We start from the raw sequence: 1,153,433 nt of genomic DNA, 5'->3' as shown, positions 1-1,153,433 counted from the left end.
TATTCAAACGCAATAAACACGAGTGAGTTTTTATGTCGATATGTGACAATGGATGAACTGACTCCATCATTTCACTTCGAAATTCAATCGACAGTCATTCGAATGGACTACACACGATAAACCCGTCACAAAGAGTGGAAAAACTCAACGATCGGCTGGAACGGTTACGGCATCTGTATTTTGGGATACGCACAAAAAAATTGGTATTGACTACCTTAATGCAGAAAATACCATCAACAGCGGCTATTATATAGTATTATTGGATAGCTTGATGGAAGATATGGACGAAAAACGGCGGCATTTGAAGAAAAAGCAACAGATGTTTCATGAAGACATTGTGATGTGTCACAAGTCAGCGAAAACCATGACAAAAATGGGCTGGGCTTGGGCTTCGAATTGCTTCTACATCCACCTTGTTCTTCAGATCTGGCTCCCAGTGACTATTTCCTGTCCTGAGCAATAAAAATAATGCTAGCTGGGAAGAATTTTTGTCACATAAGGAGGTCTATTTTAAAGGAAAGGTTACATTGTACCGGTTGTTCAATAAATTTTGTCCAATTTTTGTTTTTGGATTGTTGGTACACTCTTCGTAGGAACGTATATGACGTTTCATTTCAATCTGTCAATTCATTCTATGTTTACAAGCCATATAGTGAACGCCATGTCACAGTATTTTTTTACAATGGAATAAATTGAATACAGTGCAGTGATAAAATTCTTATTTTTGGAAGGTATAGCAACAAAAGAAATTCACGAAAGAATGTTAAAAGTGTATAATGATTGTTTACTTCCAATTAGAACAGTAGAAAGATGAGTTGCTGAATTTAAACGTGGTCGTACAAGACTTGAAGACGGTCCACGTGACGGACGTCCAAAAAACGCATCAACACTAAATATCATGGCCAAAATACAGGATATGGTTTTGGAAGATCGTCGATTGACTGAGATAGATTTAGTAGAAGCTCTATACATCTCATTAAGCAGTGCGAGCCATATTATAATTGAAATTTTGGGTTTTAGAAAGCTGTGTGCACAATGGGTGCCGCTAATAATGGAACAAAAACACATTCGAATGCGACTTTCTCAGCAACATTTGGAGCATTTTAAAAAGGATAAAGTAGATTTTGTGTGTCGATTCATCACTATGGATGAGACTTGGGTCTATCACCATGATTCTGAATCAAAACAAGAGGCTAAAGAGTGGTGTGAACCTGGTTGTGCGGCTTCGAAACGAGTTCGAGTCCGGAAATCGGATATGAAGGTTATGATAACAGTTTTTTTTGGATTGAGAGAGTTATTTTGTTTGTGTATTACTTGCAAACTGCTAAAACAATTAATTCTGAATATTATTGCAACCTTTTGGACTAGTTGAAGAACAAAAATTCGTGAAAAAGAACCGGTTTGCAGAAGAAAGAAAATCATTTCTCATCAGGACAGTGTCACAAGAGCATTTTGAATCCATGAATTAAAGTTGAAATTGTTGAAGCATCCTTCTGGGACAAGCTTAATATACCCTGTTCAGGGTATACAAATGGTGCCAAAAAGTTGCAAGATCGCTATAGCCAGTATATTATCCTTGAAAGGAACTATGCTGAATAAAATATCTCAAACAAACATGACTATAAATCGGCTTTTAATTGATTGGTTATAGCTGGGTGGCAACTACCTGAAATAACATTTTTGGAATTTCGAGAAATATTCTATGAAAATTATACAAGAAAACCCTGGAAATACCACTTTTGAAAAATTTCCGACAAAATTTGGTAATAAAATCCACTTATACATATTTATGTATGTATATGTAAGTACATATGTACATATACTTGTACACATATATTCTGGTATATTTATAAGTAGCTTGTACATACATATGTATGCATTTACTTAATTCAGTTTAACGGCACTTCTGCATTCTTTCTTTCACACTTCATGCTCGAATGGCTTTAAACAGTGACACTTTATTATTTCACTACTGCCATCACAGCGGCACCTTTACACACTAACACACATTTATGCGCTGCGTACTTTATATAAACTTGGAAGCTGCGCTAGAAATGTAATAGAATTGCAAGAAATGTACTGCAACTTCAACGTGATGCTCTTAGCGTCCGTTTTTTTGATTTTCTTTTTCTGTCTCTTCGTCGTGTGCAATTCTCGCCTGCTGTCGCAAACTGACGTTTCGGCCGCTGATGGTCACACTTGGCACACTGCATGCTGCATGCCACTTGTCACCACTAACCGTTCTGATTTTCCCACTCAAATATGTATGAGTGCGCACTGACACAGGTTGCGCACATTTTCAATTACATGGTTATGCAAATGACTGGAGCTTAGCTGTAATTTGAAGAGATATTCCGCAGCATGTGATAGTTGAGTTGAGATTTCAACTCTCTCGTTTAGCAGCTTAGCGTGAATGCTGGAAAATTAAAGAAATCGAGTTAAGCTGAAACCATTTCGTTAATTCCTTAAAGTGTTCGCTGAAATGTCATCATAAAAATTATTGTTGGAAAATTTATAACAAACGACAAGTATTATAAGAAATTTAAAAAATATATATGTACTTTAAAATAGGGTTGCCACCAAACGAGAAAATCAATATATTATGTTTAAAAAAAATTAAATAATTAATAAAAACTTTTGAAAGCATTCTGTAAATTTATATTTACAGATGTTATATTATTGGAAATAGAGTTGCCACCAAATGAGAAAATCAAGATATTATGATTTAAAAAAATTAATGGTTAAAAAAACTTCCGAAAGCATTCAGTAAATTTATAACTAAAAATGTTATATTTGGAAATAGAGTTGCCACCTGTCGAAAAAAATATTAAAAATATAAAAATGTGGCATACAAAATGGAAAGGTCTGCAATAAAAAGTTGCAAATTCTATTTTTAAAATATTTTGGAATAGAGATGCCACCTATTAAGGAAAATAAAAGTGAAATAATAACAGTGTAACAATATACAAAACTTAATGCTGCAAATTTTAGAACAATTTAATTATTTAAATATTTAAAATTATTTAATATAGATACATAGATATATTTTAAAATAGGGTTGCCACCAAACGAGAAAATCAAGATATTACGATTTAAAAAAAAAAATTATAGTTAATGAAAACTTTAAAACTTTAAATTTATTTATAATTAAATATATACTATTTGGAAATAGAGTTGCCACCTGTCGAAAAATATGAAAAATATAAAAATGTGGCAAGCGTAACAGAAAGGTATGTATAGTAAAGTGCTGGAAATTACAATTTTAAAACATTTTAGAGTAGAGTTGCCACCTATTAAAGAAAGTAAAACAGAATGTGTTATAATAAAACTGAAAGTGATATCAGATATGTACGGAAAAAGTAACAAGGTATTCGCCCAATCTTAAATTTCATACAAATTTAGAATTATATCGTCCACCTACCTATAAATTCAAAACTTTCAAAATTATAAAAAAATCACCTTAAACACCTCAGAGTGCCCTCCGTATATGTATGTTACGAATAGTCTTAATAAACTTCTTTAAAAATAAAATTTAGAAATATATTGCCAATAAACAACTTTTAGAAAAAAAATGCAAGATAATTCATCTAAAATCCATAATCACATTCAGGAAAACCCGTTGCTATTTTTGAGGTTAATTTTATGAAAATCAACTTTTACCTGCAAATGCTCAATAGTGCATCATAAACTCCTTATTCGACCGAAAAATTCATATTGCCTGCCTAGTTGCAAACCAATTGCTAATCAAACTTTTCATTTCCGCATAAATGTTTGTGTGTGTGTGCCAAAAGCATGTGTAGAGCAGATGCAAAAATTCATATGTTACTCATACGCCGTGTGCTCTTCTGTATGCATTCATGCAGCTCCAAGTGCTTGTAATTGGAAATTCAATTTTAAATCCTTGATTTGTTCGAACATATGTGTTTTTAGTGGCGCTACAGTGTGATGATTGGGTTGATTTGCTGATTTATGAGTAATATTGCGTGCTAGAATACCAAATGATGCATACCTTGGAGCCAGTATATTAAGTGTGATACGAAATTTGCAACAGTTTTTGAGATAACGAGCGGAATTTTTGAACATCTTCTTTTCTTCGTAGAAAGGTGCTTTTTTGTCGAAATCACTAATATCGGGCCACTATAGCATATAGCTGTCATACAAATTGATTGATCAAAATCCATTTCTTATATGAAATTTTTTTTCATTTATAGAGATATAATGACGAAATTCGACGCGTATTGTTGTTCGAAGCAGCTCTACATTCTCCGAAGAAATTCTACAAATCGGATCACTAGAACATATAGCTGCCATACAAATTGATTGATCAAAATCGAGTCGTTGTATGGACAACTTTTTCATTTGACAAGCTATCATCTCAAATTTTGGCTTGAGTTACTTTCTCAGACATCTGTATAATCTCCAAATAAATTGTTCAGATCGGACCACTATAGCATATAGCTGTCATAGAAACTGATCGAACAAAATCAAGTTCTTCTATAGAAAACTTTTTTATATGGCAAGGTATCGTCACGAAATTTGGTATAAAGTAATGTCCACGAAAACTGTACAACCTCCGAACAACTTTCCGAAACTCTCACTCTCTCTTATTTAGTAAAATGCATGCCAAAGAGCATATCACCAATAATAAATATCTCCCACGCACCTTTAGTACCGTCTGTAGCGTATTTTCAAAAATTTTTAAATATCCAAAACATCCATTTCGTACTCGAAGTCAAGCATACTCTCAAACAAAAAAAAAAAACGGCAAACGAATTCACACAATTCACGAAGTACAAGCACATACTAACACACATGCATTGTTGGCTTGCAGCTTGAAGTACCTTTGCTGTGATTGAGCACTTGCAGGTGAATGAAGTGGATGACATTAAAGTGAGCAAAACGAATGACAAGCATAAAATAACTGTGATGTGATGATGTCGAAATCATAGAGGCACGGAAGAAGTGTGCAAATTTATTGTTGCAGCAATTTAAGGACAAATGCATATTTGGGTCAACATATGGTGAAAAACTAACTTATTGTACTTGTTATGCAATCGCATATTTGATTTTACGATTGAGTGCATTGATTGAGTTTAACAGTAAAATAACAATGTGATTTTTGAAGTTATTGCATGAGGTTTTTTTTAATTTTTTTATGGCACTTCTTTAGTTTTGAGTGAGTTATGCTTATGTGAAATATTCGTAATAAAAGTTGTAATAATGACGTCCAAAAAGGTTGTTACCGACGAAAAAATCAAAAAAGTCTACAAAATAATATTAGATGACCATAAAGTGATGTGAAGTTTTTCGAGATAGCAGACAATCTGAAGATGTCAACTGAATGTGTACATACATCATATTATACACGAATATTTCGGTATGAGAGGGCTTCGTGTAAAGTGGGTGTCGCTCACTTTTGACAAAAAGCAACGACGAGTTGATGATTGGAAATGGTTTTTAGAGGTGTTCGAGCGTTATAAATCAGAGTTTTGCATATGCGACAATGGATGAAACATGACTCCATCATTTCATTCCAAAGTCCAGTCGAGTGGACTGCACATGATGAACCCAGTCCAAAGCCTAGAAAAGTTCAAAGCCCTAGACTAGCAAGCTGGCTGGATTTTGGGAAGAGCATGGAATAATATTTATTACCTACCGAAACATGACCGCATTTGCTGTTCTGCCAATGACAATGCACCGTGTCACATTTCAGTAAAACGATGGCTGAAATTGGGCTTCGAGTTGTTTCGCATCCACCTTTTCTCTAGATCTGGCTTTCAGCGACTATTTTCTGTCTGAGATCTCAGAAGCATACGCGCTGACCGCCGGTCAAAGGACAAATTGCACTTCAAAAGTGATATCAAAATGTTGGAGGGTCGCAATAATCAGTGCCCCCATGGAGGCTTGGAGGAATATCAACCCTATTCTTTTACAATCAAGGTCAAGAATATACAGTTATTGGAGAAACACTCTATTGATTTTAATTGGATAACTCACATATTGATCGATATAATCGGTAAAGCCAAACAGAAGTTCAAAGATCTTTATTTAGGTAAAATGAAGGCTAAGAGATATATTGACACAGAGACTTATTAGAAATACTTAAACCGATATTTAAATAGTTTTTTAGTTCAAAGACCGTACGATGGCCAAACCTGTCATCTCCAAATCCAGACTATTACAAACCAATTGGACTGATTTGCATCCATGAGGTAAACCCGGCTGTATTTGAACTGCGTCTTCTCAATACCGGGTAATTTTGGGAAGAAACATAAGGAAAGCTAACTTTCGTGAAATGGGATAGAAAAGAAGTACTCGATATCACTTCAGCCACACCTAGCGAATGGACTGGTGTCCCAGAGGATGGTTTCCTTAGAATCATCACCTTATGGTTGGAGAAGATATCGAGACTTGGTGAGTGGGATGCATATAGAGCCAACCTTAACACATACAGTAAGGAAATAAGGAGTACTAAAAAATTAGATTTAATAAGTTTTTCGAATATGTCTCCACAACCACAGTGGCTTCAAGGCTATACAATGGTCTCGTCAAAGGAGCTGTAAAAACAAAGCCGTCTATTAGGCAGCCAAATGGTACATACACAGCCAGCATGGAATACAGGACAAGAGCTCAGTTAAAAGTGCACTTCCCTGGAGTAGAATCAGGTAACCCAATAACTGATTATAGACTAGACCTGGAAAGTAGCTAGGGATATCTTCAGCAACAACTCTGTAAGATGGGCTATCAGCATAAAGCTTTTTGCTGTCATCTCCACAACGAGCAGAGTAAGTTCAAGAATCACCTCAAGCATAATGGAATCTACGTGCTTTTCTACCTGAGTTTTGAATCTAGTATCAGGCCTAAATAATTAATTTAATCAACCCTAGTTACTTCCACCCCATCGAGCGCGAAGGAAGGGATGCAAGAAATTTGATGACCGATTTTGATGAGTTCATATTGAGCCCAACACTTACCCATTATCTTTTTGTTAGGGCGAGTCCGCTTTACATAATGTCGCTTGTCCGACTTTCTCGAACTTTCCTCTAACTATAAATTGCTGAAGCGTTTCTTGTTCTGAGAATGATGGGTGGATTTATTTGTTCACTTTCCAGCACTCGGGTAAGAAAGGCGCATAGTACTTTCCTGTTTGTAAAAGCATCGCCTATGTCAGTAACCAGATTGTACAGAACAGTCTCCTTGGAGCTATCAGCTCTCTATGCGGTCCTGTATGCTGGTTTTGATGCAGCGGATTTCGTTTCAGAGCTGTTGTCCTGCTGTGGTGATTCACTAGTTTCTCCCTTCTCTTTAGTATGTAGGAAGGAAGTAAGATTAATCGGGCTGCATTATTTGACCAGAGAGAAGTTCCTCCTTCCCACTTTTGGTATGAAGATAACTAGTTCATTTATCCACTTTCTTAGGATATAATTCAGCGGGCAAGGCAAGAACAGGGTAATTAGCACTCAGAAACGGGCGCCATTGGTGAGAATCTACCGTTGGCACTACTTTCCTAGAGACAACATTGTCAAGTATATTTACTTTGAAAAATAATTCAAATGCCTTGATCACACGTAACGAGTAGAGCGGCGAGACAGTGACTCGGCCGAGTGCTCGTTTCGTTTAAACAGTAAGGCGAGTAATGAACCGAGTCAGTGGGCGAGTATAGTGGCGAGAGAGTCACTAGAATCACATTTTGTTTACTAGGCCGAGTGCTTCTTTTTCTTCACTCTTTTGCCCCTTCTGAGCTAATCACTGACTCGCTCGTTGCATGTGAACACGCGTTCGGTCTTCACTCGCCACGCGGTCGATTTTTATGTTGTTTACTTAGTTTCAATTGCACTTTGAAAAACTTCACTGTCTAACTAGATGAACAAAATACGTGTAAACCTCTACTCGCCAACGCAACTTTCTCGACCGAGTATCATACTCGGCCAGAATACTGTCTCGCCACTGTACTCGTTACGTGTAACAAGGCCTTAAGTCTCACTGGGCAGGTGAAGTAATTGGGAGGATCAATTCTGGAGGAACATCTTCTCAGTAACACAATGCAATAGTATAAAGATTACTCGAAAAGGATAGAAAGAAATGTAGATCGTGTATGGTAGTGGGACCACGTATCAAACTGTCTTTGCCCAAGGACAGGTTTTCAAGCATGGCTGAGCTCTACGCCATTAGCAGATCCGCTTAGATAATCCTAAAAAAGAACTATCATAAGGAACTAATAGTCATTCTCAGAGATAGTTAACTTCAGGCAATCTCGTCCATTGAAATCAAATCAAAAATCATATAGGAGTTTATGAAGGTGCTCAACAGGGTTGCCACTGTAAAAAATATTCAAGCATAGGCTGCGACAGGCAAGGATGGGTTTGAGAGAGTATAATACAAAACGGATCACGAAACTAATCGCACACAGCAAGTTCTGTATGTACTTTTGCAGTACATGACCTACTAGTTTTGTGAACTGATCTTTTGGATAAAAAGGAGAAAATTTTGGAAAATATATGCCGCCTTTTCTCAATATTAGACTTCTTTTTCGAATGCTGGTCATTACATCGTCTAGTCGATGATTTTTTTTATGATTTAACTACGAAAAAGGCCGTAATCACTACAGCAGCGGAAGACCTTTCAAATTATAAAACAGCCTTTAAAGCTGTATAATAAAGTAAAGAGGTTTTCAGGTGTTTACGAGTACACTTAGTTAGGCGTTGAAAACTAAAATTTATATACTTTTCATATTTCAAAGTGAGTACGTAATAGTTACATTTAGCTTGAAATATTTATATTTTGAAAAATAACTGGATGTTTGAGATAATTAAAATTAATTCAATACTCCAAATCAGAAATGACGAAAAATGAAATTTCATTTACCATATATAACATTTCCATAGGTAATAAATATTATTTGTCATACATATTTATTTTTCAATTGCAATTTTTCAGCAAATAAAAATAAGAATTCTATAGAAACATGTGTTGACCCACATTTCAACGCGCGTACAAACGCAGAAATAGCCAATTGTAGGCGCTTTTCAATTGAATATTAATTTTTGATGAGCACACCAACACAACTGCAAGCATATTTGCATGCATGTGCCCGACAAAAGAAACTACAAATGCATGCATGTATGTATTAATTGTAGTGTATAAATGTATGTATGTATGTATGTGAATATGTGCGCATTTTGCGCAAATATTTTTTCAGCACTTTAGCGGCTTTTAAAATTGTTGTTTTCAATTAAATAACATGCAATGCAATTTTCAACTTACTCCGCACTCGCACTTTATAGCCAAACAGTTTATTTTCGTGGCATTTTATTTGCGAAAACACATATACAGACATACCTGTGTCAATATATATATGTATATATACATATGTACATACATCCAAATAAGTGAGCAGCATTTTTTCACTTTTCGCGCGCACATTATTAAATTTGGATCGGTATGTACATGTGTGCATAGTAGGGTGAGCCAAAGATCTAACCTTACGAGCTTAAGGGTCGGAAAGAACTTATGTAGAACGGCACTGTGCAATCCTGCAAGTTTCCGGAACCGGCTCACATCATACCAACGAAGCTGCAGCAGGCTGATAAGGTGTCTATGTGAACTGCACATGACTGGGTTACATCTCGGTGGCCTGGTGACGAGTAATCATCCCGGAGGCTGGTAGGGGCCCTCATGTTACGGCCTCATTCTTACTAAAAACTCTGGAGAGACTGATGGACTGGTAGATAAAGAGGCGCATACCGAGGAACCATTTATCAGGAGCGCAACATACTTATTGTAAAGGCAAGCCAGTAGGTACTGCCCTGCATACTATTGTGTCATGGCATTAGAAAGCCAATAGCGTTATGGAATTCGCTGTAGGAACTTTCCTTGATATTGATGGAGCTTTCAAGAACGTACTGTCTTATAGTCCTATAGATGAGCCATTAGAAAAAGGTAAGGTCCATCACCAAAAGTGGTCCTCCGGCTCTACAACACCATAGTCAAGCCCTTTATGTTCTATGGAGTCTTTATGAGGTGAACACTTGCAAGAAACTCGAGATCGTTGAACGAGCGGTGCCCATCAGCATTTGTTGGCTTCTTCTCTGACCATAGAAGCCTTTAGGGGAGAGAGGCAGTGAGCTTCTGTACGGAGGGTGTACTCTGCCTAATGCACAAACCTTGGGATAAGGCTCCTCAAAATCGAATACAAGGTTCTTTCGAGCGTATTGTGTGAAAGAAACTGGCGGCTCCTTTTGATTGGACCTTATCAGTGTGGCTTTAGACCTGGCAAATCAACAACTGACCAGATATTGACTATGCGCCAAATCTTGGAAAAGACCGGTGAAAAGAAAATCGACGCGCACCACCTTTTCGTCGATTTCAAAGCTGCTTTTGACAGCACGAAAAGGAGCTGAGTTTATGCCGCGATGTCTGAATTTGGTATTCCCGCAAAACTAATAAGGCTATGTACGTCGGCATTGAGCAATATCAAAAGCTCCATCAGGATCGAGAAAGACCTCTCCGAGCCATTGCATATCAAACGAAGTTTCAGACAAGGCTCTGGTAGTGAACGAGGGCAAAACGAAATATCGACTGTCGTCAAAAAAACAGTCGTTGAACTCCTGGCTAGACTTCCACGTCACTGTTGACAGTTATCACTTCGAAATCCTCTATCTTGGAACCATTATTAACAGCAACAACAATGTCAGCCTGGAAATCCAACGCAGAATAACTCTTGTCAACAGGTACTACTTTGGACTGAGCAGACAATTAAGAAGTAAGTTAAGGCCTCGCTCGACGAACGAAGACCATATTCTACAAGTCACTCATCAGCCCCGTCCTGCAACGTGGTGCAAAGGCATGGACGATGGTTTTCTGCGCATTGGCAATGACGAATATTCCAGTCGATGAAACGATAAGCTGTATAAGATATACGACGTCATTGGCCCAGTTTAGCGAATTAAGAGACAGCGGCTACGCTAGCTAAGTCATCTTGTCAGAATGGATGAAACCACTCCAGTTCTGAGAGTGTTCGACATAGTAGCCGCCGGTGAAAGCAGAGGAAGAGGAAGAGGAAGACTTCCACTCCGTTGGAAAGACCAGGTGGACAAGGACCTGGCTACACTTGGATTCACCAATTAACCGCGTAAGCGTTGCCTACGCTGTATGATTTTTATCTTAATTTTTTTCACTTTTCAAAGCTTTTTGGCTCACCCTAATACACACATACATATGTATATTTGCTGTTATTTTCACCAGTCCGCCCTGCTGACATGTTATTATGGTGGTTTTTCTCAAATATTTACATATTCTTATTTTATATACCGCATCTGTGTAGTACACTCTATAAATGCGGCCATTTTATGCGCTTTTATTGCTTAATTTTTTTTAATATTTTTTTATTCTTATTTCCACTTCTCATGCATGCTATCATGTCGGTTGCTCTTTTCATGTATTTGTTGTTGGTTTGTTGCTTTCATGTTTGCCATTGGTTGTTGCTGCAATTGCGGTTGTCGCTCGCACTTCCGTTTTGTAGTGTTCGCAGGCAGCAGCCGCAATAACACTCATACGACCTGTTGTACAGCCGACGAGTGCTGGTCACTGGTCGAGTGTATATGAAAACAGCAAAAAATAATAAATAAAAGAAATAAAAACAAAAAGAAAAAGCGTGAGTAGTTGTGAGAATTGGCACACATTCGGCCATAAATATTTATGTGTGTGTTTGCTCAGTATATATATGAAGGTGCATTTGTAGGTGGATTTTGAAGCCAGCTCTACCTGACTTAATGCACCCGAATGTGAACCTGTTTATTCATGCAAAATCGGATTAACAAATGATCAAAAAAGATTTCATGGAAAAATATATAAATACAGCGACGTCACATGATGGTGCAGCAAGTTGACAAACAGACATATGTTAACACAAGGCCAAAGTGATTCTGAGACCAGAGTTGTGCTGTCCACCTACTCTCAAATTTAATAAGCCACTTCAATGTTTGATTTTATTTCTATGTACTATAAGAGTGGGATGCTTGTATATACATACATACCGTTAAATGGAACCTCTAACTATTCTCTAGAAATCAATTACGGTATATACGAAAGATGGAGACATGTGTAGAAGTTCACGCAAGTGAGGAAAGTTCTCGGATTGCCATTCACTAGGGAGTGGCCAGAAACGATTCATTAACATATGGCTCAAGCAACTTACGACTTCCGGTCTTTGACCAAGTGTCCTCTGGGTGGCCTAAGAACATCCGTTTGATGGCGAGAGAGGAAGTGAGAAGGCGAAACATCCCTTCCCAGGGTTGTGATGTTGGGTTTAGGACTCGCCACTTAAGAAAACAGTCGTAATAAGGACTATGTTTTAAGGGAATGCACCTCGAATGTCCGCTCCCTAAATTGGGAAGGTACCCATGCCCAGCTGGATAATATCCTCGTAAAAGTAAAGTCTGACATCACCACCGTCCAAGAGATCCTATGCACGGGACAAGGACGAATACGAATAAGCCCTTATGACTACAGCGGCCATATAAAGGAGCGTTAATGATTCGTGGAGGGACAAAGACTCAGTCCTCAAATTCTGGCATTCACTCCGGTGGATGAGCGCCTGGCCACAATCCACAACAGAGCAACATTTTTCTACATAATACTGATTTGCGTCCACGATCCGACGGAAGGATAATATGATCAAGAATGCCTTTTATGCCGGGTTGGGCAAGGAGTGCATCTTTGGTACAACAGTCGGATAATTCAGCCTCAATGGCGAAAAATTTCTAAATGGGTGAGGCTGATCGACTTTGTCTGTAGTACAAGATTCTAGCACAATAGAATTCATCAAGCAACTTGGCTGTCTCCGGATCGAAAAGTTTGTAACCAGATCGATCATATTGTTGGACGACATGTCTCCAGTGTTCTTGATGTGCCTACGCTCCGAGGACCAAACATCAATTCTTCTTGTAGCGAAAATACGCACCCGCCTCTTTACAGCAAAGCGCGCCCGTCAACAATAACAGGGAGGATAAGACGTCGAGAAGCTACTAACGCAGCCGACAGCGAAACGGTTTTCTACTCGACTTGCACTCCTGCACTCTGAGAGCACTCGTCAGCAACTCGGTATATGGGAACTGTGGGATGGCATTTCAAGCTCTATACGTCCAGCTCCAAGCGAAACCATTGGTTTTCCAAAAGGTTGAACAACTGGGACGATGAGGACTGCCGTGAAAAAAAGCACACACGAGCGAGGTGGGATAGAGAACGAGGGTTGACTAGAGAAGCGAGAAGCACATGTACACAAAAAAGAAGAAAGAGGCCATAATGCAAAATGTATGAAGAACTTGAGAAGCTGGCCGACAGGTGTAAGGCTCAAAGATTGTACAGCACGATGTGGCGACTAACAGAAGGTTTCAAGACCGCAGCATACTCTTGCAGAACCCCCAGAAGTGATCTAGAGACTGATGGCCAGAACATACTAAAATTATGGAGGGAAAACTTTTCCAACCCGCTTGAAGCAAAACGCCGCTGAAGGCGAACTCGTTTCCCTAATCAAAGACGATGAAGCAGACGTTCCATTGCCCAACTATGACGAGGTTGAATGAATAGCAACTTGAAGAACAACAAAGTGGCAGGGGCCGATTGATTACCGACCGAGCTATTCAAACACGGCGGCGAAGAATTGACAAGGTGTATGCATCAGCTTCTTTGCAAGATATAGTCGGACGAAGGCATGCCCGACGATTGAAATTTAAGTGTGCTCCCCCAATGCACAAAAACTCCGTTGGATATGCCTCCGATTCTATAGCAAGCACAGAAAACACTGAAGCTATCGGCAACAAATTGATTGCACCTTAGACCTGGAAAATCTACTATCGACCAAATCTCGAGAAATACCCATGAAAGGAAGATCGACACTCCCCCTCTTCGTCGATTTCAAAGCCGACTTCGACAGCACGAAAAGGGACTGCCCTCTATACCGCTATGTCTGAACTTGGTATCCCCGCAAAGCTAATACTGCTGTGTAAGCTGTCGTTAAGCAACACCAAAAGCTCGGTTTAGGATCAGGAAGGCTGTTTTTTTTTTGATTATCGAGGTGTGGTTCACTCCGAATTCCTTCCAAACGGTCAAACTGTCAGCAAAGAATATTACGTGAGTATTACGCGTCATTTGGGGGAACTATTCGTAAAAAGAGGTCAGAATTATTGGGCCGACAACTCTTTGCTTTTGCACTATAATAATTCAACGTCACATACTGCATTGGTTCTTCGTGAGTTTTTCGGCAAACTTTCAACCAATATCATACCGCAACCACCGTATTCGACTGATTTAGCTCCGTGTCACTTCTGACTATTCAGCAAACCGTTATGAATCAATTGAAGACATTAAACGTGGAAAACTATGCGCATTGAAGACTATTCCGGAAGTTGACTCCAACAGTTACGTTGGGGCCAAGGGGGTTACTTTGAGGGGGGTGGCATAGATTTTAAAGAATAAATTAAGAATTTTAAAATTATGAACAAAGTCCAAATATTTTTTTGCTCACAGAGTAATAATAAAAATTTTTGGTTTCGGATTTGAAATAATTTTAAGCAGAATAATTTTCCTCGACGCCAAACAGCCTTTATCGGAGATCCTACTGGAGATCTACGGTAATAAGGAATCCAAAATATATCAAAATTAATCGCCGATTATTAACAAAAACCTTAAAAGTTAGTGAAAATGCGTTTTATTTTGATTTCTATGCAGTCTACCTTTATTATTATACTGATATCAGCCAAGTAAATCCATCCTTAGCGCGATGTAATGTATAATATACATATAAACATATTTTCACATTTCTATACGAATTATATCTATTTATACAAACTTATATTTGCTTATACCATATTATTGCACTTTTCACTCTTTGTCTAAGTTTACGAAGGAAACTCTTAAAAGAAACCGCTTTAAATCGATGATCTTAACACTTGTGTTTAAACTTTGTGGCAAACTTTTTAAGTAGAAATCTTCCAATGCCAACTAAGCAATAAAATAAATAAAACACTGATAATGTTAGCACTTGATGTGTCAAATATTTTTTATGGTTTTAGGGTAAACTTTTCTTCAACACACAGCAGCATGAACACACACACACACACACTATACATTGCTGAACCTCTACTTTAAGTTTGTTTGTCGGTTAAGTGGTTTTTTTGTTTTATAACGAAACGAAATGTTCTGAACTACAAATAGACATAGCCAATAATAGTGGCACAGAGGAAAGTTAAAATGCGGTATATGAAATAAAGAGAATAGCTAAACTTAGCCAAACACAATTCTAATTTTTTTATTAGATGAAGAAAATTGGTTTTTAGATAAAGCCAATTATGTGGTATGAAATATTATAAATAAACTTTCTACTTCTCGTAGATGAATTGTGTGAAGGTCAGGGCTTTTGATTAAAAATAAAATTTTATATTACTAATACTCAGAATTAACAGGATTTTCTTGACCCAAGGTGCAGTAAATATTTCAAAATTTGTAAAAAGCATAAGACGTTTAACAAAACCACCCAGAAAGTACAAGAAAGCCTTACATTGCGAGTTATTTGGAATATAGAGTTCCCAACTGTAAGAAAAATAAAATTCAAAAAATGTTATGAAAAGTATATGCCAAACAAAAAAGTGTAAGAAAACATATTCAACAAATCAAAAAATTTAGTTTGAACAGAGTTGCCAATTAATGAAAAAAGTTGAAAATAGAAAATATCACAGTATATTTAAGAAACGAATAAATTAATTGAACGGTTTAAAAAGTATTAGGGAGTCTGCTATTTAAATATATTTTGAATATAGAGTTGCCAACTAAAATTAAAAATGATAAGACAAGAAAAAATTTTGCAAAAATTATACGGACAGAAAGGCAGAAAAAAAATATTCTAGGAATCTTAAATAAAATAAAATTTTATTTTCGTGTAGAGTTGCCATTTGTTGCAAAAAGGAAAACAGAAAATGTTGCCAAATATGTATAAAACAAAAAAGTTTAATAAAACGCTACAGAAACTATTTGAAATATTTTATTTAGATGTATTTTTATTATAGAGTTGCCAACTATGGAAAAATTATGAATGATAACATAAGATATTGCGCAAAACTAAGCGAAACGAAGCCATTTTGGAAAGCTAGTGAAGAAAAAAAATTTTATAGGCATCCATTTTTTGGTCGGCAAAATTTCTTTTTGCTATATCATCCGCGCGGGTGTCGACTGAGCAATGGATGCCGCTGCTTACAATGTCATGATTTGAAGCTGGCTCTGATCTAGCAGGGTCATTAAATTGCAGTCAGGTGGCACGGAGCGAAGGCTGATGATGGACTGCTCTATATACATCCTCAGAAGTAAGTGAATGGGTAACTCAACGGTCATTGCTAATTACATAGATACCAGGCGCCAAGTAGTGGAAACTCCTGAATCACAAAACTAATACAATACAAATATCAGTTCAAATGTCGGTGGAAGACGAGATTGCTACCACCGACTGACACAGCGATATTTTAAACTGTGTCACCAGCGGCCACACCTCCACTGCAACGGGAGCAGGTTGCGATGGTTGAAGTATTACTGCGAAACCAGCTTTACAGCGCACGGCTGCCACAGTCCATGAAGACTTGGATCAAGAAGACGTTGTAAACGCGGAAAAATAAGAAGAACTTCTTCGGACTCCTAAACAAGTGGCCGAGGGTTCCAACTCTGGCAACAAGAAACGGCCACGGAAGAAGCCAAGCAAGTAGGCAAAAGGAAGACAAAAACGAGGAACTAGGCAGCGGTTGGAATACACAACCGACTCGGCAAGTCCTGCTTGAAAAAAGGAGTTGAAACGGTTGTCTTGGGCCAGAGAGGAGGTGAAAAACGGCCGGGCACACTTTAATGCTCGCAACTGGTGCAATGCCTCGGATCCATTGTATGCTAATCACATTGAGGACCATATCGCTGGAAAGAGGAAGGGTGTTACGGAGTTAACCGAAGGCGGCTTTGAAAAACAAGAAATGCAGAGATGCAGCCAAAAAGCTAGACATCAAGCATGCAGACGACAATTCGACAACGTCCAAGGAAGCGGCGGCAGGCAATGGGATTGCAAAGTGACATTTGAACGTCGTTATAGATTGCAGTAACCCGCTGGGGCAGTTGTCACCGTAGCGGTGGATAATGATGGAAATGAAGCTATTGGAAGCCCTCTTCTCCAGGATAGACGTCGAACGTAGCGCACCCATGATGTCATTTGATGGAGCAAGATGGCTTAGCGGAGTCAGAATCCTGATCCGATGCTAACATGGGTAAGGGTAACGATCATAATCGCTGCCAAATCTGTGGAAAGATGCAAAACTAGAGATGGTGGACCGCAGCAATATTCAGTAGGTGCCCAAAGCGAAGGTAATCATACCTCGCGTGGTGGACTCGGAACATATTCAGTCCACAAAGATGGAGACCAAAGCTACACCCTCCAAATAAATGCGGCGCTAAAGGATATTCTATACGCGAGGTTCGGGAAGATAGCATGAGGTATTGGAAGTGTGCCACAAGAAGCGACACCCCGCCGATGAAAACAACACTTTGGAGAAAAGTGAATTGGAAAAGGATTAAAGGGCTTAGAAGAGATCATGGCAACTTTACTTGTCCTAAAAAAGTCGACGAAAGAACCCATTCAGACAGAAGAGTACGTTCGAAGCAAACCTCCACAAAAGTAAGCTTGCCTGTGCCGACTTTCTTCTCAACTTAGAGAAGGGTTGCTACGACGTGGCTTCGTTCCAATGTCACTGGAGTATAAATAACAAGAGAGTTTTTGAATATGAAGAATACCCTCTTGGAACATTTCTGGACATCTCTGGAGCATTTAACAACGTTTCTATGAAATCTATTCTGAATAGTGTTCAGTCTATAGGTGTTGATCCTGTTGGTCAACACGCCAAGCGAAAATGGTCGTGGTAGAATCACGATGAGATGGGGCAAATGGTGGGCAAGCCAGAATTGATGGTCCTGGATGAAGGCTTTGCTTTGTGATTCATACAGTTAACAGAGAATAATATACATTGACCACTCTCTTACCGCCAAACTCTTAATTTCAACATGCACTGTCAATAATTGAACCGTCTGAAGGAAGTAATGATTCAGAAGTGACCAGCTTTGGTCGATAAGACTTGACATTTTGTGCCTTCAGGCCACACAGAGCGATAGCAACTCGCTAGCAGCGCCGGGAGCTTGGATGGATCGTTCATATGCATCCACCTTATAGTAGGGATTTGGCTCCAAGTGACTACTTACTTTTTTTGTCTATGGCGAGTGACAATTGTGGATGAAAAATTCGCTTAAAGAAAAGCTTCTGTAAATCGACTGTATGAACTGAATGGAATCGTTCTAACTAAGCTAAATACAACCTTCAATTTGGTGCGAAAGGCCTTTCTTTTCTTTTTTTTCTCTTCACTGGACATTCTACCTACCTAACCCAATCTATTACAATTTTACCATTGCTCCACTTAAGTTAATCTTCTTCACAAATAAAAAGAATATTTTCTTCTGCTTTCTGATGTATTAAAAATATGGAACACTTTGTGGTGAAACCAACTTTACAATTCCAGAATGTGTGTCTCATGATGCCATGCAACAATTTGCTGCAATTTCTTTGAAAAGAGATAAATTTTATTTCATTACAAAAAAATATATCGAAAACGAGAGAAATCATCAAAGACACACATTGTACAATAGTCAGTCAAATACTTGGACCAAAGCAACCAAACAATTTTATTGCTACCGCACATTTCTAAGGAGAGCTTTAACAAAAAGTAAAAATTCTATAAATAAAAATGGCAAAATTCCTTAGATTTACAACATTTTATTCATTTCCGTTTGTCAGTTTGTCAATGGCCTGTTGCTGCTGCCAGCGTCACAGCGTCAGTGCTCGATTTCCCATTTGAAATATATTTTTGATTTTCACTGCAAATATTTCGTTTGTCGAAAAATGCTTTTTGGGAGTTGAATAAATGCAAAAGGCAAGAGAATGTTTGCAAAAAAAAGTCAAAATTTCTTGTGGTTTAGAAATTCAAAAATGAAAAATACATATGCACGCACACTTATGTATGTATATGTGCATAATTCCACATGTTGTCCGACAAATGCAACTAAATTGCTACACACAGATACATTTGTACACATAACCGCACTGTATGCATTGCTCCATCACTTATGCTCTGAATACATACATACACACAATCTATATACTTACGTATATGCGCTTATGTGGTTGGCATTACTTCACAAAATTCATCGAAAATATTCGAAAAACTGCAAATATAATCAAAAGCATTGGCATTATAAAAGGGAGATGTTAAATTGGTTAAAGTGGTTGTTAAGAATTGGCAAAAAGTGGCTCTGAAATTGGCTATTCGAGTGACGATAAAACTACAAGCTCTGCAATTTCAGCTCAGGAGGCTTGTAATTTTTGCTTTTCGGAAAATTTTCAGCAATTAAAATATCACTTTGATCTTATTTGTGGTTTATGCACACATACCTGTATAATAAAGGGTGATATATTTCGACATACCCTACTTTTCTAAAGACAGAACACAGGAACTCCAAATGTAATTGGGAGTGTTTATTATAAACCGAAAGAACATTCTTTAGCATTTATTTTTTGAAGATTATCTCTTTGAAATGTTGCCGCGGCTACGTCTCAGATGGTCCACCCTTTGAGTTCAATTTCAGAAGACTCCTACGTGCATTTTGACTGGTAACTGGCGAACGACACGCGTGATGTTTTGCTTCAAAGCTTGAATCGAACTAGGATTGTCCGCCTAGACTTTAGTCTTTACATATCCCCACAGTGAAAAGTCTAACGGAGTGATATCCCACAATCTTGGTGATCAATCAACCGACCCGAAACGTGAAATTATCTGCTCATCGAAGCGTTCTCCCAATATATCCGATGATTGATGCGATGTGTGGGTAGTGGCACCATCTTGTTGAAACACAATGCCGCCGAGATCACGAATTTCAATTTCAGGCATCAAATAGTTGGTTATCACCAACCATATAACCAGCATCATTTTTGAAGAAATATGGACTAATAATTCCACCGGCCAACAATACCAACCCGTTGTTTTTTGGATGAAATTGCAGCTCTTGAATCTCTTCAGGTTGCTTTTGGTTCCAAATGCGGCCATTTCACTAGTTTGTATACCCATTGAGTCAGAAATGGGCCTCATCGATGAACAAAATTTGATTCAAAAACGTGGGATCTTTTCAAAAGCCCTTAGAGCGAAGCGATGCCGCTTTGGAAGGTCGAACGATTTCAGTTCTAGTACGAGCTGTATTTGTACGCTTTCAATTTGTAATATCTCTCGACGTGAAATACGCCAAGTCGTTCCAAACGTCAGTCCAAGTTGCTGCGAACGGCGCCGAATCAGCTCTCCAAGGTCTTCGTGTACACTCTCGGCCACGGCTGCAATATTTTCTTCACTGAGTGCTGGGCGTGGTCTATTCGGTCGAATACTACCCAAGATATTGACCATAAGTTAAACGAAGCGCGCGACACACGTTCTTTTCAGAACGTAAATTTTCGTAGTAAAGGTTTAACGATTTGTAAACGTTGTTCAGTGTAAGTCTTTCCATGATGAAATGCCAAATAATACTGAACAAAAATAACATGAGAGCTTGATACGATCCACGCGTGATCTGGTTGAACGCTATGCACAAAAACAGGTAATAATCACATGGTGCCAGGCCTAGACTACAGGGTGAACTTTTTAGATCCTCTCAACCAATTTTCCGGCCCTTCTAGCGATTCACTATCGATGTGAGTGGCCTGTCGGTGCTCTGGTGGTACACAATTCCTCTTCTACTGATCATAGCTGGCAGACTCTGGTAAATTTTTTCCTTCAGGCGTTCCAAATGTTGACAGCACAGGTCTAAAATAATAGTTTAATCGTAGGGAAGGAGCTTATAGTATTTGATATCCTGCCAAACCCACCAAACGTGTAACAAAACTTTCCATCAAATCTGGCTTGGTCACCGTTTGCATCGGCTTGACCACGAATAATTTTTGCATTACTTTTGGATAAAGTTAAATTAAAGTTAGGTATATGAGATGTCCCTCTTACGAAGTTTTTCTTTTTGACTTTTAAATGAAAATTCATATCTCAGCAACTACTCGACACATTTCAAAAAGACGGGGCGGAAAGTAAGATATGTATTGTATGAAGGTTAAGTTAGATCCTAAGGTTGATCCGCGCACCAAAGGTGGCGTAAAATTACACCGCTGGTCTTTGTGTTACCCAAAACTGCTTAATATAGAAGCTGATATTCTCTTTTTAAGGAAGTTAACATCAATTCCACAGCACTTCTCTGGGTTGTTGACCAGTGCTTGCCGAGCACACGGTAAGGAAACTTCTTCTCCAACAATCTTATCCATTTTGCAGTTTCCTGCAATCCCGTTGTTACCAGGCATCCAAACAAGTATCCGCGTAACCTAATATATATAATAAAGAAGTCAGATACTTTTGGATACTCCTCGATAATTCTTAACACAGTTTCACCGATCTCGAGATCTGTCTTGCCACCTTGATATTGAAGTGAATGCACAGCTCACTGAAGGAAACTGCCTACGGAGCAGTACATCTACTGCTACCTTGATGGCAGCCAACTCGGTGTGAAAGAAACCGCTGGAATTTGGGAGCTCTTCAAGCTCAGCTTAATTAGAAATAAACTTCACTGCACCTCTTTGCCGGCGGTTTCATACCGTCCACATTTCCCCCACAGGTATGTGAGCAGAAAAGAACTTCCAAGAGAAGCTTTCACGATACTTGCTATGATACCATATTACCTGCTATGCAAAGGAACGCAAAATTCCATGCTATAAAAGAAATCGCAGGGTCCATAAGCTGCCCACACCGTCAGTGGACGTTAGAGTAACATTCCGATTTTCGAACATCAGTAATTAGTTTGGTGTTACATGGTAGACTGGGTGCTTACATTTGAGGTCTCACGTAGAAAAACTTAGTCAAGAGAAATCGGCGGAATTCAAAGCATGCACGAAGAATAATTAAACGTTAGAGCCCTTACGAATGCCCATCCTCTGAAATAAGTTACATTATACGGGTCACAAGATTTCCATCCAAAAACAATTCCAACTAAGGAGGATGGGATTCAACGAGTTATTAGATTGGGTTGAATGTGGACTCATTTAAGATCACGTTGATATCGCGAGAGAAGAAAGACTTCCTACTTTAAATTTCGCTACCAACATCAACCGATGATGAACACGTCCATAAAATAAAGGAATTGGTGCTCGAAAATAGACGATTAACAGGCAGAGATCTGACTGGCAACCTTGGAACATTGAAAGGGTTAATAAAACCATTTTGAAAGATCATTTGGGTCTAAGAAAAATGAAAGAACGATTGGTTCTAAAATCACTCAATGTTTTCGAAAACAACGTCGTGTTATCGTCTGTGAAACAATGCTTTTATTTATTACTGGCAACGAGTCAAGGATCTATGCTTACGACTCGGAAACATACGATCAATCGGCCGAATATCGTGGCAAAAGGTAAGACGAAGCCGAAAAAAACACTTCAAAACTAGTAAAAAATCAAGGTTTTCTTCGATTCTCGGGGTGTGGTGTACTTCGAATTCCATAAGGCCGGCCAAACTGTAAAAAGAAATACTATTTGAGTCTTATGCATCGTTTTCGCGAAACCATTCGTAAAAGAGGTCGGTATTATGAGCCGACAACTCTCGGTTTTTGCATCACGATAATGCACCTTGAGTTTTTCGCCAAATTTTCAACCAATATCGTGCCGGAACTATCGTATTCTCCTGATTTAGCTCCGTGTGACCTCTGGCTATTCTATTCAAACTCAAACGACCGTTTCAGGGAAATCATTTCAAGTCAATTGAAGACTTTGAACGAGAAGGCGATTCTGAAAATTGGCTTTAACAACTGTTTCGAGGATTCGAAAAACGTTGACACAAGTGTATTGGGGCTAAGCAAGATTACTTTGAGGAGGGCGACATAATTTTTTAAGAATAAATTAAGAATTTTAAAATAATAAAAAAAGTCTTACTATTTGTTGCTCAAAGTACTACTTCGGGTTTGCGTTTTTTCAACTTCTTCCTTCAACCAACCCAGACGGTATGACTTCTCCACCTTTTGAGAAAAATTAGAATTATTAAGTGAATCAAAATGTATATTTCAGTCATGATATCTTAAAGGGTAAAAATAATATAAAAGCTTAGGTTGGAGTTAATGAAAACACCACAATAAAAACCCACTTTTTTAGAACACCTGTTAACGATTTCATTACTCATCAGACTACAATTAAGTATATTGTTAAGGCACTGCGCTTTAAATAAAAGTAAGCCAAAATAAAGAAACAAAACGTATGACAGTTACGAGCCTACAATAAACGAGCCTCGAACATACACATACTGTATACATTCTGTGGGCCACAAACCGCGCGGCCGCAACAACCACAAAACATATCTACTTTTTTAAGTGAGAAATTGTCAATCGACGAAACGGCAGTAAATGGCTGAAGAGAAAGATAAATAAACAAACAAGCAAATAAAATAAATAGCACAGTACCGAACTGAGAATTGGAAGCCATAGGGCCGGCAATAAGAGCACTGCGCACAAATTGGAAATATGTCTACACATACAAATGCATACATTCATACATACTTCTATGTCTATGTGTGTAAATGTCTGTGCATTGCCAATCATTTTGTGGAACGCCTAAAACAATAAACAACAACCGGCTGGGTCATGTCAAATATTGAATCTTGCACACCTTACACAACACACACATACACACACATATGCATTTTCCATTTTCATTTCACTTTCACTTTCGCTTTCACCATTTCCATTTCCATTGCGAGACTCGTGTGCAGCTCGTCTAAATAAAAAGCCCGGATTTCAATGCACTGAATAGAGTCCTCTCAATAGCATTGAGTTTGGAGTTGCATAAATTCTATGAACGATATTTTTTCAAAAGTATGTCAATATTGTTTTGAACCACGCATTTTTTAACTTCTAAAAAAATATACTTATTTATTTTACACATATTTTTAGCGAACAAAAATGTTGAATTTAGTTTTAGTTGCATTCAACACCTATTCAGTGAGCGTTGAGAGGTCAGTTGTTGAAACTTGTGGAAATACCTAATTTATATACCACATATGAATATGTATATATGTATATATGTACATAACATACATACATATAAATGTGCATAAAAATAGTAATAGCAATAAAGCAACTCTGAACTATTTTAGAACATGCAACATGCATGAAAATACAAATATTGCTCATATCGCTTAAAAACTCTATCAAACACTATAAATATGAAAAATTATAAATGCATTCAAAAGGGTATTAAATTTACTTTCGAAACCAATAACTCAATTTAAAACTTAAACTTAATTTATTAAAAATCCTCTTCGTTATTGGCATAGACACCGCTCACGCGGTTATAGCCGAGTTTACCACAGCGCGAAAGTCGTTCTTCCTCTTCGCTGTTTGACGCCAATTGCAGATTCCAACTGTAGCCAGGTGTTCCTATTCTTCTTATAGCGGGTACTACGTGGCGTCGTATATCTCGTACAGCTCATCGTTCCATTGACTGCAATATACGCCATAAATCTTCTGCAGAACCTTTCTCTCGAAAACTCGTAAGGTTGACTAAACAGATGTTGCCATGGTCCATGAATTTATAAAGTTTGGTCTTTGTTCGTCGAGAGAGGACTTTATTTCTCATTTGCCTACTCAGACCGAAGTAGCATCTGTTGGCAAGACTGATTCTTCGTAAAATTTCGAGGCTAAAATTATTGTTGCAGTTAAGACTGATTCCAAGATAGACGAAATTATCTACGACTTCGAAGTTCTGACTGTCAACAGTGACGTAGGAACCAAGTCGCGAGTGCGACGACTGTTTGTTTGATGACAGGATATACTCGTATATCGTTTTACTTTTGTTCACTACCAGACCCATTTGCTTCTCTTCTTTGCCCAAACTGGTGACAGCAGAAATAACGGCAGAAACAATCTGGTGTACGCCAGCAGTTGTCCACTATTGTGGAAAATTGTACCTTCTGTATTTAGATCTGCTGTTTAAATTATTTTTTCAGGAGTATATTGGATAAGTCGCACGATAGGGAGCATTGTCTGAAACCTCGTTTGGTATCGAACGGCTCGGAAAGGTCCTTCCCGACCCTGACTGAGCTTTTGGTATTGTATGAATACTATTCTTGGACCTAGCAACTGAACTCCATCGCAAAGAACCAAAACTGGTCTATGCGTGGCTTATTGGCATACCAAATTAACCTAACCTGTATGCGATGTTTAGGTAGTATGCGTAGTTGGCGCAGATTGGGGGTCTCCCTTTTTGTGGTTTGGGCAGAACACACTTAAAATCCAATCGTCGCACATGCTTTCATCAAACCATATTCTACAAAGAAACTGATGCATGCTCCTTATCAGTTCATCTCTGCCGTGTTTGAATAGCTCGGCCGGCAATCCATCGGTCACGCCGCTTTGTTGTTATTCAAACGGGTAATTGCTATTCGAACTTCTTCATGGTCAGGCAATGAAACTTCCGCTTCCTCGTCAACGATTGGAGAATTGGGTTCTCCTGGTTTTATGCTTTTACAGCCATTCAGTACGCTAGAAAGCTACTGCCTCTATAATTATAAACCATCGATCCGCCGAAGTACAACCAGCAAATTTCCGTGAAAACGTTCAGTGATTCACCTGCAAAATTCATTGTTTGTCATATATGGTGATTCTATATACTAACATGTTTGTCAGCTCATGCATATGCGTGCCAATGTGATCCTGTTCGATTAATTTTTTATTTATCGGATCAAGTTACTTTGCTCCAATCATTGATGGTGATGTGTTCTTATTTTTTTGCGAACTATAATCAAACCATACGGAGCTCTTCACTTAGTAACGGTTTTTTACCATCGCTCTAGTCTTGAGCTCGTAATTATGGAGGCATTTTCGTACTGTCTTAATGACAACCTTAACTCCATGGAGCTCTTTAATGACTTTATTAGTTTCCACAGCGGTATTTGTTGGTCTTACAACAATTAAGCGCTTGGGAATTCGTGCAACAGCTGGAGAGAACTTGCAGATGGCCTCCACTTTTTTGCGGCACTGCTAACTTTTTTTGGTTCATCTTCGATTTCTGCTTATTCCAAAATATAGATGCAAGAATCTATATAAAATTTTGTGTGATTAAAATTTAAAGCGCTGACGCATCACGAATTATGACTGTGAGATATGATTACGCTATCTTGGACAAAAGCAACTTTTATCGGTGATGCAAAATGTTCCGAGAGGTAGGAGAAGACATTAATGAAGTGAGGAAAAAAGTAGTGGTCAATCGTCGAATCACCATTATAAAAATTGCAGTTCCTCAGCAAGCCATATCGGCATGCTCGTGCCATTCAATTTTTAATTTGGGTAGGAGTCGGGTCCCAGCGAAGTTTGTACCAAAATTGCTCACTTTCGATTAAAAACAGCGTCGCGATGACATCGCTCAGGAGTTGTTGGACTCAGTCTGCGACGACTCAGACCTGCTCCAGTGCGTCATAACTGGTGCGACTTATGGATTTATGACTATGACGTGGAACCCAAAGCTCAAACATCCCAATGGAAGCTTCCACATGAGCCAAAAAACCGCTCAAAGTTAGATCGAATTTGAAAGTTTAGCAAACAGTTTGCTTCGCTTTCAGCGGCGATGTGTATTATAAGTTCTTGCCACAGGGTCGTTGCCCCAAAATAATACATTAATGGTGACGCAGACATCGTATTCCCCAGACACGGTCCATGACTTTCTTTGTTCGCAAAACTAAAGAACCCAATGAAATGACTCTAAGCTACGATTGAGGGGATAAAAAAAACCCATATAATGAGAAGGAAATAAAGAATTAAAATTATGAACAAAGTCTTATATTATATATATATACTAAATATTTCATTATGTTAAGTAATCTTCTGTATTCCATTATAAATCATTTTTGAATTACATATGTTATCTTTGTAGCAGTACAATTGATGCAGACTGCGTAATTTTGGCAAGGTCATTACGACAACGGTGAATCAGACTGCGCTTGGTGACTCAGTCTTTAGAATTCCGAACCGAGTGAATAAGTCATATCAAGTTTTCGACATGGCGACCTGTAAAACCAATTTAAAGCAGTTTGAAGTGACAAACCACAAATTGAATTTGTTTTGTGATGTTTTTTCACAGGAACATGAATCAAAAGTTGTAATGAGTGTTTTAAATAAGCGAGGCGTATTTCGGTGTACGTAGAATTTAATTAGTAAAGAAAACTGGAGATAGGATGTAATTTTAGCTGTTGGAAGAATTTATTAAAAAAATATAATAAAATATAGAAGCGGTTATTAATAAAGATCATCGCAATAAGTATAATTAAGTCGACTTACCTAAGCATATTCTGCATTAGAAGTGTTTTAAGAGCTTAAGCTTATCTCAAATTCAAAATCCAAAAACTTTTATTATTACCAGAAATGAATGCAGATAATGATCAAAGGACTAGTCCATATTTTGATTTTTGACTAAATGGCAACATTCCAAAAAAAAAACGTTATTTTTAAAGAGATTTTATTTAAAATCGAAACAATTATCAGAAACCTTAATCCTTCGATCATCACCTGACAAATATTCTAAGAAATTAAAATTAAAAAGTCTTACTATTTTTTGCCCACATTAGTACACATTCAATACATATGAAAAATAATAAGCAATGTATTGAAATTCAAAAATGGATATAATCCCTTAATGATTATAAAATTCAAAGATGCTAAAAACGTTAAAAGAAACACCTGGAAATGAAACACTATTTACATACATACAGTTTCTTTATAAACTGCTGTGCATTAAAAGCTTAAAAGTGAAACCCGCCTCATTCATTCAATTCAATTAATTAAATTAAAACGCTTGCGGTTGCTCAGCAGACTAAATCAAAGTAAATGCAATAAAATTAATATAAATATTGTATGTAAATCAGAACTCAAACAACGGGTTCTGAATGAATGAGTATATTGGCCCGAAGCACGTGTGTTTCACACATCCCACTCGTCGGTAAGCGACAGCTTTGTGGGAGACAAAACAGAAATGCAATAACTTGAAACTGCTAATTTAAAAACCGGTTTAAATGATTGTCAAAACAAATGTATATAATCGCAGTATGTTTATACTACAGTAGTGGCCGCAACTAAGTAACTGATATATATTTATACTCATTAATACTCAAAGTAAAATGAATGAGTTATGATGCGGATCTTCTTAGACAAAACGGTTACTGGAAAACCACAAATTTTATTAAACTGACTATAAACTTAATAAAAGACCTCAAACCCTTATAAAGAACTCAACTTTGAAAGCCTCTTGTATAAACTCTAACGACGGTTGAAACGGACAGGTATTCCGCCAATCCCAATGCTACCACAAGTGGTCTAAGGTCTAAAGCTGAAATTTATGATAGAAGTTTAGGTGTATTTGATTCATTTTAGTCGAGTAGAAGATTCAAATCCGAGGAAACATTAGAAAATCCCTTCATTGACATCGATTTTACTTCGGAAAGTATGAAGCATATACTATTTTCAACCTTAAAGTAAGTCACGTCAGATAAAACGCACTTTTATCAACGTTTCTTCTAAACCTTGAAATATTAGAATCCGTTTTTTTTCGATTCAGCTTTCAAAATTTTCTTGGTTTCGGTTTTTATCTCCTCAATGGTGTAAGAATGATGTCGCCTTTTGAATTTGGCTATTCAGCAATGCACGAAACCAAATCAGGATAATACGGCACGGTAACAGTCGATTTTTGGCAAAAGAAAGTCACAAAAATCCGATGATCGGTTTAGACGAATGGCTTGACGCAAGCAACGCATAACGCTCAAAAAATTATTTGTTGACAGTTTCATCCGGCAGAAAGAATTTATAATCCACGACAACGGGCTAATCCCCGGACCTTTTCGGTCCTTTATTTGATATACAAGCATTTCGACACCTATGATACACAATAAATGTTAGCGAGTGTTCGTTCGGCGCATTTAATTGTGATCGGTTGACTGCCAGTTTAGTCCATGGCGAAGGCTATAAAAGAATTATAAATTAGTTTTTGTAGTGAAAATATTGACTTAGACTACTAAGGTTTCGAAATTTTAGCGTAGTCATGTTGGCGGACGCCGCTGGCTTCTTTATACGAGTTGTCATGAGGAACTAGTTCTGACCTTTAAAAAGAATATCAAGTAGTGGATTTGTGAAATAGGGTAATAACTATTTATAGGAATACATTATGTTTGGCACGAATTCTGGAAGACTCAGAAAGAACGTCTACTATTATGAATGACGTGATTCTGACAACTTGTGGCAGCCAGGTGTGCTTACGGATTTGTGTCGAATTGTAACAGTGTTTTCAGTAAGGTTTGCAATTTTATCATATCATGTTTCGTTTTAGTACAACACTTGAAAATTATCCAAGATGAATCTTCTAGCAATATGTGGTCGAAATACGACTTCTAAGCGCTCAATTCAATGCATAAAATTCGGAAATGGTTATAACCTCCAGAATAGTGTGCCAGCTTTCCGTCAGTGAAAAGCCCGTAATAAAAGAAATACCATTCAGGCCAGTGTTCAGACCAATCCGAATCAGTCGATTCAGTCGATCAGTATAGTTGGTTCTCGCCCCGATGACAATATGAGGAATTTTTTGGTTGGATTTGGTTCTGCATTCGTATAAGTTTGTGTTGACACAAGAACTGAAGCCGAATCGAATCGAAGCGTCATATTTCCACCAATGAAATGGAAATGATGGAAGTCAACGACGATCTTCATCGAAAAATCAGCTTCTCAGATGTGGATCACTTCTGGCTTAATTGTTTCGCCAAAAAACAAAATTTGTCGCTGCTGAGGTGAGCCGAATTCTGGGTCAAATTTGACAGACATTTTGTTCAAATCATTATTGGTATGAAATTATTTGCAGAACAAAAAAAAACCTAACTCATTTTGACCAAACTTGAGTGTTTGATTTCATTTTATTATAACATCTCATCATTGGTGTTGGTAGACCCCGTGTAAATGATTAGCATGACGGGTTGAGACGATTTAGTCATGCCCGTGTATAGGTGTGTAGAAACCAGATCTAGTCACTAAATTTCTGAGTTATCGATCTGAAATTTTGCGGAAAGAATTTGCTAATTTAGCGGTATCAGTGATATCGAATCACTACAGCATATAGCTACCATACAAACTGAATGATTGTAATCGAATGCTTATATGGGAAACTTTTCAGTTTGATGAGATATCTTCAAGAAATATGGCATGGATTATTGCAAAAGGTAGTGGTGCAAGCTCCGAAGAAATCGTTCAGATCGGATCACGATAGCATATAGTTGTCATACAAACTGAACGATCGGTATCAAGTGCTTATATGGACAACTTTTTTATTTGACAAGATATCTTCACGAAATTTGACAAACATTATTTCCCAAGACAAGGGTCAAATCTCCCAGAAAATGTTTCAAAACGGATCACTACAGCATATAGCTACCATACAAACTGAACAATCGAAATCAAGTGCTTATATAGAAAACTTTTTTGTTTGAAGAAGTATCTTAACAAAACTTGGCAAAGTTCATTACCTAATGCAATGCTTTAATACCCGAGTTGTGATACAAATTTAGCGATCAAAAGCAATATGAAGAGCAGCTTACACTTTTTGTGCTATAAAAATGCATAAATGAAGGATATTATCGCTTTAGTGCAGCCGATATTAACATTTATCCTTTTTTAACAATCTTTAAGCTAAAAAATAAATATATCAATCACCCTGTATATTTTCTACAACACCGGTCGTAGGTAGCAACCGGTAACACAATACTTAAATGCGACGCTAATCAATGCGCTGTGGTCATCAGATGGAATGCGTAGAAGGCAAAACAAATAAAATACAAATAATAATTAGCGGAAAATCAAGAAATATTCTTTTACGTTTCAACTTTTATTTAAAGACGTAATTTACAAAATAAAAATAAAATTGTGACTGCAAAGTGCACCGTAAATACTTTTTACGAAGCTTAAATCAAGCATTCGACATAGTTATATAAAGATATCACATATAATTAGATATTTTTAATTGCTTTAAGCATATTTCAACAAAAATGCGAGCGGCAACAGAGCCAACAGCCATTGGAGCTGTGCGAATCCAGCCGAACTGTTCATATGATTTTGGTGGCCATAATAGCCGTCAGCCGGTGCACCAGGCGCGCCGGGTGCGCCATCGTAACCGCCACTACTGCCGCCGGGTGCGCCAGGAGCACCGGGTGCGCCGCCACCATTGCCACCGCCGGGAGCACCAGGTGCACCCGAGCTGCCACCCCAACCGCCGTTGCCTTGAGCTGCAAAAATAAAGTTGAATTTTAATTCGCCGTTATAATTCTGGGCACATATTAACACAAAGCAAAATAAAGCATCCAGCGCCCATGCGCATTTATTTAAGCACTTGACGAGTGGCTGTGTTTATTTACCTGCGCAAAATAGAACGCAATTCAGTGCGAGCAGCAGCGCGACTGCATATCGGAGCTTCAAGATTGACTGCATCTTTACACGAACGTTGACGAAAGTAAACTGAGCAAAGTGGTCTTGCAGTGAGCAGCTTTTAGCTGAGATCTTGCACACATTCGCTGTGTGTGTATGAGTCATTTATTTGAGTTGCAAGCGAAGCGGTGAGTCGCTTCCTGACGTATTCTGCTTTGTTGTGGCATTTCGCAAAGTTCATTGCGACCATATTTAATCGTAATTAAATGTTGAAATTGTGTTTGAATGGGGGTGGTTTAATAAGTCTGACTTCTTTCGTGTTGTTTTTGAAAGTCAAACGTACAGAAGAACCGTCAGTCTTTGGAAATCTTTATGAGCATAACTTTTTCATTTTCAAACTTTCAGGGTCTGATAGTAATACACTGTACCCCACTGTGCTACGAATTCTGTTGGCGTTCGGATATGAGGCGATTTTTTTTCTGAGACGTAATTGGAGTGGAAAGCAGGAAACCACATATCAAGCACTAAAAATGACGGCGCAGAGCCTCAGCAGAATTTTCAAGGCTTCCATCTCACCCTTAAGCTCCATCGGTTCCCTTTCCGATTCTTTTCTGCCTCACAGCCTCAGCAAAATTTTCAAAGCGTTAAAAGCTTTCACCTCAAACTTAAGATTTTATGTCACTCAGTGGACTGCACCGATTTCCTTCCGAATACTTTTCTGCCCGGTATATGGGTAACACATATCTCATCATTATTTTTCTCAAAACTTAGCAGCGTTGCCTAACTAGACTGTTTTCAATAGAAATATATATATAACCAAGTAAGGAAGGGCTAAGTTCGGGTGTCACCGAACATTTTATACTCTCGCATGATAAGGTGATAATCAAGATTTCATTATCCGTCATTTACATATATTTTTTTTTATTTTGGTTCCTAATGTATATACCGAATTTCATTGAAATCGGTCGAGTAGTTCCTAAGATATGGTTTTTGGTCCATAAGTGGGCGACACCACGCCCATTTTCAATTTTTAAAAAAAGCCTGGGTGCAGCTTTCTATCATTTCTTCCGTAAAATTTAGTGTTTCTGACGATTTTTGTTAGTCGGTTAACGCACTTTTAGTGATTTTCAACATAACCTTTGTATGGGAGGTGGGCGTGGTTATTATCCGATTTCTTCCATTTTTGAACTGCATATGGAAATGCCAGAAGAAAACGACTCTATAGAGTTTGGTTGACATAGCTGTAGTAGTTTCCGAGATATGTACAAAAAACTTAGTAGAGGGCGGGACCACGCCCACTTTTCCAAAAAAATTACGTCCAAATATGCCCCTACCTAATGCGATTCTTTGTGCCAAATTTCACTTTAATATCTTTATTTAAGGCTTAGTTATGACGCTTTATAGGTTTTCGGTTTTCGCCATTTTGTGGGCGTGGCAGTGGGCCGATTTTGCCCATCTTCGAACTTAACCTTCTTATGGAGCCAAGAAATACGTGTACCAAGTTTCATCATGATATCTCAATTTTTACTCAAGTTACAGCTTGCACGGACGGACAGACGGACGGACGGACAGACAGACATCCGGATTTCAACTCTACTCGTCACCCTGATCACTTTGGTATATATAACCCTATATCTGACTTTTTTTAGTTTTAGGACTTACAAACAACTGTTATGTGAACAAAACTATAATACTCTCTTTAGCAACTTTGTTGCGAGAGTATAAAAATATACATCTATATAAAGAGCTTTCAAAATATTCCTGACTTAAGCAACATCCCTCGTATATACTTATTTTGTATTAAATACCTCGAATAACATTTTAATTTACACAATTCGCGCTTGAGTTTAGGCTTTAATTAGCATACAGACAGCAATTAGATACATACATACATTGCACCTTTTCTTAATGCTTTGCACTTTTTAATCCCACTCTTCCTTCTCTCTTTAAGCTTCTGGGATTTTTGTAACCTTCAAAGTTTACTAATCCCGTTTAATTATTACATACAAATATCATTTGAAGCTTCTTTATCTCATATTTATAATATAAATATATACGTAATGAAAGCGATACCTGGAATTAAAGTAGAAAAGGCGAGTAGTATAGATATAGAAATCGATTCTTGGAATAAAAGTAGAGAAGGCGAGAAATATAGAGAAATTAAAATGAAAGAAAATGAAACTGTAGATGTCGTCAACCGCACGCATGAATCATTAGAAGGTGATACAATTGGGAAGACACTCCTCACATTCTGTCACTCAATGTATTTAATTTACTGATAAGATGCCCCCCTAAGGCTAGTTACATAGTGAAGTCAAACGCAAAGTGGACTGATGGAGGTAAGTTTACAGACTCTAAATGTAATGTATTTTAAAGTAGGAAATCTAAATACCATTAAGGCTCTATGTAAGACTCTGTTTGAGTCTGGTTGAAATTGCAAGCCAACAATAACCTAAAAGTACCGTTCGGGATAGGAATATCGCAAATTATTTGAAATCAATTAAAAACTCGGTATAAAAAAATAAGATCATCATTTCTTTATGCTCTTCCTCATCATACACCAAACATATTTGAAAACTTCGAGCAGCCTGGCCAGTCATACATATTCAACACAAAAGGAAATTATATTATTACTAGAGAACCCGCCCAAGTTTTACTGTGGCTGTTACACAGGTAGTACTACTAATACCATCTATATGATTTCTATTAGTTAGATTATAAATATTATTTAAGGAATAATCGCATTTTTGGTGAAGCAACTTGTGTTAGTTTACAAAAAAATAAATCATAAAGAATTTCGTGCGTTAAGAAAGAATTGGTTTTTGGGGTAAAAATACTATTGAATTTGGGCTGTGCATCAGTGAAATCAATCGAGTCCAATCGATTGTCAGCCTGGTGGACTGCATATTAAGAAACGGTTCTCAAGCGTGCAAAGACAAAAAAATCGGCTGGCAAGGTTATGGTATTAGTCTTTTGGGATGCCCATTCATCGAATGATAAATGAGCCAGTTTTAAGTTATTGCATTGTGTGTTTGATTGCAGTTCTATTCTACCATTCCTAATATTTAGCAATTTTAATATTTTTCAGGAAGGATCATTATTCATTCTTCTGTGCAATGCTTCGAAAAGATTTCTGTATATCTCAATTTTAATAGACCTTTTTATTAACACTTCAGTACCCATAGATGTATTGAATGACCCAATTTATTACTTAAGAACGAACAACTCTGTCCACAATATGGAAACTTGATCTACAGATGTCGCCTTTCACTTTGGCATCGTTTTGTTTAATGCACGTTTACTCCAATTTAAGGTTTGAATATTGGATACTGCGATGGTAGCGCCATCCACCGGTCAAACATTTAAAATTAGCAATTAATTATAAATGAAAAATTAATTTAAGAAAACATTTTCCAGTGGACCAAATTGTAAATCTAAACCATTCTCGAATCTCCTTGAACATTCACACAAAATTTCATCAAAATCGGTCCATATATATTGAATGACCCAATTTATTACTTAAGAACGAACAACTCTGTCCACAATATGGAAACTTGATCTACAGATGTCGCCTTTCACTTTGGCATCGTTTTGTTTAATGCACGTTTACTCCAATTTAAGGTTTGAATATTGGATACTGCGATGGTAGCGCCATCCACCGGTCAAACATTTAAAATTAGCAATTAATTATAAATGAAAAATTAATTTAAGAAAACATTTTCCAGTGGACCAAATTGTAAATCTAAACCATTCTCGAATCTCCTTGAACATACACACAAAATTTCATCAAAATCGGTCCATCCTTTTAGGAGCAGTTCAAATGCAAACACACGGTCAGAAGATTTATATATATAAAGATAACTTCATTATAATTTATACTATATCTCTGAAGAATCGTACATGAATCATACTCCCACACACAATATAATGCGTAACAAGTGCCTCCCACACCGTTAAACATTCGAATTTAACTTCCATTTCCGAAAACCACAAGTAACATTATTGTTCTTCGTGATTCAACATTTCTCATTTTCTTCCAATCACATTTTGTCATACTGCACTTAGTAATTCTTATGAGGCTTCATTATCAGCTTTTTTTGGTAGCTCCCTTTTTCTGAATTAGGCCTAACGTTTGGCTCTGCTTATTGCCGTCAATATTGACTATGACTAGTTTAAATATCCCTATAACCATAACCATGCCTAGCCTATACTCGATTTCTATAATTTTTGTTCCACAGATAATCTACTATGAATATCATCTGGAATTTAGTGTTATCACCTAGTATACACTTTAAAACTTTATTTGAGATTCAAAAGCCCCTTGTTATGAAGATAACTTGAGTCTTATTATAACTCTTTCAGATTTAAAGACTGTCTAGACTACACGAATTATATGTAGCTACCCATCTTTCTGGCAAGTCTATAGTTCATCATTCTCTCGATATTCTGTAAGAATTTCCAGAATTATTTTCCTTACTTCATTGTGAACCGAGATAAAAATTTTCTTGCTTCGTAGAAATTCATTGTTTCTTCCGGTTACAAATACGATATATTAGATAATCCAAGTGATTTTAAGGGTCAGAATTCCTTAAAGTTTAACCCTTGTAGATTATTGACAAATTCATTCCAGTTTTTAATGTCAATTATAAATACAGTTGATTCTCTTATAAGACGGGTTTTCTTACACGGTATTTTTGGCATTCCACGGTTTTACCTTTTTTACGGCACAGATCGTTGAGTTCAAATGGTGAATGACACGACTGATATTGTGTTCTAAGTCCTGAATCGAAGCGGTATTGTCTGCATAGATTTTAGTCTTCACATATTCCCACAGGAAAAAGTCTTACGGTGTTATATCACACGGTCTTGGTGACCAATCGACCGACCCATAACGTGAAATTATCTGCTCACGGATCCATTGACTAATGCGATGTGCGGGATGTTCGACTAATTCCATCAGATATTCAGGATATTCTCACATTAAGCTAACCTTACTAATTTAAGTTCCTACTTCTAAAGACAATATTATTTCAAAAGAAAAAATGCGGGGATCCGTTGAATTTTGAGGATGCGGAGAATATATAAGATAGCTTTAGCCAAATGCCATAGTTTTCATGATTTATAATTTAAAACGATACGAATATTCAAATGATAGTTCCTGTTATAGAGACCTTAGTCTTTCAGAGATTCCAAAAATAATCGCAGATAACTGAAAACTTTAAAGGATAGATTGGAATGGAAAATAGAGGGAAAGGAAATAGACTGCTTTCTGGATTAGAGTGGCCACAGCTGGTCGCTTTTTTGCGATTTATTTATTCACACGGTCCAATTGTCGACAATACACTTATGTATGTATTCAAAGTTTGGACATGTGATAGCACTACACGTTACCAGACTATCTTTGACGAGTACTAGACTATCTTTGACGAGTGCTCAAACAAACTTTTGACCAAAATCATCGAGTAGTTGATGATCTGGTGCAATTTTTGGAGACATTCAAGCGTACAAACTGGAGTTTTTGGGTCGACGTGCGAAAATGGATGAAACATGGCTCATCATTTCACACCGTAGTACAATCGATATTCATATGAGTGAACTACACTTGATCAACCCACTATAAAGCAAGGAAAACGCGACAGCCGACTGGTAAGGTTTTTTTTTTTATTTTTGAAAAAGGGAGGACCATCAACAGTAACAATTACATAGCATTTGAAGGATGAAATCGCCGAAAATGGCCGTACTTGAAGAAAAAGCAAGAGATGTTTCACGAAGACATCGTGTTACAAGTCAATGAAGACAATGGCAAAAATCAAAAATTGAGTTGATATGTGCTCAAAAGTAAGCGGCTAGCTCTCCAACCTTTCTCGCTTCCTCGCTGCAAAGAGACTAACACTCCCCCACTAAATTCACAGCGACCATATTCGCAAGCTAGACGAAGAAGTACAGATTCGACCTGTATATTGCAGTCTATGGCGTTAAAAACCATAAAATCTTAGGTGTGACACTAGACAGTCTGTGTTCCTTCACTCATCATTCACAATGAACTCATCTCCAAGCGTTAAAGCGAAACTGCCTCTTAGAGACATTAACAGGTCTTTCCTTTACTACGTCAATGGTATAAGACAATAAGCCGAACAGACTTCGGACGCAACTAACTTCAGACATGCCCTGACCGCCATTCACAGTAGAGCCATAAACACCTTCACCGACTCCCTCTCAGAATATGAGGTACTTGGGGTCAAACCACCATCCATTGCAGACGACGAACTCGAGTTACCACGAGAATCGAGATGACCCTTGCACAGCTTCGATCTGGATATTGTAGCAGGTTAAACTCCTACTTATTCAGAATCTACACCGACATACCAAATATATATTCAGCATGCAACCAAACCCCGCATGACTTTACCAGCTAAAACTACTCATTTGACACCCCTCTTTCTATAATCCGATCCCGCCGAAACAGCACGTTTCCTGGGCCTGCCGTTGGATGATCTCGTTGACAACTTATCTCAACCTTACCACCCTAACGGGAACTAGACGACCGTTACAACCACATGGCAAAAATCCATGAATTGGGCTTGGAATTGCTTCCCCATCCACCGCATTCTCTAGATTTGATCCTCAGCGACTATTTCTTGTTCTAAGATCTCAAAAGAATCCTCGCTGGGAAGAAATTTTCGTCGAACGAAGAGTTGATCGCTGAAATGGAGATCGATTTTGTAGTAAAGCACAAATTGTACTACAAAAAAGGTATTGAAAACTTGGAGGGTCGCTATAATCAGTGTATCAAGGGAACTTTATTCTTTAAAGGCCTAGACACCGGTTATAGCCGCATGAAGGAGATTGTGTTGATTAAAAAAATAGAATTTTCCCAGACAAAATGTGTTTCACAGTGGTAACCGGTAAGTTTTTAATTCAACCTGTTATGTATCTAAAATTTTTAAAGCCTCAAAGACCACATTAAGTTTTGACTGACATTATCTTAAAGCACGTAAGGAACTATTCGCTTCCACCACACTTCCTCGCTTGCAACCACCAACTGCTGAGCGCAATCATATTTGCCTACTTTTGCCGCAATCATTGCCACACTCGACGCTTTTGTGTTGACCCTTTAAAATGCTTGGTTAAATAGTAATAGTTGACCAGTAAGCGGAGCAGCAGCGGTAACGGAAGAAATGTAGAATGCCAACAGCAAGTCAAAGTGTGTCAAAGAAGAATAGAAAATTGCATGCTATCTGTCTATCTTTCTGTCATTTTCCACTTAATATTTTTGTGCATTCGCTTTACTTTACTTTTTCTACTTATTTTTCTTGCTATTTTGCATGGTATGTGGCAATGCAGTTGAGGTTGCGCCACACAAAACGAGTGAAAATTGCACAAATTGCTATGTACGCCGACGAAAACTTACTTTCGCACAACGAGACGCTGGGCACACGCAAATGTCCTGTGGCCATTTAGTTTTCTTTTCGGCTATGGATGGCTTCTTACTCTGTTTTCGTGCAACTGTTTTGTGCTGGCCGAAGTGGCTGGTGGTGATGGCGCTAAGGTATGCTGTGCTACCTGCTATGCAGATGTCTTACGGTTGGAAGAACTCGAATAAGAAGTATTGCAGTGCCGGAGTTGGCATTGCAACAAAATCAGAAAATAAGAAGTGTGTATAACGGTTTATATATAGTCTACTCTATACTTATATGTACTTTGGCAAGTGCCCGCTCCATCCTTACTCATACTTAGCGACCACAAATCAGTTCTGTGATTTATATGGCGGCATATTTTTCCAACTTCCTTTGGCGTTGTGAAAAATGATCCCGTATGCGGCGCAGCAACTATTGCTATAATGTCCTTTGCCCGTTGTCCTTTGCTGCACCCGCTAACTTTTCGCACAGTTTGTTATTGTGACAACCTTGGGCACTTTTACTGCAATTTTTTTCCCCTGCCCATCTCCGGCTCATTTCCTTATATTTCCAGCGACGCGAAAATTTTCTATTTTCTCCACAAAATACCGTGGCAAACACGTAGTTAGTCTAGTTAGGCCTATATACATATATACATATGTACATATAAACTGTTGGTATAGATATCCTGCTAGTTGGCCAACTTATCTTAACGACAATCCTGCTGTTGGACGCGCGCCACCAAGCGGCCACATCGAAGATACACCGCCGCACCACACTTTGCTGCCATTTCGCTATTTATTTCCCACTTTGGTGGCATTTCCATTTGCTGCTACCTGCTGCCGCTGCTGCTGCTAGTCTTGTTATCAGTGACCGACACTCGATTACATTTTCCGTGGCACTTGTCACTTGCGGCAGCTTTCAATGGCAGCAAACTCGAATGCACAGGAAGTAACTAACTAGTATCTCGAACTATCCATTATATGCATACCTTTTTAACTTACTTACAAACATACATACATACCTACTTATATAGATATAATGCTATTACAAGCGACTTAGTGAAAGACAGCGCGTCGATTCTTGCGGCGTTATACTGTAACTTTAGCTTGTGCATTCAGTGACTAACAATCAGTGTCTCGCTCTTTCGCTCTCTATCTCTTATTCTTTCTTTCTTTCTTTCTTGTACACTTTTCTTCCGTAGCAGCTGTAGGTTTTGCGTGTCGTTGGAGTAACTTGAGCTTCTCCAATTATTCTATCATTGTAATGGTGTGTGTCAACACCAACAACAATCAGCGCTAGAAGCATCAATATAGCTGTCACTCACGTTCACAATTCGAATGTCAAACGGGAGTAAATGGAATATTGGTTTGACATAACAGTATGTTAGTTTAATAGGGAGAGAAAGAGAGCGAGAGATGTTGTTGTTGTCGTGCGTATTTAATAAAAGTAATAAAAAATGTGATCCTTCTCAACAATGGTACATGAAAACTACAGACTTTATTGGTGACTAGGCTTTAGCCATAATCTGTTAGCCAAAATATCATAGAAATCAAAGTTGTTAAGAGCTTATTTGGGGACTGCATTTTCTTAAAGTATAATACCACAGAAATATCCTCAGAAAATTTGAATTTACTCCGTTAAATACTTAATGTAACGGCTAACTAGTCCCAGGTGGCAAGGTTCAGATAAGCTGTCATCGAGGTAATCCAACGGTAGGCTCAAAAAATGTGATGTTTAGACGGGAACGTACCGGAACGGCGCCTGCGCTAAAAGTCTCCATTAAGACGTTAATAAACCACAAGTTACATGGCTCCATGCTGCTAACGCACTACTGCGACCTTAGCATCTACGACTGTGCAAACTGCACCTAATTCGCACACTGCGCCGCAACTCCACCTCCGAGTCGCAAAGGAAGAACCGCTACAGTCCATAGGTGCTTAAAGAGGCAGCATGACTTCCATTCTGATCAGTCTCCTCTCACAACATTCATCACGCTCCAATCCTTGTGCGAGAATCACTCAGCAACTCTTGGTTCCTCTCACAGTCTGTTTCATGTGTCAGACCCTCATATGCCGGAACGTTACATCAGCTGAATGCAATTCTTGCACGACTTCGCTAAATTAAGGTTAAATCGTCTTGTTAGACATATCTTCTACGAACCAGTTGAATTTATGGCAGGCTCAAGCTTCTTTGTCGACATGTTTTTCTGATCCATATTTAGGAGTTTTGGACATTACAACGGATCATCGTTTCCAGCTGCCTAAGTAGAATCAAATGAGCCCTCCAAGAATTACAACCGTGTTTCCCAAACTAAGGATAGGTTGCACTCGAATCTCCGTGAGAGCTTCTGTACACTAAGGCTTCTCATATTGTCCATTAGTTATACAACTTCGAGAGTATTGAGATCGTCATAGATATGACGTTTTTAGTACAGAGAGAATCATTCTTTAGAAATTCTTAGCCGATCGACGATTAACGTTCAGAGACCTGAAGTACCAAAAAAAATGAATCGATTAGCAGTTTTTATGGACCTTATGAGCGAGTAAACTAAAAATGTATCCTGTATGTATAATTGAATTTTTTAGTTCTAGAACTATTAATTTCGAACTTCATTCCCACTTATTCACGATTGACATACCTACAGTTATATATGGTATTTAGATATTAAACGTGAAGTACCAAAAAAATGAATCGATTAGCAGTTTTTATGGACCTTATGAGCGAGTAAACTAAAAATGTATCCTGAATGTATAATTGAATTTTTTAGTTCTAGAACTATTAATTTCAAACTTCATTCCCACTTATTCACGTTTGACATACCTACAGTTACATATGATATTTCCACTTTGCACTTTTCATTAACTCACGAACCACTGAGTGAGGTACTTTACTTTTGCTTTCAATCTTCATTATCGCTTCGCCATTAAATCAATTTGATTTTTTTTACTACCTTTCACTTTATATTCGCGTTGAGTACATTTATGTATATATTTGTAACAATTTTTTTCCATTTCTACATTTACACTTTCATTATATCGCGTTCGTTTTTTTATGCAGCGCCGAAAAGAACACACCTTACCCTACCCACTAGCCATTTCAATTCGTTCCACAACAATTGTGCTGCATTCTTCGTTTATGCAAATTAAGTTTAACACCTCATACAACAATTCGCTATGCTCGGCCCCCTATACAGTGTTCGTAAATATGCATAATTGGAGTTGTAGACGATTACTTTCTTTTTTTTCTTCACTTTATTGGCACATTCATATTTTTACACCCTTAACAGGGTCACAAATTTAAGTTTGTCATGAAGTTTACAATTTTTAGAAAGAAATATAAGACACCCCATAAAGTGTAAACAAAAATAATCAGCGTGACGAGCTGAGTCAATTTAGCCATGCCCGTCTTTCTGACAATATAGGAGTATATGTGAACTAATGGACCAGTTTTTGAGATACCGCTCTGAAATTTTGCATCCCAACTTGTCCTACCAAGAAGCTGCTCATTCGTCGGAACCGCCAATATAGGATCACTAAAGCATATAGCTTTCACACGAACTGAGGGATGAAATACTTGCGAACGATTATTGTCTAAGGCAATTATGCGGTCTCCGAAGAATTAGTTAAGATCGGACCACTATAACATATAGTTGTCATACAAACTTACCTAACATAATCAATTTAAAGGTATAAATAGATAATTTTATACTATAAGAAATGCTGCTGTGAAGGGTATTATAAATAGGTGCAGTCGAAGATAAAGTTTTTTTCTAATAACGGGTGATCCAATAAACTTTCTTCAATAGCCTTTTTTTGACAGATCGGTATGAGTCGTGTCAACCTATCATGTTATTTTTGTATTGTTTGACATTTCCTCATGGAAAGACTTACGCCTACTGAGCATACTATTCGCAACACCAACAGCCATCTTGAAACCCAGCATTCATTATTGGATAATATTCGACCAAATGACCACATCTAGCACCCAACGAAACAAAATATAGCAGCCGTAGAGACCGTGGGGAGGCGCCGTTAGCAGAAACTCGGACTGAGGAAAGAACGACTAGGTGCATTTTACGTCGAGATCTTAAACTGAAAGCGTATAAAAAATACAGTTTGTGCAAGAACTGAAGCCCCTAAACCTTCCCAAGCGGCATAGCTTCGCTCTGTGCGTACTTGAAAAGTTCCAGGAAGATCCGACGTTGTCGAAACAAATTTTGTTCAGAGACGATGCCTATTTCCGGCACAAAGGGTATGTGAAGAAGCAAAATTGCCGCCTTTGGAACGAAGATCACCCTTAAAATATTCAAAAGCTGCAATTTCAGCCAGCAAAAACAACGGTTTGGTGTGGTTCGTGAGCCGGTGGAATCAACGGTCCATATTTCTTCAAAAATGATGCCGTTGAGAACATAACCACTTTTTGATGGCTGAAATTGACGTTGATTTAGTTTCAACTAGTCGTCGCCACTTTATTGAGAGAAAACTTTGGAATTCATCATTTGATATCTTCGACTTTTTCTTCTGGGGATATGTAAAGTCTAAAGTTTATAAGGATAATCTCGCTTCGATTCAGGATTTGGAGCAAAACATCACACGTGTCATTGCCCAGTTACCAGTCGAAACCTCGAACAATTCATCGAGAATTGGACTCAACGGATGGACCATCTGAGACGTAGCCGCGGCCAACATTTGAAAGAGATAATCTTCAAAAATAAATATCCAAGAATGTTCTTTCGAATGATAATAAACATTGCCCATTTAATTCAAGGTTTCTGTGCGTTCCTTTAAAAATAGTAAAAAGCAGAAATGAATCACCCTTTAATATTATGCATTTATTTTTTTTCCAAGTTTTTTTTTATTCTATTTATATGATTCTTTTTTTTTTGTGATTTTCAGTGTTACTTTTTCACTTCACTCCAACGTATCACTCGTCCTCTTTAACAAAAAAAAATAAAACAAAAAACTCGTTTTAATTGTGGCGCGTTGGCAACCCTACTGCGCTTGACCTCATCGGTTCGACATTTTAACGGGCATTGCGCGCTTCCACTTCGTTATTGTTCTGATTATTATTATTGTTATGTGTAAAAGTTATTATTGCTGTTGTATTTTTGTGTGAGCGTGTAATTAGTAAAAAAAATTTTAACTACACTTTGTAACGGTATCTTGCAATTGCTCGTTTTTTTCGTTTTGCACTATTTCTTTATTATTGCTTCGTTTGTTAACATGTTGCCGCGATTTGTTTTCATTTATCGCTCTTTGGCATTTCGTTCCATTTTGTTTCCGCTTTACACTTGTTTCTCTTTACAGTTATGCACTAACTTAATTTGGTAAATTGTTTTTCTTCGTGGCATAGTGTAGCGCTTTATATTTATTGCTGTAAAAAATCTAGTAGAAATTGGCATGCAAATTAGATTGGCGAGAGAGGGGAGAGTGCTGTAACTTCCACGTGTTTGTTGGTGGTGTGTCGCTCCGCAGTAGGGTGCAATATTTAATATTACAACGCTTCAAAGCCGGAAAAATAAATATTAATACTTGTCCAGCGGAGAATTATGAGTTCTCCCGTCACGCTTTTCAAAATAATTTTTCGTAGTTTTAATTGGATAATATAATTGGTTTCGTTAATTGAGTTAGGTAACTGTAAGGCGCAAAAAAGTTATATGTAATAGTGAAAACAAGTTTTTGAAAAAAGTTAGTATTGCCCTTAGCTTGTTAATATTTCAAGAACCATAAATCCTTTTTGTGAAACTCAACGTGCTTTCGGCGGGGAAACTTTAGAACTATATGTATGTATATCGAATGCCATGTTAAAAATTTGACGATAGGTGTGGCACTGCCCACTTTTAGGTGAAATCTCGGCACCAGACCCACCGATTTCGACTAAACTTAGTTCTATAATACAATATATATATTTTATTAGCTTAAGAGTATTCCATCTTATTATTGAAAATTATCAAGATTCAGCCAAAACTGTTCAAGCTCTTAGGTATCGAATAAGTGGACCCAAGTATCAATATTTGACTTTTGATCGAAGATATCGGTCAGTTTATGGGATATACTACTGAAATTCAGACAGAATACTTTCCTGATAATAGTATATATGTACGTGTATCAAAAATGCGTTGAATTAGGTCGACAACTTCCTGAGCTCCCACATACCTATAAATTTTTTTATTTATGCTTAATGCATAAAAATGCCCTTTCATAAAAAATTCACGTAATTCAGAGTTAACTACTTAAATTAAAACATTTTCAAAAGGCTATGAGAAGTACTATATCAACTATGTAGTTCTATGACTTTGTCTCCTCTACAACTGTCCTTTTCAGCTGTCGAAAGGTATAAATAGGCCTTTCTGTGCATGAATCTCGTCAAGATCGCCAGAGATCAACTATCTTTGAAAGAATTAGGTCGAAGTTTCCTTATAAATATATTATCGAATATAGTCTAAAAAAGCTTCGAAAAGTTGACCAACTTTAGACTTTTTACTATTTCATTAAGCTATTTCTATCGATACGATGGGCGCGCTGTTGTGAACTGGGCTATATCGCAACTCAGATGAACAAACTTTTCCTCTTATCAACTGGGAAGAGACGAAACTGACGTTGTCGTAATCGTAGAGCCGTGGGTGAACAGTAGCGGTTCCTCTGGACAAATGGCGAGAAACCACAGGCTGCTAATGGCCAACAGTTCAGGTAGAATTAGAACTTTTTTGTGGTCCCAAATTAAGTAAATGTTTTTCTCTTACCTAATTTCAGTAACGAACACCGTCTACTATACTGAAAGGCGACGACGGGAAACTTTAACAGGCCATGGCCTGTATGTCCCACCATGACGAGGTGGACTTACATCCAACGCTGCTAAATAAAACTCTAGCGAAAGGATGCTGCGTTACTTCTGGTGACAGAATTAGTCTTTTGACCTTACCTAATTTGTATGCAGCAAATGTTAAGAAGATCGCTATTGCCTTGTTAGCACAATAACTAATAGGTCTCACAGTTCCAGTGTCCCACTTTTCATCAAAACCTCAGAAATGGTTTGAAATGGTCCTAATGCAGCAGCGAGCTGAAAATGGAAAGTCGGTCTATGAGGTCTTTTGAGTGAGCCCGTATCTACACTATTTTTCCTTACGCCATCGTAATTGTACAACATGAGTTACAGATTACTAAAGACATCTATTGACTGATAATGAATTGGGTTTTACCAGACCTTATATTTGCTAAATAGACCTATTCAATGAAGTACCGTTCATCAAAGCAAAACGTTCTTGATTTTAAAAATTGGAACTATGATATGAAGAACATCTACTCTCTACATCCTGAAATATTTTTGTGAGCAAGATAAATGTAGGTAAATTAATGGATGTACATGGTGATCCACTTCGAACACAGAAACTTCTAATATAATGGGGAATGTTTATTATAATTCGAAAGAACATTCTTTGGCATTTATTTTTTTGAAGATTATCTCTTTTACGTGTTGACCGTGGCTATGTCTCGAGTGGTCCATCCGTTGAGTCTAAGCTTCGATAACTCGTTCGAGCATTTCGACTGGTAACTGGAGAGTGACCCAAACAAAAAAAAGGTCTCTTTGAGAGTTATGGCACCGAAACTCTAGCTAGTAAGAGTATTTCAGGAGATAGATAATGTTATAATTAATTTTTTCTCTATGTCATCATACAATCATTCAACGATTTTAAAAGTAACCGATAATTTATGAACACAAGTAAAAAGTAAAATTAGCAGAAATATGGATACATCGACTCTCAGGAGCAAATGTTATATCTATGAAGAAAGACATGCTTACACACACTACTGTAACAAAAGTCAGACAAACAAACAAATCCTTATACATAAATATATGGCAAAGTAAACATGACCTATCCACAGGATGAGTGGTTAAAAGCAAAGCGCAGTGGCAATGCTAAGAGCCACAACCGGATGAAAGATGTCGAGGAGCAAGCATCAACAGAGAACAGAGCAAAAGCAAAGTAAACAAAAAAAGTGTGTTAGGGAAATATGCAGCAGTAAAGAAGAAGAAAGGCAAAAGCTATATGCGGCGGAAGATAAAAAACAACTTTGGCACATCAATCAGCGAAAAGCCAGCGATGCTGCGAAGGCGACAGCATCAGTTGCAGGAAAATGACAACTCCTGTAATAATGATGATGTTGGCTGAAGTTGAAAAGAATGAAAGCGAAAACAAAAATAAAAAGTTGGTAAACAAAAACAGGATGCGGAAGGCAGAGATAAAAAGTAGCATTGCAAAAACAAAAGCAAACGCATAAATTCGCAAACATAAAACAAAAGCTGAAAAAGTATTTATTTATAAATGTAAAACACTTGCGAAATGTGAGATAAATTAAAGTACTAGAAAAACTGACAGAATGATCACCTGTTTGTATATGAAACACTTGAAGACGCGAAAAAATAGGAAGAAAATTATAAACAGTAGAAAGCAAAATATTTACTTTTGTTGCAAAAGTATAAGTAGAATAGTAATTTATAGACGCAAAACACACCAACAGACCCAATACTAAACACATGCTTAACCCACATTACGGTAAATATTCGCGCATACTAACAACAACCCTAGGAAGTAAAATAATAGCAAAAACAAACACACACCTACAGCACAATCAAACACAAAATGCTTTCGTTTTCCAAAACACAATCTCATTTTAAAAGATAACTACTCGCAAATACCATTTACCAACTACTCTGAGTGCGCATAAAAATTTCCCTCTTGTAGGGAAATTTCTCAGTGTGCGGTATTTTGCATGCTAGTGAGCGCAAACGCAAGCTTGCGCTCTTGCAACATGTTTTGTGAAACCAAATACTAAATTTCCCATATATAACTGTCTGCAAAAGCAATGCAAAGTAAAATGTCCCTATATTTGCCAGCGCTTTGCATGTACGTTATACTGCACTCGCGCAAATTGTTATGAAATTCAGTGTAGCTTTGGAAACTACTTATCTGCCGGTGTCTAATGGGAAGCTACAATTAAATAACGTATTTCTAATGTCACGCAGGATTTGGCAAAACATAAAAAATAGAATTAAACAAAGTAGAACAGCAAATAAAAATTTTACCACAATTTCCATCTTTACTCATTTCAAATAAATTTAAAGATTTGCTTTCTTACTTGAATTTGAAACTAAGAAACAAATGCAGAAAATCAATAAGGCTATATTTGGCGTCAGGTGTCTTTATGTTTTTTGGCAACAAGTAGACTATTGAGATTTGTTGCTCATTTTACCCTGCATTCAAACAAGCATACGTTAGTTGAATAGGGGAAATGTTGTAGAAAGAAAATTTTGATAAAATGGCATACAATTAAAAAAAAAAGTAATCATTTAAATAAAAATTGGACTGCTCAAAATAAAGAATGTGTTATGCCAAATATATTCGGATAGACTCGGAGTGATATTAAGTATATTTAAAGGCTTGAAGTGAGGATTGAAGAAAGTATCTACAGATAATTCTCACGAGTAGTTTTCTTCTTTATCGGAGTAGACACCGCTTATACGGTTATAGTCGAAAAGGACATAACAACACGAGTAGGAGTAGAAAAATAGACTTTACTCCCTTTTTAAAGTAAAACTCAAAATGTAGGTAGGTATCTTTAAAAGAACCATCGTTAAACCAACGATACTAAAATCCCCTCACTGCATTATATATACTTTGAATTACCCTGTAAGAATGCTCTCCTTAATTGGCCTGAAGTGGTCTTCAAGTCGGAAGGCGATTGTGGTATCCAATTTTTCTGAAAAGACACAACCTCTCACTCGATTCAGTTTGGACCGTCCGTATGGATACTTATCTCTGTGTCTTTATCCATGTCACTCTCCTCTGGAAGGGAAGGTAATATTAAGGACAGCTGAAGTTCAGTTCAAAAGGATAACGAAAATCCATCTCAAAATGTAAATTTGGAAAATACTCCGTCACATAGGCGTGTCCACACCATCGAACCTCAAAAAATAACTAAATTTACTGACCTTGATCTTTCGAAAGGCGGAGTATGGGAGAAGTTGAGATCAATCTGTCTCATAGTCATCCAATCAGGTTTTGCAACTAGCTTACGATAAATTTTTTTAAATTTTCCCGCTGAAACCCAATTATATAGTTAGAACTCCTATAACTGTGGAAAGGTAAACATTGCTGAAGGCGAGGAGCTCAATAGACCTCTTAGGATTTACCCTGGAGCAAGAGGATCTTACAGTCACACCATTAATATCTAATCAGCGCTTGCCGGGCTCGCCTGAGACCCAAACATCCAACAGCAAACCGCCTGTGAAGCTTCTACACGTTGCCATCCCCTCTTCAACTAATGAGACAAAAGTACCTGACCTAGCAATCTCATTAGCTTTTGTATTTTACTGCAATTTCGCTATGATTAGGCTTCCAGACCTGTCTTATCATGAAGTAAATCAGTCAGAGAGTCGAGATACCACCTCATGGTCTCAACGTGATCAAGGCTAGTATCGCCATCCTACTATCGGAATGGATGGTTATCAGATCGTGCGCTCCAGAGAAGTAAGACTTGGTAAATATAAGGAGGCCTGAACCTGGCGTTGATAGATAGTTTCTAACGATGTACTTCTCCATCAACCCTACCCGTAAGCTTTGATCCATCCGTAAAAAACTAGCGTCCTTCTCATCCAACAACTCCACCGCTCCCATACTTCATACGAAGGTATGAATGCAGAGAAAACACTGTCAGGGCTAAGTTCCGCATCATGGTTATCTAAGTATATCTTACATCTATGTATGTACCTAGCTTCTCTGGGTTTAAGAGCAACTTTCGGAGACTTACAGCTTCTGGTAATAACTATGGGTGCTAGGTGTAGTAAGACATTGAGCGTCATAGTAGTGTGGTTTGTGGGCACCATACATCTGACAAGTTCTGTTTGCTGAATGGATTGCAGAACAAGTGGCCCTTGGATGATAGTATTGTACGGAGTTACGCCAATCTCGGCAGTTCCCATCATCTTTCAGATAGCTTTCGATCACCTCTTACGGTAGTCAGTTTATTCGACGTGTTAGAAGAATTTACATATCATCCAAGATTCATTCATTCTGTGGCACTTCAGAATTCTATTAGAACTAAGCTCTCAAAATTATTTTCTGTAATCGAAAGCCAATAATCTGCTGCAGACAACTTTTGCAAATGGAAAACGGTTACACAAACTGTTTTGTTAACTCAATTAACAAATGCCAGTTAAGTGTTAAACCATCACTCTTAACTTCAAAAATATATAAATTTATATTTATAAGCTTTTGTAAGCTTTCATAGTTTCATACTTTAAGAAGTTAAATCACTTGTGAGTTACGCCGTTATATAAGCATAAAAGTTAAATCCGTAAAATATTCAATAAAACACTGCTAGCCAGCCTTTGTCACTGCTTCGTTTACGGTACTTGCGACCAAGTTTGCTATTTGTCTAGGCTGCATTGGAAAATTAAATTCATTTCACTTTCACAAAGTACCAATTTAGTGAAACTTTCGTACTTTCTATGGAACTTAAACATGTGAAATTAAAATAGTTCAGCCACATTGTAAACATTGCAGAATGCATTGAAAGGTAAACTAAAAATACAGGGTGAGATATAAATGTAAAGTGACAAGTTGAAGCTTTTACTGACTCCGAAATTTTTATTACTTAAAGCATGAAAACTTGGAGCTTCGTTTTTAGTAACTAAAATTTGAATGCTTTGAGCTTTTTTTTTAATAAAAAGTGAAAGCTTTAAGCTTTTTTAATAATTGAAACATTGAAAGTTGTTTAATAATTAAAAAGTAAAAGCTTTTGAGCTTTTAAAAGTGAAAGCTTTTGAGCTTTTTTTTAATAATTTAAATGTGAAAGCTTTTTTTAGCAACTCAAGCATGCAAAATAACAAAAGCTTTCATGTAAGTTTACAAAATATGAAAGCTTTGATCTTTTCTTTTATATTTAAAATATGAAAGATTTGAGCATTTCTTAATTATCAAAATATTACAACTTGGAGCTTTTTTAATTACTCAAATATATAAAAGTACAAAAGCTTTCATATAAGTTTACAAATTTTTGAATAAATTTGATAATTAAAAAGAGAAAGCTTTGAACTTTAATTTAATAATTAAAATATGAAAGCTTTGAGCTTTTTTTTAACAACTTAAACATGTAAAAGTACAAAAGCTTCCATATAAGTTTACAAAATGTGAAAGCTTTGAGCTTTTTTTAATAATTACGACTTTGGCTTTTTTCAATAATTAAAATATGAAACCTTTGAGCTTTTTCTCCATTAGTAAAATAAAAAAAAAACTATGAGCTTTTTTAATACCTCAAACATCCATAAAGCAAAAAACCATTCACATAAATTTACCACGAATCTTTTGTAGTGATTTATAGACCACTTATTTATGTGAGCCTATAATCTCATGAGGTCTCCAGAAATTTTAATACTTAACTTTCCGAGTCAAGGTATGTAATCAATTGTTTGTTCCTGCATCTAAGAGCTTTCTAAGCTAAATTTTTAAGCAAAAAATTAATTTTTTCATAGATAATTTCTTTAACTGAACACCCTTTATTATTTACATATAAATATTTGTAGGCTAGATGCTACAAATTCATTGTTATATTGCTGCAGTATTGTAAATAAGAGCAGAAGTTTAAAACAGCACAAAGTTTTGTAAATCTCCAGCGCAATGAGACAGTGACAATATTGCATTAAAGAAAACAAAGGCACTCTTGATGGAAACATAAGTATTTATAAGGAAAGCGAGAAGTTTGTTACAAAATGTACTTAAACGGCGAAACATAAAAAATAAGGAGAGAGAGAGAAAAAAGAAAGAGAGCACTGAACTTCAAATACAAAATATGTAAGATTCGGCTTATTCTGCTTTCTTTAGGACAACAAGGTTAAAATTTGTGTTGAAATGAATTTCTAAAGTGGGCATTTCTTAATATTTTAAAGTGGAATCTCAAAGAATACTTGTAAAGGGTGATTTTTTAAGAGCTTGATAACTTTTTTTTAAAAAAAAACGCATAAAATTTGCAAAATCTCATCGGTTCTTTATTTGAAACGTTAGATTGGTTCATGACATTTACTTTTTGAAGATAATTTCATTTAAATGTTGACCGCGGCTGCGTCTTAGGTGGTCCATTCGGAAAGTCCAATTTTGGGCAACTTTTTCGAGCATTTCGGCCGGAATAGCCCGAATTTCTTCGGAAATGTTGTCTTCCAAAGCTGGAATAGTTGCTGGCTTATTTCTGTAGACTTTAGACTTGACGTAGCCCCACAAAAAATAGTCTAAAGGCGTTAAATCGCATGATCTTGGTGGCCAACTTACGGGTCCATTTCTTGAGATGAATTGTTGTCCGAAGTTTTCCCTCAAAATGGCCATAGAATCGCGAGCTGTGTGGCATGTAGCGCCATCTTGTTGAAACCACATGTCAACCAAGTTCAGTTCTTCCATTTTTGGCAACAAAAAGTTTGTTAGCATCGAACGATAGCGATCGCCATTCACCGTAACGTTGCGTCCAACAGCATCTTTGAAAAAATACGGTCCAATGATTCCACCAGCGTACAAACCACACCAAACAGTGCATTTTTCGGGATGCATGGGCAGTTCTTGAACGGCTTCTGGTTGCTCTTCACCCCAAATGCGGCAATTTTGCTTATTTACGTAGCCATTCAACCAGAAATGAGCCTCATCGCTGAACAAAATTTGTCGATAAAAAAGCGCGAAACACATTTCGAACCGAACACTGATTTTGGTAATAAAATTCAATGATTTGCAAGCGTTGCTCGTTAGTAAGTCTATTCATGATGAAATGTCAAAGCATACTGAGCATCTTTCTCTTTGACACCATGTCTGAAATCCCACGTGATCTGTCAAATACTAATGCATGAAAATCCTAACCTCAAAAAAATCACCCGTTAGTATAAATAGGAATAGATATAAGAAACTAAACACCGACGAAGAACCAATAACTATTATTTTGTAACAGGTGGCAACTCTACGCACATATACCCCTTAAATCAGATTACTACTGCTTTCCAGCACTACATTTATTTTTATAAAATTAACTGAATATAAAAATTTTAACAGCTGGCAACCCTACGCAAATATAATTTTCATAATTTCAGTGATTAAATTTCATTGTAATAATTAGCATATAATAATAATTCGTTATGCAATATAATTTAAAGAATTAGAAATTCAAAAGTTGGCAACTCTTCGAAAAAGGGTATATAGATTTACTCAAGCTTCATCACTTTTATGATGATGCTGTGTTTGCGTTTTGCAGTTTTTTGTAATTTTTTTTTGGTTTTCAATTAAGAAATAGATGGCAATCTTCTTACTTTCTTTTAATAATCAAATTTTACATTGTTCACAAACATATGGCAACGCTCCTAAATAATAGATTTTCTCACACTTTATCTGTTGGTTGCCTACATTGTGTTTTGAGTCTTGGTTTTAATTTTTTTTTAATGAAAATTAACAAATAGGTGGCATCCTTCTAACTTTATCCTTGAGTAATATTACAATTTTACTCGAAACAGTAAAAAATCTACGTTAACTCTATTCACTAAAGTCGTCGTTTAAAATTTAACTTGTTCACATGTGTACATATGGCAATACCATAAAAAATTATATACATGTATTTTCTAACGCTTCCCCAGTTTAATGCTAATATTGTGTCTCTTTATTTTGTTTTTTTTTTGCATTTTTTTAAATTTAAAATTATCAAATAAGTAGCAACTTTAATTTTTTTTTTCAAAATGATTGAAATTATAAAAATTTAATAAATCGCAAACTACATTCACTAATGTCGGCTTTTAAATATTTAATGTATTTACATTCATACGGCAACTCTCCTAAAAAAACTATATATGCATATTTTCTCAAGCTTCCTGAGTGTAATGTTTTTATTGTTTTTGATATTGCCTTTTTCGTGAAATATTTTTTTTAATTTAATATTAACAAATAGGTGGCAACCTAGAAACTTTTCTCCAAAAAAAATTGTACACGGAGCACGAAAAACCATATGCAAACCGCATTCACTAAAGTCGTCTGTTTAAAATTTAATTTGTTCACATCCATATGGCAACTCTCTTTAAAAAATTATTTATATTTTCTCACGCTTTCTCAGTTCTATGCTTATGTCATTTGTTTCTTTTTTGCAATTTTTTTATTTAACATTAAGAAATAAGTGGAGAGGCTATAACAGCTAGCTATTCTATCCCTATTGCTTTATGCCAGTCTCTTACATTTATGCCAGTTGTTTCTTCGATTCGACACTCTCTATGAAAGTGATGACAGCTTATACTTTTCTAGAGAAACAAGTTCATTTATTAAAATCAGCCGTTAAGACTAAAATATCAATCTGCATCACGACATAAGAGACAAGAAGCATAAGAAAAAGGCTTATCTTCAAGCTCTTCTTATTTATTTTTTGTTAATCGTTAGAAAGCGTTTTATAGGAAAATAATCGTCACTATCGGTCGGGGATTTCCTTACTATGTCTCGGAAGTTGCATATTAACATTTTGCAAAATCACAGGACGGTAATGAGTGGACATAATAGTGAGAAGGAATTTTAGTCCCGGTAGTTACACAAAAAGTCTCCTAAAGGCATAGGTGCGTTGCCAAATATCCCTAACTACCTTGAGGCACTTTGAGAAATTTTGTGTATGGGAATCAGCGAAATGTATACGAGTATAATGCGCGGAGTTTGATGATATTTTAGGAGATAGAAGATTTTTTTTTTTTTGAATTCGTGGTCTTCAGGTTCAGACAAGATATCTTCCACCATTTCCAATTCAACACAGCAAAATTAAAAAAAAAATACATCGAAACTTTATCCAACGAGTTATTCAAATGGTCTGGAAGGCAAAATGCGATTGTGGTATCTAATTTCTCTAAAAAGACTTCAAATTCTAAAGGATTAAGGAAATCCGTCTTAAAATGTAAATTTGGAAAATACTTCGTCGAATGGGCGTGTCCACATGATCCAACCGCAAGATAATATATAACTAAATGTAATGGTCTTGATCTTTCGAAAGGCGGGCTATTAGAGAAGAAAACATTGAGACAATTCTATCTCATAGTCTTCCAATCAGATTTTGTAACTCTCATACCATAAAATTTCCAAACATACACCGACTGAAACCCGATTGAGCAGTTAAAACTACTATAACTGTTGACAGATAAACATTGCTGAAGGCGAGGAGCTCACTAGGCCTCTTAGGATTTACCCTGGACCAAGAGGATTTTACGATAACGCCATTAGTATCTAAACAGCGCTTGCCGAGCTCCTCTGAGACCCAATCATCCAATAACGAACCACAAAAAGCCAGTGGAGCTCCGACACGTTTTCATTCTGCAACAAATGAGACGAAAGTACCTAACCTCAAGCTTATTAGCTTTGGTGTTTAGTGTAATTTTGCTATGATTAAGTTCCCAAGTCTGTCTAATCAAGAAGTAAATCGATGTTAGAGGGTGGAGATACCATCTCAATAATCTCGAGTGTACAGTCAGCGAGATCAAGGCTAGTATCGCCATCCTACTAACGCTCTGGATGATCATCATGGCTGCGCTACGGAGAAATAAGACGTTGTAATTATAAAGAAGCTCAAACCTAGAGTTGATATATAATTTCTGACGGTATATTTCTCCATCAACCCTATCCGCAAGCTTTGATCCAATCGTAAAAAACTAGCGTCTCCCTTCTCCAATGACTTGGACCCCTCAAATATCGCCTAGAAAGGTATGTAAGCAGAGAAAACACTGTCAGAACTAAGTCTATCTAAGTTATCTAAGCCTCTTTGGAATGTAATCAAAGCCTACGAGGATTCCATAGACCTCAGCCTCACTCGCATCTAGGTACCCAGCTTCGCAGTCAAAAGTAAAAAAGAGAATTTCGAAACTTTATCCAATGAGTTATTCCTTGGTTGAGACTCACTTGGAAGCACGAGTCTAATGATGGCTTGAACACTACCACTTGCTACCGTTATTTCCCCATTAACTTAGCGACAACCATTAATCTCACTTTAAAGGCAATAAAGCTACCGAAATAGGCTTAGGTATGCACAAAAGATATCGTAACCCTTATCAAACGCACTGCATGTCAATTTAACTGTCAAAATGTTTAAATTTCGGCAATAAAATCAATTTCAGAAACAAATCTGAAAAAGAATTAGAAAATGAAGAGAAGCTAGAATTTATGGTCAGTGGCGGCCAACTCGACCAGCAGTTCGCAAGCGCCAACTAAGCTCATTGAAGAGTTTCAAATGCTCTCCCGTGACAGTTTTCCTTTCATTTGATTCATCTGATTTTTCGTTGTCATTTTTTCGCAAAAAGTTTTTTGTTGTTTTTTGTCTTGTATGTGTGTATGTACGGTTACGTACGGTGTCCGTTGTGATGTTGGCCATTTGTTTTAACTGAAATTAATCGTGCGCCGCAGTCTCCGTTGACACTGCGGGCAGTGCATTTGCTGGTGTAGTCGGTGGTGAAATGCAAAAACAAGAGCAAAAACAAGTGCAAAAACATGTGTATGCCTTTGAGAAGAAAAAAATCACAAAGTATTGAAATCCAATTGGGTTTTATTTCACTCAAACGACGACGATAACTTTATCTACGCGAAAAATCCACCAGCAAAGGATCAACAACTGGCCAACGCGGCGCTGTTGCCCACTCGAGTCTGTCTCGGGTTGCCAGTTATCTGGCGCTAACGCTGCGGCAGGGAGCTTTGCGGTACACCGTCATTAGTAGTCCCATGTGCCACTTCAATGGCTTGCCACGCCGTTTTTTATTTCCCCCCATTTTATTTTTGCGTGTTTTTTTTTGCGCGAATCAAAGTGTTGTTGGTAGTTTGCTACCGCACGTCGAGCTTTTAGTTGAAATTTAAGGCGTTGAGCGAAATAATCGAGTTCGTAAATTTTAATCATGCGTTATTTTGATACACGATGTGGATAAATCGTAATTTCTTTTTTTGGTTTCATAAGTGGGGGTAGACTTTTGTGATTAAATGAAATTTCGAAAGAGCATTCTTTGGGATTTATTTCTTGAAGAATGTCTCTTTCAAATATTTGCCGTGGGTAGAGCTCAGATGGTTCAACAGTTGAGAATTTTGATCGGTAACTCGCGAATGACACGCGTAATGTTTTGCTCCAAGGCTTAAAGCGAAATTGTCCGCATAGACTTTAGACTTTACATATCTCCACAGGAAAAAGTCTAAGTTACACGGTCTTGGTGGCCAATTGACCGTCCCAAAACGTGAAATTATCTGCTCACTGAAGTGTTCGTTCAATAAACCCATTGATTGATTCGATGTGTGGGAAGTGGCGCCGTCTTATTGAAACCGAGATCACGAGCTTCAAGTTCAGGTAGCGGTCGCCATTGACGATTACGTTCTCACCGGGCCCAAACCATTTTTTTTCTGGCTTAAATGGCAGCTCTTAAATCTCTTCATGTTGCTCTTCGTCCCAAATCCGGCAATGTCGCTTGTTCACATACCCAGTGAACCAGAAGAGGGGCCTCACGTCGAGCTGAACCACAATTATCTCAAAAACGGCGGTTCTTGGAACTTTTCAAGAGCCCATATCGCGAAAGCGATGTCACTTGGGAAGGTCGAGCGGATTCAATTCTTGCACAAGCTGTATTATTACGCTTTCAATTTAAGATCTCGACGTAAAATGTGCCAGAACTCTGCCGCTACAACAACAACAACATTATCAGCTTCATTTCGAAAGAAGTGCAGACCGATGATTCCACCAGGCCAGAAATCACAACAAACTGTCAATTTAGGTGAATCTAACGGTTTTTAAGATTTTCTGCGCACAAAAATTATTGTACTCCCCTTTCTACCATAACGAATCCCAGTTGGGTGCTACTAATGCGATGTGATCCCTTGCCCAAGAGCCTATATCCATCTTAAACAGCTGCTTTGTGAACCTACAGTGTCCAGGGTAATATGCGTCAAGTAGTCGGAATTTGTCTCTCGGGATGTTGATTATGCTTTTAAGCCCATAGCAACTTTATCGGAGACATATCTGTAAGCTGTTGCCAATACTTTTCCCTGTCCACTACCCTGTCTACTCCTAACAGTAGGTTAAACATGGAGTTACTGCATTCAGTCTTATTGCCGGGGTTAACTTTAAACTTCTTTGTGAAGCTTACTCTTTCGGTGATGCTTTCCCTCGGAAAAAGAGCCAGCGGTGTTTCTTAACTTAAGGCATTTGTTGCGACGAGATTACCTTCCCTTTGTCATACTTTTCTGTCATTTGCAGTAATGTATGTTTGGATAGTAAAAATCCTACCGAAATCAGCGATGCTTTTGATACCCTAGCCATCGCTTCATATGTAGCAATCGACTACGGACGGGATCATGGTGTATATCCACCTGATAACCCTTGGTATGCAGCCACAGGATTTACCGGACAGACGATTGCACACACTATGAGTGGTTTTGTGGCTGTAACCATGGTTAGCACAACAAGCTTACAGCGAAAGAGCATAGTGAACCCATATTAGACATCTCTAACTATCTGCATCTCTAACTATCTGCTGCCAAGGATTACAGTCCTTAAGCCCGACAGCGGCTTTCTCTTGGTAAACGAGTAGAGTGTTACTTTGGACTTAAGAACTGCTTAGAAAGTAAGGTCATACTCTCTACTAAAAAAAATCGTCTCTCGTCAAGTAAAAATAAAAGTGTTAAGCTTGTCTGAATCTTTTCTTTTCGGTTTGACGTTGAAAATTGTTTAAAAACTTTAGGACGTATCTTCTGTAGTGAAAGTATTCAGTGTCATCCCTGCTGGTGGTATCCGTATTTTGTGAAAGAAAGAAAATTAAATGATTATGCGAAGGACGTGCGTATCGTCCAAATCTTGCCATCTTGCGTAGAAAAATACTAGTTCTATTATAAGAACACTAACATTGGCGATCAAGATCCGAGTATGTTAAATATTTAAAGGATCCTTTAAGAGTTCGCTTAACTAATAATTTTAGAGAAAGAATCTTCTTGTGTCTAAGCTAGGAATACTCTATTTCGAAATGAATGATTTTTTGACACCGCAGCAGTCTCTAAAGAAGCCCTCAATTTTTTATATTAACTTCGAAATTATTGCTCTACATATTCGAGAAACTTTCGCCACCAGCAGCCACAGTTAAACCATCTATAGGGTGATTTTTTTGAGGTTAGGATTTTCATGCATTAGTATTTGACAGATCACGTGGGATTTCAGACATGGTGTCAAAGAGAAAGATGCTCAGTATGCTTTGACATTTCATCATGAATAGACTTACTAACGAGCAACGCTTGCAAATCATTGAATTTTATTACCAAAATCAGTGTTCGGTTCGAAATGTGAAAATCCGCTTTTTTATCGACAAATTTTGTTCAGCGATGAGGCTCATTTCTGGTTGAATGGCTACGTAAATAAGCAAAATTGCCGCATTTGGGGTGAAGAGCAACCAGAAGCCGTTCAAGAACTGCCCATGCATCCCGAAAAATGCACTGTTTGGTGTGGTTTGTACGCTGGTGGAATCATTGGACCGTATTTTTTCAAAGATGCTGTTGGACGCAACGTTACGGTGAATGGCGATCGCTATCGTTCGATGCTAACAAACTTTTTGTTGCCAAAAATGGAAGAACTGAACTTGGTTGACATGTGGTTTCAACAAGATGGCGCTACATGCCACACAGCTCGCGATTCTATGGCCATTTTGAGGGAAAACTTCGGACAACAATTCATCTCAAGAAATGGACCCGTAAGTTGGCCACCAAGATCATGCGATTTAACGCCTTTAGACTATTTTTTGTGGGGCTACGTCAAGTCTAAAGTCTACAGAAATAAGCCAGCAACTATTCCAGCTTTGGAAGACAACATTTCCGAAGAAATTCGGGCTATTCCGGCCGAAATGCTCGAAAAAGTTGCCCAAAATTGGACTTTCCGAATGGACCACCTAAGACGCAGCCGCGGTCAACATTTAAATGAAATTATCTTCAAAAAGTAAATGTCATGAACCAATCTAACGTTTCAAATAAAGAACCGATGAGATTTTGCAAATTTTATGCGTTTTTTTTTAAAAAAAAGTTATCAAGCTCTTAAAAAATCACCCTTTATATATGTATGCTGTCAAGCTGCTCACTTTATCATGGCAGGATTATGCATATTTAATTAGCCACCCAAAAGACACAGAAATGTGAGCAGATTTTTATATTTCGTTTTTTTTTTTTTGGTTTGCTGCGCTTCATGCTTAGCGTTGTGGCAGTTTGGCTCTCAATTTCATTGGAATTAAAAGAAAAAAATTGGAAAATTCTCACCATGTCCTTGTCAGCATAATTTCACTTACACACCTCACATAGAAATTTATACTCATACGAAATAGAAGTGACATGAAATACCTTTGCTAGTTGAAGGACAAGGCAAGCAAAACGCAAAATTTTAGAATTCAACGCAAATTATGTGCAAGCAGTATTTTTAGTCACTTAAAGCTAAAATATTTACTTTTTAATGAAAGAAAACACGAACAAATTTAGTGAAAGAGAATTTTATAAGTGGCTTTTTAATATTTTTTACTTTGATCTGGTTTTGTTTGTAGAAATCCATTTATGGAGTTTCAAGAATATTCTTCTTCTTTACTGGCGTAGACACCACTACGTGGTGCTTTCAGTTTGACAATTCTTGGCCGGATAAACATTCGGGTCCGTTCCGGTTACACGTCTGTATTGGGAACGGTCGACGAAAGCTTCCTCACCGTTTGCTTTACTTTATGTAAGCAAGTTTTTTCGAGTATAGAATATCTATTTCGAAATAACAAAATTAAACACTAATTTCGGCTATAATACCCTTCACAGCTGCATAAAAGGGTATACAAAATCTTGTAGCTTGATCGATCAGTTTTAATAAAAGTGTGGGTCTTCCAAGCGAGCCAAATCCAACGAAAGTTGTTCGTGGAAGAAGCACTTCGAAGCAAATGGTCGCCTGTTTCTTCGCAAAACTGGTCATGTAGTGATTGTTCCGCTTGAGCAACGTAGGACGGTCAATTCTGAGTGGTACACCACCATTTGTTTGCCTGAAGTCTCCGGAGAAATTCGAAAAACGAACAAGAGAAGACGAATCATTGTACACCATGACAATGCGAGCTCAAACCAGCGCCTTTTTGACCGGTCAAAACGTCGAATTGATGGGTCATCCGCCGTATAGCCCTGACTTGACACCCAATGACTTCTTTTTATTCCCACACATCAAGAAAATAATGCGTGGTCAACGATTTTCGTCGCCAGAAGATGCTGTTGAAGCATTCAAAAACCATGTTTTGGAGGTGTCTCAATCGGAGTGGAAAAAGTGTTTCGAAAATTGGATTGAGCGCATGCAAAAGTGTATAGATCTTGATGTAGAATATTTTGAAAAACAATAAAACCATTTTCGTTGATAAATATTCCTGTTTTCATTATTAGGCCAGAAATATATATAGCAGCCCTCGTATGCTATTGTGCTCCGATCCAAACGGTTTGAAAACTGTTCATTTATGTATATACTACAAAGATACATAAGTATATGTGTATCCCAATAATAAAAACAAATAACATTATTGAAATATCCAAAAAATATCTTAAAGGATCTAAAATAAAAACCGAAATACCCTTTAATAAAAAAAAACTAAAACTTCGAAAATGAAATATTTATCCAACCAGACAATTCACCAATTAGATATCATTTGCAAGCCAGTGTAAAATCCCAGAAGTTTCAGAGCCAATGTATACTTCATACCAACTGCGCATAATCACTAGTGTTCTCTTTCCCACAACCATATTCAGCAATGTGCGCCCGTTCACCGTCTGAGTATATACTTTGACATATGTAGCTGCAGTCAAAGAATTTCGTGCTGCTGTCAGATTTTCCAATTGACAAGTGCGGTGCCAATTTCTGTCCAAGTTTTTGTGTATTCTCTCTCTGTTATAAAATTGTGTTTTTCTATAAAATTTTCTTAAACGAAAACGCGATAAAACAATTACAAATATTGCCATAACTTGCGTGTAAAAATGTAAGGAAACTTTAAAATGTACCACTAAATATTTGGCTAATATAAACGGGCGAAAAAAAGTTACTACAGCAAGCGGTAGACAGGCAATCAACCAACCGTCTTTGGTGACAGATCGAAAATCGATTTTTTCATGCCAGATTCATAAGAGATTTTCGCTGCTCATCTGTACGACGTCGCTAAAAGTGGTTGGTAGCAAATTGTTGTAGATTTTTATATGCAATTTTATGGAATATTAATATACTTGCATTTTAAATTGCATTTAAAACTACATAGTTTACATATATTCGTTGTTAACGCCCTTACCTTTGCAGCGCCCAGCAAAAATAAAAACACTTCTCGGCACCCGGCTTATAATGGAAAAGTAGCATTAAGTTAAAAAGTTCACAAAAAAACTGCAACCAAATAAAATAAGTTTAGTGAAATAGGACCAACAACTCGAAAAGCATCAAAATTTTGGCTAAAATCACAATAGCACATACAATTACTTGGCGTTTGCAGTATTTGCGGCTAAATCAATAATCCATCATTTCAACACCCGAGCCACGCATAACAACAAAATCGAAACAGACAGTCGGTCGTTGCATTTGCAATTTTTTCGGCGTTACAACAAATTCGTATAACAAAGGTAAGAAATGTTACAACAAAAAAAATAAACAAAATTAATAATAAGGTCAAATAAGGACTATGCAGTAAAAGGATATGCCGCATTGCCCTCAAAAGAACAAAAACTCTATACAATTAATTTGTCAGTTTGTGCGCATGATATACATATAGAAAGTATTGTATGTACATAGGGCGGCCGGCACGACAGTAAAATAGTCGTGCAGTCGCACGAAGAAACGGCGCCGACCCAAGAATGTTATGGATACTGGCTAATCTTAAATTTCTGGGAATTGAAAATAAAGTAATAATGGTTTGAAGCCTTTTTGGTAGACGGCGAAGAGCCAAACTTCGATCGAATACTTGACAGCGTTAATATATGCATAATTGTTTGATAAGCAGATAAGATTTTTGATAAAGTGTAATATTGATTTCTTATGCGCATCGATAGCGCACAATGCACCAGAGTGCTTTGTGGGTGTTTTATAACGTTATTTACTGTTCGCTGTATTTAAAATGATAAATATGTATATTTTAAATACAAAATTTAATTAACTTGGAAAAAATTAGACTGGCTTTTAAGTAAATCAAATATCACGCCTTTGTTTTTAATGAAAATACTAAATAATAACAGTGTGCCCCGCTCAAAAATTTTTGAAAACTTTAACATATTAATAAAAGACAAGAAAAAAAGTTAAATAGTGTTAAATAAATAAGTTTCCATAAAATAACTTGATTTTAAGCGGTCGGTCTATATGGCAGCTATATGCTATGGTGCTCCGATCGTTCCGATCAGAAATTTGCGGAGTTGACAGTCTTTGGCCGGATAAATAATACGGGTCCGTTTCGGTTACGTAGACCCGACTGACGCAGAAACGGATTACGGATTGGTCATTTTATATGATAGCTATATATAATAGGGGTCCGATCTGAATATTTCTTCTTAGATCATACCGTTGCCTTTAACAATAATCCGTGTCAAATTTCGTGAAGATATTTCGTCAAATTGAAATGTTTTCGCACCAGGTTAGTTTGTATTGCATCTTACGTTAGGCGAGACCGATCTAAACAATTTCTTTAAAAATTTAGTGAAAATATCTTGTCAAATGAAAATTGGCTGTACATGAACTTGATTTTGATATTGTCAGTTCTGACAATTGACTAGCTTCTTGGGGCGAAAAGGAGGTGTGTAAGATTTCAGATTAATGTCTCAAACACGGATGTACGAGTACAGACGAGCGGATAGACTGCTATTGCTAAATCGACTCAGCTCGGGGCTAAAGTCTATTATCTGTGATGCTATAGCTAGATATATTTTTAGCGCTAAAAGTTAAACAAACTATTGTATATCAATACTTATTTAAATTTTTTTTTTTTTTTTTTTTTGTTTAATGTTTTTTATTTTATTTTATTTTTTAAATGTATTTTTTTTTTTTATTTAATGTTTTCTAGTATTATTAAAATTTATAATATTTGTTTTTTAGTTAATTTTATTTGTTTTTTTTTTCTTTGAGTAGCGCAATATTAGTTTTGAAACAATAAAAATTAAATTAATTTTGCCAACTATCAAATTGAGTCTTCGAAAAGTTGTTGCAAAAATTATACGATATTAATTTAAAAATATAATTTAATTAAAAATTTCTGATTGAAAATTTACTAATTTTTTACTTTATCCTCAACAGCATCATATCCCAATCAAATTGAGACACATCATCATCGCAAGTCAAGTCGTCGTCAACCCATATTTATTTGCAACGAAAAATGAACGTGTGAATTGAAAACAGCAACTTTATAACACCAAAAACTTTATAACCGAAGAGTAATAATACAAAAAAAAAAACATAAACCAAAAGCAATGAGTTCCCGACATTACACCATCGAAGTGGGGGACACGAATTTCACAATTCTTAATCGGTACACAAATTTGAAACCGATCGGTTCCGGCGCTCAAGGCATTGTATGTGCCGCCTACGATACGGTGACCGAGCAAAATGTTGCCATTAAAAAATTATCACGACCATTCCAAAATGTAACACATGCCAAGCGGGCTTATAGAGAGTTTAAGTTAATGAAGCTGGTAAACCATAAGAATATTATTGGTTTACTTAATGCATTTACACCACAACGTAGCTTGGAAGAATTTCAAGATGTTTACCTTGTTATGGAGCTCATGGATGCAAATCTATGTCAAGTCATACAAATGGATTTGGATCATGATCGTATGTCGTATTTATTATATCAAATGTTATGCGGTATAAAGCATTTACACCTAGCCGGCATAATACATAGAGACTTGAAGCCATCAAATATTGTAGTTAAAGCCGATTGCACATTAAAAATTTTAGATTTCGGTTTGGCACGTACAGCCGGTACGACATTCATGATGACACCATATGTTGTTACACGTTATTATCGTGCACCCGAAGTTATTTTGGGTATGGGCTATACCGAAAATGTGGATATTTGGTCTGTGGGCTGTATTATGGGTGAAATGATAAGGGGTGGTGTTCTATTCCCCGGCACTGATCATATTGATCAATGGAATAAAATTATTGAACAATTGGGTACTCCGTCTACATCATTTATGCAGCGTTTGCAGCCAACTGTCCGTAATTATGTTGAAAATCGACCACGTTATTCGGGTTATTCATTCGATCGTCTATTCCCCGATGTACTCTTTCCAAATGATAATAATGAACAAAGTCGACGAAAGGCATCGGAAGCACGTGATTTACTTAGTCGTATGCTAGTGATTGATCCCGAACAACGTATTTCGGTTGAGCAAGCACTATTACATAGTTATATAAATGTTTGGTATGATGCTGAAGAGGTTAATGCACCAGCACCCGAACCATATGATCATAGCGTTGATGAACGGGAACATACCGTCGAACAATGGAAGCGACTCATCTATGAAGAAGTTATGGATTATGAGGCTCACAATACTAATGCGCCCGTAAATACTACACGGTAGACCCTGAATTAATTTAGGCATGGCATACTAATGCTTCTGAGCAACTCTTAATGTATATAAAATATAAGAACAATAAAAGCATTAATACTTTCAAAATAATAAAGTAAAACAAAAAAATATAAAAAATAAAGTAAATAAACATAAAATATTAGAGATCAGCTTGTTTCGCCTCTCAAAAACAAAAGGGTTCAAAAAATATGTTCTTATTTGCAAAAGTGCATAACAAAAGCGGAAAGTGATTTTTTTCTAGTAAAGATATGATATTAAATTTGAAATGGCGAATGTAATGAAAAGAGTACAATACATACATAAATACATATTTCTAACAAGTGTTTGCTACATAAAAAAATATAATTACGAGAACCACAAAAAACCAAAAAAAGAACGTAGTAAGTGTAATACTTTATTGAAGAATAAATAAATATCCCCGATAACTTAAACTTACAAGCGCAGCATAAGCTATTTATTTGGCACATGGCATAGGAAGTGACAGACAGACGGACTCAGCTCGTGACGCTGATAATTTTTGTACACTATTTATAGGGTCGCAAACGTTTTCTTCTGGGTACAATTTCGAGGCAGACTTATATACCCGGTTTAGGGTATAATTCGAAAATAATAAAATAAACAAAATTCCAACCCACAACATTGTTGAGTATCTCGACAAAAATTTAAATTTTAGGTATGGAAAATTTACGAGTACAACTATGAAAACAATGGTACACATCATTAACAACAGCGAACCAGTCTATCAATAAGCATATCAATATATTCTTTTACTAATTGAATAGCTATATTTATATTTAGTATGCTTAAACTATTATGTTTATTAAATTAGGTCGTAGAACCGTAATATACTTTACATATCATAAATATGTTTGCATGCACGTATACCCCTTTCTAACTAACTTGTTTATGCGGCTATTTTTAGAACAAGCGTAGACATCGTAGAGATTTTTAAATTATACAGTAGAAAAATTTTAGCAGCAATCGTAGTCTGACTATTATACGTAAATATATTCGTAAGATGCATTGAAGTGGAAGCGAAATTATACACGGGAATATTGGAGGGTGAATTGGGTAATAAACACACTGTTGCAAATATACATACATATGCACATTTGTATAAAGTAGCACTAAATTGCCTGTGTTCATGTGGTGGAGTGTCCTGTGTTTGTATTTTGAGCACAATCAGTGAATATTAGCGATGATAAACCAATTTAGATTTACTACACGTTTGAATTTTGTTAAGTTCAGTGGGTTATGGCTCCAATTTAAGGGTGATTGAGTATAGTAAGAGATTCATATTTGTTGAAACATGAGTAAAATAAAAATCAGTTATTAAGAGTAGCGATGAATACCAACGCCGACGTAAAATATAATTTTTGAGTTTGCTATCAAGGAAAACTATAAACGTTGAAGTAATATTCTGTTCTAAGATTACGTAACCGTATTAAACTACCTGCAACTTTCAGTAATGCAACCGATATGTAGTCCACACGTAATATAATATGCATATAGATCCAATTATAAACAAAAGAGAACACCAACTAATTTTTTCCATAACCATAAAACTGCATTTAACATTAAGATTTGGTATCTTATAGTTTTCGAACGAAATTACGAGGGTAGATGGATGTTTATTATAATATATTTTTAACTGAAAAATATGTTTCGAGTCATTGCCATACTTTAAAATAATATTTATAAATTTAGTGGTACGTTACCCTAAATGTCTTCAGTAATTTGAATGATTCTTTCGTTTTAAGGGTCCCATGTTTGATAAATACTTATTGATAAATTGGCTCACACCTTCGTAGGAACAGTGTTCTGACTTCAACAAACATATGTACATATGTAGGTTGTATGTGTAGATAAGTACACCCGCTCTTACTTAATTAGAAGATTCAAAATTGCTTAGAAACTAGTCGGTGTCGCTCAAAAAACATTCAGAGGAATCATATTTTGACTTAATTGACTGGCTATTATTCACATGTTATAGGAGTATAAGATAATTTGTATATCACTTCTAATTATATACTCTGAATAGTATAATAAATATTTATCTTACAGCAACAATACAAAAATAGGTACAAAGGGCAATACTCAGGCAATAATACTTACTTAAATTATGCAATTGTATGTTTCAAAAACGATTCTTTTGTTTTGCTATTCAAAAAAATCACTAAAAACACCACTAAGCTTCATTTAAAAGCTTTATTAGCTAAAAAATATTTCATCACAACCACTTTTGGAAGACTTTTTACTGCATATTGCATTTGCACATAACACACACAACCACTTCGACACTTTTATTACATTTTCACCACTAGAATTGCACATTTTGCGAAAAAAACACTACAACACAATCTTTTTTAGACGATTTTGCGAATAAAACACTATAGTACAATTTATTTGACTATCTTAGAAAATTTTCACTTATAGAAAAAATAGCGGGTAACTGTTTCTCTTGTAGCGGAAGATGCAACTGATCATTTCTTAGAGTTGCCAATGAATCTTTATGCAATTGCATAATTTTTAATTAGCAGGAACCGGAACACATATTTTGGTTCCTATTGTATTGTTTTGAAGTGATTTGATTAAAATTTTCAATTTAATTATATGAGAGAAAGTAAGGAATTTAAAATTAAAATTTTGAATTTCCATGACGGAATTTACAGTACGGAATTTATAAAAACATGAAAAAACTGGAAATCAAATTTTGAATTAGTATTTAAGTGATTGTATTTGAATAAATTCTTACGTTAATTGAATTATTTAGCGGATACGCAATTTCTTTGTTGATAAAAAGTCAAAAAATTTAAATCCAAGTTTTGGCAAATATTTAATTGTGTATGAAATTGAACAATATATTTGTTTAGATACTTTCATATAACAATATTTATATATGCACTTAGTTATTAAATAATCGTCTACATATTTTGCCTCAATATTATATAACTTACATTTATCCTAAATTAAATTCGTAAACGAACTATTGCCTGCTATTTTATAAGTTTAGCAGCCACTACCACATTGGCTTTCAAACCCTGTACTGGTTGTAAACACTGCTAGGTGATTTCTGCATTGCTAAGCAAACATTTTAATTTGTACATTGTTATTGTAATATAATGTAAACTGAGCCTTGCCTTTCCTCTCTTTGATTCCGTGCTCTATAGTATACGCATACAATATTTCGAAAATTGTTTAGAAATGAAAATTCCCTTTGAAGCTCTTATATAAAAGCTACCAAAGGATAAGTGAAAATAGTGCCGCACCTCTCAAACTTTTTAGTCATTCCATGTCAGCTGTTCGTGGAAGGAAAACGCAAAATTAATTCTAAAGCAGTGGTCGGCATTTCATAGCAAAATTTTGCAAACTAACTTCACACGTACGCTTACGCTCTATCGTTCAGTCGTTGTCGAGCCATCAACGAATTAACATCACGCAAGATCATAGCGCAAAACGAAATATGCCCTGCGAGAAATATTTTATGATTCTAAATGCCTTTGATACCATGCAATGCCTTTTATGTTCCAAGTCTTTTAAAGATAATAGGGAATATATCCTCAAAAGACAATTTGTTAATTTTGATTATACTATTAATTAATAATAAAAATTGCTTAATTTTAATTCCAATTTCTCACTGGGCTACTTTATTTTCGTGCTCACCAACACAGTGACAGATCCTCTCATGCCGACCACTGTTCTAAAGCAGTGGTCGGCATGAGAGGATCTGTCACTGTGTTGGTGAGCACGAAAATAAAGTAGCCCAGTGAGAAATTGGAATTAAAATTAAGCAATTTTTATTATTAATTAATAGTATAATCAAAATTAACAAATTGTCTTTTGAGGATATATTCCCTATTATCTTTAAAAGACTTGGAACATAAAAGGCATTGCATGGTATCAAAGGCATTTAGAATCATAAAATATTTCTCGCAGGGCATATTTCGTTTTGCGCTATGATCTTGCGTGATGTTAATTCGTTGATGGCTCGACAACGACTGAACGATAGAGCGTAAGCGTACGTGTGAAGTTAGTTTGCAAAATTTTGCTATGAAATGCCGACCACTGTTCTAAAGCAGTGGTCGGCATGAGAGGATCTGTCACTGTGTTGGTGAGCACGAAAAAATAGTAGCCCAGTGAGAAATTGGAATTAAAGTTAAGCAATTTTTATTATTAATTAATAGTATAATGAAAATTAACAAATTGTCTTTTGAGGATATATTCCCTATTATCTTTAAAAGACTTGGAACATAAAGGCATTGCATGGCATCAAAGGCATTTAGAATCATAAAATATTTCTCGCAGGGCATATTTCGTTTTGCGCTATGGTCTTGCGTGATGTTAATTCGTTGATGGCTCGACAACGACTGAACGATAGAGCGTAAGCGTACGTGTGAAGTTAGTTTGCAAAATTTTGCTATGAAATGCCGACCACTGTTCTAAAGTCACATCCGTGTCGTATTTAAAATGTTTTAAAATTTAAATATGGTAGTAAGTGGTGAAAAGTGGTATAATTATGTATACGTTGGCTTAACCGATATATGACAGCATAATTTTTTCAAGTGCAAGCTTAAGTGGTGAAAAGAGAAGTTGCGAAGTGTCTCACATCTCACATTTACATACGTTTGGTTTTTAGTTATACAATCTAGTATCTTCTAAAATATGCAAGAAATCTTGTAAAAAAAATTGTGTATTAATACATAGAAGGTTATTTGACAGAAATCCAACAGAGTGCCTTCAGATTGTGTCTGGTTGTTGCTAATATTTAATGTCATGATCACGAAGCTGCCAACAAATCAAGAACTTTCTACAGGTTACTTAGTTGCCTTTTATTTCGATGTATTGTTATTATAAATAATTGTTAACTCTTTGTAGTCGTTCTTTTGATATTTTCTTGCCTGCAAGGAGAACATTTTTAACATAGACTTTCGGAAAATGTTTGTTAAAAACAGGCAATTGGCTAGATGATTGATACCAACGAACTTTTGTTGCCAATGCAGCCCGTAGATTTGCTTAATTATTTAAACTGCTGGCTCCAGCGCTTTTAATTTCAATACTAGTATTTATACAGCTGTTGGAACAGCAGACTCACGATAAACGTTTTTGTTGAAAATACAAGAAAACACTTATATATAGTAATGGAGATAGCTTGGTATAAATCAGTGAAAAATGTGCTTTAATTCAGATATATTTTAAAACAATTATGTATGTACAAGCGAAAGCTCTGAGTGCAATATTTAATTTACATTTTCCTTTTGTGATTTTACATAAATCAAAAAGGTCTTAAAGTACTTAATGTCCTTACAAAAAAATCTGCTTAAAAGCATTTGGTGATATCGAATATGAAAATACGTAAAACAGTTGCTCGAAAATTTTTTATGCAATTTCCATTCAATATTTTTCGTTATTGAAGAAACAAAAGCACAAATAAATAATACCATTTAAACAAAATGAAAAAGCAATTCAGTCAAGTTTTAATAATATTTCAATTGTTCGGCATAAAATCGCACGTTTACTTTATTGCATCAACAGTCGCCGGGTAAAAAGTGAGGCCTCAGTATCAACGCACTAAAAATGAATTTCTTAATATTTACAATATTTTTAATTGTATACAGCTACAATGCTGGAGCACAGCGTTGTATACCGCTAGGTGAGTGTAAAATTATAGAAAAAAAAAGAAAAAGTACTAATTTTTTTTTTAAGTTTTGAAATTATAATAATTTTTTTTTTGATATTTCTAAATTATTTTTATAATATTTAATTTTTTTTAATATTTCAAAATTTTTTAACATTCTAAATTCTCTCTACATAAACAATATAACTTTAAAATATTTTTGAAATTATAATAATTTTTTTTTGATATTTTTAAATCTATTTTTTAATATTTCTAAATTCTTTTTATAATATTTAATTTTTTTTTTTTACTTTTAAATCTTTAATAAAATTGTAAATAATTTTTTAATATTTAAATTAATTTTAATTTTTTTTTTACTACTTCTAAATCTTTTTTTTATATTATATTAAGTCTTTTTTTATATTATATTAAGCTTTTTGCAAACAGTTCTCAAATTTCAACACATTTCTTGTAGCCAATTCCACTTGCACCGGAGCAGCTAACTCAGGCTCAACTGGGCCCGGTTGTTTAGCAGGCACTAGATGGGCGTACGATCCAACCAACAGGGTATGTACCGCCTTTACGTATCATGGCTGCGGTGGAAATACCAATCGTTATTGTTCGCGTGTGGTGTGTGAACGCAGATGTATTCCTACTGCCAGTCCGGGGGTTGTGGTTGGTTGAATAAATAAATAAAAAAATTATTATAATACTAATATTCTAGTTAAAAATGCTACTTTTTAAGATATGACTGAAGGATATGAAAGTAAAAAGAGGGTTAAATATTATAGTGAGTTAAAAATAGTTACCTGTTTTTGCTGTAACCGCTGAAAATATTCCCAAAATATTGTAATTTTGCCTAAAGAACTCGGCACCTCATATAAGGACTGTATAAAAAAATAATTTTTTTAGTGTTGCAATCTGAAACAGTCGCAAAACCGGCCGTCTGCACAAGAGACTATGCCCATGTTGGACAAGTGTTTCTTGAGCCTGCAATGCCTAGAATAGACCGCGACAAGGAGACGGAATTGGCTTCTGGGAACGTAGATAATATCTCTAAACCTTGCTAGATTGTAACCTTCCAATAGTAACTTGGCTTGGCACATGCCGTTCTCTCTCCACTCTCTCCTTCGTGCGGGGCAACTCCTTTATGTTTGGGACCCCACCGCAATGCTTGGTTCTGGCGTAATGCGATAAATCGATCGATGTTTTGGAGATGTTCACTTCCATTTCCATAAATTTCAAAGATGATTTCGGCTAATTTTTGGTGCATTCACGCACAGTTTCGATGGGATTTCCGGTGATCACAGATTTTGATTGGCCCACATGTTAATCGTCATTTATGTCCTCACGACCACTTTGAAAACGTTGAAACCACTCATGTACTCTGCCATGAGATAGGTATTCATCGCCATAAACTTGGTTCATCAATTGAAAAGTTTCGGTAAAAGTTTTACTAATTTTAAAACAAAATTTAATGTTGGCTCTTTGTTCGAAGCTCATTTTCGCACCGATAACAGAAACATACTGACACTTAAAACGCCTCCAATCGATGAAATGTCAAGAAATTCTCACTGGACAATCAATTAAGATAGCAGATTCTAACGCACCAGTCGACATATAGATGGCACTATCAAGGGGCGCTAGATTCAAAAAGTTTACTTGGAACGTAAATGTAAATAGTTTGTAGTTTAGCCGTTCCCTCGATATTCGGTTCAAAGTAACTCGGATTTCTATTCGGTTAAGGATTATAAACTCGCCGAAATTTTCAAAATTATTTGGGGAAATGTTTTCTGCCACTATAACAACAGTAATTTATAATTTATCTTAATTAACTCACTTTCCGGGAAGTCTAAACAGAACTTATTGCGGACACAGTGCTGGGTATGCCCTTTGAAATTCGAGTACTTGAAAGTTTTCTTATTACCAGGTCTACAAAATTATTTGTTTACCTCACTCATAAGCTTAGTGAGCCTAAAATTTCGTATTCTGTTATAACGCGTGATCCAAGTAGATATACTTTTTTCAATATCCTTTATTTTGACAGATCACGCGTGAGTCGTGTAAGCTGTCCGTGTTATTTTTGTTCAGTATTGTTGGCATTTCATCATGGAAAGACTTACGACTGAACAACGTTAAGAAATCTTCAACTTTATTGCGAAAATTCCGCTTTGTAAAGAATGTGTTTCGCGCGCTTCGCTCAACTTATTCATATTTGGTTTCAACAAGGCGACGCCACTTCCCACACATCACATCAATCAATGGTTTAATTGAGAGAACGCTTCAGTGAGCAGATAATTCACGTTTTGGGCCGATCGATTGGCCACCGAGATCGTGTGATATCACACCATTAGACTTTTCCCTGTGGGGATGTAAAATCTAAAGTCTAAAGCGGACAATCCCACTCCTATTGAAGCCTTGAAGCAAAACATCACGTGTGTCATTCGCCAGTTCCCGTTCGAAATACTCGAATGAGTCATCGAAAATTGAACTCAACGGATAAACTGTCTGATTGATCTGATTATCAACATTTGAAACAAATAATTTTCAAAAAATAAATGCCATAGAAAGTTATTCCGAATAACAATCAACATTTCCCGTTAGATTTGAAGTTTCTGTGTTTTTTCTTTAAAAAAAAAATTAGGGAACCTCGAAAGGGATCACCATTTATAATACACTATCGATGATATCTGATGATGATGATTCTGACTATCGAAGAAGGTTCTTATTTGTCGTAATCGTCGATATCAGGCTGCTGTACACTACATATAGCTGCCTTACAGATTGATCAATCAATATACTGTTTTGTATGGGAAACGCGATATAATCACGAAATTTGGCACAGATTATTCTCCAACGAACGGTACAATCTCCGAAAACTTTTTTTCAGATCGGACCTCTGTAGCATATTGCTGCCATGCAAACCTGCCGATCAAAATCAAGATAAAGATTTTGTATACCTCTTTCTCGTATATTCCTGCAATAAGAAATTATACTATGCGGGATATTATGGTTTCGGTGCGATTTTGCTTTTTTTAAGTATGAAACTGGGACCGATAAATTACCTACGATAACGGCGATTTTAAGGGATCGTTTAAAGCGTCGGTAGGCTTAACCTACGTCGATATCTCGAACTTAACGGGATAAGAATCCTGCATTAAAGCTTTTATCATAATTACGTCCATTTTTTGCTCATCTTCTTCTCTTATGATTTATACTTCTCGGTTTCGTATGAGACACAAACACCTAACCTAACCTAATTCCGAAATAACTCGTAGTTATGGTAGTGAAAGTGTTCTTCTACATAAGAGGGAAATGTATAAGAAGTGGTTCTTAGGTATCCCTATACTAATTATATCTGCTTATATGCTCCATTAAAGATCAAAGAAAATAACCCATAGTGGTCTGGTCTTGTTTTATGTATCATGAATGAAGTAACAGTTTTTTTATATTAATTTTGTCGCATGGCATGACACATTTTATGTACTGAATGGCCGACAGCGCTGCAAACATGCAAATTCTGTACAATAACGATTCGAATTACCGCCACAGCCCCAATAGAAGAAGGATATACAGCGGCGTTCTCCTGCATTGTAATACCACCGGACGCCGCCATTGCAGCGACTGCCATTCCAGCCCGGATTAACTGACTCGCTGCATGTCGGGAAATCTAGTATATGTATAAGAAGGAAATTAGATTTTCAAATATTTTTCAACTTATATATTATACTTACTAAGTGGCCCACATTGCTGAGCATGCGCGTTAAAGTTATTTAGAATTAAGCAGAAAATGCAGCAGATAAATATTAAGAATTTATTTACGGCGAACATAGCGGAACTTTTCAAGAAATATAAATAACTGTCTTCTGACAAAAGGCAGCAGAAGGCTTTTATAGAATTGAGGTTGATTTGTTTTTAATTTACTTAAATATATTACATAAAAATAATAACAACAATACGTAATAATAATGAAGGTATTGAAAGGCGTAAATGTAAGCTTCGTATTGAATTCATATAAATATTTGAATAATTTTTAGGCAACACGTGTGTACTGTTTTTCGAAAATCCATGTCAGTTTCAATTATTTCAGCTTTAGTGGAGCATCAACTTTTTGTTTAAAGTGTTTTTAACCACATGATACCTGGGTTCACTTTTGTATTCGAAATTAGAGGACACAAGCAAATTTAAATCCATGAAAATCGCTTAATTATTTTTCAAAATATTCTCCATTTATGTAAATCTAAAGGGGTGATCCATTTCGAGGCTCCCTACTTTTTTTAAAGAAAAAACTCAGAAACTCAAAATTTAATGGGAAATGTTTATTATCATTCGAAAGAACAGTATTTGGCATTTATTTTTTTGCAGATTATCTCGTTCAAAGGTTGCCGCGGCTACGTCTCAGATGACCCATCCGTTGAGTCCAATTGTCAATGATTCGTTCGAATATTTCGACTAGTGACTATCGTGATGTTTTGATTCAAGGTCTAAATCGGACCGAGATTTTTCGCATTGACTTTAGAGTTTACATATTCCCACAAGAAAAAGCCTAACGGTGTGATATTACACGATCTTGGTGGCCAATCGACTGGCCCAAAACGTGAGACAATGTGCTCACCAAAGTGTTCTCTCAATAAATCCATTGATTGATGCGGTGTGTAGCAAGTGGCGCCGTTTTGTTGAAACCAAATGACGCCGAGCTCACGACTTCAGTTTTATGTTCTCACCGACATAATTTTTGAAGAAATTTGGACGGATGATTCAATCGGCCCATAAACCACACCAAACCGTTTCTTTCTGTATGAAATGGCAGCTCTTGATTCTGTTGAGGTTGCTTTTCCTCCCACAGATGCCAAGTTTGCTTGTTTACATACTTATTGAGACAGAAATGAGCCTCATCGCTGAACAACATTTGGTTCGAAAACGTCGGATTTTCTTGGTCTTTTCAAGAGCCCATAGAGCAAAGCGATGTCGCTTGGAAAGATCGAGCGACTTCAGTTCTCACTGGCTGTATTTCGTACGCTTTCAATTTAAGATATCGACGTAAAAGACGCCAAGTCATTCTTTACAAAACGTTAATTTTCATGATAAAGTTGAACGATTTGTAAACGTTGTTCAGGCGTAAGTCTTTCCTTGATGAAATTTCAAAAAATGCTGAACAAAAATACCATGGCAGCTTGACACGAGTCGCGCGTGATCTGGCAAAAAAAGACTATGTATAGGAAAAAAGTACCTCTACTTGGGTCGATGTTTTGAGTTCCAGTCGATGTGTGAGAGTTAGCATTGTCGTGCTGAGGACTGTTCGACCGTTGGTTTTCCTGATTTCTTGAAATGAACCGTGTAGATACCATTTAAGCGGTTATAGCCGCCCTTGAATGTATGCTAGCCCCACTAATACCCATGGTTGTCTCAATCCGAAGATAGGTCACATGACAATCTTGCAATATTAGTTTGCGTACATCTTCAATCATCTCAATATCGTATTACGTCAGAGAATGTTCTTAGTAGTAGGGAGCCAGTAGATGTGGTAGCTGTCGAAAAGCGGGTGCATACATATGTATGTACTATGTTCCAGGCCTCAAAGCGACTTTCGGAAAACGAAATAGCTGAGATTGAGTGTAAAACGGAATGTCTTAAAGAAATGCTGGATCGCCAAGATAATGTGTAAGAGACCCGAAGAATAACACGCAAACAGTTAACTCATACGGACTTCAAAAGATTAAAGGACGGTTTTGGACCTTATTATAGGTCACAAATTACTGGCAACACATGCGAGTCCGAGAGGCTTTAGTAGGCATGAGAGAGACGCTGAACATTCTCTATTAGGCCTAGATTTAGAACTTGCATTCGAAATCTAGGCGATTTGCAGTTAAGGGGTTATTATTAGGTAAATAAATTTTCCATATACTTTTTATAAGCCTCGGCTAGCATGGTCTTTAGTGCCGAAGCGGATTTTCCAGTTCTGAAACCAGAAAAAGGTACACAAAGCCCAATTGGTCGTTTACGACGAACTGTTTTACGTAGTCGCCTATAAAAGGTATAGGCGAGTAAAGTATAGGTAAGGGTAAAGTATGTCTTATTGACCGCTAAACCATGTGGAATGAACTCATATAGAAACAAACCACATTTATCAAAGAAAATTATCTGCAACACCTTGATTTTTGACCGACTTCGGCGTGTTGTTTTCGGTTTCAGCACATTTTTGGAGCGTCCATCGCTAGATTGTTGGACAGCTTCGTAGTTATATTCATAAACTCGCGGCTTGTTACCAGTAATGAATGTAGGATCCTCAGATACTTCAAGCATTGTTGTCGACCTCTACTAGATGTAATTTTCAGATTTATGTTATACCTTTGGTACGAGTCTAGCTTTAACACTCTGCATACACAAAATATTAACCAAAATATGTTGATTCCATCCATAAGAAATATTGAAATCCTCTGCTACTATCATTATGATGACAATACGATGATATTCCAGCAATGTTTCGTTAACTGTTTCATTGTTAACGTCATTAAGAGAGGTGGACTTTCGAATCATATGAGGCACTGGTGTTTGTGATAAAGTAGACTTCCCAAAAAACTTCGAAAACATTTTTAACGATAACAAAAAAAATAATAGTTTCGGTTCATGGACCAGTCCGAGTAATATATGATCAGATGGCATCTGGTGTATCATATCAAAAACCTGTTGAATCCGAAGTTTTTTCAGAAATCCGAAATTTTTTTCAGAAATAAACGCTAACAATGGTTTGAACCTCATGAAAAGTAGCAAGTTGGTTAGTTTTTTAGTCGAACATGAACTGGAAGTTATGATTTAATTAATATCCTAAGTTCTTATGATAGCTTCTGAGCAAATTTTTATGGAGTGCTTTACAATCCTCAAAGTATTTGTACTGTTTTAGCATACACTAGGGACTCAGGAAGCCCAACTAAATTCCCAACATTCTTAATATTTTTTGATATTTTAACTAAAAAATAAAGAACACTCGTTTTGTATGTGTCATGCTATTATTTTATTGCTCAAAAACCGGTCCATTGCATTTGATTACACTTGACTATTATTCACAGTTATTTTGACAGGCTGCTAGCGAACAATAACGGTTCGAGTTACCGCCACAGCCGTTATAGTAGAAACTGTAGCACGCATCAGCTCCATAATTGTAATACCATCTGGTGCCACCGTAGCAACCGGATCCACCATGACCGCTATGATAACCACCCGAGCAGCCGTAGTATCCTGTGGACGACAGTAGTCAAAATAATATATTTTCTGTAGCAAAAAAATATATTTTTTGTTTACTTACTTGGCGCATTCGGGCATTGTGCCTGAGTTTGTCCAAGGAAGAGGAAGATCGACAGCACTAAAAAGCAAGCGAGGAACTTCATGTTGATTTAGTAAGTGAGTTGAAGTAGTTAGTTTCAGAAACTGATAATTTTTCCAACCCCAGAAGTTGCTTTTATACCGAAAGTTACAATATCGAAAATTATATTTTAAAATTTCACTGTTTTCACCTGTAGAATTAATTCATATTTATATTATAATATTTCTATTGTTTTTTTATAAATAGCTGAACATCTGTTTTATTAAAAGAGTGTATTTTTAAATTACATAAAAAAGTGTGTTGCTTTAGAAAACAAGTGAACTAATTTTTCTGCTTATTATAGATTATTCTAAAATGCTCTTCTCCACTTGAACTTTCCAACGGAGAGGAGGTATTCCACTTCCCTTGCTTCCCCCGGCAGGTACTGCTTCGAATACTCTCAGAGCTGGGATGTTTTCATCCATTATGACAACATGATCTTAGCCAGCGTAGCCCCTGCCTCTGAACTATCTCAGTATCTTCGAATATCTCGTTCCATAGAATACGGCATTCGCTGTTGCCAATGCAAAAAGGACCATAAATCTTTCGCAGAACTTTTCTCTCAAAACTCGTAACGCCGATACATTAGATGTTGCCATCCTAAGTACATGATTCTGCATCATATAGCAGGATAAATGACTTATAGAATTTGGTCTGTGTTCGTCGAGAGAGGACTTTACTTCTCAATTGCCTGCTCAGTCCGAAGTAGCACCTATTGGAAAAAGTTGTTATGCGTTAGATTTCGAGGTTGACATTGTTGTTGGTGTTAATATTGGTACCAAGATAGAAGAATTTATCTACGACTTCGAAGTTTTGACTGCCAACAGTGACGTGGAAGCCAAGTCGCGAATGCGATGACTATTCGTTTGATGGCAAGAGGTATTTCGTCTTGTCCTCGTTCATTCCCAGAACCATTTGCTTCGCTTCATTGCCCAACCTGGAGAAAACCAAACTAACGGGCCGATTACCATGGCCAATGATACCGATGTCATCGGCGTAAGCTAGCAATTGTACACTCTTGTGGAAACTTGTACCTTCTTTATTCAGCTCTGCGGTGGTGTGTATCGATCCTCTTTTCACGGGTATTTTCCAAGACGTGGCGCATTGTAAATATCTGGTCAGTTGTAGATTTTCCAGGCTTAAAGCCACACTGATAGGATTCAATCAGTCAATGTTGACCGTGGGCTTTAGTCTTTCACACAGTACGCTCGATAGAACCTTATATGCGATGTTGAGGAGACTTATCCCAGGGTAATTGGCGCAGATTGTAGGTTCACCCTTTTTGTGGATTGGGCAGAGCAATTTCCAATCCTCGGACAAGCTGATCAGCTCCTTATCAGTTCTTCGCCGCCGTGTTTGAATTGCTCGGCCGTTAATCCTTCGGCCCCTGTTGTTTTGTTGTCCTTATGGGGGTAATTGCTATTCGAGCCTGATCACAGTTGGGCAATGAAACATCTATTCCATCGTTATCGATTGGAGAATCGGGTTCGCCTCTTCGGGTGATGAGTGCTCACAGATAGCAGAAGTGCAAGTCATGTAGAATATAGTACTATAGTCAATCATATTTTGGGCCGCTGTGAAATCGATTAGTCTCAACCCATTTGGAGAGGTTTCGCTATGTTGACTGAATTTTCCGACTGTTGAACCAAATATGTCTTCTCTGCCTACCCTGGCGTTAAAATCGCCAAGCACATTTACAATTACAAGTACATCGTGCGGGAGGCAGTTGTCATAAGCGCGCTCCAGCTTCTCATCAGCGCAAAACTTCGCTAGGTTAGTAGTATAAAGCTTTGTATATATTTATATAGCGAGCCCTTTGTCTCAACAAGGCTCCTCATGGGTTGGCTATCGCGTCTTACGCAGGGCTACTCACGTTTCCAGGGAGCGCGGCGAGGTCAAAAGAGTAAGAATTTGGTGTAGTTCTTCAACTGTAACTGCTTACCCGGAAGCAAAACTATACCCCATTACACATTGCCTTTGCCGACCACAAAGTGACCATACTTGCCCCTTTCTCAAAGTAATCTGGTACAAAAAATGGCGCATAAATTCTTCCTTAAAGAGTAAAGATTATCCGGGCTATATAGATATTTTATTATATGGGATCCTTCCGAATTTAGACCCCGAGATATTATTGTGTATTATTTTTACCCAGGGCTTTAAATCAAGTATTGTGAGGGTAAGAGCGCAGCCTCTTCGGGCCAATTAGCGCTAAGTGCGGTATTTTGATAAGTTTATGAAATGTTATAGAATTTGTATCGCATATCTTTTTTTTGGGTATGGACTACTTTGTAACGTACTTAGTAGTGTCCGACTGATACTAAATCAAAAGAGCGATGCCATTTAATAGGTCGGACTCTACTATGAAGTTCTGAGTATCGATTGGCACTGATCAGACACTATAAAGAAGTCTAAGCACTCCAATTATCAGTAAAAATGTATACTTAAAAAACAACAATCAAATTTTTTTAGAGTTGCAAAATGTCAAGATATTTATTTCATATTGATATATCGACTTTTGGTTATACATACATACATATATGTATTCCAATTAGATATCGAACTTATTAATCTAAGTTCTTAACCACGTGAATAACACCGCTGTTGACAGGCGCTGTATGAGCAATAACGATTCGAATTACCGCCGCAGCCATTGTAATAGAAGCTGCCACAACTTCTAGTGTTCGGATTGTAATACCATCTGGTGCCACCATAGCAACCGCCGCCACTTCTACCGCTGTGATAGCCACCCGAGCAGCTGTAGTATTCTGCAGGGATGAAACAGTTATTTTTTTAAGTATGAATATGGATGTAATACAATTATATTCTTTCTTCACTTACGTGGCGCATTCGGACATTGCGCTTGAGTTTGTCCCAGGAAAAGGAAGACAGCCAAAACTAAGCAGCAAGCAAGGAACTTCATATTGGTAGCTTGTTATTGAGTTGTTGTGATTTCAGTAACTGATAATTTTTGCAGGGTCACAAGCAGCTTTTATAAGCAAAAAATGGCTGCGAGAAATAATCGATTAAAAAAGGATTGGTACGAATTCCAGTTGTTCATTATTATGTCATGTGTCTACACTTGTTTTTGACTCAATATATGTCTGTATGTTAATGAAACAGGTGTTTCACTTACAACCAGCTGTATTATTTCAATGAAACCGATTTTTTTAAGTTTAAAAGAATTTTGTTCTGAACATATTCTTTGTATTGCAGATTGCAGTTGAAATGGGTTTTATAAACGAAAAATTTGTGGATTGTGCAATTTCGCTTTACTCGTTATTTTTAGAATCTTTCGTTTTCTTATCTTATTTGTTCTTCTTTTAAAATATATATATAGGAAATTTTTTATTTTAAGAATAAAAAATTGGGCTTAAGCTTGTTACCATGAAGGTCCTATTAACTTTAATCCATGTTTTCCGCTTAATATTCAAAGTTAGGTTGGTTGATTATGTTTCAGCGTTTCATCAACCTCTGCGCAAATCAGCCGAAACTACTTTTAAAATTATCTGAAGGATGTTAAGGGTAAGAGCCCAGTGATGCCCCCTACAATATTACTAAGCTTCCTTTTGTCCTACGAGTAAGAGCATTTTGATCTGTCCAACATCTACAGAACGCCAAAGTTACTCTGTGTGGTATGCTGAGATGCCAGTGTTCCGATACCTAAGGTGTTCCTCTAAGGTTTAAAGCATCAAACGACACTTAAAGGAGCGGAAAAACAGGGAATCAAATATCCCTAAGCTACCCCGAGTGCCCAACTCACTTACCTTTTAGTTTCTTCCTATTCCTATATGACTGGGTACCTATATGATATTAACCTACTTACCTATGGAGAATGCCTGCTTACAAAACCTAATGCAGTGAGCTTTAGTATTGGCTGTAGACTAGCTTGGTCCATTCTTCTCAACTGTGGAATGAAAATATTGTGTTTAATTCCCCATGCATCTCATTTTCACTATCGCATTGTCCATTAACCAGGTTCGCAGTGATACGACGTCTGGCTTCAATGGCCTACCTCATACCTCAATAAAATATGCATTGGTCGGATATTGAATATAACCCTCAGAGTCTTTGCGTCCGTAATCCCCAGTAATTAGGCCCGTAGCTATTTTAATGTGACCCTTTTTTATAATGCTATTCACTCACTATCGCTCCATATGTCGGTTGATACTTGTCGCAAACCTCACTTTGGGACAATTGCTTTTCGAGTCGTTCGATACAAAACGAGATTTCAGAAAAGGCGACTGACTCTCTATCGTACAACTTCTACAATCTACTTCTGGAGAAAATATTTCAAGTTGCAGAGCTGAATAGAGAATATGCAATCCTCTATAAGAGTGTACAGCTGCTGGCGTACAACAACCGCGCCGTTAGTTCTGCTTTCTCTAGCCTCACTCATTATTCCCGTCCTTTTGGTGCAGAGGCATGGACGATGACAACATCTGCTGAGTCGAGTTTTCGAGAGAAAAGATCTGCACAAGATTTATGGTCCTTTGCGGACAGGCAATGGCGAATACTGCAGTCGATGGAACCATGAGCTGATATATGACGTTATTGACATAGTTCAATGAAAGACCAAGTGAAGAAGGACCGATCAAAAAAAAAAAGAAACAATTCAGTAACAAGGCGTCCGTTTTCTATACGCAACTAAAACTTGTTTGAGGTCTTAAGTTTTAAAACTCCAAAAAAAGTTTTAGTTTTAATTTTAGAGATAATGAGATATTGGAAGAGAGTGGTTTGTGTCACATCACGTTGTAGTCTTAGAAAGTTACTGCCAAGATAATAACCGGAATGTTGGAAAAGGCTTACGGTGATTCAGCTTTATCAAAAACGCAAGCCTACGAGTGGCACAAAGCTTTCAAAAATGGTCGGGAGATCGTTGAAGATATGCCGCGTTCTGGACGACCTTCAGCATCTTCAACTGATGAAAATATTATAGAGTGCAAGGGCTTGAAAATCGTCAGGCAAGTGTTGCGAGGTATGACAATTAAGTAATGAGACTGATTCCATAAAAACCATATATTTTAAAATTATTCTACAATTCTGCCATCCCCTTCAAAGTAGTCCCCTTGGGCAGCTATACAGCGATTCCAGCGCGTTTTCCATGCTTCGTAACATTTCTGGAACACTTCGACTGGGATCTTCGCGAGTACCCTCGTCACGGCCGCCTGGATGTCCGTAATCGACTCAAAATGGGTTCCTTTGACCACCGATTTTGTTTTAGGAAACAAAAAAGTCACAGGGTGACATGTCGGGCGAATAAGGCGGCTGTTGCAACACGGCGATCCCTTTAGAGGCCAAATACTGGGACACGCTGAGGGCGGTGTGGCACGGCGCGTTGTCGTGATGAAGGTACCAGTTACGAGCGATGTCTTTGTGGACGATTCCATGGCTATCAAAAAAGGCAATAAGGCCTCGACTCGTCTCCCACTCCGCGCCTCGTCTTCCACGCTTTCTCGCCCCTTCTTAAACTCATTGTGCCATCGAAACACATGGGCCCGACTAAGAGCACTATCTCCATACACTCTTACAATTTTAGCGTACGTTTCCGAAGCTGTTTCGCCCAATCTAGCGCAAAATTTTATCGCGACGCGTTGCTCTTGATTTCGTTTTTCCATTTTCGTGACGAGCACTACAAACACACGTCTACTCAACTTGACGCAGCAGGCGAAGTAAATAAGCTAGAGCGATGGTACATATAACAATGGAGAGGGAAGGGATGCCGAAAAAAGACAAAGGGAATTTCAAGGTCACAGGTTTACCGCAAGCGCGGTGATAAAATCAGTCTCATTACTTAATTGTCAAAGCTCGTAGAATCCGTTCGAATGATTTTGGTAGATATTTCGCTTACTTCTTTGACTCGTCCCAATAAAGCCGAATTTTCTTCAAAAATAATACCGTATAACAGGTCCTTATGGATGGGCTTGATCGTGGGAATTCCGATTCCCCACATTCATGAAGAGTATTACAAATGCCGGTGAGACATGGGTTTATGAGTTTGACATGCAAACAAGCCAACAAACTTCAGATTGGGCGAAAGGCGGGCCGTTAACAAAAATAAAAAAAATTGCCAAGGCCGTCCAAAAATCTAGGTGATGCTCATTGTTGATTTCGATATTCGTGGTTTGGTGGATCATTAATTTGTACCGGAGGGACAGACGGTCAATAAGGAGTCCTATGTGGCCGTAGTGAGGCGTTTGCGTGAGAACATTCGTGGAAAACGACCGGAAGTTGCAGCGATCGATCGATTAAACAAAATTTGCTGAAGGAGCTGAAGACCATGCCAAAATTTGCTTATAAAAAGTGTTTCGAGGACTGAGAAAAATCGATGGCGGAAGGTATTTCATGTGGTGGAGTCTACGTTTGTCACAATGTGTATTTTTCATTGAATAATTTCTACTCTCATAAATAAATAATTATTCAAATACATTTGAGTAAATATTTATGTATCAACAATCAAAGATGCGAGAAATCACATTTTTAGCTACATATTTATATAAGTACATACAAGTATTTATGTTTACTTAAGCGCATGTGTGTCTTCAACAAATTAATGTTGACAAAATGCCACCGAAAGTAACAGACTTCTGCTATTGCGGTGCTCCATCATCTGCGAGCGAGTGACATAGTGGAGAAGCCTACCTTTTGTGGAAAACTTGCTAATAAGTTGACAAAAGAAATGTGGGTTATGCCGCCAAATTACTTTTATTCGAGCAGCCATCGTTTTAATGTGCCTTCGAAATGGTGTGAACGGAATACTAAAACACACATTAAAAATATTCAATATTTAAACAGCTGCCTTGCTGCCTATCTTAAAAAGTTTCAACGTTAAGTATTTGACTGCCAAAATGTACTACCTTCAACGCGCGCTCATTTATAACTCAACGAAATATTTATACATACATATATGCATGCATATGCTGACATTAATATGACAGGTATGACGTTGTTTGCTTGTCATTTCATTTTCAACTCACCGCCGCACCGCAGTTTATGGCGCTGCCACACATATCACGGTGTATATGAAAAGGAAGCCGTGTGTGTGTGTGGCAGGTGTTGAAAATTTGATTGAGCCTTGCTGCATGGCACAGCGCAAAAATGCCGCATCATATCACTTTTCCATTGCCTCAGCATAAACCATCAACATCAACGCTTATGGAACGCTTATGACAGTTTCAATGTAGCACTTGTGCGCTGTTGTTGGCTTCAGCAACCATATCAGCGCACAGACATACACACATGTTTGTGTGTTTCTACTTCGATTTGTGTTTCGACCTTATGCGCCCCGCCACGATTCCCTCCTCCTCGCTTTGACACATAAAGTGCATTTTCACATCACTGCCTCTCCCGAAAATCCGCCTTGCCATGCTTTGCCTTGGCTGAAGCTTGGGTAACTCTGTTTTTAAAGTGCGTTGTCAAATTCCATGTCTCTTCCCATATCCATATTTGTACATATGTATTCTTTTCTGACACACATACATAGATGTTTCCATTTGATAGATGAATGGCATGCTAAATATTCGCAGTGCATCTATTCTGAGGTTCATGTGTGTGCTGAGCAAAGTTGATGTGACAGTTTGCATGTGTGCACACACAATTGACAGGCCTTTTAAGTTTGATAAATCACTTAACGATTTTGCATTGATAGGCGGTGAGGCTCAGGCAGTCAACGGGAGGGTATCATGATTAAAACACATAAAAATACAGTTATTATTGGTCTAACACCTTTGGTACACATTCGAGGTTTTACTTATAGACATTTCTCATAGGTCTTATACGACACAAAAATAACCTGCTGTTGTTGTAGCGGCAGAATTCTTTTAAGTTGACAGTCTTTGGCCGGATAAAGAAACCGTATCCGTTCCTATTACGTAGATCCCACTATCGTGGGAACAGAATCACCTCTGAGCGAATGTTGGATTTCAGAGTTGCCTTTTCACATTAGAAATTTCTTTGGCAGTTTTGAAATTGCCTGCCGAGAACGTTTGCTACGAGTATTAGAAGAATAAAGATTTTCAATAACTTAGACTTTACCTTTGGACCATTATACTTACGGCCTGATAAGTAACGACGGCCTACTAAGTAAGTTAAAAGGTCCGTAAAGGTAAAGGTAAGATCTATGAAACTTCTCGGAAAGTTTATGTACACTTCGTACACTCTGTGCGTGAGTAGCTCCTTTTTGAGATTGCGAGCTAACTAACTCGATTGAAAAGTTCGTCCGCTAAATTAGGTTCTGTAAAGCTAGTTGGCTGGCACACCATACATAACATATGTAGGACTATAATTTCTTTATAATGTCAGATGAAGATTCATATTAATACGTCGTTTTACGTCGGTCGGGACATCAACGCTTTTTGCGAATTCTAAGCTAAGTTCTAGATAAGGCCCGAAACAAGCAGACGATATGTTCCCGCGTATCTTTCATGTCAACTTCCCTTCACTTTCTACCCGCTTCATCGTTAAGATGAATTTCGTTCGTTTCGTTTCGTATGTGATGCCAATATGTTGTGACCAGTGACCTGGACAACAACCATCCTGAAGTCTTTCGAGATCGTGTGAGTAGAAAGCATGCGCCCTATCGCACCTGAATCCAGGCCTGAAGCCACCCTGAGAAGGTCCAATCAGTTTGTTGACGGTGGACTTTAATCTTTCACACAGTGTGCACTGTAGAATTTACTATATACATAGTTGGGTCATTTTGTCGATTGGGTAGAGCCCACTTAAATTCCAATCGTCAGGCATGCAGTTCTTCGCCGCCGTATTTCAGTACTACAGCCCGCAATCCATCGGCCTTCGTCGGTTTGTTGTTCCTCAGATGGGTGATTATATTCGAAATTCAATGGAACGCCTGCTCCATCGTCATTGATTGGGGAATCGGGTTAGCCATGTTCTGGTTGGGGAAGTGATCCCTCCATAATTTCAGTATACTCTGAGCATCAGTCACTAGATCAACTCTGGAAGTACAAGAGTAAGCTCCGGTCTTGAAACCTTCTGTAAGCCGCCGCATTTTTTCGTAGAATTTTCAAGCATTACCCCTGTCAGCCAGACTGTCAAGATATTCGTACTGACGCATTTCGGCCTCTCTCTTTTTTTGCCTGCAATGTCCCCGCATGTATTGTGGTCGATTGTATCGTTGCGAGGTAAGCAGTCTGATTTCTCTCCCCTGCGACACTGCAATCCTTATCGTACCAGCTGTTCTTTTGCCTTTTCCGAAAACCAATGGTTTCGTTTGCAGCTGTACGTAAGGAGCTTAAAATGTTGACTGCGACAAGAAGTGGTATGACTCACGCACTGGAGCGTGTCTTCCTTCTATTACAACATGATCGATCTGTTTGGTAGCTTTTCGATCCGGAGACGGCCAGGTATATTGATGGACCATTGGAGTAAAGGTAAGAAAAAAAAAGATATTCTTTGCCCACTCTGCCGTTGAAGTCGCCAAGCATGATTTTGACATCGTTTTGGGGCAAGTCTCATAAACCCGTTTTGAAGTAGAACTTCGCGTTGATGCGGATTGTGACTAGACGTTCAACCACCGTGGTGAATGCCACCCTTCGGCGACGGAGTCTCTCCCGCCATGAGTCCCGCACCGAATTTTCGCTCTTTTATATGGACACTGGAGTAAATTCCACAAGGACTTCTTGGACGGCGGTGATATCAGTCTTTATTCTAATGAGGACATCAACCAGCTGGGCAGCGAAATTGTTTTCATTAATGGACCGGACATTCAAGGTCTCTTATCCGAGGTTGTTGTGCCCTTTTCTTTTTTTTAAATGGCGGTTTCCAAACCCAGCGCCCAACCCTAAGGGAGGGTCTCATTTTAGCTTGCCTTCAAACGGAAGTTTTTTGGTTACCCTGAGAATACTTGTTCTAAGACCGGAAGTAGTGAGCTGCTTCAGGGAACTTTCCTCACTTGCGTGAATCTCTGCACATGGCTCCTTTCCACAGATTATAGAAATTCCTGAATTAGTTTATGTCTGAAAGTTGATTTTACCACATACCACTTCAAATACTATCAACAGTTATACCGAAAGATATCTTTATTTTATGTAAATGAAAAGCAAGAATTCTTTGTTCGTTTGTGAAGCTGAGCATATCGGTGAAAATGAAGTGGAAATTCTGCAAACTCACATACAATCACACATTTCAGCGGTAACTCTCGACGAATACGACCTTTGGGGCATTTGAACAGCAGCTTTGGCCTGGCGCTATGTAGTATTGTGGTGCAGTTAAGAAATTCCCATTCGTTCTGTGGTTGCACCACTCGAACTGCTATTCAAAAAAGTGAAAATGCGAAAAGTGAAAAATTCAACAAGCAGTGGTCAGAGAAGAATGAGAATAGAAGTATGTAGCAGAGATATTTAACAATGCAATTTTCTATTCAATTTTATTTCATTCTCTTTTTTTCTACTTTTTGTACAATGCAACTAGGTACATTCCATTTTCTTCTAGTTATCTGACTTCTGACTGCTAAGTAAATGCATTGCGAGTCAATGAAAAAACGACTGACCGACTAACAATGGCAGAGGAAATAATTTGGTAACTTTACAGTTAATAGGAGGTAGGTTCAAGGAAGTCAAGAAGAATACTCAAATGTCGGAGGGTGGATTAATATGATTGCCAACGGCAGTGACACAAGTATTTGAATGGTTGGAGGATAATGTGGCGTATATTCAATCAATTAAAGGGCTATAAATGTGTCTACTTGAGATTTTGGAAGAGCTATAGAATTTTAACTGAATCTAGTCTTTATAATTGAAGTAGACCTTTTCAGAAGCCATACTAACACTACAAATTTAGCGATCCTAGTAGGAAATAATAGCCCTTGTCCGGTTAAGGTAAGGTTAAGCTATACTAGTCCTTTGTAATGACAGACGGAAGTTCAGTTTATCTGCAGTTGAACTATTCGTCATACAGGACATCAGCGCTCTTTGTAAACTTTAGGAAAGGCTTGAAGCCTAATTTTGGTACTTCATTTATTCTCTTTAAGTGCGAAGTTCCTATCCAAGCCCATATTAACTTTGGCGATCCTACATATTCTAAAGATATTCCTATCTTACCACGATCCATTTGCCTGTCTTTCCGGCGCCCACTCTATCATCAATTTTTGATCCGTCCGCGTAGATAATGCAAGATTAACCTGTGGGTCACATGTTTCTACGCTATCCATCCTCATTTAATGTGACTTGAAACTTTCTTTTTCAGATTTTATCCTAAGACAGAAGATTTTTGTGGAAAATTCACCTGACGTCGCCAAACTTGCAGCTGCTTTCGATACAGAGCTTTCCACTGCCATATCGATTAGTGGTAGGTTGAGTAACATTTCTTGTGCAGAGTGCAGTGAGCTGCTGTATTCACTTCAATTTCAATTCATTTCGTTCTTCTGACTGAGATTTTGCTGACAGTGCTCTACTACATCAAATCTCAAGATTGACTTGACCACCGCTGTATAACACCAATGCATAAGGACAGGTGATAGGCTGAAAGATGATCCTTAGTAGTTAACTCTACCCCTTTGGGCCTCGAGGGTTTCCCTCTCGGTAAGTTGGATCAAAGGATTGATTGAAATCTACAGCATAACATTACATTATACAATTTTGAAGCTGTTATCTTTTTGATTCTCTCTTCCATTTTTAATTTCTAAATCAGTTTGCCGTCCAAATTTTTCACAGCTGCTTGGTATGTTCCTTAATTGTGAAATCAACCCGGTTGAGACTTGGCTGTTTCCACTGCGGGATCTTGTACCTCTTTGTGAGTTACACAATGTCCATCCTCGGTGTTCACCTCTAGCTCAGCGTCATCGCCCATTGCTGTATGACACATACTAGAGCCTGGTTCATCATTTTACTAATTCAGTCTAGGACGAGGCTAGGCTATCAGCTTAGGTGCTCTCCAATATTTAGCGTTAGTGGGGGAAGTGCAGTTTAGGGTCTGGGTTAATTCTGGTACCGTAGAACCGGCAGTTGTGTGAGTTGTTTTATAAGCCTAAAAGCCTTCGATCGGTAGTAATACAAAGAAACTTACTCCAGGAAGATGAAAATAGCATAAATATTAGATATCTTTTCTAATCTAAGATGATTTAGTCTTATTTTAAATCTACACACCAAAATGGAAGATCAAATAATGTAAGAATAACAGTTTCGAGATTTTGAGTTTATTTCAGTCCATAACTGGAAGGTTCTATACTGTCGATTTGTACCCCTAGTACTTGTATCACTTTAAGTGAAGCCTTTGGGAACTCAAAGCATTGTTCCCTTTCAATGTCGTTACTATTTAAGATCACTGATGTGATTTGGTAGACGTCATTTATGGTTTTTATTTAGAGAAATATGATTTATGATTCATTACTTCTGATTTATGATTTAGGATTAATGATTTGTAATGTATGCTCAGCCTAGATCGATAAATGATTTTTTGTTTCTGGTTTATGACTTAAGACTTAAGATTTAAGATTAAGGATTTAAGTTTTAAGATTTCAAATTTAAGATTTAAGATTTAAGATTTAAGATTTAATATTTAAGATTTAAGATTTAAGATTTAAGATTTAAGATTTAAGATTTAAGATTTAAGATTTAAGATTTAAGATTTAAGATTTAAGATTAAAGATTAAATATTAAAGATTTCAGGTTTAAGACTTAAGATTTAAGATTAAGGATTTAAGTTTTAAGATTTCAAATTTAAGATTTAAGATTCAGGTTCATCCAGAATATCATTAAAATTATAAATTATTTGATGATAATTATTTGAAATATTTTTTAAATAAAATTGTTTTTCTCACACCTTTTCTCCTCAGTCATTTCCAACGTTCGCCCACAATTTTAGGTTTTATTGAAAAGGCAAATCGGCATTGCTGCGTAAGCCTATCTTTTTCGTTTCCAATTCGTTCTTTGTTTTGTTCATATACCTTTTTTTCAATTTGTTGTATGCCAATCGCCACTACATACATATTTCCACAATTTTTTTTCGCTAATTGCCCACCAGTTGGCAATTTTTCCCCTCAATTACCTTTGGTCCTATTGCAAAAATCACCAAATCCTTTGTTGCTTTGTTATAAGCCAATATTGTTGTTGTTTTTGGCAAAACTTTTTTCATGTATTTGTATTTGTGTTTTATTTTGTTGTTGTTATTATTGGTTTTTCGACATTCAAATATTCAAACAAAATTGTAAGCCAAGCAAATAGCTGCTGGCTGCAACGGAAGCGGAAAAAATTAAACATTTAAATGTTGAGATTTTAAAAAAGAAAAACAAAAATCGCTCCTGGATTGCCTCGAATGGCGTGCCGCACTTTATTCGTTGTGCGTTGATTTGAAACGATTTTTCTGGTTACGCATTTTGATTACAAATCGACGCGGGCAGTTGGCTTTATGGTAATTGGCCGCCGTCGGCCTCGGCTAACAATTTCCCAATGTGCCCTGCAAGTGGATTAATAAAGTCGCGAATTTTGCATTTATTGCTTTTTTGTTTTGTTTTCATGCTTTTGTTTTGTTTTTATGTTTTAACTTGTTTATTGCGCGTAAATCGGTTAATATTTGCAAAACAATTAGAACAACGGCAATTGGAAACCATTTGGATATTAAATTTACTAGCTGCAGGCACCTCTATTGTGGAATAATACTAGAAAGAAAAGTGTGTTAATTGATTTGGGAAATATTGTACAATTTTAATGTTTTGTTTTTAAGGTAAGTTGAGGCAATTACATGATAAATGTTGCTTTTAAGTTTTTGTTTTTCAAATAAATCAAATTTGTTTTTCATAAAAAGACCGATGATTTTTTAAATGTGTGGTTTTCAATGAGGCAAAACTTTTTTCGTAATTGGTCTTTTCGACAAAAGTTACTTCAATCATATCCAGTTTGGTTTACCATTACATAACACTCTCTGACACAACGTTTTTTATTAGAATACCGATACCGTTTCATACCGTTGAACTATTTTTTGTGATTCATATGAAAGAAAGACAAAGAAAGTCCAAAAAATTATGTGCGTTGAGAAAAATTTTTGTTGTCGGAACGTTCAGAATCTTGGAGAAGACCTTCGGATGATAATTGTTTCTCGCAAGCAAGTGTTTTTGATTGGTAGAAATTATTCAAAGAGGGTCGACAATGGGTTGACGGCGAACCACTTTCAGAACGACCATCACCTTCAACTGGTGATCAACATCTCAATAAAATAAAAGAATTGATGTTTGAGAATCGGAGATTAAGAGACGGAGATCTTGCTGGCATCGTTCGATTATCGGAAGGATCAATAAAAACCATTCTGAAAGATCTTAATAAAAATCACTCAACTTTTTCGAAAACAGCGTCGCGTTAACGACTGTAAAACAATGCTTTCGACTACTAGGATGCCATGAAAAGTATTATTACTGGCGATGGTTATTGGATCTATGTTTACGACCAGGAAACAGACGCTCAATTGGCCGAATATCATGGCAAGGGTGAGCCAAAGTCGAAAAATTGAAGGGAATTGACTTTAACAACTGTTTTGAGGATCGGAAAGAACAATTTCTAACGAAATTAGCCCCGTAGGTTCAAGGCCATAAAAAGTCTTTGGATGTTATTAGACAATTTTACAAAAAAATAAATAATTTTCTAAATTATTGACAACGATTGTTGAGTTGACAAGCTAACCCTCCCACAGGATATTGACAATATGTCAAGAGAAAATTAAAATAATTCTTATACTTCCATGACGAATGTAAACATTTGTTTAAAGGGTTCCAACGTGATCGTAAATAGTTTTGATGAGTCACACCCACGTTTCCTGAAAACGGTTACAATGGAGAATAACGTGACAGAAGTGTACAATCTCTTATTGACAGATCGCCAATTAAACCTGCGACAGATAGCTGAGACAGTAGACATCTCAAAATACAGCGTGGATCATATCTTGCATTAAAAATGTGGGCGTGGAAGAGTTGTCGCCAGGATCCCGCGTTAGCTCACTCTGGAAAAGAAGTTTAACAATTAGATCATTCTTTTGTAGTACGAGTTTATTAAGCTGTGTAACCGCAATTCAAAGGATTGGGTCAATTCGTAACTCTCGAGGATAGATGTCGATGATGCATTGGAAAACACCAGACGCCAAGGAGAAGTAAGTAAATATAATGGCAAATATGTTCAGAAAAAACGAAGAATAACTTATCCACTGGAATATGGTTGGCCACAGCCTTCTGCAATTCATAAGATGTGATCTACATTGATCACATGAAGAACCAAGAAATCGATCATAATACTTTGGAAGGTTCAATTATTTGACCAATTTGACGAATAAGAAAGTATTATTTCACTGTAACAATAAAGTGGCTCACTTCTTCATCTTCGATACTGAATTGGTCCAAATATTTTTCGAAATGCTGCCCCATCCACCAAATGCTTCAGATTTGGCTCTACATGACTTATTTTTGCTTCCAAACTTGATAAAGTTATTAGTGGGAAAAAATATGAGTCCAATGAAGATGCCACCACGAAGTAATTTAATTTTAGAGATCTCCAACAATATGTATCATCATTTTTCTAAAATTTTCGATATTTTTTCTCATATTTTTATTACTTTCTGAAAAAAAACAATCCTATAAGTTATAGTAAAAACAAAATCATTACTTGTTAGATTGATGGCTTTGGCAATCTGTATCTCGGGTTGTGTAAACGCGACGACCGATGTATGGGTATCACGCTAGTTAACGCAAAAAATAGTTACTGGAGATCGAAAGAGGGTCACTTTCGACAATGTCAAGCGCAAACGGTCGTGGTCGAAACGCGGCGAGCCCGCTCAAACGGTGATCGAGCCAGAATTGTTAGTCAGAAAGGTTTTTTTAAGTGTTAGATGTGATTTTCTGATTATCACCCATTCTGTGCGGCCAAATCAACAGTTCAAACCTATACTGTCAATAATTGGATATTTTGAAGGAAGCAGAGGAAGATCAAGACTTCCAGTCCGTTGGAAAGATCAGGTGGAGAAGGATCTGACTGCACTTGGTATCTCGAATTGGCGCCACATATCGAGAAGAAGAAGTGGCTGCTGTTAACTCGCCTGTAACCGCGTCTAGGTCAGCAAGGAAGAAGAAGAAGAGGAACAATCGCCCAGAAGAGGCTAATTGGAGAGAAGTTCTGTTCCATTCAGACAATGGATCTTTTACGTAAATATATATTTAATATAATCAATTATGTGCCATAATTAAAAATACTTATATTTCACGTTTTCATTTCCTGCTTGGGAGGGTGGGGTCATATGTAGAAGTTCACGCAAGTGAGGAAAGTTCTCTGATCGCCATTCACTTGGGAGTGGCCAGAAACGATTCTTTTACATATGGCTCAAGCAGCTCACGACTTCCGGTCTTTGGCCAAGTATCCTCTGGGTAGCCTAAGAACATCCGTTTTAAGGCGAGCTAAAGTGAGAAGGCGAAACATTCCCTACATAGGGTTGTGCGCTAGGTTTGGGACCCGCCACGTAAAAAAGAACACCCAACTACGCCACTTAAGAAGAAGATTTCCTGCTTGATTTATGTCTATTTGTGTGCACATCGTCATAATTGATCACCTGTTCGCGCCAAGAAAATCAATCTAAAAACGTACGCAATAAAAATTCTGCAGCAATAAAAGAGTAAAAGTAGATAATTGTTAAAACGCTTTCGCATTATCGCCGTGTGCACAGATTATTTTCATTATTCCTTCTTCACACACATGCGACTAACTTTTTTACGAGATCACGTTTTGCAACATTGACAGCATTTTCAGCAGAAAAAAAGTTTTATTTTTGTTTATGTGAACACAAACACACACAAATAAACAAAAATATATAAGTGGGAGTAAGGCACAGCAGTTCCTCTAGCAAAGCTTTTACAAAGTATAACACACAAATGCTTAACCCACATTACAGCTTTGCCCAAAAGCAGCCTTCTTGAGCGAGCAGTTGTTGGTCTGCAGAGAAAAAATGTGTTTTGTAGCAAAAGCAGCGCGTGTTTTTGTAAAAAAAAAGATTGTTTTTTATCAATTCTCTCACTTTGCAGCGTTGTGCTCTCTATATGGTATTGTGGTGTCAACACTTATACTCACTTTTTGTTTCTTTATCGCTCTCTCGCGCTCTCTCTCAACATATTTACCTTTGCTTGACTGCAAAAGCACGCAAACACAATTTTGTTTTGCTTTTATGCGAATTTCCCATTATTTTGCGCCTGAAAGCAGACCAGAATACTTCTATAGTATAATGCGTGTTTTAGTTTACAAAAGGGTGCCCACCCACTCGTTACATTAACGGCGTGAGGAAACTGTATTTTTAATAAAAAGCAGAAGACAATTTTACGTAAAAATTAATGGTTGAAAAAAAATTTGTGGACTTAAAAGAAAAATTAAAAAAAAAAAAATATTTTAAACAATTAATATAATAATTAAAAAGAACATTTAAATGAAAAATATTTATAAAAACATACATATGAGAAATCACAAAAAAATTATTTAATATTTTAAAAGTATTACAAAAATATGCAAAAATAAAAAAATAAAAAAAAAAAATTAAAAATTAAAAAAAAATAAGAAATTGAGAAAGGGATTTGTGGACTTAAATAAAAAATTAAAAAAAAAACCTTTATAATAAAATTTTAAAACAATAAAATATATAAAAAAAATAAAAATTAAAAAAATTTCACCTGCCACAATTTATAAAAAATTTAAAAACACAAAAAATGAATAAAAAAAAAATAAAAATTAAAAAATAAATAAAAAATAAAAAAAAAAAATTGGGAAAAAGATTTGTGAACTTAAGTGAAAATTAAAAACAAAAAAAAAACATTTATAAAAAATTTAGAAACATTAAAAAGTATACAAAAAATAATAAAAAAAATTAATTAACTTTAACTTTTTTTTAATATTTACAATTTTTTTTTTCAATTTCACCAGCTACAATTTTCAAAAAATTTTAAAATATTAAAAAATACACAAAAAATATATACGAACGGATTTGTGAACTTAAATGAAAATTTAAGAAAAAAATTAATTAATAAAAAATTTAAAATGTTAAAAAATAAATTAAAAAATATAAAAAAGGATTTGTGGACTTAAAAAAACTAAAAAAAGTAAAAAAAATTAAAAAAAAAATATAAAAAAAAATAAATAAAAAGTTTAAAAAATATAAAGAAAATAAATAAAAAATATTAAAAAAGTTACAAAAAAAATAAAAAACTTACAAAAAATAGAGAAATGGATTTGTGAACTTAAACGAAAAATGAAAAAAAACTAATTTACATATATAAAATTTAAAAATTATGAAAAACTATACAAAAAAAATAAAATAAATAAAAAATTAAAAATTAAAAAAAAAAAAAATTAAATAAAATAATGAACAAAAAAAGTTTATAAAAATTTAAAAATACTAAAAAATTAAAAATTATAAAAAACTATACAAAAAAACTAAAAATAAAATAAAATATAAAAAAAATAAAAATATTTAAAAATTTTCTCCAGGCATATCACATCAACAATTTATGCCTTTTAGAGCCTTTTTGTTAGTTTCTGCTGCATTTTGTTGCATATAGGACGCGTACCACATATTAATTGAATTAACTTTGTGGTCAACAGCTAAGTGCTGCTGGTGGATGTCAGTGAACTGCGACGAGCAACAGAAATGGCAGACAAACAAAGTTAAAAGCAAACCAGAAAAAATGCATACCATGCACATGTACATTTGTATGTATGTTTATATGTTATGTGTCTAATCGCATTAAAGGTTATTCATATCAGCCGTCTTGCAGCGAAGTAGCTGAGTAAGGCGTCTGCCGGCAGTAAATTACCGATATCGATTATTGTGGGCTGGTAAGTAACTAGCGGAACTGTAATAGTAATATGTGTATTAGGGTGTCCGTTATTTACCAAATTGATTATTTTTGACGAGACGCCCCCTAAACTTTTAGTTTTCCATCTAAAAAAAAAATATCATACCATAAAAAGCCCTTAATTTTCATAATAAACCTTGCCCCAAACACGATACATTTCCCATGGAAATTACATGGGATTTTGCCACTTTTTACAATTTTTTTTTTCTCTGGAACTTTCTTGTTTGTAGGAATAAAAAAGTCATATTCTTATACAGAATTGCTTTTTAGAGATTGATTAGTATTAATATTTTTATATATAATTAGCCGCAATTTCACCGTCATTTACATAAGAAGCGTCCTTCCAAAATTGCTTCCGAGCTAAATTTTCAAGAGTCATTTACAATCCTCAAAGTATTTGTACTGTCCTGGCCTACACTAGCGACCCTGAAAGCCCAACTAAATTCCAACATCCCTGATAGTTTTCTGAAATTTTAACTAAAAAATAAAAAAACACTCATTTTATATGTGTTCATTCTATTATTTATTGTTCAAGAACCGGTCCATTGCATGTGATTACACTTTACTATTATTCGCAGTTATTTTGACAGGCTGCTAGCGAACAATAACGGTTCGAGTTACCGCCACAGCCATTATAGTAGAAACTGTAGCACGCATCAGCTCCATAATTGTAATACCATCTGGTGCCACCGTAGCAACCGGATCCACCGTGACCGCTATGATAACCACCCGAGCAGCCGTAGTATCCTGTAGACGAAAGTAGTCAAAATATTATATTTTCTGTAGCAAAAATATATATTTCTTGTTTACTTACTTGGCGCATTCGGGCATTGAGCCTGAGTTTGACCAAGGAAGAGGAAGATCGACAGCACTAAAAAGCAAGCGAGGAACTTCATGTTGATTTAGTAAGTGAGTTGAAGTAGTTTTAGAAACTGATAATTTTTCCAATCCAAGAAGTTGCTTTTATACCGAAAGTTACAATATCGAAAATTAAATATTAAAATTTCACTGTTTTCACGTGTAGAATTAATTCATATTTATATTATAATATTTCTATTGTTTCTACATAAATAGCTGAACATCTGTTTTATTAAAAGAATGTATTTTTAATTACATTTACATGAAAAAGTGTGTTGTATCAGCAAGCAAGTGAACAGATTTTTGTGCTTATTATAGATTAATGTAAAAGATTCTTCTCCACCTGGTCTTTCCAACGAAGTGAAGGTCTTCCTCTTCCTCTGCTTCCCCCGGAGGGTACTGCTTCGATTAGTCTAAGAGCTAAAATGTTTTCATCCATTAGAACCACATGACCCAGCCAGGGTAGCAGCTTCTTACGAGTAATTCGCTAAAATGTGTAAATGTCGTCGTATATCTCGTTCCATCGACCACGGTTCTCGCTGTTGCCAATGCACAAAGGACAATAAATCTTTCGTAGAACCCTTCTCACGAAAATTCGTAACGTCAACTCATCAGATGTTTTCATCGTCCATGCCTCTGCATCATATAGCAGGACGGGGATAATAAGTGACTCTTAGAGTTTGGTCTTTGTTCGTTGCGAGAGGACTTTGGTTTTCAATTGGCTACTCAGTCCAAATAGGACCTGTTGGCAACAGTAATTCTGCGTTAGAATTTAAGGCTGTTATTTTTGTCGGTGTTGTTTGCAAGATAGACGAAATTGTCTACGACTTCGAAGTTATTACTATCAACAGTGACGTAGGAGCCAAGTCGAGAGTGCGTCGAATTTTTGCTGACAGGAAAGATTTCGTCTTGCCGTCGTTTACTATCAGACTCATTTGCTTCGATCTCTTATCCAGTCTGAATAAAGCTTGAATAAGCCCATGATATCAATATTATCGGTGTACGTCAGCAGCTGTACAGTCTTATATGGGTAGAAGGGATCATTGGTTTCTTTGGTATCGGACGGCTTGGAGAGGTCCTTCCCCATCCTGACAGAGCTTTTGATGTTGCCCCATGTCAGTTCACACAGTCACATTAGCTTTACGGGGATACCAAATTCAGACATAGTGGCATAAAAGCAGTTCCTTCTCGTGCTGCCAAAGGCGGCTTTGTAATCGACGAAGAGGTAGTGTGTGTCGATCTTACTTTACCGGATCTATTTCAAGATTTGGCGCGCGGTGAAAATCTAGTCGATTGGAGATTTCTCAGATCTACGGCTACACTGATCCTCGGACATGCCTTCATCCGACCATAACTTGCAAAGAAGCTGGCATCCTGGCACCTTGTCAGTTCTTTGCCGCCGTTTTTGGATAGCCCGGCCGGTAATCGGCCCTTGCCGCTTTGTTGTTCTTCGGACTTCTACATGGTCGGGCAATTGAACGTCTACTCAATCGTCATCGATTGGGGAATCGGCTTCACCATGTCCTGATGTTATGCCTTCACTGTCATTCGCTAGAGAGGTGTCACTAGATCACCACTTTAGTTCCTCCACGAGTATGCTTTAGTCGTGAAACCTTCCGTTAGTCGCCGTATCTATTCGTGCTCGTGATCTTCATACTCGCGCATTTCGGCCTCTTTTTTGTTTCAACTCTCGGCATTTATTCCACCCCGCTTGTGTTGTTGCAGCATTGCGGTGAAGACTGCTTGCTTGCTTTCTCTTCACTGCGACACGACAGTTCTCATCGTACCAGCTGTTGATCTATTTTTGTTTGATCTTTGTCGATCTTAACTACGTTTGGGAATTCAGTGTCCGTGCTTACGTTGTATGAACATCGCAATGGTTCGTATTTTTATCTTTGTTATTAGGGTTTTATGTGTTTACATGAAAATCGGTCTGATTGCTTAACCTAACCTATAAAAAGGGGCTTTTTCATAGGGACGCTAAAAAGTAGATCGATAGGTACAAACGAAGCCAAATTCTTTTCACGCGCTTTTGACATTTCTTTTTAGTGAAGTTTGCCATTTCATCATGGAAAAATATACTATCCAACAACGAGTCGAAATGATTAGAATTTACCGGAGTCAGTGGCCTCAACTTTAAGAGCGCTACGTCCAATTTATGATCGTCATAATCGTCCTGTCAGATCAACAATTGTGTATCTTGCGCTAAATGGACTGGTGTTCTTATTGGGGCGTATTTCTTCCGTTATGATCAAGACCGGCACATTACTGTGAGTGGGAATCGATACCGTTCAATGATCGAACCCGAATATTTTTGACTCGAATTGGATGATATGGACTTGGAAAATATGTGGTTTCAACAGGACGGGTCCACACAGCGAATGCCACTATCGATTTTTTGAAAAGCAAGTTTGATCTCAGAAATGACCCAGTCAATTGACCACATTGCTTGTTTGATATTTCCGCCGCTAGAATATTTCCTGTGAGGCTACGTCAAGCTAGCGACGATTGATGAATTTCGTACGAATATCGAACGTGAAATTGCAGGACTATAAGCCGATTTATGCTTGAAAGTTGGGTTCAGCATCTGGACTTCTGCAAGCATGACTGTGGTGGCCATGGAAAAGAAATCGAGTTCCATGCATAATGGCATCGAACGCACTTTGACAGGAATAAAAAGGTTTATTGGTATCCCAAGCCGCTTTTGTTTTATTTAAACTTAACTTTTGTAGCTCTCTTCTTGAAAACCCCGTTATATGGTATAAGTATAGATTTTGGGTGTATTCTAAACCGGCCGGCTAATGGAGGATTTTGACTACCTTAAACCATTTTTAATCGGCAAAGAACGATTATTATGTTTTATAAGTAGTTTGACTGTTATGGATTTAGCGAATACTTTTTCGCATTTTCAGAATGAAAAAAAAAATCAAATTATGTTTTTAACGGTTAAAAATACTATACCAAGACTAGGCCTATTCGCCAACGGGTGTTTTTTTAAATCTATCGTTTTGAATGAGGTAATACTCTTTTCGGATTTGGTTTTTTAAATCCTCAAAATGTCGCTATTTGATGTGATCTACGGGTAGAAGGAGGTAGAAGGTATTTATTCAAAAGTGAAGCGGGCCATAATTGTGCAGTCTATGAGGAACGCTATGGAGACGGAATATTGTTGGGGGTATGCTTTTTTCAACAAGACGACGCTACTTGCCATACAGTCAACAAACAATAAATTTAATGAATTTATTCGAGACAGCTGCGGCGGCCAATTCTTCGAAATAATTTTTAAAGCATATTGGCGAACTCGTGTCTTTATAATAAAGCAAATTTTTAGCTCTAACAATAGATTGTGTGCACTTTCGAACTTCTTGAAAACCACAAGTCTCAATAAACACCCTTTACAATGTATACAAAAATCACAAGTTTTAAAAAACACCCTTTATTATAGACGAATACAAAAATAATGGAAATTTTATGAGATCAGTCTACCGAATCGCATTAAAAAAAAAAAATCAAAAATCATATGCACAAGCACACACATTTACTGCTCCGAATTCATGTGCTCGTGTGGAAAATTTGAAAATTTCCTTACGTGACTGTGACTACCTGGCTGACTGGCTGACTGGCTGCCTACGCTTGCACAACTCATTAGAAGTCTGTGTGCAGTAATGCATTATGACTTGAATGACTTTTGATAATGCTTAAGATGGCTTGCCATAAGGGCACACAAGCGCACATTTCAACTCATATGTGTGTATGTTTGCATATGCAAAAATCTATGCACATAAATCGGGTATATATGTACATATGTGCTTACATATAACCCGTGAATATTTGACAATCAGTGTTGAAGAATTCGCCGAGGCAAAAGTCAAAATCTCGAGAAACTTTGCAACGCGTGAAATTTACGCTGCCATGACTCCGTGCAACTTCTTGGCGACTGCACTTGACTTACTGCGGCGCTGGCTTGTGCCATTTTTATGAAATGCCTATTTTATGTTTTGTTTTTATTTTTTCACATGAATATAGCGATATTTTTTCTGTTTTCGCTTGACTTTCTTACCATGCATTGTTTCTAGTTGGCTGCGCTCGCTTTCTCATCCTTCCCAAAGCGTTGCAGTTGATCCATTGTCTGTCGTTGATTTGCTCGCAATCACTTTTCATAACACTAAATTTGCTCACTTTCAAGTCGGCTCTTTTGTGTTAATAAATAATTAATTAGTCTATGAAATTCAACTATTTACTAAATGCACTCTGGCTAATATGAAGACATTTGGCATTCATTAGTATTCTGTGTGCGTATTGTTTGTAAAAATCAACGACAAAGTTTTTGATGCACAAAATTAGTATTAAATGCACTTCATGAATACAAATGCACACGCAGACGTGTGTATGTGTGTGAATATTTTAGCAGTCGAAATGAGTGAAGCATTGTTACAAATCACGAATGTACGTGTTGCTCATACGCACTGGCAGACGGCGGTGGTGTATGAAGACTGCATAAATTGAAATTAAATTAGATAAAATGAATCAATGCAGAGAAAAGTATATTAATGCTGAAAATACAACAATACAATTTAATTCCACAAATAAAGGTGAACTGATTGAAGTGAAAATTAAATTATTTTAAATTAAGGTAAATTATGTGAAAGCAGCAGGAGAACTGAATAGTAAATATATATAATTACTCAAAGAAATTGTAGTAAGTGAAAATTCATTAGAATTAACTAAATAAATTAACACAAATAAATATAAATTAAATAATCTAAAAAAGTAATATAAATTAAATTAGTTTGAAAAGTTCAATAACTTATCAATATATGTGTTAAAGGAAAATTAAAATAACTATATAAATAATAATATATTTCTTCACAAAAAATCCTTGAAAGCTTCTTTTCACCAGACCTTTTGTATTACTGAATGTAAAGTGACCACTAGATTTCTTTCGAACGAACTTGGGCCAAAAGGCCTTTGCGACAACGCATATACCGTTGGTTGCCCAGCGCTAGCCAAGCTTCCGCGAAACCCAGCTATCTAGTAGTAGAACACAAGAGGATAAGGGAGCACTGATCCGCTCCCATTCTACCGATTCTTGCTAGCTCATGGTTTTAGCTTTAAAATTTTCTGCGATTCCGCAGTGACCTGGCATCCGTACCGGTCTTATCAGAAAGACACTCGATGCTAGTGATAGCGAGGTTAGGTACTTCTTGATCAATCCTGAACGCACTGATAAAGAGTATAAGGCTAGTGTCGTCGCTCTGCTGTCTGAGTGAATGGTTACTTCTCTGAAGGAAACTGCACTCCGGAGCAGTAAAATTTCTGCTATCTTAATGGCTGCAACCTCGGCCTGTAGGATACTGCAATAGCCAGGAAGTCTGAAGCTGGAATTGATAGAGAGCTCCTAACACCAACCTTCCTCCAAGCTTTGAACCATCCGTAAAGCAGCTTACTTTCTTTCTTTTTCAACGGCTTCATCCCAGCCACAACTCTCTCGCCGGTGTACTATATGGGCAGAGAAGGGCCGCCAGAGTTCGGTTTGGCGACTCCATGATCCAAGTGATCCGGTATGAAGTCAAAGTGTGTGAAGATTTCCGAGTGTTCAGACACATATTCTTTTAGGAACCCAGATTCTCTGAGTCTGATAGCAGCTATCGCATGTTCTTCAGAGCAACACGTATACTGCTTAATGGTAATCACTTCTGTTTGAAAAATATTAAAGTGATCCAATAGCTTAAATTCAATTTTGATGGAGAGCTCTTTGCAGCAAACTCTTTCTCTAATCTTCTCTGCGAGCATCGACCCATCCGTGAAATAGATCACTTCGCCGCTTTTCCAGAAATATTTAAAGAAAAAAACCTCAGATATAGGCTCTGCGAAGCAATGATCCCAGTTTTCAAGAACGCAGTTGAAGAAGGAAAGAATTTCAGAATAATTCTGTTTCGTAGCAGAGATCCCACGTTATATTTCAAGTTTGACACAATAAGAAAGTCTATTCTAAAGCTAAAAAAAATCATTGAACACAAACACTAGTTCTCGTCTCCATACTCTATGGAATTTCGTCTGGGCTAAAAATATTTCTAAATGTCTTCCTCCGGTCTGTTCCACTCTGTGGGGGATTTCTTTGAAACATTGTTATTTTTTTAAATGCCCTTATATTAATATCTCCCTTCCGCCTTTTTCCTCTTTATTTAATGCTTTATAAAAAGTGTTACAGTGATCGGATTTAGTTCAAATATACGCTGCTTTGTTCGTTAATATGTTTCCAGCTACACGTCAACTTTATAATACCCTCCTCGTAGAAGCCCCCCTCCTTATTTGCGAAGGACTCGGACAGCCTCTTTTGAGTTCAACTTTACACCAACAAGTGCGTTCGCCATGGACAGGAACAAGTGGTAATCACTTGGCGCTATATCCAAGCTATATGGTGGATGAGATAAAACCTCCCATCCGAGCTCCTGTAGCTTCTGACGAGTCATCAGCGAAGTGTGTGGTCTGGCGTTGTCCTGGTGGAACACCACAGCCTTCATGTTGGCCAGTTCTGGAAGCTTCTGGTCGATCGCCTGCTTCAAGAGGTTTAGTTGTTTGTAGTAGATGATAGAATGAAGGGTCTGGCCATATGGGAACAGCTCATAGTGGATGATTCCCTTCAAATCCCACCAAACACACAGCGAAACCTTCCTGGTCGTCAATCCTGGCTTGACCACTGTTTGGGACGATTCACTGGCCTTCGGTCCAGAAGGTTTTTTTTGCGTCAAATCATGCGGCACCCAAACATCAAGCTTGTTTGTGTATTGAGCCTTCTGAAGAGGGTTTGGTGACTAACTCCCGTCTTCCGGGCGATGTTACGAGATACCACATGTCGGTCTAACTCGATATTTTCCACGATTTGATCGGTATTCGTCGTCACAGGTTTTCCGCCGGCTGGCTAATCCCTGGTGCCGTTTTCACTCGCTCTGAATCGGTTGATTAATTTCAAGTCCTTGTATGGGATGCTTTTTAATTTAAGAATATATTTTTACAAAATTTGTCATGGATTGTTGACCAAAGTAGCGCTAGAATCTCTGAGCATATAGCCGCCATATAAACTGATCGATCAAAACCTTCTATAGTATAAGGAATGTAACTGTGAAGGCGACTATAGCTTGGTCGAAGTTAATATGTTTTTCTTGGTTTTTGTTTTTGCTTTTTTTTTTATTTTTGTTTTTTTCAAAACCGAAAAGCGATACGATTGCAATCTCACCAAATACACGAAGATATGTAAGCATTTTTCCACTTCAACTGACCCACAGAAAAAATCTGTCGCAGATCAATTTTCACCGCACATTATTTAACTCTTCGGTGACCAAAATATCAAGAAAAAGCTGCAAAGGGTTTGGATTATACGCTGGCGTTAGTTATGTAAGCCCACAATCGACAACACCATGGAGGAGCAGCTAACATACAAATACAACAACTATACAGACTTGGATGTATGTGTGTATTTCCACACAAAGATACAGACGCACATATGTCAAAATATAGTCAATATATATACACAAACAGCTAAGAATGCTCGATGTTGCTGCCGCTTGAAGCTATTTGAGACGTGCTCATGCCACTTTGCCGCTCGGTAGGTCCTCAAGTTCACACTCAGCACACCGTTCGAGATGATAAGGATTAGAGAATTGGAAGCAAAATGCCGACATTGAAAGACACAAAATGAAGGGAAATGAATAGCACTGTGGCACAGTGGGGGAGGAGCGCTGCGAGGTTTTCAAAGCTGAAATCTGTGAAATTGTGTTGGCAGTGGAGCTGATAGAAGAGTGCGAACGTGTTAAGGTGAAATGGGTGGAACCAAATAGCAAAAAAAAAACCGAAAAGATGAAACTGTAAAGCAAATGGCGAAGCCAATATGGTTGCGCAGATAGATGAGTGATGATGAAAAACGAGCAGCTGAACGGCAAATACGCTTGTTGGCAATCCTTTTTGCACTGCAAGGCAACACTGTGCAAACAAGCGTAATTTCAGTTTGTCATTTTCAACGAAAAGCCAAAGCCAAAGCAGCAGCAGCATGCAAGTTGGGCGAGTAAACTAGTATTTAGGGTTTATTTCGTTTTTCTTTGCCCCTTTTCTGCAGCTACTTACATGTGTCACGTGCTGGGGACAAACATCACGTGTCACACTTATAAAGTATGTGTTCGAGAGTAACAAAAATAAGAGAGTTTAAAGTTAAAAAACTTACAAACTCAAGTTAAAAATATCAACTATCTTCCTGCATGTTGGCCGCCCACACTAACACATAGGCGAGTATGTGCACTTTGCATTAAATGCCTATATTTTCCACAAAAATCTTGCGAAAGCGCAAACTTTATGCGTCATGTTGTGCGACATGCTGCCGGGGCGTGTAAACAGCCGTTTGTACTTGAAAAACTCAACAATTTTGTTGACATTTTGCGAAATGCAGTTTATCTTTTGACGGTCTTTAAAGCAATATTAAACACTTTTGTATGAAAAACTAAAATTTTTTAAGTGACAATTCGTAAATATTTTTATTTATTTATTTTTTTTATTGAAATGATGGACCTGAACTACATTCTATGATATAAAAAAAGTTTTTAAAACGGTGGCAACACTGCCCAAAAATAATTTTGAAGAAAACCATTCTTAAACCTCTCTATCATGCAGTCATCATTAAAATATTTTGTAAATATAATTTAACAAAAAATAGATGGCAACTCTGCCCAAAAATATAAATGATTTTTTGTGATAATTGAAGTGATGAACCTATACTAATTTGTATAATACAAATCATGCAATACAAATAAAGTTGTTAAAAAGGTGGCAACACTGCTCAAAAATATGTTTACGAAAATCATTATTAAACTTCTCTATTATTATGCACTTAACATTAAAATATTTTATAAATATTATTGAACTAAAAAAAGGTGGTAACTCTGTCAAAAAAATATATTATTTCTTTGTGATAATTGAAGTGATAAACCTATACTAATTTGTATAATACAATTCATGCAATACAAATAAAGTGTTTGAAAAGGGTGGCAACACTTTTCAAAATTAATTTTGACGAAAACCAGTCTTAAAGCTCTCTATTATGATGCACTCATCATTAAAATATTTTATGCATTTTATAAATTTAATAGAATAAAAAATAGATGGCAACTCTGCTCCAAAATATATAATATTTCTTTGTAATAATTGAAGTGATAAACTTTAATTACTTTCTCTAATACAAAACATGCAATAAACTTTTTAATAAGGTGGCAAAACTTTTCAAAATTTTTTTTTTGACGGAAATCATTCTTAAACTTCATTTTTATGATGTACTCATCATTGAAATATTTTTTAAATTTAATGGTATAAAAATTAGGTGGCAAAGCTGCCCAAAAATATATTCAACACTAAGCTTTATTAAAGTTAGTTACCTATGTTGTAATAATACAATTCTATTTTAATTGTGTTTACACACAATTTTTAAACAGGTGGCAACCATGCTTAAAAATATCATACCCTGGGGATGCCAGATGCTTACAGCGCAGTCTTGCCAATGCGAGACAAGTACTCAAGAGATGCTCCATTGTTCCCTGGTGACTTACTCTACATACATATTTCCTGCAGTGTTTCCGATCGGTCAGCTCCATTCCGCAGGCGTGTGTCGCCAGCAGACAGTGACCAGTTAGTATTCCGATACTATTCCTACAGTCTCTTTCATCGAGTCCCAATATGGAATTTTGTGTACTTCCGATCTACCGTTTTACACATGACTTTTGCAGTTTTGCACCCAGGTAGCTCGATCCATTGGGTTTTGATTTTCTTTACCATGCTTTTGTCGAGGTCGTTGTGTACATTGTACAATGGATGGGTTTCTTAGTGTTTCACGTTTTTGTCAACTATTTCATTACCCTCGATGCCAAGCTTATAAAGCATTGCTAGCCTTTCTCACTCTTTCTTTCACATTGTCCTTCCACAGCAGTTTGCTGTCCAAGACTACCCCCAAGCTATACTTGATGTGGTCCTTAAGGGAGAGTTGTGTCCCATTTATCAAAGGAAACCTCCATAGAGGAATTCTACGCTTTCTTGTTATCACAAGGTTTAGGATATGTTATGGCCTAAATTAAATATAAAACTCGGACGACTACTTTATGATTGACTCCTGGCCTCTCTCAAATATTGCTCTGCTCTCTGGTCTGGATCTTAGAACAGCAAAATCGATCTCACACCTATTTTCTATTGTTTATACATATTTATCCAAAGAAATTCATTCATTTAGAAACCGAAGTAAGTAACTCGTTGGCCACTCACAAATGTTACCAACGTGCACAACATAATTCGACACAATTCTTACCGAATGCAATAATTAAATTGACCAATCAATCAAAAGGCAATAACAAGTTATCACTTGACAAAAATATTTGCCTGCACATAGAATATTGAAATGGAAAATGCATCTTGTTTACAGGAGTGCACAACAAAATTTGTGTGTCCTTAGGTAATAGTTGCATTTCACAACTGTAAATTGCATTTTCGAAAATTTGAAAATAGCAATCATTTATGGTTATTTATTGTCTGCAATGTTTATTGCTCTTGACAAAGTTCAGCTTGAATGTGGTGCGAACAAATATTTGTGACAAAAAGCTAGAGATATTACTGTACACATTACAATAATTGATTGTGGGTGAAAAATTGAATATTGAGGGCATTTAAGAAGAATGTGTTGGAGATTAGGAATTTTTTTACTGTGCGGAAGACTATTTTGATAAATGAAAGAAATTTGGAAGTATTAAAATATATTAAAGAGGAACTAAGGGGAATAGGAAGTAATTTTTAAATGATTTGAGAAGAGACGAACGTAGCTTCGCAAAGAAAATGAACCTTGTTGAAAGACTGTTTTTAGGGGGTTACTTGGAAATTTCCGCAAATCGTTTTTTTATACTATGATATGTCTTGCTGCCATTTTGTGGGCAAGAGAGACATTATTCTCCCAAAGAAATCTTCGTGAAACAATTCTCTTTCATAAACCTCTTTTGAGGTGAATTTTTCACCGGCATTTGACAAGAACAGGTAGTAATCCCTTAGTAACAGATCCGAACTGTAAGAAAGAGGCATAAGAACCTCTCTAGAAAACTTCTGGAGCTTCTGGGGGCAACCTAACGTGTGGGCTCTGGCACTTTTGGGCGATTGTTTCCTTTAAATGTACCAATTTTTGACATTTGGGGTCCGAATTAAGAGTTTTTTGTTTTAAAATTTTGTTTTTAAAATAAAATTTATATGGCAGCTCCGTAAAATAATTTGTTTGTATGAAATATATGTACAAGTATGTATATTTGAAATTTTTTTTAAGGTTGCAGCCCTGTTCTTAATATTACGTAGAGTCATACATTGAAAAAGCATTACAGCTTTATGAACACAATGGTGGCAACCCTTCATTTTTTTTTAAAAGCCTGATAAATATAGTTTTATTATTTTAATGTCCATTTTCATTCCTTCATTTATAATTTTCAATATATGTTTTCATAAGGTGGCAATCCCGTTTCTAATTTTACTTAGTCGAAATTAATAAAATTTAATGCTGCTATAAGTTTGAATTTGCAACCAATGTTTAATTTTCGAATACGAAAAAATTAAGAATGATTTTCTTAAAAAAATGTTCAAAAACATGGCAACTCTCTTCCTATAATAATTATATTTACAATCAAATTTCCTAAAAAATAAAGTTTTGTACATGTACTTTTGTCACTTTCGATTAATATTTCATTTTTTAAAACAATAAATTTGAAGCTAGGTGGCAACACTGAATTTTTCTTTTTAAGTCTTTTTTATATATTTTTCTATTCTTATGTTGGTCTTTACTCAACTATTCATTATTTTTTTTATTACCTATTTTTGGAGTTGCCACTTGTTTCTGATTTTCTTAATTACAAATTTTAAAGAGTAGAGCTTTGAAGATACACCATGTTTAAATTTTCGACCATTATTAAATAATTATTAAAAAAAACTTAGGTGGCAACCCTGTATTTTTCTTAAAGAACCTTTATATACAGTTTTACATTATAATGTCGGTGTTAATTCAAGAATTCATTATTAACTATTTATTACGTATTTTGTGGGGTTGCCACCTGTTTATAAATAATTTTTTTAAATCAAATTTAAAAAATTAGAGCTCTACAGATATACTAGACGAGTATTTTATTATTTTAGAAAAAAAACAAGTTAGTTGGTAACCCTGCATTTTTCTTATAAAGCTTGATTACGTTCTTACATAAAATCTCAACTACATATGTACATACATACATATGTATGTAGTATATAGCCTTTTATTGTAATGTTGGCGTGGAAACCTTCTTCTTGAAATACAAATATGTGGCAAGCCTTCTTCTGATCATTTGATTGGTGATTTTTATGTGTTCCGTTTTAATTGAAATGCTAAAGACATATTTATATTGAATTTTTATATCTTCCTAAATATATTTTTGATAAGGTGGCAACTCTGTTTCCATTTTTACTCAACAAATATTTGAGACAAATTTTTACGCTTTGTAAATTACATAGTTTGCTGTTTCCGAATACAATTTTATTTAAAAACTAAAAAAAATTAGGTGGCAACTCTGTGTTAGCTTTTTTATGTGCAAATTTTTATATTCTAGCTGAAAAGCTAAAGATGTATTAACATTAAATTTCTTTATCTTCTTAAAAATATTTTCGATAAGGTGGCAACTCTGTTTTCAATTTTATTCAATAAAATTTTGAAAAAAAATTTTACGCTTTGATTTTCCGACTAAAATTTTATTTAAAAAATAAAAAAAAATAAGTGGCAACTCTGTATTTTCGCTTATATTTACATATTCTATACAATTTTAATAATATAGTTTTATCTTGTGGAGACAGTGTTCATGAATAGTTTCAAAAAATAAAATAAAACTATAAGGTGACAACCCTGTATCTAATTTTACCTATTCAGACATAAAGAATTAAAGATAATATTTAATTTTTTAATTTAAAAAAATTCTATAAGGTGGCAACTCTGCATTTTTCTAAAAGCTTAATGTTGCTTATATTCTACAAAATCTTAATTATAGAGTTCTCCATTGCAATGTTGATGTTATCTTAACAACTTAATGAAATGCAAACATGTGGCAACCTTTTATCCTTTATTGATTTTTTCCAGCTAACTATTTAAAAACTACACTTTCTGTTAATTTAAAAGAATTTTCTACTATTGTATTAAATGCATATCGTCCTATTATCATTTACTATACTAAACAATGCCTTCAGCTTGTCTCTCCTCTTCGTCAAGAAAAAACAACAAAAACAAAAAAATTCGCACCACCACATTATGCACCCTCTTAAACTTATCGCACTAATTTAACAAAAGCATATTTGCTTCCCAGCTGCGCTGCTTGCCGTACACTACAGCAGTGTTGCACGCCTAAAAGTAGGCTATTGAAATTGTTGCGCTTGCTAATCACGCTCTAACAATAAATAAAATGGAATATTTTTCACTCCAGCAGCGAAAGCATATTGCTGTTAGCGACGTGGCAAACTCCTGCTGTTGCCTTTAGACACCATTGTTGTAGTTGTTGCCGCTATATTCCACGCAAATATTGTTGGTTGATGTTGTTTTTGTTGCTGGCATTAATGTTAATGCTTTTGGTCGTTGGCTTCGTCTAATGCTATAAATTCTAAGCCAAATGTTTGCATTTTCTTATGGTTTTGCTCCACGCTGCTCCGCAACGCTATGCGCTAGACTTGTGTACATTGTTCGCTTTATTTTTTCGTGCTTTCTCTTGCTAAATGTCACATTGAATGAAGAGACTGCATTGCTGGTGACAGGCCGAAATGCAAGATGTTGCATCACACAGAATGCCACAGAATGAGAAACGTAGAAATTTAGAAAGAAATTACGCGGCTAATGTGACAGTGTTAAGGCATAAACGGGATTAAAGCGTTCGGCATCAGCTGCGACACAAATTGCTGCGGTGTGGAGGTCGCTTGGCAACAGGCTCTTGCATTATGCAGCTGTATATATTATACCGTATGCATATGTATACTCAAGACTGCATTAAAGTGCATCTGGCGACAGGATTATGCACCACAAACGGTATATTGAAAGTGAAATGGACATGTGGAGAGTTTTATGGTTTAGCTTCTGGTGCATTAAGTGCATTAAAAGCCAAGTAATTTAATCAAATGTGAAGTTTAATGCTATATCTTCACATATATATATATATATACATATACATATATTTATATTATATACATAAGTTTATCCTAAAGTTAAAGCTTCGGTCGAAGTACATATACGAGGGCTGCTATATATATTTCTGGCCTAATAATGAAAATAGGCATATTTATCAACGAAAATGGTTTTTTTTTCGTTGGATTTGGCTCGTCTTGGAAGACCCACACGGTCGATTGCTGTTTTGTTTCGGGCTCATACGCATAGATCCATGATTCGTCGCCTGGGACGATCTTATAGACGTCTTTTGAAGCACCGCGATCGTATTTTTTCAGCATTTCTTTACACCAATTCACACGAGGCTTTTTTTGAGCGATTGTCAAATTGTGCGGGATCCAACGAGAACAAACCTTTTTTACGGGCAGGTGTTCATGCAATATCGAATGTATGCTGGTGGGAGAAATGCATAGGCATGCCTCTATCTGAAGGTATGTTACATGACGGTCTTGCATTATCAGTTCACGTACGGCATCGATGTTTTCTGACACAACGGCTGTTTTTGGACGAGCTTCACGGAATTCGTCTTTAAGCGAGCGTCGGCCACGATTGAATTCGTTGTACCAGTTTTTCACAGTGCTATAGGATGGTGCTTCGTAGCCATACAAAGATTTTAGTTCATCGATGCACTCTTGTCGTGATAATCCACGTCGAAAGTTGTGAAAAATGATCGCACGAAAATGTTCACGAGTTAATTCCATTTTTTGGCCGAGATGAATTTTTTAATTCCCTGTAACTATTTCACACAGTACGCTCGATAGAACTTTGTGTGCGACGTTGAGGAGGATTATCCTACGGTAGTTGGATTTTGTGGATTTGTTAAAGCACACTTAAATTCCAATCGTCGGGCAAGTTTTCGTTAGACCATATCCTACTAAGAAGCAGATGCATGCTCCTTACCAATTCTTCGCCGCCGTATTTGAATAGCTCGGCCGATAATCCATTGCTATTTGAGGAGAATGGAGTCATGTGCAGAAATTCACGCAAGTGAGGAAAGCCTTCTGATCGCCATTCACTTGGAAGTGGATGGAAACGATTCTTTTACATATGCCTCAAGCAACTTACGACTGCTGGTCTTTGACCAAGTGTCGTCTGGATAGTCTAAGAACATCCTTTTGAAGGCGACCTAGAGTAAGAAAGCGAACCATCCCTCCACAGGGTTGTGCGCTGGGTTTGGAATAACGCTCTCAATGAAACGGATCAGGATATGTACTTCACATCACTGACGTAAATTTGGATATGAGAAAGCTTTGTATCGCGCGACCTCACTTCTGATCAAAAACAACTATGAGTTGATGATTCGGAACAGAGTTTGGAGATTCTAGATCCAATAAACCACAGATAGGTGACAATGCATGAAATATGGCTCCATCATTTCACTCCAAAGTCCAGTCGTCAGTCAAAGGACAGCACTAGATGGACTCCCAAAGAGTGGAATAACGCAACAGACGGCTGGCAAGGTAATGGTGTCTGTATTTTTAATGATTTTGATTGATTACTACTACATTTCAAGTGTCAGTGAAAACGATGGAATAAATCCATGAATTGGCTTTCGCAGCGAATATTTCCTGATCTAAGATCTCAGAAGAATACTTGCTGGGAATAAATTTCCGTCCGTTTCGTTCCGCCCAATTTGTAGCAAATTACACCCTTTTCAGCCTTAAAGGGAACTTTATTAAATAAAAAAAAGGACGAATTTAATCAAAAAAATTTATTTTACTATGGTACACCGGGGACTTTGTTGACTCAATTGACTAAAAAGATAGAGGAGGAGCAAAGTAGCGTGTTTCGCGGATGAATATAAGTTCATAGCGAAGGTTAGTGGTGAAATTTGTTATTAGGGACTCTCTTTATGAATCAGACTTCTAGAGACCATTCCAGCGTTTTTAAAGCAGATTAGATTTTCATAATGGTAATACTGCCTCTGCTTCCAGCGATGACCAACACTGTAGGCTCGAGACTGGTGAGCTCCTCGGTCAGGTTTAGTATTTCTCTTGATTAATGGAACTTGTTGGCAGCTTTCCATGAATTCAGTAAGAAGAGGTTGTCCTAAAGTTAACTAGAGTAATACAGCAGCTACATTCAGAGAGGTGAGCATTTATAACCACAGCACACCAGAAGTATTGACAGCCTGTGATCTCTAGACTGGTCAAAGAGTTTGTGCTGCTTAATACTAGACTCCTGGATCACTTATGATCAACCATCAGTCGATACTTAATATAAATTGTTTCCAGCACCTGAAGGAATTTTCCGGTATTTGATCGCTGCAAGTTACAACGGTATAAATACACACGAACTTAGTCCCTACTTACTTGTTATGGTATGAAAATGTACATGTGAAGGGTTTCATAGCTTCGTTGCAGCCGAAGTTAAGGTGTGTGCTTGTTTTTCCTTCAAAATTTCGCTATACTCGTTTTCCAAAGATAAACAAACTATTTATACCGATAGCGTGCGGTTGATTTTCAAAGTTGACAATGATTCCGCCAGAAAATTTCTAGCGTCCGATGAGGCAAGCAATGGTTGCAACATTTAATTGCGGCAAACAAACTGAAATGAGGCAAAAGAAACAATTGAACAACTGTCAAATTTTCCCTAAACAAATATTACCCTTTTCGTAGTGGTACAAAAAATTACAACAATAAATTCAACTATATTATGATATGTCAGTTTCGAACTTAACATAACCACCCCACCGAAACAGTAACCAACAGCTGACCGCCGAGCGGGCATAACAACGCGCTTCAAGGCGCCGCTACGCGCTGTGGAAGCGTTGAGCGAAAATTCGGCTCCATTAAATTCTGCTTACGCAGTTAGTTGGTTTTTCGCATCTTCTTTTCACTTGTATACACCGTTAAGTTCAATACGATTGGGCGCTTCGAGGCGAAATATTATATTAAAATAATTGCTTAGGACAGCTAATGCGATTGTCACAATGAAATGGCACATGTAAATTGATTATTTCACTGTTGCAGTTGGTGGATGTGAGCTAGTAGTCTACTCGTTTCTATATTTCCAGACAGATATAGATGGCACTAATGGGTATAACTCGAAAATTACCCACCCTATATTAACCAATGTTAGTATAAACAGTTCTTACGAGCTTTTCAAGATAGAATAAGGAAATCCACATACAAATGTTATGTTCAAAGTTACCAAAATGCTTTCCAATTCCCGGCGGGTATTTTGTCGAATTCTTTCACAACCAACGTAGTCGCTGTCTAGTAATTCGACGGATATCTCGTACAGCCATCGCACATGCGCTGTGGTATTCGCCGTTGCAAATTCGCAAAGGAACCTTTTTCTCGAAAACTCGTACACTGAGTACAAGTGGATCCATTACGACAACCCTAAAGGCAAAAAAATCATATTTGAAATTTGGAAAATCTGTCAAAACAACGGCCGAATTACCATAACGCCAAGGTAACGTTTGTTATTTCGTGAGATCAGTAGGGCTTGCTGTTTTTAAGCTTTAAGCTTCTTAAAACCATATTAAACTATTAACGGAGACTCTTACCGACAACAACTTACCAAATTAAGACCCGAAACTTGCCACTTCATGGCAACGCTACGCGTTACAAGACCGATTAAGAACTATTTAAAAACAGAGGCTGAGAAGTTTTACCTCATCCGTCCTATTGAACAGACCTTGCCCCTGAAATACGGTACAGATCAAATTCTCTTGATTCGTACTTGGCCGCCAATCCGGTGCAGTTCTTTTGGGATGGAATAGACAAATTACCAAAAAGATGGAAAATATTATAGGTGTTAGCGTGAAATACTTTGAATCCTGTCGTACAAGCTTTTCTTAAATAAACTTTAAAACTTTGGAGAAAAAGCCGCATGAATATAGTTATAGTCTTAACACAATACGAGGTTTGACAATTAAGTAATGAGACTGATTTTATTGCCAAGTTTGTGGCCAAACTGTGACCTTGAAATTCCCTTTCTCTTTTTTCGGCATCCCTCCTCTCTCCATTGATATATGTATCATCGCTCTAGCTTATTTAGTTCGCCTGCTGCGTCAAGTTGAGTAGACGTGTGTTTGTAGTGCTCGTCACGAATATAGAAAAACGAAATCAAGAGCAACGCGTCGCGATAAAATTTTGTGCCAGATTGGGCGAAACAGCTTCGGAAACGCACGCTAAAATTGTAAGAGTGTATGGTGATAGTACTCTTAGTGCCGGAAACCAAACGCCAAAGCTCACAATGGTTGCCAGCCCGAAAAAAGCTCGCATGAGCAAGTCGAAGGCGAAAACGATGATTATTGCCTTTTTTGATAGCCGTAGAATCGTCCACAAAGAATTCGTTCCATCGGGGAAAATTGTGAATCAAGTCTACTATTGCCAAGTACTCGAAAGATTGCGAAAACGCGTTGGAATCGCTGTATAGTTGCCTAAGGGGACTACTTTGAAGGGTTGAAGGCAGAGTTGTAGAATAATTTTCAAATATACTCTCATTACTTAATTGTCATACCTCGTATGTTTCCTCAACCACCATACATTCAATATAACGACCTCCTCCTTTTACTTGATTTCCGTCATTTTAGACTCCATTTTGTTAGCGATTACCATTAATAACACTTTTCATGCCATTTATTTAATTCGACTTAATTTTTATGTAATTCTTAATTTCGCGCCATTAATATTATTTAATTCTTCTTATTCCTCTGACTTAAAAACATTATAATATTAATCGCTTAAAAAGAAAAAAGCGACATCCTCTCATATACTCACACTTATAAATACATGAATTCACACTGCGAAAGCGCCAACGAGAGCCGTAAGCTCTTGTTAGCAAATCATAACGCGAAAAAGCGCAAATTGTGCGGATTTAGTTTGTATGAAAGGCGAAAAGGAATAGTTACAAAAACATAAAGAACTAAAAAAAAACAGAAAAAATAATAATTTTCTTCTATATTATTTTTTTCATGCGAACGCTAAAAGTGCTGTATATGCTAAAAAACTTTACCATAAAGCGATAATAACAAAAGAAAGTAAGAGACAAGCGTTCAGCCAGTCACATTCATACTATTATGCACTATTATGCGCTAACTAACCTAACCAAAAGGATAAATGGTTCAGCGGGCTTGGCTGTTGCCTTTTGTTTTCACAGTTGACATGCCACACTTTAACGCCCGCGTGAGTATGGTGAAAATGGCAGTTGCCATAAATTAGACAAAAAGTTATGTGACAAATATTTTTACAAAGCTGCCAGCTTTCTTCATAAAATACTGTATGTATGCGCATAAGGGAGTTATTTACGCAGACTTTGTGCGGTGAATGCTTTATTTTCTTTAGTTTTTTTTTTTAATTTTTGCATTTTCAGTTTTCAGGTATTTTTACTATATATAATATACAAACTTTTCGAGAATCGGTAATGTTACGAATCCGATATCGATCTTACCTTAGAGACGAGAGATTAACTACAATGCCCTGTTCACATTAAGTCTTTTTCTTACTCTCAAAGCTGGAAAATTCTCGACGAAACGATGATTAACCAAGCTGAAAGGCATAAAGAATGAACTCCAGGTCAAATCATACTACATAAAAACTTTTCGAGAATCAGCAATACATATGACGAGTCTGCTATCGATCTTTCTTTAGAGACGAGAGAGTAAGTTCATTGTTCTAGCCACACTAACTCTGATTCTTACTCTCAAAGCTGAAAAACTCTCCGCCAAACGATGACTAACCAAGCTCAAAGATATAAAGAATGAACTCATACAAACTCTTCGAGAATCGGCAATATTACGAGTCTTATCGATCGATAAAAATTATTTATAGGTTGATATAAATTTTTTTATGTTCGTGTAAAGTTCGATCTTCATATGTCAATTGGTGTGCGTTTGAAAGCCGTGTGTTGTGTAAGGCGAAAGTTTGTCTGGCGATTTTTCTATGAAACAAATTGAACAAGGAATTTTCTTAAAATTTTATGTTTCTGGTGGAATCTCGGCTACAGAATGGTTGAAAATATTGATGAATTGTTTTTGGGTGTCTATTTTATCCAGAACACAAGTATTTGAATGGCACAGCACTTTCAATGACGGTCATAAATTCGTCGAAAACTTGCTTGAAAATCGTCGAGCTGGAATGATGCGTGACGAATAACATTAACGCTCCTTAATGTTTTTTCGGTTATGTTGGATACCTTTAAATTTATGAGAACACAGGTAGATAGGTAAGAGTGTCGCCCCTACGAGCTCAATTAGCGCAGAACTGCACCATTTCGATGCAGTTTTCGTAAGACTTATTGCTATCTCGTTTCATTGTTGTTCTCAAACCCATTACGGGCAAAATGGTTACAAGTCCCTCTTTTTGCTAATAATGGATGTCAAATCTCATAAAACTCAGACATTCTTTTAGAATTAAAACCAGCAGCTACATTACTCTTCAAAAACACAAAAGATCCCTTATAAGAACAGTCAGGTCGTATGAAAAATATATCCCATCCAAACAATTTTTTAAAGAATATATCGTTGCCTAGGACAATAATCCGTACCAAATTTCGTGTAGACGTATTATCAAATAAAAAACTTTTCTATATATGGACTTAACCCCGATATTTCTGCTTTGATAGCTATTGTTCCTATATCAGCGGTTCCGACGTAGCTTCTTGGGGAAGAAAAAGACGTGTGTAAAACTTCAGATCGATATCTTACAAACTGAGGGATTCTTTTAGTTTATGTAGATTAGTAAATTCTTTATTAAAATAAAAGGATGGTAATGAATGAGAGGTCAGTGTTTAATCCGTAGAGGCGTAACAACCAAACAAACTACCTGTAAAAAAAATGTAAAATAACCCACAATAAAGGTACAAAAGTAAATCCCTAAACTTTAACAAATAAAGGGCAGGTCTCTATGCGTACATACATATACACTTTATATTAATAGACCCACGGACAGGAACCAAAAAAAAAAAAATAAAAAGTTTATAAAGGTTCGATAATAATCTACCTGCTCGACTCACGTGTTCGGCCTAACGCTGGCTAGTATAAATATGACCATGTTTTCCTTTCATCTTCATAACATTATCAGTTCTCGACTTTGAAACATCGACGCTCTAAACACCTTACGATTATGGATTTATTCGCGACCAAAAATATACATTTAGGAAACGTGAACGATAGTACAGAAAGAATTGGTCTAAAACGCCGACGAGAATTTGAAATAGAATTCAACGGAGAATTAAAAAAACTAAAACGCGATGAAACCATAATACCAGTGCGCACAATACCAGTGCAAGAAGAGAGGTTAAGAGATAAAGTAGAAATACCAAAGGCACAGACAACACACAACGTTAACGCGTTTGATATACTTGTAAATCTTCTACGTATGGAAAAAGATGAGATCCCTAATGGTTTGAGATCTGTGTTACCCTATCCAATGAGTATGGTGTTACCTATCCAAAGTATATCACCCATCAAAGAGGAGGCATCTATTAAGAAGTATCTAGACTCACTGAATGAGGGAACGGACATCGACAGAAGTGTTAAAAGAAAGAGCTTAACCAAAGCTAATTTAAATAAATTAATTTAATATCTTCAATAGTATAGTATATGTTATGATACTATATGTATGTAAGTGTACTTAGTTTCTTAGTTTAGTGATTAATAAAATATTAAAATCTCAAAAAGGTTAAGTGATTGTATTGTTTGGTAGTAGGGATGTTTTACAAGTATTATTGGGGTATGGTCAAAAGTAAAAATATTAATTTAATTGATATAGACAAAGGAAACCGAAAAGATTTTGGCCGACTTTGATGTGGTCTCTTTCGTTTCGTCTTATTTAGCTTAGCACCATTCGCTGGGTTGTTTGCCATTCTCATGACCAGTAATGATTCGTTCGTTAAAAATGGGGTTCTCAGCTTAGTTGTCAAGTATCTCTTTTAAGTAAGCGTTTTCCCAAAACGTTCATTCTGCCACGAGGTACATAGATAGCCTTTTATATTACGAGATTATGAAACATTTCTAACTTTCATACCTGGATAGTTATGGCTTAGCAACCTTCGCTGGGTTTAGTGGCTCCCGATTTCATAAAAAATAGGTATAACTATTTAGAATGTTTTCGACTGTTGTTTTTTGTAGCTCTTCCGATTCCATTTTTCATGTTGAGATTCTAAAAAGACTGGTTACTTTGACATAGAACCACCACATACACTCTCTTGGAATATATCGCTCAAAGTTGTATCTCTCATTTTTCTTTAACTATTTTTATTCCATTTCCAACATTGAAATTTATGTTTCAAAAGCTTGTGAATTTAAATTTGCTGCAAAGTAAAGCATTTCGTGACCTTATCTATTCATTCTAACACATCCCCTCCAATCCACCATAATTTACGCTGCTATTCCCTGCCAGTTCTTCAACTAAATACAATCAAGTTGGCAGATAGCTAAGCTCCCTCTACATTAAACAACAATAAACGCAATTTCCGTGTCACTGATTGCTTCAGCAATTATTCTGGAATTTAACCTTAACCCGCGGGCGAGAAACAGCTGATAACTTACAGTACGCGCGTTCCTTTGCATTTAACGTTGGCATCTCAGGTCACACAATGCAAATGCCGTTTAATATTTGTGTGGGCTGAAGAAATGCTGGGCATTTCAATGCTGTACCCTCCACAATATTAGAATACCTGCAGGCGGAGTTCAATTTATCGCCTACTGATACTTAGCGCTGTTGGTAGTTGAAGCTAAGGAAAGGAATAAATTTATAGTTGAAGTAATTAGTGGGTTAAAGAACAGCATTTTTTGCAAGGTCTCCAAACGAGCTTTAGAAATATATACATTTTTTTTTCAAATGGGGTTAACGTTATGATCTTAAGCATTACTATATTTGAAGTCCTTGGCCCTAATTTGTATTGTAAGTAGTCCTTTTCCGAAATTTTACTAAGAATTCGTACCTTCAACGTCACTAATGCTCCTAATTGCTAATCCACGGAGTGGCAATTTCAGTTTGGGGAACAAGAAAAAATCATATGGAGCCAAAACTGGTGAATACGGTTGTTGATCGATGATGTTCATTGCGTTTTTGGCTTTAAATTCGATCACAATCGTGGTTCAATGCGATGGTGCATTATCATCCTGTAAAATTCATAAACTGTTCTTCCACAAATCCGGCCGTATTCGACGGATGTTCTCAAGAAAACGACTCAATATGGACAAATAGAGCTCCTTACTGACCGTCTGACCCTCCGAAACAAACTCATGATGCACCAAACGACGAATATCAAAAAAATCGGCAGTTATAATGCTCTCTATGAATAGGAAAACGGAATTCGCAAGATCAAGTAAATCTAAAGAGATCTGTTTACGGTACTCTTTTTGAAAAAAATTAGCTTTACGGGACGAGTCGAGCAAGAACGCGTTTCATACCCAAAATACTCACCAAAATCATTCTAATGGACTCAGGAGAGATGTCGAACTCTTTTGTCAACTCTCTTACACTCACCTGACGATTTTCAAGCACCATATCCTTCACTTTTTTTTACTATTTGCATCAGTTAAAGAGGTCAAATGTCATCTAGAACGAGGCATGTTTTTTCGACCGTCTTCCAAGGCTTTGCTCCACTCATAGGTTTGTGTTTTTGATAAAACTGATTCATCGTAAGACTTTTCCAACATTCGCAACGTTTTCGATCATGAAATTTGTTAAGAAATACAAAATTTGAGATAAATTATTTTTTCGATATTTTTATGCATTGTAAAAATCGCAAAGCCCAACTGAAATGTACCGACTTAAACCGCTGATGCAAATAAACTGGTTAACAGTTCGCGCTCATACTTGGCTTAGTAACAAACGGCAGTCCTACCAACTTAGCGTAATACATTTTTTTGAAATGTCTCATTTACCTGGAAATTTTAGTTACAATTTCCGGCTGCTTTTTTTCACATATTCAGCTGTTAAGATTATCTAAACGACTTGGGGTTTGGTAGAGAAAACGGGTTGGACGGCAAAGATATCGATTTTTTGAATAAATACAATTAAATATCAAAGCTTTAGATCTTTAGCTGAGCTTCACTTGTTTTATCGCGCAGCTGTTGGAGTACCTTCACAGTCCCCCCTCATGGAGTACCCTCATAGTCTTCCTTCCAGTAAACGGGCGCTTGTAGTTCTTTTAAGTATAGTACAGTTGAAAGTGGAGACAAAGAATCGAAGTGAATTTGTTACTTTATGTGATTTTATTATCCCTTAACGTAACAAACCATAGCGTCTCATCGTTAGGTGTCTCCAGATACCTTCGTTCTTTTATTTTATGTTATTATGATATTAAAGTTTCCGGGTTTTAAGTCTGCAACTTTATAATAATGGTTACTGGTACAAACAAGGCAAATTTTACTCGTAACTTGCTAAACCTCTTTGGCCACTCGTCAACCACATATGTACAATCACAGCTTTACAAATTAGTAGAAATTATTGCAAATAACTACTCTACTCTATATACGAAGAACAAATATGATCCAGACAGACCCATGTAACTTAATGTAATTGTAACTATGTACAAAAATAGTCCTATCTTCCTTTGGAGTTCTATTGAAGAACGACGGGAGGATACAGAAAGCGATCATTTACACTAACTACTTACGGCTTTGTCATCGCAAAAAGCTCAATTTCTGCGTGGTAAAAAAAATGTACTACTGTCACTAGCAGGTTGGGTCCACTTGTCTATAATTTGAATATCCGGTCACAGAAACATTTCGTCAAAGGGACTTAGTCAGGAGCCCTTCTAGGTAAATCCGAGGCAGAAACAATATCTTCTAGTGTATTTAAATGACGGATCTAGCTCTAATTGAGCCCGAAGGTGCTGCACTCTTACCTACATACAGTCTGTCAAGTAAGAGCGTGGTCGATTTTACCGACAGTTAGTGGAAGATTTCGCTCTAATTCCTTCGCGAGCCTATAGAGGGAAGCTTTGTCCTTGATGCATTGTCAACAAAGGTTCAGTTGTCGTTGATCTTTTGAAAGAGAATCACGTTAAACATCATGAGTGCTAAGTACGCGTCGCGCTATGAAGCTGTGTTCCTTTGCATCCACCCGAAAGGTTCCAAAATGTCGCAATCAGCGGCTGCTAAATCTATGAGAAAGTCAAAGGCATTTGTACAGAAGTGGATACAGCGATATTTAGTGGTTAAAAATGTCGATGATTTACCAGAACGTGATTCGATAGGAAAAGTGAAACAAAAAGATGAAAAAAGAATAGTGAATCTGGTTTCGCGGAATCCTGCTTTAACACTGCGGCAAGGACAACTAAAATTAATGGCAAAAGGTTTAGATATATCCTACGAAACTATCCGAGCCCTTCTTCATACATATTAAGGACCTGAAATGGCGCAACACAATGAAGAAGCCTCTGTTGACTGAAAAACTTGTTTCAAAGCGACTTGCTCGGGCGCATGAGAATATTGATAGAGATTTTGAAAATGTCATTTTTACTGATGAATGTTCTATATGGGCACGTTCTTTGCTCACGCGAGCCTGGTCAACTTCCACCAATAGGCTTGTTCAGCGGACCGTAAAACATGGAATAAAGGTGCACTGTAGGGACTCGGCAATGTGTACCTATTTACTGACAACCTAAATGCCGAGAAAATTATAAAAATCTATTACAATCATGCAAGAGCGTGACGACACATTCAACTTCGTAAAACCTTTCCAGGCTGAATCTATTATGGAAAATTAATGGAAATAAGGAACAAAAGGGTGCTTTTGTGACTTACTATTGCAGACTATTTTATGTGAATAAAATGAAATGAAACATTTATTACTTGAGTCCAATTAAATAGATTGGCTTAGTTCGAACTCTCAGCACTCGAAGTTGACTTGTATTTTCTTTAGTTAAAAAAAAAATATTAAAAGAAAATTATTAATATAACGGGTGATTTTTTTGAGGTTAGGATTTTCATGCATTAGTATTTGACAGATCACGTGGGATTTCAGACATGGTGTCAAAGAGAAAGATGCTCAGTTGACATTTCATCATGAATAGACTTACTAACGAGCAACGCTTGCAAATCATTGAATTTTATTACCAAAATCAGTGTTCGGTTCGAAATGTGTTTATCGACAAATTTTGTTCAGCGATGAGGCTCATTTCTGGTTGAATGGCTACGTAAATAAGCAAAATTGCCGCATTTGGGGTGAAGAGCAACCAGAAGCCGTTCAAGAACTGCCCATGCATCCCGAAAAATGCACTGTTTGGTGTGGTTTGTACGCTGGTGGAATCATTGGACCGTATTTTTTCAAAGATGCTGTTGGACGCAACGTTACGGTGAATGGCGATCGCTATCGTTCGATGCTAACAAACTTTTTGTTGCCAAAAATGGAAGAACTGAACTTGGTTGACATGTGGTTTCAACAAGATGGCGCTACATGCCACACAGCTCGCGATTCTATGGCCATTTTGAGGGAAAACTTCGGACAACAATTCATCTCAAGAAATGGACCCGTAAGTTGGCCACCAAGATCATGCGATTTAACGCCTTTAGACTATTTTTTGTGGGGCTACGTCAAGTCTAAAGTCTACAGAAATAAGCCAGCAACTATTCCAGCTTTGGAAGACAACATTTCCGAAGAAATTCGGGCTATTCCGGCCGAAATGCTCGAAAAAGTTGCCCAAAATTGGACTTTCCGAATGGACCACCTAAGACGCAGCGGTCAACATTTAAATGAAATTATCTTCAAAAAGTAAATGTCATGAACCAATCTAACGTTTCAAATAAAGAACCGATGAGATTTTGCAAATTTTATGCGTTTTTTTTTTTAAAAAAGTTATCAAGCTCTTAAAAAATCACCCTTTATTAATTTTTTTCTTTTTCAGGTATTCTACCGAAAAAGTCTCAATCAGTTTAATTCGGTAAGTACACCAGTTTGTCTAAACTGAAAATAATATTTCTCTCTTTATAACCTTTTCGATTATTTCGTTATAAGTATTCCTACTACTTTTATAAACCATTTTCTTATCCCGGGTTCTGTACAACCTGTGACAATCTAAAGCCGTTGTGTATTTGAGAAAAAGAGTAGAAATGAAATTTTTAACTCATATTTACTGCAATACCACAATTACACAATTCACATAACGCATAACATGGCTTTCACTGGCTTTTTGATAGCCTTTCGCGGGCATTTATTCGCTGCCAGAAGTCCAAAGGCAATCAAAAAACAATGTATGTAGGAACATTTGTACACCACGTGGCTGCTTTTAAACCAAATTGATTTCAATTCAATTCAATTGTAAAGCAAACATGTGCACACATTAAGGTGGCACGTTTGGTGGGAAAACGCTATTTCTTTAAGTAGAAAATAATTACAAATTTTGGTTGAATTTTTTTATAAAAAAATAAATTGGGGGTTATTAATAAGCTTATTACACATATTAGGGTGAGGAATTTAGCAAAAAATCTCTTTTGGCTTCTTTGGAAACTATGGACTTAAGACTGAGAGTATCTCTAACGAAAAATTTGTTACTTAGGTTAGGTGGCGGAGGATTACACTTACAGTCCCTTGTGATGCCAGACGAAAAACTCCTTTAGTTGGATATCAGCTTCGGCAGAACTCTCTGAAGCTATCATAAATCTGCTTAGTAGTTTACGCTGGACTTCTAAAAGTATGAGATCATAGGTGTTTTTGTCTTGATCTTACATAAGCGGCACATTCGAAGAGGAAGTATTAAGATGATTATAACTAATTAATCTACTTCCAAACAGCTGATGAAGCTGCCAATCGGTAAGATGTTCAATCTGTCTGCATGACTTTCGATCGGTTAAAACTGCAACACTAGAACTCTCGCGATTAACTCTGGGCCAGAATAATCTTGCCATTGCACAGCTGTTGGTCTTGCTGGTCTGCTCTGGAGCTGATCTCATGCCCAACAGTCTAGTAGTGAACTAGAAGCATCTAATGGAGGTCGCACAGCTGTGACTAGGCACCCAAACCCGTCTAATTATATAATAACTCAATGCTAGAGATAAGGAGTCCTAGACATCCCTTTTTTAATAGATCTACTGATATCTTTATGGAAGTCCCCTCTGCTTGGATGACGCTGCAGTAGTTAGGAAGCTTAAAACAAGCACTGATGGAAAGTTCTTGATAGTGTATTCCATCAGCACTCCTCGCAAGCTTTGTGATCCATTCGTAAGAGTTCTTTCTTCTCATGTTTCCTTAGAAGGTATGTGAAGAAGTTCTGCGACTTCCAAGTTTTTTCGAATGAAGTCAAATTGTGCGACGATTCCAGATTTCCCGGGTACACAAACATTTCAGTACCCAGATCTTCTGAACCTGAGGGCAGCTGTCACGGTTATAAACTTTCTAAGTCCGTGGCTCTGGTTCCTTGGCGCTTACAGTCGAATCAAAAACCCGAGCAGTTCGAAATTTTTCATTTAATTTTGCTTGCCTTTCGTATAATCTAATCCACCCTAATCCATTTAAACATAAATGCATTTGCCAATATATATATATGATACATATATATTTTTCCGTATGCTTGTGTCACTAGGTACGCGATCTGAAACCACTAAATTGTGCAATGTAAACTTCCGTTTCCGCTACACCACAAGCGTATATGTAACACATAATTTCACCACCACCAAATGCAGCCATACTTGTTCCTGTTTTAATATTGCAATTTTACGACAAACAAAACCAGCCACATAACAAATCCACACACCGTCAAATAAATGTGTATATATATGTACTTGTATGTATGTATGTGCCTATGAGTGCCTGCATGTTGCTTGCCTTTACAGGTGCGTCACGCTGCAACAAATAAATTTACACAAGCACATACTTACATACATACATATTAGTTGCACTCTTATGGTAGCTATTGGCGCGAACATACTGGAAAGCAGATATATATAGATTTGTTGAAATGTAGAAACACTTTGTGTGGTAAAGCAGCGCCTGTATTAGGATTGTCCTTAAGGTTAGGTTAGGTTAGCAGCTTGAAGTAAATTCCAGTGACGGCAAACACTTCTTGACTAAGTTTGAGCGCACAGTTTGCGAAGTATAGCCTTCTTCCTAAAGAACACTACAGTAGTCTCGTAGCTTAAAGGAGCCCTACAGCAACTCCTTTTAGAAAACTTCCCCTCCAAACTTCGATTCATTCATGATAAAGCTCACTGCCTCTCTTCTCCAGCGGCTGTTCACCGTTCAAATATCCCTCTTCGGTATGTAAGTAGAGATAAGGCCTCCACGTGTAGCCTGTGCGTTGAAATGGTTCAAGTTTTCAGGGATCCTATTAAATGAGAATATATTTTCAACATGTCTCTGTTTGATCATCTTCGTATACCCAGCTTCCTTGAGCTTTAGAGCATCCTTCGGAACAATACACCATCCAGTAATATCCACGGTTGCTATTTTTAAAATGGCATTCATTGATATTTTTTGTGCAGTTTGTCGGAGTGTCCTAACTTCACACTAAATCTTACGGATTGAAGGTTTCCAACTCAAAATTTATCATATTTGAACTGTTAGAATCTAATGCTTCAGCGTAGATGGCATAAATACGAAATAATAGTGTTGCTGGGGGGAGATCTTAAAACCGCCATCAATAGCATTGTATGGGTGGATATGATCAATGCTCTTGACAGAAGCTTTACAATCTCCGACTACCTCAGAGCTGTGGTACGCAGTTACCTTGGTAACAGAAAACTGCTGTACCAAACTAAAGAGGGATTACGACATATAGCGATCACGTCAGGAACAGCACCAAGAACCACTTTACGCCCAGACTTGTGAAAGATCAGCTACAAAGCTGTACTAAAACCCGAAATTCCAGACGAATTGTACTTCATTGGCTACGCGGACGACATTGAAGGCCCCAGCCAAGGAAAGAGATTGCCAGAAAAGAGGCAGATGTGCTTAAAAAGAAAAAAAAACGGCGTAAGATAGTGGTCAGAGTGCACCGCATCCCAGCAACAGTCTTCTGGCATGCGAAAGGAAAATGCTCTGGGAGCTAAAGAAAACATCCGAAAATATAAATAAATAAAGAAAAATACAATAAAAAATATGGCAACGAAGATGAGAGAATGAGAGTCGCGGCAGATGGACGGCCAGACTATTAAAAGACCTAAACTTATGGACAAACACAGCTCAACTGTTAACCGGTCATGGATACTTCAAAAAATACCTCCAGAGAATGGGAAAAGTCGAAGAGCCGTTATGTCTTTACAACGACGCGTGAGAAGACGACGCTGAACACACATTTTTTGAATGCATGCGATGGCAAAGAGACCGCACCGCCGTAGAAGACCTGGTTGACCGTTATCACGACAGTCGGGTCTACGTAACCGGAACCAACCCAGATTTTTTATCCGGCCAATGACAAGAAATCTCTCAATGAGAAAAATAGAACGCCACCCTGAAGTAATTCAAAAGGGGTTCCAGGTTGAACGACTGCTTCTTAGAGGTAGTAATTTTACTAATCTGCAAGTGGCACATACCATTTTCAAGTAATTTTCTACTCCCTCATCCGCTAAAAAATATACTCAAGAGATTAGAATGATGCCCATATTGTACTACATATCAACGAATCCGGATAATGCGGATATTCGATTACTATTGATTATATATCAAGTATTTTTACGGAGAACAATATATTATATTGAGATAATCGAGTATCCATCCGGATAAATAAGTTTATAACCGTAGACATATCCGGATAACCAAATGTTATAACCGGATAATCGGGATTTATACCAAGAACAATATACTATATATCTGGATAATAAAATATTATAATCAGGTATTTTTACGGAGAACAATATATTATATTCAGATAATCAAGTAGACATCCAGATAACCAAATATTACAAACGGATAACAATCGAATATACATCTGGATAATCAAATTTAATTTTCGGATAAACAAGTATATGAATTTTTGGTTTACGTCAAAAGATTTTAGAATATTCTGTTTATCCCGATGGTTGAAAAGTGCAAATAAATTCTCAATTTTACCTACTAGCATAATGGTATTAACATAGGGTTTAATTAAAAAAAAACATGGTTTAAAAGTTTTCTGTTCTATACTTAAGTACCACCCTAGTGTTCATACATATATTAATATTCTTTAATGAAACACAATCTTCAGTGTCACATTCAGAACTAATTTTCTTTATTTTCTTATATTATCACTAAGCATAAATAACATAGAGCTTATTCTAATTTCTCTTATTACTCAATATTATGCTGTTACGATAAGTTCTCTTAATACTCTTATATTTAATGTTGTTGTAGCATCATACATAATTTGTATGTATGTATGTAAGTATGTATGTAAGTATGTATGTATGTATGTATGTATGTATGTATGTATGTGTGTATGTATGTATGTATGTATGTATACATTACTCCTCCACCACTAGAATTAACAGTACCTGGTAATTCAAAATGTAAATAAAATTTTATGTTAACAATTATTCTTTCTTTTAACTTGAGTTTTATATATTTTTTTAAATTTATTATCCTTAGACAGTAAATAGTTTCCCTGCTGCGTATAATTTGTAATTTTTTTATACTTAGGCATTGATTTACTTACTCTATTATTTTTTACAACGTCGTTGGCAAAACCTTCCGTTGCAACTCTATTGGTTTTCTGATTTAACATACGTATTCTTTCAGATTTTCTTGTGTGTATTATTTGGGAAAGTTTAGCTAATTCTTCGTGTGAAACTAAGTTATTTATAAGATCGATCGGTCGTGTTTTAGTAGTAGAATGAATAGTATTATTGTATGATATTATAGCTTTATAAACCTTTTCGGAAATATCGTCTTTATTATCTGGATCAGCATTAAAGAGTCTAATATGCTCATTGAGAGTACCATGCAGCCTTTCCACATCTGCATTTCCTGTTTTTAAATAAGCTGTTGTTGTGTGAAATTGTATGTCTTGATTCTTTAAAAATTCTCTAATTGTAGCAGTGTCAATTTCGTTATCAAATATAAGCAGATTTGGTTTTCCTAAATATTGAATCCTTTGCTTAAGAGCTTTGAGTATTGATACCCACGTCCTATCTTCTAGATAGTGGGCAGTTGCATATTTCGTTAGTTTGTCTATGCTTGTCAGATACATCATGCCACGCTGTGGAAACCATATATCTACATGAACGATTTCATTGTGTTTATTTGGGGTAGGTGTTATTGATATATTGTGTTTTATTGGATTTCTATCAAATTTTGCAAGTTTGCAAATATTGCAATTGTTAATGTAATTTTGTATCTCCTTTTGTAATTTTGGGTAAAAATAATCATTTTTTAACTCCTCAAAAACCTCATTTATCCCTCTGTGATTATTTTTATAATGAATTTTCTCTATTAATTGCAAAAGCTGTTCTCTGTCGGTTATATCCTGTATAAGCATGTTTGATTTTAATATTTTAAGATTTTTATTTTTCACAAAATATTTAATGAAGTTAGATTGAAACTCGAGGTATAACTCAATATTTGGACAAAAAACTACTGCAAGTCCTTTTACAGGTAGTTTCTCTCTCATGAAATTTAAAATACTATTTTTATCTGCTACCTTTACGTTATAACGAACTTTGTTTTTGAATAATATTTGAGTTTTTACAGAATCGACATTGGACTTTTGGATGACTATTTGAATTTTAAACATATTAATTGGTTTTTCAGTTATTTTAATGTAATCAGTATCATCGCTTTCTGCGCTATGTACTGTATTGGCATCTTCCTCAAAAATTTCATTTAGGTTCAGCTCTATTTCACTATCAGCTGGCTCATAACTTAATCTACTAAGTCCATCAGCTACTACGTTTTCTTTTCCTTTTATATAGTTAACTTCAAAATCGAACTCGTTTAGCTTAATTTTCCATCTTTGGATTTTCGCATTCGGTTCTTTTATACTGTTGAGCCAAACAAGGGGACGATGATCTGTCTTAATAATAAATCTACGGCCAAAAATGTATGGTCGGAAATATTTCGTGGCCCACACGATGGCCAGCAACTCCTTTTCTATTGTGCTGTAGTTTTTTTCGTGTTCATTTAGAGTTCGACTGGCAAAAGAAATAACTTTATTTCCTTGCGTCAGTACTGCTCCTAATGCAAAATTGCTTGCATCGGTAACAAGCGTAAACGTTTTATTAAAATCTGGATGCACCAGTATAGGGTCATTTTGTATCAGTACCTTTAATTTTTCAAATGCCGCTTTATAGTCTTTATCATGTATGTTAATTTTTGCGCCTTTTTTCAGATATTTAATCAAATGGTGCGCTATTCTAGAATAATCATTAATAAAGCGCCTATAGTAGCCTGTTATGCCCAAAAATGATTTAATTTCTTTTTGAGTTTTAGGTAATAAAATCTTTTGAATAGCCTTTATCTTTTCCGGATTGGGTTTGATGCCATTGGGAGTGATAACGTGACCTAAAAACTCAGTTTCTTTTACAAGGAATGTGCATTTATCAACTTGAAGTTTTAGATTGGCTTCACTCAAACGCTTTAATACTTTATTAATCGCTTCTAAATGCTCTTCAATACTTGTCGAAAAAATTAGAATGTCGTCTAAGTACACTAAACAGATTGAACCAATGTATTCTTTCAATACATTGTTAATCAGTCGTTGAAACGTAGCTGGTGCATTACGAAGCCCAAACGGCATACGTAAAAATTCGTAATGCCCAGTAGTTGTTGAAAATGCAGTCTTTGGAATGTCATCTGGATGCAATTCTATTTGGTGAAAACCCTTGGCCAAGTCCAGAGTCGTGAAATATTGGCATCTACCTAGCTTATCGAATATATCGTCAATATTTGGTATAGGGAATCTATCTTCGACAGTGACGTCATTTAACTTCCTATAATCAATTACAATGCGCCATTTTTGTTTATTCGACGAGTCTAATTTTTTTGGTACGATCCATATAGGACTATTATATGGACTATGAGAATGTCTAATAATATTTTGCTCTAACATGTTTTCAATTTGATTATTTATCTCTTCCTTATGTATCTCAGGGTATCTATACAATTTCGAATATATTGGCATATCATGTTTTGTTATAATTCTATGCTTTATTTCATTTGTAAATGTTAATTTAGTATTTTTGTCATAAAAAACATGTTTATATTTTCTTAATATTTTCACTAACTTCTCTTTTTCATAATCTGCCAGATGGTTTAATTTAATAACTTTTGTAATATTATAATTTTCGATTTCGGAATTAAAGAATTCAAAGTAGTTTTCCTTATAAGACATTTCGTTATAAGATTCTTCTTCTTCAGATAAATATAAAGTCATAACAGCATTTTTTGTTATTAGTTGTCTGTTATTCAAATCAATGACGCAATTTAAGTCTTTCAAAATATTATTTCCTATTAATCCATCGAAATTTTTGTTAAAAGCATATTCTAAAAACTCACAGAAATAATTGTTGAAATTGAATTCTTTAAATATCGGAAATGAACAAAGTTTTGTTATCAATATTTTTGTACCTAAAGCTTTTGCTATTACATTTACATTTCGCTTCAATCTTGGATGGCAAATATCAGGGTTAATTATACTGAACTCTGCGCCAGTATCGATTATGAATTTTAGTTTTTTTATGGGGTTATTAATTATTATGTAAGGAAGGTTTCCTCGCCCACGATAGGAAAATTTACATTGGAATTTCCAATTTCCATTGGTACCACTTGTTGATTAGAACTGTTCAAACTTTTATTATGATTTATTAAATTAGACTGTCTAGTTTGATACAGATTATTGTTTGGAGTATATTTTGGTATGTTTGTATTTGGGGCTTGTGAATAATTTGATCGCCTTGTTTGTCCTGTAAATCTTGAGCTACCAGGGTTATTATCATAATACTGATCCAAATTATCAGTGGGAAATCGTTGGTTTTGGCGTAAAGGTGTATAATTGTTCACAAAGTTGTGATTATTGTAATTGTTGTCATTATCTGTATTATGGCTTTCATCATATTTATTATCGTACTGTCTGTTATAGCTTGGAGCTAATATTTTTATAGGTTTATTAGGATTTCTATAGTTATTACTAAAGTCAGTTCTTGTAGTATTTGTACTCAAATAGCCTTGTTTTGCTGGTCCAAATTGAGTGTAACTTTGGTGTCTAGCATCTAATATTATTTGAAATGCATCTTCTAGGGTCGTAGGGTTTCTAGCGAATATCATCGTGCGAGTGGGTTCCGGTAAATGGTCCCTAAATGTTTTAAGTGAAATTCGGTTTATCTCACTTGTTGTGTAAGTGTTATCGCCATGAGTCAAATTTCTGTTGTGGATTCTATTTGCAAGTTTGTTAATTTGAAAATAATAATTTTCTATAGTTCCTTGTAGTCTACAGGTTTTAAGATTGTCCATTAAATCATTACTACTAAGTTTTTCACCGAAGTTCTTTGTAAGTATGTCTTTTAAAATGTCCCAAGTTGTTACGTTAGTGTATCTATGAATTGCTTCTCTGGTTTTGCCAACGCATTTGTTTTTAACATATCCAAAAAGTATACATCGGTTAGTATTGTCAAATTCCAAAATTGATGGTATGATGTTTTCAACTTGACTTATAAAATCTGGCAGTTGATTCTGATCATTGCCATCAAAGCTTTCAATATTTTTAATACAACTTAAAATAAGGTTAAATTTGCTCACTTCTAAGGCGTCCATTATTAAAAGTGTATTTGTTTTAAAATAATAACGTAAAGAAAAGGTTATGTACTAATATTAAAAGTAAATGTAAGAATAAGCAATAAATATATATAAGTATGTAGATAAATGGCTAGTCAAACAATATATAATAGCGCAGTGATAACATACATATGTACTCAGTAGGTTAGCACAAAACGTTCATATGTAATTTTTGGCGTACAATTACCTATGTACGTTTCTTCTTGTTGTTTTGTGTTGTAACTGCTAAGCTTGTTGCTCCCGTTGCAATTTGATTGTCGACTCTACTATTTGTGCCGGTGTACTTATTGTTATTATTGAAATTGTTGTTTCTTCTAATGTTCTTTGAATTTACTTCTCGCTCTCGTTCGTTGCGTTGTTACAAGTGCTGTGTTGTTGAATTCGATGTCCTTTGTGGAGGTCACAATTGAATTTTTATTTGAGAGAATCCGTAATTTGTTGTTGGTATTATTTAATTGTTTGTGTATTTATGTATTCCAAATACATGTAAGTAGTTTTTGTTTTATAAATCGGTATGCTTTAACTTTCGAAGAGTTCCCGATTGTTTTTGCACTTCAGAGTAATCACTGAATTTTTGTTTTTGCAAGAAGTTTTTCTCTAACCTTCGTAGAGGTCGCAATTGTTATTGTATTTCAGAGGAATCACTGAATTTTTTTGTTTTTATATTAAACTAGTCTCTAACCTTCGTAGAGGTCGAAATCGTTTTTGCACTTCTGAGTTTTTGTTTTTGTAAGAACTAAGTCTCTAACCTTCGTAGAGGTCACAATTGAATTTGCACTAAGAAAAATCACTAATATGTTGCTTTTTTAAGCAGACAGTATTTAACCTTCATAGAGGTCATGTTCAAACTCAGTTATTTTTAACTGATTTGTTATACAGTTTTAAACACCTTATTCAAGTTCATTGACCTGATTAAAGGCCGTTATTACAAACGCACTTTTCACAAATTTCACCAAATTTATAATTTGATGCTGCTACTTATTATATTTAACTTGACGTTTTTCACATTTATTGTTCCGTATTTCCTAATAACTTTTAAGCCTTTGAAGTTAGTATAATTCACCAATTTTTCAATTTTTAGGTGCACAGAGTGAACAATATTTAAATCTTCTTAAATTTTGTTTAAGTTTTAATCCTCGTCGCCATTAATATTCTTTAATGAAACACAATCTTCAGTGTCACATTCAGAACTAATTTTCTTTATTTTCTTATATTATCACTAAGCATAAATAACATAGAGCTTATTCTAATTTCTCTTATTACTCAATATTATGCTGTTACGATAAGTTCTCTTAATACTCTTATATTTAATGTTGTTGTAGCATCATACATAATTTGTATGTATGTATGTAAGTATGTATGTAAGTATGTATGTATGTATGTATGTATGTATGTATGTATGTGTGTATGTATGTATGTATGTATGTATACATTACTATATGCATGCTGCCACTAAACTTCCATCGCTTCTATTGTTAGATATTATGCCGCGCAAATATTACGAAATTCCCAATGGAGTGAAATGTGTTTCAATGCATTCCGAAGGATAGCGATAAAGCAATAGGGAATGAAAAATATATGTATACTTATATAACGGTAGCAAGTGCTGAACAATAAGCATCAGAATGCAATTGAATTGCATTTGGTTTATTGCCATTCACTTGTAGCGAAATTACACAAACACACATTAATATGCACTTAAGTTTGTATGTGTGTATGTGTGTAACTCGCACATTGACAGTAAAATACAGACACAATCAAATAAATTCGCTGCACTTGAATTAATGTTTCGTAAAGTAGAAAAACATGAGAAATGCCATTGTGGGCAACTTTGAAGCACCAAAAATAAGCAGAAATTTAGATTCTTTGTATGTTTTCTTACCTCTTCGTTTTAATTTGATCGCTTGCAAGTTTGCAAAGTTTTTCAGACGCGCACCTTTACCTCTTGTGGCTGAGAATACAATGTTTGTAAGTGAAAATAAATTGTGTCAGTTAATTAAGAAATAGCTTAGAATGAGATAATTAATTAGCAAAAATTAGTAAACATTTTCACAAGATTCTTTTTTAGCTGTTTTTTACTTGCGAAATTGTTCGCCATAGACAGAAACAAGTACTTGTTATCATTTAGTGCCACGTCCGGACTTTGAGTTAGGTGCTTGAGAACGTCCTAGTCAAACTTCCGGAGCTTCTGATGAGTCACTAACGATGAGTGTGGCCTGACGTTGTCCTCTTGGAACATAATTCCTCTCCTGTTGGAAACAGCTGCCTGCTTTTGAGTGATTGCTTCCTTCAGACGGTTAACAGTACAGATTCGAATGAAGACTTTGAAAGTATGAGAACATCTAAAATAGGTTATTGTCTGGCCATTCCACCAAACACGCAAAGAGACAAATCTTTCGGGTTGTTAATCCTAGCTTAGCCACAATTTGCGCCGGCTCCGATACGTAATCTATGAGGAGTAGTCTAGTATTTTAGGACACCAGCGCATGAAACGAACTTCTAAGGGTTCTGCTCCTTTTCCTTTCTCCTGTATCGTGGCAATGGATCAAGTGCACAAATGGTGCTCTATTATAATAACGGGTGATTTTTTTGAGGTTAGGATTTTCATGCATTAGTATTTGACAGATCACGTGGGATTTCAGACATGGTGTCAAAGAGAAAGATGCTCAGTATGCTTTGACATTTCATCATGAATAGACTTACTAACGAGCAACGCTTGCAAATCATTGAATTTTATTACCAAAATCAGTGTTCGGTTTTTTTTTTTTTTTCGGACAAATTTTGTTCAGCGATGAGGCTCATTTCTGGTTGAATGGCTACGTAAATAAGCAAAATTGCCGCATTTGGGGTGAAGAGCAACCAGAAGCCGTTCAAGAACTGCCCATGCATCCCGAAAAATGCACTGTTTGGTGTGGTTTGTACGCTGGTGGAATCATTGGACCGTATTTTTTCAAAGATGCTGTTGGACGCAACGTTACGGTGAATGGCGATCGCTATCGTTCGATGCTAACAAACTTTTTGTTGCCAAAAATGGAAGAACTGAACTTGGTTGACATGTGGTTTCATCAAGATGGCGCTACATGCCACACAGCTCGCGATTCTATGGCCATTTTGAGGGAAAACTTCGGACAACAATTCATCTCAAGAAATGGACCCGTAAGTTGGCCACCAAGATCATGCGATTTAACGCCTTTAGACTATTTTTTGTGGGGCTACGTCAAGTCTAAAGTCTACAGAAATAAGCCAGCAACTATTCCAGCTTTGGAAGACAACATTTCCGAAGAAATTCGGGCTATTCCGGCCGAAATGCTCGAAAAAGTTGCCCAAAATTGGACTTTCCGAATGGACCACCTAAGACGCAGCCGCGGTCAACATTTAAATGAAATTATCTTCAAAAAGTAAATGTCATGAACCAATCTAACGTTTCAAATAAAGAACCGATGAGATTTTGCAAATTTTATGCGTTTTTTTTTTTTAAAAAGTTATCAAGCTCTTAAAAAATCACCCTTTATAACTTTTGTAGGTTGGCACCACGATAATGCTTCCATCACATTTTGATGCTTCCTTGCTTTGGTCTTGTTCAGATCGTCATTGGTTTATCATTGTCGGGTTGGCATCCCTACATTACTGTTGACAATCTTGGCGACCACTCCGTTACCCTGGCATACGGGATTAGTGAAACCGCTTGCTTTTGGCAAGACCCTCTACTGACCTCCTGCAATCCAAGACATTTTTTTACGCGATACGAACGGAGGTTATCGCCTTGAATGTTTATTCCTGCCTGCTGATGCCATGCTCCTATCCAGATCGTCGCATAAACAATGCATACATAAGTTGACTATTGTCGGGTTCTCATCCCTACTTTACTGTTGGCAATCTCGGTCACTATCCCGTTTCCCTTTCTCTTTATGACCTGGCATCCACCAAGATTAGTGAAGCCGCTTATTCCTAACGACACTTTCCCCTGCGCCCTGCAACCCAAGACACATTTTTACGCTATGCGAAACGAGTTTATCGTCTTGAACGTATCTTGGCTGTTCACGAATAAGTTAAATCTGGAGTTGACCGTACATTAGAGGCTAATTCGTTTCCCAATAACCATTCCTTTACTTGAAATATGATATACATCAGTGGTCCGGCAGTTTAAAAGGCTGTCTTACGTTTAACTCAGTACAGAATATAGTTTATCTTCGCACCAACTCTGTACTCCATTTTCGAGCCGTGGAAAGGGGTTCGATACACACCACGCACGAAAAGGAGCTGCCTTTTTCCCGCTATGTCGGATCCCGAAATGAATCATCCTTTATTTGTAAATTCTCCTGTGGTCGCCTCGCCGATTTTGCCACGTAGTTTATTAAAATTTCAATGAAATTGTGCCCACGTTCTGTGTATAAAAAGGTTTTTTTTTGACAAGTGATCTACACGAAATTTGGCACGGATTGTTCATGATAGGAGTACAATCTCCGAAAAATGTGTTCTGATCGCTGCCATGTAAAGTGAATGATCAAATCAGAGACATCTACAGGAAATTTTGCATGGATTATTGTTTGATGCAGTGGACCACTATATCATATGGCTGCCATAGAAAACAGATCAAAATCGAATCTTTTGCTGAAAGCTTTAGTTATTATGTCAGCATCAACATGAATCATCCGATCCAACTTAGCAAAGTCTCAAACGTGGGCTTGTGCATAACAAATAAAAGCAGATCTTTGCAACACGCTCATATTTATATATAGAAACATACATACATATATACAAATGAATGTCTATTTCCTATTTTCGTATGCCCAATTGCACCCAACATGTCTACAAGCCGACGGATGCACATATGGGTGTAATCGTGCATGTATTTGTTTGCCAGAATGGTTATGTGTACAGCGAATTTGCGGTTTCCTTGGCATAGTCAATTGGTTCGTTACTTGGTCGGCTGAACAGTTAGTTTGGTGCACATAACTACACACTAGTGTATATAAATAGCTAATAGCTATAGAATCATATGGCTGTGTATATCATTTATTCGAGCGGTTGATCGTTTGGTCATTTGGTCAGTCGGTTTGGTAATGCCGTTAGTTGATTCACTGGTTGGTTAGTCGATTGGTTAACCATTGTGTGTTGAATTGAATAAATATTTGTAAAGCTACATGTACATACCTTATATATAACTACTTAGATATGTGCTGTAAATGTCTGCATTATTTAGACGGCATGCTTACATACGGCTTAGGGGAAAAATTTAGTTCGAGCTCATCTATATTTGATGTTGTTGTATTGGCATTGAAAGTCATACGTGAAAAAATTAACTCATACAAATGTTTCAAAAATCATTCCGGTCAATAGACCGCCGCTGCTGGATCGTGTATATTAAGGGCAAAAGGACCAATTTTGAAGCAATATTCGCAGCAATAGTTCAGCAATAAGCATCCAAATATTATCTTCCCAGGCGTCAATCTGCCCGAGACTGTCTGTGCAGCCATGCGATCTCACATAACCCAACAAAAAGTTTTTCAGCGTTGTTAAATCGTTCGATCTTAGAAAACGCGCCACAGGCCCACGACGCGAGATAATGCGCTCATAAAAAAGTTTCTTCAAAAAATTTATTGTTTTGTTGATTATGTGGCATTTAGCCTTTTGCTGGAACCATAGGTTGTCTCCATCAACATCCTATAATTCTTTCTTTCAAAAAGTCATTCATCATGGTTCTATATACCTCTGCTCCACAGCAGTAGTAGCATATTCGGCGGCCACTGCACGACATGCATTATCCACTAGTATGAACTTGTGTGAAATCTAGGCATGGCTCCTCGAATTACCGACGCTGCTGGGCGATTATGTCCATCGAGAGTAGAAACTCGATAATCGAAGAAAACTTTCAATACCCGTATAACCTTGATTTTTGACCTGTTGGTAGTCGGAAAGCATTGTTTCATAGATGTTAACGTGGCAGTTTCTTCGAAAAAAATTAGTGAATTTGAAATAATTGATCTTTTCCATATTCCAACGATGAGTTGTTGTTGATGGCGGTCCTGGACGTGATTCTTCGGCATTTCTATGCACTGTACAATTTAAATAAATTTTCTTAATGCTATAAGTTCCAAGTCAAATGGTTACAGAGGAATTTAAGTCTAGTTATATCTGAACCGTGACAATTTTTGGTTACTTGAAGTCGATTTTCGTGAACGAATACTTCTTTAGGGAGAATACTAGATTCTGGCCGAACAGTTTACAAAGAATATCATCTCATCGACAATTTTTCCCAGATTTTAAAAATAACGAAGAAATGTATATAAATCTTTGTGGAACCGTGAATGATATCAACAGCCAATAAGTCAGATCTTGAATTAATCGAAATAGACTGAAACGGCCACTTCCGGGTAGTAGAGATGTCTACCCTTGTGAACTTTGCAAAAATAAAGTAATGAGAGAGTCTTGATTTCGTAAGTTGTCATTGTTCTATGAAACAGGTTAGGTTATTTAGGTCGTAGGATTGATCTTCGCCCCATAGTCTGCGCAGGATTTCATATGAACAATTGTCAACACTGTTCCTTTGTAATACAAAAAAAGGTGCGTGGAGTCCCTACGCGCGGAAGAAGTTATACTTCTTAGCGGTGTTCAGAAATGCATAACATTTTCTATGAAAGAAAACTTAAATTCACATTTTATAATTTTATTATGCACATTTTATAAAGCAAAGTCTAAATGAAGGAATTTTAATTCGGAAAGAAGTTCTGTCTCTTCGTTGCGGAAGGGAATATGCAGCGTAACCATATATCTTTTGTAATCCATCAACGCGCGTTGAAAGCCCAGCAGTTATCGGTGAATTGACGATCGTTGATTCATCAGTAGTTATAGATGCTCCCGCAGAGATTGATTAAATCTTTTTACGCGCTCTCTGATATTCCTCAGCTGTTTTCCTCTTCCTCGGTTGGCTATCATTTCCAATTTCTCCTTTTCCCGCTCTGATTTCTTTCGTACTCGGTATTCACGATAATATTGTACTGTTTTCCCTCCTTTTAAAACACGGGCTACAATCTCAACAGAATTTATTTTTAATTTTTTGCTTACTAATAGAAATTAAATTTATCACAGCAATATTATGTATATGTATATACATATTATGTATATGTATATTGCTGTGATAAATTTATTTTCTATTAATAAGAAAAAAAATATTTATTAGTATAGTATACGATGTTAAAAAGCAAAAATTTAAAAATAAATTCTGTTGAGATTCGAACCAGTGTTCACGTCGTGTCAGTCTAGGCGCTTACCACCTACACCACCATTGACCTTTAGGTTGCGTTGACTTAAGTATGATTTGGTTATGCAGACAAGGTTGCGTTACATTCATATGGATGGAGCAAGGTTGCGCAATCAGAATCTATCGCAACCTTTTCCGGCGTCGTATAAGAAGTATAACTTCAAAAAGGAATGTTCAGGTGAAATGGATCCTAAGATCTTTGATAATATTACTGACACCAGAGCGACCTTTTCTCACAATTGAAAAAATTGAATCTAATCTTGGATACATGGAAGTATGGATCGAATGCGTCCACCTCGCAGAAAAATACGACTCTATAGCAGATATAATAAACATAGGGGAAATATTAGGTATAATAGAACGTGGTGGCCTACGGAAAAAATCACAAATTTTGGAAATGCAAGTTAACAATATAAAAAGTAAAGCTTTAGCTTTAGTACTACATCGACAGCGAAGAGGCCTAATTAATATTTTTGGAACAGCTCAAAAATGAATACGAATAACCATAATGCAATTAAAAATCTAAATAGTCAAATAGGCATTAATGCGTTTTTTAATAAAACATTCTCTAAACTCAAGTCTATCTTAGAGAGCGACCGTAATTTAATAAATTCGAAATTACGAGTACATAGTATAAATAACGTTAACAACGAAACACAGGACATATTCTATATACTGACTTCACACTAAAACTCAAAATTATACAAGACAATATCGAATACATTCAAGAAAACATAGCTGTAAATGAAAATTAGAAACTAATTCTTGAAGACATTGCATTAAATAACTTAAAAAATACGGCATTAATAGATGAAATAAGCTATGTATGTAAGAAAAAACGCATTATAACGGGTGATTTTTTTGAGGTTAGGATTTTCATGCATTAGTATTTTACAGATCACGTGGGATTTCAGACATGGTGTCAAAGAGAAAGATGCTCAGTATGCTTTGACATTTCATCATGAATAGACTTACTAACGAGCAACGCTTGCAAATCATTGAATTTTATTACCAAAATCAGTGTTCGGTTCGAAATGTGTTTCGCGCGCGTGTTTTGTTCAGCGATGAGGCTCATTTCTGGTTGAATGGCTACGTAAATAAGCAAAATTGCCGCATTTGGGGTGAAGAGCAACCAGAAGCCGTTCAAGAACTGCCCATGCATCCCGAAAAATGCACTGTTTGGTGTGGTTTGTACGCTGGTGGAATCATTGGACCGTATTTTTCAAAGATGCTGTTGGACGCAACGTTACGGTGAATGGCGATCGCTATCGTTCGATGCTACCAAACTTTTTGTTGCCAAAAATGGAAGAACTGAACTTGGTTGACATGTGGTTTCAACAAGATGGCGCTACATGCCACACAGCTCGCGATTCTATGGCCATTTTGAGGGAAAACTTCGGACAACAATTCATCTCAAGAAATGGACCCGTAAGTTGGCCACCAAGATCATGCGATTTAACGCCTTTAGACTATTTTTTGTGGGGCTACGTCAAGTCTAAAGTCTACAGAAATAAGCCAGCAACTATTCCAGCTTTGGAAGACAACATTTCCGAAGAAATTCGGGCTATTCCGGCCGAAATGCTCGAAAAAGTTGCCCAAAATTGGACTTTCCGAATGGACCACCTAAGACGCAGCCGCGGTCAACATTTAAATGAAATTATCTTCAAAAAGTAAATGTCATGAACCAATCTAACGTTTCAAATAAAGAACCGATGAGATTTTGCAAATTTTATGCGTTTTTTTTTAAAAAAAGTTATCAAGCTCTTAAAAAATCACCCTATATATACGGCTGTACATTACTTTAATTTCATCGCTATTGTATTAATAACTGTATTAAAAAAAAAGAGTAAAATAACAGTGTCAAAATAATCAACATTATAACTCGGGAGAGTGCCTAATCAAAGGGAGGAGGACTTATGTATGTTGCCGTCGTTGCATACCAAATCGTTGCCGACGTCGACCAACAAACCCCAATTTACACATTGACTGGTCTACATATATTTAACCAAAGCATGTTTAAACTCATGCCAAGTAACTTCAAATACGGTGTTCATGTTACAAAAATTGCGACAATTCTCTAGATTATTATTTTTATTCATATGCGAATTTTTGAATTTTAATAAATTAATATGCCAAAAGAACAAAATTTGTTAAAGAATACTTAGTCCAAAAAGTTTCATTTTTAATAAATAAAATTCCGAATATATTTTGACACTAAAGACAAGTTGTTTTTCAATACCATATCTCGCCAGCGACGAAATTTGAGTAGGGGTACCGCCCAGGTATGAGATCTCTGCCCTCTTCTATGGATCCTGATCATTAACGATCTGCTTAAAAAACTCGAGGATCGTCGCTGGCGTGTCATTGCCTATGCAGACTATGTAGCATTTGTGGTAAGGAGAGTTCCTTAGTACATACAGTGTACTAAAATCATTCGAATTAAAATTTTATCTTAATATTTTAGCAATTTAACTGGTGGTTAATGTAGCTTTAATACTGTCGCGGTAACTTTCTAAAAAGTTTTTAACCACAAATATTCAAATTTATCGTGATATACTACGTCGGTATGACCTCGCTTACGCCTTTCATTGGCGCTGCTATAGATTTAGTCATCTTACGAAAGAGTAAATTCTTTTGAAACTAAAACTGAAAAAAGTTTGTTTTTCTTATATTACTAGAGCAACAAATAAATTATCGCACAAGAGCGAGTGCTTAGAGAGTTTGCGGTTTTCACAAATACTATGTTGCTTGATAAGGAATTAAAACACAATTTAAGTTTCCTAAAGCGTATCAATTCGTTTAGTTTAATTTAGTATTTCAGTAAGTATAAGTGATTTGGTCTGCAAACCCGATTTATTGTGGAGGAAATATAAAAGCAATAACACCAATTTAGTAAAAATGAGCAAACTAAAAGTACGCAATTTGTGTGTAATACTCGCCTATATACTAAGTCAACAGTTAATCAAAACTACTGTTGAACCAGCCTTCACTTTGGCCCCCGATTGCGATAACGATGAGGAGACTACTTGTAAGTGCTATGATGGTTTTGGTTTTGTTTGTACAATTTTAGACGGACTTGATTTTATTAACATCGGTTTTAATTCAAACTTACGGAGACTGTTTGTATTGTGCTCCATATACACTGAAAGTAATATCAATTTTCTACTTCAGCACAAATTTCAGTCAATTTTACTTAAAACCCGTTCTTTCGAAGTGAAAGATTGCAAGAATTTTAAACATGAAATCTATATGAATGACGAAGTGCGGGCAATTCTAATAAGAATGCGTGAGCTGAATAAAGTAATACTAGTCTATAACACTGACCTCGCTGCAGAACCAACGGCATATATTCCTCAAACCAAGAATGTTCTTCATCTTCAATTGATTATTAAATCCGATCGTAATGAAATCCAGGAAGCAGATATTATAAGCATACCAACTGACATACTTTATGAGCAGAATCTACTGGAGTCACTTACACTTAGCGTACAAGGTCTACGAAATCAGTACTTATCGCTGCAAAACTTGACGCAAACATTCTTTAAAAACTTCACTGCGCTTAGACAGCTTGACTTAGCCGGAAATAATATGAGAATGTTGGACGCCAACATCTTTGCAGCGCTAACAAAATTGAATTGTCTGAATTTGAGCAGTAATGACATCCGGGAATTGTCCGAAAATTTGTTTGCATATCAACCTCAACTTCTCATACTGGATCTGAGTCACAATTCATTGACATATTTAACGGCACACCTTTTTGATCACACTCCTTGGCTATGGCAGTTGAAACTTGGTGGCAATCAACTATACGACACCACAAATCTTATTGAAAATCTGAGACCGTTGCATTATTTACATAGGCTAGACGTAAGCCAAAACCAACTGCAAACTATTTGGAGCACCAATACTTCCGTCAATAGAACGCCAAGTTTCCTAACAAATTTTCGATACAGTCACAAGCGCATGAGTTTGGTTTTAGCCAACGGTCTTAATTATATTACCAAGTTGCAACCAGAAATTTATAATGGTAGCGAGATTAATTCAACAATAATCAATTTAAGTGGCAATCGTCTGCGCGAATTCACTTTGGATTGGCTTGTAGCAGCGAGCATTTCATGCCCTTTTGAAATAAACCTAGAGCACAATCTGATTGAAAACATTTTTGCTTTACAAAATTCGACTGTCGATTGTGCTCCCCAAATTAAAATGACTGGTAATCCGATCGTGTGCGATTGTAAATTTGCTTGGATTTACAGTGAAAACTATCGTTCGCTGTTCAATGGTTTGCAGTGCGTTCAGACGTCAACCAAACCATTAAAAGATCTCGCGCAGTTGGAACGTAAAGAACTGTGTGCTTGGGAACCAGTAATGTGCCCCAGCGAATGCAATTGTTACACACAATTTGAATTTCTGCACATCAATTGCAAGGGTGCGCAACACATCGAACAGCTCCCTCGCCCCGAGCAAGTTGGGCTCAAGAGTTCGGTACTCGATATTAGCAATAACAATTTCATTGTATTGCCGTTAAACACCACCTTCGGCTATGGTAACGTTTCACAACTCAACGCGTCGTACAATAAAATCACGAGCATAAATATCAGTCAACTGCCAACCAATTTGACGGTTTTGGATCTACGAAATAATCGCTTAAATTCCTTAAATGATGAATTTTTGCGGACATACCTCAATGAGAGCACAAAACTACAATTTCTCTATCTAAATGAAAATCCTTGGTTTTGCAACTGTTCCACGCTGCAACTGCTGTACACCATACGAACACATCGGACACGCATACCCGATGCCGAACAGTTACTCTGTGTTAATAAGCCGAACGATACACTCCTAATGGCAAATGTGAGAGAATTGTGTCCAACTCCTGTTAATGTTGAATATTATCAAAATATCAATGCAACAGTGATTAGTGTAGGGTTAACCATTATTGTTTTACTTTGCATTATCGCACTCTTTTATAAATATAAATTAGAAGTGGAAGTCTGGTTATATAGTCACAACATATTGAGATTTTGCATTAGTGAATGTGAGTTGGATAAGTATAAAACATTCGATGCGTTTATTTCATATGCACACCAGGATGCAGACTTCGTCAACCATACATTGCTGCCGCAACTCGAACAGTGCGAACCACCATTTCGTGTATGCACGCACGAACGCAATTGGCTGGCTGGCGCTTATATACCCGAACAAATCATCGAATCGGTGGAACAGTCGCGTCGGACGATCATTGTGCTCTCGCAGCACTTCATCGAGTCGGATTGGGCGCGCATGGAGTTTCGCACAGCGCATCAGTGCTCGTTGAACGAGGGTCGTGCGCGCATAATAATTATTAAATATGGAGAAATCTCAAAAAGTGAGTTATTGGACAGAGAGCTAAAGGCATATTTGGATATGAATACATATCTGGATTGGCAAGACGTCCGATTTTGGGACAAATTACGCTACGCCATGCCACATAAAGTGGGTGTAGAGAGGAATACCGATATGCTAAAGATTAACGGCAGAATGTATGTTATGGGACAAGTTGAGATGAATCGTTTGGGTGACGACATTGTTTAAATTTGTCACAGTTGGTTTGTGGTAAACCAATTGGTTGCAGAATGGTAAGAGTCTTCACAAGTACATATACATATATTTATGAAAATACAAATATATTACATTTAATTGCAGTTACTACGTGAAATTTCGATTCTACTGTGACACAAAGAGTTATTCAAAATGTTGCTACTAAGAGAAAGATGGAGATAATCTTGGCCAACCCGCTTACCAAGCAGTGTTGATCGCACAAACTCTTCAATTCCATTTTATTATATTTCAAGTAACTATTTAATCAATTTTCCTGTAAAATTAATTAAAAATTACACAATGATATCTGTTTATATATACAAAAATAATTTACTTATGTAAATACTTAAACAAGAAAGAAAGCGTAAGTTCTCGAAAGGTGCAATGCTTTAATGCACTGAGGAATGCTACTGTCAGGTGCTGAAAAAATTTTACACTGTCGGTAAGGATTCTTGGGGTATTTGCGTTCAGGATATGTTTATTGATATGTATATTACAATTATTAAAGGGCGTGGCCAAGCCCATTTTTTTAATTTTTTGCTTGCAGATGTCTATTGCTACTGCGATACCCTTTACTAGACTATAGTTTTATATCTTAATTTAGTGCATGTTTATGGCAGTCTATAGTATTTCGGTTAATGGCGATTTGTGGACGTGGCAGTGGTCTAGTTACCCTTATCTTCGAACTCGTGATTGTTTTGCCACATAAAAAAAAATAGTTTTGCAAAATTGTTGATTATTGGAATACAAAAAAGTTAAAACAATTATTAAATTCATTGTAAGTCCATATTTGGTTTTAGAGTTGCCACCTTAAAGAATAAAATCTTGTATAAATATTAAATAATTGAGAAAAGTAAAACATTTGATTAAAATAATCACTATATATACATATTTGATCGTAGAGTTGACACCTACAAAAAATTATCACTGAATTATTATTATGTAATTGAAAACATAAAATAAAAACTTTATTATAATTAACATATACTCAAATTTAGGTGCAGGGTTGCCACCTACAATAAAGTTAATATTAGATATAATATAGAACTGTTGAATAATTGGGAAAAATATATATATTGTTGACATGGTCATTATGTGCTCATATTTGGATGCAGAGTTGCCACCTGAAAATACTTCAGTATTAAAATAGTAATGAGTTCTTGGAAAAAATAAAACTTATTAGGGGTATTCTCTTGCTCTTGCAAGATTGCAGATTGAAAAAATACTACACCGAAATATACAAGGGCACGAGAGCACCCATTGCAGAATCTAATGATATATGAGCGACTGATTCAGTCAATTTATTGTAAATGACTATTGTGCATGGCTATTGTGAATTGACGCACCTTCTGCATTCATTTTTAACAAAAAAAAACTGTAACAAAACTTTATAATTTATATAGAAATTATAAAATATAATTAAAATTTACCTTTCTCAGCAATTTAACGACGTAATATGTCTTTATGTAAAATGGCAACTACAACAGGGTTGCAATTTTATTTTTGCGTGACATTGCACGCTAATATACATGGGTTTTGGTCTGACATATTTCACAGCCCTTGCAAATATTTTTCTGCGTGTGTTTGTTGTTGTGCCGTTGTAAATCTGCAATGCTTGCACCGTGCACCGGGTTTTGCAAGAGCAAGAGAATACCCCTATTATTATTGAAATTAAATTATCTTAATATAATAATATTGCTGTGATCCCTTAAAGGCTAGCCAGTGAAAAACACTACTCCCTTCCTTCCTTTTCCTTCCTTATCGGCAAAATGTGCGCACAGTCAAAAACGTGGTAAAAACACAGAAATCAGCCATCTTTGCTTTGTTTTCATTTGAACAATGTTGCCATTGCCCAATACGCATATATAGTTTTGAGCACATCTTTGTTATCAATTACAGTTTTTTACAATATAAAATATCAAAACTGAAAACAAACTATTAAAAATAGTTTATATATTTATAAATAATAGCATTCGACTCTGATTTTGAGTTATTTTAAGAAAATTTCAAACATATTGAACAAATTGAATTATAAAAGTTGATAATTACTGCAGTATATCGATATTGGCAACCCTGCGTTGTGAGAGAGCAATCAGCTGAGACGTTTGCGACGGCAAAAATCCAAATGTCGCAGATTCTCACGTCATCGTCACGTCAGAGAGAAGGGAGTAGCGTTTTTCACTGTTCACTTACATTGCGCGCCCATAAGATAGGTCGTGCCAGCTGACACGACCCACGATTCGGCGTTATTCACTAACTAGCCTATTAGAAGTATACTCTTAACTTCTTAACGGCCAACGCAGAGTATTTTCAACCAAAAGAAATTTATTCATTAAAATCACCACTCAGAAGTCGTTTTATCCCTTGTAAGCGAGCGATTTTCGAAGAAACATTTCTAATATGCCAAAAGACAAAATTAGAAATGAATTTCTTAAATCTCACGCTCCCAGATAAAACGATATACCTCGTCCTCGTGGGTCGATTTCAAAAACCACAGAAATGATTCTGTGTGATTCTGAAAGGCCAACGCAGAGTATTTCAATTAAAAGTCACACAAAATAGTTGAGAATTCGCAGAACAAACGAAAAGAAAAAGAAGTATAACTTCAATAATGCACAAGCATACAAACATATTTATGCGCACACATGTGAATATGTCACCAACCAAAAATTGAAACATTGTTCTACGAAAACAAAAACAACAACAGCATAAGCATGGCAACGTTGTGTTGTTGGTAGAAAAGCCGAGCTGTGCCGAAAGAAACGAACAAACGATCGCCGATTGTCACCGCTTCGCTTGCTGCTCGCACATCTTCGCAGACAAGGTTGCGTTACATTCATATGGATGAAGCGAGGTTGCGCAACCTTGCGTTACTTTTATATGGAAGGTTGCGCAACCAGAATCTAACGCAACCTTTTCCGGCGTTGTATAAGAAGTATAACTTCAAAAAACTCCTAAAAATGGATTACAAGATCCTCATAGATCGGCAAAGTGATCTTGATAAGAGCAAGAAGTTCAGAGAACCACTTAAAGCTAGACGGATCGAGCCGAACTCATCTGAGGTCCCTATATCGAACGATAGTACGCAGAAGGACTCAATTCCAGGACTAAATTCAATCAAATCGGACTATGGGTACCGTTCTTAGCAGGCCCATTGGCTTGACAGTTTCTGGCGATTCCGCTGTGCCCAGGCAGCTATACAGGACTAATATAGAAAAGCTTCATGCTATTCTAATGAGCTTTTGCAATCCTTGTTTAGTTTTGAGCGCACAGGCAGCGAGCTCAAAGCTAGTATAATCGCTTCGCTATCGGAGTGAGTGTACATCTCTCTGTAGGAAACTGCATTTCGGGCCAGTACATACTACATACTACTACTTTAATGAGTAGCACCTCCGTTTGAAAGACGCTTCTGTGGTCTGGTAACTTGAAGCTGGAGTCTCCCGTCGAATGAATCGTAGGGCTTGAGCTTGAGCTTGAAATTCAAGCTCGAGATCTCGGCGACATTTGGTTTCAACATGACGGCGTCACTTCCTACACATCGCAACAATCAATGGATTTATTGAGAAAACACTTCGGTGAGCAGATGATTTCACGTTTTGAGTCGGTCGATTGGCCACCAAGATCGTGTGATATCACACCGTTAGACTTTTCCCTGTGGGAATATGTAAAGTCTAAAATCTATGCAGACAATCCGGCTTCGAGTCAGGCCTTGGAGCAAAACATCACGCATGTCATTCGCCAAATACCAGTCGAAATGATCGGACGAGTCATCGAAAGTTGGGCTCAACGGATGGACTATCTGAGACGTAGCCGCGGCTAACATTTGAAAGAGATAATCTTCAAAAAGTAAATGCTAAAAAATGTTTTTTCTAATGATAATAAACATTCGCCATTAAATTTGAAGTTTCTGTTTCTGTTTTTCTTTAAAATAGTAGGGAATTTCGAAAAGTATTACCTTTTAAAAGCTAGAATAACTTCTACTTGCACTGCTTCCGTAGAAAAAATTCCAACTTCTTTTTCCAATTTCCGTTCAAGGAAAGTAATACAGAAAACTTATATGTATTCCTTAAAAATTATTCAAGCCAAACAAAAATATTCATTCAGTAAACAAACGAAAAATTATTTCCGTAATGACATCACTTGAAAAATAAAAAATAAACAAGAAGAAGAAGAGTAGAAGAAATAAAGCTTTTAGCGGTCGTGTAACATTTATCAGAATAATTAATGCATTTCTTCCTGGTTCGAAGTTTATTTTCGTTGATTTACGCCCACAGCTACAGAAATTCGCTCAAATTGGTGTATGCAGTCTTATAAAATGTATATTATATTATATAATAGAGGCAAATGTTTTCGAGTCACGTAGCGTTGTTTACCCTAAACGAAGAATGAATGAATTGCATTGCATTACTAATTTTTTACTTTCACTCTTTCAACGCTCTCATTTCACTTTTACAGTACACTCGGTGTTTGTTCGTTTTTTGCTCTCTACTACCTTATTAGTGTTAGGTTTAGAAACTTTTAGAGGCGGTGAAAAATGTTCGTCGATAAAATCGTTTGGCATGCGACCAAAAAATACTAAAGAGAACAACATGAAACCGAAATTGGGCAGTTAATTTAATTGAAATGGGATGCAATTTGTTATGCCCAACTATTAACTTAACGAAGGGGCAACTACTAAAATCATCATTTGTGTTTGTATTTTGGGCAATTGTAGAGTTAATAAAAAATAAACGTACTGCGGAATGATATAAAGGATTATGAAATAAATCGAAGCTGGTTATTGAAATTATAGTATATGGGAAATGAACTATACTTATATGTAATTCAAGTAAAATAAAAGCAAATCCAATATTTTCGAGTGTGGAATATTTATTTTCCGTATTCCTTTTAAAGTCTCGTAATATTTGTGCTGACCCGCCACCAGCGGAAAGGAATTTGGAGCGGAGCGTTGTTCTTCGACCGCTTGCGGCTGGTTCCCTTTTAGTCTCTTAGAACTCGAAGGTTCTTGAGCGTTATCTGCCCCCTCTTCCGCTTTGCGGTGGTGTCTGGTTGCATTTGGAGGTGCAGCCGTTTCGCAAGCCCTTTTCGCGTCTAGCAACGGACACGTACTTAGCTCCTGCGCGTCCCGAAGAAAGGTTGCTGCCCCTACTCCTGCTTAGAGAGAGCTTCTCTGCTGCCACTCCGTCCCAAAGGTGTCTCAGGTACCACTTAAGAGTGGCACCCCTCATGTCTGCTCTACGAGGGTCATCGGCACATTCAGCTTCTCGTATAGAGGGCATTTGCCCTCCCCGATCGACTTTCTTGGAGTCCCCCGCCTCCGTGCAGTTGATCCTGCTTCAAATCATCATCGTTTCGTCCGTGCTCTTCAAAGAATGCACGTTCATCCAATGAAATAGCTGAACTTACGCCTTGCACATGAACCGCTCTTACCTGCAATCGGCATGTTGTAGTGAGATTCGATAAAGGCAACCGCTACTTTCCAAAGCGTCCGGCTCCATCAAGAATACAGCCCAATTTACCTCCTGGCTGCAATTCATCCAGTGGGCATGGGAGTCGCCTAACTGCCTGGATTAGGAGATGTTACCGTATGGACACCAAATTTGATAATGTCCGTTTATGTCCACTACGGCCCAAAGCGAACTGTAAGAGATCCTATGAACTACTTATGCCTAGCAAAGTCAATATCGCCGCTATTGTAAGTGTTCTGACTATCCAATAGGAACACGCGTGTATAACTATTTTGTCGAACACTGAAGATGTTTGGAGGAAGGGGAGGTGGAATTATCTCGTCACGACCTCCTCTATTGTACTGATTTTGGTAGACTGAGATTGAAATATCTCCGCAGACACAGCTTTGGAGAACCTAGCCAAGTGCTTGGGACTAATTAGTATTAACCGTCTTAATAAACCAAAAGCTCAAAACGCTTCGTCGATTTATGAGATGACCCATTTTACGATTATTGTCAACCTAACCTTTCTGGAACTCGGCTGTAACCGCGTAAGCGATGTCTATGCCAATAAAGATGAAGAAAAAGAGGTGAGGATGAAAAGCTCGCTGATACTTTTTTAATTTATTTTAGACAAGTGGGTCCCTAAAGCCATACAGGTACCGATAATTGTCCATTGCTCCCTTCTTTGTCAACTCATCAATTTTGCATTTCCACTATGACGTGGTATCCAAATTAGTCCTATCCAGAAGTAAACCGAAGTCGATGATGTGGAGGTTAGCTATTCCTTAAACAACTCAAGCGCACGGTCACTGAATTCAACGCTATAATCTTCACTTTATCAGCGATGTAGATGCTTACTTCCTTGATTGCACTCCTACTGTTCTGGACCGGAACTGTTACTTTTAAGGCAGAAGTCCTTGGCTTAAAAAGCGATACGCTACGAGCACGCCGGAATCGTGAAAACGATTTTGACAGTTAGTTGGCGACGGTAGACACCTCTAGCATCATTCAACTGATCCGTTTAGAATAATATGACCGCTCTTCTTCATCCGTTTCATCCTAACACCGCAGACAAGTTGGAAAGAAAAGAACTGCCAGAGCTTGGTTCGGCAACTCTATGATCCAAATGAATATGCAATTTTGGCGGAAATCGACTATGATGGATACTATAAGTAAAATAATATTAGTTATGTTCTTTACACACATGTGATGAGAGCGGCAAGTAGGACCTCTCCCCAGTTTCTTAACTAGTGCAGACTATCTAAGATGAAACCTGAATACTTTGCCCTGCCTACATTCTGAAGCAATATGCCGATCAAATCATGTGTGTAACTCTCACTCAGACTTCCAAGCCGGCTATGGCTCTTTGTTGGCCTGTCAAAATGTCAAGTCACCACGGAAGAAAGCTGACCGAACACATAGCAGTTGCATCGCCAACCTATCAGCATAACATTGTCTCAAAATGCAGCCAAACTGTTGCGCAACTGCAGTCTTTCAAGTATCACATATGTAAATAGTTCAAATGCTGATTCTCGTAAGTATATATATGTGAATTATAGATATGTATATACTTATATATAGTGGTAGAAGGCAGTCACCGCTTGTGACTTGGCCAAAACGCTTCCTTCATGCAATAAATCCTTTTCAATTAACTTTGCATTTGATTTTAATTGCTTCCACCACACACATACAATCTGATACATTCACGCACACATATTCGAGTTATGTGATTATGTATGTTAAGGTGTGCAAAGTTTTCCAAGTTGATTTTTTTCTTACTGACGCAAATACACAAAAACTAGCCCGTATTCGCAGTTAAACGTATTCGCCGCCACGCGCATACGACCCTAACAGTTCGGTACTCCGACTAGTGGAGTTCACACCACTAACATCTAACATTTGTCGGTCAGTCCAGCGAATACCCATACCATCCAAATCCCTAATGTCCGAGTACTTCGGGAATTCTGCAATTACATGTACCCAGTCTTCAGACCGTACCCCACACAAACTACCTGAGCTAACAGGTAGGTGCCTCTGTTGCAAAAATGCAATCAGTGGCTGATGCTCCATAAGCAAAAACTCCAGACTCAGACAGAATACGAAGTCTAGGTTGCTGTCAACAAACCAAACGTCCGAAAAGCACCCATTAGTCACTCGACTAGGACGCTGTATTAAAAGGAGGACTGTCATAGCTGTTTTCCACTATGCAGGGGCTCCATAAGTGACACAGGCCACAAACAAATCACGGTATATGGTGCGAACAGCAAGACTTCCGAAACCCCAATCACTCCGCAAATGCGTCGTACTTTGCATAGGATTGCCTGCAGTCGTTCCTTCACATTCGCCAAGTGTGGAGTCAAACACATTCTTTTGCTCATGGTCAGCCCCACGTATTTGACTTGTTTCAAATATATGGACCACAGATGGAACCATGCGGGCAGTCAGGAACTACTCCAATATCCACAAATCCATTCATGCTGATTAGAGAGGCTTTTCTGTCCGAAAAATAACTCCGCCAAAGAGTAATTTCCGGACAGCCAAGCTCATCCATGCGTTGCACTACTATATCCCAGCTTCGTTAGTCAAACGCCCCATGAAGTCAACAAATATGCCAGCGACAAATATTTCTACATTCTCCCTAACGACATACTGGACATCAAACCAAGCATCTTCTATACTGCGTCCTTTCTGAAGCCATTTTACCTATCCGACTACATATCGCGTGCTAACAACTGAAGCCGTTCCACTATAACTCTCTCCAGCAGTTTTTCAAGTACTGGAATGAAACGGTTGCGCCGATATTAACGATGATCACTCCTGACCTTATCAAGGGGACTTCAGGAGAGGAACAATCCAAGCACTTTTCTACTCGGGTGCATGACTAACTCGACTCAGCTCGACATACTGATGAATTATATACATATGTTACGAGTATAGGGTTCTCGACGGTTCTTATTATACCCTGTTCAGGATATAAAATTCAACTTGTGAAATAATGGACACCCTTAACATATGTGTGAGTATTTAGAAGAGAGTTCGTAACAACAGTAAATAGAAATATGTTAAGTTTTTTTGCAAAACTGCTTTGTGTATATGTATGTGCCAGTGATATTGATATACATATAACGGGTGATTTTTTTGAGGTTAGGATTTTCATGCATTAGTATTTGACAGATCACGTGGGATTTCGGACATGGTGTCAAAGAGAAAGATGCTCAGTATGCTTTGACATTTCATCATGAATAGACTTACTAACGAGCAACGCTTGCAAATCATTGAATTTTATTACCAAAATCAGTGTTCGGTTCGAAATGTGTTTCGTTTCGTTTTTATCGACAAATTTTGTTCAGCGATGAGGCTCATTTCTGGTTGAATGGCTACGTAAATAAGCAAAATTGCCGCATTTGGGGTGAAGAGCAACCAGAAGCCGTTCAAGAACTGCCCATGCATCCCGAAAAATGCACTGTTTGGTGTGGTTTGTACGCTGGTGGAATCATTGGACCGTATTTTTTCAAAGATGCTGTTGGACGCAACGTTACGGTGAATGGCGATCGCTATCGTTTGATGCTAACAAACTTTTTGTTGCCAAAAATGGAAGAACTGAACTTGGTTGACATGTGGTTTCAACAAGATGGCGCTACATGCCACACAGCTCGCGATTCTATGGCCATTTTGAGGGAAAACTTCGGACAACAATTCATCTCAAGAAATGGACCCGTAAGTTGGCCACCAAGATCATGCGATTTAACGCCTTTAGACTATTTTTTGTGGGGCTACGTCAAGTCTAAAGTCTACAGAAATAAGCCAGCAACTATTCCAGCTTTGGAAGACAACATTTCCGAAGAAATTCGGGCTATTCCGGCCGAAATGCTCGAAAAAGTTGCCCAAAATTGGACTTTCCGAATGGACCACCTAAGACGCAGCCGCGGTCAACATTTAAATGAAATTATCTTCAAAAAGTAAATGTCATGAACCAATCTAACGTTTCAAATAAAGAACCGATGAGATTTTGCAAATTTTATGCGTTTTTTTTTTTAAAAAAGTTATCAAGCTCTTAAAAAATCACCCTATATATGTACATACTATACATCTATATATACGCGACCAAAAGTTGCAAGCATTCAGAATTATCCCTTTACGGTGCTGATATCCTTTGGCTGTGTCTTTTATGCTTTACGGTCATAGTGCAACTAATAATAATATGCGCACACAGCACACATATGCAGATGGATCACACAACTGCTTATGTACATATACTATACAAACATATATGTATACGTATGTGTGGAGCCTTTGTACACTGGCGCCTCTCGCTGTGAGTTATCATCTCATTTCTGCTTGGCTTAGCTGTCGCCATTTTGAGGTATTAAAATTATTACTCACACATACATACACACACAACATCAACACCAATACAAACATTAACTCCGTCGCACAGTTTTGGTCTCAACACACACATACAACTAAAGTGTTGTTAGAAAATTCAGTTTGCAAAGAGATTAGAGATGAGCGTGACAAAGGAAGCTTATAAGGACTCGTAAAATAACTTGTGTGAAACTTTAGTTTGGAGCAAAATATTTGGTTGCGAAATTTCCGGAACTGTGCAGTTTAGTAGTATAATTGTTGGCGTGCATTTCGTTGCATTCTGACAAGCATACTTTGGGGCTGAAATGCCAGCCGTCAAACTTTTGTGTGTCGAAGTTGATGCCAAAATTTTCGGTAATACTACCGAAATTATTGAGGATATTCAAGTGGCATTGGTTGAGGTTAAAGTTTGGCTTAAATTAATAGAGTTTGTGGTGGACTGCTCGAATGAAATATAATATATTATTTTTTGTAAGATGCTTGATTAAAACTATATTTAACAAGTAAGGAAGCGCTAAGTTCGAATATAATCGAACAGTTCATACTCTCACAAATTGTAAAGTTTAAAGCCAGTTAAATAAGTTTGTTGGTTATATGTGGTGTCGGACGAATTTTCAACCGATTTTATTCATTCCAAACACGAAGATGCACTGTTATAAGAAAAACACGCTCTCTCAATTTTATTAAGGTAACTGACATATTGACTGACGTTTGCGGTATAAAGTCACCCGGAATCAGGAAATTATTCTCTCAGGATTTCAATTATATACATAGGCTGCTATAAATATTTCTGGACTAGGCTGCACAAAGTGTTGCCAGGTGCAATCTGACATTTCCATTGGAAAGTTTGACATTTTTTAGCATAACATCACTCAGAACGTTTTGTCGTTTTGTCGTTTTGTCGTTTAATCGTGAATTGTTTTATTTACAGGGAATTAAAAAATTCATCTCGGTCAAAAAATGGAATTAACTCGTGAACATTTTCGTGCCATCATTTTTCACAACTTTCGACGTGGATTATCACGACAAGAGTGCATCGATGAATTAAAATCTTTGTATGACTAGAAAGCACCATCCTATAGCACTGTGAAAAACTGGTACAACGAATTCAATCGTGGCCGACGCTCGCTCAAAGACAAATTCCGTGAAGATCGTCCAAAAACAGCCGTTGTACCAGAAAACATCGATGCCGTACGTGAACTGATAATGCAAGACCGTCGTGTAACATACCTTCAGATGGAGGCATACCTATGCATTTCTCCCACCAGCATACATTCGATATTGCATGAACACCTGGCCGTAAAAAAGGTTTGTTCTCGTTAGATCCCACAGAATTTGACAATCGCTCAAAAAAAGGCTCGTGTGGATTGGTGTAAAGAAATGCTGAAAAAATACGATCGCGGTGCTTCAAAAGACGTTCATAAGATCGTCACAGGTGACGAATCATGGATCTATGCGTATGAGTCCGAAACAAAACAGCAATCGACCGTGTAGGTCTTCCAAGACGAGCCAAATCCAACGGAAAAAAAAAATTTTCGTTGATAAATATGCCTATTTTCATTATTAGGCCAGAAATATATATAGCAGCCCTCGTATCTCACACATTGAAACACTGGTACTGAATATACCAAGGGGCTTGAACAGTGGAGAATTTTTGTATTCATAAGGTGGCTCACCTCAAAGGCACTATTCGTGCAAAGTTTTATCTGTATATAATAATTAATTCTTGATTTGTATACTGGAAAATGAAAATTTCAAAAAAAATTTAAAATTTTGTTATATAAGAAATAGCCGTGACTGTAGTCCGATTTCACTCATTTTTGTACTGTAACAAAGTTAAGGAATGTTATGTACCGAATTTGGTTCAAATCGGTCGAGCAGGTCCTGAGCTAGGTGATTTCATCTAAAAGAGGGTGCTATCATGTCCACTGTCCGATTTTGACAACGGCTCGTATAGAGTTTTCTCATACCATCTCGGTGGCAAAATTTAATGTCTCTAGTGTATTTAGTAAAGAATTTATCATTATATGGGGCATCATTTTATCATTCGATTTTTGAGTTAGTATAACATCTACGTGAGATAAATTTGATTGTGATAGCTTTAGTGGTTTAGGAGACAGGTTAAACTTATTACAGGTGTGGTCACGCCCAGCTTTTCGAAATTTTTCCACTATTTTGTCTTTCTACTACGATCTTGGCACAGGGGAGTTTTATATTTTAATTTAGTGCTAGGTTATGGCACTTTATAGGTTTTCGGTTAATGGCGATTTGCGGGCGTGGCAGTGATCCGATTACGTTCATCACTAATACCGACCGTGTTACGATGCCGAGAAACATGTAGACCTTCACTCGGATTGCAACTCATCTCACAAAACTCTTAAGCTTTTTCTTCTTTATTGGCATAGACAACGCTTACGCGGTTTTAGCCCAATACTCTCAAATCCGAAGTGTTTTCATACATTTGGACGACATGATCTAACCAGCGTAGCCGCTGTCTCTTAATTCGCTGAACTATGTCAATGTCGTCATTTATCTCGTCCAAATCAACGTTTCATCGAATGCGATATTCGCCGTGGCCAATGCGCAAAGGACCTTAGATTTTCAGCAGAACATTTCTCTAGAAAACTCTTAACGTCGATTCATCAGTTGTTGTCATCATCCATGCTTCTGCACCATATAGTAGGAGTGTCATGTAGAATTTGGTCTAAGTTCGTCGAGAGAGGACTTTGTTTCTCAATTGTTTACACAGAACGAAGTAGCACCTTTTGGCAAGAGTTATTCTGCGTTGGATTTTGAGGTTTGTTAGCTGTTAACAGTGCCATGGAAGCCAAGTCGCGAATGTGACGACTATTTGTTTGATGATAGGAGGTATTTGGTTTTACCCTCGTTCCAGACTAGACACATTTGCGCTGTTTGCGCTTCAACGTGGAGAAAACAGATCAATGATATCGATGTCGTCGGCATACGCCAGCAGTTGTACACTCTTGTAGAAGATTGTACCTTCTTTAGTCAGATCTGGAGCTCAAGTATATTGAAGAAGTCACACGATAGGGAGTCGCCTTATCTGAAACCAGTCAGTGATCACTCTCCAGAGTTGTGCGCTATGTTCGGGACCCGTCATGTGAAAAATCATCCACAATAAAAAGGGTAAAATCTAAATCAACTAATACACCATATCAAGAAAGTATCGGGAATTCTTCATTTTTCCCTTTCATATCCCGCTTATATACAAGACAGGTAAATTTTTTTTCTAGGTTGGTACAACTGTCCTTAATTATGATGCCAAAAGCTAGCACGATCTGTCAACAAGTGTATTTACAGCAATTGTTTATGTCAGTCGACCTCAGTAGTGTTTGTCGAAATTTACAATGACCGGAAATATTGATCAACGTATTTGTGTTAAATTTTGGCCAAACACTCACCAAATATCATTGAGCAAGAACAGTATTGTATGTGTCCGTATGTGTCCCCCTGTGACTTTTTCACCACAATGAAATATCCACTTCGGGGAACACGCTTCGACTCAATTGAAGACATCAAAACAATTTAGACGCGAGAGCTAAAGTCCATCCCGGAAAGTGCCTAGAAAAAATGTTTTGACAATTGGAAGAAGCGTTGGTTCATGTGGATCGCTTCAAAAATTTCGTTTTATTTACAAATTCCCGATACTTGCTTGACAGAATGTATGACAACCGTTAAATGTCGCGCAAATATCGTATCGTAAATACGGCAGAAGCATAACAGTCCACAATGGATTCATACCTATAGCAGGTCACACTCATAGACATAAGAAAGACACTTAGAGAACGTGTTTGCCTAGTAATAGCCTGTCTAAGTGCTAAAAATTTTTAAAATCAGTTTATAACTTTCCATAGCTCGCATATATCCAATATATGAATATTTTCGAACTCCCGGTTGATTTAAAACATGAAGCAATGAAACATAGTGACGTCTGTGATCCATTAAAAAAGTTAATAAGGTATCAAGCTGAAGGTGTCAATGACCTATTAAAAAAATATTATAAGTTACCAATCATGATAGTGCTCCACGCAGTTTTGTCGCATAATGAATGGTTTTTAATATACAGGTTACCAACCCCTTCTAGTATTTTCCGGCTCCTTTGAAGAATATAAAATATTCGGTTATAGCAGATGGTAGGCCTTCGTTACTTTATTATTTTTTTCTAACCTTAATAGACTGCTAAATACAAATATTTCTTTCATAAAAATGATATATCAATAATAAACCAAAATATTATTGCGATACATAAGTTCACGCATTATCTTTCTTTAAAAGTTTTCATCTAACTCTTCTCAGCTGCATTCCATACACTCAAATTCAATATAGAATTAAAGTACTTGTAATCTTCTGATGTTTGAAGGCAAATATTTCAAAAACAACCCCTATATACCCGGCATACAACACATGTGCACTAACTGTCTTGGCCTTCCACCGCTCTGCTCTTGATCACATCCCTCACAGTACATATCCTTTTTGGTTTAACATCAAATGCGCTCGCATCTTCTACAATTCTCATACACTTTATGTAACACATTGCTTAAGTACTTTAGTTCGGTGGGCAGAAAGCATACTTACCTGGCGTAGAGGTAAACCGTGATCATGAAGGCGGTTCCTCCGGAGCGAGACCTGGTCATTGCACTTTCGATTGGGTTGACCTCTGCGATTATTCCTAATGTGAATAACTCGTGCGTGTAATTTTTGATAGCCGGGAATGGCGTGCGCGCCGTCCCGACATTTGTGAATACATTTACATGGAATATGTTAGAGGTTAGCAGTTTGCTTCTGGTTTTATGACTGAGATCTTGGAACTTAAAGTACATATGTTAGTATGTAGTAGTATAAGTTCATAGAGCAACCTATTGTGCCCAAAATAACGGGTGATTTTTTTGAGGTTAGGATTTTCATGCATTAGTATTTGACAGATCACGTGGGATTTCAGACATGGTGTCAAAGAGAAAGATGCTCAGTATGCTTTGACATTTCATCATGAATAGACTTACTAACGAGCAACGCTTGCAAATCATTGAATTTTATTACCAAAATCAGTGTTCGGTTCGAAATGTGTTTATCGACAAATTTTGTTCAGCGATGAGGCTCATTTCTGGTTGAATGGCTACGTAAATAAGCAAAATTGCCGCATTTGGGGTGAAGAGCAACCAGAAGCCGTTCAAGAACTGCCCATGCATCCCGAGAAATGCACTGTTTGGTGTGGTTTGTACGCTGGTGGAATCATTGGACCGTATTTTTTCAAAGATGCTGTTGGACGCAACGTTACGGTGAATGGCGATCGCTATCGTTCGATGCTAACAAACTTTTTGTTGCCAAAAATGGAAGAACTGAACTTGGTTGACATGTGGTTTCAACAAGATGGCGCTACATGCCACACAGCTCGCGATTCTATGGCCATTTTGAGGGAAAACTTCGGACAACAATTCATCTCAAGAAATGGACCCGTAAGTTGGCCACCAAGATCATGCGATTTAACGCCTTTAGACTATTTTTTGTGGGGCTACGTCAAGTCTAAAGTCTACAGAAATAAGCCAGCAACTATTCCAGCTTTGGAAGACAACATTTCCGAAGAAATTCGGGCTATTCCGGCCGAAATGCTCGAAAAAGTTGCCCAAAATTGGACTTTCCGAATGGACCACCTAAGACGCAGCCGCGGTCAACATTTAAATGAAATTATCTTCAAAAAGTAAATGTCATGAACCAATCTAACGTTTCAAATAAAGAACCGATGAGATTTTGCAAATTTTATGCGTTTTTTTTTTTTAAAAAGTTATCAAGCTCTTAAAAAATCACCCTTTATAAGGAGACATTTGAATTTAAACTGCGCGCGTCGAAGGATTTGGAGAATTATTTTTTTTTTTTTAGGTTGGTAGTACTGTCAGTCACATTTCTGTCAAATTTCATGTCAAAATATTCATTAGTGTTTGAGATAAATACGTGTCGTTTTGTGAGCTGCTAAAAGTGAGTTTTTCGTTTTTTGCGATGTCGAAATTTGTTGAGCAAAGAATTTGCATTAAATTTTGTTTGCGGAATCAATTTTCTGCTGCGGATACGTTGAGGATGGTGCAGAAAGCCTTTGGTGATGAGGCTGTGTCTAAAAAAAATGTTTACAAGTGGTATAGTGAGTTCTAAGCCGGCCGTGAACGTGTCGAAGAGCGTCCAGGGCGACCATCAACCTCAACCGACGAAGCTCACGTTCAACAAAGCCAATGCCATTTTGAAGGATGTTTTGGGCCTCAAGCGCGTCAAATCTCGACTGGTACCGAAAACATTGATTTTTTTGGAAAAAAGGCGTGGAGTTGAAGTGTGTGAAACGATGCTTTTCGACTACCAGGGTGTCATGAAATGCATTATACCTGGCGATGAGATTTGGATTTACGCTTACGACCCCGAAACAATCGATCAATCGAGCGAATATCGTGCCAAAATTGAGCCGATACCAAAAAAATCGCGCCTAAGTCGCTCAAAAATCAAGGTCATGTTGACTGTTTTCTTCGATTATCGTGGGGTTGTGCATTATGAATTCCTTCCAACTGGTCAAACAGTCAACAAGGAATATTATTTGAACGTTATGCGTCGTTTGCGCAACGCTATCCGCCTAAAAAGACCCGAATTGTGGAAAGACAATTCTTGGTTTTTACACCACGATAATGCACCATCCCATACTGCCCTCGTAATTCGTGATCATTTCGCCAAAAACTCAACCCATATCGTTTCGCAATCACCGTATTCACCTGATCTGGCGTCGTGCCACTTCTGGCTGTTCACCAAGCCCAAAAGACCGCTCCGGAGACACCGTTTTTATACGATAGAGGAGATTCAAGCCGCAGCGAAGACGGAACTGAAGCCATCCCGGAAAGTGACTACAACCAGTGTTTCGAAGATTAGAAAATCCGTTGGGATAAGTGCATTGCATCGGGAGGGGATTACTTTGAAGGGGATGAAATTGATTTGGAAGAATAAATGAAGAATTTTCAAAATAAATACAATGTCACCTTATTTTTTGGGCACACTTTCACTTAATTGAGTAGATTTTAATATAAATGTCAGGACATGGAGCAAAATAACTTAGTGGCGTCTATGACCCATTTAAATGGATAATAAGATACAACTCGTGAAAGTATTTTCCCGTCCTTGGTCCTTGAGAGAATGTAAAATGTTCGGTTGTACCTGAACATAGCCCTTCTTTATTTGTTTATTTTTTCTAACCTTAATAGACTGCTATTTCCGAAAATATTATTCATAAAAATCGAGGTTTTGGGTTTTATGAACCACGCTAGTATCCACAATATCAATACGATATTTAAATTCCCGTATTAGCTTTCCTTAATTTTTTTCATTTAAAAGTCCTCTATCTCTACTCATCTGCATATCATACACTAAAATTCAATATAGAATTAAAGTACATGAAATTTTCCCATGTTTAAAGGCATATATTGCAAAAACAGCCCTTATATACCATACACATATATGTGAATTTTATTTTATGCGGGTAGGCACTATACTTCTTGCCTTTCCAACGCTCTGCTTCTGATCACATCCCTCAAAGTGAATATTCTTTTTCATTTAATATCAAATGCGCGCATATCCTTGCTGCTGGAATTCTTAACCATTTTTTGCATCACTCAGCTTAAGTACTTTAGTTCGGCGTGAAGAAAGCATACTTACCTGGCGTAGAGGTAAACCGTGATCATGAAGGCGGTTCCTCCGGAGCGAGACCTGGTCATTGCACTTTCGATTGGGTTGACCTCTGCGATTATTCCTAATGTGAATAACTCGTGCGTGTAATTTTTGATAGCCGGGAATGGCGTGCGCGCCGTCCCGACATTTGTGAATACATTTACATGGAATATGTTAGAGGTTAGCAGTTTGTTTCTGAATTTAGAGCTTAAAGTATATTTAAGTAGTAGTTTACGTAGGTAGAGTAACCATTATTGCGTTGCCGGCTGTTCTCCAGCAAATACCAAAAAAACCTATTTCCCATATTTCTGTCAAATCACCAAATTTTGGCTAGAAATAGACTGGCAAATTATTTTGGTGCAAAAAAGTCACATTTATTACTTAAATTTAACTTTCAAAAACCAAATCTACAGAAATGACTTGACTGTACTTCCCAGAATATACCGCAATTTCCTTAATTGTCCTTCACTAGTATTTTTGTTCTTTCAAATTATTATTATACGAGTATACAGGAGGGTTCCAAAGTAAACAGAAGAAATGGTTTTTTCGGCAAAATCAATTTACTTTATTCAAAATAGTCTTCTTCTGCTTCAATACAGCTTTTTTCAAAAACATGCCGAACGAATGTTTTAGCTCGTTGGATGGTATTCCCGCCAGTATGCCGGTGCAAGCAGTTTGAATGGCCTCTGCGTCTGGATAACGCTTTCCTCTCATGGAGAAATGCATTTTTCGAAAAGGAAGAAGTCGCACGGAGCCATAAATACGGGGAGTAACCACTCCTGGTTGGTATGGTTAAAATGTGATTTTTGGTCAAAAAACGGTCACAAGCGTCGATCGATGCAACAAACGCCAACTTTCATCTTCGCGATATATGGGCCGAACATGTCGAATACGGCGTACCAAACGCTTCAAAATATAGAATATCGTAGAATGTTGAATACCGCATTAACGTTTCGATAAACTTCAATGATGATTTCGGCTGAGTTTTGATGGATTCACGCACAGTTTCGATGGAATTTCCGGTGATCACGGATTTTGTTTGGCCTACATGTTGATCGTCATTTATGTCCTCACGACAACTTTGAAAACGTTGAAACCACTCGTGTACTCTGCTACGGGATCGGCAATCATTGCTATAAACTTGTTTCATCAATTGAAACGTTTCGGTAAAAGTTTTACCAATTTTAAAACAAAACCTAATGTTGGCTCTTTGTTCGTAGCTCATTTTCTAACGCCCCAGTCGACATATAGATGGCGTCACCATATTCAAAAAACCCTGTTAACTTTGGAACGCACCTTGTATTTCTTCCGTCATCAAATTGATTGGACCTTACCATTGAGGCTTTACACCTGGAAAATCTACTATCAACCAGGTTTTTACCATGAGCTTGGTTTCATCAGGATCGGGAAGAACCTCTCCGAAGGGTTCGATACCAAAAGAGGTGTTGAACAAGCGTCAAAAACCGCGTCGGATGGAAGAGAACACTCCAGCTCTGAAAGTTTTCGCTTCAGTACTTGCTTGTGAAAGCAGAGGAACGGGAAGACCTCCACTCCGAATTGGCGCCAATTAGGGAAAAGAAAAAACGATTGGCAGGCTGTTTTGAGCTGGGCTATAACCCGATAAGCGGGGTTTGCGCCAGTAGAAGAATTTTTTTCTCTATACTTCGCATACAGAAGTTTTCGGCTATTTTCGGTCCATTATACTATGTTCGGACCGACATTGAAAACATTTTGAAAACACATTTGTATGTTGTGGAATCTAAGTCGTTCGGACCGACATTGTGTGTTTTCGATGAGTTTTCACTGACAACTATTAAACGAAAAGTATTATTCCTTTCAAAGCATAAAAAAATGAAAAGTCTGGAGCAGGTGGTACAAATTTCGAGAAAAATCAACTAGTAGTTACCAGTTCTTTCTGAGTAGCTTACTGGCTTTTCTTGGCACGGAAGGCCTTGATTATTTTATAACTCCTTTGAGAATTCCACTTTCAATCTTCACCGATGAATGAAATAGTAAGTTTGCGACTGAAATAATGTAAGTAAGTCTGCTGAAAACAAAATTCATATATTAGTAGAACATTGCGAACTATTGAAATGATTTGCTACTTGTTTTAAGGATTTATACTTGCATCCATATAAAATTGTTCTCACTCAAGAACTGAAGCCATTGGACTACCGCAAACGTCGTGAGTTTCCTGATTTCGTCTTGGAAAAACTTGAAAACGATAACGATCTTTTTAAGAAAGCCATCTTCTCCGATAATGCTCAATTATAATGTGAAGAAAATTGACAAATTATTCATGAAAAACCATTATATTCACCTAAATTCATAATTTGGTGTGATTTTTGGGCTGGAGGAATCAACGGTCCGTTCTTTCGAAATGAATCTGGTGACACCGTTACTGTCAATGAAGAGCGATGTCGATGATAACCAAGTTTTTATGTCCACAATTGGAAGAAGTTGATCTTGACAACACCTGGTTCCAACAAGAGCCCCCTTGAGCATAGAAATTTGAAACGTGGTCGTGGTCCCGCCCTCTAATAAGTTTAAGGCTCATATTTCCTAAGCCGCTGCAGGTGCAACAACCAATATATTATAAGAACTCATACCGACTATAATGGATGAACTCGGATGAAAACCCCGTCCACTCTCTATATAACGGTAAAGTTAAAACTATTAACGCGCGATAAATCAATAACTAAATACGCCAGAGACATTAAATGTTATTCCCGAGATGGTATGAAAGAGCGTTAAAGGAGCTTTTACACCAATCACCAGCCAATGCAAAAATGTGTTCCTCTTGTACATAGTATTCAAGCGCACTTCTGACATAGAAAATTATCTTTCGTCAAACCTTAGTTTCAATGTATTAGCTTTAGAGTGTATCCCACTGCTTTTAAACGTCTTGAAATGGTTACTTGGGTGGCTTAATCTTTTTGCGAGCTCTTCTTGTGTTTGGCACTTCTTTATTAATTATTAAAAATCATCGAGTATTGCTGCTAGTTCCTCATCCTCAAACTCTTCCTTTTGGCTACCCAGGACGTTCTTTGTCTTCCAAGCCAAGATTACTTTTAAATCATGCGTACAAATTACTTTTGGCACATTCGCTTAGCCAGAGTATGTTTCCCATAAATTTCCACCAAAATACAATGACTTTCGTCTACTTCGGTTTTCTTCATACTAAAATAATTCAACAAAACTCCCTCCAAAATTTTTTTTACATAAAGTGCGGCATATTTGATGATATTGTTCCTAACATTTTTTGGCATTTTTTTTTTTTTGCAAATTATCTCTTTCAAAAGTTGGCTGCGGCTTCGTCTCAGATTTTCCATACGTTGAGTCCAATTTTCGATGACTCATTCGAGCATTTCGACTGGTAACTGGCAAATGAGACGTATGATTTTTTGCACCAAGGTTTGAATCGAATCGGGATTGTCCGCATAGAATTTACACTTTAAACATCCCCAGAGGACCGTCCCAAAATGTGAAATTAGCTGCTCACTGAAGTGTTCTCTCAATATATCCATTGATTGATGTGATGTGTGGGAAGAGGCGCCGTCTTGTTGAAACCAAATGATTTAATGATTTAGCTAAAAAATTAAAAAAAAAATATTTTCTACTCATGGATGATAAAAGCAGTTGTAGGTGATCTCTAAGACCTTGTGCACTGGGCTCAATGCCAAATAATCCTCTTTCACTTTCACATATGCAAAAATGCTTTTATTTTGCTACAATACAATGAAGTTCCTACCTCTTCCACCACCACATAACTTTAAATACAATAGGAGAAAAGGATTTCAATTAGAAATGAACTTAATGAAGCCATAACAAGTTAAAACTCCGCTCCACACTTAATTAAGTCCACATTTGTATCGCATGCCAATCGGTTTGCAAAAGTATTCATTTACATGTAAGCCGCTTAAAGTGACTTTGGCATTGAAATGTTGGCATGCGGCTGGGTAATTGAAATCTAGTAAGCAAAAAAGGAGAATGCAAACTTTACAAATTGCATACATACCTGTGTCTACTTGTCAACACCGACGATTAGTTGGTTAGGAAATTAGTAGCAACTAATTACTACTTTTTCAAAGACACCCACCCAGCTTGTATGCGGCCCGACATGCAAACAGCAATTGATAGAATTAAGATTGTTAAATAAGTTGCTAATTGGCTGTAAAGTTTCACTTTAATTCCTAAATAAAGAGAAGTATGGGTGTATTCAGATAGATATGTATATGGTACTTTTATTTTTCATGTCTGATAGCTAACGATTGGGAACGTGATTGAGCAATGGTGTGTCCTTATTGAGTAGGTGCTGATGAGGTTGTTTATACAAAAAATTATCTAAGGTATTTTTAAAGAAAAAGAATTTCCTACAAGAAGAGCAAAATTAGCTGCCAAAGTACCGATAAGCGTTTGACTTTTATATGGCTTATTGCCATCCAAAGAATTACGATAATTATGGGATGGTATTAGGAGGTCCGCTCACATTGAGCTTAAGTCATATATATCGGAACCTACTCCACTAATTTCACCCTAATTTGGTACATAATATTATTATTATTACATTAATTAGGAAAAATATACAGGCTATTAAACCTAATGATAAGGAGGAGTGCGGGCAGCTTTGGCCATCGACTCCGATATTATAACAAATCTATATTATATCATATTATGTATGTTACATTCCACTAGAAAATTATAAATACATGTAATATTTTCAAAAGATGGTGTTTTTAACAGTGTTTGATATTGAGCAGAAATAAAGTGTTTATGCCTAATACTCTCTAAAGCTGGACAGGTGCGTAAGATGTGATCCACGGATAGTGTGTTGGAGCAGAAGGGGCAAGATGACTTAGGATTTCCGGTGAGTAGGTGCTGATGTGTGATTTGTGTATGACCGATTCTTAAACGTGTAAATACGGTTGCTTTCAGTCGAGATATATTGCTAGGGTAGTAAATTTTATTTCGAAGTGGGTTGAAGTTTTTATACGGGTGTTCGAAATTTCTCCAGTCCGCGCGTCTTCTTTCCTGTACATGCTTTTGTAACCGTTTTCTAAGGTCATTTTCGTCATGTAACTCATGGAGAAGAGTCGGTGCTGACTCGAAGTACTTAGCGGCATTGTCTGCATGCTCGTTCCCAGCAATTCCGACGTGGCCTGGTACCCAGAGCAAAGCTATTTTTCGTTTGTTTTTGATGCATGTGTCTCGATGGTACATAATAACATCCTGATTGCCTTATATTTTAGCGTGAAAATGGGTGAAATCAAACCACAACTTCGCCTGCCTCCCATATAGCACGATTTTAAATTTCATATATTTCCTTCACTTTCCAGTACTCAAATCAAGCATCAATGATTATATTCGGACAAACCTTTGCAAATAGAGTGCCTTACAGGTATGCATTTCTCGAGTCTTAACATAGTCAAAAATGCACGTACCGAATATGCAGACTCCAGTGCACATAAGACTGAGTTCTTGCCGAAAATATTGGTCCATCTGTGAGATATGTAATTGAATGCGGGGAAAATGTTTCTTTGAAAATATGATACTCCTTTGTCAAAACTGAATTGAAACGGATCAATCCATACTTCCCCTAATCCTAATATGAAGATTTTTGAACATTAAGTTGACTTAATGTCCACATATGGTATTTCGGCCAAAGTGCTAGTTATTAATGCTATATAATATATCCTATGTAGTGATTTACGATTTCCGCCTGACTTTAAACCATTTAGGTTGGTCTAAAAGCGTGATGCATAAAAAAAATAAATTAATTAAATCAATATGGCTTAAAATCTATAGAAATTACATTGTTCTTGGTCTAAACCTCATATTCCTACCATAATGAACTCAATATACTCGTATTATATTTAGCGTCTTCGGTTGAGTTTATATCACATATATGACCTTCAAAATAAGTAAATATGACAACAAATTAGATACAATCCTTTCACTATTTTCACGATGAATGAAGTTGAAACTTTTCGACAACCCGGACATAGCTTTTAACTACTCAAAATAAATATTTTTGATCAAATCAAAACAAGTTATGAGCCGGTCAACTTACTATCTCCATAGTTAAGATGATTTGGCTCTTTTAGATAAATTTGTATTTAGTACGTCAAAAGCGATGAAAATTTTTAACAACAATAGTATGTAAATTTTATAAAACACGACCTGAGGGGGCTATTTGATGAAATTCTTTTCATATACCTCTTGCCACGCAATTTTCGGGCCAATAAAGCTAAATATAATATATAATAAAGAGAAAATACGGCATATTTTACAGTACTACTACGATAAAGGCAAAAATGCATCTCAAGCCACCAATAAAATTTGTGCAGTTTATGGACCCGATACAGTTTTCATTTCCACCGCACAACGATGGTTTCAACGTTTTCGTTCTGGTGTAGAGGTGGTCGAAGATGCGCCACGCTCCGGAAGGCCTGTCGACGAAAATTGCGATAAAATCGCTGAATTTGCCGACCACTGCTCTAGAATATTGAAGAAAATTGCTTTGTAGGAGTTCTACATAGTTTAAAATGGTAGAGCCAGCATGCGCGAAAAAATTAAAGTTTAAAAATAATATTTTTTCAACATTACTTCTTAACTTGGCGTTAACTTTTCCGCCATTTGGAAGTGCAATTTGAAAATGAGTTTTAATTAAGACTTTCGGGTATATAAAAAAAATTAATGTAAATGTTACTTAAATTTTGGACATCAAGCAACTTAATTCACTTTTTATAAATTATGATGCACAAATATATATTTAATGCTGATAAGTATACAACAGAACTAAAATTCGAAATTGATTCCTTAGATTTATTGAAACACGAGTTTATACATTTTTTTTTCCATATTTTTTCTTTTGACAATTTTGTGTGTTTTGCTATTGCTTTTATTTTGTTGATTAATTTCATATCAGATATCTATACTCATCAGTATGTAATTATGTTAAATATTGAGATAATCTGTTTTTCGTACTATTAAATAATATACTTTACAATAAATAAACAAATATACATCTCTCTTTCTCTCTTTCAGTTCCTACTTTTGCTGAGCACTTTGAATGAAGAAAGAAACCGACAACTGCTGTCGCTTTGAACGTACATCAATTTATGTTTTAACTAGCTTATAATAGAATATAATTTATACAATAAGAGTTGCTTCAAAATAATTTTAATATACAAAAACCTATTATTAAGTCAGTAGCATAAGCTTAACGAGAATATCCCTTTTAGTTAACCCTGGAATACTATATTTAAAAGTGGTGTTCTATTTGCCTTATTTTCCATATCCTTTTCTATAAAATCAAACTTTCTGTTGAAAAAATATTAAGAAGGATATAGAATATAAAATCCTTATTCACTTCTACTCTAAATACATACATAAGTGTCTTAAGACATAAATGATGTCTTTATACTATAATAAGATATACCTACAAATAAGGCCAACTCCTAAAAAAGAAATTTTCTAACTGATAGCCTTAAAAAGATTTCTAAGATATTTACAATATTTTAAAAATTAAAATAATATGAAAACACAAAATATTATAAAGTTTTTCATAAAAATGATATTATGACAAATATTGTGAAATCTTTGAGAAGCATCTTCATATATGAAAGTAAGAACTTTTATAAAATATTATGAATAAGTTTATGTAGAATTTTAAAGTTTTTATTATAAATATGTAAAATACATATGTTATAAATTTTAAAATAAAATTAATGAATTTTCAAAAGCTTCAAATAAAGCAATTTGTTTTTTCGATATATAGTTTAGGAATACTCCTAGCAAATCAAAATACTAAGCGTAAATGGTGGTACAAAGAAAATATTATTTTATTTTCCAACGCAGATCGAAAAGAATAGTTTGGTTAGTTAAAAAGGAAGGCGCTGAGTTAACAGATGCCAGTTCATAGACGGCAGCCATCATTAGACCTATCGTGATTCCAAGTGGTAACCCGTTAAGCCTTATCCAGCAATTTAGTGGATTTGTTACCTGATTCTTTTTCATCCCAACAGCCTAATATCTTTTATGTTGGAACCTTGGACGCCATAAAAGATATCGTCTCATCATCCCCCTAGAATTCACTGCATTCTGTCGATTCCACTTTACCAACATTCTGAGATTTTAGAATGCTACTAGGCTTAAAATAGAGGGCTATCCACTATCAACACGATCAGTCAGTACATTTATGGTACGTCCTACGTTGCTAGTAACCTAAAACCTGTATCTATCAGATTGTAACCAAGTGCACCTTATCTGGGTGCCCGATCTCAAAGGTATAGTCGGGAATAACACAGAAAACTTCTATACTGGCCATTAAAAGCTTAAGAAGCATTTATATATCACGGGCTTAGCTTCTTGTGCGAAATGCCGGTTCTGCGACATGGAGCCTGAGACTCCAGAACATCTGGTTATTGACTGCAGCGCTGTATGTAGGAGCAGGATAAAGGTCCTTGGATTCATGTTTCCAAATAGGAATCACATCACCTCAATAGCACCTAGCAGTAATTGGAGTCGTTGTGACTGAGGAGAGGGCATGATAGATCTTAGGTCGCGGTTTTAACTAATCTAATTTAATCTAAGACTTGAGGACTTCCCCCCGTGATAATTGCTTCAAACCATATTTTAAGGATTTAAATATTCTGGGGAATCTTAAGCGTCTTTCATTCCAGGCTGCATCCGAGCTAACCAACTCACCTGCCCCTTCGTTTCCTTCTATTCATATATATCTAGATCAATGTCAATGTAGATCACAGCTTTTGAATCCCAGAAAACAGCGGTCATCATCTTTTAGGCTGATAGGACAGTCTTCCGATAGCACAGTCTTTGTCTTTTACGACATGTTTCTTTGACCCACACAAACGACGCAAAAACTCTTAAGGCATTGCAGGACCAGAGTCTCCATGTACGGCATCCTATTCTCATTGATTTTATGAGCGATTTCTTTCAAAATACAAAAATCCAATCAGCGACTTAAGTCCACGGTCACAACCGCTCTCAGCCCAGCCCAAAACAAACTCCCGAATTAAATCATAGACGAGTTTAGTCTATAGCTGAAAATTTCTAGATCTCCATATTTAACAAATTTCTATTTTCAACTCAATTCTTATGGAATCCATCGACTGCAGACTTCATCTTTAAGAAGATAACTCGTTTATGATTTGCCAATATACAATCCTCACTCCTATGATTCATTTCAACAATACTTTAATGTCCGCTTCGAACTCGCACCAACCAATCTACCAACATGACAGCGCGAATAATCACTGTCTGCATTACCTACTTTACAGCCAAGCAGCCTGTTGCTTCATTGCCATTTGCGGGCGCTTTCATTAACTCAACTTGAGGCATTGCCCGCCACCTCACACCAAACTGAAACAGCTGAACTGAAATACAATTTGGTATATTTTCATCAGTCAGTACAGCTCCTACAGCCAGTCGGTTGTCAGTCAGTCAGCCAGCTATACAGTTAGGTGTCACATTGACACACATACAGCCCTCGAACCGACCACCGCCACAAGCGGGGTACCAAGTGTCAAACTAATAAAGTGTGCGCCCTCGTTGGCATACTTTGGGGCGACCACTGCGGCAATTGGGTAAAATATCCACTCGCCGAGCACATCCCATTCATACTATCTGCAAGGCAACACTTCAACTCCAGCAAAGTGTTAGACATTTTTGTGTGTTTATTTGGGAGGCAACGGTATGCGGTGAGGTGGCGACGGGGTAATGTGCCTAGTATGTAAAGTTGATAAGCGACGCTCAGCTTGGAGGAATGTGCTATTGATGAGGCTTTAAAAACATACATACATACAAGTATTCAAGAGTCTATAAGGTATCGATTGAAGTATCTGGGTCCCATGTGACATGCGAGCAAAAGAAGACAAAATCTCACAAAGCAAACAGCTGAGGCAGGAAAAATGAGGGAAATGCTGCAAATGAGTTGAGAGGACAATGTACTTGAGGTTAGTGCAATACGTCAGCTACAGGAAATAAGGAATTTAAAGCATATGAATTTGTGTTTCAATAGCCCTAATAGCTATGTTTTGGTTAACATGAAACTAGCATAGTTTTGTGGTGTAAAATGAATCAGAGAATTTCTGAAACACCCGAAAGGAAAGAAAAATATTGTTAAAGGGAACCAAGCAGATGCGTCGTTAATAATTATAATGTCAACTATATACTAGAATAGTCTTTGAATATTTCAAAAACTTGACCTAGAAATATAAACTTGGCTCATCTTTTTAAAACACAAAATTCTGTTAGAAAGAGAAAATATATGCGTAGATCTAGAACATACAATCGGAACCTTCTAAAATACTACCTATTATCTGCTCCTCTGGCGGGTAAATTAACAGGTCAATTGAAAATTTTCGGCCTCTCATAGGAAAACACATTATATTTTTCCAAAATTATTATTTTTTTGTTGCGTTCAACATAGCGCCCTTCAAGGGTGACGCTTAGTGACGCTTAAACTGTTCGATAAATTTTTTGTAGTACAGTGTAGTGTAGTGTGTAGGATAAATTCCTTTGCTTCAAAATAAGCCTCCGCTTCGGCGATTCCCTTTTTCAATCGACGAAAATTTTTCCCCAGTGTGCATTCTTTTAAGATCTAAAAACAGGAAATAATCGCTGGAAGCCAGATCTGGAGAATACGATGGATACGGACGCAATCGAAATCCAAAATTCGTGGGTTTTTGACATCGTTTTCATTGACTTTTGACGCGGTGGAATGTATTGCTGGAACAACACTATCTTTTCCTTAAAATGCAGCTGATTTTTGGCGATTTCGTACTTCAAAAGGTCCAATACCGCTATAGAATAGTTTCTGTTAATGATTCTTCTTTCTTCGTTGTAGTCAACCAAAATTATTTATGCGCATCCAAAAATATAGACGTCAGAACCTTGCCAGCCGACTGTTGCCGTTTTCCACGCTTTTGAGAGGGTTCACCGTGAGCAGTTCATTTGAATGAAAGCGTGGAACCGTGTTTCATCCATTGTCAGATATCGACGGCAAAAATCGGGTTTATTATACTTGAACATTTCCAAACCTTGCTCCGAGTCATCAATTCATTGTTTTTTGGTCAAAAGTGAGCAAAGTGCGAAATCCACTTTAGATGAATGGCAGTACGCCAGTAGAAGGCGAACCCGATTCCCCAATCGATGAAGTTCTCGAGCCGTTCGATACGAAACCAGGTTATAGACAAGGTGACTCCTTTTCGTTTCCCCTTGGAGAAAATAATTCAAGCTGCAGCACTAAACAGAGAAGGTACAATATTCTATAAGAATGGACAGCTGCCGTACGCCGATGATATTGAGATCATTGGCTTCAACAACCGCGCTGTTAGTTCTGCTTTCTCCAGAATGGATAAGGAAGCAAAGCAAAGAGTCTGGTAGTGAACAAGGGTCAGACGAAATATATCCTGTCATCAAAAAAATAGTCGTCGCACTCGCGACTTGGCTCCCACGTCACTGTTGACAGAAATAACATAGAAATCGTACATAATTTCGTCTACCTTGGAACCAGTAGTAACACCACCAACAATGTCAGCTTCGAAATCCAACGCAGAATAAGTCTACAGGAACTACTTTGAGCTGAGTAGGCAACTGAGAAGTAAAGTCCTCTCTCGAGTATCAAAACCAAGCTCTATAAATCACTCATTATGCCCGTCCTGCTATATGATTCAGAGGCATGGACGATGACAACATCTGATGAGTCCACGTTACGAGTTTTCGGGATAAAGATTCTGCGGAAGATTTATAGTTCCATGCAAACTTGCGCAAGATGCAAGTAGTAGTCGATGGAACAATGAGCTGTACGAGATTTACGTCGACAGTGGCATAGTTCAGCGAATTAAAAGACATGGCTACGCTGCCTAAGTCATGTCATCCGAATGAACGAAAACATTCCAGCTCTGAAGGTATTGGACGCAGTACCTGCCGGGAGAAGGAGAAGACCTCCACTCTGTTAGAAAGACCAGGTGGAGAAGGATATGGCTACTATTAGAATCTTCAATTGGCGTCAAACAGCGAAAAAGAAGAACGACTAGCGACGTCATTTGTAAATGTTGTTCAAACGAATGTCTTTCCATGATGAAATGCTATATAATAATGAACAAAAAGAACATGTCAGCTTGACACGACTCATGCGTGATCTGTCAAAAAAAGGCTACTGAAAAAGTACCTGCGCTTGGATCACCTGTTATTTGGAAGGTGATTTCATAATGTGACTAACATTGAAACCATCATTCCTATTGAATAACAGTTGGGGCAGCCGATTTTCAATTTTTTTTAACATATTCGAGCTAGACAGGAACAAAAGAGCCTCTCAACCAAGCTTCCGTAGCTTGTGGCAAGTTTTGCTTCTTTGCTTCTTTCAGAATATTCAACTGTAGACAGTATAGATCCGGATTAAGAGTTTTGTAACTCATAATGGATGACTGGTTCTCTGCCAATCTGTTCAAGCCGACTCACCGCATATCGACCACGGATATTTCCACTTGACGTTGTCGAAAGTGAACTACTTTTGCATAACTAACAAGGTTTTTGAATATGTTTGACAGATGTCATGCCAATCAAACCGAAAAAATTTAAGCTCGTTCGCTACCAACTAATCACATCTTAACGCTCACTTCATTCCGGTACATCGGTAGCTGAAATGTTGGAATAAAGTCATTGTATGGGACATTTTCTATATTTAGCAAGATATTTTCAAGAATAGAATGTAGAAATCCTAAGGCAATTGTACAAACTCCGAAGAAATTGTTTACATCGGTTCACTATAGATTATAACTGTGACATAAAATTAACGATCATGTTGCATATGTGAAGTGCCTTATAGCTTCGGCGCAACCGAAGTTAACGTTTTCTTTTGTTAGTATGAAAATTACTGAATGAAGGCATTGTTGTTTAAAGATTTTTGTCTTTTTTTGTGTAAATGTCAATATGTTAGAATCTCTTTAAATATAAAAAACACATAATTTCTTGAAAACAGAGTGAGGATGAATTATGGTAGTATGACATTACATAAAACCAAAAATTAAACATTAATTAAATCGAAAGGGGAGTGGTATCTTTTGAATCTTCTACGTTGTAAACTATTGACCAGCAGTTGAATGGAAAATATATTTTCATGATGCTCCAAACTGGAGAATTACTATAAACTTGAATTCGCTACACTGTCCCAGATTTGAATGACATACGCCCAGATCGGCTTAAGTGCCTTATAAATTAGCATCTTATTCTTCAGACTTCGCGTGTGTTTGTTGGTAACAAATGACCATATAAAACCACTTGAGATTATATACCACTTGTATGGATTTTGCATTATTGATACCAATTTTCCATTTGGTTTGCCACGGTTCTAGAATATTTAGTTGCATCTGCAGTATTCTGGAAGCAGTACAAGGGTTCCCACTTGGTGATAGCAGTGCAGTATCATCAGCCTTGGTTGCCTTCATTGTGGAGTCAGAGTTGATAACTGGTAGGTCTTTTGTATAAAAAATGTAGAGCACAGGGTTGAGTACACTGCCTTGGGACACGTTAGCACGAACAGATCTCAAATCCGACCCAGCATCACGGCATCTAACGTAGAACGTCCGATTGTGAAGGTAAGACTTCAGCAGCATATAATAAGGCATTGGTAGTTTTACCTTTGGTTTGAATAATAGGCCTGGATGCCAGACTTTGTCACAGCAGAGTAGTATTTATTATTTTCAATAGGACCAGTTATAAAGCTATTACATAGTTTAATTAAACCATGAAGTTTTCTAAAGGCAAACTGACGATTCGGAATAAGCTGTTTGTCTTCTAAGACCGACAAAAGTGTACGTAAAAATATTATTTCGAATACTTTCGAGATAATTACCAGTAGACTAATTTGTCGATTACGAGTAGAATAAACAAGATGTTCAGATTTTCCAGGTTAAAGAATTAAACCACGCCTTCTGGCGTATTTATATGGGCAGCATTGTGTCTGATCAAGAATTCCGCTGCATAATCGATATATGCCTCAGAGGAAATAGCGATGAAGGTCCACATGCTCTGCTAGTCATTTGCGATAAATTAAAATTTTTTCCAATTTGCCAAGTCCTCTGGTGAGTTTATTCATTGCAAAAACAAAATATCCTCCAAATTTTTAATAATTAAAAATACATATATATTTTTTTTTAATTTTAGTTAACCTTAAGCCTTGTTAGATTTGAGTGAAAAAGCAAAGGTCGACTATAATAATAATTTACACAAAAAAAATCAAAGAAATGTGTATTTATTTGGAATTTATGCAAAAAAGAGAAAAAGCACTTCAAAGAACATCATTTCATACATCAATTTGACAAGAAGAGCAGAAATACTCGGAACATGACCCAGTTCTCCAGCAGCAGTCAATGAACGTTTGAGTTGTTGCCAAGCACAACAACAATAACAGCAACAATGCCAAATGGTGTTGAAAATGTCATACTGATTTTCAATAAATTGAGACATTGCGTGAAAATATTTATTTCCGTCAGTACATATGTTTAAACATAACGGTAGGTATATATTGCTGAAAGCACATTTATAACCCCTTGAATTACGACAACACAAACACATGCACTCTCGTACATATGTATGTAACGAGAGCAGTAAAGTTGTAACAACCGCATCTGCATGAAATTACGAGCTTTTTATTCATGCAAACTAATGCTTGGGCGCCTTTATCTATGCAACGCGCCACAGCAGCGTGTTTATGTAGTAGTGTTGGTGCGCAGAAAATAAAAAAAAATGCAAAAACAAAAACGAAAAAATGTGCCCCAACTGTTTAGCATGTGTGAATAAGTAAGAGCGATGAATAAGCACAAAGGCTCCCGTGAGCATGAGCATTAGTGTGTGTGTTTGTGCGTGCGCTTCTGCGTGAAAGGGGATAAATATTGATAGGATATCAAGTGGCTTTAGCTGCTGCCAAGCAGCTTGTAACGAGCACGACACGTCTGCTAGCTATCCGCATGCTCAAGCAGGCCACACACACACACACACTCACACCTACTTGTGACAGCCATTAGAAATGCGTGTATCTGTGTGTGTGTGCGTGTTCTAGGAAATTGGTTGTATTGTGTCAGTAATAAATATATTTATATGTGCATGTGTGCGTTTGCTGGCGTGCCAGCTCACTTACACAATATGTTTGTTTTATAAATTTATATTGCAAACATGCTTTTGTTTTTTCATTATATTCGCAAACTTTGGGATCACTGAAGGTAATAACGTGATGAGCATGGCAAGTGATTTATGGAGTTGTGTTAGGATATATTTTTCAGGTGTGCTACAAGTACACTCAGGCATGTGTGGCGGTATGTTTGCAGCTGTAGCAATAAAAAGGTGTTTGAATGTAAATTGAAAAATTAGTTCGAAAGTGAAGGTGTGATAGTGAGTGTGCTGGAAAACCCGCCAAGGGCCACAAAATAATAATATAATGAATTAAAGAAACAATACAAAAAGAATAAAAAAACAAGAAAAAACGTTAACATCGGCTGCACCGAAGCTTATATACCCTTCATAGGTGCATTTCTTTTAGTAACTATATGTCCAGTTTGTATGGAAGCTATATGCTAAAGTAAGCCGATCTGAACAATTTCTTCGGAGATTACATTGTTGCCTTAGAATATAATCTATGTCAAATTTCGTGGAGATACCACGTCAAATGCAAAAGTTTTCCATACAAGCCCTTGAATCCTATCGTTCGCTTTGTATGGCAGCTATATGTAATAGTGGTCCGATATCGGCAGTTCCGACAAATGAGCAGCTTCTTGAAGAGAAAATGATGTTTGCAAAATTTCATATCGATATCGACGAAAGTTGTTTCTTTTTTGGTGTTACAAACTTAATATATCCTGTTCAGGGTCTCGTTTTATTATAATTTTTTCATTCAGCGTTAATGAAGGTTATAAAATATTCTATCTAATAATCTATAATTATTTATATTTATATTTTGTTCTGCTGACTTCAGTTAGAGCAAACTTTCGAGAACCCTACTTTCTCGTTCTGTTTTCAAATTGCTCAACAAGTTAACTTCACAATAGCTTTGCTGTATTTAGTGTCTTGTTTGCAAAAATGTTTTGAAAATTTTTGTCTTTCTACTCCGAGAATGTTGCTTAAAAAACTCCCATCGTAGGAAGCTACAGCAAGCAGTAAATCAAGACCAAGTGCTACCAAAACTAGTCTACTTAAGTTAACGAGGAAACTATTACCAAAAGTTCAAAGAAATGGTAAGCTGAGGGAGTTCTTTAGCATAATCTTATTTTTTTAAACCATGTTGGATCACGATGTCATTAAATCACTGATATTACTGAAATTATACAACAGATAGAAAAATCGACAGTGAGAACTTCCTAAAACATTTTTACTTTTCAGAAAATACAGGAATTACAACTGTTCCTATTAGTGAAATTTTAGAAACCTCACAGTTCATCTCGATTAGGTGTCTGCGTCTGTAAAATATAGAAAATCAGGAAATTAGAAGATTACATTTTGAAAAATTTTAGTTTCCTTATTCTCTTCTTCGATTATTATCTAGTACGTATATCTTTCAAAGTCATGGGAAAATTTCAAGTCGATCGTTTCAGCAGTTTTGAAGAAACACTTAGCGGATCAAACTGAAATTGTTCAGATAATTTTCTCAGATTTACATGAGATATAGACGAGTATATGCAATACAAAAAATATATTTTTTTTTAATTTCTTTTGCCGAGTCAACAACAGCGCGCCAGTCGTTTCTTCTCTTCGCTACGTGGCGCCAATTGGATATTCCAAGCGAGGCCAGGTCCTTCTCCACTTGGTCCTTCCACCGGAGTGGAGGTCTTCCTCTTCCTCTGCTTCCCGCGGTGGGTACTGCGTCAAATACTTTCAGAGCTGGAGTGTTTTCGTCCATTCGGACAACATGACCTAGCCAGCGTAGCCGCTGTCTTTTAATTCGCTGAACTATGTCAATGTCGTCGTATATCTCGTACAGCTCATCGTTCCATCGAATGCGGTATTCGCCGTGGCCAACGCGCAAAGGACCATAAATCTTTCGCAGAACTTTTCTCTCGAAAACTCGCAACGTCGACTCATCGGTTGTTGTCATCGTCCAAGCCTCTGCCTCATATGTCAATTATGAGCGACTTATAGAGTTTGGTTTATGTTCATCGAGTGAGGACTTTACTTTTCAATTGCCTACTCAGTCCGAAGTAGCACCTGTTGGCAAGAGTAATCCTGCGTTGGATTTCCAGGCTGACATTGTTGGTGGTGTTAACGCTGGTTCCAAGATAGACGAAATTATCTACAACTTCGAAGTTATGACTGTCAACAGTGACGTGAGAGCCAAGTCGCGAGTGCGACGACTGTTTGTTTGATGACAGGAGATATTTCGTCTTGCCCTCGTTCACTGCCAGACCCATTCGTTTTGCTTCCTTGTCCAGCCTGGAGAAAGCAGAACTAACGGCGCGGGTGTTGAGGCCGATGATATCAATATCATCGGCATACGCCAGCAGCTGTACACTCTTATAGAAGATTGTACCTGCTCGATTAAGTTCTGCAGCTCGAACTATTTTCTCCAGCAGTAGATTGAAAAAGTCGCACGATAGGGAGTCGCCTTGTCTGAAACCTCGTTTGGTATCGAACGGCTCGGCGAGGTCCTTCCCGATCCTGACGGAGCTTTTCGTCTTGCTCAACGTCAGTTTACACAGCCGTATTAGTTTTGCGGGGATACCAAATTCAAACATCGCGGCATAAAGGCAGCTCCTTTTCGTGCTGTCGAAAGCAGCTTTGAAATCGACGAATAGGTGGTGCGTGTCGATTCTCCTTTCACGGGTCTTTTCCAAGATTTGGCGCATGGTGAATATCTGGTCGGTTGTTGATTTACCAGGTCTGAAGCCACACTGATAAGGTCCAATCAGTTTGTTGATGTCTTTTTTTAATTAGGGGTTTCAAATAGCCTCATAAGGTAGTAAGTAATATCGAATCGATAATTATTGGTGATCCAAGTAGATGTACTCTTTTCAATAACCTTGTTTTTGTAGGTCAGGCGTGAGCTCTGTCAAGCTGTCCTGTTAGTTTTTTCACGTTCTGAAAAGTATTAGTTTCGCGCGCTTCCCTCAACTTATGATCAACAAAAGCGGCATACTGAGTATCCTATTCGCAACACAATCACCCATCTGGAGACCCAATTAATTACTGAGTAATATTCGACCGCATCGACAATGTCCAGTACGCAGTGAAGAAAATGTAGGAGCCATAGCTGAGAGTGTACACGCAACCCGTGGAGAGTCGATTCGGCGGCGTTCACAGCAAATCGCCCTGACGGATGAAATCATTTTACATAGAAATCTTAAACTGAAAGGCTACAAAACACAGTCTGTGCAAGAACTGAAGCTGGTCACCCTTCCCAAGCGACATCGCTTCGCTCTATGAGCCCTTGAAAAGTTCCAAGAAGGTCCAACATTTTCGAGCCAAATTTTGTTCAGCGATAAGTCCCACTTCTGGCTCAGTGGGTATGTAAATAAGCTAAATTGCATTTGGGGCGAAGAAAACACTAAAAAGATTCAAAACAGTAATTTCATCCAGAAAATATATCGGTTTGGTGTGGTTTGTGAGACGGTGGAATCATCGGTCCATATTTCTTCAAAAATTATGCCATTGAAAACCGGTAACCGTCAATGGAGCCCGTTATAGCGCCATGCTAATCGACTATTTGGTGGCTGAAATCGAAACTCGTGATCTCGGCGACGTTTTGTTTTAACAAGACGGCGTCACTTCCTACACATCGCATCAAACAATGGATTTATTGAGAGAACACTTCGTTGAGCAGATAATTTCACATTTTGGGCCGATTGACCACCAAGATCGTGCGATATCACACCTTTAGACTTTTTCCTGGGAGAAATGTAAAGTTTGAAATCTATGTGGGCAATCCTGCTTCGATTAAGGCCTTGGAGCAAAACGTCACGCGTGTCATTTGCGAGTTGCGAGTCGAAACGAAACGAAAATTATGGAAAATTGGACTCAATGGATGGTCATTGGAGACGTAGCCGCGGCCAACATTTGAAAGGAATAATTTTGAAAAAATAAATGCCAAAGAATATACTTTCCAAAGATAATAAACATTCCTGAATAAATTTGAAGTTTCTATGTTTTTTTAAGTAGGTAACCTGGAAATGGAGCACGCTTAATAGCGTTGAGAGTTCAATTGCATAAGCTCATTTTTGTATTTTTTTTTAACAAGCTTAAAAATTTGATTAAAATATGAATTTACGATGCATTATGACTCGTTGTGAGTCCCCCATATAATTTTCTAAATTACAACTTTATTCCTGTATTCTATTCAAACTGAATATTCAAATTGTAGATTTACTTTTATAAGAGAAAATTCGCAGTGTGTCTAACTAATCAAATTCAACTTCTCAAATAGTTAACAGTTTATGAAGACCACTAGCAAGAGCTGATTGAAATTGGCACGAACATTTCTATTGCAAAACGGTTGAAACAACATAACGGTGCATAGGAAAATCATAAAATTTTATTATACATAGAGCTCTTTATTAAATATTTTCAAACAAATACGGATTTAGTGTGTGTAAATATGTATAATAGATTTTTATAAATCTATATATGTGTATATATATATTAGGGTGTTTTTTTTTAACTATTAATTTTTTCAGTCCTGTCATGAAATTTTCTTGAAAATACCCTAACAAAATTCCCTGAAGATTTTAGCCCTTAATATTAACATTAAGAACTGGACCAAGGCATGTAAAAATTTTCCTTTGAAAATACACTACAATCGTGATTTTTTATTTTTAAATTCCTACAGATCAGAGGCATTTTATGGCATCGCTTTGATTTTAGACACGTATTTCTCAGAATTGTGCACTCTACAAAAGTGCACAGTGCAACAAAGTCGTAACTCCCACCGGCGAGGTAGTACGGGGCTCTAAACCTGATTTTTCCATGAAATTCGCTTTTTTTTTGTGTATATCTCGTAAAAGACAGGAGCTATAGAAAAAATGTTCATGACAAACTTGTAGGAAATTTTATTTGCTATAAAAAAGACCCGAGGTCAAAATTGTTATCATTAATACTTCTCGAGATATTCGGCTTTTTAAGTAAGGCTTTATGGAATTTTCGTATATTTTTTAGCTAACACACAACGTGTACAGCCTTACTTAAATTTATTAATGCCATGATATTCGGAGAAAAAGTACTTTTTTCATTGCAGCTTAAAAATATACCGCAATGTTGGCATTTCAAATACTGTTTGGACTGAATTTTTTTTTATCTTCCTCGGCTTTCAATAAAAATAGGCTAATGTACTCCCATGTTACCATATCGATAAGCAGTTGCAACCGACGCACCCTTACCACGACGTTTTGTGCCTGACAGTGTTGGCGTCTGACTCAAGCTTCGTTAATTGGCACCAATATGCTTTCGCCTCATTAGGCCTTGAAACAACGGACTATATTTTTTCATGTGTTTGACAGTATACGCCATAAGAATTAACGAAAGTTATTTCCAAAAGCCCCCAAAACAAGCCACCATTTTTTAGATCGCCTGCCTATATCGTAGTTACTTCACCGTTTATCTGCATGATTAACTACACCCATGATTGAGTTGTAATCTCTAAGGGCAGTTGGGCCTTAAACATGTACTTCGTGCCCTTTTTGTCCTTCTCTTGACTGTAGTTTGCTCAGTCCAATGAAAATTAGACGCCAATAATATTGGTTTATTATCTATCTATTTGTAAACAATTACTCCTTTCGTTGTTGATCGTGAATCAAACTCGCCTTTTTCAATCGCTTGTCTGGCTTCATGTTGGAAGGAAGTCATTTTCGATTGCCTCTAACTGTTTCACATGCAAACACTTTCTGAGTTTGGAGGAACTCTAAGCGTCTATTAGAGGCAAAATAATTATCAAAGTTGTGAAAAAGTCAGAAGATGCTATAAACTTTGCAATTGACCTCTAATGTCAGTTCTGTTTTGACTGCGTGCCACAACCGATATGCTGAAGGATGCATTTCCCGGGCGCCTAATCTCACGTTTTGGCGATTTACACTCGCCAGCAAGATTGTCTGATTTGACCGCTCCAGACTTCTTTTTGTGGGGCTTTTTGAAGTCGCGTCAATAAGCATCAGATTCTTGCTGCTCTTAAAGACAATATCCGTCAACTATGTGAGGACCTATCGCCGGAAGTTCTGGCCAAAGTGATGGAAAATGCCATAAAAAGGGCTCAAATGATAAACAACTGTGGCGGCGGCCATTTACGCCACCTGTTACTAATTCTTGTCCCACTCATCTTCTGTGTGGGACAAAACCACTCTATTTCCGAGACCAAATCCTGCGTACTTTGCTTCCACAGTTTAAGTTTTTCCTTGATATATTGGGAACTTTTAATTAGAGCTATATTGGTTTGATTTGATGATGAGTTTTTTTATTCAATGAGCTACAAAATAAATAAGAGAGACAAGTTTTCCTCAAGACACTCAAATTTCAAGCGTTAGCATCATTTAAACGGTTAGGTGTACTAAAAAATATTAAGTGACCATTTTGTAGAGTATTTCCTATAAATTTTATGAAAGCAGATATTTTTTCAAGGAGTTGGAAACTGTAAGCCAAAGAACCTTCTCGTTATAATTAAGAGCTCATATTTGGAGAGATTTTCGTTGAGGTGTCTCAGACGCGAAGAAAAATAATGTGGTTTTTGAAGCACCCTTATGTTTATATACATATGTATATTTGTGAATATGTGTGTGTATGTGTCTATAAATAGGTATGTTTGGTATGTAAATTTGTTGCATGCCGCCAGCCGACTAACGTTGCTCGTAAAAATGCATTGATGGTTGACATAAAATAAAATGGAATTTATAGGTTATGCGCATAAAAATATATAAGTGGGCATATCTGTAAGTACGTGTGTATGTTTATGTGTATATGAAGCTATGGTAAATGCAAATGAATGTTTATGCGCGTGTTTGTGTGCCAATTTCTGTGCATAACTCAAAACGTGTAGAGTCGATGCGAAAATATGGCTTCATGAGGAGTGAAATATATATAAAAATGTATATATGTGTGTGTATATGTATATGTATATGTTTGTATGTGTATATATTATATCTGTGTATATATACATACATACATATATGTAGGCATGTAAATAAATATTGATTCACATATGTTCTAGTGTTGAGCGTATTTTCAAGTCGGTGTGGGTGAGTTTGACTAAATAATATTCATATAAATATATATAAAAGTGAGTGTGTATGTATGTGTGATTATTTGCAAAATACGTTGATATTTTTACGCCCACACATATTTAGACATACACACATATGCATATTAAAAAGACATACAAACATTCATACACATGTATGTATATAAATGTGCTATTAAATAGCGAAAAAATCTCGATGCGTCGAAGGCAAATAATTTTATCAAAGTAACCTAGTTTTTCTAGCAACCAGAAAAGTGTCTGAAAAAAATGCATACACACAAACATTTGATTATCGTAGAGCACAGTAGTAGCTTCAGGCCAGCTGGGCAAATAGCCATGAAACTGCCAGCAAGCAGACACACACACACATATGCTTAGGTGACCGTATAAATATTTATTTCTATAAACATAAATATCAAATATGCATATATATATATATATATATATATCTACATATACATATATATGTGTTCGCACACAAATTGTGCACTAAAAGCAGCCATGTATGGATTTTGTGGACGTCCACACATCCTTAGGCATCCAATTATTTTGAATTCGGCTACTTTTCTTACTTTCAGTGCCTTTTAGCCAATGTGAAAAGCATAAAATTGGTTTTTAGTTGCAGCAAAAAAGCTGCAGAAAAACAACAACAAAAAATTTGTGTGGCTTTGCCTTGAAACTGCCAGTTTTTCGTATTTTCTGTTATTTGAGCGACGATTTTCTGAAATTGCCAATAATTTATATGTTTATCTGGCACTTGACTGTGAGGAATTAGACAGATTTTGTGTGAGTTTGCAAACTAAATGCATTTTTATTGGATTTCATTGCAGTGATTATATCAACATTTTAATTGAAAATTCTTAAATAATATTTTTAATTGATGAAAATTGAATATTTGAAAATTTCTTGTTGATTTATCATTTATACCGCATGAGAGTGACAAGCCAAGCATAATATGTGATCTCCATTGCGATTTGATTTGTGAAGATTGCTAATTCTTTGCCACTTTTAGGAAGGTATATAATTTGTATACCATGAACAAGGTAATTTATACCCTGTAGGCGCTGCCCAGTGAAGGAAAATTTGGAAACTCAATAAAGTGTATGAATAACAATCAACATGACAAACTGAGTCGATATGGCCATATCTGCCGGTCTGTCTACATATTATATATATTTGCCAATTATTCCTTTTGGTTTTGAGATATCGATCTCAAATTTTATACATGTCCTTTCTCCAAAAGAAGCTGCTCATTTAACGGATCACTTTAGCATATACAACCTGACCTGACTTTGGATGACACCATGGTCAGAAGTTCACGAAAGTGAAGAAAGTTTTCTTAATGTCATGCATTGGAATTGGTCAGAAACGATTCCTTTACATATGGCTCAAGCAGCTCATGACTTCTGGCCTTATAAGGAGTATCCTCCTGTTAGCCAAAAAATATCAGTTAGGAGGCGAGCTAAAGTGAGACCTCTCGCCAGGGTCGGATAAGAGACCACCCTTTTGATGACAACCACTGCAAACGTATTAAAAGCTACGATTTAAGGGCATGGACCTGGTTTATCTGGTCCCTTAATTGGGAAGGTGCCCCTGCCCAGCTGGTTGATATTCCTATAAGAGTAAATATTGAGATCCCCGCCACTCAATACATGTGATGAACGGGACGAGGACTGAGGACGAGTAGGTCCTTCTGGTATTTACTACAGTGGTCATATGTATAAAAGAACGCAAATGCGGTGTTGTATTCGTGGTGGGAGAAAGACTTCGTCGACAAGTCCTGGCTTTTACAAAGGTGAATTAACGTCTAGCCACAATCCGCATCAGAGCAAATACGAAGTAGCGGCGACTAACAGGCGGTTTCTAGATCGAAGCATACTCTTGTAGAACCCACAAAGGTGATCTTGTGACTGATGCCCAGAGTATACTAAAACTATGGGAGGAACACTTATCCAGCCTGCTGCAGAACACCAGGAGATGGTGAACACGGTTTCCCAGCCGATGACGATGGAATACACGTTCCATTGCCCGACCATCAAAAAGTTTGAATAGCAATTCAAGAAAAACTAAGGGCGGGGGTCGTTAGATTGCTGGCAGAGCTATTCAAATACGGCGGCGAAAAACAGATAAGGAGTAGGAGAAGCTGATTCATTATTTGTAGAATATGGACGGCATTCGGCATGCCCGACGATTTGACTTTAAGTGAGCGCTGCCCAATCCACAAAAAAGGGAGACCTCAAAATATGCGCCAATTACCGTGGTATAAGCTTATCTTATACCGTGAATACTGTGTGAATATTAAAACTTATCAGTGTGACTTTAGACCTGGAAAATCTACAGTTGAGCAGATTTTCACTACCTGAAAATATTTTCGATGCTTGCGAGAGCATAAAATGGTTGGTTGCATCCGCACTTATTCCAGCCTTCCTTGTATTTATTTACACACGTGTGTAATTTTGTATTTATTGTTGCTTGGCAATGTGTACACTTTGGATTAGCACATAATAATAAAGACGTTGACACCTAATGCAATAAAAATGTAGTCAACTAAGTCAGGCTTTCCTGCGAACAAAGTATTTTATTTGCACAATCACTCACATAACAATAAAATATGCGAGTGTGTATGTATGTATGTAAATGCAAATATAAGGCACGCGATACATATGAACGCATAAAATCAATTTGATATGTATTCTTAGCGCCTCGAAACTATATACACACACACTCATGAACTACCATAGAGATGTATTGTTTACAAATATACATATTTATTTTTATATACACCCGGTCACATGTAAATTTGTATATATACACATATGCAAGCTTGCAGACTAGTTCACGTCTTCGCACTTCCTTATCTCGTAGCAATAAAAATCTGTCATAAAATCATGTGAACCGAAAACACTTGGCAGCTCGTATCTCTAAATAAATGTAATAAAACGCCCATAAGTAGGCAATAAATTTTATTATTTTAGGACAATCTTACAAGAAATGGCGGCGGGTCAACACACTTGGCTCAGCGCTAATATAGTGTGTATATACATGCTTATATATATATATATATATAGCTTGTTTAGTTAGATACACATGTGTAAGTATGTGTAGCATGTGTTTGTATGTACATATATGGCGAGCCAAAAGTGCACAACCCAGTTGAAGTGTGCGAATAAAGCGGGGTAAAGAATAATTGTTGCACTAAAAATGTCAGTGGGGTTAATATTTATGGTATTATCAGGGTTAATAGTTATGTTTGGCCCATTGACACCAAAGCAAATCGTATGGATCAGCAATGATGTGATAGAAGTGTTGAAGTGTGTTTGGTAAAATGTATATTGAAAAATTAAATTATGTTATTTAAGAAGTAAGAATTATTGAAATTTCTGAATAAACTGCGATAGAAATGAAAACCTAGGTTACTGTAGTTTCCAATGCTAATAACTAACACTTCGGCCTACAAACGATTTTATAGTTTTAAAATCTCTTATTAACTTTAGTTTTATGTTTTTAAAGCTAAATACCCTTCACAGGTGCATTTCTGTTAGTAACTATGTGTTCAGCTTGTATTGCAGCTATATGGTATAGTAATCGGATCTGAACAATTTCTTCGGAGATTACATAGTTGCCTTAGAAAAAAATCTATACCAAATTTCGTGAATATATCTTGTCAAATGTGAAAGTTTTCCATACAAGAACTTGATTCCGATCGTTCAGTTTATATGGCAGCTATATGTTATAGTGGTCCGATATCGGCCGTTCCGACAAATGAGCAGCTTCTTGAAGAGAAAATGACGTTTGCAAAATTTCAAAATATCTTAAAAACTGAGGGACTAGTTCGTATATACATATACAGACGGACGGACAGACAGACGGACATTGCTAAATCGACTCAGCTCAACATACTGATCATTTATATATATACTTTATAGGGTCTCCGACGCTTCCTTCTGGGTGTTACAAACATCGTGACAAAGTTAATATACCCTGTTCAGGGTATAAAAATATTAACATTTTTCCAGTTACATGCGTTCTCCGACGACTCTAAAAAGGTCTTGCTGTGGTGATACCGAGCTTCTCCCTAAATAAAATTATTACTGAGAGATATTAGTCATACGGTCGAAAAAAATCAAAAATTGTCAATTGTGATCGCTATTGGCTATCCTATCCATAATGACATCCGTCAATAGTAAGTCCAAGGAGCATTTCGCAAGATTCAAATATACACTTTTCTTCTCAACAAATTTAAAAAAACGGCAAGGTCATTAGTATAGTAAGGTGTTCATATCAACTGTCTAAGGTTCTAAGTTTTTGAATACGGTACTTTGCCTGACATGCTTAGCGGCTGATCAACAATAACCCAAACTGACAAAAAGCCACATTTTCTTTTACAATATTTTAATCCAAATCTTCATTATCGTTTTCAAAATAAGCTACTTTTAAGCTAATACAAGTATACTAACGCTTAATCCAAATTAAATACTTTTCAAGACTTCATACCTAAAAAACACAGAAATTTCAAATATAATGGGGATTGCCTATTATAATTCAGAAGAACATTCATTCGTATCTATCTATATTTTTAAAGATTATCTCTTTTAAATATTGGCCGCGGTTACTATTCATTTCGTTCTATCACATGCGTGATGTTTTGCTCCAAGGCATCGAATATTATCCGCATTGATTTAAGTTTTTACATATATCCACAGGAAAACGTCTAATGATGTGTTTTCACAAGATCTTGTTGGCCAATCGACCGCTCCAAAACGTGATATTATCAATAAATCCATTAACTGATGCGATAAGTTGGAAGTGCCGCCGTCTTGTTGAAACCAAATGTCGCCGAGATCACGAGCTTCAATTTCAGACTTTAAGTAGTCGGTTATCTGCATAAAATGGCACTTATTGAAACTTTTCGGGTATCTTTTCGTCTCAAATGCGAAAATTTTGCTTGTTTATATATCCATTTAAATAGAAATGGGTTTCATCGTTGAACAAAATTTGGCTCGAGAACGACGGATCTTCCTTTAACTTTTCCAGAAACCATAGATCTCTACAAAGAATGCGAAAAGTCATTCCATATGTCAGTCCGAGTTGTAGCAAACGACGCCGAATCGACTTTTCACAGTCTTCGCGTGCACTCTCAGCTACGGCAGCTATAGTTTCTTTGCTGTGTGTTGAACGTGGTTTTCCAATAACGAAAACTGGATCTCAATATGACTGATGGAGTGGAGATGGTGAATATGGCGCTCAGTAGGCTGATTTTGTTGACCATAAGATGAGCGAAACAAAACACTTTTTTTACAAAACTTTGTTCATCTTTCTATGATAAAATGCCAAACATTATTGAACTAAAACGCGTGATCTTTCAAAAAAGGTCAATTGATCACCCAAAACTATGTTAAAAATTGACATTTTCCAAACAATTTTGATTTAAAACTCATTGCTTTAGAGGTCTTTTTACAACTGGTTATTGCTTTTTAATTAACTAACTCAATGCAATTTGAGCATCTCGTTTGTAATGGCAACTACTACTTTAACTTAGAACACATCACGTGAATCATATGGCTCTAATCACTGTTGAAGAAATAACCTTTTGATAAAATTCGAAATCCTTCCACTAACGATATGGTATGAGAAACTGAATTTCTAAGTATTTGAAACCATTATGGAAACTCACTCTGACAAAAAAGTACACGGAAATTGAAATTTAAATTTCTTTGCGAATGTTGGAAAAAGGCTTACAGTGATTCGGTTTGATCAAAAACTCAAACTTATGAGTGGTACAAAGCCATCAAAGACGCTCGACAGATCGCTGAGACATGTCTCATTCGGGATGACCTTCGACCTCTTCAACTGATGAAAATATTAAAAATGTGAGAGATTCCAAAAACGAGTGAGTCCGCTCGAATGAAATGGTTTTGGGGGTATTCTAGCCTGAATTTTTTCAAAAAAAATGGTATCTTTGGAGACTCCTGATCGTGCTAATTCCGATCTCACATTCATGGATACCATTACCACTGCTGATGAGATATAGGTTTAAGAGTTCGATATGCAAACAAGTCGACAATGATCAGAATTGAGGAAAATAAACGAGCCGAAACCAAAAAGACCACGCCAAAGCCGCTCCAAAATCAAGTTTTTTTTTGATATTTGTGGTTTGGCACATCAAGAGTTTGTTCCAAAAGAACAGCCGGTCAATAAGAAGTTCTATTTGTCTGTATTTATACATAACGGCAGGAATTGTGGAAGAACAATTCATGGATTTTACACGATGATATTACACCATCGCATCGAGCCACGATTGTAACCGAATTTAAAGCGAAAAACCACCGTTTTCACCAGATATGGTTCCGTGTGATTTTTTCTTGTTTCCCAAATTGAAACTGCCGGTCCGTGGAACCCATTTTCAGTCGATCCAAGAGATAAAACAAAATTTTCTGAAGGAGCTGAGCATCATAAAAAAGGCCATCACAAAAAGTTCTTATGAAAAATGTTTCGGGGACTGGAAAATTCGTGTGTTACAACTGGTGGGGATTACTTTGAAGACGATAAAATAAATATTGATGAATGATTAAATATTTTGTTTTTGTTTTTTTTTTTTTTATTTTATTTAGAGTTCCCCGGTACCTTTTTGTCACGATGTATATTTGTTATTCCATACACTGATTACGGCTCGTAATGCCATATTTTGATTAATTTGTTTTACTAATACAACATCTTTCCTCCGCAGTCTTAGTCAATATGGAGCTCTATGTTCCCCCTACTATTCTTTTTGCAATTTAGCGAATGGCACTGATTCAATTGCAAGCCTGCATAAGATCTGAAAATCATAAAACAATTATATAATTTCGACATTTGATATTTATTTAAGCTCAGTAATTTAATTTTCAGTTCTGGATAGCCTTGAATAACGATAGCTCTGGAATTCACCACAGTTTGGCAATCATTTTGGAGAAATACGAAACATGCAGTTTTGAGAAAGACGGATTTAAGGGGGTATTCTAGTCTAGAGGTTCGAATTTCGAGCTTTTTTCAACAATTAATTAAAAAGAAGCACTAGACATTTTTACTATCCGTTTTTTTATAATTTGTTTATAAAACTTAGAAGAGTACACAAAATAAATTTCAAAAAAAAAAAATTTTTCATCGAGTTATGCGTCCTTGGCCGTGTCCTCATCGCCATGATTTCTACCCTTGTCGTCATCTGAAAAATAAAACAGTGACAGATTCTTAATGAGTACGAATGTTGCTATGTTATGAAGCAGCAAAACTAAAAAAAAAATTTCTTAAAATGGCGGCTACTCAAAAAAAGGTCGATTTTTCACTAATTTTTCAATTTTATCGAATTTTAAAAAAAAAATTTAAATTTCAAATTTTTATTTTTTCTTGCTTCTAGTGATAGAGATATATTTAAAGAATATTCATGCAAAATTTCAAATAAATCTACTGTTTAGAACTTGAGATATTGTGGCTACTGCATCAAAACAAGAGTTTTGAGAAAAACGCGTTTAAAGTTTTACGTTGCCGGTCTAGTTGTCACGTCACTAAAATGGCTATAACTTTGAAAATAATTTGAGTTTTGAAAAATCCTTTTAGGGAGATATTTTTGAATATCAAAACTATGGAATTATGAAAAAAAATTTAATTTCTAGACTAGAATACCCCCTTAAAGACTAATCCGTCAGGCAAATTGAACTAACCGGCTTCTAATAAGCAATTCAAAATAGCAAAGTGTAGCTCAAAAAGTGTTTGAGATATCGACACAAAATTCAAGTGGGTTATTTTCAAAGTCATAAGCTTTCGGAATGTGAAAAAAGAGTTATAAAAAGTTTGTTAAAACTGTTTTTCGATCGAGTATAAAATTTATGAAATTTTCACCTTTTTTTCCTCAAACACATTTACACAATTTTTTTTAGACAGAATACGATATTTTTGAAGTTTTTGTAATGCTCAGCGTTTTTATAAAAATAAAGATGACATTGTGATGGCGATTCTTGAACAGAAAAATATGTGAAGTATATACTTTCCTGTTTCAGAATCGTTTTCTCAGTGTTACTTATTTATTTGGGCATTTTGTTTTTAGCTCTCAACAAACCTAACAAAAAAATTTAAACCATGCATGTGAGGTTTAAATTTTTTTCGCATAAACTCTTATGCGCTTTAAATTTTAACCTCAACCCGTGATATGTCACAATGTCACCTTAATTCTTAACTCTCTTATATTCCTGTTGTTGTTGTCTGCAAACAAAACCTAAACTTTTTAATTAATCATACGCCTGCTTGACCTCAACATCAAAACATGCAACTAAAATTTAGTAGTTCATTACTAACTTTTCACATTTTTATACTTTCCTCTTCCTAAACAGTTTTCAAACATTTTTCGCTTTGTTCTCTAACTGAATCCACTATTGTGCTTTACTTGTACCAGTTTCCATTTCCACTGCCATTTGTACCTATTTATGTATACCGTTGCAGAGGTATGCAATACTTTTGTTCTACTTTCAACGTCTATCAGCTTTCGATGACCCTTTAAATGCATTTGCTAAATGCTCTCTTGGCCTACTAAAGACGGCTAAAGGAAAATGAGTTGATAAAATGAAAATGAATTTAGCGCAAAGAAAACAAAAAGAAATCCCATATTATCTGTCTTAACTTTGGTCATTTATTTCTCCTTTAATTTCAGACATTTTTTGCGTTGCTTCAACTCGTATTTTAGTGGTGGTAAGTGGTATTATTCTTAGATCACACAATAAATGGGGAATGACATTAGCGGATTTAGTTATTTATTTTTAAAGTTTGGTATTCTGTTGTGCTTTTCCTGTTTTGTCTTTCTTTAAGGAAGTTTAATTGGATAGTTTTATCAGAACTACTAAGAGTCATATGTTATTTCTAAGAAACCACTTTTGAGACAGTAGTACACAGTAAGTTTACTCTAACATAATTGTAATTGCTGGAGTAGTCCGAAGAGTAGTCCAAACTATTGGGACTGATGTCGACAATCGTTCCTGGAAATATGTTGATAAGGGAATCCCTTTATTATCTCATTCTCTTCAGTTCAGTGTAAGATTTGCGCCGCTGCACTGGCTCTCAATAGAAAGATCGGATTCAGTCTAAAAACAAGCTGCTCGTACATAAGATATACTGATCAGATTGAAGAGTTTTCAAATCTGAGGAACCCTTTTTCTTGCCGCAGATGAGTCGTCCATCCACAAACTTCAATGGCAATAAACGCTGCTAACACAACGATTTTCAAGAGAGATATCAGCGGATATCAACATCTCTTATGGAACGACATAATACATTTTGGTCAATGTTTTGGGTACGAAGTGGGTTAATGGTAGATTTGAAACCAAAAAATCTGAATATTTTGAAGAAACGACGTCGAGTAAATGTCGCAACAGAGATGGTTGTCTACGTAGCTGAAAAATTTAGCGCATGACGCTCTAAAAATTAACCGAAACTGGAAAATCTAAAATTGGCTGAAAGCACTGAAGACCATTACAGTCGACGCTTATAACAACCGTACGGGGAAATTGGATTAATCGAATGGTTTTAGTAATAGAAATGGTTTTATTGGTTCAAAAAAGAAGCCTCTTATAGACACTACTCACAAAGGACAAAACCACACTGCAAATCTCCGTGAGATCGATCCTATGAAAAATCTTTGATGCAGTAAAAGAGCGAGCAGCATATAAGGTGGAACAATGATCTACACCAATTTATTAAAGGTGAAAATGTTATACGTTTTATTAAAACTAGAATAAACAACAAGGGAGCGCAAAAAAGGCCACATCATTCACTACTAATGCAAGGGGAAGGCCGTCTTTATCCCTTAATGTTTCCTTTTTCACGATATACCAGCAAAGGATTCCAGGAAATTGCAGAGGAACTGGCCCTATACTGCAATCAGACCTCGGAAAAGACGATATTTCAGAATTCCATGAATTTGTTCCGACTGGACAAACCGTCAACACCAAGTTTTACGTGGAAGTCCTCAAGAGACTCAAGCGAAGGGTCAATCGGGCCCGAAAAGACATCGCAGCGGATTGGAAGTTGCACCACGACAACGCCCCGACTCACACCGCCTTTCTTGTGAACAGCTACCTAACCAGGGCCGGCATTCCAACGTTTCTGCAGCCGCCCTACAGCCTAGACGTGGCTTCCCTAGACTTTTTTTGTTACCTTTCCTGAAAAGTCCGATATAAGGCAAGCATTTTGAGGCGACAGAGGGGATCCAAGCAGCATGCACATCGGTTCTGAAGGCTATTTCGGAGAATGCCTCTCCTTCAATGCTTGGAAATTGCGCTGGCAGCGCTTAATCGACGCAAAAGGAGCCTATTTTGAAAATTTTTTTAAGAATTGTAACGATTGGTTCAATAAACTTTTTTAAATCGACTCAGTCCTATTACTTTCCGGGCAAACCTTTTAGTCAGCAGTATGAAGAAAAGATTCTGCTTCAGAAAAGAAAAAACATTGTGATCTTCAAGTTATCGAATCTATTGTATTATAGCTATGTAATATTGAATATCCAATTCTAACCTTCAAAGCGTAACTTATGGTCAATTAAGTAGAGAACGTAGTTGATTATGCTCCTAAAGCAGTCTTAAAAAACAATGTCAGTACTGTGAATATGATCTAGAGGGAGTAGATTATAATCCCACTCAACCAGTCTTGAAAAGCAAGGTCAGTGCTGTGAGTATGATCCACTTATCGCTACAACGATCTTTGGGAGTCTCTCTCCATATTAATATTAAGTCTAAAAATAAGTATTCGATGTTTTTTATGAAAAAATAAAATAATTCCGTAAATCGCTTGCTCCTTGGTATCGTGGAGACAAGTGGATTTGCATGCAAATTGCTGCACTTATTGCTGCATCTTAAGGCATAAAGAAGCACTAATAAAGCAATTATAAATGCTTTTGGTAAAATAAAAGTGAAGCGAAAGCGAATAACAGCAATTTCTGCAAGGCAAAGAGCGGCAAACGTAAGTAAGCAAAAAAGTGTGAAGCGAAGCACAGACCAAAAAGAAATTATAACTGCCCCTTAAGTGTGAGTGTGAAAATGTGGCAACGTGAAAAAAAAGAATGCAAGATTATAAACGGATATTGCATTGTGAAAGTGCTATTTAAAAGTGAAGTGGAATTCTTACAAATTATCACTGCGTGTACTATCGTTAAAATGGAATAAAAGCCACGTATGAATAAAGCGAAAGGCGAACAAAGAGGAATTTCCTTACCAACAAGAAGTGGTTAAGGCGAATGTAATTTTAAATACTTGACGGAAAATACCGAAAATAAAAGCAACCAAGTAAACAAAAAATGTCCAAAAAAGAGAAAACAAAAGGTTCGAATATACGAAAAGGGACTAAAAAGAGACAAAAAGAGAGAATGCTGAACTTAATTTGCATAAAGGAAAAACGAAAAACAATTGCTGTGGAGAAAGCTTTCACAAAAACGAACGAAAATATGAGCAACAACTGTCCAAGGATGATGTTGCGTTGTGGATGAAAGGAAAAAGTGAGTTGCGGAAGATGCAAAATAAATTAAATACAATGAAAAAATAAAGGCAGATAAAATGAAATAAGCAAAAATGTTAACTTCGGCTGCACCGAATCTATAATACCCTTCACAGGTTTAAGTTTTCTTAGAAGAACTTGATTTTGATCGGTCAGTTTGTATGGCAGCTATGCTATAATCGTCTGATCTGAAAAATTTGTTCAGGGATTGTACCGTTGCTTTAGATAATAGTTTATGCCGAATTTGGTGCAGATATCTTGTGAAATAAAAAAGTTTTCCATACAAGGACATGATTTTGACCGATCAGTTTGTAAGGCAGCTATATGCTATAGTTATCCGATCTGAATTATTTGTTCGGAAACCGTTGTTTTAGGTAATGATCCATGTAAAATTTCGTGAAGATATCTTGTCAAATAAAAAAGTTTTCCATACAAGGACATGATTTTGACCGATCAGTTTGTATGGCAGCTATATGCTATAGTAATCCGATCTGCATAATTTCTTTAGAGATTGTACAATGGCTTCAGATAATAGTTCATGCCGAATTTGGTGTAGATATCTTCTCAAATAAAAAAGTTTTTCATACAAAGACATGATTTTGATCGATCAGTTTGTATGACAGCTATATGCTATAGTAATCCGATCTGAATAGTTTGCTTAGAGATTATACGGTTGCTTCAGGTAATAGTTCATGCCGAATTTGGTGCAGATATCTTCTCAAATAAAAAAGTTTTCCATACAGAGACATGATTTTGATCGATCAGTTTGTATGGCAGCTATATGCTATAGTGGGACGACAAGAACGATTGCGACAAATGAACAGCTTCATGGGGAGAAAAGGATGGGTGCAAAATTGCAGATCGATACTTCAAAATTTGAGGCAGTAATTCGTCTATACACCAACAGCCGAACATGGCTAAATCGAGACAGCTAGTCACGCCGATCATTTATACCTTATAAGGTCTCCAAAAGGTCTTCTTTTAGATGCTTCAAAAGGGAAAATTTATTTTAGAACAACCTTCACGGTATAATGAAGGCCGATAAGATTAAAAAAGCCTCTTTACGCAGTTATACTTATGTATGTACATATATATTCGTAAGATATAGCAAATGAAGATGTAAAGCGGATAAAAATAATCCACATGATGGCCGGATAAGCGCCAATGCTGCAACAAGTCAGGCAGAGTGGAGAATTGGCGGCGGCAGCAGAAAAGGATACGTCAAAGTTTATTTCAACAAGCAAATGCAATGAAATGCTTGGTAAGGTAAATGAAAAAAATTCTGAGAAATCAAGAGCGAAAGTAGCGGCTTTTCTCTTTTGTAGTTTGTAAAAGAAGTCGAAACCACTTAAAGACTATTTCGCGATTATGGTCTTAAATGAAATGAGTAAAACAATTAAAAGATAATAAATGAAAATTGTAGAAGCTTTATAACATATTTTTTATGACATTTTTACAGCACTGCTTTATCCTTTCGTTTTGGTAGTTGAGTGAATTCCCATTATTAGCTTATACTTATGTATATATGTAATTGGCGGCTATAGCTCAGTTAGATGCTTGGCGGAACTTCCATTTTCCTTTTTTGAGAGAGATAAGCACGTTTTTTTAGCTGTCTCCGAACAGCTTAGAGCTTTTGTATGGAAAACTAAGCTCGGTTGCTTTACGAAAGCTTGTCGACATCATCACTAAACAAAGCTTAGAGTTCGGGATCAACTCTTGAAAACAGAAGGAGCTATATTTTGTCGCCAGTACAAACCACTACCAAGCTCTTTCGCGATCTTTACTCGAAATGCTTTCGCGACAAATTCAAGAATTTTGATACACAAAACATTAACCAAAATATGTTGAAACGATCGATTAAAGATCATGAGATCCTCTGCTATTTCTCTGATGTCAACAAGTAGATTTTCAAGCACTTGACGAAGGAAGGAGATTAACATTAACATTAACATTAACATTAACATTAACATTAACATTAACATTAACATTAACATTAACATTAACATTAACATTAACATTAACATTAACATTAACATTAACATTAACATTAACATTAACATTAACATTAACATTAACATTAACATTAACATTAACATTAACATTAACATTAACATTAACATTAACATTAACATTAACATTAACATTAACATTAACATTAACATTAACATTAACATTAACATTAACATTAACATTAATATTGAACAAAATTACTTTACTTTTTCACTTTAATATTTTTTTTAACAACAGCTTCTTGTATTTTCACGAATAATGGCCCACATATCTGTCTATCTTACTTTTAGAGAACATTTTTCACTACGACCAGGCTATCCGTAGTTGTTAGATACGATCAAGACACAACTCAAATATAGCTGGTGAAGTCTGAAGTATGTGAAACTTTTTGTCCTGTTTGATATGAAATATCTGGTGAAGACTAAATTTAAAAGCCATCCCGAAAATTTTTATGTATCAAAATAGACCAATCGTCAGAGTGTCATGCTTGACCCTTCGCTGCTTCTACTTAACTTCAAAGCTCTTTATTTGTAAAAAATTTGATGACCACAAACATTCCCAATCCTTTTGGCTTACAAGCCTATACACATTATCATTATAAATAACACTAAATCATACAAGTGTATACAAACGCCATTACTATTCGCCTGACTTTCCACCATTTGTCACGCTTCTAATGCCAAAGCAATAATGCGTGCACCCATTACTGCAGCCGAAAAATAAGCGAGTCAAAGAGACAAAAAAAATGTCTATCGATTAACTTAATCCACTTAAATGCCGAAATGCGTGGTCTAGTCACCTAGTCACTAGTCAAAAGCTACGCATAAGTTAAGCCCAAAGCTAATCGGCAATCAACAAACGTCAAATGCAAAGCAAAAACAAACAACGCAATGGCAATGTCTCTGTGTTTGGGTGTGTGTGTATTGGCACTTCGGCCGGTGAAAATCCAATCAAAGCGTACGTTTAATGTGCACGGAAATTCGCTGTCAATGATTCTGCGTAACAAATCCCAACATTTAAATAACAGCCGTTTTTCTATTGTCCTGTTCATTGTTTTTACATTTGCCAGTGAATATTTGAATACTGCCAAAAACACACAGCGTGCAAAAAAAGTCTATAAAAAGTCAGTGACAACAACGAGCAGACATCAAAAGCTCAACTAGAACACATTTAACTATGCTGAAAACCCCAATGGATTTGAAAATGTCGGCAATTGACCAAAATATGCACTGAAAAAGAGCAACGATTGACGGAAAAATTGCCAATTGAGTGACAGTTAACAAAGATAGACAAACGGTAAAACAACAGCGTGTAAGCCAAAATGCAGTGCAATTTGTAAATACGTGGGTGGTTTAATGGGTTTCAGATTTCGGGGTCTCATCACCATTCTGCTCTCATATTTTCTTTATCAATTGCCAGCGGAACCGTTACCGAAGGAACTTTTTTTATATTAAGCATATAATACATTGAAAGCTGTCTACCTTTATTCCGGAGACCATTTTAAAGCCAAATAATCAAACTATATTTTACATATGGCTCAGGCAGCTTATGATTTCCGATCTTAGACCAAGTATTCTCTGGGTAGCCAAAAGTCATCCGCTTGAAGGCGAACTAAAGTGAAGCGAAATATTTTTCTCCATGGTTTCTACAAGTCACTCATCATCCCTATTCTGCTATGTGGTGCAGAGGCATGACAACATCTGATGAGTCGGCGATTTACGGTTTCTAACCTCTTGGAACATCCTACGTAACCATATTTTCAGGGAAACCTGTTAATATATCTGGCTACCCAGTCATGCAGCAGTATAAGAAAACGAAAAACCGGACATATTTGGCCGATTGAGGCTTGAGTTCAAAAAACCTAATTTTTTTGCTTGGCTGAATTTGGCAGTACAATGTCTTGAGAGTATACTGTGAAAATTTCAGATAGAAATTCGAAATATTTTGGGAGTTATAATGAGTTTCCTAGAGCGCTTCGGAGTCCTCTCTCTCGGAGTTGTTGAACTTTAAACGCGTTTTTCTCAAAACATTGTTTTTCTGGTCGGCCCGGGTCCTAACTTTTTCTACTCAACCGATTGCTTTCAAATTTTAACAGGCTTTTCTACACAGTTATAGTTCTCGTCGGAACTAACGAGAATTTTCCTTTGTTTGTAAAATAAAACGACTTTTTTTTCAAAGTCCGCCATTTTGTTATTTACCCTTGAAAATTAACTTCAGTAGTTCCGACCAGAACGAAATGTCTATAGATTAAGAATAAACAAGAATATTTGATTTCAGAAAACCTCAAGAGCCAAAATCACCCGGGCCACCCACTTGCCTTTTTTTGAGGTTCCAACTGCGAGTGACAATAATAATAGTAATAAAGTGTTAATTTTTTTCAAATTCCATTTTTTTATATTTTCAATATGTAAATAAAAACACTCTAGATGTTCAAGATAATTCATTTTTAGTTTCCTATAAAAAACCAACCTCCTAAAAAGTCATGAAAATAGGCCTAAGTTACCAGACTACTACCTTAATGAAATGCACTCTACTGGTCGTGCTACAAAATCACTTCGGATAGTTTCAATGGGAGATAAGCCAAAAATCTTATGGTTTAGGAAAAAGGAAAGTTTGTGAACAGTAGGCGTCATCACAAGGCACTTACACATTTAAGAGACTACCCTCAGGAACTTAGCGGATTGCAGAGCACGTGTGGATATGATGAGATGCTAGAAAATTACCTTTGCGAAACCTCAACCTTCATCCGGTTGAGACGGGATACCTCCCCCACTCTCAATGCATCAAATTAAAACACCTTGGACAGCTACGGTGAAGAAATCAGGTGTTTGATCAAATCCGCTTTAATTAAAATTTTAAATTTTTTTAGAGCGTGAAAATGCTTAGCGGCATCGTTGCGTCAAGATTGATTGAAGAAATTATCTTGAACAGCTGTGTAAACATTATGTTTAAAGAGTTCTCTCGCAACGTGTAGCATTTTATTCTAACTAATTTGTTTGTACTTTTAGGTTCGTATCTCCAGTTTCTCGTCCTATGTGAAATAAGATTTCTACTTTCTGATTCTATGCTTGATATTTCTAGTGAGAACCTCCATTATCGTGGGTTAAGTTTGGCTAGGCTAAAGCTAACGTGGGGTCCCACAAAAACAGCTGTGAACTTTGAGATTCTCAAAACTTCCAGATATTCATCACCAAACCCTTTTAAATGGACGAAGCGCTTGGAGCCAACCATTTGTTCAGTCGGCTTATATTAATTTTAGGCAGAGAAGTTCGTCGAAAGTGTGAACCTCATTGGATGTGAGCCACCTGGCAAGTGTCCATTCAGAACACCTAATCTGGTGACGAGATGAACCTTGTACCACTTAAGACAAAAGGATCCCGCATCTTATTTTAAGAAAAATTTGAACGGTTAGCGGAAATTATTTTCGAAATCAACAGACTAAAATAGAAAAATTTCGTTTATTTTACACTTTCCGGGACTTAATATGCAATAAGGTCAAGTTTAATTTGTATCACTAAAGAAAAGCATGACTTCATTCCCAGTTGAGCTACATGCTAACCAACCCTCGTACATATCTGCAATATGAGTGTAAGTGCACGCCAACCCACAGCAACATGCTATTGAAGTCCTTCAATGCGGCCAATTTGCATTTTCAATTAAGTTGAAAGCAAAAACGTAAAAGCGTAGCAGAAAAGAAAAAGTGAGCAGTGAAAATGTGATAGTCGCCTGGTTCGTGAAGCGGAAGTGCTCGTGCGTTAAAGTGAATTTAGCATAACTTTTTTTCAACTCTCTCTTTTCAACTTTTGCTTTGCATTGAGAAGGGTATAATTGAGGTCATTTCATACAAAAATGCTAATTTATTGTATTTATTTATTGACATTTTTGGTTCAACTCTTTATTTTATTGAGCTTTTAGTGACATATGTACAGCTGTGCACGCCAATATCCTGTCGGTATTGATTAAGCGTCGACGGATAACATTATTCATGTCGCAATTCTAATGTTTCCGCTTCAATGAATAAGGCAATAGAAGAAGTCATTCATTTTAAATTCTATTTGAAGCAATAAAATACAAAATATGGCAATATGGGTATGTGTGGATTTTGAATTGAGAATTGTTATTTCGTATTTCTGCCTCAATATTTTTTCAGTATAAATAATTCCTAACGGCTTCTCTCTTTGCCTTTGAAAAATGATCCGTTAAGTCACCTTCAAATCTTACCATTTTAAATTTTTTTATTATAAGTGCCAAGATTTTAGTGGCTTTTAAAAGGGATACTACTTTGCGAATGAATTTTCTTAGAAATTCCTTGCTTCGAATTAGAATCTGAGGATCAATTTTGTAACTCATTGTAATAACTTCTTATGGATATTCCTTTCTTCTTTATTGGCGTAGACACCACAGATCAGATTTTCACAATATATAAAATCCTGAAGAATACTCTTGACGAACGGATCGACACCCATCACTTTTTTGTCGGCTTGAAATCCTCCTTCGACAGCACCGAGTGAAGCTACATATTCGTTTAAATTTGTTATTTCTGTGAAATTCATGCTTTGCTGAATGACGTTGAGCCAACCATCAGCTCTACCAAAATTGTAAAGGATCTCCTCGATCCGATCCGTTCGATATCAGACTAGGTTTCGGATAAGGTGATTCCCTCTCGTGCGTCTTCTTTAATATTGTATAAAGCTGGAACGCGCCGCTAATCTAAACAGCTGTGTACAATGCTACCGATCATATAGACATAGTACACCTAAACTACAAAGCCGTCAACAAAGCCTTTTCCGCAACCAAGCTAAAAAAGCGAAAGAGTTTTGTCATAATGAACGAGGGCAAGACAAAGTACTTGGAGGCCACACATAAAGATTCCTTTAGTCTTAGGAGCTACGTCCTTGTTGCCAGTTAGAATCTTGAAAAAGTGAAAAAGCGAGTGATCTCGAAAGCAGCCAAAAAATCCAACTACAATCTAAGCTAAGAGATCAAATTCAGAATGACTCTTACCAACAGGTGTTACTTTGACATAAGTAGGCAGTTGAGTAGCAGATCTCTCGCTGTCGATGTAAAATAGTTACGCTCTATAAGTGTTTCTTCATTCCTGCTTTTTTATGCGGCACAGAAATATGGACAATGGCGCGCCGAAATGAAAAAACATATAGGGTATTCGAAAAAATTGATCTCCGTAAAATTCGAAACCTTGTGACAACGGCAAGTCCACCTACGCATCCAATGGAAGGACCAATTGAATAGCGACTAGTCTGCAGATAGAGAAAGAAGGAGACAACTGGCGAAGTTTTTGGTTCACGGCCAAGATTCTGGGAAACTATAAAAGATAATAGAAATCTGTTAGTTGTTCTGAAACACAAAACATCACACTATATTAAAATTAAGTACAAATTTGCTTCAAGGTTCTGGTGACAGACTGACGCTATGTGTGAAACATACATAACAGAGACCTGAATACCGTTAAAATTGGTGTATTCTGAATTTTCGTTTTTGTTTTATTTTTCTGATATCTTCTTTTATCGACGCTAACTTATAAAATTACGAACCTTTATGACTATCCAACGAGAAACAAGAGCTAAGAGTTTCAAGCGCTGTGAAAAGTGTGGTTTTTAAGAAGGAATAGAACACATATAATTTAATGTAATCGCCAAGATTTTAGCTAATTATAAAGATAATGGCTTAGCATTATGTATTAAAAATGATTTCGGGGAAGGAGCCGGGTAGGCAAGCGTCTTCATATAACAACACAAGAAATAGTCCAGCGGTGGTAAGCACACGATCTTGGAGGCCACGGCATAGACGCACGACGCCAGATATACCGCTCGCCAAAAGTTGTTTCAATAAATTGATTATTTCATTGGCTATATGCCAAGTGACTCCATTCTGTTCGAACCTAAGGTTGTTCACATCGTCATCCTCTCATTTAAGCAAGCGATAGTGATTATTATTGACGTTATAGTGTTCCCTATTTACTGTAACATTATGCCTGGTCTCATTTTTGATGAAATATGAACCAATGATTACCTCTGTCTATTGAGTATACCAAACTTTTAGAGAATATAACAGAGTGCGAACAACCAAAGGTGCGGTTCATCGCTGAACAAAATTTTCATGTGAAACAAGTCTCGCTTAATGGTCGTCTTACGCAAGCCAAAATCCTTCCGCAAAATCTTCCATTTTCCACGAAAGTAAACGTGGTGCGAAACTGATTCATGATTGTTCTAATTACCGACTCTGCTGGGCGATTATGCCGACCGAATATTAGACGCAGCACGCGAACAGAACCATTGTTTTGTATTTTTATTATGAAATGGTGAAAAAAACTGAGCCTAATATCGGTATTCTGCGTGAGACGATTGTCTCATGTCTCTAATAGTGACTATAGTAATTTAGTGATTCTGTTAGTCAGGAGTCTCATTTTGGTATTCTGGCAAATAGAGTATACTACTTTACCGTATACTACTATACTGTAACTGCCAGAATACCAAAATGAGACTCCTGACTAACAGAATCACTAAATTACTATAGTCACTATTAGAGACATGAGACAATCGTCTCACGCAGAATACCGACATAAATCTAGTCCCAGCTGTTAAGCAGGCCAAGTCTGAAACTACTTTTTTATTGACAATCACACGTCTAAAAAAAACACCCGTTAGATATATCGGTCCTCATTTTGAGGTTTCTATTAAGGATCCTTCGGTATAGTATTTTTGCAATTTTTCGATTTTTTTAGTGAAAAAGTTCTGTAGACTGCAGAGTATTTGAAATCTTTTCTGAAAGCACACCGTACAATATATTGCGGATTTGTTTTTACAAGAGATTTTAGAATCTGCATGTGTCCTTTCGAAAGATTTTAGTTCTAACTTGGAGGAACTCAGCTTAAGTATACATAATTGCAAATTAAGCTTTCACATTCCTAGGGCTGTAAAAATTTTCATTATAAGGCTTTAGATTGTACATAGTTGGACCTGCTTGAAATACAAAAAGTATCGAGGAAGTAGTTTAATAGTTTTAGAATAGTTCTATTCTTCAAAGAATAAAAGTCTTTAGACCCTTAGTTCTTAAGTTTTTGTACATTTCTTTACATAACAAAAATGTATGAACAAATTCTCGAACAATTTATTGAAAACAAAACACGATAATGAAGTGAAAAACTCTCAACTGTATGGAAAGCCCTTACGGGGTTAAACACCTGTTTTTAACTTGGCTTAAAGCAACTTTAACAACAAGAAAGAATTACTGTAACCCATTTAGAGAGCACAAAGTGACAAAGTATGAATGGGATAAGTATGTACTAACATGACAGCGCCGGCATATTAGAAATGAGGGGACACTACGAAATCTACAAGGGGACATTTTCATATACACACTTACAGCAGCTAAACACACACATATACAGACCTAATACTATAATGTAGAAATGCGTGAGTATATACATATGTATGCAAGTGTAACACTTGCGAATGAGGGAGGATTATATGAACATACAAAAAGAAGCGGCAACATTGTTGACAAACAAAACACATGCGTTCATACATATATGTGCTTTATATGTGACACATATACATACATATACTAATATATATGTATGTTTGTCACACCAACACACTCGCACAGAAATCTATATTTACGCAAACACACGTAAACATACGCTTACAAACAGAATCAAATCAACGCTGCACAAATAAAACAGCTGTGTCAGCGGCGGCGGTGTCGCAGCTAATAAACACATGCTTAACCCACATTACGAGGGGTGCAAGCACAAAAAAAAAGCAGATAATAGTTACAAAGTAACAGCAAAAGCACGTTTGGCTAACTGCAAAGCGAATGTGCAGCTTGCAGCCACAAAGTGTTGAACAGATTTGCTGTGTCTTAAACGTTGCTTTGCAAATTTCCCTTGTGTTGGGAATTTTTCAAAAGCACGTTATTTGTTGCAGTAATTTGTAGCATGAAGATTTTTGCAGTACTTAACAGATTTTCTGCTGCTTTGTAAATTTCCCTTGTGTTGGGAAATTTTTAAATGCACATTATTTGTTGTAGTAATATGTAGCATGAAGATTTTTGCAGTACTTAACAGATTTTCTGCTGCTTTATAAATTTACCTTGTGTTGGGAAATTTTTAAATGCACGTTATTTGTTGCAGTAACATATAGCATGATGACTTGTGCATTTTTTATGTGCCTTAGAACGAAAATTTTAAATATCCCAGCGCGGAAACTTTTTGTACTGTTTCAATGTATTTTATCGTTTACGTAGACTAACTTACTAGCACTGTACGTGTATTTACATCTATAAAACAAAAATTTCCTTGCAGAGTTTGTGTTGGGAAATTTTCAAACGCACGTTGTTTGTTGCAGTTATGTACATATATAAAGCGTGTTGATTTCTGCATTACACATGCATTTTGCAAAAAACATTTTAAATTTCCCAGCGCGGAATTTTTTTCCTGTTTCAATGCATTTTATTTTTTACGTAGACCAACTTACTAGTACTTCGCGTGTATTTACATGTATAAAACAAAAATTTCCCTGCAGGGAAATTTTCTCATTTCAACTTGCAACATGAAATTTTGAGCGCACAACCAAAAACGTGCACGCTGTAGTTATGTTGTGCGCACGCAATGCTGAAATTTCCCACTATTGCGCGCCTAAAAGCAGATTGTTAACTGGCATTGCTTACGTTAGGCATGCAACACACAATTCAGTTCATCGTTGGGTACCTGCTCTCTCGTGCCGTTGCTGATTGAATAAAAGCGCTAAAGCGAAAAGCACGTTGAATTTGTGCGTATAAGTAAAGTTAAACAAATATAAATATATAACAAGCAAAAAGCGGAAACGCGCGTACAAAAAATATCAAAATTCAGTGTTTTACCACAAATGCGTATAGCGGTACAAAGTTAAACATATTACTTTGTTTTGTGAAAGTAAGAGAAATTTGCGCGTAAAAAATCGATTCCAACGGCATTGAAAAGCATTTTGTGCGTGGCAGTAATTCTTACTTTTAAAGCGGCAATTACACAGCATTGGCACGCGCGCGTGTGTTTGTGTTTGCCCGCTTGCGTGCGCGTGTTGCCACAGCAATTTAAATTTAACAGCGTGCGTTGCAGTAAAAATTTTGTTTGTGTACGCCAGCATAAGACTGCCAGCCAGCTAATGGCTTTTGGAAATACTCGTACGCGCCGAAGTTATTAAAAGTGAAGTTTCGCGTTCAAAGCCCAAACGTAAAAACAGTGAAATTCGCCGTCTGAAATCAATTGTCATAAAAGAGCAATAATAAATATTTTATATGCAAAATTGCGCCGTTAAAAATATTAAGTCATTAAAATTCGCGCTCAACACTTAGCGGTAAGAGAAATTTAATTTCTAAAACAACAACAAAAGCAATTCAAGTAAATTATTTAATTTTCCTGCTGGAATTTCATAAATCAAGTTGTGGCATTTTACTAGCGCGCACACACACACATACAACGCCAGCTACACGCTCCAGCAAAGCGCTTAGCGTGGCACACACTTGGGTCAACAAACCCCCGTGGCAATATCCGTAGCGCACAGCGGGGGTGCAGCGAGCGCGCCGCACAAAAAAAACAAAAACGAAAAAAGTGCTAAAGCTTTTGCCGCAACTAATCGCACCCGACGCCGTGGTGTGACGCGCCGCTTCAAATTGTGTTACGCATACCACCCGTTGTACCCGCAAACGAGCGCGCGGCGCGTATGTGTGTGTATTGTATTCGTCTGCCGGCGACGTAATCTGACAACGCGCTGTGCTAGTGATTGTGGCGCGTAATTTGTGGTCTTCAAGCTGTCTATACAACACATACAACCATATATGTATATATGTATATGTGTATACCAGCAACGACATACAGCAGCGCATTTGTGTGTGTGTTTGTGTTAGCCCAGGCGGGTTAATGTGAATTTGTGTTTTGTTGCAGCGCGTGAAAATTTGCAAATAGTTTGGTGTGTTAATTGGCGCTCCAACCAAAAATTTTGCTGCTGTAAATTTGCAATTTTTGCGTGTTAATTTTCGCGTTGAAAATTATTGAAATTTAGAAAGTTTGAAAATATACAGAAGTTTGGAAAAATTAATTAAAATTGCAGCGTATGCAGTTATAGCTGAAGTGTGTGAGTATTAAAGTTGTTTTAAAAATAAAAAGCTGTGTTTGAAAAGCAAATAAATTTGAGCGATTTTCATAGAAAAAAGTGAAAAAAGGGCGCTTTAGTTCCCTCAGTGGTTCGCTGTGCAGCAATAAGTGGTAAATTTGAAAAAAATTATTACAAAATTCGAATTTGAGTGAATTTCACATTTTACGTGTTTAAAATATAAAAATAAAAAATACGTTTTTGATGTTGAAATGAAGTAAAATTTAAAAATATTCAAAACAAATAAATAAAAAATTGAAAATGGATTATTAGCGTGAAAAATTACGTGAAAAATAGTTCGGATATGAGAAAAATAAATTAAAATATTTTCAAAATATATTACAAAATTATTTTGAAGTGAAAACAATTTGGAATTATTTGAAAATAATTAAAAATATATTACAAAATAACATATTACAGAAATATTTCCAATTGAAAAATGCAGAAAAAATTTAATATTATTAAAAAATAATTAAAAATATATTACAGAATTCTTTGAGTGAAAAGACAAACAAATTATTATGAAGTATTTCAAAAATATTTAAAAAGATATATGTATGTTATTACAAAGCTATTTTCAAGTGAAAAAAACGTCAAAAAAAGAAAATATTTGTAAAATAATTAAAGATGTATAACAAAACCAAATTATTTCAGATTTATTTACAAGTGGAAAGACAAAAATAATTATTTGTAAATAATTGAAAATATAAAAAAAAATATATTACAGATAAAGATAACTTTGGAATAATTGAAAATAATTAAAAGTATTTTAAATACATATTTCAGAACTAATTGCAAGTTTAATCACAAGTCAAATCACAAAAAAACTAAAAAATATGTGGAGATACTTGAAAAATAATTAATATATAACTGAAAAATTTTCACAGAGTAAATAAACAGTGAAAAAGAAAAAGGATTTACAAAAGTAATAATAACTGTAAGTGAAATGAAAAATCAGAAATTAAAATAAAAAAAAAAAAAACATTTGCAAAAAAATTTCGAAAATTTCCTTAAAAAGTTCAAAGTGGCAGGAAACAAATAAAATCAAAGAATTGTTGGAATTATAAAAAAAAAATATTAACAATTATTAATGCTGGAGAGAATTTTAAATTCTAAAATTAAAATTGAATTCTTTTCCAAAATCAAAATTTTAAAAACCAAATTATCAAAAAACTCTTTCGCTCAGAGGTATTTAAATTTATGTAAAGGCAGCTTGGAAGTTGTTCAATAAATTATAAAACAAAAGTGCGAAAAATAAAGTATTAATCTTCAAAAAGTAAAGAAAAAAATCCGAAAATTATTGGAAAATATTTCCAAGTCAATGTAAATAGCTGCACAGCGCGCTAAGCAACAAATGCATGCTGACAAAGGAAAAGCAATTTGAAATAAAAATTTCGCACGAATATTCATACTGCAGAAATTAACAAAATTAAGGTAAATTAGTTATGAAAATTGTGTTTTAAAAATCTACAAAGAAACTCAAAAAATAAAAATTGAAACAACAAAATAAAAACCATAATTCACAATTGCAAAAAAAAATCAAAAGGAAATTGACACATAAATTTCAAAAATAATAAATCACAATAAGGAAAATAAAAAAAAAATATTTCAAAATCCACAAATAACCAGGTTATGTGAAATCTAAAACAAATTTCAAAAAAAAAGTGTTCTTTACACAAAAATTACAATAAATTATAATAAAAAAAGTTTAAACATTTTAGTGAAAATTTTAAAATTTCAAAATCAAGCTCTGTGAAAAGCGCAAATTTTAATAACAAAAAACGTTAAAATAATTTACAGAGAGTTTAAAAATTTTTAAGAAATTCCAAAATCATATACTATACTTTGAAAAGCTGAAATATTTTGCTGAAAATTTAAATTTAAAATTTTCAAAATCCTGTTCTGTAAAAACCGAAAGTGTTACTATCAAAAAAGTATTAGCATTTTACTGAAAGGTTAAAAATTTTAAAGAAAATTGAAAATTCCAAAATCATATACTACACAAATTAAGCAGTATTTATTTCAAATAAAGAAAAACAACAAATTAAGAACAAGTCAAAATAAAAAACAGGTAAATTTGAGCAATTCAAACAAAAACAAACGCGCTTACAACAAAAAAATAAAAATTTATAATAATATGAAAATTCTTTAACCATAAAAAAAAAATCCAAATTTTCCAAACATAAAAAAACCAAAATATATGGAAAAATTTTAATTGAAAATTTATATTCCAGATTCTCAAAATATAAATACAAAATTTATTCAAAAATCAGCTAGAATCAAAATGAATGCAAAACTTCAAATATTACAAAGAAAATAAACCTAAAAATATAAATAAAATTAAAACTTGTGCAAAATATCAAACAATTTCAAATCAACATCGTTGCCATTTAACGAAATAACACAAAAAAGTTGAGTGAAAATTTCTTAAAATCAAATAAAGAGAAACTGAAAAACGATTAGCCGAATAACAACAAAGCGAGGAAGAGCGAAAATTAAAGAAATACTTTCAAAACAAAAATTAATGAAAGAAGAGATTTAATGATAAGGAGCTCTCAAAACAAAATATAAATACAAAGAGATGTAATGATCAAGTGATTTCAAAGTTAAATAAAAAATATATAATGAAGAGATTTATGGTTATAAAGAAATTTTCAACACAAAAAATATAATAAAATTAGTTTGAAAAATTTAAAAAAATAAAAAAAAATTATCTTGAAAAAAAAAATCAAAATTTCAAACTGAATGAAGCTAGCTAACTTCAAAGCAAAAATAATAACAACACAGCATACTTGAAAGTCATTATTTTTCAATACGCAAGTTTTGCTTCAATAGCAGTCCATACGAATTGGCAGAAAATCAAAAAGTACTTGGTATTTTTGAAGCGCCATACTAAAAACTGCAACAGTAAATCAAAAACGAAAATCAAATACAACAACAAAATACAACAATATATGCATGAGCAAAATACAATATGTTCAAAATATACTCCACAACAGGCAAAGAAACAAACCTAAAAATTAAACAAAAATAAATTGCAAATTGGTTTTACGAGTAAAATAACTTTAGAGAATAGGCCAAAAATTCCAAGAAGAATAACAATAATAACAACTGTTATAACTAAACCCGAAGTGGTGAAGGAAAACAATAACAACTGTTAAAATTAAAACCGTACAGGTGAGGGTTCAGCGCAACTATTAGCCAACAAAACGGTAAAACAACCGAGGCAAAATATTTATATTAGAGGCAAAAATATGCAATAGTTTGCCCACTCCACAAACTATAGCCACGCGAGCCAGTTTTATCAACAAAATAGTAGCAACAAAATTCACTACCGAAAAGTCTTCGAAACATTTGGAAAATATTTACAAAAATAAAAATAAATCGAAAAAGTAGAAGCAAACAACCAAAAAAGTTGTTTACCGACAACCACAAAAAATTATATATCAACAAACACAAGCAATTATATAGCAACAAATCAAAGGAAAGGTACTAAAAGTATTAAAAAATCAAAATTCTATTAAATAATAACAAAAAAATAACACAAAATTGTGCTAAGGTGAAACACAGTGGCATAGATATATGTAAATATATATAAAACAAAATCAAAAAATATCCTTGGTGCAAGTGAATATTTCTTTAAGTCTATTTATGAAGTTATATAAGTGCATGATTTTCCAAGGCTGATCATTCAGCATATCACTAGAGTGATTTTAAGAAACAAAAAAAAAATATATATATAAATAGAAATATGTGTGCTGAGCATATTTAGAGAAAATTATCTATAAATATTTAGTAAAATATTTATTGCATAAAATTACCCAACGCATGAATTGAATATAAAGAGAGAGAGAGAGAAGGCGCAAGCTGTATTGGATTAACTAAAATCCACAACTGGTAAGTGAATAGATTAAGTTTGAGATAACTCATCAACTTCTTTTATTACATACCATCTATGAAAATTCTATAAGGCCTTACTTAAAAAGCTGAATTTCTCGAGAAGTATTAATGACAGCGATTTTGACCTCAGACCGTTTTTGTAGCATATAAAATTTCCTACAAGCTTGTGCTGAACATTTTGTCTATAGCTCTTGTCATTTACAAGATATACATATATAAAAAAAATGCGAATTTCAGAATTTCATGGAAAAATCAGGTTTAGAGCCCCGTATTACCTCGTCGGTGTGAGTTACGACTTTGCTGCACTGGGCACTTTTGTAGAGTGAACAATTTTGAAAAATATGCGTCTAAAGTCAAAGCGATGCCATAAAATAGCTCTGATTTGTAGGAATTTAAAGATAAAAAATCATGATTGTAGTGTATTTTCCATGGACAATTTTTCCATGCCTTGGTACAGTTCTTAATGTTAATATTAAGAACTAAAATTTTCAGGGATTTTTTTAGGGTATTTTCAAGGAAATTTCGTGACGGGACCGAAAAAAATTAATAGTTAAAAAAACCCTAGTATAATTATATATGTATACTTAGTATATACATATAGAGTTAGACCAATAGCTTTTTCAATGTCTCCGTTAAATTTTTCATCTCAGTGGGTATGTTGTCTATCGGGCTCAATTAGCACTTGATGTGCCTTTTTGATGCACTATTCATAGAACCTTCTGTATCTGCTACGAGTATCACGTTTCACCTTCTCTCACAAAACATTTTGAGATTTCGGTGAAATTGCTTATGTCTGTAATGCTTTTAGTAACGGGTGATTTTTTTGAGGTTAGGATTTTCATGCATTAGTATTTGACAGATCACGTGGGATTTCAGACATGGTGTCAAAGAGAAAGATGCTCAGTATGCTTTGACATTTCATCATGAATAGACTTACTAACGAGCAACGCTTGCAAATCATTGAATTTTATTACCAAAATCAGTGTTCGGTTCGAAATGTGTTTATCGACAAATTTTGTTCAGCGATGAGGCTCATTTCTGGTTGAATGGCTACGTAAATAAGCAAAATTGCCGCATTTGGGGTGAAGAGCAACCAGAAGCCGTTCAAGAACTGCCCATGCATCCCGAAAAATGCACTGTTTGGTGTGGTTTGTACGCTGGTGGAATCATTGGACCGTATTTTTTCAAAGATGCTGTTGGACGCAACGTTACGGTGAATGGCGATCGCTATCGTTCGATGCTAACAAACTTTTTGTTGCCAAAAATGGAAGAACTGAACTTGGTTGACATGTGGTTTCAACAAGATGGCGCTACATGCCACACAGCTCGCGATTCTATGGCCATTTTGAGGGAAAACTTCGGACAACAATTCATCTCAAGAAATGGACCCGTAAGTTGGCCACCAAGATCATGCGATTTAACGCCTTTAGACTATTTTTTGTGGGGCTACGTCAAGTCTAAAGTCTACAGAAATAAGCCAGCAACTATTCCAGCTTTGGAAGACAACATTTCCGAAGAAATTCGGGCTATTCCGGCCGAAATGCTCGAAAAAGTTGCCCAAAATTGGACTTTCCGAATGGACCACCTAAGACGCAGCCGCGGTCAACATTTAAATGAAATTATCTTCAAAAAGTAAATGTCATGAACCAATCTAACGTTTCAAATAAAGAACCGATGAGATTTTGCAAATTTTATGCGTTTTTTTTAAAAAAAAAGTTATCAAGCTCTTAAAAAATCACCCTTTAGAAGTCCATTCAAGGTTTGGTGTTTGATGGATTCCAAGTGTTTTGTGTCGGATCTGTGCTAGGGCTGGGCATTCAGAGAAAGTGGAAAATTGTTTTCTTGTTCTCTGCTATTCCGCAGCCTCTGCAGATGTTGTTGTTGGGCATACCCATGTTGGCCAATGCCCTGTTGTGGTAGCTGTTATACTGTTACTTTTTCTTGACCTATTTAATAAGTCGTTGGTTCTTTTCCTGTCATATGTTGGCCATAATTGTTTTGTTATGATGCATTTTGTAATGTTTTTCCATCTGTTATTTGCAAGTTTTCGAAATTGTCCATCGATCTCCCTTCTGATCGATCCTAGCGGGCTTAGTATTGGCTCCGGCTCAGATTCGTTAAGGAAAGCTTCTGCTTTTGCCAACTCGTCTGATTTTTCGTTACCGAGAATGTTCCCAGATCAAGTCTAGTTGGAGCTTGTCTTTTATTGAGCTTAGTGCTTTCTTGCAGTTGTGGACTATACTGGAATTTGTCATGGACAAAGACAAAGCCAGGAGCTCCGTAAATATAGTTGCTTTATGTATGTTCTCGTGGTATTCCAAAAAAAATTTCGCAAGCGTTTTCTATGCCCAGTACTTCCGCTTGGAAGATGCTAGTCGAGTTCGGTAGACGTGTAGAGATAGAAATGCCTAGATCAGCGGAGATTACCGTGCTTACTCCGCAGTCCATTTTGGACCCAGGTCAGAAATCAAGGTTATGTTGACTGTTTTCATCGATTATCGCGGTGTGGTGCACGCCAAATTCCTTCCGACTGACCAAAATATCAACAAGGAATAATGTTTGAGACGTTTACGCGAAGCTATTCATAAAAAAGTCCGGAATTATGGGCCGACAACTCTTGGTTATTGCACCATGCTATTGCATCGTAGTATGTTCCATTGATTCTTTGTGAGTTTTCGGCAAATTTTCAACCAATATCGTACTGCAACCACCGTATTTGCCTGATTTAGCTTCGTGTTACTTCTGGCTACTCAGAAAACTCAAATGAATGGCCTTGACTGAAGACATTAAACGAGAATCACTATACGCATTGAAGGCTATTCCGGAAATTTACCTTATCAACTGTTTCGGGGATTGAAAAAATCGTTGGCTAAAGTGTATTGGAGCAAAGGGAGAATATCTTGAAGGACACGACATAGATTTTGAAGAATAAATTAAGAATTTAAAATTGTGAAGAAAGTTTTACTATTTTTATTGGTAAATTCAATTACAATATATTGCTCTCAGTATGAGGTGAGGTGCTTCCATATAATAATGACAATCAATGCCCGAAAAATGTGTTAGCCTTATTGCATTTAAGAGCGTCTCTCAGACAATGTCCAGAACTTTCCTTCAGCCCCGTCGGTACTTGCCCAGAGAGAAGAGAGAGAGGTCCACCAGTCATTTTTCCACGCAGCGGACTAAGTTTTCAAAGTTTTCAGGAAAACATTGAAAGAATTAGAGAACTCCGAAGTTTCTCTGTTTGGACTCTTCCATATACCCGGCTTTGCTTCACAGTAGTACACCTGCCGGCAATTTCCTGGCATTTTGTGAATTTTACAAAATAACTCCACTTCTAGGCCAAAAATGTCGCATTCTGATACCCTTTTCTGTAGTGAACCGAATTCCAGAAGGGGAATTCTTTATCAATCGAAACAAACGGTAGTCAGAAGGAGTGGAGTCTAGGGTCTAATGCGGGTGAGGAAAAACTTTCCAACCGCTGTTTTCAAAACAGCTTTCAATCGGTCTCGCAACAAGAAGCCGAGCGTTGTCATGATGGAGAATGTTTGTCAGCACGTTCATCTGATCCATGAAAGTTTGCCGTTGCCTATTTAAGTAATACAGATACAGTGGGAGAGTGGACAGTAGCACCAAAACAGGTTTAATTAACTAATACAAATTGGAAGAAAAATTATTTTATTTTGCCTCAGGCATCATAATATATACTTAAAGCGCCTGCAGTCGCAACTGCTGATGCAAAGGCACTATTACAAGCATCCATGTTACATAGATTCGCATATACTCTACCAAGAATATATTACACAACCCAAACTGCTATGCAGAACCACATTCCCTTTATGTGGATACATTTGTAAGTATTTGTAACCGTAACTGCAGAGTGTGTCTAAATTTGTAATGTCTGCACTCTAACTTGGCTAATGTCATCCGGCACGACGAAACCAGTGTTGCTAAACGACAAAACGCAATGCATCACAACATGACATAGCAACACCGCCAACTAGCAAACAACTATGAACCGACTACAACCAACTACAAGCGGCAATTCCTTTACAACTAAACCATTTTAATGGTGTAAATTAAATTTCAAAAGTTATAACGAACGCGTTAGTAGTGTTTTAAGGACATTTAGAAATGCGTAATTTGTTTTTGCGAAAATCTTACAAAGTGGGTTTGGCAGCAGCGTGTAAGTGAGAGATGTGGCACAAACTTAAGTTTGTTAGCTGAGATGAGATGAAAAGATGGCGCGAAGAGTGAGAAATATGTAACGACCGTTCCGTACAGTTAATCAACTTTTGTGCTACGCCAGACATATCTACAACTAGAACTAAAGTTAGTGTAAGTTTTTACTGCGCGGTGGTTGAACTCAGGAGATATTGGAAGGGGAGTCGGGACTGGAAGAGACTTTTGTTGAAGGTTCAGCTGATGGTTTTTAGGACAAATGAGTGTTGATATAGGTTATACAATATAAAAAGTGTTCTCTCAAAAAATCCATTGATAGGTGTGATGTATGGGAAGTAGCGCCGTCTTGTTGAGATTACATACTTAAATTTCAGGTATCAAATGGTCGCCATTGACGGTTACGTTCTCACCGGCCTCATTTTTGTGGAAATATGCACCAATCATTTCACCGTCCCACAAACCACAAAAAAGTCGTTGTTTTTTCTGGATGAAATGGCAGCTCTTGAATCTCTTCAGGTTCGTTGTCCTAATTGCGGTAATCTTGTTTACATACCCATTGAACCAGGTATGGACCTCATCGCTGAGCAAAATTCCGTTCGAAAACGTTAAATCTTCCTTTAACTTTCCAAGAGCCATAGAGCGAAGCGATATCGCAAAGGTCGAGCGGCTTCACTTCTTGCTTAAGCTATACCGTTTAAATTTTCCATTTAGAAGATGAAAAAAAATTAAAAAACAAGAAAAAACGTTAACTTCGGCTGCACCGAAGCTAATATACACTTTACAGGTGCATTTCTTTTAGTAACTATGTGTTCAGTTTATATGGAATATGCTGTAGTAATCCGATCTGAACAATTTCTTCGGAGATTACATTTTTGTCATAGAAAATAATCTGTGCCAACTTTTGTGAAGATACATGATCAAATGTGAAAGTTATCTATACAAAAACTTGATTCCGATCGTTCACTTTGTATGGCGGCTATATGTTACAGTGGTCCGATATCGGCAGTTCCGACAAATGGGCAGCTTCTTGAAGAGAAAATGACGTATGCAAAATTTCAAAACGATATATTAAAAACTGAGGGACTAGTTCGTATATATACAGATAGACGGACACACGGACAGACAGACGGACATGGCTAAATCGACTCAACTCAACATACTGATCATATATACATATATATACTTTATAGGGTCTCCGACGCTTCCTTCTGGGTGATACAAACTTCGTGACAAACTTAATATACCCTGTTCAGGGTATAAAAAAGTACCTCTGTTGGATCACTGGTAATCCACAGTTTAGATTCAGCCCTTATTAACGAGTTCAAGATACCTCTCTTCTTTCCAATACACGCGTTATAAGCATCTGCTGGGAAGGCCTATAGTGACTTCAGCGAGTTACTTTTAGTTGCTTCAATGAAATCATGGGACATTCAGAAAACAGCAAAAAGTCACAGAGCCACATCTGGCGAATGGACCGTCATTCATTGGATTGTTGTATATTTTCGACGTCACATTCTTACATTCATAAACCAACGTAATTAGATATCTGATGAATGTAAAATCTTGAGCTAGGTTGTACAGATTGTTTTATACGACCCCTGCTCAACGTCATTTCTGCAAACACTTCAGGTATTTTGAAACGACGTTTGCATTGACACACTTCAAAACTTTAACCAAAATGGCTGGAGTCGATTCATAAAAGATGTGAGATATCCTTCTGATGGTAACGCGACTATTTTTCAGCTCTGTTTCTGACTTTTTTGATGACATCGTAATTAACAGAGGTGGATTTGCATGAGGCAAGATTTCGCGAACTTTACGACCTTCACTAAATCGAATCGTGATTGGATTTCCACAAAATTTCAAGCAAACTGAATTTGGTTTTATAGTAAAAACTACCAGACAAACCTTTCACGTCGTACGAAAGCAGCTGCCAAATACACACTAGTTTACATATGAAGATAAAACTTCACTTGAACATAAAAAAGTCTGCACGAATATGGGAATTTTTAAGCTTTGGGTTAGCATGCGCAGTTTAAATCGACTAGCTCGAGTGAATTTTGCTAAATTTTCAATTAAATTATGAAGCTCTTGAGTTGCTCAAATTGAAACAGTGCATCTGATTGATCGCTTCGATAACGAGATCTCCATCAGCGGCCACATGAAGCCTATGCTTAGTAAAAATAAGTACGTTATTTCTGCATGAAACTGAAGCTTTCATTAAGTAGGTAGAATTAAACGAGTTAAGCAAAATATGAAAACATCTCCATCAAGGTTGTGAAGCTTCCGATGAGTCATTAACCGTGAGTGTGGCTTGACGATGTTCTGATGGTAGCCAATTCCGCCTCTATTGGCTGAAGATGGCCACTGCTGAGCAATTACTTCCTTCAGAAGATCCAATTCTTGACAGTACAGGCCTTGGTTAAAATATATAAAAGGTTTGGCTGTAGTAAGGAAGCTTAAAGTAGAGGACTCCTGGAAAATTCTACCAAGCACTTTGCAAAACCTTCCTGGCCTACAATCAATGAGTTTTGTGCTACCTATCCGCGATTTCAGTAGCCACCGTTTTTTGTTTGAGGTTTTCGTAAGTGATAATTTTTTTAATTTACATATTTTCTTAAAAAAATCATCTGGCAGCATTAACATTAAACTATTTTTCTTTTCAAGTTTTTATAAGTTTTTTATTTATAAAGCATTTAGTTTATTGCACGCGTATTTTTCATAACTTATATAAATTTTCTTAAAATAAACGATCTGGAAACTCTGTGATTCGGAAATAAATACTTTTGTGATAAAATTATTTTAAATATATTGTGAACTAAACATACATTCAATCAATTCAATTTTAAATTTTCATAACATAGATACCATACATTTGTACATCCATACATACATATGTATGTATGTCTGCCCATACCTATTTCTTAAAAAAATCATGTGGCAGCTCTAACACTAAGCAATTTTTTTTAATTATATACGTTTTTTTATTTTCAAAGCATTTAGTTTGAGGTTTGTATAATTTTCATAATATGCATTTTCTTAAAAAAAATAATATGGCAACTTTATAATTCGGAAATAAATATTTATCCGATCAAACAATTTTAAATGTATTGTGAACTAAATATATTTCTTAGATAAAGTATTTTCAATTTTCTTAATATATTTTTTCATAAAAAAAATTATATGGCAACACAGCCACTAAACTATTTTAAAATATTTTCTGGAGTTTTTCTTTGAATTTTCGAAATATTTAGTTTATTATAGCTCGTATATTTTTCATAACATATTTTTAATGGAAAAACAAAATATGGTAGCACTGCTTTACTCCCAAATATTTTTATAAATTTGTTACGGATAGTTTATTATCAATATTTGAAGCATTTTATATACGAATTATGCATTTTATTACGAATGCATTTCATAATAATTATATTTTCTTCGACATAAAAATCTGGCAACCTTATTTAATTTTTAATTGAAAAATAAACTATTTTTGAGTTTTTGAAGCATTTTATATACGAAATTAAATATGCATTTCAAATTAATCATATTTTCTTCGAAAAAGAATCTGGCAACCCTATTTAAAATTAACTTTTTTTGAATTTTTGAAACATTTTATATACGAAATTTAGTATGCATTTCATGTTAATTATACCTTCTTCGTATAAACAATCTGGCAACCCTATTTAATTTTGATTTAAAAATTTACCATTTTTTGAATATTTTCAGCATTTATCTTAAAATTTTTCGAATATTAGGTAGTTAATTACAACTCTTAAAAATAAATGATGGTAACCAAATAGTAGATTAGTAAAATTTAAAAAGGCCTAGGTTACCATCTGCCTCCTTCGTTAAACGAAATTCCTTTGTTTTATTTGCTATTGATCCTATGCCTTTGTGCATATGTACTCGTACATATGTTTAAACATAACTTGACACCACTAATTGAAAATTAAATTAACACCGCATTAATCAATCAAAGCGTTACAAAAGGCATGAAAACTATCAAAATAATTAACGTCACCGCATTAATAATAATAATATATGTAAGCGCATATGAAACACTGATTGACACAATGCCAGCACAAGCTATTAACATCAACACTCTTTGACACCTGTCATTTGCCACAAAATTTGCCCCAAGCGTCACAGAACGCTACGCCATTTTTGACAGTTTCCGCTTCGCATTCATGTTTTTAGGTTGTCATAGACGACATTGTCGTCAATGCAGTCAACAATGCATTCTTTCTGCCTCATCTTCTTCGAATTTGGCGTCCACTGCTTGCTCACATCACCTCATCGTCATCATCATCGAAGTAGTGCGGCTGTGGTCGTGACTTCATTGTCAATTCTTCCGACAAACAGGCGACTTTTCAACACTACTACTATCACTCTCGCAGTCTCATACGACATTCTTGCATGCGTTCATTTGTTAAATATGCCATTGTCCTTTGCTGTTTCCAAATTTTTCTCTTGCACACTCTTCGTGAACTCAACCTCACAACTGTTGACCGATAATTTCACAGACACTGCAACGTCATGGTTAGTCTTGTCTTTATTACTTTCCTTTACGTCTACATTGTTATTGCTGTACGCTTTTGTTGTAATGTCTTTCTTTTTTGTAAAGTCTTGTTGATGTTTTTTTATTTTTGTTGTAATTTCGTTTTTGTTTTTTATTTTTATTCTTGTTGTAATTACCAAAGTCATTACATTGTGTCTGCACGGGGTTTTAGTAGCACCATCAGGTCGTCCCTATTGTTCCACTCTAGTTGGCAGGAGCGCGCATTCAACGGGTAGCTTCATGTCAAGTAATGAATATAAAACTCAATTACATCTGGCGTAGGTCATTATGAAGTATGTAGGGCATACAGCAAGGCAGTGATGACCAAGAAAGTTAAAGCAAAAACAAAAATCTTTCTAAATGAATGCGTAAATAATAATAAAATATTTAAGGCGCAATTCCCCGTGCGGGTGTTAATTAGTGTATGACATTTTAGCTTGACAGCGATGAGTTTTCCAATAAAATCAGGGTTGATTAGACGAGGAAGTTTTTAAGGCGGTGGGGTAGCTGTTGAAATGATTAGTTTGCAATGAAATTTAAATTCTGTCTAGTGTTTTCTGAGCATAGTCACTTTTAGGTGATTTTTTGTCCTTTCGTAACAAACGAGTAATACGACGATGTGGGGGGACATAAGTTTCCTCGGGAAAAAAACTGCAACTTTTCAACAATTTTTTTCTCATATAAAAAATTAAATCTATATATCGTCACCTGAAATGCAAATTAACGTAACAACATTTTCAGAAATTTACAGTGGCATGAATGAAACACGGAATAAAATGGAACATGTGTGAAACAAAATATTAATATTGGTTAAAACTGGTTTATATATGACCGCAGAACCAGAAAATGTTGAACATATTTAATATTATGTATATAATTTGAAGTAGTGAAGCGTAATAAATAAGACACTCAATTTCGAATTTTTTGATGATACGTTATTTTGTATTTCAGGTGACGATATATAAAAATCAATGCCACTTTCTTTGTAAGGTCATCACTCATAAACGGCTGAACCGATTTGGCTGATTTTTTTTTTGTTGTATTTGTTATTATAAGGAGAAGGTTCTTATGTAAGAAAAAATTACGAAAGTTGCCGGAAAGCCCCTAAAAACAGCCCTTTTCTTTTTCCCATACAAACGTTTTATTTTGTATATACATACATACATACATATGTACATATGTAAGTAAAAATGATTGTTCGTTTGTTAGTAACGCTAACGCTCGAGAACGGCGGAACCAATCTTCATGAAATCAGAAGTTGTTCGCTGTGGATCTGGAAAGGGTTAGATATAAAAAAAATCATTTACTTTTCATAAGGAAACGTCGAAAAATTGGAAATTTCCAAAAAGTAACTTTTCATACAGTTCTTTTTTGTTTTGTTTTTCAATATTTTGATTTGTAAATTATTTGAATCGTTCAATTTCGGTCGCTTACTTTTTTATTCCGGAAAAATTATTGAAAATTATTCAGTGAAAACTTTATGTGTGTTTCAAACGAAGTGAACAATTACAGATTGAAAGTTGTTACGAAGCAACGAAGACATCGCGCTAATATCGGTCGGCGCTCTTTTTGCCATCAACGTATGGCAGCCCAAGACAAACGAACTACATGAGACTCCCAGGATGCGATGACATATGTGTTGAATTATGGATCGCTGTCAATCAGCAAGCGATCATCACGATAATATACTGTATATACAAGTATGGTGCAGTCAGATGCTGGATGTACTCTGTTGAGTTGCAAAAAAGAGGTTTGCCCCACGCACACATTTTTCTTTGAATGGTGGATGGTAGTTACACCAGATCAAATTGATGAAATCATTTCTGCGGAAATTCCTCATGCAGAGAAAGATCCATTATTCTACGAAGCGATGAAAACCAATATGGTGCATGGACCTTGCGGGCACCACAATCCCACTTGCAATAAATGCACGAAACACTATCCACGTGCTTTTCTTTCGGAAACGCAAACTGGAAATGATGGAGATCCACTCTATCGTCGTAGCTCATCAGACGGCAATGGCAGGACATTTACCATTCAACTTAAAGTAGTGAATATCGAAGTCGACAACATATGGATCGTACCATATTCGCCACTATTGTCTAATTCATATTCAAAACCCATGCCAATGATGGATATTGTAGTTTGGTGAAATCGACTTTTCCGACTGTTGTGCATTTCGCAGTTCATTTGGAGAATGGCTAAAGAGTGTTTTTCAACCCAGAGAATACAGTACAGCCAGCGGAAACACTTCCAACAACATTAACATTGACATTGACGAGTTTTTTCTCAAATTGCGTCAGTGATTCGTTTGTGAGAACATTGCTCAATTTGTCAATGCCTTGATATTATGCATGAAATGCATCGCCAAAGAAATAGCTACGCAGAAAGCAAGGCCAACCAATAGATTGTCATCCAGGTGTGTTCTCAACTAATTCCTTAGGACGAATTTACATAATCCACCCGAAAAACGACGATTGCTAATACCTTCGGTTGCTATTGATAAATGTACGTGGTTCAATTTCATTTGAGTCAATGCGCACTGTGAATGGTAGAGTGTGTGTAACATTTTGAGAAGCATGCAAGCAATTACAATTGCTGGAACATGATAATAAATGTAATCAAACGATGGACGATTCGATAGCTACTTCGCAAGCTACTGAAGTTCGCACACTTTTCGCGATGGTCATTTCGACATATCAGCCTTCAAATTCGCGTCACTTACGGGATACGAAAAAAATTACATTGCCGATGAGATTTTACATCGTATTCGCTACGGATTGGAAATGGGTAAATTCCGATCGTCTTGACAATGACACGAAGTCGTGAATTATCCAGTGGAATTTCTAAATTCTTTGGAGAGGCTTGGTATGCCGCAGCATCATTTGCGTCTCAAAGTTGAACCTGTCATTATTATGTTTCGCAATCTTCATGCGCCGAAACTGTGCAATGGAACCCGACTGATTGTGACGCAGCTATCGACTACAGGGGGGCAGAATGCTTGATTCTACGAATTCTTTTGAGTTCCAACGATTTGCCATTTCAGTTCAAACCTATTCAGTTTCCAGGTAAATTGCATTTGAAATGACAATCAACAGGACAGAAGGATAGTAGCTAGAAGAGCGTGGGATAAATCTGGAAATGCGTTTTTCACACGGCCAGATATGTATGCGTGGCGTGTTCACGATTTCGAAACCCATCTTCTCTGAACATTTACGCACCAGAAAAGAAACCAAAAAAATTTTGTTCATCAAGCTGCGCTACGTTAAAAAAAAAAATAGAAAAATCGCAAATAAATGATTTTCAACACAATATAAATTCAACTTTCTTTTCATTTCAAAACATATAATTTCACGCAGGAAAACGGCTGCGGGGTCAGCTAGTCTATATATATAAAAATCAATGCCACTTTCTTTGTAATTTCATCACTCATAAACGGCTGAACCGATTTGGCTGATTTTTTTTTTGTTGTATTTGTTATTATTAGGAGAAGGTTCTTATGTAAGAAAAAATTACGCAAGTTGCCGGAAACCCCTAAAAACAGCCCTTTCCTTTTTCCCATACAAACGTTTTATTTTGTATATACATACATACATACATATGTACATATGTAAGTAAAAATGATTGTTCGTTTGTTAGTAACGCTAACGCTCGAGAACGGCGGAACCAATCTTCATGAAATCAGAAGTTGTTCGCTGTGGATCTGGAAAGGGTTAGATATAAAAAAACCATATACTTTTCATAAGGAAAAGTCGAAAAATTGGAAATTTCCAAAAAGTGACTTTTCATACACTTCTTTTTTGTTTTGTTTTTCAATATTTTGATTTGTAAATTATTTGAATCGTTCAATTTCGGTCGCTTACATTTTTATTCCGGAAAAATTATTGAAAATTATTCAGTGAAAACTTTATGTGTGTTTCAAACGAAGTGATCAATTACAGATTGAAATTTGTTACGAAGCAACGAAGACATCGCGCTAATATCGGTCGGCACTCTTTTTGCCATCAACGTATGGCAGCTCAAGACACAAGAACTTCATGAGACTCCCATGATGCGATGACATATGTGTGGAATTATGGATCGCTGTCAATCAGCAAGCGATCATTACGATAATACAGCAAGACTTTTCAAACAACAGCTACGGTGTTTGATGAACTTTATCTTGAAGCAACGTATGTATATACAATTATGGTGCAATCATATGCTGGATGTACTCCGTTGAGTTGCAAAAAAGAGGTTTGCCCCAGGCACACATTTTTCTTTGAATGGTGGATGGTGGTTACACCAGATTAAATTGATGAAATCATTTCTGCCGAAATTCCTCATGCAGAGAAAGATCCATTATTCTACGAAGCGATGAAAACCAATATGGTGCATGAACCTTGCAGACACCACAATTCCACTTGCAATAAATGCACGAAACACTATCCACGTGCTTTTCTTTCGGAAACGCAAACTGGAAATGATGGATATCCACTCTATCGTCGTAGCTCATCAGACGACAATGGCAGGACATTTACCATTCAACTTAGAGTAGTGAATATCGAAGTTGAGAACATATTGATCGTACTATATTCTCCACTGTTGTGTAATTCACATTCAAAACTCATATCAATGTTTAGTAATGCAGTTTGGTGTAATCTATAAAATACGTTTGTAAGTACGTCATCAAAGGAACCAATATGGCGGATATTGATCTTGAACGTTACGGTCGATACGTGAACTGCAATAAAGCGCTTTGTAGGGTATTTACTTCTGCAATTCATGAACGTTTTTTGACTGTTGTGCGTCTCGCAGCTTATTTGAAGAATGGCTAAAGAGTGTTTTTCAACCCAGAGAATACAGTACAGCCAGCGGAAACACGTCCAATAACATTGACATTTTCCATAATACTATTGCTAAGTATTTGGAACAGAAGAAAAGAACTGCAACCAAATACGCCGTGAAATAGATTATAAATGGTTCAGTAATCAGTCGTTGAGTATGTATTATACCACGTGCATCCCTAAAGACTGATGTCACAACCTTTCCAGCCGCCTTTTTCGTTTTTCCACGCCTGAAAACCATCACCACCAACTTCATCATGTGCAGTCCACTAGAATGACTGTCGATTGGACTCCAGCGGGAAATGATGGAGCTATATTTCTTTATTTATTGCGATTAGAGAGTACACTTCTCAGAATTAGTTGTTTTTGTTGGATTATGAACTTGCGAGCACCTACTTTGCAACTCAACGGTGGATTTCCCTGAGCCCAAATTCAACAGTATTTTTCACAAAAAAACAATGCTTTATTGACACATGAAATGCTTTATGATCGATTTTTTTAAACTAACACAAGTTGCTTCAGAAGATTGCTATATCTCATTAACTAATAGTTATAATCCAACTAATAGAAATCATATAGATGGTAGTAGTAGTATTATCTATGTATCAAGCGCAGTGAAGCGTGGACGGGTCCTCTAGTATTTTATTAAAAGTTTTTATTTTCTCAAATATACACTCTTAACAAAAAAAAGTCTGAAATGAATTTTAACTCGGCCATCGCGACGCCATTTCCAATGACCCCTCAGAAAAAAAGATGCGCCCGCGTTGGCAAGCTTACAGCATCATCTAAAGTGAAAAATATGTGCTTTAGTTAAAACCTTAACTTAGAACTTACTTAGAAGGATGGAAAAACTGAAAATTGGATTTTAGGCTGACATTTCTACAAAAAAATGAAAGGTTCGGTACATTTTGTCTTTCTTAGAACCGTACCAGGATTTTTTATTCGAAAAAGTCATCTATTCATCTCTTTTAAAGTCATCTAGAATATTACCATAGAGGTAAGTTGATTTGTTCATCGGAAGTGTATTTTTCTCTAACTCAAAAGTCATAACTATCAATAAGGTCCTTGAAGCCAAAGCGAACTCTAATATAAAAATGTGAACCCGGTTTTACTTAAAACTGCGCTGACGTAACATACGTTGACTCCATGTAACGTACTTCGGCACCATTTCATGCATCTCACGGACTGTGGATGGTAATCTCTATCATTTCTCGTTATTGAAATTTTTTCTGTTCAAATTGAATTTCAGACCATAAAAGCGTTCCATATTCCATATTCCCTTTACCTTATTTCTATCGAAAATATCTTATATTAGGTATTGTACCGAAGAGTATTCAGATAATATCAACTACATATAAGTAAGTGCTATTCCAGTTTTCGTTCAAAACAGTCCAGACGTCTTATAATCTATTTACTGAAATATTTCTCTTTTATCTTTCAAACTCTCTGACAATATTTTTGTTTTTAACATTTTTAACATCTTTTATATCCGATTACCACGATCCGAAGAGATATGAGACACAAAAATCCTTTCCTTGTCATTGTTTGTGCAATAGACTCATATAATTGTCTTCCAATTCTTTGCTCTCTTGTAAAAAATTTACATATGAAAGGAACAATGAACTGTACACTTAAAGAGAGAGAAAGGCCGAGTATAACTAATACGTATAGATTCTGTACTATAGATCCTCATTGGATGATATTACAGCTTGCTCTCAATTTGCGTATGTAAATTTATTATGTTTACATTAGTTGATTGTTTAGGTTAAGCTAGTTGGCTGATGAAAGATCGCACGTGGACTGGTATATATGTACGTATAGTATGTAGTTCTGTAAAGCAATAGATAAGTAGAAGTGCTGCATCGAATTTATAGATCAGCAAAACTTTCAGTGGTCAAGACAAGTATGCATAGGCGTTTAATTTCAACTCCCACTAGTTCGGTAGGATGTCCGAAATTATGCGCTTCCAAGTATTTAAGTCTTGACATCCCAAACGCCGGACAGTCAAGAAAGTAGTGTTGAGTTGTTTCCACCTCATCTTCTTCCATAAAGCTACTACAAATGGCTTCTCGTAAGACTTCTAACCTTACAGCATGGACACCAATATGGCAATGGTCTGTTACAAGTCCCACAACTCGGACGAGGCTAGCATTACTGAGTGCAAAGAGAGCACTGGATCCCCTGCTACCAATCTTGGCCAAAAGGCTTTTGCGACAGCAGCGTAAATATGTTCAAGACTAGTATCGCCGCTCTGCTATCTACATAAGTGAATGTTCACTTCTCTGAAGGAGGCTGCACTCCAGAGCAGCAGATTTACTGCTACCTTAATGGCTGCAACCTCGGCTTGGAAGAGACTGCAATAGTCAGGAAGTGTGAACTGGAGTTATAGAAGGCTCCTGACAGTAAACTCCGCCACCAACTTTCCTCTGAAGTTTTTGCCGATCAGAGATGGATGAAGAACTCGCATGAGACAAGTTTTCGTTGACTTCCCGACCGGCACTAACTGCTTTGAGTCACTCAAACGCTTGTGTTCATTATAAAATAGACTCCCGAAAGCACTTCTGTAACACTTTTCAACAGTTCCGTAGTCGTGATTCCATAAAATTCCACAAATTTTTACATGTTAAAAGCTTTGTCGTAAACATATAGCATAAATCAAAGACGAACTTAGAATGAGAGATTCAATTTGAAATTATATTATACTTAGATTAAGAAAATAAAATACAATTTTTGAAAATTCTAACTGTATATAACCCCTTGATAGACCCCTTAGCTATTTAGTTGAACGCTTTGCTCAATTAGTACAGCTTAGAACACGTACTTTGACTTCGAACTAATAATCAACAGTCCATTTAAGCTGCGCCCTACTGTAACATCTTGACTATATGCCATGTAATGACAAGCTTACCACGATTGTTGCTTGTGTAATCTTAAATGAGAAAGTCAAACAATTATGCTCACCCACAACAGTCTTGATGCTTCTTTGTTAACCTCTCTGCTCTTATTACACTTGCACACACACACAAACGTAGTTACATGTGCATGTTGGTGTATGCCTATATATGTATGTACATCCTCCATTGTCTCTTCAATATGTATTCTGTTAATGCTACGCCATTGCTAATTCTGTCCGTGATTTGTCGTCTCTTGTTTCGCCAGCGTCTGCTAGACATTTAGAAATACATGTACATATATACATACTATGTATGTACATAGTAACATTTCTTCTGTCGTCGTCTGTGTTCTGCTTTTTTGTTGCTGTTGAAGTGTCAAATAATATTACTTATCAACACGCTGTACCATATGCATATATATACATACATACATATAGCATATACATATTGTTAAGCATGGCACGAGTGCTTCTCTGTACGACAATGTATATATATAGATTTGTCTATGCATATATGTGTGTAAGGATATTTTATCGTACTTTTGTCGCATATCTGTTTTTCTGTGTCTTTATTTCGTTCTTGATGTGAAGCCTATTGTTTTAATGGCAATTTTGATATGAATAAGACGTACGTATATACTCGTATGTTCGTTCGTATGTATGTAGGTAATATAGTAAGCGACCTTTTGGAGTATCTTATGAGGAAAAAACTTTAAATACTACATATGGATATATACGAATGTACTCGTATGTATCAGTTTGTATGAAAATATATTAAAATATTTTTTTCATATTTTTCCTTTTTACAGCATTTAATCTCAAAGAAACTACATTAGAGAATTAACTCTCGCTATAGTCAAGAGCATTGCCTTCTCGAGCAAACTTTACAGTAGATCACGGCCTTAATCAATTTCGAAAAACTTGAAATTTCTTCTATTTCACCTTTGTTCTGTACTTTTTTTTAGTATTCATATTGCGTTTTTAATATCTTTTGTATTTTTCCCACTCACGTCCGACTGGCTGTCACTGTCACTACTGTTTTCAATGTTGAAATATTCACATTAAAAAGTCACAAAATGTCACTGACATCAACTGAAATATGCTTAATGAAGCTGGAAGTTTAATGGAAAGTTACAGTGAATGAAATAAATATATTTGAATTTTGAATTTGGTGGTAATAAACTAAAAAAAATTTTATAGATATCATAATTTTCCTAAAACCAAACATACTGCTTACTTATGGATGCTTTCCGATGGATTTATGAGCCATGCGATAAGGTCCCAGCAAGCCACGGCTAACAAAAATCCAATATATTAAAAGAATTTGCGCGGAAACTAGCACATACACAACAAGGTCTTTGCATTGGAAATGGATGAACGATCACACGTATACAAGAGTTTTGGTTAACAGTGACGACTGACCCTTAAGAAAATCTAAGAAATTTTAATAGAAATCTTTGACATCGTTATTGGGTAAATAGCCGGTTTCTTAACCGATAAGTGTCAATAGACACATAATAAGTCTTAAGGGCTTACATGGGTTTCCTCGAGTAGAAAACAACCTTTTTTCAACAATTTAAGAAAGAAATCCTGAAATTTTTGGAAAAAAAATATTTTAAACTCGGCCATTACTAAGCCATTTCCGTTGACCCTTCGGAAAAAAGATGCGCCCCCGTTGGTAGGATAACTCCTTACAGGATCATTTAATGTGAAAAAATACCTGTTGTAGTTAAAACCTTAACTTAAAAATTGGTTTTTACAAAAAAATTAAAATTTTAGGGAACATTTCGCGACATTTGTTTTTGCAAATAGTTGTGATCGAAAAAAATCCTTCGTTCCAGTCTTGTATCTCAAAGACTTGTGGAAAATTTCATGAGGTTCGGTTGAGTACTTCTCGAGAAATCTTGCCAACCGACTTTAACAAGACAGCCTTAGCCTACCTAGCCTCGAGCGCACAACTTCTCAAGGCCGTATCTCCGAAACTATTACTTGGATCAACTTGAAATTTTAGGACTATATTAAAAAAATTATAAAGGTGTTGTAGAATTTAATAAGACAATAAAAAATCAATTTTTTGGTTACGAATTTTAAAAAAGATACGCATGTAATGATAAAGAAATTTCAAAAATATGCATTGAATACATCTTTGGGTGCATCACTTTTGGAGCGACGTAGTCCTTGGTAATAAATTGCAGCATCATATTCCTGAAACCAAAATAGTTTTTTTTTTAATATTTGAAGATCCGGCAAAACGGCAGCGATTTAAAAAAGTCAAAGTATGCGTCGATAATAAAGTCACAAAACTTATTGAAATTCCCATCAATCACCATCATCCTGAATGATGACTACTTCTTACGAACAATGTAATGCCACATTGCTAAAAACCAAAACTGGTCAATTCATGACTCACTTAGACTTACCAGACTAACATAACCTAACCTAAAATCAGTACATTTTTTACCATGTTATTTTATAGTTATAGTTCTTTTGTAGTTTTGTCAGGATCACACCGAAATTTTGAACAACTCTACCTTTGAGCAAACGCGATTAAAATAGGTTGAGCGACATGTATAATCAGCACTGGGCAGAGTTTGATGCTTAATATTTCTTGTTATCTAAGAAAACCAGAATACAAATTTATTTTTTTTTAACCGCGAAGATAGACAACGCCTTTAATAATTTTAATGAAATTATAACGAATATTTTTACTGCTCTTCAAATTTAGCTTGGAAGACGGCTTTTCTTAGCTTTCAAGAACTCATTACGAATAATAATTGTCTACGATATGTTGGCGAAAGTTTTATTTGTCTAAACCTGCCTAAAAACTGCATTATGCGGTTTTCTAAGGGATATGTCTCTTCGGCTGGTTCAATTCAGTAATTTTTAGCAACTTTTAAAAGTGGTTTAACTAATAAATATCCATCTTGCTTTTCCAAAAGTGTTTAAAAGCCATTCTACTAACAATTTTGGGGATCGTTATTTAAAAAACTTTGATAATATTTTCAAAGCGAGAATAAAATGTTGAGTTACACGCGAACTTAAGCCTTCATTACTTTTTATAAATATCTGGTTGTTTGTAGGAATCGCCAAGCATTGTGATATACTGTATAGAACTTACACTATATAACCCATCCTTCAGGTACAAAATAATTCTTCGAACACCTGGAATTAAATTCGCAAAAAGACAATGCACTTTTAGTGGCAGGCAACAAAGCAAATATTCAGTTCAATCAACTTCAAAAACCAAGAACACATTTTTGAGCTTTCACCTTGACCCAACAATGATTTAAGGTGAAAACATACAAAAGTGTATTCGAACGCTAGGTAAGAGTAAAAATAGATAATCTGAAATCAAAACCAAAAACTTTGAAGGATTTTCTGCGGACGAAAGTAAATGTTTCTACCAATAATTAAACTAAATTTTATAAGCGACTCAACAATTATGCCAATACAAATTACAAAAGCTTTGTCTTCGGATAACAAAATATATATTAATCCAAAAAATGAGGATTTAAAACTCAAAATCCAGTACAAGTCAACAAAACCCAGTGGTTACGCTGAAGCTTTGAGCGAATTAGTACTCACACTCAATGATTGACGATTAAATGCTTACCGTTTGTTTCCACGAAGACAATGCGAGTCAGTCCACGAAACTGGGGTGCTTACTGTGATCAATTCAGATGTTGCACTTACCTAAAATATTTTGCGAGTTAAAAACGGTCTCCGACGGCACTAAAAAAGTTTGTCCACCACTGTCGTGATTCCGGTCTTCTCCGTATATGAAATCTATCAGAAGATATTGTGCGTCCAATGAACTACCATAGAAAAGAGAAAAAAATGTAAAATGGCGGGATTTAAAAAAGTTGAGCTTTATCCGTATGTTGGTCGTTTTCGGCCTGCCAAAATGCAATTTTTGTTCAAATGAAAAAACTGGGTTGGGAATCTAAATAGCCACTCTTGGAGCAATCCTGGTATACTATGTTACATAAAAATGGTTATTAGATATTTAAACCTTTGGACCTTGAATTCAACCTGTGTTTTGAGTACTTTAACTTTTTTTTATGAGAAATGAACTTGACTTAGACCGCTTTAGAATGGCTGACGAATTCTATAAGATGATATTTAAAGTCACAAACTCACTCAATATTTTGATATTGCTGTCAGAGTTCGACTGCTGTTATAATATAAACACAGCTAAGCTCAAGCTCGCCTCCGAAGCTACTAAAAGACTATGTTGAGTACTAAAATGTTTTCTTAGCAATATGTCGTATTTGAAAAGTTATGGATTTGGCAAACAGCTCTCGGCTAACTATATGTATATGTATGCTTATTACCATGACAAATCTCAAACGACGCGAGGCAAACGTAAACACAAATACAAGAGAGAGCAAGCAGCAGTTCACCATTGTTTAAAGTAAATATATATATTTATATATAACCATTGTGCTTCGAACCATGGTTGCTATTTTTAGTGATCCTTATTTTTGTTGTAATTGTACTTGCGTTGTAACTACTGCTTGCTTACTTGCTTCCACACACACATTGGTTTTTATTGTTATTCTTGAATTGGCTAACTTCCTTAGCTCGCTTTGTTTCTATGCCCGACACAAATATGTTGCTCCCTCCGCTGTTGCTGTGTTGCTGTGCCGTTTGCGCCGCAGTTGAGTTGTCGAAATCTTGTTAAACTTTTTGACGCTTCGAGATTTTCGCTACCATGACTTCCAGGACTTTCAGTCCGCTAGCTGGTTGACTTGACTTGACTCAACTTGACTTGACTTGCTTTCATCACGTTTTTCGCCAGCCATACATACGTCTATTCTGATTGTTTGACTTGCTGCGACAAAGCGCACATACACACACACGCATGTGCATGTTGTAACGGTACAACACATTCATATGTATGGATTGTGTTTTTGAGTTTCGTATTTGGAAATGCATATGCTCGAGTGCGGAAGCCGGTGACTCGCTGTGACTCCCACTTGTTTGCCTGAGTTCAATAATTTTCATTGTTTACTGCCGCTGCTGCTGCAGCTACTGGCTTTTGCTGTCGTTTGCTGCTTGCTACTCGGCAGCTTCTTTTGTGCTTTGTTTGCTAAGCGCTGCAAAGAGTGATGGGCATAATAACAACAAATACGCGCGCTGGTAGAACAACAAGAACGCACAATAGCGTTTGCTTTGCAAAGAAGATGTACAAATACATACTTGTACAAAAACACATATATACGATTTTATACACATACACACACACACACATACACATATAAACGTTTCAAACATTTGCCAAGTCGATTGTGTAAAGCCAACGCTTTCTGTGCACTTCCTGTTGAACTTTCGAGTTCTCGCCTACACTTAGGCGCCCACCCACACACATACACTCAAATAGAAAACCACATATAATAAGATTTGAAAAGTTTGTTAAAGCACCGTTTTGTGTTAAAATTAAAGCCGAAATTTTGCTTCAACTTTGTTCTGAGAGCCTGTGGTTTGTGCTTGTCAGTAAATATAAGGAGCCCTCAAATAGAGGATGATCCATTTCGAGGTTCACAACTTTTTTAAAGAAAACACACAGAAGTATTTTATTTATTTATTATCGTTCGAAAGTACATTCTTTGGCACTTATTTTTGGAAGATTATTCGTTGGCAGCGGCTATGTATCAGATGGTGCATCCGTTGTGTCCAATTTGCGTTGACTCGTTCGAACTCTTCATCTGTGTTATGGTGATGTTTTTCTCCAAGGCCTGAATGGAAGCGATATTGTCCGAATAGACTTTAGCCTTTACATATCCTCACTGAAAACACTCTAACGGTGTGATATCACACGATCTCGATGGCCAGTCGAATATCCAAAACATAAAATTATCTGCTCACCGAAGTGTTTTCTCAACAATTCCATTGACTGATGCGATGTGTGGGAAGTGGCTCCGTCTTTCTGAAACCAAATGTCGCTAAGATTACGAACTCCAATTTCAGGCATCAAATAATCTGGTATCATGACGCGATAACGGTCTCCAACGATTGTCTTACTTTTTCTAGAGAAAAATAACGGTTATTGAATCTCTTCAGGTAGCTCTTTGTCTCAAATGTGGCAATTTTGCTTCTTCAAATATCCATTGAACTAGAAATGGGCCTTATCACTGAACGAAATTTGGGTCGAAAACGTCGGATCTTGCTGGAACTTTCAAGAGCCTATAAAGCAAACAATGTCACTTAGGAAGGTCGAGCGGCTTCAGTTCTTGCATAAACTGTATTTTGTATGCTTTTTATTTATTTTTATTTTCGACGCATTTAAGATCTCCACGGCTGCTCCACGGTCTTCGTGTACACTCTTAGCTATGACTGCTGTATTTTCTTCTCATAACTCATGCATGATCTGTCAAAAAAGGCTATTGAAAAAAGTTTCTCTACTTAGATCACATGCCTTATATGAGTGCGATTGGACAGTTCTCTCATAGTTTTGTGGTTGCTTGACTCAGTATAGCTTTAACAATCATCAAAGTCGGACCCCAAAAAAAAAGAAAGTTGTCCATTCTTTACTTCGTTAAAAAAAATCGCAAGACAGGTGGTTGAATATATGAATAGAGGTTAAGGTACTGATACTGTTATAGCTAATCATACGCGGGTTTGTCTTCGTGGGTTAGTTGGCGTTGAACTATTGAGTTGAAGTGATCGAAACCCATGTCGTCGTCTTTATCCAACTCCGACTCTTCCTTTTGGCTTATTCCTTGTTTTCGGCAATAGCGCCAGAACCAGCAGTTGGGGCAGAGGTAGCAGCAGGTACAACAAACTTGCTGAGGTCCTGATGTACTCCTTGATAGTATCAACTTCCTTGAACGCCACTTCGGCAGCAGCAGTTATTGCTAATCGAATCTTGAGACCATTGTGTGGAGTCGAGGAAATAGTTGGGTAACCAATCTGCAACGATACATCTTCCCAATTGACAACATAAGCTTAGATAGATCACAGGTGAGGAAGCGGAATCAGAATCGCATACTTGAGTTCAAGCCAAGCCACATGAGTAACCACTATTCCAATCCTCCTGTGAAAAAAAAAATTGGGAATACTATCTATGAAATAGTCCAATGTGGCTTACGTCTAGCTAAGAGATGGTGCAATATGGTAAAGTTAAATATCAAACTGTCAAAAACAACCGTCATTTCTTTCATAAAACGAAGATCTCTTTCGGGATTGAAACTCCTAAGACTTGGTGGCAGGGAGTTGGAGATGTCTAAAAAGGTCAAATTCTTAGGCTCAAAATATACTCAACTTTAAGCTGGAATAGATATGTGGAATTAACACAGTCCAGTGTTGCCACCAAAGCACTTATGATATGCAGACGCCTAGTCGATAGATCTTGGGGCTGCAAGCCAGTTATCATCAGGTAGCTATATATTATGATCATATGGTCTATTGTCACTTATATAGCGATTGCTTAGGTATTAAAGACAGCATAATCTTCGGTATGTCATCAACTATGGAAGCTGCAAAGACTCGCCTGCGTGTGCGCTTCAGGGCAATGCGCACTTGCCCAACCGCAGCATTTGAAGTCATGCTGGAACTCACACCGTTCCATCTAGGGATCAAACAGACAGCGAAGCATAACATGCTGTCATGACAACAAAGGAGGATGGCAAAGGGAGGATAATTTCATGTCAACAAAGGGAAAACACATCACTGGCCTTTCTTCCAAGAAGTGTTACGAAGATGGTAAGCTTCACAAATAAGTTTAAAGTTACCCTCAGCTGTAAAGTGGGGTGAAGTGATTCCACACTCGACCTACTACTAAAAGGCAGCACTATCCAGTGGTATACTGACGGCTCGAAAGCACCGGAAGGCATTGTCAGACATATATAAAGGATTTTACAATGTAGTGATAATTAAATGCTTTTACAATGTAGTGATCCTTACTCGTTGACGGGTTTTTCCAGAAGAAAGCATAAACTCTAAATTGTAGTGTTTGATGCCTTGCCTTTTCAAACGAATGTAAGTGTAAAGCGACGATACGATTAAAGGCAACATCAGGATAGCATACGGTTGCATTTTAAAAGTAATAGATCATGGTGTTGCCACATATACTATTTTCCGATCCGAAGCGATCTCAGCTTATGAAGTCAAATCGCTGTTAGTGGAGGAATGTATAAGAAGGCTGAACCGCCTATCAGTTTGTGACAGTATACACTTGATCCGTGTGACGGGACATAAATTAGTAGCCGGAAATGGGTTGACCTACATACTAGGCTGCTCTCCGACGGCTTCCAGAATGATGAACCATGCATTGCGCTGGAGTTCCACACCATATAGGAATTGCTTCACATGAAAAAGAGAGTGAAAAGAGAACGTCACTGGTAGCAGACAACAGGAATGCGTTGCATCAAGGTGCTGTTGGAAGATTACAATCTAGCGCAATTTACAGATATGGTCAACATACCCAGAGATAAATTTCGTCTCCTTTTCGCGCTCTAGACTGGACACAGCAGGCTCAATAAACACTTGTCGAACATGGCCTCTTGAGCAAACTGCTGGTTTTGTGACACGGAACCGGAATCTTAAAACACCTCATTCTATATTGTCCAGCAATTTGTAGAAGGAGGCTCAAAGCCCTTAGATTCAGATTTAGTTCAAATTTGCGCCGTTTCGTTCGTTAATCAGCTTCCACCTAGAGAGCAACTTCAGAATACCCCCTCATAGAAGCCCCCCTCCTTATTTGCGAAGAACTGGGAGAGCCACTTTTCACAAACCTCTTTTGAGTTCAACTTTACACCAACAAGGGCGTTCGCCATGGACAGAAACAAGTAGGTAATCACTTGGCGCTATATCCGGGCTATATATGCGACAAAACCTCCCATTAGAGCTCCCGTAGCTTCTGATGAGTCATCAACGAGTGTGTGGTCTAGCGTGGTCCTGGTGGAACACTACTTCCTTCCCGTTGGCTGATTCTGGACGCTTCTGGTCGGTCACCTGCTTCAAGCGGTCCAGTTGTTCGCAGTAGATGATAGAATTAAGCGTCTGGCCATATGGGAGCAGCTCATAGTGCATTAATCCCACCAAACACACAGCAAAACCTTCCTGGCTGTCAATCCCGGCTTGGCCACTGTTTGGAACGATTCGCCGGCCCTCGACCACGACCGTTTTCGCTTGATATTGTCGTATGTGATCCTTTTTTCGTCGCCAGTCACCATTCGCTTCAAAAATGGGTCGAGTTCGTTCCGTTTCAGCAGCATATCGCAGGTGTTGATTTGGTCCAGAAGTTTTTTTTGCGTCAAATCATGCGACACCCAACATCAAGCTTTTTTTGTGTATCCAGCCTTTTGCAGATAGTTTAAAATAGTTTGGTGACTAACTTCCATCTTCTGGGCGATGTCATGAGATGCCATATGCCGGTCTAACTCGATGTTTTCCATGATTTGAACGGTATTCGTCGTCACAGGTCTTCCTTCCTTATATACGTATCAATATTTTATACAGCATATTATTGAAGCAAATTTAGTATTATATTTTATAGTAAATACATGCAAAAATATGTTTATTTCGTAAGTAAGTGCTACTTACTTACATCCCTGCTGAATTTTACAGAATCTCAAACCAAATATCAAGCTTCCCGGCTTCTTGGCTGAAAAGTGGAAAAAGAGAGCGAGCACATACCCTGTCTTAAGTACATATTTCCCAACCAAATATTTGCAACGAGATTGATGCCTCAACTACTACATACACACATAGTTCACATAGTTTGTATGTTTATGTGTATATGTGTATATGTTCGTGCTGCAGCAATTTGTTGTTTGTAAAGCTGAGGGGTTGGGTCATGTTGCTAAGCATTTGGGGCTAAGACAACTTAATGAGTGGTAATTAGTGTTGAAACGATTAACGGCTGCACAACAATAACAACAACTTAACTGGCTGATGTAACTGCTTGCAATGTACACTTAAGCTGTAAAGCAGACAAACTGTACACAACAACAACAAGAAACAATAGTGCTATTTTCTGTTTTTTTTTCCACGCTGATTTTTTTTTTGTCCTTATTGCCAACTAAATTGTGCCCCATTAATGTAAACTTTTCACACTTTCCGTGCGAGCGCTGACGAATGCACATACACACACACACTCCTATGTGCAATGCGCCTCTTTGTATGCTTGTAGATATGTGTTGATGACGATGAATGATGGTCTAAGCTACAGTTCATGTTCTTTGGCAAAGCTTTTTATTCGCTTTGCTGGTCTTTGTTGCTTTTGTGCGTGTGAAATAGCGGGGAATGCCAGTTGAAATTGTTTCCTCACCAAGTCTAGTGTTTTGTGCAAACCAAGCGGTGACCAAGGGGTGACCAACAGCAACTATCATGAATGATTGTAGCGAGTAAGCTGTAAGCGGTGCGAATGCCTCGGTTGTGATTGATGCAAGTCATCTCATCAACTTTCATGGCAGAAACAGTTCTATTTTGAATGTCGGGAAGTTTTAGTTTATTTGAAATAGAATGGAAATTATTGACGAATAATTGAGCGAGTGTTGAATCGAATTTCGTGAATGTTTAAGACTTTCAACTTTTGGAGGTTTGATATTGAAATTTTGAAGGCTCATAGATTTGTATGGTTAAGAATGTTTAAGCCTCCGAACCGTAGTGGCTGAGCTACGATCTGAGAATCCTTTCCGTATTGCAGCAAAATCGATCCGCTTCTGAAGCAGATGGTTACGGGTGATGAAAAATGGTTTGCTTACGACAACGTCAAGCTAAAGTGGAAATGCTGGAAATGCGATGAGCCGACAAAAGTGATGGTGCACAGAACCACCATAGCACTTAGCATTATAAACGCCCAGACAGCTCGTGGGCTTAACCAGAAACCGCGTTTTGAGAGGACTGTCCTTGCTTGGACCTATCGAAAGCTTTTGACACAGTTATCAACGCAGCTCGAGGACATCAAACTAGGGAACTCTAGGGTTAAAGAAGTGAACCATGAATTATTTGAGCGGTCTACAAACATGGGCATTATTTCGAAGTGAACAATCTAAACTAAGAAGAATTAAACGGCGGTTCCACAGGAAGCCTAAAACATACTCCTACCAAATCCACGACTACCCTTAACAGACTAGGTTTCTATCGATGATATCAAAATTCCTACGGTAAAGAACCCTGAAATTTTAGGATTTAAGACAGAGTTACAATAAGATCCTCAATGTACTGGCCTGTAACACTTGGGTCAAAGACTAGGAGGAGTTCGGCCGGCCGATTACCAACTACACTGCCCCAATATTTCTCCAACACGACGCATAGACGAGCCTGAACAATATACTAACCACATTTCGAACACGATCAATTTCGGACAGGCACTAAACTCTTTTGACAGTGGAGCTATTAACGCTATCAGGTTTATCGTAAAGTAGGACGATAGGTCCAGGCATTCTTTAACTAACTTAGACGAAATCTAAGAACTTTTAGTGATCTCAAAGCCGCCGAGCTATCTATATATACATATACATAAATATATATCTTCTTCTAGTCACACTCCTAGTCAGAAAAAAAGCGCTTAATAGCTGTGATCTCCGGGTGATTTTGGTGTCTAATTTTGCTGAGAAGACATCACACCCCACGCGGTTATTTAGTTCGGAACCATGCGTACAGACGCTTATCCCTGAGTCCTTGTTCACCTCGCCCATTCCCACTCTTCTTTGGAAGGGAAGGAAGGAAATATTGTGGACCGAATTTAGATTCAACTCTGTGAGATTGTGATAATCCCAGCTAGAGATTCGAAGTGTAGCCAGGTCTTTCTCCACCTGGTCTTTCGAACGGAGTGGAGGTCTTCCTCTTACTCTGCTTCCCCGGCTGGTACTGCGTTGAATACTCTCAGAGCTGAATTGTTTTTATCCACATCGGACAACAAGATCTAGCCAGGGTAGCCGCTGTCTCTTAATTCGAAGGACTATGTCAATGTCGTCGTATACCTCGTACAAATTAGCGTTCCTTCGACTGTGGCATTCGCCGTTGCCAACGCACAAAGGACCATTAGTCTTCAGCAAATCCTTTCTCTCGAAAAATCGTTGGCTCATCAGATGTTGTCATCGTCCATGCCTCTGCACCAAATAGCAGGACGGAAATAATGAATGGCTGGAATTCTTTTGGCAGGAATTATTCTGCGTTGGACTTCGAGGCTGACGTTGTTGCTGGTGTTGATGCTGGTTCCAAGATAGACAAAGTTATCTACGACTTTGAATTTATGACTGTCAATAGTGACATGGGTGCCTAGTCGCGAGTGCGACGACTGTTTGTTTGATAGCAGAGATATTTCGTTTTGCCCTCGTTCACCACCAAACCCATTTGCTTCGCTTGCTTATCCATTCTGGATAAAACAGAACTAACGATGCGGTTGTTAAGACCAATGATATCTCCAGGACTAGATTGAAGAAGTTGCACTATGAAGAGTCGCCTTGTCTGAGACCTCGCGTGGTATCGAACGGCTTGGAGAGGTTCTTCCCGATTCTGACAGAGCTTTTGGTATCGCTCAACGTCAGTTTACATAACCCCATTAAGACATAGCGGCATTAAAGCAACTCCTTTTAGTGCTTTCAAAAGCAGTTTTGAAGTCGGCGAAGAGGTGGTTTGTGTCAATCCTTGTTTCGGAGATAATGTATGGAATCATGTGTAGAAGTTCGCGCAAGTGAGGAAAGTTCTCTGAGCACCATTCACTTGGGAGCGGCCAGAAACGATTCTTTTACATATGGTTCAAAGAGCTTAGGGCTTCCGGTCAAACGTCCGTTGGAAGGAAAGCTAAAGTGAGAAGGCGAAATATCTCTCTATAGGGTTCTGTGCAGGGTTTGGGACCCGCCACGTGAAAAACACCCCCAATGAAAGGAAGTCTTTAAATACCATCAAGTAATTTAAAAGCTCTCTTATTTATAACTCCTATATTATACAAAGCTTGAAGTTTCTTACGATAAAACTAGTGACTCCTAATGCAAATAAAACTCAAACTACAAGGTCTCTGTTAGCTCCACCTGATAGCATAACCTCAGCTAAACCGCGCAATATATTCAAAAACATATTATTCAAATTGTTGCTTAAATCCAATTTCTCAACAAGCTTTTTTCACTTTTTTATTTATATTTTGTATTTTATGTTGTTGCGCTCTCTACAACCTCTCTGCTGCTGGCAATCTTTCCGCCATCAAGGCAATTTTCTGCCTCAGCTCAGCGCAATGCTTGAGCCATTGTTTGCCTGCTTTGTAATTTACTCATCTCACATTTACCCCTGTTTCTAGATGCGCGCGTGTGGGTTTGTGTGTGTGTGTGTTGGATGGTTTGGTCTGACATTCACGTCCTAAACTACGTCGTTGAACTTTTAACCGGATAAATCTAGGCATCAGGTAATTTATCTTTGTTGCTGAAAATTCTTATGCTGTCAGGTCACGGCAGGCATTTCTCTCGTCGTACTCTGGTTTCATATGCTTTCACTGCAAAACACCGCGTAGCCTTTGTTGTTGCTATGTGTTTTGGTTTCATGTATATATATTTTTTGTTTTTGTTTTTCACATTTTCGACTGACTCCCCATCCAATTAGACTTATCTCATTTCACCCTGTGTGTGGCAAGTTGCGCAGGTGTGTTGTGCTGCAGACAATCCAGCATTTTTGGAAGTTGTGTTTGTGTGTGGGTCTTTAACGCACACAAGCTTATAATTATATACATATACGTAAAGGATAATTCTATATTTAAGCATAGCGAAATATAAACTCTTAGACTGTTGTTGTTGTTTTTTATATTTTATTTTCATTTTTTTTCTGTGTGTGGTTTAAGGCGTGATTTTTGGGTTTTCACCTGATCCTCTGTCCTTTGTTGTGCTTCCACAGATACACATGTTTCTAATAGGCGTTTGTGTGTGTGCTCTAAAATTTATGGTTCTTCATGTATCTATTTTTGTTTTTGTTGCGTGCTCTCGCATGTGTGTCGCTTTACGCCTGTCCCGGCTTACATAAGTGTGGGCTTAGATTGAAATATATTATGACTAATTTTGCATATAGTTCCTGCCAGCTAAGCCTAAGCACTGTATTTATTTTAATTTAATTCACACACTTTATTTTCAATTTCCTGCATTCTATTGTAGATTTTAATCCCCTTGAGTACCTTTTGATTCCACAGCTCAGCTATTATGGTTCGCTTGTCAAACCCGTTTATCCCTAATTTTATTGATTCAAAGGATTATTTAGTTAAGTATTGAAGGGCTTGCTAGGTATGTATAAGTAGAGATTTTTTTAGTTGGAGAAGTGTCACATAAGGCATGTGAAACTTATAGAATTAGTTAGTAAAGAATAAAAACTGGTGTTTACAGTGATAAATTTGAAGTCGTAGCTAATTTCGTCAATTTTAGAGCCAGTATTAACACCAACAACAATATCAGCCTTGAAATCCAACAATGAATCACTCTTGCCAACAGCTGCTACCTTGGACTGAGTAGGCAATTGAAAATTAAAGTCCCCTCTCTACGAATAAAGACCAAATTCTACAAGTTCCTCATTATTCCCGTCCTGCTATATAGTAATAATGACATCATCTGATGAACCGGCCTCAGGAGTGTTCGAGATAAAGCTTTTGTGGACGATTTATAATCCTTTACGCATAGGAAACGGCTAGCCCCGCAGTCGAGGGAACGATGACTGTGAGCTGTACGATATATACGATGACATTCTAATAGTTCAACGAATCAAGAGACAGTGCCTGAACTGACTAGCTCACGTTGTCCGATTGGATGAGAACACTCCAGCTTTGAAGGTATTCGATTCAGTACCCGCTGGTGGAAGCAGAGGAAGAGGAAGATCTGGCGGTGGAGGAGGACCAGGCATAACAGACAAAGGAATCGTGAAGCCCAGTTCAATATGCTTCTAACTTGGCGCTGTCCTGATGGAACTCACTTCCTCTCCTATTGCACTGCACTGGCCGCTGTTAGGTGATGGTTCCCTTCAGATGGTTCAATTGTTGACAATACAGATATAAATGTTAAGTCGTTAGAAAGGAGCTCATAGTAGAAGATTTCTTGTAATCTCACCAAACACATGGCAAAACTTTTCTGACTGTCAGTCCTGCCCTGGTCAACGTTTTCGCCGGCTCATCGCGGATCAACCACGAACGTTTTCGCTTGGCATTGAACATTCGCTTCGAAAATGTATCCAAATTGTTTTAAAACACCAGCGATTCGCAGATAAAAGTCGATCCATGTGGATGTATATATCGAGTATTTACGTGATTCTATCCGTGCCGTGGCTAAGGCCGGTTCCGCAAGGTGGAGTGCTATCTCCGCTTCTATAGACATAAGTGGTTAATAATTCTGCCACCGTCAAGAAATAAGCATTGCAAGAGGGTCTGGTGTTGAATCCGGAGAAAACAGATTTGCTTGAGATCACAAGAAAGCAAAAAAATCCTCTTTGGAGGTTTCTACCAAGTACATTGGGTTAGTCTTGGACAGCAAATTGCTGTGGAAGCACAACGTCGAAGAAAGAGCGAGAAAAGCTAGCAAGGCCTTATATGCGTGTAGACAGATGCTCGGCATAATATGGGGCTCTCTCCCTCTCTCACTCATTGCGGCTACACAGCTATTGTAATAACGATTTCGCTCTTCAGTGCAGAAGCATGGTGGACAGACGCATGGAAATCCACCTAACGGAAGGTAAGGATTCAGAGGTTCGACGGGGACTTTAAGGACTCCAACGGTGACTCTTGAACTAAACCTGCCACATATACATCTCTTCGCAACACTATAAACATTTGTATGGATGGCTCGAAAATTGACGATGAAGTTGGTGCGGGGATATACTGTCTAGAGTTATGGAAAAGGCAGTCTTTTAAGTTGCCGGACCACCGCAGCATATTTCAAGCTGAGTTCTATGCTATTGCGAAAAATACGGAGCTTGCCTCTAATACATGTGCAGGCAATTTCCGAGTTCAGAAAGTGTTGCCAGAAGCAAGCAACTTCACTTCAACTGGATGCCAGTCCATGGAAGCTCGATGCAATGAAATAGTGGACGGGATTGCCAAGAATGATGTACGACTAACACCTGAAAACGTGATCAACATTGGGAAATCCATGCATTGTTTATACGGCGATCTGGACAGAAGCAGGGTAAAGAAAATCAGAACCCGATGGAACGAGCTACCGGGGCTACTGGGTGCAAAACTGCAAAAGTCTGGTGCTAAATGGTAGATCGGATGTACAAAAAATTCCAGATAGAAGCGACTGTAAGAACATGAACCGATTACTAACTGGTCACTGTCTGGTGGCGACATATGGCCGTAGAATTAGGCTGAAGGATAGAGAAGGCTGCAAGAAATGCCTGAAGTAAGACATCAGGGAAACAAGGGAGCATCTCTTGTGCACTTGTACCACATTGGCAAGACTATGCTGTGTCTGTAAGCATCTGGGGTCTCCAAGGTATGATACACTGGAGGAGGATGTATCGATGTTGAAGCCACAGAGTTAAAATTCCCGTTGAGCGCAGGCATCCTAAGGGATGAGTCCTCATGGACCGAGTAGCTGAAATCGAGCTGGTATCGCAAAGGAACCAGCTAACCTACTTTCATTCATTTCAAAAGAAATTTTGTAAAAAATTGTGTAATAATCATTTATGTCATAACATATATTATGCATTTTAAATCATTATGTCTGACTGGACATTTTTACAACGGTCCTCGCTCATAATGGCGGTCATATAATAATTTTTACTCACCATTACCGGTACCTTATTAATAATGACAGCGACAAAAATACAAGCATATGAAATTTCAAATATGAAATCAGGCATGAAAAAGTAACAAAACAAACTTTACACATAAGCCTTGTCAGCCAAGCAACGCTGCCTCGATTTAGACTGAATTCGAGGGAACACTTCAGGCAACGTGGCGGATGCACGTAAATTAATAATGAGCACATGTATGTATTTACATACACATACATATATATGGAAATTTTGTGACATGTGGGTTCGGCTTGTCGGTGACCTAATACACACACACACATTTATAAATACACAGAGAGGAGTCAAAAGCCGTCACTGCTTTCTGTGTTTCAACTCATTTGTGCAAAAATTTTGTCAACTTTCAAAGCGTAAACAACAAATCACACTAATAACCAAAGCATATTTTCAGGCGTCCAACAAACAATGGTCGAGTTTCAGCTTTGTGCTGCCTTATTGTTGAGTTTTGTGGCGAATATGCCCAATGGACATAAATAAAATCAACATAAATCCTGCTCAAATGCAGCAAATGAAAGTCAAAAACACACACACACACATACACATAAATATCTACATTCGCACACAAATACAAACACATAGTAAACACTTTTTTGAACCTACACACACATATATATACTTATATGTATGCCTGTTCGAAACGGATTTTGTCGCGTTTGAGCGCCTAAAATCATGCAAGTCAACCACATTTTTGATATTTTTCACTCGCCAGCTTTTTGTTGTTGTTGTTTGTTACACTATTGTTTGCACGCTTTTGTTCGCGCACATAGTGAGGAAAATTGAAAATTTTGCGCCTCGTTACGCAGCCGTACAATGCGTGCGTTGAGTTACAAAAATAAAAACCAAAAAAATCGTATTTTTATATAACCAATTTTAGGCGCTCTTATGTAACTGTTTGGCGTACACGAATTTTAGAGGAAGCCAGCAGCCTCAAATTGTTGCTATTACGATATTTGTTTGTTGTTGTTGTTATTGACACTTTCGTTGTTGGTTTTGTTAGAATTTTTTTGTTGTTTTTGTTGTAATTACCACTTTTGTTGTTGTTGTTATTACCGCTTTTGCTGTTGTTGTCGTAGTTGTTTTTAACAGTTTTGTTTGCTGTTTTTATAAACACTTTTGTTTTTGTTGTTATTAACATTTTCGTTGTTGTTGTTATTAACAGTATTGTTTTTGTTGTTATTTAGTCTTTTGTTGTTGTTGTTATTAACACTTTTGTTCTTGTTTTTGTTGTGCCATTAATCATGTTTTGTCAATGCGTTGATTACAAATTTTGGTCCAACCAAACTGTTGCATACTTTTGAGCGCAAATTACTACTACATGCCAATAATAACGTGCGCCAAAGCCGAACGGACAATGGTAGCTGGCTAATAACGCGTATGCAAATATTAAGCTGAATTGTCAAAATGTAGCAACAACAACAAAAACAAAAATAATGTTAGCTACGGCTGCACGAAAGCTATAATACCCCACACAAACAAATTTCCATACAAAAATCTGATTGCTTATGTATGGCAGCTATAAGCTACAGTGGTCTGATCCGAAAAAAAATTTTTATGAGATTATAGCGCTGCCTTAGGTAATAATAAGTGTCAAATTTTGCGCAAATACATTGAGAAATAAAAAGGTTTTCCATATAAGTAATTGATTTTTATAGATCAGTTTGTATGAGAGCTATATGATATAATTGTCCGATCTGAACAATTTCTTGCGAAACTATAGCGTTAATTTAGAAAATGATTTGTGCAAAATTTCAGCGAGAAATTTTATTAAATAAAAAAGTTTTCCTTATAATAACTAGATTTTTATTGATCACCTTGTATGACAGCTATATGCTATAGTGATCCGATCTCAAAAATATTTTTGGAGATTATAACATTGCTTTGGTTAATAAGCCATACAAAATTTCTTGAAGATTGGTTGACAAATAAACAAGTTTTCCATACAAGAACTTGTTTTGGATCAGTAAGTTTGTATGACAGCTATATGTTATAGTAGTCCGATCTAAAAAATTTCTTCACAGATTGCACCATTGCTTTAAAAAATAATTCAAGCCAAATTTGGTTAAAATATCTTTTCGAATAAAAAAGTTTTCCATACAAAAACTTGATTTTGGTAGGTCAGTTTGTATGACAGCTGTATGCTATTGTGGTTCGATTTGATCAATTTCTGCAAAAACTTTAACGTTGTGCTAGGCAATAATATTCGCCAAATTTCATGAAAATATCTTGTCAATTAAAAAAGTTTTCCTTACAACGAATAGATTTTCATCAACCCGTTTTATAGGGTCTCCGACGCTTCCTTGTGTGTGTTACAAACCACATGGCAAACTTAATTTATTTTGTTCAGGGTATAAATATAGCAAAATCATAATAAGTGTCAGCTAAGCGCTACTAACGTCACTATAGAATATTTTGTGTTTGCATATGGCTTCTGCATACACACAGAGTCCGCATATTAATACAGATATACGTATATATCTACATATCGTCACCTAAAATGCAAAATAACGTAACATCACTTTTCATAAGTTTATAAGGAAAGGAAAGACAATATAATAGAAACCACTCATATTAAAACAAAAGTTGAGTTTTGGTTATAAAATGGTTATATACTAGTTATAAAATGGTTATATATTGGTTATAAAATGGTTATATATTGGTTATAAAATGGTTACATACTGGTTATAAAATGGTTAAATATTGGTTTTATATTGGTTATAAAATGGTTATATATTGATTATAAAATGGTTATATATCGGTTATAAAATGGTTATATATTGGTTATAAAATGGATATATGTACATTGGTTACAAAATGCTTAAATATTGGTTATATATTGGTTATATCTGACAGCGGAAGCTGAAAACATGATGTAGTGAATAGGAAGCAATAAAAAACTCAATTTCGATTTTTTTGATAATACATACATACGTTGTTTTACATTTTTGGATATTAGTTCACGATATATACATATGTACATATACATACATACTTGTATATAAACATATATATGTTATATGAAATGCGATTTTAATGATACCCGTCAACGCATTAAAATTGATGAGCGCTCTCTTTGCTTGCCTCGCAGTGTTTTCAGCAAAATATTTAGCGTATTTGCCTTTGTTGTTGTATTCGTTGTTTTTTCTGTTAATTTTTGGCACCACACGCCGCACTCGACACTCAGCATTGCGTTCTCCGCCCATTTGCAGGCCATTAATAGCAGCAGCTAATAGCCGCTACTCAGCTACTGTCTGCTGTTTACTAGCACTCCTGTAGCCGTAGTTGTTGTTGTGCGCACATAAAATTTATGTAAAACTTTGCGCTTCCGGCTATGTGCCGCTATGCATATTAGACGCATTTACAATATTTTAATGTAATTTGACGCTATTTTAATTTTGCATTTTATGTGCGCAAATAAGCGTGTCGAAAATTTGCATAATCAGTAAATTATCATTGGCGTTTGGATTACATTACTCATTTGCATTTGTTAACTTTTGAAATGTTCAAATTAGATTTATGAACAAATTGAACTCTATGCGAATGTTGTTGCTATGTAAATAGGATTGTTAAATATTGTAAATTGATTTAAATGTCGAAATTACCAATATTTTAGTAATTAGCAGTGTTGATGTTGTAAAAACATGGGTTGCCTTAAAACATAACCTTAATGTTGAAAACATTTTAGTAATTTGCGATATTGATGGAAGAATGTATGTATGTAATTTAGAATAGTGTGTGAATGCTACATGTAACCCTTACTCATGAGCAACATTTTGGATGAAGTAAGGTAGCGGTGTCTACGCTAATAAAGAAGAAGAAGATTATGAAAAAGAAGGTCAGCTGAAAGCGCTTGATGGAAGGAGTTTAAAGTTCTAGAAGACATCCAAAGGCATACATAGTAGATAAAATGAACACGGTTATTGTCCGTTCAAATTAATTTAACTCTAACTACCTCATTTCATACTATTTTTTTAGCTCTATTGAACTCAAACTACCGTATATCAAGCTTTCTTGTCCACCATATTGAATGGCTAGGCTAGTTTAAAGCACCTAAAAAAAAATTAAATGAAAACTTAAATTCTTCTTGCTGAATTCTGCTGAGACTTCTTAATTGAAATGAGTTATGTGGGATAAACAAAAAAATTTCCAAATTAGGATGATAAAAATTGAAAAAAATGCTTACAACGTATCCAACGGCATAGAGACGGCCGCAAAGCTTTGGTTTGCACTCGACCTACGAAATAATTAGAAAATGACTATCATGGGCAGATTTTTTGCCGAATATTCTCATTCAAGCCGTCAATCGTCTAGGGCTTGTTTGCGTAGACAAGCAACTTCACATAACCCCACTAAAAATTCTCCAGCGGTGTTAAATTGTACAATCTTGGAGACCACGTCACTGGCGTATTGATTGTTTCGTTTGTTATAAGGCATCTTGTGAAGTATTGTTGGAGCCAAAGGTCATCCACATCAATATCCTTCAATTCACTCACGAAAAAGTCATTAATATTGCCTCTTTAGCATTCTCCATTGACTTTAACATTATAGCAGGCTTCATTTGTGAAGGAATAAGGACCATTCCTCTGGCCTTAAAGAACACCAAACAGTGACTTTTTGAAGATGCAATGATATTAACGCTGATGATATTGATATCATTGATCTCTATAACCGCGCCGTTAGTTCTGCTTCTTGCAGACTGTATAAGGAACCGAAGCGTATGGGTGTTGTTGTGAACGAGGAAAAGATGAAATGTCTTCTGTCATCAAACATACAGTCACTGTTGAGAGTTATAACAAGGCGTAGATAATTTCGTCTATCTTAGAACTACAATAATATCAGCCTTAAAAAAAATTGATAATAGATGCTACTTCGGATTAGTAGACAATTAAGAAGTAAAGACGATCATAGACCAAAATCTATAAGTGATTCATTATTCCCGTCCAGCTATATGATGCAGAGGCATGGGGGATGACATGATGAGTCGACGCCACGAGTTTTCGCAAGAAAGGTTCTGCGAGAGATTTATGGTTCTTTACAACGGCGTATACCGCACTCAGTGAAACGATGAGCTGTGTCTGGCGTCATTGACAAAGTGCCGTCCATATGCATGAAAACACTCTTGCTCTAAAATTAAGAGGAAGACCTCCACTACATTGGAGAGATACATTGGAGAAGGCCTGATTGAACTTGTTATCTCGATTATAACGAAGAGAAGAAACGGTTGGCGCGTTTTTGTTAACTCGACTATAACCGCGTAAGCTCTTACTAGAACAGTAAAGAAAAAGAAGAACGATGTCTCAACCATGGCTTGTGGATTATCAACTTTTTATATATGAAAGTTTGCTTCATTGCCGAACAATATTTTCTTGTCAAAAACGTAATCGTTGGCCATGGTACTCCGCTTCATGGCAGTAATAACGTCACAATACGGAATCTCTGGCATTGCGCATTATCCAATAGATCAACTATAACAAGTAACAGCTATCGAAAAGACTAACTAGGAAAAGAGTATTAACCCACTGTAAACTACAAGTATAAAAAAGCCCGTATGTAATATATTTTCTATTAAAAATTATTATACTTTAAAATCCTTCAAATTTCGCACGGAATTTAACAAAAAAATACACACTCTGGAATACTCTATATATCTATATATGTCTTCCTCTGTCGCGTAACAAAATTATTCATTAACCGAAGGGCAGTAATACTCGTATAAGAGCCATAATAAAGCTTCTCTTATAATTATTGATCAACAAAAGAAACTTCAAACAATAACTTAATAGACAATATTATACCCTATTATAAAAATATCTGATTTCATCGTTAATATAATTCATGTAACCCAAAATGTTATCCAAAAAATGTCCCCAAAAATTTCCTAAAAAATTTCCCAAAAAAAATCCCCAAAAATTTCCCCAAAAAGTTTTCCCAAAAATTTCCTAAAAAACATCCCCAAAAAAATTCCAAAAAAATTTCCCTAAAAATTTCCTAAAAAACTTCCCCAAAACTTTATCTATATGAGATGTTCAGATCCTCTGCTATCTGCCATGAAGCAAATTTACTCTGTCTTTTCGACCTTCACAGAGTGCTTTATGGCACTCAAGTACTTCTGTTCATGATAAAGTAAGCTTCCCAAAACACTTCTGCAACATTTTCAACCATTCCGTAGCCATGATTCCATTGCATTTTAATCATACTCATTCTTAATTTTTTTCATGGTAAAAATTGCTTGACAAGCTGTTAACAGCGTAAACAAATAGCTGCCAAACACTCGCTAGTTGACATAGGGATATCAAACTCACCAACATTAAAAAGGGTTGTATCAACCTCGGAAAAAGTTTTATCGATGCGGTAAACGCACGTGGTTAAAGTGGACCTTTCCGAGCAAAATTTGAACAGAAGGTACTCGTATATATAACTAAAATATTTCTTTAGTATTATTTCCTTTAATTAGAACATTTTTCTATAAAAAAAATCTACAACCCCTGAAACTTAACTATCAAAAACAAGATAAAGTTCCTTAATACTATTTAAAGTGCGTTTGTGAGGGGTATTTAAATTTCGATACAACCGCAGTTAACGATTTGTTTTAGTTTTAGTTTTGTGTTCTCAATGTTGAAGTTGTCATTGTTTGCTCCTGTTCTGATTTAAGGCGTGGTGTCATGTCACGTGTTGGGTTTCGTTGATATTTTTCCTTCTCCTTTGTGTTTGTTTTGGCTTCCGACGCGCACTTTTAGCTTTGCTTCTAACTCTCTTTGTTATTATTACTACTATGGATTTTCAATATTTTTTTTCTGTGGGTGTGTCGCTGTCCATAGGAATTTATTGATGGCTTCATTTCAAATGCGTTGATTTTCCGCAGTCTGCATAAATATTTATTTTGTTTTCTACAAGTATATACTTATCTATATTCAGCTACCTACAAATGCTCATTATCGCATATTATATATATATTATCGAATGTTTACGTCGATAACGATTATTTTAGTAAATCACATAAAAGAAATATTACTTACACACCTTGGCGTATACGCAACCTTTGTAGTGTAGTGCAAAAATAAATTTCTGGTTACGCATACGCACCGTTGTATCACGCTTTCGTCAATCGACGCTTCCTCCACTGCATGGTTGTTTGCGTTGACACACTTCAATCAACAAAGCAAACGTTAAGTTTCAGTGTAGAAAAATATACAAAAATGTAGCGAAGCTGCCTGCTGTCAAATAAATATTGAGGGTATTCAGCGGAAAATCGTTTCAGAAACTTAAAGAATATAATATCTGTAGTTTACATAACACCATATAAATCTAAGTTTTTTTGTTGTTGCTTATACGCATTGAAACGGTGGAGTTATGCTTTCATCCTAATGATTAATTGATGATATCCGGCGAAAAAGTATATTTTGATTTAATGCTGAAATTTGGCGTAACCTTTCGTACAATTCCGTCATCCTGATCATTTATAACTGTATAACCCTATATCTATGTATCTCAACTTTGGCCACCGAAATTGTACCAGAATAATATCAGCCTCACTATTTAATATTTCACCAATTATTGATCGCATTGAACTAAAAAAGTTGACAAGTGGCAACTCTGTTTAAAATAATTTTTAATTTCAATTCACCTTGATAATTTTGAATATGATGACAATATTGTTAGAATTTAATTATCTTATTAAATTAAATTTTTAGAAAGGTGGCAACTCTGTCAAAAATTTTCCAACACTTTTTTGAAAAATTATTTAATTGAATTGGAGATTTTTCACCTTTTTAATAATTTTATATTCAATATATACATTTCCGTACTGGTGGCAACCTTTTACATTTGGTGTTTTGAAGCACCCGAGTATTTTCTCACACATTACAAAAAATACTTAAATTCATGTTAAGTGCTATTTTTGAGCAATTAATTAAAAATTCAAAAAAAGTGGCAACGATCTGCATTTATTACATGGAGTCACTAGAGCATTTATTCGAACATTAAAAAAATAAAAAAAAAATTAAATCGATGCAGTCTTATTTTTGGAGTCATTCTTAACACTAGAAGTGTGATGCAATTTCGTTACGTAACACATTTTCGTTGCATCTGACAAACTGTTAAGAAGAGACGTTCTCTGAATCTCAGTAAGATAATTGACATATCGACCAATATATGTGGCACAAAAGCAAAAAATTTAAGTTCGAAAATTTTTATTTTGGGTAAGTGGTCCGGATTTTACCCATTTTTGACAAAAGAGCTCAATATTATGGTGAAAAGAAGTTATAAAACTTACAATCTCGCAGATTAATCTAGTTCTGAAAAAAAAAAAAATCAGACATAGGATCTGATTACCATATATTCGATACACTGTAGCAATATATTACGTTAGTCTAGGTTAAATGGTCGATCATAGCAAGGACCTCATTTGGACAGCTTATAACGCCGATCCCCTGTTATATCTAGAACTCCAGCTAATGTAAGCTTCTGCTATGTTTCCAGGTTCGCCGAAAGTATGACTGCAACTGCAGTTTTACAAAAGCTGAGCAATGGAGGATAGAGTGCCTGGATGTTTCCACCTTATCCTCCTCCATAAAAATTTGGAGATTTGGACCTGAATGACTACTGGACAGTGTATAGAAAGAAGAACTGCCAACTACCATCTTGAAATTTGATAAGCTTAAGTACTTCAGTACTTCTAAAATCTGCTCTATGTAAAGAGAAGCTCGTAGTCGTTGACCAACACCTGCCAAGCATACATGAGATCTATAGAATTAGTTTTAGAACGCAAATGGATAACGGAATCCAACTAATTCCCGTATCAAAATGACCGGGGTAAAGGTGGCCTTTCTTGCTAGCTCATCGGCTATTATTGATGCTATTACTAGTGCGGATAGACGTGGTATTGCCACTTTGCTGTCAGAGTGAATGCTTACCTCCCTGAAAGGAGCTGGCTCCCGATGCAATATATCTGGTGCTACCAGCCAAGACTGCCTGCAAAAGACTACAATAGGCCGGTAGTCTAAAATTTAGTTTTACGAAGTGTGGCTTACCGAAGAATCAACCCCTCTAACCTTTCGTAATAGCATCAAATTTTTTTCATGAAAAAGCTTACTGTGTCTCTTTTACAGCAACTGCTTCCCATCTAAATATCCCTCGTCGGTAAGTGAGGAAAGAAACGACCACCAGGGGATACCTCTGCGACGCAGTGATTCAAGCTTTCAGAGATGCAAATAAAGGCGGAGCGAATTTCAGCTGTTTGTACGAAAAGTGAGCACTCAGCAGTAGCTTCACCGACTCCTCGCTGTTCACGGTCCAAACACCATCAGCATTTTGAGATGGATAAGGAATTTTTCGCTAGAATGTGCGTAAAATGTGGGGACTTCTGACAGTCCTACACTTATGGAGAGGGTTCTCGACGAGCCTTTATTTAACTCTACCATTAGTCAATCGTCGATATAACCACTTTTACCGCCTTGTTGATATGTTTAATGCTCGAAAATCTGCCCTCCGTTAGCTTCGATGACAATCGAAAAGGTTTCGCCATTTACACTTCTGAGTTATCAGTCGACAGTAGCTTCTAATAGTAGTTTTACACAAAGCGCAGTGGAGTTCAACGAACTCATCAATCCTAACCACGGATACACCTGAACAACGCTTACAAATCGGTTCATTTTATCGCGAAAATTCATGTTCTGTAAAGAATGTTTTTCGCGCGCTTTACTGAACTTAGAGCTTACTATTGCCTATTGAGTTTACTGTTTGCGACACCATCATCCATCTTGACACCCAGCTTTCATTATTAGATAATATTCGACCGCATGAACTACCAGCCATAGCTGACAGTGCACACGAAGACCGTGGATAGTCGACTCGGTGCCGTTTGCAGCAACTCGGGCTGACGTATGGAACGACTTGGGGTACTTAACGTCGATATCTTAAATTCCTAGCGTACAAATTATAGCTTGTGCAAAAACTGATGTCGCTCGACCTTACCAAGCAACATCGCTTCGGTTTAATGGTTGTTGAAAAGTTCCAAGAAGATCCGACATTTTCGAGCTAAATTTTGTTCAGCGATGAGGTCCATTTCTGGCGCAATGGGTATGTAAACAAGTAAAATTGCCTCATTTCGAATGAAGAGCAACCTGAAGAGATTTAAGAACTGTCATTTATTCAGAAAAAAACGGTTTAGTGTGGTTTGTGGGCCGGAGGAATCATCGATCCATGTCTCTTCAAAAGTGATACCGGTGCGAACGCGATCGTCATCGCGCTAACCGACTAATTAATACCTGAAATAGCAGCTCGCGATCTCGATGACATTTGGTTTCAAGAAGAAGGCGCCACTTCCCTCACATCGTATCAATCGATGGAGTTATTGAAAGAACACTTCGGAGAGCAACTAATTTCACATTTTGGGTCGGTCGATTGGCCACCAAGATCGTGTGATCTCACTTCGAACAGGCTTTGGAACAAAACATCAAGTGTGTCATTCGCCAGTTACCAGTCGTAATGCTGAAATGAGTCATCGTAAATTGATCTCAATGGATGAACCATCTGAAACGTTCATTTGAAAGAGATAATCCTTAAAAAAAATAAATTCCAAAGAATGTTCTTTCAATTGAAAATAAACATTTCCCATTAAATGTGAAGTTTCTTTTCTTTTTCTTTTAAAAAAATAGGGAACCTCGAAATGGATCACCTTTTAAAATCCTGTTTCATAATAAAACTAACTCTTAAATCCGTATTTTTAGGCAACATCTCCATATTCTCTCCTAACGGCTTAGAAATTAATCACAAATGTGTCAGTGTTGGCGTAATTATAATCTGCTGTTGTCATTTAGAATGCATATTTTACATATAAAAGAAACTTCAAGCCACTGTTATAAGGTGCTTACTCTCAACGCCTGCAAATATGCAAAGGTTTTTCACTTAATACATACATAAGCATATTGACCACCTGCATATATGTATGTACATACGAGCATTTGGTATGGCCACTGCGCCCATTAAGTTCGCTCAACCGCAATATACTGGCAGCATGCCACTCGTATGTTGCTGCAACTTGCATGTGTGCTGACACACACCCGAACTTATGTGTACAACGCACAGAATGCAATTATTAGTGAGCCTGCAATGGCGCTGATGGAAAAGATGAAAATCCGCACAAGTGAACACATTTGCCCCAAAAGCCAAATGCAGCACACACACCAGCTTTTATATGTGTTTATTTATATGCATATGTGTGTGCGTGTGTTTGTGCAGGTATGCGTGTGCAGTTGGCAAGTGAATTAAGTGCCTGTTGATTGTATTGGACTGAAAGGCAAGCGCTCCACACACATACATACAGTCACGCCGATTGCCATTGAAGCCAATGATGACATGAGCCGAACGAATGACTCCCCAGGCGCACACACACACAAGCATGCATATATTTATTAACCACATAACCGCATGTAGGGACACATATATACATATGTGTATTTGTATTTGTATTTATTTCGTTGGCTGCACTCATTTTCGTGTGTTTACTTATATTTGCATTTATTTATGTATTTGTGTTTGTATTTGTTTTTACATTAGCGCCACATTTAGTGCACTAATTAATACTTTGTGCGCCCGTAACGTGGCACTGGCACTCGCAGTCGAAATTCGTGGTGCTCAATCAAATAAATGTTTATATGAAATGTTTTTTTTCATTCGCTTTTTCATATTTTATGAATAGTTGCTTGTATTAGTGCGTGTAATGCGTGTGCGCCCCTTTTTGCATGCATTAAGGCGCGCATGTGATATTTCCACCTGGCCTATTAGCATGTTTATGGCTGTCATAAATACTTATGCGTATGTTTCCATGTACCATATATATAAGTATGTATACTTATATGGCTATGTGTGTTGTTATTAGGCGCGCACACAGCAACTGGCAATCCATTGATTTGCTTCGATACCTCAGTTATGACTATGGTGATATGAGTTTATGGCAGGTAATTAAATGAAATGAAGTGGGGACATGGCAAATTTTGGTGGCTTACAGACATACATTCATTCATACATACATACATACATCCATAAGTCATTCACACATACAAACATATATATGCCCATAGAAAATGTCCAGCTATAATTTTCAATAGCAATAAATGCATTAATTATTGCATTTGGAAATTCGGTTATTCGATTTGTATGAAAGCGGTAGGATGTATATATATATATATAATTGTGGTAATAGCTTGTGAGTATTTGTATACCTTGAATAGGTTACATTATGTTTGCCAAGCAACTTATGACACCCAGAAGTCAATAGCAGCAACCATATAATATACACTGTGCTCAAACGTTAGGTTAGGTTAGGAAAATCTGGTAAATCGTAGCCAATGAGCCACGCATAGACCAGTTTTGGTCCTTTGTGACACCAGATGGAGTTTTAGTGTCCATTAAGTGCAGTCTTCCAGGATGCATTGACGTAAATTTTAATAGACTCTGTGGCCTTATTATCCGTTGGTGGGACTGTGGGCCAAAAACAGTAAGACTTTTTAATTTAAATATCCCGCGAATACATGAACCCCACATTTTACATTTTTGATTGCTAGTTTCGAAATTTACTAGTTATTATACTGTTGCTAGTAGTCGTGACTTCGTTCTCTTGCCAATGAATAGCAAAAGAACACAGGCCAAGATAAGTTATTAAAAAATTAAATAATTTTTGCTAAATAACAATAAAATCTCTAATTCTTATTCCGGTTTTACTACTGTGGGTAAAAATATAGTATCACTTTATAAATTAAATTTCGTGCCAAAACCCATTCGCTGATATATTTTTTATTGAAATTATTTTTCCCGGTTGGTATGACTGTCAGTGTCATCTGTGGCAAATGTCATACCAAAATAATCGTGTTTAGTATACGCTTGTCTCACTGAAGTACATGAAGTGCATTTGCCGATTAATACGTTGAGTGAAATTATTCCACAAAAAAGAAGTTCCATTAAATTTCAAGTGCGGACTCAAATTTTCGATGCCGAAACGTTCAGAGTGTTGGAAAAGACATTCGGTGATAATTGTTTGTCGCGAGCAAAATTTTTTGATTGGTGCAAATTATTCAAATAGGGTTGAGAAAGCGTCGACGGCGAACCACGTCCAGGACGGCCATCAACATTAACTGACGATAAACACGTCAATAAAATAAAGAATTGGTGCTTCAGAATCGACAATTAAAAGTCAGAGCTCTTACTGATATCGTTGGAATACCGAGAGGATCAGTGAAAACCATTTTGAAAAATCGATTTAGGCCAAAGAAAAATGAAAGCACAATTGGTTCCAAAATCATACAATTTTTTTTCCAAAAAGAGTGCCGCGTTAACATCTGCGAAACTATGCTTTCCGACTACCAGGATATCATGAAACGTGTTATTACTGGCGACGAGTCTTGGATCTATGCTTATGACCCGGGAACAGACGATCAATTGCATCGAATATCGTAGCAAAGGTGAGCCGGAAGCCAAAAAAAAAACCTGCAAAACAAGTCAAAAATCAAGGTTTTCTTCGGTTATCGAGGTGTGGTGCACTCCGAATTCCTGCTAACCGGCCGCACTGTCCACAGGGAATACTATTTGACTGTTATACGTCGTTTGCGCGAAGCTTTTCGCAAAAAGTGTACGGAATTAATAGATGAAAAATCTTGGTTTTTACACCACGGTAATACACCATCGCATACTTCATTGATTCTTTGAGAGGTTTTTGCCAAATTTTCAACCAATATCGAACCATAACCACCGTATTCGCCTGATTTAGCTGCGTGTTGCTGGTTATTCAGCAAATTTAAACGAACACTTCAAGGAAACCGTTTTGAGTCAATTGAAGATACAATATTAAAAGTGGATTACTAAGTGCATTGAAGACTATTCCGAAAATTGAGTTTAAAAACTGTTTAAAAAATTGGAAAATACGTTAGCAGAAGTGTATTGGAGCCAAGAGGGATAACTTTGACGGGGACGACATATAGAATATTTTGAAGAATAAGTTAACAATTTTAAAATTATAAACAAAATCTTAATATTTTTGTCTCATTGTTTATTAACCCTCCATTACTAACCTTAGGGTCGAATCGACCCAGACACGCAAACTTTTTAAATTAACAAAAAATAAAGAATATTTTTTAACGCAAGATATATATGTAATCTAAATTTGTACATATTTAAACGTTTATAAACAATAAGAATAAGAAACATGTAAAATATTATGCATAAAAAGTTGTTTTAAAAAATAGCCTGGGCCGATAAGATTACATAATTGAAAAATTTTTGCATTAGTCATTCCAATTTTTCTTTTTAACATTTTACTTTTATATTTCAGGTTTCAAATGCACTTTATTTGAAGTCAATATCTTTAAAACTTATCATTTTATGCGGAATCTGGCTGGATAACTTTTTTTTCACTTTATTAGCTATGCTGTAATGAATACAAACTTAATTTCAATTTAAGTATATAAACTAATTTTTTAACACATCATTTTATAAATTTAATAATAAAATACTACAATATACTAAAATACGTATAAGTTTTAGCGATTTGTAAGTTTAAACGATTTTAATAGATAATCGATTTAATCGATAAGACCCATGGTTAGTAACCATGCGACATGATTTGAAGTTAGTAATGCAGGGTTAAATATTATATATAAATGATCAGCGTGACGAGCTATGTCGATTTAGCTACACCTTTCTGTTCTAGTCACTCAGTTTTTGAGTTGGTGATCTGAATTTTTTCACATGTTCTTCCCTTCTCCAGACGCTGCTGATTTATCAGAATCACCTATATTGGACCACTTCAGGATATATTTCCCATACGAATTAAACGCGTAAACTCAAGTGCTAGCAAGAAAAAAATTTTATTTGACAAAATACCATCAAGAAATCTTGCAAGAATTATTGCTCATAGCAAGGTAAAGATTTTATATGAAAAAAATATTTCTGTGTTAAGATATCTTCAAAAAATTTTGCACCGATTATTATGCAAAACATAGCTACAACCTCTAACCTCCTTGTTCAGATCGAGCTACTAAAGCATATAGCTGCCGCACAAACTAACCGATCACTATCAAGATAAAATAATAATAAAGATCTCTTTATACCATTTTATGCTATAAGTACATAATGTAGCTGTGAAGGGTATCATAGGCTCAGTGCAACCAAAGTTAACATTTCTTCATATGATTCCTGTTTTTCCCTCATCATAGATAATCTGTTTAAGCACCACGTGCGGCACATAACTGCTACCTCAAACCTGCTTGTGACACAATTTATATGTTTAAATATAGTTTAAGCCATCGATACGGTGAATATATAATACAAAATTATATAACTCAAAAAGGAATTGTAGAAAACTATATATTTCATCTGCCTTGCCTTGTAATTTTCTTTACCGATAAATAACTAAGACGAAACCCCGCCCCATTTATAAGTATAACGTACATGTCCTACAAACTACCAAAGCGCTATCAAGCAAATTGCCGCAAAGAAATCATGTTAGCTTCTCTTTTAGCTTTCACAGCCAAAATGGTGTTTGAGGGATTCATAGGAATCAGTGTAAATATTGAACTATGGGCTTAAGAGCGCCCACCTTGTGATGAAATTCTATATCACAGAAACCACTCAACTTATATAACTCTGAAAATGGATGAAATGATACTAATATCCACTCCACACAAATCACAATAATAATTACATATAAATCACTTTAGTACTTAATATGTAAATCAAGCACCACTAAAGTTATTAATAAAACTCACCACAAATGGTGTCTAAAAGTAAACCCTCTTACGTCTAAAAATAACCAAAATCGATCACAAGATTTTCAGACACCAAACTCCCGAGTATGAGACCTATAGTGCTTATGGTTGACTTCGAGCCGAAGTTTCATCTGTAAAGTCTCTTAATGAACAACACTTTCTCAAGCCCCTGTATCAAATATTTTTCTTCTTTATTGGCATAGAGACCGCTTACGCGGTTATAGCCGAGTATACAACAGCGCGCCAGTCGTTCTTTCTTTTCACTGTTTGGCGTAAATTGGAGATTCCAAGTGTAGCCAGGTCCTTCTCCAACTGGTCTTTCCAACAGAGTGGAGATCTTATTCTTCCTCTTCTCCCTCGGTGGGTACTGCGTCGAATTCTCTAAGAGCTGGAGTGTTTTCATCCATTCGGACGGCATGACTTAGCAGTTTCAATGCGCAAAGGACCATAAATCTTCTGCAGAACCTTTCTCTCGAAAACTCGTAACGTCGACTCATCAGATTTTGTCATCGTCCATGCCTCGGCAGGACGCGAATGATGAGTGACTTGTTGAATTTGGTCTGTGTTCGTCGAAAGAGACAATATAGACAATTCAACTCAGTCCGAAGTAACTGGTCAAGCTCTTTTTCCTTTATACCGAGTTACTGATGAGTGCTCTAAGAGAGCAGGAGTGCAAGTCGAGTAGAAAGTCTTTCGGCTGTCTATTGTTATTGCACCTTCTCGACGTCGAACCTTCCTTGTGTTTGTTGACTTGCGTTTTTTGTGGTACATAGACGGGTGCGCATCTTCGCTGCAACAAGATAGAGGTCCGAGTCAATGCTTGAATCTCGGAGCGTACGCATGTCTAGAGCAGTGAAAACGTGTTTTCCGTCTATCACAACACGATTGATCTGGTTCACGGCTTTTCGATCTGGAGACAGCCAGCTAGCAAGATGAATTTTCTCATACTAAATCTAGTACTAAAAATAATCATATTTCGGGCTCCGGCAAAACGTCGGACATCCTTAACCGATGTACTGTTGTTTCATTCTGTAGGCTGAATTTATCGACCGCTCTGCTAAGGATACTTTCTTTGCCCACCCTGGCGTTAAAGTCCCCAAGCACGATATTGACATTGTGGCGGGAACAGCTCTAATAGATGCGCTCTAAGCGCTCACAGAAGACATCTTTGGTCAAGTCGTCTTCTGTTCCGTCGGGGTCTGGGCTCAAATCAGCGAAAAGTTGAAGAACTTCGCTTTCATACGGATTGTGGGTAAACATTCATACACTGGGGTGAATTTCAGGACTCGGCGGCGGAGCCTCTCTCCCACCACGAATCCCACACCAAACTTGCGCTCCTTTATATGGCCACTGTATTAAATGTCACAACAACCTACTCGCGTTAGTCCTTGTCTCGTCTATCGCACTTCTTGGACGGCGGTGATTCAGCCTTTACTCTTACAAGGACATCAACCAGCTGGGCAGCGGTCCTTCGCAACTAAATCATAATCCTTAATAAGATTTCTGTGGTCGCCATCAAACGCGTGGTCTCATTCGAGGCTGTTTTCTTCTTTTCATAGGGGGTGTTTTTTACGTGGCGGATCCCAAACCCAGCGCATAAGCCTTGGGAGAAATGTCTCACTTTAGCTCGCCTTCAAACGGATATTTTTTGACTACCCAGAGGATACTTGGTCTAAGGCCGGAAGTCGTGAGCTGCTTGAGCCATATTTAAAAGAATCGTTTCTGGACACTCCTAAGTGAAAGGCGCTTAGCGAATTGTTCTCACTTGAGTGAACTTCTTCACACGGCTCCGTCCTCCAAATTAGGTGTGCCTTTAAAAAATCATTGGCTTCGCCTCTGTTGTACTGCCTAGTGCTTTGCTTTCATTAATATTAAATGGCGCCTGCCTCTGCAATGTGTGCCTAACCTGAAAATCACTTAATAAAATGTGCTCAAAAGTTCTTAAAAGTACTTTGCTGCATTTTTATATTAACTGACAAATAGTAGATTTCCAAAGTTTTCCGTATTATCCAATTTGATTTCATTTTCTTTACCGCACGTCTTCATTAGTTTTGGTGTTTTTTATGCTCAATATGCAAACAATAAGCTACGTGTCTGCAAAAAGCGTCCTTACAAAAGCTGTCACTATCATTTCGGAGCTGTTGCTTTGCTAAATCAAGGCGATATGCTAAAACACACAAACACACACACTCAGACATACATGCAAAGCGTGCGAGGTGGCTTACTGGCTTATATTGTTATGTGGCAAATTTGGTTGCAATTTCACATTGCGTTTCAGTTGTTGTTCTTGCTTGCTTCTTACCATTATTTGTTGCCTTTAGCTGTGACTTCATTTTCTGCAGTCTTTCTGCTTTTTTCACTCCATTTTACTATGCTTCTCACACACACGCACACACTTAGTGCCACATGGCATTGCACAAATCTACATTTTGGCCTGCAACATCTGGTGGCAGTTGCAAGATGTTGCACTGCAAAGATCTATGCACCGATGCATGTAATGGTATATGTTTATGTATGAACGTGTCTAAAATAAAAATAGCTGCACTATCAAGAAATGTGACAGCAATGAGTAATAAGGCACACCACAGCTGTGACACAAATAACAAACGTGCAAATGTGCTGCTGTCCGATTTTTTCCCCTCTATTGCTCGTTTTGCTCGCTTTCTTCTCGGTTCGGCGTTGACACAGTTTTTGGGAAAATACAAGGACGACCAAAAATCTAGGAGTAGAACAAGAGTTCTATGAAATAAAATGTTCTCAAATTAGTAGCTTAATATTAAGGAACTTAATTGAAAAATTTTCAAAATTGTTCGAAAATTAGAAAGACTTGGATAGTTCCCTTCAAGGTTGATTCACTGATTATAGCGACACCGCAATTTTTCGACACTTTTTTGTAATAGGATTTGGCCTCTGCTTCAAAATAGGACTCAGTGTCGGTGATCACCTCTTCATTCGGCAAAAATTTCTCACCAGCGAGCATTCGTTTAAGAACTGAGAACAGAAACTGATCGCTTGGGTTGAGATCTAGAGAATTCGGTGGATGCAGAGTTCCCTTCAAGGGTGATACATTAATTATAACGACTAATTCTATTCTCCAATTTTTTGATAACAGTTTTGCAGTACGATTTGTTCTTTGATTCAAAATATTACTCAGTTTCGCCGACCATCTCGTCATTCGACGAGCATTCGTTTGAGATCTGAGGACAGAAAATAGTCGGCTAGGGGCCAGAACTGGAGAATACGGTGGATGCGGAAGCGCTTCGAAGGCTTTGATATGTTGTTGCTGTAATGGTTATCTAGTTCTCATTAGGATAGTAAGGTGCAGATAAGTTGTCACCGAGGTCATCCAACGGTAGGCCCAGAAAAGGTGTTGTTGCGACGGTGTCAAGCCACAGGGTGAGGGGTGTATGCAGGGATAGCTGAGCATGCAAAGAGGTGGTTAGAGTGATGCGGGGCGTTGCATGCTGAATATATATTTGGTATATCGGGATCTATTCTGGATAAATAGGAGTTTAACCCGCTACAATATCCAGAGCGAAGCTGCGCAAGGGTAACTCTCGATTTTCGCGGCAACTCGAGCTGGAAGTCTGTAATGGGTGGAAATTTGACTCTAAGTACGCCATACTCTTAGAGGGAGGCGGTGAAGGTGTTCAGTGGTGGTCAGTGTATGTCTGAAGTTAGTTACCTCCGAAGTCTGGTCGGCGTACTGTCTTAAGTCGTCGATGTAGTTAAGAAAAAACTTGTTCATACTCCTAAGAGATGATTTCTCTTCGAGTAGGCGACTGCAGGGATGGTTTCTACAAAAACACTATATGGAGAGGAATTCACTGTGCTCTCCGATCGGAGATATCAAGACGCATTTCATTAAAGGCCGGAATGCAGTGTTCTGGTATGTCTGAAACTTCCTCGTCTGCGTTTCACTGTTAAGGACCGGTCGGGTGATTGTCGTTTATGTCGCCAAGAACATTTCTTTGTCTTTTCCCGTGTGCTGCCGGCTAGCAACTTGAGGATTTTGTTGCGACTCTGTACTTTGGAAATAATTGAAATCGAATGAGGAGTGAAAGAGCATAGGCTGTCTAGTGTTACGCCTAAGGCCGTAGGGTTATTGATAGTTGGAATTTTAAACCCATCGACTGCAATATTAAGGTCGAGTCTTTAATCCGTTCGAATATGGTCGCTGTGGATTTAGTAGGAGAAAGATCCGATCGATAGTCGTTTGCTTTTGAGCACATGCCATTGATTCCTTTTTTGATTTTTTCCATCACTTTCGTTGACTTGTAATACGATGCATTGTCTTTATGAAATACCCCTTTCTTTTTCTTCAAGTGCGGCGATTTGGTCATAATTGTCTTTTCTTTTTCAGGGCAGTCAAAATAATAGATGAGTGAGTTGAGGTTGTCATTAAACAGAGGATATATATGCACTTCACACCCTCGTTAGATCAAAATACAGCTGGTTTTTCGTGTGCAGTTCACTCGGCTGACTGTCGATTGTCCCTTGGGGTAAAATGATGGAACCATGTTTTATCCATGGTCACATATCTATGCAAATATTCGGAGTTTTTACGTTATAACATCTACAAATACGTCGTTATTTTTGGTCAACTGTGAGCTCGCCGGAATCAGTGCCGCATTGGAAGACTTTTTGTTTAGCGCCGTCGTAAATCGAGTGTAACTCAGAAAATACGTATTTAATATTATTTTCCAAAAAGAGTATGTCTTTGGTATATTCCGTATCCTGATTTGAATTTCATGAGAATGTTTTTGGTTAGGTTAGATGCCTGATCAGATATCACGGTTGGACTACTTTATGGAGTCCTTTGTGCATCCGATGATGTTTCGAACTCACCTCTTACCATTCAGCTTCTGCGTAAGTATGGACGCCGATAGGCCAGGGGCCTATTAGAAACCTCACAACTAGGGAGAGGCTAGCCTTACTGAGGGAAAAGAGCTCACTACTTCTTTTACGACCGATTTTGGACCAGCAGGCTCTTGTGACAGCGCATGAACTCATGGTAACCCCGCGCAAGCCAAACTCCTGTGAAGCCCAGCTATCCAATAGAAGAACACACGAGATGGCGGAACCCATGGAACCGTTCCCATTCTACTGATAGCAAGGCTAGGGTGTGTTTCCTTGCCATGTTTCTTTGCCTTTACAGTTACCTGAGATTTGGCCGTGGTCTGGCGCCCATACTAGCGTTATGACTGATTCACATAATTACCATTACCACTAATTCTTCCAGTCTTGGCGTTAATATTTACACAGTCATGGTCATGTAGTCGAATATACTTGTAGATGACTGATTGGGCTATCACAACCGATTCTGGTGCTGGCGCTACCAGCTGGCTTCTAGATCAGAATTTCGTCTATGCGGATAGAAGGATATACCGCTATGTACTCGGACGATATAATCTCCTTAACCATAACAGGCATCACCGAGCCTTTGCTGAGTGAGTTGAGGTTGTCTTTAAACAAAGGATATATATGTACTTCACACCCTTGCAGGAGTAACAGGAACGAATAGATGGTTCTTTTAGCAGTTCCGAACAAAATTGTAACTTCTTGTACAAATTTCAAACAGAATTAAAGAAAATATTATTCGAATTATGTCCTTTATGGAGTTAATAGCAATCTGCAGTTCCAAACTCTCTTAAGTTCCAAAGCATATAAGTTTAGTCCAGCTATTCCAATTCTTACTCAGGCTATGGTTCACTCGGAAAGATGCATGAAAATACAGAAAAACATTCGGGAAGCCATTCTTCTCGCTAAATTGGTCATTTTGTTATATGTATAGTAAGCCTAGCAATGGGCTAGCGATTAGTTGTAGGCATTATTAAACCCCTTTCACCAAAGGGTTTTGCACCCTTTTCAAAGTATTTCCAAGTTATAAATACACCTTATTATTATATAATAGACTTTATTTAAAGAAACATTCCTTTTGTGTGTCTTTAGGCACTCTTCACATTAAGTTCATTCATCATTACTGATGCATTCATGTAAAAAAGCAATTGACATTCATTTATATTGATTTAAATAATCATTAAATGTATGTCAGCTCAGATAAGCGAATATTCGAGTGTGTGTTATACCTACACATAAATAAGTACTTACATTGATAATAATACTTATTTGCTATTATTACTGTATGAATACTCTACACTCGTCTTTTTCGAAACCACTAAACTTTTCAACTCGCTGTACTAGTTTATTTACAACTAGTCACTTTTCTGCTCTATGAAATACGAGGTATGACAATTAAGTAATGAGACTGATTCCATAAAAACCGTATATTTGAAAATTATTCTACAGCTCTGCCATCCCCTTCAAAGTAGTTCCCTTGGGCAGCTATACAGCGATTCCAGCGCGTTTTCCATGCTTCGTAACATATCTGGAACGCTTCGACTGGGATGTCCGCGAGTACCCTCGTCACGGCCGCCTGAATGTCCGTAATCGACTCAAAATGAGTTCCTTTGACCACCGATTTTGTTTTAGGAAACAAAAAGAAATTACAGTGTGACATGTTGGGCGAATAAGGCGGCTGTTGCAACACGGCGATCCCTTTAGAGGCCAAATACTGAGACACGCTGAGGACGGTGTGGCCGCGTTGTCGTGATGAAGGATCCAGTTACGAGCGATGTCTGGGCGCACCCTGTTGACTCGTTTTCGCAATCTTTCGAGTACTTGGCAATAATAGACTTGATGCACAGTTTTCCCCAGCGTGGACGATTCCACGGCTATCAAATCGATTTTGTTTCATTTTGTTTTTTGTTTCATTAATTGTCACATGACGATTTCATGATGAGAAAAAATCAGGTTTCTTACGCTAAAACATCTTCAAACACTACTCCGAAACATCAACTCCTCATTGGTTTCCGGTCAAAAGTGAGCTTTGCACAGAGCTTTCTCATACCCAAATATTGTTTTGTGGTCTCTTTTGAAGTTTTCATCGTTAACAATCTCTTCTTGTCATCCACTGCGTTCACAGTCTTTGGTACTCTTTTCACCACGTCTAAACTTAGGATACTACATATCCAATAAAGAACTACTTATGTATCGAATTGACAGCATTCTCCAAAACTACGTATTAAGTACTGCATACCATTCCAACAAAAAAACTGATGAATATGATGGTCTCGTGAATATATGTAGCTGGCATACTCAATGGATACACCGAGGATTTTTTTAAGGTTAAGCTACGTTTATTCGATAGAATGGTCCATTGAACTATGATTACAACGGGATTTGTGACAAAATTGACTTGGAACGTCGCTCTTCCATTCGTAAAAACGATAAAGAAATGATAAAATGGATTTCACATGAGAGAAGCGGTAATGAAATTAATTTTGAGTCTTAAAGAAAGAAAGAAAAAGCCTTTAAATTTAATGTTGTCTCTTGTTTTTACCGACCTAAAACTAAAGGGTGATTTTTTAAGAGCTTGATAACTTTTTTTAAAAAAAAACGCATAAAATTTGCAAAATCTCATCGGTTCTTTATTTGAAACGTTAGATTGGTTCATGACATTTACTTTTTGAAGATAATTTCATTTAAATGTTGACCGCGGCTGCGTCTTAGGTGGTCCATTCGGAAAGTCCAATTTTGGGCAACTTTTTCGAGCATTTCGGCCGGAATAGCCCGAATTTCTTCGGAAATGTTGTCTTCCAAAGCTGGAATAGTTGCTGGCTTATTTCTGTAGACTTTAGACTTGACGTAGCCCCACAAAAAATAGTCTAAAGGCGTTAAATCGCATGATCTTGGTGGCCAACTTACGGGTCCATTTCTTGAGATGAATTGTTGTCCGAAGTTTTCCCTCAAAATGGCCATAGAATCGCGAGCTGTGTGGCATGTAGCGCCATCTTGTTGAAACCACATGTCAACCAAGTTCAGTTCTTCCATTTTTGGCAACAAAAAGTTTGTTAGCATCGAACGATAGCGATCGCCATTCACCGTAACGTTGCGTCCAACAGCATCTTTGAAAAAATACGGTCCAATGATTCCACCAGCGTACAAACCACACCAAACAGTGCATTTTTCGGGATGCATGGGCAGTTCTTGAACGGCTTCTGGTTGCTCTTCACCCCAAATGCGGCAATTTTGCTTATTTACGTAGCCATTCAACCAGAAATGAGCCTCATCGCTGAACAAAATTTAAAAAGCGTAAAGCGCGAAACACATTTCGAACCGAACACTGATTTTGGTAATAAAATTCAATGATTTGCAAGCGTTGCTCGTTAGTAAGTCTATTCATGATGAAATGTCAAAGCATACTGAGCATCTTTCTCTTTGACACCATGTCTGAAATCCCACGTGATCTGTCAAATACTAATGCATGAAAATCCTAACCTCAAAAAAATCACCCGTTATGAGCTTTCGTGTACGAGTCACTTATGTATATTTTAAGATTTCTAGCAAAACTAAGGAGTATTTTTTGAGATCTTTGGGAATGAAAAATTTTTTACATGAATTTCCTTTACCTTCGGAGCTTTTGATAAGTTCATATTTAAAGTTGTCTAGCATTAACGAAGGAGTATTTTTGGGGATCTTTGAGAGTTGAAAATCTTTTACTTGTGTTTCCTCAACAGATATACGGATTCCTATAAAGTTTGGACGGTAGTTTCTAGAAGTATCGTTTTCTTTACCTTCGGACCTTCTGAATGCATCTGTTTTAAAGTTTTCTGCGAAAACGAAGGAGTATTTTTTGGGGTTTTTGAGAATGGAAAATCGTTTACTCGTGTTTCCTGAACAAAAATACGAATTGCTGTGACGGTTGTTTCAAAAATACTCGTTTTCTTCACCTTCGGACTTTCTAATGACTTCTCTGGCTCTCTTGAGGAGTGAAGAGAGGCATCTCTCAACCTGATTCGAAGGTCTGAGACTAAACAATGTTCCAACGGTTACTAAAACTTCAAAGTGATTCCATCCAAATCAGTCAGAACTATGAAGCCCTTTCATAAAATCATCTTCCATGCTCTGAAATATTTTATACCTCTTTTGAAGAAGTCATTACGTTGCAACTATGTTTCTATATTCCCTGCTATTTCTCTTTTTCGGCCTACATGGTTTTCGGTACACTGAAATATTACACAAGTAAATTTGTTTGCGGTTCACTGGTTTTTGTCAATATGTCTTTGTTTGTGTCAACAGATTTATGCGCTACACGCAATGGAAAAGAACAGCTACCAACTGGCAGCAGTAAAAGGATATTTTCATGGCGTAAATATGTATGAGCTCTGTACACATACACACACAAAATTGTTCATGCCAACATACATATATAAATGTATATACATATTTACGCATTTTTATACACGTGTATCCGAAATGCTTGTCTGCTACCTTGACAGTCCCTAGCACGCATGGGCGCAACCTTGAGAACTGAGACAAGTGTTTAATTTTCGTTAGTTGCTTTGGGAATGGGTGTAATCAATGCATAATGGCAGACGAAACAAAATAAATGACAGACAAATGTCACAAGAGACACAAAAAGTTGCCTCGGATAACATTGTATATAATTAAATAAAAACATACACAATATAAGTATCAATAAGTTGATACTTACGGCGGTCTAACTCTTTCTACTGCCTGTAAGTATATTTAAGATGATGTCCTTAAGGACATCTGCGTGCCTTTCACATTGTTTTGTGTTGTCAGCTTACATTTTAGGTAGCGCGGTACGGCTGATGAAGCAGACTTATTATATGGAATTCGATACTTGCGTTGAAATCTATTTTTGACTTCTATTTGATGGAAGACGGTATAAGCAATGATAGCAATGTGGATAGTTAGATGAGTGTTGTGGTATACAAATTCTATAAATATTATAGGACCGCATTCGGTATATTTAAGTATATTATCTTATTCTTTATTGGCATAGACACTGCTTACGCGCTTATAGTCGTGTTTACAATGGCGCGCCAGTGGTTCTTTCTTTTCGCTGCTTGGCACTGATTGGAGATTCCAACGATAGCCAGATCCTTTTCCACTCCCAACGGAGTGGAGGTCTTACTTTTCATCTGCTTTCCCCGGCGGGCACTGCGTCGAATACTGTCAGAGCTGGAATATTTTCAACCAGCGTACCCGCTGCCTTTTAATCCGCTGAACTATGTCAATGTCGTCGTAAATCTCGTACAGCTCATCGTTCTATCGACTGCAGATTTCCCTCTCGCCAGTTCGCAAAAGAGCATAAATACTCCGCAAAACTTTTCTTTCGAAAACTCGTAACGCCGACTCATTAAATTTGTCATCTTCCATGTCATCATGCCTCTGCACCATATAGCAGAAAGGGAATATTTAGTGACTTGTAGAGTTTAGTTTTTGTTCGTCGAGAGAGGACTTTAGCTCTCAATTGCCTACTCAGTCCGAAGTAGCCAATGCTCGGAGAGGTCTTTCCCGGTCCTGACGAACATTATAAATAGTTGATAATGAAAATATGTTCTAAAATTTCGGAAGGTGTTTTCGCTGGACTTGTAGACCTCCAGTGAGCTCTCCGGTTTTAATCACTGAAGAAGTGCGGCCCAATGACGCCCCGTCAGTCCATAAACCGCACCATAGCGTATTTTTTTAGGGATGCAATGGTGACTCATGGAGTACGTGTGGATTGTTGCCTGATCAACAACGAATATTTCACTTCTTCACGAAGCCATTCAGCCAGAAATGAGTCTCATCGATGAAGATAATTTTTCGATGAAAATCTGGATCATTTTCAAGTTGTTTCTCAGGACAATTGACGATTATCAGACGATTCTGGTGGTCAAGCGGCTTCAGTTCATGCGTCTATTTTATCTTTTGACGGATTGGGCAGAGGGCACTTATACCCTAATTTTCAGGTATGCTTTTATCCAACCATACCCTGCAAAGGAATTGATACACGCACCTTGTCAGTTTTTCACCGCCGTATTTGAATAGTTCGACCGCCAATCTTCTTTACAGTTGGACAATGAATCGGTAATGCATGCAACTTGCCAGTTCTTTATTATTTGAATAGGTCCGCCGACAATCTACTAACCTTCTTTGAACTTCTTCACAGTTGGGTAATGAATCGGTGATCGGGTTGGCCAACTCTTGGTGTTAGATTTTCACTACGGCTCAACAGGCCAGCGAAGTGTTCTCTGCATAAATATTGGGCATCGGACGATAGAACACCTCATTGGGTTTTCCAAGAGAATTCTGCGGTTTTGAGAGCCTCTGTTAGTCATCGCATTATCGAGTAATCTTCTCTCTTCATACTCAAGCATTTTGGCTGCTATCTGAGTGTTGAATTATTGAGCAATAATAAGAAAAAAGATAGAAAAGCCTTTAAAATCAATTATAATTTCTGATTTTCACATTATAAGGTTTGCGTCTTTGATAAAAGCTATAAATATGCGCCTACATGTAGGCGACAATTTACCTGAAATATTTTTATAGCTTTTATAACTCAAACATTATTTAACAAGCAATTTGTGCAATTACGATTTCAATTCTCAAAGCATCTTTATATACATATTTCTTGCACTTCACGTGTTCAAATTTAAGTTTAATCATTAATCACTCTTCTTTACACATACATACATAGCCATTCTTACAACCGATTTCCACAACAATTGCCACAGAAAAATGTCTTCAATTTATTTCAAGCACATGCAAGTCATTTTAAAAATTGCGTACATTACTTTTTTTCATTTACGTAACGGAAAGTAGCAAGCAACAAATTAAAAAGCGAAGAAAAAAAGCAAATAAATGTTTGCACGAGCTGCAATTATTTTAATTAGTACTAATGATGGACTGCAATGCCGATAGTCTCGCAGGTGTTAATTTGGTCTCAAGTGCAACGAAGCACGAACCGAGTTAATCAAATAGCGAATGGAGGCGTATATAGAATATAAAGCAAATAAATACAGAAGGAAAGTAAGGAAATCAAGAGAAGTTCATTAAATCATTGTGACGTATGGCTGTAGTAGTGGAAACGGAACGAAAAGGAAGTAATGATCAAGGATAAAGTAAATAACGGTAATTTTCTTTACCTGTAAGGAGAAAAGGAATGAGATACAGAAAATTAAATGATTGTTTGGACATTGAAAAATAAAAATGGCAATGAAGGTGCTTGAGTTGTGTGCTTTATTTATGTAAGTATATTTATAAATTTTGTTGAGGGATCCTTGAATTTGATTAGAAAGTAATTAAAAGTAATCACACTTGATGGTGAAATCATTTTCGTTTGATTGATCCTTGAAAAATGTAGCATTGTTGAGTCCATCAATGACTTTGCACACTCAATATGATTTGTTCCACTCGTTAAATATCTAGCGTGTCACGATTCATGGGTGAGGAACTTTTGAAACCTCAGCATATAAGTCTTCCCTCTGAAGTGCTTTCGAGTCCCAACTTTCCGGTCCTCTGATGTAGAAACAGCAATCCTACCAACTGTACTTCAACTACACTGGACTATTCATCCTCCATTTCTACCGAATATCTTAGATCTCCGCTAAATTCTGAATCCCTAAAACAGTCAATAACTCTATAACACGACGACTGGGTATGAGAGTGAAAGTGTGATTTTTCAACAGAACCTCTGTAAGATATCTCCTGCTACTTTTTAGAATAAACCCAATTCTTTTTGTATATTTTCTGACCTTTCATTTTTTTCCATTCTCTCCTTTGCATTAACTGATTATAGGAAATGTATTCTGTTTGGAGCTCTCCCTCAATCTTAGCTTTACGCTATCGGATATCTGTAGGGGTTTTCAGGCAGAAGCGGCTGCTATTAAGGTAGCTATAGATAGACTCTTTGATTCGGAGTGAGCATAGGTGAGCATTCATTACGACAGCAGAGCGGCTCTCGCAAAATGGGTGCTCGAAGTTAGTGAAAGAGTAACTCTCTTCACTAGAAACAGCATCAAAGTACTTAAATCTAGGCCTACAAGTTAGTGAAGGAGAGCCTGTCACTAAAAATAGCATCAAGTTACTTCCTTGTATTTCTTCCGAGTAGTAATATAAGAAAGTACCTTAATACTACTTCTAGCCATTTTATTTGGGTGCCTGATCATGGAGGAATCACCGGAAACTCCAAAGCCGTTGAACTAGAGGGAGCACCCGTATCACACTTACATCGCAGTCGCAACGGGTCGGATCTCTAGCATTTGACTTATGAACATCGCATGCATTTAGCAGGCGTTGGTCGACCACCAGCTTCTTTTTGTCTGCGAAATCCCTCTGGCCAAGAGTAGAATGTAGGGAGTAAACTAAACGGATTGATCTAACAAAGTAGTCGAGAGTTATGCGATTAAATTCTGTGCGAAACTCGGTAAATCTGCGGCAGAGTCATTTTATATGATCAAGCAGCCTAACCCAATTGTTGCAATAGCAAGAAGTGATGTGCTTCGGTGGCATGAAGCCTTTTTGGAGGGCCGGGAAAAGGTCGCTGATGCAGACCGTGCTGGGAAACCTGCGGCTTCGACAAACACCGGCAATTTGACTCGTATGCGCAAAGGTTTGAACTCAGACCGTCGACTAAGCATTCGTTTAATTGTTCAGATGTTAAATTTACGTGGAAGTCGAAGAGGCAATCGGGTTCGACAAGACAACGAAGCCAATTGGTAGTTGCACCACGACATAGCCCCAGCTCATATTGACTTTCTTGTGAACAGCTTCCTAACGAAGGCCGGCATCCCAACGCTTCCGCAGCCGCCCTACAGCATAAATGTGGTCTGCTTGACTTTTTTTTTATTCTCTTGTCTGAAAAGGCCGAAACGACAGAGGGGATCCAAGCAGCATGCACCCCGGCTCTCAAGGCTAGTCCGAAGAATGCCTGACAGTGCCTACTTTGAAAGATTTTAAAGAATTGTAACGATTGGTTCAATTCAGAAATTGTTTTAAATCGACTCAGCCCTATTACTTTCCGAACAAACCATGGAGTATATGATGAACCTCACGTTTAAAAAATGGGTCATGTTGACTTCAATCTGTGTCTAAAAAAATTTGTGAAATTTATCATCTTTATAATGAATATAATACTTGAACAATTTACAGACAAATTCCTCTTAGCTATTATTAATAAATTTAAATGCAACAACAAAAGTCATAATTTGAATGGTTTTAAATTCATTATTGCGTAATAATTAATCCTCAATTTCTTCGTAATTACTTCTACGCCAACTGTGATAATTCTTTTTACCCACAGCTTGTAGCTTGCTTTCATTTTCTTCATTTCCATTAGTCATTTTCCACTTTCATTTATGAGCACAGTTTTTCTCTTCCTCTTGTTTTTTGTTTCTGCTTTAAAAAATACCCTGCAGGGAAGTCCATCAACGCGAGTTCGCAATTTTCTAGGTTATTTACGCAGGACTTAGGACTAAAACGAGAGAATGTTGCTGTGGGAAAATTGTCTATATTAGGTTATGCCGTGTAAATTCCAATACAACATTCGCTTAAGGTAAATGTACCTGAAGGTACTGAAGACATTGGAGGTACTAAAGTCATTGAAGGTACAGTAGGTAATGAACGTACTGAAGTCACTGAAGGTACTGAAGACGCTGAAAGTAATTAACGCACTGAAGGAACTGAAGCTACTGAAGGCACTAAAGGTATAGAAATCACTGAAGGTATTGAAGGTAAGTAATTAAGTCACTGAAGGTACTAAAGCCGCTGACGGTACTGAAGGCACTGGAGGTATTGAAGGAACTGGAGGTACTGAAAGCACTGAAGGAACTGAAGCTACTGAATACACTGAAAGTACTGAAGTCATCGAATGTACTCAAGGCACTAAAGGTACAGAAATCACTGAAGGTATTGAAGGGTACAGAAGGCACTAAAAATACAGAAGGAACTGAAAGCGCAAAAGGTACTAAAGGCAATGAAGGCACTGAAGTTACTAAAGGCGCTGGAGGTACTCTACACAATGAAGATACCGAAGATACTGAAAGCCATTCCAGATATTAATAAAGATTTTTTTTCTTAAAATTCCTGAAAATATAGTTTTTGTCGGTCTGGTTCAATTCTGATTTATACCTATCCTTTGTTCGATTCACAACTCTCCAAAGTTTGAGGAATCAAGTACAGCAAAATATTTATTTTATAAAATTTGTGTGTTTGCATCCATTTTACAAAACTTGTACTCCTCCACTTCACAACTCCCTGCGATAACTGTTATCTCCTTCTTCTCCGAGTTCTCTTTCCATAATTTTTCTTCCTCCTTTATAAACATATAGTTACATTTTGTTCGAGGAAGTAAGCAACGCTACGATATTGAATTGTTTAATTTGTTTGGCAGTTCTTGTTGTTGCTTTGTTTTTCTTGTAGCGGTCGAGACCACTTATGCCAAGGAGCAAGTTGAATGGCTACGAACATTCCATTGCCTCATTCGCACTGTCTCATAACCGCTACTCGCAATCGTGCTCTTCTGTATATTTTCTGTTGCTAAGTATTTAATTTGCCGTTTTGTTTGCTCTTCGCTTTTGAATGTTTTCGGAAATATTTGCGCAGCGATTAAATTGTGGCGATTTTCAAGTGGTGCCAATATTCAAGCTGCTTGATTATTTCGAACAATATTTACTTGTTTGCTCAGCTCACAAAAACTAATACTCTTTCCGAGAGCGCTTGTTTGGACTGAGCAATAATTTATGATTGCGGTCGAGAGTTTGAGTGGGGTGTTCAGTTTGCATGGAGTCGGTTGTTTTAAATAAACAAGAAATTTGATGGAAAATTAATAAATATAAATGTGGCATGCAGTAAAGTTAGTATTTTCTACTCTATACTAGAATTATTTCTTTTAAGAAAGTAAATTATAATCGATATGACGAAAAGTAAGACTCGAAAATGAAAATGTCGATATCCTTTCAAGGAGGTTTCGAGTTACTCAACTGAACATCAGCGACCAAATCATAGGAACAGTAGGACAAATTCAAAATTAGTTTTCGTCTGCTTGAGTCTTGAAGAGCAGAACAACTCTATATTACTATATTACAAGACTTCGATAACAAACTGTTAGTCTAAGCTGAAGCCCTCAACCAACCTGATTGTTTATCGTCGAATTTTTCCACTCATCAAGTTCTCAGTCTCAGTAGTCAAATAGATTTCTCCGACAGCAGAGTGGCAATACTAGCGCTGAGTTAGTCATGACGTGTCTAATCTCACTAGATATGGCATAAAGCTAATTTATTATTAGACTCGCTTAGATGACTGGTTATAAAGGAATCGTTGGAAATAACACAGTCAATGAGCCATTGTTCACGTTTTGTAAGACTGAGGTTGTAACAACTCGAGAGTCACAGCTTCGGTAAAACAGGAGACATGTCTGAATTTGCCATTAGCCGTGTTAACAAATTTGTGAAACTGAGGTACAAACATCTCTTCAGATATATGTACCTTCGACAAACCAGGAGCTTAGTCGAATTATGAGGGTTTTTAGTAAACATTTTATAAGAGTTCTTGCTACCAATACGAACCGGCTATAAGCTGTCCAAATGAGTTTCCTGTTAGGATCAACTTTTTACCTAGCCTTACTTAACCTAAAAATCTTCACCAACTTAGTCATTTATTTATGAAATTGCTATACTTCCTTCGAAAGAAGCAATAAGAGATATTAATGAATAACTTGATAACAACGTTCACTTTTAGGGACTAAACCAAAGTACCAGATTCCATGTATGTTCTTTTGGTCAAAGTTTGAATCAATCATCCTAGTAGTCAGTTCTTGATCGTTGAACGCTGAAGTCAAATGAACGCCTGGTCACAAGCACTTACACGAAATCCATCATTGGCTCATGTGCTCAAAAGTGAGTCCACACCGAGCAATTTGGATTTCTGTTTCCCTTTCTTCTAATTGCTAAATTGGTAGATCTCACGTCTCAATAGACATCACAGTAGTGAACAACGCCTTCAGCAAACCAAGAGCAAATACATATGTTGTTCTACAAAGCAATATATGATACGTAAGGAAGACATTAGTACAAAACAGGGTTGTGTTTCCGGTATTTAAGGCGAACTAAGCTATTTTTTGCATTGCAAACTTTAGTTCTTAACATGAAGTTTCACGTTCGAAGCATTTTTGTAGTCTTTCAGTAGAGTTCTTTTGCTTTTAGGAGCTCAGTACACAGTTGCTCGTAGTATCCATGATTTTGTAGGGATATTGTTCAGCGAATAAACATTTAGGTTAATGACGTTCCCACTGCAGTTCATATAAATATGCCAAAACTCTTAAGTCGGTCGTTTGGAGATGGCAGTAAATCAACAATATCGGTTGGTAGGTTTCCAGCCGAGGTGCCTAACTTTCGACCACCTTTTGCAGTAATTGGCATCGCTTGACAGCAATAACGTGCCAAATATGCTCTTCCAAGGCTTCAATCGTCTCGGACTTAACTGCGTACACAATTCAACCAAAAATGAGCTTCATCGCGGTTGGTCATTCGCCTTCAATTATTGTACGAGTAGGATTTTTTAAGCCCGAAAACCAAGATCCTTCCGAAAGATCTTCCATAAAGGGGACAGAAACAGATGGACGCACTTGCGGAAAGCACACCGCTGGCCCTCCTTCCAAGAGACAGCACAACGAAGAAAATAAACTTCAAGAAGAACTTCAAAGTAACCTTAAGCAGCAAGACGGAGTGGAATGATTCCACTCTGGAAAAACTGCTGGAAGACAGTACCATTCAGTGGTACAGTGATGGCTCAAAAACACCGGAAGGAATTGGGGCAGGTATTGCGGGTCCGCATACTAAGCTATCCATACCTATGGGATGCTTCCCAAGCATCTTCCAGGCTGAAGTTTTTGCTATCAGTCAGTGCGCCGAAGTCAACCTCAGCCGCAACTATCGCAACCAGCGCATAGCTATCCTCAGCGATAGTCAGGCGGCACTAAAGGCGATCTCATCATTCGAGACCAAATCGCTTTTAGTTGAGGAATGCACAGAAAGGCTAAACCGCCTGTCCTTGTGCAACCGGGTGCACCTAATTTGGGTACCAGGGCACAAGGGAGTAGAAGGAAATGAGAAGGCCGACGAGTTGGCACGCAAGGCGGCAGCGTCTAAGATGTTGGGACCAGAGCCGCATATAGCGGTAGGACCCCACACTCTTAAGGAGCTGCTTCGCACGGAGGAGAGAGAGGTGAGGGAGCAACACTGGCGACAGGCAGCAAGTATGCGTCACGCCAAGCTGCTACTAGGTGGATACAGCCTCTCCAGGTTCAAAGAGCTAATGAACCTCCCCCGTGAGAAATTCCGCCTCCTCGTCGCAGTCTACACGGAACACTGTAAGCTCAGGAAGCACCTGTCCAACATGGGCATCATTCATTCATTCAACTTCAATTGTTGCGCGGATGGCAGATGGACTCATTCGGGTCTTTTTTGAAGAGTAGTTGCTGACTGACTCTGCTGGGCTATTTCGCCGATCAAATATTAGAAGCAGTGCTCAAAGCCTTAATTTTGTAATAAATTTTCACGATTTACACACGTTGTTCCTGAGTTAGTCTGAACATCATCAATGGCTAACCAGACTCAGTACGTATATCAAGTAACAGCTGTCAAAGGGACTAACTCCGAAAAGAAATATTGCCACATTAAAAATCACATGTCTCAAAAAATTAATGATCAGCGTGACGAACTGAGGCGATTTGGCCATATCCGTCTCTCTGTCTGTAGAGGTATACGCGACTAGGTGAGGGACTAAATTTTTGAGATATCTCACTGAAAATTTTCGCACATACTTTTTTCTTCAGGAAGCTACTTCATTTGCGGAAGCACCAATATTAGACCACTACAACCATACTTTGATACAAACGTATTGATCCAAATCAAGACACTGATTTTTTATTTCCATTCATGTGAAATGCAGCTGTGATGGATATTATTGTTTCGATGCAACAGAAGCTAATTTTTTCTTCTCCATAAATTTCAAAGCCTTTGCAGCGCTCCACCTACCACCTACCATTAGCAGCCTGCTCGCATTTGTTTTACCAAACACTTTTTCTACATCACGCCTACACAAGCAACTAAAAATCCCCCCCGAAAAAAAACACAACAACAACAGATATATTATATAATTTTTCCGGAAATGTTTGTTTGTGAAAATTTTCCGCAGTGACCGCATGGTCGGTTGAACAATCAGCCGGTCGAGCAGGCTCAGCCGCGACACGGCTAACAGCAGGAAGGTGAAATAAAATGATTTATTATGTCCTCGCATCCTGCCTGCCATTTTACTTTTTCATTACCTTGCGTTTGTCGTGTTTTTTGTTGCTGTTGTTTCAAGGTTTTCCTTTGCAACTTCGAATTTCAGTTGGGTGACAGCTGCAATTGCCGCTTAGCGCAAATGAAAATACAATTTTTGCGACAATCAAATGCTTACCACAACAATAAGAACTATACAAGCATAACAACCTACATAATACATATAGACATAACGGCAGTTGTAGTGGTTGTAAAATATATTACAGTAATACGTGTAATAAGTGTTGGCCATATTTGTAATAAAACCATTATGTGTGTAGTGGCGCTCAGACCTAGTGCACACTGTCGTTAGATAAATTGCGTGTGTAATAGAAAAGGGTTGTTTGCAGTCATTATAGAAATAACCACATAACAACGGCGCAGGTTTATTGCCGATTTGTTTGTGTGTATATCTTTAACAACCTTTATGGCAGCAATGAGAATGGCAAAACTTGAAGGCAGTAAAATATCTTTTAGTTGGAGGCCATAAGCTCGCTGAATCTATTTTCGTTTACGACACTGAGAGGAGAGAGGAAAGAGGCGAGAGAGAAAAGGGGGAAGAGAGTGAGAACGCGAATGAAGAATGCTCCATCTTATGGATATGGTTGTCAAATATAGGGGTACTTCGAATTATTTTTAGCATAGATTTGATTAAATGCTTTTGTCTATAAATTTTCATCAAAGAGACTACAAACTACCTCCAAACGTCACCTTCTTATTTAATGGTGTAGACACAGTTACACGGTTATAGCCAAGATTACAAAAGTGCGCCAATAGTTCTTTCTTTTCGCTGTTTGGTGCCATTAGAAGATTCCTAATGTAGCCAGATCCTTTTCGACATAGTCTTCCAACGCGTCGACTGCGTCGAATACTCTCAGAGCTAGCGTGTTTTCATTCATTCGGACGAGATGACTTAGCCAACTTATCTGCTGTCTCTTAATTCGCTGAGCTATGTCAATGTCGTCATATATCTCGTACAGCTCATCGTTCCATCGATTGAGGTATTAACCGTTACCAATGCGCAAAAAACCCTAAATCTTCTACAGAACCTTTCCCACGAAAACTCGTAACGCCGACTCATCAGTTGTTGTCAGCGTCCATGCCTCTGCACCATATAGCAGGGGATGATGAGTGACATATAGAGTTTGGTCTTCGTTCGTCAAGAGAGGACTTTACTTCTCAATTGCCTATTTAGTCCGAAGTAGCATCCGTTGGCAAGAGTTATCCTGCGTTAGATTTCAAGGTGGACGTTGTTGTTTGTATTAATACTCGTTCCGAGGTGAACCTAATTATCTACAACTTCAAAGTTCTGTCTGTCAATAGTGATGCGGGAGTCATTTTTGATGACAGGAGATATCGTGTTTCCCTCGTTCACTACCATACCCATTTGCTTTGCTTCTTTGTCCAGTCTGTCGGCGCGGTTGTTATGACCAAGGACCATCTACTCCTTGCAGTGATTCGTCATCGTGCATGCCTCTTCGCCGCATAATAGGACGGAAATGATAACGTCTGGGGTGGCCCTTTGATAGAAATACATCCCACACTAAGTGGGACAACCTCATTGAGGAGATAATTTCATTGAGCAGATTTGTATAACAAGCCGCTTATCCCTCTTTCTTAGCCATAACCATGAGTCCCACACAGGTTAATTACTGCATCTCACTCAAAGTTGATCACATTTCCCGGGGAGCTCGAAGCGGACGCCGGAGTACAGATTGAATATGGTAGCTCAAATATAGCTGAATACCCGAATAAATGCCACACGTCTTTTACATTCCGAATCGCTTAAGTTTAGTGTGAACATTACAGTTACTTCAGTCCAGAAGAACAAGTCGGACTACCGACTTGTTCCCAAGTTGATGAGAATAGGGTAAGAATGCATTTTCTGGCAAGTTCATTGGCTTTGCAGTTTCCGCCGATTCCGCTGTGATCAGGTATCCAAAAAAGGCGGATAAGAAAGCAATTTACCGTAAATCTCTTCAAGGTAGCAACTATGGGCTCAAAGTATTATATAGATATGTTATTAGGTGGAGAATTTTCGAACACTTATGTATGTATGTACGTATGTATACCATATTAGAATCTTGTATAAACCCTCTAGTATATTTTTCATTTAAAAATATTTACACTAACAACCATTCAACCAACAATCGAGTTACATAATTGAAGGTACACTTACAATTACATACATACCAATAAATACCTTTTTCGATTCTAAACAAAAACAATGTCAAGCGAGCAACGGCAATTAAGCGTCCCGAGCACGTTTTATAGCCATTGCCATGTTGGTTTGGGCGCAAATGGAGTATGTTTACGGTTTTGTCATTTGGCAACACTCTGGACAGCTACACAAAGAAATATCAGTATATATGTGGATTACATACTTATGCACATATGAACGAACGTTGTGGGAAGTCTGCGTTAAACGAAATGCCTTTCATGTTTTCGTAGTTTTTGGTAACAACTTTGCGATATTACAAAGGTAGATTTGATGTGGTTTCTTTGGATAACTCTTAATATGACCTTTTGAGAATTTGTCTTAGACCTTTATATATATTTACAGTATAAATATACTATAGACCAATTGGTCAATACCAATACAATGATGCTGGGTTGACAGTCCGACAAGTCAAGTACAAACGGAAAGTGGTTAGTGTCACTTAATAGGATTATCAGCTAAACCTTTTTTTGAACCCTTTTAATATTACAAGCTACAAGATACATTAATCGTTAGTCCTTTAAATCTTTGCTGCTTGTAGACAAATATTCAAGGTTTGGTACTTTACAGATCCCCAAACTTCTATGTCGAGTTTTTGATTAAACTAAAAAAAAGGTTAGGTTAATCTGCTGGACTATTGAGCAGCACATAAGCCAGTTTTGGTTTCTTTGCGATACCAGATGCAGTTCCGTTACGAAACCATAAGGAGTAGTCATGCTTTAGATTACCTGCCCTTTTTACGAACCAAAAGACTCAGTTGGCTCACCTCTTCCAGTGTCTCATACCGTGGACCACCAAATGCTTAAAGCATGCATATCAATGCACCACAAAATCACAATGGACGATCCACTATTTAACTGGTTCCTTGGTCAGTTGGTTGGTAAGTTGGTTGAAAAGGGAGGCGCGTGAACGTCTAGCTCATGACTATTGAAACCAAAATCCTAAGTCTTATAGAACACTAATTTTTTCTCATACTACGGGTCAAATTTATGTGTCAACCCGTGAGTATTTGAACTTTTGATTTTAAAAGGTGCCGATATCTTATTTTGTCACCCTCAATGTCTGTCGATTTATCGTTAGAATTTATTTGAAGCTAAGCCCTTCGATCGATCTAAATGCTTTCCAGATGCCCCCAATCCCATAGTAATTATATAGCCTTTAGCTCTTTCAGAATGCAGCTTTAGGAAGCTAAGATCCTTCATGGGATTTTTCGTTCTGAGAAGAGAATAAAGCCATAAGGAGCTAAGTCCATTTAACTCCCTAAGGATAAACTCAGACTACTGGTTGCATTTTACACTGGCCACTGCAAGCTGAAAAAGTATTTGCACCACATAGGTCCAGCTTCTTGCGCAAATTGAGGTTCTGCGACCGGGAGCCTGAAACACCAGTCTGCAGATGCACGTTTAAGGCCCTTGGATACATGTTTTCAAATAGAGATCACATCGTTTCGCTGGCATTCAGTAGAATATTGGACTTAATCGATATGCTGCGGCTAGGTAAGCCTTTGTGATTTAGGAGAGGGCACAATAGACCTAAGCTCGCGGTGCATTCCTCGTTATTAATCATTCAAGTCCAATGAATACGATGGCTAAATCCATAGTCTAAGGCCAAAAAACACGCAGTGACAGGAATCTGAGTTATACATATGTATATAATGCATACTATCAGGTTAGGTTAACTTAGGTTATGTCTGGTAGGCCAATGTACCACATATAGACCAGTTTTGGTCCTTTTCAATACCAGATGGTTTTCAGTTACTAGGTTCTTGAGAACTCTTTTACAATGACTCCACTGGGTGCAACTTTCAACAGACTCTCTGGGCTCTCTATCGATACCTCTCCCAGTGTATCATACCATGGGGACTGCAGATGCTTACAGCGTAGTCTTGCCAATGCGGGACAAGTGCACAAGATATGATCCATTTTTTCTCTGGTGCCTTGCTCTAGACGTTTCCTGCAGTCTTCTCGATCTATCAGATCCATTCTGCGGGCGTGTGCCGCTACCAGACAGTGACCAGTTAGTAGTCTGATCATGTTCCTACAGTCTCTTTTGTCGAGTACCAATAGGAATTTTGTGTACTTCCTATCTACCGTTTTGCACATGACTTTTGCAGTTTTGTATCCATGTAGCTCGTTCCATCGGATTTTGTTTTCCTTTACAAGCCTTCTGTCCAGATGGTCGTATAGGCAATGCATGGGTTTCCCAATGATGATCACATTTGTGGGTATTAGCACTGCACCATTGTTGGCAGTCCTGTCCACTCTTTCAATGCCCCGATGCTTTTTGGCGTTTTGGCCAGTAGAAGTGAAGTTGTTTACTTCTGTCAACACTTTCCACAGCTACCCTGCTTCCTACTACACTTCTGGCCGATATGAGATACGAGGTTACTGCCTTGGTTTGCTTGGCTGTCCACGTATATGTTGACTCTAAAATTGCCTACAGGTGCATTAAAAGCCAGCTCTGCGGCTTTCGCAATAGCAAAGACCTCACTATTGCAGTTTGATCTGCACGTTAAAAGGCTGTCTTATGCCTAACTCTGGAGAGTATATCCCCGCACAAACTCCATCATCTTAAATCATAGCAAGCGATTCCCAAAAAGCACCCAAAATAAAACTACTGATAATTATGGAATTTCTATTAAGCTCTCAAGCAGCTTCCATTCACTGATCACGCAATACATAGAAAATAACCTTAAAATCGTCGCCTCAAAAACATCTGCTTCTCTGAAAAATCTTTCCAAATTTACTCATTTCTAACAGTCAAAAACTATACCACCTAAACCTTTTGAAAACCACCAGTAACGGCTATGTCAATATACTTCTGTATTACTACAAATTCATGCTCTAGTAATTACTCTCTCTTTCTCTTTCTACTCTATTTGTCTTTGTCCTTGTTGTTCCACACAACCCATAACTGTTCAAACAGTATATATGTACTTATAATTTGTAGCTGCCACGAGGTTTTAAAGTTGAAACTGTATTTGAGTATTCGCTCATATTAAATTGGCGTTGACATGTCAGCTGACAAATGACTGACAGTTTGGAGGAGTGATTAATGAATTGCAAACAAATAACAATGATTTATGGCTTTAGCTTATTCAATAACTAACTAAACATAAAAAACGTGTTAGTGGCGACAAGTTTTCAAGTAAAAAGTTATGCTTTTCACACTGTCGTCTTAATGGAAATAAACCGGAAATTAAAGAAGTGTGGTTAGGACGCACGTGTGTGTATAATAAAAGTGTTGGCGTGTGAGTTGATGTAGTTAAATCTTGAAGTGGATTTTAAAATTACTTGTGAGGAAGACGTTAAAGCTAATGACTCAATAAAATCAAATATTATACGCAAAGTCTTGAGAAAATGGCTTAATAGGTTAAAGAATTGCTCAGTGATTTTCATTTACTTATGTTCTATTTACTCAAAATATGAGATGATATCAGTTTCCTTATGAATTATCATAAGAAGACGCCGACGGATCAGAAGAGCTCTAAGTCGATATATCAACTCAACTCGGGTACGAATTGAGACAAATTAAGGATAGTGAACTTTCCATCGGGGCATGGAGCCTCACCCAGCCATAGCAACTAACTCGGAAACTCAAAAACACAGATCTCACTGGAGTATGTTCAGTTACAAACTAAATTATGGTATAAGATAACTAACCAGAGGTTCTTGCTTGCTGTGCAAAGTAAAGGACTTCTGACCTCACTATTGATAGCATCACGTCACTTTATGATCAGACTCATTTGGGTGGTTGGCCACAGCGGATTCGCTGCAAAACCGATGAACCAACAAAAGAGAGCAATCTTGTCTCGTTTATACTGGATTGGGAACGAGTTGGGTCTTCGTTATTCGCTTACTCCTTAGGACATACCAGAAATCAGACCATCAAATATCAGCTGAAGAAACTGGTTAGAGTTGACGTAGAAAATTTACAAATTTCACCTTTTTCGAGCGGCACCTGTTTGCTAAACCAAGAAAGTGCGAAGATAGGGCCAAGTGAACTCGAATATTTCAAAAATTTTAAAAGACTCCATCACACAAAACTAAAATGAGAAATTAAAAATTTGTACGTCGATAAAGACATTTTATATTTTATGTGATTATAAGTAGGTTCAATTGGTCAAATCGGACTTTAAGATATGGGAAAAAGACATTAAAATATTCCCGTAAAATCTATTACGCTGTGGCAAATTTACTAACAAAACTTCCAAAAAAAAATTAGATGGAATCTGAAGTTTGGTAATAAATCTCGACAAAGCGCATTGAACCTAGCATAATTCCCTTGCAAAGTGTGACAAGTAGTCGGAGTTTACCCCTTGGGTGATTGATTACATATTCAAACCTACTAAGGTTGTAACTACCCAATAGCAACTTGGCCTATCGCATACCTTGTGTTTGCTGCCAATACCTCTCCCTGCCCATTCCTTCATCCGTGCGGAGCAGCTCCTTTATGGTATCGGAGCCAACCGTAATAAAGGATTCAGGTCTTACCATACCAGCTAAACCTTTGTGACCGGGCACCCAGATAAGGTGCACCTGGTTACCATCTGATAGACTGCACCAGAGCGATCCTGAACCAGTACGTGATCTGAGTATGTTCGTTGCGATAGTTGCGTTGGAGGTTTATTTCTACGCACTGACTTATAGCAAAGACCTCTGCTTGAAATATGCTCGGAGAACTTCTTAAATACTATATATAGAGATTTTCATGTGTGATCCTGCGACTCCTGCACCATTTCCTCCGAAAGTAGTTCGAGAGCGGAATAATTCCATTCAGCCTTGCTGCTTAGAGTAACCTTGAACTTCTTAATGAAGTTTACTCTTTTGGTATTGCTGACCTTTGCTAAAAGAGCCAATAGTATTTCACCACTTAAGTCTTTCATACCCTGTGATGAGATTACATTACCTTCTGCTTAGTCACCAGGAAGTCTGAAAGTATGAGCTTCAGGCTATTTCCATCTTGATCTGGCAATGGGGGGACATTCATGAAATAAGGATCGAGATGATTCTATATCGTCTTCTTCCAAGCAACTTATACAACTCGTTCCTACATTTTTGAATCTTACCGATTGAATTTAAATTGAACAGAGACCGGTTAGAACTCCTACAGCTATACGTAGTGAACGGAAAACTTCGCCGACTCCGAAGAGTGTGGTGAACATCTTACGATTCAGCTTGGACTGAAAAAATCTTGGGACTGCACAAGGGCTAGTAGCTGATAAGCGCTTAGAGAATTCCCTTCATGAAGTTTGTAGCAGAAAGAAGGAACGGAAACGCTATAAAGTATTTACCGTATATAAATCATGGTGTAGTGAGCTGAGTCGACTTAGCCATGTCCGTCTGTAAGTCAGTTCATCTGTCAATCTTTCTGTGTGTATGCGAACTAGTGTCTTTTCTTTCAGAGAAGATACTCGTTTGTCAAAACCGCCGATTTCGGACCACTATAACTGTTATAAAAACTGATCGATCAAAATCAAGATTAAGATATTTTTATATCCATATATGTTATAAGAAATTCACCTGTGTGTGGTGTTATAGCTTCGCAGCATCCGAAGTTAACGTTTTTCCTTATTTTCAAACTTAAAATTGGTGGCAACCCTAGAGTAAGTTGGCAACCCTTGTCACCTATTTATACAAAATATGAAGCTTTATTATATAGGACACTTTTTTATATCGTACATCTATCCTTATAGTCGTTGTATAAAAATTTCCCCATAACGGTAAAATGCCTTACCGTTTTATGTGCATTTTATACGTGGTTGCCACCTTAACTGCTCCCTACATTTGTATGTATGCTTAATGCCATAACGACAATAACCAAAACCGCATTTACGCATTAAAACGCACTTCAAGTTAAGCCAGAAAACGTTGTAAAGATTTCATAACAACAAAATCAGCAAAGAAGAGCATTGGTTGCATGGCATGTTGGAAATACAACTTATGACTTTTTTAAATTTAGTTTTGCTGTTGGTAGGTGCGTGTTGGGACTGTAGTTGTTGGGTTTGATGACATTTTGTTATTTTTGTTGTTGTTATCGCACCATTTTTTGTTGCAGTTACTATAACTTGCTCTTGTTGCTGTTAATTTTGGTGTTTGTTGTTGTTGTTGTTGATTTTTTTGTTTTTGTTGTTGTTGTTGTTGTTGTTATCTTAACTGCTTTTTGTTGCAATTGCTGTATCTTGCTCTTGTTCTTGGTGTTGTTGCATATTTGTTGTTGTTGATGATGTTTCCATTATTTTTTTCTTTTCGTTGTAACTCGCTCTTATAGCTAAAGTTTTTGGGTTTTTGTTGCTGTTGCAACTTTTTCGTTTTTCTATTTGTTGTTGTTGTCGTTTTTGTTTTTGGTACTACTTTTTGTTGCTGTCGAATAAACTCGCTCATATTGCCGAAATGTTTGGCTTTTGTTGTTGTTGTTGTTGCATATTTCTTTTGTTGTTGTTATATTTTTGTTGTTGTTGTTTTCATTATTTTTTCTATGCTTTTATTGTTACTACAATATGTTTTTGTTGTTTTTATGTTCTTGTTGTTGCTATTTTTCTTCTTGTTGTTGCTATTTTTGTATGGCTATTGCTTCTCATTTAATGTTGTTGCTGTTGTTGCAGTTGATTTTTTGCTGCTGTTGCACTTACTTTATGTTATTACACAGCTTACCGCATTATAAATTTTTCAAAGCGTATTTTCTCAAATCTTATTGCCAAAGCCATTGGCGAAAGTATCAAAGCGGCAATGATGAAGGTGTTGTCGCCACCGCCTCGCTTCGAGGAACAGTCAAAGTGTCACCGCATGCATATACTACTTATGTTATGCTATACAACTACGGTGTAGTTGTTGCTGTGGATTTTATGCAGCTTTTTCTAAGCACACCAACTACAACTACACCACACGCTTATTGCTAAGTTATGCTTGCAGCAGCAAGCAATGTTGCCGAGCGCTACGTGAGTAACTATGACCATATCAACTTTGCACATAAAATATTTAAAATTATTTTTTTTTTGAAAATTTTATACTACCACTTCTTCAGTGCATACAAGTCATGGTTTTGCGCAGCAAATCACTGGGGAGTTATGAGCTTGAAGCGCCCACACACACAAACACATCTATAAATATACTATGTGTGTGACCTTTCCCCTTCTTTGTGTGCAGTTGTGTGGAAAATCTTGCTGCAGTCTTCTTGTGTGCAATAACAGCAACAGCAACAACACCAAGAAACCACATAAAAGCCAAAAACAACAACAACATAAAAAACACCAACAACATCAACATCAACACATGCTACTTGCTTTCTTTTGCGGTTTTTAGTGTTTTTGTAATGGCTTGTTTGTTGTTGTGGCATATTTGCATCTGTGCGCTATTAAAATATGCACTTGACGCACATTTGTTGCACATACTTAGCCACAACTAAACATTTGCTTGTAAGCGGTTGCCTATGTGTTCTGCAACACACTCACGCACACACATGCATGCTCAGTTGCTAACAACCTTAATAATACGCATATGTGATTTTGCACTATAAGCCCACAAGTACCTTAGAAGCTAAGCTCATGCTCAACAACAATAACAACAGCAACAGCAACAATTGCAGCAGCTCAGAGCAATCGTTGCATCATTAAGTCACATTCATTCGCCGGCTTAACCTCTTGGCATAGAGCGGATGTGCATACACATACATATGTACGTACTTGTATGTATATGTAGAAGTATTGTGTTTCTTTTTACGCATAGACAGGCAGTTGGCGAGTAATTGGAAGCACTGCCTGTTGTTGTTATAGCGATAGAAAACATTCTTGATGTAATTTCGAGGAATGGTGCCGAGTTGACAGTCCTTGGCTGGATAAAAATCCAGGTCCGCGCAGTGCTTTGTGAAGCCAGCTGAAAATTCCTGTAATTAGATATCAGCCATCGTTGTAGCACCCTGAACCTATCAAAAATCTGCCAAATTTCTATTGCCGCTATATCACCTAGAAGTCTAAAAGTATGATGAGAGATGTTTTGTCTTGATCTGACAAAGTTAGGACATTCTAGAAGCAAGTGTTGAGATGATTCTTCCTCCAAAAAGCTGTTGGAACTGCATGTTCAATATTACCGCGTGAATCCCGATCGAGAAGTACCCACTTAGGGTTCTTATAACCAGTTAGGCTCGGCGACCTCATAATCTAAGTATTTTGGAATTGAAATCAAAATGTGTGAGATTTCTATAATGCTCAGGCTCATAGTCGTCTAAGTAGCTTTCGCAGCCATACACCCTCCGGCTATATTCATCGGTGCTATATCCAGCAAGACATTGAACGCCATAGTTGGTTCTCTTCGTAGGGCACCACTCAAACTGATGTGAGCCGCATGTTGACGATTTGTAAATTTTTTCGTGAATGTGGTCGTCCACCTTAAAAATATATTTCGTAAAAACATTATAAGGTTGACTATAGTTTCATGGAGCCAAAGAAATACCTTTGGTGAGAGTCCCCCATCTTTTACCAACGGCAGCTCTGCAGTAGTTCAAGGCAAAGGATGCATTCCTCTTTCTTTGATGTGGGGTTTCAAAGGGAGCTTCCATTCTGTGATGAACCCTACTTATATAACCTTGTCAGCATGCTGGCGACACGTACCTTCTATTGATGTCAGTTGCGTCTCCATAATTTTGTACTAATGAATAAATTCATAAAGAGACCATTTTCAGAAGCTCAGTAGTTTACCATGCTAAGATACCTTAGTTAGCTCATACAGGGTATTCATAAACTTTCGCTTAACCATTAGAGGTACGTCGTCGGCGTAAACAATCATCCGGCAGCCGACTTCATCAAGCTTTGCCCATTGACAACTATGTTCCAGGCTGTTCAGGCGAGAAAACTCCTCAATGTGCTGTGCTCCTACTCACTTTCCGTTGTGCCCATGTATTCGTCATTCCATCATGATCGTTCTGTCGCAGAGATGTTTGAAAATGAAGTGCTTAAGGTTCGTTTCAATCCCAAACCTATTCAAAACTCCAATCATCACTTCTATCAATATATTGCTGAATGCACCCTCGATATCGAGAAATATCCCTATCGCAAAATTCTTGTTCTTTATGTTCGTTTCCTTATGTCCTACCTTTGCAATATTCATCATGTGTCCCTGAAAGTAAATTATTTGGATTACTCCATATATAGTAAGAACATGATTTTCTTTGATCAGTTTCCCACCAATGAGCAGTGATATCTTTCAAGCGGAGGGGTTAGAATACGCATATACAGATACATAGACAGACTTGACTAAATCGACTCCGCTCGTCACTCTGAACGTCTCCAACGTTTCCTTCTGTCTGACCGACAGGAGTAAAGTCACAATATTCTACGAAAATATGCGTCGATTAACAGAAGGTTTCAATACCGGATCAGATTCCCTGAAGTGATCTAGTGACTGATGCACAGAGATGGTGAACTCGATTCCCCAATCAATACAGCAGACTTTCTATTGCCCGATCATGAAGTTTGAATAGTAATTCCCGAGCAATTCAAATACGGCGGCGAAGAACAGATAAGGAGCATGCATCAGCTTCTTTAAAACATGGTTGGAATTTGAATTTAGTTTTGCTCTGCCCAATCCTCAAAAATGTGAACCACACAATTTACTACCATGGGATAAGCTTCGCCAGCATCATCACCTTAATTTGGCAAGATATCTTCATGAAATTTGGCATGACTTATTATCCAAGCCAAAGGTATAAACCAAGGAGAACCAATAAAATGATTATTAAAATAAAATTCTCCGCAATTTGATAGCAATGTTCCTCATTTTTTTGTCCACATGCTGTATAGACTCATATTCATAGATATTTTTACGTGTAATTGTGTGCATATATTTGTTTTAAAAGAAAGATTAAATAGTGCGGTTACCTTGAATGCAACATCGGTGGCAAGACCCAGTTGCAACAGCAACCAACAGAGGCACAGCAGCAGCAATGGCACAAAGCACTTTAACATCTTCATTCAGTAGCTGCATTCAAGCGTAGTCAATGCCATTCAGTTGCTTGAACGAAACTATTTAGACCTACCCCGGCATATGCATACAGCCACATGCACAGAAACACATATACGCACATTTTTAGTAAAAATTATTAGTGTATATGTATGTGTGTGTGTGCGTGTATGGCAGCAGCAATGTTTTTGCGCAATTAAACCATTTTATGGTAACTCAATGCATTTTAGTGCTTAAAAGTATTAGAATATATGACATTAGCATAGTTGAAAGCTAGAAACATAAATGCCATTGGAGACTAGGTTAGTGGAAGAGTTCATGAGCTGGAAAGTAGTACGCACACAAAACACAATATTGAGCAAGCAATTGCGAATATTAACAAGTTGAGAGAGCAATATTTTTACTAACACATACAAATATGTGTTTACTAAATGCTGCTTAGGCTCTGGCGCCTTAGCATAGGCTACGCAAATCTACGACTTTCTATGTCCACAGCTTATTTTGCCAATTTCCTTCTGCCTCCCAGCTAAATAACTCAATTTTATGGCTTGCAACCCATTTCAAATTTTTAATTAACTTTCCAAAGCATTTACATTTTTTTTTATATTTTGTTGTTTTTATTTTTTATTGGCTTGAAACCAATTTACTTTTCTTTATTAAGAATTTGTCACTTCTCATAAAAACATCAACGTTAAAGTAAACAAATTTTAGATAAGCATTGCAATTAAAAGACAAAGTTGAAACTCCTACAGTGAATGCCCATACAAAGTTTTAAATCAGATAAAAATGCTATCGTAGTTACTTGTGAGGTAAGCATGTGCACACCCAGTAGGAAATCGAAGGGATGAGTGTATGTGAAAAGGTGAAAATCTGCGCTGAGTGATTCCAATCATTCAGTTTGAGGAAGTAGTTCTCGTACATACAGATGGGATTGGCTAAATCGACTCAGCTTGTCATGTAGATCATTAATAAATGGTGATCCATTTCGAGGTTCTCTACATTTTTAAAGATAAAACACTGAAACTTCAAATTTAATGTTGGATGCTTATTATAATTCGAAAGAACATTCTTTGGCATTTATTTTTTTAAGATTAAAGATTTTTTTCTAATGTTGGCCGCGGCTAAGCCTCACGTTGTTGATCCGTTGAGTCCACTTTTCTATAACTCGTTCGAGCCTTTCTACTGGTAACTGGCGAACGACACGTGTGATGCTTTCCTCCAAGGCCTGAATCGAAGCGGATTCTCCACATATACTTTAAACTTAACATGTCCTCACAGGAAAAAGTTTAACGGTGTGATATCACACGATTTAGGTGACCAATCGACTGGACCGAAACGTGAAACTATCTTCCCACCGAAGTATTATCTCAATAAATCCGTTAATTGATGCGATATGTGAGAAGTGGTACCGTCTCGTCAAAACCAAATGTCACCGAAATCACAAGCCTCAATTTAAGGCATCAATTAGTCGGTTATCTTGGCGCGATAACGTTCGCCATTGACGGTTATGTTATCGGTATCATTTTTGAAGAAATATGAACGATGACTGATCACTAGCCTACAAACTACATTAAATTTTGTAAGTTTTCAATTTAAGATCTCGACGTAAAATGTCCCAAGTCGGTCCATACGTCAGTCTGAATTAGTGCGAACGCCGCCGAATCCACTATACACGGTCTTCGTGCACACTCTCATCTACGGTTGCTATATTTTCTTAACTGCGCGCTGGTTGCGTTCGATTCGGTAGAATATTATCCAATAATGAATGCTGGGTTTCAAGATGGGTGATTGTGTTGCGAATAGTACGCTTAGTCGGCCGATTATGTTAAGCATAAGTTGAGCGAAGCGCGCGAAACATATTCCTTACTTCCTTTTTCCTTTCATTACTTAGATTCGATTGGGGAACCAACACACTCTCTGTTCAACAGACGAAATAATTACTCATTTTAAAAACGTTACGTAAGCAAGTGTAGACTTAAGAGAAATATTTGTAATGGACTCAATTATAAAAGGAGAGGAAAAGACAAATTTATTAATTTAGTCAATTAAGTGGGAGTGCCAGAAATGTTAGTTATATGCGATTGAGGTGTACCCGACATTATCTGTCTAGCAAATGAAATTTTTGCGCTCTTAAATAACCAGTAGGTCTACATATAGTGTGACTGAGGGCCAGTAAAACCTAACACAAATAACCTTGCCGTAAAAAGTACCAAATATCCTACTTGGATGAATATTGTATATCCTTTCCCTTTCTCAATTACCTTTCTACGAAACGTTACTGTGATCCTTGATTATGAGAATTCCTTACTTCTTATGCAAATACTTTCTCATCTTGTAATTTATTGATTCGCTAAACCGTGAGAGTATAAATAGAACAAACACTGACATTAATTAGTAGAGTTATTATAACTGTGTGCAATTCATTTATACTCGGAGTGTGGCGAATCGAACAAACGACTGGTATAAATTGGCATAATGAAAAAGAAAGTAGAATAGCAATAACTGCTTCCACTACAATGAGATATTTATACAACATCTTATCGTATCTACTTAAAAGTGAGAAAACACGCGTTTGGTGTGAATTCTTTTGTGGATCCTCTTTATTTAAATAGTTGATAAAAAAATTTTAAACATTTTCAAATTTAATATGCTTTAATAATTGAATACCTTGAGCCCGTTTCTAGAAGAGGACCTCCGTAAAGGTGTCTGGCGGTAAGGAAAGTTTTATTTTTCTATTATTATAGTCAAGAATTTGATTTTGTTAAAACTTTCGTTGTTCACAAAAAGTGGTTTGGTCAAAAGTCGTCCTGGGAATAATTGGAGGACAAGTCAAAAAATTTTTTTTTTGATTTTTCTCAAACAAGAATTTTTTTTTTAAATATGTTTTGGTAAAAAAAATCACACCTCAGAGAAATATAAAAATCAAAACTATTATCAAAAGTCTTCTTTTTCGATCCGAAATATCAGTTACGTATACTTAAAAAGGTGGTGTGAGAGTTTCAAGTCGATAGGTCTAAGTGTCAAAATAGGAAAAAGTTTCCTTACCGACTCTGAAAATAGTTTTTCAAGAAAAACGCCTTGCAAGTTTTAGCAATTGATGATATACTACTGTGTCCAAAAAATAAGGTGACATTTGAATTTAAACTGCGCGCGTCGAAGGGTTTGGAGAAGGATTAGTAGATCAAAGAACTTGTCTTTAAGTTTGTATTTCCAATTCTATCGTTGGGAATGTGATTCAGTTTTATCAAAAACACAAGCCAGAGAGATACAAAGCCTTTAAAGACGATCGAGCGATCGTAGAAGACAAGAATATATATATATTATTATAAAAGTGAAGGATATGGTGCTTAAAAATCATCAGGAAAGTGTTAGAAGGGTGGCAACTCGACTCGACTCGTCCTGATAAAGGTGAATTTTTTTTTTTCAAAAGGAGTACCGTGAATAGGTCTCTTTTGGTATGCTTGATTCTGCGAATTCCGAATTCCAAATTCATGCAGAGCATTATAACTGCCGATGAAACATGGGTTCATGAGTTTGGCATGTAAACAAGTCAACAATAAGCGGAATGGAGTGAAAAAAACGAGCCGAAACCAAAAAAACCTCATCAAAGCCGCTCAAAACTCAGTGTGATGCTCATTTTTTCTTGTTTTTTCCAAATATTCGTGGTTTGGTGCTTCATGAATTTTTTCCGAAGGGACAGATGTTTAATAAAGAGTTATATTTGCACATATTGAGCTGTTTGCGTGAGAACATTCGTCGAAAACTGCCGGAACTGTGGAAGAATAATTCATGGATTTTACACTATGACCACAGTGGCCACGATTGTGGTCGAATTTGAAGCCAAACACACAATGAATACCATCGATCAAACATCGTATACGTGTGACTTTTTCTTGTCCCCAAACCGAAATTGCTGCTCCGTGGAACCCGTTTTCAGTCAGACTATCCCAAAAAGTGTCGTGAAGAGATCACACTTAGCGAGCAAAGCAGGGTGCTGAATTAAAGATGCTTGTAATGACCAAATAAAACTTGAGTATGTGGAGTCCTGGGTTTTTAAAAACATTTTTCCTACTAGTCCAGTGCTTTAGTACACATTGATTAAATGGCTACACAGCCATTCACACCTTTACGCTTATGTTATATACTTGTATAACTCGTATAAAGTAAATTCGCAAAATAAATGCAAAGATGTACAGCCATATTTATGTGTGCATACATACTATATGTATATATGTAAATATTTATGCCAGTATGTAAATGTATTTGTTGTTCCTTTCCCATATTCTCATAGCATGCCATGCAGCTGTTTGTCACTCAGGCGCAACACCCTCGACATGTTTTTAATTCATTTACTATGCACATATTAAAATGTCGCTGTACACAAAATTTCACCAACACTAAGTAGTCGTTAACTGAAATATTTGCAAATTTTTACCTTTTTAACGTAAAATATTTGCAGCAACTGCCTGCTTGCCTGACAACACCTTGCCGCGCGTCAGCAAAAGCATAATAATCGGCAAGTTGATAAATATGCTCATAAGGAGTTGGTGGTAAAATATGTGCCCATTATTTAGAGTAGGACGCTTACTTCAGCACATACATATATACAAATTTATGTCTTTGTATTTGTTCACCTGCATGCGAATATACTATGAGATGCCTTCAGCAACTGCCGTAGCTCGCTTGCCGTTAAGCATTGAAATTTGGAAGAATGTGCAACATTCCTTCATACTTGAGTATGTATGTACTTATATGTATGTGTGCGTTTAACTTTCATTTATGCAAAATGCATGCAGGTATCGGTGTTATGGATATTAGTGGAACATGTAAGGCCGCGTATTTGGCGTGAGCTCACAAAAGTTGCACTTAACATACGAATAGAGTCAAATATGTGTTTGCGTTGCCAGCTTCATAGCAGAGAAAAGGGTAATATAACATATAGCTTATTTATAGAAAATTTAAATGTTTATACTGTGTAAATTCTTCTTCTTCTTTGTTTGTTCTCTCGAAAACTCGTAGCGCCGACTCGTCAGATATTGTTATCGTCCATATCTCTATTTGTTCGATAACAGGAGGTATTTCGTCTTGTCTTCGTTCAGTACTTGACCCATTTGCTCCTTTCTTTGTTCAACGTGGGGAAAGCAGAACTAACGGCGCGATTGTTATAGCCAATGATATCAATTTCATCGGCGAACGCCAACAACTGTACACTCTTATAGAAGATTGTACCTTCTGAATTTAGATCTCCAGCTCAAATTCCTCGTATATACTCCAGCAATAGATTGAAAAGTCATATGATAGGGAATCGCCTTGTCTGAAACCTCGGCTGGGAGAGGTCCTTCCGGATTCTGTCGGATCTTTTGGTATTGTTCAACGTCAGTACGGCTATATAAATATTAGTTTTGCTAAGATACCAAATGCAAGAGCATTCCAAGCAAGATTCAGGAGCTTACGACGAGTTACTATTGATGTGTATGGCCTGTCGTTTTCCTGATGAAACACAATTCTACTCTCCAATTCTCCAAATCTAGCTGCTTCTGGTTGATTGCTTAGAGGGGCTGAATCTAGTTATTGATAGTACAGGTCTGAATTAAGAATTTGACTGTAGGAGAGCAATAATATTAGTAGATGACTGATTGCCGGACAACGTCCGATGTGTTTTACGTGGGTACCTGCTGACGACAGCTTTACTCCACGGCGCTCAAAAGCACAGCGGATCAAATCAATGCGTTGATCAGCGCCCTGAGATTGCTACACTAACCACCTTGGTCGGGCTCGATACCCATCTAAAACCTCTGCCGTGCTTTGGGTCCGGCACCCGGTTGCAATGCAACTCCACATTCAACTGATAAAGTCAGTTCTTCTTATTACCAGACAATCAGATGATCATTAATTTTTGGCCGCAAAGACACTCGATATCTTGCTGTTCTTGTGCGCGTTCCGGCTGCGTATACAGACTGCCTGTCTCAGACCCGAAACGGAATATATTCTAGAACTGAACATAAAACCATAAGGCTTTAATAAAAGGTAATTCGAGTAGAGGTTTGAAAACTTCTATTCAGTCTTTTGAACGATTTATGAATACCGCATATGGACATTTGGAAGCTTATAAGCCAACATACTCTCTAAGGTTTGATATTGTCTTCCAATGGTATAGGAGGTTTCGGATCTCTTGAGTATATTACAATGAAACCGTTTAAAAATACGACTAAAAAGTATGCAAATTAGAGCAATGTTCTCATGTAGTTATGCTAGTTTCTCTGATAACTTCAGACTTCATCGTCGATTTTTTGTCTGAAATTTTGACGGAAACATGCCAAATTTGCATGAACTTAAAAAAACGTACATTAATTGATTCATGAAACGATTTTTTCATTCAATTATCTCTCAACCATTACAGTGATTGTCGACTTTCTAACGAGCTTCGGATCAACTTATTGTTCAAGAACTCTGGACAACTTTTTTTTACAAAAGGAACTTATTATTATTAATTCAATCCACACAGGATGAAGAAGATCTTATTCAAAATTATAATTTTACTCGCAAGCACCGGAAAGACAATGCTTGTTAGACCGTTGAAGTACTGTCAATATCACAGTCTAAGCCCAGAGACAGTTGTTGCACTTTTTTACCACTTCTCCGTCAATTAAATCACCTGACTTTAAAATTTCAATTTGTTAAAGTGTTCAATTAAATCATAAATTATTATTAAACCGAAAATTTCCATAAAACAAAATTAATCAACCTGCATACGTAAATAAATATCCATGAGAGCTAAGCACTCTGAAACAACTTGAAAACCGCAATGAGCGGATTATATACTTATTTATTTATATTGCTATTTGTTTATTTATGTACATACATACATATGTACATATGAACAGATGTAGTGATATTGCAACAAGCCGCTCGAACTTTATGTAGTAAATATTTGCACGAAAAGTTTAATACTCAAAATTTACAATCAGCTTATGCCGAAAACAAAAACACAAATATTTGCTTAACTGATTCAAATTATATGTCAACAAAATGGCAGACAATGTGACAAACACATTGGAATGTAGAATGTACAGTTAGGAGATACAGTTAAGGTGGTGTAAGAAGGGATAATATATGTATGTATGTACATATGTATATACATTGAAATTATTATCAATTTGTGTCCTTCAATTCTTCTTCTTCTTCTTTATTGATGTCTCATCCGCGCCTGTTGTGTCCTTTTTCAGAGATTAGTGGACTTAAGTTACAAGTAACTCAGCATCCTTAACCCCCGGCGTCTAAGGTGGAGTTTAGCCTATCCTAGTTTAATAGTTGGCTGAAAATATTTGTCATAATTTTTAAATAATACTTACAAAATAAAATAATTTCACAGCTCCTAAAATTGACATCAAACAAACAGACGTCGCACTCTCGACTTGGCTCTCGCGTCACTGTTGACAGTCATAACTTTGAAGTTGTAGATAGTTTCGTATACTTGGAAACCAGGCTAAGCACCACCAACAATGTCAGCCTGGAAGTCAAACGCAGGATAACTCTTGCCAACATGTGCTAGTTCGGACTGAGTAGGCAATTGAAAAGTAAAGTTCTCCCTCGACGAACAAAAACCAAACTCTGTATGTTACTCATAATTCCCGTCCTGCTATATGGTGCATAGGCTTGGACGATGACAACAACTGATGAGTCGACGTTGCGAGTTTTCGAGAGAAAGGTTCTACGAAAGTATTATGGTTTTTTGCGCATTGGAAGCAGAGGAAGAGGAAGACTTCCACTCCGTTGGAAGCACCAAGTGGAGTAGGACCTGGCTTCGCTTCGAATTTCCAATTGGCGCCACATAGCCAAAAGAAGAAACGACAGGCCCGCTGTTGTTAACTCGGCTATATTCGCGGAAGCGGTATCTACACCCGTAAAGAAGAAGAGATTGAGATGGAGATTCCGAAAGGAATTAAGATTGAGTTTTCTGCGATTGATACAGAAATTGAGAGATATTAACATTGAAGTGAGAATAGATATTTGAATGGGGATTGCCGAAGATATTGAAATTGCGAATAAAATTTAGAGATAAAGATTAAGATTAAAAATGAAATAGAGATTGCCATTCAAATTGATATAGCGATTGAGATTGATATTGCTAATGAAATTAAGTTTGAGATATTGATTTGATCGAAAATGGATTTTAAATTGGGATTTAGATTGCCATTGAAATTGATATAGCGATTGATAAAGAAATTCAGATTGAGAGTGAGATTAAAATATACCAAAGTTTGAGATTGAGATTAAGAATGAATATGAGATTCAGATTGAGATTGCGAATGAATTCACCATACTATTGATAAACACTGGTCCATTTTTTGGCCAAGATGAATATTTTAAATTACTGAGTATATATATCAAATTGGGATTGAGATTAAGAATGAATAGGAGATTGAAATCGATATTAAAATGTAGGCTGAGATTGAAATTGAAATTCAGATTGACAGTGAGATTGAGATTGTGATTTACATAGTTTGGGCAAGAATACGAAATAACAATTGAGATTGAGATTCCGATTAATATTAAGAATGCAAATGAAATTGCATTAGAGATTGAAATTGAGAAAGATATTCAGATCGACCAAATTTATATGCAGTAATTGCGATTAAGATTGAGATCGGGATTGATATTGATATTGAAATTCAGATAGAGATTGAGATTGCTTATGAAATTTAGATTGAAATTGAGATTGAAACATAAATAGACATTAATTTTGAGAAAGACATTCAAAACGACTAGATTTTGAAACAGATATAAATGGAGATTGAGGTGGAAATAGAGATTGATATTGAAATTGGGTTTGATAAATAAATTAAGATGCATCAAATATTTGAATTGAAGAAAGAACTCATTTTATATTTGAAAATAAAGCCCATAATGGCCCTATTGCTGATAGGTATACATTGTGACAAAAATAACTCATGAAAATATTAAAAAATTGAAGGGTAAGGTGCTTGAAAATCATCAGACAAGCGTTAGAGAGATGGCAAGAGAGCTCGACATCTCTCGCGAGTCCGTTCGATTGGTTTTGGTGGATATTTTGGATGTGAAACTCGTTCTTGCTCGACTCGTCCGAAAAAAGCTGAATTCCTTTCAAAAAGAGTACCGTAAACAGGCATCTTTGGACATGCGTGATCCCATATCAATTGAGAGCATTATAACTGGCGATGAGATATGGGATTAAGAGTTTGACATATAAATAAGTTACCAATCGTCGACGCGAAACCAAAAGAACCTCGCCAAAGCCGTTCAAAAATCAAGGTGATACTCGTTGTTTTTTTTCGATATTCGTGGTTTGGTGTATTATGAATTTATTCCGGAAGGACATATACTTTTACAAGATGATAATGCACCAACGCATTGAGCCACGATTGTGACCGAATTTAAAGGCAAAAAAGCAATGAATACCATCGATCAACTACCGTATTCACCAGATAAGGCTCCGTGTGATTTTTTCTTATTCCTCAAACTGAAATTGCCGCTCCATGGAATCTGTTTTCAGTCGATCGAAGAAAAAAACAAAAACCGAGAAGCTGAAGACCATTCCAAAAAGTGCTTACGAAAAGTGTTTCGAGGACTGGAAAATCCTTGACAAAAGTGTCTTGAAGACAAGGGAGATTACTTTGAAGGAAACGACAGAGACTTTGAGGAATAAACTAAGAATTAAAAAATTATCAAAGTCTTACTATTTTTTGCCTATGGTTTACCTGGCAATGCAATAATTCCTAGTGTGGCGCATTTCCTACTGGGTGTCTGCTTGTTATCATACAAATCAGTGAAAATTTATTTATGCACATTGCATTTATCATATTCACAAATAAATTAACAACAATTACATAAAATAACCAAAAGCAAGCGTTTGCACAACACATACACACACAAGCTGACAGAAACAATTAAAAGCAATTTGTCAGCGTTAAAAAATATATTTTCATACATACATATATGGTATATATTTATTTATATATGTGTGTGTATGCATTGCATATGCATTCATAGGTTTGTATATTCGTATGTGATATTAACTTGCTCTACCACTTGAAATTTATTAACAACAAATAAGTACTTATCTGATGAGTGGTTGCACGGTATATACCACGTATAGGCAGGACATTCAATACATATGTATGTATGTATGTGCATATTTGGATACAAATTTCTTTTGCACTAACAAACACAATTGTCACAAAAACGCCGCAAATTTATTTTTAATTGTTTAATGGATAATCTGATAAAAATCTGGCGGTTTATATACTTTTTCTCTTTTATGAAAGTATAGGGTGTTTTTTTGAGGGGTGTTTTCAAAAACAATTTTTATTGTTTAATGCTTAAACTGATAAAAATCTAGCAATTTATATTTGTTTTCATTTTTGTAAGTATAGGGTTCTTTTTGAGAGGAATAGGAGTTTTTTTCATAATTAGTTTTGCATTTTTTAAGGGATAATCTGTTAAAAATCTGGCAGTTTGGTGTATTTTTATTCTTTTTTATGCAAGTATAGGGTGTTTTTGAAGCGTACAAAATTTATTTTTTCAAAATTAATTTTAATTGTTCAATGGAAAATCGGATACAAATTTGGCGGTTTGCATAACTTTTTTTTTTAATAATACAGGGTGCTTTTTAAGAAGTAAAGAACATTTCTTTTCAAAATTCATTTCTAGTTGTTTAATGAATCTATATATATAAAAGAAAGTCGTGTTAGTTACATCACTTATAACTCAAGAACGGCAGAACAGATTTGGCTGAAAATTGGTAGGGAGGTAGCTTAGAGCCAGGAGACGGACATAGGATACTTTTTATCTCTTTATGTCAAAATTTAATACAACTCATAAATACAAAAATTATATTTCAAATCATAAGCATTTGTTCAAAATTCATGTTTGTAGGAATCATTTCAATATTTTATTTCTTCAAAAAAAAAAAAAACAATAAAAACAACCTTACATCTTCGTCTATATAAATATGTATGTATGTAAAAATGAATCGCCAAAATGTATGTACGCTCATAACTTTAATACGACTGAACGAAATTTGATAATTCTTTTTTTAAAATATTCGTTTAGGTTCAGGGATTATTCGAATAATTGCCGGAAAACCCCTAAAAACAGTCCTTTTCTTTTTCTCATACAAACGAATGAATGTTTGTTCGTTAGTAACGCTAAGAGAACGGCTGAACCAATATTGATGAAATTTTAAGAGGTTGTTCGTTGTGGATTAAGGAAGGTTTAGAAATAAAAACATCTTATACTTTTCATGAAAAGTCGGCAAATTGGATAATTCCAAAAAGTAACTTTTTTCCAAAAACATTTTTTTTCAATTTCTGTTTTGTTTTTCAATATTTTGATTTGGAAATTATTTGAATAGTTCAGTCTCGATCGCTTTCTTTTTTATTCCGGCTATTCAAGAGAAAAATTATTACTATTACGATTTACGATGCTTTACGACAGGTTGTGAATTGAACAATTGAAAATTATTCAGTGAAAACTTTACGTGTGAAAGATCCAGTATTATATGAAGTGGTGGAAACCAATATGGTTCATGGACCTTGCGGACACTACAATCCCTTTTCGGTTTATATGTCTAACAAAAAATGCACGAAATACTATCCGCTTGCTTTTCTTTCGGAATCGCAAACTGGAAATGATGGATATCCACTCTATCGGCGTCGCTTACCAGATAACAGAACATTCAGCGTTTAACTTAGAAGAGTGAATATCGAAGTTGACAACACATGGATCGTACTATATTCACTACTATTGTCTAATTCATATTCAAAACTCATATCAATTTTTAGTATTGCAGTTTGGTGAAATCGATAAAATACGTTTGTAAGTACGTCACCAAGGGAAGCAACATGGCGCTTAATGGTCTTAAACGATACGGTCCATACGTGAACTGCAATAAAGCGCTTTGTAGGATATTTACTTTTGCAATTCATGAACGGTTTCCGATTGTTGTGTGTCTCGCAGTTAAAATGGAGATTGGCCAAAGAGTTTATTTCAGCCCAGAGAATACATTACAGCCGGTGGTAACACCGCCAACAACAAAACTAACATTGACGAGTTTTTTTCTCAACTTTCGTCAGTGATCCGCTTACGAGAACATTGCTCTATTTGAAAATACCTTGCATTCATGGAATGCATCGTCGAAGAAATAGTTACGCTGAAAGCAAGACCGAACAGTAGATGGACATTCAGGTGTGTTCTCAACTAATGCATTAGGATGAATTTACACAACCCACCCAAAAAACGATGATTGCTTCTACCTTCGGTTGCTACTGATTAATGTACGCGGCGTATTGCGTACTGTGAATGGTATGGTGTGTGCAATTACAATTGCTGGAACACGATAATCAGTGGAAACAAATGTTGGACGATGCGATAGCTACTTCGAATGCCACTGAAGTTCCCACACTTTTCGCGATAATCATTTCACCATATCAGCCTTTAAATCCGCGTCAATTATGAGATACGAACAAAAATGACATTGTCGAAGACATTTTACATCGTATTCGCTAAAAATTGGAAATGGGTCAATTCCGGTTGATGCTTCCGGTGGTTTGATATCAATTCCATCTGCGGTTTATCAATTCACGAAAGATGAACTCATCACCAATCTTCGGACATTGGCCAAATTATCTTAACTATGATTCCTTAAATGCACGCGCAATATTAACTGCCAAAAAATACAGATGTTCTTGACTTAAACTGGAAGATTCAAAGTCAAATTCCGGAAAACTTGCGCTCATACAAATCGACCGATCGTCTTTCCATTGAAGACGTCGCTGTGAATTATCCAGTGGAGTTTCTAAATTCTTTGGAGAGGCTTGGTATGCCACCGCATCATTTGCGTCTCAAAGTTTGATCTGTCGTTATTATGTTTTGCAATCTGCAAGCGCCGAAACTATGTAATGGAACCCGACTGATTGTGACGCAGCTATCGAATACAAAGGGCTGAATGCTTGATTCGACGAATTTCTTTGAGTTCCAACGATTTGCCATTTCAGTTTCCAGCGAAAATTGCATTTGAGATGACACTCAACAGGACATAAGGATAGTCGCATAGTGTGTGCAATAAGTTTGGAAATGGCGTGCACACGAGTTGGAAAGCCATCTTTTCTGTACACCGGAACAGAAACCAAAGAATTTTGTTTATCAAGCTGCGTTACATTGAAAAAAAAAATGAAATGATAAATTCAACTTTCTTTTCATTTCAAAACACATAATTTCACGCAGGACAATGGCTGCGGGGCCAGCTAGTAATCTGATAAAAATCTGCCGGTTTAGTATAGTTTTTTTTTTGTGAAAGTATAGGGTGTTTTTTTGAAGCGTATAGAATTTTTGGTTTAAAAATTAATTTTATTTGTTTAATGGATAATTCGATAGAAATCCGGCGGGTTTGCATTTTTTCTTCTTTGGAAGTATAGGGTTCTTTTTGAGGGGTAAAGAAATTTTATTATAAATTGTTTAATGGATAATCTGACTCAAATGTGGAGGTTTGGTATATTTTTTGTTTTTTTTTTGAAAAGTATAGGGTATATTTTGCGAGGTATAGGATTATTTTTTCAATTTGTTTTGAATTGCTTAATGCATACGTATATGATAAGAAAATGACGATGTGCACATTTTTTCCTTGGTTGCAAAGTATAGGGTATTTTTCGAGTGGTTAAGATATAAGATTTTTTTTTCAAAATTTTCTTTGAACAATTTAATGGAAAATCTGTTAAAAATTTAGCAGTTCGGTATTATTTTTTCCATTTTTATGAAAGTATAGGGTGCGCGATAATTTTTTATATTTTCTAAAAATTCACCCTTTATAAACTCATAATCCTTTTTTATAATTACAATTTCAAATTACAAGCCGGATTTAATCACCGAAAAGGTATGTCATTTAGACGTAATTGTTTTGCGGTTGAATGCTGTCAATTGGCGCGACATTTTACAGTCAAATGTAAAATAAAACAGTTTTCACATGTCAACTGCTGAGAAAAAATGTTGAAACACGAATATTTAGGTCTACTTATGGCCACAATTGTGGGCAGCAAGCAATTACGATTAAGCGATAAGTTAACAAAGGATGATACTATATGCTCAGTTGACGGGTGGTGTTTGCATGTATGGCCTTTGATATACATAAGTATATGGAAGTGCATATGAAATATTTGCAGAATTAAATATAATATTTGAAAAACACCAATTAATCAAAAAGTATCTATTTTTTCTTGATTTTCGATTAAATTCAATTAATTTTAATTAAATTAAATTAAAATTTTTTTATTAGAAAAAATTGGAGTAATTTAATTGAATAATTGAACACTCCGTTTGATCGAGAAACTAGCTACGAAAGTGAAAGCAAAATAAATTGGAAGGTATATACTTACATATGTATGTATGTATAAAGTATAACAGTATAAGTATATATGTACATATATACATATATATTACAATATGAGTATGTGTACCGCTTACCGGCAATTAATAACGATACACAAATAAGGTACATGTTTAATTCATAATTTTCCATCACTGTTAAGCCTAATGTACAAAAACATTTATGTTTGTAAGTATGTAGGTACTGCACGCCACTATGAAACCTGTTTTTAACCCTTAAATGCGCACTGTTATAAATACGAGTATGTATCGTGACTGCTTTGTGTCTTTTCATTTGCTTTGCAACAAACCCTGAATTTGATAATGCAAGTACACAAACTATATTTCTGTGGTTTTTTTCTCAATATGATATTTTTTTAAGAAAAAACGTACAGAGTAGTATTATGCAAAGTACTGTCCATCTGTAGCTACATAGTATAACATTTTTTCTTCTTTCTGACAATTCGTGGATTCTTTCCCAAAAGATCATATGGTAGTCAAAAGAGGAAAGGTCGGGGCTATAAGGTATATGAACTAAAAAGCGTTGTCATGATGGAAAATTATGCCTTAATGCCTTAGTTCCTCATCAATAAACTTCTTTCGTCGGCCAGGATGAAAAAAAAATATATTGTCACGGATTTCTCGATAAATCGTTTACCTTGTAACTCACCTTTGAAGTCGAACACTAGTTTCATAAATAAAAGTCCAAATTTTAAGCCTCTACACTTCCTTTTAATTATAATTGAAACAGTTTAATTTTTATTACTCGTTATTCGAGTTCACAGTTCGTACCTCCTCATACTTGGGCAACGAAACATCTATTCCATTGTCATCGATTGGGGAAACAGGTTCGCCATATTACACTTCCAATGCCGTTCAGCAGGCTGGATAAGTGCTTCCTCCATAACTCTAGTATGCTCCGAGCATAAACCATTAGATCACCACTTTGGGTTTTACAAGAGTATGCTCCGGCCTTAAAACCTTCCTTTAGTGGCCGCATCTTTTCGTAGAAGTTTCGAGCATTACATCTGTCGACCGGATACTCAAGCTGATCAAACTCACGCATTTCGACCTTTTTCTTCTCTTGTCTGCATATGCGTTTCCCTCTTCCACTCTCGGTATCTATCCCACCCTCCACGTGTTGTGTTCGACCGCAGCATTTCGAAGTGGGCTCTCTACTTTCTTACCACTACGACACGACAGTCCATAACGTACCAGCTGTTCTTTCGCCCTTTACGAAAACCAATGGTTTTGCAGTTATACGTAAGGTACTTGAAAGGCCGTCGCACAGTTCCCTTATGCCGAGTAGCTGATGAATTCTATCAAAGAACCGGAGTGCAAGTCGAGTATAAAGCCGTTTCGCTGTCGATTGTGATAGTAGCTTCTCGACGTCGTACCCTTCTTGTGTTTGTTCTTGGGTAGCTGTGATGTCAGCCTTTATCTTTAATTGGATATCAACCAGCTGAGCATGAACATCTTCACAATTTAGGGAGCGGACATTCTAGATGCAAGCATAGTCCTTATTACATTTGCAGTGGTGGTCTTTCAGCCGAGGCTGTTGGTTCTTTAATATTGGGTTTGGTTTCTACGTGGCGAATCCCAAGCCCAGCGAACAACCTCGCTAGGCGAGTAGTACAGAGTTTTATAAACATGTATGTATGTATGTATATAGCGAGCCGGTTGTTTTAAAATCGACACACGTTCGCAGTGGGAGATCTTTAATCTCAGGTAAAGTAAAAAATAATGCATCCTTTAAAACAGTAGAAATTCTCGACGAAAATTTTATTTTCCTTTACTTACTTTCATAATTAATTTCTTAAAAAATATCATTTTCCATTATATTTCATTTCGTTTTTCTGATATTACCACCATATTCTTAGATATATTTGTCATGTAATAAACAATTACATAAGTACCATAGTCAATTTATTAACCCTGCATTACTAACCTCAAATCATGTCGCATGGTTACTAACCATGGGTCTTATCGACCCTCATTTGTATTATCTTTTAAAATCGTTTAAACTTATAAATTGCTAAAACGTATACGTCTTTTAGTATATTGTAGTATTTTATTGTTAAATTTATAAAATGATGTGTTAAAAAATTAGTTTATATACTTAAATTGAAATTAAGTTTGTATTCATTGCAACATAGCTAAAAAAGTGAAAAAAAGTTATCCAGCTAGATTCCGCATAAAATGATAAGTTTTAAAGATATTGACTTCAAATAAAGTGCAATTGAAACCTGAAATATGAAAGTAAAATGCTAAAAAGAAAAATTGGAATGACTAATGTAAAAATTTTTCAATTATGTAATCTAATCGACCCAGGGTATTTTTTAAAACAATTTTTTATGCATAATATTTTACATGATTCTTATTCTTATTGTTTATAAACGTTTAAATATGTAGAAATTTAGATTACACATATATCTTGCGTTAAAAAATATTCTTTATTTTTTGTTAATTTAAAAAGTTTGCGTGTCTGGGTCGATTCGACCCTAAGGTTAGTAATGGAGGGTTAAGTACCGTCAACGTGGTCACTGTAGCCACCGAGGGGTTAAACTTCAACACTACAACCAAACATACCCTCCATTCAAAGTTGATTATGTGAGCACGTGAAAACAAAGCGCTTATGTTGAGAATAATTCCCAAATGCAACATTCTTTGCGTTTCGTTAGCATTTTGTTTGCTTATGCCTACCGCGTCACTGATTGCCTTTGAGCGTAGAAGGCCAAAGGTATAGGTACAGCGGAATTGAAATATATTTAGGTAGCCAGGTACATATATGTACATATACTTATGTGCAGCCAAATGCTGAGCATGCGCAAGCTGCGTTATTTGCCTTCTTTACCTCCCATATCTTTTTTCTGTTTTTTTTTTTTACATGAGGTTTCTGCTCTCCGCAGTTATGAGTTTATACTCGTACTTACATATGGAATTTCTCAACATTTCACTTACCTTGCCGACTGCTTTAATTTGACTCTCAGCTGTCTGCCGCTAGGCAATATTAAATGAATTACGGCATATTTACATACATTTGTATATATGTACATACATATGTTTGCATATATTTATGTTTTTACTTTCAGTCACGCTTGTGGTATTTACTTGTGTTATGTCAAGACAGTAATGACAGATTATTTTTAATAAGAGTTGTCAATTTGTGTTGGCATTACAACTGATATTTTTAATTAATTTGTACACTGGCCTCACTGGCAGACTTGGATATGCATACTTATGTATACCATATACATATGTATGTATGTACATTGCAAAATTTAATAAATTTACTTAAAATTCTGTGGATATATTTCCATGTATTAAATATAAGTGCTTCTACATACTTACATATGTATATCCACTGATACATATGAATATTCTTATAAATACAAATATATTAGGGCGAGCAAAAAATGTAAGCATAAATGAAATTTTCAAAAAATTTAAATATAAGAATGCACACCTAGTGATAAATTAAAATAAATATACATATATATTATATAAAGTTTGGGGCCAATTCAAGATTTCAAGTGTAGCTAGGTCCTTTTCACCTGGTCTTTCCAACAGAGTGGAGGTCTTCCTCTTCATCTGTTTCCCCCATTGGAGTGTTTTCATCCATTCGGACGACATGACCTAGCCAGCATAGCCGTACAGCTCATCGTTCCATCGACTGCGGTTTTCGCCGTTGCCAAAGCGCAAAGGACCATAAATCTTCTGTAGAACCTTTTTCTCGAGAACTCGTAACGCGGACTGAACAGATGTTGTCATCGTCCATGCCTCTGCACCATATGGCAGAACGGGGTGATCAGTGACTTGTAGAATTTGGTCTTTCTTTGTCGAGAGAAGACTTTACTTCTCAATTGCTTCTCACTTCAAGGTATCCATGGAAAGAGTTATTCTATTACTTACATCTCGAATTATCTTCAGGAGTAGATTGAAGAAGTCGCACGATAGCGTGTTGCCTTGTCTGAAACCTCGTTTTGTATCGAACAACTCGGAGAGGTCCCTCTCATACTTATGTTTACTGCTAACCTCCATTTACGCAGTGATTTGTAGTAATTTCGCTACTAATGTTTGAGAGCAATGAAAAGGCATAGCCATGAGGTAATATGCAACACCGATAGACGTTTTGGAAAGACTTTCACACTATTTGTGAATTGATGATGCTTCTACAATAAAAAAGTAAGGAAGGGCTAAGTTCGGGTGTCACCGAACATTTTATACTCTCGCATGATAAAGTGATAATCGAGATTTCATTATCCGTCATTTACCTATCATCATTTGTTCCTAATGTATATATTATACAGAGAAGGCATCAGATGGAATTCAAAATAGCGTTATATTGGAAGAAGGCGTGGTTGTGAACCGATTTCGCCCATATTTCGTACATATCATCAGGGTGTTAAGAAAATATTATATACCAAATTTCATTGAAATCGGTCGAGTAGTTCCTGAGATATGGTTTTTGGTCCATAAGTGGGCGACGATTTCTTCCATTTTTGAACTGTATATGGAAATGCCTGAAGGAAACGACTCTTTAGAGTTTGGTTGACATAGCTATAGTAGTTTCCGAGATATGTACAAAAAACTTATTAGGGGGCGGGGCCACGCCCACTTTTCCAAAAAAATTTCGTCCAAATATGCCCCTTCCTAATTCGATCCTTTGTGCCAAATTTCACTTTAATATCTTTATTTATGGCTTAGTTATGACACTTTATAGGTTTTCGGTTTCCGCCATTTTGTGGGCGTGGCAGTGGGCCGATTTTGCCCATCTTCGAACTTAACCTTCTTATGGAGCCAAGAAATACGTGTACCAAGTTTCATCACGATATCTCAATTTTTACTCAAGTTACAGCTTGCAGGGACGGACAGACAGACATCCGGATTTCAACTCTACTCGTCACCCTGATCACTATGGTATATATAACCCTATATCTGACTCTTTTAGTTTTAGGACTTACAAACAACCGTTTGTGAACAAAACTATAACACTCTCCTTAGCAACTTTGTTGCGAGAGTATACAAATATATTCAGAGTTTTGACATTGTTCGTTCAACGGAGCTGTATCTTTATTTTCACGTACAGAATTTTCCTCTGACAGTATTTTCCAACCAAGTCCCGTCTACAATCACAATGACGCATTAAAAAACTTAGTTCATGACAGGAATGATAGAGACTATGCCTATATTTTTGCCATTTCTTTTTCGGCTTAAGCTGTACCCTTTTCTACGTTGCCTCTTTTCATCATATAGCCTAAGTACTTGTGTGTTGCAATCTTGTTTTCTATCATTCTTTTGACGACATAACCTTTCAAAGCGTAGAGTTCCTAATTTAATGTTAAATACAGTCGTTGAAATTGTTCACTCATACGATATATTGAATAATAAGAAGTACAGTACAGGAAGAAACAAAGCTAAGTAATTAACATAATTTCCCTGCAATTTTATTCGCTTTATGAACAGATAATTCAGTGATCTACTTCTTTTCCACATAGTTTTCACAATTTCTCCAGTAAGTGTTGTCAGTACGGGTTTTGGTGACCGGATTGCCTTCATGGGTTCTTCAACGCTTACTACATTTTCCTCTCCGGCGATCCGAGAATCAGTATTCTGTTCATTAGACAAAAGTAAAGTTCTTAGACAGGGCATTACCACAATTGAGGTTCCATAACCTCAAGTATTTATTTCTCCTCTTGCTGGCGATGTGTCGAAGGCAAAAAGATGTATTCAGAGAAGGTACGGAAAGTGGTGTTTGTATAAATTGTCCATGAAATATCACTAGTGTAGTATAGGGCAATTAATGATTTTCAATGTGTCAAATAGAGCTCTTATCATTACCGAAGAACTATGGACTACCAGGTTATTTTAGCAAAAGTCTACTCTGCGTACCCTGTACGCTCAAAATTACTCAAGGAAAGTATGATCGCCATAAAAATAGCATCAATCTTTTTCCATATTATGTTTGTATGGGAGCCCGTTCACAGCTGAATCGGCGGACGCTGTGAAGCCGTTGAGCTTAACGTTTCCCAGTTTCCCCAATTTCATCTGATTGGAAGCGAATGATTTTCCTATGTCATCTTGTTTTTTTGGCGTTCAAAATTTGCACTTTCAGTGACCTTAGCAAGTGCTGGTCATCAACCAGCGACACCGAGATTCTTATGACCCGGAATAAACAGCAAGAGATCCTTTGAGGTACTGGTGTCTGACTAGACACTGCCCAAAAAGTTTAAAAGCGGTGCGGCTGTCACCACTTCCTTCTCTACCGCCCGTTTTTTGCCAATCAGATACTAAAATATTTCGGTAGACACACGTTTGATGAACCTAGCAAAGTAGCTAGGATTGACATTAATCGTCTTAATAATTTTGTGGTGAGCTTAAAAGGCATCGTATATTTATGAGGATCTGGTGATCCACTTTTTGGGAGTTTATGCGTAACTCAAAGGAAAAATATATGTCGAAGTTCTATCGGTTGCGGTCCAACTCTACGTAGGAGTGAAAAAGTTACCTCCAAAGCGGAATTTTTAACCGAATGGACAACTAACATACAATTTGTCTCGCTTTGCTCGAAACGACGAAAGCAGGGGGTATGTCAGAATGGACGCCTTGCTTTCTCCGCCGTGCTTCTCTCCTATGTATGTATTCTCTCCATATGTATGAGAGTTGCTCAACGTTTTGCTTCGCTTTGCTTCGCTTTGCTTGGCATCGATGTGAACGACATCATACAGAAGCATACATTGAACTTATCTGTCCAAACAAACCCCTGAAGTAAAGCAAAGCAAAACTTGTGTATGAAGCCTTAAGAGCTAGTTTATGACAAATCTGACACTAACTTTATCTATAACTTTAACTTTAACCTTATTATAATCTTCGTCTTCATCATCAGCGTACCAAGGACAGCTTGATAATTTTCTCAGCTCTTCACTTCTTGAATCCTCTGGTTGTTTCAGTATCTCTTTCAAATTTTGTCGAATTGGCCTTTGAAGGATTTTCATTCTTAAAATGTCGCTAATTTAAGTTCGGTGTTATAACTGTATATGTATTCAGATAAGATTTAAGAGAACTTCTCCGGATTCTAACGAAACTTAAGTCATTATTCACGTCCATTACCTTCGTTCGAGTTCTTATTTGAAACAAAAGATAGTAAAAGAAAGCTGAAGATATACTTTAGTCGATTTTTCAGCTTTTTAACAAAATTTTATTTAGTCAACTAATAAAAGATCATTAAAATTAATAGTTTTTTTTTTAATTTCAGAATTGTCGCAGTTCTTGTGGTGGATTCGCATAAAGGTAAATTTTACTTAATCAACTTTGATCTATCATAAATTTTGATAGACCCAGACAGATTTTAATTATTTCCTTGTAACGTGTTTCCCTTGAAATATTTTGGTAATTGCAATAACCCGATTCAGATTACTTTATTTCTGACTTGACTTTTATGGTACGCAAGCTTAAAAATAACAATTATCTGGCAGCATATCGCTGGTAACAATCAGCTGTTACTAATGTAAACAAACTTGGAAACACTTCATACAACATTTTATATGTATATTTTAAATTAAACTAAAATTTTTTTAATAGATTTTTAATTTTAAGGAAAACAATCCGACAAATTTTTTATTAATATCTCAGTGAACTATACAAAGCGAGCGCTAATTCTGCACTTAACTTTAAGAAGTTAAATAATTCGAACTTATTATCAGTCATGTGGCAACGCTATCAAACGGTTAAGAAATGTTTTCATTGATAGCGAGAATTTACCAACAACACGAAATTTACTTGAACAGAACACTTTACACTGAACACTGTATAATTTTCTTTACAATAATCAACATAACAACCGCAGAACAAAAATTTCTCATTTCCAATAGCAAAATGTTTTCGAATGTTTTATATGTCAAACATTTATTTACGCACAGCTGGTTAAACCAATCGTATGCAACAGTTTGAGAGCTAAGGCAGACTTCTAACAAGCGCTGTATAAACAATACGCAACATGTATTCATCTCACTCGCGCACACGTTTGCCTGCTTTGAAAAGAACCACCACTAAATGTCACAGCAAACAGATAAGGGCAAAGAATTCCCAACTACTGTCTGTTTTTTCAGTTGACAAGCGCGTTGTGAATTTTTGTGTAGTTTTCGTTTATCCTCCGTTAAAATTTCGCGTTTTCAATCAAATAACGCCATTAAAATTGCGTAAAATTAGTGCAAGTGCGAATTCGATGTGAAATATAAGCGTTAACGTAAGAAAATCGTGAAAAACAACGCACGTGGGCGTTAAAAACAAGAAAATCCAGTGTGGCTGATTGGAGTGAGGCGGCTTTTCCAATTGGTAACGTCCCCACTGGCGGTGCGTGTTGTGCATGTGTGTGCAGGCGAGCGCCTGTTTTTGACAGCTAACAAAAATCGATTTGTTTACATGTGAAATATAAAGAATTTGTAGCATTTTAATTGCAGCAAAAGCGATTTGAAGAAAGTTTGCAGTTTTGCAAATGTACAAAAGTGCATAGAAGTGTAGCGTTCATGAAAATTTCGGTAAATAACGGCGTTTAACCGGCGTGTTGTGTTGTTTTTGTATAGTGGCTGCTGACCCCAGCCGGCACAGCGGAGCCACTTGCGACGCTGACTGTGACTGCGCCGTCGACGTCCGTGTTTGTTTGTGTAAATAGCTCGCGTTTGGCCAAAATTGCAGTTATATGCAGTGAATGCAGTTAAAATCTGCCATTGCAGCGTATTTTGCAAGAAATCCGCTAAATTTTAGTGCAATACATAATATAGTGTAAAAAAAAAGGATTTCAACTCGCAATTTGTTGCGTTGACGCCTTTGGCCAGCAACAAAACAAGATTTACCTGGTGTGTGGCAGTAAAGTGTGGTGCGAGTAGTGCGTGGGTGGGTGTATGGTCGCCACCAAGCAGCAAACCTCGTTGTACAGATGTATATAGTGTTGTGCAAGTTAAAATGCTGAAAATAGTATCGAATAGGCAATTTAATAAAACCAGTTTGATAAAGTATCGCTCCGCAGCGAATTTTGTGTTCTCAGATTGTGCCACTGCGCCCCGTTTAGTGTGTTAAATACATTAAATCTGTGGTTTATCAAAAAAGAAAAAAAAAAAGGGTCGGCTTTAGTATACGATCCCACGATTTCAGGGTTAAAAGTGGTATGGTTGGATAGAGCTGATGCTCCAGATTAAGAAAATATATAATTGTTGCCGCCGCAAACTTATAGTTTTCGAGATATTTGCATTTAAAGTTGAAATTTTTGCAAATTTTATCTTGCAATTTCTCGATTGCTAGTAATTATTTAATTCATATTATGCACTTTTTATGCACTTATACTTCATTACATTGTTTCTACATATTTTTTTTCCAGTAATTATTTAGTTATTTGCTTAAAATAAGCATTTTATATTTTACACAATTTTCATTTCATGCACAATAACAAAAGTATTCCGTGTTGACAGATAATAAGTGTTGCCATAATTACACATTTATCAAACGAATAAAAATGAATAAAAAATAGGACTATACCCCAAATACATAAATCATTGCCCTTTTTCTTGATATATCAAGATTTTTGATACACCCCGGTGTTGGATCGGCCAGGGTTATTTTTTTGAAGCGCGGCCGAAGGCCGCCAACGCGCAAAGGAGTTTTACTTAAAAACAACCTGATACACCCCGGTGTTGGATCGGCCAGGGTTATTTTTTTGAAGCGCGGCCGAAGGCCGCCAACGCGAAAAGGAGTTTTAATTAAAAAAAACTTGATACACCCCGGTGTTGGATCGGCCAGGGTTATTTTTTTGAAGCGCGGCCGAAGGCCGCCAACGCGAAAAGGAGTTTTACTTAAAAAAAAATTTGATACACCCCGGTGTTGGATCGGCCAGGGTTATTTTTTTGAAGCGCGGCCGAAGGCCGCCAACGCGAAAAGGAGTTTTACTTAAAAACAACCTGATACACCCCGGTGTTGGATCGGCCAGGGTTATTTTTTTGAAGCGCGGCCGAAGGCCGCCAACGCGAAAAGGAGTTTTACTTAAAAAAAAACTTGATACACCCCGGTGTTGGATCGGCCAGGGTTATTTTTTTGAAGCGCGGCCGAAGGCCGCCAACGCGAAAAGGAGTTTTACTTAAAAAAAAAACTTGATACACCCCGGTGTTGGATCGGCCAGGGTTATTTTTTTGAAGCGCGGCCGAAGGCCGCCAACGCGAAAAGGAGTTTTACTTAAAAAAAACTTGATACACCCCGGTGTTGGATCGGCCAGGGTTATTTTTTTGAAGCGCGGCCGAAGGCCGCCAACGCGAAAAGGAGTTTTACTTAAAAAAAAAACTTGATACACCCCGGTGTTGGATCGGCCAGGGTTATTTTTTTGAAGCGCGGCCGAAGGCCGCCAATGCAGAAAGAAGTGGGACGCGAATGGACTAATGTTTACCCTGTTTTACCTTTGTTGAATTGCAAATAATCATTATGATCCTTTTATTAAATTATTAGATTAAACATACTTATAAGCCCTAAAACTTTTTTTATTACAATGGAAAATTTATTTCAGATGGTATTTGTTTTCTGCGTTTGAGTTTTTATGTCCATTCTTATTCATTTGATAAATGTGTAATTATGGCAACACTTAATATCTGTAAACACGGAATACTTTTGTTATTGTGCATGAAATGAAAATTGTGTAAAATATAAAATGCTTATTTTAAGCAAATAACTAAATAATTACAGGAAAAAAATATGTAGAAACAATGTAATGAAGTATAAGTGCATAAAAAGTGCATAATATGAATTAAATAATTACTAGCAATCGAGAAATTGCAAGATAAAATTTGCAAAATTTTCAACTTTAAATGCAAATATCTCGAAAGCTATAAGTTTGCGGCGGCAACAATTATATATTTTCTTAATCTGGAGCATCAGCTCTATCCAACCATACCACTTTTAACCCTGAAATCGTGGGATCGTATACTAAAGTTTCCCCAAAAAAAACACCACCGTAAGTGTAGCGCGCGTTTTGTGTAAAATTGTTTCATTTGAATCGCAGCCCACACGTTACATACTTAAGCGTGTATGTATGTACATATGACGGGCACAAAGCCTCAGTGTTAACATTTTTCGTGGATTATGCTTTGTGTTGTTTCAACGCCGGCTGTGTTCTACGTGTGTTGCAGCAATATATTTTGATTATTAAAAAGGTATGTACTTACGCAGATGTGTGTAATCCTACTTTGGTGCCATAAATCTGTTTCCACATAACAAAATAATAGTTTTTGTCTAATCCCTTGTGATCTACCTATCTCTGTAAAATTGGAACAGCTATGTCTAGTGCCATTAAAAGCAAACATCCTTTTAATTGATGGCATACACCCGTTTTCCAAGCGAACTATGTCGTTATCTTATCAGTTTAAATAATTCAACTGCTTGGAAAAGTGTGTGCCACTAAGAATAACAACATAAACTAACACATAAATGTGTGTGTTTACGCGATAAAAAATATTGAATTATGTTATCATAACTAAATCAACATTTTATTATATTGGGTTGTCAAAAAAGTCTTGCGGTATTTTTATTGAATTTTATTTATTTTAATTTTATTTTTTTATTTCTTTTATTATTTTTTTTTTATTTTTTCTTATTTTTTTTATTATTTTTTTTTATTTTTTTTTATTATTTTTTTTTATATTTTTTTTTATATTTTTTTATATATTTTTTTTTTATTTTTTTATATATTTTTTTTATTTTTTTATATATTTTTTTTTATTTTTTTATATATTTTTTTTTTATTTTTTTCTACTATGCCGGTCTCTTTCGACCAATTCAGCGATTTTATCGCAATTTTCGAAGACAGGCCTTCCGGAGCGTGCGCATCTTCGACCACCTCTACACCAGAATGAAAACGTTGAAACCATCGTTGTGCGGTGGAAATGAAAACTGTATCGGGCCCATAAACTGCACAAATTTTTTTGGCGGCTTGAGATGCATTTTTGCCTTTATCGTAGTAGTACTGTAAAATATGCCGTATTTTCTCTTTATTTTGCTCCATGTTTGCGACGCTATAACTCACGAACGACATAAAAGAAACGACAATCAATCAAACACGTGTTAGCGCGTGAAATGAGCTTTCCAAAAAGGTATAGCATGACTATAACTAGCGAAAATACCGCAAGACGTTTTTGACAACCTAATATTATAAGGTTGTCAAATGTCTCCCTTCCGCTTTTTTGCTCTTTATTCAATGTTTTATAAAAAGTTCTACAGTGATCAGATTTAGTTCAAATATACGCCGTTTCGGTTGATAATCTGTTTTCATCTAGACGGCAATTTCATAATACCCCCCCTCGTAGAAGCCCCTCTCCTTATTTGCGAAGAACTCGGACAGTCACGTTTCACAAGGCTCTTTTGAGTTCAACTTTACCCCAACATGCGATGGATGCGATAAAACCTCCCATACGAGCTCCCGTAGCTTCTGACGAGTCAATAACGAGTGTGTGGTCTGGCGTGATCCTGGTGGAACACTACACCCTTCTTGTTGGCAAATTATGGACGCTTCTGGTCGATCGCCTGCTTTCAGCGGTCCGGTTGTTTGCAGTAGACGGTAGAATTAAGCGTCTGGCCATATGGGAGCAGCTCATAGTGGATATTTCCCTTCCAATCCCACCAAACACACAGCAAAACCTTTCTGGCCGTCAATCCCGGCTTGGCCACTGTTTGGGACGATTCACCGGCCTTCGACCATGACCGTTTTCGCTTGATATTGTCGTATGTGATCTATTTTTCGTCGCCCAGCACCATCCGCTTCAAAAATGGTTCGAGTTCGTTCCGTTTCAGCAGCGTATCGCAGGCGTTGATTCGGTCCAAAAGGTTTTTTGCGTCAAATCATGCGGCACCCAAGCATCAAGCTTTTTTGTGTATCCAGCCTTCTGCATATGGTTTAAAATGGTTTGGCTACTAACTCCCATCCTGTGGGCGATGCCACGAGATGCTACATGCCGGTCTAACTCGATGTTTTCCATGATTTGATCGATATTCGTCGTCACAGGTCTTCCGCCGGCTGGCTTAACAATGGTGTCGTTTTCACCCGCTCTGAATCGTCGAAACCATTCCTCCGCAGTTCGAAGTGATAGAGTACCATCTCCCAAAATACCATTAATCTCACGGAACGTTTCTCTAGCGGATTTGCCTTTAACGAAGGAAAACTTTAAAATAGCGCGAATTTTGGCGTTACATGTTACACGTCTATGACTGTTGAACGCAATATCCAAACCAATCATGCATAGCGTCGTTTTGTAGGTTATGTCAAGGACTTTCAAAGATGTATAGTATTGCCAGATACGAGCTCTGTATCGCTTTATACATAGTCGCGAAATTCAAAAGACAAAAAGGCGGAAGGAAGATATTTGACAACCGAATACTAAAATCTAACGAGCGGAACATAACCTAGAAATTAAAATATATATTTTTTTTGAATTTTCATTATTAAAAAATGTAAAAAATATATTTATCTCATGATAACATCAAATTTCTGCTTATATTATATATGTTTTAAAAATTATAATTATATAAACCACAGATAAAAATATGTCAGTAAGAAATAATAATCTGTCATTAGACTGCGTTTTATTAATAATTTTTGCAATTTATGCAAATGGTATGTGATACAGTCCTAATTGACATGTTGCCCTTGCAAATTATGTACGTGCTTAAATATACATACATACATATGTAGTTTTGTGCTATGAAATATTATCTAAATTTAAATCAAACATGATATTCATAACTAACCGCATTGGTTAGATTTAAATTATAAAATCGACCACTCAATTAAAATCAATTTCATTCACTGCCGCAAAAAAGCACTTGCATTAAATACAATTTCCATTTTTACTGCACTTCAATTACATATTCGTGGTTAGATTTCGGTGCACCGTCAAAATATAAAAAATTTACAGCTATTGAAAAATGATGAAAACTATTAAATTACCTTAGATATAAATTGGTTGGAAATATGAAATTTGCATACAAATGTGTCAAACATTTTTTTTCGCATAATTCTTGTTGCTCAATTTATGTTTCTATTTAATTTTGAAAAAAAAAATATTGCTGCTAATTATGCAAACAGATAATACTACTTAGAGAAATGTAAAAATGTGGATTTTGTTAGTGATAATAAATGCCAGTATAGTAGTCAAGTTTGATGGAATTAATTTATTTTTTATTTCTTAAATATTAAAAATTGGTTGCCACATTATCTGAGTGAAAAGTGCCTTAAAGTCTAAAATATTAATTCGAACAAAAAACCATAATTTTTTGTCATTATTTCAACGTTTCAGTGAAGAGAATTGTGTCTAGTAGACTAGCTCATTAGTAGTTGAGTTAAGTCCTTAATGAAAAAGTGTAGACAGTCCACCAAAGCACTTAATAAGTTTAGTAGTTTTTGAAACGCATTCCGATATTCTCATAGCGGGTTTGAAAATATTTTCATATTGATATTTCCCGTGTCTAAAATTGTAAATAGTATATTGTTTTGTTATTCGGATTGAGTTTCGGATTGGTTCTATCAGAAGCACTTTTCTCTTAATAAAATTTTGCCTGCAGAGAACTGTAAAATTTTACATTTGTCATTTTCATCAGGTTGTTTTCGGCGCTTCAAAATAAATAATCCAAACAAACCTAATCTTAAATTCCAGAGTTTTTTGCAATTGATGGATTCATACACTGAACAAGAAATGTTAAATTTATAACACCTTGAAGGAAACGTCGGAGACCCCATAAAGTATATCCCCATATAAATGATCAACTGATCAAGCTAAGTAGATTTAGTTGTTGGAGCGGCAGAATTTTGCCGAATTTACTCTTCTTAGCCTGATAAAAAATCCGAATTCGTCTCGGTCACGTAAACTCGACTTGTGTAGGTTGGATTTAGTCAAGACCGCCTGTCCGTCCGTTCGTCTGTATGTACACAAGCTAGCTGTTGTAGCGAGTACCTAAGGCATGTTTAAGAGAAAGTGTAGAAATCAACTGTCTTCTATAACACTTAGCGGTAGGATTAGAAAAAGAACTGTTTCGACGGACCAAACGGAGAGAGGTGTTAAGTGAGTGGGCTTAGCGGAGAACTCCTTGTTCGCAGGATATATTTTGTATGTTGGCGACTATTCTGGATAGGCAGGAGTTTAATGTGCTATAGAAAGAAGTTGTGCTTTATTCTTTCTTATTTCATACAACAACCCGAGCTCACGCTCTGCGAAGGGTGGTACTTCGACTCCAAGGACGAATCTGAAAAAAATTCCCAACAGAAATTGCTTGGAGTGGAGTGAATTATGTTGCTCAACCGGCAGCAAGCGGGATGTATTCGTTCGACGACGGATATCAAGAGACATCCTGTGATATTCCGCTATGTGGTGTTCTGAGTTATCTGTATCGTCTTCAGCAACGCAGTTCTGCATTCGATTGATTGCTTTCTAAGTGGCCAGAAACATTTCTTTGTACTTCCGCCAAGAGCTGCCGCGAAGAAGTACAGTCTTTCAAATGTAATATCCCAAATTTTTGAGTTGTTCACTGTCGGGGTTTTAACGCCATCTACAAAAAAGTTGGAAGTCAAGCCTATATTCCTTGAAACTCCGTTTTTTCTTTTCAACTTAAACTTTTTTGGCCTAGAAATAGTATTAAATTCTTTTATGGAAAGCGTTTATATATTATAGCTTGAAATGGGTTACCTCCAAATTAGTTTTATTACTTACCGCTTTAAACAGGGTTAGATCGTATAACTCTTTCCGGGTAACTGCATGGATCTTCAGTCCGGTCTGTTGAAATCGAGTCAATTTATGAAAAAAAAATGGCGTAAGCTACTTTGGTCTAATGAATTTAAGATAAATATGACAGGTAGCGATGGAAAAGTTTAGGCTCACTGTCCGAAGAATGCTGAAATGAATCCCCGTTATGCGACAAAAAATTTAAAAAACGGGGGTGGTAATATTTTGATTTGGGAATGTTTTGGGTAGTACGAACTTAGAGCGCTCTTTTAGATTCGGGAAATCATGGACCGTTATCACTACCTTGGACATTTAGAAGATGTACTGCCTCCTTAAGCCGAATGAAACTTGCCTTTAATTGGGCAGTTACGGGATGACTTGACTGCAAATTCTATAAAAAAAAACGAAGATTGTAAAGAAAAAATTGATACCCATTAAATCACGAAACTTCAATCATATTATTTATAACTAAGTTATGAATAATGTATGTTTCATCCACTCTTTATACTGGTATCCTCCAAATCATCTTTTACTCACATCAAAAATAAATCTCCCTTTGGCAAAGTAAATACAAATCCCAAAAATAAAACATCTACTAATGAGCCCTTGTCTGCTATCAGTGATATTTGCATAAATTACAGTTATCCCTTGTAAGTTGGCAAATAAAAACTGATTGCACATAATAAACTAATGAACCACCAATCTTTATTATTTTTCCAAATAAACCCTTTTCGTGGAAGACAAGCATAAACGATAAGAATTTGCCACAACAATTAGTTGCACAAATCAATTGAGCGCAAAATCGAAATGCGATGAAAATGTAAACATCATTAAGCACACACACACACATACACAGTTACGTACAAGTGTACCATAAACGTAAGAATTTAATTTGTGAAAAGGATATCAAGTAACGAAAAGCAGCAACATAATAAATATGTGAGAGTGGCTAAAGACAAATAACAATACCCATAACAAATACTTGCATGCATACATATATGTATGTTTGTGTGTGTGTACAACAATACAATGAACTGGAAAATAAGAAAGAGTACACGCACAACAAACCAGTGTCCGAAGACGAGGCGACTGAATTAAAATGCGGCAACTCATCGTACAACTGTGCACTTTTCCCCAGCAAATTGGGCCCAATTGTTGTTATTGTTTTTTTGTTGCACTGACTGGCTACTCCTTTACTTGGAATGCTTTGTTTTCTTTTTACTTTTCCTTCTGACCATTGACGAAGTTCCGTTCTGGTAATTGCAAGCAAGTGAGGAAAGTAAATATGAGACGTTGCAGACAGGAGATCCTTAAAATATTTTTCACCACTTTCATACATATACATACATATATAACGTTTTTTGTTTACTGTAAGGTAGCGAGTGAGGTGTTTAAAGCTTTAATTTTTTTTCTTGCTTGTATCGGAGGGGTTATTTTTGTTGGAGTTTAAATGACCGAGGTAACTTAGCATGCAATTCTGATTCAATCTTTCACAAGAATCCTGTAAATTTCGATGAATTTGTTATATCTCATGGCTTGAGGGATACAAAGCTGAGACCCATTGTTCTCAAATTGCAAAATCTTGCCATCAGCAAAAAATTATACTCAGATTTGATATTTTTGGTCATAATCATGAAGATCACATAAAGGACTGCTGTCCAAATGAGTGATAAGTCGACCTTATAGGGCATTTGCAGAGGTTATAAGTGGGCATATTCATTGTAGTTGCTCTTGTTGTTTTACAAAGTTATTTTATTATTATATGTAGAGAAGTGGAAAATCCATTCAACAAGTGTCCAGTGTCGAATTTTTAACTAGTTTATATACTTAAGTCTATACTATCATATAATATGATCTATGCATAATGCCCTAATGACTAAAATTATAAGATCAGGTCGCCGATTGCTTTAGAAACTGACAACTGCTTGCAGAGTTCAGAGCTGAATCCCTACAGTTCTACAAATAGAACTCTGTAGGTACTCTATCGTTATCTTTTACCGTCTTTACTTGCCTACTTATTGTCCTTGTTCTAGCCTTACCTAAGATCCTACACTGTGTAAAGAGCTCTTACCATGCGTCGATCGTTAGACGGCTTAAGTATAGCACAATTAGCGTACCTTTTCTACAAACAAAGTTTTCGTTAACCGATATCATAACAACTCTATTAAAGAGCCTTACACTCTAGCCGTAATAAAAATGTCATTACTTTAGGATCTCTAAGATGAATGGCGCATTTGGAATGAAGTTGTGGGATAAGTTCTTGACCGGACATATGATACATATATCCGGCTTAATTTTGTCTCCGTTAACTCAACTAAATTCGTTTCTACGTCAGCTGGTCTGCTCAACCCGAATGGATCCGGATGTTTAGCCGGCGGAGGGCTGTCAACTCGCCAGTATTCATCTTAGTTCTTCTTTATAGGCGTAGACAACGCTTACGCGAATAGAGCCGAGTTTATTAAGTTCATCTAAGTTGCTTTTGGAATTTCTGTCGCTAACCAAAAATAAAACAACTCAACTATTGGGAGCATTCCCTAGATTTTCAGTTGAGAAGATAACATAGCACCTTGTAATCACTTGAGATCCTCTATTAGTGGTTAACGTACTCATTATGAATTTGAGAAGAAAAAAATCGACGAAATTAATGTCCTTAAATCTAGTTACCAGACTAAATATTTCGTAGGAAATATGTGGAAAAGAAATGCTCTCCACCGAAAAAAAAATTCTTTAACTCTAGAAATGAAATTTCTTATCTCTACCGAAGGACTTCTACTGAAATAGGTTGTGAACTCGAAGAATTTGTTTCTTTCCAGAGGGAAGGATCTTTTCTACTGAATTAAATTGTGGACTCAAGAAATTTGTTTCCTTTGAACAGTGGAGCTTGGTCGCAGAAAGAAAAGGATCTCTTGGGCGTGATGGCATCATGTAGACCTTGTATAGTTGATCCTCATAAAAAAGCTTTGAATTTTTGGAGATAATAAATTCCTACTTTTACTCGGACGAGTGTTCAAAGCATATGGATAAAGCTCATAATCGATCCTATTGACAAAAATATTGGCACAGTCGACATTCACACACTACTCTTGAAGTGAATTTCTCAACACAATTCGCCATAAGCAATATGAACAGGTAGACATCACCTCGCGCCAGGTCTGGACTGTGGTATAAGGTGGATGCATAAGAGCCTCCCAATCGAGCTCCCGAAACTCCAGGTACTATCGATTTCGGCAGTCAGTCATTGTCCTTATAACACTGGTACTTTTTCAAACAGTCCAATCGCTGATATTTTTCACGTCCGAATTTAGATTTTGGTCCTGCCAATACCACCAAACACATAGCAAAATGCTTCGTACCGTCATCCTGGCTTGGCCACCGTTTGCTCTGGCAGACCAATTTTTTTTGATGTTGACGTAAGGGACCCACCCTTCATCCACTTCAGGAATGGCTCGATTTTGTTGCGATTCAGCAGGATTCACAAAGGGTGATCCATTGCCTGTTTTTTTTTTAATAAAAAACACAAAAACTTCAAATTTAATGTTTATTATCCTTTGAAAGTATATTTTTTGGCATTTATTTTTTTAAGATTACCTCTTTGAAATGTTGGCCTCGGCTACGTCTTACATGGTTCATCCGTTAAGTCCAACTTTCGACAACTCGTTCGTGCACTTTGACTGGTAACCTGCGAATGACACGCGTGAAGTTTTGCTCCAAGGCCTGAATAGAAGCTGGATTGTCCATATAGACTTTAGATTTTACATACACCCACAGGAAAAAAGTCTAGCCGTGTGATATCACACGATCTTAGTGACCAATCGAACAGCTCAAAACGTGAAATCATCTGCTCACCGAAGCGTTCTCTCAATAAATCTATTGATTGATGCGATATGTGGGAATTTGGAGCCGTCTTGTTGAAACCAAATGTCGCCGAGATCACAAGCTTCAATTTCAGTCATCAAAAAGTCAGTTATCATGGCGCGGTAATGATCTCCATTGACTGTTACATTCTCACGGCCATCATTTTTGAAGAATTATGTACCGATGATTCCACCGGCCCATAAATCACACCAAACCTTTTTTTTCTGGTTGAAATTGCAGCTCTTGAATTTCTTTTCGTCTTGGAACTTTTCAAGACCCCATATCGCGAAGCGATGTCGCTTGGGAAGGTCGAGCAGCTTCAGTTCTTGCACAAGCTGTATTTTATACGTTTTCAATTTAAGATCTCGACGTTAGATGCGCTAGGTCCTTCCTTACGTGAGTCCTAGTTACTGCGAATGGCGTCGAATCCATGGTCTTCGTGTACACTCTCAGCTACGGCTGCTTATTCTCTTGATCTCTACCTCTACTTGGATCACTCGTTAGAATAAAATATCTCGAAGCTTTGTCGTTTACTTTTGAGGTTAAACTTTTCATTCATCCCAGTAATGTTGCCAGCCGAAATATGAGTGTATCCGGAGTGCGTGATGCTATCCATTATACCACACCACTGTAGAGTTGAAATTTACTTTTATTAGATTTTTTTTTTCAAATATACGTACAGCAAGGGTTAAACAACTACGCTCCACTGAGACATTGTAGCGCATATTGCAACATTGTAGTTTCAACTTTTTAGTAATGTCATGCTAATTTCCATATCCCGTACAGAAATCAACTCAATTAGTTCATAGTCGTTTTTCCTCAGCTAATTTAGGACATTTCTTTAAAGTACACTAATTCATTTAAATTGCCAGCAAATTAGTCAAATGGCTGCATTGGCGCACTAGATTCCCTAAAGGTGGCTACAAATGTACAGACATATACAAATGTATGCATCAAAAGATAATAGAAATGTGCTTTCTTTTTTGTTTAGCCATTTTTTACTCCATTAGAATAGTTACATACCCCACCCGCTACTTCCAGCGCCCGCCGTCCTAAAGCTGCTTGCGCACTTTGACAGTCTAATCGAATGTGGGGCAAAACATTGTTTGTGGTCAGTTGTGTCTGCTGACTGACTTGTACCATATGCGCATATGCCAGCTACAATGTATTGCAGTTGTTATTGTTGTTGCTTTACAGTAGCAACATGCAAATTAATTGCTAACGCGCTTAGTGCCGTCAACGACCACAAACCAATCCACAACTACCCCGGCGAGGGAATGACAAGAGTAGCGTAAAGAAAAAAGCTACATAAAAACAACAACAAACACTACTGGTTGTGGGTGTTGTTATTGTGTTTGTTGTTGTTGCAATGTCATATAGTTGTCCAGCTGCGCTTGCGAACTGGCACGCATGTCGCTAATTTCTATTACTTAAGTCTCAACCGTGGAGAGAGTCCAATACACTTTGTAGCAATTTATAAAAAAATAAGATAGAAAAGAAGAACCGTTAACTTTGGTTGCACCGAAGCTATAATATGCCTCACATGTGCTATAATCTGTGACATATTTTAGGAAGATATCTTGTGAAAAAAAAAGTTTTCCGAACAAAGACTCATCGGTTAGTGCGTATGACAGCTATATGCTATAGTCGTTTGATCTGAACAACTTTTTTCGGATATTGTAGCGATGCTTTAGATAATAATTTATGCCAAATTTTGTGACGTTGCCTTATCAAATAAAGAACTTTTCCATAAAAGGACTTAAGTTTGATCATTCGGTTTATATGGCAGCTATATGCTATAGTGGTCCGATCTGAACAATTTTTTGGGCTATTGTACAGTTGTCTTCAAAAATAATCTTTACCGAATTTCGTGTAGATATCTTGTCGAATAAAAAAGTTTCTCCTACAAAGACTTGAGTATGAACGGTCAGTTTATATGGCAGCTATATCCTGAAATGATCCGATACCAGCGAATTCCGACAAATGAGCAGCTTCTTGGGCAGCAAATAACGTCTGCAAATTTTCAGAAAAATATCTCAAGAACTGTGCGACTAACTCGCGTCTTTTAAGACATACCAGCGTAACTTTGTCAGGCTCGTCCTTTATATGTTTGTACATATAATTAATAGGGTCTCCGCCGATTGTTACAAACTTCGTGGCAAACTTAAAGCACTCTGTTCAGGGTATAAAAAAAAAGATTACAACGCTTACAACACCAACAACCATTACGACTATTGTAAAGTACATGTAGACATGCCGAGTTAGCAACAGTTGCCAATTGATGGTGGCTTGTGGTGTAGCAGTGCGAGGTCTGTGCATAATGAAGCGCTCTGCTGTTGACAGCTCGATTAAGTGCTAGCAATTATACAGTTGTAACTTTAAATTTGTTAATTTTTTATTTTCTAAAATTCCGCTTTCCACACTTTGCTATGCTGTGTGTTGGAAAAAATGTTGTAAATATTTCTACAAATTGTTTACGCTCGTTAATTGTTGAGCGCTGAGCGTGCTGTACTGCTTTTGATGGATTGGTATATACATATGTACCTAAAGCGTTATTTAAGTGCTGTATTTGTAGGCAATACAATATTATAGTTGAGAATTGTAAAAATATTAATTTCTAATGGAAAAAATCCCCCTGAAGTAGTTTTTGTTAAGGAAATTTTATGTTCTACAAGAATCTGCATTTTTTTTAATTTTATCCCAAACGATTCAAAAGTTATGGAATTTTTAATGAAAACATAATTTTGTATGCTTTATTTGACAACTTTGCATGCTCTCAATGTTTTTATCTATATTTGTATAGGTTCATCATAACCCTTAAATTCTGTATTAGGTTTTTTGGCTCACTATATCCTTGCATGCAATGTAGCTGTATAGTATCTAACTCTCTGCTCTCTTTTGGATCACTTTTTCGTCGTTATAAGATAAGCTGGCCTTTTTCTTCTCATCTACTTTACATCGATAATGATTTCGTCATATCTGTGTCCACAATTTTCGAACACTTGCTCAAACGCAGTCATGCTGCAGCTCACACTGCTCCGTATAGTAAACAATCGGATGTCTTCGAAATATGTAATTTTGAGATAAATTAGTATGTAAATTTGAAAACACTCTCGGCGACATCGCCCAAAGGGGTTAAGTCTAGCAAAGGGGTAAGGATTAAATATCAATTCGCCAAAAACAACCGTCGTCCCTTATACAAAGCGAATATCTTTATAGATCCTAGGGCCGCAGGCCAAGTATCATCAGGTGACTGTATACAATCATCAGTCAGTTCTATTGTTATTTATGGAGCAGTTGCTTGAGCGTCTAAAGCTACGCAGTGTTCGGTAGGATTTTAACTATCGGAGCTGCGTTTGCGCTTCAGGGGTAACGGGCAGTTGCTCAATCGCATCACTTAAAGTCATGCTGAAGCTCACACCACTGCACCTAGTGATCAAAAAGGCAGGAAACATACCATACTTCTTATGGCAACGGAAGGGTATGATAAATGGAAAATAATGCCGTTCCAAGAAATGAAGGCGTTAGGCGAAGAAACACTACTGGCCTTCCTTTCAATAGACGGTGTTACGAAAACTGTAAACTTCTTAAGGAAGTTTAATCTAGTCTTGGCACTAAGTTTGACTGGAGTGATTCCATACTTGACCTACTACTGAGACGCAGCATTAGTACACTGATGGCTCGCAGACATCGGAAGATATTGGTGCAGGTATTGTGAGACCGCATTCCAAGCTTTCCATACTCGGGATATTTTCCAATCAATCGTAATTAGCATATCGCCGTGCTCAGCGATAGACAAGAAGCCCTAAAATCGATCTCAGCCTATATCGCTATTAATTCAAGAGTTCGTAGGAAGGCTGAACGGTCTATCTGTAGAGGGGTAGCCAGCAACAAACTGGCTGATGAGCTAGCTCGCTCTGCGGTAGTTTCTGAGATGATGACACCAGGACCCTGCCATGCGGTGGGGTCGCAAACCATAAAGTAACTCCTTCGCACAGAGGAGAGAGTGAGTTCATGCTCCCCAGAAACAAACCTACTAGTCGCACTCCATATAAGACACAGGCAGGCTCAAGAAACACTTGTCCAACAGGGGAATGGGTTGTTCGATTTTGCTTCCATCGACCGGAAACTCCCGAGCGTCTTGCGTTCTGGCAATGGACCAATGAACTTCGCGTGTGTTTAGCAGCATTTGCCACAGTTGTAGCGGTTATTACTATTTTGTGATAGGCTCAAAGCGTTTTGTCGATTTGTAAGGGTCTTATGATCTATTATACCAGCTTTCTGGGCTGTCCAAGTGAGATCCCTGTTAGGACGATCGTTTTCTACCGCTATGATGACATCTTGGTGTTGGAAGACTTGATGTGTCAGATACACTAAAATCAGAATCGGGTATCGCTATGGATTATCCTCAATTTACTTTATACTATTATGGGTACCAAAGTGTATGTCTCTTACTGACTGAGATGATGCCTATAAAGTCGTATGATCAAGAGTCATCCATCAATATATACCTTGGGAAATTGATAGACCATTGCCATTATTTTATATACCCAGAATAGGTTATATTAATTTTCCAAGGCTGTTTGTGACACCCACAAGGAAACCTCGGAGATCCTGTCTGTAGAGTATACGGGAACTGGTCCGTCATTTTGTAAGATATCGATTTGAAATATTGTACACGTTCTTTTTTCTCAACGAAGCTCATTTTTTGGAACCACCGATATCGCCGGACCACTATAGCATATAGCTGGCATACAAACTGAACGATCGGATTCAAGTGTTTGCATGAAAAACTCTTTGATTTGACGAAATTTGGCAAGGATTATTGCCTAAGGCAATCATATAATTTTTGAAGAAATTGCTCAGATCGGTTGATTAAGGCACATACAGTGGCGGACAAAAGTCTACATACACCCCCTGTTTTCTTCGATGTGAGAGTACAAAAACTTTTTAGAAAAATGTGTTGATACAGTTTTATTCTAATATCTATTATAATAACAATTAACTAAAAAAAATCATTATTTAACATAAAACAACAAATTTATGGAAGAAAAACTCAAAAATTGCTTTGACAAAAGTCTACATACAGTTCTAATCTCCTACTTTGTACATTGCAATATTAACAGTAAGTTAACGTTAGCCTTTTTCTTTTATTTCAATATGTTTATTGTTTGATATTTATTGAATTTAGTTGTGGTTTAAACATTTCAATAGCTATAATGGCTCCGCGAAATGAAATATCAATTGATGTAAGAAATTTGGTGATAAAAGAAAGAAAAGAAAAAAAATCATATGGTGAAATTTCTAAAATTTTTAACTTGAGTCGAGCAACAGTACAGACAATTCTAAAACACTTTAAAAATAATGGTTCCAACGAAAATAAACCGCGCAGTGGACGCCCAAAAAAACAATCTCGTAGAGACGTCAGCCTGATTCCCACCGAAGTAGACCAAAATCCAAAAGTAAATGCTCCAAATATAGCCGAACGCGTAGTAAGTACATCACAAATGAGTATCCAACCAAAAACAATAAAAAAAAAACTCTAAACGATAACGGATTCCACAGTAGAACACCACGGAAGAAACCTTTTATTTCTGAAAAAACCGGAAACTTCGTTTAAAGTTCGCAAAAAAACACAAAGAAAAGGAAATGGATTTTTGGAAAAAAGTTTCATTTACAGATGATTCTAAATTCACCCTTTTTGGTAGTGATGAAAGGGCTAAAATTTGAAGGAAAACTAACGCCACGCTTGAACCGAAGAACGTAGTATAAATTGTGAAGCTCGGTGGCGGCAGCGTAATGGTTTGGGGAGCTGTTGCGGCCTCTGGAGTTAGAAAGTTGGACTTTATTGAAGATGAAATGGACGGTACTTATACTTAGTCTCTGTTGGAACATAATTTGAGGCCTTTGGTGGATAATTTAGGGCTCGGTTCCGGTTGGATATTTCAACAAGATAACGATCCGATGCATGCGGCGCAAATTGTCAAGGATTGGTTGCATTATTATACTCCAAGTGAATTAAATACACCACCTCAAAGTCCAAATATGAATATTATTGAACATGTATGGGAGATTTTGGAGCGTAGAATTAGAAAGAACCAAATTTCTAGCTCTGCTCTACTCTAAGAGCGCATATTGGGACCTTGGAACAGCATTACATTTGCAGCGTTGACAAATTTAGCAGAATCAATGCCACGGCGTCTTCAAGCAGTTATAGATACCAATGGGGACCCAACTAAATACTAAAACGTCTTAATAACTAGCATTTTTTACAGTTTTTCGCACTGAACTAAGATATTTTTGTACTGTATGTAGACTTTTGTCAACACAATATTTGAGTTTTTATTCTATAAATTTGTAGTTTTATATTAATTAATGGATTTTTTAAGTTTGTTGTTATTAGAAAGAAGATTAGAATAAAACTGTATCAACACATTTTTCTAAAAAGTTTTTGTACTCTCACATCGAAGAAAACAGGGGGTGTATGTAGACTTTTGTCCGCCACTGTATGTAGCTGTCATACAAATTTAAAATTAATTGGGATTAAGCAAATATATAAATTTTACAAAATTCTCTATAGATTTCTTTATTGTCTCACCGCAACTCTCCTTCACTCGAACTGACGAGCCAAGAAGTAATAAAAATTTCTAAGGGCATACCAATGCGCTCAACCTTTTTGACAGCTGTCAACGATGCACCCGAAAAATAGACTTAAAAGCCAAGAAGGTATTTCTTTCGAAATTCATTTGCTTTGATACCATTTAAACAAAAACAAAACACACAAACGGGTAGAAAATAAATTTTATCAGCACATTTCGTGGCACGCACATTTATTTCCAATTCAATAATTACACGATTTGGCGACAAATGCACACGCAGTCATTTTTGCGCAAATGAAAATTGCAAATAAAATTCGTGCAAAAAGTCACCGACAAAATTGTCAATGATAAATACCCACAAAAATACCTACGAGCAATCGGCAAGGAAGGGTAGTGGGGTCGGGGGTAATAAATGTCATGGCGCAAGGCGGAATCGTACGCAGGAATTACTTTATCTATGACATTGAACGACTCACTGCCGTGAATATTTGAAATTTAAAAGGCAATCAGAAATTGCCTCGACCTAGACTACCAGTGAAAGCGAAGCGCCACATACATACATACATGCATACAATTGTATATTACCCTCTAGCTGCATGCAGACAATAACGCTGCGCCGTTACTTTGAGTTCGATATCAGTGCCACAATTATTTTGGCATCACCCCCAACCTTGACGCATGCAGCTGGCACACACTCACACACAAACATACACTGACACACGCACACACTGACATGCACGTAGCGGCAGGCTTGTCAATAGATAGCGTAGTTAGGGTCATGCTGGCAGCTAGTCAAATGGCAATTTTTCGCATAGCCTTGTTGGTTAGCAGCTGTTAACTGCCGGCAAGGGAAATTGAATAAAAGAGGAAGAGCGCAAGATGATTACTAGCGGCATTAGAATTTGTGCCTTTTCGCTGATAGTGAAATTTAAAGTGGAGAATTTGAGAATTTTATCGAAATATTGGACAAAAATTAGAAATAAATAATTCTTAAAAAATTAGATAAAAAATATAATATTCTATAGAAAAAGCGTCTATGCTCATGTTAAACAAGTGCTTCCTGAGCCTGTAGTGCCCTGTAAAGAGCTTGACAAGGAGGCGGAATTTGTCTCGGGGGGAGGTTGATCATTTCCGTAAACCTTGCGAGGTTGTATCCTCCCAGAAGCAGCTTGGCATGGCGCATTCCTGCTGCTAATGCTGTTCTCTTCCTACTCTGACCCCACTGCAATACATGGTTCTGGTCCCATCATCCTGGACGCTGATGTAGAGCGGGCTAGTTCGTGGGCCAGCTCATAGCCGTCAGTGTACCACTGGATAGCGCTTCCCCTTAGCAGTATGTCAGAGAAAAACTTTAAAATTCTTTGTAAAGTTAATCCTTTTTGTACCCCGTTTATTGGAAGAATTACCATTGGTGTGTCTTCCCCTAGGTCCTTCACATGTCGAGACGAAATTATCTTCCCTTTGCTGAAATCCTCTACTGCCATTAGCCGCATGATGTTTGGCTACCTGTTTGATCACTGGATGCAGCGGTGTGAGCTCTATCATGACAGGCGAGCCTTTGCAGCTTCGATAGTTGAAGGCCTACCGAAGACTGCATTAGTAGCTCTCAATGTAGTAGACATGTAAGGAGTGGATATGGTTATCATCTGATTTCACACATTTTCAGCGTCTGCGGAGGCCTTGAAAAATTTTGATGTACCACGTTTCATCAAGTTATCTTTGGATTGTTTCAAAACTTGCTAGGCACTATTTTTTATATTCTAATACTAAATCTGAAGACGCTTAAGTTTATATCGCCTTTCTGTCTTCTGTTGAAATAGGAATGCGTGTGTTTGAAACACATTTTGTTACTTAGGTGAGTTTTCTTTTGCCATAAAGAGCTTTTTCAATAGAAAAAATTAAAAATATATTATGTTTTCCAATCTCTTCATTATTATATAATATTGTAACATAATATATATATCTCACGTCATCAGTGAACTGGAGTTAAAATATGACAATAAGGCATGCGCTGAGGGCTTCACAGTCCAATTTTACCCCGCTCTACCTCTAGTCCGTTGTTCAAACACTTAGTATTTTTCAATTTGGCTCTACGTTTCTCTGCGAAAAAGGCAAAAAAGCTGGCAGCTAATTTAAAATTTTAATCAAAAGAAAGTTACCCTCTTCAATATAATTCCATTCTTTTTATTTTTAACACGGACAAAATACAACATCCTTACAAAAGATGCAGCTTTTCTAATTTCCTGCATAGAACACTTAAAGCAACTTCCTTCATTTAACTTATTTCACATTTCTTATGAGTCAATGAAGAGTGTAGCGGAAATAAACGCATATACTAGAATCACTGCACGTACGGAATTATGATAGAGCTCATATAATAGGTGCTTCAGACATGCGTTGATTTAGTGTATAAAGCTTGAGGGGCTAAAGTTGCTTTCAGAGTTAGAAAGCGATTTAGAGAGTTCCTTTTAAGAGTCTTGAGTTCGATTCTACAATATTTAGTAGCTGAATCCAAAAAGTTATACGTCAGCTATCAGCACTACCCTTAAAGATTTGCTAGAAATCCAAAAAACATAACCTCTGCCGGAAGGGCTCGCCTCTGCTTGAAAGTCTCGTAGTGCGCGAACACTTGATTTCACAGAGCTCAACTTGCCACTTTTCGAAGATGAGTTCAGTATCGTTACACGTTATGTTACGTTAGGGAACAATTTTGTTAACCGATTTCAAGCACCGATTTCTTTTATATTGAAAATATAGTAAGTAAGACCTCTGAGTCTCTCTGTGAATATCACAGAATATTGAGGTTAGCAATGCATTTATCGTTGGAATCATTAAGCTTCTCAGTTAGTACCTTCGAAACAATATTTGATTTCCCACTAAGTGGTCCACAAACACTCAAACCTCATATACCACAAACCAAAATCGGCCTGTCCTCATCATAACACCCTTTTTTTGTTCATTCAAACGTACACTTACACATGTCCATCCAAATGAACGAGAACCCAACACAAAAGGAGACATACCAACTCATTTGTAAAGACTAACTGATAAAGAACGAAAGTTTGAAGAGTGAGAACGTAAAAAAGTCGAGAAATAAATGGAAAACAACCAACGGCACATTAGGTTCTACATGTGTGCACATTCTAAAAGTAGCTTTTTGTATGTGTCTCTGAGCTATAATGTCTGCGTAGGTTCATGGAGACACAAAATAAAGTCACTTCGCTATGCGTATGTGTTGGTGAAATGACTCGGCTACTTGAAATGCCAATAAATATTCCGAAAAAATTCACTTGCGGCTGAGTGGCAGAGCTTCGGTGGAGCGTCGCCTTATCATTTTCGCGTTTGAAAATTTTTCTGTGTATTTTAGCTGCGCCTAAGGGTATGCTTGCTTTAATAAACCAAATTTGCATATGAAATACGATGAAGAATTCTTTCTATCTTTTATGTAGGCAGTTGTAATTTTTTATCACGGCGATGAGCATATTTATTAGACTTAGATGGACACATTTTGTGGGTATACACATTATTTTTGTTGTTACTATACTCCAAGTAGTCGTTCAGTTTTTGAGTTATCGATCTCAAATTTTGCAAACCTCGTTTTCTCCACAAGTAGCTGCTTATTAGAGGGAATCGTTGATATCGCATAACTATAACTTCACCAAATTCGGCATGTGTCAGTGTTCAAGGCAATGTAGCAATCTCCGAAAAAATTTTTCAGATCGAGCCACTATAGCCTATAGCTGCCATACAAACTGACCTATCAAAATCAAGTACTTCTATTGCAAAATTTTTTATTTAACAAGGTATAGTCACGAAATTTGGCACAGATTATTATCTCAGGCATCGCTATAATCTCCGAACATATTATTCAGATCGGTTCACTATAACATATAGTTGTCAACATTTTTTCTTATTACGCAAATATTTCTTTTTGCTTGGCTCATGAAATAACTTGTAAATTGCCTTTCGGCCCTCAAAACCCACGTAACCCCTTAAATGACTTGCTCTTGTGCAGTTAGCTTATCTTCGAACACCGTTGAGTGGTTAAAAAAAAAAAAAATTAACCTGCTTTTCTTTCTCTAATAAAATTATCTGCTATCCGCATTATTATTGTTTTCATTATGACCTTTATGCGCACTTTAATCACTCAAACCTTGCGGTCGACTTTGTTAATTAGCAGATGGTAAAAGTAATAATTCAAATGACTTCTTATTACGCCACTTTTCGCTTTATGCCAAACCCTTATCAGCTGCAAAGACCACAACCGCCGCGCCACTACTTCAGATGCGCCCAAAATGCACTTCTCCATTTCTAACTCTCTCCATTGTCTACTTCACCTTCAACACAAGTAATAAAAGTGTAGGGGTATTCTCTCCACCCAACCTCCAACTAAACTGTAATTTTTAATTCTTAACTATTTGCTCACGAAAGCCGTCATTTCTTCTTCGTTTTCTATTTTGACTTCAGTCTCCTTGCCTTTTGTGCCACCTGTCTGCCGGCGTGCGCCTTTAACTATGCTTTTACGTTGCCGCTCGCCTAGCCGGCGTCTATTTTCGTTAGCTCGCGATTGGTGTATTTCCTTTTCTTTTGCTGTTGCTCTACACTTTTGAAACTAGCAAAATCAGCGCAAAATGTCTGCAAATTTGAGCGGCCATAAATCACTGCCACCGCACTTACCTTGTAATCACCTTTGCCTCTGTACATACTCCATTTCGCGTTGGTTTTTGTGTGCAGAATAAAACCACCAGTTCGTCTTTCGGTTCGTTGTAGTCGCTGGCTATGTGTAGGCATTTCCGTTATTTTTTCGTAGCAGTGCAACAACGCGGTTTTAGTATGAAAAATGAGACAAATGTCACGGGTTTCAGGAGCGGTTAGGCGAAAGAAATCGCAGGTTTGTGGACACTTAAAAGTAACTAGTTTCAAATCGGCTTTTTGAATTATCAGCAAATTTCTTTTCCCTTATTCTCCTATGCATGGATGCATAGAGCGGTGCGAATTCTCATAGGGTATGTAGGAATTATGCAAGCTCATCGTTGTTTGTCCTACAGCGAAAAACTCACGCCTCGTTGACAAAGGCTCTAAGGAATACGTGCCGAAAAATATAGATATATCTAGAATCACTAGAGTTTTTTAAACAGGTCCATACATTATTGAAAGTGAAGGTAGGATGGAGCCGAGCTAGGGAAGTAGAGCTGAACACTAAGACGCACATATCCACCGTGTCAGGAAAGAGCAAGGAATTTCGTTCCAGTCCAGTGCAGTTGGGTCTTCGTAACCAGTGCAGTTGGGTCTTCGTAAACGGACCTTATTTTTAACCGGCCAAAGACTGTCAACTCGGCATAATTCTGCCGCTACAACAACAACATCATCAACAACAACTGCAACATATCAGGGATTACCATCTGACGCGTCTTGAAGTGCAGGTCGAAGTTTCCTGCAATATAGGACCCAGTTTGTTTTTCGGAAATTTTTGTAATTTTTTCTAGACAGACGCGCTGCTTCCTTACTGAATGCGATGCTCCTGTGGTCAGAGAATGCTTGCACCTCTAGAACTCTCCAATTTGAGATCAGAAATGCTATCGCATTTGAAGCTAGAACGAAGGTCGAAGACCTCCTACCTAACGGTCGTGACAAAAGTGGGTTAATTAGTCTTGTTGCATATAAAGAGATCTTCATCTGTAATAAATTCGAAAAGTTACTCACTCCTCTGGTTTTATATCGGAAGTTCCCCACATTATTTCTCCAGTTTGCGCCGGAACCAATGATAAAACTGGATCCTCTTTGTCGTGCTTCCTTTAGAGCCTCTCTCGTCGGCATTAGAGGTGTTTCCACCTCATCCTCGTGCGGCAAATAAACCGAGATCAGTCAGAAACCTCCTTCTTCGCCCTCTACTTTGGTGAAATAGCAAGAAAGCAAGAAAGCAAGCTTATGGCTTTTTGTCCTCAATCCAGAAATTCCACAACTGCTCAGCCGTACCTCTTGGATCAAAACGACAACGGTTCTGATTCGTTACCGACGGAGCAGTAGCTTTTCGGATGCCGCCTTTAAAGGTTCGCAATTAACCTAAAGAAATTTCTCCAACAGCGCCAGTTTTGCGCCCTAGTTCTAAGCGTCCCGCTTCTCCTCGAAAATCCATTCTAAACTGAAAACGGATTCGCCAATTGACGATCCACATTCATTGATGGCTATGCCCGATAGAACCGGGTCTACCTCCAAGGCCCTTAGAGCGTCTCCGCCCTTCTCTTTTACTATAACAAGGAGTTGAGGGCCATTCGTATTGGCATCCCCAAGCTATAACTCATGTTCCCGACAATTTTAGTGGCCAAGAGAGAGGCGAATCTTTGGAGCTTATTGAAACAAAGTTGGTTTACCACGGTAACTGGCATTTCGCTATTAATTTCCATATTTTCTGACCTCTTTGCTTAAATTGCGTAAATTGGGGTTTCGCTTAGAATCACTCCTTGTTTACTAGGCCAACTTGTTCACTTTTTTGTTGCCGAAAATGTTCCTGAGGGAGGGAACCTAATTGGGAGAGCCAGTGAACTTGAAGCCTTCCTGCAATTGTTAATTAGGATGGAATTTATCTTGGTGTCGACAAGGTCAACAATGCCGTCTGGCTATCGGTGTATATAGTTGCTTTCTGTATCCTCTCGTAGATATTCAATAGAACTCCGCCGGCTTTCTCTAGCACATCCGCTGAACGATTTTGGCTAAGTTTGGCAGACGGATATAGAGGGAGATATCACGAATCTCGGACTATACCCACGCTCTTATTCCGCAGTCCGGTTTGGATCCATCGGTATACATACGATATACAGGGCTCGCCCGAAAGAGACTATCGAAATCTAGCCGTGGGCGGATATAGTCTGATTAATCTAAATGAAGCTGGTATAGAATATCGTCCGTATATATATGTCCATAACCCTTCCGATTCCAACCACCTAACTTAAAGCAGAATAATCTTCTTACGTTCGGTTTTACTAGAGTTAACACTTAGTCGGTCGTTCGCGGCCAAAGCCCAAAGCTGTGATCTTCTCTTTCCATAATCTCCCAAATTGTAGAACTAAACATTCCTGATACCATCAACACTATATCGCCTACATGTCTTACTGCTTTCAGTCTTCCACCATCCTCCTCCATTCATCTCCAATCATAATCCGAAACATATGGCTTTAAATTATTGCGTACTTTGTTTTATTAAATCATCTTATTTTTGTTTCTAACTTGATCCCAAAAAAAAAAAAAATCCAAGCCGCTGCTAGCGGAAGTATGTCTCGCCGTCAAAGTCGCCTCAAGTACTAGCTGACTAGTCTTCGTCTAACAAAGCCTTTTCAAAGTACGTCTTGACGCAGAGAATAAAAGAAATAAGAAAAACATCTTAAAACAACAACAAAGCCGCTCTTCTCATGCAAACACCAAGAATAGGCAAGGCACAGCAAGCAAAGAATAAGACATGTCAAAAGGTGAAAGGTACGAAATGTCAGCAAACAACAGACTACCCCACACCAAAATCTTGCGCTTACATTTCTTATTGTAATTTTTTTCACAGTTAGTCCTTGAGAGTATGCCTCAGTAACCATTGTTTGCCGCAGAAGCATTGTGCAAGCAAGAAAAAACCCGTTGCCTTGCAGTAAGTGAACTTGAGCGCGGACATTGCACTTTGCACTTACGAAAATAAAAATATGTGAAGAAATGCAACGAAAAGCGATTTGCTTACCAACATTTTCTTTTGCCAGCTAACTTCTCAAAGTATTATGATGGTAGCGAGTAGAAGATTTTCTAAATAGAAAAAGGAAAATATTTTAGTTATAAAAACCATTTTATTATCTTAAATGCGCGTTCTACTTTGCCTAAAGTTCATGGCTTTACTATGCTAAGTTTAGAAGTCTTTTTTGGGCGCTTTTTATTTTGAATCTGACTCGCCTGCTTTTATGATAGCATTTCTCGTCTACTAATGCTTTTTGGCAAAGCACAGCTCACATGTCCTTTAACCGAAAACAAAGCGCTGTTTGTGCAACTTTTGCCATATGCAGTGATATGCGGTTTTTATACCCCGAACAGGGATAATAAGCTTGCCACGAATTTTGTAACACCCAGAAGGAAACGGCGATGACGCTATAAAATAAATCTCCTTCCTTAGACACAATTTAAGCTGCGTCGAATACTGTCGAAGCTGGAATGTTTTCATCTATTCGGACGACATGACCTAGCCAGCGTAGCCGATGTCTCTTTTTTTGCTGAACCATGTCAATATCGTCGTTCTGTCGACTGCGGTATTCGCTTTTGCCAATGCGTAAGAGACCCATAATTCTTCCGCATTACTCTTATTTCTAAAACTCGTAACGCCGTCTCATTAGCTGTTGTCATTGTCTATGCCACTGCACATTATACCAGAATGGGGATGATCAGTGACTTGGAAAGGTTAATAATACCGGTTCCAATATAGTCAAAATTATCTACGGATGTCAACAGTGACGTGGAAGCCAAGTCGCGAGTGAGACGACTGTTTGTTTGGTGACATGAGATATTTCGTCTTGCTCTCGTTCACTACCAGACCCGTTTGCTTTGCTTCCTTATCCAGTCTGGATAAAGTCGAACTAATGGCGCGGTTGTTGAGGTCAATGGTATCAATATCATCGGCGTACGTCAGCAGCTGTACACTCTTATAAAAGATTATACCTTCTCTATTTAGCTTGGTAGCTCGTATTATTTTCTCCAGCAGTAGATTGAAGAAGTCCCACGATAGGAAATCGTCTTGTCTGAAACCTCGTTTTTTATCGATCGGCTCGGACAGTTCTTTCCCGATCCTGACAGAGCTTTTGATTTTGCTCAACGTCAGTTAACACAGCCGTATTAGTTTTGCGGGTTCCACGGGTTTTTTCTACGAATTGGCGCATCGTGAATATCTGGTCAGTTCTTGATTTGCTAGGTCTAAAGCCACACAGACAAGGCCAATTTGTTGACGGTGGGCTTTAGTCTTTCACATAATATGGTCGATAGAACCAGAGCAGATTGTAAGGTCTTCCTGCTTGCGAATAACTTAAGTCCCTATCGTCGTTTATGCTTTCGTCCGACGATATTCTACAAAGAAGAAGGTGCCTGCTCCTTATTAGTTCGGCGCTTTGTTGTTCTTGCGACGGGTAATTGCTGTACGAACTTCTTCATGGTCGGGCAATGGTACGTCTGATCCATCGTCATAGATTGGGGAATCGGGTTCCTCATCTCTTGGTGTTTTGCTTTTACTGTCATTCAACGGGCTGGATAAGGGTTCCCACCATAATTTCAGCAAGCTCTGGGCATAAGCGACAATATCATCTACGGAGGTTATGCGCCATGTGCCTATCTCCTCCTGAATATAAGCGATATAGTCCTTTGTTTTTAAGATATGGACCTGAAAACACTATACCGGACACCGCTATATTATCCGAAAATATTGTTCTACCATTGTAATAGCTGCCATATAAACTAACTGATTAAAATCAAGATAAAGATTTTTTATAATAAAGTAACCCTTAATCCTGTTAAGGGTATTCTAGCTTCGGTGCAGCTGAAGTTAACGGCTTTTCTGGTTTTCGTTTATTTTTTCCACAGATTCGCGTCCTTATGAAAATGAGTTCATATTCCTTTATGGTCTATGCGCCGCGCTTCCTTCCTGTTTTTCTCTCTTATCGCTGTGTTTGCCGCTGTGATGTGTGAAAATTATGACGGGGCCAGGTCATGTGTTTATTATTTGGGTATTTCTTTTTTACGTGCGCAAAAGCGTAGACAGCTAAATAAATAGCACGCTTCGGTTGCAGCGTATGTGCCGTTTTTTTTTTAATTTTTTCCATTTAGTAATTTGAGACTCCTGTGTGTGTAAGGATCTGTTTTCATGGCGCACTATCACTGCTTTACTCAGCGACGGCAGTCTGTGGAAATCAAAATGCAGGCACGTCTGAGTTTTCAATTTGAAATGAACACCAACGAATATGTTTTTTTGCTTTTGTTTGTATGTAGGCTACATTTTAATTACAAAAGTCATGGCTAGAGTTCGTAATGACTGCTGGCAGTCTCTTAATCGTTTAGATTAGTTCACGGCTTAAAGTGTTTTCGGTGGTTAGATTTAATTCAGTTGAGATTTAAATGACTTTGATGGCTTGTTCAAGTAGTAATAGTTTTTTAGGTTTTAATTTTTATATTTATAACTAATTATAGATGAAAGACGAGTTGGTCCGAAGCTGTCCTAGACTAGTCAGCTCTTTCACGGTTGCTTGAAGCAAGGGACCCAAGAAAAACACTTCAGATCTTGAAACATTATTGAATACCACAAAAGTATTCTGAGGTTGGCATAATGGCAGACCAACAAAAACGCTTATACTTTGAGGCGAGAAGGAACGAAGTTCACAATCTTACTAATGGGAATAGCACAGTGCAAACTCACCTTCAAAACTTCATAAAGTGGAATTTGGCAGAATGCAGGACATGCACTGATGAGGATGAGATAGTAGAATATAAGTTTTCAGTCAATTAAGACGGCATATCTTCCATGCTTTCCAGGGTTCCAACGTAAAAGATATTAGTCCGTTTGGGTGGCGAAAAATCAGACATTTTATCAAATCCACTGGGTTGCTTACCAGGTCTTAATTGGTTACCATTGCGAATCGCAATGAGCCTAATGTTTTAAGTTGGGCCATCAACGATCCTGTGATTTCCTATTCAACCAGCGAACCCCATTATAATTATAGCTACTTCATTTTAGTATTCAGAGAATTTAGTTTTTAGTATATTTTTCGTAGACTTCGTCGTTCATATCTTTACGTAGACTGCCTTTTCTATTTCGGGATTTGCCAACCTTACTGTTGTAATCCTGAGACTCACATTTTTATAGAAAAGTTAGAAATTGTTGATGGTATCCATAGTCAGAACGTTTTGACATTCGAGCGCTATTTGTGTTGCTTACAGTCACTTAAAATATTCTTTGGCAGCGTTGGCATGTCGCTAGAAAACAAAATGTATAAGAGTGGTCCCAGGACACTTCCTTGGGGTACACCTGTAACGTAGCATATGATTGTCCCTGCTTGATTCCGAAGTTAGCGGTTGCTCAGGTAAGAGTCAACTAGATCGTTTAGATACTGTGGGTAGTGAAGTCTTAATTCATGAAGTAAGCAGTGTTGCCATACACTATCGAACGCCTGGAATACGCCAAGAAAAACAGTTGGCAATTGTGCTGTTTTTCCATCGCATCATAGATTATGCTCGTTATTCGATGAACTTGATCGATTGTGGAATGTTGAGATCTAAATCCAAATTGATGAACTCGTATAAGTCCTTTTTCTTCAATTATGTACTGAAGTCTTCTTATAATTACAGCTTCAAGTAGTTTGGACAAAAAAAGCAACAATGAGATTGGACGATATGACGAGGCTCCATGTGCGCTTTTGCCAGGTTTTTGTACCATAATGATTTCAGATTTCATGACAGTGGGACGTATCAGAGATTAAAGCAAGCGTTTATTATCGTCGTAAGCTTTGCTATTGCTTTTCGCGTTAGATTTTTTAGTACATTAGCAGTCACCAAGTCGAAGCCGGGAGCTTTTTTTTTGCATTAAATCTACTTTTAATAATATTTTCTACTTCTTTATTTGTTGCTGGTTGGATTTCAACCGCTGGAACAACATACAGGGTAGGCCATTTAAAGTTGACCCATTTGTTTCTAAAAAAAAAGAACAAAAGAAAACAATGTTTTTTGTTCATTTCAAAAATAATTTATTTTGGTCCAAGGGGATTTGTTTCAGCTAATATTTAAAAATTAGATCGCGTAAATGGGCACCTTTAGCTTTGACAGCTAAATGCACTCTTTTTTCGACATTTTCCATGACTTTGGCCAATGTTTCGGATGATATGGCGGCTGTTTCACGTCGAATGTTGGCTTTCAGTTGAGCTAAGGTCTTTGGCTTATTAGCGTATACCTTGGATTTCAAATAACCCCACAAATAAAAGTCTGGTGGCGTCAAATCTGGTGATCTCGGTGGCCAGTCAACATCACCATTTTTCGATATCAATCGCCCAATCGCCCATTTGCCAAAATTAAGGCGTCGCGGATAATCAGCTGGGTTTAGTTTTTGTGCCATTTGAATTTTATATGGAAACATCTTCAAATCTTTATGAATTATGCGTCGGAGAGTGGTGCGAGAGATGTCTAATTCCTGAGAGCGGCGATAACTCGATGTCGATGGAGTCTCCTCAATACTGGCTCGTACAGCTTCGATATTTTCATCAGAACGTCTTGTGCGTTGTCTGGATGCATGACTGGCATTACTGAGATTACCGGTGTTCACAAATTTTGCGTATAAAGACTTAATTGTGTTCTTAACTGGAGCACTTTTCACTTTATTTTTTTTGCGAAACGCACGTTGAGTTAACACAATTGAAAAGTTATTTTGAATATAAAGCTGAACAATTTCAGCGCGTTCTTTTGGAGTGTACTGTTCCATGGTATAAATTGTCTTCGAATGACGCTTCTAACGCGGTATGACATTACCCGATTTGTCAGCGCTGTTAAAAGTTACAGCGTTGCCAGATGGGTCAACTTTAAATGGCCCACCCTGTATAACAGTAAATTCTGAGTGGTTTGCAATTTCGTTTGTTTGAAAGTTGTCTTTCGAGAAATCAGGAAAACCAACCACCGAAGATGGATCACTCTTCACCACAATAAGGCTAGCTCTCACACATCGACTGAAACAACTGCATTTTTGAGACTCAAAGCATCAATTTGATGAGTCATCCACCGACTTTGGACCGAATGACTTCTTTTTATTCTTGTACTTAAAAGATAAATTAATACCTCAGCGTTTTTCGACACCTGAAGGGGCGGTTGCTGCGTTCAGAATGCATGTTTTGGAGATAACTCTATAACAGCCTCAAAAGTGCTTCGAAACTTGTTTCAAACGCATGCAAAAGTGTATTGATCTTGACACTTTAGCCGATTGGTAGGAATTCGGAGTGCACCACACTTCGATAATCAAAGAAAACTGTCAACATAAGCTTGATTTCTGACTGCTTTTATGTGTTTTTTCGGCTTCGGCTCACCTTTGCCATGATATCCGGCCGACTGATAATTTTTTCCCGGATCATAAGCATAGATCTAAGACTCAATGGTAGTAGTTATAGTTTTCATTTCCTGGTGGTCGGAAGGCATTGTTTCACAGACTTTAACGCGACGCTGTTTTCGAAAAAATTCAATGATTTTGGAACCAATCGCGCTTTCCTTTGCCTTAGGCCCAAGTGAACTCTCGAAATGGTTTTCAGTGATCTTTCCGATATCCAAAGTAGATTTTCTAGTCTTCTAGTTCATCGTCCATTCGCAAGCACCAATTTCTTTATCTTTATTGACGTCTTGATCATCAGTTAATGTTAATGACCGTCCTGGATGGTTATTTCTTTCGTTATTTTATGAAAAGTAACTGAAGCCTATAAGGAGATTAGTTTTCTGTCATTTGCAAACATTTTCTTCTCGAGAACTGACAGGTCCATATGCTAAGCCAACTTAATTTCTAGAAAAAATCTTAACCGAAACTATTTCTTTTAATAAGTTTCCTTAAGATGAACGAATAGTGTCGTCTCCTGAGAAAGACAATATTACTTTAGCCCCAGCATCCTGCAGGGTATAGCCATTTTATCTGCCAGTAATATTCGCCTCAGCTTAAAATCTTTCAACGAAATGATGACAATGAAATTTTCAATTTACACGCCTAATTTCATGTTGAACCATCACCAACTGCACACCAGCAATTACACCGACAGCGGCTAATAGAATTTGTAATCTTTAACAGCGAAGACATCTCGCTCCTCCGTCGGCGAATTGCATGCAAACTGTCAGCTAGCGCAGCCACAGTGTTGAATATTTAACCGAAAGGCGCAAAGGACAGCGCGTGTAAGCAAGCCTGGTAATGGAAGAAAGCATAGAATGCGCGTAAAAGAAATTGCCACGGCTTAAATGATTTCGCCATTGCCGAACAATTTCAAGCATCATTGTCTCCAGTTAGAGCTCTAGCCCCTTTTGTGCCAACGTCAGTGACAGCTGTAAAAATTTGCGGCTCCGCTGTTTTACATTGCTGCGCGTTTATTGTCAAAACAATGCGTATGCCGTTAGCTGCTGCATTCATTTGTTTGCTAAAATCCACTTTGTGAATTCGTTTAGCTTTCATGTGCTTTTACTTTCTATGCTTCGTGTATACTCATTTAACAATTGAAGGCTTCTCGTGCCTTCTTGCTGTCGTGTCTTCCTTATATTGAGCCGCCTGGCATGTCTACAGCACATTCGGCTTTATTACTTTGCTGCAACTCACTTTACAGCGCACTGGACGTAAAGCCACAGCTACAGCCGTAGCCGCAGCCGCAACCACACAACCGCATCTGTAGACTAATCCACAGTTTCAGGCTTATCATTCGCCTCTACGGTTCGTTGAGTTGACATTTTGTTGGTCGTGGTCGCTCTGTTCATTGCTGCACTACCGCCTTCAGTTCTTACACAAACACCGAAGCATATACACTCATACACACACACATACATACATTTGAAGTATATCCACTACTTGTGCCACCACTAGCTGGCTTTGGTGGCGTTATCTCAATTCATTTATCTCAATTTCAGACGCGTGTTGCGGTTCCACACAGTTGTACATAGTTGTCGGCATATTTTCCTGCAAACACACAAAGCTAATACAAACATACCGACATATTTATAGTACATACAGACGTCTTTTAGCCATTGCTTTGCTTCCGTTTGCCATATATTTAGACAGCGGCCTTACCCACTGTCAAATGTAGTATTCATTAAAGCATGTAGTGTCGTTAAGCGTGACCCCGAAAAATTTCGGGACTAGAATTTCGGGATCCCGAATGTGCAAAATTATATTTTCGACAGTAAGGATAAAAAAATTAGAAGAGTTAAGAAATGAAGCAACTCAAGGACAATGAAAATTTTCGGGACTACAATTTCGGGATCCCAAATTTGCGAAATTATATTTTCGATAGTAAAGATAAGAAACTGAGCAGAGTTAAGAAATGAGGTAACTTAGAGATATTTCTATACAAAAAATTTTCGGGACTAAATTTTTTTGGTATACAAACTGCGGGTTCCCGAATTTTTAGCATTTTATTATTGACAGTAATAGTGAAAAACTAAAAACTGACGGTTAAAAAATGAGGTAACTAAGGAATATTTTAATATAACAACTTTCGGGATAAGCACTTTCCGGGACACAAATTTCGAGATCCCGAACTTTCGAAGTTTTATTTTTGAAAGTAGGAGTGAAAAAAAAAGATTATTATACACAACCTTTCGGAACTAAAATTTTCCGCGACGCAAATTTCGGGATTCCGAACTTTCGAAATTTATTTTTTACGACAAAAATGAAAAGAGTTAAGAAATGAAGCAACTTACATATATTTTTATACATATAAACGTTAGTTAACCTATGTACATACAATATGCAAGGTGTCTCTTCAAAAAGGACAAAATTGGTCCGAAATCACATTCACCTAAAAAGGAACCGCCCGTTTTAACTAATAATCATATACACATTGCATGTAGAATTGTTAAAATTTCTTAAAAAATTCAATAATTTTTTCGGGATTATGCTTTTCAGTTTTCGGGATCCCGAAAAATCAAAATTTTCTTAGTGGCAAAAAGAAGAATTCAAGGAAACAAGATTACTTAAAAACATTTTTGTGTAAAAAATTGGTACTTGTCTTGAAAATAGGCGAAAGTGGTCCAAAATCTCATTCAACTACAAAATAACGGCATATTTTAAAAATAAAAATGCGAAAAATACTATTATTTTTTAAAACTTTATTGTCTAAAATTGCTCAAAGCCCTTAAATTTGTTAAATTATGACACAGAGATTTCTTACGGCAGAAAGTTTCTCAATTTTGTAACCCCAAATTAGAAACTCCCCGATTAGTCTCGTATATAGTAACGCTTCCCAAATTTTGATAAATTTTTTGTATTTATTTTTCATGATTTACATATGTTGTTTATATTATCCATTATTATTACATAAATAAGAAACACACACAATCCCGAAATTTTTCGGGATCCCGAAATAATATTGATTATCGTAAATTCAGTACAGAAAGCTTAAATGTCCACCACACCGTAAATTTAATATGTTTTCGTTGCATTCCAAAAAATTTCGGGATCCCGAAACAGTATTTTTCTTCATGCCATTTCCGGGATTTGCAGCTTAAATGCCTTCGTGACTATAAATCCACAATTATGTCTCGGTGTATGTGCCTGTGTAAATGCGCCGGCTTTCGCTAGCACATTTCAGTGCGTGTGTTTGCTTAATAAGGCGGAACGACATGATAGCACAGTTTTAGGCGCGCAACAATGTCTACTTGCCGCCAAGCAGTTAGCTAGCTTTCAAATTAAGGCGGCGTTGCATGCTTATTGCACTAGGACAGCGGCCACAATACCGCTATTTCCCGCTTACTATCTCCTTTGTTGCCCTTAAACAACTTCCCAACACACACATTCATACATCCATACATATTTATAAGTATACATGCATATGTACATGTATTTTCATTCTTCTTGCACAGCATTACTTTGCTGTGCGCGCTTGCTTTATTGCTGCTGCACAATTTACGCGCTTTGTTCGCCGCTCACTTCCTGGTTCCATTTGCTCCGTCAGCGCCACTCGCGTACTGCTTTGGCTTGCTTATTTCGTTCGTATTTCCATATTAGAGGTTTTGTATATTTTCTGTATGCTTATTGCTTGCTTTCTTTGCAGTCACGCGCTGCTATTTGCTTTTGAGTTTTTATTATTCTTCTTTTCTATAAAATTTTTGTTTGCGTATTTTTTCTTCGTATTCATCTTGCTGCCGTTATTTCCTTGCATGTTTTTTTCTGTTGTTGTATTTGTGTTGTTTTTTTTCTACACTTCTATCTATTTGTTTTCATCCGTTTATGTTGACTTGCCTTGCCTCCTTGCAACGGTTGTTTCATGCGCAAAATGTGTTAGTAATTGCAATTTTCTCATTTTCCAAGCATGACTTGGCAGCTTGACTCGCTGTCGTCTTTTTAATTAAAAATTTTCTAAATGTTGAAATTACACTTTAATTTGCTGGCTTTGTTGCAATTGAAAGCAACAGTATTTGCGTTGTTGTTTTCTCTCTATATATATATTATACATTGTGTGGCAGAAAAATGGAAAAAAGATGAGAAAATAATCCTAGAAATCTGGGTATAATTATTGAAGTGATGTAGGAGGGATATGCTTATTTCTAAAAGAAGATGAGAAGACTATGACAGAGTTTAAAATAATAGCCATCAACCGACCGCACTCAACTGTGTAACTATTGATGTGATGTGGTTGGTGTTCGCTGGTTTCAATGCAAGTTTAATAGGCTAAGATGGTCCTTTGGACTTCAAGTAATCTTTCATCACTATCAACAATCCTCAACTGAGTAATTTTACTTACATTTGAGAAGACCTTCAGTGAAATTAAAAATAACATAGGTGACCTTAAATCAGTGGCTGCTACCCTCCAATCGCACCGATCATAGAATAATATTATAGATCACACATTTCACAATTGAATGTCCCTGCAAGAAAACAAGTTCTATCTCAAATAATAGTATTTGGTAGTGCTACAGGGATTTCTATGCAATGATGATATACATTCTGTCAAATAAGAATGGAAATTTGAAATAAAACACAAACAACTTACCAATCATCTAAATTTATTATATACCCTTCAAAATAGCCCCTTCTGAGGCAATACACTTCTTCCAACGAACAATCCAATCATCGAAACACTATAAAGCTGTATTCCGGGATTGCCTTCAGTTCTCGTTGCGAATTAGTTTTGATGTCTTCAGTGCTCTCAAAACAGGTTCCACGAAGCGGTAATTTGAGTTTTGGAAACAGGGAAAAGTCACACGAGGCCATATCTGGAGAGTACTGTGATTGTTCGATGATATTTGTTGAATTTTTGTTCAAAAACTCGTTCACAATGATCGCTTTATGCGTTGGTGCATTATCGTGGTGCAAAATCCAACTGTTGTTCCGCCACAAATCTGGTCTTTGGTCCCAAAACATCAACCAGAATGTGACGAGCGGTCTCATGAAACATGTCCATTATTTGGGCTATCTCTCGCAAACTATAATGACGATTTTCGAACACCATTTCCTTTATTTTGGCGATGTTTTCTTCAGTTGAAGAGGTCGAAAGCCGTCCTGAACGTGGCAAATCGTTCACTTCTTCTCGCCCCTCTTTGAACGATTTATACCAATCGTAAACTTGAGTTTTCGACAGGGTTGAATCACGAAATGTTTTTTTCAATATTTCCAATGTTTGGAATATACAAGTATAACTCTTGAAATCTTTGTTCAATATTTTTATGTATGTGCACATCATCAGTCTCTCTATTGTTTTCAAAAGGAATAAGAAGATATTGATTTGCTTGAAATTCTTGGGTGCGACATGCGTGTTTTCGCCGATTTTAAGACTGACCTACCTCCAAGCCCCAGTAATACGATCTAAACGGACGCAATGTCATAGCTGGATACCAGTCATTTGTACCAAAGTTAGACAACCCGCTGCAGTTGAATATATAAAGCCTTCCGGCCCAGGTTACTTGAAAGGTTTAAAATAATTGATCTCTCATGTCTGGTGATGTTCATACACAAGTCTCAAAAAGGTTTCGGAATTTGTGCGAAGTGTTCGGGACGTTAATCAGTCTCTTTATAGTTTGTAAAAGGAAAAAGATACTGATGTGTTTGGAATGCTTGTCAGGGACATTCCAGTTTTGTCGACCTTAAGACTGACCTGCCCGCAAGCCCCAGTAATACGATTCAAGCGAATGCAGTTCGCATGGATGTATACCAATTAATTGCATCAAAGTTAGAAAATTTGCTGCAGTTGCGTTGATGTTATGTCTTCCGGTCCAGTTTATTTGAAATGTTCAAAAGAATTGATATCTCATGCCTTGTGATGCTCAAAACTGATCGATCGAACTCAAGTAATTGTATGGAAAAGTTTTTTATTTGACGAGGTATCCTCACGAAATGTGGCGTAGACTATTTTTTAAGGCAACGCTATAAGTTTCTAAGAAATTGCTAAAATCGGACTACTATAGTATATAGCTGCCATACAAACTGAACTATCTAACTCAAGTAATTGTATGGAAAAGTTTTTTATTTGACAAGATATCGTCACGAAATTCGGCGTAGACTATGTTTTAAGGCAACGCTATAAGTTTCTAAGAAATTGCTAAGATCGGACTACTATAACATATAGCTGCCATACAAACTGAACGATCGAACTCAAGTAATTGTATGGAAATTTTTTTTATTTGAAAAGGTATCCTCACCAAATTTGGCGCAGACTATTTTTTAAGGCATCACTATAAGTTTCTAAAAAATTGCTAAAATCGGACTACTATAGCATATAGCTGCCATACAAACTGAACGATCGAACTCAAGTAATTGTATAGAAAATCTATTAATTTGACAAGATATCGTCACGAAATTTGGCTTAGAGTATTTTCTAAGGCAACATTATAAGTTTCTAAAAAATTGCTAAGATCGGACTATTATAGCATATAGGTGCCATACAAACTGACTGATCGAACTCAAGTAATTGTAAGGAAAAGTGGTTCATTTGACAAGATATCTTCACGAAATTTGGCATAGATTATTTTCTAAGGCAACGCTATATGTGTTTAAGAAATTGTTAGGATCGGACTACTATAGCATATAGCTGCCATACAAACTGAACGATCGAAGTCAAGTAATTGTATGGACAAGTTTTTTATTTGACAAGATATCGTCACGAAATTTGGCGCAGATTATTATCCACGGCAAAGCTACAATCTACGAACATTTTGTTCAGATTGGACCACCCTAGCATATAGCTGCCCTACAAATTGGTCGATCGAAATCGAGAAAAAGATCTTTTGTACCCTTTTAGTCCATAATATGGTGCAGCCATAGTTAACGTTTTTCTTGTTTTTATTATTATTAATATTTTTAATTTCTGGATTTTAAATTGCATTCTCTCTTGCCACGCTTAATTACATTCATTATTTTGATGGTTACTCTCATTTTTTCATCATATCACTGAAATTACTTAACGCGGTTTACTATGCCTTGCCTTCACTGCCTGCCAGTTCAATCCTCGCTACGATATGTGCCCAGATTTAGTTGGCTTAAGAGCACCGCACTTTCTAGCGATTAATTTTAGCCGCCGCTCCTCCTCTCTCTTCTATCAGTTTTAGTGAAGTGCGTTGTTTGCAGCAGCGAATCGAGGCTCTTCACCAAAAACTGCTGAAAGCTGAAAATGTGTTTAATAAAACTTCACTTTATTTCCTCGTAAAGCAAATAAACCAGCCACCCTAAAAATATACGGAAGTGCACAAAATATTAGGGCTTAAAAATGGCAGTTGGGAAAGAGAGCACAATACTAAACAAGCACTTAAGCACTTAAGTGCGCTTAGCAAATGACCAGAATATCACAAAAACAAAACCAAAAAACAAAAAAAAAATCAAAAACGAAACTGAAAAAGCGAAGTTTTGAAGAGAAATGCTAGATTTGGCAACATCGATAAAATATCCAGTTAAATCGCCTTTTAAGAGCTTATTTCGCTCATTTACTATGACTTATTTCCTCTACTCCTCCACCTACGCACACACACACACACACACACACTTTCACATTCACTAGCTTTATTGTATTAAACATTGCTGGCTTCTATACACATTCAGAGATTTTTCTTGTGTGGCTTAAGGCCGTCAGTGAGTTTTTACAGTACCGTTATTCCACATGACGAACAGCGTTTAAGCACACTTTAATGTGAAACAATTCCGAAATCGTAATCGAACATAATCTCAGGCATTTGTACACTTGAGAAAGAGTGAGCGGCTTCTGTTATCTAGCGATTTTGAAGGCAGTGGAAATTTAGACAAATATATATACATTTTTTTTTATTCACATGCGGCTTTCGCATCCCTTTTATAGCAGCCCTTTTGCAACACTCAATAAAATATTGGTTTTCCACTTTTGTCGCTGTGCAATAAATACCAAAAATCTTCTTTGTTTCTCGCTTTCAATTGCCAATCAACTTTACTTACTGTCGCCTGCCTTTACTTCTTATTAAAGCGGTCTCATATGTTGCCTGTTTATTCGTATCCTTTTCCTGGTATTTCCTTCACTGTATTTTGCATACTGTAAGCCTTTGGGTCTCACCACTTTTTGTACTTTCAATATAAAATAAAAAAGAGGAATTTCTACAGTGATAAGAATCTTTTGGCATGCGCCCAAAATGGGGTGTTCCACACAATAGAATTGCCCAGTTAATGTAATTGAAATAGCAGTAATTTGTTTTGTTGTTTATTTGCATGCGAAATAATGGTGAATAAATTTGATTTTTATAAATAAAATTACATATACTTTTAGCTATGTGCATACAGTTGATTTTGAGCTTTTTAGTATTTCTCCTGAGAAATAGTTTTACAAGTACTACTGTTTAGTATTTTCGGTACAATGTTTTGTTTGTTCTCTAACTTTAAGTGGCTTAGAGAGAATAAATATGACCTAGTGACTGATGTTCAGAGCATACTGAAATTATGGAAGGAAGTCTACTCCAGTCTGCTGAACGGCAGTGAGAGTATAACACCAGTAGACGGTGAACGAGATTCCGCAACCGATGATGCTAGAGTGGACGTTCCATTGCCCCACCAAGAAGAAATTCGAAGAGCAGTTACACGTCTCAAGAACAACAAACCGGGGGCCGATGGATTGCCGGCCGGGCTATTCAAACACGGCGCCGAAGGACTTTTACGGAGCATACATCAGCTTCTTTATAGAATAAGGTCCGGAAGAAAGCATGTCCGACGTTTGAAATTTAAGTGTGCTCTGCCCAATCCACAAAAAGGGAGACCTCACAATCTGCGCCAACTACCGTGGGATATGTTTCCTAAACATCGCATATAAAGTTCTATCTAGCGTATTTTGTGAAATATTAAAGCCCACTGTCAACCAACTAATTGGACCTTATCAGTGTCGCTTTAGACCTTGTAAATCAACAACCGACTAGATATTCACCTTGCGTCCAATCTTGGAAAATACCTTTGAAAGGAAGATCGACACACACCACCTCTAAGCTAGTACAGTTGTATAAGCTGACGTTGAGCAGCACCAAAAGCTCCGTCAGTATCAGGAAGCGATCGGGAAGGACCTCACCGAACCGATGCGGTTTCAGACCACGGCACTCATTACTTGTGACTTATTCAATCTATTGCAACGAATTAAGAGACAGCGGATACGCTGTCTAGGTCATGTCATCCGAATGGATGAACACACTCTTAACATATTTTCTTCTTTCTCTAAGTCACAGTTTTATATTTGGTCCCCTTTCCTGCTGATATTTCTTTTTAATTATTTATTAAGACTTAGGAATCTTCCGAAACATTTTTGTAGTGACATTGTGAAGATAAACTGGTTAGTACCATATGGGAGTTTTCAATAAAGTGTCTTCAGGCAAGTTTTATTCCATCGCATCTCTTTATCACAGTATGGTAGAGAAGTCTTAGATGTAATTTCCTTGTAGCTTTCTTTTTTGTCACTAGTTGCTCAGTTTTTTAAACTCTGCCTAATTTTGTTTAGGTTATGTTAGTCTGGTAGGCCAATAAGCCTCGATACAAGATGGAGTGCCGTAACGCAGGCCATGAGCTGTAATCATATTTTAGGATGCCGAATTTTAACGTGATCTGTGGCCTCACAGCCGTGAGATCCTCAGATATAAGTGTGTCCATTGTTTCTTTGACACTTTACTCTTGACATATCCTGTATTCTTCTCATTCCGAAGGCGCGTGCCGGAAAGAGACTGTGATTAGTGAGCATTCCAACTCTGTTCTTTTGTATCGAGAGCCAGTAGGAACTTTATGTATTTCTGATCTACCTGTGTGTAAAATGTACCTCGGTAGTTCATTCCGTCGCGATAGTTCATTCCATCTTCCTTCCCATGCTCCTGTCCAGATATTTGTATATATATGTATGAGTTTACCAATGTTAATTACATCTTTGGACCGACAGCCGTACATCGCTCTTGGCAATCCCGTTGCCCTCGCCTTTGTGACCTGGCACTGAGTAGAAGTGAAGTCGTACTCTCCGTTGGTGCCTGGCTTTCGAATTCTGGCGAAATGCAAAACTAGCTTGTAGTCTTAATTGCTGCTTGTGTTTCCAATTCTAAATATTTCAATAACAAATTAATTGAGTTAGTGAATGCTTTTCAAAGAACTCGGACAAGGAATAACAGTATGACGTAAAAGATGGTGCCCAAAAACTGGGCTCGATCTCAGTTTTGTGCAAAATCACTCTTGAAGCGGATGGTTTACCTGTGATGAAGAGTGGGTCACTTACCACAATGCCTTGTGAAAACAGTCCTAGTCGAATCGCGGTGAGCCGGTGCAAACGGCGGTAATGGTTTGATGTTAAGAGAGGGTTTTTGTGTGTTTGATAAGATCGTCAGGGAGTCATCTACTAACAGCTTCTTTCCCACAACAGAAGTCTTAATTCGGATCTGTACGGTCAACCAGTAGTAGGAAATCGACCAGCAGTGGCCTGCTTTGGTCAATAGGAGAGTAATTTTGTTGTATTACGAGTAGAACACCGAACATCCATATACATTGCCACGAAATTTGTAACACTCAGTGTGCTTCGTGGACTTCTATTGATATATACGCGATTTAGGCCCTCAGTTTTTGAGATATTGATCTGAAATTTTGCATACGTTCTTCTCTCTCCAAGAAGCGGTTCATCTGTTACAATCGCTGATATCGGACTACTATAACATATAGCTGCCATACAAACTGATTGTTCACAATCTAGTCTTTGTATGGAAAACTTTTTTGTTTGACAAGATATCTTCATGGAATTCGGCATTAATTATTATCCAAGGCAACTGTACAATCTCAAAAGAAATAGTTCATATCGGACTACTGTAGCATATAGCTGCCATACAAACTGACCGATCAAAATCAAGTGCTTGTAAGGAAAAGTTGAACGTGTGAAGGGTATTATATGTCCGGTGCAGCCGAAGTTAACTTTTATGCTTGTTTCTTTAACAAATTTGATTCCTCTTCAGCAGGCATTCCTCCAATATATTGTATTTACATATGTATATGTATTGACTCCTCACTCACTGTCCATTTAATGCCGTAGCAATTTCCAATTCGTCCTCTACGTTGATATGTATGTAGATATGTATGTAGATATGTATGTATGTAGATATGCAAATATATGCATTTACTTTATTCATTTTCTTTACTCACTTCATTTCACTTAATTTCCTCCATTCGTTTCCTTTTAATTTTGCATATCATTCGCATGGCCCATTATACTACACTGTATATATGTATGTGTGTATGCCATTGTATTTGTACATTGTCCTCATTTTCTGTCATTGTTAATGCACGCTTATTGTTGTTGCTACTTACTGCTTTTTGTAAGCGCTATTCTCTCGCTTCACCATTACTTTACGATTGACTATCTGTCTGTCCGTTAGTGCAGTTGTCTGTCGCCTGTCATTTGTTTGTCCGCCATTTGATGTGCCCATTTATGTTATGTATGTACTAAAACGCCATCATTTTATGCACATTGCTCTACCCCTATCGCCCCCTCAATTTACATACAGCTGTATGTATGTATCTACTTATGACGGTACGTCCATCATATGTTTCGTATCTGAAGTTGATTTACATATTACTTGGTTGCCAGTCCATTTTGGTTTCCTTCACAAATCAAAGCGACTGGCAGCGTTAATGGCTATGCAAAATGTGTTTGCACAGGTAAGCTTTAATGGCTATTATATACCCGTATGTATAGTATATATTTATATGTATACAATGTATGTAGTTGCCTAAGAACAATGTCCGCATTGTTTGTGTAAGCGGGTGCAAAACTGTTGGTTGTGGCGTTTAGTAGGCGTCAACATATACTTTTATTGTGCCATTTATACACCTTTTATGCTATGGAACAGTGCCTCATTTTTCCTCTTTTTCTTTAGTCGTAAATTCGAGAATCCATTAGCGTGCTATTAAAATTATAATAACGTATAGATTCGCTCGTCTAAATATGCTTCATTTCAACCAAATATTTTCCATTTCAATATTTTGTGGCTTCGAAAATTCCATGACGACATTCCGTTGGAATTTCCCTTGGAGACGTTATTTTGGAGACATTTCAGTGAGGTGTCCCACTGACCCACGTTATAAGTCATTTATATATAGAAAGTGTACTTTTAAGACATATGCTATTCAAGAAGACATAAAGTTCTTGTAATTGAATGTTATGGACAACAATATATCTTTGTTTCAAATACAAGTGTTCGCTATTATTTTTTAAAAATTATTTCGGACCGCGGGCGACTCGAAAAAATGCCATTTTTCGAGCCTTTTTATAGCGATTGTGGGCGTATATTATTATTAACGCGCCAAATATTAATTTCCAAGGCGTCAGTCGTGTCGAGTTCTCCTGCGTAGACAAGCTCCGTTATATAACAACATAAAAAGTAGTCCACTGATGTTAAAAAGCACGATCTTTAAGGAACCGTTACGAGCCCAGGATGTGATCAACGCGAGATAGTGCGCTCACTAAAAGTTGCCTTCATTAAATTGAGTAATTCGTTGGCTGTATCGCATGTAGCGCCGTCTTGTTGGAACCAAAGTTTATCCACATCAACATCTTTCAACTCAGGCACGAGAAAGTCATTCAAAATGACTCCGTAGCGTTCTCCAATGACTGTAACCCTATGGTTTAGTATTTCAAGAAATATGTACTAATGATTCACTCTGCTCATAGAGCACACTAAACAGTGACTTCTTGAAGATGTAACGGGGTCTCAACAGTAGCTTGTGATTCACAAATGCGGCAATTTGGTTTTTCAACGCACATATTCAACCAAAAGTGGGCTTCATCGCTGAACAAAATTATTCTTTTGTAATCGGGTTCAATGCCCATCTCGTTTTGTGCCCATTTTCGAGCGGACGGACGTATTCGGGTGTTCTTCGATATTCTGCACCACATCACAGGCCTTACCACAACTGAGGCTATATACATACATATTATCTACTAGAGTAAACGTGGTGCGAAACCAATCCATGGTTTGGTAAACCAAACAGAGTACAAATCCAGTAGTAGCCCTCAAAAACACATGCAGACTCCAAATACTTCTAAAATTTTAGTTATAAATTCTCTGAAATAATTCTGAAAGGATCTGAACTTATTTTTTGATATGATAAAACGTCTAAGTCCTCTTGATAGTATTCTGGCAATAGTAGTTTACATCAAAATCTTTATTCTGCCACAAAAAGTAACTTGCCCATCTGTTTTTCTCTTTCCGCGCTCTAATATTAAAAAGCAGCAAATCGCACGACCGAGGCGACCAATTGCCTGGGCCATTTCGTGAGATAACACGGCCACCAAACTTGGTTTTCAATAAACCGATTGTGACAATCGCTGTGTGGCTTATGGGACCGTCCTGTTGGAACCACATCATCCAATTCGGGCCAAATACAATATATTCGGATATCATTGAGTGGTAGCGATTCCCATTCACAGTAAGTTGCCGGTCTTCATCATCACGGTAGTAGTACGGCTCAATAACGCCGCTGGCCCATAAACCACACCAAACCGTAAGATTTGCGGGATGAAATGGTGACTCATGGATAGGGTTACCATATTGGGCTCAGTCAAAATCAGTCCCGTTGCATATGTATCTCGAACATATAATATTGATAAAAATATAACTGAATGTGCCGTTATTATAACCGGGAATATGAAGTGTGGGGACTTGGTGTAGTCAAAGCCTAAATTTATCAGTAACATCAAATATCTAGCAGTTCAAAGGAACCAAAAAATGGTACATGCACCATAAATAATAGGTGAATAAGGTCGGGTCATGATGAGTCAATTAAAAAATCTTATTGCGTCTATAACTACATTTCTTGGTAAACGCGTGCTTCAATTTCATGCTTTGTTGGCGGAAGCGTTCCGTCTTCAAGGTTTCTCTCGGTTTATTTACAACGAAGCATGCTCTTTTGTTCCTTCCAAATACAGAGCATTACCTTGATATTGATATTCCGCTTTGCCATTGATTGGTTGAGTGGCCAGGTTTCGCAAATGATTTTTTGCGTTGATGTAATGGTTCCGTTTTTTATCACAAGTGATGATCCGATGCTAAAGCGACTACTTTTTGTACGGTTGGAGCTCCCTCTCTTGGTGTGAGGCTCTGGTGAGGCTGAGTATCTTTTTGCCACTTTTTCCTGCTATCCTAACAAAGTAGTATCAATATATTTAGATATTTATATTTTGAACAAAGCGGTTTTCTTCTTATGCAACGGCTTCCTTCGCATTAGTTTTCATTTCATGCTGCCTTCAATATAAATACCTATTTGCATTTCCAAATATCCCATTAATATCTACAACTAAAACTTGAATATTTGAAGTATTTCATTTCATCAGCAAATCCCATACTCCCATCGGTCCATCAAAGCACATTAACAGTCTTGTCAAGATACTTGAGCCAAATACCAATCTAACTGCATTATTTGCTCGTCGATGCCAATTGAAGAGAGCTTATATACTCAAGTATGCTTACAGGTGTAATATAGATTTCAAATGTGAATGATTAACATATCTAAAGGGTGATTTTTTAAGAGCTTGATAACTTTTTTAAAAAAAAAAAACGCATAAAATTTGCAAAATCTCATCGGTTCTTTATTTGAAACGTTAGATTGGTTCATGACATTTACTTTTTGAAGATAATTTCATTTAAATGTTGACCGCGGCTGCGTCTTAGGTGGTCCATTCGGAAAGTCCAATTTTGGGCAACTTTTTCGAGCATTTCGGCCGGAATAGCCCGAATTTCTTCGGAAATGTTGTCTTCCAAAGCTGGAATAGTTGCTGGCTTATTTCTGTAGACTTTAGACTTGACGTAGCCCCACAAAAAATAGTCTAAAGGCGTTAAATCGCATGATCTTGGTGGCCAACTTACGGGTCCATTTCTTGAGATGAATTGTTGTCCGAAGTTTTCCCTCAAAATGGCCATAGAATCGCGAGCTGTGTGGCATGTAGCGCCATCTTGTTGAAACCACATGTCAACCAAGTTCAGTTCTTCCATTTTTGGCAACAAAAAGTTTGTTAGCATCGAACGATAGCGATCGCCATTCACCGTAACGTTGCGTCCAACAGCATCTTTGAAAAAATACGGTCCAATGATTCCACCAGCGTACAAACCACACCAAACAGTGCATTTTTCGGGATGCATGGGCAGTTCTTGAACGGCTTCTGGTTGCTCTTCACCCCAAATGCGGCAATTTTGCTTATTTACGTAGCCATTCAACCAGAAATGAGCCTCATCGCTGAACAAAATTTGTCGATAAAAAAGCGGATTTTCTGCCAACTTTTCTAGGGCCCATTCACTGAAAATTCGACGTTGTGGCAGATCGTTCGGCTTCAGTTCTTGCACGAGCTGTATTTTATACGGTTTTACACCAAGATCTTTGCGTAAAATCTTCCATGTGGTCGAATAACACAAACCCAATTGCTGCGAACGGCGACGAATCGACATTTCACGGTCTTCAGCCACACTCTCAGAAACAGACGCAATATTCTCTTCTGTACGCACTGTACGCATTCGTGTGGTTGGTTTAATGTCCAATAAAGTAAACTGAGTGCGAAACTTGGTCACAATCGCATTAATTGTTTGCTCACTTGGTCGATTATGTAGACCATAAATCGGACGTAAAGCGCGAAACACATTTCGAACCGAACACTGATTTTGGTAATAAAATTCAATGATTTGCAAGCGTTGCTCGTTAGTAAGTCTATTCATGATGAAATGTCAAAGCATACTGAGCATCTTTCTCTTTGACACCATGTCTGAAATCCCACGTGATCTGTCAAATACTAATGCATGAAAATCCTAACCTCAAAAAAATCACCCGTTATATAAGTATGTATATCTAATTTTACATACATACATATATGTGAGACTATATTTTTGCACTAATACCACTAAAAAACATGGTAAGTTATTGTGGTGAAAATTGTTAGTAAATTAGTGGATTTGTGTCCTTCAATATGGTTCTTATTGAATTGATATTACACTTTTCTAAGCAAAAGAGACTGAATAGTAGTTTGACTAGGCTATTTTGCCTCTCATCTCTAACACATTTTTTTCTCGTTTTTTGTTCGTGTAGTGTATGCGTTTAGAATTCTCAACAGCTTTATGAAATAAATTTAAAGTATATAATTTCCTGATTTGCTGTTGATTGTGCTTTACTGTTTTGAACTTGAACAAAACTATTGAACAAAGAATTTGTATCAAATTTTGTATTTCTCACCAAATTTCGTGGGCGGAATCGTTACGAATGTTGGAGAAGGCGTACGGTGATTCAGTATTGTCAAAAACATAAGTCTACGAGTGGTACAAAGCCTTAAACCATGGTCGAGAGATAGTTGAATAAATGCCTCGTACTGGACGACCTTCGACCTCTTTAACTGATGAAAATATAAAAAAAGTGAAGGATATTAGGCTTGAAAATCGTCAGGCAAGTCTTAGAGAGATGGCTAGAGAGCTCGACAACTCTCGCCAGTCCGTTGATGATTTTGATGGATATTTTGGAATGAAACGTGTTCTTGCTCGACTCATCCCGATTAAGCTGAGTTTTTTTTTTCAAAAAATGAACTGTTAACAGGTCTCTCTGAACATCCTTGATCGTGCAAATTACAATCCAACATCATAACTGCCGATGAGGCATGGGTTTATGAGTTTGACATGTAAATAAGTCAACATTCTACGGAATGGGAGAGAAAAAAATGAGCCGAAACCAAAAAAACACGCCAAATCTACTCAAAAATCAAGGTGATGCTGTTAGTTTTTTTCCATATTCGTCATTTGGTGCATCATGAATTTGTTCCGGAGGGACAGACGGTCAATAAGGAGTTCTATATTATGGAAGAACAATACTTGGATTTTACAGGATGATAACGCACCATCGCATCGAGCCACGATTACGACCGTATTTTAAGCCAAAAACGCTTATGATATGAAATATGCCAAAATTTGTGGACAACATATGAACTCTTTTTTCGCCGTTTTTTGTTCATAATGTGAATTTGTTTTTATAATTCTCAACCGGTTTAAAAAATATGTAATCATTATATAATTTGTGGTATTTTATGCTGCATCAGAACTGCCCTAAACTTGGAAAGCTTTATGCTTCAGCTCTTAACTAATATAGAGTTGCCACTTTTTGTATATTAAATGAGGATTAATGAGTTATTTAAATCAACTCGACATCATCAGATCAGCAAATAGTGAAGACTGAGTATAATAGTCTAATTATTCAAGTGTCGATGAGTTTCCAATACCAATAATAGTTTACACACACATTTATATACAAAGTCTTAGGTATATGAGTATCATGCATTTCAACAGCCGACCAATTCTACACCTTCGTACAGTCATCTTGTCACAATTATTGATAATTGTTACCCCAACTTTCGAGTACTGCTACATATCGGCAACAACAACTACTGCAACTATGCTTTGTCTAATTTATTACTAATTGTAACTAACTGTCGCAGAAGCTTGAGTCCAGTCACTTCTGGCAGCATACTCAAATATACCTCACATATGTGACTAATAAAAGTACTTGCAGTTTACAAGTATGCGCTATTGTGTGCTCCTATTTGTTGACAACATGCACGCACTTAATATGTATTAAATTGTTAATATCTACTAACTAATAGATAAGCGTAATACGAACTATACGCTTGAAGTGTCATCAGACTTGCCTTTCAATGGAAATTTGCTGTGTATTGTTTCTCTATATACATAAATCTCTCTCTATATACATAAATATATATGTTTATGCATATATAAATATCCTTGTATGTGCACATATACTAGTAAGTCCTTAAGAGCGTATGCTTTCACGCTTGTGTGGCTCCTGTCTACGTTGCGCTCTTAAGTAGGATTGTTACACTTCAAAATTTATACACAATACTCCAATCCTTTGATTATATTTGTATACTTTTGCATACATACATATGTATTTTCTTGCTGCTCACAATAGGCATTGATAAGCAAGAGTATTTAGACATACGGCTTAGCATTGTCTGGAAATATGATATCAATTCAATTTGTTGTGCCAAAAGCACGTGTGGACTGCTTATTGCTTTGCTTTGTTCTAATTTTTAAAAATACCTTATTCAGTAAATACTTAAAACCTACTGTGATGCTATGTGTGAATTTCAGGCAAAATAACGCACATATTTTTATTGCAAATTTTACTTATGTTCTGTGGTAATCGCTACTTTAAGATATAAAGTTTTCGGAAACATATATGGAACTGTAGTTTAGAAAATTTCTATAAAAACCCAATGTTAATCGAAGTGCAACACTTTTTTATTGGGCTAGATTGTTGAGAAGATATTTTCAACCATACATATATGTCAAATTCTTTCATGAAATATATATATTTTCCCGAAAGTAGTCTGTCACACTCATCTCTAAAAATATTTTCTTGACATTGGCTATTTTTTGCTGTACCATCAATATCTATAAGTTGTTTTCTTAGCCTTGTTTAGAGCGACAAGTCCTTTATTAAATGGGGTTTCCCCTTCTTTCAAGACATTCAGGTATCTGAAACTATGACAACTATACCAAAATGTGGATAAAGAATATTTTTTGCGCTTGGTGCCTTAAAATATAGGTTTTGAGACACCTCTACGAAAATGTCTCCAAGTATGAGTTCTTAAATGTAACGGAAAAGTCCTCCGTCCCACAGTTTTATTGCCTTGTCTTATTATCAGCTAGAAAAGTTCATACCTCTTCTCCAACTATTTGAAAAAATATCTTGTTTCATAGATTTTGTACGAAATTGATTGCTCTACATAATAAGCTCTTATAATTTTATGATTTAGTTAAGCCGTTACGAGACATTCAATGTAAAAATCAACGAAAGAAGTATGAGAGTTGTAGCATTAGACAATTTCAGAGCAATATCTCGCATTCGGACAAACCCACGTCGATAAGTCGACTCAGCTCGTCCCGCTGATCATTTACATATACTTTATAGGGTCCCTAACGTTTCTTTATGGATCTTTCGTGGCTTCTTAATAAACTCTGTTCAAGGTATACAAGTTTTAAGACCTTTTGAGACGACTCAGTTCGCCCGTTGATGATTTACATCTATTTTACAGGGTCTCCGACGTTTTCTTATGTAACTTTCGTGACTTCTTAATATACTCGATTTAGGATATGAAAATTTTTCATTTTTCGTGTATAAAATAAACTTCAGGCTGATATTGTAAACAAATTCATTACACATAAAAATTTGATGCCATTGGTGGATCAAATGCAACTACCTCGAAATCTAAATGATATTCTGGAAACGCATAGGACTCCATCGGTTGTTAGAGCTATAGTGAGAGTCCCTATGACTTCACAAATATTCAAAATTTTTATTTAGAAAAATGTATTTATTTGAAAACTATATAATGAAGCCTAACTTCTTAAAAATAAATTAAAAAATATCTAGCGTTTTGAATAAATATATATATCAAGCCGCCAATAACAATAAGTCGTAGTACTGATTCAAAGGAATGTTGTCCGTGTTATACCTTTAAGTTAATCTTTCGTAGTTTAAAAAAAAAAACATTTGGGTTTTACCCGGTATGATTTTCAGTATTTTATATTTGTATTTTTGTAATCACAGCCTTGCGAATGAAGGAAATAACCAAAAAACATTGCCTACATTAGGGCGTTTTTCTTAGCGAAGTCAAGCTCCTATATCCTATGCATCAAAAATGTTGCCTACAGTAAGGCGTATTTCATCGAAGTCACGCACCATCTTTGAATTGATAAATCTAGCTTAAATATTTGTATACTTTCATACTTTTTAAAGCCACATTGATTAATAAAACATTATTTTCTTTTCCATTTTCAGGTAAATACAATGTCAGCTCTATATACTACTTCCTAGCAACTTTCCAACAACAAATATAAAGTACTTCGACGCTTTCAATCTTACTTAGTTGCCTGTAAGTATCCATACTGCAAACTAATGTCTTGCTAACTGCTGGCCATTGCCTGCTTTTATTATTAGAAAAACGAAGAAATGCGCCATTTAAGCGGTTTACGCTCACTTTCATATATTTTTTATGGTCGTATAAGCCCTCAGGTGTGTGCTTTGTGTTTATGTTATATGCTGTTGTTGTATGCGTGTGTGTATGCAGGTGTCTACCCTCTGTCCACTTGTGTTTGTGCTATCAACTGCGCTTTCAACTTTAACAATTTGTTTATGGCAAATTATAGCCACGAGCTTACAAATGTCCTGTTCTACTTTGTCTGAACTTGAGGCCATTGTAACTTTCTTGCTCTCCCATCTTTGTTTATTGTGTTTTTGTTTCTGTGCCTTGCACTTGTCTCCCAACTGGCTACGCATCCTTTCGCAATACTTTACGGTTGACGTTTTATCTTTTCTAACAATTACCGCCCGCAGCTAGAGATTCTTCTGCATTCATTTCGCTTTTATTGCTTTCTTTAAGGTTTTATGCTCTTGCTGCTTGCGCTTTCATTTGCATGTGCTCTTTGTTTTGCTCCTTTATCTTCATTGCCATTTCTAACTACCCGCTCACTATGCTTTCAATTTCAATGCAAATTCTATTTTAATTTTCAAATTAAATACTTTCAAATTGCATAGCAGACGTGCAAAAAAAAAAGCAAATTTGCTTGCCACAATTCGTCACTCATTCGCCATTTACTTGCTTGTACGCCTTACTCTATGCTACAGAATATTTTTACGCACTTAAATGTTTCATCCCTTTTGGCCTTTGGTAGCACGTTTCTGTGTCCTGCGGCATTTCTGCTGCATTTCCTAAATAAATATTAGGCAATTTTCTTATATAAACCTCTTCTCAAAACTCTTTTGATTTGGGTTAAATGAGGACACGTTTGAAAAGTTGCTATATTTGCCGCCTTTTAGGCGAAATGAAAGCTGCAAGGAAGTAAAACTTTGAAAAGCGCAAGCCAAACTTGTCCTGCAAAAGTTCTCTGTTGGGTCAGTGGAAATTTGTTAAGGCGTAGGTTCGGTTTAAGTGGCGTCGAAGTTTTGCAGTTTATTAAAAAATTATACATGACAACTACAGCTAGGATTGCTTTGCTTATTTACCGAAGTTTCGTGGTGCATATTCTATTTAGATTTTCTTAAAATTTTTAAATAAATATTTAGATAGAAAGAAAGACATTATGTGGAAACATATCAATGCTCTGCAAGCATATATATTTTTAACCACTCCTGAAGGTATACTAAGTTTTCTTTGACCACGCCTTAATATTTACTGATTATTTGCCTGTTAAGTTTTTTTAATAAACCATATTTACAATAAAAAATGTATCCCTTCTGGAAAGTCCTTTTGATATAAAATAACTCATAATTATTGTAAAAAAAAAAAATATTTAGATTTTTGAAACTTTCATCTTGGTTGGGAAACAGGATAGATTTCAAGTGTAACTAGGTCCTTCTTCACCTTGTTTTTCGAACGGAGTGGAGGTCTTCCTCTACCTTTGCTTCCCTTGGCGGCTAGTGTATCGAATACTCTCAGAGCTGGAGTATTTTCGTCCATTCCGACGACATGACCTAGCCAGTGCAGCTGCTGTCTCTTAATTCGCTCGTCGTATATCTCATACAGTTCTTCGTTCCATCGAATGCGGTATTTGAAGGACCATAAATCTTCCATAGAACCTTTCTTTTGAAAATTCGTATCGCCGACTCATCAGATGTTGCCATCGTTCAGGGCTCTGCACCCTATAGCAGTACCGAGATAATGAGTGACTTTTAGAATTTGGTCTTTGTTCGCCGATAGAGAACTTTACTTCTCAATTGCCTACTCAGTCCGAAGTAGCACTTATTTCGATGATGACGTTGTGGTTGATGTAATGATGGTTCTAGGGTAAACGAGTTCGAAGTTATGAGTATCAATAGGGATGCAGGAGCCATGTCGCGAATGCGATGCCTGTTTTTTTTAATCACAGAAGATATTTCGTCTCGGTCTCACGACCAGAACCATTTGCTTCGCTTCCTTATCCAGTCTGGAAAAAGCAGAACTATCGGCGCGGTAGTTATGGCCAATAATATGGATGTCATCGTTCTGCAGATCGAATTATTTTCTTCAGTAGCAGATTGGAGAACTCGCACGATGGGGAGTCGCCTTGTCTGAAACCTCGTTTGGTATCGAACGCCTCAGAGAGGTCCTTCGTGCTGTTAAAAGTAGCTTGGTAAAATAAATCGATGAAGAAGCGGCGTGTGTAAAACCTTTTTTCATTCTTCCTTTCCAAGATTTGGCGCATGGTGAATATCTGGTTAGTTGTTGATTTTGCAGGCTTGAAACCACACTGATAAGTTCCTCATTTTATTGATGGTGGGCTTGAATTTTTCATACAATACGCTCGCTAAGGTTCTACCTTATGCGATATTGACGCTTATTCCACGGTAGTTGGCGCAGATTATGAGGTCTCTCGTCTGGTGAATTGGACAGAACACACTTAAGTTCCAATCGTCGGGCATGCTGTCGTTCGACCATATTCTACAAAGAAGCTAATGCATGCTACTTATCAGTTCTTCACCACCATATTTCAATAGCCCGTCCGGCAATACATCAGAACCCACCGCTTTGTTGTTCTTCAGACGGGTAATTGCTATTCGAACTTTCTCATGGTCGGGCCATGGAACATCTGCCTCATCGTCATTGATTTGGGAATCGGTTTCACCTTCTTCTGGTGTTGTGTTTTCATAGCCATTCAGTTGGTTGGAGAAGTATTCCTCCATAATTTCAGTATGCTCTGTGCATTAGTGCAAAACATAAGTTTATAAAAATATAGCATACATTCACGATGAACGTATTTAACGGAATAATATTGGTATTACAAAGTATTTGACGTACGTTCCGAATTCTGGGCCAAGAATAAAGCAAAGCAACTTATGATACCTTGCTTTGACGTGAACTGTATTCCAGTGAGGGCATTCTGTATAGACCGAAATAGAAAGTAATCAGAAGAGGCAAAGTGTGTACTGATAGCGAGTAAGGCTATTCCCAGCCGCTCTTCTATAAATAATTTGTGACTTGTCTTGCAACATGTGGCCTAGCTTTGTAATGATGGAAAATTATTGCCTAGTTTCTAGTCGCAAATGCCTGCGTTCTGGCAACATTTCTTTCAACGTCTATTGACTTGTATTTATATGGTATCCTGTTTCCTTCCTTTGAAATGTATCTGCTGTTCTTAAACGTTTTGAAATGGCTATTAGTCTAACACCCAAAAACACTGTAAGTTATTCTTTTGTTTGACAACAATCTTCATCGAGTAATACTTTCAACACGAGCAAACATTTTCCGAGATAATTTCACGAAATTATGAAATATATCATTCTTTTTTGAAATTATTATTGAACGTAAATATAGCATACCTTTGGGAGCGCCTCGTATGCATAATTCATTGCATACTTTTGGACGTATGCTTCAATAACTTCGCCTACATAACGGGTGATTTTTTTGAGGTTAGGATTTTCATGCATTAGTATTTGACAGATCACGTGGGATTTCAGACATGGTGTCAAAGAGAAAGATGCTCAGTATGCTTTCATCATGAATAGACTTACTAACGAGCAACGCTTGCAAATCATTGAATTTTATTACCAAAATCAGTGTTCGGTTCGAAATGTGTTTCGCGACAAATTTTGTTCAGCGATGAGGCTCATTTCTGGTTGAATGGCTACGTAAATAAGCAAAATTGCCGCATTTGGGGTGAAGAGCAACCAGAAGCCGTTCAAGAACTGCCCATGCATCCCGAAAAATGCACTGTTTGGTGTGGTTTGTACGCTGGTGGAATCATTGGACCGTATTTTTTCAAAGATGCTGTTGGACGCAACGTTACGGTGAATGGCGATCGCTATCGTTCGATGCTAACAAACTTTTTGTTGCCAAAAATGGAAGAACTGAACTTGGTTGACATGTGGTTTCAACAAGATGGCGCTACATGCCACACAGCTCGCGATTCTATGGCCATTTTGAGGGAAAACTTCGGACAACAATTCATCTCAAGAAATGGACCCGTAAGTTGGCCACCAAGATCATGCGATTTAACGCCTTTAGACTATTTTTTGTGGGGCTACGTCAAGTCTAAAGTCTACAGAAATAAGCCAGCAATTATTCCAGCTTTGGAAGACAACATTTCCGAAGAAATTCGGGCTATTCCGGCCGAAATGCTCGAAAAAGTTGCCCAAAATTGGACTTTCCGAATGGACCACCTAAGACGCAGCCGCGGTCAACATTTAAATGAAATTATCTTCAAAAAGTAAATGTCATGAACCAATCTAACGTTTCAAATAAAGAACCGATGAGATTTTGCAAATTTTATGCGTTTTTTTTTAAAAAAAAGTTATCAAGCTCTTAAAAAATCACCCTTTATTTGCGGTTATAGTAATTCCATTGAAAATATGTTTTAAAGTGCGCTATAGCGTAGTTTTCGGAGTGACCAAAAGAATGTAGAAATTTTCTAATAATCTAGTGGTCCTAACCGCAAGTAATCGTAAGAAAAAAATTCACTTTGAAGCGCTCGCCAATAATGTATGCTCACACACGCGGCCGCTTGACAGCAATCAATGCAATAAAACTAATTTACATTTTAATTAAATACTACTTAGCGCAATTAAAACACTTAATTACAAATATTAACATGCAAATAAAATCGAATGGCATATAACGCCCACAGCGAAATGCGAGCCGCCGACACGTCCACCCACACACCGCCCGCATGCATGCCTAACGAACTAACTAACTAATGCTTGTAATGAACACCCTTAAACACAACTACACACAAACCACAAGTGTAACAGTAGCTATGCAACAACAGCCTATATAATAATACTTACAATACAATACTTCATTAAACGTATCCATGTAAATTAAACTGTGCGCAAATAGCGCTTGTACGTCCGCCTAAATGTATACAATGGATATTGACAAGCGCCCACCTACATGTTCTTCCCACATGTTGTTATAGATATACACCCATGCACACATATATTTGCATATGTACTTGCTTACCACGCGAAACTGTGTCAACGTTCGCCCACAGCGCGTTCAGGTGCTTTAATGCGCCTAAAAGTGGACAACTTAATGCGCATTTCTCAGCCAACGTTAATTGCTTATGCTCACTTTGTATTATTATTATTATTCGTTGTTTTTTTCGCGTTTGTGATGACCACAGAATATTTGTTTTATTTACTCGGCATATATGTATATATACATATATTTATATATATATGTACAAGTATACCGGGTTTTCCAATAAGGAAAATATGATTTCTAAGTGTCGTTCCGGCCATTTTTAATATGTCACGATCGTAATAATCGTCCAACTGTGCTCGCTATTCTTCGAATTGTTGAAAATTTCGAGCATACATTTCTTTACATAATGTTCAAGTACCAATAAGACAAAGAACATATTGCTGTCCTTCAGGCAAATATTGCTGAAATCTGTAATTTCTCTATTCTAAGACTCAAGTATTGGGACTATCTCAAACCAATAACTGGCGGATTTTGAATAAGGATTTGGGCTTGTATCTATATAAAATTGTTCTCACTCAAAAACTGAAGCCATGAGACCACCATAAACGTCGTGAGTGTGTGTATTTTGCCTTGGAACAGCCTAAAACGTTAAAATTGTCTGAGAAACTCATCTTCTCCGCTGAGCCTTAATTTCGTCTTAGTGGTGAGCGGTAAATAAACCAAACTGCCGATTCTGGTACGAAGAAAATGCACAAATTATTCATGAACAACCATTACATTCACTTAAATTGACAGTGTGTAGTGGCTTTGGGTCTGGTGGAATCACTCAACCGTACTTCTTTCAAAATGAAGCTGGCGATACCCTTAACGTCAATGGAGAACGGTATATAGATCGATTGTAATCAACTTTTTATGGCCGCAGTTGGAAGAAGTTGAACTTGAGAACATCTTGTTCCAACAACACGGAGCTCCATGCAACTTAGCATGTGCAACAACCGCATTATTGCGAAAAAGGTTTCGAGCTTCAATTATTTCGAGAAATTGTGACTTTTAGTGGGCTGGAAGAAGTTGTGCTTCAACATAATTCGACGACTTCTTGTGGGGTTTGACTTCAATCATTTGTATTTAGCAATAAACCAGACACCCTTCAAGCTTTAAAAGTCAATATTGAACGTGCTATCATGATATACGACTGGATTTACTGAAAAAAGTTCTCGAAAAAAGTACGCGTTTCTACAAAAGACTTCGTGGAGGCCATTTGAATGAAGTTATATTCGGAACTTATTTGTATCGATTGTACTTGACATTAAATAGGAAACATATGAATTTCCTTAACAATTTTGATTTCTTAAAAAAACCCAAACTTATTGGCAAACCCTGTATATGAATATCCATAATTATGTATTCATATCATATAGTTGTAGATATATTTTTCCAATACACTGATTTACTCTTTTGACACACCTCTCAATTAGTGTTCACACAATATGTTGTTGCTGTCATTTGTCCAAAAGAATTTTCATATAGTTATAAGCGTGCAGGGTCCGCCAAACGTTTTTGTCGATAGAAAAAATATAAAAGCTTTGAAAATATTATTTTTTTTTTTTTAATTTTTAGTAGGCGATTTATTACTATTTATGAAAATATTTAAATATTTTACTATTTATTAAATATTAAACAATGAAATCGGTGTCGTAATTGGTCACGACTAACAGCTTTCGGTTTTATTGCAGCATTTGCCGTTACTTCTCGTTTTCCCCAGGCGCTTGGATGGTACAAAAAGTTGCCTTAATCTCGTCTACAGACCAAGAGTTTTAGCGTTGCACAAAACGAAGTCAAGGGCGATATTTGCAGATCAGAGTGACGAGTGAAAGTCAACTCTTTTTGACATTAAACATCATTAAACTCTTTGAGCTTATCTCAAAGAGCATGAACGATTAACCGCCAAATTTTTTGCCAAATTTTTTAGTCTGTAGAGAAATAAGTTCAAATCAGTCTTTAAAAAGTATTAAAAAATGCTTTTAGTGAGACGAAAATGTAGATCGTTCTTGTCTGCCCCTCTTTATTTCTCCGTTGCTCTCTATTTTTTTATGTTCTTCTCTCTACTTATTTTACTCTCTTTTGGTTTTTCATAGTTTTTTTTCTATATTTCTTTATTATTTTTCTCCTTCTCTCTGTTTTTCTTTTTTCCTCTTTTCCTTAATTTTTCTTTCTTACATCTCTCATACTCTCTTCTGCTCAGCTTTTCACTTTTTCACCATCTATTTCTCCCTTTTATATATCTCTTTCTCAATATTTCTGTTTTTCTATTTTTATCCCTCTACCCTATCTGTTTCTACTCTCCTCTCTCTATGTTTCTCTCTATAGTTTCCTTCTGTTCTCTCCATTCTCTCTTTCTCTACTCTTTCTCTCCCTCCCTCTCTCGTTCTCCCTTTCTCGCTATTTTCCTTCATATTACCTTCTTACGTCTTTCGTACTCTAATATGCTCTTCACCTTTTCACCATCTTTTTCTTCCTCTTATATTTCTCTATCTATGTATATATTTCTGTTTTCCTATTTTTAACTCTACTCACTGTGTTTCTTTCTCTACTCTCTCTCTCTCTCTTTTTCTCTACTTTCTCTATCCCTCTTTTTCTCTACTCTCTATCTCTCTCTATTTCTACTCTCTTTACTCTTTCTCTCCCTGTCTACTGTCACTCTCTCTTCCTCTCTGATTTTTTCTAATGTTTTTTCTTACTCTCTTTTCTAACTATTTCTCTATTTTACGCTCTCTCCCTTTATTCTCTTTTATTTTCTCCTTGGCAACCTTGATCTTTGAAACTTCATGCAATGACAATATTTCACCCACTCTCTCGTGTTTCCTTCAATATTTACATACCGTGATCAAAGTTGTCGCACCCTGTACATACCTAAATATGTATGTGTGATGTACTCGCTTGTAAGTAGTCACTTTCATTTCATTTCATTTCATTGACACAAATTAAAATAAAGCTGTGGTTTTTCACTAGCCTATAATTCACTGTGACCAATTAAGCAGACAGTCGTACTTATTGAGCTGCCGATATTTATACTATGTTTAAAATGTCATTCGGTTTTCTCTCATTTGTTTTGCTATAAGTTTTGTGGTTACGGGAATTATGCTATTTTTGTAGTGACATTTTTTTCGCCTTTAAAACATTAAATCATCGTTTGTTGCGGTTAAATTCATTGCATGATTTGGTTTAATTGATTGTGTGAATTATGGCAAGTAAATGCGTTTAATTTCCTCTTTAACAAATTGCTGGCGATTTAAATGTCAAATGGTGTGAAGCTATCAGGAATTATAGGCATTTCTTTTTGATTCATGTGTATAGTAACGTTGCTGTGAAGCAGCAGCATATGGATCATAGTTCCAAAAGCCTAGAAAAAAAAATATTTTTGTTACTTTTTATTCATCAGAACAGCTTAAATCTTTGTTTAATAAAAGAACCGATAACATGCTGATATATTTAGTCTCATTTCTTGCTTCATGTATCTTAATCATAGTACAATATTAGTGGTGGGTCCAGCAGACTCAATTCTCGACATCTTGCTATTGAGCTGGGTACTATTCCATAAGGATGAGTCCCAGAACAATTTTCTTTTTCATTTTGCTCTGCATAATTTCTGCCTTTGGCTTAGTTGGGGATCTATCGTAATATGACCTCATCTCCGACACAAGGGCATATCACATTCCTTTCTCTTAATCCAGAGTACAGTATTCCAAAAGGTCGAATAGTTCACGAGATTAGTTTATTGTATTTAGAAGACTATCTTTATTCAGTGAATCTTGAGATTCGCCGAAAGATTAAAATTACTGACAAAGGCAGTCCTCGACCGTTGGAAACCAAAGCCAGTGACATTTCATCAATAAATAGTTATCGTAACTATTCTACAATGTGTCGTAGATCTGTGCGGATCTGTTAATTATTAGTCTATTACCGGCACATAACCCGTATAAGATCTATTTATTGCCGACAGGTGGATTGCTGCGAAGGTAGCTTCAAAGCTTAGGGATGCTGGGAATATATAATAGTATAGATATGAAGGTGTCCAAACTGGAACTCGTTGAAACTCTCTCCTTCAAATGTATCCCTAAAAACTTGGACCATTGCCTCCCAAAGGCTACTCTTGCAGAATTTTTCTGCTCATCTACGTACGAAGGCTATGTGGTCGAGGAGATTCCAATGAAGTAAAGGCGTATAGACTTTTTTTTTTTGATGGTTCGAAGTTGGGAGGGAAAGTCGGAAGAAATGTTTTCTCCAATGGGCTCCCCGTAAAGCTTAACTTCATGCTATCGGACCACTGTAGTGCTTTTTCAGGCGGAAGTGACTGGCGTTATAGTAGTACTAGGCATACTGCTTCGAAGTGTAGCTTCTTTCAGTGAGGTGCTCACCACTTCCATTTCATTTTTATAGCAGGGCGGCGCTATTGGCCATGAGCTCACTAACCGTGCGTCCACGGTTGGTTAAGGAATGCTGAACCTCGTTATCAATAGTATTAAGTCACTTAGTATTACGATTTATATAGGTGCCAGGCCACTGCTGAATCGCAGCCTACTGTAATTCCCCTGAGTTGGCACTAAATGGTACCCTAACTCTGCTGTAGTGGAATGGAAACGGGTCGGTGCTTCCTTCTCCTCATGTATTTTATTACTGGATAGCTGGGTTCGAAGAAACTTGACCAGCGCTGGGCTACAATTGGCTTATGCGCTGTCGCAAGGTCCTTTTGGCCAAGATTGATCGCGAGAGTTCAAGTGATCTCTTTTCCCTCAGTAAGGCTAGCCTCTCCCTAGTTCAAGGGATACTAACAGGCCATTACCCTATCGGCGTCCATGTTGTAAGGTAAAAAGTTTTATCGGACATCATCTGCAAAACCTGTATGGAAGAAGTCGAAGAGGAAACCTCTCATAACTTTCTTCTTGCTTGTCCAGAGTTTGCGAGATTAAAAGTCAAACACTTGGGAGACCACACTTTCAGATATACGACCGAGCTGTTGGAAATTGAACGCTTGAGCATAACGACCATAAGGTGTTTTGTTGACTTATACGCTCGAATGCAGAATTTATATTTTTATGGCTTCAGTTAGTAGTGATCTCTGGTTTAAATCTAACCTAATGTATCGAAGAAAGTGAGATGGAGACTTTCAGGTACTTAATCCTCCATTGTTCAGTTTTGCAAACCGCGGTTGAATGATCTCTGCAATCATACCTTCTGCGAACCAGGAGACATAGCCGAAACTGATATTAGCCGTCTCTACATTGTTGTCGTCTGCTCCATCGCTTTGTCGATTTATGAGGACGATTATGATCAATTCCATTGGAGTTCTAGCTGCCATTCTGGAGGTGTGTTCTAAGCAGTTGGTGATCTGTGGTGACCTCTCGTATAATAATTTAATCTTTTCAATGCAATTTTATTTTAATTTCCCACTGAATAAAGTGAGGTTGCACATCTGTGGTAGCCCAAACACAAATAGTTTGCAAGCACATGAAATTATGAGAGTTACTTTTACAATGATGTATAGTTTTAGGCGCATAGTTGGGAACATATTAGTTAAACTAACTCAACCAACAAAATTTCGCTGCAGTTATGCTTCGCCGCAATACTTTCGCAACATAAACAAAAAGCAAATCAACAAACGTTAAGTAAAAATATTTTCATAGCATACTTTTAGGCGCAGATAATGCATTCGTTGATTTAATGTAATTTTTTTGCAAAATCAATGAATGTTTTTATTTGCGTACGTTACTTTTGTGTATGGATTGCTTATTTGTGGCGAGCTTAACAAGCTCTTTTTGATTTTGATGCTAGCTTTTCCGTATTGGCATGCTTTTGGGCGCTACATAATACAGCAGCACAAAGCTGAAACGTACGCTGGAATTTTTCTTTTGTGGATTGCTTTAAAAGTGTTAAGTGTTAGCTGCAAAAAATTGTGTGAATATAAGTTGTGAAAAAAGTTAATCAAAAAATGTGAGCTTTCTTTCTTTATGCGAGATGAACTCTTTTTCTCGCAAAAAAAAACAAAACAAATCAAACACTGACTAAAATAAGAAAGAATGTTAAATTCGGTTGGGACTAAGCTGAAATACCCTACACAAATCTTGAAGTTTCCAAACAAGTGCTTGATTCTGATGATTAGTTTGTACGGTAGCTATATGGTACAGTGATGCGATCTGAAATATTTCTTCAGATATTGTAGCGCTGTCTTAGAAAGTAACGTAAGTCGAATTTCGTGAAGATATATTTTCAAATAAAATTTTTTTCCTTACAAGAACTTGGTTTTGACCGTTTAGTTTGTATGGAAGCTATATGTTATAGTGATTCGATCTGGAAAATTTCTTCAGATATTATAGTGCTCTCTTAAAAAATACTCTGTGTCGAATTTCGTGAAGATATCTTCTCAAATAGAAAAGTTTTCCTTACAAGCTCTAGATTCCGATTGTTCAGTTTGTATGACAGCTATATGTTATAGTGGTCTGATATCGGGGTTTTCGGCACAGCAGCAAATTCTTTAGGAGAGAAGAACAAGTGCAAAATTTCAGATCGATATCTCAAAAAATGAGTGACTAGTGTGTCTATACTCTGTTCTGGGTATAAAAAAGGACACACCAACCCGAAAGTAATATCGTGAAAGTCTGTTTAATAACAGGCAGTGTGTGCGCTGGCGTTTTGTTTCTGACAAACTAACTTTTTAAATTGTTTGCAACGTAAAATTTTTTGTCGGCAGCGAAAATGTGTGCCTGTGCGCATCATGCCCATACGCATACACGACACCAACGCCTTTGCATATGCTACGCAATAATGTTGTGTGCCTTTTATTTACTCCATGCTCAAACTGCTGGCAGCTGCATACATATTAAACACACTCAAACTCAAGCACACATACGTGAACTCACACACACACTCAAACAGACGAACATACTTTTCTCACTTTTCAGCTTTTTTTTTAATTTTTATCTGCCTGTGAGCCTTTATGAAATGAAGTTGTTGAAACTTTGTCTTTTGTAGGCGCGCGATGCTGCAGGCTTTTTGTTTTTTTCATTGTATTACAACATGCTTGTTGTAGTTGTGTTGGCGCGCCACGGCAAAACGCCTAAAAACAAGCATTTCCTTTTGGCAGGATGTGTACAAGCCGACATATATAATTTATTTGTGTTGTGTGTGTATGTGTGCGCCAGTAATGATAAATTAGTACGTGTGAGGTGTTTATAAGTGACTGTTGTGCGCCTATAAGTAGGCAGCAAATATATATGCAACGCATATGCAGTGGTTTGTGCACGTATGTGACTTCGTAAAAGTTTAATATGACAAAGTGTAGCCGTAGCTGACTGACAGTCGCTTTTAAATATGCATTTATAATTTCAGACGAGCTGTCCCTGATTGTTTCGCACAAAAAATGTAACACTCTTATAAAAAATTAAGCAGTTGGCGCCCAAATGTATGCTTGTATGCACAGCGTATACGCGCCCGTATCTCATGCGTTGAGTAATAATTTAATGGCTCTGAATTGTGACTGACGGCATTTAAGCATTTAAGACGCTCGCTTGCTGGCTCACATTGTCTGATTGCAGAGCGAGACGTGTTGAGAATGTGAAATATTGTTCTCTGGAAAAAAAAATCAGAGATTTTCATGCTGCAGACAGTTGTTGTTGAGTAATTTCTTTCAGTGGAGACCTGTAAGAGTAATAAAAATTAATTTTATCTATACTTTGCATCCCAAATTTACCTTTTTCTGAGCTTCTAAGACAACTTTGCTACTTTTTTTAGAATATTTGGTAGTATTTAACTAAGAAGCTTGGACTTGTTGGAAATTTTCCTCTTTCTATTTATCTCACATATGAATCTAAATACATGCCATCTGATGAAATTTGACCCGGACTGATTGAAAAATTGGGTAGTTTAAAAATATTCTTTGTTGTCGTCTTCAAAATATGTTAGGCCCCTGAGTCAATACAACGCCAACGCTCAATAAAATTTCTTATACATTTATTATATATAAGCCTCGGCTAGAATGGTCTTCAATGTCTTCAGTGGATTTTGCTGTTTTTGGTTTCGACCCATTTTTCCGTCATTCGCTAGCTTGTTTAGTTAACAGTGCTGAGTAGTTTAGTCGAAGATACCGAAACCTATATAGTCGTCTTCATCGAACTACGACTCCACCTGTTTGGCTTTTCGACAGCAGCGCCACCACCAGCAGCTGAAGCAGAGGCAGTAGCAGAAGCAATAAACTTGCTGAAGTCCTTGATGAACTCCTTGACGTTAGCTTCCTTGAAGTCCACATATTTATAAACCCACGTTTCGTCACCAGTAGCTATGCATTTGGTGCATGTCAGGCAATCCACTACGTCGTCAAGCTATCTCTTTTGCGATCTTCATTCGACATATGTAGTTCTTGCAAAAGATTCAGGTCCTTTGTTACGAATCTAGAATTTACAAGCTTTACAATCAAAACATTAATCGAAATGTGTTGAGTCCATCCATAAGAGTTGTAAAAATAACATATTGTACTTTGCTAGCTCTCTAATATCGACGAGAACGAGTCGCTCTTGATAGGGCTTCTCTCTAATCCGTTGTATGTTGCGGTTGTTTATCAACTTCTTTTGAGCAGCGCTGTCACTAGTTTTTCAATTGTTGCAAAAAATATAGCATAATCATTTTATTTCTCTCAATATAAGCAGTCTTTTGCAATTCTCAACGGGCTTATGAAATAATTTATTATTATTGCTGACAGCTAGCTAGGTACTTCCTTCCTCCCTGTTTTGCTAACAAGTAAAAGATGGAGAAACAAAAGCGCTTTTAAATGGATTTCTTCGAAAAAAACACAAATAGATTTTTTTTATATTTTTAATTGCTAGTTCAGGCATATAGTTTATTGTCTAAGGCCCTCAAAGAACACCAGACTTTTAAAATATATTTTGAGAGTATAGCAAGAAAAATCGAATTCTTCTCTTTAATACCTTTTTAAACCTTGAACAGTGTGCATTAAGATTACTATGAAGTTTGTATTACTGAATCCGATACGCAAAACGGAATATTTGTACATATATATGTATATATATACTCTTGTTTAACGTGTTGAGCTGAGTAGATTTAATCATACTGGTCTGTTGGTATATACGCGACCTAGTGCCTCAGTTTTCAAGATATCGTTATGAAATTTTGAGCACATGCTTTTTTCACCAACAACATGCTCATTTGACTGAATTGCTGCGATTGGACAACTTTAGCATATCACTGCCATACAAACTGACCGATCAAACTCAAGTCCTTGTATGAAAAACTTTTTTATTTAACGAGGTATCTTCTTCAAATTTGGTACGTACTAGTTTTTAAGGCAACCCTTAATATCTGAAGAAAATTTTCCAGATCGAAGCATTATAGCATATGGCTGCCATACAAACTGACCGATTACACTGAAGTCCTGGTATGAAAAACTTTTTTATTTGACAAGATATCTTCTTCAAATTTGGTACAGATTTTTATACAAGGCTTTACTACAATTTCTGACACATTTGTTTAAATCGGATCACTATAGCATATAGGTGTCATACAAGCCATCCTATTGAACTGAAGTTTTTGATGTAAAACCTTTGTATTTGAGAAGTTATCTTCACGAAATTTGACTTAGGTTATTGTCTAAGGCGATCTATGAGAAAATTGTTCTGATCCGTGTACTATAGCATATAGTTGTCATACAAAGTGACCCATGAAATTGCAGTTTTTGATTATGAAACTTTTTTATTTGATAAAATATCTCGACGAATTATCTTATGATGATTATTTTCCAACTTATCGCTTGTTCAGATCAGATCGCTTTACCCTATAGCTGTCATACAAATTGACCTATCAAAACTATCAAATATGGAAAACCTTTTTATTTGACAAGATATATTGTTCAGAAAAGTTTTTATATTTTATTGAAAAAATTAATAGAAAATTGTTATTGTAAATGAATATGAATACAATTTAAATTTTCATTGCAAGCTGTCTTGGTGGTCGTTTTATGTCAATTTTCGTATTATGTTTTCTTGTTGTTGCTTTTATTATTTTCTTATTGTTGGTTTTGCTATTTTCTTGTTGTTTTTATTATTTGTTGGTGTTGTTTTTGTTAATTTGTTGTTGGTTTTGTCATTTTATTTTGATTGTTTTTCTTAGTTTTTTTTTGTTGTTTTTGTTATTTCCCTCTTGTTTTATTTTTGTTATTTTCTTGTTTTTATTTGTCAAGGTTGACTAGTTTATTATTATTTTTGTTTGTTAATTTGTTGTTGGTTTTGCCATTTTCTTTTTATTGTATTTGTTGTTGTTTTTTCTTATTTTCTTACTGTTGATTTTGTCATTTTATTTTTGTTGTTTTTGTTATTTTCCTCTTAATTTATTTTTGTTATTTTCGTCTTGTTTTATTTTTGTTAATTTCTTGTTAGTTTTGTTGTTTTTATTTCTCAATATTTCCTAGTTTGTTGTTGTTTTTGTATTGTCGTTATTTTCCTGCTTTTGTTTTTATTATTTTCTTGTTGTTGGTTTTGTTGTTTTTATTTGTCAATATTTCTTATTTTGTTATTATATTTTTTGTTATTATATTTTTTGTTTTTGTGTTTTTTACCGCTAAAACTTTCGTTGTTCTAAGTGTCTCGTGTTTCTTGTTTCTATTTGAGTTTTTGTTGTTACTTTATTGTTGTTGTAGTATCCGTGATTGTGGTTATTGTGTTTTTTTCGAATTTTTTTTGAAAAATTTCTAGTTTATTCATAGCTTTTGCTATAGTTTTTTAGTTTTTTAGTGTTTGTTGTTTTTGTTTATTGTTGTTGTAATTTTTTTCTTACTTCCAGTCAGAAAATCAATTAATTTCATATATGTATTTTTGGTTGTGAAATATCTTGAAAAACTCTCAATTATATTGCAAAGTGCTTCAAGGTGGCAACTCTCTGATATGTTGTTGTTTTTTAGTAGATTAAAAAAGTTTCTCCCGTATCTACATATATATACTTATGCACCCATAAATTACAAATTCTACAAGAAAACCAAACACATATTTAAAAACATTTTCACTGTAGCCTACCTGTAGGCGACAAGCGTTGACAGTTCAGTTAAATGTTTTCTTTTACATATCTCCCATCATTTCCTTTACCATATTTATGATATTTTTTAAAGCTTCGGTCTTAAATGCTCCCCACCCGTCGCTGCATACATCCACCGCTTGCCTGGCATACGAAAAAGACAAGTGTTGAAAATTTGTTTATAGTATAAACCGTTACAGACACCGGCGAGCAGTTGTAAAAATAAACAAACAAAGCAGTAGCCTCACTTCCGCTCCCACATTCCCACACACACACTCATGCTCTGCATGCCTTTGCGTTTATTTATGGCCTGCTTCTGTTGGGGTTTTGCACCCACCTCCGTTATGGCATGCCACCTGCACCGTGATCATCATCATCACCATCATCAACATCGTCATCATTTTAATCGCGTGTGACGTTTACAACGCGCCACTTTACTCAACTGTCACACTCAACTTCACCTCGTACACTGCCGGTCTCTGCTGTGCGCTCGCATATGTAATTTTCCTATGCCTCGTCACATGAAGTGCATTTTCACATTTGCCAACAACAACAGCCACGCTCATTCACATGTTATAAAAATATCACACACACATACACGTACACACTCAAACTCATCTGCATATGTGTTAAAATATATTTTAATATGTTGCAGCGCTTTGAAGCACGCTGTCAAACTTCATGCATTCCTGCCGCTCGCGCACTCCCTCCCTCTCTCACTCTGTGTGCCCTTTTACAGCAGCGCTCCTTATCTTACCCCGCCGTTGTTTCGGCTTTCTAGTGTTGTACGTTTATTTGACACATTGTTGGCAGCCGCGTTGCCGGTGTGTGTGTGTGTGTGCGCGTGTGCTCCACTCTCATGAAGTGGCAGGTTGCATGCGGCACGACACCGAAGTGTGTTCACCATGTTATGGGTTCAATAATAAAAAACATGATGTACAATACTCGTAAAAGGCGAAAAACCAACAAAAAAGCGAGGAAAATGTTAATTGGCTCTAACAAGTCTAACCCACAAAATTATGGTGTGTTGAGTATGCTCTGAAATTTGTGCGCATTGAACGGAATTTTTATTGCACGCGGCAAGCAGTGTATACTAACTCAACGATATTTTAAAGACAACTTGCAATTTTCGTATTAAATCCTGTGCTTTGGCGCGGATTTTAATAGTTAGAGAGGTGTAGAATTTTCCCAGATATCTACATGTTTCGCTTTGTAGGCAATAATCTCACAATTGACACTCTCTAAGCGGATATCTCTCAAATAATAAACTAGTGATCCTAGATTCTCATTCAATGATTCTCATTCAATGTTGAAGGTTTTATTCAGGATATTTAGAATGGGATAAATATATCGTACACAGTTTTGTTAGATAACTTGTTCCCATTTTGAAGGTAATTTCATAACGGTACTTGCATAAAGATCCTCCTTTTTGCTACCACAAACAAGAACAATCTATTTCCCAAGCTTTGTGGCGAATTTTTCACCAGAAAAATCATAGACAAACAAAGTAAGGATTTCTCAATAGGAACACTACAAAAGTAGACCGATAGGGACAGGAAACGACGCCACACTTTTTCCCGCTCTTTTGACGTTTCTCTTCAATAAGTTTTGCCATTTCATCGTGGAAAGATATATGATCCAACAACGAGTCAAAATTAATAAAATTCACTACCGAAATTCGGAGTCAGTGGCCTCAACTTTAAAAATGCTAAGTCCAATTTATGGTCATCACAATCGTCCTACCAGATCAACAATTGAGCATATATTGGAAAAATTTGTATCCACGGGCACAGCACAAAATGTTCCCGAGCCAGTGAGACAAAGAAATGCTCGTAATATCGAGTATCTTGCTACCGCTAGCGCATCAATTGATGAAGACCCGAATAAGTCTCTCACACATCGTTCCCAAGCGTTGGGCATATCTGTGACGCTGTGAACTTTGTGAAAAGATCTTTCTTTACCAGATCCAAATTGGCGCAAGAACTGAAGCCAGCGTCATTGGGCCGTACTTTTTCAGGGATGATCAAGTCCCGCACCTTACTGTGAATGGGAATTGCTACAGCTCAATGATAACCGAATATTTTTGGGCCGAATTGAACAATATGTAGTTCCAACAGGACGGCGCCACAAGCTACACAGCCAATATAACAATCGATTTATTGAAAACCAAGTTTGGTGAACGTATTACGAAATGGCCCCGTCAATTGGCGGCATTGGTCGTGCGGATCAAGTCTATGGTCTATGCCGACAAGACAGCAACGATTGATGAACATCGTACGAATTCGAACGTGAAATTGCTGCAGTGTCTGCCGATTTATGAAAACAGTCGAAAATTGGGTCCACGGTCTGGACTTTTGCATGCGCGACCGTGGTGGCAACAAGAGGGAGCCCCGGAAGTAGCCAAGCGAGGAGGAGTTTTTATGAAACCGACTCGAAGGCAAGTCCAACGTAAACCGAGAGGTTTTTTTTAACGGGTTGGTCTCAATGTCAGCACGAGTCAGGAGGATACGGGGCAAGGCGTTGCTCCAATGACGACAAACACAAATTAGTACTCACCGATCCAAACGGGGTTAGATCGCCGAAAAAGCAGCCCTTGGTCGGACGAAATCCGAGTCAATTTCGGTGCGTAGAACCGGCTGTCGTGGGAATTGACAAGAATCCAAGAGGAGTTGACACGGCTGGCTTGGGCTAGAGAGTAGGAGAAGAACGGCCGAGCACACTTCGCTACTCATGATTGGTACAGTGCCTCGGATTTATCGTATGCTAATTGCATTAAGAAACATATCGCTGGAAAGAGACAGTGTTCGACGAGGAGCGAACCGAAGGCGCCCTTGAAAAAGAAGAAGAGCCAAGAAGCTAGATGTCAAGTACGCGAACGACAAACCGACAACGTCCAAGGCAGCTGCAGTAGCCAATGAGCCTGAGAAACGGCATTTGACTGTCGCGCTCATAGACCGCAATAACTCGCCAGTACAAAATTCACAGGAGCGGTGGAAAATAGTGGAAATGAAGTCATTGGAATCCCTCTTCTCGAAAATGGGTGCCGATGCTAACATGAGAAAGGAAAGCGATCAGAAAGCTTCCAAACGGAAAGAAGCGAGACCGGAAGACCGCAGCAATATTCCATCGGTGCCTCAAGTGGTGGACACGACTAGTGTTAATTGGCGAAATTGGTCAAGGTAAATGTAGACCAAAGCTATATTCTCCTGATCAATAAGGCACCAGTGAAACGATAGAACAACTCTTGTGTATTTGTCCCGCACTGGTTTAACATTTAACGTTTTTGAAGTTTTACGCTCAATTTATGTACTTTGGAATGTCCTTTGCTAATTATCGAATAACTCGGAAAGCATTTGTCGGACTTACTTCAAATGTTTGATTATTCCTGGACTTTTCTGGAGCATTCAGCAACATCTTTACGGAATCTATTCTGATTGGTATCCAGTCAATAGGTGTTTATCCTGCTATATAATGTTGGATCAGAAGCCTCTTGACCTCAAGAAGGATAAGAACAGAATGGAACGACGCTAGAATGACCAAGGATGTCTGTAGAGGTACTCCGCAAGCTGGAGTCTTATCTCTGCTTCTATGGACATTAGTTAGGAACTTTGTCGGCAAAGCCTTTAAGATAGTGGCATATGCGGACAACATTGTCATCTTAATAACGGGTAGGTGTCTACAGACTATTAGCCATGTTATGACCACCACTCTCAATACAGTCCAGGATTGGGGTTCGCAAGCGGGTATGAGGTTGAACTTGGAGAAAACCGAACTGCTTGTGTTCACAAGAAAGCATAAAATATAAACGCATAACTCTTTCAAGGACTGGACCAAGTCTCGCAGATGCTGGGGTTCTCTCATGTAAAGCTATTGTAAGACCAATTTTGCTGTACGGTGCAGCAGTATGGTGGACAGGCGTACGAAAACCCGCCTACCGGAAGCCAATTCAGAGGCACGGTGCGCTGTGTATAACGGGGACTTAAGACCAACTCCCAAGAGCTGCTCTTGAACTTGTACTAAACCAAGACCTCTGGACCTCGGGACGACTACTGTGTGCAGGAGAATTTAAATTTAGAATTGTACATGATCGGAATAATAACTGGTCACTTTCTGATGGCGACACATGCGCGCGGAATAGGGCTAACAGATCGAAAAGACTGCAGGAAATGTCTAGAGTAAGGCATCAGAGAAACAATGGTACATCTCTTGTGCACTTGTCACGCAAGATTGGCAGATGAACCTAACCTAACCCAACCTACTTCAAACGTTAGTTCTAAGAAACAAAAATCGGTTTTTTTTTTTATTTTGACTACCCCTCACCCCTTAAAAAATGCTATAATTCCGTTCAGTTTTCGGCTTAATATCGAAATATTAGCGATTTCAATATTCTTTATGCTCAATTTTCAAGTATTTACTTCCACTTTCTTGCATTGACATGTGGGTGGTATATGTATGTCTGTTTGTATGTATGCATGTCATGTAACAGCACTTGACTTAATTCACTGCAACTTAAATGCTTTCAACACAAATTACTCTTAACCACCTCAGCGCACATTCATAATCAAATAAACGGAAATAAATCATAATAAAGAAAGCATACACCTTGTATGTGTACACTTTCGACACTCGGCCTTTCGACACACACCTGCCAAAACACAAACATACACACATACAGTTATGCATTTGTTACTTATGTATGTATGGTATGTATGCTCGTACACAAGCTTCACTTTGTGCATCCATACAATTCAACCTTTTCAATTAAGTTTACATTTGACTTTAATTGCTTCCTTTCGCCCCATACAAGCGCATGCACACATATACAAATATAGCTGTGTCCGCCAGTGGATGTGTGGAGATTAGCGCATACAGTTGCAATATCCTGTCGCTGCTGTATAGAGTGGTTTATGAAGTCCCTTTCGCTTAGAAATTTCACACTTTACAAACTGACACACACATGCTTTCACACACATACATGTATATGTATTTATATGCAACACTGTATGCACAGTAGTTGAACTTATAAACTCTGCAACTCTGTAACTATCCATAAATAAATGTGTGTTTATGTATGTGTGTGTGTGTTAGTGAGTCGTTTCAGCGAGTTTATTGTATTGGTGTAAGTTTATTTCCACTCATAAGCGAGTTATCTCTTCTGTATGCTTGGCTTAACTTGCGTCCATTGCATTCATGGTGTCAACGCAGTTTGCTCGAGAAATGAAACTATTACATCGTCCTGGTAATATTTTCTTTCAGTTTTGTTTTTTCCTTTATTTTTTTTTATTCATTTGGTGTAATAACTCGTTGGTACCTTCACGTTACTACAGTTTTCTAAAATGTTACAAGTGCCACAAGAAAATATTGCTTGAATGTAATAACAGTTGTAAGTGCAAGTTTAAGCGTAGTCTTACATAGCAGTTAAGGAAACAAAAATTTCATATAAAAAGTGTAATATGTGGATTAGTTATTATTGTACGGTTGAAAAGTTTATGGTTTTAGGAGTTATGGATTTAAAGTATTCTTATTTAATTGGCCGCAGAATTTCACAAGAAATTTTTAATTCTTCCTCAAACCTAAAAATTTTAAGAGTATATACCGGGTGGTGTGGTTCACTAAGGTCCACTCCAACCATCGTACTTGCCGCCATCTTGTATATAGTGCCCGTAGTTATCGTCGGAAGGTGTATGGTTGCGAAAGTTGCTATCAGATTCAGAGGATCTAGGTTCCTAATAGAACACGTGTCTGAACACTCGAAAATACACACTCACTTTGACTTCATACCAGACCACTTGGATCATGAAGTCGCCAAACCGAGTTCTGGCGGCTTTTTCTCTGCCAATACACCGACCAGGGAGTTGAGGGTAGGAAGTTGACGGATGGGTCAAAGCTGGGTTCGAATGTTAGAGAAGCGGTTTACTGTCAGGAGCTCTCTATCAATTGCAGCTTCAGATCTCCTGACTGTTGCACCGTTTTTCAAGCCGTGGTTGCAGCCATTAATGAGCAGCAGATCTACAGTTCCGGAGTGCAGCCTCCTTCAGAGAAGTAACCATTCATTCGGATAGCAGAGCGGTGATACTAGCCTTGAACTCATTAACAGTGTGTTCAGGGTTGGTCGGGGAGTGCCTAATCTCGCTATCAATAGCAGCCAGTGTCTTTGTGAAAAGACTGGTAAGGGTGCCGGGCCATAGCGGAATCGCTTCGCGGAAACTTGGCCAGCGTGGACCCACCATCGGTACACGGGATGTCGCAAAAGCCTTTTGTCCCAAGATCGATCGCAAGAGATCTAGTGATATTTTTGCCCACAGTAAGACTAGCCTTTACCTATTTGTGGAGTTTTTAAAAGGCATTGCCCTTTTGGCGTTCCTTCTGTAAAGTTTGGAACCTTATCAGACACCATCTGCAGAAACTGTATGGAAGATGATGAGGTGTAAACAACTCAATACTTCCTTCTTGACTGTTCCGCGTTTGGGAGGTCAAGACTAGACACTTGACACATTCCACCGGCTTTTGTCATTTTCTGGTGGTAATAATCGTCTACCTGCGTTCGCTATTCGTTGACTTGTTGAATTGATTATTTCGATCCCACATTTTCTCTACAAAGAACCGCTCAAAGTAATAAAAAGGTAAGTGTTGCTGAAGACCGCAATTTGCAGATTCCAAGGCGTTCTCAAGTATTGGGGCTGTCTCAAACCACAAACTGGCCGATTTTGAGTAAGAATATGGGCTTGCATTCTTCACGCTCAAGAACTGAGGCTTTTGGACCACAGTAAAAGTCATGAGCTTGCTGATTTCGGCGATGTGTCTGACTTTCAGCCGAGTGGTCCGGTAAAAAAAACTGTCGATTCTGGTTCAAAGAGAATCCACATATTATTCATGAACAACCGTTACAGTCACCTAAATTGAAAGTTTGACATGGGTTTTGGTACAGTGGAATCATCCATCCGTACTTTCGAAATGAAGCTAAGGATACCGAAACAATCGGTATAGATGGATGATCATAACAACTTTTTTGGCCGCTTTGGAAAACTCTGTACCTTGTTACTATTGTTTATGGTTTATGTTTCCAACTTTCCATTATTGGCGAGTTTTATCATGCTACCACAGCTCTACATAAATCTGTCGATGAGTTTACTCCTGCTTGATTTACTCGTTAAAAACAGACTTAAAAACACCTGACCTTGTGATCTATTAAGCCTTATTCAGCACCTCGGTGAATTTGATGAGATATCGCAGATTCATCATCTCCAGCTTCCCAATGTCTTTTAAGTTTCCAGCTGTGAAAGACATGCCGTCCCAACCCACTGAAGGCTGGACATACAGAGGACCTTTATCTGACCGATCATCCTCCACGCATTCTGCCAGCTGCATTTTGCCAGACTTCTGAAAGTGGGATCTGATGACCCTTATAATGTAACTTAGTTCACTAATTAACTGAAGGTAGAATATTTTAGTATGCCCTGCTAGTTTTCCAAAACCGAGAGGTATTTCTCTAAAGACAATTGCTTTAATTAACACTTGAAGGAACTGAATGGTATAGAACATTTTGGAACAATTAAATTTTTCAGCTGCCCTCCAGCTGGCCAACTTCTCTGCATTTTCATTTCCTCCTTTCTATGTATGACAATGTACCCAGATGATTTTTTACCGAGCTTTTCACGGAATGTCTAGCGCAGGAGCCGCGGTTTGTCTCAACTGCAACTTGATTATCCATTAGAAGGTTGTAAAACTTGCTGGTTAGAGCAGAAGGCCACGTCTTAGCATCTTCTGAACTGTTGATCACATAACCATTGGTCCATTATTCTCTATTTAGTAAGAAAAACGTCGTGATTAACTCCTCACGTATACTTTCAAATGGCACGAGTTCAGTAATAATATCGAATATAATACACTTCACCGGATATGGAGGCATACTTCCAGAGCCTTTGTTGGGGTACTTTTCATAGCGCCTGTAATCAAGCAGGTTCGCTTCATCCTAAAAATATTGTATAAGTCATCGTTCATTGTATCCTGCACTGTGACTGTGTGAAAATTTACAAGGTTAAACCCTTTATTATGTTATTCCTATTTGATTGCTAATGCTTTTCGATTCGCCTTTCTCCAAGTTATGGTCGAAGAGGATTTTCTTCGTTTATTTGGGAGTACTGCGATTGTTACCTGAGTATATTGCAAAAGTCTACACTTCCGCTGAAACAAATGAGAGATTTAAGCTCTAGAGGAAACCCCTTTCTGAAATATACTTTCTTGCTTAAAGCTTATTAATGCTGCATGGATGCCACTCCATGAGGATTTTACCGAAACATAAGCATATATACTTACAATTGACCTATGTATGTTAAATACATGTACTCCGCAATTTGCTCGCTTTCAACAATTATACAATCACTTCCGTTTCAATGCATTTTTAATTAAATTCAATTTGCCAAAGACAAATTCGACAATAATCCGCCACCATACTGCATTACAAATGCAAGAGTTAATGCAGTTAAAGCAACATAAGTGACACAAGGACAAGAGAATTGATGATGCTGTTGTTTTTGTTGTTGTTTTTGCTGCTGATGTTAATGAAGGCTTATTCCCATATCCGTGAATAAGGATGCGGAAACGGAAGAGCGCAGCGTTGAACGACAATCTTTGTGTTGCATACAAAAGGCTAATCAAAAGTGCAGACCATTTGGGTATAAGCGAAGCCGAGCACTAACTGTACAACTACAAAAAGTACGAGGGCGCGTGGTACGGGCATGCGCCTTTAGGTATGCAAGGCATTTTGGGCAACTACCTCAGCGCATACTTATAAGTGATATATAGATTATGCATACGAGCGTTAGTTAAAGTGGGCACTTTAGACAAGCTTGCAGATTTATCCACTTAGTAGCTGAATGTGAATGTAAATATATACATACATATGTACGATACGTGGCGCTGTCTATGTGGCAACAACATAGTGAGCATTAACACGTGCAAGATAATACTGCTGACAGCGAGTGCAAAAAACAAACGAGCGGACATGCAGATTAGCGGAAATAGTGAAGAGTTAAGTACGGTGGACTGTCCGTGGGTGGGTTCCTTGTGTAACAAATTTCACGCTTTAGCATTTCGCTGCTTTTCGAGAGCCACACATGCTTGCTGTCAGCTCTAAAATGCAGATAAGGCAAATACTGTAAAGAAAATTAGCTAAAACATGTAATTTTATTTATACAAATAGGCAGCGTATGTATGGAATACAATGTTGCATAACTATTAAATTTTCGGGATTTCGGGATTTTAAGTAGAACATTTCGGGATTTTTTAAAATTCAGATAAATACTGCAATGAATTCATATGTGTATTATATTAGGTTATTAGAGTGAATTGTCTATGATAAGCATGAAAAAACTTGTGGAGATCCCGGAAATCACGTTTGTGGCATGCTTCATACCATCACTTGTACTGGTTGCATACGTTTCTTCTCAGAAAAATTTAATTTTTTTTCCGCCCAAAAACTGCAAAACTGAAGTTGCAACATTTTATTTGTGTTTTTCAACTTTCGGGATTTAAAAAATTGTAGCGCGGAATCCCGAAAATATATATTGTCAGAAAATTTTTTTGGGGATTCTCCTTCTTCAAGCGAATACTCTTTCATATGTTTAAAAATTTTCGAGTTTTAAAAAATTGAAGCACGGGATCCCGAAAATATATTTTCTCAGAATTTTTTTTTTTTACAAATTAACCTTAAATATATATTAATATTATATTGCTGAAGCGATTAATGTTTTCGGGATTAAAAAATTCGAAATACGGGATCCCGAAAATATATATTCTCAGACGATTTTCTTGTGTAGATTCACCCAGAAACTGCATTAATTTGTGTTTCTTAAACAATTTTTATGTGTTAGAATTTTCGAGTTTTGAAATTTTGAAGTTCGGGGTCTCGAAAATATGTACATACATACATACATGTCGGTATATTCTCATAAAACGTATTTTTTCGCCCATAAACGGCATTATTATTGTTGAGTTTGCTTTTTTATATGTCGTGTGATTTTCGGGATTTAAAATTTCTAAAAAATTTTTAAGAAGCCCGATAATTTTTAATAATTCCGTATTTATTCCGAAAAAAAAATCATTTTTAGTATCTAGGTTACAATTTAATACTTCGGGATTTGAACATGACATTTCGGGATCCCGAAATCCTTCGGCAAAATATTATTACAAAAGCTTATTAATAGGATTCAGCCACCTAGAAATATTGGTCTCTAGTCGCCGGTCTTACACTTTTCAGCATTTAAAAATTTGAATTTTGGGATCCCGAAAAAGTGTTACTAATACCGCATTAAAACTAAATTAAGGATTTGAAAACGACATTTCAGGAACCCGAAAATATTCGGGATAATCCAAACAAAATTTAATAATTATTAGTATTTAATAAAAGAACTCTCTCAGTTACCAAGAAAAGTATTCGTTACTCAATTATGGACTATATACCATCATGCACCAAATCCTAAAAAAACCATTTCCTGCCCACTTCCAACTCAAAAACTCAGCCATATCCTGTGTTCATTTCAACAAGCAATCTTACTATTTTATCTCCCCTGCTGTCCCACTCGTTATGCCTTTTGTAGATTAGCAGAAGCATTTTAATTTTGGTTGTTTGCACAAAATTATTAGAGTGCAGCTGCTTCCACATGCCTTAGTAGCTCAAACACACACAGAATATCGCCCGATGATTTGAAAATTAAATATTTTTGGCAATCACACTTAAGCAATTATGAATGCAAACACATGTAGTGTCAGCATACTTTGTATTACACAAGTAAGTGCAGGGATTACACAAACGATTTCCTTCATGCCGACATCATATGCTTTCAGTTGAGGATTTGGCTTAGATAAATACAAAGTAAGCGATATGTAAACTAGCAAATTTTGGTAATTAGAAGGGAAGCGATAAGATAAGTGTATTATTAATGAGGGTGCAGTGAAAATATGATTGCATTGAGTACAACAAAGTTAACAGTTGTAATAAAGCCGAGATTGTAGAAATATAGTAGTTAGTTAAAGGAGGCGATGAATAAAAGAAATGTCGAAATGAGGGCTCAAGCGAACTCTTCTTGTTCCACATATAAGCGTGGCTTTGCAATATGTTTATTAGTTATCAAATCAGATGTTTCGGAGCTAGTCGATTTACGGGGTATATATCTCGAACTAAATATTAAGTATTAGGGTCCATCACAACCTCCTATACAATCACAAGAGATCACAAGACCCTCACAAATAGACAACGAGCTTTGAACTGATCACAAATTTGTGGAGACGGCTAACGTCAGTTTCCTTAGACTTACCTATACTTCTCTACCACATCCGCGTCTGGTAAAATATTTACAAAATATATATGTACGTAACTATCGTTATAGAAACTCATCGCCTGTAATTTTCCATAAAAACAACGAGCTTTTAAAGAACATAGGTTTTATGGCATTGCAATCATTCTAACCTCTTCCCATCCCTTTACATATCCGTTGACGAGCCGATGGTATCATTTTACAGAACGCAACCCCACCATTAGGTAAACAACATATCATGCTCTGTATAGCATATAATGACTCTTGTTTGGTTGCTTTTTTCTCATAATTTAGGTTTTTCTCCATTTTTTCTTCGACCTTCCAGTTTTATTATTTTTTTTAATTATGTCATTAGTAGTTTTAATTCTATTTTTTCACATACTTTTTTGCTTCATTTCCTTTTTAATGTTATTTTTGCAAAACATTTTTTTTCCTTATTTTCATAATAACTATAGCACTCTCAATTAGCCACCTTCCTTACCTCATAGCATTATCAATTCTGCACTCTCTCCTCTTCTACCTTATAGTACTTACATCCTTTCTTTTCTCTCATCATTAGTGCGCACTCAATCACTCTAACTCCGACATACACGCATTCATACAAACACGCGTCTCATTTTATCATTGTTCATTCATTAAATGCGTAATTGTTCGATACAAACTTTTTTAATAACCTTAATTTCTTTTCCACAAATATACGCGTACGTCGGACGATATCGTTGGAATATTATCTGCGCCATTTATTTACACATTCGCAATGTCCTTGTACATCATTAAAGCAGCAATTATTCAACGCAAATAAAGTTTTATTTAAAATACCAACGAAATGATTGCCTTAATTGAGTTACAGATAGAGCGAAAAGCATTCGTTTACGGTAATGAGGATACATATATTTTCGAATTTTAATTAAGTAAATTTATTTTAAATGTATAAAGTACAAATGTAATCTTCGAAGAGCGTGAAATTTTCGCGAAATATTAGGGAAGTAAAAAGTGTTTCAACAACCGAGGTGCGTTTTCTATAAGAAAGATAATTTTTGAATGAAAACTACCTTAAATAATGGAAATATATCAATGTTACGCAAAAATACACGTAGGACCCGGAAGAGAAACTTCTTGGCTTTCGTTTAGGTTTCCAGTAGCTGAATGCAGGTACGGAAAATATTAGAAAAATATCAAAGATTTCCGCTTTCAGCGTTGTTTCTTTTTTTTTTTATTAATTATATATGATTTCTGTAACAATATTACCCTCAATGTAGGCAATCCATTTTCTTACGTGTAATAAGTTCTGTATGAGGAACTTGTGGGATTACTTTTAGGTTTCCAATTACGAAATGAAAGCTGGAAATGGTCGAAGTTCTTTTGAAATCCTAAAGGTAGGCAACGTTTTTCTGATTACCGAAAATAAGTTACAATGGAGAAAGTTATTAGCTTGCTTTTAGAATTCCAGCAACTATAGAATGGGTTTCAAAAAGATCAGAAAAATAGGAAAGGTTTTCCTCTCTCGGAGTAGATATATGATTTGAGTAATAATTTTACCCTAAATGTAGGCATTGATTTTTCTTGGTATAATAACTTTACTTTTAGGTTTCCAATTACGAAATGAAAGCTGGAAATGTTCACATTTTTCGTGAGATCGTAAGCGTATAGTATGCAACGTTTCCTTTATTACCGACAATGAATTCAGGGAGGAAACTTAATAGCTTACGTTTACGATTCTACTTACTTAAAGTAGGGGATGCTTATTTTATTTTTGAAATTTTATTTGAAAAATGGAGAAGCTATATTATACTATACTATACTAACATCACACGTGATGAGTTTGGATGCTGACATATAAGTAAAAGATTGTGATAACCTTACGCCTAGTACAAAGTGGTTTCGAAAACAAGAACTGTATGCACTTTAGCAAGCACTATTTTTACAAATACTCATAGACAAGTAAAGTTAAATAAACCTAGTGATCTATAATAAATCCAGAAAGCTGAAGCTCTCGATGAAGAAATGTACGGGAATGAATGATTTGTATTAAATATTTTTCCAATCATTGTCGTATGGTCTTTTTGGCACAGCTTAAAAGTTGGTGACATCGCGCTACAATCATGCCCATTTTCAATATATCCATAACTCAAACATTTTGATACTCTTCTGAATAATTTATTTACGTGTAAATACAAGTGTATATGTTAAGCATATCTTTATAAATTTTGCTAGCACTCCGTTCTTCTCATCTCGATTATTCAGCATCAGCCTAAATGTAGGCAACGACTTTGTATGAGATAGCAATACATTTTTCACTTCCTCATTTGACAAAAATTCCTGTACTTGGATAAAAAACATATTGCTTATTATAAACTTGAACCAAGCCCAAAAAAGTTAAAACGTTAAAATGTCTTAAAAAAAATGGAGGAATTGACTGGAAAACTTTTTACACCATCGACAGGTTATATTAAGTTTTTCATGAAGTTTGTAATACCTAGAAGGGAATGTCGGAGACCGTATAAAATATACACATTTATATATAAATGATCAGTATGATGAGCTAAGTCAATTTAAAAATGTACTGCTTCTTAATGAAAAAATAATTTATGAGGAGCTAGTCTCTCCGTTTTTGAGCTATTGATCCGAAATTTTGCACACATAATTTTTTGCCAAAGAAGCTGCTCATTTGTCGGAATGGCCGATAATAGACCACTATAGCATATAGCTGTCATACAAACTGAACGATTGGCATCAAATACTTGTATAGAAAACTTTTTCATTTGATGAGATATCTTCAAGAAATTTGGCCTAAATGTTTCTTTAAATAAATGGTGCAATCTTCCGAGAAATTGTTTAGATAGGATCACTATAGCATATAGCTGTCATATAAACTGAATGATCAAAATAAAGTTTTATATGGAAAACTTTTTAATTTAGCAAAATATCATCACGAAATTTGGTTATAAATATTTTTTAAGTCAACAATACGAATTCAGAAGAAATCATTCAGATCGTAACAGTATAGTATATAGCTGTCATACAAACCGACTGTTCAAAATCAAGTTCTTGTATAGAAAACTGTTTAATGTGATGAGATATTTGCACGAGATTTGGCTGGAACTATTGTCTAAGGCAATGCTACAATATCTAAAAATATTGTTCAGATCGGACCGCTATAACATATAGCTGTCATACAAACTGACCGCACAAAATTAAGTTCTAGTTTGGAAAAATTTTGTATTTGATACATTTTCTTTATAATATTTTGAATATATTATTGTTCATGGTAACCCTACAATCTCCCAGAAATTTGTTCAACTCAGACGTTTACAACTAATAGCTACCATACGAACTGACTGATCAAAAACATGATAGAGATCTTTTTTTATCCTCTCATGCTATAAAAATGGTGCTGTGCAGTGTACTTACGCTTCGGCGCAGCTGAAGTGAATATTTTTTTTGCTTTTGTTATCTCCTGCTTTTATTTTATTTTTTTAAGAAAGGTATTGGAGTTGGTCACTACATTTTACATATACTCGTGGCCACGCAAACCTTACCACTATAAAATAAGGTTTGCGTGACCACGAGTGTATCTTCCTCAAACAACTGAACCACTTGAACTCCTCTTTAAGTTCCACTAATAAATTATTTTTTAATGAAACGCTTAACGCACTTAAAATTTTTCTTATTTAAAAAAATCTCCTTGCTGTCCTTGGCATCACTGTTTTCGTTACCCTGATTTATATTCACATGAACAACCACTATCATTACTCTACATACACAAGCATATTTAATATACAAATATACCCACATAAATGCTTACCATATACGCCAATTTTTAACAGATAATGCAAATATAATTTTCTCGTGTTAATTTTCACGAGAAATGTAAAGAAAATTTACACACTTTGCACAATAGCCTACTTAACAGACATATTTTATCCATACGCCTGTGCATATGCTTCATTTGTTCGCTTGTAACTCGCTTGGTACTTGGGCCACTCGCAATTTCTTTTGTGGCCATTGAATTATCCTTGACATAAGCTTTATGTTTTCTCATGCAATTTTATTTTTCACAATTTACAAACCAATTTGCACCGAGCAATTCCATTCTATTTTTACTTGTATTACTTGCTGTTGTTGTGCCCTTCGTATTGTTTATTGTCTTTGTCTTAATTTCCATATATAGTATTTGCATTTTCACTTCAATGACCAACTGATTGCTTGACTATATATCCACTGTGCCAGCTATTTTCCATTTTGTGGTTTTAAACTTAATTGTTGGCTGTAAATGTTAACATTCTGCATACATATGTAGGTACGTGTGTTTGTACATATGTGCCATGGCGCCTTTGTTTTCTGACTTATTTGCCTGATAAACTTGTTACTGCCCGCTGGTCAGTTGTGCGCCATGCTTTTACACGTAACAGCTTATTTATATTTTATTTATTTATTTGTTGAAAATAAAGACCTCTTTGCAATTACTTTTGCTTAACCAGCTTCAAAATGGTGAGCAAAGAACTGAAGAGACTAAAAAATTCAGTAAAAATAGTGTGGTTAAAGTAGTGTGGAAAATAATTAAAATAAAAATTGTTTATAGAGCTTTTAGTATAAGACAAACGTAGTCATTATGACGAGGTTCTTGAAGGCAATCAGAAAAATTTTTCGGGGATTATTTCGGTTTCAAAATATGCTGTATACCTATTTCCCTCAAAATAAACTCCATACTACTCCTCCTTCTTACTAAAATCTCTGGAGAGACTGATGACTATCGTGTCATGGCTTGAGGTAGCCATTAGAGTAAATTAATTCGCTGTTGAGACCTTCCTTGATGTAGAGGGATCTTTCAACAACGTCCTGCCGGAAGCAGTCTTAACTGTTCTGGACGGTCTTGGGGTTGAATCAAACCTCAAACACCGAATTTTTAGTCTTCTGTGCGACAGAGTGATTGAAACAGAATGGTGAAACGCACGTGCTAGACGAAATGACAGTAGGGGAACCCCATAAGGTGGTGTTCTCTCTCCTCTTCTACGGATCTTCCATCTTGCCCAGCGTTGGACCACCATTGCTACATGCGCTGTCTCAAACGCCTTTTTGGCCCAAGATCGATCGCAAGAGAGCTAGTGATCTCTTTGCCCTAGGTAAGGTAAGCCTTTCCCTAGTTATATGTTTACGCATCAAGGCTGGGAATCCCAACATCTGCCATCTGCCGAAGCTGTATGAAAGAAGATGGGTGAAAACAACTCAACACTTCTTCCTGACTTGTTTGAGAAGTCAAGACGTAAACACTTGAGCGCGTATACCTTCAGACATCCCATCGAGCTGGCGGGAATGGAAAGTTAACGTCTGTTCAAATTTGTATTGGCTACTAAACGTTTTGTTAATTTATAAGTTCGATTCAAGCCCGATCTTTGATCAACTATCTAAGCTTGCGTAACCTCTTATGCATATCTCTGAATAAGAAATGCGAACGACATGGCCTAACCAGCGCGTTTACTTAACCATATCCATGCCGCCGTAGATCTCATATAGTTTCTGGTTCGTCGATATTCGTGGCCCACGTGGACAGCTCCACAGATTTTGCCGAGGACAATTCTCCCGCTCCAAGTGCTTTCTCATCTCAGTTCGTCCGCGTCCATGTTTCTACGCCGTATGATAGAATGGGAAGAATTAGACTCGATATTCGTCGAGATCGGGTCCTGCTTTTCAGTTGCCTACCAATTTCAAAGTAGCACCTGTTGGATAAAGGTATAGTACTCTTCGCTCGACCGCCAGACTGAGCTTATTGGTGGAATTCTGCTGGTCCCGAAATGTAAAAAGTCCTTAATTTTTTCAAAGGTGTAGTGACGCATATTGCCCGAGAAGCGGGGAATCATTGTGTGTGGTCTCCACGTACTTTATCTTGTTCTCGTTGATCACAAGACCAACCTCTTTCGTTTTTATTTGTATGGTGTAAAAGTCTGTACTAAAGGGTCTGTTGTTAAGGCCTGTGATGTCAATATTATCTGCGTACCCCAGTGACATTGTACTTTGAGTGTAGGCAGTGTCACTGCGGTTCAGATTAGCGGCACGTGTCACTTTTCTAGCATTATATTGTAGAAGGCTCCCTGCCTAAAGCTTCGTCAGCTATTGAACAGCTCGAAGAAGTTCTTCCCGATTTCGATGGAGCTGTAGGTTATGCTCAACGTCATTCTGCATAACCGAGAAGTGTTGTTACTTAACTTCAAAATACGACTGAAAATCGGTACTAAGTTCTGTAAGAGCATAACGGAAATATGGAATTTGCTATCCAAATATTAGTTAACTCAATAGAGGAAAGATTTATCAATCCACAAAAAGGAGATCACAATAAAAAGTGAGCGATATTGATCATTCACAAAAGAGATCAAATTGATTTTCCGCTATGTAGCAAGACGTTTGGCCATGCAAATTGCTTGGAGCTAAGGAATTACTTACTAAACATAGAGGCAGGTGTCGATGCGCATCGGTTTTGTTGGCGAACTCGTCAGTACCAACTGCCAAATGATAGAACTGTCTGGCTTTATAACAGAATCACTTTTATTCACACCTAATGAGGCCTGGTGATTAGGTCTTGTTTTAAACAATGACATAATGACAAACCTTATGTGTCTTAGCTCTCATACAATATATCTGTCGAAAAATTCGAAGATTCCTAACCTTCTAGATAGGCACCAATAGTAATACCAGTCACCAAGTAGGATCTAGTAGAACTAATCCTAAAATCTAAATTTACTTTGTATTTAGTAGGTTATAAGGAAATTCCACAAACACCACACAAACAAAAAATTCTCGTAACAAGATTTCGTACGTTCGAGATTTCTGTTTTTTGTCCTCTTCTTATCTTGCAATGGTTTGATTTCTTCGCTTGTTAATCTTATTTGTAAATTATTCTCAAGAAATTTGTAGTTAAATAATACAAGTAAACAAAACCGTTGTTTAAAGTTTCGATAAACACGCTTGCGGTGAAAACAAATAAAAACACAATGAAAATACCAAATAAGAAACCTATTTACAAATGCAAATTTTTCTCTTAGGCTTTGAAATTTCTTTATCCTTTAACACAGGTCAAACATGCTGCACATAAGTTTACAGCAATATGTGTGGAAAATAGATAAGAAAACGTGCAATAACCCAGTAGAAAGTAGTGAGGGATTTACTATTCGAACCTCATCATAATCAGGCAATGGAACATCTAGTCCATCGTCATCGATTGGGGAATCGGGTTTGCCATCTCCAGATCTTACACTTTCATTACAGTTCAGCAGTCTAGAGAAGTGTTCCCTTCATAACTTCAGAGTGCTCGGAACATCTGCCAGTAAAACATCACTTTGGGTACTTCCGTTAGTCGCCGCATCTTTTAATTTCTTAGTCTTTTGTCAGCTGATATTATACCACTTAAAATTGAACTAGTTACTAACTAGTTGCTTGATGTTAATGTTTTTTTTTAACATTTTGGAGAAATTTTTAAATCTACATATATATATTATTGTTAAAATTTTTACCAGATCTTATAGACATAGTACTCTTTTTCGCATATTTTAGCTACTTATTGTATTTTTGGCTTTTTATCAAGTGGACGCTATAAAAACCCATATTGAACTAGTTTGAAACTAGTCACTTAATAAACTTTTTTATATTTGATTTATTTTCATTGTAATTTACGCAATTAATTGACTCGCCGCAAACCAATTCAAATTGAACTAGTTTGTAACTAGTCAGTGAAAATGTATTTTCTGCATGCTAGAAGCTATTTTCATTATAATTTTCCTAGTTTATCAACTGGTCGCAATGTACTTCAGATTGAACTAGTTTGTAACTAGTCACTCAATATGTATTATCTGCATTCTTGAGCTTGTTTCATTATATTTTTCCTAGTTTATCAACTGGTCGCAATGTACTTCAGATTGAACTCGTTTGTAACTAGTCCCTAAATACTACTTTCAGCAGTTTACAAATATTTTCATTCAAATTGTTAAAAAAATTTTAATTGGTCTCCTTTCACTTCAGATAGAACTAGTTTGCAACTAGTTACTAAATACTCGTGGTACTGCTTTATGTATATATTTATATACTTTTCTTAAATTGTGTTTAAAATAAAATAAGGCTGTTACTACAAATTGTATGCAAATAAATAAAACAAAATCAAATTAAAGCGATAAAAGATAAGCTCAAGGATCGAGCAAAATATATTTGAACATTTCTACATATACAGATACATATATACAACTGTCTATATATTGTATTTGTACGCTGTCCAGCGATACGCAAACGAAAAAGCTGTGCTAGCGTTTTAAAATTTGCTGCCAGCTTGCATAAATTTTGCTTTATCATTAAATCCTTTTATGCTGTGGGTATTTGCTGCTAAGCCGTGGCGCCTAAAAACGTGCTTTCATTTTCGTCGCACTCTACAGGCGCACAAACACACTTGAACATATACATATATTTACATTTGTTGTTTATTTTGATTTGGTTTATCTTTTATTTTTATTTATTTTGTATTTTATTATGCGTATTTCGTTTTTCGGCGCTTTGAGGCGTGCTTTGTGGTTATGTATACCAGAAAAAATATATATAAAATATTCTGTCGCTGTGTGTTTACAAAACGCTCGCTCACTCACGTTTCTTTCAGTCAATCAAATTGACCCGGAAAATATCACATTTTAGGTGTGTGCTATGTTTGTTTGTACTGCTGGATATCTTTAGGAACATAACACGGCTGAAATTCTATGCGAACCTGTGTATTCCTTTTATTTTATCCTGTTAGAGTGGATTGCACAAACCTTTTATGTGGTGGCGTTTGGTTCACTTTGCGGTAAGCTTTGAAAAAGAATAAAAATAAAAATAAAATAAAATTACAGTTAACAAGCTTGTAGATTTATGTAAAGAAACAGGAGATTTTAAAATTTTTAAAATTTTCATGTCATGTTAGTAAACTGAACCAGTGTGTATAACTTGAACAGAAAATGTGCCATAAAGTTTGTCACGAAGTTTGTAATACTCAGAATGAAATGTCGTAGAATCGACAGCGCGTCTTGCAGTTTCGATTCAGCCATGACTGTCTGTAGATATGCGTACTAGTCCCTCAGTTTTCGAAATATCGATCTGAAATTTTGCACAAGTCCGTTTCTTTCCAACACGCTGCTCAGTTCTAGGAACCGGCGATATAAGTTATATGCACCAGAGTCTTTTTTAGCCAAAGTGCATACAGCTTAGTCATTTATTTATCTTACCAAATCCCTCAGTTCCCGGCTATGGCAACTTTCTGCAGGCCACATCACACATTATTTGGGTTTTTTGACAGATTTCCCATTGTTTCATTTTGTGAGTAATTCTTTCTCTGGGAACCGCTCTACCTGTTGGTTTCAACGGAAGGTTCTGCTTGTTTCCTTTTGACGAAACTTTCTTACTCCACAATTTGCGTTGGCGCTTTATTTCGTCTTCGTAAACTGAGTTGCCGGTAGTTACGTTCCGTGATCTCTGGCAAGCTTGCCTTGTATAAAGACTGCCTTCTAGTAAAGACTTTCATCTATGTGCTTAAGAGGTTTCTCTTGATTTGTGGTAGACTTATCTAGTATAAAGGCTGCCCTCTGGTAATGAATTTTTCTCACCTGAGTAGGGGGTTTCTCCTGTGTAGATTCTTCCCTTTAGCAGCCAGTGTACTACAGTTGGTACTCATAACTGCTTGTAGGTGGAAGGTTCTGTATATACGCTTTGTTAGTATCCATGGTATTCTTTGCTGTTTTTTTCGACGACATAGTATGATACACCTAAAAGCATTCCTTATCGTCTCTTGACTGGAGGAGCGGGGTACCTTCGCCGGACTTCGTCAGTGGTCCTGGTTTCCAATATACCGCTGTGAAACTGTTGTCCCCCTCAAAGCGTTGGTCGTTAATGTATTAGTAGTTGTTGTTTATGTTCGTTTGTTGTGTCCATTTCTAGTCCCCAAAGTAAGTGGTTACTCGTCCGCAGTCCCGGTCTGCGTAGAGATGGCGTTTAATACCTTCAACCTCGGCTGGGTATGGGTGGCGACCGTTCGGGTTCGGTTATTCTGTTCCGTTCACTGACCATTCAGCCATAAGCACAAGCACCTCGGATGTCCTCACACCTTCACAATAAGAAATGGACGTAAAACTGAACTCCATTCTCCTTAATTCGTAAAAGCAATCTTCGTGAAAGAAAAAATAACAAAAAACACGAAAAGATAATACCGGAAATAAAATAATAGAGACAAATAAAGAAATAACGAAGGGATTGATTGAAGACATCAAGACGACTGAAATCTACGGAATTAGTTCTAAAATTGTTGGAATATGTGGCTCACCTTTGAATATCCAGATAAGAGGCTCGTTGTCCAAATACTATTACTTAACCACAATGGAAGCTTTGCCAAATTTAGTCCCTATAACTAGATAGACTCGACGTTAGCTTCTTTATTTATATTTTACAGACCATACGTATATAACATTAATCTATCTTACAATAATTACATACTAAAATTATTTTCTTTTACTTTCAGGTAAATCAATTTTACTTGATGGACTATATAAGGTAATATATTCTAGTCTTTTCTAAAAATGATAAATTAGGGGGTGATCCATTTCAAGATACATTACTTTTTAAAGAAGAGCACTTCAAAATTCATAGATAATGTTTATTATCATTCAAAAGAACATTATTTGGCATTTATTTTTTGAAAATTGTACCTTCCAAACGGCTACGTCTCAAATGATTCGTCCGTTGAGTCCAATCTTCGATGACTTGTTTAAACATTTCGACTGGTAACTGGCGAATGGCACGCGTGATGTTTTGCTCCAAGCCCTGAATCGAAGCGCAATTGTCCGTATAGACTTTAGACTTTACAGAAAAAAGTCTAACGCTGTGATATCACATGATCTTGGTGGGCAGTCGACCTGCCTGAAACGTGAAATTATCTGCTCATCGGAGTGTTCTCTCAATAAATCCATTGATTGAACTGACGTGTGGGAGGTGGCATCAGGCATCAAAAAGTCAGTTGTCATGACGCGATAATGCTCGCCATTGACGGTTACGCTCTCACCGGCACGCTTTAGAAGAAATACGGACCGAAGATTCCACCGTACAAACCATACCAAATCCTTGTTTTACCGGACGAAATGGGATCCACTGAATCTTTTCAGGTTGCTCTGCGTCCCAAAAGCGACAATTTTGCTTGTTTACATCCCCATTGTGTCAGAACTGGGCCTCATCCCTAAACAAAATTTGGCCCGAAAACGTCGGATCTTCTTTGAACTTTTCAAGAGCCCATAGAGCGAAGCAATGGCGCTTGGGAAGGTCGTGTATCAGCTGTATTTTGTACACTTTTACTTTAAGATCTCGACGAAAAATGCGCTAAGGCGTTCCACACGTCAGTCCGAGTTGTTGCGAACGGCGCCGAATCGACTCTTCACGGTCTTAGTGCACACTCGCAGCTATGGTTGCTATATTTTCTTCACTGCGTGCTGGACGTAGTCTATTCGGTGGAATATTATCCAATAATGAATACTGGGTCTCAAGATGTCTGTCATTAGTGAAGAGAACTGAAATCAAAGTCTGAAGATTTGTGTAAAGGGAGCTCCATAAAAGCGACATTTGCTTAAAAAATCATATTATTTTAATTTTTATATCACCCTCAGCTTAAAATACTTAATAAGTACTTTATACTTGTCGTAAAGTATAATTAGTTATTGTATAAAAAAATTAAAAAAATTTAAAAGAGGGCTCTAGTTTTTTTTTACATCTCTGCTTTCTGTCAAACAACTAATTAATTCCTTGTAATACTTTGAAATATTCAGGCCAGTATATACCAAAGTTATTTTCGTCCTGCAGTATACATACATACGACCCTTTACAATGTGGTCGCAGCACCAAACTCGCAATATTATCCTTGAATTTTGTAATACAACACGAAACCTTACACTTTTTATAAAAAAAAAGACGCCAAATTACTTCCACACAAAAAAGGCGAATAATAATCAAAATATGCCGAAAATTACTGTGAAGCGCTCTTCATATTTCAGTTTAGCGTGTAATATGACAAAAAAGTCTCGTTAGAGTAGCCTTGTAGTGCGTTAACTACAACAACAGTGGTCGTTGTGAAATACAACAAAAACCAACGCCAGCAGCAAGGGCAGCAGCGAAGCGGTACGGATCTCGAGTATGCTAAAATAATTTGCATTTTTTTTAGCTGCATTCTGGTAATTTTTTCGCGAGTAGCGAAAGTGTGTCGGTCTGTTTTTATTTTTATTTTGTTTTTTAATATACTCATGCTGGTACATAGTATGAAGTTTTACGTACTGCTTTTTCTCGATAATATTGTCCGGTTGAGTTACCATGTTGCCTGAAATATATAGTAAATGCCATAACATCATGAATAACATAAATTATTTTTTGGCTTAAAAATAAATAATTATTAATTGAAAAGGGAAATTATATGAAATACACACAGAGAGCGCCATATTTCATCGTAGGACACTGGTAACATTTTTTCAGTTTTCTTACATTCAAATACAAAAAGTTCCTTCATGAATAAGAGTAAGCTTGTAAGTAGTATTTATAATTCATATGCAAATTGATAGAGTATATGTATTTCGAAATACAAATGAGATATTAAAGCAAGTAAGGAAGAGCTAAGTTCAGGTATAACCGATAATTCCATTCGCTTGCTATCCGCAAGGATTAAGAAAGAGATATCTTCAGCTACTTAAGTCTTGTTAGTTATATGGGCTCTAGGGCGAGTTTTCGCACGATTTTTTTTCATTATAAGCAGAAAAATGCATAGTTCTTACAAACATGATCTCTGAATTTTATTAAGATAACTCACTATTGGCTGATGTATGCAGTATAGTCACCCGGAAGTTCGAAAATCTTTAAGTTATCGCTACCTATGGGCTTGAAAATCATTGGATTTGGAAAATTTCTAGTCATAATTTGGCAAATTCACTACTACTATGAGCAAAAAGCAGTACGACTTTGCTCATAATTTTTAAACTCTTTATCTTCACAATCTACAAGTATGTTGGCCCTCTCAAAGTAATCCCCCTTGACCCCAATATACTTGTGCCAACGTTTTTTCCCATTCTACAAAAAGCCAATTTCCAGAATAGCCTTCAATGCGCGTGATAATTCACGTTTAATATCTTCAACAACTCAACACGGTTTCCGCGGAGTGGTCGTATGAGTTTGCTGAATAGCCAGAAGTGATTTGATGTGACGTTTTTGGTTTCGGCTCACCTTCGCCACGTTATTCGGCCGATTGATCGTCAGTTTCTGGATCGTTAGCATAGTTCTAAGACTCATCGTCAGTAAAAATATCTAAGATAACTAAAATACTATTTGGCGATATGTGCGGTATAAAGTCAGCCGTAGGTTCGAAAATCTTTTTATTACAATAGGTACTTACATACAGTGTTGGAAAAAAAATAATAGAAACGTACAGTTTTCAATATATTTTTATTGTTTGTAGAACTCTTCAATTTAAATACATTACGATTTAATATATTTGTTTAAAGTTAATCAAAATCTAGATTTATCTAGCAGTGCTATAGACACAAATAAATTGTGGTCCATTTTCTAATTTTGGCCTGGAAAAAAAAAAAATAGAAACATAATATAATTTCTCATAAATTAAAAGTTTGACCCAAACTTCTTACAAAAAATATTATTATTTCAATATCTTGTTGAACCGCCGCCTTGCCTAAGTACCTCTTCGCATCTTCGGTGCATCGAATGAACCAAATTTGAGCAAACGCTTTTGGAATTGAATTCCACGATTTTTGAATCTGGGGCCCACAATTCGTCCTTATTGCTGGCTTTAAAAGGTTTTTTTTTTTTTCCCCGATTCTCTTCTTTAGGTCTGCCCAAAGGTGTTCAATGGGGTTTAGGTCTGGCGATTGCGACGGCCACTCCATAACTTGCACCCTTTCTTTCTTAAACCACTGCTTTACCAGTTTCGACGCATGTTTAGGATCATTATCCTGCAAAACTCCCACCTTATTGGCATTTCCCTCTTTAGCATAGGGAAGCATTTATTGTCTGCAATATGTTAACATAGTCAACTGCGCACATTTGTTCTTTTATCCAAAATATTGGACCAAACGCCTTCCTCTGAGAAGCAACCCCAACCATAATGGAAACCCCCGCTGTGCTTAACCGTCTTTCTAGTGTATTTTGGATCAAATGCTGTGTTTGAGGACGTCTACATATTGTTTATCATCTGATCCAAAAACATATTAATTTTGTCTCATCAGACCACAACACATTTTTCCAATTTTGACGGGAAAAAGATGTTTTCTGGCAAAAGCAAGCCTGTTGTTTTTGTTTTTAAGGCTCAGCAAGGGGTACTTTTCTAGGTGTTCTGGCAGGAAGTTTGGCATCTGCCAACCTGTCCCTAATGGTTCGGGTTGATACATTTAAATTTAATTCCAACCTGCAGTTATCTAGAGGACAGAAAAGGGTTAGCTTTGCAATGGCGAATTAAACGCCTGTCATCGCCAGCAGTAATTTTCGTTTTCTACCTCGTGTTTCAGACTTTTTTTACACTATGAAGGGCAGTGAATACCTTCTTCTTGGGAGATTTAACCATATCTGCTATTTTACTCATTGAGTTTCCTTTTTTTCTCAAGTTAATTATTACATTTCTTCTCCTCTTCCGTGCAGTGTTTGGCTCGGCCCATTTTATTAGTTTTTATGGCAAAATAACCTATAGTATAAATTTAATTCATTTTTTTTTTTGTACATTATTTTAAACACAATTAGAAGCATCAAAAACAAATTTTTTACCTTTTAAAAAAGCAAAAATATTAACAAACACGTTTGTTTTCTATTATTTTTTCGCAAGCGCTACTATTCACTTTTTCACTCTCTCGCATATAAAGCCAAACTAAGACAAACTAGCGGAATAAAACGGGTTTGCAAAACAGTAAACTCTTTAACAGCTATTTGTGCAGGGTGGACCATTTCAAGAAATATTTTTTAACAATTATTGATATAATTGATTTATTATATGTAAACAACCCGTTTCTATTATTATTTTTCCAACACTGTATATGGCAACTGAAGAAATTATTGATCAAGCCCAATATTATTAGAAAAGGGTTCTCTCCGTTTTTGTATAATACAACAAGTCATTTGAGAAATTCCCGGCGCTACTAGAATTAAATCCAAATGGTTTTTATTTAGCACTAAACTACAAAGGCGACTGTTTTAATTTTACTGCTGTCAGATCATTAGTTTGGGAAACATATCATTTTGAGTGAAGCAGTTTTTGTTATTTGGAAAAAAAAATTTCACGTGTTGATAAAGTGCTGATTTTTGAAAGAAGGCAACTTATACAGTTGAAACAAAAATTTGGCTTGATAATGATTTTCCGAACACTGCCCTAGAAAAATAAATCATCCAGAATTCATATGCCTAGTTTAGACAGGGTGAAATGAGCACTGAAGACGGCGAATGCAGTAAGACGTCCAAAAGGGGTTGTTACAGACCCAAACATCAACAATGTCCACAAAATAATAGATGATGATAAAGTGGAATTGTTTCGCCTGTATTTTGGGAGGCGAAAGGAATAGGAAAGAAAAGGAAATAGTAGGAAAGGGAAGGGCCATCAATTTTTGCCAAATCTGGCAAATGTGTTTTACTACTGCAGGTAGGGTGTAGGACTTAACGCAAGAGAGAAAAGTTCTCTGAGCGCCATTCACTTGGTAGTGGCCATGAAACGATTCTCTTACAAACGGCTCAAGCAGCCCTCGACTTTCGGTCTTAGACCAAGTATCCTCTGGCTAGCCCAAAAACATTCGTTTTTTTTTTTTTTTTGTTATAGTAGGAGGAAGCATCGAAAGCCAGAGTGCGGGACTTTAATCCGCTAAACCGAACCTACTCCCAACTCAAGACTCTCGGAACCACTAGACAAGGTATTACTTCATGGGTGTGACAAGACATTTTACGTCTCCTCTATAGCATGGTCGGACTGATGCTTATTCTGCTGTAGACCATTTATGCAGTCATTAGATGTCGTAGATCAGCATTCTATTTTCAAAATAACTCATAACGATATTTATGAGGTACTGAGGGGCGCGTATTTCACATAAGGCTTCGAATATGTTCGTCCATTTAGCACATTTGAACTATGTATTGGCTACAAAGCGTTTCGCCAATCTGTAAGTCCGAACATGGGAGTTTCTTTTCAATGGCATCACAAAGGACTAATTGTTAGTCTACGTGGGATCTTTGATCAGCCATCTTACCTAACCTAACCTAACCCAGCAGAGTTGAATGCATTATTCACATCTAGGTTGATCAGCGCCCAATATTTTTTTGTCCCACCCTTCCATATTTTGCCACTTACTGCACTTTTCGCAGTGTCGATATCTTCTTTTAGTGCATCGGTAAATCTTTTTCGTGCTATTATTCATTATTGTATGGTTGGTTTGGCTCAGGAATTCTGGAACTAGGCGCCCACGTTGGGTTACTACTTCTTCCTGAGGCAGTAGACCATGCGTTTAAAGAGCCTGCCATTATTATCGGTGATTTACCTCTGCTTTCTAAGGATAATTCTTGGAGGAAGTCTTCAAATTCTTTAGCGGACGCGTTGGGACCGTTTAAGGGTGGGCTAAAGAGAGAAGGCGAAACATCCCTCCCACGGGTGAGGTGCCAATCTAGCATAAAAAACACCACCAATTTAAAGAAGAAAACATTCACGTATGAGAGACCCCTTTCTTCGGCTATAACCGAGTATTGTCAATGCCAATAAAGAAGAAGAAGGTAGGGAAAATTTCAATTGATCTGTGTGGACTATAATAAGCTAACAAATACGTTGTAAAACCAATCCAATGCTAAGTTTACTAAGTAGCTGCACACATAGCCACATCCTTACGTGGCGCCTGGCGTGTGTGTGCTAGCCCACCAAAAACCGTGTCTTACATAAGTGTTGCGCTTTCCGGCGCATACACGGTTGCTGGTATTGTTGTTGTTGCAATTGCAACTGCCAAAAACCACAAATGCAATCGTGTTGCGTCGCGTATAAACTGTTGCAATTGCGCTTATGTAAACGGCGCGTTGCTTATAAGCTTGCATGCATGCATTTATGGGGCCGTTACATGCATATGTATGTATGTATATGTGTCGATAGGTGGTGTCGAGGGGCTTGCGTAACTGCAACACGCAGTGAAAGCTGAATTGAGCATTCATAAAGACACATATACACAGGCAATGCCAAGCAAATGTGTAACATGAGATTGCAAAATTTTAGTTGCCCCACGGAGGGTTGCAACAACAAGCGAACAAAAGAGTTGCAGTGGCAATGCGTCACATGCAAGCCAGCTCAAGGACCCTCAACGAACGGCACATGCATATGTATGTGTTATATGCGCTTGTGTGTGTGTGTGGGTGTTAGTAAGCGCGCTTACGCAGTGTTGCACTTGTAATCCGTCGCCTGAATTGCGTGCGTGTGGTTTGCAATCGCTTTCGTACACATACCAGTGTGTGTGTGTGTGCATGTGTGTGGTTATCGTGTTTGTGTCTTTTCGCGTAATTTTTACATAATTTTTTCCTCCCTCATTGTGCATGCCAGTTTTATGCTTAAATGCCTGATGACCAGCGCCGGGTTGCACTAGCTTTGTGGTCGCAACGGTGCCTAGCATTTGCAGTTAACCGCCATTACCGCCTCATAAATCGCATTGCAAATTGAAATTTCAAAAATGGAAATGAAGTGAAATGTTGCAAAAATTGTTTACTTGCCACTCGCAAAGCCACTTGCCACAATCCATTTGGCATGGCATTGCTGTTTGCAGTTGTTGTGCTGATAGTTGGCGACAGTTCAGTTGGTATTTGCAATTTGTTGTTGTTGTTGTTGTTGCTAGTGATGTTGTTGTAATTTCTGTTATTGTTGTTGATGCAGGTTTCCACTGTTATGGTTGTAGTTGCTGCAACAATTGTTGTTGTTGCTGTACTTGTTATTGTTGTTGTTACTGCTACTGTTGTTGTTGTGGTTACTATTGTTGTTGTTATTGCTATTTTTGTTGCTTTCGTTGTTGTTGTTGTTTTTGTTTCTTTGTTGTTGCTACTGCCGTCCACTTGCTATTGCCGCTGCAGAAATGCTAATGAATTTACTTCGTGTTTGCCCCACAAAAATTAATGAATTACAGCAACATGCGACATGCAACATGCTACATCAGCCATACCTACTACTGCAGCCTTGTTGTGGCGATGCAACAGATGGCGCTGTCGCTGTCGTATCGTTGACCCACAAGTTGCACATGCAACAACTGTAAAGTCAACTGTTACAATAGCAATAACAACAACAACGCTTCCTGGCTCGCTCGCTTTCACAATTACCCTTCCATCAGTTGTGGCGTTGATTGAATTAGCGGATATGGTCACATGGGTCGCGCGGCAGTTGGTCCATCGCTCGCTTGACCGGTCGGCTGTTGCATTGTAACTACTATACATTTTTCAATTTTAACTGCAATTTAATAGCCCATCGCCATATTTACTTACCGACTTACTCGCTGAGTGATGAATGCGGCTTTTAAGCGTTCGAGCGTGTTGTTTCGTCGCTTTCGCTGTTGTTGTTGGTTGGGGATCAAAGTTGGCTAGCTCGAAAATTGAGTTGTTTCATAAGCCGTCTCCAGACCTGGCTTAAATTCTGAGTTTTGACCCGCTTATGAAGTTACAGTTACATGGCGTTGCTCAATTTGTACTCCACCGTCGGCTCGGAGGTCTGTGTCTGGGCTAAATTAGTAAGTGAGTAGCTGTCAGTGCGATAATTTGCCGTAGTCAGCTTGTTGTTCGTCTTAAAATCTTCAGTTAATGACTGTCCAGCGAAACAGTTTCGCCGTAAGCTGAAAGCATTGTAGAGAAAGAAGATCGCTATATTCTTTCGTTGAGCCTAGTGTGATCCTGTCAATCAATGATTGAATTTTAGAGAAGATCAATATGTAAAAGCGCTTTCGTGACAGGTAGACCTCGTGGAACCAGGCTAGTTTGTTCCCGCCACCATTATTCTTTGAAACTTAGCTTAGTCTCCAAGTTTTGCCCGACGGCGTAAGACTGATATATGATGACTTAAGGAACTCAAAATATACCAATTTGTAGCAAATACAATGTTGTCCAGCTGAATTTCTTAACTGAAGGAAGGAATGAACCCAAGAGATTGCTATACAGTAGAGGCCCGCTAATCCGGATCAATTAAAACCGACCCCTATCCGGAATATAAGGGAATCCGGATTACCAAAGACATATCAGAACTATGTATTAAGAAAAAAATATTTATAAATTTCTGTTTGTTTATTATAACAAATAATACATATGTTCCAAAAAAACATAAAACAATCCACTGAAAATAAACGTTAGAAATTTGTATTTATTAAGCGGTGTAATATAAATTCTAAATTTAATTGAAAAAATCGGTTAATTTTGTTTGTCGAACGCTTTTTTGTTTAGCCTCCATTGCTATTGATTCAACGTTATTTTCCTCTGACCATTGCATACCGGTGCTGAAGCTTTCAATAGCGTCTTCATGTTTAGCTTTTGGTTCATTGTTTTCGACTTCTTCAATGGTCTCCAATAAGCCATTCACTAATTTCAGATTGTGGCAGTTGATGATTGTTAGTATCCATTCTCTGCAACAAAGGTACGATTTCTGTTAGCTCTTGCGCATCTTCACGCTGTGACGTCTTTTCTTTGAGAACAGACAGAAAAACGCTATCATCTGGATCCTCGTCAGCATCGGAATTGTTTTCGGTATTAACTATATCGTTATTCTCTGAACAGGGAAGAATTTTTTGCCAACATTTTGCTACTGTATCAGACGACAGCTTGTCCCAAGAATTCGCAAGCAAAAAAACAGCATCCTTTATTGTGAGATTTTTAATGACTTTGGAAGCATCATTTTCTTCCAAAGACAGGATATGCACCAAGAGGCTTTTAAGATAATACAATTTGGTTAAACGTATTACGTTTTGGTCCATTGGTTGGATAAGAGCTGTGCAGTTAGATAGAAGAAATACGGTTATAATTTTACCATCATCGCTCGTAAGCTGCGCAACCGATGCGTGACAAGGTTGTTTTCCGCTTGAAAATCCTTTACTTGTTTGATAAACGACAAGTGAAGCCATTTTACGAAAATAGTTGAAGTCATCCAGGCATTTTTTGTCGAGTAATATTCAACTGGAAGATCGCTACAGTTTTTAAAAGCTCTGGGATTTTCCGCTTTTCCAATGACCACCATTCTAAGTTTATGTGTGCCATCACCGTTTGCACAAGCAAGAAATGTCTCTTTACGGGGTTTTATCCCGGGGGCACTTCTTTCTACAGCAGACACCCATGTTTGATCAAGTGGCGAAATAAAGTGTGTGAGCGAATGTCAAACAAAGCATAAAAGCGAATGTAGTGAATAATAAACATGTGATCCGGATTAGAGAATACAGATAGAGAATGTCGGTCCATTACAAGGGACATAATAGAAATTTTAAATTTTTTAACCCTGTCCGGATTATAGTGGAATCCGGATTAGGCCGTGTCCGGATTAGCGGGCCTCTACTGTATCTACTATAGCGGAGATAGTTAGTGAGATATACTCCGTCGCAATTCTTCATAGTTTATTTCTACCAGGACGGAACAAAGAATTGTAGAACACAAATTGATGAAACAGCTCTGCAAAGCATATCTCAGTTTCGATTAGATCTACGTGGAGAAGAGGAGGTTCCTATGACGTCTTTTCGGTTGTATTTGTAATTTTTTCAGAATTTCAAATGCGCTTTCTTAACAACTTGAAGAAATAAGGGAGATTGGACTATTCAAAAGTCTAAAGTTCATTGAGAAAACTCTGACATGTTAGAGGAGTAAAAAAATACCAAGAATTTGAGTTCATCTTCCATCTAGCATCTCTAGATATAGCTGTCAGTTGCATTTCGGCAAATACTAATATTAGTCTCAGGGAAGCTATGTACATGAGGGGTTCCTAGAAGGAACGTTTCGAAATTCTCTGTTAGTTTGATTACACTACTGATAATGTACCGCTGCATCCATTTCAAAACAGTTCCTTCGCTCCACACATACTTGGAAGGTGGACTTAGCTGTTATTTTTCACCGGTGGATCAACGCTGAGGAGAAAGAAAGTATGTGGTGTCCTCTGTCTCGAGCCTTCTAGTCAGAGTACCACGGCGAAATTACTGAAAATCGCAAAGCCGATGAGCTTGAGCTTGCAAGAGAAGGAACTCTGATCCTAAGTAATTTCATCAGATGGGTAACGGATCGGTACTTCGCAATCTCCTTGCGTTCTAGCTTTAGATCGATGTACTTCTATTGAGCTTGAAAGGCGTTGGTTAAAAATTAGCGGCGAGATGCTTTTGGCTCAGTAGAACGCAAGAGGTTCTAAATTACTTGCTCTTAGCGCTACTGGGATCAATTTTTAATATATTTGGGATTCACAGTTTTATCATTGGAGTCCTGCCTTACCATTGGTACGGGAATCAATATTTTTTGTTTTACTTTTCTCACAAGTTAGACGCTTAAATGTTCTCATTGCTCATCTCTTCCTAGGCTTGTATAGGAAGCAAGTAGGAATTACAATTAGCTAATTGTCTCATTATAATTACGGATTGAAATAATTTCTTATTTGATTTCAATTGAGTATTAATTGGACAATTTGCTAATTTTATGGCAATTTAATACTAACTGAACAATTAGTTAATTGCCTCATTATATAGTAAATATAAAGTAATCACGGTTTGAAATAATTACTTCTAATATGATGTCAATTAAGTACTATTTGAACAATTGGCTAATGTGATCTCAATTAAATTATAATTGAACAATTAGCTAATTGTTTCATTATATAGAAAATAGAGAGTAATTAATTTAATGCCAACTAAATACTAATTCAACAATTGGCTAATTGTCTCAGTCTATAGTAAATAGACAGTAATCACGGGTTGATATAATTTCTTCTAATTTGTTAATTAAATACTAATTGAACATTGATTGTTGTATTATATAGCAAATAGAACACAGTTAATTTTTTTAAATTTATTTCTTTACATTGCCCAATTAAGCATGTGTAAAAAAATTATGATTCAGTTCATCCACTAATTGCCACATTTGTAAACTCCCGAAAAACGTTGAAAAAATTTCTATTATGTTTTAGTGCAATATTAACTTTAAATTAAACTTTATAACCCAATAAAAATGTGCATTATCACTGGTTCCACATTCCGCGTATTCAGCTAAAAAATGTTAAACTTTCCACTTAATTTTAATATTGGAATTTTCTACAATTATAATTTTTTACGTTAAAAAGGAAGTTAGGAAAAAAACACAGCTGAACTCCGAAAGTTTTTATTATTTGACCTAATTAACACACGACATAATTGCACTACACTTTAAAGCGCTGCTGTTGGCGGCACCGACTATTGCCCTGCTGCAGTTAGGACCGTTGGCGACAACACCTTGCGGAACGCGCTCTCCTGGCGGTTCGCTGCTCACTGCTCAACGCTCACTAGTGACCGCTTGGCTAGTCAAATTGAGCGCATAATATACGACCATTTTAATACAAATTACCTGCACTTAATTACAATTAATATTTTATGCATGGACACGTGCGCCTGGCCATTGCATGTAAAACTCCTGCTTCGGTGGTGCGAATGTGGCTCTTTGGCTTGGAAGTTACACCCATTATGATGTGGCATTGGTGTGACTGAGATTGTGCGAATGACTTTGCGAACACTAATTTTTATTTTGTGCCAAACTAATTTCTTTTATGGCATTTTAATTTTTTATGGACCAATAAATGAAGTACTTTGAACGCTATTTTTTAAATTGGATTCCTCAATAAAGTTTAGAGGGAAATCTAAGTTGGCGTGCATTTAAAAATTGATGGGTTTTTTAACTAATAACCTTTGTCACCTAACCTTATTTTTGAAAAATTTGCGGTTGGTTATTACGGTACTAAGTGGACATTATATTCCAATATTATCCAAATTATAAGTAATTAGAGGATGCTAGATCTCTGCCATCTCCCTTAATGCTTCGTATCTCTCTCAATGCTTGATATCTCTCTCAGTGTATCTCTCTCCATGCTTAGCCTATTTCTCAGTGCGTAGTATCTCTTTCCACTCCACTCACAGGTCTCTCAGGATATTGTACGCATGCTAACCAAAATACTGTGTTTATCCTGTCGCCTGAGCCACCAATATGCTCATTGCTCCAAGAGCCTTTGGTAGTGCCATTTAGTTCGTGTTATCATATCCTAGAAACGTTGTTTAGGCACTGTATTGTCTCTTGTTGGTAAGGTTACTCCTGCTCCTTGCGAACAATTAATAGAGATTACGGAACTCCTATAGCTGGAAAAAAACAGAGCATCCGATATCAAAGAGGGATAACTATGCCTTGAGTTCGATTCCAGTTTTCGACCCCATATAACTTGTTTCGTAAGCTCTTCGTTTTCTCCCTAAACAGCTGCTCATTTGTCAGAACCGTCGATATTGAACCACTAAAGAATATACTCAGATCTCATACAAACTATGCCGACGCCTAGCCGGTAGATCCTCAGGCAGCAAGTCAGGTATATGAATATCGCTATATACCATGATCGTAAGACCTATTGTCACATATTTAGCGGTGTCTTGGGCATCTAGGGCAACACAGTCGTCGGTAGACCTTCAACTGTCGAAGCTTCAGGGGCAATGCTTACTTGCCTCACTGCAGCACTTGAAAAATATTGGATCTCACACCGCTGCATCTAGTGATCAAACAGGTAGTGGAACATACCATGCTGCTAACGACAGGAGAGGGTCTCATCAAAAGGAAAATAACACACCACTGACCCTTCTTTCAAGGGACGGCGTTACACAGAGTATTAACTTTACAAAGAAACGACTTTACGTTCGACATACTACTGAGGGGCAGCACTATCTAGTGGTACCCTGACGACGACTCGACGCAACCAGCGAAGTGGCACTAAAGGTGATTTCAGCGTATGAGGCTAAATCGCTTTTAGAGGAGGAGTGTATATGATGGGCCCATAACCATGCAATGCAGTGGAGTCCCACACTTTTAAGGAGCTTCTCCGCACGTAGGATGAGTGGGGCGAGAACAGCATTGGCAGTAGGAATGATATGATACTTCTGGGAGGGTACAATCTTGCAAGATTTAAGGAAATTGTCTACCTCCCCCGAGACAGATTCCACCTCCTTGGCACTGCAGGCTCAGGAAGCAGTTTTCTGACATAGGCATAGTCTCTTGGCGTTCTGTGACATGGCACAGAGAACCCCAAGACACCTGATTCTGGAAAACCAGCAATTTGCAAAAGCAAGCTCAAGGCCCTAGGTTCCATCTACGTGGTCAAGAATCACATCACCTCAGTCGCGCCTAGCAGGCTCCTGGAATTGTTCAGAATGGTGGACCTTGGTGACCATATGTGATATAGGGGAGAGCATAATTCGACGGTACAATCATCGAAGAAATTGTTCACATCAGACAACAATAGCATATAGTTGCCATACAAATTAACCATAAAGTTATCGAATGGACACTTTCTGCTTCAGTGCACTCGAAATTAATGACTGTTAATTTAACCTAATTATACCATGCTTTAATTTCTATCAATACAAAATATAATTAAAGTCTTGAACCATAATTTTTCATAAAAACCTTATAAATATCTCGTATAACACAAAAGAGTGAAAAAGGAAACTATAAACAGCACTTAATCTCCATCGTACCACAACCATTATTCGCTTCAACCATCATCCTTATTTGCTATCGCACAACTCTTTTCGACTACTTTAATGCTTCGCAAACTTTTCAAGTACTCAAAAGTTTGCTTTTTTTTCTCCCGAACGAGTTTGAAGGCTTTCATATTTCATCGATTTTCTCTTCGCTTTACTTAACTCTGTACTCTGTTCGTTTGCTTGCACGCCGTTTAAGCACAACTCTGGTCAACCATATTCGTTCACTAAGGAAGCGTTACATAAGAAAAAAGCGTACAGCATAAGAAGAAGAAGTTGCTAGGGATAATTGCATTATATGTGTCACTGCAGCCAACTGTCACCCGAGAGCATGGCTCTAACGCACCAGCAGGAACTGAACTGTATTGTGTATGTGTGTCGAGTGATGAAGAAAAATGCGAGAGAAATGATGCAGAAGCAAAGTGAGTAACCGAGTAGAGGCGACAGAAGTAGTGAAAATTAGTGGAAAGTGCAGTTGACGCAAAGTTGCGGTTGAGCAACTGCTATAACAGTTAATGTGCATGTGTGTGTGGGTGTGTGCACTTTCAACAAAGTTTAGATTTGAGTTCTTCAAAATTTTCAATATACCTTCTTGATTCTTGTCGTAAGCGTGGTATTGCTGTGGCAACACTAGCTGAAAGTGATTAGTTAGCAAATGTGGGTTCTGGTTTCTCGGTTTTCAGTGGTGCGGAAAGTGGGTATTGAGTGCAGTTTTGTTTAATTTCCAGTGTTGATTTCCAGCTCTTACCTTCGAGATTTTATTTACTTAAAACTTTTCCCGATGTTTAGACTCTAGATTTAGTACTTGGTTTTAATGTTGGGGCTCGCTCAGAAAAGAAGAAATAGAGCTTGCTGTTGGTTAACAAAGATTGTGATTCTGAGCTATGTATGTTCTGTTTTGTGGCTATTTGTCAGACTTTCTGTTCTCAACCCAAGAATATCTTCATGATCCCAACGGAAGCAGTTTAATCATAACTTGCTGCTCCTAGGTTGTAGCTCTGCTCTTATATACAATATTATCTTATCGGAATATTTTGCCGGATCTTCTGTTCTCTGTCCAAGAATATCTTGACAATCACAATAGAAAAAGGACAGTCGAAACTTACCGGTGAGTAACCAAGATCATGGTTCTGCGCCTATGCACGGTATGATCTTTTCTGAACCTATTTGCCGGACTTTCGTTTCGCTACCCATTTGGTTATCACAATAGAAAAACGATAACCGAAACTTGCCGCTGGTCAACCGAGATTTGGGATCTATGCTGTATTAAGTTCTAGTCCTATTATTTTACCGAACTTCCAAATTTCGGGTGAGATTTAGTTCTAAGTGTCTTTCTTTAAGTTGTGACCATATGCCAGAGCTTTACTGACGTCCTAAAGAGCTCAAAAAGTTCGGGTAGTTCTTTTAGTAATTTTCGCTCAGACATGCGGCTATTGCACCGTTTTTGACCGGATAATATTCTGTTACGTTAAGAGCATTGTCGAAAGAGAGCAGAAAATTAGTTTCTTCCATCGAACTATCTTAAGTTTGTATTTCCATTATAATATAATTAGATAAGGCTTCTTCAATTCGAGAGATAAGTAGGATAACATCTTATATAAAATTGGACGGCTCGTTTTATTGCATGTATCGTTGAAACCACGGTTATCACGGAATCATGAAGTCATCGAAAACCTGTCTCATTTGAGTCCATACATCTCTGTTAACGAAGACAACTTTAAAGAATCAGTGCATGCAAGTATCCGGATTGGTATCAGAGAGGATCTAGTTCTTTAGGCCGGTCAAATTTGATCATATGGTATAATATTAACATAAAAGGAATGATTTGTCTATTTGAGTAGGTTTTTCTTCTGGGATACTCTGCCGGTACTGGAAGTTTTTGTTTTTAAATTAGTCCGGGTCAAATTTGATCATATGATATAATATTAGCACGAATGTAAATATTAGTCTATTCGAGTCGGTTTTCTACTGGGAGACTCTGCAGGTACTGTGAGTTTTTCTTGGGTCAGTCCGGGTCAAATTTGATCATATCATATAATATTAACAAAAAAAAGGTATTAGTCTATTAGAGACGTTTTTTCTTCTGAACACACCTACAGCGTCTGTAGGTAATAGGCTGGGGCTTACATGCTAAAATTCGCTCTGAGAGTATGCTCGAAATCTCTAACATGATTCGCTCTTTTCAAAAGTAAAGTAAAAGTAAAAAGAGTGTTAATGTTTAACTCATACTTTTTTTATTCTTTTGGGTCACAAAGACCTCAGCTAATATTCGCGTAGTTCCACTTTTAAATTTAAAAATTCCTAGCTTACATATCTACAGTATTTCTTATTCGAAGTTATTTACTTATTTCCGTCAATTGTCCATATTCAAAGTAGTTTACTACGAATATTTTGCGCCTGCCGTTCGTGGCGCGCAACTAACGCTTCCTGCATCCGCTTTGGAAAATAGTAAATACACTTTTCATAAACTATGGCATTCATATGTCCTTGTCAAACTTTTCACGAAATGGCATCAACTCAATTAGTTTCACTAAAACAACAAAAACAGCAGCAACAATTGAAGCAAAAGCGCTTTTTTCGCTTTGTAGCTGCCACTGGCTGGAGATGAGTGGCGGACCTAGAGATACTTACATACCTTATACATATATGTATGTATTTGTATATATCTACATATCTATGTATATGAGTCTTCAACAAGTACATAGTGGTGTGGCAGTTGCATATCTAAAAACTTTGTCTATATTTCCTTCATTCATTCATATTCATGCACTTCAACTATGCCGCCAACCATTGATGGTGTACGGTAGTATTTGTTGCATTTGTTCGAGCGAAATTCGTCTTCCTGACTTGCCGTGCTCGCTTAATAGGTGGCGCTTGGTTCTTCTCACTTTTCGTTCCATTATTTTGTTCTTTTTTTTTGTCGCTACTTCCATATTCTTTTGTAGCGTTTGTTATGTTTTGTTTTTTGGTTTTTTGACTGCTGCTTCCTAGTTTTCTGGGTCACGCAATAATCGAAAAAGTACACACTGCAAGCTTTGCCATTGACAGATAACTTTTCTAGACGACACTGTGTGTGTGTGTTAGCGCGGGTGCACGCCGTTATTTGTATTGTATTCTGTAGTCTTACTTTGTTTCGCGAATTTTTGATTTTCCCATGATATTCACATCCGGCTGCGAGTTTTTCCCAACATTGCTGTTGCTTTGTTGTGTCTTCACGTGTTTACTTTGTTAGTGAACTTAAAAATTTGCTATTCCTTTGTTGTATATTATTTTGTATCAAAAATATGCTTTCAAAGTCCCGTTAGTGAATTAGTTTTCGGCAGATTGCTATAGCAAGCTCTGACACGGTGGTATACGGGGGTCAGTTTGTACGTTCTTTGATCAAAAAAGGAAGAAAAAAATGCGACGAGTTCTAAGGATACAGAGTGCATAAGAAAGTTCTTTGTACTCAGATAAGATTTCAAACTAAAAAGTTCGCGTCCACTTAGAGAAAGTCTAACTTATTAATTTCAGAAAAATCACCGCACATTTAATTAGAAAAAGATTTTCAACACAAGCACCTAATTCTAAACTACACAGTAGCTGGCATTCACTGTAACGAGGTCATTGGATCTTCATATATGTATATTCGAACAGGAACTATGAAACCTACATAGCGCCCAGCAGAATACTAGAATTTATCAGTGTGCTGGACCTATGTGAGTCAGCGAGACACAGGAGAGGGTAGAATAGAGTTTAGGTCTTAGAGCAAGGCCCAATTTATTTCTATCTATCTATCTGATACAAGTTGCTGTTTTTTCAAAGAAACCATCTTAAGAGTTTCACATACATTAGATTAGTTTGGTACTTATGTCTGAGTTACGAGCGGAGCCGCCATGTGTCGACGAAATTTTTTAACTCGTATCACGTTTAGGTTCTCTATCCTACTGATCTAGAGCATAGGAGTGAGAGAGAGTGATCTATAGCATCGTTATAAAAGAAGCGTCTAAATAACATTGCATCTAACTATATCAATCTAAAGTTCGACCTCAGAAAAATATGGGCGGTGTAGGGTATCTAAGGGGCAGTGGTCACAAACATGCCCTCCTAGTGGATATATGCATCTCTTGTTGAGCAGTATTCAAAGATCACCCTTTGAATATTTCGAGATCCCCTACTTTTTAAAGAAAAAACACAGAAACCTTAAATTTAATATGAAGTGTTTATTATCATTCGAAAGAATATTCCTTGGCATGTATTGCTTGAAGATTATCTCTTTCAAATGTTCAAATGTTTCACTTCAGATTGCTATTCGTCTCAAATGCGGCAATTTGCCTTGTATACATATCCATTGAGCCAGAAATCGGTCGCATCGCTGAATAAAATCTGGCTCGAAAACGTTGGATCTTCTCAGAACTTTTCAAGAGCTTATAGAGCGAAGCGATGTCGCTTGGAAGGTCGAGCGGCGATATCGTATTTCTAGACATTTGACCGTATAAAGAAATAAAAGTCGTTTCCAGACATGTGTTCCCAGATATTTTTTTATAGTAATGAAATGTTATAGCTCTTTATATATATAAACGAATTTCTAACCAAGCCTGTTTATTATTGTACGTACGACATTGTATAACAGAATCAAAAACTTTGAAAGCTTTTACGTGAAAATTTGTTGTCTTTGGAACTTTTGACAAAAGAATAGTTAATATTTTATTGCCTTCAAAAGCTGCAAATACTTAAGCTCGCAAGCTTATATGGTTAATATTTCAAATCCTTTAAAAGCTTCAAGCAAGCTCGCAAGCTTAATTCATGGAAAAAGTTAAAGCTTTTTGCCAAAGCTTTTCAAATTTACCATAATTTGTGTTTCATCTAACTCTTATATAACTGAATCATATCAATATCTACTACTTATCTATAAAAACGAATGGTTTTGTTGCTTTCGTTCGATTATATTCGTTAACTTTTCTCGAGTGGTTCGTGTCTTGGTTGTGCACTTGCATCTAATGCTATAAAATGTTGCTATAAAATATAAACGGCGTGTTTCAATATTGTGTTCGGTTAAGGTTGTTGACTGTGATATTTAGTCATTAATATTTTCGATTAGGTTCTAAAATCTGTAAGCTGTTACAATATAACACTTATTTTATGCCAGTTTTTGGAGAGTATTCATGTGATTATTATTATTAATATCTACGAAATCGCAACATGACCAAACCAGTGTAGCCACTGGATGTTCATCCGCTGGACTATGTCATACTACAGCTCAAACAGCCTTTTGCTTATACGGGTACGGTAGTCGTCGCTAAGACCTTAAAGACCGAAAATTTAATCAGCTTATTACATTTTGAGCGACGTTTAATGTTATATTGTTTTTTATAGAGAGAGGATTTAACCTCCTAATTGCATAATGCGTCCGTAGAAACAACGTATCTCAATTGTTGCCCTTTACTGGATATCCAGACTGTAATGATTATTGTTGTCGATGGTGGCTATTGCAATGTAAACCTACCGATAAGTCCTTTACTGCTTCTAAAATAGAATTCCTAGCTACTAGCTCACTTTTCTACACATTCCTATTGATAGCCAGTCTAATTTTTTCTTTTCCTCATTAACCAATAGCCGTATTTTGGTAAATTCCTTTTCTGTAGCCAAAAAAATCTTCGGAAACATCCTGCTTGCAACGACTAGTTATGTCCACGTCATTAGTATTGTCGAGTATCTAACACGATGGTAATCTAAATGACAAAGTTGAAATCACATGATAAGGGATCGCTTTTTTTGAGGCCTTGCTTGACATCAAACGGTTCGAAAAGATCCTTACACCGTGATGGCGCTGCAGCTATTGCCCAACGTCGCACTATAGCCGAAATTGCGATTTTAGCGGCAAAAAGTCAAATTTTCAAATTTAAATTTTTGCAATTATTTTGATGGTGTTCAATACCCAACATATTGATAAGAAAAAATTAAAAAAAAAAATTACTGTTGGCAACCCTGTTTATGTACAATCAGCTGGTAATGTTTACAAATTTTTTAGTACGTGTTAATACAAGTGAAGCAGCAAAATTTTTATAAAATTAAAAACTGTTTTTTAATAATATATTCGTGTAAAAAAACTTTGTAAATATGAGTTCTATTACTCGAGGTGAGTAATTTTACTATATACAAATATAGTTTGCTAAATGTTTTTATTTCGTACTTATTTTGGTGGTTTTTTGTATGTATTTTTTTGTGAAATTGTGAAGAGTTTTATCGTTTTTCGTGGAGTTAAACTAAAAATGTTTTGAAGTGTCATTGGAACTATTTACATGTGATTGTTTGTAGAAAACTCAAGTTTTATGTCATGGTAAAAGTGTATGCATTTGACTGCTAATGAACGAATTTTTAATACTTTTGTAGAAACACTCAGATTCAAAAATTCTGAACTATTTGAGTTTTGGTTGAGAAACAACAGGAATGTTTCGAATTACATAAAAGGAAAGATTTCATACGAAATTGACAGTGAATTAAGTAAATTGATATGTACTAAAGCTCGGAACTTATCTAATTTTATTAAACTTAAATGGAATAAACAATCCAGAAATGAGAATGCATTTAGAAAATATAATAAGAAATGGTTGAGTGGAGAAACAATTTTTGTAATACCGAAAAAGATTAATACTATTGGGCGACCAAAACAGACGTATGATGATAGCTGCGAAAGAAATAAAAGGAGATTAGCTTCCGAATTAGCTTCCCAGCAAGGAGACAATGCGCAATTATTAGTTCATGCTGCCTCTATATCTGCCAAAAAATCCCACGCAACGGATTTGAAATTTGTCCTACAGCAAGTTGCTACATCTCCAAATCGCCCTTCCAAAATTCGAGAAGTTCTTAATACTAGCCATAGAGAAGTTACGCCAGTATCACCTGATGAAGCTCTAATGTTTGTGTTAGAAAACGGATTAACTAAAAAGGTGTACTCAAATATGCGGCAATTAAACATAAAACACAATTGTAGTATTTATCCGACTTATGATAAAGTTTATGAAAGCAAATTGAAATGTAGACCGGATGAAATCAAAGCGAATGAAAGCTCTGTCGAAGTGTCGTTGCAAAATTTGTTAGACCACACAGCTAAAAGAATTCTTGAATATCAAGATGAAGTATTGTGTACAATGAATGTTGAAGAATCGATCCTAATTTCGAGCTACGGGTTTGATGGTTCTACCGGTCACAGCTTGTTTAAACAAAAATTCGTGGAAAATACTTCGGAAAGTTTCGATCATTCCCTTTTTGTGACATCAGTCATTCCAATAAAAATAATTTCATCAGCAGGGTATAATATTTGGGTAAACCGTACACCTCAGTCAGTACGCTTTTGTAGACCTTTAAAAGTGGAGTTTGTTAAAGAAACAAAAGAGCACATTTTAACTGAAAACCACAACATAAAGAAACAGATTGAGGAGTTGAAACCACTACAATACACACTAAGTAATGGGAAAAAAATTAAAGTAAAATATAATTTATATATGACATTAATAGATGGGAAAGTCTAAAATGTGTTGACAGAAACTAAAAGTGCACAGCAATGTCCCATCTGTCATGCCGGTCCAAATTCAAAAAGAGTTTTTACTTCAAATGGGGCTTCATGTCGATAAGCCGAAAGCAAATGGCAGCGGCAACACCAACGATGGCAACACAGCTAGAAGAGCATTTTCTCGCACGGACCTTTTAGCATCTATTACTGGTATAAATATTGATTTTTTGAAACATTTACACATAATCTTAATTGCTCTCTCCTCTGAATTTGAAATTGATGCTCAAAGGTTTCGTGATTATTGCATTAAAACCAGTGAAATATTTTTCCAAAACTACGAATGGTACTCTATGTCTGCCACAATACACAAAATATTAGTACATTCGTCACAAATAATTGAGGCTTCAGTAGTACCCGTAGGTGTCCTGGCAGAAAATGCATCTGAGGCGCGAAACAAATTTTATAAAAAAGATCGGACTGGTCACGCTCGAAAGGATTCAAGAGTGCACAACATACTTGACATGTATCATAGAGCTATGGATAGCTCTGACCCATATATTTCAAGTTTATGTTTGCAAGAACGTACAAATAGTTCAAAAAAACTTCCTTTTCCTCGAGAAGTCATTGATCTTTTTAAAATGCCTGAATTGCCACCAGAATTGTTATTACCTTCAACATCTCACGAAGCCTCCAGCTGCAATTATAGTTATGATTCCGATGTAAGCTTAGAGTCGATAAATAATTATTCATTAGAATTAGAAGCGGCTGAAAACGAAGATTAAGATTAATCCATAAGCATTTACAACTTCTTTAAAGTTATAAATTTATGAATTACAAAATAAATTAATTTCTTGGTAGCATTCAATATTTTTTTAATAGTGGGCGCGGGCCGCCCATTTTTTCTAAAGCTTTTTTTGTCAGAAGAAGTCCGTTTTCAAAATTTGATGAAGCCAGCGTTTTGGTAAGTGTTTTTGGCGACAATTTGGGTTTTGGATATAGGAAAAAGAGGGCGTGGACCGTTCAATTTTTTCTCAAGCTGCTTTTTTGTACCAGGAAGTACGTTTTGCCACTACTTTGAAAAAAGGGGGCGTGGCCCGCCCATTTTTTTCTCAAATCGATTTTTTTATCATTAGAAGTCTACACACCAAATTTGGTGAAGCTAGCTTGCCAGGAAGTATTTTTTGCCGCTAAAATCCCAATTTCGGCCATAGTGCGTCGTAATGCAAAGCCGCATTAATTTTGCGCGTTAAGCCAAGATCAGACCATGTGACATACACGTGATCCATTTCATATTCTTATATCCCAGGGTTTCACACCATTTGCTTGAAAAACCCGTGTACGCGATGGGCACCCAACTGATTTCTCGATAGTTGCCGCAGATCGTAAGTAATAGCCTTTCTTTAAGACAGGACACAGTACACTGAGCTTCCAATCATTGGATATGCTTTGTATAGACATATTTAACAGATGAGCATGGATGCTACTTATCAAAAGGTTGTGTCGAACAACTCCATCTCTACCTATCGACACAACACCGGCAAATAAATAGTTTGCTTTAGTTCAGCGTTGTCCATGGCCTATGCGCACAATAGCGCACGGACAGTGCCAGACACCTCACACCAACATGTCGCGACAAGTGTCTGTGAAAGCACGATTGTGCTACTGTATTCAACTTCGTAGGCAAGCAAAGAAGAATTTTGCGATCAGTTGACGTTAGAATAACCAACACAAGCATAACGTGCACACAGTCACGTTGGACAACACTGCTTTAGTTGCTTGGTTGTTCTTACTGTGAGTTGGTTTGTCAATACCATCGTTTTCGATCTTTTATTTTCAGTAGACTCTGTGCATCTGTCGTGTTCATCTCTATGGGGTGGTGCTGCGGGTTTAAGGGTTATATAGGTTTCCTCGGGTAAAAAACAACATATATCAAAATATTTTTTTTTCTCATATAAAAAATGAACTATTTTTTTTAGAATTTTTTATTGTTACAAACATACTGTTATTAGCGTATGAAATTCTTAAATCTGTGAAAAAAATATTTTAAACTCGGCCATTGCGACGCCATTTCCAGGACCATTTGTAAAACAGATGGGTCCGCGTTGACAGGATAACTTCTTACAGGATCATCTGAAGTGAAAAATACGCATTTTAGTAAAAAACTGAGAAATGGATTTTTGACAGACATTTTTACAAAAAAATTAAAACTTCAGTGAAAATTTCGCGAAATTGTTTTTTTTTTGAACAGTTGTTACCACGAAAAATTCTTCATCCCAGTCTTTAAGAACTGTATCTTAAAGACCTGTATAAAATTTCATGAAGATCGGCTGAGTAGTTCTCGAGAAATCTTGCCAACTGACTTAGAAAAGACGGCGCACATAGCTTAGCTAGCCTCAAGCGCACAAGTTCTCAAGGTTGTATCTTCGGAACTATTACTCGGATCAACTTGAAGATTTGGAACAATCTTCTAGTGGTGTTGTCGAATTTAATAAGGCAATGAAAAATCGATTTTTTGAAACCCGTTAACCCATGTAACCCCTTAAAACCTAAGTCAGACTCGTGACATTCTGACCTCTCGCTCAAGCTTTTCTCCTTACTAAGTCCTTTAAATCTTTATTTTCTACTTGATATTCCTTAACTTATAAGTAAAAAAGTCCTCTTTATAAATAACATTTTAATCATAATTTCTCCGCCTTCTTTTCATACTCCCTATAAAAATCCATTGTCTTTTTATCTCCTCTCCACGTTAAATTTTTTCTATCAAACTCCATTTCCTTGTACTCGAAAAGGAAAAAAAATCCCGAAACAAATTATGTTTCGCCCTAAGGGCCATCGTTTGTCACCGTGATAAACATTAGCCTTTTTCCCTAAATACGCAAAAATGCATACCTGCAAGTTAACTGCCGCATAAACTGCGGCAAATAACTACGAAAAAGTTGCAATATTTTGTTGCAGTCCGTGATTTTTACATCATTCGTTCGTTTGTTGTGCTCAGGGAGTTATAACATATGTACATAAGTATATACTCACGTACCTTTATACGCTTCCTGCATGTCGGTCTTTTATCATAGGTATATTAAATAGCACAGCAACCCCGTTTCTGCACCGGCTTAGCTTCACAAGCGCGTATCTAACAGCGGTACTCTGCTTGTGCTTCTGCTACGGCCTCTCATGGGACCAACAGCTCTGTTGCGTTGTGCTGCTCTTTCTAACATCCTCACATGTGTCTGTGGTATCCATGTATATTCGGTTCGCGGCTTTTGCTCGTGCTTTTTGAGGCGGAAACAGCAAAAAAAAGCACAAAACTGTCGCTGGCTGAGAAAAGAGTAACTGCCGGTTGTGCGAATTCAGCTTAGAGGATGCGCTTTTGCTGTGGCATCTGCCGCAGGTATGTGTTTATAAATTAGTGTTGCCGATTCCCTTGACTGCTACATTTTGTTTTTCGCACCGCACAAAAGTGTCTTTTGTGTATGGAGCAAGTCAAGCTCGCGTTTGATCAGGTGTACCACCCGGCTATACGCTGCTGACATTTGACAGCAATGCTAGCCATTTAGCGCGTCACCCCTCCTTGTCCATATGTGCAATGTATTTATATATACAAATATGGCTTTTATGCTAATTAAGTAACGGTACGAGTGGATATATCTAACTGCCGCTTGACTTAACGTCAGTGTGGCGACTTTTCGGGGTTTACAAGCAACATGCTGATTGCAATGAGCTACACTCTTGAGAGTCATCAATGTGATGGCAAAAGCTTAGGTTGATGTTGAGTATTTTTAACTTGTAAATTCAGGTCTAAAACTTACCTGCCGAAATTATAATTATGCGCTTTCAAGCCTACAGTGATTCGTGGCAAGATTCTTGTTTTATTAGACATTGATTTATTCACTGTGAACGAAAGAACGCTTCAGCGATCTTCAGCTTATAAATAACTCAAGCTGTGTGCCAGAAAAAAGCCTGAAAAAAGCTTAAAAATTCTCGGCATTTAGACGACTGAATGGGCCTCATCACTGAACCAAATTTTGCTTGCAAAAGTCGGATCTTCGGGGAACTTTTCAGAAGCCCATAGAAAGAAGCGGTGTCGCATGGAAAAATCAAGCAGCTTCAGTTCTTTCACAAGCTGTGTCTTGTACGCTTTCAATTTAAGATCTCGACGTAAAATGCGCCAAGTCTTTCCATACGTCATTCCGAGTTGCTGCGAACGGCACAGAATAGACTCTCCACGGTCTTCGTGTACACTCTCAGCTACAGCTGCTATATTTTCTTCACCGCGTGGTGGTCTTGTCGGTCGAATATTTCGACCTTTTTTTCATTTAAAATTGTCGGCGAAACTTGGAAACGCAATGTGAAGTCTTAGTTGGATTATGTTTTCTTATACGATGTTCTTGCTGCTTCAATCTAATTCTACAATAGAAGCAAAGAAAATCTACGGAATTTCACTCGCCAACTCTAAGAGCCGCAAATATGATGTTATATTGTTCCTTGTGCTTCAATTTCATCATCTCTAGGTGTTTCCAATGTTTCTTTGCTGTCGTCATGCTGCAGGGTTGATAATTATTCCCTTTACAATTTAATCTTAATATGAAAGATATTTATCATTTCTTCTTTTTGTTTTAGAACAATGTCTTATAGTCTGAAACATTCGGTTTGTATAATTTTTGATCGCTTTTATTACTCGGTTTTTGTCCCCTGTCATAGGATGCTATGAATGACCTCCTCATTATTTTTGAAGTTTTGTTATAATATCCGAGAATACTACGATAATTATAATTCTTCGGTTTAGATTTAACTCCAGGCTCATCGACCTCTATATATACAATTTTGGCGTTGTTACTATAGCATACCAGATTTTTGCAAGGGTTCTTAGGATCCCACAGAAGTTATAGTACTTGATCGACTGCACATTAATGTGGTCCTGTTCTGTTCCAGTTAAATAGTTTCGAGTTAATTTATTCATGGAGTACACAAATAAAATTGGTTTCTAATCGATCTATCTACCTCTTAACCGATCTGAAGCGGACTTGAGATGCTTTTTTCCTTTGAACTTACCTACTTTATTACCACTCGCTCACAATCCGTTAAATTGGTTCTAAATATTCCCTAATAGCTACTATTGTACCTTGAACAGTATATATTATGTTTGTCATGAAGTATTTAAAACCCAGAATGAAACGTCGGAGATAATTTGAATGATTAAAGTGCCGAGCTGAGTCGATTTAGCCATGTGCGTCTCTCTGTCTATAAATATGCGAACTAGACACTCAGTTTTTAATACAATCGACTTGAAATTTTGCACACCCTCTTTTCTCTTCAAAGAGTTGCTCATTAGTCGGAACGGTTAATATCGGACTACTTTGGGATACAGTTGCCATACAAACTGTTCGATCAAAACCAGGTCCTTCTATGGAAAACTTCTTTATTTGACAAGATATCTTCATGAAATTTCGTACAGACTCTTTTCCCAGACAACGCTTTAATCTCAGAAGTAATTGTTCAGATTGGACCACTATAGCTTATAGCTGTCATGTAAACTGTTCGATCATAATCAAGTTCTTAGGCGAAAAACTTTTTTATTCGACAAAATATTTTTATGAAATTTCGTACAGACTGTTTTCCCAGATAACGCAATAATCTCCAAAGAAATTGTTCAGATCGGACTACTTTGGGATATAGCTGCCATACTAACTGTTCGGTCAAAACCAGGTCCTTCTATGGAAAATTTCTTTATTTGAAAAGACATCTTCATGAAATTTCGTACAGACTGTTTTCCAAGGCAACGCTATAATCGGCGAAGAAATTGTTCCGATTGGACCACTATAGCATATAGCTGCCATATAAACTGACCGATCAAAATCAAGTTCTTTCGTCGAAAACTTTTTTATTTGACAAGAGCACCTTTTGTTTGTACATAGAATTAGATTTCCCGTTAGGTTTAATGTTAGCATGAGCGCATCCATATGCTGCCGTTTCTATGTCTTGTCAATTCACATTCAAATACCTGCCCAAAGAACTAGCGAAAATACGCTTTGTTTAGTTGCTTTTTACCATACCGCCTAAAGTTATGCTATCATATGGAAAACCCGTAATTTTTTTACGATTTCTTTTTTGCTCTCCTACGTTTCACCCGTTTTAACTTTGTATGCGCATTTAACGGTACGCTGCTTGCCAACTTGAAACAATGACAATGAGCTGCTTAGCGAATTTCCATTTCAAGTTACCTTTAGTTGTTGCTTTTGCTGTTGTTGTTGGCGGCTAAAGGCAGCCTGGTTGCTGTTGGTTTGATAAGCGTTGAATTGCACAGTTGCGGCTTCATTTTGTTTGTTGCCTTACATTACCACTGGCGGCGGATAGCGACTTTTGTGCTCAGCGCAGCTTGCAATTCGTCGCTGTAAGCTAAGCACATGAGCAGCCATAGTCTGAAGAACAGCGGTCGCCGTAGTTACGGTACATATGGTATACGTATGTATGTGCAGTTAGTTGAATGTCCACTTTGCGGCTCTACGTGCAACATACATGCACTGCCACTGGGCAACAGTGAGATTTTCCACTGAAACAACAACAACAAACCAAGCAACAGCAAAAGGTATTGTCGTAGCTCGGCGCTTTGTTGTACAGCGTTTTTTGCATGCGCGTCCCTGGAGCGTTTTAACTGTTCCAACTGCTGCGTTCAGGCATTTGTATTGTTGCTGTCACAGTTGCCGCTTTGGCTGCCTCTCCTTGGTTGCAAGCACATTTAAGCATATTTAATACTTTTTTATTGTCATTTTCTTTAACTGTTTTCTATTTTTGGCAATTTTGTTTTATTTCTTCCATTTTTAGTTTTCTTTCGCAAATCGTTTCCACATTACTTCGTTCGTTGCTTATGTGTTTATTTTGCTTTCTAAACGTTTTCCCTTAACAGCTACATGAGAGCGTCCAACAATGCGTCCATTCGAGTTTACGAGTGCACTTCGTCCTTTTACTCACTTACTTAGCGCCATAAGTGGGTGTTACCGAACTGGCAACGATATAATAATACTCAAATGTTGCTGTGTGATGTTAAGTAATAGGTGTATATGAAGAAAGTAGAAATAGAGTTTAGACTTTGAATTGTTTTTCCTAGTTTCTTTGTTGAGTTTTTTCTATAATTAGTTCTCAATGAGCTTTTTGTCACGAAACTTGTGTGTTGCCTCTGATTTTCGCCAAAAAAATATCGGCAGAGCTCACTTCGATGCTCAAAAGTGCTTGACCAGGCTGAAGATCGTACCATTTCAGTCTATCATTGAATAATGTGATCCTTCTTTCAACCCCTTCTGCTGTCATGAGTAACCGCTTGATTTATCACTATCATTATCGATCTTTGAAGTCCAAACAAAGTCTACGATGCTTTTGGTGGCAATTCACCCACTTGTAACGATCGGTCGCAAGATCAGATTATATAAGTACTTGAAAATGCTTGGCTGGCCTTGGATTACAGACCCAAAATGTACCAGCCAGGCTTTCGTACTTTTATGGCTTTAATCGGTGTTAGTTCCACATGTCTACTCCATAAAAAGGCAAGAGGTCTACGACGCGATAAGACTACCAAGACGTCTCGGTGTTGGGAAGGCTCCGTATGCATACAGTCGAATTTAACTTCTGGCTGCAAATCATCCAATTGGCACGGTAGTTGCATACCCTAGGATTGGATTAAGACAGGATAGCTCTTGGTCATCAATTGCGAACTCTGGCAATCCATCTGAGAAGTGATGTACTGGATCACTCATATCAGTTGGGAGATACCGTTGTTGCGAATAAGCTTCCGCACCACGTCCAGTTGCCTGCCATTCACAGTACGATGTCGTAGTCCTATTGTAAAATATGATTCCGAAGTTGAACCTAGTATTCGCCATATTATAACAAACTGGTTATATACAATATCCTTATATCCTTAATAAAGCGTCAAGGAGAGAAATTCTGTTCCTTGATCTTCAGTCCCTGAAAAACTTGTCAAAGATATACTTTTCTGATGGCCTTAGACTGGCGTAACCCTTTAAATTTACGTTCTTACCTCAAAGCCTTTTTTGTGCTCAGTATTTTGGTTATTTTTTAGGACTTTCTACCTGATCGATATCAGTTTTGTAAAGCGATTTCTTACAAAGATCACATCATATTTCTGACTACAAGACAAAATTTCATTATAAATTTAATTTTCTTGAAAAGCTCCACCTTTAGAACATAGTCAGAGTTTAGATTTTAGTCTCCCGGACTGACCTGAATGGTTATCTACTGGGTTTGGGATCCCACACGTAAAAAAATACCCCCCAAGGAAATGGAAAAAGCAATCTCTGCGCTGTTGTAAGCTCGGCTATAACCACGAAAGCGGTGTCAACGCCAATAAGGAAGAACAAGAACTGGGCTGAAGCCTCTAGTTTATGTTATGTGTTTTCAAATATTTTGCTCACGGTGTTTGCTAACAAAGTTTCATATAAACCAGAATAGTTTCTGTAACTCGAATTCTATACTCCATTCTCCTACCTCACTTGTAACTAGTTAAGCCTGTAAGGCTGAATTTGACCAATCGACCTTCCATAATGAATAAAGTAATATTGGTCATTTTGATTGTAACGACACACGAAACATACAGTTTTTAGTCGAATTAAGACACAGGTCCTTCCAGTTACATGCACCTCACATTTTACGCTTTCAGCTACTATTTTCGCAATTTACCAGAAGTTGTTATACTACTAGTAGTAGTAACTTAGTTTTCCTGTCAATGAATAGCAAACGAACACACGTCAAGATAGCGAAATTTAACAATTAAAAATCTTAGGGTCACCGTAAATACACCAGAAATTAGTTGTGATATCTACATACCGGAGCTCCAGATTACGTTATTTCCTCGCTTTTGGATTGTCTTCTGATGCCAGACCCAAAAGCTACTGCAGCTACATTAATAGACTTTCAACTGCATGCTTACCCATAAACCAAGCACTAAGCCAGCCAACGGTAAATTAGCTATTTAAACAAGCGACATACAATACAAACATAGTTATGAAGAATATCAATGCGTTCTTACCATAGTAGACACCCTGTGTGGCGTATGCACTTAGAGCGCATATTATTCATTGTGAAATCATTTTTCGCAAGTCCGCGAGACGGCTCCCAAACACTAATGCAAAACTGAGCAAACACACACATGTATATATATGTGCTATACCACACACTCATGCGCGTCGAATGAGTCGATTAGTTCATGCTCGTTGATTCCATTATGGACAGACATGTGCGAGTGTATTTGTATTTCTGTGTCTGTGTGTAATTGTACTTTCGGGCGTGCATAATGGCTTAATTACTTGTGAATATAAACGTTTCAAATATTTGCTATGGACTGTCAGTTGACTGGGCGAATAGTAGTATATTGTTCCACTATATAACCGTTAACCCGTTTAACTGTCTGTCACTGTGTTATTTGTCATGAGTAAATGAAGACACGAATGCGGTCTACATTTGAGAATATATTTGCGCAGTTTACAGAACTGGGAGAGGAGGAGAAGATATAATTAGGGAGGACTAAAGCAGCGAGTTCGACAAGGTTGCCGACAGTCGTAATGCTCGAAAATTTTATGGAAAAATGCGGCGACTAATAGAAGGTTTCAAGACCGGAGCATACTCTTGCAGATCCCCCATAGGAGATCTAGTGAGTGATGCCCAAAATATACTGAAATTATGGAGGAAACACTACTCCAGCTTGCTGAATGACAGTGCAAGCACAACACAAGAATACGGCGAACCCGATTTCCCAATCAATGACGATGGAGCGGACGCTCCATTGTCCGACTATGAAGAAGTTCGAATAGCAATTACTCGTCAGAAGAAAAACTAATCAGATTAGCTTTAAGTCTGGAAAAATCACAACTGACCAGATATTCACCAAATCTTGGCGCAATTCTTTAGACTGGATAAAGAAAAAAAGCAAATGGGTCTGGTAGTGAACGAGAGTAAGACGAAATATCTGCTTCCATCAAATAAACAGTCGTCGTACTCGCGACTTGGCTCCGACGTCACTGTTGACAACGTACGGTGCGTTTAACGTGGGTACCTGCTGACGACAGCCTTACCACACGGCCCTCAAAAGCACAGCCTATTGAATTAATGCGTTGATCAGTGCCCTGAGAATGCTAGGCATTTTCAGTACCAATTGGCAGTGTGGAATGGACACACTAACCACCTTGGTCGGTTTCGAGGCCCATCTAAAACCTCTGCCGTGCTTTGGATTCGGCAACTGACAAATTCTGTTCTACCTGCATTTGGGTTTTATCCACAACCACCACGATACTCCCCGAGGGGCCAGTCGGCATGAGCAGGTTGGAGTAAACTCCAAGGGCCTCTGCTCCCCGTGGTACCAGAATTAAGTCTCCGCTCAGACTTCGTACCCGAAGCTGCTACCAGCTAAGCTTCCATACGACTCTCGACTGGTGGCCAGGGTTTGGACCTCATGGACACATCACATACACACACCACTCATACAAAATCTAACCCTAATTCCCAGCTAACCGCCTTCGCTGGTTAAGCAACTCACGCGCAAATGACCATAATTGTTCGGTATTCCGATTAGTAGGGATCAATCCATTAACATGTAATCGTCCATAGGTCCAGCTAATCCCCATACCACCCAGATCCCTAATGTCCAAGTACATCGGGCATTCTGCTATTAAATGCGCCCAATCTTCTACTCCCGCCCCACAAAAACAACCCGACCTATCAGATAGGTACTTACTTCTGATCTAGCTTTGAAGGTTTTCGATTCAGTATCCACCGGTGGAAGAGAGGAAGAGACCTTTACTCTACTGAAGACTTAACAACAGCGCGCCAGTCGTTTCTTCTTTTCGCAATTTGGCGCCAATTTGAGATATCACGTGTTACTGGGTCCTTCTCCACCTGATCTCTCCAATGGATTGGAAATCTTCCGCTTTCCAGCGTGTACTACGATAGACTTCACTGCTGAAATGTTTTCAGCCATATGGACGACATTCAAAAACTCGTAACGTCAACTCCTTAGATATTGTCATCGTCCGTGCCTCTTCACCATATAACAGGACGATGATTATGACTGTTGCAGGGTTTGGTTCTTGTTCTCCGAGAGAGGACTTTACTTCTCAATTGCCTACTCAGTCGGAATTAGCACCTGTTGCAAGAACTAGGCCGCGACATCTTCCAATTAAGCAACCGGACATTTCAGGTGCATGCCGTTAAATCGTAATACCTAACAAGTTTTTAGGGCACGTCATCAAAAGGGGGTCTCTTATCCGAGGGCGTTTTCTTCTTTTCATTGGTAGTGTTTTTGATTTGGCTCATTCGTTTTTTCACTTTATCTCGCCTTCAAACTGCTGTTGTTGGACATTGCGTTTACCGATTGCATTCTCAGCTGTTCTGTTGACCGGTTGTCAGGCGTTGTTCAGGAAGCCTTTACAAGGAAGAACTATTAGGTAGAATAGAGAAAACTTGGCTGTCCCGCTAACCACAAAACCAAAGCGGTCGCTTTGCTTGATAAGAGTGACCAAGATAAGGCTTCACAATGTTACAATACACTGTTTTGTTGTAGGTTAGACTGCTCTCAACACTTTATTAACCGTAACCATTATCAGAAATTGTATTCTATCTTGTGCGATTGCGCAAGCTTTCTGGCCTAGAGTGGAACGTCAAACCTCCGTTGAGCTATGTAAGTACTATTACTTGGTAAGTTTCCAATGATGGGTGTCTTTACTGCCTAATGTCCTATTGGCATTCTGGCTGTGAGGTTAACGATGTTGGAGGATGGTCTTGTCAAAGTTGTCAAGAGGAAGATGACTTTTAAACATCTAGAAACTTTTAGCTTCCCTTTCCAGATTTCGCCAGGCTGAAGTAGAAGCATCACGGTTGCCAAACTTTCTACGTACCCGTGGAATTGTCTGGAATTGATATTGTCCGCCTCAATGAACTTTTAGTAGGCTGTAGGCGCTTTAATGAGAAGCGTGTAGGACAATGGCAGATGAATGTTATGAAATGTTCTAACCGAAAAAAAATATGATTCCCATGTACTGAAATAGCAACTATTAAACGAAGCATTGTTTCCTTTTGAATTTAGCATTACAATCGGTAATTGGTACTATCTTCGCTATATGCCTATAGTATGGTTATTTGCCATCTAAGTGCCACTTTCAAGTGAAAATAAAAGAGAATAGTGAAAGATGCACTGAAAAAATCAAAGTTTTCTTAGCCTACAATATTCTATGCGCTGCCGCCTACTAAGTATCCTTCAAGGTATGTTAGTGTATCGAAAAAATTTGCATACACTCAACTTTTTGTCGAAATTTCGACGCGCTTTCTATTCGTATTACCTTTGTGCCTATGAAAACAATAGCTTTTGTAGCGTCATTCTATTTTACCGTAAATTTTTTTTGTACTCACTTTTCCGCTTTTAAAACACTTTTACCGTTGACAAATTGTCCTTCTCTCTTTCTTGTACGTTTCTCTTTTTTGTTGTTGTTTTTGCTTTGGGTTTTCACAATTCGCAAGCACGTTACGGAAGCGGCAAATTCAATTAAAATTCCATACGATCAGATAGCAGTCACTAACGCGCCACGCCATACTCGTATAGCGCTACAACAAAGTGTGGCGCCGAAAAAAGTTTGGACGCTTTCGATGCATACATATGTGACACTTTGTCTCTGACTGTCACTTGAGTGAGCCGCATCGTGACAGCTGAGCTGATGGCACACCATCTGTTTTTTCCTTCTTAATTTCTATGCAAAATTGCTCGTTTTTTGTTTTTGCTGTTCACCATAGCCCGTCCTCTCAATTCATTTCCGTTTCCGAAATGGTCAATACATCGCATGGCTACGCGGCAGGCCTGCCAGACTTTTCGTTGTTTTCGTTTTATTTTTTTTATTTTTTCGGTTTTATTTCACACCTTCCGCTTACCGCGTCTACAGCGTTGCTTTTTTTGTTTGCTCTTCCGAGTATAACGTATTCTCGACATTCATTTGTCTTATGTGGCAGTCACTGTTTTTGGACGTCACTCCACATTTTGTTCTTGCTTTACTAGTTAGCGCACTAGACCCTGCTGGCCTGCCTTGTTGGCGCGCTGTTTGACTCTTAGCGCCTCACTTGATGCCCACTTTTGGCCATTTACCGCGTCTGAGTGCATCACTGGTATACTCTCCATTTTTTCTTTACTCCTTCCGCGTTGTTTTTCTTAGTTAGACACTCGATTACTTCCTTCGTCCTGAAATCTGTCCGGCACTCTGCTTTTAGGTTCAGTATGTACATTCTTCTACGGCGGAGTTGGTTCGTTGTTTTAACACAGACGCTTTGTCTTGCGGCTCTCATCCCAGCCGCACTGTCATTTCGATTTTGATGACTCCGACTGGCTGTGGTGGCATACGTTGTACGATATGAAGCGTAGAAAAAGTGTTTTTGGTACGACCTTTTCGTTGTTGACTTTTCGTTTGATTTGATAGCAATGGCATACAGATTGGTCTCAGTTTTGAATATAAATGAAGTTGAGCAGATTTCTTGGAAGAGGTGTTGGCTACCACGGGCAGCCAGGCGTAGTTTTGATTATAATTTCTTTTTTACTTTTTACATATTTCTTTAGTTATTATTTACTATTATTAGATCTTGAAGACTGCAGTTTCACTAATTTAATTTCTTTTTATTTATTTCAGGTAAGCTTCTAACTTTTAACGCGGGAGCAAGCTCCAATGTCATAACGGATAGTAAAGAAAAACAAAGAAACTTTACAACTGTGAAGTGTTCAGGTTCATACTTATAAGATCTAGAACCTTGTGACAAAGCGTGCTTTTTGGAACTATGACTGCTGACGGTAAACAATGTCTATAATGGGTCTGAAATTAAATTTGGTTTTCTCGTTGAAAAAGCCACTATCTACCGTTACATATGTATGGACTTCTTTTGCCTTGTGAGATTAAATACCTTTGGCTTTCTCACCAAGTTCGAGCACTTTAGACCATATTTTGAAGAACCGCAGTTCTTAAGACCACACTCTGAACAATACCGACTAAAAATTCGACAAAGAAAATATGTGAGAGCATTCTTATTTTGAATTCCTCTTTGGCCTTATGTTTCGACCTCTTCTCGACAGAGCTGACCTTCAGAAGCCATCACATAACTACTACATTGGTTCGGGTTCTGTAGAGGGAAGCTCAGCTCTGTTGAGAGGGCGACTAGGCACAAGGCCACAACCCATATATTTTAGCTGTTTCGGAAACTATTTGCCTAACCGACAGAAAAAATAAGATAATTTTGAAATATAGGACTGATTTTCTTACGCCGCGACTGTACTTCGGAGGGAGCGCGCACCGACTGGATTCTGTATATTGCGTTCCTAGCTAACGAACGAATGGCTGGTCAGTTGTCGAGCGATGTAGGCTTATAAGTGGTTCAAGTAGATCAGAGGTACGCAATTAAATTCTGTGCCAAAATCGGTAAATCTGCGACTGAGACGTTTGATATGATCAAGCAGATTTGCCCAGATGTTGCTTTAGCCAGAAGTGGTGCGTTTCGCTGCCACCAGGCCTTTTTGGAGAGCCGGGAAGAGGTCGCTGATGAATGAGCAAATCCAAAGTGAAAACGATGCTCATTGTCCTTTTTGATATCAAAGGCATCGTCCACCATGAATTTGTTCCTCCTGAACAAACCGTCAAATCCAAGTTTTATGTGGAAGTCCTCAAGAGACTCGAAACGAAGGGTCAATCGGGTTCGACAAGACATGGCAGCCGATTGGAAGTTGCACCACGGCAACGCCCCGGCTTACACCGCCTTTCTTGTGAACAGCTAACTAACCAAGGCCGGCATTCCAATGCTTCCGCAGCCTTCGGACTTTTTTGTTTCCTTGCCTGAAAAGGTCGATGAAAGGCAAACATTTTGAGACGACAGAACGACTTTACGAGTTGAGTGTGGGCAGATGTCTGTTTATAGAACTGTTTTTTTCCAGAGGGGATACTAATTGAATCAGGTGTTTGCAGGGGGCTCATGGTATCATATATGGTCCGAAAATTTATCTAATCGATATAAGAGCCATTCGAAACAATATTGCCTCCGCACAATTGGTCAAAAGAGATGAAGATGGCGGCTACATGTATTTATATGGTAAGAAATTTTAGAACCAAAGTCGATGGGCTCTTTTGTATTCATTATATTTCGCTGGTGTATGGACATTAGAACCAGATTACGTCGGTGTATTATATAAAATTTCACAAGTACATATTACGAAGATTTTTTCAAGATTTCAAAATATCCCATCAACTACAAATAATCATAAAAATCAGGCCGGCGAAATACTTTGAAGTACTTTGACATAAACATTTAAATAAACCCTCGGTATGACCCATATATTTCCAAAAAGAACCATTGACATAAAACGCACTGTATCGAAAATCAAGTACATACCTCGTAAGGCAACAAAACCCCACAATTGTCAACAAGGGATGGAGTGATAAAGCAACGCATAAAATGCAAAAAGGTTTAAATATCTGGTAAAAAACATAAATATATACTTATGTAAATATAAAAAATGCCAAAAACATAATAAAATTCAAGAACAAAGGAGCGCACAACAACTGCCGCCATTTAGGTAAGCTCTTGTAAAGAATGTGCGTAATTTGTTGCATACGCCCAGGCGCACACACCAACTCTGGAGTAAGTTGATGTGGTTATTGAGAAATTGACATTGCAGCTAAGAAGTAATAAAAGGCATATTAAGAGCAGTCCATAGTACACACACACATACAAACGTTAGCTCAGCAAATTACAGTCTAATCTGACAACAATTTAATGCGCTTGTGCGCCTATAAATATGCAAGCAACTCCGTCTATGCGCTAATATATGACCACTCGCATATGTTGATGAGCTTGCTCAATTGCTATGCATTTTTCTTCAACAACTCCTTACGATTTATTCATTTTATATTATAAATATGTCTTGCTAAATCCTTTCGCTAAGGCTCTTTTATAGAGTCATAATTTATGTGTGTTCGTTTAAGTATGAATATAAGCATATGCTGCTTGATATTTGAAGGCTTGTGCTGTCATATTTTATGAGTCGTAATCCGCCAGTTTGTTGCTTGTAATACACTTATTAGGAGGAATGTAAATATTTTGTGCTTTATATCTATTTTTTTTTCATGCGAGTTTGGTTACACTGTGCAACAATATGTAGATTTTAATATAAAAAAAAAAAACTAGGAAAAATCTTATCTTTGGTTGCACCCAATGTGAAAATACAAAAAATATTTAGAAGGACTGGAGGAAGGTTAGTTCAGTTTGTATGGCAGTTATATGCTATAAAGATCTGCTCTGAACAATTTCTTCGGAAAGATGCATTATTGTCTTAGACGATAAACCAAGGCAAATTTCGTGAAGCTATCTCGGCAAATGGAAAAGTTTTCCATACAAGCATCTGTTTCCGATTATTCGGTTTGTATAGAGGCTATTTGCTTTTTTTCCAATATCGGTCGTTCCAACATATGAGTAATTTTTGTGGCTTGTTTATGTAGTCTTCAATTATTGAAGGTTTTCTCGAAATATTTTTTGTTTGAACTAAACTAAACTTTAATCTTATAAATATTTGAAAAGCAAATCATAGATCTCTACTGTATTTTTCAGTGAATTTTTCGGAATTCTCTATTCAGATTGTCTGCCCGAAACGCCTTTAAAAATGGTAAAAGTGAAAATGAGCTTTATTTCAGCCGAGTTTACAAGAACGCGCCAAACGTTCTTCTTTTTCGATATATGCGTCAATTGAAGATTCCAAGTGAGCCTTCTCCAACTGGTTTTTCCAACGGGTTGGAGGTCTTCCTTTTCCTCTGCTTCGCCGGGCACTGCGTCGAATACATTCAGAGCTATAGTATTTTTGTCCTTTCGGATGAGCTGTCTCTTAATTCTCTGATCTATGTCAATTTAATTGTATATCTTGTACAATTCATCGTTCCATCGACTGCTGGATTCGCTGTTGCCAATGCGAAAAAAACCATAAATCTTCCGCAGAACCTTTCTATCTAAAACTTGAAACAGCCTGAACCTGCTTTTTCCCCTTAACCTCCAAACTTTTGAAAATCACAAACTTTTGTGCAGTGTATCAGTTAAGCACTCTAAAAAGCCACAAGTCTTCAAAACCAATCAACCAACTCATATTGGTTGACAAATTTAATATCCTGTTATCACTTTCATATATTTAGATTTTACATTTGTGTTAAGTATATTTTGTTTGCCTATCATTATGGTCATAAATGTCCTTACCAGATAATTTTCCATTCATTCAATAATATTTATGCGATTTATTGAGGTAAGGAGTTATTGGAAGTATGCTCATATATAAAAATAAGGAAGCAATTCACTTCATTAGAATATGTAAATTTTGGCTATTAGCATACCCGAATGGCAATGTAGAACAAATATGTACAGGGTATCTCGATTTTGTTTTTGGAACAAATATTAGTGTATAAAATCGAGGAGTGTACGTACATGTTCTTAAAGCTTAGGAAGGTCGAGCCAGTTCATCCACAAGCAGCCGTTGATCCTTCCTTGATAAAATACTGAACAATACTGAATAAAAATCACATGACAGCTTGACACGACTCACGCGTGATCAGACGAAAAAGGTACCCCTACGTGAATCACCCTTTACAATATTTACCCATTTTAAATGTTGTTCCGACATTAGTATTTTCGTCGTAATTTGTCAAAAAAATTTAAATGTAAATATCAAGGAATTATGACCAAAAAACCTATCCTCTAACCTCAGAAAGACAATAGAGAGATTTGCTAAGAAACGATGGACCTGATCTTTTGGAACTAATCAACAACATTGTCTTTTTTCAACAGACCCCACAGTCGTATTCAATTACTCTTGTATTTTAGATTATATTTTTGAGGAGTCATGATAGCAAATCAAGTATCTCCTTTGAAATAAATTTTGTACAAATTACGAAAAACGGTATGTAAGCTATGTGAACCGTATTCCAGTGAGGGAGTTCGTCATCGACCGGCAGAAATGGTAGTCGGAAGGAACAAGGTCTGGGTTATAGGAAAGGTTTAACAAACTCTTCCAACAGGTCTTCCAACGTAAGGCCGGGCATTGTCATGATGGAAAATTATTGCCTGGTGTGTAGTCGGAATTTCCAATTGCTTTTCGGCAGTCGTTTGTTTAAGATTAATGAGTTGTTGTCGGTAGCCTCTCCTATTAATGGTTACACCTGGTTTTAGAAGTACATAATACAGCGGGCACTTTAGATCTCACCAAATACAGAGCATTTACCTTAGTGCTATGGTTATTCTCTCCCTGATTTGGCTGGTTTTATTAGTTTTATACATGATTTTTTTGCGTTTAATATCGTCGTAATAAATCCATCACAAGCCAACGAGCATTATCTTAGACCATTATCCGATCGTTGATTTGGCTGGCTTACTAAGTTTCCTATAAGATATTTTACGTTTAGGATCGTTCTAATGACTTCATCACCAATCAAAATGAGACGCAAATGGACTTATTCTTGTGAACTTCAAACACCATTTATGAAATGCAAAATAGTATTTCATCGCATCCTGGCTTCAATTCACATGTTATCCAGTTTCTTTGGCTTTGAATGCATTCGAATGCTGTTAAACTTTTCGAAATGACTGCTTGAGTGATCCCCAAAGAGTTTGCGTGCTCCTCTGTTTGTTGGCTACAATTTTCATGGAGTAATGCTTTCAGTTCCTCATCTTCAAATGAGGACATAAGCATACAGAAAAAGCCGTGCAAAGACAGAAGCTTTCCAAGATATGTTCATTTTCACAAATCTTGTAAGATTGTTTGAAATTTCTACTTCATCATACTAACATAACTGCTTTTCCATGAACCTGATGAGAATTATACGCCCAGCACTCTCCTCTAACGAAATAATAACTACACAGCATATTTATTAATCCCAACTTCAATTTGAGTACGCTAAAAATTCCGTTACTCAAATATTACTACAACATTTATCAATGTGACTAGCTAATACCAAGTAAATCCCCGTGGCTGGTGTAAAAAAATATTGAATAAACCAAAATAAGGCACGGTAAGCCCACAGCAATCTGTCAATAACTGTAACGTTACCACGATGAGATTATCAGCAACATTAACTCAGTTGTTTGCTTGCTTACCTCCAATCACACCAACACACGCGCGCAGCAACCAACGACGCACTCAAGCCGCACGTAGACTAAACTGTCAGCAAATGTCCGCAATGCCGGTAGAATGCCAACAGAAGAAGTGCTTGAATGGAACGCCTTTACAATGCATGTTTATGTATATATGTATATGTATATTAGGGTGTCCGTTAATCCCCCAAGTTAATTTTTGTATCCTTAATAACTTGGCACGATGTTTGTAATACGCAGAAGGAAAGATGAGCGTGATGAGCTGAGTCCATTTTAGACAAGTCCGTCTGTCTGTCATACATTTGTATGTATATATGTGAACAAGTTCCTCAGTTTTAGAAATATCAAACTGAAATTTTGCGCACGCCTTTTTCTCCCAGGGAGCTGCTCATTTATGTGAACCACCTCTATTGGACTACTATAGCATATCAAGTCCTTATATGAGATACTTTTAAATTTGAAGCCATAACTTCACGAAATTTGACACGAGTTATTGATCCAATCAACAGTACAACCTCCGAAGAAATTGTTCAGATCGGACCCCTATATCATATAGCTGTCATACAAACTGACCCATCAAAATCAAGTTCTCAGGTGAAAAACTTCTTTCTTTGACAAGATATTTTCAAGAAATTTCGTACAGACTCTTTTCCAAGGCAATGTTATAAGCTCCAAGAAAATTGTTCAGATCCGACTTCTATAGCATATAGATGCCATACAAACTAAACTATCGGAATCAAGCCTTTGTATGGGAAACTTTTTTGTTTGAAGAGATATCTTAACGAAATTTACCACAAATTATTACTCAAAGCAACGGTACAATCTCCGAAGAAATGGTTCAGATCGGACCACTATAGCATATATTTAACTGTCATATAAACTGAACGGTCAAAAGCCAGTCTTTGTATGCAAAACTTTTTTATTTTAACAGAAATATGGTTTATGCATAATAATTTGTAAGAACTTATGAACTTGTGAAACAAGAAACACCCTAATGTACATGAATACATATAAACCTGCAGTGACTTGGCATTCAGCACGCCAGTCGGTGAATGAATTGCCAAAGTGCATAAGGAGTAGGGCGAAGAGAATGAAGCAACAGCGCGGGCAGGAAGTGCGCCAAGCAGTGATAGCAATAAAAGTGAAAAGTAATAACAACAACAACAATAGCAAGCAATATGGCAACACATCTCAGCAACAATGTGACAACAGAATCAGGCCAGGCACCGCTACTCGCTTGCTGCAGGCACAAGACACACGCGGAGCAGTTGCCGAGTAGCTAGAGCAACAGCAACAGCAAAGGATTATGCCTAGCTGTGGGATTAATAAAAGGATTGCGTTGTGGAAAATGCCAGCTGTGGCTAGCACATACACAAACAGCCAAGTAAATATTGTATATGCATTTATTTGTTGGCCGTTGGCGGAGCAGCACTGCAGCAGTGAGGAGGTGAGCTGAACGCTCCAGCATGCTTCGAGCTGGCTGGTCGAAGCGGCAGGCAGGCAAGCAGACAGGCAGCCTGCCAGCCAGCTATTGGCGTTGTTGCCACACAATAGCAACGACAGCGCCGACAAGTTCGCCTGTTGGCAATGCAATTGCTTGCAGCCTGCGGCGTGGCGGTGACGGCAAGCTTATGCCTCACAGCTTTAGCAGCAGCCAACAAGAAGCATATATACACTCAAGTACATAGTACATCCGTATAGCTGTCGGCGAGTGAGTGTGAAATGTGGTTTAGCTTAAACGACAAATAAATCATGAATTTCCTCACGCTGCCGCCACTCAAGGCTCTGTTGATGCGCAAGCAACTTGTACGAGCGGGCGTGTGGCCACACTACGCACCGTGCACCGTGGAGGCTATTGCATGAGTGATGATGAAAAAGTATGCAGATTTGCATCTTCATTTCTTAATGGCTGTCGCCGTCCGCAGCTGCCGTCGCACAGATAAACCACCGTCAACCTTGGTCATGTTGGGTGGCTCACTTCCGATCTGTATAATGCCAATACAAATCTATGTCGAGATTAAAATATCGTCATTAAAAGCGCACTGCTCTAACGGTATTGCTTGTATATTTAATGCCATTTGGCGCTTGGCGGATTTCGCGAATGAACTCCGCGCTTCAATAATGTTTATGAGTTATGTTTATTATTTGCTAAGGTATTTTGTAGCTTCTACAGGTATTACAAGAAAAAGAAATATCTCGATTTTGTGGCATTCGGATTATAATCTATGACAGATTTCGTGATGATACCTTGGGAAACAAAAAAACTGTCGATAGCGTTAAGATTCTGACTGTCAATAACCCTGAGATTTTAGGTGTGACTTTCGACAGCCTGTGCTCCTTCACTCCTTACACGACCGCAATTAATGCTAAACTACAGATCCGCAAAAAAAAAAATCCGTCAAGTCGATAGCCGGCAGTATATGGGTATACATACATATATGCAATGAAGCTGCAAACATGTCAGATTACTGCACTCTAGACTACGTCAGGATGCCTCTTGATGTCTCCCATCGAACACCTGCATAGTGAGGCCCGTAAACTCCCAGTTAAGAAGCATAATGAACTCCTCTCCAAGCAGCTTCTGCTGAGGTGCTTTAACAGAAATCATTCCTGCAGTCATCTGGTTGGAGCCGAACCGCCTGCCTCAACTACGTCGACGACATAAAACAATACGCCGATCAGACGTTGGACGCAACTAACTTCAGACATGCACTGACCGTCATTTACAATGGATCCATTAACGTCTTCACCAACTCCCTCTCAGTAAATGGCGCACTTGAAGTCAAACCACTACCCATTACAGACTTTACGCAGCTTCGTTCTGGATATTGTAACAGGTTAAACTCATATTTATCCTGAATAGACCCTGACATATCAAACATATGTTTAGCGCGCAATGAGTACTCGCACACTAAAACCTCTTTGTATGCTCTGCTAACCTTACACCTGACACCCTTCTTCGTTTGGTCTGACCCCGTCGAAGAGGAACGGTGCTTAAGCCTACCGTTGGATGACGTCGATGGGAACTTATCTAATCCTTACTATCCTAACGGGGATTAGGTCATTCGGCAAACATTTGCTTGGAAGTGCCACGCTAGTACGTGTTTTGTTAGATTTTAAAATACCCATACATTCGACTGCTGTTTGCTTTCAGACTCATACGTATAAATCCATGATTCATCATCTATCACCGTTTTCATAGACATGTTTCGAAGCACCGTTATCGGATCGTATATTTTAAAATTTTTTCTCTACCAATCGGCACTAGCTTTTTGGAGCGATCGACAAATTGTGTGAGATCCCACGGGAAAAAAATGTCTAACAAAAAATTTTCTTGCAATATTGAATGTATGGTGGTCCAACAAATGCCTATTGTTGTCACATGACGGTCTTGCAATATCACATCATTAAAAGTTTACGGAACAAGAACAGGTTTTGGATGACCTTCACGAAATTCGTCATGGGGTGAAAAACTTAGATCAATATCTCAAAAACTGGGGGACTAGATAAATAGATGAGGATTGCACCGCGACCTTAGGTCTAGTGTGTCCTCAGAACTGGAGAGCTAGTTCACGTATATACACCAAACGGTTAGACAGACATGACTGCATCGACTCTAGATGCTGGTGGTTGGGTTATAATTTGTAGCCGATTTTTGACTTTTCCACCTGTGGACATTTAAAGAACTATTTTTAGGTCTAGAATTCATATGTTGAAGAACGTATCATATGTGCGAACAATCAAGAAACCTTTAATGTTTTCAGAAGCTCATAAGCCTTTTAAAAATTACATAAATAACCTTTATTACCTCATACCAAATTTTATTGGTTTCGAAACCTTTGTGGAATTAGCTTGTCCTTTTCTCGACGTGATCCGTTGAGGAGAGTGGACCCTGCATAGTGGTACAATGTTTAAAACAAGCTAGACGACTTGTGGACAGTCCTTTGTGATATTCAAAACTCCTAAACTAAAGTTATGTAGCAATAACAGGAACCTTCCCTATAAAAAGGTGAGAAAAGAGGTTAATTTTTAAAAAGTGATGGACTCTTTATACAGTTACCTGCTTGTTATGGGAACACTTTTGGTTTACTTTTAAACAAACTTTTAGACAAGGGTACCATTTTCTTATTTAGCTCTAATTTATTGACCTATCATCATGCAAGACCTTCTTCCTGACTGTCGTAGACACTGCTTACTACGAATTGCTTCACTTAGAACTCGAATCGGTCAAGTAGATTACAATAGAATTGACGCTGTGGAACGAACTCATGATGACCCACACCAGAAGGATATTGATGAGTATCAACTTGATTTTTGACCTATTTTGACGCGGGGAGCACAATTCGCTAGATTGTTGGACAGTTTCAACGTCATATTCATAAACCAACGTATCGTAATGTAATGAGGCGTTCGCTGAATGTATGATGCTCAGTTACCCACAAATGTATATATATTTTAATGTATAAAACATTAACCAAAAACATACTTATGTATTTCCATACCCAAAACATTAACCAAAATGTATTGAGTCGGCCTACACGAGATGTTGAGATCCTCTGTTATCTATTTGATGCCAACATGGTGATTTTAAATTTATTGTTAATGATTCCATCTGTACTTTAAATGTACCAGTCCGAGTCATCAGCAAGTTCAAGGTTATCTTAACTTTAACTTACTTTAACTGATTTTGAAAAATTGCCTGACAAACTCTGACCTGCACAAACCTCAGAGTAATAGTACTTATAAATATTAATTTTCAGTTTACGTGAAAACCACCATTACTTTCCATCACATAATCATTCTTTGTCACAAAGTTTACTCAAATTATTTTTAGTTGACCTCGCCCTTACTTGCTTTAACGTTTGCTTTCATGTTATTGATTGTCACACTTTCACTGTTACCGACTTTCCCTGACACAAACATAATTTTACCATATTTTTCAAACCGTTATAAATACGTGCTATTTTAATCTGCATAAGCATTTCCTGCCAATGCGATTTTGAATTATTAACTAGCCACTTAACGGTGCACTTTCTGCGATTTTAATGGATACAGTTAACTAAACCAGTCAGATTGAAAGCTTTTAACTCTTCTGCATAGATATTTTATGTGTCTCATAGAAGAGAATACTAAATGCACGAGGGTAGTTTGGAAAGTATTGATTTTTTTAAGTTATTTTTTCAGTTTTTGAAGCTTCTAAATATGCAACTTTTTGATTTAAAAAATATCTTCTGAAGTAGTTTTTTGTAAGGAAATTTTATGTTGTATCCGTCATAAAACAATTTTATTCTAAACGGTTCACAGGTTATCTTAAGTTTGATGAATGAAGACATGGAAAACTTTTTATACTTGTTTTCAAATTAAACTAAAAATCTCGCTTTATAGGAACGGTTCTTCCTTTCCATATAATTTCATTCGATATTAGATTCCTTGGCTCTCGATAACATATCGCTGCCTGAAGTGTTATTATTCAATTGGTTGTTCCGAAAGTATCTGTAATCTACTTGGTCTCGTTGAAGAAGGTATCCATCAATTCTGTAAATATCATCAAATATATCTCGTTTTTTAGTGCTAAGTTCCTTACTTCGTCTAAGCACCGTTCAGAATATGGTAAATATGCTTGGTTATTTCTGTTGGGTGGTGTATTGAATGCAGTCAGTTCTCTTTTCGTTTTATTTTTTTGTGGTCAGTCATATATATATATATACCTTAGGTTCTAGATCGTGGTATACTTCCTGACAACTTAAGTAACTACTAGACCAGACCAGATGGTTTCCGTCTCTATGTTCCCAGCCTATGACTGGCAGCTGTTATCCTTTTGATTAAAATTACTGAACGGAAAGATTCAGGTATTGATTTCCTCTATTTTCACTCATTCGAGTGTCCAATCTTAAGAAATTCACGGAAGCTATACTCTAGTGTCGCCTGACGGTAGACGGTAGGTAAAGATCTTGGTGTCCATGATTTTATACCCTGAACAAGTTATATTAAGTTTGATACAAAGTTTAAAATAAATTCCTACCACTGACAACCCAATACATAATCTATTTCCCAATAAAATCTGCGACCATCTTGGAAAGTAATATGTTAAGAAGGAAAATTATAACTAATCTAATATAACCCTCGTCTAAAAATTTCTTAGAAAATAAACCAGCGATGTTTCTATATAGAAATACAAACTGAGCGATCAAACTCTTGTTCTTGTTTAGTTCACTAGCTCTCTTCACGACCTTTGGCTCGAATTATTGGCAACGTTACAATTGCCGAAAAAATTTAGCAGATCGTACTGCTATAGCATGTAACTGTCAATGCAGTCTCAAGTTCTTGTACCGGTAATTGAAAAGGAAAATAGTTATCCATCAAACCTCGTAACTTGCTATGGGTTAATCGCAAAAGAAAAAATGTCAGAGTACTTATTAAAACTGTAGGTGGTTAAGAGAAATATTAAGAGACGACTATTAAGACTCTTAAATAATTTGACTTTTTTAATTCAGTAAAAGTTTCCTTTCTGTAAAAAGTTTCCTTCTTTTCTTTAAAAAGTTTTTGGCTTATTTTAGTTCATTGGAATATAATATTTGTTTAGAGTCACATTACCCTTGAAAAGTCTTATTTGCTTTGCTACTTTGGCAAGCTCCTTTTCATACATGACATACATACATATATACCCATTAATTTCGGGCTATTCGCCAGCAAAACCAAAGAGATATGCGCAGGATTGCCATCTTTAGCAAATATAAAAACTCGTTTTGAAATATCAAAACATTTAAAGGAGTTGCTGCCAAATATTGCAGTCATGTGACAATGTCGACTGTGTGTATTAAGATCGTTTGGTTGAAGTGGGAGTTGCCATATTTTAGCAACAGCTGCAACAAAGTGTCGACAGTCAAGGAAAATATGTCATAAAAAGAGGGAAATCTCAACGTACTGAGCTCGCTATGCCAAGCGTGTGACTGCCAAAGTCTAGTGGGTATCCACCCACAGTCTACTTGGTTGGTCTCACAGTCTACATCCAAAAATAGCAACCAAATTCTATAACATCCAAAAACCAATGTCACAAATATTTTGTACTCTACGCAACTAATTTATGCATCCATACAAACTTAACGATATTTTTGAGAGTATAAGTATATGCGTGTTCTATTCTCCCATCTAAAGTGCAAAGCTTCGCCATTATGAAGTGACAAACCTTGACTTCATTTTTCTTTGACAAGCAAATGAATAAGAATCCTTAGCATTCGCACATTGCGCTGAAAGAATACGGAGGTGGGGCGGTAGTTGACAACACCTTGGCAGCGATTTTTCAACAGCGTAGGTAATAAGCGACCAAAGGATGCCACTAATAGCTGCGACGGCTGGTGCATCCATATACGACGTAGGTTATGCTTGAAAAGAATGATAAAAGCGGGGAAAAGGAAGCCATTTTGACTATTGAAAAATGATTTTAAACGTTGACTCTTAGTGCAATGTGTGATTCAACTTCAACTGTAAGCAATCACAATGCTAAATTAGGGGAGTTGTGAGCGCAAGTGGAAGAGAGGACACGTGTTAGGAAGCAATATGTTGCAAATAGCTTTTGAATTGGTATTACAAATGAGCACAATTCAAAACTGTTTGCTGGAATTGATAAGTCATCTGAAAACTAAGTATGATAGAGAAACAGCTGCGAAGAGGAACATCTTTACTTAAAATATTGGCACAAATGTGCGGAATTAATGTGTTCGCATTAGTCGGTCTTCCTTTCTCAATTGAGTAATATTCATATGTTCATATTTCATATGAAAATGATATTACATTTTATGTACAGCGTGAAAAAACTTAATATAAATACTTCTAATGTACCATATTATAATTAGGCTCTCAAAACTCAAGTTGGATCTTTCACTCTTTTCATATGGCTTTCGTCAGGACTTTTTTATAATAAATTTTAAAGTATGTAATGTATTAACTACTAGTATGTTTGTAAACTGGTCAAAAAGTATTAGAAAAACGTCCACACTTTTTACAAAGCTTTCTTTAGAGCTTTCACTTTTTAAACATAAATAAAATTTTTTTATGTTTATGTGTTTTATAGACCAAAAGGTTCAAAGCCATTGCAAAGTGGTCGTAAAATGTGAGCAAGAGCTTTCACCTTACTTAAAAAGCTTTTGTCAGAGCTTTCACTGTTTCAGCGTAAAGCATTTTTTTATATTTTTTTTTTTTTGTGTGTTTGTAGATTAAATGATTCAATACCGTTGTAAACTACCCATAAAATATAAACGAGAGCTTTCATCCATTTCACAAAGATATCTTCAGAGCTTTCACTTTTTCATCGTAAAATAATTTTTTTTTTACAATGGTTAAATGGTTGTGATGTGAACTGGTCATAAAATATGATCGAGAGCTTTCACCCCTTACATAAAGCTTTCATCGTAAAACTCAAAAAATTAAAAAATCGAGAGTTTTTACTATTTTTATAAAGGTTTCGTCAGAACTTTTAACTTTTCATCATAAAACAAATGTTTAAATGTTTACCACAATATGTAAAGCTATAAAATTATAGATCGGTAGTCCAATTCCTTTGTAAACTGATTATAAAACATTAGTCAGAGCTTTCACCTTTTGATCATAAAACAAATTTTGATATGTTTAGCAAAATACGTAAAGTTAAAAAACTATAAATCAGTAGTCCAATTCCTTTGTAAACTGATTTTAAAACACTAGCTGGAGCTTTCACTCTTTCACAAAGCTTTATTTACAGTTTTATAAAAACATCATTAATATAATTTCTATTTATTTAGCAATACTTCTAACGTATTATATTATAGACTACTGACTCAATACTTTTGTAATCTAGTTAAACATTAGCGGCTGCTTTTCAGCTTTCGTGAGAGCTTTAATTTTGTAACAATAAATCAATGAAGAAATGGTTCCCATATTTATTAAATGACTAAAATCTTACTACATTGTGCTATTGCCGCCAAAACTCCACTGCTAATTACGTTTTAATCTAATGGGAAGAATTAAATACACATTTTTATTTTACAGGTTTATATCCTTTCAAAGTTACCGAAAATGCATGCCGTCTTTTGAATGTCCTTATACAATCGAACCCCACGCTTTCAAATATGAGTTCTTGTCCAGAATATTATATTTACAAATTTCATAATGATTTGCATTCTATTTAAATTATTATTGAAAATTAATTTAAGACGAAACCTCTGGCTACACTTACACTAAAGTGCGGCTACTAAAATGTCAACATCCTATCTCCTTTCGAACACAAATTATGTCACTTGTATCGTATTTAAGTAGGTATGAATATATTTCATCAACATGTACATTAGCCCAATTATTACAACCAAGTTATGAGTTGTTGTAAAATTAACAATATTTCCATTGTAAAACAACATTACAATAAACACAAGTCGGTACAACCGAAGGGCTGAGTACTTGCAGTTCATTGAAGAAAGTAAAGTAAGGAGCGTGTGGATTCGGGCTGAAATTAAAAGCATTTTGAATATGCAGCGTGGCATTGTTGGATTACCTGTTGTGTCACTTTGGTTAAATAACATGAAAGAAATTACATAGCTTCCAATGTCCATGTGTGTGGAGTGTATTCTATTTTGAGTAAATTTCGTTAGGTATGCTCCCGAAGTATGAGTTTTTTCTGTAATCATTTGAGTATAAACCAGAACCATCTTTTTTTCTGCTCCATGGAATGAACTGTTTGTTTCGCCGTATCCTTAAAAATAATCTAGCATTGGAAGAAAAGAGCAAAAGGAGAAATGAGCTAACACTCTCTATGTATTCCTCGACGCTTCTAAAACTTCTTGTAAGTTCCTAAACTTCTGGAAGAGCTATTAATCTTACCCATGTTTGGCGTACCAGATATCAGAAATTTTATGCTATTTGCATATAATATTGAGGTTTGGGTTTTTGTTGAGTTAAGTAGTTCGAACGAACTCGAAAACGAATTCTACCTAGGTGACCTGTCTTTGCGGTTTTGTTCTTAACAGTATTCCTCATACAACCTGGGGAGGGATTGTCTCATTAATATGTAGAATCAATACTAGAAAGTTTCTGCTTTTTTCTTATGATGTAAAGTGATCCAATTTGTTCTTATTATTCCGGGTTAATCTTCATTAAACTAACTGCTATATCTTGTAAGATTCTACTTAGTCTTGCCATAAATTCTGTTACAAAATTTAAACGAGCCCAAGTGAAATGAGCTAGAGACTCGAGACTGTTTGTTTACAACACTACTGATGATTTTTCTCGGAAGTATACAAGTCCCCGAAGAAAACAAAAAGTTCTGTGAAGGAAGGTTAATATATCAACCAGGTCAATGTCAAGACTTATATGAGATGATCTCCACATAAAATCGGTCAACTGGTCATATGCTGACAACCCGCTTGAAAAAATTAGGTTCAACAGACGCAAGTGGCTTCTTATTGGCACGCGGTCAACAATTATAAAAGTATAATTTTCTTATAAACAAAACGTCAAAACCTAAGCAAAAATCAAACCAAAATGTTATTCCAAGAGTTCAAAGGGGTCCCCATCCAGCTGGAGTAATGTTTTAGTGGATCTCCTGTAGAGGCGTTACGCCTCTTCACCTCTGCGAATAAAGGTTAAAACCTGGGCAAAAGTATTCCAGCAAGATGTTTTAAAAGACATGTTAGCTAGCAGTGCAGCAAAACTATCTTCGATGGAGAGCATTGAATCTTCCTGCAAGATGCTGCTTCAGCGCCCAGGCCAAAACCCTCCACAGAGGCTTAAAAGCAATCTAGCTGGTTTTTTTAGCTTCAGATGATTGGTCGTGTGGAAGCTTCGTTAATAACAATAGAGTGATAGCTAGTGATAGATAGCTATTGATGACGGGACTATTCGTTTTAGAGCTGTGAAAGCCAAAGTAACCATTTCAAACAAAAATGTGTACATCGTTCATTATGAAGTCAGACCTGAGTTCAACACCTCTTTGACGGGAATTTACATAGAGTTTGGATAAAGATGATTTCTAAGGGTTCTCACTGTCAGTTTCCCTTTTTTATATATTCATCCTTTCTCAGCTCAAGAATGGTATGACATGAGATCTTAGTTTCTGGAGACCCCCAAACATTGTTCTTTATTTTAAAAAGTATGTAATAAAGTCATAATATCCTCTCCACAAGTATTGCGCCCGTGGTATAAAACCAAAAGTAACGATGAATCTCAGCATCTGAGTCTGAATATGTACACCTACAACAGAGTAAACAATTACATAGTAGTTGTAACGTTGACTCTGCTTTATGCTTCAGAGAGCAAAACACACACACTTTCGACGAAAACAAGATCAACTGAACAAGTTATGGGGAAGACAAAGCATAAGCAACAATAACAACAACAACACAATAAAACAGAAGAGCTCCAATGTGAACCTCATAGCATTTCTCCTATGGAATTTATAGTGATGAACAGAGCAGGTTTGTATTGGAAATCGACTAGCAAGCAAGCTGAGCGTAGATAAACCACACACCCACAGCCATTCAGATAGATTGTCATACTCACCAACACACATTTGGCTGCTATTCAACATATTGTCAAAGTACGAAGGAAATTTGAGTGACCGAACTGGTGACTGGTGACTGGTGCATGCCACTGCATTTGTATTGTATGAGTGCATGAGTGATTGCGCAATTTATATAGACGTGACACGACAAGGAACACAAGCAAAAGCGATTGTGTGCGATTGTGATGAGGGCAAGAGCAACAGTATCGGTTGGCTAGGTTGCTATGCAAAAGTTAACTGGCGCTCTTTAGCCTTTGTATGTAAACGGAAGGATGCGTGCGTTCGATTAGCAGTAGACAATCGAGGGAAAGGGAAATTGGCGCAAAATGAATGTGAAGAGATAGTTGCTTTGTGAAAAATTATCGAGAGTTGTCGTTACAAAATGCAAAGAGAGGCAAACAATATGCCAAATTATTGTTGGTACAAGGTTGGTAGAATAAATTTGAACTCAAACTAATTTGTTTCTTTTCACGGGTATGAAAAGTGAAGATCATCTTTGGTTTTATGTGAGGTACCGCCAGAACAAAAGTATCTGACTTTGTTTAGAGTATCAGATAAGGTTAAGTTAGGTTAAAAAATCGATTCAAAATCGGATCACACTTGGACAATTTTAACGTCCGTCCATTGTGGTACCTAATTACTTCGAAATATTGACTGAAAATACACTCAAGAAACGACCAAGCACTGTGAGCTTGCCCTTACCGATAAATTGGAATCCGAATTTCATCCCGTCTCCGACCAGGTATTCACATTTAACGTGAGTGTCGCACAGGAGGTTCATTTGGTATTAACCTCAGCACCCGTGGAAGCATAACCCATGAATGATATCTTAATTTGCGGTTGGAAGAATACCAAATCGCTAATTTTCAATTCTGATTTACTTATAACCAAATTTTCCAAAGAAGTGACTGCCGATTTGCTTTAATCTCAGTCCTTCAAAAGCTGAACAATGGAGGAGTAAAGACTGGACGTGTCCACCTCAACTTTCTCTATAAAACTTTGACAGTAAGCATACGACAAGATACAGAGTCCTTAGTGAACTATATTTCACTTTAAGCAGACAAGTTTTTGGACTGACAAAAAGCCTATCCAAATACAAAATATCCAATCGTTAGTACGCAATATAGTTCGTCTAAAATTTTTCTAAGCGCCTGAGAGACAACAGTCAGCCTGGAAGTATTTGGCGGTTATTTTTAGTATTTACTTTTAATTATTTCTCTTCGACTACCTCGAATTGGTAAAACAAACAATATTACAGTGTAATTTTGGATCGAAACGTGTAGATCAAAGACTTTTCAAGCCCACTTTGTATAAGAAGGCGGCTTTGATCTTGACAAATATCCACCCTTGATTGCTTGGACGATTCAATATCATACTCCCACGTTGTCCAGGATCTCTTGTACGAACTCTACTCGATGTCGATACCCAAAACATTACCTAAAATGTACTCAGTCAATTCATAAGAGACGTTGAGAACCTCTACTAACGCTCTGATCTCAACACGTTGATTTACAAGCACTCTTCTTTAATCTTTTCGATCGTCATTAACAGAATTGGATGGACGACTCGCATGTGGCAAGTTTTCGCAGACTTCACGACCTTCACTGCATGCCTTGTGCCACTCCAATACTAGTGTTTCTGATAAAGTGGACTACCCAAAATACTTTAGAAACATATTCAATGATTTCGTAGAAGTCATTGCGTTGGAAAAATTAAAATTTCAAGGAAAATCGGATAATTTTTTTTTTTTTTGGAAGATAAAAATCTGTGAAACACACATTAACTGATGGAGTTTGTAGCAATCTAAGTCAAGTTTTTTGTCGTTACAGTTCGCGCACCCAGATTAAATGGGTCAGTCCGGTTCAAATTTGATCATATGGTAGAGGAGTTGTGGATTCATATAATTTCGGGTTTCAGTTAATTTAATCATATAGTAGAGGAGTTGTGGATTCAGACAACTCCTCGACAATATGATCAAATTTGACCCGGACAGTCCCATTTAATCCAGTGCGCGCCAGTTTAAATGGACCAGTCCGGTTCAAATTTGATCATGTGGTAGAGGAGTTGTAGTATGTGCGTTTCTTCTTTAGCAAATCGCTTTCACATGCCGTACGCTTCTCTTCCAATCAAAGGGTCAAACCCTACCCACTTTCAGCTTGCACCCAAAACGTTACAAATTGTTACAACAAACTGCTTTCGGGTTTAACAATAACCATTACAAAAGAGTTACCCTCGATTTGTGATTTTAATTTTTAAGCAATTTGAAACACATTGCGACTTCCTTTTCTTTTCAAGGTAAAAACCTAATAGGGTATAAAAACAACACTACGCGCTCAAGCTCAGCAGAAGCCATTAAAAGAAAGCAAATAATAACTAATGTAACAGAGAAAAAGCAGCAAAAACTGGCGGATACTTAACTGCTTATTATTAAAAGCTTAAGTACGGAATCAAGTTAATTGAATTTATTTTTGCACTCCTCTTCCTGTGGCAAGGATACAAAATAAATAACTTAATAATGACGTAAAAATTGCGCGTCCAACAGTTCTTGCTTACGTTTTTTCTACTTTCTTGTAATTTTTTTTCTTATTTTTTGTTATTTTTTCTTTGTTTTTGTAATTGTTTTTTCTTTTTTTGAGTTAGCTTAGCAAATGACTTACTCATTTAACCCCTCTGCTGCGTTGAAGTGCGTTGTTTTGCTCTTGTAGCCGATGTTTAACGCTTGCGGTGCAAGACGGCATACGCTGAGTATAGTGAGAGAGGCAAACTCAAAGTGATTAAATATCCTTCGAGGTTATTTATTTATGTACTTCGAGTACACGTTGCGATTTATTTTCCATTTTTGTTTATTTCCATGTTTGAAGCATCGTTAAGCGCCATTTTAAATGCCATTTAGGAGTTGAGTGCTTGGCTGAGAGTGGAGTTGGTCGTATAACTAATGAAGTTACACGTGCTCTACTCGAGATGTAGAGAGAGTGAAAGGATGTGCTTGGTGCTTCGAACGAAAGTCATTTGAGTTGGAATTAAAAGATGCGTAAACCAATATTTTTAATGCAGACCTTAGACGAATCTAGAATAAAATGAATAAAAAACGTAATTATGTAATCATAACTCTAAAGAAATACATTATGATTATACTAAATTTAAGGTTTCTTAAAAAAATTTTCGATTTAGGTCAAGTATACACCTTTTCTTTCAATAACTTTTGCTATTTTGTTGTTAAGTTCATAATGTCACTCTCGTCTCTGTTGTCAAAAAACCTGGACGATCAATTTCCAGCAGCTTTTCCTGAGCGAAATTTTCACTAGCAAAGTCATTTGTCATGGACAGGAACTGTTCGTAATCACTTGGTGCCACCTTCGGACTATAAGGTGGGCACACACGAGCCTCCCAACTATGCTGCTATAGTTTCTGGCCAGTCACTATCGAAGTAAGTGATCTGAGACTATCTTGATGGAATACCAGAAAAAAGAAAAATGAATGTCTCTTCAACAATATGTGTTCCAAAGTAAATAGGGCATTTTGAATCTATCGTATTTTGACCGAACATTTGGGCTTACGAAAAGTGTGTGCACGGTTTCTTTAGCACAAATTGACTGAGGGCCAAGAATTGCTCAGAATCCAACATTCCAAGTACGATTATCTGACCAAAAATCACATTTTAACCATTAACTATTCCCCGTATTCACCTGATATGGCACCGAGCGACTTCTTCCTTTCTTCCTTCTTTCGGAAAAATGCATTTGCCGATGAAAGGAAAGCGTTATGCAGACGTAGAGGCCATTCAAACGGCTTGCACCGGCATACTTGCGGCCATACCGGCCAACGAGCTAAAACACTCGTTCGACATGCTTTTGGATCGTGCAAAAAGCTGTATTGAAATAGAAGGAAACTATTTTGAATAAAATAAATTAATTTTGCCCAAAAACCATTTGTTCTGTTTTTTCTGTTTTTTTTTAAGTCCTGCTTACTTTGGAACCCACCTTGTATAAGACAAAGCCGACCCATTCTGTGCTTCTTTCAAATTGTTGATGTGTCAAGTCCACATAATACGTCTGGCTATTAGAGAGCACCTTACAGCAGTTGATTCTTTGTCGATCTCAGCAAACGCTTGACGATGTCGCAGCAAAACTTTCCTCCCAATCAATCTAGGGTTGGCTACCATTTGGGACGGTTCACTGCGATTCGATCATAACCATTTCCGCTTGACGTTTTCCTAAATGACCAACTTTTAATCAACAGTGGCCAGCCACTTCAGAATCTAATCGATTTCATTACAATTCAGCAGCGAAAGGCAGGGGGAAATTCGTTCCTTGTTGTTTTTTGTTTTGTGATAGCTATTGCGGCTTCCATACATCGAGCTTATCTTTGTGCTAAACTTTATTTAAAGGGTTTCAAAAAGTTTGTTCTGCAATTTTTAGCTTCTGGGCAAGGGAAACACTACTTACTTGACTGTCAAGCACAATTATTTCCAATACTTTGTCGCTATTGCCCTTCCAGACTGTGGTCCATCTTTGGTATCGAAATTATCGGGCCGGAATCGACGAAAGCAAAAATGATGTCTGAGAAATTGGTACGACATCTTATTCTTCTAACGCCATATAGCGTCGCCGATCACATTTATATAACGCGAGATATATATTACAGAAGATATTGGCATAATAATTTTCCTTAGGACTTAAATTTATTCCTATTTACATTTTTTCAATGTTAGTTCAGATATAATAATATTGATTATGAAAAATACCAAGAAATATAGAAATCCAAAACCGCGTATCATCATATATTTTGGCATCAAAACTTTGTCGTTTTTGCTAAAAAAAAACTAAAAACTTACCGATCTAAACGGGTTTAGATCTCCTTTTCGTTTTTGCTCGATTATTAACTTCATAGGTTTCAAGGTTGATGACTTGGATAAACAATGAAGTATTACACTGTGTACTATATACTTCGTTCTTTAACTTTAAATGGTCGGAATTTCAATATATAATACCTTTCTAATATTCAATAGTAATAATAATAATAAACATAAATCAAAAGTCCGTTTTCTTTGTAGGTATGGAAAATTAAAAGTTTCATGGGGTGTGTGTCTTTGCTAAAATACGCCAAATAGTAGGCAACACTTTAATAAAGTTGATTAAACACAAAGCAAAAAAAAAATTATATATAGAAATATACTAAATGATATCGAATATTTAGAAGCTACTTTTTGGCAAATAAATTTAAAAAAATATATATTTATTTTAAAATTAATCGAGTATCTTTGTGTAGGTAAGAGGTGAGGCCCTGTTTTGCGCTCAAAAGATATAGAATCTGTTATATTAGCTTCTTGAAGTGAAAACGGATACCATATTTGTTTCCCTAAATGTCAGAACTCATTTATTTTAACATATCTCCACATAACAATTTAAACATATTTTCAATTAAGCACCGTTACAAACGCTAATCACCATCCTCTTAAGCACTTTCACTGGCAATCAAATCAATCGCTTCATTATATTCTTGTGTCCATACAATCAAAGCCATTATCCTGTAATAGGTAATTTGAAGCGCCGTCGATGCTAACCAGTGTCTATTAATTAATTAATTCATTATGCTGCAATTAAATGCAAGACAAACGACCACTTCCTGACACACAAACGCTGCGCATCCCACACTCCCCCACTACACTTCAACAAACCGGCACCAGCGCAACAACGCGTCACGTGTGACATACAATACTTGCCGCCTAGCTGCACTTTCCGCTCCTCTCTTGCAGCCAGTTAAATAACTTTTCGATTGTTGATCAATATTATTATCCGTTCTAAGCCATATTTAAAGCAGATTTTGTTGTTGGCTTGCTGCTGCACAAGCGACAATTGCTTGTTGTTGCTGCCACGCGTTTGCGGTCAAGCCACGCACACACATTTATCAACTCAGCGTTTAAACGTCATTAAGTGTTGGTTGACGTTATTGCTGTTGTTGTTGTTGTTGGCTCTGCTTTTTTCGCTGATGCCGTTGACCACAGTAATTGAATGCTTCGTCTGTGCGTCTGTCTGTCGGTCTGTCTGTCTGCATGCGTTGATTATAATCCTTTAAATGAGACAATAAATTATCGAAGCCGGACAATTTTCAATAAGCATAATTAACTTTAAAGATCGCACAAATTATTTCAAGAGCCAGAATGTACTACAAGTATATGTATATGACGTACACGCATATAGGGCTTGTTGCATCTGGCACAGAGCCACCATCTGTCAACTGAAATCAAAAATGTTATTCACAAGGAGCGTTCCTACTCTGGACAGGACAATATAAAAATGTAGAACAAATGGTTTTTTCGGCAAAATCAATTAGTTTTATTTAAAATAGTCTCCTTCTGCTTCAATGCAGCTTTTTGCGCGGTCCAAAAGCATGTCGAACGAGTGTTTAGCTCGTTGGCCGGTATGGCCGCCAGTATGCCGGTGCAAGCCTTTTGAATGGCCTCTACGTCTGCATAACGCTTTCCTTTCATGGGCAAATGCATTTTTCCGAAAAGAAAGAAGTCGCACGGTGCCATATCAGGTGAATACGAGAGTAGTTAATTGGTAAAATGTGATTTTTGACCTCTTTAATGATGTCCTTCGAATGTTGGATTCTGAGCAATTTTTGGCCCTCAGTCCATTTGTGCGGAACAAACCGTGCACACACCTTTCGTAAGCCCAAATGTTCGGTCAAAATGCGATAAATCGATATTTTGGAGATGTTCAATTCCATTTCCATGAATTTCAATGATGATTTCGGCTGATTTTTGATGAATTCACGCACAACATCGATGGAATTTCCGGTGCTCACGGATTTTGATTGGCCCACACGTTGATTGTCATTTATGTCTTGACGGCCACTTTGAAAACGTTGAAACCACTCGTGCACTCTGCTACGGGATAGACAATCGTTGCCATAAACTGGTTTCATCAATTGAAACGTTTCGGTAGAAGTTGTACCAATTTTAAAACAAAATTTAATGTTGGCTCTTTGTTCGAAGCTCATTTTCGCACCGTAACATAAACATACTGACACTTAAAACGCAATACCTTCACTTCCAATCAATGAAATGTCATGGAGTTCTTACTGGACTATCGATAAATTCAAAAATTCCTGTTTACTATGGAATGCACTTTGTATTCGCCGTTGCCAATGCGCAGAAGACCATAAAGCTTCTTCAGAACCTTTATCTCGAAACTCGTAGCGCCGACTCTTAAGATGTTATTATCGTCCACGCCTCTGTACCAAATGTACATAGGACGGGAATGACAAAGAACTTGTAGAGTTTAGACTTTCTTGATCGAGAAAGGACTTTACTTTTCAATTGGCCACTCAATCCGAAGTATAATCTTTTGGCAAGAGTTGTTGTGTGTTTGTAAATGCTGGTTCCAAGATAGACGATGTTATCTACGACTTCGAAGTTCTGTTTGTTTGATGACGAGATATTTTATCTTGTTCTCGTGCACACCAGACCCAAGTGCTCCGCTTGAGGCAATGATATCAGTATGATCGTTACACGCCAGCAGTTGAAGTTCTTATCGAAGATTGTACCTTCTCTATTCAGATCTGCACCTCGAATTATTTTCTCTAGGATTACATTGAAGAAGTCGCACGATAGGCAGTCGCTATATCTGAAGCCTCGTTTGATATCGAACGACTCAGACTCCTTGGTTATTGAAACAAATTTTCAAATTTTTCGTATGAGTAAATTCTCTTGTATTTGAAATAATGTTTAGGAAACATCGACCTGTGAAAGGGCCAAAAAGTTATTTGCCAAAAATACGCTCAAAATTTGGGTCTCTGGAGTAAATATTACATATGTAAATATTATTTCTGTTTTCAAACCAAGCTAATATCTACGAAAGCAAAACAGTCCATACTTCATACCATAACTAACATAACCCGATAAAGTTGTACGCAGAAATCCGTAAACAGGTCCTATGGAGGTGTTTCAAAAGCGCTCACTTTATATTCAACCAGGAGATCTTTGATTCTTTGTTCAAAATAATTAGATTTTCTTCTTTCTCTTCGTTTTTCAAGCGCTATCAAAGCTTGTACTGTACATATTCGATAAACTATTTTAAAGTAATTGCTTTATATAGCATAGGTAAAACAAAAAAGGTGGTAAAATCTTAAAAATTAATTGAACAGCCGAAACGATACAAATCTTTCCTAGATTTGAATAACTTTTATGTTCTTGTGAACTTCGATCTCCATATGTCAATTGGTGCCTTTAGCAGCTTTTTGTTTGGACGAAAAAAGTTTGTTTGGTGATTTTTACCATGAAAAAATATAACAACTGGGTTAACTAGAAGTTTTATGTTTCCAATGGAATTAGGACTACTAAATTGTTGAAAATGTTGCAAAAGTGTTTTGAGGAGTTTGCTTTATCACAAACAGAAGTACTTTAGTGACACAAAGCATTCAGTGAAGATCGCTAAGCAATCCAAAACTTGTCTCATGTGAGTGTCCATTCACCTCTGATGATAACATCATAACAAACTGTATTTGAAAATCGTCGTGTTAGCATCAGTGGGGTAGCAGAGGGTCCCAACACATTTTGGTTAATGTTTTGGATGGAGCGTGTCTACGCTAGATTCTTACCAAGAGGTCTGAATCTTTGCTAAAACGACATCGAGCCAGAAAAAGAGGTGCTTGACAACTGAGAACGCTACATTCATCTAACACATTATTACTGGTGGCAAGGTCTAGGTTTAAGCGGTTCTACGCCAATAAAGAAGTTGAAGGCCTAGGTTTATGAATATGTTGCCGAAACTATCAAACAATCTAGCGAATGACCTTTACAAAGTCAAAAGCAAAAAAGACAAAACTGGCTGAAAGCAATGAAGATCACACCAGCCGAGATCTATAACAAGTGTATGTGAAATTTCACTAAGCGTTGCGATCCAGGTCAAATTTTATGATAATTTTTAGTTATAGAATAAAAACCCTATCTCAACGGACAGTTACTGTTACTACATGTCCTTTTGAACTCCTGCGTTAACTTTAAAGATATGGTTACCAACCGGTTATATACTCACATTTGCGGGTTCCCATCATTATACTGTCTCAAATGAATACATATAATTATTATTTATTTTACTTACTTGAACCCAAAACAACCTTACGGCTACTAAACTATGTACCCATGAAACGGTTTGTTCCTTTCACTTAAGTATGATTAATTTTCAACGCCCACATGTCTACGGCTAAATAATGTGGGTGATTAAGTAATCTGTGCAGGAAAATCTTAATTTTTATGTCTGTCTAGATTTTATTATAGCCCACATAATATGTCGAAGAGCAGTCGACAGGCTCGTGTCATACACTTATTACAGTTACTGTAATTAGGTTACTAACTGATGATTTGGTAATTTGGAGGGCAGGTGACTTCTGTAATATTATTAATTATTTATAAGGATGGTCAAACGTAGGTGTTCTCGCGACACAAAATATGATAAAAGTGGGCAGTACTGAAACTTATTTCTAATATCTGTTAGCCCACAAATTACTATGTCAGCCTTATAAAGTACACAAGTTCGTAATATTTTCATCATTATTTTGGTTAGTATTTTTCCTATCATTATAATTATTATTTATATGTTTTGTGAAAGGATATGTAAATAAATCGCGGGGTCTAAGTAAATTGATGAGGAATTATAGCTCACTTTCTATTATTACTATTCTATTGTCGGTATGACAGGCTACTTAAAAATACATTAGACTTTCGTAAATCCCTAAAGTGGGTAATACTTACGTTAATAATCAGTTTTATCTATTGCAATGAAAATTTATTTAAGCAGTGCGTGTATGTAAGACAAATCCCTGAAGGTTAAATGTTATGTAATATTGATTCATTTGTTGGCTTCTGTTGGAAAAATTTTGATAGTTTGTTTGCCTAACTCTCTGCAGCTGCTTTTTGTTCTTGTAAACAATTTCTCAAGTCGTTATTGTGAATTAGTAGTTAATTTTGTATTACAGTTGTAGAAACTGACCTATTTACTTTTTATAGTATTATGAGGAACAGCTTATAAATATCTTAATTGTAGTAGCACGCCTTCACCTTCATACTTATTCAAAAAATAAAAACCAAAACGAGTTTATATGTACAGATTTAAAAAAGCAGAGTTTTACAATTTTGTAAACGAGGTAGATATTCCAGTCCCTCGGAACGTGATATGATCGCAAAAACGTCTGACCAATCGCTGTTGTTATTGAATGTATGAGAAATCCACCATCTGTCCGTTTATTCCATTTTGCGTGAGGAATCAAGTGGTGTGATTATGGTTGGTGTACTTTTTGATGAGTCCTACTCCAGTGAGTAGTGTATACTGAGCATTGTAAGTGGTATATGACCATATGAGCGTGGTAAAAGTTGCGTATCAGTGTTGTGAGTCTGAGTCCGATGTTATGTGCTAGTGTGGTGTTAATTTTCACATCGCTGTTAAGAATGTGCCATTTATGGTATTTCTCAAAATACTATTGAACATCTTATATTTACTTTCTAGTATTGTCGAGAATCTCTTAATTAATTTTCTATTATAAATTCTCTATATAATTGAATACTGATTTTAATTATTTGTTTTTCTGTTTCAGTGAACTGATTTAATACCGTAAGAACTCGTCATCTAAATTTTCAATCATCGAATTAACAGCAAGTGTGGCTAAACGCTCGATCAACGGGCTTCAAGGTGAGACTAAAGAAATATGTTAAGTCCAATAAAAAGAAATTCATTATTTTGTAATAAAAGGTGATCCATTTGGAGGTTCAATACTTTTTGAAAGAAAATACTTCAAAATTTTAAATTTAATGGGAAATATTTATTATCGCTCGAAAGAAAATTCTTCAGCATTTATTTTTTGAAAATCATCTCTTTCAAATGTTGGCCGCGACGTCTCAGATGATTCATCCGTTGAATCCAATTTTCGAAGAATCGTTTGAACATTTCGACTGGTAACTGGCGAATGACACACGTGATGTTTTGCTCAAAGGCCTGAATCGCAGCGGGATTGTCCGCATAGATTTTAGATTTTACATATCCCCACAGCGAAAAGTCCAACTGTGCAATGTCACACGATCTTGGTGGCCAATCGACCGCCCCAAAAGGTGAAATTATCAGCTTTCATGGCGCGATAACGGTCGCTATTGCGGTTACGTTCTTACCGGCATCAATTTTAAATAGAGAGCGAAAGGTTGCGACACACATTCTCTACATAACTTGAATTTTCACACGTGATGTGTTAGAAAAAGGCTGTTGAAAAAAGTACTTCCATTTGGAGCACCCGTCTTTAGTAATCCGTATCTCGCGTTCTCTCGAAAACTCCTAACGCAGACTTATCAGAAGTTGTCATCGTCCATTCCATGCACCATATAGCAGGACGAGGATGATGAATAACTTGTCGCATTTAGTCTTTGTTCGTCGAGAGAATCATTAGACTACATCTTGATATATCTGAGGACCAACTGTCCGGTATACATATGCGCGAACTGGTTTTTCAGTTCTTGAGATATCCATCTGAAATTTTACACGCGTCCTTTTCTCGCCATGAAGCGGGTGACTTGTCGGAACTGCCGATATCGGATCACAATAAGATATCTTCCCGAAATTTGGCTTAATGTATTGTCAAGTGCACAATCTCCGTTAATATTGTTAGGGATGGACTATTTTAGCATATTTAGCATATAGTTGCAATATAATTTAACCGATCAGAATCAAATTAAAAAACTTTCGATACCCCTTTGAGCTTAGAAAATACATCTATAAATTGTATTATGTCTTCGGTGCCGCCGAAATTAACTTTTTTCTTAAAGTAAATTAGGCTTAATGAAGTATAAATTTATAATTTCCATTTAATTTGAATTTATTAATGAATTGCTTTCATCATTTGCGAGAGAATTTTGCAATACCCGAAGTATTTTGTTGTTCTTATGCGAATATTTCCACATCTTTAGATCTCTTTACTAAATAAATATTTAAAGAGCAGCAGTTTTTTGCGCATGATTTGAAGCCTGCTGGTGCTAATATCACTCCTTTATTGTACATATATTCCACTCTAACCTCCAAAAGCGCTATTCAAATCTCGCACATTTCAACTTCTCCGCGCCAAAACTTTACTCATTATGTGCGAAGAAGATCAAATAAGAAGTGCGAGCCAGAGTTGAAAGAGCAATTGACTTCAACTAACACTCTTTATTGACATTCGAGTGATTTTCATAGCGATTTTGTGTCGGTCAAAGTTGACTCAAGCGCTCGTACGACAGCTCCGTAAGTGTGCTTCGTGCGGAAGACTCCACTAATATCACATTTCAACAGCGTTGACTACGTTGCTGATAAATTCTCATATACGATTTTTAGTATATTTAAAGTATATACATATGTGTGTATGTATGTGTGCATACACCTTGCCACAGTGTTGATTTTAATTACACCGCAAATTGCGCACCTTTATCGTTGGTTGCTCTTCGGTTTTTCTGGTTTTTGCAAAAAAAACCAGCGACTGCTTCAGGGCTTGCAACGAAAAGGTGGCAAGCGCGGGTTGGTTGATGGCAAAAGTTTGACTGGTCATGTGTCAGTCAACAAACATTTCAAGTGATTATATGAATGAGAAGCAAATGAAGGAATAAATGATGACTTTTATAAGCTTTTGTATGTATGTGTGTGGTGCCTTGGGTGTAGTTATTGTTTCCAGCTACAAGTGTGCTGTATAATCAGCGATAGTTTGGCAACGCTGTGTGCCCGCATAAAAGTTAATAAATTGAAAAAACAATTCAGATAAAAAGTTTTGCCTTTAAAAGTCGGTAATTGCGCGAGAACAAATGAATTTTATGCACGCACAGCGTTATATACATACATATATACATATTCATTTGCCTCCACTATTTTTTAATTCAGTTCGTTCGTTTATTCACTCCAGACTTTGTTAGTCTTCTGTTCGTGGAGTTGAGTTTTGGTTGCATGTTTTTGAGGTTTCTGTTTTAATTAGACGCTTATTATTTCTGCAAACATTACCTGGTGGATTTCTATTTCTATTATGCGCGAGCTGTTGGAGGTGAACCAAAATGAAATTTATTAATTTATGTTTCCATGTTTTGTATAATGATTAAATAATAAAAAGTTAAAAATGCATGTAAACAGATTTATAAAACAAGACTGTTTTTTAGCTAATGCCATAGAAGGTAGGTAAGATTGCTGCCCCTTCAGACCCGATTATAGCTAGAAGCGCCGTTTAAAACACTGTCGTTGGATTTAACTATTGATATCACATTCCATTGTTGTGTTCAAATCATTTGGCTCCCTCAATGAAACTACATATCTCCGTTATGCTTTTTGAAGATGGACGTTCAAAATTTGGAAACTGGTGGTTTCCAAAAGTTCGATGTCTGAACTGTGATAGAGCTGGGCACTCACAGACAAGTGTATAATCGTTTCCCTACTCTCCTTCGAATTTGCAGCAAGTGCTGTTATAGGGCTTACCCCAACACGTGCTATCCAAATGTTTAATGCTCCTTTGTGATATATAGATTTTTCCTAGACCCATGTAATAAATCCGTAGTTTGGTCTTAACTGTTCCGCCATCAATTGGTTATAGATTTCCGTGCATTTTCGGATATTTGTTCGAATTGCGTATTGAGCTCTTTCTTAATATTTCCTAGTGAACGCTGTATTGTCTACGCCTTGGATTCGTCTAGAGAGGCTCCTGACTTAGCCAATTCCTCTGCTCTTTCGTTGCCGAAAATGTTCCTGAGAACCCAAAAAATGAACATGTAGAAATGACCTGCTAGTGAACTCAAAGCCTTTCTCGCTTTGTTTACTAAGCTAGAGTTGATCTTTAGAGACAACAAGGTTATCAGTACTGCTCAGCTATCTGTGTAGACAACCACTTTTTGTATCCTCCGGTAGTTGTTCAGTCGGACTTCACAGGCCTTCTCCAGCATCTCCTTGAAAGATGCTAGCTGAGTTTGGTTTCCTCAATCTTCACCGTTTGCCGGTGTGATCTCCTTTTGATAATTCGTTTCAGAAACTGATCGAATTTTATCCGATTTGCGATTTTTTTTGTGAAGCTCAAAATCGAATCATATTAAATATAAATATTTTGTCAAGTTGGTTGAAAAGGGAAGCCCTGATCGCCAACAACTTCTTTCTCTTACTGGATACCCCAAATATCCGTATACGTTTGCTGAAGAATTTCTGATCATATCCGTGAAAATTTTTTAGAATGGTATTAGCTTAATTTTGTATCCGATTTTAATCTCACGGTGTAGTTCAAAAGGCACCTAGCACTTAAAACGACTCCTTCTGATAATCCACTAAACGAAGAAGCCTCAAAGATGGTGATATTGTTCATTCTTTCAGGTGATCCTCCCTCTAAAAAATTATGATTTGTCAAGGTTCCGACTTTTTCCAGGTGCAGTTTGTCGAACTTTTTGAAATTTAAGGTGCTTAAGCTTAAGCTAGATTCATTCCATTATTTGTATGCGTTTGTTAGTTTACTCCGTTATGCCGAGACGGACTCTTATCTACTGTTCGGAGCTAGGCATGCATTTTGATTCGTAGATGCCATTCAGAAGGAATGATGAAACAAGTTCAGTTAGTTAATTTAAGATTAAAGTCGAGTTTCAAATCGCTTGTGTGTCGTGAAAATTTTTCGAAGTAGGAAACATAAACTTCCGAAGTTCAAATTTAGGCTTTTTAAAATATTAGCTTTCGAAGATAGGATTTAGGCTTATTAAAACATTTAATTTTTAGGTTCGAATTTAGGCTTCTTGAAATAGTTACTTTCGAAGTTCGAATTCAGGGTTTTTGAAATATTTACTTTCGAAGCTCGAAATTAGGATTTTTGAAATATTAATTTTTGAAGTTCGAATTTTTTCGAAGTCAGAAATATTAACTTTCAAAGTTCGACTTTTAGTTTTTTGATATATTTATTTTCGAGTTTTAGCTTTTTGAAATATTTACATTCTAAGTTCGAATTTAGGCTTTCTAAAATTTGTATTTTCCAAGTTTGAATTTTTCCGAAGTTAGAAAGTACATTTGCTATACATATGTTTTTTTCAAGATTTGTGTTTTTGAACTTGTTTGTTCTTGTTTTCCGTATGGGAATGCGTATATTTATATGTATATATGTTTTTTTTTTTAATAATGAAGAATAAAATTTACAAAATTTTCGGTATATTTAAAAAAAAAAGTTGCAAAAAAAACTAAATTCTAACAAACCAATTCAAATAATTACTTAACGCAAAAATATATTTTTCTACACCCACAGTTAAATGCACACACATACTCGTATATATTCATAATCGCGTCTCCCTATCAATTTAAATTCTCATAAAATATGCAAAACCGCCATTTTGCCAAGCACCTTCGTAAATGGGCTTTCAACCACACCCACACTCACAACATTTATGAAAGCATATTACTCCCATATAGTATCAATAACAATAAAAACAACGAGACCCTATGACTCAGCACCGAGTGCAACCGCAACCATCAGTCATCGCCAATGACATACGGTAACAAGTCGAGTCAATATAGCAAGGGAAAAAGAAAACACAAATTTTGCAAACAATGACAAATACACATGCAATCAACAGTTAATATTCCAGAAAGAGAGCGAACAGTAGTAGAAAGAGGGTTGTAATGGCATACCAGTGTGAGGCTTTAAATTTCTTTTTGACTTGATAGGCAGCAAACTAGTGATTTCCTTGACAATGCGCTGGCTTTAGAGTCGACAACGGATAATAATCTTGTACAATATAATAATAATATAGATGACGTGTGTGACTGGTGAAGATGGATTGCAACGCGGTTAGTGGGTGGTTGAAAAATTCCTTAGAGAAGTCGGTGGGCAATTAAGGAGTGAGTGTTATTAGCGGGTTATGCGCCTGAAAGTATACAAAATTAAAAATTAAATTTTAATAACCAGTTTAAGTAAAATATTTACAATTTATAGCTCTCACTTCTAATAATAAAGGGTGCTCCATTTCGATGTTCCCTACCTTTTTAGACAAAAAGCACAGAAATGTCAAAATTGATGGAGAGTGTTTATTATCACTCGAAGGAACATTATTTGGCATCTATTTTTTGAAGACTATCTCTTTCAAATGTTGGCCGTAGCTACGTCTCCAATGGTCTATCCGCTGAGTCCGATTTTCGATGACTAGTTCGACCGTTTCGACTGGTAACTTGCGAATGATAGCGTGATGTCTTGCTTCAAGGCCTGAATAGTCAATTCATTGATCCAATGTGTGGGAAGTTGCGCCGTCTTATTGAAACCAATTGTCGCTGAGATCACGAGCTTCAACTTCAGGCATCTAATCGTCGGATATCATGGCGCGATAGCTGTCGCCATTGACGGTTACGTTTTTACTGGCGTGATGGATATGGACTGATGATTCCACCGGTTTTTTTTTTGGATGAAATGGCAGCTCTAGACCCCCTTCAGGTTGGTCTTCGACTCAAATGCGGCAAATTTGTTTGTTTGCATATTCATTGAGCCAAAAGTGGTCCTCATCGCTGAACAGAATTTGACTCGAAAACGGTCTTCTTAGGACTTTTCCAAATCTGTCAAAAATTGAAAAAAGTATTCGATATTGCCTAATTAGTTTAAAGTTAAGTACATAAAGATCAGGTTCATATCATTTTCGTTTTAAACGCCAAAATAATGTGTTTAGTATACTGGTTTGAACTCATTATATAATAACCTATGTATACAAGTAGCCTAAGTTGGTGACTGCTAATTGTCCGCCGTGCATTCCGCTAGCGCTCTATTACAAGTTGACTTTGACATTAGACGACAATTAGCGCACTGTTTGCTTTGGTCGTTTCGTGTTAATGAGCTACCTTTGTAGACATAATTCATATGCCATAACTCTTCAGAATTTCATATGAAACAAAGCGCTCTCTTGGTGTCCTTTGAAATAAATATGCATATATGTATATGTATGTGCTTGTATTTATTTATATAATATATATTTTCAGTTAAAGTGATATTCAGAAAGATTTTTTTTAAGTTTTTATAGTACCAGGAGGAGAAAGCATTAAAAGCCGGAGTGCGGAACTTAAATCCCCAAACCGAACCTTCTCCCATCTCATTTCTCACCCACGCTGGTCTGCGTATTACTTTATGGGAGAGTTTTTGTCTTAAAACTAAAACAAAAAAAAACTCAAATTAAGTTATTTTAGAATCCACTTGACCAAAGTACGCCCATCGAGAAACCAATAATCGTCAATTCGAAATAAAGTTATTTCAATTTCACTCACCAGCACACCAGCACTTAATAACGCACTAAAGGTGAGGGGTGGCATATTAAGCGCTGAACTTGATGATGGGTTATATTACGCAAAGAAAGCAAAACAAACCCGTAAAAAAAGAAGGAAATTCGCAATAACAAGATCTCATTGACAATACAAAATTAAATTTCATATAGCTTTTATGAATGTAAACAGATTAAATCGAAAGCACAAAAGCAATCATCGGAAAGAAATAACCGAAAGTAAAAAAAGTATGAACCGAACGTTAGGGTGCGAGCAATGAAATGAAGAAATGGAGGCAATGAGCTAGGTATGAGGGCAGACACAGAATCCTGTATGGGTTTGTGTGTGTGTAGATGGAGGTATGTGTGTTGATACAGGTATGTGTGTTTGTGTGTAGAAGCAGGTGGGCGCGTGTGAAAAGCTGACACTAAATTTATGTTTTCCTTGGCCAATGCCCAGAAGGCAAACATATAACGAAGTTATGACTATATGCGCGTATCATATGATTCAACTGGAGCTAAACGAGAGCGAATGACTTTTTAAATCAGTCATAAAAAAATATATATGTGTGTGTGAAGTAGGCAGTATAACGGAAAGGCACAAAGGAATTGCCTGGGCATGACAGTAATGTATATGTGGAGGATATATGATTATATATACTTATGTGTGCCTGGCTGTTGCTGCCTTCTTTAAAGCGGATATAAAAATAATAATGACCACATGGGTAATTCCTCAAGCAGCAGCAGCGCGCTAGAAACAAAGCAAGGTAACGGCAATGTGCAATGAAATCCGTTAGCAATGTGGCGTGTATGGCGCGCTGCAAATTATACGAGTTATTGAATGAATGAAAATATAAAACATTTTTAGTAAAGCAAAATCAATTTATGTTGGCAGAGAGGCATATAAAAAGTAATAATCATAATGACATTTAAGTGTGACCCAGAGCACGCGTATGTGTATATATTTGTAGTATCAGGTAGGCGGACCATATTCAAGGATATTCAAGGAAACATAACACATGTATGTATATGTATCAGTATGTGTTGTAGCAAGCATTGTAGTCGCTCTTTTGTACCTTAGACGCATTCGTTAAAGTATTACGAGCGTTTAAGGAACTCATAAGCGCACATAAATTGCGCTAAGCGGCTATAGCTGCAGCGGCTTGTTGAGTTAATGATGTGATTTACAAAAAAAAAGTTATCAAAATGCTTAAGAATATTAAAAAGTAAGCCGAATATGTTTATGAAAAGCAACAGAAAGCTTAATGAAACTGACGACGATAAAAAATAAAAAGTCTGCTTTTGAAAGAAAAAGCTATATTTTATAGACATACATATACCATGTTACACATACAAGTTACCCACACACAACATATTACAAATGCACACACATATCATATTACAAATATAATACATATACAAATGCATGCCACATCTGCATTTACCTATATGTCATCAACTCAATCATGATGCCATCCATTAATTTAAAATAATGACATGTTGGCGGCACACCACCACCGCTTAGCAGTCAAGGCAATATAAAGAAAAACAGTAAAAAATTTAAAAAACAGAAAAGGAAAACAAAACAAAAAATAAGAAAAACCGTTAAACGGCTGCCGAAGCTATAATACCCTTCACTGGTTAAAGTTTTCTTACAGAAACTTGATTTCGATTGTTCAGTTTGTATGGCAGCTATATGTTATAGTGTTCCGATCTTAAGGATTTTTTTATATGTTGTAGCGTTGCCTTAGAAAATAGTATGTGCCGAATTTCGTGAGGATACCTTGTCCAATAAAAAAGTTTTTCATACAAGCATTTGATTTTGATAAATCAATTTATATGGCAGCTGTATGTTATAGTGGTTCGATTTGGAAATTTTCTTCAGATGTTATAGCGTTGACTTTGAAAATAGTATTTGCCGAATTTCGTAAAGATAACTTGTCAAATAAAAAAGTTTTCCATACAAGGACTTCATTTTGGTCGTTCGGTTTGTATGACAGCTATAAGCTATAGTGGTCCGATCTTATGGATTTTTTTAGATGCTATAGCGTTGTCTTAGTATGTGCCGAATTTCGTAAAGATAACTTATCAAATAAAAAAGTTTTCCTAACAAGAACTTAATTTTGGTCGTTCAGTTTGTATGGCAGCTATATGTTACAACGATCCGATCTGCAAATTTTCTTCAGAAATTGTAGCGTTGCCTTCGAAAATACTATGTGCCTAATTTCGTGAAGATATCTTATCAAACAAAAAAATTTTCCATACAAGGACTTAATTTTGGTCATTCGGTTTGTACGACAGCTATATGTTATAATGATCCGATCTAGAAATTTTCTTCAGAAATTATAGCGTTGCCTTCGAAAATAGTATGTGCCGAATTTCATGAAGATAACTTGTCAAATAAAAAAAAATTGTAAGCGTTGGATTATTTGCCTAAACATACCCTGTATAGGATATAAAAAAATAAGCAAATTCATTGCTGTGGCACCGCGCCCAGCGCTCAACCCTCAAAAAACGTTGGCGTTGCTTTCCCGCTGCCAAATCGTAATAACTTTATGTTAACATAAAAATTAATGAAATATATAATTTTTATTTACCACAAGCGCCGCTTGAATTTACGCAGTGCGTAGGGTTTTAAGTGCATACTTCTAGGCGCATAAACGCCATGAAGAGTACTTAAATGAACTTATGTGTTTTGATTAATTCGTTAGGAGAGCACACGAGCTAAAGCAAGCGAAATATGGATAGCTAATATTTCATGAGTGTACACTTGAAGTTGGTTGCAGTTGCCAACAAGTTACTTTCCTTGCATTTAGGCACTTTGATATGAAGGCATTTTCAATATTAGCTAATTTCTTGCAATTTATTTTAGATTATGTTATATAAGAGCAACGTATGGCTAGCGAAAATTGTTTGATGATACTTTTAAAAAGAACTCTTATAATTCCGAGGAAAATTTTCTTTTTAAATTTGTATTTTCTTTTTCATTTTTAATACTAATAATAATAATATGATTAAAAAAATTGTGAAAAAAGGCAAGACAAAAGTGATTAAATTCCCAGGGTAAATGTGTTTTGCTAATTAGGTAGGACTGTCCTTAAATACTATCCCAAATATGTGTGCGACTTGTTGACCACTTTGTATCAACTTTTGTATTTATAACCAAATTTCAGGTCTGGAATCGTTGCGAATTTTGAAAAGGACTTAAGGTGATTCAGTTTTATCAAAACCACAAGCCTACGAGTGGTACAAAGTCTTTAAAGACGGTCGAGAGATCGTTGAAGACGTGCCTCGTTCCGGACGAACTTCTAACTTTTCAACTGATGAAAATCATAAAAAGTGAAGAATATGGTGCTTGAAAATTGTCAGGCAAGTGTTAGAAAGATGACATCTCCCTCGAGTCTATCAAATCATAACAATATTAGCTATTTAACAAAAGCTCTCCAATTTCGTCTGGTTTCTTGATAAAGTCCACACTTTGATCTCTACTAAAAAAGCTTTGTAATTTAAGCTACATTATGGCTTGTCTTTAGAGTGTTTTTTGAGCATTTTTTTCTATGAATACAAATATTAATGATATTTACTGATTTATAATAAAACTAATATCTCTTTAAAGTATGCTTTTCCTTCTTCAATGAAATGAACAGAAATAATTACAAAGTGAACACCACTTAACTACCTTCATTATTTTAGAAATATTTGCAAGCATACAAAGAGTCCAACTTGCACACATATATATTTTATGAACATTTGTCCACGCCTAAAAGTATGCTTGATTTTGTTATCACAAGTGCGCTTGCCGCTACGCTTGAGCTGTTGCATCTGTTTCATGCGAAATAAATAAAAGCACATGCGTTTGTGAGTGCCAAGTTTAACACATATGTAAGTCTATATATATATATATATATATATATATATACATATATATCTTTCATATATATTTATGTATGTAGGTACTATGTACCTATACATTTCGTTTTTGTTTTTACTTTGGCTTTCATGTAATTTGCTCACACCAGCTGTGAGCTATGCGCTTCAGTGCTTAACCAGCTACCTTATGAGCATTTAGTGTATGAGTCTACATGTTTGTAGGTGTACATGTGTGTACTTGCATAAAATGCTCTGTAAATTGTGCAAAAACCAGCAGACAAGTGCACAGACACATACATATAATATATACAAGTAAGTCGTGTGCTATAAATAGCACCTGTGTGTGAAACGCACCCACACCTGCTGCCTGTAAAGATTGTTTCTTTATACCCTCAACAGGGTAGAATAAGTTGTAACACCAGTAGAAAAATGTCGGAGACCCTATAAAATAGAGGTACATATATATATACAAATATGAATTGTTAGCGTGAGGAATTGAGTCGGTTTTGCCGTAACCGTCTGCCTATCTTACAAACTGAACGATGAAAATCAAGTTTTTGTATGAAAAACTTTTTTATTTGACAAAATTTCTTCACGAGTCTTCGCAAAGATCATTATTCGAAGCAACGCTGTACACTCTGTAAAAATTTTAGGATCCGTTTACTGTAGCATATAGCTGCCGTACAAACTGAACGCTCGATATCAAGTTTTTGTATGGAAAACTTTTTTATTTGACGAGGTAACTTCGCGGAATTTGCCACAGATCATTCCCCGAAGAAATGCTATAATCTCTGAAAAAATGCTTAAGATCGGATGACTATAGCATATAGCTGCCATACAAACTGTACGCTCGAAATGAAGTTCTTGTATGGACAACTTTTTTATTTGACGAGGTAACTTCACGAAATTTGCCACAGATCATTCTCCGAAGCAATGCTATAATCTCTAAGAATAATTTTAGGATCCGTTTACTATAGCATATAGCTGCCGTACAAACTGAACGCTCGAAATCAAGTTTTTGTATGAAAAACTTTTTTGTTTGAGAAGATATCTTCACTTAAATTGGCACATACTAATTTCTAAGGCAACGCTATAACATCTGAAGAAATTTTCAAAATCGGATCACTGTAGCGTATAGCTGCCATACAAACTGAATGATGAAAATCAAGTTCTCGTATAGAAAACTTTTTCATTTAACGGGATAGCTTCACGAAATTTACTACAAATCATTCTTCAATCCAACACTACAATCGCTCATAATTTTTTTTAAGAACCGTTTACTATATCATATAGCTGTCATATAAACTGAACGATGAAAGTCAAGTTTTTGTCTGCAAACATTTTTGTATGTGTAGGGTATACTATATATATTACAACCGAAGTTAACCTTTTTTCTTTCTTCTTGTTGTGTTTTACATTTAGTGCTTTGTCCATTTACACAAATTAACACACATACATGCAAACATACATGCCACATACAATGGAAAAAACACATCTGCTTTGTCTTCGCCTTTGTCTGCATGATTTGATTATCTTTTATCTAAAATAAGAGCGAACAATTATCCTAATACTGCCTGGAAATTACAACGGCACATGTGAGCATGTGTCTGTGTGCAATAAATATGTATGTATGCGTGTGTGTGTGTGTGTGGCATGTAAGTGAGCTGGTACATTTTATTGCAAGCTTTGTAAAGACACCCCGCAGCATAGTGCGAGTAATAATAGCACTCTACAAGTTTAAGTGAGAGTGGGTGGCGTATAAGCACTCCATGCGACATTTTCACACCGTTTTCTACCCACTCAACTAAAAATACATTTTGTGTGTTGATAAAGCAGAAATAAAGTAACAAGGAAATGTCAGCGTAGTGAGTTAGTATTTTATATGTAAGCACATGTGTCTACGTATGTGTAGCGTGCAACATTCAGCCACATATGGGTTAAAAAGTCAATGCAGTCTCTACAGCAAATTGCAATAAAAGCGACATTTAAGTAGTTTATCCCGCTGCCATGCGTTTGTAATGTGTGTGCCTGCGTATTGCATTTGTATGTGTGTGTGCGCGCAACAGTAGTCTTTTGCCTCACTTACACCTGCACTCACTTAAAGGTATTATTTTATATACTCTATACTTATGCCATACACATTTGTCTATGCTATTGTCCTTTTGTTGGCAAACCTGCTATTTTTCGCTCAATCCAATTGCTATTATCGCCATGCACACATTCGCTTTGTCGCGCCCACCCTTCGTCAAATGGGAAATGTTGAAGACAGTTGGTTGTTTTATATTATTTTTCTCCTGTATATCTGTTTCGTGCCATGTGTGCCTACATTTATTGGATTTTTACTCATCTTTTCTAAACTATATTTCAACAACTTAAAAGATATTATTCTATAAAGCTAAACTAATGTCCTACTATGAACAAAAAATATTAAAACTTTGTTTATAATTTACAGTTCTTAATTTAGTCTTCAAAATCTATGTCGTCCCCCTAAAAGTAATCTCACTTGGCCCTAATACACTTGCGCCAAAGCGAAACTGTGTTTCTGCAGTCGGCTGCCAAGATTTCTCGAGAACTACTCAACCGATAACTCCTCCAGTGTATCATATGTGGGGACCCAAGAAGCTTACAACATAGTCTTGCCAATGCGGGAAATGTGTTCAAGAGATGCTCTATTGTTTCCCTGGTGCCTGGATCTAGACATTACCTGCAGTCTTCTCGACCTGTCAGCCACACTTTGCGGGCGTGTTTCGATACCAGACAAAGACCAGTTAGTATTCCGATCACGTTCCTACAGTCTCTTCTTTGGAGTGCCAATAAGAATTCTGCGTACTTCGGATCTACCGTATTGCATAGGTCTTTTGTAATTTTGGACCCAGGTAGCTCCATCGGGCTTTGATTTTCTTTATCAGACTCCAGATCGTCGTATAGACAATATATGGGTTTCCCAATGTTGTTCACGGAGATAAATCAGACGAATCCAGTGTTTGCGACACGAGATTGCTTGAAAATTTGGCGAAAAACTCATGAAGAATCAACGTAATATGCAACGGTGCATTATCGTGGTGCCAAAACCAAGAGTTGTCGGCCCATAATTCCGGCCCCTTTTCATGAATAGCTTCGCGCAAACGACGCATAACATTCGGAGTGCTCCACACCTCGATAATCGAAGAAAACTGTCAACATACATAGCCTTGAATTTTTGACCTGCTTTGACATGGTTTGTCGGCTTCGGCTCACCTTTGCCACGATATTCGGACGATTGATCTTCTGTTTCCGGGTCGTTAGCATAAATCCAAGACTTGCAGCCAGTAATAATACTTCTCATAACATCTTTGTAGTCGGAAAGTAATGTTTTAGAGAAGTTTATGCAAAAATAAAAAATGGTTCATTTTTGAGATCCATCGAAGGACCATTGTTTTCGTGTTTTCGGGTTCAGAAAGGTTGAGGGTTTCTAATAGATCATCCTGTGGAAGTTCTTTCAGAATGTGTGGGTGATTTTCTTGCTGCGGGGTCTATTTTCGCAGAGCGGATCTCGGGGGTTTCAGAGCAGAAATCAGTTAATCGCGTGCCAAATTTTCAGTGGTTAGGTCATGTGTTCCAGCTAAGACATCGTCTACATATGTATGTACATTTCCCGGCGAAGAATTTTGGCTGCCAATGGGTGAGTTTCTTCTACATCAAACATCGAGTTAGACCGGCATATGGCATCTCGTGACATCGCCCAGAAGATGGGATTTAGTCATAAAATCATTTTAAACCATCTGCAGAAGGCTGGATACACAAAAAAGATTGATGTTTGGGTGCCGTATGATTTGACGCAAAAAAAAACCTTCTGGACTGAATCAACGCCTGCGATATGCTGCTGAAATGGAACTAACTCGACCCATTTTTGAAGCGGATGGTGACTAACGACGAAAAATGGATCACATAGGACGATATCAAGCAAAAACGGTCGTGGTCGAAGACCGGTGCATCGTCAAAAACAGTGGCCAAGCCGAGATTGACGGCTAGGAAGGTTTTGCTGTGTGTTTGGTGGGATTGGAAGGGAATCATCTAATATGAGCTGCTCCCATGTGATCAGACGCTTAATTCCACCATCTACTGCGAACCACTGGACCGCTTGAAGCAAGCAATCGACTAGAAGCGTCCAGAATTGGCCAACAGGTAGGGTATAGAGTTCCACCAGGACAACGGCAGACCATACAGTTCGTTGAGGACTCGTCAGAAGCTTCAGGGGCTCGGCTGGGAGGTTTTATCGCATCCACTATATAGGGCGGACATAGCGCCAAGTAATTACCACCTGTTTCTGTCCATGGCGAAAGCTCTTAATGGTTCAAAGTTGAACTCAAACGAGGCTTGTGAAAAGTGGCTGTCCCAGTTCTTCGCTAAAAAGGAGGGGGGCTTCTACGATGGGGGTATTATGAAGTAGCCGTCTAGATGGAAACATATTATCGAACGAAACGGCGCATATCTGAACTAGATCCGATCACTGTAACACTTTTTATAAAATATTGAATAAAAAGCAAAAAGGCGGAAGGGAGATATTTGGCAAACTAATAGTTTTCACTGAACCTTCCGATATTCCAATCATGCGAGTCAGATTTTTGACTGTTAGTCGTCACTTCTCAAGCACCAAATTCTTTATTTTATTGATATGTTGATCTTCAGTTGATCTTCATGTCCTGGCTGCACTTGGTATATTGAAATGACGCCAAATAGCGAAAATAAGACACGATTGGCACGCTGTTGTTAGCTCGGAAGAAGAAGAGGAGCTAAACTAAAAATAGCCAAAACAATTTTTTTTGGCATTTTATTCTTTTTTATATTTAAATTACCATCCGCTTTAACCACACAACACTTCAACTAACACCTTTTCTTAACACCCACTTACTTTGTTGTAACGAAAGAATGCGTTACGCACGTCGCGAGTTTTGACACACACTAATCCTGCGCACTAATATCGAAACACAATTCCTCTAGAAACACGTCTATGCACACAGCCACATACGCGTACCGCGCCAATAGACGTGGGTTATGCAATTTGTGGGGTGTTTACTACGCTCCCTTCCGCACACGCACACACAGTCGCGTCCAAGCACACTCACAAAAGCGAACAAAGTGAGTGCAAGCGCCCGCGGTTATTTGTTGGCGCACCTGTTCAGCATTTGCAAGTAGTATTCTATTATAGTTGCGGTGTAAAAATGCCACTAGCGATAGCGTCAAAAATAACAAACTAACTATTTGCGCGCCTAAAAGGCGGCAAAGTAAAAGCCAAAAAACGACATACAGTTGCTCAGGCATAAACCAATTTACCGTTACGCCGTTTTAGGAAAAAGGTGAGCCATTTAACGCGCGGCAAATATTGTTTCTATAGTCACAAAGGTAGACGCACACACACACACCTACAAACATGTGTGCCGTGAAAAATGCTAATGCAGTTCGGTAAACAGCCTAAAACGCGGTTGCGGGCGGCGAAAGTGTGCAAAATATGCTATTTTCAAGCGTTTGCCGCGCAAATGTAATAATTTGTATGCGAATACATACGCACAGCTGTACATATATAGATATATGTGCATATATAGAGTTGTTGTTGTAAGCTTATGTGTACGAAAAAAATTGTTTTGCGTTACGTTTATGGCTTTAGGCGCTCGGCAGTTGTGTTTTTTTGCAAATCTTTTTGCTGCGTGTCAAAAATCTCAACCACTCTTCAAGATAAACACTCGAATATTTATTTTCGCTTACAAGCTGCGCTGAAATGTTTTTCTTTTGTGTGTGTGTATGTGCGTTGTTACAAGATGTGTGTCAAAATCGTTGCATATGCTTAGGGGTAATTGGTTTGATTTGAGTTTTTTCTTTGTTACTTATGAAACTTCTTTGTTACTATATGAAAAAGGTGAGTTGCAATGTTCGTTCCACATTGGAGGGAGTGTAATTGCACCATTGCCACGCCCATAGAAACGAATTGTGGGAAAGTAAATGAAATCTCACATATCGGTAAGCAATTAAGGTAGGGTACTGGGGTTGTACATCGATAAGGAATAGGCTTTACATTTTGAAAGCTCTTCGCACACCAATAGTGGGAAATATCAGTTAAAATCCACCCTCAGTTCTTATATAAAACATGGTGAGCTGCCTAGTGGCAGTTTTTGCTAAAGATTGTGTTCTATCTAACCTTTGAAGAATAAATTATAGTGACAAAGAATCTAAGATTAACTATTGTAGTAAATAAAAGTACATATTCTTTTGCTCATGTTTTCTAAAGACGCGAAAAGGCCATTATCCACTGTGTATCCTTCGATACTAAAACTCCTTCACTTTATTACTTCCTCTGAAACAGCATCAATAAACCCACCACCGATTGCTGCCATTCTTTTCCTGAGAAAAACTTTGCAAGCTTATAGAAGATCATACAGCATCTCCTGTAAGACAATTATAAATCATCTCCTCTTCTTCTTCTATGCTACTTTCTGATAGCTTGTTTAGTAGTCTTTGTATGGTGTTCCCAGCCCGTTAGCATGTGTACAATTGGACAGTGTCTTCTTAGCACTTTTACTAGAGTTCTTATGCCCTTTCTTTTGAATTTTAATAGTGACATGTGCGGCCCATATTATATTCAAAACATGTTTGACTGCTTGACTCCGAGACCGAGATTCAGCTGTACCATAACATGTTTGTCGATCAAATGTCTACAATCAGGCAAAGGCATATAAATTTCATTTGTCCGAGTCTAATTGTTGGGTGGTGCCTGCCCTGATTAGTTCATCTGCTCCACATTTTCAGCAATATAACAATGTTTTTTATACCCCTTCCAGATTTATCGCGAAAAAAAAATGTTAAATTCACTAAAAGATCCGGGCGTTCACTATGTTTCAGCTCAAAATAAGAAACCATCTCGTTTATTCGTGTTCAAGAAGCTTTTGTGGTCTTTTGTTAAAGAATATCCTCTGGCGGTTCGATTCAATTTTCCTTGGAGACTGCTAAAGATCGTATTATCAATATAATCCCAATATTACATATGCATATTTGAACCGGACTTTTTTTACGTAATTCTATACAAATATTTGTTAGCGCCTTCAAAATAGTCTCACCATGAACATCTCAACTATTATTATAATATTATACAACCGAAACACCTAAAATTCACTGAATGCGCTGAAGGCCATCCCAAATGCATAGAAACTTATTTTAAGCCTCGGCTGAATGGCCCTCAATGCCCTCAACGTCCTCAGTGAATTTTATTTTTCTTCTGTTTCGGCTCATTTTTGGATATCCATTCGCTAAATTCATGATTAGTTTCGCCGTCGTATCGATAAACGCACGTCCCGTCATCAATAATTTTATGAAATTAGCGCCCCCATCTATGTTTTCAACCATCTCTTTGGCGACCTCTACTCAAAGTCGGTTTTGCAAAAGATTCAGGTCTTTTAGTATGAGTCTAGCATCATACCCAAAACATTAACCAAAATGTGTCGGGTTGATCCATAAGGGCTGTTGAGATCATCTGTTATTCCTCTGTTCCCAACACGATGATTTTTTGTGACTGTTTTTTTTTTTTTATCTGTTTCGATGCTATGGTCATTAACAGAAGTAGATGAACAAACTCGTAAGTGTCAAGTTTTGTATGAATTCGCAACTTCCACTGAATGCTTTGTGCCACTCAAAAGCTTGTGTTCGTGATAAAACAAATTCGCTAAAACTTTTTTGAAACATTTTACGTTTCGTTTCGGAAATTTTGTTATTAAGCGCGAATAGTTAAAATGAATCAGTCCGAGTCAAATTTGATCAGATGATATGTCTTATTCATAATTGCTAGACTTAACATTTACAATTGATAAGAGCGGCACTTGAGGAGATCACCTAAAAATGAAAAGAACTCGGCTAAGATGACAGTTGGTGCAGATATGCTGGCTCCTTATTCCAAGATCTCGCCTCAGTCTGATGAATAAGTTGCTAATGTAAAAGGTAAAATAAGACTGATCTGTACTATGGCATGCAATTCTGCGGCAGTGCAGCGAATTAAAATTTAAAAGTAATTCAAGCTTTTCAAAATGAAGTTCTGCGCATCATTGTGAGAGCTCCTTTCTATGTGAGAAACCTTAAGTTGTTCACTGTAAAGCAAACAATAGAAGAATTCAGCAGACGAATTAATTTTATTTATATTTTGTATTAATTTTTTTCCATTGAATTTATTTAGAAAACATTCCAAATTATTTAGACATGCTTGCATAAAATTCCATTAAAAAAACTCTTCTTTGTTGCCATCTTACATTTCATTCAATTAAATAAATATTCCCACACGTCTTCAAAAATATAAATATTTAAATGCATTTTCGTCTCTCTTTCATATTCCACACCTTCCGGCCATAACAACGACACGTGTCGCCCCCACCCCTAACAACTAAAATACACAGTACTTCAAATGATATACATCAATAATTCAATATTTATTTGCACTTCCTCGGCACAACAAAAAAGAAGAAACGAATTGTAGCAAACTGCCGAAAATGCTGCAGCAATTTGATATCTGCTTACGTTTTGACACGTCCTTAAAGACACTCACTTCACTCTCCATGTCTTTTCTGCAGATAATCAAGTGAAGTTCGCTGTAATAACGAGCACATTGAAATTTAATATTTTATTATATTTGCTATGCAAACATACAAATATACTATCTCGATGTTTAGTATATATTTAAAGACCTTGATGTCTAAGTATGTCAGTTTTATTTACTTTACTTATATTTGCGATTTCAAGCGATAAGGAGGAAACGTTAAAACCGAAAGTTGATGCGCATTCCAGTGGTAGGAGGTGCTCAAGAGACACTCTCATTCTACAGCTAAAAGGTTTTCAAGTTAAGAAAAGCAATCCCAAAGTGTGTCTTAACTGTGATACAAATTTCTCCAGACCAAGGTATCAAATTCGTAGCACGTTAAGATCAATAAATCTTCTCTACTGGTCTAGACACTGTTTACCTAGTTATAGCCGAGTTTACAAGGATCAACAGTTACTCCTTTTTAAAATCTAAAAGCTGCTCAATGGACCTATTTTACGAGTATATTTCATAAATTAAATTTTATTCCATGTTGTCTTTCTCGACTGTGAACATCTGCCTGCCTGCCTTTCTTCTTAATTAAATGCCGAAACCTTGGTCGCTTGTCTAATAGGACAAGTAAATAATATTTCATTGGCGAAATATAAAAGCTCCTCATTTCAATTCTTCAAAAAATTCGTCTTTATTTTCATTAGTTTGTTCGAATCTGCTTGAAAGTAGCTTCTTCTTTCTACAAAATGTTAAATATCGATTTCTGTATATAAATTCGTGGAGAAGGATCACCATCTTTAGACCCTATTATCTGTAATTGCACAGGAAAAAATGCTCTCTTTCCAAACTGTTCTCTCGAAATGATTTTGTACAGTTTGCTCTGGTGTTTATTAATAATCGTTGTTAGAATTTTAATTAATTATTTTAACTTCCAAATATCGTTCTTCTGTTCTCTATTTCTCTGAACACGTTCATATGCTTTTTTTACAAATGTTAGCTTATCTTGAAGCTTCGGAAGCACATCTGGTGCGTCATAGTGTAGTCAATGAATTTTTTGTAGTAGTGTATTATCTATAATCTTAGCTTACTCAAACATTCTTCAGTAACTACAAATCAATTTTCAAAAATTGAATGCAATTAAAAAGGAGAAGTCTAGAGCTCTGTTCAATTTGTTTCATTATCTGAGAACGATTTCTTCTGCTAATTGGTTACCCCATTTCTAACCCTGATCCCTATACCAAATAACTAGCGATGCCAACAGTACCCCATAAACTCGCCCAAATGACCACATATTGTCCAGTAGAGGTGAAGATATTAGTCAGAATTTTGGTCTGTAATGTATTTAAGCTCAACCCAACTGTTATTAGTGTCTCAGTGTGGCCTTCTCTGGCTTATATTCTTTATAATTTTAAATCCACGAACAATGTAATTTTTTTATTGAATATTTTAAGAGGAGTTTCCAACACCAAATTTCTACCAAGCGCGTTTATAATATCAAGTCTAGCTATTATAAACATATTTAAGTTCGTGTCAGAATTGATATTCAAAATACCTCAGCAAAAATAAAAATACAAGATAATCCTATGGTAATGGGGTTTTCAATAGAGTCGCTAGCAAAATAGACCATAAGAACGTCAAACGATGCCATATTTTTCAGCTCTTTTGACATTTCTCTTCAGTGAGGATTGCCATTTCATCATGGAAAGATATACGATCCAACAGTAGAAATTATTAAAATTAACTACCGAAATTCGGAGTCAGTTGACTCAACTTTAAGAGCGCTACGTTCACGTTATGGACGTCATAATCGTCCTGTCTGATCAACAATTGAGCGTCTAGTGGAAAAATTTGAATCCCCAGGCACAGTACAAGATGTTTCCGTGCCAGTGAGGCAAAGAAGTGCCCGTATTGACGAGAATCAGTGTCTCTCATGTCATTCTCAAGCGTTGGGCATCTCTGTGACGTCGTTGTGGCGAATTTTGCGAAAAAATCTTGGCCTACATCCTTTCAAGATTAAATTGACGCAAGAACTGAAGCTGCTTGAGCACCAGAATTGTCGTATGTTCGTGAATTAGGTTAAGCAACAACTTGAAAATGATTCGAATGTTAACCGAAAACTCTTCTTCAGCGATGAGGCTCATTTCTGGCTGAATGGCTCGTCAATAAGCTAAAAAAGCGAAAAAATTACGGTTTGGTGCGATTTATAGGCCGGCGTCGTCATTGGGCCGTACTTCTTCCGTGATGATCAAGACCGGCTGTTTACTGAGAATGGGAATAGCTACCGTTCAATGGATAATATGAACTTGGTTCCAAAAGGCCACAAGCCACAGCGAATGCCGCAATCGGTTTATTGAAAACCAAGTTTGGTGAACGTGTTGTCTCGCGAAATGGCCCAGTCAATTGGTCGCCTCGGCCATGAGATTTGACGCCGTTAGACTATTTCCTGTGGGGCTACGTAAAGTCTATGGTCTATGCCAATAAGCCAACGACGATTGATGAACTTCGTACGTATATCAAACTCGAAATTGTAGAAGTATCTGCCGACATATGCCTGAAAACCGTCGGAAATTGTGTTCACCGTCTGGACTTCTGCAAGCGTGTCTGCGGTGGCCATGCAAATTAAATCGAGCTCCATACATAATGGCGTCGAATTTACTTTCACAGGAATAAATAATTTCATTGTTTTATTCAAAAACGTTTGTGGCGCTCTTCTTGATTCTTAATTCCGGTTTTTAAGGTATTCTGAAGTATAAATTTAAAAAACAATATAACTTTCACGTTTGGGCCGTTTCTTCTAAAATCAAAATGCAGCAAAGTGTCTCCTTATCATCCAGTAAAACAACAGCAAAACATATTTTTGTTTTCTTTCTCATATTCTAATAAGGCTTTAATGAGGATCTAAAGAGTTTCAGTAATCATCGACTATAACAGAGCAAGAGTATCGACTAGTTGAAGTTGAAATGACATTAAAGCGCAATCAAATGCCCTTAGAAAACCGGAATACCAATCATTTTAAGTTACCAAATAGAAGATAGGATGCCTACAATTATCCCCTCTACCAAAACAAGCATCAAAGGCAAAATAGTTTTATAAATACTTTGTGTATGTGTGACCTAATACACCACATACATATATGTATGTTAGATGTACAAATGTATATTCAGAACATCGTCGCTCATGTAATCATTCCGATACGCATGAATATTGTGGCTAATTTTGTGACAGCATTTTATTTGTCCTCTGCATGTACGAGTATAAATAAATGATTGTCTACGAGCCTTGTCTGCTTGCCATTCCCTCGCTGCCGCTCACTCCCGCTTGGCCCTGGAGGAAAACTCACAAAATAGCAGCAATGTTTAACGCATGCAACAAGCAAACAACATTGTGAACAGTACACGACCAACAACAAAAATAACAACACAAATAATTATAACAATGGAACGCGCCTAAAAGCATGCTTACAATATTTTGACAGCAGCAACAATGCCAACAACACGAATAAACAAGAAACCATGCAGCACAACATGTGTCCAGAGAACATGCGCAACAATGAACAAATTATTGTATTACTTTTAGCGCGCGACACATGCAAAAAGGCGTGAGCCCGAAAGGGAGTGAAATTAGTTCGTACGCATGCTGCACACAGAATTTTGTTTTGGTGTGCATTTAGGCGCAAAAATGCGAAAAATTTGGCAAATGCTGAATGCGTGCGTGCGTACAAGTGCGTACTGTTGCGCTGCATACTTCCAGCTAATAGCCAGCCAACCACCGACTCTACCCATCACCCGCTACATCATTTTCATTGAACCCACACTCCATATCCCCTCACACACACACACACAAAGCGATCGCCACACACGCCCATTGCCAGAAAAGTTTTACTTCATTTCTGCCGTTGAACATAATTAAGTTTGACTAATTTACGTAAATTGCAGCATAGTTTTGGGCGGTTAAAATAGCAAGTGCTGGGGAAAAATGCTCAAATTCACAATTATCCCGTAGAGTGTGCTCGTGTGTGTGTGTGACATTCTGAATTAGCCGTTGTCAATTGCTGCTTGGCTAACAGGCAGCGCTGTGATGGTGGTGGACACTTTCGTGGGTGGGCGATCAGCGCGTACGGATATGGGCAAGTTTACTGGTAAGGGTGTGGTCAAGCGCAAAACTTTTCAATTGCTAACTTGTACATACTCGTATTTGTTCGGCAACTATTTGAATTATTGCAATTCCGTTGTTTTTTCATGCAGTTATTTAAATGAAAATTAGTGCAGAAGTGCCTGAAAGTATGCCGTATAATTTTTGGTGCTCAGAATTTGGTTTTGTAAGCATATGATTGCAATAATATGGTTTATTTGGAATTTAATTACTCTTATGTTAGTAAATTAAAGAATATTTAAGGAGAAAATTGGCCCTGAAAAGATAAAAATTGTTTGTAGACATGGTAGGAAGAGTTTATTTGAAAAGAGGAGTGAAAATATATTAGTTTTAAAAATCGCATCTAGTTTGACGATTTTTTTTATTTTTATTCAATTAGAAGATAATTATGATCTGTGCTGACTGACTGAATTGCTTTGAATGATAGTGTTAAAACCCAAATATTCCACAAAACCAAAAACCAAATCGTTGCCTACATTTAGGATTTTTTTAGCGAAGACGCACACCTAAAATCAGGTTGTTGATGTTATTTCAGATTTCTAGTTATAAAATTGGGTTATACTGGTGTCAATATATGGCTATTTATTTATATAACTACTGCTAAGTAAAAATGATTAATATTTCGAAAGTCTGAATGCGTCTGTTAGAAATTTTTGGGGATATTTAGCAAAGGCGCACTCCTAAAATTACAATGTTGTTATTATTTAGGACTTTCAGTTACATAATTAGTTTAAACTGGTGTGGTGTTAATATATAATTGTTTATGTATATACAAATCTAAAAAATATCCCAGTAAAAAATAAATTGTTTTTGATAAGGCCCCCAATGGAATAAAAAGAGCAGCTTCTGCTTGTTAGATGGATGATGTACTATCCTTTGAGAAGTCAGACGAAGGTAAATTCTTGCTGTCGAATATTAACAATCAATAGAACGCCTAGAATCTATCACCAATATGTTTAGGTATTTCATTTCTTCTTCGGTTAATTCAGGTGTATGTCTAAAAGTATGATGCCCGGGGTATTTTGCCTGACAAAAGCGGGACATTCGAGGTGGAAGTGTTGAGATGAGTTGTTGGTAATTGACCAACGCTTGCTGAGCTACGCTGAAGAGTCCAGTACTGAGTCACACCAAGCAAACCAAACTCTTACCTGTTCCCGTTCCGCAGTTATTGATAATGAAGTATCTGTCCTTGCAAGCTCTTACACTTTTGGGGAAATTGGACTGTGATTAGGGACTCAAACCAGTCAAATCATATATTTAGTCACTAGTTTTAAACAGACAGGCTGTGAACTCACAGCATACATATATGGCTACTATCTTAGTGGATAGTAATTATTCTGAAAAAGCTTATAGAAAGTTCTTTGATGCATTTGTAAAAATGCTCACCGCTTTTCACCATACAAAAATTCCGTTGAACATTATAAGCTTAACTAAGGTTTCATAGAGCCAAAGAACTACCTTTGGTAAGAGCCCACCTTTGACCAATGACTCATCTGCAGCAATACAGTGCAACCGAAGCCTTCCTTAATCTTACGTCGATTTTGAGTTTCCAGAAGAGTTTTCTGTTTAGGTAAAGCCTTTGGATTTAACTCTGTTAGCAGACTGATAACGTGCTGCTCCCATTGATGTTATATGCGCCTTCACGCCGCCGACATTCTCAAGCTTTTCTGATAGATCATTGTCAATCATAATGAAGAGAAGTGCGAGAGAACTCTCTCTCTTTTGGGTGCACCTACTTACATTCGGTTGTGGCCGCGCACTACCCCAATCCGCCACCCGCTGCCACCATCGTTTTATCGCAGTGAAGTTTTCAGTTGAGATTAAGGTGCAAGTCAACAGAAAACCTATGCAAATCTCTAATGACCACTTCTGGCTAAACGTTGTTGAACGAGTTAGGTACCTACTTCGAACTCCTTGTTCCTTATAGTCCTCCCGAGCCACGAGACTAATTCTTGGAATACTATTCCAGAGGTGCAAATCAATCAGACCTTCCAAAATTTTGATGAGTCTTAAATCCTTGGCCGACACCAACGATCTCTTACGTTCCCACCACAGCTCGATCTATGCCACTGTCCAAGGACTGTCTACTTGGCAGAATTCTGCCGCTACAACAACATTATATCTTACCGGCCTTCGGGATAAACGCAACCTTAAACTGCCTCTAATCTCCATGAATATATCTCAATCTAATGCAGTTGGCATAGATGGGCACAAGTTAATTACACGAAAGCGTAACAGTTCGCTGCAGTTATGCTGATAATTATATAATGCCATTCGATACAAGGAATTGAATAGTTGGAAAGAGTTGGTCGCCAATGTTAGATTACGTACATTTAAAAGGCTCGAAAAAGATGCACTAAGGTTCTCCAAGAGGTATTATCTAATGGCAGGATTGTGAAGAGGGTGAGCTTCCAAGAGCAGCTTAAGGGTATCTTAACTGTTCAGACAGACCAGCAGCCATTCGGATTCTTAAGGAATGGGTATGTGCGACGATGCGCCTAAACCTTGAATATTCAGCCTTCCACCTTTTCCAAAAAGGCTATCAATGAAGATCTCTTCGAATTCCTTATATACGGACTTCTAGAATGCGATATACGGCTACTTTATTGCACTACTGCAGGTCTTGTTTAGGAATAAAATTATTACATAAATTGGAAAATTATTGCCTACCTTCAGGCGTTTTTAGCAAAGTCTCACACCCAATATGAAAATACAATATTTAAACAGCTTTTCATTCCCTTGAATCGCACGAAAACTTTATAAATTGCAGTTGTATGATTAGTTAACTAGTTTTAGGTAATATTTCTTAATATAAAATATAATCGAACATAATTTCAGTAAATTTGAAGGAAAAAAAGCGAAATACAAAGTTGAGCCGCGCAATCATAAATTTCGATGAGGTAAAAGTGCTGCGAATCAAAACTGCAAACGGATGCGGAAACGCCGCAGCAATAGCAGTGAATCAAATACCGTTATATGTATGTAGCGCTAAGAGCGTTTCAAGGGAACGTAAACCCAATCAAGAGAAATGAAGAAAAAATTCAAAGAATGCATTACACTGTACTACACTATTAGCTCCCGTTATGTAGCTATGTATGCGTAAATACATTTCCCGCTGTTTCCTCATTTCATATCCTTAATGCCAACACAGAAGACGTAAATATGTGTCTGTGTAGTTGCGCCTCTCCACAGCATTATAGCGTAGTCGCTTTTGAACACCAGTCAGCTTGTAGCTGCAACACTGCTGGTCGTTTCGCTGTTACGCCGCCGGGATATAGCAATTGGATTAAACTGCATTGCAAGGAAGGAAAACGAGCAGCGGAGAATGTGGAAAAGGCAAGCAAACAAAAAGGTGCATGAAATTTTTGCTGAATAGTTGAAGTTCTACAAATAACTGAGAGTAAATGCACATAATTGCCATGAAATGAAATAACTGAATTGCAGTGGCAAAGGTAAAAATGGCTGTAGTTAGTATTACAACCGATACAAAAGAGCTGTTAACACAACACACACGTACTCACACATATGTATATTTATGGTAGAGTGTTAGTGGGTAATGGTCTGTAATGCTTAGGTGGTGATTTCTACACTTTACAAATTTCTACGCCAATTGCCAGTTTTTATGAGTTTTCAATACTAAACATGTTCAATATTTTATGAAAGCACTTTTCTCTAATTGGCTGCTATTATATATTTGAGAATGTAGACTAAAGATCGACAATATAGGTGAAACAGAAGTGTTTTGTTTGCGTAATGAGTGAAAATGTTTGTAGAGAGATAGTTGGATATGTGGAAGCAATGAACAAAGAATAATATACGAAAAAAGTACAAAGTATGTTGTATTATATACCAAGAACAGAGCATGTAAGAAACATGGTGAGTGCACAGTCAAACATTTTTTGAAACTATAAAAATATTGAATTAAGAAAACTCATGCTCAAATCAAATTCATGTGACAAAAGTGTAGAAAAGGTTCTCTTTAATTTTCTTTAAACAAAAATTTCATAAAATCAACATTATTTGTTGCCTACACTCAGGCGTATTTAGCAAAGTTTCAAACCTAATATGAAAATAATGAATTTAAGTAAAGAGGAATGCCACGAAAACCTTATAAATTACAAGTGAACGGATTATTTAAATAATTTAAAATAATTTTTAGATGAAATATAATCGATCATAATTTCAGTGAATTTTACGAAACAAGCGTGCCTTTTCCGATTACATTCCTGAATTCAGCTTACGACCGCGAGTAAACAAAAACCAAAAATCCGCTATCCGGACGCCGTAAATTATAAACAGAAGGGCTGTGCCGCACCAATGCTGAGAAAGTCACTATGAAACACATTCATTCCTAACGAGTTTAATGACAGTTAGAGAGGCCGGTATATGATCTTAAGACTAATACTTTAACCTTTCCCATTGTAGTCTAATGCCATCGAACTTATTTCATTAGTCCTTCATTTCCTGACCTAGATTGATAGATAAATTGACACAATAAATGAGGTGGAAGTACCCTGAATTTGCTCCTCGAGGGAGGGATTAGAGTTTTAAACCTTCTGAAGTTGTAACCACACATTAGCAACATGGCTTGGCGCATATCTTGTTTATGGTATGAAGACCAATCGCCATACGAGGCCCTGGTCCCACAATTCTAAGATGAGCTATAGAACGGACAAGATCGTCAGCAAGTTCATTCCCAGCTATATCCCTGTGACCGGGCAGCCAGTTAAGGTGCACTCAGTTACGATCTAATAGGTTTTCAGCTGTTCTATGCTCCGCTGAACCCGTAGCGATTTAATCTCACGTGTAGACATCGCTTTAAGTGCTGTTTGGCTATCGCTGAGTATGGCGGTTCTTTTTCAGCGATAGTTGCATAGGAGATTTATCTTTACATACCGACTTATAGCCTAGACTTCTGCTTGGAAGTTACTTGGAAATCTTATAATAGGTATACTTGTACAGAGTATGGTACGTGGTCCTCCGACTCTTGCTCCAATACCCTCAGAAGGTTTGGTGCCGTCGGTGTACTACCTGTTTGTGCTATCCCTTAACAATGGTCGAGCGTGGAACCACTTCATTCAGTCTTGCATAGACTTTTTTCTAACTTCTTCTGTGAAGTTTACCGTTTTGGTAATGCTGTCCCTTGGAAGAAGAACTAGTGGTATTTCATCGCTTATGGCCTTCATATGTTTGGAGGAGACTACCTTTCTTCTGTCAAACCTTTCTGCTGTCATTTAAAGCATTGTGTGTTTGGCTCCCTGATTGCCTACGAGATAGCGCTGTGTGAGTTTCAGCATGATCTCCAGTGCTGCCGTCGGGTACCTACGTTTTACACTCGATGCGTAGATGTAAGCAAGTCGCTGCAGCTTCGATAGTTGAAGTCCTACCCAAAGGTGCACATGCTTTTGAAGCCCCTTTCATAATAATCGGTCTCACGATCATGATGTACATCTACTCGTACCTGATAATGCTTGCTTTGCAGAAGCTCGATTTCTAGGCAAGTCGATTGCACACCACGCGTGCTTTTGATACCTTGTCTATGTCAGGTGCACTTGCTCTCTGTTGACCTTGCTACCATTGAAAATATATCTGAAGTAGCCGATATCTCCGTAGAAATATATATTTTGGACAAATTTTTCTTCTAAAGCCGAAAATAACCAAATATATTTTTTTAGTTCTTTAAAATGACTGGCCCCATGCATATACCTAACTGGTAGTTATCTATCATCATCAATATCATTTCCAATTCCCACCAGTGCTCACTGTGTCGTCATTCACTGATTTAATTAGAATCTGTGCCGCCTATGAGCTATCATTGACAAGTCGGGTTTGTTACTTAGCTAAATGTGCCTAGATGTAGGCAACACTTTATAAAAATGTTGCTTTGAATGGTAGGTTACTTGGATAAATGTGCCAAGATGTAGGTAACTCTTTGTTAGAATGTAGCTTTAAAGATTTATATTCATTTACAAGTAAAAAAAAATGGTTCTCGGTGAATTTTTTGAAAAACTATTTAACTTAATACAATATACTTAAATAATCGGTACTTAATTTTGATAAAGTAAGGGTTCGCTTGATCACAAAGCCGATCTTCAGATAGGACTGCCATAATGTATATATTAAGAAAACTCTTCTTAATCCATAATGTATACATTAAGAAAACTCTTCTTGAAGCTCACAACCGAAATGTGTTCTATGAGTAACAATCACATCTGACCAAGAAGACCTTACATTGTGTAAAGCCCTCGAAGTTGGTGGACTATACTTTGAATATGTTTTAAATTTTCATCGAGTATGTGTATGACAGGAGACTACAAATGCCAAGGCTAACATGCTTAACTGTCTTCTAAACTAACTCAGTTTCTTTTCAACATCAGTTAAGCAATTTAAGCATCGTACTTGCCACTTTCCCACAAAAAGCCGCCGCTTAAAGCTTCTTTTAACATATTTTCCATTAATGCTCCCCAGGGATGATTTTCGTATGTTTCGTTTGCCCTACACAAACATTCAAACAATCGCATTTTAGCTGCCAAACCTTAAATATTTTTTAGAACTCAAAATAAAACGAAGAAAAACTAACAAAAATCACCACGATTCCCCTCACTCTCTTGCATATAGATAAATTGCCACTTTTTGCGACTTAATTGTAGGCCATTTTACTTTTTGGGTTGGAAAAGTGCGCATAGCTTGATTAAATTAAATTAATTATGCGCTGATTAAATTTTCGAGTGGCGCGTTTCTGCTGCGGCTGGCTGTGGCCGGCACAAAATGCTCTAATTGAAAGTAAAATTTCGCCGTTCATTGCATTCTTTTGCCCTGCATTGGCATATGGTGGCGGGAAAAGTGGACGAAAATTGGTAAAATGGCACAGATTTCGGCGCTATTTAATTCTGGCATGTGTCAAATGTTTCCAAAATCACTTTCTCTCACTTACGTGCTTATGGGTTGGAAAAATTAATCAGCCGCCTTGATGAACCTTTCAGTTTAATTTTTTTTGGTTTGAAGGTCGAAGGGTAGAAGTTATTTTTTTTTCAAGACTAAAATCACATTGAAAATATTTGATATGAAATCAAGAGTTATCGAACGTACAGTTCTTTCGGGTAAGATTGAAGGTTTTTTTTTTTGATTATTCGTCGAATCAAAACTTGGCACTGGTTTGGTCTTTGCTTTGGAGTTCTGCAACGTGCATTTTAGGCCGTTTAAGTCATAATTGTATTATCTGTCTTTGACAAGTACTTTTAAATTGAAAACTTCTACATATTCTCTCTTTCTGCTTCGTGTCTTAACTAACCGTTTATACCCAATATTACTACCAACTTCCCATATGTTAAGCTCATTAATTTAAAGTTTTTTAGACTAAATGCTAAAGGCCAAATCTTATTTTGTTCAAGTCTACAATTGCATTGAAAATTTGTGATATGAAATCAAAAGTTATCGATCGTACATTTCAAGTTCGTCGACTTTATTTTATATATGTTTTTTGGCATTGACATTACTTAAGCCTTGCCGAATGTGGCGTTGGTTTTAAGTCGAAATTATGGGTTCTACATTCAGGTCGTTGTCATCATGGTCTCTTAAATCCTCGGCAAGCGTTATTAAGTTTAAAAATTCTATTTCTCTTTTTGGTGTGAGTCTTCACTAACCGTTTATGTTTTCTTCAAGGACTTAGATATGTAATTTTTGAGTCGAATTTATGGATCTTACATTCAGTTCATTATGATAATGGTCTTTTTGATCCTCAGTAGCGTTATTATGGTTCAAAACTAAATTTTTCTTTTTGGTGTGAGTCTTCATTAACCTTTTATATCCAATATGGTTCAAAACTTAATTTTTCCTTTAGGTGTGAGTCTTCACTAACCGTTGATATCCAATTTTACTACCAACTTCCTAATTGAGAAGTTCATGTACTTTTCTAAGACTTCATTATTGTTATTTGTATCGCATCTTCATTTGGGTACTGATTAGAGACATGCAACTCAACGAGGGTTTTCTGGTGCAATCATACACATTTTTTCGTGGTTTAGTATTCCAGATTCTGCCCCTAAATCTTAAATTGTATATATTCTCCATAAATTATGTTTTGCCTTCATCAGAAATTATCTTAAAAAATTGTTGTAGTAAAGCTGTCTATCAATTGAAATTCCTTTCGAAATTTATGAGTGTCCATCCCACACGGATTAAAAAAAAGTGCGCGCCTAAAAGCATGCCATCGTTTCGTATTACCCTCAATAAATTAGCCTTTTAATTGAGCTTAAAATATTTTTGCGGCGCTTTCTACGGTTTTCTACTTTTCTTTTTTTGCTTAACCTTCATATTTGTACTCTTAAGCTAATCAATACAGCATTAGCTGAGTGTAAAAAATGTGGTCACCATTAAGCAGTGATTTTCGGCGTCACTGAGAGTGCTGAGCGTAGTGAATTCTTGGCATAAAAAGCAGCTAAGCTGATTTGTGTTAATTTGTTGACTGGCAAACGGCGGATTCCTCAAAAGATTTCAAGTTATAAAGTAGATTACTTAAGGACGGAAAATCACTGTTCTACAAAAAAGGATATTAGCATACTTTTAGGCGATTTTTCTTATGTTGATGCGCAATCCGCTGGGAATTCGTTTTGCTTGGACAAAATTTTCGGCTGTCAAAATTTTCTTATCATCTCTGCGCAATCGTGGAAATGCAAGCAGGCATGTCTTGCTTATGAATTCATAATGAGATTAGGCGAAGAGTTCGAATGGCGGCCTTAGTACTTTGAAAGGGTAGCTAAATATTTAATGCAACCCTGTGCTGTTTAAAATTTTACGCGCACAATTAACACTTCACAGCAGTATTTTTTTTTTTTTTTTGTTTTTGGCTTTTTTTTTTATTTGATAATACTATTCTCCATTTTGTTGGTCGAAATTTTCAATTTCTGCATTACAATTTCATACTCCCTGCGCAAAAGCGCATTAAAATTTCAAATGCTATTGAGGAAAGGATCAAAACAAACGCAATAGCGTCATGAATAAAGCGCAGCAACACTAAGTACTGCAAAAACCCAACAACACCAACCCGCTGCTTCATTATAGTCTACATTTGCGCGCCACCACCACTCCAAACAACAGCCGTCAAATTTCGCAAGCTGCAACGCAAAGTGTAGCACACTTTCACGTGTTCAAATAAATAAAGTTGAAATGTACTTAAATGGTTGCACCCTTTCAGCCATAGCGGTCGTCTTGGTGGAATTGGTGGCATTAAAACTGAAACTGCCTGTCGAGCTGCTCACATTTAGCGAAGTTTTTGGCTGTTCATTGCTTTTGTTTATAATTATTTTTCCTTTCTGCATTACAATAACGGTATGTACGCATTGTTGCACATCTTTCTGCAACTTGTTGTCTGCCGACTGCAACATTGCCAACATTTCGCTGATTGTTCATTTGACAGTTGTTCGCGTTCTTAAGTTATCTCCTTGTAATTATTCTGTATTCACGTATTTTATGCACTTTTCTTATGTACTGACTTGCTTTCCGTTTTTTGTTTTCAGCTGTGAATAGCATTGTGGCGCCACGTACTTAGAAACTATGTTTTTCCAAAACCATTGGTATACTTTTAGGCGCTCGTTCGTAAGGCGCTTTTCTGTACAGTACTTTTCTAGTTGCCTAGTTCGCTTGAAGTGCGTAACTCAACTTTGTTTTGTGGGAATTTGTGGTACGTTTGTGATTTGTGGCAAGTTTGGTGCCCAAAAATATGCTACCTATTTCTGGGGTATAGAGATTTTAAGGGAAAGCGGTTACCTTGGTTGCAACAAGAGTTGTGAAATGCTTTCTTATGAAATAAAATAGTATTTTTTTGTTATGTTGTATTTTTTTACTCCTAAAACTATGCTACATCGTATATATATCGCCATCTTTACACATGCTTTTATTGCTCAATTTTAGAGATATTGATCCGAAATTTTGCACACATGCTTATCTCCTCAAGAAGCTGTTTAATTGTAGCAACTATTGCTATTGGACCACTATAGCATATAGCTGCGCTACAACTTGTCCGAAAAACATCGAGCCCTTGTATGAGAAACTTTCTTATCTGACAAGATATCTTCACGAAATTTGCCACAGATTATTGTACATGGTGGAGCTACAACCTACCCACATATTGTTCAGATCGGACCACTATAGCGTATAGCTGCCATACAAACAGATCAATAAAAATTAAAATAAATATTTTTTATATGCCTTTTCTCTATAAGGGCAGTTTTCTGTATGGTATTATAGCTGCGGTGCAACCGAAGTAAGCGATATGTCGTCCTGGTTTTATTATTTTAGAGAAATAAATTGTTTGCTCCTGAAAGTATGTTAGAATATAATAAAATAAAATCTTAATTTTTTTGTTTTTTTCTTTGGTATTTACTGATAATTAAGTTTTTTTAGCATTATTCACTATTTTCAGGTTTTTTTGGCGTTTTTGTTTGCATTTGAGCTAAAAAAAATATATACTCCTAAAAGTATGTTGTAAGAAAATAAAGGCCTTGCCTTTTTATAAACGTTTTATCTCTTTAGATAATTAACTAAATTTGTGTTGTTATATAGTTTATTATCGGTATTTTAGCAGTTGATTTTTTTTTATTAAAAAGAAAACCAAACGCCTAAAGGTATGTTATGATAAAATAATAAGAAAAACAAACGCCTAAAAGTAGGTTATGATAAAATAAAGTTCGTTTTTTCGCTCTTTCCATTATACTTCTGTAACTAAAATCGGAAATGTTGTCATTTGTAATTTTTTTGTTATAAAAAACATTTACTCCTGAAAGTATGCTAAAGTAAATGCTTTATTTTTTATATGCAAAATTATAATTTTTTTACTTAATGTTTTATTATATCTACTGATTTTACCTTATTATTTCCTTTCTTTAAATTTTTATTTAAAAGGAATAAAAAAAAACAAAGAACGCCTAAAAGTATGTTATAATAAAAAAGGTCGCTTTTTGACACTCCTCGATATACTTCTTTAGCTAAAAATTAGCAATGGCGTTTGTGTTGTTTGTTTGTTTATGTTCAGAAATATTTACTCCTAGAAGTATGTTATAGTTAAATAAATGCTTTCTGTTTTCATATTCAAAATTAAAAACAAAAATTATTTAACTTAATTAATTACTATGTCTATTACAATAATTTTATCGATTTTTTCCTTCTTTAAATTTTCACTTAGAAAAAATAAATAAAAACAAACAAATTACTCCTAAAAGTATGTTATAATAAAATAAGGTTCGCTTTTTCACACTCTTCGATTTACTTTTTTAACTAAAATTGGCAATATTGTCATTTGCGTTTCTTTTTCTATGAAAAAAATATTTAATCCTGAAAGTATGCTACAGTTAAATAAATTCTTTATTTTTTCATATTCAAAATTATTATATTTTTTAACTTAATTTTTTATTACAACCTTATAGTATACACTCTTTTAGCTCATTTTTTCTTTGCTTGAAATTTTTACTTAAAAAAAAGGTGACAAATTAAATTAATTGATATTCCTGAGCACAGCTTGTGATCCATCTTGTCAGCGCCCTCCTACTAAACAAGCTAAACGCCTGTGACCAACAAACCTGGCTGGTCAGGCGATTAATCTGTCAACGCTCGCTCAGACCAGCGCTGCCAAACAACCAAATAAATGAGCCACTGACGGACTCCAAGCTCATCAACGGCGTTCACACCAACTTTCCCAGCACAAGCATGAAATTGTGGCTGGCAGGCTACTAATTATGCTTAGTAGTTCCCACGGCGATATGTGCATATGTATTCGTGCATATATAATCATTACAAATGTATTAGCATATATACTTTCATGTGCTTTTATACTGCGCTTAAATGCGCCTCATAAAAACTAGTGTGAAAAAATGCTGCGTCATTTACTTTCTAAAAACTATTAATTATATTCAAACCCGAGGCGGCCGCTAATTTGTGGCGCAAATTAAGTAGTTGGCCGGCATGTTGACGCTGTCAAAACGTAGCGCTGCCAGAGGTGAAAAATAAAAGCTAAAAATACTCACACATGCATATACATTATATGTATATATCGCATAAGCAATTAGGACAAGATATGAGTATGTGAGGCTGGGTGTGTGATTTGTAGGTTATTTTTTTCAGTGCTCTAACGACACGTAAGTCGCTTAAATGTGGTAAGCAAATGGTGATATATTTGTGTGGCATTGACTTATGATTTGGAGGTGAGACTGACATACATATGAATGTGGTAGAAGGAGGCATGAATTGATTATTAATTTTTTGTATTTGTACTTGGTTTTAGCTTAGGCGATTATGTCCACTTAGAAATTAAAAAAAAAACGTGTTTTTGTTGAACATTTTCTATTCCAAATAACTAAAGCAGTCAAATTCTTCGCTGAGTGAAATATATTGTATTTTTTTCCATAAAATGTTTTCAAAAATTTGACAATAATATATAAAATTCAAACACCAACTCTCAGCAGCAGACGCTCCCATGGAACCTCCTCATTAAGTATTACTTCGTGGGAGTGATAAGCCATTTAATTCTCCTCTTTCGCACTGACTGACGGACTCCTACTGTGTTCCATATGTCTCAGTTTTGTCATGCGCCTTCGCTGACAGTTTTCTAGTTCTCAGTGGATTGGCACATGAGTGTCGTCAAATTTTCCATCGTAAAACTAGCACCGAGTGTTGTTTTAAGTTTTTCCCTTCTACTTAAAAAGTAAGGGCAATGAAAGAATATATGCTCAGAGTCTTCAAAGAACTATAAACACGTCTGATAGTTCGGATTAATGTCGTGCTGGACTCTGTAAAGCTATCTTCTAAAGCACCCATGTCCACTTAGTATTTGCGTTAGGTGGAAATCCAGGTTCCTATGTCGTCTGTCGATCCACAAATGGATGTCTACTATCTGTCTGTAGGTCCACCATCATTTTAGTGAGGTTCGCCACCGCTGCTGCCATATTGTTAAGCTTTTGATTCTCTCCTCTCTTTTGGCTCTTATAGACGACTTCTTTACTCGCTCGTATTCGTCACCCTGGAGGGTCAATGGGCATCTTACTGCTTATTACATCAGCAACATCACTTGATGTTGTTCGGAAAGCTCTGATAACACTTAGTGCCGACAGCCTGCGCACTGTGCATTTTTATCTGGCACATGCTTTAATGCCTAGTCCCTGGATCCATATTGGAGCCGCATATAACGCAACCGATCTCAATACCGGTGCGAGTAATGAGAGCGACAGCGCCAGCATAAACGCACAGTCTTTATGCTTGATAATGCATTCAGGATCTTATTCGCTTTACCTGCAGTGTTACTTAAATTAGAGCCTTCAGCCTAATATTACTCCCAGATATTTGATTTGTGGCTGTGAATGAATCCCCCTATGGTGGGAGATATAGCTTCCTCCACTTTTCTAGTACTTATGAGGAAGATTTCTGTATTTTGCTCAGCCAGTTCTAAACTCACTACGGAGAGCTGTCAATTCGCTATCATTATCATGGCGGCTATGTGACTTGGCTAAGAATGCCTAAATGTAGGCAACACTTTATAAAAAAATTGTTTTCTAGAGTTACATATATGAATTTGTAAGATAGAAAAAAAACAGTTTTTCTTTTTTTTTTTCACGATGAAATGCCAAACAATATTGAACAGAAATAACATGACAGCTCGTCACGATTCACGCGTCTTCTGTCAAAAAAAAGTCTATTGAAAAAAGTACCTCTACTTGTATCACCAGTTATCTAATGTGGTCGTTAGAAACTGGCAAGTCGAAGGTCCAGCTGTTTCCGACAAATCGCTCATTTGCTGCAAGACCGGCATAAGTCAAAAAAATCGATTCGCCAGAAAACGCGTTTAAAGTTTTCAACTTACTACAACCTTACACGGTGACTCCGACCATACACCTCTTCTCAAGCGGAGCATATAAGAGGTATTCATATGAATTTTTCACTCAACATGAAGTATGATATAACGAACAATTCTGCAGCATTAACTCCAAAATCACGTTTTTTGAATTATGCCGGTCTTGCAGCAAATGAGCGAAATTTTCTTCATCGGCTGTGAAAATAGAGTTTCGAGAAAAGCGGGTTTAAAGCTTTGGACCCGATTGTACAAAGTTAAAATCTTCTACCAATACGCACATATTTCCAGTATCAACTTCAAATTTTTTGAAACGATATATATGTATACAAAAATATCGATTTTTTTGAAATTCCTAAAAAAAAATTACTAAAAAGCAAACAACTTACTATATATTTTCTAATCATTTTTTGCCAAAATTTTATTTTAAAAAATTTCGTAACAAGTTGAAGTTTTCAAAAAAGCAATATTTTTAAAATATTATGTAAGCTTTCTACTTTAAAAATCCGCCATTCTTGTGCGTCTCATACTCTTCATATTGCAACCAGGAAAATTACAATTTTAATATAATTATACTCAGTCTAGTCGATCAGCACACAACTTCGCTGTTGCAATTGTCTGCCAAAATGCCAGTTAGGAGCCAATTAAAATTCCAGTTTATTATTGCTGAATGCATGTCTCTTGAACGGTCTACTTGCGGGACTAGCACGTCTGCCTTTAGGCGCTTTGAAGTGATTGAAGGCAGTTACAGTTGTGGAGCAAATAAATGTAGAGTTTGAAGGTACTTTGAAACGCTGTTGCAATAAGCGAGGTAACAGACTTGAATTAATGCTTTTTAGTCATGTTAAAATCATATCGAAACCTTTGAAAAATTGAAAATGTTTTGTTTTGGTTTTAATTTTAAATTTTTTCCACGTCTAAAGTTTTTTCCGCAACTGTATCATTTAATTGTATATATTTTTATATATTGTGTATACAAATATGCTATTAGTAAAGATGCTTTCCAAATTTCATTGCATGCATTGCGGCGCTTTGACCCTTACCATTACATTTTGCCGCTTCTCACTTCCATCGCTTACTAAAACAACAACTATATGCAATTCCTACTCTCAAAATAAACCAATATGTATTCATATGTATAGATTTTTAGTAGTCTGATTGCCACTGTTATACAAAGAAACACTAGTATAATAGCATTGAGCATGGCTACTAATTGTAGCTTTGTGTTCAAAACAAAAACCAACTTTAAAACATACACAGACAAATTGCATGTCTGACTGCAAGAAAAATAATATAACGACCGCCTAAACACAATTAAGTGTCATCCAAGTTCGAGTACAGACTATAGACGTTGGTACGAAATGTCGAAAGTGTAAAAACAACAAGGAAATTGTAGACTAGTCGGGCTAAGGGGTGAATAACAGGAATAGATGAGAGCATTTAATTGTCGAATTGGCATACAAAGTGGCAACCATTCATGTTGGCTATTAGAAATTTTTGAAAACGAAAGGCAAACAATTTGTGTGTAGCATTAGGGTGGCTTTAAAAATTGTAGTTTAAGAATTTTGACATACACATTTTTTTGCAAATCTTGAAGTGCGATGCAATAAAAAAAAATAAAATTTAATTTTGACAGTTGAAAACAATATGTATGTGCATTAGGGTGGTATGTAAAAAATCTAATCAAAAAGATTTGTCTTAAAGTTTGTTGAAACACAAAATTTAACTCCATTTGTTGAACAATACGTGTAAATTAAGGTGCTTCGAACAAAACTGGCATTTTCATTAGGGTCCTATGTAAACATAAAAACATGAAATTTTACAACATTTCCTAATCAATTGTGTACGGGTATTAGGGTGGTTCGAAAAAATATCTGACATGCGCATTGTGATCGTACGCAAAAAGTCTGATCTAAAATTATTGTCGTCAAATTTTGTTGAAACACGAAATTGAACTCCATTTGTTGAACAATTGTGTATGTATATTAGGATGGTTCCTAAAACATCCGACAAGCAATTTTTTATATTTAAAATTTGGTGAATTTTTTAAATTCGAAAATCTAAAACTAACATTAAACATAAAATTTCGAACTGATTTTTCTGCATTAGGGTGGTTTATAAAAAATCTGTAAACAATATTTATCTAGAATCTTGGTTTATCTTAAAAATCAGAAAATCTAAAACTTTGGTGAAGCATACAATGAAAATATGATTGTTTAACAATTCAGTGTGTGCATGTATATTAGGGTGGTTCGCAAGATATCTATCAAATAATTTTTTATATTAAAATTTTGATGCAATTTTGAAATCTGAAAATCTACATATATTCATCATGGAACATAAAATATAAATCTTCTTGTACATTAGGGTGATTTGTAAAAAATTTGTACACAATTTTTATCCTAAAATCATGATGGTTCTTAAAAAACGGAATATTTAAAATTTTCGTGAAACGTAGGTTCAAAATTTGATTGTTTAACAATTTAATGTATGCATTAGGGTGGTTCGTACAAAGGCTGAAAATCATGAAATCTTGCTTGATCTTAAAAATCAGAAATTTTGGCGAGACATAAAATGGTAAATCTAATTACTGAACAATTTAGTGCATTAGGGTGGTTTGTAAAAACTCTGAAACTCATAAAATCTTAGTGAAATCAGAAAATTTAAAATTTTAGTGAAATATAATCATAAAATGAAAGTCTGATTTCTGAACAATTTTGATTGTGTGCATTAAGGTGGTATATAAAAAGGGTGGTTCATAAAAAATCTGATAAATTAGTTTTACCCCAAAATATTTGCTGAAACTTGAAATGCGGTGATTTCAGTCTATTACAGTAAATTTTAGTTCCGATTACTCAACAACTTTTTGTGCGCATTAGGGTGACTGTATGACGTAGACTGCTTTTATCCGAAAATCTTAGTAGGTCTATCCTAAAATGTTGGTAGATTTTCAAAAGCTGATGAATTAAATTTAATACAGTAAATTTTTGTTGGGATTGAAATAAGATTATTTAAATTGTAATTAAGTTACTGGCCATAGAGAATCTCGGCCCTAATCAGGATGACAGTTTATATGCGATGTCATTGACTTAAGGTTGATTCCTTACAGAAAAATAATCAAAAATTACAATTTTGTGTTTGGAATTTTTAGGCGCCACCCTAACGTGCATATATTAATATGTTAGATATCAGTATTTGTTTTATAGTAACATGAAATATTGGTTGTGTTTTCCAGAATTTTGTAAATATATTCTTGTAATATTTAAGTGCTACCCTTAAGCTCGGATTTGTATAAATATGTGAGAAATTATTTTATTTTTAGTGGTTTATTTGCCTATAGCTGTATTGACGCCAGGTAAAATTTCCGAAAATTAAAAGTAAATTAATCGAAATATTTAAGTGCCACCCTAGCATGCACATAAATAAACCGGTTGAATATATAAATAATTTCCAAATTTATTTATGGTGCTACGTAAAGTTTTCAAAAGTATTAAAAATATTACTTCTAACACTTAAGAGTCACCCTAACAAAATTGCTCGAGATATTTAAATACTACTCTAAAGCTCATGTATATGTATACGCGTTGCTTAGATAAATAAGTTGCAAATTTATTTTTAGCGCCAACTCTAACTTTACAAAAATTGTAAAAATATTTCTTCTAAGACTTAAGTGTCACCCTAAAGGGAATATAAATAAGTTCAAAATTTATTTTTCGTTTTTATTATGTGCTTTATTTGGCTATATATTTGTGGGCACTAAGAAAATATTTCGCAAATAGTAAAAATATTATTTTGGTGTACATAAGAACCACCCTAGGGCACATATTAAAATATGTATGCTTATTAATAAGTTCGAATTTTATTTGAGTTTTTATCCTGTGATGTATTCGGGTATAGATGTCTAAGCGCTAGGCGCAGTGTTCCAAAAAGTACCACCCTAATGAGCATAAAAATGCATAAAATCTTTATTTATTTATTTTTTTTTTTCAATAACATTTTACTTCATAAAATTTGAATACCTAAGCGCTAGGTAAAATATTCGAAAAAGTACCACCCTAATGTGCATACATATATAAATTTATAATTTTTTATTATTTTTCATTTAATTTTTTTAAAATAACAATTAATTCATAAAATTTGAATATCTCTCTAAGATTTCCATGCTTCGTATTACCCCCTACCTCCTACCCAAAAATTAACTCGCTTATATATCACCAATTTAATCACATTAACTGTGCGTCTTCTTTAATTAAGCTGAAGTGTTTCATATTTCTCGTTTCACTTTTATTTGTACACCAAAGACTATAAATGGCACACCGAAAGCCCACAGCGCCGCTTGTATGCATAGTTGTATGTATGTATGTATATTTATGCCACATCGATCAATATTGACTTATGCATTTTCATTTTTAATTTTTTCAACTTTTACCTGCACATGTGTACTATTTCTGTACGGATTTTATATGCTGAGCCACAGGAAGCTATCAGCCACCAAACACATTTCTGCCATTCACATTTCGCTCGTTTTCGCACTTCTCCCCTCTCTCTCTGGCTTCCTCTGTCACGCTCTATCATAGCTGACAAAACTCGCGTCGTTGCAGCGAGGTGTGAAACAAGTCAGAAAGTGTCGCGCCAAGTCAACCAGATGGTGCCACTTGATTAACTTTGATTTATTTTTGCCACACACACACACACACATCCGCACGCATAAATATATTTATAAATATGCTCGCGGTAACTTTTTAATGCTGCTATTGGCTGTATGTCTGCTGCTGGCGGCGTAGGTGCGTCCATATATGTATATTTGAGCAGGCATGGTAGTATTGCTGTTAAATTGATATTATTTATAAAATTTTTCTTTACATTAATTGACTATGCTTTTATGTTTTTGCTTGCCACGTGACTTCCTATATTCCTTTACTTCCATTTCCACGCAAAGATTTTGCAAAATTCTTAACATATATTGAGGCACGCCGCATGTTTTGCCACAACTCAATATATAAGTATATCAACACATATATAATTGCATATACTTATGTATATATATTTATATATGTATATATTATATATATTCTATACTTATATATTATATATATATCATAAATATTTTTTTTACTCCTATTAACAATTCAGCTACTTTTGCTGTCTGCCGTCAAGTATTCTTCTTAGTGATTGATGCTGATTGAGTACAGGTGCTATGCAGAATTGAAAGCGTAAAATTATAAAAACTGCAACAACAATAATGCAGTTGAAAGTAGAAAGTGAAAAATATGAGTGATTACAGTTACTTTCATCAAATATGCTCAGAATTTTCGACAGCTTTGACGAGTCATTTGTTCAAAACAAAGAATTTAAGAGGCACACTCAATATGACAACACAAAAAATGCGATTTTTGGGAATTAATAAAAAAATTGTGATATCAATTGTTTTAAAAGTATATATTTATACATAATATTACGATCGGAAGATAAGGTGAGGTGATTATCGTGATATAGTTAGTTCACAATAAGTTCCTTTCGTCGCGGAAAACTGTCCACAAAGAATATTATTGGACGATTATGACTCTTTTGCGTTAAGCTACTCGTATTAATCTGAAATGGTGTGAATTGTTCGCGAACAACTCTTGGTTTCTTCATCACGATAATGTATCCTTGCTTTCTCACAACTTTCTTGCCAAAAACTCGACTAATATTGCTCCTAAACAAGCGTATTCGCCTGACTAGAGTCTGTGCAACTTTTGTCTACTTACACGTAGACACACTTTTTGAAACGATTGAGAAGTTAAAAGCCGAATATAACATGATCATGAATACTATACCAGAAAAATACTACTAATAAGTAACAAAATTGTCGCGTATTTCTGCATAATCCCTCAGTTTTTTCGTTCTCCAGCATGACATCAATCAAATCCACATTTAAATAATATGTGTTCTGCGTCTTTTTATAGGTATGTCGCGTATTTCTTTTGCCGCGTTATTGTATGGGTATGACGGCTCTTCAACTTTTCTTATTCTATAAAGGGACTTTCTGGATTATCCGCGCCCGGATAACAGACGTGTTGTGTAGAAGTCAACTTCTCCAAATTTACGACTTGTCCACAAGTTTAAATATCTTCTAAGTCTGGCCGTCCATCTATCGTGACTCTCATATTCACCATCTCCGATTACGTTGCCAAGCGAGTATCGTGTTTTTCTTTATTCGGTCAATTGCATTCTTGTAAATCTCTGCTCCGTATAGTAAGATACTGATGTTTGTTATTAAGAATTTTCTCTCTTCTTGTGCTTTCGGTTCTATGTTGGCCATTAGTCTGCTATGATAGGAGGTGATTTTCACCATCTACTTTTCCATCCTCTGTGTCCCGACTTGTGATTGCTGCTGTTATGTCGTTCGCGTAGCCGTTTAACCAAAATTCTTCTGGAATTTCAAGTTTTAGTAATTCGTCATAACTTATGTTACACGGGCCTGTTTATAAAATGAACCCTTGTGCTGCTCTCGACCTAACTTCTATTTGTTGTGATCCCTTTCTAGACTGGTCAGCAGTTTTCTGTTACTAAGACAGTAACGCAGCACAGTTGTCCGTCCATCTCGCGCTGTTTTCCAACCTCTAAAGAACTATTCACTTGCATTTGGGATACGACTTCTACACTTTCATTGACACTTCGGATGGCACCTAGAATTTATCTTCCGGGTCTTAAATCGTGCTGTCTGGGAGAGTCTTATATAGCGCACCTACTATTAAAGGACTTGTGTGATAAGCGTTTCAGAAAGCTTCATTTAGACCATTAACAAATTGCCTAAAAAATAATAATAAAAATGCTAAATGAAATTGGCATTGACTAAGGGACGGCTATAAGTCGTATGAGCCATCCAAACGAAGACTCAAAGTTGACAAGAATCCATCGATATGTTTCTATAGAAACTCTAATTCTGACTTTAGTCAATCGACATGAAGGCTTTGAGTATTTCTGGACTATGCAAGCCGACTTCAGCAGCTCTAGACTGCCAGATTTACATCAATGACAGCTTCTGCGACGTTTGTGTTGCGATAATTTGAATTTAGACGTTTGAGACGGTAGTTTACTTTTTTCTTCATATGTAGTGTATGATATCGGAGTAGTGTTGCCCTTATTTTATTTAAATAGTTTTTATAGCCTGAACAGTGTTCACTGAGTTTGCCACCAATTTTGCATCACCATGACGAGCTGAGTCGATTTAGCCATGTCTATCTGTACGTTCGGCCGTCTGTCGAGAACTAGTCCATCAGTTTTTAAGGTATACGAGTATATTTATATGAAGGTTGCTATAGCTTCAGTGCAGCTGAGGTAAACGTTCCTTCTCTTTTTATATTGACAACCCTGATAAAAAAAGCTTGCCTTCGTTATCGTTTTTAATATAAGTTATGGAGTTCTGAGTTATGCTGTCATTATTTTAACTTAAATATTTCTATATTGTTTTTTTTTTTTAATATATACTTACATATGTACATATGTATATATTTTTTAATTTAGTTTGTGGTGCTCCTCCACTCATTTCGTACTGCGTACTTACACCTATTCACCACACCTGAAGCTGAACATATGGGGGAAATTTAAACCAGATTTTTATTATAGGCGCTTATTAAGCATAAAAATATACAAAATTTTCGGAGAAAAAAGTGTAGAAGAAATAAATAACCAAAGTACGTGCAGCAATGAAGCCGACACGTGACAAAATATGCTAACAATGCCAAGGCAAAGGAAGCATAATAAACAAACCTAAGTCCACATATCATGTGTACAAGCATATGTTTGTATGTACTTAGTGTGAGACAAGCTGGAGAAACCCACAGCTCGACGCTGAAGAGACGTCAAACAACCAAAAACTACAAAACGAGCATTTTGCTTAGACAAAAAGTATGCGAAACCTGCTCGCGGTGCTACACGTGAGGCGGATTATGTGTGTGAGGTAGAAGGCGTAAAACCACCGGAAGTCAAATACAACAGAACGCAAATTGCCTGCCAAGTAGCTAACAAAACGAAGTAAGCAACTGTAACGGCGGCGGCTAAGTAAGCGAGTAAGAAAATATGCGAAATAAAGCGATGCTGAGGCTTACAACAACGCTTGTATATATGTATGTATGTATATACATGTGTAGTATGTGTAGCAAAAAAGCGGCAATATGATTTGCGGTGTACAAAGCTGTCACATTTTGTGTGTAATTTTTGACGAAACATAAACGAAAAATAATATGCGTCAAATGGCAGTATGTGTATGAGTCTGCGTGTGGAGTACATGGCAAGCGTGCGGAAGTCAGCTTGGAGGGGCAGCAATCAGCAAGCAAAGCATTGTTACAGCGGAAGAGCACGGCGGCTATATTGTTGTGAGGGCACAGCGTAATTTACAGGCGTATGCGTGACAGATTAGATTATGCTAACATAAACACAGGCGCTTAAGCAAACTTGAGGCATATACACGCGCAACTAACATTTAAAATATGTCACCACGTGTGTTAGCATATGCGAGATATTGCGATATGTGGCGGCATACACACATGCATGCAAACATACACAGATACATGCAAATAGACATACATACACATACAAATGGACACACATACAAACAGATATACTCACATATATATGTCTTTGTGTAATAAAATAAATAAAGCCTATCTTCCGGCGTCGTCGTAACTTGGCGCGTAGGGATGGCGATCAAGCCTACATATAGGCGCGTACGCCTTTCTTCAGCTTTTATAATGTTAGTATGTGTGTATTTCGTTGCTTTTCATTATACATGCGCGCTCCTACATATACATATGTATATAATTGTATCTTATATTTGAATTTTGTCTGTTTACCTCGCTGATAATCGCAATAATAATAATTTCCATGTTTGGCTGCTACTTCAAAATTGTCTTTTTGCGCACAAACAGCCTTTGTGTAGCTACAAGAAATTGGTATATACATATATTAGTGGTAATCGTACCTTCATATGCGCAGGGCTTATTTAATTTTCGTAGAAAATTTCCAAAGAACAAGAAAAGACGTTAGCTTCTCAGGTTCAATCTATTGATAGTATAAATGGCTAAAGAGAAACGGTAGCAGCTTATATGGTAGCTATATACTATGTATAGTAGCCCGATCTCAACCACATGTTCGGCGATTGAAGCGCTGCCTTGGATAATAATCTATGCCATCAGTTTCGTCCAGATATCTCGTCAAATAAAAAAGTTTTCCACGTAAGAACTTGATGTCTATCGTTCACTTTGTATGACAACTATTTATTCGAAAATACTACCATTGCTTTTGACAATAATCCATGGCCTTTTAAATAAAACGTCATATGCAATATTCCAGGCCGATATCTCAATAACTGATGGACTAGTTCGAGCATACACAGGTAGACGGGCCCACATGCCTACGTCGACTAGGTACGTGACGCTGATCATTTAGATATAATAGGTGAATTGAAAATCCCCGACCTGACACGTGGGTGGCGCTACTAGAATTAGCACTCCACTACGTAAAGACTTTATAAAACATAATGGGCTGGAATATGGTGTCGTAGAGCCAGAAGATCACTTTCGGTGAGAGAACCCGCCGTTGCCTTTTTTGCTTTCTCGTCGATATTCGGCGTCCATGTAAGCTTCCTATCCAGCATGAGACCTAGATATCTTACTGTATCCGACGGTTGCAGGCGGATGATTCCAATTTGCGGCAGCGGTGTCGCCGTGATCTTGTATCTTCTAGTAAAAAAAACCGAGTTGGGTTGACGGTGATAGGTAATACCGGCAGTCACGATCACCGAGTTTTTTAAGCCGGTTATTAATGACCAGGTTCTTTAGAAGAGGAGAAAGAACTCCGTCGAGATGGCCTATTCCGTTTCTATCACTCTGTCGCACAGAAGAGTGAAAATGAAATGTTTGAGGTTTGATTCTATCCCAAGACCGACCAGAGCTGTTACGACTGTTTCCGGTAGCATGTTTTTAAGAGTTCCCTCTATATCAATAAGGTTTCAACAGTGAATTCACTGATCTACCTTTACAATGAGCATGTTGCGCTCCTGATAAATCGTCCTCTGTAATGCGCCTCCTTATGTACCAGTCCATCAGTCTCTCCAGCGGTTTTAATAAGAAGGAGGCTGATGGGTCTGAAATCCTTGGCCGTAACATGGGAGTCCCTACTAGCCTTCAGGATGAACGTAATTCTGACTCGTTTTTAGGTCCCAGGGTTGTAACTCAGTCTTATGCAGCTCGTATAGATACCAACCAGTTGCAAGACACTTGAACAGTCTGCTACAACTGTACTGGTATGATACCGTCCGGGAATGGGGACTTGAAAGGTTTGTGCAAATTGATCTTAGAAGCTAAGTGCTGTTCATCCAGAAGGTAGACAAAGGCTGCGCAATCCCCCTAGAGGACGTATTGCTCGGGTAGTGAGCATCAGAGAGCATCCAAAGTGTATCGTCACTACTTAGGACTGACGCACTTGCGTCCTCAGTCAACCCACCAGAACGAGCTTCTTTGCGCGGATACGCCTTTAACTAGAGGACTCATAACAGCCCTCCACTTTTTCGCCGAAGCTTTTCCATGAAGTCCTCTTTGCCTTTCATATCTCGGACTTGTTTGCGTATTCCCGTTTCACACAGTTCATCCACTCAGACGGGCCTTATTAAATAAACGTCTGCAAGACGCCATGGATTCCGAGAGTTCTATAGTCTAGCAGAGAAAATTCTCTCTGCTTTTTCGTGTTTTCACCAGCCAGTGGACAGGAGCTCTCCAAAACAGTTTTACCCGCTGAGCTGAAGGCTTCGACACACTCGTCCACCGTGTTGTTGATATGATGAGTCCACCCCTGCACGCGTGGGGACATTTTTATATAAATATTTTTTTTTTTATTTTTTTGTACCAAAATTGTCAGTGTAAAGATCATCCATTCTAAAGGCGCTAACCGCTATATTATTTGATCTAGATAAATATAAAGCAAATGTCTCATCTAAAATATATTTTTCTTGCCTTTTAGACAACACATGCATCTACTGAATTTCCGAACCATGGCTTGAAGATATACAATATATAATTTTTATTAAATTTTCCAGGATCACAACTTTGCGCGCAAAATTTAAACTCATAAAAAAGTTTGCCCCAATATACCCACAATCCTCCACAGTTGTGCCATTTAACCCTTTTGTCATGCTGCTTATTAAATGCAATATATTTGATGTGGCTGCTGTGCCACACTCTTATATAACAATGCCAAGTGTGCGAACACATGCAAATCTACACTCTCGTGCGTATTTGTCTACCACGATAATATTGTTTTAATTTACTGCGTTGTGGCACAAATGTTCATAATTATGTCATAACCATTGAAGAGTTAGCCAATAACGAACACAGTCAAAGCAAACAAAACGCAAGCTGACAAACTTTTTGGATTCCATTGATTTTTCTCGGGTCTGCTGTGACCGAGCATATTTAAATTTTGTTTTATAGACTTATTTGACTATGTCTGCTGGGTGTCTTATGGAGGTGGTGAATACTTTATAGACATATGATTTTAATATATGTATATATATTTTTTGTAAGGATTGCTATAAGCAGCGTGCACGTTATTGCCTTTAATAATTCAGTCGCTAAACGGGAAGGAAGCGGATTACTTACTTATAGCCTGCATTAGTATCATTAGGTTCCTCAAAGTGCTGTTAAACAGTCTCCAAAATATTTGAAGAAATCAGTACAATCAAAAAAAAAAAAAAATCTTAGGAAATTTTTGCCATCATTTGCGGTTATAGCAATCCAAAAGTAGCAGGAAACAGCCTCTAACATCACTGTCGTAAAATGAGTGCAAACTAGTGTAATTAGCCGACAAATAAACAACAATTTCTTCTGAGAAAACACAGTCTAACTAACAAAAAAATATGTCTAAAACAGCAAAATCTCTTCAGAGATTCTTATCTTAAAATTAGTTAATATATTTTTACAATAAAAAATGACTTAATATTTTTTTTTAAATTTGTTGATTTATTTTTCTAAGAATTTTTACAATTTCACAACCACTTTGAGCCACTTGGAAATGTATTTACTTTGATGGCAATAAAATTAACATATTTTTTAGCCTGACGCTATTTATATTTACATTCACACATCTGTATTTAAGAAATATAAAAAATACTTAAACTAAAAAAAATTATTTAATATATACGTATTTCTGTTAAATATTTTTATTGTCCATTGTGTGATACTTATGTTTACATTTAACTATATTTTAAATCACTAATATTATTTTATATAATTCAGTTTATCTCTTCATATGTTATTTGTATAGGTTTTATATCTAAAGAGGGCCCTAAAATTAACGCTCGATTAAAATTTACCGACATTTCTGTAGTGGTGTGTCGACAACCTTACAGGAAAAAACAGATCGATAGCTGACAGTTTAGGCTTAGTAAAAATGGAGATTTACACGATAGAACAACGTGGGTTTCTGAGAAACCACATGTGATTGTTGACAAACAAATGCATCCATAATGCGTCACCTATTGGTGTAGATTTTGGGCTGGAGGCACAATTGGACCATACTTTTATGAAAATGAGGCTGGTCAATCGATATCGCTACATGATGATTCAGCGCTTTGGCCTATATGATATGGAGTTTCAACGAGACGGTGTAACATGTCATTATGCCGGTGAAACACTTCAAATACTGCTTAATACAAGTACATTTCCAGGTCGTGTACTCTCTCGTTTTAGGGAAAAAAAATTGGCCCCTCAGATCAATCGTGCGATTTAACATCATTAGATCTCATTTTATAGGATTATTTAAAATCATTGGCCTATTGCAACAAGCCCTCAACCACTTACTATATGTTGTAAACAAGAGATTCGGCATTGCATCAATGAAACACCGATGCACCGATGAACACAGATACATTTAGGCAGAATTATCTAGAAAATTTTCAACAATGGAAAGTCGTGAAGGCTCCGTATGTTATTCTATATATAATTCTATTCTATGTACTTATGATTTAAGGAGGGAGCCTGCTTTGGAGGCTTCAAAAAATCGATTTTTTTAAGGATTTTTTTGGGAGGGAAAGAAATAAGTGATTAAAGCGATATTTTTAGCGTTTACAGTTATGTATTTAAACAGCATTCATAAATTGTTTGGATACGAAATCTTTGATATTCTGCCTTTGAGAAGCAATTGGCCGATGCATCTCGTATGTGCATTTGTCGGACGGCGGGCAGGATTCAGGTCGTTATTTCTATCGAAAACAAAAAATTCAAAGAGATTCATATTAATAATGTATCTTCTAGTTAAACTAAGAAAATTCCAAAAAAAAATTTGTTAAAATTTACTAACTTTTTAGAAATTGAAAAAAAGTAGTTTTTGACCAAAAAGTTTTAGTTTATGTTGTTTAAAAATAATTAGCTACATTTTTTTATTTTGTTTTATTTTAATTTTTTTTTAAGTTTATATATATATTTTTTTTAAGTTTTTCTTATTTTTTTAATATTTTTATTTTTTTTTTTTAATTTTTTTTTAATTTTTTTTAAATTTTTTATTTTTATTTTTTTTTAATTTATTCTAGTTTAAATAGAAGGTAATTTAATGCTAAAGATAATAAACTTTGCCCCAATTCCATACGACGTTCAGCTTTTTCTCTATGCTGCCCTCTAATTAAGAAAGATCGTAAAAATGAAAAACCGAGAAATGGCGGGACAAGTTTACGCTTTCTGCCCAATCACTAATATATCTGCCAGACGCTCGATCACTATTTTCCTTCTAGCTTTGAAGATATTTCGAATTCCCATCTATAACTTTGAGGACATATTCTTAAATTATTTTTAAAGAGGTTTAAGCAAAAAAAAAATCGATTTTTGAAGCTTTTAAAGCAGGCTCACCTTAATAAAAAGCTAAAATCGAAAAGTTAAAGGTTGTGTTTTCTATTTAATTCTAATCCTGCGTTAATTTAAGGACACCCTTTATTTGCGTAGATACATATACATATGTTTATTGTTTCCTATGACTCTCAGAGAAATAAAAGTCTACCATTCATTTGGACTTTGTGTTAGCCTCTTGATTTTACTCTTAATTACTGCTTAAATATTTCGATATACAAATTTTTCAACGGGCTAGATAATATCATAAGAATACTTATAAAATATTTTTATGGTGACTGAATTTTCTTAAAACAAACTTTTATTAATTTTTTTTTCAGTTTTTCATTAATTTTGAATTTTTCTCAATTATTATGATATATAAAGGGTGATTTTTTAAGAGCTTGATAACTTTTTTTTAAAAAAAAACGCATAAAATTTGCAAAATCTCATCGGTTCTTTATTTGAAACGTTAGATTGGTTCATGACATTTACTTTTTGAAGATAATTTCATTTAAATGTTGACCGCGGCTGCGTCTTAGGTGGTCCATTCGGAAAGTCCAATTTTGGGCAACTTTTTCGAGCATTTCGGCCGGAATAGCCCGAATTTCTTCGGAAATGTTGTCTTCCAAAGCTGGAATAGTTGCTGGCTTATTTCTGTAGACTTTAGACTTGACGTAGCCCCACAAAAAATAGTCTAAAGGCGTTAAATCGCATGATCTTGGTGGCCAACTTACGGGTCCATTTCTTGAGATGAATTGTTGTCCGAAGTTTTCCCTCAAAATGGCCATAGAATCGCGAGCTGTGTGGCATGTAGCGCCATCTTGTTGAAACCACATGTCAACCAAGTTCAGTTCTTCCATTTTTGGCAACAAAAAGTTTGTTAGCATCGAACGATAGCGATCGCCATTCACCGTAACGTTGCGTCCAACAGCATCTTTGAAAAAATACGGTCCAATGATTCCACCAGCGTACAAACCACACCAAACAGTGCATTTTTCGGGATGCATGGGCAGTTCTTGAACGGCTTCTGGTTGCTCTTCACCCCAAATGCGGCAATTTTGCTTATTTACGTAGCCATTCAACCAGAAATGAGCCTCATCGCTGAACAAAATTTGTCGAACAAACACATTTCGAACCGAACACTGATTTTGGTAATAAAATTCAATGATTTGCAAGCGTTGCTCGTTAGTAAGTCTATTCATGATGAAATGTCAAAGCATACTGAGCATCTTTCTCTTTGACACCATGTCTGAAATCCCACGTGATCTGTCAAATACTAATGCATGAAAATCCTAACCTCAAAAAAATCACCCTTTAGTACATTTTTCTTGTTTGTATGTTATTTACTTCAATTTATGTCTCTAGGTTTTTTAAATAACTATCTATTCTATAATGATGCTACCATACAATCACTTATTCGAAAGCTTAGAAGCTGCCTTTAATATATGTAATTCAGCTCTGAAAGTTTCCCTAAAATTTTTTCTCCATTGTTGTTCAAAGCTGAATTTTCAAAACATATTAATGTCCAACAATAACTGCGGGAAATATTATATGCTTACTTTCATTTTTTAATTGTTTGGATCGGCATATAGTTTTTGGTAAAGATTTGGTTAGAAATCCGTGCCGACTTTGGATATAGTGAAATCCGTTTGGTCAGTAGTTTGAAGGAATGCCTGAAAATATGCAAAAAAGAGAACAAAACACATTAAAAAATAGATGGAAGTAAATTGTATGATTGGATATATAAGGAACCATTTAGTTAGTTTTAAATAATTTTTTTCACCAAAAAAATTGATATTGATACATATATTTTATAATTTTTAATTTATTACTTGTATTATGTACAGAGCCGCTGAGTTTAAGGGGTTAGGGGCAGTCATAATTTTTACAAAATTTATTTTTTTTTTTTGCATTTTCGTTAAGTCTTAAATATCTTAAAAATATTCTCTGAAAATTTTACATTGATCCGATAATTAGTTTTTGAGTTATTCGACAAATAACAAATAGAGCTCGGGCACTTCAAATCCCTGGTGTGAAACTTTAAACGCGTTTTTCTTAAAACTATATTTTTTGAACTGGTGGCAACTGTAACTCGAACCCCGCTCAGGAGATTTTAATGAAATTTATACGGCTTTTAGAATACATAATTAACTCGGGCTTGATTGAAGGATTTTTATATTTTCAAAAATTTCGAGTTTTTAAGACCAATTAACTGTTGATTTTTTCCTAAAAATTAAAAAAAAAATTCATGAGGCCGCCATTTTGTTAATTTTTGAAAAAAAAAAAAATCTTTTGATCAGCCCCAGGATTATCTATTTATAAAACTAATTTTTTTTGCCCGATTGATTCTGACCTTTGTTTGGAACTAGGTCAATACAAACAACTATAACTTTGAAAAATAATTTTTTTTTTTTGAAATTTTCGTGACTTCAAGTCAACACATTCGATAATAATGCCATATTACTACTTTTGTAAAATAACACGATTTAATAACAAAAAAAAAACACTGAAAATTCTCATTTTTTCGTGCCCTGACTACCCTTAATGTCCTGAACAGAATTAAAATCTGAGTGAGATGAAAAAAAATACCAAAATGATTAAAAATATTGTAAAAAAATTTAAATAAAAAAAAATGTAAAGATATTAAAAATCATAAATATAATCGACATTGTATCGCCTCAAAAAATTAATCATTTAATTTCTTCCTTCTAATTTATTTGCAGAGTGACTGTACGAATGTTTCGCTGAAGTTATTAACAGTGGCGGCTCACTAGCAGGTTTTTCATCTCAGCTAAATGTGAGTATTTGTCCAGTTTATTTAGAAAATTACAAGCGATACTATCTTCCACAACAGCAATTATTATAAATTTAGACTACTTTTTGAGATGCTCACATTTAACCAAATTGGCGGAAAGTTTAGTTTATACAATTTCGCCAAAATGTAGGCAACGGTTCTTAAGAAGAGAACTAGAATTTCATTTAATTAAAAAATAAGAATTATTTCGACTGAAGCTTACATATGTGTCTTTTTTTATTTCGACACAGTGATACAAATGAATGAAGTACTCTTTTATTACGAACTAGCAAACATGAAAATTTCTGATGAGTTCAACATAGAATATTTTATAATATTTCAACAGTTAAAATGTCTTAAATTCAACAACAAATTACAAAGAAATAATTTTTCAAAACTTCTTAACCTATGTTAATACAAGTATGTTATAGTTTTCCCTTTTTTAAAACAAATCATTAATTTTATATCGCTACGCCTACATGTAGGCAACAAAGTTTTTTTTAATGCTTATTTCTTTGTATATTAATATCTTGTACAGAAAATGTTCATGTCCACAGTGTTCAAAATAGTAAAATTTGACCCAGAGACATTTAAAAATATTATTTTTCGCTTGGAAAAATATATCTACCGAAATATGTGGAAAAGTTTCAAAAATTATTATATAATAATTGTGCCTAAATGTAGACAACGTCTTCTCTTTTTTTTTAATTTTCAATATTTTTTGTAGTAAGAAAAGGCAATTGTATGAGATCAGGATTTGGAAATAAGTTTCATTTGTGCCGAATGCTTTAAATTCCAACTCAATAATAGCTAACGAAATATGTATAAAAGTTTCAAAAGTTATTATATAATAATTGTGCCTAAATGTATGCAACGTCTTATGTTTTTTTTGTTTTAATTTTAAATTTTTTTTTTAGTAAGAAAAGGGAAATTGGGCATAATAGCTCCGTAATTTAAATATTTTTGACAATAAGTATATTTAGAGTAGTAGATAGATAAAAACAGTTACAAAATAATAATTGCGCCTAGATGTAGGCAACGTGTTCTTATATTTTATGAAAATTTACTAACCAGTTTTATATATAAGAAAAGGAAATCTTATCACCTCAAGATGATATAGCTACTTTCCATAATTTTGCTAAGTTGGCCTTATTAATTTATCGACAATCCAACTAGTTTCTGATGAAAGGTTTTGGTATTGTTTGAATCTAACAAAAGTAAGTTTTGGGTTCAAGCAAACGTGCTGGATTGAGCCAGACAGTTTTAATGATATTTTTTATAATATTATGTATAATTTTTATATTGCATCTATTTATTACATATCTTCACCCAACGTATTATAACTATAGAAACTCATTTACATTTTATTACTCGTCTCACACTTTCTCAAAAACTACTATTCACTCATTTTACCAAACTAATTTCAAATAGCAAAGCATGCATCAAACAACAATTTTGCATAGAGTGCCATAGAAAGACAATGAAACAGTTAAGAGACTGCAGAGAAAGGCATAAACAAATCCCAGTTAACATGTTACCATTTTTATTGTTGCGCGCTTTAAGGCGCACAGCCAGCGGTAGTAGCAGCTGCAAAAGCCAAACAAACAGACTGACACACACTTACTGTGTTGACACAAAGATACACACACCAAGCTATTATTTAACTGGGGAATTGTGCGAAGTAATGCAAAGGAAACTAAGAAAAAAGTTGTTAAATAAAAATGAAAATAAAATCATAAAATTGCGAACAAAACCGTGTAGTAAAATAATAAAATGTCTATAAATGTATGCATGCATGTATGTATCTGTGGAAAAGTTGTTTGTTGTACGATTGAATTGCAGTAGAATAAAGTAGTTGTGGTGCCACACACACACATATAAGCAACAACCGTAAACTTCCCGCTTCTAACATGCATATTAATAAACGCTTGTTGCTATTGCAAGCATATGCGTGTATGTATGTATTTCTGCAGTTGCATATGTAATTTTGTAATTGCTTGTACGTGTGTTTGCCGCTTGCAACTTTCGTTCGCTTTTTTATGATTTCCTTAAACATTTTTATTGCTTAACAACCGGCGCATACGGTGTGATAAAGACAATGCAATGTGTGATTATACACATACGCACTTCGTGCACACTTAGACTTACATATGTACATATGTATGTGAATGTGTTGAAGTGTGTAGAAATGTTTAGTTAGCTGGCGAAACTATTAACTCACAATCAACACTGGCAAAGCAGACAATCAAATGTGGTGAAGTTAGCCAGCGCTGCTTTCGTGCTTTGTTTTTGTTTAGAGTTACCAGTTAACAGAAATAAGAAAAAATGAAATAGAAATAATAATTTTTATGGCTGCTGTGGAATTGCGTTGCTCTGCAGCATATTTTTTATGAATTTGGAAATTTCATTTTGTATGAAAATTATTACCAGAGTGACCTTAGGATGAGCACATAGTGAAGCATAAATTCGTTAGACAATATTCTTTTAATTTAATTTAAATAGTAAAAAAGTGCATTGTTTGAAGAAAGTAAATATTTTCTAATTAAAAAATAATAATTTTTAAATTAATTAATTTTTAATTATTTTATTCATTTTAATTAATCGTTTAATTTTTTTTAATAAAAAAAAATATTTTTTTTATATATTTATATAAATTTTTTTAATTTTAATTAATTTAAAAAATTTTAATAAATTTAATTTTAAGATTTTTTTTTTTAATTTCAAATAACTATTTAAAATTTTGTATTTTTTTCTATATATTTATTTAAAATTTTTTAATTTTAATTAATTAAAAAAAATTTAATTAATTTAATTTTTGGATTTTTTTAAATTTTTTTTTATCTTAAATAATTATTTAAAATTTTTTATTAAACAAAAAACATTTGTTTAAATTTAATTTAATTTTTTTAAATTTTATAAATTTTTTTCCCAACATTTAATTGAAGTATTTATTCAAAAAAACGGATTAAATTCTAAACTTTCTTCCACAAAGCATAGCGAAAAGCTTTTTAAACCTAAGAACGGCTCTAGATAGGAATATGTACAAAGTCATTCGAAATTATTCCGTACCTAGTCTTTCTTTATAGATTAAATCTTTTTATATTAAATTGACACGAAATGAAAAAACGAAAAACAATTCCACGTATGTATTTCATTACAAATCTTTATTACCGCCTTTAAAATATGCTCCCATTGAGCCAATGCATGTAAACGCTAAGCCAAATTTTCCATGCACTTATTCCAAGCCTCGGCTAAAACCAATTTTCCCTACACTTGTTACTAGTTTTGGCTGAAATGACCTTCCGTGCCTTCATCATAGCTCTTAGTGCCCTCAGTGGGCTCCCGAGTTTTTCAGTTTCGAAAACAGAAAAGATCACAGAAAGCTAAATATTGTCAACACAGTGGCAGAGCGATGGCTCTCGTTTCGACTTTGGCCAAAAATTCAGACAAAATAATGATAAAAAGTGAAATCGTGTTGTCGTATGAAAAAATTCAAATTTTTTCCCAACAAATCCGGCCATTTACGCCGAATTTCTTCACGAAGACGCTTCATAGCGACGAAGTAGTATGCCTTATTGACCGTTTGACCCTGTGGCACCAATTCATGGGCTACCACACCACGGTAATTAATTGAAACGTTGAGCATCCTCTTTAATTTCTGATCAGCTTTGACGTGGTTTTGTCTAATTTTTGAAGCGCATTCTCTAGATTGTTGGATAGTTTCGACGTCATATTAAATACTTAATAAACCTACTTCTCACCACCAGTAATAATGTGCTTGACGAATCTACAGGCCACAGCTAAGTTATCAATCTTTTGCGACTTCTACTCAGCATCATTTTTGAAAAAAACATTCAGGTATTTTTTTACAAGTCTTGCGTGGACACACTGCATAACCAAAATGTGCTCTGTCAGACCATTAAAGACCTTCGGATCCCCTGCTATCTACCTGATGCCAACGCGACGATTTACAAGCACTGTTTCCTTAACTCTTTCGTTGTGAGCCTAATTAACAGAGATGGAAGGCAGACTCGCATAAGACACGTCTTTTAATTATAATAAGATATAGTGAAGTCAGAACTCAACTCTATAACTAAGTTCTTCATATTGAATTCTAAGACTCTTAGAACTCAAAATATTCTAAAGAAACGCGAGAATATTTTTCCAATCTAATTCTTATGAAATCTGAATAATTTCTTAATTAAACTTTTGATTTTCTCAAACAAGATATATAACCTTTTTCGTAAGTCCTTGAGAACATATTTATATAGCAAACAATTTCAAACAAAGTTGCCGAAAATAACGTTAAAAATGAGAGATCATAGAAGGTATTTTCATATGTGAAGATATCCTTGAAGCGATTATTGTTGTCGGGAGCCTTAAAAAATACGGCAGATCGGACCACTGTAGCATACAATTAACTGTATTTGTGGGTATTATAGTTTTGGTGCAACCGATGTTAACGGTATTTGTCTTTCATTTATTAAAGTATTAAGAGTTTCGAAAAAAAAAAATCATAGAAATTAGATAAGTTAAAAAGAATCGAGATTTAAAGTGCTTATTACTGAACTAATCCTATTTTTTTTATTTTCTTTCAAGTTTAAAAGAGTGCATAGCGTGTTTTATTAGTAAAGCTGACATAGTGAAAATAAGAAATGTTACTACTCCCAAACTAGTTACTTTTAAACTAGTGCAAACTGTTTCCTCAAAGAAGTTAATGATTCTTTCGTTCTTTTTTTCAAAGTTGCCATTAAAATATAATAGAAAAAATTAGATAAATAAACAAAATGCTTATAACTGAACTGATCCTATTTATTTTTTTAGTTTTCTTTCAAGTTGAAAAGAGTGCTTAGCATATATTAGCAATAAAGTTGAGAAAATAAATAGAAAAAAACGTGACCAGCCTCAAACTAGTTACTTTTAAATTAGTCCGAATTGTTTCTAAAGTAGTTAATATAGCTTAAGGGCAACCCAAGTTAACGATTTTTCCGCTTACTTTTATTAAAATTGGCCATAAAATAAAATCATAGAAATTAGATAAGTTAAAAAAATATTAGTTTCGTAGTGATTATTACTGAACTCATCATATTTATATTATTTTAATATCTTTCAAGTTGAAAAGATTTATTTGCATACATTAATAGTAAAATAACTAAATATGAAAAAAACGTAACTATTCCCGCACTAGTTACTTTTAAACTAGACCAAATTGTTTCCAAAAACGACTAGTTGAGACTACCTTGTATAAAATTAAAAAATAAATATAAAAACGTAACTACCCCCAAACCAGTTACTTTTAAACTAGTACAAATTGTTGCCTAAACCGACTAGTTGAGAATATCCTCTTTAAAAAGTCAATAATTTTTGCTCTGGTCACCTAGTCATGATTAATAAACAAAACGTTACCACCATTACACTCACAAATGAAGCAAACGTAATGTAGTAGTATACAAAAAACAAAAAAAAAACCAACAAAAGTGCTAGAAAAAATTGTTCGCTATCTGCACCTTTTGCAAATTCTTGCACCAACACCAACGTTCAGCACTTGTAAGAGTTAATGCGCTGTTTTATTTTCGAGCCAGAAGCCATGCACACTCATTCATATACATATATATGTATATGTATATATATATTAATGTATGTTTGTATTTATTTTTATATCTCTGCACATTAAATGTATTACAGCTGTATTTGTTGAGTGGGTGAAAGTTGTTGCAGCTGAAACTTTTTTAATTAAGCATCCAAAGCGCTAAAATTTCATAAGGTTGCAATGTGTTTTTGCCGCAGAATTTCTGTTGGCGTATGCGTGGCATGCGCGCCAAGGCAGGAGATAAAGCAAACGCACACGCAAGGCAAGAAGCTAGTGTTTAGGTGCAAAAGCTATTGCCACAGACACACATACACTGCTATATACACACACATACACTGCGATATACAGACACAGTTACACTTGCTTAAGCGTATATGCGCCGCCTACACATGTTTTTCCGCAATTTTATAGCTGCCACATGGCTGTAAAGTAACTACACACACCCACAACTAAAAGTCTCGAAGTCGCGCTAATGTGTGTGTGTATTTGTTTATATGAATGCGTGTGCATATCGGTTTCTTTGTAGTAAATAACATGTGTTTTAGGCGTCACTCGCAATCTAATGCACAACATGCAACACAAAAAAGCGCTGTGCCGTGCAATGTGGCAGCAATAAGCTTGCAACTTTTTAACCACATCGCCCTGGCAACTTTCAACTTCATGAGATGCATGTGTGCATACTTTAAGGCGTTACGCCCACATTCATCTTGTTTTGCACTTCTCCGTTTCGTTATAAGCTGTTTGCCGCTTGCCGCTAATGAAAATATTAATTTCTGCATTTATTGCATATTCATATTTGTATGACACTGCCGTTGGCGTACACGCATACCTGCATAAATATTGCCCTGTCTTGCGCGTGGCAGCTTTTTTGGCGTTTTCACTCTGTGTGTTGTTGTTTTTTAGTGTCTCTGCAGGCACAAAATTATATCAATGTTTATTTGCAGGCAATATGTTTTGCGTTTTCTATGGTTTTGTCTTAATTACATTTCTTGTTGCCTGCTTTTGGGCGCTCGCATTTTATTATTGCTTCTGTTGCGTTTGTTAAACGTGAGTTGCGGTTTTTAGTATTGCCTACTTTTTATTGTTGTTAATTTTAGTTGAAAGTACTGATGATTTTTATAGCTGAAACTTCCGAGAACTTACGCAACGTTGGTGCTCTTAACTGTATGCTTCTCGTATTCTATATGTTCATAAGTGGGGCTGTAGTAGGCAGTTTTTTTGCACTTTTGCTAAGTGATTCTATCAATATGTGGTATATACATTATAAAATACACGATTTTCCAATAAGAGTGATATGATTTCTTTAAAAGAAATACCCTAATTGCGATCGAAATTAAAATGTTTTTCATTTAATGTGAAGTACAAATACAAATACAAATCAATGCTGCACTTAACATCATTCGAATGACCTCCACGACTTCTTTTGCAAGAGCAAGTTCGTTAAACGCAATTTTCGAGTACCTTTTCGAATAAATCAATTCGTATGTCGTGAATGGCACGTTCAGTAGTGACTTCTAAAGCTTTAAGAGAGTCTAGTTTTTGCTAAAAGGCAACAACTTCAAATCACCCCACAAGAAGTAGTCTAGTGGTGCTAGATCACAAGATCTTAAAAGCCATTCCATGTCACAATTTCCTGAAATAATCGAGACTCCAAATTTTTCTCGCAATAATTCAGTTGTTGCACATGCTGTGTGAAGCTGAGTCACGTCTTGTTGAAACCAGATGCAGTCAAGATCAACTTCTTCCAATAATAAAAAGTTGATAACCAACAATCGATCTATACAGCTCTCCATTTACAGTAGCGGTGTCACCAGCTTCATTCCGAAAGAAGTACGGACAGATGCTTCTGACAAACCAGAAACCACACCAAACTATCGACGGAGAATGAATTGGTTGTTCATGTATAATTTTTGTACTTTCTTCGAATCACTGAGATTATCAAAGAAGATGATTTGCTTCAAAAAACCCTTATCCCTTATCGTCTTCAAGTTGTTCCAAGACAAACTCAGCTACGTTGTTCGGTGATCCAGTGGCATCGGTTCTTGCGTGAGAAAAATTTTATATGGAAACAAGCCCAAAACCTTTCCCAAAATCCGCCAAGTTGTGGTTTGAGACAGTGACAAGTCTTGAAACGTCTTCTTATCTATAAATTGCGGTCTTCAGCAGCACTTGTCTGAACTGCAGAGATATTTTCATTACTTTGCGCGGTCGTTTGCCTTATTGGCAAAGGAAGATTATGTAAATAAAATGTAGGCTCGGCGTGGAAAATTATTACCTATTTTGCTTTAAATGCCCAAATATATTTACGTGCTGTTTCAAAGAGGCCTATATTGATTTCATTTTTCTTCTTAATATTTCTATAGTTTTAACGTTTCCTCTTGTTTCCATTTTGGTGTGTCAATAATTATATTTCTGTGGTTTGCCGGAATTTGATTTTCTTTAAGATTTTCTAAATTTCTTTTATTATTTCTTGAAAACGATTTTTATTTTCAGTTAATAATTATATTCATTTAATTTGCCAAGAAATGACGTGACTTGATTATCATTCCATAAGGGCACAATAGACCAAAGATCGCGGTGGATTCCTCAACTTTCAATCAATCATTCCATTGTTCAAATATGTCGAACATGCGGTGAAAACTACTGTCTTTGTATGAGTTTTTCAGTATATGTTTTTGATTTGAAGATTAAACAAAAATAATTTTTATAACTCACATACGAGGGCTGTCCGATAAATAACCGACCTAACCATCATGCACGCGACTTTTTCAAATTTTTTTTTTTTATTTTTCTACATAGTCTCCTTGTAACTCCACACACTTCTCCCAGCGATGCTCCCATCTCTGCAACCCTTCCAAATAGTACTTGGCGTCTTTGTCTGCAAAATACGAGTTCACGAAAGAGATTGCTTCCTCATTTGACGAAAATCTCTGGCCGCCGAGCGCAGTTTTAAGTTGAGGAAACAAAAAAAAGTCGCTTGGTGCTAGATCCGGTGAATAAGGTGGATGGTCAAGCAGTTCGAACCGCAATTCGTTGATTTTCGCCATGGCGACTGTTGAGGTGTGAGATGGTGCGTTGTCTTGATGGAACAAGACTTTCTTTTTTTGCAAATGTGGCCGATTTTTCGAAATTTCTTCCTTTAGCTTGTCCAATAATGATGCGTAGTAAGCTCCTGTTATAATTTTTCCTTTTTCAAGATAGTCGATAAAAATAATTCCATGGCTCTCCCAAAAAACACTCGCCATCACTTTCCCAGCCGAATACACAGCTTTAGGTTTTTTTGGGGCTGGTTCCCCCTTTTCAGTCCAATGTGGATTTGGATTTTTGTTTCGGGCGTATAATGATGAATCCAAGTTTCGTCTACAGTTATCAATCGGCGCCAAAACTCGGTCTTATTGCCTCTAAACTGAGCCAACAGAGCGCTGGAAATGTTCATGCGCGCACGTTTGTGGTCTAGCGTAAGCAAACGCGGCACCCAACGCGCGGACAGCTTTCTCATGCCCAAATCTTGGTTTAATATGTGATAAACAGTTTCTTTCGACATCTTCATAATCTCAGCTATTTCCCTAACTTTAATCCGGCGGTCGTCTAGTACCAATTGATGAACTTTAGCGATGTTATCGTTAGTGGTTACAGTTTTTGGACGCCCAGGACGTTCATCATTTTCCAAGCTCCTGCGACCACGTTTAAATTCAGCTGCCCAAAATTTTACGGTGGTAAACGATGGTGCAGAGTCACCATACACAGAGTCCAACTCATCTTTGATTTGTGAAGGCGTATTGCCTTTCAAAAATAAAAATTTAATTACAGCTCGATATTCAATTTTTTCCATTTTGGGGAAATCACCGAAATAGACTCACAAAAACGACTGTCAACAGATAATTGCGCAAGATAAATTTCTGAAATTTTGGCGAGTAGCTATTATAATATGCACAATTTGAAGTAGAAACTTTTTTTTCAGATGTGCCGCTAGCTTCACGTTGAGGTCGGTTATTTATCGGACAGCCCTCGTATGTCCTGAAGAAGTGTTTTTGCCGGGAGTTCTTATACATTTCTTTAGTATGAAGAAATGCTTAGCAGAAAGTCATGGTATTTTGGTGAATTTCCTTCAATTGAGTGAACGAGTCAAAAGTGGTTTGCACGATTTAAAATTATTGAATTTGACTTTGAAGACAAAAAACGGCCTGGAAACCTAAATAGTGTTAAGATAAGTAACTGGAAGTATTACTTGTTGAAGATTGTTGCCGAACATATTTGGAATAGCTCGCAAAATCTGTAGAAGAAACTCAACAGCTTTAATAGCATGAATAGAATTAGTTGTCTTATGAATTGAAGTCAAGACACGTTGAAAGACGATTTTGTGTTTCAAAAAAGCGATTTGAACGCTACAAAAGGAAGTCGGTTTTGCATCGGATTGAGGCGCAAAATTTACGACTACGCAAAAGACAAGAATTTTTTATCTTGAAAAGGCTGTGCCTCATGTTACAAGGCCGTCTAAAAATATTTTGGAAACAGTGGTTGGGAAATTTTGCCTCACTAGTATTATAGGCCAGACCTGACTAACACTTGTTCGGTTATGCAGAACGCATTAAATGGAATTAAAAACTGGCTTAAGTCATTTTTGGGAGCCAAGCTGGTGCAGTTTTGTTTGGAAATAATTCACAAACTGTCAGAGAGTTGCGAAAATGTCATAGTTGTGTATTAGCAATGCTTTGAATAATATTCTTGTAAATTTTTTTTTTTTAAATAAACCTTAAAATTAGGAAAAAAAATCCCGCGAATATAGTTACAGACCCAACACTTTAATTTTATGCTTGCTCTATTTTCCTTTCACTGGCAGAGGTTATGGTTATCCAAATAACCATGATAGTGTTGCCAGGTTTTTCTCAGTAGATCTTTTTTAATTATTTATAATCAGATTGTCTTCATCAAAATAGTTCTTCTACAGATACACTTAAATAAAAGGCGTCGAATTTTTAGCGAGCCCGCAGGATATGCGTTAGAATTTTCCTTCTTTTATATTTCTGATTCTAAGCTTTTTCCAAAGTGTGCTTTCTTACTTTCTTTATATATTAGTCATAGTGAAGTTCAAACAACGTAAGTAAATATTTAAAAGTAAAAATATAAGACCAAGTCATCTTTCATCTTATTCATATTTAAACTGTTGATCCGTTAATGTTTTCTTCTAAATATAATTTATTAAGTGTGTTACCTAACTTTAGCTCGCTTCTAACAGCTTCCTTACGAGGAAATTATGAGAATGTGCATACTAGGTAGAACTATAAGTAAGGGTTAACGTGGTCTTCAATGACAAATGCTCTTTTTTAAAGTCAGAATTGTATATAGCCAAGAATTACTTGAACCAGTTAAGTTACGAATGAAAAATAAAAATGTTAAAATCAGATTTCATGAGCATAGAACGATGCTAGTCGTTTCTATATATCCAGCTAGAGATATGTCGACTCCTTTTACGGAAAACGTACCGCTTAAAACAAGCACTCCTTGCTAGCTTCTTTTAGGCAATCAACTTACTACCTCCAAAGAATATCGACTCATAAAATACTGCTTGAAACTGCAAATCTAAGCACCTATATTTCGCTTAAATCTGCTTATGTTTAGACTATGACTAGTCTGTTGGACTTAAACTAAAGAAGTTGTAGAGATGTAGACTAGACATGCAGCTCCAGGCTGGAAATGCTTTTACAGCAGCGTATTGCTTTATCAAAAATTTGTTTTAAGTAAAATATTTAAATTACCGATATACTCTCAAAGGTAGTCAAAGATGTAAATAGATCTTCCAAATATTAAGATGCTCTTATGCAGCACATCAATTTCCAAAAACCAAAAAAAGTATTATTTACTAATTTTGGTCAAAACTTAAACGCTTTTTCTGTCGTGAAGGAGTTGCACTTGGCGTTATCTTTCTGCTTGTAAGTGTCTCAAATCATATATCTCTTGATGTAAGTATCTCAAACCAGCAAAATTTTTGCTTCAACGTAATTATGTAACCCTCTTATCTAGTTTCATTGCAAAAATATATAAATTTCCAGTTACCTTTTACATAACAGCCTCCACACAATCGACCCTTCAATTGCTGATATGTTATGCGTGTGCATGGTACATAGCATTACCCTCACGTGTGTGCGCCATTTAGTACCGCGCATTTCATAACAGCATTGCAACTCTTCAACCTGTAAGTACACAAATAAAAAAAAAAAAATATTTTCCTTAATATCAATTAAAGCAATAATTTTACTTTTTAATTTAACTATAAATATTCAAGGCTTTTGTAAAGAGCTACCAGCATATTACGTATTTACACCGCATAAATGAAGCATACATACAGGCGCATTTAAAATTTCAAACGTACAGCGCTACAAAGAAGCTTGCAATAGTAAGCAAACTGCTTTTAACATTTCAATATTTATAAAAAATTTATGAACGCTTAAGCAACCAAAACACAAAAAAAAAAACAAAAAAAATAAATGAAATAAAGCAAAAATATTTATGCCACATTTGGCTTGCCTGACAGCACTTAATCCTTCAATGGAAATTGCGCACATTTCGTAAAATTAAAAAAGACAGTTATGCACTTGTAAAGCTGAGATGTGATGTGTCGAGAGCGCGCATATGTAGTTGTGTATGTGCGCTTCTCTGTGTGTTTATATATATGCATACCTGTGTGTTTGTGTGTGTGCGTGTTGAGTAAGAAAGACAGGCCGTCTAAATGTAGGTCGCGCATTTATTTATGCAATTGCACTCAAAATGTTGACATTACGGCAAAGATGACTGCCGCTCAGCTAGCGCACGCCTTGCTCCTCTACTTACCTCTCAGCTTTATACACCGAGAACCTTCAATAGCAATCTCTGACTGACTGTATTGCCATTTTATGCATTTTTGCATTTCACATTTTTGCATTTCACACAAAGCTGTAAACAAAATTTGACATTTGCCGCGCTCAAAACTGCCGTTATGCATGTATATATAATTTTATGGAGGAAAATTGAAATTTTGCATTGCCTACAAGTAGGCCTCATAGCAGTCATATCAAGTATTTGCAATGGTTATTGTAAAGCGCAGAAAGCCAGTGAGTACTTCAGCAGATATCAAAAAAATATATGTATATACAAATATATACCTCTAGGGATATCAAATGACTATATAAAGAAATGTGTACTTCTACAAAAATCGTATAAATATATAAATAAATTTTTACAAAAACAAAATTCAGCGCAATTTGCAGGTAACTCGCAAAACTACCGCGCCTGTTGTGCGCCTAAAATGCCTCAACATAAGCAAGCAGTAAGCAGTGCGCGCCCGCTCAGGTACTCAGCTATGTATATAGCGCTGTGTGCACAAAGTTGAGTACCAAACTCATAACTGTATTTGCCTGTATGCCGTTGTAAGCGAATTAACAAACAAAATTTTCAATTTAAAATGGATTTGTGCGAGTAGTTGAAAGGAGACAAGATGAGATAAATATATACATAAACCAAATATATATAGTACATACTATAAGCAAGTATATTTTGTTGACTTGTAAGCAAGAAAAGTATATGCGTTTATATTTGGACTGAGGATTTCAGTAAGATAAGCTTTGTCGGCAGCGTATAGTTTGAGTTGAAGTTATCGTGAGCAATATTTCAATATTTGAGGCTTACGGGATTATATGAAATTTTGCAAGTTTTACTGTCACAGTGTTGATAAAGGAAGTTATGGTGAAGAAATATAGTTATTAGACTTCAAAAGTAGAGTTAAAAAACAATACGAGCGAAGATATCCGCAAGAACAGCACTTTAAAAGGCTTAAAATGCATGTAAGGATGTAAGGTGTGAAAGCAAATAGGATATCCTTTCTTTCACAAAATTAAATTCTTCTACTCTACGTATTGGAAAAAACTGCTTATTAGATTAGATAAATCTGGTAGGCCCAATAAACCAAGCATGTATCAATTTTGGATGCTTGCCAACAGCGTCTGTGGCCTCACTTTCGACACCTCCTCCAATGTATCATGCCGTGGGGACTCCATACTGCACAAGAGATGCTCCATTGCTTCCCTGTGTCTTGCTCTAGAAATTTCCTGCAGTTTTGTCGATCTGTCAAGCCCATTCTGCGGGCGTGTGTGTCGCCACTCACAGTGACCAGTAGTATTCCCATCACGTTCCTACAGTCTCTTCTATCGACTGCCAATAGGAATTTTTTGTACTTCCGATATACTGGTTTTACACATGACTTTTGCAGTTTTGCAACCAGGTAGCTTACATCATCGGGTTTTGACTTTCTTTACCATGCTTCCGTCCAGATCGTCGTATAGGCAATGCATGGGTTTCCCAATGTTGATCACTATTTCATTGCTCTCGACGCCTTTGTGGCCTGGCACGCTGTAAAAGTCAAGTTTCTTGCTTCTGACAACACTTTCCACTGCTGCCCTGCTTCCCAAGACACTTCTGACCGATATGGGATACGAGATTACTGCCTTGACTACTTGTTCAGTAATTGGCTGCAGGTGCATTAGAGGCCGGCTCCACGGCTTTCGCAACAGCAAAGACCTCAGCTTGAAATATTCAACGTATAGATGCTTGCCTGTTTTAAAATTTAACCTCCTCTAATTACACGTTTCTTTGTGCCTTCTGTCAATTTTCTAATTAAATGATGCTGGGGCATCTGAAGGTGTTCCTTCAAATATTTCACATTCATCCCATTATATTCTTCTTTTTTCTTTGCAGGTATCGTTTTTATATTTCTTTAATAAATCTTATTATATTAAATAAAAATCATTACTTGAAAAAAAGTATATCCCATAGAGTCTTATGAAAATTTCAAGAACATTTCATTCATTTCTGAGAACATTTTTAAAGGTTTAGAAGGAGATTACACTAACTTGAAAAGTCTTACAAATACGCGCATGGCTTAGAAATCATTTGTGGGATCAACTTCAGATTTGTGGAGAAGGCGGGCCTCTTATATATCGTGATTTCTAAAGTTGCAATCTGGCACAATTTTTAAAAAGCACATTTTACTAGAAGACAGCTTATAAATCGTATATTTACACATTAGAGCCCGCAAGTAAACATCAGTCGACTATGTAGCTTCATCAAGGACCAGTGTTTATCGATGGTGTGACGAATTCAATCGAGGTTGTATATTATTCCAAGACGGATTTCATGAAGGTCGTCCCAATTCGGTTGTTCTGCAAACTATTGATGGAAAGCTGCACATGTCGCAACCATACCACTGGAACAACGCAGAACAAGAAATTTTGTCTAGTGTACATCCAATTGCTTGTCAGTTGTCTTTCAAGTAATCAGGAAAGCCAACCGCCGAAGACGTACTACTCTTCTCGAATATAATGCGTAACACAACGACTGAAACAACTGCATTCTGGACACTCAAAACATCGCTACAGTATGTCATCCACCGTATAGTGCTGACGTGGAAAAGAATGTCTTCTTTTTATTCCAATAGTAAAAAAAAACTAAAACTTCAACGTTTTTGACATTTGGAGCGGCGGTTGATATGTTCAGAACACATAATTTGGAGGACCCATAGTCAAAGTGGCAAAAATGCCTCGAAAATTGGTTCAAACGGATGCGAAAATGTACACATCTTTATGGAGAATATTTTGAAAATCAGAAATATTAATTAAAATTTGATTTTGTTCCCTAACCAAGAAATATAAAAGGCAACACATACATTCGTTACACGTTATTTTTGTGAGATTTCTAAATGGTTATAGCCACTTAAAAAAGCTCGTTCTCTTGTCTGTTCTTAGTAGCAATCCCTTTAATATTCTTCTGATAGTGAAAATTAGTTGAAAATGGAGGAGAATAACTTGTTGCCTACATTCAGGCGTCTTTAGCAAAGTCACAAACCTAATATAAATGTAGCGATATTAGGCAGTATTTTTATTCCAAATATTTATAAATTACTAAGATTAAGTTAAGTAATTTGGCCAAGAAAATGTAAATTGTTCAGCATTGTGATTAAATTATAAAATTAATGAAGGAATCGAACCATGTTCGAAGGTGAAAACAGAAGTGAGGCTATACTTTATATGTCAGTACAAAATTATCTCAAAAGTAAGTCCCTACTAAATTGTCTAATTCATTTTAAGATATAATTGAATAACTTATTCTGAAAAGGTGGTAACCCTTCTTAAACTTTTTTTTAATGTAAGCCTTTTATTTATTTTGTTACTTAACCACAATATTTCGTTTATTTTATTAACGAATTAATTTAAAATTGCAAACAAGTGGCAACGGTTTTCAAGAAACTTATATGTTTTTTCAACGTATTTCAGCAATTTTTTGAACAATTTTTTAAGAATCTGGCAACTCTACCTAAAATTGTTTCAGCTGTATGGAACAGGTGGCAACACCTTTCAACAAAAAAAAACATTTATTGAAAGTTTCCGAAACTCTTCAGTATCTACGGTTTCTTAACTTATATTTTTTCCTTTGATTAATAATTTTTCAACGGGTGGCAACTCTGATCAAAAAAAAGTTTACTCATAGTTATCGAAACTAATCTTATTCCTTAATTTATTATGTTTGTAAGATTTCTGAATTTATATACTTTCTTCTAATTAATAATTTTTTCAAAGGGTGGCAAATTTTATCAAAAATAGTCGGTTGCTATCGATTGCAAATTTTTTAGACTACCATATAGTTTGTGGTGGCAGGCACTGCCAACAGCACCACATTTCACTTAACTTTATGGTTGCCACATAATTGACATTTAAGACAAGAAATCCTTTCATAAGCAGCCACTAACAGAGTAGTTTAATTAATTCACTCACATGAGTTTGAGCCATAAATAATTTTGGCGAAAGAGTTCTCAACTTTCCTCCTGTACACATTGCCTTCGCTTACAAAGTGTTTGTGTGAGTGTTTGTGTAGCAGTGTCACTTGCATCGAATTTTGCATATGTTGCATGCTACCGACTAACATCAAAGTAATTTCCGCAACAATTTAATCAACACTTGAGCGTTGACTGGTTGGGGACGCCTACTTCTACACTTGATCCCAGAAGAACAAAGAGCCGACGCGGCAACCTCTTCTGCTCAACGGCTGCTTTTAAGCGTCTTTTTTGTTTTTCTTTATTTTTCGGTGCCATTTTCATTTTACGCCGCCGCGAAAACCGCGTAAATTAATAAAATTCATAAGCGCCGCAATGTATGCAACGCGCGCGCCACTTCACTGCTTCAAGTCTTATTATACCGTGAACAGTTTTTATGATATCGATCTGAAATTTTTCACAAGTCTCTTTCTCTTCAAGCAGTTTCTCATTTCGAGGAATCGTCGATATCGGACCACTATAGCATATAGCTGTCATACAAACTGAACGATTAAAATCAAGTTCTTGTAAGAGAAACTTTTTTATCTGTTGAGATATCGTCACGTAATTTGGCATGAGTTATTGTCTTCGGTTCTGAGATAATCTCCGAATAAATTGTTCATATCGGATGACTGAAGCATATAGCTGTCATACAAACTGAACGATTAAAAGCAAGTTTTTGTATGGAAAAGTATTTTCTTTGACAAGATATCATCACAAAATTTGGCATGAATTATTTTCGAAGATAATTGCATAATCTCTGCAGAAATTGTTCAGATCGGACCACTATAGCACATAGCTGTCATACAAACTAACCAGTCAAACTCAAGGCCTTGTATGAAAAACTTTTTTATTTGTCAGGATACCGTAACGAAATTTGACGTGAATTATTGTGCAAGGTAACTGTTCAATTTCTGCAGAAATTGCTCAAATCGGACCACTATAGCATATAGCTGCCATACAAACTGACCGATCAAAAGCAAGTTTTTGTATGGAAAACTTTTTTATTTGTCAGGATACCGTCACAAAATTTAGCATGAGTTATTGTCCAAAGTAACTGTACAATCTGCAAACGTCTTGTTCAGATCAGACCACTATAGCCCTTAGCTGTCATATAAACTGACTGTTCTTGTATGGAAACTTTTTCTTTTGTGTGCGGTATTATAGGTTTTTCTTATTTTAGTTGTAGTTTTTGTAATTTTTTTGTATTTCATGTTGTTGCTTTTATTATATGCTTGCATCGTTTGTGTTATTATTCGTTTTTTTTTTTCTTTTTTTGCTGGCTTATTAAAACGCCCGTCAACGCCACTAAATGAAATTAATAGATTTCCATGTTAACAAGCAGTTGCCTTCTACTTTACTTTACTTAGCACTTGAGCTCAATTTTGTTGTAATTTTATACACTTTTCTTTTGTTGTTGTAAGCGATACTGCGGTGACGACGGTTTGCACGATTTTCCACCAAAGTGAGCACAGCAATAGGCAACAGCGCGTGGCTGCGTGAAGCCCAAATTCGCTAGACAACAACAATGTTGCAGCTGGCAACAACATATTACTTTTATTTGATTGAGTACGCCAGCGCAATCGTTTGTTAATAACAACAATATGTTGAAATCGTGCCATCTTCACTTTGCCTGCTTTCTGGCGCAGCAATTTCGGCGCAAACTGTTAGGCTACGCTGCGGCAATTGTTGCCAAGTGCCGGCAACACATTTTGGCCTTTCACTCAGCTCATTTGCTTTTGCGCCGCCGACATTTTCATGACGTTCATAATTATTAGTGGCACGTTCAGGCTTACAATTAACAAAAATTTGTTAGTTGCCTGGCAGTGTTGGTGTTTGTGTTGTGTGAATATAATGTTGCTTGTTGTTTGTGTTGTTGTGGTGCGAAATTTTATGTAATTTTCAACAACTCAGCAGCAGTGCTGGCACACAAAAATATTCATGCTCTGCTTTGTATATTTGTGTGTGTGAATGTATGCGCACTTATGTGCACTCATTATCCCATGGCAACCTGTTTTTGTTATAGTTGTTGTTGTTGTTTTTATATTTTGTAACAGTTTTGCGGCTATTTATGGCGTTGCATGCCTCATTATTTTTTGGCAAGCAGTGAAGTTGTCTTGCTGCTGTCCTCTGCAGCTACTTCTCTCTGCCTCTCCAACTCTCTCTGCAGCTCACTTGGTACCACCACATAATGCTTTTAATGCATAATTGCAGTTTTATGCTCATTTGTAAGTTGTTGAGCATATTTTAGGAGCACAGTTATGTTTTTAGTTTGCATTTTTATTTTTGTTTTTCGTTTTTTATTTTTCACTTGTCTACCTTTTTTATTTTTCATTTCGTTATCATCTTTATTCATATTTATTTCATTCTCATTTTAATAGTAGTTTTGTAACTACAGTGCTCTGGCAACACTGCCAAACTGTGTTGCCAAAATTTTTATTCTTAATGTGTCATAGTGTAAGCTTCGAGCGTGTTGCTCGTTGTAATTGCGGTAATTTACAGGAACAGAGGAACATAGTTCGGGAAGCATTCGGGGTAAATGTGAAAACTGAAGCGGCATGTTATTTAAATTAAGATTGGAGGGTAGAAATTAAGGCACTAATGTCTCATTTTTCGCATCATATATTTGAAAGTTTTCAGGAATACCAAAATTTTTTGTTAAAATTGCAGAAATTTTCACAAATTTGGCGAAAAAATTATTTGAAATATTCATTAAAATTTTACCATTTATTCTTTTAAGGTATGTATATATACATTATCAAAATAAGCTAAAAAGAAATAAAAAACGACCTCATTCTAGAAAGACTTCTCAGACAGTTTTGTGTTTGTTGTACTTTAATATTCAAAAGGGTGATACATTTCAAGGTTCCCTTTCGAAATAACATTATTTGGCATTTATTTTTTGAAGATTATCTCTTTCAAATGTTGGCGCGTCACAGATTGTCCATCCGTTGAGTCCAATTTTCGATGACTCATTCGAGCATTTCGACTGGTAACTCTCGTATGACACTCGTGATGTTTTGCTGAAAGTTTTGAATCGAAGCGAGATTGTTCCCACACAAAAAAGTCAAACGGTGTGATATCACACGATCTTGGTGGCCAATCGACCAGCCCAAAACATGAAATTATCTGCTCACCGAATGGACACCAACAAAACACAAATTCGCCTTATTTCACAGTTTTCTTTCCTTCAACGTCGAAAGCCGCAACTGAATAGTGTTTGATACGGTAACAGTCAGGTTAGATTGGGTTATGTCTTAGGGTGGACTCAAAAAAAGAAACAAAAAACTGGTTGAACTCACTTGGACGGATAATATTCACCCTGTGTTTCCCATAAAGTCTTAGTACCTTACCACATCTTGGAGGAAGCATTTTGATCTTATCACAAATTTATTAACACGCTTGAGATCAGTCCAGCAATTTCACTGGGTTCGCCGAAGGTGTGTTTACCAAGATATTTCAATCGCAGTCTGACGACAGCTCGGGCAGAAGAAGAAGTAGCAAAATGAGTACCAAATGCAAAGGCATGGCTGTCGACACAATCTTGCAATCGACAGTGTCAAGACTAGATGGAGCCCTTGTGCACAAAGACTATGTCTTTCTTGATATGGAAGAATGCTTTCAACAACGTATAGCCGGATAGGAATCTTACAGCTAATAAGTTTCATCTATAGTCTCCTATGTTACAAAAAGTTTGAAGAATACACGGTAATTTCGGAAAGTAAATACCACCCACAAGATAAGTGGTGAAGAAACTTGAGGAACGAAGGTGACCATATGGCTCTTTCGGTAAAAGAAAAATTCTTTAATTACCAGAACCAAAGATGCAAAAACCTTGATGTTACTTTGCCCTCGTTAGAAGGCTCTATTCATTAACCAGTGGACAGGATGAAGTACGTATACCCCATGTATTTGATAAAAAAATGAAAGCCAAATATAGAGAGGTGAAAAGTGAGGAAGGCATCGGTCGTTTTACACTATATATGAAAGACAACGGGCAGATACACACTGATTTTCGCTAATTCTTCGATTGTATTCCTTAAAATTCAGATCACTGCGTCGACAGTTTATCTGGCGGTTCCTTCTCAGCTTACGCAAGTGTGAGATATTTTTGTGCAGGGCGGAGCCGTTGGAAAAGGTATGCAGTGAGCTTTTTCACAGATCGAACGAAGTTAAGAGGGAGAGTAGAGTTTAGAATCTTCTGCCAGGACCTCTCCATCAGTTCTAGTTTCAGACTACCAGACCACAGTAGCGTCTTTCAAGTGAAAGTGGCTGCCATCAAGGTGTCAGTAGATGTACTGCTTTGGTGGGCAGCTCCCTTCAGATATGTGTTAATTTACTACGTTAGCTGAGCGGCTATATTTGCTGTAGGCTCGCAGACTATGTGCTCAAACCTAGTCAAGGAGTGCGTAATCTCACTATGAATAGTTTCAAGCTTCTTCCATATTAGATTTGTAATTTCCGGTCACAGCGGAATCGATAGAAGGAGTGCGTAATCTCAATATGAATAGTTTCAAGCTTCTTCCATATTAGATTTGTAATTTCCGGTCACAGCGGAATCGATAGAAGCTGTAATAACGATGACCTTGGTAGGGAGGTCATATTTTCCTTAATTTCGTAAGATCGGACTCAAATCGGTTCTCAGATATCTCCTTGCGTTTTGGCGTTGAACCTTTGGACCTTCAGTGAGCTCAGCAAGCACCGGTCAACAACCAGTACTTATGTGGCCGGGAAATATTTCTGGCCCAGAGCAAACCGTCAACGGTCTTCCGAACTACTAGCTCTTAGAAAAATCAATATCGCCGTAATTGTAAAAATTCTGACTGGACACTGTCCAATAGGAACTTAATAGTCGATCACTCCTAATTTTGTTTCATCAATTCCTTCTAATTTTGTTTCATCGATTCCAGTAATTTTGAAGTCAAAGATGTGATGCGAAATTAGCGTTAAAATTAATATAAATTATCAAGACCGACCGCCAGTGGGCCCTTTTTCGATTTCCAAGCGGAAAATATTGCACAAAAAATAGAACTAGATAAATAAGACTGTGTACAAAAAAAAAAATCCATGCATGAGTGCTACACAAATTCACTCAAAAAACCCCACGTAATGAATTGCCAGACAGTGCTAGTCAGAGGTCAAGATCGCTCTGAAGCAGGCGGCTTTAAACAATGGTAGATGAATTGTGTTCGAATTGGACAATGCCATGCCACCGTTACGTAAACATTTTTGGTGCAAAAACACCTTCTCCCGCTTTTCGCTTAGAATACTTTTGCGATATAAATAAATTAGTCCTTAATTTTTACATTTTAGTTATCTTATGGGGTAATTTTACTTACCCCTAATCATCAAATGTGAAGCGTTTGAACCTTCCAGTAGACATACTCGTACTTATGGAAACTCATCTGATATTTATAAAATTAGTGGTGATAACACCCTAACTCATGCCCCTATTTTGCCAGCTATCCCTCCAGAAAATTCTAACTGTTTTGCATCTGTCAGAATCTGATTTAACAGGTAAAGCGGAGCTCTTTTCTGATACTAATTTTAGACTGGTGTGGGCTAAGTACGGTACCTTCTTTAGCTGTCAGTCCACATCGTCTTTTTACCGAATCAGAGTATGTCAGACACCCTTCCCTTTCCTAATTTTGGATTTACCATTTATTGACATATATATTTTTTATATAATCTAAGAATTACATTTCTTTAAATTTTTTCTTTAGCTCTCTTCATCTTCTTTTCGCCTACGTTATCTCCTAACTTTTGTGGCAATCGGCATGCCATTTACTAACTCCATTGCTTGGTTTAACTTTAGCGCGTAGCTCATTATGTATGCATCTGCGCACGTATCCTTTTTCGTCCCATACCCACACCCACACAGAGACACATTTACCGGCGTTCGTCGCACGCTGTTCGGTTTCATTTCTTTTCACACAACTTTTGACCAATTTCATTCAATTGCCATTCGACCACAGCACGCACACACACATAACCGAGCACCAAGAAAACCATAACCAAGTTGAAGCCATGGCGTACAACAACAAAAATAACAAACGCATGCAGGAACTAATTCAAATGAAACTGTGCGGCAGCTGGTAAGCGCTGAGTGTAGGAGCAGCAGCAGCATTAGCAAATAGTGCAATCGTCAATTCCAAGTCAAGTAAACGACACGGCATTAGGTACGGGTGGGCGGCTGCTGCCCTGTTAGCTGGCCACAAGCAGACGCGCACGTCAAACCACGACACACTGTGAAATATCAAAAGAAAATTCATTGAGCGGAATTCCAAAAGAGCTCGATGCCATTCAAGTAGTTAGGTTAGTCGTTGTGCGATGCTAACGGTGCGGGCGGTACTTCGCACCGGCTACAGAGGTGCTGTGACTATGTGTGTAGTGGTTTGGTAGGGAGTGGCTGCGTGTGTGTGTTGTATATGTGTGCGTATGTTAAGTGTCAATATATGTAATAAGCACACAAATACTACAAAGGTGTGGGTGTGGCGTGTTGCAATAACGGATTTGCTATTTACTTGCGTCTGAGGTAATGTGAAATGTGAAGACACTCGTCATATAGTCATAGCAAGTGAATTGCTGGGGTACTTCTTCATACCTAAATAGACACTCCAGTCCTACCAGTTCACTTATCACTAGCAAATTAGATGGTGTTGGTGAAAAAGTGTTCGGTACCCTTGTATTGAACTTGCGCTTAACAGTAACTAGTTTACAGGGTGTTTGTTGCAAGGTTTTGGAAAATAAATTCGATATTGCGCAATGCGGGTACTGAGTTCATGTGCCCGCTTTCTGCATATAGAACTATTATGTATTAGATATGATTATTATCTTTAGAGTTTCCTCTGAATCCTATTCCCTTTTAAACAGTCAATTTTCCCAAGCTTCTCTTCAGGTTAATTTTTCACCAGCAAAGTCCTTCACTATAGACAAAAACAGGTCGTAATCACTTAGTGTTCAGTCTGGACTATAAGGACATACCAACTTTCCAACCAAGCCTTGGAGCTTCTGGCGGGTCACTGCTGATGTGTGTTACATGATCTTATATAATTCGAACAGAATTCCTCAACCACTATTCAAAGCTAGCCGTTTCTCAGTGAACTGGATCGATATATAAGGTTGTAATATCTCCCTTCCGCTTTTTTGCTCTTTATTCAAGGCTTCCTAAAAAGTGTTCGGATTTAGTTCTAATATGCGCCGTTACGTTCGCTAGTCTGTTTCCATCTAGACGGCAACTTCATAATACCCCCCTCGTGGAAGCCCCTCTCCTTATTTGCGAAGAGCTCGGACAACCACTCTTTACAAGCCTCTTTTGAGTTCAACTTAACAACAACAAGGGCGTTCGTCATGGACAGGAACAGGTGGTAATCACTTGGCGCTTTGTCCGGGCTATATGGTGGATGCGATGGAACCTCCTATCCGATCTCCCGTTCCTTCTGACGAGTCATCAACGAAGTGTGTGGTCGGGTGTTGTCCTGGTTTTACACTACACCCTTCCTGTTGGCCAATTCTGGACGCTTCTGGTCGATCGACTGCTTCAAGCGGTCCAGTTGTTCGCAGTAGATGGTAGAATTAAGCGCCTGGCCATTTGGGAGCAGCTCATAGTGGTTGATTTCCTTCCAATCCCACCAAACACACAGCAAAACCTTCCTGGCCGTCAATCCCGGCTTGGCCACTGTTTGGGACCATTCACCGGCCTTCCACCACGACCGTTTTCACTTGATATTGTCGTATGTGATCAATTTTTCGTCGCCAGTCACCATCCGCTTCAAAAATGGGTCGAGTTCGTTCCGCTTCAGCAGCATATCGCAGGCGTTGATGCGTTGAGATGTATAGTATTGCCAAATACGAACTCCGTAGCGCTTAATACATAGCCGCGAAGTTCAAACTCGTCAAAGATGAAATAAAGTGCCTTAAAATCTTTCATTATATCTTAACTCTGGGAGTTTGTTCCAGAAAAATTACGTTGCTTCAAAGGTACTTACAATATTCCACAATAAACTGCGTATTTAACCAAGTAAATCATTTTTGTTTCTGTTTACATTAGTAATGTTAGAGGTTTAACCCACAACTAGACACCTTAGACTGGAAGTCTTGTTATTTTTTGAAGCATCTGTCTATCCTTGTGGGGTAGTTGTTTCGTCATTACAACTTTTCTCTATATCGCACCCTTTATATTATTGTTTTAAAAAACACCTCCTTTGTGTCGCCGTCTGTCCCCTCTTTACCATCACTCAATAAAATGCAAGCCAATTGAACACTGTGGCAATTTAATTTGTTGGTTTTCCTTTCAAAACGTTAGTAAAAAACTCACACACACGTAGAAAGAAAAGGAAATTTTACAGAACTTCATGTCTGCCAGGAAGATTGTGGCAGGAAATGATATGACTGATGTACTGCAACCACAAACTCACAGTCAAACGCACACATACAGATCTCAAATCGACGAATAGTGAGGGTAGAGAAATTGAAATTTGTGCATAGAAAAGGGTCAACCGAATACATAGATTTGAAAGCGCTGAGCAGCGACACTTGGTGACAGCTAAAATTAAGTACTAAGCAGCATGTAAAACGTTTGACGGGAAGTTCACGCATAAGTATGTATGTATGTACGCATATGTATGTAACCCGTAAGAATCATGACAGGGGAAATGTATGATTAGTTGACGCTATCATTACTTTATGTGCTCTACGTCAAGTGAAAAAATAAGAAGTTACTATTGTTTTTTTTAAGAAACTAAAAATTGCTATTTCTTGTCAGGTTATTTAAGATTTTATAGTTAATAATTAAGTTACGAAAAAAGGTGGAACACTAAATTGCGTAAAATAATTGTTTCGTATCACAACTTTAAAGCACTTTTGCCTTATGATGGCCTACTTGTTTGAATTTTCTATATCCGCTAATCCATTATTGCTTTTAAATAGTTCGACACATCTAAAATCTCCTTTCATTTTTATACTGGCCGCCTATCACGCCATATATAGACCTACTGGTCCTTAGTAATGCCAGTTGGAAGTTCAGTTTTATTTGAGTTCGTCACCCAGTACGTCAACGTTTTTTGAAAACTTTAAGAGTGAAATGATGTCTACGTTGGATACTTCGTCCAGGTCCTTTGAACTCCGAAGCTCCTAGATACTTAAGTCGACTTCTAGATAGTGCTGGACAAAGGCATAGCCCAACGTCTCTTTTATTTTATCTTCTCTACACTTTCTGCAGGTATCGTTATCACTTATGCCAGTAGGTAGTGACCTGCGCAGAGGCCAACAGCTGTCCGGCAGTCATTTCGAGACCGTGTGCGTAAGAAGCAAGCGGGTTTTCCTAAGAAAACTTGCGCATGATCTTGGCGATCCTGCATGTACTCAAGGCGTTCCACCTGATCCGGCTGTCAGCCCATTCGTAAATTTCATTGTTTATACACAGTTCTTAGTGACTTATGTATTTCCTGTACTTGTTCGGTAGCCAGACGGAACTTCTTTGTGCTCTGGAAGCCAGTGTATTTGCAGTCGCCTTAAGGTAGCCGTTACATCAACTGCCTCTAAGGACGTTATTTGACAAAATGCGCTGTGAGAATATTAACTTAATTACTGCCTGGCTTTCGGACTTTTTATGTTATTTCCAGCGTAACACTGTAGTAGCTTGAAAGGTCGCCTGAGATCCAGCTCCGAGCAATATATTCCGGCTCTCACTTCATAGGTCATTTTGGATCCATCTTTGTAGATGTTGTAAGTTGTGTGGCTGGCTTCTGCGCCATCCATCTTCCTTTAGTTTGACTTGGAACCTTCTCCCAAATAAAACGTACGGTATGTGGTTTAATTTGCCCACCAGCTGCCCGCCTATTGAGCTATGCATGAGGACTCTTGTAGAGAACGCACTTAATGCCTCCAATCTTGCTGCTGATTTTGCCGCAGAGCTTTTTACTGCAATGTCGATTGAGGTAGGTTGAGTAACCTTTCTATTCTAGAATAGTTTTAATAGCCTTTTTATTTTCCTTCGGTAAGGAGAGGTTCCCGCAGCTCTTCTTAGATTAGATGGCTGATCCCTTAACATGGCGTGAAATCACACTTAGATTGTTATGTACTTTATGAATACAGACGAAAAACTTCCGTTGCTAGATATCAGCTATTGGTAAAAACGGCCGGAATCTATCTCATATCTGTTTAGGCCTTTTATATATATTTCCGTTATTTCACCTGGATGTCTAGAACTATTAAATCCAAGAAGTTTTGCCTTGAGCTGGCTAAAGCTGGACACTCAAGGAGGAAGCGTTGAGTCTATCCCATCTTCTTCTAGAGAGCTGATGTAGCTGGCATTAGGTAAGATGTTCAATCCTAGCCCATCAGACAATGCCAGTTTTCAAATCCTACTCCATGGATGGAGTGGGACCTTGCTGAGAGCGAAGAGTTTCCTAAACTTCTTGCGATTAACCCTGGGTAAGGAGTAACTAGCGACAGCACAGTTTTTACCCAACGCTTGCTGAGAGGTCTGAGATCCGAGAGTTCAGTAGTAAATCACAAGAGCTAACGCAGCTTCTACCCGTTCCCATTCCGCAGTTATTGAGACTTAACGAGCTGTGCTAGCAGCAAAACGTTTAGCGTCATTTTTGGCTTGGAGTCACTTTACTGCTTCATTTTCTTCAACCTTTATCAGCTGTCTTCAATTCGTCAAGCGTTAAAGAGTAGCGAATCGAATACATTATACCAACTATGAAACAGACTGACAGACTATAAATGTGAATCTTTCTTTCAAGCTCTGTCTCATATACTTATCTACGGAGCATCGAACACTAGTGACTATATGAAGTTGTTTTATCCAGATAGATTTATACTGTGTCCATTGATGTACAATTTACTTAAACATTCATTCCGCCAGTGTTTTTCGCAGTTGACTGTTAGCTCCCCCTCAAGTTAATGTCATACCGCGTTAGAAGCGTCATTCGAAGACAATTTATACCATGGAACAGTACACTCCAAAAGAACGCGCTGAAATTGTTCAGCTTTATATTCAAAATAACTTTTCAATTGTGTTAACTCAACGTGCGTTTCGCAAAAAAAATAAAGTGAAAAGTGCTCCAGTTAAGAACACAATTAAGTCTTTATACGCAAAATTTGTGAACACCGGTAATCTCAGTAATGCCAGTCATGCATCCAGACAACGCACAAGACGTTCTGATGAAAATATCGAAGCTGTACGAGCCAGTATTGAGGAGACTCCATCGACATCGAGTTATCGCCGCTCTCAGGAATTAGACATCTCTCGCACCACTCTCCGACGCATAATTCATAAAGATTTGAAGATGTTCCCATATAAAATTCAAATGGCACAAAAACTAAACCCAGCTGATTATCCGCGACGCCTTAATTTTGGCAAATGGGCCATCGAAATGGCTGAAAACGAAAAATGGTGATGTTGACTGGCCACCGAGATCACCAGATTTGACGCCACCAGACTTTTATTTGTGGGGTTATTTGAAATCCAAGGTATACGCTAATAAGCCAAAGACCTTAGCTCAACTGAAAGCCAACATTCGACGTGAAACAGCCGCCATATCATCCGAAACATTGGCCAAAGTCATGGAAAATGTCGAAAAAAGAGTGCATTTAGCTGTCAAAGCTAAAGGTGCCCATTTACGCGATCTAATTTTTAAATATTAGCTGAAACAAATCCCCTTGGACCAAAATAAATTATTTTTGAAATGAACAAAAAACATTGTTTTCTTTTGTTCTTTTTTTTTAGAAACAAATGGGTCAACTTTAAATGGCCTACCCTGTAGCTAGCTTTTATGAACAAAACTAACTCCTCCTAAACATATGCTTCAAAAGCAAAATCCTCCTAAAGGTATGCTACATTCCAAAAGTTTGAAGACACATGCATATGCAATACAATCTATCAACTTCTGAAAATGTATTGCAACAAATAAAATAGTCATCTTTTAAAATAATTAATGTGAAGAATGTATTTGCAACAAATTTAAAAAAAAAAATTTATCTCAATTGTTCAAAAAATGCAGTCAGTTAAGTTACAAATTTGCTCATATGACATTCCCCACAGTACTTTGCGGTCTACCTGAAGCCTGCTGTGATTACTGGCAAGCGTCCAGCAAATTTGTGCAGTGCACATTGGCCTCTTGAGTTGTGAAATATTTGGTATGGAGGTTAAAGTAATTAGAAATACTTTGTTATTGGCACTCAAGTGAAAAAATTTCTTGGCAGGCAATTTATGTAATATGTTTTTCTATGCCATTTTATTATGTGTATGTGTGTAAGCATAATGTAGATGTGTTAGCTAGCTGGTTTCTGGTGAAAGAATGTTAAGCTTTCCAAAATGCATATAAGCGAATTTTTGTCTACATTTTGCATAGTTGAAGGCGTATATTTGGAAATGTGTGGATAGTTGTGTGTTTACAGGTGCACTTGTGTTTAATTAGTTGGATGAGAGAACATGCTTGTATATTAGTAGGGATGTAGAAAACTGTGTATGCTGCGTGTGTATTTTATTTTATTTTTATATTTTTTTTATTGAAGGATATCAAATACTAATATAAAATGTATTCAGTTAAGAGAGAACAGCAACCAATTGGGAGTCAAACTTAATGAGGTCCTGAAGAATTTGTGCGCTTTTTCTGTTCGTTTTTTCATACAAACCCGTTGCTAAGTTCTAAATGAACCTTGCTTAGCAAATTTACTTAAATAGTCAGGCAGGTCTAAAACCTAACACTTCAAAAGCATTATTTAATAATTTATTTTGGTGGTAAGGAAAAAAGAATCGAATTACTTTCTTTCAAGCCTTACTAAATATATATTTGAGTTGTTATGGTACAAAATGACGATCATCGGAAAAACCTGTTTTGAGAGGCGCATCGTAAGGTGTGGGAAACGTTTTCTCAGGAACAAAGTAACGAACGCGATCATATTCTCTTTAAAACTTGCTAGTAAAATACCTATGTTTTCATTTCAAATAAGGTCTCGGAAACTAGTGAACTTATGTGAAAAAATATTAAACTTCTTTACCAAAAAAAGTTGCAGCAATTGTTAAAAATAAAAAAACAACAAATCTTATTACTGCTAAAGTCGCATATTAGCGATATCATCCGAGTAATTGTTGCCCGATTTGGAAAATTCAGTTACGAGAAAAAAATTTTGAGGTCCTGAAGTTGAGGGCAATATATTCCTGCTTTTTTGATAGCATTTTAAAGCGTTAATATATGGTAGTCGAAAAAGTATTTTTGTATTTCTAATCAAATTTTAACTTTTTCGTCTACTCAAAGTTTATACACGCATTACTGTAAGCAAAAAATAGTAAGACTTTCTGAAGTACGTTAAGTATATTCGGCGATTTTTACGATAAGTGAAATTATTCAAGAAAGAAGTTCCATTAAATTTTTTGTGCAGAACCAAATTCCTTGTGAAATATCAATTGATGATCAACACGTCAATGAAATAAAGGAATTGGTGCTTGAGAATCGATGATTAATAGTCAAAGGTTCTATTGACATCGTTAGAATATCGGAAGGGTCAGTGAAACCAATTTTGAAAAATCATTTGGTCCTAAGATAAGTGAAAGCAGCATTCTCCAAATCATTCATTCTTTGAAATAAAAAAAAACGCGTAGCGTTAACGTCTGTGAAACAATCATTAAACGTATTATTACTGGCGATGAGTCCTGGATCTATGATTACGAATCAGAATCAGATGATCAATCGGCCGAATATCGGAAAAGTGAGCTGAAGCCGAAAAATCACGTTACAGTAGGTTAAAAATCTATATTATGTTGGCAGTTTTCTTTGATTATCGAGATGTGGTACACTCCGAAATCCTTCCGGCTGGCCAACTGTCAAGACTACGGATTGAGTACTCTGCGTCGTTTGCGCGAAGCTACTCGTAAAAAGAGGTCAGAATTGTTGTCCGAAAGCTCTTGGTTTATGCACCGTGTTAATATATTGATTCTTCGCGGGTTTTTTTTTTTTGCAAATTTTCGATCAATATTTTGACGTAAGCACCGCATTTGCCTAATTTAGCTTCTTCTGTTCAGCAAACCCAAACGAACGCTCCGGGGAAACCGACACTAAAAGTGAATCGCTACGCTCATTGAAGGCTATTCCAGAAATTGATTTTAACAACTGTTTCAAGGATTGGAAAAGACGTTGGCACAAGTATACTAGTGCCAATGGGATTACTTTGAGGTGGACGATACAGATTTTGAAGAATAAGTTAAGAATTTTAAAATTTTGAACAAAGTCTTATTATTTTCTCATCCTAGTATTATTAGATTTATTTAAGACAGCTTGGCATGATATAACATAACTAGGCACAACATAACATAACCTAACATAACATATCGTAACGGAAAAAACACATATACCATAAAACAACTTAACATAACATTGCCTAATATAATAAATACTTAACGTAAAACTTGTTAGCAAAATATAACATAACTAAGCACACCACAAAATATCAGAATTGCCATAAAACGGTGCAAAAGCTATACTGTACTATATTTAATGCGTTTTCTAGTGTTCTACTGTCCAAAGTTCGCGGCATAAAGTTTGAAGTTCTTTTTATTATTTTCTTGCATTTCTTTATTTGATTTTCATTTCATATTTTCGGTTAACTGTCAGTCTTTTTCCACTGCTCTCTGTATTAGCCTATACTAGTTGTTTGCTACATTTATTTTTATTTGCTGCTTTATCCGAGTTACTTTCTCTTTCATTGCTCTGTTCTCTCCATTTGCGAGTTTGATGTTTATCACCGGCTTTTTTTTAGTAATCTCTCATTGGTAACTTGTAATTAAAATTTTGTGTTGTGCAACTACGTAGATGTACGAGTATATGTAAAATTGTGTGCATTAGGGTGCTCGTTATTTTCATTCAACATACTGCATGAATAGAGTACACCATGTCGTATGAGCAACACAAAATGCTTAAGTCATTTGTATGAATGCTCAGTAGATGTCGTGGTATAACTTTAACTGCGAATAAATTTGTAAAATGTCTTGGTGAAAAAACTCATTATGAGTTTTTTGTAGAGCGAAAAATTATGAATTAGCATATTACTTTTCAAAAATTTAGGTCTATATGTTTTTTAGAAAAATAGTTTATTGCAATAGATCACGTAATCCCATGTTAAATACATGGGAGAAGTAAAATTATAAAAAAGACGGTTTAAAGTGGAAGCTTAGTAGTTTAAAACTAAAACTTCAGGAGGCGTTTGCAAAAGAACTTGGGAAATTACAGACATCCTGGTATATACATAATTTGTATTAGGGTGGGTAAAAATAATTTTTTTTTCTTTTGCTTGCCATTCTGAAAATTTAGTTGAAAAATTTGTATCTCGCTTTCAAGTGCTTAAGAAAACTAAATGCTCTTCAAGAAAAATTTTAAGAAATTTTTTCGTAAACGTAATCGTACGACTATCTATTAGCGTGGCTCAAAAAATTATTAATTTTTTGTTTCCTTCCTACTCTGGAAAATTATTTCATAGACACTTCTAAGAAAGGCACTCCAAGACTGAGCTCTTATTTATTGCGAAAATCTTGGTTTTTGATCATTTTAAAGAAAATATTTTTTTAGAAATTTTATAACTCAAAAAAAAAAAAAAAAAAAAAAAGTTATAAATCGGGAAACTCCTAGTCACTTTTTTAAATTTTGTTTTTTTTTTTGTTTATTTATTTATTTTTTTGACGATGGACTAAAATGCTTAACTTAATCGAAATATTATTACAATTAGATTATTTTTGTAGAGCAGTTAATGTCTTATAAAACCATGTTTGCTATTAAAAATTATTTTTTATTTCATTTGTTTATGAAATACTTAAGAGAAAATTAGTTTTCTTGAAAATAATCTAAATCAAACCAGAGGACCTTCCCCCCTGGTTTCAGAGTACTTTACCAAATGAAAAAAAAAAAAAAAAATCTGACCCACCCTAATTTGTTTAAATGTAGTTATTTCTATAAAGTTATTTCCTCAGAAGTGTCTATCAAATAATTTTTCAGAGTACCAAATGAAAAAAAAAACTTTTTTTTGACCCATCCTAATGTGTGTAAATGTAGTAATTTCTATAAAGTTATTGTCTTAGAATTGGTTATCAAACATTTTTACATAGTACAGAGCAAAAAATCATTTTTATTTTTTTGGCCCACCCTAATACATATGTATAAATTTTGTCATATCTATAAATTTTTTTTCTTAGAAGTGTCTATCATATAATTTTTCAGAGTACCAAGCCCAAAACATTCTTTTTTTGAGCCACCCTAATATGTGTGTAAATGTAGTTATTTCTATAAATTTGCTCCGGCTAACTTTTTTACATGCTACAACAAAAGCAATCTGCACAACTATGTCAGCTGCGTGTAATCGCAGTTTTCCTGTTACGAAATTTGTTTGAATTTCTGGATTTCGTTTTTTGCTTTCTTTTTATTTTTTTTATATTTCTTATTTTTTATTATTTTTTCTTTTATTTTTAAATTTTTTTTATTTTTTTTCTTTTATTTTATTTCAATAGTTTTTTATCTTCATTGCTTTTTGATACAATGTCAAAAGTTTTGCATCATGTCCAACATTACACTCAGACCATGCATTCATCTCCTGCCACCACACAGATCACAACGTTTTATGCCGCCAGCGGCCATGCAGTCAGTAGTTCCGGAATATGTATATATGGATGCACGGATATACATATAAACAAACAAACAGACAAATATGCATATTTATATACATACATATGTATATACATATGTATGTATGCGTATATATGTATATCCAGCCATACATTCAGTCTGCATTGACGGATGCAAGCACTGACATAGAAAAGGCCATACACACATCTCTGCATGTACATAAATATTTGATTCGTTGTTGTAACACAAACTTATTTTTATCACGTGGTTGTTGCTTTTGTTTTATGCTAGCGCACAAATCAAGCTGTAGATCCAACACACATAAATGTAAACGGGAAAATGTCACATGGTGGAGTAGCAGTAAAATGGCACATTAAAAAATTGCCACTTTTTCGCACACACACTCAAACCGACAGGAAGCTGCGTGTGTTGGTGGCGGCGGCGCTGCAGTGACAAAAACTCCAGCACTTTTAAATGTATACATAAATTTTGTGGAAAAACTTGGCAGCTACTGATTGCCGAAAATTGGTGGAATTAAATCTGTAGTCCTTTACTTTGTTGCACAGTGTAAATATAAATAAATAAAAATTGTTTTATGGGCGCTTTGTTTTTGCGCAGTTCCTCAATTGCGTTAAAAGTTATTGTTCTTTAAACCGCAATTTTGCCAATTTTGTGTGGCTTTGCTGTGGAATTATGGCTGTTTTCTTTAATTCGCAACATAAATTTTAACCAATCTGACGGATTGTAGGTTTGTAAAAGGTGTGCGACTACTTTTTATATAGTCATACTTAATTTAGCTCTTTCCAATTCATTTGCAGTGTTATGCGTATATAAGGTCTATCAAGTGACGAACGTGGAATGAACATTCTTTTGGTGTCACTTCCCTCACATCGCTTCAATCAATGGATTTATTGACAGGACATTTCAGTGAACAGATAATTGCACGTTTTGAGCCGTTCGTTTGACCACCAATATCGTTTGATATCGCATCGATAGACGTTTTTCCGCGGCGATATGTAAAGTCTAAAGTCTATGCGGACAATTTCGCATCAATTCAGTGCTTAGAGCAGAACATACCGCATGTTACCAGTCGAAATACTCAAAGTAAATTGGACTCAACGGATGGACCAGCTGAGACATAGTCGCGACCAAAATTTGATAGAGATAATATGCAAAAAATGAAATGAAAAGGTAGGGAACCTCGAAATGAATCACTCTGTAAAAACTGTAGAAATATTATTCCAATATTGCTTCAAAATACAGTTCTAATGATTTTTCTTGAAATATGGTTATCAGAGCGCAATCAACCCGCGCTGGATATTCTCTTCAAAGGCACATAAACCGTCAGACCTTTTAATTCAATCAAAGTTCCATTTTTCGTCTTAGAACAGTTACAAAGTCCGAATAGTATTCTCGAAGCCTTAAAGGTAATTTTTGAAATCCTTTGCTAAGCTAAAATCACATTGCTTAGTTATTTATCACTAATGAAATCAAATGAGTGTATAAAATAGTTTAAATTCTCAAAAGATAAACGTCGAGCAGGTTGTACAGGCACTTAGAGTGAACAATGAAGCAATACCAGGTGATGGTAAAAAAATAAATAAATAAAAAAAAGATACGAGATGTCAAGGATCACAATCTGATACTTTATTACGAAATGGCGACTAAAAGTTTGGCACCTCCAATACAGAGGTTAAATAAGCTTAAATGTGGTTGTCTCGATTGGTATAATTTGTGAACTGTGAACTGAGATTTGTGAATTTTGTCGTTCGAACATTTTATTATTTATGATATTAATTTTGTATTGATAAAATAAACGCTACTGGTTACTCAGATTATCGCACATTTCCATAGAGTATCGGCTGTTAACCTGCTTGAAGACTCGAAAGACGCTTTCCAATTAACTGATTTTTTTCAAGTACTAGTTTGTTGAAGCTTGATATATTTGTAAGACAGCATAGAACTGGTCAATCACTTATTTATTTAACACTTTTGTCGCGACCGATGTTTTAGTGACGGCGAATGTGTGAAGACTAATGACCTTGTGAATGAGCTGTTTGTTTAATAACTAAGCAACATATTGGTTAATTTATAATACTTGCTATTAGAGGTACTCAAAAACGAAATATCGTAATTACTATTTAACTGTTGGCTTCCAGTGCCAACTCTCTAATAATGAATTTTTCAATTCCGTACCCGACTTTAAGCCTGTCTGCTAAATAGTCAGTGAGACAAATTGTGCCGATGAAAACTGTCATGTTTCGCCTTTGTATTTTTTTCACATTAATAATAAAAAATCCAAACAAAGTCAATTGGAGAACCAAGTCGCATAGCTTGAATCCATTAGATAACTTGCTGTGTTTATAGATCTAGTAAATGATATTTGGTTGTAAACCAGCTGCAACTGACGCGTTTCGAAATCAATATTTTATGTGTTTCTGGTGATAAATATATTATACGAGCTGAATAATCCATATACTTTTCTACATTAAAGATATTGTTTACCATAAGAAACCACCCAATTTAAGCTAAATAAGCACTGTTTTGTTGCCATTTGCACAGTAATTTCCTAATGTCACAGAAAACGCGTCAAAATCATTGGCCATAGACCGTCACAGGTAACTACTACCGTTCAAGTCTGTACTATGAACAGCGTCTGGCGGGTGTCTATCGTTGTGTGTGGCCTGGCGTTGGAACACAAGTCTTGTCTCTTTGGCTGTCTATTTTCCGCTAATCCCTAAAATATTTCTAGCAAAATCTTACTGAGCCTTAAGTCATTACTTGATCATCATTTGCGCGATTCGACCATAATAAATTTCGTTTGATGTTGTCGAAACTGATCCGCCTCTTATCTCCAGTAACTACTCGCTTCAGAATTCAATCGATTTTGTTACGATTCACAGATGAAAATTCGCTTCATCGTGCGTTTGTTTTTTGCTTTAACTTTTGCGGCGTCAAAACATCGAGCGTCTTTTTGTACCAAACTTTTTTTACGATTTTGATTCCAAATGATTATTGTACAATGTTTAGCTCTATGGCAATTGAAACAGAGTTCAGAGTTCGGTTGGACTCTACGATTTCCATTATTTTATCGATATTGAGGATGATTGGCCTTTCAGAACGTGGTGGTTTTTTGCAGCACAACTAACAGAACATAATCAAAAAAAGCAAACCCGAGCGTGACTGACGGTTACAATATTAGGTGCATTAACACTATGCACATTTTCAACCTAACTTGCATTGGCATCTTCTATGTTCAAACAATATTGAGTCAAGCAATCACAAAACTATCTACGAAGTTGCTTTAGTACGAAATCTTTTCTTTCTAACACGTCATAGTGTAATCCGATCAGACTTATTGAACGTGAGATACAAATTATTGCAATTGTTACAATTGGCTGAAAAAATAATGAATTTCTTCTTACTTGCTAATGAATCTCCCTTAAGCAAATCGGTTGATCATGTCCGCCTGTTCAAAAAGGTGTGTGTTTGAGAAAAACGCGTTTAAAGTTTGAGATGCGCACTCCGAACGCCGAGCGGTATTATTATTTTTGAGCCTTTTTCGAAAACTTCCAATGGTAAAGTGGGTTTCTATATTAATTCTAAGGGTATAAGGGAACAGAAAAAGCAAAAAAAAAAAAAAAACATTTTGAAAAAAGATTACCCTACTGACCCTTTAATAATTGCCTGAAAGTCCATTATTTTTTAATTTAGTTAATTCATCAGGCATTTCGTTGATTTAATTCCTCCTTAATTGCACATATATTTACCACCGTGTATCTTAAAACCTCACTGTACTCTTAACAAGTCATAAACAAGTCAAACACTTTGCACACATCAAACGAAATTTCCAACCAATAAAGAAAAATTAGAAAGCACGCTATGGGGACCACAACAAATAGCAGCCGGTTTGTTAATTTGTCTGCAATTCCAACAACAACTGCCTACCACCTCGATGACTAATACTAAAAAGATTATAATAAATACGTCTAAATACTGTGTTGCCACTTACCTGCTGCAGCTGTAACACATGGCAAGGGTACTTTGTGCCAAACGCCTAAAATTATGTTATGACAACACAATAAAGGTGAAGCCCAACGCGTTGAACGCATTTAAAACGACACTTCCACGTATGCATGTAGTGTTGCTGGGCCAACAAATAGCTGACACCGCTGCGGCCTACGTCAATTGCCTCTGGACAACACACTTGAAAATGTCAGTCCGTACGCATTGTCTTTTTGTATTTGTTTTTATAATTATTTTGTGCTTTTGTGCCAACCGCACAAACACATACGTATTTGCACACGTACACACTTGTGCTGAGTCAGCTTGTGTGGGCAAGCAGTAGACTGGTGCTAACACGTTCGCATTATGTTAAACGTCTCACGGGGCTATGCGCCTAAACATATGCAATAACAATTTACACATGCGTTTGCTCACTTCACTGTCGGACGCACACACACACACAAACACAGGCAGCGCGCAATTGTTTTAATGCCTCGAGGCGTTGTGTGTGCGTGTGCGCGTTGTTGTTTCTTTTTGTTTTTGCTGTTGCTGTTGCCACATTTGTTTCAAGTGCTTTTGTATTGTCACTTTTTGTTGTTTGTTTCTTTCCGTTTTGCTGCCTTTTCAAACAAATGTTAACTGTCACTGCATGTCAGTGTCAACAAGCGGCCACACGCGCATTTTCGCTGTCGGCGGCGACCGTGGTGACGACCAATGACGGCGAAAAGGTCCAACTCATCATGCCGTGGCAGAAGGAAAAAAAATACCCTTAACACATATGTATACACACACACATACACAAACTTGTCATTTGAGACTAAGTATATTTCTGTCTAGCGCCTCAAAGTATATTTCGTGCTTTTGCTTGTTTATTCTACAAAATATATATTGGCGCCTTTACGTATGTCGCGCGCCAAAATTTATATTATGCGTCTTCTCTTCGTAGTCGCACAAACGAAGCGGAGCACACTCGTCGCACACACACAAATCGTCACCACCGAGTACTTTGCACTCGGCTAGAGGCACACACTCGTCGCCTCGGCCACTTCGTTCCGCACTCGTTGCTGTACGAGCTGAAACTGAATTTGAATTTGTTGGCGGCGACACACCGAACACGGTCAAAGTCAATGCTACTTGGCATCGTTGAAGCGTTCATTAGTGGCTGCCGTGTTTCGTAGCCGAAGTTCTCTAGTGCACATACGGTGGTGAATTTGGTGCTGAGAGTTAAATTGTTATGCTGAGAGAGAATTTGTGACGCTGAGTATCTTAAGTTGAAGAATACTAAAAATATATTGAGCGCTCTGTAGGTGTGGTGGATTTTTTCTGCAAGGCTTATAAATTTCACCACAGTTGTGAGATTTAAGCATCCTTACCATGAATTAAGTCATATACAAATTTTGATAAGGTTTTTGTTGCGGTAAATTATTTTCATATGTGGTGTTTTGCGTCAACTGTGGTGAATTTTTACTTAAGTTGAATTCAATACAAAACAACATTTGTTTGCATTCATTCTATAGCTACCATATGCTTTTTGAATTTTTCAGTGCTATTTCAATTTTACCACGGTGTGGTGAAAATGTTATTTCACTGTAAAATTAACTGTTAACTGAACACGTTTGCAATATTTGCTTGAAAAATTACAATAATAAAGACATATCAAAATTCCTGTGAGGTGAATAATTTTCATATGTGGTGTTTCGTATCACCTGTGGTGAATTTTTACTTGAGTTGAATTCAATACATAACATAATTTCTTTGCAGTGATTCTATACGTACTACATGTTTTTTTTTTTAATTTTTCAGTGCTATTTCAATTTTACCACGGTAGTGGTGAAAATGTTAACTCTCTGTAAAATTGGCTGTTAACATTTTTATAATAGTTGCTGTAGTACGATATTTACGATTATTCACTAATAATTATTAATTACAGAATTTTAAATTCACCACGGTTAAGGTGAGAAGGTTTGTTTTAAATGATATCTACACTATGTATTCTTGGTAATATTCCCTCATTAAGAAACAGACTGTCGCTGTGATATTCATTACATGGCAATTTAATTTCGTTAATAAGTGTGGTGAATAAATCAAACCATTTAAAATTGTATATTTGTTGTAACCTAATAGTAAATTTAATTTGATTGTTGGTTATTGCAACCAGAGCTACTTCGAATCGTACCTGAGCTATTCAACATTCGCTTTAATATTTATACCGTGTTGAGTTCCGAAATTCACCTTGTCTTAACTTTGGTAAAACAACTCTTTCGAACTCTTACTTACCGTTGAAAATTCACAAATTTCTTCTCTGTTGAATATATTTCATACTTTGTCTCTCTCTCTCTCTCTCTCTCACACTCTCTCTCTCTTTTCCTGATTCCGCCGAAAAATTCACCTGTTGTCGTTTTGTTTTTGTTGTTCATTCGCTAACTAACCATTATGATGAACTTCCTCGAAATTCCATTAGTCGTCAGTCACTTCGTTGATAATCATTCAAATGCCTCTCGGCCGCAAACGGAAATAACTGTAATCGTACTCTGTGGTGAATTTTGAGCGGCTTTAAATAAAGCGTATAATATCTTTGGAGCACTCTCAAATGTCGAGTGTGCCACGGCTTACTAGAACCACTTGTATATGTGGGTGTATGCATACATTTTCTTCTTTGTTTGTATGTGTGTGCGTACATATTATGCCTTATGTTGAGCGTCGGCGGTCGGTTGAGGGTTATAAATGCGGTTTTAATTGCACTTTGGTTAAAGCATTTACAGCGGCTTAAAATGAAAATTCGATTTCCAATGTACAATGTGGCAATAAAATGAGACATCTGCGTACGCAGCAAGCAAGCACTTTTTAATGTCAAAAATATAGTCATTAACACATGATTAAATTGCCTGCAGAGTATATGAAATTCTCAGTGGGTTAATGAGTTTTTTTATTTCGTTTTAATTTGCTGACGAGGGAAAGTGGTTTTTAGACGAATGCTTGTGAGGGAAAAGGGATAATGGGAGTCGCTTAATATTCATGAAATTAATTATATTTAATTAGGTTAAGTAGAGATTCTCGAAGTGCGTTAAGTTTGCTCGCTAATTGAAGAACGGTCGTGAAACGAGTTTGAATAGGCAGTCGAAGCTTTAAACAGAAATCTTAACCTAGGCCAGATTAGTAGTCTGTGTCCAGTGAATTTAGTAAATGACTCTTAGTACCTTCAATGTACTTAAGACGAGTCTACTATTGACCCGCTACGTACTCAAAACATTAACCGAAATGTATTGCGTCATTCCATTAGAGATCTTGAGATCCGTTCCAATCTCACTTATGCCAAGCTTTCGATTTTCAGGCTTTATTTTCTTCTTACTTTTTTGTGTTATGATGACTAGCAGAGCTATATGTACGCCTCACATGAGGCCAGTTTTCGATGACTACACGACCTTAACTGAATGCTTGCTATGTTTTCTTTCTTATAATACTTTTTTCTCAAATATATATGTAAAAGGGATACCCGAGTTCGGGTGCAATCGATATCCAGGGATATGCCTTAAAGTGCAAAACGCCAACCACAGGATCAGAATTTAAGTGGGCCACATAAAATTTTAAATTTCGAAGATAGGGCGTAAAAGATTGAGTGTAGCGTTTGCTGTATGGTACGTAGCGCCGTCCGGCTGGAATCAAATGTTATCCAAGTCTTCCTTCTCAATTTGCTTGAAGAAAAATTCGGTTAACATTGCGCGATATCGCTCACCATTGATGGTCACGGCGGTTTCTTCTTCATTTTCGAAGAAAAATGAACCGATGATTCCACCAGACCAAAATCCGCACCATACAGTGATTCGTGCTGGGTGCATTGGCTTTTCGCCGATTACTTGTGGGTTTTCTGTGCCCCAAATGCGACAATTCTTCTTGTTAACGTAACCATCGAGGTGGAAATGAGCCTCGTCCGAAAAGATGATTTTTCGGTAAAATTAACCAACCTCGGTCAAACGATCTTATGCTCAATCTTCGAACTGTAGAATAGTGAATAGCGACCCATTTCGTAAATTTTGGACTTTTTACTGAATATCTGTCACTTTCCGAATGGTATTTGACGTTTCTAATGTAGAAATATAGATAATTCAAATTTAAAACGTTAGATGGCCCATCCGTTAATTATTAGCTAATGGTGATATGGAAAAGACAACTCATTTTTGACACACATATCAGCATACATTAATAAATGAGGACTATATCGCGACCTAAGGTCTATTGTACCCTCTCTTAAGACACAATGACTCACCTAGCCCCAGCATATTGATACATTTTTGGTGCTTTCGAGGCGAGGTAATCCATATTTAGAAACATGGATCCAAGCGCCTTTATCCTGTGCCTACAGACTGCAGTTAATTAGCAGGTATTCCGAAGTTTCAGGCTCCAGTTTGTGAAGTTGTTTCATATTTAAACCTTCTAAAGTTGTAACCACCCATTAGCAACTTGGCATGGCGCATACCTACGAATTGTTTCCAAGCAACTCCTTACTCACTGCTTCATCCTTCTGGACCCTATGGTGGATGCTGCGGAGCGGGTATGTTCAACAGCCAGTTCATTCCTCGCTATACCTTCAGACTGACGGGCATACCATTGCCAGGAAAAAATTATTCCTGAATTTCTATTATATATCTCCTACATTTACCTGTATTTGTGGTAAAATGTCAGCTATAAGTACTGGGGTCTAAATATTTGGTAACTAGGGGCTTGAATAGTTTTTGTTTGATTTGGTCAATTTATGGTCATAAGATTGCATACGCTAAATGCATTATTCCTCTTTTTATGTACACTGGAAAGAAAAGAGTCAGATGGAATTTGAAATAGTGTTATATGGGAAGTGGATGTGTTTAACGTCCTATTTCGCCTATTTCGCCCATTTTCACATTGTAATATAAGAATGTTGGGGAAATATTATGTACCGAATTTGGTTAAAATCCGTTGGGCAGGTCCTGAGACATGTGGTGTGGGTGGTGTCACGCCCATTGTCCAATTTTTACAATTTTTTTTTATTGAGAAATGCGCTCACCAAGTTTCAGCAAGATGTCTTACTAAAACTTTACTGAAAACTTTTATGAAAATAATGCATTTGTTTCGTTATCTCGTTTCAGATTGACTTTGTGAATTATTGGTTCCAAACATATTGCGAGCAGCACCAGAGTTCGATATTTCGTCCAAATAGTTCGCGTGAGTATTCTTTCTGAAATTTTTCAAGGAATATATTGTGAATGTAATGCACTTCTTTAAGTTATTGTTATCGAATATTATATAAACAAAGGTTGCTCAGTCAGCGAAATATTATTGAATATATAGAATGAATGAATAGAACATATTATAGTAAAACCAAGTGATTGCTTAAACGACTTAATAAAAGGAAAGAAACATAAAATCTCCGAAAATTTTTAATATTTAATATTTTTTATTTAAAAAAAAATCGGGTAAAGCGATAACTCGAAATATATATGTATATACTTTTTTTCAACCAAACAAATTGAAAAACATAATCCTACCCCAACAGATATGGTATGTGATTGGTATGAAATTGGATCGGGCTTGACTTACTTACTCAAAAATTAATTATTAACTTATGACTATAGATCTTTCAATAGATTGACTTAAGGATCTACAACAACAGTTGTATTTTTACGTGAGTAATTGCCGACGACGACCTTACCCCGCGGTGCTTAAAAGCACATAGATTGCGTTGATCAGGGTCCCAATTAATACAAGTTTTTTACAAGTATTCTTTAGTTCCAATTGACCAGGTGGAAGTGACACCTTTTCCATCCTGTTCGGGTTCGATGCCGACCTGAAACCCCCGCGGTGCTGTGGGTCCGGCACCCGGCCGCAATGTGTCGCTGCACCGAACTGAATTTTCAATTTTACCAGCCTTTTGGTTTAAACTTCAGCCCCAACGAATCTCTTCAAAGGATCAAATCCAATGATCAGATTAGAGCGAACTCCAAGGAGTAACTGCTCTCCGTGGTACCATATTTATGTCTCCGGTCAGGCCTTGTAGCTTTCCCTACTAGCGGTGGAGCCCCGATCAAACTCAATGAGTAGTAAAATTTGTTGCTTGAACTTCAAAGACTTTTTCATAAGGAGGAATCTAATTCAAAGTCTATAATATCAGTTCAAGCTGAGTATTATAGCACTACTTCTGACAAGACTAAGCTGTTATTTCCAGGCAAGCCAAATAGTGGACATAGATCATTATGGATTTTAATAGTCTCTTTTGACTGACATACCTTACGAGGTCAAATTCTATCCCCTGCCCGCTGGGGAAACTAAAGGATCGAGTGCGATTTGTAGTTTAATGACCGAAACTACGACTTTAGTTAGTAAAACTTGTAAAATTTTGGTTTTTGAAATGGTTAATGAACGCTGTGGAGTAATTTTTTTACGAGCCTTTATCACATTCCTTAACCTATTCTTCATTAAAATTAATAAAAAAAAGAACAATATTTTCTTCGAGAAACTCAAAAATTGTATATCGTATTGTTAGACTTGCCATCAATCGCACAATTAGATACCATACCAACGGTTTTGCATTTTCAAATCAAAAATAATCCACCACATTTCACCACAAATACAGAATATCCCCACAAATACATAATTTCACCACAAAAGCTTTCACAATACACTACGCTCTTAAGCACTTCTCTTAGTTAAAACTACAACATCCTTATGACTACTCATTCTCACGCTGAATTGCAAAATTCAACATATATGCTTCCACCACAACTTGTACTCACCAGCTCTCACCTAGGCACGCTCAGCATAAGCATAAACTCTCTGGCATTCCCTTACAATCATAATTTTCACCACTTCACTCTGCTCGTGAGTATATTGTGCTCGCCTTTCAATTAACGACGTTGCTCTTCGTGTTGAGTAACGAATGCACGAAGCATGCTCGTCCACCCGTACCTTGTCAAGCAGTGCCGTTAGCCGCCGTTAGGCATCGTGTTGGTTTTTTGGGACACGTTTAGTAGCATTTCGGGTTTGGCCAGGATGTAAAGGATAATAACGCGAGTTAACGATACGCGCACGTCGTACGCTTCTTTTTTTGTGTGCCAGTGAAAAAATCAAGCGCATATCAAAGAAAAAAAATACATACCAACGTAAGAAATTTCGGTAACGAAATTGTGTTAAAATTCAAAAAGAAAAAATTTCAAAAGTGCTTTTGTGTTCCATTTAATGAAATGCAAGTGTAGTTGGCTATTGTGGAAATTATTCAAAAATATATATTATTACACGAATAAAATTTGCCACTTCGTGCACTCGCACGAAATTCTTCCTGACCTACACCATACATGTAGTTGCCCCTGGGTCCCCCGTGCCCTTAAAGCGCTTTACAAGCAGCAAACGGTGCTGCTACAATCGCGTGTGTTGTTGTAATTGTTTTATTTTTGTTTCGATAATTTTAGTTTTAGCAAAATTTTAGTGAAATTTATGCGTTTAACCTCATACTCGTATAACGTGCAAGGCCGTCGAAATTCCTGGCTCATTCTAAGCCGCGGTTTTTGTTTTCAGTATTTTCGTCGCGCTGCTGGTCCTCTTTGTACTTGTTCAAGTTTAAAGTTATTCTATATATTTATGCAATTCAGATTCCGTATTACCGCGCAAAAGTTAAATCTTTACCTTAAAAATAACAACAATAATAAAGCATAAAAAAGTGATTTTACAAAATATAATCTCTCGAAAGTAGAAAATTGTTATTAAGCGCAAAAAATTCTTTCGATTCAATCGAGAAAGTGATATTTATCCTTCATAATAAAAGTGATCTTCATAATAAAAAAGAAATACTAAATAAATAAATCGCACAAAAATTGCAAACCTACAATCGCCTGCATTTATTTACTCGAATCAAGTTTTTAGATGAGTACCGTCACAGCAACTTCTAAAGCATTAAAACAACAAATTAATTTAACGGTAAATTCAAATTTCTACTTTGACAATTTTGACAACAAAGCCTCGTATGGATGTATGTATTTTAGTTGCTTTGGTTGACTGGTTGACTTACAATTTTTGTTCGGAATAATTCTTTTTTACTAAATTTTAAAAATATTTTTGAAACTCTATTTTCGTCTCTACTTTCGATGAAAATTTAATGGTTCAATTAACACTAAATAGAATGGAATATTGTTCGGAATACTTATTTTTTATTCGACCTTAAAAAATATATCTGAAAGTGGATTTCAGCACATGCTTATTTGAAGAAGTCTGTGCTCTACTGTTGACTCTACTTTCGTTGAATATAAAATTTATGAAATAAAGTGAAACAAAATTTACTGCTTCGATAAACACCAAATAGCATGGACTTAAATGATTAATTAATTGATTACTAATAGCTTACTGAAAGTGAATCAAATTATGAAAGCTCTCAGGCTTACTGAAATTCAATATTTAAATTAGCTTTGAAATTAAGTTCCATTAAAGTTGATTTAAATATAAATATATCAATAATTGAACCAAAAAGGTTTGTCTGACAAATTTAGAATACTTTTAAATTTTAATTTAAAATGACTTAATTGAATAAAAATTTAGCCTCCATTCGTTTCATACAGGCTCTTAAATGAGTCAATAAACATTTTTCCTTGAACGTTTTGGAGGTTTATTTGCTAATTGACTACATTAGGCCACTGTGTGATCCTCAGGAATAAGAAAACCTCACTAATTAACTTTCTTCAATATGCCATGTGTTGTGTTAATTGACTAAATTTAGCTTGTGTTCCTGATGACAATTAAACAGGCATAAATTGGGATAAGACTAATAATAATTATAATAGCTTTTAAATAAATTGTTAATTGAGTGAAAATTTACCATATAAGCGTTTTAGACAGTTTCTTAAATGAGTCCATTAACGTTTTCCTGAACCTTTAATACGTTCATTTGCTAAGTAACTTAATTATGCCGCTGTGTGAGACGATAATTGAGCTAAATTAATTTAATTGAGTATCTAAATAAAAGTGTGTAATGACAGATAAAGAGTCAAGATATATAAATTTAGCTAAGCAGTAGCAATTCAATTTACTTAAAATAAGATTTGAAATTGTTTTATTATTGAGAAAGTAAACAAAATTTAAGCCAGCAATGTTGGATCAATTTATTTAATACTTATCAAGTATTAGAAAATCTCACTATCAACTTACTTCAATGTGCCATATCATGTGTAATTGACTAAATTAAGCTTGGGCTCACGACATTTTTAAGCTTATGTTCATGTGATAATAGACTAAATTAAGCTTATTTCTGTGATGACAACTAAACAAATATAAATTGAGCTAAGTTGAGTTGTAATTGAAAGAGAGTTTGAGTAAATTGAATGGAGTTTAATTCGAGTCTGACATTCGTTTTCAATTTAATGAAGTAATTGAACTTAATAAACCCAAATTAATGTGAGTAATGACAATTCAATTTAGCCAATTCTGAATCCATCTTTATCTGAATTGTGCGGTAATAAACAGAACGGTGGCCTTTGATGTGAAGAAAATCCACACATTATTCATGACAGACTATTGCTTTCACCTAAATTGACAGTTTGGTGTGGTTTTTGGTCTGGTTTAGTTAAGGGTTCGTGCTTCTTTCGCTCTGAAGCTGGTGACACCTGTAATGACAATGGAGAGTGTATAGATTGATAATAACCAACTTTTTATGGTCGCAATTGGAAGAAGTTGATCTTGACAACTTCTGGTTCCAACAAGACGTGACTAAGTGTCACACAGCATGTGCATTAAGTGAAGTATTTTTAAGGAAAATCTTGGGATTCGATTATTTCAAAAAATTATGACATTGAATGGTCTCCAAAATCTTCCAATCTAAAGCATTAGACTGCTTCTTATGAGGTTATTTGAAGTCATTGGTCTTTAGTAATAAACCTGACTCTCTTCATGCCTTAGAAGTCAATATTAATGTACTATACATGACTTACTACGACTTACAATTTAGTGGACAACATAGAACATACTTTCTGGTTGAGTTGTCATACAAAGTTGTTTTCAAAGTATCAACTAGAATTTGGAAGTTGATTCAATGAGTTGTAAAAATTGTTATCCGCCTGTTTTCAATTTTTGTTCATCATGCCATTCTTAAGTTATATTTGGAATAAAAAGCCCTGCTTTTAAACCAAAATTTCTGAAAAATCAATAATGTGATTGCAATTTTATTTTTATAAAATTTTTTACCACGAATTTTGTGCTAATATCACTTATATAATAAGTACATTGTTTCGATATAATGTTCTTGTTCTTCTTCATTGCCAACATATATACAGTAGGTATACATTTCTTCAAATACCATTACTTTTTGAAGCCTTAGATGGATTTTTATGCTAACAAAATATATGAATTCGCTATACATCTTCACTAGTAATCACAGAAGCTTAGTAAGATGGCGAATTTATTTCCTATAGATTGTGTATTAAACCACAAAGTTTCTAACAAGTAGAAAGAAATGCCCATGGCTTTGTATAGACGCTTACTAGTTGCTCAGTTTTCAGGATATAGATGTGAAATCTTGCACTTGTACTTTTCTCCCCAAAATGCCAATCATTTCTTGAAACCGCCTATATGGGACTACCATAGCGTATAGCTGCCATACTACAAACTAGTCGATCAAAATCTAAACCTTGTATAGAGAACTTTGTTTTTGATAATATATCCTCAAGAAATTGTACATAGATTTCAATTTTCGAAAATTTGCTTCAGATCGACGCATTGTGGCATTTGAATTTGAAGTATACCTTTAGGCGCTCGCATACAACAAGTATATGTGGTTTAAAGTTAAGCGATTTTAAGTACTTAAAAATGTAGTTGCTTTAGCGTGGCTATTAATTAAAATTTTTTAGGGTTGTTATTAAGGCAAGAGACCCAATAAAATGTATGTACATATGAAGGGTCAGCCAGACAAGCTGAGTCAACTCACCTGTGTCCCACTGTCTTTTCAACAGTATATACACGAAGTTTTTGAGCTAGCTTCACGAAATTCGCTATGGATTATTGCTCAAGACAGTACTACAATCTCCAAATTAATTTCTCAGAGCATAACTTATAGACCTGACATACAAATTGACCGATAAAAATCAGGTTTCTATATGGAAAACTTTTTTATTTGACGAGATAACTTCATGGAATTCGGTATGGATCATTGTTCAAGGCAATGTTGTATTTTCCAAAGAAATTGTTCAGGTCGGATCACTATAGCATATAGCTGCCATACAAACTGGTCGATCAAAATGTAGTCTTTGTCTAGAAAACTTTTTTAGTTTACAAGATATCTTCACGAAATTTGGCATGGATTGTTGTCTAAAAAAATACTACCATCTCCGAGTAAATTATGTAGATCGGATTACTATAGCATATAGCTGCCATACAAACCGACCAACAAAAATTAAGTTATTGTATGAATAATTATTTATTTCTGAATTGTATTATTGCTTTGATGACCGAAGTTAAATTTTTGTTTCGTTTTATTATCAAACAATGTACCAACAATACAACTCAGCCTGTCGTACTAGTTATGTATGTATTATACCAGTACATTCGCTTGTATGTCACTTATAATTTTACCGGCATTGCTATGCCACTTAAGCGCATCAACCTTTTTAATGCTGTGACCTGCATAAATAAATAATTCAATCACCTGCTGTCAGTTATAAATCTACAGATATACAGCGCTTACAAATATACATAGATACATACAGCTAGGAAAGAGAAATAAACTTATTACGATTGCAAGCCAGAGCGACGAACGCCTGCTACAAATGTGTTATGTGTATGTGTGTAGGTATGAGTGTATATTTGTGTCTCCATCTGTCTGTATGCCTAACTTAACACACATTTCACCTGTCGGCTGCCACCAGCTACTGAATGGCCAAAAGCCCACAGAAACCTCCAAGCCACAAAAACGAAAATCTGCAATCCAAAAATACAGCAACTCGATTGCTGGCAGCTATGAGCGCCGGCCTTTGCAGGAACGTACCTTACATAGCTGGCGGCATGCGCGCCACTTGCTTTGCGGCCAAAAAATGTACACATTGAAGACGGTTAGCCAGCCAGCTGATGGCTGTTGGCTCTTGGTTGTCGACTGTCGGTCAGGTTGTCTATTTATAAGTTTTAGTTGATGCGGTACAAAATAGACACTACCGGTTATCCGGTAGACTCAACTGATTCTACTTCCGGCTCACTCTACTTCTGCTTGCTAGCTACCTGCTCTTAGCTGAGCGCACAGCCAGAGTTGTGGGTATAATCAAAATATTTCCGCATTCCGGTAAACCTTTTCACACTTTTGCCGCTGGTAAGCTCGGCATATTGCTGCCAAACCGCCATGAATGGTTGGTGGGTTTATACTATATAAGTATAAATATATATATATATGCATTATGCCCAGAAGGTAGCACTAAAATATTACCAGAAAATTTTAAATTGAAAACAGCATAGCTTGCTTATGACTATCTACACAATTGTGTACTCGTACATATGCATGTATGTACATATCATCACTTAAACTCTAAAATAACGTAATTTCACTTTTCATGAGTTTACGAAGGAGAAACGATATAATAGCAACTAATCATCTCTAAACAAAATTTGAGTTTTGGTTATAAAATGGTTATATATTCGTTATATATTGGGTATAAATTGGTTATCGTCACCTAAACTGCAAAATAACATAACATCACTTTTTATAAGTTTACAGTCGAAAGAAAAACGCTATAATAACATTGAAACAAAACTTCTGTTTTGGTTATGAAGTGGTTATATATTACTTACACATTGGGTATTTATTGGTTATATATTGGTTACATATTGGTTATATCTGACAGCAGAAGCTGTAATATGGTGTAGTGAATCATGAGCGATAAAAAACTTAATTTCAAGTTATTTGATTATATGTTGTTTTGCATTTCATGTGGCTATATACCTAAATATATTTACACATGTACATATGTATGTATGTATAAAAATTTTCATAAATTTAAAGCTTAGTAACTGGTATTTTGTATGCTTTCTTTTCGTACTTAAGTACCCATATCAGCTTCACACCTAACCACACCCACACAAATATATATGCCCATATACATATACCTTTCGTAGCACACATTAGGTTTTTATTCATTAAATATTTAGTGTTCATAGCTAGCTCAGTTGGCTAAGCCGACATGGGGAATTAACTAAGTTAATAGCTAATGGCGTATATATTTAGGTAATATAGTTCATTTACTTAGCTGCCAAGCGAAAAAGGTGCATACAATTTTCTAATAAATGTTAACATTTAGTGTTGGTTTGTGCTCACATTGTAACCTCGACAGTGTTTTGGGTAGGTAAGAAGATAGGATATGGGACAAGACCAATTTGGTGTATGGGTGGCTAATGAAAATGATTAAGGCAAGTTTTCAAGGCTTTATTCCCAGAACTATTATTTGAGTTTTGATAATTTAGGGCAATATTCTACAGATGTTGTAGAATTTCGGTTCTAACTTCATTCGATGATATCGTCATTAACATTGGTAGATGGACGACTCACATAAGGCAAGTTTCGGATGACTTCACCACATTTACTGAATGCTTTCTGCTACTATAATACTAGTGTTCGTTATTAAGTATATTTCCATTTATATACTAAATTGATATATTGAACTGATATTCCTTAAAATTTTTAGTTTCGCACTTGAAGTTATTTTTATATTTCAATATTTTTCTTCGACGCTTATTTCACTGACGCTATCTCACCATACTGCACATTTAATGCTATTTTTCTTCAAAATATTCCTTACACTTTGCTTTGCCTTCAGACTCAACGCATACAAAGCGTTGCGCCTTAAAGCATGCTATGTTGCAGCATTCAAGCATTTTTGCTGCCAAGGCGCACGTATATATAATACTTCTTTATAACGCAGCTAAAGTCTGTTATTATTTCGCTTTGACTTTGATGCTATTTTTATATCTACTTGTATGTGGTATTGACCATTGGCGTTTGCGTTGCTGCTTTTATAGATACAGCAGCGAAACTTTGATCATATTTTCGTTATACACATGAGTACACACTTTATTGATGCTGCTGGTTCGAAATTTCATCAATTTATTATTTATTTATTTATGTAGAAAGTGTAGAGAAAAAAACTAAAAAAAAATTATAGAAGTTGCGCTTCGATACAACATCGTTAGCGGCGCTTTAAGACGAGTGAAGGCAGCTGTTATACTGCAGTCCCTCATACTCCTTGCTTTACTCGCATAAACATTTCCAAGTAAATAAATAATAAAAAATGTATGAAATATTTATTAAAAGCATACATAGCAGTTCAAACGCCAGCAGTTCAAAACTGCCTTTAACCGCCAGCAAGCAATGAAACTCGCTGCTAAAACAAATAAAGGAAAAGCTTTGCGATGCAGCAACATAACCATCGTTGTAAATAAATATAACGGGTGATTTTTTTGAGGTTAGGATTTTCATGCATTAGTATTTGACAGATCACGTGGGATTTCAGACATGGTGTCAAAGAGAAAGATGCTCAGTATGCTTTGACATTTCATCATGAATAGACTTACTAACGAGCAACGCTTGCAAATCATTGAATTTTATTACCAAAATCAGTGTTCGGTTCGAAATGTTTTTATCGACAAATTTTGTTCAGCGATGAGGCTCATTTCTGGTTGAATGGCTACGTAAATAAGCAAAATTGCCGCATTTGGGGTGAAGAGCAACCAGAAGCCGTTCAAGAACTGCCCATGCATCCCGAAAAATGCACTGTTTGGTGTGGTTTGTACGCTGGTGGAATCATTGGACCGTACTTTTTCAAAGATGCTGTTGGACGCAACGTTGCGGTGAATGGCGATCGCTATCGTTCGATGCTAACAAACATTTTGTTGCCAAAAATGGAAGAACTGAACTTGGTTGACATGTGGTTTCAACAAGATGGCGCTACATGCCACACAGCTCGCGATTCTATGGCCATTTTGAGGGAAAACTTCGGACAACAATTCATCTCAAGAAATGGACCCGTAAGTTGGCCACCAAGATCATGCGATTTAACGCCTTTAGACTATTTTTTGTGGGGCTACGTCAAGTCTAAAGTCTACAGAAATAAGCCAGCAACTATTCCAGCTTTGGAAGACAACATTTCCGAAGAAATTCGGGCTATTCCGGCCGAAATGCTCGAAAAAGTTGCCCAAAATTGGACTTTCCGAATGGACCACCTAAGACGCAGCCGCGGTCAACATTTAAATGAAATTATCTTCAAAAAGTAAATGTCATGAACCAATCTAACGTTTCAAATAAAGAACCGATGAGATTTTGCAAATTTTATGGGTTTTTTTTTTAAAAAAAGTTATCAAGCTCTTAAAAAATCACCCTTTATAAACCATATACCGTTATCAAATTAAATTATTTGCTGAAAGCTTGCCGGTGACTGCTTCCAAACTGGCTGACTTCTGAATGACTAGCCGGCAGACATTTCTAAATATATAGTATTTGTGAAGAATGTACTCGTACATGAACATCAGTGTGAGTGAAGTGTGCCAATTGGCGTGAGAAAGTTGTCATGTTTGTGGTTTGTCTTTGGCTTACACGCAGCTTCAAAATAAGCGCAAGCAAACACAACGATTTAAAGTCCTTTTAGATGCTTACGCACTGTTTCATACACAAATACATTCATACAAAGTTAGATATGTGAATATTTCTGTATTTCTACACACATTTGTTGAAGTGGCAACGCTGTACCATTATATTGCTTGCTTTAAAGTATTAACAAGTTTTCATCTCTCTCTGCATAATTTCATATAGCCTTGTGCGAGAACATAATTTTTAATCGCCTAAAAGCATGCTATGGAATTCGCATTGCTCTCATATGCGCACACATTTGTGGCGCTCTTCGCAAAATTTTTTGTGTGTGCTATATATAATTTCGTTTCAGTTAAGTTAATCTTAAAAAGCAGGTGCGTATGTATTTCTTTACACAAATTTCTACTTTTTCTCTCCTAAAAGTATGCTTTGAAACAAAATTTAAGTAATTTTAAACACCTTTTTTTATTACATGATTATGCAGGCAAGCAAGGCATTAACTAAAAATTAAGTTAAGATTTCTGGAAATTATTTCAAAATGTGTTTCCTCCAAACATAGGCATAAACCTTTCCATACAAAAGTTTGATTTTTTCGATCAGTTTGTTTGGCAACTATATGTTATGTAGCATAGGTCTTAACAATATGACGATTCAGAGATCGTGGTATTGCCTTGGGCAAAGAGCTGCGACAAATTTTGAACAGATACCTCGCCAGAGTCAAAATTTTCCATACGAGTACTTAATTTGTATCAAACAGTTTGTATAGCAACTGTCATATATGCCATATTGGACGCTTCTGAACAATATCAATGAAGATTGTATTTAGGATTACTTCTAGCAATTAGCCATGCCAAACTTGTTTAATATAACTGTCTAAATAAAATTTTTTTCAGATAAGGACTTAATTTTGGTTGTTCACTTTGTATGGCAGCTATATGCTATAGTGATCCGATCCGAGCACTTTCTTCGGAGAATGCGCCGTTAAGTGAAGCAATAACTCATGCCAAATTTTGTTAAGATATCTTGCCAAATAAAAAAGTTGTCCATACAATCACTTGGATTTGATCGATCAGTTTATATGACAGCTATATGCTGCAGATGTCCAATCTGCACCATTTTTGCGAGTATTATTAAGTTGCCTTCGAAAAAAATCTGTGCCAAATTTTATAAATATATATTTTCAAATAAAAAAGTTTTTCATACAAGAACTTGATTTTGATGGGTCACATTGTATGTCAGGTCTATAACTTATGCTCTGAGCAATTCATTTAGAGATTGTAGTACTGTCTTGAGCAATAATCCATAGCAAATTTCGTGAAGCTAGCTCAAAAACTTCGTGTATATACTGTTGAAAAGAGAGTGGAATACGGCTGAGTCGACTCAGTTCGCCTGACTGACCCTTCATATATACATTTTATTGGGTCTCTGGCCTTAATAACAAACTTAAAAAAATTTGCTTACTAGCCACGCAACGCCTTCAACATTTGGAAGTACTTAATATCAGCTAACTTTAAAGTACATACACTTGTTGTATGCTAGCACCTAAAGGTATGCTTCAAATACACTTCTTGTGAGCTAGCGCCTAAAGACATGCTTCAAATGCAATTAAAACTACATTTCAAGCGCACGTCATTCGTAAAGATAGAAAGCGTCAGTAGTAGTAGTAAAGTACATACTTTCCTGCATTTTCATAAAATTTACTCATCTATGTAGTCCAGTTGAATTTCTGAACATTTCGCTTTTCCCAAAAACTTTTCGTTGTACATAAGGTTATACTACCAGAAATGAAAGCAGCAGCCAGTGCATTAAAAGTTACTGCATACTGAAATACTGAAAATATAATGAACTTTTACGCAAATTTCTGCTCATAATATTAATGCAGCGCTGGCCGATGAACTTTTGTGTATAGGCATACTTTTAGGCGCATTAAACATAATTTATTTACATTGTGCTGCCTGATAGGCTGCCAGTAAGAGCAACACCAAATTCACAGGCACCCCCTCAGCCCTGCAAATGTAAACTTGGCGAGCGGAGAGCGCGTCATTCGAGTCTCCGGTACAAGAGAGGCGCATATACAGCACATGAAAATGCGAATAAGCTCATAAAAACTAAAGTTTAGTTTGTCGTTCATGGCCTTTCGTACTTCGACGGGCTGCGCCTCTTTTTATGCCTTACCTTCTTGTTTACATTTCTAATTTCCAAACACCTTTTAAGCATTAACAAAAGCGCAAACAAACAAACAAAAACAAAATCAAAAGCAGTCGTAAAGGACATGAGCGTAACGGACCTACCCGAACTGCTGGCAGTGCATGCATACACGTTACAGCAACAAAAATTAAAGAGAAAAAGACTGCAACGGCCTTGCCATAAACTAAGTCGTTTAACGGTGTCGTTTCAATGTTTGTATATTGAAGTATATTTTCGAACGCTGCAAGCAAATGTGTGCAGTTTTAGGCGCGAGCGCTAGTGGCGCATGCTTTTATTGCGCTTTTTTATTTGTTTTTATTTACTCAACAAAATAAAATAACTGCCTGTGACTTGTCTCGTTCGTGAGGGTCGCACTGCTGCACACTTTCGCGTCACTTGTTTTATTTTCTTTTGGTTGCTCTTATTCTGTTGCATATTTATGAAATATTTTTCCGAGCCTACTTTAGTGCGCGCTTTTATATACTACTTTGCGTAAATTACTCTGGTCGAGCCTCCGTTTGTAAATTAGCCTGCTTTTAGGCGCAGTATAGACACATTTTATGCCCGTAGATAACAGAATTGCTAATTAGAACGGTAAATTGTCGCAAGAGCATTGGTAATCTCTTAATAAACGCTGTATTATTGCAGCTTACAAATAGTTGAAACTGGTTTAAGGTATGGAGAGCAAAGCAAGGGAATGTTTTGGAAGTTTTTGCTTTGCTCGTTGTAGTAAAAATAATGTGGGAAACTAAACTGTATGTCTAAAATGTTGTTTGTAATTTTGCCATCTCTGCAAAGAATTCATTTATTCTTAAATCGCTTAGTTGTAGGCCAAAATTTTTGATTTTGGAATACATAGCGCCTAAAAGCAGTTCTTGGTTTCTTTATTTTCTTTAATAAAGGTTAATTTCAGTGGATTTATGAGTTGCTACTTTTTGTGTACATCGGTCGAAAGCGCTATTTTGTAATGTCATGAAGCTCTATAAATATACCCTAGTTTCCAAATTTTAGGTACTGCTATCTGAGCTCTTTCTCTACTCCCTTGGTGTGTAATCGGAAGTTAATCTTTGCCAATTGCTCTCAGCTGGCCTTAGTTTTTTTCTTCTCAATTTTCATCTCCTTAATTTCAATTAATAAACTCACAACTTAATTGATGTAAAAGTTTTATTTCTGTATATTATATTCAGTTCGAATGCATCCAAATATGGAACACCTTGAAATAAATTTGTCCACTTTTAAGCTTCACGTAATGCCTTTTTGTGCCATATCCACGCCTTCACATCAGATTTTCTATCCGAACTAATTTTTTTCTGATTTTCGTTTTGAAACTTTGATTCTTTTTTCTGTAATTCTTTATGAGCTGACATCAACATTTTCCCATCCATATCCAAGTACTTTCCTCTTTTGTTACTTCTAGTGGATACTGGAATCAGTTGTACCTTATCGTAGTGAGTAATTACCCAAAACAAATTGTATCGACATTAGGGCTAGTACTTCTGTGTTTCATACGTTCCGAAGCTATCGAACTTACTTCCTTATCCTAAAATGTCCTAATATTTCTATTAGTAGACAGAGGTTGATTAGTTATATGGCAGAATCTCGTTCGCCAGATCCTCTTCAGGGATAACAGCAGTTAAGGCGGGAAGGTAGAAATTGACATATTTTCAAATAAGCTTTTAAATGTACTTAATGAACCTAGGACCCCAAAAAGGTATGCGCCCCAAAGAAGGTCGGGAGTAAAGCCTAAATAAATCAGAATAAAATATATATTTATTAAATGTAAAGAAGTTAGAAAATGCTAAGCTACCAGGTACGCAGATTTATTTTACATACATGTCTTATAGCAAAAATTTGGTTTTGGTCTTGGCTAAGCAAAGACATGCTCCACAAACTTATTAAACCTGGACCGCCAAAGTGGTATGCGGCGCAAACAAGCTTAAGGCTAAAGCCTAAATAAAAGAGGGCAAAATATTTAGCTAAATGTAAGGAGGCTAGAAAATGCTACGCTACCTGCCACGCAGATTTTTTTCACATAAAAGGTCTCATGGAAGAAAGTAGGTTTTAGTCTCGGCTAAGCAAAAACATGCTTCCTAAACCAGTGTGGCAAAAATATCCCAGTAATGATACTCGATGAAATGCCACAATATTTTATATATATCGCTCATTTGCTACAAGACCGGCCTAATTCAAAAAACGTGATTTTGGAGTTAATGCTGCAGAATTGTTCGTTATATCATACTTCATGTTGAGTGAAAAATTCATATGAATACCTCTTATATGCTCCGCTTGAGAAGAGGTGTAAGGTTGGAGTCACCGTGTAAGGTTGTAGTAAGTTGAAAACTTTAAACGCGTTTTCTGGCGAATCGATTTTTTTGACTTATGCCGGTCTTGCAGCAAATGAGCGATATATATTATTACGGCATTTTGAAGCGAAACGTTGAAGTCAAGTCTGACAACTGCTGCCTGAACAAAATAATCTGAATTATCCTTAAAGGTTTAGCTTAATATATAGTGAAGCAAAGAAAAAATAAATTTTAAAGCTAACACAATTTGATAAATTTTGATGTATTCAATCAAAAGACAAAAATAAAGTCACTTAATGCTAAGAAAAAAGAAATGACGTTTATGCTTTTTGTAATGTCAGTTTTGTCTGTAAACTAAATTATCTTCCAAATTTAAAGTACTAAATAGATGGAATATATTATAGAAGAGTTTTCACTGACAAAATTCGTTAATCATGGTTAATGTCATAGGTAGATATCATTTTACAGCTCAAATATACGTATAATCCGACTTCTTAAACGCTGTTTAACAAAACTGGCAAGTAAAATATTATTTTAGGTTTGTTATCTAGTTTTCACATTGATTGTAACATTTTCCGAGCCTATTTACAATTACTACAATTTCCTTGAAGAAAAAATATTGCATTATAATCACATTGATGCCTACTTTTTGGCGCTCAACCTTTTGTATGCTTAAAAATAAGCCAATAACTACCGAAAAATTTGCAAAAATAAATTCCATTTCACCGTTTCTTCCACTGCAAATCTGAATATTCACATTTTGTTTGTACTATTTGTCCACGCAAAACCACTTACTTAAAAGTGGTGTCATTTTCAACACGATAAAATTTTAATATAACATCAAGTGGCTGCTATTAACATTTATAAGCTGCTGAGTACCAGCATAAGTGCAATTTAATATCACACTTGATGTTTAGTAATAACACAAAAATATTTCAAATGTTAACAAATGCCAACAATTATAGTAAAACAAACAAATTTGTCGCAGTTACGAACACAAACGGTTTATGACATTTTCAAGTGCACTTCAAGCGTGTCGACAAGTTCAGTTTACATAATTTCAAATAAATATTGAAGTTAGAGTATATATTACTTTTAATGGGTTGTGTATTTGTTAGAAGAGGTTTATTGACTCTCAGTGGGGACCAAAGTAAAGTAAGAGAGAGTCGATTATTCACACTCGACTCTAGTGTGTTCTTAAGAAAAATTAAAAAATAAATTAATAATAAATAAATAAAATAAAAGATAAAAAAGCGATGCCAATGAACACAAGAAATTCTCATTTATATAATAGTGATAAAATATGTAGTAAAGATAAGATAAAAATCATGGAAATTGTTCCCAAGAAAACATTTTTTTATATCGCTATACACAATTTTCCATTTCGAAAAGTAAGTGATCTCCACGCTTTCAGCATATAACAAAATACGAGAAATAGAAACTATTTTAACAGTTTTGTGTATGTGCAATTACAAAAATTAGTATACCTTTAGGCTCACGAATGCGAATGTGCTTCTTTATATGTACAAATATCTAAAATTGAGAGCAAATTAAAACAGATATCCATCAATGAAAGCATTTGTTCAGGAAAATTACAATTGAAGCAATAATGAAAACCAGGCTGCAATTATGTACGACATTCAGATGTTTCTGGGATGTCCTTATGAACCACCACCAACACAAACTTACTTTACCTTTTTTCAATATCTATTTGTGAAGAACCAGCATATAATAAAATATAAATACTAAAAGAAAATTCTCGGAATTTTACCATTTCAAATTAAAATGAAAAAATATAGTATACCCTTAGGCGCACATTTGGAAATATGTTTCTTATTATGTACAAAATCACACAATAAAGAGTAGATTGTAACCAGATAACAATAAATGTACCAATAGATCAACGAAAACAATAATTGTAGCAATAATAAAGCAGGCAACAATAATTTTCCACATTCAGATATTGGAAGTAACTTAGCGAAAATTCCTTATGAACCAACATTTTTTTTAAGTTATTTCGCCATTGACAATTTATTTACCTACATTAAACATATTATAAAAAATAAAAGCAAACTGTAAAAAATTCAAAATTTTACTAGTTGTATAGTATACCTTTAGGGGCACAGATGCGTATACCCATAATCTTATAAACAAAGTCACACAATTAATAGCAAATTATAGCCAGTTAACAATAAACATAACAACATATCAATAAAGTTGTAGCTATGACAAAAATCAAGCAACAATTATGTGCGACATTGAGATGTTTCCGGTTACTAAGTAAAAAGTTCTTACGAACCACAACTTAGATAGATTTGCGCAAAAAAACAGTCAAAAAGGTAGTGCTAAGGCGCATTACTTTGACATAGACCCTTGACGATAGCTGACAAAAGAAAATGTAAGCTACTTTTAGGCGCACACACGCGCAGTTGCTGAAAGAGTTGTAAAGCCGTGTAGAATTTGATGTTTTGATGCTTACACCGCAGCGCTATAAATGTTCGTAGTTCATTTTACACGCGCCCACGTCAGATATTCCGCATTTCCGCCTAAAAGCATATGTTGACATTTGTAAAAAATTCAACAAAAATGTCGTAGCAATGCGCAATGAAATCAAAATTCGGTGGAGGCTTGCAAAAATTTGCCTCCAAGGTAAACTAACATTTTATTTTCCAAGTATTTGCTGAATATACATTTACATACTTATATATGTAGGTATACTTATAGGCGCATTTCTTTGCTTTTAGCAATTCCGCGAAATTAATGTGAAGCACATTAGAAACTTTATCGATTCGAAGAATGAAGCCAACTTGTTTTGAATATATTCATGAACATTTTGGAATACTTTAAATGAAATTTCTGGAACTACACTTTTATCTTGTAATGCTTAATCGAGCTCTAAGCAGCATGATAACAAGTTTACATATCTATGCGACTATTGAGAGATATAAATGTATATATCTGTGTGTATATATGTGGAAAGTTATTCAATAGAAAATTATTTAGTTATCGTAGAATTTTTGAAATTTTCTAGTAATCCGTAATATACACAAGGTTATGAAATCTTTCAAATTCATATCATAGCGACGGGCTGTCTATTCTGTCCTATTTTAAAATGTTTGCCAACATTTTATTTTGTTACACTCATAAATTTGAAAAAAGATTTTTCCAATTAAGAGACTGTAAATATATGAAAATTTCGTCTCTTAGCTCAATAACCCTAAATTTTTGGATATAAACAACTTTTGAAAACCATCGAACTAAATGGCTGTCAGACGCTACATAAATGGTTTTTCATTAAAAGTAATAAAAACGTTTCTTATTCATTTCAGCGGTCAATTTTAAGCCAATTATTCAAAAAGATCATTTAATACTTCTCCAATGAATTTTGCAAGTTTTTATTTTATTTTTAGAACTCTTAAATTCTCAGAGGAATAATGCTCTTCTCACATACTGGCTTACTCTAGATAACTGATCTCAATTACTCAAAGATCATTCTATGCTTTAGCATTTTTACGATGTTTGTAGACTGAGTCTAGAAACAACGTGCTCTCTCCGGTTCTCTCTGGCTCTCTTGGCTTGCTGATTACTTCTCTCAAATACTGCAAGATCATTGACATGTTATTTAACCAACTTAGTGGTGGCAATGTAGCAACGTCGCTTGGCTTCAGATCAGCCTCAACCTTCCATTAAATTTACTTTTATTTTTGTTTCTACCCCTTTCTTTATTTACTTTTGAAATCCCTATGATTCTGCCAGGTTTGCGTGATCCGTAAACTTTTTACTCTTTCCTACTTCTTGAGCTTATTTAGGTATAACTTATATTTAAGCCTACCCTAACCTCAGGCAGTTAATGAACTGATATTAGCCATATTTATTTGTCTAACATAATATATATGTTTCAGATATCCAACATTGTGGTGCTTCGTAGCTTAAAACTTTCTTTCACCTGCAATTCTCAACCGGTTTATAAAATTCTTAAAACAAATGTATACTACCTTTTGAAAACCACTTAGCAGTATCAAAACTTCTTTGCGCCTACTACCACTTGTTTTCGTCCCCATAAAGTTGATCAGTTGTCGAAACGGTGTCCGGAAATTGTAAACGAAACGCAAAATATTTAATTATCCATCAATATTTATTTTGGCGTTTCAAAGTAATCCTCATCAGTCGCATGATCAAGAAGATCCAGACCTGTTTACGGTACTCTTTTTGAAAATAGTTCGGCTTTATCGGGACGAGTTAAGAAAGAACACGTTTCATACCCAAAATATCCGCCAAATTTGTCTACCATTTGCCTGACGATTTTCCAACACTATGTCGTTCAGAATAAGGCATGTCTTTAACGATCTCTTGACCATGTTTGAAGGCTTTGTACTTTTTAGTTTGACGATGAAAACTTTTCAAAATTGCGGGTATAAACTTTGAATATATTCCAGAATCCCTATTTTGCAGCACCAAACTTTAAATCTCAAACTTTGAGGTATGCTTTTTCACTCATCAATCAAGCGTTTAACTGAAAAGAAAGTCTATAGTGCTGTATTTCGTTCCATATATTCTTTCTCACCATAAATTCTCAACCAGTTTATAAAACTTATAAAAGTGTTAGTTTCTATCAAAAATACAAACGAAATGCTCACAATTCCTCAAAAATCTGACAGAAAATATAATAATTATCAATTGGCTAGTATTTTAATCACTTTACATAAATTTTATCGGTATAAATGTATTTGATCTTAAATTCAGTCAAATACATGATATATATTCATGACAGATAGAAGACGTCTTGTTTTTTGCATTTTGCTGTGCACTTTACTTTGCTGTCTATCATTCCTTTCAAACAAATTCCCACCAACTGTTCTCTAATTCAGCTAGTTTCCTCTTTCCGTACCGAGCGCACAAATTGCTCTAGCAAATAGAGAAACTCAAAATGAAAGCAGCAAAGAATCAACCGCAAATTTGTGCTTTACACCAGCCAACAACAATGCTAATACCACTACAATGGCAATATAATACATATACCATATATACCGCAAGAGTGTACATATATTTATGTATATATATGCATATAAATAGCTGTTGTATCGTGTGTCAGTTGATGGTTTACGTGTAATATTGCCTGCGGTGCGCCTGAAAGTATGCAAATAGCAGCCAAATCAGTGCGGCGAGCACATGAAGATACACACAGACATATACACACCTCAGCCATTGTCGATTGCAAGCAAGACATATGAACTACTGCAACAACAACTACAACATAAGATGACAACAAATCAGTGTAATATGGAAAAAATAGTAATGCAAACGGAAGGCAAACGAGCAGCCAGCGCACAGTACAAAGCGGAAGTGGTATAGGTGAGTCTCGGCATCGGAGTTGACTACAAAATCACATACGCACAATCAGCTGGCACATAAGCAATGTTTTGTGTGCGTGTATTAGTGCATGCTGTGCTGTGGCACTGTGTGTGTATGAGTGGCATTACAATCATTTGAACCGCATACAGCCTGTAAGTATGCAATGATTTTCCTATATGTCTCTACTGCTTCCTTCGTATGGCTGGCGGTGCCTAGCAGCGTGCAAAGTCGATTGCGGTAAAGGTAAATTTCGCATTGTGAAACCCCAAAAGTGAAATTGCTGGAAAGTGCAATTTTTTGCACTCGTTGCCAGACTTTTTTTCACTCCAATTTTTTTTTTTTTTTCGTTTTCGTTTTTGTTCTGCTTTGGTGTGTCTCTAAAAGGCTGTGGGTGGCGGCTGCATACTAAATGCACCTGTAAAAGAAATAAAAAGCGCCGCATGTGACAAAAATAGCGCAAGACAAATGCCAGCAAGTTGTATGTGGTGGCGCTGCAGTAAACTTAGAGTTATGGCACGAAAGATGTTAGTCCGTATATATGCGCCTGTGAGGCATTTCTCTGTAGCTACTGCTTTAGTGTAGACACTCCCAGCGCGCTGCTGAAGCTGTGCCTTGTGTGCTATGTTGCAAGCTAGTACACTTGCGCGCCAGGAAGTTGCATTAAAGCAGCTTCATTGCAACTGACTGATTTCCTTTCTAAATCCTTTTTCTTGCAAACATTATTGCTATGTTTTTCTTGCGCTTCTTTCACTCTTATTTTCTTGTTTTTTATTGCATTTTTCTTTGCTTTTATTTTCATATATAATTTTATTTTTCCATTTCACTCGAACTTTTGTCGAATAAGTCTCTCGAAATTGTGGTTTGTAGCATTGTTCATGCATTTCAGTCGCCGCAACGACGTCTTTCGCAATTTCCAATGCATTACTACTACAAGCTGAGGTAGTTTCTTTATTGTTTTTGCTCTTTCACTTTGTCCTCAACCAGCACTGACAGTCTGTGAGTCGCTTTCTTTTGCGACTTAGTTCCTGGATATTTGTCAATCAATCGCATTTTCAATTGCAACAGCTGACAAAATCGTGTGAGTTGTTCAGGTTATATATATGCACACATCTATGGTATGTGACCATAAGACTTCCACATAACTTCTCCCCAAATAGCAACTACAATTCGAAGTCTTAACAAGCTGATGTGTCTACGTTGGTTTGAAAATACCCAGGCGCTCGTAAAGTTCTAACGTTGCTGTCGTTTCAAATGCCGAAATGAGGTAAAAATTTCGCAGTTGTTGCTTATGTGGGTAAGTGGAGCTGCTGAGTGAGTTCCATGTACGCCACCAACAACTTTAAATATTTGAAAGTGTGTTTAGAACGAGTTATAGAAAGATCGTTTCGGAAACCATAAAATATGCAATACAGATTCCTGGATTTAATAGATTGTGGTTAAGTTATATTAGTTTTCGAAAGCGCTTCTGGTTGTTCATCCTTATAAAATAGTAGCTAAAGAGTCCACAATCGGTTTGAGAATTGAAATTGATTGAAGACCCTCATCGAGCTTTCTAAAATCCTTAAACTTCTCCTTTTTCTTCTTCTTGGTATTAATGCTGGTTCCAAGATAGAAGGAAATTATAAACGAATTCGAAATTATGACTATCAACAGGGAGCCAGGTCTTTCTCATTCACTACCAGACCCAATTGCTTCGCTTCCTTATCCAGTCTGGACAAAGCAGAGGCTGTTTTTACGTTTTGGTATCTCATGCTCATCTTTTACGCCAGCAGTTGTAAATCTTTGTTATTGCCTCTGTTGGTTGGGTTCATTGAAAAGGGAGGCGACGACACTTAGGCCATCATTAGGCCCATTTTGCTCCCAGGTGGTAACCAAATTACTATACAGTAACTCAGTGGATTTGGCTGTGCACTAGCATAGATAATGTTCCAGCATCTCAAAATCCTCCGCGAATGCTAGCCATCTAAGAGGTTTTCCTCTGCCGTCCATTGCTTCAAACAAGTTTCTTCAAGAGCTGAATGGTCTGAGGCAGTTTATGGAAGTTCTGTTTTCAGATGACGGAGATTCAAATAACCCTTGAAGGAACTGAGTGATCTGGGGTATCTTAAGAGAATTAATTGTGTTTTCAGATGGCCTGTCTTGTGTGTAGCTCACAATTTTTGACGCAGCCATATGATGTGGACCATTTATACCTACCTGACATGATGATATGAACTGAGTTATCTACTGAGAGTATAGTCATTGTATGCTTAATTAACCTAATGCCATAAATCTAAGTGTTGGCGCTACGTATAGCCTTAGTTACAGCTTGACGGTCGACTAGAAAGTTTATGGGCTTGCAGGGTAGATGATGGAATTGTTGAACTTTTAGTCTTTTTTTTGTGCACATGATAATTAATTTTGATTTAATTTTTGCCTGTTTTGAGTATACATATACTATATATCGTAACAGTCACCCTGCAAGGAAATTATTACTATTTTCTATGGTGGTGGCTGTGCGAACCTTAGGAGCTTCTAAATGCTCTCCCAACGAACTTCAACAGCCTCATTTTTATTCTAAAACATCCGTGCATACTTTATTGGCCTTGAATACGGAGGGACCGATCTTATCCTTCAGCCACGACAAGAACAGTTGCCTCGAACCAGCGAATACTGTGACACATTATATTCTATCGTCTTTAGCCATATCGTTGTGAGTTTAGAAACATTTGATATCATAAGAATATTGTGTGTTATTATACATTAGATCATAAATACAGCTGGTAATATCTAACAGGTTAATTGAAAAATCTCCGGCCTACCATAATAAAACACATTTTTTTTTTGTGAAAATTTTTTTTTTTTTATTAAATATAGTTCTCTTCTAGGGATTATAGCGACCCTCCAACTTTTCGATACCATTTTTGTAGTACGATTTGTACTTTGCTTCAACATAGGCGATCACCTCGTCTTTAGGCGATACTTTCCACACACAGCGAGCGTTCTTTTGAAGTCTGATAACTGAAAATAATCGCTGGGGACCAGACCTGGAAATACCGGTATATGCTGAAGCAACGCGGAGCCAAATTAATGGATTTTTGCCTTCGTTTTCACTGACTAAAGACACTGTGCATTGGCTTAGTGAAACAGTACTTTTCTTTTCTTAAAATTTTGGTGTTTTACGGCGACTTTTTCCTTCAAATGGTCCAATAACGCTATGCAATGTTGCTGACGGTCTTTCATCTTTCAAAGTAGTCAATAAAAATTATACCATGCACACCCCAAAACATAGACGTCATAACCTTGCTAGACTGTTGCGTTTTTCCTGCTTTGGAGTCCACTCAGATTACTGTTGATTGGACTTCGGAATGTAATGATGGAGCTATGTTTCAACCACTATCATATATCGACGCAAAAATTCAGGTTTCTTGCGCCTGAACATCTTCAAAAACTGCTCTGAATCCGTTCCCACGAAAGTCGGGTTTACATAATCGAAACGAACCCAGATTATTTATCCGGCACTGTCAATTTGGTACAATTCTGCCACAACAGCTCCCAATCGTCATCTCGTAGTGTTTGTTCAAAAGTGAGCCCTCACAACACCCACTTTACACAGAGCTTTTTCATACCCAAATTTTAATTAAACCTTAACTTAGTTCCCAAAATCGAAATTAGAAAAGCCAAAATCTGCCAAAAGCCTCGCACTTGGGACTAAAATACCAAAGTAGCAAACTATTATTGAAAATACCAAAGCGGACTTTGTCAGCGAACTTAAGTAAAGACTTTCTTTACACGAAATGAAGTTGTGCAAATAGTTTCGCTTTACTTTGTTGCGCTTTGTAAGTTGCACGCAATTTTTCGAAGCTGCAACAAATCAGAACGATTTTTGTGCAGAAACAGAAGCCAAAATAGCGCTTACAAAGCCGACCAACCACCAACGCAGAAGAACAACTTTAAGCTAGCGCAGCAACTTTATGCTTAAGTAAAAAAATGTGCAAACGAACAGTGGAACAAAATTTATATTCTGCTAAATAAAAATAATAAATTAAATTGAATATAATGCATACAAAACAACCTGCAACAGTGGGTAACAAATAAAAGTAACTAGGAGCACTATTGGGTGGAGTTAAAGGACAGCAGGCAAGCCAACATATTATGAGATTTTCTCGGCAAGCGGCGCGCGCAAGGCAGTCAGCTTGCACTGCAACTAAAATAAACACAATTTCGTATACAACAACACACACATACGCACACAGTTGCATACAACGCTGTATGCCCATACCTTGCATGTGTAGCATACTTTTGGGAGCACAAGCACAAACAAGCGCGCAGTTTTTAAATCAGCACACCAACGCAGACCGAAAAACACACAAAAGCAAAAACAAATAAACAAACAGCGCGCACACAGCAGCAGCGCAGCAGTGGGAGGCTGAGGCTGGTTGAAAACGAGTTTACCAAAAATTTTAGCAGATTTTTTGAAGCACTGCATTGAGCTGCTTTAGGCCATCCGCAGCACTGGTGCAGCAAATGCCAGGTAGACGAATAAACATACCTGTATATATGTATGTATAGTGATGTATGTGTGTGTGCTTGCTGCACAATGTTTTGCGCAAATAATTTTAAATGATGCACAGGCCTTTCCTGTTGTGGTTGCAGCTGCTGTTGCCATTAGAAATAGCTGCTAGGAAGCTTCTAGGTCGTTGCTATTATGTACTTATACACCCTTGCTAAGGCCAGCTATGCTGCAGTCTATTCTTTTGCAAAATGTTTGCCTGACTTATTTGGCTGCTGTCAGGACAGTGTATTTGCGTGACAGTTTTGAGCGCGCTGCAGTGGAGGAGTACAAAAGGGACAGGCTTAAAATGTATGTCTAAATGTGTAGGTGGGTATACTGTTATTAGCAAGAAATAGTAAGACTTTGTTCAGAAATTTAAAACTCTTACTTTATTCTTCAAAATCTATGCTGTATAAGTCAAAGTACCGCTTACTGATTGACGCTTAAAGTCTTCAATTGACTCCAAACTATGCCCTGGAGCGGTAGTTTGAGTTTGCTGGATAGCGAGAAGTCACACGGAGCTATATCAGGCAAATACAGTGGTGGTGGCACGATATTGGTTAAAAATTTGGCGAAAAGTTCATGAAGAATCAATGCACTATACGACGCTGCATTATCATGGTACGAAAACCAAATCTTCCCGACCCAATTTTCCGATCTCTTTTATGAACAGAGTCGCGGAAAGAACGCAGAACACTCAAATAGTATCCCTTCTTGACAGTTTGGCCGGTCGAAAGGAATTCGGAATGCATCACATCCTTTTAATCGAAAAAAATTGTCAACACAACCTTCATTTTTAACCTGCTTTGACGTGGTTTTTTTGGCATCGGCTCACCTTTGCACCGATATCCGGCCACCTGATCGTCTGTTTTCAGGTCGTAAGAATAAATCGATGAGTCTTAGATACTTAGTCTTAGTAATAATACGTTTCATGACATACTGGTAGTTGGAAAGCATAGTTTCACTAACGTTAGCGCGACGATGTTTTTCGAAAAATTTACTGATTTTGGCACCAATCGTTCTTTAACTTTGCTTAGGCCCAAATGATATTTTCAAATAGATTTCTCTTATCCTTCCGATATTCCAACGATGCAGATAAGATCTCCGGCTTAGACTCAAATCTCAGGCTGTTAATCTTCGTTTTTCAAGCAGCAATTCCTTTCAATTTAAGATATCGATGTAGAATGCGCCCAGTCAATCTATACGTCAGTCCGAGCTGCTGCAAACGGCGCCGCATCGACACTTCACGGTCTTCATGTACGGCTCCTATATTTTCGTCACTGCGTGCTGGACGTCATCTATTCAGTCGAATATGTATCAATAGTGAATACAGCTTGACACAGCCCCCCTTTAATTCAACTAAATGGTTCTTTTCATACCAATTTCATTCATCCTAATAAAAAAAATTGTAATTCTCTACCAATTTGTAAAAATATGTTTAGAAAAATATGAATATCAAAATGATATCTGATGGCAGATATGCCCACATACCACCTCTTGATACCAAAGAACTTCTGATTTCCTTAAAAGGAAGGCTTAAATTGATGATATTCAAAATCAAGTATGTCAATATCATTACTTGATCAAGAACTTCTGATTTCCTTAAAAGGAAGGCTTAAATTGTAGAAAACATGTGAGGTTCCTCATCCTTCGGTACGTAAGGACTTCGAAAAAAGTACTTTAAATAAAATTCTTCGCATAAAATATGCCATATGTACAAAAAATATTTATTTCCATGAAATCTCCATATAAGTAGACACGGATAAACCAGCCTTTCTGTCCGATTAACAGGGTTGTCCGCTTACCCTTAATAAGCATCAAGAAATTTAGTGCGCACGGTACGCTTCATAGAACGCCCATTTAATTCAGATTTGACTGTGGATGCGGATGTAAATTTATTTTTTCATAATCTTCTTGAACGATTGGTCCACCGGACATTGGTCTTTCGGTATTTAATTATACATATCATTCCGCATGTTCATAATTTATATGTCGTTCGATAAATTATGAACATGTGGAACACCTCTTGTAGCCATGAGTTAAGTATATTTAGATGCCGAAAGACCAATGTCCGATGGAGCTGTCAAAATACTTCTAAATAACAATGAAATAAGAAATCCTATCTCTTCTGGTTATCATAATTCGAAGTGATACCAGCTTCAACATAGAAGCTACAGACTCTTCGATGTTTAAGCAGCCCTTCCAGTCTTTTAGCAGCCCTTGTTTAAATGCAGTCGTTCCAAGCAGCTTTTAGTGGTCTATTTCTATAAATTTGTAAGTTTTAGCTTGCTGTAGTCCCATACCACAGCCCAAAAGTAAATATTGGTGAACAACAGATGGCGCTGTTTGCAACACAGTTTCAATTTTCCGTCATAATTGCTGGCAAAATACAAAAGTCTGAGCACTACCATGACAAAATGCGATTTCAATGCGCTTAAATATGCGAAAAGTTACAACTTTTTCCAATGCCGTGATCGCAAATACAAATTACCAACTGTTAATTAATTCCAAAATTAACTTCTGACCGAAAAGCTGTTGGCAATTAATACGAAATTCAAACTACAAAATCGAAGCAATCAAATGTGAAGTGGCAATTTTCAGCATACTTTTTACTCACTTCTCTGTTTTAACAACGTATTCTTTCTCATTCATGCGCTATTTCTCATTTCCCAAAAATACACATTGGCGCCAAATCGCTTTGCAATAAGCGAAACTGTAAGCAAGAAACCGGCGACCAAGGCGCAAAACAATGTGGCGAAAAAGTTCTGCGAAACAAGCGAAACCAAGAAAAAAGCAAAAGCAAGCGCATAATTAAAAACGAAGTCAAATTGTGAAAAGTGTCGCTGCAATAACCGAAACAAAAGCACGAAGAAAAAGAAATGACGTAGAAAATAGCGCCCACAAAATTAGGGGCGATTGGAACAAAAGCACGCCAGTCAGCTAGTCAACTGGTCTCCGCTTGCCGCCTTCGCGGCAACAAACTTTCAATTCAAGACGCATTTGTCGTATGACCATTGAAGTAATTACCGAACTTGGCTTAAGTGCTCGCAAGCTTGCGTTGCTTGCCACTACTACTACTGCTGCTATAAAAGTCTGAGTCATAAAATTGGTTTCACTCGAAGTTTGCAGCAAGCTGCACAACGTCTGTGAGTTTGCTGGTTTGCTGTTGTTGGTGGCGAGCAATTTTTAATGTCAAATGCAGTTGAAATTTACGCCAACGAGAAACCGGAAACGGTGCGGTGGTGAGGAATGAGTGAGGGAGATGGTTAGCGTTGCAAAATATCTGCTGAGCGTCAAGGCGTTCTTGACTTGTTATACCCTAAACAGGATATTAGGTTTGTGACGAAATTTTTAACACGCAGAGCAAAGCGTCGAAGATTTCATGTGATAAATACGAGTAGATAAATGATCTGCCTGACAAGCTGGGTCGATTTGACCTTGGACGTCTTTCTGTTCCTTGCTCCACGCGTCTGTCTGTATAAACGCATACTAGTCACTTAGATTGTGAAATTTCAATTTGAAATTTTGCACAGATCCTTTTCTTCTCAAGAAACATCTCACTTGTCGGAACTGAAGATATCGGACCACTCTAGCATATAGCTGTCATACAAACTGAACGATCGAAATTATGACCTTGTATGGAAAACTTTTTTATTTACCGAGATATCTTCACCAAATTTAGCATGGATTATTTTCCAAGGCAACGATATAATCTTCGAAGAAATTGTTCAGATCAGACCACTATATCATATAGCTGTCATACAAACTGAACGATCGAAATTTTGCCCCTGTATGGAAAACTTTTTTATTTACCGAGATACCTTCACCAAATTTAGCATGGATTATTTTCCAAAGCAGCGGTATAATCTCCGAAGAAATGGTTCACATCGGACTACTATAGCATATAGCTGCCATACGAATTGAACGATCGAAATCATGTCCTTACATGGAAAGCTTCTTTATTTGACGAGATATCACCACGAAATTCACCATGGATTATTGCCGAAGCCAATATTATAATTTCCGAAGAAATTGTTCAGATTGGACCACTATAGCATATAGCTGCCATACAAACTGACCTACCAAAATCAAGTTGTCGTACGGAATCTTTAGTAAATGTGAAGGTTATTCAGCGCAACCGAAGTTAACTTTTTCCCTCATTTTAACTACCGGTTATGTACCAGCAACACTGTTGGCTGTCGCTCCATCCGCCTGCCTGTTCGCCTAATGTAAATATTTATTAAAAAGTAATAAAGTTTGCCATGCGGTGCCAAGAATTAACTATGTTTGCTTTCCCGTTGCTTTTAATTCAAAAACTTTACGATTTTCTTGCTGCAAGAGAGCGCTCAAATGCCGCTAAGAATCTTGGTTAGAGTAAAAGGCAGACTACGCGCCTAGTTGTATGCAAGTGTTATTGTACTTTGTGTGTTGCTCATTTTGTGCTACATTTGTATGTAGACTTGTGCTTACACATGTTTATGCGCAAACACATAATCAAATAAAAGCGAGCGTAAGTAAATAATTTTCTACTTAAAATGTTTGCTCTTATAGCCATCAAATCTACATGTGTGTGTACACATGTACATGCGTAAGTATGCCGTACTTTCTGCACTTGTTGCCTTAAGTTTTTTCTGTCTTTCTCTCTTTAAGTGCAAGTGTGTAGTTAGCATATTTGAGTGTGTTGCGAAACAAGTCTCACTTGACTTTGAAAGCTTTTAACTTAAGTATTTTCAATTTAGATTTTCTAGCACTTACTATTTCTACTGCCGTCAAGTAGTTGTAGCTCTCATTAACAAACTTGTGCGGCAGTTTTTAAGGCAGTGCGTTGATACTCTTATAAAGTGTTGAGATAGGGTACTTGAGTGTGGAGTTATGCAAGTTACTATAGTCTTGTTAGAATATTAATATGGCATTGAGTTGACCGAAAAAATCGGCAAAAAATTTAAATGAATATAAATAATATTTTGAATAGTCTGCCTTGTAAAAACATCCTTTTGCTTAAAAAAATCTGATTTGACTAACAAAAAAAAATGTTTCTCCCGAATCACACTTCACAACGAAATATATTTTTTCGCGATTAGTCCGATTTTCTTCCAGAGATTGATTCATTCAAAATAAAAGGTGTCCCTTTCTGTAGGTATACTATAAAAGTTCCTAAAATATTAAAAGCTTGGACACTAACTACGTTTTTCTCTCGTTTCAATGGTAGATAACATGTTTCCTTCAAGCTTATATGAGAGGTGCTTTTACAGCTCAAGTTAGAAGATAAATATTTTGTTCCTGAAGGCTTCATTTCGAAAAACTTAAAATAATTTTATATTTTTTTCAAGAAAAAAAAAATGGTGTTTGTCCAATATCAGCCGAGAGTTGTATAGTATTTTATTACAACATTTGCTCATCGTTTTTACTTTGGCGTAGATTAATTAATTATTAACATCCTTACTGCTTTCTGTGATCTTCTGACTCTCCTCTCTTTAACTTATTCGCTCATCTGTCTCCTAAGAGGAACCACGTATGCTCAAAAAATCTTTCTCGATTGGAAAATACTTCTATATTATATATGCAAAGCTATCGCCAAATCTACTATTTTCGAAATACTAGCATATCGGTCTCATTAGAGCATATCGGTCTCCTTAATTCACCCTTACTTTTGTAAAAATGTGTGATAGTGCTTGGAGGGTGTCCATCTTTATTTGTACTGAAAACATTTGCTTAATTTTGTACTAGCCTGTGGCGATTTCTTGCTCTATTTTCTTCGCAAAAATAAATATTCCAGAGAGCGTTAAACATTTTTTTACTGCTTTTGGCGTTACGTTGTTTTGGACGGTCGAAAAAATGCCTACTGTCAGCATATATATTTTTTTCATATGATAAATAAATTAATTTATTAAAACTTCGCTCATATCAAAGAGAAGCTTATGTATAATATTTTGTAAATTTTCATTAAAAATGTTTTGGAAATTCAGCCATTGGCAGCTGGTTTCCGGAGGCACCGCAGAAAAGGGTCTCTTCGCGGTGGTGCATAGCACACAAAGACTCGTCTGAAATCAAAAACTTAATTTCATTGTTTAGTAGATGCGTATAAGAAGTGATTAACTTAAGACTTTGGAAAAAAGTTATAATTTTTGGCAAAGTTGTAAACAAAACAGCCTTTGCCTTGAAAAGATTTCTTGTAATCGAATAAAAAATCCCTCTATCAATCACGAGGTCATTCTAGTTGGAATATCTTTGAAAATTTTCAATAAAGAAATCGTTTCCACCAACTTTGAAAAAGATGTCTCGAATAAAACACGTTCAAATATTGATGTAGCCGAATGGTCTAGGCTGACGGACCGCTCTGCGAATTTTTCTATTTCCTACACTTCTATTGTGATTGCCTTGAAACTTTAGAAGAATATTTGAGACATATAGTACTTAAAGAATAAAAGAAAAACTTTTTTTATATTCCAAAACCCACGTAACCCTTAACGCACGTGCAGTAGGCAGCCTTGGACAGGCTGCTGATCTAAATTGACCATAGTATGTGTCCTTGCCTATTGTTGCTTCTAACATCGAAAAGTCGAAAACATCAAAAAGTACAACCGATATTTACAAGTTTGTAAATTCAAAATTATATTATTTCTTTCATATTTATTAAAAAGATGTAGGATCGAGAAAAAATATTATTAAATATATCCTCACACAGCTATGTACAACAAAATTCGAAGTAAAATAAAAAACAGTTTGAAATTAGCCCTAAATCGGCGAACAAAAAGGGTATGTGTCATGGCTTATCAAAGTTTCAAACCCTCAATTTCTGAATGTAAATGTAGAATGGCCTTCTTTCCACATTTGTTTAGATATCTGCCTGAAATTTAGCACACGCCTTTTTCTACCCAAGATGTTGCTCATTTATTGGCTTCCATCCAAACCAATCGATCGAAATTAAGTTCTTGTATGGAAACCTTTTTTATTTAACAAGATATCGTCTTGAAATTCTGCACGGATTATTGTCCGAGCCAACGATATATGCTCCTAAGAAATTGTTCAGATCGGACCACTATAGCATATAGCTGCTATAGAAATTGGCCGACCGAAAGTAAGTTCTTGTATGGAAAGCTTATTTAATTGACAAGATACGTTTTGAAAAGCATGGAGTATTTTCCTACTATAGCGTATAGCTGCCATACCAATCGATCGAAATCAAGTTTTTGTATGAAAAAGTTTTTTTTTAGGACAACATACGCTTTTAAAACTTGGTTTACTTGGATTATTCTTAAGTCAAATTGTTCAGAAATGACCACTATATCATTTATATATGATAGCTGCCATACAAACTGATCATTCAAAATCAATATAAGTATCGTTTAACACCCTTTTGCACCATAAGGAATATTATATGAAATTGGTCTTTCAATTTTGCTAGTAATGGAACAAGAAACTTGTTAAAGAGATCTAGCTTGCACTGGAATCAACGATTACGACATATTCAACCCATATTCTTCATAAATTGCATTTTCTGAAACCGTAAATTGTCATTCTTGTTGTTGTTCTTGCTAAAATATTTAATTTTAGAAATAATGCTTGTAAAAGTAAGCATTCTTCATGTTTTTTAGAAGCAAAACACTTGAAATTTAACTTCAAAAACTTCGCAACTTTTGCAAAAGTCATCGATTTTCTTTTTTATCGATTTTTGTTATCGAAACTAATTCCACAGCTCAAATAAGTAACGCCTGCTGCCACGGTGATTTAGTATGGCGTTATTTGCTTTTTCTGTTTTAATTATTTACTTGTTAGTTTCGAACTTTATTTATACTGGGCGGTGTTGCTGTTGTTGTTGCTGTAGACCAAAATGATATTAAAATTGTTTCTGGCATTCGAAGCAGAAAGTTTACGTTGTCGCGGTGACCACAGTCGAAGCTTAACGCGCACATTGTACGCAGCAACAAGAACAACAACAACGGCTACGATACCAACACCATGACCGCTATGAAGAGTCAGCGTCACTTGAAATAAATTGCCAACAAACCGCCTGCGTTGTGGCGGCAATTGTTGTTGGTTATTGTTGTTGTTGTTATGGTTCGAATTCGCTGTTGTTGGTTAGTGTTGTTGTTGTTATGGTTAAATTTTGCTGCTGTTTGTTAGTGTTGTTGTTGTTTTTCACTGTTGTTGTTGTTTATTGCTGTTGTTGTTGTTGTTGTTTTTTTGGTGTCTCGCTCTAACCTCAGCACAAGCAAACTTGCGTTTAGCCACGACCAGCGTAAGTTTGCTGTTGCTGCCGCTGCTGCTTCTTCCTCTACGTCTCCTACATCTTATGCTGCTTCTTCTTCTTCATCAGCCATTTGATATTGCTTGCTGCGAAAATTGCAATTTTATAATTATTTATTTTCGCATTTGAGTTGCGGCACATTTTGACCCACACTACCACGCGCTTTAATATACAAACACACCTACACACGCACAGTGTGGCAATCAAGGCAGCGCTTTATTTTCAGCAAAGCAGATTTCGCCATAAAAAAGTTGATTTCACTTCTAGTTTGGAAACCCCCAGTACTCCGCATTTTATATTTTTGTTATTTTATTGCAAAATTCGGCTAGTATTGTTGCTGTTGCAAGAATGAAGTTGCGCCACGCAAACTCGAATTTCCGAAAATTTCACTTCCGCCAAAAATTTCATTAACGGCGATGACGCGAATGCAACAGCATAGCATATACACTTCCGCTGCTCATAAGCTAACTGTACCGCTGTCGCTGTGGCGTATATATATAGGCGCTGGCGTTGCCACACGTTTCGAGAATGACTCTGTGGTCGTTTCGCGCGTGCGATGTCATCGCGGAAAAACTGCAACAACTCAATATGTATGCGTTTTTGTTGTTGCCTTTTCAGTTTGTTTTTATTGTTGTTGTTTTCTGTGTTATATTTTGCTAGTATTTTCTGTGCGCTGCTGCGCGCTTTTGTTGTGCCCGCAACTTTTCGCCGAAAGAAAAGCGCAATTTTATGTGCTGCGAAAAGTTTGTTGTTTGTTGGTGTTGTTGTTTGTTCTTTTTTTGTTGTATTTTTGTTTTTTGTTGTTGTTTTTTTTTTGTTTGTAGCTACTTTTGTTGGCTACTGCCGAATTGTTGCAACTGGCTGCAGTTTTAAAACATATTGCGTTGTGGCCGTGCTGTTGTTGTTGCATTTGGTGTTGTTATGCTTTAGTATGCCATTAAATTTAAGGTTTCTTTATAGCCAATAAATTTTTTTGTTAATTAAAAATTACTTGCAGCAGCTTGGAACTTAGCTGAGCTACTCATTGAGAAAGATTTGCGGTGTGTCTACTCCTTGGCTCAGCATTTCTGTAAGAAGGTGCCTATTTTGTGTATAAATCGGTTCTCAGTGTCGATTTACATCAAAATAAAAGATTAACTTGGATCGTTTAATTATGAACTCTCTCTTTGGTTCGGATAGTTTAGTCATTATCCACCTCTTTCTCTTTATTTTCCTTCTATCTCTTTCAAGCTCTCTTTGCATTATTTCCCCTATATCTTTCTCATATTTTTTCTTTCAATTTGCCAATTGACTGGGCCATTTCGTGCGATAACACGTTCACTAAACTTGCTTTTCAATAAAACTATAGTGACATTCGCTATGTGGCTTGTGGCACCGTACTGTTGGAACTCCATATTTTCCAAGTCCATATCATCCAATTCGGGCCAAAAATATTCGGTTATAATTGAGCGGTAGCGATTACCATTCACAATAACGTGTCGGTCTTGATCAGAAACATAAGAAGTACGGCCCAATGGTGACCGCACCAAACCGTAATCTCTTCGAGATGCAATGGTGACGTGTGGATTGCTGTCTGACCAATAAGGCATATTTTGTTTATTGACAAAGCCATTCAGTCATAAATGAGCCCCGTCGCTGAAGATGATTTTTCGATGAAATTCCTAACTTTTTTCAAGTTGTTGCACAGTCCATTACAAGAACATACGACGATTCTAGTGGTTAAGCTGCTTCAGTTCCTGCGTCAATTCGATCTTATAAGGATGTAGGCCAAAATTTTTTTGCAAAAATCGCCACGACGACGTCACAGAGAGGCTCAACGCTTGAAATCGACGGATGAGAGACTGATTTGGGTCTTCCTCAATTTATGCGCTAGCGGCAGCAATACTCTTTACACTACGGGCACTTCTTTGTCTCACTGGCACGGGAATATTTTGTACTTTTTTGCCTGTGGATTCAAACCTTTCCACCTAAGTGTCTGGTGCTGATTGCTGATTTCTCAGGTCGATTATGAGGACCATAAATTGAACGTAGCGCTCTTTTAGTTGACGGCACTGACTGCAAATTTCGTTGGTAAATTTTAATAATTTCGACTCGTTGTTGGAACGTATATCTTTCCATGATGAAATGGCAAACTTTACTGAGGAGAAATGTCGAAAGAGCGGGAAAAAATTTGCCGTCGTTTGCTGTCCCTTTCGGTCTACTTTTTTAGCGTCCCTATTGAAAAAACCCGTTATCATCTTTTGCTGATGTCTCCCTTGACAACCAAAAAACCGTTTTTTGGAATCTTCATTTGAATAGTGTTTTGTCTGAATTTCTTCCAATCTTCTTCTTCATCTGAATAGTATTTTATCTCTCCCTCTGCTACTTTTATCTTTCAGGTTTGCTAAATGATTTTATTTCTTCTTTCTTAACCTCTTTAAACTCCTCTAACACCCAAGCATCATTATTTCCCCCTTAATATCTTTATAGAAGCAGTGTTCTTCTCTTCTCTCACTTGCTCTGTCGAGGATCTAAGCGTTTTACTTATGCACTATTATTTATCTCTCTCGCTCTAACTCTTTAATACGGTGTTTTGTTGTATTTTTGTCTTTTTGTCCTTTTTATGTTCTTCTCTATTCCCGCAAGTTTTTCTTCTGCAAAGGATTGTTATACTTATATCTCTTTCTTACTATCTGAGTAGAGCCTCTTTGCCTTTCTTTCACCCATCTCACATGCCTTCTGTGTAAGAACTAGCGCTTTCAAGTATTTCTAATATTCCAAACACTTTTCTTGTCAGAGTGTTATCTCTTTTCAACTCCATACACTCAGTATACTAATGCTTAATTTTTTGCAATGAGGTTTGGTTCTATTTTAGTTCAGCTTCAGTTTTATTTATTCAGCTAAAATTTGAATATTATATATTTTAAAGAAAATTAGTGTCAAAATGTCTAATCTTGTTGCCTCAGCGCCATTATTTCTCTCTCTCGCTCTTATAGTCCTATATTGATATTCTCTGCATACCTGTTTCTTCATCACTTTCCTCTTCTCTTCTATTCCTTCTATATTTTCATCTGCGTAGGAGAGTTATCCTTCTAACTCTTCCTTGAACTCTTATATGAACTGTTCCTATTCCTCTCTTTCTCTTGATTTTGTTTACACAATGCCTGTATGTCATTATCACTTATGCTCTTTTCTTAGAAAGAGCTGTCTAGCTGTCTTTCTCTTTCAGGCTTAAATTGTAGCTACAATCATTTCTAGTATTCTACGGGACTTTCTAGTCAAAGATCTTTCATATTTTTTGCCCCTACTTAGTTTAAGGGTAAGGCTAAGTTATTAATATTCCGGTATCTATGGTATCTATGGTAAAAGTTAGTAAATTTTTTCTCTAGGCATTAGATCTAACACGGTATCTATCATGTTGATACGAGAGTATTTATTTCTAGGCATTAGATCTTACAATAATTTAGTAAAAATTCTAAGTCAAATATATTTCTATTTTTTCTATGTCTCACGTTTCATTTTTCAATATTGCATTCCTCTAAAGGAGGGGTTCATATATGAATTCTAACGGCTCCACGAAAAACTCGTATCGCTCAATAAATCATTTGAAGAATTTTATTCCAAACCGCGAAGCCAATTCCACTTTGGTTATATCTGATAACCTATTTCTTGACCTCACTTATCCCCTATATTTTGCCTTATCATACCAAATTGAAGCAGCTGAACTGCTCCTTATCTCCTTAGATCTTTCGCATATTTATTTTAAATTCCAAAAGAAACAACACTTTGAGCCCGTCTTTTGTTGCAGCTGATTGCGAAAACTTCAAAGAAGTCTTGCCCTTATTACAGCGAGTATAACTACATGCGTACACACAGAAAACGCCTGCGCATATGCTTCAACTACAGCATAACATAATTGTGCAAGCGACCCGAACGAACACAGGCATGTGTGTCTTACCCAGCCACCAACACTACAGTTTTAACTCTTTGCAGGCTGTCTTTTCTTTTATGTGTTCTTTTTTTTTTGAGTTCGCCAACAAAAGAAATACCAAAGAAAAACACGGAGACGCACAAAGGCACGCACACACGTGCCACTGAAGCATAAAAGCGCCCAGAAACACACACACAGACATAGACATACTTAAGCTGCCAGCCGAAGAAAACTACAAATATGCAAGCTGAGGAAGGAGGGCTGGGAAAAGTACAGTTGTAAGGCTCTATGTGTATGTGGAGCACAAAGCAAATAAGTGAAAAATAAGAAGAAGTTAAAGTTGCGGGCGCACCAAAAAAAGCATGGGAAAAGCATGACGGTATTTTACAGGCGGCAGCTAAGGCAATACTAAATGGCTGAGGGAAAAGTTTTTATGCCAGCACAAACTTACATACACACACACGCGCGTATACTGCTACTGGCACAAACTGCAAAGGCGCGTGGCATTTATATAATGTCACATTTCATTGCATATGTGCAGGCGCTCCGGCTCTACCACATATAAAGTTTCATAATCACAGTCAAAGAGCAAAACAATGAGCACAATAAAAATCGCATGCCATAGAATTCTACATATAAACACACACACACGTGCATATCGCACGCATTCCATAACATCTTACGAGAACGGCACAATCACAGCCTGGCGACTCGTTTACAATGTCAATGGGCATTGTTGGCTTTGTTGTTGGCAGCTACGCAGTCATTACGCTGCACGTACTCAAACTTACGTGCGTTTGTGTGTGTGTGTGCATGTATTTATGTAAGTGTATGTGCAATTCTTTACTTTGTGAAATATGCCAGCATAAAAGCGCACAATGCCAGGCGATTTGCCAGTGCGACTTCTGTGTATATGAACTCTTGTATAAGTGAGTGCATGCGGAGGTAAATGGCATTGCATTGACTTATTGTGCTAAATCCAAATTGGAAGAAAAAATTATTTTCTTATTATGCAATTTACAAATTCACAGCACTTTGCATTAGACTTGCCATATGCTCTTATTTTTAAATAATTTAATTTATTTAATTTCAAACCACATTCATTTCATAATTTGTGATTAGCTGCTCACGCTTAAAAATTGTAAGTCAATTACTTAGTAAGCCTTAAAAAGGGGCAAATGTGCAAAATATTTTAATTTTGTTAGATTATTTGGAGACAACTTTTTTAGATATAGCTGCCTTTTAGTCGCTTATGAATTTCAGCCCTCGAAACACTTTTCTTAAGCAATTTTTTCTTCGATTGACTGAAAACGGGTTCCATTGCGACGATCAATCTCATCAACCCTTGTCTCATCGGCAGTTATAATGCTCTTCATGAATGTTGGAACGGTAGTCGCACGATCAAGCATGTGAAAAGAGATTTGTTTACAGCACTCTTTTTGAAATAAATTCAGCTTTATCGGGACGAATCGACCAACAACGCAATTCTTACGCAAAATATTCTCCAAATTCATCCGTATGGACTCGCGAGAGCTTTCTTGCCATCACTCTAACACTTTTCCGACGATTTTCAAGCACCATATTCTTCACTTTTTTATTTGGCCTAATAATTAAGGACAGTCCTGCCAACTTAGGCGAATACATGTTTTTTGAAATTTCAAACTTAACTAACTTAATTACAATTTCCGGCTGCTTTTTTGTCACAATGTTTATAATATGCGAAGGATTAGTGTCTGTGTATTGGTATCAGATCTAATTTGCCACCTATGATTTTTTGTTTAATGCAGTTTTCGTCAAAAATTATACTGCTCACCAAATCTGAAAGAAACCCTTGTCATTGATGAGCTAATGGGTATGTGGGCTACTTGAGGTACCCCGATTACGAACTCGAGTTCAAAAATATGGCCATCACATACAGCTATTTTTTTCACTTTAGTAAATAGTGGTAGTTTGACAACCCAATATTAGCAAGCATTTTGCGAAATATTTTTCTACTCAAGTACTAGTGCCCTAGTAATTTCGGTCAAATGGGCTTTGCGCTCTTCGATTGTGTTAAACTATGGCTATTTCTTAAAATCCATGCGATTGAAATAATTTGGTTAAAGAGGTTTTTTGCTTCTTAGTAAGTTAACAATGAGTGTCCAGTATCGTACTTTTTACCACTGTCATGTTAACATTTATTCCTTTTTACATGATATTAGTTGTTATTACGTTGCCAACTGCATTTGAAAGCTATATGGCCACATTTTTGATATTTTTATGAGTACTTATCATCAAATTAAGTTTAACCCCTTCTCCATATGGGCCCTTTTTCGAAGATTCATAGCCGACTTTTTGTGCCAAAATTGCAATAGAAACTCAAAGACATGTTTTATAAAACCTGAAAGAAAAACTTCTATTATTTTTTCTTAGCCTCGAAATAAATTGTAAAAGTTAGATCTCTCACTCTTTGAAATGTTGATCTTATTTCGCAATCGTTCTTTCCTCGCTAAGATGATATTCTTTTGTTGGAGCCGCCGATATGAGACTCTTATAAATATAGTTGTGACAGATCATAAGCTCGAGTTACCGCGAGAATCGAGGGTGACTTTTGCGCAGCTTCGTTCTGGATACTGTAGCAGGTTAAAGACCTACTCATCCAGAATATACCCTGACATATCAAACATAAGTACTATATTTTGATCATGTAACGAGTGCCGGCAAGACAATAACCACGTCTTTACATGCCAAACTAACCTCATGGTCCGACCCCATCGAAACGACACGTTTCCTGGGCCTACGGCATATCTGAACCTTACCACCCTAACGAGGACTAGATAGTCGCTACAACAACAACAACATAACTGTCATAGAAACTGATCAGATTTAAGCTCTTTTATGGAAAACTTTTCTGTTTTTTTGCCGGAATATATTCACGAGATTTAGCATAGTTACTATCCGAGGTATTTAGTTTTGCAATTCCGAAACAAATCGAGACGGCACAGTCCACTATAACATACACTTGTCATTCTGTGTCTTCATGAAGTTCGGCATAGATTATTGGTCAACAGTGCAATCTCAGTTCGAAATGTTCAGTTCAGCATATCATAGCATATAGCTGACCAATCAAAATCAATATAACAATTTTTTATGTATACCCTTTTATGCTATGTATATGTAATAAGTGCAACTCTGAAATGGGGTATCGTAGCTTCGGTGTTATTTCTAAATATTTCTATTTTTCTGCCTCTTTCGTCTGACGCATTCAATCACCTTACGTAACACATTCCCAAAACAACTACACAATGGTCACAGTTTCGCTTTGGAGTCGAAAATAAAATCTCTATGACCTTTCGCGCTAGCACAACAAAGCAAATTTCCGCACAACCCAAACTAGTTTGCGTTAAATTAATACAAAATTGTTGATTTCAACCATTTCACGAATTTCTCATTAAATTGAAGCACTCTGTTGCAAATGGATACCATTCGAAGCCGAAAAGTACAGCATCAAAAGTCAGTTGAAAATACAACGCAATCCAAAGCGGACACAATGGAAAGGTCAAATAAAATGTGAATAAAGAATAGAAAAGTGCTAACCCGAAAAACTACAATACAAAAGTACAATAAGCAAACTACAACGGCCACAAAGGCGGCGGCGGCGCACAAAGCCTAAAAGCGGAAGCGAATAAGTTGTGAGCAACGCAATCAAAAGCACAACAATTTGTGAACAAAGCACAAGTAGTACGCTTTTATTATTTTGCCTTTTATATACATATAGTTATAGACGTAGAATTGTATATACTTTCATATATATTTGCTAGCTGACAATGAATACTTGTGTTGCGCAAAGAAAGTGGCGGAAATGAAAGTGACGCGCACACAAATAAATAAAACTATACACGAATATATGCACACATAGTTAACTGTAGCATACTTGAAGGCGTGCTAGAGCATACATATACCATATAAAATTTTAACTAACCAAACGGAAATGTACAAGTTTCTTTTGCAGTAATATATATACATGTAAACTATTACATTCATTTACACATACACACACCCAAACTATATATGCAACAAAGTAATAACGCAAAGTTCTTTATATTCAATTTCCATGCCTTTTCTTATGTGTTGTGTACCGCTATGCCTCCTGTGCGCCTTCATGCTTTAATTTGGTCGCGGTTTACTCCAAAAAGCTTAGTTAGCAACTGAGCTTGGTGCGGCTTTATTAGTTTTTTCTGCACTTAAAGTCCATTAGGACCCGGAGAATTTAGCAATTTTATTGCTTTTGCATACAATCACAACGCTCGTTTGTTGTTTGTTGTTTGCTGGTGTTAGTGTGTTTATACACATGTCTAAATACATTTCTCCACACCGACCTGCCACATTTGGTTTTATTGTGTGAAAGTGATTTAGGTAAAACCAGTTGAGTGAAATTGATTGTGCTAACGAGGAAGGAGCTTATAAGCGCAAAAATATATTCAATTTATATGTGTTTGTGTTGACTTGAGATATACTTACTTGCTGCCATTAGATTTCAAAATAATTAAACCCAAGATTGGTCAAACCTAAAATCACTATCTGTGAATCCCACTAGTTTTTAGTATACCAAAATTTTATATCTCCGAAAAGCTTCAGTCAAAGCACAGTGCAAAAAATATGTCATTTCAAATACGATTCGAGTATTCTCTGTAAAAATTGTTGAGACTGGTCTTAACCGGTAACCGGACAGGATGAAGTACAAAAACCTTAGTTGATGGCCCTTGATGAGAGTCTACAATTAACAAATTACTAGTTCGAAACTCGCTTAACAGAAATTTATAAGTTCTATGACAGAAAAAAACTTTTAAAGCTGTTAAATTTGAGCTTTGACGTGGCAACTTACTGATGGTTGAGATACATTTTTACTGAAATAGCCGTTGTGTTACGAAAAATCAATAGTTACATCTGCTAAGGATTGTGAGATGACGATTCTTTTGGGAATTACAGACCACTCTAAGATTACAGATAGACTTTTCGCAGTGGCTTTAAGAACATTATTTACGTGGAGTAAGGTTCATATTCTCACCATTTTTTTATCAGCAATCACTTTTCTTTTTACTGAGATTAAGAAAGGTTAAATTAAAATTAAGTTTCTTGAAATGGCTTTAAGAACAACGTTTCGCTATAATAAGGTTCGTAGTTTTCATCACTTCTAAATTAGTACTAAAGTTTCCCTTTTTGGAAATTAGTATTGGTTTTTCAGGTCCTCAATATCGCTTTTCTCGTTCCATGATACTCCAGTTTCATCAATATTTATTTTGTCGCCTTCAAAGTAATCCCCACTAAATGTAACACACCTATATCAACAATTTTTCTAGTTCTACAAACACTCCTTCCACGATATGAATCTCAATTTTCTTTGATTCGAAAAGCACAGTCAACATTATCAATTGTGTATTTTATGCATAGAGATATAAATAGTATCCTAAATTCCAGTTTTCATTCGTGAACGAAAAACGTTACCAATTCTCAACCAATTTAAAATAATTTTTAAATATGTATTCTAATTTCGATTAAACATTTTTTGGTATATTGGACAATTGGCTAATGGTTTTCAACTTCTACTAAATATATGTATATATAATTGTATATATATTATATTCCATATAAAATAAAACTGGACCGATTATAGTAACTTTCACAATTATATCGAAGGGTATTGGGCAAAGGCATTTTGATATTACTTTAATTTTAAAAAAGTTTTGTATAAATGTATATTTTAAAATATTCATCCTTTGAACAAGTTTTATATCATGATAGCTGATACTGGAGGCATTTATAGCGAAAACTCTTAAACTAAACTGAGATATGCCATCTTCTAAACACAAAACATACTTTTATCGCCTTCTTTCAAGCATACATATCCATCACTTATTCCTAATTTTAGACTTAAAGTGGATTAATGCGCTTAAGTAATTCTTATTAAGTAGAAAATCAAAAGATATTCCTCAAAAAACTATGAAACCACCAAATTAATAAATAGCTATACATATTTTTCGAATTTCCATTAAATACATAAATGTTGCATGCTTTTAGGCGTGCATATATATAAACATATTTCCACATAGACGCAATTCTATAAATATATTTTTGTATTACAGTTATACAAATATGAATATATAACATATGTTAAACTTAACAACAGCTGTATATAAAAATAAATCGGCAAAATTGCGATAACACTCAGCACGTCAAGCAAGAAATGTAAGAGTTAGCTGCCAACAAGGCTATCGTGACATGCAAGGCGGGTAAAAATATGTGAAACTTCACTCCGAGCCTAAGGCAGCTTATATTTCGTGCACATATGAGCGACTAACGGTTAATGTGCGCGTCAAACATTAACTTAATGATTGGGCCATACGTTGTTGCGGCACATCAGCGGTATATTATATAAATACTTATAAGTAAATGTATAAATATTAGTTGCCATGTGATGTTTACACGCATTTATTAAGCCTAATGCGTTGTAATCGCCGTACAGCGGCGACGACGCAGCACAGATTTAGGCTCTTGGCAGCAGCAACGAGTTTATGCTTTGTTTTTGTGTATGTGACAGCTTTGGTAAGCTTGCGTAAGCGATTAGCGGCATGAAATTTTGTATTTATATATATGTAAACAGAGTACTATATGCACAAAAATCAAATGTCACTTGAACGAGCGTGTGAAGTTCCTAAATGTATGCTACATTTGCAAATACATATAATTTCAAGTATATTCTTGTCTTATCTGATATATTTATGCGTATATACACGCATTACTACATTTTCAGGCATAATTTATTTGCTGTCTGCACGTTGTGAAAGGCTTTGTGTAATTGTGTAGCATGCTTAAAGGCGTCACGCCTGCTAAATGTGCGTTTCGCGCAGCCTTGTAGTCTTACATTGTCTTTTGCCAGTCTGTACGCATATAAACGTAAATTTAAATATATTTGTGCGCTATATTGGCTGCCTTAAACCAATACATTAATAATTTGTTGCATATGTTAGGGCGCATATTGTGCACATTTTGATTGAATCAAAAGCGGTAGGCAATGCCGACGGAAAAGGCGAAGGTTAAGACACAATCGTTGTATTGTTACGCCCATCGGCGCATGCAAAGTGTGTAATTTAAAGCGCACAACGGCAAATTCACCGAGCAATTTGTATGCCTTGGGCTTTTATCGATAATATCGAATATGTAGAGTTGTTGTTGTTGCAATTCTTACTGCTTTCAAAGTTGTAGTTGTTGTTGTTGACGCCCTCACGGCTGCTTCTGCTGCCTGCCATTTTGATAGATTGTAGATTGTATTGTTGTTATTCTTTATGTTGTTGTATCTTGCCTTGTCAATGGCAAATGCTTAGCTTAAAGCTTGCCCTGCGTTAAGTCACTAAATAGATAAGCATTTCAACACTTACAATCAATTGGTATGCGCGTTGCTTAAGTCATTTATTGATACGCAGCAAGAGCACACATACATACATACTTATATGTGTTTGGGTTTATTTATGTAGGTACGATTTTGGCACGCGTGTAAGTCTCTTCATTCTTTAATTATATTATTCGTCCATAAATTTTGTGGTGTATCAGTCAAGGTGCTTGGTATGGTTTTGTTGTTTTTTTTTGTTGTTGTTTCGAAGGGTGAATTTTTTACATGCACGACAGTACACCTACGTACTAAACCTTTAACTCCAACTGCAGTATGCGTTACGTGGACCGACGTTAGGCATTTCTTCGCAGAACCAAGCTCAGCCGAGACTGCCACTTCATGGGTACTTTTCTGGACCATTCTTCCCTAATTCTTCTATTTTCGCTATTGCGTTGTCTTTCGTTTTTTTCACAATTCCTGCAGAGCAGTTGCTGACTATATTTTCACTTTATCCTACACGAGTTACATCATGTGGTGCACAAAATTTTTTGGAATTACCCGTTCTTCTATATAAGTCTCTATTTCTGTTCTCTCTACCTCGTATTTCGCCCAGGAATGGAAAATATCCTGTGCGTCACGGTCATTACCGCAGAATGTACATTCTGTTTCATCATTGTCACCGTATTTATTAAGATATTGTCGGAAGCATCCATGTCCGATCACGAATTGCGTCAAGTAGTAATCAGCTCGCCGTGAATTCTCCTCAGATTTGCTTGTTTATTTCAGATTAGTTTGTGGATCCACCTTCGTCTTTTTGCCTTGTCTCAGCGCCTCTGCCACACAGATATACTTTTCTTCGTTTCGCGTTACTTTCGTAAGACGTCTTTTAATGCCTCTGTATTTTTTCGTTTACGCATTTGAATTCTAATGCCATTATGTCCGACGGCATGCTACCCGTCGATATTGTTCCTTCGATAGCTTTGCTTGCGGCATTGGTCTTTCTGATCGCATCGATGATTGACCTTTGCTGACGAAATCTATATTGAGTACATATTTATATTATTCGTTCCAGAACTTTGGCAAGCGTATTCGGTATGCTTGTTCTCCAACAATCCGGTTTGTTTGGTTTCTTCAAATGAACCAATCGCTGTTTCTTCCATATTTCGGAAATGGAACTCGTTTTGTGTGTTAGCAATTCTAAGACATTGTTCGGGATTCCATTTAGACCCGGTGTTTTGATATTTTCAAACCTTTTCGCTGCTTCTATCACTACCTCGTCGGTGACTAATAGTGCATCTATTACTGTAAACGTATTCGATTGTAAGGGAGGTTCCTTCGTCTGCGTAAGGAAAAGAGTTTCCACCACGCTTTTCAAAAGTAGAAGACATGTTGCTGCTTATCACCTTTGAGTTTTGCCATAACTACTTTCTATGCATCGCCCCACGGATTGTACTCGGCGTTTTCGCAGAACTTTTTGAAACCGCAGAGTTTAGTTCTTTTTATAGCTTTCTTATCATCACGACGATTCCTTTCAGAACCTTCATGGTTGGCGTATTCTGGAATACATTCGTCTTCTCTGGCAGAATTGTCCGCCTTCGTTGCAATCATTTCTAAATCTGTCGATTTCAGTATTCCACCAGTATGAAGGTTTTGTGTAAACGTTAGCGCTTTATTTTTTTCTGCACGTGGCGGCATCATGCTTTGCTGATATGTGTTACGAATCCGCCTGTCTTTCCGCATCTTCTACATTTGCCAAATTGTCATCCAGCATGAGTCGGAAAAGATCTTCCTCAAGAGTTTCGGCTTTCCATCCTCTAGTCTGTACCTTACTGACGTGTCTGTTTCTCACACTCCTGGATTTTCCGATCTCCATTATAATTGCAAGGTAGTCACTATGGCTCACACACTTCCCAACTGACTGGGTGCTAACAAACGTGATGACGATCGGGGAGTTACAACCATTTTTTTGAAAAGTGTTTCAATTCCAGTGTTTAATAACACCACTTTTTGTTTAGAACGGAGAGATAACTGCCATACAAAACATTTTCACAAAATTATTCATAGATTATTGTTCAAGGCAGATAACATTAAAATTTTTTAACAAGTTGTTCAGATCGGACCAGGATAGCATATGCTTCAGATTGATTGATCACAATCAGGAGAAAGATTTACCTAAGATATTTCCTCTCCGTATTATAAATTGACATTCGACTCGAGCATGTTTTCTAACCAACAATGTGGGTAGAACGAATTAGCGAAAGGTTTTCCATTGGATAAAACCGTTGATCGGCTACATTTTTGGATGTAGTTATACATAAAGTTGTTTTAAGAAAAGTACCTGTGAAGGATATTATAGCTTTGGAGCAACCTAAGTTAAGATATTTTCTTATTTCGTTTATGAAATCGTAGCGCATTGAAGTTTGAGGGTCTATCATATTAGAAAAGAACATGTTTATATTTCTTTTCGGTTCTTGGGGTTCGTTATTTTGGTTTTGCATTACACCTAGCTCTGCCAGGTCTTAATTGTCTACCATTTATCCTATGTGACACCATCGAAAGCTGCCAAAATATCTTTCCACTCATGTCTTTCAAAGCTCTAATTGTTTTCGATTGCAACTTTATGAACTGTTATTTAATTTTTATTTGTCATATGTCGTCTATGCAATCCGTTCTCTGTTATATAAGTTTAACTAGTTTGCCATTGAATTGCGGGCGGACATTTCAACGCTTTCCGCAATCTTTATTTACCTACCACAACTGTTTACTCGAAAGTTGCTAGCCTACATGCTATGTCTACCGCCTCCACAGGCTGAGGGTTCATACTCTCTATGCCCTCACCAACACCACCACTTCACAATCAAGCTGAATCTCACATTTTTCATTTCCAAACAAATTGCAAAAGTTTTAAAATAATTGAAAATTTTATTGTACTATCTACCTACCCTCACCTTTCTACCCACCAACGCTACTCCGCTGGCAACGCACAAAGGTTTGAGTGTTGTATCAAACGCTTTTGCGCTCACATATTCATGCATGTTTTCTACGACTGCCAATCTCTTTATTTGCCACACTTCAGTGAAGACTTTTTCAATTCATTTTCACTATTGTTTACTTTTGTTTAACACTTGCATGTTCCTTTTCAACCCACACACATACAATTGCTTGAGTTTGAGTTGTTCACGTTCCACGTGTGTCGTACATTGTGCGCTTATTCAATGCAACTCTGCTTTTCCACTACTTCTCATTTTTTTGGGTTGCTCTGACAGAAAGCGCCTGCCAACCGCATTTCCAACACCATTTTAAACCTGCAATATCCTTTCGTCTTGCTTTGTTGCCGTTAAGTTACGTGGCTGTTGAATGAGCTGCTCCTTGTAGCCCTTCTACTTACCCAAACTGCGATCCATCTGTATTTCACACTTTTAATTTTCGCCTTTAAAACTATATTTGTTTGTTGCTTGAGTATGTATGGGTGTGTATGTGCCTGTGTGTGGTGGCAACCCTTCGAGTACACTTCATTTCAATTGAGTTGAGTAAAGTTGAGCTGCCACAAAGTTCAACAGTTCACTGACGTTTTGGATTGGCAAATCTTTTTGGGTTATCAACACCAATTGTAAACGTCAACAACACATAACAACTGCGTTTGGGTGTATGTGTGTTCATGTGTGGCATCAATGCTATTGTACAAATAGTCAAGCAGCAAGCGGCAACCGGTACCGCATCGATGACAACATCAACAATAGCAACATAGTAATATACTAGTGGCGAAGTTCCCAGTCGGAAATTAACTGCGGAAAAATCCAGCATTTAACAACAATACAGGTTTCCCAGCGTCTAGATGGTGTTAACTCATCGTCTCACAAAGCCGTATGTTTACTCTGTTAGATAGTATATGGTTTCGCAGTTCTAAAATGTATTTCTTTGAATAATGTTCATGGGCCAATAAGACAAAGTGTTGCTGAAGACTGCAATTTGTCCATTCCAAGATGCTCTCAAGAATTGGAACTATCTCAATCGCAATCTGACGGATTTTGAGAAAGGATTTGTGCTTGCTGCCGTATAAAACTATCGATGCTGTGCCAAGAAAATCCACAAATTATTGATGAATCACCATTAACCTAAATTGACAGTTTGGCGTGGCTTTTAGTCTGTTGGAATCATCGGTTCGCATTTCTTTCGAAATGAAGCGAGGTCCCACAGTTCCCTTATATGTTCCCAAGGAGTGCTCTCAGAGAGCAGGAGTGCAAAGAGTGCAAGTCGAGTGGAAGCTCGTCCGGCTGTCTGTTGTGATTGTAACTTTTCGACGTCGAACCTTCCTTGTGTTTGTTGACGTGCGTTTTTTGCTCCACAGAGGTGGGTGCGAATTTTGGCTGCACTGCCTGGTGTTTAAGTCGCCAAGCACGATCTTGACATCGTAGCGAGGGCAGCTCTCATAGGTGTGCTCCAAGCGCTCATAGAAGGTATCTTTGATCACATCGTCCTTATTTTACGTCAAAGCGAGGGCGCGAATCAGCGATATGTTGAAGAACTTCGCTTTGATGCAGATGGTGGCTAGACGTTCATCCACCGGGGTGAATGTCAGTACTCGGTGACGGAGTCTCTCTCTCACCACAAGTCCCACACCGATTTTGCGCTCCTTAATACTGTAGTAAATGCCACAAGGACTTACTCGTCACAGTACTTGTATCGTCCATCACATTTCTTGGACGGATCACCGCTTATCTGATTTTCCAGTGAATAGGAAAATCTTTTATAACTCAGTTTGACCAGATAATGCAAACATTTGGTCTCCATCCCAAAACAGAGTCAATTTCTTTGAGATTTTTGGTACTGTAACCATTTTTAAAACAACCTTAAGTAAACTCTTGACAGTTCTATTATGAAACTGCCGTCTCTCGGACCACTATTTGGAAATATGAAACTCTTAACTTTCAGGTTTTATTATGGTTAGGATTACATTATCTCATAACAGCTTCATAAGTTTGATATCTGAACTTATACCTCAAAGGTGGTTACCTTACCGTTCCTGACTAGTTTCTTATTATTTAACCTTTCGAAATGAACTTCGAAGCTTTAGAAGCTTTTCTGGTATTAGTAACATTACATTACTGTGGGAGAGCTGCACATCAGGTGGTTACTTCTGGACTACTTCGAAACTAGTTACATAAAATTTTTCGAAGTTCACTTCGATCTTGGAAACGTTGTCTGCAGTAGTAACATTGTCTTTCTGTGTGAGAGCTATACATCAAGTGGTTATTTTTGGGCTACTTCGTAACTAGTTACATCAAAATTTTATAATAATTTTTATACATCCAAAACTTTCTTTCCTGTGGTTTGATTAATCTTTCACGAATCTTTTGTTACTAGCTTTATCTAAAAAAAATTAAAAGTTCATGAATTCATCAACGATTTAAAATTTTAAGATTTTTTAAGATTCTTTTTTTATATTTTTTTAATATTTTTTTATTAAACAATTTTTTCTTATTTTGCAATTTTCTTTTTTACTTTTTACTTACAATTTATTTTAGTGTCTTTAGTTTCATTTCCCAACGGGTAAAAATTCATAGTTACTTAAAAATAATAATAATAAACACTTCGGTGCACACACACCGCCACTCTTACACACACACCCATACATTCGCATGAAGAAACGTGAAAAGAAGTATAAAGTGCTGCACATTTTCTGACAGTTCCAAGTTGCACAAGTTATATACTGCCTTGCTGGCAAGCACTTACTTTTCTGTTATATTTTTCTGCTGCCACTGCAGCTGTTGTTGATGATTGGCTGACAGCTCGCTCACTCACTTGGCCACCGTTTCACTTACAAATGCAGTCAACGACTCACTTGCCCAACCATTCACGCACACACACATGCACACACTCGCCGAACCACATACGCACATTTGTTTAAATATTCATTCATCAGTTGGCAGTCGTTGTTGTTGGTCTTTGTATGGATAATGCTGTTATTGTTGTTGTGCATGTTGATTTTTGTGTGAAAGTTCAAGCGAAGTGTAAATTACTATGAAATGTTTTATTTTTCGAACACAAATTCGTACTTAACTCGCTCGCTCGCTCAGTGATAGTTAGGGTTAAGGGTGTAATGGTAGCAGCTAACCTAAAAACCGGTTAGGATAATTTAAATTATGAGTTAAATCCGGTTATTGAGAACATATTTTGTAAAAGCTGTTGTTTTGGAATACTATTTTCGAATTATAGGTTTCGATGTAAAAGATTTGAACTTCAGAATTAGGTTTTTGATTTATTTCTTTAAGGTTTTTTTTCGGACCTAACTGGGTACTGCGTCGAATAATTCCAGAGCTGGATCATTTTCATCTATTCAAACGACTTGTCCTATCCAGCAGAGCTGCAGTGTCTTAACGCGGTGAATTTTGTCAATGTTGTCGTATATCTCGTACAGCTCATCGTTTCATCGAATGCGATATTTGCCATTGCCAATGCGCAAAGGACCTGAAGACTTTCGCAGAACATTTTCTGGATATCTTAGGAACTCGTAACGCCGACTCATCAGATGCTGTCATAGTTCATGCCTCTGCACCTTATAACAGGACGGGAATAGTGGGGGATTTCCAGTCTGGAGAAAGCAGAACTTACGACCGTTGAGGCCAATGATATCAATATCATCGGTGTACACCAGCACTCTTATAGAAGACTGTAGCTTCGCGATTCAGCTCTGCAGGTGGAATTATTTTCTTCGGCAATAGATTGAAGAGGTCGCACGTTCGGGAATTGTTGTTGCTATTGTCGTATCGGCAGTATTCTGCCAAGTTGATAGTCCTTGGCCGGATAAAAATCCGACTCTCTTCCGGTTACGTAGACCCGACTGTCATGGGAATAGTTAGGTAGTTGTCTTGTCTGCAGCCTTGAACGACTCGGAGAGGTCCTTGCCGATCTTGACGGAGCTTTTAGTGTTATCCAAAGCCAACTTATACAGCTTTATTAGCTTTGCGGTGATACAAAATCCTGACATAGCGGCATAAAGACGTTTCATACTTTCAAAAGGAGCTTTGAAATCGAAGAAGAGGTGATGTGTGTCGATCCACTTTTCACGGATCTTTTCAAAGATTTATCGCAGGGTGAATATCTGGTGTCCTAAAATCACATTAACAAGGTCTAACCAGTTTGTTGTCGGTGGGCTTTAATCTCGCACACAGCACGGTCGACAGAACCTCATATGCGATGTTGAGGAGACCTATTCCACGGTAGTTTCGCGAATTGTGGGGTGTCTATTTTTTAGATTGAACAGAGCACACTTAAATTCCAATCGTTGGGCATACTTTCGTCCGACCATATCCTAAAAAGGAGCTGATGCATGCTACTTATCAGTTCTTCGCCACCGTATTTGAATAGCTCGGCTGATAATCCGTCGGCCCTCGCTGCTTTGTTGTTCATCAGACGGGTAATTACTATTCGAACTTCTTCATGGTCGGGCATTGGAACGTCTGCTTCATCGTCATCGATTGGAGAATCGGGTTCACCATCTCCTGCTGTTGTGCTTTTACTGCCATTCCGCAGCCTGAATTAATCCCTTCATAATTTTAGTATGCTTTGGGCATCAGTCACTAGATCACCTCTGGTGGTTCTACAAGAGTATGCTCTGGTCTTTTAACCTTCTATTAGTCGTCACATATTTTCGTGGAATTTTCGAGCATTATCCCTGTCGGTCATGTCCTCAGGCTCTTTGTACTTAGGCTTGGTGCAGTTTCGCTATTTTTAAAAGTGTAATGTTGAAGGTCTAAACTTCAAAAATATCTGAATATCTTAGGAGCACGGCTACTTGAAACATATATCATTTGATTTGAGCCCGTTGAAAGGTTAATTCTTTTTACGCCTGTCCAAATTAGCAGTAATTATTATTTTCCATTAGGTACGGCTTGCTATATGTGCCACCGCAGACACATAGTCTGCCTTTTTTCTTTTCCAGCACGTTAACTGGTGCACAAGACAGACAGCAATCAACTTTAGCTTTCTTAACTACTTTTCTACAACACATACATACATACACACATGCATATATAAGTACATATAGAGTCTTGCGAAGACCGCACCACCTACTCAATTAATATTGTTTCTATTTTACTTACGATGTGTGTTCTATTCACTGATTTCGTTTCCACTTATTTGACGCCTTAACCATACACTCCAATAAAGAAGAAGGACCATACACTCGCATTCAATGTGCTGCATGTGTGTGTGCGTATGTGTTCAATGTCCGTCATTCATTCATTGCTGCGCTTATTTGCTTCGTTTGTTATTGCTAATTGTTGTTGTAGTTTTGTTGTTAACGGTTAGATTGCATAATGCACACACACACTCTGTAAATTACGCACACATACATCAATGCAAATAGAAAAAGTAATAGGTTGAAAGTATAGATGTTGTTGTTTTTGTTGTTGCCTACAACTGATTGCCTGGTTAACTTGTTTATTTGTTGCTTTGACGATTGCCGTCAACGTACGCCGTCAATTCAAGCGAAATGGAGTTTTGTTGAGTGCTTTTCTTAGCCGCAAAACGAAAATGTAAACACATATCGTGTATGTGCATATGTATGTGTGTGTGTGTTTAGTTTGCCATACAGTTTGACAGTTGCGCTTAAGTGAGTTTTTGACATTGGTTATTGTTTTCACAACACTTCAGCAACAACAAAAATAGTAAAAGTAGCAACAACAACAACAAAAATTAAAGTTGCAACAATAAAAATTGTAACAACAACACCAATAATAAAAGTAGCAGCGTAAACAGTATAAAATAACCGTCTGTCTAAGGAAGGAACTCGGCTGTGGTTGAAAGACACTATATGTATCTGTGTACGATTTTGAGTATACTAACATCTAATGAGTTTAGCTTACACTTCCTTCGTCTAGTGACAAAAGAGTTGTTTGACTTTTAACCCCAACAACTGCGGTTTTTGTATAAACGGCATATTTATTAGTATGATTTTCTGCGATGGATATAGAAATCAAAGAGGTAGCATCTAGGTGGATGTATAAGATTCATTAGGGAACTTCTTTCACAAAGTTCTTAAGATGATTAAAAGCTTGGTCGAGATTTTTAACGTGATCGCGATTGGGAGAGCCAATAATAATCAAGATATGCTGCCTAGCTAAGAGGACTTGGCCCGTTACAACTTAGCAACCTTTTACGGCTGTGTAAATTGACGTTGAGCAACACAAAAAGTTCGTCAGGATCGAGAAGCACCTCTTTGTACAGTTCGATGCCAAACGAGGTTTCAGACAAGGTTACCCCTATGTTTCGAGCTACAGAGCTGAAACGAGAAGATACCATTTTAAAAAGATATCATTCGACTCAATATTCGCGTGGTTAGTTATGCCTTCTCCAGACTGGATAGGCGAATCAAATGGTATATGTTACCTGATGATACCTCTTCAGGAAGCATGTTTCTATAATCGCTGTAACGATTTTTCACAACATTACCTAACGAGGTTTAGATATTCTTCAAATTTTTCTTGATGCATTCGCTTGGTTCAGCAGTGAATGATCTTCTCTCATATACGAATGTTAAAAACTTGGTATTTGGGTGTTAATAAATCACTGATCAACTGAGCTAATTTGATGCGGTCTTACAAAAATCCGACCAATGCTTTCACGTATTTTAACACAAACCGTTTGTATCGTTTTCAAAATATGCTCCTGGGCCACTGCAAATATGTCGAATCCAATTTTCCATAGACCTGTTATAAGCCTCGGCTGGGATGGATTTCAGTGTCTTTAGCGCAAGACTTTTAAAGGCTTGATGCCCGTTGCCGAAGCTGAATGTTCCATCTCGAAGACAGAAAAAGACGGCGGATAACATTTGGCGAGATCGGTGGCGGACCGATAGCTCGCGGTTCGCATTTGGTCAAAAAAGGTGAAAAATCTGCATTTTGCTTCATGTAGACTCTTCAAAACCACCAAAAAATATTCCTTACTAACTATTTAACCTTGTAGAACGAAGTCATGGTGAATCACAGCTCGGTATTCAGAGAAAATGACGAGCAACACCTTGATTGTGAACGACTTTAACGTGGTTTATTTCTTTTCCGGTTACATTTTGGAGCGCTAGATGGTTGCACAATTGCGCCGCCATATTCCAAAACCCACATCTCGTCATGAATAACGATGCCATTGATGAATGTAGGGTGCTCAGCTACGTTGTCAAACATCTTTTTTACTACCTCTACTCGTCGACGTTTTTGCTCTTTTGATACGGGTATACAGGCTTCATTCCCAAAATGAGTTAAGTTGTTCTATATGAGACCCTCTGCTATTTCTCTGATGCCAACACGACGATTATCAAGCACTGCTCCATTAACTTTTTTGATACGATTTCAGCATTAACAGAGGAAGATTTCGTCATTAACAAAAGTGTGTGAACAACTCGCATTAGGCAAGTTTTCCATGACCTCAAGACCTTTGCTGATTGCCTTATAACACTCCAGCATTTGTGATCGTGATAAAGTAGACTCCCCAAAGCACCACAGTAAACATCCAACTAACAAAGAAGCACCTCAATTCACTTATGGAGATTGAAGGTGGAAGACTTATTTACCTACCTTGATTCGGCGAGCGGGAGCAATTTACAAATATATTGTCGAACTTGATCAGATTGTAGATATGAAAATTAATACGCCAATACGCAACTTCCTCTCTTCAGCCTCAAACCACATGTTATGTTCCATGAAAGAATCATAAACTACAGGTTTTGAGACTTCTATGTGTAGCTTCACAGTGATAAGTATAGTGACATAGATGAAGTTTCTAAACCTTTCTGAAACATCGTGGAATAAAGTGATCCCAACCTCTGCTGTTCTTGCTCCAAATAAATACAAGGAAGGATTAGTGAAAAGACATCATAAATTTAAAGTAGATTTTCACACTAGTTTTAGTGGACATAACTGTTTCTTTTATTACCTATAGTACCCTATATTTCTCTCTGATAGTAGAAATCGCAGCTTGAGATCCATTTGATGATTTCGGTGATGCTACAAAACTCCTAGCAGCATATCATTCGAAAATATTAACAGTTTATATCCTCAAATTACATATATACTTATTCGTAGAAGTAGATGTACATTCCTTTTATTTTTCTAAAGTGTTTCTTTGAAAAAAAAAATTAAATGATTCCAAGAAATCTCCAGAGCACACTCGATTTAACGCTCAACTAACCAAATGAGCTGCGCAAAGCTCATTACAACGCTGCTGCTTGTCGACAAATAAGTAAATGACACGATGAAACTGCAAATTTGTTTTGGCAGCGCGAACATGTGGTGAAGGTGGCAACAAAGAAAATAAAAGAAAAAACCAAGAAAAGCGAAAAAATAAGACGCTAAGGCAGTAGGAAAACAAGAGCTGGCATGCGCGATGTCTCAAATATCAATTGCAATTAAATTGATTGCAAGTAACAGTGACATTGTTGAGACGCGCAAATACGAGTACAACAACAAACCTAACAGCGAGATATGCAACTAACTAACTTGTGTATATATGAACCTGAGTATGTCTGAAATATATATAATGGCAATTTGCCAACAAATGAAATGGCGCAAATGAGTAAATAAGGGAAGGAGAGAATGAAGTGAAAAAATATATAAAGAGTCAACCGCAGTTAGGAAAAGTTTGCGCGAAAGAAATGATAATAGAAAAGCTTTAGCAGAGCAAGTTTAAGTTCGCTGCTATAAATGTGTTTTTACTATATATACTATACAATAAATGTGTATTTGTATGTATGTACATGTGTATGTATGTGCATATATTTTTATGCCAAAACTTTTGCAATGACATTTGAGGCAAGTAGGAAGCGAAATACAGCCGCCAGTTAATAGAAAATTGGTAAAAACTGGCGATATGCTGCCAGAACGTAGCATACCAACCGGCGCATGGAACACTGAAGAGTTAACTACACACATATAGACATATATGCTTACAGATGGGCGTGTGTGCATTTTTAAGGTTCAATTTGTAATTTACTATGGCGTAAATTCCATTTCGTTAATCGAATCGATACTATCGTCAAACACGCCAGAGCGACAGCGACTGCTTGCACTCAACTATCAGCAGCTAGCGCAGCCTTGCTCCTACGCGCCAATGCATTTTTATACCCTAAACAGGATATTATAAGTGTGATTCGAGGTTTGTTTACTGAGGGAGACGTCGGAGACCCGGTAAAATTTTTATATATACTATATATAATGACGAGTGTGACGAGCTGACCTCTGTCTGTTTGTCCGTATCTATATATGCGAACTTGTGCCTTTGTTTTAAAGATATGGATCTGATATTTTGCACACGTTCTTTTCTCACCAAGAGGTTGCACGCTTGTTGGAATCGCCGTTATCAGGCCACTATAGCATATAGCTGTCGTACAAACTGAACGATCGAAATCATGTCCTTGTATGAAAAACTTTTTTGTTTGACTAGTTAACTTCACGAAATTTGGACTAGGATATTATTTAAATAAATATTGTAATATTCAAAGAAATTGTTCCGATTCGACCTGTTTAGCATATAGCTGCCATACAAACTGATCGATCGAAATCATGTTCTTGTATGGAAAACTTTTTCTTTTAACAAAATATCACGAAATTTGGCATGAATTATTTTCCAAGGCCACGTTATAATCTCCGAACAAATTATTCAAATCGGATTAGTATAGCATATAGCTGTCATACAAACTGCACGATCGAAATTAAGTGCTTATATGAAAAATGTTTTTATTTGCTAAGATATATTCAAGAAATTTGGCACATATTATTTCCTAAGGCAGCACTACAATCTCCGAACATATTGTTAAGATCGAACAACTATAGCATATAGCTGTCATACAAACTGGTCAGTCAAAATAAAGCTCTTGTATAGTAAACTCTTTTATTTGACAATATACCTTTATGAAATTTGGCATATATTATTATCCAAGTCCGCGCTACAAACTCCGATTATAAAAAATGCAACTGTGCAGGGTATTATTGCTTCGCTGCAGCTGAACTTAACAGTTTTTCTTGTTTAGTTTTCGTGTGGCAACAAATGAGTTGACAATGCGGATGGCTGCTTCCTTCATACTCTGCAAAAAAAAAACAAGAAATATAATAGAAATCAGTCACCCAACCCAACAGTGAAGCAGCCTGGCTGCCAGTTGTTGGCACATCCTTTGGATCGTTGCCGTCTATGCCGCTTAGGTGTTTGTGGAAATAGCCAGCCAACACGTTATACGTTACAGGTTGCTTTAACCACGCTGCTGTTGTTGTTTTTGCTTATATAAAAATATACACATGTCTACTAATGCGCCCTTCGATATAATATATATCTCCACATATTGAAAATCTTTTGGCAGCGCTTATCGCCAGCTTGGCATTAGCGGTACTTGTTTTGTCACGCTTGACTTTTGACCGAAACGATTTTGCTTGTCCTTTGGCCTTCAGCTTGTGCCAAAAGCGATTTGCTGCCATGCTCAATATTCTCCTTTCACTAATTTTCTCAACTTTTGTTTTTATTTTTTATTTGCGGCGCTTCGTCTGCGTCTCAATCTATTTTTTACACCAATCACTTTTGGTACTTCATTTTCCTTTTTTTGAATTCTATTTTATTTTTCGATTTTTTTTTTTTACATTTGGCATTTGCCCATTTAATTGCTGCTTGTTGAGTTTATTTGTTGCTTGACTGCCTGTGCTTGGCGCTAAGTGGGTGGAAGGCTGCTTCACAAATAGTCTTCTGTTCAGTTAAAGCAAAGAAAACGAAACATATTTTGCCTCCCACTACTCTGGCAACACCTTTACGGCACGAAAACTTTGCCTTCAACCAATTTTGTTGCTCTGCGTTTTTTTGTTTTTTTACTTTTATTTACACTTTGCCAATTTCCTTCTGCCCGGCCTCTTTACCCCTGTCTATTTATTGCCGGCAACATTTCCGGTTTATCTGCAATTTCGGCAATTTGTTCGAATCTTCTTTTTATTTGTTTTTTTGTCTTTTTTTTTGAACTTTTTTTCATGTACATACTGCAATCTCTTTGCGCTCATTCAACTTTGATAATTTTCGGCGCTTTGCTTTGCTGTTTATTCTAGGAGATAAATTTTCCCCGAATTGTAGTGTAATTGCAACCTTAAAATAACTGTTTATAAAATGAGAAGAAACTAAAATAAATTAAAAATAAACTGAACCGAAATAAGAAGAAAATATTAAGCAAGTACTATAACTAATTAACTATGAATGAGAAACAAAACTTCTGCACAACCCATATGCAAATCACGCACATACACTTAAGATCAAATTTGATCCGGACTGGCCAACTGTTCACCTCGTAAGCAAACAGGTGCCAAACACACGCTTATTTCTTATGGAAATCAAGCTTCATACGAACGTAAAGAAAAGGCTTTGTTATTATCATTCGAGAGCACATTCTTCTGCATTTATGGATCGAAGACTATCCCTTTCAGCTACGTCTCAGATAATCCATCCGTTCAATTTCGATCATTTCGACTGGTAACTGGCGAATGACATGCGTGATGTTTTGCATAGACTTTAGACTTTACATAACCCCTCAGGAAAAAGTCTAATAGTGTGATATTATACGATCGACCGGCCAAAAATCTGAAATGGCTTCGCTCGCAGAAGTGTTCTCTCAATAAATCCATTGATTGATGCGATGAGTGTGTAAAAGGTCCCATCTTATTGAAACCAAATGTCGCCGAGATCACGAGCTTTAATTTTAGGCATTAGAGAATCGGTTATCATGGCGCGATGGAGCGAATGGTGTCGGTTACGTTCTCACCAGCATCATTTTTGAAGAAATGTGGACCAATGATTCTACCGGCTCACAAACCACACCAAACCGTGGTTTTTTGCAGATGAAATGACAACTCTTGAAACTCTTCAGGTTACTCTTCGTCCTAAATGCGGCAATCTTGCTTGTTTACTTTTCCATTAAGTCAGAAATAGACCTCATCGCTGAACAAAATTTAGCTCGAAAACTCTGGATCTTCTGGGAACTTTTCAAGAGCCCATAAAGCGAAGGTCGCTTGGGAAAGTCGACCGACTTCAGTTCTTGCAAAAGCTGTATTTTGTAGGCTTTCAATTTAAGATATCGACATAAAATGCGTCGTATATGTCAATAATTAGTTCAAACTAAACTTCCTTTCGAAGAATAAATTTTTATTTACAAGTTTTGGAGTTACGGCTAGTCTTTTAAGTAAATGAAATATCGAATATCTTCCACTAAAAGATCAAACTGAATTGTTAACTTAATGAAGTGTTTTAGAAAGTGCCTTAATGTTTTCAATAAGCGAATATTGTGAATGAAAAAAGATCAAGATAATTATTTGGCTAATAAAGTCTTTCACACAGCCTCCCAATATAGTAAGTTATCGAATTCCTTACATCTTTCAAACAGTCCAAAAACAACAATATAATTTATTGACATCATTAAGGGTTACAGACGGTGTCTTCGTTTATTCAGTTAGCGAATTTCTTAGGCCTAGAAAACCAACAAAATATTGTTGACTTAAGTAAGTGTTTCCGAGAGTCTCTTAATTTAGTCAATTAGCGACTTTCTTAGACTAAAAAACGAAAAAAATGTTGTTGATTTAATAAAATGTTTCTGACAGTCTTTTAATTTAATCAATTAGCGATTTTCTTAGACTAAACACAAACCAACAAAATGTTGTTGACTTAATTGAGTGTTAAGTGACGATCTCCTAACTTAGTCAATGAGCGAATGTTTTAAACTAAAATAGACCAAATAATTTTCTGACTTAACTAAGCTTTTCAGACAATGACTTAATTTAATCAATTAGTGAACATCTTACATTAAAAGCTTTAAAATAAATAATAGACTTCATTAAAAGCGAGTTAAGTACTTATGACATAAGCTTAATTTGATTTAAATATACTCAATTTAGTTTTCTTTAAGTTAATTTTCATTCAATTAAGTGGTTTTAGTTGAGCTTAATTTATTTAGAATAAAATTTAATGATTTTCTAACTCCAGTGCAATTATTATTTCATTCAAATATAATGTAATAATTTATTCATTCAAAAACTATATTAAATAATAAATAAACGTATATTTCGTAACGATTGCAAGGCCCCGCCTAAATTTTGCTTTAGGCCATTACCTCGAGCTACCTTCCGCTGTAGTTCATTTCCCATATTTCCGTTTCTGTTATTTTGCTTACACTGTTTAATACTCGCCGCTTCCTCTGCAAGTAATGAGTCGATATAATGTTTGCGATAAACTTTAATTGACATTTTCTTACTGCGTTCAATGGCTTCTAGACTATGACATTTAGCACTGCAGTCAATGCACCTAAAACTACTTTTACACATTTAATGTTGGCAGTTTTACGTTGCAAGTTTTTTTTCGAACACCATTTCATTACCTTTTTTCATTTTTGTCGTTCGCTGTTAGGCAAGCGTGTCGTAATTATATGAACTTAATTGATTTCTGATCTAATCGATAATGTTGTTAGCGTTTAATGAGCGATACGGGCATGAAGTGCGAAGTGTTCGTCGTGTTTTGAGCGTTGCTTTTGAGTTTTGCGGAATATTGCAGTTGGCAAAAATGTCGTGCAGAAGGTTTATGTAAATGATTGTAGAGTAAGAACTATTAAGCACGAAAAACTAATATCGAAAGACCTATGAATGCTTAACGTTGCTCTTTTCGATTGTTAAATGTTGGTAGTATGAGAGATACTAGAAAATATGAAATTAGCTATGGAAAAGGAATTTAGCATAACTACTACAGTGAGCAAAAAATAGTAAGATATGATATAACTGCCAGTAACATCTGCGGCAAATGTCAAAATAATCAGTAGTGTTTAGTATACGCTTGAATTTAGTAGTACTAAGAAAAGTTTTTGTGTTTTTGGTACTAAAAATGCATTGAGCAGTAAATTATTACTATACCTTGATTTGAATAGTCTCCGGTACACTATAGAATAATTTTGGATCTAAATCCTTTAGTACAACGACGTGAACGGTATTGAGTTTTGTGATACAAATTTTGCTGGAAAAATACAGATATGACTGTTAGTACAAAAAATATTTACTAAAAAATTATAAGTTTAGTACAAAAAAGAGTTACTAAAAAAACTATGTTTTTAGTACACAAAATTTTTACCACAAAAATTATGATTTTAGTACAAAAAATATTAACTAACAAAATTATGATTTTAGTACAAAAAAAATTTACTAAAAAGTTATGGCTTTACTACAAAAAATATTTACTACAGAAATGATGATTTTGGTACAAAAAAAATTACTAAAAAAATTATGATTTTAGTACAAAAAATATTTACTAAAAAAATTATGATTTTAGTACTAAATTTTTTTGATACTTTTTTAATAGTGAATTTTTTCTCCATAAAAAGTCCTTGATTCAAATTGCCTTTGGTATATGGAGCTTAGATCGAAATATTTTAGTATTTTAGTACATAGTGCTTGGGTTATAAAAAATATTTACAAAAAAAATGAATTTAGAACTAAAGTTTTGGTACTAAAATTTACTAAATATAGTTAAATTTAGTACAAAAATTTTAGTTCTAAAATATATCTTTGCATTAAAATTATTTAATTTCTTTGAATTGTTTAGTACATATTGGTAAAATTCTTTAGACTTCGTGATATGAGTTGTAGTACAAAACATTGTAAAAAAATAGTACTAAAATATTAGCTATAAATTTTTAGTACTACAATTGAGTAAAGAGTGGCATTTTGGTACTAAAATTTAGTAAAAATTAACATTTTAGTACTACAATTTTAGTTCTAAATTTTTTAGTACAAATCAGTGAAATGCGTTAGACTTCGTGATATAAATTTACATACATATACACAGATATGACTTTTAATACAACAAATATTTAAAAAAATAGCACTAAAATTTGAGTTACATATATTTTTTTAGTACTAAAATTTAATTAGAAGGGACATTTTGGTACTAAAATTTAGTAAAAATTGACATTTTGGTACTAAAATTTATTACAAAAATTTAGTAAAAATTAACATTTTAGTACTAAAATTTTATTTCTGAAATTTTTAGTACAAGTTGGTAAAATGCGTTAAACTTAGTGATATAAATTTACAGATATACAGATATGAGTTGTAGTACAAAAAATATTTCCAAAATTAGTACTAAAATTTTAGTTGTACATTTTTAATTAATTTAATTATTTAATTTGAATTTAGTAAAAATTAACATTTTAGTATTGAAATTTTCGTTCTGAATTTTTTAGTACAAATTGGCAAAATGCGTTAAACTTAGTGATATATGTAAATTTACAGATAAGAGTTATAGTACAAAAAATATTAAAAAAATTAGTACTAAAATTTTAGTTATAGATTTTTTGTACTAAAATTTAGTAAAAAGTAACATTTTATTTAATATATTAGTTCTAAAATTTAGTACTACAATTTTTTGTTCTAAATTTTTTGATACAAATTGGTAAACTATGTTAGATTTCGTGATATAAACTTTGCCTAGATGAATCACCCACCATCCACCTCATGGCTTTCTCTTAGGTTTTTCCGAAATATTTTCCATACGAGGCTAAGTATCGCTGTTATACGAGAGATCTTAAAACTAACATAAACTACTTTCTTTCTCCTTTCAGCAATTTTAATAATAATTTTAAATAAAATAAAAAAATATTTATAAAAGAATAAATAATAATTTTAAAATAACAACAAAATAATATAAAATGAGTCAACAAAAAGCAATCACTTGGTTAAACTACAACTTCCACGTGCAAACGTTAGGGAAACACTGAGCAACCCTTAGAGATTTTTTTTTCAAAGAATAATAATAATAATTTAGAGAAAGAAAAGCATTACAATCACAAAACAAAGTATTCCAAACAGGTAAAAGTATCTTTAGCTAACAACAAATTTCCCTCCAATTTTTTTTCGTCCACACAAACAACCACGGCGTTGACAACAACTACAACGGCGTACAATTTTAAAACTGTGTGTATGTGTGTGTGTCGATGCAACGAAATGGCGTAAACTGCAACAACAATACAAATTTTAACACGAAAATGCAACAACAACAAATTGATGTCATGAAAATGCAACAACAACAACAACCGTGCGATATGTCATGAAACTGCGTCTCTGAATTTGTTTGTGGCCACTAATTAAAATGTCAAATTGCACAATGCGCTTCCGCTGCTCTTGGACGCGACACCATAAAAACCTCGCCACGCGGCAAATGTCCATTATGATTGTTGTCATTGTTGTTGCTAATGCATGTGCGTTGCTATGCGCGTGACCGCATCAAAATACCATTGCCGCATGAAATTGACAACCACCAACAACAACAACACATTTGCATCCGCCATCGCCACCACGACCAAAACTACCGTTATTTCTCGAAACAATTTTGACATATCATTCAATGCACTGCATGCCAATAATGATGATGATGACATCGCATCTACTGACACATCTCGTTATCTCCGATGATTTTCGGCTCACGCGGCATGTCATGCCATCCACGAATGACTGAAATGGTATACCAAAAACAAAAAATGTTAATGAAAAAAAAATAATGCTAATTAATGAAAATTTATATTAAAATGAATACAACTAATTGTCCTGGTACAAAATGCATTTAAAAATTTTTAACTAAAAAAATTAAATCACAAAAATACGCAACGAATTGAACTGTCAAATAAACGCACGAAAAAAAAAACATAAAAAAAATATATTGAAAAAAATATTCGTACCAACGGCAAACGTCACAAACACAAATTGAAAAAAAAAAATTATAACAAAAATAAAACAACAACAAAAAACAACACGTCTGCTGCGCTTACGACCACATTTTTTCTTTTGTACTGTCACTCTTTGCCGGAAAATGTCATTGCACTTGTCTGTCTGCACTTTAACTCTCATTTATTATTTTCGTATTTTGCCCCTGCGCTGACTTGCACTCTGTGACGCCGTTGTCACAAAACAACAATGGCGCTCGTTAACTGTATATTTGATAACTTTTATATTTGCAACACAAACGCGTTGCTGTAAACGTTCGAAAACGTTGTAACCGTAAATACAACTGTCAAACGCTGGCAAATGTCAACTGTCAAATTATTGATGTGTCATTGTAGTCCGCATGCCAGCTATACAGCTTGACAAGTGAAACGAGCGCAAAGCACTACCGAACGCGCGCAAACGAGACAGAGCAAACGCGACAGCAAGCGTGAGCGAGAGAGAGCAAAATAAGCAATTGACAGGCAGAAAGAAGATAGCTGGAAAGCAAAATAGTGGAGAAGAGTTGAAATTTTGCTAAATTAAAGAGACAGGCGAAATTGGCAAGTGCTGCTACGTTTAAGTACAGCGGTGACACGAGCTGAACAGTAGATGATAAAAGATAAGATATAAGCTAAGAAAAAAGCTTCGTAGAAAGCTACGTAGAAAGCATGAAACGTATGAATAAGAGTACTGTGGTGCTAAATATGAGCAAACAGCAGAAAGAAAGCTGAGAAAATTTGTAAAATTAAATTAAATGAAAGCTTGAGATTACAAGAAAAAGCTCACAAGCAAAGCTCAAGTTGAGAGCAGGCAATAAAACTGTAAAATATAACGCAATAAGAAAAAAGTTATGACAAGATAGGCGTTAAGAAACGCATTTAAAGATATAAAGCGAAAATAAAACGAAGATAGCAAGAAAATAATCTTCAGCAGCATTCAAAAAGCGCCTAAAAAGCTTGACAACGTAAAGCTCATATAAAGCATATACAAGCTTTAAGAACAGCTGTTTTGAAAAAACTCTTAAAAAGCTTGAAAATAAAAAAGCTCTTATAAAGCACAAAAAAGCTTTAAGCGCAGTTCAGCTAGAAAAGAGAATTGAGTTTCGAAAAAGCAAATGAAGAGTGATTGATCTTGAGTTAGTGCAATATCAGCGAGAAATGTGAAAAAGCACGAAAGCTCCTAAGTATTGCAAAAACGCATTGAAAACTAAAAAAGAAGCTTTCAGCATAATTTGAATGAACAGAAAGTATAAGAATATAAAAATATTAAAAAAAAATAACAACAACAACACTTTTAAAATATATATACATAATATAAAACAAAAACAATTAAATGCCGCCTGCTGATCAACTAGCCAGCGAGTAAGTCTAGTTGCAGCGGTTACGACGAAAGCTTTAAAGAAAATTGCAACGTAAGCAAATTCATTTCGACAAAAAAAAACAAGAAACAAAAAGAAAATCACAAGTAAAGCAATCACTTGCCACGCAAAACTTCCACACCTTTATTGTTGTTGTTGTTGCTGCTGCTGCTGCTATCGCTTCAGAACACAGCTCAACTTAAAAACCAATAATATGGGGCTGCAAATGGCAGCACTGCCAGCAGCCAACAATGATGTTGCAGTCACACAAACACCAACAACAAACACACCCAACAATAAGCCACCCACACACACAGTCATAGCCGCCATAGCGTGCACTGTGCGCAAGCTTAACAGCGCGATTTCAGCCACGTCCAGCATAGCCACACTATTGCTGTTGGTATTGTTAACCTGGAATCCAACAACAACAATTGGCGTTGATGCAGTCCGTGAGTACAAACAACTTTCAATATTTCACAAATTAATTTTATATGCGATAGGTATATGCACGTAAGCGACATACATCCATACTGACATACTATATTTGTATGTATGTGTGTGTGTGCCGTTTTTGCAATTTCTTTACGCAGTAATTGCATTATTATTTGCATGAACAAGTGATTTTAATTGAATTTCACTGAGGCATTGTAAGGTAGTAATGTAAGTTAAGACTGAATAACTATTATAAATATTCTTATGTGTTTATATGGCGTTATTTAAGTGATATAGCGGATATATGCGTGTATTATTTACATACAATTGCGAGGTGTGCTGTTTAAATTACAAATTATGAAGCTGAAAGATGTATTTATACAGTAAATTATACTTTTTTCATACCTATATATTTAAGAATTGTCAAGTGCTAAATCTTGATAAAAATATTAGTAAAGACATGTGTGTGGCCTAAAGGAAGCGTAGCTTAAGTCAAGCTTGGTGTGATATTTTTTATTATATATGTATGTAGAGGAGCTCGAGTGTACCATCTGAACAAATTGACTCTGACTTCTTCCTTATTGCCATAGGAACTGCTTACGTGGTTGTATCCGAGCTTACAACAGCGCTCCAGCTATTCCTTCTTTCCTTTATTTGACGCCAATTCGAGATACCAGTTGCAACCTTGTCCTTCTCCAACTGATATTTCCAACGGAGAGGAGGTCTTCCTTTTACTTTGCCTCCACCGGCGGATGCAGCGTAAAAACCTTCAAAGCTGGCGTGTTCTTTTCCATCCTGACAACATGAACACGTAACATCGACTCATCAGCAGATGTTGTCATCGCCCATGCCTCTGCACCATATACTCGTAACAGAACGGGAATAATGAGTCACTTATGTACAACTTGTCAACAGTGACGTGGGAGCCAAGTCGGGAATGCAAAGTCTGTTTCTTTGATTACAGGAGGTATTTTGTATTATCCTCCTTTGCAACCCGACCCATACGCTTCGCTTCCTTATTTAGTTTGGAGAAACCAGACAGCGAATCATATCAATATCATTAGCGTAAGCCAACAGCTGTACATTTTTATAGAATATTCTGCCTTCTCTATTTTCTCAAGCAATATATTGCAGAAGTCAGGAATATCCTTGTCTGATACCTCACTTGGTATCGAACGTCTCTGAGAGGTCCTTTCCGATCCTTTTGATGATGTTCAACGTCAGCTTACACAGCCGTACTAGCTTTGCAGTAATACAAAATTCAAGCATAGCAACATAGAGGCATCTGCTTTTCGTGGTGTCACAGGTGGCTTTAAAATCTTAAAACCTTTCACCGGTCTTTTCCAAGATTTTGCGCATGGTGAAAATGTGGTCGTTTGTAGATTTTCCAGGCCTAAATAAATAAAATGGGTTCAATCAGTTTGCTGACGGTGGGCTTCAGTCTTTTACACAATATGTTCGATAGGAATTATTGTGGCCATGTTGAGGAGGCTTATCCACGGGTAGTTGACCCAGACTACCAAATTAAATCAAAAAAAGAAAATAATGACATTTCTATCCAAATCTTTACTACCAACTTCAAAACAGGCTCCAATTGAACCAATAAAAGCTTACCAACTCATAATCGCAACTACGGCTGCGAAGAAGGCGCCTTCAGTGAATTTTTGGAGCGCCAATAGCTAGCTTGTTGGATAGTCTCCACATCCTACTCTTTGGCAAAAAGTACGCGAAAATTTTAAATAAAACGCAAACTGTTTAATTATTCACCAGAATTCAATTTTCGCCTTCAAAGTAATCGCCACCAGCTGTTAAACGCTTATACCAACGATTTTTCCAGTCCTCGAAACACTTTTCATAAACACTTTTTGGAATGGCCTGGGATGTGGGATGTTTCTTTCAGTGAATTTTTTCTCTTTGATCGACTGAATATGAGTTCCGCGGAGCGACAGTTTCAGTTTGGGGTAGAAGAAAAAATCACACGGGGCTAAATCTGATGAATCCGGTGGTTGACCGGTGGTATTCATTGCGTTTTAGGCTTTAAATTCGGTCACAATTGTGGCTTAATGCGTTTGTGCATTATCATCTTGTAATGGATGGATGTATGGATGTTCTCAGACAAACGCTTCAATTAGAACTCCTTATTAATCGTCTGTCAATATGAGCATCACCTTGATTTCGGCTCGTTTTTCCCTTGATTTTGATGTTTTTTGACACGTTTGCATGTCAAACTCATAAACCCATGTTTCATCGGCGGTTATAATGCTGTCCATGAATGTGGTATCGGAATTTGCACGAAGCATGTGCAATAAGACCTGTTTACGGTAGTCTCTTTGAATAAAAATTCCGTTTTATCGGGACGAGACGAGCAAGAACGCTTGTCATACCCAAAATATCCACCATAATCATTCGAACGGACACGCGAAAGATGACAAGCTTTCCTGTCACCTCTCTAAGGCTTGCCTCTCGATTTTCAAATCCTTCACTTTTTTATATTTTCACCAGTTGAAGAGGTTGAAGGTCGTCCAAAACGAAGCATATCTTCAACGATCTTTCGACCGTATTTGTTGGACTTGTACCACTCCTAAATTTAGGTTTTTGATAGAAGCTATAAGTCTTTTCTAACATTCGCAACGATTCAGCTCTCCAAATTTGGTTAGGAACTCAAAATTTGAGACAAACACTCCATGAGTTCATGTTCATAAATAATTCGGCATTTATAAGCTACTTGTTAAGCGGAACTATTTAGCTGACGTATAAGATATGTTAAGTATATTTTTTGGTCTCTAAAGCTAACTCATCGATTTTTGGGCACAACTTAGTCCCATTTTGTGCTAAATAGAGCTCAAGCAAGGCTGATTTGAAAATTAGATCTCTAGCGAAAGTTTTGTAAAATTTTCTGTAATTTTTTGTTGTTAGTTCCTGGCGAGACTAAAAACTTTGCCCAGAATATGACTTTCATTTCTAATCCTTGTTATTAATTTAGCTATTCTAACAAAGCCCACCACTAAAGCCCCTTTAATTAAAGCCCAACATTATGCCACATATAAAAGTACATAATAAACAAAATTCGGCAAAGAAAATTATGCGTGGAATTAAGGTTACAAAAATAAACCTTTATCCTTTGCACTACTTTCGTACTGGCCACACTACCACAAAAAATATATATGTGTGTACCATACATATAAAAACGCGCAACTGAAAAATCAGCAGAATAATGTGTAAACGCAGCGCTCCAAAAACGAAAAATACTAGACAGAAACATATTTTGCCGAGCAAAAGTTCAACTAGAGCAACAACGCGAAAGTAGAGTGAAACAAGGAAACAAAAAGCGAGCAAACTAGCAAGCCAAGCCAACACAACAAGTTGCGCAGTTATTTCGCAGTTTCACAGCTATTTAGCATACTTTTGGGCGCATTTGTTTCTCGTTGCGCGCCTCTGCGCCTAGTTTTGCGTGGGTTCACCACCACATATATGTATATGCATATATGTTCGCCACTTTTTGCACTTCATATTTTTCGACTTTTATTAAGCGGAAAACAAGAGCGCGTAACCGCAACAAAAACAACAACAATAATAGTAAGAGGACAAAGTAACTGCTGTCTGTAGTAAATGGCAAGCTTTTGCTGTAAATATTTTTATATGTATGAGTGTGTGCTTGGAAAGTAGCTTGTGCGCGCGGTTTAGCCTAAAGTTATGCTACATTTTTTGGTATACGCAAATTTATAAGCGTGCGCCTATATTTTCCTAGCATTTCGCTAGTAAAATAAAGTCACTACTTACACAACTTTTCTGTTGAGTAAGCGCTTTATAAATTTTTTCTCGCCTTTGTTTTGCGGTTCAACCTGCCTGCCTGCAAGTATGTAAAGGCGCAGGAATTTCAGCACTTTATATTATGATGTGCCCCCGAGGCTTACTCAAAACAGCTGCTGTGGGCTAAGACAACAGGCGCGCCAGCGGAAAGTAGCGCATAAAGCCCGGAATGCTTGATGAAGTGAGACATTGTAAAAAGACGCACATACACACACACACACACATATACATTCGCTCTCTCTTAAGGGCAACAAAAACTAGCTATAACAATTATGTGGGTGTATAAAATCCCGACAAAATCGTTTCTTTGTTGTGCTGGGATCTTGCAGTTTTCTACGCTGCCGCCGTTGTCTGCTTGCCGACTTCGCACTTAAGCCGTTTGGGATATGGTGTTTTGTTGTTGTTTCATTGTTGCTGAAAAATGAAATTTAATGGAAAATCTCGTAAAGTGTAAAACAAGCTGTGAAGGCAGCTTTTATATGCATACTTTTGGGGGTAGACGAAGATGAAAGTCTGTTTGCCACGAATTCCCGTGATAATTGTTCACATATATTCAACGCACTAGGCAAATAAAAAGCTAAGCACCGAAATGTATGCAATATATTGTATGTACGTGTGAGACTCACATGCGCCAATGCTTATGCTACGCTATCTATACATACATATTTGTGTATTTACAGTAGTAAAACGTCTGCTTAGCCCAGCTTAGTTAACTTGAAAACATGAGTATTTCAGTACAGACGCAAACAGCTTTTCTTCATTTTATTTTATTTCTAAAACTGTACAACTGCTTTTGTTATTGCAATCTGTGCCTTCTCACGTTGTTTTGTTGCTTCAAAATAAATTGAAAGTAAGCAGCCTTCAGGTATGTGTCGCTTAGTTATCCACTGACTGCTTGGTTTTCTCAACTGTCGCTATTTATTTGCGAGCTTTGGTATTTATAAGCTTGTTGAAAGTTGTTGCTTAAACTGTCAGCAGACATGTCAAATCACTCTGTGATTTACGGCGAGATTTTCTTTAATTGTTATGAAAATGCCACGAATTTAAGTAAAGTAAATGAGGTTTTGCATTAAACTAACCTATTCTTATATTTAAAAGTAACTCAAGCGTTATTGTGTTTCAATTTTGGAACATATGTATTAGTTGCGTTCAAAATACTTTTGTCTTTGTGGATTGTAATATTTCGACAGTTAGCATGCAGAATATTTAATGTTTCAAAAATTCCAAGTCGTTCCAAATCCGAAGCCAAAGGTTGTTAGTGGTCTTATTTGTTTTTATATCACCTTCTTGCTATTTTTATATACAATCTAAAGTGTTTCGAAAATTCCATTTTGTTCTAAAATAAAGATTTTGTAGATTTCTTAATGTTGTTGACGGCTTTATTTAGTTTTATATCCCTTGTTTTCTATTTCTGTGTACAATCGGAAGTGTTTCAAAAATTCCATTTTGTTCCAAAAGATTGGGTTTGCAGATATTTTAATGTTCAGAGTTATGTGCTGCGATTATTTTTTTTATTTACTTTCCAGAAGTTTCAGGCAAATTTCTATCTAGTTCTACGAATACGAGTATAAATTACATACTATACTATTCACGTTTTAGCATAAGACGTATTTTTAAATTTAAATGTGAAGCATTATAGTAGCATGTAAAGGCTAAGTGGCGTCTCTTAGGTTTTCTGCTTTGCCTGCAGGGAAACTCGCCATTTTTTATAATTTATTCCAATAACAAACGAGAAAAAACTTAAAAACTTCCTCATTTCTAACAGTTTCTGGCTTACTATGCGTATTAAAAGGTAAAAAATTATATGTTTCATAATTTCCAAGTTGTTCCTCGACTACAATTGCCGCAATTTGTAGATACAAAGTTGCTACAAGTGAGAAAAAAGTAGCAAAGTATATGTTTCACAAATTCCAAATTGTTCCTCTACTTAATTTCTCACATTTGGTAGATAAAATGTTGCTAAAAGTCAGTAATAAGTAGCAAAGCATATGTTTCGCAAATTCCAAAATGTTCCACGACTTCAATTATCGCATTTAGTAGGTAAAAAATTAATACTAGGCAGTAATTTAGTTTGAAAGCAAGATTAGTAGCATGTTTCGAATATTCCATTTTGTTGCTTTTGCAACCAATCCTTAAAAATAATGATTTTAGCTTAATGTATAGTTTTTAATGCGATTTCGACTATTATTTAGTTTCAGACAGCATTTCACTTACTTAAATTAGCTAACTTTCAAATTGCAGCACATTTTACATGATTGCTACAGCTAACTCATAGTAAACTAATTTTATACGCCATTGCCAACAGCATTTACATAGAATTAACCGAGACGAAGTTTCCTCACAAATTTAAACCTTTACACAGAACTCCATATCCACTCCACTTATCTCTGGCAAATTTGACAAGAATCTTCTAATTAATTACTATCTACCAACTTTAATGCCTACCAAGCATATAACATGTAGTAATATTGCCTCCAGTTGCTACGTTAATTGCGCAAATTTAATTGCCAGTAAACTTCTACCAGACGATTAATAATAGCGTGTGCTAAAACTATACATTGCCTACAACAAGGCGCATATCGCCGCATAAGATCAGCTCATCACCCACCGTTTGAGGATTATTAACGAAAGAACTTACGAAAATTCTAATTTCGTGCGGAAACTTTTCTTGCGCCCAAAAACATGTGTAGTTAGCGATGTGTTACACACATGCGCTTGAGTGCAACCGCTGGCATACACTGAGCTGAATTTATGCGCAAAAAAAGTAAATTTTCCAAAGCCATAATTAACATATAGGAAAAGTTTTATTTAAGCCTTTGGCACCACCAATACCATCTTACCAGCCAACAACAACAACAACCACAGCAGCAGCGCAGTCAATGGCCTAGTTAGCGCATGCGAGATGACGGCACACGTTGCTACTTAACTACTTTTAGCGCTTATGACAGCTGCAGCTGGAGTAGGGCTACACACATGCACACACGCCCTACTCCAGCTGCGTGTAGGTGAATGCGGCTCGGCAACAAAATTTACAATTAAAGTAGTAGCGAAGTTTGCAGTTTATTCCTAACTTCCCCTCCCTTGTACATGTGTGTGTGTGTATATGTTTAGTGCCATTTTTATCTAACTGCAATATTGCGAGTTCAAGCGGAACGGCAGCTTAAATGAGCTTATGCAAACAAAAGTTAGTTCGCTGAATGAGCTTTGTGCACCTGATGGCGGGCAATGATTTTAAATTGAATTTACCGTTAAGTAAACGTAAGCTTTTTTAAGCACAATATTGCCGGGACTCGAAATAAAATTTGCGAAATGCGGTTTTTAATTGCCAGCGGCAAACTGGTTGGGCTTGAATATACAGGAGTACAGGAGAAAAATATTTCAAATATGTGTTAAACTGTAAATATAAATCTTGATATTGTTTTAAAAAAAAGCAATTTTTAAAATACGCTGTTTTTGCATAGAATGTATGCATAGAAACGATTTGGAATATTCGAAACGCATGATCATTTGCTAGATATGAAATTATCGGCACAGAAATATTTGAAACACTTGATTATTTGCTAGACATAAAATATTTGCTTAGATTGTCGGCACAGAAACGATTTGGAATATTCAAAACGCGTTGTTATACACTGGTGATAAGCTTAAATTAATGCTTCTTCACTTAGCGTTAAAGAAAGAGACATAGAAACGAAATGGAATATTCGAAACACTGTAAGCTGTTGCTGGTTTTATAAAATTTATACGTATACTTGGCCAAAAAATAAAGTTTAGTACAAAAATTGCAACAAAACCAGGATCCAGAGTAGATGAAATGGCTGCTTTGCGTTAATATTTATTAAGAAGGCTCCTACAAATGATAAGTTAAAATTTATGTAGAATTAAAGTCCTAGAGCACGTAAAAAAATTTAATATATTATGTATAAACATCGTAGTACGGCTATAACCGCGTGAGAAGATAAATAGCAGTAGCAATAGCAATAAACCAGAAATGATGAAATCAAATGAATTTGTGCTATGATTGGCTACTACGAAAGCAGAAATTAATGTATTTCTTGCAATGTTTTCCTTTACAACTTGATTACTTATTTCTAAAATGTCTAATTAAGTACGAGGACCGATGTGGAATTTTTGAAGCAAAAAATATTTAAGGCATGGAAATTCTTTAAAAATTAATAAAAAGTGCAATTACCAGAATGGATATTTCCTAAAAACTTGATTGCTAGTGCCCAAGAAGTCTAATTATTTGCTTGGAATGATGTGTTTCGAAACAAAAATTTTATTGCTGCTCAAAATAGACATTTATATTTTCAAATTTTTAATTTAAATTTGATTCCTGCTTCGTAGTAGCTGAAATCAGTACAAGGAACGATTTGGAATTTTCGAAACAACTATTTTCATTGCTTCACATAGCTTTTGTAAGTTGATAAAACAAAGTTAGTAAGACACTTAGTGAAATACTATGTTTAGGGAATACTAAAAATTCAAATAACGCACTTTTTAGCCCAAAATTTAATTCGTGTGCTTTTATTACCACATTTCTCATCGTCAAAAAATATATTCTTATACCACAGTTGACATAATAAATACTTATTACACAATTTCTCATACTATTCTGTTAATTTCCTTTTCCATTTCGTTTCCGCCAGCTGATTTCCCTTAACCTAACTCACAAGACATTACGGAAAGCCATTTGTAATGGATCTAGCAACTACGCCCGGCATCTTGATGCCACAAACTTTATTGCCATCACACACTTCTTAGCCTATACTTAGGCATGTAAGCTTCCTCTGCTTGATAGTCATAAAAAATAGTAATCTTTACTTGTTACTATTACTCGGCCTGTAAATATGTTAGACAGTACGAAATGAAATATGCTGATTTATTTTCAAGCATATTTCTTCAGCGTAAACATTTGTTAATATTGTAGTTGTTGTAAATGTAATAGTTGCCACTATAATAGGACTCATACAACTAAGCTATGTATAGGCTTGAGAAAAACCAGAAAAAACACGCCACTGAATGTCAAGAAGTCAAATGGCAAGAGAAACTGCTGGCAAGCGAAAGACAGGGTGAGGTAATTGGAGTGCATATGTGGGTATGGGCATAATGAAGGATAGCTTTTCCTTTTTCCCTTTACTCATCCTGTGCGCCTTTGATCTTCCACTTTCTTTCCGCTATGCGAAATTTGTTGCTACTTTTCGCTTGCTTTTTTCTATGCTTTCCTAGATTTAGTACACTTGAGCCGTCTCATAATGAAATGTAATAAAATAAAATTAACACAAAATTGCTAACAGACAACGCTGGCTGTGAGTCGCTCTAACAACAGTTATTTTTCTTTCAAAATATTGTTGTAAAAAGTATACAGTTGTGGGGGAAACGTGGCAGAAACAACAGCAAACACACTAGCCTTGCACTAATTTATGGTTATTTTAGTAGCTGTGTAGTGTTTGTTATTTAAATTTATTGAGGCTACCACTCTGACCTGCATTCGCTCGAGCGTATTCGGCTCGGCAGTGCTGCTCTCACTTACATCGACTTACAAATATATATATATTTGTATATGTATGTGTATGGTATATTTTATTATGTCTAATGCCGCAAAATAGGCCAGGCAGTTGCAAGTCTATGCTACAGCCACTTCCCTTGGCAGGCACACTGCTCCGCCGAGAGACAAAGTGTGATAAATTATGCTAAATTTATATGAGCACCGCTCGGATGAGCTTGTGCCAGAATTTTGTGTTACAAATTTGATGACAATCAAATAATGCTGCTGTTGATTATTATGCGTTGTTTATGTTAACTAACCATTATTTTGGTCAGTGATGAAAATTTGTTATTTTTCAAAGCATTAGCTGACTTAATGTGAAAGGTTCAGGCTAAAAAATGGCTTTAGATTTGTCAAAAAAATAGCTGTACATGCCCATCTGGGTCACTCAAGTTCTTGATGCAATTATTTGTGCACTCAAGAAAGAAAAACAAAAAATAATAGCATACATTTAGGCACTCAGCGCTATTTATTATCAGAAACATGTTCGTAGTCCTCCAAATTGCTGTGATTATACTCAGATAATCATATTTCGTTTGATTAAAAAATTATTATACATTTTTAGGCGCTTTGAGCTAATTTTTACAAATAAAAAATATCGTAAATTAACTAAATTAGTATAATTATGGCATTCAGTGAGATGTTTTCCTAAAAACTGTTAAAGTATTTTTCCTAAATTTTGTAATTTTTTTATGGAAGTTATACCTTTAGGCGCATTTTTTTAAATTTTTTATGTGCAAGGCATACTTTTAGGTGCCAAATTTTATTTTCAATAAATTTTGTTGGATTTCGGTGGTTATTGATTTGTATAAGCCAATCTCTTATATTGGTTCTCCGAATATATACAAAACCGGTTTTGTGTAACTTCAACTGATTTTGTGGCCTATCTTCGGGCAGGGCCATAAAATGATTTGCCCTCTACAGATGCATTATGTCATTCAATGAGATGCTGTCCTAAAAAATAGAAAAATGTTAAACTGATATTTTCTTATTTTAAAATATTTGTCGTGAAAGGCATACCTTTAGGCGCATTTTTAATTTCTTATGTGCAAAGAAAACATAGCTTTAGGCGCAAATTTTTACTTACTACCAATTTATTTCAACTTCGGTAGTTTCGAAGTCTGTACGGTTAGTAATTTGCTCTTTTATTGATTTTACGAATACGTTTAATTAATTTTGTGTAAGTTTAACAAGTTTGAGGCCTACCTTCGGGCAGCTATTAAAAGATCCGCCCTGTACCGAATAATTGTACCATTCAATGAGATGCTGGCCTAAAAAATATCTGAAAATGTCTGCCTTAAAAAAGCATTAAAATATTATTCTATAACTTTGTAATTATTCTTGTGCAAAGCATAGTTTTAGGCGCATTTTTTAATTTTTTATATGCAAAGCATACCTTTAGGCGAAAATGTTTATTTACGATGAATGTCGCTTGTATCCGGTTGTTTCGAAGACTGTCTGGTTATTTATATGTATAAGTCAACCTCTCTTATTGGTTCACCGATTGAATTTAACTGATTTTGTGGCCTATCTTCAGGCAGCCATAAAATGACTTGCACTCTACAGAATGTTATCCTACTAATATTGCTTAGTATGCCTACATACTTACTTAAGGCGCTTCTGTTATTATAACTTATCTGCTTAATTTACTTTAAAGCTTACATCCTTGCCTATTTCAAAGCGCCCATTTAAAGACATATTATCACCATGGTCCTTTATTGCTGAAATGTTCATATATACATATATATTTATAAATTATGTGCTAATGTCCTTATAATGAGTCCTGTGATGCCAATTTTGAAAGCTGCTTTGGAAAGCTAATATTATATATAATATTATGAAGTGTCAAATAAACTTTATATCCCAAAGAGGCTATTACTGCGGCAATGCTAGGAGACTTTATGATGATACTTGTTGAAAATATGAACTAATTAAATATTATTGCATACTTTTACGCAAAAGTGGTAGACACTTACATTTTGATTTGAAAAATACGAGTCATAAACTGCTACTAGAAGTTTTTGTTGAAATAAAATCATGGAAAATATGTTTAAATTCATTAGGGAGTAATAAGAGATTGGAATATACTCGAAGCTAGGTGAATTTAGCGAAAGAACTGCTTAAGTTTTCAACGCTTGTAATAGCACAAAATGTCTACCTCCAAATAATTTAAATAATTATCTTAATAGACGAAATAAAAAACAAAAATAACTTCACTATTTTCGAGTTTACTTTTAATACCTTAAATCTGCATTGCCTACACTCAGGCGTGACCCTTTAACTTTCGCTACATATCAATTTAAATACACACACATATTAAGTTTTCCACTCGAAAATAGTAACAATTGCGTGTCACACGCTTTTTCTTGAGCACGGTAAAATAAGAAGCGGCAAAGAAGTAAAAGTAGAGAAAGCGATGAAGGCGAGGAAAAGCAGGTCACACGGCAGCCGAGGTGGCAAACTTTAAACTTTACATATGCAAAATGCAAACAAGGCTGGTATATAAGAGAAATTTTTAGGTCCATACATAGTATATAAAAATATGTATGTATGTCTGAATAGCAAGCAACACGAAATGAATGCAAAGTTCGAGCCAAACAGTGAAAAGTGCGAGTAAAGCATACTTACGAAAAAAGCTACAGAATACAGAACAGAAGAAAAAACTCCGAAAATACGTAAATCACTAGAGAAGTGAAATAAGTTTTGCATGCGATGCGGTATTTTGTTGTTATACTACTTTCATTAATAGTTAGTTGCTTGCAATTTTATTTTTATTGAAATTGCACAGAAATTACGAAAAAATGTATATTCGTTAGCGCTGAAAAGTAGGCAAGCAAAATTACCAAAGTATGCAGCAAAATAAACAACTAGAGGCAACGGAAAACAAAACTGCATGTGCTTAATTGAAAGTTTTACTTTAAATAGCGGTTTCAGTGTAATCGCGAATGGATGGATTAAAAGAGAATTGGCGATAAGATTCGTGCTTAATTTTATATGCAAATGTGGGGTACTAGTGGTGAATGCAAGAATTTAAGTTTTTTGCATTAATTAGCGCGAACGCAAGATTGGGGACGAAGTGGAATTTTCGAAACACGTGTGCGCAAATAATAATTTATTTTGCTTTAGTTAAATTGTTAAATAACGCTTAGGTATGCTATGGAACGAAGTGGAATTTTCGAAACACTTGCAAACATGTATTAGGGGGTAGTTTTGATTTTAACTTGCTTTAGGCGTATTTATTTTAATGTATTAGTTCATAACTCAACGGATATTAGTTTATTTGGCCATAAAAGCTGCTAGAAATTTTGTCTAATTGTTTGAAAATTGAAGTCACGCGTTATTAAATGTTTGCTGAGGAACGAAATGGAATTTTTGAAACATTTGTCAGCAAACATGTATTAAGAAGTAGTTTTATTCTTAACATGCATTAATTATATTTAATTTAATATACAAGTTCATAATTCAACAGAAATGAGTTTTTGAGGCCATAAAAGCGGTTGAAAATTTTGCTTAATTGATAACGGTATGGGATAAACAATTCTGTGTTCCGCTTTTTATTCTTTAACTTTTCTTTCTTTCACTCATTGTCCTACACCTAGTTTCTCTGCAACTCAGGTGATTTCCGGTTCTTTCGCTTAAAAGTTGCCTACTTTTAGGGTTACTAAATATTTCAGCTGTACCCGTTTTAATAAAAATCACAATGCATTTTTGGTATTTCATTTGCAACTGTTGCAATGCATGGTACGCAATCATGTGGTAACCGGCAAGCATTTTCTTGGTTCTATTTGCGTATGTGCGCCTAAAAATATGTTGACAATGCTTTTGTGGCATTTTGGTATGCCTCGGAAGAGTTCACAGAACAATGTCACGGATTTGTTTAACATTATTTGCAGCGCTTGTGCTAAACACTGTAATAAAGGCAAATAAAATAGCCACAAATGGTGGTATTTATTTTGCATACATTTGGGCGCAACACAAAAATTCGCACAAATGTTGGTTAAATGTGTCGCGCTTGTGCAAAAAATAAATCACACTTATTTGTTTGTGCATTTCGGTTGCACGCAAAATGTTGTTTGCACTAATTGGATTTATGTATGAATCGCTGTTGAAACAAATATTAGCGCCTATTTGTATGCTACTCGTTAGCATACACGTGTAATACATATTTTCATTGGTATTTAAGTGTACATGTGTTTGGTTGCAGCTATTATGTTTAAATTGTCGTTTCAGTTTTAGGTTAATGATGCAATTGCATTTGTTAGCATATTTTATTTTCTTTTGAAGCGTTACGTACAAACATTGTAAGTACAATATTTTTACTTTAGTCAAAATGGTGTTGCGCTTAACGTATAAGGAAAGAATAAATAATATGTGACTGCGTAATCTATAAAATTATTGTTGAGTTAATTATACATATTTAGTGCGGCTACTGTAATTTACCAGCTCCTCAAGCCAATATTTTATTTATGCAAAGATTTTGCATTTCCAGTTAATGTTTTTCAGTGTTTTGCTAACAATGTGCAAAAATCACAAAATCCATTTAGGGGAACGAAATGGAATTTTCGAAACGGTATAGTGTACTAGCTTTTGCTTAAATCTTTACGTCAGTACAATGTTTAATTTGTTTAAAGTGATAAGAAACGAAATGGAATTTTCGAAACAATATGGCTTTTTTTATTTCCAGTTAATTTGTTCAGAAATTTGCTAGCAATGTGCAAAAGTCACAAAAAATATTTAGTGGGACGTAATAGAATTTTCGAAACAGTACAGTGTGCTAACCTCTGTTTAAAACTTTATGTATACATTTACATATATATACGTACACACACTGCTTTGTTTATTAAACCTTGCTTACAACATATAGGCCAAAGGGTTAGCACAAATATTTGTTTGACTTTACAATAGCCTTCGGCTTATATTGAGTTTAGCCATGCTTACTATCTATATGTGTATGTGTAGGTTAACTAGTTAACTTAAAACTTTTGGCACATTTTCCTCACACATTGCTAAAGGTAGCGCTGCCATCGAGGCATGTGCCGCCGCAGCGGTAGCAAAACATCAGCCAAACAATAAAATCCCTTTGGCTCTAACTTATTTATACGCTTACAAAGCCAGACACATACATATGTATACACACATATGGAACTCAAATAAAGCTCTAAAAACAATAATTTACTTCGAAATTCTAACGAACCGCAAAGTTTACTTCTCAACTACAAAGCCATGCTTTGTTGCGTTGCGGTCTCATGCGCTTTAGCAACTTCACAACTCATTCGACGAAAGCTGCTATATTGTTTGATGTTTTTTGGTGTTGTTTTTGTTAGTTTTGTTGTTATTGCCGCAGACGTACAATACACTTTTTCCATTTTGTGTGATTTTCCTTGTGAAAAAATTTATACTCAACCAATGTTGCGTGTAAAATGGCACAGCGCTGAGGAAACCTTTACTCTTACCTTTCAATTCCTGTGCCAGACAAGTCACACGTTGTTGCTACGGCTCAGTTGGAAATAATCAATCAAATTGTGCACAAACAAAGCTTTTTGGAATGCGCTTTCAGTAACAGCATTGTATTCCCAGGTTACTCACTCATACACTCGCTCACTCAACCTACTCAGAGTGACTCATACACTCACTCGCTGCCTTAGTTTGGTTGACGTGCTTTCTAAGCTGCTTGAGTTATGCGGTGGGTGCGGATATATCTAATATTTATATGCCATATTATTTGTTGTTAATAATTGTTGTTGTTTTCGTTTTTTTGTTGACGAAAAAATAAACTATGAAGTTCGCATAAAAAGTGAATTGAATTTGCGGTTAGAAAACCAAAAAAAAAAAAAATATCTAAAAAATGTATGAGAAATTGTTCCTGCGCATTTTAAATGGCAACCCTGTGGGGAAAAGTGCAACGCTAGAGGCTGTAGTTATAACTAAAAACCATACTGCATTTCCTAGAAAAGTTTTGAAGCATAAAAATACAGCACCAAAAACACACAAAAACAAAACAAAAAAATGTATAAAAAAATCATCATAAAATAAAATATTGAAAAATGGCAATATCAAAAACTCTCTACCCATTCGATCAGCTATTTTCTACTCGGCTAAATTGCTTTGCTCTGAAAAATTGTAGCCCATTTAAAACTGTTGCTTGTAGTTTCGTTTCGTCTGTTATTTCGTTTTTGTTTCCTTTCATTCACCGCAAATGATTGGTTGAATCGATACATTTTGATGGCTGTACGTCTGTAGTTATGCGCTCACAAAAGTATGCCGCATGCCATGAAACATGCACTTCAACTAAATTTAAATTGCGACTCATGCCATTTGTTGTTTATAAAACTAGGTACATACAAAGGTAGGCATAAAAAAATATAGCATGAAATTCAAGTGGCGCTTGCGGCATTGCGGCTTTACTAGTTGGCGTACTACAAGTGCTGATAAATGGTTTTCCATTAACGTTCTGTTATTGTGTGCAGTATTTTTTCTATTTTTCTGTGTTGTTTACAAAGTTGGAGTTTGATTTAAACGTCAAATTATTGCAGTTGAAAACTGTAGTATGTATTCTTTGTATTTTTTTTAAATTTCGTACTTACTTTTGCGCACATTTCTGAACTATGTTTCGAAAATTCCATACCGTTTCAAGTAAAAATTTTGTTATATTTAATAACAGTGTTTCTTATTTTTCAGAGGAAATAATGTTTCGAAAATTCCATATCGTTTCAACTAAATTTTTTTGTTATATTTATTAAGAGTGCTTTTATTTCGTTAAGGGTGAAATATATTAAATCTTTTCTGTATAAAATTAAACGTTTCGGAAATTAAAATTTCTTTTTAAAACCGAGCAGCTAGCGGAAAAGCATTTTTTGGTCAAAATTCGACAATACACTTATTTTCCTACAACCGAATAGTAAATTTGTAAGCATATTAATTTTCTGATAATCAAAACTAAATGGAAAATAAAGGCAAATCTGTATGGATGCTGAATTTTTGACACCATATTTGGAACAGGTTTTGGAACAGTTAATACGATAGCAAATTTTCAAATTTTAATATATTATTGTAAAGAAAGCATAATTCCAAAACGTTCCACACTCGAAATTTTTCAAAACTAACATAAAATCTGTTAATACGAGACTTTGAAACCAATTTGATAATTCAAAAAGTTATTTCTTAAGTCAACTTATTAATTTTAGTTTATAATAATAAGGTATCTACTAACTAAATTCACTGAAAAAGCACTAAAACAAACTATGCTATCAGAAAATGCACTAGAAATCATTAAGACAATATGTTTCGAAAATTCCAAATTGTCCCTAACATCAATTTTTTTTAAAATGACACAAAATCTAGTGTTACGAAACTAGGAAACTGTTATAATAGTTTTAAGATTTATTTTTTTAACCAACTAACGACTTTAAGTTAATAATAATTAGGTTTCAAAATCCTGCGTCGCCTGAAAAATGTTTTAAGCAGTCTGCGTTATCGAACAAACCAAAAAAAAACCATTAAGGCAATGTGTTTCGAAAATTCCAAAACGTTCCTATTTGTAAATATTTCAAAACTGGCGCAAAATTTAATATTTCGAAATTTCTAACCCTATTTAATAATACAAAATGTTATTTTTTAGTTAAAGCGCGACTTTTAGTTCACAATTAGGTTCTATAATCCCAACCCACCGAAAAATGCCTTAAAGAGATTGCGTTATCAGAAAAACCAAGAAAAATAAGAAAATGCAATATGTTTCGAAAATTCCAAAACGTTCCTGCCTTAAAATTATGTTTCTGATTGTGTTATCATAAAAAGCAATACAAATAAAAAAAACTAATATGTTTCGAAAATTCCAAATGTTTCTGTTTTTAAAATTTTGGCAAAAAATTTAGGGAACCTAAATTTCTAATTTTATTAGATGTAAGATTTTTGTTAATATGCAAATTTTAGTTAAATAACTTGTAAGCCGTCTAAAAATACCTTAAAACTGTCTATATTATGAGAAATCCAATGCAATGCATAAAGCAACCTTTTTTCGTAAATTCTTTCCTTTAAACTAAAAACAAAAATCTAATGAAACTCACAAACACCTGTTTCGAAAATTCCAAAACATTCCTTCCATAAAATTCCAACACAGCATTTAACTTTAAATATATTAAAGTACTTATGCAGCTGCTGTGGCCATCTTCGCCAGCTACACACTTATTTCTACATAACTCTAACTAATTGACCCTACCTTGCCACTTATCATAACTTCCAATACCCAACAGTGCAGCTTATGTTGGCTTAACGCAATCTAATAGCCATGGCCACAATTTTACAAGTCATTGGGCTGATTAGCAGCCACAAATTCCGCCTGCCTGCGTACATACTTACACAACAGCCCACTCATTTTGCCGCCATAAGTTCTCTTTAAGTCCCCTTGAGTCTTCTTTATGCACGCCACATTATTGCTGGTTAAATGAGGAATTATTACTAGCTAACGATGCGATGGAAAAAGTGATAGCACATCACTGTGTTGTCCTCTCTAGTGCTTGTGGCTAGGAACGCCTCACAAGATGCTTACGGCTAGTGGGCAATAAAATTGATACGCACATATACAGGAGCATAAATGAAATTCTCGGTGGTCACATTTAAATAATGACACAACAGAGCGCCACTTGGTGGCGCCATTTTCCAAACCCATTGTCTTTGCGCAGCGTGTTGAGTACTTGCTTCCTCTACTGTCTCCACGCATTCGCCACTTGACATATTGCTATGACCACAGACACAGCAGCGTACTGCGTAAAAGCATAATTACAGGCGCACAGCGCGGTGTTCTGCGGATGACAAAGCTGTTGGACTGGTGTTCTTTTCATTTTAGTGTTGTTGTATACATTTTATTGTTGTTGTTGTACACATAACTGCATTTTTTTTTTTTGCTTGCTGGTATGTGAGCATCGCAATAGAAATCTACCTTGATAAATAAATATTTTTTTTGTTCACTTCCCGCTCCAATTTAACAAGCAGCCAACATCTGTGTAGCATACTTTCAGGCGCACTCTCTTATTCATATCTTAAAGTATGCCTCGGCGGTGTTTTTAAAATAAAATTACGCGCTGAAAGATGACACCGTGGATAGCGCAACACATGCTCGGTGTGTAAGGTTACCTCTCATCTCTCCCCTCCCGCCATTATGAGTGGAGAGTGGAGTGGAGTAGCACGATGTTATCAAAGTAATTGCCTTCAACGCAAACTATTAAGATATTTGTGCGATATGCCAGGAAAAGTAGGCTGTGTGGTATATTTGTTGTTGCATTTTTTATATATTGTTGTTGTTGTATTTGCAATTTTCCTTATTCTACTGCCCCAACTACCTTACTTCATTTTTCCATTCTTTCCACCACCATAAAGTGACTGCGTAACACACACACTGCATATTGTTTTTGTCAGTTGCCTTATGTAGGCAGTTGTGCTTGTATTGGTGACATTTGTTATCCTCCACAGTCATTATATCTTAACTTCCATGCCGCCGCTTTTGTGGTCAAAGGCAGTTATCATGCCAATGCTGCGCTTTTCGCTAGCTACACTTGATTTTTATGTGCCGCAACGCCCCTGCCATTCAGTGTGTATGCGCCTGTAAATATGTGTTTGTATGTGCGCGTATGAGCAAGCGCCATCAGAATCATGGTTATGGTTATAAAAATAAAGCGTTATTATTATTTTATGTGTAGGTAGTCGGAGTTTTGTCCATTGCGGTTGGTGCACAAAAGTGCACACATACACACACTCACATACAGTACATACATATATTCAACTACTGCATTTAGTATGAGCGCACAAGTAAACAAGTGTATCCGTCACCGTTGTGTCACTTGAAATGACAGCTGATGCTGCCGTTGCGCACAACTGACCGTCTGGTCCACTTTCGCTGCTCGGCTGCTGGGAATGGCCAAGTTGAAATCACATTGGTGCTTTACGATAAGCGCACAAACAAAAATGTATGCATAATATATAATGTATGCATGTATGTGTATAGGTATAATACAAAAAGCATATGAATTGTATGCCGCTTCGTTTTATATTTTATGTTGCCATTGTTTGTGCTAAAATTTATCAACGTCAAGCATGATGAAGTAGTAGATAAGCGTTGCAATGGACAGCAGTGGCATGTACCGATGATACATATAGATCGTGTGTATTCAAGTAAACATATGCTAGCAAGTGGTGGCATGCTCTCATTACACCTGCACTTGCCGGTGACTTTTCATTGCGAAATGTAATTAAATGGCAAGGTTTTGTGGTGTGAGATACACATGAAAGCACGTAATTGCAGGTGCGCTGATGAAGCATTAAAAAGGAAGGGAACTGCTTGAGGTAGTGCACTAATATTTATTTATAAATCATATTTTATGTCACAAAAAGCAATGGTAATAAAGTAATAAAACAATCATAAAAAAAATCATTTTATCTATATTGTTTCAAAACATTTGTGAATAAAAGTGTTTCGAAAATTCCATTTCGTTCCACTTTATTTTCTAACTAAAAATTTACATTAGCAATCTTGTTTTAACACTAACGCAAACATATAAAATATGTTTCGAAAATTCCATTCAATCCGCTGCATTTTTACATAACAATTGCTTGTAGTAAACTTGTTTTTAAGACTAAAGACAACCGAGTATTAGAATATAAATTTTGTTTCGCAAATTCCACATCGTTCCACATTTGTTTTTTATGCAATTATTATATATCGTTGTTTTCGGTATAAAATAAAAGAGTTTTGCAGTTACGCAAGTAGTTTCGAAAATTCCATTTCGTTCCGCGTTATTTACTAACTAAAATTTTGTGTTAGCAATGTTCTTTTGTCACTAATGTAAACCTCTTTGTGAGCTATATTATTTGTTTCGACAGTTCCACTCATTTCGCTGCATAAAACTAATTTAATACTAAAGTGTTTCGCAAATTCCACATCGTTCCACTCTTATTTTTAACTTGTTTTTAACACTAAAACGAACCAATAATTAATATCTCAAGCTGTTTCGTAAAATCCACATCGTTCCACTAATATTTTTTTATGCAATTAATATACATACAAACATCTGTACTGTGTTTTCTATATCAAATAACAGAATGTTCCAGTTACGCAAGTAGTTTCGAAAATTCCATTTCGTTCCGGAGTTGTTTTTTACGTGATTATTGTATGTACATATATTTATTTTATATCTTAACAGATATTTTAAGCTATACAAATAATTTCTAAAATTCCGTTTCGTTTCACTGTTCAAGCACTCGATATCTTTTGCATGGCGACCACGGTCACGCTTGCAGAAGTCCAGGCCCTGCTTCATCGCTGAAGATGATTTTCGATAAACGCTCAATTGTTGATCTGATAGGGTGATTATGACGACCAGATATTAGACGTAGCGTTCTTAAAGTTGAGGCCACTGACTTCGCATTTTGGTACCAAAGTTTAATAATTTCGACTCTTTGTTGGATGGTATATCTTTCCACAATAAAATGGCAAACATTTCTGAAGAGAAATGTCTAAAGGGAGGGGAAAATATGGCGTCGTTTGCTGTCCCTACCAATCTACTTTTGTAGCTTTCTTATTGAAAATCCCATTATTTCTTAAAACTTATGCACTACGAAAGACATTCGAAAAGTAATACAAAACTTAGTTTTTGTAAGATAGAAACTTTGAAATAGTAAAAACGCTTTCCAAAATTTACGTACCGTTTCTTTAAGTTTCTTTAGTTTAATGCTTAAATTGTCGCAAGTTGAAATACCATCAATTTAATAAAAATTACACTTTTCTTAGTTTTTTTGCATTAACTTTTACGATTTATTTCTCGCTCTGCGCTCACGACAATTCTTCCACATTTATCATCACAGTTATGATTTATTGCTTCCGCACTTTTTCTATTCAATTTCACAATTTAATCGGATAAGTGCGCGCTAGTAATGACTTCCGCAAAAGAAAGGACACATTTCTAAACTTTTTTCTGCATAACGAAGGAAGCTTTTGTGGAATTCAGTGCGTTTTCCAAAAACTTGCTATTATAGAACTTAATAAAGAGATGAATATGTAATTTTTTACGTAAATTTAATTTTAATATTTTTTGAGGGAATATATTACCTCATATTGTAGCATTAATGGGTCTACTTATAATAAATAGTTTTCTTTGGACTTATTCATACTCGTATGGCAATTACGTGCGTAAGTTCCAAAAGATTAGTTTTCTGATTGCTTACATGCATATTCACTAGTAAATTCCACTGCAATTCAATTCCCATTAGAACTTTGCACTTAAACTGTGCAAGTCAATTGTTTATTCTTATGTTCTCAACAGTATTTTTAACTGTTTAATGCCAATTGCGACTCTCTTGCTCTAGTTTTATTGAGCTATTACAGCTTCGCGTGCCAACTTTTATTATTTCAATACCACTTACACTGTTTTTCATTACTTAGCTGTGATTTCAATTCGTACTACTGAACAAGTGAAACGCCAATTGTATTGCGCTACCAAAATTAGTACATATGAACAAGTGGAACATAAAGCGAAATGTTTGCTTTTATATTCGTACATGTGAACATGTGAAACAGTAAAGCACAATATTCCCGTTAACATACGTACATATGAACATGTCAAACGCTATAACATAACATAATATGCTCTTTTATGTACATACGTACTCATGAACATGTGAAACGGCTAGCATACTGACTCTAAGCAGCGACCAAATATTTTAATGCTGCTGCTCAATGAAACGTTGGATGCATGCGATCATCTTGACATGCAATTAAGTTGGTTGTGAGTGTAAGTTTGTAAAATGTCTTGGCAATAAATTTGTACTATATGCACCCGCAAGTGTTAGAGCTTGGAAGCTACTATGCTACGCTAAGTGTTGTACTTTATTATGTTGATACAGTTTTAAGTGCGTTTACCACTTAGTGCCTGAGCGGTACACTTATAGCTGCTTACTTTAGTGCGCTACTTCTAAGAAATCCGCACACGCACACACGCGAAGACATATTTCGCCCATATATTTTGCTCGCACACAGCTTCTTTAATAAGGCTGCAGTACGCTCTCTGCGCTTCTCGCAAAAAATGCATTGAATTTGCGTTCTTCGACGCTAGCTGCTTAGCTTAAGCGTAAGATGTACATTTTTTTTCAAGTCACAGCAATAGCTGACGCCTGTGTAGCACAGCCGACTACAAAGCAGTTAATGCATATGTAGCAGAAGAGAAGAAGGGAGAGGCAATAGCGTAGAAAAGAGTCACTCGGAAGGCGTGTGGAAGCAGGATATCACGAATACTTAGACATGCTCAAGTGGATTTTTAAGTGGTGTTATGTGATTTATTTTAAGTGAATTTGTGCTTTTTCGCCAACATCAAGCTGCTGAGTAGAAAAAATGTACTAAATAGAGCGAGCACAAGACAAAAAATAAAACAGCTGAGCACGAAACAAAGTGCGGAATGCTTAGCTGAGCTTTCAAAAAAGAGACACATTTTGCTAGAAAGTAAAGTAACACGAGCAGCATGCTTAAGAACGGACGACAGCGCCAAACCCGAATTTTCGGGATTGAAGGATATCAATAATCCCGAAATCCCGAAAATTGGTGTGCCGTTTGAATTTTATTGATCTAACAGCGAACTACTTGTACATTGAAAATACCGCATTTTCAGGTTTTTGATTTAATCCCGAAATCCCGAAATTTTTTGTAGATTCGATTTTTATTAATTTAATACCGAATAATGTTAATGTAACAGTTTCTGGATTTAAAAAATTCTGATCCCGAAATCCAGAAATTTTTTTGACCGTTTGTATTTTATTGATTTATTAGCGAACTAGGTTAAAAACAACACATTTTCGGGTTTTACGAAATTGAGTCCCGAAATCCCGAAGTTTTTTGTAGGGTTCGATTTTTATTAATTTAATAACAGAATAATGTTAAGGCAGCATTTCCGATATTTAAAAAATTCTAATCCCGAAATCCCGAAATTTTTGAATTTTTATTTTATCAGTCTAATATTTAAAAAGAAGTACTTAATATACATAAATGCATATTTTAGTGTTTTGCTTAATAGCCAAAAATCAACATTTTGATGCTAATTTAGCTCCATAGCCTAAAAGTATGCTACTCCTTTCAAAGAGTTTCAATTTAAGCAAACTAAACCGGATTTTGCTATGTCTCAAGCACTCGAAAAAGTATTACAAATATTAATTGCGCAATCCCGCAGGTTCGAACCGAGTTTTCGGGATCCCGAATTTCCACTAAGCAATTCCGTAATTTTTCTTCAATGGTTTCAACTTACTGAAATGCCAAAGAAATGTAGCCATTCCGTTCTCACAGCCAGTAATGTTTGTTAACTGCAAGCGGAAGAAATTCTCAAGTGCTCTAGTACAGCCACTCTGATAGCACTCAACAGCGTGTTGCACAGAGTAGTGCTTGTTTCATAATTAAAAACTTTTTCAAGCATGTAATGAGAGTAAAGCGCTCAGCACCCTTTCTCTCTTACCCTTACACTTGCCAGCGAAAGCTAAAAGGACTAGGGGGTAGGTTAAAAGCATGCAGCAAGCATTCGCCGCATTTAAGGAAGGGTTGTTGTATGTGATACAATGGCTGTGGACATCTGTGTCGTTCTCCACTTGACGCGTTGTCCACTTGTGCGCAACTAAAGTGTAATGAAGAGATATATATTTATGTAAGGAATTTTCTCTTAGTTGATAAACACCTACCATACCTTTTAGTAATGAGTGTGTTTGTATGTCTGGAGGTACTTGCGTTTAGCACAACATTTTTGTCGCTGCTCAAAAGTATGCAACACAAGTATTTCGTGTACATTATACTATGTATAAGTGTGTGTATTGGTGCGGGTGGACACTTTTTAGGACGAAGCGCAGCGAATTGAAGGTATGCGTGCAAATACTTAACATTTTTTATTGTACTTCGAAGCTGATAGAGGAGCCAAAGTTTGTCAGATATTTGTTAGTTGACTGAAATTTAAGCGCGTTGTAATGGAAAACGCATTGAAGGGCCTAAATTTGTGGAGCTGACTTGAAGCGAATTTTGAAGTAGACACCTAACACCTTTGTAGGAGTTTGATTTATTGTGAATTTGCTTGGCGTATTTTAAAAATATCTTAAATTCCTTCTAAGAAGTTTGTTTAAAAGTTTATTTATGAAATATGAGGTCTCTGCTGAAACTGTGATAATTTGAGTTTTAATAAAAAACATGTCAATAAAAATAAATGAGTCTGAAGAGCTCCTTGAAAGCAAAACAGTTTCTAATTATATTTTATTGATTCAATTTTTTTACACCTCCTTATTGTCTGCTCTGGATTTTCAGACAGGCGTTTCCATTTCTAAAAATGTATTTAATTTTCTATAGTAATCCTCCCTACAGTTGAGTTCAAATGTTTAATTTTCTATAGTAATCCTCCCTTCGGTTGAGTTGAAATATTTCAACTAAGTGATCATATGACGAAAGGAACATTTTTATTTCATTTTCTATAGTAATCGTTCGTTTAGTTGAGTTGAAATATTTCAACTAAGCGATCACATGCAGAAAGACGCTTTTTATTAAATTTTGTATAGTTATCCTCCCTTCAGTTGGGTTGAAATATTTCAACCAATTGGTCATCCTTCCATCAGTTGAGTTGAAATATTTCAACTAAGCGATCATATGCCGGAAGGACTCTTTTTATTTATTTTTCTATAGTGATCTTTCCTTCAGTTAAGTTGAAATATTTCAACCAAACGGTCTTCGGCGGGAGTTACCTTATTTTAAAGACTATGCTCTCACTAAAAGATCTAACTGGGAGTAATCGCACCACAGTGGACCCGTTGAAAAGTCTTTAGTAAGAAGGTTTATTCATTTCCTTCTTTTTCAAAGCCTAAATATATATTTCATCTAAAAAGAGTTAAACCTTTCAAATGTCCAAATATTTGGAGGCAGAGCTTTCCAGTATTTCAAAGTTATGACTTCAAACGTTTTATACCCAAATTCTTCTTTAATATAGAATATTTTTCCAATAAACTTTTCTATTCCGAAATATAAAAAGGGCTCTTTATTTGAACACTCCATATTCCCGATTCTACTATTATTTGGAAGAAGGACTTTCCTGTAACATTCTTCACGTTTTGAGAGAAGCAAATTTCAAAGATTTTCAGTGAATATTCTCACCATACCGTAATTAGTTTTTAATTGAAAAAATTGTCTGTAAAATGTTTCCATTCCAAAATCAATAAATAGTGTCACTTTCGTGAACCCTTTTCCTGTCGCTTTCAATATGTTTTCAGCGAAGAATTTAAAGATTTTCTGAGAATATTCCCAGCAATGGCTTTACACATTTCATAAATATTTATGTTTTGAAGTTCGAAATGTGTCAGTAACGTAAATCCTACACATATGTATAAGGCTGAATCAATCGGGATGAGAACCATTCTGTAGCTGCCAGTATGTTTTTATAGAGAGGAATTGTTATACTTTTCAGAGTATATTCGAAACACTACAGTTATGACAAAAACATAAATGGAACTCCACACAACACTTTAGAGAAAAATCCTTTCAGAACTCTAGATTGACCTTAGCTAAAGACAAGATCTAGGACTTGTGTTGATTGACCGATGATGATAAAGTAAGATGGATTTTAGATACAATATCATCTCAAAACTTTAGATTTTTTCTCTAATGTGTGGTGTGGAATTCTATCTTCCGTTTTCGTCATAAGTCAATTACCTCGAAACTCTAGATTTTGTCTCTAGCTAAAGTAATGCGAATAAGCCTATTTTAGGCAATTGTTCGCTTCAAAAGGGTTTCATCCATTAATAGGCAAAATACAGTGTCAAAAAGTCGCTTTTCACACGTGACTCCATGTCTGCCACCTCAATTACAAATATACTTTTGTATCTTTATATAGAAAAGGTCAGTTTGGGTTGCTTAATAGGGTAGCTATGTATATATATTTTTTCGATTTTTCTTCGGTTCTGTAGGTTTTTGGGCTGATAGTTATCCAATTAGCATGTATTTCGGAACATTATCAATTAACCCGGAACCTGTATTGTCACAAAATGTACCATTTTGTATATTACCTTCTAAAGGTATGCTACTATTTTACACTAAAGGTATACTTCAACTTAAACTGTATTTTAGTATTTCAAATATATATTTTTGAATAACCAATGACATCTTCCTTCAGATTGAGAGTAAAGAGATCGGTAAGAAAACTAATGCAATAATAATTCTGCATATGCACACCATACAAATTTCGATATCGATTTCCGAACATGCATTTCCAAAATATGCCAAATAATGCTATATGTAAGTGCAGAACGCATTACCAGCTGCTATAAGTGATTCTAGTATAACAGTGTAATGCTTTCTATTATGTGGTTCCTGTAGTAAAGCAAGCCATATACTTATATCATAGCTCCCGCGTAGCTAGGTCATGAGACGCAGATAATCGAAAGGAATACGAACCACACGACAACCGAGCGTATACCGTCTGCGGCAGCAACATGTGCTGCTCATAAACATTAATTAAAATTTCTGTACGCCCTGCCACGCCCACATACATGTACGTCTTTTTGCATGCTGGTAGTGACATACGCCTGCAAGTATGCAACACATGGAAATAAGCGCATTTTCCTATAATGCACGTGTGTGTGTGTGCCTGCGTCCATGAATATGTGATGATTACTTGGCTAACATGTTGCAGCAACGTTGAATAGCGGTAAAGTGCTGTCGGACGAAAAGTGTAGTCGGAAATTTTGTTAAATGAAAAACGAAAATTGTTTTCCCGCTTTTTCGTCTATTTGACGGGCAGCATTTTTGGGGTTGCAAAGCACAAGCGGCTGCTGTGAGCGCAGATAAGCGGCAGCTAGAAGACCGATATGCGTTCACAGTCATGTTGGCGCATAAAAAAGTGGTTAGTAAACCGGCTCAAAGTGTCTGTTGCGCGTCAAGCTTACAAAAGCTGCAAAAAAATATAGATGCAGCCGAAAATTATGCAACACATGCGACTTTGCATCTAGCAACATGTAGAATGTTTGCGAAGTTTTTTGTTGTAAAATGTTGTTACTTGTAACAGCAAGATTTCTTTATACTCTTTTTCTTTGTCGTTTTGTAGCGCGTTTGGTATTACTGAGATGACTTTTAAAATAGTTGTATTGCATACTTGCAGGCGCATGTAGGTTTTTCTTGTTTATTTATTTATTTTTTGTGGGGAAATTTGTTCAGTTTGCGTAACTGCATGCGCTGGCTACATTTTGACCTCATTATCTTGTATGGATCTTCTGGTTAATGCCACGTAGCAGCACTTGATGTGTGAATAAGCCTTGTTGAAAATAAGATAAAATTATGAATGAAATGGTAAATATTACAAATGGAAGAGTGAGCCTCTTTATGTGGTTTGAAAATGTGTGTCAAACTTTAAGGTAGAAAAAAAATCACTCTAACTCGCTTTTCAAAGCTATATTAGGTTAGGTTAAACTGCTAGGCATAACACACGGATAAACTAGTTTTGGTCTTTTGCGATACTAGTTGGAGTTCGGTTCCTAGGTCCATGAGTAGTAGCCATCGTTTGGGATTACCTTGATTGCTGTTTGGCTGTTTATGCTGATATTGACGCTGAAATTGCCTGCGGCTGCCTTAGTGGCCAGCTCCGCGGCTTTTGAAATTAAGTCCTTGCAAGGAAAATTTTTTTATTTGACGAGATTTTTTCACGAAATTTAGCACAAATTATTTCTAAAGGCAAAGCTACAATCTCCAAATTTTTTTTTTCAGATCGGACAACTATATCATATGGCTGCCATACAAACTGGCCAAACTAACTCACATTCTTGTATGGAAAAGTCTTTTATTTACCAAGTTTTTTTCCTAAAATATGGCACAGATTATTATCCAAAGTAAAGCTAGATTTTCCGAAAATATTGTTCAGATCTGACTACTATAGCATATAGCTGCCGTCCAACTTGACTGATAAGAACCAAATCTTTGTGAGGAAAACTTTTTGCTTGACAAGATATCTTCTCGAAATTAGGCACAGATTTTTGTAGAAAATAAAGCTACAATCTCTAGAAAATATTGTTCAGATCGGTCCACTGTAGTATATAGCTGCCGTAAAAACTGCCTGTTAAAATTCAAGGTTCTTTATAAGTTAAAAAATTGTACTACAGTTTTATTATTGATGTTTACATTTAGGCTCTACTGACTAAAAGTTAAGCTACAATCCCCTCATGTCGGGAATCAAGAAAGCCATAGCTTACAGTCATATAAACTGGGCATAGGTCCTTTCATATCCTTTATGATAGATATTTCTTCTATTAATATTCGATAGCACATCTGCAATGAAAAATTTACAAGTTGTAAGGGCTTAGCTTCTTGTAAAAACTATACAACTTAGCATTGATCTGCATTCCTTCAATTCAAAATTAAATTACATTACACATTCATTGCACCCACTAAAGCCAGTTAAATATTATTACTACATAGCTCAAAATGTCTTTTCCTCTATGCGCTGATAAAATCTTATTTGAAAGCTGCCACTTTTATTTCAATAATTATTGGCTGTATCCTCCCACAATAAGCACGCAACTCCCCTTAACACAGTTTTTTGTTCTCACCCTCAACAGCCAACTATCGAAGACACCATATGCTCCGCCTTTTGTCTATAGATACTTAACTGCCATATCCAACAAATATTTCTAGAACGCATATTGTCAGTCATAAATCATCAATTAATAGCTGTCTTCGCTTGCATGACTTGTCCTTTGCTTCTTCGGCAAGTCCCATTTAAGCTGCTTAAATAGCAAAACCAGTAAAAGGAAAAATTTGTTGCGCTTACCACTAAACTACGCCCATAAGTATGCATTGTCTCACGCAACCACTCGACGGTCGTGTGTAAAATGTCATTTGTCATGTTTTGCCTTGAGCGAAACTTGTGACTTTCGCTTATTAGCGTGTAACGTAACAATTAAAATACGACAAAGTCGAGAAGTGACAGTGCGCACAGTGTGAGTATGAACGCCGTTAAGTAGGCAATACAACGGATATGTCTCGTACAACAAGTTGACCACAAGACGTAAACATGAAACCACGTCGCCAACAGTTTTGTGGTTTCGAAAACGAAATGTTTAGCTGTTGCTTACACACATATTTATTTTGCTGTGTATTGTTTGTACAATTGTAACATACTTTTAGGTGCGCAACCAGTGTGTTGTTGTGTGGCTTCGTTCAAAAAAGGGAGTGTTAGGACGATGACTAAACAAATATTTGTGGCTTTTACAAATTTTATAGAGATTTGTTGTTATTAGGTTTTGTAGCATACTTTTTTGCGCCACAAATATTGAGGGTTTAGTTCTCTGCTGGTTGCTTTTCCCACCTGAATGATAGATGTGCGATTTTTTGTATGTTTATAATATATAACAAGCCACAATATTAATTAGCCCATTAAAATATTATTGTGTTTCTTGACAGCTTTTAATAATATTGAAAAATGTCATAGAATTTATAGGCGCGGTTGACTAAATGTTATATTTATTCGGCTGTTTTTGTCGCGACCACTGCGGTGATATGCTTTTGCTGAAGATATTATTAAATCAGGTGTTTATCAAAACACCCTGTCTCGTTTTTTTAGGCATTCTCCATTGAAGCGTTGGAACTATGACTGGAGGCAGCGGGTAATTAATTTTAATAGGTAGTTAAATTTCAATTTATATTTGACAAAGATATTTTAATTATCACTGGACATTAATTTAACGCCTTTTTAATTCAAGTTCACCGAACGTCGAGCTGGACTAAATGTTTTGGGAATAATTAAAGGAAATGCTTGTGGATTAAAAAATTCGTTAACGAAACGGGTTATTTTATGAAAAGAAAAGGTGTTAGAAAAGCCGTTAGATTTTGTTAAACTTTTTCAAATTCATATCTCTTCAACATTTTCGTAAGAACCACAACTTGAATTCAGTCTTCAAAAAATATCTAATTTCATCCAAAATCGCACTTTTTTCTTGATTTTCATAGCTTGTTTACAAGACCAAAAGCTCCCTCTGCTTTATAAAATTTTTATCATGCTATTATTTAGCCAGCTTTCTGTCACTCCTCGAAAAAAAAGCTTCGAAGCAAACATGGCAGTGAAAAAGCTTCGAAACAATATACTTTTTATGTCAGCTAAAGGTTGAAGTTTGAATAAAACTCGTTCAATTTAAGTGTCAAAATATTAAGAGAGACTCTTCTCTTCCATATTTGAGTTACTTTCTACCAATTCTAAATATATTACTGTATTTCAATGCAGTTGCTGAGCTAACCGTAGCTTTCATAAAAAAGCTCTTAAGCTTTCATGTTCAAAACGTTCTTTCGCTTGAAAAGTTTCCACAAGCAAACTTTATAAATAACATTGCTTTAAAAATTCGAAATGCTGAGCTTTCACTTATAAAGTTTCGATATGTAAACTTGTAGTTTATAAGCTAACTAAAATGTTTAAGAAGCTTTCATTTTAAAACTTTTAAAATTTCACCTTGAAAACGTAAAGCTTTCGCTTGAAAAGCTTTCACACGCAAACTTTTTAACGAATTTCGCATTAAAGTTTTTGAATTTCCATTTCGGAAATGCAGAACTTTCACTAGAAAAACTTCCACACGCAAACTTCTTAAAGGATTTCGTATAAAAGCTTCTGAGCTTTTTTTTATTACTGAAAATGCAGAGCTTCCAATTGAAAATTTTTCTCAACAAACTTTTTAAAAATCTTTCGTAATAAAGCTAAAAACCCTAAATTTCGAAAATGCAGATCTTTCGCTAGAAAAGCTTTCGCAACAAATTTCTAAAAACTTCTGTATTAAAGAAACTACGTGTCATATTGAAAATGCAAAAATCTCACTTGAAAAGTTTCCTCAAGTAAACTTCTATAATGATTTCGTATTAAATCTTCTAAGCTTTTGTATTGCAAAGTCAAAGCTTTCATTTGAAAAGCTTTCGCACTAAACTTCTAAAAATCTTTCGTATTCAATTTGAAAGTTTAAATATTGAAAATAAAGAGATTTCATCTGAAAAGCTTTCGCAGCAAACTTCTAAAAAGCTTTTGTATTAATATTTCAATGTTTTGGAAATGCAGAGCTTTCACTTGAAAAGATTTCGCACCAAAAAAGCTGACATATGAAAAATGTAGAGCTTTCACTAGGATAGATTTTACATGTAAACTTCTAAACGGATTTCGTATCAAAGCTTCTAGGCTTTCATATTGAAAATTTGAGCTTTCACTTGAAAATTTTTCACACCAAATTTCTAAAAATCATTCGTATTGAAACCGAGAAGCTTACATTTCGAAGCTTTGTAGAGCTTTCACTTGAAAAGCGTTCGCAGCAAGCTTCTATAAAGCTTTCGTATTAAAATGTTTGTATATTCTTCCATATTGAGAATGTAAATATTTCACTTGAAAAGCTTTCACTAGCGACTCTGCATTCATATATGTATATGTTTGTTTATCCGGGATAGCACTGTTATTCTTAACATATACAATACAATCTGTTTACTATAGTGCCACTCCCTTTACCTCCTACAGAAGTGAAGGTTAATTGCTTTAACTACATATCAGTCAGTTTTACTTCAGTAAATTTCCAAAATTTTAAGTGCCTTTAATTGTCTTTGAAAAAAGAAAGCACAACGCAGCTGTCGCTCAAGTAACTAAATCAAAAAGTTGTGAAGTTTCTTTAGAACCTCCCAACCTGAAACTACAATACTAACCCTTCCACACCTACAGTATACAACCGCACACACATACACTTAATAAACAAACGCAGCTGTTGCTACATTATAATTTCCATTTCCATTACCATTTCCCAACTGACCCACATTTCTCAATTAACCCTTCAAATGCTGTACGCCATTAAAAGTGTAAGTTTATTACAACAGAAGTTGAAAATTTATTATTTCACCATTTAATGTGGCATAATTCGAGGAGCCACACAGCAGTGGCAGTAGTGGCAGCAGGTTATCACAGTGAGCGCTGCGTTTAACTGCCGTTAACATTAATAGTGGTATTTGCTTGCGAAATGCTCACAATAAATCACTAATTTTTATTGTTTAATACGCGGCGGCAGTTTTGGTGGGGTATACGCTTAATGCACAGAAGTTTAATAGGAAGTTATAAAGCTCCAATGTACAGCCACATTGTATTAAAGTGCTATTAGTGAAGCATACATTTAGGCTACATTAAGTTTTTTGCATACATTTAGGCTACTGTGACTAAATGTTGTGCATGTGGCGTATTAAGACATTAAAAGTCATTAATTTACATTTATGTTGCATACTTTAAGGAGTTTTGGTCATATTGTATGTTGCTACTGAGCTAACTTAAGATATTTATTTTCTCTCAAGGACTTAAACCCCGCGGTGCGGTAATTAGTGTCCTTAGTGTCCTGCTGAGAAGCCTTTTGGAGTATTTCCTTTTCATTTTCCATAGCGCTTCTGCTTGAAGAAAATGTTTCGACGGATATAAGTACGTTTTTTTTCTTATTAAGTCTATTCCATGTTAAAAGATTATATAATCGTAAGCCAAGAGATATTCAAATATGTCTGAAATTCAGTCTTGAAATTTTCGTACTTTTTTCCTACCGCAAATCGAACTCACAAGTTTATGTTTCAAGCTCTAAAGAGAGTCCAAAAGTAACTTATCGAATTCAAAAATTCGTGAATATCATCTTACTTACAATATTAGTGGTCCTTTAAGAGTGCGCAAGTAAATCTACAGTAACATTTTTAATTACGCCTAAAAGCGACACAAAGTAGTAACTCCACACTTCAGTGACCCACACTACTAACTCGCAAGTTTTTATTACTCACTTTACTGCTCCCACCATTTTTGCCTGCTATGCGCATACAGGAAATATAATAGGTAAAGAAATTGCGCATAGAAGTAAAACGTATTATAATTTTTAGTAGCGCACTTTTAGGCGCAGCTGCTGATTTATAAGCTTGTAATGAAATAATGACGGAAAAACGACGACAACAAGCACAATTCTTTTAGCTGGAAATTAAAAGGAGGTTAGCAAAAAGCGAAAATATGTACATAGCTAAGCCTAAAACGCAAAGCGGCCCACAGGTAGGCTACGATTTCTGGTAACGCTGAATGCCAAACAACAAAAACAAGCCTATATTTTTGTTTCTCACAAAAAAGCAAGAGTTAGTATTTCTTTTGCCAGCAGCAACAACAAATGGCTTGTGGACGTACATCATGTGACTATACCACCGCTTATGTACACGTGCGCCGCTAAAAGTATGCAATGAAATTTTAATGTTGACTTTTTTAGGCTGTATTGATTAAATTCTTGCTCGTGCAGCCGACTGCGTTAACTTTTTATGTAACTTTGTGCACATTTTCTTGTATTTATTAATGCCTTTTATGAAAAATTTCCACATTTCACATTTCCAGGGTTTCATGCGCAGACATTAAACGCTGTTACTTGCTTTTATTGGCTTGGCGGCAAGTCGAGTCGTGCAGAAAGCTTGATATCGTCAAACCCTTTATGAAGATTTTTGCTTTTCTTTTTTTACGCCGGTAATTATTTTGTATTGACATACTGGTATTAGGAGTATAATTTCCATTTCCTTTCGCATTTTTATTGTTAGCTCAGCTGCATACGCCGGTAATGGCTGGGTAATTAAAAGCGGCTTAATTTCTGTTTGATGTTGCTTGCTTGCTTCTAAAAACTGTTTCTTATGTATGTATGTGTGCGGAATACTCTTGAGACTTGTGCAGAAGTCGCAAAGCAGTCTTTGTCGACGGTAATTAGAGTCTTCAGGGTGATTCGATTTTCTTTTCGTCTGGAAAGTAGCATATAGAGTTTACGTGTTCGATTTTTTGTACGTCTGTAGTAGAATATTGAATTTTCGTATTTACAAAAGCTGTCGGCCAGAGCTAAATCAATTTGGTTTTAAAAACTAAGTGTTCTTTTAGGCGGTTCGTAGTTGTAAAAGCAAAAAGTGGGTTAATATAATTCGAGAACTAGAATCGCAAATTTTTTTTTCGAAAATATTTTCATTAATTATTTTTTTTATAAAAATATATCAATATATAAATAAAAGTTAAATAAAAAAATTTTTACAAAATATTTTTTTTTTTTTTATAAAAATACTGGAACTAATTTTTTTAATATTTTTATTTCGAAAACAACGTATATTTATATAAGCATTCCTAATTTAGCAAACCATATAAAAATATTTCAATTTAAATATCCGTAAACATCCATAGGAATAATAATGTTGCCTACTTTTTGGCGCTTTATATAATTTTAAATAATATTTTCTTTAAGCTTTTACTTTATATTATAATACTTTAGTTATAAAAGTAAAAAGCAGTTTCATATAATTTGAGAATTTGAATTACCAAATTTTTTTTTTCGAAAAAATTTTTCAAAATATTTTTTTTTATATTTCCAAAATAATTTTTAATTTTTTTTTGTGAAAATTACTTACATTTATAAAAGAACTCATAATTTACCAAGCAATAATGAAATATTTCAATCCCAGTATCCGCAAATATGCGCTTAAAAATAATATTGCCTACTTTTTGGCGCTTTTTGTAACTTTAGTTAATACTTGCCTTATGGCTGCTTTTAGTTCTGAAACAACATAGTAGCTTAATCTACTTTGAGAGTTTTTTTTTGTGAAAGAAAAATAATTTTTTTTTCAAAAAAATTTTTCATAATTATAAAATTTCCAAAATAATTTTTTGAAATATTTTGTTTTGAAATTTACTTACATTTATGTAAGGACTCATAATTTTACAAACCATATAGAAATATTTCCATTTCAGTATCCTTAAACATTCATAAAAATAATAATGTTGCCTACATTTTGGCGCTTTTTATAGTTTCAATCAATGCCTTCATGTAGGTAAAATCTCATTTGACGCCACAAAATTTCATTTTTACATATGCACACCTTCCCTCTCATCTTTCTCTTTCATCAATTTGTAAAATTATTGCATACTTTCAGGAAAATGAGCGGCATTTCAAAAAAATAGGTTTAATTGATCATTGTCAAACAAAAATCATAAGCTTGCGATAGCTTAATTAGCATTTTTTTCACGTAATTAATCCAAAAGCTGTTAAATATTATATATACATATGTACATATACATATACTATTATTTAAATGTAAGCATACTTTTAGGGATTAAAAATTATTCTAAAAAAAACAAACATATAACACTCTAGCCAACAAATCTTTAGCCAAATTTGTTTTTTTTGTGGTTTTCAGCTGTATAACAGAAATTTTCAAAGAAATTGCATACTTTTAGGCGCCAATTGCAGTTGCAACTAAATTTCTATTTATGCTTTCCATCTTTGAGCCACAATTTTTGAAAAATCTCTTAACTACTTTGCAATTCTAGCACAACTTATTTCACTTAGCCTAAAAGTATGCTACACCGACATGCCAAAGTGTCAAAAGAGCGCACTACCGAGCATTAAAAGAGCTAAAATCATAGCTCAAATGCATTTTAGCAGCTCAAATGTGCAATTTGAATGCAACTAGAGACACTACATGCTGCATTTGTATGCAAAAGTCCGTTTGAAGTCAACACGGTGACTGACACAGAGTTCAAAGTTGAAATGAATTTTGGCAAACTTAAAGCACAATTTGTATTGGTTTTAGTGATGTTGATGCAAAAGTCAAGAAGCAGGTCAGACGGCGTCACAAACCAACTACAACGACTTAAAGTCAGAATTTGGAAAGCAAACACACACAAGCACGCAAGCAAAAAATAATAACAATAATTCCGAGAGAAAACATGCATAAGATGAAACAAGCAGCAGAGACAAAAAGAAACCAAAAGCAACTAACAAACCATAAAAGAAGTTTGCTGTGCACATTTATTTTAGATGCAGCCAAGTATGAGTGCATAACTGTACGTATATGCGTGTGTGTGTGCGTGGCTCGGTTTGACTTGAGTGCACATACAGAACATTGAAGTTTACTTTACTATGCTGTTGCATACTTTATGGCGTGCATGACAAGACAGACAGTGAGGCTAACTGCTAAGCGGGCAGCGGGTGTTGAGCAGACCGCTGTAGTGCTCTTTGTTGTTATTTTTATTTAATTTTTTGTATTTTTTTTATATTTTTTTTTAATTTTTTTTTTTGTTTTTATTTTATTTTTTTTTTGAAAGCGGACTCACGGCGAAGTGTGCGCTGTAAAGTCGTATGCGCTTCTGCATTTCGTAGACGCACACTCACACACGTACACGTAAATATTTTTCGTTTTTTTTTTCGCTCAAAGAAAGTCTAAAGATTTCTGCAAGAAGTTTAGCAGCAAAAGTCCTGAGCGCAACGCCACCAGTCGCCAGCAGAGCAGCAAAAATATAAGGCAAAGATAGAAACTTTATCCTCAATACGCTTGTCACAAACAGGCCAGCCAACACAACCACATGTGCATGCACGCCAACACACACATGAAGCTATATATACTATATGTATGTATATGTGTTTGTTTGCATGTGTTTGGTGATCATAAATTTATGTCTGCCAGCGTCGATAGCATCGGAAGTGGCTATGCGGGCTTACGAAGGCGCGTGTGTATATGCACTCCCACATACACATATATACATATGTGTGTATGCTCCTGCCTCGCTGACTTACATAAAGTTTAACTTGTTTATAGTTTGCTTGGCACAAAGTTGCTGCACAAATAAAATAGTAAATAAAATATGTGAAGAAAAAAAAGTGCGAAAAAAAGTTTTAAAAACATATTTCTCCATTCAAAGCATAATGCAGAGCAAATGGAAAACTAAGTAGAAATCGCTAAGCATAATCAGTTCCTTTTCATAGTGCCGTAAGAAAAGGCCAACAGCGCCAGCTGCACACTTATCTTACTTAGCTCACTGCCAGTCTATATTTTGTGTGTGTATCTGTTAGGTCGCTACTCTCTGCTGCGCTTCACAAAAGCATAGCATACTTGCTGGCGTCGCATTACAGCCATTGTTTGCCGTAAATGCTGCTGTTGGTGGGTAGCGTGTGTGGCATCTTACATGCGTATGAGTAACGGTAAAAAGGATTTACATGTGCCTGTGTGTTTTTCTTATATTTTGTGTTGCCTTTTTTTCATTTTAAATTTAAAGTCGTAAAAGTTTTATGCATTTCATTTGCAAGTAATTTTATGCTTGGCGCGACTGTAGATGCGCTATGCAGGGTGTTGGCTGGCGATAAAATAAGTTTGGTGTTGTATATCTGAAGGATGGAATTTAAAATTGTTATGGAATGATTCACAACGCAGTCTGGCTGCCTGGCTGATTTTCCACCCAACTATGATTTTTAAGTAAATTTTTTTTTTTTACTCAAAATTTAAATTTTGTTCATCGAAATTTTACTTTTCAGTAAACGTTACTCAACCATGAAAGTGTGCATAAATAAGCGCATATTTGATATCTAATAGCTTGTATTGTAAGCTGCTACAGTCTATATGATTACTCAGCTTTGAACAGACAATAAAAACCAGCTTTGTCAAAAACAGCTCGGTGAAAATTCAAGTACGATATTAACTCTTAACGTCAAGGCCGGATTGACTATACAATAATCTCATTTAAATTTTAGTACCAGAGGATTTCGACTCCTTCTTGGATCATCTATCTTTCCTTGATGAAATGGGAAACCTTACTGAACAACAACAGAGAGGGACGAAATTCAGATTTTGCTGTCTCTTTCGGTCAACACCCAACGCATCCCTGAAAAGAGATTAGTTTGCATTCTCACTTTAGTTCGCCTTCAAATTTCGTATTTTGGCTACACAGAAAATAGCCTGGTCTAAAACCTGACTGCAACATATGTTAAAGAATAATATATCACAAAACGTTGCTTACCCTGAGCATCAAATATATACCAGCTGATTTTTTTGTCAGGTATGCTTGTGTAATATAAAATTAATATCACACATATCACTGTACCAAAGCTCTAGTAAATCAATGTTTTCTTGATATTGTGTGTAGATTTTCTTGAGCTCAGAACCCTTCAACACTTCATAGATATGCGTAAATCTTCATTTAGAATCTAACCAAAATATAAAAGTTAGTAAAAGGTCCCAAATAGTAGAGTGTGTTCGTTCTCAAAGATAATACTTTTCTTTTCATAGTATATGAGATACTAATCCGGTAACGATTAATCTCAACTCAGATTGATCTATACAATAATCTCATTTATACTTAGTACCAGAGGATTTCGAATATTTCTGGCCTAATAATGAAAATAGGCATATTTATTATTTTTCGATGGATTTGACTCGTCTTGGAAGACCCACACGGTCGATTGCTGTTTTGTTTCGTGCTCATACGCATAGATCCATGATTCGTCACCTGTGACGATCTTATAAATCGTTTTTTTTCAGCATTTCTTTACACCGATCCACACGAGCCTTCGAATAGATTGTCATTTTGGCTACCCAGAAAAACGTGGGAAAAATGCAGTGAGCATGTCTCTATCTGAAGGTTTTCTGGTAAATAGAAAGAAAAAAATTTTGGACGACCTTCACGGAATTCGCGCTCAGAGAACTTACGATTGAATTCGTTGTAACTTCACAAATCGCTTCATAGCCATGCAAAGATTTTAGTTCATCTATGCACTCTTGTCGTGATAATCCACGTCGAAGTGGTGATGAAAAATGATCGCACGAAAATGTTCACGAGTTAATTCCATTTTTTGGCCGAGATGAATTTTTTAATTCCCTGCAATTCACGATAAATGACAAAACGTATCATGAGTGATGTTTGAACCAGAAATGTCAAACTTTCCAATAATATATATTGTGGCAACACTCAGTGTTGCTGAGTTGGCTTAGACATATTCTTTTGTTTATACTTACGCGTACTAATCCTTTAGTTTTTGAGAGATCAATTTGAAATTTTCTACACCAGTTTTCTCCTCAGGAAGCTTATCATTTATCAGAACCGCTGATATAGGATATTATAGCGCCCACACAAACTGATCAATCAATGAAAAAAGTCTGTATTTTTTTCCTCAGAGAGGGAATAATAAAAGATATTGTAATTTTTTCGAATAATATGAACGATTCGCATTGGCCGCTAAAGATACACCACCTTTGGAGCCACACCCAAGCAGCATAATACGCCTACTTACTAAACCCTGAACTCTTTCTTCATAATAGCTTGTATTTGGCCCCAGTGACTGCTGTTAGGCTTCACGTCGTCGGACCTAGCTTAGTCATTCGTCTCTTTAGTCACGCTTTTTCGTCCAGTTAATTCTTTTGTTCTCGCTGCCTTGCCCCGCTTTCCACTTTACCTCTTGCATAGCCATAGCTGACAACTCTCTTACTCTGTCCCAGACTGCCTACGATTGCATCATGTAAGGCACGATATTCTTCGGCGTCACTCTATCGTTTATAAGGTTCTCTACTTTAAATTTCTCTTCATATTTTGGGCAGGAAAAGAAGATATGCAAAGCGTTTTCTGCTGTAGAAGGAGTAGTTTCTTCGTAATCGTGTCTATATGTGTAGAGATACTCTATATAACAACCATGACCTGTTAAGAACTGTGCAAGATAGAAATCAGTTTCCCCATATTTCCGTTCTATCACTGCTTGTATGCTTCTTATAAGTCTATGCGTCCTCTCCGTCGTTGCTTCGTCCCATTATTTCTGCCATACGTTTAGGCTCCTTTATCTTTCCTGCTTCTTTTCGTATTTCGTTAAGCGAGAATTTCCATGGCCATTATGTCTGATGGTATGAGACCTGCTATGACTTCAACTGTCTGATTTGATACAGTTCGGTAGCGCAAAAACCCTGATTGACTTAGTCGTATTATTGACGTAGATAAGTATGAAGTGACTTACGTACTTTGGCCAAAAGAGCTCGTCTTCTCTGGCTTAGTCCACCAATGTTAGCCATTATCCTCTTTAGGGCCACCGCCACCCTTGATTCTTTTTTCCAGACTTTGTCTAGATGCGTCTTATAATTTAATCTCCAACATATAGGATGTTTCACAAAATTTGGCCCAAAACAGAGCCTTGTGGAACTCCGCTTGTCACTAGATAGTTTTGTGCTCATTCGTCTCTGTCATATAAAAGTAGCCTGTCCGGCACGTAGTTGGAGATGATCTTTAGCAAATAGAGCGTTGTTTTCTTTAGACTTTGACCTTGTATCGAAAACCTTTTTATTTCACAACATAATTTCATGAAATTTTCTAAGAATTATTGCACAACGCAACCGTAAAATTTTTTAACAAATTGTTCGGATCGGTCTTATAGCTTATATGCTATACAGTCTCGCCGATCAGAATCAAGGCCTTGTATGAAAAGCTTGTTTATTTAACAAATTATTCTCCCCAAGTTTGGCTGGGATCATTGTCCAAGGTTGCGGTACAATCTTGAATCATATTGCTTTGATCAGGCCACCATAGCTTATAGCTGACATGCAAGTTGGTCAATCAAAATGAAGTTCTAGTATGGAAAACTTTTTTATTTGACGAGATCAGATCTATATTTTGTCTAATCTTATTATTTGATTTTATTTTCTTTTCTCACCGCATTTTACCTAACCCAAAGTCTCATATCACAACTCATCTCCCTTTAGCCATACTTTATAACCAGTTGAAAGCGAAATTCGTGTATTCTGCCTAAAAGTACTTTTAAAGCAAGCAGAAATTCCATAAATTTAAAGACAATGAAGAATATGCAAAATAACAAAATCATAAAACGTTCTGACTCATGCGTGTGCACAATGTGCACAAAGGAAACAAATACGACCCAAAGAAAGCAAACATGGCACGCCCAGCACTAAAGAAAAATACACACTCTCACCTCTGGGCTATACCCGCCTAACTCACGAGTTCATTTCTACATACTTCACATGTATGTGTGTTTATAACGGCACATTATTGACAGACGCCAAACGAAGCGAAAACCGCATTTCCTTCCGCTCAAACTGCTTTTCGTTCCTACTTTACCGCAACGCATAGTCTTGCACTTCATTTGCTGTCGGCTTTCTTGGTTTTCTTAGGCATAATAGTTTATTTTTCTACATTTTTTCGGTTTACTTACAACATTTTTTTGCTCTTGGTGGAAAGTATTTTTGCTTCTCCTTGCTTTTGCAGCATTTGTTTGTTGTCAGCTTACAAGTTTGTCGTTGTTATTATTTATGCATTTACTCATACTCGTAACTCCCAGCGGATGCAAGGTATATGTGCTGTCTCACAATTTTTATGAGCGCGCGTGTTTTTTTTTTAATTTTTAATTTCTTTTTCTTCACTTTTTCGAAAGTTTTCATTGCATTGTAAAATATTTTTTTTTGTGTTTGCACATATTTTCCTTTATGCGTATAGTTTTATGTGTGCGCCGTCGCATGTGCGCCTTTGTTTGTCGCCCAAAAATATGCAAGTTGAAATGAAAATCGTTGAAATGAAAAACTTTCGTACAATTGAAAAGTTTTCGATGACGCTGATGCCGAGCGCGTCGTATATATTTATTATACGACGCTGCGAGCAACTTGTGGTTGACTATAAAGCCATACTTTTAGGCGCATAAACTTATGTGAAGGCAGTTGCTTGTATCGGCATTTGTAGCGCTCTTGCTGAAGCTCTCACAGTTTGCATATGTAAATTGCGGCAAACAGCTGGTTACTTTAAAGAACTTGTTTAAAATTTTTCAAATTTGTATTTTAATTTTCTATTTATTTTTATTATTAGAAATTCTTGTTTGAAATAAAAGTTTTAGTAGATGACACTTGCAGTGCTCAGTTATACGCCAGTTATACCTTTCGAAATTGCTTGGAATATTATTACCAACAATCATTATAACACTCACGACTGTAAGCGCCTGAAGGTATGCGCGACATTTTCAGACACTTACTTGAGAAGCAAAGCATACCTTTAGGATCCCACTGTAACTTCTTTAATATCATTACTTTGCAGATGTTACTTTAATAAAGCAAAAAATTTAGCGCTTTGCCGCCTGCGTACTTTTTTACCCCTAACCTTTTAGTTCTCACTACCTTTAACTATTTTGTATTTTCGTCTTGGCAACTCCTTTTTGTCAGCTTTTCCGTCGCGTCTTCTCTTCGGCGACAGCTTAAGCTACCACTTCTTGCCGTATGTGTCTCCATTTTACATTTTTTGGTTTAAATATTTAATGATGTGGAAATTCCCAACAGCAGCCACTGTCAAGCTGTCAATTTTTTCTCAGCATACACTTAACAACACGAGCACCTTGGCGCTGTAAAATTGTGTAGTTTCGCACACTAAACGAAATTGATTGCAAAGAAAGGATGGATGTATATTTTTGTTATAATTTTCTTGTGTTTCGGAAAGTGAAATGATCCCTATTACCTCCGAAGGACAGTTGATTTCAATGTCTCAAAAAGCTGCCAGTTTCGTTGGTCTTTTGGATCCCATATCAGTGTCAATTGCGGATTATTATTCGATATTGCCGTTAATTTCGAATTTTTGCATTTGTCAAATTCGAATTTTTGAAATGTATTTTCGGAATTCAAAAGAAAATGCGCAATTTTAGAAATTTTTGCTTAATTGCTTTCAGAAATTGATATTGAAATTACCTTCGAAAAGTACTTCGTAACTTCATAAAACAGCACATAAAACTGTGTTGTGGTTCTTCGAAATCGAAAAGAAAATCCCTTATTCAATGTGCGTAGGTTTTGTCAAGGTAGTTTTCATTATTCGAAATTGCGATCATCTTCGAAAAACATTTCGAAAATTACTTCGAAATTTCATATGACAACAAATAAAACTTTGTTGGGGTTTTTCGAAATCGACGAAAAATAATTTTTCGAAATTGCGACTATCTTCGAAAAATATTTCGAAAATTACTTCGAAAAATAAAAATGTTTTGTGGTTTTTTGAAGTTATGAAGGATAGATCCTTATTCAATGTGAAGAGGTTTTGGGATTCTGGTTTTCGTTATTCAATATAACAATTATCTTCGAAAAACACTTCGAAAAATACTTCAAAACTTCGTATATTCGGTTTTGATTTTGAAGTGCCCATGTTTTTTCTTTTGCTTATGTTTTCGGATTATGAAATTTATAAAAATAATGTGACAGCTTTGAAAGCACGTCCTTATTGGTTTAGTAGTTTTGGAGGAATCTGTAAGTATATTTTTTAATTTTCAGGTTTAAAGTCCGAATTCGAAATATCTCAATTTTCTAAATTGCAAAGAAAGTTATGCACAGCAATTGGAAAAAGAGCATAAGTATCTTCGAATGCCATTTCGTAAACTAATATTTTCGAATTCGATTTCGAATTTCGAAATTCATTTTTTAAACATTATTCGAAAACGGCTTTGTACAATATAATGCGCATTGCAACTATCTTCAAAATCACTTTGAAACTATATATTTTCGAATTTGATTTGATCTTCGTGTTTTTATGTTTTCCGATTTCGAAATATATGAAAAAAATGTACATATAAGCTTTGAAAGCAAGTGTAGTTTTTTTTTAGTAATTTCGAAATACTGTGAAGTATATTTTCAAGTTTTCAGCGTTGAACTTCGAATTCGAAATATTTTGTGTACTTAATTGGAAAAAACGATATGAACAGAAATTAATGAGAAAGAATATGCTTGTTTGAATCCCACTTCAAAAATTCATATTTTCGAATTCGACTTCTAATTTCGAAATTATTATTTTTTAAACATTGCTCGAAAATAGTCTTGAGCAATATTTTTTTGCCACCTTTATAATTGGGCATTTTCGAAATTAAAAAAATACTACATGAAAATATTTTTTCCTATTCAGTAAAAGTTGTCTTCGATATTGGTACTGCGGCTTAAAAGAAGTAATAATGTACATAATTAATAACACTGAAAAGCACTGGATCTGCAAACTCGAAAATACTGCTCCAACTTCACAATTTTCTCAGTGTTCTACTAAGTAAGTATTCATGTGTTTACACTTGTACCTACAGTACATATGTATGTACATATGTGAAGGCATTTTAGCTTTTGAACGCCTTTTCTTTGTTCGCTGTTCGATCGTTGTACTCAAACGACTATTTTATATGTTTTTCGCAGTTATCGTATCGAGCAATGACTGCAGAGAACATTTGACGATGCTACAAATTTCGAAAATACGATAGATGTGTGTATTCTTTCACCATTCGAAAAAATAACAATGGCTTCTAATATAGAATTCACCACAAAAAGGTGCTTATATGCTTAGAGTTCAGTTGATAATCACAGATTTCAGATCTAAATTGTATTTAGTTCGGTATGTATTCAGATTTTCATTTTTGAAAATTTTTGTGAAAAGAATTTTCCACATGCTTGCATTTTTGGGTCAAGAAAATCCAGCAAATAATCTCCAGCAGGACCTCCAAAAAAAGTTGTGTGGCAGTGAGGAAAGTATTTCGTTTTAAAATCATCTCAAATCCAAAAACCAAGAAAAATTATTACTAGAATGGATGAGTGAGCGGCTTGTATTATTAGACTAATATCAAAAATCCTATTTCTACGATTATTATCTTACTATGTGTATATCTCAGAAGCTCGTCTGAAAATTTCAAATTGATCGCTTCAACCGTTTTGTTATAATTTCCTAATTAAAGAAGAAAATAATAGTAATATAAAATTATGAAACGAAATTTTATTTCTCGAAAATTTATTTAAATATTTTAGCTACTTACTTCTTTTTGTTTTTTTTGTACCAAAATATTGCATGTGTTGCGTGATTTTAGACGCATAGCGTTTTTGGGCAAGTTCCTTAAATAAACTTTACTTTAAACTCTTGCGCCTACAGGTAGGCAACACATTGCAGTTACCCTTTTATATTATTTACTTTAATTCGCTATTTTGTTAATTTTTTCATGACTCTTCACTTGTCCCTCCTTCAGTTTTTGAGGACTTTCTATATATAAATATATGTACGTCCATTCTTCTCAGAGTGGCTTTCTTTGTACATTAGCGTGTTGCATGTTGCCTCGCCACTCCTTGCGGTTGACACTTTTGTCTGCTGGCATTGTTGCTTCTTTTCTTTCAAAGTTTTCTCATGTAATACCTCTTTCGTTTTCTTTGCATAGACTGTTATAGAGTATAACCATTTTCTCTTGTCTCACGACTGCTCGCTTTAGCCATGTACTGGTTGCATGTCGTGCTGTGTCATGTCGTTTTTATTGTGGCCTGCAATTGTCCGTTCGTGCAACAAGCAGCGTAGCAGCCGGCGTCGACTTCAGTCTGCGCAGCACAGCACAGTGGCGCGCCTAGCCAAGCATTTAGCCCGCCGGCCAGTAAGCCAGTCAGCTGACTGTTCATTGAATGCCGTCAGTAGCTGGCTTTGTTGTTGCTGATTCCATTTAGTCATTGTGAAATGCAAGAGGCGCCTGTTTCGAGTTTTATTTTATTTTTCGTCGCTTCATTTTGTTTGCAGCCGGTAAATGTTTGAATTTTTTGTCTTACCATTATATTGCTCTACTTTGCAAAAATATGTAGCCTATTTGTAGGCGTGTGTTCGAGCTTGCTAAAAATACTTGCTTCTACTTTTGCAGGTGCATAAAAGGGAAACGCAAAAATATACACATAAAAATCAGCATATAACTTCAGCTCACTTTGCTTGCTTTACACATTCTTTGGGATTCCTGTCTATTCTTCCTCATTTTTGCATATTTTCTTTGGTTTATTTTTCTTTTGCCTTCGGTATTTGCAACTTGCTTTTCTTTTATATTCTACGTGGAATGCTAATATTTAGCAAATATTTGCTGATTACTTTTGAATGCGTTGCCAATATTTTACATTCTTGTGGGCTAATAAAAATATAAAAGAAATTTAAAATCAGCGCTGACAGTGGTGGTAAGGTATTAAAGATATATATAATATTTTCTTCTTCCTTCTGGTGTACAAGAAAATTGAAGTATATAATGCTTTTATCAAAATAAAATCGAGTCAGTGTTACAATTGTCTTAAACAGGAATACAAAAAGAGCCTAAATAGAAATATAGAATAGAGTTCCGAGATCCAAATAAATAAAAATATCACAGACCACAAGAAGAGTATCCAAAAGTGCCTCTAACTTTCTGTAAATATTTTTTCAATATTTTGATAACATCTGCAAATAAGAAGATACGGTCTAATGAGCAATTATTATTGAAAATTTCTGTCACGTATACGCCGTGGCGTCGCTAATATTCTATATTGTTACATTGAAAACAAAAAAAAAGACTAAAATAAAACAAACAAGTTTTTACTGAATTTTATGGTATTTGTTGAGTGTAATAGGTCAAAGGTATTTTTTTATGGTCATCATCATTTTTTATAGGTCATCACTTCACTGGCCTCGACTCGGTGTTCTTTTCTATCAAGTGTTCAGTATTCTGTTACATTAGGGTAAATGGCGATCCAAACACGGATCTCATTTAGGCAGCTAATAACAACGTTTCGTTGTTGAGCCAAGAACTCCTTTAAATTGATCATAGATACCCTTACACTTCGACAAAGCGCTTTCCGTCTACCAAAAATGTCTTAAGGTGGCTAATGCCAATTTCGACTATGTCTGCTGGTTCGCCGAAGGTAAGACTGCCAAAATGTTTCAACTTCATTCTTGCAAAAGCTGGACAATAGAGGAGAAAGTGCTGGACATATCTGCCTTATCTTCTTCCTTGCAACTGACACTTGACATTATTCGTTCGACTGAATTTTTATAAACACAGTATTGACAATGTCTAGTAAAAACACCACTGATTGCAGCAAGATGAACTTTGTGCAAGTTTACTTGATCCCCTGCATTCCACACTAGCCCTGAAGAAACTCACTGTCGTCCCGCAGCTGGTCGTAAATCAATGTCTGCTAGTGCACACGTGGATCACAAGTCCAGTACATATGTATGATATGAGCGGTATAACCCTCGGCGACTAATGATCTTGAAATCTTGGCAGGACGTAACAGCTCTTTCCGGCCTTCGAATTAAATAACACCTTAACCAATGCTGAGGCATTCGGAACATGGCCTAAACTAACACAATTCGCGTAGATCAGAGCCAGCCAGCTGCATGACACGATGAACGTTCGCTACAGGTGCGCCGATATGATGCCCTCAGAGCTCGCGAACTTGAACGTTTGAATGCATACAGCGCCTAGGTGATGTAACGTTCAACCAGACGGTCCAAAATGCTGTACAGCCCTCTCGAAGCTCCCCAGTTGCACTTCGTCAGCAGAGTAGTTTATCGGAAAGTGATAGTCTAAGAGCAACTTCAACGACTCCTCCACCATCAGAATTTTTGTGATAGCCTAGTGGACTACGATTGTTCGGTAGAATGCGCGCCTAAAGCGTGGAGACTCATAACAGTTCTCTATATTTTTGCAGGAGGGTCTTCACTAGACTCTGTTGGCAAGATTTAACTTTGCTCAAACCTGCTTAACTTCTTTGTTCACTAGTGGGATTTTCTATTAGTGAATAACCTTGCTCTTATGAGTCGTCGTCTTCCATCGTCAGATTTCTTACCAAAGCATTTAATTAAAATGTTCTAAGTTAATCAGCGTATCTGAGAGCTTTTGTCTGATTTTTATAAGACGACTTGGACTTTTCTTTACGAGTAATATAACATATCCATACTTAAGGATCAGCAGTATTGACTAATGGACTTCTAAAACTGAAGCTTAAGGGTAAATTCTACTGCAGAAATTAAAAAAAAAAAGTTTAATGTGTTTCTCTTCTTTAGAAATGCATTAATATCTTCCCTAAAGTATTTTAAAAAATTTAAATTTTCTCCAAAGTGCCATATGAAAAAAAATCGATGGAAAATTCTCAAAAAATGATCGAAATTCAGATTTTTACACTAGAATATCCGTTTAAGCCTAATTGAAGCCTGATTGAAGCCTACTTGATGCCACTTCCAACATAAAACCAGAAAATAGCAAGCGTAGTTGAAGCTATATCCGAACCGAGCGATAACTTATGGTAAATCAAACATATATCTATCGACTTTCCTTACTGCAAGCAATCAATGTGATGTTTATCAAGCAAAATTCAATTACCTACCTCACATTAAATCAAGAAAGCACCAATACGCATTTCCTTTTGTCGTAACTAAAAACAACCCAATTCTAAGCGCCTGCGCTTATACAACAACACAGCAAAATTATGAAGCGCACTGAAGCAACACAGTAGCCGCCATAGAATTATGTGCTACATGTGCAACACTTTCACTACATTGAACAATTCGGCAATGGAATAAGCGAGCACATAACTACTGCCAACGCACATTTGTGGGTCTACACAGTTTTTGCTTTTTTTTTTTGTTGTTTTCTTGTACGCTTTTTATTGCATACGGTTGTTGAACGAGCGCCACTACGTGCGTTCTGTGCCAAGTAATAATTTCATGTGCGTACAAAAAAGCTAACACGATTTACTGTGGATTTGCTGGCAGCACGTCTATGCACCTAAAAGTATGCAACACTATTTCGCACAAACATAAATATATTCGTGTTTGTGCGGTTTATCTGCTTTCGGCAAACGCGCAAAATTTTGCACACAAAATGGCAACTACGGGCATGTACCGTTACCGTGAACAGCAAGCAATAATCATTTGCCGTTGCTGCAATTGCTGTTTCGCATCCAAGTTGCATACGTAATTGTTGTAGTTGTAATTGCTGTTGTTGTTATATGCAGTGGCAGTAGATTTGGCGCTTAGAATCAAAACTCTCGCTCTATATAAACTAAGCGTGTGCATTTCCAATAAACTTTGAATGCCAATAACGCGCTGGTTACCGTTAGTGTTTGCTTGTATATCTCTATTTATGTGTGTGTATTTCGGTGTGCCTGCACCACCATTGATTTAGCACGGAAGACACATTTCACTGGTCTGATAAGAAATTACGCAGAATTGACATAAATTGCAATTGTTCGTGCATGAGTTCGCCGTAATGCCGCTACATTCAGTAGTGGCCACAGACATACTAACAAATATAGAGACATAGGTAAATATATACATACATATATAGCAGCGCTTTGCGTACTGCTTCTACTTTGTGCCACAAACAGCGTTGTTTTGCTTTCAACCAGCGTGTTCACCTGTTTCTCTTGCATAACGAACGCTGTTGCTGTTATGCGGTGTTCTCTCCTCATGTCCCGTTTACCTTGTTCCCTTGCACTCTCTATATTTTCCTCTCACTTGCATGAAAATTTCCACCAAAGTTGCTGCATCACAATGCAATTTTCATTATATATCCTTCCCATGTACATTTCGAATTAGAATTCGTTCAAATTATGACGCTCGAAAAATTATTGTTTGACAATTCCTGCGTACGCGCGGTTAGGTGCTCAATTGACTGGTGTAAAACGACAACTGTTCGGAATATTTTGAGCATCTTAAATATAGTTTTGAGCATATTGAATGTTGTTTTAAGCTTCAAGCTGAAAATTTAATGCAAAGGCTTTTAATTTTTTCATTGTCACTGAATTCCAAAATACCCAGTAGAAACTATATCGGTAATTGTTATAGATTAGGTTAAATTTTCAAGAAAATAAAAGTTTGCAAAGTGTTCACAATACCTTTTTTCGAGCCAGGATAGCTGTGTCTACCATATACCATCTGGTAAAACTTGATCCTTGCTGACTAAAAAAAACAAAATTAAATTTATCTTTATCTAATACAAATCTTTGTTGTCACCTTCGAAATTGGTTCTCTTTCATCCGATTGAAGCTTGCCAATGTATAGTAGACTTTTTGTGCAGCCAAAAAATTTAGTACATTATAACAACTAAATATAATGATATTTGTTATTTTCTTAGATTCGTAATAGATCATGAAACGTTGTTCTTTTCAGTCTGCGCCTGCTATTTCTAATCTCTCCTAGTTGTCGGGCTTCACTCTTTACATGACTTTGTCAGATTATAATAGTGAAACTAGTTTTTGTCTTTCTGACATTCTCATACTCAATTAACGGCCAGTTTCAGTGCGTTCTTTATTCTGTATTCTTCATTCCTGTGTTCCTCATTTTGTATTTTTTCGAATGATTAAAATTCCTCAACAGATTGTTATTTTATAAATGCACGCAACCAAATTTACAGCCTGGACAACAACCGGCAGCGTTAAGCACAGCTAAATCTACAGTGTGGACAACAACCCGCGGAGTTGCGCTCCACTTTCTAACCGATTTCAATTCCAATAGTAATTTATGTAATAAAATAAAATTATTTGCGTAGTAAATCGATCTAAATTAGCGCTTTAATCGAGCAAATCCCGGTTAGATAATCAGCTAACTCCTGCGCAAAAAATCCAATTTTTCGTACACTTATTACAAGCCATGACTTGGTTTGTCTCCAGCGCCCTCAACAAATTTTGTTTCTTTCGGTTTATACTATTTTTTGATGCGCCAATCGCTAGATTGTTGGACAGTTTCGACGTCCCATTCAATACGTCCAGGTCGCGTCACTAATAACGATTCGTTTGATTATTTTGGTTCTTAGCTACGTTGTCAAGCATCTCTTTGCTCAATGTCGTTTTTTGCAAAAAACAAGTAAAGTCTTAACATTTAACACGCTTCATGCCCAAAACATTAACCAAAATGTATGAAGTTGATGCATTAAAGCTATTGAGGTTCGCTGCTGTCTCCATAATGCCAACTCAACGATTTTCAAATATAATTTTCGTAACTTTATTGATGTTATCGTCATTAATGTTGGTAGATAGACGACTCGCATGAAGAAAATTCCCACCAGAAAAATGTTTAGAGTTGGAAATTTTATAGATTCTGTATTCGCGCTCAGTTTAAGTTGATCAGTCCACGTAAAAGTCGGTGGGATGGTACAATTTCATGGCTTTGAATATTTTTCCAAATATACTTTCTCAATAGGTATATGTATTCTACTTCGAGAGAAGGAAAGAGGGAGACACGTAGCCACAATCAGATATCATCAAAGTAATTTCTGTCATTTTTGAGTTATGAACGTTGCAGTTAGTATACATAACACAAAACAGAGAAGAATATTCTCTTAAAGGTAAATTAAATTTTGTATTGAATTATTTATAGCAATTCTACAATTATGTATTATAGCTCTTTTACTCAAATAAGTACCCTTTCTGTTTGATAAAGTCTGAAACAACTTCGACTATCTCTTTTAGGTATTTTATATTGTTGAGCCCTTTTCTTTTCCCACCTTGTCGTTACACTTACTCATAATCACCCCAAAGGTAGCCAAGGAGCATTGATAATCATAATCAAAACTTAATGTTCTCTAAATTTAGGAATATTCTCAGACATATTAGCGCAGTTATGTATGCAGCAAGAATTTATTGCAAGTTCACTGGTCCACTGTGCATTTTTCGTAATTTTGTATTTTTTTCTAGACAAGAAAAATTTGTATTCATAGATAAAACATAACATTTCCTATATTTAGAGACATTTTCAAACATTTTAGCGGAGTTTTATACCAAAAATTTATTTAATTCGTTAATTTTGTCTTTTCATTTATCATATTTTTGCCGTTGAACCCCTCTTTTTATCGTCTTTTTGCCATATTTACTAAACATCAACTTAATTGTAGGCTAACAACTATGATATTCGTGTATAAAACTGAATCTTGCCTACATTTAGGTGCTTTGTCAAACATTTTAGCGGAGTCACATACCAAATATTAACTTATGGTTTTCCAACCATTAATTTCTACTGTGCATTTTTTGTATTTTTGACGCTGAGTCTTTTTTCTTTATCACATAATTGCTATATTTACGCTAAAATAAGGCAAAAAGTTTTGATATTCGCAGACAAAATCAAACGTTGCCTACATTTAGGGACTTTCTCAGACACGGAGTCACATACCAATAAAAGTGAGTTGTAGTTCACTAGTCCAGTCATTTTAACTGTGCATTATAGGTACCAGTTTTTGCTCTTTCATTTTTTTAATCTCTAGGAAGGAAGAGATCGAAGCTATTTATATTTCGTTATCATATATACCTGATCAAGAACCCTATTAATTCTGATGACGACTGTTCTAATTTTGTTTCAACTTTTCAAATTCTCTCTTTGCATTATACATCTCATTTGTAATTATCTCTTACACACTTGTCCTTTCGCTTTGACTGCAATGCGCACCGCAACGACGTGCATATCATGCCCGCCGCCTGGCACACGCAAACTAAGCGAATTATTTCATTAAGCTACTCCCGAAAGTATGCAAAATGCAAAATGAAAACCAAAAATTAATATTATCAACAACATCAGCGACAGCCAGCCAGGCAGACAGGCACCCAAATACCCAGACACGCTGTTGTGCGCCTCACAACATGCATGCTTGCGAAGTCAAATATTTCAAACTCGCACACGTAGCTCACGTAAAATGGGATCGTGTAAATTTCATTTGTCACTTGACAGCATTATTGGCAACAACAACCCGCAGTCAATATGAAAGGTGCGCTTGCCAGCAACAACAGCAGCACCGGCAAATACTTAATAAAATAGCAAATTTACAAGCGTATGTGACTGTGTGCGTATATGTATTGGTGTTGGTGTGCGCTCGACGGACGAACAAAACCGCGTTTTGTGTGCACGTCAGCTGTTTTTGTCGTCCCCGCCACGCTGACAAGGTGTTAATGCTGCTAAAAGCCAAATTTAATTAGCTTCAAAATTGGTTTCATTATGTGGCGGTCATGTTATGTGACGCCTGAAAGTATACAACAGTGCGCCGGCCATATATAAACACAATTTTCTATGATGTGCATATATGCGTGTCTTTATATGTATTAAGTAGTATGTGTGTATTTGCTATTGGCCACAATGTTTTTGCTTCTTTTGCATATTCATTATTTTTTTCGCCTGCCGCTCTCGGCTGGTTGCATAATTTCTGGCGCGCAAACCACCAAGCGAGCACGCGTGCTGCTACTAAATTTTGCACAAATTAATTGTATATTATAAAAAACGAAAAATAATAAGCAAAATAAAGAAATAAAAAATAACGGGTGATTTTTTTGAGGTTAGGATTTTCATGCATTAGTATTTGACAGATCACGTGGGATTTCAGACATGGTGTCAAAGAGAAAGATGCTCAGTATGCTTTGACATTTCATCATGAATAGACTTACTAACGAGCAACGCTTGCAAATCATTGAATTTTATTACCAAAATCAGTGTTCGGTTCTTTTCTTTTTTATCGACAAATTTTGTTCAGCGATGAGGCTCATTTCTGGTTGAATGGCTACGTAAATAAGCAAAATTGCCGCATATGGGGTGAAGAGCAACCAGAAGCCGTTCAAGAACTGCCCATGCATCCCGAAAAATGCACTGTTTGGTGTGGTTTGTACGCTGGTGGAATCATTGGACCGTATTTTTTCAAAGATGCTGTTGGACGCAACGTTACGGTGAATGGCGATCGCTATCGTTCGATGCTAACAAACTTTTTGTTGCCAAAAATGGAAGAACTGAACTTGGTTGACATGTGGTTTCAACAAGATGGCGCTACATGCCACACAGCTCGCGATTCTATGGCCATTTTGAGGGAAAACTTCGGACAACAATTCATCTCAAGAAATGGACCCGTAAGTTGGCCACCAAGATCATGCGATTTAACGCCTTTAGACTATTTTTTGTGGGGCTACGTCAAGTCTAAAGTCTACAGAAATAAGCCAGCAACTATTCCAGCTTTGGAAGACAACATTTCCGAAGAAATTCGGGCTATTCCGGCCGAAATGCTCGAAAAAGTTGCCCAAAATTGGACTTTCCGAATGGACCACCTAAGACGCAGCCGCGGTCAACATTTAAATGAAATTATCTTCAAAAAGTAAATGTCATGAACCAATCTAACGTTTCAAATAAAGAACCGATGAGATTTTGCAAATTTTATGCGTTTTTTTTTTTTAAAAAGTTATCAAGCTCTTAAAAAATCACCCTTTATAAAAACATAAAAATATAAAAAAAATATTCACAGACATGTTTGTTAGTGATGGATATTGTTGAAAATTGTTCGTGCATGCTTTTAGGGCAGACAACATGTCACGCCATTGGTGGCATTAAAAAGCACAGAAGTTGAGGATCCCAAAAAAAAATTAAAATTTGAAAACAAAAATAGCAAAGCGTGCATAACGTAGACGATAAAGTTGCACGTGAACGTGAAATGTAAAAAACAATTAGCATAACTTGCGATAAAATGTTTATAGTATAATTACAGGCTGACATTTTTTATTTTTGTTTTCGCTAAAGCGTCACGAGAGCAACGAAAAAGTGCTGTGATATGACTACACTCAATATTTTGTAAGCTTTCTTTTTACTTAAGGCTGTTATATATAATTTTCTTTTCAATTTTCTGTGTCACGTGGTTAAAAATTAGTATTATTTATTACGTGAGTAACTCAAAAATTAACGAAATTAGTTATTTAAAATATAAAATAAAACAATTTGAGCTTATATACAATAAGTCAGACAGCAAGCGGCGCTCCCAAATGTATGCTTTAGTTTCTTACTTTTGAGGTTTTGAAAGTGTTATACTTTTGGGATATTGTTTGCGTATCTTCGCTGATATATAGCAGTTCCGATTGTAAGCTGCGCTCCCAAATGTATGCTTCAGTTTCTTAGTTTTCAGTATATACTGCTTATAACCTCTCACTAAAAGAAGTTTTCCAGGTCTTCTTTATATTCCATCCTTTTATACATATAGTTCTGTATTTTTTAACATTTAGAAAGTTGGAAAATATATCAAAATCAAAAATATGCTGCATTGGAACAATGAAAAGTCAAAACAAAAATAGTTAAATTTATATATATGTTCATCCCTTCTAAGTTATCTTATTTATGCTATATTTTTTGATACATATAGATTTTTGAAGTGTGAGAAATTCAAAAAAAAGTAATAATATAATTTTATACTCGTATCAATATATGTATTTGGGCTCTTAGGTATCTACTTTTAACTTTCTTTTTCATTAAAGATTCCTTTTTCAATCGCCACTACTAAAAGTAGGCTTCACTCTCCATATTTTGATAACTTATATTGACAGTAAGTTCTCTTAGTTTCACAAAAGTTCGCAAATATTTTTTTCTTCAAATTATTATTCATTACATCAATTTCTAATTTTTGTGTACCACATTCCTTAAAATATATAAATTTCATAGATTTCAGTTCAAAAAATAAATCGTTATTAGAAATGTATTTGGCGTATGACCAGAGCTGTTAATAATCGATTAATAATCTTAATCATTAATAATTTGATTAAAGTATTTTCATAACTTGATTAACTGATTAAATTAAGATTAAATGCTATTTCCTTTTTAATTAATGATTAAAATTAAATTTAATCAAAATTTAATCATGATTAAAGGGAATTAATTTAGTTTTAAGAATTATTTTACAGATTAAAAAAATTTAATCAAAAATTTAGTTTGATTAAAAATTTTGATTAATTTGGATTAAAGTGGATTAAATGCCAATTAATATTGCATTAATTAAAAAATAATAGTTTATTAAATTATTTCATGTGTTATTATATCTTATATTATGAGTCTAAGCAATATTAATAATATTTAGCAACTCTGCTGTTGTTTGTTTACTAGTAGTAAACATATGTTCGCCAATGGATATTGCTTATTTATACACGTGTGTTTTTGATTTGGAAGAGATTAGTAAATTTATATAAATTAGTTACTTTCGTTAAAAATTACTAGTTTCTATTATTATAGATGCAGACGAGGAAACGACAACTTCACAGAGCTTGTGCTATAGTAAAGTAGAGCTTGAAAGCATTATCAGGGAGCAGTTGTACTCATATCTTGCGGACCCAATAAAAAATTGCGCAGTATGGCAGAAGTATGACTTGTTAAAACAAGCTTCGCTCTATTTTAATACGCCTCTGACATCCTCAGCGCCTGTGGAGAGATTGTTCTCTTTCGCAGGAATTATCAATAGCGCCAGAAGAAATGCTTTGAACGATTTTTCATTTGAAAAATTAGTATTGTTAAAAGCAAATAATTGAATCTTTTTTATCTTTATGGTTGAAATTATTGAAATAATGTTAAATTTGTTTGTTTAAATTTTTGTTGAATTATTGTAATGACTATATTTTGTTATTATTTATTTATTTATTGTATTATTAAATTCACCATATGATTTATAAATAACAATAAATTTAAAAATTAATGGAATATTAATTGCCATTTAATCCACTTTAATCCAAATTAATCAAAATTTTTAATCTAACTAAGTTTTTGATTAAATTTTTTTAATCTGTAAATAAATTTTTCAAACTAAATTAATTCCCTTTAATCATGATTAAATTTTGATTAAATTAATTTTCAATCATTAATTAATCAACGAATTTCGAAAAAAATTAATAATCGAATTAATTAAAAAAATATATTAATTCAATTGATTATTAATTTTAATCCCTTTTTAACAGCTCTGCGTATGACTAATTTACAACGTCAATACACAATTCAACACTTTAATACAACTCTTACGCATATTCCCTTCCATTTGTGAATTCCCACTGTTACTGGCACTCCCATATGTATGCTTCAGTCCCTTAGCTGTACTCACAGTGTGAGTCTCACAACCTTCTCTGCTGCCTCCTCAGAAGTTTTCCAGCCAAAACTTTACGCTCAACTTTTAGCATGCTGGAAGACTAAATACTAGAAGTGCGTGTACATACAGTCAACGTGTGTATGCTTATTATGTTAATAGACTCAGTCCCAAGTGGGTTAAGATACTTTTAGGCGGTGAAAAACTTTACTCTACTGTTTATTCACTAAGTAAGCCAATATAATATTTATTTGATTATTGGTAAAATGTGAACACGTCTGCGAGCTTAATTCCTATCATGCCTTTTTTATTTTATATTGCATAATATAAGTGTTTGGGTTACTGAGGACGGAATTTAATGCAATGCAGCCGAAATGTAGGCAACGCTAGTCAGTCTGATGTACTTCAGTTTACCTTAGTGAGGTAAAGGCAGAAAATAACTCTATGGACTTTATTTCTCGCGAGTAGTTTTCGAGCTTAAATGTATATGTATATTTCGTTCGATTTCTAGTAAAAAAATATTTTTTTTAAATTAATTTTTATTATTATTTTCATTAAAAAAATTTACAATTTCCAACAAATTAAAATTTTTTTTGAATTAAATAAAAAAAATATATACATACATATATATTCAATAAAAATATTTTTAAATATTTTTTTAAATCAAGTTTTTATCTAATCAATTCACCTTTTGAATTTTTCTTCAAAAAAATATAATTTTTTTCTTTTCCTGCATTTAACTTTATATTCGCTTTCATTCATCTCTTTTAATGTATTTTAGTTAAAAATTACTATTACTTCTCTTTCCACCACGTTTTACGTCTACATTTAGCTACCTGCTCTACTTCTATACTTTCTCCATAAGTTCCAGGCGCATACCGTCAGTTAATTCCACTTATGAAATATTCATGTCAAAAAGCAGATATTGGCAATGAAGGTAAAATGCATTAGCTGTAACTGTCTGCACAGCAACACAATCTGTCCATAATATTGATTATATGCTTACGTGTATGCGCCTATAAGTATGCTACGCATTTATACTGTTACATTTCGTTCAACATCACTACCAGCGCACAGGTAAATTCGATCAGCATCCATCGCATGACAAATTCAATTGACAACAGAAGGTTAGCACAAAAAAAATAACAAAAACAAACAGAGTAAAAGTAAATGAGTTTCTACATAACAACAACAAATCTGTTGACGCTCCACTGGCTATGCTCATAAAAATTGCAGCAGTCTGCATGCGAATTGTGAAACTGTCTGTTTGCTTTTCATTCAATTTGCTGGAAGATGAGCTTATGTATTTCTCTACCTTAAGTATTCAATGTCGACGAGCGCCTGTAAATATGCTGTGAAAATTTATTTTCTCATCATCATTGAAATGCATTGGCGTATTAGTGTTTAGATAAATCGCTATTTCAATCATGAGTAACAATTTCCTCTCTATACATATATACAATTTAATGCTCATCAATTCAGCAGCTGCTTTAATGTGGTATATATCGGCAATACATTACAGTTACAGTGATAGTATACGCTCATAAGTATAAATATATTTGCTGACTAGCTATGCGCTAGGTATGTGGCATGGTAGGTAGGTAATACAGTAGGTTTAAGCCCAGCGTAATGCGAAATTGACATGAGCATCAATGTTAATGCCTTCAGTTTGTGGCATCGAGTAACGCAGCTGCAATGTTTTTTTGTTTTTGTTTCATCCATTAAATACATTCACTGTCTGGCAAGCATTCCTGTTCTATTTAACCTGTTCTCTATCTTCTGCGTTTTAGTTTTTTTCGCTTTTACCAGTGTCAATGCCAATCAATGTTTGAGCTGTGCCTTGCACACGACATATACGGCGATAGACACCGACAGCTGTTCCTTTCAATTTTGACAGCTCACTCGTAGTATAACCATTATGAGAAATAAGTAGTATAAAGATGTGAGTATTGCCTTCCGTATTCGTTGAGTATGAGAATTTTTAGCAGAGCATGAAAAATAAGACTTAAAATGTACATTAAAACTTAAAATATAAATAAATATAATATAATATAATAAAAAAAATAAATTAAATTAATTTTTTAAATTTTATTACAAACTTAAATTTATTCTGTAATAATTTTTTTTATTAATTTTTTTTCTTTAAAAATAGCTCACATTTCCATTTCAAAATTTTAATATAATTCAGTTTGAATCCAAAAAAATTACATTTTAATAAATACAATAATAAATAAAACCAAAAATAATTAAAAAAAAAATAATAATTTAAAAAATAGTTAATATAATTATTAAAAAATTAAATTTAAATTTTTTATACTATTTTTTTTTTTTAATTATTATTTTTTGTAATTTTTTTAATTAATTCTTTTTTCTAATTTTATTTTTTTAATTAATTTTTTTTCTTTAAAATTGTACACATTTCCATTTAAAAATTTTAATATAATTCATTTTTAATCAAAAAAAAAATTAAATTTTATTAAAAAAAATAATTAATTAAAAAAATAATATAAAATAATGTTTAAAAATTTAAATTTTTTAAATTTATCAATATAATTTATAATAATATAATATTAAAAAAATGTAATTAATTAAAAATTTAATAAAATAATAATTAAAAAAACTACATTTAAGTTTTTAATAAACTTTTAAATATTAATTTTTTTAATTATTATTTTTCGTTATATTTTTAATTAATTTTTTTATTAATTTTTTTTCTTTAAAAATAGCTCACATTTCTATTTCAAAATTTTAATATAATTCAGTTTGAATCCAAAAAAATTACATTTTAATAAAAACAATAATAAATAGAACCAAAAACAATTAAAAAAAATAATAATTTAAAAAATAGTTAATATAATTATTAAAAAATTAAATTTAAATTTTTTATACTATTTTTTTTTTAATTTATAGTTTTTGTTATTTTTTTAATTAACTCTCTTTTCTAATTTTATTTTTTTAATTAATTTTTTTTTCTTTAAAATTGTACACATTTTCATTTAAAAATTTTAATATAATTCATTTTGAATCCAAAAAAAAAATAAATTTTGTTAAAAAAATAATTATTTAAAAAAATAATATAAAATAATGTTTAAAAATTTAAATTTTTTAAATTTATCAATATAATTTATAATAATAATATAATAATATTAAAAAAATGTAATTAATTAAAAATTTAATAAAATAATAATTAAAAAAGCTACATTTAAGTTTTTAATAAACTTTTAAATATTAATTTTTTTAATTATTATTTTTCGTTATATTTTTAATTAAATCCTTTTTTTTAATTTTTTTTTAATTATTTTTTTTTTTTTCTTTAAAAATTGTACACATTTCCATTTTGTAGTTTTAATATATTTGATTTTTTATCCAAATTTATTTTATACTTCGCGCCAGCTCTGTTTTTAGTCAAATTGTTAATATATATTGCCTACATTTTGGCGTATTTGATCAGAGTATATTTTTCTGACGATGTCGATCTGACGATGATGATGATGGTCTGAAGAAATTTATTTTAATGAAAAATTGTGTAAATTTTAGTACAAAAATTTAGAGATTATTGATATTCAAAGACTATTGAAATTACTTGAAATATTTATATATTTAAACAGTTTAGAATTTTTTTCATTTTTTTAACTTCGAAGAGTCTTAGTACAATTTTTGATTAGAAATATATTCTATGACAATTTATTTAGCCCACACAGTTTGCAAAATAGTTCAATATCTGAATTTATATTTAGAATATTTTTATTGATAACCACTTCAATGACTCTTCGTAAATTTTCAATTTAGAAATATTTTCTCTCACAATTTTCCACTTCTAACTGATGCCCTGCGTACTCTCTATTTGCGATGCCATTAATTGCCATTCTAAATTAAATTTCTGCTTTATACCGCATTTTAATGTATATTTAATGCTTCCACCAGCATTTAACTGTCTCCCCTAGACATCAAAACTCAACCCTATGCTTGAAATTCCGCGAAGTTTGAAACATCACACGACCTATATTTGCTTGTGCGTATACTTTACAAATGACATATCACATTACTAATTTCATTGGTCGTTTTTTGTGTCTGTTAATTTGCACGCTTTTCTGACCGCAGGCCGGCAGTTAAAGGCATATAACATATACTAATGTATGTAATATATAATATTAGTGTGCATGACACGTGTTTGCGTGCTAAAGTGATATTTCCACGCCCAGTCTGCGCAGCACTTACTCACATCAGTACGCAGTTACGTATGTCTCTATGTTTAGACATGTGGGTGATGATAAAAGCGAAAAAAACAAACCGCAAAATGACAACAAAAGAAACGAAGCGAAAACTGAAATTATACAGAGCATTAACTAACTAGTTTGGAACTGGTTCTTTAACTAGACTCTTTCGAGTTTTTTCTTTTTAGTCGGAAATATGCCACAACGTTGATAGCTGTGGCTTTGGAAAAAAATATATCTAAAGTAAACACCATTTATGTGTGTTTATTTAGTTTGTAGAGAAGAAACCAGAAACTAAGAACATTGGGTCTGCGAGTAATAATTTTATCCTGAACAGGGTATATTAGATTTGCCTCAAAGTTTAAAATATCTTGAAAGAAACGTTGGAGACCTTTTAAAATATAACATATATGAATGACCAGCTTGACAAACTGATACAATTTATATATGTCCTTCTGTCTGCCTGTATATACCTGAATAAGTCCCCCAGTTTTTCAGATATCAACCTGAAATTGTTCCTTTAAATTTTTTTCTCAAGAAGCTTAGAATTTCTCGTAACCGCCAGTGTCAGATCACTGTAGGATATTATAGTCATACGTAAGTCATTATATGAAAAGATATCTCCATGAAACTTTGCATGGCTTGTTGTCCTAGGCAACAAAGCAATCTTCGAATAATTTATTCAGATTGGATCACTATAGCTTGATCGATCAAATTCAAGTTCTTGTACGGAAACTTTTCTTTTTTTTTTGGTTCAAAGTTAAATGCTTCTTCTTCTTGTTTGTTACACAAATCAATGTTTTTGTAATTTTTTATTCTTTTTACTTTATTTCCATTTAACACTTTATAAATCTGTTAAATTTTTCATAAATTTTCAATTCGTCTTACCAACCTCCTTTACACAATTGTCTGAAGTTTTTGTTCTATCCTCTAAACTACCTTCTTAGCTTGTTTTCAATAAGCCTCGTGTTTTGTGTTTTTTTTTTTTTGGATCATCATTTAGATACCACACACATCACAAATTGACACAAATACGTTGAATCGTAGCACTCTTAAAAAAAGCTTTCAGCACATGTCACTTTCAATCTTCCCCAGCCTAAATTTCAAGTAAACCAAGCAATGAAAAGCGAGACGAAATAAATAAAATAAAAAGAGAGGAGCAACTTTCACTTGGTTATCCAAGCTTATATTAGCTTCTCTTATATGTATCATTCATATTAGGGAAGAATAAGCGTACAGCTGGCTGCTTACCAGAACTGCTTTTGGAATTATCTAATTGTGAGCGGCATTAACTGAAATATTGTGTAAGAACTAAAATAGAAAATGCTCAACTATAAAAAATAATATCGACAGTTCCATTAGTCTGTAGTTTATTGGCTCACTTATTGTATAGCAAAATTTATTACATCAAAAAGTTTCGTTTAAATATGAATACGTATCTTTATCTTAGGTACTCACTGGCCTAGATAAACTTAATATTTCAAACTCCTCCCATTTCCATTCTTAAATAAAGAAGATGTTAATATTTCTGAGGTCCATTCTTGGAGTGATCAATTTCATTGTACAAATAATTTAGGCTCTATGCTATGTAACAAGTCAATTGAAAAGTCTCCGGCCTTCCTTAGTAAAACACATTTTCGCATAGTAAGACACATTTTTCAACTTAATTTCGTTCAAGGTTGATACCCTGATTATAGCGTCCATTCAACTTTTCGATACCATATTCGTAGTATGATTTGTCCTTTGCTTCAGTATAGGCCTCATTTTCGATGATCACCTCCTCATTCGATGAAAAATTCTTCTCAGTGAGCCTTCTTCTAAGGGCAGAAATTAGTCGCTGAGGGCCAAATTTAAAGAATGCGGAAGCAATTCGAAGCCCAATTCATGGACATTACCATCGTTTTCACTTACTTGTGACACGGTGCGTTGTCTTAGTGAAACATTTTATTTTTCTTTAAATGCGACCGTTTTTCGGCGAATTTATCATTCAAACGGTTCAAGAATGTTATGTAATGTGTTAATGGCCCTTCCATTTTCAAAGTACCACCTTCTGTCAAGAAAAGTGACGAAAAATAATCAAAAATTGTACTTAATTTCCCCCCAATTTGTGACGGGAACAGCTCAACATATTCACCAAAAAAAACGTGAAAAATACTCAAGTCAGCGTCCGACTCAATTGGCATGTGTCGGCGTTTGGCAACTTCATTTTATTTCAGCCAGATTGGTACGTCTCAATTAAAAACTTCACTTCACTTCAATTTGTTGAACTTGTGGAACACTTTTACTGTTCGCTATACACAAGACCACGACTCAAAACTTGCACAAACACTTGATTGCAAATCCCTAACAAGCCATTTAAATAAAATGCAAACATAATAAGTTTTACCGCCAACGCTCCCCTAGTACCGCCGAGCACGGCACGGCACAGCACGGCACTTCACTTAACACTTTCGGCTTTGCTCTCAGCGCAATTTTTTTTATTTCAATTCGTTTGTTGTTTGCTTGTTTGTGTGGCGCTGTGTGGTCACAAACAACCGACGTGTTGAAAGTTTATATACTTTAAGCACCACAAATTTTAAGCTCATTGCAAATTTGCTGTTGCTGTTGCCGCTGCTACAGTTGCTGCTCTTGTCACAATTGTTGCTTTTGTTGTGGTGGTCTTTTCGGGGCCCCGTACACTTGCTGAATCATGCTGCTGCTGTGTAGCTTGCTGTCCGCATTCAACTCGCAAGTCGTCAGTGTGGTTGGTGTGTGGAGTCGTTATCGTCCCCTTCACTCGCCTTGCTCTCAGCTTCCGACATTTGTTTATTGTTTTCTGCTCACACAGCTCAGTGTGCTTGCAAATCTTCGCCGTGATTGTGCTGGCTTGCCAAACTGCCGCGTATTGCTTCGGGTAGACATTTTAGCAGCGCAACAGTTTCGCGCTTTGGTTTCTCCTCTTCACTCGCTTCGTATCGCCTCAAGCCTCATTATTTGATTTCAACCTTTCTGTCGTTGTGGTTTTTTTCTGTGTTTTCTTCTATTCTTGTTGTTTCTTCTCGGCTTTCTAATCCGTCTTCAATCTATTAAGACGCTTAAAGTGGGATTTACGTCGCGTTGGCGTTCATGCGCTCATTCACGCTTTTCTTAACGCTTACTTTGCCCCCGTACATACATACTTTCTGCTACCTTTCAGCTTCCTGCCACTGCTCGGCGTATCTCTTGTTGCATTTTGCTGCTTTCAACTCTAAGCTTTGTCTAGATTCGTTCGGAAATAATTTCTCCTCGTGCCTTACCTCTTTGTCCGTCCACTTTCTGTGCTGTTTGTTTGAAAAATGTTCAAGCTGTTATTGTTGCTGTTGTAGCGTTTGTTGTCATTTCTATTGTTCTTAACTCAGTCATGCAGCTGTTGTTTGTGTTGTTGTTGCCGCTTTGTTACGCCTCATTTCGTGCTATACAATTGCGCATTGTACGTGCCTCGGACCCCCCTACCTACTCACTCCATTTTATTGAAAAGCATTCTGTTTCTACAATTTGTTTTGTTTTTCTTCGGCGTTTTCTTATCGCTGCTTTATTCTCAACTAACCTGAACTCTTTGCAACCCTATTTTTAAGGAATGTATATACGTACACTAACCCTCAGCAGCGTTCTATCTTCTGCTAGGTATTAATACCCTATCGCACCATCGAGCATCTTCACGTCTTCACTATTTATTGCAAAATTGAAAATGTATTGTGGCGCTTCGTTGTTATTTGCTTTGAATTCGGTCGTCTTCCTTTGCTTAGGATTGTTGTTCTTTCACCAAAATTATATATATTTATAGTTTGTGTGGTGTAAAATTGCATTAAACACTGTGTTCCACAGAATTTGTTAATTTTGGTTTGATATTTCAATGGAATAAAGTCAACTAACCGGGTTATCCTTCCACTAGTTCATGACTAGTTACGTATTTTAGAATGAAATATATCAGCTGATACCATAGTCCAGTTGGACCCAAACTAGTTACTTTGATACTAGTTCACAACTAGTTTCAAATTCTAGCTAAAGAAAAGGGTTTTTTTTTTTCCTTAAATAAAAAAAAAATGCATTTAATACGCTAATTTGGTTCAAAACTAGTTCATTTGTAACTAGTTAGCAACTAGTTCCTTTAGGTTGAGTTGACAAAAAGTTGTAGGTACACTTAAAATTACTATTTAAATTCGGTTATGATAAAAACATAGCCGATTGCTTATAGCTGAAAACGAACCAATGTTAAAGTAGTTACATATTTCTGGACTAATTGGGTTAACTTCATCGCTAAGTTTAAGAAAACTCTCGGTGGCTATAAAATTTTTAAATGTATGCCTTTTAGTTAAAATTCCTTTTTCATTTTCGATAGGGCAAAATGCTGCAATTTTTGAAATTAAAGATTGGTCCGCAACTAGTTATTTTGGGATGAGTTGTCAAAAAGTTGTGTATACTTTTAAAACTACTATTAAAATTTGGATATGATAAAAACATAGCCGATTGCTTATAACTGAAAACGAACTAGTATTCAAGTAGTTAATTTCGGACCAGTTGGATTAACCTAACTTCTCAAGTCAAGAGAACTGCCGGTGGCACTAGAATTTTTAAATTTAAGCATTTTAAAGCAGTATTAAATGGTTCCATTCATCCATAAATATTTTGGAGTTAGCTCACCCATATACATATTTTAAACCATTTTCAAATAGTGAATACTGCTCTCCACAGTCCATAACTCCTGCCGCACTTTCAGTACAGCATACTACAACATCTATTCCACGCTAACTACCTTGCCTCTGCTATAGTATACTCGGCACTACCCCAACCTTCATTGTCTGCGCGTATTGTCTATTATTCCATTACTTCTCACAACCAACGTATTTTCGATTTACTTTTCATTCGTCGTTTGTTTATTTGTTATTTTTGGTAAATGCTCGTGTTTATTTGTTTTTGAATTGTTGATGATGTCTTCCTGTTTATCTAGTGGTTTCTTACGCCTCTCTAGTTAATGTCCTTTTCCATTTTAAACACATTCATGCACACACAGTTGCAGCGCTACTGGTGTTAAGCTTATAGCCGCCGCGTTTGGTTGTTGATTACATTTCATATTTCCGGTTTGCGTTGTTTCTTAGATCTCTGAGGTATTTGAGTTTGTTGTGCGCTTTTCAACAAAACGGAAATTTCGATTGTTTAAGTGAATGTAAATAACATCCGTGCAACGTGCCAGCGTCGTAATAATTCAACAGAAATGTTAATAGTACCGTATATTTATTGGTAAATACGATTATGTGCTTAAAATTTAATTAAATTAAAATCTTTCTAACAGACTTTCCAGCGAAATTATTTATTTAAGGCATAAGGTAATTAGTTTTGCATTATTATTGCATAGATATTTATTTATTGAAATTATAATGTAACATTTCTGATGTCAAATGTTAAATACACTTTACTTAACGAGTGTGTCAATCAAAATTTTTAAGTGCTCTGGTGCCATCTTTTCAATTTTGATTCGAACTGATAACAAACAAACTACTTTTTGACATATATGGATACCGAGTTTGGTTTGTGGCTTCTGAATAGGCTCCTTTTGAGCCAATAAAAGCAAGCCAAGGCTTAATACAATTTTTCATTCACTTGTTCTAAGCCTTGGCTGGAATGACTTTTTAAATGCCTTCAGAGAATTTTTTTTAATTTTCCGCTAATTTTTTTTATACGTTTTTCGTTAGAATATCGAACGGCTTCGACGTCATATTCATATATCTTCTTCGCGCCACCCGTAATGATGTGTTCGATACTTTTATGGTTCACAGCTATGTTGCCAAATTTCTCTTTTTCGCCTGTACTCGTCGCGATTTTTGCAAAAATTTCATGATCTCCGTTATTCTTACCCAGAACATTAACCAGAAGTTGATGCCTGCTCATTATCAGTTCTTCGAAACTGTATTTGAATAGCTCGGCTGGTAATCCATCGACTCCCGCCGCTTTATTGTTCTTCAGACGTTCACATAGCAATTCTTCATGGTCGGACAAAAGAACGTCCGGTTCATCGTAATCGATTGGAGAGTCGGGTTCATCATTCTGTGGTGTTATGCTTTCAGTGTCATTCAACAGGTTGGAGTGTCTTCCCTCCATAATTTAGGTATGGTTTGGGCATCAGTCACTAAACCATCTCCGGAGGTTTTACAAGAGTATGCTCGGGACTTGAAACTTTTCATAGAATTTTTGAGTATTGATCCTTGAGCGATATTGATATCCTCTGCCATCTGATGCCAACACGATGATTTGTACACACTGTTTCTTTAACTTGTTTGATATTATCATCATCAACTTGCTTGATTTGAGGAGTTTTCTTTCTTACTCTTACTTCTTACTCTTAACCGAAAGAGAAGTTGTTTTGCTTTGCTGTTTCAATAATCATATTTTAGCATAGCTAGATTACACTTCAGATCGTGTTCGGTTTGTCTTTCGTTTTGAATTTGGCCTAGTTAGACTGGTGCCACAGTTTATGAAACGAAGTGCACGAAATGCTCATTCTGAAATATGCGTACTAAAATAAGCTCTTGATTACAGCTAGAGCAATTTTTTTTATTAAGAACTTGAGATAGGTTGTGCCCATCTAGTACAATCATATGCAAATTATAAATCTTTCCTTTTTCCGTACCTTCAAATAATACATCAAACAATCCTCTTTCAAGCGTAGTTTACTTTTTTAATTAACTGGCATCCTAAATGTATGCTTCTCATAATGACATATCATAAAAAAATATGCTTTGAGTTGCAGAACAATTGACAGACAGACAGATAAATAGCAATGTCACTGAAAGAAACACTTACCAAAATGGGGTAAAACATCAAAGTAGGCGCGACGCGAAAAAAAATGCAAAAAAATTACGGACAAGTAAAGAAAAGTAAGTAAACTGACGCCTGCAAGCATGCTAACTTTCTTAAATTCGAGTTTTTCTCCACAATATTTTTTTTATTTTGGTACAACACCAAGCCATCAGTTTCTCTGACACATTGTGGGCGTAAGTGGCATCGAACGTGAACGTGAACGTCCTTTAAGTCGGACAAGAGCTCATTATTTATTACTGAGCTAAAGTAAGCTTTACTTAAAATTTCCATTACATACAAGCGGTTGTTGTGTTGAGTTTATTTCGTTGGCTTGTGCTGGTGGCCAGTGAAAATTGCTGGAAAATCAACAAACCATAGCGCCTGGTGGCTTTGTTGCTGGCGGCGCTCATGTACACTTGAGAGCTGCCGCCATTGGTGAGTGATGTGGGTAGGGTAGGTAAAGTGCTGGAAAAACTGTGCATTAAATATTTAATTAGCGCTACATTGATGCTGTCTACTGTTTCGAAGTGCGCTGTGCGCAAGAAAACGCCGTGACTGCGTAATCTGTGTATTGAGTTGTTGAGCTTACTGTAGTCTAGTTATAGGCGCACAAACGTAAAGTGGTCACGCTGTTGATGACTTAATGGCAGCGCATAAAAAAGCGATCTGCAAATATAAAAAGTGGGACATTTTTTTTTAAAACCACAACTTTGAAGTAAAGTCAGTAAATAATGGTGAGGTATGAATAAGTATGCGGCGCCGCAAACTTGAAAGTTGGTATATTAGCGGCTAAATTGGTGTAACTTTTCAATGTGGAATGCGTTGAAATATAACATTAGCGAGTTCAAAGCTTGCCAGCGACGCGCGTAATCACTTTCTTTTTATACTTTTGCATGCTCTTGTTTATTTACATTTGTTACGCTCGTGATTTCATAGAACAAATGGTACTTATTTATTTATTTACTTAAAAGAAGGTCTTGGAAAATGACAATACGCACATTTACTTTGTATATTATGCTGAATGCTTTGCAATTGATAAGCCTTGAAAGTGCGCTGGCAAATAGCGTGAAAATTATTGTATCAAATGGCTTTTAAGAGCAAATGCGCCTAAATTTATGTAACATTGTTATTTTTGCATTTTCTGCCGTTTGCTTAAAAGATTTATGATCAATTACACGCGCTTGCTTTGACATTAAATAAAGTCAAATATAAAGTTTGCTTTACACGGTATTGACTCCTAACTGGGGAATATTTTTTAAAGCATAGAATATTAAATTAAGGGGTTCAAAAAACATATTAGATAGCTTCTTGAAGTGTTCTTTCTGTTGGTATTAATGGACAAAATGCCGAAGAAATTTTACAAAGATTAATTTTTTTTTTAAGTTATCTGTTTTTTAAATCAGTTTTAGATACAAATTTATATACCAGCATTTTTTGTAATCCCGAAATCCTGAAAGAAGTATCTGATAAATTAATCCCGATTTCTGTCAAAAATTGCTTGAAATTATTATGTAGTTAAATGCAAATTACTAATATTTTTGCCAAACCCGAAATCCCGAAAAAATCTAATAAATTAATTTTGATTTCAGTCGAAAGTGAAGTTTATTGAAATTAGCGTCAACTACGGGATATCGTAAGATTAATCCCGATAAATCCCGAAGATACATATTATTTGAACAGTAATTATTTACTGCCAATATTTTTGCCAATCCCGAAATCCCGAAAAAATCTAATAAATTAATTTTGATTTCAGTCGAAAGTGAAGTTTATTGAAATTAACGTCAATTACGAGATATCGTAAGACTAATCCCGAAAATAAATTTTTTCAATAGTAGTTATAGTTTTAGGTTAAATACAACTTCCCAATATTTTGGCCAATCTTGAAATCCCGAAAAAACACAAATGAGTCCCGATTTCAGTCCAAAGTAAAAATTCTTAAAATTAACGTCAATTATCGTAAGACTTATCCCCATAAATCCCGAAAATAAATTTTTTTCAACAGTAATGATTTTAGCTTTAGTACAAATTACCAATTTTTTTACCAATCCCGAAATCCCGAAAGAAGTATGTACATACAGTTGTCCACAAAATAATAGGAGTGCCAATCTGAAAAATGTGTTTGGCTGCATAACTTTTTTAAATCACATGTAAATGACACGAAACAATAACGGTACACATAACGGGATACTAGCATTAAAATACAAAACAAATTTTTATTGTGATGATTGCTGTTCTTCTTCTGCTTTGCTAGTTCTCGGAGACACTGGTTATTGCTTTCCACAAAATAATAGGAGTATTAGATATTTCGTTTTCAATATAGTCCTTAACATAAAAAATTTTCACAAAATTGGAAAAGTAAATATAGTTCCATAATCTAGCAGCAATTTTAATTAGTTATTATTTTATTTAATCATTGAGGTTTTCACCAGGGGGTAGAGAAAATTATTATACAGAGGAAAAGCGGAAAACGATAAAAAAAATTGAGAAAACTATGAAAAACTTATAAAGAGATTCAAAAAATCGTAAAATGCTCTCCTCAAATGATAGAAAATGCCTTTAATTATAGAAACAAAAAACTCGTAGACAAAAGCTCAAAACATCCACTTCAGACGATCGCAATATAGTACGCTACTGCAAAATTAATCCTTTCGCTTCAGCCAGGAGCATCCATGACGAACTAAATTTGTCAGTTAATACTGAAACTGTTCGTAAGCATTTGGAGCAGAACAAATTATTTGCCAGAAGTCCACGAAAAAGACCCGCATTAAAAAAGAAACACAAGGAAGCCCGCATATAATTTGCGAAAGAGCATGTCTCCTGACCCGCGTCTAAATGACGAAACATATTGTGGTCAGACGAATCCAAAGTTGAGTTATTTGGTAGTACAGGCTCTAGGAACTTTGTCCGACGTGCCCCAAACTCAGAATATAATCCCCGGTTTACCACAAAAACCGTTATACATAACGATGCCAAATCATAGTACTTGATCGTTTTTCACATTGTGTTGTTGGTCCAATTCATTTAATTGAAGGCATCATGGACCACAGGACATATGTCAAAATATTATATGAAATTAAGTTAACACATGCCTCATGGAATATGCCATTGATATGGGTATATCAACGGGATAATGACTCTAAACATACTAGCAAGTGCGCAAAAAAATGGTTTATGGCCAACGGAGTTGAGGTTTTGTGGTGACCTGCCCAGTCTCGTGACCTCAACCCCATTGAAAACCTGTGGACAGATATCAAGAAGAAAGTAGCTGAAGAGAAACCACTCAATTTGAGAGATTTATGGCAAGTAGTGGAAGAGACTTGTAAAGGAATACCAATAAAGCGTTGCCAGGATCTCATAGACTCCAAGCCTCGGAGATGTGATGCTGTGTTAAAAAAATCGAGGTTATTCAACGGAAAATTAATTATTTTAATATTCTGTGAAACTTTGGAAGCATTATATATTAAAAATATAGAACGGTCACGTATTCCATAAAATACTCCTATTTTTTTGTGGAACTAGTTTTTTAGTTTACTTGATATAAACTGCGATATAAAATTTTGCTTATGCTTAATTGAAATAAATGAAATCTGGAAATATTAATAGATATTTAGCAAATTACATTGTGCAAAAATTTTGAAAAAAACAAACATTTTTGTTAATGAAAAATAACAATTCGTTTTTCTCATGTGGCCACTCCTATTTTTTTGTGGACAACTGTATGTATCTGATAAATTAATCTCGATTTCAATCGAAAGTAAAGTTTCTTGACTTAACACTAATCCCGATAAATCCCGAATATAAATTTTTTTAACAGTAATGAAATAACTAACATTTTTTCCAATCCCGAAATCCCGAAAAAAATCGAGTCCCGATTTCTCCCGGAAGTAAATACGTTACCTTAAACTTGCTAATTTAATTGTGTTTTTTAAACTTTGCAAGTAAACATTTTTTTCAATCCCGAAATCTTGAATGTGCACTCTCCAACACAATAAGAATCAACACTAAATTCTGATTTTAACCCAGCTTGAAGATGCTTTAAATAAAATTATAAATGTTTGTCAACCCCGAAATCCTAAACATGCACTCACCAATATATTAGAGCGCAATATTTTTTGCTATGCCGAGAAAATATTACGAGTTTCCTCGAAAGTAAGGTTTTTTAAACTAACGTTGAACGTTGTATAAATATTGCAAGAAAGAAAACTTTTTAATCCCGCAGTCCCGAAATCTCTAAATTGTACTCCACAATGTAGTAAGAACAAATATTATTTGTGGTCCCAGAATCCTACGAAAATATCAAGATTTCCTGTTCCAGAAATCCTAAGAAAATATCAAAGTTTCCTGGAAAGTAAGAAAGAAATGTAAGAAAAAAATATTTTTTAATCTGAAAACTCCGATAACCTGAAAATGTACTCTGGAATACATGCCCAAAAAATTGTGTTTCATTTTTCTCTTCTTCCTTCTTCTGCATAGGCGATTATAGTCGTCTTTGAAGGTGTCTCTTACATGGCGGCTTCCAAACGAACAATCCTGAGGAGGAATATTTCGCCTTCTCACTTTTGCTTGCCTTGAAACGGACGTTTTTAGCCTGAGGATACTTGGTCTAAGATTGAAGGTCGTGAGCTGTTTTAGCCATATGTAAAAGAATCGTTTTTGGAAGGTGCTCAAACAACTTTCTTGAGTAGTCTGTACTTCTACACATGGTTCCATCCTCCAATTATCCAATTCATGAAGGATTAAATTCATTTAAAGTGTAGCATATTTTAGGGCGCAGTATACGCATATTTCGCATTTAACTGGTGCTGGATTTCAACTTTAATAATTGTAATTTTTCTATTATATTACCGTCTTATTTTTTCATTCATTTTACTTAGCGTCTTAATAGACTAATTTTTAATGCCACCCAAAGCCATTAGAAAAATCGCAGTATACAATTTCATTTGCGCCGGAGAGTGCAATAAGGCGCTTAGACTATGCCGCTGACTGCAGGACACTTAAAAGTATGCAGCACTTTTATGCTTTTTTTTTTGTATAAGCCACGCGATTTCTTCACTTTTTCTATTTTAGCAACACTTTTATTATTGCACACAGCTGCCGGCGGCATGCAACTGCGCTGAAGGAATGGAATGTGGGTGAAGATTTGAGCTTGCTTGACTGCTTGGCTGATTGGTAGCTGCTGCCAAGCCTGCAGATATGCTAAGCGCACAATGACAAGCGCTGCAGCGGTAGTTGTTACTATTTGTGTTTGCGATTGTGATAGCAAGACAGCGATAATTTTCTTTATTTTTTTCTCACATTTTTTCTGCCAGTGAGAGGCAGCGCAAAACTTTCCAATTCAGTGGGTAGTTTAGGGAAGTACGAGAGCAAGAAAAATTGTAGATGAGTACGAAGCGGAAAAAGAAAGTGAGTTGAATGCAAGTGTACGAGGAAAGAAGATGATGGAAGCTTGCACAAATAAAATTGAACAAAATGAGAAATTAGAGAAAAAAAGTTCCAAAAAAAATTTTGAAAAAAGTTTAAAAAAGTCTCTGTAAAGAACAAGAAAAGTATAAATGACAAAGTGACACGCCACTCGGATTTTAATTTAAATTTTGAGTACACACAAATGAAAAAAAGAATAAATTTGAAGAAATCCGAGCTGCAGAAAAAATTGTAAGATGTTGCCACTTGATAAAAAAGTACAAAAATCTACAAAATTCAAATAAGAAGTCAACGAGAAGCCAGAAAAAATTCAAATAAAAAATCAACGAGAAACTAGAAATAATTTAAATAGAAAAGTATCTTTCCAAGTAGTAGTTATGCGCTAAAGAAGAAAACTTTCACCCCAGCAGCAATAACAGTGTTAGCATACTGTTAGGAGCTGCAACGTCACATAATGAGGAGAGATGAGCATGCAGTTGCTTGTAGTCTGTTGACGCTAATGCTGGCGATGATTATCTGACTGTCGCGCTGTCAGCTATTGGATTTCAAAAACTGATGACTGCGTGTGTATAAGTATGTGACAAGCAGTCAGCGCTTGCAAGCGCCGCGCAGTATGCAACGCGCCACAAACGATGCCTGCAAACGAGCTGCTGCGCCAAGTTTTTTGCGTACGTTCGCCAGCGCTATGTTGACACAGTAATAAATTAGGGAAATTAAATAGAAATCAAGACTGCGTATACTTATTTGTTTGAGTGTGGAAAAGTGTAAGTTTGAGTGCGTATACGTATATGTTTGTGTGTTAGTATATGTGTTAAATAGTTTTCCGTTGTAGTATATGCGCGCTCCACTTCGTAAATTGTGAAAATGTGCTTCGAGCGCTTTTCAGTTTGTGCAAATCAAGCGCTTCACAATGGTGATTGCATTGTTTGAGTAGAGATTTTGACAATTCGCACATAATTAACTGCATACTTTTAGGAACTTGGCAAAAGGATATTAAGTGTTGGGTGTTGTGAGTGGCACTTAGAGATTGTGAGTGGCGCTCTTTGAGTATATTAGCGGAGAAGTGCTGAAAATATAAAAAAATAAAAGTTTGAGCGCCTAAAAGTAGGCTATGGTTTTTTTTGGTAAATTTAATAATTTAAGTAACCAAAATTTCTTTCTACTCTTCTTAATGTCTGCTTTAAAGTATTTATCCGCGCTAGTACTCTGCTGACTTCTTCTCGCTCCTTAAATTAATGCAACATGTCACGTTAGTTTGAATTCAACTTTTGACTTTCCTCTGTAAAACACAGTTTTCAAATTCGCATTTAATTTAGATTTATCTTTTGGTCTTTTTTTTTTAGCTGCCATCGCTTTGACAAAGCGTCTTTCTTGTTTGACTTCTTGCTCTTTTCCCTTTTTTCGCTTGCTTGCACCGGAAATCAATAATATCAAGCATGAAAAGTTGCCTGCTTCTGGCATATGATTAATTGTTCCGCATTAATACGTAACTACGTTTTACAGGATTTGCGTAATTTTATGTCGCTTGCTTGCACAAAATTTAAGTTGCTTGAAATATTGCATATTTTAGTGCAATGAATGGAATTTTTTTTTTCAATTGAAAAGAAGTTTGGGAAATTTTGTTTAATTCCAAATGTAAAATTAAGGAGAAATAAATAGATTAGAACATAGCACCCTTTTAGTATGTTGCTGGTTGTATTCTAGATTTTTATGTCATTCCTTCGAACTCTCCGAGTGGTTGTGTTTAAGTTTTTGGTAGCGAATACAAATTCCAATTTTCCCTGGAAAACTGAAGTTAGCGACTACTGATCGACCTAAGCATTGTTAGCCTTCTGCTTGTAGATTCAAGTAGGGACAATTAAGGAAACATTTACCGAGCTTTACAACCTACTTTATGCCATTACGACACTGTAGGGTGACTAATACTGCCAAAATATCGAAGTGTGTCAGAAGTTCAGTTAAGATGAATCCTGATAGATCCAAGCGCTGATAGTCTTCTACTTTTAGATTGAAGTAGAGGAGGTTATTGAAACAATTGACGGAGGTGTTCAGGCCAAATTCACAACACTGGGTGTTACAGGGTGATTAATAATTCTAATATCGCAAAGTGTTTCAGAAGTTCAGTTAAACTGAATGCTTATAGATCTACATAAACACTGATAGTCTTGTGTTGTATACTGAAATAGAGTAGGTTTTGTGAATAGCTACAGGATTTTGTGGAAATTCGGGTGCTACAGGGTGATTAATAATTCTAATATCGGGAAGTGTTTCACATGATCAGTTAAGGTGTATCTTGATATATCTCAGCATTGAGAGTTTTGTGGTTGTAGATTAAAGTAAAGGAGGTTGTGAAGACAGTTAACGAGGTTTGCAAGCTAAATTACGACATTTGGGTGGCACAGGGTGGCTATTACTGCCAATATCGGAAAGTGTTTCAGAAGTTCAGTTGAGTTGAATACTGATAGATCACAGCACTGATACTATGCGTGCAGGGGGACTAATGTTGCTAAAATCGCAAAGTGTTTTAGAAGTTCAGTTAAACTGAATGATTATAGATCTAATAAACACTGATAGTTTTTATTTTCCGGTTATAGGTAGAAATAAAGGAGGTTGTGGAAACAGTAATCGTGCTTTTCAGTTCAAATTAAATAATACTAATACCGCGAGGTATTTCAGAAGTTAAGCTGGTGATTCTGGAACCTAAACGGAATTAGGTCACAAATGTTCAAGTTCTTCGTAAGATTCACTTTTTCTAGCTTGTTTAACCTACTTTCCTGAGCAAAATATTTTAAGGCAGCAATACGCTTTTTCGTCATCCATCATATGATATTATAATATCTATTTTTATTTGCCAGTACGCCTTCTTAACTTTTCTAAAACTTTCTTTAAATACGCCCAAACTTTTTCTCAGAGAAAAAATACTACCAACTTTCTTTCTGAGAAAAAAAAACTGAAAAAAATCAAAAACTTATCTTAAATTAGAAATATAATTACAACCGCCCACCAAAAATCTATTGAAATGTCAACAGCAAGAACATTTTTAAGACTCTCGTGCAGCTGAATATTGAAATTTAACTTTGCGTTCTAAAGTATTGAAAATTTTTACAACTATAACACCCTCACTTGTCGTGCTACCTGTAATTGTTCATCATGCCTTCTACGAATTCGAGCCTATGAAGTTATTAAAAACTTTGCTCAAGCTACTTAAAGCAAATTGTAGGTGGCACTGTTCAAGCAAACATAAAAGTTTACACCAACTACTGAGAAAGTTATGAAAAATGTCTATATTCATAATGTAGACGCCTGAATGTATGCTAAGAAAGTGAAAAAATTTGTATGTTAATAAAGTAAGTGGCTAAATATATGCTTAGAAAGTGAAAAATATGTATATTTTTTAATGTTGGCGCCTAAATATATGCTTAGAGCGTATAATAATGACGAGAAACTGACCAATGAACTTGGGAACACACCTGACGCGACGGCAAGCCTCTGTTTGTTGAGTGAGGTGAGGATATATAATTATGTCATATGAAAGTGTGTAGGTTTATGTATGTATAGTATATAAAATAAATATAAAGTTCCAAAATTTTATGTCTGGCTGTATTTTGTATGTACATACATAAACGTCTGCATGTGTAGTATGATGCTTCATGTAATTTATTATGTTTATTTTACTGCTGGCTCTTTTTGTTGCTTTTGTTGTCATAAATTCAACATTACTCTTTTGTGCGTACATTTGCTTGTGACATTTCCCTTTATTGGATTTTGACATGCCACAATTCATGACAAAATAATTCCAAACTATTTGTGTGTACGTATTGAGGTGGGTAGGTGGCAGAAAAAGTTTTTACTTGAACTTTCGCGCGGGTCAACAGTCTCACAGCTGCTAGTTTGTTTGACAGTTTTTACATATATATTTATATGAATTTATGTATATTAATTTAAATATATATTTATTTATTTATTTATTTATATATTTTTTTATGCATAAATATATTGATTTATGTATGTATATGTATATATATATTTACTGTTTCAAATTAGCATACATCTTTTGCTTGTCAAAATTGGCACCAAAAGTGTGCGTAAACTTTCCAACAAATGACTTCAGCTGCTCCATAATAGGTCATACAAAATTTCAGTATAAGTTATCTCACTTCAAATTGAAATATACTCGTGTCAGCAATGAAATTCACACTCGCTCTGTGGCATCATTGTGGCAACTCACTCTTTTCCCTGCGGCGTTTGTTGTCTGGCAACCTCATTTGGTTTTGCTTCAACGCGTCTGACATCCCATGCGCATACTGACTTATTTAGTTTTCTTTCAGCATGCATATAAATTTATGCGCCCTACCTTGCCTCCGGCGTCATTTTGTCCACATTTATTTTTGTATGCGAAACGCACAAAATGTCTGCTATAGAAATTACTACCTTCAATTTCTTTTGTATGCCCACAAAATACGCAAATGTAGTCACAAAAATATGCACACCCACCTCAAAACTTCGAGCTCGCACTTCCGTCTGTTGATTTTGGTGCGAACATAATTTTCTCGCCAGCAACTTTTGTTCAGCAAGTAATTTTTACGACTTTTTTCCAGTAATTTTTATTTAATTTGTGCACATAAAAATACATATTTATATATATATGTATATATATAAAACACGTGCCCATTTCACTTTCCAATTAATTTCCTAATTATCGTAATTACACGCGTTTGTTTGCTGCTAATTAGGCACACGGCAGCCGTACCCGCTTAGCCAACAATTTTCAAGAGCATGTGCATTGTGTAAACCTGCCGTACGCTCTCTTAACCCTGTTTGTATAATTATATGGCATTTAGAAATATATATTATATAATGAAATAAAATCGTTTAATGAACTCCGAATTTCTTAGTTTGACCCTCGGAGGTCAACCGCATTTGGGTTACCATAAAAATGCGTGAAAAAGTTGTTTGGCATTTATTATGAATGCCGGCAAATGTGCGATGAAATGAAAGCACAATAAAATGTAGTCGCCTTTTGGGCGCTGGGCACGTAAACGTGTGCTATTACGACATTAAAAACAAATTGTTTATATGCGCTGTGTATAAGTTACGCTTTTATGTCGTAAATGTAAAAAAATTGTATAATGTATTATATACTTTATGATAAAAATGAAAATGCAGTAATCTCAAACAAATGTATTAAACTTATGCTGTTAATTTTTTGAGTCCTCGAAGAAACACTTTTGATAAGCACTTTTTGGTTGGCCTTAAGCTTTTTCGCCAACATTTCGTTTAATTCTTCGATCGACTGAAAACGGGTTCCACAGAGCGGCAATTTCCGTTTGGGGAACAAGAAAAAATCACACGGCGCCAAATTTGGTACATACGGTGGTCGATGGATGTCGAGCACTTTTGACATTTCTTTAACGCTTGCCTGACGATTTTCTGGCACCATATGCTTCACTTTTATAATATTTTCATCAGTTAAAGATGTCGAAGGTCATTCGGATCGGTGAATATCTTCAACGATCTTTCGGCCATAGTTAAAGGCTTTGTACAATTCGAAGGCTTGTGTTTTTGATAAAACTGAATATCCGTAAACCTTTTCCAACATTCCCAATGAATGAGAAATTTATCCAAAATTTATTTTCAAACACAAAAATAAAATCTTTGTGCTAATAAACCGAAAATTGATCGAAAAATTGATGCCTAGTGGGACCGTCAGTATGATTTTTAACAAGACAGAAAGGACTGAAGTGGTGATTTTATTCGGAATTTTTTTTCGAACTCAAATTACAATAAAGTTCTTGAGCTAATAAAACCAAAATTTTGATCCTCGAGTCACATTTCTTGATTGTGTTTGAAGTCAAAGTCCTATGCCTTTGAAAAACAGCCTTTATGCTATGAAATCAAACTCAAATGCCGATGCAAAAACGCCCTTTATAGATAATAATGTACAAAGAGTAACTGATATACCTGTTTATGTAACATATTGTCACCTAAAATGCAAAATAACGTAACAACACTTTTCATAGAATTACAGAAAAAGAAAATCGATGTAATTGAAATTACTGATATTGAAACAAAATTTTAGTTTCGGTTATAAAATCGTTATATATTGGTTATAAAATGGTTATATATTGGTTATAAATCGGTTATATATTAGTTATAAATCGGTTATATATTAGTTATAAAATGGTTATATATTGGTTATAAATCGGTTATATATTAGTTATAAATCGGTTATATATTAGTTATATCTGACAGCGGAAGCTGAAAATTTTATGCTAAATATGTATACGAAAAAAGATGTAGGGAATCGCAAGCAATAAAAAAACTCAATTTCAATTTTTTTTGTTGTTTGCTCTTTATGTGACGACATAAACTTTCACCATTTTCGCTTTTACTCTACGCATTCAACTCTTTCTATCATCTTCATTCCTCACCTTCCATGTTTCCTGTTATCTCTTCGCAATGCCCAAAAATAAATCTACTACTCCTTCACTTTCTACTTCCTTCTACTTTTATTCCGCTAAATACTACGTTTTACTATTTGTACCACCTCTTAATATTTGCTTTGTCTCATGCTTGCCCTCCGCCTTTACTTACCATATAATTAGGCCATCTAACTTGCTTTTATAATTACACATAAAATACACAATAAACAGCTTTGATTTCCGCTAGGCTTTTCATGTGCCCAGGCTTGTTTTCATTCCAACAATGACGTTGTTATGCTGTTTGTGCGCCTAAAAGTAGACTGCTGGTAAATAAATATTTTGGTGTACAGCGGAAGCACGTCGATGTGGCGCTACTACTTAAGCAAGTTAATTAAGGGAAATACGTTGTTTGGTAGTTTAATTAAAAAGACGATTTAAAAATATTGAAGGATTGGTTTTCCAAATTGCCAAGGAAATTGAATAAGTTTCCATGGAAGTCTTAAATGTTCGAAGATGATTCAATTATAATTTTTTTTCACATTTGAACCACATATTTGTAAGATATTATTAAGAATAGTAACTTAAGTTAGGATATTTTCAGCACTAGCTTCAAGATAATGCGCATTATTGGTGCGAAATCTTTTCTTTTTATTAGGATAGCTTTCTGTGTACATATGTACGTACTGTTCATATTCATCTACATACCCGAGAAAAATATCCATTACCCTCAGCATCTTGTACTCTTTAGAGTTCCTCATTACCCGTTCAGCTTCAGCAACCTTGACGAAACCAAAGAAAATCATGTGATTGCCTCTTAAAGTAGCCAGCGAAAGAACATCAAGCTCATGCACCTTAAAGTATGCTATGCTGTAAGCAAATCTTCACTTTAACATAAAAGCAAGCAAGGAAATAAGCACTACGAACGTGGTAAGTGGCAGCCTAGGCACTTCGTTAAGCCTCGTTTGCCATTCCGACTGATGCAAAGATATAAAAACTGCAGCAAATTTCGCAATCAACAGTACAGTAACAATAATGCACAGCATAACAAATCACTGTACAGCGCTGGTGAGCTTGTTAGGGCGAGTTGATTTAATTTTGCAAAAAATATCCAGCCAGCTATAGCGCGCAGCTCAGGTCCCTAACTACATAAGCAATGGAAATTCTTCGCCTTCAAACCTTGTAGTTGCCTGCCTGCGTTATATATGAACATGTAGATGTTTGTGTGCCTGTGTACGTGCGTTGCTGTTGCGGAAATGGCTGAGTATGCCTTGCATTTCCGCTTCTTGTTTAGACGTTACCGCCAAACGCTGCTTGCCGCAATGTTTGTACGTCGGCTTTTGTTTATGTTGCCTCGCAAATGCAAAAGCAAACATACCACAACTGTTCAGCCTGTACATAGGCAACGTTGTTGGCTTTTTATGTAGCATAATTTAAGTTTTGCATACATTTTAAAATTACGTATGTGTCGAGTTGTGTGTGTAGCGGTGCGGTTGTGCGGCATACTTCCGTTGCGAAAACAATCAACCATGGCAACTATTGTATTTGCAATGAAATTGCTAAATTATGCATGCCAGCTTATAAATATGCAACGTTCCATACGTACATACATAGTTGACTGCCACCTAGTGTTGTATGCTGCTATGCTCGCCTTGACAGCGGTTCTTTTGAGGGCGAGAAAAGAGGCGTGAAATGCACAAATGCGGCAAGTAAATAGTTGTAAATGGTTGCATGAAATTTAAGAGTGTCGGAATGTGCGAAATTGCGTACACAATTTATGGGCGCATAAACTTTTTGAGCGCCTAAAGGGCTGCAATGTTGTTTTTTTACCCACTTTTTGTGCGTTTTGTTAAAGGTGCTTAGTTATATCGGCATGCCTGGCATGCTATCAAACTTAAAATTATGTGTTATATATAGTATAACGTGCGTAGTAACGGGTGATTTTTTTGAGGTTAGGATTTTCATGCATTAGTATTTGACAGATCACGTGGGATTTCAGACATGGTGTCAAAGAGAAAGATGCTCAGTATGCTTTGACATTTCATCATGAATAGACTTACTAACGAGCAACGCTTGCAAATCATTGAATTTTATTACCAAAATCAGTGTTCGGTTCGAAATGTGTTTCGCGCGCGTGTTTTGTTCAGCGATGAGGCTCATTTCTGGTTGAATGGCTACGTAAATAAGCAAAATTGCCGCATTTGGGGTGAAGAGCAACCAGAAGCCGTTCAAGAACTGCCCATGCATCCCGAAAAATGCACTGTTTGGTGTGGTTTGTACGCTGGTGGAATCATTGGACCGTATTTTTTCAAAGATGCTGTTGGACGCAACGTTACGGTGAATGGCGATCGCTATCGTTCGATGCTAACAAACTTTTTGTTGCCAAAAATGGAAGAACTGAACTTGGTTGACATGTGGTTTCAACAAGATGGCGCTACATGCCACACAGCTCGCGATTCTATGGCCATTTTGAGGGAAAACTTCGGACAACAATTCATCTCAAGAAATGGACCCGTAAGTTGGCCACCAAGATCATGCGATTTAACGCCTTTAGACTATTTTTTTGTGGGGCTACGTCAAGTCTAAAGTCTACAGAAATAAGCCAGCAACTATTCCAGCTTTGGAAGACAACATTTCCGAAGAAATTCGGGCTATTCCGGCCGAAATGCTCGAAAAAGTTGCCCAAAATTGGACTTTCCGAATGGACCACCTAAGACGCAGCCGCGGTCAACATTTAAATGAAATTATCTTCAAAAAGTAAATGTCATGAACCAATCTAACGTTTCAAATAAAGAACCGATGAGATTTTGCAAATTTTATGCGATTTTTTTTTTAAAAAAAAGTTATCAAGCTCTTAAAAAATCACCCTTTATATTAATATAATATGTAAACTTACTAATATTATAATTAATTATATTTAATAGACAATTTAATATAAATTAAACTCATTGGCGCAAAATTAGGTTCCCAAAAGTGACATTAAAGATCTCTTGTTAAGAAATGTTTCTACAGTCTTACTTTTAATTTAATTTTTAAGACCTTAATAGTCAATTAAATAGTGTAAGGTGAATTAGAAAACATAATTGACAAAATTTAGCTTTAAATGTACTGTAAATTTTTTCAATTTTATTCAAATATGTCTAAATATTCCTTAAATTGCATTAAAATTAGAAGAGCATTTACAATTAATTTGAGTTGAGTGTTATCCTATGCAAAATCGATGCTATATTTATATAAAATAAAAATATACATTGAGTTAAATTAATAGATTCAAAATTAAAAGAAAAATTGTCTGAAATACGCAATTTTGATACCAATTGTTTAATTGAATAAATATGTGAGCCAATTAGCAGCTTTATTGTCTCAACTAATTTATTAAATATATAACTCAATTAGTATTTGAATTACCACCGTTAATTGACAACTAAATTGTCTCATCTAATTCCACAAATATATGACTCGAATAGCAGTTTAACTGTCGCAGATAATTGACCACTTAGTCAATAAGTACAATATATGGCTCAATTAACAGGTTTATTTTCCCAACCAATTAAACAAATATGCATATGATTCAATGAGAAGCTTAATTGTCTCAACCATTTGAATAAATATGTGACTCAATTAGTAGTTTAATTACCACTGTTAATTGACAACTAAATTGTCTCATCCAATTCCACAAATATATGACCTGATTATTAGTTTAATTGCCACAGTCAATTGACAACATACAGTACTTGTCCAATAAATTACGAACGAAGAAAAAAATAGTTCTAACTTTAATCATTAATAAAAACATAAATATTTGGCTTATTTTAGAAAAAAATTATTTTTTATATGCTATATACATTAAACTTAAATTATTATATTTTTGTATTGAATCATATTCAATATTTTGTCGCCATATATATATATATATTTTCTTTTTTTTGCTGTCGTTCGTAATTTATTGGACAAGTACTGTAGTTGTCTCAGACAATTATATTAGTAAATTAGTAGTTTCCTTTCAGCCGTTAGTTGAATAAATATATGAGAAGATTTTCAGTTAATTGACAGTTAAATTGTCTCACCTAATTGAGTTAGTAAATTACTCAATTAATACCTAATTTGGCGCCGCTAATGGAATAAATATATGACTCGATTAGCAGTTTAATTGCCGCAGTTAATTAACAACTTAATTGTCTCGGCCAATTTACGTAGTAAATTACTCAATTATTAGATTAATTGCGCAGCTAATTTAAAGCTAAATTGTCTTGTGGAATTGAATAAATATATAACTCAATCAGTAATTTAATTACAGCTGTTAATTGACAACTCAGTTATCTCATCCAATTTAACAAATGTGTGACTCGATTAGCAGTTTAATTACCACAGTTAATTGACAACTTAATTTTCTCAACTAACTGACTCAGTATATGACTCGATTAGTGTTTAATTGCAGTTAATTGACAACTTCTCAGCCAATTGACTCAATTAGTAATCTGATTGCTGCCGTTAATTGAATACATTTGTGACTCAATTAGTAGTTTGAATGTCGCAGTAAATTTACTAGTTTTAAAGTTAGTTAGTATTTATTTCAAAACACATTGATTGAATTTAAAATTAACTGCTTGTGTGTGAACAGCTTCAATTTTATTGAATTTCAAAAAAATAGCCCGTCTGCCAGTATATATATGAGAACTAGTCCCCCTATTTGTCCAATATCGTTCTCAAATTTCGGACACGTTCGTTTCTCTCCAAGCAGCTGCTCATATGTCGGAACCGCTGATATCGGACCACTATAGCATAAAGCTGTCATACAAACTGAACGATCAAAAATATATCCTTGTATGCAAAACTTTTTTGTTTAACAAGATATCGTCACGAAAATTAGCCCAGATTATTGTCCTAGCCAACAATATGTTCTCCACAGAAATTGTTCAGATTGGACCACTATAGCATATAGCTGCTATACAAGGAGCCTATCAAAAACTAGTCTTTGCCTGGAAAACTTTTTTATTTAACAAGATATCGTCTTCGAATTCCACATGGGTTATTACTTAAGACAGCGATACAATATCCGAAGAAATTTTTCAGATCAGAATACTATAGCACATGGCTTTCAAACAACTAACCGATAAAACTCAAGAATTGGTCTAGAAAACTTTTTTATTTCACAAGATTTTGTTACAGAATTTGAAAAGGATTATTATTCAAAGCAACGTTACAACTTCCGAGGATATAATACGGATCTGACAACTATAGCATGTAGCTAACCTATAGGTAACCGATAAATTCTCTTTGTATGTAATACTCTTTTATTTGTATAGGCATCTGCAAGAAAATTGTTACGGATTTGATTTTAAAAGCACCGATGCAATCTCCGATGAAATTGGTCTGTTCGTATCACCATACATACTATATATCTGCTACTCAAGCTTACCGATCTAACCAAAGATTAACGTTATATATAACGTGTATCATTTTATTTCCATTTTATGTCGTATTTTCATATATTTTCCTTTCTACTTTTCCTCGTTTACTTTACGTCATATTTTCATATTTTTTTCTGCATAATATTCAACTCCTCACAGTGCCGCAGAACCTGCAAAATATTCCAATATTTTGCTTTAAAGCTTTAAAGCTGCAAATCCACCAACTACAATTATTGCCGAAGTTCATTTCAGTCTTTACACTTGATTTGTTTGGGGGCAGAGTTCTTTCTCACAGATTGTTTCTCATTTCTTATGCAAAAAAAAAATAAAAAAAAAAAACGAACCACACCAGCCACACGCATGCACCAATCTATCTACATATGTACGTACACGTGCACGACGGCAACTGCCAGCAACAGACCAGAGCAGCCATCAACATTGCCACCTTTGCAGTCGCGCTTTTGTCTTCGCTTTCACAGTAAATTACAATGGGTGCCGGCTGTGTCGTGCCCTCCGGTCGCTGCTGGTGTGCGCAGGTTCATACTCATCATCGTCCATGAAACCTTTAATACACTAACATCACCGCAAACGCCATCATCAGCGGTTGCATGGCAAACATCATTCATCAGCACTACTTACTACCTTCCGGGCAATTGACGGTGTTGGTGGTGGTGGTGGCGGCGATGGTGATGGCCTCAGTGTTAGTGTTGTTGTTGGCGCTGACGAAGGACCACCTGCCTTTCGTGGTCTTACCTTTTTGCAATAAAAGTGTATGTATGCATATAGATATGTGTCTGTGTGTGTATACATATGTGTGCTTGTGTGCGGAATACGTGTACTCATAAACGCGCCAAAGCGGCAGGCTCAGCTTGGCTGTAGGCACGTCAGCACTTTACATTTTTACAATTTCGCCTAAACAAGATTTATGGTTCACTAGCGTTTTTCAAATGACTCTACACACAATCATTCCGCTTTCCATATCACACACACACACATATTAGTATGGGTATGTGTGTGTTTGTGCGCCAACCGGCATTTGCGGTACGTTATGGTTGTAAACTCACACGTTGCGCTCGAGAGCCAACGTTGCTGCCATAGTTTAGCTGCATATTGAAGGTTTATATCATGGCTTGCGCGCCTACAAATATGCAATAAAAGTTCTGCATTACAATTCAGTACATTTCCTAAGAACCGCAGTTACATGCCGTTAACAGTTTTACAACAACAATTACGCCAAGTTGTTGGAACTAAATCAGTCGTTGCGGGAGTGCATGAGCAAAGCTTTGGGTAACTAGAAAAGCACACAAACTTGATGTTATGGAGGGGAATTCTAGCGGCGCACTGTACTGACATGCCGTATATAGTGGAGGGAAATTAATGTTCGTTGTTTTTATTGGAAATTTTCAGTACGCTGCATATAGCTTAAGCCTAGTTTTTACTATAATTATTGGCAATTTAAAGCCATTAATACTAAGAATGCAACTTCTTTCGATTTGGATCAAAATAATATATTACATTATATAACATCAGCAGGGCCTTTCAATACTTATAGCATAGTTTTTGCAGTAAGTGGCTGTTCTCGACGCGACTAGCCGTTCCTACGGCTTTCTGATCAAGAACTCGGCACTATTGCTACTAATTATTGGGGAAGGTCTCTTTCACTGCAAGTGTAACTACAAGCAACCAACTAGATCACTACTCATGTCATATAAGCTTTGCTTCGCTACCAGAGAAAAGTGTTTTTTGATGTCTCCAAAGCTGACCTTAAGGGCTTATTAGATTCCATGCATTCTACTTTAGCCTACAATACTTTAGATGGATCATGAGTATCATAATATATATCATAGATATGCTCACCTATCACACTGTAATTGATAAAGCAGTTGTGGAAATTTCCTGGGATAAAAGAAGCGGCACATAAGGAGTAACAAAATATTACACAAGCAAAAGTTTTGGGTTGAACAATATAAATCAATAAACTTCGGATTTAAAGTCGGATAGAGCAATTGTTTCAATGTTGCAACTGTAGCCTGATCTGAGCCTAAAGCTCGAAAGTTTATAACGAATCTCAGCATACATTTGAGCGCAAAGTTTCATGAGCCTAAGCATTTATGATTAAATGGGTTTACGGGGTTCAAAAAATCGATTTTTTTTATTATATTCTACAACACGATATTCTATGTTCTAAATTTTCAAGTTCGTTTGAGTAACAGTTTCGGAGTTACAGCCTTGGGAACTTGTGCGCTCGAGGCTAGCTTGACTAAGTGCGTCGTCTTTAAGGTCTCAACTAAAAAACGTACTCTTTTCATTTTAGATGATCCTTTAAGGAGTTGTACTGCCAACGCGGACGCATCTTTTTTTTTAATTTTTATATGAGAAAAAAAATGTTGAAAAAATGCTGATTTTTACCCGAGACAATCCATGCAACCCTTTAATAAAATATTTTTTTTCTCAGCTCATAATTTTTATTTCATGTCTGTTAATAGATTCACTAAAATTCACAAAAATTAAATTGCATTTAATTGAAGAGTATATTAAGCGTATGAAAAATGATTCCATTTTAGTTAGACATGCAACGATTTTCACTAATTTGTTAGACATTTTGAAAGGCATAGAAGGCCTCATAGAAACCTTTGACCCTATATTCTGTAGCGGAACTTTTCATCCTCATTATCATTCTCAATTGACAAGAACAGGTTTTAGTTATCTGTACTAAGTTCCTGGAGCTGCCGACAAGTCCTTATCGATGTGAATGGCCTCACATTGTCGTTATGAAGTACGATTTCTCTGATAATGACCAAAGCTGACCGCATTCGCCCAATTGCTTCCCTTAAATGCTCCAATTGTTTCCAGTACAGCTTTACGTTAAAAATTTGGCCATAGGAAAGCAGCTCTTAATTTATGATTCCTGTTGTGCGTGAACTGAGCACCTGAAGCCGATCATTTTCACTTGACATTGTCGCTGCTGACAACCTTTTCGACACCAGTAACTTCTTCATAAATCGATTGATTTCGTTGCGACTTAGCAGTGATTCGCTTATGGCAATTAGATTCAGGAGGCATTTTGCGTTAAATCGTGTGGCACCTATAAACTAAGTTTCTTTTTGTAACCGGTCTTATTTAGATGGCTCCAAACGTCTTCTGAGTAATCAAAATTGGGTTTTTTGATCGTCGGATTCTAGATTTTCTTTACCATCCTACTGTCCAGATCGTCGTACAGGCAATGCATGGCTTAACCCATGTTGATCATGTTTTCGGGTGATAGCCGTACACCATTCTTGGCAATCGCGTCCACTATTTAGTTGCCTGCAATGCCTTTGTAGCCTGCCACCCAGCAAAAGCGAAGTTGCTTGCTTGTGGCAACACTTTCTACTACTGCCCTGCTTCCCAAGACACTTTTAGCCAATATGTGATACGGGGTTACTGCCTTGATTGCTGTTTGACTGTCTACGTATGTGGATGTTGACTCTGAAATTGCCTGCATGTGCAATAGATGCCAGCTTTCGCAAGAGCAAAGACCACAGTTTGAAATATACAGCAGTGGTCCGGCAACTTAAAAGGCTGCCTTATGACTAATCCTAAACAGTATATCTCTGCACCATCTCCACCCTCCATTTTCGAGCCTTCTATATAAATGTTCAAAGTTCTTTTACTAACTCCAAATATTCAGAAATTAGGCCCAATTTTAGACATTTCCATTTATCAGATTGTAATATTTTCAAATTAAAATCTGATATTTTTTATTCATACAACTCACCGTCTCACTCTTACTCATACTAGTTTAATAACTTCGAGAACCTTTCCTCCAAAAATTCAGTTTTCCGCTCTTTTTATTGACGATAACGAAAACTCAACCATATTTTATTTTCTCTAACTCGAATAACCCCTTTTTCTCCCTCTCATATCATCTCACTAACTATCAATACACATCCCTACCCTCTATTTTATTCATACCACTTTTGTTAACCATCTATCCACCATGCACTATGCCCAGCTTGTCGGTTTGAATCTTTCGACTCGCTTGGCAGACAGTCATTTCCGTTATAAGCCCTCATGTAATTACCACTTGTTTCCCGTTAGTGCAAATACAAGTATTTCAGCGAATAAGTAGCACTCAAACGCTTTGTCCGTTGCCCGAACCACACTCCTCATCGCCCAAAAATAGATATTTTGCACTCATGTTTTAGAGCCATGTACCCCATAAAGTTGCGCCGTGCGGCACTTTGGATGTTTTGTGCCACAATGCTGTTCATACACTCTTCCCACCCTTCGTGTTTGCACTGCAAATATTCCCCTATTTTTCCCAGGTCCCCTAGCATTTTTCAGGCGCCGACGCCGCCAATTCGTGCCGTTGCAACACAATTTGTGGCCGTGCGCGCTGTTGCTGTTGAAAGGCTGACGCGCACGTGCTTGCCTACCAGCGCCGCCCTATTGTAGCACGAATCATCGTTTGCTTTGTTGCAACACGAATCACTCGAATTGTTGCACTTGTTTTTACTACACTTTATTATTTTTATCGTGTTTGTTGCCTCTGAAATACTCCGTTTGCTCGAACTGCCGAGAGACAAGTTGTCAGTTTTTGTGCTACTTTTTGTTTTTAGTGTGCATTTTTGTTGGTTTTTAATTTTAGGCTACAGCGCTGCCACTATTTGGCGCTGTTGCAAAAGTGTTGCATAAGCGAAGGCGCTGCTTGAAATTTGCCATGCTTTTTTCCTTTACGTCATGGGAGTGCTTACGAAATTTCTTATATATTTTGCGCTTAAATGCTCACTTGTCTCGCATATATTTGAAGAATGTAGTTGTTGCTGTGATTTATTTTTAAGTTCCATTTTAATTGGTTAACAAATTGCTGCCGTGATTAAAGTCGAAATGGCACGAATATCGCGCAGGTGTTGGGGGTTACTTACATGTACTTAAAAAACAGCAAGAAAAGTAAAGCTAAGATTCCAGTGCTACTGCATTGAAGCATAGGCTAAATCATTGTACCAATATTGTTTATAATATATGTATTCAGAGACTCTCATCACGCTCCATATCATGTAAAACGTTTTAGGGTAAACCGAATTCAATGCTCAACTCTTTGCTCACGCTAAAGAAAAGAACTGTGAAACTAACTCGTGATTATTTTTCAGCTCACAAAGCCAGTAATTCATTTATTTTGGTAAGGTTAATAATATAGCCGAGGCTTTAAAGGTAGCCATGTCCTAAAGAAGTGATTGCTTGCGATATCAGATGGAGTTCAGTTTAAAATGCCTGCGCTTGACGCGAATTTTAACAAACTCTGCGGCTTCGCTATCGATGTCTACTCCAGTGTATCATACCGTGGGGATCCCAAATGCTTACAGTGTGGTCTTGTCAATGCGGCACAAGTGCATAAGAGATGTTCCATTGTCTCCCTGGTGCCTTGCTCTAGATATTTCCTGCAATCCTCTCCTGTCAGTCCCATCCAGCGGGCGTTTGTCGCCACCAGACAGTGACCAGTTCTATTGTGTGCCTTCTATTGACAGCCAATAGGAATTTTGTGTATAATATTTCCGATCTACCGTTTTGCACATGACTTTTGCAGTTTCGCACACAGGTAGCGCGTTCTGTAGTGTTTTGATATTCTTCATCATGCCTCTGTCGAGATCGTCGCATAGGCAATGATAGGTTGATCAATCTCATCTACTATTTCATTGCCCTCTATGCCTTAGTGGCCTGGAAATGAAATTGAAACTGCTTGATTCTGGCAATACTTTCCACTGCGGCCCTGCTTCCCAAGACACAAGGGCTATGATGTATTACGTGCTGCTTGGCTGTCTTGAATAGCCTTAGGAATAGTTACTGGTATCTTCAATTTTTGAAGACTTTATAAAATATATATAGAAATATTCAGCAAACTTGTTTCTTTTCTTTAAATATCGACCCGAAATTTTGCATTTACCCATTTTCCTCATCAAGGGGCTACTTATTTGTTGGAACCACCAATATCGGATCAATATAAAATAATGCTGCCATATGAGCTGACTGATCAAAATCCAGTTCTTGTTCAGAAAACTTTTTATTTAACAAGATATTTTCAAGAAATCGGACATGGACTATTTTCCAAGCTAAAACCACAATTTCGCAATATATTGTTCAAATCGAACGAATATCGCATATAGCTGTCATACAAACAGACCGACAATATTTAAGTTTTTGTTTGGAAAACTTTTTTATTTAACAAGATATCTTTAAATAATTTCATATGGATAATTGTCTGAGACAACGTTACAATGTCCGAAGAAATTGTTCAAATCAAAGCACTATCGCATATAGCTGCCATACAAATTGACCGACCGAGTAAAGTTCTTATATGGAAATTTATTTTATTTGTCAGGATATCATAATGAAATTTGTCACACTTTATTATCTGAGGCAACGTTGTATTTTACAAAAATTTTTTTCCGATCGGATCATTATAGCATATAGCTGTCATATAAACCCAGCTATGAAACTCAAGTCCCTGTATGGAAAGGTTCATTATTTAATAAGATATCGTCACAAAATTTGATTCATATTATTATTTAAGGCGTCACTACAATCTCCGAAAAAATTATTCAAATCGGAGCACTATAACATATAGCTGTCATACAAATTTACCGACCAAATTGAAGTTCTTGTATGGTAAACTTTTTTATTTCAGAAGATATCTTGAAAAATTTTTTTCGTAGATTACTATTCAAGATAGCGATACAATCTGCGAAGATAATGTTCGGATCGAGCCACATTTGTATATAGCTGTCATACAAATTGACCGATCTAACTCGAAGTTCATTTATGTACAATTTTACTAATGGCGAGATATCTCCATGAAATTTTAAGCAATGTGATATCCCTATTTCTGAAAATATTTATCAGTTGAGAGTAACAGTAAGTCCGTCTTTAGAAGACACCAGATATCAATGGTATTGGTTCCAGTTTTTTCCACTGTAAAGCTGATATGATAGAAGTCCCGAGCCAGGGGGCTGCAGGCACCAATTTAAGTTAAATAAAGTGCGTTGAGGTCGGCTTTCTTGCAGGTGGCCCAGAGCTCATTTATTTATAGATTATCCTTATCCCAATTCATGTATGCACCACATGTAGAGTTGTGTTGAACATAACACATCTTAATAATCTTCAGATATCTGAACAGTTTATATACCCTTGTTTTAAGAATAACTTACCAGGCTTTAGATATAAACATGCTTTGATTTTTAAGTTGTAAAATTTTGTCAGATTGGCACTTCCTTGATGCTCATCTCTTATAAAATGACAGCTAGTTTTTTTGTATGTTGTGATTCTGAACTCGATTTTATGGCAAGTAACCTACCAGATATAAAGAGCAACCGGGATGAGATTTCATCTATATTTCCCCATTGAGTTAATTTCACTAAAAAGAAAAAATATATATTTGTGGCCTCATTCCCGATAGAAGAAAAAATCTCTGGTCCAAAAACATCACAGAGTTCTTAGTGGATAACTTCAAATAAAAAACTTTATAAGTTGCCACGAGTGTTGTCAAACGCTGACTTGTCGCCTCGTTTTCGTTGATGTTATTGCACTCAAATGCGGCAGTATCTTAACTAGTTATTTTTGTTGTAGTTATTTTTTTTTTTTTTATTTTACTTCACAAATATGCAGCGCCTTGTGTGCACAACGTCAGCGTGATTATTTTTCAATGTTGCGCCGAAAACTATGCTTCAAAGCGCAAAACGATAACAGCAACAACGTGTGGCAGCGTACGAGATGTCAGAAATGCATACCAAAATAAATACAGTTGAGCCGGTGAACGTGTGTGCAATCATGGTCTCATATATTGGTATGCGTATGTGCATGTATAGGTGCCTACATGTGTGTATGGGTGTCAACGCGCATGTATTAGAGCGTAGATTTATGGCATTGCAAATAAACTCGCCGCCAAATGCGCTCACTTTCAATAGCAAGCAGAAGGGACGTGTCACATTGCTGGGGACGGCAGCAGCGCAGGCGAGTGCGACGCTCGCAAAATGTGACTACTACAAGTCATAACAACAATAACGACAACAAATATATATTTCTGTAAGTGGAAGTGTGTGCCTGTATTTATGCGCTTGCGAGCACAGCTGAATGAGCTAACGAGGCAACGATTGAAAAGTCAAGACGACGTTGGCGCGCGTTGTGGGACGGTGAGTAGTGTGGCGGGGCGTGGAGATGTAGGGGAAGCGCTGTGAATGCGATATCACATTATCCTGTCATTTTGTGCAAATAAATTGCATGCTCATGCAGCAGGCACAGTCATTGATATCCGCAATGAAATCGCACACACACAGACGCGCGTGCGCAAGGGGCGGCACTGCTGCTGTGATGGAATTATAGGTTGTTGCCAGATATGAGAAAAGCATGAATAACACACATGCTTACACACATGCACATATATATGCTTGCATATGTAAATAAAACGCCGCATAAGTGACGGCAATTGAAAGTTTTGCGCGCACGTAACGCGCAGCGTCGCAGCTGAATGCGTTATGAAGGGAGCGAACGGCATTGCCACTACGTTTTGTCAGTTGCTATGTCAGTGGCTGCGTTGGGTGCTAGCGCGTCGCGAAGGCATTGACGTTGATGCAGTCATTGCATTGGCAGTGGATGTGAATGACATGAGCGGCGTGCGCGTTCGTTCAAATGGAAGGGATATCCTGCGATGAGTGGGATATTCAAATATACATAAATAATGTCTATGCACTTTTGGTGATATATTACATTTTTTTAGCTATGTTTTCTTTGCGCAAATCTATAAGCGCAAGTTATTTGCATGCCTAAACAGGGCAGAGGAAATTTATGATATTTTGGAGATCAAAGTACTAGAATTTGTGTTCGCTAATAAATGAGGAATAAAAGTGGTAAAAATATATGAATATTGTTATTTTTTGGTAAATTCCTTCCTTGGGGTCCCCATGGTAGGATAAACTGGAGGAACTATCGGAAGTGATACCGCAGAATCTGTTAAATTCGCGTCAAGCGCAACGATGAGTACTCCTCTTAGACTTAACAACTTATCGGCCTAGCAGATTAACCTAACATAACCTAATTCCTCCGCTAGCATATAATTTTCTATTTACCAGGGCTTTCTGAAAGAAAATAAAAAAAACGTTAAGATTTGGTTTCATATTTCAATAGTTCGGATATGCGCTTTAGTGTAAAAGTATCCAGGCTGGTTGAAGCAGACGACTGACGCGGTCGTCACTATATCCCAAGCTCTAAGCAGCTCATTTACTTGAAATTCTGCAAGAATATTCTTCAAATAGCCCTTTAATACTTTACTTTACAAATTAAAAAATTTTATACACGATCTTGATATTGTTCAGCCAATTTATATTGCAGCTGTATGCTACATGATTGACCAAATTTTATGACGAAGCCTTGAAAAAAAAAAAATGTCCCTTACAAGAACTTTATTTTGGTCAGGCAGTTTTTATTAACTCTATGTATATACTATTGTGATCTCATATCGACAATTCCGACAAATCAACAACTTCTTTGGAAGAAAAAGTCATATGAATAATTACGATCGGTATCTCAAATAAACGAACGGACGAACGCTGAACTGACGGACTGTATCGCGTATATATAGCCATGGACGAAAAGAAAGACATGGTAATTCATTATATCTCATCAGGTTCCCTTTTATATTTCGACATTAGACAACAAAAATGTGGTTCAATTCCTGCTTAAATTTCATAAAATTAGAAAAGCATATGTTTATAAAAAATTTATTTAAATTATAATGCCAAACCATTTAAATTGTCTAAACCAAATTACTTAGCACTTAATAAAATTTTGAATTGAAAAGGCTGCTTAACTTCACTAAATTCATATTAGGTGCGCGACTTTGCTAAAAACTCCTGAATGTAGGCAACAACTAATTTTTTTCATGAACTTTTTTCCATCAGAAGAATATTGAAGAGAACCTTTTACTACAGTACAGACAAGAGCTTTCTTAAGTGATTATAACCATTTGGAAACTTCAAAAAAAGGCGAAAGGAAAGTATATGTACCTAGGTGGCTTTTCATATTTCGGGATTTGAGAACAAAAACAAATTTTTATTATCGCAAATCGCTTTATTGTTTTTCAAAATATACTATATTAAGATGTAAATACTTTTGCATTAATTTCAATCAATTTTCGAAGCACTTTTGTTACTCAGATTGAGGTATCTCCAAAACATGCACTCTGAACGGACCAACCGCCTCTTCAGGTGTCAAAAAGACATTGATTTTTTAGTTTATCTGTAACGAACGAGAATAAAAAGAATTCGTTCGGGGCTAAGTCCGGGCTCTACAGTGGATGACTCATCAAAGCGATGTTTTGAGTGCTAAAAAATGCAGTTGTTTGAGTCCTTGCGTTAGAGCTCGCATTGTCATCGAGAAAATGGAACCGTCTTCGGTGGTTGGTTTTCCTGATACCTTGTTAGACAACTGGTAAACAAGTAGTTGGATGCACTCAGAATTTACTGTTCTGTGTTATTCTAAGAGTATGTTTGTGACATGTCCACTTTTTCCAAAAACAAAGGCAACCGTTTGCTTGGAAGTGCTTCATGCGCAAACAACTCTTTTTGGATTCGGCTCATCTGGAAACACTCAGTCGACTGCTTTACTTTCAGGCTCATAAGGGTCAGTCCACGTTTCACCATCTTCCATTATGCAAAAGACGTTTTTTGAAGCACCGCAATCTCTCAACCAATCGACATGAGCCTTTTTATTTTTGCGAGTATAAAATGTGATCCGATGTCAGCAATTTTTTTTTACAGTAAAATATTAATGCAATATTAATTGTACCATGTCCTAGTACCACTCATGTCTATAGTTGTCTCAATCTCATGATATAACACATGATGATTTTGCAATATCAGTTTGCGAATAACTTCAATAGTTTCCAGAACAAGTACTGATTTTGAACAATCGTTACGAAATTCGTCTAGGTGTAATTACAAATAATTGGACTTTAAGTATGACTCGAAACAACCGCATTAGACTAAAAGTAAAAATATGAAATCCACCTAAAGGTATGCTACAAAATCTCATATACATATTTCGATCTTTTTGTGAGTATTTCGATGTTTAGTCGGTCAACATACTGTATATAACACAACAAATATACAATAAAAATATTTTTCAGCTAAAATATAGTATATACAGATTTAAAAAATGTATGCATACATACATATACTTGCACAAATCAATCGACTACAACATCAAACGCCTAAAATGACATTAAATTTTAAATGTTTTTGCATATTTTTGCCTTTCTATTAAATTTCTATATATGCATTTGCATATACCTACTTATAAATTTCCCTACTTTACGCGATTTTCACCTGAAAATCTCATTGTATTTAGTTTAATAATTAAATTACTGTTTACACAACAAATGCATTAAATGCTGTAAATTAATTTCCATATTTACGCTAAACGTAGGCGTGATTTTCATTAAATATAACGGCAGAACAACAAAACAAAACTGGCAAAAAAGTTAGTTTACACACTTATATAAACATTCATTAATGTTTGCTTAATTTATTTGCACTATTTTGATGTTGATTTTTTGCTCTCCGCTCCGCTTTTGTTTTATGTTGACATGTTAATGCATTGTGTGTCAGTAATAGGCGAAAAAATCATTAAACAAATAGCACATATTCGCAAATAAAATATTTGCTTTTCGTATTTAAATAACCAGCGCAGCAAATTGAGCGCAGTTTTTATGCAATTGTTTTTGCTCATGTTTTTGCTCTTGTTGATTTTACCAAGCCACATATGGCCGAAAACGGGTGTAGTTGAATGATTTGTTTTGACGCCTGGAGATATGCGGTATGTGAAATACTCAATGTGGCTATGATCAGTTAATATACTCAACGCTGAGCTTTTTGGAAAACGTGCTACCTTCTGTGAGCTTATTATTATGCTGAAGGCATTACTTAGTAGTAGATGCTTGATCTTTTCATTAAGGTTACTTTCTAGTCAAACTGTAATGTTAGGTAGATATTTAAATATTTTTACTTTTCAAAAACTTTGGTATTGTATTTAAAACTCGCACTATTGGTATCTAAAGTAGAATTCGCGAATAAATCGCGTTCAGTTTGTAAACTTAGCATTAGACTATCGCAACTTGACTTTGTGTGTCACACTTGTACCACTCTCTCTACTATAGTATTTAGCTGTCATACATTCTGATCGTTCACAATCAGGTTTTTGATGAAAAGTTGTATCACAAGTCAAGTTAGTTTCACGTATTTTGACACTGATTATTATTTTTATGAGTGCTACTATCAGTGAACGTACACATGTATATGTAGTACCGAACTACTATAGCCTATAGGTGTCATACTAACCAATTGCTCGGAATGAAGTTCTTGTATGGAAAACTTTTTTATCTGTTTACATATCTTAACCACATTTGGCACAAATAATTTTCCAAGCCAAGGCTACAATCTGCGGAAAAATGTATCATATCGAGCCACTATAAGATATAGCTGTCATACAAACTGACCGATCAAACTCAAACTTTTGTATGGAAAACTTTTTTATTTGTCAAGATATCTTCAATAAATTCGGCATAAAGAGTTTTTCAAGGCAAGGCTACAATCTCCGAAGATATTGGTTGGATCGGGTTGCCATATTATATAGCTGCCATACAAACTGATCCATGGAAATCAAGTTCTTGTATAAAAAACTTTTTTATTTGACAAGATATCATCACGAAATTTGTCACAGATAATTCTCCAAGGCGGCGCTATAATCTCCGAATAAAATGTTGGAGATCGGATTGCTATAGCATATAGCTGTCATACAAACTTATCGCTCAAAATCAAGTTCTTGTATGGAAAACTTTTTTATTTACCAAGATATTAACGAAATTTTGCATATATTACAATCCGAGAGAGCGTTAAAAACTCCGAACAAAAAGTTCAAATCGGGCTACTATAAAGTATAGCTGCCATACAAACTTATCCGTGAACATATTACTTGGATCGGACTATTATAACATTTAGTGTTCATACAAACTGGACGATCAAATTTAAGATGTGACTTTTTTGTAACTTTTATGCTATGAGAAATGTAGCTTCGGGAGCAGTCCAGGTCAACTTTTTTTCTTTTTAATTTAGTCTCATCTAATTGAATTTTATTTTATTTTATTTTTATATATTTTTGAAATTTATTTTTATATAAATTATTTTTACTAATTTTTTTATAACTTTTATGCTATGAGAAATGTACCTCTGAAGGCTATTATAGTTTCGGGAGCAGTCCAGGTCAACGTTTTTTCTTTTTAATTTAGTCAAATCTAATTGAATTTTTCTTTATTTTATTTTAATATATTTTTTAAATTTATTTTTGAATAGTGATTTTATAATTTTTTTTCTGCTAATCAGTTTTTTTTAATTTTTTTATTTTAAATTATTTCATTTTTAATTTTACTTTATTTTATTTGTTTAATTTTTTTTTTTTATTTTAATTAATTTTTTGTTTATTTTTTTTTTTTGTTATTTTATTATATTTTTTAATTTAATTTTTGTTTAATTACTGATATTATTATTTTTTGTTTATAAACTTTTCGTTTTATATTATTTAAATCTATTTTCATTTTATTCTATTTTAACCTTATTTAATTTTATTTATTACTTTTTTCTATTATATTTTGTTTTATTATTTTATTTTTATTTTTTTATTTTACTTAATATTTTGGTTATTTGTTTTGTTATTTTATTATATTTTTTAATTTTATTTTTTTTTTAAACCAATATTATTTTTTTAAATAAAAATAAATTAATGCCGATATTATTATTTATCTGTTTAAAAAATTTTCGTTTTATGTTATTTGAAATTATTTTTCTTTTATTTTATTTTATTTTATTTTATTTTATTTTATTTTATTTTATTTTATTTTATTTTATTTTATTTTGTTTTATTTTATTTTATTTAATTTAATTTAATTTAATTTAATTTTGTTTAATTTAGTTTAATATAATTTGATTTATTTTATTTATTAACCTATTTTTTTATTTATTTTCAACTAAATTTTCAATCTTTCAATTATTATGAATTTTCCATACATTCAATTATTATTATTTTTCCATATTACCCGTACACAATATCTACTATACTTCTCTGGATTAGTCGGTCAGCAGTTCTAATTTACGAACTCCTGAATGTTAAAAATTTACTAAACCCACCCTAGAGACCCCAAACGAGACACTGTGCTGCCAAAAACACTCACTTTACACACACACACACACATACCACATGCAATAACATGCAAATATACGCAATCTAGCTGCAACTAATGAAAAACACCGTTGTAAGCCTAAATATATGCCCACAGCAAATCTTTCATAAACCAACCGATTGTCAAGCTACGGCAGACCCGAGCCCTAATATTGCACGCAAACACACACATACAAACGAAAGTAAAATTGGGCTGCTGTATTAAGACATACATATACTCACCTCCTCTGCATGTGCACTCAGCCTGCCACCCAGCACTTACGCGCCTGTGGTCGCTTTACAATTTTCAACCACAAAATTTATTCTTGCGTAAAATTAGAAATTCAACAATAATAACAACAACAGCAACAAACACTTGCTCGGCAGTGGCGACAACAAAAGTGAGCTGCAGCCTGCCATTGACAATAACGGTAGGGCAATTTATGTATAGGTGTGTGTATACATGTGAGTCACTCCTCACATACTACATACACGCAGGTGCTTGGTTGTCTCCGAATTAGTGTCTTGCCCTTCTCACCAAAAGCACGCCTTATTTCAAGCGTGTAGCTGAGCGTTTAGGTTGCCTAATGGTTGTTGCTTTTATTGTTGTTGTGCGCTGTTATTGCCTTCAGCCAGTAAAAGTCAATGAGTTGTGTTCATATGCTGATGACTTGACTTGGTTGATGACAATCAGCTTACAACGTACAAACACAAGGCAGCGATGGCTGGCAGATTAGTTGGCAAATCTGCATGTATGGGGCACTCAAGTGTGTGGCATACAGACATACACATACATATTTGCTTAAGCTCTATTTTAAGCTGTTTTGTGTGTATGTGTCTATGTGTGTGTGCGCTTTAAAACAATTCAATCACACACAGCTGTGTAGTAAATATTGGGTTAAAGATGCGGCTCCTTGCTGGCTTTCTATCGCTCACCTTCTCCATATCTGCCTTGCAACCTGCTTAGCTGCTGTGCCTTCACACCACTTGCCGTGAATTTATTGTTGTCCTGTAGAGGACCTGCTGTCATCCACTTTGTCCAACTCGCCTGCTGCGTTTCTGTGTGTGCGCTTATCTGCTTATGCCATTTGCTGTGTGATGTGCGCCTTACATTATGCTTCAATAAAATTCATGCACCCATTTTGTCTCGACCGACAATTTCCATTAGCTTTGCCAATGGACTGCAGCTAATCCACTCAATACATCGTAGTCTTATGTAGTGAATTGAAGTGCAAGCTTAATGAAAAATCTAGACTGGTTGGCCATTCACTGAACTTTGTTCCGTGATAAATTTCAGGTATAAATTGTTGTTATCAAGTGAGTTGGACGTATTATTTTATTATTTGTAGCATGCTAAAGAGGTGTGCTTCAGTTGTTGGAGTGCTCGTTGTAGTTTAAATATTTTTTTTTTTTACTCTTTTTTGATGAAGATTTATTTATCTAATTGCCAACAAATAAATTGCTTTCATACAAATCATTCATTATCTTCTATTTGAGTAGGTTTAGCATAAAGAATTTTATTAGTTTGTGGACTATATTTTCAAATAATGCTTATGGTATGTATGAACATGTGAATAAATATATATCAGGCTTGCTTTCATGGCTTCGGTTTTGTTATTAATTTTCAAACTATCGATTATGTATAGTCTTTATGAGGATCTACTTAGACTGTATTGGGAAATATCAGTGACGTATATATAATATAGAAGTTATTCAGAAAAATTCCCATAAAGCATAATATTCAATTTAGATTATCGGAATGAAGTCTAACAACTCTGCTATATCACTAGGGATAGTTTAAGTCTTCAAGTTATGGGAAATTCAAGTGTTGTATAGCTTTAATTTTTATGTAAACAGTATTGGGCATAAAAAACCCGTCAGTAGGAAATTCTTAATTATGAGCTACAAACTATTTATAGGGAAATATCTCAATAATATTTTATCGCGCCCACTTTTGCCTTAATAATCGCTGACCTCCAAAGAGCTGTTCCCAAGCAGCGCCAACTGCTTTATTGCTTTTTCAGTTGTATGTTAAAACTGTAAACCTGCTTAAATCAACAAGGAAGAGGATCAAAAGTAGTTATGAATAAATTTGGTAACATGTATTAGAACTGGAAAAAAAATACTTATGAAGTTCGCCCCATGATATGGCTCAGAATACTACTGATAGATGAAGTCGTTTAGTTTTTGATACAGGTCGTCGGTATTCAATTGACTTCCAGTAGGGGTGGAATCATTTATTCTCCGTCTTTTAAATGAATTTCCTTTTACTCCATTATAACGAAAAGACCCCAAAGCATCTTGCTGACTGGCTAGCGTGCTGTCGTTTTAAGCATTATCCGCTGAGCCGTTTGCCAAACCTTCTCTATACTTGGTAATTGTCATTAGTCATTTGATCATAAAATACTGAAGTTGGATTCTTCCGAGAAATTCCGAGTATGTAACCGTTTTGTCGACAAATTTTTATGTTTTTTCGCCAATACATACCGCTGTTTCCTTATTAGTGGGTTAAAAAAGGTTTTTGCTCAGGCTCTTTCCTTATTAATGGAATAAAAAAGGTTTTCTATCAAACATTAGCCGTTGAATCCTGCTTCTCTAAACCTCCGACGAACTGTTTACCCATCTACTATCACTCCAATAGCATCACTAAGCTATTCTTTTATGCTTGACGAGGATTTACAAAAGACGAGACCGTCGGTTGAGCCTGCCTTGGGTGGCTGCCCTCTTTCGGACCCGTCACAACTTTTTTACCAGGCAAAGAACCCCATCTTCCGACAATTTTGATGAAATCTTCTACAGTAGTCTGGCGGAATTGCACAAATACCAATATTTGCCTGGAGCTTTAACTCTGCTGCGATAAGGCTATTATTTGCCTTTTAGTGATTTCAGTAATTATATATAAAACTATAGGTAATATATCGCAAACCGAAAATGAAAGAGTATCAGCCATGCAATATTTTAATGATACACATCAACTCTTTACAGCTCTGTCTCTACTAGATAAAAAATTGCGTTCCAAACCAAATAGGAATAGCGTACTGGCTGACTGGATCTTGGGTCTCATACTGTATGCCAAAAATCATATATGAATAGTAATCGTTAATATATCAGCAAACACAGTTTACGGACGAATAGTTATAGCTCTGTAATCATATTTCATGGATCAAAAATCTTTGGTCAAGGACGAAGAGAACAGATAGTTGGTAGCACAATGTATGTCGGAGATTATAGCCCTGAATTGAAAATTCATGAATAATTTATGACAGAACACAGTCTTTGCCCCAGGTGTACGGGCACGAAATGTGCATTTTTTTGTGCAAATCAACAAATAACTTTGAATGAGAAGGTTAAAAAAAAATATTCAAAGTATTGACCATTTATCCACCTTCCTGGAAATTTTGTAGATACCATGCCAATAGAAACGTTCGTCTTTGAAGCAAACCAATTTTCAACTTCTGCGAAGGAATTAATGTGCTGCTCAGCCAATGCGAACCGTATCAAAAGTTCTTTGATTGTATCCTCAATCGATTTTGCATTGTGAGCAGATGTATTGTCGGGTAACAAAATTACACTGCCGTGTCTTTGGGCACATTCTTGTCGTTGTTCGATCAATGTATTGTTCAAATTGATCATTTCTTGTCTGTAGCGATTAGTAGGTTTTAGAAGCCCATGATACACCACCCCCTGCAGAACATTGCCTTCTTACTGAATATATCAACCCAATATTTTCTCCGTTCAGCATTCTTAAAATAAGTCAATTTTTCGTCGCCAGTGACAATTAGATGCAAAACTGATTTTCTTTCGTGTCTTCGAAGCAAAATATCACAAGTATCTTTTCGGTTTTTATCTTTCATTATATTTATGTAGCATCCATTTTCCACACTTTTTGTTCTCTCCCCTGGCTTTCAATCGGTCTGAAATGGTTTGTTGTACAAAATTTAACATAGCTGCCATTTGCTTTTGACTTAAAGTATCATCTTCATCTAATAATGTTTGCAGTTCGGCACTTTCAAACAATTTTGGTGGTCTTTCAAGTTTTTTATTTCTCACACCAAAGTCATTATCTTTGAACCGTTGAAGCCATCTTTAGCAGGTTGCTTATGATAGAACATGATCACCATATGCCTCGATAAGCATTCGATGTAAGTCTGCAGTTCTTTTCTTCAAATGGAAGCAAAAAATGTATGCTTTCTATGTACAAAGCCTCACTTTTCGGTACAAAATTTGTCATTTTCATCACAATGAAAGAATATGATGTTATTTGTTCAACGACTGTAAATGTTCATGAATTATTTCATCAAAAAAAAAAAAAAAAAAAACGTTTGAACTGAGTGGCGTACAATTTCATATAGATTAAACATCACATTTTCTTGTGGAGCCTCAAATCAAATATCGTACGTCGTGTTAAAATGATCATATACCATGTATGTGAGGCATAAGAGTAAAAAAAACTGATATTGAATTTCTGGTAAAATTTCTTAAATTTTGCCTCGGGAATCCTTTTTTCATTAAAAAGATTTTACTTTTCAAAACGGAGAAATAATCCTATTAAATTTTAAATACATAAATACTTATATACTTATCCACATAAAGTACTATATGTAATCCTTTGTAGCTTAGCTATAAATGTGATTATTTGAGATATGTGTGTGGAAAGGTCGGCACGTGTTATGCATATTTGTGAGTAAGCTGTCACAATCAATTTAATATGAAAATAAAATGGGGATAAAAGTGAAGTTTTAAAGGCACTGAAATAAAAGGACAAACTGAAGAAAATAGAGAATATTATATGTAGGGCACAGCAAATACTGGTTCTTGGCATAAAAATAAATAGAAGATAAAAACGAGTTAAGATAGGAATGGCAAAAGTGTCAGCGCCTAAATGTATGCGGAAAAAATTTAAAAAACACTGTAAATCAGTAAAACCAGATGTGTTTGAGAGTATATGTATTTACTTGTGCTTGACAAAATGCGATACCTCAATTTGGTAATAGAATCCTTAACATAAAAACTGGAGGACAAAAGTCAACAAGAAGACAATGCAAATAGACAGCTGCAAACAGTTAAGTGAAAGTGAAAGCGGAAACGTAAATAAAATTTAAGTTCCTACATATACGTTCGTATGTAAATAAAAAAACGTATTTCAAGAATCAATACATCAGCCTGCTGCAGACCCTAGAGAACATGAACACACAATGAAACGTGAGTATGAAAGGCGCAAGCACCGCAATCAGGTCACATATGTCTGTGTGGCGTATGTGCTTTGCCTCCTAGCATACCTTTTGTAGGTACAAAAGTATGGTTTAAATAAATGCCTCGACCGTGCCGAAAACAAATTGAACCCTTTTCAAAACAAAAGACATACCAAGAAATTGTTGAGTGTGAAAAATGAGTCAAGGGTGTTAAAAGGATTGCCAACACAGCGCGACAAAAGATATAATAGAAACAATAACATGCACACAAAATGCCGAAAAGGACAAGTAAACTAGCAAATAAACGTATGTCAATATAATGAAAAAGTCAAAGCCTAAACATAGGCGCGCATACAAAAGACCCTCGGCACCGGATTGCGAGAAGTGCTTTTATATACGAATATTTGCTTATGCCTGTGTGTGCGTGACAACCCTTTTTGTTTCGCTGGCGCAAATCAAAGTAGCTGCCATGTGTTCGTGGGCAACAATTCAATTTGGTGGCAACCGTCTTGGTCTTATGACTCGTAAATATCGTGCGTGTGCGTTGATTTTCAATGTTGGCATGCGTTTTCCAAGCAAATTGATTGTTTGCTTCCTTTTTGTGTAAATCAGAAGTATGTAAATATCAGATATGTATATATATGTATAGGAAACATATCGGGTTGTTATATATTTGATTTGGGTATTGCTTTCGATTTATGTTTGAGAAAATAGTTTTTGGAGTGAATGTGGTACTTCTGAGCTAACAAAAGTTCGTATTGCAGATTTTGCGAGTTTCGTATTATAGTTTTTTTTTAGAAAGGCTTGATTACTGTTTTTTTTATATTATACAATATTTGATTTCTTAATCATTTTTTTCTTTTACTTGGCGTTTATATTCGGAAAATGTTGATAACAAAGGCGATCCGATAAATACTTTAACATTGTGGCTCGATCTATTTGATCCAGCGATGTTCCAATTTTTTTGCGATTTCTAGAGTTCGCTTAGTGCAGTCCACTCTTCTTTTGAGACGGTCTCTAGAAAAGCTTTCTCCGATTTCTAAAGCTTGCTGGAGGAGGTCCACTCTTTTGCGATGGCCTTTGAGGCCATCTCTCGCAGTTGGGTCTCACAAAAAACCAAGCTGTGACTACGTTGGAAGTTCTTACCAATTTGCTTTCTAAAGCCTGTGTAGACGTCCGCTTATAAAACTAACAATTCTTCTGAAGTTTGGATAGATACCTTGTGATGGAATGTATTACCCGCTAACACATTTCTCTTACTATAGATGATCCAACGGCAGCTGAGACTAGTTACTTCTAACTTATTGCTAAGGTTCAGACATAGTGTTGCTAGACCGAAGGCTTCTATGATAAAAATCCATGCATGCAAAATGAAGAAAATAGGACTGGACGTTTTAAAAATTTGTCAAATTTTTATTTATTTTCTCAAAGATATCGTCGGAAGATGTCTGACCACGATACTTGTTATCAGACTCAAAGAGAATTTGGGTTTCTAAAGAACCATGTGATTGAACATTCGTAAATCCTATTGTTTTTGTCTTTGTTGTACCGGTAGAACTCTGCCGAGTTGACAGTCCTTAGCTGGGTTCGTTCTGGTTACGTAGACCCGATTGTCATGAGAACGATTCGTAAATTCTCGTAAGTCTTAACTCACGTCGGATCGGGACCGGGTCCGTTCCGGTTACCTAGACCCGATTGTCATGGCAACGATTCGTAAATACTCGTAAGTCTTAATTCACATCGGATCTTTTGAACCATGGTCGCTAACTCATACTCAGGCGACTTCTTCTCTGCCCACATACCAGAGAAGGAAGTATAGGTGGGTAGCAGCCATTGAAGGAGCGGGGTCCTGAGCTTCTTTATGTATGGGTCAAAGTTTGGGTGAAGGGGTATATTAGGAACTCACTACCAACTTCAGTTTCCGATTTTTTGTACTTCCGAGGTTGTTGTCGTTATATTGCTGATAGATTTACTACTACGAATTGCAGATTCCTTCAGAGAAGTTACTATCCACTTACATCAGAGTGCCGATACAAGTCCTGAGCTCGCTAACCGTGCGTTCAAGGCTGGTTTAAGAATGCCTAATCTCGTTACAAATGGCATTGGATCAGTTTACGATAAGACCAGTATAGGCGCCAGGCCAAAGCGGAATCGCAGTTAACTGTAAAGCTAACAAGCTGGCAAGGAAAGTTACCTGAGCCCTGCCATCTGTAGAATGGGAACGGTTCAGTGCTCTACTTTCCTGGTATGTTCCAATATTGGATAGCTGGGTTTCGTAAGAGCTTAGTTAGCGCTGAACTATCATTGGCCGAAGATCGATTATAGGAGATTCCCTGAACCCTTTGACTTCAGTAAAGCAAGCCTCTACCTAGTTGTGTGGAATAACAGTCACACAAGAGCTTGACCATCATTGGACTACCATTGGTTCTTGTGCAGTTGAAAGCTTCTTTTGGCCCAAAATCGACCGACCAGCGAACCATTTATCTTCAGTAAGGCTTACCTCTACATTTTTGCGTGAAATAACAGCGGATTGTCCTATCGACTTTCACGTATATATCTCAACCATCGTATAGATTGATAGTTGCGGAAACTACATGGAAGTATGCGAGGTGGAAACTTCTCAATACCTCATTCTTATTTGTTCATCATTCACGAGCTGAAGACTTTAACGCTTAGGAGCTCCACACTCTAAGTTCGTGTGAATAGAAATTAAATGCCTAAGCAAATTTGTTGACTTATAAGATCGGTTACAGAAGTCATATTTTTATGGCTTCAAAGAGGTTCACATGTGATAGTCAGAGGTCCTTCCCTTAATCAGCAATCGAACCAAACTTTATTTGAAAAAATTCTTTGTTAAGGGGTTATATACATACAGTCAGAATGCTGAGAAAAGTGTTTTTACAGAAGAAACGCCTTTTCAAATTTATACTATTTTAATATACAATAAAAATGCACGACAATCATTGGAAAAACGGTGTCTTAGCTCAATTTGACACCTTAATGTTATTAAGCCACACTTTTCAGGCGCATATTATGAGCTTCATATCCTCTTATTTAAATAAAGTTTAATATAAAAAAGATATTTTTTTGTTCATCTGTAATTACTGGCCTATTCACTGAACTGGTAAAATCAGGCATGATTCACATATGCCTTCTCCTTGACAACAGTTCATCTTTATAGCCTGTGAAACATAATTCCATGAGAGTTTTCCAATCAAATGTGAATTTAAGAAGAAAAAAAATTATGAATAAATAGTTTTTTGGAACTATTCTATAGCGCTGATATTTTATACCATTATTGCTACAATTTCGCATTCCAACAACCTGCTCTTATTTCTTTTCACTTCACTGTATATTAACCTTACTTGAAGCGAAACTTTAACGAATGCTTTCACAACAGCGATTCGCTCATTGACTAATTTTTTCCTTGCGTATTATTGCCTGCCAACAAATCGCTTGTTTGCACATTGTAGTGCTTGCGCATACTTACTCACATTATATACAAAATGAAATAATAACAAAACTGATTTTTATGCATAAACGAAACCAACAATAAAGCTGGGTATTAAGCAAACGAAAGCAAGTGAATGTTGAAGGGGAAAAAATTAGAAAAAAATTTAAGCAAAAAACAAACCAAAATAAAATAAGAAGTATAACTTTGCCTTTGGCTTGCTAACTGCAGCAATAATAAAAGCAAACAAACAGCAAAAATGTAATGCAACAACATTTTTTATTGTACATACAATACAATTTGTGGTTGTGTAGCCGCTTGTGCGTGCGCTTACTGCAATAGTTTCACTTATTGCTTGTTGTTTTAGTACTTTGCATACTTATGGGCTTATATTTGTATCAATATGGATATACTTGTTTGTGTATATATGTATGTATGTATATGATAGATATATATTGTGTGCGTGCTTATTGAAATTCGTTATATTATTTTTTTTGACCAATTTTCTCACATTGATTTCATGTGTGCAATGTATTACATACTTATTTATGGCTGTGCACTCACACACTCGCGCACATACATATATATTACGTATAACGTATGGGCATACTACTGCTAGTATAAAAAATGTGTCTGTTTTTTATTCTTCGCAATTTTCTACTTATTGCTTATAGAGCGCACACACAGGCATAAATATACTCATGAACATATTGTAAATAATAGTTATACCCTGATCATTTACCCATGACCGGCTGACTGTCTGTATATAGGTGAACAAGTTATATAGTTTTTGTGATATCAAGCTGAAATCTTGCGCACGTTCTTTTCTCTACAAGAGTCTCTTCATATGTCGGAATCACCGTTATCGGTTCACTATAACTTATACCTGCCATACAAACTTACGTACAAAATAAAGTTCTTGTATAGAAAACTTTTTTATTTGATAAGATATCTTCACGAAATTTGGTACGAATTAATTTCTCAGACATTACTATAATCTACGAAAAAAAATTTCGGATCGGGCCTCTATAGCATATACCTGCCATACAAACTGACCGATTCAAATCAAGTCCTTGTATGGAAAACTTTTTTAATTTATGAGATATCTTCACGAAATTTTGTACATATTATTACTGAAGACAAGGCTACAATCTCCGCACATAATGCTTAAATCAGGCTACTATATCATATAGCTGCGATACAAACTTACCTCACAAAATAAAGTTCTTGTATAGAAAACTATTTTATTTGACAAGATATCTGCACAAAATTTGACGTATATTATTTTCTAAGGCAATGCTATAATCTCCAAAAAAATTATTCAGATCGAGCCACTATAACTTATAGCTGTCATACAAACTGACCGATCAAACTCAAGTCCTTGTATGGAAAACTCTTTTATTTTACGAGATATCTTTACGAAATTTGGCATGACTTATTGCCTTAGATAATGCGACAATCGCCCAAGTAATTATTCATCGCTTCACTATAGCATATAGCTGCCATACAAACTAATCATTTAAAATCATGTTAATGATCTCTTTATACCCCTTTATGCTATAAAACATGCTTCTATGCAGGATATATAGCTTTAGTGCTGCCAGAAGTAAAGGTTTTTTCTGGTTGTATAGTTTATTTATTTTTTTTTTTTAATCTTTTTTCTACTCTTTTGTATTTTTTTTTTATATTTTTTTGTTTTGTTTTTATTATTATTACTTTTTTTTTTTAATATGTTCGTTATTTTTTCATATAATTTTTTGACTGCTTTTATTTTGTATTTTTTACCACTACTGTATTGTTGTTTTTGCTACTGCCCATAAAACACATTTGCTACATGCAAACGCGCCAACACTGGTATTAAGTGGATTTCTTCGAAATGGCATGGAAAATTGCATGTGAATCAATTTGGAAAAATCACGTATACGACACCGTATTTATGCGTTTGGCAAATATGTAGCATATTGTTGTGCGTGCGTATGTGTGTGTGTTTTATAAATGTACACATAAATTGTAGGGAAAATATTCCTCAGCATTAAACATACTTTTTTGTTCCCTAAAAGAGCGAAAATGTGTGGCTATGTGTAGAGTTTACGTGTGTATGAGTGTAGCTTGGTAGCAGTTGGCTTATATTGTATGTTGGTTTTGCTGTTTCTAGTATAAAGTAGTTTATTACTATATAATATTTAATGGACAATATTTAATGGATTTGAGTAATTAATAGTTCTGATATTATTTTTTTATAACTATAGCAGTATTTTTGGATATTTATGCCATTTTCAAGCGCACTTAAGTAAGATTTACTTTCAGAGAGAAAATATACAACGAAAATTAATATAAAGTTCACAGACTTTTGCATAATCCACTAAAAGACGTGTATTGGTTTTTTCTCTTGTCGTTTCAATGATTAGTACACCTTTCTTATAATTTTTCCAATGTGCACCTAAATGTATGCTTTAATTAATTTTTTATTTTTTAGAGAGACTGTTGGTCATTAGTCCCTTCTATAATTAAGCGTTTAAAATAATTTACAGCAAAGTTTACAGCTAAAAGAGCGCATTATTTTTTACTATGAAATAGTCTAAAATATAGAATCATCCTATTGTGTTATGTGGTATAAATTTGTCGTAACTTCCTTTTATTTTCTTGGACTATAATTCCAATCGTTTGAATTGTATTTCAAAGGCAAACAAAGGCAACTCATAACATATTGCCTACCTTTGGGAGTTTACAAATATTCTAAGCAGAGTCAAACACATAATCTCGCAAATTATTTTAAACTATTGATTTAAAACATATAATTGACTTATATGTTACATTGGCACAATTTTTTAGTATCGGTAGGTATTTGCTTTGACCGTAATACTGATTGTATCACGTCTACATTTTTACTGCATTTTTTTTCAATATCAAATAAAAGTAATTTAATAAATGTTGCCTACTATTAGGAGTTTTTTTTAGCAAAGTCACACACCTGATATGGTGGATATTATGTACCAAGTAATTGTTTGAAATATATAATGACATATTATGGTTTCCTCGGGTAAAAAACAGCTTTTTTGTTACTTGTTATTGCATTTTCAAGCCATATTTAATTTTTGTTAAAATGAAAAATGATTTTTAATCGTTTTTTCCCAAACCGAAATTCTTGCCTACATTTTGGCTTAACTCACGTGCCACACACATTACTCACACTGACAGCGCTGCCAAATTAGGAACAGTGGAACGAGCAGTGGCATGTACAAGAAAGCTACGAGCAAACCTTAAACGTATTTAATAATGTTGGAGCTTTTTCAACAGCACGCTTTTGTACGCAATGACAGCGCCTGAAATTATGCTAACTAAAGGCACAAAAATATGCCAACAAACCAATAAACACGCATTAATGACAAGTAGCTGGAAGCTGTCAAGTGCGCAAATCTGTGCATGGAACGTGTGTGAGCGATGGAGAGGCCCAGTGTACGTGTCGTGTACAGTTTTCGTGAGAAAACACTATACGGCTAAACGTAAGTAAACGTCTGAATGCTGCTTGTAACTTCAATTGTAAGCTGTACGCTGGCAGTTAAAGAAAATTACAGAACCTTTCAAGTAGCGCAGCTGCGCGGCTAAACCCTCATCTCAGCCTAACTGGCAATCTTCACAGTTGGCTTATTGCTTTTGTTTATTTTTCCAGCTATATGCCGCTGTTATAACTGTTGTTGTTGTTGTTATGCCAGCTTGTGCGTAACGCATACTAATAGCAGCCGGTTTTGTCAATTGAAAATCACTAACACGCACACAGCGGCAAACGCAGACGTGACGGAAGTGATAGTGAGGCTGAGCCGAGGCGCGTAGAGACCCGCATTCTACGGCGTAGACCGGCTGCTTTTAAGTGCGGCCAATCTGTGTGGTCTAACGCTAGGCGCTTAAGGCGGAAAGAAATCAGTGTAAAGTTTTATGGAGTGTAGAGTCAATAAAGGCGACATTTTTTCTGCGTACCGTTTGTATTATATTTTTGTGCTGCAAGTGGGATATTTTTTCTAGGAATATATACAGACATACACATATATCTTATCTCATCTTAATCTGCACCTTTTTCATCCGTTTTAATATGCAATTTTTTCTCGTTTTGCTATGCTCTCAAGATGCTAAACAATCTAATTAGTTCAAGAAAGTGAGCTTTTCTTGCGGGGTGGATAGGTAACAGGCTTAGCGTGGCTAAAAAGGCTCGACTTCTAACGCAGCAATTTCACAGTGTCGTGGACACGAACTGTCGTTACAAACGGCAGCACATCAGTTGTGGATTTTTTTGCACAGTTTAAAAACTAACTGATGCTGAAGAAAAGTTGTCTCAAGCAAAGGAAGAAAAGAAAATAAGCAGATAAAATTGTGCTCCGTCTCATTGAAACGCACAAGCCAACAAAGTAGTGGAAAAAAACGTCGTAAGTTGCCGCAGAGAAACTTAACAAGCAGCCATTAGTTGAAAGCTAATTAAATTTTCCGTGCGCGCACAGGCTCACTTTACGCCGCGCCAGCAGCTTACCAGCGCTCATAATGATTGTGAAGCTTCAACAAAAAAATAAAAAAATAAAATAAATGAGGACCGCCCACTTGCTTGGCCACAATGACATTTCACTTTTACTTAGCGCAACTTTTCTGGCGCGTACTTTCATCAGCTCTTCGTCTTCGCTCCTGAGCACTCTTCACCTTCATCCCTCGCTCCACTCTTTCCGTTTTCTCCTTGCTACTTTGCCAATCATAATGAAATAAGCAAATTATTTAAAGTGCCAATGAGAAGCACGCTACAGTTCACGTTGCACAAAGTGCGCCTAAAAGCAGGTTAGAGCAATTCTTAGCCATAGCGTTTGCTTGACAGAATGACCACACAATTTTCTTTGTGCTGTTTGCTTGTACCGCTCCTCCACCAACCACTTAGACCTTACGACTTACCTGCCGTCGCCACTTAAGCAAATCAAATCACCTTAAATGGATCTATGATGAAGGTAACGCAAAGCAAAAGGAAATAATGTAGCAAGGTAAACATACAGGGCGAGTAGGTAAAGAAGCAATAAAAAAAGTTAAAGAAAGAAAAGGAAAGCAGAAAAATAGACAAGTCAGCACCTGCAGCTTTACGAAAATCAAAAGCCTGGAAAGATTATATTGACTCTGCAATGTGAATAAAAAAATTAAAAAAAATGATTGTATAATAAACTCGTGTATTTGATTTCAAAGCAAACACACAGCTGTAATGTAGTCGGCGTTAGGTGTCGCTTGGTTTATGTAAGGAAATTAGCTTGTTAAATGAGTTAATATAATTTTTTCGAAACCTTGTACTTAATACTAGCTTTTTTTTGTGAGAAAAAGTGCTTTGCTTTATTCTTAGAGTTTATTTTATGTGGTATTAAGCAGAATAAAACGCTATTTTTATTACTATTTACAGTAACTGGGAAATTAAGTTATATATATATATAGAATTATTGCGCCTAAATGCATGCTTCAACAAAGATTTGTAATTTGACTACGCCAAAATGTATACTTCGATTTGTTTACAACTTTCTTATACAGGCAGCGATATGAGTCGTTGAAGTACTGCAATAAGTAGATAGATTAATGAGATTTAATAATTTTTTTTCTTAACTTATTCATAACTTAACTAAAAATTTAAAAGTGCGTATAAGTTTTGCAAGTAAGTCTTCCTTGGAAGCTACTGGTTATACTTTGAAGCTTGTTATTCTTACTTGCCAGTCAGTCTTCCTTCAAGAGCATCTGCTAGCGATTGCATTTGTGATAACCCTGCACTGCGAAACAGTCTTTCAAAAACTCTGTAGATGGCGCTTTTTTCAAAATGTTCAGAAAGCTTTTGATTAAAGAGAGCTTTGACCTTTTTGAGGATTTTCTGCAGCTCAATAAGTTAATATAGGGAGTCTTCCTATGGATTTTTCACTTATCTCACAATATTTTTTTAGTACTTTTGATAGAGTATATGAAATATTATTAAAATACTTATTTTTATCAAAGCTCCCTTCAGAGTTCATTTAGACTAAATTATTATATAGAGTATAATTTTTTACTAGTAAACTACATACATATGTATTGTATATATATATATTTATGAAAATTTTTAAAATTATCGAGTTTACCATGGAGCTTTTAATACCCAGAAGGAAACGTCGAAGAGCTTACTTATATAAATGAACAGCATGATGAGCTGAGTCGCTTTAATCATGAGTATTTGTCTGTATATACCCGAAGATGTCCCTCAACTTTCAAGACATCGATCTAAAATTTCACACACGTCCTTTTGTCCCCAAGAGGCTACTCATTTGTTGGAGCTACCCATATCAGACCACTATAGCATATTGCTACCATACAAACTGAGTAATCAAAATTGAGTTCATGTATGGAAAACTTTTTTATTTAACAAGATATCTTTATGAAATTTAGCAAAGATTATTTTCCAAGGAAACGGTATGTTCTCCGAAAAAGCTGTTCAGATCGAAGCACTATAAGACATAGCTACCATACAAACTGAATGATCAAAATAAAGTTCTTGTATGAAAAACTTTTTTATTTGACAAAATATCGCCACGAATTTTGGCACAGACTGTTGTTCAAGCCAACGCAACAATCTCCGAAAAAATTGTTTAGATCGGGTTACTGTACCATATAGCTGCCATACACACCAAACAATCAAAATAAAGCTCTTGTATGGAAAACTTTTTAATTTGGCAAGATATCAGCAACGCATTTGGCATGGATGATTGTTCAAAGCAAAGCTATAATATATGAATAAATATTTCAGATCGAACCACTATAGCTTATAGCTGCCATATAAACTGACCAATCGAAATCATGTTTTTGTATGGAAAACTTTTTTATTTGAAGAGACATGTTCACGAAATTTGGCATGGACTTTTGTCCCAAGCAACGGTACACTGTCCTAACAACTTGCTCAGATTGGATCACTATAGCATATAGCTGCCATACAATTGAACTATCAAAATCAGGAAAAAAATATTTTCATAGCCATTTGCGTTACAAAAAATGCACCTGTAATGGGTATTATTGCTTCGGCAAAATAATGTAAGCAAGTTAAGATCTTTCTTTTTTTTTATTTTTTTTTTTAACTTTTTTATTAATTTATTTTTTTTATATTTTTTTTACATTTTTATTTATTTATTTTTACTTTTACTTTTTTAATTTTATTTATTTTTTTGTTTGATTTTTAAACGAGTTCTTCAGTTGTACGTTTTATTGATTGCTCTGTCCTTCATTGACCATTTCTGATGCTGTAAAAAATTTCTCTCCTTTACGTGGAGCTGGAACCCCGCCTTAGTTTGCAAATAGTCTCATAAGATTTACATGCGTCCAAAATTGATCTCCCTCTTACAGCAAATAAAAACTGGAATACGAAATTTTTTTGAAAGCGTTTACAACTTTATTGCAATCCCACTTTAAATAAATAAAAAGTAAATACATTTTTTTTCTTGGATCCATTGGCTTAGTAGAAGTCTACCAATGGATTCAGTAAACAATTTTTAGTTATTTTTTATGTTGTCGTAGAATTTCCTGAAACAAAAATAATAATTTTCAAACAATTTAAATAATTTTTACTTTATTTCGAAAGCAAATCTGATTTCATTCTATTATTTTTCTACATCCTCTGTTTTCTTCAAGTTATCTCCTTTTCAACACGCCAACTTTTCACTCCTTTACTTTCAAATTACGCATTTCTCTTGTTGTTGCTACTTTTGTCGCAAAATCAATCATTCAAATTGTGAGCACGTACTCTAACAACAATAGCAATAACAAAACCAAAAACGGTAACTGCATAGCAAGATAATTTTCAGCAGCATTTAAATCAGTGAATCTGCCTTTTCACAAAATAAAAATCAAAGAAAAAATGAAAGAAACGAGTTTGAGTTGAAGAAATTGAGAGAACTCCGCTCAACAGCCGCCAGTACTGTCAAGTAAACATGTTATACTGTTAAATGCTTGCAGCTTTACGTAGATTACAATTTCACTACAATCACCTCATACACACAACCCGCTTAAATGCTCGCAGACAATTTCTTATTAGTTTTTTTTTGTTGACTAGCTGCCGCACTTTGCCGCTCGTGCACATGAGCTTCCAATTCAATACAACACAATAAACAATCCATGCACATTTCGTGTGAATAAAATGCAGTGACAGTGTATTTCTTTCATTACTTTCATTTCTTTTCGCATGCTAACCTTGTTTACATTGCAAGCGGACGCCAGAGACAAAGCACCACACAAACATACAAACGTGTTTAGACAAAGCGCTGGCTCATACCTAATACTGTACATTTGTATGTGTGCTGTGCGACGCTTTCATTTCCATTCATTCGTTCACTCATTCATGCATTGATTTAGATTGTCCATTCAGAGTTTGGCTTTGTTTGCTCGTTCGTGCGCCTTAACGTATGCTTCTTTGCATTTTATACATCACGCTTCTGCTTTTGCTACTCCGTGTACTATTTGTGTTTACTTACATTTTGCATTACATGCATGTCTGTGTGTGTTTTTGTGTCTATTTGATTGTTTGTCTTAACACTATGCACATGAATGAGTGCCATTGAATGATGATCGAATAAATCGCAGGCAGACAGACAAACGCATTGGCACTGAGTATTACTTAAGTAAGGTTGAAAGAAAGATTTAATGAAATACATGAGTGTGTGCACACTGACAGCAGTTGGACGTTTGAGTAATTTTGTAGCAAGTGTGAAATGGCTTTAATTCAAGCTGGCTATTTGTTTTGGTTTATTTCGATGACACTTCAGATTTTAATGTATTTACGTATAAGAGAATTTTGTGAAGATAGCTTCTCAAATAAGAAAGTTTTCAATACAAGGATTTGAGTTGGATCGATCAATTTGTACGGCAACCCAAAGCGATAGTTCTTCGATATCGGCGGTTCCGTCAAATGAGCTGCTTGTTGATGAGAAAAGGATGTGGACAGATCGATATCTCAGAAACGAATGGGCTTGTTCGCGTATATACAGACAGACTGACGGAAAGAAGAACGGAGAGGCGGACATGACTAAATCGATTTTCACCACGACACGCTTAATATTTATAGTATAGATGTACTCTATGGAGCCTCCGAGTACTTTATAGGGTCTCCGAGTCTCCTTTTTGTTACTAGAACCGTATTCAACATATAAAAATTATTTATTTTTTTTTTTTTTTCATTTAGTATTAACTACATAAGCCTGGTGAGAATTGTTGAGAAGTCGGGACGCTGGATGAAAAACTGATATTCGTTGGCTGTAGAGTGAGAGTTCTGAACTGCATATCCTCTATTTTTTTGAGGAGTGTGGTTGCTTCTGGAACTTGTTAGTATTCTTCACATTCGAGAATCCTTCTTTAATCAAATTAAATGTAAGATCCTTATAAAAAATCTTTAGATTCCTATATTGCAGGGAGTCGACGTTTTTCGTCTTTAACCAAATGTTCTGGAAGATCCTTAGAGAATACCAGTAGATCACTATATTGCAGACAGATCAGATAGATCATTATATTGTGTAATCCCTTCGCCGGTTGTATATAAAATTCAACATTGAATGCTTAGGTGAACATATAGGTCACCTTCCAGATTAAAAGATACGTATTTTTATCACCTTTTTAGGAATATTGTAAGAGACAGTCAGAGAAAAGTTGTGAAGCGTTCAAATGTTTTGGAAAAATAAAATCCAACTCAAACATTTAAATTCACTTATGCTCAAATCTAATATTGAACTCCTCCAACCAAGTATTTTTTTTGTTTATGCCATATTTGCATTCCATAAACTATCTTTTTCGTTCACTGCTAAATATTTAATTTGTAATTCTCAACCGTTTCACATATAATTTTTAATATATTATGAAAACAAAATTATTCGACAAACCTCAATTCAACATACTTTCCTTAATATCTGAATATATTTAATGCTTCCAGGCAACTACATTATAACTGAGTGGCCATTTCACACTTTTACTGTTATTAACTTTTTTGGTATTATTTTTTTTTTGTACCAAAGAAAAACTCTCCATTATAATGCTGTGTTAAAATAATATTTTTATTACGCAAAAAATAGTATATAGAAATGCTATAAATTAGTATTTGCGATGCTCAGCCACGCGCCTATCTTACCCGCACACAGTTTAATATAGTCGTTTGCTTTTATTTGAGTTTTCTATTAATTTTTTTACGAACACAAGCAAAAAATCAAAGCACGGAGCGAGTGAGAGCGTATAAAAACTAGTGAGTAAACATAAATAAATTCGAAATTTATGGCGTATTTGTATATTGAAAGCGGAATTTATAGTTTTCCTGTAGCATAAAAGCGAACGAAAAAAGGCGCTTACGAACTGTAAAAATTGAATCAAATCCTTTTAATTGAATTTCATATGCTAGCAGCTATGTGTATGACCTGCCCCTTTCCAACGCCTAGCAAGCATCCACCTAGCATTCATCCACATTTTACCGTTTTAAATGAATTTATGTAGTTGCCGGTTTATGTGGCGCGTGAAAAAATATGCAGTTATATTTTTATGCATCTCAATTTAAGTTTTTTTGAAAGTTTTCTTTTTCAAGTGCATCAATGTATTGATCAATTTTTTCTTTACTTTCATCCGTTTGTTTATTTATCTTTATTGAATGCACTTCACAGCTTATAAATTTGCATTTTATGCTCAAATATTAATATGATGATGCATACTTTTTGGCGCTTAAGAACTCATATAGTAGGCAAATTGTTGATGATTGATGAAAGGCTATTTAATATCTGAGGAATTTTGATTAATTTGTGTGTAAAGTTGTTTCAATTACAGTAAAAAAGTGTGAGAGGAGGGCGGAATAAGGTGGTTTTTGGGAACAGTTTAATGGAGCTTAAGTCTGAGAAAAAATTGAATAGTGGGAACAATTCTAATTTATTATTAAATAACGATTAATATTGACTGTGAGAAGAATTATGCATTACAAAAGTTTTGCAATTGAAGGAAATATTAGTGGGAACAGTTTGTGGTATTATGTGAAAAGTTGAGAGCAATAGAGAGGAGCAAATTAGTTTAATGAGATTTTCGAGTAGTTTTGTAATTGATAGAAAATTTAATGAGAACACTTTTGTAAAATAAGTTTGTTTGATGACAAGAAAAGTGAGGACAGTTTTTGGGAACACTTTAACGCAGATTTATTTCGTACCAACAATTTTGAAACAAAATGTGTTGCTTGAATTTTAAATAGAAGCAAGAAAATTTTTTTTGATGATAGTGAAATTGAGAACAATTTATTTCAACAATTTATATGGTACGAAATTTGTTTTCCTGCAATGTCGAAGTAAATTTATTGCCTCAACTAATAACAGAGTACAGGAAAATATTTTTGATGATAGTGCAAGTGAGAACAGTTTCTGGGAACAGTTTATAATAACGCAATTTTTTTAACGAAAATCTCAATGCAAAAATCTGAATGGTTGGTCGAAAACATTTAGGCAATTTATCCCGTTATTTTTCTTGTACACACGTCGAAGTTTTATTGGTGATGTAAATGAGATCATCAACACTACATAGCGAAAATCCAATAAATGACACAAACCGCTGGGGTTTATGTTAATTTTTCAATTAACTCACACTGTTGCTTCGAATAAAGTACACAGACACGCTGTTCCCAAAATTGTGTATGTTCATCGACACAAAGAGGCAGAGAAGTGCCACCGCATAAGTGTCTGGCTGCTTATTGTTGTTGTTTGTTTTTTTGTTTTGTATGTACTCTACTTGTGTTGTTATTCGTGTGTACATATGTATATGTTTGTGTGCATTTGTAGCTACGGTTGTGCTTCAATCCGCAGTAAACCGTCGGCTTGGCGGTCTGGAGTAAAGCAATTACTGTACAGTCTTAGCACTTAAATGTACTCATCGAAGCCACAACCAGCAACCTGATACCACTCGACAAAGTTGTGATTTTTACACAACTCATTTTGGCTGCAATAATCCACACATATACTTCTCACACTGCGCACCACATGCCGCACATACCAATATATGTGCTTTAGTGTGTGTATGTATGTGTGCCAGTGCTGTGAAAATCTTCCGATAAACAAAAACCGCAAAAGTATCATGAATGTGTTGCCATTTTCTGAAATCTTTAATTGAAACCACGATAACCACACGACAAACATATACAGACATGTAAGAATACATGCATATATATGCTCACTTTCAACTCCTTCTCACTATAAATGCCAGCACAGCGTGAATGTGAGACCGCACTTTGCTTGTCGGTCGCTCATAAAGACATACCTTCAAGCATATAAAATTCTTCACATACAAACTTAAACCACCCGTAAACCTTCCAACCAGTGCCAAGCACCCGATTTCACCAACATGGTAATTGGAACTTTAGCCCGACTCATTTTCAATTAAATTGTCGAATAAGTAAATTGATATAAACCGACATAAGATATATACATACATTTATATGATATATATATAAATATATACATGTATGTACATATATATAAACACATGTATTAGTATGCATGCCGTTAGCTTTCTACAGATTTCTGTCTATAGACATATTCACAATAAATAATGTATGCCATAAAATAAATCTACGCTCGCAAAAGTATGCAACAAAACTTTGCAATTAAAATTCAAATAACTTTTCCCACAAACACACGCATACATTTATAGAAATTTGTGTGGTTTTGTATCTTAACGGTATTTACAGCTAAGTTATCTTGGAATTATTTATACAAATGTGTGCGTATTTGTTGCATGTGTGTTGTTTATCGGGGGTAAAATGCGGAAAATGCGCGCATATGAAAGTGTCGATTGAATAAACCATTTATTGAGAGCATATCCAGCAGAAAGTTGACTGCTTTTTACTAAGTTTATGTCTGAGATTAACTGAACTCCGAAATTTTAATAAAAAATTGACTTTAAAACTTAAAGAAGTTCTATGGAATTCTCTAAGTATTCTCGACATGCGCAAAAGCTCCACAAGGTGGCGCTGTGGTTGACGTATCAATAAACCTGCTAATTATTGTAAGATTAATGTCTAATAATACTTAAGAGTTGAATATAAAATGTCCACTAGCTCAAATCGAAATTTTTATCTTATATCATCATCGCTTTCTTTCTTTCATATATAACCGCTTACCAAATCCAATTTTGAATTTGTGTATCGACTATGAATGATTCCATGTAAAAAAGTATTATTAAATGATTTTTTTTAAGATGTCTCTGAAGTTTAATATCTTAGCTCCGATGAGAAAATTTCCTTGAAAAAATCGTCTACAGTGTGTCTTTTTGATTGTATCATAACAAATTAATCCATGTTTCCATATCCAAAAGGCTAAATTTAGTAGATTTTGCTCAATTTCCAAAGAGTTTTTTTCGCTAGCCTAGGCTACGTGAACGAAAACCTTCTATGCAGTACAAAGTAATTGTCCCTAACAGATGACAGTTGTAGTGCAATATTTTACATATTTGTATATCTGACGAGGTATGACAATTAAGTAATGAGACTGATTCCATAAAAACCGTATATTTGAAAATTATTCTACAACTCTGCCATCCCCTTCAAAGTAGTCCCCTTGGGCAGCTATACAGCGATTCCAGCGCGTTTTCCATGCTTCGTAACATTTCTGGAACGCTTCGACTGGGATGTCCGCGAGTACCCTCGTCACAGCCGCCTGGATGTCCGTAATCGACTCAAAATGGGTTCCTTTGACCACCGATTTTGTTTTAGGAAACAAAAAAAGTCACAGGGTGACATGTCGGGCGAATAAGGCGGCTGTTGCAACACGGCGATCCCTTTAGAAGCCAAATAGCGCAGAGAACTTGTGAGCTTTGGCACGACTAAGAGCACTATCACCATACACTCTTACAATTTTAGCGTACGTTTCCGAAGCTGTTTCGCCCAATCTGGCGCAAAATTTTATCGCGACGCGTTGCTCTTGATTTCGTTTTTCCATTTTCGTGACGAACACTACAAACACACGTCTACTCAACTTGACGCAGCAGGCGAACTAAACAAGCTAGAGTGATGGTACATATATCAATGGAGAGGGGAGGGATGCCGGAAAAAGAGAAAGGGAATTTCAAGGTCACAGGTTTACCACAAGCGCGGCAATAAAATCAGTCTCATTACTTAATTGTCAAACCTCGTATGAAACAATTTGCCGGATAAACTTCACATTTTCAGACAATATTTCCGAATACATATGTGAAATATTCCCGAAAAAAACTTGATATTTTGAAATCTGTAAACCTATATCACCTCACAACCTGTACTTTGATAACATCTGAAGAGATCTAAATAATACATATTTACCAAAAATCATTTGTACGCGTTTAACTGCAAGTTTTTTTCATATTTTTAGCATACCCACAGGCTGCCCGAGGCAGAAACAATCTATTTACAACTTAAAAGTTCTTGCAATAATTATAAAACCACTGACAATTGAAAATGTCAGCAAAGACTTTTTTAATAACTGTCAAAATACACAACAAAAACAACAACAACAACGCAACACAGCACGACAAATGCAGACATTAGATGACAAAATGCTCACAATCTACTATAAAGTTGCGAATGAGCAAAGTACAAGCGCGACAATGCATGCCACACATAATGCGGCATGGAGAGATTTACATGGTAATTAAATATTTTAATAACCAGCAACCCTTTTGCGCAAACACATACAAAAGAAACCACGCAAAGTTATAAATTCTAGACTACTCACACACACACATACACACACACACGCAGACCCCGGCATTTACACACTTCACCAGCAGCAGCACCACTACTCAGCGCGCTCATGATCATCTTCATTGTTTTTTGTGTCATAAAAAACTTTGTATGCGGTTGATGAATGCGCAACAAATTGTGCTGCATGCACATTGTGCGCGCCTCTGTGGCAAACCAGGGCGGAGCTTCTGCAGACATTTCAATTTTCGGTTACCACACACAAGCATACATCCGTACATAATCATATAATATATCGCACAAGTTTATAAAGGCGTGATTGTTTATGCGGCTGCGCTGCTGGCATGTGTGTGTGTTTGTGTGCTTCTGTATGATGAAATCTACACCGGTTACCCGCTTAAGTGGTGACGAACTTCATTTACTATGCAAATGTTCACACATACATATAAGCAGACAAAACAATCATAAATAGTTTCAGTTGCACGCGTCGCCCAGCAAAATCACATAAAACTGTAGCATGCTTTTAGGGTTGGCTGCATGGCGGTTTCTCCCGCTACAATACCAGACTCATTTTAATTGTTAATGGTTCACATGTGGGTTCGCGGCGGTTTCTCGCGCACAGGAAATGAACGTCTGCGTTTTTAAGGATGCGCGGTAGACACTTTCACACACACATGCGTGCATATACTATATGTATGTATATTTAATACTTTGAGAGCGCAACTTCTTGCGTAACTTTTAAAATTGTGCGCCCGGCAGCTGTTCTTTGCTGCTTGAATGACTTGATTGCGGGTTCCCTTCGTAGTTAGCGCTATATGGCGCTTAGTGGGGAAATAAGTTTTCTTTATGAGCATGAGAAGCAATCAATATAGTTAAAATTTATGAACTGGCAAATAGATTGTGGAAAACTAAGAAGAGTTTTAATTCTTATCTCTTTTCGAAATTTTTTTTTTTAATTTTTAATTTTTTATAATTTCATATTGCAATTTTTTTTTATCTATTTTTTTAAATAAGAAAAACAACTAAATTGTTTATTTTTAAATTATAAAAACAAAAAAATTAAAAAAAAAATTATTTTGATTAATTGTAATGTTTTTTTTTTTATTTTTTAAATTTCCAATTATTGTTATTTCATATTTTTTTAAATAAATTTTGCTCTTCAAATAAATTTTTCTTAAACGAAACCTTTTCTCACACTGAAAAAAGATTTTAATTCAAAAAATTAAAAAAAAATTAATTTAATTTAATTAAAAAAAATATTTTTTTAAATTAATTTAATTTAATTAAAAAAAATTAATTTTTTTTTAAATAAAATAAAATTTTAATTTTTTTATTTTACTATATTGTTATAAGATTCTTTTATTAATTAATTAAAAAAAAATTGTGTTTAATTCTTTTTAAATCTTTCTAATTTTTTCTTAAAGAATTAAAATTTATAAAATGTTTATTTAGATTTTCAATAATTTTAATTTTTTTCGTATTTTGATCATCTTTTTCAAAATATATAGTAGAATAATATAAAAAATATATAAAATTTAATATTTATTTAATGTTTCTTCTTTAATCAGAACTTTAATAATTTTAATAACAATTTTTTTTTATTCCAATATTTTGTTAGTTATTTATTTCAAATTTTTTTCAATTTTAATTTTTTTTTTGAATTGTTTCACTTTTTATTTTTTTTTTTTGGTTTTTTTTTACTCAGAAATTTATTAATATAATTGTTTTTTGTGAAATTATATAGTAAACTTCTTTATAACATTATTTTCAATATTTTCTTAATGTTTTTTCCATAAGTCAGAATTGTGAATTTTTTAATTTGAAGTGTAATAATAAACTTTGTGGTTAAAGATTTTGAGTTTTTTTAATGTTTAATTTAAATATTGATCATGCCGTTCCACCGTGTTCGCAGCTTTATATATTCTCCAGTATTTTGATATTTATTATTTTTTCTTCAATGTATATTTTAATGGCGTTCTAATTCACTTATCTTGCCGCAAATGAAACCCTTCTGTGCGCTCGCCTAATATATATCTCTTGTACCCTTTCAAATATAAATATATACATATATACACTCAGACTTCATGCTTCATTTTGCCAAGCCAAGCACTTTCTACCCTAAGCAGCCGCAATCTTTTCACAAACACCAAATGTCCTTTCCAGCACGACAACTCAGCAAACTAAGTGACTAACCGCAAAGCGCCTAAATGACTGCAATGATAACCACCAGCACAGTCATAAAACAACTGCATAAGATTGCCACAAATGCCAACAGCCAAGGGAAGAGGGCAAACCAAAACAGCACACAACAAATTTGCTGAGTTGCAAGAAAAAAAACCAGAAAAAAAATATGATTTTGCCAAATGCGCACATTTGGAAATCTAACGCTGAAAAATTACAAAAATATTAATAATCATAATTCGTAGAAATAATGCAGTAGTATGCTAAAAAAATTCGTCGACTGTAAATTTGAAGGCAGCGGGCAACTTAAGCCTTTTTAGCTTCAAGAAAAAGCAGTGGTGTGCTTGTAAAACCCAAACTTGACAACATTGCCTACATTTGGGAACAACCGCTGTAAAAAGTGGAATAATAAAAGTAAAACCAAAATTACTTGGCTTTTAAGTTGCAAATACACACCAATGCACTCAGATTGATTATTCTAAACTGCCATAAAATGTAGACGTTTCGGACAAATTCAAACATTGACGCTTCTCAAATGCAGACATTTGTATAGTTTTAGGAGCCATTGACTCTATCGTTGTTGCACCGGTCATGAATGTCTACGTTTTAATGGCTTTTCCAATATACGAATTGGCGCCGCACTCTACTGGCTTTCAACTGCCTGCTCTCACTATTCAATTGCATGCTCTTCGCATCTACCGTGCACATACTTGTCTCTCTCTAGGTGCTTCTGTGCGTCACTTGTAGTTCACTTTAGCTTTTAACCATGACCGCTGCAGCTGCTGGTAGCCTTCTGGTCAGCTTATCCTTCAACAGCTCTCATTCAGCTCAAGTCTCCCTGGCAGCCTAGTCAAGTAGTCAACGGAAAGCGCTCGAGTGTTTACCGCCGCCCAACTCACCGCAAACTAAATCGCTTTGCCATGTTTGTCATTTTATATGAAAAACAGAAAACCGAAACTGCAAGCATGCTTTTCGGCGCAAGAGCATGTAATGGTGACTGTGAGGGTTCGGCTCACATTTTAAGCAGTTTTTGTGGACTCTTATTTTTTCGATTTTTCAATTGCTAAGACCCTAAGTTTTGCCAATTTTCTCTTTTTATTTGTGCGCTCTTAAATGTAGGAAGGGGGCACGTTCGGTTTATTGATTTTCCTGCTATTTGTAACTGAAGTGTTACACCCGCAAAGTTTTAGTTGTTTTTGCTTGCTTTGTCTTTGCTGCCGCCGGTCTGCCGCACTCGCTTGCTGCCACATTTTAAAGATAATTCAATTTGGTGTGGCAATAAATTGTCACTCAACCAATGCCTTTTCCTAACCAGCAATTTGCGGATGAAGTACAAGCAAGCTGAAGAGCAGATAACATTGCCGCAAAGAAGAATGACATTTGAGGTTAACAAATACATGAAACAAAAATAAAAGATTTTAGTGATGGCAAGTTGTTGAGTCCTCAGGAAAATGTAGTGACTGACAAAAAAACTCGTTGATTGTAATATTTCTGTGCTGAGAAATCATATACGAACGACATAAAGAAATGTATTAGCAAGGCGAGCCTAAATGTAGGCAATGTTTTACAGTGAATCACAGAAAAGCAATAAGGTTACATTTTACTTCTATACTGCAGCTTTCTAAGTTGTAGTTTAGGATCTTTCAGATTGATTGCAGTCATCACTTTCAATACCTTATTCATATAGCGTCTATTGCTTCTATAATTGCTGAATATAGCCATTACTTAATACCTAAATTGAATGTGAGTACCCTTAATTTAATTTTTCTTCGCTAAATTCAATATTGATTATTTAAGCAACTTACTCCTAAATATAGGCAATTCCCTCCTCTTAAATATGAGTTCTTCAAATAAACTAAAAAAAATCGTTTCATTGTTCACTTTACGGTTAAAATATGTATGAATTTATCTCCCACTAATATCAAAAATTATTGTACGAGCGTCATAAAACAATATAATAACTGTCTCAGCCTAAATGTAGGCAATGGCTTACATTATATTACAAAAAGGCAAAAAGATTGAATTTTGCTTCTGTACTTCATGTTTCAAAGGTAAAGTATGTTCCTTTATACTTACTTTGTATACATTTTAGAATATTTTATATTGATTTCAGGCACAACTTTCAATACCTTATTCATATAGCGTCTATTGCTTCTATAATTGCTGAATATATGCATTTGTCAATATATAAATAGAATCGTAGTAGCATAAATTTAAGTTTTCTTCGCCATAATCAGGCTTTTCCAACTTCGTTATTCATTATTTAAGCAACAGAACCATAAATGTAGGCAATGCATGCCACTGAAATGTCAGTTATTCAAACAACCTAACAACATACCTTTTCTCTGTCCACCTTGTGACTAGAAAATATATAAATATACCTTCATCTTCTCTCTTCATCTCCACAAAATAATGGTGAGCAGTGTGAAGCAAGATATCAGCTATATCAGCCGAAATGTAGGCAAAGGTTTCATTTTCAATGCAAGTAAGCAAAAGTAATAAATATTACTATTACACGGCATCACACAAAGTTTTAATAAGTTCATTTACCTTAATATGTTTAGCTTTTAATATAAATATTTTTTCCTGGAAAAATTTTGAACATATTTATCAATACCTGATTCATATAGTGATAACCACTTGTATAGTTTTCTGTACCTATGCATAACCTATTTCCTAAATTTAACATTTCTGCTGAAAATCAATCTTTCCAAGCTTAAATATTCATTATTTACGTAGCGCGCCCCTAAATGTAGGCAATGCTTTCCACTTAAAGGTCGATTATTCATATAAACTAACAGCAAACCTTTTCATTGTCCAGCTTGCGGCTAGAAAATATATAAATATATATAAAGAAGAATATAAAATATCTAAACTTATCTCCCTTTCGCCTTAACGCCAGCCGTTATCTGCAAACTTCCAACTTACGTCCAAATTAATTGTGTTTACCTAAAAATTATGCTGTAGGCATAACATTCCAAGACAAAGTGTTGACATTATCAATTAACTATATACTTTCTAATTTACTATTCGCCAACGCTACAGGCGGTTTACATACATAGGCAATTATAAATGTATGGATTGAATATGACAAGTGTATATTTGTGGTGAGAGAAAGTTTGGAAGATAATTGATTTTGTTAGATAAAAGTATGCACAAAGAGAAAATTTAAGCATAAATTTAATTAATATGAGTTTTTGGTTGAGATAAACATGTTAGTGGTTTATATGCACATACATTATTAAGGCATTGCGCCTAAATGCAGTTAACTTATTTCTGTGAAATTGTTTGCATTTAGCTTTAAGTTGAATTATTATAGATTTAAAATTATTTTTGAAGATTTGTATAAAATTATGCCAGCACATGCGCCTAAAATGATTTTACTTTTTTCTACAAAAGTATAAAAAATTCCAATTATCATATTTATTAAACTAGCTTTCCTCCTTTAACCCACCCATGCTAACAAATTTGCAAATTTTTGCCATCCTCACGTGCGCTGACTTTCCAACTACAGTTAAAGAAAAAAATTTATTCAATTGCAAAACCAAATGTGCCACAAATTATGCCAAAACCAATTTGCTAGCTTGCCATCTGCATACTTTCCGTCCACTATGCGCATATATTTTCACATAAATTTTCCTACTCTTGTGTCCTTTATTTACTTTGTTGTTCACTTTCACTTTCGCCAAGTCAATAACAATTTAACGCCACAAATCGTTGGGACCGCAATGACGGCGACCGATTGGCAGCAGCTGCGGTCACGGGTAAAGAATTTTCTAATAATCAACAGCAGCGCAATCCAACTGTTAAACTTCCAACACGAGTAATCTAAAGGCGACAACCGGCATCAAAGTCGGCGAGTGGAAAAATATAATAAAAATGGACATGGGACGAAAAATTGTCGCAATAAAAATAAAATAGTGGCAGGCGAAGCGCAAAAGAAAAGGAAAAAGAGCGGAATGCCAATATGTCACAATTGTTGCTCGTAACAATAACCACAATGACCAAGAATGACTAAGGCAACCACAAAAAAAAATAATAATAATAAACTTGATTAAAGAAAAAATTGAAAATAAATAAATTGTGGGACAAATCGACTGCAGTAACATAAACAATCCACGCACAAAAGTAGGCAATATAAATTTTCGCACATCTGAAAAAGCAGAACAAATTTGTTTCTTGTATTGATGACTTTTTACTAGGAACTATATAAAGCCAAGATTGTGCAAGTTATTTGAAAAGGCATACATTTAAATGGCCTTTTCTTACTCTGGAGGGTAAAAAATGCAAAGGAATGAAGTACATATTTATATGAGATCGAATTATAGTGAAAATTTTTTAATTTATTTTTATATTTTATAGGCGATAACGCAAACTCTGAAAAATTAATTATTTAAACAATTGCTAATTAAATTTTAATACTGTACCGATCTGGCAACTCAATATGTAATTATTGAAAGTTGCTCTTAAAACAAAATAATGGAACCATTTTAATAGTACAACATAAAAAAGCAAAATTAAGTTTTACGGAACCATAATATTTAGAAATATGGCAACACCTTGAAAAAAAATTAGTAATTTCAATTCCAACTACAATTGTTTCACTACATTTAAGGAAAAGAAAATATTTTTCGAAAATTATTAAATTAAGTTTTATATTAATGTAATATGGCAACTCTAAAATGCATTTTTTTTAAGTTTTTTCTTTAATAATTAATGATACCACTATAATATTTAAGTAATTGCTAGGAAAAGTTTCAAAATATATTTTTACGGAATCAAAATATTTAGAGATATGGCAACACCTTGTCAAAACAAAGTTTAGAAAATTTCCAATTTGTTCACTACACTTTTAACATATGTAATTAAATATCTTTCGAAAATTATTTAGTTAAATTTTATAATAATGTAATATGGCAACTCTAAACTTTATTTTTTTTATAATTAATGGTATCACTTTAATATTAAAGTAATTGCTAAATTTCAAAATATATTTTTACGTAACCAAAATATTTAGAAATATGGCAACACCTTGAAAAAAAATTTAGTAAATTCAATTCCAATTTAACACTACATTTTAGGAAATGGAAATATTTTTCGAAAATTATTAAATAAAGTTTTATATTGTTGCGATCTGGCAACTCTAACCGTAATTTTTAATTTTTAAAAGTCTTAATTTAAAGGAATTAATAGAACGACATTAATATTAAAAAAAAGTATTACTTAAAAACCTCTAAATATATTTTTACGGAACCAATTTATTAAGAAATGTGGCAACACCTTGCCATAAAATATTAAGTCAATTCCTATTTTTTCACTACATTTTAAGGTGATTAAATATCTTTCGAAAATAATTAATTAATTTTAATATTGTTGCGATCTGGCAACTCCAAACCGTAATTTTCAAAGTTTCCTTTAAAACAAATTAATATTACAGTAAGTTCTCAAAAAAATAAATGCAATATGAATGTTTACGGCACCAAAATATTTAGCAATATGGCAACACCATACCATAAAATATCAAAGAAATCGAATTTGCTTTATAACATTTTAAATTAATTAAATTTTTTTTCTTAATTAATAATACAATTTAAATAAAACTATCTGGCATTTTAAAATCAAGACAAACTTAATCTTTAAACAAATAATTGGCACCACTTTCATACTGCCATACCTTCAAAAGCCATATCATAGCTACTAGCCAGATCATTAGCCTGCAAGCAAGCTGCCCTCAAACGCCCCGTCAGCGCGCTGCTGTCAACACAGTAGCATATCCACAGGCGCACACTGGCAAATTGCTACATACATTGTTGTTATTGCGCTGACAAGAATTTGGTTTGCGTACGCTCATTACAACAATGAAAACGATTTAATGGTTTGCCATTAATCACGCATCTCAGTAGCTGCTTGCTCCAAATGAGCAATACGCAATCCACTCAATGTGGTCACCTAACAAGCTTGACGGTTGCGATCATGACATAATTACTTGCCTTCATATAGGCGTGTTGTGTGTGAACTTTAATATACGTATATGTGAGCAGAGATTTGCACATCAAGCGGGTAGTGTCCACAGCGCTGTCGCGGTCGCTCCGCTCACGCCACACCACAACTTTTACGCATCACCACTTTGTCGAGCCAAAGTGCTTTGGCGCTAATGTGAGCAGCAGCTGTGACGGCAGCGCGTCAATCTTAGAGACAGTGCCATTAACGTTGGCTGTTTGTAGGCTGTACGGTTGAACGCCTTTGGCTAGACGCGAGAATTTGTGGTAATTATGGTTATGGTTATAGTGGTTGTGTATATGTCCAAGGGGCATGTTAGATGAGTGCGCGTGTAGGAGTTGTAATGTGCGTTGCCTGCTTCATTTCCTATGTAGTTTAAGTTATAATTTAACAATAGTAAAATATTGCCTACTTTTAGGCTGTTTTGTTTTAAATTCGAACAACATTAGTAAAATGTTGCCCACTTTTAGGTTGTTTTGTTTTAAATTCGTAAAATGGGTAGTAATAGTTACTTTTAACTATTCTTGTAACTATATATACAAAGTCTACATATTTTTACTTCATAATAGTTTGTCAGTACACGCTGGGGCTATTTTTTGTCTATTTGCGCCCAAAAGCTTACAATACATTTGAAGCAAACGCCACCTACTAATAAGAAACAGCGTTTAATTGCAAATATTACTTAAGTTAACTACAAATATCCATACTAATTATGAAAAATAACAGTTTCTTCCCTTGCGCCTAAAAGTGCACTTAATAATATCATTTAAAAATTTATTCCTAACAGTTATAAATGTTGTTATAGATAAATTTTGTCTATATTTAACACAAGTTCAGAACCTCATAGGCAAAAATGTAAAATATAATTTAGGAACAACAAAGTTTCAGTTTTATATATACTGATATACAAGTATAATGTGTTAAAAAAAAGTTAGAGTAGTCCTCAGCTACATTTCAGCATACTTATTTTACTAATTGGAAGTGAGTTTTAAATACAAAGCTGCTTATGATATTTATTGATTCAACATTTGCTAATTAAGAAATGTAGCGCCTTGGGGTATGCTAAAAATAATATTCAATCGATATTTATTTGGTTAATGCAGATATTTGTGTAGTCCTTTTAAACTTTCACGTTGACTAAAAGGAGTCTTTTAATTCTTTTATATTCCACAACGCCTTAAGGTATGCTAAAAATTAAAAATGTAACTATTTATTACAATTAAACTGTGTTTTGTCAATTTTTTTGTCCAGATGGAGAGGAAACCAAGCATTAGTTGAAAGCATACAACAATTTAGTATAATATTTGCTAGCTAAATTTAGTTTTGAAGGCAGACAAGCATATTTTTATACATTTATTTATAACTTTCGTTATATGTTTTGCAAATTTATTCCTAATTTTTTGTATAACATGTGTATCCTACATTAAAATATTCGATAAACGTTTCTAACCCAATCTGTAGCGTATAAATTTTCAGTCTAGCTAACCTAAAGCGCTCAAAACTGTGCTACAATCCATAATGTGCCAGTCATTTGTGCCTAAAGCACAACCGAATTCATGTGTTTGACATAAAATGTCAACGAAAATTGAATGCACATGTCTTCACTTCACCCTTCATTGCATTTTCAAAGTGACGCCTTTATTACCTCGAAAATACTGCAGCCAGCTGTGATGCCGACTACCCGCAGTCAGACTACGGTAAATCATCAATCACGCTTTTCACACTGTGAATGTGTGTGTGTTTCACATAAGATATCATACATTGCATACGCCATACTGCGCTTTATGGTACACATGCAAACCAAATGAGACACAACCTTGCCAACGCAACTGCGAGTAAGACTGTCAATGAGAGCTGTGAAATTTTACGCCGCCAATAACACGTTGGCTTTTCACGCGTCTAACAACACTGTCGGCGACATTTAAAAGCAATAAAAGTGTGCGTTGAGTGGCGTGGATTTGAGATATTTAGCTTCATATATAGACGCGTACATCTGTGGTCATGTGAGTTGCAAACCATGTCTGCAGCTGTGGAATTGACAACCGCGTCTCTGAGTGGCAACGTGAATCTGATTTTTTGTACTTCATGCACTTTATATCCAACATTTTGGTACGCAGGCGTCACTGAATTGGCGAGCTGAACATAACTGGAGTGCGTTAAACAGTTAATTTTTGGGTTTAAATTTCACACTTTAAAATTTTAACTGTGTTATAGTAAAACTTTGTGTAAGTGGAGTTGTTAAAACGTCATATATAGATGGCGCTGTCACAGCAGTTGATTCTGGGTGCTTTGGCGAGCTAGGGGCTTGTAGTTTGAAGATTTTTCAGTTTCTATATGAATATAATTTCACGAAAAACATTGGCAACTATCGAAAAAGTTTTAAAGTCAGGCAAAGTAAAGCTTTTCATATAGGTGCCTTAGCATCATCTGACATAGAGAGAGAGAGTTTAGTTTGATGGATGCCTTTGCTCAATATCATTGCTAAAACAAGTTTTTTGGTAGAGAAATTTTGAAGGACAATTAGACTGAATGCCAGTTAAATTCAGATTTTTTGATATCTAACATAAATATTTTTTTCCATGAAAGCTCTTTAGAGAGAACATAAGCTACAAAACTCTTTCAAAATGATCATCATATTATATTTCTTTCTAAATTTTTTGCATTTAGTTTTCAGATATCTGAGTTTTTTCTCATGCCGATCAAAGAACTGAAATATCTAAAAATTTATCAATTCAGAAATCAATGTCATAAACCTTTCTTTCAATAAAAGCTTACAGGAAAAGACATTATTATTATTATTGTTGTTTAATTTTTCAAATTCAATGGTCAGAAGAAAATGTTTTCTCAAACCGAGCATAGAACTCTATATAATTTCAGATACCAAAGGCATCGATTTTTTTTTCCATGAAAGCTTTCTGGAAAATACAATACTTTTTCACACTAATCGGCAAATCATATTATTGTTAAATTTTTTTATAACTAAATGAAAACCGCATAATCTATATAAAATCTGATATATTAAACATAGATTCTTAATTTCATGAAAGCTTTCTGGAAATTACGTGAGCTCCAATACATTTTCAAAGCAATCAGCAAATAGATTTCAATAAAAAAATTATAGACTAGAACTTAAAGCTTTAGAAAAACTTAGAGCTTTTATAAATCGATACCTTGGGAGCTTTTTAAAAGGAAGTATTTCCTAAAAAATTACGCATGCATGGTCTAGACTCTAGATTGATGGAATGATCCTAAATTGTATTAAATTCGAAAAGAACACTTACAAAAGCTTTTGAGCTATTATTTTTAGTCGCGTCTTTAAAAACCCGATAGAGATATGTATGTTTTTGATGCAACAGTATTAATTTAACTAACATAATGATAGAATTTGTAGTATAAAAGCTTAAAAAAAGCTGTTTAGGGTTTAAAAATTTAGAAAAAGCAAGCATAGACGCTTTACAGGTATTTGGTTTAGTTGCATCCTTCGAAATTAAATCTAATTAAATTGTTTATGATAAAAGCTCTAAAGAAAGCCCTTTGGGTATTACAAGGTAAAGCTTTTAAGATATCGCTAGGTAAGATAAGTATATTATACATACTGATTAGATTTTTAACTATAAAAGCTCTTAAAAAGCATTTTAGGTTTTAAAAAATCTATAAAAAGCACATATGGGAACTGGGAACAGGCAGTAGACAGATAGAAAGCTTTTTAGATATTACAAGGTAAGGTTTTCCTAGATAGATGTGATCTTTTTCTAAATTAAATTATATTTCAAAAAAAGCTCTTATCAACGTATTACAGTGTTGTTACATCTTTAAAAAACCCTTAGAGATATGTATATTCTCCACAATTGATAGAATTTCTAATTAAAACATTTAAAAATTTAAAAGAAGCAAGCATGAAAGCTTTACAAGCTTTAGTTTTAGTCACATCTCTCAGAAAATGATAGAGAAATATTTTTCGGACACCAAAATCATTCGTGAAAATTAAATCCAATTTTGTATGACAAAAGCTCTTAAGAAAGCTTTTTTGATATTACAAGGTATAGCTTTTTAGGTATCACAAAGTAAAAAAAGAATGCATATAAATGACTTAGTTGGCCAGTTAAAACGATGGTTCGTTTTATATATATTCATAGAACATTCAGAACAAATGACATAACAATTGTGTGAAATATTTTAATCCGCTAGATGGCGCTGTATTATAAAATTTACGGGGGGAGTGGTGTTGGTCTTTTTGTCCATTTGATCAACACTTCATAATATATTTGAAGGTATTGTTTGGAAGAATGACTACATAAAATTCAGAGCAAAGTACATGGCAATTATATAGAATATTTTAATCCGATAGATGGCGCTGTGTTACAAAATTTAGAAAAATTACATTTTCTGACCAATTTAACTTTCCTATTGTTATTTCTTCGAAGCTGTTATTTAGATAATTGATCACATAAAATTCGGAACCAATTACATGATAAATTATCTGAAATTTTGAATCCGCTAGAAGGCGCTGTGTTATAAAATTTAGAAAAATTACATTTTCCAACCAGTTTGATTAACATTTCATAATTTCTTTGTAGGTATTATATAAGATACTGTAATTATTTTGATATATTGTTTACAACCAATTAAAAATGTACATTTATTGAGCGACTTAAATCATTTTTAGAAAAACCTTCTTAAATTTGTATAGCCTTGCTCACTATAAATATATTTCATCTCCAGGCGAACTCACCTTATGTCACACATTCCTAGGCAGTAAAGTTGCCAGAAATTATCTTTCACCCTCTTTTATGAGCACATGTTCAGTATATAAACTATAAATTCAGCATACCAAGCACTTTAAGCCCCTTTACGCCCCTGTCATATGGGGGAAATTAAGTGCACAACTTGAAATTTGCACTCATATGCGCCAAACATTATAACCATATGGAGTATGGACGCCCTTTGCACACGCTTACCTATTGCTTTATTACAGAGCAACATAAAAATATTTACTTGTGTGTGTGTGTGTAGGTGAACGCTTTGTTAAATGTAGCATATTTTTTGGTTCAAATTGCGAAAGCCAACACACGTTGCCGCGGCTTGCTGCAACTTTCACCTTCATATTAATTTCATATACATCAATGTGTGAGTGTGTATGTGGTTGTGTGTTTGTGTACAGTTAGTAGCACTTGCTGCAGCCATTAAGCGTACTCCCGGTTTGCAGGTTTGCATGTCAAACGCGCACCAAACGTGTTTTTCATGAACTCTCCCTCAGGTGTGGTACATCTTACGTGTATGTATATATCCATATATGTATATATGTACATAAAAATGTACATGTGTGTATGTACATGCACGCTGTGGTGGCCATAGGCCGACATTTGGCTCGCACATCATCTCCACTGACAAGCTTTGGTAACTGGACGACGCAGCAGCACGAGTGTCATGGCACCGCTTGGCTGCTTTTTATGCGCCCCTCAGTTATAGTTTACGCTGATGCTGGTGTGTGTGGTATGACCCCTTTTCGCCTGACCTCACTTATCTTGCATCAGCGCAAAAAGAAGAGAAGCTGCGTATAGATACTACTAAACGCATAAAAACTTGCCACGTACACACGTGACAAACATGTTGAAACACTTGCGTGCCAATTCACTTAACAAACACAGACTCCTCCCTTCACATATTTACAAATATATACACATGCGTATATATACATAAACCTACATACATATAAATACAAAATTCTGTACACTACCGCTTAGTAATGTAATGTTTTGCTGTCCAGTGTCATCTTGTCACTCCTACATCCTTAAGATATGCTATAAAAATTGCTGTCGCGCCATTACTGCAGTCACTCATATATACAAATTTCAATTTATATATACCATATAAAATATATAGTAGCTATACAGTGTCCGTGTGGTCAGCGTATATTTACTTATATATTTACTACCTGCTTTTATTTTTTGTTGTTATTTGATAGCTTACAGCGCAGTATATGTATTTAGATAATAATAACAGCATACACTTTCCTCTAGTTGTTGCTTAACAACTTTTTTCCTACCTACAGTTTATATTCTGATAAGTCATCACAGTTAATGTTGTTGCCAGTGCTGATAATATGCTTCGTATAACTTCGTGTTGCAGCCACTTCTACTTGTATTTATCATAAACTTCATTGTGATGAGTGTGTCATTTTAGCTAGATTTTAGTGGCTTCTTAGTGCTCAAACTTTGGATAACCCTAAATTTTATGAAAAGAAACTTGTTTTTTGCTTAGTTTAAGAGCAAATATAAAAAGTTATGGCTTCGGCAGTAGTAAATCGATGTTCTATGGAGTATATAATATGGTATATAAAAAATATTTAATGTTAATGCCATAACTGCACATTTAGTGTGCTGCCGGCATCTGTAGCCTAAAATAAGTAAAATCGTTAATATGTAGAGGTGCCGAAGGGTAACCTTACACTGAATTTAATAGTTATTAAAGTAATAAAATGGTAGCTGCAAGTTCGCTAAGAGCACAACTATTGGCTGCCTCATAAAAGAGATGCCTTTTGAATTTTTTTTTTAAGAAAACGAATGTATGAAACTTTTTAAAATTATTGGTATATATTTCGGTCAAATTATATATGTATATTTGAGATTGAATAAATTTACAACAAGCTTAAAGTTAAATAATTCGTACAAAACATGATTAAAAATAGCTTACCTCATCATGCCAGTTTGTGGAAGAACATACTTTAAGTGAAATTTCTTTCACAATTTTCCACAAGCCGTTAAGATGGCTCAAGAAATTACCTTAAGTAAAAATTGTAGTTAAAAAAAATAACGACAAAATTTTTGAATATTTTTTTAAGGGTCACCGTTTCTATTAAATGAAACGAAAGATGCAATTATTGAGCTTCATTCAGTTCTTGTTGTATCTGATTTCTCCTTCGTTAATGATATACACTCGAAGAAAAAGAATATAACTCAGTCCCTGTTGTACCGTAATTGCTCTTTCGTTAATGGTGAAGAAGAATATATGTATACAATCCTTCATGTACCCTACTTATTCGAAGGTTACTGAAATGGCGCTTCTTGCTTCACAACCAGGAATAACAAATCGCATATGCAAACGGTTTAGGTGGAAACGGCTTTTGCGCAGGATAAATATAAGTAGGTCTGTGAAATAATTACAAAGACATCTGGCTTAGACTTTGTTGACTTAACAAACCGACAGTTTTTTGCTAAATTTAGCAAAACATAAATAACAGATGTCGAAATTCTAAATATAATAACTTACTTTTAATAGAAGACAAAGAAAAACCCATAGATGGGAGGTTAATATAGACTCGTTCTAAAACTACACTGAAGTTCGTCAAGTCAGTTACAAAATTCTTGTATGTTTATAAATTTGCAAGGCAAGAAGAACTTGTCCAAGAGAAATTATTTTTTTTTTATATATTTTTATGTTGAAAGTTGCCTTATAAAGGTAAGAAAGGCTACAAATAAGCTCATATAAAATTCTTAAAAATAATTCAAAGTATTTTTTATATGATTTCATGATGAAAAGCGCTTTAAAAAGTTAACGAAGGCTGCAGAAAAGGTCATATAGAAAAATCCTAAAATAAATCCTAAAAACTACAATTTGTAAGACCAAAGTTTTTTCTAACTTGAGATAAATCAAAAAAAAATTTTCTTTAGTTATCAATAATCTGATCTGCTAGAGGTTATAAATCACCAATAAGAGGTGTTGCCAGAATGGTTTTTTTTAGTTTAATCCGAAATTGAAATTGCAATATACTCCTTTTCTTTTTCTTCCGAAAAACGCTCATTTTTATCATTTTGAAGACCCGAAATTGCCATATTTTAGGTCTTTGACTCTGCTGATTCCAATATGCATAAGTACATACACCGTAATTTATTATCATTTTTAATCATTTTTAAAAATTTTATTTTTTTATATTTTTGAAAGATTTTCGAAAATAGCTGGCAATGACATTATTATTTGATAACAAAAAATTTTTTTAACCCTTAGATGGCAAAGGACTAAACTGATTTATTAACTACCAGAAGCCTTAGATATGTAAATAAATGAACATTGCCCCGCATCCTATGGTTTATTGTGCCCTTTCGCTCTCCTTAACCTTTTGGCAATGAGTTGACCTATGAACTATATTTTATAATTTATTATTTCCATACAACATATTTTGTAAATTTTTCCAGCGAATTCGGGCTATATACGGGGTTTATAAATCGTTAATAAAACTAGAGAGTGTAGCCGTATTTTCTTTGATGAAACTCGTTTCAAATGCTCTGACGTCATGAAAATAATTATGTTTAGATTACCAAACATGTAGGATAAAATTGAAATTAAGCCACGAAAATGGAAAGATCTAGTAGCGTCTTTTTAGCATTTGCTGAGAAAACTTGTACTTACATTACATAGGTAGGAGTGCAGCCCTATCGGGCTCAATTAGCACTGATGTGCCATTTTGATAACTTACATTACATAGTCATGTATATAAATTTTATACCATTAGAAAGTAGAGATTGAAGGAAAAACCTATCGATTTTTTAACGAGAAGATATTTTGACCTTGGAAACTTCCATTGGACTTTTTTCCGCCATATTAAGTCAGTATGTCATAAAATTGCTAGTTTATAGTACACCAAACTTTATAAAAAAATACTAAAAAAAATTAAAAATATTAAACTCATTTATTTGATTTTTTTAAATATTAAGTGAAAAACTTATTTACAAGAGAGTAGTAAGTAGATCCCTTTACTACCAACAACTTTGCCCGAAATCGAGATTAACAATTTTTGACATTAAGAACTCAACAACTTGACTCTCCTTCTTATTATCTCTATATTTTCCGATGAGTCATCGCTACTTATTGGGCCTAATACGTCGATATTCGAGCTGCATTATCCTTAAACATAAAATTAAAAGTTAATTTTAGTTATTTTCTCTGCATCCAAATACCCAAGGGATTAACGTTTTTAACTAAAAGGTTAAACTTGCAAATGTAATTATTAAATAAAATCATAAACATCTTAATTAAGCAGCTAATAATATTTTTTTGTACTCTGAATGGATTTTCAATGTATTAAATATGAATTTAATTAGAAAACTTATACTTTACTTTTATTTTACACGTACATATTCTCTTACATATTTAAGTAAATTAAAACCACCCATCAAATTCATTACGAAATTTATCTGCCATCAGTTACCCGCATTCTGAATACTATACATCACATCAAAGTGATTTAATTTACTTTCTAACTGCTGCAAGCGATCTCATTAAAATTGCAAAACAACTCAGAGCATAAGCTTTTAAGCTATTAAATAAAAAGCGCTTTCAGGCGCTAAAGCGGATGGGTAGAATGCGAGTAAATCAAACGCGAAATCGCATTCGAATAAATCAGGCGGATTTATTAACAACTGAAGAGTGAGATTTGGTGAATATATAAAGAAAAGTTGTGATGGAAATGTAGATAAGTGGTTATAAAGTAAGAGATAAGAGCGAAAGTTGCGATGGTGAAAGATATAAGAGAGGAAGGACTAAATTTTTAACAAAAAAGCTTACGGAGAGTGAGTTACTGAGAGGTTACTGAGAGTGAGTAAATAAAAAATTTAGAAGCTTGAGAATGAGAGTAAGTCTGTTCTTAAAGGGTTAATGATTTTGATAGAAGATGTGTAATGGTTATATGAAGAAGTAAAATCTGTGTTGTAAAAGCTTGCCAAACATTGTTTGATTGTTTAGACCGCTTTACATATAAATAGCTGCTCTACAAGGTGATTGTTCAAATTAAAGTTCTTGTATGGAAAACTTTTTTATTTGACGAGATATCTTCTCAAAATTCGGCATGTATTATTTTTGAAGCCAGCAGTGAACTGTTTGAAGAAATTTTTCAGATCGGATCACTATAGCACATAGCTGCCAAACAAACTGACATATCGAAATCAAGTTCTTATATGGAAAACTTTTTTATTTTATGAGATATCTTCTCGAAATTCGCCATGAATTATAGTCTGAAGCAACAGTATAATATTCGAGGAAGTTTTTTCAGATCGGGTCACTATAGCATACAGCTGCCATACAAACTGACAGATCGAAACCAAGTTCTTGTATGGAAAACTTATTTATATTATGAGATATCTTCTCGAAATTAGTCATGGATTATTGTCTAGGACAACGCTACAATATCTGAAGAAATTGTTCAGATCGGGTGACTGTAGCATAGAGCTGCCCTACAAAGTGATTGTTCAAAATAATGTTCTTATATGGAAAACTTTTTTGTTTGATGAGATATCTTCTCGAAATTCGGCATAGGTTATTGCCTAAAGCAGCGCTACAATATCCGAAGAAATTATTCAGATCGGTTGACTATAGCATATAGCTGCCATACAAACTGACTGATCAAAATCAAGTTCTTGTATGGAAAACATTTTTATTTGATGAGTTATCAACCTAAGGTAACGTTTTTTCTTGATTTGGGTTTCTTTGTTTTCCTTTCTTTTCGATTTTTCAAAAAAAAAAAAAAATTATATGAGAATATCTACAATTTTTTTGAAACCTCAGACTCCCTTTATATCTACATACATATACCGCTGTAGTGTAAGCGTTGGCATTAAAAGCAAATCTCTGCTTCATGAAGTCCAGCGAAACAGTTAACTTGACTTCCTTAGCAGGATTTAAATATTCTCAACCTGCCACTTTGACACACAATTATTTTTTGTTTTTATCTCTTTTTTTTATATTTCCGCAGACATACTAAGAAACAGATAAATTATTTCTATAAATCCCAGCCAATACGACGCACATTGACTTACATAACTTAACCATTTGTGTAATAAATGCTTTTCATGCAGGTAGCACGCCTACTAAGCTTTTGCGCCGCAAAGTATGCCTCATAACCAGCTTACGTTGTTGCAAAGCATTAATCAAAATATAAAGTCTTTAAGTGTCTTAACAACTGGCTGAAAGCCAAAGCAGCATGCGGACATACAAACAAAAACCAAATATAACAACAACAACAGCAGTTATGAATAACTGCAGAAAATAAACAATGCCGGAAATACAAAAGTCGCCTAAGTGCAAACGTGCGCTCGCAGTTACCACGCGCCTAAAGGCATGCAATAATATCGCGTCGCGTAGTCGCAACGTTATTTGCTATACGTTTTCATAGTCATAATTTTTTGTTTACTTGTTTTTGCACTTTTTTTTTCACTGTTTTCTTCGCTTTCGTTTTTCATTTTTTTTTGTTGTTTTTGTTGTGTGCGAAAATATTTTTTGCAAACATAAAACTCGCAAACAACCAGCAAACCGTTGTTGGGACTTAAGCTAATCTTATCGCTGCCGCTGGTGTGCGCCTATTGCTATGCTATAAACTCTACGCACGCTGCATACTAAGTGGAAGTGATGAGTTTGGTGGGTGGTGGGTGTGCGTATATACCAACAGTTGAGCCTACGGCGGTTGGGCGCAGGCTTAGCGGAGCGCTGTAGAAACAACCGACAATATTTCTACAAAAGCACAAAAACAAATTTACAAAAAAAATATTTCGCGCTGCAAAAAAACAGCACACATAATGCATATTTTTGAATAGGCTTAGCTGACGGCAGCGACTGTGGCACAAAGCGGCAGCAAACCGCCACAGCAAGCCGCAGCGTAATAATAACCAAGGACAACACAGGCATAGTACAAACGCGTTGTGCTTGGTGACATTTTGTTGGTGGTGTACTAGGTGTGGGTGGGCCGCACTCGGAGTGTGTGTGTTTGCCTACAGGCATGTAGTTGTGTTTATACATGTCTGTATGTGTTTGTGTGCGTAAACACGCTTAAGTATTGCACATTGTTGACTCTTTTGGCATTGTTGTTGCGCATTTGTGGCTGCTACGGCTCTTTTGTGTTTGTTGTTGTTGTTTTTTCTTTTTGTTATTGTTTTATGTTTTTGTTGTTGTTTTTTGTTTTTGTTGTTTTTGCTTTTCTTGTTGTTGTTGTTTTGCTTCCCTTGTTGTTGTTCTTTGTTTTTCTTTCATTTTTGCTTATGTTGTTGCCCATTTGTCAGTTTGTTGTTTTTGCTCGTTCGCCTCTTGGCACTGTTCAGTTGGCTGCTTTTAGGCGCGCGCCCTCTCAGGGTCTAAGTCAAGCTGACAATGACAATAAGTTGCCAGGCCTAGGCGTACACACAAACACACTCACACCCATAAAGCTACATAAATGTCAAACAGATTTTCTGTGTTTGTAATTTTTTTCGCCTGCGTTAGTTTAGTCGCTGTTTTTATTTGGCTTAGTACCCCCACAACCTGCAGCCTCTTCGCCCTTATGCGCTTCTCGAGACGTTTTTTGCTGCGAAATTGTTAAGCAAATGTAAGCAAAGAAAATCACTGTTATACCTTTTGACAAGTGGGAAGTCGCTGCTATTATGCTCTGTGCTTGTATGTGTGATTATGCAAATATGTGTGTGTAGGACTTGACTGTTTTTTTTTCTATTTTTTTTCAAATTTATTCAACTTTATTATTAAGCAATTTCTCTTTATGCTGTGGCGTCTGTGACGAATTTAGTTGTCTAGCGCCTAAAAATATGCAAAATTGTTATTTACTTAGTTTATTATTATTATTAAAATGGGTACATTGTCTGGCGGAATGCAGTAGGACTACTAAAGTACGCTCTTAATAAACCTTAATAAACAGTGTATAAAAATAGACAGACAGCAGTCGTGTCGCTCACTTGTTTTCGGTAGAAATATAATTTATTTGAAGGCGGAGATGTGGGCGGTCATTGTAGATATTTAAATGTGACTGATTTTTAAAGTGAGCACTGTGATTTAGCGCAGTGTTTTGTAGGATTATTTTTTATATTTAAAGAAATAATTATAGAGAAATATATGTAAGTAGATTAATACTACATAGGTTACCGTTCTTTTGATTACCATATGAGTATATCAACTTATATCTGCCTTCGAATAAAAAAATTATGTATCAGTTCCAAGAGGGTTGCCTTTTGATAGTTACAGTACAAAATAAGATTATGTGAATCGATTTTTAGTTTAAAGGTAAGGTTGCTGGACAAAGTGAAATAGTTTGAAAGGTAGGGTGCATGTCTAAGGAGGCAGGTAGGCTCTTAGGAGTTCCACTGTGAATTCACGGGAAATAAATTCAGCTTACCCCATTTTTTCTAAAACACCCTGTCGTCAGCTCACTTCACTTTGTCTACTCTGAACCACCCGGAGGTTTTGATTAAGTCAATTCGAAAAGTTTTATATGTGAAACATCCGAGACATCGCGAAGTGGCAACCGATAGTTGCGATTCATCTACTACAAAACGCCTTGCAAGCGCCTACAAGATGTTCTATAGTTTCTTCTTCTAAAACTATTGACAACTTTTGCAGTAATTATTGTACGAGTATGTTATTCTTATTCTGTTGGCGTTTTTTTTTTTCAATGAGACAGTGACCTGTTAGCGACCCTACTAGAGTTCTTAGGTCATTCCTTTTGAATCACATCTGCGGTCCATATTCAATTCACGTCACGTTTGTTTGCTTCTTGAAAAAGTCTTGGATTTTTTTTCACCGAGACTCAGTTCTATTCATATGCATGTTTATCAATGAGATATCTGCAAATTCCAGAGCCATATATTTCCCTCTTTATCAGAGTTTAACTACAAGTAACGGGTGATTTTTTTGAGGTTAGGATTTTCATGCATTAGTATTTGACAGATCACGTGGGATTTCAGACATGGTGTCAAAGAGAAAGATGCTCAGTATGCTTTGACATTTCATCATGAATAGACTTACTAACGAGCAACGCTTGCAAATCATTGAATTTTATTACCAAAATCAGTGTTCGGTTCGAAATGTGTTTATCGACAAATTTTGTTCAGCGATGAGGCTCATTTCTGGTTGAATGGCTACGTAAATAAGCAAAATTGCCGCATTTGGGGTGAAGAGCAACCAGAAGCCGTTCAAGAACTGCCCATGCATCCCGAAAAATGCACTGTTTGGTGTGGTTTGTACGCTGGTGGAATCATTGGACCGTATTTTTTCAAAGATGCTGTTGGACGCAACGTTACGGTGAATGGCGATCGCTATCGTTCGATGCTAACAAACTTTTTGTTGCCAAAAATGGAAGAACTGAACTTGGTTGACATGTGGTTTCAACAAGATGGCGCTACATGCCACACAGCTCGCGATTCTATGGCCATTTTGAGGGAAAACTTCGGACAACAATTCATCTCAAGAAATGGACCCGTAAGTTGGCCACCAAGATCATGCGATTTAACGCCTTTAGACTATTTTTTGTGGGGCTACGTCAAGTCTAAAGTCTACAGAAATAAGCCAGCAACTATTCCAGCTTTGGAAGACAACATTTCCGAAGAAATTCGGGCTATTCCGGCCGAAATGCTCGAAAAAGTTGCCCAAAATTGGACTTTCCGAATGGACCACCTAAGACGCAGCCGCGGTCAACATTTAAATGAAATTATCTTCAAAAAGTAAATGTCATGAACCAATCTAACGTTTCAAATAAAGAACCGATGAGATTTTGCAAATTTTATGCGTTTTTTTTTTTTTTTAAAGTTATCAAGCTCTTAAAAAATCACCCTATATAAGGTGGCAGGAATGTCACTATGTTCTGAAACTCACTGCAGGTTCAGCGTGAAGCACAAGCATCCTTCCAGTGGTATTTTTTCCACCTTACAATTAAACACCGATCCACCAAGAGATCAAGTCATGATTTCACTTGGTAAAAGTCCAAGGATATTTAGTGATTTCTTATTATTATCTTGGCTTTCCATATATACCAATATATTTGTTTTTGTGGTTACACTCTTTACCGGAAAAAGAAGGGTTCCTGAAATTGCTGTGATCTGCGCTGAGAAGTCACAACACTGATCTGGTAGACGGAAGCCGTTTGTGGCGTCTAATTTTGTTGAAAAGATACCAGCTCTCATTCGATTATACAGTTTGGATTCCATATAGATTCGTATAGATCCCCACCCTTCTTTAGAAAGAATGGCATTATTGTGTATCGGATTTAAGTCCACTTTTATAGCATTATGAAAGTTCGTGGTATATAGTGGAAATGGGAACTTACTAATTGTTTAGAATGCCTCTTGTTACAGGAGACTAATAAGGAGGATTCACTCAGTCTGAGTGTCGACTTCTCTGCCAGTTGATAGCAGAACCAGATTCTAGGCAGTAAAGATTAACTTTATTGTCTGATTTAGCGTTGTTCTGAAAGCCCCACTGATGCATTTACTAGTTGCTCTTTGTATATGTTCCATTTTTTGCCTGCTTTTCCAAAAGTATAAGTAGCATTGTGGAATTGGACACATAGAAAATACTATGCAAAAAGTGAAAGTTGAGGTTTGCATACCTTAAATCGTCTATGCCCCGTGACCTTAGACTGAATTCAGTTTAAATTACCTTGACTTTCACTTTATTTCTTCCTACTTTATACCAGCTCTTTACGTCTCTAAATTACTACTTTTGTGACGTGTGATTTGCTTGTGTGTACATAATGTATATACTTATATTCATTTCTTACTAGTGTTTCTATAAAAAATATGGTATATATTCTATTCAGTAACTATTTATTCCAACCATGTTTGCATAGAACAGAACATTTCGATCATTCTCCCATTCCCTTAAATAGTAAACTCTATACTCCGCCACCCATCAGTTATAATAAATTCTCATCATCATTTAGTTATGCATCAGCAAGTAAATCCCATCAAAAACTTTTGTCATTAACACAGTAATCGAACGAACTTCAAGTAAGCACTTAGAACTGCTAAACGTTGCAGGCCACGAAAACTCGCAGAAAAATCAACCGTATGCACCGTTATAGGCAATATCATACTAAGAAAACTGAACGCTCTTAAATATATACAACTAAAACATCGCTCACACACAATGACAGCAAATCCATCCTCGCTCACCAACACGTTACAGCAATAGCCTAATCGCAGACGCAAGACCATTAAAGATTAAGTAACACAAAACAACAAAAGTAAAGTAGCAAATCAATAGCAATACACAAGAATGTAATACGATATCGAAGCCGATAATAAAAAAAAGTGACGATTGGCAGCACAACAAGAAAGAAAATGCGCGCCGTACAACTTGTGAATTGTCAGGGATGGGGCACGAAACTTTTGACACACGAAAATTGTTTGTCATAATTTGACAGCAACAATGGCAAAGTTGCTACACCTAGCGTACATGAGCTTGCGGAAACTCGCCGTGATGCTGCCTGCCAACCAAATATCACATTACAAGCGTAATAACGAAATAAAAATACATAAATTGTACAAAGCGGAAGAAATGCGAAACTTTTGCTCTTCGATCTATTTGTTGGGCGTGTAACTCACACCAGTTTGTCTTGTAAGCGCCTATAAGTATGTGCTACATTTGCTGTGCCATCTGCAAGCAACACACGTATGATTTTGTGTTGGAAATCGAGAAGACAGCTCGCTTTCTGGCACACGTTTCGAGCATTACCTTAAGCCGTGTGAAATGTGGTTGTTTGGAATTTTTTACGCCTAAATGTATATTTATATCTGAAGCGCTAGCATACTATTGGGCGCACACATACCTGATATCATCATCGAGGCTATATTTCAGCCTACTTCTCTAAAATATAAGTAGCGTTGTGGCATGACTTCTCGCACAAACTTCCATAAGCTGACTTAATTTTGCAATAATTTATTTTATTTTATGTTTTGTAGGTTTGAATTCTTTCTGCATTGTGCTGTGATAGACTTGTTGCGTCTAAACATTGACGGAAGTTTTTTAGGGCGGACGTTTCTTCAACTTTTTGTTTTATACTTTTATTTTCTATTCGTGGTTTTTGCTCGGCATTTATTTTGAAATTCCGTGGGTGTTAGTATATCTAATATTAAGGGTGTGGTGCCTGGGCTATTTGCCAGCCAAAGTTGATTGCCAACACAATTGTTAGGGTATTGCGAGGAATAGATTTCAAAGTGGAAACGCCTATAAGAATGCTAAGCTTTTTTCTAGAACTGTCCTTTTTAGACATGTTGAAAGTTGAAAGTTTCGTTTTATTAAAAAAAAAAAAATAAATAGAAGGACCATTTACAAGCTGTAAAGTTTGAGAAAAATATATATTAATTATAATATTATTTTATTAGCATACCTTTAGGCGGAAAAAATTGCAGTATAATTTTATGAGTTCTCTACTATACGGTTTTATTTCATTCGACTTAATTTTTCTATGGCTTTATGATTATGCTCTGATAAGCTATCTAGTTGATTGTAATTATGCTTATACCTTTCATTATGCAATCATTTTTCTTGGGTTTGTGTCTGAGCTTATTGTTATTATACAGCCGCTGATGGCAACATTTCAAAGTAGATTTTTCTGTACTGAAGCAAACAGAAGGAAATGTTGGATATAAAAAACATATAAGTGATCAGCATGACGAGCTTAGTGAATATTGCCATGTCTGTCTGTTCGTCCCTCAATTTTAGAGATATCGATCTAAAACTTTGCACACGTCCTTTTCTACCTCATAAGCTGCCTGTTTGTCGGCGCTACCGATATCGGACCATTATATCGTATAGCTGTCATACAAACTGAGTGTTCAAAATAAAGTTTTTGTATGGAAAACTTTTTTATTTGATGAGATATCTTCTCAAGTTTTGCCACGGATTATTGTTTGAGGTAACAGTACAATCTTCGGAGAAATTGTTCAGATCGGCTGACTATAGCATATAGCTGCCCTACAAACTGGTTGTTTAAAATAAAGTTTTTGTATGGAAAACTTTTTTATTTGAAAAGGTATCTTCATAAAATTTAGTATGGACTTTTGTCTAAAGCAACGATGTAATCTCCGAAGAAATTGTTCAGATCGAATAACTATAGCATATAGCTGTCATACAAACTGAGTGTTCAAAATTAAGTTTTTGTAAAGAAAACTTTTTTATTTGAAAAGGTATCTTCATAAAATTTGGTATGGACTTTTGTCTAAGGTAACGATGTAATCTCCGAAGAAATTGTTCAGATCGAATAACTATAGCATATAGCTGCCATACAAACTTACTGTTCAAAATAAAGTTTTTGTATGGGAAACTTTTTTATTTGAAAAGGTATCTTCATGAAATTAAGTATAGGCTTTTGTATAAAGCAACCATGTAATATTAAAAGAAATTGTTCAGATCGGGGCTCTATAGCATATAGCTGCAATACAAACTGACCGAACAAAATCAACATATTGTATTCAATCTTTTATATCTGTGACGAGTATTATAGCTTAATAACGTTTTTTCTTGTGGTTTTAAAATGTTTACTCCTAGCCTTAAATATAGTATGCTTCTAATTTATTGTATTTGGATTGCATCTTGTAGCCTCCTTCAATACTTAATCAAATTATGCACTGCTTTAAAGTTTCGCATCTAATTAAATGCCTGCTAACAAGTCTGCAACCAAGTAGCGTTTACATTTTCGTACTTTTTTATTTTCAAACTAATTGCGTACGGCATTTGGTTTGATTTTTTATTGCTAATAGCCTACTTACAGGCGCGCTACAAAGTGGTTAGCATAAAGTTGTGCCTACGCGCGCTGCCACATCAACTTAGTAATTACCAACGAGTGTGGCACCATGCTTGCCTTGTTTGCCCTAGCTTCGCATAATTTGTATTATCGTGGAGTTTATTTTTTGCTTTATTTTCTTATTTTTTTATTTTTTTAAATTTTATTTCTTAATTTTTTTCTATTTTTTTAAATTTTTTTTTAACTTTTATATATTTTTTTTTAATTTTTACTTCTTTATTTTCTTTTTCATTTCAATTTCCTTTTTTTTAATTTTAACTTAATTTTTTTTTAATTTTTTTTTATATTTTTTTTTATTTTTTTTTTATTTTTTATTTTTTTTTTTCACTTTTTTTAACAATTTATTAGTCTCTCTTCACTTCAATTTGCCAGCTTAGTGCCTTAACAAGCCACTCAACATGCACTCAAATTCAACCACTCACTTGCTCATTCGCTCAACGCAAGACTTCTTCATTTTTGAGCTGCACTTGAAAGTTGCTCCTTGCGTATGCGTTGCAGCTGCAGGGTGCCATTCACTCGCACTCTGTGTTTTGCCATCAGTTACAGCATATCAGCTGGCTGTATTTCTTGTGCATTACACCCAAACATTTATTTCCGTAGGTTGGTGTATTTGTTTTTCTTCTTCTATTGCACTTGCCGGTTAGCATTGCTTGGTGAGTTGTAAGTTCGTGACTCTTCACTTTGGTTGCACAAATTAAACCGCAAAATAGATAACTTTTTGACCTCAAAGTTTATAGCTGTTGTTGCTATTATTGTTGTACTGCATATACTTGTATTGGTTGTTATTACTTTTGCTCTGCTCTGCAGTGTATTGAGTTTCCTGCAGGCGCACTTAAATCATAAGAAATTGATAAAATTGACTTGGTCGTTGGTGTTTTACCCCAAAGTTGCATTTGCATTTGCTTATTAATGCGCTCACTTCCCCGCGCTCTAATTCTATGTAAGCTGCTTATTTGATTACGAAAGGGTTCATGTTCTGCGTAAGAGTGGAAATGCAGTTCAATCTTGTATTGCGGTTCTTTAAGTCGGTAATGCTTATCTCTACGCATTATACTTGCATCGGTAGCAAGTTGATGAGGGAACATTATATAGTAGAGTGGATTGTATTTTCTGTTTCTGTTGCTGTTGCTGTTGCTGTTGCTGTTTCTGTAGCAATCGTTGATGAATGAATGTTATTAATATTCAGTGTTGAATATTCTCTTAAGTAAGATAAGTTTTTATTAAAATTATAAAGAGTAAACGAAATGACTGTTATGTAGAGACCTTTTTGAAGTCAGATTATAAAAACCTGTAGTTATATATCCGACGCTGCAGTAATCAAGAAGTGTAAAACTAAAGCTGCTGGATAGTTTCCGACAGTTCACAATTGATCTTTTTCTTCTTCTTTATTGGCGCACAAATTCATATACATACATAGTTCATATACTGGATAAAATGACTCCCTTTAGCGACCCTTCAAATTACTGTTCTTGAGTGAAATTTGTTGGCATTATGCAAATTTTGCCTGGAAAAAGTACTCCACTATTCCGGAGATTTCTTTACCCAAGAGATGAGTGAACAAAGTCAACACAGAGAATTCAAGAAAAGCTTCAAAATTTCTTCTACATAAGTTATGTCAAGTTAGATGGTCACTCAACATTCCGGGGGTTTATACTTACATTGTTATGTATAGTATTTTGTGAAGCCAGATGGGAAAACTACTGTAGTTGGATATCCGATGCTGCAGTAATCAAGATGCATAAAACTGGAGCTGGTGGATAGTTGCCGACAGTTCACTCTTTCACCAACTCTCCTCGATCAATAACTAACAATGCTCACCGCCTCCCTACCATAGCGAGTTCTTCCGACCTATGCACTCAGATACATTTTGAGCAGAGAAACAACAGCCAGAACTAGGCTCGATGAGCTGGTAATCTAAGTGAATGATATCAAAGTGTGTAAGTATTCCAAACTGTCCAGGCTCGCAGTAATTTAACTTGACTTGAGTCCGAGAGCAGTGTTCGCTGCCATATAACTTCTGGCTATATTCACCGCTGCTATACAAGTATGTAGCAAGGCATAGAGTGCCGTAGTTTATGTGATTTGTAGTGTATCACACATATTGCTGACAGCTGCTAGTTAAACACTCACCGATTTTTCCGCGAATGTGTGCTTTTCCACCGTGTTCGACCATACAAAATTACAGTAGAACAAATTAGGCTTGACTATGGTTTCACATAACCAAGAGAGTCTCCATCTTTTATACCAACGGCTCATCTGCAGCTGTACAGGGCAACCGATATCTTACTTGCTCCTTCCTCGCTGTTGGGTTTCCACGAGAGCTTCTTGTCTAAGAGTCTCTCATTGATTGCAATTGCCCTTCCAGTACATAGAGGTAGTGCAGCCATCACGGCTCCGATAGCATACATATATCCACCCGTTTACACCGATTTTCGTAGACCCGGTGCGTCTTCAAAATTCAGCTGGAATATCAGCTATGAAGCGCTGATTATTATCTTCGAGCTGCTCGAGCTGATGCTCGTGTTTTTGACATAAACCTTTGGTTTAACATAGCCTCATAAAAATTAATCTAGAGAAGCTAATTCGCATGAACTTGAAGGCTGAAAAATATCTCGAAATTAACAAGTCCCCAAACATTGCATGCAATGTGTCCATTTTTAGTCGTAAAACATAAGTGATCAGTTATCAGTACCATCAGTCTTTTTAGAATTATCGATCTTCCGCTTCGATTTCATTAAATTTCGAGAAAAAAAAGTCGAGCAACATCGGTTTATAACTCTTGCTATTGATGGCAATGAAAAATTGTTGGGAATGCAATTGCTATATCTGAATCACACAAGGATTTGACTCACCCTAGTAAGGACATTTTTCTTTGTGGACTAAGCTATTAAGCCAGAAATGAGCCCCAACTGAGAAGATGATTTTTCAGATGTTGATTTTATGGAGAACCTGGATTTGCATAATAATATTGAAAAATTTCTAAGCGTGGTACTAAAGTGCCACGATACATGATCAAATGGCAAACCTTTTTGAAAACACTGACAAAATTTGCCACAAATCCGTAAACAAACCAGAGTGTCACGAGCTGTCACAATACGTCAGCGCTATTGGTAAACGATGCCTATTGCCTTGCAAAAGCACAGAAACCCATAATTAGCGCTATCAAGAAATGTCTAGTAATTATATGTAATACCGAAAAAATTAGCTACGCAAATCTTGATAAATATGCGCCAAAAGCTGGCTCCCCAGCTGAACTTTCAATTAATACTGCAGTGCCAGTAAATAATCTCGATTCGAAAACAATTAATTTTACCAAAAATATTCTGTACTAAAGGACAGCACTCAAGGGAGCAGAGCAAGGATACAAATGTGCTACGCCAAAATAATCGGCACAAATAAATAATTTACATATATATTATATGTATGTTAGTGTATCACAATAGACTGCTATACGATATATGTATAAACACCTTAATACATACAAAAAAATAAAATCTCCGCAGACCTGAACAACTATTATACTTTTGCGGGGCTCACTACAACCTGCTGTTATTGTTGTTCTACTTTGCCACAGCAAATTAATTCCAGCATAAATTCACTCACAGCAAGTAGAGTAAAAAATAAGACCTGCACAAAGCGCACACTTTCTAGTAAAACTTATTTACTAAAAGCTTTCGCTTCCGCTTGCACTTTGACCCACACTTCCGCTATCTCCTGCTCGCTGCTTTTTTCTTGCTCACTGCTCGTAATTCATGCATATCCATGCCTCTTGGCTTTGGTGTTAATCTAATACAAAATTTACGCTTAATAGCTGTTGGCTACGCCTAAATGTATGCAGATACAAAGTCTGGTAGCATTACTCGCACCACTCGCGCTGGCTGCCAGGTGAAACAGTTTTTGTGCTTGGCCACGTTTCTAATTTTGATTAATGATGGACAATTTCTAACTACCATCATTTATATGCTTGGCTAAGCTGGCGCTAGTGCTAGTGGTGGTTGAGACTACTCTCTCATCTCTTTACCCACATTCTTCACCCACAACAGCATCTCTTGGTGCTTAATGTATGCCGTAAATACGAATAAATAATTTTCAGGTGGCAATTAAAGCGAGTGACCCTAGCAAAAGTTCCTTAAATTTTATTCCTCAATTTATTTTGTCCTTCGTTTTGATATTTTTTGTATGCAAGTTTCTAGCGGCTGCGAGTTTAATTTAAAAATCTGCGTTCGCTCATGTCAAGCGTGTCCTGGTTGCCTGCCCAACGTTTCATGCTGGCCTAATGATGCTTATTTTATAGGTGGTAGTGTTGTTGAGCATTTACATTTGTAGCAGTTGCTTGCCAGCTGAGGAGCTCAAACGTACCCTCAAGTTGTGATGAATCGTTTTGCCTACAATTGACATTTTGAACTCACTAGCTTTTCGGCTTTCGAGCGATAGGCCATTAGTCGAATTTCATTTGCCGAAATTAGTTTTTTCGACGCTTTTCTTCAATGCGCCCAAAACGCTGCTTTGCTTGGTAAATGTATTAAAATTTGTTGGTGCTTGACTTTGTGGTCGCCGCATATTAAGTTTATTAATGGTGTTGCCGATTACAGTGAGGTGTAAATCCGTGTAATTGAATTTAGGTAGCAGTTTGTCTTCCAATGTGAGTTCATTTTTTATTTTTTTATTAATGGATTATTTATAAAAATGATTTTTTTTATAAATTAATTTTTTTTATTTATAAATTAAATTTTTTTATTTATAAATTATATATTTTTTATTTAAAAATTATAATTTTTTTGCGATATTGTTTACAGTTGACTTATGTTCATATTCTTTTACAATTTTCTAAGCTACTTTTAGGCGGAAAAAAGTTGTGTGTTTAAGAATTTGGCTTCCCAGCAAATATACAGCAAAGTTTGGGAATATCTAGTTTTTATTTCTCTGCGATTTAGTTTGACGTCTCTCCTCCTCTCTCTGCACATTAGCTGCAATTCCTTTCAGTACAAAACTTAAATACTTTCCTTACCTTTTTGTGTCTGAAACTGTATTTTATAGTTGTCACATATCTTAGCAAAGTGGAAATATTCTAATCAAACAAAGAAAAATTATTCCTCTAAAAATTCTTGGATTTCATTGCACATTGCTAAAAATGCCAAAAATGCTAAACAGAGTTAAACTGCAATGATAATTGGAATATTAATAGCTAAATTTGTAGCATACCTTTAGGCTGTGCACATTTTATGCTTCAATAAAACTATTTTCATTATTTTTTGCTTTTTTGTAATATTTAAATATTTTTTGCTAATAACATTTATGAAGCATACCTTTAGGCTGTACACATTTTATGCTTCAATATTAAATATTTTCAATGTACATAACTATTTTTTGTAACTTTTTCTAAAATTTTTTTATTAATAACAGTTATGAAATCGGAAATATTTCATTTAAAATCCCAAAAAAGCACAAAAACAAATTTCTGTTAAGAAATTGTTGCATAATTTTCGGAGAATTAACTTTTAATCTTTATCTGAACTCACAGAATGCTGCTGAACAAACAACCGAAGTTTTTGCATTTATATTTTATTTTCAAATTTTTAACTAAAACTCGTAAGTTTGTTGCACGCCTCAAGGAATTAAGTCATGTATAATGCCTACATATTTAAAAGTGTTTATTTTCAGACACAACAAATACTTGCAAACATGTATGTTGTTTTCTTCCCAAAGCGGTCTGTAACATTTATTACTATTATTTTATTTTATCTTTATGCCAACAAAGATATTTAGTAATCAAGTCAGTAGTATTTAATCCCTTGAATAAACCAGTGATTGCATACCTGTAGGGTAATTAACTTAATTGAGTAAGAAGCCACTGAACAGTGCTTTGTTTGCTGCTTAGCAAGTGTTTTATTTGTTAAACTTTATATAAGTATAGTTTGGAATATTAAAAGAAAATAGACTAAATATAATGACTTGATGATATTTCTCCCTGACTAGCCTTGAGCGCACAATTAGCGAGAACAACGTTTGTATTACCGCTTTGCTATCGGTGTGAATACTCACCTCTCTGAAAGAGGCTACACTTTGTAGCAGTACGTCTACTGTCACCTTAATACCAGCTAGCACATCTGTTAAAAAACACTGTTGTAGTCCGTTAGCCTAAATTTAAAACTGAGGGAGAGTTCTTTATAGAAAACTGCTCTTGCAATCTTTCTTCCAAGTTTCGAACCCCCCATGTTCAACTACCAATAAGACAAAGTTCCGCTTGAAGTAATGAAATTATTGCTGTCGTTCAAGGCAAGACAAGTTTGGCTGAAGACCGCAATTTGTCGATTCCAAGACGATCTCAAGCATTGGGACTGTCAGAAACTAAACCTGATAGATTTTGAGAAAGGGTTTAGGCTAGCATCCGTATAAAATTGTTCTCACTCAAGAACTGATAGCATGAGGCTTTCGGAAACGTCTTGTATTTGCTGATTTTGCCTTAGAACAACTTGACACATTTTTAAGGAAAATTATTTTCTTCGATGAGGCTCACTTTCATCCGAGTGGTGGAGTGAATAAACAAAACTGTGAACTCGGGTGCGAAGAAAATTCTAAATAAATTAAGTTGAATAAATTGACTTTTTGGTGTGAGTCTTTGTCTGGTGGAGTCATCTGTCGGTATTTCTTTCAAAATGAAGCTGCAGACAGCGTTGCTGTCAATGGAGAGCGGTATAGCTGGATGATAACCAACTTTTTATGGCCACTATTGGAAGAAGTTGATCTTGACAACATCTGGCTATAACAAGACGGAGCTATGTGCCACTCAGCACGTGCAACAATCAATTTATTACGAGAAAGGTTTGGAGACTCGATTATTTCAAGCAAGTGTGATATTGAAGGGCCTACAAGTAGTTGTGACTTAACACCATTAAACTACTTCTTGTGGGGTTAATTTAAGTCATTGGTCTTTAACAATAAGCCAGACTTTCTGCAAGCTTTAGGAGTCAACATTTAACGTACAATTCATAACATATGATTTGTTTAAGTGGCGAAAGTACAAAAAAATTGGGCTCATTGATTTCGTTCCTGCAAGTTCAGGAAGGAGGTCATTTGAGGTCATTTGAATGATGTTATATGCAGATCTTAATTGTGTTGATTATAGTTCACATCAAATATAAAAATATTTGAATTTCCTTATTTCCAATTAGTAGCATACAAACATTTATACGAGTACTAAAAGTAGAAACAGTTTTTCCAAAATGAATTGAAAAATATTTATATAGGTCCATAGATTGATTTTTGCGATATACTATACATTTAGCAGACATATACATACATACTTTTATGTATATGTGCTTAATATAAAAGTGTTTTTTATACACATACATATTTATGTAGTTATTAGTATGGTCTATACATACTTACATTCCATTGCAACAATTCATAAATATTTCCGGTTATACTTTAATTAGTTTTTTTTTTTTTTGGTGGAAATCGTAAAAATACTGCAAGTTAACCATTCTTCTCTGTCATAACGAAATGAATGCAATGCATAAATTACATTTTTCGCAAAAAACCGCAGTTGCTCATTTATTTACTCGCACACACACTGCCGCATATGTATGTATGGGAGATGATATGTGAGCAAGATAATAAAAGAAAATCATTGGCAGTGAAGTAGTTCGGAATTGCCATTGAAAATAAGTCGCCGCAGGCACGACTATCACAGACTGTATAACGGAAGCGAATAAGCGTTTTTGTACTTACACACATATATATAATTGCTTATATAGTAATATTATATACATATATGTATATACACGCACATGCACATGTGCTGCATATTTTTGCATATATTTATTTCGCGCTGCAGCACGACAAACCATTTGGCCGGGAAATTACGTTCCTGCCATAAAAAGCGCAATAAAATGATAAAATTGCAATGATGCATAAGATGATGATGATTGCAGTAGACATGTGATATGCCTCAGACAGTGTATGCTGTGCGCCGCAAAGCATGCAACAATATATGTACGCTGCGTATAAGAAAAAAAAATTGCATAACTAAAGACGTGGATGAGTGGTAGGCATGGCAGTACAAACATAAATCGGTGTGTATGTCGGATAGACAGACAATGTTATGTCGCTGTCAGTGGTACAGACATTAAGACAGCAACATGTATACGAGTATAAGTACATATGTATATATATTTAATGTATATATGATTGTTTTTGTGCCTGCAGATCTGCTTGTTGTGTGTCAAACTGACAGCGAACTTGCCGTTATTTGTGTGTATGTATGTATAGTATAGTTTTATATGTGTGCTATGTAAAATGATACATGATCTGCAGTGCGTCACGGCATTTTTGTGACCACTGCCACTGGTTACATGAACTCTTCGCTGTCACTGCCTTCAGCCATCAGCCTCGAGCCACTTGTTTGCCGTGAAAATGAAATGCTATTACTTCCGTGTAAATATGTTTTTTGGATATGAAGATATATGGATATGAATATTGGACTACTGATACTTGATTAAATATTTTATTTAATACTCGTACCGAGGCATGAATGATACTTCAACTGAATATCTAATTAAAAATTAGTAATAAAATTTGCAAAATTTTTTTTTATTTTTTATTTTTATTTTTTATAAGAACACACTTTTGTGATTAAGCTTTGAGTTGCTTAACAGAATGAAGAAATCAAATTTAATTTTGATATCATTAACGAACGTAATCTTTATTTTCAAATGTTATCTTCAAAACTATTTGCCAGATCACCTTCACATTTTCGAAGAATATACCCAAATACAACATGTCTATGCACATGCAAAATCAAAAATAAATCTTTTTGGGAATTTTTAAGTGAATATAATATCTTTAACTACTTTTAGGTATAATATTAATAACGATTCCTTTGAACCCTATATGTATGCTACACTTTTTGTGTACACGAGAATTTAATCCAAGTAAACTCTCCGAATTATTATTTTTGGCAAAAAATATAAAAATTTTATTAATGACTACACCAAGCACAGATCTATTAATTTGTTGAGCACCTAAAGGTATGCTAAGTTTGTATACTTGCGAATTTAAGGCAAGTAGGCTATTCAGCTAACACTTTTCGAGGAAACATAAATCAACAAATTAATAACTAGAGCAATTTATCATGTTAAAATTCCTTCGAACCCTGTATGTATGCTACATTTTTTTTTTAATTGTAAATTTAAGCCAAAAATATCATGCATTTTCAAAAGCAAAAATCAATGTTTTTTTGGAACTTTTAAGTATATTTGATTCGTTAAACTTTTCCCTAGGTAGTATAGTAATAATTATTGTTTTAAACCCTAAATATATGCTATAATTTTTGTATAACTATAAACTTAATCCAAGTAGGCTCTACAAATTATAATGTTTGGAGTAAAATATTATTAATAACTGTAGCAACCAAAAATTTAGTATTTCCTTTGACGCCTAAAGGTGTGCTATGTTTGTGTGCTTGCAAACCAGTAGGCTTGCCAATTTATGCTTTTTGAGGAAATATGAACAAAAAAATTTATTTATACCGTAACCAACTATTTTGAAACTCCTCTGACTCCGAAATGTATGCTAAAATTTTTGTACATTTCTTAATTTAAACGAAGTAGACTCTACAATTTATATCTTTTTTACATATAAAAAAGGAAACATATTAAAAGCGATTCCAACTAATGATCAAGTAATTCCTTTGACTCCTGAAGGTATGCCAAATTTTTTGTACACCTGAAAATGTAAGCCAAGGAGGCTCCGTAATTTATAATTTTTGGACAAAAGCATTAAAATGTATCAATATCTTATGCAACTTAAAATCCAGTAATAACTTTATCTCCTAAAGGTATGCTAATTTTTTTAAAAATTTGTTAATGGAAGGCAAATAATCGCTGCAATTTATATTTTATCAAATAGCTAGCGACTCTGTGAGCTTAAAACTCGCAATGGTAAGTGTTCTGCGTTTGTTACTCTTTTCGGCTCCTAAATATATGCTAAATTTTTTGTATACTTTTCATTTTTAAGCCACCAAGTAGGTTGTATAATTGATTAAAATCAATAGTTACCGATTATTTGCTTTTATGAACATAATACAGGCGAAAGCTGGTCTGTCGCATTACTTTTCCCTTCGACATCTAAAAGTATGCTATTTTTTTTGTATATTCGTCATATTTTAGTAAGGCAAGAACTCTTATTTCTAATAAATGTGTAATGTGATCACTATGCTCTTATGAGCTTAAAGCTTACGTTAACTAATAAATCATCATTGCATAAACTACAAAAATCAGAAAATAAAAAGGAAGTATGCAACCAAATATTTACAAAATCCACACTGCATAAAAGCGCATATCCCAAATATTTGTGGCTAGCTTTTTATTAGTATTTCCAATTATAGCTTTGCATATCTACAGGCGCTTACTATGAATTACACTCTATATGCTATGCGGCAGCACAATATTCGAGCGAAAAATACCAAAACCGAACATTATTCAAAGTTTGCCATCTATTATGCATATTTTTGCATACATTCAATCAAATCAATTAAATGCAATCTGTGTGGTAAATTTATTAATTACTTTTTGATGTACTGCAAGTGCACACACACACACACAACAAAATATGTATATACTCTACGCTGTGAAAAGTTATGAAAATAATTTTATTAAAATTTAGCCAAAAGCTATGACAAACTAGCTTAGCAACAAAAGCGTAAAGCAAATAGATAATTGAAAACTAATAGCACAGTTGGATAAACTAATGAATAGAAAGCTTTGGAATTCATGTGAATTTACAGTTGCAAAATATTTGCACTATTATTTTCGATCATCACACCGTTGTTGTATGTACGTTGATGCAAGCGACACAAAGGACAATGCCGGTGACTGTGTGCGTTTCTTTTAATTGAACTGTCAATTTTGCAAAACTTCAATGCAAATCTCGAGTAGATGCATGCATGAACTCTTATATACATATCTATGTATACGCATGTGTGCTATTTTCATTGCATCACAGCACTGTTTGTTTATGTGTGCAAACAAATAATTTTATTTATCACAAAGTTATGGCCACAAAATCCAAAAAGTATGCTTGCTAAGACCAAGTAAATTTTGAAGATAAATTTTTGCTTCAATACAAAGCTCGTGATTTAGTAAATGGAGAGCAGTAAAATATAGTGCAAACATGTTGATGGAGTCACATGATTTTGAACTAAAAGAAAACACGAGGCCAGTGACTGGCAGTAGACTGATTGACAGACTGTCGCTCTGTTTGGCAGCTGGTTTACTTATACACACGACTCTTTTTTATTTCTACAGTTTTTCAAGCATACGTTATTTATTTTTCATAAAACATTAGGGTTTCAAATTTTATTATAGTAACCTGAAGTATTTTTACACTTTAGCTTAAACTTGGGACCTTATATAGGTAGGTATGTTAGTAGGTGAAGCCAATTACAAAAACACCTAAAGCTTACCAATAATTAATATACTAGCAAAATCATTTTCTTCAGCTATATCGAAGCTATAATACGCTTCACAGCTGCATTTTATAGAACATGAAAGGGTATAATAAATCTTTTTTCCTAAATTTGATCGAGTAGCTTGTATGACAGTTATATGCTATAGTGATCCGATCTGAACAATTTCTTCGGAGATTACTCCATTGCTTTAGTCAATAAGTCATATAAAATTTCATGAAGACATATGCTATAGTGGTCCGATATTGGCGGTTCATGATATATTTGGCTTAAATTTTTTATATTTTTTCGCAAAAATTAAAATTTGGAGCGTCAACTAGGACAAAATTTACATATGTATATACAAAAAATTAAGCATACATTCTGGATTCAAAGAAATAAGTATTATTATATTAGAGCAGTTAAAGGCTTTATATCTACTTAAACATTCAAAAAAATCGATTTTTGTTGTTGCATATGCATGTTCATTTGATATTTTACTTAAATTGACAAGTATACAAAAATGTAGCATACATTTCGGAGTCAAGAGAATTTCAACATCTTTAGTTGCACTTGTTATTAAATTTTGATTTATATTTCCTCAAAAAGTGAGGGACTGGAAAGCCTACTGCTTAGATTCACAAGTATACAAAACTATCTAGCACAACCTTTAGGTGTCAAGCGGAAATACTAGATCTTCGGTTAATTTATTAGTTTATTAATAATTTTTTATATATTTTCGCAAAAATTGTAATTTGAGAGTTAAACTAGGATTAAATTTACATGAATACAAAAAATTAAGCATACAGTCAGGATTCAATGAAATAAGTATTATAATATTACAGCAATTAGAGGGTTTCTACCTACTTATACATTTTTTTTTTTCCAAAAAAATCGATTTTTGCTGTGTTTATGCATACATATATTTGGCTAAAATTTACAAGTATTAAAAAATGTCAGCATTACATTTAGGAGCCAAGAGAATTTCAACATCTTTAAGTTGCAGGATTATTAATATTTTGGTTTATATGTTTACTCAAAATTACAAGTTTTATAAGTTGAAAAGCCTACTTGGCTGCAACTTGCAACTATACAAACTTAGCATACCTTTAGGTGTCAAAAGAATCACTAAATCATTGGTTGGAGAAAAGAAAATGTGCAAAGTTTTAGATCGATGTCTCAAAAACTGAAGCCTGTTTCACATATAGACAGACATACGGACATGGATAAATCGACTCCCCCCCAAGCTCAATGATAATAAATATATCCATAATGTAAGTTACAATCGTGCTGTTTGGGGTAGAAAAATACACCGAAACAACATCTTCAACATATCAAGATTTAAAGCAGCATAAATAAATACCCGCACGTTTTCATTTACACCATGTTGCGCCATAGAGTCACTATCGCACGTACACTTCAGCGGTTATTCGCCTGTTGTTATGCTGTTCAATTTCATTTTCGCATGATTTTTGTGTCATTTCTAAAAAATAACGAAAAAATAATAATGAAAAAGACCAAAAAAGTTGGCAACGCTACACCCAAACAGCATGTTCCACAAAATCATTGCATACTTTTAAGGGGAAACCAGCAAAACCGACCAATAGGGGTACGAAAAAAGTAAGTAAAAAAATTTTAGCATAATTTTGGGCGCGCATGTATACATATCTGAATTAATGCATGCAGCTACTCCATAAAATTGTGCATAAAATTGTGAAAATCCTGTATATAAGCAAGTTCAATTTTCTAATTCCATGCTCATCACGTCAAAAAGCCACTAACCCCGTTTTTTATTTGAACATAACCCCGCCCGCATAACTGAAGTTCAACTTGCAAGTCACCTAAAGAGCGTATGATTATTATTTCTTGGCATTTTTTTGGCAATAACAGCAACACGTGTCCATACAGCGCTGGTGTGTTTTTCGCATCAATGTGTGAGTGTGTTTGCATTGGCGTTGAATTTCAATTTCACCCTAGAAGTGTGCACCCCACTTCATTTGGTGTGTTTGTGTTGTAGTTGATATGTGCAAATTGAGTTCAACTTTTGCCAGTGCTTTCGTACGGGGAAGTTATATACAAATATATATTCACACATGCATATATACAACTTATACAAGTCAGAGCAAAATTTTTGGCAAAAATATTGATTCAACTGCTGCAATGTTAAACCAACTCAACTCATATTTCCTGGCAATCTTGTATTTTTTTGGTAGAAAAGAAAATAAAATTTCGGGAAAAATACTTTGACAACATTTTTCTACATACATAGCATACAAGCGCTATTCCTACGAACTTTCACTTGTATGTGTGTTTGCTGCTTGTTCACAGGCATTCATATGCGTGTGTGCGTGGTTATTCCAGGTATTATATGCTTACAATTGGCAGTTACTTGCATTTCTCTCCTATCAGCAGCCACAAGTACTGAATTTTACCCTCATGTTTATGAAAATCAATTCAAAAATATTCGAAACTTTCCGCTTTGTGGGGCTTTGTGTGTGTTGGCAATTACATTGATGATGTTTGGAATTATTTGTTAGGTACAGCAAGGTATAGGCTGTTTCTTCTATTCATTATTCTCCTTTGTATTATAACGAATATCTAGCCAATCTACAAATTATTTTTCGATTATTATATGTTAATGTTCGTAAGTGCCCGCGCAGCCAATTTACTATTGACGCATCAAATGGAATATTAAATGGAATTTCACAAGAAATTGCTTTTTCATACTTAAATTATTTTGGAAATAGGTATAAGTAATAGTCGAAAAAGTCTTTTCGTATTTCGTACGAGCTACACGAAGTGATACAGCATCGTCTCCGTAAACTTCACAAATTTCATATTTGGCTTCTTCCCTTTTAAATGAAACATAAAATCCCACCTTTTCAACACTATATGGTATGACATGTTGTGTTTAGTGACTGCAACAACATCTATTGATAAAATACGAAAAGACTTTTTCGACTACCATAGTATACAATATAATTCTCCGCTCTACAAAAAACCATTTAATAAAACATTCCTTGAGAAGTTATACGCAGTTAAAGTTATCCATGAAGGAAGCAGCATTTGTATAGTACACCATGTCGTATTAGCAACATAGGATTTATAATTACTTTTACGAATGCTCATGTCATTTGATGTATATCTTTAACTGCGTATAACTTTTAAGGGATTTTTTTATGGAAAAATCAACCAGACACTTTTTAGAGCGAAAAATTTTGTATTGAAGAAGTCAAATCAAATCCTTAATTGGAAATCTTTTTTTTTTTTGACAATAAGCTTTTTGAAATTTGACAGAGATTATTGGCCAAAGAACGCTAGCATCTTCGAACAAATTTGCCTTTTTTTTTAGATCCAACCGATCAAAATAAAATCCGTATAAAAAAAGATTTTTACTTGTGATGAGTATTAGAGCTTCGATATAACAGAATTTAACATTTTTGTTCTTCCACAAAAAATGAGTTCCTCCCAATGAGTTTCTTCTACACTATTTATTTTTTTCGTTTTAGCCATTTTCTAATGCTCCCAGCTGTGGTCTCTAATAAAGTAGCCACAAAGCAATCAAAAGTGAATCGCACTAACGAAATAAAAAATAGAATTATATTTACTAAACGGCCTTACTAAGGGTGATTTTTTAAGAGCTTGATAACTTTTTTAAAAAAAAAACGCCATAAAATTTGCCAAAATCTTATCGGTTCTTTATTTGAAACGTTAGATTGGTTTCATGACATTTACTTTTTGAAGATAATTTCATTTAAATGTTGACCGCGGCTGCGTCTTAGGTGGTCCATTCGGAAAGTCCAATTTTTGGGCAACTTTTTTCGAGCATTTCGGCCGGAATAGCCCGAATTTCTTCAGCGAAAATGTTGTCTCTCCAAAGCTGGAATAGTTGCTGGCTTATTTCTGTAGACTTTAGACTTGACGTAGCCCCCACAAAAAATAGTCTAAAGCGCTTAAATCGCATGATTTTGGTGGCCAACTTACGGGTCCATTTCTTGAGATGAATTGTTGCCCCCGAAGTTTTCCCTCAAAATGGCCATAGAATCGCGAGCTGTGTGGCATGTAGCGCCATCTTGTTGAATCACATGTCAACCAAAGTTTCAGTTTCTTCCATTTTTGGCAACAAAAAGTTTGTTAGCATCGAACGATAGCGATCGCCATTCACAGTAACGTTGCTCCAACAAAAAACCACAAAAAAAAAAAAAAAAAACACAGCATCTTTGAAAAAATACGGTCCAATGATTCCACCAGCGTACAAACCACACCAACAGTGCATTTTTCGGGATGCATGGGCAGTTCTTGAACGGCTTCTGGTTGCTCTTCATAGCAAATGCGGCAATTTTGCTTATTTACGTAGCCATTCAACCAGAAATGAGCCTCATCGCTGAACAAAATTTGTCGATAAAAAAGCGGATTTTCTGCCAACTGCCACATTTCGAACCGAACACTGATTTTGGTAATAAAATTCAATGATTTGCAAGCGTTGCTCGTTAGTAAGTCTATTCATGATGAAATGTCAAAGCATACTGAGCATCTTTCTCTTTGACACCATGTCTGAAATCCACGTGATCTGTCAAATACTAATGCATGAAAATCCTAACCTCAAGAAAAAAAATCACCCGTTATAAAGGCCGCCTAACATGGATTTACTATAAATCCCGTCTAACACCTAAATGTATACTTAGTAAACCTACATCTAATATATTTGTTTGAAAAATTTTTAATATTTTGACAATTTCCCTAGCCAAAATAAAATTTTTGTAAGACTTTTTCTCCAGCTAATACCACTCGAACATACTTTTAGGAGCTTATTTGCTTACTAAAACCAAAATTAGCACTTTTAAGTTAATATAAACACAAACATTTAAATACTCAGTAGTCATGCACATGAAATAGGCACTTGATTAAATACATTATGCCCGAAATTCTGCAAAATTACTTAAGTAATTATACACTTTCAATTTCAAATTCCACGGAGTATACTTTATGGTATGCTAAATGCATTAAATTTATTGAAATTAAAAACAAAAAATATGAAATATTTTACTTGCTATTGTTGTACTTGTTTAAAGTGCAGAAATAATTATACTCAAGCTTTCCAATAATTGCTTTTTGAATCAACTTGAGCGCATTTTGGAGCTTGAATTCATTGAAGCAGTCAGAATAGGTATATATGTATGTAGATATATATATATAATATATACACATATACATACATATATATACAATACATGTTTATTTAGCTTATTTCAGTTATTTGGAATCAATGCTTGAACTGTTTCGGCATGCTTTCTGTTATAATGGAAATACAATATATTATATGCTTTGAGCTCCAATTGCTGTGCAATTAAATCCATGCTATAATTCTGGGAGCAACAGATAAATCTAAAAATAGACTTCATAGTAAAATGTGCTACTGCTGATATTAAATTACTAAAATACAATATGTAGTCCAATATTCATAGTTTTAGGTTACTTGGAATCGCACGTAATCGAATAGAAAGTTCTATAGCATACATTTGGGTGTCCAAAACGAGCACCACTCCTCGTTGCAAGGTCTTGTGCTGAAAATTATGCATTTTATTTATTCATGAAATATGCTCATGTAGTTAGTTGTAATAGCATACATTGTGTTCTCGGCCCACTCAAATTATGTTGAATGAGTATAAACATATAGCAACAGATTATCATATTATTATATATGTGTACACCTATCAAGGTATACATACTGCTGTATAATATCAATAGTGACACAAAAGTCAAATAGCGCCTAAACCTACATTACATTTTTCAATAAAACACCTTTTTTAAACATGCTCTAAAACGTTTCATTTTTTGAAAATTGTCTTGCTTCGAGTATATCTTAAAAATATTAAATAATATCAGTATTTTTCAAATATAAAGAAACAGCAAATGAAAAACTGGAAAGGTAACGGGTGATTTTTTGAGGTTAGGATTTTCATGCATTAGTATTTGACAGATCACGTGGGATTTCAGAAGACATGGTGTCAAAGAGAAAGATGCTCAGTATGCTTTGACATTTCATCATGAATAGACTTACTAACGAGCAACGCTTGCAAATCATTGAATTTTATTACCAAACTCAGTGTTCGGTTCGAAATGTGTTTCGCGCTTTTTATCGACACATTTTGTTCAGCGATGAGGCTCATTTCTGGTTGAATGGCTACGTAAATAAGCAAAATTGCCGCATTTTGGGGTGAAGAGCAACCAGAAGCCGTTCAAGAACTGCCCATGCATCCCGAAAAAATGCACTGTTTGGTGTGGTATTGTACGCTAGGTGGAATCATTGGACCGTATTTTTTTTCAAAGATGCTGTTGGATGGACGCCTAACGTTACGGTGAATGGCGATCGCTATCTGTTCGATGCTAACAAACTTTGTTGCCAAAAATGGAAGAAATGAACTTGGTTGACATGTGGTTTCAACAAGATGGCGCTACATGCACACAGCTCGCGATTCTATGGCCATTTTGAGGGAAAACTTCGGACAACAATTCGATCTCAAGAAATGGACCCGTAAGTTGGCCACCAAGATCATGCGATTTAACGCCTTTAGACTATTTTTTGTCGGGGGGGGGCTACGTCAAGTCTAAAGTCCTACAGAATAAGCCAGCGAACTATTCCAGCTTTGGAAGACAACATTTCCGAAGAAATTCGGGCTATTCCGGCCGAAATGCTCGAAAAAAGTTGCCCAAATTGGACTTTCCGAATGGACCACCTAAGACGCAGCCGCGGTCAACATTTAAATGAAATTATCTTCAAAAAGTAAATGTCATGAACCAATCTAACGTTTCAAATAAAGAACCGATGAGATTTTGCCAAATTTATGCGTTAGTTTTTTTTAAAAAAAGTTATCAAGCTCTTAAAAAATCACCCTTTACGTATAACGGCCATGGGGATGCATTTGTTAAGTAGTAGACTAAAATTTCACAAAGAGCTTATAGGGAAAAATGATGATGATTTTTCAAATATTTTCTAGAGCATATAAAAGTAATAATTGTTTTATGGGATTTGCTTTTGCTCTGCGCTTGTTTAGGTTAGTTTAGGTAATGTCCGTAGCCCCACTCGGTGTCACTCGGACAAATATTGGTCCTTTATGTTATTCAAAAACTATTAAAAGTGCATCATGATATAGATCGACGAGGCATTTGAGTTACCATAAATATCTTAAATCGATTTATATCAAGCTCAGCCTCTCCGCTAGCTTCTCCAAAGGTGTGTCTACCGGGGCATTTCAGGCATTATAGGAGAAAGACACAATATGATTTCATCTCGCCGTGCCCCATAGAGCTTTGACATTGCATTTGATAAAGAATTTAGTTATACCATATATGTATGATCCTATTGTACATTATCAGTGTACAGTCAGAATCCCTACAATAGTTGCGAGATTGACTTTGCTAATTGCAAGTAATATGGAGGACCTCTTATTGTTCACTTAAGCCAGAGTTCTGATTGTTGATCAGCGAATGCAAAGTGCTATTTTGACGGGCTTCTTAAAGCTAATTCGCGAGCTCAAAGTCAGTGTAGCCGCTCAGCTATCAGAGTCAATGGCCCCCACTTTGAAAGAGGTTGTACTTCTGAGCAGTATATTTACCGTTACCTTGATGGCAGCCACTCCCGCTTGAGAGGTGCTACAGTGATCTGGTAGTTTGAAACCAGAAACGACATTCTCCATCTTCTTAGCAGACTCCACCTCTTAGCACAACCTCCCCCCCCTCTTAAATTCGATCCATCCTTGAAGAGGCTTATTACATCCCTTCTTGAACGTCTCTCTGTCAGCAGAGAAAGTACCGCCAGGAGAAAAGTTCCGGATGCCACTGCCTCGGTATTATAAAGGGCATTGGAATAGAAGGTTGTTGGAGAGTTTTATTATGTTCCAGCCAGGAGCCCTCATATACCCTACTTCCCAGGTGCAAAATTGATTTTCTTTTTGCATACTAGAAACTTTTTTATCTCAATAAACACAAGTATACCTTTAGGCTTTCAAATACCAGACAACGACCTCGTAAAACATAATTGGCTTAACTACGGTAAACTTCCTTAATATATTCCGAAATTTTATTAAAGGAATCCAAAAATTGATTTCCTCTTTAAATATTGGAAACTTTTTGATCTCAATAAGCATATGCCTACCTTTAGGCTTTCAAATACTTTAGTACTGTATAATATATTTATCTTCTCTGAGAAAGACATTTAATTTTTTTAAGGTTTGAGGTTATATCCAAATATGCGCTTCAAATGCCTTTTTTTCTAAATTGCATGAAAATATTATAGGTATTCTATTGCATACATTTAGGCGTAAAAATTTTTAAATTGTAATATAACCATGTACGCGAGTTGTAATCAACCAAGCAAGTGTATTCAGCAGGATTTTTTGTTTCAAGGCATACGTACACCTAAAATTATGCAATTAAATAGTAATAAGTTGCATATTTACAGGCGTTTGTGCGTCTTTCATCATAAAATTGCTTCTACAATCAAACTTAGCTCAAAATTTTTACTTTTACGGGACATAATTGTTATGTTTGAATATCAATACCGGTTCTTCGTAACCACTGCCTCACATGTATTCACATTTTCGACGGTTGTAATGCAAATTGCTACAAAAAAATATAAAAAGCGCTGCAACCAATTTGCAAATGCTGTTCGCGCTATTAAAAATGTGTATGCGATTTTCTTTATTTTTCAATACCATAGTACGAATTCGTTTGCGCTATCTTGCCAGCCTCAATTGCATCGCACTTGCTGCACACTCCAGTTGCACAAAATCCGGTGCCACCTTTGCATTGGCAATGGCGTTAAAGAGCTGTAAGCGCTGGCATACTTTACCAGCTGCCATTACAGAATTTCATTTTTCCCAAAAGAGCCAAACTGCAGGCAGCAACAACAACTGGCAGCTAGTCATATCGATTTCTTGACATTGCAAGAGAATTTATTATTGCTGGCACACATATGCAAATGCAGTCGCTCGCACAGACACACTTATCGCCAGGGCACACATTTATTTGTGGTCGCATAAATTTTCAGCGACCCACAAATGCAAAGCCAAAAACAAAAACAAAAAAATGCGCGAACAAGCAAGCCAGTGGAAGCTGTAAAAATCACATGAAGCATTGCTAATGCCAATCAGACGCAGCAACTTGGCGATCCGGCATACGTACATAACGTTATTCGCATGAAGGTATGGCAACACCTGTGTGCACGCCATGTTTCTACCGCTGCTGCATACATTTAGAAGCATTTCAAGCGGCAGCAACGAGCCAATGCCTTTACAGGTCATAAAATTATCTCTGGAAAAATGTAAAATAAATCATAAATGCGCGACGCATACTTTTACTTATGTATGTGTGTGTGTGTTTATATACCGCTATGCATGTGTTGCCACAAATTTTTCGCAAACATTTTCTTTTTTAATTTTCGTAGCATACTTTTAGTTGTACGCTCAGTGAGCGCAATGCAAATGTGACCTAGCGCGCTTGGCTGCGAACGAGCGTTTTTCTTGCGCCAGCGTATGCTTTCCAAACGGACGCAGCAAAGCTCGCTGCCTGGCTGCCATGGCGACCGACCGACTTTGGCGCATTCGAAATTGAAAAGTGAATGAATTATATGCGCTTATAAGTGTGTATATTTTGCTGGTAAGCGCACACGGTAAAGGCATGGAATTGATTGCGAAACCGCAAGCAACCAGCAGTGAGTGGAGCGCGAAGAGGAACGCGCTTGCCAAATATTCAATTTCACCAAAAAATAGTGGCTTTTATTTTTCTTGAAAACGCTTTAGATAGTAATTTTTTCTTTGCATTTTTAGAACTTCGTCTCTTGCTCAATATGCATAAATTTATAAGTAGCGATGTTTTATACGCGAGCTGTTGCGGCGCAGCATTCTAAACGCATAGAATTGCTATATTACTGTAAGTTGATATTTGTTTTTGATGTTTTTCTTACCTAGCTTACATATGTACAAACGAAAAGCGCTTATGGAGGCACCTGCAAAGTATTTGCATATAAATGTAAATCATATTTGAACAACATCTTCCAACATTTCATTTTCAATTTTGCATGATTTAGCCGTGGTTTTGGGTTTTTTTTGCTTTTTATTTTTTTTAGAAGTATTACATCTTCTCTAGAAGTATTACATGAGATTGTGGGTTAAGGCAGTCTTATTTTGTGGTTCTACAACTTGTTTAAAATTAAGCAAATTTTTAAAATTAAATGTTGAGGTATTGACACGCATATATGACCCATAACTCTGAAATATTTTACTACTTTTACGGTAACAAAAATATATGTATAGATACTATATGTGTATGCAGTGATATTAATCATGACCCAACACCCTCAGTGTTTTTACTGGCAAGGGAGCTGTCCATATATAAGGGTATAGCAAAAAGAATGTTTAAAATGTATTTTTAGAATCAGAAGCTTCACCTCAGAGCTATATTTCTATTGAACTATTTAGTTGCGAGTCAATATTAGAGTTTCCATTTTCTCCGGGCACCAGATGGCGCCAGCGCAAAACAACGTATTTGCTGAGAACATTTTACGTATTTTTCATAAAAAAAAAACTGTCTCCAAACTCCAAAAAATATTGAGTATTTAAAAAAACGGGAACTATAAATTATACACAATTTTTTGTCAATTTATGAGAGTTAATTTGAATGAAATATTTTTATTAGTGTCCGTTTCCGGTCATTGGAACGTACTCATGTCCGCTTATACGAGATGGTTTTGTATGAAAATATTAATGAAAACGTTATGTTCATAAAAGGTGTCCAGTTATGGGAGATGTCCGATTGTGAGGACTGTCCATAATGCCGAATTTCTTTGTATATATTACATAGACTGGGCCAAAAAATTAGTTTTTCTTTAGCTAGCGCGAAAATATCATTCAGAATGGCACACAAAAAAACAAATACTCGCAAAAAATACTCGTATATATGTAAAATTATTACCAATGCCATTTATAATCTAATGGCAAAATATTAAAAATATAATAACTAACTCTGATGGCATCTTGATAATCATAGCAGTACTAATATATGTTGGTTTAACCACCACCAATTCCATTTACACTTTAATGTCAAAATACTGAAAAAATCTCATTACTAACTCCGAAATTACTTAATATTTTGGCCTAATAACATAATCAGTACTAATGCCGATTCTAATACAAATCTATATAACTGGGAAATATCAAGACCAATACCAGTATGAAAACCAATACCATTACCAATACCAGTATCAATACCAATGTCAATACCAATATCAGTACCAATACCAGTATCAATACCAGTATCAATACCAGTACCAATACCAATACCAATATCCAGTACCAGTATCAATACCAGTACCAATACTAGTATCAATCCCAATACCAATACCAATTTCAGTACAAATACCAATACCGGTATAAATATCAATAACAATACTATACCAATATCAATACCACTGCTATTATTTCAATACCAATACGAATACCAGTATCAGTACCATTGCCAATATCAGTACTAGTACCAATATCATTACCAGTACCAATTGTAACACCGATACTAATACCAATACAATTACAAATAAAAATATAATTTTAAATACCAATACTCGTACCAGTATCAATAACAATACCATTACCAATATCAGTATCAATACCAATACCAATACCGCTATAAATATCAATAACAATATTATACCAATACCAATACCACTAATTACATTTTAATACCAATACAAATACCAGGCAATGGTACTGGTCAATATCAATACTAGTACCAATATCACTATCAGTACCAATTCTAACACCGATACTAATACCAATACAATTACAAATAAAAATATAATGATACTGGTATTTACACTCGTTTTACTACCGACATTAGCAAAACCCCTTGTAATGATATCCATAATAATTAACGTCAGTACAATCAAGAGAAACTCCAATACCCAACACTCATGCGAGGACCATCATTACTAAACGAATATCAATATTCGTACCAATAAAAATTCCAATATCAGATATTTCAAATATTAACACCAACAAATTCCATTAATACAACAATTATTAAAACCAATAGTAATGATAATTCTAAATATGAATACCAATGGCAATTCATTATCAATACCATTACTGGTATCAATACCAAATTCAAAACTAAGACTATATTCGTATATTATCAACAAAAATACTTGTAGCAGTATTAATATCGAATATCAGTATCAGTACCAGTACCAATACCAACAGCTTTGCCATTACCATTATCAGTATAAAGGCGGCTGTCAATTACAAAACCTAGTAATTACTACGTGCAATATCAAGACCACTTATCAATGTCAGTACCATTAATAACAAAACCAATGCCATTACCAATGTCAGTACTAAACTGAGTAAAAATACAAATATCATTACATTATATGGTTTTTTTTCTGGGTATTGGCCCAAATCAGTATATTGGATGTTTACTTCGAAAAATTTAGAAATTCTTGGGTCTAGTTCAGTATTGTTATTTTGAGTGTAAAAACAGAAACCAGAAGATATTAGCTAACTTTTTAAATAACAGAGTGCCATATTTTGTGCCATTAAAATAAATATGCACATAAATACTTATTTTCTATACCGTTATCAACCCATTTCCTTTCTCCCACTAAATCCCATTTTGATTACTCAATGTCAATAGGCACATTAGCCCGTGCAGCGACTGTTCAATATCTATTAACATTTCATTCTCACTGTCGACAACGACAATACATTTTATGTCTATTTATCTAAAGCAGCAACAACAACTGTCTGCTGCATGTATTAGTGTCGACATCATTAAATGTCGTAATAACCCGCAGCATTAACGCGTTTTTTCTTGCGTTGAACCTTAGATATCCACTTAAGCGCCTCAATTCGCAATAATCATTTGACAGCGCCTAAAAGCACACTTTATGTAAAGTAGAAAATAGGAAATCGATATGAAATGGGTGGCGCAAATGTTGCTGAATGTAAAAGAGTGCGCTGCTGATTGAAGCGTAAATAAAGAAATCACATTTCAATTGACACAAAGGAAGAACGTAAATTTACTTTAAATATTTGAAATGAACGAAACAAAGCGTATTTAGCTGATAATGCTTGTCAGTGTTGCCTTTTGTTTCTCTTCTTTTTACTTTTTGCTTATTTTTAAATTTTTTATATATTTTTTTTTTAATTTTTTAAATATTTTTGTAAATTTTTTTAAATATTTTTTTTTTTTAATTTTTTAATTTTTTTTATTTTATTTTTTTTTTTTATAATTTTTTTTTTAATTATTTTTAAATATTTTTTACATTTATTATTCGTACTTTTTTGACACCCCCAAATGGGTAGAAACCCAAATGAATATGTACTTGTATGTGGCAGCTCAGCTGTCATAGGCAACACCATTTATATATTTTTTTGCTTTGCCCAAAATTCTCAGACAGACAGTACAGCGCGCTGACAACCCTCAGCTTTGTTGCAAAAAAAAAAAACAAAAACGAGTTTTTCGAATTGATGCCAGTTTCAATTTAAATTATACGAAATCGTGGGTTTTCCTTTTATTTTTTCTTTATATATTTTTTTATGCCTCCCACGTCTGAGTTCTCGCATTTTCCCTTGGTACGTGTAATCTCGTAACGATTTTCAACGTTGTCGGCGACAAAGCGTTTAAAATTGCACAGACAATAGCAAATAAAGCAAATGAAATGCGACGAAAATCACGAAAACTCAACATAACAGCAAATACAAATACAAGATGCTGGCAAAGTTGTGGCGTTAAACGCAAAGGAAGGAAGAAATTGATAAAATAAAAATCGGGGGAAAAAGTAAAACATTCGCGAATTTCGCGCAAAATAAAATGAGCGCCATGAGACGGAGAGCGGAAAACAGAGATCCGTATTTGCTGTAAACGCCGTTCGATTACAATCAATACAGCGCTTGATTGCGTAAATGTTGGTGATATTGGCGGCAGTAGATACCCAGTATATACCCAAATGTGCAAACTGCCTTTATGTGTGTAAATGAGTGTGTGCGGCATATGCAAATTTCTTTGTGTGAATGTGTTGTATAACACATTAACGGTGCGCTATGTGCCTTGCATGACCTGTGTTTTCGGCTGTTGCTTGTTTAAGCCAATTTGTGGAGATGCATATTGGGGGGCTTTTAAAGGAAACATTGTGAGATATATAAGAGAGAGAGTATATGGAAAGTCAAATTTATCAAAAACTGTCCAGCTTATAGAACCGATAGAAACCTTTAAGGTATAAAATTTGATAAAACGTGTAACCACCAAAAATTAAAGTGTTTTGAAAAAATATTTTTTTCATTGTGTTGCCACCTGTTCAAAAAAATACGTTAAAGTTGAAAAATTTTATGAAACGAATAAGCATAAAAGTTAAAGAAATTAAAACTAAAAATTACAGTGTTGCCACCTATTCAAAAAATAAATGTAACTAAATTAGAAAATTATAAATTTAAATAAAAATGTAGATCAATTTAAAAGGATAGAAGAACACGACAAAATTAATGTTACAATACTGTCATACAATTAAATAAATGTAACGAAGTATTTTTGTTTGCAAAAGGTTGCCACCTGTTGAGAAATTTTAGTTTATTCAAATTGTTGAAATACGGGAAGTATTCTAATATGCATAACTTAAAAAATATTTCAATCTTAAAAAAAAAATGAAAATATTTCGAAGGGGTTACCAACTGTTTTTTATTAAATTAAATTTATTATAATTAATTATTTCAAAAAAAATCATCATTACTAAAGTACAGGTATGAAAGTAAACACTTTGAGAAAAAAATATTTTTTTAAAGGAGTGGCCATCTTTATTGAAATTATAAATCGTTAAAATTGTTAAAAACCTAAAATATTTCAATATTGATAACTTAAAAAGTATCTCAATCTTAAGAAAAAGTTAATATACATATATAAAAATGTTGCCAACTGTTTTTTTATTAAATTAAATTTATAAAAAATAATTAAATTGAGAAAAAATTCAAACTCCTAAAGCATGTGTATAAACTAAAAAAATTTAAAGAAATTAGTTTTCCTTTCTGAAAAAGGTGGCATCCTTTTAAGAAACTTTAATTCGTTAAATTTTTTGAAGCACGGAAATTATTCTAATACGAGTTACTTAAAAAGTATATCAGTATTTTAAATAAAATATAAAAATGTTTATAAAGGGTTGCCAACTGTTTTTTTCTATTAAATTCAATTTATAAAAATTAATTAAATTGAGAAAAAATTCAAACTCCTGAAGTATATGTTAAACTAAACACTTTGAAAAAAAAAATATTCTTTCCTTTCTGAAAAGGGTGGCATCCTTTTTATAAATTTTAATTCGTTAAATTTTTTGAAACTTCTTCAGTATTCCACTATGTATATAAACTTAAGGAGTGTGAAAAAGTAGATCTTAAAAAAAATTTCATACTTTGCAAGAGTTGCCACCTATTTTTTATTTATTTAAAAGTGATGAAAAAAAAACACTTTAATGCGAAAAGTTTTTTGTGAGGAGAAAAAAGTACGAAATGAGTGATGATGCCAGAAATACAGTGTTTTCTCGGATTGTTAAGAGGTGGTGTAAAATTTATAGAATGTTCTTCGGAGCTGCATATTGTAAAAAGACGTTGTTATTTATGTTTTAAGTTTAACAAGTGTATGTTGTACGTCGTCTTCTGTCGTGTCATTGTATATGGACATGACGGCTCTTTAAACTTAACCAATTTAATGGAGGTACTTTCTGAAATATCCGTGTCCGGATAGCAGTTGTATTGTGTAGAAGTCGACTTCTGCAAATTTGCGACTTGTCCATAAGTTTAATACTCTTATAAGTCTGACTGTCCATCTGCTGCGACTTTCATTCTCCCATCGTCGTTGCCATGCGAGTATCGTGTTTTTCTTTATTCGGTCAATTGCACTCTTGTGTTTTTCATATGTTTCATTTAGCTTCCACAGCTATTTTTCTTTCGCTCCCACAGCTTTTTTTCATGCACTAGCAGGTCAATGGGAGCATTACCACTTATGACTAATATTCCATCACCTGCCACAGTTCGATAAGGACCTCCAACTGTGAGGACTGCGATGCGCTGCACTCTGGTCAATACTTTACGACGGTTTTGTTTTTTTTAGTACTTCTGCCCAAATGTCTGCCCCGTAGAGTAAGACTCTGGTGGTTGTTGATACAAAATATTTCTCTTTATTTTGCGTAGGTCGTTCTATGTTGGCCATTAGTCTGCTAAGATAGAAGGTGATTTTCGCTGCCTTTCCTGCGTCGTGCTGGATTTGTACCCAAATGGCTAATCTGGGGTCTAGTCTTACGCCTAAGTACTGTTTTTACTGTTACTATTACTGTAACTGTTACTGTTACTGTTTTTTGTGTCTTTAGAATATTCTTAGCCGCTTGCATGCTTATTTCGAGAGCAATGTGCTTGTTCGTCAGCAGTAGTAGCTCAGTTTTCTCTGTAGCGAGCTGGAGGTTGTATGAATCAAGCCATATTTGTGTCTGTATCATGACCTGATACACCTTTCTTTGGACTTCCTCTGTGTCTCTGGCTGTGATTACTGCAGCTTTGTCGTTCGCGTAGTCGATTAAAGACGGCATTTCTTCTGGTATTTCAAGTTTTAGCATTTCCTCATAAGTAATGTCCTACAAATCTGAGCCTTAAGGGGACCTTTGTGCTGCTCTTGACGAAGTTTCTATCTGGCTTGATCCTTCTTTAGACTTTTAGCTCCATACCACAGCATGGCTTCTAAAATTTGTTTCTAAAGCGTCGATCATGTCCGCCGATCTCGCTATATCTTAGTACAGCATACCTCTCATATAAATATTGTACATTACAACCTATGTATTTTCTAATACGTATTTTATTAAGTATATACCTGACATAACTTAGCATAAATTAGTCTCTACTTATATATTATATTGTAGTATAAGTATTTTTTACTAGATTTAATATTTGAAGTATTTTCTTAGGACTTTATAGTATGTTGTATTGTGTCCAATCTTACTACAACAAGCTTCGATTAAATACTAAAGTTATAATTATAAAATATATGGATAGGAAAGAGTATCATAATTAGTCTATTAAGATTCTATGCTACCAGCTGCCTTGAGCTCTGTTGTATTTATCATCTGGTGTAGACTCCGCTTATGCTATTAGATACATATGCTACTATACTTATAATGTAAAATTTAGGAACTCAAAAAAATAATTTCAATTTGCGCTCAAAACTATGCTACGCAAAAATTTACTCCAGCAGCAAAAGGGAAACTAATTAGCAATTACATCATTACTTTTTAATGAAATTTTTAAATTAAACTCATAACAATATGTGTGTCGTAAATTGCTTTAATAAGTATTTAGAAAACAAAAGCATATGCTCTACATACATATTATTAATATATAATAAGCAAAGGTAAACATTAAACCAAACAGACAGAATGCTAATTAAAATATGAATAAAACTAATTTACTAATTTAATGTGATGCAAATCAAAAACAAAAGAACAAAACGCTGCAAATAGCAAGATACCTACTTGCATACATTTGCATTGACATGCATTGTGTAAAAGTGCAGGGCAACAACAAATATAATCAAATTAAAAACAATAGCATACACATAAATAGCACTGTATATATAATAAATTAGTTTACAAATTAAAAATAATATGATTTAAATTAACTTAAAACCATAACAAAACAAAACAAAACAAAGTCAATTTCCAAACAAATGAAATTATAATGTTCCTGTGTGTTGCAGATGCGAATTTTTCGGATTTTCCATATATACAATATCTAACACGTAAGTTTTGGGTTATTGTGGCGTTATGTCAGCGTGATAATGAAATGAATTGTGTTCTATAAATGGCGTTCCTGAAATTCACTTTGTTGATTTGCAGTTTTGTGGTTGTATGGGTGGCTTGCAGTGAGCTTAGTTAAACAAAAGTTGTGAGAGAGTCTTAAAAATTGACGGCGCTTAAAGGTATGCTTTAATTTCTGATAGAAGCGAAGAAATGTTATACTCTGGGGCTCTTGAAATTTACTTTGTTGATTTGCAGTTTTGTGATAAGCTTTCAGTGTGCTTTGTTAGATAAAAGTTCCAAGAATGTCTTAAACATTTACGAAGCTTAAAGCTATGCCTTAATTTTTGATAGATCGGCAATTTTATATGTATAATTTTAATTGAAGAAATAGTAGTTAAACCAAAAATTGCAATAAAGTCTTAAAAACTGTTACCGCTTAAAGTTATACTTCAATTTTCGTTGAGACAAAAATCGAATAGCTCAAAAATATTGTATAATTTTAGGGTTTATAGCTTTCTGATGAGCTCTATTACAGCAATATTTAAGGCTCTTAAATTTTTAATAAAATTGCACTTTTTAAATACAAAAAAGTCTCAGAAAATACGGCTCATAAAAGTATGCTTGAATTTTTTAGAGACAACAAATATTAATAACTTCGCCTTTAAAATATTGCCTTTATTTGTTGTTGAGATTAGGTTCCTATTCAAAATTTAGTTCTGGAATTTTTGGTAGGCATTTTTCAAGTTCTTCATTTGAAAACATGCTGCAATTTTAGGGTTGTTGCTCGCTTCCTGATAAAAAATTTCTGATGGAATTTGCCAAAAACTTATTTAAGGTTGCATATTAAGGGTTATGTTTTTTAAAAATATTACATCTTTTAAGGGTTGCGGTATGTTTTATGAACAGAAGTTTTCAGAAAAATTGTGTAAAAGCAAATTAAGGTTCTAACCTTTGAAAAATATAGCGTATTATTAGGGTTGCTTTTTTGTTAAGAACTTTCTGGTATGATTTTGTAGAGGCTTATTTAAGATTCCACTGCTTGAAAAATATTTTTCTGTTAAGAACTTTCTAATAGAAAGCTGCAGAGGATTATCCGTGAAAAATATAGCATATTTTTAGGGATGCTAGTCATTTTTTGTTAAGAACTTTCTTTTAGAATTTTTCAGAGGCTTATAATAGTAGGTTCCATTTCGTGAAAAATATAATAATTTAGGGTTGATATAATTTTCTGTTAAAAAAATACTGATGGAATTTAGTAGAAGCATATTTATGGTTTTTCACTTTGCAAAAATATTGTATTCTTTAGGATTGCCTCTAGTTCATATTAGGAACGTTGTGTTAGAATTTTCTAAAGGCACATTTTGGGTTCTACAAATTTCTTCGAAAAGTAGTATATAATTTTACAGTTGCTGTCTGTTTAGGCCCAAGAAATTTCCAGTACGATTATGTAGCAGCCTATTTATGTTGCTGCTCTATACAAAATAGTTGAACCTTTTACTTTAAACTTCCACATAATTTCTTTTTTATATCAGTAATTTCAATCCCACTTCCTGCACATCTTTATTTCAACACTTTAAATACACATACATACATACAACTGACATGCGTCTGTGGTTGCCTGCGTGCAGCCAGCATTGAGCAGCACATCAATATAAATACAAAAAGCATTTTCACTCTCACTACCACTATAAATATTTGTTCATGAAAAATTAATTTTGCATTTCACGTGCTTAAACTAAATGAAAAAGCAACAGCTACACCAACTGTCGCTTGCAATAATAATAACAGAACTCCATTAAATATTACATATAATTTTAATGAAATGGTGAGAATCGAAAAAAAAAACCGTTATGAAAAAGCAAAAATAAACAGCTAAAGATAAAACAATAATCATAATAAATAAATAATTGTGCATGCGTGTGAGTGGAAGTCAGGATATGTCAGCGCAACACGAATTTTACAACAGGATGTGCTATAAATGGCACACGACAATGCGTTTGCAATGAAAATAAAAACAAAAAAAATTAAAAGGAAAAGGTAAAAATAATAATAATTTAAAAAAATTAAAGAGAAAAAGGTATAATAATTTTTCTACTAGATATATGTATATGAAAAGTGGAAAAATAAATAAAAAGCTGAAAAATAATAAAAAAAAAACTTAAAAAAAAATATAAATTCGAAAAATGCGTACTGAGAAGACTTGAAAATGAGGAAATATATATATACGTAGATGCCGGCAATAAGCTCATATACTCGTGTTTACAGATGTATACACATAAGCTCAAAAGCGCACAATTTCGCATACAACACATACTAATTTTAGCGCATTTTTTCCCTAATTCTGAAGATCTTTACATTTCGTGCACATTTTCCCACAAATAAAATAAAATAACTTATCAAAACTTAACTTAACGTCACATAAAAAACGTAACGAAACGTAACATAAAAACTTAACGTAATGTAACGTAACAAAAAAACTTTAAGTGTTACATAAAACAACTTAACATAAAGTAGCTTATCATAACTTAACTTAACGTAGCATAAAAAAACTTAACGTAACGTAATATAAAAAACTTAACGTAACGAAAAAGAAAATAATTTAACGCAACATAAGATTAAAAAACGAAGTAGTATATAAAATAACTTAACATAAAGTAAAAAACATAACGTAACGCAACATAAAAAAAACTTAACGTCACATAACGTAAAAGACTTTAAATATTACATAAAACAACTTAACATAAAGTAGCTTATCATAACTTAACTTAACGTAGCGTAAAAAAATTAACGTAACGAAACTTCAAAACTTAACGTAACGTAACTCAAAAAATTAACGAAACGCAACTTAACGTAACATCAAAAGCCACTTAACTTAATATCAAATTAAAATAATTATTTTGCGTAATTTCAAATTGCACCATACAGCAACTCGTACTGCAAAACATATGTATTTCTATATACAGCGCTACAAAATAAATAAAAATTTTCTAATACTAGTACTATAAAAAGTGCATATACATATTAATACATTTTTACACACACTGATAAAATCATATACCATGTTTTTCTAAAAAATTTCAATTTTTTTTTAATGTTTCACTGTATTTATATTTGAACTCTATGCTATACACATACATACATATATGTTATGCTCACTTAGCTGCACCTGGCAGATACACACACAAAGCACACATGCACATGTATACAATCACACATACAATGCTTTGATTTGCTTAGAGACTTAGCGGTAAAGCTTATTACGTGCTCTTTTCCAGCGCTGCAGGACTCTCGCTGGCGTATTTGTGGAGCGAAATTCTGCATTTTTTGCAGCTTATGGTTGCTCATGTGTACGCGTTGTTGATAGGGTTTGTGTGGCATTAGAAATGGAATTGTGAATTTTTTCCATTTATACCTGTCTTTTACAGTTCGAATGCATCGATGCCGAGATATTTTCAGAATGCACTGTTCACTACAAGGTAGCGTCGTGCTGTTTTCGTTGCAAGGGGTTGGTAGAATATATAGAAGCTGCTTTAACTTTTACGAAGTTGTTAGCTTTTTGGAAGTTGTGTCATCGGTTCGGAGACTGTTTTTCTCATCGATCTTCTGCTTGATTTTTGTCTGCTGAATATTACTAATTTTGATTTCACTCTTTTTCTATTCCGCAGATCCACCGGAGATCATCAAGAAGCCACAAAACCAGGGTGTACGCGTAGGCGGTGTGGCAAGCTTCTACTGTGCTGCTCGTGGCGATCCACCACCATCGATTGTTTGGCGCAAGAGTTCGAAGAAATTATCTGGTGAGTAGAAACATTTTTTTAGGCATTAAGAAATATTGAATTGTTTTAAATACTTGTAATACCCATGCAGATGTGAATAGAAAATTATTGATATATTATAGTTCTGTGCAAAAATCTAATTTTAGAAAAAAATAATTGAAAATTGTATACACTTCCTCGAGAGGTTAAAAAAATATTATATATTCTAATAGTAACTGATAAATCAGTTACTCTCCTCTTATTCGTTCAAGCACCAACTTATCAAAGACTCCTCGCTGATCTTCTAAAGTACAATTTTCATAAAATTTTTGGTCAGGATTTCTAGTTTTAGTAGGACTACTTCATAGGACTCCTCCAAAAATCAAAATTATTCCAGAATCTCTCTGATCTCTTCTAAATAGAACACAAGCCTCAGATTCAATTTTGAAAGCAGTACTATATTTTAAGTATAATTATATATAAATGTGCGAAATTTGAATCAAAAATTTCTGTTTAAAAAAAGTTGTTTTTTTGGCAAAAAGTAAAGAGTCATGTATTTTTTTATGAGAAAGTTTTAAATAAAAGTTCCAACACTCAATTGCAATACCTCTTTTTCAGGCACGCAATCTCGTTATACGGTTCTAGAACAACCCGGCGGTATATCCATACTACGCATAGAACCCGTACGTGCCGGCCGAGATGATGCGCCTTACGAATGTGTAGCTGAAAACGGCGTTGGTGATGCAGTATCAGCTGATGCTACTTTAACAGTTTATGAAGGTAAGTGAAATTAGTGCTTTTGTTGCTTTAAAGCCGAGAGATAAAAAATGCCATATATGAAAAAAATCTAAAAAGAAATTTATCTCGGTTATACCGAGAGGGCTCAATCACTCTCTTCATAAAAGAACAACGCAAAAATATTCTGGTAAAATTTTAAGAAAGTTCATAAGTTTTAACAACCTCAGATTTGTTTCTGAAGTGCTAGTAACAGATTAATTGAAATGACCCCGGCCAACCCTAGTAAAACACATTTTTTTTGGCAAAATTCGTTTTTTTGTTATACTTAATATATAGTTCCCTTCAAAGGTGATGCAATGATTATATCGATTCTTCAACTTTTCGACACCTTTGTGGTAAGATTTACGCTTTGCTTCCAAATAGGCTTCAGTTTCATTCGACGAAAATTTCCGCCCAGCGGGCATTCTTTCGAAATCTGAAAACAGAAGACAATCGCAGGCGCCAGATTTGGAGAATACGGTGGATTCGAAAGCATTTCAGCGCCCAATTGCTGAATTTTTGCCTTGGTCTTCACTGACTTGTGACAGGGTACATTGCCTTACGTTCGTTTTATGGCGATACTTTCCTTAAATAGTCCAATAACGCTTGGTAATATAGTTGCAGTTGAGAATTTTCCCTTTTAACGGCAGTTGATAGAAAATTTTCCATACGCATCGGAAAATACAGACACTATAACGTTGACAGCTCACTGTTGCATTTTTCCACGCTTTGAAGCGGTTGCAGTCCGATCGGATGACTGTTGATTGAACTTGTGAGGAATCGATGCAATTATCGACGGGTTTATTTCCCTTGAACATCTCGAAACGGTGCTCTGAGTTATCAAATCGTCGTTATATTTAGTCAAAAGTGAGCTCGCGCGGCACCCACTTTGGAAAGAGCTTTCTAATATCCAAATATTCATAAATTATATGATATAAACGTTCAGTTGATATCCCTAAAGTCTCAGCTATTTCGAACAATTTCACCTTACGGTCATTCAAAATTATTTTGGGGACTTTTTTGATATTATAAATAGTACATGATGATTGATATATACTTAGGTAACAGCCTCTTTAAGTCCAAAACATATCCCATCAGAATCAAAACTTGTAGGCATATAGTCCAAATCTGAAAAATATTGAAGGAAACAACACAAAAATTCCTATCTCGCTAACAGTAAACTAAACTTGGAGCCCTCTTTTTAAAAATCTCAAATCGACACCAAAATGTATATGTCATAAAACCGACAATCTGCTTAGCAATTTTTATGCTTCAGCAAAACTGCTAAGAACATTTCCTTTCTCCATTCCTATAGTATACATGTATACTCAAACTAATATTGTATTTATTTCAATATATGGTTTCCGTTACTTAACGGCATATGTGAGACAGTTAATTACATGCTTTCATTACGAATTTACATACATATATACTACAAATATGTATATTGCCTGCTCAAAGCTCTTATCAAACCCACAAATGTTTACACACACACACACACTCACACTGGCACGCAAGTTTGCTCGTAAGTGGCCACATGCCGCACCACACCCGCTGGCGCGTCTTAGCACTTGATTTAGTTTATTTTACAAACTGTAAATCGTTTAAGGATAAAGTTTTTCGGGTAGTCCAAACCGAACGCCTAATCAACTTAGATCGTTACCAAAAACCAACAAGCAGCTAATAGCAACAATAACTGCAACAACAACGCTGCGGAAATAAACATTTCATACTATATACACACATATATATAGATGAACTCTTAACCCAATTCGTTTGCCTAAGCCAGCAAACGATTTCTGCCGCCGTCGACACACTCCTCTTCACCTCTGCCGCCATTGCTGCCATGCTCAAGCCCCACAAATAGCTAATCAGCCTTAACCGAAACTACAGTTTGTGTAAAACTTTTCAAGTGTGATGCTGTCAAAAGCGGATATGCGTGTCGGCGTATATGTAGTAGTGTGTATGTGTGTAGTTGTGGAAATGAGAAGATTTTGCTTTACTTATATACATACATATACGCACTGCAATCTATAGTATATGTATTTGTGTTTTAAATGCTTAAATGTTTGGGTAACGCTGTGTAGTTTTCTTACGCAGCTAATATCCACACATACACTCTGACATACCTGTTTACATGTATAGGTAGGTAGTTAGTAGGCTTCACGGTTTGTATAAATTGAGTGTTAATTCCTTGGGTTTCAGTATCTAAGTAGAAAAACTTTGTCAAGTGAGTGGGATTTATTTGTTGTTTAGTTTCTTTTTCATCAACAAAAGTTCGAAACAAACAGGTAGAAGAAAAACGGAAAGAAAAAGAATTATAAATAAATTCGAAGAAATTTAAGGAAGAGTTAATGGAGTAAAAATTTTACTAGGAAATTAATATTCTTTAAGTCTTCAAAAGTCAACTGCTCAATTTCTTTTTGAGAAGTGGTTTAAGATGAAAAAATTTACTGAAAATAGGAAAACATGAATTTAAAGATAAAAAGAAATCTGTCTTTCATACTCATACAGAATTTCCCAACTGCATGAAATAACAAAATAACTTTAGCTTCAAGTTCCTGCTTATATGACGCTATAAAATAAAATAATTTCATATTTAAGTCATCCATCACTCTATCTATGAAACCTGGCGGTTATTTATGGGGATGATTGTTTAATTTTTGTTTTTATTTTTGTTTATAATGGAAATCCAGGTTCCCATGTCGTCTTTTGATGATGATTGCCACTGCTGCTGCCGCATTTTGATGCGCTTGTTTCTCTCCTCTGTCTTTGCCGATACTATTATGCGCCGATAGCTGAGTTCATCTCCCTGAGTATCAATGCAAGTCATATACTTACTCAGCGTCGGTTTATATAGTCCGGAAAGCGTTTACCATATTACTCTAATGCACTGCAATTACAAGTATTTGTTTAGCATAACCTTTTATATCAAGTACTTGTATCCATAATGGTGCTGCATTCAGTATTACGGAACCCATTGCTTTTGCTATTGAAAATTGCTGACTGGAACGCCTTCTTGGCTTGGGTCATTAGCGCGCAGTACTTTTTTGTACCACCTTTTCATCTTTTGCCACTTACTGCATACTTTGTAGCATCGCTGATTTCTCGTAGGGCGTCAAATGTGAATCTCTTTTTTTATAAAGCGGTATTGTTTCTCTGATAATACGCCCACATCACTATTAGTGTATATATTAGACACCGCCCACTTAACATGCCTGTTTGAGTAGAAACTTGTTTATACGCAGTTAGCACGATTTAAAGTAGACGTGATGACTGAAATGAAAAAGTCTGGCCGTCTAGAAGCTAGTAATCATGTGGAACGGATGAAAGAAGTCCGAAAAATTATTGGTAACGTTGCAAATTTTACGACAAGCATGTTAGTTTAGGGATTAAATACAGGAAAAACACATGCGGGAGAATTTTAACTGAAGCTTTAGGTAAAAAGAATGTCTGACTATTTTCTCTTTCCAAAACTGAAAACCAACATGTAAAAAGCTTTTTGTGGGCCATTCAAGGAGATGAAAAACAATCCTATAAATTACATAAAATAATCTTTTTGAAACTTTTAAACTAGTTAGGAAAGAACATATTTCGTTTTGGTAGCCGCAGTATTATCTTCTGTGAACATACAACGAAAAAAGACGTTCTTTATGACAGTTTTTGCTGCAGCAGGGCGAGAGTGTCGGGTGTTGCCATGATTAGACAATATGAAACTATCAGTTGCCTCTATAAACAGCTCGAAGAGTCTCCGCATCCGAATTGCTAGCATACTATGCGCTGGGTTAACAAAGGCATTACAGCTGAGCACCGAGTCGAAAGTTTATCTTTTGACAGTTACATTAAAGTTCTCTGCAAACACTTATGTACTGATACAATGTTGCGAGCATCATCAGTTAATGCTATAGATTTCGATTTCAGCTCCCAGATTGCCTAAGCACTTCAAGCTATGAAAGTTTAAAGGGGAATGAGAGAGTCGTGAAAGAAGTGGGGAGAAAATTATACCTTACCTCATTCCAGACCTTTTCGAAAATACTTTAGCTTTAACAATTATACATATTCATTGGATATTGACTAGTGACTAGTCTATGCAAATCCGAATTTTCTTGTACTGACAACTATAAACCTCAAGCGAAAATCTTCAATCTTTCCCCTCAAGAGCAATACTTGCGCAGTGTTGTACGTGTGTTGTTCGTTTAACTAATCACCCATATTAGATGAAGTTGACAGTTAGATTAATGGTTCCTTGATTACGCACGACACGCGGCCTGTATTTTCCTCATCCTGCTGGGATTCAAAAAAGTCTCAATATTTCTATATTACTTGAGTCTACTCCAAACTAAACAAAATTTCGAGTCTCAAGAAAATCATGACTTTTCTACCATGTTTCTTTGGCCTCATGATTCGCATTTATCTATTTTTATACTCTTCGCAACATTTTGTTGCAGAGTAATAATTTTGTTCACCTAACCGTTGTATGTATCACATAAAACCAATCGGGATAGATATAGGGTTATATACATACTTGTATAAATGATCACAATGACGAAAGGAAAGTTTAAATTCGGGTGACTGTGAGATATTGGGACGAAACTTGTTATGTGCTTTACTTGGCAAAAAAATTATGTCTCCAGACCAGCCCGATTGATTTAATCAAATTTTCAAAATTGACTTATGGTATTCCTCTGCCATTTCTATATTACAGTGTGAAAATGAACGAAATCGTTCTGCAGCCATGCCATCTTCTCATTTTCACTTGGTTCTTTCACTTTCCAGTGTACAAATCAAGAAGCAATTAATAAAACGGAATACAACTTTTCACGAATAATGCGTTTAGAGTAAGCCACCTTATGACCAAAAATTGTCCAAATCCAACCAAAACTGTTTAAGCCCCTATGTACCGAATTTTCGAACTCCAGTGCCTATTGATGACTTTTTTATAGCAAATATCGGCCAATGTGTCAGATTTATAGTTGAAATTCAGAGAAATTACCTACCATTAAGTAGTATATGTATACGTGTGCCAAAAATGGGTTGGTGTCAATACTTCCCTGCATAGCATCAGAGAACGTGTTTTTTCTTAAAAAGGTGCATATTTGCACTTAGAATGAATAAAATCGAGTAAAAACTCGCTTACTTCTCTGGCTTTAATCCTAGCCAGTTGCAAAAATGTGAAATGTTCGATTATACCTGATAAAGAGATTTCAATTAAAATACGTGAAAATGTAGTTATTTTTTGGTCAGTCCGTGTCAAATTTGTTCAGATAGTAAAACTTAAAATCATAAAATACACTATATTTATTTCCACGAAATCTGGTTTTGTTATGATTTTAAGTTTTACCATCTGAACAAATTTGACACGGACTGACCAAAAAATAACTACATTTTCACGTATTTTAATTGAAATCTCTTTAATGGCCTCTACGCGACGTCGTCTTGTAACAGGTGCAGGTATTTTGGTACATTTTGAGCAGTACTGACACCCTTCATACCCAAAACATTAACAAAAAGATTAACCAAATAAGCTGAGTCGCTTCATAAGAAATGTTAAGATTGTCTGCTAACTCCTCGAAGCTAAAGCGAATATTTTCAACCGCTGTATTTTTAACGTTTTCGAATTATCATCATTAACAGAGGTGTTTGGACAACTCGCATGAGGCAAGTTTTCGTTGAATGCTTGATGCCGCACAAACACTTTTGTTGGTGACAAGATAAACACTTCTGCAACATTTTCCACGATTCCATGGCCGTGATTCCGCTAGAAACAGAAAATTTCAAGAAAAATCGTTATTAAATTTGTTTTCATCGTAAAAATCGTCAGTCCAACTGTTCAGGTTTAGTCACTAACACTAATAGACTTATCGAGCTAAAACTTTACAGATTTTAGATTAGATGGTATGACGTACCCTTGTTACTATTCTCATACAAAAAAAAAATGAAATACAAAACTTAGAAAAAAAATGTGGGGTTCGAGCTGTGACAATCTTCCATTTAACCCTCTTTATCGTCATTGTTATCATTATTATATGTTTACTCGTATGTAGTGGCTGTATATTTTGATGATATCATCTCCTACTAAGATCACTAAGTTGAAATTTGTATTCTATATCCGCATACATTCGATAACCCAACGTAAATCGGCTATATGAAAATAAATATATTTTCTGTATGTCTGTACTCTATTATACATTTTCTTGCAAAGTGTTAATACTTTTAAGGCACCCCTATTACCCCCGGTGTGATTATGTATAATTGCCATATATTGCAACATTAACTTAAATTACCGTCGGGATTACTCAAACTGGCAATGCAGAAATGGTCATGTAGCCTATGTATTTAGAGTAAGCAATTCTACACACACATTTACCCACACACTTAATACCTTCCCTGCAATTATCAAACCTTTCCTTATACAACTGTTTCATTATCTACAAGATAGCCGCACGACGTAACGGTAACTATGCAAATTACTAACGTTAGCAGCTGTCAGTTGTAAGAGGTAGTGTGATTTAATATTAGCTGTTCTTTGCATGTCGATTCGACTTGTCTTCTGCTTACGACAAGAGCAAAGACAAAATGGAAGACTAATGAAATGAAGAAAATGTAGAATATGCATTGGATTTTCAAAAGTCTACTTAAATATATTTGTGCTGGCAACTGTGTATTTGCATAAACGTCCGTTTAGCTAGCGCATGCTTGTTAAGTAGGCCTAACAAGCAATTTACATGGTGGCGCTGAAAAGTATGCAACATTAAATAAAATTGCGGCAGGCGCAAGGCAGTAGACCGTAACGAGTGAAGATAATTTCGATTTTCCGCCAGCTAAAACGGATTTAGAGGTGAGAAAGCGTTTCGATAATAACACTAAAACCTTGCGGATTACGCTTGTTAAGTGTGGTGGTGGCAACTGTGTGCTATGTGTGTATTATAAAGGCCTGTTTAACTGCCTTTGCTTTGTTAGAAAATAGTTTGCTGCCGCTAACTTGCAGGTAGTGCCGGAATATGTTGTATTCTGTGTAGACTAGCGACACAGCACGTTTTAAACTTTGCTTGCCCACTTTTAGGCGCATATGCCACATGTATGCTAAACAAGCGCTTTGTGCAGTTTTTTTTTGGTAAACTTTTAGGCACATGCTTGCATGCTGTTCGACAAACGCCACACATATTTTGGCAACTAACGTGGCCATACACTTGTTAGCTCCAACAGCACATTAATAATAAGTAACGATTTTAATAGTTTGTGTTTCAAATAATTTTACATGTACTAAACTTTCCGTTTGTGGCGCCACGGCACGCTTATTAAGTGCAGCTAATAATTTACGCGGCTTATGAAAATGTTTGCAACATGTTATTTAGTATACTTACAGGCGTTTTAACTAGTAGTTCACCAAATAACTGCATAGAAACAGTCATAAAACATAAACTGAAATGCCATAAATATCATAAATTGAATAATGAATGTATGGGATACAAAGCAGAACAAGCACGTCGGTGTTTGTAGAGTATTTACACACACATTTATGTATACATATACATTTGTGTATAGTTTGTACAGAAATGCAGTAGTGGTTATATTCTTTAGTAATCACAGCCTGTTTTTCGCGTTCATAAATTCATACAGACCATATTTATATAAATATGTATATATAAACAAATTTATAGTATATACATACATATTTATATATATACACATATATTTCTACTACATCCATGCAGTAAGCTATGTTATTTCATGCTCTCATTGTTCTTGCTTGCTGCAAATTGTAGCTTCTTCTCTCACGCAAATCCAAACACATTTATTTGCGCTAGTTTTGTGCGCTGTTTTCCAAACTCCAAATTATTTCTGGAAGTTGTTAATACATAACTAGCACAATTTGTTCACTATACTAGAGTTTTGCGTTATTTTCTGTACTCTTAATTGTTGTTAAAATTTATGCAATTATTGCTATTGGTATTTTTTGTTCCTCGTATCGGTTTTAATTTGAAAAGTTTTGTTTCAAATGTGCAGTCAAAATTGCACCGATAAATCCATACAAATTTATAATAGCTTTAAAATATCTCTTTATTTACACTCGTGGCCACGCAAACCTTACCACTATACTTTCTAAAGTATAGCGTCTGTGTTTTGTTTTAAATCTTTTTGATAAATAACTTATTTCTAAATAAAAAGTTTCTATATCGCAAAAAGTACCGCTATAAAGTGTTGTCAAATATGCATAACACTTGAAAATTTTGAGTGGTAAGCTTTGCGTGGCCACGAGCGTATTTGAAATACTCAAAAGTTTGTTAAAAATTCGCATATCTGTCAGATGTTGCCAGGATCCATTCAGCGCCAAAACCACCAAATTCAACGTCCGAGCGCAAATTATTATTCATACTAACTCTGAGAGCTTAGCGACTAGTCTTTGTGACATTTTTTGTACTAAACCCGACAAAAATTAATGCTTTCTTTGATAAAAAAATACTGCAATTTGTTAAAATAGGGACTTCATTGCCATGCGTTTCTTGAGGCTTTTAGATATCAATATAATCGTAAGTAGGTTTGAAAGCTTAATAGCTTTCAGTGTGCTTTGAATAGCTGTAAGCTTCGTGTGATATGAATGTTTTTAAAGCCAAACCCGATTTTGTAAGTCTGGAAACAAGCAATCATCAAACTATCTGTCACCTGGATTCTAATTATTCTTTTATTTAGATATTATTTTTATTATTTATTTGCAATAAAATACAAAAACCAGTCGTTTTCTTTAAGTAAGTATCTGTCGTTGATGGTATAACCTCACGGTGCTTAAAATCACATTGATCGGCGTCCCAAATAATACATGCTTTTTTCAATTATTATTGGTTTTCAATTGGTCTGATGAAAGGGACATCTTTTCCATCTTGGGCGGGTTCGAGGCCATCCTAAAACCTCTGCCGGACTGTGGGTTCGGCACCTGGCCACAGTGCCAATCCATCCTGAACTAAATTTTCAATTCTGTCTTTAGATACAAACCACATCTATCACTAATGCTCTCCGTGGTAGCAGATTACAGTCTCCGGTCCGACCTCCTAGCTTCAGCTACTACCAGTTGAGCACCCAACAACTAAATCACTGATGATATTTATAGCTTGAACTTCAAATGTCTTTTCATCAGAAGGAATGTCATTCAAAGTCTTTAATATCAGTTGAAGCTGAGTATAAAGCATTATTACTGACAAGACTATGCTGAGATTTCGAGGGAAGTCAAAAACAAAAATATATTGGATTTTAGTCGCCTCTTAAAATAGGCATACCTTATCGCGGGCAAACTCTGCCGCTTGCCAGTTGGGAAAATGAAACACAAACAGTCCAATGTTATGGTCAAGAATTTATTATTACTATCTAGTTAACGGTTGCCATTATGCTTTAAAAATGACTTAGGCAAGTGCCCGCCAGTGAAGTGGCTTTAAATCGCACGATTTTGGAGGCCACGCTACAGGAGTATGACGCTCACAAAAAATTTCCTTCAACAAATATATTGTTTCGTTGGCTGCATCAACATCCTACAATTTAGTCACCGAAAATTTTATAAATCGTGGCTCTATAGCGTTCCCCATTGACTGTAATAGTATAGGGCACACAAAACTATGACTGTTTGAGAATGTAACGACATCTAAACAATGGGATGGAAGACCGTGGGATTTAGCAAGCTCGCAAACCAAGATGGTTCTGAATGGGCACTGCTCGAGTTGTTGCGCGCGATATTAGATAGACTCTTTCGGGTTTTTTTGCGGTGGTGTCTTCATACCATAAGACGTCTTTAATAATATCCTTTATTCACTAAAGCAAAATTGATGCGAACACGTTGCATGGCGTGGTGCGATGAGTCACGCGAAACGAACCTTTATTTTGATGACTAAATTACACGATTTGCTAATGTTGTTCCGGAGTAGGTCTTTTAATTATAACATGACAAACTAAACTGAGTAGAAATAAACCGTTCTAATTATCATTCGAATTGCAAAGAAATTAATAATCTAATATTCAGTAATATTAACAAAAAAGACGCCTATAATCAGATATGACGAATTATCCATTTCGAGCCTCCTTACTTTCGACTAGTAACTGGCGAATGAAAGACGTGATGTTTTGCTTCAAGGCCTGAATCGATGCGGGATTGTCCGAATAGACTCTAGATTTATCATATCGCCAAAAGAAAACGTGTAAAAAAATGTGTGATATCCAACGATCTTGTTAACCAATCGACTGACCCAAAACGTCAAATTATCTGCACACCGAGGTCACTCTTTGACTGAAGCGTTGTGCTGTAAACCACATGTCACCGAGATCACTCGCTTCAATTTCAAGCATCAAATAGTCGAGTTCATGTCGCCTTAACGGTCACTATTGACGGGTACGTTCTCATCAGCATCATTTTTGAAGAAATATGGAACGATGATTCCACTCACGCACTAACCCTACCAAAGCGTTGGTTTTTCTGGATAAAATGGCAGTTCTTGGATCTCTTCAGTTTGCTCTTTGTGCCAAATGTGGCAATTTTGCTTACTTACATACCCATTGAGCCAGAAATGGACTTCATCGCTGAACAAAATTTGGCTCGAAAAAATCGGATCTTCTTGGAACTTTTCAGTAGCCCATACAGCGAAGCGATGACACTTATGAAAATCGATTGGCTTCAGTTCTTGTGCAAGCTGTATTTGGTATGCTTACAATTTAAGATCTTGACCTAAAATGTGCGAAGTCGTTCCATACGTCAGTCCGAGTTGTTACGAACGACGCCGAATCGACTCTCAACGTTCTTCTAGTATACTTTCAGCTCCGGCTGCTATATTTTTTTCACTGCCTACTGGTTGTGGTCTATTCGGTCGATTATTATACAATAGTGAATGTTGCGTCTCAAGATGGGTAAGATAGTACGCTCGATTATGTTGACCATAAGTTGAGCGAAGTGTGAAGTGAAGCGTGAATTTTCATAATAAAGTCGAACGATTTGTAAAAATTGCCCAGGCGTAAATTCCTGATGAAATGTCAAACAATACTGAGCAAGAAGAACATGACAACTTGACACGACTCACGCGCAATCTGTCAATAAAAGACTATTGAAGAAAGTATCTCTACGTGAATCACCCGTTATAATACCGCATCCACTATATTCTAACAAACTTTTAAAAATTCTGTAAATTCCAAAACCCATTTTCCCGAAAATTGTTAACTCCTAGCAGTGCAAACAAATAAAGCACAGTTATATTTCATATTCTCTCCTCTTTTATATTTCTCTCATTCTGGCTTTTCCGCCGAAATGTGTAAAGCAATTCACTTTCCCAAATTTTCATTTACAAAATCACGTTTTTTTGTTTACTTATCTATTATTCTTTATTTTTATTTTTCCATTTTGCTTTCAATTTATTTATCACAATTTTTTGTGCACACTTCCTTCCGCTGTGTGATTGTGATACGGCGTTGGCATTAGCATTGGCGATGGAATTAAATTTGCACCGTTGCGAGTCACGTTACGCATAGAAGTGTCTTGCCTTTGCTGCTTGTTGCTGTTACTGTTGTTGGCTAGCATTGCTGCATGCGCGCTTTGCCCTTAATGCGATTTCTTTCACCAGCAGCACGCACACATGCACAAACAGAAACATGCAAACAGTTGCTGATCATTTGAGCTCACTGCCATCCCGTCATTTCTTCGTACTGGCACTCGCACTCGTTGAGTGCGTGTAAAGTAGAGAATATTTGGATTTTCCAACTTTTTATAATTCTCCTTTTGCTTATGCCACGTCCGCGTGACGCACTCATACTCTCTTGTGGGTGTTGCACTCGCGTTTTTTGAGCGTGTTGAGAATTTTGATTAAAAATATTTTCACGTAAACTTAGACAGCACTCACTTTCGTAGGTGTGGCAACACTTCAGCTGCTGTTGAATACTTTATTGCATAAACATTTTTTTGTTGTTCATTTTATATTTCTATGTGCTGTGGAAATTGCAGCAGTGTCGAGCGGCGCTCATAATTTATTTGGAATAGAACTAGTGTATTTATTTATGGTTAGAAAACTAAAAATACAGTTCTTAGCAATATTATGTGTTCGAATGCAATTACCTTCTATGATAAATATACAAAAAATATGCCCGCACAAGCATGTACTCTTTGCTGCCTACTATTGAGCATTATCTCCAACTTTTTATATTTTCTTCAAATATTAGGTTGTCAAATATCTCCCTTCCGCTTTTTGGCTCTTTATTCAATGCTCTCTAAAAAGTGTTACCGTGACCAGATTTAGTTCAAATATGCCCCGTTTCGTTCGTTAATCTGTTTCCATCTAGACTGAAACTTCAAAATACCCCCCTCGTAGAACCCCCCCTCCTTACTTGTGAAGAACTGGGACAGCCGCTTTTCACAAACCTCTTTTGAGTTCAACTTTACACCAACAAGGGCAGTCGCCATAAACAGAAACAGGTGGTAATCACTTGGCGCTATGTCCGGGCTATATTGTGGATGCGATAAAATCTCCAGTCATGAAGGAAGCGTGCCAATACTGGACGCTTCTGGTCTATCGAACGGTCTAGTTGTTTGCAGTATATGGTAGAATTAAGCGTCTGGCCATATGGGAGCAGCTCATATTGGATGATTCCCTTCCAATCAAACACACAGCAAAACCCTCCTGGCTGTCAATCCCGGCTTGGCCGGCGTTCGACCACGACCGTTTTCGCTTGAGGTTGTCGAAAGTGATCCACTTTTCGTCGCTAGTCACCATCCGCTTCAAAATGGGTCGAGTTCATTCCGTTTCAGCAGCATATGGCAAATGTTGATTCTGTCTAGAAGGATTTGTTGCGTCAAATCATGCAGCACCCAAACATCAAGCTTTTTTGTGTATCCAGCCTTCCGCAGATAGTTTAAAATGGTTTGGTGACTAACTCTCATCTTCTCGGCGATATCACGAGATACCAAATGCCGGTCTAACTCGATAATTTCCATGATTTAATCGGTATTCGTCGTCACAGGTCATTCGCCGGCTGGCTTATCCATGGTGTCGTTTTCACCCACTCTGAATCGTCGAAGCCATTCCTCCGCAGTTCGAAGTGATAGAGTACACTCCCCCAAACCACCATTAATCTCACGGAACGTTTCTCTAGCGGATTTGCCTTTAACGAAGGAAAACTTTAAAATAGCGCGAATTTCGGCGTTAGTGAACTCCATGTTTACACGTCTATAACTATTGAACGCAATAACCAAACTAATCATGCATAGCGTCGTTTTGTAGGTTCTGTCAAGACCTTTCAGAGATGTATAGTATTGTCAGATATGAGCTCTGTAGCGCTTTATACATAGCCGGGAAGTTCAAAAGGCAAAAAGTCGGAAGGGAGATATTTGACAAACATCTCAGTATCCACAAATATCTATATTACAACCGTATGTTGCCACTACTGTCGTTGTGTCTAATTTTCTTATCGTTATTAAATTTCTGTTGCTGCAAACCGTCTTGCTCTTTCAAACTCCATTTCAATTGCTTCATAAAAGTATTACTAAATTTGGCCGTTAACATTGCTATGTCGTTCCGTTGATTATATTACATTTCTACTATTTCTGCTCTCACGCCATGGTTTCCTTATTGTAAATTTCTTGGCGCTTTCTTTGTGTCATTGCTGTTGCACTTGCAGCTGCGTCCTTTTATGAGCTGCTAAACAGTTTCGACATTTTGCTGCAATGCGGTTGGCAGATTTTATGAAATGTTTTCACACACTTTGCCACATATGAAAGGAAGACATGTATGTGTACCATATATACTGTATACAAGTATATACAAATACGTATAAGTAAGCATACATAAAGGCTCGGCAGAAGGCTCATAAGGGAACAAACAACCAATGTCACTTTGCGGCCCTTTTTTTAAAGTGAACAGCAATCGGTTAGATCAAAAACTGATTTTTACTCTTATATCCATATTTTTTTTTTAACCTCCTATAGAGTTAGTGCTTTCTCTGTCAAAATTTGATAATAGTAAGCTATTTTATTAAATTAAAATCGCTTTATAACCGGCTTCAACCTAAAAGTATACTTTGGAATATTTGAATCTGTACTATTTAAATCTTTTATCGAATCGTTTAGGCAGGAAAATTGTGTAGATGTGCATACGCATGTGTATAGTATATGAAATCTATTAAAGGTTTTGCTGAGCGTTTGTCCAACTTTTGACGTTAGTTCTAAGCCTATGCGTAAAAAGAAAGGAATTTGAAGGCATTTCTAAAAGGAAAGTATATAAAGAATCATAGAATTTTACCAATTACTAACCACCTTGTTATTATCCTTTCGACAAATCCTACATATAAACAATTCTATTACGCCCAACATAGAAAATTACTCCAGTATATCTGATTCTCAATAATATGATTGAGTTCTTATTCATCAGTACTTTAATATTAGGTTGTTAAAAAAGTCTTGCGGTATTTTTATTGAATCAATTCATGTAGCACCCATACATCGAGCTTCTTAGGGAGTACAAGCTTCTTAAACTGGTTTACAACGGTTTGATGACTACTATGCCGGTCTCTTTCGACCAATTCAGCGATTTTATCGCAATTTTCGACGACAGGCCTTCCGGAGCGTGGCGCATCTTCGACCACCTCTACACCAGAACGAAAACGTTGAAACCATCGTTGTGCGGTGGAAATGGAAACTGTATCGGGTCCATAAACTGCACAAATTTTATTGGCGGCTTGAGATGCATTTTTGCCTTTATCGTAGTAGTACTGTAAAATATGCCGTATTTTCTCTTTATTTTGCTCCATGTTTGCGACGCTATAACTCACGAACGACTTAAAAGAAACGACAATCAATCGAACACGTGTTAGCGCGCGAAATGAGCTTTCCAAAAATAAAACTAGAACTACGCGCTTTCAGCGCCAACTAGCGAAAATACCGCAAGAGTTTTTTGACAACCCAATATGAAGAAACCATCAGCCGAAAAGCATCATATTTTTGTGGAAGTTTATACTATACGGTCCGACACTCGACCACCAACTTCACACCGTTCGCGCAGCTGCCGCACTGGAATCAGCTGTTTATAAATTTGCTGAATGCAGTTGCTTCGCTTGGCCGAAAGCGGTCAAATTCCAAACATTGTGTTTTCTGACGAAAAAATGTTTCCAATTGAGCAATTCTTAAATTCTCAAAACGATAGGGTTTACTTGACCGACCGTTCATACGAAAGTCTAAGTCATCGGTTGGCCACCAGGAGGCAGCACCCGCCAAAAATAATGGTTTGGGCCGCTGTCATCGAAGATGGGCGCTATCCAATTCTTTTAATCGAGTCTGGTGTCAAAATAAATGCGACATATTATCGAGAAAGTGTTCTGGAGACAGCTTTGAAGCTCGGTCGCAAACGATGGACGTTTCAACAAGACTCAGCAACGTCTCAAAAAGTGCGAGTGAACCTAGAATTCCTGAAAAACAACGTTCCGAACTTCATTACGTCCACACAATGGCTCTCGTATTCACCAGACGCGAACCCAATGGATTATTCTCTCTGGGCCATTTTGAAGAGCAAGGTCCGAAGTAAAAAATACACCAGTCTCGAGATGCTGTGGAAAGCCATTGTCCGTGAGTGGACCAAAATACTGGCAAGTCACATTCGGGTAGCTTGCGATTCGATTTTTGACCGTCACAAGGCCATAGTTAAGGCAAAAGGTGGTCATATCGAGCAAAAGTAAATTGGACCTGAATTTATGATTATTTTCACACATTTCATTTAAAGTACTTAAAATAAATAAAAAAATAATTTTGCAAACGGAATGTATGGTTTTTCAATTGATTACATTTCGAGTGCCGGACACTGTAGATATGCTCTAGCTGAGCGAACATGACAAAAGCGGTTTGCATAATTGAAAAATGAGGATTTTTACTTCAAAGACGAAGAACGTCGTGAGCGAAAAAAAAGTTTGTGCTGCTTAAAGATTTCTCGATTAAAATTATTGCCAAAAACAAGAAGAACCTTTGGTAACTACTCAGGCAGCAATTTCAAAAGGTTTAGATGGCCGCCAGTATTATGCATAATAACTACGCCATTTCCGGTGACCCCCTCGGAAGAAAGATGCGCCCGAGTTGCCAGGATAACTCTTTACAGGATCTTCTAAAGTGAAAGATATACTCAAAACTTATACGAAAGAAAAAAAAACTGAAAAATGAATTTTGCCAAAAATTTTTTACAAAAAATTAAAATTTCAGTTCAAATATCGTGACTTTTTTCTCAAAGTTCTCAATCTTGAATTAGAACAATATTCTAGAGGTTTTGCAAAATTTAATAAGACATAAAAAAAATCGATTTTTTGATACCCAAAACCCCTTATAACCCCTTAGAACAAAAGATTTCTGCTTATCTGCTTACTGAAAAAAGTATTGCAGAACGAAAATATGTTTTCTCAGTTATTCAATTATCCAAAAGTGACAGCGAAGTATGCCGAAAAGTTATAAAATAAAATGCTTTCCGCGCCTGCGATGTCCAAAAAGCGACTATAAACAGAGCATAAAGAAATAATTAACAGGCTTTCGTTGGTTTATTGCTTCACTCGGCCAAAGACGCTGTATTAACAGCAGCATTTTATCCGTTTTCTCATTCCATTCATTTTTTTTTCTTAACAGATGCTTATTAAATTTTCTCTCTGTGCATAAAGCGGTATAATTGTGAGCTCTTGCGATTTAAATAAAAGTCTTAATGAGTGTAATGAAAGGCGTTTTTTCCGCCTTTTTTTGTAAGAGGAAGTTTAAGCTAAAGGGATGGGCGGCGTAAGAAGTGTAGCAGCACAAGGGTAATTTGTAAAGTTGTGCGCCTTTGCAGTGTGCCAAAAAGGCAGTAGCGCTGAAGTCACGTGCGGCAACCGACCACGCGCGAATTTTTCGGATTTCTGTTGCATACTTTTGCGCGCGTAGCGCATAGTAGTTGCTTTCTTTATTTTATATGTACTGGCAAATATTTTCTTCTTTTATTTCAATTAAGTCCATTGTTGCAGAGATTAAAAATATATAACGGTTGCCAGGAAGCTGCTATGAATCAGTGGCGCCTAAAAGTATGCCAAGTGCGCGGTGGCATATTTTTTATAATTCCTTTTTTTATTACATTGGCAATGACCCGGATTTTCTGCCGCAAATTTCCTTTTGTTCTTTCTCTAACCACAGCTAAGCGCTCACTTTCTAATGTGTCACTCTGAATAATCATTACGCACTTTTAGGCGCATGCAGCTTAGTTTCACCACGAGGCATTCGTAATTGCATTATGTCCACTGCTCAAGCTATATTTAAGCTGCGTGGCAACGATTTAAAAGTCTAAACGCAAAAAATTATGTTCATCAACTTTAATTAATTAATTAGTTTGAGTTGAGGCGCCTGTAAGTAGGCACAAAGCAGCTAATTACAAGCTTGCTAAGGCGCAACTTGCTAAAGTGAATGTTAAAGAAAATGAAAAGCGAAAAAATATTAAGAAAACGCCTTCACTTTATGAAGAAATTTCGCTTAATTTTACTGCGTACACTCATTACGAGTTTTGAGCAGTGACGGCGCGCATTGAAACTCAGCGCAGCTCCTTCACAAAACTACTAACTTTGTGCAATTAAAATAATTGAAGACAACTTGTATATATGTATATATATATATGTGTGTATGTAGGCGAATGCTTCTATTGTTGCTAGTGTGACTCGTTATATAAGGTTATGCTGTATAAATTCTTGAATGATGTGCATTAATAGCAGCTGGAGTGGGGGCCTGCGTATTTGGTTGCTATTGTGACCAGGCCGGCTCTTTAGCGTTAAGCTCAAATAATCATAATTATTATTGTTATTATGCTCATTCACGCTGGTATAGCAATCTTCACAGTGACTTTGTCTTTGAAAGCGAAGAACGAATTAGAAAAATGACAATAATAATGAGAGTAATGCTGAGCACAGGGGTTCATGAGTAAGAAAATTGTAGTAAAAAAACAATTAATAAAAATAACATGATTTGAGAAAAACTGTCTTAGCTCCTAGGCGGTTGACGAAATAAAATATATTGCCCACTCAGAACCGTATATGCGATATTGAGGAGGCTTATCCTATGGTAGTTGGCGCAGATTTGAATTATCTCTTTTTGTGGATTGGGCAGAGCACATTTAAATTCCAATCGTCGGTCATGCTTTCGTCCATATTTTACAAAGTAGCTGATGCATGCTCCTTATCAGTTCTTCGCCGCCGTATTTGAATTGCTCGGCCAGCATTTCATTGGCCTCCACCGCTTTGTTGTTCTTCGGACGGGTAAATGGTATTCGAGCCTCTTCATGGTCGTGCAATGGAAAGTCCTCTTCAACGTTTTGGATTGGGAAATCGAGTTCATTATCTCCTGGTGTTCACTGCCACGCAGCAGGCTGGAGAAGTATTCCCTCCATATTTTTTGTATGCTTTAGGCATCAGTTCCTATATCACTTTTGGGGGTTCTACGAGAGTATACTCCGGTCTTGAAACCTTCTGTTAGTCGTCGGATCTTTTCGTAGAATTTCGGAGCATACCGCTGTCGGACATGCTTGTCAAGCTCCTCGTAATCATGCATTTCCGCCGCTCTCTTTTTTTCGTGAATGCTTCTGTCTTCCCTTTTTAACTCTCGGTATCTATCCCATCCCGCACGTGTTGTGGTATCGTAACGTTGCGAGGTAAACAGCCTATTTTTTCTCCGCTGCACACGGCACTCCTCATCGTACCAGCTGTTCTTTTGCATTTTTCGAAAACCAAAGGTTTCTGTTGCTGATGTACGTAAGGAGCTTGAATTCCGTCCCACAGTTCCCTTATACCGAGTTGTAGACGAGTGCTCTCAGAGAGCAGAAGCTTGTCGAGTAGAAAATCGTTCGGCTGTCTGTTGTGATTGCAACTTCTCTACGTCGAACCTTCCTTGTGTTTGTTGACGTGGGTTTTTTTGCTGCACAGAGACGGGCCCGAATTTTGGCTACAGCAAGATAGTGGTTCGAGTCGATGTTAGGACCTCGGAGCGCACGCACATTTAAAAAACTGGAGACGTGTCTTGCATCTAACACAACATGATCGATCTGGTTGGTGGTTTTTCGATCCGGAGACAGCCATGTGGCTTCAAGCATTTTCTTATGCTGGAATTTAGTACTACAGATAACGATATTTGGGGCCCCGGCGAAAACGATCAGCCTCAACCCATTTGGGGATGTTTCATCGTGGAGGCTAAATTTACCGACCGCAGTGCCAAAGATACCTTTACCCACCCTGGCGTTAAAGTCGCTAAGCACGATGTTGATATCGTGGCGGGACAGCTCTCATAGGTGCGCTCCAAGCGCTCATAGAAGGCATTTTTGGTCACATCGTCCTTCTCTTCCGTCGGGATCTGGGCGCAAATCAGCGATATGTTGAAGAACCTCGCTTTGATGCGGATTGTGGCTGGACCTTCATACACTGGGGTGAATGCCAGTACTCGTCGACGGAGTCTCTGTCCCACCACGAATCCCACACCGAATTTGCGCTCCTTTGTATGATCACTATAGTAAACGCCACAAGGACCTACTTGCCTCAGTGCTTGTCCCGTCCATCGCACTTCTTGAACAGCGGAGATGTCTTCACTTTCACGTGGACATCATCCAGCTGGGCAGCGGTACCTTCCTAATTAGAGGACTGGACATTCCAGATGAATGCCTTTAAATCGAAATCCTTAATATGTTTGTAGTGGTCGTCATGAAAAGAGGGGTCTCTCATTCCAGACTGTTTTTATCTTTTCAAAGGGGATGTTTTTTAAGTGGCGGTTCCGAAACTCGGCGTACAACCTTCGTGACGGAATGTTTCGTCTTCTCACTTAGCACGCATTCAAAAGGGGGTTTTTTAGCTACCCAGAGGATACTCGGTCTAGAACTGGAAGTAGGGAGCTGCTTGAGCCATTTGTAATAGAATCGTTTCTCGCCACTCCCATGTGAATGGCGCTTAGATAACTTTCCTAACTTTCGTGAACTTTTATAGATCGCTCCATTCATCGTAGCGAGCTTATATTGAAATATTGTCTTCGTTGAAAGAGTAACTATTGGAGCTGATTGAACTGAACAGCTTTGCTTTAGAAGGCTATAATTCAAAAACTATTTGAGATAACGATTTATGTTTTGTTTTTTAAATGATTTTATTTTCTGTATTTCGTACTGGGTGTGCTCCTTTCTCCAAGAAGACTTTTCTTGAATAAAAATACGCAAACTAGCCACTGTCTCAATCATCCTGTTGCCCAAAAGCCCATGCCTTCTTGCCTAAGTCCGCGCAACGAGATAATAATGACACTTTGAAATAAATACATGCACATTACTTCTTTATTGTTGTTGTTTTTGTGAACTTTCAAACTGAACTGTGATAAAATTTAGTTGAATAGTCATTGCTTTCGCTCGCTTGATAAGTTGTTGATGAACATTGCGCTTGATTGCTTCGCTTTCGCCAGCATAATGCCCGCACAAGTGGCTTGTTAGCAGCGGGGCGGCGTACAATGCGGGTGCGCGTATGTGTGTGCGTGTGTGCATGTCCGTTGGGCATGAAATTGTATAATTGCAGTTTATTGAGTAGAAAATTAAATTTCACCAAAATGATTATGGCATGTGCCAAACATGGTCTAAACCGCCATTTCACTGCCACGCCCCCACATTAAGTGCGCGCGATTGCTGTGCGCGTTTAAATGAGCTCGAAGCCATTGAGTGCTAGTGACTTTGTTGCACAATTTGTGGCATACAAAATTAAAATTACTACAAATTTGATACGCTTAGTGAAATTGCGCGCAACACACACACACACACAACGCGCTCACCAGCAACCAACTCTACGCATTAAGCTTACCAACTTAAAAATGGATGAACTGTAGCATAATTTTGCCGCTATGTCGCGCGTAACGCGCTGACTGTGCGCCCATGCGCCATGTCAAATGATATTTTCATGATTGGACACATTTAATTGCTGCAAAAATAGTGTGCAATTGCATTTTAAGTAGGCACTCATACATATAAGCGTCAAGTTTGCGCTTTGTTGTTGTTGTGTTTTGAAAATTTGTTGTTTTGCCTGAAAATTGGTTAAATTAATTGTATGCCTTGGCTAAAGTGCGCTGTTGATTTGAGCGTTGCAGCCACACCTACAAAACCCCACCGTTTGCTGTTTTCTATAGCATACAATTGGGCGTAAACGCATTTAACCGTCATGCATTTTATATATGCACTTGTAGCATTTAATTTTAGTTTGTTGTCAATTTGTTGGTTGTTTCAAAGCATTAATGCTTGTTTTTGAAGCGCTCAGCCAGCTTAGTTGGTGAGCAATTCGGATTGTTATATAATATGGGCTTGTATGATTCAGTTATGTGAATTTCGACAAATTATGAAAACAAATGCAATTGAAAGCTAGAAATGCACGCATGTCATATTTTTAATATTATATTGCATATTTTCGTCATATTTGTTGTACATGACTATGTATGTATGTATATATTTCTATTCGGTTGAGGACTGTGAATTGGGAAAATTTCTGTCGCTACAACAACAACTAGAACATTATTGAATAATATATAACATTATAAACTACCAAATGCAGTTTGAAAATTGCGAATTGAAATCTATCACGCGCAGCACTTCATTTTAGTTATAACATATTGAAATGATTGACATTTTTATTGTTTGCAATTAAAAATTGCTGCAGGTGGCAACTCTATGCAGTTAGCTGTTTAATCAACATCTCCTTTTGGCATACAATTCAAGAGTGTATAAAACTGCTTTTGTACTAATATCAGGAATAAATTATTTTTTTAGTGTTGCCACCCTGATCTTTTCTATTATAATTGATTACGCTGGTTACAGCACATTTACGATATTATACAAATATTTCGAAAATTATAAAATACATAATTTATTATGTATATTAAAGTGGCGGCCATCAGCATGTGGTGTGCACAAAGGCACCACTCCAGCTATGGCATTTAACGCCATCTTGCACATAGTACCCGTAGACATCATCGGTAGGTGTATGGCTGCGAAAGTTTTAATCAGACTCAGAGAATCTGGTTTCTTTAAAGAACACGTATCTGAACTCTCGGCAATGCTCACCCAGTTTGACTTCATACCGGATCACTTGGATCATGCAGTCGCCAAGACCGCACTCTGATGACTCCTTCTTTGCCCATATACCAGCTCAGGTGTTTCATGGCAGGAGCTCTCTATCAACTCCAGCTACAGACTTCCCGATTATTGCAGTGTCTTCCAAGCCAAGGTTGCGGCCATTAAGGTAGTAGATCTACTGCTTCAGAGTACAGTGTCCCTCAGAAATTTGACCAGATAGCAAAGCGATGATACTAGCATTGAACTCATTAACAGGGCTGGTTGAAAAGTGCCTAACCTCTTTATCAATAGCATCGAGTGTGTTTGCGTTCGCGTTCGGGTGGTCAAGCTTAAGCACGTGGAAGCTCATACCTTCAGACATCGTCGTTATAATCGTTCACCTCTGTTCGCTAATCGTTGAAAATTTCGATCACACATTTTCTTTACATAGTATTCAAGTGCCAATAAGACAAAGAATAAAAATATTGCTGCCGTTCAGAAAAGTGTTGCTGAAGACTAAATTGTCCTCACTCAACCACTAAAGAATTGTACCACCGTAAATGAAGTGAATTTGCTGATTTTGGTGTGGAACTTGAAAACGATAATGATCTTTTAAGAAAATCAGCTACTTCGAGAGACTGACTTTCAGCTGAGTGGTGCGGTAAATAAACATAACTGCTGATTCTGGTGCGAACAAAATTCAAAAATAATGCATGAACAACCGCTACATTTACCTAAATTGAAAGTTTGGTGTGATTTTTGGTCTGGTGGAATCATCGCTCCGTAATCCTTTCGGTACTGTCAATGGGGGCCGGTATAGATCGATAATAACCAACTTTGTATGACCGCTATTGGTAGAACTTAATCTTGACAACATCTGGTTCTAACGAAACGGATCTATGTGCTACACAGCACGTGCAACAACCGTGTTATCGCGAAAAAATTTTGGGAATTCGTTTATTTCAAGAAATTATGCATTGAATGGTCTCCAAGAAGTTGTGATTTACCACCATTAGACTAATTCTTGTGCGGTTATTTGCAACCATTGGGCTTTAGCAATAAAGCAGATTTTCCTCAAGCGTTAGAAGTCAATACTAAACGTGCTGTTCATGGCATACGACTTGATTTAATGGAAAAGATACACTAAAATTGGGTTCAACGAATTCGTTCCTGCAAAAGAAGTCGTGGCGGCTATTTGAACGATGTTTAACTCAGAACTAAATTGAATTGATTACACTTCACGCTAAATTGAAGTCCTTTGAATTCCTTAACAATTCGTGCGTTTAACGTACCCTTCAATAAATCAAGACACTAATTATGTATACCTCAGTGCATATGGCAGATTTTTTTACGAACATATAGATCAATCTGCCGTGGCTTGTATTACAATTTAGAGAGAATATTTTGGAGATGAGGGAAAATCAGGCCAACACTTCTCTTAGGCGCATAACATAACATAAGTAAATTGATTCGAATTTTTGGGTTTTGCATATACCGCAGCCATCGCTTAATATGTAAGAAATCTTAATGAAAATGGGAGAGAATTTTTTTCTAATTACAGTGTTTTCTCTTGCCTGAAATAGATGGAAAATAGATAGAAATCAAGGTACTTCCCTAATTTAATATTAGGTTTTGCCTTCACTGAGGTTATTTCTCTGGCTTTAAGCTCTGGAAATTGCGAGAGTGTAACATGTTCAGTTACATCCGCACTAAAACCTTCCTTACTTGTTATCCTTAGTATATGATATATTTCTGGCATCTCACGATTATCATTAGCTCGTTACTCAATTGTTAATAAGTTAAAGCAAACACTGAACCGATTACAATTTATGAGTAGCACTTGTCCTTGCCGTATGCATTGTATCACAATTTATGACAAGGATAAGGAGTATTTTAGGATTATAGAAAAATTTTATATAAATCATTGACAATCACTTTATGATTTTCGAAATATGCATAAGAAAATCTGTGCCCTTTTGCATGGGTTAGAATCATTTGTCGTAGGACTTTTGCCACTCTAATTGAGGTATCTCCAAAACATGAGTTCTGAACACATCAAACACATTTTTAGGAGTCGGGCATAAGAAGGTACCAAATCAGGGTTATACGGTGAATGAATCATCAAAGTGATATTTTGAGTTCTCAAAATTTTAGCGCTCAAAAATGCAATTGTTTCATTCGATATGTGGGATCTTGCATTGTCGTGGTAAATAGTTCTCTGATTATCTGTGACGAATGACAACAAGAGATTGTCTAGCACTCAGAATTTACTGTTCGCTGTTGTTCCAGTAATATGGTTGCGAGATTTTCAGTTTTTCCAAAAAACTAGTCAACCGTTTTGTTAAGATTGCTTTATGCGCGAAGAACTTTTGTTGAATTTGGCTTAGGTTGAAACACCCATATAGTCGACTTATACTTACTTTCAAGCTCATACGTGTAAATCCACGATTCATCACCCATCGCGTTCTCATAGACGTGTTTCGAAGCAACGCTATGGTGTTTTTGAACATTTTCTTGACCAATCGACACTAGCTTGTGTTTAAGCAATCGACAAGTTATGTGGGATCCAACTTCAATAATTTTTTTACAATCAAATGTCCATGCACAATTGATTGTATGCTGGTCCCTTTAATATATATAGTTGTCTCTATCACAGGACACGGAGTAGTAGTAATAGTAGTTTGCTCGCAGCATCAATATTTTCCGAGAAAACAAATGATTTTTAACGACCTTCACGAAAATCGTGTTGAATTGATCTTTGAGAACGATTGAATTCATCATAACATCGATAAACACTGATCCTTTATGCAGCTTCATCGCCAGAAATTGAATTAAGTTAATTGAAGCATTGCTTCTGAGTTAATACACGTCGAAAGTTGTAAGAACTAATCCCTCTAAAATTTTCGCGATTTAATTCCATTTTTGCCGCAATGAATATTTTAAGTTACTGTAACCAACACAAATAGTGGACGTAGGACTGAACAGAACTGAATAAGTATGAATAACAACAAAGATGTCAAACTTAACGACAATGTAGTGAGTTGCCAGACTGTAACACTTAGGTTACCAAATTCCGAAAAATAAAAGGCAACCCACGTATATTTCGTTGAAAGGGGTAACTCACTAAATTTATGGATTATTTTTAACAGTTGCCAACTCTTGTCTTACCATTTATTTTAATCATTTTACATTTCACCATTTTGAGCTTTTTATCAGCCAGAAAAAAGTTATCCAGTGTTTGTGTTTAATATGAAAACTGAAGTAATTGGAGTGATAGCCACCCTAACATGTGCAAAGATTTATTTACTCGAAATATTTGACTTTGTTTATTATTATCAGGTCTGTGCTTCGTTTTCAGTAATATCCTTAACCCTTGTGTTGCCACCCGGGTACCCACCCGAGTGTATTTTGTTGAATAATATTTTTTCTAAAAAAGATAGGCTAAAATCCTCTTGGATCCCCATGGTTTAATCGATTATCTAGCGAATTGTCCATTATACATAGTTTAAATTTTTTTCTAACTTCAGAAATGTTACATTTGAAAATAAGAACACGTCTCAGCCACCCGGGTACCCGGGTACCCCGACAGAAGTTAGGCGCAGTTCGTGTAATACATTATGATTATAATTTTATTTTATATCTAAAAGGAGTAAATAAGTATCTGTATGCTAACTTTAACAAATTATGTTCATTTTTAATTATTTGTTTATATTTTATTAAATTTTTTGTTCAAATTGTTACTTATATTTCACTATGCAAAAAGCAAAAAATTCATTCATTTTTTTAACTTCATGTCGCAAAATAATATTATTATTATTATTATATTTTAAGAATTAATTAAAAAATTAAGAAAAATTAAAAATTACTCATTGCAATGTAAATATTTAGAAATGTTCACCGAATGCTGATCGCATACGGGCTTATCGCACTAAACGCAGGATTTCCGTGTCTTTCGGCGTTTGCGAATAGGCTGCTCGTTACAAATGCTCTTCTCCCATTGGCGTCTTCGACGTTGGTCATTTCTGGGTACCACCTTTACTATTGGCCTTTCAAAGAAACTTTCGACTGTGATTTTGGAAGAGTGGTTTCGCATTATTTGCTGATTCCGGGCTCGCTCTTCGATCATCGGCATTGCCAACTCTTCTGACAATTGTCGAAGGAAAAGTCTTCGTCTGTTTGTTTTCTTACGAATCATGCTGTTATTTTCATAGTAGATGACATAGGCAGCTACACCTGCAATGGCGAGGATATTGAAAAGAAAACCAACTACACGTTCGCCGTTGGGTGGGGTACCTCGAACACATTTGATCCATGGTGTCAACTACAGCCTTTGTTTGATTATAAAACAAAATCATTTCTGGTTTTTGTGAGCTGCATCAGAAATTTCATAACCATAGTGCATCGTACTAAGAAGTACTTATTACAGCTTTGTTTTTCTTTGGAACGTACGAGCAGATAGTAGCTATTTCATGAAATCCAAAAAGAGTTGACAGTACTTCTCTAGACCTTGACGGTTTCATTTCTTGAGGTATAAACGTCTTATTTTTTTTGTACCGACGATAGTAAGTTTCCAAGATAACAGAGGATCCGCCAAAGGTAAAGTTGTGAAAAACTGTCCATGGTTATATTTCGGCAAGATCCTTTATAATCACTGACCAGGTCTTTGACAACTCGTTCTCCTTGATTGACTTCTCGAGTATTATCTTGTTTACCTGTATACAAAATCCCTTTCAGCAGATAAGCATTACTTGCATCACACAACCAAAGCACTTTTAGACCGTATTTAGCTGGCTTGGATGGCATATACTGAGTAAACTTAGTTCTTCCTCTGAAAGGGTAGAGCTGCTCGTCGATGGTCAAGTTTTCCGTTGGTCTATACAATGCAGCTAGATTGGCATTCAGCATCTTCCATATATCCGAAATAGGCGCAGCTTTATCATTGGCTACTCGAGCCGGGCGTGTTGTATAAACATCGAAACGTATGAACCGTAAAACCGACTGAAAACGCATTCGTCCCATTGTTGCACGATATTACGGATAAGCATTTTTCTTCCACATTTCATTTACATGAACTGTGATTGAGTTATTTGCACCAGCAGATATCAATACTCCCAAAACGAATACATCTCTGTCACTGTTACTCTTTTCCATACACGAGGTTCATTTTCTGGATGTTGTTTGTTGTAAACTCGGCTTCTGCTTTTTTATTCGTGCAGCCAACAATAATATCGACCATTTCCAACGTGATAATTTTTTTTAATGTTTGAGCGATTGACAACATTTCCGTACTCCTATGAGGTCCAGCTCTTTGCCTGGCAATATTTCTAGCAGGAATCTGATGATTTGGGCGTGCGGTTTTATTCCAAACTGTTTTATCTTTTGCTACAAATGTTGTACTTGTATTGGGTGGAACACTTGAACTGTCTTACCGACTATTAGAAGTCGATGCAGCTACTTCATTTTCGTCGCCCTCTTCCTCATCGTCGTCATCATCCTCTTCTTCTTCACCCTCTGGAGCTTCACGATCACTTGTATCCTCTTCAATTTCAGCTGCTCCATCCTGTTCGTAATCTTCAGTGTCTGACGCTTCAATACCGTCCGGAAACCGATCGTCGTCCTCGCTGTCTGACGGATCTTCACTGTCGATCGCGGCGTCAACGTCCTCATCCAATTTTCTGATATACTCCTCTTTTTGAGGTTCGCTCAATCTAAATAAAAATAAATTTGAGTTTTACAATAATATTACATTTTGAATAAAATCAACTATGTACGGTGGGTTTTAACAATATGAATACGAAAAATACGAATAAAGTAATTTTTTTCGAAGAGTATGGGCTATATACAGTAATGTAAAATGAATTTTCGTATATTCTTGCATATAGCATCAAAAAATATTTTATTCATATTTTTCGCATTCAATTTTCGATAAAATTAAAAGCCCATCGTGGTAAATAAATCGTCTCAAAAACTGCGCTTTCGATAACTCCTCCATCCTTTTATTTATTGTTTATCTGAGGTGTATAAATAAAATACAATTACACGCTAAAGAACTATCCAAATAGCGGTACGTCTGGCTTCTTCGAGTCAATGACAAAAACTGAACTATACAGCTTATATTCGTATCACAGCATTCTCGAACGTTCCTGAGGTACAAACCAATTCAGAGAACGACCTGTTTCCCCACCACTCGAATTCCACGGAACTTGCTTTTGCAAAATCGAGAAATTTACGTTAGAGCAGCTCGCGTTTTCTTCCTGATTTAGGACTATGTAGGTGTCTGTACATAATTTATATGGTACTTTCAAGCAGAAATACCTTTCTAAGATGTCAATAAATAGATCCTGATAGAATGCACTCAATTATTTTTACGTATAACGCACTTATACGTACCAATTTGCGTACGGGTACCCGGGTACCCTGGGCGGCTGACAGTGTGATTTTTTTTGGGTGGCAACACAAGGGTTAATCAGTTCTTATACTTAGAAATGGTCAATTTTTCAATATTTTTCTACTTTCCAAACTATTTACAGCTTTTTTGCACTAAAATTATTTTCAAATAGATATTTCTTTCGCATCGATCGGAAATGATTGCGAAAATAAGCACTTGCACGTGGTAAATTACCAGCTGAACTGAAACGCACAATAATGAGACGGAAAATTTATTAGGCAATCTAAGCAGAGCGTACAAGCAAAACAAAACAAGCTAAAACAAAAACAAAGCGGTAAACAAATATGCGCGTATCCTATACTTATGAGCAAACATGTATGTACAACACAAGCAAAAAAACGAAAATAGCACGCATAAAGCGCTTTATTGCGGCTGCGCCTTAATGTAGACTTCATATTCATACAAATGAGCTAAGCTAACCAGCCAGTCGGCTAACCAAGCGGCAAGCGGCCAACCCATCGACATCATTATTGTGGCAAATTCATGCGAAACCATGCGAACACACCTACGTACGTAACGGCATATACTATATGTCTATATATTAGTATGCAAGTGTGTGTAGATATAAATGATGACCGCATTTAAGTCATAACTCACGCAAAATAATGGCGGCGCGCTAGCAGTATAGTAACGCGCAACATTTTGTAGCAAATTTCTAGCAACTCTGTGAGTGTGTGTGTGTTGGCGTTGCAACAGTATGTGGGTAGTGCTGGAAAGTAATAAAGTGCGCTTATACGCTAACGAGGCGGTTAAAGAACTTCACATTCAAATAAATGTGCACGCTTGTTGTTGCCGGTGGAGGCTGATGTACATACAAACGGTGGCGCTGGATATCGCATGCGTAACTGCACACTGCAATGCGTCAATGTCGCTGTACGTGTGCTTTAGTGTGTGTGTGTGCTTTTTTTGACTTTGCGTTGCTCATATGATCGTTTTGCAACCATGCTTTACTACAACAACATTGTTACAATAGTCGGCGTGCGCAATTTTTCTTGCTCATAAATGTGTGTGTGCGCATGTGTGTTTGTATATGTGCGTCTACTTACATTCCTACCAGTCGCTTCTTCGCCATAAATCAGTAATACAATACTTCTTCCTCGCCTCTCTTCTAAATCTTTCCAGAAGTCAACATTGCCGCCTCATAATCAACAGGAGTCACTCCTGTTCCGTAGATTTGCTTAGCGCCAGTACTTGAAAGCACATATTCCTCTTTTTATTCATGCATTTTGCTTTTCATGTTGTTTTTGCATTTGTAATTTGTTTGCTTTATTATTTTTTTACTGTTGCCAAATATATTGTTCTGCGAATTTTATAATGATGTGTTGTGTAGGATTTATTGCATACAGTTTGTTAGCAAGTTGCGGCTATATTTCCCGAGCTTTGTTTTTTATTGTGGTTTTTCTTTTCGAAAAGTGCTATAGACCGCTCTTCTCCACTTTTTACCAAAATATACTAAATAGAAATAAAATTTAAAAAGCAGGCGGTTTTCAGCACTTATAGTATATAAAAATCGCTTTTGACAAAATGAATTGAGGAGTAACTGGCGATCTTAGAAAAGTCTCTAAATACTCACTCGTTCCCAGAAATATTACCCATACAACATTTCTTCCATTAAAATATCAATTTCTTTGATTTTGAGTTCCGGTTTTGCCCTAATCCACTCGACTTCGGTTGTTAAGTTCGAATAATTCATTATCCCACGCATAAATTCTTTAAGTTATGAAAACAAAAAGAAGTCTTTGGCGGCCAAATCTGGTGAATACGGTGGATGCTCGAACAATTCGAACTTTAATTCATGGATTTTAGCTATTGTAAAAATGCTCTTGTGCTCTTTCTTTTTTTAATGAAAAAGTTTTTTTTTTCTTCCACAAACCGGCCTTTTTTCAAGCATTTTTTCCTACAACTGGTCCAAAAGGTTACAATAATATTCACAACTAATTTTTTTTAACAGTTTGCAAGTAATCCACAAACAAAATTCTTAACGCATCCCAAAAAACTGATGCCATAACCTTTTTGGCCGATTTCCGAACACGAACTCGTTTCGAAACGAACAACCAGGTTCACACCACTCTTTAGCCTCTTGTTTTGATTCAGGATCATGGTGATAGACCCAAGTCTGATCCATGGCGATGAATCGACACACAAAATCCACTTTATCCTGTTTAAAATGCTCCAAGTTGCTGAGAAAGTCGCATTCGAATGTGTTTTTTTTTTTTTTTGGTTCCATTGTTAGCATTTTTGTTCCATTGTTAGCGAACGGCACCCATTGTGCACACAGCTTTCTAAAACCCTAAATTTCACATAAAATATGGTTCACATCGCCTAATGAGATGTGTAGAGCCTCTACTAAATCTCTTTCAGTCAATCCACGATCTTCCAAAACTATATCCTGTATTTTGGCTATGATTTCTGGTTTTGATGCGCTTTTTGGACGTCATTCACGTAGATCTTCTTTAAGGCTTGTACGACCACGTTTAAATTCAGCTACCCATATTTCTACTGTTCTAATTGTAGGTGAACATTCTACACTTTTAACATTCATTCATGAATTTGTTTTCGTCAGAAAATAAGAATTTTATCGTGCAGTGATTAAATTTAAATTTTTAGTTTTCAATTTTTTCCATTGTAAAAAAATACTGTGACACGGCGACACAAAATGGCTTGTAAACAAGAAATGAAGTGACAGACTGAAATGAAACTTCACATACGTTCATATGAAGAGGGTATTAAGTGTGACTAGTAGGTCTTTCGCTTCAGTTTTGCAAAAGCTGGATAATGGAGGATAAATTTCGATACGATTTTTAGTCTTAGCATTTGGATGCATATTGGACAATGTTCAGTAAAAACACCTCCAAGGTGACTAATTAAGTGAATCTCGTGCGCTTTACTGTAAGTCATACGAACCTCCCTGTCGGATAAGAGCTGGTCCATGTACAATGCCTGCTAACCCCTTAGGAGGTTCATAGGTGCAGTGCCAGAATGTAGGAGGACAACAGGGACTCAGCTCGTTAGCCCTCCGATGTAAGTGGGACAAGTGTGGCATCACTTTCAAGCTTATTAGTATCTGCAGTATAGAGCGATTACACTATGGTCAGGCTCCCAAAGGAGTCCAATAATGAAATAGCTTGACGGAGATCTTCTTATGGAAAACTCCCACTGCCAATTTCTTACGAACACAACGATCGAGGTCATCGTTAGTATTATTAACTGCAGGTAAAGTGCTGTCGAAGTGAATGCTCACTGTGCCTCTTCTCCAGCAACTTCGCCCCTTCACATATCCATTGTCGGCAATGTGTGCAAAGATAAAGCCACCACAGTAGCCTCTGCGAAGCAGTGATTCAAATTTTAAATAATGCAGTTGAAGAAGGAAGAGAATTTCAGCTTATCCTTGCTGGGACCCCTTCATGTACCCGGCTTCCCTGAGTATTAGAACGCCTTTGCAGCACCTGCCGGCTATATACACGGGCGCTATATGAAGATTCGTATGGAGTGTTATTGTGCAGTTCGCAATACAGCGGAGATGACGATGAGAGCACTACCTTTTCCCAACTTCTCTTCTCCAGCGGTATAAGGCGACAGCAACTTTCCTTAAACTCTCCGCAATGCTTGACCTCATGAAAGCTCTTTCGTGGTATTGATATTTTCGGAGTAGCTTTAAAGACTACTCATTACTCAAATTGTTGCAAAACATTTTAAATTAAGTTATGTGAAAGAGGGGGTGTCCAAATGGCTTGCTAGCGTTCTCCATAACTTCGCAGATTTCAATAATGTGAAGTATAGCTTTCTCCCCCATAAACTTAATTTGAATTTTCTTTGCTTATTCTGCTTGCAACAAAATAATAAGTCTAAATCTGGGCCCAATAGTTATACTCTGACCTTAATTTTTTCAACAGAAAAGAACAACAGTGACTTTAAAACGACAAGTGCCACAAACTGTAACATCTAGCTTATACTTCTAAGAATTTGTAATAACGGTAGATAACATTAGCGCCAAATTGTCTTGCATACCTTTGGAGAACAAACACCCCAACGCATTCACGCGCTTGTACAAGCTTATATGCACAGCTCAACAGCAGCGCTGCTACGCACTACCTCTCATATACATATAGTATATGTGTGTGTATGTGTGCGTACATATTGTCTTGTGTGACAACTACATCATGGACATAAAATTAAATTATATGAATAATGAGCAAATCTACGCATGGACGCGCGCAAGCAATTTGCCGACACTACCGTATGCAAAAGCATGTTTGCGTGTATGTGTGTGTATGCGCTTGTGTGCTGCACTGCTCCACTCCGTTGGCCAACATACCAAAGTGGATTAAATTATAATGAAATGACAAAGATTTGCGCAATTGAGCAAAAGCGAGTGACTTGTTGACAAGTGTTGCAATATTTGTGTTGTTAGTTGAATTTTGTGGTTGTTGCTGGTGTTGTTGACTTTACCCAAAATGCGCACATACATTCTCATAACTTCACATAGGTACATATACAAGAAATAACAGTGAATTTTTGACACTCTCCACCTACTTCTTTTCGCTTAATATTTTTGCATTCTTTCTTAAATGAGCATATTCATCTGCATGTGTGAACGTGTTTGTGTGTGTGAGCGCTAATGTGCGTGAAAATGAGAAATTCCACAATGTTACTTGTCACGCGGAAATGGCATCTTAATAAAAATTTACTCACACTACTACGCATTCTTTATGCAAATAATATTTTTTTTTTATAAATTGTTCTCACTTTTCTTCTACATTTTCTCTTCTTTCGTTTTAGGTAAGTGCAAATTTCACGCTGAAGTGCAATTTCTCTACAATTTGGTAAGTTTATTTGTGAAAAAGCGTGGAAGTAATGTTAATCAAAAGAGAGAAAATTTAAAACTATGCTTAAGGCAGTTAATTTTCACAATCTTCTCTTGAAGCGAATTTTTGTACAGCAGAATATATCGCCGTAGACTGGAACAGGTAGTAGTCACAAGATACTGTGCCCAGACTATATGATGGTTGCATAAGAACCGCATAAATGGCTGTCAAAGCCTCTGGCCAATCAAGATCAATCGATGCTCGTGCCCTGGCGTGATCCTGATGGTCACAGCTGGTCGCTTGTGAGCGATTGCTTCCTTTAGACAGTCCAATTGTAGAGAGTACAAATTCACATTAGGGGTTCAAATCAATAACACTAAACGCTTAGCAAAACCTTCCAGACCTTCAATCCTTGGCCGCCAGCTCACCGTTAACCGCGTAAGTCGCCCACTTTTTATCTCCAGTCACCAGTTTTACTCTTCAGAAAAATATTATTTTTATTGCAAGATTCGCAAATAGAAATTCGGTCCATGAGATTTTTTTTTTTTACATTCACTCGAGAGGTACACATACATACTTCGAACTATTATACTTTTTGCTCCTGGGAAATTAAATTAGTGCTTAAATTGGCGGAGATACGGTTTGCATTGTTTTATCGATATTTGCGATAATTTTCATCTCATTTTCAACGTATTTTCTCTTTGATGGTGTCTAGCTGTGACTGCGTGCTCAAACAATACTGAGACAAGCTATCCCAAAACTGTCTATGATTAGTACAGTATTTTTGCTATGGTGTAGATTAAAGCTTTTATAAAGCCTCTCTTACCAGCTCTGATGAATTGTAGCTCTCAGTTTTCATTCGAAGTAATGTAGAATTCTTTCGAAAAATTGTCGTTAGACTACTAGTGGCCGCTTATTTTTCATTGGTATAAATATTTTTGGATATACTTACATATTTATATAGTTACGTATTATCCCTGTTGAAGAGGAGCAAACTCAGTTTCATCATCTATATAAGATTTAACTCATTCCTAAAATTCATCAGCTCACGTGGCTATACACAACACTGAGGATTGTCTCATATACATAAGTTACAAAAAAAAAACATTACATCCTTGATTAAGATATCAAAACAGTGGTTCCCATATCTTTAAATATTTTTTCTCACTTTATAATGTAGTATAGCTTTTTTTACTTTCTCTAACCTCTGATTTTAAAAATCTTCTTCAAATTAACATGTAACAGGTCAATTTAAAAGTACTCATCCGACCGTCGTAAAACACCTTTTTTTTGCAAATTCGTTTTCTTTATTCAACATAGTTCTTTTAAAGAGTGATATATTGATTATAGGGACCCTTCAACTTTTTAATACCATTTTTGTAGTACGATTTGTACTTTGCTTCAAAATAGGCCTCAGTTTTAGCGATCATCTCTTCATTTGACGTAAATTGCTTCCTACTAAGCATTTTTTGCTCAACGAGAACAGCAATTAGGCTCTCGGGTGCAGCTCTGGAGAATGCGGTAGATTCGAAAGCAATTCGAAGTAGAATTTTCTGCGATTTCGTCTTTCAAACGGTCCAATAACGGTGAATGCTGTTAAGGACCGTCAATCTTTTCCAAGGTAGTCATTAAATGTTCCATGTGCACCCCAAAATACAGTCGCTATTACTCTGCCATCCGACTGTTACGTTTTTCTGCGCTTTGGAGCGGGTTTATCGTATGCAGTCCACTTGAATGGCTATCGATTGGATTTCGGAGTGAAATGATGGAGTCTTGTTTCAGCCTTTGTCACATATCGAGGCAAGAACTTAGGTTTTTTATTCTTAAAGATTTCCTAACACTGCTCCGAATCATCAATTTATCGTTATTTTTGGTCCAAAGCGAGTTCGCGCAGCACCCACCTTGAACAGAACTTTCTTATACCCAAGTGTTCGTAAATAACGTGATGTACATGTTCAGTTGATATCTTTAAAGTGCCTGCTATCTCGAAGAAATTCACTTAACGGCCATCCAAAGTTATTTTGTGGACCTATTTTGATGTTTTCGTCGGTAACAACTTCTTTTGTGCGGCCATTGCCTTCATCGTCTTCGGTGCTCATTTCACCTCGTCTAAACTTAACACACTTGTCCCTGATGGTAGATTTTTCGGGACAATATTTGGGAAACTCAAGCCAACTATTTGCTTTAACTGAATATGTATCAACTCGCGAAATTCTTCTTTATTCATTTTTTCACTATAGCAAAAGGTCTGGAAAGTTTCCGCAGAGACGTTGTTTAACGCTCCAGAAATATCCAGAAATGCTCCAAGAACGTTATATTTAAGAGCCTGAGTCTGAACAAAAATCGAATTTTGTCTGGCCAGAACAAACAAAGCGTTCGATAAAGTATTTTTTTTGTTACTCGAAAATTTTTGCTAAATGTGTAAGTATTCTTAAAATGTGTTGAAATGTACACTATGTAAATATTTAAATTGGTTCAGAACTATTTTAATTTTTTTATTCCCAAAACTCGATTTTTTTTAGGCTGCCACACTAAATGTGCTCCTTAAAGTTTTTAAATTTTGTCCAATACTTGGATTGTTGGTTGTAATATTTTTTACGCCACCAATTGCACATTGTTGCCAGCCTAAGTTTGCTTAGCAGCGTTTGAGCTTGGAATAATTGATATTTGCTGTATATAATATATGTGCATGAATACATTTTTTTTGTATAATTAAACTGCTTATGGCATTACATTTCAACTTAGCAGTAATCTGCATTTTAACTTTGGGGTTGTTGTAAAAACTCGCCACCCCCACTATAAGATAAATGTTTACAAATGCCTACATTTATCTCACAACCGCATTTTTGCCTTAATATTATTAATAGCAGAAGTACGACATTTGTAAAAGGTGATAAGCATGGGTACGAGCTTTGATAAAAGATAGAAGTTAATATCACATATGTGCGCCACGAAGTTTATGGCAATGCTGTCACTCACATGAAATTGCTTGCTGCCATGAATATTTCTTTATTGTTTATCATGCATAACAATGGGTGAATGGAGAAGCAACTGCCTGGCTAGGCTTATCAACTGCTTTATGTTTTTTATTGTGCCGCTTAAGCATACTTCTATATAGGTCTAAAGCAAATAAATTGCTAATATATGTATGTATGAATGTGTGTGCTTATCGCAGAAAAATTTTGGGCTGAATGCAACCAAAGGCGCTTATCGGCACATAGGCAACGGCAGGCACAATGGCAAAGCACAAAAGCCAACAAAAGTGGTTATTTTTCACAGATTTGTCATTATTTTATTTTCTTATAAATTTCATAAGCTCGTTTGAGTTTGCGATTTTTGTTGTCGTTGTATTTATTTGCTGCCGCAAAACAACCGAAGTTACTCCAGCAAGTAAATTGAGTGACTATATGACTAACAGAGACGTAAAAATAATAATAACAGTGACTAACACACATACATACACGCAGAGGTTCTAAAGAGCACCGCATAGCAAACTATACACACATACATATGAAAAATATTTTTATTTGCTATAAAAAATATATCCAACAACGACTGGTTGCAAGCTTTGCAAATATTTCAATTTGGTGTGCATTTTTACCGCGCACATACACATATTTGCACGTAAAAATCCAGCCACGCAGCCAAACAATGCTGTCCGGTATACGTAAATACACATAAATCATAGATGTGCTGCATAGAAAATCAACTAACTGGAACACTTACTGGCACAGCACCATTGTTGTGCGCAAGAAACAGCCAAAAAAGCGAAAATCAAGACTATAAAAAACGTAGATAAAAATAGAAAAGTGCGTCCAGATCCATACCAGCGAAGTAACCCAGTTTGTCAAGCCCAAAAGTATGCTTTGTTTCTCAGATATGCGCCTACCAAAAATAAAGTCAACAAAATGTTGACACAAAAACCCGGAGTTAGTACAAATAAAGTTGACTTTACTTTCATATTTGTCAAAGCTTTTCCATTTGTTTTACTTTTGATGACACTACCACCACATGTCGGCCATTACAATACAGCCTCGCGTCTATCTATATGCAGTAAAGCTTGGAATATATATTACTTGTGGGCCGCGCAGGCACATTTGGCGAACGCTCTGTTTTGTCGCTTACGCGTCACCGCTATCATCATGCACAAATCCGCTTATCAAATTGGCTTTGTTGTTACTTTTGTTCAATATGTTAAACGTTTGTTGTGGGGAAAAGCGCAATTTGCAGCACGCCAGCAGGCTTAAATTGCGGACATATGTGCAAAAGTTTATAGAAATTCGAAAGTTTATAAGATTCAAGTATCAAATAGGAGCAAACAAAAAGCTTGCAAGTTAAGAGGCATGGAAAGAAGCCGTTTATTTAACACTGTTAATTAGAATCCTCATACCCTATGTATACTTTTAGTTGAGCGTTGTTGTGTTTATATATGATACGGTTAAAGATTTTCTAGATATTTAGCGGAGTTTAGCCATTTTGTAGTCGCTAGGTCCTGTTAATCTAGAATAGGCGTAAAAATCTAGTGAGCTCTTCATCCTTAAAAAAGTTCTCATTTCAATGGTTATACGTGATCTAACAGGATACTGTCCAGTCGGGATTTATAAGGTAAAAAGATATAATTTATCGGATGCCAGTTGCTTAATCAGCTGGGAAGGAGATAAGGCACATTTTATTTCTGGTTTCATGACGGATTGTATAAAGAAATTTCTATGCCATATCGGCGGTTCAGATACCTCATCTAACTTAATCTAAACTATAAAACAGTTGTTTCTCTAATTACCTAAAGCTGAGTGTATAGAGAGACTGAAAATATGTATGTGAATATGCTGACTATAGCAGCGACTGTTTGAATATTAAATTGCCATTTTTTCGCGTTGTAGTCAGATTCAGATCTTTTCACTGCACCATATTCACGGATTAAGCTCAAGAAAAAAATCTTTATATGAATAGTTCTTTTACAATTGAGCGGGAGTGAAATGGAAGGATTGTATGTTTGAATATTTTTTTCAACATTTTTCAATAAAGTTTTTCAAATTTCGGAATTTTTAATTTCTGAGATTATAAAATTGTATATCTGAAAATTTTTTATTCATAAACTATTATAAATTCTTTAAAAATAGTTTTATAAGTTTTTTAAAAATAGTTTTGAAAATTTTTAAAACGTCCTTATATATTTAATGCAACAGCTATAAAATTAAAAATATATATATGTACATATACATATAACCTTTCTAAAATTTTCGAAATTTTTAAAAAATAGTTTTGAAACTTTTTAAAAATATTTCAAAATTGAAAAATATATATATGTATATTTAGTTTTATACAACAGTTTGAAACTTCTGTCAAATAAAAAAATATTAATACAAACTTTCAATACGACTCCCTTTAAAATATTCACTTAAATTCAAAATTAAATTTTTCTCTACAAATTTCCGATATTCCAAAGCTGCTCAACACATTAATCACTGAGACTACACGTGTTCAATAAAATCAACAGCTGTGAACGCTATCATCCCCGCCTACATTTTCACAAAGGTAGTTTTGCATAGTAGTGCCGTTAAATGTCAAACATGGCGGCCAATTCCGGTTAAAATGTGTCAAAGCTTTAAAAACAAAATAATAAAATAAAACAATACCAAAGTACAAAAACAACATTGAAGCTATGTATGTGTCGATGTGTGCAGTTTGACTTACGCGACTTTCTACTATTCGATTTTGTACATTTTTCAATATATTTTTACACTGTTATTTTAACACACGTCAAAATATAGCGACAGCGCGCACGAACAACGTGCTGCTTGTCGAGCTGGCTGGGATTAAGAATGTTGATTTACGACGTGTCGCATATATCGGTACAAACGAGAGATGTGCGCTTATACATAAGGCACATACAAGTATGTACATATGTATGTGCGAATACATACCGGCTTATTGCATATGTGATAGTTCAGGCCACATTTGTAAAACCAAAGCTATTATGTAAAAAAGTAGATAGTCAAAACTTCAATATAAAATAAGATAATAAATATACTTTGGTTACCAGCTAAGTTAAGCCTTGTCTATTGAACTCAACTCAACTCAACTCAGTGTTTGAGTTTTTACTAATCGGACTATTTTAATAAGCAACTAGCTAACAATTTATTTTCCTACTTTTACCTTCTTGTTTAGACAATAAACAAAATTTAGTGTTCTAACCCTACAAGTATGTTATGGTATATAAAAAAGTCAAGGGTTTTAAAGTAGTCTGAAAATGAAAATGATCTTTTACCTTGTATTGTATAATGCACTGACCTCAAAAATGGATTACTCACCCTTTAAAGCAGTAAAAATATTTATTTTGGTGTGAAATCGAACAAATAAGAAATAAATAACCGCAGTGCCATCTAACGCAAGTTTTGTGTAAGCAAGAAATATGCGAAATTAGTTTCAAGATTATAACAAACAATAATTTGCAATAGCTTTAGAGTATGTTTCTATTATTTTATCAAACTATTTGTAAGGTAGAATCTTCACAAGATTCCAAGATAGCTTTATATATTTTTGAATATTATATAAATTTAGTTTAATTATTTGATTGATGTATACTATCAATTTCACCCAATCTATTTAATGGTTTTGAAAACAAGAAAGGACTCTTGTAATAAGGTCAAATTCAAATACTCATTATACGGCGTAGCTAATTAAACCACATTTATTTTAGCCATCTTACTATTTAATCGGTCAATCCTTTTAATTTCCTCTAATATATTTCATTATTATTCCTTTTCACCTATTTAATTCAACCTTACCGCTGCTATGGTCACTCTCATACATAGTACTTGTGTGCCCTCAAAACATTGCGCTCAACAACGCGCTCACACACTCGTGACTTCAGCTCGTTTACAACACGCTTTTCAAACCGTCTGCTCTTTGTTAGTTTTTTTACTTGTGTTGCTTTTCCTTCACACAAACAGCGATAAGGGCAGTCGCTTTCAGCGAATGTCGTGCGACGAAGTGGAAATTTTCTTTTGCAAATTTTTTTTTGTTGTTTATTTTTCCCCTTACCCCTTGTCCGCGCTCGTTTTGTATGCCATACAAAGCAACACGTTTGTGCCTTTGTAACTTTCTCTTACACCGTCGTTTGGCTCAGTGACTTTGTATGCTTTTACGTGTATATATGTACATATGTCTGTATACTTAAGCTTGCGCGCCCAAAAAGATGCTTATCGATGTGCCTTTGATGGCTTTTATATTATAAGCAATGACCCTGAGCTTTAACGCTTCACTGTGTATTTTTTCACGTCATTTTCATTAATTTAGCTTTTCTTTGCGCGCCATTTCTTCTCTTTTGCCTTTCGCTTAGTCGACTGGTTTCTACGAAAGTGAAAGAGTCATTTTGGAGTCAAGCGTTCTTGGAGAGAAAACAAAAATCAGCTTAAGTTGATGGAAATTACATTTTCTCAAAGCGCAATTTCTTTCTAATGCGTTAGATTTAATTGAGGTTTTTAGGACTTCAAGTTTTCTTTTAGGTAGATAGTAGATATGTCAGGAAGTACGGTCACTATTATGTGTTGATTTCCGTTCTGCTTTAATTTAATTAAAATAATTTAAAACTCTCAGTGAATTTTGATTTAGCTATTTAATTAAATACGGTGCTTCAAATACTCGTGGATAGATTTCGTGATCTTTTGGAGTTGGTAGTGAAAAAAGTGAAGAAGGAGAATATTATGGTTATCCTAATATTGGATCCTTTCTTGCCATATATTTAATATCTTCAAACTTTAAATTCTCTGAAAGAAACGTTAAGAAAGCACTGGCACTCACAGCGTGAATGGCGTCAGCTAATAACTAAAACTTTCTGAATGTAGATAAATCACCTTCAAATCATCCCGATTCAAAGTGTGAAACCTAAAGGAATTCTGCGCTCATTGAGCATATTTACTAAGCTCTAGTTTGTCGTGATGACAAAGAGATAGTTGGAGCCCAGTAGTAACGGTCTGATGCTCGATATGTTTTTTCAAATCCTTACAATGTTTCTTTCAATATCCGTACTTTCTGTCTCATCAAGGCTAGTGAAGTATTTGCGGTTGAACTATAAGAAAAGAAACGAACATCTTTACTGTGTTATCTTGCAGTACATTTAGAAAATCATATCACAAATACGTTCTGGCAACAGGTTTTCTATTGTATTTTTACCTTGAGCTTCATATCTGAGTATTTAGTAATGTCACGAACGACCAAAGTGTTACCAAATCGATGTTGTCAAAATTAGAATCTCTAAATGAACTGTTTCTTCCGATAAAACCATATTATATTTTTTATTATATCAATAAAATAACGAATACGTTAAGATCGCATGCAATGGCGTCGACTTACTTTGTGATGTGACTGTTGTGAATGCCAGGCCACAACAGAATCACAGGTGTACATAGAGCTGACAAGAAAAGACACCCTAGCCTCACAAACAGTACTGAGGAGAACATATGGATGCCAGATTCCTTCCTTCTTTCGTGTTTCGCGGCAGCTTGAGCAGCGGAGAAGGACTACCATTAGTTCGTACGCCGTTGCGAGATCCTTTCGAACCCAAGGCAAATCAATAGGGATCCAGTGATCTCTTCGCCCTCACTTAGGCTAGCCTTTCTCTACTTGAAATGGTGCTATCTGGTTATTGGCCCCTCTAAGGTTTAGAATATTAACAGTTGCAGATGCTTTTTGGTAGAACACAAAGTTAAAACATCTCAACAATTTATTCGTGACTCTTCCACCTTTGCAGTGGCATCGTATTTTTTGATATCGCTAGGCTATCACTGGATAACTAAGCTTCGCAGCAGCTTAGCCAACATAGAAGGAATACCATTAGTACTTATGCTGTTGCGGAATTCTTTCAGTCCCAAGGTGAATCGCTTAGCGGCCAGTGATTTCTTCGCCCCAAGTAAGGCTGGAAGAACAGAAGTTTAAAGCATCTCTTTGTGATAAGACTAGTATGTAGAGAAGATCGTAACGACATATAAGGTAAATGAAAGAGCTGGCAAGAAAGGAAAACTAGGTTCACTCACTAGAATGGAAATGAGACTTGTGCGTTGTATTACTGGACACCTTGGCCAATGTGTAAGGAGATCTTTACTTCCTTATGCTAAATTTTAATGCTGAAACTTTGAAAATTGCCAAATATCGCTTCAGGTAACCCAAAGACAATATGCGTACTCACACAATTCTGAAATTCGTGGGTTTCCCCAAAATCTGTTTTAAATAATCAACTGTTTTGAGTGACGCCACACTTTCGAACATTTTACCGTGTAGGCGGAATAAAAGTAAACACTAAGAAATTTTCAGCTTTTCTTGGAACATTTTCTTATAGTATTGCGTAGTCAAAAAAGTCTGTTTGTATTTCTAATCAAACTTCAACTTATTTTTTTATATTTATATTAATAAATAAATAAACAAATATGTGCCATTTTCGTCGACAGATTTTTGCCATTTTTCCTCTAGAGACATTATTCCATCAGCGAACCATGGTTGTGCTACACGAACTAATACAGAATCGTATCCATAAAGTTCACAAATTTCATTGAAAGCTTGCGTAGCACTCTTCTCTTCTTTATACAAAAATTTCTAAATATACCGAATTTCTTCATTATTTTCTTTAATTTTTCAACAGCTGTAACGTTTTTTCAATTTTCCCGCATTTAATTGGTTGAATGAAGCTTAAATCTCACCTTTATAACACGATAAAATATGACACAATGTGATTAGTAGCACTAGAGATATACGACTGTAACGACATTTATTGATAAAATACGAAAATACTTTTCCGACTACTTTCTATATTATTGGTGAACTTTTATTTTGAATGTATAGATCTGAGCAGTAGAGTGTAGTCTATATCCATACACAGTCAAGAAAGGAAAATTATATTCTTTGTTAGAAATATGAAATTTTAACTCTTATGCTCTTGGAATCCTGAACTGCAATGAACAACATTCAAATATACCACAGTGTTTTGCAATCCATGTATTTATAATAATAATTCTTAACAATATGGGTTTATAAAAATGCACCATACTATTTCGGTCATGAAAATATACCCTGACGCACACCTAATTTCTCACTGACAACTGCACACTTCTAACAGAACACTTCTATAGCCATTCATCCATATTTATGACAGACCAAACTAACCATTAAATAGCCAACTAACGTTGTCAGCTTTTTTCTCAATATCCTGCAAGTACTAGCTACCATTTCAACATTCCCTTTATTCACACTCTCGAACAGCATATTTTGTATTACGAAAATTGTGTAAATTTTCTGCATTGGCTGCAATAATAGTGTCGTTTAGTCAGCTTTTTCAGCGTAGCATAGACACACATCCACACACAGACACCCCAAGCGCATTGCAGAGGTCATTTGAAGCGTACAATGAAGTCTGCTACTCGCTCTCTAACATTTGTCAAACATTTCTACATCTGCATGTTACACAATGCATTGTATATTTATTGAAATAAGAGCCACAGAGTAGGGCAACGATAAGACTGAGCAGCAAATGCAGCTGTATGCGACAGAAAAACGATATATGGCAACACTGGCTGCCTATATAGAGTTGGCAAAAAGCAGCGTCAGACAAAATGCTAGTGCAAATGCCCTCAACACGCAGCAACGGTTCGTTGTGAGGCATGTGCAGCCTACGCATATGCAACGCGCCCAAAAGTATAATTCATGTGTGTCACATAAAATAAAATTCATTATTTATGCCAATATGCATAATTTACAGCGACATATTTTTTGCACAAACCCACACACAGTCACATGTGTACTCGAGAGTTGAACGTCTGGCGTTGCATGCTTTTTGGCGCCGAAGAGATATTGGTTCATGACTTTTTATTTTATTACTCATGCCTTTATTTCGCAAATGAAATTTACAGCTGCCAAGCGATACCGAGCACTGTGCACGCTGCTGTTGCCTACCTTATTTTATATAATATTATTTTGTAATTTTTTTTTCGTTCGCTCTGTAATATTTTTTATTTACGAGCGCTTCTTCAGCAAGTCTCGGATATAGCGTCCCACCGTAGCATCGCACTAACGCCCAGCGCGCAAATGTGCGTTTGGGGAGAAATTATGAAATAATCTACTCAGCTTCTGCCGCTGCTGCTGGCTGCCAGTATGAACCGCCGTGCGCTACAAAAGCTAACAGCTGCCAGCATCTGCTGCCATTTAAGTTCCACACTGCCAACATTAACGCCTTCATAATTCCCAAATGAATTGCCACGCACGTTCTCACTTTCACATTTTTTGTTGCTACTGTTTGTTGTTGCTGTAAAAACGGCGAAAATAGCAACAAAAGCTTTCAATGTTGGCAGCGTCGATACTATATTCTCGATACTTCGTATTATTGCCGGTTTTAAGCTCACTTGCCGCGGTGCTGTAACGCCACTCCCACTCCGGGCGACATAATGCAAATTTATTATCGAAATTCAATTATGCCCCATAATGCGTTTAATACCCTCGAGTTGCGAGTTGGGGTGCACAGTTGACTATGACCGGCCAATCAATATATCTGCATACTCTTTAGGCAGTGGCGCTTTGGGCACACTGAGCAGTGTGGAGCGCTTGGGCGTGGCCGTGGAGTGCACAAAATACCTGCACACTAGTGGATATTTGCATATATAGGCTTACCTGCATCAATGAAAATTGAATAAAAACATATTTTTTTGGAGCGCCTTAAAGTATGCTTGCATTATTTTATCATTTTTACATTGATATGTAGACACCAGGCCGCCACACTTCTAGATCGACCACATAACTTTGTTTTTAATTTTAATATTCTAGCTTAATTTATTTCACCTCCTAAAAGTATGCTATGTAAATCCAAACTCTTGCATAGCCAACTGACCGCCATGCGCCACGTAAATTTGAATCATCCACATAACTTTTTCTTCAATTTCAATAAACCAGCACACAATTCAATCCACCTCCTAAAAGTATGCTATGCAAATCAAAATCAATAAATTCTTGCATTTGAATTTCTCTTTGCGGTTCACTAGCGCTCGTTAAACCACCATGACCACAGCTTGTCTTCATTAATTACCCATTATATGGCGCTTTCGGCCAGCTGGCTGGTGTTTTTTACGCTTCAGTGCCAATAAACGTTGCCATAATTTAGGCGCTCGTCAGTTGTTTTGTTTGTGTATTGCTCTATTTCTTCTTTTGACTTTGCGCACCCTTGACTGCTCAACCTTGCATACTCAGACTGCGTTTTTGCCAGCGATTCGCGGTCTTCTTACTCTCGCCGCGTTGCGCCTAAAAGTGTGCTAAACTTTCTTAAAGTGATTGTCCAACATTTGTACATTGTATTTATTTCCCTTCAGTAGGCTATTTTTAGTGCAATGTCTGCAAAATCAGTAGAAAATGTACAAATTGGCTACTAAATATAATTGTCTATGTACCCCATTTCATGCCATTTCTCTTCATTTGCCATGACTACCTCACTTTTATATATTTTCTTTTCTGTTTCGTTTTTGCAAACTTTCTTTTTCTTATTTGTACATTGTGGTTTCGCTATTCTCTTGTTATCGTACACCCTTCTACCTTTAACTTTTCTTATTGTCTGCTTTTAGGCGCTTAATTATGTTATCAATGCCGTTTTTGTGCTATTGTTTGTTCCTAACTGCTTTTTGTTTTGCCTAGTTATTTTCGTATTGATTGCCATTGTTAGCCGCTTGCGCATTAATAAATTTTCTTGGCGCGTATTTTTCGTGTTAATGCCATTTCGTGTCTTGTTAAACACGAAATTAACGAAGACAAATAAAATGTTGCGCGAGAGTGTAGTTTGAGTTGTATGCTGGCTATTTTGTGGCAGTTAGTGGATAAAGACTTCGCCACAGGCCAGTGAGTATGTGTATTTGTATTAATGGCCTAATACAATACGCAACAAATTATCAAATTAGCTTGTTTTCTTGGCAACTGAATCACTTGGATGAGCAAATTGATGGAATGTGAGATTGGGTATAGACTTATTGGTGTGTTTTAAGAGAAGAGAGGGTGGAAAGTAAGAAAGAGGTGTGAACGATGGTGAAATTGTATACTTACTAAATTGTTTTTACTTTTTCTATGAGAATATAAATATTTTTGTATTTCATACACACTTGACTTTGAACGTAACGTAAGTCATAAAGAATATTAAGCTTTAGGTATCAGCAAGAGATGTTATTGACCCTAAGTTCTGACATACATCGTATACTATATTAAATATCTATCATACACTTTATGACTTCTAGACATTGTAATGATATATTTTTCAACGAAGTTGTTATCTAATATTTCCGCAAAATTCGAGTTTTTCGAGATTTCCAATAATGTCAGCAATTTTGAAAAATGCGGTTTCAAGAAAAACGCGTTTAAAGTTTCACTTATATATGTTTGCAACTCCGAGCGGTCGCTCTTTAGAATTGTCATCCAAAAACTATTCCAGATGCGACCTTCCCGATTTCACAGGACCTTTATGGAAACATATTCTATCGAAAAAGCAAATAAAAAAAACATTTTTTTTAAAGTGTCACACTGGTATAGCCCCTTAAGTAATGACATTTATAATACCAACTGAACATATATGTTGCAGATAATATGTATTTAGTTTGGTTCTTCAACCGACTATAGGAAAGAATCTACCAAAGTATCAGTGCAATTCAGCTCAAATCGAAACTAGCAAACAATTGGTATAAAACGCATAGATTGGTATAACCGCTCGGCAGAAGAATAGCAAATAATTATGCCACTTTTAAGAGTTTATGGCAAATCAAAAATAAATGAAATAGTTCTTGAAAATGCAGCTTTGTAAATGACCTCACATAATATTTTTAAATCCAACACGTCCAACCTTAGAATATAAAATTGAACAGCAATTATTATAATCGCTCAGTTGTCGAACAGCAAACAGTTAGACCACTTTTAAGAGGTACTGGCACCTCTCTCGCTTTGAGCTCAATTAAAAACATACTCTATTTATTTGTTGAACATACGGAGACAAGTAGGATATAGCTCCGATTTAGCGTGAGAAATGTGGCAAGCAAATAAACGAGGAATCGGTCATGCTGGTAGACTTTTAGTACTGAAAGTATTACTTGAACTGGAGTCTACCACTTATTAGATACATATACAATATTCTGACAGAAAACTCTATGAATTCATATCAATCGACTCTTTGCGTGTTGAAACATTTGTTAAGAGACAGTGATAATGTTTCACTTCTGTGACCACTAGTCGTGCCTCATAGCTATGAAATAATTTAATAAATTATGCTAGTACAAAAAATTACCCAACTGTGGTACGAAAAAATCTCATATCCTTTATATTACTTCATTAAAGTATAATTAATACCTACTATAAATTAGTTAGACATAATTAGTTAGAAATTTAGATGTATTTAATGAAATAAATTAGAGAAAAATTATAAATTTTATGTTTAAAATTTTTTATTCACTAATATACATAAATTCCGAAAAAATAATAACGTATACTACATTTTCAGCAAATGATTTTAATTTTATTATATTTTTTCATGTTTTATGTGACTTTTTATCACAACATACATAACTAAGAGTATGCTATTTTAATGAGATATATTTGAAATATTGGAATTGTAAATGGCAACTGACGTAAAAATTTGGATAAACCTGCTTTTAATTACACAAAAGCAAAAATTGCAAAACGATAAAAAAAATTATATTACGCTTGATAATTGTGCAAATAGCGGAAATTATAATTTTTGTGCTTTACCGTTAATATTTAATTCTTTAATGAGTTTGATGTGATTCTGCTTGTGTATTTATAAATAGCCTCAAATGAATTTTTCCAAACTTGTTTGCCGTCAATTTATGTATGTTCAGATTAAATTTAGAAAACTCCATGTAATTCTACTAAAAATATTTGCTTGAGTTATTTTGAAATTTAATTAGTTGCTTCAAATGCAATCAACTTTTAGTAAGATTTTAATGGCCTAATTTAAATTAATACAAAAATTTATGTCTTTTTTACTCATTAATTATATTAGGTTATTTTTTGAATGGTAAAATGCTTCAGTTTTTAAAGGTTTAAACGCACTAATTTTTTGATTGCATATTACACATATGATAAATTTTTGTATAGATATTTTCATACAAAATGGCCACTACTATGGTCAGTGCTCTTGTTTTCAGAAACAAAATATGAAACTTAATCTTTCTAGTAAAATACATATTTTTTAAGTTCCCGAATATCGTCGTCACCCTACATGAAAAATAAAATTTCTAGAAAGAACAATGTTAAGTCTTCTATAAAAAACATTCCATAAAGTTTAGCTTAGCTTAGTAGACCTATGCTCCGAAGTGCAGTTTTATTAAGAAAAGTGAATATCCGCTCAAAGTTAGTCAAGGGGTGTCTATCCGTACTACATAAAACATCAAGGTCCCTAGTTATCAAATTCGTTTGAATTCCTGGTCATAGCGTAATCACTGCGCTTATAGCGCTAACTTCAGAATGGGAACGAATACAATCTCTATTGTCATCTTGCGTTCTAGCACTGGAGCTATGAACCTTATATGTGTTTAGCAGGCATTGGTTGACAACCAGCCTTTACGCAACTGCGATTTGCTTCTGGCAAGAGAAGAGCGTAAGAAATGTAATGAACTGGATAATTATCCTTTGCAAAGTTCATCTTCCCGCAGTCATTGGAGTTTTTAATGTTTATTGTCAATGTTGTATGAAATAAGGTGAGAAAAAACAGAAGATCCAGAAAATTGTCCATTGTCCAGTTTTTGCAAGTAGAAGGTTTAAACAACTCGGTGGTCATACCTTCGGTAAACTAGATAACATAGCTAAACTGGCGTCAACTGACAATTCAACAAATTTGTGGTCAGCTTTAAGCTCTTGGTCGATTCAAGAGGGTCTTTATAAACAATCTGTTGGGATTTCTAGATACAAGAACGGGTTGACGTTATAAGCAGTCTAACTAAGAGCTCTATTAATATCGATCATATAACTAAATCTAACTTAAATCAAGCATTGTCGCATTACTGTGGAGTCTTTCAACGGAGACAGAAGATAGTACAAGTGTGTTGTCTCTTTAGTTTGTTTTTTTCGTAAAAGCATTCTATTCACTTTTTACGCTCTCGTTCTCGGATTCTTGGCTTTATTTTTTAGTCTTCAAATTTTTGAAATCTCTCGAAAATTGTATTCCAAGTTTATTTTTGCATCATTTGCCTGAGACCAAAAACAATATATATTTTTTGAAAATTCTTGACTTGCCGGTAGGGTCCCACTAAACTTCAAATATGTGTATAATTTTTTAAAACCTTAAATATTATATTACCAACTCAATTAAAGCTCGCTTCTATCAATAATATGTTATAATCGACTGTTTAAAGTCCCTTAATCCAAAACAGAGATTACCAGCAACACCTATCGACTACAGGTAGAGCACAATTAAGCATACGTGAGTATAGAAATGTGTATGTGCTACTAAATGTGTTTATATATAAATAATCTGCAGTTAATAATACGTAACATGTTGCGTTAATCTATAGAAAAGGGAGATCATGCCATCTATTTAATCTTTGTTCATGCAGCAGAACAGAAAATATATAAACACACGTGAGCTCCTGACCAATGCAATGCACAGACTCAAAGCTTTTATCTACATACATATATCTAGCGCAAAACAGCTGACGTCTCTATCGGTTAGCAACGCGTCAAGTGAGCCAAGGCATGAAGTGTTGAAGTAACGCGCTCATATATTTACACGCGCGTGCATTTACAAAGCTTTTCCGGCACTTTAGCAACACTTAGTTTCACATTAAATGCTACGCGCCATTGTTGTTGTTGTTCTTACATTTTTATTTTATTTTTTATATCGTTTTTATTTTATTATATTTCTTCAACACAATCAGCGCGGCTGCTTGCCTTTGTTATTTTATTTTGCTTTTTTCGTTCTTTCACATACACTCTCCGCATAACGGTTGCTTTGCTACAGTTAAATTGGCCAATATACATAGAAAAAAAAGTTAATATATATACAAATGCAGCAAATGTTGAAAAGCAAAACGTTTTTCTATGTAGAATGTAGCAACAAATTGTCTGTTTTTGTGCGGCGCACGGGGCGTATGAGTAACAGCGCGAGCGCCTGGCTACCGTCTCGGTCGGCTATCGACCATCAAAGCGCAGATTTATTGCGCACAATTAACACGGCCAACCATAATGTGAGCGCACATTTTGCTGGCGTCACTGTTGTTGTTGTTGTTGCCATTATTTTATCTGCCATTTTTTAGACCAGTCACTTAGTGGTTGTTATTGTTGCAACGCATTTACGTAGCAGCCAACAGCTGCTATTGAGCCATCATCAACGCCATCGCGGGCATCACCAACCCCGCCTGTGCTGTTTTGCCGCCCTCACCACTGCACTGCACCAAGCTGATGATGATGATGCTGCTTACGCTTGCGGTTGTTCGCTGTCTTCTTCGCCTGCCCGCTGGCTTTGGTCACCCATTAAATGTTGCGTTTGTGGATTTTTATTATTTTTTATTTCATAAATTCCTTTTATTTACCAATGTTACTGTTGCTGTTGCTGTTTTGCTTTTGCAGCATTTTATTTCATTGTGTCCGTCGCTTTGCGCCTAAATGTATACCCATAAAATATGGGCATAAAATTTTATCAGCTGCAAAATATGCAGTTAATATTGCGGCATAAAGCTATAGCGTGAACGCCGGCCAGACAGTGGCGCAATGAATTACAAATTATTTATGACATACATACATATGGATATATAGCATTTGTATGTGCATTAGGGTGGGACAGAATTTCCGTTGCAATTAAGCGCTCATACTTGGACAGACTTTTTAGAAATGTCTGAGGGCCTACTTTTCAGGAAAACATTTTGTTTGGCCCACCCTAATATATAGTACATACAAACATATATATCAAATTGGCATATAAATACTACATACCGTATAAATGACATGCACGCTCATATTTATTGAGGTAAATTGCGCATATTGCGTGGCGCGATAAAATATATTCGCATTTTGCTTACTACATTTTTTCCACTTTATTTATCCATACACAGACACACATATAAATTTATACATATAAACATACATACATATATTTTTGCTGGTCTGCTTGTCTGTTTGTGTATATGTGCTCCTGCGATTTATGCAGATTTTAAGCTTTTACACTCTTTTACCGACACTTAAAAATGTGTTTGTGTACCTGTAAATATGCAATATTTAAAGCCGCAGTCAGCTGAAAAGTATACTTTTAAGTGCTCGTAAAAGGTCAGCGATTTTGTGTTTGTATTTCATATATGTGTACGTGTGTGTATGCTTGGGTACTAATTCAAATGATTATGCAAATATGACGATGGGAATTGGTGGGATTAAATTTTTGCAAGACATACTCAATACACAAATAAATTTCTCTTATAGCTCCTCTCTACTTTCAGCTTGGTGTTGCCGGCACTTTTTCTTAGAGTCTTCATATCTTACTTTCACGCATTTTTTTACAGCTTTATTAACTAAGGTGTAAGTGATTTAGGTGAGTTAATGATTTTATTTTCATTTTTTGCTGGTCTGCTTTTTCGGCTTCAGCTTACCTTTGCCACGATATGCGGCCGATTTATCGTCAATTCGCTAGCCGTAAGCATAGATCCAAGACTCAATGCCAGTAATAATATTTTTTGTGGCATCCTGCTAATCTTAAAGCATTATTTCACAGACCTTAACGCGTCGCAGTTTTCCGAAAAAAGTTGAGTGATTTTGGAAAGAAAGGTGCTTTCACTTTTTGCAGGCCCAAATGATCTTTCAAAATGATTTTCACTGATCCTTCCGATATTCCAACAATGCCAGGTAGATTTCTTCCTTTATTTTATTGTCCTTTGATGTTCATGGTCGTACTGAACGTGGTTCGTCGTCCATGCGTTCTAGACCCAAAAAAAAATTGCCAAATGCACTTTATGTACTTCAGAAAGTCAGTCGTATACTAAAAACTAATGATTATTTTGATGTGACATTTGGCACAGTTGATACTCATATCAAGTCATATTTCTTACCCACAGTGTTAGGTTGTATAAAAATATGAATTATCGTCTCAATATGTAGTTAAATGATTTTTTTTCTCGCATGACAGATAAGTTCTTTTTAGTACAGCTTCTTATTTTATTTTATTTTCTCACTTGTCTTTCATAAACTTCTTTCAACAAAAGCAATTGGTTGACATATTCTGACCAAAATCTGCATTTATTTTTTCCAAAACACCTATGATAACCAACTAGTTTTATCATCATCTGACCTGTAAGTGGTTATATCAAAGTCTAATATTTTCAGTTTTAGCTTTCATATTATGTTGCACACAACACTAAATGGCAAACTCGGAAAGAACTTCTCCCGAAAGTAAGGTTCTTGCTAAAGATAAATATCATTATCATATTCTTTATACTCGCCGGAAGCGTATGTAAAAAATATGCTATCGAAATAAAATCGAAATATTACCTACCTCTTCACTTCAACAACCAATTCGAATTTTCGAAACTCAAAGCTGTTTCTTTAAAGGAAGAAAATTAATAGGTTGTGATTGGCACATCAGCAATACCAATGGCATTTCAGCTGACTCATACACAGATTGTTAGAATTATGTTTATATCTTAATCATCATTATTATACGCATTACGAATATAAGCGAAATCGACCAACAGACATGTTTAATTTCCATGTTTGGTTGGTTGGTTGACAGGAGGTACCGCATGCGGCCGCTCTTAGGCCAGTGTTAGCCCGTGAGGTATTCAATTTGTGCTTTATCCAACAAATCTGTAGATTTGGTAAAATACCTGATTCTTTTCCACCCCAACTGCCCAAAGTCTCTCTTGGCTTAGAGCATTGGGAGCCATGGAATATGTCCATTTTTATCACGCTCAAGGCTGGGCATTCGCTCAGGTAATGTTCTAGCGTCTCATCATTGTCTGCGTATGCCCTGCATTCCACCGAATACAGTTTCCATATTTTCTGAAGGTGGGAGCTTAAGAATAGGTGCCCTATGATGTCCTCTACAATACTCGGCTTAGAGGGATTGTGTGTGTCCTAGTGAGCCAGCTCATCTGCTTTTTCATTCTTTGTATTCCCATGCCAGGTAATCAGATGATATTAACTGTGTTTTCCACTAAAAGACCCTTGATTTCTCTCTTTTAATGAAACTATGCATTGACACTACGGATGTAATAGTTGCTACTTGTCTGAAAGACCGAATTGTAATCATTTAGTTTGAAGCTACGTTTCGTATATGGATTGACCGAATGTCAAGAATAACTTGCAGAGACTTTGTTGAAGTAGTTTTCATTCCGCCGGCACACTGCTGTATAATATGTTAGTATGGGACGGATGACACTTGTATAGAGCCAGTAGAGCATGTGGAGTCGTTTTGGGAATAGCTCTTTTGCAGGAGTTCCAGATTCGAAGGGCTTACAGTATAGGTTCCATATATATCATAGTAAAAATATAACTAAATATATTCTCACATTACAGAGGAACATACTACACAACAATTTCAAACTGAGAAATTATGCAAAAATTACTATTAATGACATTTTGTTTATTAGTTTTTATCATCAAATTTATAATTCTAAACTTTTTTTCAATATATTTTTGACTTTTTTTGGTAAAAATCACAAAACTGATATGAAGTTCGTTATAGCGAGATACAAGAAAAATCGATTTTGAAGAAATTAATCGTAGTATAGAAAAATTCGCTTTTAAGCAACTCTTTATAAGGTTGCTCTCCTAACTCATACTGAAAATTTAATAAAATTGCAGTGTCCTTGCAATTACTTCATTATAAAGAAAACTTCATTGAACAAAATTTCTTATTAGAGAAGTTCGATTGCATTTAGAAATAGATGGCTTCACTAAATAAATTAAAGATATGGTCATTTATTACTTTAAACAAATCAAAATATCAAATTAATTATACATATGTGCATATATATTTATGTGTTCTGCACATAAAATTCTTGTAATAAATTAAGTCGAACTGAAATGAGTGTATTAATAGAACTTTAATTAAGCATATGTTTGCTGATGCATTTACGAAAGGCAATGAAGCGAAAAAGTTGCACATATTTGCAATGCACAAATATTTCCACTAGCAAAAAATTGCTATTATTTTAATACACTCACACAAACTAACGGTATAAAGATATGTTACATAGCTACAGCTAATTAAGGCGCGCGTCCATTACCATTACAATGCCCACACACACGCACACGCTAATTTCGAAATAATTTATGCCTTAAGTTCGACAGCAATGTTTAAACTTACATAGTATAGATTATATATATATATGTATGTATTTATAATTTTGTATACATACATATATATAATTGTTTATGGTGTCGATAATGCACGAGTCAGCATTAAATGTGTTTTGCATACAATTATAATATTACTTAGTGGCGAAATTTATGTGCATGACTAATGTAGTGTATATACGTAAGTGTGTTGTTGTGCGCATATTGGCAAAAAACTCATAATTGCATATGTGTGTGTGTACCAAATTTAATGTGTAAACAGAAAGTCAACAATGCTTACATGCATATAATAAAAGTAAACAATTAATTCATAAATTAAATGTTGCACAACAACACATAAGCGCAAAACTACACATACACACACATATACATTTCTATATGTTTATTTATTTTCACTCAAATATTGTATATATGTTAATGCCGTGTTATTTTAGCTACATACACTACAATGAAATGTTATGAATATGAAATTAATTATTCAAAAGTGCATTTGCCAACTCCTAAATGTAGGCTATACACACATATATATACATACATGCCTGCAAAACACATTTTAGCAGCTGTTCAAACATATGTACAACTTGTTTAGGTAATTTAATGTTTATTGCGGAAATATTTCAACATAGCTGTACTTTAGAAAATTTATTAGCTGGAATCTGTGCTTTAAGTAATGTGTGCTTTATTGTAGTTGGTGCCGAAAAGTAGGCCACGCATATTGAAAATGAACTTAAAGCTGTGGAAATGCTTTTAATATAATGGTTTCTTATATAGAAGGCTGACTTCAGGATTAGTATAACTAAAAAATGATAAATAGAGTTTATGGTAATAAAAGTTTTCTTTTCGATTATGAACTATTCGTCCTATAAAAGGCAAAATAACGTAACATAATTTTTCATAAGCTCATAGGCGAAAAAAAACGTTATAATAGAAACTACTACTATTGCAAAAAAATTTGAGTTTTGGTTATAAAATTGTTACATACCTGTTATAAAATGGTTATGTATTGGTTATCAAACACTCATGTTGAAAAAAAATGTGAGTCTTGGTTATAAAATGGTTATGTATTGGTTATCATACACTCATATTGAAACAAAATTTGAGTTCTGGTTATAAAATGGTTATATATTAGTTATTATATCCGATCGTGTTTTTTATTTTTTTTTTTTTGATTATACGCTGTTTTACATTTTAGAGGTCGACATATTGGCTATTATTTTTATTGATAAATAAACCATAAATTTTTCTACAAACCTCTTTATTCGTACTAAAAATTACTTTAACATAAAATGCGCCTAAAAGCCTAATACATGTACTTATTAAATCTTAAAACATACTCACTGCTTTCCAAGTAGCGTTTATGTGGTCAATTATCCACCAAAATTAAGTATATGAAGTCAACTTAAAGCAGGAATTCGTTTTGGGGCGAGTCTGGGAACTTAAGCAACCTTCAAATTATGTAAAGTAGTACTAGTAAAACTTTTTATTTTAATATATTGACCTCAGTTATGCTTGATAGACAGATTTCATGATTTAATATTGATTTCAGTTATGTTTGATAGACAGCTTTTATGAAGGCCAAATATTGAGAAGGAAGTAAGGGAAGCAATGGTTGCCGTAAACATAGTACTGTAGAGGAGCTATGGGAAAATGTGGACACTCTCACAAAATACACCACGAAATTAAGTCAAGCCAACAATGTTCTATCCAGTATTCATCTGGTGGGGGCTGCACTCGCAAAGAAGGTTGAACGTCGCACTACTCTTATAAAGATGTATTGCGAATTGTCCTCTAAGGATCATGAAATTGGGTATATGAAGGGATCTAAACAAAATCACGCCGAAACTCGATCTTCTTTCAACCACAGATTACTCTACCCTCCTCCTCTCTAAACTACATTGCCGAAAACTTGGATCTGTGCTTCGCAGAGACTACTTATGGTGACCTTTTTTTCTTTGCCCACGTACTGACAAGCGATATGTGGAGAGGCGAAGTTGCTGAAGAAGAGGCGCAGTCAGTTTTTTCATGGATGGGGCGAAGATTTGAGGAAAGGTTAAATGCAGAGTTTTCTATCAATCTTAGCTTTCATTTCTTGGTTGGCGTCTTTCGTGATAGCACTGAACCAATGAACCCCGCGAGGCTTTGTTTGACGCTGGTGGATACCCAGGCACTTTCTCCTCCATGTTCAGTACTTGTAATATTAAGGATGAAACATCGCAGTAGTCTTACTTCCAACGAATCAGAATACATAGCCGAAACCAACATTAGCTGTCCGAAAATGTTTGTGATAATGGTCTTTTGATCCATTTGTTATGGTCTTGTGATTTGTAAAGGTCTTGTGATCCATTATATATGGGTTTTAGCCAGCGATCTACGCCGTCCAAGTGAGACCTCTTAACCTTAGCTAACCTAGAGTTTTAATTAATTATTTATTGAATACAAAAACCTCTTAATTCGCACGATAGTTTGCATTTTTTTTGGAATTCATATTTGTTGGTCCTCTAGTTGTCCCGGACCCGGGACCCGGACTAAATATGTTTTTTTTACCCAAAACTCGGAGACACATTTTCAAAATTTTTTATGTTATTGTAAAATGTAGTGAATATGTTTATTTATATAAAACTTTACGCTTAGAACAGTTTCAATGTTTTCAAAAAACCCTATTATGCCCGAAAGTATGCTTCATTTTTTTTTGTAGCCTCAAAACTATGCTACATATTTTCAAAGATTTATTTTGAGTTTCGCATGAAGCAAATAGCATTACTTAAAAACAATTCATGGGTTGAAAAATATTTTAACCTTTAGTACTATATTTATAATCGGTGCTAACTGTGAACCTCAATATACATACCTATGCCTTGTGGACTCATACTATAATCATAAAAAGTACGACTTACAGTTTAAATATTTTTGATAGCCTTTTAAACCAACAATTTAATAATTAAAAACAAAAAAATTATGGCGGTAAGTAACTCAGTCGTGATCTTTCTTACCTATGCTTTTAAATTTTCGGAAGCGCGCAGAAAAGTATGCAACACATAAAAGAGTTTGCGCCTCTTACACTATAATTGTGGCAAACACCGTTATATTTAAGCGTAATAAGTGTTAATGAGCCCACAATTTCATTATAATTCATTGTTTGTTATATATAAAAATATGTGCGCCAAAAGGTAGGCAACATTTTTCAATTGATACGCCATTACGCTGTACAAAGTAATCACTCATTTTAAACGCATCTGCACGAGTTGTAATTATACCCGTGTGAATAATGTTTTATTTTATTGGCGCATAATATAGAGTTTCATTTGTTATCGGCTGCAAGGGACGTTGTGGGGTTGAAAATAATTGTTACTGTAGTCAGGCTGTATATACCGCTATAGTATAGCGGATTTTATAGCATGCAATAATAATGATGACATTTATTGAGTGCGCAATACGCGTCGACAATATGACAATTCACCAGCAAATTTACTGCAGTGTGCGTGGGCAGAGCCACACATACTACATATATACACACGCATACACATTTACGTAGTTCATAGCCTCATTAAGCAGTTGCCACGTTTACAATGTGGCATGGCGTGAAATTAATTAAATTCTTTTCGTCATGCATTAAATGCGACCTACAATGCGCCCACACATGCACACAAGTACACATGAAAGTAACTATACAATTTTGTATGTGTGTGAAGGTGAGCACACAAAATATTCACATTTCAGCGCAATTTATACTCATATTAAACATATAACGGTGTACATTATTGCGTGCAAAAAATTGTTGACAACCTGACCACCTTTAAACTCATTCATACTATGTAAGCATACATCGGGGCTGCACACGAACCAACTGCCAGCTCCAACCAACAACTAACAACTGTAAGTAAATTATATTTGAGTTATGTCCGCGGGTGTTCGGGCAAATGAGTTTTCGAGTGTAATAATCTAGTTGCTCGAAATGGCGCAAGGCGTGTAAAAATTGCATAAAATATGGTTAAATAAAGCCACTGCGCCTAAAAATATGTTTAGAGTATCAGTTTTCGTATTTCTGCATTAACCAATAATCGCATGGCATATGCATAATTAAAAAAAATTTAGTTTATGCCGCCCTAAGCCGTGTGCCGTAACTAGTTTGGCATTGCGCGCCTGAAACTATGCAGCATTGCGCACTTTAATAACCAAACATATCTAGATTGCGATTTTGTTTGATTAATGTGCGCCTATTTGTGTTTAATGAGCAAAATTGTAGCATGATATCAGCAGCAAATGAGCTATTTGTCGTGAGCAGCCTGAAAGTAGGCAACAAATTATGTAATTTTGGGTTATTACGTTGGTGCGGTAGCTAACAAACGCGGATTAGTGCGAAAAATGTGCTTTTGGTATTGAGTTTCTGAAAGTAATTAAATAATTTCTGCGCGCTTGTGGCTTTTGGCTGATATATTTTTGATTTTGATGAAGCGGCTATATGAAATACAAGTAAATATTGAAAATATTTTTGGTTTTGTGAGAATTTTATGAAAATTTGTTAAAATTATTTAATCTTCCTTGGCATATTTGCATTTTTGGAAGCTTAAATTTCAGAGTTGCCAAATAAAATTGCGTTGGCAAAGCAGCTCGCTGCCATAAAAGCACTTTATATGCAGCAACCTGGCGCTCCGTTTCCGCGTACATGCATGTGTGTGTAGGTGCTGCATGGCGGTTATTTATTTATATTTTACATTTATATGCAGCAAGTGCACTACACCGTTTTATTGTACAAAATGTAATTATTTTCATAATAAACGATTTTATAATTAAGTTGAGCCTTGCGTGGGAGGACACTGTGGCTGATGTGCCATTTTATGTTGCTGCTACATTTATTACGCGTTTTGTTGCCAGCAACATTTTGCTGTCGCTACAGTTGTTTTATAGAATAATTATATATATTTTTTTAAATATTTTTGCACATTGTTGCGTGTCGAGTTTTTGCAACCTTTGCAAGCGCTACATTACTGCTCATATAACACATTGCGTGTGTCTAGTGGTCAGCAGCGCAGGTTGGCAACGCTTTTTTACATTTTATGTGCGTATGCATACAATATTCAGCAGGCTTGCACCCACATACTGGTTTCAGTATGCGCTTTTTACTACGTTCACCACTGCAGCTTCTCTGCGTGTTGCCTACCCACAGGCGCTTTTGACTGGCCTACAGTAGCTTTTGTTTCATCAGTGTCAGCTCAATTTCCAGTTTAACGTCATACAACAAAAATTACGACATATATGTGAAATACTCTTGCTCTCCAATTCATATGCCCACACAAAGTTATACATTCATCTATACATAAACATAAATGTGCGTGGTTATTGCCTGAAATTGACTAGCAAAGAAAACATTTTGCATATTTAATGGAAATACAGTTTAACGACTTCATGCCCACTTACCGTTACACTTTTAATTATTGTTGTTAACCTCAGAGTGTTGTCTTTAATCTCACAATTAATCCTTTTAATTATATTTGTAATGTGTGCGCCTACATGTAGACAACAATTGCGCTAAAATTATTATTAAATATGTGTGAAAAGTTGGAAGATACTATATTTAAGTAAACTGGGTACTCTTTCTTATAGCATGGACGACAATAGGACAATGGCCTGTTAAAATCACCACAACTGGGGAGAGGCAAGCTTTACTGAGAGGGAAGAGATCATTAGACGAACTTGGGTCAAACGGGTTTTGCAACGATCCTCAGTTTTTGACGGTTTCAATGGAGAGATGTGTAAACGCTTGTGGAAGTTCATTACGGAATACCTAGTGGCAATTTATAATAAGTGCGTCTGGGAGGGGTACTTTCCACGTGAGTGGAAAAGTGCTAGGGTTGTTCCTCTCTTGAAGTCCCCTGATAAGATCAGGAGCGATCCTCGGTCTTATCGGAGCATCAGTCTCGTTTCAGTACTTGAAAAAGTGCTGGAAAGAGCCATGTGTAAAGGCTTGAGGAGCTAACGTGGGATATGTGGTCGGATAAATAGTATGGGTTCAGGAAAGGACATGGTTTCGTGTTCCGAATGTCGTTAAAAAGAATGGCAACAAATTCTTGGCATATTTGTTGACTTCAAGAATGCGTTTGATTACCTAAGCTGGAATCGAGTGGTGCACCTACTGGATGAGCTTGGCTGTTTGGAAATAACTCTTTGGTGGAGTTATTTTTCGAACAGAAAGGCCTCTCTGGCTGCCCGCAGGGTTCCATCTCTGCTTTATATATTTGGAACCGTATGATGGACACTATGCTTGGGCAGCTCGAGTCACTATGTAACTATGTCTAGCACGTAGCAATAGATTCCGGCGTCCTCGCCAACAGCCATTTTTGATCCGTCTAATAATATTTTTAGTTCCGCTGACAAGGTGCATTTTCCTGCGTCATTATTGAAACCTTCTCTGTCAGATAGAACTTGACTGTATGTGATCTACTCTATCCTCCTATTCCCCGCTTTTCGAGCTTTGCCTGAACGTTCTTGTGAAAAATGTACTTAAGGCTGCCAAACTTCCAGCTTATTTAGCTGGAAAGAACTCCACTAAAAAATCAATTGGTGGCAGGTTGAGTAACCAACCTCTCAAGTGCATCCGTTGAAGTGGAGAAGATGAAGCCGCCGTATTCGCTCTTCCTGCTTTCTGAATGAGATTGATATGAGCACCGCAGAGCAAGATTGCCTAGACTACCGTTGTTCAACAGCAATGTATGAGGCCAGTTGAGAAGCTCCATGAAGACCCTAGCATCTTCTTAAAAGCACAGATCCAACCACTAGCCTTTCGCACCGGCTGCCGTATTGACTTTCCACATCAGTTTGTTTCCCATCATTACTCCCATTATGCCCAGGTACTTGGTATGCTTTTTAATTGCTAACTAAACCCCGGATTCGGTTTTCTGTTTAATCTTTAAAATATACTTAACACAAAATATCGCAAAACTGTGTTTAGCAAAAAACTCAAAACTCTACACATTTCATTGCCTGCTCTTTAATTCACTTAATCCGTCAGCAGTTGAAATGTCAGCTACTTGTAGAAAGAGTAATGCGAAAAGCAAAGCGCAAATCGCTTAAGTCGACTAATTAGTCACTTTTTGCATAGTTGTTGTCTTAATATTTTCTCTGCCTCCCAACCATTCTTCATTTGCTTTAAGGCTAAGGCAATAGCTATTGATAGACTGGCGCACAGCTCGACAGCTGGTTCAACTAGCCTCGAGCGTAGAAAAAGAACAAGAAAAGCTAATGAAATACGAATATCGACAACATAATCGCAGATAAGACTTCGTATTCATTGACTAAGTTAGCAGATTAGTTTCTGAGCTTCTGAGCTTCTTAGTTTGCCGACTCTTTTTTTTTCTGCGCTCACTGCACGCTGTGAATGCAATTGGCATTATAATGGTAATAATAAAGTGAAATTGGAAACTGCTGCTGAGAAGTGAGCAAAAGAAACTATAAGCCTTGATTGTGGCATGAAAATTTTAAATTTAAATGACAAAAGGCAAAGATGTCTTTAGTTAGTATTGGAGAGTATTGGCGAAGTAGATTAGGAACAGAATTTAAATGAGTCTACGGATAATTATAGAAATATCGTAATTCAATATCAGCAAGAAGTTATGTACTATATTCTTCGGGGTATGGTGTAAGGACCGATTGTAAAATTTAAAGTCTAGCTTCATACTAGCCCTTCTACTTCTTTAGATAGCATTTTTTCCGGTTATGAGATGATAATTAAATGAAACATTGGAATTCCATTCATATCTTCTCGAAGTTGGTATGAGCAACCAGAGCTCCGGGAAATATACTCTAATCTAATTCAATTATAATGAGCTAAGAATTCGTCCCATTTTGCTGATAGGTTAGATTAGATTAGGTTAGTTTGGTGGAGTGGCGTTACGTATATTACTTTATGAGAAGTAGTCATGCTTCAGAATTCCAGCTCTTGATACGAACTTCAAGAACTTCAATAGATTCTGCGGCCTCACTATCGACACCTCTTTCAGTATCTCATACCTTGTTCTCATACCTTGCCTTGCTAATGCGAAACAAGTGCCCAAAAGATGCTTCATTATTTTCCTGGTGCCTTGCTTTTGTCATTTCCTGCAGTCACTTCGTTTTGTTAGCCCCATTCTGAAGATGTCAAAAGTGAATATTTCAGTCATAATTTGGAATCTCCTTTATCAAGCATTAACAAAAACTTTATGTAGTTTTGATCAACCGTTTTACACATCACTTTTGCAGTTTTACATACTGATATAGTATAATGCCAACAGCTTTAAACCTCTTGCTGAAATCTTGGTGAAATAATGAGATTAGGAAATTTGGTCTACATCAATTTTAATTTTAAAACCTGCGGGGCCCAAACCCTAGGGAGGGACGGTTCGCCTTCTGGCTTTAGCTCGCCTTCAAACGGATTTTCTTAGGCTACCCAGAGGATATTTGGTCTAAAACCGGAAGTCGTGAGCTGCTTGAGCCATATGTAAAAAAATAGTTTCTGGCCACTACCTAGTGTACGGCGCTCAAAGAACTTGCCTCACTTGCGTGAAGTTCTACAGATGATTCCATCCTCCTAAGACTTAGATCAACATTTTTTTACTAGATGTCTTTGCTTAATTTACATATTTTCTTCATCTTCTATCCAGCTTTTTGAAACTTCGAGATCTTGAACTTTCTCACGTTTATACATATATTTTCAAGGTTTGCTTGTCGATTTTGATATATGAAAGAAATGATATTTTCAAAACCTATGAAAATTTAATCCTTAAACACTAGTTGACCATTGAAAATTTTCTTCTTTCTTGCCTATAGTAGAGGCTTTTTACTCAAAACGTGTTTAAAAGCAAATCTAGTCAAGTTTAGTCTTTGTTCTGGATGTCATACCATAGAAGAAATGTGTTGTTGAGACGGTTCATGAGAGTCTATTGTAGTCATATACGTAACGGGTGACATTGGAAACGTCAAATACCATTCGGAAAGTGACAGATATTCAGTAAAAAGTTTAAAATTTACGAAATAGCAAATGCTACATCGAGATCATCGGACTTTAGTCTGTTTACTCCAACTATATTCTCCTATAAGCTGGTCAAGTCAGAACACCTGACTGACTTTTACTTGATGGCATAAAGTTGCAGATATTTGTTAATGTGACTATACCTTGGGTGTGTATTGTAAAAATATACGTATCTGGACTCAGGAGTATAAGGTTAAAACTAAAGAATAGAACAATTTTCATATCATAATCATATGGACACTGAATATGTTCAAGGTCTTCTTAAAAATTAAAGAATTTTTTAAAAAATAAAAATCCTGTGGTCATTCTCATCATTCTCAGGGTTTTATATCTAACCTTGTCTGCTGTCTTTCGCTTAATTGTCAGACGATAACGAAATCTTAAATCTATCATTATTGGTCTTTGTATACCTATAGTATAATATCATCTTGGAAAAAATCTAAAAAAAATTATTTTCTTAACTAATATCTAATTACTTCCCCAAAATATCTCAATTCTCCTATTATCATTATTTGTGTTGTATTCAAATATCACATTGTACGAAATTAACACATTTCCCGCTTGAGTTAACACTGATTTGACCAATTAACCGGTTATTTTAGGCAACAGTCGATTGGTTATTGTTACATTGTAACACAGCAACCGGCAATTAGTGCAAAACTTTGCGGTCAAATGGCAAGCAATCAATAGATATGTAAAATAATGCATAAAGGCAACACATACATAGACATATTTATATGTAATATACATTATAACCATATATATATATTGACCATATACATAGTATACTCGTATATGTATGTAACTGAAGTACATACTGTGCTTATATCCAAATGTAGTCCTTATATTGAAAACTTTTATGATTGGCATGATATTTTCTTGAAATTTTCCGTAAATCAATATCCAAGGCAACACTATATTCTCCAAACAAATTTTTCAGATCGGATCACTATAGCATATAGCTGTCATATAAGCTGACCGATCAAAATTAAGTTCTTCTATAGAAAACTTTTTTATTTTCAATGATATTTTTATGAAATTCGGCACAGATTATTTTCCTTGGCAAAGGTATGACCTCCGAAGAAATTGTTTAGATCGGACTACTGTAGCATATAAAGGGTGATTTTTTAAGAGCTTGATAACTTTTAAAAAAAAAAAAACGCATAAAATTTGCATGACATTCATTTGCATGCATTTCATGACATTTACTTTTTGAAGATAATTTCATTTAAATGTTGACCGCGGCTGCGTCTTAGGTGGTCCATTCGGAAAGTCCAATTTTGGGCAACTTTTTCGAGCATTTCGGCCGGAATAGCCCGAATTTCTTCGGAAATGTTGTCTTCCAAAGCTGGAATAGTTGCTGGCTTATTTCTGTAGACTTTAGACTTGACGTAGCCCCACAAAAAATAGTCTAAAGGCGTTAAATCGCATGATCTTGGTGGCCAACTTACGGGTCCATTTCTTGAGATGAATTGTTGTCCGAAGTTTTCCCTCAAAATGGCCATAGAATCGCGAGCTGTGTGGCATGTAGCGCCATCTTGTTGAAACCACATGTCAACCAAGTTCAGTTCTTCCATTTTTGGCAACAAAAAGTTTGTTAGCATCGAACGATAGCGATCGCCATTCACCGTAACGTTGCGTCCAACAGCATCTTTGAAAAAATACGGTCCAATGATTCCACCAGCGTACAAACCACACCAAACAGTGCATTTTTCGGGATGCATGGGCAGTTCTTGAACGGCTTCTGGTTGCTCTTCACCCCAAATGCGGCAATTTTGCTTATTTACGTAGCCATTCAACCAGAAATGAGCCTCATCGCTGAACAAAATTTGTCGATAAACACATTTCGAACCGAACACTGATTTTGGTAATAAAATTCAATGATTTGCAAGCGTTGCTCGTTAGTAAGTCTATTCATGATGAAATGTCAAAGCATACTGAGCATCTTTCTCTTTGACACCATGTCTGAAATCCCACGTGATCTGTCAAATACTAATGCATGAAAATCCTAACCTCAAAAAAATCACCCGTTAGCTGTCATACAAGCTGACCGATCAAAATCAAGTCATTGTATGAAAAACTTTTCTATTTTAAAAGATATCTTGACGAAATTTAGCATGGCTTATTACCCAAAGCAACTATGCAATCTCCGAAGAAATTGTTAAAATCGAATCACTATAGCATATAGCTGCCATACAAACTGACCGATAAGAATGAAAATCTTGTAAGCAAAACTTTTTTTATTTCACAAGGTATCTTCACGAAATCGGGCACATATCATTATTCAAGACAGCAATGCAAGCTCCGCATATGTTGATCTGATCAGACTACTATAGCATATAGCTGTCATACAAACTGGCCGATCAAAATCAAGTTAATGATCTTTTTATACACTTTTATGCTATAAGAAGTGCACCTGTGCAGCCGCTGTTATGTTTGTTTTTGTTGTTACTATTATAAAAACAACAAGAAAAACATAAAAATACATGCTCGAGTCCAAAAGTCGCAGAAATAACATGCATTTCCAGTGATGGCACAGCCATGCAACAAAAATAACTTTCCAAATTGAAGTACATAGCATGCACAACAACATGCAACAGCAACAATAATAAGCAGCTACAATTAAAAATAACAATTTCAGATATGTGCCTACAAACTCAATTGTTGCTGTACACTTTTACATGTACATGTACTCTTATGTGTACATATATATACTATGTATTTTACAATGATGACATTGCAACAACGGAAAATAAATGTAAAAATGTCTACTTAAAACAAAAACATATATAGATACATCTGTATATTATTATTATTTTGTAGTACAACAGTTGTCAGCCAAATTGGCAGCAACAGCAGGCCAATTGTAAAGCGCTCGTTATGTTGGTAAATTGCCCTGTAGGAAATTGACAGTGTTTTTGATTCACTGAATGAAATGCTCACTTATTGAGACTGTCTTAAAAAAGAAGCGATTTTCTGGAATTTTAATTTAAAAAAATACCAAAATTCATTGTTTTAATATTTTAATTGTATATTTATACATACATTGTGACAAATAAGTACCCGGAAATTGTATATAAGCCGTAAATTATTTATTTATTCCTCAATATTTATTTTGTCGCCTTCATAGTAATTCCCACCAGAGGTAATACAACTCTTAAAAATACTCGTTAAAATGTTTTTCTTAAAAAGTTAGTTCCAGTGTTATATGCAATCTCCGACGATGCTAAAAAATATCCTCCACTTCTCGCTAAAGCAGAGGTACGCAATTAAATTCTGTGTGAAACTCGGCAAACAGAGACGTTTGATATGATCAAGCAGGCTTACCCAGTGGTTGCACCAGACCTTTTTGGAGCACCGGGAAGAGATCGCTGATGAAGACCGGAAGAATGAAGAAGAATGCAACTCCAAAGTGAAAAAGATGCTAATTGTCTTCTTTGGCATCAAAGGCATCGTCCACCATGAATTTGTTCCTCCTGGACAAACCATCAACGTCAAGTTTTACGCGGAAGTCCTCAACAGACTCAAACGAATGGTAAATCGGGTCCGACAAGACATCGGAGCCGATTGGAAGTTGCACCACAACAACGCTCCGGCTCACACAGCCTTTCTTGTGAACAGCTTCCTAACCAAGGCCGGCATCCCAACCCCCCGGATATTTTTTTGTTTCCTTGCCTGAAAAGGCCGATGACAGAAGATCCATGCAGCATGCAAAAATTAACTTCAAAAAAAACCTTTTGGAATTAAAGAAATTTAAGGATTTCGTCTTCTTTACTAGTGTAGACACCGCTTACATGGTTATAGTCGAGTTACCAAAATTATTTTAATTTTTTCGCTATTTCGCGCCAATTCGAGATACCAAGTGCCCCCAGGATCTTCTCCACCTGAGCTCTCTAACGGAGGGCTTCCTTTTCTTCCGCCGACGTGTACTGAATCGAAAACCTTCAAAACCATTCCAGTCACTTCCATGCGGTCAGCATGTCTCTTGTCGCCATATATCTCATACGGCTCATCGTTCCACCGGCTCCGGTATTCTCCGGTGTCAAAGCGCAAAGGACTATAAATCTTCCGCAAAACTCCTCCGCACCATAGGGGAGGTCTGGAATAATGCGTCACTTTTCAAATTTGGTCTCTTTTTGTCCAGAGAGGACTTTACTTTTCAATTACCCGCACAAACCAAAGTAGCAACAGTGATTTTGCTTTGGAAATGAAGGCTTTGTAATGAACTATAGTTATGCTTCTGGGCAAGCAGTTGCAGTCATGGGGCTATACCCAATTCCTATTCTTGCGTCCACGCTGCGCATCCTTCAGCAGATTTCGTGCGTAATTTTACTTTTGGAACTCAAATTTTCTACTCAATTTCCTACTGGGGCTACTCTCATTCTTTATTGTATGGTAGCTTAATTTGCTTTTTTGCACACTTACCGTTAAATAAAATTGCCAGTTTAAATGACATGAAGTAATTTTTGTATGCGACTGTCAGACGGCCCTCGAGCGTTATGTAACATGTCGTTTATGTAACATGATGCGCTAGCTTGATTTCAGTGTTTTCTCTCTGCCTGCGTGTGATTGTTTGCTCATTTTCATACATAATTTGGATTTCTGCATTAAATTTTTTACTCGCCATTTTCCACGCGGTTTCCGCTACTTTTTAATTTAAATTCTCTTTTTTTCGTTTCGTTTTGCGTCATTTTTACACTTTGACGCCCCACACAGAAAAAATGTAAATAAATAAATTATTGTTTACGCATATTTTTTAAATGTATACATTGTTATCAATTTTATGCCTTGCTGTAATGCTGCTTATTTATAATTATTTTTGCAGTTTTTTCGCCATCATTTCACATTTCAACCGCTGTTGGTGTGTATTTAAAAAATTTTAAACACACATGTCTTCTTTATGATTATTTTTTTGCTTATTTAAGCCTTTTCAATTACTATCTCTTTATTACTTTTTTATACTTTATCGACTACAAGGTTGATAATTGTATATTGGCATTATGCATTTATGGCCTTGTTTATTTGTCGCGCTTCATTAAAATTGAATTAACTGTAGTACATTAGCACTTAGGACAAATAAACGTACACCACCTATACATATGTATGTAATAGTGTACATAATATATAAATTACGATTGTAAATATGCATAGAGTTAAATTAATTATTGTGCCACAGCACCTGATTGTGATATCTACTGATAGTTTACTCTTGTATTGATATAACCGCTTATGATGCAACCTACATTATGCCAGTTTGTTGGTTGAGTATTCGATTCGCCACTAGATAGAGTTTGCAGATAACTATATGCCATTTAGCCATCTGGAGAATGGGCCTCCAAAAATGTGTTGACAGTCTACCCCAGCTGAGTTCTATAAAAATTATATGAAAACTAGGACTAAGGGGTGGCGGTGTATTTTAAAGCAATTTGTATGAAAATACCTAAAAAAAATTTGTTATATTTTTTAGTCAGACCGATGATTTTCCGCCACTACATTATAACCAAAAAGTACCCAAAAATTTTAAATAAAATGGAAAATATTTAGTTATTCATCAATATTTATTTTGTTGAATTCGAAGTAATCCCCACCAGACGTAATGCACTTATGGCAAAGTATTTCCCAGTCCTTGAAATACTTTTTACAAGCACTTTTTGGGACGACTGCTTCATCGAATTTTGTCTTATCTCTTCTATCGACTGAAAACGGGTTCCACAGAGCGTCAATTTCAGTTTGAGGAACAAGAAAACCTCACACGGAGCCAAATCCTATGAATACGGTGGTTGATCAAAGGTATTCATTGCGTTTTTGGCTTAAAATTTGGTCACAATCGTGGATCAATGAGACGGTGCATTATCACCGTATAAAATCCATGCATTTTTCTTCCACAATTCCGTCCGTTTTTGACGGTTGTTCTCTCTCAAACGCCTCAATGCAGCCAAATGGAACTCCTTATGGACCGTCAGTCCCTCCGGAACAAATTCGTAATGCACCAAACCACAAATCTCGAAAGAACAATGAGCATCACCCTGTACAAAAATACCTATTTAAGGTTCTCATTTTTTAAAAAGCTTATTATAATACCCAAAATAACCAACATTCGAACCGGCTTGCGAGAGATCTCCATCTCTCTAACACTTGCCTGACGATTCTCGGGCACAATATCATTTAATTTTTAATTATTTTCATCAGTTGAAGAGATTAAAAGTCGTCCAGAACGAGGTATGTCTTCAACGATCTTACAACTATCTGTGTGATTTACCTGTATAAAACTAGTTCACCCTAAGCCTTTTTCAACATTCGCAACAATTCTAGTTGAAATTTGGTTAGAAATACAAAATTTGTTCGATATTTTTATCAAATGTAAACCGCAAGGCACCATTGAGGTATACGGACTTAGGTAGTAGCTGTAAACAAACTGATTGAAAGATTGCGTTCATACTTGGCATAGTAATTAAGGATTGTTCTACCAACTTAGCAAAAAAATTGTATATAATGTAACCAATATGATACAAAAAATTAATTTCTATGCTTAAAATATAAATTAATATATTTTCTCTTTCTTTCAGGTATGTGCGAATATATTTTTGGGTAAAGTATTGAGTAGCCATTGTCAAAGGCAATACGATGTACGAGCTGATAAAAAGATGAGTTTAACAAAATAAATTACGTAATAAGAAAATCTAGATACTGAAAACATAGAAACTTGGGCTTGTGTCTAATGGCCCCACATCGAATTTGTGACTTGAAATGAACCTACATTCAGAGAAAAGATAATCCTGCGTTGTTCAATTTTAGAAGAGATCGGTAAAAATTTATATACCATAACTTTTAAACCCTTTAGGATCAAATATTTTACAACGTGAACCCTTATAGAGCATAAAATTTTCTATAATACCTACTTCAAGAGTATTTTTCCATTCAAAAATTAGTAGATTTTACTTTAAAAATGTCTGATATGTTAATGGTAATGCTGAAATTATTTTCTTCTTCTTTATTTACGCGGCTACAGTCGGAAATTTGAAACTACTTTACGCAAATATAAAAATCTTTACGAGAGCCTGATAATTTTCGCAAAACGTTGAGAGATTTCTCAGTGTTCTTTATAAAACTTGCTGAGGATACTTCTTACTCTTTTCTCATGATACTTATATTTCTAATAGTAAGTAAAAAGGTGTATTTGCCCATACTTGTTACGACAGAATTGTCTTCTCTTTCTTTCTGTGTAAATATATTTTTGGGTAAACTATTAGGTAACCATTGCCGATGGCGATTTGAAGCAGGAGCTGATTAAAAGATAAATTCAAGTCATCGAACTTACTGAAAAGTGCTTTTCGATAGAGACATTAAGATTTATATCTGGCCACTAAAAATAGCAATTTTTTCTTGTTACTCTCTCTGTGTCTTTTGGCTTGATTGCGCCATGCTTTTTGCATCAGCTTATTCGCTCACTACCGATCTGCTCATTGTTAACTTTGGTCAGCCGCGATATCAGGTTCTACGCGGATTTCTATTAAACGATGTGCTCGTAATGTCAGCGCCATTTTCTATGGTTTATTCCATCAATCAAAATCTTTTCATTTTTTGTCACATTTATTTCTTTAAAAGCAAAGTAAACTACTATAAGTGCTACCAAAAATTTCACGTAAATTCTTAATTGAGTTCAACAGAAAAATTACTGATTGACTCAATTAATGGCTCTTATAAAAAAAATGAGAGAAGATCACACAAGTAGAGTCAAATACAATATGTTCTACCAAAAAGTTCACGTAATTTCTTACTTGAGTAAATTTACGGTATTTTTTTTTCTGTTGAAAAATTACTAATTGATTCAATTAATAGCTGTTATAGAGAAAAAATTAGAAATGGTCAAATTTTTTTTTGCCTCTTTGGTATATATTCAAAGCATTAGTATTTGGATTTGAAATTTTACTTAATCTCTTAAGATCATCGTAAATGAATACATATATAAGCATAAACTAGACTTTTCGTACATTATATATACCTATAATTAACTATAATCTCACTGTGACTAAACTATTTTAGTTCTATATAAAATGTGCTTCTCAATTTTCGTTTCTTATGAACTCTTTCTTGATGATAAGCACAGTAAAATAATTTCTGAATTCAGTCAATTAACACTAATTTAACTAATTGAAAGTTTTTAATTTAATCAGTTCTTTAATTGAGTCAATTAGCACTAATGAAAAGTTATTAACTGAGTCAGCTAATGGCTACTATAGAAAAAATGGTAGATAAATATGTTTCTCAAAAAAGCAGTGGCATTTTCCATAAACAATTTAGCTCAGTTAAAAAACAAAAAAAAGTTATAATTGAGTCAACTTCAGAGCCCTTATTGGGATAGATTTGCACACTTCCAATTATCAGGGAAAACTCGCTGATTTTCAACTTCGAAATAATGGCTGGTAGCGCAATTTTCCAGCGTACCTCTTGTAAATATTTTCCTAACGAGCTCAAAATGAATCAATTAGTGAATTAATTATTAAAACGCTGCACACTTTACTGCGCTCAATTGCTTATATGCAGGTTTATTAGTCGGATTCGACGCCAACTCTTGATTGAATCGGAACTGTCGACTAACTAGTGCCACACGCAAAGCCGCTATCAATAATTCATATAAATGAGACATAACTACACACTTTATAAGTAGGAAATCAGCGTCAAATAGCGTCAATTGCTGTTGTGCGGCCGCACCATGAAAGGTTGAATATAATATGGGTTAAATGTAAATCTGCGACATTAAATGCAATTATAAAGCAAGCAACAACAAATCGTGACAATTGTGAATATGCGGAAAGATCTGAACGTTACTTTTTACTATGCACGTGTTCTCTGCATATATGTGAGTGTGTGTTTGAGTTGACCCACCATGCAGTTGTCAGCTTGTCGTTAAAACGAATTCGCTTTATCTTTTTCAATTAATTTCTGCATACAAATCACTGCAACGAACTCTCTCACGACAAGTGGCGGTTGTAAATGACATTTTAAGCAGATAATGGGCCGCCACTCAGCTGCAAAACGACCTACAACAAAAACAACTAAAATGCTGCCGCCAACAAAAAACTGCAATTGTAGCAATAATGGCTTGCAGTAAACTAGCCACAATGTATTTTATCGCATATGACAATTTCGCTTGTCGCTGTACAAGTGTCATTTAGTGCAATGGCCTTTGGCGCCCGCAAGTATGCACAATAAATTTGCACTTTCATTTAATTACTAACGAACACTGCATGTCATTTTGAGCATTTATTCAACAGCACGCCAATTGCGCTGGCGATTTTGCTAGGTTTGAATCGATGCGAGTGATCGCACGGAGGATTTAGTGATTGTACACGGAACAAGGTGTTTAACCGGGGGTAATTAGATTAAAAATCTGATCAGCGTTAAATTAGTAGCAGGTTAATTAGAAGCGCTGGCTATATATTGGAAGAAATTGTCTCAAGCGTCTCAAGGTACTATTGAGGTGTACCATAATTCCCGTCTATCAATTACGGCGCAGGATCACATACCAATTGGACGTTTTCCGAGCATCTTTCAAGCAGAAATCTTTGCTTTAATCCAGCTAGCAAAAATCAATCTCCATCGCAACTATCGCAACCATTGTATCGCTATACTCAGCCATAGCCAAGCGGCACTAAAAGCGATCTCAGCTTATGAGGTCAAATCGCTATTACATATTAGAGAAGTGTATAGGAAGGCTGAACCGCCTATCAGGTTGAAACCGTATGCACATAATCTGGGTACCGAAGCATAAAGGGGTAGCCGGAAATGAACTAGCCGACGAAGTAGCGCGCACTGCGTCAGCTTCCAGGATGATAGGGCCAGTAGCATGCATGGGCACGCTGGGGTCTCACACCATAGTGGAGTTGCTCGGCTTGGAAGAGTGAGTATGGAGAGAACGGCACCGGAAGCAAGCTACTACTACCTCACAAGGTTTAGTGATATGTTCAACCTGCCCCGAGAAAAATTCCGTCTCTTTGACGCACTCTATACAGGTCACTACAGGCTCTGAAAGCACTTGTCCAACATGGGCATAGCCTCCTGTGCAAAATGCCAGTTGTGCGATTTGAAACAGGAAACTCCAGAAGACGTGTTTCTAGACTGCTTAGCAATTTGTCGAACCAGTCTCAAGGTTCTAGGATCCATCTACGTGGACAAGGATCACATCTTCTCAGTCCACCTAGCAAGCTCCTAGAATTATTCTGAGTGCTGGACTTTTGTCACCATATGCTATATAGTATATGATGTAGGAGAGGGCACAACAGACCATAGATCGCAGTGCAAAATCTCAAGTTCGTCGTAAGGATTTTTCTATTTCTTGATTGACATCCCCGTAGTTATTCAATATACCGCCAGAAGTCGTTTCTATAACTAATATTTCCGCTTGTAAGATACGAGTATGGACTGAATTTGGTAGTTAAAGGGAATATAAATTTAGCTGGTTCTGTATGGCGCTATGTCCATACCACTTGTTCCAATCTCCCGATTATTGTATTCTTCTAGCAGAACATATTGCTATGTATGTTCCGACTAACAGCGTCCACGGTCCGTTCGTTCTGGAGCATGTTAGGCATATCAGTCGAACATTATTGCCTCGGTAACCTGTCTATAAGTTACTTTTTGTATTCCATTTATTTTCTTGAAGTATTTCAAAAAAATGTTCAATCTTTTTTTTCCTCTATTAGACTACCCCCCCGAGGTGGTTAAGTCAGTCGATGGTTTTCGAAAAACATACAGACTTTCTGCACATAAAAAAAATAATAAAAATATTTATTCACTTAAATAAATACAACTGTATACCACATACAGCCCACAAGTAAAACAGCTTCCTACCTTCCAAATAACACAAAATGTTTGAAGAAGACACTCAAATACTCTACTCGAGATTTTAAACAATTTTCCAATTCCCACTATTGCATTACGCACTGACCTCACATCAACTTAACTCACTGTGAAATTACAATGCAGCTTGCAATTCCATTTCACTAATTTAAGAGAACCTTAAAATGCATTTACGCGCACACGAAACAGCTAAACTGTGTTTTGCAAAAAAAAAAAGGAAACCACGGTGTGCACCCCAAAAGTATGCAATTACTGCCACCACTACACTAATGGAAATGACAAATCACGATGACGCTTGAAATAGCGTGCAATAGTTATTTTCAACCGCCGCCAACACCACGTAAATCACTTAAAACATTTTTAGTGTGCAGCAGCAGCACACTTTTAGGCGCTCGCGCGCACTTTTAATTAACTCACGGCGCCACTACGAAATACCTACACCCAGCGTGTCGCTCTCTTTGTGCACATGATTTTCAGTCTTTCCGCATGTCTGTCGTTGTCTCACCGTCTGTCGTTGTCTCTCCGTCTGTCCAGTGCTGGCGCCCGCTGTCTTTTTTGCACTCAACGCGCTGTCTATCAATGCCGCCTGCACTTAAAATACGTACACCATCTAAAATGTTCACGCGCTACGCAAGAATCTGGCCAATTAATTTCGGTGAACGCAAACAAACACAACAAATTGTATTGCGGTGAAGCGAAAACACCAAAAACGAAAGAAAAAACAAAATGTAAAAACAAAAAAAAAATTGGAGTGAACGCCGGTGCAGGCGCCGCACTGTGACAAGTTAAATGAAAAATTGTGTAAAATAGTCTGCTTGTGGCATGCCACCTAAAATTATGCAACGATATAAAGCTGCAGCGCGCAGTACTTTATATGTATGTATGTATGTGCCAACAACCGCAGCCGCCAAGCTTCATTTGAAGCACGCCAGCAGCATCAACAATGGCGGTAACAACAACCAGCACAACAACAACTGTAGTGGTGGTAGTACAATCGTAGTTCAACATTGAAATGTGAGGAATTTTTAATTGCATTCGCCACTCGCCAAAGTCCAAGCGCGCTACGGCGCCGTGCAGCAGCACTCTCGGCTCTCAGCTATTCCAGTTTATATGTGCAGTGCCGTTGTTATTGTTCTGCTACAGCATTGCATTTGTGCATTCATACAAATCATCAAGTTGTGGGCGTGTAGGCAGCGGTTGTTGCTACTATTTGCACACAGTGTTGATTTTCTTTTTTAAATTCTTTTCGTTTTTTATTACAATGCGATTTTTATTTTTATACTATATTATTACTTTTTACACTTAAGTTTACCATAGAAAATAAAAATAATAAAAAAGCTTAACTTCGATTGCACCGGAGCGATAATACCCTTCACATATACTAAAGATTTCATACCAGGATTTGATTTTCATCGGTTAGTTTGTATGGCAGCTATATGTTATAGTGGTCCGATCTGAATAATTTTTTCGGAGATCGTACCGCTCCGTTTGACAATTATTCGTGCCAATTTTCGTGATGATATCTTGGCAAACACAAAAGTTTTTCATACAAGAACATGATTTTTATCACTCAGTTTGTATGACAGCTATATGCTATCGTAGTCCGATCGAAATAATTTCTTCGAAGATTTTATCGTTACTACTGAACAATAACCCATGGCAAATTTCGTGAAGATATCTATTGAAATGCAAAAGATTTTCATATAAGGACCTGAGTTTGATCGATCAGTTTGTATGGCAGCTACATACTATAGTGATCCGATCTGAACAATTTCTTTGGAGATTGAACCGTTAATTTGAATAATCAATCGTGCCAAATTTCGAAAAGATATTTTTTAAAATACAAAAATTTTTCTTACAAGGTCTTGTTTTTGACCGGTTAGTTTGTATGGCAGCTATATGCTATAGTCATCCCATCTAAAAAATTTCTTCGGGGGTTGTAGCGCTATCTTGAAAAATAGTCCATGCCAAATTTTGTGAAGATACTTAATAAACTAAGCTACTATTTCGCATGTAAACCATTCAGGGTATACACAATTCAATATTTTATTTTTCCCCACACATTTCCTCATTCTCTTACCACTCGCTTCAATCACGGTTGCTATGAAATTTATTATTTACATTGCTATTTTCCCATTTCACTGCAATTTTTTTCTCGTATTTCGTTTAATTTCCTTTTCTTTGCCTCTTACATTTGTAATTCACTGCATACTTTTATGCGCGCAGTCCGAACAGCAATGCGAAAAAACAAAACACAAAAAAAAAAAAACAGCAAATAGCGCGCATAGCTGGCAACTTCAATTAAAGCGCGCATAAGCGTTGTTGCTGTGGCGTACAGCGTGGAAATTGCAAATGGCAAATAAAAATAATAAAAAAAAATTAAATTAAATAATATATATAAGACAAATAAAAAATACAAAACATATGACCACACTGTCCAGCAGCCAGCCGCCAGCAAAGCTAACAGTATTAAATAAAGAAAATCTCGAAGACTTTCTTAATTCTCTTGACGCTTTTGCGGTTGGCCAGCACGAAGTTATACACGCGGCGTAGTCGAAGAAAACTCCAGTTAAAACCAAATGCAAATTAAGTGCATATTTCCTGAGAATGAGCACATCCGTCGAGCCGCGTCAAATCAGTGCTGCAGACTGTCAGACAATTTATATCCAGCCTGCCACTTAATCCATGACAGTCTAGCGTGAGCCGAGGCAGCTATTTGCATTAGACACTTCACAGCGTGCATATTCGCACATTCGCACATTCTTACTTAAACTTACTTTAATATCAGCTGAAGTCGGTGGGGAAGTGGGTTTTTATGATTACTGGACAGAGCAGAAGTAATAGAGACTCTAGTTGATCATATTGTTGTCATTGTAGATTAGGTGATTTGGTGATAGTGAGGCTGATATGAAAGCAGTATATGCACTATATATCTCTTCGCCGGATGTGTATTATCCTTCTTCATAACTTTGATTTTTATTATGAAACTCAAATCATTGACAAAGCTTCTTAAGAAGCCTTAAAAACAATTTTTTATGTAATTTTCATTTTTGGTCGGTTCATGTTTTCCCAGCTAAGCTATTATACACTTTTATATCAACGGCATGACTACTAACGAGATTTTTCCGACTTTCGTATTTAATGTTTGTTTTTGCAGTATTTTATAATTTCCCTCCTGGCCCAGGCTGGAGTTTTTTTTTGCGTTTTTAGTGCAATTTTACCAGAGTAATGTATATATTTTAAACACCAGCAGAAAGAAGCTATTTCAGCAATCATAAGCCCTACTCACAATTTCCACTTGCGAGGCAGAAAAAACGCGTTTTTTTGTGAATTTTTCCAAAGAGGCATTTTATCTTATACATTAATGGAAAAAATGTACTTAAACAGAATTTAATGTACTTTAACAATCAGCGGTTTAATTAAAAAAATATTGGATCCCCTAGCTCCTGTAGATAATCTGCGGAGAGACGTCCAAAAAAGTGCTTGGCGGTGAGCAAGGTATCTCTGGTCCAAATTATCTGAAAACCAAAAACCAAAAATATTTAGTTTTGTTATAAATAAATACAGGTAATGATCGAAGGTCTAGTCAAAATTTTGATTTTTGACAAAATGGCGGCTGTTCAAAAAAAATTCAGTTTTTCATGAAAATTTTTCACTTCAAAGTGGGTTAAAAAATCGAAATTATTGTCAAATAGCATTCCTTATCTACAGTTTGCCTTGTCGGAAGTAATTTGGAATCTCGATAATCGAAAAAAACTGGCAACATAACCTTAATTTTTGACTTGCTTTGACTTTTTTTCAGCTCCGGCTCACCTTTGCCACGTTATTCGGTCCATTGATCATCAGTTCCGGTTCTAAGACCTAAATCATCCAAGTCCTGGTAATCGAAAAACACGTTACCTCTTCCATTTGAAGCTTCATGAAAATACATATACGAGTATTTGCAGATCAACCGCTGGACAATAGTTTACAACGTAGAGTATTGAAAAAATACCACACGCTAGATCTCCCCTTTCAATTCAATTAATGTATCAAACTTTGTTATATTTTTCTTTAAATATTTTTTTTTTTTATTTTTTTTTTAATTTTTTTTTTTTTTAATTTAATTTAATTTTTTTTTTTTTTTTTTTTTTAATTTTTTTTTTTTAATTTATTTTATATTTTTTTTTTATTTTTTTTTTAATTTTTTTTTTCATTTTTTTTATATTTTATTTTTATTTTTATTTCAGACTATCCTAATTTATCCTCACTGTGTTTTCTTGAAATTTAGTTATTGTTTTTTTTTAAATTAAACATATATTGAACATTGAATAAAAAAATACAAATAAATGTCTTCACTTTCATATTATATATTAGTGTTATATAGTAATTTTCGGTGACACGGAAAGTAAAATTGTTCTTAAATTTAATACAGATTTTTTTCGCTTTTGCAAATCAAAACCCTAAAAAACTGATTTTTTCCTCCCATGCGCTATTAACGAATGTCATTATTCGTATTGCGCCTTTGCATATGCTTCGCTTGAGCATACCATTAAAATTGTCATTTGCTTTGCTGATTCTTGTGCGATTTTTAGCACCGACAGTACATTGTATAGACAGTGGTAAAGTTAACTTTCTCTATATGTATGTGTCTATAGGTGTATATGTATGTATATATAATAGGTGTGTATATACATATTTATATAAGTGTATGTGTATATATAAACTTAAGCTCATACAAAAGTTTTCTTTTTTGTATGTGTAACTAAAAGTTCTGTGTGTTAAAAACTGTCAGTGCATCGACAGCAGCACCAAATAACATGGAACCATTTATAATCCCGGTGACATTTTCAATATACCAACACGACAAATTTGTTTGCGCTGTTCATCTCTCTTGTCTCTGATCATATTTACTGTTTGCCATATATATATATGTTTTTTACTTTTTCTTATGTGGTTGAAGACAACACTAAAAACAATAGCGAGCACTGTAACGCTGAACAATTTATTATTTCACTTTTTTTCACTTGTGTGTGTTGTGGATTTTTTTTTCGCTCCCGCTTTGCTTGAATAATCGTGTGCAAAGCGAAATTGGTATTAAAGAAAAATGGCAACACGAAATGACCGCACATAAACAATTAAGGATTTGTCTAAGGACCAGCTTAAAGTACATGTGTGCGAGCGCGTGTGTGTGTGTCTTTATTTGAATGCATGCAAATTGCCAACTTTGCTCGCTACTGTACATGCTGCGCTGTTTGGCATATGCTTGTAGGTTTATTTGCGCTCAAATGCCAATTTATTGATTACACTTTTTATGCATTTCGAATTCACACCAGCAACTAAATTCCCTTGACGCCTGCAACCATTTGCAGTTACGCTTGCATATTGCTCCTTTATAAGATTTCATATGCAAATACCGTTTCATGCAGCCACCACTACTTGTATGTATGTATATGTTGCAGACACATGCAAATTTTATGCATTTTTCCTTCCTTTGCGCTCGCACTGAGAGATAGCAAATTGATTTTTAAATTAATAAACGTTGCGGTTGCTGCTGACTACAGTTGCAAATTTATGGGTCATCGGTATATGCAACTCTTTGCTCGTTTGTTTGTATATTTCGCTTTGTTATTTCTTCCGTTGGCGAACATAGTTCAACAGTCAGCACTGCTTGCTTCATTTGTTAGTCTGTAGCGCTAATTTCTACCTCACCACTACTACTGGCCACCGTCAGTGCCAAGTGCCAGTTCTATCTGTGAAACGCTAATATTTATTGCTGCATAGTGTGCCATTACACGCCGGCGTTCGTGTGCTCGTAGCGTCTTCGGTGGCACTACTACTGAAGGTCATTTATATTCGCACCTCACTGATTGTAATGATTTTTTGCCTTAATTTTTTCAGTTTGCTTGCACATAAATCTTGACGTTATGGTTTTTGCACTTTGCTTGCAAAAATTTGTAATTTAAAATTTAATTTCAAGGAGACTGTTCAATATTGGAATAGAGAGTATATTGAAACTAACAGAAGGAAAATGAAATACTAAAAGTAGTAAAATATTGAAACTACCAGAAGACAAAGAAAATTCTAAAAGTAGTTCTGCGGTATTCATATTGGGTAGTCGAAAAAGTCTTTTCGTGTTTCTAATCGAACTTCAATTTATTTTTGTTTATATTAATGAACTTTAATGAACCAAATATGTATCATTTTGTTCGAAAACTTTTCGCCGTTTTTCCGCTAGAGACATTATTCCATCAGTGTTTCTCGGCGATAAATTGCGACAATTAATTTTTAGAAGCTTGTTTTGGAGCTAAATTTACTCCATTAAGGGAGTTCTGCATTGACCGAAGCAAATGGTAGTCCGATGGTGCAAGGTCAGGGCTGTACGGTAGATCCATCAAAACTTCCCATCCAAGCTCTCCCAGTTTTTTCCGAGTCATCAAAGATGTGTGTAGTCTAGCGTTCTCCTGATGGAAAATGAAGCCCGTTCTGTTGATCAGTTCTGACCTTTTTTTCGATTGCTTGTTTCAATCTCATAAGTTGTGGACAGTAAATTCATTGTAGAATCAATCGTTCGACCAGGCTGGAGCAGCTCATAGTGGATGATTCCTTTCCAATCCTACTCAGCATAACTTTCTAATCGTCAATCCTGTAAAATACATTCAAAGTTAAGGAATTTAGGCTATTTGATCATAATTTTTTTTCATTGAGAACCATTTTTTTTTTTCTATTCAAAGTCATTGTACCTGTCCATTTTTACATAAGCGAACTAGCTACCTGAGGTAGATACTACCTTTGTTTTAGAGATATCACTCTGAATTTTTGCTCAGCTCGGTTTCTTCACAAGAAGCTTATAATTTGTCGATATCCCGATATCGAACCGCTATGGCATATAGCTCTCATATATTCTGCACGATCAATATCATGTTCTTGTGTATAAAACTTTTGTATTTAACAAGATATCTTCAAGAAATTTTGCTTTGATTATTCTGCATGGCTACGCAATAATCTCTGCAAATCGTACATTTATGAGATTTAGAGACCATAGAAATGGAACATTTGTAAATTTCGAATAGAGTTTATATGTGAAAACTCGTAATTTTAGCAGATGGCACTCAACGACATTTTGCATGATTTTCTCTACAGGTAATAATAGTTTCTAAAATACCTTCAAATTACTCTTACTTAAAAATCAAGCTAAGTTAACTGGCTAACAGAGTGACAACTCAAGTACGATATCTGATCTACTTGTTACTTTAAATGTGGAGGATGATTTAATAACACTACTCAACGGTGATGTAGGAAAAATTTGCGTCTGATGTGCTAATAGGTCTGTGGGAGCATTTGTGGTGGCATGTACAGCAAATTTTCTCATTTTAGTAAACCGTGGTCATTTCACTATTATACTAGTACAATACCTCTTGACTATCCTACTTGTTAAGGAATTCGTACTATCATTTTCAGTTTTAGCAAACTAAACTAGCAAGAAACTACTGCCTTTAACATCATAGTCGCAAAACGACTGTAAACTAGTATACTTGTTCTGTTCCTTTGTAATAATTTATACGCGAATAATTCGAACAAAGAGAATTTGATTTAATTAACGGATCCGAAATAATCAAGTGACATTTTTTAGTACCGTTTTGGTGCTACTAATTTGAAAATTGGGAGACGTAATATGATGAAAGTATTCTTCTTCCTGGGTTCACTATTGTTGCCCGCTCTAACGCTAAGTTCCATACAGGTAACCATTTTCAATCTAGAAAGCTTTACATGTAACTCTTTAATTTTATATTTATCGAAGTAATTGCCATATAAGTACACCACTGTATTCTTAACTACGAGACTTATTCACTAACAGTGTTTGCAGGATCTTTTCATAACTTTTTTAACAATTCGCTGCAATTAAGTAAAAGCAAGATGAACTCGGGAAGCGATTGCACTGTATGAGTGTATTTGTTGTAAAGGGTGATTTTTTAAGAGCTTGATAACTTTTTTTAAAAAAAAAACGCATAAAATTTGCAAAATCTCATCGGTTCTTTATTTGAAACGTTAGATTGGTTCATGACATTTACTTTTTGAAGATAATTTCATTTAAATGTTGACCGCGGCTGCGTCTTAGGTGGTCCATTCGGAAAGTCCAATTTTGGGCAACTTTTTCGAGCATTTCGGCCGGAATAGCCCGAATTTCTTCGGAAATGTTGTCTTCCAAAGCTGGAATAGTTGCTGGCTTATTTCTGTAGACTTTAGACTTGACGTAGCCCCACAAAAAATAGTCTAAAGGCGTTAAATCGCATGATCTTGGTGGCCAACTTACGGGTCCATTTCTTGAGATGAATTGTTGTCCGAAGTTTTCCCTCAAAATGGCCATAGAATCGCGAGCTGTGTGGCATGTAGCGCCATCTTGTTGAAACCACATGTCAACCAAGTTCAGTTCTTCCATTTTTGGCAACAAAAAGTTTGTTAGCATCGAACGATAGCGATCGCCATTCACCGTAACGTTGCGTCCAACAGCATCTTTGAAAAAATACGGTCCAATGATTCCACCAGCGTACAAACCACACCAAACAGTGCATTTTTCGGGATGCATGGGCAGTTCTTGAACGGCTTCTGGTTGCTCTTCACCCCAAATGCGGCAATTTTGCTTATTTACGTAGCCATTCAACCAGAAATGAGCCTCATCGCTGAACAAAATTTGTCGGACGTAAAGCGCGAAACACATTTCGAACCGAACACTGATTTTGGTAATAAAATTCAATGATTTGCAAGCGTTGCTCGTTAGTAAGTCTATTCATGATGAAATGTCAAAGCATACTGAGCATCTTTCTCTTTGACACCATGTCTGAAATCCCACGTGATCTGTCAAATACTAATGCATGAAAATCCTAACCTCAAAAAATCACCCGTTATTTGTTGAGATTCTTCATACTCTGCGAATCAAATAATCGATCTTTTTAAATAATTTTAAGTGTTTTAGTTTCCATATGGCTGAAGCTTTTTCAAAATTGAAAGCGAAAAAAATTTCAGGTTGAAACTCATCAATCAAAATAATAATACAAAAAATATAGTATAACATTAAAAAAAATTCCAGCGCCTTTGTGCTATAAAAAGGTACATTCACTACAAATTTCGTATAATGAGAATTGGTTTTTGTAAAACAAAAACTTGGTTACTTATAATATTCACATACAAAATGTAACACCTTGTAATGTGTTTTTACCTATTTTTTTAAAGAAAAAATACAGAAACTTCAAATTTAATGGGGAATGTTTATTATCATTCGAAAGAACATTCTTTGGTATTTCTTTTTTGAAGATTATTTCATCCAAATGTTGGCCGTGGTCAATTTTCGATGACTCGTTTGAACATTTCGACTGGTAATTGACGAATGACACACCTCATGTTTGGCTCCAAGGCCTGAATCGAAACATGATTGTCCACATAGACTTAAAACTTTACATATCCTCCCAGTCTGATAACCGAATAGTTAGATAACACTTGATCAAGTCCGCATAAAATTATTAGTTTATATATTAAAACAATTATTCTCAAGAAATAACTATTGACCAGAAAGCATTGCTGAAATTCTTATCACAGTTTTGTATTATCATATTTTTAATTTTAAAGCAAACTTTTACTTTACGTTAATTTCATAATTATTTTCATTCGCAACTTTAACATTTGAAAAATTAAAAATGTTCCCTACACGCCATAAAGCATAAAACATTTTAAGTGTGCCCCTAGAAATTAATTTAAATTATGATTATTTTCTTTTAACACTCATCTGCCGTAAGCATACTTCGGGGAGCATAAGCATACTTTCTGGCGCCGTTTAGTAAAGCTTAATAGCCGGCATTTATCCCCTAACAAACGTGACTATCAAAAAAATAAAACGCACAAATTAGAAAGCATAATTTTATGGCGCTACTGGAAAAAAGCAAAAGCAGCTAAAAAGAAATCCGCAAAATAAGATTCGCTTCACTTCAAATTTTATGGCGCACATAATATTAGATAAAATTGCATATCCGCCAACTGAAAGTAGAGTCATAAAATTTTCATTAACATTTTTAATTTAATTGCTAGCGATTTCGTGGTGACACTCAAAAATATTATAAGCATGCGCCCATGAAACTAAGTAACGCAAAGCAAGCGCAATTTGAGTAACGACATTGCATACTTTCGTGCGCCACAAAATGTGCCCAGGCAAGCTTGTTGCGAATATTTAAGATTTCCACGTGTAGAGATTTTCCTAACCGCAAAGCAAGCAAAGTACGACACACAGTGGCAACAGCAGCTAGCCGGCTACTACGAGGTAATACTAATATTAATGGGCAGTTTAGCAGACAGCTGGTAAGGTGAAACCTACTGAGGGGAGGTGTGCTATATGGGGAATGTTTTTTTGTAGGAAAATTACTAAAGTGCTTCACTTGCCTCAAAATAGCGCGCCCTGCTATTTGGGTGTGGCCACACTGTCAGCTAAGAGTACTCGCTTGACATGATGTGCGGTGACGTGTGCAGCAGCAGCATGCCAACAATAAGAACAACAAGCACGAGCAGCACAAGTACAACACTAAGAACAACAATTAAAAATCATATGAAAGCATTGAGTGTAGCAACAAAGTGGCATATGGTGACAAGCATATGAGTGCCACAGTGTGCTGCTCACTCGCTCTTTGTTGTTTTATTTTTCGCTTTTAATGTCATACCGACCGCAAACAGGCCATTCATATTGTTGGTTGCCTGAATGTATGCAACTTCTTGTTGAAATATATGCAGAGCTCCTACATGTATGCTATTTTTGTTGAAATATGTGCTGGGCTCCTCAGTGTATGCTACTTCTTTTGATATATTCTTTCCTAGAAAGCAGTTGCTGTGTATGTTTATATGTGTACACTCGTGTAAGTTTTCGAGTTTTTCATTTTATGTACATAGTTAGGAATTTGGTTGTATTCAGTGAGTAGCGAGTAGTTTTTTGGCATACACTTCGAGACAATTCTTGGACTGGTGTAAGTCCTCTACGAAATAAGTGAAAAATTTTTAACGGAGCATATATACCTATAATAAATAATTATGAATGATTATGAAAAAATCTACGACTTTTGAAACAACACGTTTTTCACATAATCTCAAAATTTTTATGAAAAATTCATTTTAAATCAAAAATTTCATTTCAAAAGTTTTCAATCAAAAATTTTCACGTCAAAATATTAGATTATTTTTAATTCAACTGGCTTTAGGTATATTCAAGTCTCTACTGTCTAATAGTAAAAAAATATATAAACATTTCGATGACAAATTTTCTCAGAAAAAGCAAAGCAAGAACTCAGTTCAAACCTACTACGAATTTCTTTCTTTTTTTTACCATTTTCGAAGTATTCTGCCTTAGTCTATGAGACTAAAAGTCATCATAATTTTTTTAAACCAAATTTTACCAATTTTTTTCGGTCATTTAAATTTAGAGAAAAGTGTTTTCTCAAGCTCATACTCAAAATTATTTATTAAGTAAATTATAATTGCATACAAAATTAAAATAGTCAAATTTAGGAAGCGATATTTTTATCCAAAAAACATTTACACGCATGCCACTCAAAAGAAAAATTGAGATTCCGACTCTACTCCAAAATCACCACAGTACTTTGTTAACCACCACACCACAGTTAACACCAACGCATATGTACCCTCAAATATATTTACGTAATTTTACCTGTCTGGCAGTAAATGTATTCGTATGTATGCAAAGCACTCCTATGCTGCTGCCTCATCCTTTACACTGTTATATATTTTCTTTGCACTCGGTTTTCTTTCACTTTTTTGTTATTAAATATTCTTCAGTTACCCAAACTCGAGGGCATTTTTAATGGAAACTCATTTTTGAGGTTAATTGCCATACAAAAAGGTGCATAAAAATGAAAATAAACAAATGCGGCAGCGAGCTGAAAGCGTTGGAGTGACAAGCAGTGGTGAGAAGTGCTGTTGAGGAGAAATTGGTAAAGCAAGTGATACATACCATAAAATTGCTGGAACAGAGCGAGTGGCATATTGCAAATTAAATGCTTCTATAAAGGTTGTGGGAAAATTGTGGTAAAGTTGAAATGGTTGTTTTGGGTAGGTTGATTAAATTGTGTTACTTAATGAGGTAGGGTAATTTTTACATTGATTGCGAAACTAATTCAAGGTTAAGTATGAAATAGTAGCCAATAAGTGTAGTTTATATTATATAATATAGCTTTTATAATTTATGTGTAATTTTTAGAGTTAATATCGGAATTTTTCCAATGAGCCTGAAGGGAGGCTATAGAATTTTATTGGCATACGCGAGAGCGCAATTTTTTCACTTCTTCTAAAACATAATACTATATTTTTATTAAATTTAATTGTTTATAATGTTAATAATTTTATATAAGAAATTAATTTCTCTGCTAAAAATTTAAATCACTGTATTTTCTCTTTCTTTCAGGTATGTGCAAATATATTTTTGGGTAAACTACTAGATAGCCATTGTCGTTGGCGATACGAAGCACGAGCTGATAAAAAGATAAGTGTAATATTATATATTTTTCAGCTAAGTTTATACAAAACTAAATTTACTTGCTCCATTTTAAATAATGCTATTAATATATTTTTATAATTTTTTTTAATAAATTTTAATGTATGTTCGCATTATTACATTTTCCCTACAGAGCAACCACTTCAATCATTAAAAATATTTTTTTGTAATTAATCCTAAGTGTGTTTACATAAAATTTTTTGACAAAAAAGATTTTATTATAATAAATTTTACATAAATAAATTAATTATTGCACCCATGACGACGGCAATAAATTCTAAAACATATGAGTAATTGGTTTGTGCAACCAAAAATATGCAACGCCGACCAAACGCACCTGCTGAATATGCAATTCTAGCAGATTGCACGATATTAATTAAATTACATTCACCTTTAAATGTGAATATGAACATAGCTAGTGAAAGGTCGCGTGGTGTGCATAAATACATCTATATATATACGTAGCGTGCAGTTGCAATTAGATGACGCCCAAAAATATGCCATAATTTATTATTTTATTTAATAAAATAACAGCACAACACTAACGCACTGTCATAAATAACTTTTAATTAGTTTCGAATTTATTACGAAACACCAAGCGCAAACAAAATAACAAAGCAGCTGTGAAAATATAAAACAAAAGACAAATTTATTGCTATCGCGCCTAAGCGTATGCTATGCAACCGCGACTAACAATGTTGGTTGCAGTGTTGTTGTTGTTAACAACACAACACGCTGCTAACAATGACAAGTAATTTACGAAAAAACATGTAAACAAAATCAATACCAGCACATACACATACATATGTATCTATATACATTAGGGTGGGTCAAAAAGTATTTTTTTCGCTTTGTACTTTGAATAATTTATTGATAGATAGCTATTAGGAAGGAATAGAAGCGAGATACAAATTTTTCGTTCTTATGAAAAGAAAAAAGAGAGTACCGTTAGGCGGAGGACATTCCCGTTACAATGAAGGGCTCATATTTAGAGGACCTTTATTAGAAGTGCCTATAAACCAATTTTTCAGATTACCAAATAAAAAATAATAATTTTTTGATCCACCCTAATGTAACGTATGTATGTACATATGTATACATATTTTTATTACAATATATATCTATATTTATTTATAAACGTGTGCACGCGCCGCATCTATTAGCGAATGTAACAAAGACAAAGACATTATAAAATAACTAGTAAATAGTAACAACAAATGCAGCGGTGATGGCAGCGCTGTTGGTGGCAGTGGCTAACGACAACGACGCGGTGACACCACAAATGAACTGGCTGACCACGAAATACACAAAAATGCTTGTAACAGCCGGACGAATATTGGTCGGCGGAGTGGGGCAAACAACACAACGTTCTGCGCCTAATAGTATGTAATGAGTTATGGCATGCGCTAGCAATATGTAGGTGCGTGTGCAAAGAGATGGGTAGTCGCTGATATATTACAACGCTATAAACATTGTGCGTGAGTGAGTGGGAATGTATGTGCGTGTTCGTGTCGTTTAGTGAGTGTGTATTTGTGTGGCGTGAGCAATGTGTGGACTAATGAAATATTGTTGGCTTTATTAACGGCCTTAGTAGGCCAGAAAAAAGGCACAGCGAACAGTATGTATGTGTATATGTGTGTCTAAACATCTATGTGTATATATGTATGTACATATGTATTCCATGTATGTATCTATTCCTTGTATGCGTGTATGCTTATACTGTATGTATGTATGTCCGTTTGTTATCTGCCAGCGCCCAAAAATCTGTTTGTGTTCTAATTTGTTACACGCTAACATATTCTATACATGTTTCTGTCTGTATGTACATACATGTGTGCGCTGGCCGGCGGGCATACGTCAAATGGCGTGCCGTTTATAACATATTGGCATTTTGACAGCTAACTCATACTCATTTTTCTTACATTCTCATACGTTACACGCCACTTGGCTGCCCTTGCACTGAGACAAATAACTCAATTCACATTTGACTGACCTGAGGGTGAACTATTGGAAAGGGCAGGCGTATTTTCACTGAACTACAGGGTGTCTAAACAGCTGATTTCATGTTTTTATGAAAAATATTGCTTTAATAGGCAAATATACGAAAACATTAAACTGTCCCATGCACTATATGGACGTCTTTTAATACAGAAGTTTTTTATAATTTTTTATATTTATATTTGTTATTGCTTTTAAATGTACACCAAGTGTCAAAATTCTTACTTGCAAGAAATTTAAATAAATGTGCCAACTATAACCATTGATATGTTTCAAAATTTACTTTGTTAGGAACCTCTTTTGCAAAATTACTTCCCTGTAGCGTTGGCTTGTTTTACAGACCAGTGTGCTACATTAGTCCGGAGTAATTTTGATCCATTCTTCATTTAAAATTTGCCACAATGTAGCCTTATTTGACGGTTTTCTCGGCGCAACTGCCCTTTTAATAATCCCCAATATATTCTCTATAGGGTTTAAATCCGGACTTTGGGCAGCCCACTCAAGACACTTGACGCGGCTTATCGCAAGCCATTTCTTAACGACCCTGAAGCAGAGCTTTGGGACATTATCCTGGATGGAAGGTCCAACTAGTGGTAAATCATCGGCGTAATTTTCATTTAAATGTTCTGCTAAAATGTCTATGTACATAATACTGCCAGTCATTAATTTACCTTCTACTTGTATAAGTGGTCCTACAAGTACTCCGCATAAAGTAAAACACCCTCATACCATGACTGATGAGCCACCATTATTAACAGTTTTTTTTAGTATACCGTAGGTTCAGTTCTTGTAGTGGTGGACGCCTGACATAGGGTCTACCATCATTCCTAAAGACATAAAATTTGGTCACCATTCCACAAAATCCCAGTATTTTGAGTCCTTTTGTTGTGCTCCTAGCCAACGCTAGCCTTCGCTTGATGTTCTTCTTTGTAACGATCGATATCCTTCGGGCAATTCGCCCATTTAAGGAATTTTTCTATAAACTAAGACGGACTGACTGTGCTGATACCCGTATACCATACTTATACCCTCTATGCCTCTTTTCTCATATAGAACTGAACTCTTGTTCCTACCTATTGTTTAGAAAACTTTCAAAAAACGCTTTTAAATTAAATGGAACCAATGAACTTCTCGCTTTTTTAATATTTTTTTACCCAGATCGTGATTGCTAAGATTTCGCTACACTGGCTTAATTATATGAGCACAACCGACTAGATCACCTGCGAATTTATTTTAATTTTTTCGACAACCACATTACTTATTTTTCTGAGTATGTTGTTAGTAACTTTTAAACATATAACTGAACCATACCTTTATACAAATTCAAAGCTAATTCGATGACTTTATATTCTGGAACGTGATTTTGCCATGCAGTGGCTTAATTATGAGAGCACAAGTGTATATAAATGCAATTTAAGCATGTATGACTGTATATATGCGAACTAGACTCAAAGTTTTTGAGATATCGGTCTAAAATTTCGCACACGCATTTTACTCTTCAAAAAGGTGATAATTTGTTAGAAGCATCGTTATCGGATCACTATAGGACATAGCTGCCATATGAACTGATCGGTTCAAATCAAGACCTTGTATGAAACACTTCCTCATTTTGTGAGGTATCTTAATGAAATTTAACACGGATTATTGTCTAATACAAGGCAATTTTATTTGAAGATTTTTTTTAAATCGGACCAATATAGCACGTAGCTGCTATACAAACTGAACGATCAAAATCTAGTCTTTGTATAGAAAACTTCTTCATTTGATGAGATATCTTTATGAAAATTGAAACGAATTTTTGTCCAATCTGAAGAAATTTTCCATATCGGACTACCATAAGATATAGCTGACATACAACCTGACTGGTTGAAATCTAGTCTTTGTATAGAAAACTTCTTCATTTGATGAGATATCCTTATGAAAATTTACACGGATTATTGTCCTACGCAATGCTATAATATCTGAAGAAACTGTTCAGATCAAACCACTATAATATATAGCTGCCATACAAAGTGAACGATCAAAATTGAGTTCTTCTATGGAGAACTTTTTAATATGACGAGATATATTTAAGAAATTTCGCATGGCTTATTGCTCAAAGCAACGCTACAATATTGGAAGAAATTGTTGTGATCGGACGACGATATCAAGTACTTATCATACAAACGGGTCATTCAAACTCACGTACTTGTATGCAACACTGTTTCATTTGAAAATATATTTTTTTGCAATAGATTATAACGCAAAAGAAAGCTTCCATCTCCGAGTTAATTGTTTAGATAGGGCACTATAGCATATAGCTGACATACAAAATTGTCGGTCAAAAGCAACTTCTGTATTTTTCTGATAATTTATTTCGCGACACCCTGTTCATTGAATTTGATATTAATGTATGTGCTATTAAATAGCATAAGTGTATGTGCGAGCCCACATATTGCCACCAAATTAATAAATTAGAAATAATTTTTCAAGGTTTACATACAAACATATGTATGAACGTAAAGGCTAGATAAAAGGAAAGCCTAAATTCTAAGGACTATTAATAAATGCCAAAGTGGTTATAGAAAATATGGACCATGAAAAATATTTTAGTTTTTGCGGTACTCTTGTTTTAAAAATTTTATTTTAGTTCAAAATTTTAGTTTTTGATATTTTTTTTTTCTAAAAAAAAAAATATTTTGTTTTCAAATTTTAGTTTTTGAAATTCTTTTATTTTCTAAAAACTTTATATTATTTCCAAATTTTGGTTTTTTCTGTTCTTTTATTTAAAAAAAAATATATTTTATTTCAAAATTTTCAAAAATATACCGCTTTTCTAAGCATGAGAATATTTAATTTTCTTTATTATATCTATAAAAACGATTTATATGCTTTCCCGTCTTACATATCACCCTGCCTACCTCAACTCACTTACTCTTATAATTTCCATTTTTTATTTAATTCTTTTCAATATACCAATTCCATCACAAAACTCTCACCCGCATCAAACCAACCAACTGCCAGTGCTCCTCTGCTTTCCATTCTCCGCCAAAATTCAATTATAAAAGTGCCAGCAGTCTTGGCGGCAAGCAATCAACAAAGTAAATGCCCGCATATAATATGCGCAATACCAAAGATATACGAACTTATACATATCAATAACTGTCTACTGGCTGGTGTGGGGAAAATTAATGTAAGTGATTATTTTCTGACAAGCGTGTTAGACATTTGCACACGCTAAAGCCGACGACTCGTGCTCTCCTTATCACTACACATCACTAATAAAGTCTACAACAGAATATTCCACACACACACATACAAATAAATTTATAACAGTTATACATATACAGCCACATTTGAGACTTCACCATACTCTGACTCACTTACCACCACCACCTCTATCTCTTTGCCTACCTAATTTTATTACTTTTGTAGGCGCTTTTGTTTCCATCGATTGTTTCCTATCATTTGTAGCTTGATTTTAGGCGTTGCTTTGATTAATTGGCTTCACATATTTGTAAATGAGCGCATTACCATATTGTTTTTGCCCTTGCTTTTTGGTGCTGGCATTTAACAGCCTTGATACCCTCCATTATTTTGCTCGCTGATATAATAAGCGATAGCATTTTACTTTAATTGGCCTGAGTGGAAATACTAATGAAATTGTTTATGTGGAAATGGCTTATCGTGTGTGGAGTTACTTATAAATATTTTATTTGCTGTCGCTAAGTATTGTAATTTATTTACATAATGCAGGTGTATGGCATATAGTATATGTGGTGGAAAAGTACTCTGAAGGTCAAAAAGAAAAAGAGAAGATTTGGTGAGATGACTTACAGTGGCGGACAAAAGTCTACATACACCCCCTGTTTTCTTCGATGTGAGAGTACAAAAACTTTTTAGAAAAATGTGTTGATACAGTTTTATTCTAATCTTCTTTCTAATAACAACAAACATAAAAAATCCGTTAATTAGTATAAAACTACAAATTTATGGAATAAAAACTCAAATATTGTGTTGACAAAAGTCTACATACAGTACAAAAATATCTTAATTCAGTGCGAAAAACTTTATAAAATGCTAGTTATTAAGACGTTTTGGTATTTAGTTGGGTCCATTGGCATCTATAATTGCTTGAAGACGCCGTGGCATTGATTCTGCTAAATTTGTCAACGCTGCAGATGTAATGCTGTTCCAAGGTCCCAATATGCGCTCTTAGAGTATAGCAGAGCTAGAAATTAGGTGCTTTCTAATTCTACGCTCCAAAATCTCCCAGACATGTTCAATAATATTCATATTTGGACTTTGAGGTGGTGTATTTAATTGCCTTGGAGTATAATAAAGCAACCAGTCCTTAACAATTTGCGCCGCATGCATCGGATCGTTATCTTGTTGAAATATCCAACTGGAACCGAGCCCTAAATTATCCACCAAAGGCTTCAAATTAAATAGCCAACAGAGACTTATACTTATAACCGTCCATTTCACCTTCAATAAAGTCCGAATTTCTAACTCCAGAGGCCGCAACAGCTCCCCAAACCATTACGCTGCCGCCACCGAGCTTCACAATTGATACTACGTTCTTCGGTTCAAGCGTGGCGTTAGTTTTCCTTCAAATTTTAGCCCTTTCATCACTACCAAAAAGGGTGAATTTAGAATCATCTGTAAATGAAACTTTTTTCCAAAAATCCATTTCCTTTTCTTTGTGTTTTTTGGCGAACTTTAAACGAAGTTTCCGGTTTTTTTCAGAAATAAAAGGTTTCTTCCGTGGTGTTCTACTGTGGAATCCGTTATCGTTTAGAGTTTTTTTTTATTGTTCTTGGTTGGATACTCATTTGTGACGTACTTACTATGCGTTCGGCTAAATTTGGAGCATTTACTTTTGGATTTTGGTCTACTTTGTTAAGAATCAGGTTGACGTCTCTACGAGATTGTTTTTTTGGGCGTCCACTGCGCGGTTTAGTTTCGTTGGAACCATTATTTTTTAAGTTTTTTAGAATTGTATGTACTGTTGCTCGACTCGAGTTTAAAATTTTAGAAATTTCACCATATGATTTTTTTTCTTTTCTTCCTTTTATCACCAAATTTCTTACATCAATTGATATTTCGTTTCGCGGAGCCATTATAGCTATTGAAATTTTTAAACCACAACTAAATTCAATAAATATCAAACAATAAACATATCGAAATAAAAGAAAATAGCTAACGTTACCTTACTGTTAATATTACAATGTACAAAGTAGGAGATTTGAACTGTATGTAGATTTTTGAGTTTTTCTTCCATAAATTTGTTGTTTTATGTTAAATAATGAATTTTTTTAGTTAATTGTTATTATAATAAATATTAGAATAAAACTGTATAAATCCATTTTTCAAAAACCTTTTTGTACTCTCATATCAATGGAAATAGGGGGTGTATGTAGACTTTTGTCCGCCACTGTATATAATATATTAAGAGTTTCATGGAGACTTTTGAGAAGTAAAAGAGTTTATTTTTCCACTTAATCTATATATTTTGCTATAAAAATATGGCTAATTAGGTAGGTAGGAAGATGGAGTGGATATCTGAGTAGACGTCGTAGACCTTTAAGATATTTTGGATTTAGCTTATTGTGAAACCACCTGGACTAAAATACCCTCACTTGATTATGTTCATCATTCTTCATCATTACAAAAAGTATGTGTAGCCGACACATCACCAAGAAACTCTCGACTAGTAGTTGCGACTCTTTCCCTACATAGAACCTTACCTTCGCATAGAAGCTGTTCTGTAGTCTCCTCTTCTCCTTCTTCTTCTTCTATCTCTTGACAGCTTTACGATAGTCATTGTGTGGTGCTTCATAAAATGTATAAATAAAATAATATAAATGCATATAAAAATACTTGAAGGGCTTTTCAAAGTTATTCCACAAAAAATTTTAACTGGAAATTCTTCCAGAAATTCCAAAAATTATTTAACCGGAAAATTTGCTAAAATTCATGCACTTTGCTTTACCGATTAATCAAGAATTTTTCCTTGTTTGAAACATATTTTTTGAAAATGCTTTGAAAAGTTTGCACTGAGCAGTGTGCACTAGAACCCATTCCTAATTCAAAGGCTCTTCTGAGCTGAATATAAATTTAAATATTCTTTCATTTGACAGCCATCACTGGTGAAATTAGGGATGTACAAATTTCGGCATGAGAAGCTGCGCTTGTCTTTAGAAATTGAAGTTATTGGCATTCCGACTGACTATGTATTTTGATTGACTCAACTTTTAGTGTTTGTCTGCCGGGACATTTATGGCTTAAATGACTTCCTAGGCCACCCGAACTTTTTGAGTTGTCAACACTATTTTGAACGTATAACAAATATATAAATATTGCTCTCTTCGACATAAGATAATCATTGTAAGCCTACACTCTGGCCAGTTCAGAAACATCAAACAAGGACCTAAACTTGGCAATTGAAGAAGAAAAATTTATCTCTGGCCAATCCAGAATCTCAAAAAAATGGCTTAACTTTCATAATTTATTACGGGAGTAAAGAAAAACGAATCTCTGACCACTCCACAACCTCAAAAAATCGCTTAACTTTGACAATTTATTTGAAAAGTAAGGAAACAAACCCTCTGTCCAATCCACAACTTCAAAAAAAGGCCTAACTTGGCAATTTATTCTGGAAGTAAAAAAAACAAGCCTCCGGCCAATGCAGAATTTCCAAAAAGGGTAAACTTTCGCAATTTATTCTATGAACATAGAGTTTCTCTCTTTCAGACATCATTAAAAATGTATTGGAGGTATATAAAATTGTATGTTGACATTTGGATAGAAAAAGAGGGCTATGTTGCCAATTTTCAGAATTACTACTATGGCCGAAAGCGATTCTACGAACTGGCGTTATCTGTAATAAAACAACAAAAAAGGACTTTAAAGTACATAATACTTGCTGGTAAAGATCTATATGGCCGTTTTTGCTTTCACAACGATTTTTCGCAAAGTTTTGGTCTTTTAAAAAATTACATTTTTTAACAAGAAAATTGGCAGTGAATTCTAAAGAAAAAAATGGTTGCAATAATAAAAACTCGTGCCTAGCTTACATGATAATCTTACTGTGATGCTGTGATGCTATAAAATATGACGTGTATACACTACTAATATAGCCTCTTAGAACAAATGCCGCTTCATTTGAAAAATGCTGTACGCGTAACGAGAAAAGGCGCTTAAAATTTTTACATGATGAATCTGACTAGCCTGAACTGAATTGCGAAATTACAGTGGACTGACTGCAAACAACCATTTTTTTTACTATTCAATCAACTGAGTCAAGTGTTTAAGACAAAAAGTATATAAAAAGTCATCAACTGTCACAACGTCTATATGCAATTCGTAAAAACAATACAACTGCTTTAAACTGGTACATTTGAGTGCTTGTTACAATCGACTGTGTATTCTTTTCTTCAGATATTTCACTATAAGCTGAAGGTTTAACTCAACTAAATATTGACGAATAATGAGAGCAGAACTCAATTTTTTATTGTTTATTATTGTCCTCAATGGGGATGACTATATTCTTCTTATTTTAAACTCTTTAGTCCCTATGTATTCTCTTTTTTACTTATTTGGTCTTTATATTGGAATTTCACTTTCTCTCTCCTCAACACTTTCAATATATTCGTAAAGGTGTTGCAAGTATATCCATATATAGGAGTTAACGAAATTTTCCATTAATTCCCTAACATACAATTCAAAATATCATATTTGCCTTCCCACACAAACACTTTAACCTATACACTCACATAAATATACATCAAGCAGTAAGTGACTTTATTATGGGCCCTTAAAAGTCCCATCACTCATTTGCCTGCAAGTGAAAGCTTATACTATTAGAAAGTTTAGCTTAATATTTTTTTTTATTCTTTCACTTATATTATATTACTCATAAGCTACAATATTTCATATTTTTTTCACTTTTACCTTAGTATGGCATACTTAATAATAATCATTCGAATTATTATTGATTATAATTCAATGAGTGGCTGACTGATTGACTGAGCAGCTGAAAGGGGCCTTATGCCGATAACACTTATTATATGCGCTCAACAAACTCATTTGCTTGCTCTATTTATTATATACAGAGTTTATGTATTCATTTGTAACTGTAAGTCTTTTTTTGTTTTTGTTTTGCCTAGCGGTGTATTACCGGCAAACCGCGCATACAGATCAGCAGACTTTTCAATACATTTCATCAGCAGATATCGAGCTGAGCCATCAATCAAAATAGCCAAAGGGACCGACACAACACAGCAACTGAATGAGTGCTCAGCAATCAATCAATCAACCGCAATTCAGTGTAACTACACCCATACATACATACAGCGATCACTTGTGGTACTTTGCACCCACACTCATGCAGTCGCACTTCCATATCATCGCAAATATTCATATTTGCCATTCATATTTATATTTAAAGCTGCCACTAATGAATGAATAGAGGCGCACCACCACTCGTTTTATTGTAGCATAAAAGCGCGTATTGCATAAAGCTAGGCGCTAAGTGTGTTTGTTTGATTTGGCGCTGCAGTAGGTTAATTTTTACTTCTATTTATTGATTTATATCATGATTAGCATATTATTTGCAAATACTTGCTATGTGAGTTTGGCTTTTATGCTGTTTTTGTAGCGTGCTTTGGGTACCCCCAGGCGCATACACATTGCAACGCAAATATTTTGGTTTTGTTTGCTATGTTGATGCAAAATTTGCTTATTGCAAGCTATTTGTTTTAATAATTATATAAAATTATTGAATATTTGTTATTTTTACCGTTTATGTGTTTTAACAGAAATTTTTTTTTTAATTTTTTGTCTATAAATTCGTTGGTCAATATTGACCAACAATATATCTAGGCTATAAAAATGGTGTCATAAAGTGTCAGCGGTGCTTTATGAAGACAGTTTTATGGTTTTAGCAGGAAAATAAATACTACAGTTGTGTGCAGAAATATAATACAATAAAAAGTTAGCTTGAAGTCAAGTTATAAGAAGCGATTAATAATAATTAATTATTATTAAGTGCTAAAATAGTGAGTTTTTTTTAGTTAAATGTCGCAAAAAATATTTTTGAATACAATTTTTCCCAAAAATGTTTCCATTAAATACGTTTTTTCCACTTAAAAAACGATAAAAATTTATATCTTAAGTGTCGCTAGTAACCTAGTAATTGTCACCAATGTTCTCAGACATTTTTTTGATATTAACAAAAACAATAGCTATAAATGCGCTTTAAAGTAGGCAACAAAATTTCTTTGTTTGCCTTTATTGGCATCTCTCTTTGTTGTAGTTGAATAAAATTAAAGTACAAATTTGGAAAGCATTAATAAGCAACTCAAGACGGTAAAAGGAATTCGAAAAAATAAATAAAAAGTTTTTAAATATACATGTTTTGGAAAACATACTTTATTATCCAAAACAGGCGAAAGAATTCTAAAAAATTTAGCACACGACTGTGAACGACCACTAGAGTAAAAACAAATGCATAGATATGGATATAATGTATATAACTATGTAGATATGTTTATGCATTGTTGCAGTTTCTAAACAAAAAAATATAAAAATTTTGAAAACGTGCTCTACAAATCAAAACAGACAAAAAAATCTAAAATTAAAAATTTCCAATAAATTAGAATGAAAATTTTTTTTAATATTTTGCTCATGACTGTTATAGTGAAAAAAATATTTCTTAAATATTTTTCACACGACTGTGAGCGATCACTATTGCACAAACAAATGTATAAATAAGTATACAATATACATAGCCACGTAGATATGCTTTTGCACCCAGCTCATTCCCGCAAACTAAGGTAGCTGCATCGTTGTAGTGTGATTTCAGGCGCAAATTGTATGCCGGCTTCATTACACCACCTTTCGCTGCCTTATAACTCCTGTTAACATATATAACATGAAGCCTGCTGCAAGCGCACGCACATAATCGTTTATGCTTGCATAAGTATATGTTTGTTTGCGTTCATGTGGTTTATTGAAATCGCACTTTTATGTTTATTATGTGGTTAAAGCGATTGAAATGCGTGGCTTTAGTAGCACCACATACTTTCTTTTTCCACCAAACATACACACATACATGCATAAATGTTGCTAAGTATGCCCACACACACATGCACATATTTTTAAAATATGATTTTTTCCTTCCGTTTCCTTTATTTTATTTTCTCTTCATTGATTATTTTCTCCACTATGTGCACGGCAGCAGTCTTTGGCTTTCACTGTGCATTTGCCGCTTTGAAGCTCTACAATCGCGTGTGCACTGCACATTTCTTTCAATATTTAATGCTACTTCAATTGGTTGTATGGTTAGTTAGAGTTGTTTGTGGAGCTGCGGTTCACTGGCGGTTGTTGGTGCTGATGTTGATGATGACGTTGATTTTATTAAGTGGCAAATAAACATAAAATTCAATTAACAATCTGGATTTACTAGGTGTTGTAATGTGGAAGCACGTATACATATGAAGGTATTTCTAGTTGCAAGCATATTGGATAAGGCTGTTGTAGGGAGCTAGGTATATTTGTGTGTAAGTATCAACATTTGGGTATATATTGGGTATTTTTTCAATAGATGTCATTGCAGTCATGCTACCAATCGCATTGTCTCATATCATATAGTGTTGGAAAAGTGAGATTTTGAGCTTCAATTAACCCCAAAAAAATTAAATTAGAGGAAGTTAAAAAAAGTTACAGCTGTTCAAAAATAAGTGAAAATGAGGAAGAAATTCGCAATATTTTGGAAGTTTTAGTAAAAAAAGGATAGAATGCTACGCAAGGTCGACCAAAATGATACACATGTATTTGGTTCATTAAAGTTCATTATAAATGGAAAAAAATAAGTTGGAGTTTAATTAGAAATACAAAAAGACTTTTTCGACTTCCCAATATATTTTTTTTTGATACGTAAAATATTTTTTTAAACGAATATATAAAGAGCTGACTTATATGGATATATCATGGAAGATATATATAATACAGTATCTATAAGTAAAGCTGTAACATTCCATTTCTCCCCTTAATATTTTATACAATGACTTTTTATTCCAAAAAGCAATGTCTATCTTCCTTATGATTAACTCAGGCGATTATCCCACTTATTTCCGTGATTCTTGCTTTCATGAGTTTTTCAATAGATTTTACAAATATCATAGCCATATGTTGCTGAAAACTCATTTAAGACTTTTATCTTATACAATCAAGTTCAAATTTCACACCGACAGCTCCATGTATAAGGCAAGTTTTGGATGACTTTATGACCTACGCTTAATGCTTTCGGTCACTTAAGCACTTACAGCTTTGCAGGCTGAGTTGACTTCTCAAAACACTGTTGCAACGTTTTCGACACTGTTGCCACATTTTCAACGATCCCCTTAGCTATATTTCATAGGAAACACAAATTTTCAAACAAACTCATTATATAATTTTTCAATTCAGTTTCCCTTACTTGCTTTCACTTGCTTGCTTACAGGCTTGTGCCGCCACCGACTGTGACCAGTGATTATTTTAATCATGATCTTTCAGACTCTGATATCAATATTGAACAGAAACTTTATGTATTTTTGATCCACCGCTGAGCATATAACTTTTGCAGTTTTGCATACCGGTAGATCATTCCTTCCCGTTTCGACCTTACACTCTTGGCAGTCTCGTCTAGTATCTATTTGCCTTTGCTACCTGACCTGAAGCCGCTTGTTCCTAATAGCACTCTCCGCTGCTTCTCCACTTCCAAAATACTTCTGGCCGTTGTGCGAATCGGGGTTATTGCCTTGATTGCGGCTTGGTACACAAGAACGTAATTTTAAAATAAATATATGGAAAATGGTGTCAAAAGTAGTAGAAAAGCTTCCAAAAATAAGAATATTTGCATAAATAAGAATTATACATGCTAAATAAAAACAAAATCTTAAAAATTGTCTAGTCAAAATGTTAATTGTATTTATTATATACTAGCTGACCCCGCAGCCGTTGTTCTGCGTGAAATTATGTGTTTTGAAATGAAGAGAATGCTAAATTTATCATTTGTTTTTTTTTCAATGTAACGTAGCTTAATAAACAAAATTTTTTGGTTTCTGTTCCGGCGCGTAAATGTACAGAGAAGATAGTTTTCCAACTCGTGAGCACGCCACGTATTTTTGGCCGTGTGAAAAACATAGCAGTTCCAAATTTATTCGAATTCGTAGAATCAAGCATTCTGCCCCTTGTATTCGATAGGTGCGTCACAATCAGTCAGGTTCCATTACATAGTTTCGGCGCTTGCAGATTGCGATACACAATAACTACAGATCCAACTTTGATACGCAAATGATGCGATGGCATACCAAGCCTGTCCAAAGAATTTATAAATTCCACTGGATAATTCACGGCGTCGTCTTCATTGTCAAGATGATCGATCGATTTGTATGAGCGCAAGTCTCCCGGAATTTGACTTTGAATCTTCCAGTTTCAGTCAACAACATCGGTAAATTTGGCAGCTAAAATTGCGCGTGCACTCAAGGAATCGTAGTTACGATAATTTGTCTAATATTCGGATAAACATTCTTGATGAGTTCATCTTTTGTGAATCGATAAACGGCAGATGGAATTGATATCAAACCACCGGAAGTATCAACCGGAACTGACACATTTCCAATTCTTAGCGAATACGATGTAAAATGTCTTCGACGATGCATTCCATGTATAATCGTCAAAGTCAATTTTGTTTCTGGTGGTGTTTCTACTGGCTGTACTGTATTCTCTGGGTTGAAATACACTCTGGCCATTCTCCAAATTAAATGCTAGACGCGCAACAGTCGGCAAACGTTCATGAATTTCAAAAGTAAATATCTTACAAAGCGCTTTATTGCAGTTCACCGACCGTATCGTTCAAGACCAATAATCGCGATGTTGCTTCCTTTGGCGACGTATTTACAAACGTATTTTATCGATTACACCAAACTGCAATACTCAACATTGACATGACTTTTGAATGTGAATTAGACAACAGTGGCGAATATGGTACGATCCATGTGTTGTCAACTTCGATACTCAGTCTTCTAAATTGAATGCTGAATGTTCTGCCGTTGTCGTCTGGTGAGCGACGCCGATAGAGTGGATATCCATCATTTCAGGTTTGTGTTTCCGAAAGAAAAGCACGTGGATACTGTTTCGTGCATTTATTGTCAGACATACAAACCGAAGTGGAATACTGATTTTCATCACTTAGTATAATACAGGATTTTGCGTGCGGCAAACCTCTCTTTTGCAACACAACAGAGTACATCTAGCATCTAACAACACCAGACGATCGCTTTCTGATTGACCGCGACGTATAATACCGCACGTATGTCATCGCATTCTGGGAGTACTCGATCATGTGCCTTAGGCTGTTAATGTACATATGTTGATGCCAAAAGAACGCCGACCGATATTAGCGCGACCTCTTCATGGCATCGTGACAAAATTCAAGCTGTAATTGAACACTTTGTTTTAAAAACACATAACATTTTCACTGAATAATTTTCAAAAATTTTTGAAACAAACGACAAATTTGAACGATTCAAATAATCGAAAAACAAAACAAAAAAATTGAAAACAAAATTTTGTATGGAAAAGATTAACTTTTTGGAATTGTTCAATTTTCCGACTTCTCCTCACAAAAGGCATACAGGATTTTTTATTTCTAAACTTTCCCCGATCCACATGGAACATTCTCTGAAAATTTCAACAAAATTGGTTCAGTCGTTCCCTTAGCGTTACTAATAAACAAAAATTCATTCGTTTGTATGGAAAAAAAGAATAGGGCTGTTTTTAGGGGTTTTCGGCAATTTTTCAAAATTTTCTTGTCGTAAAAACCATCCTTGAGCCTCAACGAACATTTTAAAAAAGAATTGGCAAAATTGGTCCAGGCGTTTTTGAGTTATGCGCTTACCAACACATTTAGCGATTCATTTTTATATATAAGATAAAAACACATTTTGTACAATTTTATAGAGAGACCTTACAAATATACCCAAACGTGAAATGTGTGAATTTATGGGTTTTTCTGTATAATATTCATCATCACACTTGCAGAAGGCAACTTATTGACTTCCTAATATATAGTCGTAAAAAGCCATTTTAATGATCTTTTTAAGAAAACAAATAATCGCAAGTTAGGGAATGAGTTAATATTGATATTCGTAGTGCATAACAGAGCAAACAATGATTTGCAAAGGTAATAAGTAAATGCCTGTAAATTAAGTTGACCAGAATTTCTCAAGCAACAAGAATATAAATGCAATATAAATCACTTATATGCACAGGTCATTTATTGTATTTTACTGGCGTATAACTTTCAAAGGAATGATTTTATGAAAAAACAAGTCAGGCCTTTTTGTAGTGCGGAGAATCTTATATAAGATAATTAGTTCTTCAAAGTTGTAGATTAACTTGCGTAATGCAAAATATCCAAAACTCCTGTGCTATATGCACAAGAAAATAAATAGCATTTGGACACGGTTTAAATTAAAAAGGAAGAGCTTTTAAAGCAAACACTTCAGTTTCAGAGGTCATTTCCAAACGTGCAAACAACTTTAGCGAACACCCTAAAGTAACACATATGTAGGTATGTACATGTAAGTTAGAGTGCTTCAAAAATTTTTTAATTTTTTCTTCAACTGTTACCCCTTCAAATGTTAGTGATTGACAAAAGAAAAACCCTCCCTCAAACCAGGCGCTGTAGCTTAACTCTAAGCGGTCGCTATTCTTTTTTAGGTTCCATGCATTTAACATAGGAATTTTCGTTTTTTCATTCAAACTAAAATTTCAACAATTAAATTTTGTTTCTCAAAAATAACCGTCACATATTCAGAAAGTTGACTTTTCAGACTTTAAAAATGTCTGCGACAAAGTTTGGATATCTCAATTCGACGATTAAACGTAGTGATTTGAAATTAGGAATTTCTCCAATAAAAATAAAAAATGGTTCTGAGAATAATAATTTGGTTGCAGGAATTTGAAAGTTTGATAAGTTTGAAAGATTTTTTTGAAGCACTCTAACGTAGGTATACATATATGTATATAACTCATATATAAAAACAGCTATTTTATTATGCAATTTAATTACTGTATCTATAAATATATACTATGCTTTACTACCTTAATTAACCCAATTAAAGCAAGCTATATACATATATAACCGTTAACTAACACAAGCTCACACAAAGCAACAGCAACAAAAGCTAATAAATGCATTTAGGCGCATACAAATTGAAAACATACACAATAGCAATGAAATAGATAAACACGAGGGAAACTCAATGAAAATCAATCAATTACAACAATAAACGAGATAAAAAATACATCACAACCACACGCATATACACACACATTCGAATAAAAGCAGCGGAAGCGTCAAATTTAAAGCGGCAGCTGCAAAGGATTCCTACAGGAAGCGAGCGCTTTATTTGCTGCTGCACACAAATTGATGGAACAATTTCATTTAGTGACAACAAAAAAAAAAAACACGAGATATACTACATAGTATGTAGCAAGCAGGTAGGCTGGTAGAGGCGCGTGAGAGCTGACGCTTTAAAGTGAAAAAATGCATGTGAGTGAAAATAAATGTGTGATGAGTTTAAAATAGAAATAAAAATAAAATAAAACTAAAAAATAAAATAAAATTAAAAGTAAAATAAATAAAAAAACAAGCAAAAACGCTGAATTCAGTTGCATCTAAACAATAATACCTTACACAGGTGCATTTTTTATATAATAAAAGCGTATAAAAAGGTCTCTATCTTGATTTTGTTAGTTCAGTTTGTATGGGAGCTATATGCTATAGTGGTCCGATCTGAACATTTTCTTCTGATATTGTAGCGTTGCTTTGGATAGTAACATATACCAAATTTAGAGAAAATATTTTGTCATATAAAAAAGTTTTCTATACAAGGACATGATTTCGGCCGACCAATTTGTATGACAGCTGTATGCTATAGTGGTCCGATCTGAACTATATGTTCAGAGATTGCAGCACAGCCTTAGGCATTAACGCATGCCATATTTTGTGAGAATATTTTATCAAATGAAAAACTTCTCCATACAAGGATTTGATATTGATAGGTTAGTTTGTATGGCAGCTATATGCTATAGTGGTCCGATCTGAACAATTTACTCAGAGATTGTAGCGTTGCTGTAGGTAATAACACATACCAAATTCAGTGAAGATATCTCGTCACATAAAAAAGTTTTCTATACAAGGACATGATTTCGGCCGATCAGTTTGTATGACAGCTGTATACTATAGTGGTTCAATCTGAACAATATGAACAGCTATTATAGCATTGTCTTGGACACTAATCTATTCTAATACCTGGTAAGCTTAATATATCCTGTACAGGGTCTAATAAATAATAAAATTAAAAAAAAATGAAACTTGCCAGTAAAATCATGTTCTTGTTGTTTTCACTTGCGGTGAAGCCTAATGGCTGCGCTGAGCATTGAACTTGGGACAGTTGATGCGTATATGTTAGAAATTAAAATGTTCATACTAACAACAATTTAGCGTTCAAATAACAGCGAATCTTTGTTGTTGTAGTAAAGAGCATGGCGAAGCAGTTAACTGCGAAAAAAATTCATGTAAATGCAGAGGGAGAGAAATGTTTTTCTAACAACAAATTAGTGAAGCAACAGCATCACCACCTGGCTGCCGCTGCATTCTAGCAAAACAACAGCCACACAAACAAACCGCTTAATAATTGCGAAAATAAAGAGAGCGGAGTATGTGTATGCATATGTGTACAGCAACATTAAATTGTTGCTAGTGTGGGTTGCGGTGGTCATTTTGCACAAAGTTGCAGCTAAAACAGTTATAGCTGTGTATGTGTGTGTGCGTTTGTGTTTTGGTTGCCATGCACGCATGAATAACAACAACAATAACAACTACGACAGCATAACATAACATAAACGTACATAAGCAATGTCAGCAAGAATGTGGCAAATGCAGCAACGTTGGCAAAAGCCTGAAAACAGCAGCGGCGCGACAACGTCAGCTGTAGCAACAAGCATAAAAACGCGTACGCGAACACAAGCGCGGTAATTGCTATGAAATGCAGCGAAGCAGAAGCGCATAAGCAAACAATGGGTACCATACATGCTGACCCTGTGCGTTGAAAAAAGTCAGCGCTTAGGGGTTGAAGGTTAGAGCAGAGTCTAAAAAAAAATTTTAATTTAAAATATTTGTGTTTTTATAAATAAGTTCCCTGAAATTGGAGAGAATATAATATTATAAAAAAAATTTAAATATATGCTTTTTACAAATAATATTTCTGAAACTGTAAAGGATAAAAATTCATTGCTTTCCTAAACATATGATTCTGACCTGCTTTACAGCTGCAGAGTATAGAGATTGAAAAAAGTAACTTTGCCTCGATAGCAACTTTTTTTGCATTTCATGAAAAACACTTGCTAATGGTTATGTTTTTCTACCATCATAATGTAGCGACTTCAACAAAAACAAGGGCCATCGAACTTGTAGAAAATCAGATATTTCTTATGAGAATTTTCGTCGAATTTTCGACTGACAATTAAAATAATTTTCCGATATAAAGTTTATATTACGTTTATGGCTTTAAATTCGGTCACAATCGTGGCTCGATGCGATGGTGCATTCAGCTTTATTGGAACGAGTCGAGGAAAAACGCATGTCATACCAAAAATCATTTTAACGAGCTCGCGAGAGATGTTGAGCTCTCTTGTCATCTCTCTAATACTTGCCTGACGACTTTCAAGTACTATAACTTTCACCTTTTTATATTTTCATCAGTTGAGGAGGTCAAAAATCGTACAGAACGAGGCATGTCTTCAACGTTCTTTCGACCGTCTTTGAAGGATTTGTACAACAAAAAAATTACAGTGTGTTTGGGAGTTTCCCTCTTCAAAAACTAAGTTTTCTCCAAATTTCGTGAAAGAAAAAGCTCGGCTGTAAAACATAAAAAAAAAACAATAAACTTGCTTACTTGAATTTTTTTCTAAAATGAGGTTATGCGAAAAATACTTTTATTTCCTATAAATTTTCCATTTATGTAAGTGTTTACCAGAGAACTTTTAGTATTTTCGGAAACCAACCGCTCTCTTTAATCATCAATAAACCATTCCCACGACAGTCGGGTTTACATAACCGGAACGGACCCAGATTTTTATTCGGTCAAGGACTGTGAACTGGCAAAATTTCTGTCGCTACAACAACTGCAACAACATTAATCAATAAACATAATTTTTTCTTTCATTTTCGTCACTTTCTCTTTGCTTTCCAATGAGTTCGATGCTATTTACTATTATTATATTTATTTTTTGGCTTCAAAAATTATTGACTCTGTTCTATTCGGTAAGCTTTTCAAAAAGACAGAATTATTGAAGTTTTATGCAGTTGTTGTTGTTCTTATCATACTTGTAACAAACAGAAAAATCAAGAATTATTTCTATAAAATATCACCGAGATCATAGCTCTTGAGGAAGCTTGCCTCTTCTCTGCTCTCAAAAAATTGGTTGTGTTTTGGTTGCGGAAAAGCCACCCAATGGATGACTGAATGACACTTAACGCCCTAATTCTTTTCTAACGCAGTTTGATTAATCAATATCGATCATACTAACGATAGATTGAAATAAATGCTAAAAAGTATGTTCCAAATTTTCTTGAGTTTTATGGAATAAATGCGAAGATGCCTACTTGAACTTTGTGAAAGGATATACATAAAGTTTAAAGGATGTAAATTTTAGTCAGAAGGGAGAATGCTTACTCTGACTTTATGAAAGGATATATACCCTCTATTCTTAATATATATCTTTACATAAAGTCTATTCTTTATCCGTAATGTATATTCTTTTATAAAGTCCAATTAGGCATTCTTCTTTCTGTTTATAATTGTATTATTAGATGTTTCCCAAATCCAAAATGAAGCTTTCTTCATCCTTTGCTTGAAACATAAGTAAATGTTTTCATACTAACGAACGATCCAAGTAGGCATTCGCACTTCTAAAAATCTTCTTGTCTAATAAAATTATGTATAACTTAAATCAAAAACCATATTAATACGCGCCGTGCATCCTATATACTGAAATCTATATAATGACATCAGAAAATTGTTCAAACTAACTGAAATTTCTTTATTAGATGTCCTCCAAATCCAAAATGAAGCTCAACCCTGAAAGAACTTACAGAATTTTCTTTTATGTATATATGAAAAGTATCACATAAACTTGTTGAGAATTTCAATTTATTTTTGGAGGTAAACGAAATTCATTAATTTTTCAACTATTTTGTGGAAAATGTTCCGCTTTTTTGTAACGAACCTCCCCAATGATTTTCAAACGCTGACGCTGCTCCCCACGTCATTGCCATTGCCAATAAACGCTGACTCCTACACATATGCATGCGACATGCCGCTGGGTCGACCGCTCAACCACCGACCGGTCAACAGTGCAACAGCCAAAACAACAACCACATGCACGACAATGCGTGGACAAAGCAATGCAACAACAACGACAACAATACGCGCACGTTTAAACCACTGCCACTTGGCGCGGTCCGCTTGGCTCGTACACCTGCCTCATACTCATGTGGACGCAGGCGTCAGCTGTGTTGCACCAACTTACCACATGCATTTCAATTAACTGTACGCATGCCATTGTGAAAATAAACCCAACACCGCAAAAGCATTCAGGACAGCGCGCCAGCAACAGGGAGTGAACAATATATACAACTCGCCCGCCTCGCCTCACCTGCTGCGACAGCAACATGAGTGTGGACATAGAAAATGGTTTATTTATGTCCATACTGAGGCTCTGAGGTATTTCGTTCATATGCAATTTATATGTAATTTCTATACAAGCAGACACATACATTTATGCAGTTGAAGCATTACCTGTACTCATATGCCAGCTGCATTTAGCAGTACATATATATGTATGTATAAATATATGGCTGTTGTTATTGCCGTTGCCCATTTGAAATGTCCCGGAGTGTGTGCAAATAAAGCATTTAATTGCAGGTGCCTTGCGGTCTACGATTCTATGCAATACTCATTGTTTAAGCATGTATTAGTACGTACGTACCTGTAGGACGCGGCGTATGAGTAACTTATTTATTTAGCCAGTTCCTAGTATATTCCTCCAAGTGAGCAGCATAACAAAGTAAGTGATTGCTTAAGTGGGTTAGTGTTGAATGCTTTTAGGAATGATGACGTCGTCAAAGGTTAATTTGCGTTATTAGTAAATGTAAAAGCATACATGCTTGCTTACATATATCGTTGGAGGTATGTATGTGGAAATAAAGTTTATTTTATGATATGAAGGGGATGGAGGATGAAAAAGCTACGTTATATTTTTTGTTGTATTCAAGATAAAAACTGAGTGCAAGTTACGGTTCACAATTGCATATTCGGCTGAAGATATGTATATTGATTGACACGATTTTGATAGCTGAGTTAGTATGGCAGCTATAAGCTATAGTGATCCGATCTGGAATTTTTTTTAAGATATTGTAGCGTTAATTTCGACAATAATCTGTGCTAAATTTCGTAAAGATATCTTGTCATATAAAAAAGTTTTTCATACAAAAACTTAATTTTGGTCGTTCAGTTTGTATGGCAGCTATATGCTATAGTGAAACGATCTGAATAATTTCTTCAGGGATTATACCGTTTTTTTATGTTTATATTGTATACCGAATTCCATGAATAAATCTTGTCATATAAAAAAGTTTTTCATACAAAAACTTAATTTTGGTCGTTCAGTTTGTATGGCAGCTATATGCTATAGTGGTTCGATATCGGTGGTTCCGGCAAATGAGCAAATTCTTGAGAAGCAAAGAACATGTGCCAAAGTTCAGATCCACATCTCAACATTTTTGTGACAAAGATGGCTAAATCACTACTAGTCACGCTGATGATTCATATGTACATATTTTTTATAAAACTTTCGACATTTCCTTTTCAGCAGTATTAACTTAATACTCTGCTAAGAATATTATAATTATGTATTTATGGATAATCCCTTGCTCTGTAAAAACTGAAAGAAGTTATGTTCAATAAATGAGGTATTATTTTACAATAAAGTGTTTGCCTCGTAGAATGTGGAATAAAAAATATCTTCTTTCCCTGGCATCCTACAGTCACATCTATCGCGTGCCAATAGTAATGTTGCATTCTTCCGATCTACCGTTTTGCAAAATCCTGAAAAATCACTGGCTCGAAACTTAAACTAATAGTCTCCTAAGCAAAGTTATTCAGAATGATCTGCAAAACATTTGCCGCATACGCGATTTTATAGAAAAAAATCAACCTGATCTAGAAATATGTATATCGTATGTCTCTCACTTACTCTAGTTCGCGTCTTTCCCTTAGTTCCTTTTACTACCTCCACTCTCTTTCGTGCTTCATCTTACTCCGCCTTTCTACTTCCTTCACTCATGGAGTTTCAGCAAACGTTTATGCAACTTTAACGTACTTGGAATTCGCTTAAAATTGTCTACCAATGCAAAGTCATACGCTTGATTAATCTATGCGCCAATCAAGAAAATGCTATAGCACTGCGAAATTTATCACAGCCCAAAAACGACTTCATTCCTTCTTTGCCGATTCAACTCTTTGTGCGCCAAACCAATAAATCCATACATCATCACACTACATCTTCAATTGCAATTGCCTTTGTGTGGCGAGTACTTCATCACCAATTTACTGCTTCCACGCACGCACACACTCTCGTACACACACACCGCAAACTAAAGAAGGCGCAGAGAAGCGCGTATGCAAACTGCATGCATTCAAAGTAATGACCAACGTTAGTGCGTATCTCGTACCCAAAAATTGGCATAGCCTTGGCAATATGATTTACAAATGTACACCAACACATACATACACACTGCCATATGTACGTTTCGGTTGGCCATATTGCGTGTGCACAGCCAAAAACCTCAGACCGTGGCAAGGCCATAACTCTTCTCGGGTGCCGGGAAGCTTACCCGGTTTGAAACGGCATGGTGCGCGTATACAATTACGATTAGTCAACTTGTTCCGTTGCGCATTTTCGAATGCGAAAGCGGAAACTCGACTTCCGCTATTCTTACAGAGGCCCCACGTATGAAGCTACATAACAGAGGGACGTGTGGTGGTGCTGAAGAAAAGTGAAGGCAAATACACTAGCTTGGGAGAGCGGCAAAACCAGCCATTTGGCAAACGCATTGCAAACTCGTGCCCCCCTACTACACTCGTTCCCCTTACTTATATGCTACACTCCGCGCTATATGTGCCGTAGTGCAGTTTTGTGTTTGGAAAATGCAGCATAGTTTCGGGCGCTAAAATTTACGAATTTATTATACACTTGCCGCCATGTTAGTGCCGCACGACGCATAGGTGGTACGTGTGCGCTTAGCCATAAAGTCAACCATTTTGCACGGCGCTCAGTGCTGGCTCATCTCTTTTTTGGGGCATGGTATTGTAAAACTGCATATGTGGCATGCAGTTGGCGAGCCAAAAACTATGCAACACTATGTAAAATTCATACATACACCGTGGCCGGTGGGTAGGTGAACTGTTGGTTGACCCATTAGTTTTGGGCTGGATAGTTTTGGTTTGTATATGGGTACGTCAGGCGACAAGGGGCACATGGACATGGGCGCACAACTCTAAGCGCCTACAAGGGAACGGCATTCCATTCCCAGCGCCAAGGCTGGTGGAAAAAATTGATAAATTGCCAAGGTTTTCGCCAGCACCAGTCCAGCGAACGCAGCATTGTGGCATGACTGCGGAAACGATGCCGGAAACCGGCTGACAGTTGCATTTACCTCTGCACTTATGTTTTTCTATACTACAACTGGCGACTGTCGACTATCAGCTCACGGTTTGATGCGTTGTGTCTTTTGTTTAGCGCTTTATGCTCTTTTTCGGGTAGCGTGGGGTGGTCTGCTGGCACAAAATTGATGCTGATGAGGTTTCGCGCCCAACAGTGGTGTTCTAAATTTGGCGCATAGCTAGTTGGCTTTGTCAACAATCGACTATGCTCTGAGTGTAAGCAAAGGTAGACAGCGTGTGTGCACTACAGGTTCTTGCCTCAGTCTTTCATTAAGCTCACCTTACCGCACCGCAGAAAACGAAAACACTATGCTACGAATGCAACTCTATTTTAGTTGTATTCCTTTTCTCTTTTGTGCTTACTCTTATAGTATGCGTTGCATTAGTGCACAACAACAATGCACACCCACACAATCACGCAGTCCAACGTCGAGCACTCGCGCTTTTTGATGGACATTTCGAATTGCTATCGAAGTGCAAATATGATGGAGTATGTGTTTTTGCCGCGCCACTCAAGTTTGCCGACAAGCCAAGCAGTGGCGCAACCAAGCAGCTAACAGCTAGTATCCGCAAAAGTACAGGCACTGTCAAAGCAGCTACCGCCTTCCACCCTCACGCTTGATATCTCTACACTGCGCATGATAGATGTTCATTTGGCGGAAGCAGTCTGCTCGTTTATTTGGTAAATTTGCGCAAACTGTGCTGCGGTTGCGGGGCGCTGTGGTGTATGGCGCAAACGTTTCGTTTTCGACTGACGTTTTGTACAATATGCATAAATTATTGCATACTTTATGGCGTCTATGCCAAGTTTGGTACGTCAAACGTGCCATTTGTTTTCTTACCAAACGCGCGCAATGCCCGCCCACTTGGTTGCCCGCTGATTTGATGGTGCTGTGTATACGTTACTCTTATGCTTTTGGCCTTTCGAGCATTTTTTTGCTCGATTACAATTGTCCGACCTGCTGTTGGGCATTTGATTTGGCACAAAGTGTTCGCTTCTGGTAATGAACAATGAATGAATGTGTTATGGCGAATCAGCGGTTATTAGCATAGCAAAGCTGTGATGAACAAGCGGAGGGCTTTGTGAGTTTTATGCATGGGAATATATCTAGCAAACACTGAGATAAACTTTGTTTAGTAATTAAGGTTTTTTTGATTTAAACTCTTTTGGTGATACATATTTTTTCAGAAAACTTATCTTTGAGGATTACACAATGCTATAATTTAACCATTGTCTCGGAGGGTGTATCAAATTCAATGAGGATACTTTTTAAGGGGCTGTGCTAATTTTTAATGTTTATTCTAAGAATGTTTTAGAGCTCGATTTAAATTTTTAATCAAAAGAAATTCATTACTTTTTATTAAATTGAAGATTTTATTTAGCAATAGTTAGAATAATCAGATTTAGGTGAAATATTGATCGTTTTGTTCGATAACTTGTTCTCATTTTGAAAGTAATTTCATAATGTCGCTGGTCCCTATTACCAAAAGCTAGGCGAACCGATTGATTCGATTCGATTGATTGTCATCCACAGGGGGTCTCTCATCCAAAGCGGTTTTATCCTTTTCATTGGGGGTGTTTTTTATGTAGGTGGTTTCTAACCAAGCGCACAACCCTGGGTAGGGATGTTTCGCCTTCTCACTTTGGCTCGCCTTCAAACGGATGTTTTTTGGCTACACAGAGGATACTGGGTCTAAGACTACATAGAAGTCGTGATCTGCTTAAGCTATATGTAAAAAAAAAATCATTTCTGACCACTCCCAAGTAAATGGCGCTCAAAGAACTTTCCTCACTTGCGTGAACTGCTACATATGGCTCCAAACTCTATTAAAGAGGCACAATAGATTTTCACAAGCTTCTGTTGTAGTAAATTTTTCAGCAACAAATTTATTCCGCAAAGGCAAGACCTCTTGATGCTAGGTCTGGGCAGCAAAGTGGATATATAACATTCTCTCCACTAAGCTCCCTGTGGTTCTAGCGACTCAATATTGATATATTTTTCTAAGCTAGTTCTTACGAGTATTTTCCTATTATCGAAAGCTGAGCGTTTATGCCAAACCGCTTCCTTCAGACAATCCAATTGGTTGAATTGTAAATCCTAATTAAGTGTTTTTTCCATAGGGGAGTATCCCATAGCAGATAATTGCTTACCAATCCCAGAAAACACTTAGAAAAATCTTGCTGATTATCACTCCTGGCTTGGCCATCCTTTGCGCTGGTTCATCACAATTCGACAACAACCATTTCTGTTTGATGCTTCCAAAAGTGACACTTCAAAAATGGAAAATTTATTGTGTGAGCTCGTGGGGTTCTCATGCTATTCAGCCTTATTTAAAAAGTATGAAATGGTTAAACATTGTAGCTTCGACCGGTCGAACTTGAGCTGGAATGGAATCAACTGAACGAAAATTGTTCGTGATTGGTTGATGCAGTACCAGGACCATAAGCATTCTCACATTTTCACCTTAATCGTAATTTCTAAAGTGTGCTCAAACAATACTGAGTCAAGCAATCACTGAACTAACTTTGAAGTTTTTTTTTAATGAAATCAAAATCATCTAATGCCTTATAGCGCACTCAAGCATTATATATAAAGCATTTACCTGATTCTAAAATCATAGAAATATTTTTACTAGTTCTTTTATCTCTCCAAAAGGCACGTATTTGAATCATATACGTATTAGCAACTCTTTTAGAAAAAATTCCAAAACACTTTATGAACCATAATTCAATATTTAGTGAAATATTCTCTGGAAATTGTTATAGAAATGAATTTCGTTACATTGCACATATAAAAAAATTAGATAAAGTATTTAGAAATCTCATACACTAAAGACATTAAATATTTGAAACTTTCGTCTTATTTTCTTCACCGGCAATCTGTTTAAAAATTAAAATGATGGGCTAAACACTGCTCTGGAAAAAGGTGATGTAAAGGTGATATAGAAGCTAAGAAAATATTCTTCTTCTTTATAGCCGAGAAAATATTAAAAAATAAATTCACATATCAAAGGCTACTACAGACCTTATCTTTCTCATTCATTTTTGACTTGTATTGCTCCACACGCGTTCAATTGAGCTGTGATCTCTTGTCTACAAATTTACATGTAGAAGTCACAACAAACTGATATTGTTGTTCTTGTGACCGAATTCTGCCGAGTTGAGAGTCCTTGGCCGGATAAACAAATTCGTGTCCGTTCCGGTTACATAAACCCGACTGTCGTGTTGACGGCTCACTCTCTCCCTCACTCTCTCACTCACTCTCTCCTCATTGGATTATGCTTGTCCTTAAAATTTCCTCCCGTGGTTTATTCGATTCGCCACTTTCAAATGGCAGCTGATGAGCACATACCTACCTATTACGAGTATTTTACCCAACAAATTCCAAATCTTTAAAAAATAACTTTATATTTCTTAATCTGAATTGATATACCTTTTGGCGTAGACTTTCATCATCATTCACACTAAATATCCCTACTTCTGCACTAGTATTTTATGTAAATATAAAATATGAACCAACCATTTGAAATGGTATTGATAATGATTTGTGGTAATATATGAAACAGAAAATTATTGTAAAAGTATCACTCCGCAATCAACAACAATTCTTTAGCGATTATACTGCCACCCAATCTCTAATTCTTTACTAAAATAGTCCATTTTAATTTACTAAATTTTCTGTGCACTACCAATCACCTCTGTACCCTTACCATCTCTTAATCGCACTACTCATCCAAATTTCGATACCATCTTCAATAGCTTCATACCATTGCTTGTGCAAAGTTTACGCTCTTCATCGCAACACAAATCTACTAGAGCGATACCGCGAGCAAATACTCGTATATACTTGAAATTGAAATGCTAATGAAGTAAAGACGTTTAGTTTGCAAGGAAAACTGAAGTTTACTACCAACTTTAGCGGAGACTGATGGTGTGTTACTTGCTAAATGGATATAGAGAGTTTTTGGTACATCTTCACATTTATTATGGATAATTTAATATAGTTCTAAGTAATTCAGAGTAAACTTTGGGACCGTATTATTTAAAATACTGATATATAAAAAAGATGAATTTCGAGGTTCCCTACTTTTTTAAAGATAAAAACAGAGAAATGCGGAATTTTTATAATCATTGGAAAAAACATTCTTTGGTATTTATTGTTTGAAGATTATCGCTTTCAAATGTTTACCGCGTCTACGTCTCAGATGGTCCATCCAATGAATCAAATTTTCGCTGACTCGTCCAAACATTTCTACTGACAAGTAGCGAATAACACTCGTGATGTGTTGCTTCAAAGCCTGGATCGAAGCAGGATTGTCCGGACAGAGTTTAGACATTTTTATTTAAAATTCCTCACCGGAAAAAGTCTAACGGTGACGTCTAACGTAATATCACACGATCTTGGTGGGCAATCAACCAGCCCAAAACGTGAAATTATCTGCTCAGCGAAGTGTTTTAACAATAAATCCATTGATTGATGTGTTGTGTGGGAAGTGATGCCGTCTTATTAAAACCAATAATCGCGAGATCACAAACTCCAATTTCAGGCATCAATTTGTTACCATGACACGATAACAGCCGTCATTAACGGCTACATTCATACCGGCATAATTTTTGAAGAAATATGAACCGATGATTCCACTGGCCCAAAACCTACACCAAGCCGTTGTTTTTTCTGGATGAAATGACATCCTCTCTCTCTCTCTCTTCCAGTAATTCGGAACGGATCCACGTCATTATTTGTATTAAAATTGCATCAAAAAGATTTTATGAAGCTGTAGTCTCAGCTCTTGCACTGCCCTCCCATAAAGCCACACTGTTTCTTATACTTCAGCGCAATTATCACAGCAACGTACCAAACTCTGATGCTTTTCATAAAATTACAACTCCACTCACACTTTCCTCCTTACCCTAAATTAAAATGTCCATGCTTAGCGCTCATTAAACGTCCAAACTCATTTGCTCATGGATTTTGCACTTCAACCAAAGTTTCGCAAGGTGATTTCCGAAGATGTATATTTCATTAGTGATTTTAAGATTTGCGTAAGGTTTCGAATTTTGCTTTATTTGCTCTTAAAACTTATTCTGCCAGCTGTGCAGTCAGCTTGTTGCATTTCTAAATAGTAACAACAGCTGCCGTTCTGTACCGCAAACATGCCGCAGCTGTTTGCTAGTCCACCTTGGCGCTTAGCGGCCCGCTGGTTTTTATCTGGCATTTCCGTGGGCAGAGGCCTTGCTTTGCATAACTTTCGACTCATAATTAATGTAGCATATTTATGTTGAATTTCATAGTATTGCGCGGCGAATAAAGTCAGCAATGAGGTCAAGTGTCAGAAGGGTATATATACATACATATACAGTGATTAAATTTATATTTATGTTTTTGATTTTTTTTCCTTGATTGCTTACTTTTAAGCGTAAATATTTCGAAAATAATGAAAGCTTGGCGTCCGCAGTTCGAAAATTTCGTGCAAAAGGTAGTCAGAATAGAATTTTAACGTCGTCGACTGTGAAGATTAATTGAAACAACACCACATGTCATCTTTGGTGTGCTGGATGAGGGAGATCCCGAAAGAAAAAGCTCACAGAACTTAAATCCTATCAGTCTGTAAAGGTTGGAGAGTCGATACTGTAAACTACAGTACCTCACAGCACCCTTGTATACACTTCTTCATAGAGAACTAGTCAACAAATGTTTACCCCCGCACTTGAACATTAAAGAAAACAAAGCCAACTACGCACATTTCTCGGTCTCCTGAAACTATGCAATTTTAAAAATACGCTTCCTCAATTATTTAGTCCACTAGAATAGTGCTATATGCAACCAAAACTAAAGAAAACTGCATTTGCTACGCAGTTTTCACACTTTAAAGTGATATATTACATAGTAACAAACCCTTTTCAAGCATTTAGTTACCGAAAAAATAGTGCGTGGGTGCAGCGCCGGCATGTATGCTACAAAATTCATGGTAAACATCATTAATGCTGTCACGTCAGACAAGCCAACCAACAAAAGGCGCAGAAATGTGAGCTGAATAGAGGTGTGGAAAAAATAGCATGATGTATTAATATATATATGTGTGTATGCGCAACTGTACAAACAGCAGCGATCTGCCAGCAGCACAAAGCTTGTTTACGCGCGTCAAGATTGTCATTTGTGCACGTCAAAGCGTCTGTGTAGGTAAACACACAAACCTTGTGGGTTATGCTATAAGGATGGTCGCTAGTTTTTCTAGAGGAGAAGTCTTTGAAATGCGCAGCAGCACAGGCGGCTTTGCCAGCGTTGCATTTTTGACGCACGCAATGTCAAAGTAAACAAACTTGCAGGCGTATAAATAGACGACAGCGAAACTACAGATAAAATATGTAATGTTTAAAGGCATTTTTCTTTGCACTTGTTGTTGTTGTTTTCTTTATTTTTTTGTTTTTGTTTTTGCGCAAACGCAGTCAAAGTGTAGCAATTGAGTGGTGTTGCACCTGCAAGGCGTTGACTTTTATAACGGTTCGGTCAAAGCGAAACAGCAAAAAAAGTGGAGAGAAAAAAGCAGCTATTGCATAAAGGGATACGCGGCTGTTACGTACCCTCCTCGCGTATGTGTGAACGTTTGCAAAGGTATCTCTATCGGCAGTCGCCTCGCCAACATTCTCTGCCATGCAAAAAATTTCATCCAAAGCGGCTTGTGTCATCCAGTCAGCGAGGCAAAAGGCTGCGTTTGTGCGCCTGCACGTGCTCTACAGCAACAAACTTCACTTCCGGTTTGCGGTGTATAGAATGCCATAGACGTTGGTGTTGCACTAGGTTGCACCAGTTGTTGTTGTTCACAACAAGTGTAATAACAAGCATGACAAATAGGAACTCAAGCAGTTGACGACGGAGCTGACAAAGCCAAGTGCGCATACGGCTTTAGTTTTGCTTTTTTTGTGTGTGATGGAACTCGAAGTTCGCTTGTTGTAAAGTTAAATAATGCCCACAAAAGGATTATTTTGAGAATTTTTTGTGAGAGGGATAAAGAGGGAATCGAATTTCTGTCATCAACTTTAATTAAGCATGTATTTTAAAGTATACATATTTCTTCTTTACATTTTTAACGGAGTCTACTACCGGGGACTATGCATTAATACGTATACCAGGTTCAGACTTCCTACTGAAGTTTTTTTCAAGCCGCAGTTGCTGCTATTAAAGTAGTTGTTGATCTATAGCTTCTCAGCGCAGCGCTTAGAGAAAAGACCTTCCACTCCGATAGTCAAGCATCAGTACTAGCCTCGAACTCCATAAATATATCCTCAATACTGCTTAAATAATGTCTAACCTTACTGTCAACTACCTAACTGCATAAGGTTAATTCTGAACAAGACTAGTCCTCACATATGAAGTCATCGTGGAATCGCAGGCAAGCTAAAATCCCTTGAGTTAAAAAGTAAGGATACCATTGATGTGTTTTGGACGGAGTGGAGCCGATACGGAGCTTTTCTGTCCTAATGTGGGTTACTATTTTAAAACTACTCCTTGAGAATAATCATTATTGTTCCCCCACTTCAAAGCAAGCAGCAATTTATCAAAAGTTTGTTGATACAACTATAGGAAATATAAATCTTTAAACTCATCAATGCTTTAAAGCGAACTTGTAACCAGCCATCGCAGTTTCCGCCTGGTAAGTTCAGGCCAACTGTCAGTACCTGTGCGGTTGCCGAATACTTCTGGTTTCCCCTATTCCTAAGGGGTACTGACTGTTTTATTAGTGTCGATATGGCAAGCTTAAAACTTACTGAATGTATATTGCAGAAGCTCTTTGAAAGCAGTCAAGGTAGAAAGATCTCAACATGTTCTTCTTGTTTACCTCACATTTGCGAGATGATCAGTGCCAAAATACCCCGAGTCTGATACTTAGAGATATCTAATTGAGGTGCCGGAAAGAGAAATAATACTACTAAGCAGATTTGTAATGGGTACAAGACGCTTGTTCGAAACATAAAGTCGAATTACTGGAGTTATTTTTCTGGCTTCTCAGAGTACTGATCATAATCAGTTCAAGTGCTATTCTCCCTTAGTCTAAGCCATACAACCTCCTTATAAAATGTTGTTTTCCGACTTATTGCATGACAAGATTGCTTGATTTAAATCAATAGTTCAGTTGTTAGAATTAAGTTTACGTCTACATAGTTATTTATGACTGCACGAGTAAAGAGATGACTGGCCTTTTTTACTGTATTTTTGACATTGAGAACTTTAGCTGTCCCATAATTAAACTTTAATGTGCTCAAACATATCTGCTCCTTCATCTTCCAGGATGGAACGACGTTTAAATACTTCAAGGAATTTAGCCCAAGAGTTAACTAAACTTTGTCACTAGTGACTAAAAATGAACTCCTAAACGAGAACTTCAACTAATATCCTCCACCAGAGGTATTTTAGTACACTATAGGACCCTCAATTATAGTTCAGCTAGTCAAACGAGATGACAGGAATTAATTACACAGCCCGATAAAATTAAAAAAAAAATGTTTGATTATAGTTAATTTGTGCGCGTTGAATTCAAATCTGTGATCAGTTTGTTTCTATCAGCTCTAGTTTTCAGGATATAGCATTCTTATTTTTTTCAGGTCAAAAGTTAAGTGGAGGGTATAAAAAAGCTAGAATCAGTTTATAAATTCAAAGATGCAAATTGAGTGTTGGCCTGTGTTATTCACGTTCGAAGCGAAAATCTTAACAAAACTCAGAATGCCAAAAAAAAATTTAATTATTTTTACAAATCTTTAATATCGCCTTCAAAATAGGCTCCTGGAGCAATACAAGCATGCCAACGCTTAATAATCCATTCACTTGTTCTAAATCTCGGCCAGGATGGCATTCAGTGCCTACTGCGAAATAATTGCTTTTTCCGGTTTTGGTTCATTTTTTGAGTGCCTTTCGCAAAATTTGTTGTAGAATACCATGAGCCTACGTCTCGTCACCAGGAATGATTTGTTTGATAAATATAGGGTTCTCAGCTGTATTTTGCGACCTTGATTTTTCGTCGATTTTGGGAAAGTTTCTGTACTCTTGGTACGCGTCCAGCAGTATTGACACTCTTGATACCCAAAACATTAACCAAAACAATAGCAAAAACAATAACCATAACAATAACCAACACAATGACCAAACAATAACCATAACAATAACCAACACAATGACCAAAACAATAACCATAACAATAACCAAAACAATGACCAAAATGTGTTGGGTTGAGCCATAAGAGATATTGAGATACTCTGCTATCTCTTTGATGTCAACATGACGATTTTGAAATATTCATTAACTTTTTCGATGTTATAGTCATCTGGCAAGCTTTCGAAGCATTAACGATTTTCACTCACACCACTTGCTACTCACATTTAATACTACTATACTTGTATTCATGATATCGTAGACTTTCCAAAACCTTTTTGTAATATTTTTCACAATTCCGTAGCAGTGATTCTTACGGAAACTTGAAGCAAACTAGTTATTACATTTTTTCCTCATAAAAAATCGCCAGACTAATTATTATGGAAACAGCTACCAAACACACAACAATTGACGTATGCAGTTCAAACTTCTCACCGACATAAAAAGTTGTTGTACCAATGTAAGAATTTCTTTAAGATTTCATTTTGTGAGAATTGACATTTTAAATGCCCAGCCTGCAAGCTTTTCTATATTTAAATTAAATTTTGGTTATTAAAAAGTACTCGAAGGTACTCTAAGGCACTCGTTTGCTTATTCTAGTACTTTCTAATATATATACAGATTCAAACTTGCTCTCCAATTGTACTAAATACACAAAAACGCCGTTTCTGTGAGAATACCAGAAAGAAACCGAGACATGTAGCAACAACCAACTGACCTCACAACAATAAAAACCTAGCATTACATCAATAAAGAAATGATGACGCTTAATTACACGCACTTATTGCGCCGCAAGACGAAAAAAAAACAACAATATTTGCACACATTCAACCGCACAAATGGCAACAATGAAATCCGTAAATCACACAGCGAGTTGGGCTCAAAAACACTCGGAAGTGCATACAATGTGTCACTTCGAGTGACACTTAACTGCCTCAAGTACGCTGCGGATGTGACTAATACCAATACAAAGCGCACGAAAGGCATGAAAAAAGAAGTAGAAGAAGAAGCGACGAAACATGCTGCCGTTTGCTTATTTCGCCAGCACACACTCAAAGGAATTGCAGACAATTGTGAAGCAACACATTGACAACTCGTACAACAAATGTCCGACAAACAAAGACGCACAAAAAATAAAAAAACAACAAAAATAACAACAAATTGCGTTTTTATGCCTCTAATAAAGCATTTCCCTTGCAATAACGCCACAATGTATGCCACGAACGCCCAACAGGCGAGTCGACACACGAACACATATACTACTATATGTGTATACATAAATATGTATGTGTATTATGTATGTACGTATGTATATATGCGTGTGTATTCCGTATAGAACTAGAAAATTTGCTGCGACGTGTTGAGTAGTGAAGTTTGCTATAAAATTGCTGGCCGACAGCTCCAGTGCGCGCATTGCCAGAGTAGCCATACAATGCGACTTGTTTGTTATTGTGCGTGGCGAGTATTGAATGGTGGGGAAAATGGGAAAAGTGGCACACTTGAGTGTCGTAAATCAGGAAGTATGTTGCGTGCCTAAGCATACACAGTGACGCGCCAAGCAGCGCCTCCAATTCGACACTAGGCAACCACGCGTCGTCCATCGGTGCCGACGCCTCGCCGCTTCACTGCTGCTGTGCTTTAAATAGACATGACATTTGTATGTGTGAGACTGTTTGTGTGAAAATGCGTTGTGGCGCCCAAAAGAACGCTTTTATTTACGTCGCTTCGTTTCGCTGCGCTGCACAGAGTCAACACATTTCAAACGTCGTGTTTGCTTCGTGTGATTTTTTCTATTTTGTTTGTTTGAAGTACGTAGTTTGCCTATTTAATTCCCTGGTCTCATCCATTTTCTAATTTCTTTTCGTTTTTTTTTTGTGCGTCTTCTTCTATGTGCTTTGTTACATGGCTGTCAATGGCACTTTTGGGTATATTGTTGTCATTACTGCGTCGGACGTTGTTTTTATGCTTCAATTCTTTATTCACTGTTTGCGCTCTCGTCAGTGACGACTTTTATACGTCGTCACAATTTCATTTTTATTTATTTGTTTAAAATTGCAGTGCACAAAGTCTGAGCTGTGGTTGGAAGTATGTCCTGTTTCAACTCAAATGTCCACTTGTATACGAAATTCATTCGCGTTCATTCGCTAGTTTTTTCAAACTCGACTGCATTCGTTTATTAAATTTCATATTTTTTCAGTTAAATTTTATTTTTGTTTTTTGTGGTAAAATATCTTTGTGCTATGCGATACACAAAGAGATTAAGAGTTGAAGACCTGACAAATTTAGTAGAAGCAGAAGATTTGAATTAAATGATGAAGGTTGTCGACATTTAGAGACGTCTTAGAACAAAAAAAAAAAAAGTATTTAAAAAATTAATTAAAAAAATTAATTAAAAAAAAAATTAATTAAAGAAATTACTTGAAAAAATTGAAAAAAAAAAAATTAAGAAAAAAATTAAAAAAAAAAATAATTAAAAAAATATTTTAAAAAATTAATTAAAAAAATTATTTAAAAAAAATTAATTAAAGAAATAACTTGAAAAAATTAAGAAAAAAATTGAAAAAAAATTGAAAAAAAATTAAGAAAAAAATTTAAAAAAAATATTAATTAAAAAAATTAATTTAAAAAATTTATTGAAAAAATTAAGAAAAAAATTAAAAAATTAATTAAAAAAAACTGAAATTAAAAATTTCAAAAATTATTTATTTTTCTGTCGATACTCAACCTTCAATCTAATATCTTTGCTAAGTATCTCTCTGTTTTCTTATCATATGTTGTGAATGACTACTTGTACTTTTACTTTACCGTTATGTGATCATATCAGTTTACTTCTATATGGCTTTCCAACTTCACTTTCGCTTTTTATATAAGACCAATTTTCTAATAATTTTTTTCTTGATGGGAATTTTCCGGCAAACTCATTCGTCATAGCAACATCAACAGTTGTAGGATTCATTAGTTTGTAAATTTTATCATCTTGAATAAAGCAACTTTTATTATTGTAAAAAAAATTACCAAAAGGTAGTTATTAACAAAAGTAAAAAATATTGTTAAACCCGAGGCTATATTTGCACTGTGCAGGAGAGAAATAAGCTGTTGAAAAGTAATAGGCTAAGTTTAGGCATGAAAACCGAAGACGATGAACGCAGTAGACTGGCTAATCGAATTGCTTCCCTATTCAACGTATTCTCCAGATTGGGCCACTAGTGACTTATTCCTTTTCTCAGATCTAGAAATAAAGCTTGCTGGGAAGAATGATGAGGTGAACGCCGAAACCGAGGACTATTTTTAAGCAAAGGACAAACCGTACTACAAAACCTACAAAACTTGTATCGAAATGTTTAAGCGTCATTATAACCAGTGTATCACCCCTTAAGAGAACTTTCTGAAATAAAAGGAACGATTTTTGCCAAAAAATTGTATTTGACTATGGTACGCCGGTGACTTTTTAATTGAACTATTACGAGGTTTGACATTTAAGTAATGAGACTCATTTCTTTTTCTTTTTCCGGCATTCCTCCCCTCTCCATTGATATATGTACCATCGCTCTCGCTTGTTTAGTTCGCCTGCTGCGTCAAGTTGAGTAGACGTGTGTTTGTATTGCTCGTCACGAAAATGGAAAAAGGAAATCAAGAGCAACGCGTCGCGATAAAATTTTGCGCAGATTGGGCGAAACAGCTTCGGAAATGTACGCTAAAATTGTAAGAGTGTATCGTGATAGTGCTCTTAGTCGTGCCAAAGCTCATAATGGTTGTCTCCTCGCGCCCCCCGCCCGAAAAAAACTCGCATGAGCAAGTCGAAGGTGAAAACGATGATTATTGCCTTTTTTGATAGCCCTGGAATCGTCCACAAAGAATTCGTTCCACCGGGGAAAACTGTGAATCGAGTCTACTATTGCCAAGTACTTGAATTGCAAAAACGAGTCAACAGGGTGCGCCCAGACATCGTTCGTAACTGGATCCTTCATCACGACAACGCGCCATGCCACACCGCCCTCAGCGTGTCCCAGTATTTCGCCTCTAAAGGGATCGCCGTGTTGCAACAGCCGCCTTATTCGCCCGACAAATCACCCTGTGACTTTTGTTTGTTTCCTAAAACAAAATCGGTGGTCCAAGGAATCCATTTTCAGTCGATTACGGATATCTAGGCGGCCGTGATGAGGGTACTCGCGAACATTCCAGTCGAAGCGTTCCAAAAATGTTACGAAGCATGGAAAACGCGCTGGAATCGCTCTATAGCTGCCCAAGGGGACTGCTTCGAAGGAGATGGCAAATGTGATTTAATATTTTCTAATATAAAGCGATATAATGTGAGTAAATGTTATACGTGAGTGATATTATTTAAAGTCATTTTATGTAGTGAAGATTAATGTGATATCAAATCCTGGGAAACCAACTCATCTGCTGAAGTCAGATGTTTTCAAGATGAATATGGTTTCTATTACACTCAGTATAACTTTATGCCAAAGCATTTTCAGGTTTATAAGGGGATCATATGTATCAAATGATCACACTACTACCTCACAAATATGACTTTTTGACTACTAAATATATTTTTAAGAAAAGCATGAATGGTTTAGAATGCAACAAATTCAATAATAATATTTAAGCTATTTTATATTATTATATATTGCTTAAATATAATGCTATAAAACATGCTTCAACTTCCTTTGGCAATTATTATGTGATAAAATACTTTGGTTTTGTGGCACTTTCAACACACAACAATGCAAGCGCGCTTTGAGGATAAGGTTCTTGTCGTCATTTTCCCCAATCGAAACAATTTTCTTCCTTCAAATATGCTACACGCTCCCACTTCTCGTCTCAAGAAACCATTTGACGTGACACTCAAATATTTTTCTTAAATTCTTTATTACTTCTTTTTAATTCCCATGTAATGCTTTGGTCGACTGCGTGCTAACAAGTGCTTCGTGTGCGTGCTGCAGATTTTTATCACAACAGCTACTGCCCTTTTCGACACTTTCCACAAGTGGCACTGCTTGCCACATCCACTCCTGCCACTCCATTTTTCAATTGTTTGACCAAAATAGATTTATTTACATTTTGATTCATACGAAATTATGCTTTGAGGGCATAGCGACGGTATTTCCTCAGTTGCTCTCTCTCTCTCACTCTTTCTCGCCCGCACTCATTTGTGCGCTTTCTACTATGCTTTCATCTCCTTTTTATGCTATTGTAGTATTTTCCTTTTTTGTTGTACTTTTTTGAATTTCAGGCCACCCTTCGAAAAAGTGGCCCACCGGCACTTGACGTACATTTTATATATAATATATATGTGTGTGTGTCTCTCGCTCTCTTTTTATATTATACTTGTAGTTATATCACAATAGGGTCGTTAGCACTTTCATTATTGTTGCTGTATTTGTGAGTGGATATTTCCAACATGACACACACAAGTGCTTATATTTTTGTTTCCGTTATTTTAGTTGTTATTTTTGTTGTTGTTGTTTTTGCTGTTTTTGTATTTCGTTATGCCTGCAGCTCAACTGTCCACTTAAATTTTATTTGCCAGCATTTTTGCTAGTCGCCATGAATGCCAGTTTGCTGGTCGGCGATTTTTATGGCGCAGTAATTGTGTGTACAAAAGTGAAGTGGCACTTAAAATGACACCAAATAAAAACTAGTAATGCCAAATAAATGTAATCAAAGCGCCTTTATTGGCTTACGCGTTTACTGCTGTATTTTGTGTTAGTATTTGTTGGCGATTTTGTCAAGTGGCATTGAATTTATTTCCGATATTCAATTTCCTATTTATTATTTAAAATTTCAAGCATACTTTTTGGCGTGTAGAGCTTTTCTATTTGTACCAGGTAATCCGATACCCGCTTTATCTGCTTTTGATAATAATTTTAAATTTTTTTTGCAATTTTGGGCAAACTTGAGGGAGCTTTTCATTTATTTCGAATTAGTAGCGTTTTTAAGCAAATTTTTGTGTATATAAAAAGTGAAGCATACTTTTCGGCACAAAGCTACTTTCCCAGCAGATTTTAGTAGCATTTTTGGTCCACATTTTTTTATATGTAGAAAGTGTAGCATACTTTTCGGCTTGAAATATATTTTTTTGCCATTTTAGAAACAATATCAAAACATGCAAAAGCCGAAAACCCCATAATTTAGTTAATATTTTTTGCTTTAAAATATTCAATGTTCAAGCTTAAATCAACTTTTTTCTACAAACATTTTTTGGTTATTATTTTTACACTTTTTTCTTCTAAATAATTATCTCTGTTTAAATTCTATAATTTTTATATTTTTTTTTATTATTATTTTTTTTTTATTCCTTACTATTAAATTCCCCAATCTCTCACTAAATTTTCATTAAATAAATTATGAAACATTTACTAAAATTTTGGAGTAACTCGCTGCACGCTCTGGCTCAAATTCTAGAAACTTCGTCATAACATTTAATGCACAAGCATTTTGCTTTGGCCCTCACCACAAACTGCATAATTAATTGCGGAAAATATTTTATGTCTGCTTACTATGCCAAAAGTGAAAAATAAACCATAAGCGTTGGAAATTTATATGCCAAGAGAATTTTTTGCATTTCCATAAAGTAGTATAAGATAAAAAAATAATAAAGGGGAGCAATGAGAGGAGTGAATAGAGAATAATTTTAAAGATAAAAATAAAGATAAAGATAAAAGTAGAGATAGAGAGAAAATAAAGATAAAGATAGAGATAGAAATAGAGATAGAGATAGAGATAGAGATAGAGATAGAGATAAAGATAAAGATAAAGATAAAGATAAAGATAAAGATAAAGATAAAGATAAAGATAAAGATAAAGATAAAGATAAAGATAAAGATAAAGATAAAGATAAAGATAAAGATAAAGATAAAGATAAAGATAAAGATAAAGATAAAGATAAAGATAAAGATAAAGATAAAGATAGAGATAGAGATAGAGATAGAGATAGAGATAGAGATAGAGATAGAGATAGAGATAGAGATAGAGATAGAGATAGAGATAGAGATAGAGATAGAGATAGAGATAGAGATAGAGATAGAGATAGAGATAGAAATAGAAATAGAAACAGAGATAGAGATTGATTCAGATTGAAATGGAGATTCAGGTTGACAGTGAGAGTGATAGTGATAGTGAAATTGAAAATGAGAATTAGAACGAGATTGAATGTGAAATTGAAATTAAGAGTGAAATTGAGATTGAGTTTGAGATTCAGATTCAGATTGACATGGAGATTGACAGTGAGAATGAAAATGAGATTGAGATTGAGATAGATTGGATTTAGATTAAGATTGAGATTGAGAGGGAGAGACCAAGATTGAAATGGAGATTGGGGTTGGAATTGAGATAGAGACTAAGATTGAGAATGAGATTCAGATTGAGATGGAGATTGAAATTGAGATTGAAATTGAGATTGGGATTGAGATTCTGATTGGGGTTCAGATTGAAATGGAGTTTAAGAGTGTGACTGATCTTGATATTGAGATTGAGGTTCAAATTGTGTTTGAAATTGAGAGTTTCTTATCGAGGTGATAGAGAGATAAAAGGTACTTAAATGAGAAACAAAGAAATTTATATAAAAATTATAAGATTTAAGACGAGTTTGTATATGATTAAAAATGGGGAAGATTATCTAATTATATAACTATTTTGTGTACCTTTTACCTAAGAAACCGTTACTAACTTAAGAAACTTTTCAAATATCACCTATATATTAACCGATTAGAGTCTTATCTATCAAGCTTCCCTACTTGTCAACAAATAAACCATCTGCAAACATATACACACACACAACACTGTCAAGTTGACAATCTGTCATTTTGGTTGTTGACCGTAATAATTTAATTTAAAATGCCCCAGCTTATATGTATGTACATTTACATCAGCGTTGCTGCCAAATTACTGCAAAAGCAACATGGCACTGTAACAGCCAACATGTTTATACTGCATATCCTTGCTCAACTCGGCGCAATTTCATTGATGACAGTTCAATGTGCTCGATCTGATTACCAGTGTGCTACGACAGCGTTGCTACGACCACTTGACCACTTTTAATACGATATGACAATGCTGGCAATCCATTGCTTACTGACAAATATAGCTTCCGTTTCCGTTGTTATTACTGTTATGCTATCGCTCGTGCTTTAGTGTTGCGTTCAAGTTTCACTACGCTGGCGTATAGCTTGCGCTAATGCGTTTTGCTGTTGTTGTTATTGTTTGAAAATTCGCTGTTGTTGTTATTGTTATTGTATGAAGTTTTGCTGTTGTTGTTATTGTATGAAGTTTTGCTGTTGTTGTTTTTGTTATACTATTGTTGTTTTTGTTGTTTGTTATTCGATTTTGGTTTTGTTGTTATGCGATTTTGCGCCACATCATGGTGTTCTATCATTTCCCTCCATTGTGCCATACTTATTGCTGTTGCTGTTGTTGTTGTTACTGACATTTCTGTTATTGGTGTTTAGATTTAATGCAATAATAAATCATTGAAAATCCATTTGTATTGTCAGCGCCACAAATAGATTTTTGTTGTATGACCCTAACGGCACGGGCTGACGGAGCACAGCCATACAAACATATATACATATGTTTATAAATGTATATGTTTATGTACGTTGTCCGTTTCTCATCACTCACACCATCAAAAGCCAGTGAAAATCGAACTGAAGCTAAGTATGCAACTTAACAGCTCTCTGCGTCAGTTATCAGTTCAGCTGCTCGCCACCTCTCATCACCGCTGTAAATCCCATGCCAGCTGTCATTGCACTTGTTATTGCCTGGCGTCATTTGCCACATTGTCCGTTTGCCACACGTTTCTGTATTGCTTAGTGTTTGTCTGTGTGTCTGTGTATACATATGTATGCCTTTTATACTGTTTTTCAACACACTTATCCCCTCTTCAGTTTACTGCATGTGCCACAGATTTATATAATTCAATTTTGGTTTCATGTTTTTCTAGTGAATATCATGGAAAATTTGTAAAAAAAAAAAAATATAAAAAATGTTGCTTAATGGAAGTTGTATGTTGCTTGGCTGCTTAGCGGATAAGGGATAGAGTAGCTGACAAGTTAAATTTCCCACTGCTCACTTTTCGATTTTTGTTTCGATATTTTCTAAACAAAATTCCATTTGACTTGGTGTGGGGGTTAAGTGGTTTAATGGGGTCAAATGTGGGTTAATGCTGCATGCTACTATTTCAAAAGTTTGATTGTCGTCTTCGGTTTTCATTTTCATTTCCAATAATGTAAGCCAAACGTGTAATTGCACTCAAGTGCTCCTGTGCATTTAGTTTCGCACCTTTGTTTAACTGTGCTACTTGAAAATGTTCGCGGAGTGCTTGAAAAGGATAAGGTGAAGCTTAATGTGTTATAATACATATGCTTGAAAGTAGGTATACTACTATGAGCAAAAAATAGAGAGACTTTGTTCAAAATTCTTAATTTATACCTCAAAATATATGTATGTATGTATGTCGTCGGCCTCAAAGTAATCCCTCTTGGCCTAAATGCATTTGTGTCAACGTTTTTGCCAATCCTCGAAACAGTTGTTAAGTTCAATTTCCAATAGCCTTCACTGCCTTCAAGATTTACTCAAAACCTTGACTTCTGACCTGCTTTGACGTGGTTTTTTCGGCTTCGAATTACCTTTGCCACAGTATTTGACCATTTTATCGTATCTTTCCGGGTCGTATACATAATCCAAGTCTCATCGCAAGTTATAATACATTTCATGACAACCTGGTAGTCGGAAAGCATTGTTTACAGACATTGATGCGACTCTTTCCAAAAAAAATTACTTATCTTGGCACCAATCGTGGTTTCATATACCCAAATGATCTTTCAAACTGGTTTTCACTGATCCTTCCAACGATGCCAGTAAGATCCCTGACTATTAAACAGCGATTCTCAAACATCATTCCTTTATTTTATTGACGTGTTGATCAAAAGTTGTTTTGCTCGATCAATATACCAAAGGATTAGGAAAGAATATCTGCTTTGAGCTTGTTGCTTCATTCAAAGTTTGCTGAGTACACTTTGTTTTTCAAATAATTCCATAAAAAGTAGTCAAAATGAGCCAATAAGAATATATAATTGCAAGTCAGCGCATCTCTTTTTGTTATGTGATATCTAGTTTTTTTGCATAAACTTAATAGCTGGAGTCACAGAAATGTGGCACATTATGCCGACTTTCCAATCAATATCGCACACATATGTATTTGTTTGATTTCTATCGATTGCCTATTTTTGCAAATATTATATGATCCTGAATACGGTTATGGCAGACGCTCTTCAGATAGAGACATTTGAAGTAGGTTACCTTTTATATTTCGCAATTTGGCCACCCTAGTGTTGTATTCTGGCAACTCATAACTTTATCGTTAAGTTTCACATTTTTGTTATTACTCAGGCCGTTTTGACGGCCGCTTATTTTGTTGTTTAGAGTAACTTTAAATATTCATCTCGATCAAAAAATGACAATAAATCGCTAAGATTTTCGCGCGAATATATTTAACAATTTTCGACGTGGATTAACTCAGCAAAATGGCATCGCCTTACTTAATTCATTTTTTGGCGATTAAGCTCAATCAAGGACCAATGTTTATCGATGGTATGGTGAATTCAATGAAGTCGTAGATCACTTTAAGACAAAATTCCTAAAGGTCGTCATGTTGTCTAGTTGTTCTTCTGGAATTTATTTATGCTGCAAACATACAAACTACTATTGCTAAATCCTCATGCGACCTATCGTGTGATAGAAACAACCATAGACATTAAAGGGACCAGCATACATTCATAGAGCATGGACATTTGATTATAAAACAAAAAAATGTTCACTTTGGTTCCCGCACAATTTGTCGACCGCCCAAATTAATGTCGTGTCGATTAGTCGAGAGAAATGTTAAAAAAATAACCGCGCCTCGAAACACGTTGATCACATTCTTGACAGGTGACGAATCGTGGATTTATGCATATGTGATCAAAAGTAAAGATCAGTCAACTCTATGGATGTTCCAAGATAAGCCGAATCCGACTAAAGTTATTCGCACACGAAGCACTTCCAAGCAAATGGTTGCATAGTTTTTGGAACAACTGGATATACCGCAAACATACCACTAAAACAACGCATAACAATAAACTCTGTGTGGTACACAATCATTTGTTCGTCAATTCTCTTTCAATAAATCAGGAAAACCAACTACCGATGGCGGATCACTCTTTACCACGGCAATGCGAGCTCACATACATCGACTGAAACAATTATTATTCAGACACAGCGGTATAAGGCACATCCTTTTGCTGCTGACAAAAGCAGCTTTAAAAGCGACGAAGAGTTAGTGTAGTTTGTGTCGATCCTCTATTCACAGGTATTTTCTACGAATTGGCGCATAGAAATATCTGATCAGTTTATGATTCTCCAAACCTGAAGCCTTATTGATGAGGACCAATCACTTTGTTGACAATGGGCTTTAGTCTTTCACACAATACGCTCGATAGAACCATATGTGCGATGCTAAGGAGGCTTAGCACACAGTAATTGACGCAGATTGTGGAGTCTCCCTCCTTTTTGTGGATTGGGCAGAGCACATTTAAATTCTAATCGTCGGGCATGCCTTCGTCCGAGCATATTCTACAAAGAAGCTGATGCATGCTCCTTATCAGCAGCCGTGTTTGAATAGCTCGGCCGACAATCCATCGACCCGCGCCACTTTGTTGTTCTTCAGACGGGTGATTGCTATTCGAACTTTTTCATGGTCGGGCAATAGAACGTCTGCTCCATCATCATCTATTGGGGAATCGGATTCGCCTTCTCCTGGCGTCGTACGTTCACTGCCATTCAGCAGGCTGGAGAAGTGTTCTCTCCATAATTTCGGTATTCTCTGGGTATCAGTCACTAGATCACCTCAGGGGCTCTACAAGAGTATGCTCCGGACTTGAAACCTTCTTTTAATCGCCGCATCTTTTCGTGGAAATTGACATCGGCTTGCATTGAATTAACTAAAGCCAACATTGCTTTGTTGTCAGTTCAGTGGAAATATAATTCTGAGTCGACGTAGTTTTCTTCTCTGAGAACTACTACATTTTTGTAATTTTTACTGCTGATGTTGCCTGACGTTAGCTGCGGAACTGCATTTTTTGGGCTAAAAGATATCTGTGGTAAACTGTTAGCACCAAAATCAGTAAAGAATCCGCTGGAAAAAAACTATTATTATAATAAAAATTAGTAACAATATCATTTAAAATTAGTTACATTCAAGTAAATATATTAAAAATTATATTTTCTGTACCACATAAAATTTCTTATAATGATTTCCGCTACCTTAAATAAACTTATTTGTAAATAAAATAGCAAAATAACTGTAAGTTTCCCTTTGCCATAGTTACAGCCATACAATCAACATGACAACCAAGATTTCCTGCGAATCTCAGCCTTGTTGCGAGAAAGGATTGCGCACTTTGTTGTCAAGCAACAACATGCCTACATATCATATATACACCGCTCATATTTCTGCTAACTCCAGATAGCTGCACTGCTCAGGATTTCCCCCACCTACCCTTCTAACAAGCAGGCGAAAACGCGAGTGCATATTTGTTGCCGGAAAAGCAGAGTTGATGCGAGGCTTCGCGACGCGCTGTAATCATGCCGACAATTTGCGCAGCAACCATAACAACAAATAGTGCAGCACTCAGAATTGCCAATTCCACTTAAAAAAAAGCTATACACACATACATACTTACATACAAGCACATAGCAGGAGTACAAATAGGATATTTGTAAACGCTGTCGACTCGCATTACATTCATCTTCATTGCGAGCTTCAAATTCTATTTTTGTCGCTGGCAGCTTTTCACTATTCCCTTGTTAGTTGCTGCTACTCGAGTTGTTGTTGTTGTTGCGAGGCTCAAGCTCGCATTTACTTTTCCTTAATGCTCATAGCAACATATTCTTGTTCGCAACTAGATTCGTAGTAAGCACTATACTTAGCAACGCCGCGCTGTGCCATACTCTGCTCTGCTACGCTATGCGTTTGTTGCGCTATGCAGCTAGTCGCGCTTGACGTTACAATAATGCTGAATGCGAGATTAAATTTCAAATTGCATGAATATTGCATTAATGCGCAAGGAAAATCGCATGGAAACGGTATGTACGTGCTCTTAGCGTGTAAACGCTTGCTTGCTAGCGTAGGGATGCCGAAAATGGCTGACGCTGTTTACCACATCCTTGCTGCTGCTCTCTGGCGCATAGCATACTTTTTATGTCTGCACATTTTCACTGCCCACTGTCTGTTAGCCTTATACGCGAAATACTCAATTTCAATTCTGCCTTCATTATACTCTAAGCATAGTCTAATGCATGGGCGCAGCTCAAACTGTGTTAGGTGGCAACGCCATTTTGATGTGTGACAAAAATTGAAATTGAGCATTATTACAGTTATAAATGAGTATTTGTGTAAGTTTCATACAGATCTCAAGAGACGGTGCAATATTAAATTTTATTTTTTTCTATTTTTTAGTTTACTCAATAGTACGGTGGATTATGAAAAATCATGAATACATATGAGATTATTTTTATTAGAAAATATTGAAATGCTCAATTTGGTTGTTGGAAAAATTCTTAGATATATTTAACACGGAGCTTAATTTTTTCATTATTCTTCTGTAACCTCTGAACTTCTCTCTGTAAACAAATAAAATTGTATGTAAAAATAAAAACCAAGTGTCCGCTCATTCGACCCATAAAAACTCCCGGAACGGACGGAATCATTTCAGCAATGCTACAGAATACGCTCTGTCTATCCGTAACATGGCTAAAAGAGATTTTTAGGGGATGCATGAGGTTCAGCTATGTGCCACACTCATGGAGAGAGATAGTTTTCATAGCAAAGGCTGGTAGAAACAACACAACCTACTCAAAAGAGTTCAGACCTATAAGCTTAACTTCATTCCTGCTGACAGGTGGACAGGAGTACAGAAATCCACCTACAGGAAGCCAATGGAAAGGGTTCAGAGACTTGTTGCGGAGTGCAAAACAGGAGCTATAAGAAAAACTTCAACGGCGGTTCTTTAACTAGTACCAAACTTGCCACTTATAGACAAAATCGGCGGTAAGACTACTGGCTGCAGGAGAATTTACATATAGAACCTTCGGTGATAGCTTGGTGAGTTGGCAAACACCGACTTCATGGTCCCACTTTTTAACTGAGAAAGAAGGTTCAAAGTAAACATAGAAAAAGATGTCTGGTACGAAGGTATATTGGCTTCGCGCAACACTCTAAACATGAAGACAGATGGCTCGAAAATGGACGATGGAGTTGGTACGAGAATATACTGTCCAATAATTGGCATGAGGCAACCTTTTAAGTTGCCGGACCACTGCAGTATATTTCAAGCTGTGGTCTTTGCTGTTGCGAAAGCCGCGAAGCTGGCCTCTAATACATCTGCAGGCATTGGCAATTCCGAAGTCAACATCTACGTAGGCGCCAAGCAGCAATCAACGCAGTAGCTTCGTATCACATATCGTTAAGAAGTGTCTTGGGAATCAGGGCAGCAGTGGAAACTGTTGCCAGAAACAAGCAACTTCACTTCTTCCAAGTACCAGACCACAAAGGCATCGAGAGCAATGAAATAGTGGACGAGATTGCCAAGAATGGTATACGGCTAACATCCGAAAACGTGATCAACATGGATGCAAAACACTGTAGTCATGTGCTAAACGGAATCGGAATTACACGAAATTCCTATTGGCACTCGATAGAAGAGACTGTCAGAACATGATGAAAATACTAATTGGTCACTGTCTGGTGGCCACACATGCCCGCAGGTTGGGGCTGACAGATAGAGAAAATTGCAGATATGTCTATCGATAATTTTAGGTCTAGCAACTGAACTACTTTTAGAACCGTAAGGAACCGAAATGGCCTGAAATCAATGGAAAAGATCAAAAAGTGTGGAAAATGGGTGGCACATGAATAGAAGGTAAGACAAATGGAAAATCGACAAAATACCTGCGAAATTTTGCATCAAAGATACGAAGGAATTAATTGGAAAACAAAATAAAGGGTTACAGCAACATTCCTTAAAGCAAAAATAATAATTTATCCACTAAGAAAGAAGCATAATACTATTACGCATGCGTCCGAAGACATATTAGCGCAGTGTTGCACCACAAATGCTGCACATTTGTCTAAGAATTTGGTATGACAATTCAGTGGAGAGTGTCGGTTGGCGAATCTCAGACAGTTTTGTGTTTGCTTGTTTCAGTATTAGTTAAGAGCATGTCAAAATGAACAACAGTAAATGGAAAATATGCCATATTTTTCTTCGATAAAGGCGTAACAACTAGCCAGACGGCCAAAAATGTGAATAATGTGAATAGTGCTGATACTCTAATTACTACTTCTATTCCTGAAATTTTTTTGTCAGAGCTACACTGCTCTCTGGAAGACCAATTTTCCAGCATATCGATAAAAATAATGCAAATCTTTATGAGACGTCATCTTCTATGAGCCACTTTTCTACGATTGAACTCTTAAATCGGACATGTACTGTCAACGTTGCGATCGTCTGAAGAAGATTAAGGATTGAACGCCCAAAAGTGCGCAGCTTTGGCATTTGCATTCTTTAAATTTTTTGAAATACTACCGGAAATCTGTGGTTGGATTTATTTTTACTAAACCTTATATAACATACTTATGTATATAAATAGTATGGAGATATTTATTTATACACATATTTAAATCCACGCATAGCTATGTATGTATGCCATCGCTTACTTGCGTCGCATTACCATAAGAAAAAAACCCTAACAACCAACTTTTACCGTTAGCGTTCACGCTTAACCACTTAACAAGGCTCAGCATGCATAGCTATGAGGGAAATGTCACCACTGACAGGCACATTCATACCACCCTAGAAGTTTGTTGGTGTATGTGTTGTTGGCGGCAACAGCTGCAGTCTGACGTCTACGGTGACAACAGCGCTGCAGCTCATTTACATTTTCCAATTAAATCCTTCAGTGTTGTCAGCGTGTTGTCTGCTCGTCTGCTCTTTTTATTATTATTTTGTTCCTCACTGTCACTGACACTGACTCGACTGTGTGTCGGCACAATTGTGCTGCTTGAGTATGGATGTGCTTACAAAAACACTCATTTAAAATGCAAGTACCATGTTGTCAAGTGTGTGTACGTTGCATACGTATAACTCAACAACAACAACATCGAAAATTTTTTGTTATTAAAACGATCTATTATACGCATTTATAGGCAGTGATGTAAATAGCGTGAAGCTTGAACAAAAAGCTGTGTATTATGGAAGTAAGAGTAGAACCGGGTTAATGTGGACCAGTTTTAAACTAGTTACTTATGTTACCAATATAGTAAAGAGCTTTATTAATTTGCCAAACACATATTTTTGTCACAAAAGCTGAACTAGTTCAATATGGACCAGTGTAAGACTAGTTACATTTCTTACCAATTGGATTGTATGACTACGCAACCAACAGAACCTTTTTACTAACGTTTTTTACTAACTAGAAAAAAAATGTACCAATTCCTCACTAGTACTTTTTTCTACAATGGAACCAGTTTTAGACTAGTTACTTATGTAACCAGTATAGTAAGTAGCTTTAGTAATTTGTCAAACGTGTATTTTGGCCGTAAAATTTGAACAAGTTCGATGAGGTCCAGTGTCAGACTAGTTACATGTGTAACCAAATGATTTGTATGAGTAGTGAGCCATCTAAATAACTTTACTTCCGTTCTTTACCAACTAGAAAATAGTTGTTTATGCCCTTATTGCACTAATTCCTCACTAGTACAATTTTCTACAATGCCACACCAGTGCGTATGAAATATGCTTTACCAATTAATCTACACATTTTTGTATGAGCCAGTTTGTGGCTGTTTTCATATGCACGCACTTTCTTGCCGCGGCAGTGTGTCTGGCGTGAAATTAAAATTTTGCCGCGCAACGCAACCCAACCACAACACAAGCGAACTAAACAACAGCGGCGAGGTAGATTGGCAAATAAGCAAGCCACTGCTGTATACCACACGGCTTAACAGCATACTTGTGGAGGCGGTGTGGGGAAAAACATAAATTTTGTCACAAAAATTAAAATGCGCAACAAAGCCGCACATACCAATGCATAGTAACACATAGCGACACTTGTTTGTATATATCCACTCTCACAAAAAAATTGATTTTTTGCAATAGCAGCAGTAGCTAACAGCAACAGCGACGAGCAAAAAAATTCTGCGAAAAAGCAAAATCCTTCACTTGACAGTTTGTTGTTATGAAAAGTGGTTGTTTTAGTACATGAGTTGCTTTTTGGCTGAGCGCTCTAATACATATGTGTTTATGGAAGCTGTTGCATGCCGGCAGACTTATGTAATACGTTGTTTTCTTAAATAAATGATTGAATTGTTGCCGTTTTGGTTTTTTTTAATATTTTAAGACAAATCTGATATAGCACCATATTACAGTAAAATTCTGTTAAATTTAGATCTAGATATTTTCTTTTGCCATGGTTTCGGACTAGTTTCTTAATGCTGTGACTCTAATTCAGAAAGGGCCATTAATAGTCAAGTTTTTCATATAATTGAAAAACACTTTTATGTTGTCCTTTTCGTTGACTTTTTCTATAATTTGGAGTTCTTTTAGTCCCAAGCGCTGCTCAGATCGATAAGTCGAAAGAAAAACTTGTTAAACTTTAAAACCAAAAAGGGGTTTTTTTTTGCCAAACTAAAAAAGAAAACCAATTCTACTGTATATAGTAAATGTTAAATAAAACTTAAAGAAAATAATTATTTATTTACCATATTTTTTTCTGCCAAAAATCTTTTTAAAATATTTTTCTGACAGAAAAACAATTTTTCCATATAATTATAACTAATTATTTAATAAAAAGTAAAAGTAATAAAATAATTTATTGTTTTTTTCAAAAATGAGAAAGAAAGACAATTATAAAGGGCAAAAATATTTTTTTTGTCGAATCAAATTTAAAAAATTGATTACTTAATTTTCATAATTTTTCTATGCCAAAATTTTCTCAAAATAATTTGTCATAATTTGTTTATGCTTAAAATCTTCAAAAATATTTTATAAAAACTATATCTAATTTTATATATTGAACTTTTTTTTGGTTTTACCCAAATACTCACAAATATATACAAAAAAAACATATATTTATTGTAAAAACATTCAAATAAATATTTTTGTAAAAAAAAATTAAAAGCTTTAAATTTAAAAGCCTTCGTAATTTTTTTTAATCTGACTTAAATTTTTTTTAAGGTTTGATTTTATTATTTATAAATTTGTTTTGAATACAAAAATGTAGGAAATAATGTACAATAAAATTTTAACAAAAAAATATTTACGTAATTTTATTTTTAGATAATTTTTTTAAACTAAATATTCATCAATATGTACAATATTTTCAAAGGAAAAACATTCAAATAAATATTTTTCTAAAAAACAAACTAAAAGCTTTAAAAAAATATTAGTAATTTTTTTGTTAATGATTTAATTTTTTAATTTTTGATATTGTAAATTTTATTTTTATATTTTTAATAATATAATAATAACTTTTTTAAACAAAAAAAAATTTAATAAAATTATAATTTACAATAAAAATAATAAAAAAAAAAATATTTTTTAAATATATTTTTTCATGAAGATTATTGCATTTCAGTTTTGAAATTTTTATTATTTTAACTATTTATAATTTTTTTTTTTTCATTAAAAAAAAATATAATAAAATCACAATTTACAAAAAAAATTAAAAAAAAAACAACTAATAAAAATTTTAACAAATTTTTTTTTTCATTAATTTTTAAAACTTTTAACAAAAAAAATGCTTGTTGATTTATTTTAAAAAATGTGAACAAACTTTTTTTTGCATTTATTTTTGCGCTTATATTATCACAAAGATAATTAAAATATTATAATTTTTTCTTCATAGTTATCACATTATATTCAGTTTTGAAAGCTGAATATGTATAAAATATAAAAATTAAAAATACTCACAATTCCTTTAGGCCTTGTTAAAGAGTTTATAAATTTTTTTGTACATATGTATATATGCACATTTTAGATGCATTTTCATTTCCATGCCCTCCGCTTATGCAAATTAAAAAAGTCCAACAAAGTTTTGGTTAAACCAACGCAGCTGGACTTTAGCAGCTACCAACGTTGATATTTTAAAGCGGAATGCATAAATGTAAAAGTGAATTAAAAAGTTTCCTTGGCCAAAAGTAAACTAAAAACGGTGCAAAAAGCATTATTACATAAATATGCATATGGGAAAAAAATTCCTTTCATATGCAAAAGCGCATAAAACAAGAAGGCTTGGGGTGAGAAACAACGACGGCAACGGCTATGACAATTACCTCCGTTTGCTGTTGAAAGTTTTTTGCGCGCTGCGCCAGCACACAGACAAAGGCGATTACCGCTACAAACGCGCGCATATGTTAGCGCACAAAGGTTGAACAAAAGACGGGGAAGGAAGTGTGTGTGTGTATGTAGGATAGTGGTGACGTGTATGCAGGTTGGTAGTGGTGTGTAATATGCAGGCGAGTGCGGGTGTGAGTGCAGTAAAATGCCGCTATTATGCAAGCGTAAAATTCATTTAATTACCCCCGGCCGCTGCGTCGCGCCAAAGTCATAAGCGAAGGCAACGAGTATTTGCTGTTCCCTTTCTCGCTTCTGTTGTATTTGTACCCTTTTATACCCTGAACAGTTTGCCATGGAGTTTTTAATACGTAGTAACAGAGACTCCATAAATGTATATCCAAACAAATTTTTCAAATCGGACCAGTATAGTTTATAGCTGTAGTGCAAACTGAACGATCAGAGTATTGTTCTTGTAGGGAAAATTTTTTTATTGTAGGAGATATCTTAACCAAATTTTGCATGCAGTATTTCCTAAAAGAGTGCTATAATCCTTGAATAAATTTTTCAGATCGGATGACTATAACATACAGCTGCCATACAAACTGTCCGTTGAAAAACAAGTTCTTGTATGGAGGACATTTTCATTTGAAGAGATATCTTCACGAAATTTTTTCCTAAAATATCTCGCAATGCAACGCTATAATGCCTGAATAAATTTTTTAGATCGGATGACTTTAACATATAGCTGCCATACAAACTGACCGTTCAAAGTCCAAATCTTGTATGAAAAACTTTTTTATTTGTCGAGATATCTTCACGAAATTTCGTATAAACTATTTTCCAAGATAACGCTATAGCCTACGAATAAATTGTTCAGATTGGACCACTATAGCATAGAGCTGCCATATAGACCGAACGCTCAAAATTAAGTTCTTGTATGGAAAACTTTTTTATTTGTCAAGATATCTCCTCAAAATTTTGCATAAAACATTTTCCAAAGCAACGCTTTAACTCATGGAAAAAATGTACAGATCGGACCAATATAACATATTTCTGCCATATAAACCAACCCATCAAAATCATGTACTTGTATGAAATTATTTTATTTGTGAAAGGTATTCTATCTTCGTTGCAACCGAACCTTAAGTTTTTTCTTGTTTTAATTTTGCTTTGTGGCATATTTTTACAGTTGCATATTTGTTGGCTTTTCATCTCTTTTCTTGCGCGCGAAACAAAGAGTCTTAATGGCAACGCGGCTTTTAGCGTTGCGGCGCCGCTTTACTCGATGAATGTGAGCATAAAAAGTCTATGAATATTTGTGTATATACGTACGAGTATGTGTGCTTGAGAGCATTTGCTTTAATGCATTCACTTTTGCGGATCTTTGCAGCTCATATTTTAAGTCCACATAGCTTAACCAACAATAATTTAGCATAAAGTATTTTATCATAAAATATTATACATACTAATTTATAAAAAATATATTTTATTCTAAATATCATTATTACTCGCGCTTATGCCTTACTCATTCTTCTCTTCTACTTTCATTTATTCTTATAGGTGATAAAACGCCACCCGGCTTTCCGGTAATAACTCAGGGTCCCAGCACACGTGTCATCGAAGTCGGTCATACAGCGGTTATGCAATGCAAAGCCATTGGTAATCCAACGCCCGCAATTTACTGGATTAAGAATCAGACAAAGGTCGATATGAGCAATCCGCGCTACTCGATAAAAGATGGTGAGTACCGAAATATGTAAGACGTTCTAGTAGGGGTCGATTATAAGCGTGCACCAACATGCCGTTATGAAATGCATATTTTTACTGGCAATAAATGCACTTGTATGGGTTAGCGCATTCAGCATGCGTTAAAACCGCTGTCACTCCTCAGCGCCTGCTTTTATATCACATTTGGGTTTACTACATACTACATATGCATCATATTTTATGGCGCTCTTACAGCGCATATGGTAATAGCATATTTCTGGGCGCATATGCATGACAGCTGCTATTATGTTACTTTTTGTGTTGATTCTTAACGGTTTTATACTTTTTACCCAGCCTTTCTGTGCTGTAATTAAATGGTGGCTAGTTAAAATGTTGTAAAATTTTACTGGGAAAGGGTTAAAATGTTATAAGTGCTTGAATTACACCTGAAGTAATAAAAGAATGGTGGTGATGGAGTGAGAGTAAGTTACTTCACTTCATGTCGCTATTAGTCAGCATTTGGTGGAAACTCGAAAACTAATGACTAAATTGTAGTAAAAATATGTTTATTTGGATAGCTAGACTGTTGGCAAGCACTAAGCTTGAAATAACTTACAAATGCTGGCTCTTGAACTTTTAAAAAAGCTGCCTCGCAGTAGTTGTTATTCGCACTTAACTGTATTTAAGGTCAAAAACTCATGTTTTAAAGGAAAACATTTTTTTAATATTTTTAACATATTTTTTAATTCTTCAAAATAATTTAAAGCTATGAATTTTTGGCAAATAATTCATTTAATGGGCTACATGGGTTTCCTCGGGTAAAAACTAGCCTTTTTCATTTTTTTTTTTTTCATATGAAAATTCAAATATTTTATTAAAATAATTTATTGTTACAAACATATACTATTAACAAAAAAATTCAGGAACTTTTGAAAAAAAAAATATTTTAAAATCGGCTATTGGGACGCTATTTCCGGTGAACCTCGGAAAAAAGGTGCGCCCGTGTTGGCAGGATATTCCTTATATAATCATCTAAACGGAAAAAATACGGCTTTAGGTAAAACCTTAACTTAAAAGTTGGACCTAAAAGAAATAACTTATGTAAACCTTTTGAATTTTTGTATTTTTGATTAAAATTTCCTTCTGCATTATAGATTTTATTGCTTTCACACAAGCCCTCAAACCATTCAGACATTGATGTTCAGCTTCGATTTATATTGACAGTTCGGACAAATTATTGTTTTTGTACTCGCGAACTTCGCCAGGCCATATTCCACAACTTTGATCATTTGCGCTCAAAAAGATGCAAATCTGACAGACAATCATAGATGTGATCACAGATGTGCGGCCAGGAAATTTGCCTTGCTTTGCATCGTTTTTTCTTTTTGCCTTGTGCAAAATGTTGCTGGAAACCAAAGGCTCTTCAACGAGAGGGGGCATTAGTTAACTGCTGTGCCACGCCTTCTAACACATGCTACTGGTACATTTTTGTGCCAGTTTTAATCCTCTGTTAATGGTAATGAACAGGTGTCATGCCTTTACAGGAGACTCCCCACCAAACTATTACAGCAGCTGGTTTGTGACTTGAATAAATATATTATAATGAAAAACAAGAAAAACTGTTAACTTTTATTGCACCGAAGTTGTAATAGCTTTCACAAATACAAAGGTTTCTTTACAGGAGCTTTGATCGGTCTTTTTGTATAGCAATTACAGGGTTTTCCAATAAGAGTGATATGATTTCTTAAAGAAAAACACTGTTAAGGAAATTCAAATGTTTTTTTTTAATATGAAGTACAATCAATACAATTAAATTCTAAAATATAACATCATTCAATCGGCCTCCATGTCTACTTTTGAAGGAACGAATTCGTTGTATCCAGTTTTCGACTACTTTTTCCACTAAAGCAAGTAGTATATCATGAATAGCATGTTCAGTATTGATTTCTAAAACTTAAACAGAGTCTAGTTTATTGCTAAAGGCTACTGACTTCAAATAACCCTATAAAAAGTAGTCGAATGATGTTAAATCACAAATACTTGATCGCCATTCAATATCACAATTTCTTGAAATAATCCCCAAACTTTTTCGCAACAAATCGTAGCACGTACCCTCTCCTGTTGAACAGATGTTGTCAAAATCAACTTCTTGCAATTGCGGACATAAAAATGTGGTTATCGTCGATCAATGCCGCTCTTCATTGCCAATAACAGTGTCTTCATTTCGAAAGCAGTCCGGTCCGATGATTCACCCAGACCAAAAACCACACTAAACTGTCGATTTTGGTAAAAGTAATGGTTGTTAATGAATAATTTGTGTATTTTCTTCGCGCCAGAATCAACAGTTGTGTTTATTTACCGCACCGAACCCAACCCATTTGAGAATTTTTCATCATGGAGGCTGAATTTATCAATCGTTGTGCCAAAGATACCTTCTTCGCCCACCCTGACTTCAAAGTCACCAAGCACGGTTTTGACATCGAGGCAGGGCAGCTATCATAGGTGCGCTCATAGAAGACATCTTTGATGACGACGTCCTTCTCTTTCATCGAACCGTGATGCGAATTGTGGCTAGACGTTCATCTAGAAAGATGAATGCAAGGATTCGGCGATGGAGTCTCTCTTCCAGTACGAAGCCCAAACCGAATTTCCGCTCTTCCGCAATTCTACTTTAAAAATTTTTGATAAAACCTAAAATATTTACAATTGAAACCCATAACACATTTCTTAATTTTCCACAAACCTTTTTTTATCCAAGTTGGCAACCTCCACCACCCACAAATTAGCATAAACCAAAATACAGCAAGAAAAAAGGTTTTTACGCTGCTTATTTTGTCTAACAAGCAGCTTACAAGGAAGAGTTAAAAATTGATTTTCATTACTCGCAATCAAAACATGAAATTTAATTATGGAAATCATAAAGTTTGTTTTTACAGCGTTAATCCAATTACATCTTTGAGCTGCAATTACGGACATTGCTCATTAAGCGAAACATTGTCGCTAACACTTGTAGGCAATTTGCCTTATTATACAACTTATTTTTAAAACTTATTATTACTTGGTCACTTTCTCACTTACTTACTTGCTTATTTTCCCACTTTCGTACTAACAAATGCAGCAAATGAGCTTTAGATGTCTAAAAGCACAAGTTGCTTCGATTACTTAGTCACTTACGCATTCCATCTTACCCCTAAATGCGCGCTCTGCATATCGAACTATGCAAAGTTTTTAATTTCATCCTTTCATGCACCACTCAACACTTGATACTCTTATTGCTGCTGTCCGTTATGCAAACAAAAAAGATGCTGTTTCTCTTCTCCTTTATATATATTCCCCGATTAATCTTTACCTCCTCAGCATCATCATAGCAACACTGTGCCATGAAGTGTCAACGCACAACTCCTTGGTGTGTAGTAAATCATAAATTGCATGCTGGTTGACACCCCCTTAACCCCCTAGCGTCCTGTGAATTTATATTCTTCAAACTCTTCAAGTTACTTACCTCGTCTTCGCAATTTTGTTGTCTACTTTTAGTTGCACATATTTTCTTCGTAAGCATAATATTTTGACAGACGAGATGTTAAAGAGTTGTTGGCGCAGGTAACAGTTAGCTACGTTCTCTACCTTTACCGTTTACCTGCTCATACATTTGCTATTCACCCACTCTTAGAGTCCACTCTTGCTAGTTAATTATTTGCGGATTAAAGCTGTCTGCGCACAAAGCTGCACTAAGCGCATGACAAGTTGGCTAGTTAGCTAAAAGATTTTGTTGTACTTTGCAGGTGAAATCTGCTGAAAAGTATAATTTTATTTACCTTTCTGTAACTGCTTTTGCGAAAAGTATGTTCGTATTCACTGACTGATTTACAAAGAGACGAAGCTTGTTTTGATATTGCTGCATATTTTTAGGGGCCGTATGCTATTCTGAGTGATTTATATGGAAAAGCTAAACCTTTCTCCATTATGTTTGCATATTTTGAGGCGCTGTATGAAATTTGGTTAGAGTAAGCGGTGAAGAATGAATAAATCCAATGTTTGATACTCTATTTTGATGCGAACGGTGAGATAGTGAAGAACTTATAACACGATCTAAAACAAAATTTAATTGTGGCACAAAATCTGTCAGCCATTTACCAATAAATACGATATATATTGAAAAATTCTTACATAGTTTTAACATTTTATTTTTTACTTTTAAGCCATTTCAAGAATGCCAAATACACTTTAGCCTACTTTTAGGGGAATTTTTTTAAGAATGCATCGAAATACTTACTTTTATAGTGCTAACTATTACGCTATTGGTTCAGAAATCTAAAGGCATACATGGTTTATTTCCGTACTGAAATTTCAAACCATTTTTTCCAAGACGTTGCCTACATCTAGGCGAATTGTTGATTTTTTGCAGTATTCACTTCTAAAAAGCTAACAACTTTGTACTCATCGTTAATAGATTCCATTATTTGTGTGGTTTATTTCTTTGTTGAAATTTCGGGACATTTTATACCAAAAAGTTGTCTACGTTTCAGCACCTAATTAATTTTTTGGGGTATTCACTTGTGAAGTGTAAATTAATATGCCCTTATCGTTAATAAATTCCATTATATATATGGCTTATTGCTTTGTTGAAGTTTCGGTACATTTACACCAAAACGTTGCCTACATCTAGGCACGTTATTGATTTTTGATGTATTCACTTGTGAAATGTTAACTATTTTACACTTATCGTAAATTAATCTCACTTTATGCGTGTATGATTTACTTTTCGGATGAAATTTCACCACATTTTATGCCAAACATTACCTACATCTAGGCGTATTTTTGATTTTTTGCTGTATTCACATGTGAAAAGTTAACTATTTTGCACTTATCGTTAATAAATCCTATAATATATATTATTTATTTCTATGTTAAATTTTCAGACCATTTTATACCAAAACATAGCCTACATCTAGACGCATTGTTGATTTGTTGCATTATCCACGACTAAAATATAACATATTTTGCACATATCATTAATAAATCACATTATACATATATATGGTTTATTTCTTTCTTGAAATTTCGGCACATTTTATCTCAAACATTGCCTACATTTAGGCACATTGTCGAATGATTGCCGTGTTCACTCACCAAATTATACCCCTACAAGTCGCATTTTAAACCAATTTTTTTATCCAAAAAAACACAAACTCACCGCTTATTGCAATACAAAAAAAATTAATATTCAAATTACTTCCTTCGCGTGGGTATACACACCTGTACGCGCTCACAATTAAAGCCATAAAACCATAATTTAATTACAAACACCACTTTTGTCCTCATATTTAGCAAAAAATTTACATTTTTTTAGCTCAAGCACTTTGCTTACATTCCAACCGTTCCAGGGCAGTACGCCACCAACAGAAGTTCAATACCGACACGCAAATATTTTAGGGCGCCCAATTTTTGTCTGCTTTGTGGCGCCATTAGCAATTGCTCTGGGTCCCACAGCGGCCATATTGACTCCACCCAATCATGTTGTATTAATTAACCAAACCAGCTACTCTTTGACTCGGCAAATATGCCTTGCCTTCACTTGCTGGCAACGAATTTTTTCACAATGCTCCTTTCTTGGTTGTTGTGTTTATAATTTGCCCCTGAATGTATATTAATACACATGTACACTACAAGTATTATACAACAGCCGTGGCAACCAGCACATAGAAATCGTAAATTTTTCGCATGCCAGTGTTATGGTCATAATCTTAACGGACCAACAAAATACCGTAAAGGGCTAATTGAATAAAAAGCATGACAGGAATTTTTAATGAAATTCACCCATTAAGTGTTTATATACATACATATATATGCGCATATTTTCATGCTGTGTATGTACGTGGTGGTGAAATTTTGTTTGGCCTATTTTACGGCAGCTTGCCATTAAGCAACACAAATATTGGCCAGCTGAGACTCTACTTCAAATATTTCTCGCTATACTTATATACACATCACTACTGTGGTTGTATTGACTTGTTAGCCTTGCCTTAATTTATTATGCATTCATCGCATACTATGAAAAAGGTTAGCATACTCATGGGCGCGCATAACGTAAAACTTTGACCTTTTAGCAGCTAGTTAAAAAATTTTAACCGGAAAAGAGTTGTCGTATAACTGAATTAATTGTATATATAGCAGCTTTCTAATTAGTTTAAAATATTCGATACTTATTGTTGTATTCCGGATAATTATAAGTAAATGATAGAGTCAGTGAAATGAAAAGAGATGTGAACTTCTCTCTGCATAGTTAGCATAGTAAAGGGTGATTTTTTAAGAGCTTGATAACTTTTTTTAAAAAAAAAAACGCATAAAATTTGCAAAATCTCATCGGTTCTTTATTTGAAACGTTAGATTGGTTCATGACATTTACTTTTTGAAGATAATTTCATTTAAATGTTGACCGCGGCTGCGTCTTAGGTGGTCCATTCGGAAAGTCCAATTTTGGGCAACTTTTTCGAGCATTTCGGCCGGAATAGCCCGAATTTCTTCGGAAATGTTGTCTTCCAAAGCTGGAATAGTTGCTGGCTTATTTCTGTAGACTTTAGACTTGACGTAGCCCCACAAAAAATAGTCTAAAGGCGTTAAATCGCATGATCTTGGTGGCCAACTTACGGGTCCATTTCTTGAGATGAATTGTTGTCCGAAGTTTTCCCTCAAAATGGCCATAGAATCGCGAGCTGTGTGGCATGTAGCGCCATCTTGTTGAAACCACATGTCAACCAAGTTCAGTTCTTCCATTTTTAGCAACAAAAAGTTTGTTAGCATCGAACGATAGCGATCGCCATTCACCGTAACGTTGCGTCCAACAGCATCTTTGAAAAAATACGGTCCAATGATTCCACCAGCGTACAAACCACACCAAACAGTGCATTTTTCGGGATGCATGGGCAGTTCTTGAACGGCTTCTGGTTGCTCTTCACCCCAAATGCGGCAATTTTGCTTATTTACGTAGCCATTCAACCAGAAATGAGCCTCATCGCTGAACAAAATTTGTCCGAAAAAAAAAAAAAACCGAACACTGATTTTGGTAATAAAATTCAATGATTTGCAAGCGTTGCTCGTTAGTAAGTCTATTCATGATGAAATGTCAAAGCATACTGAACATCTTTCTCTTTGACACCATGTCTGAAATCCCACGTGATCTGTCAAATACTAATGCATGAAAATCCTAACCTCAAAAAAATCACCCGTTATTTGGAGTAAAGCAGTATTAACATGTCTAAGTACATGAAGAGATCATTTTATTATTATTTTAACCGGTTGATTTCGGCTTAAGCAACCAAGAAGTCATTGTACCTTTTCTATAAGAAAGATCTAGATATCTTCAACACTGTTCGCACACCAATTGTATACCAGATGTTTTAACTAATATACGAAATGAGAAATCGGCCCTAAGCAGTGGAGATACCCTTCGGTTGCTCCTTGTTGCTCACTTTCTGAGCAACATGTCCTCTGGGGGGATATCTCTTGGAGTGCTGCAAGATGTTTGCGCGGCCTTTGTCGACTTTCTGGATGAACGGCATTGGGCCTGGGCGATGAATGCGTTCAAACCTTTCTAGTCTCCGGGACCGAATGACAGCATATCAGCAAGACGAGTCAGAGTTTCGTTCAGCCTAAAGGCTAATAAGGGCTTACACGTTACGGCCAAGGGCTTCACGCTCATCAGCCTCACCTCCTTCTTACTAATAACTATGGAGACGCTGATGGACTGGTACATAAGGGAGACCATTTATTAGGATCGCAACATGCTTATTCTAAAGGCGAGTCAGTGGATACTGCCTTCTTCTTACTATCGCCTCATGGCTTGAAGAAGTCATTAGGGTTCCCATAAGATATAGTTCTCTCTACTCTTCTATAGATCTTGCTTAAACAACTTAAGGATCGTCGCTGCCGGGTGATTGCCTACGCAGACGATGTGCTAAGTACCGTGTACGAGTTGACGCAAGGGTATTTCAGCGTTGTAACAAACTGCGCAGTCGGAAATGTTCTCGCCATCAACCTAAATAAAACCAAGATAGTTTTATTTACTAAAAGATATAAGATCCCGGTGGAACCGTTGCTGCAAATGGGAGACATCCGTCCGCAACCGATGGATACAGTGAAATATCTAAGGCTCATCCTGTATAGGAAGCTTTCATGTAAGCCGAATATCGAAGGCAGAGCAAAAAAGCCATCGATTACCTTGTACCGCTGTAGAGGACCCATTGGCAAAAGGTGGAGTCTCTCACCGAAAGTGATTATCTGGCTCTACGGCACCATAGTCATAGTCGACACAATTATGTTTTATGTATTCTTTGTGTGGTGGAGGGCTCTAGAAAAGACCACAAGACATCTTGAACATAATACCCCTGGAAATCGTTGGAAGGTGTTTGGCTGCGAAAGTTGCTATCAGACTCAGAGGAGCTGGGTTCCTAAAGGAACGGTGTATTTAACGTGGGTACCTACTGACGATAGCCTTACGCCACGGGGCTCAAAAGCCTAGCGGGTCATATCAAAGCGTTGATCAGCGCCCGGAAAAAGTCAAGCATTTTCAGTACCAATTGGCTGAATATACCAGTGTGGAAATAAACACATTAACCACTTTGGTAGGGTTCGATGCCCATCTAAGACCTCTGTCGTATTTTGGTAACGACACCCTATTGCAATGCAACTCCACATTAAACTGACAAAGTTTCAGTTCTTCCTGTATTCGGGTTTTAACCACAACTACCACGATACTCCCCGAGGGGCCAATCCGCATTTGCTCAAAGCGAACTCCAAGGGCTCCTGGGATCCTAGGCACCGGAATTAAGTCTCCGGTCAGACCTCGTAGCCGAAACTACTATCCGTTAAGCTTCCACCCTCCTCCGTACTGATGAACGTGTCTGCACACTCAGAAATTCTCACACACTTTGACTTCACACCGGATCACTTGGATCATGGAGCCGCCAAACCGAACTCTGGCGTCTTCTTCTCTACCCACATACCAGCGAGGGAGGAGAGAGACAGTGAGCTTCTTTACGCAAGGGTCAAAGCTTTGACTTTTCATATCTTAAGGCATTTTCCTGACTTTAATTCCTGCAAGTTGCGAGAGTATAAACTCTTCGGTTACACCCGATCTTAGCCCTTCGTTACTTGTTTCTATAGTTTTTAAGCTCTGGTTTAATATCATATTTGTCCTTCCTACACTTTAATATGCTCTTTTCTATCTCCAACTATCAAATAACTACTCAAGTTGAATAGGAATCAAGTATGTATATACCTTCCAATTATTACAACAGCGCCATCTAGTGCATTTTAATTTGTTTAATCAATGCTTACGAAAGTAAAGTCAACTTAAAACCAAATCAGACTTATTTTCCAACCGTAAAGCTACATTAATGCTATCAACAAACTCTTCAACTACCAGCTACTGCCAGACCAAGCAAAAATAGCACCGCACCTACATATATTTTAATTTTCTCTAAGTATCAATTTAGCTTGCCTTTCCCGTCGACATGAATTTTCACTTCATACCTGTTAACTACTGCGCTCACCAACTGACTAACTAATCTGCAACAAACCACTTAGTATCTAATCCTTTTCTAGTTTACAATATGGCCACTTCGAGTCCACAACAAAAACAACAACAACAACAACCGCTCGTATTTGCATGCTTCCGCAGCATTGTCAAGATATTGTTAAGATGTTGTTGCTTTGTTTGTTTAACTATTGTTATATTGTTGTTGTTGTATTTTGTTGAGTCTCTTGATAAGTTGGTTTATTATTATGTGTTGCTATGGTCGGCTTGTTTGTTTATATTTGTTTGTCTGCTTGGTCTGGTTGTTGCTTGGCTTGTACTTGTTCCTGTTTAGCTTTGTTTATTTGTTGGTTTGTTTACAACATTGTTGCATTACACTGTGGCAACGCTCGTCATGTATGATGGCGGCGCTTCGGTTGCTACTTTTGCACACTGTTTCATGTTTTCATCATATCCATCTATTTTGCGCCAGTTTATCCTTATTCGCGCTCACTCACACACACACTCTCTTCCTTTCTCGCTCTCTGCCGTGCGCGCACCACAAGCACTTTGTGTCAACAACATTTGCAATTGAGGCTTGTTTACCTTGTGGTGCATTAACGCCAATGGCTAAGGCTATATATGGAGTAAAAGGCAAACAACAGCGCCATTCAATCTTCACTAGCCACTGTCATCCGACACCTGCCGACGAGCAGCAGCGCCTCTCCTTTAACGCTCCTATGCATGTGTTCGAATGTGTGTGTTTGTTTCCCTCTATTCGTAGTATCTATCAAATGGCGATCATTGTCACTCTGTCATTGGCGCGTTTCACTTCCTCACATAACGGCCAGTGACAACAATACCGTTCTAACGGTAGCAGCGCCACACAAAAACCGCCGTTAGCGTCATTATCGTTAACATTATCGTTTGTTATTTGTCCTGGTTACATAATGCGATTTTTGTTGTCATTGCGGTATAGCTCCGTTATGCTTTAAAGCTCGACTTCTCATTGCAGCTCAGTTCGGCCCATTCAATTCAATTCGCTTTTAGCTGATTGTTAGTGGGTAGGGTAGTCGTGTTAACGGAGCGGCAGCTCTGCGTGTTTCCAACTGTCAACGGACAAGTGCCAGCGTATGCGTATTCTTGTATGTATGTTTGTGTGTGTGTATGGGCTACTCGCATTCGTTTGTTTGAAATGTCAATATTTACACTTCTAATGACCACGCAAACCAGACGTCTGTCTATAACCAACCGCGGCCAACCAACCTGTTATTATAATGTCTTCTTTATATTTTCGCTTTTTGTTAGCGTGCTGCGTCCTCTCTACCTGCCGACTCCTTACTGCGTATTTTGTTTGCCGCTATTTTTTTATACCCTGAACGAGCTGCGAAGTTTTAGCCATATCCTTCTGTTTATACGCAAATTAGTCGCTAAGTTTTCAAGATATCGATCAGAAATTTTGCAGATGTCCTTTTCTACTGAAGCAGCTGTTCATTTGTGATTATCATCGATATCGAACCACTATAGCATATAGTTTTCATACAAAGTAACCGATAAAAATCAAGTTCTTGTATGGAAAACTCTCTTATTTGACATAGTATGTTCACAAAATTCGGCACAGATTATTGTCTAAGCTATGGGTACAATCTCCGCAAAAATTGTTCAGATCGGACCACTATAGCATATGGCTGCCATACAAATTTAACGCTCAAAATCAAGTAGTTCTATGAAAAAATTTTGTATTTGATAAGATATATTCACGAAATTTGGCACGGAGTATTATCTAAGGCATTGCTCCCATCTCCGAGTAAATGGTTCAGATCGGATCACTATAACATATAGCTGCCATACAAACTGAACGATCAAAAACAAGTTCTTGTATGGAAAACTTTTTTATTTAACGAGATATCTCAACGAAATGTGGCTTAGAATATTGTCTAAGGCACGGGTACAATCTCCTTAGAAATTCTTTAGATCGGACTTATATAGCATATGGCTGCCATACAATCTAGTCGATCTAAACGAATGCTTGTATGAAAAACTTGTTTATTTAACAAGATATGTTCACGAAATTTGGCACAGAATATTGTCTAAGCCATGGATACAATCTCCGCAAAAATTGTTCAGATCGGACCACTATAGCATATAACTGCCATACAATCTAGTCGATCTAAACGAATGCTTGTATGAAAAACTTGTTTATTTAATGAGATATGTTCACGAAATTTGGCACAGAATATTGTCTAAGGCACGGGTACAATCTCCTTAGAAATTCCCTAGATCGGACTTATATAGCTATATGCTGCCATACAATCTAGTCGATCTAAACGAAGTGCTTGTATGAAAAACTTTTTTATTTAATGAGATATCTTCGCAAAATTTAGCATACATTATTTCACGAAACAACTCTACAACCTACCCAAAAATTGTTCAGATCGGACTACTATAGCATATAGCTGCCATACAAACTGGCCATAAAAATTCAAATTCTTCTATGGAAAACTTTTTTAATTGACGAGATATTTTCACGAAATTTGGCACGGATTATTGTCCAAAGCCAAGATACAATCTCTGAACATATTGTTGCGATCGGATTACCATAACATATATCTGCTTTACAAACTGAGCGTAAAAAATGAAGATAAAGACCTTTCTACATTTGCATTTGCTATAAGAAAATCATATATGAGGGGTATTATAGCAGCCGTGGCGTCGTAGGTAACATTGTTTGTTGTTTGTTTTTGTATTTTTCGCGTCACCCTGTGTCACTCGCTGTCATTAACGTCGTGTTTTCTGCCCTTCCCCATTGATAGTGTCATCATTTTGGTCGTTTGCGTGGTTATTATAACTTCACGTACATATTGTTGTTGTAAACATATGTGTATACATAAAAATCGTATATATGTATATACATACTTCAAGCATTTATATTTTAAGCAAATATACATACATATATATATTTCGACACTCACATAATTATATACAAGCATACTTGCCTTCTTAACACTTGCTGTTATTACTTCATTATTGTTGTTGCACTTTTTGTTGTTGTTTCTCATGTTCCCCTGTTCGCTTGTCAATATTAGCGACAACCTTCGTCCTTATTATTTTCTCCTGTGTATTCTCAACTCGCTACCACTCTACTCTTATCTGTTATTGTTATTGTTCTTTCTTTTCCTCGCTTTCCTCCGCAATTTCTTGATTATTTCTCCCTACCTCATCCCAATAAACATTCGTAATTTTTATTTCTTCTTATTCTCAAAAGGCATAATTTCTTTTTACTGCTGAAAATATTATTTCCTTTTCGGCCCTTTTTCTTCCGATTTTCCCAACTGTGCTTTATTGTCCTTACTTTTGTGTGTTTAGAAAACACTGTTCTGCATATATTAACAAGTATTTGCAGACTTGACATTAGCGGTCATTTACTTTCAACTGAAAAAGCTACTAGCAATAGAAAAGTTCTCTGGTATTATTAAAAGACGATAGTTGTGTCATTGTGGTGTGTGTCTTCCAGTTAATTGGCCAATGGCGGAACCTATACATTTTACAGGGATCGGTCGGCCTATCGAGCTCGAATGATTCTCTTTCATGTCAGAAGTGTACCACTAAGGGCGATCGCTATTGCAAACGCTTTCCTTTTCAAGTTTCCCGAAATGAAAATCGAAAACCCAAACGGTGACAATGTCGTTTCACAGACCCGACCAGGGTCACTAAAAACACCTCTCTAATGAACCGGCGCTCACGCTGGAACCACATTTGCATTACTTTAGGGTGGCATTTTTTTCATTGAGAGATTTACATCTGCGTCCTATGTCCTATTTTTTGCTGCTTAGCAAACTTGCTAGGAATTTCTGGATAATCTCCCAGTCTGCTTTACTCTCCAGTATGACGGGGATGAAATTTTTTGTATTTATTGGGCCAACTAGGTCAACCAACTATCGTCTTCTGTCGCGTAGTTGTAAAAGCATGACGGCTATTTGACTATTTACATTCTGTGGAGGTACTTTTTGAAGTATACGTGGCCAGATAACTGCTGGCCAGATAACTGCTTTACTTCTCCGAATTTACGGCTTGTCCATGCGTTTAGATCTTTTATTAGTTTGACCATCCATCGCAGATCTGTATAATAGGACGATCATTTCTCTTTTCTTGGTTGGGGCCTCCGATGTTGACCATTAGTCTGATCAGTTGGGAGGCGATTTTTGCAACCTTTCTATGGGTTAGTCTGTGGTCCACTCACACTCGTAGGTAGTTTACTACTTTATGTGTCCTAAGAATAGCCGTAGTCGTTTGAATACTTATTTCGAAGGGTATGTGCTTATTTGTTAGCAGTAGTAGCTATGTAGCGAGCTAGAGGTTGTGTGAGCCGAGCCGTGTTGGCGTCCGTATCATGACCGAATAAACTTTCTTTACCATCATGTCCCCCCATCTAGCGCTGTTAAAGCGTTTAAGACTTCTAAAATCGCCAGCAATACTATTCTTTCGTATTTATGTCATCTGCTGTGCGGCGTTTACACTTTCAATAACGCATTTTATAGATCCTAGAGTTGATCTGCCGGGTCTAAAGCCATGTTGCTTAAGGAAGAGTCCTTCAACTTCATTGATAGCCACTTCGAGTCTGGGTTTAAGTAGCATTGCCTTCTGATTTCACTCTAATGCATATACCATTATGGATGATTGTTTCAAAATGATCATTAATTAATAGTGATTAAGGATACGAGGTTTGTAATAAGTAAAGAGCTGCAGAAATAACTCGAATATTTATCAGTATTCGTGTAAAACATAAATACTCATTATTACTATAAGTATATAGTAACAGGTATATCTTAAAGTGTACAGACCAAACAGCAGTTGAGAGCATTTTAAATTTGCTCTTGCATCCCAGCATTCTACATTCTATTTTCACTTTCTTTTTCTTGAAACTTACCTCCAACTGCTAAATATCATCTCTTAAAGAAAAAAACTACCTTAGCACCTGCTTATCTACTTCATTTAGTTCATATACATACATAAAATCCTTTTTAAAAACTTTATTTTCCCCTGCGCCGTCTGCTTCACAGAAATGTTATTTTTCATTTACTTCTTATTTAAATATTCCCTTTTTAAGTGAGACGTGCCACAAAAATGTCACTTTGAGCAAATAAGGAAATTACCCGCTGCAACATAACAGCTAAATTGCCTACTTGTGAACTTGCGACTGAATTAGAAACATGAAGTTAAGACCATGAAACGGAACCCATTGGGACACTTTGTAAATTTTCCAGGAACCCTAATCAACCAAAGAAAAGAGGAAAAAATAAGCAAAATAAGAATTAAAAATATGTTCGACCTACGTCTATTTTTTTGATCATTGCCAGAATTGCTCCACTGGGTATTGTGCAATAAAGTTTGTGTAAAAAGGGTTGGCAGAATAGCGTCAATAATTTTTTTGTGGTTGTAATAATGCGAGTGCTTGTGTTGGCTATGTGGGAGTATGCAATTACAGAGTGTTTTTTTTTGTTGTTTACATTTTTCATTTATAAGAGATTTTTTGAAGCTTATAACTATTTTTTATTTTTTTATTTTCTTTTATTTATTTTTTATACATTATTTACTTAATTATAAAAAAAAAATATTTATTTAGATTTAAATTTTTCCATAAAAAAAAAAAAAAAAAAAAAAAATTTATTTTTTATTTATTTTTATTATACTGAGTTTTTTTATTTTATTTTTGTAAACTACAAAAATAGTTTAAATTTTGATGAACAGAATTTGGTTCATAAATTTTTTTAATTGATTTTTTTTTATTTTATTATTTAGTTTAATTTAATTTATTTTATTTTATTTGTTTGCTTGTGTTAGTTATGTAGTTATAAAAAATAATTTATTTAGATTTAAATTTTGTGTAAATAAGTATTAAAATTTTTTTATTTGCTTTTAATACTTTGATTTTTTTTAAATCATAACAAAAATTTACATAAATTTTGTTTTCAAAATTTTTATGTAATTTTTTTCTCTTTTATTATATTGTTTTTTTTTAATTATTAAAAATAATTTATTCATAAGTAAATTTTTTTATTAGCATTTTTTGGTTTAAAATTTCTTGTTTTATTTTTTTTTTAATATGTTACTTATTAATTACAAATAATAATTTATTTAGATTTAAATTTTTTATTTTCTTTAAATTGTATGGATTTTTTTTAATTTATTGTTTCTTAAATTATCAAAAAATTAAATAATACTTCGTAATTAAATTTTTTTACATTTATTTTATTTTAAATTATTTTAATTTAATTTTATATAAAATGAAACATTTTATTTTATTTTATTTTATTTTATTTTATTTTATTTTATTTTATTTTATTTTATTTTATTTTATTTTATTTTATTTTATTTTATTTTATTTTATTTTATTTTATTTTATTTTATTTTATTTTATTTCACTTTATTTCACTTTATTTTACTTTATTTTATTTTATTTTATTTACTCTGCAAACCGTCTTATTAAAAATGTCATTGCCTACCGTCAGGCGCATTTGCAAAAGTCATTTATATTGCCCATTGATTCAAATTAAATTGAAATTTCCCTGTAGGTTTGTATGTTAGTTTTGCTTTTTGTTTCGTGCTTAAAACTGCTTTCTATTTTCCCAAGCCGCTGTTCTCTTTGAAGTCGTCTGCAAGCAATGTCTTTTCTTAGATCATTCGCAACGCCAAGTAGCACAATATGATTGCAATTGATTGTGTTTTGATGCAAGAAAGTGAACTCAGAAAATTAAAATCTTTATTAAATATAATACTTTCTCAATAGTTCTAGAAATTGGTTTTAGTGAATTTCAACCAGAATAGATGTTTAGAGCGAGAATATTTTGAAGCAGAAAACAGTCTGACCACATTTGGTTATAACGCTTAGAACCACAATATTTAGCACCAGAAATAAGTCTGACTATTTTTCTCCCCCCTGTAGATGCCCCTACTAATACTTATATATAATTTTGGACCATCACATAAGTGTTATTTGCTGGTAACGTATATACTGGTTACTTTTTTGAATTATTGAACTTAAATATTACACAATGAAAAATAATCATTATTTGAAGACCATTTCTACATGTACAAAAATATTAGCAAATATTTTTTCCTATCGAATTTAATGGCTTATCATCAGGCGATTGGACAGCGGCTTACTACCCATGAATATTATAGATTAAAAGTACAAAATCTGATCTTACCACCTGCCCTACATAATCAGAGCATACGTTTATTAATAACCAGTCAAGTTTTTTGCCCAAAATATCTTGTCCAACCTTCGTGAGCATGTAGTTGAAATTTCGACGCAGGCAAAACTGAAAATCAGAGCCTTGTTCACCAGTCCCTTTATCCATTCACTCTCATCTAATATAAAAAGTATTGTTGTGCGTTATCTGCAATTCTTCCTTTCTTTCTTAATTTCCCATCATCCAGCTCATTTGTATTAACTTAATACTCATACATACCTTTACTCTTATATCCATTTGTTTGCATTCGAATCATAAATCTCTCATAGTCGCTGTCATTTGTATAACTTCACCAAACTGATCTGTATATTGGCCTTACGAATCGTTGCTAACGTAATATTATGCTTTACTTTGACCTCTTTTCCTTTATATTTTTCTCTATAAAAAATATATTTTTTTCCGTAAAAAAAAAGTATCAAATAACGACAGCAAGTGGAACGCAAAAAACACTTCCACTTCATTTCCTACACACTCACATTGCTTTCACTCATTTTCTTACTTTTAACACATTTTTCTTGTAGTGATGAATATGGCTTGCCCGGCGAAAAAGGCAACTGACAATATGCCGGAAATTGAACCTTTGACTTTTGCTGCCATTTTTCTACACCCAGCTTCATCAATTTCCCGGACTTTTGCCGCATACGGCGTTAGTTGCTTTCGCCTTTATTTATTTACTTATTTATTTAATGCATGAAAGTGCTATTATACAGGTTGAATTTTTTTTATTTTTATTTTTATATATATTTATTTTTCTGTATTTTTCTTTCTATATGTATATTTATATTGGTATATGGTATGTGTATATTATGTACCATTATTTATACCCGTAACGAGCTGAGTCGAGTCTGTATATAGTGCACGAACTAGTCGCTCAGTTTTTGAGATATAGCTCTGAAATTTTGCACACATTCTTTTCTCCTCAAAAAGCTGTCAAGCCTCAAGTTGATATCGGACTACAAGAGCATAAAGCTGACATACAAACTGAACATTGATAATCAAAAAGTTGTATGAAGATCTTTATCATTTGCTAAGGTATAATCACAAAATTTGGCTGAGATTATAACCTAAAGTATTGCTACCATCTGCGAAGAAATTGTTCAGATCGGATCACTATAGCATATAGCTGCCATACAAATTTAACGATCAAAAACAAGTTCATGTATGGAAAACTTTTTTATTTGACCAGATATATTCTCGAAATTTGGCACAGATTATTTCTTAAAGCATTACTATAATCCGAGAGGAAATAGTTCAGATCGGACCACTATAGCATATAGCTGTCATACAAACTAAACGCTCAAAATCAAGTAGTTGTATGAAAAACTTTTGTATTTGACAAGATATCTTCACGAAATTTGGTTGTGATTATTACATTAGACATCGCTACAATCTCTGAAAAAATCGTTCAGATCGGATCACTATAGCATATAGCTGCCATACAAACTGATCGCTCGAACTCGAGTTCTTGTATAGAAACTTTTTTATTTATAAAGGGTATTATAACTTTGTTGCAGCCAACGTTAACGTTTTTTCTTTTCGTTCTGTTATATATACCTTAGTATATGTTTACGTATATAATTTTTTGTCTGACACCTTTTTCTTGCCCTTTTTACGGCCGTCAATATCCTTCGTTTCATTCAATTTCCCTTTTACCAGCTTTTGCACTTCATACTTGAAAGCTTTCACATTTGTTGTACTTTTTCTGTTGCTATTGTTGTTGATTTTTTTTTCTGCCTTTCACTACCTTTGTTGCACTAGTTGGCTTTTTTGTTTAACATAATAAATATTATTTCATTCTGTTTTTACTCGAGACCAACAGACAGCCTGTGCAGCTAGTATAACAACAACAACAATAGCAAAACAAAATATACCCATGCATGAACTAACGCCTCGGCAATGTAAAAATAATAATATCCGGGCATCTGCTTTCTGTTCAGTGCAACACCTTTGCAATAACCAACCACTCCCTTGCGCCAATTGCTAACGCTACTTGTCCACCGCCCAACCGCTCTCTCTCTCACCTGACTGCGCGCTTATCATTTGCCATTCCACAACTATAAGTACAAGCTATAAGTTCCATCTGCTTTTAAAATAAATGGCGACAATGTGCCAGGCATATAAATCTTAATACCCAAAGACACAAAGGCAACCAAGCACAGCACCTTCCTAAGAGATAGACTACAGAGCGCGTGGTAGGGCGAGAGTTAGTGTGACAAAGCGGCAAAAAGCAGTGACAGCCGCAAGCAGTCGGCAGTTGATGGCAAAGAAAGTGCAAAAATATGTGAAAAGCAAATAAAATTAACTACACACACACACGCACGCAAGCAGCACACAAGTCCACCGTAAGATGAAGAAAAATCAGGTGCCAAGCAAAATAAACCGAAATAATAGTGTACCGGTAATATCAGTAGTGCCACCAGCATGCTTAGATAAATCGACAAATCTCGACTAGAACGTGCCATAGAGTTCGTTCGTACGCCAACAGTACATAATATTAGTATACGACCCTAAAGGGTTTTCAAGTTTCACCCTTAACAAAGGTGCTCATATGTAAATTTGTAGAAATTTGTAGATGTGGAAATGTGTGAATGTGTGACTGTATAAGTATAAGTATGCAAAGCAACTGTGACTGCGACAATGAGAACGGAGTTTGTTAGAGTATAGCGCCTAAAATGCTGCAGAGCATATTGCTCGGTTTGACACTCCACTTTGTAAGAACTTAGAATTGACTGTGTATGTTCTTTGCAAATATTTAAAGATACATATGTTCAATTGACTATATAAATTGGCCATTTTGGTTAACGTGAAACAATTTTTGATTTTTTTTTTTAGGATTTGTCGCAGAAATAATAACAGCAAAATGTAAACAAACAAATTTTTAAAAAAATATTTACACCACTGGTATATACACTTGACAAATTCAGATCTTTATAATTTGTAAAGGTTGACATTTTGACAAGATTTTATCCAATTGTCGATATTCTTACGATTCGATTCCGACAGAAGTAATAACAGCGAAATCCAAACTGACAAATTAAAAAAAAAAATTTTAATTATTTCAGAAATATTTATACTTTAATATATGCAATTGACAAATTGACATCTTGATAATTTGTCAAGATGGACATTTTGTCAAGTTTTTTTATCCAGTCATTACCTAAAACCTATCTTTTTTTGATATAATAGTTCCGGTAGCTTTGAGCTTCTTTGACAGAGCAAATAAAATTAACTTATAAAAATAGCATACGTATCTCCAATTTATTCCAAGAAAAACGCCGAGTTCTGAACCTTTAAACTTTATCAAGACTATCACTAGACATCAAAAAACTTAATGCTTGAGTCCGTATCATGATCTGATTAGGCTTTCTCCGCGCTTCTTATGTCACTCGTGCTGTAATTACTGCTGCAATCTCGTTTGTATAGCCAATTGCTTAAGTTCGATTCGACTAACATTTCGAGTTTCAGTATAGCGTCGTAGCTGATGTTCCACAAGTCTGGTCCTAGAAAGGATCCTTTTGTTGCTACTAATAGCAGTTTTTTGTTACTAAGGTAGCTCAGCGCCACAGCTCTGAGATAGTCGCGGATTTTGAATTTTTTTTTGAAAGCGTTGATCATATACACCCATCTACCACTGTTGAAAGCGTTTCGGACATCTTAAGTCGCCAACAACACTATTCTTTTGTGTTAAGCTGTGCGGTTTCTTCACTCTCAATGATGCATTTTATAGCTCCCAGAGTTGATTTGCCGGGCCTAAAGTCGTGTTGTCTAAGGTAGAGTCCTCCAGCTTCGTTGATAGTATGTATGTGTTTAAGTAGCTTTCATAGAGCTGCAACTATATTTTTAGGATTTCTGCTGGGATCCCGTTCGGGCCTAGTGTTTTGTTGGTATTGAGCTTGCCAGTGGCTCTTCGAGAGTAAACTGGAGGATTTACGGAAATATTAGAGTCTGGTCAGTATGACTAGCCCTTTTTACGTGTTTGGGCATGATTGCGTTTACGATGTTATTCATTTTGGCAGCGGTTAAGTCAGGTGGCTTTGCTCGAGCAGTGAGTTTCTTCATTACTATTTTATACCCAAGTCCCCAGGTGTTTTTGTTAATATCCTCGCGTATATCCCCCCATTTGTTTCTTGTCATCATCGATGGCGAACTTCAGCTCCTTTTTTGCTGCTTTGTGTTGCTGAGTTTCTCGGTATGTGGTGCCTCTGCGCCCGGATCTCGTGTAGTAACTGCGAAGACATGTGCCTCTGAATCGGGCGATAATTTCAGTCCACCAGTAAACGGCTGCTTTATGTTTGCTGTGGGAAGTCTTGGGCATTGATTTTTGACAGGCTCTTGTTACATTAAGCATTGTGCTCGACAATTTTCTTCGCAAAATCTATTTCGGAGATTAATTTCGAAGTATTTAGTTTCGAAATTTTCTACTTTCGTGTTTCAATGTTTTTCCTGTGTAGTTTGTCAATCGATTTCAATCGTGAAAGAAATGTACTGGTGACCGCTGCCAGTGTAACCCCCTAGGACTTTCCATTTTTTTGTTGAGCCAACCAAGCTTTCTGATGATAGGGTAATGTCTGGTGTGGTACTCGCATCTCGGTCTTCTAAACTTGGTTGCATGTCAAAAGGCCAAGAAAAGGCGGATCTCAGATAGTTAAATTAACAACTATTTTGCCAACATGATGACTATCTCCTCCGAATATACAGTCAATGTGATGCCTATGTTGCGACAGGTAAGATGTTTTGGTTGATATTCGTTAAGTTACGAACTATTGGAATCTGCAAAAACGACTGCTCGTTGTAATGCTTAAAGCTCCTAAGTATGTGCAAAAATACCATCGCATATCGACAAAGTGCCTTGAACTTGCCAAAACTAAATTTAGGCGGCTGATGACTATTCCAGCCAACTCGCTTTGTTCGCAAAAGGTGTGACAGCCAAGATGATTCAATCCTAATATGGCGCTGGAAAAGAAAATGTGTACACCTCATCTGCATCTTTCAAAATCTTTAGTCTCCGCATTGCTAAGGATTAAGATAACGTCCAGTTACAACTCATATTAATGTAGCGAGATGGACCATGCTCAAAGGAAGTAACTCAATAAATCTCTTAGGTACTATACTGTATTAGAAGGACTTCGGTTTCGCAGAGATGCTGATTGCCAACCAACAGCTACTCAGCTCATACAAGGTCCACAGATCTAGTGTTACAATGTGTAGGCCGATTTGTTCTCAGTCTGACATGATTATATGTAGTAATAAAAACTCATTAGCTATGAAGTTAGATCAGGTTTAACTTTCAAGCGAAATTTTTAAATTTAGCTCTCAAAAGCTGTAATAACACTCCAAATACCTTTTTCATATGTTTTCTTAACATTACTTTGCTACTTCTTACCTTCAGCATTTCAAATCTTGACTTTAAGAACAGAGATATTGTAAACATTTTCTCAAAGCTCATCAACTGCATTGCATTATTATATAACCACATAATAAAAATTCTGTAAAAATTTCCGTAATCTGAAAGTATATTTTTTACACGTTTGTTCCGCAAACACACCGTCTGATTTCGCAAATTGCCACCACTTACGCTAATTGAATACAGTCGTCATACCTAGGAGCAAACAGTTGCTAACTCAACGCTTAGACACTAAAATCTATGTATGTGTGTAAGCAAATGTAGCCAAACTGCACTTTGGTATGCACCCGACTTCAACTTCAACTTCAGTTAAGTATAAGGTAGTCAAGTAGCTTACTGACACTCCCTTTCCTACATTTTTCTCTTCCAAACTTCACTCCTTTTCACCACAAAGTGTCGCCTCTGTGCTGCCACTTGCCATTTGATGTTCGCCGAATAAGCCATGAAATGACTCGCTAATTACATTTCATTTCTTTTTTTTTTTTGCTATGCACATAACTGTATCTTCGCATACTTTCTTAGCTATTCACAATTACTGCGGAATTTCTTCGCGTGCAAATGAGAAGCCTCTGACTCTAAAATGAGTCAGAATGAGTGTTTCTAAAAAAGCGAATACAACCGCCGCTTACATAAAGTGGAGTTAATAACATTTCGTAATTGAAAGTTGTGGCAAGAAAAAAGTGACGCGTCTTGTTGACGACCTGCTTGTGGCACTTCAACTGTCAGCCAAACACTTGTTACAATTATCATTCGAGTTGTCAGCAAAGTGGCTATGGAGTACTAGCTGCAGAACTGCAGTCATTTGCAGCTCATTTTCCAGCTTTTAATTGCAAAAAGTCAAACTGGCAAAATATGGAATGTGAAAATTATTTACTCACTGCGCTTATGCGCTGAAAAGTATGCTTACTCAAGCAACACCTTGACCTCCACTGACGCTGACGTTTACTTGCAAGAAAATTATAATTTAAAATGTTTTGATATGGCTTCAAAGCTATGGGTTTCCTTATTTTTGAAGTGTTATTTTAGGTTGTCATTCAAGGAAGTGACGCCTTCGTAGACGAAGTGCATGTCTGTCAAGTCACTCAGTCGCATTTCCGTTCATTTACGTGGATGGTTTCTCACTCCCTTTAACAATATGCATTAATATGTTTTCTCTTTGACATATAATAAATTATTTCTTACAGAAAGTCGTATTCTTACACATTATGACACGTTGGATTTCTATAGAGAGTCGTATGTACACTCATGGCCACGCAAACTTTACCACTAAACATTTTCAAGTACTGAGCATATTTTACTACATTTTATAGCGGTGCTTTTTGCGGTATAGAAACGAAAAAGGTTTACGTGGCCACGAGAGTAGGATTAAATGGCATTACACATGTAAAAGCATCTGAGATTACATTTCAAATAGACGAAAAAAAATTTGATCCTTTTGGCCAATAGTGAACTTCTGGTCAATCACCTGCTTCAAGCGCTCCAGTTGTTCGCAATAGATGGTTGAATTTAGCGTATGGCCATATGAGAGCAGCTCATAGTGGATGATTCCCTTCCAATCCCACCAAACACACAACAAAACCTTCCTGACTGTTAATCCCGGTTTAGCCACTCTTTGGAACGATTCACCGTCCTTCGACCACGACCATTTTCGCTTGATATTGTCGTATGTAATCTGTTTTTCGTCGACAGTCACCATTCGCTTCAAAAATGGGTCGAGTTCGTTCCGTTTCAGCAGCATATCGCAGGCGTTGATTCGGTCCAGAATGTTGTTTGCGTCAAATCATGCGGCCCCCCAACATCAAGCTTTTTTATGAATCCAGCCTTCTGCAGATCTTTAAAATGGTTTGGTGACTAACTCCCATCTTCTGGGCGATGTTACGAAATACCACATGCCGGTCTAACTCGATGTTTTCCATGATTTGATCGGTATTCGTCGTCACAGGTCTTCCGCCGGCTGGCTTATCCATGATGTCGTTTCAACCATTCCTGGAAAATAAATTATTTGCCTTTCTGATATGAAGTACGCTCTCTGAACTCTTTTAATTATATATATTCTTACCTCTAACGTAATGTAAACTAATTCTTGTCTCTTGAACTCCGATCTCGTATATGTTGTGCCTTGCTTATTTTTCAAAGTTATTTTGACAACATTTCCTACTTAACTACATTTCCTACAGACTTCCATATTTACTATACAATATTTATGCCTGAGAAGATAAGTGATGATATAAACAGGTGTATTTGATTCCTTTGAACATTTCTACCTTCAAATGAGCTCTTATATAAACCCTTCTAAAGCGAAGTCGAAGTAACTTTTGGAAAACTGACTGTATATGATCCCCTTGAACATTTTAACCTTCCAATTGGCGCTTATATCAATCCTTTAAAAGCAGAGTCTAAGTAACCTTTAGAAGACCTCGAGCATGATTATTGCTAATTTTTGGTAGCAACCTACATAATAACTTTGGTTTTACTATAGCCTTCTACGTAAATATTTCTAAAAAAATTTTGTATGAATATTTTCTTCTAGCCAACTCCGTCTACTAGTTTCAAGACATTATTGCTAAATTTTTTCCTATCTTTGTATAAATACTTCTTCGATATGCTAAGTTATATTAAAATTTCCATATATGCATAAATACATACTTACATACTCAACTCACTTATTTAGTACTTACTAACACCCCACAAGTCGTACTAAATTCTTCCATATGCAAAATTGTGTAATAATTTCATTAATAATCCCATTTGGAGTACGAATTTAAATAACAAATGAACTAGCACAGAGGGACAGAGCAAATCGGAAATTCGTGTGCTATTCCATGTATGCATATTAGCAGGCCCAGATGTACATGCATAGGATATGCTTGTGTATGTCCAGAGAAATACATACATTGGACAAACGTATTAGGACTGTGGGTTCTTTGACAAGCATTAACTACGGAATTAGAATCGAAATAATCTGTGAAAAGGGTTTCCACTGCTGCAGTAATTCTGGTCTGCTAGTGATTGAAACCTAAAAAAGAAGATATTGTCTGCATAATAACGTACGAAATTACGAAATCAGAAAACAAAAAAAAAAATTGGCAAAATTAAAATTAAATGAAAAAAAAAAATTATTAACCCAAAACTTTGGTCTTTTTTGGCCTGCCAAAATTCAATTTTTGATGGTAGATCGTCGCATGGAACACTATATATAGAACATGTTTGTTTATCTTCCAGTAATCAATGTAAGAAATTAGAAAAATGATAAGCGGCTACACTTTAGTAGGCAAAATTCACAAATACTCATTTAAGATTTTGTTACGGTATTGTATATATATTTAGATATATCGATATATGAAAAAAGACCAAGATTTCACACTAAGTGCGCTATTTTAGTAAAGCAAAGCAAATTAGATTCTGTTGTAAATTTTTGGTCTGTCTCTCAGTAATTTTTTTCGCAACCAACCTCCTTACTCTCATATAATTGAACAGCTGATAGTAAGGTTAATTTGTAGAAAATGTCTTAAATTTTTTGGAATAATTTTTGTTTGGTGCCCTATCTAAGATGGAAAATCGAAAGCAGCCTTTTTGTCATATCTTACTGTTTTACTATCAGAAAGGATAAAAATACAGTTCAAACAAGACAAAACTATCAGATGTGTATGAAGAAGATATGTTGACCAAACGCCAATGCCAAAATTTGTTTACAAAATTTCGTTCCGGCAATTTCGATCTTAAGAATGTACCTCGTCCTGGAAAGCCTCTTGAAGTCGATATGGATAAAAGAAAGACGGTCGATGCAAATCGTCGAATAACAACTGGAGAGATTGCTGAAAGATTAAATTTGTCGAGCGTGACCGCTCACATAAGAACTCGAGGGATTTCTGAATAATTAAATTTGTCCAACGGAACCATTCACATGCGAATGAAATGCCTACGATTACTTTCAAAGCTTGACATATGGTTTTCTCATGCTCCTATAGAACAAAATTTGCCCGTCGCATTAATGACTAAGATTTACTTATCAAAGGGCAAAGAAATTACCCATTTTTGGAATCACACTGTTATTGGCGAGGAAAAGTTGGTTACTTAAAAGAATATAAAGCGCAAAGGATCATTGTCAGAAAGGAAGAACCAATTAATTCAAAGGATAAACCAGTTCAAACCACTTCGAAAGCTGATAGTTGGTGACTATGAAAAGGTTATGTTGTCTATTCGATGGGATTTCAAAGTTATCGTTTATTTGGAACTTTTGCTCAACAATGTCACGATAAATTCCGAGGTATATTGTAGTCAGCCGGACAAATTGAGAGATGAGGTCACAATTGATAACACAAAAATTTTACAAAAGTAATGCGAGACTTAATAGAAGGTTGATGACTCGCCAAAAGTTTTTGCACCTTTTTGATGAGCTATCATAGCCACCACATTCTGCAGAATTTTTTAGTTTAAAGAACCTTCATCTCAAATCAGAACGTCAGAAATCGATTGAAACTGTTTTTTGCCTGCAATGATCAACTTTATGAACGTGGAATCAATCTCTTGCCCAAAAGATGGCAAGAGCTATTGGATTAAAATTGAGAATATTAACTTCATAAATTTCTTTACATAACAAAAATATCGTGTTTAAACTGCGCTAAAGAGACGAAGTTATTTAGTAAATCAGTCTATATATGGAGATTATGTAAAAAGTCTTTCCTCCATTAGCCACGTTATCAATGTTCGCTCGGTGGCGCTGCTAGCTATATATTTATGTAGCTTCATATATAGTTAGGGAACTGAATGAACCGGTTGTATATATATATATTTTCCCGTAGTTCCTAGGTGGAACATAGGGCCTCACCCGGTTGTAGCAAAATCATAATCGAGAAAAAAAAATATTAGCAAACTTAAATAAATATAAATTTAAATAAATTTCTCAGAAATCACTATTTGAATAACATATCCGCTTAACTTAAAGAAAGTATACTTCAAGATCTTCGCCTTATGACCTCTCATCGACTTTTCTTGATACAATTCTTAAAAAAAAAATTCCGCAACATGCTAGCCTCATTATATATGCAATTTCATTGCGATTACTCACCTGTCAACACCAGCATACACACTCGCCCTTCGCAATAAACAAATGAAAATATAAATATGTATGAAAATAACAGAGTGCAGACAGATGCACAGCCCGAATGGGTATATGTGTCGCTACAATAACAGTAACATCAACAATGAAAACACCTTTAATAAGCAACAAGGTAATGCACGGTAGGTGAGGTATTCAGTCGACATAGCAGGAAGTCACTGAAAGAGAGAAAAAAACAATAACTTCATTCGCATATGAAAACGCCTGACGCAGCGGAAATGCAGTTGAGGTACACCGCATGAGCAGAAATGTGCACATACCTACATAAATACACACACATATACATATGTCATGCCGCTACAGACCCAGCTGGTTTAAAAAATACCTGTATGTGCAACAACTTGCGAACTGCAGGTTTGTTTACAGTCATATCCCTGTCGACGACAATCTCGCTATGCCTGTGTGCGCCATATTTTTATTGTCCTTGTCAACGTGGTCCTTATACTGTTGTACTTCCTTTATGGTAGTTGTGTGTATTTTTTCAGTCACATTTTTCGTTTTTTTGCGTTATTTTTTATTTACTTTCAACTTTTTGGCCGCTAAATTGCAGCTTTTCAGACTTCTTCCATGCTTCATCTTTTTAAGGTGGATCCAACGTAGTCATATGTACAGTTAATGTATACAACAACTCACATTCTTTTGCGGTTTTTCATTTTGCGCAATTTCCTTTTCTCCTTTTTGCACTTCCCTTATTACCATCTTTGCTTTTGCGTTTATTTTCAGCCTTAAGGTGTGCTTGGCGCCTGCATGTAGACTTCTTAATTTGCTGCATTGACTTTTAACTGCGAATTTTCACTGTTGCCAAGATGCGTGTAATAATTGTTATTTATGAAATGTTCCTACATATATGTAAATATATGGCTGTACATACCTTGGCGGTTACGCTTGGTTTGCTTGCCTCGCCTGTGGCCTGGTAACATTTGCAATGCTCTAATGAAATTCTTACATATCCACAGACATTTGTAATTAAGAAGATGCTCGACATGTGGCCGGTAAATTTACTAATTATGAAGGTGTCCTATGTGGAGCTCGGTTGGAGTGAAGTTAAGACAAAAACTATTTATGAAAAACTAATAGTACAATGAAAGCTTCAGTAGTAGAAGCTTTCACTATTTTTTATCTTTGTTAAAGTTTACCTAAGTAATGATTGACAAATATGTTTCATTTATTTCGCAAAAATATTTATGAACAACTAATTATACACTGAAAGCTTCAATGAAAGCTTTCACTTTTTTCTTATAGTTTACCCAAGTAACAATTGACGAACCTGCTCCATTTAAATATTTGCAGGATTCTGTTATAAACCGGTAAGATTGTATTATTTTAAAACACATACGACTACTGGGCATTAGAGAGCTTTCACTTCGCTTTCAATAATGGAATAAAGAGGCTTTCGGTTTTCTAAACAAAAAAAAAACGGTTCAACAAAATTATAAATGATACTCGTCCAAATCTTAATCCACATAATAACACAAGGGCGCTTAAAAGCTCTTAAAGCCAAAGAAGCTTTTCAGTAAAAATTAGTGTTCAATAACATAGAACTATTTTTTTACAATGAAATGAGATATTAGAATAAAGTTTTGTATATATTCGTTTTGTAGCAGTTCAATGTCTTCGTGAAAGCTACTTTCCAACTTGACTTTTCTCAGAAAAAAGCTCACTTAGGTTAATCACAGCTTTTCTGAACAAAATTTTTACTCAAATTACACATAGTCTAACTTTTTAAATGACGTCTCTCAAGATTTCTTTTTTGAAGTTCACGCTTTGAATTTTTAATTCGATTTCAAATCAAAAGCTTTAAAGATCTTGGAAAGCGTCAAAAAGCTTCAAGCAACTTTTAAATTTTAAAATTAATTTTTTGAATAACACTTCAAAAAGCTTTATAGAGCTTTCAAAACCTTCACAAAGCTTTTAATCTTTTGAATCCAAAGCTTTAAAAACTTTAGCATTTTTCATTATATTTCACTTCCAAAAAAATATGACTATAACCTTTAATGATTTTAATTATAAATTCTATTTAAAAGAAATAGTTTTAAAAAGCTTCAGAGGTCTTCAAAAAACTAGAAAAATATAACTATTACCCTTTACTCTTTTAATTTGAAGTTCAGTTTTGCAAACAATGATTTAAACAGCTTCAAAAGCTTTACAAAACTAATAAGCTTAAAAATACAAACAAAAAATGTTTGCTTTTTTAAATATATTTAATTTTTTGAGTTCACTCATTTATACATTATATTTTGTAAATTAAGCTTTAAAAAGCTGCAGAAAGCTTCAATAACTTTCAAAAGTTCTTTAGTTTCTGAATTAGTTTTTGACACCCAACTTTATAAAACTTCTAAAAATACATAAAAGTGCTTAAAAAAGCTTCAAAAGACTCTAAAAATCTTCAAAAAGCTTCAAAACGCTTTAAAATACTTAATGAACTTCAAAAGTCTTAACAAAAAATTGTTGCATTTTCAATTATATTTCATTTTTTAAGTTCATTCTTTTAATTATAAATTCTTTTTTGTAAATGAAGGTTTAAAATGCTGCAGAAAGCTTCAAGCACTTAAAAAAAATCTTGAATTTATAAATTGGTTTTAGAAAACCAGCTTTAAAAAGCTTCTAAAAAAACATAATAATACTTAAAAAAGCTTCCAAAAGCTCCAAAACGCTTTATAAAACTTTATAAAACTTTATAAACTGCAAAAGTCTTAACAAAAAATGGTTGCTTTTTAATTGTATTTCATTTTTTAAGTTCATTCTTTTAATTATAAATTGTGTTTTGTAAATGAAGCTTTAAAAGGCTGCAGAAAGCTTCAAAAACTTAAAAAAATTCTTTAATTTCGGAATTGGTTTTTGAAAAAGCGATCTAAAAAGTTAAAAAAAAAATAATAATGCTTAAAAAGGTTTCAAATTTCAAAAAAAAATCAACGTTTTTAATTATATATACAATATTTCATTTGTAGTTGCTCATAATTGAAGTATACATATTTACCATTTTGCTTAATAATGACATTATTGCCACTTAATATTTGAGATAGCTAAAAGCTCGTCTATGAAAAATCATTCTAGAAGAGTTTTTATAAACTTTGTAGTAACTTATAGACACATCTCACGATTATAAATATTATGAGACCTCCGTAATGAACTGATCATTTATAACTCCGCATTCGTTAGATAGTAAATTTCTGAAAATGTGTTTCAAACTTTTGATTTATTTGTAAGTTAACACATTATTTTCACATTAAAATCTTGAAAATTTTCATAAATAATTCAGAACCTTTCTCAGATTTGATTAAATTTTCCAAAATTTCCTTCATCTCGTACAAGTGAAAAAACATTCATAACAGTCGCACGTTTTTAAAGTGGTCCAACCATTAATATACCTATTTTTCTACCATCAACGGGGCTTAAGTTGTTCCTTTCTGCGCCCATATACGCGCAATGAATTTCAATTAAGCAATTATGAATGCGTGGCAAAGCGAAACGCGACTGTGCAGGCAAGTAAGAAACTTTTGCCAAAAGCGATGGCAAGTTTGCAGGGTCACTGCACTTGCACGCTACCCTCACGCCTCTTAACTACAAAAATAACAGCAATAATAACACTTAAATTTGTAAAGAGAAACACTATAGACACACGGGGAAAGTATACACATGACAATGGTGGCTAACAAAGTGCTGAGGTGGGTATATTTGGTAGCATTGATGGCTTGAGTTGTGGGTCGCCGTTGCGTATACGCGACTTTTGCGTATTTTATGGCAGAAAGCAAAGCAAATATTACGCTAATAACTCTCACTTAAACTGTTATGATGATTTTTTGGGAAAAAGAGAAAAAAGGTATTTGCAGTTTTTGAGATATCGATTTAAACTTTTACGAACGGCTGACATCGGACCACTATGGCATATAGCAGTCATATAGACTGTCCGATCAAAATGAAGTTCTTTTTGGAATTTTTTTATTTGACAAGACATCTTCGGAAAATTTTGCGTGGATTCTGGTGAAAGGCAATACTACAATCTCCGATTATAATCTTTTCTTGCTTAGAGCATCAAATTAGACCTTATTAGACATTTTGGGTGATATAAAAATGCTCTTATTTCGGTATTCGAAATACTTTTGCTCAAAATTTTGCATTCTCCGATTCTTGCAACTATCATAACGGCGATTCAAATAATAAACAATACTTGAAATGCTTGAAATTCACGATATACACATCCCTTTTCAGTAAAATAGCCAGCTAAGCGCATTCTTAGCAACACATACCAAAGGAGCTTGTTTGTCACTTGACAATTTGTGGCATGCATCACTTGTCATATAAACAGAATTCAGCATATGTTTGACCCAAACTCAACACAAGTCTATAAACATATAACTACACATCTATACATACATATATGTCGTCCGTCTTCATAGCTAGCGTCAGTTTAGTAGACATTCTAGTAGCCTTTAAAGCAACCTATAAACTTCATGTCCTACAGGAGTTGTTTGTGTAATATTTTTGATAAATTTACACGCCACATCGTTAGTCACAATTAGTGTAGAGGGTGTGTGCTCATACAAAAGCATGCATCAAATTTCATTAAACACCTACACATACTCACACACACTCAGACGCAAACTAAAATGTCGGCAAGAAAGCTGTCTGCCTTCAACACAGCAACACGACGCACGTCCAAGCGACCTTTAGTGATATTTAGTGCCGAACATAAAGGACTCTGTGATTTCCATATAGATATTTGTGTCTTCAAAAAAGCTTTGGGTTCACTTGTGCACACACATTTGCATAGTTTTGGGCGCATATGCTTATAAAGCATAAAATAGCACACATAAAATATAATCTACAGTCAAATGATGCTATAAAATGAGTAGCTTACTTGAATGGCCAGTTTAGTGGCGTGGTGCGGTAGCGTGACAATACGCCCAAAATTTTGCATACTTTTAGGCGTGCAAGTCTATAAAATATAAAGTTAGACCTGCTTGTGGTCGTAAAACTAACAAAAAGCAACTGCTTTTGAATTTTGCTATGAAAACAGTGAAGATTAATACAAGCGGACTACAAGTTAAGCTACAAAACAGGCACAAGAAGCTCAAAAGTGACACGCAACTATGCAAATGTGACAAAACTACGAACCTTTTTCGTAGGCAAAGTGTGCTTAAAATTATGTTTTGATAGTGATGGCAGTGATAATCGAAAAGAGGAGGTGTAGTAAAATGTTTTCCGAAAGACACAATGGTGAAGTAATGAAGAAGGTAAAGAAAGCGACATTAATTATGATGAAGCTGATAGTAGCTGTGATTATGATGACTTGGTCGTGTTGACATAATGCATAATGTAGATGTAGATATAGGTCATTATTTAAAGTTATTTTCATGGTTAAAAAATTTAGCCTGCTTTAAGGCGTAAGTTTTTATTGTAGTTTGAGTCATTAAAAAACTTAACTACCGACTTTATGGCGCTAGTTGCTAGTGATTAAAATACAATTAGTAAATGAGAAAATTTCAAAAGGTTGTAGGGCACGAAAGAGAAGAAGAGAATAAGTAAAACTGGGTAAAAGAAGATTGCAATATTTAGTATTCAGGGAATGGCTTGAAATCCCTAAAAATTATTGAAAAAGGAAATTGCTTATATAAAAATATTGTATTAATATGATATTATATACAACAAAAAGTGTCCATTTTGAATTTGGGAACTTCGAAATCGGAGATTTCAACCCTTATCCATATAATGTGATAGTAAATTTTTTGGAAGTCTTTCGAAATAATAACCCAAATGAAATAATCTTTATATTAGTAAAATATTTTCATGACTAAGATGACTTTTTTTTGCTTATCTTTAGGCTGTTTGCCTCAAAAATCTCTAGTCCTCAAAATAGTCCTAAGAAAATTTATCTTGGACTCTAACCCATATTGAAAGAGTTATAAATATGATCATCCAAAATGTATACTACAAAATCATATACTACTTTTAAATATGTGATATTACATATCTTCATGACTAAGTTGGCTTTTAATATTGCATACCTTTTGGCTGTATTTATCTTCCGCAAAAATCTCTGGGCCTCAAAATAGTCTTAGGAAAATTTGTCTTCAACTCTATCCCATATTAAAGAAATTTTAAATATATTCATCCTCTATCTATACTACGAAGTCTACTAAAATCGACTACTACTATTAAATATGTGCTATTGCACATTTTCTAAAATATATAGGTCGACAAATATTCGTAGAACTGCAAAAATCTACTTCTCCTACTTCTAAAAATATAATATATTTTATATGGGATATAACATTGCATAGTTTTTAGGCTGTAGTTATATTTTAAAATATTATTTAACTTAAAAATAACCTTAGAAAAATGTCTAAGAATAGATAAATATTTACAAAATCTTGGCCAAATTAAATTTTTTTTATTTTATCACCCTAAATGTATACTAAGAGAAAAAAAGACTATACTATATGTATACTTTTTACTTGTAAATATTTTTTAAAATAACTTTTGCATACTTTTGAGCTGAATATTTATTTTAAAATTCAAAGTCCTAAAAATTTATAAATGTTTTCATCATCCTAAAAGTATATTACGCGAGAAAAACTCGAGCGACTTCTGTTACTACTCAAAGGAATTTACACTTTTCTCATGTTAAAAATTTCTAAACTTAATATTGCATATTTTTGAACTGCATTTCTGACTTAAAATTGTTATTATAATTTTTATTTTTTTAAAATATCTCGGTTAATAAAATATTTTAAGAATAAAATGTCGAAAATATTGGCCATACCAGAAATTTCATTCAATCTTCCTAAATGTATGCTACAAAAGAAAAAATTATTTTTATTTTTTAAAATACCATTTTTAGCAAAATTTCTATCTTAAATCTTGGCCATGCCAGACATTTTATTTTATTTATTATCATCCTAAATGTATACAACAAGAGAAAAAATTATTTTTGTTTTGTAATACTTCAGGCACAAAATATTTTTAAGAAAAGTTCTTTCAAAAATCTTGGCCATGCAAGAAATTTTATTTTATTTATTATCCTCCTAAATGTAAGCTACAAGAGAAAAGAGCGACGAAATCCATGCTACTGGAGTATACACTTTTCACAGTAACCAATACTAATTATCATGTTCTTTCTCGGCAACAGTGATCCAACCATTCCGAGCAGAACAGAAATATCTTCTACTCACATCAACTGCTCAACCAACCACATGAAATAACGCCACTTGTAGCAAACAATTTGCGTAATTTACGGCAATTGCCTAAAAGTATGCAACATTTTATTGATAAATTGCAAGCAACAACTACTGCACGTACACTCACAATGTGTAGCATGACGCTTCAGCTGCCACCAACGCCTATAAACAATTTTATTTCAATGGTTTGCCGTTACGACCCATACAAACGCTCCACTAAAATTGTGTAGCAATAGAAGTTTGACGCAATAAAACATAAATAAATAAAAATTACAACTGACAGCAACAATAGATGAATGCATGAATGAAACAGGCGACCAAGCAACAGCGCGGAAGCAGAAAATAAATAATACAAACAATAAAAATAAGTTGCTAGTTGTTATAGTGCAGCCTGAAAATATGCAATAAATTTCTAAGCAATCCAATTTGATGTGTCTCGTTAACTTGCTGACTCACACTGAACAGCAGACAGTTGATGGCATTTTTTCAACACCACTTTATGCCTGAATACACTTGCGCGTTGCCATCCACCATAGACATGTATATTTTCATAACATTTAATTTTTACTACACAACTGTTGACCGACTGTTTAGCACTACGTCGCTTCCTGCGTTGTTTTTGTCTGCGCGCCACACCAACATTTTTCAGGTCATCACACACCGCAGTCGCCATTAAAATGATTTAGCGCCAGAGTCAATGGTCTATTAATTTTTTATCACATTTTTAGTTGACGCTGTCGTTCGGACAACATGCGTTTTTGGAAAGCTGTCACAAAAAATTAGTTACTGTTGCATGCTTTTAGGCGTCAGCAGTTTTTGCAGCAATCAACTTTCGCTTGCGCTTTTGAATAGATAACGACTGACGCTGTTAGTTTTGCTTTTTTGTTCGCGAAATCGTTGGCAATATATTTTTTCCTTACAGCTACATGTGCATTTGTGTTTGTATGTGTGTATGCGCGTGCATATAAAGTACGCGTCATTACGCTTGATTGCCTAAAAACAGGCAATAAAGTCAAGTGATGTGTAAATAAATAGTTGTAACATATTTTTTTAAACGGATGCAACATTTAAACAATGGCTAATAGGCATGTATGGACATTTTTTGAACAACCACATACGTCTTAATGGTAATAAATTTTATCGGAAAGTGCCATATTTATGGTAATGACTTTTTCTATATAATTTTTTGCTTTCAGTTGGACCAGTATTGAAGCATTTTTGATGCTTACTGTATGTATGTAGGTTTAAAGTTATTAAATGAAACTTTTAGTGAAATTTAAAATGTTTGCATGCTGTTGTTGACTTTAAGTGGCAAATGTAGTGTAACAGCCTAAACCAAATGCGATTTTTGAGGATTGAAACCCAGTATCAATTCTAAGATTTTAAGTCTATATTTATACATAATTTAAAAATAAGCAGATTAAGATTTTAAGAGAGTAAGCTTTTAAAATAAAAATTTAAATATTTCTCGAGTTACACGCAATCTTCAACGGCGCTACAAAATGATCATCCACTACTGCTGTGATTCCGAGTGATAGATATTTAAAAATATGAGTTCTCTACTCATACAAGTATAGTATATTGTCTGTACACTGAACTACAATAGACAAAATATCAAACCTTTACCCAAAATTTTTCATTTTACTCATAATTTTTGATTTTACCTAAAATGTTAGATTTTATTCAAAATTTTACCAAAAAATTTACTAAAAATTGCACACAAAATTTTACTATAATTTTTACCCAAATTTTTACCCGATATTTTACCCAAACTTTTGGTCATTATTGAACAGCTAAAACTCAATTTTTGATCAGGTCAAAAAACTGTTTGGAGAACTACATATGGTCACAGAAGATGCAGAAAAAAATTTATTGTGATCAGCTTAGTTGTCTCTGATTACAAGAACAAAATCGGAAAATGCTGTTTCGAGTAAAATGCGTTTAGAGCTAAGTTCATTAAGCGGAACGAATTGATTGAACTAAGCGCTTGAAAAAGTTGTCACTCAAAAATTTTTTTATTGTCACTCAAAAATATTTGAGATATTGATGTGAAATTTAGTATGGTTTAAAAAAAAAATAAACTAAAATTTTTAAAGATTTCTCACTAGTTGTGCCCGTTAGAATTTTGTATATACTCATACGTTGAAATCATCAGAATATGCCAAAAATGTTGGATTTATTTCAAGCCATGGACGGACTATCATATCTTTAAATATAGTTTATAAAATATGTGCTACAATAACAACATAACTGTAATTATTCATGCTTAACTTGATGCTGATATACTGCAATCCATTTTAAGAGTCCTACTCCATCGAGATTTAGGGGTATATTTTCGAAAAAATTTAAGTACTCATACATACTAAGAGGAGGAGTGCACCACACCTCTATAATTGCAGAAAACTATCTACATAACCATTATTTTTAACCTGCTTCAACGATATTCGGTCGTATGTTTTTGGGTCGTAAGCTTAGTTCCAAGACTCATCTCCAGTATTAATACGGTCCATGACATCCTGGTGGTCGGATAATACATATTGTTTCACAGACGTCAACGTGATTAATAGTGAATCAATAGTGATTTTGGTACTAATCCTGCTTTCACTTTCTTTAGGATGAACTGATTAAATGATCAGATGATTTTCACTCATCCTTCCGATATTCCAACGATGTCACTGAGGTCTCTGACTGTTAATCGTCGATTCTCATGCACTAATTAGTTTATTTTATTGACGCCTTGATCAACAGTTCATGCTTATGGCCGTCCTGGTTGTAGTTCTTCGTTTCGACACCAGAAATTTGATTCCGTACACAAAATTTGAAGGAACTTTTTTTTTTGAATAATTTCAATCATCGTAAGAATCACCGAATGCACATTATGTGCTTCATAAAGACAGGTGTATACTAGCATTAATGATTATTTATTATTATTTTAACGTGACACTGATGTGTCACTGACAGTCATACCAACCTAAAAACACAAATTTTGGACGAATGGGTGTTAATCGAAATTTCAAATACAAAGTCTTACTATTTTTTGCATTTTTGAAGTTTTTTATATTCTGTTCATGTATTTATCCTTTTCCATATAATTAATTACTAACTTCAATCAATAAATCTGATTTGAGTGCACAATATGAAAACACCAAATAATCTTAAAATCCAATAATTTTTAATGGAGTAAAATTTGGGTCAAATGTAGTAATTTTAGCCGCCGCAGCGACAGATAGAAAGAGAGCAGTCCTTCCAAAATGTCAGATGAGTTAAAAATGTTGAAGAATAGCTGGCAGTTGCATAGAACCAAGTAGAGACTATGTTAAGAAGTAAATTGCGATTTTCGGATCGACCTACAATATCTTTATAGCAAAAGTTTTTCGTTTTTCTTAGTACTTTCTTGTATGTGCAATTCTATCGATTTAACATGGGACTATGAGGAGTAGTAAATCATCACTGTTGAAATCAATGATTGTTAAGACGCATTTCAGGTCATGCCCATATATACCAGATACCAACTCTTAACTGAGCTTTTATCCTATAATATAAATACTACAAGTTTTTATATTTAAGTTATCAGAGAATGTTAGTTATTTTAATAAGGAATTATGCTTCAATAGAACAGTCGCTGGAAAGAAGACCATAAGATAATAACATAACTGGGAGTTAAAGATCCTATAAGAAGTTGGAAGATAGCAATAATTGGTGTATCGTTTATGATACCTCTGTTGAGTAACATAAAATGTTTAACAAGATTAAAGAAATTATGCCTACTCCTCCCTTTTTCTTTTTGGGAACTTTCGAGTCTTTTTAATTTTTATTGTTTTTTTTTTTTTTTGGAAGAGGCGTTTATTTAATAAAAATAAAGGAAGATTTTTCTGTTCAAATTATCTCAAATTCAAAATCCAAAGGCTCTAATAAACAGTTTTTCGAGGTAAAGGTTTAGCTCCCAAGCCGATTACACTAAATTAGAAAGTTTTAAATATTACGCTCATATATCCGAGACCACATGTCGGATTAATTTCATATAATACATGTGCATGCGAAATATGTACTTATGTTAATTTACAAGTGGACATAACCCTTACAAATAGCTAATACAAAAAATTACTGTCATACTACTGATCATCAGTCATAAAAATGGCATTCCACAGAAATATTTATGACTGATGTTATAGAAAAATCGCATCTGTGCTGTGCTTAATGGTTTTTGGAAATAATATAAACTTTCTATACACATTATTAGATGTTTTTAATACTTTAATACAAAGCAAAATAACCTAATTTTCCACAAATTTCAATTTAAGTAAAGTCATAAATATTTATGCTGTCAACACTTTGGCATAATACTGAAAATCATGAAATTCGCATAATTGCCAGAGTCAACAATTTTAAATAAGTTCCACAAAATGTGCGCCCGCAAAACTACGCTTTAACGCCCAAATATATGCTCTGCTCTTCAGCAAGGCAAAAATTCACTTTAACTTCATTAATATTTTTACGATGTGTGCGTGTGCTGCTCTATTTCAACGCAACGCATTTAGCCGTAGTTGGTGGTCACACTTACCAGCTGTGCATTGGCGGTCCATTTTCACGTTATTTGATCACATATTTTTGCCATAAATTGCCAATATTGCGGTCGACCCGGCCAACATTGACCACACTTTATGTTGGCAAAAAGTATTTAACACACACAAACATACAGATAAGTACATTGGAGTGTGTAGGCGACAAGGCAGAAGGCCACAAGTGCCGCAATATTTATTAAATATTTCATGCCGCACAAATTATAGTCACTAGTGTAAAGAAGATGGCATACGCTGTGTTTATGTATGTATGTGTGTATGTGGATTGGTATATACATATATTTACCCAGCGTTCACTTTTGGTAAGAAAAAAGCAGGAAAATTTCTTGCGGTCTACAAATTGCTGCCAATTTATTAGATTGGCCACAAGGCAGCAGTGTAGAGAAGAGCTCTCTGTTTCGGCTTGCTGCTTCCTTATTGACTCTTTAAATAATTTCCTGCATAATTCTCATTTTATAATATATGCATGAATTATTTATTCAATAATTTAACTTATTGACTTCATCAATTTCCACTTCATAAATTCTCTCTTTAACACAAGACATTAAGTCCGAAGGAAATTATGCTTTAAAAAATATTCATAAATTCGGATGTACTTAAAAAAATATTAGGGTGGTTTAGTAACTTGGGAAAAATTATTATCGTTATATCTTGAACATTCACATGATCGAAAATGAGGTACAGATTATGCTTCTATTACTTTAGTATGAACTCGAAAAAAAATAAAATTTATGTTATTTGAGTATTAAAGACCCGCCTTAATAAATACGAATTTTTGTGATTTGATGGTATTGGTATCGATTAAGACTGTGAGAACCACCTTAATGAGTAAATTTGTTCAAAACCCCAATTAAATTTCGGTTTATTCATATTAGATCAGAGTATCTGCATTAAAAGCGTCGTAATACAATTGTTCGCTAAATTAAGTGCCACCTTAATGTGTAGTTGAAAAAATATCTATATTTGTACCTTGGTTTATTAATACTACCTACCAGTTAGTGCCTTAATCGTATTATAAGAATGAAAATATATGCATTTAATTATTTTTGGATCACCTTAATGAATATAAAATTCACTCTATTCATACTGGCATTGACTTAAATGCATTGTAAGAGTATAAAATACACTAATTTAATTTTTTCAGAATCACCCTAATGCGTCAATTTTTGATGAAAATATTGATTTATTTACATATGTATATGTATATTTATTTATGCATAAATATAAATTTATACATATGAACATATATTCGTATTAGCTACTTATTACTGCATTAAGTGTATTTTGAGCTTGAAAAACTCGCTTATTTGAGTTTTGAGAACCACCTTAATGTTTATATGCATTTTTAAAAATATATTTATTAAAAATGTTTTGTCACATAAGCGACAATTTACTGTAATAAATGCTTCGTAAAGCTGAAAGAAGTATTATTTCATTATTTAATGACGCCCCTAATGTGTAAATTTAAATATTAAAAAATATTTTTATTTTATATTGAATGTTCTTATAGTAACCGTTTCGAAAAAAGTCGAAAAACTGAAAACTGTGTTTTTTATATTTTTCAGGACTACTTTAATGCGCATATTTATACATAAACATATTTTTACTTAAATCTCTTGGTAACAGCGCCATAATACTGCATTAAATGCATGGTTATACTGAGAACATTATTATTGAATGATTATTTTTTTAGGACCACCCTCATATTTAAATGCATATTTAAAAATATATGAACTATTCATGTTTAGTCATACAATTACTACAAGAAGCGCTTCGTAAGGCTGAAAAATAGTTTATTTTATTATTTAAGGACAACCTTAATGAGTAAATTCAAATATGAAAAGATACTTTTATTTTTTTTATTCGAATAAGCACCAAATTACAGCACTAAACTTTTCGAAAAAGGCTACAACTTTTTTCACAATTTTTAAGGACCACCTTACCGCATATACTTTCACGTGTACACAAAATTGCATTTTTTATGCATATTTCTTCATATTAGCTTCCGAAGGAGATTACAAAAACTAATTTTTATAATATTTAAGGCTCACCTTAACGTCATCATATACAAAAAACAAATTTTTTAATTCAATTTTTTATCATCGTTTTCATATTAGATTCAAATTGTTGTTTTAATAAAATAATGAATTTTTTAACCAACGCATATATACATACACAAATAAAAAAAAATATGTTTCTTCATAGTAGCTTTCGACAAAGGTTTAAAAACTAATTTTTAAAATATTTAAGCACCGCCCTAATGTACACCTTCCAACATAAAAAACATTTTTTTATTCATGTTTTTTCATATTAGCTTCAAATTACTGCTTTAATAAAATAATGATTATGCCATAAATATTATATGTCGTTAAAAGATTTCACACTCAACTAAATACATTTCAACAACACACACACATACTCATATAAAAATCCGCAATTCGAATAGCTGCGGAAAAATAGACATAAATATCTCATCCTCCATACTTTAAGTCCGTAAAAATAATGGCAGCGCTGTTTTACTTGTTTATGGCCTTAAAGTCAGTTGTTGTTGTAAGATCGTTAAAATAATTTAATGGCAGTGTGAGTTCCCCTCTCAAACGCTCTTCTTCTCTTTTGCACACTCTGGCATATTTATGACTCTTCTTGAGTCAATATTGAAACATAAAAATTTGTTATTTATTATTTGCTCTCTATTGGAAAGCTTTGAGGGGGGAGAGTGAATGATAGCCCTGTAAAGTTCTGCAGATGTGCTGAGGAATGGAAATAGACATCAATTTTCACATCTCTTCGTCTGTACACAAACTTAAGTATGTAGTACGTACGATGGCATATACTCTTCGTTCGGATTGAAGTGGCGTTAAGGAATGCAATCTGCGTTAAGAATTTCGATTAGCTGTTAATGGCGCTTAATGTGGCTGAAGGAATTTGACGAAATTATGGCAACCTTGACTTCAGAGAAACTTTTTTATTCATTCTTAATTTTTTTGTATACCTTTCTACAGTACTTCTAAACATAAAGACACCTTTATAAATCACCAACACTATTTTTATAACCAAAAAATCTAACTCACCGCTCTTGCTTTTTACAATTGCCTACTTTTAGGTGGCTTACAAATCGAAAACAGTCGCGAAGAGGATCAAGGCAAATACGAATGTGTCGCTGAGAATTCAGTTGGCACCGAACACTCGAAAGCAACGAATTTATATGTGAAAGTACGACGTGTGCCGCCCACTTTTTCACGTCCACCAGAGCCCATTAACGAGGTGATGCTAGGAGCAAATTTGAATTTATCCTGCATTGCTGTGGGCTCGCCCATGCCACATGTGAAATGGATGAAAGGTAAGGAAAACGTAATTACTTTTTGTTGAATAATAACATAAAACAATATATTAAAAAAAACATACAAACATAATTTTAAAAAAATTTCACACGCTTTCAGGTGCCCAAGATTTAACACCCGAAAACGATATACCTATCGGTCGTAATATTCTACAACTAACCAATATACAACAGAGCGCGAATTTCACCTGCATAGCGGCATCATCTTTGGGGCAAATTGAAGCGACAGCGATGGTGAAAGTTCAATGTAAGTCGTGCGAAAGCTTTTATGTTATTTGTTATCCAATACTGAAGAAAACCTCTTTGGTTCTAAGCTTTGACAAGCACCAATTCTACTTTACTATGTTTGTATGCTTACAGCACTTCCAGCTGCTCCAACAGATGTGCAGATCTCAGAGGCAACGGCAACCTCAGTTCGCTTGGAATGGTCTTACAAGGGACCGGAAGACTTGCAATACTATGTGATACAGTACAAACCAAAAAATGCAAATCAGGTAAATTGAAGTTAAATAGTGAATAAGAAACACGTCCAAAAAGCTTTCACTAAACTCACTTCAACGACTAAGCTTAAAGCTATCTTACTTATTTGTACAATCAAAATACGAGGTTTAGATATTAATCTGGTATTTCAAAAAAGATTTCATCCAAAAAAATTTAAATTTCACTGCACTAACTTCAACGACGAAGCTTAAAGCTTTCTACTTTACTTATTTGTAAAATCAAAAGACGTGGTTTAGATATTCATAAAAATAAACGCCTCGAGCTTTCGACCGAAATTTCGATAGGCGTGCTTAATTCATAAAATTTTAGCTTTTTATTAGAAGCGCTGAATTCCAAAAAAGCTTTCATCCAAAAAAAATGTTAATTCAATAACATATTTTTAATTCAATAACATCTCTCTTATTTATGCTGAAAGCTTTCATTTAAAGCATATTTCGTCACTGCGAGCCCTTTAATACAAATTTAGTTATTTTATAGTTTAAATCTTACATTTGTAGAAAGAGATTCGAAATCATAAATTAATTTATAATTTCCCTCATCTACTTTTCACAGGCTTTTAGCGAAATTAGCGGCATCATAACGATGTTTTATGTTGTGCGAGCTTTAAGTCCATATACCGAATATGAATTCTATGTGATAGCGGTAAATACGATTGGACGTGGACCGCCATCAAAACCCGAGACTTGTACCACTGGTGAGACAAGTAAGTAAAAAAGACATGTATAAAATTATAATATAAAGAGAACAATTAGACGAACGAAAAATATATACACAAAATCCTGAGCATAAAATTAGTAAAAGTAATTAAATAAGTAAAGAAGAAAATTTAAGGAATAATTATAAAGCTTAGCTTTTAGGGAGAAAATATCGTAAATTTTCTAAGTTGAAAGCTCTGGTAGAAAATTTTAAAAACTACTTGGAAACTGTTTCGTTTATGAAAACAAAAAATTATTAGAGCTTTCGTGAGAGCTTTCACTGTTTTAAAGAAACTTTGTCGGTGGTGAAAAGTTGAAGTTTGTAGATTTTTTTTAATTAAGAGAACTACTTTGTGAGACTAAAACACTTAGAACCATTTGAATAATGAAAGCTCACAGGAAAGCTTAATTTTACAAAACATAATTAACTACTACAATTTCGCAGTAGATTTGTAGAAGTATGCTTTATATATACTAAAAAATTTAGTAAGCAATGAAACCAAACTTTGGATCCTGAAAACTCACATGAAAGCTTTTTCATATAGATATGTAAAATGAAAGCCCACAAGCTTTAAGCTACAGAATGTTATAAACTGATTCACTCTAACAGTAGGTTTTTGTATTTAGCCTTTAAATAAATCAAAAAACAACTTTGGAACATATAATAATGAAAGCTCACAGGAAAGCTTAATTTTATAAGACATAATTAACTACTACAATTTCGCAGTGGATTTATAGATTTACGCTTTATATTTATTAAGAAATTTAGTAAGCAATGAAAACAAACTTTAGATCCTGAAAGCTCACATGAAAGCGAACATGAGTAGCACAATCCAAATACTTTGGCAATATCAAAAGTATCATATTTTCGATAAATTTTACTTCACTTAGATATAATTTTTCATATAGATATGAAAAATGAAAGCTCACATGAAAGCTTTAAGCAACAGAATGTTATAAACCAATTCACTCTTACATTAGGTTTCTGTATTTAGGCTTTAAATAAACTAAAAAACTTTGAAATATTTGAATAATGAAAGCTCACTTTTGGTAATCGAACCATAGTAACACAATCTCACAGTAGATTTTCAGACTTAAGTACCAATATGTTAAGGAATTATTATTAATTTTGGATTATTTTAATTGTGAAAGCTCACATGAAAGCTTATTTTAATAGGATATGGTTAACTGATCAGCTAGCACAAAAATAGATTTGCAGATTCAGGTTTTGAATTAATTAACAAACTATATAAAAAAAAAAACTTTGGTTGATTTGAATTATGAAAGCTCACTCGGCAGCTTGAAAAAATAGAACATTAGTAACAATTTCACAGTACATATATTTAGGTTTTCAATATTTTAAAAAATATATGCAAACAACTTTGAGATTTTTTTTTAATAACTTAAAGCTCCGAAAACTGCAGTTATTTTAACTAATATAAAAGCTATTTCAGCCACATATCAATGCTCATTTGTATAAAGACATTTTATATATCATAAGTATTGTATATAACATATATATTTGTATTTTTGAAAGAGCTTTTTAAAGCTCTGCCATTTATTAAAAACCAATTCGCTTTGAAATGTCATTAATGAATGCATTTGTTTCTTCTTCTTCTTCTCTTTTCAACCCTCTAACTTATTAACATGCTGTCTTTTAAAGGATTTTTCTAACAATTTTTCTATTGTATTTTATATTAGTTTTTGTTGTTTGTTTGTTACCTAGCGTTATGTGGACTTTTTTGTTACTTCGTTTTCTCTGAAAAAATAAAAGCTTTTGTGTTTGAAGTTTTGAAAGTTTTGCGATATTTTTGAACGTGTTCTAGCTACTCAAATCAATTTCTCTTTCTCTCTCTGTTCCCATTTTGTTTTTGTGTTCTTTCATTCATCGCTCGCTATCATGGACTAACAACAACAACAACTCAAAATAACTGATATCCCCAATAAACTAAAACGAAAAATCATAGGCGATTTCACATTCGGAGGTGCAAGTAAGTGTAATTTTCCATACTAACATAAAATTTTAAAAGCAAAAACAAAAACATTAAAGACATTTTCATGCATTTATATTTGAGGAGTTTAATTTTTTGCTTTAATTTTTACTTGCAATGCATAAAAGCTCGTTTAAGGCAATAGGTGCTTAAGTTCATTAAGAGTTAGTTTGATATGTGCAAAGCTCACGCAAACGATGTTGAAATTGAAATAAATTGAGAAAACATAAACGTTTGAGTTTCCGGTGCTGCCGATGTGTGTGTGTAAGTGTGCTTGTGATTAACTTTATACCCTGAACACAGGGTATATTATATCTGGCATGAACTTTGTAACAGTCCGAAGGAAACGTCGGAGACACTACAGAAATGATCAGAATGACGATCTGAGTCGGTTTAGCCAGGTTCGTCTGTTCCCCCCGTCTATCTGTATATACGCGCACTTAGTTTTGAGATATCGCTCTAAAATATTCCACATAGCCTTTCCTCCTAAAGAAGAGGCTGGCATTTTGGATCAGACCGTATCAATCCAATTCAAGTCCTTATATAAAAAACTTTTTAGTTTACAAGATATCTTCAAGAAATTTGGCATAAGATATTATTATAGACAACGCTGACATATGTGAAAAAATGTTTGAGATCGGACTACTATAACATATAGCTGCCATACAAACGGACCAATCCAAATGAAGTTCTTCTATAAAAAACTTCTTTATTTAACAAGGTATCATCATGAAATTTGGTATAGGATATTATTCTAGAGAACGCTAAAATATGTGAAAAAATTTTCAAGATCGGACCACTATAGCATATAGTTGCCATACAAACGGACCAATCCAAATCAAGTTCTTGTATAAAAAACTTCTTTATTTAACAAGATATCATAATGAAATTTAGTATAGAACATTTTTCCAGGCAATGCTAAAATATATGAAAAATATTTTGAAATCGGACACCTATAGCATATAGCTGCCATACAAACCAAACTAGCGAAATCCAGTGTTTGTATGGAAAACTTTTTCATTTAATGAGTTATATTAACCAAATTGGGAATAAAATATTTTTCTAAGCAATGCTACAATCTCTGGGAAAAAATTTCAAATCGTTTCACTATATCATATAGCTGCAATACAAACTGAACAATCCAAATCAAGTACTTGTATGGAGATTTCCTTCTTTTTGACGGGTATTCTAGCTACGGTGCAACTGCAGTTAACGTTATTCTTGTTTTTAAGTATTCTTCATTGTATGTGCGCTAGCAGACATTACTACCCCTGAAAGCATGCTATAAAACGTTCAGCGATATCAATTGCGCCATTTAAGTTGTAATTTTCACGACGAGCAATCAGTTGGCGGAGTAACGGTATGCAGGAAGTACACACACAGACACTTACATATGTATGCAGTCAATGCATGTGCCAAGTGTGGTTATAAAGCGGTACGAATGCAACAAAGAAATGTAGATAAAAACGTATAAACGTTAAACAATTTCAATAACAATCGAATTGCAGGCGTTACGATTGCGAAAAACCAACACACAGACACTGCAGTAGAACCGAACCGAACATAGCATAGCATAAGTGAATTGCACTGCATTTTTATGCGCACTCACCTTATGCAGGCATATTCCTGCACACGTTGCCACGCATACATATGCATTTATGTCGAAAGTTTTCCGCACCTGCCAAGCAGAAAGGTAAATGTAAAGTTTAACAAGTGTTTTTTTGTTTTTGTTATAAAAAAATTTTAAATGCAAAAAAAATTGTTCAAGAATTCACTGCCGCCACGTTCCATTTATAAAGCACAGGCAGCTTTACATATTTTCCACTTTTCATTGCATACTTTTCGGTGCTCTAGCACTTTCAGCCAGCGTGGCCAGCTGCTGCCGCTGCGTTTATTGACGCATATCATTGTGGAATTGTAAAAACGTAACAACAGCAGCGCCAACTAAAATTTCACCGCGAAAAGCAGGCGGATATAAAGAGAAATTTTTAAAAAATAACATTTTGTAAAATTTCAATACGCTCTCACATATGGTATAAACTATTATGAAATATTGGCGCTATGTCGGCGTAAAACACATAAAGTGTCTTTGTAAACTTCTGCACTTCGATATTACAGACGGCGCGAAACAAACCGGAAGTGCTATTGGCGGCAGTGGCGAGCAAGCTGTTGTTTTTTCACTGTGGCGCAAAGCAATAAACTGGCGGGCTTAACTAAATGGAAATTTGTGTTTTTTATTCAAAATATATATATTTTTTTTTAATATATGTAAGTAATTTAGAAAGAATTAATGTGTTCTATAAATGTGAAATTTTGCAAGGGATCCAAGTATTGTGGCCAACATCCATGATCCACCAACATCTTGTATAGAACTTAACTGAAATTATCTCTCCAATAATAGTACGACAATCCATGATAGTAAGTACGTCTATTATCTCTTTACCAATATTACATATCATCATCGTCTCCAGAATTAGTTTAACGATTCTAACGACCCAAGCGTATTTCAATCTCACGACTATCATAGAAATAATTGTGTATTCTTAAAATTAAACTCCCCATGAAACTAGGCATTTTTAGTACCAATCGGTAGTGTGGAATGGACACAGTAGCCACCTTGGTAGTATTCGAGGTCCATATAAAACCTTTGCCGTACTTTGGATGCGACACTCAGTTGCAATGCAACGCCACATTCAACTGACAAAGTGTCAATTCTTCCCGCATTCGGGTTTTCACCACAACCACCACGATACTCCCCGAGGGAGCAGTCCGCATTAGCAGCTTAGAGCGAACTCCAAAGACTTCTGGTCCCCGTAGTACCAGAACTATGTCTCCGGTCGAACCTCGTAGCCGAAACTACTACCAGTTGAGCTTTCATACTGTTCGTTACTAGTGACCAGAGGTTGGACTCCATAGGCACATTCCACGCATACACCATTCACACAAGAAGCTAGCCTTAATTCCCAGTTAAACTCCGGGCAGCGCCCCACAAAACTCCACGACGTATCAGGTAAGTGCCTCTGATGCACAAATGCATTCAGTGGCCTATGCGCCGTAAGCAAAAAACCCAGACTCAGACAGAATCTGAAGGCTGGGTTATCCTCAACAAACCTCCCGGATGTACTTGTAAGTCACTCGGCCGTTAGGACTATTGTTCCAACGAGCCTAGAAGCTTCCAGCTTCCTAGATATCCCTCCCTTTTCACATCATCATTCCGCAGCAATGACCCACGCACGCCTCTTCTTAATCTGAATGCAACAGAACGCTATATGACAGTCAGGTCAAGATCGGGTGCACCTAACAACATCTGCATAGCATCCGTTGAGACGTTGCGCATACAGACAAACAAGATTGTGAGAACAACACGACGTCCGAAGCCCCAATCATTCCGCAAAATGCGTCGTACCTTGCCAACGGTTACCTGCAGTCGATCCTTCAGATTGGGCAAGTGTGGAATAAAACACTAATAATAATTTTGATGTGACATTTGCTCCGTTTTCCAGTCAATAGGGCCACCGTCTAAGCTATAAGGCGGATGGGGTAAAACTTCCAAATAGCTGTTTCCCAAATAGTTTTCATCCGGCCTAGCAACTTCATGTTCCCGAATATTGTCATGTTGGAAAATTATTGCCTCGTGTAGTCGCAAATTCATGGAGTTTCTCAGCAATAGTTCGCTTTAACTTGATAAGTTGTTGTCTGTAGCGTTCTCAAATAATGACTCTAACCGGTTTTAGCAGCTTACAATACAGCAAGCCCTTCTAACTCCTTCAATTACTGAGCATTATCTTGGCATCATATATATTAGGCTTTGTTCAGGTTGACAAGGTTTCATATATGATTTTTTGTGTGGTGGATTGTCGTAATATATACTTTTTTCATCACCAGTCTCAAACTTCCCTCAACGTTTATGGACTTCAATATATATTTATCATAACCAAATCGTTTGATTTTGATTATATGCTGCTGTTTTGAAACGTTTTAAAAAGCCTGCATGGGTGACTACCAAAGATTCAGTGGTCTGTTGGGCTTCTTGTGGGCTTCTTCATCGAGTAGTGCTTCTAGATGCTCATCTTCAAACTGTTTGGCCGCCAAGGACGTTATCCCACTTCCAAACCAAAATCACCACTATTAAAAAGTGTAAATCAATATTGGCATGCTCGCTTATCTAGAGCATGTTCACCATAAATATCCACCAAAATACGATGAATTTCGGCTGAGGTTTTCTTTATATTAAAGTATTGAGGAAGAACTGTCCTCAAATTCACTTTTTTAGGCATAAAGTTCGACACTCAAAACGTGTTAAAAATCATTGTAGATCGCTGCAAATAGATAGCGTATATTGAAAAAGTTTTCCAACGCATGTTTGGAATATTGCAACAACTAAATAATAATGAAGTGACAGAATCTCCTGGCAAACCGCCACAAACATAGTTGTAGACCCAATATAAAAGTAACTGCTCAGAAGTACAAATAGTTTGCATGTTTAGTTTTTAATGTTACATATATAAAATATATATCCAAATGATATTCAAATCCAAAAAAAAGAAAGGCCTCACTTCCGAGGCTGTTTTCTTCCTTTCATTGAGGGTGTTGTTTACGTGGCTGGTCCCAAATCGAGCGCACAACCCTGGGTAGGGTTGTTTCACCTTTTCACTTTAGCTCGCCTTCAAACAGGTGTTTTTGGGCTACCCAGAGGATACTTGGTCTAAGAACGGAAGTCGTGAGCTGCTTGAGCTACAAATATAGTAGCCAGCTCAAGTATAATGGCAACTATAATACAGTATCCTTCTTCAATAGGAGGGTTAAATTTAAACTGTTGTTACTAATTGATGGATAGTGTGTTAGAGAGCATTTTGAAGAATCTTTCTTTTTTCTTTAATAAAACTTCTGAGATACATCTTGAAAAAATCTACTCTCAAAATTGAACTGCCATATAATGATCTGTAACTTAATTTTACTAATTTGAATCCTAAAATAAAGATACTTAATGAATAATTAGCATATTTAAAGCGTTTCTAGATTTCTGTGCCATACCTTTAAACAAATATATTTAAGTATGTACATATATGTGCATGCACGCATAATTATAAACCACAGTACAAGCAGTGATTATCGAAAAATATCGAACGGCCGACAAAGCTTATACTTTACATTGTTATGCGTATTACAGGCATGAATGAGCGCAGTTACATGTATGTATGTGTATACCTATAAACTTGTATATTTTTGAACATTTATGTGCGTAATTGCACAGCAAAGGCAGAACTTCAGCAACGGAAAAAAAGCCAAGCAAACAGCCAAAGTAAAGTAATCGAAGCAATTGTGAGAGTTGAGCAGCTGAAGCAACAGCATCCGGACGGCAATACCAAACCTACTGACACACATACAAGTTCATGGCAGACTGCAACTAATGTGCAGCAAGCAACAAATGCACAGAGCGAAAGGCACGTACCGACGAGTATGACGGTCAAAGCAAAGCCATGTATGTAATACAAACATACATATGTATGTAAAAATGCATATCTGTATATAGTATATGCATATGAGTGTGTGCTATATGCATATGTGTGTGTGCTATATGCATATGTGTGTTGAATTGCTCTATGATTTTATGAGGCAGCGTCCGTCGGCCGACATCAAGTGCGCAATTTTATTGGCACAATTATCCTTATCGCTCGCCGATGCTGTTGTCGTAGCTGAGAGCAGCAGGCATACATATGCTATGTATAGATTATATGTGTATTTGTATGTTTGTAAATCTTTATGCATTTGCTGCTTCATTTCATTTTTTGCTATTATGAGCTTTAGGGTGGTCGTAAAAAAATTAAAAATTGAAACTGAAAAAAAAAATTTATTAAAAAAACAATAAAAATACGATTATTTACTGTCATATTTTTCGATTTTCATAAAATATATATAATTTTTTTTTTAATTTTAAATTTCAAAATTGAAATAAAAAAATTTTAAAATTAAATAAAATAAAAATAAGATTATTCCCAGTATTTTTTTTTTAGTTTCCAATTCCAAGTTGTTGGTTATCCTCGATCTATACCACTGTCCATTGACAGGGTTTGCTTAAAAAAGTTTTCGATAAAAAAAATTTAATTTTTTTAACCAAAGAAAAATTATAGTTTGAAATAAATCACTTAAAAATGTTTCCATTTCCATGACTTTTGCTTTACAAAAAAAAAAATATTTGTAAAGATTTCTCCTATAATAAACATAACCAAAAGCTTCAACTCATAAAACAGCTTTTAAATTAAAGAATAAAGTTAGCATTAAAACAATTTCAAATATTTTTCATACTTCCTTCATTTGCGGTGATATAAAAAATAAAAAAAAAAATTCGAAAAATTTTAATTTTTTATAATTTCCGCCCACCCTAATGCACATTTCAAAAAGCACCAACACGCATCAGCAGCGCCTGCATTGATAGCATGCATTTCCGTTTAGTCGTTAACTGCATCCCTCACCCTCCCACACACACACACAACACAACACACTCTTCAACAGCGCTCTCACTGTCATCCAAAGCTTAGGCCAAACGCTCCTCATCCTCCCCATCTTGTACGCAAATATACAAATTCGTTCAACTTTTCTTTGACATGCACGCTACTTAAGCATATCGATTTCCTTCCTCTACTCCGTCACTCATCCCTTTCACTGCCTTTTAGGCACATAAGCCGCTTTGCTGTATTAGTGTTTTGTGCTTAAAGTTTTCGTTCGATTTTATGCTTTCGTTGCTCTGCTGTTTCGATGATTGCATTTTGATTTTTATTTCAACATTTTTGCTATTGTTGTAATCTATAAATTTGCCTACAGTGGTGTTGTTGTTTTGTTGGATTTGTTCGCCGTTTTTTGCTTCACTTGTTCTCGCTTCTTCGCTTTTTTGTCTCTCACTTTTTTGTGGTCTTGTATCATTGCTTATCTTTTTTATAACTGTGCATACAACTCGATACTCAATACCAACCAATTTGAAACTTTCAGTTATATTCGTCCTATCTACTTTTTCTGTATGGTTCTATCACTTTTCATTAAATATTGGTAACTTTTGTTCGCGCAGCTAAAAGCATCGCTCCCTTTCTCTCATCCACTGTTTCTGCTTTGTTTGGGAAACCGCCACCTAACTCTCTGCCTTTCTCTCCTCCTCTAGTCTCTTTTTCTTGGCGATCCAATACCTAACCCTTGCGTCACCCTACCCTCACCTGCTGTCGGCAACCCAAGGCTATAATAGCCATAAACAATTGTTGCCCAGCTTATTTGCTACTTTTTGTCGACAGTTGGCAACGCTTGCCCAGCTGCTCACGTACTCGCATTATTTCTGCCCGTACAACGCAGAATTTACGTTACCTTTAGTCGCTGCTACACCGCTGGGATTACCGTTGTTACATTTTATTGGCAGTGATACTGCAATTTTGGCCTCCACCGACTCAGCCCAACACTTTATTTTGTGTATGTACTTATGTCCATGTTTTTTATCTCGTCATGTTTTGGCTCTTCCTGCCGCGGTTGATGTTCGCGCTTTTTGCTTTAATTTTTCGGTATTTTTTCTAACCTTTTTACTTTGCCAAAAACTAATTTTTTCTGTGGCTTTTCATTGCAATGACACAGCGGTTTGGCGTAGTTAATTAAATTTTTTTCTGGTCACCTTCGCTGATGCGTCGTTTTATGGAATTTATGTAAAGCTTTTGATAATTAAAAAGTTAGTCATCGAAATTTTTTTGTTGGCGGTCATTTTTGGCCGCAAGAGAAAAGATGGCTAATTAAATCTTGGTGGCTATTAAAGTTTTTTTCTTAATATTCTAACTTTACGGTAATTAAAGCAAAACAATTTGACAAGGAAGTACCTGAAATATTTTCTTTTAATTTTGCGCAATATTTTTGCCAACCCTTTGATAGAGTTGAGTAAGACTTTTTCTTAGAAGTAAAGTTTTATTTTAGAAATAAATTTTATTTTTAATTTAGTTAAACTAGGGACTAGTTCGTATATATACAGACAGACAGACAGACGGACATGGCTAAATCGACTCAGCTCAACATACTGATCATTTAAATATATACTTTCTAGGGTCTCCGACGCTTCTTTCTGTGTGTTACAAACTTCGTGGTAAACTTAACTTTACCCTGTTCAGAGTTTAAAAAGCTTATTCAAAGCTCTAATTCAAAACTTTCACCACCTCACTATCCTGAAAAATATTTTCAAACAACAAAATGAAGTTTTTAAAATATTAAATTTTTGATCCCGTCAAAACTAATAACAAAATATTCAAAGCTCTTTAGGTTTCAGTGATACGAAAAGCTTTTGGAAAAATTCATCTCCGGAAAGCTTTCCCAAGGTTCCAATTCAAATGACGTGTTTTTGATTCCGTCAAAAATAATAAAAAAATAGTCAAAGCTCTTTAGGTTTCAGTAATACGAAAAGCTTTTGGGAAAATTCAACTCGGAAAAGCTTTCCCAAGGTTCCAAGTCAAATTACGAGTTTTTGATCCCGTCAAAAATATTAACAAAATAGTCAAAGCTCTTAATGTTTCAGTAGTACGAAAAGCTTTTGGAAAATACCAGTTCTGAAAAGCTTTATCAAAGCAATTCGATAAGATTTCCAATATCAAAATATGCTTATGAACGAATAATTTGAAATCCAAAGATCTTCCGCGGCAAACTTGACGTCCATTTCAAGCGAAATACTCTTCACTATAACCATAACCTCATTGTTTCTACTACAAACTGCTCGAAAACGAACCCAATTTCTCAGTAAATAACAAAAACTTAAACGACATACTTACGCGCCACCACTACATTCGCCGAAGCTCGTGCATAAATGTCTTTCAGAATTTGCAACCACAAATTGCTGGTAAAAGACCAACAAACGATCAAAGGCATCAACGGCAATAACAGCTACAACAACAACAATAGCGTTTACAAATCACTAGCATTAGGACTGTTAACGCTATTAAAGAGTCCTTTTCGGTGGCTTAGTGTACAAAGCGGTGTTGCTGAAGCCGAACCTGTTACGTAGCATATGAGGTCTTGCCGATTACGAAGCCGCAGAACACTTCGCACACACACACGCACACATACTATTGTCGCATGCCACTTCATTTCATCAATATAACAGTGCGGTAGCACAAGTGTAACTAATCACTACCCCGAGGAGACCGACGGCTTTACGCAACGCCATCGACGAAAATCGTTGAAATTGCAACCAATGCGGCCAGTTCAAGTAACTAGAGCATTTTGCGGGTTTCCTCATATCGTAAGTGTAAGCAGCTACTGGATGCGGGCGGCACAGTGTTCGCTGCTTAGTTGGAACTACAATTTTTTATTTCAAATAATTACAGGAGCATTTCATGAAGCAGTGTTTTGGTTCGGCAAAGGTATCACTGCCGTAACGTTTCGACATCGGTCTATAAAAGCTGACCGATTTGCGTGTGACAAGATTTTTATGTCCAATAAGAACCACAACGATTTCGGCAAGATGAACTTTGCTAATGGCAAGTAGTTCAGTAGAACTCCTGCGTTCTACTCCAGGCCAGAAGGATCTCGCAGTTGCACATGAGCTGTACGTCGACCAACGCCTGCTGAGCACACGCGAGATACAAGAAGACAGCAGAGATGTTACTTTTTCTCACTCCAATGTGAATGATCACGGGTCTTCCCCCTCTGGTAGCTCAACTGCTTTTCAGCTTCCTTCAATTACGCACGAACCAGGCACTCAAAGTGCAGGCGGCTGCAGAGGGGACAGCAAGACGAGTTTTATTAAATAAATATTATTACGTAATAACATTTGGTATATGTAACTATGTATTTTCAAACATCAGAAGCTGAAAAAAATTTCGGGATCCCGAAGAAAATATTCAAAAACCCTAAAATTAGTTATAACGCGAAAATAATACATAATATAATTTGAAACGAAAAATTTACATCGGGATCCCGTTTGATTGGTGTGTCCAATTCGGGATTTTGTAGGAAAAATGTTCAAAAAATAGTTTTTACAACGCTAACATAATAACATTTAATTTTGTAACAAAAAAGTTACATCCGGGATCCCGTTTTATGAATACTTTTCTGGATTCGGGATCGTATTAAACGGTAATATTTCGAAAAATATATTTGAAGGTCATAAAAATTGATTTTATTAATAATCATAATCCCGATCCTGTTTTATCGGTGTATCCAATTCGGTATTTTGTTGAAAAATAAATAAATAAATAATAAAGCTGATAATGAAGTACCTTGTATTGTATTGAGGGAAAAACATTTCTTGACGACCTCTACTGCCGCTCTACTGTCGAAATCATTCATTCTCACCTCTCTGCAGAAATGCCTTAATGGCAGCCATGTCTGCCTGAAAAATACTAAGGTGTTTAAGCTTGGCAAAGGAGTCCCAGTCCAACCCTCCCTCCTAGCTTCGACTCTTACTATGTACTGTAAACCAAAAACCTTGCAATTTTTGAAAATCCTAATCTGGATTTCACTTTAGCGTGTAAATACTGTGGCAGTCGAAAGCAAGCGTACTGGCTGCTTTTCAGCCGATTTCTTCCGCCTTCACTTCGAGTTTTACATAACGACAGTTACACGTCCGACTTGTAGTGTTTGCCACCATTTCCTTTGTTGTTGGATTACGGGTTTTTCTATTGTTCTCCTCGTTTGTTGTTGCTGTAGAGCGTATGCGTCGCTTACTTGCGGTCGCGTCGCCTCAATGCCGGCAATTACAATTTTCGTCATTGCCTTCATAGAGCGAGTGCCAGAATCTGAAGCTGTGCGGGCACATTTTTGGAGCAGTTAAATTTCACACGGCAAGCGGGCTTACAAAAGCACAACCGTTACACTGTTCCATTCGTATGTAATACTATGTGTATGTGAAGAGGCTACTTCTTCGTCGTGGCGTCTTCCTAACAGCCCCAGTCATTGTAATCATTCCCGGATACTGAAGTGAGCAAATGGTTCATTGAATATTTTACACCGTTACACAGCCAAGCTGCATATTCCTAGACTGCTGCTTGATAGCAAGCAAGCAATGAGGCATTGAATAACGGTACTAAGTGTTACATGCCAATTCCATTTTCTGATCGACCAGCATGCATTTAAGAATGTCATTGTTATTGTTGTTTTTGCAATGTTCATGTTGTTAGTGCTGGTTGTTGTAGTTGCTGCTGCTGCTTTTATGCATGCCGCATTTCTTTTTTTTTTTCTTAGTGGCCTTAGTGCTTTTTGCCGAGAGCCAATCAATAAAATACCATTTTACCTATTTTCTAAACGAAATTTCTCTCTTCACTGCACGCATATACGCACGCAAATTCCTAAATAGGATGCATATGTACATATGTATATGTGAGTTGTAGCAAGTGCCTCATTCTCAAAGTGTCTTATATGCTTTAAATATAAGTAACCATATTTCAAGGCAGCAGTTATTTCTAACGGGTTTTTATTAAAAATTTGTGGGAAAAATTTTGCAAAATCCACTCAAGGCTTTTCGAAAACTAAATAAAGTTAGCAGTGTTAGCCGATTTCTGATTTAATTTTTTTTAAGTACATGTTCTTCAAGTATAAATAACACGATCGCCGCGGCTGGTTAAATAAATAAAACCCGAGAATCCTAATTTTCGACCACTACTGAGACAACTTCATTTATTAACTTCAGCTTCATCGAAGAACAAAATTTTCTTGTGAAAATTGGCAACAGTGGTCATCTCGTTTCGGAACGTTGTTCCGGAATAAGTCTGATGAAATAGCATACCAAACTGAGTGTAAACAGGTAACAGCTGCCAAAAGACCAACTGCGCAAAAGGTATTGCCTCATTGAAAATCGTTCATTAAATGACAGTGCATGAAGTGTGAAGGCACCCTCGTAAAGACCTTACATTGACTACATCGCACTGCTGAAATTTTGTAGACATCCATTCCTGTCTATTTTGCATTCATGGTGTAAGATTAGCAAGTCAATTGGAAAGTCCGCGAACTACCATAATAATACACATTTGTGTGGCAAAATTCGTTTTTTTTGTATTCAACATAGTTTCTTTTAAAGATGATACACTATATTTTATAATAATATAGTTCCCTTTAAAAATAATACACTGATTTTGTTGTTCGATTTGTCCTTTGCTTCAAAATGGGCCTCAGCTTCGATGATCACTCCTTCATTCGACGAAAATTTCTTCCCAGCGAGCATTCCCTTAAGATGAGAGAACAGGAAATAACCTCTAGGGGCCAGAACTGTGGAATACGGTAGTTACGAAAGCAACTCGAAGACCACTTCAAGAATTTTTGCCATCGTTTTCACTTGTAAGACGGTGTATTCTCTTGGTGAAAGAGCTCTTTCTTTTTCTTCTTTTTCGTCGATTTCATACTAACACTATACATTAGTCGCTGTTGATGGCCCTTCCTTCTTCAAGGTAGTCAGTAAACAGTATTCCATGCGCATCCCAAAATGCGGACACCAAAACCTTACCAGCCGACTGTTGAGTTTTTCCAGACTTTGAATCGTGTGCAATCCAGTCAGATGACTGTGTTCAGAGTGAGATGATGGAGCCATGTGTCATCCATTGCCATATGTCTATGCAAAAACTCGGTTTATTACGCTGAAACATCTCCTAACACTTCTCCAAATCATCAACTCGTGATAGTTATAGGTCAAACAGGCACCCACTTTGTAAAGAGTTTTCTCATACCAAAATATTTGTTCATTATATGATGTCCTAAAGACATTCATTTCATGATGGAGCCAACATTAACTAATTTAATGTTATTTAGTTATATTTCAAAAATAACTTATAAATTCGCTTTCCCCCGGTCCGATCTTCTCTTTACCTTATTCTAATAGCTCACAAAAACTCATTTCAATATACGCACTCTTTCGTCCACGAATGGTAAAATTAATGGGAAAACACTTAAAACTTGAGGTGGATAGCTAACTCGCTTTCGGTCCTGACATTCATTAATTTGGTTAGAATTTAAATCGAATCAAAGTACTATCTTAACTAGTATATATCCTCTATAGCATTCTAACTTTTGCTTTCGTAAGATCTCCTTCATATTAAGGAATTAAATATCTCTTTTGCATTAAGAAAATATTCATCTCGCGGGGCTCATTTTAATATTATTTTTATTTTTTGTTATGCCCAGCTACTTGAGTTTCATACATTTTCTTTCAGCTCAAAATGCGAATAAGCTATAGGATCACTTATGATTAAGAGACTTTGACTTGCTAGGGGGTCGAACGGATGCTGTGGTGCCTTATGCTTTTGTTTTTTTTAATTTTGTTGGCTTTTTTGAATATAATTGCTTTTTTCCTATCACATACCTCAAACCTATTTTTCATTTTAAATTTTATATACACAATTGTGGCGCTCTGGTCAAAATATTTATAAAGCCTTCATTTATGAACGAGTTTCATTACTTTTTTTTTAGTATGAAAATGAGTTTCACTCAGAAACAATATTCATGATTTTCTTTGCAATAAATTATAACACATTTTGCCACAACTTGAAGCTTTCAGCGCAAACTTTCCTATACATAATGGCATACTTAAGCAGGAAGCAGAGAGTGCCTAGAAATGCCTAAAAATAGAAAATCAAGCAAGTAAAACTCTCAGTTTGCATGCTGGAGAGATACCAAAGCACATCTCAACAAACACATTGTACACTGTAAGCATACTGAACTTATTGGGGCCCCCTAACGCCACTGCAATGTATGAACGCCTGAACTAATCCAACTGATCAGGTGGCAACGGCGTACGTGCATCGACAAAAAGGCAACAAAGCAATAGTGCACCAACGGCTCGCAATATGCAGGCGGCCAGGCACAGTTACCAATTTGGTCCGACCACGCAGCGAGCTACCAAAGATAAAGCTTTAGTGCGGGTGCCATTTGTACACTTGGACGCGTTCGATATGCCTGCATGCGAGGCACACATGTTGGCCAGCAGCACGCATTATCAATAGTCAATGGTAACAACCAGGTGCCTGCTTACCTGCCTAGTTGTGCTCTGCCAGTAAATATGCTAGCTTAGCGATGAGCTATACTTATAGTACTGCAGAAGTTTGGCGTAGAAAATGCAGTTTATCGGGGAGTGGTGTGCACATATGCACGTGCCTAGTTCTGTTTAGATGACGGTCATATGAGTTTTGCAAGCATTGTTTCGGCTTTAAAATGGGCTTGTGGGCGAAATGAAGAGATGTTAAAGGCACTATTTTTTTTTTTTTTTTTTAATTGAGTATATTGGTCAGTCGAAAAAGTCTTTTCGTATTTCTAATCAAGCTTCAACTTATTTTTTATATTTATACTAATAAATAGATAAACAAATATGTACCATTTTGGTCGATCACTTTTTACCACTGTTGTATTTACAACAGTATATCTTTCAGGGACTAAAAGTCGATTCTATTATACGATATATGAAAGGACCTAAGCCGCGTTTTTCATTGCATACTCGTTGCGTCCCAAACGTAATTTTTAGCCGACGTTAAGTGTTGAAGTTTAAAGAAACTTTCCTTGACAAACAAATTTAAAATTCTGAATACATTTTCGATATAAGAACCTTTTAAATAAATACTCATAAGCTCCTTGTAATAAATCTCCAACCTCCTTCAACTTCAAATAAGAATCAACCCATAAGCTTTTTGTAGTAAATGTCGTAATCCTGATCTGCAGCAGGACCTCCGAAAAAAGATTTCAGACGGCAAGGACAATTTTTTTGCTTAAAAAAAATAATAAAAATGGTTGATAACAGGTCAATCAAGGTACAGGCCAAAATTTTGATTTTTTAGACGGGACGGTTTCCCCAAAAAAAAATTTTAAATCGTTTCTTGTGGAAAAATTTACCTTCAGGGTGGCTTAAAAAATCGAAATTATTATCAAAAATTATTCCCTCGATCATTTGCTGATTAATACTATATCTGAGAGTTCGTGTCGTGTCGACCCTTCAAGTCATTTCGCAGAAATCTGGAATCTCTGAAGACAGTATTTTGAGAAAAACACGTTCAATATTGTGTGAGCCGGGTTGAGCATAATCGTACAAATAAGTTCATATTTCGAAATAATTCGCCAGATCAACTTAAAATTTTCGGGGATTATTCTCAAATTTATGTACATATTTACATGCAATGTACTTGTATATGCCTAAAGAAGTAGATAAAACCCCTTAAAATACCAAATATCAACTTTATTGAAGTAGTATGGTGAAAAATGTTTTAAAATGGTTAAATATCAATACAAAAATGGTAATATCTGTATTATATGTAGCTTTCAACATTCAAATCTTCCAAATTACTAATACCTTATCATCCAAATCGTACAAAATATCACTCATACGCACTGTACCCACAGTATGTAGGTTAAACTTATTACTACTACTACATTAGATTCAATACAGGAAAGCGTTAAGTGTCGGATAGCCTTAAACTAATTCTAATTAAGTGGCCAACTAGGGCAAAAGCTACAGAATTGTTTCAAATACCACTCATACGCCAGGTAGATATATTAATCAGTCATTAAATTGTTAAAAACAATACTGGTGTGATATGAAACTCTCACTAAACCAACTAATGGAATATTTTGTATACAAACAAGCTATGAGTTATTTTATAACAACAACAAAAACTACAAAGAGAAAAAATACATACATATAAGAATTTCGTTAGTCAAACAGTTACTCATACGCACTGTAGCCCTCCATTTGTACTAAATTTTCCCGAACTTTTTTAACACTTGCAGAGCAAATGCGGTTTTATGGATTTTTATGAGTTTTTTTTTAATGAAATCAGTAAAATGAGTCAAAAGGTGTAAGTAAAAGCTACTAAAATATTCACAATCAATTTCGATTGCACCGAAGCGATAATGTTCTTCACAGTTGTATTTTTTATACCAACAATAGTTACTGAAACTCAATCTGAACACATCGTATGAGATTTTTATTTTTTTTTGTGGCTAACCAGTTTGAATGGCTGTTATATGATATAGTACTCAGGTCTATATAATTTATTCGGAGACTGTAGCGTTGCTTCGGACCATAAACTATGTCAAATTGCATTAACATATCTTGTCAAATACAATTTTTTTTATACAAGAACTTTATATTGATAGTTCAGCTTGTATGAGAGCTATATGTTATAGTTATCCGATTTGCATAAAATGTACGGAAATTAAAGCATTGCCTTTGGCCATAACCTGTGCGGAATTTCGGTAAAATAATGTGTCATATAAAAATGTTTTCCATACAAGAACTTGATTTGGATCACTCAGTTTGTATCGCAACTATTTGCTATAGTGGTCCGATCATAACAATTTATTCGCATATTGCACAGTTGGCTTGGACAATAACTCACGCCGAATTCGGTGAAGATATCTCGATGAATGAAAAGTTTTACCATATAAAGACTTGTTTTTGATTCATTAAATTGTATGGTAGCTATATGAAGATATCGGTAATTCCAATAAATAAGCAGCATCTTGAGGAGAGAGGAAGATGTGCAAAATTTCAGATCGATATCTCATAACCTGAGAGAATTATTTCGCGATTCCCTCAGCATGTTACAAACTTCTTTGCAAGCTTAATATACACTATTTAAGGTGAAAAAAATCATTAAAACTTAATTACATGAACTTCCTTGCATTATTTATTTTCACACCAAAAAACAATTTACAAAATTTTCAAATATTTTTTTAAATATTTCTCACACATAATCCACAACCACATCCTTATTTTCATTGAACAATACACAAAATATCACTCATACGCGCTGTAGAACACAGCATATATTCGATCATCTCACGCTTCCAACTTCAAATTAAAACATTCGACGGTGGCTACGCTGCTACCGTTCAACAACAAACCAAAAATGTGCAAACAATTAATTTACAAAAGCAAATAGAAATCAATGCAACATATGAGGCAGCAATGATGCAACGCACCAACGACCGCATGCTGCCACTACAAATGCAACTAATGTTGCAAACAAACAGCAAATAAACTACAATTTCCGCACAAAATTCTCCACAACAAGCATGGGGGATAGAGCGCCTAAAATGCGGCAACAACGGCGGATATCATTTCGAAATGAAAACGCAAATGAGACAAGCAAATATTATTTTACGCAGCGTACGGGCATACACGCCTAAGAGAGCAAAAAACCGCCGCAAGCCGGAACGCAACGTACACGACGACTACTACGAACGGACAATGGACAGTGCAACATTATTATGGCACGAACATGCAAACGTGTGCAATCCGCCTCTTGCTATGGGCAACTGCAGTGTAATGCAATGCAATGAACGGAATGATTGAATGAATGCGAAATGTGCAAGCGAAATTTGCGGTCAGCATGCGCGTGTCTCTTTATTTTCTGCTGGCGCTTTTTTCTATGCTTTTTCACTCTATTTTTTTTTTTTGTTGCCTTTGAAGCCTTTGTTCGACGCGTCAATATGGCAATTGCAAATGCAAACATTTTCACAAATCAATTTCGCTCATTACGAATGCAAAATGCGAAGTGCAAGCAAACAGTGTACGACATACATACATTAGGGTGGTACGGAAATTTAGAAAAAACATTTGAAAAACATTTATCTTGATTTTGATTCATTAGTTTGCATAGCAGCTATATGCTATAATGGTCCGATCTGAAAAATTTCTTCAGAGATTATAGCCCTGTCGTAGACAATAATCTTTTCCAATTTTCGAAAATATATCTTTTGAAATAAAAAAGTTCGTCATACAAGAACTTTTTTATATCAGTCAGTTTGTATGACCGCTATATGATATAGTGGTTCGATCTGTAAAATTTCTTCAGATATTATAGCCCTGTCGTAGACAATAATAATTGTCAAATTTCGGAAAGATATCTTTTGGAATAAAAAAGTTCGTCATACAAGAACTTTTTTATATGAGTCAGTTTGTATGGCTGCTATATGTTATACTGGTCCGATCTAAAAGAATTATTCGTAGATTATAGCGTTGTCCTAGGAAATAATCTGTATCAAATTTCAAAAAGATATCTTCTCAAATAAAATAGTTTGCCATATAAGAACTTTTTTAGATCAGTCACTTTGTATGACCGCTATATGACATAGTGATCCGATATGGGCCATTCCGACAAATCAGCAGCTTCTTGAGCAGAAAAGAAAGTGCGCGAAAGTATTCTCAAAAAATATTTGATTACCATGTTATACCTCAAAAAAACACAACAACATTAATTAAAACAATATAAATTGATTTTTTAAGAGCCACCCTAACATACATATATGACTGATTTAGCATATACCTACATAGATATCTATGAGAGAAAAGGCTGAGAGCGTGTACGTAAAAAATTGGCTGTCATGAATGACAAGTAATATGCGCACAGAACACACATTCATATATAAATACATACTAACAATAACGCAAATATACACACATTCAGCAACCAAATGCCACTCAGAAAATGTACGAGGCATTCGGTGCACATATTTGTACAAATGAATAGACAATTCTGGACATTTGAACACTACAAAAAGCAAGCCAACGACAAATGAGCGATAAAATGTGCAAAATGAACCAAAAGCGCCACAATTGTGCGGACGAAATGGACACATTGGCCGTTGGTGAAGAACAAGCGACGTCTAATGCGGCAGATGAGAGGAGCTGGTATTTATATAGATATACTGATATGCATATAAATACATATAGTACACGGATTGTCAAAGTGAAGCGTAGCAGCGAGGCTTCCAAATCGAAATGTATGCAAAGAGTAGAGTAGAAAGCGAAAATATTCGAATCTTTCAATGCATTTGAGTAGGTGAATATTTGAATAATACTCATTTGAACTGCAAAGTTTTTCGAAAGCGTACGGTTATGTGCATATCTACGAGCTGTAGTTTGGTACTCAGAATTTCATTGATGCCTTTGAAATGTTGGCGAATCACTTCCGCTCCGGTAAAATAAATTCAATGAAACTATAGGCCTGAAGCTACTTAATTACTGCTGTATTAACATATTTTAGTCAGAAAAAGTTAACGTACAAGCTTCACATAAGTACTGCTTAAATATTAAAAAACTTGTAGAAATAAAAAATGTCGAGCATAAATTATTGGTTTATTTACTTATATACAACATTTTGACAGTGTTGAAAACAAATTGGAGTCAAAGCCATAAACAAAATAAAAAATTTATTAATTCAGTTCGGAAAAAGTTTCTGTACAAAAGAATAAAAGCAATCTATAGCAAAATTTATAGTTTCTAGTAACTAGTTGGGTACCGTTTACGATATAAAATCTCTTCTAAGCATTTGGCATTGATTTAACGAGATTTCACTTCTCCTCCGGTGTGATTTTGCTCCATTCCTTTAAGGTTAACACTTATTAGCATTTCTTTTGAAGAAATATGGTGTTGACGGATACGACGTTGTAACAAATCCCATATGTGCTGAATAGGGTTGAGATATGGTGATTGTGGGACGTAGGTCATTGTTTGGGCACATCGTAAAGAAGCCAAAGTTTAACAATTTCTGCAGTGTGTTTAGGTTCGTTGTTCTATTGGAACAAATACCTATTCTCCAACCTCAGTTTTGCTGCACTTTTCTTCAAATTCGCCTTAAGCATATCCAAATAAACTCTCTAATCAATTGTTGACTCTATAAATGCGATATTACCGACTCCGTGACTAGTCATATACCCCCACACCATTACACCACCTCCACCGTGTTTTGCTATCACCGCAAGATTTTGTTTTTAGAGTGCAGTACCAAGTTCCCTCCAAACAAGCTTCCGTCCTTTTATTCCCAATATTCAAAATTTCCTTTCGTCTGAGAATATAAACCGTTTCCAAAACTCCACCGGCTTATTAATATACTTATTGGCAAATGCAACTCGCTTTTGCCTGTTCGTCTTTCTTTCATGCGATTCGGCCACGATAACCAGTTTTTTTTTTTTAATTTTGGTGTCACTGCAAATGATTTTCTGGAACCTTATTTTGACCACTTTCTAAACATCTGAAACCTTCGTCTTTGGATTTTTCACGATCACCTAATTTAGAAGGACGCCCTGTACGAGGTTTTAAGGCTGTGGAACCCATCGATTTATACGTACCAATCACCAATCATCCAATTAGACTCACGTTTCACGTAAAGCTTTTTGAAACTGTCCAACAGCAAAGTGTAAAAGGATTCATAAAAATAGCACCAAGTGCAGAAGTGAACTGTTTGATTAGAAGAAGAGGATTAACATAACATAAAGTTGATCGCGATGGCTGATAATCTTGAGATATATAATGTCATTCATGAATGCTTGAATATTCTAAAGCGTTGGCAAAGTAGTTGACCTAAATTGGGCCAATCGAAACGATGGCAACTTCGAATTAATTCCTCCTCCAACATATTTTCTCAATTGGCACGTCTTCCTCATATTCTCACACCTCAAAAGAACGATTACTGGAAAGCTAATAAGGTCCATTTTCGAACAGAACACAATAAAGGTATGGGATTAAAAATAAAAATTTCGCAAAAAAATTTATTTTGTCGGAAAAAGTTAAGTTAGGAGACTATCCAGGCATCTTTTCAATTCATTTTCAGTTGGTATTACCAGATATGCTATATATATTTCTGGCCTAATAATGAAAATAGGAATATTTATCAACGAAAATGGTTTTATTGTTTTTCAAAATATTCTCCATCAAGATTTATACACTTTTGCATGCGCTCAAACCAATTTTCGAAGCACTTTTTCCACTCCGATTGAGACACCTCCAAAACATGGTTTTTGAATGCTTCAACAGCATCTTCTGGCGACGAAAATCGTTGACCACGCATTATTTTCTTGATGTGTGGGAATAAAAAGAAATCATTGGGTGCCAAGTCAGGGCTGTACGGCGGATGACCCATCAATTCGACGTTTTAGCTGGTCAAAAAGGCGCTGGTTTGAGCCGATGTGTGAGAGCTCGCATTGTCATGGTGCACAATGATTCGTCTTCTCTTGTTCGTTTTTCGAATTTCTCCGAAGACTTCAGGCAAACAAATGGTGGTGTACCACTCAGAATTGACCGTCCTACGTTGCTCAAGCGGAACAGTCGCCACATGACCAGTTTTGCCGAAGAAACAGGCGACCATTTGCTTCGAATTGCTTCTTCCACGAACAACTTTCATTGGATTTGCTCGTCTTGGAAGACCCACACGCTCGATTGCTGTTTTGTTTCGGGCTCATACGCATAGATCCATGATTCGTCACCTGTGACGATCTTATAAACGTCTTTTGAAGCACCGCAATCGTATTTTTTCAGCATTTCTTTACACCAATCCACACTAGCCTTTTTTTTGAGCGATTGTCAAATTGTGCGGGATCCAACGAGAACAAATCTTTTTTACGGCCAGGTGTTCATGCAATATCGAATATATGCTGGTGGGAGAAATGCATAGGCATGCCTCTATCTGAAGGTATGTTGCATTATCAGTTCACGTACGGCATCGATGTTTTCTGACACAACGGCTGTTTTTGGACGACCTTCACGGAATTCGTATTTGAGCAAGCGTCGGCCACGATTGAATTCGTTGTACCAGTTTTTCACAGTGCTATAGGATGGTGCTTCATAGCCAAACAAAGATTTTAGTTCATCGATGCACTCTTGTCGTGATAATCCACGTCGAAAGTTGTGAAAAATGATCGCACGAAAATTTTCACGAATAATTCCATTTTTTGGCCGAGATGAATTTTTTAATTCTCTGTAAATTAAGCAATTCACGATTAAATGACAAAACGTTCTGAGTGATGTTATGCTAAAAATGTCAAACTTTCCAATGAAAATGTCAGATTGCATCTGGCAACACTTAGTGTTGCCTAGGCCAGAAATATATATAGCAGCCTCCGTATTTTATATTGAAAATTTGGAAATTTACAATAATCTTTGTAGCGCCCTTGATAGCACCTATTTCGAAAAGTAAAATTGAATTTTACCAAAAGAGTTGATATTCTGTAAAAAAATTTACTTTTTTGTCGGCCTTTTAGTTTCACTTCCAGGAAGTTTTTTTTTAATATATTCCTATCCATAGTAGAAAAATATATATAAAATATTGCTGAAATCCCGGAAATACCTTCTGCTTCAAGAAAATTTCTTCTGAAATCTGTGTAAGCTAACAAGAAATCAATTTTCTCTTGAAATTAGTCGCCAGGGGAGCCTTGGTTAAGCATCTTATAACGATATTTTCATTATTTATGTTAGTTACATTCTTGTCTAAGTTTTAATACTTATTCCATGGCTTAAAGGCCGTAGTGGGTTTTATCTGCTGTACTTCCTGCTAACTTTTCTATTATTTTAATTTTTGAACTTCTAACTATAGGGAAAAATGAAGTTTGCCGAAGTATAAAGACGATTCATAACTGAGATGTCGAAACGAGAACATGTAACATAACACACTTCTAGGCAGAAACGTACTGCATACTATTAGGCGCAACACGCTATTGCTGTTGGATGTTACATCAAAACAAATAGTTCCTTGTTTTGCCAAAAATAGTTTAGAACATAAACTAATTGATACTCCTTTCAGTCACTACAAAGAGACTGCTTTGCTGAGCATCAATGCAATTACTGGCTCATATTTGAAACAACAATTTTATGTTAATCAAACCACTACACCGCAAAGTATGCACTAATTTTATTGATGTAAGAAAGCAATTAATTTTTCACTAACAATTTTCACCTGAAATTCGGAGTTCAAACAAAATTATGTAACAGAAATCGTTTTTATCATAAATAACTTCGCAAACTTCCGTGCAGCTGCGCAAACTTCAAGCCATATATGCAACACATATACCAACAAATATATATAAATACACATGCTACACATGCTGTCACCAGAAAATGTTCCTTAATCCTATTTGGCACTAATTTCGCTTAGCAAAAGTAACTTCTTGCCAATTTTGAGACACAAATATTTATTATACTTGTACTTGCAGTTTGTGCGCGCACGCAAACGATGAGAGATAGGTGAAACTTTCGCTTTAAGTGCGCGCTAGAAAATGCACAAACGCATGTGAGGAGAGCAAAGCAAATAAATTATAGCGAAAATTTCAAAACTAAAGCAAGCACAAACACGCGCACACATACTCACACACATGCAGACGTGCCATCATCTAGCGGTACATGTATTAAAACCGTTGCGTTACTAGTACTCGTACCTGCTTTGCGGTCGCTTAGCCGTGCCGTGCATAGAGCGTATAGCTATTCGCCCTTTCACGCTGCAAACTCCCCAACCAAGCGCCGTTACATTATTTGTTGTTTGTTTGGCAAGCAGAAAAGTTGCGCATAGAAACTCATGCGTTGCAGAGACAAAACTCCTTTTTAGCACAAACTTTTGCCACTAACGCCTAAAAGCACACAACAACGCATGGCGTTGCATACATGCAGGAGCACATAAGTCCTTGCATACATGCAGGAGCGTATAAGTGCGCGCGCATAAAATTAATTGCCAAGTATTTGCTCGGCATATTCGGTTACTTGTTTGCTTCTAGTGGTAATGGTGCTTGTGTACGCGGCTTAGTGTATTGGTGGCATTTGGTAGAAAATTCACAACCAAAACTATTGAGAGTGCAAAACTTAAATTAGCGTAATAAATTTTTGGATACTACTCGGAAAGTTCTTAAATGTGTTAAATTGTTTGGCGTTTATTATTATGGTAGGGTGTGGAAAATATTTATGGAAATTATATTTGAACATTTCCAAGAGACAGTGATGCATTTCGATATTTTTAATTTTAAAAATTTTATTCAATTTTGTCATTTTAATATGAGAACTATATTTTTTACTCTTGTAAGATGGTGCTACAGAGTATAATAGTTTTGTTCAGCTGACGGTTATTTCCATCAACCGATTGTCTGTCCGCCCGTTCATTCGTCTGCCTCCCTATGCACGCTGGGAAACGCGTTTTTGGGCAAAAAATGGAGGCTGAGTTCATAGATGGGCATAATCGGGTCACTGCCATGCCCATAAAACGCCTTTAAACGAAAACGTATAAAAGGCCATAAGCACTAAATTAAGATATGCATAAAACTATTGCTGTTGTAACGATTGCCTAATCCAGTTGGGTTAGCGTAGTAAAGTTCAAATGAGTTGTCATCGCGGCCATCCAACGGTAGGACCAGAAAACGTGCTGTTGCGACGGGGTTGGACCACAGAAAGAAGGATGTCAGATGTGTAAGGTTTGCTGGGCATACAAAAAAGTGGTTAGAGACACGCAAGAATTCGTTGCATGCTGGACATATATTTCGTATGTCGGTGTCGATTCTGGATAAGTTGGAGTTTAGCCTACTACAGTATCCAGAACGAAGCTGCGCAAGCATCACTCTCGATTCTCGTGGCAACTCGAGCTCGTCGTCTGCAATGGGTGTTGATTTGACTCCAAGTACATCATTCAGTGAAAGGGAGTCAGTGAAGGTGTTTATGGCTCCACTGCGAACGGCGGTCAGTGCATGTCTGAAGTTAGTTGCATCCGAAGGCCGATCGGCGTATTATCTTATGTCGTCGACGTAGTTGAGGAAAGACCTCTTGATACTCCTAGGAGGTGGTTCAGCTTCAAACAGATGACTGAGGAATGGTTTCTATGAAAACATCCCAGCAGAAACTGCTTGGAGAGGAGCTCATTACACTCCTTGACTGGTAGCATTCAAGCTTCACTGCGTAGATGTTTAATAGGAGACATCCCGTTATAGTCCGCAGTGCAGTATTCTGGCATGTCTGAAGCTTTCAACTTGATAAAGACCGGTAAAGTTTTAGATACATAGGACTGTAATTTGGCACGGTAGATCACAGTAGGAAGGTCAAAAAAATTTTAAAAAATCTGCCTGGCTTCACCCTCTAATAGAATTTATGTACATATCTCCAATATCCACAAAAGCTACAATAGCCAAATTCGAACTCTTACCGACAGTATGAAAATGGATGAAATCGGATGATAACCTTGACCACTCTGCGTATAACGGTACTGCTAACAACCACTAAAAGATCTTTAAATCAATAACCAAATGCAACAGAGACATTATATTTTAAGCCTGTGAGGGTTTTGTGGAATTCGTGCTCAAAATTGGACAGTGAGCATGGTTGTCTTGCGACCCGACCGACCAATTTCTATCAAATCAGATAAATAACATACCTCTCACATTCCTGTGTGTAAGATATATAACTGATATTCAGAGAGCATATTTTCTGATAAAATTTTGTCCATATGTCGTATATGAGCCGAATCGTGTCAATTTATTCCTTTTGTTCCCATATAACCAACATAAAGAGTTTTGAACTATACTATCGGTTAGTATCGGTTAATATGTGTGTAATATAACTTTGTAACTCTTCATTGCCAAAAAATTTTAAGCTTCTAAAGAAAAATCCACTTAATTGCTTGAAAAGTTTATTTCAAATAAATACATTTCATATTACACTATATAAATCAATCCTATACAATACAATAATGTATACAAGAATAGTAATTAAACTAAAACTACAATTGTAAAATATGTAGCCTATTTGCAGGTGATTTGCACTTTAAGCTTTTACAAAATGTAGCCTAACAATAGGCGCATTGCAATATAAGCTTAGCATTGCGAATACTGTCGGCTTAATTACAGCAGTAATATACATTTATTCTAACAATGTATATACATATATATATATACATATATGTTTAGTATATACACATAACTGTATGTATACCAGCGTAATCGCATAATAGCAGAGTTTAAATAAAATCATTTCAACATTTTTAAAATCAGACTCATGATGGACTAGATAACAGTTGTTTGAATATCAGATACTTATAAACTACACATAGAATGAAAGGCAAATAGCATAAAAGGATTATTTATTTTAATAACGGAATGATTGCAGCAAACAACCAACTTCTACAAAAAATTATTTTACGGAAAGAGTTTCGAAATAAGCAAAATAAAACTGTTTTACACTGAGATTTGAACAAATTGAATTTAGTTTGATGCATGATGCAGTGAAATATTGAAATACATGAACTCATACACTGAAATGTGCCGGTCATTACAGCTGTCATAATAAAGTATAGCGGAGAATTTAAAAGGTTACGAGTACATGGGTTTCCTCGGGTAAAAGACAATATTTTTTCAACAATTTTTTTCTTATATAAAAAATGAAATATTTTATTAGAATTTTTATTGTTATAAGCACACACTATTAACAAAAAAACACATTCTGTTGAGATTTGCATCAGGCACAGGCATTTTAAAGGTTCACTACTCCTTATGAACTTCGTAATGCAAGTCCTCTTAGAATCGCAATGGACCAAAACTAGTCTATGCTTGGCTCATTAGCCTACCAGACTAACCTAAACTACAATGTCTTAAGAATATGTAGCCTAAGTTAGATTAGATTACATAGCAAGCATAGCATACAAGTTGTTTCAAACCCAATCCGGCGGAACTGGAAGTGAAATCGAAGAGAATGTGTCAATAGCTTCCTACCACACCTTTATCTAATCAAATTTGGTAACTGGCGGCGGTCAGAAAAAAAATTCAGATATTTATATCGAGAACAAGGTAATGCCACCCAATGATAAATGACAATTGATCTCTTATATCTAGTCTATTTAGTCATGTTCGTCTATATGCCTGCATGCATACAGGTGGCAAATAAGCTGATCGATCAAAATGAAGTTCTTGTATGGAAAACTTTTTTATTTGACAAGAGATCTTCACGATTCATAACAGATTTTTACTTAAGACAATGATTTAATCTCCGAACAAATTATTCAGATTTGATCACTATAGCACATAACGGATTTTTCAATAAGAGCGCTGCAAACGCTTTTTTAAATAAAAAAAAACCGGTTTGCTTTTCGACGGTTTTCAAGCATTAATCGGCCGTTAATGCTGCAATTTCACGGTCGATATTCGTACGAAGTTCATCATCGCCGCTAGCTTATTGACATAGAGCATAGACTTGACGTAGCCCCACAGGAAATAGTCTAACGGCGTCAAATTGTATGACCGAGACGGCCAATTGACTGAGATATTTCGTAAAATAACACGTTCACCAAACTTAGTTTGCAATAAATCAATTGTGACATTCGCTATGTCTGGCTTTTTTCGCCAATTCTGGCTACATTGAGCGGTAGCGATTTCCATTCACAGTAACGTGCCGGTCTTAATAATCACGGAAGAAGTACTGCCCAATGACGTCGCCGGCCCATAAACCGCACCGAACCGTAATTTTGTCGGTATGCAATAGTGACTCATCGAGTACATGTGGATTGCTGCTTGACCAATAACGCATAATTTACTTATTGAGGAAGCCATTCAACCAGAAATGAGCACCATCGCTGAAGTTGATTTTTCGATGAAAATCCATATCATTTTCAAGTTGTGGCTTAGCCCGATTCATGATTGTGGTGGTCAAACGGCTTCAGTTCTTGCTTCAATTTGATGTTGCAAAGATGTAGGCTTGAGAACGACGTGTGAGAGACTGATTTGGGTCTCCTCAATTGATGCGCCAGCGGCAGCAATATTCTCGACACTACGGGCACTTCTTTGTCTCACTTCCACAGGAACATTTTGTACAGTGCCTGGGGATTCAGATTTTTCCACTAGACTCTCAATTGTTGATCTGACAGGACGTTTATGATGACCATAGATTGGACGTTGGACTCTTGAAAGTTTAGTCCACTGACTCCGCATTGCGGTAGTAAATTTTCATAATTTCAACTCGTTGTTGGATTGTATATCTTTCCATGATGAAATGGCAAACCTTACTGGAGATAAGTGTCGAAAGTGTCAAAAGAGCAAGGAAAAATATGACGTCGTTTGCTGTTCCTATCGGTCTACTTTTGTAGCGTGCCTATTGAAAAACCAGTTAGTTGCCATGCAAACTGACCGATCAAAATCAAGTTATTGTATGGAAAACTTGTTTATTTGAAACTATTTTTGTTTTCTGTTGCTTTTGGGTTACACAATAATTTTAACTCAATAATCACTAGTGTACTTTACTTAAGTTTTAAATTATTCAATATATCATCTAATTGGCAGCTGCTAATGCTTAATTTATGGCATACTTCTGTTTTACATCTGCTTAGCTTAAGTTTTCTTTTTTTTCTTTCTCTGCTATTTTTGCTGCAGACCCCATTAAAATTCATAAAACTTGTCTATCATCACTTCAGTTATTTCTCCTTCCTCGTTTAAACAACCTACAGGCAAGCTCTTGCCCTTTTTGTAATTCTCGCATACCCTTACATTTCAATAAAATATGCTGCATTTTTAGCGATTGCGCTGGCAATTGACTTCTCGCGATTTCTTTTCAACGGTACATTTCTGACGCCACTTTGTGATTTTTTATCAGCGTGATTGCTGCTTTTTAAATCTATGTTTGTATTGTTGTAGTTATTGCTGTATATAGGTGTATTGCTATACTTATATTATGCTGGTATGTGCGTATGTGTGTGTGAGTGTTTTTAATTAGCAATTAATGAACAGTGTGCAATACAACAACAGCGTCACCAATAATTGATGTGCCCATTTGCCTGCCCAAGCGCACCAAAACACATACAGACATACAAATATGCTTATAAATGCATATAAACGTGCTGCTGTGTGTGTCTGTGCGACTCTGTGTAGATATGCGCTTCAATTGCATTGCGGTTCTTTGTTTCCTCTTCCGTTTCCTATTAAACGTATGTATGTATGTGCGCCGGTTTGCAGTGGAGGAAGTGGTTATTCGCTTGGCTGATTGGCTGACTCTCGCTATCGCTTGTCTGCTTCATGGCTGACAGTTCATGCTTCGGCCACGTCCATGTGTTGGTTTATGGATAGAGGGCGCCAGCGAATTCCTAACAAACACAGTGAAATATATACACAAACTTACACACATATATATACCCACATCTGCCTGCTGCCAGCCACCAGCTGCCAGCTGCTTACCACAGCTACGAGCGATTGTATTGATTTGATGGCGCTCTGCTGCTTCTTCTTCTTCGTGCCACTTTTAATTGCACGTAATTGATGCTGCGGTTACGCTGTAGTGGCATAATGACTAATTGAAGTTAAAATAAGAAATGACGAATGCATTCAACGGCGGAGTGAGCACGACGTCGACGTACACACAGACACATAGATATACATATAAAGTTTATCAATATTGTATTGAGAAGGAAAAAAGAAAGCGTTGATAGCAGCGTTGACGCCAAGTCAATGGATGCGTTTATAATTGAATTAATTTTTGTGTTAATAAGGCAAATAATTGATAAAATCAGATTTAAATGGATTTTCATCTTACTTAACCGCTTCCCTCTACTAAAGGGTCGTAAAGTCTCTTTGTTGAAATATTTAATGCTTAATTGAATTTTAATGGCATGATTGATGGCTTGACGTATGTGGTGGTGAGCCTTGCAAGTATATTTTTTTGTTGTTTTAAAGGAAAAGTGACATACACGCACAAACACACAATCATGCAACAAGGTGCTGTGAGACGAAAAGTGCAATTTTGTGTTTCTGTTTAATTAATTTCATAAAATATAGCAAGACATATTTTGTTTAGATTATTTCGCATAAAAATTAGTAAACTTTAATTTTTACTCTAAATTTACAGAAATGGAAAGCGCTCCACGCAATGTACAAGTCCGACCGCTGAGTTCCTCAACAATGGTTATAACATGGGAACCACCTGAGACGCCAAATGGACAAGTGACCGTAAGTAAAAAATAGTAATATTTATAAATTAGAAAGTTTTAAGAATAAAAAATGAAGTCCTAGTCCTAAATTATACTCAGATAAGGCTTTTTCGATTATAATTTGTCAAAATATGAATAATGTTAACTAAAAAAGAGTCATATCTGCTTGCAAGTCCGAAAGAAAATCGTTTCTCGTGAATGATTTTCCCAAAAGTATCTGACGCTGAGGAAGATTTTTCAAAATCAAAAATCAGGAAAATATGTATATTACTAAAATATGTGAACAGGTAATAATAGAAGGAATTGTCAATTTTTTGAGTTTTTCACAAAATGGCGGTTTCCTAAATCAGAAGTTTTTTCTGAAAGAATTCACACTTCAGATTGTCTACAAAAATCAAATTAATTATCAAAAATCTTATTGCTTAACCTATTACCTGACAAGTATTTTCCTTACCGACCCTGAAAACAACGTTTCGAGAGAAAGTCGTTTAAAGTTTAGGGAGACGATAACGCATCGCAGGTAAAAAAACATGTACAATTGCTGACCTATCTTATCTGATATCTAACAAGAAAAAACGTTAACATCGGCTGCACCGAAGCTAATACACCCTTCGCAGGTGCACAATATGTTGAGTTTGTATGGAAGCTATATGCTATAGTAATCCGATCTGAACAATTTTTTCGGAGATTACATTATAATCTTAGAAAATAACCTGTGCCAACTTTTGTGAAAGCATTGTGAAAAGCAAAAGTTTTCCATACCAGTACTAGATTCCGATCATTCAGTTTGTATGGCAGCTATTTCGAAGATTATATTGTTGTCTTAGAAAATAATCTACATATATCAAATTTCGTGAATATATCTTGTAAAATGTGAAAGTTTTTCATACAAGAACTTGATTCCGATCATTCAGTTTGTATGGCAGCTATATGTTATAGTGGTCCAATATCGGCAGTTCCGACAAATGAGCAGCTTGCTGAAGAGAAAATGACGTTTGCGAAATTTAAAAACGATATCTTACAAACTGAGAGACTAGTTCATATATACACAGACGGACGGTCAGACGGACATGGCTAAATCGACTCAGCTCAACATACTGATCACTTATACATATATATACTTTATAGGGTCTCCAACGCTTTCTTCAGGGTGTTACTACTAACTTCGTGACAAACTTCTTAATTATATAATAATTATTCAGGGTATAAAAATCATAATTAGGGATAAAAATTCTCAGTTATCGACAGAGGGCTTCGAACCTAACATAAATCTGCTCAGATGTTTGATTTCGGCAACATGCTTTTCTGGGTAGATAAATCTTTTAGATACTTAGATATCAGATTTCAACCGAGTTCTGTCAAACTAGAAAAATCTAAGAAGAAAACGATATGATATAACCAAACTTCTTCAAGACAATTTCTTCATTAGGTAACCAGTAAAGATGTTTAGCCTCATCGTATAAGGATTAACCACGACAAAATTGGTGCATATATTGCAATTTTCTAAATTAAAACTACAGTGTTCTAAAACTTTGGTCAGAAAAGTTAAAAAGGAGTCTTACAAAGATCCGAAAGTTCCAGACGGGAGTTCCAAAAAGAACAGCGCGGCAAAAGATCGAGTCAAACGGCTTCACCTTGACTTCTTCAAAACTTTTGACTGCTGAGCTTTTCTCAGCTTCCAAGTGTGGATTTTTATCATACAGATAATAGAGGCAATGTCTAAGAGGAGTTTAAAACACAAAAACAGTAAAAGTTTTCAAAAAAATTTTTGGTTTAGCAAGCAATTTGTAACTGTGGCGAAAGCAGCAGCTCTTTTATTACAACTGGAACTATCAACATTGATTTATGCATCCAGAAGTGTTTGCAAAAACGGCTTTTGCCAGTCATAAGACGGCATAAAGTGTTTTTATTTTTTTGGCCTGACTTGGCTGCATGCCATTATAGCAAATCGGCTTTTATACCAAGGTTTGAAAATCCACCTAACTTTTCGGAGATTATACCCATCGAAAGATATTGGGCGCTCGTAAAAGGGTTATGAAATGCACAAAACAAGTTGCTAACAATACCAACAATTTTTCGAAAAAGTAGTTTTCAAGAAGCAAAGAAATTACGGAAAATACTATTAAAGGCTAATGGGAGGTGTATTAGAAAAAAATAAATTTTTTATAAAAAATAATTAATCTGCAAAAATTTTTAAATAAATTTAAACATAAAATGAATTTTTGTCAATGAAAGGTTTTTTCTTTAATTTTTATTACATTCATTATTTCAAAAGCTATTTAAATTGTTTTGTGCACTAATTTCATCGTGCGCACGCGATGCTCATTGAACAGTAGGAGTTAATACCGCTGATACTATGTAAAGATGAATTAATATTCAATCACTGAAGACAACGAAACTCTAGCCAATTCCGAGCTCAAAAAAAAGTTTAGAAAAAGCAACATAACAACAATTGCCTACATTTAGGCGAATTGATAAAAAGAATTTGAAAACAAAGTATCTAGTTATTAGCTAGTCCTAAAAATGATACAGAACAGTTTAGATAAAAAAAAAATATTACACCACAATTTAATATATTCTCTTCTCCGAATTATAGAATATCATATTTCATAATTTATAAAATAATTGTTTTGTTTATAAATTGATTTCATTTGTGTAATCGTTGAAGCGCTTTTTTTAAACCCCAACTTCCTTATAAAATCAAATTTTCCGAAATAGGTGCGCAACTTTGCTAAGCTGCGTTACTGAATTATTAGTCAAATTTTCATTTTACTACTGTTCCATAAGAAGAGAAAAAAAATCAATAATTAATTAATTAATATTTTTGCAATAAGATCACCGCTAGCCAACGTTTGATTCTCATTTTGTTTTTGTTAAAATAGGTGTGGGTCTTTGCTAAATTTTAACTTGATAGTGTGAAAATAGCTTAGTACTCTGCACAAATGTGGGCCGCGCTTCCTAATTAATTGACTATTAAAATATTTCTTGTCTTTTAAGTAAATTTTTCGCACATCCACGAACGATGATAAGTTTTAGTAAGTTATTTTTAAATATGTTTAGAATATATAATAGTATTTACTCACTTTCAGATTATTGTAAAGTATCACTCACTTTGAGGTTGTCGTAAATTATGTATATTTGATTATTTACTGGACTGATTACAATTATCTAAAGCCATTTTTTAATTTACGATAATTATTTTTTCCTTTTGGAACTCTCTTGTTACTAATTTGTCATCTATACTCGTAGCTCAATAACTATATACTATATAATATTTGATATTTGAGCAGTAAAAAATAATTAGTTTTTGCAATTAAAAATGTATCGATTAACCAATCAACCAACAATTGCTAGCATCACACCTAATTTGACAACAGCTTTTCGCTCTTCTTCTCTGCGCAAGTATCAAATCTCAATTTCGATTATTGCTAACAAGCAGACACACATTTCCCTCTGCTTTCGTGCGTTTTCAACAATCAAATTTACATATATAATACATACTTAGATGTAATATTATATATGCATTTGTAACTGCAAATACATGCAGCTCCTACGCATTTGTCCCTGTGGTCTTCATAACCTCATTCGTTACGCATCTATTTTCCCAGCTAGAGCATGAATGATTGCTGTCTCATTGTATTATGAGTACTGTTATTGGCAACAATTTCTACAGTCTAACACATTTGTGGTTTATTAAATTTGCATAAAGCAGATGCAATCATCGATGATGATGATGATACGATGTAAATAATAAAAGGTTGCATGTGGAAAATATGTATGCTTAATATGACCACAAGTGCAAATTTAAATGGGATATTCATATTTAGTTAAGTTGATATTTCCACTTCACTTAGACACTTTGAGTGTGGCAGACAATATGTGCATTGTCGACATTGATAATGGCACTCAATGATGGGGAAATGACAATGATGTGCTCTGTGCTGATAAGTTAATGATTAGATGGGTAAATCTGTGGCATTGAAGATTTTGGTATTGAAATATATATGTATGTACGTACAAGATGAAGTTTATTACCTTTATTTTATGCTTTCATAATTATGATAATACTGTGGTGAAACTTAGGAGTATAAGGCTAAGTAAAAATAGGAAATATATAAGAGGCCAAAAAAGCGCGACTTTAAGGAAATAATATTCAAACCCCCTTAAAGAAGGGAAAATGCTTACAGTGATTCAAAAACACAAGCCTACGAGTGGTACAAAGCCTTCAAAGACGGTCGAAGGATCGTTGCCCCGTTCTGGATGACTTTCGACCTTTTCAATTGATGAAGATATTAAAAAAAGTGAAAGATATGGTGCTTGAAAATCGTCAGACAAGTGTTAGAGATATGGGAAGAGAGCTCGACATCTCTCTCGAGTCTGTTCGAATGATGTTGGTGGATATTTTGGGTATGATTACATAATTAAACCTGCTGAGGCATACCTTCCTTGCGGTGCAGCTCCTTTATGGTATGGGGACATACCTCAATAAAGGTCTTACCATGTTAGTGGATGCTGCGTTTGCGACCGGACACCCAGCTGAGGTGCACTTGGTTATGTTCCGCTAGGCTAGGCCGTTCTCTACACTCCTGTAGCGACGTGATCTCATAGGAGGAGATTGCTTTAAGTGTCGCTAAGTATGGTTTTACGTTCGTTGCGATAGTTGCGTTGGAGGTTTATTTCTATGCACCGACTTATAGCAAAGATTTTTGCCTGAAAAATGGTCGGAAAACTTCTCATCCTGCACCAATTTCCTCCGAAGTTTTTGAGCCATCAGTGTATCACTTCATTATACTATCCATAAGCAATGGAATAATTCTTTCATAACCAATGGAATAATTCTTTCATAAGCAATGGAATAATTTCATTCAGGCTTGCTGCTAAGGGTAACCTAGAACTTCTTGGTGAAGTTTAGTCTTTTGGTAATGCTGTCCCTTGGGAGAAGGGCCAGTGGCATTGCACCACTTAACTCTTTCATCCGCTGGGACGAGACAACCTTACCGTCTGCTGCCATTAGTACAGTGTATGTTTTTTTGTGTTGATGGAACATATCTCTCAAATATAGATTGAATTAATGTATATATTATGTAGTTAAAATATTTTCAATGATTAATTGAGTCTGAAAATTTTCTCAACATTCATTTGTTATCAATTTAGAAATCTAACACTGGCAATCATATGCATACAGATTAATGAATGCATTATATGTGAAAATCTTTGTGTATTAGTACACATAAATGTACAAACAAATCATGTATGTAAGTATGAAACTCTTAATCTATTTTCAACACCTACAGCTTACAGTTCTATGCTGCAAAGCTAGCTAGTAGCTTAAGAGTAAGTGAAGGAAGTCTTTGTATTGAAAATGGCAAGTTGAAATCCTCAAACATCTATGCATACATATATACACATATATATTGCATTATAATGCATTGTATTTATTTAAGTAAGCTATATTAGGTTATATGCATACTGATAATACAATATAACTTACGCTTTCGTCTTGATATGAAGCTTCAATTACCACATTGTATTTTGATTATGATTGAAACGTTGTTCATAACTCATTTTGATAGCTGCATTATTATTATAACAATAGCAAATATAACAAATAAATAAATATATATACATAAAGAGACATATCTATATCTTAATATGATATATATATATGTAGATCCACATATATTAAATTCACATAAGCAATTTCTGTTTATCTTGCAGCTTGTTGCACTCAATAATGGTCGAATATTGTTTACAAATAAAATGTGCATTGTTTTGGTTTAAACTTTGTGGAGTTTGGTAGTTATGCCAATACGTTATGAAGCTAGAAGTTATGATGACAGTTATGTGGTTTTAGAAATGCATTATGGTTTTCAGCTTACTTTAGGTAAAATATGTTGCTTAGTTGCCATACATACTCTAGCACCGAATAATTTTGAATAAATATATTTGCTTCGATCAAATTTAATTAATTTAGTAGTTAATATTTAATATATTTACCGCGAGTGTTTAACAGCGGTTGGATTTTCGGTTCAACATCTTGACAAAGAAAATTTCAAAACATTTTCTGTGACGAAAAACTTTTATAAAAGTAGCTGAGGCATATTACTTATAGAATAAGTAAAAAAAAAACAATAAAAATGCGATCTATAAATGTACTACACTCGTGGTCACGCAAACCTTAGCACTAAAAATTTTCAAGTGTTGTGCATATTTGGCAACACTTTATAGCGGTACTTTTTGCGGTTTAGTAAGTATATCCTTTTAAAAATTATAAAATCGGCAGCTTTTGTACTCATTAAACGTAATAAATTAAAAACTATTATTATAATTAGATAATATAATTAAGTTTACTTGTGCTTACCAAAAACATTAAAAAACAAAACAAAATTTAAAAGAATCCCGAACGAACGAAAAATACCAAAAAAAATTTTAGGAAGGTATAGTGGTAAGGTTTGCGTGGCCACGAGTATACTACTCAGAAATACCTCAAAAGATCAGTAAAACATTGCCCACAACCAGGAGCAATTGCAATTAGTATCGTAGAAGTTATATTTTAACAAAGCCTCAAGCCTACTAGACATACATACCATATAACTAATTTCACGGGGCATATGTACATATACATATATTTTACTTTCTTTTTATTTTCAAAATGTCATATATATTGATAAAAGTATTTATTTTTTGTAATTTTATTTAATTTTTATATAGAAAAAACGATCAATAAATGTATATATAAACAAGAAGACAATTAAAAAATGCTGCCTACATTTGGCTGATTTTTACGGGACTCTTATCATACTAAAGTACCAATCTCAGAACACGTAAACGTAATCAAAGCAGCAATTGAATTACTGAAAAATTTCCATATTGTAATTGTTGCTAACTTTGTATACATGAACTATTGAGTATACCCTGTTCTATTAAGTTTGCCATGAAGTTCGTAACACTCAGAAGGAAACCCAGCAGATCCCAAATTATCAACGTGGCGACCTGAGTTGATTTAGCCATTTCCGTTTATCTATCTGTATATTCGCGAATAAGTCTCTCAGTTTTTAAAATATCAATCTGATTTTAGATATAGCTGTCATACAAACTGATCGTTTTACTTGCGAAGGAAAGTTAATGGTCTTAAATCGAAAACTTCTTTTCGTCTTCCTTCCACAAAAGGTGTTAGTTTTTAGTACAACAACTCATAATTGCTTAAAAGGCGGTTAGTTTTGTTGATCCAGGTCTTTATATCTGAAAATTTGTGTAGGAACTGCCCTCGCAAGTTTAAGATTTAGTAACGCTTCCATAGCGAATGTACGCTAAAAGTAGGCACCAGCAATGAGCTTGAATGTATTATGTTGCCCTGAAGGTGGCACCACCGGTAAGGCACTCGCAACCAAAACAGATACGTTCTGTACCGTCAGAGTGAATCTTTTATACCGGTGTCGATTCTGGTGCGAAGAAACTTCACAAATTATTTATGAACAACCATTGCATTCACCTAAATTGACAGTCTGGTATGATCTTTCGTTTGTTGTAAACATCTGGCCACACTTCCTTCCAAATGAAGCGAGGTAGGTGGTGACGCCGTTACTATCAATGAATGGCGGTATGGATCGATGATAACCAACGTTTTATGTCCGCAATTAGAAAAAGTCGATCTTGAAATCCTCAGATTCCAATAAGACGGGGCTACGTGCCACACAGTGCAAGAAACAGCCGAATTATTGCAAGAAAGTTTTGGAGATTCGATTATTTCAAGAAATTGTGACACTGAATGGCCTACAAGAAGTTGTGATTTAACGCCATTAGACTACTATTTAAAGGGTTATTTGAAGTCATTGATCTTTAGCAGTAAGCCAGACTATCTTTAATCTTTTGAAGTTAATATTGGACATGCTATTCGTAACTGACGACTTGATTTAATGGAAAAAAGTGCTCAAAAACCAGGTTCATCGTATTCGTTCCTGCAAAAGAAGTCGTAATTTCACAATTTTCTCTTAGCATTATAGAATAGTAACCAAAAATAATTTTTCACAAAAACGTAATTAATAACATTCATTCTCCAAAATTTATTTTCGACATACTTTTTGGCGCGTAAACCTACAAACTACTTACCACCGCAGTTTTTGGCAAACATGTCACAAATTATCTAATGTCACTTATGAATTTAACCATATCATTGTTGCATACTTCGATGGCACACCCCCACTTTGACAGCTGTCAACATGATTGTCATTAACTAGGCGACGACAAACGCAAACAAATATGGTTTGGGTGCAAAGTCATCTAGCACTAAACACACACACACATGAATGACTACATAGACAAAGCGTATCTAATAAGTGTGTATGTATATGCCTACATACTTGTAAGTGTCACTTATGTCATACAAATATTTTAAATGTCAAATTCATACGCTGTCATGCGTGTACACGCAGCAATTGACGACATATGTTTGAAAGTGTGTGTGTGGGCAACTCAGTGATTATAATGTACATATTTGAGTGTTTGAGTGTTGTTCAGCTGACATTTATGACACTCATACCGTCATGCCATGACACTGATTTGCTGTGTTCAACGACATCACACATACGTTCACACCCATATGTACAGTTTAGAGCTGGAGTAGAAGCTGGCGGTGACATTGATAAAGTCGTCTGAGTCAAAGATTTATTTTTTGGCAACGTACATACACACACACACACACAAGTACATGTGTAGTTTTAAGTACATATACACATATGCATGTGTAGGAATGTCGTTTTAACTACACATACAGGAATATATGTATATATGTTTACATACAATAAATGTTGATCCTTTGTTGTAGCCTTTTGACTGCCAACTGCTGAGAATGCTTAAAAGTCGACAATGTCAGGCGGACAGCACATAATTTGTCATTTCAATTGCATACACGAATGAGCAAGTGCCATACAGCACTACTTACATAATTATATATCTGCAGTAATTAATGTTTGGTATTTCATATTTGAGACAATCGCACCATATTCATAGCCAAGCAAATACGTACCAAATATTTTATACTAAATGAAATTTAATGCCACTGTAGAGCATTTTGTGCCACCTGAATACATTCCAAACGGTTACTGAATTGATTTGCTTTGAACGTTTACTCAAGATCTTTCAATAAAATAACTTTTTTCGAACATTTACACAATACTCTGGTCTCTGAGGAGCAGTAAAGCGGCTGTGGTCCTTCCGTTCTTCAATCGTAGCGAATTGAGAAAATTATTGGACTGGTCTACTGCCTGGAACTCTCTATCCAACTCCAGTTTTAACCTTACATACAACTGCAGCGTTATTCACACAGCGATGACAGCATTAAGGAAAAGTTAAATTTGTAGCAATATCGTTTCTGAGTTCAATAACTGGAAATTCGAAGTTAGTTAGGGATTGCTTAATCTCACAATCGATCTGTTACTTTATATGACAGGTCATAACAGAACAACTGAGAACAAGAGGTGTTGCACTTCCAAGCCTAAGCATTCTCATCTAATTATATCAGTACTTAACAAATCTGAAGGAAAAATTTGGGACTGATGTGCTAAGAGGTCTGTGGAGATATTTGAGTTGTCCTAATTACAAATTTGAGTTCAAAAATGTTCCGTAATTTCTCGTTATTACGACATACGGGACTACCTAACCGAAACATATCCGTATTTTTATCCGAACAAAGACTGTAAACTCGTCAGCATTTCTTCAAAGAGGTTCTGATGGATCATTTTTCGTCTTGTAATCGTCTAGTAGACTCAAATTTTGCCTGATATCCATAATAATCTTTGCTCTGAAAATTGCTTGAGTAAGTTTTCGGAACAATTAAGCCAATAAAAATCACGTTTATTTCGTTCTGCATATATTCGCCGCCATTTGGCAATTTTCGATATTTTTTTTTCTTTCATTCGACGTACAATATCTTCTACGGATATTCTTTTAATATTTCAAGCTGTTTTAATTCGAAAAACTCGGCTTTTTAGGCTATTGTACTAAATGGGCCCTTTAAGCAGTTAGATACTCTTGAAAAGCCTGAAAAACAGCATGCAATTTTTTGGACACAAAGTCTCATAGAAAATCCAGTGGTCATGTGGAATTATTACGTATGTAATATTAACGCTAATTAATGGTATGCCAAGCATTAGCTTTAGCCATTTATATATAGTACATCTATTGAATATCCAAATGTGGAACAATAAGCCACACAACCGTTTATCTACGCTTCGTTAGCATTATGGTTATTATTGTTTTTGCTAAGCGCGACGCGAATGCAATAAATTAACATGACCTGCTATTGATGTGCATTTGTAATCGCTCACTCACAAACACTAATGCATATTAAGTGGGGGTTCAGTTTCTAATTTGCTGCTTTAAGTATATATATTTATGTTTATATACTTACATAGGTATGCAATTAAATACATGGGCAAATTGCAGTAATTAATGAATATCAATTGCCAACAGCGGCATTTAATGATGGGCACAATAAGTGATTGGTGCCATTTATGAACATAAATATACGTGGCGATAACAGTACTTAATTGTATATGTATTTGCATGAAAAGTGGTGCTCTGATAGTCCATAGTTTAAACTATATTTATAAATTAGAGAAAGTATATTGCCAGGGTCGTTTAATAAAAATAAATTTAAAAAAATTATACTGATAAAGTTCTGTTGCTAAACGGAATGCTCAGGGGACTTTTTTTTTAAAACCTTTTAAAAACTTGAAATGAAAAAATAAAACCCATTTTAGATTTTAAGATCGTATTTTAGTCAACATCAATCAGTGTAGTGTTTAAATATCGTTAGTGGTCTTCGGAGACGACGAGGCAATGGACTTGTTGACTGTTATATAAGAAAGAAGGTATATGACTTTGCTGTATGAGGTGTGTGTCTTTAATAAGATATTATTAAGTTGACCATTAATGGAGTCAATTAATAATAAGAAAAAGTAGAATGAACTTTGTATCTGTAATGAGATGCAACTAACTTCAAATAGTTGTAAGTAGATTGAACTAGGCACACATTTTCGATATCCATATTATTTCCATTAATAATACATGTGTAAACATAACCTAAAGTAGAAACAAAATATATAATAATAGTAGATTTTAATAGAAACTTATTAGAGCTAACTAAATTAACTTATTGCCAACAGAAAGATTGGAAATAAATCAAATTTAAAAGACAATTGTTTATAAAATTTGCTAATGCAATAACTTAAGTTCTTGAGAGACCTTATTTTTAATGGAAGGCTATAAATCCGGAGATACGGAGCGAAGCGAATGATTGCTGCCGCTCTTATTGACTACAAGAACCGGCTTTAATTCAAAGAACAAACGGCCATAGACTACTCGCCAAGAAATTGATTAAAGCCACACTTATTGACTAAAAGGCGCTACCGATTATAAAATATGTAATGGAAAATATCTTAAATTGAATATGTCTCCTTGAAAACTTACTCTCTCTCCCCTAATTGAATATATGAGAACTGAAAGACACATTGCGCTCAAAATTGCTCATCTCTAGCATAAAAACCCACACTAAATTACTATGGACAAGAGAGATATTAATTTTTAACAGAGTTGCCCGCTAAAATTAAATATACATTTTTGGTAAATGTATAATAAATTGGAAATTTGCTGTTGAGTTAAGGCACAGAGGTACTTATGGACTTATTCAAAGCTTTGAATTTGTGTTAAAGTATTATAAATATAGAGTTGCCAACCTGTTTACTAGTTTTTACTAAAAATTTATTAAATAAAAATTTTAAAAATATATGTCATAAACGTAGACTAAGTGAATTTCATGTAATAAAAATATATAAAAAATTCCTGTATAGAGTTGCCACCTTGTATGAAATACAAAAATATTTTTAATCATAAATATATGCAAAGAGTTTAACTAGTTTGAGTGAAAAAACAGAGCTTTAAATAAAATTATTCAAAGACTTGTGTTTATAAGCAAGTTAAACAGGGTTGCCAATGCCTCTAAATTACTGAATTTTCAAAAAAGAATCTTAGAATTCATTAAAAAAGGAGTGAGTTATAAATGTTAAATAAATGAATTTAAAATAATAAAAAATTAATAATTATATGTCTTATAAATGTTAAATAAATGAATTTCAAATAACAAAAAATATGAAAATGACTTAGAGGGTTGCCACCTAACATGAAATACAAAAAAAAAACGTTTTTAACGAAAATTAATAATTATGCTTTATTTTAGTGTTTGCTTACAGTTACTTAAATTATTTAAAATTTTTCATTTATATAATAAGCTCAAGGTCGCATCTACGAAAAATAAAACAATATCTATATATTATAATTCAAAAATACTGGCCGAACTTTGAAACCTTGTCACATGTGCCATATAAGCTTGATCAATAAATGTTAAACATCCTTGAAATGAGAGAAGAAGAAGCGGTTGGGTGCATATTTTTACTTGATTCGTAACTCTAATTAATAATGATTTTCTCTATGAGCTCAGTTGCGAAATTCGTGAGCAAGGGTTTCAATTTTTGAAGCTAACTCCAAAAAACGCCGAAATTTCTGTTTTTCTTAAAGCTCAATATTTCGAAAAAATCTGTTTGTTCCAATAATCAGAAAATACCCCATTTTACGATATATGTACATACGTTAGTATTACTTTCATAGCCTGAGCAATATATATTAAGTTTTCCACGAAACCTAGAAGAAAACGTTTGAGACACTGTAAAATATATAAACAAATAATCCATGTAACGACTGTATATGAACTAGTTCCTCACTTTTCGAAATATCGTTCTGATAATTTCTTCACTTCTTTTTCTCTACAAGAATCTGATCATTTCTCGGAACCGCCGATATCGAAAAAGCTCTTGAATATAGCTACAAACTAATCGATCTTGATATGGTCTTAGTATGAAATTCTTTTTCCGAAGGATATTATAGTTTCAGAGCAAGCACAATGTTTTTTCGTGTTCCTTTAATATTTTTTTATTTATTTCTAATTTTTTTTTTCATTTCTAATTTTTTTTTTTCATTTCTACACTCTAACCTAACACTGCCATATTAATTGTTCTGTCAATACACAGCTCCGATAATTACACTTGACATCCACACCTCCTTAAAATACTAGTGCACTAATCTTAAAACAATATCTCGCTTTCTTCTTTTGCAAACTGCTTAATTTCTTACGTAAATAATCACAATCACAATCACAATTGGAAAAGTCAGTAAACAACTAAACAGCTTTTCAATTGAAAAATCAACAAAGCAATCAAACAAAAGCAATAAACAGAAAGAAAATAATAAACAACAACATAATCAAGCACAACAACAAAAAGGCGCAATAAATAAAACACTTAAATGTGCGGAATAGTAATAAAACAACAACAGAACAAGTAAAGTGAAGGATGTGATGAGAAGGTATGAGTGAAATTGAGACGCACAAGTATGTGTGGAAGTGTATATGTGTTTGTTACTTAAGTGTATATGCGGTGTGTTTGGTCTATTAGGTGCTGATGTATAACTATTGTAAAGCGTTTTGCGTCGACTTGAATACTCAACACAGCCATAAATCGATTATCCTTAAACGTTTGAAACGCATTGAAAGCTGACTGCGAAGAGCAATAAATGTAGAAGCACCGGCAAGTGACTCTATGTCACCATTAATTTGCGACACACAAAGGCGCACCACTTACTTGTGCGGTGACTTACAAAGACACTCGCTCCGGCGACAGAGCAATGAGTTTAGTGACAGGACACACATAGAAACTGATGGCTGTTTATCTTTCATGCACTTGTTAGTACATTAAGGAGGGCGTTATTTTGCAAGTTGATTTTTTTTAATTTCAAATTTTGTCCTAAAAATGTTATTCAACGTAAAGAAGCTCGTTATTTTGAATTTAAACGGTGCCTAAGTCATTTTTCTTATCACATGTATGTATATCGCATGGGATTTTTATATATTTTGCCTTTAGCAAATAAACATAGAACTTTGAAAGTAAGATTTCCTAATACCAAAATCTTTTCTCTACAAAAAGGTGTTAATAATTTTTTCGTTAAAAGTCTTCCTTTAAAAGTTATACGCAGTTAAAGTTATACATCATAGATACTAAGCATTCAAGTAAAATGCCTTATGACTTCTGTGTTGCTCATACGACATGGTGTACTATATAGATACAGTACATTTGGTGAATAACTTTAACTGCGTATAACTCCATAAGTAATATTTTTATGGAAAAATTGTTATTAAAACCTTTTTTTTGTAGAAAGGGAAATTTTGTATTAAAAAATCCCTTCTTTAAAGTTGTAGAATAACTTTTTTGGAGATAAAAAATATACTGCAAAAAATCAAGAAATCTCATAATAAATATATATATCGAAAAACATGATCGAAAGACATGATTTAGGAAAAATTTTAATGGAAAATGAAGAGTTCACTTACACTAGATTATTTTTAAAGCAAAAACTGAAACTTCAAGAAAAAAAATTTAAAAAAAAATATTGGAAAAAACGAAAACCCTAATGTATATAAATATATACTCATATGTGCATATGTATGCATGTGTAGGTAATTTAATTAAACTGCTGCCTATTATATTACATGTGACTAAGTAAGTGTAGTCTACGCCAATATACATATATTTAGTTGTCTACGGACGCTTAGCAAAGACTGTTTGTAGGTATGTGCTCTTTTGACAAAGAGTTGTAATGTCAGCACACTTACCTATACATGCATTTATGTATGTGCGTAAACGCTTACATGCTATACATGCATTTGTGTATGTGCGTAAACGCTTAAAATTGAGCTGATTGTGTCTCGCCTAAAGTTATACCACATATAATCAACGTACAACAGCTTCATTATACTGTGGCTGCGTGGTTAAAGACAAATACACAGACAGGCTTGCAAATACGATTATTTATTTAAGTGTGGGCATCCTCAGAGTATTACTGTAAATGCTATTTGTAGGTACTAGTGCTTAGGAAGCTTGAAATTGACAAGAAAATAAGCTTTACCTAAAAGACGTTCTTGGATGAACTTGGATAGAAACTGACAAGATGTTAGCAAATCAGCGCTAAAAGTTCGGCTGTGGACTACAGAAATTTCTAGAGATAGGAAGGTGTTTTCTGACAAAATCTCAAGTGGATTTTGAACTAAAAACTCGAAAAAATAAGCCGTTGTAATGTTATAAACAAAGTTTAGTGGCAAAAACCGTTTTTCCATAATACAGTGGACTTAAGATTTTAACCCTTAAATATGAATTATAAAAATTTTCTTCTTGCCCTGGGCATCAAAACGTAAAAACTATAACTTTTGAACATAATTTGATTTTAAGCAAAAAAAATTTTAGGTAGATATTTTTTATTATATAAACTATCGAAATATGAAAACAGAACATCGATTTTATTTTCAAATTTCTTAACCTCAACTTACTATACAAAATCCATTTAAATTCCTTAAATATACTTTGCATCAAACGGCGTTATTCACAAAGTAACAGTGCTTTACAGAATTCTTCAAAATAGTTTATTATTTGCTGCAATCACAATCACATAAAGCCTTGTAATTAGCCATCTATCGATGTTCAAGCAACGTCTTCACAGTTAGTCATCTGCAAATGTCAATATATTTACAACCATCTTAAAAGTATTACCTTACAACCTTACCTTACCTTTGTTATTGCAGTATTTGCTTTTTGTTGTTACTATCACCTTCAACATCAGTCGCTATCAGTTAGCCAGTTAGTTGACATTTCAACTAAATAGGCATTTCGACTATTTGTCGTCGCTGAGGTTACACGACTGTGTTTGGTTTGATGGCGCAATGTTGCTTCTTATAGTATATAAAATGTAGATATTCACACACGTTGTTTCAACAACAATAACAAGAAATGAAGACACAAATTCGTGTTAGCACAGACGCTATTGGCATCAAGTAAACACGGGAAATTGATTAGATAAAGGTAGCGTAAGCGAAGTGTATGATACAAATGCTAACAACATATACAGAAACGTAAAATACATGTATGTATGTATATACAATTCTAGAGATATAGTTAACAACAGCGTTATTAAAAAATATGTACACCCGTACAAAAGCCTGTAAATTCATATATATAGAAATATACATACCTTAGAGGCAGGAAGCATTTACTAAGAAATATTTTAAAAGTTTTTTTCACCACGGATAAAGGGAATGGTTACTGGTGACGAAAAGTCAAGATCGTGGTAGAATCGTTGTAGTGTCTACAATCGGTTCCTGTCTGTGGCGAATCACTTTGCTGAAGAAAAATTCGCCTTCAACTTGCTTACAAAAGCCAAAAAATCATATTCTAGTCTCCTTTTTTTTACGTATAGTAAATCAATTGTCATTAATATTCAGTCAATAACTCATCACACATATTAATGTACCCTACCAATGAAAGCTCATTCTTGAGAAAATTTATGAAATATACATGTGATCTATGAAAGATCTTCGAAAACTCGCAAAAGCTCATACTTGGAAAACTTTTCAAATATTCGTAAGCTTAGTGAAAGCTCTGTGAAAGCTCTATGAAAGCTCGCAAAAACTCATGGTTGAGAAATTTGTCAAATATATTTATGCTCTCGGAGATCAGTCTCATGAAAGCTCTGTGAAAGCTCTATAAAAGCTCACAAAATTTCATCGGTAGGAAACTTTTCGTATGCTCTATAAAAGCTCGCCAAAGCTCAAGGGTAGGACACTTGTCGTATGCTCTATGAAAGCTCGCAAAAGCTCATAATTGGAAAACTTGTCAAATATACAGAATAGGTTCTAATACATTCTTCTTGAACTAATGCTTGTAAGTAACATATTTTTTACTTTAAATATTCTTCAATCATCTTAACTTTTTCATTTCTTTAAACAACAAAAATCTTATCTAAAACTCCCATCTTTACGTTTCTGCCTACAATGAACAAAAGAGCCTTACTATATATAGACATTCTATGCTATATATAGACATTCTATGCTTTGGTATTTCAACTATTTGACACGCCATACGCACATAAGAACATTTATATAAGCTCTCGGAACATACATATATACATATAAATGTAGGCACACAAGTATAATTTTCACACAACTCGAGCTCTAGCTATACAATGGCGGTAATATTTAAGAGAACAATCAGGATTTAATAATTGACCTATTGAACTCAATTGCCCAGGGAAAGAATGTGCATATGTAGACATGTATGGATGTGTAAATATATGTACATTGAGACACGCTTTAGTTTAATGTGGCTTTAGGAATGTGTGAGGCTTCGACAGGCGGAATTTTAAAACGAATATACAATACCTGAGTGCTTCCGTAGGTAGATACATATGTATATAGGTTTATGTATGTTCGTACATATAGAAGTATATATACATATATCCAAATGTATACACATGTGTGTAAATTCAAATGTTGCTACGGGCGTGTTAATCATGCATTCTGTGTAGGTCAGTCTCATTAATCAATTGGTGTGATTGCTGAACAATAGGCAGCCCTAACGAGCAATGGGGAGCTAAAAAATACTGGTGTGATTTAGGGGAATATTTGCATAGAATATATGTACATATATGAACACATGTACAATATCAGAATGCCTTTATTCAAATATATATACCGTATATACCGACTTGTATTTTATTTTGGTTGACCGCTGAATCAAAACCTTACCATGGTCTGCCAAGAGGACTAAGAATTACTTTACATATACATAGTTCCAATATGTAATATTATATCCATTCGTATTTATCTGATTAAACATTTCTTTCATTTCCTCCATTTTCAGGGCTACAAAGTCTATTACACAACAAATCCCAATCAACCCGAAGCATCTTGGGACTCACAAATGGTGGACAATAGCGAGCTGACAACCATTTCGGAATTGACGCCGCATGCCATTTATACGGTGCGTGTGCAGGCATATACCTCAATGGGCGCCGGTCCAATGTCCACACCGGTGCAAGTGAAGACACAGCAAGGTGAGTGTGTGTCGATAAATGAAAATAAAAAACTTTTGTTTTTGAACGGTGGACCATAGAATATTAACAAGAAATATTTTAGAAACTATGTTAAGCAAAAATTTTTTAAAGATGATTTTGAAAAGAAAACCTTGTCAAAACTGTTAAATTGTAACTATCAAAAATATGAAAGCACTTTCACAAATCATCACTATTAAAAGTATATATAATGTATGTAGTGTAAATTTTCAAAAAGTAAAATATTTACATTTTTTTCAAAATTGCTCCAAAATTTTCAAACGGTTCCTTAGAAGGGAGGTTTTAGTGTGACGAGAGTATCTGATGATACGGTAGAGGCATTTCCTCCTCCTCACCCGCGAAAAAAAAACAAATAAAACTTGGTTTAAGGACAAAGAAAATTTATTTCAATTTCAAAATAATTTTTCAAAAATTTTAAAATTCTGGAGCTTAATTTCTAAAAACAACTTAATATATTTATAAATATTTCGGAACTATTTTAAAATTGTTTTCAAAAATTCAAAAAATACCTACTACGGATCAGTAGGTCTATATATGGCGTGATGGCCGGCCATAATAAGCTACTGTAGTTGCCAAATTTTAAAACGCAAATACATTGATTTTTACTTTTTAAGGTTTCCTTAACTAACTAGCTGTTAATTTTGTTTGAAAAATTTCAGTGTGTACTCGAATTATTGAGACACCATCCCTCGTCCTTTTTTTAGACAAAATACAAAATATAAAGAAGAGTGCAGAATTCACTCATATAATAACTATAGGCTTAGACTATTTTTGATTTTATTATGATTTTTATATGATAATTCAAAAAAGTGGAAGTATTTTCGAATTATTTAGCCTAATAATTTTCTTCCCATATGAAGCACACGTAGATTATCCTACTGTTTCCAGTCACGAAAGCCAGGAAATCTCAAGTTGCACATGCAGTGAGCTGAGTGAGGAAATCAAAAATGTGCAAAACAAAACATCCCCCCGTTAAGACCTGATTACTTCCGTGGTTCTAAAACAGCTTCTTCCAATTCTATCGTAATTCAGAAACCAGAATACTATGTATCTTCCTACATTGCCACATCACTTTATTGAAAATATCGAAGCTTTTCCAGAATTTTCTCATAAAACGTTTCAATAAAATCATAAAACGAGAAACCATAATTCCAGCGCATTCGTTTGGGTTTCGTGCTACCCATTCTACGATTGGTCTAATCCACAGAATTACACACATTATTGAAAAAGTTTTTGAGAAAAAAAAACTCTGTTCTACCATGTTTTTGGTTGTCGCAAAAGCATAAAGAACTGCTTTCGACTGGTTTTACCAGCATTAAACAGCATTATGATATCATAAAATCACATTTATCATGTCGACTTTTCTATTCTTAGGAAAAGAAAAGCAATACTTCCACAAGGTTGAGTGTGGAGCCCTCTTCTTTATATTTAGTGTTATCCATCGAAAATAAATTACTTATCTATGAACAAATACTTATAGCGATATGGAGCTATAGTGCACAACTCTGGGGATGTACTAACGCAAAGAATAAGAAAGTCATCCAACAATTTCAGAAGAAAGCACTAAGACTAATTGTAAAAGTGCCTTGGTGGTATACTGTCTGTCAAGTAAGAGCGTGGTCCTGTTAATTTATAAAAAAAAAAAATTATTTTATGAAACTTTCAATAATGTGCCCAGTCACCACCGGCGACGATAATTGGCTCGGAGAGGCATGCTTTCTACTAACTTGACGGCGTATTCCAGTGGCAAGGATCTCCAGATCCGACGAATTTCGTAAGACAACTCCTTCAAAGTGTATGTGCGTCTTCCACGAAGCTTCTGTTTAATATATGCCCACACATTTTCAATAGGGTTTGCATCGGGCGACTGCGACGGCCAATCCAATGTAACGATGCCAGATTGAGTTTTCCGCTGAGTACAGAACTTGCTGCGGTGTTTAGGATTGTTGTCCTCCTGCAGAATCCAATCTTCATTTTTTCTAATAAACAATCGTTTGGCAGATAGCAATAAAGCCTTTTTGTAGCTTTTTATCATTTTCTCGGCATTTAGGTTGTCAGTAAATAGGTACAAAGTGCCGAATCTCTGCTTTGAGAAGCAGCGCCAAAGATGCACCTTTATTCCATGTTTTACGGTCCGCTGAACAAGCCTACTGGTGGAAGTTAACCAGGCTCGCGTGAGGACAGAACGTGCCCATATAGAACATTGTTCAATAAAAATGACATTTTCAAAATCTTTATCAATATTCTCATGCGCCCAAGCGAGTCACTTTGTCAAAAAGTTTTTCAGTCAACAGAGCCTTCTTCATTGTGTGCCACCATTTCAGATCATGAGTATGAAGAAGAGTTCGGATAGTTTCGTAGGATTTATCTAAACCTTTTGCCATTAATTTTGCGTGTCCTTGCCGCAGTGTTAAAGCAGGTTTCCGCGAAAACAGATTCACTATACTTTTTTCATTTTTTTTTGTTCACTTTTCCTATCGAACCACGTTCTGGTAAATCATCGACATCTTTAGCCACTATATATCGCTGTATCCACTTCTGTACAAATGCCTTCGACTTTCTCATATATTTCGCAGCCGCTGATTGCGACATTTTGGAACCTTTTGGGTGGATGCAAAGGAACACAGCTTCGCAGCGCGACGCGTACTTAGCACTCATGGCGTTTAACGTGATACTCTTTCAAAAGATAAAAGACAATGGAACCTTTGTTGACAATACATCAAGAACAAAGCTCCCTCTATCAGCTCGCGAAGGAATTAGAGCGAAATCTTTCACTAACTGTCGGTAAGGTCGACCACGCTCTTACTTGACAGACTGTACTTTCGAAAAATACAAAAAAATTTTAACAAGCCATAACCCCTTCAGTCCCTCAGAAATGCATAGGTATCCTTAAGAAAATAATAATAGTTATTTTATAATTTGCCTAACCACTTACTTGATGCTCAATATACTCAAAAATAACTCAAATTTATCAACTCAATTTGGTTGCAATTTACTAAGAGTCATCCAACCGCTTACACCAAATCCAATTCCAGCCAATAAAATTATATTCATATTCCACACATGTGACGCGCACAGCCAGCGCTGCATTTGCGTACGCACATCACCACACAATGCAATGCATACATTTAGCTGAGCTGCATCAAATGTAATATTAAGCCGTGTGCGATGAGCCGCATTTCGGGGCTGATGTCATAAAGCGATAATGATGCTTTAATGTGTGTTTTGTAAATGCATGTAATGCGTTTTGACGATGTAAATGTGTATGTGTGTGTGTGATAAAATTCGGCTGCGTGTGCGTTCGTGCGTGCAAGTTAATTGCATGCAATGCACGCAATTTAGTGTGAGTGCTTTTCGCATGCACGAACGCCTAAAAGTATGCAAGCATTTGGAAATATATGACAGACACATACACATGTGAGCCAACTTACAATGCAGGCTCGGTATGCATACATACATACATATATGTAATATATATAATTTGAAATGAAATGAAATGTGACACACACGCCAGCTAGCCTAGTTTGATGCTACAGCCATTGCCACATGACCCCTATAGTGTGCTACAATTGCATTAAAATGCATAACATCAACAAGAATGTTGACAGCCAACGAGTGTTGTTGGTAGCTGCTTGTTGTGCTGGCTGTTGCGTGAAGTTGTAATGCGGCTGTGATGCCTTATTGTTGCTATGGTAGTGTTTTTGTTGGCTTTTAATGTTTTTGCTGTTATTATTATTTAAGTCACAGTTTAAAGTGATAAACAAGAGATTTTGTGTATGTGTGTGTGTGCGTATGAGTTTTAGTTCAGTTAAGAGCAAATGGGCCAACTTGTTGTTGCAGCTGCTCTGGTGTATACGAGTGCTTGCTGAAACATACTTTTAGGCAAATATGCAGGCAAGCATACATAAATAATAACTGTCACATGTTAGATGTTTGTATACGCATGTGAGTATGCATATTATTTTCAGGCACACACTCACACGCACATACGTGCCACATTCCCACACTCTTTTCTATGTGTGCGTGTTGCGTGTTTTCGCTTTTATTACTACGACTATGCTGCTGCAACATTCAGCTACGTGACTTATAACAAATTTCCACACACTACTGCCACTTTCTTTGTCACTGCCGTTGTGGCATGCAACATTTGATGCCTTCTATTTGCCGCCATGCACATACCCGTACATACATGCTCAATTTCAAATTGCCACCCACAAGGCGTATCTAAGCAGTGGCCAGTCAAACTCTCGCCAAACCCGTCAGACAAATGCCATACTCAGTATCACTATGTATGTATGTATGTATGTATGTGTGCTGTGTGTAATGCATGCATGTATTGTGCTAAAATAGCAAAATTGTATGGAAAACACGTGACACTATTAAGCAATTATGTGAGAACATTTTGTAAATTGTTAGGCAGACAAAAAGCTTTTAAAGCTTCATGGCATTTCGGGCTAAATCGTTGTAGACAACGCATTTTATATTACTAAACGAAGTAAATTTTCATGCGCACGCACACATATACATACACGTTTATAGACACATACATAAACATGCTCTTATGTAGACGTATACATATACATACACTCATACATATATATGCATATAATATATGTATAGTATGTCATAGTCAAGCATAGCAATATTTCATGCACAAACTTAGCAAACAGTCCGTGTATATATGTATGTATGTACAACTTTTGGTTTCTACAACAATATTCACAAAATGCTAGCAAATTTACTGAAAAACAAAAGCTACTCACTTGTGTTGCTTTAAACCTCTAACACTGCTTGGCAAAGTACACATTTTTGCGACTTGTGGTCTGACCTTTTGTATTGTGGCTTAAAAATATGTTAAGTTTGTATTGCAGGTCAGGCTGTTGCCAAATTTGATATATTAGACTCTTGTAATGTTTGCGCTTCAGGGACTATATCTTCTGCAGATGAGCAGCTAAACAAAATGTTTGCAATTAATATATATTTTAGGTACTAAAATGTCAAAAATTTGTTCAAATCACTTTATATACTCGTAGAGGAGCTGGCGTCATATACACATGTTTTGAGATAAAGGCCATTTGCTTAAAATTTTATGTTGTCATGGTTTAGCGAAAAGGATTAATACACCATGGTAGATAATTTTGGAACGCAAACAACAAATTATAGTCGGATAGGGCCCATTAGAAACAAAATATAAAATAACATAAGATTAAGTAAATATACTTTGTGGTGATCTGAGCGCGGAAAGAAGAAGGCCAAGGCAAGAACTTCAACCATAGGATCGAGTACTTGGCAATAGTAGATTTGATTCACAGTTTTCCCCGGTGGAATGAATTCTTTGTGGACGATTCTTTGTGGACGGCTATCAAAAAAGGCAATAATCATCGTTTTCACCTTCGACTCATACGAGCTTTTTTCGGGTGGGACGCGCAGAGACAACCATTGTGAGCTTTGGGGTTTGCTTTCCGGGTCGTATTGGAAAAAACAGCTCTCATCGCCTGTAATAACAACAATTTTAGCGTACATTTCCGAAGCTGTTTCGCCCAATCTTACGCAAAATTTTATCGCGACGCGTTGCTCTTGATTTCGTTTTTCCATTTTCGTAACGAGCACTACAAACACACGTCTTCTCAACTTGACGCAGCAGGCGAACTAAACAAGCTAGAGTGATGGTCGGAAAAAGAGAAAGGGAATTTCAAGGTCACAGGTTTACCACAAGCGCGGCAATAAAATCAGTCTCAATACTTAATTGTCAAACCTCGTACATAAATTTGGAATGATCCCATCAGGGCATTGCTATTCTTGTCACGATCTTTTCCAAGAATATCGGTATAAAAACTGTCACGACCTTTACTAAAAAAATTGCAATAATTTATATTAGATATGGGATGTATGTGTTAAAAGCTGTAAAATATAGTTTTTTACTGAAACAATTATTTGTCACACTCCAAGTCAAATTGGATGAAATGTTGTTCTGTCTATAAGAAACATCTTCCAAAAATACTGCAAAAGACTGCAAAACTTTTTATATACTCTTATAAAATCTTTCACAGAGGTTAATAAGTAATTAAATCATGAACCATTACTTAGTAACCCCTATGAAAGATTACTGTTATATTTGATATAATTCAAACATAAATGGGACAGCTTTCATTACCATTTTTTAATAAATTTACTTGGAGAGCTAAAGGATGGTATTATTATTTTTTGAAGAGCTTTTTGTAGGTTTATACTAATTAATTTTCCTCGACAACATAATTTTAATGTGATGAAATTATCTTTCAAAATCTCTTCTTGTGATTATTCCAAATACATTTTTATTATTCTTTATAAAAGCATCTCCCGAGATCTGATATTAAGATATATCTGTATAATATCTAGTGGAAGTCTACTGACTTTTGTTGACTGTCTTTTTATTTAATTAATCCTTAACCAGCCAAGTCCAATAATGTTGAGGAAAACTGTGAGATTTTATTCGACTCTCTTTTAAGTTGTCTACAGATTTTTAAATATTATTTCCTAAATAAAATAAATTTATGGTATATTTAAGTAAAAACACAGAACACTCAAGATGGGTAATGGTGTTGCAAATAGTACGCTCAGTAGTCCGTTAAACTGAGCGAAGCGCACGAAACACATTCTTTACGGAACGTAAATTTCCGTAATAAAATTGAACGACTTCTAAAAGTCTTTCCATGCTGAAATACCAAACAATATTGAACAAAATAACATGACAACTTGACACGACTCACGCAAGATCTGTCAAAAACAGGCTATTGAAAAAAGTTCCTCTACTTGGATAAACCATCATAATAGTTTGCGTTGATTATCTCACATAAGAATCACATTTAAGTCCACAAAGAAGGCTCACTTAAACTTTGTATCTTTAAACTCTTTACCAATATTTGTTCGAATATACAATGCCGAATACGAAAAGCCCTCACATTTAGGTTTGTTGTAAACAGTTATAATACAATTTTAGTAGTAATTGTAAATTTCCTTTCAAAGGATATTGTAAAATATTTGAGTTGAAACAAAATATCTAAAAAGATTATAAAATAATAATAGTTATACAGCATAATTTTAATCGTAAATATAAATTACCCTTTAAGGGACTTTTTTTATTCTTTGAATTAGGCAAAATATGTCAACAGATTATAGTGTGATAGCAATTAAAACATGATTTTAGTAAATATAAATTTCCCTTTGACGGAAATTTTAAAACCATTGAATTGAAACAAAATATGTTATAAAATTATAATATAGTATTAATTACAGCTTAATTTTAGTAGTAAATATAAATTCCCTTTAGGGGAAATTTTTTAAACATTTAATTGGACACAAACTATGTTAAATAATTATAGCTATAATTATTATATAGCACGATTTAATTTAAACAAAAATTTCCTTTAAATTTCCCTTAAAGGGACATGTTTTTTAATACTAAAATTTAGTTAACTTGTATTCAGAGGCCTTTGTTCAAAACATTTGACTATTTAGTAAAACATCTTGCTATAATTTTATATACAATATAAATGGTTTTGAAATATTTAAATTAGTTGAGGAAAAACTCAAATTGAAATTTTATGTTGAAATGATTTTGCAATAATATTTGTTCGAATATACAATGCTGACTATGAAAAGCAGTCACATTTAACATTAAGCACCGCCACTTAACGCCGCCGAAAGATTATCATTTCGCATTGCACATGTTTGCAATCAATTGCTTTCCTTTACGCTGCACAGTTTGAAGACAATTTTTTGGCGCTGCTGCAAAACTACTTAACGAAATTCACACATATGTATGTATATATATGCAAGTATATTTATATACGGATACATTTACGTGTATGTGTTTGTGAAGTGTTGACCCAGGAGCAAAGTTTTAATTGTATCACGTTAACATGTTGTTAACACCAATGAAAGTTGTTGTCTGAATTTTCAGCAATATCACTGAGTGCGGCAGAGGTAAATGCCGTTATACAAACAAAAATACATACGTATATGAGTACGTGATTATACAAAAGTACTTGTGCAAATAATTGGTTTCAATTTACCCCCTAACTTTGAGTGTGAAAGAAAGTAAAAATTAAAATTTGCGTTTTAAAGCCAATGTAAGCAAAGAAGGCACATGAAAGAGAAGAGCCACAAGCAAATACGCTTCCATAAGTACACGTAACACATACTTGTATGTATGTGAATGTAGATGTGTGCATATTTGCATAGCGGTAGGACGCCTTTGGGATAAAAATGTTTAATTAAGCTCAAGTAGGTGCGTGCCGCAGTTGCAAGTAGTCATGCAGCGCAAGAAGATTAATTTTTTTGCAATATATACACATATACAATCCTATAAAGTTGCATTTATGTAATGTATATTAATCTTTATGTGTGTATAGCAAGCAGTTTGTATGGTTTTAAGTGCATAAGTGCATGCTTTTGACATAAAAATCAATGGACGCGCTTAAAGTTCGAAAAGAGCCGAGAGTACGTGTTTCGGCTGGAAGATTCGCTGAACAGGGTGTTGTTTTGGAAACACGGCATTTTGTAGCTGTCAAAATGAGTACATGTTTTTGACATTTATGCTGAGTATACTATGCTTACACTTTAGTTTAAAATAGTTGCACTGATTTTTTTTTAATTTTCTCGCGCTCTGAACGAATATTGAAATTTTTATATTTTCATCAACTCCATTTTTTTCTGGGTAGACTCATTTTTAATTCTGGCTTACTAGGCATGTAAATTGCCATATTTGAAAAAAAAATGCTGGAGAGATTCTCAAAAACTCTCCATAACTCTCTGCACTCTGATTTCGCTCCACTAGAAGTTGCTCTCTGCTCTCTACATTTTCATAACTAAAAACAGTTATGTAATAAATCGTAATTGCTTAATTTGAAGTCACAACACTGTTGGAGAGATTCTCCATAACTTTCTGGACAATGCTTTTGCTCTCACTATAAGTTACTCACTGCACTGAGATTGCCTTATTTAAAGTCAGAACAGTACTGGAGGTATTCTCCATAACTCTACACTGCTTTTGCTCTCACTAGAAGTTAGTCTATGCTCCATATTTTTTCAAAACTGAAGTTGAAATCCGACAATATCATCAATAGTTAGCGCTATAGACAAATACTTCACGATTTTAACGTTCCCTGCATCAATATGAGACGTCTTGTTACTAAACGGTTCCAGCAAGGCCGTGAAATAAGCCTTACTATCATGATATCATCATTTCAAAGCGACGACATTTTGTGAACCGAATGATATCAAAAGATGGGCCTGTCAATAGACTACTCAGTTAACTGTCAATCCACTACTCAGTATATGATTTGACTCTGTTGAACCACTATTTGTGGAAAGCTGCAATTTATCTTTAGAAACCAACCTTAGATGACACTTTTTCGATTGAAAATCAGTCCTATTGTAAAAAATTATGAAAAATGGAACTCACAGTCATAAGTCTTCTCCATAACTTAAAGGTTCGATGACCATGTGACTGAAACTTTATTGAAACACTAAATGTCATAAAATTTCCGAAGTACAGAAGCCTAAATTTACTAATTCCTTACGTTTTTCTCTGTCTCATTTCATAAAAAATTCCAAATCTCTCAAAATAGACCCATTATATGTTTCTCTGACAGTTATGTGCCTTTTCATGCGTGCCACATCTGCGCCACTTTAAAAATTGTTAAGTAAAAAAGTCTGTATTGTTTGAATTTACCGTGGCATTGCTGCTTCGATTACCAATTCTCATTTTGCTTGCGATTTCTTCGAGTATTTCTTTTTTTGAATTCTTTGGCTTGTCACTCATTCGCAACCATTTGTAAAAATTTCCTCTCTACGCTCTTAATTTTATTGCGTTTTTTTTCTTAAATTTCCATATTTTTCATTTCACTTCTTACACTTCTGCCACAACCCAATTATAATTCCTGGAGCATGTGATATTTTTCTCTGCTCCACTGTCTTTTAACATTCGTCCGTCGCGTGCTCATTGCCTTGCCTTGCGCAAACTTATCAGCCTTCAGTGTGCACTCTTGTTCGCAATTATGTAAGTTGACAGTGACAGGATGCTTTTTTATTTCATTTTATGTAAGAAAATATGAGTAGTTTTTTACTTATCACTGACAGCCACAGAAATACATTGGCTGTCACAACAAAAGGACAGCATATTTTCATGCGTTACAGCATTGCATTTACGTTCTTCATTGCTTTCGTAAATAATTTTTTAATTATCATTATTTTTTGTAAAATATCAAAAGTGCTTTAAAAATATTTGTCATGATCAATGCAATGCAAATGAACAGTAGCATGGAAGGAATTTTACAAGCACTATGTTAATTTAAGAGCTGCCGTGTGTGAAAAGGTTATGCTCAGGGAAATATAAACAAATAAATTCTCATGAAAATGTCCCATAGTGAAAATTTCCCTTCAAGGCGAGCTTAGCGGTATAAATGGTGATGACGTAAATCTGACCGAAAAAAATTAACACTTTTGATCTCGAAAAAGAGTATTCTTAAAATCTTTGAAACATTTAACAATTTAAACAGTTTAGCTTAAAAAAATTATTATTGGTATATGCATACCTGAGAAAATTAAAAAAAAAAATAACAAAGATCAAGAAGTGTTATTCCATGCCGCTAATGGGATTTTTTTAGCTATAAACAATTTTAATATACATAAATTAGTAGAAAATGTAAATTTCCCTTCGGGGGATATTTTATATTAAAATTGAAACAAAATATGTGAAAATGTTATATTTTATACTAATTATAACTTAATTTTAGTACTAAATATAAATTTCCCTTTAAGGGAAATTTTTAATATTTGAATTAAGCAAAATATTTTAGCAAATTTTAGTGGTATAATAATTATAGCATAATTTTAGTTAAATTTCCTTAGTAAAATTTCCTTTTAATTTTCCTTTTAAGCAAGTTTATGAAAAATTTGAAAAATATGGGGAAGCATTATATACATATGTAACAAAGTTTATATTTCAATGTCCACAGTGTTAAATAATATCCTTTCAGAAAATAATAATTATATTTTCCAATATGTCACACCTGGTAGGTTTACCGTTTGATGATTTTAGCAAATTATTGTTATTTACATACCTAAGTAAATCTTAAAATCTTAAATCATTCTGATAATTATATTTAATTTATTATATTTGAATGCATCTGATTATTATCATTACAAAAAAATAACACGTGCCAAGAAATGTTATTCAATGGCACTAATGGGATCAAATGCCCGTCAAACTAAAAAAAAATGTTTGTTGTAAACAATTATAATACAATTTTAGTAGTAAATGTAAATTTCCTTTCAAAGGATATTGTAAAATATTTGAATTGAAACAAAATATCTAAAAAGATTATAAAATAATAATAGTTATATAGCATAATTTTAATCGTAAATATAAATTACCCTTTAAGGGACATTTTTCAATTATTGATTTAAGCTAAATCTTTTTATAAAAGGTTATAATATAATATTAATTGTAGTATAATTTAAGTCATAAATATAAATTACCCTTTAAGGGAAATTTTTTTATTCATTGAATTAGGCAAAATATGTTAACAGATTATGGTGTGATAATAATTAAAGCATGATTCTAGTACAACAAAATTTTCCTTTAAATTACCTTTAAGGGATGTATTTTTTATACTAAAATTCAGTTAAACTATGCTCAGATGCTTTTGTTCAAAGCATTTGATTAATTAGTGGATATATTTTACTTTAATTTTATACAAAAATGTACTTAAAAGATTAAAAGTTGAGGAAAAACTCAAATTGAAATGATTTTGCAATAAAATTGTATATTTTATAAATACCAACGCACTTATAAAAATATCCGTGCAACTCTTTTATCATATGCCAATCATCACTTTTTAAAAAATTGTTTTTAACTATTTCCTTTTTTTAACTATTGATGGATTTCGAAGTAATATGAAAAAGACTTTATACATTTTTTATACACAATACAAATATTGAAAAAAAAAATTCAATATCAATCCAATTAAACCAAAATCCTAAAAGAAATTAAAAAAAAACCTTACTTCACTTGGCGATATGGCCTGAATTACTGCCAGTGTATACGCACGAACACAATTATAGCCACAGGGCAATAATTCAAATGCTGGCAACTACTACTAGCACAATTTTAGGCGCTCTCGCGGCCCTCAGCTATATATGCCACTAGCGCCACTAGCATAAAGCAATATCGCGCTGTTACCGCCTGCCATGCTGTCACCGCCACTGACATTGATGATGATGTATTTCCGCTGCCTCTTTTCCACACCCCAACCCGTTGCAACAAGATTTCTCTTCGCGCTCTCAAGAATGGGGGCACTATGCGGATTTTTTTTACAATATTTTCACTGTGCAGTACCATGATTTTTATTAATTTTTGTGTTCCGGCATACATATATATTTATCGATATATGTATGTATATATACGAAAGTGCGTAAAAAAAGGTGGCAGAAATGTACTGAAATTTAAGTCTGTTGAAGGCAGCAAATTATAAATTATTTGTGGTTGACATTGGTTTGCGAGGATTTGAGTGTGTATTTTAACGAATTTAATTTAATGCATGACCAAATATCACACGCCATTCAACGCTCAAAAACTTTTCAAACACATGCAGGCAAAATATATTGTGTACTTATCAACGTATAAATATTAAAAATTGTCATTCAACTTTACGTCAACTTTCAACAGTCAATAAACTCACTGATGAAAATCATCAGCATCATATGTACGCAGCAAAAGTAATTTTCAGGGTATTATACCATAAGTTCTACGCTCACTTTTTGGTTTAATAATTTTTGGCTTATATTTCAATTATTTTTAGAGCAAAGCCTGTATTTAGCTTTGTGTCCATTCTACGTGAATTAAAAAAATCAATTGGAATAATAAATGCGATTTAACTGCAACTCACAGAGAGAAGCCATAAAAAAATATTTCTTTTCAAACGCATACAACGTAAAAATATAATACTTGGTTTTAAGTAGCGAGTAAAATCGAATCTGCATTGGCGTGTGCTAATAAAGGGTGATTTTTTAAGAGCTTGATAACTTTTTTTAAAAAAAAAACGCATAAAATTTGCAAAATCTCATCGGTTCTTTATTTGAAACGTTAGATTGGTTCATGACATTTACTTTTTGAAGATAATTTCATTTAAATGTTGACCGCGGCTGCGTCTTAGGTGGTCCATTCGGAAAGTCCAATTTTGGGCAACTTTTTCGAGCATTTCGGCCGGAATAGCCCGAATTTCTTCGGAAATGTTGTCTTCCAAAGCTGGAATAGTTGCTGGCTTATTTCTGTAGACTTTAGACTTGACGTAGCCCCACAAAAAATAGTCTAAAGGCGTTAAATCGCATGATCTTGGTGGCCAACTTACGGGTCCATTTCTTGAGATGAATTGTTGTCCGAAGTTTTCCCTCAAAATGGCCATAGAATCGCGAGCTGTGTGGCATGTAGCGCCATCTTGTTGAAACCACATGTCAACCAAGTTCAGTTCTTCCATTTTTGGCAACAAAAAGTTTGTTAGCATCGAACGATAGCGATCGCCATTCACCGTAACGTTGCGTCCAACAGCATCTTTGAAAAAATACGGTCCAATGATTCCACCAGCGTACAAACCACACCAAACAGTGCATTTTTCGGGATGCATGGGCAGTTCTTGAACGGCTTCTGGTTGCTCTTCACCCCAAATGCGGCAATTTTGCTTATTTACGTAGCCATTCAACCAGAAATGAGCCTCATCGCTGAACAAAATTTGTCGATAAACACATTTCGAACCGAACACTGATTTTGGTAATAAAATTCAATGATTTGCAAGCGTTGCTCGTTAGTAAGTCTATTCATGATGAAATGTCAAAGCATACTGAGCATCTTTCTCTTTGACACCATGTCTGAAATCCCACGTGATCTGTCAAATACTAATGCATGAAAATCCTAACCTCAAAAAAATCACCCGTTATAAGTGAACGAGTTTTTCGTAATTTAAGTACCTTGCGAATACAAAATCAGTAGTTATCAAAAACTATTGGACTCTTTTGTGTGATTTCTTGGTGGAAATATATACATATGTACATTATTTTGCGCGCGAACCTTTTTTTCTTATATGGAACAAAATGAAATTTTCGAAACAGCTTTTCAATTAATAAATAATACATGCTGCTAAGCGAAACCCAACTTTTTAATAAGTGTTTCATATATTCCATGTCGTTCCAGTTATTAAATTTACACCTTAACCCATAGATACTTTCACTTTGCGAAAGTTTTAAGTATGTGTTTCATATATTCTCTGTCATTCTTATCATTTTAAGTGAAAATATTGCTTAGATTACATCTTAAATATTTGTCTATATAGACTTTCGTATTGTAAATGCTGCATTACTTCATTAGAAATTAAATTTATTGTTCATACAAAATAATTTTTTTGTCGATTAACTTTATTTTTATCAACTTTCTATTCGTAAACCTTGTTTTTATAGTTCTTTAAGGGGGAACGCGTTTGAATTTTGTAACATTTGCATTTTATTTGAGTGTTTATGTGAAATTAAATCAAAGTTATAGTTCTAAAACCTATTTTTTATGAAAAAAAGTTATATAGAAACAAAATGGAATTTTCGAAACATACAAACCCTTGAATGTAATTTATTAAAATTCTTGAAAGGAGTGATAATTTTGATTCCATACTTATTAAACTGATTAATTTATACCAAATCATTTTATGGGAGAGTATTTATGAGGAAGTTGATTCACTTTATAGTTCTAAAACCTATTTTTATAAAAAAAAATATATGTATAGAAACAAAATGGAATTTTCGAAACATATTAACTTTTGAATGTAATTTGTTAAAATAGTTGGAAAGGTGATATTTTTGTTTCCAAATTTATTAATCTGATCAATTTTTATCATGTCCTTTTATGTGAGAGTTTTTGAATCAACATTATGGTTTTAAAACCTTTTTTTATAAAAAAAATTACCTAGGAACCAAATGGAATTTTCGAAACATACCAAAATTTTGATGAAATTCATATAAATTCCCTAAAAATTTTGTAATTTGGAGTTTAAAATTATTAAGCTGATTATTTAAAAAACATTTATCAATCCAAAATGCTTGATCAAGTTCGAAAAAATGTAGTTATTAACTAAGAGTATTAAATTTAATAACATTTATAAATGCGTTATCAAAATATTTTTACAAACACCATATACATATAGTATGTACATATGTATGTATGTATGTACATATCTATATTTGCATATGCATTTCCGTGAACAAAATTAGTAGTCTCGCAATTTTTTGCTAGGCAGCTTACCATACACTGCCAAATTTCTCATAATTTTACATTTATTTGACATTACTAACTACATACATATATCTACACACATGTGCTGACAATATTTACAAATTTTATTTATATTTACAAAGAGTTTTTCATAGTTTTGTTATTGAACCGTCGAAAATGAAAATATAATCCAATGCCGCAAAATCCTTTGCGGAAATCCTTTAATTTATCAAATTTCCGCTCAACTAACGGGAATTCAATTAAATTTGCTATTTGTTTCGTTTGAGTATTTTGAATGATTCTCTTTGGCTACAACTCAGGCACAAACACACAAATGATTTCCCCAGCGTGTAAATTCAATATTTTTACAGTTATGCGAAGAGGAAATGGTTTTGGTTTATTTATGTCTGCTTATAGTACTAAACAAGCGTTATATATATATGTATGATTTTTAATATGTATTTGTAAATAGTTTCTGGAATTATAAAATATTTTATTCAATAATTTTTTCTGCTTCTTTTTCTCCCACAACGATACCCACTCGCCTGCGCTTGATTCCCTTCTCATGGCTGTCTGTGCAATTTCCGTTTGACTGGCGTAAATATGGACGACACGCACCACTCTGATATCCAACCCATCAACCAACGAACCGGCAATGATGACGCTGCCAATGTTGATAATCTTGATAACGCTGATGATGGCATTGATGGTGATACTACCACAAACAAACTTATAATCATAACCAACACTATCAACAATGCAACAAAAACAACGACGACGGCGGCGGCGACGTCAAAAAACAACGCCAATACGTATGCATGAATTTGTTGTGACAGGTGTCCCTTCACAGCCTAGTAATTTCCGGGCCACCGATATCGGCGAGACCGCAGTCACATTGCAATGGTCGAAACCGACACATTCCAGTGAGAATATCGTACACTACGAATTATACTGGAATGACACATATGCAAATCAGGATCATCACAAGTGAGTATAACACACACACTTATACAACTAAACATACACACATATACATACTAATGTATGCAGACAGGATATTGGCACTAATATTTCGCCCATTCGATTACAACCCGCACACTATCTAACAAAATACTTACTGATATCGACAATTGGCACGTACATATTAATTTCCACTTGCCAATATTCGCCATGTTTTGTATATACATATGTGTATTTGCGCAATGTAATAGTTGATTGAAATCTTGGCAATAAATTGAAATGTGTACGCATTATTGATAAAATCGGGTGGCATTAGCCACTAAGGTAGCAGGAAGCGTTACTGATGTAATTCAATTACCTATGTTGGATATAAATGAAAATATCCCGCAGCTGCAAATAAGTTTCGAAAATATCCTAAAAACAAAACTATACAAAACTACGGCAAAACTCAGAAAATTGGAAAAATTGTTTTTTATGTTAAGGAATATCCTAAAATAATAAAATACTTTAAACTTCCATAAGCTCGAAAAATTGAGAAATTGCGAGATATTTTTTTATGTACAACAATTTATTAAAATATGTTAAAAAGTATTCTACAATTCCAAAAAAATTCTGTTTCAAAAATATCCCCGTATTTCAGGATATTAACAGTGACCTTAAATTAACATGAAACTAACTGAACTTAATGTAATTTAAAAGGTATTGAACAAAAATAAGGTATTTCAAATAAGTTATTTTTTCCAAAAACATTACAAAATGTCTTTAAAAAAACAGAAAGTTTTTTTCATAAAGTTTTGAAAATATCCCCGTATTTCGAGATGTTCACGACGGGTTAAAATCGACTTCAAATTGACTAAACTCAATTCAAATTGAAGATTTCTTTAAGTTTTAAAAGTTTAAACAAAATTTCCCGTATTTAAACATTTTAGTATTGGACGAAAATGAAGACATATTAAATTAAAAATACTTAATATTTGCATTTATATGTGCAAATACAGCGCAATTCAAATTTAGAACTTTTTGAAAAAGGAAATTTTTAAATTTCCCTAAAATTAAACTTTTTATTATTCAAAGAAAGTCTTCAAAAAAAAAATCCTTTAAGATATCAAACTTGATTTTTCCTGGCCTAAAAAGGGTATGAGAGAAACAGAATAACAAAACTTCCCAAAAAAACACATCCGTCAGAAAATCGAATGTCTTAAAAACTACTTTAAATTTCCCTTTATTTAGATCCACCGAAAAAATTTAAATAAAAAAATAAAAATTTTTGAAAATGTAAAAAATTTAGAAAATATACTTATATTTCAACATATACATACATATGTATGTACATAGGTATTAAGCGAATTTCAAACCAAAAATTTTATTTTTAGATAAAATAAAAAATTTACGAAAAATAATTCAAAATATAAATAATAGATTAAAAAATATCCCTAAATTAAAAAAATCCCTTATAACATATTTTTGTGTTTTGTAAAAATTAAGAAATCTGTGGCAGTAGGGGTTGAAAAAAAAACACAATAACAAAATTTCCCAAAAAAGATCCGTCAGGAAGTCGAATTTGATTCATCCTCACCTAAAAAAAATACAATTTTCCTAAATAATGCAATATGTTTCTTGCCATTTTAAAAATTTTCAAAAATATCCTTATATTTAAACATATACATACTTATTAGGCGACATTTCAAATAAAGATTCTTATTTTTAGATAATAACCGAGAAACAATGAAAAATATAAAAAATGTATTTTAAAATTTCCCTAAATTAAAAATACCCAAAATTTCCCTTATTACATATTTTTTGTGTTTTGTAAAAATTAATAAATCTATAGTTGTTGGGCATGAGAAAAGTACAATAACAAAATTTCCCAGAAAAGAAATCCATCTGAAAGTCGAATTTGATTCATCGTAACTTCAAAAAAAGAATTTTCATATTTTTCGAAGAGTTAAAAGATTACCTAAAACATTTTGAGTTCTTAAGTCTTTGACTTTTACTAAACGCTATGTATGATTATATTTACCAAAAGTGCGGTTAGAGCCATTTAAAACTTACTGAATTTAACCAACATTTCGTAAAAGGCTCCAGTTTGGGGAGGTTGTTTTATAACAAATAAGAACATTGGAGGGGATAGGTGTTGGAAAAGAAAAATACAATTTGTTTTGATTTTTTTACTTTTGGTTTGAGAACTTAATTCACAATAGAATTTTGCATTACGGAACCATATTTATTTTTGTTTTAGTATTTTTTTTTCTTTTAATTTTTATTTAATTTCCTTATTCCATAACCTCAACTGCAAATATGCACTTTTAAGAAATTCCACAAAATAAACTCAACTTTTCCACATTATCTACTTAAGGCGCATTTCGAACACTGAATCCTACACGCTTGATGGTCTCTATCCTGATACCCTGTATTATATATGGTTGGCGGCGCGTTCGCAGCGTGGCGAAGGTGCAACAACACCCCCCATACCCGTCCGTACGAAACAATATGGTAAGTAGATTTTTCACATTTTTCAACCAGCAACTATCATATGGCAACGCAAAAACGAAAGTAAACTAATAACCGAAATAGTAGAAAACATATACGCCTTATATATCAATATGCAATAAATTATGCAAACTAATAATATTTAAGAACAAAATACTAATATGTATATAAATATGCATAAAATGTGTGTTTTTATACAGAAAAAAAACGAAATATCGCGCTGGAGTAGCCATATTTTTGTGATTATTGAAAAATATATGCTGCTCCACGTGTATTTAGTTACCAAAAATATATACACACATTTTAGAAAATACTAGCTTAAGTCAAACCGAGGAACCCTAAAAGTATGCATAGTTGCTCCCGTAGTGTAAACAAATTGTTTGAATACCCAAACCTATCCCTAGTGTGTCCTTCCTTATTTAAAAAAAATATAAATATTTATTAAATACCAAAAACAACAAATACTTGAGTTGTGTACTAAAGCCTGCGTGGAAAAGAAGGTAATATAAAGCAAATAATTGGTGGCAAAGCGTGTGTGTTGGTGAAAGGTATGAGTGTGTGTGTGTGAATATGAAAATATTTATTTAAATACAGGTGTGTATGTGAATACTATTTTTTGTTGAAAATATCTAATTATTTGCGATTAAAAATTTGTAAGTAGCTTTTATTTATGCTTTAAATTAAAAATTATAACAAAAAAAAATATTATAATAATTATAAAAAATAATTTCTTCTAGAACAAGATTATTATAATTTTTTCGACTGAAAAATTTTTTCATTTTTTTTAATCTTACATCAGTTTATACTATTTTTTATAAAAAAAAATATTTTAGCAGAATGAAAATTATTTTTAGAAAATATTTATGTTTCTAAGTTTAATAATTTTATTTAAGTTATTGTCTACCATAATTTTAAATATAAGTTATTTACAAAATAGCAATAATATATTTATTTTATTTACTCTTATATATTTAATTATTTATTTAGAAATTTTTATGTACATATAAACTTACATATATACGTACATACATAAAAACCTATATACATGTATACCAAACAAAATTGTCTATATACCATAAAACTACTTTATACATCTAAATATACTTATTTATTAAACATATGTAAATACATACATACATACATGCATACACAAATATATGATATTATATGTAGTCTAACAACATTTTCCTTATAACATACATTTATACATATGCATACATACGTACATAAGCGGCATTCATTTCGTACACTTTGATAATTATTTTGCAAACTCTGAAATTTTAACTAACATATCGTCACCTAAAATGCAGAATAACGTATCATCGAAGAAAACGAAATTGAGTTTTTTATTGCTTACGATTCACTACATCATGTTACATATTGTGGCCTAAAAATTTCAGCTGTTGCTGTCAGATATAACCATTTTATAACCAATTCATCATAACCATTTTATAACCAATATATAACCACTTTATAACCAATATATAACCATTCTCTAACCAATATATAACCATTTTATAACCAAAACTCAAATTTTCTTACAATATGAGTGCTTTCAAATTTGTCGTTTTTCCTTCACCTGCAAAGTTAAGAAAATTGATGTTACGTTATGTTGCATTTTAGATGACGATATAGTTAACTACTAAAATATTATTCTGATAAAACCTGGTTCGGGCTTCCATTTACATATATTGTTATGCGAAAATAAATAAAAATTTCTTAAATATGCGCAGAAATCTTCATAGAATTGTCACTAAAAATAATATCGAATTAAAACTAGTTTGGCTTATGTATTAAGATATGGTTTCAATCACAAGATCAAGCATTGACGATTTATTCCAATGTCATCCAGAACCGTTTCGACCCCATCACAAAGCTGCTCAACTGTTCTGCTATTTTATCTGCGTGATAAAAAGTTCGCGAGACAAGATTTCATAATGATACAGTCAAAAATGTATAACGTATAATGACGGATCAGAACCAATACATGTTTGGAGAGCCACACCCTGTTTCAGAACGACCGCGCAAATACTGTCAGCTTAAAGGAAAAAGTCAGAAAGAGACAATTCTAGGGAGAAAAGTCGTTGAGTAATCACTTTTTTGTGTCTATTGACCAATATACTCGTATTTTAAGCGACGTCTACAAATACAAAACGACGTCAGGTACCAAATAAATCAAAATATGTTGAGGTCATTTCCTATCTTTCCAAAAATAAGATAACTTCTGGTTTAACTAAATACCGAATACATCATCGGTAAACATAATATCTTGATTGAAATTCTTTCGTTAACAATGGCAGATGAACTAATCTCATGAGAAAAGTTTCTTACAATCTCTAGATATGCTCAAATAGTTTCATTGGTTAAGTCGACTAACGAAGACATCTAAAAATGTATAAAGCATTCCTCCGTATTAAAAATTAATCAATTAAATCCATGTATAAAATTCGAACACAATAATATATTGGTTCTTAAGCCATTTTAAATATAACCGATCTTATATTAAAAATCAGAAATAGTTATGAAACAATAAAATCGTTGAATACGGCTCGGGAAAGCTATAACACCATTTACAAGTACATCTCCTATAGCAACAAAGTGTGGAAAAAGATCTTTATCTTGATTTTGTTCGGTCAGTTTGAATGGCAGCTATATGCTATAATGGACTTTATCGAGTACATACAGTTTGTCATTTAGTGAAAGTTCTCTCAATAAATACGTGCTGGTCGTGGTCTATCCGATGGAATATTTTTCAGTGATGAATCCTGGGTCTCAAGAAAGGTTTTGGTCTTGTGAATAGTACGCTCAGTAGACCGATTATTTTGACCAAAATTGAGCGAAGTACGCGAAACATATTCTTTACTTCATAATAAAGTTGAGCACAGTGTAAGCGTTGTTCAGGCGTAAGTCTTTAACACTACTGACGCTTGCTCTGCCAAAAAAAAATATATTGAAACAAGTATATTTACTTTATATATTCTCCGACGTTTCCTTCAGAGTGCTCAGACTGGGCAATCCTGTTCAGGGTATAAAATAATAATTTATACTCTCTATACCCTTATCCATGAAATGTTTACATCTGCTTCAAACAATTTCAAATCCCTAGTGGTACCAAACTTAGTTTCACACTCGAAAATACCAATTCACAGCAATTTGTTAACTTTTATTTTTCCAACTTCACTCATACTTACATGCACTGAATAACTGCAATATCACACACTCACAACTATGCAATACACACGCCCACATTCAACCGAAATACGAGTACCTACATATATGTATGAGAAATTACTTGAAAACAATTCAAACAGAAGTTTCTAAACAAAATTCAAATAATTTTTGCTTTTAGCACAAATTTTACGTTTATTTTGAATTCTTATTCACAATTTTTTTCTAATTCATTTAACTTTCAATTTCTCCAGTTTGCAGTGAGCAAATTTCGTTTGTGTGAGAGTGTGGTTGTGTGAAGATCAAGTGAATTATTTCAGCACCAACACCTTAGCTAAGCAATTGTAGTAAGTCTCCAAAATATTTACGTGAAATAAAAATGCATGCATGTGTATAAATGGTGCACAAAGCGAGGCACCGCACAACGACAAGAAGCAAAAATGCAAGAATGTTGCACAAAATAATAGAATTAATTTTCACTGAACAATTGCAACAAATTTTGTATGTACTATATTATGCAAAAACAAAACAAAAAAAAATAAATAAATAAAAATAAATATTTATATATTCCACAAATTTATATGCAAAATATTTGAAATGAAAATTTTGAAAACACCAGCACTTGCACCAGCACAAAAAGCAGCACCCACTCGCACCCACTTATGCTATATATATATTTTTTTTAATTCAATGTGTCCTTTCTTTCTTACCTTTTTTGATATTTCTATTTGCAAATGTATTTTATGAGTATTATGTTCACTTGCATGCTTATAAACATGTTGCATGCGATATTTAGCAACCCACAAATTAAATCAAATATGATTGTGAATTCTAGTGCTTCATGAGCAGCCTAGATGTATGCTTATGTTTTAGTTTATTTTTTAAATATTTTATTTAAAGCTTGTTATTTTTGGGGAAAATTTGTTACTATTCTTGCTTTGGGGTTCCGTTTTAGCAGTACAAGTATTTTTTTTATTTTCTTCAAGTTTAGTTCTACTATTGTTGCATATATCCTTAGGCGCTGAAGCAATATCAATATACATATATCATGGGTATGAAATTTCAGTATGTCTGCATAGTACAATTAGTGAAAATGCATTTATTTAAAAACTCTAAACTCTTAAAAGTATGCAGCAATAATATTGATATCAGATATCAATGAATTTTGATTTTGTTCATGTGTTTCCATACTTAGGAGGCATATCTTTAGGCGCGAAAAAAATATTTCAAAATAAAGCAAATATACCTTTAGGAGCAATAAAAAATTTCTTTAGTATATCTTATGAAGCAAGCATATTTTTAGGCGCTATCGGAAAATATTATTTATTCTTTTGACTGCCCTTCACCAGGCTGTAGAAGTATTCACTCTGTAGATTCAGTATGTTATGGTCATCAGTAACTCGGTCACCTCTGACGGCTCTACAAGAGTATGCTCCTGGCTTGAAACCTTATGTTAGTCGCCACATCTTTTCGTTGAACTTTCGAGCACTACCCCTGTCGGCCAGCTTGTCAAGCTCTTCGTACTCTCGTATTTCGGCCCCTCTGTTTTTGTTTTGTCTGCAAATGCGTCTCGCTTACCAACTCACTTAGCATATCATCAGCTACAAATTTTACAAATATACATATATTATGAACACGAAAAATTTTCATAATTCACATGAAAATATTGTCCAATTATATTCTTCAAATTGACAGCAAAATAGTCAAAGTATGCTTTTCAGCACCTAAAAGTAATATTACTTAATCTACTGTGAGGCGCTATGTTCTTTTTATTCACTATTAAAAAAATACATTGTGTTCTGTCCCAAAAAACACGAAATTTAGTTACATGCTCTCTTAAACAAAAGCTCAGTTTCTAAGATTCCTGAAAAGCATATTTTTAAATAGAGGCGATTAGCATAATTTTAGGCGCTCTGGCTCGTTTTCTCATCTTAGACAATAAATTATTCATAAATGTCTTGGTTTTCCTAGATAGTAGTAGAAATTCTGCCAGAAAATTAATTAAACCATTCCAGAAAAAAATTTTATGCTAACAGTAATATGCTGACTTTTAGTTCCATGGAAACATCTTTCATGGCAACATTAAAACCCAAAAAGTCGCTTTAACACATTTCATAATTAAGCAGTATATGTTTATGTACATCAGCGCAATTAATGAAAGTTGTTTCTTTAATGAATTATATTTTTTTTGTAACATTGTTATTTTATTGTAAATGCTATTACTTTTTATTTTCGTTTTTAAAAGCTTCCTTGTACAAGCGGCGCTCAATTCGCTGAGTTCATCAACATGTGTTAAGCATTATTGTTGCTTTTTTTTAATTTACTCTTTTGCTTCATTTGTACAATTGTTTTTCCATTAATTCATAGGTCGCATAGTTATGGATTAATTAATTTAATTGTTATTTTTCCATAAAATGAGGAAATTATATTTATGTGCTGCCTTTTTTATTGCTTTTGTAGCATAAGCAGATAAAAATGTTGTAAGGGTCAAAGTTCAACGCTCATTTTATTGGGAAATTCCATTCTTTTACAGCTTGCTGTTTTTACTTTTTTTTTAATATTTCATTTGCATTTGCTGAGTTAATTAGCTGTGCACAAAGTGTTAAAGCTTTTTTTTCATATTTTAAAAATTAATTTGCTAAAAATTACAATTTGCTTTTTTTTTGCCTTTGTAGCTGCTTGTTCAATTATTTTCATAAATTTTTTGCAACTTTTACATTTTTTCAATGTTGCATGGCTTGTTGAAATTGTTGTGATAATGATGACGCTGCAAGTTTACACTTTGTTTAACACATTATTAAGTCATTTATTGTATATATTTTAAGCCTACGGATATTTTATGTAAGTTTTATTTGTTTATAGTAGTACTTATGTAGTGCAAATTAGCGGAATTGAGGAAAAAAACTTAAAGTTATTTTTAAATCGGCGTGAAAAATAATCGACGCTTTTTAACTTATAGAAATGCAATCTGTGGTTCAATGCGATAATCGTGTTAATCTGAAATCATGGAATTTAATTCAGGTGCATAAAAAAACCTAAATTTTTTGTATTGTTTTTTTCCGCATTCAATCTTTGGTAACATTGTCTTATGATCAGTAAACACTTTGAACAAATTTGCGAGGTTTTATGAAAATGTGACCTTTCTACCTTTATTGTAGTTAAATTACTAAATGTTATTACGACAACACTGAATCTTAAAAAGTGTTAACAAGAATAGTGAGAACAGTGAGCTTTAAAGAACATATCTCAAGTTTCAAAATCTTCCAAATAATGAGTATATAACAAAGATTCTTTAATTGGATCACATTTGGAAGACCTTTTTTTAAGCTTTCATTTCATAGGTCTTATGGAGATAAGAAGCTTTTGCCAGTATGTATAAGCCTATTTAAGCTTTCAGAGCGAAAACTGATATAGGGTTTCAAGCATTTGCCACTAGAAGAGAATATAAGTGTGGAAATCTTCCACACAATGAATATATAGCATAAGCTTTTTGGTGGACGTCGAATAGTGGGGACTCTCTTTAAACTTTCGTAGCGAAAGTTATGCAAGAGTTTTTTAAGCTTACAGAGCGAAAGCTTAAATAGAGATTTTCAAATTTTACAATTATAAAAATATGTAAGTCTGCGGATCCTTCGTACGATCATTATATAACAAAAGCTTTGGCTGGAGTCGATTTGCAAAAGCTTTTTTTAGCTTTTATAGCTATCAGCTTTCACAGCTTTTGCAAGAATATTCTCAAAGAGTTCTTTCATTGGAGTCGATATACAAAAGTGTTTTAAGCTTTCAGAGCGAAAGCTTATACACAGATTTCATATTTTTATAATTAATATTTAAATATGAAAACTGAAAATCCTCGGCGCGATCATTATATAACAAAAGCTGTTAAGTTGGAGTCAATTTCCACGAGTTTTTTTAGCTTTTATAGCGAAAGCTCATATAGCAACTTCTGCAACAATAACTTTTTCAAAACTACGAAATGATACTCTCCCGCTTGATTAAAAGCTCTTTCACTGAACTCGATTTGAAAAAGCTTTTTAAGCTTTCAGAGCGAAAGCTGATATCGAGATTTTAAGCTTTTGCAATGAAAAGAATATATAGGTCGGAAAATCTTCCACATGATGAATATATAACCAAAGCTTTCTGGTTAGAATCGAATCGCAAGAGCTTTTTACGCTTTCAGTGTAAAAGTTCATAAGGAAATTTTGCAAGTATGAGAATATGTAAATATATTTCTAATTTCAAATGCGATCAAACTTCGATTTATTATGCTGTTAACGAAGAATACATGAGAATAGCATTAAATTTACTTCCTTGAAAAGTTCATTTAATTTTACGTTAATTTATACTCTCTCTCTCAAACTTTTCGCTTAAAATATTTGCTTATTCAATACAATATAATACTTTTGCCAAGCTATACACGTCGTTTGGTTTGTAACTATTGGTAACAACTTTCTTGTTTCATAGCGAAAACTCACTCAGAAAATTCAGGTATTCCAAGGGTTTCTGAAACTTTTGTAGGGCAAGTTCACATAGAAAATTAAAGTTTACGACTGTGCTAAATAAATATTTGCTCGATTTCAAATGCGGTCTGCCTTCCAACATGTGGAAATATTAAGAAAAATAATTTTAGACGGTCTGTACTTCATCAACACAACTCCAGCACCATTAAGCTTTCTGAGCTTTCACATTAATTAAGATCTTTAAATTAAAGATTTCGTTTCATCGGCAAAATAAATAGTTACTTGTTTGCAAATGCCATCTAGAGGCACATTTGCCATCCAATATATGTATAAAGATATTAAGCAAAATAGTTCTATATTCACTGCTTCATAAACACATTTCTTATTACAAACAGCTTTCTAAGTTTTCAAAAAAAAATTAAAAATATTGAATATACAAAATAGTTTTAGACTCTCTTTGCTTTATAAACAAAACTCTTGAAACATAAAGCTTTCTGAGCTTTCAAAGAAAACCCTCAAAGTTTGAATCAGAAGCTATCTGAACTCACTCGTTACTTCAGAAACACAATTTTTCCTACATAAAGGGGAGCTGAGCTTACAAAAAAACTTGAAAAATATTGAATCAGATTATATACAAAATAGTGTAATGCTTCATAAAGACAGTTTTTGTTACATAAAGCTTTCCGAGCTTTTAAAGAAAACCTTCAAAGTTTTGAATCAGCTATCTGGTAGAAATTTGTATAATAGTTTTAGAAACTCTTCATCATACTTCTTCATAAACACAATTCTTGCCACATAAAGCTTTTTTGAGCTTTCAAAGAAAACATTAAAAGTTTTGATCAAAAATTATCCGATAGAATCAAGCACAATAATTTTGGAAACTTTTTGCTTTCTGAGCTTTCGAAGAAAACATTAATAGTTCTAAGTTAAAAGCTTTCTGTGCATAAAAGGAAATTATACCATTAAAGCTTTTTGTAAGTTGATTGTTAATCTGGCAGCACTTTTTAAGAACTTTGAAAAAGAAAGTTTCAATTCCGTTGCGCTTATATTATTATTAATAGCAATTTAGAAATTATTATTATTTTTTGTAAAAAATTTTATAATTTTTTAAAAATTGCAATATTATAATTTATTAATTATTGCAACGCTGTACTATACCTATATTTTTTTTTAATTTTACATTATTTTTACTTTTTTTAAGTGTTTAGTGTAAAATTGTATTTGTGTATTAGTTTTAAGTGTTTTTTTTTCGTTTAAAATGTTTAAAAATTATCTAAATTATTTTTGCCCTATATCCTTAACCATAACCCTAAAAAATTATTATTATAAGTAAACTTTACATTTATAACTAATTTTTACGTCCAAAATTGTATATCCCACACTCGCTCCAAAATGGTTTATGCAAAAAAGAACAAAAAATTAAAAAAAAAAATATTAAAAAATATTAAATTTGTGTTTAATAAAAAGTATCCCTTAAATCCAACTATTGTAAATTTCACACGTCTAAAAGTCTTAATTTTCATATTTTTTGCTATATAAAAAAAATTAACGTTAAAACCAGATTTTTTAATGCCTTTGAGTTTCCAAATGCCTTGCTTTATCTTAATTACCGACACCCTGTTTTATTGAGTTCATTTACTTACTTAAAAAATGCACCAATTCTCTTACTCTCTCTCTTCTATTTTGCGTGCTGCATGTTTCTTTTGAAATACGAATTTATTTCTTTACTAAATCCTGAATGTTTAAGTGATGAAAAATAATATTTGAATAAAAAAAATTGTGTGTTTTTAGCACCCGACCATAAAAGCACATAAGCCGAAGTGTGTGAAGACAAAAACAACTCAAGCCACTACTTATTATTTTCTAGCTTAGAAGCACCATTTTTTAGCACAATTTTAAATGTAAAAAATATATATAAAAAAATGAATTTGCATTTATAATAAAAAAAATATATTTAAATGCAATTTAAGGCTTTTTAATTTATTGAGTCGAAACCCTTAAACAAATTATTAAAAAATGAGCGTGTTTTAAATGAAAATGAACCAAAAAATATGCGCAAAATTTTGACGTACAGAAAATAGAGCAAGATTTCATGAAATTTGAAAACAAAAAAATCAACAAAAATTGCGAAAAATATTGAAAATGTTGATACTTGCATAAACCATTGGTGAATTAATTATTTATTATTTATTACAATTTTTAAGCGTTTTTATTTGACTTTTATTGTTTTTAAAGTGTTATGCATTAAATTTTATAACAATTACTTTTTCATTAACATATGATTTGCTAATTTGTATGTAATTTTTTTCTTTTTCATTTCATTTCATTGCTTTTGCGTTGCTTTTGCGATCCATGTTTTTGCGTTTGTGTTACTCTTATGCTGGAAAAACAACAAAAATTTACCACAAAATAATATATTAAACTTATTAAACCAAATATATTTTATAATAATATAAAAAACTACATGCAAAAACAACAAAAAAAACGCAAACATATATATACATTTTGGCTGCTATCACAACAAAAACCAACAACAACCAACCATTCAACTCACCAACCGAACCAAACGCCACGAAACCACAAACAAAAAACATATTAATCAAAAAATAATAATTTTATTGCATTGTTTCATACAAAAAAAAATAAATATATTTAAAATATCTGCAAAAAATAATAATAAACAAAAAAAATATTTAAAAACATTAAAAAAAAAATATTTTAAAAAATTAAAAAAAATATTTTTAAATATTAAAAAAAATATTTTTAAAAATTGAAAAAAAATTATTTTGAAAAAAAATTAAAAAATATTTATAAAAATTTAAAAAAAATATATTCAAAAAAATTAATTTCAATAAAATACCAAAACCCATTTAAATCAACTCCAAACCATTGTCACCACAAAACAACTGCATTTAAAAAAAAAAAACGAAAACCAAACTTGTACGTTCCATTCCATTCCGTTCCGATTTCCTTCACTTAGTACCAGGTGCACCGCCGCGCAATATCACCGCCATGGCCACCAGCCCCACTACAATATCCGTCTCATGGCTGCCACCGCCAGTGGAGCGTGCCAACGGTCGCATCATCTACTACAAGGTCTTCTTCGTCGAGGTGGGCCGTGCCGATAGCGAAGCGACCATAACCACCTTGAATAAGACACATATCGTTTTGGATGAGTTGAAGCGTTGGACCGAGTACAAGATCTGGACGCTGGCCGGCACCTCGGTGGGCGATGGGCCGCGCTCGCATCCGATCATTGTGCGCACACACGAAGATGGTATGTATAGTTAAGCGAGCGTTGCTCGTTTAAGTGTTTTTTGTTTTGAAATTTAATTTTCATAAAAAAAAATTACAATTTAATTTTCATGAAAAAAATATAATTTTATGTGCAGTTTAATATTTTTTATGAGTTTTCAACAAAAAAATTATAATTTTTGTGTGCATTTTAACATTTTTTATGAGTTTGCAACACAGTTTGACGAATTTTTTATGAAAATATTTTTTGTTAGAAATATTTTATTTTAATAATTTATGGTATATGTATGTATATTACTTTTAATATGTATAACACATGCATTATTTTATTTTTTTACAAAAATTATATTTATTATTTATTATGAAGGATGGATTTTAAACAAATATTAAATATTTTTAGTTGAAAAAAAAATATTTTTATATTCAATTATTAATTTTTAAAGATTTTTCTAACATTTGCATGATAGAAAAACAAACAATTTATCATAAAAACCTGATTTTAAAAAATATTTTAGTTTATTTAAAAAAAAAATTACTTTGAAATAAAAAAAATATTTAAAAAAAAAACAAAAAAAAAATTAGTACACGAATTTAAATAAATAATTTCCTGAATAACTAATTTTTAATAAAATTCTTTAAAGAATTTTTATAATTTTTGAAAAAAATATTAAAATATCGCGAAAAAAATTTTTCAATGAGTTTTCAAATATGATATTATATTTACTTTTATTTTTCGTTTTTTTTAATTATTTCTATTATACACATATTTCTGTATTGAAATTGACATAATTCATGATTATATATTTTTACAAATTATTTATAAATTTTTTTACAACATTGTCATCGAAATTACACAATTTTTCACACACTCAATTTTTCTATTACACCTTCTCATTTACTGCATCTTAATTTACTAATGAAATGTTGACATTTTTGAATTTTGTCTCGACGTTACCAAATGCGGCATACATTTTTGGAAAAAAACAAAATATTTTCAACAAATTTTTCCCTGTTAAATATATTTTTATAGGCATTTCAGTGTTTGGATGGCGCGCTGACAACCGAATTTTTGATGTCAACGTCATAAACATGAATAATAATCACATACATATATACATATTTATATCTATATATATATAACCCAATTCATATTTAATATAACCACATAATCATATAAATAATAATATTAAATATATAATTTATTTGTAGTTTTTAATATTTTGTTTATGTGTTTGTTGTTAAACTGTTCCTTTTCTTTAACCCTTTTTTTCTTTAAACTAAAATTATTACTTTTTGCTTAAATATATTTTTTGTCTTCAAATTTTCCAGTTATAATTTCTTTATAATATTTTTTCATATATTTATATCTTTCAATTTCATTTGGTGTAAAATTATCAAAAAGAGATTTAAAAAAAAATCTAGATTCAGGAATTTAAATAGATGTATAACTATATGTATAGGTTACATGAAAGCGGTAACCTAAGAATTCGTTCAAATTTTTATTGAACAAACCTTCTAATAGAAGTTTTTGCCAAAATGTCCAAGACTCCTATACATAGTATAGAAAATTTTCAGAATGTGTTCACTTCATGGTTTTATTTTTCATTTACTACTGAAAAATGGTATAAAAGGTTCAGAAAATATCAGAACAAGCTGTTGTTCTACATCATAGCAATCTTCTTTATATACATTGCTACTAAAAAGAAAAATTCTCAGAGAAAAAAGAACAATGTAGATATTATCTAATACCTATACTAAATCTATCTTTGTATGGTTTAGGTTAGGTTAATCTGGTAGGCCAATAAGCCACGTATAGACCTGTTTGGTCCTTTGCGACACCAGATGGAGTTCAACTGCTAAGTCCAAGAGGAGTAGACATCGTTTAGGATACCTGCACTTGATGCGAATTTTAACAGACTCTGCGGCTTCACTGCCGATACCTCCTCTAGTGTATATTACTGTGGGGTCCCCAGATGCCTACAGCGTAGTCTTGCCAATGCGAGACAAGTGCATACTTGTAGAGATTCTCCGTTATTTTCATGGTGTCCCGCTCTAGACATTTCCTGCGGTCTAAACGATCTGTCAACCCCGTCTTGCCAGTTAGTATTCCCATCATGCTCCTACAGTCTCTTCTATCGAATGCCAATAGCAATTTTGTGTACTTCCAATTAACCGTTTTGCACATGATTTTTGCAGTTTTGCACCCTCATAACTCGTTCCATCGGGTTTCGACATTCTTCACCATGCATCTGTCGAAATCGTCGTATAGATTCACGTTTTTAGATGTTTGCCGTACACTATTCTTGGTAATCCACTACTTTACTGCCCTCGAGGCGTTTGTGACGTGGCACACAGTAGAAGTGAAGTTGCTTACTTCTGTCAACACTTTCCACTACTGCCCTGCTTCTCTAAACATTTATCGCCGATATAAGGTACGAGGTTACTGCCTTGATTGCTGCTTGGCTGTCTACGTAGATGTTGACGCTGAAATTGCCTGCTGGTGGTGGGTGGGAGGTTTATTGCCAGTTTAAGAGTTGTTCTTAAACCTCCCATTATGCACATCGCAGCCAGCCTCCGAACCCCTTCCATTGGCTTCCGGTAGGTGGATTTCTGTACGCCTGTCCGCCATACTACTGTACCGTAGAGCAGAATTGATCTAACTATAGCTGTGTAAAATAAGATTAATAAATAAGGAATGCACCGCGACCTTAGGTCTATTGTGCTGTGTAGCTATATAGCTGTATAGCACCAGTGCTTGATAGAGGGAGAGAGCCCGCAGGATTTGCCGAGCTTGTGCTTCCACAACAGTTTGCTGTCCAAGACTACCCCAAGGTACTTGTTGCGGTCCTCGAGAGAGAGTTGTGTCCCATTTATAGGCGGGAACATCCATAGAAGAATTTTGTTCTGGACTCGATTGAGAGTGGTGGTCATGATACTGCTAATGGATTGATGATTCCACCGGCCCACAAACCACACCAGCCCGTTTTGCTTCTAATGAAAAAAGTACATCTACTGGGATCGCCCGTTTTTTTTTTTCTTAGAAAAAAATTGGATATTTTAGCACCCAACTCAGAATTGATAGCTTTCGTGCGACGTACCATTTATTGGAAACATAAAAGTTTACAGGCTTATCTCTGTTACAAAAAAATTAAGCGATTCATGTTTTAATAATTTACGAAATTAATTTTTTTTGTTTTTTTTAACATTTTTATACTTATAAATTAATTTAAAAAATTATTATTTTTTAATTTTTTGTTATAATATTCTATTTGAAATATTAATTTCATATTTTTTATTCAAGATTCATATTTAAAAAATATATATATTTATTAAAAAATTAATTAATTTAAAAAAAATTACTTTACCAAGATTTTAATTAGTTTTTATAATTAATTTAATTTTTCACAAAATGTTTTCGAAGTATTTTTTGGTTTTTAGTTAAAAAAAAATGTTTATTTGTTCACACAATCTTCTTTGGAAGCAAAATATTTATTTTTACAGCGTAGTGAATTGGAATTTGTGCGGACATTTTGATACATTTGCGTTACTTTTTTCTTTTGCACTGTCAATGCTATTCATTGGCGCTTTGCAACATATAAAAATGTTGCGTTTTCGCTAAAAAAAAATATATAACAGCATTTAAACTCGCATTTTCATAATAATAAATCTGCGGCTAACTGTCTATTAACTTTAACAATTAATTGTCTATGATTTGAAAATATTATTAAAAAAAATGTCATGTTGCCAGCTCGCTTGCGTAGATGGCGCAACGTTTGTTGCAATGTTTTTAACACGAATATGTATATTTTTGTGACTTTAATTTATTAAATTAACTTTTGATTATATAATTTTTTATTAATTTATTGTTTCAAGCAATTTCTGTTGTTTTTTATTGACTTTTTTGTTTAATATATTCGAAAAAAAAGAAATTACTCGTTACATTGGCACAAATTGCATATTTTTTGGCGCAATCACAAATGAATTTTTTGCATTTTACGCATTTAAACGCTACAAGGTATTAAAAAAAATAATTAATCTAATGAAAAAATATACTTTAGTAAGCGTACGCATAAAATTTCCATTTGATTGGAAAAAGTTTTTGAAATGCACTTTATAACTATGTATGTACCACCAACTAAATATATGTATAAATATATATATTTCACACTTTGTATTTTTGTGGTTATTGCTATAGCACTAAGTTACATATTATTGCAAAAAACAATGCAATAATTATAAATACATATTTATAAATTTATAATTCGATTTGACACGCAACTCAAAAAGCAACTTTTTTACTGCTTTCACTTCCATAAAAAAAATTATGTTAACTGTACACTTTTCTATTAATTGCATATAGACTCTATGTTTGTGTACATTTTTGTAAATTTTGCACATACTACCCGCTTTTCTTTCATTTTTTTCGTCGCTCTATTTAATTGCAATTGCCATTTTATCTATTTGCTACATGCACTTGTCTCGCTTTTATCATTTCACAAATATATATAGTATATATATATATGTACATTTTATATTTAAAACGCTATTAATTGCAAAGTCGTTAATGTTCATATACAAATACATACATATGCATTGCTATACATTACTGCCCTTACGTCACTCCACCATTGTCATTTCATAAAAAGAGACAAAGCTCGTTGGATTTAATTACAATTTTTGTGCATGTAATTTTTTTTTATTTGCTGTAGTTAGTTTTGTATAAGCATTTTTATATAAAAGTGTTTTATGAAGGATATGAAATGATTTTTATTACCTCGAGCTTTTAAGACCCTGCCTAAAAGCTTTTTTAATCAAATTGCATAATTAAAAGAAATCATTAATTACTTTATGTGATAGCTCTACGGCTAAAGTTCTAAGGAGTTAATGGTATTTGGATCGAAATTTATAAAAAATGATCAATTTCGTAGAATAAGTGAAAATTATTTGGAGAAGAAAGCACAAAAAACCTCAAAAATGTAAACAATATTATTAAAGTACAACACCCTGTAGAAACATATAGAAAGTGGAGGGTATTTTCCGGCTTGAAATTTAGCTCAAAACCCTCCGACTGGTTTTCAGTAAAATTGTCACTATCAAAAATGCTTATTGAATCGCTAGATGACGCTGTGTTCGAACAGCTTTAGCGTCTGAGGTTGAGGGCAACTGGTTGATGGCCGTATATGTTGATGCTGGTTGAGTTTGCTGCGTAGAGTTTAATTTCTGAGGGTTCTAGTTTTTGCTTGACAAATGCTCGTGATAATATAGAGACCACTGAATCAGAGTCCACGAGGAATCTCTGGTGTGAAGATCTGTCATGTACATACACGCAGGCGGTACTCCTTGCCTTGACAGAAGACGACAGCCTCGCTAGTTTCCCAGGTTGGTGACAGGCTTGTAGCTGCAGGGTTGAAGGCATCGATGGGCTCTTTCACCCAATATACTTTAATAAAAACAGAGACCTGGTGGTCTTGCAGTTCGAGATCGTGATCGTAGACGTGCTGAATTTGTTGGTCAGCTCGGAGAGTGCAGCTGTCAGAGTCTCAATGGCCTGCTCAGCCTGTGCTCGTCAGACGACCTAGTATCGTTACTGCAAGTAACTGGGAATGAAAACCACTGTTTGCGACAGCTTGGACATGAGCTAAAAAAGCCTGGATGCTGGTTTACATGGCTTGGCAGCTGGAGTGATTTTCTATGGCACTGCAGCTTCGGCGAGCTGGTCAAGCTTGATGTTATTCTGACCGGCCTTGAGGATCCTGCACACGACATCAGGCAGCAGATCCATCCATTTACTGCAAAGAAGCTCTTCTGATGCTCTTGTGCCAGCCAGGTTACTCATTTTCCTGAGGACTGGCTAAGGCTTCCGATTCCCAAGTACAAGCTCTGTCAACAGCTCTCCGATCAGCAAAATCGGAGAAACTTTTAATGAGGCTGGTTTCTAGATAGATATAACTTATCTTGAGCTGGTGGTGCCCTGATGATAACAGAGACCTTCTTGAATACTTCAGGCTTCAAAGCACCGAAGACTGCTTGATACATGGTGTTGTCATTCCTGATGTTTCGCGCCCCAAGCTGTGCCTCCACCTAAATGAACCAAAGCTCGGTGTTCGATCGTTGGTCCAGAATACAAGGAGTCTAAGTTGTGTGACTGCCTTGATTTATGCATCATTATTAGACTGAACATTGGGGTGGGGATAGTGATTGTTGAAGTTGCCTTGTACCGCATTGAAATTAATATTTATGGTTATGATGATGAGTTTTAACGGGTGGAATTCAATTATATAGGTTCTTCAGTACTGATAGTACCCTCAAGCATGATTATATTGAGGTGTGGACAATTTTCCTTATCTCTTTTCTTATCAAGTATCACGCTATCGACTTACAGAAATGTTTTTGAATCTTGTTAGACAAAACTCTTATCCCTTTCCAATATTATAAATATCTCAAACAATGTTTTTGGTACTTACAATATTACAAATGACATTTACTATTGACTCCTGTTTGGGAGTAGAGTACTAAAGACTTCAGTGAAACATTTTCATTTGGACCAGTACTAACATTCAAAAGATTTTTTTGACAAGAGAGTAGATGTAGGTCAAAACGTAGTGGTGAATCGAACATGCTTTCGGACTGCCAAGCCCTTCATACACACCGCGGCACGTTTTGAAGTGTATAAAGCGAGAGAATAGGTTTTTAAATTAGTCATTATATAGGGATTATGCGTTACCTATGTTATGAAAGAACAAAGTTCGAAAATGGGAGCAGATACCAGTTCGTATCAGAAGGCTATGCCATTCATATCTGTGGACATTTGACAAAACAACCTCTTTCAAAAAAGCAAATTTTACAGGAGAGCGAAAAAACATGTTTAAAGCTTTGCAGTAGATATACCTCTTACTATTAAAGAACGAAGTCAATTTAAACTGGATGCAGATCAATAAAGACGCGTTTTCCAATCAATTGGTTTAAATTAAATATTTTACTTTTCTAGATAAATATAAATCAAATAAATAAGACTTATTGTCAAATGCTTTTTCTTACTGAAAATCAACTTACCTCATACAAGCTGTTTTGTCAAATTTGATTTGTGCAAAAAAAAATCCTTTTTTTTATCATATCTTGACTTGAAAAGCATTTTTTTTAAATATGCATTTGACAAAAGAACTTCAATCGAAAGAAGTTATTTTGTCAAACGCCAATTTCTGATTTTACTCAGACGATATATAGAGGCAAGCTTTTTTGATAAATGTACGTTATGATTTTACGTTTGAAATTCCAACTTATTCGAGACAAGCTCTTTTGTCACCCCGAAAATTTGAAAAATTACGAAAGAAGTTGTTTTGATGACTCCATAATTTTTGAACTAACGGTCCTAGGACAATGGCGATAAGACAGAAAAACGCGCCTTGAGAATTCATACATATGATAAAAATCCTGGAAAATTGTCTTATTTCGAGAGAAGTTGTTTTGTCAAATGTCCACAGATATATACTGGGGTATATTTTAAAATTTATAAAGCAGAAAAAGAGGAAACACCAGTTGAATAATATAGTGTCAGTTTTATTGGGGCAAATTTCTTCTCGAACCTAATAGGTTGAGTTAAGTTTGTCAGACTCAAATGCGAGCTTCGGGAGTCGTAATGTCATAGTTTTCCTTCTTCGTGTAAATTAATAATTTAGAAGTGGCGTAGAATACGACTAACAGCCAAAATGGTTGGTTCAATGTGTGTTAATTTCTGAAAAATTTAACAAAATTTTATTTGAAATTCTTGAAAGAAAAAATACAAGTTTCTCCTCTATCACTACAATATGACTTCCTTTACTCACAATGGACAATGACAACCTAAAGAAGGCTCTAATGCGCGTTTTCAGAGTCATAAAGTCTTAGTGTTTCTACAATCGACGAGTCGGAATTTCACTCCTAGCTTTTATTATTCTTTAATGTTATAAAAAATGAGATGGAGGAGAGAATGATCTTTTGTATGGACATATTGTAGATAATGGCACCTCATAGTTCTTTTTGGCAAAAACTTTATGACATAATTGTCAGTGTTAATGTACGTCGTTAATATGGTACAAATCAAATGTATCCATTATGATTTTCATTTTTTTTAACCCATTTGTTTTAATTTTCAGAGACAAGTGCAAATCACGTAATTAAAATATTTACATATCTCTCTTTATGTAATTTAATTAGTATATTTCGCATGTTTTGTGTCTGCTATGTAAATTATACATTAAATTAAAAGTACATATGTATTTAAATCTCATATCAAGCCTCATTGCAAAGCTTTTTCATTTTTTTATTTTAACAACAAAGTAGCCTGCTTTAAATCTACTTAGTTATCGCCTCTCATGATAAGCATATCTGTCTACATATTCATAAAAAAAAATGCACTCATCAACACAAAATGCACAACCAATTAAGTATGTGTTTAACTAAACTGTTAATTACCCACAACATAACCTAAAAATTAACCTCTTATCTATAAATCGAAATGCACAGCAATATTTTTTTAAACTGTTTTGTGTAGCATTTCATGCCGCAGTATGGACTTTTTTGCACCATAAGTAATGATGTTTTGCACAGCTTTTTATTGCACATATTTTGTGTAATAGAATTTTCGACACCAACACATGACTTGATATTTCTTTTTTTAAAAGTAATGCTTGACATTTTTCATTTGACACACTCTGTCACAATTTCACATGTGATTTTTATAATCTCAAAGTAAATATAAGCAAACTTTTTTTAAATAAATATTCACAATTTTTTTTAATTATGCGCAAAGCATAAAATATTTATTTTTATTAAAAAAAAAGCACATCAAACTTTTATTTTCTCTTAAAATTGCATTAATATTTATTTACATCAATCAATTTGCACAAATCACCTGCAAAGTCACTTGCAAATCACTTTATGTATATGTATTTGTACGAATAAGTGTAACACATCGCTGCACTGCACTAATTTATATGAAATTTCAAAAAATTATTGCTATTTGCGAGTAGCAAGTATTATTTAGTAAATACAAAATGTGAAATCACTAGAATAAGCACATAAACGTTTACGTATTTAGACTATCACAGTTTATTTCGTAGGAACCACTTTTAGAGCACTTTTTTACGTATTTAATATGCTAAAAATATCACAATGTAGTAATAAGTTATTTTTAAGTACGCTACTTACTATATGATAGCCTAGTATAAGAACGTATTTTTTAACCAAAAAGCACTTTTAACGCGATGCTATGATTTATAATTTTATAATATGTATAAGAAACATGCTAAATGGTTACACAAAAGCACTTTAAGCACCCTCTCGGCACCCCAACTTCGCATTTATATTAGTTGTCGTTGAAAGCACTGAGCTTAAAGCTTTTACTATGCTTAAGCATCACGTCTTTATTAATAGTGTACTTTGCGCATCATACTAACTCTGGATTTTAGCTCTGGAATTTTGGCTTATTGCAGGTAAAAACGTTTAGAAAACTTTCGTTGAAGATTGAAAGCTCTCTAAATAACCTAAACTCTTGAAATAACTGTGAAATTGAGCTTATGATCTCTGACTTATTGTGAAAACATATTTTTAGAAAAGATTTCGTTGAAAACTGAAAGTTCTCTAAAAAAGCTCTGAAGTTTGAATTAAGTTGAAAACTGAAAGCTCCTTATAAAGCTCTGAGTTTGAATTACAATTTTGAACATACAAATGATTTTAGAAAATTTTAAGTTGAAGCAGAAAGTTTGAGCTTTTTGCTACAATTCAAAAATCTTAAACAAAATCTAAATAAACTTAATTCTCGTAATTACATAATTATTCTGGATATTTTACACTGAAGCGCGAGCTTTTTAATATTAAAATCAAGACTTACATATAGATTTTAATAGTAAAAATTTAGTGTATATAAATTTTTGTCAAAAACGATATGCATTAAGCTTTTTCTTAAGCTCACGAAAGTTCTGCCACTTTCTCATATTCGTTTTTATGATAACTATAAAAGCTCTTTGCTCATTTTTGACAAATTCTAATCATCTACATGCAGAAAAACGAACGGGATTATTTAAATTTAATAATGCTAAAAAACTTTAATAAAGCTCACGAAAGCTCTGTTACTTTCTCAGATTTGTTTTTATTTAATATCAAATAAACTGAACCGCAGTTTCAGCTGCGAAATTTTTCAAATTTTTTCAAAAAAATGCTGAAAGCTTTTAAGCTCTTTTCTAATAAACTACAGTGATATCAGCAAATAGTAAATTGTCTGCTTATTAAATTGAATGCCAATTTTTTTAAACACCCAAAATTGCTAAATAGCTTAAAAGCTTAAAAGCTCTACTCATAAATATGTATTCATAAAATCGCAAAGCGGCAGCGATAGGTGCTAATTTAAAGTAAAGTAATGAACTTTACTAGTGGTAACGGCATCTATTAAACCAATCAGTAAGCGCTACAAAAGCTTTTAAGCTATGTTTAGAACTGTTATTCGAAAATATCGCAATGCGCCAGCAAACTTTCGCTAAAACTAGTTTAGTATGTTGATATTTTCGCATTTCCCAATGCACCAGCAAACTTGTTTTTCACTAAAATTAGTTTAGTATGTTGATATATCCGAATTACAACTAAAATACTGCTATGAGAAAGCTCAATTAAAAAGCTTCCAAATTTAACAATAAACTCAGTTAGCCGCCTAAGAAAGTTTAAAAAACCTATTCGCTATTTTGTTATTATTTAAAAACTAGAAAGCTTTAGCGCCTACCCACAAAACTTCAAAGCTCTACCTCCAACTAATATTTCAAAATACCGCAATGCACCAACAGATAAGCTCACGCCAAAAAAATTAGCATATTTTCAAATTAAAGCATTACGCCTAAAATGCTGCAATGAAAATCCACTTAAAAGCACAGTTAAAAGCACCAGCAAAAGTAATGAAGTTAATTTCCAAAGGTTTAAATACTTTCCTTACCCCAACTCGCGCCTTCCTTCTATTAAATAAATATGTATGTAAGATGTCGCGCACTCACTGCACCACTACAACTCTAAGCACCCTAATATGTATATGTATATAAAAATAAATAAAAATAAATGTGTGTTGCACTGCAAGTAGCACAGCGTGTTCATATAAATGAATATAAAATGTATGTGTGTATTGGAATATAAGTATATATTCGTGTGTATGTATGGCTGCTAAAGTACTTGCACATTCATAATTGTGTAGCCATATTTACGACGTAATAATTTCTTGAAGCGCTGCTGCCAGCTAAATGAAATTGTAAAATGCACACATACAACAAATGCTAGTGAATGCTTGAGCACAAATATTATATATAACATATATGAGTATGTATGCGTGTATGAGTTGCTAATGGTATGAGTATGCTTTGTGTAAGCTTGCCTTTGTGTGTATATGTGTGTGAGTGTGTGACTGAAGTGCACTTCACACAGTAGCATCCTTAACTCAACCACAGCTGCATTGCCTTCACTGCGTCTTTTGAGTGAAACGAACAGAAAAGAAACAAGAAAAAACATTAAATATACTATAATACCCTTCACAGGTGCATTGCTTGTAGCTTAAAACCACATAAAACGAATTTTAGCTTGATTTTTATCGATCAGTTTGTATGACAGCTATATGCTATAGTGATCCGATCTGATCAATTTTTTCGGAGATTATACCGTTGCCTTGGGTAATTCTCCATGTCCAACTTCGGAATGATATCTTTTCAAATAAAAAAGTTTTCTATATAAGAACTTGAATTTAATCGGTCAGTTTATATGGCAGCTATATGCTATAGTGATCCGATCTGAACAATTTCTTAAGAGATTATTGCTCTGCCTTAGGAAATAATCTGCGCCAAATTTCGTGGAGATAGCTATTGAAATAAAAAAGTTTTCCATACAATAAGTTAATTTTGATCGGTTAGTTTGTATGACAGCTATATTAAACAGTGGTCCGATATAGACGATTTCCAGAAATAGGCAAATTCTTGAAGAAAAAAGAACGTGTTAAAAATTTCAGACCTATATCTCAAAAACTGAAGCTTCGCGGGTAGCCAAAAGGACGTGTCTAAGTCGACTCAGCTCGTCTGCTGATCAATAAGATACCTTACAGGAACTCCAACGATGCCTTCTGTGCATTACAAACTCCGTGGCAACCTCAATATACCCTGTTTAGGGTATAAAAGGAACAAGTGCTGCAAATAAAGAAAAAAGCGCAGACTTTTTACTTTGAATAAATATATGAAGAGCTGCTGCTGCATATCCGCTTTTGGCCTACACAATGCAATTACAACTCGCACCACTACAATGGCTTCACACATACGTTCACACAAGTTCACATATGCGCTATATGCGTGTGAATTTGTGCGCTTTGGTCCTTAGAAACCGGCTGCCAGCAGTCACGCTTGATAGCAAGCAACGCCGGCGCTGTGCCCTTTTTGCATGTGGCGTTAGCAATGGCAACACATTTTAAGTGTTTCCGCTTTAAATGGCTTTATGAGTGTCGGACTGCAGTTCACGTATGTGAGAGTGTGTACATCTTCCCTATATATGTATGTTATGTGTGCAGTTGCGAAGCTTTTACTCAGCGCATACATTTTAATATAATTTTAATTGTACTCAATTACTCCACAGTTCCACTTCATTGTCTGCACGAATATGTCTGGCCTTTTGTGTGCACATACATATTTATACAGTTATTAATATATATACATACACATATACATCTGGCTTATGCGCTTTGAGCTCAAAATGCACGTTATTGCCAAACAACTTCAGACATACTATAAACCTAATTTATGTGTATTTGTGCCTTCTAAGGTCAAACTGTGTACGTATGCAGTCGGAGTGGATAATAAAAATTTAGTGCTCATGCTGAATGGTGTTAAGCATCCAAGGATGTCGCTCTTCTAGCATATGCAAAAATTAATTTCATTAAATCGAAAATAAAAGCTATTCTGGCGTAGCATTTAACGGCTTATTGGCACTTTTATACTTACATATATATGTACATATGTATGAATATGGCAGAGTATAAATTTTCCTTATTTGCACGTTGCTTTAAGTGGACCAATATTTAAATGGAACTTTCTGATAAATATTCTTACACTAATGCCGCATTTTATCCCTAGATCATCTGTTCGCGAAGTTTATTTTACCGCCCTATATTGGGACCCCTTTTCTTCTCTTTTTATAGTTGGCAACTTTGTTTCAAAAAAATATCAAAATTAAAGTCATTCCAAAGGCTTTCTTGAACTTGACACACATTTTGTAATTTTAGAAAAATTTATTTTTTCCGATAGGTGGCAACCCTTTCCAATTTTTATGTGCATAAAGCAGCTACTGACTTATTTGAACTCTTTCTGGAACGCCCCATATTTAAACCAATCTTTTATAACCAAAAAATGGGTTATGGGGTGGCAACTCTGTTTCAAAATATGTAAAAATTAAAATATTCCCGAAGGCTTACTTGATATTGGTACACATTTTGGAACATTTCCAACAGTTTATTTTATTGCCCTACATTTAAACCTTTTTTCCTCTCTTTTTATAGGTGGTAACCTTGTTTCAAAAAATATCAAAATTCTAGTCTTCCCGGAGACTTTTTGATCTTGCCACACATTTTGTAATTTTTTGAAACTTTTTTTCCCTTTTTTAAATTTTATCTACTTTGAGGAACTACTGACTCATCGAAACATTTTCTGCAACTGCCCATATCTGAACCAATTTTTTTTGTAACCCATTCTATAGGTGGCAACTCTATTTCAATATATTCATAAATTCAAGTTTTCCCAAAGGTTTTATCGATTTTGGTACAAGTTGTATAATTTGGCACAGTTTATTTTTTTCGATAGATGGCAACTCTGTCTAAAATCTGTGTACGATAACTATCGACCTACTCTTCGGAGTGCCTTTTCACACGCTTTTTACTTGAATCGTCGTTTTAGTATATTCTGTTGTATTATAATATTTTTCACAATTTATCTTTTTTTCGTTAGGTGGCAACTCTTCCCAAATTTTGCCCACAATATCTTTTTTCCGAAGTCACCGCTCTAACGCTTTCTATTGAGTTCACTTTTTAAATTTTCCAGTTATATGTATGTACATATTTGATAGGTGGCAACTCTGTTCCAAAATATGTTTAAATTATAAATCCTGAAATACTTTCCCGAAGGCTCTATTTAAATTATCTCATTTGCAATTTTGTAGTATTTTATTTAAATTCGAATTTTTCGTAGGCTGGTAACTCTATTAAAAAAAAAGATTTTTATTAAAGTAAAAGCAAACCTTTCCTCAAAGTTTTCAGGAATTTCCTTAATTTCTATACATGCGAGCTCATTTATAAATATTTATATCTAAGTTGCAATTTCTTCGATTGTTGGCAACTCTTTTCTAAAATAGATCGAAGTTAAAGACCATCTGTATATATACCGCAATTACGGACGACTTTAAGAGTATTTTTTCCATAGCTGGCAGCTCTATTTCAAAATATGACTTAATTGTATACGGTAACTCTAAGCCACTTCCTTTAGTCAGCATATTTAAAAACAGAAAATTTTAGATATTTTTCACTGAAGCACTTTACATGAATGGCGCTAATAAAATTCATATGATTTTTTTTCTGAATACATTCAAAAATATAAAAATCGAACATTATTTATGTAACTAAAAAGTGTGAAATGAAATTTGGCTCCAAGCACAGTTCGTTAACTGCACATCACGTACAAGCACGTTGCACTCAAAGCAGCATTAACTATTGTAAAAATATATATAGAGTTGTATGTATGTAGTACTATGCATGATCATGCACACATTCACAAATCAAGACATAATGACACCAAAAAGCACTATAATTTGCATTTTTTTCATTTGAGTAGCTCAAAATATGTGTGATGAATTGAATGTGTGTTTATGTCGAAAATACTTATTAGTGGATATGTATGTATGAGTGGTTGGACACAATAGAACCACGGTCGCATTTTTTAAGTCTCAAGCTATCTATCTATTTGAAGGAAATGCATTTTTTTAAGATGCAAATGTCTAAATTTCTCAGAAACTGCTACTTATGAGTCGAATGAGATTTTTGTTTTGGTGATTCAGAATTTGACTTTTACAGAAACATTATTTTGGTTCCCGCAAGTTTATGTGTTTTACACAAAATAATTATTTTGGTACAGCTTTCGCAAAATTCACACGACGTCACAGGGATGCCCAGCGCTTGAGAACGACGTGTGAGAGACTTCCTCAATTGATGCACCAGCGGCAGCAATATTCTCTGTACTACGGGCGTTTCTTTTGAACGTGCCTGTGGATTCAAATATTTCCATTAGACGTTCAATTGTTAAGCTGATAGGACGATTATGACGACCATAAATTGGAAATAGCGCCTCTTAAAGTTGAAGCCACTGACTCCGAGTTTTGGTAGTCAATTTTAATAATTTCGACTCGTTGTTGGATTGTATATCTTTCCATGACAAAATGCCAAACCTTACTGAAGAGAAATGTCAAACAATTAATAAAAAGTGTTTCTTTAATTATATAATATAACCCGCTGACATAAAAATTCATCGACTTGAAGATTTTATGAAAATTTTCTTCCATAGTCAATCTGATATTTTATGTCACAAGTCTGAATCCAATAGTCCTTTCATAAGGTACCATACGAGTATAATCGTATAAAGCGAATTGAATTTTATGAATATGTGATCATTATAGTTGAAATTTGTACTTCTGATGTCTAACAGTACAAGCTGTGCTAAAAATATATTATTGATTGCCAGTGTTCATATTCCATACTTGATTTCAATTTTTATCTTCCATATTTTCTCTATTGATGATAATTTTTATGACAGAAGAAGTTACCTAACATACTATACTGAATTTTGTTCGCAATTAAAAATTTACCAATCAACAAAACAATCTATAGAAAGTGCAAAAAGCAAACAAAGCTCAACCCATTTATAGTAATTAATAAATAAATGATTACTAATTGCTTTTGCTCGCAATCTTACTAACGAAGTTGCTCTGAAAAAAATACAAAAAAATGAAAGTCGAGATAACACAACGTTGTGATGACTTACAACAACTGCAGTTGTCAATCACTCGCATACCTTCACAGTATGTAACTAATAAATGCACAAACAGCTCCGCACAATTACTGCACAAACAGCTCCGCACAATTACACAATTTCATAGCGCATATACAGCTGCATATCTGCAGAAGTTTTGAGAGGATATAGAGTATGCCAAGTAAATGGTAAATTCGATATTACATATGCTCTTCGTTATGTCGGTCGCCTGTCGTTGGCTTGCCATGTATTTATCACATGACTTCGCTAACAATGGTACCAACAAAACACGCTGTCATAGCGCTTTAGTCCTTAGCAGCGACTAACGAGCGAGTAATACGAAACCAATGATGAATAAACGAAGTTTTTTGTATGAATATGTGTGTATGGCATTAACAAAGTTAGCACTGTGCTGCCATGAACAGTGGTAATAATGACAATGGCAGGAATAATAAACAAAAAACATAGAATTGCAAAAGAGAAATGTGAAAAAAGGAAGTGGAAATGTTGTTGAAACTTTCAGTAATTCAATACATAGCCGCTATTTGCGGGTGGCAAGCCACATGTACGTATAGCTGATGGTGCATGCTGACGAGCTAGTCAGTGAATGACGTCTATTGACACAACTAACGAGTGCAATGAAGTGACAGCCAAGCCATGCATACATATAATTGCACATATGTGTGTATGTATGATGTGGATCCAACTACTAGCTGATATACTTCAAGCATATCCATGTAAATGTGTCTAAAAATGCACATGTTTGTATGTGTATGCACAGTGTAGTTTTTAGTTTGCATTCGCTTGACTGACAGCTGTCAAACGAACTGCATTTGATATGTTCATACTCGTAGATGTAGTGACAAGTGACTAAGATGTATGTGTATGAACTTTTGGAATACTATAATCTTACTTACTTAGTGGTAGTTTTCTATCACTGGCATGGTATTCTTGCTGCTATATACCTTACATACATACATATATTCACAAAAATATAAGTAAATAAGTATGTATTTTCAGAAAAGTTTTAACCTCTAAAGTAATATTTAAAATTTTTATATGTCATTTATAAGCAAAATTAATATAATTGAAAGAAAAAATAACAACAAAAACAAAATGCTAGAAAATACTAACTTGAAAGTGTATTATATGACTTAGTAAATAACGCTAAACTGCAGTTTCTAGCAGAAATATGCAGTAGTAGCGATCATGAAGGCAAACATGCTAGGCAGGGCACCATGACGTATGAGTAACATTTTTCATTATTCGCTAGCAATGTAAATATACCTAGGATTTCAATATACCAAGGATGTAAATATATTAATGCCGGCAATTCAAGTTCCAAATGTTTTTTTGGGAATATGTAAGCATCACTGATCTATAGAAATATATTTAGATGGAATTCTAGTACATCATGCTACGCTTTTTAGTTTATAGCCATGGGTGCCTTATATTTTTAATTTTCAAGATAGCAATGGACACTCTTCATATCATCTTCTTCTTATATATTGTGTAAAATAAAGTAAACGTCACTGATCGGCAATTATTAAGCAGAACTAAGGTAGTAACAACTTTAACTGGCCTTGAGGGATGCCATGGCGTATGAGTAATTTTCTTTACTTGCTTCGGCTAGAGTTTTTTGATAGAAAACTGAATATAGCTGAATATCGATTTTTGTTTTAAGGGAAAAGTAAAGTGCTATTGGGATATCACTCACCAGAAAAACTTGATTTCATTTCCATAGAAAAACTTGTTTTTGATCGGTCAGTTTGTATGCCAGCTATATGCTATAGTGGTCCGATCAGTAAAATTTGTTGAGAATATGTAATACTGCCTTGGACAATAATCTGTGTCAAATTTCTTAACTTTAAGTTATAAAATAAAAAAATTTTCCATACAAGAACTTAATTTGGAGCGGTCAATCTGTATGGCAACTATATGCTATAGTGGTCCGATCTGAACAATTTCTTCGGATATTGCACCGTTGCCTTGTACAATAATATACGCCGACTTTGACGAAGATATCTCGTCCAATGAAAAGTTTTTCCATACAAGCACTTAATATTGATCGGCCAGTTTGAATGGTAACTGTATGCTATAGTGATCCGATCTGAACAATTTACTCGGGTATTGCAAAGTTGCCTTGGACAATATATCTCGTCAAATGAGGAATTTTTCCATACATGGACTTGATTTTGATTACCTACTTTGTATGACACCTGCATACATGTATCATGTAGTAGTACGATATCAGCGGTTTTGACTAATGAACAGCTCCTTAGGGATAAAATGCTGCTTCTTAACATTTCTGAGAGATATGCATCAGACTTGCTTTCTATCGAGTCATTTTTTATGTCTTTAAATAATATCCTCGTGCCTTAAAGCTGAGTTCAATTAAATTTTTTCTTAAGAAATTTCCATTTTTGACTCCAAAAAAACTTTAATATTGTAAAAAAAAGTGGTACACACATATGTATTATCCTTACAATCAGAGTAGTTAAAAATATCTCTAGAAAATAGAAAAAAAAATAGTCCACTATGAAAACCAATGCCACCTTTTTGTCAATACCAATTCGAATGAAATTTAAGAATATTGAGAATTGTCTCACTTTGTTTTCAGATTACAAAACAAAGAATACAATTTTTAGTATTTCATTAAATTAGATGTCTCTAAATTCAGATATACCATATATATTAGAAACTAAACACATATTGCTCGCCGTCATTAACGAAACAAAAATCTCTCATATTGAGACACATCTATTCTATATAACTCGCGATAATCACTCATTGAGACATACTCGTATATAATGAATTAAAAATGCGATAAAAGGAAACATCCATTATGTCATTTTATGACACATACAGGCATACACACATACATACATTTATACTTTACCTGTATCTCTAACTATCATATCAAATATGTATACTTATGGCCATCACCTCAGCAGCTCACCTTCAACAGCGTCGACAGTGTTAGTGGAAAAAATAAAAAACGAAAACAAAACACACTCAACAGTTGACATTCATTATTTGTATTTCAATACGCGTAATGTTACTAAGTACTTGCGACTATGAAATAACAGTATAATTATATTTATATGTCTGAAGGTAGTTGCATAGATGAATGAAAAGCCATGTTGGCAGTAAGCGCAGAAAGGTGTGTAAATATATGTGTGTGTATATGTATGTGTGCTGAGCATAGAAACACTCAGCCCTGTCTATTCAAATGACATGTCAATTGCGCAACATTGGTGCACTTCTGACAACCAAATGTCAAAAGTCAGGTGTAATAAGTATGAGCAAATGTAGATGTATATGTATGTGCGTTTTTAAGCTAGAGTGCATGTACGGCCCTGTAGGAAATGTGTGTCATGAGCTTAGAATTATTTTGAGAAAGGTTTGTATGACCCTCTGAAATTTTGAATATACTGCCTTACTACAAATAACTACAGTTGAATACGGCGCTAAAGAAGAAGACTTTTATCCAAAATTTTGTTCCTTTCTAGCCTGCCAAAATTCAATTTTTGATCAGATAAAAAAATTGGTAATCGCCCTCCAGTCCAAGTTCGTAATCACTTAGGCGAATTTGAAAAATGTACCTTTAAAAAAATCCTATTTGAGGGGTTACATGGATTTTTTTTTGAAAATTCTTTCTCATAAAAAAATTAAATATTTTATTAAATTTTTTTATTATTACAAACATGCACTATTAAAAAATAAATTCTAACATTTTTGTAAAAAAATATTTTAAACTCGGCCATTGCAACGCCATTTCCAGTGACCTCTCGGAAGAAAGATGCGCCCGCGTTGGCAGGATAACTCCTTACATGTTTTAGTTAAAACCTTACTTAGAGCGTTTAATAGTTATATCTGAAAAACCTGTATAAAATTCAATGAAGATCGGTTGAGTAGTTCTCAAGAAGTCTTGCCAACCGATTTCAAAAACAAACAAACGCATTTATCAACGCACACTTAGCCAAGCTAACCTCGAGCTCACAAGCTCTCAAGCCTGTATCTCCGAAACTATTACTCAGACCAACTTGAAAATTTAAGACAATATTCTAGAGATGTTGTAGAATTTAATAAGATAATATTTTATACCGATTTTTTGAAACCCGTAAACCCATGTAACTCCTTAAAGATAAACTGATGAAGCTGATTGAACTGAGGGCTATACTTTAAAAAGCTGTAACTCAAAAACTATTTAAGATATCGATTTAAAATTTCAGTATGTTACTTTTAGAAGTATAACCTACAGAAATACGAAAAAATCGTGCATCTTTTATTGTCAAAAAAGTCTAGGAACTTGACATTTCAGTCCTCAGTATTAAGTACAGGCACATCATCTACACAATTTGTGTTTAGATGGCTAAAGGTTGGTCAATACAACTTTTTAGATAGAAGAGATTTTTACTAAATTAACGTCAAAAAATCTTCTGATTCGACACTGAGTATAAACGAACTGACTACAGTATTTTTTATACACCTTTAAGAATATATATCTCAAAGAAATTATTTTTTTTTTCACTGGAAAGCCAATAAATGTCGAGGATCTACTATATAGCTTCCTTGGTTGACCAGCATTGAAGACTGCAAAATCGAACAAACTATTCTTATTTTTGGCATACATTTTCTGATTTCAGTCATTTACAAAAGAAAAACTATTGTAAAATGGAAGAGAAAACTTTAATGAGGTATCCAGATTTTCTCCTGTATGAATTTCACTTTGTTACTGCCTTACATGCATTGTTATTTTTTTTTTTTAACTAAGATCAACGTTCAAAGCTAGCAAGCAAGGAAATGTTGAATCAAAGACAACTTATGTATATTGTTATGCAATGACTCCTCTTAACGAATTTTTCTCGAATGACTCAAGTAATAAAGAACCTCCCATACAAATTCAATTTTTTTCCTACAGGGCTACATACTCAAGCATATAATTCCATACCACAGCACATGCCTGCAATTGCCAGGCGTCTGTATATGCAAGCCTTCACAATCTGTCACTATGACCTGCTGTCCCTGTCAACGTTGTTTTGTTAGCTGACATGCCGTCCAAAGTTAATGAGAGGTTAAAAAAGCTTTTGCTTATGCAAATTCATTCAACAGATCTCCAGCTTTTTATTCAAAAACTTTCAATAGCTAAATGAATTATAGTGTGTCACAAAAGTACAGTCATATATACTGCTGTTTTTGATAGCATGTTCAAAAAATGACAAATATAATATATAATTTGTATAACCGAACAAGTCATTGAACTCATCAACTCTTGCAATTGTGAAGCTTTTGTGTTGATATGATAGTTGAATGATATACTTTTGTTCGAATATGCTTTAATTAAAAATATATGTCATATGCACATATATGTAATTGTGTTTGTTGGAATTCAAAAGAATTTGTTGCGCATTCAAAAGTCTTGAAAATAATTGCTAAAAAGAGGATTGAGAAATGCATTGAAAGATAATTTCGTGTATGCTATATGCTTTTATAATAACGAAGCATATTTTTTGGAGCTGTTCATGCTGTCATACAGACTGTATGCTAGCTGTCAAATGTAAATAATATTGATCGTAATGATAATAAATGAGTTTTGAGCTCAAAAGGTTGCTTTTATGGATGCTTTAAATTGATGTATTTTGATCTAGAATGAATTAGAAGAGATAGTAAGTAAAAAAGCTACTACATTTGAGCTTTTTTAAGACGGGACTAGTGAAAACTAGCTTATTTAAATAAATTTAGTTAAGTAATTTCGAATAATGGCAATCTAGTGCGTGATATTAAGCATGAAAATACTCTAAAAATAATGATTTCAGTCAAAATAAAACTAAATCATTACCTTTTCAAGAACAAAATATAATGCATATATTATTGAAAACCTATAAACAATTAGGTCTACTCCATGAAAAAGCTCATTTTATAGCATAGTATAGAGTAGTTTCAGAAAATTTGGAAATCTCTTAGTATTCGTGCTGAGATTGGTATAAAAACTGGTCTAGATGGCCTTAACTTTCTTCTTAAAAGATCTTTATATAGTAAAGACTCAAACCATTATTGATATTTCATCGGTTCTGAACATGAGAAAGAGATGAGTAATCCAAAGTAACCTAAATTTAAACATTTAAACTGAGATGATTTTAAAACTGGTCTAGATGGCATTTACTTTCTTCTAAAAAGAGTTTTGCTTAGTAAAGATTCAAAAAGCACTAAACTGTATGGCTCTAACTTTTACTTAAAAAGATCTTTGAGTATCAACGACTCAAACCATAAGTGATATTTGCTCATTAGCCAATAACGTTTACTGCAAACTAATGTAAAATTAAAAATTGGAAAACTTCTTTGCTTCTGTTGCTAAAATTGGTATAAAAACTGGTCTAAATGGCTCTAAGTTTCACCGAAAAGATCTTTGTATCGTAGAGATCCAAGCCTTGGGTAATATTTCTTGAGTTCATAACCTTAGCAAATGATGAGTAATCCAAACTAATGTAAACATTTAAACTAGAAATTTTGGAAACTCTTTAGTTTTCGTGCTGAGAATGTTATACGAGTAACAATTGGTCTATAAAAATTTTTGAATGAAACCGAACATAACTCCCTTCCACATATAATATTATATATCTTAAACACCAATTCATTTAAAATCTTCCGAGTGACATATATACATATACATATATATGTATGTCTCTATACATGAAGTCAAATTAGTCACTAATTGAACATAATTTACAACATTTGTCAATTATTTCTAAATTAACTTGCCAATTAAGAAAAATTATAACATAATTGAACATAACTGTCATTTTTATAAATTTAGTAATTAAAGGAAAATTTTTCAAATAATTCTTAATTAATTCGCTAATTGTACTAAATTAAAAAAAAGACAGTTTTATTCACTTATGATGTAATTCGACTCAATTGGCGAGTTAAGTGAAAATTTACTTGCAATTTAATTGAGCTCAATTAGTGAGTAATTTGGCTTCAAGTGGAAGGTAAATCGATCATTAATTTGATAGCTTTTAAACAATTTAAGGCAACATACAAGTATATGTTTATAGGAACTTAAGATATCATAAATATATTTACTGAATATATTGATATACTATACTTTTAAAACTTCTAGGCGTTTCAGGCGGCATCTTAATTAAGTCAATTAAGAAAGTGGAAATAGTATATATTAAAAAAATTAGTGAACAACATAAATTCATAAGTATTCATTATGTAATTATCTGCAATTATGTAATTTATGCAATTATTATTTAATTATACTTAAGTATACATTTTATTAATATCAAATAATAAGTACTTAAGCTTATAAATATGAGAAATATTATTATATAATAATTTAAAGATCCAATTAGACTATAACGCATTTCTTAGAACTCTTTTAACTTGAGAAAATGTTTATAAAGTTGTGGTTTCATGCTTTTAAAAAGCTTCAAAACACTTTAAAAAATAAAAAAAAAAATTATTTTTTAAAATACTATAAAAAAATTTAAATAATATTGAAAAAAATTAATTTTTTGTCTAAAAATTCAAAGTCAATACAAAAATTCCAAAATTCAATTAAGAAATAAAAAATATATATTTAGTAATCAAAAACATATCAATTGTAACTACATAAAAATGCAACACTGTGACAGGTAAGTGCAACAATAAACCGTACTCAGCTAGAAATATATGCAGCAATTCCTGAAGTTCGCTCCCTACTCCCGTATGTATGCTAAAATTTACAAAGCAAATTTCTTTGCGCTCATTTCTCACTGTGTAGTTCATATCAAATATTACTATTAAGAAAATGGCATCTCACTAGTAATCATGTGAAAGCTAATTTAGCAGCAAAAAGCAATAATAATTTAAATTACCTAAAAAATAATTATAAAAAGGTTATTTTTACCCCATTTTTCTGCAGTTAAACTTACCACTGCAAATTGTTACACTGTGCGAATCCCATACACCCAACAATATGGCAGGTACTTAATGAACGAAATTAATAGAAATAACTACATGAATCGTAAATTATGCTGTAATTAAAAAATAGCGCTAAAAAAGTAATGTTTTGAAGATAGTGGAAACATTTTTGAAAAGAAAATTATGGTTTATAACATTTTCATAAAAGTTTTCATTTGGTTAGTATGAGATCATTTTAGTGCATTTTTACTGTTGTTATCAAGCATAAACATATGAAATTATGCACAGAGAGCAAAAACCTTGTTCATCAGCGCTTCCGAGAGAGCAAGTAATAAATTTACGATAGCTTAAAGGTTCATAGTTGCAACGAAATCAAAAAATTTTTACAATTTAAAATACAAGTTCTCAACAAAAATGATAGAAGTATGATATTACGACAGTTACACGCCGTTATTTTTTATTTTATGAGCTGTTAAGAAAAATATTTTGAAACGTATAAAAAATTGACTCTATATAATAGTTTGTGCAGTTGTTGCATTAAAAAATATATTTTAAACGAATACATATTTTTTCAATATAAAGTTTGAGAACCCCTGTAAAAAATATATTTTAAACATATAAAAAATGTATTATATATTATAGTTTGTTTACCCTTGCATAAAAACAGAATATTTTTAAACCAAAATAAATATTTTTAAGCGGATAAAATTGAGTCTATGGGACACTTTGAGCACCCCTGCCAAAAAAAATGTCTTTTTTTTCTAAAGTTACTGTGAAATAATTGACAGTAAAATCGTGAGTGCTTTCTAATTCAACGAGTTCCTGGCATAATTTTTAATACAGTGTTGTATTTTTAGTAAAACTCCCCAAAAAATATGAATACTCAATGAGTGCCAATGTTTACAATTTGCTGCAGTTTCTTACTTATATTTTAGTAAAATTTAATAACTTTAACAAAAACTTTTATTTAAAAATGTTTAGTTTGATAATCTTAATTTATATTTTTATACTAATATTTTTTCACACAAAAAAATTAATTCATGCAAATTTAAAGCGAGTGTGCCAACAAATACGAATCTTAACACAAATTCCAAGTCACGAAATGTCTACACAAAACCCCAAAAAAATTATATTTAGTAGAAAAAAATATTTTTTTGTTAAAAAAATAAAAAAAAAATATTTTTTCTAAAAAAGTAAAAATTTTTTGTTATTTTTTTGCTTTGTTATTAAAGTATTGTTAAAAAAAAAATTTTACTAAAAAAAATTTTTATTAAGAATTTAAAAAACAAAAAATATTTTTTATTAAAATTTCTTTTACAAAAAATATTTTTTTTTTTTATTAAAATTTCTTTTATAAATTGTTATTTTTTTAACAAAAAAAAATTTTTAATAAACATTTTATAAAAAAAAATTTATAAAAAAATATTTCTTGTAAAAAAATTCTTAATTAAAAGTTTTAGCAAAAAATTATTTTTTATTACTTTTTAATTTAAAAACTACGAAATCAGTGAATTTTTGTATATACTGAAATGTAGTATTAATAAAAAACAAAAAATCTATTTTTTTCTCTCTTTCTTACATATTTTTTGGCCACTCGCTTCTAATAACTACAACCAACTACAATTAATTGCACCAACTTCGTGTTTGACTTGTAAAAAATTATATATATTTTACATAAATGAAAATATATATTAAACGCACTTTTTGTCTTGGGTTCGTTTTTGGAATAAATCGCACCGAATAAAACAAATTTTACAAATGCACCGTTTTTTGATTTTTGTATGATATACTATATATATCTATATGTATTCCTATGTGTATGGTGAAAAACACTTTTTTGAATTCACAAAATGCACAATTTTTGTAATTTCTGAACGCAACGCACTTTTCAATGGATGATGTTCTAAACATAATTAATGAAAAATTTTCAAATTTAATAAATTACTAACGAATTTAGTCAAAAAAAGTGAGTATTTAAAATATATAAGAATTTTACTTCTTATAATTTATAGTGTTAAATATTTTTAAATGAAAAAAATACGAATTTTTAAATGTAAATGTCTTTATATAATCAAAGAACACTCACTTTAGTCGCACACTGTACAAATTAAACCGTTTACCAACACTAAAATCTTCATAGTAAGTAGCGCGGAAGGTTGCACTCTCTCTCGCTCACTTGCTCTCAATGAGCTGTCAACTCATTAACAACACACCACAAGCATACTCTTTAACTCACAGCAAATAATTATGCAAGTAATTGCATTTGATTTTTGATTACCATATGATTATTTAGGTATTGTTAAGAATGTTTTAAAATTTTTGTGTACATATTATTGTAAGAAATTTTTTCAAGTGTTTATGCCTAGTATGCATATACAAATTAATAATGAAAACAACTATCTTCTTTATATTTTGACTGTATGTTTTCTCTTCTCTATTTACAACAAAAAATGTGAGTTTTAGAAACTCGAAAAAAACGCAAGCACAAAGGAAAACTAATTGACTTGCAACATTTTGAAAAAAAAAGAAAGAATATTTTTGAAGAAATAAAAATTTTGAAAAAAAAAATTTAAAAAAAACATTATTTTTGAAAAAACAAACAATATTTTTTGGAAAAAAGTTTCGAAAAAATATTTTCGAAAAAAAATTTTATAAAAATTTCGAAAAAATATTATAATAAATATTTTCGAAAAAGAGTTTAAAAAAATATTTTTGAAAAAAATTTAAAAACCAATTTTCAAAACACCAAACTGATTTTTGAAAACCCATATTTTTTATTGCGCCGCACAGTTTTTGAAGTACAATTTTTAAAGCATTTCAAAACTGTTTTTTCGGCACAAAAACCACTTTCAAATGATTTTTGTGAAAGTTTTTATGTTATTTTATTTTTTAATGATTTTTTATAACTCTGCAATGCTTTGAATTTGCAAGAATTTTTTTATACCGCTGCAATTTTTTAAATTGCAACATTTTTTATTTTTAATTTTTTTTAATATTCATCAATGGTTTATACATATTTATCTATATGCCATTTGTACATTTTTCATGTAAATAAATTTTTTCTTCAAATCGCTAAATGTCTTTATTGCACAAATATAAAGCACAATTTTTGAAAGCACCAAAGTTTTTTTTTAAATTTTTCGTTTTTTTATGGTATGCAAATAAATTTATTTTTGAAAAAAAAAAGATATTTATAAATAAACGAATGCACTTTTCAATACTTTTTGGCTAATGCTTTTTCTTATGCAAATTTTTTTTTACCATAAATCGCCATTTTTGAGGCAAAGCACCGATTTTTGAAACACACCTGTTTGTTCAGAAACAATTTTAAATCGAACCAAGAGACCTAAACTTTTTGTAAAACTAAAAAAAAAAATACATATTTACCAATCCTGACTCCCTTTTCCCTAAAAAAACTTGAAAAATATGATTCAGTAATGCCCACCTTAAGGGTTGTGCACTGAAAAAAATTATAGGAATTTGAGAATAATTTTATTTTAAAAATTGTAAAATGTTTATTTTAATTGTTTTTTTATTTTTAATACATAATCTTCAATATTGAAAACTCAAAAACAGCAATTCGGCCTATATCTCCGGATTTCTTTAATGTATTGTCTCTAACCACCACAAAAAAAAATAAAAATAATTTAAAAAAAATATTTCTTAAACATTCTAAGTGTTTTAACTCTATAAAAAATTAAATTTTTTAAATATATCTTGAAACCTATATATTCGCCAATTATGTACTTATTTAACGTATGTATTAGTTGTATGTGATATTTAAAGAGATATTTAAGCTAAGTAAGTATAATTCTCCACAAAGTATTTGAATATCTCTAACTCATGTAATATTTAACTAAATATTCAAAGCCTTTAATAAGCCTTAAGCTATCATGTAAGCTAATATGTATGTATGTATTGTATTTACCAGTTCTTTAGGTATTTAATTCGCTCACTACTTAAGCATTAAGTCGCTAGTAATACTCATACTCGATCTTATGCCCTTTGAATTTCTATAATATAATTTTATTAATGAGAAATATTTTCCGCCATGCAACGTTTAGTGCCTGGAGATCCTCAAGACGTGAAGGCAACTCCGCTAAATTCAACTTCAATTCATGTTACCTGGAAACCACCATTGGAAAAAGATCGTAACGGCATTATACGTGGCTATCATATACACGTGCAAGAAATGCGTGATGAGGTAAGTGAAGTATTATAAAAGTTGATCCCTTTCGAGGATCCCTACTTTTTTAAAGAAAAAATACAGAAACATCAAATTTAATGGGGAATGTTTATTATGATTCTAAAGAACACTCTTTGGCATTTATTTTTTGAGAATTATCTTCTTTAAAAGTTGGCCGCAGTTACATCTCAGATAGTTCAATTTTCGATGACTCGTTTGAGCATTTTGACTGGTAATTGGCGAATGACAAGTTTTGATGTCTGCTCCAAGGCCTGAATCGAAGCGGAATTATCCGCATTGACTTTACACTTTACATAGTCACACAGGAAAAAGTGATATCACACGATCTTGGTGGCCAATCCCGGGCCATAACGTGAAATTAGCTGCTAGGTTGCTCTATTGGAACATATTTCCTCTTCTATTGCTTAAAACTGACCGTTTCTGGGCGATTGTTTCCTTCCAATTTTTAACAAGACAGGTCCAAATTCAGGGATTCTCTATAAAGGATCATCAAGGATGACTATTCCCTGAAAATTCCACCAAACAGCAATATCTTATCGGTCAATCCTGGCTTCAGACGATCCAGTTGTTAAAAGATCAGGTCGGAATTCAGGTATTGGCTGTAAAGGAGCTGCTTATGGATGATGATTCCCTGACAATACCACCAAACACGTAGCAATATGTTATTGATCGTCGGTCTTGTCTTGCAATGAAGAATTTTATTTGCCTACAAAAGTACAAGCCGTTGACGATCGCAGCCTGATTAGAGTCCTTTTCAAAAGTACTGCTAAGCAATCTTACCAGTGGCCCAATACCCGCACCATTATGAATCTTATTTTGAAGTAACTGCTTTCTTTAACTGGGATTTTTAGATCTATACTTAAATAATATAAGAAGACCTTCAAAACCTACCATCTTGCTACCGCATCAGTCACCTCACCAATTTCGAAAACGGTTTTAGACGGTTTTCCAAAAAAATGTATGCGATGATAAGTGAGGATTCAGGTTTCCTTAAGTTGGTTTATAGGTTAAGTTAGGTTAGGTTAATTTGATATGCCAATTACCCCCGCATAGACCAGCTTTGGTCCTTTACGTTTCCAGGGCCTGTGGCTATTAGGAGTACTAAACCTCTAGGATGCCTGTGCTCGACGCGAATTGTAAGAGACTCTGTGGCCTCACTATCGTTACTTCCTCCAGTGTATCATACCGTGGGAACCCAAGATGCTTACAGCGAGTTGGTTTATAACTCAAAAATATTTACGACCTTATTCTTTGTTATTCATCTTCTTATATTTTTTTAATAAAAAAATCTATTGGGAAGAAGCAGAGAGTAGAGCAGAGAGCTCTAGACAACATTTTTCTTGAAAAATTTCTGTAATGAAGTTCATCAGAGCTACATAAGTCCAGATTATGCTAGGTTAGATTTCATGCAAGTCCTCAAATAATGGACAATAACTGAGTATGTTTCAATAACTAATAAAAAACTTCCGTCCTTCCCAAACGAATTTCCGAAGTTTATTTAATGTATTCCGTTTCAATAGTTCATTTATAACAACAAACATTTCTAACGATACCTTTCACCCCACCTAGGGCAAGGGCTTCCTAAACGAACCACTCAAGTTCGATGTCGTCGATTCGTTAGAGTACAATGTGACGGGCTTGCAACCGGATACCAAATACTCCATACAAGTTGCGGCACTGACGCGGAAAGGCGATGGTGATCGTAGCGCCGCGGTGATCGTAAAAACGCCAGGTGGTGTGCCGGTACGACCTACCGTGAGCTTAAAGATAATGGAACGTGATCCAATTGTCTCCATCGAACTCGAATGGGAGCGACCAGCGCAAACATATGGTGAACTGCGTGGTTATCGTTTGCGTTGGGGCGTAAAAGATCAGCCGTTAAAGGAAGAGATATTACCCGGACCGCAAATAACGAAACGTCGTTTTAATGACTTAGAACGCGGCGTTGAATATGAATTCCGCGTGGCGGGTAGCAATCACATTGGTATCGGCCAAGAGACAGTGAAAATCTTCCAAACACCCGAGGGCACACCTGGCGGACCGCCCGCAAATATAACAGTACGCTTCCAGACGCCGGATGTAGTATGCGTCACATGGGATCCGCCAACACGCGAACACCGCAATGGCATTATTACACGTTACGATGTGCAGTTTCACAAGAAAATCGATCATGGTTTAGGTTCGGAACGTAATATGACTGTGCGTAAGGCGGTGTTTACAAATCTCGAAGAAAATACAGAATACATCTTCCGCGTGCGTGCTTACACCAAACAAGGTTCGGGACCATTTAGTGATAAAATCTTTATTGAAACAGAACGCGATATGGGGCGAGCGCCAATGTCAGTGCAGGCGGTAGCAACATCCGAACAAACGGCTGAAATCTGGTGGGAACCGGTGCCATCACGTGGAAAATTGCTTGGCTACAAGATTTTCTATACAATGACAGCAGTTGAGGACTTAGATGAATGGCAGACAAAGACAGTAGGACTAACAGAATCTGCAGATCTGGTTAATCTGGAGAAGTTTGCACAGTATGCCGTAGCGATAGCAGCGCGTTTCAAGAGCGGTTTGGGACGTCTGAGCGAAAAGGTCACCGTTAAAATAAAGCCCGAAGATGTGCCACTGAACTTACGCGCACATGATGTCAGCACACATTCCATGACATTGAGTTGGTCCCCGCCAATACGTCTAAATCCGACAAATTACAAAATCTCCTTTGACGCGATGAAAGTATTTGTGGACTCACAGGGTTTTACGCAAACGCAGATTGTACAAAAACGTGATATTATCTTAAAGCATTATGTAAAATCGCATACAATCAACGAGCTGAGTCCATTCACAACGTACAATGTAAATGTAAGCGCCATACCACCAGACTACTCCTACCGCCCGCCAACTAAAATCACCGTTACCACACAAATGGCCGCGCCGCAACCCATGGTCAAACCAGATTTCTATGGTGTGGTAAATGGTGAGGAAATATTAGTGATACTGCCGCAAGCATCTGAAGAGTATGGTCCAATATCACATTATTACCTTGTTGTGGTGCCTGAGGATAAATCGAACTTGCACAAAAATCCAGATCAGTTCCTAACAGAAGATTTGCTGCCGGGACGTAATAAACCTGAACGTCCGAACTCGCCTTATATTGCCGCCAAGTTCCCACAACGCTCCATACCCTTCACTTTCCACCTGGGTTCCGGTGACGATTATCATAACTTCACCAATCGTAAACTTGAGCGCGACAAGCGTTATCGTATTTTTGTGCGTGCCGTTGTCGATACGCCACAAAAGCATCTTTATACTTCCAGTCCTTTCTCGGAATTTCTATCGTTGGATATGCGTGAAGCGCCACCTGGTGAAAGACCACATCGCCCAGATCCAAATTGGCCATCCGAACCAGAGGTGTCTGTCAACCGCAACAAAGACGAGCAGGGTATGTGGTGGGTGGCGCTACCAGTTGTTGCCGCACTCATTTTCACCATATTCGTTACCTGGTGCATTGTGCGTCGGCGTCGCCAACCATGCAAAACACCCGATCAAGCTGCTGTCACGCGTCCATTGATGGCAGCCGATCTCGGTGCCGGTCCCACACCCAGTGATCCCGTCGATATGCGCCGCTTAAACTTCCAAACACCCGGCATGATTTCGCATCCGCCCATACCCATTTCCGAATTCGCCAATCACATTGAGCGCCTCAAAGCGAACGACAATCAAAAATTCTCGCAAGAATATGAGAGCATTGAGCCGGGTCAGCAATTCACATGGGACAATTCTAATTACGATTACAATAAATCGAAGAACCGTTATGCCAATGTAACCGCTTACGATCACTCGCGCGTACAATTGCCACTGATGGACGGCGTTATCGGCTCGGATTATATAAATGCTAACTATTGTGATGGCTATCGCAAGCATAACGCTTATGTGGCAACTCAGGGACCGCTACAGGAAACATTCAGTGACTTTTGGCGCATGTGTTGGGAACTAAAGACAACCACCATTGTTATGATGACACGTCTGGAGGAACGTACACGTATTAAATGCGATCAATATTGGCCGGTACGTGGCACAGAGACTTATGGTCAAATGTTTGTCACGATCACCGAAACGCAGGAGCTCGCCACCTACAGCATACGCACATTCCAGTTGTGTCGTCAAGGTTTTAACGAACGTCGTGAGATCAAACAATTACAATTCACCGCCTGGCCGGATCATGGCGTACCCGAACATCCAGCACCATTCCTACAATTCTTGCGACGCTGCCGTGCGCTCACCCCACCCGATTCGGGCCCAGTTGTTGTTCACTGCTCGGCTGGTGTCGGCCGTACTGGTTGTTATATTGTTATCGATTCGATGTTGGAACGCATGAAACATGAGAAAATTATTGACATATACGGACATGTGACTTGTTTGCGCGCTCAACGTAACTACATGGTACAGACTGAGGATCAGTACATATTCATACATGATGCCATATTGGAGGCTATCATTTGCGGTCTAACAGAGGTACCAGCACGCAACTTACATACCCACCTACAGAAATTACTACTAACCGAACCGGGTGAAAATATCACTGGCATGGAAATGGAATTTAAAAAGCTCTCCAATGTTAAGGTGGACTCATCGAAATTCGTCACCGCTAATTTGCCATGTAATAAGAATAAGAATCGTTTGGTACACATACTACCATATGAATCGAGTCGCGTCTACCTGACACCCATACATGGTATCGAAGGTAGTGACTACATCAATGCTAGCTTTATTGATGGCTATCGCTATCGTTCGGCTTATATAGCCGCTCAGGGTCCCGTACAGGATACTGCTGAAGATTTCTGGCGTATGCTGTGGGAGCACAACTCAACAATTGTTGTTATGCTCACCAAACTTAAGGAGATGGGCAGAGTAAGTGCAAATTTTACAAAATTATTTTTGAGGTTATGTTGCAAAAATTAATTTTATGACGTAATTCTTTAGGAAAAATGCTACCAGTATTGGCCACATGAACGCTCAGTACGCTATCAGTACTATGTGGTGGACCCCATCGCTGAATATAATATGCCGCAATACAAACTACGCGAGTTTAAGGTATGCAAATTATAGGTTATGTTAAAAATTTTATATTTTCGCACACCTAAAAGCTTTCTTAGACTGATTTTTCATATTTTAATACAACTTTTATTTCGCTTCCATCAGGTCACCGACGCACGTGACGGCTCTTCACGTACCGTACGCCAATTTCAGTTCATCGATTGGCCAGAGCAAGGTGTACCCAAATCTGGTGAAGGTTTTATTGATTTTATTGGTCAAGTGCATAAGACGAAAGAACAATTCGGTCAAGACGGACCGATTACGGTGCATTGTAGCGCTGGCGTTGGACGTACTGGTGTCTTTATAACACTCAGTATTGTATTGGAACGTATGCAATATGAAGGCGTATTGGATGTATTCCAAACGGTGCGCATACTACGCGCCCAACGTCCAGCAATGGTGCAAACGGAGGTGAATATGAAGCGATTTATATATTTTTATATAGGATAATAAAATAAGGTTAACTTAAGGGGTTTATACACAGTTAGAAGGCCGAAAAAAGCGATTTTTTCAGATTTTTTCTGAGAAAACTTTTAAATTTATTGATCCAAAAATGCTTACACATATTATGGTAAAAATATTTATTTGGAAAAGAGCTACAACTGATCTCCGGGAGGTCCTCACAAAAAAGACGTTTTGAGATGATCACTATATCTCTGAACTGGGTCCTCTGAATTAAAAAAATTTAAAAACATTTTTTTTTTGAAAGGAACTACAGCTGATCTCCGGGAACTCCTCTCAAAAATTACGTTTTGCGGTGATCACTATATCTCTGAACTGGATCCGCTAAAATTACAAAACTAAACAGATTTCGTTAAAGTAATATTAAATCTAGTAATTAATCGAAGAAATAAGCAAAATACATATTTTTAACAAAATGGCGGTTTCTAAAAAAACAATCTATTTTTGACTCAAATCTATATACTTATAATCACTTAACATAACGTAACTTAATATTTAATTATTCACGCATGTTTTTTATCAGTGGATTTACTTTTGGAACTGCATTTGATAAGCTGAATGTTATAAACTCATATTTTTTTATCATTTCAGGATCAATACCACTTCTGCTACCGCGCCGCTTTAGAGTATCTCGGCTCATTTGATAACTACACTAATTAAGTTTGCAGCGCTTTTTTCAACTCTAAAAAACATACTTGTTAGCTTCAATACACCGCAAAATCAAAACTCTTTCTTCAACATTAATTTGGATTAGAAAACTCAATGTTGGATTTTTTCGAAAGCTACACACAAAGCGACATTCTATTTTGTCAAAGCGCCTAAAAAAGCTGCTACGCGTAGTAAGAACGCCTTAAGCAAGAAATTATCTCTCCCTGGAATATCATCAGAAGCAGACTATATGGATTCTACGCAGCCGATTCAGACTTGGATAAACGAAATTAAAACACGCCACAAAATTAAAAAGAACAAAACGTATCGCTATTGTATTCACTAAATACTAAGTTACAATGCTTAGGTTCTAAGCACAAAGCATGTTATAGAAAAAGAACAAATAATTTAGAAAAAAATACATATGTACTTATGCGCGTATGTGTCTAGTTTAAGGCAATTTAGTTGATAATTATATTAAGTTAAGTAAAATGTAATGAAAATAGTTACACCGTCAGCTAATTTAGAGAGCATAGTCACCTAACTGCCCCCATACACACCCACATTTGTCTTTTAAGTTATTTGTGAACTAAAAAGACTGTTATGCATTAAATTGATTGACTAATCAGTAATATTTACTAAATGATTAATTCAATGCATTAGCTGTACTAATGATTATCTTAAAAATGAAAATTGAGTATAAATTGTTATTATACTAAATATTTAACGACTAATCGATTAATACACAGAGAATTATTTAATTTTAGCACTAATTATAAATTGTGTGTGCAAAGCAATTATTTGAACAAACGATATGCTTAAATAATACACTTGCTTCTTTTAAATTAATTCAAAAAAATCAAAATTATGTATGTAGAATAATAATAGCAAATGTCAGTTTGTCGATTAAAAATGATTGTTGATGTCTTTAGAGTTGCGCATAACTTTTATGATTAGTAAATGATTTCATTTTAATAAGGCGCTTAGAGGTACGATATTATTGACAGAAGTACACTTAAAGAGCCCGTTTAATTGCATTTTCTTTTAAATATAGATATTTTTTCTGAGTTATAATGTAATAAAGATAATTAATTATAGGTACAATATTTTAGTAGAGGCGACACTTAATGATCCAGTTAAAAAATAATTTCTTTTAAATATTTTTTCGGTTAGAAATAAATATTAAGAATTTCCTTTTAAATTTCTTGATTAACTATAATTTGTAGAGTTACGCTATTTTAGGCAGCAGTACACTTAAAGAGCCAGTTTAATTACATTTTCTTTTAAATAATTTTTTTTTGGACTAGCAATAAAAATAATTATAGGTACAATATTTTAGTAGAGGCGACACTTAATGATCCAGTTCGATAACAATTTCTTCGAAATATATTTTTTTCGTATAGTATTGAAATGATATTGATTTTCTTTTAAATAGCTTATTATAATAATATATAAAATGTTTTTAATTTAATAATTTAATTTAATTTGATACTTAAAATGCGCTTTGAACAAAATTCTGTTTGAAATGTCAGTTAAAATATATTTAATTGGCGACAATATTTTTTATAAAGTAATTTTTATAATAATTTTAATTAAAATTTATGTAATAGTTAATATTATATTAATTTGACATTTAATAACCACTTTGAATCTCATTGTAAAAGTCAATAATTTTATTTAGAAGCAAGTGCATATTTTGTTTAAATAATACAACATTATTTTTAGGTTATGTTAAGAGAAATACTGAAAAAAATGTAAAGTCAGTATTTAATAAACAAAAATGTAATATTTTATATAATTTTTATATAAGTTGCAAGTAATTTAAATAGTTTTAGCTTTTTTTCATATATTTTACTATAATTAATTCCCGGTTGGATTTTTACTGCAGAAAAATTGCATGTGAATAGAAATCAAAATTATTTAATTAATTTATAATTAATTCTATATAGTACTCTAATAATGTTTAATTTTAATATAATGTTTAATTAATAATATAATTTTTAATTATTAATGTAATGTTTAATTATTAATATCATTTTAATGTAAATATATATGTATAAGTAAATTTTAAGCTAGTTCTGTTTGTAGAAAAATACCACAACAAGAAATCCTTACAAGAAATTTATTTTATAGTGAAAAAAATTAATTTAGTTCAATATATTATTATTTATAAATTTTAGATGTAAAAGTTTATAATTTTCAAATTTAAAAATTTAGTTTACTTAAACATTTCGCCATATTTCCCCCCATTTCACCCAACAAAAACTAATGTCATAATAAAAATAAAAAACAACAACGACCAGGCAGCTCTTCCGCTACAATCACTTTGTAAGGACTTGAAATGAAACCGATAAGATTTTGTAAAAAAAAAAATAGTAAACATAAAACAAATAGCAAAATGCAATAGTTAAAATATTTATAACGAAGTGTAATAGGAAAAAGTAATATGTGGACAAAAGTATTGCAGTGAAATAATGTAATAAGCTTAATTTTATATTGTATTAGTTTTAAATTTAGTTAAATGTGTGTATGTATATGTTTAATTTTATATTGTATTAGTTTTTAAGTTAAAAGTATGCAAATGCTTAATTTTATATTGTATTAATTTTAAGTTAAATGTAATAAGTTTTAGTTTATAATAAATTAGTTTTTAAGTTACAAATTTTTTCGTTCTATAATTTTTAGCTTTCAAAAATTTTTTATTTTTAATTTCCAAATTTTTGCGGTCTATAATTTTTAAGTTCAAATTTTTTTTATTTTTATTTTTTTACCAGCATTAATTCAGTTCTAAAAAATTAATTTTTTTTTTTGTTTTTTCCTTAGGCTGATTTAAAACTTCATTAAAACAAAGTGAAAATAATTAAAAAAAATAAGCGAAAAAAGATTTTTTTACACGACAAAAAAATGTGTTAATTTGAATATTTTTATAAAAAATTTGTATGAGCAAATTTATTAATTTAAATATTTTTTTTATATATTTTAAAAATATTTGGTTTAGTTTCAGTTGTGGCAAAAATCAAAAAATGGCCAGTAAAGTAGCTACGCTTTATTTATATTTTCAAAATATTTATATTTTTTACAACTAATAAAAATAATTACAATTATTAATACTTTTTTTCAATATAATTTTTTCATGCCGTCCTTAGTTGCCTATATGAAGCTTTCCGAAAATTTCAAGTGCTCTAAAAATTTAGCCTAAAATACATTTTTCTTAAACATTAAAAAAAATGAAGATTCATAAAATATATATATTTTTTTTAATTTTTTATTGATTGTCTTGAACCTGTTTTTTTGTTTATTTTTTTAATAACCTTTTTTAATTTTTTTAATTTTTATTAAATTTTTTTTATTAAAAAAATTATTATTTTTTAATAAACTTTTTTTATTGGCTTAAAACTACATTTTTTTGTTTATTATTTTTAATTAACTATCTTTATTTTTTATATTTTTATCAAACCTTTGTTTTGATTGCCTTAAAATTATTATTTTTTAAAAAACTTTTCTTTTGACTGCCTTAAAATTATTATTTTTTGTTATAAATTTGTAATAAAATTTTTTAGTTAGATTTTTTTTTTTATTGTGTGCTTTAAAATTATTATTTTTTGTTATAAATTATATTTTAGACAAATTATTATTATTTTTTGGTAATAAACATTTTTTAAAAAAATAAAATTTTTATTTTTTTGGTTATAGATTATTTTTAAATAAATTGTTATTTTTTTTTTTTGTAATAAACATTTTTGCCTTAAATAAAAATTACTTCTCTTGCCCCCCTTGTTACTATGCCAATTCTTATTTCAGTTTTACTTTTGTTTTTTAGCACATGCTGCCTTTATTAATTTAAGTTAAATTTTACAATAAGCTGTACCATTATTTTTAGACACTAATTCTTTGTATAGTAAAATGTATATTTTACATTTTGTAAATTTTCAAATAAAGTGAAACGATTTAATTGGAGAAAATTTGTTTTGTTGTTATTATTTTTTATTTAATTCAGTCTAATTATGATTTTCGTGAACTTTATAAGTTAAAAAAATATTTAAATATCTATATATTTAATTCATTTTTTTATTTCAATTTATAATATTTTTTATAAATTTATAATGTTTATGTATTTTTAAAGTTTATAATTCAAATTTTTTACTTGCTTATATGCATTCAATTATGATTTTTGTGTCCTTGACAAGTTTAGAAAATAATTATGCTTATAATTTTCAATAAATAATTTGAGTTCATATTTAAATGAATTAAAAAAAGTTGTTTTAAAAATTCGATACGAAATTTATTTTTTTTTTTTTGTAATTTTTATTAAACTTTCTTACTAAAAATGTAATTAAAAAAATATTACAAATGAATTATTTATATTAATTTCTCACAATTATTTAAAATTTTTAAATTTATAAATTTTGAAATAATCTTACTCAATAAAAATATAAATTATTTATTTTTCACAAATAATATTATTTTTTAAATAAATATACAGCATCTATATATTTTTGAAACCTTACAGCGTTGTTAATTGATGAAAGTGAAGAATGATTGAGAACCGCTTTAGATTATGTATATTTTAGAAAATTGGTATGAAAATGCGCGTAAAGTCAATGTAGAAATAAATAAAAATAGTAATCAAATATAAGAAATATTTAATCATAAGTAATCTAACCTTATTATAAGTTTAACTACGTATAAAAAATTTATGTAGCTATATATGTATAAGTATAAAAAGTTAAAGAAAATATTCAACAAAGCACGAAATCTACTCCAATATCTAAGTATATAACGACTAGCAAAATCCAAGCAGGAATTGTGAAATGTGTAGTTGAAAAAATGAAAGTGCTGAGGGCAAACGAAAAAGTTGAGATTTTAGAATTACATAAAAAAATAGTAAGTGTAAACAGCACGTAACGTGTAAATACGATGTAAGCACGCCATTAATCATAGAATATATAAAAAAATCAAGAAATAAGTATCAAAGTTATAACAAAATATATAATTTAATTGTGGTAGGCATAAATTATGCTAAAAAAGTATAGTTTATTATAGGAAAGTAGGCAATGTAAGAGTTTTCTTGCTATAATGCAAGAGAAAAATGTAGATTCGCAAATATGAAAGAAGAACGAAAACAAAAACACGCGTAAATTTATATACATATGTATATGTATGTATTATATATACATTAAATATAATACTTATTATAGTTACAAGCATATATCAACAGCAAAAGTCTAAGTCTGAGCGTTGAAATTATAGAAAATACTATAAATATTTAAGTAGATATAAGCCAATATGGTAGACATACAAATAAATATATAGAAAAATGTTGTGTAAGTAGGATTCGCAAATTGAAAAATGAATAAATGCATAAAAATAGAATACTTAAGATATGATAATTATATTGTACGAATATATATTATAAACACACACTTTTAAGTTAAACATAAATAAAGCTATATTTAAGCAAGTAAAAATAATCCATAGGACGGAATAAGTGCAATAACGCTTTAGTATTTAATAAATATATAAATAGTGTAAAAGTGCATACAGAAAAAATAATTAAAATTATATTAAAATATACATATAGCGTAAATATGTTTAAAAAGCCGTTTTAAAATCTAAGCTACTGTATAAAAATAGCACAAAAATAGAAATAAAAAAAAAATTAAATGAAAATTTGTAAGATTTAAAGCATTTTATCGTATATAAAATATTCACTTATAGAGCATACATATTAGCAGAGTTGTAAAGTAACGAAAACATATATAAAAGTAAAAACCAAAAAAGGAAACACAAAGTTATTAGAAAAACATTGGTGTAGATATATATTGGCTGCAAAGTTATTAGTTTGCCTGGTGAAAAGTCATACAATTAAATTTCAAATTTTCATTTAAATGCATAAAACTGACCTTAGTTACCAGTAAAATTTAAAAATAAAAAATTAATTTAAAATTTAAAATTTTCGCTATTTTTCAATTTAATATTTCAGTTCAATTAGCATTAAAAAATTAGAAAAATTTCTAGTTCAGATTTTTCAATGTACTCTACAAATAATAATTTTTCGCAATTTTTTAATTCCGCTATTTTTCAATTTAATATTTCAGTTCAATTAGTATTAAATAATTAGAAAAATTTCTAGTTCAGATTTTACAATGTACTCTACAAATAATAATTTTTCGCAATTTTCCGATACTTAAAGAGAGAAATCATTGACTTCGAAAAAAAAGTCTAAATTATTGTACGAAGTTAAAAATAAAAAAAAGATTTCCGTTAATACATTTTCTTAACCCGTTATATATACATATACTAATATGCATTTACATATTTATAACAAAAACCATCTAATTTTCAAGCATATGATTAATATCTCTACAGTCTATACTACCCTCACCTTTTTATAATCTGTATGTAGCTATTAATTTAGATTTGTAATAACAGTAAAAAAAGTAAAAATAAAAAATAAAAAAATAAGAAAATGTTGCATAACGTTAAGTATTATTATGATTATATAGATTTATGATAATGAATGCTAAAGAGAAATGAAATGTGTTGAGGTAGATTTATGAGGGTGCAGTATAAATGGATGAAATAAATAAAAATATAAAAAATAAATATTAAAACGTGTGTTTCATTTTGCATTACCTAAATGGCGCTCCAATAGATTTATTAACTAACATTGCTACACAAGTAATATTTACATACATACATGCAAGGTCTCTCGCAAAAGAAACAGGACTGTTAAAAAAACAACAAAAAATTAATATTTTCCAAAAGTTATATTTTTTTATTCAAAGTAGTTTCCTTGTGCTTCAATACAGCGTTTAGCCTGGTCAATTAGCATTTCAAATGAGTGTTTACGGTCATTTTTCGGAATGCTCTTGAGAATATCGGTCGTCGCCTTTTGAATAGCTGAAATGTCCTGAAACCAGTGTCCTTTCATGGGCAAATGAAGTTTTCCAAATAGGAAAAAATCACAGGGTGCCAGATCAGGTGAGTAGGGTGAGTGATTAATGGTTAATATGGAGTTTTTTGTTCAAAAATCAGTAACAAACGTCGACCGATGACACGACGCATTTTCGTGCAACTGGCGCCAGGGCCCTGCCTCACGGTATTGTGGTCGAGCACGACGAATGCGTGACAAAAGACGCTTCATAATACCAAGGTAAAACACAGCAATAATCGTTTGGCCAGGGGGACGAACTCTCGGTGTACAATACCCTCGGAATCGTAAAAACAAATCAGCATTGTCTTTATTTTTGACTTCTGAAGACGACTTTTTTTCGGTGATGGCTCGTCTGGATGCTTTCATTCGGCACTTTGACGTTTGGTTTCGGGATCATATTGAAAGCACCACGTTTCACCACCAGTCACAATCGAATATTTGTTGTTTATGTCCTTTCTCGACTCCTTAATCAAATCCTTATATGTTTTGAGTTATCACTGATTTTGGCCGGCCCGACTTTACTACAGGATAGGCACTGATCATCATAAACTTTTTTCATCATTTGAAATGTTTGAGTAAACGTTTTCCCAAGTTGAAAACAAAATTCAAAATTGCTCTTTGTTCAAAATGCATTTTACTACCGATGACCAAAAGCTGCTGTCACTTTTTGATCGATAACATCGATTGTAGTTATCCAATTGACTTAAAATTTTTACGAAATGTCAACAAGAGATCAAACTTTTTATTTCATATACCCACCAATAGGTGGCGCCACCAGAAACAGTTATATAGGATGGGCCATATAAAACTTAAAATTTCGAAGATAAGGCGTAAAAGATTGAGTGTAGCGTTTGCTGTATGGTACGTAGCGCCGTCCTGCTGGAACCAAATGTTGTCCAAGTCTTCCTCTTCAATTTGCTTGAAGAAAAATTCGGCTAACATTGCGCGATATCGCTCATTATTGATGGTTAAGGTTCCTTCTTCATTTTCGAAGAAAAATGGGCCGATGATTCCACCATACAGTGATTCGTGCTGGGTGCATTGGCTTCTCGACGATTACGTGCGGGTTTTCTGTGCCCCAAATGCGACAATTCTGCTTGTTAATGTAACCATCGAGGTGGAAATATTTTTCGGTAAAATTGACCATCCTCGGTCAAACGATATTCTGCCCAATCTGCGAACTGTAGAATAGTGAATAGCGACCCATTTCGTAAATTTTAAATATTAGACTTTTTACTGAATATCTGTCACATTCCGAATGGTATTTGACGTTTCCAATGTCGAAATATAGATAATTCAAATTTAAAACGTTAGATGGCCCACCCTTTATTTAAAAAGTTCTGTTTCTTTTGCGACAGACCTTGTATTACGCCATTACTACGGGCTCTTATTATACCAACACCTAATATAATTCTAACTTTGGTTTTGGAAGCTTCTTACTACCTGCTCCATATATTTATTTTTAGCGAGCGCTTTGTGTAAACGCGGTATAACGACGCGTACATGATAATAGTTATCGATAAACTTTGCAAATATAATCGAAAAATCACAATATTTTGATGTTATTAAAATTCGCAAAAACAATTTCGTTGTGTCGTGTTTTTTGTTAAAAACGTATTTTATAGAAAATATTATTTACTTAGTGCCAAATAACAATTAAATTAAAACTCTAAATAAAATAAACGAATTAAAAATGGCTACAAGTTGCTCGCATTTGCGTCAACGTCAATTTCTACGTTTTGGCGGCAGCTTGCAAGAACTACGTGAGCAGTTGCACCAAGAAATTGAAAACAAAGCCAAATCTTGCTCAAATCCAACCTATGAATGTTCGCTACCCCGTGCCGATGGCAGTGAATATTGTATACAACACATATTACGCGATCCCCGTGGAAACTATCGCCAATGCACTTTTATATATTCCAATGGGCGCAAGTGTCAAAATGCAGTGCAGAAGCATGATATTAAAAAGGATCCTGAAATGACAACACTTTGTTTTGAACATAATCGTCAGGCACAGCTACGCAAAACTCATACCACTGTGGGCAAATTAAAACGCACCGATACCAATGAGGCATTATTACATAGCTTGAGTAATCACATCAATTTGGATGATAAGCAATCTGAACGCAGTAATAGTGAGCAGGATGAGGAAATTGATGTCGTTACACCACATGTCACGCCATTTGGTAAATTTAACATATATAGACAAGTAGAGCATTATAATTATACGATTTTTTACAGTTGCACATGATCAAATAAACAACCTAGGCACTGTACTGTCGAAATTGCAAAAGAGGCGACGCATTTTAGAGTATGCATCAGATAGTTCAAGTGACTACGATGAGCCGCCCAACATCAAGAACTCAGCACGCAATTTCGAAGTGAATGAATCAGACGACGATAGTGATAATTCGCTCGCGGAAGATTTACTGAAGTATGTATAGCATTAAGTCGAATACTGTAATGTTTTTATCTGAACTAATCTCTCATTTAAAGACATGCTGGTATTTATACACGTGAAGAGGCCGTACGCATATCAGAAGCTAAACTGACAAAATTACAGGGTCTATACATTGACCAAATCAATCATCTACATCATGTACTTAAAGAACGTCGCCGTCACTATTTAACCGCTTTACGCAAAGAACGTGAAATGCTTTGTAAGCCTATAATAATCTTTGCATATAATGTTAATTAAGTAACTTTCATTACACTATAGGTAGTATTCACGATCAGCTAAAGGAGTCGCCAAAGGAACGTGTACTTTATAAACAACTTAAAGCTTTAAGTTCATATCATCGCCGAAACGGTGTCGAGGCTGTGCTATATAAGAAGTTCAAAGAAAAGCGCGCCAAGGCGACGGACGCACCGGCTGGACACAAAGGTCCCAATTTTAATAAATGTGTTTTTGCCGAAGGTGGTGTAAAATGTGGCGAACGTGCAATGCCTTGTTGTAAATATTGTCGTAAACATATTTTGGAAGATAAAAGACAGATACTATTCCGTGCGTGTGAGGTGGAGCGTAGTGGTGTGGTATGCCAGGAAACAATACCATGTATTTTTGACAATGCATCGACGTGTGTCTTGCATCTAACACTTCCGACACGTCGTCAATATGTGCAAAAGGTAAGTGTCTGGTGCATGCTAACGGTACTAATTGGGTTATGTGGCCAGTTGAGATTTTTTGCACAAGTATTTGAGTGTTGCGTTTTTTAAATTTTATTATTGCGTCATTATCTTATTTTATAAGATACATTTTAGTCAACAAACTTCCTAATTAGTTTGTTTATTTACAGAAATACGAATCAGAAACAGAGGAGGATGCTGAAGATAAGCCAGAAAATTTAAAAGATAAAACGCTATCTGTAGACGTTGCAAAATCAAACACATTTGCGGGCTTGCAGTCAGAAAATTCTGCTGCCACTTCCCCGGGAAGAAATATTACAATCTCACATGACATAAACGTCACAGCTTCAACATCAGAGGGGATTAAATAAAAATAAAGTGGCATATGTCAACATGGAATATATTTCGGTTTTAAAAAAGATTTTAAGAACTTGTCATGAATTTTATTTTTATATTGACTTTCTATGTAGCACATTAAAGATTTTTGTGTTTTTAATAAGAATATTAAATATTCAACTATTGAAAAACTTGGTTATTTTATTTGAAAAACAAGATAAAAACGTAACTTCGGTTGCACCGAAACTATAATACACGTCATAAATGCATAAGATTCCTTACCAGATTCCCATTTTGATGCTCTATATACTCCTGTAACAGATGAAAGTTTTTCATACAAGCACATCGATTTCCATCGTTCAGATATATTACAGCTATATGCTATAGTGGTCCGATATCGGCGGATCCAGAAAATAAGCAGCTTCAAAGGTAGAAAAGAAACTACGAAATTTCAGTTCGATACCTAAAAACTTGAAGAACCCAACGGTTATAACCAAATCGACTCAGCTCGTGCCGCTGATCATTTTGATACATACTTGATGTGTGTTATAAAATATATAATAAACTAAATATACCATTTTCAGCGTATATAAAACTAAAGCTTCTACACAAATAGCATTTACTTTATTAAATATTTCAATTGAAATAGAATTAGAAAGGCACTTTAGTTGCAAAAATATTTTACTTAAAAGCAACACTGCAACACCGAATACCGAATATAACGAGTACCACTACGAGTTAAGCAGGCTAATGTCAAAATTTTGATTCAGATCAAAACAGCACGCTTCCAAATTATTTAATTGGCATTTCATAACAGAAAAGAAGCAAGACAATTTTTCCAATATGTTAAAGTTGGTGGCGCAGCAGCTGCGTCAACAAATGCGGCAAGTGTCTCGTGTAAGTACCATCAATTACACCAAAGCCACCAGTGGTACTGATTTGTCGCGACAACAACAACAATCCACACAGTCGCCCACAATTGAAGTAAATAAAGCGCTCGAAGGTTGGCCCGAAAAACTACGTAAGGCTGGCGTTGGAGATATTGATTTTAATTTAAAATGTTTGGTAGCGCATGTGCTTGGAAGGAAATTCGTAAGTGTTTACTATTTACAAATCGCAATGTTTTAATAAGCCATACATTTTATGTTACAGAATACTGTTAAAGGTTATAATGACCTAGTTTTCACTGAAAATCAATTGGAAGAATTTGAACGTTTTTGTGAAGCACGTTGTGCTCGTATGCCGCTACAGTATATAATAGGCGAATGGGATTTTATGGATTTGACATTAAAAACCTCGCCTTCCGTATTCATTCCACGACCGGAAACGGAGGAGTTCGTTTCCAAAGTGATTGAAGTGTATCGTGATGTTAAAGGACCCATCAACATGTTGGAAGTTGGTTGCGGTTCCGGTGCTATGTCATTAGCGATTCTACATGCTTTACCCAATGTACGCAGTACAGCAATAGAACGCGGCAAAGCTGCAACAGAGCTGTCTAGAGAAAATGCTAAGTTGCTTGGTTTAGACGATCGTTTTACTGTCTATCATCACACTATGGAAGTAGATAATTATCTACCGCCTGAGTTGGGTAACGAAGTTTACGATTTAATAATTGGTAATCCGCCATACGTAAAGTCGGAAGAGTTCCCCTTATTGCAGCCGGAAGTCGTTTGGTAAATGTACTATTAAAATTAAATATCTAAAATTTTCTAACAATTATTGTTGTTTTTTAATTTCCAGTTATGAAAATTTGAACGCGCTCGATGGTGGTCCAGATGGTTTACGTGTAGCACGCTTGGTTTTCAATTTAGCTTGTGAACATTTGCGTCCCGGCGGCAAGATGTGGCTCGAGTTGGGGGAAGATCATCCACCTTTGGTACAAACCATTATGGACACGCAGTATGAGGGGCGACTACGTTTTATTGCTGGCTATAAAGATCAGTATAAACGCAATCGTTTTGTCGAAATCGAGAAAGAGCCAGCCAAAACTGCTTAATAAGCATTACATAGACGCATGTGTATTATTGACACATAAGCTTTAGAAGCTAATAATTTAGACATTGAAATGTGTTAGAAACAATTTCTGCAAATTATCGCTTTAGATGGCTGTAACCAGTGATAGAATTAATTAGCAGGCATATAATGCACTTAGCATTTTATTGAATGCATTTGAAATTAATTGCGAAAATAAATACATATTTATTTATTAAATGACTCGCTGCGAATTTCTTTATAACAATATATGGTATGTATATGTATGCACTTGCTGATATATTTTTAGTAATTTATTAAACACTAAATAGAGTATACGCGAACTAGACGCTCACTTTTTGAAATATCACTGTAAAATTTTTCACACGTCCTTTTCTCCCCAGGAAGCTTCTCATTTGGTTTCGTATTCGCTGTAGAAGCACAAAACATTCCTGAAGGCATGGTCCCGAGTTGACTATCCTTGGCCGGATATAAACCCGGGTCCGTTTCGATCACGGAACGCTCAAAATTAAGATTAAGATACCATTTTTGCTAAAAGAAATGGATCTGTGCAGATTATTATAGCTTCGAGACATTTCTCAAACCATTTTAAATGTCAAGCGCGTTATATATGTAGTTCTTTTTTATACTAACAAGTCACGTTATCTCAATGTCTGGTTAGGAAATTTCTTTATCGAAAGAAGGAGTCTTAGTTAAGTTAACCAGAACTTAACTGAGAGACTACTAACTAGACAATTGAGAAAGTCTAAATTAGCAAAATGAGAAGTAATCTACTTTAAAAAGTACATAAAAATTCAATACACATATTTAATTAATAAAGTAGTATTCAGAGCTGTAAGAAAGCGGTAATAATTAATTAATTTAACAAATAAGTGATAAGAATTTCATAATTTGCAACATCACTTCCACTTAAATTGACTGTGCCCAGCATTTCCTGTGCCAGAGGAAAATTTGGAAGTGCTTCCCAGCCCTCCAGTTTCGTTTACATTGTTTGAATTTTCAAATACTGAATTCATTCTGCTCATGCACCCTGTTGTATTGAAAATGCCGGTTATCAATAAACACACGCACATACAAATGTTTCAGTTTTTATTGTTCCTATATATTTCACACAGAGAACGTACATTTATACGTTCTCTGTTTCACGATCTGAATTCCCCTTTTCATTAATGCAAACAATGTAGCCATTTTGTTTAGTGACCAGCTAAAAGCAATGAATTATTGAATTGATGCATCAGCGTCATAAAACCGTAGATTGCCTCATCCACTATATGCACGTGCTTTTTTTCTGTTTAATTGAATCAACAAATACACACATGCTTATTACATGAGAAACATGCTATTAAACGGTAGAATTTATGACTTTTAGGAAACACATAAACCTCTCAAAGGGGATTAATAATTAGCAGGTAATGAGTAAAAAATGTTTAGTGACGTCAGTGACGTCACATTCTTTGTGATGTCATGTCAACCATTTATTAAGCCGCTTGTCAACAGCTTAAGGAGCTGTCAGAATTTTGAAAGTTCTAAATATTTAACAAGAAAGTTGTTTACGAAAACATTTATAGGTATATTCAAGGCTTTAAAAGAATTTTGCCAGAATTCAAGCGCCTTTGTTGTGGAATTCATACTGAAGATCAGCAAATCGTCAGTTTTTGCTATGATTCAGCCATAAAAGTATGTACATATACAATATATGTGTGCATTTTTACGTTTCAGAAAGCAAATTGAACCCAAAGGTCAGTACTAAAATGTACTTTTCGTTCATATTTACTGTTGGTATTGCAATATCCGTTGCCTAGCATCAATTATGTTAAGGAAAATGCTCTAAATTGTGTTATTTCTAAAACACGTGTTATATTTTGCTACGAATTCTTAATACTCATACATATATTATTATATAGTTGCATATACGAAAATATATGTACGAATTTATTACTATTTCATATTTGCAATAATTTGTTTGTTTGTGTAAAATTCGCTAATAGCTGATCTGTTGCTCGGGCTTGTTTTGCGCATATTTTTCAAAGCGGCGACATTCGCCACCTTGCAAAAATTTCTCTCAGTTGACAAGCTTACTTTAGATAACATGTGTTTGAAATGTGTATATATATTTGTATATATGGTATATGCATTTTAGCAAAACAGCGCTGCGACCAATTGTTCAAATGAACGCTTTATCAAAATCACACTGAGCAATAATGAAAGCGCATACATATAAATGCGCTATATATTCGAAATGTTATAAAATACTGCAAAAAAAATATGTTCAGAGTAATAGCAAGCAAAAAGTAGCAATTGTGCCATTCAACATTTGTCCAGCCGGCAAACAAACTTGTCATATTTCAAAGCATATTTCGTATAGTGTATTTGGCGCTTAAAGTAACGCTACTTTGTTTCTATGTGCTGAAAATTCCACCTATTTTCATGTAATTTTCTCGGTATTATTTTCATTGCCACATGCAAATCTCGTTCCACGCCGGTCGAAATCGTACGCAAAATTCTCTACGTTCCGTTCCTGTAATGCTGCCAGTGTGACCATTTCGCCAATGCCTGTGCGCATCTGTGGCGTGTGTATAGCGGCTTCAAACGAAAAATCAACACCTGCTCACAATATGCAGGTATGCATTGAATTTTGTTTGTCACTTAATGAAAATTTCTGCAAAGAAATTCTATTTCAACGTTATTTAGAAGTTATAGTCTGTACCTAAGTACACAATCTACTGTTAAAAGTGACAACAACTCATCAGTAATAGTTTTTCGTTGCTTTTTCGTATACGCACACAGGTATTCAATTCATGTTTGGGCTGTTATTGGCGATTTCGTGAATGCAACCGTGTGTTTCGTGTATCTACCTGTGTACGCTGAAAAGTGCGAAACGTCTCATTCGGCGTTAGTTGCTTCTACGGTTCGGACGTGTTTGTCTTCTACTATTTTGTTCGTCAAATAAAGTCATCTTTTTAATATACATATAAAAAAAAAGTTGATCAGTTTTGAAGATTTTCTCCATCGCAGACTTATATTTAGCATCATCAATTGCTACACTCTTGTGTTTTATTCATAAAACATACGCAAATCGCAGTTCATTTGAGCTTTTAGTATTCATTCCTGTTCGTTGAGCAAAAATACAATAAACTATTAACAAAATGGCCGATGTTGTTGAAAAGAAGTGAGTTACACTAATTACTTTTGCAATTATGCTTTTATATATATATGTATGTATAGTATGGTTGAAGTTATATTACAAGAATTGTGTTAAATTAAAAGTGTGCTAAAAAAGAAATATGGAAATTTTTGTGTATATAACAAATAGCGGCATTCGGCGTCGTTTTCTGTCTCTTTCGCGTAAATACAGCGTACCTATAAGACATCGCATTCGTTTTTGGCGCGACATATACAACGCAGTCGGCTTTTTAAATCAAGTAAACGGAAAAGGTGATACATACAGGCAAAAACCTTTTCCACCACGCAATGCTCTATGCATAAGCACAACATTTTAAGCGTTCGCTATTTGCGGCTAACTTTTTTTTTCGCTTTTTTCTTTGCTTTTGCATATTCCTTGTGCGTTTTTGTTGCGCTAAACTAGTTCTATTCACATACATCATTTATCAACGCTTCGCTTATATTCCATTCGTACATTTTTGCCGTATTCGTATGTATTCGTTTTTGATATATTTTTGTTGCGCACAAGCTACGCTATTGTATCAATAGCAATGGTAATTCTGGAAGGTTTTGATATATATTTGGTTTTTTTTTTGTTGCCAACTTCAATAATTCTTTTTCTTTTACTTTTAACGCTTCGCTACAGCTAAACAAATAACGAGTTTTGCTTCAATGTGCAAATTCAAATGAAGTGGCGTTGTAACCGTTGTAGCTTCTCGAAAAGTATAGCTATGATTCATTTTTGTTAGAATAATTGTATTGGGCTATCATAAATGTATTTTTTCATAACGTTAACATATTTCTGATGTTTTCAGCGAAACTCCAGTTGTCGAGAAAGTCGCCGCTGATGAAGTAGAAAAAGAAGCACAAAAAGAAAAAGAGGTGGTTGAAGAAGCAGCAGCACCAGCCGCCGAAAATGGTAGCGCTGACAGTGCAACCGCCAAGGAAAACGGTGATGCTGAGGAAGTAGCTGCTGAATCTACAACCGAAACTCCAAAAGAAGCGTCTGCCGAGGCTGAAGCTGCCGCTCCTGCAGAAGAAAATGGCAAAGATGAGGAAGCGGAGAGCGAAGCAACTGGTATGTAAAGATTTATCTATATATATCTACTTAACAAATATTTTTATTATTATCACCTTAAAAATATATATAAAAATGAATGTATATAAAACTAATAAAAAAATTTAATATATATTAATGCTTGAAATAATCTTTTACAGATGCTGCACCCGCCGAAGCTGTTAAGAGAAAAGTAGCTGAAGAAGAATCAAAAACAGAAGATTCCACTACAGCAACACCAGAGAAAAAAGCTAAGCTGGACGAACCTGTCAAAGAAGACAACCAAAACGGTTCCGAGGCATCAGAAGTTGCGGCTTAACTTAGTTCTTAACATAACATTTAAACTATTCAACATATTCAGTAACAAAAACAAAAAAAATCAGAAAAAGTGTACACCCATAGAATTTAATGTGTATGATTTTATGAAAAAGTGTTCAGTTTTTTATGAGGTTGAGACACTTCCATAATCAATCTTCAATCTGAAGCGACTATACTTTTACAGTTGACATCTACAAAGAGAGAGGGGTGCATTTTGCTCATTATTTCCTGTATTTATAGCAAATCATCCCTCTTACCAAGAAAAAGGCTAAACCTGTACATTCAAACAAATATTCAATAAAGTACTCGACTTACGGTGGAAAGTCAAAGGTAGTAATTTTTAGTGTATTCTGGGTATCAATGAATGGGGTTGTTTAAGTGTAAGCACGTGGTTTTAAACCGTATTTGACGTTAGTTTTGAAATTGTAAGTAATGCTGTTTTGTCAGATAAGTCGGCGTTGTTTGCGCAAGCTGTGGTGTTGAGTTCTTGGTTTGAATCATTTGTGCAATTTCGTTGTGTACAGTTCTAGATGTTTCACGGCACGTACGCTTTGCACAAGTTCCCGGAAGTAGCTTGTATGACAATAGGTTTGAAGTAAAACTAGTACATTTTCAAACGCAGTTTCAGCGTACGTAGTAAGTACAGTTTTTGTCTAGAGTATAACATATTTACTTTGTATTATATTATTTGTTTTTATATATCCTTAAAGAAATTGCTAAATAAATTTATATTTATTTACGAGCTACGAGCTTTTTAAAAATATGACGTAACTCCCTCCGTTGTTTCGACTATCTAAAGATTCGTTCGCGGATAAAATTTCGTTCGGCCTTTGTTGGTTATTGTGACCTATTACAGGGTGTAACAAACATTTTACAGACTGAAGTATTTAACAATTTACTAAGGTAAATTGAAAAAAAGATTTCTTGTTTTGCATGCGTATACATATGTCGAAAGGATATTTATTTGAGAGTATTCACCGAAAATCTGAAACTTTTTCCCGAAGAGCTGTTTTGAGGGACGGTGAGGAAAATTGCTCCGAAGCTGGTGAACCGATCGACTTAAAATTTAATAAGCCGCCATTTTGTGAAAAATTATCTATCTATGTGTAGTATTAACAACAATTTTTGGTCGGTGGATGTCAGTTATTATTAAACCGGAAAATCTTTCTTTTTTTTGAGGTCTTCTTGGTCATCGAATTGCAAGAAGGTGTTAAGAAAAGGGTTTGATTCCAGACCGACCATACCGTTACTATTTACCGAAAAACGCTTCATATGTCGAACAATTAGTAAATAAGAAAATTTAAGAGAAAAAATCAACAAATTTCCGTTCAGACCTTAACAGCTTCAGGGCAGTTTTCTCAGTATTAGGTTAATATTGTCCTTAATTTCTGGTACCTAAACCTAGCTTTAACTGGCAAAACCGTTTTCACCAAGTTGTGATTAGCTTACCTACAGATAGTTTGATTATTGTGAATGTATGTAGTGAAAACTTGCATTGTGAATATACAAAAACTGTATAAACGTCATTACTGGAGACATGTACACAGCTGATTTTTATTTTGAACATTGTGTTTGAACGAAAAGGCGGGTACAATATTTAAAACAAAAATGAACAACAATCGTTTCCCCAACTTTACTTCTACAATACAAAATCTTCTTATCACGCCAAAGATAAAGTTACGCTGGCTCAGCAAGGCGCAAGCGTTATAGAGAACAAAAGTGCAAAAGCAAAATGGATGCAGTAAGTTGGGTGGAAAAAGGGGGGCCTGGGATACAATAAAAGAGCCTGGGATACAATAAAAGTGCAAAAAACATTCAGGAGATATACCGAAACCTCAAACCAGATCCCCAGTAAGGTTTTTTTTTTTTGTAGAGAAAAAAAGGCTGCAGACAAGCATGCGTGAGCGAAACAACTACATACATACATGCTTGAGCGAATAAAGAGCATGATTTGAAAAGAGAGATATTAATACTATGTTCAGACCGGCACTTAATCACACGATTTCGGCTGTTGAATGGATTATCCCACTAATCTTAAAAATTTATCAAGATTTCGCCATACAAAAATGACAGTTCCAAATCACTTCATTGAAATGATTTGAAACTGATCCACGCTAAATCTGTCCGTGCGACTCTGATTTTGCGCAATCTACTTGTCAGCACTGGAAAACTATTACATTATCACAGCTGATTTCGACACTACAAAGGGGAAAAAATGTAAACAAACAAATTTTTTTTAAAACAATGAATCTAATTTCACCTGAAAATCGACCAAGCAAATGGAAAAATGCATCCATTATTTCTATAATATGGAAAATATTTAAAAAAGACGGCTTTTATTTCAAAATACTATATGACAATCTTTTCTTTTGATAAATATTAAGCGATGTGAATTCTTGAATGACAATAACAGCTGTTTTTTGATCTTTCTAACGGCAGTGAGAACACTGTTGGATTATGAAATGCTTAAATGTAATCTAATCTTTGAAATTTTCGGTCTGAACATAGTATAAAATTACGATTCCACAATTCCAACTACTTTGGGCGGTCGGTGACTGAAAACGATATTTGGTATAAATGGGGTATGCAATGATAGGGGAGCTTCTCTAGAAGAGGATCTCAATGTTGCTAACACTTAATTTTTTTAAATTATTCGCTTTAAAAATTCTAAAATTTGTATAGTTTAACTAGTTTTTTTCACATTTTAGATTGTTTACAATTATGAGGAAAACTAGCGTGGCCACATCTTGAAAACCAAATATGAAAGATTTTTCAAAGAAACAGTTGCGGCACGATATTAGTTGAAAATGTGGCGAAATTATCACGAATAACCAATGCAGTATGAGATGGTGCATTATCGCACTTCTTTGTTCAATAAATTCAGACATAATAAAAATCGAAAAATTCACTTTTAGAGCCTCACAAAACTACGCGTAATGGATACTAATGAATATTTTGACGTTAAATTTAGCATACATGTCACTGCCAGTACTACCAACTTACAGAAAAAAATTTACCGATTAAAAAAACACGCGAAGTATAAATTAAAAATTCACATTTCAGTATGGTCACAGTAGTAAATGATCAGGATGACGAGAAAAGTTGAAATCCGGTTGACTATCTGTCTGTCCAGCCGTCCATCCGTGCAAGCTGTAACTTGAGTAAAAATTGAGATATCTCGACTAAATTATGTGGGTTCCCTAGTACAAAAAAAATTCGAGGTGGGAGAAATATTTTTTTGAAAAAGTGGGCGTGGCTCCAACCTCTAACACGCTTAATATACATATCTCCTAAACCACTTAAGTTATAATAAACAAATTCGCCCAGCATGAATATTACAAGAACTCCTACCGATAGTGTGAAAATGGATGAAATCGGAGGATAACCCCGCTCACTCCCCATATAACGGTACTGTTAAAAACTACTAAAAATCAATAACTAAACGCGACAGATACATTAAATTTTACCACCGAGATGGTATGAGAGAGTTTTATGAGAACCGGTATGAAAATTGGACGATGGGCGTGGAAACGCTCAATTTTTGGTGAAACCCTATATCTCGAAATCCGACCAAGAGATTTCGACAAAATTCAGTACGTAGCATTCTTTTGATATTCTTATGATATTCCCATTGTGAAAATGGGCGAAATTGGACAACAACAACGCTTACTTCCCATATAATACTATTTTAGATTCCACTTGATTCGTTCAGTTTCTAGTACACAAATCAAGAAGAAGTTAAAAAAAGAGAATACAATTCTGAACGAATAATTTCTTTAAGGTGTATCACGTTATGACCAAAAATTGTTTAAATCCATTAAAAACTGTTCAAGTCCCTAGGTACCAAATATTTATTTAACCCGGTACCTATAACTGACTTTTGATTGAAAATGTCGGTCCATCTGGGGTATATATAACTGAAATTAAAGGAATAGTCCTTCTGTTATAACGGTATGTCTGTATGTCCAAAATGGGTTGAATCGGCCCAAAACTTCCCTTAGCCCCCATATACGTATGTACTTAATATAAACATTCGGGGTGACTTTGTACCAAATATATCGGCCAACATGTGAGTTATCTCAATAAAAATAAGGGAGCATGTTTTATTCATAACGGTGTATCTTTGTGCCTAAAATAGATAAATTTGAACGAAAACTTGGCATAGCCCCAACATAACTAACATCATTTAGTTCTGATTGAAATTGTTTATACAAGATGCTAAGGCTCTGCGATGGTGTTTCCGATTAATCATAATTCTTACACTCTATTACGGTATTTTCAATGACAGGCTGTCTTGGCATACTTGACTCTTATCTCGACTGACAGTGATATCAATCTATGCTGCTTCGATTTTTGCGTACTGATCTCTCATTATGACAAGTCTTGGTCACTCAAGTATGCGAAATGACACCAAAATCTGCTTGGCTTGACTTCTCTATTGTATATCTCAGACAGCAATCTATTTCCTGAATCTGTCTTTGAGTTGTGGTTCATTGTTCGTTTGAGTGCCTTGGTTTCTTTTAATGTGAACACTTCTTTACGGAATGATTTGAAAAAAACTGGTAAATAAATCCGTGTAATCAAGGGATGGGTTCAAAAACTGGCATACAAAGTCGTAAATGAAAATACATATTTCGTTTCCATTGAAACTCATACCGCACTTAAGCGGAACCCAAAGCTTTCAAGATGGTGTAAACTATTTCACATTCCAAGTGTAACCAGGTTTTTCTTAATCTGGTTTTTCCAACGGAGTGGAGCCCTTCCTCTGCTTCGAATACCCTCAGATCTGAAGTGTTTTCATCCATTCGGACGTCATGACCTCGCCAGCGTAGCCGCTGCCTCTTAATTCGCTGAACTACTTAAGTCAAGGTCAGAGATGATGAGTGACTTGTAGAATTTGATATTTGTTCGTCGGGAGAGGATTTTACTACTCAATTTCCTACTCAGTCCGAACTAGCACCTGTTGACAAAAGCTATTCTGAGTTTGCTGAAGTTGTTGTTGGTGTTAATGCTGAGTCCAAGATAGACAAAATAATCTACGACTTCGAAAGTATGACTGTCAACATTGCCTTGGAATCTCCAATTGGCGCCAAATAGCGAAAAGGAAGAACAACTGGGACGCTGTTGTAAACTCGGCTATAGCCTCGTAAGCGGTGTCTACGTCAATAAAGAAGAGCAGAAACTATTTTACATAAGGCTTGTTCACAAGTAGCCCAAATTGGCTGAGAAATAGCGGAGATGTGAAGAGGACATTGTTGTTATGCAAAGCAGCATTTTTTTTTTGATTTTTCGGGGTCGCATTGATCCACTATTTCAGGACAGGAGAGCCGCCTGATCATTTTGCTTTTCTTCAGGCAGTTAATATAGATCACTGCTTGGGAATTTTAGTGAAAGTTGATTGTCATCTTACCGCCCACTAGTAAGTAAGAGTTTTTGCCTTCTTCGGAACAGATTCGTCGGGTTAAATCTACTATCGACTTTCCATTGATTTGCAGTGCATCCACGTTTCGTCGACGGTCACGAAATTATTTTGGATTGGTCTCTCGGTTGCGCTCACTGTTCAGAGTGAATAAAAGAGTTCCTAACGGGTCGTGAATATTTTTCACATTGTCCTCCGTGGTAGTCGTTTTCTGAGCGTCCTGGTATCGACTTGCGTGCTCATCAAAGAAAAAGAACACAGTGTACAGCATCCAAACACTCTTTGAGTTCACCGAGCTATTTCCACTCCAAAAGCCAAGCATCGAAGCACGGAACGATATTCCACTTTTTCCATTTTTTTTTCAAATCTGCGGACAACTCCATCCAATGATGGACCATATGCCGCCTTACACCAACAAATAGACATTGCCATCTTTTCACAAACAAACATATCTACATGCATACATACAGACGAGTTTCATACAAAGAGGATAACACAAAAATAGGTGCTAATTGCGCGTAGATAAATACTTAGCTGGGAGTACTTGTTCCCATAATTATCGCAAACAGATTAAAGTGAAGTGTTTAATTGTCGGCTATAAAGTGCGGCGCTTATCTTAGCATGGATTACTACCGAACTATTAACGCAATAAAGCGCCACAGCGGAGCAATCAGCGACGTCGTTGGCGGGCAAGCGCGGTAATTCGGCGGCAAGTTGAAAAACGCCAGCGGCAAAGCAGCGGCTGCGATAGATTTTCATGTCTGTGTGTGTTGGTAGTGAGGAACGGCATGGTGGGCCCGAGCAGCTATGGCGATTTTAATTATTCGCCCAGCTATGCATATTTATTTCAAGCCATCTCGATAATCGCATATTCATGGCGGTGTGGGTGCTTGAAAACTTCGGGAGAAAAAGCTGAAATTTATTGAAAAGAAAAAGCGCTGCATCTTGGGTAGTGTGATAAGAAAACTTCTACAAACAACAACGTATAGTTGAGCAAAGCAATTAGCTGGAAAATATTGAAAATTTATGCAAATACATATTTATGCTTGATTCAAAGCGAACACAAACCGAAATGAAATACTAGAATAAAAAGAATTAATTACACAAATTGCTTGCAACTGTAAATAAATATCTTTAGATTTGCGACAAAAAGTACAAGATGGTTGGATATATTTAATGTTTTTGTAGCTAATAAACCATTATGCTGGCATAGTTCACTTACGCGGTTATAGCCGTGTTAACAAACACTACTTTCTTCTTTTCGAAACCATTCGCCGGTGGATTTGTGAGGGTTCATTTGATTTACTATCAGTTTGATGACAAATTAAATTTTATGCTTTAGTTTTATCTAAATTTGACCACCATCCAACTTTTGAACTAGTGGTGGACTCTCGATAGAAAATAACAATCTTTCGAGTGTATTTCTTTCTTTAGAAGTTTTTTTTTATAAAACGCTTGGTCAAGCAAACTTTTTTTACTTTTTAGATTTTCCCAAAATTGCAAAAAAAGTTATCATTTCAATATAAATCGACCTCAAGATGCGGAATTCACTTGGACTACCACATACAGTGATTTGTGCAGCCAAAAAACATAACTCGGGTAAGCTCGCCGACAGGGCTAATGCTCGAAAATTCTACGAAAAGATGCGGCGTCTAACAGAATTGTTCAAGATTCGTAGCATACCTCATAGCACCTCCAGAGGTGATCTAGTGACTGATGCCCAGAGCGTACTAAAGTTATGGAGGGAACACTTTTATACTCTGCTGAATGGCAGTGAAGGCATAACACCAGGAGATGGTGAACCCGATTCCCCAATCGATAACGATTACTATGAATAAGTGAAGAACAAAAAGCGGCGGTGTCTAAAGAATTTCCGGTCAAGCTATTCAAATACGGAGCGCAGAACTGATAAGGAGTATGAATCAGCTTCTTTGTAGAACATGGCCGCACGAAAGCATGCCAGACGATTGAAATTTAAGTGTGTTTTGCCCAATCCACAAAAAGGAGACCCCACAATCTGCGCCAACTACCATGGGATAAGCCTTCTCAACATCGCATGCAAGGTTCTATCGACCGTATTGTGTGAAAGATTAAAGCCCACTGTCAACAAACTGATTGGGCCTTATCTGTGTGGTTGTGGGCCTGAAAAATCAACAGCTAACCAGATGTTCACTATGCGGCAAATCTTGCAAAAGACCGGTGAAGAGAAGATCGACTTGTACCAACTTTTCGTCGATTTCAAAGCTGCTTTTGCACGAAAAGGAGCTGCCTTTATGCTGCGATGTCTGAATTTGGTATTCCCGCAAAACTAATACGGCTGTTTAAACTGATTCTGAGCAATACAAGGACCTCCGTCAGGATCGGGAAGGACCTCTCCGAGCCGTTCAATACTAAATGAGGTTTCAGACAAGGCGACTCCCTATCGTGAGACGTCTTCTTCAATCTACTACTGGAGAAAATAATTCGGGCTGCAGAGCTGAATCAAGAAGGTACAGTCTTTTATAAGAGCTGGCGTACGCCGATGATATTGAAATCAATGGCCTTAACATCCGCACTGTTATTTCTGTTTTCTTAAACTGGATAAGGAAGCGAAGCAAATGGGTCTGGTGATGAAAGAGAGCAAAACGAAATATCTCCTATCATCAAACAAACAGTCGTCGCACTCGTGACTTGGCTCCCACGTCACTGTTGGCAGTTATAACTTCGAAGTCGTAGGCACTTTCGTCTATCTTGGAATCAGCAGTAACATCAACAACAACGTCAACCTTGAAATCCAACGTCCTCTCTCGACGAACAAAGACAAAATTATTATTATATAAAAGGTTTCTTCTGCTTGACGTAGTGTACTATGATCTCTTGCAATCAGGGATACCAATACAGGAGCCCTCTATCGGACACAACCAATACGTTTGGGTCGAGCGATGAAGGTAAAACAGCCGCAAAAACCCGAGGGTGTCAAAGGACAAGCAATTTTCACGAAGAGAAATTCAGAAGCTTCTACAAAGATAGGAAAGAATTTTGGCTAGCGATGGAAAATATTTTGAAGAATTGAAGAAGCTATTTGTACGTTGGTAAAAATCGATATATACTCGTACGCAATAGAAATTTAAATATTACACCTTCTGAAAAAAGTTTAGTATCCAACATTTTATTGTTATTAAACAGTGATCGCTTAACCGTAACGGGTCGATGGATTGTCGGTGCGAAACCAGGTTAAAGTAATGAACTAATATTATTAAATATGTCATTTCGATATTATGGTAATATGGAAATAGGGGTTCTCCAATTAACGGTTTTCGTCTAATTTTATAGAATGTTCTGGGAAGGTGATATATTTATGAGGAACTGAAGGATACGTGGACGTGGGACGTGCCAGGCAGTACCTTGATATTTAAATTGATAGCGAGGGAAGATATACAAGTATGTACAAGTATATACACATATGCACGTATATTCAGAAATGGCTTTGCCAAATTTACTCTCATTTTACTTTTTTGTTTTGATGCTCTAATTATAGCCGGAACGAGGATGTTTAGTTTGCCAGGAAGTTTGCAAAGTTTCCCGGAAGGAAACGTTGGAGACTCTATAAAACATAGTAAATATGATTAATCGATTTAGCCGTGTCCATCTGTCTGCCCTATACACATGAATTAGTCCCTCAGTTGTTGAGATATCGATTTTGGTACACGATCTTTTATCTACATGCTGCTCATTCGATGGTACCGCCGACATCGGATCGCTATATGCAGCAAAGATGTCATGAAAATTAAACGATTAAAATCAAGTTCTTGTACGGAAATCTTTTTTATTTGTGAAAGGTATTCCAGTTTCGAATGGAAGCTCACTTTTTTTCTTGTTTTTTTTTTCTCATAACGAGAGAGTGCATTCGAATAATTGTATAACTATTTCATACAGCCAATAAACTTTGCATGCATTTACACTCAGTTATGAGCTTTGAATTTATGTCTTTTATTAATAGGGGCGTTCTGTTTAATTTCATATCCATATATTTTCAGATGTGTGAATTTTCGTCACTAACTTCGCTAAAAGCTTACATTTTTCTGTATTCTGTATAGCATACACCAGAACACCATAGAGACCAAGTACTGGAGAGCAATCTTTTGATCATGATAGCATCTTCATATGAAGTAATTAGTTAAGAAGAACCATATGTATGGTATTCAGGAAACCACAGAGCCCAAGTTAGATAATGAAGATACTGATTTTTTAACATTTAACCGTGACAAAGTTCATAAACCGTTCCTGTTAAGGAAATCGTGCTGTTCTTTGCAGGATTTTTTTTATTAATTTTCTATGGTGATATCACTACTAAAAGCTTCTTGAATATGTTGCCATTCTTCTTTTTCTTTTTTTTGAACTTACACTCCTCCCGCTTTTTTGGTTGCTTTTTAGCAACGCTGTCTTTATCATCATCAGATCACTTCCTGTCACTACTCAACAAAGCAATCCAATCCACTCCGACCATGACACTTAACGCCATCTTTCACATATTGCCCGTAGACATCGTAGGAAGTTGTATGGCGGCGAAAGTTGCTACCAGACTCAGAGAATATGGGTTCTTAATAGAAGACATGTCTAAACACTCGGAAATCCTCACACACTTTGACTTCTTACCGGATCATGGTGTCGCCAAACCCAACTTTGGCGGCTCCTACTCTGCCCGTATACCGTCGAGGAAGTTGTGGGCGGGAAGAAACCGTTGGAGGAGAGGTTTAGTGAGCTTCTTTACGGATGGGTCAAAGCTTGGGGAAGGTTGGTGGAGGGATTTATTGTCAGGAGCTCTCTATCACTTTCAGCTTCAGACTTCCTGACTATTGCAGTGTTTTCCAAGCCGAGGTTGGAGCTATTAAGGTAGCAGTAGATTTGGATGCAGTACCCGCCGGGGGAAGCAGAGGAAGACCTCCACTTCGTTGCAAAAACCAGGTGGAGAAGAACCTGGCTTCGCTTGGAATCTCCAATTAGTGCCGCATTGCGAAAGTACGAAGCGACTGGCGACCAGTTGTTATCTCGGTTACAACCGCGTAAGCGTTGTCTACGCCAGTAAAGAAGAAGTAGAGGAAGATTTACTGCTCCGGAGTGCAGCCTCCTTCAGAGAAGTAACCATCTTTTCAGATAGTTTAGCGGCGGGAAATTATTAAGCTAATGAGACTAGATAATTGAGCTTCGCGGAGCTTGGCCAGCGCTGGGCCACCGTCGACAGATGACTTGTCGCAAAAGCCTTTAGGTCCGAGATCGATTGCGAGAGATCTAGTGATCTCTTGGATTTCAGTAAGACTAGGGTCGTGGGGCTTTTAACAGGCCACTGCCCTATTGGCGTCTTCGCTGTAAGGCTGGGAATCCTACCAGACGTCTTCTGCCGAAGCTGTATGGAAGAAGATGAGGTGGAAATAACTGAACACTTACTTCTTGACTGACCCGCTTTCGGGAGGTCAAGACTTAAACACTTGGGACCCCCTCCAAGTCATGCCGGGGGATAGTCGGCTTAAAAAATTATCTTATGATTTTGATTTCGCCACAGTCATTAGGAATCTTAAAATTTTAGCCACATTCCAAAAAATGTGTGCCACCCTAATCGGTGTCTACACACGGTTCTTATCCCCACACTCACATAAATATTCACATGCACTTGCCATAATAGATTCCAAATTTTTGCCTGTGTGCGTGTGCAGTCGAATGCACTTACAATCAATTTTTACACATACATATTGGTAAACGGTATTTGGTTAGTACCGTTACAGCGATTATTCATTTGTTTTTATTTTCGGTGTTCTTATGTGTGCAACCTCTTGAAGATAATAATAATTTAGTGCTGTTGAAATGACTTTTGACCATCACATCCACAATTGATATTTCCCTTATAGCAATTCAACCAAAGTTAGAATCTGCACACGCGTGAATGCCGCATTTGCTTTGTATTGCCAGCTTTGCCATACTTACATACATAGGTGAGGATTAACATGTTTGTGTGTAACAACAATTTAGTGAATTTGTTGTTAGCAGTGATGCATTCCCAAAAAGTTACTGCTTCAATGGATTCATACTTTTTCTGTTTTCTTTGTGATCATCCCAAAAACAAATGGATGATAAATACTTTTAAATGTGTAGCTATTGGTTACTCCTCGAAGTCATTTTGTGGGCATAGATTCTTCGACAACTGCTCGTAAGTCAACCAAACTGTGATCAATCATATATTTCAAATGCGAACGGTAGAGATTTCTGTTCGCTTAGGAATGCTAACAGTGAATTCGCCATTGTACAAGTGGAGAGCAATGTATGCTCCACTAATTTCTGAATTTAAATTAAATATGAGAAAAATATCCCTTCACAGGTCCCATTTCGTGAGGATATCTTGTCAAATAAAAAAGTTTTCTTAACAAGAAGTGGATTTAGTTGGGGTAATTTGTTTGATAGCTTTATACTTTAGTGGTCCAACGTAAACAATATGTTCGGACATTATAGTACTGCCTTGTCTTTGCCTTCAAGAGCTTGATTTCTTCTTTGACATTTATTTTTAGAAGATTAACACTTTCAAATATTGGCCGTGGCAACGTGTCAGATGGTTCATCCCTTAAATCCAATCTTCGATGACTCGCTCTAGCATTACGACTGGTAACTGGCGAAGGCCACGCCTGATGTTTTGCTCAAAGGCCTGAATCGAAGTGGAATTATTCGCATAGACTTTAGACATTATACAAGTATATCCCCACAAAATAGTCTATCGGTGTGATATCACACGATCTTGGTGGCCAACCGACCGGGTCAAAACGTGAAATTCTCTGATTTAAAATATCAATGTAAAATGAGCCAAGTTATTCCATATATCTGTATGCTGCGAACGTTGCCGAATCGACTCTCCACGGTCTTCGTGTACATTCTCAGCTTTGACAGCTATATTTTCTTTACTGAGTGCTGAACGTGGTGTATTCGGTCGAATATTATCCAATAATGAATGCTGGGTCTCAAGATGGATGAAGATGTTACGATTAGTATGCTCAGTGGGCCGTTTATGTTGACCATAAGTTGATCGAAGCGTGCGAAACACATTTTTTTACAGAACGTGAATTTTCATAATGAAGGTACTTAAACGATTTGTAAACGTTGTTCAGGGGTAAGTCTCTCCATAATGAAATATAGACGAGCACTGCCATCAAGTTCGTGGATCCATGATTTTTCTTTAAAAGTAGTAAAAAAAAGAAATTGAGTCTCCAAGACTCTAAAAAAACATACTTTTCATAGCTTTTTGCTTCATTTAGAGCTCAGAATTTTTAATGGCCTGACTTTTATGATTCTAAATCTTTCAAAATTCAACGGTGGTATTTTGGTTTACTAGGGATTGCGATGAAGTTTCAGGAATTAAGAAAAGGTTCTACTTATGCTATGTAGTATTTTTTTTTTAATTACGATTTTCTAGGCCTCTCTAGAGAGTTCTGGCCGAACATACTTTTTCTTATCGCTTTTACCACCCGTTTTTGAACTTTTGCGAAACAAAATCTTGTAAATATATAAAATAGAAAGCAATTCTTAATGAATGGTATCGAGGTCTTCTTATTGTTGCTGTTCCGAAAGAATCAAATACTTTTTTCGAACATCGCTGGTAGTTTCAATGAGTAATACGTATGCTATGATAAAATATTTCGGTTTCTACAAGTCTACGAGTAGTTAGAAAAATAGATAGAAATTAATTGATGTTTTGCATTGCGACCTATGGTCTATTGTATCCTCTGTGATCATATGTGATGTTACAAAAGTCCATGACTCTGTACAATTCCAGGAGCTTGTTGGGCGCGATGGAGGTGATGTGATCCCTGTCCACGTAGATAGATCCAAGGCTCTTGAGTCTGACGGAGTTTTGCAGTCTGCGGTTCCTGAGATCGCTTAACTGTCGCTGAGCTAACGTTACGCTGGTTAAGATAATTGCTTTGGAAATTGATATCTGCACACTGACTTATAGCAAAGGTTTCTGCTTGAAAGATTCTCGAAAAATATCCCATTGGTATGGATAGCTTGGTATGCAGTTCCGCAATGCCTGCTCCAATGTCCTCAGGTGTTTTCGAGCCCTGCCCCTCAGTGGTAGGTCGAGTGTGGAATCATTCGAAAACATGCTTAGTTTTATTTCATTATCGTGGTGTGGTTCACCATGAATTCGCTCCACAGGTTTAAACGCTCAAAAAATAATAGTTTCTGGTTGTTAGGCGGGAAAATGAAGCAGTTCGTCGTAAACGACCGGATTTGAGGGCAGAAAAATTATGTATTTTTCACCACTATAATACGTCGATACGTTCTACCTATGTTAGCAGGATTGTAACTGGACCAAATACGAAACTTAAAGCATCGTTCAGGCATCGAATTAACCAAATTTAGTTCCTTTTGATTATTTTCTGTTTTCGAAATGGAAAAAACTGTTTCAGGGAGTCCATTGAAGGCATTCAAAGTCATTCGATGAAAGTACTAAAGCCCTTTTCAGCCAAGTCGTATAACAACTGTACGGAAAGCTTGTTTAAACATTGGCATGCTTACATTAACTCAAAAGGAGTCCGTTTTGAAAGTGATAATAAAGAGTGGAAATGTTGGTTTTAGGTCAGTGCGGTTCAAATTTGACCACATGGTAAATACCATATATCTAATATAATTAATATATCAAACAAGGGAATAATTTTTGCGTGGGATTATTGTCACATAGTTATGAAGGATAATTTGTTGTCCTTACCACTAGTTACCGCCTCGAACTGGTGATATTGAACTTCGAACCTTATACTAGTGGGACAACTGCTCTTTTCATTGGACATGATCGTTCATATGCGTTTAATTGAGCAAACTGAGAGAGTTGCTTTCAGCTTCAAACTTTTACTTGTACCAAAAATATATTTAAGTTTACTATATACAATATATATTTTATTTATATAGCCTTACATATATAACTCAAATATTTATTTTTCACAATCGAATAAATCTACAACGGTGGCATATATAATTCGCATTGGTAAATTGGTTAACATCCACTAGGCAAGTGCTGAGTAAATGCTTTAAAGGAAATCATTTTGGACATCCTGCTCAAGGGAAGCGGCAAAGAAACAGGTTTGAAAAGTTTTCACCAAAAACTTCAACACGAGCAAAGTGCAGCTACAACTGCCGTTTATAGACCAAAATCTGAGTTTTTGCTGTATTTATTGACACAAACTGCTGCCGACTTACAGGCGTAAACTTTCCAGGAAGTGTTAGCGATTATGAGGTGTTGGTTGGACGAGTGTGTTTGGTGGATTAAAAGGGATGCACATACATACATATATATGTACATATTTATATATATACACATCTACATACAAACTTATATTCAGTGCAACCGAATAGACCCCCACACACATACATATGTAAAACCAGAGGTGATTTTGCGCGTCCGTGTGTGGAGTGTGAATGCTTGGCACTAAGTGCGCGCTTAATGCTTTCGTACCATGTGAAGGGTGTACTTTGTAAGTTTAGCGACATCTTAATTCCTATCAAGATAAGAAAGCCTTTGACCTTTATGGATTAAGAGCAGGACTCATAAATATGAAATAACTGCAATTTAAATGAGTTAAATAGTTGGAGCAGGACCGTAATACATGTGCGTATGTATGTATGTTTGAGTGCCTTCGAATATTTTGTGAGGCATAAAAATAAATGAATGGAAACTAGAAAGAAACAGGTTACCGGAATGGTGTATAGTATTAATATATTTACATAAATGTAAGTATATATATACATATATTCATATGTATAAGTTGTAGTATGTGTTTATAGAAATTGACAATAAAGTAAAAAGTTATGTTTATCAAACGAGTTGAAACAAAGCCGCAGCTGACAGAATCGGTTTCTAAAGCTGCTTTCATATATGCAAATACTATGACTGGTTTGCCGTTATACACCGTTAGATTATTTTAGCGTTTAATAATTCCAAAAACTTAAACCAGACGTAGATTTATGAATATGATACCGAAACTGTCCATTTGCGAATCGTTGTTGCAACCTTATTGATCTATAACTGCAACGAATGCTTACTGGGGATTAAAAGTGGAACACTTACGAAAGATAAGCAGAAAGGGAGATGGTCGAAGGTTATGTTATTTGTTTGGTGGACTTTGTAGGGAATAATTTACTGTGGGGTATAGAGCCATGTATCGAAGTTCACGCTAGCGAGGAAAGTTATCTGAGTGCAATTCACTTGGGAGTGGCCAGAAACGATTTTTTTACTTATGGCATATGCAGCTCCCGACCTCCAATAACCAAGTATTCTCTGGGTAGCCAAAAAACATCAGCTTGAACGCGAGCTAAGGTGAGAAGGCGAATCATCCCTACCAAGGTTTGTGAGCTGGGTTTGAGACCATCCACGTAAAAAAAACTCAATGAAAAGGTCACAACAGCCTCGGATGAGAGACTACCCTTTTGATGACGACCACTGCGCGTATTAAGAATTTCGATTTAAGGTCATGCACCTGGAATGTCCGGCCCAGCTGGTTGATGTCCTCGTTAGAGTAAAGGTTGACATCATCAGTGTTTAAGAAGTGCGATGGACGGGACAAGACTGAGACGAGTGCGATTCGTGGAGGGAGTGAGACTCCGTCGCCGGATCTTGGAATTCACCGTCTAGCCATCATCAGCGATGTGACCAAAGATGTTTTCTATGAGCGCTTGGAGCGCACCTATGAGAGCTGCCCCCACAATGTCATATCGTGCTTGGCGAATTTAACGCCAGAGTGGGCAAAGAAGGTATCTTTGGTACAACGGTCGGTATATTCGCCTTCCATGTGGCCCCCACCACAATGTCATATCGTGCTTGGCGAATTTAACGCCAGAGTGGGCAAAGAAGGTATCTTTGGTACAACAGTCGGTATATTCGCCTTCCATGAAAAAAAATTCCCAAATGAGTCGAGGCGGATCGACTTCGTTGGGGTTATCTGTAGTACTAGATTCCAGCATATGAAAATTCATAAAAGCTATGGCTGACTGTCTCCTGGCCACCAGTGCAGAGCCGTATGGAAGCTCAACTGGTAGTAGTTTCGGTTACGAGGTCTGACCGGAGACTTAATTCTGGTACCACAGGGAGCAGGAGCCCTTGGAGATAACACCAACCTGCTGATGCGGACTGGCCACTCGGGGAGTATCGTGGTGGTTGTGGTTAAAACCCAATTGCGGGAAGAACTGACTTTGTCATTTGAATGTGGAGTTGCATTGCAACCGTGTACCGGACACAAAGCACGGCAGAGGTTTTAGATGGGCCTCGAACACGGCCAAGGTGGTTAGTGCTCTATTCCACACTGCCATTTGGTACTGAAAATGCTTAGCATTCTCAGGGCGCTAATCAACGCATTGATTTGCTCCGCTGTGCTTTTGAGCGCCGTGGAGTAAGGCTGTTGTCAGCAGGTACCCACGTTAAATACACCGGACGTTGTCTTCGGATCAAACATAAGGAAGATTCGATGTTGAGAAGCTGCAATCAAAACAGAGGGCCGAACGGTTTTCTGGACTGAGCCAACTGACCAGATATCCACCATGCGCCAAAAGACCCTTGAAAAGAGATTCGGCACACGCCACTACCTCTTCATCAATTTCAAAGATGCATATGACAGCCAGAAAAAGAGCTTTTTGGTTGACAAGACTTATGAGGTAGCAAGACTTAGGAAACTATTATCCAAAAGCCCCACCTCACCCGGTCTAATTTGCAAAAGTGGAAGACCTAGTCAGTGTACACATTTCAGGCTGTATGGGCAGTTCGCTCATTCGACTTATACAAATCTTCTGGTACGGACAGAATCATTCCAGCAATGCTACAGAATGCGCTCTGTCTATCCGTGCCTTGGCTAAAGGCAATTTTTATGTTATGAGCCATACTCATGAGAAAGGCTAGGGTAGTTTTTATAACGAAGGTAGGTAGAAACAAGTCAACCTACTCAAAAGACTTCAGGTCTATGTGTTTAACTTTCTTTCTTCTGAAAACGCTAGAGAAAATCTTGGAGGTGCACTTTTGGGCCGTAACGCCTTCTAGAAGCTTGTTCAAGGCGCAACACGCATATACGAAGTGCATATCCGTAGAGACAGCACTCCATAAACTGGTATCTAATATCGAAGGGGCTCAAGAATATCAGGAATATACTCTGGGAGCATTCCTGGATATTTCTGGAGCGTTCAACAACGTCTTTACGGAATCTGTTCTGAATAGTATCCAGTCCATAGGTGTTTATCCTGCTATACAACGCTGGAAGCCTTTTGTAGGATAAGAGCAGAATGGAACTAACTGGCCACTGTCTGGTGGCGACACATATCCCTAGATTAGGGCTGACAGACGGAGAAGACTGCAGGAACTGTCTAGAGCAAGGCACTAGGGAAATAATGGAGCATATCTTATGCACTTGTTGGGAATTGCATTGAGAAGACTACGCTGTAAGCTTTTGGGGTCCCTACGGTGTGATACACTAGAAGAGGTATTGAAGCGAAGACATCCTCCATCTTGAACTCCACCTGGTATCGGAAGAACCAAAACTGCCAGAGTAATGATTGAATATATATTTACAGAGGAAAATACTTTTATTTCATATTCATCAATTAATTTTTGATTCAGCTTTATACTGATTATACAGGTACAATGAGGAAGTCTAAGAGATGTACTATAGGAGGAGATGACCTTTTGACTTTTATATTATATTTTTGAAACCGTCAGATGTAACTGAATTTTTAAAGGCAAATTATGGTAGTGTTTATTGCAGATTGCGATATCATCCAGCTGCTACAATTTTTATTAGTTGGTCCAACATTTTTCCAAACTTTGAAATTATCTACTTTTTGTGTTAATAAATTTCAATTATTAAAAAAATTTAATCAACATAAAACTTCATTCCCTGCGCCATATCTAATATTTAAAGCAATGACCCACTAAAAATATGGTTGTTTCATAACAGGCGCTGTGTCAATTGCGGCGCTAACATTTAATTCAAATTTATGAAAATTAAGAAACTAAACAACTTTCTGGTTATTCCCATTTAATTGACTACATAAATTTCTAACGAAAATCAAATTAGTACACAACACGCGCAATGACTCTGCGTGGACATTGCCTATCAGTGCTGTGATTTTTGCGCTAACAACCACAACCACCGAACATATTGTCTATTGTGGTGAGTCCGAGTACCTGTGCTGCAACCCCTCCACCCTCAGCGTTGATAATGATGCTGGAAACTTCTTTATGAGAAAGTTTGCTGTAGTATAATCAAATTTTAAAATAACGTTCGAGCTGGAGGAAGGTGCTATGAAATGCTGTAAATGAAGGCAGAAAAAATGGTGAAAAAATGAACTCGGTGTTTAGGGTGTATACGAAATATGAGTTCATGCAATGAGTGTCATTATTGTTTATTCGAAAAAGAAATTGTTGCCATAATTTGAAATTAATTTTGTGCTCAATTTTCATTGAAACTTAGGCGATAACATGAATTTTATTTATGAATTTATTCAACAACAAAAAGACCGTTATGCGTGCCACTTAAACTATATTAAAAATTTTGTAGCTTGTTTTAGAAGTGCTGAAGGAAAAAGTACTGAAGGAGTGGTCAGTTGGGACTTCAATTTTTTTATGTTGTAAGCAATAATAACGTCACGGTAACATATAATACGGAAAATAAGGTAAAAATATGATTTTAAGACACAATGAATGTAATATTTTCAGCAGCAAGAGTATACTTGTATTAAAGTATTATAAAATCCTAATACTCACGATGCCGGTCCGATAATTGCGTGGCATTACCACTCTTTGGCTGAATAAGTGTAGAAGAATTTACACATGTCATACATTAATGGGAACGACTACTGCCAAATCAGACCTGCTGTTTTGTGTTCAGCGAGTGCAAAGGCAGGAGAGGAGAGTTTCGGCCGGGGATTCGATTCTTGTGACCGCACGTCGGTTTTTGTAAGTCATAGTCAGGTGTGCTGAAAACTGATACCTCGCAAGATAGATAAAGTAACAAAACTGCACGATATCGTATGGGCAGACTGCCGATGGTGTGCGAGCTAGCTGAGAAACTGATAGGTCAGCTTAAGTCATATACCGAATGTGACATTGAGTAAGAGAAAGCTGCCGCGATTCCTTACTCAGACCAACACGTATTATTTTACATCTATTGTATGTTTGAAATATGAATCCATTAGTACCTACCAGAGACAAAGAAACATTCGAAAAAGTGAACTTCACACTGATAAACTGCTTCTAAGAAAGCAAAGACTGTACTATCCCTCATAAAGATGACGGCCACCGTATTCTGTGATTTAAAAGGGGTGTTAGGGGGAGAAAGATATAACGATTACAGGAATCTACTACGCCGATTTAATGGGACCATTTGATGCTGAATTAGTGAAAAAATTACCTAATTTCCATTATGATATCTCACAAAATAGGTCGAATTACAATTCTTACTGCTCATCCATCTCATTCTCCAGATTTTCTTCCACCGCGATTGTACTTCAAAGCGTGCGCGCACCGACTGAATTCGGTAGAGGACGTTCTTAGCTAACGAACTAGCGGATAATAAGTTTTCTTCGAGCGCCTGGAGAGTGAGGACATGCTGAAAGAGAGCGTTCGTTAGAGCAGAGGTACGCGATTAAATTCTGTGTGAAACTCGGTAAATTTGCGACGTTTGATATGATGATGTTTCTTTAGCAAGAAGTGATGTGCTTCTGTGGCACCAGATATTTTTGGAGGGCCGGAAAGAGGTCGCTGATGAAGACCGTGCTAGGGAGACCTGCGACTTCGATAAACACCGACAATGTGATTCGTGTGCGCAAAGTTTTGAACTCAAACCGTCGACTAAGTATTTGTTTCATTGTTCAGATGTTAAATTTATCAAAATCAGTGGTTTATGAAATTGTGACGGAGCACTTGAACATACACAAGGTGTGCGCAAAGATAGTCCGAAAAGTGCTTACTGACGACCAGAAATTGCGGCAAGTGAAATTGTGCCAAGAAAGTTTGAACATGTGTGAGAGCGACCCTCAATTTTTAAATAACGTAATCACAGGTGTCGAGTCATGGATCTTTGAGTGTGATTCCGAGACATAGAGGCAATCTTCAGAGTGACACACGCCATGCACCTCGTCTCTCAAGGCTATTCCGGAGAATGCTTTCCGCGACGCCTTCAATGCTTGTCAATCGCACTGACAGCGCTGCATCGACGCAGAAGGAAACTATTTTGAAAGGTTTTAAAGAATTGTAACGATTGGTTCATTATTTTTTTTTAAATCAGTCCTATTACTTTTCGTACAAACCCTGTTCTACTAGTACTCTGCCTAAGATTGGCTAAACTCTATTTATGGTTATAAAGGCAAACCAATGCTAAAATATTTACATTTGCTCTTACATATTATTTGAAAGCCTATGGGAAAAAATAGTAAGACTTTTATTTATATTTCGCGCGTACACCCATTTCTCAAAATATTTTTTTTCTTTTGGTTGGTATGACTGTCAGTGACATCCAGGACGGCCATTCCAATAAAATAAAGGAATTGGTGCTTGAGTACCTACAATTAACAGTCAGATATCTTACTGGCATCGTTGGAATATCGGAAAGGTCAATAAAAAGCATTGTAAAAGATAATTTGGGCGAAAGAAAATTGAAAGCACGATTGGTTCCAAAATCACTTAATTTTTTGTTAATGTCTGTGAAATAATGCTTTCCGTCTACCAAGATTTCATGAAACATATTATTACTTGCGATTGGCGTTGGATCTATGCTTATGACCTAGAAATAGATGATCAATCTGCCGAATATTGTTGCAGGGGTGAGCCGAAGCCAAAAAAAACCACGTCAAAGCATGTCAAAAGTCAAGGTTATGTCGAGAGTTTACTTCGATTATCGAGGTGTGGCACACTCCGAATTCCTTCTGACTGACTAAACTGTCAACAAAGAATTCTATTTGAGTGTAATGCGGAATTATAGGCCGACGGCTCTTAGGTTTTGCACAAAGATTTTGAAGAATAAATTACTAATTTTAAAATTATGAACAAAGTCTTACTAAAGTAAGTATCTTTTGATCATAGTAGCATGTATGTTACGCATTACCAAGGATTACGACGCGAAAAGTTTGCCTGGGTATTTTTACCATGAAAAAATGGATTGCTTGAAATTATTGTTTCTGATGGGATCATGGCTACGGAATTGTTGAAAATGTTGTATAAGTGTTTTATCGAGTCTATTTTATCATTACTACTTCGACGGCAGAAAGAAGTTAATTGGCAGTTGTGAAATTATCGAAAATTTTCCTCTTGCGAGTCGTTCATCCTCTGTTAATGACGATAACTTCGAAAAAACCACATCAGAGTTTGTCAAAAATCGACGGGATGCTTATATTTTTCTTTCATTGCCGCGTTGTATTCGCCATGAATTCTTTCCACACATTCAAATGCGCAATAAGGAATAGTAGGCTGTTTAGAGGCGTATGAGACAATTAGTTATAAAAGACCAGATTTGTGGATAAAAAATCCTTGGATTTTTACCTTTATAACGCAAAGATCGTGACTAACTTTTTGGTCAAACACGAAAAGAGTGTTATCGCTCAGCCATGGCATTCGTCAGATTTCACTTTTTGTGACTTTTTCTTAGCCAATTTAACCTGTTAAAAGTCACTCATTGAAAGTACTGAAGGCCATCCCAGCCGAGACTTATAACAAGTAGATGGAAAATTGGATTCATCATTGACAGGTTTGTATTGGCTAAAATGACCCCAAACTAGATAGCCCTCTTACTCTTAGTCTTTTGAAAAAAAAAGATCTTGACTTGAATCTAGTGTGCAGATAAATGGCGATTCGAACAATATTATTATATATTTTATGCAAATAAATAATAAAATACTATATACTATGTTTTAGCTGGACTGCTAGCTATATTTGTTTGTAATTAATGGTAAAAACACGTGCATTTTTGCTTACAGTAAAATACACTGATGGAAAAAGCATTTTACTGTAAAGTGAAAGACACATGCAATTAATCGAAAGTGTTTTAAAAACATTTAAGTTAAATACCCATATACATATGTATACATTTAAAATTGTATCATACTAAAAATACGAAGATTGTCTACCAACACTTGAAAATTTTTAATTGTTCCAGCGCAAATCTGGCAATATCTGGCACTGCGTCGATGCAATTTGCATACCACCAAAAATTAATAATCTATTTCGCAGATTACTGATTGGCTTTATGGCGCCATTTTGGGTTTTTTTGCCATTAAGCGCATTTAAGTGTATATGTGTGTGCAGTTGTCGGGGTGTATGTGTTTGTAATTTCAATTAGAATTAGTGCTACAGCTGTTGGTGTATAAAAAGATTCAATATCCATTATGAAATTTTCCACAAAATTAACTAAAAGTGTGTGTGGCAAACAAAAGAAATGCACACATACATGCATATATATTCATACATACATATGTACATGTGTTGCTGTATGCTTGACGGTGGAAAAGAAAATGTAATTGTGATTATTGCAACGTTTTTCGGTTTTACCTCGTACTTTTGTTTAGCGTAAGTAACCGCAAAAATTAGCGTCATAAAAACAATTTCATTTGCGAATTGCATTGCAACACATGCAGGGCTAGAGCACTTCAGTTTGGTGTTATTAGAAAATTTGCAATAACAACAATTAGCGCGTAGAGCGTGTGGCATTTCAAAGGAGTGCAGCAAGTTTTTTTATGCGAAAATATT

General features: G+C 35.6%; 11 protein-coding genes, 1 long non-coding RNA gene, 2 other non-coding genes and 1 pseudogene across 23 annotated transcripts; 9 read left to right on the top strand and 6 right to left on the bottom strand.

The window, feature by feature from the left end:
* Nucleotides 1-31,021: 31,021 nt before the first annotated feature.
* Nucleotides 31,022-31,729, bottom strand: LOC105229651 (cuticle collagen 10). The gene is made up of 2 exons (XM_011210069.4): nucleotides 31,569-31,729; nucleotides 31,022-31,439 (listed from the first exon to the last, which is right to left on the bottom strand). The coding sequence occupies exons 1-2, from the start codon at nucleotides 31,639-31,641 to the stop codon at nucleotides 31,183-31,185; spliced, it is 330 nt and encodes a 109-aa protein (XP_011208371.2). The 5' UTR covers nucleotides 31,642-31,729; the 3' UTR covers nucleotides 31,022-31,182.
* A 30,103-nt stretch (nucleotides 31,730-61,832) lies between these two features.
* Nucleotides 61,833-66,024, top strand: LOC105229652 (stress-activated protein kinase JNK). The gene is made up of 3 exons (XM_011210070.4): nucleotides 61,833-62,188; nucleotides 62,315-62,628; nucleotides 64,286-66,024. Exon 3 carries the CDS (start codon nucleotides 64,459-64,461, stop codon nucleotides 65,575-65,577), a length of 1,119 nt encoding a protein of 372 aa, XP_011208372.1. The 5' UTR covers nucleotides 61,833-62,188; nucleotides 62,315-62,628; nucleotides 64,286-64,458; the 3' UTR covers nucleotides 65,578-66,024.
* Nucleotides 66,025-70,692: 4,668 nt separating this feature from the next.
* LOC125778682 (kunitz-type serine protease inhibitor bitisilin-2-like) lies at nucleotides 70,693-71,884 on the top strand. Its single transcript, XM_049457686.1, has 2 exons — nucleotides 70,693-71,236; nucleotides 71,676-71,884. Exons 1-2 carry the CDS (start codon nucleotides 71,161-71,163, stop codon nucleotides 71,882-71,884), a joined length of 285 nt encoding a protein of 94 aa, XP_049313643.1. The 5' UTR covers nucleotides 70,693-71,160.
* Nucleotides 71,885-78,208: 6,324 nt separating this feature from the next.
* On the bottom strand, nucleotides 78,209-78,703 carry LOC125778505 (boophilin-G2-like). Its single transcript, XM_049456685.1, has 2 exons — nucleotides 78,504-78,703; nucleotides 78,209-78,436 (listed from the first exon to the last, which is right to left on the bottom strand). Exons 1-2 carry the CDS (start codon nucleotides 78,583-78,585, stop codon nucleotides 78,258-78,260), a joined length of 261 nt encoding a protein of 86 aa, XP_049312642.1. The 5' UTR covers nucleotides 78,586-78,703; the 3' UTR covers nucleotides 78,209-78,257.
* Nucleotides 78,704-81,129: 2,426 nt separating this feature from the next.
* Nucleotides 81,130-81,694, bottom strand: LOC125778474 (PI-actitoxin-Axm2b-like). Its single transcript, XM_049456462.1, has 2 exons — nucleotides 81,399-81,694; nucleotides 81,130-81,325 (listed from the first exon to the last, which is right to left on the bottom strand). The coding sequence occupies exons 1-2, from the start codon at nucleotides 81,478-81,480 to the stop codon at nucleotides 81,138-81,140; spliced, it is 270 nt and encodes an 89-aa protein (XP_049312419.1). The 5' UTR covers nucleotides 81,481-81,694; the 3' UTR covers nucleotides 81,130-81,137.
* A 16,242-nt stretch (nucleotides 81,695-97,936) lies between these two features.
* On the bottom strand, nucleotides 97,937-98,305 carry LOC125778965 (boophilin-G2-like). Its single transcript, XM_049458918.1, has 2 exons — nucleotides 98,195-98,305; nucleotides 97,937-98,127 (listed from the first exon to the last, which is right to left on the bottom strand). The coding sequence occupies exons 1-2, from the start codon at nucleotides 98,274-98,276 to the stop codon at nucleotides 97,949-97,951; spliced, it is 261 nt and encodes an 86-aa protein (XP_049314875.1). The 5' UTR covers nucleotides 98,277-98,305; the 3' UTR covers nucleotides 97,937-97,948.
* A 47,206-nt stretch (nucleotides 98,306-145,511) lies between these two features.
* On the top strand, nucleotides 145,512-146,949 carry LOC125778962 (protein toll-like). The gene has a single exon (XM_049458912.1). It carries the CDS (start codon nucleotides 145,577-145,579, stop codon nucleotides 146,942-146,944), a length of 1,368 nt encoding a protein of 455 aa, XP_049314869.1. The 5' UTR covers nucleotides 145,512-145,576; the 3' UTR covers nucleotides 146,945-146,949.
* A 2,341-nt stretch (nucleotides 146,950-149,290) lies between these two features.
* Nucleotides 149,291-149,468, bottom strand: LOC125775901 (small nucleolar RNA U3; annotated as a pseudogene).
* An 11,885-nt stretch (nucleotides 149,469-161,353) lies between these two features.
* Nucleotides 161,354-161,519, top strand: LOC125776037 (U1 spliceosomal RNA). Its single transcript, XR_007421462.1, has one exon. It is a non-coding gene; the product is annotated as a U1 spliceosomal RNA (small nuclear RNA).
* A 2,936-nt stretch (nucleotides 161,520-164,455) lies between these two features.
* On the top strand, nucleotides 164,456-164,621 carry LOC125776036 (U1 spliceosomal RNA). The gene has a single exon (XR_007421461.1). It is a non-coding gene; the product is annotated as a U1 spliceosomal RNA (small nuclear RNA).
* Nucleotides 164,622-208,931: 44,310 nt separating this feature from the next.
* Nucleotides 208,932-1,116,014, top strand: LOC105229710 (tyrosine-protein phosphatase Lar). Of its 9 annotated transcripts, XM_049458860.1 has the most exons (26): nucleotides 208,932-209,577; nucleotides 211,159-214,269; nucleotides 316,207-316,241; nucleotides 469,161-469,255; nucleotides 522,799-522,872; nucleotides 565,041-565,116; nucleotides 629,496-630,945; nucleotides 809,505-809,546; nucleotides 813,213-813,344; nucleotides 813,921-814,082; nucleotides 955,981-956,160; nucleotides 998,279-998,515; nucleotides 998,616-998,762; nucleotides 998,876-999,009; nucleotides 999,569-999,719; nucleotides 1,001,679-1,001,702; nucleotides 1,031,260-1,031,360; nucleotides 1,049,137-1,049,329; nucleotides 1,065,479-1,065,629; nucleotides 1,067,959-1,068,095; nucleotides 1,078,701-1,078,997; nucleotides 1,107,009-1,107,148; nucleotides 1,108,721-1,112,056; nucleotides 1,112,129-1,112,239; nucleotides 1,112,348-1,112,653; nucleotides 1,113,296-1,116,014. In XM_049458860.1, exons 7-26 carry the CDS (start codon nucleotides 630,711-630,713, stop codon nucleotides 1,113,362-1,113,364), a joined length of 6,285 nt encoding a protein of 2,094 aa, XP_049314817.1. In that variant the 5' UTR covers nucleotides 208,932-209,577; nucleotides 211,159-214,269; nucleotides 316,207-316,241; nucleotides 469,161-469,255; nucleotides 522,799-522,872; nucleotides 565,041-565,116; nucleotides 629,496-630,710; the 3' UTR covers nucleotides 1,113,365-1,116,014. The 9 variants fall into 9 exon arrangements, with proteins under 9 accessions (XP_049314817.1, XP_049314822.1, XP_049314812.1 ...); XM_049458865.1 differs by lacking the exons at nucleotides 208,932-209,577; nucleotides 211,159-214,269; nucleotides 316,207-316,241 and adding an exon at nucleotides 319,933-320,140 and having other exon boundaries at nucleotides 999,569-999,710; XM_049458855.1 differs by lacking the exons at nucleotides 208,932-209,577; nucleotides 211,159-214,269; nucleotides 316,207-316,241 and adding an exon at nucleotides 319,933-320,140.
* Nucleotides 318,351-319,926, bottom strand: LOC125778966 (uncharacterized). 2 transcript variants are annotated; one of them, XR_007423059.1, is made up of 2 exons: nucleotides 319,184-319,926; nucleotides 318,351-319,089 (listed from the first exon to the last, which is right to left on the bottom strand). It is a non-coding gene; the product is annotated as an uncharacterized LOC125778966 (long non-coding RNA). The 2 variants fall into 2 exon arrangements; XR_007423058.1 differs by having other exon boundaries at nucleotides 319,279-319,926.
* Nucleotides 1,116,015-1,121,833: 5,819 nt separating the features above from the next.
* LOC105229655 (KAT8 regulatory NSL complex subunit 2) lies at nucleotides 1,121,834-1,123,942 on the top strand. Its single transcript, XM_011210071.4, has 5 exons — nucleotides 1,121,834-1,122,475; nucleotides 1,122,531-1,122,723; nucleotides 1,122,786-1,122,949; nucleotides 1,123,009-1,123,415; nucleotides 1,123,586-1,123,942. Exons 1-5 carry the CDS (start codon nucleotides 1,121,983-1,121,985, stop codon nucleotides 1,123,784-1,123,786), a joined length of 1,458 nt encoding a protein of 485 aa, XP_011208373.3. The 5' UTR covers nucleotides 1,121,834-1,121,982; the 3' UTR covers nucleotides 1,123,787-1,123,942.
* A 541-nt stretch (nucleotides 1,123,943-1,124,483) lies between these two features.
* LOC105229656 (MTRF1L release factor glutamine methyltransferase) lies at nucleotides 1,124,484-1,125,965 on the top strand. The gene is made up of 3 exons (XM_011210072.4): nucleotides 1,124,484-1,124,843; nucleotides 1,124,904-1,125,424; nucleotides 1,125,492-1,125,965. The coding sequence occupies exons 1-3, from the start codon at nucleotides 1,124,595-1,124,597 to the stop codon at nucleotides 1,125,745-1,125,747; spliced, it is 1,026 nt and encodes a 341-aa protein (XP_011208374.1). The 5' UTR covers nucleotides 1,124,484-1,124,594; the 3' UTR covers nucleotides 1,125,748-1,125,965.
* A 2,655-nt stretch (nucleotides 1,125,966-1,128,620) lies between these two features.
* Nucleotides 1,128,621-1,130,617, top strand: LOC105229658 (myristoylated alanine-rich C-kinase substrate). Its single transcript, XM_011210073.3, has 3 exons — nucleotides 1,128,621-1,128,912; nucleotides 1,129,721-1,129,983; nucleotides 1,130,124-1,130,617. Exons 1-3 carry the CDS (start codon nucleotides 1,128,890-1,128,892, stop codon nucleotides 1,130,279-1,130,281), a joined length of 444 nt encoding a protein of 147 aa, XP_011208375.1. The 5' UTR covers nucleotides 1,128,621-1,128,889; the 3' UTR covers nucleotides 1,130,282-1,130,617.
* The last annotated feature ends 22,816 nt before the right edge of the window (nucleotides 1,130,618-1,153,433 follow it).

This window comes from Bactrocera dorsalis, chromosome 1, assembly GCF_023373825.1.
Source record: "Bactrocera dorsalis isolate Fly_Bdor chromosome 1, ASM2337382v1, whole genome shotgun sequence".
Taxonomy (NCBI): domain Eukaryota; kingdom Metazoa; phylum Arthropoda; class Insecta; order Diptera; family Tephritidae; genus Bactrocera; species Bactrocera dorsalis.
The sequence above is the reverse complement of the archived record's forward strand: the minus strand, read 5'-3'. Positions and strand labels throughout refer to the sequence as shown.

Excerpts from the sequence above, each read along its gene's own strand:
- LOC105229651 (XM_011210069.4), bottom strand. The coding sequence starts at position 31,641 with ATGCAGTCAATCTTGAAGCTCCGATATGCAGTCGCGCTGCTGCTCGCA. Across the intron at positions 31,440-31,568 it reads TTGCGTTCTATTTTGCGCAG|CTCAAGGCAACGGCGGTTGG; the intron begins GTAAATAAACAC and ends TTATTTTTGCAG.
- LOC105229652 (XM_011210070.4), top strand. The coding sequence starts at position 64,459 with ATGAGTTCCCGACATTACACCATCGAAGTGGGGGACACGAATTTCACA.
- LOC125778682 (XM_049457686.1), top strand. The coding sequence starts at position 71,161 with ATGAATTTCTTAATATTTACAATATTTTTAATTGTATACAGCTACAAT. Across the intron at positions 71,237-71,675 it reads ACAGCGTTGTATACCGCTAG|CCAATTCCACTTGCACCGGA; the intron begins GTGAGTGTAAAA and ends CATTTCTTGTAG.
- LOC125778505 (XM_049456685.1), bottom strand. The coding sequence starts at position 78,585 with ATGAAGTTCCTCGCTTGCTTTTTAGTGCTGTCGATCTTCCTCTTCCTT. Across the intron at positions 78,437-78,503 it reads ACAATGCCCGAATGCGCCAA|GATACTACGGCTGCTCGGGT; the intron begins GTAAGTAAACAA and ends TGTCGTCCACAG.
- LOC125778474 (XM_049456462.1), bottom strand. The coding sequence starts at position 81,480 with ATGAAGTTCCTTGCTTGCTGCTTAGTTTTGGCTGTCTTCCTTTTCCTG. Across the intron at positions 81,326-81,398 it reads GCAATGTCCGAATGCGCCAC|AATACTACAGCTGCTCGGGT; the intron begins GTAAGTGAAGAA and ends TCATCCCTGCAG.
- LOC125778965 (XM_049458918.1), bottom strand. The coding sequence starts at position 98,276 with ATGAAGTTCCTCGCTTGCTTTTTAGTGCTGTCGATCTTCCTCTTCCTT. Across the intron at positions 98,128-98,194 it reads TCAATGCCCGAATGCGCCAA|GATACTACGGCTGCTCGGGT; the intron begins GTAAGTAAACAA and ends TTTCGTCTACAG.
- LOC125778962 (XM_049458912.1), top strand. The coding sequence starts at position 145,577 with ATGACTGGTAATCCGATCGTGTGCGATTGTAAATTTGCTTGGATTTAC.
- LOC105229710 (XM_049458860.1), top strand. The coding sequence starts at position 630,711 with ATGGGGCTGCAAATGGCAGCACTGCCAGCAGCCAACAATGATGTTGCA. Across the intron at positions 999,010-999,568 it reads AACCAAAAAATGCAAATCAG|GCTTTTAGCGAAATTAGCGG; the intron begins GTAAATTGAAGT and ends TACTTTTCACAG. Across the intron at positions 999,720-1,001,678 it reads TTGTACCACTGGTGAGACAA|GCGATTTCACATTCGGAGGT; the intron begins GTAAGTAAAAAA and ends GAAAAATCATAG.
- LOC105229655 (XM_011210071.4), top strand. The coding sequence starts at position 1,121,983 with ATGGCTACAAGTTGCTCGCATTTGCGTCAACGTCAATTTCTACGTTTT. Across the intron at positions 1,122,950-1,123,008 it reads CAAAGAACGTGAAATGCTTT|GTAGTATTCACGATCAGCTA; the intron begins GTAAGCCTATAA and ends ATTACACTATAG. Across the intron at positions 1,123,416-1,123,585 it reads GTCGTCAATATGTGCAAAAG|AAATACGAATCAGAAACAGA; the intron begins GTAAGTGTCTGG and ends GTTTATTTACAG.
- LOC105229656 (XM_011210072.4), top strand. The coding sequence starts at position 1,124,595 with ATGTTAAAGTTGGTGGCGCAGCAGCTGCGTCAACAAATGCGGCAAGTG. Across the intron at positions 1,124,844-1,124,903 it reads ATGTGCTTGGAAGGAAATTC|AATACTGTTAAAGGTTATAA; the intron begins GTAAGTGTTTAC and ends TTTATGTTACAG. Across the intron at positions 1,125,425-1,125,491 it reads TTGCAGCCGGAAGTCGTTTG|TTATGAAAATTTGAACGCGC; the intron begins GTAAATGTACTA and ends TTTAATTTCCAG.
- LOC105229658 (XM_011210073.3), top strand. The coding sequence starts at position 1,128,890 with ATGGCCGATGTTGTTGAAAAGAA. Across the intron at positions 1,128,913-1,129,720 it reads GCCGATGTTGTTGAAAAGAA|CGAAACTCCAGTTGTCGAGA; the intron begins GTGAGTTACACT and ends TGATGTTTTCAG. Across the intron at positions 1,129,984-1,130,123 it reads AGCGGAGAGCGAAGCAACTG|ATGCTGCACCCGCCGAAGCT; the intron begins GTATGTAAAGAT and ends AATCTTTTACAG.